The sequence below is a fragment of the Rhinopithecus roxellana genome, chromosome 21 (genome assembly GCF_007565055.1).
Source record: "Rhinopithecus roxellana isolate Shanxi Qingling chromosome 21, ASM756505v1, whole genome shotgun sequence".
Taxonomy (NCBI): Eukaryota; Metazoa; Chordata; class Mammalia; order Primates; family Cercopithecidae; genus Rhinopithecus; species Rhinopithecus roxellana.
In genome coordinates, this window is record NC_044569.1 from 60217806 (window position 1) to 61371238 (window position 1153433).

Below are 1153433 nucleotides of genomic sequence, written 5' to 3' on the forward strand. Positions count from 1 at the left end.
GAAAAGGCTTTTGACAAAATTCAATAGCCCTTCATGCTAAAAACGCTCAATAAATTCGATATTGATGGAACGTACCTCAAAATAATAAGAGCTATTTATGACAAACCCACAGCTAATATCATACTGAATGGGCAAAAACTGGAAAAATTCCCTTTGAAAACTGGCACAAGACAGGGATGCCCTCTCTCACCACTCCTATTCAACATAGTGTTGGAAGTTCTGGCTAGGGCAATCAGGCAAGAGAAAGAAATCAAGGGTATCCAGTTGGGAAAAGAAGAAGTCAAATTGTCCCTGTTTGCAGATGACATGATTGTATATTTAGAAAACCCCATTGTCTCAGCCCAAAATCTCCTTAAGCTGATAAGCAACTTCAGCAAAGTCTCAGGATACAAAATTAATGTGCAAAAATCACAAGCATTCTTATACACCAGTAACAGACAAGCAGAGAGCCAAATCAGGAATGAACTTCCATTCACAATTGCTTCAAAGGGAATAAAATACCTAGGAATCCAACTTACAAGGGATGTAAAGGACCTCTTCAAGGAGAACTACAAACCACTGCTCAGTGAAATCAAAGAGGACACAAACAAATGGAAAAACATACCATGCTCATGGATAGGAAGAATCAATATCGTGAAAATGGCCATACTGCCCAAGGTTATTTATAGATTCAATGCCATCCCCATCAAGCTACCAATGACTTTCTTCACAGAATTGGAAAAAACTGCTTTAAAGTTCATATGGAACCAAAAAAGAGCCCGCATTGCCAAGACAATCCTAAGTCAAAAGGACAAAGCTGAAGGCGTCACGCTACCTGACTTCAAACTATACTAGAAGGCTACAGTAACCAAAACAGCATGGTACTGGTACCAAAACAGAGATATAGACCAATGGAACAGAACAGAGTCCTCAGAAATAATACCACACATCTACAGCCATCTGATCTTTGATAAACCTGAGAGAAACAAGAAATGGGGAAAGGATTCCCTATTCAATAAATGGTGCTGGGAAAATTGGCTAGCCATAAGTAGAAAGCTGAAACTGGATCCTTTCCTTACCCCTTATACGAAGATTAATTCAAGATGGATTAGAGACTTAAATGTTAGACTTAATACCATAAAAACCCTAGAAGAAAATCTAGGTAGTACCATTCAGGACATAGGCATGGGCAAGGACTTCATGTCTAAAACACCAAAAGCAACGGCAGCCAAAGCCAAATTGACAAATGGGATCCAATTAAACTAAAGAGCTTCTGCACAGCAAAAGAAACTACCATCAGAGTGAACAGGCAACCTACAGATTGGGAGAAAATTTTTGCAACCTACTCACCTGACAAAGGGCTAATATCCAGAATCTACAAAGAACTCAAACAAATATACAAGAAAAAAACAAACAACCCCATCAAAAAGTGGGCAAAGGATATGAACAGACATTTCTCAAAAGAAGACATTCATACAGCCAACAATCACATGAAAAAATGCTCATCATCACTCGCCATCAGAGAAATGCAAATCAAAACCACAATGAGATACCATCTCACACCAGTTAGAATGGCAATCATTAAGAAGTCAGGAAACAACAGTTGTTGGAGAGGATGTGGAGAAATAGGAACACTTTTACACTGTTGGTGGGATTGTAAACTAGTTCAACCATTATGGAAAACAGTATGGCAATTCCTCAAGGATCTAGAACTAAATGTACCATATGACCCAGCCATCCCATTACTGGGTATATACCCAAAGGATTATAAATTATTCTACTACAAAGACACATGCACACGTATGTTTATTGCAGCACTATTCACAATAGCAAAGACTTGGAATCAACCCAAATGTCCATCTGTGACAGACTGGATTAAGAAAATGTGGCACATATACACCATGGAATACTATGCAGCCATAAAAAAGGATGAGTTTGCGTCCTTTGTAGGGACATGGATGCAGCTGGAAACCATCATTCTTAGCAAACTATCACAAGAACAGAAAACCAAACACCGCATGTTCTCACTCATAGGTGGGAACTGAACAATGAGATCACTTGGACTCGGGAAGGGGAACATCACACACTGGGGCCTATCATGGGGAGGGGGGAGGAGGGAGGGATTGCATTGGGGAGTTATACATGATATAAATGATGAATTGATGGGTGCTGACGATTTGATGGGTGCAGCACACCAACATGGCATAAGTATACATATGTAACAAACCTGCACGTTATGCACATGTACCCTAGAACTTAAAGTATAATAAAAAAATTTAAAAAAATAAAAAAAATAAAAAAAAAGAAGAAAAGGAAGCATTTTCTGCCTTTTGAAGGTAAGATGTTTGTCACATGGTTCTCATAAGACTAAAGACATTTATTGATTTTTTTTCTGATGACCATATCAGAGATTACAATTTGCAGAAATTTCAGAAAACATGAAAAAGCACAACTTTTTTAAAAAAAAGATTCACCAATATAACCACCAAGAAATAACCATTGTTCATATTTTGGTGTCTCTCTAATAAATCTAGTTCTCCAACTTGCAAATTGCAATTTGCTTTGTGGGAAAAGTCCCATGCAGAGTTAGTGAATTTGACCTTTGCCCATGATGGGGGCAGTCAGAGAACTTTATCTCATTTGTCCCTTTAGAGCTTACAGTGTTGGGACCCACAAGTCTGGTTCTAAAATCAAGCCCTGGAAAACAAACAAGAGCAGTGTTATTGTCTGAATGTTTCTGTCCCCCCAAAATTTAGATGATGAAACCCAGTCACCAATGTGACGGTATTAGGATGGAGCTTTTTGGAGGTGATTAGGTCATAGTGGCAGAGCGCCCATGAATGGGGTGAGGGCCCTTATAAAAGAGGCTCAGACGGAGTCCTTATCTTTTCTACCACATGAGGACACAGCTAGAAGGTGCCATCTGTGAACCAGAAAGACAGCCCTCATCAGACACTGAGTCTGCCGGCATCTTCAACTTGGACTTCGCAGTCTCCAGAACTGTGAGAAATCGATTTCTGTTGGTTTCTGTTTATAAATCACCCAGTTTATGGTATTTTGTTATAGCATCCTAAACAGACTCAGACAAACAACAAATATATTGTTGCTAAAACCAAAAGGATTAAGAGAATATTCAAAGCCAAAGCAGTTATTGAGTCCTGCCACTTGAGAAGACGACAATGGGCAACCAATTAAATAGCCAACATGTAGGAATAGTTTGAAAAACTGCTCAGAATTGAGGTAACAGGGGTGAAGGTTGGTATGAAAGGCAGGCACATGGGAAACAGGATTAGTTCATACATTAACTTGAGGATGGATTGAAAAGGATTTAAAACTTAAGGGGAAAATAACATCAGAATTCAAGTTTCAAAAGTACCCACTATGAGAAAGCTGAAAAAGTGTCCGTGGTCATAAAATATTTTTTTATAGAAAGAGATGAAAGGAAAATTTTTAATCATAGAGATGTTGATGATAAATTGAACTGCTCAGCACTTACATATATATTTGATATTGGATACACTCAACCACATTTTAAAGACAGTACCTATCCTTCCTCCTGCATTCTTAATATTACAGCTTCACAGATTCCCCTAGAGGAACATTATTTCATCAATAATATGCTTGCTTTGAATATGAAGCTTATAATGTCTTTATAATTAAAATATGCTGAGAAGTTGTCAAAGTCTCTGATTAGTATGTGTATGTATATGTGTTTATTTTAAAAATACATTTAGTCATAGTTCAAATATTAGTTCTTTTTGAAGTTCTCTTTGAACTTGTGGGTCAGAGGGGGAAATCATGGATTCATCTACTAATCAGTGTGTCTCTCTGAATATCAGAGAATATTTTGAAATCTAAATCTGCACATAAATAAAGGTTTTTACTGTGAGAAAAAGCTGAAGGTATACAAAAAAAGAAAAACATAGCTAAATATTTTGTCTAGTATTTGTAGTGCTAAAAGGTAGTGGTCATAGTTTTCTTCATTCTTAAACATTTCAGAGTTCACTGAAATTTTTAAAAGTTTAAGGCAGTGTTTCTCAGATTATTTTAGGTTACTAGTCACAAAAGATTCTTCAGTAAAAAGGACTCTGAGTTCAAATAAAACTAAGGAAGTTCTTCCTCCTATCAGTCACTGAGTTATTGACTTGGAACTTTCCAAATCACATTAGTACATTAAAGTCTCTGTTAAGTCCTATAACAAAGACATGTGCATGCTTCGTCTTATTCCTTGATTCCCTCAAAGAATTATCCTTTTGGATACATATTTTGACTATCACTCTGGGTGTTCTTTTTAGGAAACACCAGAGATGATATCCTTTTTTTTTTTTTTTTTTTTTTTTTTTTTTTTTTTTTTCATTTTATTTTATTTTATTTATTTTTTTTTTTTTATTATACTTTAAGTTCTAGGGTACATGTGCATAACGTGCAGGTTTGTTACATATGTATACTTATGCCATGTTGGTGTGCTGCACCCATCAACTCGTCAGCACCCATCAATTCATCATTTATATCATGTATAACTCCCCAATGCAATCCCTCCCTCCTCCCCCCTCCCCCCTCCCCATGATAGACCCCAGTGTGTGATGTTCCCCTTCCCGAGTCCAAGTGATCTCATTGTTCAGTTCCCACCTATGAGTGAGAACATGCGGTGTTTGGTTTTCTCTTCTTGTGATAGTTTGCTAAGAATGATGGTTTCCAGCTGCATCCATGTCCCTACAAAGGACGCAAACTCATCCTTTTTTATGGCTGCATAGTATTCCATGGTGTATATGTGCCACATTTTCTTAATCCAGTCTGTCACAGATGGACATTTGGGTTGATTCCAAGTCTTTGCTATTGTGAATAGTGCCGCAATAAACATACGTGTACATGTGTCTTTGTAGTAGACTAATTTATAATCCTTTGGGTATATACCCAGTAGTGGGATGGCTGGGTCATATGGTACATCTAGTTCTAGATCCTTGAGGAATTGCCATACTCTTTTCCATAATGGTTGAACTAGTTTACAATCCCACCAACAGTGTAAAAGTGTTCCTATTTCTCCACATCCTCTCCAACACCTGTTGTTTCCTGACTTCTTAATGATTGCCATTCTAACTGGTGTGAGATGGTATCTCATTGTGGTTTTGATTTGCATTTCTCTGATGGCCAGTGATGATGAGCATTTTTTCATGTGTCTGTTGGCTGTATGAATATCTTCTTTTGAGAAATGTCTGTTCATATCCTTTCCCCACTTTTTGATGGGGTTGTTTGTTTTTTTCTCGTATATTTGTTTGAGTTCTTTGTATATTCTGGATATTAGCCCTTTGTCAGATGAGTAGGTTGCAAAAATTTTCTCCCATTCTGTAGGTTGCCTGTTCACTCTGATGGTAGTTTCTTTTGCTGTGCAAAAGCTCTTTAGTTTAATTAGATCCCATTTGTCAATTATGGCTTTTGCTGCCGTTGCTTTTGGTGTTTTAGACATGAAGTCCTTGCCAATGCCTATGTCCTGAATGGTACTACCTAGATTTTCTTCTAGGGTTTTTATGGTATTAGGTCTAACATTTAAGTCTCTAATCCATCTTGAATTAATCTTCGTATAAGGGGTAAGGAAAGGATCCAGTTTCAGCTTTCTACTTATGGCTAGCCAATTTTCCCAGCACCATTTATTAAATAGGGAATCCTTTCCCCATTTCTTGTTTCTCTCAGGTTTGTCAAAGATCAGATGGCTGTAGATGTGCGGTATTATTTCTGAGGACTCTGTTCTGTTCCATTGGTCTATATCTCTGTTTTGGTACCAGTACCATGCTGTTTTGGTTACTGTAGCCTTGTAGTATAGTTTGAAGTCAGGTAGCGTGACGCCTCCAGCTTTGTCCTTTTGACTTAGGATTGTCTTGGCAATGCGGGCTCTTTTTTGGTTCCATATGAACTTTAAAGCAGTTTTTTCCAATTCTGTGAAGAAAGTCATTGGTAGCTTGATGGGGATGGCATTGAATCTATAAATAACCTTGGGGAGTATGGCCATTTTCACGATATTGATTCTTCCTATCCATGAGCATGGTATGTTCTTCCATTTGTTTGTGTCCTCTTTGATTTCACTGAGCAGTGGTTTGTAGTTCTCCTTGAAGAGGTCCTTGACATCCCTTGTAAGCTGGATTCCTAGGTATTTTATTCTCTTTGAAGCAATTGTGAATGGAAGTTCATTCCTGATTTGGCTCTCTGCTTGTCTGTTGCTGGTGTATAAGAATGCTTGTGATTTTTGCACATTAATTTTGTATCCTGAGACTTTGCTGAAGTTGCTTATCAGCTTAAGGAGATTTTGGGCTGAGACGATGGGGTTTTCTAAATATACAATCATGTCATCTGCAAACAGGGACAATTTGACTTCTTCTTTTCCTAACTGGATACCCTTGATTTCTTTCTCTTGCCTGATTGCCCTAGCCAGAACTTCCAACACTATGTTGAATAGGAGTGGTGAGAGAGGGCATCCCTGTCTTGTGCCAGTTTTCAAAGGGAATTTTTCCAGTTTTTGCCCATTCAGTATGATATTAGCTGTGGGTTTGTCATAAATAGCTCTTATTATTTTGAGGTACGTTCCATCAATACCGAATTTATTGAGCGTTTTTAGCATGAAGGGCTGTTGAATTTTGTCAAAAGCCTTTTCTGCATCTATTGAGACAATCATGTGGTTCTTGTCTTTGGTTCTGTTTATATGCTGGATTACGTTTATTGATTTGCGAATGTTGAACCAGCCTTGCATCCCAGGGATGAAGCCCACTTGATCATGGTGGATAAGCTTTTTGATGTGCTGCTGAATCCGGTTTGCCAGTATTTTATTGAGGATTTTTGCATCAATGTTCATCAGGGATATTGGTCTAAAATTCTCTTTTTTTGTTGTGTCTCTGCCAGGCTTTGGTATCAGGATGATGTTGGCCTCATAAAATGAGTTAGGGAGGATTCCCTCTTTTTCTATTGATTGGAATAGTTTCGGAAGGAATGGTACCAGCTCCTCCTTGTACCTCTGGTAGAATTCAGCTGTGAATCCATCTGGTCCTGGACTTTTTTTGGTGGGTAGGCTATTAATTGTTGCCTCAATTTCAGAGCCTGCTATTGGTCTATTCAGGGATTCAACTTCTTCCTGGTTTAGCCTTGGGAGAGTGTAAGTGTCCAGGAAATTATCCATTTCTTCTAGATTTTCTAGTTGATTTGCGTAGAGGCATTTATAGTATTCTCTGATGGTAGTTTGTATTTCTGTGGGGTCAGTGGTGATATCCCCTTTATCATTTTTTATTGCATCTATTTGATTCCTCTCTCTTTTTTTCTTTATTAGCCTTGCTAGCGGTCTGTCAATTTTGTTGATCTTTTCAAAAAACCAACTCCTGGATTCATTGATTTTTTGGAGGGTTTTTTGTGTCTCTATCTCCTTCAGTTCGGCTCTGATCTTAGTTATTTCTTGCCTTCTGCTAGCTTTTGAATGTGATTGCTCTTGCCTCTCTAGTTCTTTTAATTGTGATGTTAGAGTGTCAATTTTAGATCTTTCCTGCTTTCTCTTGTGGGCATTTAGTGCTATAAATTTCCCTCTACACACTGCTTTAAATGTGTCCCAGAGATTCTGGTATGTTGTATCTTTGTTCTCATTGGTTTCAAAGAACATCTTTATTTCCGCTTTCATTTCGTTATGTACCCAGTAGTCATTCAGGAGCAGGTTGTTCAGTTTCCATGTAGTTGAGCGGTTTTGATTGAGTTTCTTAGTCCTGAGTTCTAGTTTGATTGCACTGTGGTCTGAGAGACAGTTTGTTATAATTTCTGTTCTTTTACATTTGCTGAGGAGTGCTTTACTTCCAATTATGTGGTCAATTTTGGAATAAGTGCGATGTGGTGCTGAGAAGAATGTATATTCTGTTGATTTGGGGTGGAGAGTTCTATAGATGTCTATTAGGTCCGCTTGGTGCAGAGATGAGTTCAATTCCTGGATATCCTTGTTAACTTTCTGTCTCGTTGATCTGTCTAATGTTGACAGCGGAGTGTTGAAGTCCCCCATTATTATTGTATGGGAGTCTAAGTCTCTTTGTAAGTCTCTAAGGACTTGCTTTATGAATCTGGGTGCTCCTGTATTGGGTGCATATATATTTAGGAGAGTTAGCTCTTCCTGTTGAATTGATCCCTTTACCATTATGTAATGGCCTTCTTTGTCTCTTTTGATCTTTGATGGTTTAAAGTCTGTTTTATCAGAGACTAGGATTGCAACCCCTGCTTTTTTTTGTTCTCCATTTGCTTGGTAGATCTTCCTCCATCCCTTTATTTTGAGCCTATGTATGTCTCTGCATGTGAGATGGGTCTCCTGAATACAGCAGACTGATGGGTCTTGACTCTTTATCCAGTTTGCCAGTCTGTGTCTTTTAATTGGCGCATTTAGTCCATTAACATTTAAGGTAAATATTGTTATGTGTGAACTTGATCCTGCCATTATGATATTATCTGGTTATTTTGCTCGTTAGTTGATGCAGTTTCTTCCTAGCCTCGATGGTCTTTACATTTTGCCAAGTTTTTGCGATGGCTGGTACCGGTTGTTCCTTTCCATGTTTAGGGCTTCCTTCAGGGTCTCTTGTAAGGCAGGCCTGGTGGTGACAAAATCTCTAAGCATTTGCTTATCTGTAAAGGATTTTATTTCTCCTTCACTTATGAAACTTAGTTTGGCTGGATATGAAATTCTGGGTTGAAAATTCTTTTCTTTAAGAACGTTGAATATTGGCCCCCACTCTCTTCTGGCTTGTAGAGTTTCTGCCGAGAGATCTGCTGTTAGTCTGATGGGCTTCCCTTTGTGGGTGACCCGACCTTTCTCTCTGGCTGCCCTTAAGATTTTTTCCTTCATTTCAACTTTGGTGAATCTGGCAATTATGTGTCTTGGAGTTGCTCTTCTGGAGGAGTATCTTTGTGGCGTTCTCTGTATTTCCTGAATTTGAATGTTGGCCTGCCCTACTAGGTTGGGGAAGTTCTCCTGGATGATATCCTGAAGAGTGTTTTCCAACTTGGTTCCATTTTCCCCCTCACTTTCAGGCACCCCAATCAGACGTAGATTTGGTCTTTTTACGTAATCCCATACTTCTTGCAGGCTTTGCTCATTTCTTTTTCTTCTTTTTTCTTTTGGTTTCTCTTCTCGCTTCATTTCATTCATTTGATCTTCAATCGCTGATACTCTTTCTTCCAGTTGATCGAGTCGGTTACTGAAGCTTGTGCATTTGTCACGTATTTCTCGTGTCATGGTTTTCATCTCTGTCATTTCGTTTATGATCTTCTCTGCATTAATGAGTCTAGCTGTCAATTCTTCCACTCTTTTTTCAAGATTTTTAGTTTCTTTGCGCTGGGTACGTAATTCCTCCTTTAGCTCTGATAAGTTTGATGGACTGAAGCCTTCTTCTCTCCTCTCGTCCAAGTCATTCTCTGACCAGCTTTGATCCGTTGCTGGTGATGGGCTGCGCTCCTTTGCAGGGGGAGATGCGCTCTTATTTTTTGAATTTCCAGCTTTTCTGCCCTGCTTCTTCCCCATCTTTGTGGTTTTATCTGTCTCTGGTCTTTGATGGTGGTGATGAACTGATGGGGTTTTGGTATAGGTGTCCTTCCTGTTTGATAGTTTTCCTTCTGACAGTCAGAAGGACTCTCTGTTGGTCTGTTGGAGATTGCTTGAGGTCCACTCCAGACCCTGTTTGCCTGGGTATCAGCAGCAGAGGTTGCCGAAGATAGAATATTGCTGAACAGCGAGTGTACCTGTCTGATTCTTCCTTTGGAAGTGTCCTCTCAGGGGTGTACTCCACCCTGTGAGGTGTGGGGTGTCAGACTGCCCCTAGTGGGGGATTTCTCCCAGCTAGGCTACTCAGGGTCAGGGACACACCTGAGCAGGCAGTCTGTCCGTTCTCAGATCTCAACCTCCGCGTTGGGAGATCCGCGGCTCTCCCCAAAGCTGTCAGACAGAGTCGTTCGCGTCTGCACCGGCTCCGGCTACTTCCCCTGTTGGTCTTCAGCTGTGCGCTGTCCCCAGAGGTGGAGACTACAGAGACAGGCAGGCTTCCTTGAGCTGCTGTGAGCTCCACCCAGTTCGAGCTTCCCAGCGGCTTTGTTTACCTACTTAAGCCTCAGCAATGGCGGGCGCCCCTCCCCCAGCCTCGCTGCTGCCTTGCGGATAGATCGCGGCAGACTGCTGTGTTAGCAGTGAGGGAGGCTTCGTGGGCGTGGGACCCTCCCGGCCAGGTGTGGGATATATTCTCCTGGAATGCCTGTACGCTTACAGCGCAGTATTGGGGTGGGAGTTACCCGATTTTCCAGGTGTTGTGTGTCTCAGTTCCCCTGGCTAGGAAAACGGATCCCCTTCCCCCTTGCGCTTCCAGGTGAGGCGATGCCTCGCCCTGCTTCAGCTCTCGCTGGTCAGGCTGCAGCAGCTGACCAGCACCGATTGTCCGGCACTCCCTAGTGAGATGACCCCAGTACCTCAGTTGAAAATGCAGAAATCACCGGTCTTCTGTGTCGCTCGCGCTGGGAGTTGGAGACTGGAGTTGTTCCTATTCGGCCATCTTGCTCCGCCCCCCCCAGAGATGATATCCTAACTATATAACAACAAATATAGCAGGGAATTGATCACTTAGAAGGGACACTGGCTGTAAGCAACCTGCATCACCATATGACTGCATCCTGGCTGCATATTAGAGCTGATCATTCCCATTAAGAATGCCATGAAACTGTTAATTTAATTCATTAGGGGACACACTAGCCAAAAGGACACTAAAATTAGATTTTTCCAATATTACATATTAAATTTTGCCTCTACACTAAATAAAAATAAAGGCAATATTGATTTAATTTTTTTTATTTTTATAGTACTTATGGAACTTCAAAGGCTATATAGATGGATCGTGGTTTAAAATGGTAGGTTAAAATTCTGTTAGATAATCTCTCACCTTCGATATGCAAGGATATGATTATTCATACAAATAAAGAGACATAACAAAATAAGCTTCAATGACTAGTTACCATGGAAGAAAGCAGGAGATTCTGGAGAGTGAAACAGAGGTCGGGCATAGTTCAGCTCCAAACTCTGTCCTCACCTTTTAGAGACTACGTTAGTGAGTCCACAAATCCTTAGTAGGGTCTCTAACATCCACCATTCTGGAGAGAAACACCCAGAATAGTTACCTGCAATTTTCATTCTTCTGACCTGGTGGTGGAACAAGCCTGTAGGAAGAAATGGAAAAAGGTGTCATGGGTCTGACTCTCAGATGAAGTGAAGACTCCAGGGTTACACAAGGAATTGCAAGAGCAAGCTGCCCCCTAACAGTAATGGTACATGCCCCCTAAATATGTAGATAAAATCCTGATAAAGAATAATATCTCCACTTGGTCGAAGAATACAAAATTTCAGTTAGGAGGAATAATTTCAAGAGCACTATTGTACAACATGGTGATTATAGTTAAAAACAATGTACTGAGTACTTGAAAATTGCTGAGAATAGACTTTAAATGCTCTCACCACAATTAAATATGTGAGGTAATGCATATGTTAATTAACTTGATTTAGCCATTCAACAGCATGTGTGTACATATTTCAAAACATCACATTGTACATCATAAATATATACAATTTTTACATGTCAATTTAAAAAAATAATATTTTTAAGTTAAGAAAAGGAATAATATCTCTGACAGAGCACAGCTCAGTTATTCTAACAAGGACATCTTTTGCATCAGCTAAAGACTCTAACTTTGCTATCTGTATTAGTCCATTTTCATACTTCTGTGAAGAAATATCTGAGACTGGGCAATTTATAAAGAAAAAGAGGCTGAATGACCTCACAGTTCCACATGGCTTGGGAGGCCTCACAATCATGGTGGAAGGTGAAGGAAGAGCAAAGGCACGTTTTACATGGCTGCAGGCAAGAGGGCATGTGCAGGGGAACTGCCCTTTATAAAGCCATCAGATCTCATGACACTTATTCACTATCATGAGAACATCACGGGAAAAACCCACCCCCATGATTCAATTACCTCCTGCCAGGTCCCTCCCACAGCATGTGGGAATTATGGAAGCTACAATTCAAGATGAGATTTGGGTGGGGACACAACCAAACCATATCACTACCCCTCAGACTGCTAAGAAGTCAATAGAACAGAGTATTGATTAGGAATTGCCTTCAACTATAGGCAACAGAGGCCTGATTACAGTGGCTTAAAAATCAAAAGCTTAATATTTTACATGGAAGAGTTCCAAAGGCAGGTAATCCAGGGTTAGGATAGTAAAACTATAAATTTATAATGCATTCAAGTTTCTTCTTTCTTTTCTGTCATCAGTAGCATGTGATATTTATTCTCAAAGTTGCAGTATGGTTGCTGAAGATCCAGCCATCACATGTACACTCCAGGAAGGAAGAAGATAAAGAGCAAGAAAAAAAAAATTCTCATATCTAAGTTGTATCTTTTAATAAAATTTTCCAGAAGCCTTATTTAATTACTTGCAAATGTATCTCAGTGACGACTACTAGCTACATATCAAGCTGGGAAATATAATTGTATCTATCAGAGCACATTGTTCCATGGGAAAAAAAAAAAAAAATCAATGGCCCCTTATTAAGGAAAAGGAGGATAGATGTAAGTAGACAACTAGTAATGTTTACTACAAATTGTAAGTAGCCAGCAATCAAACTGTATCTGTGAGGGAAAAACAAACTGGTCTCAGATTCAGTGGAAATAAAATCCAAATTCTCCAAACAGTACATCAGACTCAATGCAATTTCTGAAACTAGGTAAAAATACCATAGCCAAACAAGAACAAAAACAAACAAACAAACAAAAACATGGAAAATAAAGAAAGGAGAACAGAAAGATAAACAGAAGAAAGAAATTGTCGGGTAATATTCAGGAAAAAGTCTCAATCTAGAACAAAGATTTGGATTTATTTGTTTCTGTTTCCTTCCAATGTTGTAGTGATAGCTTTTTAAATTTAAATTTGGTTTCATGCTTATGTAAAATACTTACAAAGTATTTTGACTTGGAAAGTCAAAACCACACACACAAGAAAAGGTATATTCAGATAAGTCAAACTTCTATCCCTCTTTCACTTTTTAGATAATTTATGGCAGAATGATTTATATTCCTTTGGGTATATATCCAGTAATAGGATTGCTGAGTTGAATGGTAGTTCTGTTTTAAGTTTCTTAGGAAATCTCCAAATTGCTTTCTACAGTGACAGAACTAATTTCCATGCCCGCTAGCAGTATATAAGCGTTCTCTTTTTTCCCCAACCTTGGCAACATCGGTTTTGTTTTTTGTTTTTTGGGTTTTTTTACTTTTTAATGATAGTCACCTAATGTAATTTTATTTTGCATTTCTCTTACGAAGAGGAGGGTCAAGCACTTTTTCATAAGTTCAAGAGCCATTTACATCTTTTTTTCCATGAACTGTTTCTTCATTTCTTTAGCTCATCTTTCTAGGGTTATTGGTTCTTTTGTTCTCTAATTTGAGAAACTATTCATATATTGGAGACAATATCATTTGCAATGTCAGTTGTCAATAGACATAAGTTTTCCCCAAGCCCACAAAGAGGCTGATAGTGGCTTTGACCAGGGTCCAAGCAATGGAGGTGGGAGCAGGGGTGAAATTCTGGAAAACCTTTGAAAACAGAGCCAAGACAATGCCCTGACAGGTTAAAGGTGGGCTGTGTGTGACAGACAGAAGAGTCAAAAAAGACTTAAACGTTTTGATTTAAGCATCAGGAAGCCTAGAGATGAAATGACAAACGCTGTGGGTGCAGCAGATTTTACAGGGAAGATTACAAGTTTAATCTTAGGCCTGCAAAGTTTGACATATTCATCAGACCTCCATGTGGGGGTGTCAAGTAGGTTCAGCTGGAGATTAAAATTTGGAAAATTTCTCAACACAGAGATGGTATTTAAAATCTTGAGACTGGCTAAAATAACCCACTAAGTGAGGTAGAATAAAAAAGAGAAAGGGTCCAAGTAATGAGCTCCAGGGCCTTCCCACAGTAAGAGGCCAGGGAGAAGTGGAGGTGGCATCAAAGAAGACTACGCGCTTGTGGGGTAGGGAGAGAACCAATAGAAGGTAGAACAAATAAGAAATGTGTCCTCATCTGTGTCTCAAAGACATACTCCTACACTATCTCACATTTACTTTATAGCTTCTCCTTGCACATTTAGATTTTTAACCTATCATGCACTCATCTTTATAAATAGTCTTAGGTAGGGATTCTGGCTTATATTTTTTTCTTCTGCATATGGCAAGCCAGTGTTGCCAACACTGCTAGATAATCTCTTCTTTGCCCCAGTGATTTACAGCACTAATCATACTATACAATCATTTCCTGTATATTCATGGACATGTTTTTGAGCTCTCCAGTCCATGCCATTGGTGTATTTGTCTGTTCTTGTGATAGTGCAATGCTGTTTTGATAAACATGGCTTTGTAGTTTATCTTAACATCAGGTAGAGAAAGTTTCCCCTCTTTGTTCTTTTTCAAAGTTGATTTAGGTATTTCTGGATCTTTATTCTTCCAAAGGTTTATGAGGAAGTTTATTAAATACTCCACAAAAATTCAATTTGAAAAGAATTTACATCTTTTTACATTTTTGTTTCAACCAAGAGCATGGAATACTGTTATATTTCATAGGATTATGGTCTATGTATTTCATTAGTCTTAAGTTTTGGTATACAAATAATTTTTCATTAATTCTTGCATATCTTATCCATTTTTTCTATTGCAAATTATATTTTACTTTTTATTACTTTTTTTGCTTGAATATGTAAGTTGACCTTGTACATGGCAACACTGCTCTTTTTTTAAATTGTGGTAAAAAGCACATAATATAGCATTTACTATCTCAACCATTTTTAAGTATCCAATTCAATAGTCTTACTATATTCAAATTGTTGTGCACCACATCTCTAGAACTTGTTCATCTTGCAATACTGAAACTGTATATCCACTGAACAACTTCTCATTTTCCCCTCACCTAGCTACAATTCCCCTTTCTGTTTCTACGTGTTGACTACTTTAGATACCTTATATAAGTAAAATCATATAGTATTTGTCTCTTTGTGGCTGACTTATTTCACATAGCATAATGTCCTCAAAGATATGAATACTAATGTCCAGCAAGTTCATCCATACTGTGTCATGTTAAGGATAAGGCATGAAAGAAACCCGACCCATTGGCTGGGTCTAACAACACCTGGCTAGCACACTAAGTTATATCTGATGGAACCGAAGATGACTAGAAAAATGGAAGAAGCATCTTCTAAAGCAAAGCAGTCTAACAGAACTTTCTGCAGTGATGAAAATGATCTGTAGTAGGTGCTGTCCAGTATGGTAGCCACTAGCCACTGGTGACTATCAATCACTTAGCACGTGGTTAGTGCAACTGTGAAACTGATTCTTAATATCAATTAAGTTTTATTAATTTTTATTTAAAATTAAATAGCTACCCACGTCTGGTGACTAGCATATTGGACAGCGCACTTCAAGAAGAAGCTCTGTATACTGATGAGCTTCTGTGAGGGCCCGTCTCTGGAAAGGTGGCTGAACACAGATCACTGCAGGGATCCCTCAGTGAGGCTGCCACAGTTCAAAGAAAAGGTGTGAGTTTACACTTAGTTGATTCTAGAGGAAACAACCCAGCATAGCAAAATTTATTTCGGGGCTGGAATAAAAGGCCTGATTTGTCTACCTGTACAGATCAATCCCCTAAGTAATAGGAGATGAACTGCACTTAGATCAAAACCACCTTCTTTCTGGAGCTTGTATAACTCTCCCAGGTAGAGCTGGTTTCTCTCTTCTCTGTGTAGCGGTGCAGACCTCTACAGCTACACTTATTGCATAGCACCAAAGTAAACAATTTCTTTGGCTGCCTTCCTTTAAGTTCCTTGAGGGCAAGGTCTGTTTTTGTATCCCCAGAGATGTAAACAATATAGTGATTTATCACTGTACATGACAGAAAAAGCAGATGAAAATGTAAAGAAGGAGATACAGATGAAAAGAGGAAGTTAGGATGAAAGGAAGAGAGGGATAGATATCTCTGTAGGATTGCATAAAAATACTCTGGTATTAAAGACAGAACCTCCAGGTTCTTAGCTGTGTTCATTCCTCTATGCCACATTAGAATCTTCTATTAAAAATTTTAAAAGGACTCTTAGGACATGACCACAATGTCACTGTTTTGAGTTATGGAACATCATTTGACCACAAGATTTTCCTTTTCTTCACGCTCAGAAATTTATCTCTAACAGCACACATAGCTGGAATATCAGGAAGTTGTGTCTTAAAACATTAGTGTAGCTAAAGAACAAAGAAATAAAGGAGATCTCTCTGAAGTGATCAGCCAGTGAACAACTAAAGTGACCCATCATTGAGATAAAAAAGCTGGATACTCAAGTGAAAATTAAAGGGTCTAAAGTCTGGAGGACTCCGTGAAGCTGATGAACATGTCTAATGGTGGTAAAAGACTGAGATGAGAAGACAAAAGAGACATGCAGAGGTTTCAGAGATTGAACAGGGCTGAGCGTGGCCAGAAAAGTGTGCTACTGAAACAAAAACAGAGCAAACATCTTTTGGAGTCGTCAGAGGAAAAATGAGTACAGAACGTGACTAGAGGAATTATCTGAAATACACCAAAGATGCCTATTATGATGGTTAGTAGAAATTAAAAGCACAAGTCGGAAAGCAAATTCTGTGGTGTGCGGGATAGAGTGGTGATGACTCACCAGATAACGATAAGGCATAGTGTAGAAGATAATCTGGAAGGATGCAATACTTCTCCAAACAGATGGAGATTTTCTGCAAGGGTAGAAGAATAATGAGAGTGGCAATGAAGGTCAAAGAACATGCGGCAGTCCTCTCTTTTTGTTTCCTAAGTCACTTGGGCTCCAGGGAGTGAACAACCTCTGCTCTTTTGAGCACCAGGAGAATCTGTGGCTCCAGAGAAAGCCAAACTTCAGTTAATGCAAGGACTGTAGTGAGTATTCTTGGAAGACATCCAGGTAGAAGAGAAGGAAATGGAAGAAAGCCCAGTCGAGGTTGGAAATAAGAATGGTGAAGATGGATTCAAGCAACAAAGGGCAAAGAGTTTTGTAAAGTGGAGCTCCTGTCATGGAGCAGGAGGAAATGCATCTGGACAGATAGTCTGACGAGAGTGCCTGGGCAGCCTGGAACTCTGAGTTGAATTCTACAGCCCGCAATGGGCACTCTTCCAGCAGCCTCCAAGTAGGTGATTAATGTGGCAAAAGCTGATGTTTACAAAAAAAACAAAAACAATGTTTGGAGTGCTGGACAGGATGAATGAAACAAGAAAAAAATTTGAATCAATGATTTCTCCCTCCTGGGGCCTGTGAAAACCCCATTTGACCTCGTACACCAGATTTACAAAAGAAGAGCTTATGGGGCTGTTATCTTTAACATCTTCCATACACTAGGTGTGGCTTGAGAAGGGAGGTTCGGCTCCTCTGAGTGGAATCAGTTGTTTCTGATCATCTGCGTGGTTGAGGGCAGAGCAGTGGATCATCCAGTGAAGTGATCCGTCAACCCAGACAGCTTAACATCTTAATTATGATGCATGGCCTGATGGGTCACTGCAATCATTGTCCAGCAAGCAACCTTCTAACAGTCAAGTCAACGCAGCACATAACCATGACATCTACCTTAAAAGCCTGGAGTGGAGAAAAGGAGTCCTGGCATAGGACAGTGTCGGGGTGAAACCTTTTATCTTCATCCTGTCACATTATTTGTCATTTCCATATGGGCCACTGACAGCTGTCAGTCAAGCAAAGCTTACCCTGCCGCTGGCAATCTCAAGGCATACAAAAAAGAGACTAACGAAAGCCTGTCTTAATTAGGTGATAATTAAACATTCCAGCCAGAAACCTCCAATCAATCTGACAGAACACACCCGTTGAAAACATGGTTTTGCAGCAATATTCCAACAGACTGATAAGGTTTTGCCTCTCTGGGAATTAAAAAAAAAAAAAAAAGTTCAAGTCCCCATCAAGTATTTTGCAGATTTGACGTGAGGATTAAGCAGGAATAAATATACCTAAAGGGAATCAAGAAACGGGGGGCGTCCCTAGGGAAATGCATTCCTCTTCTCCTGCAAAGGAAGTCAGGTTACAACGAGCACCCAGAGAGGCTCAGTCTCAAAGGTGCAAAACAAGCGAGAAAGGCCCTGCGTTCTGACAGTGCTGCGCATGCTCACACCGTGCGCATGCTCAGAATGATTTACAATAGATGCGTTGCTCCCACTTTGCCTTGCTAACGGCGTGGATGGGTACAAGGCTGTGAGCCTCAGCTCCTTCTACTTTAATGACAGAGCTATCATTCTCATCTCCATATAGTATCTCCTAAGTAACTGTCCAGATCTCAGGCGGCTCAACTCCCACTAAGCCCCCAAGAGATAGCTTTTCTATTTTTTAAAATGCAAGTCCCTATAAAGGGATAGATGGTGCTTCTTTTAAAGAGCTTTTAAATATTATTAAACTCAAATTTTCCTATCTAGTAGGTTCATGGCATGCAGAGTTAAATATAGAAAGAGCGTTTGCACAAAGCCTGCGTTTTAGTTCACTTCTTAACTGATATAATTAAAATATTGAATTGACCCAGAGTGCTGGATATTACTTTCTGGTGGGACCTGTGCCACCAAATACCTAAAAGCCTTTTGTTGTTTCCTTGCTGCAATGGATCAAATTAAGCTGCAGTTCCCCAGACCTCATTTGACCTAAAACTATTTTCATGCTGAAATGCTTTTCCAGGTATCTTGCCAGTTGCTGTTTATCTAAGACTCAATAAGACATCATTTGGTGTTCCAGGAGCAGCCTGTATGGGGCTGAACAGTGATAGTGGGGCACTTCTGGGGAAAAATTCCTAAGTTCTGTTTCTATTTTATAGCTATCACCAATACACAGGCACACGCACACCTGCCCCCCTTCCCCACCACCCCCAAAAGGGAGGCATTACTTGTAGTACTGGTGTTATTCCTTAGAAACCTTACTACAAGGAACTTAGACATTTTATCTTTACAGCTAAACTCTGACATTAAGAGGCAAATTAAAAAGAGGAAAGCTAAAGACTCTGATGAGCTGGGAGTCAAGGACATCAAGATAGGATATCCATTAGACTAGAAGTTGCGCACACCATTCCTATCAGGCAGTTTCTGTAGAACCACTCACAAAGATTTAACAGTTTTCACCAACATTATGAAGAGTTGCATAATTCCACTTCTTCCTCTTCAAGTTCAGTTTTTCAGGGTCTCCTCCTTTGTTTCTTCTGAGATGAGAACCCAATGTCCAATTCTTTGATTTGCCATTCTCAAACAAAAGCAACCACATTTTCAGTCAACTTCAAAAGCATTTTGATGTCACTGTTACGACTCGGTGTGTTTTCCTCTCTTCATGTGATTGAAATCCCTTTGTAAAAGCTGAGAAAAGTTGTTCTGAATTTTTTAAGAGGTTCAGCATGTTCAACCAGAAAACTTGTTCATGCAGAACAGGAGGGCACACCTCGAAGCTTCTGTTTTCTAAGAGTTTATTGCTGGCTGAAGTAAAGGTTCTGATCGCCAGGATCAAATCATTCACCAAGGACACTGAGTGGTTTCTATTACTGAATCTAGCACTTTGCTTCCCAAATAAAGTGTTTCTACCCTAAAGACCATTTTTAAGGGGCTGCTTCACTGTCTCTTCCTCCCACCCTAATTAATTTTTGGTTTTTAAGTCCTTAGTGTTTCTGCATTTGAATACTTCACTAAAAAACAATTGATCTGCTTGTGTGAAGAAGTTCGGGTCTAAGTATACTCAGATTAACTATTTGCCAAAGAGTCTTTCAAATGATCTCTGTCCCTGGTCCCAAGTAGTTACTTATCTACAGGGGAGGCGGCATACCTAATTGTAATCCTGATAAATAAATACATGGTTTTGAAATTTGCTGTTTGTACTGGTCATTTGCCTGTTGGCTGTCAGATCCATTCACACTTTCCTCCCTCATTCTGCTCTGTGGAGAGCTAATCTCTACAAGTTAAATTCCCAGATGCTCTTGCTCACTGACTTCCATTAAGGTTAAATCAATGGGCAGCACTGGTGGAAACTGGAGGGTGGGAGGGAAGAGAGGTCCACCTCCTCATCCCTCAGGTAGTACCTCCAACAGCTCCATTGTAGTTCCAGCCCATGTCATGGTCCCAGCTCCCACCAGACTTTCTTCATAGTTCTAGCTCCCACCTGTTAGTCAGTCTGGACTCCCATCTTTTCCCTTTATGACCCTAAGAATAGCAGCACCTCACCTATATTCAGCCCCTCCAGCAACTCTATAGTGAATTCCCTTTATCAAATTCCTTCAGTTGAAATATCTGGCTTGTGCTGTCTTTGAAATGTTAGTAATATAGTTTTATTAATTCCACAATTTAAGCATGTTTTAATAGTTACAATTTAGAAAACAGGTATAGAATAAAAAATAGAAGTCAATACCACATAAACACATACAGAGAAACATTTCCCTGTGCAGCAGGTAGCAGTAAATTATGCCATGAGGAAACACAAGCAATGTGGATGAGCTGGCCATCTTTGCTTATAAACGAGGAACACCGGCTGGGAATGCCCAGCCACACATGCCATCAGCAGTGGCACCAGTGGGAGAGCCCAGATTTTCTCCAGTTCTAGCTGATGGGTACTTTGATTATAAAATATATGTCCACATGGAGAGCACAATGGAGAATTCAGATAAGTTTCCTGATAACATAGCCATTAGAGCCTTTGTTCTGGTCATTTCACTGATGGCCAAAGGTTAGTAGCACACTATAATTTTATAGGCTAGAGTTTTCTAAATTCAGCCTCAAAGTGCAACTACAATGATACATAATCTCTGGATTATGCATCCAGGGAGCTCATTTTCCTGGGAATAATGATATTTCATTCTTCCTCTCTGCTAAAATTAATACCATGACTTAAACAGAGGAGGGGATTAAAACCACTTGCCTTAATTTTTACATTTTTAATTATGACTTTAAAAACACATAAAATTTATTATCTTAACCATTTTAAGTGTACAGTTCAGTAGTGTTAAGTATGTTCACATTTTTGTGCAAGCAAGTTCCAGAACTCTTTATCCTGAAAAGCTGAAACTCTGTACCTATGAAACAATTCACCATTCCCTGCCTCCTGCTAGCCTCTGGTAACACCATTCTAATTTCTCTTTATGAATTTGTCTGTTTTAGGTACTTCATATAAGTAGAGTCATACCATATTTTTTGTGTGTGTGACTGGTTTATTTCACTTGGCATAATGTCCTCAAGGTTCGTCTATATTGTAACATTTGTCAAAATTTCCTTCCTTTCTCAAAGCGAAATAGTATTCCATTATATGTATACACGATATTTTGATTATCCATTGATACTGTTTAGGTGTGTGTCCCTTTCAAATCTCGTGGTAAAATGTAATAGCCAGTGTTGAAGGTGGGGCCCGGCATAAGTCGTTTGGGTCATGAGGGCGAATCCCTCATGAATGGCTTGGTGCTGTTCTCGTGATAATGAGTGAGTTCTCGCTCTGAGTTCACATGAGATCTGATTGTTTAATAGAGTGTGGCACCTCCCTTTATTGCTCCTGCTCTTGCCATGTGATATGACTACTCCCCAGCTGGCCTGCCATGATTGTAAGCTTCCTGAGGCCCTCACCAGAAGCCAAGCAGATGTTGGTGCCCTACTCATACAGCCTGCAGAACCATGAGCCAATTAAACCTCTTTTCTTTATAGAGTACCCAGTCTCAGGTATTTCTTTACAGCAACACAAGAACAGGTTAACACATCCTCTATGCATCAATGGATATAACTAGGTTCCTTATGCCTCTTGGCTATTATTAATAGTGTTGCAACAAACACAGGCATTCAAATATCTCTTTGAAATGCTGATTTTAATTCTGTAGGTACGTATCCAGAAGTTGAGTTGTTAGAACATATGGTAATTCTATTTTTGATTTTTTGAGGAATTTCCATGCTGTTTTCCATAGTGGCTGCACCATTTTACATTCCCACCAATAGAGCACAAGGGATCCAGTTTCTTCATGTCCTCACCAACACTGTTTTCTCTGTTTTGTTTTTGCTTTCTGATGGTATCCATCCTAAAGGGTATGAGGTGTTATCTCATTACAATTTTAAATTTTTGTTTCTCTAATAAGTAGTGATGGTGAACATCTTCTGGTATGGTTCTTGGCCATTTGTATATTTTCTTTGGAGAAATATGTCTGTTCAAATCCTTCGCCTATGGTTTAATTTTCTTGTTTGTTTTTTTGTTGTTGTTCAGTTGTAGGAGTACTTTATATATTATGGATATTAACCCCTTATCAGATATATGGTTTGTAAATATTTTCTCCCATTCCATGAGTTGCCTCTGTTGATAGTGGAGCAGTTTTTACGTGAGCTGTTGTTGTTGTTGTTGTTGTTTTTGTGGATGTTTTGGGGTTTTTTTTTGACCCGAGTAGCTGGGATTACAAGTGTGTGCCACCATGCCCAGCTAATTTTTGTATGTTTAATAAAGGCGGTGTTTCACCATGTTGCCCAGGCTGGTCTCGGACTCCTGAGCTCAAGTGATCCTCCTGCCTTAGCATCCCAAAGTGCTGGGATTACAGGCATGAGCCACCGAGCCCAGCCAGTGATGCAGTTTTTATGTTTTTATGTGATCTTATTATCTGTTTTTTCTTTGATACCTGTGATTTTGGTGCCATCTCTTAGAAATCATCATCAAATTCAATGTTATGAAGCTGTTTCCTACATTTTTGTTCTGAATTTTATAGTGTTAGCTTTCATATTTAGGTCTTTGATCCATTTTCCTTTCTTTTCTTCCTTCCTACCTTACTCCCTCCCTCCCCACTTCCTTCCCTCCTTCCCTTCCCTTCCTTCCTTGTTTATTTATTTTTTTCATGACAGGGTCTTGCTCTGTCACCCAGGCTGGAGTGCAGTGGTGTGACCATAGTTCACCCTAGCCTCAAATTCCTGGGCTCAAGTGATTCTTTTGCCTCAACCTCCTGAGTAGCTGAGATTACAGTTGTGAACAACTGTGCCCAGCCTGTTTGGCATTTATTTTGTATACGATGTAAGGCATGGGTCTAATTTTAATCTTTTACATGTAGATATCTAGTGTTCACAGCCCCATTTGTTGAAAAGACAGTCCTTCCCGAATAAATGGCCTTGACATCTTGTCAAATATCTATTGGACATAAAAGTTAGCATTTACTTCTGGGCTCTGTATTTTATATTTTATTCCATTTATCTATATATCTATCTTTATGCCAGTACCACACTGTTTCGATCACTGCATCTTTGTAATAAGTTTTGAAATCAGGAAATGTGAGACATGAAACTTTGTTTTTATTTGTTAAAATTGTTTTGGCTATGCAGTGTCCCTTGAGATTCCATATGAATTTTAGAATTATTTTTCTATGTCTGCAAAAATACCATTGGGCTTTGCCTTAATTTATCACTTACTATTAAAATTATTAAACACTGCTCAAAATCCAGCTTTAATTCACCACCTTCAGAAGCTTTTCATGACCTTCCAACCTTCTGAAACTGTGACAATATTGTATTAATATATTTTGCCCTAGCTGTTGCATAGGCAAATCAGTGATTTAACACAAAAGTTTATCTCTGGCTCACATCACAGTCTAAGGCAGTGTCTTAGTCCATTTTCTATTGCTATAGCAGAATAGCTGACACTGAATAATTTGTAAAGAAAATATTTTATTTAGCTCATGGTTTTGGAGGCTGGGAAGTACAAGATTGGGTGGTTGCATCTGTTCAGCTTCTGGTGAGGGCCTTCTGCTGCATCATAACATGGCAGAAAGCATCACAGGACATGAAAGGTGTTTGAGAGCCAAGCTGGATTTTATAACAGACCCACTCTAGTGATAACTAACCCACTCCCATGATAACTCATTAATCAGTTAATTCAGGAATGGGTTAATTCATTAATAAGGGCTCTGCCCAACCATCTCTTAGATGCCCCACCTCTTAATAGTGTTACCTGGGGAATTCAGTTTCAACACGTGTTTCAGAGGAGACAAATATTCAAACCATACCAGGTAAGTTGAGGGCCTTTACAGGGCACCACTCCTCCAAGTGTTGACTCAGACATTCAGGATACTTCTATCTCATTAGGAATGCAGTTAAGAACACATGATCTCCAAGTTTGCCCTAGCACAGGAAGAGCAAGATAGAGACACACTGGTTATTAAAGCCTCCACCTGGATGATACACACAAAACTCTACTCACATTTTACTGACTAGCACTAGTCACTTGGCCCCTTAACTGCAAGGGAAGCTGAGGAATGTGTAGGAGTGTTTCATTTGGTGAATACTGTTGCTGACACAAGCACAGACTGTGGTACCTTTAATTGGATACTTTCTATACTTTTGAAAGACATCTCTTGTATTATTGGCTTGTCTTCCTATTTAATCTTGTGTCTGTCATGGCTCCCAGTTCTACTGTAAGTACTTTGAGAATAGAAACAATATGTCATGCATCTTTGTGTCTCCCTTCTTATGCAGCAAAATGGCTCTTGTATAATTGGTTCATTCAACATTCAGTCAATAAATACTTATTGAGTTCCCATATTGCACACTGTTTTAGGAACTGGGAGTACCTTGGTGTGAAAATACACTGAATTCTCCATACCTAATTTACAGAATCAATCAAATATTCACACAAATGAATGTAAAATTATAACTATGCTGAATGTTTGAAATTAAAAACACATCATGTTTTTAAAAATGCTTTCATAACTAAATTTGAAAACAATGAGGCTGTGGAATAAGCTAAAAAGGAAAAACCCGAACTCTTATATGGATTGTGGAAAATCTTGCCCTATGGAGATTCCAATCAGAAAGAGCAATAGAATGGGGAGAAGGCAAATACAATGGTGTCAGGCAATTAGCAGGTACCTCTGAACTCCCTGGAGGAGTGAGGTGTTCAGATAGCATTCCCCAGTCTCCTATACTGTGCCTGGTGTGATAGGCAACATGTCAGGAGTAATAAAGAAAAATGACAGTGTAACTACAAACAGAAAAAACACATCTTTGGTACATTTCCATCCTGTCAGCAGTTTTCTGTCATAACCTAATGGGATCATATGAATAATTTTGTTTTCTCTAGTAGGAACCAAAAATATATATCTATATATATACATATATAATCTCATCAGGTTGTTTTTATATCATACTATGAAAAAATGAGTACTAACATGATGAAAAGAAGAGATAAGCAATAGAAATACAAGTAAAATGGAATATTTGTGGGCATGATTATCTTAGATATTCATATGGCATCTGTGATAAGAATGTTGTTTCTGCTCACTCCTCTGTCCTTGATCAACTATGAGTAGTTATCCGAGAATGGCAGGCATCTTTGTCTTCCTACGTTTTTATGCTGGGAAAGGAATGTGTCTCTTTGACTTACATATGTTTATTTATTTATTTATTTTGTTCTACCTTGCGCTTTTGAGCTTTCAGTCTGCTCCCATGGCATAATCCAAATGACTTGGACAATTTGTTATTGTCAGCTTTGGAGATGAGAACATGAAGACACCCTGTGGCCCTAAAAACATATCAATTCGAACTCAAAAGATAACCATGTAAAATTATTTCGCCAAAGCCTCCTCCATTTTCCCCAGAATTGTTTGGACAATTTTATTTGGTTTTTGTCTGAGTTATTAGACAAGTTGCTCAACTTCTTACTTACTCGTAGGTTGGATTGAAATCCAAAACTGGATCAACCCGAATTCACATCCTACAGTGAATGCACATAATACGCATTACTAAACAGTGGTTGAAATTAAGTCAGTTGAATTGAACTGAACTGAACTGAAAAATTAAAGACTTGTGTGGTTCAGCAAATTAGAACATTCTGTTAAAAATGGACAATCCAATCTCTTGCCCTACAGTGACATGCTCTGCCTCCACATAGAGTGTAGGTGTATGAATAACCACGTGCTTAGCCAGTCGTGTATTCAAGCACTGAAAGCAGGTTATTTTTGTTGCATAATGTCATCGTGAATTTCCTGTCTTTGTAACTCAAAAAATATGGGCCTGTTACAAACCAAGAAAGAAGAAATGAATTATTCAACAATGGTGTTGGAAAAATTGGCTATTTGAAAAAAATAAAATCCTCAAGTTAGATTGTCACCTCAGACCACATAACAAAATAACTTTTGTCTGAAATTAAAAAGTGAAGTGTAAACAGTAGAATTATAAAAACTTGAAAGAGCATATGTGGACAGGGATTGGTGGAAGATGGCAGGAGGGACACAAAGCAATCTCTTCTTTTACTTTATGCATCTCTGTTGTCTTTTAAAAACAACAAGCAACAATGTCATGCATACTTTTCAAAATGAGGATAAAATATAATATTTTATTGACCAATATTTTATTGATCTCAGGGTGATGAAGGACTTTCAAAAGCAATGGAAGAAACATCAAAAGAAGATAAATACATTTGGACAACTTTTGCAAATCAATAAAGACATCATAATTTAAGAGATGGATGAAAAATTGGGGGTACATTTGAGACACATATTACAAATGTTAGTATCTTTAACACATGAAGAACAATTCCAGCTTAATAAGAAAAACATGCACCATGAATTAGAAAAAAGGATAAAATAGATGTTGTGTGGAAAATGATTTTTTAAACCTGATAAAGTAATAAGTAAGCATATGACAATTGTAAAACAAATCAGAGTTTTATTTGTAATATTTTAAAAATGAGGACCAATTTTAACATGTAATACAAGAATACTAAGTGGGCTATTGTTTGAATATTATAATAATGTAGAGATAGTATAAAAAATGTATCAAAACGGATATTGTAGAAAATGAATCAGAAATATTAGTAGTGCTTATCACTTGATAGTAAGATTATTGTTTTTTTAATTGTCTTCTTATACTGTCCTTATTGTTCTTCTAAAAGGAGTGTGTGGTATTATTTTATAATGAGAAAAAAATTTAAGCACAGGTCTTCTTTCCTTTATTAAAAATGTTCACATCTTAAGTGTAACGTCTTTACCCAGATGAAATGCTGTGGAAACTTTGAACGAAAGACTGGATATTATTTCTGTGCATCTAACTTTCATGGATTGCCAGTTTAACATACAGCATAAAAGATAGCGAATTAATTTAACTTTAACTTGACCCATTTAATATTAATATCTATGCCCACACTCTCTCTCATTTCATTGTCATCTTCTTTCCTACTGGTTGGCTTATTTTTCACTAATGTGCTAGCTAATATAGGACACCTTGAGAGTGTAAATTGCACTTTCAAAATAGATCTTGTCTCTGTTCAAGTCCCTTGGAAATTTTTAAGTGGAGTAAGCGAAACAAATAGCTGAAAGGTAGGCCCTTAGGGATGTTTGCTGACTTATTCCTTTCAGAGATGTAGAGTAGGCCCACACTGTGAATTTTTTCTCATCGTTTGGAGAAGTCCTTCACCGTTAATTGCGTTCTTTCTGCTCCAGGTGCAAAACATCTAGATTATTCCCAAATAAACACAAGTCGTCTTCACACCTTTAGACACTTAATATCTTTCTTTAAGATGTTCACTTCTTGTCTACCTGGTCCCTCTTTTCCGTTGTTGGCCTCCAGTTTTTTTGTTTTGTTTTGTTTTGTTTTTGTTTTTGTTTTTTTTAAGTAGAGCAGGAATGTGGCTGTGAAGTGCAAATGAAAAGGGAGATGAAAAGCACAAAATGAAGAAAAGACACTTCTCAGTCCTACACTTTATAGTTGTTTTGCAAGCAAAGCAGTTAGCCATCTAACCAGGGTGGGACCTATTCTGAATAAATTCTCTCTTTCCAATGCCTAAAATTTGATCACTACTGAATGATCCTTTGCAATCATCATTGCCCTTTCCTGATAGCCTCCTCAAAAATTTAAATGCTCCTGAAAAGGACTAAAATTACTAGCACTTTGACATGAATAACTTTTAATAAATTCTCTTCCTACTCACACAAGAGATGGATGTTCTTCAAGTTTTCATTCGTGATCAGCAAAACTGCGTGGGCCTGGAAGCTGGGAGTTCTAAAATTGGAGGATGAGGAAACAAAGGAGAAACTTATAAAGTTATAATATTGTACTGGGCGAGCCCCATGCTCATTCTGACCGTGTGCCCAGTGAACTCACGCCCACCTGTGTCCCACCGTCAGGGTGAAAAGAGAAGAGCCAATTCATGATGACAGCTGCAAGGGAGTCAGTGGTAACTCTCCATGCCCACTGCTTCTTTACCATTAATTCCAGGGATATCACATGGAAGCTGGGAATCCATAGAGCAGCCAGACTTTTGCCTCCGGTTCAAATCCCTTATCACAACAGGAAAATAATCACAATGAGACACCTAGTGAAAAAGTCACACTGTGACTGCCCTGGCCCTGCCTCAGCTTAAACAATAAAATATGAATCACAGAACATGACCTGATAACAGGAAACAGGTCCAGCGCTGAGGGTGCCTTGGTAAACAGCAGCAATTTCCCCCACCAAGATCTTGATTAATGCCCTTCCCAAATCTAGAGAAAGGGATAAAGTTTCCATGTCAGGAGGGCTGACCACACTCTCATGTAATGATTTCCATCTCTCTCTGACATCTCTTTCCAAGCCACTCACTTGTGTCAGAATCCTATACCCTGTCCTAGGACAGGTAATGAAACGTAATGACAGTCTTTCCCCATTCCACTTCCGGCTGCTTCACAATGGCTGCTAATAAAGACATATGGCTTTATGTTGTCCATCTGTGTTCCAAAAGCAAACATGCAATTGTGTTTTCCTCTTAGGTCTGCTTTCAGCCTAGAGGAATGTGGCCTGAGAAAGATGAGCCAAACTTGAGCTGACCTCTCACTGCTTCCTAGGCCACACTTCAATACTTCCAACAATGCTTCCAGATCTCTTGCTTCCACATAACATACTTGTTTATTTATTTATTTATTTTTTGAGGCAGGGTCTTGCTCTGTTGTCCAGGATGGAATGTAGTGGTGCCATCATAGCTCACTGCGGTTTGTTTGTTTTCAAAGAACAACAGAACTGTAGTAGTCCTGTGAGCAATCCAATAGAATCAATCCTTGTTCACAGGAAGCACTTGGATTCCAGTGTGTATGATTTTACTCTGTGCTGTTTATTTTTCATTTAATCCAAGGGACCCCAGAGGGCTGGTCAAAGAATTGAAAGCAGAGTTTGAAAAGAACTTGAAGAAGTTTTGCTATGGAAGCTCATGCAAAAATTAGAGATTAGAGCACAATGTTATTATTTTGAGCATTTATGTGGGCCGGTGGTTGACCATATTCATTCTCTCAGGCTTTTATGGCCTAACAATTCAGCATTAATGTTTTTGGGGACTTTTAAACTAAGTAACAGTACTGATACCTAATACTGCCAAAGCAAATAGCATAGATATATGAGCGTTCTGTTCCTTCTTTTCAGAGACAATTGAGTCAAGTCAATTTCTACCAAGAATCTTGGACACAGAAATTTAGAAGATACAGTTGACTCTCAGTAGGTGCCCCCTCTCCCCTACCATGGAGGCAGCTACATGAATAATATTTAAGGCAAAATAATCCAGTCACGTGTGACATCAGAAGGGGATCCTCAGTGCTTGGTGGGCTGTGACAAGGCCACTGTGCAGACAATGATGGAATATAGGAGTAACTAAAGCTGAAGAGAGGGTGGCTGCAATATACAAGTAGCAGCGATAGGCAAAGGATGCTGGTTGGAGTACACACAGTACAGACATAAAAAAACATGTCTCCATATACAAATCTCATTGGTAGGTGTCCCATATAAACAGGTGTTGCCAAAAAGCTGAAGAGGTAACTCTTTCAGCTTTTTCAAACTGGAAAAAAATATCTAGAGCTCTCCAGAGCCACCAAAGTCATAGACTGTGCTTTAGAAAAGCAATGCAAACATTCCCTCCCCACGTAAAGGTGGTATGCTGTTCTCAATTTCCCTTGTAGTTATAAATTCACAAAAATGTCACAGTTCAAAGGGACCATGGATACTTCCAGGCCAGCTTCATGGAGGCACAAAACTAAGGTCCCAATGCTTGGAGCTTTCTCAAGGATGTTTGAATGAGTCTCATTTGTTTTGATTACAAGCCCTTAGAATTCTACAGGTGGCTTATTAAGGCAAACCTCTTTTATTTAGGTAAAGTTTTATAATCTTTAAATATTTTCCTATTTTGGGCAGGGATTTTTGTCTATTTTACTTATAATACCTATACACACTTGCAAGTGGATTGGTGTACACGTACACATACACACATAATCTGTAACATCATCAATACACTTGCACGTGTGTATAAGTATTATGAACACTGAATATATGTATAAGTATACATATACACATCTGTACACGTGTAAGTTTATCAGCCTATATCCTCTCAGAGAGAGTTTATAAGAAGAGTTCATAAACTTCTTCAGTCGGATGTCACCTGTCCTGCTCATTTCATTTCTGTTTCTTCAAATCCATCTCTCTCTATAGCTACTGGAAAGGAAGAACAAAGTTCCTTATGATGAGACTCCGTGCAATTTGGATTGAGTTTTTGTTGCTAAATTACATCAGGCAAGGCAGAGGCATTGTCAGTGCCCATGATAATGTCATTTAATCCCTCTGTGCCTCAGTTTCCTTGTCTTTAAACAGAGTAATAATAGTACCTAACCCATCTGATAATCTGATAGGCTTGTGAGGATCAAATGAGATAATACATGAAAAGCACTTGGGATAGTGTCTGACACATACTCAACACTTAAAATATTGTACCATTATTAGTGTACAATGCCATAATTACACAAATGATGAATTACCAATGAATCAGGTCAGAATTCAAAACCAATCAATAAATATGCATTACCCACTATGTGGAATCACTGTTGTAGAAAATACATGTTGATTAGTGGACCCTCAGTTCATACTGCATTAAACATTTATTGGTTATCTGAGTGGACCACAAAAAAAATTCAGGGTTAGCTGATTATTCTGCTTTCAGTAGGCTGGAACTAGGATAATTTCAGCAGGAAAAATGCACTCATTCCAATTGGGACCTGTCCAGAACATGCGGCTAAACAAACCTATTAATAAATTGTGACTTCAGTAATTAAAGGTACACACACAAACATCATGCATGCTAGAATGACATTTTGTTAATAGACTGTCCTGGCAGGTTGGGGTGTTCTTTTAAGCTTTTTAGCAGCAACAAGCTGCTTCCTAGTCAGGAATCTTAAAATAACTATGTCATTACATAAACATTCGACATCTAACTTATGCCAACCCATGTTCTATTTCTTTTGGAAGAGAATGAAATAAGATGAATCGACATGACCCAAGAGCCTATGTTATAGAATGCTAATGCTCTTTGAGAGGGTGGACATTATAAAAGTTGTGAAAAAAGACCAGTGTTACAGGTATGACTGACCTCTGCAAGATTATTTTATTGCAAAGGTTCTTTGGTTTTATAAGCTGACATGCCAGTCAACATAAATAAGGTGCTAGGGGAATATTGCCACAGAGGTAAGAGCATTAACTTATGTATCTATTTCAGCATAGCCAATTGTGCCTTGGGGAGGGGACCTAGGGACTCCGCTCAGCTAAAGAAATAGCAAATATAGCCTGACTAACAACTCAAAGAGCACCAGATTTATTGTCCTCAGAATTAAACTGTATTAGGAATAAACCAGAGATAGTGATAACCCCACTCAAACTGATACAAGATTTGGGCAACTTCAGCCTCTGAGCAAAGCTCCTGCATTGTTGGAACTCAGGCAACAGTAAGACAGGTCAGACTGATGATTGGGTACAAGTCAAATAGATCCCACAGGGAGATATCAGACTTTTTGGTGAATAAGAGGAAGCCCAGCAAGTAGAGAATCAGCATGGAGAGAGAAATGGAAAAAGGAAAATACCAAAGGATGTTTAGGCTGTTTGCATGAAAGAAAAACCTTCATGGTATATGGTAGTAACCAACTAGAGGCACTGAGGTAAAGGGGCAGAGACCAGCAATTGAATCTGATATCTAGGAAGGATTGAGTCACAGAAAGTAAGTCAAGAGACCAGAGACTAGAACTGGAATGAACAGACGGACAAACTAAATGCTGAGCCACTTGTGTAATCCCTTCATAAATTAGGGCTTTATTCATGGAATAAACTTTATTAGTGGCAGTAAACTTGTTTAATATGCTTAATAGCTAGTCCCTGAAGTTAAGCCCCAGTGAACCATAGCCTTAACACATTGAATTTGGGTTGTCCCTGTGACGCACTTTAACCAATAGCATTTGATATAAGTGACACTGTTTATCTTTGGAGTTGGGCCTTAAGATTTGCAGCTTTTGGTTTTGCTGAATTCCACTTAGAGTGCTTTCTATTGGAACTTAGCTGCCATGCCATAAGAAGCCCAAATTCTCTAAAGAGGTCATAAAGAAGTGAACAGAGGCCCTCTGACCAACAGCTCCAACAGAATTCTCAGCAAAGCCAGCACCAACTGCCAGCTATGTAAAGAAGCTAATTTGGATGTCCAGCTAAGTCAAGGCTCCATCTGGCCCACATCCATGAAGCAGAAGAACCACACAGCTGAACTCAGTCAACTCACAGAATCATAAGAGATAATAAAACAAGCATTGCTTCAACCACTAAGTTTTGGGACATTTGTTACATAGCAACAGAAAATGGAATCTGTGAAGATGACAAAGGATATAAAAGCAATAAAAAAAATTAAGCTTTAATTTCATCAGAGAACATTTGAATTTAAGAACTTGAGTCTTTTTAAAAAATTTATTTTATTCAGCATACTCTCTTTAGTAAGATAGGCATTTGTATAGCATATTTAAGAGGTTCCATAAAAAAAGTTAAAACACATAAAGTTTTATAATTGAAAGGCAAACTTAATTTAACTAAATATTTTACTTCTTGTTGTGTTACATTGATTCAATTAAAAGTAGTATGGGGTGAAGTAGAAAGACTTGAAAGAAAATTCCAGATTTCCCAGGCCCTTTCAAACACACTTATGTATCACAATCACCAACTTTAACTATGAGCATCATATCTTCTCAAGATGTGGCTGTACTTGAATTTGCTGCTAGAGCTAAACATGATTTTTTACATGGAACTTCTCAACCTTAACTAAGCCTTCTGCTCATTATGGTTATGGCTTACATGAAATGACTTCTGTGTTTGCTCCAGAGGCCAACATCTTACAAAATATTGCACTGAGCACAAATGTCAGAGGGTAGGGGAAGACCAGAAGAGTGGGTCAGGTTTGAGAAGGAGCTAGAAAGGGGACCCACCTCGTAAATCAGCACCCTGAGAGTTAATGTTACAGCATTTGCTAATACATCAAAATGGGCCATGGCAGTCCAAGATGAGCCAAGTCCTGGAAGACAGAAAATCAAGGAGAGGTCAGCATTTCCCTGGTTACCTAAGGTCAATAGTCAGCCAAGGGTCAGGAAGCCTTGACACCAAATAAGGAAAAATTTAACTATCAGGTCTCAGAGACCAAGCCTGCCAGGGTCTGAAATCCAGAAATGAAGATCAATCCAATTACCCCAGCAGTCAGAACTCAAAAGTGAACTCGTTTCTTTTATACTCTTGTAAATGATGTCCAGAAGAGGGCAGTCCACAGCCCATAGATATTTGCAGAGCTAAATCCTTTTATCTTGCGATTAAAATAATCAGACTGTTTCTCAAATAGAGGATGACATGATGTTGAAGTACCATCACTTTTTATTCTCTAGGACTTTTAAAGTTTGGAAAGAATAGTACTTAAATAATCTCATTATATTTGTGCTCACTACTTGGCACTCTCTGACTAGACAGAGCAATCATAGTTGGCAGAGAACACCTAACATTGTGGGAGAAGCTGTCTTCCCTTTGTGACATGATCATGACAGACACAGACATATTTGGCTACACTGTTGTCTTTGATTGCTTTCAATATTGTGTGATTTCAGGAAGTAGGGCAATTGCCTTGAATTATGAATTAAATCATGAATCTTGGATTAAAAGTCTCTTATTCCTTTACTATCTGCTTCTCAAAGGAGCTACTAGATGAAAATGAACATCTACTTGAGGTGCAATATTTCTCAAGAATCATGATCAAAAGGACACTTTGGACCAAATATTGACTGTGTTCAGCACGATGAATTTCCCACTGCAGATCCACATCTCAAGTGACAGCTTTAGAAGACATGAAGACATGACTGGTATCATTGTGAAGTCTTCTGCGATCAGTGGGGCACCCAAATGGACACACTGGTGGTCTGTTTCTATGAGGGGATTGTGACCTAGTCAAATCCTGAACCATGGATACTTCTGCAGAATATGATGGAACAAATCTACCCCTCTCCTTCAGAAACTTTATCCAGTGAAACCCAGTTCAGTGGCCAAAACAAGAACTACCACGTTTTCTTTTTCTTTTTTTCTTTTTTCTTTTTTCTTTTCAGACAGAGTCTTACTTTGTTGCCCAGGCTGGAGTGCAGTGGCTCAGCTCACTGCAACCTCCACCTCCCAGTTTCAAGCAATTCTCCCACTTCAGCGTCCTGAGTAGCTCGGATTACAGGCACACGCCACCATGCCCTGCTAATTTTTGTATTTTTTGGTAGAGATGGGGTTTCACCATGTTGGCCAGGCTGGTCTTGAACTCCTGACTTTGTGATCCACCAACCTTGGCCTCCCAAAGTGCTGGAATTACAGACGTGAGCCACCTCACCCAGCCATGAACTACCACGTTTTCAAGAGAACTTCATGGCTGATCACAGGTCTAGAAATGGCATGTCTTCAGGTGGTAGTATCATAAAATGTCTTAAATTAATACCAAAGGGAAGGATGACCAATTTGTAATAGCTGAAATATTTTTTTAAAAATTAAGCTTACAGGTTTCAAATGTATAGAGTAACCCTGGTCTAACAAAATATGGACATGAGAAACTCGTTAGGGATCTGCTTTAATGAATAGAGGGCTTAAGTTTTAATTAGTATATTAGTTGTTTACTTGTAAATGGCAACAACATTCTAGCCCATAAACTCCAAATTAGCATGATCCAAACACAGTTTTAATTTAAATAATTCTATAGTATCCAATTTAACAAACTTGTTGAGAATCAACTTTACTAGGCTCTGTGGTAGATACTACAGTAGCAAAGATTAATCAGACATGGTCTCTGCCTCAAGGAGTTGACAGTTTAGTGAGTAAGAGAAGGATGCAATTAGTTATTCCATAATATGATAAATGTTATGCTTTTGTGATGAACAGTATGCTTTCAGAGAATAAGAGTGGGGGAGCAGATTGATTTTACTTGGGAAATGCATACATATTTCATGGGGGAAATAATAGTGAATTTGGGCTTTTCCATTTGGTGAAGTTAAGCGACAACTAATCAAATGGAGAGGAGTCAGAAATGCACCATAGTGGAGGATTAGTCTGAAAATAGCCACGATGGTAAGATGGGGTAAGGCATCTTTTGGAAATACTGTGGCTGCAGCAAGTAGAGCCTGGGAGAGAGGTAGACGATGAGGCTGGAAAAGAAGTAAGGCTAGACCACTAATGCACTAAATCCATTCTGGAGTTGGTACTTCCTCCTATATACAATTGGAAGCCAGAGAGTGATTTGAACACATACTCACGTGTGGAGATAATAACTCGAGCCGTTGTCCCTGTTGCTTGAGAGAATTAGGGTTTGTACAGCAAGAAAGCAACAAGAAAGAACCTATTTAAGCCTTCAAATTCCAAAACAATAGTGAAAGTCACTGTTTTTAATTTTCAAAAACCAAGACTTTGAGAGGAAAAAAGCTTTTGCAAGTCACAAGGCAAAGTCCTGAGAGAGCTGGCAGAATGTATGAAAATGCAGTAAATTACTAATTACTGCATCGTCCCTGAGCCTGTATCCCTACCACTCACACGGCTTAAGACCAATGACTTGCTATTTCTGCATACCATTCTTTTTTCAGTCTAGAGTCTCACTGAGATGGTGCTGAAATAACAAGGAAGAGAGAGAAGGTTGGGTTAAGTCTGGAACTTCTAATATACCCATAGGGAAACCTAGGAGTTTACCCATAAATAATAGACTAAGAAGAGAATTGATGAAGAAGTAGAAGAAAATGGGTAACAATGTGTTACCCATCTAGCCATTTAACAAAATGTGCAGGGTGCCAGGGGACCAGTAGGTACCTTGCACCTAAAGGAACCTCTTGGAGAAGTGGTCAACACTGAGAGATGGCCCAGCCTCTGACTGAGCACCTCCGATGGCCAGAACCAGGGAACTTTGAGGGAGCTCAGCTGGTCTCCTCTGATTGTCTCTCTTTGAGCTGACATCACTAGTGTCTACTGCCTGAGGAGCCCCTTGAGGTTTCCCTTGAGGACCTCTCATCAACAGCTGCCTGTACTCTGATGTAGTGAACCATGCCCAGGCCTTCAGACTGCTTGGCTCAGCCAGCCACTCCCCTCAGAAGAAGTCTTCTTCAAAAATCTAGGACATTTTTGAGCCTCAAAAAGGAAGTGTGGGTCTTGACACCCATAGGTAGTGCAAGTACTATGGGAGAGAGGGTATGTCTGCATTTCAGCTTGGAGGGGCAGGGTGGGTGGTGGTAATTGAACAAGGCCAGCTTGTGATTTCATCTCAGCTACGACAGTGGAGAAACCACTTCTGAACAATATCACATTAATGTTGCTTTTTGGTTTTTCTTAAGACGGAGTCTCGCTCTGTCACCCAGACTAGAGTGCAGTGGCATAATCTTGGCTCACTGCCACCTCCGCCACCCAGGTTCAAGCGATTCTTCTGCCTCAGCCTCCCGAGTAGCTGGGACTACAGGCGCCCGCCACCATGCCCGGCTACTTTTTGTATTTTTAGTAGATATGGGGTTTCACCACATTGGCCAGTCTGGTCTCGAACTCCTGACCTCATGATCCACCCACCTCAGCCTCCCAAAGTGCTGGGATTACAGGTGTGAGCCACCATGCCTGGCCCACGTTAATGTATTTTAAGACATATCCCCTTGTATCCCTGTCCTGAGTATATTATAATTCCACAAATAATTTCTGTTTGTCTCTACCACCAGAACAGAGCAGGGCTTCTGACGGTAACTAGTCCTCCCAGAAGGCCTCTATGGATACTGACACATCACAGTTGTTTGTGGGAAAAGCAACTGTGTCCTAGAGAAAGTGCTATTTCATCCAGATAGGCATGTACCTCAAGGCAATGGATAACAACACACAGGTCATATGAAGGCAGGTCTTCTTTGCACTCATCAGTCATGGATATTTGAAGACACTCATTCCCCATGCTTCATCCTGAAGATCACTGACTCCCTAGAAAATGTTCAAGGCATGTGGAGTGCTAAGTACTAATGTATTAACATTTGGATCAGGGCACAACCATACACATACATCCTTTACTAGATTTCTTTACTTTTACCAAAATGGAAGACTGTGACAAAAGGTAATAGTGTCTAATTCCTACTTTATAAAATGGATTATCAGTCTGTCCGTAGCAGACGAGCATTGAACACCTAGATTTTCTTCTGATATTTTTTGGGTACAAATGCCTACAGAAAAAGGAAAAACAAAGACATAAGCCATGACCCTTATTCTGTCCTCTAGGACTGTATAATCTCATTGGATTTTCCAAATTAAACCCTAGGGATGTTGATTTTATAAACTCCCTGGTATCTAAGGCATAGAAGAGGCTTAGAAGAACTCCAGGCTAGGGGAAGGATATTTTTGTCTGCATGAATGGGACGTAGATTATGTTTAAGGAGAGTAGTTTATGAAAAAACTGAATAACTCTTGACCTTTCTGGAGGAAGGCCACAGAGATGGAAGTATCTAAATCAAGAGAAAATGTATCCCGATACAATAAGAATGACTGATCACTGTGTAATCCCTGACTTTCTATCTCCATCATCCTCATGGCCTAAAACCAGTAAGTCTTGAGCCCTACATACCATTTTTCCATCAATCTAAATCCTATCTGAGATGATGCAAAAAAAAAAAAAAAAAAAAAAAAAAAGGGAGAAATGATTGGGCTAAGTGTAGAAATGTTAGTATACCCATAGGGTAACCTAAGTTAACAACCTTTCATAAACTGGGGGTGAGTTTTACTGCTGTCCTCCTAAGGGGATCTGAAACTCCTTCTGTTAAGTACCCCCACCACAAGTAAAGGTGCTGAAGGTCTTTCCCATTCACGCCACCATCTTTAGTTTCTCCTATAACAAGGCCTCACTCTCTATTTGGGGAGATATGTTTGCCCTGTTAGGAAGAGGGAACACACAGGGCAGTTAGGGTGGGCTCAATAAAATCTCAAAGCATAGGTGGGGATCAATCCTGATGTGCACAAAGGGCCCTGAGGCTCCTGGTTCTTCTGAACTTGAGATAAAACCAGGGGTAACCAAGAAGAGGATTGGGGCTCAGAAAACCTAAGACCATTATGCCAGCAAAAATGGCCCCCAGATCTGGAAACCACTCATAAGCCCCAAATCAGGTAGCAAGATACTCACCCGATACCCAGCTTCATCAACCTGCTAGTATGGGACCCTGGGGAACACGTCACCCTTACTGTCATGCACAGCCCTGCCTGTAGCAAGGTCCTTTCTGGAAGCAGAAGTGCAAGTCAGACCCCAGTTCTCACAACTCTGGAGTCTAGGGGAGAGGGAGCTTGGAGCTCTTCTAGGATTCTGAAAGAAAATAAAAGTTCTCTGTGAGGGCATCAAAGATCTGTGTGGGAGAGAAATTCAAATACCTGAAGCATTGGATAGGCTCACACCATAAATGGGTTTCATCACAGACTCAGTGGAAGGAAAACCTCAAACTATCTCTGTTCACATCCACTTGCTCCAGCAAAATCACTGGGGACTTTCTGTCCACAGCACCTGCATCCCCTCCAGATGTCCCAGGCCTCAAGCTTTGCTTTGTGAGGTTTGCAGATGTCCTGACCATTAACTACAAGCTTTTCCACGTGGGAATTTGGCTGGGCTGTCTCTGATTTGGGGTCATGACAGCTGCAAGACCAACAAGGGATGGGCAGATGGGTGTTGAGGGAATAAGAAAGCACATTAATCTTTTAAGGCCTTCCTCCATATCACTGAGAAAGATGAGTCCGCACAGAGCTGAGCAGGGGGTGGATTGGAGGTAGGAGAGGCCAGATACAGGGCAGTGCAGTGCAAGAGTGAGCACGTTGGATGGGCAATGGAAGTGGTAACAGACAGCACTCTTAGATGTGGCAGGGTGAGAGTGGGAGACACTAAAATAAGGTGAAAAAGATGAGGGAGGAGTCTAGGATGACTTCCAGGTTTTAGCTTGGGTGGTAATAGGTGGCAATGTCGTGTTCTAAAATAAGAAATAACTTTGCAAGGAAGAAAATAATTTGAGATTCTGGAGACAAAAACCAGATTGCATTGGAATGAAGAATGAGTGTAATTTAAGGAAATGGAGGTTTGCACCACTAATTCAAAAGTGAGGATATGAAGGCAAGGTGAGATGTGGCACACTATCCAAAGAAATGGACTCTGGTCCTCCCCAATTCATTCCCCTATTCCATCATCTGACAGGTGGAGAGGCATGCTGAGATCCAGGAGACCCTTCATTAACCTCATGAGTTATATCCCAACCCTGTCCTGTGCTCTCATTAAGGGAAGCAGGTTACCTTCCTTCCTACCGCGCGCCCCCCACACCCCCCCCACACACACATATTTTGGACTCAGTAGATATTTTCTAGTGCTGCAATTTTCTTCTTCCACCTTCAGCAGAAAAGAGAAGCAGCTGATCACCATTCTCCACAGAATAACCCTCCTTGAAAATCAAAGTTAATTAACATTTACTGAACTTTTTCTGGACACATGGCACAGTGCCAAATTCCTAAAGGGAAATGAGAATGGATGTGTAGGTGTGGTACTAAAAACAAACTAGAAGAGAAAATGCAAGCCAGTGTAACAGGTTAAAGGCAAGTTTAGCACTTTTTCCTGCTGTGGCTACAAGATCATAAACAAACCCACTCATAGTAGAAAGCATTTGCATTCATAAACACGTGGCATTTAGAAGTTCTTAAAATCAATTCATAAGCTCAAGTACTGAACCATCTCGAATCACTTCCCTGTAAATAACAAAATAATATCAGCAAAATGTTTAAAAGCCTTTCTCTACTATCATCTATGAGTCTTAACTAGTCTCTTAGAGGTCACAGCACTGGGAGGTGATTCATCAGCAGGTGTACCCTAAACAACTGAGCATAAAAGCTTTTATCTCACATTCATTGGCTTCCCTTTGCTTTGACACCAGTTCTCAACCCAGGCTTCCAATTAGCATGATTGGGTGCTTAAAAATAAATATGTGCCTGGGTTTATATCCATGGACATTGGGCCCACTTAGTGGTAGCTTTGTTATCTCCCAAGAGAATTCTAGCATGCAATCCAGTAGGATATACTATACGTCTAGGACTATCAATCAAACTGGACTCCCATCAGCTTTCCAAATCTGCCTCTGACCTCTCCCTACAAAAGTTGCAAGTCTCTGAGGCAATGGCCTGAATATCCCTGCTGCCCTGCTTGCTCATGCTGTACACCTAGGACACACTCTTCCTTGTTCTCCATTTTCACAAGGCCCAATTCAACCTAAGCAGAAAAGCAAACCTGTTTCTAAACATGTACATCCTGGTGCCCAGGCTGTCTTAGCATTTCCGTTTACTGTCACTCAGGAAGCAAACTGTGTGACCAGAGTCACTGCTCAAAGAGTGCTTCTGATGGGGAAAGAGCCACATTAGTCCATCACTGTCTAGGTTGGGATGTGGGGATAGATTCCCTATGCATATTGTATACAATTCAAAGACATCCACTACATGATTAGTCCCCAAATTTAAGCTTCTGTCTCATAGTTTGAAGTTTTATGTTGATATCTGTCTGCACTCAACTTCATTCCCACTGGAAGCACATTTAAGTCCCTTCAAATTGAATACTTCCCCCAGAGGACGGTTTGAATTAATGTATAACCCAAGAGAAGTATCAGTCACTGGTCTTTGGGCCAGATAAAGCAGCAGCAGAATTGGGATAGAGGAATTAGGGAAAGCCTCAGAAGGGGTCTGCTCATCTGATGTTCTCACCAAAGACCCAGATCTAGGAGGGTTTTCCTCTGTTTTTGCTATTGTTTTATTTTATTTTTGACTTAAGGAAAGAGAACAAAAGGAGTATACTTTTATCTGCTCTCTTATCTGAGGAGCATATACAGTAGACACAATTGGCCGATTTTCGCAAAATCTCCCTCCTCTAGCGTTAGGATTCAGCCTGCTCTCTGGGTGGAGACTGTTCTGGAAAGAATGTCTGGCTGCTGGCTGCTGGATATCCACCCTGTTCCAATGAACAGCATCTAAGCCAGGTTTCTGCCCTGTACTTTTGAAGTTCTGGATGAATTAGGCATGGGTAGTTAAGAAAGAAACTCAGATCCTAAGATGGTCAAGCCCACCTTACCATTTCACAGGATCTCTGTGCTTAATCCTGGATCAGAGAAAGGAAGGACCTGTTGGAGTCAGAGTTCTTGACAGAAGAGCCTCTGGGTGGGGATTGGGGCAGGGCTTATAAATATGGCCCCTGTCAGAAGGGTGAGGTCCTCTGTCTGCCTCTGTCTCAAGTTCAAATACCAAGCTTATAAAAGTCACAGCCACCTTGGTAACAGGCGTTGGAGATAAAAATAATAGAAACAAGTTTCTGATGTCAATTCCTTTCTGGAGATTTTGTTCTGTCATCGAAATGGCCAAGTGTCTGAACACCTGTAGCCTGGGTGCGTCTTTGCCTTGTGGTAGAAAACCAGTCGTGTTTTGAAAGTTGCCTTTCCATAAGGCATAGATGAGTCCTCATGGCGTCGTTATTCCTGAGGACTTTGGTTATGCAAGGTGGCAGCACATGTTCTCAGACAGCAGACTTGGTTTGGTTCTCCTAATGATTTCAGGAACTTGCTTTGGGGAATGTGAAGAGGGAATGGGGAGAGACATAAAGCTATCAAGAGCTACAATCTGAAAGCCTAAAAAGCCAATTAAAATGTTCTGCATGAAATTTGAAAGGAAACCATTGCAAGAGGATAGAACTTTGTTAGCATCAGATCTTCTGCCTGCGTTCTCTCTCTCTCTCTCTGTCTCTCTCTCTCTCTCTCTCTGTTTCTCTCTCTGTCTGTCTGTCTGTCTGTCTCTCTCTCTCTCCCTGTCTCTTCCAAATTTCATATTAAATTGTAATCCCCAGTATTGTAGGTGGGGCCTGGTGGGGGTGGGAGGGAATTGGATCATGAGGCTGAATTTCTCATGAATGGTTTAGTACCATCCTCTTGGTGCCGTCCTTGCAATAGTGAATGAATTCTCTCAAGATCTGGTTGTTGTAAAGTGTGGCACCTCCCCCACTCACTCTCTGTCTCTCTCTTGCTCCTGCTCTGGCCATATGAGATGCCAGCTCCACCTTTGCCTTCGACTATGATTGAGAACTTCCTGAGATTTCCCCAGAAGCCGAACAGATGCCATCACTGTGCTTCCCTTAAAGCCTGCAGAACCATGAGCCAATTAAACCTCAAACCTCTTTGCTTTATAAATTACCCAGCCTTATGTATTTTTTTTGTTTTATTTATTTATTTATTTTTTGCTTGCTTGTTTGTTTGTTTTGGAGACAGAGTCTCACTCTGTCACGAGGCTGGAGTGCAGTGGCACGATCTTGGTTTACTGCAACCTCTGCCCCCTGGGTTCAAGTGAGTCTCCTGCCTCAGCCTCCCAAGTAGCTGGGACTACAGACATGCACCACCACACCCATCTAATTTTTGTATTTTTAGTAGAGATGGAATTTCACCGTGTTGGCCAGGATGGTCTTGATCTCTTGACGTCATGATCCTCCCACCTCGACCTCCCAAAATGCTGGGATTACAGGCGTGAGCCACCACGCCCAGCCTGGTATTTCTTTATAGCAATGTAAGAACAGCCTAACACACACACATTTTCTCACTCTCTCTCTCTCTTTCTCTCTCACACACACAAAAACACATGAGTAGATTTTATCCACTCTCATTTTCCAGCTGAGGAAATTGAAGCCAGACAAGTAATGTCAAGATTATAGCTAGTTACTGGCAGAAATAAGATTCCAACCTAGTCATGTGCACATCTGTGTTATCCCTACTTGTAGAATTGCTGACACTTCCTTCGTGAGCCTGTGTCTTTCCCCTGCGTGAAAGCACCCACTGGCCCCTATGTTTAAACCAGGAAGAAGTGGAGTGAACAAGATAAGAAAGAAGTTTCTAGGGCCAGGAATGCATCAGTTCAACATCCAGCTTCTCCCTTTCTGGCTGTGTGATATCAGGCATGTTACTTCATCTCCCCCACACTTCAGTTTCCTCATCTGTAAAATGGGGATGGTGATAATGCTGTCTACTCCATAGGTCACTAGAAAGATTTCAGAAGACAATATAGGTAAAACACTGAGAGCAGTACCAGGTACAAATAAGCTCTCATTAAATGCTAGCTATTTCCTATGATGATTCGATTCATTATAGCTTGACTCTTGCCTCATTTTAAGCCTCATACTGGCCTTGACTCTTCTCAACCATCTTCCTCCAGGATAATGCCACACACTCTCTCAGCTTCACAGGCTCCTCATTCTGTCTACAATAGGCTCCCCCATATTACACTGCTAACAAATTCCTATTTCTGCTTTAACCTTTTCCTACTGGAAGCCATCCTTGACCCTTATTAAAGAGAGATTATTATTCTCTTAGGTCAAACCGCTTTCATAAAGATCACACTTGCATTGTGGAAGTTACCACACTCTGTTGCAATTTATCTATCCCTTTAGTTCTTCTATATGACATGAGCCACTTGAGGACAAAACAGGGTCACTTAATCTTATAATTCAGTGCACATAACACATTGCCCCGCACAGAGCGTATGTGTCCTAGATGATGCTATGTGTTTACCAAAACCTATTTCTAACTCTTCCTTCCTAGACAACTGTGCTTCCAAGGCCCCTTGAAGTTAGGAGGGGCCACATAACTAATTATTACCAATGAAATTTGCACAGAAATGATGGTGCTACTTCCAGCCTGGGGCAGTCACAGAGCCCATTATAATTCTCCAGTCTTGCTATTCCCTTGCTGCAGAGAATGTGGAGGCCTCGTAAAGAAATGGCAGAGTCACAGGACCCAAGCAGCCAAAATTATTGATTCATTGCATTAAGGGCTGTTGCCCTGGATCATCACCCAGACCCACAGTAGAGTTATGGCAAGACAATCGTAGGCAAGGCATAAACTTTTACTGGGTTAAGCCACTGTGATTTTTGGAGTTGTCTGTTTTTGAAGCATTGCCTAGCCTCTCATGACCAGTACAACTCAATAAATGACAGTTAAATTAATTTTGATTGAGTCATTATGCATAAAAGTTATGTGGCAAGAACTGTTGCTAAAGAAGCCGGTTTTTTTTTTTTTTTTTTGCTTTTTTTTTTTTTTTTTTGCTTTTGTTGTCTCCCCAAAGTCAACCAACTCTCCTATAAAGGATTATTTTCAGTTGTATTCTAAAGATCAGATTCCTTCTGATGAATAGTGTTATCAATCTGTAAATATGTTATTTTATCATCAATGTATCAACACACCACAGAGCACATAATCAACTTAAGATTATTTTTCTTATTTCCATTTAGGAATTTTAGTACTTGATGCTAATTGATCCTATTTTTTTAAATAGCCTGTAGTGCACACAAGTCTTCTATTTTTAAACCTTCTCTAAAAATATAATGCCTCTAAAGGCAAGACAGTGAAGATATCTGACACTGAATAAATACTAAATTCCCAAGAAGTCCATTTTCAATCAAGGGTGAGAACACAAAAAGTGAGAAAATCTGTGTTGGGGATTCCCATCTGAACTGACAGCCTCATTTTAATTTCCATGAATGTGCCTAACTTACAAATTCCAACATCCCAAACTAGAAGAGAGACTGCCAGCTCTAACCCTAGGTTTTTATTGTTTCTTGGTTGAATTCAGGGAGTTGAAAGCATAACACTTTCTCTAGCATGCAGTTTGGCTGTTATAGATTTATTTCTCTCAGCTCTTTGAAGGAGGGAAAACCTAAATGAGAAATTCATCAGATACTAGTCAGGATGAAAAGAGAGACCCACTGTGCTGCCTGCAAAAGGATTTGTGACATGGGTCTACCATTGTGACTCATTACAAACCATAGTAAACCTCTGTGAAGACATGACACAATGAACTTTTAAAAATGCATATCAGTTGCCCACCCATCCATTTCACATAAATACATAATTAACTTTCTGAACATGGATATTTTTGGCATTTAAAAGTGTATATTAATTACTTGATATTCTGCCCATTTCAAGCTGTTTATGTAAATACTGAGTTGAGAGACTTCTTAAAATGCACAGAATTTACTTGGCCATCTACAATAGTAATTGATAAAATACATAATTAGAGTATTTTTAAAACAGGTATTATAGACTCAGTAATCTTTAATGACCTCTTGCATCTTTCTAACCTAAGGTGTCAAGACTTAATTAGAATTTGAAATTCATGGATCATTGACCAAAGCACCATAATTGGCTTGGGCATATGCACTATTGCAAATCATCAGTGAACCAACTCCTTCAAACAACTACTCAGAATGTCATGTTAAAGATGCACTGATTCATCCACTTGGAATATTTCTCACAAAGAATTAACCATTTTAAATCCTTAAAGGAGGCAATTTAATTTATCCTCAGTTGATGTGGGAAAGCTCCTCTTTACAAATGAATGCCAGATACTTAATGTAGAAGGAATGATAGAAAAAAATTAAATCACCACTTTGCAATCTGTACTCCCCCTCCCAGCCCTATGAAAGCATTGACTCAGACAAGGATTGTCACCAGGAACCAAAATCATTGGATAAAATGTTGTGAAAAGACCATTTCCAAGGTGTCATGTGTCATTTCATAGATAATTTGCTAATTGCAAAGAAAAACAATCTGTGCAATGGAGGACTCTGACTGTCTCATTTTAACATCACTGAGAGTGGAACTCTCTGAATGATGTTCTGACTTGCAAGATGTAGTATCTGGCAACACTTAGGACGTCTTCTTGCTATGAGGCGTCTTGATAATTGGCTTCTTGTTTAACCTTCTTCTTTCGAATCAAGCCTCGGACCCAACCTGCAGTTTGCCGGAAATAGAAGAACAACATTAATAACTCCAACAGGAAACAATCAGGATAATCCAGGATGAGGAAAAATCCAAGACAATAGTCTAGTCCCTGCGAAAAGTCAATGTAACAAATTTTAAAAAGTGAGGAACTGTTACAGATTAAAAGAAACAGGAGAACCAGAGCAATGTGTGAATTCTGGATTCTAGTTTGATAGAAACATATAGCAGACATGTTGGGAATAAAGATGGACATTTAAATTTGAATCTGTTATTCAATTCTTTAGGTAATCATTTTCTTAGATTGTAATGATCTTGTAGTTAGAAGCATATCTTCATGATGAACGTAATTGACTTTCTTTGGTTTTTTGTTTGTTTTTTGTTTTGTTTTATTTTGTTTTGTTTTTTGTTTTGTTTTGAGATGGAGTCTTATTCTGTCACCCAGGCTTGAGTGAATGTAGTGGTATAATCTCGGCTCCCTGCAACCCCTGCCTCCCGGCAATCTCGGCTCCCTGCAACCTCCACCTCCCAATTTCAAGTGATTCCCCTGCCTCAGCTTCCCAAGTAGCTAGGACTAGAGGTGTGCACCACCATGACCGGTTACGTTTTTGTATTTTTTTGTAGAGATGGGGTTTCACCACGTGAGCCAGGCTGGTCTTGAGCTTCTGACCTCAAGTGATTAGCCTGCCTCAGCCTCCCAAAGTGCTGAGAAAGGCCAGTGTGGCTGGAATAGAAAGAACAAGGGAGACAGTGATGCCGATTTGACTGAGAGGTAAAGAGAGGCCCAATCACCCAATGCCACCAGACCATAGAGAGGATGCTGACTTTTATCTGAAGAATATTAGATAGTTAAAAGTGTGAAAGTGATATGATCTGATTAATATTGAAAATCTCTCAGGCTATGATATAGTGAATCAATTGGAGGGCACCAGTGTAGGAGAGTAATTTACAGGTGATTATGAAAGTCCAGGGGAGAGACAACAGTGACTTGAAGCAGGATGGTGGCAAAAAAAAAAAAAAAAAAAAAAGCCAATGGAGTCAAAGAAGACTTAGGAGATAAAATTGACAGGATCTGTGATTGATCAAATAAGAGAAGAGAATGAAAGGGGTATCAAGGACTGCTCTTTGGGCTCTGCTTTGACCTATAGAGTAGAGAGCTCTAAAGGGCAAATAAGTTCATTTAGAATGATTAGAAGGCTGGATGCCATGGTTCACACCCGTAACCCCAACACTTTGGGAGAGCAAGGCGGGAGGATTGCTTGAGGCCAGGAGTTTGAGACTAGCCTGGGCAACGTAGTGAGACTCTCATCTCTATAAAAAATAAAATCAAAAAGTAGGCAGCATGGTGGTGTTCACCTGTAGTCCCAGCTACTTGGAAGGCTGAGGAGGGAGGATCATGTGAAATCAGGAGTTGTAGGTTACAGTGAGCTATGAACATGCCCCCACACTCCAGCCAGGGTGACAGAGTGAGACTCTGCCTTGAAAAAAGAAGAAAAGAAAAATAAAAGTAGAATGATTGCAAGGTGAGTTTTAGATATTCTGCTTTATAGGGATCTTCAAGCTATCAATGTTAGCACATAGTCCGATGGGACGTTGCCTCATTTTAGATATTCAAAATGTAGCATTTACAAATGAGGATTCTACTTTGAATAGTTAGTCTGAAAAAGAATGCACTATGCCAACAATTGTGTCATTGCTCAAAACGCATCTAAGATTCCTCCTTGAAAATTTCGCTGAGAGCCAGTTTGCAGCTTCTCTACCATCGGCCTTGGATTCAAAAGGTGCTTTCAGATACTCTCTAAGCTCCTCTGTGTATACCAACCACAGCACTCACTCCACGCATTGCATTGTCATTTTATTTGCTGTATCTCTAGAACCTGAGCTCTTTTAGTTTGCTCACCCCTGGATTCTGGTGATGTATATAGCAGGCTCTTGATAAATATTTACTAATTAAGCATAGAAAAGTGATCTTGTTACTTTACCACCTCACCACAATTTTATCCAATGTGGTCCAGCATCAATGACTAACTTGTTTCCTAAAGTGGCCTCTGAACAACTCGCTTCAGTTTCTAAAATAACAAAATCAACTCACAAAAGACCAGAAAAAGAAGAGGAGAAAGGGAAAAGGAAAGAGGGATAAAGGACGAAAGGAAGAAAAAGAAGGAGGAGAAAAAGGAGAAAGGACTCCACATGACCAAAAAAAAACGTTGCAGGCTCTGAGAGTTATTCTTTCAGATATGTTCCCTAATGGATACTGGGCTCACTGGAGAGCTCCTCAGAGTCACTCTTTCGAAAAGGACTTGTCCCGCTTAAATACTCAAAGCCAGATATAGTAAAGACCACTTGTCTACACACATCCCATACACAACATAGTGAAGATGATAAGTAACAGTCACATTAAATAGCCCAACCCACATGACACAACTCCGAAAGTTCACGAGAAAACCTGGACTGGCCGTTTTATGAATTCATTATGCATCATCTGCACTTGAGGCATTTCTTTAAAGTGCTAATTTCTGAAGCCTATTGAGTTAGAAACTCTGTATATACTCTGATGCCCGAGTAGCTGAATGAAACACAGATAGAAATTTCTGGAAGCCTGTGCTCTCTGAGCTCTGGTCGTGGCTCCATCTCTTAATATTTGATGACCTCGAGAATGTCACCTACCTCCTCTGACCTCTGGCTCCATCTCTTAATATTTGATGACCTCAAGAATGTCACCTAATTCCTCTCGCCTCAGAATCTCTGCAAAGATGGAAGTAGTTAGCTGATTTCTAAAGTACTTTCTAGCTCTATTATGTTAAACTCTGCCGCTTTTGCTCTCAGTCTGGTACAGCACACCGAACACTATTCTTAGTTGACATATGTAGATGCTGAAATGTGCTCTCATTGGCTGGGCAGCCTGGCCTCTGACCTCACATTCATTCTCGTGATTAGGATAACCGTCAAATGACTAGTCTGGTCTAATCTTCCATCTTGCACTTTGTTATCCCACACCTCAAAATTTGATAATGATTCCACAAAGTAAAAGGTCATGTCAGCTGGGACCATATACTTCAGGTGGGTCTCTACAGTTGAGTAGGGGACATATAAGTGAGAAGGGAAGGGGTACTTGAGGCAAGGACAAGAGCATGAGCGAAAGCATGAAAATAGGAGTGGGCAAAGGATTCCTAGGGGTCACCTCACCGTGATCAGAGTGCTTGCACCTAAGACTGGTTGGATCCAAAAGCAGTATTTCAGACTTCAGAACAAAGTTTAGTTAGTGTGTTTCCAAAATCAGAGCCAGACAGGAAGAGAGGGCCCCGTAAAGAATTTTCTAGTTGGAAACAGTGGGCTACAATAGTGTGTTAGAGTAAGGTTTTCTCATAAAAATATAATAGAAACTGTTAAACTCACACTTTGCGTATGCCATTTGAAAATGAATCTTACACATTGGCAAACATAAACATACGTGAATGCACGAAGGTAACTAACTGGGGAAGTGACTGTGTGCTTCCAGAGACCACTCTCTTTCAGAAGTGAATAGAGATTTAGATTGTGCAGGCAGGAGACATTTGGTTGGGACAAGGCTTCTCTGCCAACTCAGCTTCTGCCGTGTCATGAGTCACAGAACTGGCAGGCTCTGAGTACACGTGCGGTCTTAAGACCCTCTGCTTGCCAGTTCTACCGGGTAGATGGTACCCAACCAATGCTCACTTCTTGGGGGAGGAGCGTTTTGAGTGAAATTTTTCCCTTGGGAAAAAGAAAGAGTACAGAAACATCCTTTATAATAGATTGATAAATTGTCCCCATATTCAGAAGGGGAAGAGTCTATTCCGTCGATGGCTGGATTTTTCCTTTATGCAAGATAATGTAGACTGAAAGGGAGTTCATTGGCTGCCAAGGCTCCCAGGACAGGCTGCTGGCAGCAGGTCCTTTGAGAAAGGCAGCAGATGGCCTCTGGGGGCCATGGGGAGTTGGCCAAGGTTTCCCTGGAGAATCACTGGATTTATGTTCCTGTTACTTTAGGCACACATCCCCCTGGGCACTAAGCAAGCTCAATCCCTCTTTAGGATTTTAAAACCTGGAGTATGTGTGTGTTGCATGCCACAGAAGACAACGGTTCCACCCATAAAAGAGGAAAGCATTCCTCTGCCCAAAGTCAGCCTAGATAATATCACTTCTACATGAAGCCTTGAACCAAGCAGTAAAATCATTTTAATCGACCTTATAAATGGTTTTAGAGGGCTCAGAATTTATTCACTTGCCCTCTTCATCTCAAGTTGGTTAATTGGTTTTCTAACTTGAATTACGCTATTTGCTAATATTTACAACATTTGCTAACTTGAACTGAAGTGTCATGAGTTTGATTAAATTGGATAACCTTTCCAGTTGCAGTTTTATATTTCTAGAGGGAGTTCACAAAAATGAGGAAGGCCTTCAGTAGCCTAGACTTTGGCTAAATTCTATTTTAACCTTGAGTGAATTCACATTCATTGGAGACTCATTCCTGTAAGGTATCTACCCTGCTAGGATGAAGCAAAAGCAAACAAACCAGAACACACACAAAAATGAAGCATGGTGGCAGCTCTTTTTTAAAATGTCACCACTAAATGAGTATTGATAAGTACCAATTCTGCTCAACATCATGCTTCAAGCTATCAAGTGAAGGGAAAAGGTATGTACTCAAGGATGCTTTAATCTAGCAGGAGAAATAGGACTCACACGTAAAATATTATAACAGGAAACAAGACAAACCACAGTTGGATAGATTGGTTCAACTGCCTTGCAATAAACAAAATATTGTTTTGTAAAATTTCCTCTATGATGTATGTGCTTTATTGTGGGATTTTGATTGGGGTTTGGCACAGTTGGCTATGCCCTCAATAAAAGCCTTCCACATCCAACCTAAGAAATGTAGACACCTGTTGGAGAGGTTGGATGCCACAGAGGGAATCATTTGTCCCTCCCTCAAGACAGGAACTGTTACTCATCTTAGCTGAGCATTTTGGGAACAGTGCAAAGCCGCGATGTTCCAATCTGGGCTGTCAGATCATTCATTTTGGAAAGCTTCAGAAGTACTGTTCTTTGCTTGATAAATATGAATACATTTTACATTTTAAGTTTTTATTTTCTTTATTGCTCTTCTACTTTTTAAAACATCTTTCTCTTTTTTTTTTTTTTTTTGAGACGGAGTCTTGCTCTGTCACCCAGGCTGGAGTGCAGTGGCCGGATCTCAGCTCACTGCAAGCTCTGCCTCCCGGGTTTACGCCATTCTCCTGCCTCAGCCTCCCGAGTACCTGGGACTACAGGCGCCCGCCACCTCGCCGGCTAGTTTTTTGTATTTTTTAGTAGAGACGGGGTTTCACCGTGTTAGCCAGGATGGTCTCGATCTCCTGAGCTCGTGATCCGCCCGTCTCGGCCTCCCAAAGTGCTGGGATTACAGGCTTGAGCCACCGCGCCCGCGCAAAACATCTTTCTCAAGTAGGCAAACAGATCACATAACAAGGACAAGAAGTAAAGGAGAACAAGGACCTGATATCTCCATCATGTGTCTTGCACGTGCCTGGCTCTTCACCTAGTCATATTGCTCTCTCTGCCTCTGTTGCCCAAGTGCCCACCTCTAGATATCCAAACCTTATTAACAACTCAAAGCACATCAGCTGCCACTTCTAGGAAGCCCTCCAAAATCTCCATCTTGAGTGAGCGTGATCTCTCCTAGAATACTTGCTGATTCTCTCATAGTGTTTAGCACTTTCTTCCATACATAAATATTTACATATACTGGCACCTACTGTATATATACCATGCATGTCTGACATACTTTAATATACCCTGCTTTGCCCCAAATCTATTACAGCATCTTACAAGCAGTCCATATTGAGTAAATACTTGTTGGAAATGTTTGCTGGATGAATAAATTAATTGATCAATGCAGAAGAGATGCTTCCAAAGAACCTAATACATTTATCCAATCAGGATATAAAAATGGAGCTGAAGTCATGTATGCAATTTAGGCAGATATACATCCTAGGTAAAGAGTGGTCAACACTTCAAATCAGTGGTCAGTTCCTTTGGCTTAGTCTATTTCTTTCCAGGCATAGAGATTTGGCTAAAGTCAAACAAGAAATCAGCATGTAAGCTGAGGGCCTCATTTTGGACAATCCATCTCAAGATTCTGCTTCTGTATTCAGCACATTTTCCTTTCTTTCCCTTAGAATTGAGGGGGTAATTGGGAAGCAGCTCTACATAAAATGTAAACATTTATTGGATTAGTGTTGGCAAGGTTCTTATTCTTCCCTGACTTGAAAGTGAAACTCACCTCTACTAATAAATCTTAAAATGAGAAAATGTAAACTATCAGCAAACCAGTACTTCCCCACAAAATATTATGTTAATATTATATGAGAGAAAAGACACAGGAACACAATCCACCAGTAGATTGGCAGAATAGCATGAGCGTTCACTGGAATGACTTTTTTCCCTTCATGACCAAATTTGTGCTAAATATCGTATCAACCATTTCTTAAGAATCACTTCACGCCAGGCAAGTGGAAATTAGATTTCACATGTTATCTAATTAATTTATAACAATCCTTCAAAGTCAATATTATTGTTCCCATTTTACAGATTAGGAAACTCAAGGAGTTTAAGGCTCAGGGAGACTTAAAAACCCTGCCCAATCTATCATAACTAAGAATGTATCACAGCTACTGTAATTCATCACCTTCCACTGTAAAAGCAAATCATGAGATTCTCCATTTCTTCAACACACACAGGCTTCGCCACACACATATCCCAGCTCTGTCTCACCTCAACCCTTTTCTTAATTAGGCCTAACTTCAAAAGACAACTTGTGGGGCTGTAACCAAAAAGTGGAGAAAGGCCCAAGAGCTGCTGAAGATAATGCACAAAGTAAATTACCTACATCAAGGTGTTCTATTGTCGATTACAGTGTTTATTAATAGTCTTGATTCCAATTATCTCTCCTACTATGCCAAAGCTGTTTTTACACTACATGAAAAGAAAAATTCAATCAAGATGTGCATTTACCATCTGTATATTAAGATCTTCCCACTATTCAAGAATGCCTAGACTTTGTTCTTTTCCATCTCCATTGCCCTCAAATTACCCCTCTGTGCCCCATCCCACAGCAAAGACCCCCCCAGCATTTGGCTCTGAGTAACCCTAGGAACCAGGAGGCTTGAGCTATCTTGCAAAAACTCCAGTTGAGTTTGTAGTCTAAAAGGGGATGAATCTGGAAAAGCTTCAGCTAAGCATTCCAATTTCCTGCTCTTTTATCTGCTCTGAGTTTTGATCTCTCACCCATTGTCCCAGCTGCTTTGAAAATAGCATAAATGCACTATAAATCTTGTTGTTGGGTGACATCCCCCACACAAAAGGCTGGTGGGAACAGCAGCCCCTTTACACCCTCGATGCTCTGTGCTGCCTGCTGGTTGCTTGAAATGCCCCTGGATAAAGGGAAGGAGGATTACTTCATGGACAGCAGCAATCACTTCAGCTTCCAAGAAGTCCATCTCCAGAACCTGGAGGTTCCTGCAAAGGACACTGGAGCAGCTGGAAAGGATATGAGCTCCATCATCACAATATTTAAGTTTTTGCATTTTGAACCAAGTTACTTTGCAATAATCTGTTTTGCTCAACAACACCTCCAAAGCATGTTTCCTTGTCTTTTTGGGCACATAGTGATAGCCACTTTCTATGGCCCAAATAAAGTTCTAAATATGATATTTCAACAACAACGCCAGCAAAGCAAGAGGTAGTACATCTCTGGGTGTTCAACTTTGCCTTTCAACATAAGAAGCAAGATTTATCGAGACTTCAGTGGGCAAGGATTAATAGAATGAATCACCTCATTTCCCCTAAAGGTTTGACCCAGTGTGTGATTTGTGCCTGCTAAGCTAGTATAATGATGAAAAATCCCTTTTATTAATGTAGCTAAAAATGGAAACTGTGTTAAGACCTTACATAACCTGAAATGACACGTGGCAACTGAGGGTCGCTTCTCCCACAAGGTCTTGGTGCCTGAGTTACGTTGGCATCAAATGGAAAGAATTGCAAATGTGGAAGCATGTATTCTACTATCTGTACTGTGACTTTATCTAAGTTAAATCTTAGAGCTTTAATAGTATAAGAAAAAATATAAACACAAGTTGAAGTCAGGTTATATTAGATAAACATTTTTAACACAGAGATGCTACATATTATCTTCACCATTGTTAGAAACAATAACAGTTAATTTGTAAGATGTTTCTCACTCTAAATACCCACATTTTAAAATATTAAATAATGTTACTTATAGAAAAATTTTAAATAGACATTATGCTGTGAGATGTTATTATTTTAGGTTCTCTCAGACCACAAAGTTACAAAAGGCAAAGTGAAGAGAAATTATTTGTATATCATAAAATATTATGGGTTTATATCTAAGTCTAGGGAAAAAATGTATTTATGAATATATACAAATCCCATTTCAGTTACCTCTGCTCATTTAGAAGGTAAGATGTCTTTTGGTTCTGAAATCTCTGAATGTGTTGTTTTATTCCATGACATTTTAGAAAAGATATTTTTACAGCCAAAGTCTAGTCAAACAGTTTATTTTGAAATACTTGAAATTTGGTTATGATGTAGTTGCTTGATTGAATCTGACTGATGATTTTCAAAATATCCGCTTGCTAAATTAAAGCTGTAAATTTTACAAACAAATTTCTATGTCTAGGCCAAAGGTTTTACATCCGGTCTGTAGTTGTGTTTTGCCTGTTCAGCACAATGTTTTTAAATTTTTTTTAAAGTTAATTAGATGCTAACTTTTAAAAATCAAGAGAGTTTCACTTTTAAAATTCTAACTTCTTGACTTATTTGAAAGAAAATTCTACATCTGGCAATCCTGGACCTGGATTTCTGCAACAGGAAGGGTTTGAGTGTCAGGTGCCTGCTTTAGATGGAACACCGATCTTAAATTCATCATTGCTCCTGCCCAGCCTGTTCACCAACATGTATCCCCTGCCTGGGCCTTCTAAGCAGTTCAGTTTACAGCTCCCCGTGTAGACACAGCTTGCACAGCTTGAATGTCTTCCCGTTGTTAGAAGTCTTGCACAAAGAGTCTCTGTCACACCTAGGAAGCATGCATGTATGTGCCCTGCATGAAGACAATCATGCAAGTTCCCTGCAGATTCTTGTTATCTGTCTGATACGGTTTGGCTGTGTCCCCACCCAAATCTCATCTTGAAGTGTAGCTCCCATCATTCCCTCATGGTGTGAGAGGGACCCAGTGGGAGATCATTGAATCATGGGGGCAGTTTCCCCCATACTGTTCTCATGGTAGTGAATAAGTCTCAGGAGATCGGATGGTTTTATCAGGGGAAAGCTCTTTTGCTTGGCTCTCATTCTCTTCTCTTGTCTGCCACCATGTGAGATGTGCCTTTCACCTTCTACCATGATTGTGAGGGCTCCACAGTCACATGAAACTATAAGTCTATTAAACCTCTTTCTTTTGCAAGTTGCTCAGTCTTGGGTATGTCTTTATCAGTAGTGTGAAAATTTTCAAACTAATACACTTTCTCTTCTTTCTCTGTCTTTGTCTCTCTCTCTCTCTCTCTCTCATTATTGAACCTAGACTTATACTTGATTAGGACCATCACATAGTACATCACAGTGTACAACACATGAGTTGAATTGATACCATATGGGAAAGATTTTGGGATGAGAAAATATATTTATTCCACAGGTATTTTCTGAATGTTCGCATTATACCCAGGCACTGATTAAGATACTGGGGATACATCAGTACACTAAACAAGCCAAAAGTCTGCCCTCATGGAGCTCATATTTCCAGAATCACCTGTGCTTTACTGTGGTGAGTTGGCCTTCTCCAATAACCTAAGACAGTCTCTAGGTCCTCTCCTCTTTCCTTCTGATCAATACAATCTCATCAAATCCAGGGAGGTTAAAATTGTATCTGCAGGATGCTGACCAGACTTCCTCTTATTTTCCAACTGTAAATAACTGACAGGAGATTCTTCAATAACTCCCAGCCCACTTCTTGCCTTGCTGGCAATGAGTGGCATGGTGGGGCACTGCTGGCCAGTAGGAAGCATGGAGACTGACTGGTGTGAATTTGTTGACCGTCAGTCCCAACTACCCCCTTTATAAGTGAAAACAGTGAGGTTTACCAGGGCTAAGTGACTTGCTCAAGGTCACACCGTTTCAGAACAAATAGTAACTAGTCCCTACCTAGTCCCGATTTTCCCTGAGACTTCCTATGTTTCTCTTTTCCCTGAATCCAGTCCAAAGAATAATTTCAGCAAGCCCACTTAGCTCTATTAGTGACCCAGAGGGGCCTGCAGTCCTGGGAATATTGGGTCTTGAGTGACTTCATGCCTTAACTATTTGAAATGACTTCTTGCATCTCTTCCTCTGGAGAAAAATAGAGTTTACAGTCTTTTAAGAATTAATTAATTGTTTAAATCATGCCAAGTATACACTAATAACAACAAAACTTAAATTAAAAAATAGCAGAATAATCTCAACTGAAAAGCAAATCATTCACTCATTGCTTTTACAATAGAAATGGAAGGTTTATCATAAGTCAAGCATTGATCTAAGTAAAAAAAAAAATTGAAAAGGTCACTAATCTCTTCTAATGGAAAGACAGAATAATAAGGCAAATAACCAAGTGAAAAATAAAAGCCTAGTTAGTGACATGAATAAAAAAATCAATAAAACTGGCTGGCCACCTCTAATGAGATTTCACTTAAATTGAGACCTAAATGTCATACATATCTGGGGGAGAAGCATTCCAGACTGAGAGAATAGCTGGTGCCAACTTCAAGGCTGATAATAAGACTGGGGTAGGAAGGGAGTAGAATGGTCAGTTGGCTTGGCACAAGATGAGTTACGTACAGAGTTGTTCAAGATGATGTCTGCAAGCTCAGCAAGGGGTATTCTATGTGGGTTATTAGCAATTTTAATTTTATTCTAAGAGTAATGGGAAATCCTTAGTCAATCCTAAACAAGAGGGTAGCATTAAATAATTTATAGCTTATAGATCTTACTCTGAATGTTACATGAAAAATTATCGAGGGCTAGTAGGTAACAGAAGCTGTGAGATGTATTAAAAGTCTATTGCTGTGCATAAGACATTTATGTGGCTTGGCTCTGTGTCCCCACCCAAATATCATCTTGAACTGTAATCCCCACATATGGAGGGAAAGACCTAGTGGGAAGTGATTGGATAGTGGGGGGTTTTTCCCCCACGCTGTTCTCGGGAGAATGAGTGAGTTCTCATGAGATATGATGGTTTTATAAGGGGCTCTTCCCCCTTTGCTCTCTCCCCATCTCCTGCTACCCTGTGAAGAAGGTGCATTGTTTCCCTTTCACCTTCCACCATGATTGTAAGTTTTCTGAGGCATCCCCAGCCATATGAAACTGTGAGTCAATTAAACCTCTTTTATTTATATTTATTTATTTATTTTTCATTTTTATTTTTATTTTGCTTTAATTTCCAGGATACATATGCAGAGCATGCAAGTTTGTTACACAGGTATACGTGTGTCATGGTGATTTGCTGCAACTGTTAGTCTCTCCTCTAAGTTCTCTCCCCTTGCCCCCCCATCTCCCAACAGGCCCTGGTGTGTGTTGTTCCTTTCCCTGTGTCCACGTGTTCTCATTGTTCAACTCCCACTTATGAGGGAGAACATGTGGTGCTTGTAAACCTCTTCTCTTTATAAATGACCCAGTCTCAGGGCAGTTCTTTATAGCAGTGTGAACACAAACTGATACAGGCATGATAGTGGCTTGGAGGAAGGCAATGCTTTCCAGCTTAGATGCATACAAGGACCACCTAGATAACTTTAAAAAAGGAAAGAAAACCTAAATAAGGCTCTGTCCCTGTCTTAGAGGTTGTAATTTAATTGTTTTGAGGTAAGGCCTAAACAAATTTTAAAAGCTTGCTTGCCAGGGTTGAGAATCACTGGTATAATGTGAACGCAGTGGAGATGGAGTGAAAGAAACAGAGTTAGGTTGTGTTTTCAAGATAGATTCAACAGGACTTGATGATGAGTTAGGTGTAGGCAGGAAAGGAAAGAAAAGTTATAAGAAGTATTTTTCCACTTTGGGCCTGAGAAACTAGGTTAATGGTGGTTCTCTTTCGCGAAATGCTAATGTCTAAGAGAACATCAAGCTTAGGCAGGAGAAGTAAGGGTTCTGTTCCAAATATGTTAAATTTCAGCTGCCTAACCAATGTTTGAATGAAGAGATTTAGTAACCAGTTGGATATTCAACTCTGGAAATCAGAAAAGGGGCCAGAAATGGATATGTATGTATATGGCTGTGTGTGTGTGTGTGTGTGTGTGCGTGTGTGTGTGCATGTGCGTGTGTGTGTGTGCATGTACATGATTCATACATACATGGTATTTAAAGCATTGAGGACTGGAAGAAATTATTTAGAAGGAGAGTGTTCTGAGAAAAGAGGAGAAACCAGTACTGAACCCTAGACTTCAATATTCAGAGTCCTACAGAGGAGAAGGAGTTAGCTGGAGAAGAAGCAGCCAGAGAGGTAGTTGGAAAATCAGCATGCAGAGTGTCTCTAAGAGGGAAAAAAATCATATGTTCAAGAAGGAAGAAGTGGTCACTTTTTTCAAATGTGGTTGAAATGTCACTTAAGATAAAGACAAAAGGAGGACAGCTGGATTACACAATATTAAAGTTATTGGGCATATTGACAACAGCATTTAATGGAGAGCAGTGAGGAAGGGAGCTAATGGGAGAGAAGGAGAAGAGAGCTCACTGCGACAACGACCACAGGAAAAATTTGTTGGGAAGGACAACAGAGACACGTAGCAGTAGCACTGGCACAAGGACTCATTCATATATCTACCGAAGCAGGAAAGACAGCCAAGGGACGACGCTCAGGAATAGATGCTGGTAGATATGTAGGTTAGTTACCTGTTGCTTGATTTGACTTTCTGAATAAAGTAAGTGCTGAAGTCACAGGTGATGGAGAGGCAGAGTTGGAGGCAAGGCAGTCTGCAGAGAGAGGGGAAAATGTGGAGCGGTTGTTTTAGAACATGGTACAGCAACCACATCAGGGAAGCATCATAGAAATTCTGGTTGAGTGCCCATTGGAGGTCTGTGGTATGGAATTTTAAATAAGAACTGGCAGCACAAGTGTGTTTTCTTTCTTCCCAACAATTTTCAGTTGTTTGGGTGCAGGGACAGAGTAGGTTGGTAATTGAATTTCATGAGAATTGGAGTTTGCCAATGAAATATGACAAAGTGAGAAATGGGACAAGGAAAAATATTTGCAAGAGGTCAACTTGAACCAAAGCAAAGAGGGAGGAAAGTGAGAACATCTCTGGGATGTAATAGGATGAGAGAGAATGGCAAAGTAGCAAGGTCAAGGAGTGAATGTCTTCATTAGTGATATGGTTTGGATCTGTGTCCCCACCCAAATCTCATGTGGAATTGCAATCCCCAATGTTGGAGGTGAGACCTGGAGGGAGGTGATTAGATCATGCAGATATTAAATGATGGTTTAACTCATGAATGGTTCAGCACCATCCTCTTTGTGCTGTTCTCATGATAGTGGGTGAGTTCTTGCAAGATCTGGTTGTTTAAAAGTGTGTGGCGCTTTCACCATCTCTCTCTTGCTCCTGCTCTGGCCATGTGATGTGTGTGCTCCCGCTTTGCCTTCCAGCATATTGTAAGTTTCCTGAGGCCTCTCCAGAAGTCAAGCAGATGCCAGCATCATGCTTCCTGTATAGCCAGTGGAAATGGGGGACAATTAAACCCCTTTTCTTTATAAGTTACCCAGTCTCAGGTATTTCTTCATAGCAGTAGGATCTAACACATTTAGTACATGGAAAACAGAGCCAAGGATTTTTCAAAACTGTATCACAAAGCAATAAAGAGATAGAAAGTTACAAAAAGAAAGGTCACTCTGAGTGCTGTCCAGAATAAAACATTGTTATATACACTTGGGCAAATCGTGAACACAACACAGTAAGTATGAGGAAACATCCTAAAGTGATCCAGAATTAAAAAAAGAAGTCCCCTGCAAAAGAAAAAAAAAAAAAAAAGATTGACATTTGATTCCTCATTGCTGCTACTGGATTCAAGAGGAAAATGACATGAGATTCTCAAAATGACTTTCATCATTGTATTTTAGAAGTATGCAACCTGATGAATGCAATTCTAGTGCAATAGTAAAAGTCAGTTAAGAGTTCCACTCACCATGGTGCTATGAGTTCATGCAGAATTTTCTTCCCAGCCCCAAACGTAGAGAAACAAAGCAGTAAAATATTTTTCAAAACCATGAATTCATGTTTTTTTTTTTTTTTTTTTTTTTAAAAACACCCAATGAACTGACACCATGCGTCTCTGGTATCATGCAATATGAAATACACAATGTGGTCCTCTGACAAAATGCTTACCCTGAATCAAATCAAGTAAAACAATCAGACAAATCCAAATTGAGGACATTATGTAAACCAACTGTCCTGGATTCTTCAAAAGATGCCATGAAACGACCCCTGGTTGCCCCTTCCCACTCCGTATACACACAAAAAAATGTCTTGGAAAAGAGAATAAAGAGAGACAACAGTGAAAGGGAATTCTTAGCCCACAATAGGATCCTGGATCAAAAACATGTTTGTGATGGATACTTAGGGAAAAATCTGTATATGACGTGTGTGCTAGATAATAAATTGTCTGAGTGTGATAATCTTACTGAGGCTATGCAGAAGAATGTTCTTATACTCAGGAGATGGATGACTGAAGTATTTTATGGGTAAAGGTCAAGAATAATTACGTCTACAATTAACTCTCAAACGGTCCAGGAAAAGAGAAAAAGAGGGAATAAGAAAATCTTGGAACTTGGTAACAATTGATGAAACTAGGTGGCTTTAAGATGTTAATTTGATACTCTTACCACTTTCCCATGATTTAAAGTCTTCTAAATAAAAAGTTGGAAAAAAAATAAAAGAAATAGATTCACAAAGTGAATATCCCATACATCAAAAATGGAACTCCCACAACAAAAGACAATAATAAACAGTGAGGCAGCAGAAAACCTGTTTGATGTTGGGACTAGAAATAGTTAGGATTGTCCATTCTCCTGTGGGATAAGGAGGAATTAATCTGCTTGCAATGAAGACAGGTGACTAGTGCCTGATGAATGGGGTAAAACTTTAGGCAGTGGAGATCTCACCCTGCAATAAATGCATTCTGAAAAATAGCAGCACAATTCAGGGCTGGCAACCTTTATTGCATTGCTCTCTTAGCTGGAAGGAGAAGCAGATAGCGAGGGAAGGAGGACATGGGCCATACTGCCTACTAGCTTGGAAACTAGATCTGTGATATTAATGTAGGGTGAGGGTCCCAAAATAAGACATGCTTCTCCATAATGGAGGTTTGTAGGAATGTAATTATAAAATGGCCAGACATGGTAGGGAATGAACAGTAAACAAGGAAGTAAGATGAATGAAGAAGAGAAGGAGGAGGAAGAGGAAAAGAAGATAGAGTAGGAGGGGTAAACAAGAGGAGGAGGAAGAGGATGAAGGGAAAGAAGAGAGAAGAAGGAAGAAGAACAAGAGTAGCAGTGGTAGTTAGAATTAGTCTCTCTTCAAGATGAGCTTGCATACTGTAATTCAGAGCATAGAAAGAAAAGTAACAACAAAAGATAAACAAAGAATGTAACCACAAAATAATTCACTCACAGAAAACACAAATAGTTTGATTATCCGAAAAAAGTTTCATAGTAAATGTGTTTACATTCCTCAACGAAGTAAGGAAGGAATGACATCCACAAAGAAATAAGAAATTATGAAATAAAGTTCATTGTCATGAGTGAAAAATAGGAGGAGATTTTAATAAATAAACAATAAAAACTTGGACATAAAAAATATAGTCGTTGAAATAAAAAACTAGCTGAAATAAATACTAGGCTGAACACAAAGACAACTAGGAAATAAGACCGAGGGATGAACACAGAATTTGGCCCAGAGAAATAAAGTAATTTTTTTTAAATATGAAAGAGAATTTAAGACATTCATGTGGGCTGGCTAAGAAGTTGCATCATATGTATAAATAGAGACCTAGAAGCAGAGGATCGAAGAAACAGAAGAGCAGTATTTGAAAAGATAATGGCTGTGATTTTTTCTGAATAAGTCTTTGTGTACACTGAATGATGTGACAAAAAAAAAAGTCAAACAATATCTAGTTATACTTTTTAGTGAAATGCAAGAACATTAATACAAATTGTTAAAAGTTGCTGGGAGAAAACACAGTTTAGCTACAAAGGCACTACTACAACTAGGCCAAAAGCAAAATTATTTTCAGCAGTAATAGATGCCAGAGACAAATGAATTATAACTTCGTGTTAAAAAAAAATGTCAATTTAGAATTCTAAAAAAAATAATTCATGGGTGAGGGTGAAATAAAGACATTTTTGTACATACAAAGGCTATATCCTACCTTAATTGAAAGAACTACTTGAGGATATTCTACAACAGCAAGAAAAATAAACACATAAGTAGAAAAAATAGTGAGCAAAGAGAACAGTAAAGTTTGTGAATGAATCCAAATGTCTATTAAATGCAATAATAACATTTTTATTGTGTTTATAAATTATATAAGTATTTTAATTCTTACCCCAATTTAATCTACAAGTGCAACACATTTACATTAAAACTCTAAGATTCTTTATGAAATTAAACAACAGAATTTTAAATTTATGAAAAGAAAAATGTTTAAGAACTACCAAATAATTATGAAAAAGAAAGAAGGAGTAGAAAGGAGTTGCTTTAAGGAAAATTAGATTTTTTAAAACATATTTAGGATCTTTCAGGGATCCTTCAAGGAGAGTAATTAAAATGTTCTTCCCAAAACAGTCTTTGATGCCACAAACAGAGAACATAGGCAGAATAAACGAACTCTTTTTCTGACCCAGGAGAAGCTAAATTGCCATGTTTACTTGTAGAACTCAGTCAGATTAGCCAGTAGCCAATAATTAAAATATTGGCGTCTACAATTGAACTACTACTATATTCAAACAGTGTCTATCCTATAGAGGCTTATTGATAATGAGGAAATGAAGGAAGACTTTGGCAGCTAGTTCTGTAACATTTTCTCCATGATTCAGCAGTGAGTCTCAGCCCCGGCTGCGTAGGAGAAGCACCCAGGGAGTTTCGGAGTTTCAGGAAAATATCATTGCCAGAGATTCTGATTCATTTGGTCTGGGATAGAGCCAGAGTACTGTTTTTTTGTTTGTTTGTTTTGTTTTTTGTTTTGTTTTGTTTTTTAATTCCAAGTGATTCTAATGGGTAGCCAGGATTGAGAAAACAGATTTATAGGATCTTTCACTGAAGACTGAGATTTATCATTAAAACGTTAAATAATGTTAATTCTAATCCATATAATATACCTTGTGAAGAGGTCAGAGGGCAAGAGAAAGGCTCAATTAGAAGTCTTTAAGTGATTATTTCCAGTAATTGAGGTAAATATCTAAAGTCAACCATGAAGATCCAACTAAGCAGTCTTCATTGTCTCTACCCTCCTATGTGAGAATACCAAATTGAACTGATTTTCCAAGGGCACCACATTGAGAGTCCAGAGAGAGCATTTCTTGATTGCATCAGTGTACCTGACATCACCTTATACAAGAGGAGAGTTTTTATAAATAAAGTTATTTATTGATGTGGAAATCTTGAACAATTAAAGGACCAATTTACTCTAGTGTGGTAAAGACATCAACTCCAGAATTCGTATTTTATAAACATGAAAAGTATGACTTTTCTTTCTATTTTTTTTTTCTTATAAGCACAATTTCTCTCTGCTTGGGTTTTAAATGGTAGATGGCACATAGCAATTAATTGCCAAACATACATATAAATCAGATGTTGTGAATGGTGAACAATAAGCAGTCCAGGGAAGGAAGTACACATCACAGTGTGCTATCCGTAACAATGTTTTCCATGAGCCAGGAGATTTATTGAGCACTTAATAGGGCAGAGACTTTGGGTGGAACATAAATTCTGTAAAAGCCGTCCTCCTGACCCCAAGAAGAGTATAATGCAGTTGGGAGACAAAATGTAAATCTAGAAGAAAAAAAGTAATTAAAATCATGGGGTGGAATATTCAGTTGGTGCTAATGAGGAGCCCATTCTACTCAAGCCCATTCTGACAAGGGCTGTGCCCTACAGAGCTTGCATCCCAGGGAGCTTGTGTAACCATCCCCCACCCCCTGCCCACCCTCACAGAAATGATTTTAAAATGCCAGACTCTAGCGTCTGAACCATCCTGAGGACAGCAGTTTCAGAATCAACTGCTATTTACTTTGCAATTATGATGGCCAAAGAGGCCTGGGAGAATTTTCATAGGTTATCTCTTCCAACACTCATAATCACTCTGAATTAGATGAAATCCCCACCTTAAAGATAAGGAACCAGAGGCTCAAAGAGGTGAAGTGACTACTTCCTCAAGGTGGTACAGATAGTAAATGGGAAAGTGGGGCATTTTTAATGCCAGGTTTTTACTATTTATCATTATACATATAATACATGATCACTTGACTTACAAAATAGGGTAAAGGGGAAAGAAATCAAAAGATGTGGCTGCAGGAGGAAGTGGAACTTGGTGGGGTTGTAAAGGACGCATAGAATTTACATGAGGCCGAGAGGAGGGGGGTACATTCAAAATAGGGCACAGTAAGAGGAAAACTAGATGGGAATGCACTAACTGTGTTCGAGGACGCAGCACAGGCCTGTGTGGTTGCAGAGCAGGTCTTGTTCCACAACACACAGGAGCAAACAAATGACCCCCGGAGCCAGGAGCAGATGAATTCTTATTTGTAGAAACATTGCATTTAGTGGCCGCAGCACAATCCTGAGGAAATGAATGGGAGTTTTCTCCCTGCTGTCAGGGGCATTCTCCTGGATGATTAATTGACAGTTCTCCAGCCAAGCCCCTGTTCCTTCTGGAGGCCATGCCCCTTGGTGTGCACCTGCCACCGCAGAACCGAAGCAAGAAAATGTATTGTCTTCCTCTTTTTCTTCTGAGAGCTGCAGCTGCTGGCCTACTTTAAGGAAACCTTCTTTACCTAGAGTATAAACTTGAACTTCTCTGATTTGCAGGGTGAAAACTTTACACTTTCAACAGATTCAGGGAAGTGGTTCTTTAGAGGAGTTGATTTGAAAAAGCCCCATTCCTCACATGGCACTTAGGGCCGTTCCCTCCTTCTTGCCTTCCTGAGACCCTTTTTTCATTTAGCGGCTTTCTGACCACATTCCTCAATGCCACACGACGCTTTGTGACAGCTGCTGCAGTTGCCTGGAATCTTGAGGCGGCTGATGGGGCCTCTCACATTCAGGAGCAGAGAGCCGTTACTCTAAAGGAAAAGCAAACCGAACTTCTGGTGCATAAATGCATGATTTGTTCATTCATTCCAAACAGTTCCAGAAAGACAAGGCCAATATGGTAATTCTGCCTTGTTTAAAAGATTTTTGTGGCTTTCAAAGAATTAAAGTTTACTTTCTAGCCAAAGAAACACTTAAAGTTAAGTTTCTTGGGGCTTGTTAGCAACATTTGTGCTATCCTCAAATTTGGACCGAAGGATTTGGCATGAAGAAGTCTAGAAGTCAGAGATAGTCGGGAATTAGAAATAAGAGTGAACATTGCATGAGCACTTCCTACGTGCCAGAAGATGTCTTAAGAGTTGGGCACAAGTCGTTTCTGTTCATTGTATTTAATCCTAACAGCCACACTTTTCAGTCATTCATCAAATTATCTATTAAGTACCTGTTATGTCAAAGACATACTGTTCAAATGACTGAAGACTGAAAACAAATATAACTAGTAAATAAGTATGACATATTATGTAGTAAGGTAGAAGGTGACAAGAGCTAGAAAATAATTGATTAGGGTAAAGAGGTTCAGGAATCCTGGAGTGTGGCAAGAATAGGTCTGAAGATCTCATTGAGAAGGTGACACTTTAACAAACACAAGGAGAGCAAGAAGGACCTGCCATATCTTGGGGGAAATGATCCAGACAGAAGTAACCAACACTAATGGGTTCACATAACAGAGAAAATTAAAATAAGGTATTGGAAGAATATTAGAGAGTTGACTGAGTCGAAGAAAAAGTGGAAATTAGACATTATTAATGTGATAAACAAAATAATATGCCCCTCTTTAGAGATGAACATGTCTTTTCTTTCTTTCTCTTTTTTTTTTTTTTTTTTGACAGAGTCTCTCTCTGTCACCCAGGCTGGAGTGCCATGGTGTGATCTCAGTTCACTGCAACCTCCACCTCCCAGGTTCAAATGATTATCCTGCCTCCGCCTCCCCAGTAGCTGGGATTACAGGTGTCTGCCACCACGCCTGGCTAATTTTTGTATTTTTAGTAAAGATGGGGTCTCACCATGTTGGCTAAGCTGGTCTTGAACTCCTGACCTCAAATTATCCACCCACCTCCCCCTCCCAAAGTGCTGGGATTACAGGCATGAGCCACTCCACCAGGCAGACCATGTCTTAATCCCAGGATGCTATAACTAGGTTAGGTTATATGCCAAGGGGGAATTAAGGTGGCAGATGGATTAAGGTTGCTAATCATCTGACCTTAAAATAGAGAGATCAACCTGAATTATACAGGTGGACTCAACGTAATCATTGAAGTCCTTAAAGGTATAAGGACAGGGAGGGAGACAGAAGAGAAAATCATAGAGACAGCAGTATGGGGAGGACTCAGTCCTGCATTGCTGGGTTTGAAGAAGGAGGAATGGGCCATGAGCCAAAAAGTGTGGAAGCCTCCAGCAAATGAGAAGGACAAGGAAATGATTTCTCTCCAAAGGCTCACAGAAAGGAGCATAGCCCTGTCCACGCATTGATTTTAGCCCAGGAAGACTTCAGAACTTAAGATATTCAATTTGTATTGTATTGTTTCCTTTTTTTATTTTTATTTTTTTATTATATATATATATTTTTTTTATTTTTTTTTTTTTTGAGACGGAGTCTCGCTCTGTTGCCAGGGCTGGAGTGCAGTGGCCAGATCTCAGCTCACTGCAAGCTCCACCTCCCGGGTTCACACCATTCTCCTGCCTCAGCCTCCCGAGTACCTGGGACTACAGGCGCCTGCCACCTCGCCCGGCTAGTTTTTTGTATTTTTTAGTAGAGACGGGGTTTCACCGTGTTAGCCAGGATGGTCTCGATCTCCTAACCTCGTGATCCACCCGTCTCGGCCTCCCAAAGTGCTGGGATTACAGGCTTGAGCCACCGCGCCCGGCCTATATTTTTATTTTTTGAGACGGAGTCTCGCTCCGTGGACCAGGCTGGAGTGCAGTGGCGCTATCCGGCTCACTGCAACCTCTGCCTCCCAGGTTCAAGTGATTCTCCTGCCTCCACCTCCCGAGTAGCTGGGATCACAGGCATGGGCCACCATGCCTAATTTTTGTTTTTTCAGTAAAGACGGGGTTTTGCCATGTTGGCCAGGCTGGTCTCGAACTCCTGACCTCAAGTGATCCACCTGCCTCAGCCTCCCAAAATGCTGGGATTCGAGCATGAACGACCACACCCAGCCCAATTTGTATTGCTTCAAGACACTAAGTTTGCGGCAGTTTGTACTGCACCTCGAGGAAACTAAGACAAGCATTTTTGCAAAAATTCCCCCAAAGACTAATCGACCTCAGGCCTCTGGAAAGACAGGCCCCAGAGAAGAGGGTGGTCTCTTCAGATTCCACAGCATGAGCTGGCTTCAACCATCTCCCTGACTTGGGTCATAATTCTCTAGCTTCCTATTGTGCCCAGCCTGCTTAAAAACCATCAGGGAGGCCGGGCGCGGTGGCTCACGCCTGTAATCCCAGCACTTTGGGAGGCCGAGACGGGCGGATCATGAGGTCAAGAGATCGAGACCATCCTGGCTAACACGGTGAAACCCCGTGTCTACTAAAAATACAAAAAAAAAATTAGCCGGGCGTGGTGGCGGGCGCCGGTAGTCCCAGCTACACAGGAGGCTGAGGCAGGAGAATGGCGTGAACCCGGGAGGTGGAGCTTGCAGTGAGCCGAGATTGCGCCACTGCACTCCAGCCTGGGCGACAGAGCGAGACTCCGTCTCAAAAAAAAAAAAAAAAAAAAAAAACCATCAGGGTGAGTGTGGATGGAGCCAAGTGAGCATGAGTGAAGTGGAAGATGATGGAGTCAGAGGGCAGATGGAGGAACCACAGCTTGCCAGGCCTCAGAGGTAGTCAGGACACACACAGGTGGAGCATCCCTAATCCAAAAATCTGAAATCCACAACGCTCCAAAACCTGAAACTTTTTGAGCACTGGTGTGATGTCACATGTGGAAAATTCCACACCTGACTTCACATCACAGGTTGCAGTCAAAACTATTTTTCATGTGCAAAATTATTTAAAATATTGGATAAAATTACCTTTAGGCTTTGTGTATAAAATGCATGTGAAACATACATAAATTTTGCATTTAGATTTGGGTCTCATCCCCAAGACATTTCATGATGTATATAGAAATATTCCAACATATGAAAAAATACAAACGCTGAACCATCTCATCTCAAGCATTTTGATCAGAGATACTCAACCTGCACTCAATTGGTAGCTATAGAAATCTCAAGTTAACAGAGGAAATAGTGATTAAATAACTCTCCTAAGTTTAAACAAGTGAGGTTTGACTCACAGGCCTCCTTGACTCTAAAGCTCTTGGTTTTATCAGCTCATCCAAACTGAAGATGAAACACTGGCTCCTCGTGATGCTGTCACAACACAGATGTGTCACCAGGTCCCCAAGATGATATGTTAAGGTGGCTCCATTTGTTGATGCCCAGTGGTAGCCAAGAGCATTGCACCTTCCAGGAAAAACATGGAGGGACTGTTTTTTATTTCAGAATTTTAAGTAGAGCCAGGCCCTACGATGCCACACACTTCATCCCTCTCATTCTCTTCCTCCGTCTATTTCTCCCTCCCTCCTCTTCAGCCCTGCTTTTTTTCTGTTACTGGGGACCAAGGGATCCTTTTGACATTGCAGCTACGGGGTTTGTTTAATGAAATAAGGAACTTCTACATGAGTCAGTCAGACTTGCTCATCGTCTTATTGCTTTTAAACCACCCTAAACCCGAGTCTCCATGTTTTTTCCTGTCCTTTTGAGATTCAAGTTAAGTCACTCTCTGTGCATGTAGTCTGCCATCTGTCATCTTTACCTGCCAGTGTCCCTACACCTTTATCTTGCTACAAGTGTCCTAATTTTACTGTGGGAAACCACCCCACCCCTTGTGCGTCCAATTTTGGTAGCTTTGTTGGTCAAGGCACCACATCATCTCCTGGCCAATTGGTGGGCACCAGATCCCAGTTTAGTGGGTCAGACTTCCTGGAAATCTGAATCTAGAGAGCAGTGACCCAAATATGGAAAATGTATAAATCTAGTTCATTCTGGAGAATCTAAAGAGACCAACATATTCCCTGGTGAATGTCTTTCCTGATGTCATGAATTGTTGGGGAGTTTTCTGTAGGTAAGATCATCTGCAATTTTTACTTTTTCTTGGATTCAGTAAGCTCACTGTAAATTTATCTTCCAATGAATTACTTTTTAAATTCTCCCTGCTTATGTTAACCCACGTCAGTGTTGTTTACTTGCAATGTAAAAACAACAAACAACTTTAACTGATAACATCTTGCCTCTTGAATAACTAGCTTAATTTACTTAAGCTTTAATATTCTGTACTTCAAAGGCTCTGTGTAACTAAATATTCTACCCTTCATTAAGTTGTAGATTTTGCTACTTAACAGAGAGTATGTTTTTCTCTACATGTGTGTTTTTTTCCAATCATAAACGTTGAGACTGGAATAAAGCAATTCATCTTACAATTATTCAAAAACCAGCATCTCACCTATATTTAGCCATTTTTTTCAGGAGTGAACAAACAGAGATTTGGTCCAAACGCTCAAGCCAGGATCTCTGTCTTGTGTGCTTTAACATTACAGAAAATTCCCCAAACTTTCATCTACCTGAAATAGTTCTTTCACCTATTTGTATGGTATCTGCATAAAAATAAAATTCTGGAGTGAAGGTGCTATGAATCCAAGAGGTCTAATGAAAATAAAAGTGGTACTTGGAGAGAATAATTTATTACATGTTGCTATCCTTTCATAGCAACACTTTCAGTGGGACTTTCTCATCATAATAGTGGTATAACATAGTCAAAGATTAAGCTCTGGCCAATGACACATAAGTAGATGTACCACATGACTTCCTGTAGAACGGGTTGTACATATGATGGCTGGAGTCCAGGTAGCTATCTTGTGCCATAAGATGGAAACTTCACCCTGAGATGTGTGGAGCAGCAAGAGAGAAGGAACCTGCATCCAGAGAACTTCATGAAGCTGCTCTGCCAGCCTTGGGCTTCCAAACTTTTTTAATATGTAAAAGGAAAGTAAATTTCTATCTTGCTTAAACTTTTGCTACTTGGATCTTCTGTCAGTTGCAAACACCATTTTCCTGAATTCTAAGTGATGTAGCTAGGTTTATACCAAATAAGGTACTTATCTGTTACTACTCCTGCCTCTCACCATCTGTGCATACCTTCCTCAGCCTCCTTGGGTGATCTTAAATACTGTACAGGATGAATCATTCTTAACTAACACAAACTACCATTAAATACACATAATAAACATGAACATTACATCTGGTTGCTGAGTGTTCCTACATAGGCGTGGAATTAAGCTTCACCTCTCCCACACCTACCTAAGCTTTATCCTTCTCTGACCTTCAAGGTAAGCTCTCAGGCTGGCCTGGCCTCTCTATTCCTGTCATGCTGTTTTATGGGTTTCCCAGAACTCTCTAGAAGGCTCCAACTTTGGTCTTCTTCAAGGACATACAATTTGGATCCTGCTTTCACCACTTACCTGCTCTTTGGTCTTGGATGACTGATTGAACGAACCTCTTACTATCTGAGTTTCCTCACCTATGAAATGAGAATAATCTCTTGGAGTTGTTGTGAGGATTAAATAAAGTAATACAAGTAAAGCTCTTGGTGCCTGGCCCATTGTAAATCCTCAAACAGTATTAATTGGAATCATGACTGCTATTTCACTCCAAAAGAGAAGATTTGAAAGTCATAAAGAGCTTGACAAAGAAAAACCCTGCTGCTTAAGGAGGTGAGTAGGCAGGGGCCTGGGTAGACACTAACTTTCTAACCATCACCACAAAGCCAACTCCACTTTCACTGTAGGAAGAAGGGTTATTAGGCGCAAAGGTATGTATCAGCTCCGTTTCTCATCCATTTAGTTTAAAATAGCTTTGCATCTACCTTAGGGTCCAGGGGACACAGCAAGGAGCGACACAGGGAATTGAAGACCTTGTTCATTTCCTTTGCCTCTATTCCACCATGGTTGCTCTGTTCCCAGCTCCGCAGACTCTCCCAGGTTCTCATGTCTCATCCAACATCTGACTGTAAACCATAAAAAAGAATGAAATCATATCTTTTGCAGCAGCATGGATGGAACTGGAGGCCAACATCTTAAGTGAAACAGCTTCAAAACAGAAAATCAAATACCGCATGTTTTCGCTTTTAAGTGGGAGCTAAATAATGTGTACACACGGACATAGAGTGTGGAATAATAGACACTGGAGACTCAGTAGGGTAGGAGGGTGGGAGGGGAGCAAAGGATGAGAAATTACTTAATGGGCACAATGTACATTATTCAGGTGATGGTTACATTAAAAGCCCAGACTTTGCCATTATGCAATATATCCATGTGACAAAACTGCACTCTTACCTCTTAGAGTTACACAATTGACACCAATCTCCCTACCCAAGTGTCCAGAGAGAAACGCACTCTCAGCCTTCAAGGACACCCTTAGGCTTCCTGAAATGAGGAATTTGCCTACAATGTTTTACTAATGGTAATATCTTTAAAACAGAATTGTTCGACCGGGGGCAGTGGCTTATGCCTGTAATTCCAGCACTTTGGGACGCCGAGGCGGATGGATCACCTGAGGTCGGGAGTTTGAGACCACCCTGACCAACATGGAGAAACCCTGTCTCTACTAAAAACACAAAATTAGCTGGGTGTGGTGGCACATGCCTGTAATCCCAGCTGCTCGGGAGCCTGAGGCAGGAGAATCTCTTGAACCCAAGAGGCAGAGGTTGCAGTGAGCTGGGATCACACCATTGCATTCCAGCCTGGGCAACAAGAGCAAAACTCTATCTCAAAAAAAAAAAAAAACAAACCAGAATTGTTCTTAAATTCATTTCACCACTTTATGAAATAATCTAGAGATTTATCTTATCATAGATTTCTTTAAAGTGTTTTTTTTTTCACAATAAATCATCTGTAAAACTATACATAAGCCATGGCAAATAATTCTTAGTATAACTATTTTCTTTCTAACTAATACAAAATTATGATGGTAAAGAAGTGAGAATTTGAAAGATTTGAGCTCTATGACTTTTTTTTCTTAAGGAAAACACAGTGCAGCCCTCATTTAACAATGTGTTTTGGTGGTTTTGAACCAGTTCCTTCTTAGTGTTATCTGATTTTGGCAAACATACCGGAAAGACAAGATTACAGTCCCCACACTCTCTCCTTTCCAATCTTTCTGGAACCTTATTTGTATCTCTGTGTCAACAGAGTGAAGAAAAGATAGCGTTTTATTTGAGCAGCCCACAGCTACTGGCATACTTCTTAATTAGTGTCTGTGACCAGTTAGCATTGTTTAGATTTCATTCAACACACTTCCCTAGAAACACACTGCTTCGTGGCGGCTGTGGTATGCACCAGCTGTCTTTAATCTCTCAGGACCCAATTCACAGACCAAAAATTCTGTTATGAGCACAAATCTCTGAGTGGGCATTTGTTTATTTTCTGCTTAGGAGACAACTTCCATATATCTCTGCCATTAAAAATAAATCAGTACATAAAATAAATACTCAAACAAATACAACAGATCAAAAGCTGAGTATCTCACTTCCAAGTACACTGAACTCAAGGGTTGGCTCATGGAAGTGGCACCTCTGTTTGGTCAAGAAAATACTGCTCTTCTCTTAGAAATAATAAACATCCTTAAAAGCCAGTTTGAAGACTAAACATACCCATGACAAAGGAAAAGGACAAACAAGCTTATGGCTTCAGGCAAAAAGGTCATTATTTCCATTATTTCCATTGGCCAAGCCACGTACATTCCATTTCTTTTAGAAGTATTCTACTGAATGGCATCTTAATGCATCTCATTTTTTTTTTTTTTTTTTTTTGAGACAGAGTCCCACTCTGTAGCCCAGGATGGAGCACAGTGGCATGATCTTGGCTTACTGCAACTTCCACCTCCCGGGTCCCAGTTCAAGCACTTCTCCTACCTCAGCCTCCTAAGTAGCTGGAATTACAGGCATGCACCACCTTGCCCAGCTAATTTTTGTATTTTTAGTAGAGGCGGGGTTTCCCCATGTTGGCCGGGCTGGTCTTGAACTCCTGACCTCATGATCTGCCTGCCTTGGCCTCACAAAGTGCTGGGCATCTCCTTTTTTCCTAAACGTGCAAATAGAAATGTCTGCAGACAATGCTTGCTCATGGACACCTGGATGAGTTCTCATTCTAACACTTGGAACAACAGAACACATGACCACCTTGTCAAGATTATATGGAAGTTAACGGCAGCAGTGAGGAGATCCCATACCCCACTGTGTGTCCTGACTGTTCTCCCCCAGGAACTTACACACATCAATTATGTGACTTCATCATTTTCTTATCCCAGTACAGTTTCTAGCATGCAGTGCGTTGTCAACAAATGATTGTTTAACTAATACTGGGAAATAGCACTAATATACATGTTTATTATTTACCAGGCACTATTCCAAGAGCCTTGCAAGTATTAACTGCTTAATCTGCACAACAGCCCCATGGAATAGCTGCTATTATTGCTCCATTTTACAGATGAGGAAACGTGGACATAAAGAGGCAAAGCAACTGGCCCTTCAGTGGCAGAGATGGGACTTAAACCCACGAATTCAGGTTCAGCACTACCACACTACATTTTCTCTGCCCACATCCCAGCTTCCAGGCCCTCAATTTCCTCATGTAACTAGGTGGTCTCTGAGGTTCCTTCTAGTTGTGTAGAGTGCAATTCTAGTCTATAATTCTTGGATAACCAGTGGGGCACAGAGAATCCTCTATTACCTATCCATCCCCTCAGAACATTCCCAAGTCTTAAACTCCTGCTAAGATTACATAACACAGCATGGAGCCATGGCTTGCCCTTTTTCCAAAAGAAGAAGCTTTCTGTGAAAATACAACTATTAGGGTAAAGAAGAAAACTTCTCATGGGCCCAGTTCTTTCAATATCATTTTAATAGACAAATAGGTGATAGACATGATAATGATTCCTAGAATCCCATTCAATAGCTGTACAAGATGAACCAACATAAAGAGCTGGGACCTCCAACAGCACGAAGGGTCTCTAATGCAGACAGTGTAAGGCCAGTCCCAAGCTGGTCACCTAGGAAGGCATTAGGAAGCCATGAGATGAGAGTAAGGAAGTCAAGGCTATAAGTGTGTGTGTGTGTGTGCACGCGTGTGTGTCCCAAGAAACTAGACGATAAAGGAAAGCAGAAAGGGACAATAGCAACAACTGGAACACAAAGAGTAAGGCAGATTTTTTTAAAGATAAGAAAAACATGTCTATAGTTTCCAAGGAAGTAATCTGTTGATAGTAAGAGGTAGAAAACACCAGACAGAGAGAGAATGGATCATGGATAAAGTATGAGTCTGGTCCAGTTAGAGAGGTGGGTGTGAAATGGAGAAAATACTCTTGAAGAGCAGGAAGGGCACCTTTTCTCTTCACGAAGCTGAAATGAGAATGGGTCCCATGTGGCCTCTGCTGACTCTCTCCTCAGACTGGAATCTTAAGGTAGCAGGGCATAGGAAATTTAAACTATCCTTGGGGGCTTTGCTGACTCCAAAAATAGCTTCTCTAAGAAAAGCAAAGGAAAAGCTAGTTGCCAAATGCTAGTGGCTACTGTTGGGGGTATTAAAATTGGGTGCCAGTAGCTATTAACAGGTATTCATAGGTAGAAACAGAGAAGTCTGAGGCATGGGGGCCCCAAACAGCCAATGTTGCCTCCAATCAACTGTCCAGGTCCCTAAAGAAAATATATGGGGGAAAAAGAAAGCAATGCAACATGACACTTTCTTTTTTTATTCCACAAATGTGTATTAAATACACTATGCACCAGGCACAGGTGCTAGGGATATAGCAATGAACAAAACAAAGGCCTGCTCTTAGGGGATTTACATTCTATCTCCAAATTCATCAAGACAAGTTTGACCTCAGATTGTCAGCCCAAGTTGCCTGTGTGGCCTGCCTCCGACTCAGAGACCATCCTGCCATGTGAGAATGGCTACACCTGCCAGCAAGGCACAAAAGAAAGTGAAAGAGACAGAACGTTTGCCCCAAGAGTGAAAGCAGAACTGGTGAAGGCCACCTGCCCCAGCAAGGGAGAGAGGAGAAAGCTGCCCAAGACCTAGAGATGGCCTGGTTGGGGTGGGGATGGGGGGCGGGGGGGAAGAGTGGAGGAGACACAGAAGAAAGGATGCTTCTGGGCCTTATCCTCTGGGCAGTAGCCCTGACATTAATGTCCTTTCTGGCCTCAGAAACCCCAGAGAGAGCCATAAGAGTCCACACCCAAGCATACTAGGACCTAACTCAGCACTATGAGGATGGAAGCCTCACTGAGGAATATGAGATTCCCCATATTTTACCCTATCCTTAGGGATGATTCCCAAATCATAATTTAAAGGAAATGAAATCAGTCTTCAATGCCGTTAATAATCCTGACCCAATCTCTCTCTTTGATCTATTATTTGTCCTACGTACACTTTGTACACAGTGGTTTTCTCATTGGCTCCAGATCCTGCCTTGACCTGTGCATTCCCTTTGCCTTCGCTTCAAACGTATAATCTCCCACCTGATCTGGCCTCTCTTCCTTTAATAGCTATTTACATAGTCTCTTCTTCCATCCCAACTATTCTAGGCACTTTCCCCACCAACCTCAGCCCATGTGGCTCTCTCCTTTCCCTGCGCTCTTCGGATGCCCACTATCTGTGGCTCTCCCTAAGATTTAGCATTTACCACCATGTGTACACGTCTTGCTTCCTTTCATCAATTATAATTCCATAAAGAAATCCTTGACAACCCCAAAACACCTAATCCAGCACATTGCATATGTTTAGTATGCAATAACCATTTTAATTTTTAAAGCTACTTACGCTGTGCTTACCTTACAGAGGATTTAAACAGGTGGTTTCAGTATATTTTGGTTGATGAATGAATGGATCAGTTGACTCATTTAAGGTATTGCTCACCTTTATGTATATATAAAAAAATGAGGTTCACACAGTGTGAAAGGTCCTCAGTAAATGAGGGAGATCACCATCGCCAACCTGCTTGATGGTGTGATGGAAGCTGCCTTTAAGTAAATTACAATAAGCATATACCTTTTGGCTGTGCAGGTGTGAAATCCAGGGTTAAATTTCCTCCTGCACCTACAACATACATAATGAAACAAATATAGAAACAAATAATAGGGAAGTAAGTTATAGATGGTCCTTTAGAAGTCAATTTCATCTGCGCATCTAACCATAAAAGCAGCATCTGCTCTGCTAAATACAGGTGTTTTATATCCTTGTCATTAATTGGAGGGGACATTATGTCATCATACATCAACAGTTAAGGTTGGTTAAAGTGCCACTTATCTCAGGTGCTGTCATTAATCAGGTTCTTTTCAGCTTGGTGACTCCAGAGGCTTGGCTCGAAGCTGCTCTATGTGAGTGGGTTTTCCCTGTAGGTTTGAGGTGTCCTTTTATTATCATTTTGAACGAAAACCTTGGGACTCAGACATAAGAGGCCATTAAGGGAGCTGTTCTGATGCTTCAGAGAAGAGAAACATTTTCCTCCATCACCTTCATTGCCCCCACTCCCTGTGTCTCCACCAAACAGCCACAGTGGAGAGGAAAGCAAAGCAGTACAAGCTGTTGTCTCCTCGAGGTTTAACCCATTACTGAATTTCAATGAACCACTGCATCTGGTGCTTCAATAGAGCTGGAAAGCAGCAGAGTCCTAGAAGGCATCACCGTCTCTTTCCATCTGACACCGATGTCATCCAGGTGCCTTCTTGGCCACCTCAAACCCACAGTGTGGTGTCCCTTCCAGATAGGCTTCCTGGACACATTCTTCTTTGTCTTTGCTTTCATTGAAAATATCTGTCCTTAAAATGTCTGCCCTTTATCCCATTCCTGCAAGGCCACTGGAAGTGGCATAAGTTGTCAGGAGCAATAATGGCAGCCTTTTTACATAATGATGTTATAGTTTCAGCACCTTGAGCCTAAAAATTAAAGCAAATATGTTCAGGTAGTAACTTGCAAATTAATATGGGGAGTCAAGTCATTTGATCCATATCAAATTCTTACTCAGGGAGCTTCTACTCTGCCCTAAAAATAGAACCTCCTACCTATCCTACTTTGGTTCCTGATTGTTTCAACATGTACAGGAGACTGAAAGAATAAGGTAGGGAGTGTGTTTATGATTCATCTATTCAATAGACATGTGTTGAGTGTGAGGCACTGCTCTGGGAGAGGATACAGTAGTGTTCATAATCAGACACCATCCTTGCTCTCAAGGCTTTATAGTGTGGATGGATGGGACAGAAATGAACCAAATAGCAATTTAAAAATGTCAACCTTAAAGTGATAAACTGTGATTAGTTCTCTAGAGGACAGCATTGTATATTTGGGCAAATATATGAACATACCATGATCTGGAGTAGGAATAGAAGTTGATCAAGGGAAGTGTGGGGAGGGATGAAGAGTGTCCCTAGAAAGGGAACAGCAAACACCAAGTGCTGTGCTAGGAGGAAGCATGAAGAACTCCAGAAGTTGAAAGGCCCTGGTGGTAGGAAAAATTCTAAGATCCTGCCAGGCTCCGTGGCTTATGCCTCTAATCCCAGCACTTTGGGAGACTGAGGTGGGAGGATTGCTTGAGGCCAGGAGTTGGAGATCAGACTGGCCAACATGGAAAAACTCTGTCTCTACTAAAAATACAAAAATTAGCCAGGTGTGGTGGCACTCGCCTATAATCCCAGCTACTCAGGAGGCTGAGGCAGGAGAACTGCTTGAACCTGGGGAGGCAGAGGTTGCAGTGAGCTGAGACTGCACCACTGCACTACAGCCAGGGTGACAACACAAAGTTCTGTCTCAAAAAAACAAACAAAAAAAAAGAATTATAATATCCCTCTAGGTCCCCAGTTTCTGGGACTGTGAATATGATGGATTTTACTCCCAAGGTTAGGTTATATATGATATGGCACAGTTAGCATTTAGGAAGAAAGACTCCAGGTAGTTCTGACACCATCCCAAAAGCCTTTAAATCTGAGTCTACAAGTCAGAGACTGAGGAAGTCAAAGATTCCAAGGACAAGAGGATTCAATTGGTTTCTGGCTTAAAGATGGAGGGAGCCACCTGGCAAGGAATATGGGCCACCTCACGCAGCCAAGAGAGACCCCAGTTGGCAGCCAGCAAGGAAATTGGGATTTTCAGTCCTACAAGGGCAAGAATGCAAGAAACTGCATTCTGAGTAGAAGAATGACTTTATTTATCCATTTCTTAAGGCTGCCATAGCAAGGCACCACAGACTGGGTGGCTTAAACAACTGAAAGGTATTGTCTCATTGTTTTGAAAGCAAGAAGTCCAAGATTGAATTGTTGGCAGGATTTTTTGCCCCTAAAAGAGGGAAGTATCTGTTCCAGGTCTTTCTCCTTGGCTTGCAGACAGTCTATATCATCTCATCATAGTCCGTCTCTTCACGTCATCTACCCTCTAAGCATTTGTGAATTTGTGTCATAATTTGCCCCTTTTGTAAGGACCAGTCATGTTGGATTGGAGCCCATTTGATGAACTCATTTTAACTTGATGGCCTCTATAAAGACCCTATCTCCAAATAAGATCCCATCTGAGGTCTTCGGGGTTATGATTTCAACATACGAATTTGAGGTGGGGGCATAATTCAATCTGTAATTAAAGTGGATTCTTTTCTCAGAGCCTGCAGATGAGAATTCAGGCTGGTCAATTTCTTGATTCAGCTTTGTGATACCCTAAACAGAGAAGCCAGCCATGCCATGCCTGCACTTCTGACCTACTGTGAAGCTAATAAATGGGTGTCGTTGAAAGCTGCAAAGTTTGTGGTAATTTGTTGGGTAGCAATCAAAAAACATAGCACAGAAAAGGTTGGCTGGGCCAGGCCACACAGGGTCGTGAAAGCAGCGGCAAAATTTTTGTCTTTATCCTGAGAAAAATGAGAAGCCACCAAAGGCATTAGGAATGTCATGGTCATATTCTGTTTCTCTTCTAGGCTTCTATTTTTGCTCTTTGTTCTCTTTCCAAATAAAAATTCCAAAGGAGTGGGTGGCTGCAGAGAAAAATGGGAAGTTCCTTGTCCCACTTTAATCCTTAGGGCATGTTATTAAAAAAAAAAAAGGAAAGAAGGGGAGGAGAACAAAATGGAGATAAATTCCATTTTTTGAGGGCACATTCTGAGTCCAGTTACTATCCTGAAGCTTTCAGTGCATTTTCAGATTTACTTCTCACTATAAACCTCTTCTAACCCCTATTGTAGTAACATGCCCAAGGTTATCAGCTAGGGGGAGTGTAATTGGAACTTGAATCCAGGCCTGGCTGGCTCCAAAGCTCATTTTTAAAGCTCATTACTTTAAAACCATCCCCCTACCCTGTCTCACCAGTGTTGTTTTAATACAGCATGATATATCATATCCAAGTATTAGAAGAGTTCCACAGATTATGCAGAACAGGTATGAGTACAAAGAATGAGAATGCCATGGTGGTAAGGGTCAGACAGATGGGCCCAGTTGAAAATGAGCAGCAGAACTTGTACAAGAGCCTGGTCACCTACCTGTCTGGTCCCTTTTATTCTCCTTCCTTTTCTTGACTAAATAAAGTTTATGTCTGAGGACTGGAGTGGCATACGTAATAATAATTCTTCCCTTGGGCTTTAGGGAGAGGTAAAGTGTTTTCATTTATTATTTATTTTTATTTTTGCAGAGATGGGGGGGGTCTTGCTATGTTGCCCAGGTTGGTCTTGAACTCCTGGCCTTAGGGAATCCTCTCACCTTGGCTTTCCAAGGTGTTGGGATTATGGGCGTGAACCACGATGCCCAATCTAGAGTGTTTTTAAAACCCTTCTTAAGAACAACCAGGCTCTGAATGGTCCTTAGCATCCCTGGAGGGCATTGCACTTTTCAGCTGGCCAGCACCGAGGAATGCAGGATGCAAAGCTAGGAAAAGATCCGTTGATCCATCCCAGGGCACTTGAGAAGATTTGAAGAATACATACTGGTCACCCATCAACCTATCTGTAGTCACTCCCTGAAACAAGGGTAAGTTAATCCTATCAAAAGCCCTTAAGGCAACAGTAAATATTCTATTTTTTTTCTTTCAGTGAATTACAAGTGGTACCTAGCTTATTATATTCCCTAGATAATTGTTACTTTTTATATTCTTTACCTTCTTTTAAAAAGAAGGATGCACTAGTTTGCTAACATTCATTTACATGCCTTTGATAAATTACTGTAACCAGATTAGGGAGATAAAATAACCAGTCTATTAATTACAATGATTATTATTTAATGGAAAATGGGATTCTAGGCAAAGTGTATAGTGAGAAGAAAGCTTAGCAATGCATTATACAGATGTGGTATTTTATCTTAAAGAGTAAGATAAGTGTCCAGTCTATTCCACAATCTAGAGAATATGTTCATTAACTCTGCAAGATTTATATGTATAATTGACTGCAATATTTTAACACTATTTGCTTGATTCGGAGGTACATGAAGAACAAGAAAAAACTGTAACTTCAATTAAATTGAATAAATACCTCAACGAACATATTAAAGGCCAGATCTACCCAGCAATGTGAGAAGCAGAGGGCTGAACAAGAGTTCAAAATTTTTTTTTTAATGAAACAATACATTATTCTAACTTGAAGTCACTGGGAATTTACATTTAAAAGGATAGAGGTTGAAAGGAGCGCTTCCCCCACATCAATTATCCTCATAATTAACTTCAAAAATAACCAAAAAGGTAATATTTGGAGAAATGTTGGTGCTTTCTAAAAAAGAAACAGCATTATGGCCAAATCCCGAACCAATCACCGAGACATTTGATCTTATCTCACTCCCCTCAACTATAAAAAAGAGAATAATATTGCATCTGCCATCATGGAGTTATATGAATTAAAGCTGGCTTCTATCTACAAACTCTGGCCAAATCTAGCCAGCTGCTGTTTTTGTGTGGCCCTTGACCTATGAATGGCTTTTATATTTTTAAATGATTGGGAAAAGAAAATCAAAATAACAATACTCTTTTGTGATGTGAAAATTTTATGAAATTCAAATTTCAGTGTTCATAAATAAAGTTTTATTGGAACACAGCTATCCTCACTCACATATTGTCTGTGGCTGCTTTAGTGCTATAACAGCAGAATTGAGTATTTGTGACAGAGACCATATGGCCAACAAAGGCTAATATATTTATCATCTGGCCTTTTACAGAAAAAGTTTGCCGACCTCTGAACAAAAGGAGTAACACAGAAATTCTCAATGTTCGTTACACATCACCTGGGGAGCTTTAAAAAAAACCCATTTGCCCATGTTACACACCAGACCAATTAAATAAGAATCTCTGGGAGTAGACTCCAGGCAACAATAATTTTAAAACTTCCCAGGAAATTCCAGTGACCAGCCAGATACGAGAACCAGCAGACTTACATGCTATGTATGGTGTGTAAACTTAACACATAGTAAGACCTTGGTAATTGTTAGCTGGCTCGATAAAATAAATCCTCCTTTTTAATTCCTCATTGTATTTCAGTAAAATGATGTTATTAAATATGCACTGGGTGCAAAATATTTTGTTTTTCTTCCCTCACTCTTTCCTTCCTGCCTACCTCTATTCCAACCTGCATGAAAGAGTTAAAACAAGAAGAAAAACTAACTTTCCCTGTAGGACTTGAGTTTCTAAACATTCACACGCTCAGTATTTTATATTTTCATTTATTCATTCCACAGATTTTTAGTGTGTAATATCAAGTTTTACACAATACTTATGGCAAGTAAGCACTCCCAAGATGTGCTTTCAAGGTTCTGGAGAGTGCCCAGTGTTCTTGTAAACAGCCTTTTGAATCTTCTAGGGTTCTTGTAAATAGTCCTTGATATGGTTTGGCTGTGACCCCACCCAAATCTCATCTTGAATTGTAGCTCCCATAATTCCCATGTGTTGTGGGAGGGACCCGGTGAGAGGTAATTGAATCATGGGGGTGAGTCTTTCCTGTGTTGTTCTCCTGATAGTGAATAACTCTCACAAGATCTGATGGTTTTATAAAGGGATGCACATGCTGTCCTGCCTGCTGCCATGTGAGATGTGACTTTGCTCCTCCTTCTCCTTTGCCATGATTGTGAAGCCTCCCCAGTCATGTGGAACTGTGAGTCAATTAAACCTCTTTCCTTCATAAATTACCCAATCTCGGGTATGTCTTTATTAGAAGTGTGAGGACAGACAAATACAGTCTTATAGCCTAACTGGTTTAATAGTAGGCTTAAATTAATAAATGCGTGGCATCTTCAATAGGCAATAACTAAAAAGAGCTCTTGAATGTATGTGTAGTAAAGCAACCAAAATAATTGATTGGCTGGGTATGTCCACTCCACATGCATAAAACCCAAGAGTAGTTCACTTTTTTGTCACAATCTAAATCTTCTAAAATGAGAACACCCTCTAAATCTTCCCAAACAAGAAATGGATATGGACAGAGATAGAACTACAACTAGGACAGAGAGAATAAGTACATGGATTTTGAATTCACACAACCAAGTTCAATTCCAGCTTCATTGGTCACTAGCTTCATGACCTTGGGGCAATTACTCACCTCTCAGGGCCTCGATTTTCTCAGCTGGAAAATGGCAATAGCAGTTCCTATCTCACAGAAATGAGGAAATTATTTTCTAAACATATTTTTTAATTGTGAGAGTTTTCCCCTAATTCTTAGACTGTGAGGCTGAAAGATGTCTTTATAGCGTGGTGCACAGGGATCGACCCGTCTGCGCCAGGCACTTGGCTCTCCTCACCTGAGGTCCTCACTTTTTTTTTTTTTTTGAGACAGTGTCTTACTCTGTCACCCAGGTTAGAGTGCAGTGCCACAATCTCGGCTCACTGCAACCTCTGCCTCCTGGGTTCAAGCAATTCTTGCACCTCAGCTAGTTTTTCTATTTTTAGCAGAGACAGGGTTTCACAATGTTGGCCAGACCTTAAGTGATCCACCCACCTTGGCCTCCCAAAGTGCTGGGATTACAGGCATAAGCCACCGCTCCTGGCTGAGCATTGTTCTTTATGGCCAAATATGAACTCCTTGCGGGAAGGGATTGTATTTATGCAGACACTCCCCAAATTACATCACAGTCCCGTTCAAGAAGGCCTTGCAAAGCATGGATTTGGTGTACACTGAAAATACATAGACTTCATAAAGACCTTTAAATTACCCATAGCTCTTCAGAGAAATTAGTGGACAACAGTTCCTATTTGCAATTTTCAGGACATTGGTCCCAAGGTCAAGTATATCTTTCACAGCCTTCAATAGTGGAGTTGCTTTTAACTCTTGAAAATGTATATTCTTAGGGGCATATTTTCTCTAAAGTCAATCTCTTTTTATTCATATAAGACTTTCTGTGCTGTGTCATCTCCTGTATTTCTTTTTAATAGTCCCAACTTTTTTCTTGCTTTTTGTGCCTATTCCAGCAGTCTCAACATGCATTTTTTAATCATGTAAATTCCTACATGACCCACTAGTAGCCTCATACTGCAAGAGTTCCCAATACTTTCTTTCCTGTTTCTAACTTCAAGACTTTGCTTAAGTGGTCATTAGGCTAAGTGGCATGCATTTTAAACTATGATTCACCATCTTCCTTGTAAGTCAGTCCTCTATTTCTATAAGTAACTATAAGTTTTCCTCCTGAACTCTGCTCTATGAACCCTTTAAGTTCCAAAGATGCAAAACATTGTTCATGCTTTTTTTTTTTTTCTTTTTTAGATGGAGTTTCGCTCTTGTCGCCCAGGCTGGAGTGCAATGGTGTGATCTCAGCTCACTGCAACCTCTGCCTCCTGGGTTCAAGTGATTCTCCTGTCTCAGCCTCCCGAGTAGCTGGGATTACAGGTGCCTGCCACTATGCCCAGCTAATTTTTGTATTTTTAGTAGAGACGGGGTTTTACCATGTTGCCCAGGCTGGTCTCGAACTCCTGACCTCAGATGATCTGCCCGCCTCGGCCTCCCAAAGTTCTGGGATTACAGGCGTGAGGCACCATGCCCAACCCATCTTTCATGCATTTCATCCATAAATTACCACAATTTAAAAAATATTTCCCAAATGAAGTTCATGAAATTTAGACTGTGGATGCCTTTGTGTTTCTTTACCATTTTTATTTTCTATTATAAATTCCTCTTCTTAAATTAGAAACTGTTCCTCTCTTCTTGCTCTTACTTTGTCAATTTTTAGTCCTGAATAAAATAAAGCAAAGGGGAAAATAAAACTAATAAACGGAAATAATACAAGATAATGCAATGAGAATACACATGGTACCAGAAACCACATGGGGCTGAAGAGAAGGGCCTTCCCTCTCATGTGAGTGCCGTCTGCCTTTCCCTCTCTATTCCCAGTATTCATCTCTGCCTGAGATACTTTACATTTCCATATATCACACTAATATTTTCACACCTCTAAAACTGTATTCCGTCCCTTATGGAACAACTTACAAAAGGTTGATGTTATGCAAGTCAAGAGTTGCACAATCTAAGAGTCTCTAACCTCTGCATTGCACTTTTTTTTTTTTTTAGTTTAGGAGCAAAGGTTTAATAGGCAAGAGAGATAGAAAGAGAAAGGAAAACAGCTCTGTCTCTCTAGTGAGAGAGAGGGGACTTCCGAGAGGAAAGGCTCTGCTTTGCACATTTTGTTTATTTAGTTGGTGTTAGTTGATTGATTTCTCTGTAACAACAGAACTCAGGGACCTTAATACCTGACCACACAAACCAAATAGAAAGGGTTGACAAATGTCTAAGAGACTCAATCATCTACTATATTAGTTGTCTATTGCTGTATAACAATTACCCCAAAACTTAGTTGCTTGAAACAGAAAACACAAATTATGTCACAGTCTCTGTGGGGTAAGAATTCAGGTGCAGCTTAGCAGGGTGCCCTTGGTTCAACATCTCTCATAAATCAAAGTGTTTGCTGGGCATGCAGTCCTATGTGAAGGCTTTTCTGGTAGGTATCTGTCTCCAAGCTCACTCAAGTGGTTGCGAGCAGGATCTAGTTCCTTGTGCCACATGATGTATGCAGTATGTGCATGTCTCTGTAGCACATACGGAAAGGTGTAGGCTCTTTGAAAAGATCAGTAAGGTAAACAACGCTCTGGCCAGTCCAAATATAAAAAAGGGAGAGAGAAAGAAAAGAATAGGATTAACGATGAGAAAGTATATACAGCAACAGGTATGATTACTTTAAAACTTATCAGTGAACTATATGTTATTCTATTTTGCTAAATTGAAAACCTCAGTCAAATGTATTATTTTCTAGAAAAATATAAATTACAAGACTTTCTCAAGAAGAATTAGAAAACTCAAATAAACCAAAATTATTAAAGAAATGAAAAGCAATTATTAAAACATGAGCCACACAAAAGCCCATACTGTTGTTTGGGGGAGTTCTAACCACCTTCAAGAAACAGAAAATCCCTATATCATTTAAATTTTGCAAGCATAAAAAGATGGAAACATACCAATTACTGTTACAAAATGTGCCCAATAGTAACTAATCCCACACTTATGCCTAATAGATACAAAAAATGCTAAATGAAACCTTAGTATACTAAATTCAGATGTATAACACAAAGGTTATGCATCATAACCAAGTAGGTTTTATTCCAGGAATGCAATGGTGCCCCAGCTTGGAAAATGGATTAATATATGTTACAACATCAATTGGACAAAATAAACAGTTCATATAACCATCTTGATAGAAAGGAGAGGTAAAGTATGAGATAAAATTCACTATCAATTTCTAATTTTATAAAAACTATTAATAAAATAGAATATAAGAGTTTCCCTTACCATTAATTACAGTAATATCTTTCCCTGACCAACTTTTCCAGTAAATCAGGAGTAATATGAGGAAGTCAATCATCACCACTTCTATTTAAGATTGTGCTCCAATTTCAATACATGCAATTAAACCTGAAAACAAAATATTGTGAAGGGGAAAGAAAAATGGCCAGGAATTATACATGTTATGGTTGCTTACCTATGAAAGATATTGAAAAAAGGAGATTTATCTGAAAAAGCATTGGAACTGACATCCCAGTTAGTATTCAGCTGCTATGGCATAGAAAATTTGTACAAACTGTTCATACCCAGTGTCTGAACCGATTGGTTCATTCTCAGACTGCATCACTAGCATTTTGATTTGTGACTTCTAATAAGATATATCATTAAGAAGGCTGGCAATAAAACAATAGGTAAATCAGCAGCTTTCCTACTTACCAATTGTGACCAGTTTAAAAAAACATAAAGGCAAGATGATCCTATTGGTAGTAGTAAAAAGACATAAAATATCTAGAAATAAGCTGGACAAAAATTATGCAAGATCTTAATAAAAATGATTAAATTTTACTGAGGGCCCTATAAAAAGACCTGTGTATTGACAAATTGCATTCCTGTAGTAAGAATAGCGAATATCATTACAAATTCTCTGCAAATTAACGTACACATTAACTCAGTCTTACTGAAAATCTAATGGAATTTCTTTTCAGAGCTTGACAAAATTCTGGGAGAATAAACACGCAAACATGTTTTCAAAAAGAAGAATAATGAGTTGGGGTTTTCCTTAGCAGATATCCAAATGTGTTATAAAGCCACAATATGTACAGTAATTTGACATAGATGCCAACATAGACACATCAGTGAAATCAAGTAGAAAATCCGAAAGCAGACCTATGTATATTTAAGAATTTAGTGAATGATAAAGATGGCATTTCAAATCTGTGGGGAAAAGATAAATTATTCAATTAATAGCTGAGGGAAATATGGTGACTAGTTTTATAATCTTGAGATTGGGAAGGCCTTTCTGAACATGACACTACAGGATGAAATCATAGAGGAAAATAAAGATACTTTTGACCTCCAAAAAGTTATACTGACAAAAATTAATATTGGCCATTAAATAAATTAGAAAATAACTTCTTTTAAGGCAAGATTTTCTTGTTTATCCTCTATCACTAGATCCTGCAACAGCGTGTGACACATAGTAGACATTTGAATGAGTGGATACATAAACAGTTCTGGCAAGTCAGTAAGAGAAAAAATGAACACCTCCATTTTTACCATGAGCAAAAGACATGGATCAAAAAGAAGAAACATGAAAGGTCAGTAAAAAAAAAGCTCAAATAGTATACATTACACCAACAGTAAGGTAAATACAAACTGAAACAATAATTCACCATTTTTTACGTATTACTGTTTCCCTTTTTAAACTGAAATGGCCAACATACAGGCAAAGAAGCACTCATAAACTGCTGGTAGGAAAATTAAAATCTGTGCAATATAACTGAAAGTCTTTAAAACTGCAGACTCTCTGACCTAGTAATTTCACTCCTAGGAATTTATTTCTAAGGAAATTATTAAACAAGCATGCAAAGACATATATACAAGGATATTCATCAAACACTCTTTACAAGAGTGACAACTAGAAACAAGCGTTCACAAATAGAGAACTGGTTTCATAAACCTTGGTATACATTTTCAGTCGAATACCATGCAAGAAGGATAAGTAATGATGCAACTATGTATTAGCTAATATCAAAAGATGTTCATCATATGCTGTTAGTTCAGAAAGCCAGTTACAAAACAGCATATGTAAAAATCATGTTTGCATGCCTAGAAAAAATAGACAATAAATATTAAAATTTCAAGAGTGATTTTTTATCATGGTAGTTTCCTCTTCTTCTTCCTCTTCTTCTTCTTCTTCTTCTTCTTCTTCTTCTTCTTCTTCTTCTTCTTCTTCTTCTTCTTCTTCTTCTTCTTCTTCTTCTTCTTTTTTCTTTTTTTTTTTTGAGATGGAGTCTTGCTCTGTTGCCGAGGCTGGAGTGCAGTGGCGCGATCTCGGCTCACTTGGATTACAGGCTTGCGCCACCATGCCCAGCCAATTTTTTGTATTTTTAGTAGAGACTGGGTTTCACTGTGTTAGCCAGGATGGTCTCGATCTCCTGACCTCGTGATCTGCCTGCCTTGGCCTCCCAAAGTGCTGAGATTACAGGCTTGAGCCACCTTATTTTCTTCTTAATGATCTTTTATGTGATCTAATTATTTACACAACCATGTGCTACTTCTATAACAAAAGTGTTGATTTTTAAAAACAACGTAAAAGTAGTATTTGGTCTATGAAAATAAATCTTTTGTTGTCTTTTTTGATGTTTCCATCCCCCGAGCTTACTCTTTTTACTATATATATATTGTTATATATATAATATATATTACATATTATATATAATATACATAATATATAATATATACATAATTATATATACAATTGTATATATAATATATATTTTATATATACAATTTGCAAGCATTTGTGAGAAGGTAACATTTGGAAATTATTAAATGGTAACCCCTAAATTGCCCTCCAACCTCCACTACCATATTCAGCTGCAATCTTCCACCCACTTTATCACATTACCCTGCTTTACTTTTTAAAAATTTTCTTTGCAGCCTTCTAGGTGAAGTCAGGTCATTTATACATTTGCATAATTGCTATTCATTTTTTTCTGCCAGAATGTAATCTCCATGAGATCAGGGACTTGCACTGTTTATGCACAAAGCTATATCACAGTACCTAGGACAGTGACTGATATATAGTTGAGGCTCAATAAATATGTGTTGAATAAATGAATAAGTGAATGAGTTTGTTTTGGAAGAGTTGGTTTACTTCATATGGTTCTGCAAAGAGTCATTGCCTCTTGAGAACCTTTTGGAATTAGATCTACTAATTTTCTCTATTAAGCAGTGAGGCTGACCTTCCAGACAGTGGTATATGATAGAAATCACTCAAGCCTAGAAATCAGTAGAGCTGGACTCCAGTTCTGATCTCACCACAAGCAAGCTTCATAAACAAATCAGTTTTGAAGTTCTTGCTACACAAGATTAGCCCTAATCAAAAGCTGAAAAGGTCAAGAGGCTGCTGCCCTTGCTTCCTGTGTGCTGTTCTACATCTTCAGCAGGGTCCACATGCTCTCCTCTATGCCCCTGCCCCCTCCTGCTTCACTCTCCCAGTTGGTGGTAAGGCTGCTTGAGCCTCTGAAATGGTGAATTTGTGTGTCAGCCTGACTGGGCTAGGGGCTGCCCAGATGGGTGGCAAAACATTTTTCTGGATGTGTCTGTGAGGGTATTTCTGGAAGAGATTGGCATTTGAACTGGGAGACTGAGTAAATAAAATCACCCTTACCAATGTGGGTGGACATTATCCAATTACTGAGGGCTCACAGAACCAAAAGGCAAAGGAAAGGCAAATTCACTCTCTTCTTGAGTTGAGACATCCATCGTTTCCTCCCTTCAGACATTGGAACTCCTGGTTCTTCAGCCTTCAGACATGAACTGAATTATACTATTGACTTTCCTGATTCTACAGCTTGCAGATGGCAGACAGTGACATTTCTCAGTCTCCATAATCACGTGAGCCAATTCCCATGTCAATCAATCAATCAGTCAATCAATCAATCTTCTGTTGATTTTGCTTCTCTGGAGAGCCCTGACTAACACAGCCTGTATAGGTTGCACTCTGCCCATCTCCAGGGGATATAGATTCATATGCTTGCACTTATGACCTTCCTCACTTGCATCTCATGGAAATGCACTTTCAAGGTAGTATCCAAAAAACTCACATAGATTGTCTTATACCCTACCTGCTTACTCATAAGTGCAAAATAATTTTGTTGTCTGCAAAACAGAATCTCTGGAGCAGAATCATTGTCATCTTGTGATTTATAACACTCAAGTGACAAAAAATATGCTAGATAATGACAAGGCACATTTACCAGTCACCTATGTACACCCCATGCATGATGGTATAAAAAAATCACAATGTTTTCTAATACACAATAACTTAATGACCAATAGATGTTATCACTAACTATCCATCCAACTCTTTAAATACCATCAGTCCTGCAGAAGGTAGAAAAAGTTGAATCACCTCCTAGCTTGGTGGGCTTGAGATCTAAATTGTAAATGTGAGATACTATTATCTGAGCCTCCCAGGATTGCCTTGGCACTGGGAGGACTAGTACTGCACTCTTGAATTTAATCCTCCCTGTTTTTTTTTCCCCCAGATATTTATAACACAGCTGTGGAAAGGTGCTCCTGGCAGGAAGTTGGCATACAACTTCTCAGGCTGGGAGCAAATATCTGAATCAGTTAGGAAGAAAACACTCCAAATGGATCAATTTGTTCAAATTTTAGAGTTGAAATTCAGGTCTGGAGACACTGAGTGATGTCACGGAATAGATAATTTATCTGATAACCCAAGTTTCAAGTCCCTGCTTTTTCTTCAGTTTTCCAAGTAATACAGGCCAAAGCTGATTTCCTCTTATGCAGAAGTCAATGATCACATCAAAGTAGGCCTACTTCAAGATGCTGCATGAAAGACTCTACTATCAAGCATAGGTTTGACTTTCCAGAATCAGATTTTAAAAGCCTTTGGCACTTAAATAAAACATCTTCATTTTGTAACAGACCAGCCTTTTCTTTCCTTTTTGCAGGAGTGGGAAGTGAAATTACATACCATGTGGTTTTCATCATTTAAAAACATCGGAATTTTTAAGACTGTGGAAAAGATATTGAAGGTATTTATGGGACAGCCAGGTATGAGACTATCTGGGCTGGAGAGAAAATAAATGACTTGAGACTGGAAGACTTAACTATTCACTGGACTCAGAGAACACCAATCATCTTTGTTCTACAAAAGAAATCAGAGACTACGTTCTACTACCCAGGAAATGGCAGTTAATGGAATAGCTCAAAAGAGAGAGCAGCCTTTGAAACATATGCAGATTGCACATCAGCTGCTGGCGGGCTGAAAGAAAATAGGAGCACTACTGGCAATGATACATTCTCCACTCAGGCCACATAGCCAGACGGTGCTGCATCCACTCAGCCAATGTTGTGCAGCATCCCACGATTACTAAAGTGCTTAAGTAGAGACCATCTCATCTGATCTTCACATTTATCCTTTGAGAGGAGCAGGCTAAAGCTAGTTTCTCTGGAACATAGGACCAGCTTAGCGAATGGCCCATGGATATCTTCAAATAAATTGAATCAGTCAGTAACATGGGCTGGAGTGAGAGTCAAGACTAGAAGGCCTAGGAATTTTAAGATTCTCATGGGCTTATAAGATTATGTGTATGCATTTCTGCAACCTCCACTGCATCTACAGTAGTCATTTACAGAATCATTAATTGCTGCTTTGCTGCTAACAACTAGTAATATTTATTAAGCATTTGCAATTTGCCATTAATTTTCTAAGCATATCACATAGATTACCTTATTTTAATCTCACAATTACCCTAAAAGAAACTCAATAAATATCCATTGAGTGAATGGCTGAACTTAAGTCAGTCAAATAATACTTGGTGATACTACTTTCTCCCTTTACAACCACAACGTCATGACCTCCATTTGACTCTATTGGGAAGCATCTGGATGCTAGAAAGGAAAGGGAATAAAAGATCACCTTGACTGCAGCATAGAAATTGTACTCATGGAAAAGAGAATCCTTGGAAAAGGATGCCATGGCTCAGATATGAAATGATGAAGATCTAAACTAAGGATGTGATCATTGAGTTGAAGAGGAGACAGAATATTTAAGTGAACTAGTCTTGCTGCTGGACTGGATAGAGATAGGGAAAGAAAGGACGCCGTAATGGTGGTCAGGGATCTGGTATGAACAACCTGAGCGAATGGAGTTCAATTCAGAGAAACAAAGGATGATGGTGCTTTGGAGGATGAGGATGTTGATTCCTGTTTTGGATGAGTTGAATTTGAAGCACCTGCCAGGCATCCAGAGGCTGAAGTCCAGTTGAGTAAAAAAAAATTACATCTGAAACTTCAGGACGGAGACCTGGGATGGAAAAGATCAGCTTCCATCAGCCTGACTTGGGAATCATCCACTGAGAGAGAGTAACGAAGCCATGGAAACGCCTGTGCCCACCCAAGCTACATGGTTTGGACTTTGTCCTGTAGTTAGGGAACCACTTCCCATCTACTTTCCAGGTTTCTCACACCTGGAGGGCCTCACCACTGTTCACCATGCCACAGTGGCATCCTGTCTTCTGCAGCTCTCTCCCTCCTCAACCACCATCTGGGTGATTGCCACCATGCTTTAAACAAACTCTGTTCTTACCCAGTTTGGTTCCTTGTCTTCTCCTCTTCATCACTTGAAGCATAAGCTCCCCACTGCCCTTACAGACTCCTGAAGGGCACTGTGCCGTTTTCCACTCCCTAACTCCAGTCCAGCATCCACCCTTTGCTGGGGTTGATAGTGACATTTCAATCACTGCCCCTGCCACTCTGCCCCAGGTTCAGAAAGAACAGTGACTCCTCGACCAAGCAGAAATGAAGAGTGCCCTCCCCAGCCCCTTGCACTCTGTCTCACACCCACATTTGCATTCCTTCTCAGCTTGTTCCCACTCTGCCAGTTTTGTTTGCATGTCTGGCACTAGGGGTGGCTCCCAGGGCCTTTTGCAGTCCTCTTCTTTCACCCAGAAGGAAGGTGGACCAGTCTGACTCCAACGTGCTGCCGAATGCCAACTGGCAGGTGGCTGGGTGAAGGGAGGGTGATGACATGGCAGGGCACTCCCAGCAGGCAGGAAATCAGGGCACCAGATTGGCACCCACAGTTGCAGCTTCAAACCGTCAACAACAGCCAGAATCCTGGACGATGAACCTTCCTGTCATTCCCACAATCTTGGAATCTTCTCAGAGTGGCTTGAATACTAATGTAAAGGAAATTTCTCAGAAACCACATTCAGTCTGGGAGTCAGGGAGCCAAAATTGTATCTCATCCTCTTCTAGGTACATGTGACATACAGACTCACTCCCAAAACCAGTCCTAATCTCCTCAAAGATGGGGGAGAGAGCAATTGCTAGACAAATGTCGCAACCAATGTTCTTCCTCTGCAGACATACCCGCTTCTGCTTTGCTCTTCTCAAATTTGGGGAGATAGTGTCATATTGCTTTGCAGCTTCAGGGTAGCATGCCTTCTCCTGATTTCTAAGAATTTCTACCAGAGAATGCATGGAAACCATCATCCCAACTTGAAACTAAACTTTATTCCTAAATGGGCTTCTCTCCAGCTATCGCTCCCACTCTCAGAAACTCACCTTCTCCTTCCTTGAGAAAAGAAGGCTTTTTCCTCTCTGCACCCACCGCTGCTCAACATCTACACAACCCTTCCAGGTTTTCTCTCTCATGTATACACCACAGCAGTTTTCATTTCTATTCCATTTAATCAGATCTCACCATGCCCCATGGGCAACCTTATGAACAAAAGGCAACAGCTCATTTGGGTTAGGATGTGTTCTAGATATTTCTTGTTTTCCTTTCCAGATCCACTCTCCACCCTTTTCTACCCTGCTCTGTATCTTGGGAGGCCAGCTCCTGAGAACTGTGGCAGTGGGCTTCCGTGTGTGCTAGCAATGGGAGTTTAGCCAATGAGAGACCTCAGCAGGAGATCAGAGGGTGAGAGGAAAGTGAGGTAAGGGTTTATTGCCCCAGCTCCATCTCTTCAAAGCACTGCAAACTGGATGCATCTCTCTGCTGTAGGTTACAGCTCCTGTTAGAAGGCTCTTTCCTTAAAGACCCTCTTTCTGAGCTCCCCATAGCTGCTCCACCACTTGTCCCTTCAGGTCTGGGGGTGGTAAAGACTCCCTGCTGGTGCAAGCCCCAGGGTATTGCAATATTCCTCCCTGACTTGCTGAAACCCTTCCCATACCTTTGTAAGTCTTTCTTTGATAAACCTCTCCTCAAATACCCATATTAAGTATGTTGTCTGTCTCTGACCTGGACCCTGAATGAAACAGGAGACTGTTACTACATTATGATGGAGGATTTTTGCTAATTTAGCTCAATTTAATTTAACAAATATCAACTAAGTGCCTAGGACCTGTTTATTATTTTAAAATAATCATTTTTAAAATGAGCAAACTATATAATCTGTTAGCAGGTGACTCATGCTATGAAGAAAAAATGAATCAAATAAATGGGACAGGGAGTGTCAGAGGTTGGGAGGTATGCAATTTCATATAGGGCGGCCGAAGATGGTCTCACAGAGAACAGATTTGAATGAGAGCGCAGTGAGGGCACAATGAAGTACAGTATGCACACAGAAGGTTTCCTTCAAAGAGTTTACACCCAAGTTAGGAAGACGAGATGGACACACAGGAAATTACACATGCCACAAGATAGTAAGTCAAGAAATGTTAAATGGCAGTAGATGATTAAATGCCAGCAAAAAAACAATGTATATGATAGTAAGTTCTTCCATTGTCCTAGGTGGTGTATTTTTGCAAAACAGGCTTTGAAATGAAGCTTAGTTTGTCGTGTGTTTATTAGAAAGTGCCCTGGGCAACAATATCTGTAGAAAGAAGGAGAAGGAATCAGGGTTGGCTGCAAGGAGAAGTCAAACTGCAATGTAGGCCTGACAGCCTCGGCTAGACATTCAGGAAGCTCTACAGCTAAAACGGCTCATCAGAGTTGTGCTGTGTTGGACTGAAATGACAGAGCCTTTAGATGCTCATCTTGATCCATCACTGGATGTGGGTTGGCACCTGGGAAGGTATGACCTTGGGCTAGTCAGCTTTCTGAAGCTAAAACAATCCTTGTGGGAGCTGAGAGCCACAGGCTAGAGCAAAATATCTTTCTCTGAAGGGGGATCTGGACAGCATAACTCTGTGTACACATAAACAATTACCAAAAATAATTGAAAATGAGATTGTTTAACCATTATCTGTACATCACTGAAGAATCCTAGTTACTAGAGATGTGCAAATATAAATCGTATTTTTGGTTCTGCATAGTACGTATCTATGATTTTGAGGTTGATCTTGAGGAAGAGTCTAGGATGGATTGTTAAAGTAAAGGTCTGTAGTCTCTTAAAAAAGGTGGTAAAAATCTAAGACACATGTTCTCTAAGAAAAAGTCCTGCCAAATGTATCTCACTTCCTTTGAAAATGTTATTAAATTAGTCCATCAGGGGATTTGATAGAGTATGTCTAGATTTCAGAGAAATTATGATGATGTTCTTGTCAGAATGGCATGGTAGACTACATGCCTGCCATATCAATTCAACCTCACCTTCCAGTTTCATCAGCTTAATCATCTCTGTAAGATGCAGATCTTCTTACTCAATGATTCCACTCTCCCTGCTTCTTATCCTCAGTCAACAGGACAGGCTTGACCAAGGAAGCCAATCTGTCACCAGGTCAATGACCAGATTCTCTCCTTCCAGAATTCGAACAGGAAAAAAGGAAAGACAAGAAAGAAAGAGAAGAAAGAGAGAAAGAACAAAAAAAGAAAGAAAGAAAGAAGGAAAGAAAGGAAGAAAGAGAGAGAGAGAAAGAAAGAAAGAAAGAAAGAAAGAAAGAAAGAAAGAAAGAAAGAAAGAAAGAAAGAAAGAAAGAAAGAAAGAGAGAAAGAGAGAAAGAGAGAGAGAGAGAGAGAAAGAAAGAAAGAAAGAAAGAAAGAAAGAAGAAAGAAAGAAGAAAGAAAGAAAGAAAGAAAGAAAGAAGAAGAAGGAAAGGGAAGACGGACAGGAAGGAAGTAGAAGACCAGGAATACCTGCCTTTTCCTCTCTGAAGTCCTCCTTTCTTTTTTATTCTTTTTTTTCTTTCCTGTCCTCCCTTTCCTTTCCCTTGGAGGGAAGGGAAGGAAAAGGAAGGGAAGGGAAAGCCAGAAGGGAAGGGAAGGCCAGGGAAGGGAAGGCCAGGGGAGGGAAGAAAGAGCAGGCAGATGGCATTGGTTCCCAGAACAGTATGTTCATGTGAAATGGTGCTAGGGTGCCATGGAAAGTCAAAACTAAAGGGAAGCGAAGCCACGAGTCTCACTGAACCAGTCAAGAAGTAAGAAAAATTAAGAAGATCTGGAGAGTATGTGTAGACCCAAATAGGAGAAACGGAGAAATCAGCTGACTAATGGTTTTCCAATTCCGTGGGGTCCAGCATTATTTCCTACAAGTGAATTATATCAGAATTCCTTGTGTCCTTAGAAGCCTATTTTTACTTAAGCCACTTTAAATATGTTTGTGTTACTTGCAAGCCGATAATGCCTAAAATGACTCTCTAATCATATTCTTATAAATTGTATAATATACTGGTTAATGAACCAGATGGCAATATATTAAATGGGTTATTAATTGGTTAGAAAAAAAAATCCAGAAAACAACTGCTTAATTAGTTGATAGATACATAGAAGGGGTTCCAAATGGCTTCTACAGTGCTGTATCCTCATTGCTGAGGCATTCGAAAGTTTTCTCTGTGATTAGAATGTATGCTGCCTGAAAGTAGGTATTATGAATACCTCACAAAGTACCCATGTTTAGGACAGAGCACAGTGTTGACACACAGTAGGTGTTCAGTAGAAAAGCTAAGTTTATAAAAATACAGATTTTGCAGATAACATGAATCAAAGAAAGATAGTAATTTTGATGGATGAGATAATTAAAAATCAGCATAGGAAAATAATTATATTTTATAAGAATAACTGCAAAGTTCTGGAAATGGGTCCAAAAGACAAAAAGTGTATCTTAGGCGCCACATGCAGAATATCTTGTTTGGTCCTGGGCACCACCTTCAGATAACAAAACATAAACAAGAGTGTAGTTAGAGGATGAGGATCAGAAGGGCAAAGTGACTCAAAAGCATTTCAGAAAGGTCGGGGGATGAATAACCCACAGAACTATAAACTTACAGCACAAAGTGTGGTGAATGAAGGCAGCCTTCAAGCCTCTAAACAGTTGTCATGAAGATGAAGAATTGACTCATTAAGTCTCTCTCTTCCAAGAGAGAAAAAACTAAGACCCATGGGTGGAATCTATATTCTTTCTATCGGTGAAAAATCCATTGAGCAACTTAACTTCACCCAATCATTGTCTTGGTACTGGCTACACTCTGCCGAACAAAGCAGACAGCCTGCCTTCATGAAACTGATGGTCTAGCAGGGATACTCACGTTCATCAAAATATCATGGCATAAATGCATAAGAAGGGCTATGAGGACGAGTAGAAAGTGCTATCAAAGTTCCCTGAAGCTAGAGGAATGGATTTGTTTTGATTTAATTTTTGCTTTGTATTGTTTTGTTTTATTTAAGAGTTCAAGAAACTGAAAAGCAATATTGTCGAAGCCTACTGAACAAATGGGAGAATGGCATAAACTATGGGAGAGAGAATTAAAATGTTAGAGCAAAAGACCAGGGAAGAGATATTAAGTCATAAAGTAAATTAGGGTGGTGGCAATGCAAGTAGAGAGAAATTGTTGCATTTAAGGTTCATTTTGGAGGTAAAACCTAAATGACTTCAGGATATATTGGGCAGAGGTAAGTAAGACATTCATTAATTCAACTTGATATTTGTTATTATCTGGGTGAAAACTGACCTAAAATATTTTATACTCTTCATAAAGTGTTTATTGAGTCAATGAAACAAATTTGGAGGGAAGGGACTTGCAAGGGTGTGTTTAACCAGCTTCAGAGAATAAATATGTAAATATTTTAAGGGCTTAGGTAAATGCCCTGTTAAAGTAACCTCACATTGTCCCTATAATTTGAAATAAATTTCCAAAGTTCAGGTTGCTCACAGATCCAAATCAGTCTTTATCCTTCAATCACTTACCCATTCAAAAATTTTTATTTAACATTTAAAATACACGAGAAGCTGTTTGAGTTGCAAAGATGAATCAGGAAAGGACTTGTACAAAAGTAAGAGGAACACAGACTGTGTCCTACCTTGGGGCTCCTGAGACGTTTGCAACGCAAACGATCTAGAGAAACAGTGAAGGTTTCATTTGTGCTGTGCCTTGGAAGGTGGGGCATTCAGCACAGATAGGCAGGCATTCTAAGAGGAATCAGCATGCCATGGCAGCAAGGGGGTTGGGAACATGGGCTGGAACAGTAAAAGTATTAAAATAGTCTGGGGTGACGACTGGAAAGTGTTAGTAAAACATTTAATTAATGAAAAATGAAAATATTCCTCCCTAGTGTACTTTATGCATCACAGATTCATCTGAACTTATAGGTGAAATGGAAATTTAGAGAGCAAATTCTTCAATCCCTTTGGCTTTCATCATTGTGTTGCTAAGGCTTGACTGTCTGAGCCAGGACCTAGGACACAAGTGGTCTTTCTCCCATAGCAAAGAAACAATAAATATTGCTCTGACTTCCGGGTTTCTGATGATTAGATCCTGTTTTCTCTCCAATATTCTCCTAAATTCTGAGTGGTGTTGTTGTTTTATACTTAAGCTTCTAGGTCATCCACATGCCCCACTGATATGGTTTGGTTGTGGCTCCACCCAAATCTCATCTTGAATTGTAGCTCCCATAATTCCTGTGTGTCATGAAAGGTACTCAGTGGGAGGTAATTGAATCATGGGGGAGAGTTTTTCCTGTGCTGTTCTCACAATAGTAATGCGTCTCATGAGATCTGATGGTTTTATAAAGGGGAGTTCCCTTGTACATGCTCTCTCTTGCCTGCAGCCATGTAAGATGTCCTTTTGTTCTTCCTTCATCTTCCACCCATGATTGTGAGGCCTCCCCAGCCATATGGAACTGAGAGTCAACTAAACCTCTTACCTTTATAAATTCCCCAGTCTCAGGTATGTATTTATTAGCAGTGTGAGAACAGACTAATACACCCACCAAGTCTGACTTCCATTTATGGGGCTCCAAGATACCAAGTAAGCCTGCAAGTCCTTATTTGGGGCACAAATGTTTGAGGTCCTCCTAAGGTACCTTGTGTCTGTTTTTCTCTTATAATCCCCATACAAGGCTGCACACTTCCAAGAAAGAAGTGTGTGGAGCCAGCTCTGAAGACTATATGCCTAAATGGAGTCAAGGAAACATGAGATTGATGGCTACTCACCCAAAAAATTAGCAGCAGACGTAAATCTTGCTGCCAAACGAGCTGATCTACATTTTTATTTTGGCTGAGAAATATCGCAAATTTTTTAATAGACATTCTTCTATAATATGACATCTTTTCTTTACAAATGTCCATGCCTTTTATTAGTCAACTGCTAGTGGCTACTTATTTTTATCTATTTCTTCCAATAGTAGTCAAGCCAAAATTATCTATCTATTCTCATTCACCTTTTTGACTAATCCTACCAATTCAAAAAAAAAAAATGACTGGTCAGGGTCAAGAACAAAGTAAGACTAAACTTACACAGTATAGACTCCACTTTAACCTTACTATTGTTCTACTAACCTGAGCTTCCCAGCCTCTATAATTAGGTAGTGACAGTTAAGAGCTTCAAATTATACAGAGGAATCAGTTATTCCTGGCAGCCTCCCTCTTCATACCAAAGATATCACCATTTGCCTGGTTCTAGGAAACTCAATGTCTGCATTTCCCTTGAGGGCCACCTAGGGAGTTTCTCATGTTGAAGGATGGTTTATTTAACTTATCACAGCTAGTGTTTCTGAAAGATGGTGAGGCTCACAACGTAATAACCACCTGTCATTTCTTATTAGTTAGATATTTCACACTGGAGATTTGTTATATTAAAGGGCACTAAAATTATTGACATCAGATAACTGACTTATAATTAAATTTTATATAGATTATTAAAATACCGTTGTCACTGTTATAGGGCAAAAATAATGGCAACGAGATAGGTTCATGACAGAATTCACTTATTTCCAGCACACCATGTCAGTATGTCATTAAGTGGAGACTTTGTCAGACCTACTGGTAAAGTCTTACAGGCATGAACCACTGCATCCAGTTCTCCGCTCTGCTGAGAGCCCCACTCCCAGTGAATGGAAAGAGTGGTCCCATGCTTACAACTCTCTCTTGGAGTGGGGAACCTGGAGAAGAGGTCTAATAGCTACGGCAGGCTCTGACGCAAAGAAAACCCATGTAAAAAGACAGACTAATCACTCATGAAATCTAAAGTAGAAAAAAAATGATAAAAAGCTGAAAGGACTGTAAAAATAATTGTCCTAAGGTTTCTCTCCATATTAACCTCTGTTCAAAATCCCTCAGTTCAAAATCGTCTGGGGAAAACTACAAAGTGAGAAATCAAATATTTGCCGACGTCTTCCCAGAAAAGTCCAGCTTACAACTGCACTCCCTCCTCTGAATTTCTGGAGCATATGTTGTGTGTATTGTTCATTATTACTTGGTGAACTTCTCTAGAACCTCTATGTGGAAGTATTGTTTATCTCTTCTGACAAGATTTAACTTTAATATATTATTGACTTTTATTTTTAGTAAGAACATATGATTTGTGAGGTTAGGATCCTGATTTTGTGCTTTTGGTTCACCCACAGAGCCTATCATGTAGTACATAGGTGTACAATAAATACCTGTTGCTTCATTAGAAAAGAATTGTGTTGAAGGTCAGACATGGTGGCTCATGCCTGTAATCCCAGCACCTTAGGAGGCTGAGGTGGGAGAATCACTTGAAGCCAGGAGTTCGAGACCAGCCTGGGCAACATGGCAAAACCCTGTCTTTACTAAAAACATGAAAATCAGTCCAGCATGGTGGCACATGCCTGTAGTCCCAGCTACTCAGGAGGCTGAGGCACAAGGATTGCTTGAACCCAGGAGGCAGAGGTTGCAGTGAGCCAAGATCATGCTACTGTACTCCAGAGTGGGTGATAGAAGGAGATGCTGTCAACAAAGAAAGAAAAAGAAAGAAAAAAAGAAAAAGAAAAAAGAAAGAAAGAAAAGAAAAGAATGGTGTTGGAAAATCTCAAAAGAAATTCTGTGTGGCATAAATTGTTGCCAGGCAAATGGAGTTCATATAATTGAATATGAGGCAATTCTAAAAGTATAAATTAAAGCATATATATCTCAATCTTAACTTCCTTATAGTAAATTCTAATGTCCTCAGAACCTGAAGAATTAATGTACTGAAAAGTCAGCGGAGAAGCCCAGTGAAGAGCTAGTGACCAGCATTAACTACCAAGAATGTTTCCTTGGTGGGTATTTTTGGTGTGCAGCCAGTAGCTGTGGTCCCTGACTTTCTAAAGGGCATGTGATCATGCTCTTGGTTACCTTTCTCAGCTCTCGGACCCTAAGAGCTCCACATCTGGACTCAAGTGGAAATGCAAGGGCTAGAAACACATACACAGAAAACCAGGGTGATTTTTTGTGGAATGTATCTGGTACTTCCAGGATGGGCTTATTAGTATTAACCAGAAAAGAAAATATTAAAGAAAAATAATAGAGCCTAATATGGCTTTAAATAACCTTCAAGTTCAGGAAGAAATACTTTTTTGTACAATACTGGTTTGTTCCTCACTCCCATCCATCACTTCAGTTATCTGGTCAACACACAGGAGTCACCTTTGTATTAGTGACTGTACACAGATGTGAACTTCACTGTTGGAGGTGAGTGTGATACAGGTCAAAGTCACCACATCACTTTAAAGAACTGCAACTTGAAGTTCTAGCCAACACCACCCTATTTCCACCCATGCCTGGCTTCACTTACTCTGCCATCAGCCTGTGTTGAAGTCCCAGAATAGCTCCCTATTGAGTCTTCAGTGAGATTTCCATTTCAAAGGATGGTACTGTCTCAGCTGGGCTCTGCTGGCCTACTGTGCATGTTGAAGCTAGCAAAAGAAAGTCATGCCTCCTTTGCATTGTTTGATCTAAAGTCTTTTTAAAGGGCTTTGTAACATTCTTTTGTTGTAAAGCCCTAGTCAGAAAAGACAAAAGATAAATATAAATACTATATAAAGAGAAGAAGTATCTATGTAAGGAACCATTCAAATTATAATTAGGAAGGAATATGACACATTTAACTGGAAGGCAGCATCCAGAAACTTATAAGCCCAATTGTGCACATTTGAAATCTGAATCTCTCATGTCATTTGGAACAATTTATTTATTTCCATTGTGCCTCACTTTTCTCATCTGTAAAACGAGGGTAACAGAAGCAACTACCCCATAATGATATTGGGAGGATTATAGAAAGTAATACATTGAAAGCATTTGGAACAATGCTTGCCTTGTGGTGAGTGGCAGTGTTAAAAATATTCCTGAGTGCTGGAAGGTACTGTCAGTTAATGGATATCACCTGATTTGTATAGAAAACTCTTACTGATCTCAAAATATGCACTGTAAGCAATTGTCATAGGTGGAATACGTTACGAATTGAACTTTCTGTGTGGAAGCCCTAGCCTCTAGAATCTCAGAATGTGACCTTATTTGAGAACAGGTTCATTGCCGATATAATTAGCTAAGATAAGGTCATACCGGAGTAGGGTGGGTAATCTAATACGACCAGTGTCCTTAGAAAAAGAGGATATTTGGAGACAGACACACACATAGAGAGATACCCTGTGGAGACGGAGATCAGAATGATGTGCCTGCAAACCTAGGAACACCAAAGATCGCCCGCAAACCACCAGAAGCTAGGGAACAACGTGGAACAGCTGAGAAAGAACCAACTAGGTTGGTTCTTGATCTGAGAGTCTGGCCTCCAGGCATGGGACAACCCATTTCTGTTGTTTAGGCCCCCCAGTTTGTGGTACTGTGTAACAGCAGCCTTAGCAATCAAATGCAAGTGCAGATTCAAATGTCAATTTTAGTTGAGCTCAGTAAAGCAAGAACTGCTTGCTGAACACCTCAGGAAAATTGTGGCAGGTCCTGAGAGGGAGAAAAGCTCTCTAAGGCACAGTGCCTGGATTTGAGGCCTGGCTGTTTAGTGGAGAAGGCAAACACACACACACACACACACACACACACACACACAGAGAGAGAGAGAGAGAGAGAGAGAGAGAGAGAGACAAGACAATTCAGTGTGCTATCAGCGTCCAATAAGTGACAGGACAATTCACATTACACGAATTCAGAGCTAGGTAGCCAGGAAAGGCTCCATCTAGAAATGCCAAAAATGCATTCCAACAATGGGTGGAAATAGTTAAATTCTAGCAAAATTTTTTAAAGCCAAAAAATCCATTTTCAAGGATCCCACATGCTCCTTTCATGCTGTCTCTAATTCTAACTGCCTTTTTCTCAGCTCATCCTTTAGGGTGTATCTTTCCAATCCATAGTCATTCCCACACACGTGTGAAATTCCTCCCCTTTTGTTCCTTCAACTTTCCTTGCAGAAGATGCTTTGCAGCAACAATCACATTAGCCTTACAAATGCTGTTTGGAAACCCAAGCAGAGCCATTGCTTTCTCAGAGGGTTGGACACTTGGTACTCCAAGTGATTTTTTTAATCCCAATTTCAGGGTCATGTTGCTTAGACATAAAGAGTGGAAAGAGAAAGATGATTGGGAGAAAAATCCTCCCCCAACCCAACAGAAACATGCAGCTTTCCCTGGAAGGCACCAACGCCACAACAAACAAACAAATAAATAATAAATATTCTTTCACTAAAACGGTAAGTCTCACTTCAGTAAGCAACACATTATGCACCATGCTGGTATAATAAAGCACACATCCCCCTGAATCATTCCTACTAATACAATGTATTCAGTGCTCATATGATTACACTTTTACAGCCTGTTAGCAAAAACACATACAATTGCAAAGTGCTGCTAATGCAATGTGACAGAATACTGTTATTACAAGAAGAAGTTGTCAGCACTGAGCAGTTGATTTTCCTTCATCTCCTTCCTGCTTTTGCCCATCCTCCCTACCTCTCCTGGAGATGTTTATTACATACACTGAGTGCAGTCCTTTCTCTGAATCAATTCTGATGTAGTGTAAAGGAAGGAATACGAAGACAAGAAAAGTTAACATTATTCCAGATATTCTAAGGGGGAAAGAAAACTTCCTTTAGGGACATTTCCTTCCCAAAATGTTTATTAAAGCTTTAAGGAACCAGAGCTCCCTTCCCCCAGCAGAAAGATCTGGTCTTTTCGTTCAGTTATGCCATGACTGTTTATTTACCTCTTCTCTTCCCCTCCCTTCTTTTCATAAATAAAAACCAGGATGGATTTAAAGTACTGGGGCACCTAGATTCCTGCTGATTCTGTTTCCTGCATTTTGAAGTGCAATAGAGGGAAGAAATAAGTAATATAGGAAGCCAGAAGGATAATTATTTGGTTATTGCTTTGTCAGTATTTTCCTTAGAAATGTTTACCTCCTTTCATGGGATGACAATAAATATGCTAAACAACGATGTCTTTCTGGAAATGAAAATAATTCTATGGCCAGCACCAGCAATCTAATCTAGAATATAGCATAGCACAATTGGATGGGATATAGAGATTATTGAGTCCAATGTAATCATTTTATACATGAGAAAATCCAGGCCCCAAGAGTTACAAAATTTATCTGATTTCTCACCACTCGTTAGTGTTGGAGCTGAATCTTGAAGCCAGTGTTTGTTGCTATACCATGATACGTGAGGCATTAGGGCCATTCAGTAATATAGAAAACATATTGATATGTGTATGTGATATTTAGTAACACACATATTGATATGCATATGCCCCATCTTTCTGTTTTTTTGTTATGATGGAATGGAAGAGTTCCACTTGCCAATAATAGTTGCAAGAGAGAATAGAGAAATTCACGCAAATTGTTTCATGGTCTTTTGAAAGAGCAAGTGACCACAGGAAACATTAAAATATCCTAGTATATAGATACTGATATGGTTTGGCTCTGTCCCCAACCAAATCTCATCTTAAATTGTAGTTCCTATAATCCCCATGTGTCATGGGAAGGACCCGGTAGGAGGTGATTGAATTATGGTGGCATTACCCCATGCTGCTGTTCTCATGATAGTGAGTGAGTTCTCATGAGATCTGATGGTTTTATAAGGGGCTTTTCCTCATTTGCTTGGCAATTCTCCCTCCTGCCACCATGTGAAGAAAGATGTGTTTACTTCCCCTTCCATCATGATTGTAAGTTTCCTGAGGCCTCTCCAGCCATGTGGACCTGTGAATCAATTAAAGCTCTTTCCTTTATAAATTACCCAGTATGTCTTCATTAGCAGCGTGGGAATGGACTAATACAGATTTCATCTTGGGGTGTTGCAGCTTCCTACTGTACTAAAAAGTGCTATTTCTTTCCTACCCTATTTAAATGTATAACTCCCACATCTCCCTTTTCACACCCACCTCATTAAATGGAGGTACTCTTTGTTGATACCTAATATACATGCTAACTCTTTCTCTTGCTCAGCAGGATCTTTTTATAAAATTCTCTTAAAATGCAAGAGTCACATGAACCAAGGGTTACATCAAGGTCCCCAAACATTATTGCCCATTAGTTTTAGAAAGTTAAAACCTCATTTAGTTGGGTTTGGCCTTTGAGGCACTTGAATGTGTTGCTCTGATTAGACTTTGCATTCTTAAAAATTGACTGCAGAGGTGGGGATCTTTTCTCCTCAAGATGGCTTACGGTACTTCCAAGTGTGAAAGCGAGTATAGACATAGCTTTTATTCATTTGTTTTTGCTTTGGATTATGACGCCAACTGGCAAATATTCATGGGTGGAAAGCATTTAGTTGGGACCAAGAATTATCTGGATGGAATAGGAACCTGTAGAGACAGCCTCTATTTGAGAAGAGCAACTCTCCCTAATGGCTCCACACCCTTGAGCTGCTCATATTAAGAAATAAAAACAGAAAAGAAAGGAGGACATACCTGACATAATTTAGTGTAGTAACCTGCTGGAAGCCTTCACCTGCTGTGACAAGGGTAGCCTGAGGCAACTGTTTGGAGTTCAAGGAGATAATTTTTGCAGTCTATGCATGAAGTCTTTGATAATCTCCTTCCTCCATTTAACTCAATTCTCTGATGCCCCTTCCTACAAACCATACTGAAGCCTGCCTCCTTTAAACAGTGTTCTTGGCTTTCCTCTTTCCACATCACAACTTCAATTTCCTATTTCTTCCTCTGCCCATAAATGTATTAATTCATTCTTAGCTATTAGGTAGAAACCACCATTTTTTTATCTTTTAAAATGACAATTTCCTAAAGCTCAACCTAATACTAATGGGTAGCAATTAAGACACTATTTCTCTCTGGTTTCTTTACTTTTTAAACAAACTTCTTTTCACAAAAAGCTTCTTTAGACATAAATGTCTTTTTTCTTATATAATTTATTCATTTACTTTTTTTTGTTTTTCAACTTTTATTTTAGAATCGGGGATACATGTGCAGTTTTGTTACAAAGATATGTTGCATGATGCTAAGGTGTGGGATGTGATTGAACCTATCACCCAAGTAGTGAGCATAGTGCTCAATAGGTAGTCTTTCAGCCCTTACTCTTGACCCGCCCTGCTCCCACAGTAGTCCCTCGTGTCTACTGTTCCCATCTTTATTTCCATGTGTACCAAATGTTTAGCTCCCACTTATTAGTGAGAACATGTGGTATTTGGTAATAGTGAGAATTTCAGGTCCAGCTGACATGCATCTAAGGGGACTGTAACACTCTCAGACATTCCACCAAACATACATGCCTTAATTCTGCATCCAATAAAGGGAAGGTACAGGAAGGACTCCCTTCTTCCTTCCATGTTTCAGTTCAGCGCTTTTATCCATTTTCACTGAACATCTATATATGGCAGGCATGGCACTGAGTATGATGAAAAAAGGAAAGATGAAGAAAGACTAAGACACAGTTTGGGGCATCCAGAAACTGCTAATCTGGGTAGGGAGGACACATTCCTAAACAGAGTGTGCCAAGTGGTAAATCTTGCCACTGTAAAATGTTTCCAGAGCCAGGACTGAAAAGGTAAATTCCTACTCAGAATATCAATCAAGGCAATAGCAACAGGAGAACCCTCCTGGGCCATTGTGGAAGGTGTCAACAGGTGGAACTTTGGGGCTACCAGCAAGAAGCACAATCAGTATTAACAATCAAGCAGGTTTCTTTCTAGGAGCTGGTTATGAAAGTGGACAGGACATCCCTGGTGGAGGCCATCATGTCCTGCTCTTTGAATGAGGAATGCAGGCCAGCAGAAGAGCTGGGGAGGATGCTGTGCATATATTTGTATCTCCATGTGTCCATTGATAGAGCACTTTAACTAGTCAGCTATGACCTTCTCCAGAACATAGTCAAAATGCCAAATGAAATGTAAGACAATAATGGGAGGTGAAGGCAAACTTTCTGGCTTTAGTATACACCTCTTTGTAGACAAATAGGCCACCATATGACAATAATAAAATATGAAAAACTCATATTAAAAAGGTAAAAATCAGATAATTGCTGAAGCATCGGTTATTTATAAAATAATTGATAATGACCTTTGATAAAGAAATCACATTGTGACATTGCTGACAGGACAACTTTCCACGAAGGAAATGGGGAGAAATGTAACAGCTGGTTCTGAAAGCAGGGAAAACCTGAGTTAATGTGTTAGCCCAGGCAAGAAAATTCTGCTCATTTATTGTTACAAGGTTGAATGAGTACACATTTTTAACTGCTGGGAATAGGCAAAGCTGGTTCAATACTGCTGTTCTTGGATAAGGTGTAAGATCATTGCTAGTGCCCTGCCCATATTCCTAGGGGTCAGATAAGGTTTCTGGGGCATGCTGATGGCTTCTGGTGTCTCCCTGCCTGAGGGGTTCTCTAGTCATACTGTTCCATAGGCTGGAAGTACGAATCACTAACACCCCAGGACCAAGCCTCAACCAATCAGGGACCTGAGTTGGTAGAAAATAACCCATATTCATCTCCTCTCAGTGGTACAACCCTGGCATGAATTCTGCATCTGTCAGACAGTCCCCAGCAGGACTGAGTTTTAGTTTGCCACAGCCATAGCTCATTCATTAGTATGACTTTTGTTGGCTTTCCTGACTCTCTGTCTCAATTTTGCACTCCCTCTCTGGGGTCCCTGGTAGCACCTCCAAAATAAACTACTTGTACCCAAATGGTTGTCTCAGTAACTGCTTGTTTGGGGGAATGTGGGCAGAAGACAAGAATAAGACACACACTTTTTCATATATTGATGTGTCGATGAGCAAATATTTATTGAGTATCTATTATCTAAATAACACAGTACTAGACTTAAACTATAATAAAGTTTAGGTCCTCAATTGCAAGGAACTCACATGGGCAATTAAAACACGGGTTCACTGAACATTAAATAATAAAAGCAGGAGGCACATAATGAGTACAAAATGAGCTAGCCGAGGGAAAATGGGAAATGCATAAATTTGAGTGGATGAGATGGAAGAGGAAGGACAATTCTATTGGATGCAGAGATATGTACTGTCTCTGAGAAATTCTGAAATAGAGAAATCTACTAAAATGCGATTAATCTGGTATTTCCCAAACATTTCTGATCCTGGAAACTTTTCTTCATGTAACATCTTATAAAACGAACGCTCAATGAATGCACTTTGGGAAATGCTGTCTTGGAAATCAAGTTCCAGCTACTAGCTCTAGAATCCAATGCCTTCCTCCATTTAGCCCAGGGGTTTTCCACTTTCAACCCCACTGGCCAATTTAGATAGGAAGTAACTCATCACTTCAAGCCAGTTTGGATGAAACAGATAGACTTAGCAGTCTTCCAAAATATTTGAGTTTTTCTGCATGATGCCAGGGTGGATGTATACCTTTTTAACAACTAAAATGCTATTTAAATCCCTGGGAACAATAAGGGGAACATAATACATAGTTGATCAATTCTTTAGAACTCTCACTGCCTTGAAGAGAAAATGATCAGTTTGTTCTCCGAGAGAATATTTAACTGGTCAGCTGTTATTATGAATACAACCTTGCCTGGGTTCAAATCCTAAGGAATCTTGGGTGAATCACTTTACTTTTCTGTGCCTCATCTCCAATATATTTACTTAGTAAGGCTACTGTGAGGATCCAATGAAATAATGCATTTAAAGGGCTTAGTGTGATTTCTGGCCCATAGCAAGAGCTCAACAAATTGTAGCTGTGCCTATGATTACTACCACGATTAGCAGCAGTAACATCATTAGTTGGCTCCCTTTTATCTTTAGTGGATTTCTCTCCCCTGGGCCTAAGACCACCTTGACTAGGACACACCCACAAATCTGGCACCTCACAATGTCCATATAATGCCTAGATGAGCCAGACGCAACACAGACAAGTTCTGAAAGAGACAACTTGATATTCTTCCAGAGGGAATTGTTGCCATTGAGATCCCTTTGGGAAATCTGAATTTAATACATGAAACTGACCCTACAAATAGCTTTCAGAAGAGAAATTGTTGCAAAGAGATAGATTTTTATATGAATTTTTTCAGAGCTTTGTGGGATTTTTTATGACTTTTTTTCACTTGCCTACTTGCTTAAATGCATATAATTGCGCTAAAGGATGATGAGTCAGTGCCTGGGTTTGGCTTGCTAATAAAATCTTATGCACATATAAGTCATCCCTAATATCAAAATACCATGAAGCATTTGAATACATAAGATTGGATCTTCATAGAATATTTTCTTTCTCCTTCCTTTCCCACCTTCTCTTTCCCTTCTCCCCTCTGGTTCCCCCTTCCCTCTTCCCTTCTTTCTTTCTTTCTTTCTCTTTCCTTTTTTCCCTTCTTCTCTTTTCTTCATGTTTTCATTCTCTCCAATTCTCTGTGCATATTGCTCAGATTGTCTCACAGTCCCTCTCCAGTGCTGATCATAATCCCAAAGGACACAATCCAAATGTTAAAATCCCAAAAGCCAAATCCTGGGGAAGGGATTAGCATGTTTTTGGTTGCATGCTGGATAGTTGCATTACATCACTTGCATCATGTTAGGTGGAATTATCACCTTGTTATTGTCTTTATTTGGAAATTACGTGTGGTTTAAGGAGATGTGTATGAGTGCCAATTTGAAAAGAGGTGGACAAGTAGACTTAATTTTAGATATCAACTTGATTGAATTCAGGAATGCCTAGGCATCTAGTAAGGCATTATTTTGTGTGTGTCTGTGAGGGTGCTTCAGAGGAGACTAGCTTGTGGATCTTAGTGGACTAGGAAGGGAAGAGGCAGACACCATCCTCAGTGCTGGCAGACACCATCCAATTGACCAGGGGCCCCAGAGAGAACAAATACAGAGGTGAATTGGTCTTTCTGAGAGCTGGGACAGACTTTTAATTGGCTGCCTTGGACATCAGAACTCCAGGCTCACCGGTCTTTGGACCCTATGACTTACACACAGTCCCCCAGCCCCCGGATCCTGAGGCTTTCATCCTTGGACTGAAAGTTATGCCATTGGCTACCCTGGTTCTGGGGTCTGTGGACTTGGACCAAGACATGCTATCTGCATCCCACGGTCTCCAGCTTGCAGGTGGCTGGTCGTAGAACTTCTTAGCCACCGTAATGTCATGAGTCAATCCCCCTAATAAATCCCCTCCTATGTATCTATATACACATCCTATTGGTTCTGTCTCTCTGGACAACCCTGACCAATACAGATTCATTACCGGGGAAGCCAGATAGCATTCCTTCTTACTGTATTCCTTGCCACACCATGGAAGAGATCTGTGAAATTGTTCCCTTGCAAAAATGCTGTTTAAGTTTAGTATACAAGGTTACCTAATGATGAAAGATAAAAGCTTAAAAGCTAACTATTATTGGTGCTGTGAAAGCAGAACATCACTTAATTGCAATGTCTGAGCAATAACCAGACTTTCAACTGGACAGCGTATACTTACAACATTTGTAGACCACAACCATTCTCCAAATACAAGTGCAGTGAGTGTTTCGGAGATCACAGAAGTGAAAACACAGGCAAAAAATGCAAGAAATCTTTCCTGCCAAATTAATCATGTAGAACTTCTGCCCCTTCACACATTGCACCAATTCACTATGACATTTATTTCATCTTCACATCATTTAGCTCTGGGAGTATAAATTGTGTTAATACTTTTAGAGGATTCTAATTCATTGTACACGTTCTTTTTTTGCAAATTTGACTCCATGAAAATGCATTATCACAATGTTGATTTTGTGTGTAAGTATTGTGCCTGTTTGTAAAAACATTGAAACTTTTTCAGTGAATGAGGAGATACTCTTTTTGTACATCTGCATTTATAAAAGATAAAATGTCTCAAGATCTTGGCTCTTTGGACCACTGCACATGCGATGATGGCCCATCACAGTTTTTGATCAATCTTGTCAAAAGACTTAGGTTGTCCATCATGATATTTCAGATGATGGCAATTATAAAGCTGGGTACACACAATTACCAACCATAGTGATATGCATTTACACATTTCACTTTTTGACATATTTCTTTCTGAATATGGTTTGTCTGCTCATAACTGTTATACTGGTGTGACTGTCGTTAGTGTAAGTATATCTGAATGTTGATGTTTGCAACAATATGTATGATATCATTGCCTACTTTATTGTGCGAAGTCACCTATGCAGTGTTCTGTCACGTTTTTATCCATCTCAAATAAATCCCCTTTAAAGAATGTAACTATATGTCCTTTAAATAATGTATTATCTTTTTTCCAGAGTTACATTTTTGGGATTTTGTTGTTTCTGGATTTCAACATGAGGAATTCTAGTCTTCAGGACTGTGTCTTTCGGGATTATGACCCCAGTTCCCCGTCTCTCTCATTTCTCTAGGTCTGGCTCTCTATCTCTGTCTTTGGCATGTCTTTCTTCTTCTTAGGTATCTCTGTCTATCTATTTGATTCTTGTCCCTCTTTTTCTCTGGTTCTCCTGACTCTTTCTTGTGTCTCTCTATCTACCTCTTTTCCCATGTGTTTCTTTTTTTCTCATCTCTCTAACTCTCTTTGTCTCTGATGTAACCAGAGTCTGTATCCCACATTGTCCTCCAAGAGAAGCTTTCCTGATGTAAATGGAATCTGCAACATTTAATGCTGCTGACAGCCTAATGAGTCACACAGTATCCGCAGACTTTACCGAATGTGTCAGAGTGGGGAGAAAACGACCCTCTCAAATCACTGCAAACCCTGAAGCAGATGAACAAAGGAAATTAAACCAGTTGCATCCAACAGACTTCGAAACACACCCACAAACCTTCTCTGCCCCCTCCTCCATCAGCAGATCTTCACACGTTTGCTAATACCAGCTGGTTCATACGCTCCAGAAGTATCACCCTCGCCAGTTACTGAAAGTGAGACTTTAAATATGGGTTAAATCTACTGGTCATTAGCCAGTCTTTCATCCATTTAGTCCCCTGGATTTTCTTCACCTTCATACTTGATACATCCATCAGAGGAGGAAAAATTCTGCACCAACTGGGATGAGGAAGGGAGGAAGGAGGAAATGGACAAATGTGGCTCAGAAATGCACACTTTATTTGCTTTAAAAGCAAGCGAACAGATCAGGAGAATATTGCTAGTCCTGACTTGATGGTACCTGAGTAAACATGTGCTCCACAAATACAGAGAGATAGCTGATATTTGTGTGAATCTTTTGGCAAAGAGATCAAAGAATGTGACATTAACCTGTTGGTACTCATAATCTAGCCTGAGAATTTATACCAGTCTGGTCTCTGGTCTTTGCTCAAAAGCAAGCTGGGCAGCTAAAGAAATTGAGGCACCATTAAATATCGTGCCCTTTTCACCTCCTCACTGGGAGAACCATGAGGCTGACCACTGATGGACCTGGACAAAATCTAAGAGGTGAAGCTTGCTAGTGGCACCATTCTCATCAGCTTTGGGACTCCAGATCTTACACACACCACACCACACACACACACACAAACACACACACACACACAGAGAGAGAGAGAGAGAGAGAGAGAGAGAGAGAGATTAAGAGAGAAAGAGAGAGTATCCTGTTCCTTTTGCCACTCCACTTTCTAGTTGCAGGTCTCTGGCCAAACAATACCCATACAAGCTTAACATTTCTTTTGAATCCTCCCCTCTCTCCTTCTTGACAGTGGCTATTTATTGTTGGAATTTCACTTCCTCAGTGTCCTGTTCTCTCTCTTCTAAGAGTTAGTCTAGTTGATCTGGACTGAAATTAATCCATAAAAATGAGTTTAGTGGGTTAATGTGTTTCTCCTCTAAAAAGGCTTTTGTTCAATGCAATAATGAAATAATTAGTAATAGAATTCTAAGGGTATCTAGCAATGGGCATTTTAAGTATCATAATTGCCAGAGAGCAGAATCTTTGAGGGCAGAGTAGCTGTCTGCTCCTTCTTGAAGGGCTAAGTTTGAATGAGCCTTGAGGTTCTATGCTCTTCTTGTTAAATTTCTCCACTTCAACATATGTTGATTGAGATACGCAAGTCTCATGTGTGTGCTTCTAGCTGCCAGTCTCTTAGTTAGAGGCACAAATCTTTGTGCACCAGAACTTAACCATGTAGATGTTCATTATACCACAGAATTTTACTTGAAGCAAACACATCTTAGTACCAGCTTAAAAGATTCAAGTGCTCCAAAGGTTTTGTTAAAAGGTTTTGTATTACCTGAAAAACAACCCCAGGGCTTGGGTACCATCAACAGCATTCTATAGGACACCCAGTGACGTTTTCTTTCATAACTTTTTAGGTTGTAGCTTGAATGTCTTGGGCCCAAGGGGCCATACTGAAACTTCTAGAAGAAAGTTCTAGAAGAACTTTCTAGAAGAACTTTGTTGCTAGAAGAAAGCAACAAAGTTCAAAGCAGAACAAAGTTAAGATAAATTAGATACATTTTTACAGTTAAATTTCTTTTAAAAAAAGAAGACACATTAGGTTAATGCGCATCATCTTTATCTTAATGTCTATAATAAAGATATAATGTCATCTTAATGACTATAATAAAAATGACTTGTTCAACACTTAACAAATGTTCACTGATTGCCATGTGCCGAGCATGGTGCTAGGTATAAAGTTCTCAAGGCAAACAAGACAGACACAGTGGTCTCAGATCTCACAGAGGTTATTATTATCTAGCAGGAAAGGCAACGAAGCAAATACAAGAAGTATGGTAAATCTTATAATAGATGTGCAACAAGCTACTCAAGATGTATTAAAATGTGGCAGGGAACTCTAAATTCAAAAAATGAAGGTGGGGAAGGATACACAGATGGGTCGAGGAAGACTTTCAAGAATCTCTGTGAACTAAAAGCTTCAGTAGAGGTTAACATCTTGAGTGCAAAGTGGGTAAAGTGAAGAAATACGAGGGTGAAAAAGCAAAAGGGCCAGAGAGAAAGGGGTCATCTATCCTCTATTAGAAGTTTTGACTTTATCCTAAGGGCCACAGGGAGCCATTGAAGATTTTGAAGCAAGCTATTAATGTGATGAGATGTGACGGTGAATGCATCACAATCAGTGCAAAAGGAGAGCCTACATTTTGCACATATACCCGTTAACATATATGGAGCTCTTGAGGTTGTTAAAATTATCTCAAGGAATATCTGGAAGGCATCAGATGCAAAAGAGCCTGCTAGGCTACCTCAAAAGAAAAGCCAGACTCTTCTGCAGTTGGAGAGTTGAGAGACATGGAGTTCTGTCATCATCTGACTTCTCTCTTGGCAAGGGACATAATTTAGAAGCATAGAAGCGTGTCTAGCTTTGAGGAAGTTCAGATTAATCTGGTTTAAAATACTCATTGTCCTGCATAACATAAGCCACCGGTCAGACCAATATTTTTCCGTTCAGTCAGTAAGACTCATAGCTGCATGATCGCTGGAAGTGGGGCTACAGAAACAGATCATGAAATTCTTAGTAATCCTATTGTTGGATGAAGTGCAATGTTGACAGACGAGCCCAGACAGCCATCAGAACATGGGCTCTGAGGGAAGGACTCACTTCCGGACTTTCTAGTGGTCCTTAGTGAATCCACAGTGAAAGGTTTAGTGGCAGATGCGGCTTCTCTCTCTTTCTCTCTCTCTTTCTTTCTCTCTCTTTCTCTTTTTCTCTCAGTCTCTCTCTCTCTCTCTCTCTCTCTCTGTCTCTCAGCCATCCTCTTGTAAACTGGCTCTGTTAACTTCATCTGACACAGTCTGTTCTGCCTTGTCCAGAAAAGTGGGGGCCTAGGGTCAGGACATGCCTGTGCTTTCTGACCCCAAGTCTTCCACCCAAACCATAGGAGCTATATGACAACATTTGATAGAGCCATTGTTAATTGACTCTGTTTTCATTGTTTGTTTGATTTTATAGCTCGACTAGTCTCCAAGGAGTAAACTTTCTAGTCCACCATATGTACTATACAGTTAATTATAACACACTCCCTCTCTTACCCATGGACCCTGAACATAAGGATGTTTCTAGTCTACATATGGTGAACAATACTGTTCATGCATTCTACCCTCAATGCATTTCCTAGAGCCTTCACACAGTGGACATTAATGACTTCTTTGGGCCCCTTCTGGTTTCACCAGATGAACAAAAATGAAAATAAACAACTGTCATACTTTAACTTAAAATAAAAAGAAAGAAATTAATCAAGCCTACTCCAATTTGGAGAAGTATTTGGCTTAGAGAGAGAGGAATCGGCTGTACCATTGATGGCAAAAAGCTCAGTTACTAATGCACCACTTCCTGACATTTAATTTGCACAATTTGTCTCTTATTATCTGGCAACTCTCAGAAGATTTTGGAAGCAGGAAAAAAAGAAGGCAGAAACATAATAAGCATTAAGATTAAAAAGTAAGAACATAGGAGGCATCAAGTTAAGAGTCAGATAATAGTCAGACTGTGGTCTCCAGGCAAATCCACACCTGTTGACAAACCACTCCAAGGAGATAATGGCCATAAAACGGAACCAGATGGACGGGCAACCAGAAGACAACACACAATAATCCAACAAAAGTCATTTATGTTAGTTGCCTGGCACTTAGACACCAGAGTACTCATTCAAATCTAAACTTAGATGTGATATATCTGCGAATATTACCATACACCTAGATAGGGAAAATTGCATATTTTCTATCATAAAAAATATCAAAATGTTTTATCTGTGCTTCTGCAATTCAAAAATGACTGAAGCTGTGAACTTCAAATTTGGCAAGATTGTAGTCCTCATTAAGGAAGGGAATGGAAGCCAATTTTGAAGAAAAATGGTTTCCTATTTTTGAGTGTAGAAGGTTTAAACAATGAGTGTTGAGCCTAAGATGAGGAACATTTACTCTGCTGTTTTAGCTTCTATTTGGATAAAGATGGTTAACTGAAGAATAAAACTAGATGTGTCTCTTTTTGACTTACAAATGAAAACACCTTTCTTGATTCCTTTTGTTTCTCTTCTGCCTTTCTAAGTCAAAGTTTAATTTGTTAATATGAAGTTAAGACATAAAATTAAAGCACTTCAAAAAGCAAATAATTCACATAGTGGCTTTACGTTGGCCAGCTTAGGCCTGGAGTAGTCTATCCCCCTGTGTTTTGGGAGTTAAATGGCTGTGGTGCAATATACAGGATGTGCAAGGGACTAAGAGGATACTGTTATAGGAAATGTAACTTTGGAATTTCCTGATTTGACGGCAAAGATTTCAGTCTTAACACTGTGTCAATATTGGTTTTAAATATATACATGTTTGTTTATTGGCGCGCACACACATACACACAGGAATCACATCCATAAAATGCACCCACATCTGTAGTTAAACACAGCAGCTGTTTAACAGCCCAGTATAACATTCTGAAAAAATTGGGACCTGAATTAAGAATCTCACATCCAGTCAAAGCTGCAGTGGGAACTGAGGTCCTATATTAGGAATGCTGTCTTGAGAACTCTCCAAGCTTCCCCCAGACAGAATTCCTTTGCCAAATTCACAGCATGGTTCCTAAAATTTGGAATCGATAATGAAAGTCCCTGACTTTATTCCTTGCTCTAATAATTGTATTGTAATAAATAATACTTTGAAGGCCAGCTCAAAGTAGAACCGAGGCAATTTAAAGTCTGCTAAATGTGTGCATTTACTCATCTCTGAAATAGCAATGAGCCAAAGAAGCAGAAGCAATTCAAAGGTTCTGTTCACATAACCACAAAAGAAAAAGGCCACCTGTAAGCAAGTGGCCAACAGGTGACAGCACAGGAGCCAATGCGCACCTTTGTTAGCATTCCACACCATGGCGCCTCCTTTGGCTGTGCTCCATGTATCCCATAGCCTAAGTAAAAATAGTTTTGGAAATGATAGAGGAAAAGTGTAGCAATCCGAAATCACACCCATAAATCATCAGGACACACTCGAGCAGGTAATCTTGAAGGTAAGGCCACCCTACCCTCACTGAATGATTTTTGTCATTGACTGGGCTTATTGGAGAGCCTGCCAAGGGGTATACACATGCACAAAAGCATGTAGCACTTCTGTCACCTAAAATTGCCCAAGTCTCCAGATGTGAAGATAAAACATTTTTATGACAAAACAAGTTTGCAGATTTTTGTTGCTGATTTTCTCACTGAGGTTTCTTTTTCTCTCTGCTCATGTGCTTTTTCCTTCCGCATTTTTTTTCTTATTTTACTTCTTAACATGTGAGTTGAATCAGTGCATCTTACCCACACCCTACTACTGCATTTTTCTTCCAACAGCTGCACGATGAATTCCAATTTCCCTAGCCTGGCGTTCGAGACCCTCTATAATCTGATGTCATCCATTCATTATACATGTATTCATCCATTCACATGTTCATTTATCTTTTCATTAAATTAGTATTCCTTAAGTCCAAAGTATAATGATAGGGATTAGAAATACATGAATAAGATACCCTAACTGCATCAAGGATATTGGAGTCTAGCATGAAGCACACACAATAATGATTAATTACAATAAGGGGGAGGATAGAGCAGTACGCATGACACCATGGAATGACAGGGAGCATTGTGCCTAACTCTGCGGTAAAAGGGAAGCAATGTGGAGCTAAGGTTCAAAGTCCAAGTACGAATTTACCAAAGGATATGCAAAATGAGGTGAGAGGGGCTATAACAAGAAAAGGAAACCATTGTGAGTAAAGTCACTGGGTACAAAAGGAAAAGGGGGCAGGTGGGAATAGCCGGCATTTCAATATGGCAGGGCCCATGACAGGTGGAGCAGTGGTACCAGATTAATGTACAGGAGAGTAGAAAGATGGGCAGCAGGCAGGCCACACGAGGCCAGGAGAGCTCTTCTAGGAAGTTTACATTGTTTGATGGTTTGATAGACCACCGGTTTTAGTTGATTCTAGATCTTGTTAATCTAGAGAAGATTCTAGTTAACTTGTATTTTTGTAAAATCACTCATGTAGAGTCTGCAACATCGAAGATATACCTAACGGATTCCATCTCCCTCATTTCCTACCATTCTGCCTTTTCTAAAACCTACTCTAGTTCAATTAATGCAGCAAGTAGGAACTGTTCCTCTAGTCCAGGTATGCAAGAAACAGGCCTGTCTAAATTTTCATACAAGCCCCTTTTCTTAGGGAATCCAGGGTTTCCCTCCCTTTTTCCTAAGTTTCTAAGGTTCTACAGGGTGAGTACCTGAAAAATCTGACAGTTTTTACATTTTGTCTGCTCCTCACTTTTGTAAGGAACCTATTCTGTGCCTTTATGGATCTCCTAAAGCACCAGACTCATAGCAGACAGTGAAACCGATCTCTACTAAACAAAATGATAGCATTACTCTTCCTTCATAAAATCTTGCCCTCCACTGAAGGCTTTGCACTTAGTATTTCTGCAAGGTTTCTGGGCCAACACTTAGTATATTCATCACCTGGGGATCTTGTTAAATTCCGATTCTAATTCAATGGGCCTGAGCTTCAGCATTTATTTGTAGCAAGCCCCCAGCTGATACCAATGCTGCTGGTCCATGGATCACACGTTGAGTGGCAGGGATTTGCATGCTATCATGTTCTATCTCTCCTGAGACAGAGCTTCTGTATTATTTGGGGAATTTAAAAAAATTATTTACTTACATAATTTCAGAATATTAGCTCTTTGAAAGCAAATAATATGTCTTTCAGACTCTTGCATCTCCCTGCAAAGGTTAGCTACTCAGTAACTGATAGTTTATTCCAGTTGATTTGCTGACCATGTGCTCCATGCTATTTTTAATCCCTTTACTGGCTCTCAGCTATCCTCAGAATTTAGTGCAAAAACCTTAGATCATGCCAAACATGATCATGCTGACAACCTGAACCTGTTCCCCCTTCAGCCTGACCTCCTGCTGCACGCCCATGTCCAGCCTTGTGTCCCTGCCATCATATGTGGGAGACTCTCTCATTCAGATGGGGGCTCCGGGGTCAGTGTCTGACAATTATGTAAGATATGTCTCATCTAGGACTCTGAGGAGTTACAGGAAGGATGGAAAATATGTCCAATTTCCTTTCTTTGCCCTCAGCATCTAGTCTGGATAAAGGGTTATCTATAACTGAGACACAGGCACGACCTCTCTAAGCCTCAGAAGCAATGGGAAGCTGAGCCCTGAACTATGAGGAGTGGGTAGGCATTTTCCCCATTCTTGAGGTCTTTTATTCTCTCTTCCCCAATTTGCTTCATCTGTGTGCCCACTGATTTCTGCTTTGGTTATGTTCTTCCACCCTGTGGTCTAATTTCTAATTATTTTTCTCCCCTTATGTTTTCATCTTCAATAATTTTGGGTTTCCTCTCAGCATATCCATTTTTGGCCTTTGTTTCTCTTCCTGCATTACTTTCTCTTTTAAGATTTCCGTTCCCATCTCTTGTAAGTGGCTTTCCTTTCGCCTCCTGTGTGCAACTGCCCTTGTGGTAATCTGGTGCGTGGTTGACAAAGTCCAGCTTCCCTTTGCTGACGGGCCAAGGTGTGTTCTTAGAATTTGGCTTTTGGGTTTATTCCCCTTGTACCAGCCAGCATTCTATAAAATTGGATTTTGCAATTTCATGGCCTCCCCCATGCACACCATTGAGCATGTCTTTATCTCTTTCTCCATCTTAATTAAAGCCTGTTACACTCACATGCACAAATTAAAATGAATTTTACATACATTCTCTTCATAGTTGCTGGCGATTTGCATGTGAGCCTGGAAGTGAATGCCGTAGCAGAGGACGTTACAGCCTGCAGCTGCTACCTGCTCCAGACACCTACATGGAGTTTGCTGACAGGCAGCCCAAGTGGTCTCAAGGCTGGAATCCTGACAAGTACCGCACCTGCTAAGGGAATTGATTCGATCAGAGCTTGTTTAGAGACAAAGTGACATCAGTGAAGATCTCTTCTCTTCTCAGGTTACAGATTGCTCTCCCATAAGCCACCGGAAATCTAAAGACTCATCAGAAACTTAAGGGAAATGCTCACCCAGCTGCTTTCTCTCCTAAATGACTTGTCTACTGTTAGCCTGATGGCTTAGGGCTTGGCACGAGGATTTCATCCAGATGTGGTGGGCTTCGGGTCCCAGCACATTCTTCCGTTTAAGTGGTGGCCTGAAACCTGCCATTGGAAGGCATGAGGCAAGAATGTTTCCAAGCTCTTCAGAAGATATTAGCATATTGTTCAAATGTCCTTTTGGGCAGATTTCTGTGTTCCTTATGCATTAGATTAGCATGCTAAGAATATGCTTTCTCATGAAGACTGAGGAAGAGCTGACACCTTAGACAGGAATGGCCAGGCTCTGTTAAAGAAAGATGTTTCATGAGGTAGCTCAGCATATTAGTCTGGTTCCCAAACACAGGCCCAAATAAGATGGAACCCAAAGGAATTCAGCTATTGTCTGCCAAGCAGTTTGTCAAGGCAGCAAGCTTTATTTTTCAATCACACTGTCCTCAGGTAGAGACCATGATGCACCATTGCCCTGCAAGTGTGAGAAAATGGGGAGACATCTAGGCAAAACTGGGAAGATTGCTAGATTCAAGGGGAAGGAGAGTAGGAAGAAATGCCACCATTCCTCTAGAACTTGGGTGCTTGCTGTGGACTATCACTTTGGAAAGAATCTGGACAATTGTATTAATTTTATAATAGTTTTCTGATGCATTAAAACCACCTTATAATTCAACACACCACTTGCATGTAGAAATTAAAATGTATTGATCCACAACTTTCTTCATATTTCAATTTAAGAGTGATTAAAGGAAGGAGCTGTATTTTTTTCTTTTATATCACTTTCCTGCAAAACGGGGAGAAAACAAACACAGGTGCTTTAAAATTTTCAAGGTGCAAACTAAATTACACGATGCCCAAGAGTGTGCAGTAGCATTTCTTTGTTTGAGCATGGAATAAAAGACAGATAATTAGGAAATTGGGAGTCTATTAATTTTCCAAATTTACTCATGCAAGAACCACTGAGCTATGGTGATATTTGCTTACCTCGTCATTATGCAAAAATATATTAGCTAATTATTTTGACTAATGCAATTAAGATATGCATATTTAGCATAAACCATACAATAGAAATGTTACAGTCAGCAATTGCTGGGTTGCGCTCATGGGTAGCAGAGAGGCAAAAGTCCCTGCTCAGTCTCCAATGGTAAGCCACAAGATTGCTACAACTCTGCCTGCACCGTTATTATTAGTTTGGTTGCAGTAATTAATTTACTTTACAGCATGACTAGGTGGCACAGCTAGCAGTGATATTAATTTTTGTTATGAGACACCTGAAGATGTCAGCTTTTGAGCAGCAATGTTTGCACCTTTAATTGCCTTAATCAGTGGAAATGCAGTATCTTTTTCAGGGATCCAATTAAGAACATTATTGTTATTTTTCTTTTCTCTCTAACCCTTACTAATGAACAGGAGCTAGTAAAAGTTAAGGTGATGGCAGTAGCCAAGAGGGGCATCTTCTGTTCTTAACCCAGGGAACCCACTGAGCCTTGAGCTCCTAAAGGAGAGATGAAGGCTTTCGCTGAACCTTGTTGGGCTCCATCATTCCATAAACCCTTGTGACTCAAAGTGTGGCTAGTGGACCAGACTGGGCCCACCTCCAGACCCTCTGAATCAGAATCTGCATCTTAACAAGATGGCCAGGTGATTAACATGCTGTTGAAAGAGATTTGTCAACTCTCATTGCACCCTGGGTCAGCTGAGGATACCAGAAAAATGAAACAAGGAAGATGCCAGAATGAAAAGGCCAAGAGAGGAAAAGATTTGGGAAAAGGGTATAATGAGGATGGGGCTCCTACTTCACAGATTTGCTCAGAGTTGGGCCCCACAAGAGTCTCTTCCTGGGCTCTGGCATGATCTTGTCTAAGGATGTCAGCCAAGACTTCCTAACTATATACCCCCACTCATGCCTCACAGCACATCCTCCACAAACCCCACTAGTCGGTCCTAGATCTCTGGCTGCTCTTTGCTTCTTTCTGCCTTTGTTCTTGCACATGAAGAGTTACATGGGTCATGTTTGTTACAGTCTCTGTGTTACCAAGATTTTTACTTCCCAGGACATTTCTGTCTAACTGGCCTAGAACTTATCTTCACTGGCTCTTCTCTCTCTGTCCACCCACATTTCATGGCATCTTGTCCTACTAGAAAACACTACAGGGATCTTTTATTTCCACTCCTGGCCATAAGCTGGGCCTTCAGGTTACAAATGGGTACACCTGAAATCAAGGCCCTTTCATTTGTATCTCCATTCCATGTTCAGCTCCTGAAATTTTGTGTCTGCAGAGTCAAGCTAGGCTTATCAGCTTCTAAACTTTCTTAGGCCAGCACAACTTAGGAATAGATGAGATGGTCATTAGCAACAGTGAAAGACAGATTTCCTTTGCCAGCAGAAACAGCAGGACTGGCCAGACACGGTGGCTCACACCTGTAATCCTAGCACTTTGGGAGGCCGAGGTGGGTGGATCACGAGGTCAGGAGATCGAGACCATCCTGGCTAACATGGTGAAATCCTGTCTCTACTAAAAATACAAAAACAAAACTAGCCAGGCATGGTGGCAGGCGACTGTAGTCCCAGCTACTCGGGAGGCTGAGGTGGGAGAATGGCGTGAACGCCGGAGGTGGAGCTTGCAGTGAGCCGAGATTGTACCACTGCACTCCAGCCTGGGCAACAGAGCCAGACTCCGTCTCAAAAAAAAAAAAAAAAAGAAAGAAAGAAACAGCAGGACCAACAAGTGAAACATAAGCACTCTAACTTAGAGTATAGAAATGATTACCTTAGAAGCTCCTGCAGGGGTTGAATTATATCCTCTCAAAAAATTCATGAATTCTTAATCCAAGTACCTCAGAATGTGACTTGATTTGAGATAGGGTCTTTACAGAGGTGATTCAGTTGAAACGAGCTCATTAGGGTGGTCCCTAATCCAAAAGGACTGACTGGTGTCCTAAGAAGAGGAAGTTTGAACACAGACAAGTACAAGACAAGGGAGGAAATGATGGGAAACACAGGGAGAAGAGGACAGCCATCTATAAGCCAAGGAGAGAGGCCTGAAACAGATCCTTCCCTCAGCCCTCAGAAGGAACCAATCTTGCTGACACCTTCATCTTAGGTTTCTGTCCCCCAGAACTGTGAGACCATGAATGTATAAATTTGTTTAAGCCATCCAATCTATGGTACTTTGTTAAGTCAGCCTGAGAAACTCATATAGTTCCTTAAAAAAAAAAAGACATAAATTTTTGACCGTGTATTTATCCCCTGATGGCATCTAACATCATAGCAGGTGTCACATAGTAGTTGCGGGATAAATATTCATTGGGTGAGTGAATAGATGAATAAGTCAACACATGCATGAATGAATGATTTAAAGAACCATTCTCAGGTCTTTAAGTTAAGACCTGTCTTCTTTATTTGTGCCTGATTCTGTGGAACTTCTGTGATATGTGCCTTTCATTCCAAGGGGAAACGAAAGTTGATCCTCGAGCAAACACCCTGGAGAAAAGCACTGGTAGCCTTGGGCTTCTCTTCCCAGCCACAAGTGGCTTTTAGTTGGTCCTTCAAGGAGTTTCCAATGTCTCAAAGAGCATGAGTCAGCAGGGTGGCACACATATTTGTTTTCACATATTAGTCATATATTTGATAGAGTGTATAGCAAATGTATGTGATAACATAAAATATATTTTAAAATTACAAATTTGGACAGCTGTCATGACATTTGAAAGAGTACCTTAAAAATACTGCTACATCCATTTTTAAATGCCATGCCAAATGGCTAAATTTGTCAGCCTTTCCAAATTTTTATATTTGGTTTTTTGTTTTGATTTTTGAAAAGGAACTCACCAGGTAATTTCTGGGCAGCTGGTCAATAGTCATGAAAACCTTGCTTTGTGAAAGCTAAATAAAAAGTGAGTCTAAGATGAACCCTGCCCAACTCCACCCAGCGTGTCCTATTTAACAGCCTACTTTGGGCAAAATGGCCAAGAAACTATCAGGAACTAAGTGGGAGATTTAGCAAACTTGGGGTTGGCAGAACAACGAGAAAGCACAATTTGGGGTTCAGGAATTGGCCTTTCAAACCCTGTGTGCTTGTACTGAAGTTGGCACCATGTTGCACGTGCCCCACCCAAGGGAGGGACAGGGCTGCTTGGCTCCTGTCAATTTTTGCTGTGAAGGAGTACAGACCCAGACAAGGAAACCCAAAAATGCAAACTTTGAAAAAAAGTCCCATATTTTCAATTATAAATTTTTAAGAACACTGCACAAAGCCAAAAGAAGCATGTCAGAGGCCAGATGTGGCCTATCGCCTGTCATTTTTCAACCTTTGCACTACTCTATGTTCAAAAATACTTCAGGCCAAAGAGAAACCATACTGGTTTCTCCCCACACACCTATTCTAAGGAATTTAGCTTTGGAGCTATCTTAGAGGTGAAACTTCCTTATAAACTTATTACTTACACACACACACACACACACACACATTTAATTGATATTATATACATACAAATGTATTTAATCAATAAAATTCCCATTGTAGGAGAAACAAACATTGGTACAGATAATCCGCTGTATTGCGGGATTTTGTTTATTGTTGGTTTTTACCAGCAATTGCAAGATGTGTCTTTTTGATTTTATTCAGATCAAATGAAAGTCTTTAAATTGGTTTGCTTTGTCTGAGCTTCTAAGAGCAGAGAGGGAGGAGTTGAAGTCCACATGTGTGATGGTGGCAGAAGGAAGATTGCCCAGAACCAGAAATTTGCCTCGGATCGCCAAGTGTCAACGGTAGTGTGGCAACGTTAAGTTGTCCTTTGGAATTGAGCTAACCCTTAAACTGAGTGCATATCCAAAACAATAGCTATCTGCTGTCAGGCCTTTATGTGCCACATGCTGAGTTAATTAACACAGAGACGCTTGATACTGGAACCCTCCAGAGGGGAAAACAGAAAGCAGCCCAGGCCTGAGAACAGATAGAGCCCTTGGGGGGATGGAAAACACGGGTGTCTGTTCAGTTTTTATTTCTTTCTGCTCTTGTGGTACAAGGTCAATGGGTTAGTCAATCACATTTCTGTTCCATTGTCTGTTGTAATTCCCAGGAAGACACCTTCTATGAATAATGAAGCCTTACTGTATTCCGAAAATTAAACACCAAAACTACCAACATTCCCTCCATGACTGTCAAAGAAAAGTGCAATGGAAAACCGACTTGCCCTATAAGACAGCAGCTCTCTCTTTAGAACCCATTACAAAAACAACGAGAGCAGTTTCTGTTCAAAATTTCATTCTCTTATAAATGTATTTATGTAGAGATCTCTTTATATAATTCAATGGAAAACACATCCAACATTTTCTGTTTTTACACTGTGGTGAATGTGTATGCACACACAAAGATTTCTTGTAGTCTTAGGGGCTAGTTAATAGAGAAAACCATTCTATCATTCATCCACTTCTAGAATGCTGGAGGCAGGGTCTGTCTTGGAGACTCATGCCTAGGAGTCATGGCATAGTGTGGGATGAATCATCTTTGTAGGAAAGGCAAGTGGGGACTAACGGCAAATACTTTAATAATACTGTGAAGGCAAAGAAACCTCATCCTGACTAGCTAGTAGCAATGGGAATTGAGAAGAGGGGAATAGAAAGAGGATACTCTAAATGAGAAGAAATAAGACTTAGAAAGCAATGAAATACAAAGCCAATATGTTGCTGAGGTTTCAGGCATGGATGCTGAGGATGTCAGTGCTGGGAGAGAGGGAGCAAGAGTGGCTGGTGGAAAAGAGACGGTCTCCCATGGTGGTTAGTCAACAGCTATGGAATAAGACAAACAACTCCTGTTAGACATGCGACCCAGGGAATTCCTTACACTCTTTAAACTGCTGATTCCTTAACTATATATACTAGAAATGATGACAACATCTTCACAGGGTGGTCATAGAAGGATGAAAAGAGAAAAATAACATATAAGAGGCACTGACGGGAGTCGACAAATTTCTTTCCCCTTAATAATCATGTAACCTTGGGAAAGTTAATCAGGGTCTCCAGGCCTCACTTTCCCCTTGTGTGAAATGAAAATGATAATAACAGTGCCTACCTCATTAGTTTGTTGTGGGGATGAAATAAGACAATATATGTAAATCACTCTAAACAGTGATTGGTATGTAGCAACCACTCAGCATGCATTAGCTATTCTGAGGTAGCGTGCTTAGCACAGTCCCTGGGACAAAGTAAGAGCTCAATGAACAAGAGTATGATGGTGCTGACGCTGATAGTGTACGTGGTTTTGACAAATAGGGCTGTAACAGGACATCAGGAGGAAAAAGGCCACTCAACCAAGATATGGAAATGAGGAAAGAGTCACAGAACAGCAATGACCAAGTCCCACCCCATTCAGAGTGAGAAGACCAGAGACCTCCCAGCTTGGGAGACACAGGTTGGATGGCCACACTTGTGCCATCATCCTCAGCCTTGGCACGTCTCAAACACAGGCTACAGACTGGGCATTCTAGAAACACATGAAGCACCACAGTGCCACAATGGAGAAGCAGCTCAGACTCCCCGCCACCTGCCCTGCGTGACATCACGGTGCTCACCTTTCCGCAGCCTTTCCTACAAATCACCCCACAACACCCCGTCATTGCTGCTGCCATGATTTTGGCTAATTTTGCATTAGCCATGTGGACTGTCGGATGGTTTCTGCTGTATTTTGTTGCCCTTTCAAATATTTCTTAAATAGAAGATTGTACCATCTGGTGGGCAATCTGCCTGTGTGCTATCTCACCTATCCCAGCGTGGATTCCACTCCTATTAGGGAAGGAGCGAGGGAGAGAGGAGAAGCTGCTTGCTAGCGCGCTGCCTCTGGCCACCGGCAGCCCACTGTCGTGGGTCTCCTCCCTCTCTCCTTGTGGCCCGGTTCTGCCTGCACAGCAGTCAGTTTCTGTTGCTGAGTAGATGTTTCTCCCACTCACTCCACACCCAGGCTATTACTCATGGGGCTGCAGGGAGCAGATGCCTCCATAGATAGACCTCTCCGACCTGTACTGACATTTTACCTACCTAAGCATGGAATGGTGGTGCTGCTGCACTTCCTGCGTAGGAGACAGTGGCCAGGACTCAGTTAAACTCCACACACCTCTCTACATCTCCACCTTACATCACACACCTCTACTCCAACAAGTCAAAAAATTGATTCAAAGTGCTCAGAATTCTAGTGGTACCTAAAGAGTGAAAACACCCACGGGTATTTTATGAAAAAAAAAAAAAATGTGTGTGTATGCATGTGAGTGTATTTTATGTACATGTATCCCATACACCTTATAGAACTTAACAGAGGCTTATAGCATATTTAGCTTTTATTCTGCTGCAGGGAAGGGAACACCAATTGTGCCTGGAGAAAATGCAGATTTGATGTTTTGGGTTCAGAAGATGATGCTATTAACAGTCACATCAAGACATAAGAACATTATCTGGCAAACCTTTTTTGGTGGGAACAAAAACAACTTCCTGCTTTTTTCCATGTGGAGGTGAGTAATAGGCTCATGGCAAATCTCAAATAATTGTCAAGTATGGCAATTGTCAAGTGGTCACGAATGGGAAATCCACACCCAGGAGGCCCAGGGTTGGACTCAGTCTCTCCCTTCTAGTACATGTGTGACCTTGGGCAAATTACATAACCTCAGTTTTCTCATCTGTAAAATGAGTGTAATAACTAATCGTAACTACCTCACAGAGTTGTTTGATTCAAAAATCCTTATAGAGCTGCATATATGCCAGAAATTCTTCTAAGCACCTTACAAATCAGCCAAATAGCTCCCCCTTCTCCTAAATGGAATCCTGGCACAGGCCCAGGGCCCATTCTGGAGAAGAAGAGACAGAAAGAAACTAAGAAAAAGTGAAATCCAGAGAGAGCAAAAGGTCCAAAATAGCACAGAGGGGAAAAAAAGCAACCCATGGAATTATAATTAATCAGTTGGCCAATCATTTAAGTATCTGTGCAGAAGAGGTTCCCCTCAGTGGCAGACACTGTTGGTCCCTGACTGTGCGCCCTCACCCTTAGCACTTCAGTGCAATCCAGGCTGATTTCTAGCTGCCAACTTTTGGATTCTTTTAACAGGCCTTTTGGTGACACTATAGCCTTTTTGTCTACCCTTGCAGATGTCTGCAAGACCTAAGGAACCAACAACCCCAGGAGTGTGCTAACCAATGAGAGGCAGGATTTGGTGATTAAATACCAAGGTCACTATCATTTCACTGACAGGTTAATTTTGAGAAATGTGATTTACACTGGCTCCCAGAATTAACTGCTCCAGGTATACACAGTGGTACCTGGCTCAGTAACACACTATGCATCCTGTATTGGCTGCCTTCGTTCTATGTCTCGCCCTTTCTACTCTACTACCTTCACTTCCCAAATAAATGACTTGCATGTGGATCCCTTATTCAGTTTAATTCTGTGGGAACTCAGAAAAAGACACCCCTAACCCAATAGGTAACTAATATTGGGCCAGATTGCTCTCAAATGCCAAATGTCAGAAAACCATGGTGCAACGTCTCTGAATGTTTGAAGAGAATGATTTGGGACCCACAAATTCAATTTTCAGCCAAGATGTCATTCGCATGTGGCAATAACAGAGAGACATTTCATTCCCAACTAGGGCCTTCAAAGAAACGAAAAAATGAGGAATCTGTGATATTTGATGATTTCCAGTCCTAACCAGACACCCTTCTCACTGTTCACATTTTTACTAATACTTTCTCATCTGGGAACTTTTTTAAAATCACTTTTCTCATGCTTCATGTTTTTGAACCTATTGTTCAAAGAATGACCTCCAGATTGGAATTCCTCATTTGAGCAGGTTGTAATGGTAATAAAAATAGGTGACCTATATCAAATGCTCAATAAGAACTAGTCACTACGCTAAGGTGCTTCAAATGCAATATTTCACTTAATTCTCACAATGACTTGATGAAGTAAATAGTAGTAGTATCCCAAAGCAGGAAACGGAGTCACACAGAGATTAATTTCCCAAAGATGAAACAGCCTATAAGTGGCTAAATGAATTCAGACACTGCAGCCTGGCTTCACAATTCCTTCCCTTAAGCATTATGTTCACCCATTATGATCCTTTAGGGAATTCTCAAATAAAAGCCCTGGTTTACTCTATTATTCTATCATGGACCATTACAAACGAGTACTGTGTTGGAAACCAGAAGACATTACCAAGTGTTTACCCCCATCTTTCATTTAAGTAGTTCTAATACAATGTAAGGGAAGTTTGTGTTCACCAAAAAGATAATCTTATGCTGGGTTATAAGCTCTTTTCAAGAGGAACCTGAAAATGGCAGCCAGGCAGATGAGTGGCTCTCATTCTGAACAGTGCTGTCCAATTGAACTTTCTGTGATGATAAAAATGTTCTAAGTCTATGCTGTCCCCACATACTGTTGACTGCCTGAAATGTGCCTAGTGAAAACTGCAGACATGAATTTTTAATTTACATAATTTTAATTGATAAAATTTAAATGTAAGTAGCACCATGTGACTGAGGACAAGTAGAGCGCACCCCACAGCTCTAGAACCCTGAGGCTCAGGAAGGGCTTCCAAGTCCATCACCAGCATCCTCAATTTGCATGGCATCAACTACAGAAACTCTGACAGTAACAAAATAGTGGGGCAGAAAAGTTGTTCCAACAATCATGAAATAGGAGGTGGACCCTCTCCAAAGTGCTTATGGCTTTTTAGGAAACATAGTCACACTCCTGCCTCACCGATTTTTGTGACTCTTCTCCCAAGATGATACTAGTGCTACCAGTAATATCTCTGGAAATGCCCCCAACGCAACAGTTTCCAAGCCACATTCTTCACCCTAGAGCCTGCCATAGTGTTTCAGAGACTCTACAAACATTTCATTTGAACTGCACTTTTAAATATGCTTAACCACTCTTAAACAGTAAACTGAAACATTCAAGTGATGTGAACAAATTTGATACTTCTACCTATAGCCGGATGCTGTCAGGTTAATTTGTTTTTATGCCAACTTTATAGACCCTCTTCTGTGGTCATCTCCTGGGAAATGGAGAATATTCTAAAGTTACAAAGTAAATATCATTAAAAAACAAAAACCTTACCATTTCCCTCTACTTACATGTATGAATCAGAATTTTCTCCATACTTTGTAACCAAAACAAACAAACAAAAAAACATAAGTAGAGAGGGAGGAATTGGGTAATGAGGCTCTTATAATGTGGCAACAGCCATCACAATTTCAACTTTTTTGTACAACCAAACATCCTCAGAATTCTCTTTGAGTGCATTTTAAATAAATTAATTTTAAAATTATACTTGCATAATTTGTAAATTGCAAAACAAATTTGAGGTATTCAAATGTTCCTTTTGCTACTTTGCATACTTATGTGCCAAGTAATGTTTTATTTGTAAAATAAAATATTTCATTGCTTAACGAAAGAGTTTGACAACCAATAGGTATAAAGATGGGGTGTCCAGTAAATGCTAAGGGGACCACCTCCCTTCTCTATTGAAGGATTATTTCCATTCACCCCTCTTGAGGTATGTCTGTCCTGGTTGAGGTAGGGTAGAGAAGTGATAATATACTAAATTTCAACCCCACTAGGAGACAGGCCATGTGATACTAATTAGCAACACCTTGTCAGTGATGCTGAATCCAAGGATGGAGGACTTTATTTGACCTTATAAAGAGTCTGACTGTGTGTGGCCATTCAGCATCTTCAGGAAGGGTGCATCTTAAATACTAGCAGGCTATTACTAAAAATCAACATCCCCCACCCCAGGGACAGAGTGCCGAAATGCCTGTGAGTTGTTGCTAGGAGAAGGACTTTGTCTAATGATGCCTCTCTCTCTCATCCTGCTTATTTCTACTTCCTTACCTTTAGAACTAATTTTCCTCTTGGGACCATAAACAATTTCAGTGCCTGCCTGAAATTTTTACATTGATGAATAACTGTGACAATTGTTATTGCATTTTTAAACATACACAAAAAGCGAGGCCAGCAACATTGAGACTGCAGTTGGATTTCAATATTTTAAAGTACTGTACGTTCCAGCCAGGGTTTCATCTGGTGGATGTCTGTGAAAATCAAGAATTGATTGGAAAATGCCACTAGTAAAGAACTTGAGAGTAAGGATCCAGAAGGATGCAACAGAGACCCCCAGGAGGGAAATACACTTAACTATGGTTCATCTGTGTGAGCGAACCCTCCAACAGGATTATTTCTTCTGCTTATTTGATCCTTGTCCACACTTGCTTATTGTAGGATAATTTCTCTAACCACCTTTTCTCCCACAACGCCGTGAAAAAAAAGAAAAAGGGAAAAAAGCCTGCTTTATTTTACAGCTAATTTGCTGTAAGCACATAGCCCAGCTGCTCACAATGAAGTAAAAGAGGAAATGGGAATAGAGGGAACTTTCTAATGAAGGAGGGTGGGGGAGCGGCAAGGAGATAGAAGAATAGGCTAGGTGCTATTTGTATGATTAAAGGCAAGCAAAAAAACAGGCGTAAGCAGATTCATCTTGAGCCTAGGAACAGAGAAAATAAAAGATAAAAACTACTGAAGAGCAAATAATTTGTTCAATATGGTGTTTTAACCGGCCAAAAGAAATCTATCTGTCCTATCTTTCCGTTATACGAAGTTGTGTTTCGGATGTTGCTCTTGAATGTGTGTTATTATTGGTCCATTGCTTGTAGACAGGAGATAATTCTAAAAACAGATATTAAAATTTGCAATTCTGTAAGGAAGGAAAGTTCAGAGAGGTGGGTTTGATTGATACAATGGAGAAAGATTTAAATGAAATAATTTAGGGACCATTGGGAAAGTGTCATCCTAAATTTCTGTGTTAGCAGGCTGCAAGCTTCGTTCTTACAAAACATTTATTTTTAAAAACTAGGAATGATCACATTCTTTATTGCATCCTCCATCCTCTCTTCTTTCTGCCAACTCAGCATTCACACCCTTGCCGTTAGCAAGACCTCCCCTGACTCTCCCCTGGGACCACATCAGAAGGGAGCATATTTTATACTTGTGTACTTTTTCAAACTGCAGAATAGGATATTCATATGGAAATGAATTTTCTGAAATTTTAGCTCTCATTCTTTAATAGTGTAACCCGTTATGGGGGGAGGGGAAGGACAGCTTATGAGCCAGAGGAGAAAATAAATAGGTTTAATATTTAGCTTTATATAAATGTACTGAATTGGTCTGTATGCTAATAGTACCAAAATAATTAATTTGAGCCTGGCCCTTCTCATTTGTTAGGGAGAACAGTTTGCTGTGGTCTAAGGCTTCTGTGAAATCGTAAAAGAATCGGCCCATCATCACTTTCAGCTCAGGGCTCCTCTTGTGTCTTCCCCTGGTGAAGGCTGAGGCCTCATTTCCTCTGGCCCAGCTGGGGGTTCCGTTTGGCTGGCCTCAGAATCCTCATTCTGTGAATTGTTTCAGCACCAAAGGAGCTTCTTGTCCCACCTCATATCCGGTAACTTTTTTTTTTTTTTTGCCTGCTGATCTTCAGAAGAAACTAACATTTGTAGTTGCTATTTGATCACAGTGAAAAAGAATTCCTCATGCCTAGGTTTTAATTCCACTTAGTAACCTGGAATAATGTTTTGAACCTCATGGTTGCTGACAACTCTTGCAGGACACTAGTGGACAGAGCACTCACCTTGGCACAATGAGATAAGAAACAGTCCCCTGAAATCTGAAAATAAATAATAGAAAACTAACATGGACTCTATAAAACTAATAACAGCTTTGGGCAGCCTACATGCCCAAATAGACACTCTTGCAAATTGGCATAAAGGACATCCCTAGATCCAAGTCCAGGAATGAGAAATTAATACAATAATTTTTTAAAAGCCAAAAATATACTTCTCTTAGATTTGAGAAACTTTGATCTTTCACAATGGAAATTTATTTTTAAAGAACAGTCATTGATGGGGAAGAGAGAAAGACTAAAACTTGTTTTGGAGCTTAATAAAATGTAGATGGGCGGTGGCCGGGGAAGGATAAGTTATTCTGTTTTTTTTAGTTTGCTGTCTCACTTTCTTGTTTCTTTTCTTTTCTTTTCTTTTCTTTCTTTTTGTTGTTGTTGTTGTTGTTGTTGTTTGTTTGTTTTGTTTTTGAAACGGAGTTTCTCTCTGTTGCCCTGACTGGAGTGAAGTGGTGCAATCTCAGTTCACTGCAGCCTCCTGCCTTCCTGGTTCAAGCGATTCCCTTGCCTCAGCAGCCTGAGTAGCTGGAATTATAGGCACCGGCCACCACACCCAGCTAATTTTTGTGTTTTTAGTAGAGACGAGGTTTCACCATGTTGGCCAGGCTGGTCCCAAACTCTTGACCTCAGGTGATCCACCCAACTTGGACTCCAAAGTGCTGAGATTACAGGCGTGAACCACTGCGCCTGGCTGCTGTCTAATTTTCTCACCCTTTGGGCATCTGAAACTCTCTCGGTGTACTCACCCAAATGGTAATGGACCCCTTCTATACACATGAGCAGAAGAGCTGGAAAAATGCTACATTTTAATAAGGAAGGGGACAACAGAGCACTAGATAACTGTGAAAGGAATGAGAAATTGCTCTCCGTAATATCAGGGAGTGATCTCTAGGATAGATTTTATTGAGTGACAAATGTTAAGTGAAGAAAAGGGCAGTTGGCAACTGTGTATCTAAGTAATGGGAAGAGGAAATGTAGATATAAATAACTATACAGTCATGCATCACTTCATGACAGAGATGTGTTCTGAGAAATGCACCACTGGGCTATTTTGTCATTGTGTGAACATCATAGAGTACACTTACACAAACCTAGATGGTATAGATCTTTTTATGTGTATATATTTTTTCATATGGAAATCCAAATGTACCAGCACAATGGTGCTGAATATCAGTTATTTCCCTTAGCAATGCCAATATCAAGTGCTGTGTATCAAGTTGTTATATGTGTTTCATTATACTCTTATGGGACTACCATCATATATGCAGTCCATTGTTGACCTCAACGCCATTATTCAGGGCATGAGATTCATAAATGTACATATATGTGTAAATAAATATTATTGTCATCAGAGGTGATTTTGCCTCCCAGGGGATATTTGGCAATGTCTGGAGGCATTTTGAATTATCACCACTAGGGGAAGATACCTTAGTTGTCATACCTTATGCTTATATCTTGTTTTTGAAGGTTAGACTTTGAAATCATATAAATATTTTACATAATTACCATGAAAATCAACTTGTAAGCAGAAAAATCATAAACAAAATTAAACATATGAATCCATGTTTGACCAGGTAGCATAACTACATGGAGAGGAATCAGTGACATGAAGACACAGACATCGACCATACAGCCTAATGGGAAGGATGAAAGAGCTGCAAAATTATCTTAATCTCATTTCAGTCATACTTTTTATGACTGTCTTGGTATTTTGTTCTAAAACTGTTTTGTGTATATTACAGGATAAAACAAATGAGTAACTATTTGGTGTTATTGAAAATCAGATGTAGGCATAAGAGAAAGAGATATAGACATAATACAGAAGGTAAGTAAAAATACTTCAGTCCTGAATTTGCATGGGAAAAATTCGTTATAAAAATCACAATGTACTAAAAGATGTTTATTTTCTACCTCTGCCCACTGAAAAGGCCTAGAAATTATAATGAATATAGCACCAATGTGCATGCTTAGACATGCAAATTATGATCTCTAGATCCCATGTTCTGGGAGAAATAGGTGATTTCAGTTCTGAGGAAAAAATGTACAAGATAAAGGTGGAACATCCTGTCACAGCAGAAATCAAGGAAGCTATTAAAGGGTTCAAGAGCCAACTTGAAGAGGCTCCACTGGCCAACCTTGACACAATTAGAGCATAAATAATAATTACAATAGATTGAAACATATCAAAAATATTTAATTCCATGAATTTATATTTTGTCGAAATACAAACTTTGCAGAATACTAAAGAACCAAAGTATTATTGCTTTATTTCCTTTGCATAATACTAAAGAAACCAAGTAATTGCTCTGGAAACTAATAAATAGAAAAACATTGAGCATTCATACTGGTATTCCTATGTAAACAGTACATCTGGGTAGCCAAATAGTTCATGAAGTAAAGTTTCTCTTTGTAGATGTATTTTAGATAATTATTAATTAACAAAGATACAACTAGAATATTATTGTCCCTATCAGCAGATATTTGAAGGTATTAGAGATATTCTTAATTCCTTAGGTTGATAATGATATTATTGGTTTTTTTCTTTAAAATCCTCTATTTGAGAGTTTCATGCTAAAATATTTATGGAAGAAATATGTGATGTTAGGGATGTGCTCAGAAATAATCCATTGAGGGGAATGGGTACATACAGTTGAAACAAAACTGGCCAACATTGATAATCACTGGAAGTCATTGATGAGTATTTATGGATTTGTTACACTTGTCTCTCCATTTTCATGTAAAATTTGAAATTTTTATGATGTAATGTTCTTGAAAACTTAAAAATGAATACAAGTTTTAAAAAGGAATGGATGTCCCTTAATTTCTCAATATGTCAGGAATATTTTACAGCAGTCTCTCTGGTGAAGATGTGAGTGCAGAAAACATACTTTGAGAAACATTTTGTAAGTGTCTTAAGAACATTATCAAAGAAGTTAGCTTCCTCTCCACTCTGGACACCTTATGCCCACCCATCCTAACCCTGTAAAGAATCTTAGTAAGAAGTTATCTTCCTTCCCCACACAGGTAACTTCCCATTCACCCTGGGAACATCTCATTCCGATGGATGCTACAAAGAAGATAATATCAGCTAACACTTTACCGAACACCTTTTATGTTTTAGGCCCTTTACATACATTTGTTTTCATCTTTACAACAAGGAGGGCATTGGTATGCCCATTTCACAGATGAAGAAAGAGAGGCTTAATAATAAGTGCAGTCACTTTCTCATGGCCACACAGCTAAGAATCTTTTTTTTTTTTTTTTTGAGATGGAGTTTCACTCTTGTCGCCCAGGCTGGAGTGCACGGCGCAATCTCGGCTCACTGCAACCTCCGCCTCCCAGGTTCAAGCCAGTCTCCTGCCTCAGCCTCCAAGTAGCTGAGATTACAGGTATGTGCCACCATGCCTGGCTAATTTTGTATTTTTAGTAGAGACGGGGTTTCTCCATGTTGGTCAGGCTGGTCTTGAACTCCCCACCTCAGGTGATCTGCCCACCTCAGCCTCCCAAAGTGCTGGGAAAACAGGTGTGAGCCATAGCGTCTGGCCACTAAGAAGCATTTCATGCAGAATTTCTGCACGGATCTTTTGGACTTTGAAGACTGCACTGCCCCCTGCACCATAATGAACCCGTACTTAATTGTGCTGTTTGGGCTAAATTTCTCCTTTCCCCAAGCCCACAAAACTATTTTGTAATTTCCTATGCTGACAATCATGAAACTTAAGTACGCATCAGAGTTACCCACAGAGTTTGTTCAAAGTGTAGATTCCTGGGCAGAATCAGAATCAGAAAAGATTCTGACTTCATGGATCTAGGAATAGGGCCAAGGAATCTTCATTTAGCAAGAGATTCTGATGGAGGTGGTCTGAGAGCAAAGCTTGGAAGGACACTCCTCAAATCCATCACACTCTTCAACTTCAAACATGTTATAATATGATCCTAGACTCTGGTTCCTGGCAATACATGACTTTACATGAGTAGATAGTCAACTCAGCTTCTTCAGAAAGTCTTTTTGTCCTGTTCTCTCTTCCCCCAGAATAACATATAATCATCCTTGTCATCCCAGTAATAACGAGTGCACTAGAACCAATGTTCTGAGACATATAAAGGCCATGTCATCATTCACACGCCTTTCTTGAGACTGGCCACAATAAGTTGAATTTAAAATTACAGAAGCTCAGGGATGTAATTTACCATTACGATGGGCAGTTTAATCCTTCAGTTCAGCTAAATATCTATCATAACTGAACATTCCCCAAGTGCCAGGTATTGTAACACAAAGATGAACAGGACACAGGCCTTCCTTTGGAAACTTTGTTTAGAAGTTTCTCAGTGATCATGACCTAAGCTGAGCTTTGAAGTCAGCTACACAGTAGAGAGGGGAATTTCTCTACTGAACACACAAAGCAGTAAAGCCCCAGAGAGGCCTGGTGACCTGCCCGTGGTCACGCAGCTATATTGTTTTCAGCAGCTCACTGTGAGAATGAGCTCAGTTTCTTAAAGATGTACAATGTCAAGGCCTGGAGGAATTAAATAATTTACCTGAGAGCCTTCAAGACTTCTGCAGCCTCCCCCAGGGACTCCAGTTTACAGTACATAACTCTTCCCACAATCCAATTCATTTTTGCTTAGGATTTATCAGCCACAAAAATGGGTTTAACCTTTTGAGCTTCAGTTTGGCACCTCCTGCATTTCCACCCTCAAATGCTGTCTCCCACCCCATCTGGCTGTGGCAAGACTCCTTCAAAGACCAGACATCTCTAAAATTAGGCATCGGCTGAGATTTATGCTGATTCTCTTGATTCAGTCCAGACTTGTCAACTTCCCTGGAAGCAAGCAGAATGTTCCATAAATTACTGCAGCCTTTTACCCACCAAACTATTTTTAAAGGGTGGTCTATATCAAATGCAATTAAATCTGAATTGTTGCCTCAATAACTCTGCCTTCTTTCTTTTCCCGTTCGCTTATATGCTCAAGTGTACTCAGCTTGCAATACATTAAGAGCTCAGTTCATCACTTTTGTCAGCCTCTGGAGAAATGGTAAGAGCAGTGGCACTTTCTGTTTCCCATGGTGTGGAAGCAAAGTCTCAGGACACCTCATCTTAACGTGCACTCTGGTTACACATGTCACACTGATTCTGACTCCAGAAAATGTTCTGGTGCTAATTAACAGAGGTGCCCAAGGAATTAAACTCAGAGGAAGTTGTAGGACCCGAGGGCTCAACCAGGTCTTACTGTCTCTGCATCCGTTTCAAGGATACTCACTTGCACTCTGGTGAGTCCCCCGTTACCTGACTATCATGTAGCCACTGGATTCCATGCCTGCCCTGGACTAAGCCTCAATTTCCTGCCTTTCTGGAGTTCTTCCCTGCATAGGTAGAAGTGAGGCCATGCTGAAGGAGTGGTCCTGAAAGCCCTTTCCCCTTTCTCCCCTGCAATCATCCCAAAAGGCAGAGAACAGGATTGCATCTCAATGAGAAAGGATGTGTTTAATGAGGCATCTGAATCCATTTTTCTTGTTTGCTGGCAGCTTTTAAACTTCATGCCTCTCTCATCCAGTGGTGTCCCACCTCTGGCCAAGCTGATAAGAAAGTTGGGGTGCTCCCTCTCTGGACTCCTGGGAACTCTCACCCCAGCCCCACCCATTAACCACAATAAAAACCCAGGCCAGTCTCCTTTCCTTGCTCAATGACTTGGGAAGTCACTTCAGACTTCTCTGTGTTGCTTGCCTTGCTCTTCCAAGAGACCTCAATTATGTAAGTAATAAATTGTTTGTATCCTCTTGGTGTGCATGAGGCACCACCGATCTTGATATCCAGACCAAATTTTAGGCGGGGGCCCATCTGCCTCTGCAGGTGACCAGAACAATATGTTTTTTCCTTCCTCTTGAGACCACAGTCCCACCAAAGCAGGTCAGTGAAAGAAGCAGAGACCCTAGGGCCTCCCTCACTATGGCTGCAAACCTGAACGTGTCTCCCCAGCTGGCTGATGCCTGATGAGGCTTTGGGACATTGTTGTTCCTGCAACACATTGACAAGAGACCAAAATCTTGCCCTGGCTATAACCACTTCAGCAATTATCCACCTAAGTCCTGCCACTTAATTTTTCTCTACATTGGAAACCGTCTATATGCCACATCTCTTTCTCCTGCCACCTCCAGCCCAGCCCTGCGACTAACTCAGTGTGAATTCATAAGATGTCCTTTCTTGAGATACTTTATTGCCATCTACCAGAAAAAAGTGGTAATAGCTATTGAAATCTATGGTGATTGAAACACAGGTGGCTCCCCCTGGAGTTGTGCAATTCATAATCTACAAACCCATAAGGAGAGGCCCTGTTTCCACCAAAGCTATTCCTAGTCCTTTCCTGAATTTCAGGGGAAACATGAGTTCATGACAAACAAGGCAGCCTGGCAGATTCCAGCTTTCTTGCCACATCAATATCAGCACCCCTCATGTTGGAGGAAGGTGGCTGATGGTACACCTTCTGCATCCCTTGACTGACAGTTCATCATCCCTTAGTTCTTCTCCATGGAAACTACTGGTGTTTTCAGTGGGACAATTCTTTGTCGTATGTGACTGTCCCTTGTGCTGCGGGACATTTGACACACCAGCAACCAGGGGCAAATACTAGGTGGCTGGGGAATGCCAGTTACTGTGGAAACCCAAAGCATCCCTTCCCACATTGCCAAATGTGCACTAAGGTGATGGTGCGCCCTGCCCCAACAGTTGAGGCGCACATAGCAATCTCTCTGTATCTTCATGCCTCCCTCATCCAGTGGTGTCCCACTGTCTCTAGACTGTGATCTTTACGAGGGCAGGCATTTTACTTTCCACAAATCTACCTCCCTACTGCCTAAGCACAGTGCCTCACTAGAGTACCTGCCATTTTACCTGAATTGAAAAAGAGCCCTATAGGACTGACTGGGAGATTTAGCAAATCAGGACCTGCATCTGCGTGGAGGGCAACTCACGCTCTCCTCATCTCACTTGCTAGGAAACAGCCCAGGCTAACTCATCTCTACCAAAACTCAGAGTGCCTTGTTCTTTAAACTCTCCTCTTGACTGGAGTGCATCTGCCTATGCCCATTGGTATACTTGTCACCCACAGCAGAAGCGTTGATCACTATAGCTTCTCTCATTCTCTCAATAATTAGTAACAGGTTGCCTTTTCCCTATGCCTAGGGAACTGGATAGCAAGTGTCTCCTGCATGGAAAAGGAAGAATAAGATAAAGCATGTGCTGACAAATAGAAATAGTGAATCACTTGTTTAAAAAAATATATGGGGAGGTACTGAATCAGGATTTCTGCCTTATATTCTGTTGCAATTGTCCAAAGTTCTTCAAGGGATTTATATGTTTATTATCTCAAAATCCTGTGTTGAATAAGTAGGACTGGCAGAGCAGGGGTATTTGTCTACCCATCATCCTTGTTCCTTGCTAACTGACCCTGGTTTTGTTCAGATGTCCATTCTCAAGAGAAATGACCCTATTCCCACCTCGGGGGTAAATCTAAGCCAGAGATTGTCCAAGTACAGCCCAAGGCCAAATTTTCTGCCCTGTCACCTGTTTTTGCATGGCCTGGAGCTAGGAATGTGTGATAGTTCATTTTGTGTGTCAACTTGCCTGGGCCGTGGTGCCCAGATATTTGGTCAAACATTTTTCTGGAGGTTTCTGTGCAGGTGTTTTTGGATGAGATTAATATTTAAATTAGTGGACTTTGAATAAAGCAGATTATCCTCCATAATATAGGTGAGCCTTATGCAATCAATTGAAGGCCTGAATAGAACAAAAGACTCACCTCCCCTGAGCAAGAGGGAATTCCATCAGCAGACAGCCTTCAGAATTGAACTGCAACATGGCTTCTTCCCTGGGTCTCCAGCCCACCAATCCACCCTGCAGATTTTGGACATGCCAGCCCTCCACAACTACAGGAGCCAATTTTTAAAGTCTCTCTCTATATATAGACACATCCTATTGGCTTTGGTTCTCTGGAAAACACTGACACCAGAATGGTCTTTGCATTTTAAAATGGTTGTATTTGAAATGGTTACATAAGCACCCACATTAATGTCCTTAAGTTTGTCTCATGGCCAGCAAAGCCTAAAATATTTACCAGCTGGCCCTTTAAGAAAGTTTGCTGAAATTGATGTCTGTTCAAAGCCAATCATCTCTGTTCTACTATCTTTGCTAGTGATTGGCTTACAGATGGAATCTGTCTGGCCAGTCCGATAAGATGGAAGTTCTTCTAGGGGGCTAGGGGAAAGGCTTATTTGCTCAGAAGAAGGAATAACAGGATATGAGGGTTGGTGCTGCTGCAGTCATTCTGCAGGCATGCGGTGAGCCTGAGCACATGGTCACCTCACTGAGGATACCAAACAGAAAGATGAAAAGGATCGCTCATGATATCGTGGAGCTCTAGAATTAATACTCTGTCTCATTGCTTCTTGTCGTGTCAAACAATGAACTGCTTTAATGTTTCCAATACCTTGAGTGAGAGTTCTTGTTACTTGCAGCTAAACACATCCTGATACTGTAGCTGGAAAGTGAGGGCCAGAGAGATATCATTTTTCTTGTTGGTGCCCCCAGATAGTGAGTGATAGACCTGGAACTAGAATACTGGCTGCCCTAAACTGAGAACCCTTAAGTTTCTAGTTAGACAAAGTGTAGTGTTTCATGAATGAACTGAGACTAGCTAGGTAGATTCAAGTGATTTCATTCTTGCTGGCGTTTTGAGGGAACTGTTTCATAACAAAAACTGTATCCACCACCCACCTTTCTTGCATTTACTTTATTTTTTGTTAAATATTTAAGGGACCAAATCACTGATATTTTCCCAAGAAAAAAGAGTCTTAGAAAAATACCAACAATACAGTACACATACAAACAGGAGAAAATCTGTATCCCTGGCCCGGCCATTCTGGGTTTTTGTTGTAGTTGCTATTTGTTTGTTACTTATTTTTTTCATCACCAGGACAGTTTAATTTCACTAGCTACTGCTGCATGAATATTCTAACAGGAGAAATTTTCTTTCTTGTTCTCTTACACTACGCAAATAGTCATTTTTATGCCGCAAGGTGATACACTTGCCAGCTGGTTAACCTTCACTGTGGCCCATCTAGTTGTCTCTGTTCCTACTGTGCCCATTTCACAGATGGAAAAAAAAAGGTTAAATGACTCTCCCCAGACTACAAAGTGCAGCTCACCGCAACCAATATCACATAGAGAATAGAGATGATTACTGCATCTCTCAAGCCGAAGCTCTCTTTGAGTGTTGTTCCTCAGATAATTGCCTCCGGCCCCGCCCCCATAAGTGTGTCTATAAATGTGTCACCTCACTAAGGATACTAAACAGAAAGATAAACAGAAAGGTGGAAAGGATCACCCATGATATCATGGAGCTCTAGAATTAATACTCTGTCTCATTGCTTCTTGTCGTGTCAAACAATGAATTGCCTTAATGTTTCCAATACCTTGAGTGAGAGCCCTTGTTACTTGCAGCTAAACACATCCTGATACTGCAGCTGGAAAGCCAGGGCCAGAGTGGTTTCATTTTTCTTGTTGGTGCCCCCAGATAGTGAGTGATAGACCTGGAACTAGAATACTGGCTGCTCTAAACTAAGAAGGCTTAAGTTTCTAGTTAGACAAAGTGTCTAACCCCTCGCCAGGAGTGGAGAGATTCACTGCAGCTGCTCTCTGCCTGTGAGAGCAGGCATGGAAATCTGGGATCCTCACACAGACTTACCTTTCCTTTAGGGATCTGATTAATTCTCAGACATTTTTTAAGCCCAGGAACTAATGGAGAACCAGAAAATATTATCATCTGCCCAGTTTACAGTCATGGTTTTGTTTTATTTCAAATCATCTCAGAATCCTGTACTTGTGATTTTGAGTTGTGTTATAATTAAATCTATCCTTTAGAATTATGGACCCACATGTAAGGACCTACATAGATCCTAGACTTTAATCCTGTCAAATTACTCCATCTTTGCTTCAGAATATCCAGAGCTCATTGCTAGAAAACTCTTCCTAACATTGGGACAAAATTTTTCTTCCTGCCTCCTTTACCCACAGGTTGTAGTTCTGCCTGCTGGTGCCTTCCTGAACAAATACATTTCCTCTTTCACAAGCCAATCCCTCAGATATTTTAAGACTGCTGCCTTATAACCCAGAATTTTCTCTTCCCCCTGCTAAACATCCTCAGTTCCCTTAGCTGTAAAGCCAGGAGCCTGGGTCCAAATCTGCTCAGCAATCTGACCAGTCTTCTCTATAAATGGGCTCCAGGAATTATGAGAAACTTAATTGAACATCGATCTTCCCAAACTTCCCTCATACTCATGTGTTTTGTAAATTTCCATTGAATAGCCCTTTCTTTTTATGGGCTTATTTCTTATGACCCTTTGGAAACATACAAACTTAATTGGGTTCCTATAATTCCATTCATTTGGGTCTATTTTTCCCAGAAAATGATTGCTTCCCAGTAAAAATCAGAATAGGACCAATTTGCTACACCAAGGAGCCTAGTTTTCTTGCTAACATCATTAGCAATGGGGCTGTTTTGATAAAGGCCAATTTTATCTACAATTAACACCCAGTGTCTGATTTCAGATGCGAGTTAAATGTTGTCACGTGTATTTAAAAATAAGTGAATGTCCCACTAATATGTGTGAGCCTCTTATGAGTAAATTCAAAATTTCCCTGTGGCAAAGGAAGGTGATCAGAAGCCTCAGAGACCAATTTCAATCAATACCGAGAATAAATGATAACATTGCCTTAATCTTAAAAGAGTCCTTGTAACCAGAGAGCCATTGAAGGCACAGTTTCTTGGTGAAGATTTCAAACCAATAACTAATCAATCAACAATAATTTTTGAGGACCTACTTTGTGCAATGCAAAATAATAACTTGGCCTGGAGTCAGAACATCAAGACTGACACAAGCCTACTCTGGATTTTGCCACCTAGTTGTGGAGCTAAGACAACACATCTGCCTTGGCACCAATGAGGCCACACCTACTAAGTACCAACACATGGAGTAGAACATTAGTGCTGAAGCCGTGTAGATGGGGAAGACAGCTAACATGTGAGTGCTTGCTCTGTGCTCACAGCACTATGGACATTATTTCCTTTACACACTTCAGCAGCTTGACTTGGGAGAGAAGCGAGTCAATGCAAGATGGTGACTCTCAGTCCTATCTTCCTGGAATGGGAGAGGATAAGACCCCAAACCAAACTGCAGGATGAAAAACTTTCCCTTGTGAGTAGCTCCCAGAGCTGAACAGGTGACACTGAGCTCCAAACTCTGAGAGAGTAGAGAAGGGGAAGGAGGAGAGGAGGCCCAGCAGGGTGCTGTGGGCAGAGGGACTGCAGTAGCACCAGGCTGGGAAGTGCCTGGGGGAGATGTTCCTGAGGCTGTCGAAAGTGAGGACAATGTCCTTGGCAGAATGGGAGGTCAGGGCCCTGCGTTCCCACTCCAAAAGTCATGCCCCCTCCCACTCCCATCCTTCTGCACTAGAACCAGAGTGAGAAGTGACCTTGACATTCCTCTACCAGCTCTCCATTTTGAAGCTGAGGACAACATAGTCCAAGAAAATGAAATAATGTATGCATATCGCCTTGATGCTTCCTACTTAGGCTGGGATTAAGCGCAGGCTTCTAATTATCAGTCCAATCCCTTTCCACTGAATCACACTCTCTGCCAAACCAGGTTTCTCTTCAGCATTTCCCATCTTCTCCTCCCCTTTCTCTCAGTTTCTCACATACAGGAGGGCTTGTGGTGCCCTGTCTACACACTGAAATCAATGGCACCTTACACAAAAGCCCGTTAGACTGCCATGACTCAAAACTTACATGGGAAGGGAAATAAGCTTTGTGCATAAGTAGCTATAAATAAAAGCCCAAAACTAGTGAAAGTTTCTAGATCTCCTTTTTATTTAAATGTTCCTCATTTATATGCAACCAATTCACAAAAGCCCACACACCAATCTGTAATGCACCTGGTATTGTGAGAAATTGCCAGTTTGGTAGTGTCATGTTTTTTTCCCTCCACAATAAAAACTGCACAAGTTCATGTCCTTAGGGTGCAATCATCTCTTTTCCTTTTTTTTAAATGACTCCCCCAAACAAGTAGGTTTACGAAATATAACAAATGAAACAGGTTCTAGTCCCAATCTTCTACCAACATGCATCCAAGTATATTTTAGCATGAGGATGTCTAATAGCTCTCTTTGATGTAGCTTTGTACCACACTCGTACCAAACCACAATCTGTGTTAGCCTGCAAGAGCTGCCATAACAAAGTGCCAAAGACTGAGTGGCTTAAACATAGACATTTATTTCCTCATTGTTCTGGAGGCTGGAAGCCTGAAATTAAGGTGTGAGTAGGGGTCGGATCTTCTGAGACTTCTCTCCTTGGCTTGTAGAGGGCTGTCTTCTCCCTGTGTCTTCAACTGGTCTTCTGTCTGTGTGCATGTGCATCCTAATCTTCTCTTCTTATAAGGGCACCAGTTATATTGGACTACAGCCTACCCTGATGATCATTTTCCAACTTAATTACCTCTTTAAAGACCCTATCTCCAAATACAGCCATATTCTGAGGTGCTGGGAGTTAGGACTAACATATGAATTTGAAAGGAGCACACTTCAGCCCATAACATTCAGGCCTCTGACTACCCCCAAATTTGTGCCCTCACATGAAAAATATATTCACCGCGTACCAACGGCCCTGAATGTCTTAATCCTTTTCACCATCAATTCAAAGGACTCTACCTAGAGCAGCTTTTAGGGCTGGCACTTGAAGAGGCAGAGAAGAATTAAAATAATGTGCCATTTCTCATCCAGGACTGGAGTTTAGGCCTGGCTTCCAGCATCAGAAGAGAGGCTTTGGCTAACAGGGTTACTTCCGCTGGAGAGATGTGAGGCTGTCCTGTGGGGTTCTGCAACCCTGAACACTTTCAGAAAGGAGTCTGTTTCTCCTGAATCACTGCACAAAAGCTTCAGGGGTGAAGTGGTAAGACATCTATGGAGAATTCATCTCCTATTGCCTCTTGTTCAAAAGGAGCTGATCTTCTCTGTTCTAGGAAAGGAATACAGAGAGCTGATTCAGCTTACCAAGGGTAAAAATAGCTAAGTGGACAGTTTGAGCGAAACTTAGCAGTTCACCTGTTTTTCCTATTATCAACTGCAGAAGAAAGTGTATCAAGGACTGCAAAGTTAGAAGTCACTGTAAAATCAGGACTCTGTGTAAAAACCCTCTGAAATTGAGAAGAGATGGCAAGCTGAAAATAGACAGCTGTTTCAGATGCTTCTCCTTGAACAGCTGCCAGGGGACCAGTAGTCAACGGGAAGCCTCAATGGCACTAGTTCGGGGAACGCACTGTAGCACGTGGCTGTCAGCGGGATCCCATCAGATCACACCCAAGGGGAAAAGGCTTGGGCTTCCCGTCATCATTTGCCAACTTTCCAAAGTTCAGTGTTATGTTCAGGCTAGACCAAAGTGTAGTTGTGGATCAAGTTCATTTTCGGTGGTGCAAGGCTGGAACCTTTTCAATAAAGGTGCACTTACTTAGATACCTATGACTTCTGAACTCTAACATTTGAATTTACAATTGAGTCCTTCAGCCCTGCTGACCAAAAGCAAGCAGAACTTCCAAGAGGGTGAAAATAGAGATGAAGACAACCTTCATGAGGTCTGCTGCTGCCCCGAATGTTACTCTGGTGCTCTAAGAAATGACAGTCTAGGCTAAGCACGGTGGCTCACTCCTGTAATCCCAGCACTTTGGGAGGCCAAAGCAGAGGCTCACTTGAGGCCAGGAGTTTGAGGCCAGCCTGGGCAACATAGCGAGACCCCATCTCTGCAAAAACATAAATGTTAAAAAAAGAAATGACAATCTACAATCAGTTCTACTGAGGTGTAAAATAGCCATGTTAGGGATTTGATAAGGGAGGAGGGCTTTGGGCTTGAGAAAAAAAATACACACACACACACACACATACTCCTTTTTAAAGAGAGAAAAGAGACAACTTGAGACTAGCAAACATGCCCCAGTTTGTCCATCCTCAAACATTATTAGATGAGTCTGTCATGTTGACAAATAGCCCCCACTAACAACAGACCCAGCAGACAGCAAACACAAGCAGGGTGTTCGATTCCCACTCCTCTCAGATGCAAATTGTGGAACGCAGGAGGCCTGTACAGTGCACACATGTGATCTAAAAATACCACGCCAGCCTTGTCTTTGTGGGGATTGCTTCCCAGGCGACAGAGGCCCTGAGGCCTAGGACCTGCCCAGGGGAGGGGCAGGGGCCTCCGCCTGCACCAGGGCTAATTACTGGAGGACCTGGGCAGGCAGCTGCCGGGCCCTGCTCCCCATTTGTGAGCGTGTTGCAAGGCAGTGGTTCTAACTTTAGAACTGCACTCTAAACTTTGATCTCCCATCGCTGCCTGGCTTTAGGCAAAACATAAACTTGAGAGCTGCAACATATTTTTTAAATCTTATTCCCCTGGCAGTTTAAGAATAAGGACAGGAATTATTTTCAAATGAGAATCTTTGACTGCATAACACAGGCTTCCAAAATTAAGCAGAAACACATGGCAGCTCTTATTATTAAATTTCCCTTGGAAAACAATGGTTTAAATTAAGGGGAGGGGGGACAGTTTGATAAAACTTTGGAATGTGAAGCTTCAAGTTTAAAATAAAAAATGACTCTGGTGTTTTGTTTTCTTTAAAGATTATTTTGGAGTTTTTCTAGCTTTGCCATTATTAATCAATTTCTACCAATGTTTAAAATTGAATGCTTGGGGTTCGAAAGATAAATGACTATTTTTTCAAGCTGAAATCAGGTGCTAAGGGGTTTTCTGACGTACGAAGAGAAATTTGCGCTGCCCAATTGAAGCATCTCTCCATAAAACGTATTTCTAAGAAAATAATGATGGTGAAATTTAACTGTATCATAATCTTTACCTGATTCTGTGTAGAATTCAGTAAGAAACAGAAACCTTCTAGCAAAGTGTGCTTGTGCCACAATTAGGGCCAGCCACTGGCATCTTCTATCATCAAAATAAATCAAAACACAGCTTTCCTCTTCTCCCTAAGAAATTCCCGGAAAGAATTTGGGCAAGAAGATGTTCTTAGAAACTGCACCATCTCAGACCTCCCAGGCACTATTTAATTCTTCCTTCCCTTCAAGGACTAAATCAATTACTACCTTCTCAATGAAGCCTTTCTGATCACCTCATTTAAAAGTTTCCTGTGTCTCAATCAGCCCACATCCTTAGCCCAAATGCGTAGCGTGCATTTGGAACTTATTATTTCCTGTTGGATGTTGTTAGTGATCTTAGGAGTGTGTCTCTTCCCTTCGCAGCTACCTTATAAGCTCCATGGCAGTAAGGATCAGTGCTATCTTTTTTTTGCATACCTCACTGGGCCTAGCTCAGTTCCCGGAACCAGTGGCTGGGTTCCTGTGCCGAAGACTGCAGGGGATACCAGCAGTGCTTAGTAATGACAAGAAGTTATCTTCTAGCATCACCCAGGGGATGCCCTGGGGAACAAACACAAAGGAAGAAAAGAAACCCCAAACTACTTCCACTCTCCTTCTCACTCATGACCCCTAACAGTGCCTGGCTGTGTTAATGGAGGCGAGGCAGCCTGCTGGGCTCACAGCAAAGTGGTACAGCAAAGTGGTAAATTCTACTATCAAGGCTCAGCTTGATGCAGAAATGAAAGGAAAGGAGGGAGAAGTTGTCCCCACTCTGATTTTGTAAATGACTTTATTTTTTGACTTCTGTCAATATTCATAACTCTGCTCCACCTTCATGCCCTGGCCTGATTTTAAGCTTCTCTGATTAAAGGGATGATTTCTGTGCAGTGCATTACTGGCTGCAATAACATCCATTCCCCACCCCCATCCCCCACACACACCCACCAGTTCTCATGCCATCTTTGCAAAATTTTTGAAACAGCATTAATACCAGTTGTAGAAAAATAAGAACATCATTCACAAAACTTGGTTTATGCAACTGAATTCCAGTTTGGAGAGACTCCCTTTCTCTTTATAAGAAACTTCCAGGCCAGGCGCGGTGGCTCAAGCCTGTAATCCCAGCACTTTGGGAGGCTGAGACGGGCGGATCATGTGGTCAGGAGATCGAGACCATCCTGGCTAAAACGGTGAAACCCCATCTCTACTAAAAATACAAAAAACTAGCCGGGCGAGGTGGCAGGCGCCTGTAGTCCAAGCTACTCGGGAGGCTGAGGCAGGAGAATGGCGTAAACCCAGGAGGCAGAGCTTGCAGTGAGCTGAGATCCGGCCACTGCACTCCAGCCTGGGCGACAGAGCGAGACTCCGTCTCAAAAAAAAAAAAAAGGAAAAAAAAGAAACTTCCATTCTTCTTTCAAATAGCCAAACCAATAAATCTCTACCCAATTTTGGGTAGAGATTTCATTGCGTGAATCATGAAGAGACATCAAAGGTTCAGAGGAGAGAACTTTGCCCAGGTGAATGTGGAAAAAATAGATGCCATCTGTGATTTAAGGCCTTGTTATTCACAGTGTGGTCCACAGACCAGTGTCATCACCTGGGAGCTTGTTAGAAGTGTAAGAATCTCAGTTTCCTCTCCACACCCACTGAATCAAGATCTTCATTTTAACAGGAACCCCAGGGATTTCTATACACATTAACATGGATTAGAATATCCCATAAAAGCTGTCTCCCCATCAAAAAGCCTCCTCTCTCCAATGTGTCATTGCTGGCCTGAAATGCTCATTATAGAGATGAACAGGATGGGGGTGAGCCATGCTTTTTTCACCTTTAAATTGGAAGTTCACCCAAGATAAATGATATATTAAGGCAAATGAGATACTGGTACTGAGGTGCTCCTTTCTATGGGAATCTGCATTTGAAAGGGGGAAAAAATGAGCTAATGCTTTGGACCCTCTAGGACAATATGTGCATGAGATTTGCCCTGGTCACGAGGATGCTAAGGCCTTGAGAAATGCTCTGTCTAGATCCAGATGTGGAAGAGAGAATCCCTACAATGGAGGCTGGGCATGGTGGCTCACGTCTGTAATCCCAGCACTTTGGGAGGCAGAGGCAGCTGGATTACCTAAGGTAGGAGTTCAAGGCCAGCCTGGCCAACATGGTGAAACCCCATGTCCACTAAAAATATGAAAATTAGCCGGGCGTGGTGGTGGGTGCCTGGAGTCCCAGCTACTAAGGAGGCTGAGGCAGGAGAATCACTTGAACCTGGGAGGAGGAGGCCGCAGTGAGCTAAGATCACGCCACTGCACTCCAGCCTGGGCACCAGTGTGAGACTCTGTCTCGAAAAGAAAAAAAAAAAAAAGGAAGAAAGAAAAAGAAAAAAGACAAGAGAATCCCTATGATGACAGACTTTCAATAGTTAGAAAATAACCTTCCCACATGGGTAGCCACATCTAGGAGGGCCTGAGGGCCAGAAAATAGAATGAGGGCACCAGTGACAATGAAATGGGCCATAGGGAGGGAGAACAGAGCCAAGACCCGAGACACCGGCTGTGGTTCCATGCTGAGGTACCTGGAGACGGGTGCTTCTGTAAACAGAATTCATCCAAAAAGCCCAGAAACAAAAAAGCCCTCAGTCTTCTTCCATCTGTGGGTACATAAGACATCAGAGTCACACTAGTGATGCTTTCTACTACCTCGCTAAACCCTGCCAGTTCCACCAGACCATCCCTATTGTGAGTTCCTCCGCCATCTTGCATGTTTCTGGGAGACTCCAGGAGCTATCTCAAATCTATGAGGCATCAGACTGTTTCTTGCTCCCCTCTACGGTGCAGTGCCCTGTCCATCCTCCCAAAGACGGATGCTCGTGTCCTTGTGGCTCAACAGCAGACCCATAAGCTACTTCTGAGACCAAAAAGAAAGGTCCAATCCACCCACCCCTTAGTGTATTGTTATGTTAGAGAGATACCTTAGCTGAGCTGTGGATACCAAGAGTAGAGTTCAGCGAAACCTCCCTTCTCCTCTCCCATCCTCAGACCCACCTGTGGAGCCAGTCAGCTTCAAGTGTCCCCGCAGGAGCCACTCTCTCTCCTGGACTCTACGCTATGTTCATGTAATCTGTTATTCATCCCTCCCCATTCCCACTCTGCCACTTCACCAGACATGTCACTATCTTCCTGTTTCTAATCATGGATATGGCCCATGTTCTTTTTCCAGTAAAAACAAGGATAGAATGGGGGATTGCACAGACATGAAACTGGGGATGAGAAGATAGTTGAAGGAGAGAGGTGCCACTGGACCCCCGCCCCTGACACAGCCAAATCTCACCATGTGCCACTGCAACACCCTGCTATACCTAATCAGTTTGTTAATAAACCAAGTGAACCAACTTTAAAATAAAATTCAAGGGGAACACAAAGTGACAGCAGCCCAAGAGAACAGCAGCAGTTCTACCCACTGGTGCTCATTTGTTGATTTATTCAGCACCTAAAACAGTGTCTGGCATAAAACAAGCCATAAATATTTGCAAATGAATGACCAAATGAACGCATAAATTTAGCAAATACAGGCTTAGTGCCTGAATGAACAAGTCTTTATGTGAGACACTAGAATGCAGCAGTAAATCAGAATCCACCCCTGCCCTGAGGATCCAAGGGAATGAATAGATGATTCCCAGTCCCATGCCCATGTGTGATAAGTCATGCAAGCCAGAAACAGGAATAGCTGCAGGTGCACACGGGAGGGCCTGGGTGACACCCCCACGAAGGTGGCCCAGCAGAATTGAGAGGGGTGTGCAGGTTATATACAGCCAAGGGCACATATGCTGAGTCACAGGGGTTTGGGGTGCCTGATAACAGAAGCACCTTCTCTGACTTCTTGAGGCATCCCCCTGCAGGTAACAATAGTGAATATCATCAAGTCAAGACCTGGGTCCCCAGCACTCTGGACTGGGGCTGGGGCCCGAGTTCCTTTATTCTGGGGATAGCTCAAGTCCACTGCCAATGGCTGACAGTCATTAATACAAAGGCAGACAAAAGAAATAAGAAGCTGCTGTGTCTGTAGTCGGGAGGGGAGCACTGGGAAGGACAGAATGGAAGTTATTGCATCCAGATACCAGAGGCCTTTACATGTTAAACATGGAGAAGAAGGAACAGGCAGATTAAAAAGTGGAAAATGGCAGTTTACAGAGAAGGCCTGTTGGAGAATGCATATGAGATGAAGGGAAGCAGCTTTGATAGCAAACCAGGGGAATAAGGCAGTTATCTGCCAGTAACTACTGCTTCAAAGAGAAGCTCAAGCATCATCTAAGTAGTTTTATACAGTGAATAAGACTGAGTTTGGTGGGGATTTCATTGAGTAATGGGATAAAAATTCAGGCACTGCTCATTCAATTCCAAGGTTCTCTTGCAACCCAGTTTTGAGCTGGAGGGAATTGTGTTTTGGTACAGATTTATGTTTGAATGCAAGCCAGCCCACATTCGACAGGCACGGAGCTCTTTCATGCTCAGAAAAGGGGGAAAAAAAGTTCCTGTTCTTATATATTCTTTCATCCTAAACCTGAGACATTTAACAAGAAGCCGGTGTTGGCAAAGGTGTGTGTGTGTGTGTGTCCTAAACAAATGTGCATATTTCCTGCAGTGAAGGAGCCAGTTTTTCCGTAAATGGCTAACAGGAATTTGATGAAGTGTTTGCAACATTAAATGTGTTGTGGGTCACGTTGTAGCTTACATTGTTCCCCAGCCATCACTTTTCCTTATTTCCTAACCAACCTCCATGCTGCCCCACATGCTACGTTCATCCAGGCCTTCAATAGGTCGGCTGTCAGTTCCCATAAACTGGCTCAGGTGGTAGAAGTGATTAGTGAAGTCAGGCATCTCAGCCATTCCCACCTCTTACTTCCCAAGGTGTCTCATGTCACCAAATTACAAATCATCCACAAGCAGAAGATCAAATCCAGGCCGACTAAAGCCATGTGGAATGTGGACACTTGGGGGCAGTTAAATACCTTAGAGGTTTCTCCTGTAAGATTTGAAGCTTTGAAGGCAAAAATCAATGGCCAGCTTTTCAAAGGAAAAGGTAACAGGTGTGTCCAGGTGAGCCCCAGACAGATGGGTCTGTGAAAGCAAGTGCTTGTGCAGGTGCAGTGACTGCTCCGGCCATATGTCCTCAGCAGACATGGGCTGCAGCGGAAGGAACAAGACCGTGAGTCAGAGAAGACAGGCCCGTGCAGCCATCCGTGCCTTACTTGTCTCCAGGTATACGGGGCAGATCTGAAAGTAAAGAATAAGAACAGCAGGTGGGATTTTCCATGGGTACTCTACTTCTTACTCCAAGTCATTCAGAAACATGGCTAAAATGCAGCCAGTGAATTTGGGGCCATAGAGGCTCATCTCAAAACCAAGAGAATGAAACTGCCAGGATACATGACGAGGGAGGGCAAAGGCAGGCAGTAAGGAGGGGAAGCTGAGTGGGCTCTGAATGTCACTGCATGGTGTAGGCCCTCACAGCATCTTGCTGAACTCTAAATGTTGGAACACCCCAACAGGCCTGGGTCCTGCCTCCCCTGTCCCCTTACCCACACTCTCTCTGGGTGACCTCACTCAGCCCCACACCTTTACATCCCATCTATGCACCGATGGCTCCTAACTCTAAATCCCTACTCCAACCCTTCTCCTGAGCTCCATATTCAAAATCTCATGGCCTGTTCATCCTATTGGATGTCTAACAGAGCTCCCGAAGTTAATGTGTCCAAACCTGAACCCCAGATTCCCCACTGTGTTCCCAAATCCCACTATGTATTAGTCTTCCCCATCTCAGAAAGTAACCCTCTATTTACCCAAGTGGTCTGGCCAAAACTTTGGGATTATCCTCTATTCTTTTCTTTATCTCGCATCCCACATCTAATCCATCAGCAAGATTTTTCAGCTCTCCCTGTAATACGCATCCCATTCCTACTTTTCATTGCTTCCACCACTATCAGTCCCGTCCAAAGCAACACTCCTTCTTTCTTTGATGACTGCAATGTCCTTGAACTGACTGCCTTGAGCCCATGCTTGCCACCTTGTGTCTAGTCTTCACACAGAAACCCAAGTGACTTTTATAAAGTATAAATTAGATTAGCCTGCTTTCTTGCTCAAAAACTTCTGCTGGTATTTCTTACTTTTAAAATGAAGTACAAGGTCCTAAAATAGCCTAACCTCCATTTACCACCCCCACTCCACCTCCTTCTATCTCCCTTTTGCCATTCAGCCACACCAACCTCCTGGTTACCCCTTCAAAATACATCGCCTTGTTCCCTCTGTGTCATCTTGATATTTGTTGCTCTATCCACCTGGAAATCTTTCACATTGCTCATTCCCCTGATGCACTCAAACTCTCTAATCCCATGTTAACTTTGCAAAGAAGTCTTTCCTGACCACAGATTCTAAAGGAGGCCAACTACCATCTAACTCTTGGATCCTCCTCCTCTCTTCCCTTCTCCCGTTCCACTCACAGGGGACATTGATCATGTTTTTCGGTTACCTAGTATATTTTAACATTCTTGTCCTATTTGAGAAATTTCAAGACTCCCCAAAGCAGAAGCCAGTGTAGTGAGTTTAACAGTGTTTCCCCTAATATACATCTACCCAGAACCTCAGAATATGGCCTTAATTGGAAATAGGTTCTTTGCAGCTATAATTAGTTAAGGAGTGGAAGATGAAATCATCCTGAATTTAGGGTGGTTCTTAATTCCAATGATTGGCATCCTTATGAGAGAATGGAGAAGGAGATTTGGACAGAGATGAAGACATCAGGAAGGAAGGCCACCTAGCAATGGAGGCAGGGTGACTCATGGAGCCACAAGCCAACAGACATCAAGTACCACTAGCCCCCATCAGAAACTTTTAAAAGGCAGGGAAAGGTTCTTCTCTGGAGCCTCCAGAGGGAATATGACTCTGTTAACACCTCAATCTCAGCCTTCCAGCCTCCAGACTGTGAGAGAATAAAGCCATCAAGTTTGTGGTAATTAATTACAGCAGGCTTAGGAAACTAATACAGCCAAACATCTCCCTAGATGTTCAGTAACCAGGGCACAAGAGGGAGACCCAGACCCCCCAAATCAGATGATTCTACATGAGACTTCCATTGTAGATCTGAGCACATTGAGGAGCTCACCCCTAGCAGTTCCTATCATCCCAGCTCAGGCCTCAGACATCAAGAAGCAGGAGACAAGCCATCTCTGTGTGTCCTGTCCAAATCCCTGAGCCATAGACTTCATGGGCATGACTAAATGGTTAGTGTTTGATCCCATAAAGTTGGAGTGCTTTGTTACACAGCAATAGTAACTGCAACAAAAACCACAATAATTCCTCTCTGACAGTGGGGCATGGAGAAGGTGAAGGAAAGAGATACAGTAAATCACATCTTTGTCAGAAAGACAGTGGGTTCGTTTGAGTAGTTGGATCATGTATTTCCCAGGGCCATATCTGAGGCCCACAAACCTAAGCTTCTTCAGGATACAAGGAAATTTCCTGTAATCCTAAACATTTAGAAAAACATTTCAAAAAACCTCGGTGTAGTATACTTGAAAGAATCTTCAGTTTCCTTGCCATGATAACAAATTAGCCACAAATATCGACACTGCACCAGGCATCTCCATAGTCACACTTTCGTGCAAGTTTCCAAATTCCTCTGCAAAGCAGGCATTACTATTACTATTTTACAAATGATGTCTGGAGAGTATAGAAATTTCAACTCATGCTTTGAACCCTGAAAATCACTTGAAGGCCCAAGTTCAGACGGTCTGTCTCCCAGAGTTGTCTCTAAATAACAACACTGTGTAGAATGAGAAGGCTGAAATGCCAAGTGATCTCAACGACCCCCTTTCATGATATTTTAAGACTACTGCCAAGAACAATATTGTCTTACAGGCAGTGTAGGATAGTCATCAATGTGAGAGAAAACTGCCAGGATGCCTGCAAAGCCCACAATCGGAAGTTCAGAGCGTCAGGTCATAAATTATCTTTATAAGAGAAAAGGCCAAGCAAGGGGCCGTTCTAACAGCCGTCTGGCATCCCCATCCTGCAGCCTGGGCTGAGTTTGTACCAAATTTCTACTTTGGAGCAGAAATTCATACCAGAAAAATGTTCCATGATGCATTTTTGTTCTGTTGAATAGAGCCAAGAATTTGTTCTAATTTAAATTAGATGACCTCTGAGCTGATATACTATAAAAAATATTCATCAAGTAGCCCCAGCAAATACTGATAGGGTATCACCAGGGACTCACTGATATCATCAGAATGAAAGAGAATGGTGGCCTTTTTGGCTGGCATGATTCATAATTCCCACATAATCCACATCTATAAGTTAGTGAGAATTGTCAAGTACAGTTCAGTGCTAACCTGGAAACAAATAGCCCTTATAAGGCTGCTAATCCACTTAAAATAATCAGTTCCAGATTATTAATTTGCCACCATCCCAAGGATACTATGAGGATCTGTCAGATTTCATGAACATATAGGCAACAATAGCACCAACCCCTAAACCTCAGAAACCTAGATATTAAAGCTGTGTAGAATCATACCCTGTCTAATCCCACTGCTTCATAATACAAATGACAAAAATTCAGCTCATGAGGATTAAGGGACTTTTCAGTGAGGCATTAGCTCGTGGTTACATACAGCTCAGTCTTTTTTTTTTTTTTTTTTTTTTTTTTGAGACAGGGTCTCACTCTGCTGCCCAGGCCACAGTACAGCAGAGCCATCATGACTCACTGCAGCCTCAACCTCCTGGGCTCAAGCAATCCTCCCATCTTAGCCTCCCAAATAGCCGGGATGACAGGTGCACACCACCATGCCTGGCTAATATTTTATTTTCTGAAGAGTTAGGGTCTCACTATGTTGCCCAGGCTGGAGCCTAGTCTTCAGAGATGGAGAGACATGGGTCTATGTCATTTATGAATTTCATGTGTCAAGCTAATTCCATCCCCTGAGTCTCAGCTTGTTTCTTCCTTTCAAAAATGAAGATGCCAGTGTTTCTTACCACCAGCATCTTCATTTTTGCAAGGAATGGAACAATGGGTGTAGGGCACCTGGTGTAGAGTAGGTGCTCGGTCACACGTAGTTGCTGTTGTTCTTTCCCAGATTATACAAACAAATTCTTGCTGAGCCAGGATGAAAACCCGGGTTCCAGGACTCTCAGGCTGATACTCATACCATGCCACTCCATCAAAGAGAAGGGCATTTTCCACCTATATCCCTGGGTCTAAGTTCCAATCATTCTAAACTCTGATCAGTGCCTCATAAGTTGAATGAAATATAAACGACTTCAATAAATTTCTTTTTTCAAATAAATGAAGTGTATCAAGACATCCCATAGCCCCATGCTAAATCTATAAAACTGTAGGCAGCTTCCTTTGGGACCAATATTTCCTGGCTAATTAAAATGAAAGTTGTATCGATGAAAGATTATTTTAAAATGATACTGATAGTGTTTAGACATTGTCATAACATCAGCCGGTGGATCACTAATTTGCAAATTTTACTAAAGATCTTGCCAATTAAAACCCCTTCTAGACATTCTCAAACACACTGTCAGTGACAGCTGAGAGACCACATGGTAAAGACATGATCACATTAAAATCACACAAGACTGTTCTCCCTGGAAGGGCTGAGGGAGAGAGACGGGGGCACGTCCCCAAAGCGGGTGCCACTGAGTCAACCCAGCCAGACTGTCATAAGAGAAAAGCAAATTTTTGGGTTTTATTTTACCCTAACTGCTTTCCAAAACAAACAGTGGAACTTCTAAAAATCTGTAGGAAATTATCATCCTGAAAAACTGTGTTTCTCTTTGAGAGACAAGTGAAGAGAAGTGAATCTCTGAACCAAACTGAAACTCGCCAAGGTGTAAGTCGGCTCACCTGGGAGTCAGTGGGCTTTAGCCCAGAGTCTTCTGGGACAGTTTGTCCCTCTCCAGGGGTTGCAGAAGGGGCAACAACAGTCATAAGACTGTCTCTGGGAAGTCACCTCAATTAACAGCCATAGTGAATTCCTCTAAAAGTTAACTTTACAAGCTCTGCCCAGCAGTGGGTCACTGGGGGAAATTTTCCAGATTTGGAAATCAAGGTAGTATGACTTGGCCTGTATTTAAATGGTCAGATTTCATACAGATAACCCTAACAGCCAACACTTATTAAGGGCCTATCATATGCATGATGTCATTTATTCATTACAACAGTCCTATAAGATTGGTGCTATTATTATCCCCAAAGGATAGATGAGAAAACTAAGACTTAGAGATATTGCAACTCATCCTTGTACATACAGTTACTATGCAATAGAGCTGGAATTCTAAACCCGGTCCCATTGAGCTCCATGACCCTGGTGGTGAAATTCCACAGTGTGACAGGCCTTATCCCTGAGATTTGTGGTCTATCCACATACTAGTCCATGGAGATTATGGTCTTTTCTGAAATCCATGTGTAATATTTCTCCATCCACTGGGATATTCAGGAATATATCAAGTTGTGCAAGTGTAACCATACACTAGATTACTGTACAGAGACATTCTATATAGAAACAGTGTGTAGTACAACTTTACTGAGAATCCTGACTCAAAATATGTAATTGTTTGTGAAGAACATGAAATTAAAATGGGCTTATTAAATAAATTGGTAAGTAAATAAGATGGTACTAGTGTTCTAATGTCTACAGTTGTGTAACACATTACCCTAAAGCTTAGAAGTATAAAACAACCACTTAGTATGCCCAGCTTGTCCTTAATCCGTGATGTCTGGGCCTTCAGGTGAAAGACTTGAGGCTGATAGCTGGAGTCACCTGAAAGCTTTCTCACTCACATGACTCGGGGTTCATGCTGGCCATGGGCTGGGGGACTCAGTTCCTCATGTAGACATCTTCATGGGGTCTCCCAACACAGTCCTTCTGACAGTCTGGGGGCCAGGCTCTAAGGAAAAGCGTACCAAGAGAGAAAGCCAGGGGGAAATTGTATTACCTTTTATGACCTAGCCTTGTAAGCCTCACAGCATCATATCTGCTGCAATCTATTCATCAGAAGCAAGTCACTAAAGCCATCTCATATTCAAGGGGAGGGAAATCAGACTCCACCTCTTCTTGTTGAGAGGAATGCCAAAGTCCTGAGTAAAAAGAAGGTGGGGTTGGAAATATTGCTATGATCATTTTTAGAAAATAACATATGCCACCATTTGGAATATTTTCCATAGTTTAAAGAACAAATTACTTATATACATACTGTATGTGCAGATTAGAACCACCCACTTCCCTTTAAACATTCTTGTCTATTATCTAAAGCAAACTTATATACACCATATTAACTATACAGCATTTGTATATATTTTTAAGGCAATCCATCAAAGTATGCCATCTGAAAACCATTGTCTAAATACACATATATTAGATGTGAAGGTAATAAAATTATATTTGCCTTTAAATATGTTACAATGCATTTTAGAAATTTAAATTAGCTTTTCTCTTTCTATGAGTTGATGAGGGTTTTTGTTTTTTTGTTTGTTTGTGGGTTGTTTTTGTTTTTTGTTTAGTTTTTTGTTTTTTTGTTTTTTTTGCAAATGCACAAAGATGTTGAACTACAAAGACCCTTGGTGTCAAACTGTTTCTTTCACTGTTCCTGGGTAGGCAAGACTGAATCTAAATCATCATTTCGTTTTTATTGTTGTTATCTATTAAAATCCCAATCAGAAGAAAAATGTGGTCTAACACCTTCCACCAGGCTCAAAGACAAGCAGGATACACCATGTGGTTTCAAAATGTTTGGGGATGTTCCAGAAATCTTTCTGTTATTGATTCTTAGTTTAATTCCAGCATGGTAAGAGAAAACACTTTGAATGACTTAAACACTTTTTAAATGTTTTGAAACTTGTAATAAATGTGTGCACTTGAGAATTTGTATTCTGATATATTTGGATAGAGTGTTCTATAAATACCTATTAGGTCACATTTGTTGATTGTGTTATCCAAATTTGTAATATTCTTACTGATTTTTCAGTTTGCTTACTCTACTCTGTTATTAAGCTAGCAGTACTGAAATCTCAAACAATAATTGAAAGTGTATCTATTGCTACTTGAAATGCTACAGTTTTTTGCTTTATGCTTTTTGAAGTTCTGTTATTAGAAGAATAAACACTTAGAATTGTTATGTTCTCCTGATAAATCATTCCCTTTATCTTCATGAAACGGCCTTCTTTATACCCAATAATATTATTTGCTGTGATGTCAACATTTTTCTGATAGTAATATAGTTTCTCTGACTTCCTTTTGGTTAGGGTTAACACATATGTCTACTTCCATTCACTGTAAACTTATTTGTGTTTTTATTTAAAGTAATAAATAAAGTTATTATTTATATAGTTGGATCTTCTTTTGAAATCCAATCTGATAATGCCTGCCTCTTAATAGGGTATTAGGGTCTTTTAAATATAATGTGATTATTGATATGGTTAGGTTTGAGTCTATCTCCTTGCTATTTGTTTTCTATTTTTCCCATCGGTTCTTTGCTCCTCCTTTACCTTCTCCGCCTTCTTTTGGATTAATTGATTTTTTGTGATTGATTTTATCTCTTTTGTTAGCTTACTAACTGTACATTTTCTTTTTGTATGATTGCAGTGGTTACTTTTGGGTGTATAGTATACATATTTAGCTAACCACAGTCTAGCTTCAAGTGATATTATACTACTTCCCATACAGTATAAGAACCACACAGTTGTATACTTCTGTTTCTCAACTCCCAACCTCTGAGTTATTACCATAGATTTTACTTCTACGTATGTTAGAAATCCATATTATATTGCTACTGTTTTAGTGTAAAAAGTTGATATGGTTTGGATATGTGTCTCCTCCCAAACTCAAGTTGAAATGTGATCATAAGGATGTTGGAGGTGGGTCTGGCGGCAGGTGTCTGGGTCATGGGGATGGATCTCTCATGAATGGCTTGGTGCCTTCCCATGGGGATGAGTGAGTTCTCCCTCTATTAGTCACCACAAATCTTGTTGTTTAAAGAGCCTGACACCTCCTGCTGTCTTGCTCTCTCTCTTATCATGTGACATGCCTGCTCCCACTTCACCTTCCACCATGATTGTAGGCTTCCTGAGGCCTCACCAGAAGCAGATATCAGCACTATGCTTTGTGTACAGCCTGCAGAACCATGAGCCAAAGATTTTTTCTTTTTTCTTTTTCTTTCTCTCTCTCTCTCTCCCTCTTTCTCTCTCTCTTTCTTTCCCTCCCTCCCTCCCTCCTTTCTCTTTCTTTCTCTCTTTCTCTTTTTCTTTCTTTCTTTCACAGAGTCTTACTCTGTCGCCCAGGCTGGAGTGCAGTGATGTGATCTTGGCACACTGCAACCTCTGCCTTGCAGGTTCAAGCAATTCTCCTGCCTCAGCCTCCTGAGTCACTGGGATAACAGGTGCCAGCCACCATGCCTGGGTAATTTTGTGTGTGTGGATTTTTAGTAGAAATGGGGCCACCATGTTGGCCAGGCTGTTCTCGAACTCCTGACCTCAAGTGATCTACCCACTTTCACCTCCCAAAGTGCTAGGATTACAGGCATGAGCCACCGCACCCAGCCCCTTTTTGCTTTATAAATTACCCAGACTCAGGTATTTCTTTATAGCAACACAAAATGGACTAACACAAAAAATCAATAATCTTTTAAAGAGATTAAAGTATTAAGAAAAATATTTGTATTAACTCATGTAATTCCTCTGTTTAGAACAGAGATTTTTCAACCTCATTACTATTGACATTCTTTGTTGTGGAGGGAAGTCATGTGCATTGTAGAATGTTTAGTAGCATCCCTGGCCTGTATCCGCTAGAAGCTATAGCGTTCCACACACCTTCCCTCAAATTGTGACAAACAAAAATATCTGCAGATATTGCCAAATGTCCAGAGGGCCAGGGGTAAAATCGCCCTCAGTTGAGAATCATTGGTGTATATCCGTATTTCCAACTGGTATCATTTCCCTCTTCTGAAAAGACTCCCATGAATATTTTGTGTAGTGAGAGGAATGTTGGTGATAAATTCTTTCAGCTTTTGTACTTTAGAAAAAGTCATTATTTTACCTTCATTTTTGAGAGCTATTTTCACTGGATGAAGAATCATAGGCTGACAGCTTTGTTCTAACAATTTCAAAATGTGACTCCGTTGCCTTTTCATTTGCACTGTTTCCTGTAAGAAATCTACTGTCATCCTTATCTTTGTTCCTCTGTATGTAATACATGTTTTTTCCTCTGGCTGCTATAAAGATTTTCTCTTTATCACTGGTTTTGAGCAAATTGATTATGATATACCTTGCTGTAGTTTTCTTCATGCTTCTTGTGCTTAGGGCTCATTCATACTGGTATAAATCTTCATCTATAAACAGTTGTAAAACAAATATCAGATTTCTTTCGTTATTTTAACTCAAGTTAAATCTAACTTTGTACCAACCCTCCCCAACACACTGTGGGAAACTCAGTCATAGTCATTCTTTTTCCTTCCCCTACAGAAGGGGGGATGTCCCCTGGACCTTACACAGTTGGGGGGGGGGGTCCCTTCAATCACGGGTGCACTTTGTTTGCCATGGAGATACTCAGTGTTCTTGTTCACAGACAATGTTGTCTCTAATCTGTGCCTGGGACATGGAACTCTTCAGGTGGCCAGAGTCCTGTGCCCATGTTTAGGATGCGAGCTGCTATAGTTTAGATGTTTGTATGCTTGTACTATCCAAATCTCATGTTGAAATTTGATCCCCAGTGTGGTGCTGGAAGGTGGGGCCTAAAGGGAATTGTTTTGGCAATGTGGATGAATCTCTTATGAATAGATTAATGTCATCCCTGGGTTGGGAAGTGAGTTATCTCACACTCTATTAGTTCCATTGCGAGCTGGTTGTTTAAAAGAGCCTGGTCTCTTCCTTCTCCCTCTTGCTTCCTCTCTCACCATGTGATCTGCACACGCTGGCTCCCCTTTGCCTTCCACCATGAGTGGAAGCAGCCTGAGACTCTCACCAGAAGAAGCTGCTGGTATCATGCTTCTTGTACAGCCTGAAGAACCATGAGTTAAATAAACCTATTTTCTTTATAAATTACCCAGTCTCAGGTATTCCTTTATAGCAACACTAAATAAACTAAAGCAAGAGCTGGCTCCCTAAGTCCAGCACTTTCCTCCATTGCCTATGCCTCCTGCTCTCTTCTGGAGCACTGTGGTGGTACCCTGCCTCTCTCCACGGCAAGGGACTCTGTCTTTCACTACTCCCCAGGCTCTTCTCCCTCTTTTATCCCCTTTTTTTGAACATCCAGCACAGTCTATTCAATAAGTTTGATTTTGAAGAACAACAAACAGGAAAGTCAGATAATTCCAAACATCTTCTGCTTTCCACCTTTAAAAAAATTCCCCCAAAGAAATGCCGATAGCATAGCCGCCTACTTGAAAAGAGAATGAAAGGAAAAGTTAGAAGAAGAAAATCTAAGTTTACACCAAAGACTGCCCTTCCATCTGTACAAATTATGACATAAGGTGATAAATGGTATAATATATATTTAGAAAGTTCTACGGGAATATTTAGGAGTCATCTGTAAAAGAAATGACAATGAGTTGGATCTTGAAAAGTAAGGAAGAGGGCACAAGGCCAAAACAAAGGCATCCCAGGAAGAGTGAGAAGTTTGGGCAAAGCCACAGGTTGTGGGGTATCTTGGGAACAATGAGAAAAAAAGAGATGGTGTGTGGCAGTGTGAGCAGAGGGAGTGACGAAGGAATGGGAGAGTAACAGCAGAGGAAGCTGGAAAACTAATCCTGGAGGGCTTTGTACGCTAAACAGGGAAGCTGAAATGAGATAATACTGCAGGGAGCAGGCATTCCGCTGAAGTCCTTTAGGTATGTGAATAACATATATAGCTCTATTTTTTATTACAATGAGATTATCAAAAATTAAGATACAGCAATTATGGTAAAAAGAAAACTCTATTCATTTTCTATCACTGAGTAAAATATTACCACCATAAACAACACACATTTAATATCTCACAATTTCTGTGGTGAGGAATCCAGATACAGCTTAACTGGGTCCTCTGCTCAGGGTCTCTCACAAACCTGCAATCAAGATGTCAGGTAGGGCTGAGATGTCGTTTGAAGGCTTGACTGGTGGAAGATTTGCTCCAAGCTCAGGCGGTTTTTGGCAGAGTTCAGTTCCTGAAGGATTGTTAGGAGGTGTATTAGTCTGTTCACACACTGCTAATGAAGACATACCCAAGACTGGGTAATTTGTAAATGAAAGAGGTTTAGTAACTCGCAGTTCCACGTGGCTGGGGAAGCCTCACAATCATAGCAGAAGGCAAAGGAGAAGCAAAGGCAAGTCTCACATGGCGGCAGGCAAGAGAGCTTGTGCAGAGGAACTCCCATTTTTAAAACCATCAGATCTTGTGACACTTACTCACTACCATGAGAACAGTATGGGGGAAACTGTCCCCATGATCTCTATCTGGCCCTATCCTTGACGTGTGGAGATGATTACAATTCAAGGTGAGATTTGGGTGGGGACACAGACAAACCATATCAGATGGTGAGCCTCGTTCTTTGCTGGATATTAGCCAGAAATGTCCCTCAGTTTCTTGCCACTGGGCTTCTCTATAAGGCAGCTCACAATATGGCAGCCTGTTTCATCAAAGCCAGAAACAGAAAGAGTCTACTAGCAAGACTGAAGTTACAATCTTTTGTAACATCATCATGGAAGCAAAATCCCATCACCTTTACAATATTTTATTAATTAAATGCTGGTTGCAGGGCCCCCCATTCCATATTCAGACAGAGGGATTGCACAAGTGAATGAATACTAGGAGAAGAGAATTATTGGTCACCATCTCAGAGTTCATCTATCACAAAAAGAAAAGAAAAGCAATTATTCCCTGGCAGCTGCCTTCTAGGCTTGGAGTAGAAGGTCACAACTACTGGTCTAGCTAGGTCAGTAAGTAAAAATTCTAATTGCCATGACGCTGCACTTGGGGCCTCCAAATAGGCTGCCACCTGTTTAGTATGGGCTTACCTCCAAGGAGAATCAAACAATTAGCAATTTCATGAATTAATGAAGAGCTTTCACTTACACGATGAAGGATAAATATTTCTAAGTTACATAAAAATCCATGTATTTGTTTAAAAAGGCAGAGATATTTATGAAATCTGATTCCTTCTTTTAAATGCAAGATTTAGATGCATAATAATCCCATTCTTATAAAACTCATGTACATTACTGAGGAAATAATATTTGAGCAGCAATCTAAAGGATGCCCAGCAGTTAAATACAAAAAAGGTGGAAGAAAACAATATGCCTGATGGAGATGGACAAAGGTCAAGGGAAAAAATGTTGCAAGAGGAGACCAGGAAAATGTCAAAGCCAGATTATGAAGATCCTTCAGTATAGGGAAGCCATTGAAGAGTTTCAAACTCATGAATAGTATCCAGTTTGAATTCTTAAAATATCACTCTGGCAGCATGACACCAGTTGGGAGGGGATATTCAAAAGATTAGGAAAGAGATCATATTAGCTTGGATGAGGGTGAAGAAAATGGAGATGGTGGGAGATGGACAGATTCCGGAGATATTTAGAAGTTCCCACTGGCAAGGTTTAATGGGAGATTCAGCAGGGGAAGTTAAGATGAAGTAGAGCTCCTAGGCGTGTAACTGGACAACTGGAGTGGGTGGTAGTGGTTTTCACTAAACCAGGGAATATTAGGGGAAAGTCAGGCTTCAAGGGTAGGATGAGTATTGGCTAAACCACACTGAGTGTTGAGGTGCCTGTGCAACCTCCCGTTGGAGGTTACAAACTATCCGGTATATATGTGTTCTGGAGCTCAGTAGAGATTTCTGAACCAGGGATCAACATTTGGGAATCTTTGACACATAGATGGCAACTGAAGACTCAGCTATGATAGATACTATCTAGAGAAAGAATGTAGAGTGAGAAGAGAAAGAAGAGCAAAACCAAACATTTCAGGGACCTCAATGTTCAATGGGCAGGTAAAGAAGGAATGACCCTTTAAAGGAGGTTAGCAAGGACTAGCCAAGGATATAAACTACAAATCAAGAAGGAAGAGACACACAAATGTTTCAAAGAGGTAACAGTCCACATTTATGAGAGATCAACCATGATGAGATTTGAAGAATGTTCACTGTAGTCAGTGACATGGAGGTCGTAAGCAACTTAGAGTCATTTCAATGAAGTGATGGGGATTAAATGCACACTGAAATGGACTGAGGAGTGAGTAAATGATGAGAAGAAAGTAGGTACATCTTAGCTATAAAAGGATGAAAGAGACTGGACAGGAGCTAAAAGATAAGGTATAATTGAAAGAAGATGATTTTAAGATGAATGAGACTTTATTTCAGTAAAATGCTGAATAAAAAAAAAACTAGTGGAGAAGCAAATCATAAAGACAGAGTGGAGAGATTATATTCAGAAATGTTCTGAAAAGCAAGAATGAATGGAAACCAAACACAAGAGAAGGAGGTGACTTCAGATAGGAGGAAGAACAACTCCTTATTCTAACAGGAGGTTGAAAGAAAGAATGGATATAGATACATGTAGGTTTGGAGGTTTGATTTTAAAAAGTTGGGGTAAAAGCAAAAAAAAGTAAAGCTGGGGTGTGCGTGTGTGTCTGTAGACAGAGAAATGCCTTTAAAATGGCTTCTATTTTCTTTAGGAATAGGAGTGAGTTCATTTGCTGATCCAGCCAATGGAAATGATAATAGATTTGGATTCTTATGTGAGAGAATTTTTTTATGAGTACATGAACTTGTGTTCTCACAGTCTTAGCACAAAGTGAGAAATTTAGTCCATCCATTTTCTAAATATTAGATATGGTTTTTTTTCTGTTTTTGTTTTGTTTTGTTTTGTTTTTTGAGACAGTCTTGCTCTGTCACCCAGGCTGGAGTGCAGTGGTGTGATGTCGGCTCACAGCAACAAACAATTCTCCTGCCCCAGCCTCCTGAGTAGAGAGCTGGGATTACAGGCACCTGCCACCCTCCCAGCTAATTTATATATATATAGATATATATATATAAATTTTTTTTTTTTAAATAGAGATGGGGTTTCACCATGTTGGCCAGGCTGATCTTGAACTCCTGACATCAAGTGATCTGCATGCGTCAACCTCCCAAAGTGCTGGGATTACTGGCATGAGCCACTGCGCCTGACCTAGGTAAGTTCTTAATGGCTTTCTTTACTTAATTTAATCATTTTGGCTTTGGTCTGGGTGATGTTTGCTTTTTGTTTACTAAAATAATCTAGTTTATCCATATGGACACAAACACAAATCACATCTTCAGAAGCAGCAGGCTTAAGCATGGTAGCAATACTTCTTTCTTTCCTGACTACCGTATTCAGGATACAGCTTCCTGAATCTTGTTGAGAGTTTCAGTAATGCCATGCTACATTTCAGCTATTACTAGAACATTTCGCTGTCAATGTAATTTCAGTAATAACTTGGATTCTAACCATTTCAAGGAGGCAGTCTCTCAAAAATATTCTGGTGCTTTTCCAAAAGTTTCAAAAGCTGAGTGTGGCCAGAATGTTGCAGGTAGCCTAGAAATTAATGTTCAAGTTTACACAAATCTCCCAAATTCCAAACTTATCATCACTTCATCTAATATTTCCTGGGGCTTACTGATTTCCTTCATATCTCCCTAACCAATGTTTTCTTGTTCCTATTTGTGGTATATCAAACACCCTTTAACTTATGGCTTTTTTTTGGCTCTAGGCCTCTGAAATTAGGTTTATTTTTAAGTTGTTCTTTGATTCTGAAGACTTATTAAGGCTTTAATGAAAAGAGTAACTTGATGGATGTCAAAGGAGTTTCCAGTGAAGAGTTGCCAAGGATGGGCTTGATTACAGGGTCCTGTCTATGAAAATAACAGAGAAAGGTTGAGTGCTGTAATTAACTCTCTAGGTGCCTAAGCTCACACAGACCTCCAAAAAACATAAGTTGAACCCGATGTAGGTAATTATGCCAGGCTATCAGCAAGAAAAGCAAAATGCATAGTCATAACTCATAATTTAGGAGATTTAATTTAAAAAACAAATGTTGAAACACTGTCTCCAGTTATGTGAGTGGTGACCCTCTGTTACCTGAAAAGTGAAAGCAGTTGTGTCCATACTATCCAGAAAATATTTCTTCTCCACTTCGCTTTTAGAATGACACACCCTTTTTTCCTTTTCCTATTCCTCTTTTTGATTCAAATCACTCTTTTCCAGGAGCATTGGTTCAGCTTTTTTAAGAGGGTCATTAATTTCTTTCTCACTCCATCAAATTTGTCACCACATCATCATGACTGCCCTGCCACTCCTGTTATCATCCTTCTGATACAATTAACAGCATCTCAAATAAGATGTGAGGTCTGCAGGACAATACACCAGGTAGAAAACTGCACACAGAAGGAGCATGTGGGAACGGAACTTCCCAGGAACCTGTCAAGACAAGAAGGGTGTTGTTCAGGAGCAATTAGAGCCAAGGAGATGAAAAACCAGGAATCCAAACTAGCAAGAAAAGACTGGATCATGCATGTGGCTGAATAGGCAAGGGAGGAACATAACGATAAGAAACAATGATCTCTCAGTAGGGAAGCCAAGTGTGGGTAAGGTTAAGTAGAAGGATGAATGAAGATCGTGCATGGTTGGGATGCACATTCTCCATTGCCATTCTCATGAGACATAGCATGCGCAGAAGGAATATTGCATGATTGAGAATGATGCTTTTATTTATTCTCACACAAAGCTTAGTTTGACATGAAAATATAAATGTATAAATGGCATAAAGGGAGACCATAAACTAAATTCCACTTATTTCTTCTCTGACAATTATCTCTGTACTTTGAACACCCATTTATAAAGAACCCACCTAGTATACATCAAGATGGAACATGGGCTGTGAAATTTACTCCTATGCCCCATTGTACTATTGTTTATTGATTACCTCCCACAGATATGTGAAATGATCCCACGTTTAGTTAGAATAACTCTTTTTAGGGCTGGGTGTGGTGGCTCATGCCTGTAATCTCAGCACTTTGGGAGGCCGAGGCAGGCAGATCACTTACGGCCAGGAGTTCGAGACCAGCCTGGCCAACATGGTGAAATCCCATCTTTACTAAATATACAAAAATTAGCCAGGTGTGGTGGTGTGCACCTATAATCCCAGCTATTCAGGAGGCTGAGGCACAAGAATCTCTTGAACCCGGGAGGTGGAGATTGCAGTGAGCTGAGATCACACCACTGAACTCCAGCTTGGATGACAGAGTGAGAGACTCGCCAAAAAAAAAAAAAGCAGAGAGAGAGTATAATAACTCTTGTTAGGTATCACATTATGTGGTACCCAGAGCACAAGAAACTTGTGACAAAAAAGATTGTGACATTTGTTCTTTTTTTTTTTTTTCTGAAACAGAGTTTTGCTCTTGTTGCCCAGGCTAGAGTGCAATGGTGTGATCTCGGCTCACTGCAACCTCTGCCTTCCTGGTTCAAGGGATTCTCCTGCCTCAGCTTCTGGAGCAGCTGCGATTACAGGCACGCGCCACCAGGCCCAGCTAATTTTGTATTTTTTGTACAAATGGGGTTTCTCCATGTTGGTCAAGCTGGTCTCAAACTCTAACCTCAGGTGATCAGTCCGCCTCGGCCTCCCAAAGTGCTGGGATTACAGGCATCAGCCACCGCACCTGGCCCATTTGTTCTTTTTGAAGTCTTGATTTTAGACTGCATATAGAAGAGAGACCAAATTGCATAGAAAAGGGCCTTTCACAAAAGAAAAAAAAATCTGTCATTTGTCATTTCTCTGGTTCAATGTCCCTTCTCCTCAAAATATTCTCCCTTCCTCTCCTTATCTCTTTCTGGAACAAACCAATTTTCTCTCCATCTCCTACTTCTGGTACCCAGCTCAACTTTCCCAAGACTAGACACGTTATCTAAGTTATGAAGGTTGATGCTCATCCCCAAGAAGATTCATTAGCCCATGCTCCCAACAAATGGGGATCTCTGCAGGGAGGAAGGCAGCTAAGCAACATCAAAAGGCAGCATGCACCCAAAGGAAAAGCACAGACCTCTGAACAGGAGACCAGCATGAAATGTATGGATCAAGGAAAGCCTCAGGGAGTACTGGGCCTAGATTGATGAAGAGATTGGAACCAGGAGGACTCACTTAGATGGGCAAATGAAAAAGGAGACTACACTGGGGCAGAGAGGAAGTAGAAATGAGCAAAGATGCAGGAATAAGCATAGATTCTCTCCAGTCTGACTAGAACAGAGAATATGTCCAAAAGTAATAACAATTAGGTAGGTAGTCCCAACCCCACAGGTACCGTGTGCCAAGTGCAAAACCTTAGAGGGCAACTGATATCAAAACCAGAAGAGACAGGGATGGTCCCTGAGCCAAGAAGGTCAGACAAGATAATTATTTAACATGAGAATTGAAGCTAGTCAGATAGCCAAGAGTTTAGGAACAAACTCTGGAATGGGTCAATGGTTTCACATGCTAAGACTAAACTGGGGTACAGGTGATAGTTAATCTTATACTTCCACTTGGCTGGGTCACGGAGTGCTCAAATTAAACATTATTTCAGGGTGTGTCTGTGAGGGTGTTTCAGGATGGGATTAGCATTTAAATTGGCAGATTCAATAAAGCAGATAGCTAGTTTTCCTCAACATAATAATAAAAGTTTTCCTCAACGTAATAGTAATAATAATAAAAATAATAGTAACAACAGACTTGAGTGTTCTCTCCAGCCCCTTGCTCCTTTATTTTCTGGTCCAGAATCTTTTTTAGTAGATAGTTCTTTAACAGCACTCAGGTAGACTTAGAAACAAAACAAAACTAAATTTAAAAAACAAAAACACCTTTCAAACTTTGACCAGAGAACCAAGAAAAATAAGTATTTCAGAGACAAGCTGGCAGAAAAAGAAGGCTAGGCTGCTTTACATAACTAATGCTGGCTTCAGAATCACGTGGAAAGACAGTTAGGGTTTGTTAAGAATCCAGAGACTTCATTTGGGTCTATACTGTAATTTGCCTAATTAGGCCCCAATAATTAGTGTTGCTGAGTATAGTAGAGAAGTAATAGGACAAAATGCTGGTGTGCGAAGCCCCATGAAAGTAATACAGTTTCTGCTAGTAATGATAATGTTCCTTTTTATTATTAAAGATACAATTAAAAGGTTTTGTGTTTTTCCCTTTTGGATGAGGAAATAATAAACATTATATTTGATATTTAGATTTTCCATATATAGTGACACTGGAAATGTAATTAGCTATACTTTTTAATGAATGATATTAAATGGCTGCAATGACAACTTAAAGTTGCTAAAACAGAGTATGGACTCATTATTTGAGTGGAAATACAGTACTGGTATTCTGTTAACCTAAGCTGCCAAACATATATTTACCATTTTTTTAAAGGTCAGGCATACACCGCTTAAAAGTAATATTTGCCTGCTATGAAATGACCGCTGGCAAAAATACTGGGAATGGAGTGATTCTTAGTGATTTAAAAGAAAAGAGGGTGAGAGGAAGGAAAGGATAGGGAGAGCAGAATGCCTTTTCTGGATGACTCTTTATGAACACATTTACTCATTAAAGTCTAATAGCCAAAATCAAGAGCATTCAGTAACTGGTTGAGGTTGACTATGGTTTTGATCACAATGATCATGATGACAAATATAACCTTCTTTCTAATCCTCAAGAGTTATATTAACAGGAAATATCATCATCTCCAATTTGCAGGCAAGGGAGAGTGGAGGAAAGTTTAAAATTTTGATAACAATTCTCTCTTTTTAAAATTATTTTATTTTTTAAAAAACGTTCTGGGGTACATGTGCAGAATGTGCAGATTTGTTACATCCATAAACATGTACCGTGATGGTTTACTGCACCTAACGACCCATCACCTAAGTATGAAGCCCAAAATGCATAAACTCTTTTCCCTAATTATCTCTCACCACCCCCCGACCCTGCCCTCCCACTACAGGCCCCAGGAAGTGTTGTTCCCCTCCCTGTGTCCCTGTGTTCTCATTGTTCAGCTCCCACTTATAAGTGAGAACATGCAGTGATGGTTTTCTGTTTCTGCATTAGTTTGCTGAGGATAATGGCTTCCAGGTTCACCCATGTTCCTGCAAAGGACATGATCTCATTCCTTTTTATGGCTGCATAGTATTCCATGGTGTATATGTAAACCAGATAGCAGACTGGATTTGACCTGAGAGCCATAGTTTGCTGATTCTTGATCTAGATAATAACATGACTGTGTAGTTATCACATTGTCTTTATCCAGTCTATCATTGTTGGGCACTTGGATTGATTCCATGCCTTCGCTATTGTGGATAGCGCACTGCAATAAACATATGCATGCATGTATCTTTGCAATTCTCTTTTTGTCTAAGATATTATTTGTGCTGAAGGAAGAAATACATAACAACGACAAAACTTGAAAGATATCCAATACTATCACTTTAAGATCTGGGAAGTACCTTTGTAAAATAAATACTCCCTCCTGACTGCCTTTCCCCACTTTGGCTCACTATGCATCATGGTTCTATGATGCACATTCTAATTATATTTCAGTATCAGTCTATCAGGAGGTCGTAGGTATCGCTTGATTTTCCACATGCTGGTTGCAATGTCCCCATAAACTGTCACATTTTCAGCGTTAACAAAATGAACATAAGCCTGTTGCATGTGAAGAGCCAGAACCTCCTACTGAAGGGATTTTAAGGCTCTAGCACAATCCATGTGATTCCACATGAAGTGTGAGTAGCCTAGCCCTGTTAATGAGCTTTGCACTCAGAAAAAGGGCCACTGTTTGAGCAGTATTGGAGAGGAGGATGGAGCATGGGTTAATGGCAGCAGACAGAGTCCAGAGAAAGGACAGTGCTGCTAACGCCTGCACTCCTGGGAATGTCAATGTCAGGATGCTGTAAAAGCCGACTATCATGAAGATACCTTCCTACACGTAGGAAAAGGCTCAATCAATGTAAACACTCATGTTTACTCTTAGCAAATATTTTTTTTCCTAATTGCATGGAGAACATTTCCATAGCCACATCTTTTTACCTTTGTAACAAATAAGAGTCAGAAAACTTATTTTACCAGTGCCACTTTGAGAATGGCTCTACAGCCATCAGGAATGTTTGAATGACACAGTGCCTCTACCCTGGGTGTCTTCAGAACATCCCTGTGGAGCAAGCAGGACGTGGTATTATCCCCAGAATACAGATCTGGAAACTTCAGCTCAAACTCAGCATCTAATGGGCGTTGCTGTGTTCCAATAAACCTTTATTTACAAAAACCAGATAGCAGACTGGATTTGACCTGACAGCCATAGTTTGCTGATTCTTGATCTAGATAATAACATGACTGTGTAGTTATCTTATTTTTTCTGATAATTAAGTCTATTCCTTAATTATTTATTATTTAGTTTTGAATAGGTAATGAGAATTCCTAGTACAAAATGCAAGAAAGTCCAAAGGCTATTCAGTGAAAAGTTAAAAAAAAGTTTTCCTTCTCCTCTCTAACTACTATTCCCTGCTCCTGTTATCCAGTTTATCACTTTTCCATCTATATTGCAATCAGTTAGTTTCTTGTGTATCCTCCCAGGGATACTCTAAGCTACATAAATCATGGCAGCTTTTACAAATACAACCATGATTTAATTCTCACTACAGCTCTGTGACTAGAGAGATTATCCATTATTATCTCCATTTTGAAAATGACAAAAGGGAGAGACTCAGAAAAGCCAAGTTACTTATCCAAGGCCTTATAGTTAATAGCCGGGGTGCAAATTCAGTATTCTGCTATGTAATACACTGCCTCCAAAAGAGTGACTCCTTAGTAAAATCAAACATCTTACAAAATGTGGAATAATGCTGAAAAAGTTTTGTAAAAAAAAACAGAGTGATTTAACTAGACTTATTGGTAAGTATAGCCTTAATCTCAAAAACTGATATTTGCCCTGCTTTTTGGACTTCACTCCACTCTAGGATGTTTTCTTTCCCTTCGGTAGCCGAGATGTCTATTAGACGTAAATTCTCTACACCATGGTGAAAAATAGGACTTGGCATCATCAGGTGCCATATCATGCACAGTAGAACGTCGGGAAACCCCAGGGTCTTCACATACAGGTTGTAAATCCTCTCTATCTTACCTCATCCTCTCTCTCTCTCTCTTTCTGTCTCCCTTTCCTATCAAAAACATGCTGATATGATTTGGCTGTATCCCCACCCAAATCTCTTCTTGAATTCCCATATGTTGTGGGAGGGACCCAGTGGGAGGTAATTGAATCATGGGGACAAATCTTTTTCGTGCTGTTCTCGTGATAGTGAATAAGTCTCACGAGATCTGATGGTTTTAAAAAAGGAGTTCCCCTGCACAAGCTCTCTTTCACTCTGCCTGCTGCCATCCATGTAAGACCTGACTTGCTCCTCCTTGCCTTCCACCGTGATTGTGAGGCTTCCCCAACCACATGGAACTGGTTGTCCAGTTAAGCCTCTTTCTTTTGTAAATTGCCCAGTTTCATGTATGTCTTCATCAACAGTGTGAAAATAAACTAATATACATGCTTAGCACTTTTTCTTTTTGTTTTCTGTTTTTTTTGAGACAGAGTCTTGCTCTGTCACTCAGGCTGGAGTGCAGTGGCGTGATCATGGTTCACTGCAGTCTCAGACTCCTATGCTCAAGCAAACCTCCTGCCTCAGCCTCTAGAATAGCTGTGATTACAAGTATGTATCACAATGCCCAACTAATTTAAATTTCTTTTTGAGACAGTTCTTATTATGCTGCCCAGGCTTATCTCGAACTCCTGTATTTAAGCCATCCTCCTGCTTTGGCTTCCCAAAGTGCTAAGATTACATGCCTGAGCCACCACACCCAGCAGCACCTTTTTTTAACAGCTCCTATTTTATTTCCTCTCTGGTGATCTGTGTGTTCAGCACACCAACATACCTGTGTGCTCTCCCCATGTTTCTCTGTATATCTGGACCCTGGGCATTCTTTAAAGGTTAATTCAGGTTTGTCTCATTCCAAGAAGACTTTATGAAAACACTGGCAAAATTCACTCTCTTTCCTCTGATTACAAAACTTTCATTGTCTGAACTTGATGGTTCTACTCTTACTGTCTGTATTGTTGTTTAATTGTTCACGTATGGCTGATCTCAGAGAATATTTCTCAAAATCAAAAACATACTTTATATTCAGTAGTATACCATCTACCTCTTATGTCCAGGCTATAAGCAATTCACATGGTGAGTGTTTAATAAATGTGTGTTGAATAAATAAATTGATGGAGAAGATACTTAAACCTGCAGCTAGGAGTGTATATTATCTGCCACAATTCTCTTCAAAGGTGTTGTTAAGGATACTAGCCTTCATTCATAGTGCAAAGAATGGGTATGTTTACCTGCAGGCGAGCTGGCTTGACTCTTAGAACCACTGTGAATTCTGTGGCTTTCGAATATGTCTTTTAGTGAAGGATGCTCTTTAAACCTTAAATCTTATGCAGAATCTCACACCATATAAAACAAACTCTTCTGGTTGAACAGGTTGGTGAAGGATATTGAAACATCTACATTTGGCATGCTCTCACCTGCTGTACCTGCCCCTTACTACTTCTGGGGAAGCCAAAACCTTTAAGGGACCAAGATTTGATGTCTCTGACTCTCTCTCTCTCTGCATTAGACGCTTAGAGTTTATGGCCTACCTCTAGAATATGTAGAAGACTCATGACCTGCTAAACTCATTCTTAGTTTTATTTCTTCTTTCTTACTATTTTGTCTTTATCTCATTTTCTGTAACTGTTACTTTTTTAATTTAATTTTGTATTTTGTAAGGCCTCTCAACTTATTTCTGACACAAGGCATAGAAAAGGTAGATACATAGGTGGATCACTACAAAACTAGTTCTAGAGCTATAATATCAATTGACAAACAAGGTGCAGAAGTACTCATGAAAAAAACTCAATAATCAACAGCTACATTTAAAACCAGTAGAAACTTTCCAGCATGTACCACCATTCCTTCATAGTAGAGGCATGCTGGAACTCTGCGCAGGGCAGAGCCTCTGCAACCCATAGTACAAACCACCCCTGCATAAATGTGAGTGGAACATGGAAAAAAGTATTGAAAGATTTCCTCTTAACAATTACTGCTAAAAAGTTAAAATCTTCACACTGCTATATAGAGTATTATGGTGGAAAACTTTCAAACTGGGAAATTACTCTATGTGGTGATAAAAGTCAGCTCTCAAATGTGTGTTCTAATAGAAGGAGGAAGTGAAATGATAACCAGAGCAGTAGCGGATATTCCTGCTCATTTCAGTTTCTTCTCACAGATCATTATTTCTCAGGAAATTTCTGACCTCAATAAATTTCCTTTATCTTCATATTAACATTGTTCTCTACTGATTTTATTTGCCTAATGCTATTATGGTTGCCTGTTCTGTTAGTTTGCTGTGATCTTGGCATCGAAACTTCCCCAGACCTGCTTGCTGGTGACTATATAAAGTTCAGGACCAGTAGTTTTCAATGGTTTTTACATGAGTGAACAGAAATGTTGATTAAAGACTGGTAATGAAATGTCACACTTCCCTGTGGTTCTCAAAGCAATTTACCAAGCATCGTTATATGATCTTATAATGTTGAGGGCAAGTGATTGTGTCCGCATTTGCTCATGGAGCTGCGAAACCCAGGGCCCATTTCTTTCATTGCATTACGCCCCACCGAGCTGATGATAATCCTGGGAACTCCTCAGAAGTGAGTGAGGAAGCTGGTGGAAACGTTGCACTGCGGGGGGTTAGAGGTTAAGCCTGCCTCTCAGTTGTCCCACCAGGAATCATATAGTAGATTGGTTACTTCCAGAGATTAGCTCCTTCAGGTTGAACTATTGAGTGTCCTTTTAGGTCCAACCAGAATTTCACATTGTGGAGCTGTTGACTCAGATCCCCATTCAGAGATTGCACTCTACTGCCTGCTGGGTGAAGATACAGGGGACGCAGGGTGGGTTTCCCCCACTGACTCAGGAAAACAAAGACTTACATTCTGCCTGCTTTGTCTGCTTCTACCAATGACTAAGGCAAAAACCTTCCCTTTCACTTTCCACATACACCTTTTCAGTTGCCTTTCTGTTTAATAAACTAGGTCATGCCTTTCTGAGGATAAGAGCAACTACCAGCATAGGAATGTTTGAAAATACACAAAAAGCAAACAGATAGGATCATTTAAATCATGCAAAGTTTCACTTCCCAGATTTAAGCAGTTATCATTCTTCGAATATTTCCTTCCAGTCTTTTTTCTATACAGTTACACATAACACACATATAATGAGGCCAAACTGCATGCACTGTATATAATGTTTCAGCTTTTTGCCTTTACAAATACATCATGAATAGTTTTGCAGGTAAATTAATGTTCTTCACAACATGATTTCTAAAGGTTTCACAGTAGTCCATGTTAAGACTTTTTTTTCATTTATTAAATCATTTTACCAATGAAATTTTGTCAATTCCAAGTTTTTGTTATTTTAAAAAATACTATATGAATATGGTTGCATGAAAGTTGTTATATGCAAGTATCTCTGATCATTTTCTTATGATCCCATGATTGCCTAAAGGCCACGAACATTTTAAAGGTTTTGGTACATGTCCTTCAGTTGCACACCCCCTCCAAAAAACAACCAAGTTATACTCTGATCAGCAAGCATTAGCATTCCCAAAATATTCTTTTGTAATTTTTTCCCCGCTTAAGTTTGCTTTCAAGCTTCATTTTTCACATGATTTTTTTCTGGATAGAAATATTGCTGGGGGTAGGGGAAGTGGTATGAGATATTTTGAACACAGCATAATTTCCACCAAGGCCCCAAACCCTCTATGGCCCTCAGTGTTGGAGATAAGAGGCGTAGGGAAGCAAACCCATGCTTTCTTTTCCCTCCCAAACAAAAAGAGCCCCAAACCTAGATCTTGCCCCATGATCTCCTGCATCCATAAACCTACATTCCTACTAAATACAGACTGGTTTTTCCAACTGTAAAGAATCAAGTCAGATGAATAATCTCTGCACAACTAACTTGAAATATTTTTCCTCTGCTAATAAAGAGGACAGTTTTCTTATTTTTCAAGCTGTGTAAAAGACTTAAAGTTTCTATTTTTCTCAAACTGTCAAGAAAAGGATTCATTATTCCTTGCACATATACTTCTACATTTTGCTGTGAAAGTCAATATTTATTGCACTTTTTTTCTGCATTTCTTAATGGAACATGTGTGTGATTATTGAATAAACATGAATGTATTCAGTTTTGCAACACTTCTACTCCCGTAATTTGTTAGGATTTTTTCAATCTTCTAACTCAAAACAGATTTATTTTTCTAATAAGATTTTGCAAGTTCTTCATCCATAGTATCCACTAGATTTATTTCATTTTCAAAATAGAAAGTGCTGCACCTGGGCAGCAATTTTTTGATCACCCCAAATGGTTTATAATGGTTTCTAGCATAGCACAGCAGCATGCATACTCACCAGATGTACTTCAGTTCATGCATTACATTTTGGTTCACATTTTTTGGTCTGCTTATTTCATCTCAGTCTCCCTGACCACATTCTCAGGTTTTATTTCATCCTCATTTGCATATCACGCAAGAGAGCATTTCAGCTGCATAAAGCATCCTTTCAAAGATTCCACATGGAGACAGAAAATCTAATAAATTTCTGTTGAGTCACTTTATTATTATTAATGTGATCAGTATTTATTGAAGTATTTTACTCATTATTTATTATTACCAGATGATTATTTATCAATATAAAATATATAAATGAAAATTATTTAATGATTTTTATTATTGTTTTTATAACAACTTTATTAAGATATAATTCACATACCATAAAATTCACCCATTTAAAGTATACATTTCAGTGACTTTTTAAAAATTTTATTTTTAAGTTCCAGGGTATAAGGATAGGTTTGTTACATAGATAAACTTGTGTCATGGGGGTTTGGTGTACAAATTATTTCATCACCCAGGTATTAAGCCTAGTACCCATTGGTTATTTTTCCTGATCTTCTCCCTCCTCCCACCCTCCACCCTCCAAAAGGCCCCAGTGTGTTTTTCCCTTCCATGTGTCCATGTGTTCTCATCATTTAACTCCCACTTATAAGTGAGAACATGTGGTATTTGGTTTTCTGTTTCTGTGTTAGTTTGTTAGGGATAATAGTCTCCAGCTCCATTCATGTCCCTGCGAAAGACATAATCTCATTCTTTTTATGGCTACATAGTATTCCATGGTATATATGTACCACATTTGCTTTATCCAGTCTATCATTAATGAACATTTAGGTTGATTCCATGTCCTTGCTATTGTGAATAGTGCTGCAATGAACATACACATGCATATGTCTTTGTAATAAAATGATTTATATTCCTTTGGGTATGTACCTAATAATGGGATTGGTGGGTTGAATGTTATTTCTGTCTTTGGGTCTTTGAGGAATCACCACACTGTCTTCCACAATGGTTGAACTAATTTACACTCCCACCAACAGTGTAAAAGCATTCCCTTTTCTCCACAACCTTGCCAGCATTTGTTATTTTTTGACTTTTTAATAACACCTTCTGACTGGTGTGAGATGGTATCTCATGGTGGTTTTGACGTGTGGCAGAGAAATGCAAGTTAAAACCACCATGAGATACCATCTAACAGAGCTTTTTCTCCTATGATTTTTGGCCACATGTATGTCTTCTTTTGAAAAGTGTGTGTTCATGTCCTTTGCCCTTATTTATTGATGCATTCCTGTAATATTTTTAGCTTTACAGAGCTTTTAAGTAGTATTCTCTTCTAAAGCATCCTGGCAGTATTTCTCAATCATTTTCTTGTCATTAATTCTGTGGCCCAATAATTGGAAATTCAGAGACCATGAAGGGAAATTTCAGTTTGAATTTAAAAGATGCTGTAATTGTTAGACTAGAATATTTAGACTACCTTTTTTTTCTACTGGGCTCAAAATATTTCATAACTCATCAACAAGATTTTTCTCAACACTTGATAGCATAACCTCAACAAAAATAAAAAAATTAAATACAAAACCTACATTTATTTTGATTTACAATTCATGCCATTGTAACTACTGTATTAGTAGTTTCTATTTGGTCTTGTTTGGGGGTTTGCTTGGCTTGGGTCAAATGGTCAATAGTTTCTGTGTGATCAACCAATAGACAATAGAACAGATCTAACGTACTCATTAAGAAGACCACAACTTCAAACCAAACCAGTTGAAAAATGTTTCAACTTGCATATTTTTTCTCCCTGTTGACAAGGAATTAAGTTATTTTTTTAAAAATGTGTAGATGGAGCTAATTTACTTAACTTTGAAAAATGTCCCAAGCCTACAAGAAGATTTTACTGGCCCAGGAATACCCACCAGACCTTTCTATATCTCATCATAGCATAATGAAATAAATGCAGGCATTTGCAATATGCAAGTCCTTGAAAGTTTACAACTTAGTCAAAGTCAATATTTTCATTTTTATTCTTTTTTCCTCCTTAACAAAACGATGATGTTTTTTGGCTTAGAATATTAGGCTGGGGATTAAGCAGTCGCTTTCATAGAGATTTCAATATTCATGGAGTTTTAAATATCATTAGCAATTTCCCCCACTCCCTCCCAAAAAAAAACTCACACAGATTTTTACAAAAGAAAATAAGTCAACCCACATTCTCTACTTCTCTAGGCTAAGTACATGTCTAAATACATTATTTCTAATCATGACCTTTTCCCTGAGGTCAGAATAACAACTCACATAATAGCCACTGTCTTGACATCACCACTTGGATGATCAATACACAACTCAAACTTAATAATCTACCTAAAAAATACTCTTGATGTACCCTTTAAATCAATCAATCTTTCCTCCAGCCTTTCCTGTCCCAGCAAATAACAAATGACCTGCTCAGACTAAGACCCTAGAGGCCATCTTTGATTGCTCTTTCTCTATATCCGACATCCAGTTCAACACCGAGTCCTGTGGGCACTAACTTCAAATATATGCCAAAGCAGTCACCTTCTCTCCATATCCAGTGGTGCCATCTTGTCCAAGCCACCATCATCTTCTACCTACTGAAATTCAAGAGCCTCTCCATGAATCTCTCTGTTTCTACCCTTAATACACCATAGTCAGTTCACTGCACAGTCAAGTGCAAGCCAGAATGTGCTACTTCCCTGTCTAACCCCACACTGGCTTCCCATTACACTCAGAATAGAGCCCAAGCTCTACCATGGCCTGTAAGGCCCCACATGAACAGGCCATGGCCCTTCTATAACTGCATCTCATACCATTGTCCCCTCACTTTCTGTGCTCTGGACTTCCTGGTCTTTTGTTCCTCAGACATGCCAAACACATTCCTCTCTTGGAGTTTTTTCTTTCCTGCTTCTCGGCATCGAAATCTCTCACTACTTACCTTCGCATGACTGACATCTTCTCAGTTAAGAAGAGAGAATGGGGGTAGTCAAGGTCCATTCTGACCTTAGGTCGCAGCACAAATATATCCTCAGAGAGGTCAACCTTGACCACCCCCATTATGTCTCTCACCTCACCCTGCTTTATTTCCTTCCCAACAATTGTTTATCTTTGAAATTATCTTCCAGAGTTACTTGTCTGTTTTTGTTTTTAATGGCCTAGCTCCCCCACTAGAATATGAGCCCCATTGTAGAAGAGAATTTCTCTCTCTGATTCACCACTATAACTACAATGTCAATGTTTACATGGAAGGTATTCACTAAATACTCACTGAATAAATTAATTTTTCCATCAGTCAGAAAGTCAAACTCATTGGCATGTCATTGAAGGCCCCTCACAATCCTGCCCTAACATACGTTTGTAGCCTGTCTCCCAGTATGCTACATATAAGCCATGTCAGACTAGTCACTGTTTCTTAAATATACAATGAAATTTCACAACCCAATGTCTTTGATCAGGCCCTTAATTCATTCTCAAATATCCTTTCTTACACTTGCTCAACACCCCCATGCCCCAACTCCACTGGACTAAATTCTACTCAGTGCTCAAGGCCCAGCTCAAATGTTATCTTGTCCACTGAGCCATTTCAGTGTTCTTCTATGGATCCAAAGCACCCTTTTCTTTCCATTGGGTGGGGGGTCCCTAATGCAGTCCTCTTTTCATAATTAGCTGTGTCTATCTCAACTGGGATAGTTCTTTCTCCTTGCGGATATGAATGTTGTGGTATATAAATGTGATTAAAAATATATAAAAATATATGTATTTAGCTCCATCTATAGATACATAGATGGAGATATACATATATGGAACTAGATTTTTTGCTTCTCTTTGAGAAAAAATCTTTGCTTCCCCAGGATATGCTATGTTGTTTGAAAGCAGAAACTTGGTCATTCGCACATCCTTCATAATACACAGTCTAGCCCACAGTAAGGGGTCAATAAACACTTTTTGGATTGAACCGAATTGAACTAAACCAGACTATGAGAGAAATGGCCCAGAAACTAAACTCGTTGTCACCAATCAGGAGTATTCAACTCTCAATTGATTGTGAAACATACAGCTCTCTAATTTAATGCAGTGGAGGTGGCTTTTCTGTGGGATGAGAAACTTTCTGAGTTTGTTCTGCCTATTGCAAAGAGAGACATGGTCAGCAATCATTGACCTTGTGTTATTTGTATCTCTGTCTTAAATTTCCAGACACTTGCTCAGCCTTTATCCCTATGTTTGGAAGAAGCTAAGCTGCCTCTCACACATGTTTTTCCTTCAGAGTGTTGATATTGGGCTGTATCCTATATGTTAACAAAATACCAGATTTCTCAGGTCATTGGTTTAATGCAGCTGTGGTTGGTTGAGTTTCATGAAAGTCACCACTTGTCTTCTGTTTTTATCACTTCCCTAGTGACATTAGGGCTTTTCTGTGCTAGTCAGAAATTTTATCCTCAGACCCAGAAGATTCCCCCCACTTCTTGTTAACCAGCATGAAAATGGGGAATTGTATGGGGCAAGGTATCCTGTAAACATTCCAAAAAGACTCCATAGCAACTTAGTAGAGAGCCTAGGAGGAAGCAGGCTTCACTAGTTTCTTCTTGAATTAATCCACTCTGGTTCCATTAGAGTCAGGGAACAATCTGTAGTATAGCAGAGTGGGACATTGTATTCTTAGAAAAGGCTGACTAGAAGGAAGATGTACCTAGAGGACACAAAAGAATCTTAAGTATGCCAGATGGTGAAGTGCTTCTATCCAGGCATTCCTGAAGCTCTAAAATACAGGGCCAAGGCCTAGCTGAAGCAAGGCCATGGTACAGCACAGTTGTGTAAAATGCAATGAGCAGGGGATAGCCCAACATCAGCTAGATTGTTGCCAGCAAACATCCCCTCCTCAGCTTTGGTCCACAAGTCTCCAGCTACACAGAGGACATCTACTCCTGATATGCCCACACAGGGCAAGGTGAGTATAATATACTACCACTTGGTGGTAGTATCTGCCATGAATAGGGTATGAGATGCCTGAAACTGATCAAAGGCCTGCACCTCTTTTTCTTTCTTCACCCTTAACAATTTCCCTACTGTTCTGGTACCTAACAGCATCCCTCCTGAGATGGTTTGGATGTGTCCCCACCCAAATCTTACCTTGAATTGTAACTCCCACAATTCCCATGAGCTGGTGGAGAGACCCAGTGAGAAGTAATGGATCATGGGGGCTGGTCTTTCTCGTGTTGTTCTCACAATAGTGAATAAGTCTCATGAGATCTGATGGTTTTAAAAAGACGAGTTCCCCTAAACAAACTCTCTCTCTTTGCCTGCCACCATCCGTGTAAGACATGACTTGCTCCTCCTTGCCATCTGCCATGATTGTGGAGCCTCCCCAGCTATGTGGAAGTGTAAGTCCATTAAACCTCTTTTTTTCTCCCATCTCAAATATATCTTTATCAGCAGTATGAAATGGACTAATACACCTCCTCTTGCTGCCTCCTTCTCAAAGACAGAGAAGTCACTATTCGAAAGGAAAAACAAGGTTCAAGCAATGGGCTAAGAGAAGAGTAGACCAAAAAAGCTTTAGTTGTGAATGGCTACTAAGGTTACAGCAGAAAAAAAAGAAAAGGAAGACTGGTTCAGGACTAGCTGACAGCAACTTCTTCAACCCGATTTGATTTGGTTCAGTTTCATTTAATTGTTAAGGTAAGAGGAGATGGGAAAGGGTAATAGGATGAATGGTTAGGTCATTGCTGTATTGGGTGATATGGTTCTAAAAGGTTTACTAAATGCAGTTAAGAAATAAAGAAATAAACCATACGCAGATGTATACAAACTGTGCTGGTAAGGAAGAGCATGACATCAGAAGAGGGTGGTGCAATTCCTCGGAGCCCAAACACGGCCTCTCCCAATGTGGTCTCCACAGTCTGATCCTGACTTGGAGGTCAGTTAGGGTATGCTCAGCCCCTCTGATTCCTTGGGAAGTACCAATAGACCAGGATATGAAAACAAAGCCAATCACTTAAAATGTTATATGTAAATTAAGCCTTTGAAGCTCCTGTAGAGCTTGCCACACAAGATCACAAAAGGAGACAGCATCTGACCCTTCTCCACTTCCCTTCACTGTAGATTCTGAAATGTGTTTCCATTACTTCTTGTCAACAAAGATATGTCTGATGTTAGGAATTGACCTTACTTCAAACAAAACAAAGAAGCCCCATTGAGAAGATGTCCCTCCAGAGGCCCTTACAAGAAACTCCTCCCTTCCCAGAATATAACTAAGTATCTCCCTCTCTGGACACATCCTCTCTTAAGATACCTTAGCTTACAGTGGTGGATAAAGAGGCTCTTCTGTGTGTGTGTGTGTGTGTTGTATCCACATGTGTGCCTGCATGCACACATGTGTGTTTCAGTGTATGCAGGACAGTGTTTGCATCTCTTTATTTAAAGAACAACCTGCTGAGTTGCATGTTCTATAGAGAAGTAAAAGTAAACAAGGAATAGTAAATAATAAAGTATATTGATATAGGACCTTACCATCCACCCCGCAGAATTTTGAAAAGACTTTAAAAGCATGTATTTTCCAATAACAATTTACAGGGCGGATATTCAACTAAAGACTTGTGTACTTAAGACACAAAATGTTACTGAGACAAATTCTAGTAATTACTTTATACCAGAAGTGTTTAACATTATCTTCACACCATATAGAGTAAAAACTACTATGTTCCACTAAGTTTCATCAAAGTTCCTAAGAAATGTTAGGAAGAACAGCAGCTTAATCCCCCAAGGCCTCAGAACTGCCTTTTCATTCAAATATCTCCTAGAAATTTCCACTGAAATAAAATGACTGCTTTGCCCCAGGAAGACAAAGTAGAACCTTATAAAGGAGCAAACCTTTATATACTTAGGCTTTGGCTAGATTATGTAACAAGAGATATTAGAAGACAAGCAAGACTCCTTGGGATTCTGAATCAAAAGTAATGAAAGTGGCATAGTGTTTACTGCCAGGTTTAGTTCTCTTAAAACATCAACATTATATATGGAGGAGGCAGGTGTGGGTAAGTGGGTCACATTCATTTGGATCCTGTAATTGCAATATTCAGGCCGAGAGAGTGATATGCACCTGCACTCTGGTTGGCTAGCCGCACCTGGAACTGGGTTCAGTTCGGGGGGTGGAGGGGGGATCTATTTTGAGAAAGATTAGCTGGAAAGTCTCCAGAGTCAGAAACCAGAGTGGTGAATGCCTCAGGAATTATTTCATGGGGAGCACATTTGAGATAACTTGGACTGTAAATCTGGACAAGAAGAGAATGGAGGAGATTAAAAAGCCAAATGTTTGAATGTTTTTCATGTTGCATTTCTTTTCTCTTTTTTTTTTTTTTTTTTTTTTTTGAGACAGAGTTTCACTCTTGTCACCCAAGCTGGAGTGCAATGGCATGATCTGGGCTCACTGCAACATCCTCCTTCTGGGTTCAACTGATTCTCCTGTCTCAGCCCCCTGAGTAGGTGGGATTACAGGCACATGCCACCATGCCCAGCTAATTTTTGTATTTTCAGTAGAGATGGGGTTTCACCATGTTGGCCAGGCTGGTCTCAAACTCCTGAACTCAAGTGATCCACCTGCCTTGGCCTCCCAAAGTGCTGTGATTACAGGCATAAGCCACTGTACCCAGCCCATGGTGCATTTCTTATATTTTCCAGAATAGACTGTGAGGTCTCTACCTGTGCAGTTTCTTCACTTCAAGTGCTCCTCCCGCCTCTTGCCTGTTGATCCCTCCAGATCCAGCTCAGCAACACCTTCTCCAGAGACCTTCCATGAGTCCTTTTCCATTTTCTTGCTCCCTGCCACAGACAGAGAACTAGACATTCTCCCTTTCTGTACCTTGTTATTATCCATAAAAGCCCCTTCATGTTGTAGTAGAACTTTGTATTCCAATGTCGGTCTGTCTTCTCTCCCCCATTAACTGTGGGCAAGAAGTGAATTCTACATTCCTTACATTAATTTTTTGATCACTCTTTACTGAATATTTGCTATTTCCTAAATAATGTGCTAAGGAGTAGGGATGCAAAGAGGAAAAAACGTAGGCTCTTTCCCTGCAAAACATAAAACAAGAAAAACAGTTGCAAACATCAGAAATAACACAAGGATGTCTTCCCTCACATCTTCTCTTCAATATTGTATTAGAGATTTCAACCAATGCAATAAGGCAAGAAAAAGAATAAAAGGAACCCAGATTGAAAAGGAAGATGTAAATTTTATTTATTTACTAATGACATGGTGGTCTCTATAGAAAATCTGAAAGAATCTAAAACTAATGAAGGAGCTTAGCAAGACTGTATGGTAGATGATCTATACAAAATCAACTATCTCTACATATTAGGAACAATTCAAAATTGAAATTTAAAAATCAATACCATCTCTCTAATAGCATCAAAAATATGAGACAGATAAATATTTTCAAAAATGTGAATGATTTACATACTTAAAACTACAAAATATTGGTGAGAAAAAATTTTTAAACATTTAAATCAAAGAAGAAATATTTGTGTTTATGAGTTGGAAAATTCAATATTGTAAGATATCAAATATTTCCAGATTAATAGCTAGATTCAATGTCATCTCAATAAAAAAATCATGGGAGGCTTTTTTTGTAAAAGATGACCAGCTGATTCTAAAATGTTATTTTATTATTATTATTATTATTATTATTATCATCATCATTATTTTTGAGACAGATTCTGGCTCTATCACCCAGGCTGGAGTGCAGTGGCATGGTTTTGGCTCACTGCAACCTCCACCTCCCAGGTTCAAGCAATTCTCCTGCCTCAGCCTCTGAAGTTGCTGGGATTACAGATGCCCACCACCATGCCTGGCTAATTTTTGCATTTTTCATAGAGACAGGGTTTCACCATGTTGGCCAGGCTGGTCTCGAACTGACCTCAGGTGATCCACCTGCCTCAGCCTCCCAAAGTGCTGCAATTACAGGCATGAGTCACTGCGTCCAGCCTAAAATGTTACTCTTTTTCAAAGTTGTTTTGACTCCTCTATTCTTTGTGTGCACTCTGGTGGCTGGTTGCACCTGGAACTGGTCCATTCTTTGCATGCAAAAAAATAAGAATAGTCAAAACAATTTTGAAAAAGAATAACATGTTTAGAGGACCAATACTACCCAATTTCAAAACGTCTTAATAGGTGTTACAATCAAGACAGTGTGGTATTTATCTTAAAAAGAGGGATAGATAAATGAAACAGGATACAAATTACAGAAATAGACCCATACATATAGGCATATATGATTTTCAATGAAGTTGCAAAGGCAATTCACTAGAGAAAGAACAGTCTTTTCAACAAATGTTATTGTAACCATGGGATATCTGTATGCAAAAAAAAAAACAAAAGAACCTGATCAATACATTTTATTACATATACAAATTTTCTCAAAATGGATTATTGAACTAAATGTAAAACTTAAGACTATAAAACTTCTAGATGAAAAATAGAAGAAAACCTTTGTGACTTTGGATTTGGCAAAGATTTCTTAGATGCAACATCAAAATCATGCTCCATAAAAGAAAAATTAATAATTATTCTTCAACAAAATTTAAAACTTCTACTCTTTAGAAGACACTGTTAAGAGACTAAAAAGTCAAATCACAGGCTGAGAGAAAAAAGTTTGTAGTATGTATCTCTAATAAAGTACCGGTATCTTCTTTGTATAAGAAAGTCTTAAAATGCAATAATAAGAAAACAAACATCCCAATCTTTTTAATGGTGAAAAGATTTGAACAGATACTTTATACTAAAAAAGATACATAGTGACAAATGAACACATGAAAAAATCTTCAATGTAATCAGTCTTAGAAAAATGCAAAGTAAAACCACAATGAGATACAATATACTTACTAGAAACTAAAAAGACTATACCAAATGTTGGAAAGAATTTGGAGCAACTACAACAGTGATGCCCTGCAAGTGAGAATGCAAGATACTAGCATTGCTTTGGAAAACACTGGCAGCTTTTCAACAAGTTAAACATACACCTACCATATGACCCAACAATTCCACTCCTAGGTATTTATGAAAGAGACATGAAAGTTTATGTCCATTCCAAGGCTTGAATCCTAATGTTCATAGAACTTTGTTTATAATAGGCAAAAACTTGAAACAACCCAAATGCTCATAAATAAAGTATGCTATAGCTAGCCATAACAATGTACTACTGCTCAGCAGTAAAAAGGAATGAACTATTGATATGCTTGACAGCATGAATAAATCTCAAAATAATTAAAACCATTATTTTGAGGGAGGGATTTTTAAAGGCGTAAGGAAGCTTTTGAAGGGGACAAGTGTATTCATTATCTTGACTGTGATGCTGATTTCAAAGATGTATACAAAATGTATTGAATATTGCACTTTAAGCATGCATAGTTTGTTATTTGTCAGTAATGCCTGCAAAAAAGCTATTTTAAAAAGCCTAGTGACAGTCATGTTTTTGTCTTTTTATTTTTTAGATTCATTTTTTTAATTTTTTAAATTTTATTTTTCCATAAGTTATTGGGGTACAGGTGGTATTTGGTTACATGAGTAAGTTCGTTAGTGGTGATCTGTGAGATTTTGGTGTGCACATCACCCAAGCAGTATACACTGTACCATATTTGTAACCTTTTCTCCGTCACCCCACTCCCACTCTTCCCCACAAGTCCCCAAACTCATTCTAATTCCTTTGCGTCCTTATAGCTTAGTTTCCACATATTAGTGAGAACATACGATGTTTGGTTTTCCATTCCTAAGTTACTTCACTTAGAATAATAGTTTCCAATCTCATCCAGATCACTGCAAATGCTGTTAATTCATTCCTCTGTATGGCTGAGTAGTATTCCATTGCACACAGTTTCTTTATCCACTCATTGATTGATGGGCATTTGGGCTGGTTCCATGATTTTGCAATTGTGAATTGTGCTGCTATAAACATCCATGTGCAAGTATCTTTTTCGAATGACTGCTTTTCTTCTGGGTAGATACCCAGTAGAGGGATTGCTGGATCAAACGGTAGTTCTACTTTTAGTTCTTTGAGGGATCTCTACACTATTTTCCATAGTGGCTGTACTAGTTACATTCCCACCAGCAGTGTAGAAGTGTTCCCTGATCACTGCGTCCATGCCAACATCTATTGTTTTTTTATTTTTTGATTGTGACCATTCTTGCAGGAGTGAGGTGGTATCACATTGTGGTTTTGGTTTGCATTTCCCTGATCATTAGTGATGCCAAGCATTTTTACATATGCTTGTTGGCCATTTGTATATCTTCTCTTGAGAACTGTCTATTCGTGTTCTCAGCCCACTTTTGATGGGATTGTTTTTTTCTAACCAATTTGTTTGAGTTCATTGTAGATTCTGGATATTAGACCTTTGTCAGATGTGTAGATTGTGAAGATTTTCTCTCACTCTGTGGGCTGTCTGTTTACTCTGCTGACTGTTCCTTTAGTCATGCAAAAGCTCTTTAGTTTAATTAGGTCCCAGATATTTATCTTTGTTTTTATTGCATTTGCTTTTGGGCTGTTGGTCATGAAATCCTTGCCTAAGCCAATGTCTGGAAGGGTTTTTCCAATGTTATCTTCTGGAATTTTTATAGTTTCAGGTCTTAGCTTCAAGTCCTTAATCCATCTTGAGTTGATTTTTATATAAGGTGAAAGATGAGGATCCAGTTTTATTCTCCTACACGTGACCAGCCAATTGTCCCAGCACAATTTGTTGAAAACGGTATCCTTTCCCCACTTTATGTTTTTGTTTGCTTTGTCTAAGATCAGTTGGCTGTAAGTATTTGGGTTTATTTCTTGGTTCTCTATTCTGTTGCATCGGTCTCTGTGCCTACTTTTATACCAGTGCTATGCTGTTTTGGTGACTATGGCCTTATAGTTTGAAATCAGGTAGTGTGATGCCTCTAGATTTGTTCTTTTAGCTTAGTCTTGCTTTGGCTGTGAGGGCTCCTTTTTGGTTCCATATGCATTTTATAATTGTTTTTTCTAACTCTGTGAAGAATGATGATGGTATTTTGATGGGGATTGCATTGAATTTGTAGATTGCTTTTGGCAGTATGGCCATTTTCACAATATTGGTCCTACCCATCCATGAGCATGGGATGTGTTTCCATTTGTTTGTGTTGTCTATGATTTCTTTCAGCAGTAGTTTTCCTTGTAGAAGTCTTTTGCCTCCTTGGCTAGGTATATTACTCAGTATTTTTTTTTTTTTTTGGTGGGGGGCTATTGTAAAAGGAGTTGAGTTCCTGATTTTATTCTCTGCTTGCTTGCTGTAGGTGTACAGAAGAGCTACTGACTTGTGTACATTAATCTCGTATCCAGAAACTTTGCTGAATTCTTTTATCAGGTCTAGGAGCTTTCAGGAGGAGACCTTAGGGTTTTCAAGGTAAATGATCAGATCATCAGCAAACAGGGACAGTTTGACTTCCTCTTTACTGATTTGGATGCCCTTTCTTTATTTCTCTTGTCTGATTGCTCTGGCTAGGACTTTCAGTACTATGTTGAAGAGGAGTGGTGAGAATGGGCATCCTTGTCTTGTTCCAGTTCTCAGAGGGAATGCTTTCAACTTTTCCCCATTCAGTATTATGTTTGCTATGGGTTTGTCATAGATGGCTTTTATTACATTAAGGCATGTCCCTTGTATGCCAATTTTGCTGAGGGTTTTAATCATAAAGGAATGCTGGATTTTGTCAAATGCTATTTTGGCATCTATTGAGATGCTCATGTGATTTTTGTTTTTAATTCTGTTTATGTGGTGTATCATATTCATTGACTTGTGTATGTTAAACCATCCCTGCATCATTGGTATGAAACCCACTTGATCATGGTGGATTATGTTTTTGATATGCTGTTGGATCCAGTTAGCTAGTATTTTGTTAAGGATTTTAGTATCTATGTTCATCAAGGATATCGGTCTGTAGTTTTCTTTTTTGGTTGCATCCTTTCCTGGTTTTGGTATTAGGGTGATGCTGGCTTCATAGAATGAATTAAGGATAGTTCTGTCTTTCTCTGTCTTATGGAACAGTGTCAAAAGGATTGGTACCAATTCTTCTTTGAATGTCTGGTAGAATTCTGCTGTGATTCCATCTGGTCCTGGACTTCTTTCTGCTGGTAATTTTTAAACTACCATTTCAATCTCACTGCTCATTATTTTTTCTGTTCAGCGTATCTAATTCTTCCTAATTTAAGCTAAGAGGGCTGTATTTTTCCAGGAATTTATCCATCTCTTTTAGGTTTTCTAGTTTATGTGCTTAAAGGTGTTCATAGTAGCCTTGAATGATGTTTAGTATTTCAGTGGTGTCAGTTGTAAAATCTCCTGCTTTGTTTCTTAGGAGGTTATTTGGATTTTCTCTCTTCTTTTCTTGGTTAATCTTGCTAATGGTCTGTCAATTTTATTTATCTTTTCAAAGAACCAGCTTTTTGTTTCATTTATCTTTTGATTTCCTTGCATTGGGCTTTGCCTTTCTCTGGTTCCTCCCTGATTAGCTTAATGACTAACTTCCTGAATTCAGAAATCAGAGATTTCTTCTTGGTTTGGATCCACTGCTGGTGAACTAGTGTGATTCTGGGGGACTGTGGTGAGCCTTGTTTGGTCATATTACCAGGGTTGGTTTTCTGTTTCTTTCTCATTTGGGTAGGCTCTGTCAGAGGGAAGGTCTAGGGTTAAAGGCTGTTGTTCAGAATTTTTTGTCCCATGGGGTGTTCCCTTGATGTAGTACTCTCCCCCTTTTCCTGTGGATGTGGCTTCCTGTGAGCTGAACTGCAGTGATTGTTGTCTCTTTTCTCAGTCTAGCCACCCAGTGAGTCTACCTGGCTCCAGGCTGGTACTGGGGGTTGTCTGCACAGAGTCCTGTGATGTGAACCATCTATGGGTCTCTCAGCCATGGATACCAGCGCTTGTTCCAGTGGAGGTGGTGGAGGATGCAATAGACTCTTTGAGGGTCCTTAGCTTTGGTGGTTTAATGTTCTATTTTTGTGCTGGTTGGCCTACCGCCAGGAAGTGGTGCTTTCCATAGAGCATCAGCTGTAGTAGTGTAGAGAGGGACTGGCGGTGGGCGGGGCTCTAGAACTCCCGAGAGTATATCCCCTTTGTCTTCCACTGGCTACCAGGGTGGATAGGGAAGGACCATCAGGCGGGCATGGGGCTAGGCGTGTCTGAGCTCAGACTCTCCTTGGGTGGTTCTTGCTGTGGCTGCTATGAGGGATGAGGTTGAGATTCCCAGGCCACTGGAGTTGGGAGGATTATGGCTGCCTCTGTTGAGTCATGCAGGTTGTTAGGGAAGTAGGGGAAAGCTAGCAGTCACAGGCCTCACCCAGCTCCCACACAAACCAAAAGGCCAGTCTCACTCCCACCATCAGCTCAGAGTCTGTTTCCAGGTGAAGGGCAAGACAGGCTTGAAAACTTGCCTGAGGCTTTCTGCCTCCCAACTGTGAAAGAAAAGGGCCTTAGTTCATCCCCTACCTGTGAAGTCTGCAAGCCGTTTTAGCGCCCTCCCCTGAGTTCTGGCCAGGGGGCTTCCCTCCCCATTCAAATTGTTATAAAGTTCAGCTAGAGATTTCCTTCTCCCGGTGGAGCTTTACCCGCTACTCCTCTGGCCACCCTCCTGATGGATCCCTGTGGTGCCAGGCAGGAATGCGCTGCTTGGGGACCCAGGGAACTCCTAGGGCCTCTCCACTGCTTCCTCTACCCCTGTATTTCACTCAGCTCTCTAACTTGACTCAGCTTCAGGTAAAGTCATAATTTGTCCCACAAATAGACCTTCAGCTTCTCCAGAGGGGGTGTTCGGGAGAGGAGGGTCTCCCCTTCCCACTTCTGCAATTGGAGCAGTCACAGTATTTGAGGTGTCTCTTGGGTCCTACAGGAGCAGTCCACTTCCTTCAGAGGGTCTGCAGTTCCACCCGGGATTGCTGGTTTGTTCTTGCAGTCGATCTGGAGCTAAAATTCACAGTGCAAGCCTCCACATGCTGTTCTGTCCAGAGCTGCAATCTCGTCCTGCTTTCCATCCGCCATGATCTAACAGTAATTTTTAGGAGCTTAATTTTTAGTGTGCCTGGAAAATAGCAGAGGCCCAATATGTGTTGAAGCACGTGAGTAGTCTAATTAGATTAGTTCTCTGTTACTCCAAAGTACAGAACTAGACCAAAACACAGATTTCAGTTTAATGCATTCATTAGAGATGTCTAATAATGAAATGAACTTCTAAATTAGGAAAGATGTGTAGCAGAGTGATTAAAAGTATGATTATAGAGTAAAGAAAACTATAGTTCAAATTCTGGTTTTGCTTCTTATTGTGTGACCTAAGCAAGTCACTTGAATTCTTTAAGCCTCTGTCTCCTCATCTATAAAGCAGAGATAACAATAGCATCCACACCATAGAGACATTATGAATCATCATGAGATAAACATGTAAAATATATTATGGAACTGACTGCTGCACTGCATGGAAGGTCAAGCCAGTTGATTGCAAGTTGTTCATAACAGTACTTGGGTAAATATGGTAATAATTGAGCATTTCCTTCAGGGCATACAGACACTGAGAAGGTAATGGAGCCAAAAGGAGGTTCAGAAAAACTCAGGGGAAAGCCTTGTCCTCAATGTTGCTTAACTCTCAATTTCCCTAAATACTATGGTTAATTTCATTGAATATTAAAAATGGTACCTGTCCCCTTTGACCACTTCAACATTTGTAGGCATCCTACGCTGCAAAGTCAGGCCCCCACTAAACCTCCACATCCCTCCTCCAAGGCAGAGTGATAAAGTCAAAAAAACTCAGTTACTTTGCCTGTAAATATTTTGAATTATACAATGTTTCTAACAGAGAAGCACATCCCAAATTCATTTTTGAAGAAACTCTTTCCCCACAAAATACTATTTTGTAATATTGCTATAAGGCACTAAGGGCAACAAACAAACCTAAAGGGGATTTTAAGGAGCTTGCTTTGACAACATTCTTTATTATGAATTTCTCTTTGGTGAGTTCCCAGTTATCAACGCTTATATAAAAGCTTGATTCATGAAAATGAATTCAGCAACTATAGAACTGCTTCTTTGAAGGCTCTAACTGGCCATCCAAACTGTGAAAAATGTGTAACAAACATGGTTCCTTAGTGTTTCCTCCATTTTATAGGCCAGGAAAAGGAATAATTTTCTTGCTCAAGGCCATGCAGAAGGAGAGCGCCTGAAGAGTCAAAGGAACTCAAGAGTTCCTGATTGCAGATCCCAAGTATGATTTCCTGCAGCCCAGTGGTTCTAACATCTGTGGCCAGTTAGCTCTTTGTTCACTTGATGCTGGGATAAAACCAAGGGCTGCCTTCTTCCAGGCCCAGGCTTTTGTTTCTTTAGACTGATGATCTTAAAACTACAGATGCATGATGTTTACTCATAGGGTGGACATGGGTTTATTTTTCTATTTTTGAAACAGCAGGTTTCCTCTCTAATGATGAGCAATTACAAATCTGGCAGACTTTCATTCCGCGTGCTGAAAGAAGGCTACAGGAAGTATTTCTATTCTGAATGCCATAGAATTTGTGATTTGCATGTACCTTTTGAGTAAAAATAAAACATTTGCCCTGTACTGGCCCGAGTTTAATTAAAATGATGAGAATGTGTGATAGGCATTTGGTCTAAGGCAAAAAGGACGCACAGTGTAGAAATTTGGAACAAACATTTTTTTTTAAATGAGAAATGCATGGTTGGCAGTGATAAGAAATGCCAAGACTATGTATTACATGGGATCACGGGTTGAAAATAGAAAATATCCTAATAATTCTGGTGCAATGTGAAACTGTTACAGGAAGGTTTGGATAGGATTACATGCTTTATGGGTAATGTTCCTGTAACTAACACTGTCGATGTTTATAATCTGTTCCGTAGTCTTTTTGTAGCTCACCATGTATAGCTGATGGGCTGCTCATCAGTGCTGGCAGATTTTCCCATTTAATCATGCAGGGAAGAAGGAAGAGGATTTCTTTATCTTCAAGGGTTAAACTCTACAAAATTGATGATCCTCCAAGAACACCAATGAAATGAAGCCAAAAATGGCAAAGCACAGAAAGTGGATAACTAATCATTTGAATTGAGTTTATTAAAATTGACCACATTTTCCATTGCAAAAATTGTAATAGGATGGATATTAAAGAATATTTCCTATTATATACCAAGTTCTCATTTAAAAAATACACACATATATAGTAGGCTAGGTAGATTTGCAGGTACATGTTGCTGGGATCTTGAAGTGAATACAGTGGAATGAAGCAAAAATCTGAGCTATGGATACTCTCATTTTACAGAACACCTTTAAGCTTCATAGTTTACTAAGTAAATATTAAAATTCCTAGATAAGAAATGTGGAATCATTTACAAGTAGAATTATCACATTGTGAAGATACGACATCTTCATTATTGAGGAAGATTGATGTAACAGAATAGACCTCAAACAACTGCATGAATCATGAATAGAGTTATTTCCATAGATGAGAAGTCTAATGTTTGGATTATTGGGATCAATTGTTTTGTTAATCTGCAACAATATCCATGAAGACATTCCCAAATTTCATTTAAAAATGGTGATTAAATGGCCCCTTATACTCTCTCCGTGAGACCCAAATTCCCAACTTGAATCTCATCTTGGAAGTCTCCAAGTCTGGCCTTGAGCCCTGTGTATCTCGATTCAAATAAGTAAAATAGAAAATAGGGTAGAAAAATAGCAAATGGCTTGTATCTTCCCTCCTCGAGAAGAAACAGCCAGCTACTGCAAAAGATAACTAGTGTGAATTGCCACTTAGACTGCAAAAAGATCTGTGGTCTGCCTTTATCTTTATTAATAATGTTTGTCTTCCAAATAGCTCCTACCCAAGTTTCAGTGTTTAGTTTTAAACAGTAACAGACATTGTTTCAGCATCTTCAGAGTGTAATAAGAATGTTAAAAAAAAAAAAAAAAAAAAAAAGCTTTTCATTTAAACCCGACCTTTCTCCTATTTACTCCAAACACTTAAAAAATATAACCTTGAATTTCAGAAGCTGCAGAATTCTACTTGGCTCACATGGTTGCATCTTAGGTAATAATATTGAGAAATAAATAAATGACAAAAGATCACCAAATATCCTAAATATGAAATTGGGGTATAAGTGTGCAATTGGATCAACACCCCACATCAGTTCAAACATACCCAAAGGGAAGAGTGACTGCCTTAATCCAACAGAGGTGTGAACATCTGTTCCAAACAGTCTCTCCTGGGTAGAGTTGGGCTCATTTAAACAACTTTGTATGCCAGACAAATATACTTTATGAGAAAACATGTGTGGCTGAAGACCTCACAGAATCAAAACTCACCTTACTAAGACTTTGTTTCCATAAGAATAGATGTAAATAGAAGAATGCATAAAAATCTACAACTCTTGTATCTTAATTTCGTTTTGCTTTGAAACTCTTTTTTTTTTTTTTTTTTTTTGAGATGGAGTCTCATTCTGTCACCAGTATGGAGTCCAGTGGTGCTATCTCAGCTCACTGCAACCTCTGTCTCCTGGGTTCAAGCAATTCTTCTGTCTTAGCCTCCCGAGTAGCTGGGACTAAAGGCACGCACCACCATGCCCAACTAATTTTTGTATTTTTAGTAGAGACAGGGTTTTACAATGTTAGCCAGTGAAATTCATTTTTAAAGCACAGGCTTTCTCTCTCTCTCTCTCTCTCTCTCTCTCTCTCTCTCTCTCTCTCTCTCACACACACACACACACACACACACACACACACAATCAAATTAATAGATAAATAATAACAGGATCACATCTAACTTCAATACTTCAATACCAATACTATTTATCTTTTCAGTATATTTTGAGACTGGCATTAACATCACCATTTAATGAATGCTAGGATGATACCGTTAAAGGATGTAAAGAAAAAAAAATTAGTTCATTCATTTTCCAGAACTTACTGAGCACTATGAGCCAGGTACTCTTCTAGGTAACAGATTTTTAATTGTAATAATGGTAAATGTCAAAATAATGGTACAGTAGTCTTCCAAATCATAGAGATTCTCAAGCAGGTTAAAAAAAAAAAAAGATAACGGTAAAGAAGGGTGAGTAGCTCTGTGGCCAGTCTCAAGCGACACTCCCAAGTGGCAAGGGCGTTACTAACTGTATAACGCTCCTGGGTCCCCCAGCTTTGGAATTATAGACTACTTTTTACTTTTTTGGAATTCACATTATTTTTATTTCTGTTCATAAAGTTATTAATATTTTATCTAGTGTTATTTTATATGTTCATACTACATAATCATGCTGGTTTGGTTGTTAGTTGGCTGAGATACCTTCCAAATGTCACTAGATAACCATGTTAATTCTTTCATTAAGGAATCTATTCTGATATTCATGGTTGTATCAAAGAACGCTGATGTACTGTGCTGTACAGTTGCCATCAGGGTGAATGCTGTAGTACTATACAGCCAAAAATCTTAATGACAAGTGGCCTGTTAGAGTACAGAAATTTGCATTTCCTTTTTAAATTATGTTTTCTTCTATGAAACCTAATGTTTATAAAGTTTAGTCATCTAAAAAGTTACTTAAACAAAAAATTACCTTGTTTTTCAACGTGTTACTTATTACAGACTCAGATGACAGTCAGTGAGAACTTTAGACCAGATCAACCTCAATGAATGTGAATAACTTCAGTGCAATCTTATTTCTGGTAAGTATGCAATATCCATCAGGGCTTCTGAATAAAAAGTGCTCACAGATTCCTACACTCCATTTCAGGGTTCCTAGGATTCCCACAGAAACGGATTGAAAAACTTTCAGGTAGAAATGAGGTTGACCTATCTCTTTTTTTCCTGCAGAGTATTCTGCCTTGAAGAAAATTTGAAGATGTTTGCAATATCTTTGATTACACAATTCAAGTAGGTGATTTCGTGCTCCATCCTGTTTTATGTTCTCAGCTGCTTCAGAATTTTTACAGGTTTCCATTGTGAAATATCTTATGCCATGGATGGGCATGAGATGGGAGAGGAGAAATTGCCCCTCCCCTGGTCTGAGGATGCTGCTAATAACCTATAACAAAAAAAGGATCATCAAGATGAAACCAAAACAAATATTAAGGCAGGTCACTTTCAGTTATAAACTCTATTGTGATATGAGTAAGATGAGTTTGGGATTTTGCCTTCTTGGAATTATAGGAAGCAGAATCTAGAGTCTCCCTTGTAATGGCCAGTATAAACCAACACTGAAGTCTTTATCCATGTACCCAAAAATGCTGGAACTTCTTTTCCCCTTGTTCCCTGCCAGTCGTTAATGACCTTGTGATGTACCTTTAAGAAAAGCGTATTAGAGAGTCGAAGGTAGCTAGAACAGACATCACCAGAGGCTGAATGTAAATGACTCAGCACAAGTTAAATGGAAGGAGAAATAGAAGCAAAAATATTTTAATTGATAAGTATGCATTCACAAGCCCTTAGACTAAATATTGTTCCTCAAATGAGTGGTAATGCATCAGGGAAGAGAAACCTCAAACTTACATGGATTGCCCTTTACCTATAGAACAAATTTGGTGGAATTTCTAGAACACCTGTTCACACCAAGCCCTCTGGTTTCAGAAGTTTCATTTTCTTAGATCAGAGCTTGCTGCCAACAAACAGACTCCAGTGAGTGGCACAGCCCTCCTCCTCCTTCCCCTGCCTCTCCTTTCTCTCTCCCATGGTTTGCTATTTCTGAAACCCTAAAGGTCAGAATAATCAGAGGAGTCTCAGAAGGAGGATTCAATGTTCCTGGTACATTCCCATTCTGCCTCAGGTCATTACAAATCAGGTATTAAAACTCTGAGCTTTCTTTTTTTTTCTTTTTGACTTTGCAGAGTCTCACTCCATTGCTCAGGCTGGAGTGCAGAGGTGAGATCTCGGCTCACTGCAACCTCCGCCTCCCAGTGCAACCTCCACCTTCCGGTTCAAGCAATTCTCATGCCTCAGTCTCCTGAGTAGCTGGGACTACAGGTGCATGCCACCATGCCCAGCTAACTTTTGTATTTTTAGTAGAGATGGGGTTTCACCATATTAGCCAGGCTGGTCTCGAACTCCTGACCTCAAATGACCCACCCATCTCGGCCTCCCGAAGTGCTGGGATTACAGACGTGAGCCACCGCGTCTGGCCAAAACTCTGAGTTTTCAAAGGAAGACATTATTTAAACATAGACACTTGCAGATCGCAGTTCTTGTTTCAAACTGGTATCTTAATGTAAAACGGTTCTCCCGCTTCCTTCTTGGTGGCTCACGTGTCAGCTTCTTCTTGGCTCCATCCCTCTTTTTCCCCCTTCACCTTTACTACCTAGTCCTGAATTGGGGGTCTTGCCTGAATTAGAGCCCAGTCCCAGGAATTTCCACTAAGGACACCTAAGTTTCTTCTTATAGAAGGTAGAGAAAGGCCACCCCATATGCTCTAAGTAGGTGATAAAGTTTCAGTGGAATCCATCTGCCTCTCTCTTTTTCAGTTTCCAAATCCTGAGAAGTTTTCTCTGATATAAAGTGATTCCAAAGCCTGTCCCATGCATGACCGTGGGTGTGGCTCTCTGTTCACAGCACGACCTGCTTCAAATTGGTTAAAGAGCCTTTCCAGATTCATCGACCAGATCAAAGGCATGGTGCTGGCAGCCAGAGGACAGGGGCTGTCACACCCCAATTCACAAAGGAGGAAACTCCAGGATTTTCATCTGGTTTTGCAGAATGCCAAATGCGCTCTTGGCTTTTGTAATAATATTAATTAGGCCTTCCAAATTATAGGCTGGACAGACGTGTTAACCAGGCCCTGAGGTGCATTTGTCAATAGGTGTCCAACTCTGAGCACCGGGCATGTGTGTGGAAGAGCCCAAAGGGCATAGCCAAACACATAGCAAACTTCGAGGAGCTGTTTGGCTACTTGGACTCAAACTTCACTTGCTCTTCGCTGTCTGGTTGTAAATTGCTTCATGTGAAAGCACATACACACTCATTAAACATTAAGGCTTTCCAGGTATTTCAGGCCATTTTCTCCCTAAGTCCACTTTTTCCATTTTCTATTTTCTGTTTGGACTATCCCTTCTTCTGAAGTGTGCACCAGCCTCTCCTAGCTTAGAGATGTGGGTGACAGTATTTCAATACCCAAAGGTCACCAATTGCCTCAAGGACAAATTCTTCTGCTCCAAAATATACTTTCATCATCCATTATTTTTGGTGCCTAAAATACTGAAGTTTAGGCTCAGTCGTTTGCTTTTTAACTTTTTATTTCTTTTCAGATAATTTCCCAATATTTGTGTCTCAAGGAGGGGCCATATTTTAGTTATCTGTGTGAGGTATTTTTAGATATTTTACAAGAAGTAAGTTTTGATAAGAAAAAAAAAAGAATGTGATGATGCATGAGAAAGGAAGTTAAAGAGAGGAAAGGAAGGAAAAAGGAGATGGTGAAAGGAAAAAAGAGTGAGAAGGAGGAAAAAGAAGAAAAGAGAGAAGAAGAGAGGAGAAAAGGAAAAAAAAGTCATGAGGCGTTGAGAGGAACGAAGCAGGTAGACATCATGGGGCCTAGAAGAGGAGTTTGGAAAGTACAACAGACTAGTGTCACCTTCTCAGAATAGACCAAGGACAGCCTCTGTTACCTCCTATTCTAAATACTTATTTCTGCGGGGAATTTTCCAGACCCAAAGATTTTGCTTCCAGTCTGAGGAATTAGATTCACAGTCAAATTTTCCTGAATTGCTGAAAGCGAGTGAAGTCCATAATTATCCCCAGAAACTAAAGAGTCTGCTGAGTCATTTAAAAATATAATTTAAGTGACACTCCCTCAGTTATATCTCTCTTGTGTTAGCATTTTATTTTAAAGGTGGTATAAATAGTCATTTTGAAAACAGTTGCCATTAGGAGCCCCAAGCTGACTCTGCTAAAGAGGTACTCAGACAGGGTTCCTTGTCCAATAAGCCCACTCCCACTAATCCACCTGGGGTTCCTGCCCCGGGGGGCTGAAACTTCAGGTTGTCTCTTTTCAGGGATGTTCAGGGTAGAAGGATGGAAAAGTTTGAAGTGAAAATGCCTGATTTTAAACTTCATTCTGAGAGTCACTCAGAAGACTGTCCATAGATATTCTTCCCACCGACTGCTTCCAGAATATTCCTTCTCAGAAAAGAAAACAAATAGATTGTTGTCAGCTTCACTTTGATGCCAAGTACGAAGGATTTCCAAGGATATAAGCTCATGTCTAAGGTGCTAGATAAACATCTCCAGGTGTGGGGATTAAGCTACTGCACAATGCAGTTGTGACAGAATCGTAACCAAGCACGTACATTTCTTTTTTCAACTCTTAGGTCAGACATGATGTAAAAATATCAAGATGTTTACCAAAGTATTCCCAACCACAGTTTGAGCTATCAATCCATCCACTACTAAAATGTAAGCTTTGGTATTTTCAATGACTCGAAGAAAATTAACTCTAGCAATCACCTCCTAGTTTTTACAGAACTGCTCAGCTTCTGCGGCAGCAGGAAACACTGTTTGGATCAACGGTTGTAATAATACTCCTCATTCCGCTAATGCAAAGCAGCAAGGCCTGGGCCCTTCTGTTTTACACTGCACACTGATTTGGAAGCAAATATTTTTCCAACAACATCACTAAATTGAAAGCATTTTGAAAAATCTGAAGCTTTCACAGAATATTGTTTTGGAAAAACCAACCCTAGTAGATCTGTCAGTGACATAAGCCATCCCCTTCAATTTAGCTTGAAAATGCGAGCTCACCCTGTCAAACAGCTCTAAATTATATATATCTTTGCACAGGGCATTCCAAGATCCAATTAAAAAGGTGGGGAAAGTGGGGGGTAAAAAATGTTATATTTTTCCATTATGCTCTTCTTATTTATTAACAAAAACAGTGACATCTGTCTGCCTTTAATATTGTTGGGGCACATGTATTTGTAAATAAGGACTCCAGGCACAGTTGTAAATCTAAAATGCTTAATCAGATATTAATTTTTAAAGTTATAATTCAACCAATACCCAAATAGGAACCAAATAGGTACAATATTAGGTTCTTTGATAAGTATAGAGTTATTCAAGAAATGAAGCCATCAATTTAAGGTACTTACCCTCTATTCGAGGATATAATAAATCATGCAAATACTTGAATTCTAAGACATCATTCTTTTATGAATCGCTTGGCACATCTTATTCCTGTGCTTTCTAATCTCTGTTGATTTGAGCATAGAAGCTTCTAATGGTCATCCCTCATATCTCTATTTCTTTTATTTATCAATATTTAGGGGGAATAAACTATAAAATAAACTATACCCAACTGTGTTTTGCTGTCTTAATGCCATTGATTTCCCTCCAATCCTTATACTTTTCTTTCTTTTTTTTTTTTTTTTTTAGACGGAGTCTCGCTCTGTCGCCCAGGCTGGAGTGCAGTGGCCGGATCTCAGCTCACTGCAAGCTCCGTCTCCCGGGTTCACGCCGTTCTCCTGCCTCAGCCTCCCGGGTAGCTGGGACTACAGGCGCCGCCACCTCGCCCGGCTAGTTTTTTGTATTTTTAGTAGAGACGGGGTTTCACTGTGTTCGCCAGGATGGTCTCGATCTCCTGACCTCGTGATCCACCCGTCTTGGCCTCCCAAAGTGCTGGGATTACAGGCTTGAGCCACCGCGCCCGGCCACCTTATACTTTTCTTATAGAAAATTTCTAAAATATAAAAAGTACAAGGAATGTAATGCTCCCTAAGTGCCCTTCACACAGTTCCAATGATGATCAATACTTAGTCAGTTTCCATCTGAATGCCCACTTGACCTCGCTTTCGTAACACCCAGATCAGATTATTTTGAAATGAATCCCAAACACTGTATCATTTCTTCTGTAAATATTTCAATGTTGTCACATTGAGTTTTAAATTTCCTTTACATTTCAATGAATCCTTGATATTTTTAGGTATTTATCAGGCTACTTCACATCCTACAAAGTATGCTAATTTGTCTTCTATCTACACACATAAGTGGTGGAGTTGGCCCATCTATTTTCAACGAATTATCATCGAAATAGTCTATACGCATCATCATTTTTAATCATCACGGAGTTTTTGCACAGCTATGTATCTGAGTTTACAAGCTCACACTTTGTCAGTCACTTCCACACTATTATTTTGAGCATGTTAGTACTTGCCATTTATTTATTTAGAATATTTTTATATTATAATGAGTTTCTCACATTCTTGTTTTCTTTCCCGCTCCCAGGCCGTTATTGATCTGTGAAAGTCGCCTCATTCCTGGGAGCAATCTGTTTTATGGGAGGGAGCTGTGCCCAGTTCATGGGTCTTTCCATGTGGCTTTGAAGGGACAAAAGCATCAAGTTCAAGGACATTATTAGGAAAAGCATCCAAATACCTTGGAGATTCTCACAGGGAGGGGCTGAGGTGCTGGGGGTAGGACAAACTCCTCGTGGTGGAATAAGAAAGTGAAAGCCACATCGTGAGGTTAAATAAGCAAGATGAATCAAAATGCCAAGCTTTTTTATTCTAAGTGAAGAATTGCATTCTCAAGGCTCACTTCTATTAGAAAAATGAAGTCTTCTGTTCAGGTGGTTAAATCAAACATAGAAAGGAGAAATAAATTCCCCGGTGCCAATAAAAAGTCTCTCCTTGCTGCTCAAAGCAAAAGTTTTGAGACATTCAGCAATAGGTCAAAATAACATTCTGTGTTCTGCACACCATATTCCAAACTCAAGCAAAATGTCTACGGATTTTTGTTTTTAATTTCAAAGCCTTTTGATTAAAGTGTACCAGAAGGGCACTGACAGAGCAGGCTGTTTCTGTTCTTCTGCGGAAGGTTTCAATGGCCGCCGCACACTCTCTAAATCTATTTACTTCAAGGCTGGAATGAAACAAACATGACAGATGGTTTTTTAAAAAAATCAAAGGGGAAGTTCTTGGAACACATCCTTCAAAATAAAATTTTGTTTCTTTTTTTTTTTTTTTTTTTTTTGGAGCAGCTGAAATGATTTTTCAGAACATCTGATGAGCGATTTTAATACTTCAACTTTCTCCTCCATGAAGCGAGCCCATTCATTTGGAGACTTCTGTTCTTTTGTTTTATTTCTGTGAGTGTCTTTCTTTGACAAGACATAAAGTCTGAAAACGACAATATGCTAAATGAATGGACCCACAGTATATTTGGCTACATAAGGGCTGCTGGAGTATACTTCGGATTTTGACGGGATAATAGAATGCTTAATGGAAGAAATCTTGAAGAAATAAAAAGGAAAGTTAATGAGTCTCCATGTTTACTATTGCTCATGTTCAAGAGGGATGAGCAATTTTCCCTCACCTGTTGTAAGGACAGTAACTAGAGGGGTACTCCATTCCTCTGAAGGCCAGACAGGTTGATGGTTAGGAAAATACCAGAAAAGGGAATGGAGGGTTGAGGGACTTGAGGAAGGGTTTGGGGATTACTGTGTAGAGCTGGTTTTCACCTACTCATGCTCAGAGGAGCATTGGTTTAACACCACCAGTAAGCCTCATTTACAAAACTGAAATTTAACTTTTGGAAACGTGCAAAACCACAATTGACATTAGCACAGTCTGTTAAAAGTAAGGAATGGCTCTTGCTCAGTTTTCATATGGACTGGATATAAGGGAGAAAGAGGAGTCAAATAGGACTCCCAGGTCTCCTGGGTGGGTCACAGCAGGAGGGACACTGAGTCCATGGAAGACAGGAGACAGAGGAGATCTGGATGCTAACACATTTGCTTTCAAAGGCTTGTCTATAAAGACTCACAAATTTAGAAATCATGCCATCTCTGGATCTCATAATTAGAAACTGGAGGACTAAGACCTCCACAGAAGAGCAGCATGAGGCTATTGTTTAAAAATACTAACTTTGGTTTGCAAAAGACCTGTATTAAAGTTCCTGCATCCCCACATTCTAGCCATGTGACCCCAGATCAAGGAGAACAGCCTTTTTGGGTTTTGTCCTTATTGGTTAAACTTTGGTCACTGAACCTTCTTCTTAAGATGTTAAGATACTCAAATGAAGTCATGTGAAGAACTGCATTTATCATAGAAATAGGCCCTTAACACAGCTATTCCCCTCCACTCAGACTCCACGGTACCAGTCAAAGGAGAATATATTCTGTATGGGAGTCACAAGATCTGCTCTGACCATAGCCCTCGCCCAAGAAAAAACAACATTATATTAAGTGAAATAAGCCAGGCACAGAAGAACAAACACTGCCTGATTCCATTTATATGCATTATCGAATGCAGTCGATCTCACTGAAGCAGAAAGCAGAATGGTGGTTGCCAGGGGCTGAGAAGGGCGGAAATAAAAAGTTGCTATTCAATGGGTACAGGGCTTCAGTCACACAAGATGAAAAAGTTCTAGTGATCTGCTGTACAGCAATGTGCATATAATTAACAATACCCTACCATACACTTAAAAATTTGTTAAAAGGATAGATTTCATGTTATGTGTTTTTTACAATAAAAAGAAAGTAATGCTCTCTAAACCCCCGCCAGCTCCCTGCATGGTCCCAAACTTTGATATCATTCCTAGAAGGACTGCCTGAGGAAGCTCACTAATAGTTATCCTGGTTACAAGCATAAAAAGATAACCAACTGAAAGGGCAACATGATAAGTAGTAAATTCCAAACAAATAGTAATTCAGAAGATACTTCAAGTTACGAGAGAGGAATCACTTGTGTCAATGGGATAGGAAGACACAGCAGGCAGGAAGGAGCAGCCTGCTCTGGCTGAATGATCTGTGCCAGGCCCCATCCAAAGTGTTTCCAGAAGGCACTATTGCATGAGAAAGGAGAATCCAGAAATAGATCAACACATCCCAGCCCTTAGCATTTCCTGGCCCAAACTCAATGTTTCCTAAACATTTGGTGAATGAATGTAAAATCCAAATTTCACAGAACCACCTATTACAAATTTTATTTACTTAGCTGACAGCAAGTTAATGACATATTTACAAAGCTTATAACAAAGCCATTTGGTTTGGCAATGTCATTTGACACTAAAAATGAGCTTATGCTTTGACCCAGCAATTCCCATTTGCAATGTCTGCCTACAAAATCCCTGCATAGAACACAAGGAGACACGTGTGACGATGGTCACGACAACATTGTTTGTCAAGGCAATGACTGAATAAATTGTGGGTGACTTGTGCAGTGGAATACTACACAACACTGAAAAGGAATGAGCTAGATCTACTATAATAACTTGAAATGAACTCAGAAATATAATATTGAGTAAAAATGATTATTGCAGGATATGATGTCACTGATGTTCAAACACACATGCACACCCTCAATACTATGTTGCTTCTATAAATATACATGTATGCATATAAAATATGGAAAAAGCCTAAAAGGACAAATATGTATCTGGCCTTTATATATGTGTATATGAGAAAGAGTATGAGAGAGAATGCCAACTTTCAGAGATTCAGGAAACTCAAAAGCATTATGCTAAGTAAAAGAATCCAAACATAAAAACTTTACCATATATTATTTTACTTATTTGAAATTTTAGAAAAGATAAGACTCTAGTAACAGAAATAGGACAGTGGTTTCCAGAGCTATAGCATGGGCACAGGAATTGGATACAAAAGACCCCAAGGAAGATTTCTGGGGAGATGGAACCTTCTATACTATGATCGAGACGGTGAATACACAGGTATATACATTTGTCAGCACTTACTGAATTGAACACTTAAAACTGGTGAATTGTATTGGATGTAAATTATATCTGAATAATATTAATGAAAGCCTATGATAAAGGCTACTATTAGGAGGATATGACAGCTGATATTGGGGTTTAAATTTTAAGAGAAAACACACATGTTAATCTTATTTATTGTGATATTATTTAGATTGTCTTGAACTCTTTTGCCTTTTACATACCAAATTACCACAAACTTATTTTTTATTCTTCGGGAAAAAAAATGTGCTGTATACATTTTTGTTGTTGTTGTTACCTGGACTGTTTCTAAATAGAAATTGAAAATGTTTGAAAGGGAAATGTGTGTCCCACCCACATTGGGCATGAAAAGAAGAATGATGAGAGCAGCCAAGAGCTGGGTTCTAAGAGGTCTTTTGTCTGTTCACCCTCCCCTCTGGAGTCTCTGTTGTATCCTCTGAGTATTAGAGGGCTGGGTGCCAGCTACCTCTTAGGCTACTTCCAGCCACAGCCGAGTGTTTGGTTCTTTTGAAACCCAGTGCACCAGGGAAAAAGATTGACATGGGCCTCAAAAGAAAAATAAAGAGAGTTAGAAATGACTGTATCCACTTATATCCAAAGATAAGATTGGGAGCCTTCAAATTCCACATGCCTCGTTCCTTCAGTCAGTTCTTCCCATTGCCTTTAGCAACAGAGTTCCTTCACTCCTGAGAAAGCTGCTATAGTGCTGAAGAAAGCACAACAAACCCAAGACTGTAGTGAATGACGTTAACTTTGACCAAAGCAAATTTATACAGCTCTTTTTTTTTTTCAATTTGTTGTGGAAATTCAAATTAAAAGAGTACAGATTTAGTCCTTTCACATCTGTCTTTTTTCTAATGACCTATTAAAATATTTAATTATATGTTATAGTTATGATGTACCATATATATATATAAAGAAATAAAAATTGGAGCTTTTTTTTTTTAACTACAGGTGTATGAGGCTTTTTCAGAGAAACAGAATCAATAGGATGTGTGTATAGATTTTCATAAAAAGACCCTTATTTGAAGGGATGAGTGCTTGCAATAATGGAGGCTGTTCAGTCCCAAAATCTACATTTGGCAAGCTGGAGACCCAGGAGAGCCAAGGGTGCAGTTCCAGTCTAAAGGAGGTCAGGCTTGAGAACTAAGAACAGGTGTTCCAATCTGAGTCTGAAAGCAGGGGAACAAAAAAACAGTGTCTCTGCTCAAAAGCATCAGACAGGAGATCTCCCTCACTCATGGATAGTTCAGCCTTTTTGTTTTATTAAGGCCTTCAACTGATTGGACAAGGCCCACCCACACTAGAGAAGGCCATTCGCTTGACTCAGTCTACCAATTAAAGGCTAATCTCATCCAGAAACACTTCCACTGACACACCCAGAATAATGTTACATCAAATACCTAGGCACCCCATGGCCCAGTCAAATTGACACATAAAATTAGCCATCATGATAGAGAAGTCTTACGTTCCATCATTGAAGGAGTACAAGGAACTCTAGGACACCAATACCTTCCCAAACAATAAACAGTCTCAATAGTAACTAACTGAGTTCTTAAAGGAATTAGAACCAAACACAAGCATCATTTAGCTAGAAATTTCTTCCCTTGAAACCCACCTTTTTAAGAATACAAGAAACACATTTAAAGGGAAGCTTGGGCAAACCCACTGAAGTTGGCATCTTCTACATAATTAATCCCAAATCTGGATGGGGGCAAGGCAGATGTATTTGGACTGAATGAGTTGATAAATAGTTTTTAATTTGCAAACTAATTGTGAGGGCTTTTAGTACATTTGTTCTGTCTCTCAAAGTTCATGTTAATGACCATTATCAGTAGCTCTTGGCCTTTGAGTTGTCTTTTCCTGAGAGAAGAGATCATTTGGCTCTCTCACTTTGAACACTAGGCCTTCCACCTTGATGATGTTTGGCCAAGGTTTGGGCACAGTCTGGGCTAAAGTGACCAACTATGCTAGTTTGCCCAGGACTGTCCAGGTTTTAGCATTGCAAGTCCCACATCCCAGGAAATTCCTCAGTCTAGGCAAACCGAGATGGTTGCCTACCCTAGTCTGTGGCCCTGGCTCTGTCCCCTGTCAATCCCTCCCTCCTTCCTTGTTGGTCTTCTTTCAGTGATCAATCCATGGTGAATAGCCAGCACCCAGCACAGAGCCTGGTTCATAGAAAGTACTACGTAATTTGTTGAAATACTGAATGAATAATAATAATAATGATATAATAATAGCTACCATATATTAATAATTTTCTGCATGCCTGTTTCAAGAATTAAAGTATTAATTCATGTACTATCTCAGCAGCCTCATGAGACATAAAACACCATTTTCATATACTATAACTGAGAAGGCAGAGGCAAAGAGAATGCTTGGGAAAAAATAGAAATAGAGCAAAGCCTACTAATCAGTCCATCTGGGATGAGACCCTGTAAAGTTGGCCTTTCTAACACTGGAATTTAGCCAACTGAGATAAGACCTCTATCTTCCTAGAACATATCACCTTCTTTAACAAACTGAAACACAGGAAAATTATTCATTCTTTCTGAGCAAGCTGTCACCCACCATAATTGTGAACTGGAATGTTCTGGTGAAAATAATAATGACACTGATCCAAAAAGTCAGCTGAAAAGCAGGATACGGGCTGGTAACATTGCAAAACTGCACAGGGAGGACCTGAACTCTGGGCCCCAGAGAGTGCTGTGGCTCAGGAGGTAGGACCACATGGGAGACCACACCCTAGGGGAAGATGGGATCTGGACATGGGACTGGCTGTGACTGTAGGGTACATTCTGGTTCTGGGGAAAGCCCCAGTCCCTAAAGGATGCATCTTCCCTCTACCACTGGACTAATAAGGATCATTCTCCAGCTAAGAGAAAACAATCTGATCAGTTCAGCTAACCTGATTTAGATAAGAATTATTCTCAGAGAAGCACATGATATTAAGAGAAGTGCAAGAAATAACAGAAAGAGAAGCCAAGTTGGAGTGCTCCTCAGAGGACACGGCAGAGGCAAACGAGATACAGAGAACAGATAGATTGGGAGAGTCACCAAGGAAATCTGATGCTTATTTCAAGACTGAGGTTAAATGTAAAACATGGCCAGAAGGACCTTGTCATAGCAAGATGATGCCTCTCTTCTACCATAATATTTTCCAAGCTTTGTAACCTGGGCTGGAAGCCATGTATTCTTAAAACCATGGTATGTGCTACATCCTTCCACCAGAAATTGATGTGCCAAACAATTTCTCCTTGAGGAGCGATTAGGTCATTAGGCTTCTTATTATAGTAATTAGTATAAAACTGAGAAAATTGTCAAGATAATTCAGGGTTTTCTTTAAGCACTTTTGACTACTAGCTAGATACAACAAACAAAAATAATTTTAGGTAGAAATTTCTGAGTATTTGTCTTACGTCTTCACTGTTACTTGACATAACATATACACAAAAGATAAAGGTAACTGGAAAGTAAGATTCGGGTTATAAAATCTTGACCAGGCACAGTCTCTCCTGCCTGTAACCCCAGCACTTTGGGAGGCCAAACCAGGAGAATCACTTGAGCCCATGAGTTCAAGACCAGCCTGGGCAATATAGTGAGATCTCATCTCTACAAAAAAAAAAATTTTTTTAATTAGCCAGGCATGGTGGCGTGCGCCTGTAGTTCCAGCTACTCAAGAAGCTGAGGTGGGAGGATCGCTTGAACCAGGAGGCAGAGGTTGTAGCAAGCCAGGATCACACCACTGCACTCCAGCCTGGGCAACAGAGAGAAAGATTCTGTCTCAAAGAAATAAAAGAAAAGAAAATCTAGGGTTTTTCTCTCTCTTCCTCCCATAAGCCATGTTCATTAAAATAGCATTTTCTTATTAATGATTTTAAAATTTTGTTTGGCTGTATTCTCCATTTTTTTGTGTCCCACCCTGATAGAATGACAATGACCTCAAGAACTAGCTCAACTTCCTAAAACTATGTTAATTTTTCTGCATTTCAGGTATTTTTCTTCCATCTATTTAAGCACTTTAGTAGAGGGAGTTCATGGTTTGGGCAGGGAAGGTAAGAAGATCAAATGGACAGCTTCGGAGTGTGATCACACAAGAACATCAATCATAATATCAAGGACCTATTATAGCTGACTCACAGAATTAAATTAATAGGAAGCCAGCTCTTTGATATGTTACCCTTTCCACAGCAAGCTTAGCACTCCTTTTGCTGATTCTTTCAACAAATAGTTATTGAGCATCTTCCATGTGCAAAACCTCGGCTTGGCACTTTGGGATGGGAAGGGAGTGAGGGGGAGGCAGAAGATCAAAACAAATAAGACGCAGAGCCTGACCCTTAAATGTTTACAGTCTAGTAAGGGAAGTAAGTCCAGCACATAAATATAATGAATAAAAAATGAGAGAGAGAGAGAGAGAAAATAGCTCTGGCATTTATGGAAAGGAAAGATGGCCTTCTGTAAAGCTGGGGTTGAGAATCAAATCTGCATTTTCTTCAAATATATAGATTTGAGCTCAACTTTAATATGTGGTTGCAACTTTGGTAAGCAGAGTTAGGAAGAGAAGAGAATTGATTTCATAAAGACAATCCAACACACAAAAAAAGCCTTACATGAGGAAAGGCAGGATCGTGCCCAGCATTACAGAAAGCTTAAATTCAAAAGTCTCTTATTAACTCCACCACTTTGAAAACCACAGCTCTCTTAACACACCCAAAACTTATCTTGTGCATTAGTTGTGAGACCATCCACTTATTGGTTCCATCTGGGTGTCTAAAATGAAATCAGAAGGCTCTAGACAGACTCTCGTCAGTTCTCCCAGTGTTCCCCTGGGCTTTTCTTCCCAAAATAAAGTTAAGTGAATTTAAGTTTCTAGGATCTTCTTTACATCCTTTTGAAAATGCAGAGTAAATATTATGTTGGCTTCTTTCTGCAGTCAATTAATGTATCTTTCTTGCCAATGTCATAAATACAACTTTTTTCAGTGGATGCTTCTCTTACTGCATACATATGCTATTGATAATTACTTGTTTTTGAGTTCTCAACCATTTGTGCATGGAAATACATCTGAGGTTTAAATGTTAGGACTATTACATTACTAAATGCCTTATTTTATAAGTGAATAGGCCATCACAAGCCCTATTCCATGCGCTAAAATTGTACTCACCAAAGGAATCCATCTACCATATTGAAATCCTAAAACAATCAGGCATTCTTGTAGGAAAGTTAATACAACAGCCTCTGTGCCTTCTCTGTAATCAATTTCCAACAGCTTCTGTATGATGGCAGCTTAGGAAATTTTCTGGTTTTATTTTCTATGTTTAGATAAAATAATGATGACTCAATTAAAGACCTCAATCTTAAAAATGAATTGGAGGGAGGTCCTGCTTGGGCCTAGAATAAATGACTATGGCAGTCCTCTATGGAACTATGAGGGGCCATGGGAGTAGGGCAGGGCAGAAGAGGCAATGGGATGAGTCACTGCACAGACATAAGGTTCCCCGTATTAAAACATGCATACTTGTCTCAGACTCTTGCTAATGCAATGGAAGGCGAACTGTTTGTCTTGGTATGTAGCTCAATCATGCATTCTCTCCTAGATTCCCCTCTATGGAAAGTGGAGAATAGAGTTGGTTTAAGTGTGAACATTGCTTTTTTAAAAAGGGTGCTTGAGATTTAGAGCTTAATGGGCTGTTTCCTATAAGTCTGGGGTTATGTTTCCGAGCATCTCCCCAGCTTCCTCTGTTGAGGTCGGTCAGCCCATAGAGCACTTGACTGGACAGCGGAATGGTGTGAGTTTCCACCTGCCATCACCCCGGAATGAGTTGTCCACTTGCCATGCATACCTGCTTGCCTTATAAAATGTGCTACAGTTACAGCTAAAACAAATTGCCCATAATAAAAATAACAATAATGATAATAGTAATAATGATTAACTTCTGCTCCATTCTAGGATCCCGACCTCTCACACCTTTAATGAGCCAATGTGCTCATTTCTTAAACCTAAATTATGTCAGGATATTTTCAGATGTATGTTGCCAAACAGGTTTTGGTTGGGAGGCATTTTGCCTGTTTATTTGGCCTCATCTTTGTAACATTAGTACTCAGTTTAATGAATTAAGAGAAGCCCACGGTGAAGCCACAGGAAATAAACTCAAACCTCTTTAATTTAGATTTATTAGGAGATCTGAATGACCTTTCCTTAAATCTGAATTATAAAATGCTAACTGTATTATTTTTAGCTGTAATAAATTATTGCCAAATAAAGATCTTCTGACAATAAATAAATATTTGTATTACACATAATTTTCCCATTAAGTTATTCACATGTAAGAATGATCCTAGAAGATTGTTACATTATTATTCTTAAATAGACTTAAGCCTGTGGTCAAACTAGTTGCCAGTGTTCATTTGCTTGGTGAACATCTTTTACATTGATCAGGCAAAACAGACTACCAACCAGCCTAGCCCCTGTCTAAGTTACTAATGACGTTGATTTAATGACAGGGATGTGTCTGTCAATAATAGCAAACTTGGCTTGCCTCAGGAAGGCGTTTCCGTGAAGTACTTAATTACACGCGCTTGCTTGCCTTACTCTTAAAAAGAACGTCAGAATTATCTTGACCCAGCACTGTCCAACAGAAGTAGCCATATATGTCATTTTGAATTTTCTAATATCCACAATGGAAAAAAAAAGAAACCAGTGAAATGGATTTTAATGATATGTTTTATCTAACCCAACATTTTCAAAATATTGTTATTTCAACATATAATCCATATGAAAATCATTGAGATAGTTATGCCTCTCTTTTTTTGTTGTACTATGGCTTCAAAATGCAGTTTGCATTTGTCACTTACAGCACCTCTTAGTTTGGACCAGGGTCACATCAAGGGCTCAGGAGTCACTTGCAGCTAGCAGCTACTGAATGGGACAGCACAGTTCAAAATAATCACAGTACTTATCATAGCTTTTCCTTCCAACTACTTATATATGTATTCCTAGCTTTGAACTTAAACTTCTAAAATTACTGTCCAATGAAACAAAACAAAGCCAAAGTGAAAAAAAAAAAAAAGGAAAACAAGGGAAGAAAGATGTCTTTGGTCCAAATTTCTTAACGTGGCTTACAAAGAGTTTCAAGGCCTGGCCTCTGCCACACTCTGCAGCCTCATCAACAGTCCTGCCAAACAGAAATTCTTCACCTTCTCTAAATGCCCTGTGCTCCTGCCTTAGTCTTCACTGTGTGAATAACTCTTTCCACTTCTGCCTTCCTGCTGGCTCCTCATTCTTCCAGTCTCAGCCTAGACACTCTTTCAGAACTGCCTGGACTCTGTATGTTGCTGAACTCACCACATGGCCTCGCACTTGCTGTTATATGCGGCATTTATACATTTTAGGGCTGCATGATTTTGGCTTTTTAAACCTTTTAAGTCTTCCTTTCTAGACTTCAAGCTGCACAATGGCAAGAATCATACCGTTTTTAAAAATTATTGCTTTCCAGTCCTTAGCACATTGCTTGACTCATTAAAAGTGCTTGCAAAATTTTGTTCAATGAATAACGAATGAACTGATGGGAGAGAAAAATGTACAAACACTGAAACTCAAGATAATCATTTCCTCTCCTATCCCCAGCCTCTCATTAGGTGATTGAGAAGTTGATTCCTGTGTCATGTGAGACATGACCTGGGGATCCCAACATCTCCTGATATATACCAGTTACCTGAACTGCTTGATGTAAACTGTATTCTGCTGATTGATAACCCTGCTTGATTCTGCAGCCTCCTAGTCATACACTGGTTAAGTGATTAATTCATTATAGAGATAGACAGAAGGACATCTAAATTTAAGGGATTATTAAACTCCTTGGGATTCTTTAGAAGGAAAGGGTTTATATCTGTTCAATCCGCTTCAGTTCCTGGAGATTTTTTTTAAATGTAATGTAATAAAAAGTAACACATCAAATTTGGGTTTTAGTTTTTTGTGGTTGAAGGCCCCCACTTTCTAGTCCCATGCCTATCTCATATCCACCAAAATTCTTCCCATTCTCCACTGCATTAATCAAATCACTAAGTTTGCGATTTCCACAAAGCATCCTATGCTTTTTAATGTCTTTACTCCTTGATTTTCCTCCTCCTAGAAAGATTTTCCTCAATACCGTCTGTCAAATCCTTCATCCTCATTCAGTGCCAGCCAAAGACCACATCTGCTAAGAAATGATTTTCTCATTTCCCCAATTAAAGCTACTTTTTCCTCTTCCAAACTTCCCATTGTGTTTCATGCCATGAAGGGCCAAAATCCCATTCTGATTTGTGTTATCTACTTGTCTCACTTTGTTATTTCCCATACTGGACTCTAAGTCCTTGGCAATGGCCATGATGTCTGCATTGTTACATATCCTCATCCCGCCTAGTGTGATATCTTACCCAGAATAGTTGCTCAACAAATATTTGCTGAAGAAAACGATGCATCAAAGTTTCTCTTAAATCCAGAAAATAAAACTATGTATTATTATAAAAGTCTTCAATGAGATTTTTCCAGCAGTCACCAGAGACTAATCCTAAACCTAAACCTTAGGTCGAAAACAGCTTACGAAGTATCTGGCCATAATACCAGTATACACAGACAGTTGTGTTTTCCAAAAGATGGGTCTTTTCATTTTTCTTAACCGCTTTAATGTGCTCCGTCATGAAGATGTGGTTGTTTAAGCTCTGCATCTTAGTACTGCATGCTCTTGGATCAGATACAAAGCCCCTTTAGAACTCAGTTTTCTCATTTGTCAAATTAAAGGATTGAACTAACTGATTTCTACTGTCTTTTTCAGATTATAAAAACCAATCTTTTTTTTTTTTTTTTGAGCACTTTTTGGCCTTGGTTAAAATAGGATGGGTGGAGATAACTCAGTATTTCAGTGAAAATGCAATAACCAGAGAGGATAAAAAATAATGAGCATCCATATTCGCCATCAGTTTCAGGCATTCACAGAAGCAAGCAGCCATCTCACTCATGAAATATAGGCATAAACGGTGTTCCTCTGTGGTATATATGGGCAAAGTTTTTACTTTAAACTATATGAGTACAATGCCAAGAATTTGAAGGTGGAAGAGATTCTGAGTTGGTTATCAACTGATTTATCTTACACTATTCCCCTCAAGAGATGGTTTCCCAATGCATTACGAGAATTCTTCCTTAATGCATCTCTCTCCATCATGGTATCTTCACGAAAAGTCAGAGTAGAAAGAATGATAATGTACACAATAGGGCATTGCCGAAAGCTTAGAACCAAAATTTAAGTATTTGTTATTTTCACAGTTATTTGGAGGGTGGGGGTAGAGAAGAAGTGCTGTGTGGTCACTGTTGGATTTTTAAACAAACCTAATCTGAATGCCCTTGTTTGTGGCTGCACATTGTTTAATATTCACTATACGTCTTCTGCAAACAATATGCAAGACAGGGCCCTTGCTCTTTTGGAACTCAGAGAGAATCCAGGGAGGAAAGGAGGAGATAGAATCTACATTATGTAAATAAAATAATCTCTAATGAAAACATTTTCCTTGAAGCGTGAACAAGTGTATTAACTACCAATTTTGTGATACAGCAATCAATTGCTTTCCAACCCTAAAACCTACTGCTCTAACAGCCTTAGAAAGACTTCTGGATTTGGGATTTAAGAATTTCTCTGCTCTTTCCTATACCTCACAGGATGGATTGCAAGCTGTTCCCCTAAGCCCCTTTCACAAGCAGCCCTGAATCAACAGTGTGGGAGTCCAGGCATAAGAGAGGCCCTTATTCTGCCCATTGAATTCACTTTTTTTTTTTTTTTAATCAGCAGGATAACAAGAGTCTTTATTCCTTCTTTCTCGACGCAGACCCTGCTGGTCAAATATTGCTGATGTGTGGACCTTGTCAAAGCCTTTGGGAATTATTATTATTATCAGTCATGATGTTAATGGGCTGTCATCATTGGCTGAAGTTCTTATTCTAGATGCTTTGTTTACTCAACTAACAAAAAGGCAGCTTGGAATTAAAAAAGGAAACGTGCCAAGCAATTAATCCATAACTTGGTTCCAATGCTTTAGGGACTTTCTAACATTTCTTTTATTGAATTTTTGTTTAAGTGCAGTATCCTTTTTTCCTCTGAAATTTCATTCTGGAGTTTTTTATTACATGCCATTTCTGTAGGAGGCACATTGAGCCATTGGGACCTTCTGGGTAAATATCACGTGTTTTAAAATATTTATCAATAATGAGGCTGCTTGCTCACACATTCCCTGAAAATGCCAGGCTGTGAAGCCAATTCATTGCACAGGTTTTAAAGAGATATCAAAATACTCATGCCATAAACATTTTTGCTACAAGACACCTTTCAACTGCATACCAAGACAACCACAAAAATAATAATAACCACCCTTCAGTTGAAGGAAGAAAAAACAGCTAAACCTATAGACTATAAATATAGATGAGTTTGCGTCCTTTGTAGGGACATGGATGCAGCTGGAAACCATCATTCTTAGCAAACTATCACAAGAACAGAAAACCAAACACCGCATGTTCTCACTCATAGGTGGGAACTGAACAATGAGATCACTTGGACTCGGGAAAGGGAACATCACACACCGGGGCCTATCATGGGGAGGGGGGAGGGGGGAGGGATTGCACTGGGAGTTATACCTGATATAAATGACGAATTGATGGGTGCTGACGAGTTGATGGGTGCAGTACACCAACATGGCACAAGTATACATATGTAACAAACCTGCACGTTATGCACATGTACCCTAGAACTTAAAGTATAATAAAAAAAAAAAAAAAAGAAATTTTTAAAATGTTAGTAGTATAATAGACAGTATGGAAATCTCTCTATGGAAAGACAGCTGAAGCCATTTATTAAGCATATATCCTAGTTACCCTTCGTAATTTTCTTAAGAGAGTATCAGTTCTATCCTTTGGTTGATTGATTGCCAAAATATGTGAATCTGTCCTTAACTGATGGCACAAAAAAACCTCACTGTATACTTTTTTCCAGAGAACGTTACGTTGGACTCGATGCTCTCTAAAGATTTCTATCAAAAGCTTACTTGTAAAAAACAATACTCATAGATTTTCTGAAGAGTCTATATTCTATCCATTTCTCTGGATAGTCTAAATCTGCCCTTCATTCAAAGTAAACAATTAGAAAACTGTATGCTTGAGTTGCATTGATTTGCATCCTAAAATGCTTTTATTAAATTTTGCTTTGGCATTGTGCCAAAGTTTGCTTTGAGGGGACAGACAGAATCATTGAAAAAACAATGGAACAGTGGGACAATAGACCAATAATCACCCAGTAATAAGCTATGTTTTGATGTTGAAGCTTGGTGTTGAAGATGTTATCTTCCCAGAACACTCGGTGTCCTCCTTTAGGTCTCAGAAAACTGTACTTCTCATCAACTGCTTTCTGTTGTTGTTTTGTGTCTTTGAGGGTTTTATTCTGTTTTGTTTTAATCTTAGGAATACTCTGTCACTTTAAAGAGAAAAAGATCAGTTTTTTCTTTGCTTTGAATGTTAGAATGTTCAGAGACCCAGAATGTGGCTCGGTTCTCACAAATATGCAAAGTGCACAACAAATGTGGATGTTGTACTAACTCTCACTTGATTTTATTTTTGTTGTCAGATGTTTCCTTTCCCCTGATATTCCTATTTATTTGTATTGATATTTTTATAAGTCATCTTATTTGTGTTTTTCCTAGCCATCTCAAATCAGTTCTAGGAGCAAGATGGACTATAAATCAATCTATGACATTGGTCTTATAGTAGAACTAGACACGCTATAGACCCAATGATTCAGTAAAAATTGGAACAGAGAAGAAAATTAACATCCAAGCATTAGAATATAAGGTAATAAGGTGGGCCCTGGGGCCTACCATCACCCGTCCCTCAGTCTAAAGGCTTAAAAGGCATAAGCCTGAAGCTCTAGGCTCCTCCCACATGGTCACAGTCTCAGAGATCACAGACTTCAAGTGCATGTCCATGACAAACCAGGAAGCAGAGCATGGCAGGGAGGGAAGAAAGCATCCTGAATACCTGCATTTACTTTCGTGAATCCTAATCTCACATATGTCCTTTGTACTGCTTGTTTGCTGGTTCAGAGGTAAATCAAGCCGAAAGCAACCTGCAGCCTGAGCCCTTTCTCTGTGCTGTCACTCAGCCCCTGCAGCAGATGCTATCAGTGCCGCACTCAAGTCCCTTAGCCCCCCACTGTTCTCATACATGCCATGCTATCCTACTGAGGCACCTGCACCTTGCCAGAGAGCTTCCTCTCAAGCTACACTTGAAGCTGCCTAGAAGTGTTGGGTTCTGGGAACAGCTCTCAGCCAAGGACGAATGGAGATACGGAGGACAAATACCCCAGCTCCTTCAGCCCTTGAATGTAGTAACATCCTTGATGCGTGCTCAACACTGTCTCCCAGAGTCCCAGTTGCTCAGATCTTAACCTACTCATTAACTCATATTGATTTCTTTCCATGCCCTATCTCACTTCTTCACTCTCCTAGAGATGTTCCTTGCATCACCTCCTAATTAAATTACTTGCACTATAATTCTGGTCTCAGAGTCTGCTTCAGGGAACCCTAACTAAGATTGAATCCCCCTAATGTAAGAGGGAAATGGCAGTCAGTCAGTCAGTTATTATGTTTTTTTGAGTACCTACTTCCTCTCGTTCACTTAACAAATTTTTTTTAAAACCTTCTAAATGCCAAGCATTGTATGAAGAATTGAGCCTAAACTATAAACAAGAAAAATTTGGTCCCTGGCCTCATGGAGCCTAATTTGAAAAGGATTGTTATCTAATCTTAGCACATTCCTGTTTCAGAAAAGGCGAAGTTTCTGAACTCTAGCATTCTTAGTCTCTCGCTCACTGTCTGGACTTGCTTGAGAAGTTGCCATAAGGGGTGTTGGCCCAACGAATGTCTTATTTGTTTATGGTACAACCCATTTCTAATTGCTCCCCAATCTACAGAAAACAAGAGTTAAAATACGTTGCACTTTATCACTGCCCTTTACTTCCTTCTCGAGCATCTCTTCACCTCTCTTCTTCTGCCTCCCCATACCTTCATCCTCCTAAAGAACTTCCATTCATTCCCTTGAATTTCCCCTGACCTCCCTTATCAAGTTGAGACTTATCAGGCCAATATTCAACGCTTTCCACATAGTGAATCCCCTCTGCTTTGTCAGTCTCTTCTCTTACTATTTTCTTATATAAATTCTTTGTTTCAGCTGTGCTCATTCATTTGCCAAGCCTTATACATGACTTGCTAAATAACATTTCTAAATCTTCTATTTCTATTTTTTTCTTTTGAGACGGTGTCTCACTCTGTCGCCCAGTCTGGACTGCAGTGGTGCAATCTCCGCTCACTGCAAGCTCCTTCTCCCAGGTTCAAACCATTCTCCTGCCTCAGCCTCCTGAGTAGCTGGGACTACAGGTGTCCACCACCACACCTGGCTAATTTTTTGTATTTTTAGTAGAGACGGGGTTTCACCATGTTAGCCAGGACGGTCTCCATCTCCTGACCTCGTGATCCACCCTCCTCGGCCTCCCAAAGTGCCGGGATTACAGGTGTGAGCCACTGCACCTGGCCTTCTATTTCATTTTTTAAGACCCAGCTCAAAATTACTACCTTAAAGAGCTTAGTCTGAGTTACCGCATCTTCACTCTATTAATCTGTTTGTGCTGCTATAATGAAATATCACACACCAGGTAATTTGAAAACAACAGAAACTTATTTCTGTTGGTTCTGGCAGACTGGAAAGTTCAAAATAAGGCTCTGGCAGGACTGGTATCTGGAGAAGGCTGCTTTCTGCTTTCAAGATGGCATCTTGTTGCTGCACCCTCCAGAGGAAAGGAATGCTGTATCTTTACATGGCAGAAGATGAAAGGGCAAAAGAGATAGAGCTCCCATCAATCTTGAGCCCTTCTGTAAGAGTGTTAATCCCATTCATGAGAGCAAAGCACTGGGTATTCAAACTGTAGCTATCGCCATGATTGAAGACATGGTTTGCTATTACTTCCTTCTGATTGAAATGAACTACAGTCATTTCCAAACTCTCTCACACATTTATGTTTTTAAATTTTCAACTAATTTGTAATTTCTCTAATAATTGGAACAATGCTTTCTTAACTTTTATTCTGTAAGGGAGGATAATGAGACTAATACAGCGCAAATACGGTAGACCTGCATGTCCAGTATCACAGCCATAAGCCTCAGTTGGCTGTTGAGCACTAGAACGTGGCCAGTCCAGATTAAGATGTGCTGTTAGTGTAAAGTGCATACCAGATTTTAGAGACTTAGTACATACAAAAGAATGTAAAATATCTTACTAATAACTTATTGTCAATTAAATGTATAAGTGATAATACTTTGGGTATATTGGGTTAAATCAAAGATATTGTAATATTAATTACACCTGTATCTTTTCACCTTTTAATGTATCTACTTGAAAAGTTTTAAATTGCATACTATTTCTATTGGACAGTGCTGATATAAACTTTTTACAAGGATATATCTGGGTTTAAAAGCTAGTTCTCTAAATAGGAATAAGAAGCCACAGAGTCTGTCTTATAGTTGATGCTTAGGAGATAGTTTTTGAATTGTGTATGAATGAATGAATTAATGAATTAATTGATAAAGAATGTTAGTGGGAGGATCAAATGGGATGTATTAAAAAACCCTCAGAATAATGCCTAGCGCGTAGTGTTCATATACTGTAAGTTCCTACTCCCTATTAGGTTCAACATGGTATTACCAATAAGTCATCTTTCTTCTTTTTTCTTCTATAACTCACAGAAACATGCTGAACCATGTATGATTCTAATTCACAAATATCTATATTTAAAATAAAATATCCTTAATATTTATTATAAAAGTAATATATGCTTATTAATTTTAGAAAATGCAAATATTAAAAGTAAAAATTGCACAATGTAATATATCACATAGGTATTATTATTTTTAATATTTTGATGTATGTAACATTTCTCTTCATATGTGTACTTACATGTCTTAATTAAAAAATAAATTCCTACCGTCTATGCAAATGGCCTTATAATGTATCTTCTTACTTTGCGGACATCCTTCCATATGAATTAAAGATTGCTCCACATAAGCATTGAATGACTTCATAATATTTCATTGCATGGATATAACATAATCCTTTAAATTGATTCCTCATTGATAGTGATTTGGGTTGGTTTCCTGTCATTAAAAGTAGTGTTCATATTTTTGCAATGTACTGTTTTTTTCATAGAAAAATTTATAATTTAAATAAGTAGATAAAAGAGTGCCTTTTCCTATTTTTCACTCAGAATTATTACATAATTTACATTCCCAAAATAAAACAGGAGATTGCTTATTTCCAGATACTTCACGAATGATAAGATTAATCTTTTTTCATTTTGAATGATCTGATGTGTTTTTTAAATGCTATCTCAACATTGTATTCCATATTCCTTCCTAAATCTGGAAGGCATTTAGGGTCAATTTTTGTGTCAAATTCCCAATTATCTCCTTTTCCCTATTTTTCTTATTGGAGTATTTTTTTTCTTATTGATCTAACAGACTTTAGAATAATTTAAAACAAAGATCCCTTAGACACGTGCTCCAAATACATTTCTCACCTTGTCCTTTTTTGTTTGTCAGTGCTATTTTTGGTCATATGAGATTTTGTTTTTTGCATTTTCATTTTGTTTTGTTTTTACTTTTTGCAGCTTAACCTATTAATATTTTCTTTTTATAATTTCTATCCTTGGTGTATGGTGTAGAAAAGCCTTTTCCTCTCCATTACAAAAATTTTATCTTAGAATATCTTTCCAGTTATTTTATGGTTTCATTTTTTACATTAGAAACACTTAATTTGATCAGAATTAATTTAAGTAAAAATATGTGAACTAGAAATTTAATCTTTTAAAAATAATTTAATTTTTAATAAGTTAAAATGTTAGTAATTTAATAATTTAACAATTCATTCTAATATCAATTATTTGAAAGCATTATTTTTCCATTGACTTGAAACATCATGTATATATTGTATAATAACTTTTATATATAATTTAGTCTGTTTTGAGACTATTATAAACACAGACTTTAAAGGCTTTACTCTTGATTCCACTTTGAATTTATCTTCTTAAGTGGCTCCATAGCTCAGGGGTTAGAGCACTGGTCTTGTGAATTTACCTTCTTAAAATCATCACAACACTTAAGTTATCAGTTTGATTTTTAAAGAAGATTGGGTCAGCTGAATAATTCTCACTTCTTATCTGTTACGTGCATCCTTTTGATTAAAACACGTTCAGCACCATATTATCTTAGTTTAAATGAGGCAAACACAAGACATCACCCGTCAAGTTAAAGGCATCCTATCACACTGTTTTTGATCAAACTTAATGGAATCATTTTTCCCAACCCTTTTCGTGCTTGCTTTACCACTGTTGATCATATCTGGTCTTTTTCTTTTGGTTTTTCTTTCTGTCATTTTTTTCTACTCATCTGCCATAGTGTAAACCCGCCCACCACTTGTCACATATATCTGCATTCTCATCTCTGCTCTCTTTTCTTACATATGGCCCACTCCTCTTCCATGATCCCAGCATGCAGCTCTTGTTTAAGGCAAATACTAAAAGAGGTTTTTAAGAAACATGTAGGACTCACTTTATAAATCAAGGAGCAGAAAAATCCTTAGGAATACCTAGTTCTGTTTTCTCATTTTGTGAATGAGAACTCCAAGTACCAACTCTAACAAAAACTCACTCACTCTGACCTAATAGGCGCTAGAAGCCAGGTCTCCTTGCTCTCAGATAAGGACTCTGAGCTCCACACCCCACTGACTCTGTACTGAGAGGTAAAATGATTAGAGTTAAGATCCCTGAAAACAAGTTTTCCAAAGCTCTCCATAAGCAAGAACATCATGGTGTCTGTTTTATGTTCAGCCTCGAAATCCAATGAGCACACTCACTGTATTTAAGAAGTTAGGATTCCTCCATTAGATTCCCTTAACGCAGACAACTTATGACTTCTTGTGAGAAGAAACAACAGGGCTAACCTTTAAACTAGAGAGTTAGAGACAGACACACACAAATCTGCGGGATGTGGTTCAACAACAATAGCTAACATGTGTAGAGCACATTTTGCTTCAGTGTGTTACAAGCATTATCTCACCTAATTCTCTCAACAGGCCTGGGTGGCAGGGTCCTATTGTTTCATTCCACAAGATGGAAGCTATACCTCAGGAAGGTATAGAAACTTGCCCAATATCCCATTAAGAGAGAGCGTGCAGAGTTGGTCTTCAGTCCCACGCAGTGGGACTGCTAACTACTACGTACGTGTCTTAAAGATACATCAGGATGGCCAAGCCCCCAGGCTTTGGTGTCTGCCTGTCTGTGTCCAAGTCTCAACTTTACTACTTACTGACAAAGCAAACATCAGCAAATTTTTCAACCCTCCTAAACCCCAGTTTCTCCAGCTGTAAAAGGAGATAATAAATATACCTTCTTCATAGGACTGTTATAAGAATTAAATTAGATAACTAAGCAAAGTGCTTAGTACCTGCTAAGCCATGGAAAAATATTGGCCATCTAGGAAAGAATGTTTCTGACCACTCAGTTACTAACAATCCAAGAGCCGCAAGAACCCCACAGGAGCACATCGACAACTGCTGGTTTCCAAACCTATTCCAGAGGTGGAAGGCATTTTCTCACTGCAGAAAGCACCAGACTGAACTGAAAACGACCCATCCTAAAGCCACGCTCCAATGTGTATTGCTGGAAGAATGAGAAGTGTCAAGGTTTCAGTGTAGCACTGAGATCCATCCAAGTTTTGTTGGCTGTGATGGCAGATTTGGCATTTTGAAGAAGCATTCGGGTGAACCTCAAGCACAGAGAAGAACTGCCATGCTCTGAGCAAAAATCATTTTTTCTGACTTAGAGTCTTAGTAGGGGGAAAAATAAACGTGATAAGCAGAATATCCTTGAAGAGTTCTCCCAGCCCTCCTCACACTAGGAAGAACTCAGAAGGAGTCTTTAGGCCAATCGTTACAATTTTCTGATCTGTCTTGTAGCTGATTGCCCTGGTAGTTTGAATTTGCATCATTAATGTTCCCCAAGATACACTGTCATCTTAGAATGCAGAGGGAAGAAATCATACATGTGCATTCTAACAATACAATCATGGAAGCAATTTATTTTGAACATTACTTTGGAGCAAGGCCTTTATGCAACCAGAGATTTAATAAATACATGGATATGAGACTGCATTTTTCACTTAGGTTCATCAAACACAGAGAGATTTCCCATTATAGAGAAAGAGAGTTTGGAATCAGGCTGGGGTATTCCTTACAGAGATTAAAAAGACAGATGGCAAGGTGCTGTGCTCAGGGAAAAGGCCTTTATAATCAAGGAATTAGAATTTACTCCTCAATCTGCCATTTATGTTCAGCCTCTATACCCAGGGTCAACTCATATGCTACCAAAAGTTTCTATTGTTTCAATTTCCTGCGGACCATCAAGCCAACATTACCAATTCTGTGAGTCTCAGGAAAGACACACTGCAGGAAATTAAAATATATAATTCAATGCTGTCTAATTCCACTACAAAGATGTGGATATATACACAGTCAATAAATGGCACTTCCACCAAAATGATGTTTACTCCTGTTGATTTGAGCCCTTGAGCTTTATGTACGTTACTACATTTAACCATCTTGACAGCCCTGTGGGGTGTGTCATCCAGATGTTGGCTGTCACTTGTCCACTTCTGCTGCTCTATTTTATCCCTATGGCAATCTGGACACAAAACCAGATCTTGCACTAGCTTCCGCAAAACATCGAATCACAGCAAATATTCTATAAGTCTACTTTTGTACCTATTTGAAAAACACAGGATCTTGGCAAAGAATCACAACCCATGATATTATCATTTATAACATCAGGAAGGTTGACATGCCTCCTTCCTGAGTTGTGAGAATATTCTAAGGATACATTTAGTAGGATTAGCAGAAGTAACATGAGATTCTCCAAAAATGTGGCTTATCATTGGAAAACTATCATTTTCATTTACAAAAACCACATACACATGCACTCTTGGAGCAAAACCGTAAGGAGATGCCCCACTGGACGTGAGTAGCATTTTACAGTTTGAATTATCAGTTCACTGAGTACTCACTATGTACCATGCTCCATGGGACTAGAGAAAGAAACAGATTCCGCCCATAAAACTTTCAAAGTCAGGCTGGGGAGATGTGCACCATGCATATGTGGAGCATATCTGTGTGCACCATGCATATGTGGAGCATATCTGTGTGCACCATGCATATGTGGAGCATATCTGTGTGCACCATGCATATGTGGAGCATATCTGTGTGCACCATGCATATGTGGAGCATATCTGTGTGCACCATGCATATGTGGAGCATATCTGTGTGCACCATGCATATGTGGAGCATATCTGTGTGCACCATGCATATGTGGAGCATATCTGTGTGCACCATGCATATGTGGAGCATATCTGTGTGCACCATGCATATGTGGAGCATATCTGTGTGCACCATGCATATGTGGAGCATATCTGTGTGCACCAAACATATGTGTAGCATATCTATGTGCACCATATATTTGTGTAGCATATCTGTGTGCACTATATATATCTGTAGCATATATATGTACACACATACACACACAATGTTTAGGAGTTAAATGAAAATAAAACAAATTCGTCCCAAAATAGGGCACATGGATATGCTGAAAAGTCATTTACCAGAGCTGCAAAATCCTGAGCAGAAGAATCCATACTGCAGAAATCAATAAGTATAGGCCTTGGAGGTGGATGGATTTAGGAGGAGGAAAGAAGGGAAGGAGGGGAAGTAAGCCCACCCAGGCAGACAGTGGGTCAGGTAAATATGTTGTTCATTTCAGAGACCAGAAAAGACTAGCAGAGTGGGAAAATGTGGGAAGCCTGGCACAGCCAAGGAAGAAAAGACAAGCCAGTAGATCATCACTAATTCTCCTCTCAGTTCTTCCAGAGCTCAGTGCCCAGGACCCTGAGTCCTATTTAAATTCAGTTACAGGTCCTAGGTATGTTATCAAAGGGTCTCCATAGTCTCATACTCGAAGTAACCTCTGCTCAGCTGTGCTCTCTGGTAGATAATTCAGAGGTCACAAGGACACCGGAGGAGGTTTTCTCTGGCTTTAGCTTACAAATTAAATGTCACACCTGAATGGTGCCAGAGTGAGTTAAAGATTAGAACTTTGAAGAATGACCACATCATGTGATCACACAATCAGCCCATCAAGATATACATTTTGGGCACTTATTTTGTGTCAAACTCGTATAATGACACTAAATATCATCATAATGTGCTCACATATCTTTCTGATTCTGTAATGAGAAGTAGAATAAATTGTGGCTTCTCCTGTACAAGGTTAACTCTTCAGTTGTCTTCTCAAAAAAGGAAAAAATATGTTTGAAGCACTTGACATGGGTTGAGTTGTGTCCCTCCAAAACGATATGTTGAAGTCCCAACCCCAGTACTTCAAAATGTAAACTTATTTAGAAATAGGATCTTCCAGAGGTGGTCAAGTTCAGAACGAAGTCACTAGGGTGGGCCCTTATCCAATACAATATGATGTCCTTATGAAACAGAGAAGGTTGGCCACAGAAACAGACACGCAGAGAGAAAATGATGGGAAGACATACAAGAAGAAGACAACCACGTGATGGAGGGATGTATCTACAAGCCCAGAAAGGCCTGAGACCTCCAGAAGCCAGGAGAAAGGCCCAGAATAGATCCTTCCCCAGAGCCTTCAGAGGGAGCATGGCCCTGCCGACACCTTAATTTTGGACTTCTGGCAATTCCAGAACTATGAGGCAATACATTTTTGTTGTTCAAAGCCACCCACTGTGCCAGCCCTAGGAAACTGACACAGCACTTTATTAAAATTCCTTCTGATGTAATTTAAGAGATGGTGAAAGTGAGCCAATTATGCATCAGTCAACCTTTAGCCATTTTAATGCTGTGAGTCCTCCTTTTTTGAAATATTCCAGTGATCAAAGATGCTGTTTTTTATAACACTGGGTTAAGTTCCACTCTTATTACAACTACAAGGAAAGCCTCCTTATTTTTACCTCACATTTCTGTTGGGAGAAAAAAGAAACCCAAAGTTCTTCTGTAAGTCATTATGCTCTGAAGATATTTAGTATCAGGCTGATTACTGAATCAAAAGATCTGGTTACCATCATGTCTAATCTGCCAAAACTGAATCATATCCACTGCAAGAGTTTCTCCTCCATTTCCTCCAATTTCCCCCCATTCAACCACCTTTAACTATATTCCAGTTTCTAGCAAATGCTGCTGAATCTTCAGCTATTTTCTTTAGATTATATAATTTTCCAGAAAACTCAGAAGTTGATCTGCTTAACAATGTATTCATTTTTCCTCTAAAGCATGGTATTTTATTTTCCATCTCTAAGAAAGTGAGCTTGGTAATATTTGCTCTCCAATTTAGAAAGAAGCATTAGTCAGCTTGCATTGAATGTAAAAAAAAAAAAAAAAAAAAAACCTGAATGCTACTCTGGTCCTCATTGGAGTGAAATATTTTCTCCATGTAACCAGAAATAGTGATGGAAAATTGTTTCCTTTCACACAATATTTGAGCATAATTGGTAAAAGCCTTCAATTATGGAGAAAGTCTTATGAGAGCTAGTCTTTCTCACAACAAAAACTAATCCATTCGGATTTATGTGACTCTATTAGCTGAAGCTTCTCTGTTTCGATAATAATATGAAATGCTTTTTTAAAGTTTGCTTATAGTGTCACCCACGAATGTCTCCAGTCATTGTCCCTGTTCATCAAAAAATTCAGAAGTAATAACACTTTGCACCTTCGCACTGTTTGACAGAAATACTACAATACTAGAAAATTGCAATAGTACTCTACAAATTGACTCTAAGCTTGCTCATCAACATACGAGAAGTGATTAGATAAATTAGCTTAAATAATAGAGCATTATAAAAATGAATTATTATCTCAAAATCTGCCATATAAATCATCCTTTTTATTATATTTAATAAAGGGAGTGGACTTTGAATAGTGCTTAATGATAGTCTATAAATGCTAATGCACTCAATTTGAAGGAACTGAGGTAGGAATTATTGGACAAATCATAGGGTTGAGTATTGATCTCTATATTAACTTTCCTATAAATTCATAGCCAAATAACTTTACTTCTCTTCACTTTTATTCCCAGTCTATAAAACAAAATAATAATATCTACCCACTAGGATTCTTAAAATGATCCAATAATATAATGTGTGCACAAATATAATACTTTGATTTCTCAGGCTTCACAAGAACAAAAGTGTTTGTACACACACAAATCAAACTTGTGATGCAAATTATTTATAATTAGAAGTTGTATATGCAAATATATAGAACTTCCCCTTGCATATTAATATATTTGCTATAGAATTTAGCATCTTATTCCAACCTTCCCACTAAGGTAGGAACAGTCCCTACAAAACCCTTGACAGGCAGCCACCCTGCACTAGAGGTGTAAACACCTCTAGTGGGGGAAAGCCCACTTCCTCACAGGAAGGCTTATTCCGTGTTAGAACACCTCCAGCTACAAGAAAGTTATTTCTACTCTCACCTTTTTAATTCCTCATGTTCTAGATCTGTTCTCTGATGCTATGCAGAATAGGCCTGATGCCTCTTTCACATAGTATCTCTTTGGTTATCTAAAGAGTAATGCCCCAACACACACAGATCCATGAATAAATAGCAGGTATCCTTGAATCCCTGGTGTAGCAACCTGCTGTAGAAACTTTATTTATGTTTCTAACAGATGAAAAAATCTAAAGCTCAGAAAGGGTTGTAACCTCGCCAAGGTCACACAGCTAATACCACAAAAGCCAAGATTCAAATGCAAGTGTGCCACAGAACATGGTCTTAACCACCACACTTTGCTTCCAAACATTTTCTTCTTCAAGGCAAACACTCTTTTAGCTCAGTTCCATTAGTCCTTCTGTATATGAAACATTTCTTAGACCTTTCTTCAACCCTGCTTCACTTACAGGACTCTCTTTATGCCTCTGTTAAAATGTGCCAGTCTCAAAATAAACCACATGCAATAACCAATCCCATATGCCAACAATTCCAGACACTGTTACTCTACCTCCCTGAAAGATTTGTTCACCCACCCTCCCAAAAGATAATTTCATATTTTCTCCTTTTTAAGACTGGCTGCACCTCCTCCACCTGCCATCTCCTAGCTGATGGCCATGCCCTAAACTCCTCTAAGAAAATTAATGCAAACCACCCAAGGTCCTCTCATGGTCCCACCACTAAATACAAGAACCCAACCGCATGGTGTCCACACTCTCTCCCGTCCCTCTCATCACAACATTGCCACCCCATCCCTATGGCTGCCATTTGTGTTCTTACCTTCTCATTGACTGCCCTCTTGAAATTTCACCTTCTTTGTCCTGTATCATCATTTTTCCTCCGTCTAATGATTCATTTCCATCAGAACACAGACAAACACTAGTATTTCCCAACTTCAAAAGAAGGGAAGGAAAGGAGTGAGGGAAGGAAGGGAAAAAGGGAAGGTGGGAAGGGAAGGAGGGAAGAGAGAGAGGGAGGGACAAAGAGAGAGAATAGGAGAGGAGAGGAAAGGAAGAAAGAGGAAGGAAGAGAAGAAGAGAGGAGAGGAGAGGAAAAGTCTTCACCCCACTACCCCATTTCCAACAGTTTGGGAGTTTCTATCCTGCCTGTCCAACTCACTCCAATAAGCTTTGGTTCCCTGAACACCCTGTAAGTGCCCCTACTACCCCATTCTTCTCTTCCCCACTTTTCTCTTAGTTCATTTTGCTCCCGCCACATCGGTCTTCTTTATATACTCCAAAAGCTTGTCATGCTTGTTGCTGCACTATAATTTCATCACATGACACAGGTCTGTGCCTAAATATCATCTTCTCAAAAATATGCTTCTCTCCTCTCTATCCCAGGCACATTCTCTCACAACTTCCCTAGTTCACTTTCTTCATAGAATTTGTCACTCTCTGAAATTATCATATTTATTTGTTTGTTCTGTCTTTATTCTGTCTTTCCCCACCAGAATGAAAGCAAGGATCTTATTTGCCTGTTCACCACTGTATGACCAGTGCCTAGAATAACACCTGGCCCACAGTGTGCACTAAATACCTACTCACTGAATGAGTGAATGAAATCAAAAAGTTTATGAAGAGTATTTTATAATTCAACAAGTATCCTGACCATGACCACTGTTTTAGATTTAACTAAATCATTTTTCAAGTATTATTCATTTTATTAAATTAATTTAATGTAGTATAAGACAAACTTATTAGGCATCCACTATGTGCAAGACACTGTGGTAGATGTTTGGGTGACACAAGAGTGAGTTCTTGTCACAGTCCCTGCCCCCTCTTAGAAATGGATAGAAAAACAGATATCCAGAAATAGTGGTGTTATTATTGAAAGTTTACCCTCATAAAATAATAATTTTGAGTGCATTAAGGCCATGGAAACTAATATTGATACAGGATTTTTCCTCCTTAGCTCAGCTAGGTCCAGGTTCTTGTCTCACAACCAGGAAAAATTAGGCATGTGAACACTCACAGAGTAAGTGGAGTAGGATTTATTAAGCAAAAGGAAAGCTCTCAGCAAAGAGACGGGTCCTGAAAGCATGCTCCCGGTTGCCCCCTTCGCAGGTGAATACAAGGGCTTTTACATACCAACTGGTGGGGATGGGTTCCCTATTTGTATAAGGCACAAATTCCTGGTGGCTCCATTCCATCCCCCTAGTGCACATGCAGGCCCTTAGTCCACTGTGGGCATGTTTAGGCAAGCCCCCTGTGCAAGTTCCCTTATCTGCACAAAACACAGGTCAGAGGTTCTCTGGGAACCCTTTCCTTATTTTCTGCCTAAAGCAAGCTGGCTAACTTTCAATACAACTAAAAGAAATGGAAGAGCTATTGGGAAGATGCAAAACACTACAGAATTTCCAAGGACATTGAGAAAAATTCTTCTTGGGAAAGGATCTGTGTAGACTTTTTGAGCTAAACCTAGAAGAGTGCATTTAATTTTAACAACCACATATCCTAATTGGAGGGAAAGCATAACAAAGCTGAACTGGCAAGAATGGCAGAGCTCTTCTCAAAGGAGAGTATTTTCCTGAGCCCTTCTCAGTGACCACCAGTGGTCCAACCCACCTCAAGGCTCCACTGCAATTTGAAAGTCTATGATCCTGCATGGACCATTTCCATGTTCTAAGTTCTCCTCAGAATTTTTTTCAGATCCTCAAAATGTACACACCTACTTCTATTTTCCAGTGGGCTCAGAAAGATCTTCTCACTCAGGAACACTACTTTTAGATAAACACAGTCAGATGCACTCAAAGACAAACCTAAGGAGAAAACTTTCAAAAGCATTTTGAAGACTTGAAACCACTTCATTCATATAAGATATTGTTGTTGTTGTTGTTTAAAAAGCAAACCAGTTGATGGAGAACTGTTATTGAATGGCTCCAATATCAGTGACTTAGGATATGTGAGTCCAAAGACATGAAGCATATTTAATGTAATTACACATCCATTTCTCGTGCTGTAGGACCACATGAAGCATTACTAATCCCCAAACATACCTGCTGGGAGGACTGTGGGAAACAGCTGTTTGGTTCATAAGAAATGAACCAAGTGAATTCAAAGTACTGCAGGCATTCAACTGCCGGATTCCCAGAGTCAGACCTGTCCACTAAGCCCAGGATTGATAAGGAATTAAAGAGGATTCCATCCAAAGGTACATTTGTTTCAAGCATAAATCACCCTGCCAACTCACTTGTCATTGTAATAACCTCTCTCAGCATTTCTATTATTGGAGAGGACTTCTTTTCAAATGAAAAATGACGTACCTGATTACTTGCATGGGATTTGGCGTCATACTCATTTTGACTTCTTGTTTGAGTCAGTGAGAGGGCCAGGGAAAGGCCTTTACATCCTTGCATGCATATCAATTACAGTTAATGGAGTTCATAGGTTTATTAGGCGTTGGAGAGTTAAAAGCCAAGAGCTGTAATGATGGAAGCTGTGCCAATTCTGCAGGTATATCCAAGAAAGCTTCAAGATTTCGAGCACTAAAAATAGTGAAAATGATCTGGGAAACTGTTTACATTCAGCAAAGATAATTATATGAGCCTCTAACTCTTTCCCATCATATTAGAATCCTTTAATAACCTATATTTTATTTATATCTAGTTGCTAAGTTTATTAGCGCTTATTATAGGATATGTTCTTAATTTTATGTTTTACAAAACAATTTGAATAATCAGAATTACTTTTGTGAATTTTCTTCCATTTGCAATAAGATGGGTGATTTATAAAAAGCCATTTTCTAAACATGCTAACAGGTGCAGGAAAGATTGACAGAGCAATACGAGAAAATATTCTTAATGTAGGCTTTCCAAGATTTTAAATGAAATTTCTTTAATGAGTGCATATCATTTTTAACGGGCCTGGTTTACTACTCAGGGGATGCTGAACATAGACTATAACAGTATGTTTTATTTAACAATAACCATATTCAGAGTTATGTGATACATAGATGTGTGTATAAAATGAAAATCAACTAGAAAAAGAGATTAGTTATCTGAAAAATATTTTTAAAGAATCTTTGGCAAAAAATGAAGACCAGTAGAAAAATAACAATTTTGGGTTATTGAATTATTAAATTACAGAAACAGAATTTTTTTTAAACTGGCCTCTTGAGAGCAGTAGGAGGTGTTGATTTTTAAGCTTTACTACATGCCTATGACCTTGGTCCTGTCACCAGTTGAACTTGGTAATTCAGCCAAGTTTTCCCAAGCATTTGCTGTGTGTGGGTCCAGTGCTGGGGACACAAAGAGGAAGAAGGTACAAGTCCCACCAACAAGAAGCCACCTGTCCTGAGGACAGCCATATATTATAAACCTGAATCAAGGATTTGCCTGGTCTCCCAAATACATTTCCCTTCTCTACTTGACTGGGATGTGGAGTGGTTACTTTTTAAATCACTGTGTATGAATTACCAAGATTTTTTCTGATTTTCCTTCACAACCTTGCAAGCCAAAAGAAATTTTACCTGAGTAAGGTTCTCAGAACTGGACTCTGATGTGAGGCCTCTACAAAGTAAGTTGCCTTTAAGAAGTTCTGAACATAAATTGAATTACCAAGAATTCTATTTATTGAAAAACACATTATATTGCATCATGTCCTTTTCAAATAGAGTGAAACTTGCTTATATTAAATTTCTAGAAACCCGAGGAAAAAATTTGATATAGGATGGAATTTGATACACTCTAGAAATATTACATGTGCGTGTAATACACCTGGATTTTCAATTTGATTGCTATACACAGGGATTCAATACAGGTGGGTTCAATATTAAGGGGTTTCATTGAATTTGCATTTGTGTTTTTCAGGACATATATGGTATGTGTTTCCTCAAGGTAAAAATCAGATTAATTCCTGAGTTTAGGAGAACTAAATATTCATGGAAACAGGAATTTTTGAAGGAATATGACCAGATGAAAGCAATGTAAGCAATCTAGTTTCACTTCATTCCACTTTAATATTAATTTAATTGTCTGGAGGTTAGGCTATTGAATTCTGGAACGATATCTCTCTTTCCCTGGCTCTGTAATTCTCTAGCCTATAACTTCTCTATTCCTTTCTTTAACATTTTAATATTCATCTGACAGGAAGTGTTCAACAAAAGGGAATTACCAAAAGGTTTCAACATGCAAGGAAATTTTCTGTTCCTAAGAATGTCTCAAGTCTTGGAAAATCATAAAAATAACAAAAAGGTACTGATCATTATAAAATTGAAAGAAATCACTGTGTTAATGTTTACATAAAATACACCATCTCTTTAAATTATAGGCACTAAAAATTATTAGCATTGCATAAAATATTGCACGTATTTTTTTGTTTAGTTTTCAGAAAGAATTCTGAACCTGAATACTATTATTTTATTGACTTGAACCTGGGTGAGGGGAATTGAGATTTATAAATCTTTCCCGCCCTGATGGAAGTATCTAACACAGGCACGCCCAGGAAGCAATGTTCTTCACTGAAGGAGTGAATGAATGAACTAAGCATACAGCTCAATTTGGGAATCTTTTGGGTACTTTGACATATATACTACTCTCACCTGAAAGAACCAAAAGATAAAATCCCTATTAAGTTTGTCACCATGCAGTTCTATAGTCACTTCTGAATTCTACTGATTCCACCCAATATTCCAAGTAAGCAAATCTCATAAAACAAATAGGAGAATATACTTTGGGTGCCATAACAGATCAGCCTTCAAACAGATTAGGAACTTCGAGCTATTTGCCATTAAAAACAAGACAGGTCATGCACAGGTCACACAAAATTATACTGATCTCTTCTACCTGAAATAGTTTAGATAGTTGCCTCAACAACACTTTTTTTAATCATCAAAACAAGTATATACTTAACTAAATAAGCTTTTCTTTACACATTGGGTTGTGCCAGGAACCCTATTGCTTACAGAAAGAGCTGCTGTCTTTTGGGGCTCTATATACTTGGTATATATCACATAATGATGTTTTTATGAGGGAGAGCCGGTCAACTATTCACCTAAATAGCTGATTATTTTACTGATATGGCAAGACATCCTGTGCAAAACCATTGGTCAAGTAGCACCATGTAGCCACAGCTTCAGGTATATCAAAAGGAGGCAACACTGATATAGCTAAAAGAGATGCAGCAGAATAAACATACAGAACATAGAAAGGTGAATGACTGAACACTTTGGGAGGCTGAGGCAGGAGGATCATGAGGTCAGGAGATTGAGACCATCCTGGCTAACACGGTGAAACCCCATCTCTACTAAAAATACAAAAAAAAAAAAAATTAGCCAGGTGTGGTGGCAGGCGCCTGTAGTTCCAGCTACTCAGGAGGCTGAGACAGGAGAATGGCATGAACCTGGGAGGCGAAGCTTGCAGAGAGCCAAGATCGCGCCATGGCACTCCAGCCTGGGCGACAGAGCGAGACTCTATCTCAAAAAAAGAAAAAAAAGACAGGAGAATAAATTGAATAAATGATGCAGAGTTAATGTAAACCTTATACAGTGGCTCCATGAGAAATTTCCCTAAAGCTTCTCCTCTTTCTCTTTTTCTCCCTGTGTCATTCTCTTTCTCTTCCTCTCTCCTCCCTTTCTTTCTCTCACTTTTCCATTCTTTCTCTCTTTCTCTCTGTCTCTCCCATTTCTTTTTCTCTTTCTCTTTCCCTCTCTCTCTTTCTCTCTCTGTCATTCTTTCCCTCTTCCTCTCTCTTCCCCCTCAGTGTCTCTCTGTCTCTCTCTTTCTCTCTATCTCTGTCTCTCTTCTTCCCAATCTGCTTCCCACCCAACCACTCCCCTCAGACACACATACCCTAGCTGCCATGGCCAAAATATAGCCTCTGGAGATGCTCTTTTTGGCTGCCCAAGTGTCCTTTTCTAACAGCAAATACTGCAGGAGGGTGGCCACACATTCCATCGGAGTTGTGCGTTCCCTGGAAGCTTTAAACCCCCTTGCTGGATTTAGACTGCCTGTTGCCAAGAGTCTAGTCTGGGCACCTCATTCAACTGACCTAAGTGCCTTTCTAAAGTTTTGGCTGAATTTGGCAGCTGCCAGATCCTCTCCTCTGAGTCCTTTCTTGTTCCTCATCTTGTTACTCCCAGAGCCAGCCAGAAGCAGCAGTACATAGCCCCCAAATGAAATACACTCAAGTCCATTAAGAATCACCTAAAATGTTGACTCAATTTGAAAGCGGGCTATTAACAGTGCATACGTGAAGCTGACAGTACTTGTGATAAGTAGGAAAAGCAACAGCGAATACTAATGTTTTATATTTGTATAGCACGTTAGAGTTTTTAAAGTGTTGTTGTAACACTCTGTTGAGATAGGCAAAGGGGGTACTATTTTGCACATGAAATCATTTGGGTTCAAAAGGGTTAAATAAATGAGAAAAAAAAAAACAGAATTCAATCTTGGACCCACAAAGTGACTGCTCTGTACACTCTGAAAGATGCCCCTCAACAAACATCATGGAAGACACTTGTAAGACATTCAGGCTTTTGGAACTTGTCTTTAAAATGTTATCAGTTCTCCAATGTGGACTGCTGATCCCCTGCATGAGCCATCAGGAACCACTCATCATTCTCAGGCCTCACCCAGCAGGCAGAGAATCAGAAGTGGGGCAAGATTTGCATTTGAACTAGCACTCCCAGGTAACTGATACACCTGCCCTAAGTGAGACAGAGCTTGTGAAGAGCCAGCCCCAATCTGAACAGTAGCCTCCTTAAGGAACACTGCAGAAAAGCCAGGTCAGCCAGACCTCTCATCCTGAGGAATAGCCAAAGAATCAGGACGCCATTGAGATCCCATTCATCAATCTTTGAGCCCAAGTAATGGAGGAGGTTTGCCCTTGAGCACACACAATGGAGACAAACTGTGCAGGTTCAAGCCCCAGTCCTGCCACTTACAAAGTGACTATGGGTGATACAGTTTGACTGTGTCTCCACCCAAATCTCATCTTGAACTGAAGTTCTCATCATCCCCACATGTCATGGGAGAGACCCAGTGAGGGGTGATTGAATCACGGGGGTGGTTTCCCCCATGCTATTCTCATGATAGTGAGTAAGTTCTCAAGAGATCTGATGGTTTTAGAAGGGGCTTCTCCCTTCACTTGGCTCTCATTCTTCTCCTTCCTCCAGCCATGTGAAGAAGGACATGTTTGCTTTCCCTTCCACAGTGATTCCCTTCCACAAAGTTTCCTGAGGCCTTCCCGACCCTGAAGGCCTGTAAGTCAATTAAACCTCTTTTCTTTATAAATTACCCAGTCTTGGGCAGTTCTTTATAGCAATGTGAGAACAGACTAACACAGTAAATTGGTACAGAGGGAGTGGGGCTAAAAGGATACCAAAAAATATGGAAGTGACTTTGAAACCGGGCAACAGGCAGAGGTTGAAACAGTTTGGAGGGCTCAGAAGAAAACAGGAAAATGTGGGAAAGTTTGGAAATTTCTAGAGACTTGAAAGGCTCTGAAGACAGGAAGGTGTGGGAAAGTTTGGAACTTCCTAGAGACTGGTTGAATGGCTTTGACTAAAATGCTGATAGTGATATACACAATGAAGTCCAGGCTGAGGGGGTCTGAGATGGACATGAGGAACTTGTTAGAAACTGGAGCAAAGGTGAATCTTGCTATGCCTTATCAAAGAGACTGGTGGCATTCTGTCCCTGCCTAGGTATCTGTGGAATTTTGAATTTGAGAGAGATAATTTAGAGTATCTGGCAGAAGAAGTTTCTAAGCAGCAAAGCGTTCAAGAGGAAGCAGAGCATAAAAGTTTGGAAATTTTGCAGCCTGATTATGCAATAGAAAAGAAAAACCCATTTTCTGGGGAGAAATTCAACCCCATCGCAGAAATTTGCATAAGTAAAGAGGAGCTGAATGTTATTCACCAAAACAATAGGGAAAATGTCTCCAGGGCATGTCAGAGACCTTCAAGGCAGCCCCTCCCAGGTCTAAGAGATAAAAAGGGTTTTGTGGGCTGGGCCCAGGGCTCCCCTGCTATGTGCAGCCTAGGGACTTGGTACCCTGTGTCCCAGCCACTCCAGCTGTGGCTAAAAGGGGCCAAGGCACAGCTCCAGCCATGGCTTCAGAGGGTGCAAGCCCCCAACCCTGGCAGCTTCCACATTGTGTTGGGCCTGTGGACGCACAGAAGTCAGGAATTGAGGTTTGGGAACCTCTGCCTAGATTTCAGAGGATGCATGGAAATGCCTGAATATACAGGCAGACATTTGCTGCAGAGGTGGGGCCCTCATGGAGAACCTCTGCTAGGGCAGTGTGGAAGGGAAATGTGGGGTCAGAGCCCCCACACAGAGTCCCCAGTGGGGCACTGCCTAGTGAAGCAATGAGAGGCCATAGTCCTCCAGACCCCAGAATGGTAGATCCACTGACAGCTTGCACCCATGTGCCTGAAAAACTGCAGGCACTCAACACCAGCTCATGAAAGCAGCCTGGAGAGGGGTTGTACCCTGCAAAGCCACAGGGGTGCAGGGACAGAGCTGCCCAAGACTGTGGGATCCCACCTCTTACATCAGTGTGACCTGGATGTGAGACATGAAGTCAAGGAGATTATTTCAGAGCTTTAAGATTTAATTACTGCCTAGTTGGATTTCAGACTTGCATGGGGCCTGTAGCCCCTTTGCTTTGGCCAATTTCTCTTATTTGGAATGGGTGTATTTACCCAATACCTGTACCTCCATCATACCCAGGAAGTAACTAACTTGCTTTTGATTTTACAGGCTCATAGGCAGAAGAGACTTGCCTTGTCTCAGATGAGACTTTGGATTTGGACTTTTAGGTTAATGCTCGAATGAGCTAAGACTTTGGGGGACTGTTGGAAAGGCATGATTGTGTTTGAAATGTGAGGAATGAGATTTGGGAGGAACCAGGGTGAAACGATATGATTTGGCTACATCCCCACCCAAATCTCATCTTCAATTGTAGTTTCCATAATCCCCACATGCTGTAGGAGGGACCTGGTGGGAGGTAACTGAATTATGGAAGTGGTTCCCCCATGCTATTCTCATGATAGTTACTAAGTTTTCATGAGATCTGATGGTTTTAGAGGGAACTTCCCCCTTCACTTAGCTCTCATTCTTCTCCTTCCTGCCACCGTGTGAAGAAGGACATGTTTGCTTCCCCTTCTGCCATGATTGTAGGTTTCCTGAGGCCTTCTCAGTCCTGAAGAGCTATGAGTCATTTAAACCTCTTTCCTTTATAATTTATCCAGTCTTGAGCAGTTCTTTTTAGCAGGATGAGAATAGACTAATAAAATGGATAAGTTAATTAATCTTTCTGTGCCTCAGTTTTCTCATGTGTAAAGTGGAAATAATGATAGGGTTACTATTATACTTCTTAAAATTATTAGATTAAAAGAGTTTAACAGAAGTCAAGCACTTAGAACACCGCCTAGCATCAAGTCATTATTGAATGAGTGTTGGAAATTTATGACAAAAACTTCTTTCCCTAATTATAGATCTTTGAAGTGACACACATTGCTAGTAGCCAATACAGGCTAATGGGACTTCCAGCACTAGGTGCAATATCTACAACTAAATACTTACTATGGTAAGTATTCGATATATATTCATTAAAGGATAAAATGGTACAAAGTCCAATATTTCACCTGGATGAACAATTTGAATATGAACTAGATGGAATCAAGCATCCATCCTTTGGTCTCACAGACCAACCTTTCCCAAAACCTTTGAAGTTTGTCCTGAGAAGAGGCATACCATACATTATAAGTTTTGTTTTGTCTTGTTTTAATAAGCCTTTATATAAATTCTAGCTGAGATCAGCATCATTATCATTTCTGGAGGCAATACAGGTGGCTCCCCAACTGAGTCGTGATAGTCCTGTGCAAATATGCACTTCATCAATCCTATTCCCACCCTGCCCTCTGTTTCCTCACTCCTTCCTCTAACAGCAGCTCAGCATTCACAATCTACCCCTGCTGTTTATGGTTTCATAGGGCAGTGCCGTCCCTTGGATATTTTAGAGAGCAATGCAATAAACAAAATTTTCCAGAGTTGTTCATTTTCTAAAGAATAATTGAATTGCTGAAATATTATTTGGCTACAAAAAGGTTGGTAAGTTTTGAGTACTGCTGACTTAAATGCACACATATGAGTCTACCCAACAATATTTTAATCATTATACTATTTGAAAAAGCATAAGGAGAAGCTGTCACTCTGCACATGGTAAAAATGGCAGCCACTTGGAGCCACCCATGAAGATGTTAAGGCTGAGCTCTTGGAGAGATGTAGATATTTTCAGTATGGGCAGGAAAGAGCAAGTTTCCCTAAAAGAAAACACATTGACAACAAGGGAACAGGTTGCTTCTATTGTCAATGCCCTAACAACGTTCTTAAATTAGCTTTTTAAGAGAACCCTTTTCTGCATGCCTGATGACTCTCAGACCACCCAAGTTAATTTGATACAAATGTAATTTAAAAGATTCCATGTGTGTCTTAGAGAAGATTTGGGTATGTGGGGGTTGAGGTTTGTTTCTCTCTCTCTCTTTACTTTTAAAAAAGAAAAACCTTTATCATGTACATGCTTTTGAAGGTGAAGATTTTCTACTTAATCATTACTCATAATCTAAGATAACATTAAAATACATAGATTTTACAATCTCCATTACCATTCCCATTAACATAAAATACAAATCAAGAAGGTGGTTCTTTCATGGAAGCATGTGGGCATAATTTCAACTGGAGTCCATAGGAATAACTGAGTAGATGTTGGTTAGGAGATGAAGTACTTTATGTTATGTTTTGGGCTGTGAAAATCAAAATGAATTCTCTTATAAAAGACAGAAACCAGAAAAGGAATCTGAGTTGCTCTATTACAATTTACTCTTTTTTCAAGGATGAAGCAAATGAAGTGAAGACCTTCTGTGCTGTATCTATGACTCCTTGATACTTTTCTGTTGTTCAACAGGACACTTAAAAGCAATTGGCAATGTAAGAGAAAAATGTGTAGGTGATTCTGTTTCATTTATTTTTATCCATCATCTTTAATGAATGGTTTCTTATTTTCTTACATGTAATGTCAAACTCATAGCATAAAAATTCCTAGGGCTAAATTAGTTGAGCATGACCTAAATTTGCCAGAAGTTGAGATTTTATTCTGTTTTTAAAGCGTCCTTAGAGAAAGTGGAGAATGTAGAGTTCAGAGTCAGATATTTTTAGGTTCAAATCCCAGTTCTGCCTCTGGTTCTCTTTGAGCTTAGGGAAAGTTAGTAAACTTCTCCATTGGTTAGTTTTGCTAGCTAAAAACTTGATATAAAGCCATTGCAAGAATTAAATGGGGGTTACCTTTGTGAGGTACTGAGTGCGGTGAATTAATGGGAATGGTTGAGGTGGGTATATTTTTCTAAGAGGTCTTGGTCAATCTGAGGGTTCCCAGGGGTGGCTAGCACACTAGCCCCCAAGACCACTGTTCACCCAAGTTGCAGATTTGTTTTGTGTTTGGATGAGAGTATGAGGAAGTCAATCACTCCATTAAGATGAATTACTTCATAATATATTTTGAAGAGAATGAGACTGGTTGAAGTCATAATTCAAAGAAATGGAGAGGAAAGATCAAATCAGGAGTTTCAAGATCTGTGAACCATAAACAAAAAAATTATTGTCTACAAAATTTTCTTTTACTAAAAAAAAAAAAAACAAGAATGAAATATGCCTCTAATTTAAGGACAGAAGGCCAAGTACAAACGTGGAACAGTCAAATAAAGGTGAATCATAAAGCTGTCAAGGAAAGATATCCCTTACATAGAGAAGCTCTAACAAAGGCTTCTTTAGACAGGTCAAAGAAAAGTAGATGCATGGAGAAGGAATGGAGAAGGGCTATCTCAGGGTAAATCAACAGAGTTGATGATACTAAGTAGGCTCAGTACCTAAACAAAATACACTATACAAAAGGATTCTCGCTAATGCTTTATGTGGATTGCATTGTCCGAATGAGGATTAAAAAGCAATGTCACCAAAAAAAAAAGTGAGGAAGAAAGCCTAAAACGAAAGAAAGAAAGAAAGAGAGAGAGAGAAAGAAAGAAAGAAAGAAAGAAAGAGAGAGAGAGAGAGAGAGAGAGAGAGAGAGAGAGAGAAAGAGATAGAGAGAGAAAGAACAAAAGAGAGAAAGAGAAAGAAAGAGAGAAAGAAAGAAAGAATAGTTTCTTTGGAAAAATATCCACATCATTTTAAAATCTAAAACTGAAATCATGTTTAGGATCAAACCTAGGATATACTAGCTTTTCACCTTTCTTGGCTGAACATCACTCAAATAAAATTTGTTGAAATGTATACTAATAACACGTATGCAAAGGTAAATTCACTTCAAGAGGTTCTAAAATAAAATAATAAAGTACCTAGCATATTACTGTGCACATAGATTATACCCAATAAATTAGAGCATTGTTATTACTAAATAAATATTCCAGTAGTTCAAAATATGAAATACTTTTTTCCCATCTCTGTGGCTCAGATTCCTATGCTACTATTTAAGCCCATTGGATCATTAGCACAAAGAGGCATAAGGAGTATAACAATTATATTCAAATGTTCTCATTTTCAAAGTTCATAATATAAGTTCTTTCCATTTTTGTGATTTGTTTTTCAATCCCTTGATCTCTTTTCTTGATTTTGTCATAAATTATTTCTGTCCTCCATAAGTGCTCCTTGCAGACCAATCATCACTCTAGGCCTACCTCTTGCATGCTTTTCATATTTCAGTCTTCTCTATTACCTGCACTTTTAATCCCATCCACCACATCATTTCCAGTTTATTTAATCCCTTCTCCTGTTCAGTTATCCATTCATCTTCCACTCTGGTTTTTAGTTCAATGGTTTTCAAACTTTTGGTCTGAGGACCTTTTGACACTTTTTAAAAATCATCAAGAATACCAATGAGTTTTTGTCTGTGTGGATTATATCTATGAGTACCTATTATAGTAGATGTTAAAACTGAGAAATTCTAAAAAATATTAATGCCTCTTGAAATAGCACTCACAGTCCCTTTATATGTTAACATACATATCTTTGTGAAAATTAATTCTGCTACAAAAAAAGAGCAGTGGGAAGAGTGACATTGTTTTACACTTTCGCAAATTAGTATCTGGTTTGATGGAAGATAGTTGGATGGTCATATCTGCTTCTCATCTTATTTGTTGGAATATGTTGGATTAGTTGAGGTATATTAAGACTATTTATCATCATGCAGATCTATAGATGGAAAACGGAGAAGTGTTTTCATAACCTTTTCAGATAATTATAGATTTTCTTCTTTGACACCCAACACCCAACATGGGTAATTTCTTAAGGTTGGTTTTAATGTGGGATGGGAAACCATATCAGTGAAATATTCGTAATCTGTTACAGTAAAATCAGTTGGTCTATCTTACACATTAATGGATTGGTTGCCCATGCGTGATTTTATATCATCATGCATTATTCATTTGGAAAATATTGGTTCCCTGAGTTATGCAGATCTTTCAAATGTTAACACATTTAATTATGCAATATTAAAAAATTGTATTTGTTACTATCACCACCAATCTCATCACAAAAGTCTTTAAGTATTGTGAAGCTGTCAAGTTCATGGCGGCGGATAGAAGTCTTCCAAAATTCTAATTTTCACTTGAAAGCTCAAATTTTTATCATAGGCAACAACTTCTGTCAGTTGTTTCCCTTGAAGTGACAGGTTCACTTTTTTCAGTTTTGAGAATGTGTCTGCCAAATAACAGATCTGAATAAGTCTCGCTTTTCTGCCAGTCGTTTTTTCAAGTAAAAATGGTATTCCACGAAAAAAAATGGCTAGATCAGTTCACAGCACAAATGATCTTACAAGTACTTTTCCTCAAGGTGACCATCGTACCTCATTTAGCAGCAGAAGTGTCTTGTCCATCTTTCCCATTTAATCATACAAAATGTTAAAAAGATATACTCACCAGCCACCCCTGCCACTGGTAGTCAGGTGGACAACATCTGCTAGAGCTTGTGCCCAGTGGTCCTGCTTCTGTGGGAACTCAGCTGGAGGATGCAGCCTCCTGATATCCCGGGAAGCACCCAGGCAGCAGAGCATGTGACCCCACCCACCCCCACCACTGATAGCCAGGCATACAATGTCTACTAGAGCTTCCAGCCCAGTAATCTTGCTTCCATGGGAACTCAGACAGTGGGCATGACCTCTTGTCCAAGGAGGAATCCAAGCAGCAAGGTAACAGTCCCATCCACCCCCACTGCTCGTAGCCGGGCAAGCCACACCTGCTGGAACTTACAACTCAGCAGTCCTATTTCTGCCTGAATTTGCCAAGGGGCACAGCCTCCTGTTGCCTTGGAAACACCTGGGTGGCAGGGTGGACAACTCCACTGACTCCCACCTCTCATAGTCAGATGGGGGACACCTAGAGAGCTTCCAACCCAGTGGTCCAGCTTCCACCTGAACTCCGTGGCCAGGCACAACCCTGTGTTTCCCCAGGTAGGACACAGACAGCAGATTAGATTAGGGCTGACTTGGCAAGGATACAGCTTTTCTGCCAACTGTGGCCCCCGCCTGAGAAAGCCCTCTGGACCAAAACATCTAACTAAAAAAAAAATGCAAGCGTAGAGAGAGTAATCAGAGAAAGCTCCTCCAAAACCCATGAGCTGATTAGAATTGAAGCCAGTCAGCTGAATCCACTTTATACCATAATCAAACTCCCATGGGCACCAAAGAAGATAAAGGCAAAAAAATCCATCCAAAGGACATCACCTTCAAAAACTGAAGGAACATCAGTCCACACAAATTAGAAAGAACCAGCACAAGAACTCTGGCAACTCAAAAAGCCAGAGTGCCTTTTTTCCTCCAAATGAACACACTAGTTCCCCAACAAGGGTTCTTAAGTGAGCTGAAATGAAGAAATAGAATTCAGAATATGGATAGGAGTGAAGATCATCAAGATTCATGAGATGTCAAAAGCCAATCCAAGGAAGTTAAGAACCACAATTAAAAAAAATAATACAGGAGCTAATCAATGAAATAGCCATGATAAAAAAAACCAAACTGATTTGATGGAGCTGAAAAACACACTACAAGAATTGCATAATACAATCATGAGTATTAAGTAGATTAGACCAGGCTGAGGAAAGAATCTCAGTTCTAAGACTGGCTTTCAGAAATAACTCAGTCAGACAAATATAAAGAAAAATGAATAAACCTTATATGAGTTTAATGAACAAAACCTCTGAGAAATACGGATTATGTAAAGAGATCAAATCCATATCTATGACTAATTGGCATCCCTGAAAAAGACAGAGAGAAAGCATGCAAACTGGAAAACATGTTTCAGAATATCAGCCATGAGAACTTCCCCAACCTCACTAGAAAGGCCAACATTGAAATCCAGAAAATGCAGAGAACCCCTGTGAGATGTTACACAAGAAGACCATCCCCAAAACATGCACGCATCAGATTCTCCAAAGTTGAAATGAAAAAAAAAAAACAGTTAAAGGCAGCTAGACAGAAGGGGTAGGTCACCTACAAAGGGAACCCCATCAGGCTAACATGGACCTTTCAGCAGAAACCCTACAAATCAGAAAACGTTGGAGGCCTATATTCAGCATTCTTAATGAAAAAAAAAAAAATCAACCAAGAATTTCATATGCAGCCAACTAAGCTTCGTAAGTGAAGGAGAAATAAGATTATTTTCAGACAAGTAAATGCTAAGGGAATTTATTGCCATCAGATCTGCTTTACAAGAGGTCCTGAAAGGAACACTAAATATGGAAAGGAAAGACTATTACCAGCCACTACAAAAGCACACTTAAGTACATAGAATACTGATACTATAAAGAAACCACACAAGCAAGCCTACCTAATAACCAGCTAAAAACATGATGACAGGATCAAATCCACACATATCAATACTAACCTTGAATGTAAATGGACTAAATATCTCAATTAAAAGGCACAGAGTGGCAAACTGGTTTTAAAAAAAAAAAAAAAAAAAAAAAAAAAAAAAAAAAAAAAAAAAAAAGCAAGACCCAGTGGTTTGTTGCCTTCAAGAGACCCATCTCACATGCAACAACACCCATAGACTCAAAATAAAGGGATGGAGAAAAATCTACTAAGCTAAATCTACTAAGACACTGAAAAAGCAGGGTTTGCAATTGTAATTTCAGACAAAATGGACTTTAAACCAACAAAGATTAGAAAAGATAAAGAAAGACATTATAAAAGATATAGGGTTCATTTCAACAAGAAGATCTAACTGTCCTAAATATATGCACCCAACACAGGAGCACCAGTTTCATAAGCAGGTTCTTAGAGACCTATAAAAAGACTTAGATTCCCACACAATAATAGTGGGAAATTTCAACACACTACTAACAGTACTAGATTATTGAGACAGAAAATTAACAAAGATATTTAGTACCTGAACTCAACACTTGACCAAATGGATCTAGCAGACATCAACAGAACTCTCCACCCCAAGCCAACACATATATTCTTCTTATTGCCATACGGTACATACTCGAAAACTGACCACACAAGCAGACACAAAACAATACTTAGCAAATTTTTTAAAAAATGAAATCACACCAGCCACAATGTTGGACCACAGCACAATAAAAATAGAAACCCAGAAAATAACTCAAAACCATACAATTACATGGAGATTAAACAACCTACTCCTGAATGACTTTTGGTTAGACAATGAAATTAAGACAGAAATCAAGACATTCTTTGAAACCAGTGAGAACAAAGATACAATGTACTAGAATCTCTAGGACATAGCTAAGGACGTGTTAAGAGGGAAGTTTATAGCACTAAACACCCACCTCAAAAAGTTAGAAAGATCTCAAATTAACAACTTATCATCACAACTAGAAGAACTAGAGAAGTAAGAGCAAACCAACCCCAAAGCTAGCAGAGGACAAGAAACAAACAAAATCAGAGCTGAACTGAAGAAATTGAAACACACAAAAAAAATACAGAAGATCAATGAATCCAGGAGTTGTTGTTTTGAAAAAATTAATCAGGTAGCTTAACCACTAGCTAGACTAATTAAGAAAAAAAGAGAGAAGATCCAAATAAACACAATTTAAAGTGAAAAAAGAGGTGTTACCACTGACTCCACAGAAATGCAAAAAACTATCAGAGACTACTATGAATACCTGTATGCACACAAACCTAGAAGATTTAGAAGAAATGGATAAATTCCTGGACACATACAACTTTCCAAGACTGAACCAGGAAGAAATTGAATTCCTAAACAGGTAAATAGCAAGTTCCTAAACTGATTCAGTAATAAAAGGCCTGCCAACCACAAAACAGCCCAGGACCAGACAGATTCACAGCTAAATTCCACCAGATGTGTAAAGAAGAGCTGGTGCCATTCCTACTGAAACTATTAAAAAAAAAAAAAAAAAAAAAAAAAGTGGAGGAATTCCTTCTCAACTCTTTGTGTGAGGACCACATAGTCCTGAAACCAAAACCTGGCAGAAACACAACAAAAAAAGAAAACTTCAGGCCAATATCCTTGATGAACATAGATACAAAAATCTTCAACAAAATCCCAGCAAACTGAGTCCAACAGCACATCAAAAAGCTAATCCATCATTATCCACTAGGCTCTATTCCTGGGATGCAAGATTAGTTCAACATATGCAAATCAGTAAATGTGATTAATCACATAAAGAGAACTAAAAACAAAAACCACCTGATTATCTCAATAGATACAGAAAAGGCTTTCAATAAAATTCAACACCACTTCATGTTAAAAATCCTCAGTAAACTAGGTATTGAAGGAACATACTACAAAATAAGAGCCATCTATGACAAAACACAGCCAACATCATGTGATTGGGGAAAAGCTAGAAGCATTCCCTTGAAAACTGGCACAAAACAAGGATGCCCTCTCTCACCACTCCTATTCAACATAGTATTGGAAGTTCTGGCAAGAACAATCAGGCAAGAGAAAGAAAGAAAAGACATCCAGATAGGAAAAAAGTTAAGTCAAACTATCCCTGTTTGCAGAAAAGATGATTCTATATCTAGAAAACCCTATAGTCTCTACCCAAAAGCTCCTTGATCTGATAAACAACTTTACCAAAGTTTCAGGATACAAAATCAACATTCAAAAATCACTGGCATTCCTATATACCAACAATATCCAAGGCAAGAGCCAAATCAGGAATGCAATCTCATTTACAATTGCCACAAAAAGAATAAAATACCTAGGAATACAGCTAACCAAGGAAGTGAAGATCTCACACTGCTCAAAGAAATCAGAGAGAACACAAACAAATAGAAAACATTCCATGTGTATGGATAGGAAGAATCAATATTGTTAAAATGGCCATGCTGCCCAAAGCAATTTACAGAGTCAATGCTACTCCTATCAAACTATCAATGACATTCTGCATAGAATTAGAAAAAAAAAACGGTTTTAAAATTCATATGGAACCAAAAAAGAGCCAGAATAGCCAAGGTAATCCTAAGCAAAAAGAACGAAGCTGGAGGCATCACATTACCCAACTTTAAGCTATACCATACGGCTACAATAACCAAAACAGCACAGCACTGGCACAAACACAGACACATAGGCCAATGGAACAGAGTACAGAGTGCGGAAACAGTGCCACACATCTACAACTATCTGATCTTTGACAAAGCTGACAAAAACAAGAAATGGAGAAAGGGCTCCCCACTTAATAAATGGTGCTGAGATAACTGGCTAGCCATAGGCAGGTGATTGAAACTAGACCCCTACCTTATACCACATGCAAAAATCAAGTCAAGATGTATTAAAGACAAATGTAAAACTTAAAACTATATAAACACCAGAAGATAACTCAGGAAATACCATTCTGGACATAGCATTTGGCAAAGATTTCATGACAAGGACACCAAAAACAATTGCAAGAAAAACGAACATTGACAAATTGAATCTCATTAAACTAAAGAGCTTCTGCACAGCAAAAGAAACTATCAACAGAGTAAACAGTCTACAGAATGAGAGAAAATATTTGCAAACTATACAACTGACAAAGATCTACTATCCAGAATCTACAAGGAACTCAAACAAATTGGCAAGCAAAACCCAAGCTACCCCATTAGAAAGTGGGCAAAGGATATAAACAGACATTTTTTTTAAGAAGGCATACATGTAGCCCACAAGCATATGAAAAAATGCTCAATATCACTAATCACTAGAGAAATGCAAATCAAAACCAAAATGAGATACCATCTCACACCAGTCAGACTGCCTATTTGTAAGACAAAAACGAAATAAACACACACTTTCCACAGAACCCAAAAAAAGATATACTCAAGAGCTGAGATTTAATAAACTTAATAATTGTTATTGCTTCATTAAGAACTTTTTTTTTTTTTTCCCTGAGACGGAGTCTCTCTCTGTCACCCAGCCTGGAGTCCAGTGGTGTGATCTCGGCTCACTGCAAGCTCTGCCACCCGAGTTTACGCCATTCTCCTGCCTCAGCCTCTCAAGTAGCTGGGACTACAGGCGCCTGCCACCTCGCCCGGCTAGTTTTTTGTATTTGTTAGTAGAGACGGGGCTTCACCGTGTTAGCCAGGATGGTTTCGATCTCCTGACCTCATGATCCACCCGTCTCGGCCTCCCAAAGTGCTGGGATTACAGGCTTGAGCCACCGTGCCAGACCAAGAACATTCTTAAGTGAAACTAGCATTTCTTTCCCCATGAGCGCATGACAGTGGTGAAACAATGACCACCAGAAGAGTTTAGTACCACTGACTTGATTTGTGCTAATGTGGCCACAGCATTTCCCATGCTGTAGAACAGCTGCTTTAGATGTCTCTGCACACTATTTAAAACCACACTTCATTTCCTCATGAGGGCTTCAAGAACCAAGATTTGTTAAAATTGCTTATCCCCCCTTAAACCTGTGCATGTTGATACATCCCTGAGTCTCTCTACATCTTGTTTTGCCTTGACTTTAAGTATTTATATGAAGCATTTAAGGGATATAAACTCTTGCTGATTGCTTGATTTTTTAAAAAGCTTTAGAAATCAACTGCACATTAACAGGTTAGAGTACACCTGGCTTAAGTTCCAAGTGACTGACTCATTAAGGAGAATGTTGAAAAGCTGGAGGGTGTCCAGGAGAGGTCAGCTGGGTGAGTGGAATGGCTAAAACCACATCCTTTTAGTACCTGTTGTGAGAACTAAAGATGTTCATGCAAAAGATCTCTTGGGAGGACAAAGAGGCTACCATCAAATAGAAGAATTGTGCTGTGTGGAAAAGTTATTAGATGGCTTGCTCATAGTCCCAGAAGACTATTTTTAATTCAATATTTTTTCTAAAAAAAGACTTTCTAAGAACTCTCTGTCCACCAATGGAAAGGGCTATTTTGAGATGTTGGGAGCATCAATCAACATACTGGGCACAGGTTGAAAAAAAAGGGAGACTGAGATACCAAGGCCTGGAAAAGCACATAGTCTGCAGAACGTTCACTTTGGAGGCCTCCCAAGCTCGCCATAGCTTGCCTGCTTGTTTTCACATCTGTGTGGATAAATAAACGTGTCCAGAGGTAGACCACAGCTGGGAATACTTGGTTGGTTGCATTACCATTAAACACTTTTACCTCTCAGTGGTCCATGTTCCCTTTTTTTTTTTTTTTTTTTTTTTGAGTGACAGGGTCTTGCTCTGTCACCCAGGCTGGAGTGGAGTACAGTGGTATGATCTCAGCTCACTGCAACCTCCACATCCCAGGTTCAAGCAATTCTTTTGTCTCAGCCCACCAAGTACCTAGGATTATGGGTATGCAACACCATGCATGGCTAATTTTTGTATTTTTAGTATAGATAGGGTTTCACCATGTTGGCCAGGCTGGTCTTGAACTCCTGACCTCAGATGATCTGCCCATCTCGGGGTTCATATTCCTTTTGAAAGCAGGAGTTGGACTGTGCTATCCTGGGAGATGCTGTCAAAAGCCATGGAAGCAAATGCACAGGTATGCAGAAAAGCACACAGAATTTCAAGACACCAACAGACCCCAGATTAAGAAGGCCTAAACTGATAACTTCTAATGTCTTTTCCAACTCTTGGGTTCTATATTTCCATATATCTTAGGCATTAAGATGCCTTAATAAAATAACATTTTCATAATTTCTTGTTCCATTTATTATAAAAGTAAAAGTAAAAAGATATGTTTGATGAATTAAAAAATAAATTGGGCTTGGGGGATTAATTCTAGCAAAGTCAAGGTATTGCTGCCCAGTACCTAGTGTCAGGGAGGACGGTTATCTCCATATCCAGTGCATGATACTGATACATACTGAAGACATACCCAAGACTGGGCAATTTGTAAAGAAAAAGAGGCTTAATGGACTCACAGTTCCACATGGCTGGGGAGGCCTCACAATCATGATGGAAGGTGAAGGAGTAGCAAAGGCATGTCTTACATAGCAGCAGGCAAGAGAGCGTGAGCAGGGGAACTGCCCTTTATAAAACCATCAGATCGAAAGAGGCTTATTCACTAGCACGAGAAAACCCACCCTCATGATTCAATTACCTCCCACTGGGTCCCTCCTACAACACCTGGAGATTATGGGAGCTACAACTCAAGATGAGATTTGGGTGGGGTCACAGCTAAACCGTATCAGCCAGATAGGTTTTAAAAGCCTTTATGGGGTGGTGGAAACAAGCGGATGCTGGAAATCAATCAGAGGCAGGATCAGGACTTGTTTGTGGGCTCAAGTGTCTTGTCTGGGTGTGTTAGATGAATCATTTAACCCCACCTATAAAATAAATGTATATTTGTATGTTTTCGTACCTCTCACAGATAAATTGTAGTTATAAAGTAAGTGGCACCATCAGGGATTTTTTTTCCCCCCATAATAAAGCTCTACCAACACTGGGATTTATTAAAATTTGTTTGAATGCTTGCCTCAGGAAACTATTTACTGAGAGAACTGAAAAATTAGTTGGTCAAAGGAAATGCAGCTAATATTCTGTGATTAAAGCGGCACATTTAGCACAGTGTCTCATTAAATGCTCTTTGACAAATTCACTTAGATTATCTTGGTTATGACTTGTGACAAGAACCAAGAAATGGCTTGAAGGCCTGGCGGGCCAAAGTGACAGTAAATGGTCGCTGAGTTGTGAGAAAATGCAACAGGGAAGGGGTGGGGGCAAGGAGGATAAAGAAGGGAGCTTCAGGGATTGATGCTTGATCTGGTCTTATTTAATATCTTCATTAATGATCCGGAAGAGGGGTAAATAGCCTGTTAATTAAATTTTCAAATGAGACTAAATTGGGAGATGTTGTAAACATGCTCAAGGACAAAGTAACATGAAGGCACCTTGAAAGGCTAGAAGGATGGGCTTGAACAGAAAAAGCCAAAAACGTGTGTATTTTAGAAGCAAGCAGTGGGCAAGAAACAATAGGAGCCCCTGCATGTCTTTTGTGTTCTCTTGTTCCTCCTTTATTTTCTCACTGTGGTGGAGCAGATGCCTGTCAATACCACTTGGGGGCATTCAGGTCTGCACACCTTGAAGCTTGCTCATGGGTTCTGCCTGTAGGGTCTATTCTGGCCTTAGGAGTAGGAGAAGCCCGAGGTGTGGGAAAGTTAATGCCCCAGAAACAGCTCTCAGCCAAAGGTGAATGGAGGGGAGTAGATAAATACCCACACCTTCTTCACCCCTCCGTTTGGGTAACTCCGATGGCTGCCAGAATTCCTCAGCAAGACAGACCTTCAGCTGCCCACGGAGGTAAGTGGCATGAAGTTGAGCCCTTTATTGGCTTCCTTTACTTTTCTATCACTTCCCAGCTCATCTACCATGGTTGAGTGGGATCACCTCTGTCTTGGTCCATTTGTTGCTGCTATAATAGAATACCACAGACTGGCTAATTTGAAATGAACCCAGGGACCCAAGGCACCTTTGTAAAAGGAGGCTGAGAACCTTTAATGGGGTTTGGATTCATGTTTAGGATTAAAATCCTAAGTCGGTCAACCAAGCCCACCTGTCCCATCAGACTCATGTTTCTGAAGATACAGTACCATATTAAGTAGGGTTCTCAAAGAGTGGTCTAGAAACCAGCAGCTTCAGACTCACCTGGGAACTTGTTTTTAAAATGCACATTCTTTAAAAAAAAAAAAAAAAAGTTTTTATTTCAATACCTTTTGGGGTACAAATGGTTTTAGATTACATGGATGAACTGTATAGTGGTGAATTCTGAGATTTCAGTTCATGCTTTATCCCAATAGCATATGTTGTACCTAATATTTAGTTTTTAATCCCACGTCCCCCTCCTACCCTCCCCCTTCTGAGTCTCCAAAGTACATTATACCACTCTGCATGTTTCTGCATACCCATAGCTTAGCTCCTACTTATAAATGAGAATACAGGGTATTTGGTTTTCCATTCCTGAGTTACTTCACTTAGAATAATGGCCTCCAGGCAGGGCGCAGCAGCTCACGCCTATAATCCCAGCACTTTGGGAGGCCAAGGAAGGCAGATCACCTGAAGTCAGGACCAGCCTGACCACCATGGAGAAACCCGGTCTCTACTAAAAATACAAAAAATTAGCAGGGCGTGCTGGCGCATGCCTGTAATGCCAGCTACTTGGGAGGCTGAGGCAGGAGAATTGCTTGAACCTTGGAGATGGAGGATGCGGTGAGCCGAGATCACACCATTGCACTCCAGCCTGGGCAACAAGAATGAAACTTCGTCTCAAAAAAAAAAAAAAAAAAAAAAGAATAGTGGCCTCCAGCTCCATCCAAGTTGCTGCAAAAGACATAGAAATGCAAATTCTTGAGCCCCACCCCAAACCAAATTAATCAGCAATTCTAGAAATGAGGACTAGCCATTCGTGTTTTAAAGAGCTTTCCAAGTGATTCAGATACCTGCTGAAGTTTGAGAGGTAAACCAGTGGTTTACTAGGACTGAATCCAGACTCACAAACACCATGGTACTTTGGGCAAGTTCAACACATCTCCTGTCCTCAGTTTTCTCTCCATGAAAAAGGGGATAATAATAAGAAAACCTTCAGGGGACTGATGTGAGGATTAAACAAAACAACGTGTGTAAACTACCTAACACATCATCTCAAACACGGGAAATAGTGATTTCTTTCCCTACCTCCCTCTCCCCTGACACTGACAGATGACAGTTCAGTGCAACTTTGATTCCCAAGATGTGGCTCTAATTTAAACAGAGGGTGGATTCTGCTCTGTCCCATGGACTTTAGAAAAGGGATTTTTATAACCAGTATACTCTCAAGTGACTGTGTCTAAAGCCTCAGAACAGACTGAAAGAGACAAGTGAGCAGAATGTGCTGACAGTTTTCAGGAGAGCATTGCTGGAAAAATCTTTGGCCATACTGAGTCTTTGCAGTTCAGGTTAGTATCTACCTTTCCACTAGCTTATTTATCCTCAGGAACAGATACTGGAGAAACTAGAGCCTCGATGGCCCCATGAATGTCAGCAATCCTGAGATAAGGCCAGATCCCCAAGGCAGTGACCCCGTTTCTCTGGCCATAGAATGGTACCTCTTTTGACTTTCTCATGGTTATGTAACTTAACCACATGTCCCTGGCATCCTCTGCACTCACTTGCAGGGCTAATTGGCCCATTTTCTTGTATTTCTTATGCTCAAAAGAAAGGCATCGTTTCCACGTCTCAGTGTCCCAATGACCCAACCACAGAACAAGGCACTCTATCCTCACCATTTGTCATGGTGCAAACAACCAAATGTCACCTCAGTAAATATTAATGGAAATAAATTAACTAAAGAAACCAAAAACCCATGGGACATATGGAATTATGTTAGACTCTGTGAACAATGAGGTGATAATGGTAATAACCTACATCCGGGGAGACATTTTCAGAGAACTGAAAACACTTTACAATTAAATGCCACGTCAGTGCTAAATTTATTAGTGGGTAATTGGATGCAGCCTTAGCAAAACTCAGGCTGGACAGTACCACCCCTACCCAGTGGGATGCTGTTCTTTCCATCACTACCAAAAAAGCTCCTCCTAGGACTCCCATCAACAAGAAAATACGGCAGCTTTGAATCTGAACAGTAGCGAACCAGATTGAAGCTGTATCAAAATATTGCAACTAAAAATGTATCTTTCCATAACATGGAGAGATAATCTATACCCCCAGATTTATTTTTTTAGCATAACAATGGTTTCAGCAGGAGTGCTGTATCATACAGTGGAGTTGAAGCATCCTTTTCAAATACATTCAAATTTCAGTGCCAAGGGCATTGAATTCCTCTCTGTGTTTGATCCTGAACAATGCTGTAGAAAATACAAATAAGTGGTTTAAAAGGTCCATAAGAATGCAAATCATGTAATTCCATTATGGTATGATACGAGAATGATATAATATCAACATGATAATGAAGCAAAAGAAAGGTTCCATCATCTCTGGCTTAGAGAACACATTTAACAAATGAAATCTGGATAAAAGCAGAATTGCTGATAGCAACTCTAGGAAGTTAAAGAAATCCCCTATGCAACATGTTTTATTTTTATGTATCTAACTGGTGAAATTTGATAATCTATATTTGAAAACTGTAAGGAAGCAAACCTGAGACTTCCAATTTAAAATTGTAACTGGATTACAACTCTGGACACACCACTATCAGCCTTTCCATAAAAATATCTATGAGGTGGACAAAGTGGCTCATGCCTGTAATCTCAGCACTTTGGGAGGCCAAGGAGGGTGGATCATGAGGTAGGAATATGAGACCAGCCTAATATGGTGAAACCCTGTCTCTACTAAAAACACAAAAATTAGCTGGGCATGGTGGTGCGCACCTGTAATCCCAGCTGTTCAGGAGGCTGAGGCAGGAGAATCACTTGAACCCGGGAGGCAGAGGTTGCAGTGAGCTGAGATCTTGCCACAGCACTCCAGCCTGGATGACAGCGAGACTCCATCTCAAGAGATAAATAAATAAATAAATAAATAAATAAATAAATAGATCTATGAAGACCCAGAGAAATAAATAAATAAATAAATGAATAAATAAATAAATAAATAAATAAATAAATCTATGAAGACCCAGAAGATGAAACACCACAGAATAAGAAAACTGGGATTTGCAGTCAATCTCTTACCAGAATTTTGGAGAAAGCTCCACTAATCAAGAAGCAATTAAACCAGACTGGAAAACTTGCTTTGTGACTCACCAGTTTATGTCAGACTGAAAATATGCCCCCATTGTCAACCAAGATTCAGGAGTTCATCATCTGTGCCAATCGCAAAATTGGAGAGCTGACTTTCCATCATGGGGGTGCATTGGAGTGCCCTCCATTCCAATCAATATCTCTCTATATATCTCCACTCAAAGACAGTGATAACAATATTAATAATGACAACTGCAGCTATTACTTAGAATTTTCTATACACTCTGCTAAGTGCTTTACAAGCATTACCTCATTTAAACCTTGCAACAAAAGATAAATGAAACGAAAAGCTGGTTCTTTGAAAAGATAAATAAAATGGATAGACCATTAGCAAGATTAACCAAGAAAAGAAAAGAGAAAATCTAAATAACCTCAATAAGAAACGAAACAGGAGACATTACAACTGACACCGCAGAAATACAAAAGATCATTCAAGGCTACTATAAACACCTTTATGCACATAAACTAAAAAACCTAGAAGAGATGGATAAACTCCTGGAAAAATACAATCTTCCTGGCTTAAATCGGGAGGAATTAGATACCCTAAACAGACCAATAAGAAGCAGAGAGATTGAAATGGTAATTTAAAAATTACCAACAAAACAAGGCCAGAACCAGATGGATTCAGAGCGGAATTCTGCCAGACATTCAAAGAAGAATTGGTACCAATCCTATTTACACTATGCCACAAGATAGAGAAAGAGGGAACCCTCCCTAATACAGTCTATGAAGCCAGCATCACCTCAATACCAAAACCAGGAAAGGACATAACCAAAACAGAAAACTACAGGCCGATATCTCTGATGAACATAGATGCTAATATCCTTAACAAAATACTAGATAACCGAATCCAACAACGTATCAAAAAGATAATCAACCATGATCAAGTTTCATACCAGGGATGCAGGGATGGTTTAACATATGCAAGTCAATAAATGTGATACACCACATAAACAGAATTAGAAACAAAAATCACATGATCATCTCAACAGATGCAGGAAAAGTATTTGACAAAATTCAGATCACTTTATGATTAAAACTCTCAGCAAAATCAGCATACAAGGGACATACCTTAATGTAATAAAAGCCATCTATGACAAATCCACAGCAAACATAATACTCAATGGGGAAAAGTTAAAGCATTCCCTCTGAGAACTGGAACAAGACAAGGATACCCACTCTCACCACTCCCCTTCAACGTAGTACTGGAAGTCCTAGCCAGAGCATTCAGACAAGAGAAAGAAATAAAAGGCAAAGGGCATGCAAATTGGTAAAGAGGAAGTCAAACTGTCCCTGTTTTCTGATTATATGATTGTTTACCTTGAAAACTCTAAAGACTCCTCCAGAAATCTCCTAGAACTGAATTCAGCAACGTTTCCAGATACAAGATTAATGTACACAAATCAGTAGCTCTCCTATACAACAGTAGCGAGCAAGCGGAGAATCAAATCAAGAACTCAACCCCTTTTATAATAGCTGCAAAAAAATAAACAAAATACTTAGGAATATACTTAACCAAGGAGGTGAAAGACCTCTACAAGAAAAACTACAAAATAATGTTGAAAGAAATCATAGACGACACAAACAAATAGAAACACATCCCATGCTCACGAATGGGTAGAATCAATGTTGTGAAAATGACCATACTGCCAAAAGCAATCTACAAATTCAATGCAATCCCATCAAAATACCACCATCATTCTTAATAGAATTAGAAAAAAAAAGTTCTAAAATTCATATGGAACCAAAAGAGAACCTGCATAGCTAAAGCAAGACGAGGCAAAAAGAACAAATCTGGAGGCATCACACTACCTGATTTCAAACTATACTATAAGGCCATACTAAACAAAACAGCATAGCACTGGTATAAAAATAGGCACAGAGACCAATGGAACAAAATAGAGAACCCAGAAATAAACCCAAATACTTATAGCCAACTGATCTTCGACAAATCAAACAAAAACATAAAGTGGGGAAAGGACACCCTTTTCAACAAATGGTGCTGGGATAATTGGCTAGCCATGTGGAGGAGAATGAAACTGGATCCTATCTCTCACTTTATATAAAAATCAACTCAAGGTGGATGAAGGACTTAAATCTAAGACCTGAAACTATAAACACTAGAAGATAATATTGAAAAACCCTTTCTAGATGTTGGCTTAGGCAAGGATATCATGATGAAGAGCCCAAAAGAAATGCAACAAATACAAAGATAAATAGCTGAGACTTAATTAAACTAAAGACCTTTTGCATGGCAAAAGGAACAGTCAGCAGAGTAAACAGGCAACCCACAGAGTGGGAGAAAATCTTCACAATCTATACATCTGACAAAGGACTAATATCTGGAATCTGCAACGTACTCAAACAAATCAGCAAGAAAAAAAAAAAAAAACACTCCCATCCAAAGGTGGGCTAAGGACGTAAATAGACAATTCTCAAGAGAAGATACACAAATGGCCAACAAACATATGAAACAATGCTCAACATCACTAACAATCAGGGAAATGCAAATCAAAACCACAATGCTATACAATCTTACTCCTGCAAAACTGGCCATAATCAAAAAATCAAAAAACAGTAGATGCTGGCGTGGATGTGGTGATCAGGGAGTACTTCTACACTGCTGATGGGAATGTAAACTAGTACAGTCACTATGGAAAACAGTGTGGAGAATCCTTAAAGAACTAAAACTAGAACTACCATTTGATCCAGCAATCCCACTACTGGATATCTACCCAAAGGAAAAGAAGTCATCATACAAAAAAGACACTTGCACATGCATGTTTATAGCAGCACAATTCACAATTGCAAAATCATGGAACCAACCCAAATGCCCATCAATCAACAAGCGGATAAAGAAGCTGTGGTATGTATGTAATGTGGAATACTACTCAGTCATGAAAAGGAATGAATTAACAGCATTCGCAGCAACTTGGATGATATTAGAGACTACTAAATAAAGTAACTCAAGAATGGACAACCAAATATTGTAAGTTCTCATTGATGTAGGAACTAGGCTATGAGGATATAAAGGCATAAGAATGATACAACGGACTTAGGGGACTTGGGGGGAAGAGTGGGAGGGGGCAAGAGATAAAAGACTACAAATAGGACGCAGTGTATACTGCTCGGGTGAGGGGTGCACCAAAATCTCACAAATCACCACTAAAGCACTTACTCATGTAATTGAACACCCCCTGGACCCCAATAACCTATGGGAAATTTTTTTAAAAAACTAATTAACAAAGTTAAATACAGAAAAAGAAGCTTAGAAAGCGAAGTGAGAAGAAGCAACAGTGGCAGGGACCCTTAGGGAGAAGAACGTTTCAGGTAGTAGGGTGTCAACAGGGACTGGTAATTTTGACTTGAGTTGGCTTAAAAAATATAGCTACTTATTCATTCCAAATTAGGGTGAATCATACTGTACATCCAATTTAAGACATGGCAATCTGAAACAAGTGGATATTTCAAACTCTGTTGACCTATATTTCTCTTTCTTATCTATATGGATACTGCCATCTGCTGATAATCGGCATTTTTGAGGTGTCTTTTTTGAAATTATGACATTGTATTTAAGGTATTGTTGCCCTTGTTCCCTTTGGGGGGTATATTCTTCTCCCAGGTCTCCACATGGCTGGCTCATTTTAATCCTACAGTTCACAGCTCAAGTGGCAATTTGTCTAAACAGTTATCCCTGATCACTACATCTAAACAACTTCTACCCTCTACCCCTAGTTAATATCTATTTCATCATTTGTTTCACTCCTTTAATTTCATATTTATCATAATTTATAATTACTTTATGATTTTATGTCTTCATTTCTTGCTTGGGTGTCTCTTGTCCCAGAATATAAGCTTCATGAAAGCAGGGACCTTGGTTCTCTTGTTTACCACTGCAATAATAGTGCCTAATGCCACCTGTCTCTTAGAAAGAGCTTAATTAATGAAAACAAATAAAAAAACCTTGCAACACTCCATAATACAAATGCTATTGTTATCTTCATTTTAGGGAACTGAAGTTCAAAGATATAAAATAATTTTGCAAAGTTCACAAAGCTTGAAGAAGTAGAACTGGGATGCAAACTCAGATTACAAGACTCTTGAGCAAGTAACTATTAGATTATAGCACAGCCCTTGTAAGACATTTGTCAAGAAATACAGAGTAATGTAGGGTAGCATTTAGGATCACAGGAGATATTATCCTTTCGAGTGATGCGATGTAAGGGCTGAAGGAAAGCAAAGAAATGGAGAGCTTTAGTAGCAGTTATATGACAGAAATTTTCATTTTTGTGCATTCAGTCTTTTCAGAAATACAGAAAGAAGTTCCCATCTTGGTCCCAAACAATCATCCTGGAAATGAAATCTAGCCATACCATTGAGAAAGAAATATTACCAGTACCAAAAAGCAAGGCCAAGACTGAGTGAAGCATTCTTTCCATGTATTTGTAGAAATAACAAAATAAATAAATAAAGCATGCAAATTGAATACAAGTGGGAAAGAACATTATTATGAAAACTTGGAAAACAAAAAGACTTCTGAAAAAATTTATTATAAAAACTGGAATCTAGAGAAATTGTCTGGAATTCTCATTTAAATCGAGAACAATTTAACTTCCATGAGGCAAAAAAAAAAAAAAAAAAAAAAAAAATCACTAAGAGATAAATAAGTGAGGCCAAAAGTCAACATGATAAGATTAAAAGTGATATAGTGATAGAGTCAAATAGAAAAGATTTCAGAGGAATTAGAAAAGCAATAACAGAATATAGAACTACATTGGAGGCAAAAAGGGGTGTAATTGACATTGCAGAAAATCGATCAGAGATATGGGGGGAAACTTCAGAAGTTTGGAGAAAATTAAATGTTTGGAGAAAAATTAGAATGTTAGGAGGAAATATAGAATAACATCTCAATAAACATCTACCATGTTCCAAGAAAAACAGTGGAAAGAAATAAACACATGGACACATCCAGAAATGTATAACCACTAGGATAAAGTTTTAAACATTATACATTTATAGGTAGGAAAAAAATCAGCTTACATACAAATAAAAGTCAGGCTGGCCTCATACATTTTACTACTAAATGCTTTAAAAAAAATGAAGTAATGATTAATACATTTTGAACATGATAAAGTTGTAAACCAAGAATATTATACCTAGCCAATTCATCTTTTTGAGTAATAAAAAAGAAAGTCTTGGAGAGGCAAAAGTGATAGTTTACCTACTTGCCCTTCTTTTAAAATTAGAATTAAAATTAGGAAAACTCAACTCAAGGAAGTCATAATATATAAGGACTGGTAGCCCTGTGGGGTATTACTTTAGACCACCACACTTGAACTAATGAATCTGCAAGAAAAAAATTCCACCTACTTCCATTAAAAAAGACTAGGGGAAAGAAATTTTGTGGTCATTTTAGTGCATAAAGTACTTTAATTCAACACATTTTCTTTAAGAAGTTCATATTGTTTAATAGAATATAAATAAAGAGAAAATAGCATGTTCAGAATTCATCATACTTGAGCTAAAAGAATCAATATCTTTGGCTTTGCTCTGCTGGCATTAAAGCTTTCCAAGTATCTATTTTAAAGAAGTAGGACACTGTTTCTGGCTGGTTATGTTCTCTGCACACTGGCTGTTGTGCTAAGGGGTTGACTAGAAGATCTCCATGGCCCCTATTCAAAAATGCAATGACTTTTCTGGTTCAGGAAGCTCAGTCAAAGCAGCCCGGCAATCCTGCTGGTCAGCCTTGCCCTGGGAGGCAAGTCTTGTCAACTGGGGTACATTTCAGAAGCTTTCTTTCCCTAATTTTTTAAATAACTTTTTTTAAATCACAAAAGTAGCCCATGCTTATAACAGAAAATATGGAAAACTCTAAAATATAAAAAGGAAATTAGAAAATGTCTCATAATCTCATGATTCAGAGTCATGATTTTTCATTCCCAAGAATGCCAGGAAGCAAGTCATTTAAAGGCAGGACATCACCACATCCTATGGGGCTGCCACAGTTTCCATGGCTCCACTTTGGAAAGGAGACAGACAGACTTAAGCAAGCTGCCGCACAAGGACTTGAGCACTCCGCATCTGAGCTGTCCACACACTCCAAGCTCAAATAAAATAAATATGATAACACCCATAGAAGCACTTTATAAACTCCCAAGGATTATACAAATGTTACTTGTAATTATTCTTAGGAGCAAATGGGTTGGTATATTGACATTGCCATTATTGCACAAGGGGAAATTCGTTTCTGAGGAACATTTTCTCAATTTTCTGCCTTTAAAGGGACTGCTGTCATTTCAGCTTTGCTTTGTGTGGCAGGCTACTCTCTGGCACCTCATCTCCCACAACGATCTGGCAAGGCCCATGGTTGATCCTGGCAGACACATACATCATTTCAGGAATCCGCTGTTCTATTCATAGGACTGCACATTTATGTATAGTGTCCAGCTCTGCATTGACCCCACAAAAGAACACAAGTTCAAAGGCTTCACTTTAAGGCACAGAAAATTCGAGAAGACTGGCCTCCCAGAAGAATGCAGCAAGAACCCAGCATTTTTGCAAACATAGGTATTGATGTCTATATGCTTTCTTATTGTTGTGTGTCTCATTTACCCTGTCAAGATGTGAATGATGTTACAATAGAGCCTTGTGAGAAAGGGATGAAAAGCAAATGTTGCAATTTGTCAGGGTGCAGGGGTGGAGTTTCCTGTCCTTAATTTCATGTCCCCTCAATAATGGCTGGTGGCCTTGTTATTCCTTGTCTGGGAACACTCTCTTCTCTAGGCTTACCTAAAACCACTCCTTCCTAATTTTCCAGCCACATGACTGGTCATTTTCTTTCCTGGTCTCCTTACTCATTCCCCCTTCTCCGCTCAACTTTTAAATGTTGGAGTGATCTCAGTCTACAGCTCCGGAGAGCCAAACTCTTGTCTGACGGTTTGCCACTATAGCCTCTCAGTGACAAGAATAACATCTGGCACTTACTTAGTAACTGCTCACTAAGTATGTTCAAATGAGTGCATGAAGTCATATATGAATTAATGTATTGCTGACAACCTCTCTATTTCAATTGCTGACAAGCTCTCTATTTCATAACACAACATTTTCTCACACTTCCAAACAATTTATTCTCATGCCCAGAGCTGCCCACCATTGGTAGGTCATTTCACTGAATGAGATTCATGAATGTCTGCCGGTAGCTTTAGACCCAAGCCCCCCCATCCTTCCCTTTATGAAGATGCCTAAAGTCACATGGCCCATGGATCCCCTGCCTTAGAATCAACTCTCACTGAGACATCTACCTCTCTCTTTCTTATTCTTTGAAACACTTATAACCAAATGAATTACAGTGTCTAGTCAAGCAGTATTTTCCCATCCCTAATCAAGGGAAGTGGCAATTCATTCCAAATACTTTGACTTTCAGGAAAATGCCCCCAATATTTCTCCTCTATTAGAAAACTCAAAACAAACAAACAAACAAACAAAACTCTCTGCAGAATGAGGCCATATAAAATCACTGGTTTCAGAGACCCATTATTACATGAGAGCAAACTAGGTTGTTTTCTGAGCCTCAGTTTCTCCTTTGCTGATGTAGGTTTAATAGTATTAGAAAGAATTAGATCAGATAATGCACAAGAAAGGGTCTAGGGCCATTCCTGGGGACTCAGGAAACATTGAGAAGATCTGGTCAAATTTGAATGTTTGCAACCCTTATTGCCAGAGTTCGCTTACATTCTCATCCGAGAAACAAACCACAGCCAAATAGATGGCGCAGGAGTGGCCACTGAAAAAAGAGACTTTGAAGAGGTGGAGGAGGGAAGCTTACTGAAAACTGAAAATAACCATGCAGCCACATGGTGAAGGCTGACATCCGTAATAAACTAATAAATGACTTAGTAGTACTCTATCACCCAGCACAGTGCAGAGAGAAGCTGTAGACTGAGATCACTCCAAACTGTTCAGCAGCCCATGAACAAGCAGTTTGCAGAGAGCCAGGACTGAGGAAAACACCTGCAGGAATCTGTGAGTGCCTCCTTGAAGTTGGCGCCCTGGGGCACCTCATCCCAGTCCCTGCCCTTCTTAACCTCAGGGAATGACAGAAAGCCTTCCACCATCCCTCATGCACCCCTCCACCCTCAGCATCTGTGTGCTATGGATCAACACTCACACAGGTAGGAATCTGGTGACAATGGTCAGAGCGCTGCTGCCAACTTTGCATCCAAACCACCAGATGAATGCTGTTTTCTACCAATTCACATTTTACTACCACTCTGTAGTGGGGGAGAATCTGACCTGTGTTTCAGATTTTTCAGGCGTGCTAAAAAGAGGGGAATACACAACCTAGCAATAATTCACAGATGTAGTGATCTGGGAGATTCACAAAAGAACCACCTGGCTTGGGCATTACACCTGAGTGCATGCAATTGCCCAGCTCATAGCAATCTTTAAAATTAGTGAATATGGGTTATCAGCAAGAGAAGAGGACTCTTGCAGACAAGCACAGGTCCCAGTAAAGAATGGCTTTATTTAGAACCAGTAACCCACAACCTCTTCTGGGGATAGGAACATAGAAAATTTTAACTTCCTTCCCACCATTTTCTTTTTTTAAAATGGGGTTTCTGTGTATCTTTGATGAGCAAGACTATCCTTAAAAGACCAAGCTGTGTTGGATTTGACTATCAGGTGCACTTAAACCGGAAGCAATCTTGGGCATTGTCAAGTTGTAATATTTTTATTTTAGGGTGGAAGAAACTGAGGCCAAGGAAGGATGTGTTATTGTTCCAGCCTAAAGTCTCACAGGAGAGCCAAAAAGAGAACCCAGGAATCCAAAACCCAGAAATCCAACATCATGAATTTTGCTGTATCTGCTCCCTCCTACACTGTTTTACTGAAAAGTTTTCTTGAAGTCGGCATATTTTTTCCTTGCAGAAACTTACTACTATACTGGAAAACCAGTATCACTTGCAATAAACAAAAGGCACCATAACTATAAACAGAATGAAAGTGATAACAATGTTAAGTTCTAAGTAAGAAGGTTCTGAGATTATGTCCTGTTAAATAGTGATATTATCAAGTGAAATGTCCTTAATACCAGCAGAAGCACTGAAAGAACATTGGAAAAGCAATGGTTGTCTCAATACGTGACTCCATGCCGTTTAAGGTTGTATTTCCGTATCACCAACCATGTGGTCACACTCTCAGAAGCCCTGCACTAACCCTAACACCAGCCGGTAGCCTTGCCTCCTCCAGGCAGCCCACCAGAATCCCTGGAGAAGTAGCCTTGTCAGTGAATTATGTATGACTTTCTCAGTGGCTACACACTCTTCCCCTTTACCTTATTTTGAAAATTGAGAACCATTCTTGAATTTTAGGTGAGGATTGCTGAGAATGTGCTCAGAGAGTTAGGAACACAATAGGAAAGGAAACTCACTAATTAGAGCTTGCAGAATAAAAACTGAGTTGCCAATTATAATCACTGAGATTGAAGTTCTCATAGAGGAAACATTTAATAACAAATACCTACTTTATGCCAGACGGGACATATGCTTTATCTCGTCTGTTCTCTCAACAACCTTAAAAAGCAGATATTATTGGCTCCCCTTCACACATGAGAAAAACAAGGCTCAGAGATGTTAAGTAACTTGACTCAAGTTACACAGCCAATAGCAGAATTCAAACTGAGATTTTTTTTTTTTTTTTTTTCAGACGGAGTCGGAGTCTCTCTCTGTCGCCCAGGCTGGACTGCAGCCAGCCGGCTGCAACTTCCACCTCCCGGGTTCAAGTGATTCTCCTGCCTCAGCCTCCTGAGTAGCTGGGATTACAGGCGCACGCCACCAGGGTCGGCAAATTTTTGTATTTTTAGTAGAGATGGGGTTTCACCATGTTGGTCAGGCTGGTCTCCAAATTGAGATCTTTTATGCCAAATCTGGCTGCACATTAAGATTGTCTAGGAGTTTTTTATAATGATCTGTGTCAGAGTTTCACTCACATTGACTCTCAGTGAATTAGTCCGATGTGGAGGCTTATCATGGTATTTCTTTGCCAGCTTCCTAGGTGGTTGTAATATACATCTGGCATTAAGAAACCCTGGCTTTAAACCATAACCTGTGTTGTTATTCCCTTGTCACTTTTTAGTTATTTTTAAACTCTGTTTTCCTAAATTTTCTTCATCATTTCCTAGTGAAATTTCAGGGAGCACGAAAGTTCGAATCTATAAGCAAATGGGTCACTGCCTGCCCAGCGTTGGGGCACCTCCAGCCTAAGAGTGGGACGTCCTGGACCCCAGCTCTGCTTCTGCCCGATATAGCCAGGACCTTAGGCAAAACACTCCTCCTTGTTTCCTCGTCTGCAAAGTGAAGAGGTTGAACTTGGTGATCTTTAAGCTCCCTTCCAGCTCTAAATTTCTGTGATCAGCTTCCAAATGCTACGAGCTGGTTGCAAAACCCTGTGGATGTACAGCCACTCTGCCTTTCCCATTTGTTCGCTTTCTTTTTCCCTCAGCTCCATTTCTATTTAATGAGCTTTGGCCCGAGTGAGCCCCGCTTGTCCTTCCCCAGTCTTCTAAGCTGCTCCCAGGGCCTTCGCTTATTTCCATGGGAGTTTTTTTAATTACAAATTTTCTTCTACTTTTTTTACCCAACTTTAGTTCCCTCCAGTCCATAGGGACTCTCTTCATATACCCAAGTGTCCTTCCACAGATTTTAATTAAACACAATCATCTTCTTAAAGCTCCCCCCAAAGTGGCGGCCAGGGCTCAGAGGGTAGGGGTGGAGAGAAGAGGAGAAGTTCATTAAGTTCATTACCAGATAAATGTTGTTCCCATATTCACCCCAAATCAACAAGGGAGTTAAAATTCAAGTGTGTGCATATGTATGCATGTGCATATCCAGATTTTAAGATACTTTCAGTATCTCTGTTCCAGATTCATTTTCTCCTAAAAAACATATTAAACATCGAAGAATACTTTTCAGAATGTGGCTCATTTCCCTTCACGGAATTCTTCTTGTGCTGTGCCTTCATGAGTTTGTTTCTTAAGACATACAGGTCTCAGGATTCATCACCACACAGCAATTTAGAAAAACTCAAAACGCTGGTTACTCCTTGCCCCTGTCCTATGTTATAGTTAAATCTAAGTCTAAGCCAATGGAAAGCTGTGACCCATGGGCCACTCCCTTCCAATGGACTTCTACTCTTGAGGTATACCTTGTCTGAGCATGGACTCGCCAGCCTTTCCCCACGAGTCCCAAATTTCCCTGAATTGCAACAGGCCCTGGAACATTTGTAATGCTAAATCTGAGGCTGATCATTCCACGATGATGCTCAGAATTTTCTAGGGCATGACAGACTTTATGAAGCGTTTGAACAGCTCCATGTCCCACAGGAAGAAAGACAATTTCCAGGCTGTGCCAGGATGGAGTATGGGGAGCATCCGACAGTTTTTCTGAAGGAAACAATTCTGTTGATTGGAACAGTATTTTGCAAAAGCCTACTCAGTTTTCATAGGTTGCAGCTTTTTAAAATCTCCTAACATCAGTTTTATATTTACCCTTGTTGTTGCTTTTTTTAAGTGGAACTATTAATCAAGCCTTTTAGGGCAAGTGTATTGTTTTGGATACAACTGTTTCCCATCCAACTCCACACAGCTACCTTCCCACTATTAGGTGGGATGAAAAGTTTTCAGTTCCTTTCATTACTCCTGCTTTGTCATAAAACTATTGGTGTGTTTCTGATTTCCAGAAAGAAAAGAGAGCATGTTTATGATTTTGCCTTTATTTTTAGGGACGTTCTTCAATTCCTCTTCTAACAGTGTATATTGTTACAGCAATCGCGAGTTCTAATTTATTTATTGTTAAAATACTAATTATGCATTTGTCTTGTTTTTATTGAAACTAAAGAAGTAAAATGTTAACTCAGAACATTTCTGAATATCCAGTTGGGTTCCAAATGTACAATCAAGTCTTTCCAAAAAGCAGGACAAAGAAGGCTTGTTGGGATTTCAGATCCAGGGAGTCAATTTTAGATGAGGTTGCTCTCCATTTTAGCAGTGAGGCAGCATCTAACTTCTTCTGGTGGCCGTTTTAAGTGACAAACTGGAACCACAGATCCCATATGAATCACAGGGAGAGCACTAGCCCCTAAATTGTGTTCCACTTTCCTATGGACAGCAGCAAACAGTGCCATTTGTGAAAGTATAGGAAGTCACTGGTCAGCAATGAGTGTGATGCAAGAGGCCCCGGAAGACCCCCCAGGATCCATGTCGCTAGCTGTGTATAACAAAAAGTCCACTATTGAGGCTGGGCGTGGTGGCTTATGCCTGTAATCCCAGCACTTTGGGAGGCTGAGGTGGGCAGATCACCTGAGGTCAGGATTTCAAGCCTGGCCAACATGGTGAAACTCAATCTTTACTAAAAAATATAAAAAATTAGCTGGGCATCATGGTGCATGCCTGTAATCCCAGCTACTTGGGAGACTGAGGCAGAAGAATCACTTGATCCCAGGAGGCAGAGGTTGCAGTGAGCTGAAATTGTGTCATTACACTCCAGCCTGGGTGACAGAGCAAGACTCTGTCTAAAAAAACAAAAACAAACAAACAAACAAACAAAATCCACCATTGAATACATCAGAATACATTAGAATGTCAGAGCTGAATGGAACTTGGACACCACTCAGCCCTGATCCCCACCTTACGTTTGAGGAAACTGAGGCCTTGAAGTGGGAAATAACTTAGTCACAAACACTAAACTTAGCAAGTTAATGACAGAGCCAGGATTACAACCCTGGTCTTCTGACTCTAAAACCAGTGCTCTTTCCAAAAGTGAGTCCCAAAGCTTCATCTACATGCAGCAGCAGAGGGTTCTCCATTCTGCACCTGCAGCTCTATGAGGATGAAAAAGGTTCCCATTTATTAGTCGTTTGCCACATACCCGGTTCCGTGCTAAGTGCTTCGGCCACATTATCTCATTTAATTCTCAAAACAACCCTTTGAGATAGGTATTATTACAGATAATTCAACTATAGCAGATCCAGAATTCTGTCTGGGCTCTTCTGTCTCCATAGCCCTTGGTCTAACTCACTGCCTTATTCTGTCTCTTCTACTGCTTCTCTCAGCTCCTTCCACACCTACAGGCTCTGGACAGAAACTGCCCATGACCTTCTTCCCTGACCACAGAAATCTGACAGTGAGTTCAGGTAGCAAGCAGATATCCCCAGATCTCAGGAAAAGTGGGCCTTTTCCCAGTGTCAGGAAGTAAGTTATGACTGCTCTAACAATTCATGATAATCCCATTCCCCTGGCCCAGTGACTGCTGTAAGGTGTTGTGTGATCCCATTATGGCCAATCCGAAATAAAGGAGAGAATTCTCAAGGCTCCCCTGACTGTCTAAAAAGATGGAGTTTCAGAAGATAAGATTTTTAGCCTTTGGCTCTCAGTTTCTGTGTAGGATACTGGCATGAGCATGAGATGCCTGGAGTTGAGGAAGCCAGATTGCAAACATGAGGTGATAACCATTAGGGGGGAAAAAAAACAAACCGTAAAACAAAAACAATAAAACAAATAAAAAACAATACACTGAAGATGGAGTGGCAAGGCTTTGAAAAATTTGACATTGCTGAGCTATTGCACCAACCTAACAGTGCCTACCTGCATATTTCTTGTTATTTTCAAAAGTTAAATACTTATTGCCTAGGCCACCGTTAGTCAGATTTTCTGTTCCTGGAAGCTAGAAGCATTCCTGATATGAGCTGTTAGTTCAGAGATGTGTCATTTAAGGGTAGCTGCCCAGCCCCATGCCTCACCTTCTTTGTCAAATGTGTACCTGTTGGAGTTATACCAAGGCTTTGTAATGGATTTTATGCTCGGTATCATTTAATGCACATCTGGAAGTATTTGCCATAGATTTATCTACTATCATTTGCAGTATTGATTTTTTAAAAAAATTTTATTGATATGTAATCATACACATTTTGGGAGTACATGTGATATTTTGATACGTGTATCAATGTGTGATGGTTATATCAGGGGAATTGGGATATCCGCTGCCTCAAACATTTATCTTTTCTTTGTGTTGGGAATACTACAGTTCTTCTCTTCTAACTATTTTGAAATATACAATAAATAATTGCTTAGTATACTTTCCTTACTGAACTATCGAATACTGGAAATTATTCCTAATATCTAACTGTATTTTTGTACCCATTAACTGGAAGTATGGATTTTTGACTAAAGAAAATAAATCCTGATTCGTTGAAGATAACATTTAGATACAGGAACACATATCTCACATGTGTGGCCATATATTAGAAGTAATTGATTTGTATCCACTATGAGTTGATAAATCACAAGATTATTCAGTACTCAACAGCAACTTGATAATTATTCAAACAGAACCAAATGTTGGCCCTTCAAGTTCAGCTTGAGCCATATATACCATATACACCTCAGTCTGCAGATCCCCTACAGAAAAATAAAAAAAAAGGCAATGACTCAGAATCTACACAGAGGGCCCATTTCTGCAGTGTTTCCCCAAATATACAGTCTTTTTCTTCCATCTTCCTACATGCATATTCTAAGATTTACTAGTTTTGAACACATACATTATGGGTATATGTTTACATTTGTTGTTTCATTCTGTCTTATTTTGAAACTATACTAGAGTACTCTGACACATAGAACTGTTTTCTAAGATGCTCTAGTTCCATGTCTGTCATCCCTGAATTATCAATTTTTCCATCAACAAACATTGGTGTGTGACAAGCATTGTGTTTTAGGACTTGTATCTGAAAGGGTTGGGATGTGTGGTTTTAGGACTTGTATCTGAAAGGGTTGGGATGTGTGGTTTGTTTTTTTCCAGTGACAACACTAATAGAATTGATCCCAGCAACAAGAAGTTACGGTATTCTCTTATTCTTATCCAATAATCCCATCCCCAGCCTTGGGGAAGGAAGAGAGAACTGTCAATGTTCTCCTCTCCTCTGGGGAGAAAGAATGGTGTGAGCAAAGCATCTAGCTCAAATATGGTAAGACAATAGTATCATATTTTTTAAGCGGGTTCTATAGGCTTGCACTCAAGAAAAAACAACAAGGATATCATCAACTTCCTTGTTATCTAAGTCTTTTGTATTCAGCTGATTCTTTGGGAGAAAACTAGATAACCACGTGAGGCAACTTGTACAATCCACTAGAAAGAAGCTTATTTCAGAAACTATGAGCTTCTTGAGAATACAGGTTTGCTTCTTAATCATTTTTACATCCTCAGAACCTAGAATAATATCCCGCACAAAGCAGGTACCTGATAAATGTGTGTGTGATAAATGAATACACAGGGTTTATTGTTATTATTATGGTCTTTTTATTATTACTATTATTTTTCATCATCATCATTATTATTAGGTACAGGTAGTCTAACTGGGTACTCTCACTTGAGACACTGTAGGATAAAGAAAACCAGTCTCTAATAAAATGTGGGATTCTGGTCTATTTTTCAAAGTCTGAGCTACAAAAGTGCCACAAAATGTAGTTCTGTGTCTAGATGAAATCTTATTTTAAACTTGCATTTTAAAAACTCTGGAATGAAAATCTAAGTTGGGGATCTCAAGTTGGTTAGAAAGGAAATTATTAAGGACCCTTTCTTACACTCTAAAGTGAGAAACATCACGTTGAAAATGCACCAACAGTATTGGGACCTCGTAAAATATCCATGAAGAAAACTCTCTTAGACAAAAGTACCTGATTTTTTCGATCAAGCATTGTATTTGTCAGAGTACATGATTGGGGTAGCACTGACAGAAATTTTATCACATTTAACATTTGTTCATTTCACACTTCAGGCTCTCTCTCGATCGCAGAATTTATTTCATTGGCATTTGTCATATCTCGGCTATCTTCTTTCACCACTTTGTAGATGGTGGCTTTTTTAGGCGACTTTTTCTGAGCTGAGGATTTTTTTTCTAGGATGCCAATCCAATCTGGTATTTCAAAATGCCAACACCATTGGCCCTGCTGGAAACCGATTAAACAATTTCTATGCCTAACAGCTCTTTTCAAGTTGCTGAGTTTTTGATTTTCATTTCTTAAGGCTAAATTTTCACACACACAAAAATTGCCCACTCTTTGCATGCAAATGAAGCAGTTTAGAAATGGAAATTCAAGCACAGTGAGCCCTGCATTAATTTACAAATCCATGGCATATTTAAAATATTTTTTCAAATTGCTTCACACGTTTTGGGTGTGTGACACATCGCCATTTAACTTAGTCAAAGTTATTTTGCTGATAAACTTTAGATAACTCCAAAGAAGACATCTTTGGGAGAACCAAGGGAGAACTGTTTTCTGTTCCATTACATACATTTTTTTCATTAAAATAAAACGGGATCAACTTGGGTGAGCTAGAGCTCTCTATAAAGACAGGAATTTCTCACCCAGATGAGAAACTTGAGTGAATGGAAGAGGAAAGGGAAATCAATGTCCTTGTGAGTAAAAGTCTATGAAAGTACAGTGTGTATGTCATCAACACTTTACATTTCAATCCCTTCATTTCTGGTTCCTGTAAGAAGAGAACCCAAACGTATCTTCACGCCTCTGCAGAGATAAAAATAGGTAATCATCACTAGTCTTCAGAAAAGTATATCCTAGCTTTCTGTTTTATATTTGCAAAGCAAGAATGTACATTTGCCTCAAATAGGGCTATTGAAGGGAAAGACTTTTCATCCTTCATTTTCTTATACTGCATCAAAGCTAGCACATTTTAGAACTGACATTCATGAGGTTTTTTTTTTTTTTTAATTTAAAGGAAACCATCCATTTATCAATATCAATCAGCCTGTTCCTGACCAATTCAGATTTCAGTGGGACTTATACATTATAACATGCACTAATTATGAAGTTATAATAAGTAACACAGTGGTATTGGTGCAGGGACAAATTGTCCATGGAAAAGATTAGAGAGACCTGAGAAGACTCACACATACATAGAAAATCTGACATTGCAAATAAGTGGGAAAGGAAAGACTTCAACAAGGGTGCTAGGACAATGGGAAAGAAAGAGAAAAAGAAGGGAAGGAAGGAAGAATGGAAGGAAGGAGGGAGGGAGGGAAGGAAGGAAGGAGGGAAGGAAGGAAGGAAGGAAGGAAGGAAGGAAGGAAGGAAGGAAGGAGGAAGGAGGGAGGGAGGGAGGGAGGGAGGGAGGGAGGGAAGGAAGGAAGGAAGGAAGGAAGGAAGGAAGGAAGGAAGGAAGGAAGGAAGGAAGGAAGGAGAGAAAAAAGGAAGTGAGGGGAAGAAAGGGAGGAGGGGAAGAAAGGGAGTGAGAGAGGGAAAAGAAGCGGGGAGGGAGGGAGGAAGGGAGGGGAGAAAACAGAGAAAGAAAAGAAGGAGGGAGGAAGGATAAAAAGAAAGAAAAGAAAATGGATTCCCCTCACACACACCATTCACTAAAATCAGTTCCAGATAGATGAATAACCATGTGGAAAAGAAAACTTTACAATTTTTAGGGAAAAAATAGGAAAACATTTCTGTGACATCAGGATGAAGGAGGAAAGAAAACAAGTCACACAAAGAAGAAACTACAAAGAAAAAAATACAGATTCAGCTACATTCACTTCCACTCATCAGAAGACAACAAAAGAGAGTAAAGAAACGAGACCCCAAAACTGGGAGAAGATGTGTATAACAACTATGATTAATAAAGGGGGAATATCCATAAAATAAAGAACTTCAATGATTCGAAAAAAACAACCCAAGAGGGGACACACAGCCGATGGGCAAAAGAGATGAAGGGGCATTTCACAGAAGAGGCAAGATGAATGCCCATTACACAAATGGGAAAATGTTCATGAATCATCAGGAAAATGCATAATGAAATCACTAGGAGATACCATTCACTCCCATGAGGTGGCAAACATTTTAAAGTGTGACATATCAAGTATTAAAATGATGTCCAGTAAGGATATGGTATAACAGGCACTCCTGTACACTGGTGGTGGGAGCAAAGTCGTTAATCTTAATTTGGAATACTATTTAGCATCACCTAGTAAAATTAAACTTAGGCCAGGTACAGTGGCTCACGCCTGTAATCCCAGCACTTTGGGAGGCTGAGGCAAGCAGATCACCTGAGGTCAGGAGTTTGAGACCAGCCTAGCAAACATGGTAAAACCGCATCTCTACTAAAAATACAAAAAATTAGCCGGGCATGGTGGCACATGCCTGTAATCTCAGCTACTCAGGAGGCTGAGACAGGAGAATTGCGAGGCGGAGGTTGCAGTAAGCCAAGATCTTGCCACTGCACTTCAGCCTGGGCAACAAGAGCGAAACTCCCTCTCAAAAAAAAAAAAAAATTAAACTTATGCACACTCCACGGCCACTCCCAGATGTATTCACTCCCAGATATACAGCCAATCCCAAATGTAGATATTGATGATACAGATATAGATATAGACATCGAGCCAAGAGAAGCTTGTACACATGTTTACCAGTCAATATACATAAGAATATTCACAGTATCATTGTTCTTCAGAGCAAAACAAGTCAAACATCCATAAACAGAAGAATACATGAATGAATGATGGCACAGTCATATGCTGGAATGCAATACGGCCACCCATTAATATAGTTAAATCTGAAATATATAACATTCAGCAATCAGAAAGCAAGTTTCAGGAAAAATGCATACATATACTTTTATTTACCTGAAGTTCTAAAACAGACAAAATTAAGTAATAGCTTATTTAGGAATATCTATACATAAAGAAAACCAAAGGTATTACTAACACAAAATTGAGGACAGTGACTATCTCTGGAGAGTAGAAGAGGAGATTACAATCTGGGGAGGTCCTGCCTAAGGCTTCACAATGAACCCTCTTACTGGGTTCATTTTATCATTAGTCTTGAAATTGTACATAGTATTAGATATATTTCTTTGGAATTATTATATATTTATTTTTTAAATTTCAAAACAAACTTTGATGTGTGAGAGCCAAATCAAGGTTACAAACATGCACCATCCTCCCCACCACATCCTACTCCAGTTTGTCTTAAATAGTAAGTTATTTCCAAAACTCTTCTCCAGAAGACATGTGAGCTTCCTCCTCACAACACTGTTGGGGAAGAATATGAGCTGATACAACAGCATTGATTCTGAAAGCCCTTTGCACACCTGTGCTTATCACTGCTGTTATGGTTGTATTGTTCATGCTGCTGTTATCTATTGTGCTTGTCTTTCTGCCACGTCATAGACTGAGAAAACACTTGACAGCTTGTTGACTTGATGCATCAGTTCCATTTTAATAGCTCCTCTAGTAGGTGACATTTGAAAACAAGTCTCCAGCAAAGAATCTTGTCCTGAAGTCCCAATCAAGCAAACTTTGTACACATAGACTAGACAGAGGTTTTCTGGCGAAGCATCTTTATCTTGTATAGATGTGTTTAGTCCATGCTTGTTAGACCCCGAATTTCTATATGCAGTCCCAAGTAAATGACGGATGTGTATTTCTTCCTATCTTAAATGTACTTTCTTTAGCTACTTTAACATCTCTCAAATCAGGATGCATTTGCAATCTATGGCATAACATAGTTTGACAGCATTTTTTTTCTTTCTTAGTAAAACACAAAATAATGGTTTTCTTAAAGTTGATGGTTTCTTGGTTTCTCTGGCCTATAACATCAAGTTTCCACAGGAATTCCCATCAATTGGAGAGAAAAAAAAGCAGATGCCAGAACATAGAGAGATCAAATGCTGCCACACTGCCTAGAGACTGGAAATGACAGCCTGCAACAAGCCACACCTGAAGGCTGCTCTTGAGGGCAGGAAAACGGAAGGTCCAAGGAGAAGGAAAATGCTGGTTTGGTTCCATTTGAACCAAAATGCTGGTAAATGTTCACTTCAACCTTTTGTGATTTTGTGTTCATTTCAAAACACTCACAGACAAAAATGCATTAAAGCTGAACTATCAAGGACCCTCTGCTAACCTCTGACCTCAGGAAGCTCTAAGCACAGCTCAAAATGTTGAGCCAAGAGAGATATACAGGTAGTGACAGCCACAGCATGTGCAGTGAAGCTCAGCAGTGCCACTGAGGACTTCTGCCCCAGGAGTGAGAATGAGAACAGAGTTCACAACAGCCACTCCCGAGCTCTGAGAAGCAGTTCCACAGTGTGCAAAGGGTGGAAGAAGCTCTTCACCAAAATCTCTGATTAATAAAGAATATATCATGTTGCCCAGGTGGTCTTGCACAAGTGGTGTGATGCATATGAAGAAATCCAGTTGAATGTATAAGCAGTAATTCATAAATCTCCAGGACTTACAAAAATCCCTATAGAGCAAAAAATAAATAAATAGATCCATGGGGTTCCCTGAACCCCTTTCATTAGTTAACCCTGCCCTGGCTTAACTTTTATTTCAGTAATGGACTCTGATGTATATGGCACCAGACTGAGGATTTACCAAATGGTGTGAGTACGTATTTTTTTATATAAGGTTTCTAAAAGAGTTATTTGTATCCATAGATCCTTTGAGCATTTAAGAACTACTTGATAGGTTGCAATGTAGGTATTATAGGCTATATTTGCAGTGTTGGGCACCAAGTTTTCTTCAGGATATTGAAATGAGATTCTTTCTGTGTTTCACAGGAATTATCTAAATTTCCGGGAGTGGCATCTACAGTTTTCCATCTGTTCATGTCAGAACCTCCTTTAACTAAGCCTCTCTAGAAGGAGGGTCTTGCTTATTTGGTTTGATGTATTATTGGTGAGGCCAAGTCCAATATCATATACACACGGTGCTTAATAAGCAAGAACTGTTTGGAGTTTGAGTTTAATTTGGACACAGTTGGGCTCCATGGCTCATGCCTGCAATCTCAGTACTTTGGAAGGCCAAGGTAGGAGGATGACTTGAAGCCAGGAGTTTGAGGTCAACCTGGCCAACATAGCAAAAAAAAATTCTTGTAATTTTTACAAAAATGGTTTTAAAAAACAGCCAGACATAGTGCTGCATGCCTGTAGTCCTAGCAACCAACCCAGGAGACTGAGGCAGGAGGATTGCTTGGGCCCAGGAGTTTGAGGTTACAGTGCACTATGTGGTGCCACTGCACTCCACCCTGGGCAACGGAGCAAGATCCTGTCTAAAAAAAAAAAAAAACAAAAACAAAAACAAAACACCAAGCAGGAGGCAAGAGCAGAACTTGACATGTTTGGCTTTGTTTTGAGAAAACAAAATTTACCTGATGCCTGATGTAGCCTGGTCCTGAGTGATGTCATCCAACATGCTCCCACTCAAGGCACAGCTTCCTTGAGTATCCCACATCCTTGGGGGAAATCAAGATAAAGATTCTTACCACTTCCCATACAGTAAAGGAAATTTCAACGGAGAAAGAAAGAACGTAGGTAAAACTCCAGACCAGCAGCCTGAGCCTCTCTCTGCCACCTGGCCATTATAACACCCTCAAGGGTCCTACCAATGCCATGCCTTCTTTCCACTCCATGGAATACAGCACTGAAAACGACACTGGGAAGTAGTTTGCTTCCAGTGCCCTGACATGTGACAGTTTCCTGCATGAGACTGTTATTCTTATTTGGCATTTGGACTTTTAAATGACTCTGTGATTAATGCTTCGATGCTGCACGTGATAATTGTCTTGGCAGAAAGATGTCTTTGTTCTTGCCCACTCACCTTTTGTATGGTGTTTCCCACTCCTGTTCCCTTTTTATGAGTTGTTGATGTTCATCTATATTTAGCGAGTGTTTTGCTAATATCCAAGGAGTCATCAAAGGTGCAGCTGCTTCAGCGCTACAGGAAACCCCCGCTTTAGGAGGCTAGCTCTGCTCTAGGAGGATCTGCTTTGGAACCATCCTCTGCATAAGGATGAGAAACACTCTTCTTAATTTTTAAATTAGCTGGCTGAGGCATCCGTCTTTTCCCCCGTTTGGGGCTCGATGAACTCATATGTTATTCTTGGTTGACTGTGAGACTAATGAGGATGTTTTTCTGATGGTCTTTATTTGGAGTTATATTCACTTGTTTTTTCCTCCCTTTCCAGGGGCTCTTTTCTTCATTGTGTGGACATGTGACCTTGTTTTTCTGTTTTCAGTGTCCCAAGCTAGGAAACGTGTGATAGTCCTTTCCTGTTCCTTCCTGAGTTACTGGTTTGTGTCACAAATGCTTGGCTCACTTCCTTCATGTCCTTAGGAAAGGAGGTCCCCTAAAATGGCTCCCCCCACCCCGCTGCCTTTTTACCATGTGTGAACACTGCAGCAGAAGTCATTACAAGGTCCACCCTTCTTGAATGTCATCTAAATCTGGTTAATTGACAATATATTCAAAATACTGTATTTTAAAGCAATCTCACTATGAGACAATGTCATCATAGAGTTCTCACTGTGCTCTAAGCTGCCTCTGTCCACAAAAAGAGAATGCTCAAAGACAATTCCCCATAAGGCCTTATTAGTCTCTCCAGCAACTCATTTTTAGTCTTCCTTAGAAAGAGAAAATATTTATTCTCTATTTTTTGTAAGACAAAAAATAAACTAAAATAAATTTGTCAGCTATGATGGTGCATGTGCCTGTAGTCCCAGCTACTCAGGAAGCTGAGCAGGGAGAGTTGCTTGAGCCCAGGAGTTCAAGACTGCAGTGAGCTACAGTTGCACCACTGCACTCCAGCCTCGGTGATAGAGTGAGACTCTGGTCTCTTTAAAATAAAAACTTAAAAGTCAGGAGTGAAAAAGAAGTCACCCTTTTCATACACATCTTGAAACAAAATAAGTAGGGAAGGGAATTTTGGAATGGATTTCACAAGTTCTTTTGAAACTGACAGGAATCCACCAGAGAAGGAAAACTAAACACAGAAACTAGAATGGGTAGGAGGAGGGCATTTGAAGTAGTCGCTTCTACTTTCATTATTGTCCCTCCATCCAGTATGCATATTGCTCTTGTGGCAGAATTAGAGAGATGGAAAAACCAGCATTCCCAGGCAGCCCGCTTCGTGCGAAGCTTTAACACACCTTTTGGGGAGACACTGTAGTGCAGGTACCTCCCTCATGGTGATGTTATGAGGAGGAAATGAGTTGATGTTAAACGGTGTCTGGCATATAATAACTGCTGTAAAGCACTTATAAGCCTAAAAGTGAACTTCAGCCAAATAAATAAATATATATCCATTTGATTTTCATCATCCTCTGAGCTAGATTTTTGGCACAGACACCATTAATTGCCTGCTCAAAAGCTACTTCCTTCCTCTTTCCTCGTGGGCAGGGCTGACCTCCACTTGACAAAGGCTGCAGATGACATATTCTGCCTTTCCCAGCATTCCTTGCAACTGAAGCATAAACTTGGAACCCAATACCGGCCCATGGAGCCAGAGGACATTTTTGCTGGGGTCTTTTAGAAAGATTTTCCTGCCTTACAAAAAAAGCAGATGGAGAAGGAAAAGTCCCCCTCTATGCTTCCTGTGTTTTTACGTCTTTCTCTGACAGTCATCTCTGAGGAAAACAAGAACCTAGTTTTGCTAAACTAACTCTGGAACCACCTCCACCCAGGCTTGTTGTCAAGCATTGTGCACTTATGTCCTTACTCTTTAAGCCACTTCCAATCAGGTGGTCAGTTACTTGTAGCCAAATACATCCCAAAGAGTGCAAGACTATTTTATATGAGGAAATGGCGGATTACAAAAGTTCAATAAATTTACCAGCCAGACAAGTGGTAGAGCTAGATTTTGAACCTGATCTAACTCTAGAGCTTGAGTTAGATCTTACTGAAGTTCTTACTTATTACTGCCTACCAGGAAGCCGCCACCACAGTGCTCACCAACTGGACAAACAAGTTTAGGGTTTGGAACACCAAGGAACCACTGTGTGCAGGGATGACTGGGAAGAGTATAGTATTAAAAATGCCTTATGTATGTATCATGTCTTGAGAGTCAGGGCTGGAGATAAATACTTAGGAGTCATCAACATGCCAAGGGTACTTTAGAGCCCTAGGGCTGTTGAATTCTAGGATGCAAAAGAGAGAGTATGGAGGACTGAGCCTTGAGCTCAGTGCTTACTTTATTGAGTGCTTACTATATGCCGGGCACTGTGCTACTTTAAAGATATTAGTCCTTATAACAAATCAGAAGGCAGACACTGTTATTGATCCTACTTTACATATGGAGAAACTGAGGCACAGAGTGGTTTGTGCTTGTTTTGTTTGTATCTTGTCCAAGATAACAAAGCTAGTAAGTAGCGAAGCATAATATAAATTCAGGGAGTCTGGCTCTAAATTCCTGACCACTATAATATTTACTCTCAAGAGCTCTGCTTCTGTATCTTAGGCCTAGCTTATAGAGATGTGCTTTTATAATTTGGAGGATGAGTATATTAATACTATCATTAATATCATAGATGTCAACAAGGTCAACCCTAAGATTATGACCCTCCAGCAGATCGCTGCTGATATTCACTGCTGGATTACTCAAAGGATGCTCTAATGCATGCAAAAAAACACCAGTGAATTATAATCAGTAAAGGAGAAAAGTTCAACTTCAAAGAACTTACCCAGAAATTTTCAATACAAAATCTGAAAAGACACATTTTTAATTTTAGCATGCATGCAAGCTTTGAGCTTTATGGTTTTGTATTGTCCTTATTTTTAGTTTCTAGGTCTGAATCCAGCCTTGTAATTAGGAAGTCTTGAGGGAAGACACCACCACATGGCCCTGTTTCAGGATTTCATCATCTCTCTACACATTGTTACAGGAGTTCTTGACCATCTGCCTCTCTCTCATCTTATCCTCCCTGATTTCATCCTTCATAGTGTGATATAAAAAGCTATCAAATATAAATCTAAGCTTGTCGCTTGTCTCTCCTACTTAAAGTATTCCCAATTATCTATAGGATAAAAATCTAAGCACCTTAGCAAAGTATTCAAAGCCCTTGGCGATCTGGGTGTGTTCATCCCTCTGGCTTCACGTCCTGACCATTTACACATCAAAATACCAACATACCATTTGGTATACTACACCGACATACACAGACACACAACCATAGACACACACAGACACAGACACACACAGTCACACACAGACACACCATGTTTCTCATACCTCTGGGGCTCTGCTCATGGTGTTCTCTCTTCTTAGAATGCCCTTCCTACTATTTCACTTCAACTATACTTTAAAATCCATAAAGACTCTTCAATAAACCTCACTGCACCACTTACTGCTATCTTGACAAATTACCTAAATTCTCTGGGACTCCTTCCTCATGTTTAAAAATGGGGTTAAATGGAATACTATGTAGCCATAAAAAAAGAATAAAATCATGTCTTTTGCAGCAACAAGGATACAGCTGGAAGTCATTGTCTTAAGAAAATTAATGCAGGAACAGAAAATCAAATATCATATGTTCTCACTTATAGATGGGCGCTAAACACTGGTTATTTGAGGACATAAAGATGACAACAGTAGACACTGGGGACTACTAGAGGGGAGTGAGTAGGAGAGATGAGGACAAAGGTTGAAAAACTAACTATTGGATACTACGTTCAGTACCTGAGTGGCAGGATCAATCATATCTCAAACCTCAGCCTCATGGAATATACCCAGGTAACAAGCCTGCACATGTACCCCCTGAATCTAAAATAAAAGTTGAAGTTGTTAAAAATAAAACAAAAATGTAGTAAATAAAAATTCCTGAGATAATCCAACTATACATTGTCTACAATAAACTTACTTTAGATCTAAGGATGCACATAGGTTGAAAGTGACAGGATGTAAAAGGATATTTTATGCAAATAGTAAACAAAAGAGAGCAGAGGTGGCTATACTAATATCACACAAATAGAGTTTAAGTCCAAATCATTACAAGAGACAAAAAAAGACATTATCTAATGATAAAAGGTCAATTCATCAAGAAGATAAAGCAATTATAAACATATATGCACCAAACATCAGAGTTCATAAATATATGAAACAAATATTGACAGATTTGAAGGCAGAAACAGACAGTTTGACAATAATAGTAGAGGACTTCAAAACCTTACTTTCAATAATGGATAGAACAAAGAAACAGAAGATCAATAAAAAAACAAAGACTGGAACATACTACAGGCCAAATGGACTGAACAGACCTATACAGAACATTCCTCCCAATAATAGCAGAATACATATTTTTCTCAAGTGTACATGGAACATTCTCCAGGATAGATCATATGTTAGTTCATAAAACAAGTTTTAATAAATTTTGAAAGATTGAAAAAAAGTCTGAAATATATACTCTGCCCACTATATCTCAATCACTGTGCCAGGCACTAGGAATACCATGGTGAATAACACAGATGTAAGTTATGCTCTCAGAAAGATTGTAGTTTAAGTGGAGTTACAGAAAAATCAATTGCAATGCAATATGGTAACTTGTTGCATTTCAAAGTGTATTGCTTGAGTTATTTTCAGGTACAACACCTTTGCTTAGTTGTATAGTCACCCACCATAGGGCCTGGGTTGTACATAGCTGTGATTCTCCCTTAGAGACTATAATTGAAGCTGCTCTGCATCAAATTTTGTCACATTAATAACCTTTTGGATGCTACCTAAGGCAGATTTAAAATGTGACTGCCAATTATTTGGCACTCCTGCGATCAGGGAGTGAGGTCTCTGTCTCTTCCCATTGAATCAGGTGGGCTGGCAGTTTGGGCCAGTGGAGTATGATAGAAGTGATGCTATGTGACCTCAGAGTCAGCTTTCACTTTGTTCACTGGAACCTGCACACTTGAAGCCCTAAAGCTAGCATGTAAGAAGGTCAACTTCTCTGAGACTTCTAAGCTAACATGGCCACATGTAGATATACTGGTCAACAGTCCCAGCTGGGCTCACCTTTCATCACTTCAGCCCAAACACCAGACACGTGATTGAAGAAGTCTCCTCAGAAATGGGTCCTCCAGACCAGCCCTCATAATCCAAGTTAACTGCACCATTCAAATTACCCCAGCTGAGACTCCAGACATTATAAAGCTGGGAAGAGCTTTCTTTGAATTCCTGATTCACAAAATCCGTGAGCAGAAGTCTGGGGGTAGTTTGTCACACAGCAATAAACAATCAGAATATTACCACTTCATAATAATTTGCAGTTTTACCACACTGGACCAATTTATCAAACTATTGATTCAGAGCTTCAAATCTGTCTCTCACTTATCCCCCTGCAATACTGCAACATAATTTAATTCCAATGCCAACCACTCAGAGTTAGCATCAGACTCCATAGGTTTAAGGGCATGGTCCCCAATAAGACAACCTGTACTTCATATACCAGCTGCAATTTCAGGGGTGCCCAGGCTACCTGCACTTCTGACCAACTGGCTACATATCCTGGGAGTTTCCATGGCCTCAGCCATGTTACATAATTTGCTAGAATGACTCATAGAACTCAGGAAAGTGCTATACTTACAACTACAGTTTTGTTATTAAAGGATACTAATTAAGACCAACCAAATGAAGGGAGACGTAGCAAGGTCTAGGAGTGTCCCAAACACAGAGCTTTTGTGCCTTTACCTCATTAAATCAGAGCACATCACTATCCAGTCATACTGATATGTTCACCAAGCAGAAAGCTGTGAGCTTTGGTGTGGAGTTTTTATTGGAGTTTCATTACATAGACATGAGTGATTAAATAATCTCCAACTCCCCTCTCTTCCCCAGATGTCAGACTGGCTCAAAGTCCCTCTTTAATCACTTGGTTGGTCTTTCTGGTGATAAGCCTCACCTGAGTCATCTCATTAGCCTAAGCTCAGGTGTGATCCAAGGGGCCATGAATAAAAAGGTACTTTTATTACTCAAGAAATTCCAAGAATTTAGAGTACCCCACCTAAGAATTAGGGATAAAGACCAGTTGAATTATTTCTTATATAAACCCTCCTTCCTCCCCATATACTACTTCATTATATTGGCAGACTCAGCAAACTACATTTCTGCTTTGATGCTGGCTTCTTGTTAGGCTTAACCAAAAGGGTGTTAGAAGAAGACTGGAAGGAGGAGGAAAATATTTACTGCTTTGTGTTTGCCTCCTGTTTTCTTCCCATTCCTGTGGGCATCACCCCAGCCACACTTTCCACCCTGTAGTGGCAGTTCATTTCAATACCTACTGTCCATTACAATTTGTGGTTTTCCTACACTCCCAGAACCAGGTTCATTATGCCCCCTCAAAAACATGAGAACAAGCCAGTCATCAACAGTTACCACTCCCACGTAGACATCCAGGTCTCAGTCCATGAAGCCCCTTCTCCCAGCTCAGAGACACCAGCACCAGTCAAGCAGAATCTCTTCCTCAAAAGTCTGTGTCCCAGCCCCACAGGGTCCCCCATCCAAGTTCAAAGACACTAGAACCAGCCAGCTAGTAGCATCTCCTCAAAAGTCTTAATTTCAGCTCTATACATCCCATCTCCAAGTTTCTAAGTTTTAATAATTCTAACCACTGCACTTTGTTTCCTAAACTCTGGGGGTGATACATTTGTACATTTTTCCTTTTCTCCAATATCTAGTTATAAATTTTTATATTTAATTCCTTCCTTTAAAAAAGACTGGTGTCATTTTAATCTAGTGACTGATACACAGACTGTCAAAGATGACTCCTCTCCAGAATTGGTAACAATTCCATCATCACAAGAGTTCACCCTTGGCTTCCTTGGACTTACCACATCATCATAACAGGAGCTTTAGACCTGCACTATACAATAGAACCTACTATGATAATGAAAATGTTGCAATTGTTGCAATTGGCAATGCCCAACATGATGACCTATGGCCTCCTGTGACTGTTAAGAACAAAAATGTGACTAGTGCAAGCAAGAAACTAAATTTCCAGTTTTATTTATTAACTTTAATTTTATATAATTAACCTTACTTTAAATAACTACATTTCACTAGTGGCTATGGTATTGGACAGTACAGCTATATGCTTATTCTTATCTCTCTCATTTACTAGAACTTGTTCTATTTTTCTGCTAATTATGTTTTGGTCTGTCTTACCAATTGTGAGCTTCTTGAAGCATCACTGATTGTCTCGGTACCTGGGTACATGGCATAAGGAGACATTAAAAAATGATTAACAAATTGAGTATAGTGTGTAACCAGGGTAATGCAGTGGACAAAGACTGAGGCCATGTGTCAATGAAGAAAGTGATAGCCTTGGATTGTAGAATACAACTACTAGGATAGGGCACCTAACCTGTTTGTGCCTCACTTTCCTCATCTATAAGATCATTTATATCCCACAAGTTGCACTTGTTAGGAATCATGGTACTACTTACAAAATTGATCTAGAAGCTAAAGTTTCACCTTGGTATTAATTTTGACATTCTATCTTTCAAAACTAAGTTTAATACCTTATCCTCCTACCCGTGTCCTGTATCAACTAAATCTTTAAGAAACAGAAATATATGTCTTTTAAGCAGAAAATACACAGAAAAAGTTCTAGAAAGTTTGTCTCTGCTCCTTGGCATGAAGGAAAGAAGGAAGAACTCCACTTCCTTCTATAATTCATTCATCCAATTGGTCATTCAATAAATAATTATTTCACAAATTTCAAGTATCAGGCATTGTAATGCCCAAACTACTTTTTTTTAAGATTATGTAAATTAAATCTTTTTATCAATCTCTCTCAGGGCAACTTTTGCTTCCATTAGTAGTGTATAATATAGTTAAATATTCTACAAATTATATAATTGTATCTGTTGTACATTCTCTCAATTAAATGGTAAGCTAAATGAGGGTGGAAACCATACCTGTCTTTTCAACTTGCATCCCCAACAAAACCGTAACGTCTATGTAGCATCAATGTAGTATGTGACCACTAAATTGTTTTTGAATAAACGAATAAAGAGAAAAAGAATGCCATTGATACCATTTTGAAAATTGGTTACTAATGCCATACCTCACAAGAATTTAATAATCCCATTTGACAAGTTTTCTCAAGAAAATTGTCAACCAAGAACTGGAATTCCAAAGCCTAAAAGGGAATGTGGCTAGATAAAACATAAAGATCATAACTGAGCCCACAGTCGTCTGCTCATTAAATCAATGGCATTCAATGAATTAGCCCAAAACAAAGAACTTGAGAGGGGGCATAAAAAGATATTTTAAATTTGCAAAAGAGACAAAGTTCTTGAAAATTCAATCTTTCCATTGCAAGAGCAGAGCTTTTTGAAGAAGAAAAAGAGTTCTGACCTTCAAAAAGCTAATAGTCTGAAGCGTTAAGCTAGAAAGGAAGAGAGAATGCCTGATGATGTAAACTATAGTTTTCTGGCCCAAAAAGAGACTCATGTTGAACAGCATGTGGAAGGAAGAAGGAAAGAAGAAGCAATGGGGAGTCAGAGAACAGTTTAGATACTCGTGGATTTAGATGGTTTGCCCCTTCCCTCCAAGCCAAGCCCTATACTAGGAAAGACATTCCAGAAACTCTAAATTCAAGAATCCCAAAAAAGGTTTATAGGTCCTTAAAGTAGAGGCTGAAGCCTAGGTAATCAGCAGTCTCATGGAGAAGTCCCTTGTTCCAACACAGTTTTGCAACAGTCAAGTGAAAATGGTAGTAGGACATATCTGCAGAGAGGCTTTACGATGATTCCCTGAGCCTTCCACAATACCAGTGAGATAGAGAGAGCATCTGAAGTCCTCCATGCACAAAGAGAGGGGTTTATCATGAAGCTAAGGAAGTTTAGGCTTCAGAGCCCTCATCTGCATACCCCTTTACAAAGCCCCAGAAGAAGTCCTGGCGATGTGTTCACATGGTCCGAGGTTTTTATAAAATTCACAACAGTAAAATATTTTAACGCAATTGGTTAAGACCACTGTTTCTTTTCATTGCAACTTCCTCTCTGTCACACTTCCCTCTGTGTCAGATGGTGTTGGAGTAGCCATCAGCATATTTTTGATACAGCTAAGAGGAAGTTGAATTGAGGATACATTTATATTTGAGTTTAGTCAGATATATTTACATGGTTCCCAGCCACTTCTGTGTATAATTGTTTATGCTAGCTATCTAAGTATACAAATGAGTGCCAAAACTCCTCCTAGCATCCACTGTGCCGACTCAGCCAGAGTCATGGCACAAAGTTACAGAGCCCAAAGTTACAATATGATGTAAACATATCCTACAGCACCAAGAACCAGAACAAGATGGGTAGTAGAGGAGAACAGTTTAAAATGTATGAGCCAGGTGCTGGCCTATGGAAAGTTCTTCTAGTCAAAAGAGGTATGAAATTATAAAGTAAAGCATTCAGCTTTCATTGATACCTACTCAAAATGAAAGTGCTTCCAAGCCAGGAAATATACCAATTAATATATTCAACTTCCATGAAATTATCATTTTTTATCCTGTTTCTTAAAGGTAGCTCTCAAAATTAAATTAGGCCTCTCACCCCAAGCCCTGCGTTCTTCCCTGCTGTACCCAACAGGGGCACAGATGTGCTGAAAGAATGGTGCTAGACCTGTGGGGACCTTACATGCAGGAGAACAAGGACGCAGAGGGAACCACGTGGACAGAGACAAGGGCCCTTAGGACCCTTCTGCTATTAACATAAAAAGGAGAGATGCTGATAGTCTAAGACCAGAGGAATGCCTCCCCCAAATGCCAGAATGGAACTTAACTGGTACTTTGATCAACACCCAGGGAGAAGGGGAAAGGAGAGATTTGGCTCTGAATGAAAGACTAAATACTCAGGTGACCAAAATCCTATGGTGATTAAGTTGACATGAAAGTAACTGATATTTAATTCCCTGACATCAGTGGGAAAAAAGAATTGAGATCCTATTTCAGTTCAGTCACAGAAAAAGAAGGTTAATCTTTGGACACCTGAGTTTTGTGACACTAAACTTAACACCCAGCAAATGAATCACAGAGAAATTCTGCCAGAGTGGCTGAGTCAAGTCAATATACAATGTTTCTGGTGACAAGGTTGAACTTTACTTGAGTCCTATGCTTCTGGAAAACAATGTTGAGTAAGAAATCCCCCGCCCTCCTCTGCACCCACTGGTATTTTTGGGAAGAGTTAAATGCAATGAACCACGCTGCTCTTTTATATTCTAAACAAAATGCATCACTCTCTTTCCTCATGCCTACCATACGACTCACAGATGACTCTTTTGTTTACCTGCTTCTACAAAACCTTACAGTCCCTTCCTTCTTTCCCCTGAGATATTCCTCACCAATGAACATTCTCCCTATTGCAGCGGTCTGAGTAAAACCATCTCCTTAATTGCCCAGAGTATTACATCTTGACGCTGGCATGTTCTCAGTAAGCAGTAACCCAAAGGCTAGTTGAGTTTGCAGTTATAATCATAAAACTAGGGTTTTATAAGCAGAGTGCAGTTGGGCATATGAAGGATCTGAACAATCAGTTCCATCAAGAAGACTCTTCTGAAGTTAAAAAATAAAATAAAGGCCGGGCGCGGTGGCTCAAGCCTGTAATCCCAGCACTTTGGGAGGCCGAGACGGGTGGATCACGAGGTCAGGAGATCGAGACCATCCTGGCTAACAGTGAAACCCCGTCTCTACTAAAAAATACAAAAAAAAACGAGCCGGGCGAGGTGGCGGGCGCCTGTAGTCCCAGCTACTCGGGAGGCTGAGGCAGGAGAATGGCGGGAACCCGGGATGCGGAGCTTGCAGTGAGCTGAGATCCGGCCACTGCACTCTAGCCCAGGCGACAGAGCGAGACTCCGTCTCAAAAAAAATAAATAAATAAAATAAAAAAATAATAAAAAAATAAATAAAATAAAATTGCAGACTTCCAAATGATTATGGCTGTGTTTTACACAGATTTGAAAAAAGAGATGACCAAAAAATTTCCCTAAATTTAGCAATGATTTACAATAAATTTTATTTTTTCAATCCCAAGGGAGCTCTACATACATTTGATGAATTCAAACTTATGTCCAGGTAAAAACAATTATTTCTGTTGAAGAGCCATGCTTAGTGACTGCACACCTTTTTCAAGTATTTCTATGACACTCCAAGATACTTGAGTCACGTGTTAGAAACAATGAACTTTGTTTCAGGTAAAAATTAAAACGTGAAGAAAGAGGGGTTGACTCGACTGGGGTAGGCAGAGCGTCACAGTATCTGGAGCTGTTCTTTCAGAGGGCTGGTGGCCAGGCAGGACTCATGAAACAGACATTTCTTACCCCTAGCCTAATTCACCCCTAAGCTGGGAGCTGGGAATACTCAGAAGCAAATGTCTCTTCCAGGATCTCCTTATGTGGCCCCACAGACAAGAATCACCCTGAAACCTCTCCATTCCTCCAATCTTGTCATCTACGCTCTCTTTCTCGTTCTCTGACACACACACACACACACACACCCTGTCTCTCTCATGCACACACACTGTCTCACATACACACTCACACATACTCTCACACTCACACACTCACACTCACACACTCTCAAACATACACACTCACACACACTGGCTCCCTCTCACACACATTCCACCCTCTCTAATACACTTTCTCACACACACATACACTCTCACACACTCACACACACAATTTCTCGCACACACACTCTCACACACTTTCACATACTCCCACACACACACTTTCTCTCACATACACCCTCTGTCACACACATATACACAAACTTCATTTCTGGCTCTATACTCAGGCCTCTACTTCCCAATGACCTTGATCGTTTGAGAAGAAGGAAAAAGAAAAGTCTGTTCTTCGAGAAGTTCAGAGATCCGTCTTCCCGGGGCCCACTCCAGGGAAAGGAAAGAGACCAGGGGCAGAGAGCAGCCAGGCTAGGGGTCAGTCCCAGCCGCCCTCCACTCCCTGGCCCCATCCTTCCTAAGCTTACCTGCTATCTAGTCCAGGCTTGAAATTGCCAATAGGAAAGAAAAATCTACAATTGTGAAAACACAGACAACAGGTGTGTGGATATTTCCAAACTGATTTGAAGGCAAGATATTTTGTAAATATTATGAAAGGAATAATGTATTGGTCATAATTTGTATACCATAGCAAATGCATATATTATCCTTCCTTAAAACTATACAGACAAACCCACACATATTTTACAGGCTTCTTTAGAAATGTAATGAATATTAATTTAATATCTAGTCAAAATGTTCAAAACCAGCTTTCGTGCCACGTGAAGCATAGGATCACCCTGCCCATACTGTGGGTGGCACAACTTTCCAAAGTGGAATCGTTCACTGCCTTTTCATGCGGCAGCATTCCATTTGTTTGTTTGTTTGTTTTGAGATAGAATCTCGCTCTGTCACCCCGGCTGGAGTGCAGTAGCATGATCTCGGTTCATTGCAACCTCTGCCTCCTGGGTTCAAGCGATTCTCCTGCCTCAGCCTCCTGAGTAGCTGGGACTATAAACACCCGCCACCACGCACAGCTAATTCTAGTAGAGACAAGGTTTCCACATTAGCCAGGCTGGTCTCAAACTCCTGACCTCAGGTAATCTGCCTCCCTTGGCCTCCCAAAATGCTGAGATTACAGGCATGAGCCACCACACCCAGCCAGCGTTTCATCTTTATGCAGGATTTTATTTTAGATCCAAATTTGCAAAAGGGAGTCAACATATTGTCTAGTTTTGAAAACTAGACAAATATATCCGCATTATTCTTGACCCTCAACATTCTAATGAGGATGAGGGGGCATTTTTAGAGTTTACATTTTGAAGCAATCCCAACACTTTTACATCTCAACATCTAAGTTTCATTTCCTTCCCTAAAATCGAAGTGTACATTATTGTGATGGGTGTGAAAAGACCTGAGTGTAGTTAGATGAAAATGGCCTACGTGCGTACTAGTGATTTACGTTCAACACGGAAATGAGTTGTGATTTTACAGACAAGAATGATTTTTCCTTCTGTTTAATATTTAGGCCATGTCTCCTCTGGCATCAGAGTTCCTTATCTTTCTCCTCCTACTTCACACTTTCCATAAGCCTTCTGGTTTCACAGCAGACACACTATAAATCTTCTCCTTCTAAGTGTCCCACATATGTTTCATTAAAAGTGTTTGTTTCTTTGATCAGCTTGACGTTTTTTAATGCGAAAAAAAAAATAATAACTCTGTCACCTGGCACTTGGAACTGTAAAGGCCCTGAAAGCAGGGCAGCACATCTGAGTGGGCCCGAGTCAGGGGTCTGTGTTTGCCATTCAGACCCCCCAGGCATGGGCCTCCTCCTCTAGGATCCCAGAGAGCATTGACGGCATGAGCTAGAACACAGTCCTGGGGTAGCGGCTTTCCAGGGCTGCTGTAACAAAGTACCATAGACTCAGTGGCTTCAACAGCAAAAAATTCCTGTCTCACAGTTCAGGAGGCTGGAAGATCACAAGATCAAGGCGTTGGCAAGGTGGTGTCTTCTGAGACCCCTCTCCTTGACTTGGACTTCTCTCTGTACCTGTCAGTGTCCAAATCTCCTTTTTCTTGAGATGGAGTCTTGCTCTGTCGCCCAGCCTGGAGTGCAGTGGCGCAATCTCAGCTTACTGCAAACTCCACCTCCCAGGTTCAAGCTATTCTCCTGCCTCAGCCTCCAGAGTAGCTGGGATTACAGGCCCCTGCCACAGGACCAGGCTGATTTTTGTATTTTTAGTAGAGACGAGGTTTCACCGTGTTGGTCAGGCTGTTCTCAAATGCCTGACCTCAGGTGATCCATCCTCCTTGGCCTCCCAAAGTCCCGGGATTACAGGCATTAAGCACCACCCCTGCCCTAATCTCCTTTGTATCCAGGCAGAGTCCTACTGAATTATGACCCACCCTACTGGCCTCATTGGAACTTAATTACCTCTTTCAAGATCTTATCTCCAAAAAGTCATATTTTGATGTACTGGAAGTTGGGACTTCCGCATATGAATTTTGGGAAATAAAATTCAGTGCAACATACCTGATATTTTTTACACATTGGCAAAATACATGAGGAGGAAGAAGGGAAAAGAAAGCCAAGGAGAGGCAGTCACTGCTGATTCCTTGGCAAAGTGGAGTGGATTTCCCGGGGGCTTCAGATGTCATCTATTAAGGGGCTTGACTCACACTCACATAGGTTATGTCACCAACACTTCAGCAGGCAAATTAAGCCAACACAGAAAGGCCAAGGCGAGCTCTGAGTCACAGATGCAGGTCTGTATGGATCTTCTGGGCCTCTGCGACAGCCCATTTCCCAGCAGGGAGGGCATGGTGCAGAGTGTGATAAGGCCCCTAATTTTCCCTCCTTCTCCTCCTCCTCCAGGCCATCATTGGTAATGGTGATCTCAGAATAATTTCACAGAATCCACTGAGTACTTGTAGCCTTCACTCCCAGGAGTCCAAATGACTCAACTTATATTACATCTCCAGAAGCATAATTTTTGCCGCATAAAAGGGTACACCACGGAAAGCACTCTGTCCTGGGTAATTGATTCCTGTGCCACCCATTCCTCCTCCAATGGGACTTTCTCCAGAGGGTGAGGAGATTGCACCACACATCAGGACTCCTGGGTTCCCGTCTGTGGCCTGTGATGTTCTCATCAGTTAGCACACAGAGACGTCACCCTCAGTAATCATAATTAAATTGCTTCCCATACCACTCTGGCTGTACAAAAGTTAGCTTGAATTTCAGAGGCCATTTCACTTATCAGGTTGGACACTATTTGTTTGGGTTAAACCATTAGGTTTTTCAAGTCTGTGCAGAGTACTAGTTCCGTATTTCATTGCATTTTCTTCTTCTACTTCTCAAAAGTATACTCTCATTTGGCTTTGTAGCTGGAAAGTGTACTCTATGACTCAGGAAAACAAATGGCATAAATATTACCACCATCCCCAGAAATTGTGGGCGTGTGTATTAACGTAAGTAGGGCAAGGAAGAAGGTAAAAGAGGAAAGGGGCCTTTTTATTAGAACCCCCAAAATTTCCAGTCATAACCTTGTCACCTTATACTCCAAAGGTACACACTGCTGTCCTCAGCTTTCCTGATATGAGTGGTAACAGTTTAGGGAACTAGGAATGGCAGATAAAGCGCAAAAGATACCCTTCGTGCTATTTCACATTTCACAGTACTGTTCATCCAGTACTGTCTAATAAAGACACACTTCACTTCTTTACTCTGTAAACACAAATTTCATCATTAATAATCTTATTATTTCAATCTTTTCCCCCACTTACTTACATTATTGCACACAAAGGGAAAACGTTGTCTTTATTATAAGATACATTATATGTGCTGTATATGCAGACAGGCGGGCAGGTGCTATGACTGACCATCTCACCAGAACGACGGAGAACAGGAGAGAAATGGTTCCCCTCAAAGAAAGGGAAGCTGTGCAGACAAAAACAACAGCCCAGCATGATGGGAGGTGAATTCTGCAGAAGGAAGGATAAAGCCAAATTTTTTGTGACTATTTTCTGTACAATTTCAATAAATAGGAAAGGAAAATTTAGTTATGGGGCAGTGTGTTCCAGTCTAGACACAACCACTAATTAGTTATAAAACCTTAAGAAGCCTCCTCTTCTTCAAGCTTGTTTCTTCATGTGCAACCTGAGGATGTTAAAGAACGTTGTCTCCAGATGACCTCTGGGTCTCAGAGGATCTCCTTACATGACTGAAATGTGGGAGATTGAACTCTGACATCAAATAGCAGCATGAATATGAGAAAATCATTTAATCTCCCTAAACTTCATTTGTAAATCAGGAGCAATAATGTCTTAAGTCATTCACGAAATTTCATGTGCAAAATCATGTGGAAAATAAATATCAAGAGTTGCCACAGAGTAAATATCTTCTCTGTAGTGCTGTACTGAATACCTTCTTACAGCTGTATCAGATTTCTCTATTCTATTTATCCAATACAGTTATCTCCCCTTATTTGAGTTTCACTTTCTGCAGTCAACATTATGTTAGTGCAGTCTGAAAATATGAAATGGAAAATTCTGGAAATAAACAATTCTTAAATTTTAAATTGTGTGCCATTCTGAGTAGCTTGGTGAAATCTTCCACCATCCCACTCTGTCCTGCACAGGACACAAATTATCCCTTTGTCTAATGTGTCCATGCTGTCCATGCTATTCACCTATTAGTCATCAACACCATCATCTGCTCCTGATGGATGTCAGGATTGTCCTTCTTCTGACAGATCACCAGAAGGTCAACAGTAGCCTAGCACTATGTCACAATTCCTACATCATTCACCTCACCTTATCTCATCAGGCAGGCATTTTATCATGTCAGATCATCACAAGAAGAAATGTAAGTACACTACAGTAAGATACTTTTGAGAGAGATAGACTACATTCACACAAATTTTATTATGACATATTATTATACTTGTTCCATTTTATTATTAGTTATTGTTGTTAATATTTTCCTTGCCTAATTTATAAGTTAAATTTCACCATAGGTATGTATGTATAGGAAAAAAACATAATATATATAGGATTTGGTATTACCCATGGTTTCAGGCATCCACTGGGATTCTTGGAACATAACTCCTATGAAAGAGGGAGGAACTATTATAATGCCTGGTGAAGACCCACTCTTTATTTCTTTTTTTTTTTTTCTTTTTTCTTCTTTTTTTTCTGAGATAGAGTCTTGCTCTGTCGCCCAGGCTGGAGTGCAGTGGCATGATCTCAGCTCACTGCAACCTCTGACTCCTAGGTTCAAGCAATTCTTCTGCCGCAGCCTCCCAAGTAGCTGGAATTACAGGTGCACACCACCATGCCTGGCTAATTTTGTATTTTTAGTAGAGATGGGGTTTCGCCATGTTGGCCAGGCTGGTATCGAACTTCTGACCTCAGGTGATCCGCCTGCCTCAGCCTCCCAAAGTGCTGGGATTACAAGCATGAACCACCGTGTCCAGTACTCTTTATTTCTTTCACTCAACTTATTCCACAGTTTTGCTCTGATGTCTGAATAGACAATGATAATGGAATATTTACACATGAGTAGTCAGAGAAACTTAATGGATTTTCACCCTTAAGAAAATAAAGGTGAAAAGACAGGGACATGTAATAGGAACAAAAAATTGTTAAAAAATAAATAAATAAAAAGAAGAAAAAGAAAGGAAAGAGGAGAGTGAGATGACAAGAAATTAGAATAAGATAAAAATGAACACAGGTGAGGCAAGCAGGGTTGCAAGAAAAATTAAAAATGCAATAGAAAAATTAAAATAACTCGTGGGACCAATAAAGAGCCCAGTTTAAAACTTCAGAAAAGTGGATGCATAATATGGAGAACTTACTTGAGACATTTTCTTGGAATTTGGAGAAAAATTACATAGAGATAAAAATTATGAGAAAAAAATAATAGGTTTAAGCTTTGTTCATAGTCTTTCATAGCTAAAAACCCATTCAGAAAAAGCTATAGCTCTTGAAACTGAAGAAATAAATGAAGACAGAGTTATAGAAAATTTTCAACCCTGAGAAACAACTTGAATATTGAAATGAGTGACCATATTACAAGTAGAATCTTAAATAGACAACCTCACTTAGACTTCTAGTTGTATTTTTTATTACAAGGATAACAAAAAAACATTTTGTCAAAATCTGGGCTCAAAGAAATTAACTTGAAAGATGTAAATATTATAGTACACAAGTTAACATCTTTGCAACACTAAATACAAGATGACAATGGAGCAACATCTAGAGAGTTTGGAGGGTAAACGTTAGTGAATATGAATTTTCATTCCAGGCTGAGTTATTATTTTTGTATAATAGGAACCTAAGGCAGTATCAGATATGTACAAGCTCAAGAAAATATAACCCTTGTCGTTCCTTGAGGAAATACACATTGCAACTGACCAATGAACCAAGAGATAAACTAAAATTAAAACCTCAAAAACTGAAAACTACTGTTGATCTATGTCTGAATGTTAGTGTTTCCCTGACCAAAAATTCGTGTGTTGAAACCTAACCCTCAGGTGATGGAGTTAAGAGGTGCAGCCTTTGGGAAGTAATTGTGTCATGAGGGTAGAGACCTCATGGATAGGATTAATGTCCTTATGAAAAAGGAGCTTGTTCATCTCTTCTGCCACATGAGGACACAGCTAGAAGGTGCCACTTATGAGGAACAGGCCCTTACCAGACATCAAATCTGCTGGTGCCTTAACCTTGGACTTACCAGCCCCCAGAACTGTGAGCAATACATTTCTGTTATTTATAAATTATGCAGTCTAAGGTATTTTGTGGTAGCAGCCAAACTGACTAGTGCATAGGACAAAAGGATTGGGTTTTTGCTGTTAGTGCTCAAGGACTGCCAAGACTAATCCTGATGGAGTGATAAGAAAGAGGGCAGCAGCTTCAAATTGGGTCCCTTGATGTCTGGGTCCCACAGAGGTGACTCAGGTGCCAAGGAAGATGAGCGGAGGGCTTTGCTAAAGCATGCTAGGTCCACTACTCCCTTTTCAACCACAGCAGTTCTGTGTTTAGCCCTTTTTATTTATTATGGTTCTGCCAAATATTTGGTTTGGGGGGAAAAAAGTTTCAGCAGTTTAAAAAAATGGAGAATTAAAAACCATCTGAACAGGAGAAGTATCAGATAGAAAAATCTGGATTTGAACATCAACATTGCCACCTACTAATTATGTGACCTTGGGCAAATCATCAACCTCCATGACCTCTGGACTCTTCAGGTATAAGTTACTACCACATACCTTATGGGTTCTTGTCTGGACAAATTGAAAAGTGATGTGAAAGAAATTTTCTATGTGCTAACTTCCAGTAGAAACTGCATAATAATTTATGCTGTTTGTTTAGAGTATGGCCCACTTAAAGGTGTGTGTTCAATCTCATGCCACAAACAAGTTTGGAAGGTGAGACAGTTTTCCACATGGGGCTGGACCTCCCAACCACTTTTACTTTAGGATGTGCTTAGAGAATGTCACTTGAGGTCAACAGAGGCATCAGCTTGTGACCCAGGGGTTCCAGTCACTCAAGCCTCATTCAGACACACAGGGGGACTACGAAATAAGTATCATGACCCAACTGTAACCCATCTGCTGGTAAGGCAGTTCTGAGGTAAATATTCACATTTCCATCTCTTAATGTAACATGTTCTAGATTTAGCTAAGTGACAGCATCTCTTAGGAAGTTACACCTCTTTTGATTTGCTTGCTGGTCATCCAGAACCTACACACACTCTATCATTCCAAAATTAATTTCCATTTGACAAACTGAAGTTGTCAGTCATCTCATCTTTCCATACTTTTACGCAAATCTACGAGTCTCTCCCACAGAGCACTGAGCCAGGACGCACTGAAATTTGACGTTTAGCACCACGTTGCTCAGAGTGTTCCTCTGTCTGTGGACATCCACAATTCAACCCCACTATCTTCAGAGAAACTGACATTTTTCAAAGGTTTATAATTACATAAAAAATGATTCTGTTAAATATGCGAGAGAAATGGATATAAATTGTATATGAATTATAATCTTAATTCATAAAGAATATACATTGAAAGAAATACTGAAAGTAAATACTTTACCGGGTTAGCAGTAGTTTTATCTAAGTAATAAATGACTCTTTTTCTTTCTACCTTTCTGTATTTTAAAAATATTTTATAAGGAATGGCATTGCTTATTTTTAATGAAGCATAATTTAAATAATGTACACAAATCTTAGGTAAACAGGTCAATGAATATTTACATATGTGTACGCTCAGGTGACCACCATTTAGATCAGGACTATTTCCATCTCACCATAAGCCCTCTCACGTCCCTCTCAGTAAGTAATACCCACCCCATCTCAAAAAAAAACAGTAACCATCATCCTGACTCAATTGCTATGAATTAACTTTTAAGAAATATGCAACACCCTTAAAATGGAAGAGATAATAAATATTATTTTAATTATATAAAATGTAGGAGATATAAACAACAAAATGTCGATATCTTAACACATATACATGCTTTTCCTGAAAGCATGGACTGATAATTATGATTGCTGTGTGCTTGCAAAATAGATCTTCTGGGAAATGGCCACCATGAAAGAGAAATAATTCATATGAGCTAAAGGTGACCCTCCAGGGCTCTGAAGTTTTGGTTCAGAATAGCAAACTCTGTCCTTTTTGGCACATGCATAAAGTTCATTTGAATTTGCAGAGATTTTCAGTTCCTCCAAAGAGACCCTGCAGGAACAGACTCCCCTTTGAGATTTCTGATAATTGTCAATGCTCAATGAGCGGAACTTGCTTACTCTAATACCTTCTTTCTAAATATAGTTGCATAGGTTTTTCACCTTCCCAACCTGGCTGAAACCTAAAGAGATAAAAGTTTTTTGTTTTACTTGTATTATCCTATAGGATCCAAGAGAACCGAAAACATCTTATGTTTGAATAGTCAATACTGTGATCTTCTCCATAGAATGAGTTTCTGTACCTTCCTTTCAGATCTAAACATCATCACTGAAAGAGAGTCTCCTTTTGTGTGAACAGTTCAAAATAACATGAGGTTTGGCTATTTCTCTCTAGTGTCTTTAAAGGGAGACAGCCAGCACTGTTAACATGCTTTATTTCATACGCCTTCATATAACTGAGAAATGGGTATCAGTTTCCCCTCTGACATCACTTATGACGTTTAAATAATTTATCCTTCTAACTTTTCCATCTGGAAGTGATTTTGTTTAACTTCAAACATGTTAGGCTTTTCTTCGTCGTCTCCTCACCACTCCCTAGATTCTCCACATGCGGTGAGGCATAGACAAAAGTTCTAGTGTAAGTCTGTGTGGTGCTCAAATAGAAAAGAGAATGGGTCGAGGCGTGGTGGCTCATGCCTGGAATCCTAGTATTTTGGGAGGCCGAGGCAGGCAGATCACTTGAGGCCAGGAGTTCAAGACCAGCCTGGGCACTATGGTGAAACCCTGTCTCTACTAAATATGCAAAAATTAACTAGGCGTGGTAAACCCGGGAGACAGAGATTGTAGTAAGCAAGATCATGCCACTGCACTCCAGCCTGAGTGACAGAGTGAGATTCTATCTCAAAAAAGAAAGAAAAAGAAAAAAGGACCAGGCGTGGTGGTTCACGCCTGTAATCCTAGAACTTTGGGAGGCCAAGGCAGGTGGATCACTAGATGAGGAGATCAAGAGTATCCTGGCCAACATGGTGTAACCCCATCTCTACTAAAAACACAAAAATTCTGGATGTGGTGGCGTGTGCCTGTAGTCTCAGCTACTCTGGAGGCTGAGGTAGGAGAATTGCTTGAACCTGGGAGGTGGAGGTTGCAGTGAGCCAAGATCACACCACTGCACTCCAGCCTGGCAATAGAGCGAGACTCTGTCTCAAAAAAAAAAAAAAAAAAAAAAAAAAAAAAAAAAAAAAAAAAAAAAAGAGGGAGAGAGAGAGAGAATGGTTCCTATTGACTATGTGCATCTCCATTATCCTATACCTTACAAAGCCTCTCCCAACCGTGTGGTGTTTCTCACTGGCCTCCACCTCACTGCCAGATCTCTTCTCTTCTCTTCTGTACTAAACATTTGTTTTTCTTGGAAGTGTTATTTGTGGAGTCTCAATATCCTCCCTCCAAGCCCTGTTAGATCCCCTGAGGGGCTTCTCTTCCCTTTCCCTGTTCTCATGGTAGCTTCCTTTTCCTAAACATGTTTTGGTCAACATTTTTGTTCTTCTGTTTTTCAAATCTGGCTCCCTGACCTGTTGGATGCATTCACCCCACCTTCCTCTGATCATGAACAGATCCTTTCAATCTATATCCCTACCATAGAGGGCATGGCTCTCTCTAAAAGCATATCTCTCTCATACCCAAAAACTAGCTCTCTCTTTGCTGTCAGTGACTGCTCAATGTGCTCTAACATCCCAATTGCCCATTCAACCCACACTCAGTGGATTACTTTCTGAACACATACAAACTATATGAAAATAGAAATGTTCTTAATGCCCTTTAGATATTTAGCCTTGTCCCCAGATAATATTCTACCCACATAACCAACCCCTGCCCATTTTAATTGGTTTTCCTAATATATTTCAAGATTTCACAGTATACTGGCATAAAGGAAAGAACCTGGGCTTTGAAAGCAAACAGACTTGGGTTCAAGTCCCAGTCAAATATCAACTTCTCAGGACATTGGTCTCCTTATCTCAAATAAAAATAATAAAAACTACTTCACAAGACAGTTGGCGGGAGAAATGAGGAACATATGTTCCTATATAAGGTACCTAGCATAGAGTTTGACAGATAGGAGGAGGTGTTTTAAACTTAGTTCTGTGACCATTCCTTTCTCTGATTTTTTTTTAAAAACAAAATGTTGGCATGCAGGGGTATGTGTATACACACACACGCACACACACATCTAATATAAACCCAAACTCCCTAGACTGGTACTAAATTAAGTTGTCTCTCTTCTGTGCCGCAAACCCTATTTCTTATTCCTTTTCTGAATGCAGACATTAGTGATGAAATCTCTCTTCCCCTAAGCACTGCAGCCATCCCCTCTTGCAAACTCTAGATGTATATAACCTCTCTATTCCTACTGATAAGATGCTACCATGTGTTTTGGTCACTTCTTGACTTGACAAATGTAACTGTTGTCCAGATGGCCTATCCTCCCTCTGTGCTTCTCAAGTCTAGTAAATATTAGAGACTGCTGCCAAGATTCTCTCTCCCCCTGGTCATTCTGAACCTAGTTCAAATCCCTACTGTTGCTTTGTAACAGCAGTTACAAAATTCATTTTTTACAGAATTCAACATATCCTAAATCTGAAATGAAAGCAAAATTCTCCCTCAAATGTGTTTGGTTGCTTTTATTGTTCTTCTAAATTTTTACTTTGTTCATGTGTTTCTACTCCTTCCAACTTTTTTCTTTCTCATTCTTTACCCACCACTTGGATTTTTCCATTCATGCTGCAATCATTTGAAAGTCCTTTCCACAACTCAGATTGAAATTTAATTGCCATTGTGACATATATATATAAAGGATGAATTCAGATTGACTTTCTCTCTCTGTCTCCACGTGCTCGCTTGCCCTTCTGCCGTGTTACGATGCAGCATGAAGGTCCTCACCAGATGCTGGTGCCATGCTCTTGACTTTCCAGCCTCCAGAATAATGAGCCAAATAAACTTCTATTGTTTAGAAATTACCCAGTCTCTGTTACTCTGTTGTAGCAGCAGAAAACAGACTAGGACACAGGCTATAAACGTTTTTTCCTCATTCAAAAGTGTTCTTAAAACACCATCTAAAAAGCTAATCAGGCTGAGTGCAGTGGTTCACGTCTGTAATCCCAGCACTTTGGGAGGCTGACGCAGGCAGATTGCTTGAGGTCAGGAGTTTGAGACCAGCCTGGCCAACATGGTGAAACCCTGTCTCTATTAAAAATAAATAAATAAATAATACAACAAATTAGGCTGGTGTGGTGGTGCACGTCTGTGATTCCAGCTACTCAGGAGGCTGGGGCACGAGAATTGCTTGAACCAGGGAAACAAAGGTTGCAGTGAGCTGAGATTGCACCACTGTTCTCCGGCCTGGGTGACAGAGTGAGACTCTGTCATAAATAAATAAATAAATAAATAAATAAACAAACAAATAAATAAATAGCTAATGATACCTAAATTGATAAATCTATTCAAAGGATACTGTTGGAGCCTTTAAAAGAATAAAGCAGTTATTCTAGTGTAGAGAAATCGCCCAAATATACCATTAAAGAGGACAAAAAAGTATGAAAAAGTGTGTTTAGTTTGACCCTTTTAATGCATAAAAAGTACATCTGTGTATGTGTACATACACACACACGCACACAAAGAAAGAGTCATATTTGCATATGTTTCTGCAAAGATACACAAGACTTTAAGTGTTTACCTTTGAGAAGAGGGACCTTTTTCTACTATTTGAATTTTCTAGCTATGTGCCTTAGTTACATTTTATTCTAATGTCATCAAGCATTATCTAGGCAGTAGGATGATGCACAATTATTGCTTCTTTTTTATACTATTCAACATATTAATATCTAAGAAATCTTACATTTAAAAAATAAAATTAATGATTTCCCCACTCCAGAGGCTTGAGCATGGAAAGGATTGTTAGAAGAAACCAACACAAATCCATCACAGCCCCTATGCTGAGTGCACTACTTATTTCAAAATGTCAAGTCCTATGTTATGTTCAGCACTGAGCTGGAAAAATAGAAATGCACTAGGGACAAGTGTACTGAGAACATAAAAATGAATCAAAGACAGTGCCTGCTCTCAAGGAGTTTCTGTATAAACAATGGAATAATTTCTACAATCAAAGCTAGACAAGATGCTGCAGGAAATCTCTGTGGCACAGCAAGGACAGACTCAGAGGAAGTGACTTTGAGTTGGGCCCTATTTCACTAAGGATGAGCCAGTCTATGCAGTAATAACAAATTGGTCCTGAAATCTCAGTGCCTAGCACTATCAAAGATTATTTCTTGCTCCTGTGAAGACTACTGCTACACAACAGGCTGTGCAGCTCTCCATGTTTTCTGCCATATGAATCTCAAGACAGTTTGCCACTGGTAAAATGGTTAACTAGATAAGTTGATCTTTGGGAGTCTTTCACACTTTCTTTCTTCTTCAGTACAAATTTTTTCTTTCTCTTCACTATTGGCAAATAGTTTTCTTCACATCCCTTTTCTTCACCCAAGGAACCCAGCTCTCATACATTTGACTGATGAAGCTCCTTCCCTTATAATCGCACTTTCTCCCCCATCTTTCAGACTCATCCAGTGCACCTTCCCAGAGGCAAAACTTGCCTGAGCTGTGTCTTGTTCTCAGCTATTTGAGCAGTGTGATACTACACACAAATGTAGAAACAAATGGATAAGAAATAGAGTCTCACTGGAAAGAAGCTTACCAACATTAGGAATCAAATGCAGAAAAATTATTAATTAGAAGTGAATATTCACCCAGGGGGACTCATGCACCCTCTCTGAAACAGTTCCATGCTCCTCACTGTGACATTAGAGGCAAAGACCTGAAAACATGAAGGTGCTGTACTGAGCTAAAATGAAGCTGCTGTGAATGCATCTTGAAGACCCTGACACCCACTGTGCTAATTCTCTATTGTACCCTCCATATCCATTCTCTTCCCTTCTCTAACCTGTTCTAGGTATAGAAAAGTTCCTTGTAGATTATAGCACTGGTCTCCCTTGCTGTCTGGCTCAACCAATGGGACTAACTAGCAGGTAACCAGACAGGCAGGAAAAGAGAAAGTTCACAGTATTCATTCCCTCAGGTTTCTCCCTGCCTTGCTGTGGCATGGCAGTGGCTACAGTACCCTATTTAATGCCACACTCTGGTCAAGTGGTCTCTTTCCCATGGCTACAACTCTCGCTAGGTTTGTTCCAGGAACAACCACCTCCTTTTACCTCCTCAAGCCTGGATGTGGTAGTGGCTTCCCACTGTTGCTGGGACCTCATCATCTTTTGTTGGTTTCTGCAACTTCATTCTCACCTATGTTGAATTATCCCTTCATGACACTCTTCAATTACCCCTTAAATGTGCCATCTGTCTCCTGCCAGTCTCCACCCAGCTCAGCTCTTCAGAACTTCCTCAAGACAAAGGACTTGTCAAGACAAAGGACTCCTCAAGACAAAGAAACCCAGGGAAGCCAGGTCAGCCCTAACAAGCAGCCTCAAAATAAATTCCTCTACTGAGTGGGAATTCTTAGATGGTGTATCAACTATAGGAAATAGTATGACATTTCTTCAATAAATTAAACATAAAGCTGGGGGCAGTGGCTCATGCCTGTAATCTCAGCACTTTGGGAGGCCGAAGTGGGAAGATTACTTGAGGCCAGAAGTTCAAAACCAGTTTGGTCAACATAGCAAGACCTCATCTCTTAAAAGAATTAAACATAAAATTACCATAATTGCCAGCAATTACACATCTTTTCAAACAGATATTTGTACACACATGTTTGTAGCAGCATTATTTGCAATAGCCAAGAGATGGAAACAATCCTAGGATTTATTTATTTATTTTTTTAATTGTACTTTAAGTTCTAGGGTACACGTGCACAACGTGCAGGTTTGATACATAGGTATACATGTACCATGTTGGTTTGCTGCACCCATCAACTCGTCATTTACATTAGGTATATCTACTAATGCTATCCCTCCCCCAGCCCCCCAGCCCCTGACAGGGCCCAGTGTGTGATGTTCCCTGCCCTGTGTCCAAGTGTTCTCATTGTTCACTTCCGACCCATAAGTGAGAATATGCAGTGTTTTGTTTTCTGTCCTTGTGATAGTTTGCTGAGAATGATGGTTTCCAGCTTCATCCATGTCCCTGCAAAGGACATGAACTCACCCTTTTTTATGACTGCATAGTACTCCATGGTGTATATGTGCCACATTTTCTTAATCCAGTCTATCATTAATGGACATTTGGGTTGATTCCAAGTCTTTGCTATTGTGAATAGTGCTGTAATAAACATACATGTGCATGTGTCTTTATAGTAACATGATTAACCCTAGGATTTATTGATGGATAAATGGATAAACAAAATGTGGTATTTATACAATGGAATATTATTCAGCCTTTCAACATGAGTTTTGGCGTACATAATTGGAGTATGTAATTTGGAGTACATAATTGACCATTTCAACCATCATTTTTAAATGGTATGATTCAGTAATATTATGGTTTGAATTTTTGTCCTGGGACATTCAAACCATAACATTCAAACCAAAAATTCAAACCATAACATCACTGAATCATAGCATTTTTAAATGATGCTTAAAATGGTAAATTTTGTGTTATGTGTATTTTATCACAATTTAAAATAATTTTTAAAAATTCCTCTGCACTATGTTATAAATAAGTTTTCTTTAACTAGAACAAGTATCAAGCATGCTTAATTCAAACAATTTCACTGCATCAGCCAGGACAGGAGGTGAATACATAAGCTCTCATACAAGCTATCACCTGGACTGGAACCCAAACTGGACTAAAATGTGTCATGCCAGGGAAGCCGGAAACCAACAACATGTTGAACAGAAACCCAAGAACATACCTATTCACACACAAGGCTCTGTCCCCAGGCAACAGAAAGATCTGATTTCCATGTTCTCCTCTAGCATCCTGGCTTTGAGGTTGAGCCCCATGTTCTCAAAACAAGGCAGTCTCTTTGCTTCTTCCTCTAACTGGGTGAAATAAAAGCCAGGGACATCTGAACCAAAATGACTGGCTTTAAAATTTTTTTTTAAATGTTCCTGTACCCACCCTGGTTAATCCTTCATTTCCTGAAATATATGGTCTCCCCTGTTATACTGAAGCTCATGCTGCCATCACTAGTAAAACTGGGACATTTGGAGCCTGACATATCTCATTATACAATATGCACAAAAGGCCCAGAGTAGAAGCAGAGTGAGCCCACATCTGGTCTTACCTCCTAGGGTGAGGCAGGGCTATAAATGTTCAGCTCTAGCTATTGGGAGAAACTCCCATTAGGCAGAGAGTACAAAGACAAGCATTTGTCTCATGCAGTGAGTCTCAAAGTGTGGTCCCTAAGCCAGCAGCATAAGCATCACTTGGGAACTTATTAGAAATGGAACTTAATAGGCCTCACCCTAGATCTACTGAATCAGAACTTCTGGGAGTGGGTTCCAGACATCTGTGTTTTAAAAAGGTCTCCAGGTGATTCTGATGCCCCCTTACTGTGGGTCTCAAACGTAAGTGCCAGTAGGAAGTGCAAATTCCCACACCCAATACCAGAAGGTCTGATTTAGTAAGTTAGAGGCATAGTTGAGGAACAGTGTTAGAGACCAGAAAGTTGTATATAACAAGTCCAGCAAGAGAAGGTAGCTAGTAGATAGGGAAGCTTAGCAGTGAGGAATCAAGAGCCAGACCTTATTCTATAGACATTAGGAATGCTTGTAAGTAGTAACAGGGCTCTAGTCCCCAGCATGGGGAAAACTCCCAGAAATCCCACCCCAAAGAGGTGGGATAGAGTCAGGGGGATGGGTGGAATGTTGAAGTGGAAAAATAGAAAAGATAAGGAAGACCTAGATAAGTCAAAGGGACCTAGAAAAGTTGTCAGGTTAGGCATATAACCATGGAGGACAAGATAGCGATCCAACCACCAAAACTGGAAACACAGTTCCCAAAATGTAGTGTGAAGACATATTAATTAACCCCAGAGCAGAAGAGTGAGCCAAGCCACCACAATGAAAAATGCAAACTCCTCCTGAGTGAGCATGCTGACCCTTGCCATGGGGAGGGGGTTGCCTGGCTCTACAGGTGGGATTCACCTGGAAACAGAGGTGTGGAGATGGAGAGCAAGCACATCCTGAAAGAGACGGACGCCCGGGCAACTGATAAGTAACCAAGCTCCAACTTAGCGCTGGGAGTCTCACGAGGAATGTGTAGTGGTTTCTTTGAAGCCTTAACTAAAACACAAGTCATTTATGTTCCTTTAAAACATTTCCACCAGGCAAACGACCAAGGTAGTTAATCACACCCTTAATAAACAAGGTAAGTTATCATTCCTACACAGATATCCCTACTCACACCCAAACTGAGATTTTATACAGCATTAACAAACATAAATCTTCCAAGGGAAGTGGAGATTAGGCATGATGAGCATTTTCATTCTCTCATTTTCCCCTCAGGTCTGCCTCCTTCTCTATATTCCAAGTCACAGTGGGGAATGCCAAGGCAAAAACAGTCTTGCTTCTCAAGTAAGCTCTTTCATGCAGATCAATTCTCCTTCCTTTCCCAGTGGTTGTTCTCAACTCCCACATCCTTCCAGATACCCTGAGTCCTAAAATAACCCTTGTTACATCATCGCAAGTCAGTTATGTATATAATACAAGAAGATTTTTAGTATAATTCGATGAACTCTATTTTCATGGTTTCTTTTTAGAACTATTAAGTAATAGCGATGTAGCAATACCTTATGTATTATATACTGCACACACACACACACACACACACACACACACACACACACACGCCCCCTGCTGACCCTCACAGTACAGGAGGGGACTCCTAAAGTTGTGATGTCTTAACCTAAAGAGTCAGAGCTCCAATGGGAGGAGTTGGAAATGCTTTCCCAGCCTAATTAGGTGGCGAATGGAGACACAGAGAGCCTTAGATGCCTTCAAATTAAATTAAAAAGGAAGTCATTTTCTTTTTCAACTCTAAACCCCTGAATTTCAGAGCAGCTCTGTGAAAGCCTCCAGGCTCTATACCTGTCAGGGAGTCTATTTGGGGGTATTTATCCTTTGCCACACAAAATGATTCTCTCTGAGCCATCTTAGAGAGAAGAGAGGCAATTGAAAAGTGTTTTCATTAAACAGCTCTTCATCTCAAAGAAAAACAGAAAATGCTAGTCTATGACATAGAAGTTGCATCACCATAATAGATAGATCATGTTTCTGTGTTTCCAGAACTGTGGGGTTAATTTTGGTGAAAAACGCACTCCAGAAAGCATCCCAAACATAGCATCCCCAAGAAAGGGTTCCCTCCTAGGCAGCTAAACTCCTGGAATGCTCAAGACGTCTAGATTGAAGAGGCAACCGATAAGAGACCTCCCATCCCTGCCATGCCCCAGGTTGTCTGCCTGGAGGAGCGGTGAGGGAGTCACATCCATCAAGCCCAAATTGTTGCGCAACGTCCATGACAGCATGATCTTCACACAGCATCTGTTCCTTCCTGTCAGTGAGTGAGGGTGATGAACTACCAAGGACACTAACATCTAATTGCTACTTTTAAATATCTGGGGTTGGCTTTGAGGACTCCTCCATTAAAAGTGGGAAAGGACTAACACCCAGCCAAGCCCTGGGTAGACTGTGAAACAAGGGCAGATGTCTTGGCCTTTGACTGTCCTCTTATTGCCATCTCTTCTCCATCTTTTTCCTTGCCTCTACCCATCTATGTTCCACCTTCACCTCCCTTATCCAGGGACCTAGGGACCTTAGCATTACTCCATCCTCAATCACTTCCAACATACACAGTACAAGTAATGGTTAAAATGGCAGAGAGTGGCAGTTAAGAGCAGGGACTGTGAAGCCAGAATGCCTGGGTTTAAATCCTGCTGCTCTACCCACTGGTGGTGTGACCTCGGCAATTTACTAAAATCCTCTGTGCCCCCATTGTCCCATATTAAGCTAGGGACAATCTTAGTAATAGTATCCACTAGGGTTGTTGCGAGGATTTTAAAAGCTGACATTTTTAAACACGTGTAGTAAGCACTATGTAACTTCTTGCTAAATATATAGCAACATGTGTTATCAATCAAGAAGCACTAAGCTGGCACCTATCAGGTGCCTTATGGGGGAACAGGTGCTGTGGAAGACATACCTGAGTGAGATTCTAATGCAGCCTGGGTGTGTGCCAGTCATGGAACATTAAAATGGACACTCATTTCCTATAAAGATGGCAAGTTTCCTTCATCACCATCAGTGTCTCAGTCAAGGATATTCATGCAAATTCTGTTTCTCTGCTTTGGCCCTGAGTCTTCACTGTTATTTCTCTTCCAGGACAGACCTTGAGTTCACTCTTCCCCCAAAGCCAATGAAGAAGACATTTCATCACCTAGGACAGGTGGGGTCTAGAGTTTGCAGGGGCAAGAAAGGGCAGAGTCTGATAAAGCATCCACACTCACAGCCATTCTCTTTTCAAACCTACCCTCTCCTCACCACCTCACCTCCAGTCACCTCTCCTGGCTTTTCATAACACCTCTTTTTCACAAAGGGGCATTTCATTGAAAACTAAGCTTGAAGACAGAACTAACGTCAGCATGTCAAAGCTCTGTGTGGAAGCTAGTTCCTCTATGTGCAAACCCCAAACAGTGGATGGGTCTGAACACTTGCCATGTGAAGAGGCCAGACTAGGCCTTGCGGACATGGTGGTCACCAACCATTCTTCAGAGCTCTAGAAGACAAAAGACCAGCTAAACCATGTGGAATCGCCTTGACAGGCTTGGGGACTTCAGAAGACAGAGGAATAAATAATAGTAGGGATAATCAGCACAATCTCTGTGTGAGAAATGGGCTTTAAAACTTGCTTTGGATGGAGAAAACAGAGACCACCCTAAGAGTTAGGGACAGAATCTGGGTTGCATTATGGATCATAGCTTGTTTGTGGAAGAATAAGACCAGCCTACCCGTGGTGGAGAATGAAAGTTAGGAAGGAATGAGAAGAAAAGATGAATTGAGAAGGTTGGCATCAGTTTACAAAGGTCCTTTGGAAGTTCACCTTGGGAATCTAGATTTGATTTAGTGCTAAATGAACAAGATTTTTTTTTTCTACTAGCCCTCTTGGAAGCTGGATAAACACATTCCCTACCTGGGCCACTGGGGAAAGCTATTTCTCTAGTAGCTCCCATCCTTTTTATTCTGCCCTCCCTACAGTCATCCTACCAGGCCCATTGCCTCACCTGACTGTTGTAAAAAGCTCTTAACTGGCCTCTCACCTGCACCCGCTGCTTGTTCCAATCCATCCTACATAGGGATGTGAGGTTCATCTCCCTGAAGCTCAGCTCTCATCAAAACCCTTCCGTAGGCCGGGCGCAGTGGCTCAAGCCTGTAATCCCAGCACTTTGGGAGGCCGAGACGGGCGGATCACGAGGTCAGGAGATCGAGACCATCCTGGCTAACATGGTGAAACCCCGTCTCTACTAAAAATACAAAAAACTAGCCGGGCGACCTGGCGGGCGCCTGTAGTCCCAGCTACTCGGGAGGCTGAGGCAGGAGAACGGCGTGAACCCGGGAGGCGGAGCTTGCAGTGAGCTGAGATCCGGCCACTGCACTCCAGCCTGGGCGACAGAGCGAGACTCCGTCTCAAAAAAAAAAAAAAAAAAAAAAGCTCAGCAGTCCGCGGGTCTCGGCCGGAGCCGAGTCGCTGAACACACCTGTGCGCCAGCGAACCCTGGCGCAGGGTCCACGCCCCCTCCCCCCGTGTTTTTATTTTCCGGGCGTCAACAGAAAAAAGAAGAAAAAGAAATGAGCAAAGCCTGCAAGAAGTATGGGATTACGTAAAAAGACCAAATCTACGTCTGATTGGGGTGCCTGAAAGTGAGGGGGAAAATGGAACCAAGTTGGAAAACACTCTTCAGGATATCATCCAGGAGAACTTCCCCAACCTAGTAGGGCAGGCCAACATTCAAATTCAGGAAATACAGAGAACGCCACAAAGATACTCCTCCAGAAGAGCAACTCCAAGACACATAATTGCCAGATTCACCAAAGTTGAAATGAAGGAAAAAATCTTAAGGGCAGCCAGAGAGAAAGGTCGGGTCACCCACAAAGGGAAGCCCATCAGACTAACAGCAGATCTCTCGGCAGAAACTCTACAAGCCAGAAGAGAGTGGGGGCCAATATTCAACGTTCTTAAAGAAAAGAATTTTAAACCCAGAATTTCATATCCAGCCAAACTAAGTTTCATAAGTGAAGGAGAAATAAAATCCTTTACAGATAAGCAAATGCTTAGAGATTTTGTCACCACCAGGCCTGCCTTACAAGAGACCCTGAAGGAAGCCCTAAACATGGAAAGGAACAACCGGTACCAGCCATCGCAAAAACTTGGCAAAATGTAAAGACCATCGAGGCTAGGAAGAAACTGCATCAACTAACGAGCAAAATAACCAGTTAATATCATAATGGCAGGATCAAGTTCACACATAACAATATTAACCTTAAATGTTAATGGACTAAATGCTCCAATTAAAAGACACAGACTGGCAAACTGGATAAAGAGTCAAGACCCATCAGTCTGCTGTATTCAGGAGACCCATCTCACATGCAGAGACACACATAGGCTCAAAATAAAGGGATGGAGGAAGATCTACCAAGCAAATGGAGAACAAAAAAAAGCAGGGGTTGCAATCCTAGTCTCTGATAAAACAGACTTTAAACCATCAAAGATCAAAAGAGACAAAGAAGGCCATTACATAATGGTAAAGGGATCAATTCAACAGGAAGAGCTAACTCTCCTAAATATATATGCACCCAATACAGGAGCACCCAGATTCATAAAGCAAGTCCTTAGAGACTTACAAAGAGACTTAGACTCCCATACAATAATAATGGGAGACTTCAACACTCCGCTGTCAACATTAGACAGATCAACGAGACAGAAAGTTAACAAGGATATCCAGGAATTGAACTCATCTCTGCACCAAGCGGACCTAATAGACATCTATAGAACTCTCCACCCCAAATCAACAGAATATACATTCTTCTCAGCACCACATCGCACTTATTCCAAAATTGACCACATAATTGGAAGTAAAGTACTCCTCAGCAAATGTAAAAGAACAGAAATTATAACAAACTGTCTCTCAGACCACAGTGCAATCAAACTAGAACTCAGGACTAAGAAACTCAATCAAAACCGCTCAACTACATGGAAACTGAACAACCTGCTCCTGAATGACTACTGGGTACATAACGAAATGAAAGCGGAAATAAAGATGTTCTTTGAAACCAATGAGAACAAAGATACAACATACCAGAATCTCTGGGACACATTTAAAGCAGTGTGTAGAGGGAAATTTATAGCACTAAATGCCCACAAGAGAAAGCAGGAAAGATCTAAAATTGACACTCTAACATCACAATTAAAAGAACTAGAGAGGCAAGAGCAATCACATTCAAAAGCTAGCAGAAGGCAAGAAATAACTAAGATCAGAGCAGAACTGAAGGAGATAGAGACACAAAAAACCCTCCAAAACATCAATGAATCCAGGAGTTGGTTTTTTGAAAAGATCAACAAAATTGACAGACCGCTAGCAAGGCTAATAAAGAAAAAAAGAGAGAGGAATCAAATAGATGCAATAAAAAATGATAAAGGGGATATCACCACTGACCCCACAGAAATACAAACTACCATCAGAGAATACTATAAACGCCTCTACGCAAATCAACTAGAAAATCTAGAAGAAATGGATAATTTCCTGGACACTTACACTCTCCCAAGGCTAAACCAGGAAGAAGTTGAATCCCTGAATAGACCAATAGCAGGCTCTGAAATTGAGGCAACAATTAATAGCCTACCCACCAAAAAAAGTCCAGGACCAGATGGATTCACAGCTGAATTCTACCAGAGGTACAAGGAGGAGCTGGTACCATTCCTTCTGAAACTATTCCAATCAATAGAAAAAGAGGGAATCCTCCCTAACTCATTTTATGAGGCCAACATCATCCTGATACCAAAGCCTGGCAGAGACACAACAAAAAAAGAGAATTTTAGACCAATATCCCTGATGAACATTGATGCAAAAATCCTCAATAAAATACTGGCAAACCGGATTCAGCAGCACATCAAAAAGCTTATCCACCATGATCAAGTGGGCTTCATCCCTGGGATGCAAGGCTGGTTCAACATTCGCAAATCAATAAACGTAATCCAGCATATAAACAGAACCAAAGACAAGAACCACATGATTGTCTCAATAGATGCAGAAAAGGCTTTTGACAAAATTCAACAGCCCTTCATGCTAAAAACGCTCAATAAATTCGGTATTGATGGAACGTACCTCAAAATAATAAGAGCTATTTATGACAAACCCACAGCTAATATCATACTGAATGGGCAAAAACTGGAAAAATTCCCTTTGAAAACTGGCACAAGACAGGGATGCCCTCTCTCACCACTCCTATTCAACATAGTGTTGGAAGTTCTGGCTAGAGCAGTCAGGCAAGAGAAAGAAATCAAGGGTATCCAGTTAGGAAAAGAAGAAGTCAAATTGTCCCTGTTTGCAGATGACATGATTGTATATTTAGAAAACCCCATCGTCTCAGCCCAAAATCTCCTTAAGCTGATAAGCAACTTCAGCAAAGTCTCAGGATACAAAATCAATGTGCAAAAATCACAAGCATTCTTATACACCAGTAACAGACAAGCAGAGAGCCAAATCAGGAATGAACTTCCATTCACAATTGCTTCAAAGAGAATAAAATACCTAGGAATCCAGCTTACAAGGGATGTAAAGGACCTCTTCAAGGAGAACTACAAACCACTGCTCAGTGAAATCAAAGAGGACACAAACAAATGGAAGAACATACCATGCTCATGGATAGGAAGAATCAATATCGTGAAAATGGCCATACTCCCCAAGGTTATTTATAGATTCAATGCCATCCCCATCAAGCTACCAATGACTTTCTTCACAGAATTGGAAAAAACTGCTTTAAAGTTCATATGGAACCAAAAAGAGCCCGCATTGCCAAGACAATCCTAAGTCAAAAGGACAAAGCTGGAGGCGTCACGCTACCTGACTTCAAACTATACTACAAGGCTACAGTAACCAAAACAGCATGGTACTGGTACCAAAACAGAGACATAGACCAATGGAACAGAACAGAGTCCTCAGAAATAATACCGCACATCTACAGCCATCTGATCTTTGACAAACCTGAGAGAAACAAGAAATGGGGAAAGGATTCCCTATTTAATAAATGGTGCTGGGAAAATTGGCTAGCCATAAGTAGAAAGCTGAAACTGGATCCTTTCCTTACCCCTTATACGAAGATTAATTCAAGATGGATTAGAGACTTAAATGTTAGACCTAATACCATAAAAACCCTAGAAGAAAATCTAGGTAGTACCATTCAGGACATAGGCATGGGCAAGGACTTCATGTCTAAAACACCAAAAGCAACGGCAGCAAAAGCCAAAATTGACAAATGGGATCTAATTAAACTAAAGAGCTTTTGCACAGCAAAAGAAACTACCATCAGAGTGAACAGGCAACCTACAGAATGGGAGAAAATTTTTGCAACCTACTCATCTGACAAAGGGCTAATATCCAGAATCTACAAAGAACTCAAACAAATATACGAGAAAAAAACAAACAACCCCATCAAAAAGTGGGGAAAGGATATGAACAGACATTTCTCAAAAGAAGATATTCATACAGCCAACAGACACATGAAAAAATGCTCATCATCACTGGCCATCAGAGAAATGCAAATCAAAACCACAATGAGATACCATCTCACACCAGTTAGAATGGCAATCATTAAGAAGTCAGGAAACAACAGGTGTTGGAGAGGATGTGGAGAAATAGGAACACTTTTACACTGTTGGTGGGATTGTAAACTAGTTCAACCATTATGGAAAACAGTATGGCAATTCCTCAAGGATCTAGAACTAGATGTACCATATGACCCAGCCATCCCACTACTGGGTATATACCCAAAGGATTATAAATTAGTCTACTACAAAGACACATGTACACGTATGTTTATTGCGGCACTATTCACAATAGCAAAGACTTGAATCAACCCAAATGCCTGACGACTGGATAAAAATTGGCACATAACACCATGAATACATCAGCCATAAAAAAGGATGAGTTTGCGTCTTTTGGACAGATGCAGCTGAAAACCATCATTCTTAGCAACTATCACAGAAGAGAAACCAAACCGGGCTCACTCATAGGTGGGATGAACATGGATATGGACCGGGAAGGGAACATCACACACTGGGGTCTATATGGGAGGGGGAGGGGGGAGGAATTGCATTGGGGAGTTCTCAGATATAATGTGAATTGATGGGTGCTGCGAGTTGATGGTGCAGCACAAACTGGCATAAGTATACATTGTAACAACCTGCTCACACGTACCCTAAAGAATATAAAAAAAAAAAAAAAAAAAAAAAAAAAAAAAAAAAAAAAAAAAAAAACCCTTCCGTAGCTTTGCACTGCCAATTAAGCTGCATCTCAACTCCTCTTTCTTAAATTCAAGGTCATTCTGGCTCCAGTCTCAGTTTGCTTTTCCCATCTTTTATACTATTTCTTCATATGTAGTCAGGATAGATCAGACAGGGGCATTCTCCCATCTCAACCTACTTGACTGCGTGTGGTCCTCACCCAGCAATGGTCTTCCTGGATGCAAAACTGAGCAGGACATAAAGCCACCTGAGATCATGAAGACAGGCACAGTCTAAGCAGACAGTGGGGTGAAAGGGAGCCTCAGGCAATAGCAAGGGCCTCTACTACCAGGTGTGTCTGTGTCCAGAAGGAGGCACTGCAGCCTAGCAATTTTGAGTATGAACTCTGCAATCAGGCAAACTGGATTCATGCCCTAGATCCAGCATGCCATTGCTGTGAGACCTTACATAAATTACTCTAGTATTCTAGGCTACTGCTCCCCCATCGAAAAAGTTAGGCTTATAATAGCATCTTCTTTGGAGGGTTGTTTTGAGGATTAAATGAGATAATATGCATAAGCACTTAGCATAGTGCTAGGCAAATAGCAACAGCTAAGTAAGTGCTAGCATTGTTTGAAGCAGACTCACTGCAAAGTGATTGCAAACAGGCAGGCACATCTCTAATTCCAAATATCTTCATATTTATCATTCCTCCTTTCTTCCCTCTTCCCAAAGTGACGCCTCTGAGTTCTTTTAGGATCTTCTCTTCTTGCATCTTCAGTCTTTAGTTGTCCATTAGTGTGCTCTTTTTTTCCCCTACAAACATCTTACCTCCTTGACCCTATCTAACCCCATACTTTCAAGGACCTTCCGTACATGTTTTGTAGCACCTGCAATGTGCCGACTGAGTGAGGGAATGAGGTTTCGAGCTGCACTTTGAAGGCGAAGGCAGGACGGAAGGTGTAGATATGGAAGATGTTAGCAGAAAACTGACATCATTAAAACAGACAAAGTTTCTGAAGAGAGAAAACACAGAAAGAGGAGCAGAAACTTGAGAAATGTGCACCAGGAACCAAGATGCCTGCAAGGAAAGACAGGTTTCTCCCACCTTTGGTCTTCTTGGTTCCTCTTAGTGCCCTCCACTCCCTTACATGTATTTGGCTGCTACCAAGCTGCTGTTCTTGGCGCTCCTGTCCTCTCTCACTGTGCTCTTCTGGTCATCTCTCCCTCTGATATTTATCCAAATGTACAGCTTCGTCCTGAAGTACCTGGCCCAGAAGTCTAACAGATGCATGGAACACACCCTCCAATATTGTGCCTTGAAATGCAGTGAAAGAAAAGAGAGAGGCAGTGAGTAGTGTCAAACTTAAAATGGTCTTTTAAAGCAACCTACAGAGCAAATCTATTTTTCTGTGAAGTTGCTCTATCTTCAAATGTCATGAAGATCCAACACAACTCTGAATACAGTATTTGGGTGGTGGATTTGATTAGACATTGCGTATTTCTTCTATTTGTAAAATGAGCTCCATGCAACCCCAAAAGAAGAAGAGAGTCAGCAATAACTTATTGTGGCTGGATTGCATGGGCAAAAGAGCAAAGCCAAATATGGTAATCTCACCAATGTGCCCAACCCTCAGATCTCTTACAGCCCAATTCTTTGTGATATCTACTTTTTAAAACTAAGGCTATGTATGCATATTTACAGTAAAGTATATTGATCTAAAGAATACCAACTGATAATTTTTTTATATGAATATTTCTGTGTGGCCACCATACAAATTAAGACACAGAATAATTTTAGCCCCTCAGGAAGTCCCCACATGTCCTTTCCCAGTCAATACTGCTCTCCTCTCTGCCAAGTAACCACACTTCTGACTTTTATTGTCATTGATTACTTTTGCCTACTCATGATCATTCTGACTTTTATTGTCATTGATTACTTTTGCCTACTCATGATCATTCCGACTTTTATTATCATTGATTACTTTTGCCTACTCATGATCATTTAAATTGAACCATGCAGTATGAACTCATTTGTTTCCAGCTTTTTTCACTCAAAATAATATCAATTCATCTGTATTTTTGTGTGTGTCAAGAGTTTGTTCTTTTTATTGCTGTGTAGTATTTTGTTGTATGAATACCACCATTTCTTCATCCATTCTCCTGTTGATGGACATGTGGATTGCTTCCAGTCATTTGTCATTGTGAGTAAAGCTACTAAGAACATTCTTATCCATGTTATGTGTTGTTATGCATGCACTTGTTTCTCTGGTATGTATATCCAGGAGTGAAATTGCTGGATCATAGGGTAGGCATATATTTGTCATTATTAGATATTGCCAAATGTAGTCCAAAGCAGCCACACTATTTTATATTCCCACCAGTAGTGTCTGAAAATTCTAGTCATTCCACACGTCCATTAAGGCCAAATATTACTCCAATTAGCTCCATTTACAGCAAAAGATTTTATGGCTTTTTTGTCCTGTGAATTTCAGAATAAGTTTTTCTTTCAAATGTCAGCTCTGTTCTAAAAGGAGGGCATTATTACGCAAACATCACATTTCATCCATCAAACAGAAAGAAGTTATTTTTTTCCCACTGCTTCAATTCTACTAAGATCACTTACCAACAGGCATGTACCTATACAGAAAAATAAAGAGAAATATAAATTGGTAAAGTAAAAACCTGACTTACAAAACTCCTGGCTTAGGAAACGGTTTTAATTTGGTACACATCACTGGGGCCATCCATTTACCTTTCTTAGTTAAATAACACCATTTGGCAAATAGCAATTGTCTCAGAAGACGTCATCACTCATGTAAGAACAGACATCTAGCCAATGTGCCAGAGGAAAGACTGGCAAGGCTGGTTCTCAAACTGCCCTGTAAGACACCCTCATGTGGATTTCGGCATAAGTGGGCTTTTTGTTGTCATTAGGAGTTTTCCTCCCCCTGGCTGTTCAGAAGTTTCAGATGAAATTTGTGTGATGTTTCTAATGAAGGATGGTATTTGCTTACCCACCATAGAAGGTATTTCCTCAGCAGGAATGCTGTCGAACATGTTGCATTCACAACATGACACAAAGTCTAAAAATCACAGAGAGACTAATTACTGGAAGAAAATTACACCAAAAGACCTATTTCCTCATGATAAAAATGACAGCCTGGTGCCCCGTTACCTGGCCTTTTCGGGCAACTAGCCTGTGCAACGTGGTTCTAGTGCTTTGCATTACAAGCCACGGTAGAGGAAGGAGGCACTTCGGTCCTGTAAGCAACTCAGTGAGAAATCAAGGTGAACTGTCAGTTAAGTGAGGTCTAATTATAAGTCTCATTTACAGTATTTATGAATGTGACAGACAGTAACCAGGGCTTACAAGCGGTTATACATGGGACCGCTTGAGTAAGTCCTTCTCTCTTTATACCAACATCTGAATTATCAACTTGAAGCTTTGACATTTACGGCCGACAGCCAGGGCCTGGCCCAGCTAAAACTGTGAAGTTAGGCCCACCCCTCTTTGCTCACTCTGCTTTGGCTGTTCTCATCACCTACCTCGTACTAAAAGAGTCTCTTCCTCCCCCTATCAAAAACCTGTTTAAAGAGATAGAAAGTAGTCTTTTTCCTCCTTAAGATCTTAAATCACTTCAAATCACTTCTCTTCCAATCAAAGGTCTACATGTTGTATTATTCTATTTATATGAAATGTCCAGAATAGGAAAATCTACAGAGACAGAAAGTAGATTAGTGTTTGCCCAGGGTGGGGAGGGTCTAAGGGAAAAGGGGTGACTGTTAATGGGAATGAGATTTCTCTTTAGATGGTGAAAGTATTCTAAAAAGTATTGTGGTAATGGTCACACACATCTGCAAATATACCAAAAACTACTGGATTGCACATTTAAAGTGGATAAATTGCATGGCATATGAAGTAAATATCAATAATGCTGATTTAAAAAAAAAAAATAAAACACTTAAAACAACTCTGTGGGTTTTTTCCCAATGCAGAAAATTGCAAGCATCCAAGAATAGGTGAGAAATTTGGGAAGTAGAGAGTGAGCAGGGCAAGAACAGAAACCCTTCCTGTTCCCCTGAAATCACCTCTATAGGTCAATATTGCTAATTATGTTAGAAGAGGGGAGTCCTGCTTGTTAATCAGTGCCGTTCATACTTTTAAACCCATGACTGTTTTGATAAATTTAAATGTCTTATGACTTCTTTTGAGAAATTTGAAAGTCCAGAATAAGTTAAATGTTATGATTACAGGTGAGTCAAAGAAATTATAGCACAGCCTCTCAGAGACAATGCTGTACTCTCTTTACTCATTAAGAATCACGAGACAGAGTTAGCATTGCATTGTGTTCCTGAAACATGTAACTTTCTGTTTATACCATACCATGTCAGAGCTGGAAGACACTGTAGGATGCTCCCTTTATCTTTAAAGATACTAATCTGCCAGACGTGCATACGAACTTAGGGTTCAGACTAAACAAGAGGAGGAAAGGGGCCTTGAATATGGTTGGGAAGGGCCAGAGGGAAAAATGGATACTGGCAGTTGTCAAAGGGAAATAATAGAAACTGCTGGGTATTACTTGCTAGTAGAAGAGCAAATTTGAAAAGAAAGAAGTCTGTAAGTAGAGGCAGAGATTCAAGCTCGGATACAACCATTCCCTGCGATATCATTCATTGAGGATGTATCACTCAAGCACATCCTACCCCTCTGGGAGAACATGGAATTTTACACTGTCTGTAATTGATGGTATTACAGAAATTGTTATTTATTTTTACAGGTATGACATTTCTGGTGTGGTTATGCTTTTTAAAAGAGCTCTTACCTTTTGAAAATGCATACAAAAATATTTATAAATGAGAATATTAAATATATGGGATTTGTTCAAATAAATCTAAATAACTTCCCCTATAAGAAGCAGAAGGGTATATAGATTAAAGAAGTTTGGGTATGAGCTAATAATTGTGGATTCTGGGTGGTGGGTACAAGGGATCCATTATATCATTATATCATATATACTTAGATATATGTTTGAAATTGTCATAATAAAAAGAGTTTTCAACCACATGGAGTATCTGAGACAGGATTTCTTCTCCTGCCTTAGAAAACCAGAAAAAGGAAATCTATGAAACAATTATTTTCAGACATTCAGTAACAAGCAGTGTATGGAGGAAAACGAAGTGAGGCCTACAACTGCCCCAGCTCATTGCTGGGAGACAGTGTCCATGGGGTAGTACAGAAAGGGGGAACCCAAATGAAGCTCAGCATTCTCACTACAAAGTGGAGACAAAGATTGGAGCTGAGGGAGGCCAAGGTCTGTAGAATGTACAAGATGGAGTATTGCAGAAGAGAGAGCCTCACAGACAGTGACAGCATGCTCCAGAAATCTGAAAAGCTGTCCCTTGGCTGTGCATCCATGAGGGGAAACTATAGAAGGTCAGTGAAAGAAACGCTGGAAAACAGGAGGTTGAAGAACTCCTGAAGCTCACATGGGGCTATGTATCATTTGTGCTTCCATCAACCAGACTGTGGAATACACAGAACATAAGGCAGAGTTTTCAGAAAGATTTTGCCTTAGTAAGGAAGCTAAATTAACCCTCAACTAAAGGCAAATTCAAATCTAACCAGTCCTTGAAAGGATCAGATGAATTTTAAGTATTCCCTTTAGGCCCAGTGTTCCATTATTGGAATGCTAAGCACGTGGGAATTATTTATATTCTACTGCTCAAGGTCATCACCAAGGTCTGATTGCAAAAATTCAAAAAATTGCAACCTCAGGTATAAGTGGGTTAACTAGGTGTGACAACAAATCCAACACATTTTTAAAAATACAACAAAACCCAGGAGCCAGAAAAGTAAAATTCACAATGTCCATCACCTAATCAAAAATTACCAAAGATGCAAGGAACCAGGAAAATATGACCATATCCAGGAGAAAAGTCAGTCACTAGAAACAGAGCAAGAAATGACAAAGATTATGTAATTAATGGACAAACATATTAAAACAGGTGTTGTAACTATGCTCCAAATGTTTAGGAAGGTAGAAGAAAATATGAATAGGATGAGGAGAGAAAGAGAAGATGTAAAAAGAATCAAAGGAACTTCTTGAGATGAAAGCTACTTATCTGAAAATTTTAAATCATACACTAGATTGGAAAATTACTGAAGAAATTATCAGTAAACAGGAGATATAACAAGAGAAACTATCCAAAATGAAGCACAGAGGGAAAAAAAAAGACTGAAAAAATTGAACAACGTATCATTGACCTGTGGGGAAATTTCAAACAATCCAACATAACTGGAGTTCCAGAAAAAAGGGAGGGTGAAGAATAAAAAATATTTAAAGAAATGATGGCACAAATTTTTCCAAATTTGATGAAAACAATAAACTCACAAATCCAAGAAGCTCAACAAACCCCAAGGTGAGTGCACATGAAGAAAACCACACCAAAATCTCATCAAAATAAGTTGCAGAAATCCAGGGGTAGAAAAGAAAATCTTAAAAGAAGCCAAATTAAAAAGACACATTACATACACAGGAATAAAAATAAGAGTTACAGCAGATTCCCGCCAAAATCCATGCCAGCCAGAAGGCAATCTAGCAACATATTTAAAATACTATACTGAAAGAAAGAAGAAAAAAAAAAAAAAAAAAAAAAAACCTGTCAATACCCCAAAAATATATTTCAAAAATGAAGGTGAAATGAAGACTTTTTCAGACTAACCAAAACTGAGAGAATTTATCACAAGCATCCCTGTCTTACATGAATGTTAAAGAAAGTTCTTTAGGCAGAAGAAAAATGATACCAGATAAATACCAGATGGAAATTTGGATTGACGCAAATAAACAAAAAGCGCCAAAAGTGCTGTTATTCCCCCTCAGATTCACGCCTGCCTCTTGGTCTCTGATATCTACTCCCTCTATCTGCAAGGCCACTCTTCCCTCCGCAAAACTCCTGCTCGTGACCTCCAAATGGCTTAAATGATAGTTTCTCAGCAAAGCCTCCATTACGTTGGTGGCAGGATTCCATCTTACTTATCACTGGCAGTAGCACAATTGCTGTTGAATGAATTAAGTTTGGATGGATGGGATCCTGAGTGGAACATGTGCAAGAGCAAGTCTCTGTCCATAGTCACGCTTCATTCATTTCTCCACCTACCCGTGTAATATTTTATGCAACGACCTACAATTCATCAAGAAAAGGGAAAGACAATCTGTATTCCAGACATGAAGAGCAACCTGGCATTTTCAGCAGTTCTCCAGTGATACAAACCATAAACTCATTGAGTGCATCCTTTGTACTATTTACTACAGAACTGCACAGCAATGAGACTCACTGAGAAGTGGATGAGGTTAATGGAGAAAATGGAGTCAAAGTAAGCAAAAATCTGCTCCTTTGTTATAGTCAAGTTGAATAAAACACACGTTTTCATATGAAGTTAAATGCTCTCTTTTAACTCTCTATTTTATCTACAATTGGGGGTTTAGTTTATATGCTTCAATCCACTATTTTATTCCTTTATTTTAAAATAACAGAAATATTATGAGGTTAAAAAAAGCATGAAGTTCAAATCATATCTCTACACTATTTATAAACTTGCTTCTCATTTCCTTTGCTCTATTTTTCACTTAAAATATTTGTTCAAGTAATTAACACCCTATTTATTTAAATATATAATGACTACATTTAATTTTGACCAGTTCATGAGAATCTCAGAAATTCCTAGTTAACATTTAAAAGAACTTTAATTTCCATGTTTAAAAAATGGAGATTATAGCCTACTTAAGAGTTTGGTGCTAGTTATTGGAAATAGCTTTTTCTATTTTTGTTTTTTTTAGGAAGAATTTCTTACATACAAACCCTATCTATTCTAAGTCAGTTCCTTTTTGAAAGCAGAAAGCCAATGTTTATTTTTAAATCTTTTTCTCTTTATAGATTAAGCAGTATTGCTATCACATATAAATATTCAAATGAAATGCTTTGTTATTTTGAATAGCTTTTCTGATTATTAACTATTTTAATAATAATGTATTTGGTTTGTAGCAATGAAAGCTTCAATGGGGCAGGAACTTTTGTCTGCTTTTATTGTTCTTTTATTGTTGATTACTGAATCCCTAGAGCCTACACAAGGATTTGGCACAGAGTGAAAGTTCCATAAAGGCTGGCAGAATGAATGAATGAATGAATGAATGAATGAATGAATGAATGAATGGTGTCCAGCCTGTGGCAGCCTCAGAATCTTTCCTGGGGCCCCTCTTGGGCCACCAGTCTTTGGAGTTGCAGTTGGAAGCAATCTCTGGCCATCTGTTCTGCCTCATTCTATCCACCTGATCTTTCTGTGTACAATATGTTCATTTATTTGATGATATTATCCACCTTTGTGTAATCATTTACAGATAGACCCCAAAGGTTTTTGAGAGGGGAAAATATTGCAGTCTCTCACATATTGCTAAGAGACTTGACTTACTCATCGGGCGCTCCTATTTCCCCACGACTTTCGAAACAGTCACATTTCACTCCACCATTGATTCTGCACTCGAATCCCATCCCAGGTTCGGGGTGCTGCTTTTCCTTTGTTCTTGGAGGGCTTACCTCGAGAGTAACCCACAGCCAGATTATGGTCCAAACTGAAGCTTCCCAAGCCAAACCTGAACCCAGTCTAAACTCTAGAAATGCAGGTTGGGGGTATCTAGCTACCCAAATCCAATGCTTTTTTATAAAGTCTGGCTGGCTCGCTGATCTGCCAGGATCAGAGAAGTTCCACAGATAGTCAGGGAAATCTCCCTGAGTCAGGATAAATGCCTCATAACCTCAAAATACACTAATCTCAATCCCAAATTTTCTGATGCAGGAACTTGCTAGACATTGAACCACAGTGAGATTTGTCAGAGACTCTCTTATGGGAAATGGCCACAGGATTTCTCACATTGTGGCTTATATCTGTAAGTATCCAGAAACCCTGAACATAGAAACGATGTGTGAATAGCCCATTATGGCAAGAATCTAGAAGATACAAATGGGTAGGAGTGAAGCAGTGTCTTCTTAACTGTCTGTAAAGCAGAATACCAACATTGTTTGAAACACTTTTCAAAGCTGCCTTTGACGCCACTTCACTAAATGGTTGTTTCAAACACCATTCTTTTTTTAGTGGGATCATGCAGCAGAAAGTAAACTCATCTCAACAAGGCTATTTGGTTCAGGGGAGTCAAAGACTTCTGGTCAAAGAAGATCCCTTTTTGCTGTAGTTGCTAAAATTCAGCCATTTTATCAGAAAATATTTCCAAACTGTAAATAAAATAAACTTTTGAATAAGACACTTAAAGCATCTATATTTTTAAAAAGTATCCTCCCATCTTTTAAATGCATTGCTCAGAGGAAATGTGAACATGCATCTTTTAGGGTCTGCAAAGCATTGGCCACAGAGCCCTGTAGCATTTTAAGGGGAAAGAGCTCTTTTTATTACTCTGTTATAAACACTTTTTATCATGTTTCCAAATCAATTGAATGCCATATTTTTATAAACTTCCCTTAAAAGACAAAAAACTGGGTGTGTTATATATTTATATAGTGTGTATTTCATGTTATACATTTTTTATATTTTTATGCAATCTACAATGAATTTCAGCTAAATGAATATAAGGTGAAAGTCACAGAAAATTATCAAAAGTAATGACTAATATTTTATTCCAAAATTCACTTGCCTAAATGGTTAAGAAATATGCCTTTTTATTGATAAAATTCCCACAAAAAAGTGCATAGCATGAGAGTCTAAATCCACTTTCCAGACTTGCTTCCCCTGTAATATCTGTAATAGAACAATCCTGAATTAGCTGCTACTTTCCATAATTCTTGTCAGCAAAATCTATCAGTAGTTCTAACTCTGATTATACACGCTGGTAATGTAATTAAACATGTTTTAAGCCTATCTCTGATGTCACAGTTTCAAATATAGCCACATAAATTTTAGCTATGAGTATTTCATACATAATTTATATATACAAATGTGTTTGCATGTGTACCTGGATTAAGTATAATAAATGTAAATTATATAATTTATATCTATATATGTTTAACTGTGTTTAGTTTCAATCAGACAATGGTTTGATATATATATTTAATGAGGGAAAATCCTACTGCGATATTAAGATTTTGTGTTTTGCAGACTTCATTTCTTAGTATTTTTTTAATTAAAAAGACAAATACATTTCAATGTTCTTTTTAGTAAATGTTATGCTTCCTGTTCCAAAACAACCTTAAGTTTATAAATAAGAGTTAATGAATCCAAGAACCATGTTATTTCATGAGCTTGTGAACAAACAATTTAAAGTCAAACTAGAATTCTTTCCAAGTTGGATTTTCACATGATACAGTTTATAAACAAGTTTTGAGGGGTAGAGAGACTGCTTTTGTCTTGTTTTGTTTTTCTTTATTTTTAAAAATCAAAATTCAAATCCTGCCTTTGAAATGACTTAACCAACTGAATTTCTAACCCATCACATAAATGGATGTGTGCTAAACTTGAGGGTTGCTCACGCCATCGAATCCTCACCCTGCACTTGTTTGGCTGTCTGAGAGTGTTCTAGATGGGCACATAAAGGGTTTCCAGCATCACATGATGCTCCCTTCATTGAAGGAGGAGGGAGCCTGCATGGCATCCACTCCGGACACCTCCATCAGAAATCGAGCGTGAGAGAAGTCACACTAACCTTGGACTCCACCACACTGTAAATTGTCTCTTTTGTGATTGTGACAGACACTCCCCCAGATTCTCTCTTCCATACGATCACTTTATCCTTTCTTTCTCTGCTGCCAAACAGAGTGGAGTTCCCGGAGTTTTGACACCTTGTAAAGACATTCCAGTGGATTCTAGCACACCCAAACAGATGGTGTGAAAGGAATACAGGGGAAGAAAATGGAGACCTCTGCCAGATTCTCATGTATTCTAGGTAACATGGTGTTCCAGGAGAAGAAAAAATATATAAAAAGGAACTGATATCATTGTTACTGCCTGCTTTCTGAGCCAAGCCACCATGCTTCTGCCAAAGATAACAACGTCTTTAAGATAGCTACAAAAACTCCTAACATTATGTGAGGTAAAAGAGCTAGACCTATGAGGGGATATAAAACAATAATCTTTATTATTGTTATACTGTGTTACACAGACGTTTACATAAAACAGAATTTTTTTCTATTTTAACAAGGAATGACATCCAGCTCAAAATAACATCTCTACTTCTTTTCCTTGTCCACTGTGTTGGAAATCTCTGCTTAGCTTCCTCTCTGCAGCTAGCACCAACTTCCACAGATGAAGGCTAGAAACATAGGAAGTAAGTATATGAAATAAACATTAAAGAGCAATTAAATGTTTTTCTTCCCAGATACAACCAAATGTTTAAAATACATATATGCACAGATAAGCACATGAAAAGATGTTAAACATCATTAGCCATTAGAGAATTGCAAATTAAATCTGCAGTGCCATAGCGTTACACACCTCTCAGAATGTCTAAAATAGAAAATGTGACAACACCAAATGCTAGCGAAGATGTGAAGAAACTGGACCTCTCTTACATGGCCAGTGGGATGTAAAATGGAAACAGTTTAAAACTTTGGAAAACAGTTTGGCAGTTTCTTTGAAAACTAATTATGTAACATGTATACAAAGCAGCAATTATGCTCCTAGGCATTTATCCCAGGGAAATTAAAGCTTATGTTCACATAAAAATGTGTACACAAATGTTTATAACAGCTTTATTAATAATAACTAAATCCTGGAAACAACCAGATGTCTGGTCAATGGGAGGTGCAAACTATAGTTAAACAAACCATAGTACATCCACACCATGGAAGGGAATTGGGTGTGGCTATAAAAAGGCAACAGGAGGAATCCTCCTGGTGATGGATGTGTCCTGCATCTTGACTGTATCAATGTCAATATCCTGGCTGTGATATTGTACCATAGTTTTGGCAAGATGTTACCACGGGGGGAGACTGGTTAAAAAGTATATCAAATATTTCTATATTACTTCTTACAACTGCATATGAATCTGTAAGTATCTAAAAATTAAGTTTAATTCAAATGTAACTTCCATTAAAATTTAGATTTTTTTTAATCTATGCCAAGATGCTGTTATGGACTGAGTTGTGTCCCTACAAAATTGATATGTTGAAGCCCTAACTCTCAATGAGACTGTGTCCAGAGATAGGGTCTTTAGGATGTAATTCAAGTTAAATGAGGCTATAAAGGGGCAGCTTTAATCCAATAGAATGGTGTCCTTGTTGCCAGGGTGAGAACCCTCACCAAAAACCAACCCTGCTCGACTTTGATCTGGTACTTTTAGTTATACAACTGTCAGAAAACAAATTTCTGTTGTTTAAGCCACCCAGTCTGTGGTATTTTGTTATGGTAGCCCAAGATAAAACAGACACAAAGGAAAATATGGACATTTTGAAAAGATAAATTTGAAGACCGTGGTGATCCAAACAGGTTTTTTTAAGCATTCACATCAAAATAGATTATACAGTGTGTGTGGTGGGGGGTAGGGTTGTGTGTGTGTACATACATATATATTACATATAGACTATTTACATTCAATGAAGAAAGTAGCTGCATCTCGCCATGTCTTCATCAACCTACTCAAAAGCTCTAGATCAGAAAAAGGAAATTATGGGTGCTTTACCAAGGATGTATAATGAAAAGATGATATAGATAGCATTAAAGCAGTGATACGCAACTGGGCTGTGTGAAGATGCAATTATTAAAGTGCCATTCCCTGGTCATAAATGTGGCTTTTCTAGAGGTTTTTCACTCTCTCATCCAATGTCCCTTGCGTACAGAGACATGAATTATTGTATGGCTAACCAAAATCAAGGTATGGAATATAATTTAGAGCTGGTATATGATCCGCATAGATATAAAACCCATGCCCTTCACCTCATTGCCTTTCTGTTTGTCAGACATGCACATTTCATATTGAGAGACTTGAAAGACATATGATGAACCACATTCCTGCAAGTCCTTTGGTTCTTAAAATCCTCATGCAGGTATTCACGCTCATATCCGATTTGCCATTCCTCACCTTTTCCCCAACTCTGGCTCTTCCTGATCTGCCCCTTTCCTTCTCCTACGTTCCTTCCTCAGCTTCTCGTTCACCCCAAAGTTCTCCACTGACTTGTTCTCATCCCTTATCTTCTCTGCACAGGTCCTGCCCCCTATCCCGCTCAATTGCCCCTGCTCTGCCATGTTTTCTCTTCCTTGCATTTGTATCTCCTTACTCCATAGTTACATAATCCAGATTTCAGCCATACACAGGCTTAGAGAGACAGGAAATTATCTGTTTCTTAAATAAACTCTACAAAATTTCAGTAGCAGGACTGGTTTTTTTTTTTTTTTTTTTTTTTTTTCTTTTGAATGGCACATGACATTCCCCTCAATTCTCTAGAACACTTTTTACTCTGGGACTTTGGCCCAGAAAAGGTGGATGAGGACACACATCCAACAGCCTCCTGCCTTATGTCTGTCTCCCTTCTCCTTTCTATGCATCCCTCTACCTCTTTTTGTTTTGCTTAGACCTCTCTTACGTAAAACGTCATGGTTTTAAGCTTCCAACATAAGCATTATACCACACATTTTGGTTAGAAATACACAATACACACACACACACACACACACACACACACACACACCCCAGCAGTTGCAGCATACTTATTTTCAGATAAAATCCATTAGTGACGATCATCTTGTACTACAACTGCTCAGAACTTCTTCTCTCTGCCCCAAAACACATTCCACGTATTCTGGGGTATGAAAAACCTATAGAACGTGGGGAGGTGGGGTGTGTCATGTAGGAGCTACAGTCAAATCAGTCACACCATTTCCACTAGAAAGAAGCCACTCCTGTGTGATTACTCCCCTCACCATGAGCTTCAGGCCTTTGGTCTAGTCTTCGGGGGACAGAACCAGGCCAAAGGAAAGGAAAAATAATAATCTGGCAATTAGTACAATCTCTTTGGCACTGCAATGCCCACTACATCACTGATTTTATGTATTTATTTTCTGTTTTTCATTCAAATCCATTTTATAGCCTTCATGACAAAACACTCCAAACAGGATTCTTTTAGGAAACAAAATAACTGATAAATCACTGAAAATATTAAAATTAGAAAACTAGACCACCTCTGCAACTAAACAATTTGTGTTTTTCACCCTGAGTCACTTTCCCTGGAAAAGTAACTTGCACTATTCATCCGAGGTCAAAGAAGAGCGATGCATTCATGACTTACAGGATGCATCGTAAAGTTGGAAATCAATGACAAAATCTTTCCAGCCCTGGGCTCTCCTAAAAAGAAAATCAGTCCCTGAGTGCTTAGGCCACAGGCAGCCCTCACTAGTCAACTGTGAAATATGTTTTCTGTGTGGTTCTGAGAGCCCAGTGTAGAAGCAATAAACCACTAAACAAGAGAAGTACATATAAATATCTAAACAATAAGAAATGATGTTGGCCGGGCATAGTGGCTCATGCCTGTAGCCCTAGCCCTTTGGGAGGCTGATGCAGGAGGACCGCTTTAGTCCAGGAGTTCAAGACCAGCCTGGGCAACATAGTGAGACACTGTCTCTACAAAAAAATTAAAAACTAGCCGGGCATAGTGGTGCACCCCTTTATTCCCTGCACTTAGGAAGCAGAAGTGGGAGGATGACTCATTTGTGCCCAGGAGGTCAAGGCAGCAGTCAAACAGGATCACACCACTGCACTTCAGCCTGGGCAACAAAGCAACAAAGAGAGACCCTGCCAAAAAAAAAAAAAAAAAGTGATGTCAGGATTTACAGTTGCATGTGGGAAATCTAAGAAATTTGTTTGCCTATAAATGCCTGAAGGTTAATGTTTTAGTACTGTATTGTTGTTTAATAAATCTAATGGCTTAAAATAACAATTCATTACTCTCAAAACTTTGTGGGTTGGCTGAGTTCAGCTGAGCAGTTCTTCTGATCCACAATGCATAGGCTGAGGTCACCCATGTGACCTCATGGTGGCATTCGGCTGGGAGCTGAGCTGAAGTTGGAGAGTCCAAGATGACTCCTCATCTTCCAGGATCTCTTTCCTTTGACCTCTCATAATTTCATAATTGAGCACAGTTTCTTTATCTGGCAACTGAAATGAGAGAGAGAGAGGCTGGAGTCAAGGTAAAAATTTACAGGACCATAACTGGCCACGTGTCACTTTTGCTGCAGTCTGTTGATCAAAGCAAGTCAAGGCCAGATTAGATTAGAGTGAGGCAGAAGAATAGGATCTGGAGGCAGGGAAACTAAGGCCAATTCATGCTGACTTCCTAGAACTAAATCAAAAGGAAAACCCCAACTCTCCTTGCCCACATGACAAAAGGACCAGAGGCTACTCCCTTTGCACCTCCCCTCTTTTTTTGCCTGGGAGATGAAAAATTGAAAGTTTCTCTGATTGGTTCCCTCCTGCAACCAGTCAGGCTGTTTGCAGGACAAGTCGTCATTTGCATAGGAGTATAACTTTGTAACTTCACTTCAGCCTCTGACTGGTCACTTTCTGCAAGCAATCAGACGTTTGCATAGGATGTAACTTTATAACGTCACTTCAGGCTCTGATTGACCACTTTCTGCAACCAATCAGACTGATCATGGGCCACTACTTCATTTACATAGGATGTACACCAAGTAACCAATGGGAAACTCTAGAGGGTATTTAAATCCCAGAAAATTCTGTAACCAGCAGTGAGCTGCTTGCTTGGCCCACTCCCACCCTGTGGAGTGTGCTTTCGTTTTCAATAAATCTCTGCTTTTGTTGCTTCGTTCTTTCTTTGCTTTGTTTGTGCGTTTTGTTCAATTCTTTTTTCAAGACGCCAAGAACCTGGACACCTTCCACTGGTAACAAGAGGGGAGAGGAAATAGACTCCACTTCTTGAAGGGAGGAGCAGCATACATGTTCATAGAACAGAGAAACTATTGGCTACCATGTTTGGAGACAATCTGTCCCAAATAGGCAGGAGGAATACAGACAACTTCTGCAATAAGTGTACCATATTTTTAAAAAATGGGTGATTTGAAATGATATCGAAGTCTGAGCAACATAGAAAGAACCCATCTCTACAAAAAAAAAAAAAAAAAAAATCTTTTAATTAGCCAGGCATGGTGTTACACACCTGTAGTCCCAGCTACTCAGGAGGCTAGGTGGGAGGATCACTTAAGCCCAGGAATTTGAGGCTGCAGTGAGCTAGGATCATATCACTGCACTCCAGCCTGGGCAACAGAGCAAGACTCTGTCTCTAAAAACTAAAAATAAATAATCTTGAAAATGTTCAGAAGCCAATAAAAATAACAATGCTTGTTTTTTGCAAGCAATACTACTATATATTTTTCCTAAGACTGTTAATAAGACTCACTTATTAACTTACCAGTGAGTCCCAAAATTTCTAGGATTAGAGTCATTCCTTTGGGTTATTTCACCTTCATGACTCCTGCCTGAAAATACAAATGCCTCTGGTATTGATCTGGTACTAACCACTAAGGCCCTTGGGAGAATTTGAGATCAGAAGCTAAGTCCGTGAGAGGTCTTTAAGGCAGTGCTTTTAGTCCGTGATCCATGGTTGGGCTTGGGCATCTGAAAATCCTTGAAATCACTTTCAAAATGTTGTGGTTCAATGTGCATTTTTCATCAGTTTCTCAAATGGTACCAAAAAGGTTAAGACTCACTATTCTAAGGGAATAAATACGAATCAATCTCACTAGAGAAAAGACAAAGCTAACAACATTCTCTTTGGTAGAACTTAGTAGAACTGCATTGTAGAACTTTAGTGTTCCTTAACTGTTTAATATTCGTTACCTTTGTCTCTCTCCTATTAGATCTCAGTACGTGGAAGGAAAACCTTCTCTTTATATTTGCATCCCACAGTAGGGAGAATCATTCAGAATCCTCAACATACATCCCATCGTGGTCTCCAATCACATTCCTTAGAACCCTTCTGGGGCTAATGGGGTTGAGGATGGAGCATAAAATGAAGGAGAGCCCCAGGAGTTGAGTGGAGTTAAGACTTGTCCCATTCAAACAGAGCAACACCACTTTGACTCTTGATCTTACTATTCTTCTGTATAAGTTTTCCTTTAAAGAATGAATCATGAGGCTAAAACTAAAGTTTGAGAACTACTAACAAGTTTGACTCCCTTATTTTTCCAAGTGATAAAATGGATTTAAATGTTTTGCTCAAAGTCTGGAGTCAGGGCCAGACTGGAACTATGGTTTCTGTTTTCAGATGCTTCATTACACAGTTTTGCAGGTGACTCACTCTTTCCCCCTGCCACCTTCTGCTAAAGGCCTGATATGGTTTGGCTGTTTCGCCACCGAAATCACATCTTGAACTGTAGTTCCCATTATCCACATGTATCACAGGAAGGACCCAGTGGGAGGTAATTGAATCATGGGGGTGGCTACCTCTATGCTATTCTCGTGATAGTGAGTGAGTTCTCACGAGATCTGGTTGTTTTATAAGGGGCTTTTTCCGTTTTGCTTGGCACTTCTCCTTTCTGCCATCATGTGAAGAAGGATGTGTTTGCTTCCCTTTACACCATGATTGTAAGTTTCCTGAGGCCTCCCCAGCCATGCTAAACTGTGAGCCAATTAAACCTCTCTCCTCTATAAATTATCCAGTCTCGGGTATGTCTTTATTAGCAGCATGAAAACAAACTAATACAAGGCCTGAGTGTTCTCTCCCTGACCTTCACTATGTATTTTCCTATCAAACCAAAATGTCCTGCAATCAGGAAACAGCCAGTTGACAAATCAGGAACTTGGGGAATTCCAGGGTGGACCTCTGCCTGGACCCAGCACCACAGTGGGGCTTGGGAATGGGGGGAAGGAGAGCTCTGAGGAATCCACCGAAGAGAGTATCTTTAACCTGATCTCATTATTAGGCCGTGAACTGGTCTTGGTTCTTCCTACAGCTTTCTTTTTCCACCAAAGAAGAAAAATATAAGGTAGCAACAAACTGCATTCTTTTTTATCTTGTATAATGCAAAAACACATTGTCCCTGATCACTTAATTCCTGACAACTAGAAAGTGCATTTTAAAGTCATACACCATGTTCCAAGTCTTCCGAAATGCCTAAAGGAGAGAAAAACTAGACAAACCCCAAATAAAGATATGTGTATAGATTTCTATACTTGCAGTGTTAATGGGCCTTGACCAAGACCACTGTGATTTTAATACATTGTATTGTTTTATTCCTACTGTATTTTAAAATAGAACATCTCAAAACAATTAGATTAATTAAATATCCACGGGGATGCAGAAAATGTTTTCTTATCACACTTGGGGACTTGACCAGCGCAGTTTCTTAGCTTTTTCAGAACTTCTTAATGACAGAGTCTCACCCCATCAGAGCCTTGACAACTACTTTAATCTGTCATTAAGAAGAACATTTCAGTACCTGGAAAATTTTAAGGCTTCTTGAGACTTAAATTTGCCAAATGTAGCTGTTGAGTTTAGGGGAAACTGTCCTTCACCATGAGTGGCACACTTTCAAGCTCTCTAGCTTGCTGTCTGAGAATGTAAAGTGGCTCTTGGTCTTGGGGAGTAAAATACAGGTTAGAAAGGTTAGAAAAAGTCACTGAGCAATTTTCATTGTCTATGTTTCATCAAGATACTGAAAGTTGAAAATTTCACCCCGTGCTAATAACACAGTATTAGTTACACTTCACTGCTTTGTTGGAGCCAAACCAATCTCACTTCTGTTCTCTCAAGCCTAAATTCCAAGAGCGGCCAGGTTTTTAAGAAAACAAAAGCTGCCATAATCTCTAGTATAGGCCGGTGTCAAGCCACAGGAGTTCTAGCAAAGACCACATATTATCATGAGCTTGAAACATTAAAGAATTCTGCAGCATGACAAGCTCTAGGAAAGAAACTCTTAAAAGAGACTCATTTTTCTCCACAGTGTCAGCTGCAGGAATAAACTAGCAATGAGTGAGAAGCTGGGAGTTGAAAACGAAGAGCCCATGGCTTCCTTGGTTTCAAGGGCAAGTCATTTTATAACCTTGAATCAGGCATTTCATTCCTCTAAATGCCTCTACACTAGGAGACTTGCTGTTTGGTCCGTTTGTGGATGGATGGGAGATTGTTTTTACATTTATAAAATGACAGGGTTGTCAGTATCCTGTACCAGGCAATGTGGCCCCACACTCTGGCTTTCTCCCTTAAACTTTGGAACCTTGGGCAAGATATTCTCACCTCCTGTGTCTTGGTTTTTCCAACAGCAAATTGGTGGTGGTAACAACAGCCCTACTGCATAGAGCATAGGGAATAAATGCATTCACGGTTTAAACCATTTAGAACAGTGCCTGGCATATACAAAGCGCCATAAAATAGACTTCAATATTCATGTTCTACAGCCTATGTCATGCTTAACTATTTCTCCCCTCAACCCGCCTCTACTCTAGTATTTAATGATCCTCATTGAGGGAATTCGGTTTTTATTTTTATTTTTTGAGACAGACTCTTGCTCTGTTTCCCAGGCTGGAGTGCAGGGGTGTAATCACAGCTCCCTGCAGCTTCAGCCTCCTGGGCTCAAGTGCTCCTCCTTCCTCAGCCTCCAGAGCAGCTGGGACTACAGGCACAAGCCGTCACGCCTGGCTAATTTTTGTAAGTTTTGTGGAGACATTGTCTCACTATGTTGCCCAGGCTGGTCTTGAACTCCTGGGCCCAGGCAATCCTCTCACCTCAGCACTGCAAAGTCCTGGGATTACAAGTATGAGTCACCACGCCTGGTGAAATTGACTTTTCTAAATGCGTATAAACTTACACTCTTTTTAAAGGCTCTGGAAACTACATTACATGATAAAAATAGTTTTCATTCAAGATTTCAGATTGGAGGTGAATGATGAGGAGATGTAGAGATCAACCCTTCAATTTCTTCACTGCTTAGCTACCTGGAAACTCTGAAGCCAAGTAATGTAATTGTACTAACAAAGCTGAACCCGGTAATAACCAAAGAGCTCACAGGATTAAAAAGCTAAAGAATATTCACAATCATCTAGCCCAACCCCTTGGTTTTACAAATAAGGACTAAGGAACATAGAAGTAAATAGCACTGGTTCCTTTAATATACCAGAAATTATAATTAATAATTCATGGTTTCAGAAAAAAAATTAGTGGTGCCCTCTCAATATGTTTGCCCAGGGGGCTATAACTTATTCAATATAATTGCCACTGCTTGGATTGTGCTTTCAATTTTTTTTGCTTTTCCCAGTTTGGTTATATGCCATACAAGAAAATCATCATCTATACTTTAAACCCAGGGCTTTTACCCAAAATGGCAATATACCCTGCCCACTCACCTCTTTACCATATCTGCCTCTTTATGATTTTTATTATTTCCAGAAACCAAATTTATGCTCTTATGACCAAAAATATAATTCCAACTTCACCAAAATGCATCAGACAATTAGGAAGATGATTTTATTCAGGCTATTGCAATAGGGAGAATGTTTATTATAAGGAATATCTTGAAGAAAAGGAACAGCATCCCAAAGAAAAGGGTTTTACAGAGGCAGGTAGACAGTAGAGTCATCTGAGAGTATTTTATGGGTCAAGAAAAAGGATAAAAAAGGTCTTATCTCAGAATCTACAGGGCATGGTCATCCTTCATGGTTAGTCATTCCCTGGAACTCAAAACCATTGGGAGATTTCTTTCTCTCTTTTTATTTGTTTGTTTGTTTGCTTGCTTGCTTTAAGATGGGGTCTTGCTATGTTGCCCAGGCTGGTCTTGAGCTCCTGGGCTCAAGGGATCCTCCCAACTCAGCCTCCCAAAGTGCTGGGATTACAGGCATCAGCCACTGTGCCCTGTCAACTGGGGAATTTCTTAACCACACTTTTTCTGAAAGCACAGGACTCAGGTAAAGTTCAACCTTGTCATATCTTTGAGGATAATCAAAAAATGTACTCAAGCTCTGAAGGCCACTAACTGTTCAATGCCCCAACATGATTCCCTTGAAAAGACAGCTGTCATTTAGGCATTGTGTGATCTAGATGGGGTTTTCCTGCCCAATTAGTTTCATTATCTCTTACCTACCAATGACATCATTGGTGACTCCTTTCCTATATGATTTATCTGAAACTCAAAAAAATGAAGAGGTGTGCCAAATCAGTGCTGAAGTTCAGCCCTCCACAGAACACATGCACCTGAGAAGGTTGACTGGCCTTTCCATCCTCTATGTCATCATCTTACTCATCTTGAAAATAAAGCTGGTGCTCTCGGACATAATATTAACCACATTGTTAGGATTTGGGAGTAGAAAGTGAGGTGAACTGAATTGCTGAAATCTACTTGAGTTATGAACATAGAAGTGGTTGGTTTAATATCAACAGATAGGATGCTATGTCTAACATAGCATCACTATAACTTCCCTGTGATATGGCTCAATGTGTGGGGGGTGGTGTGTGAGTAAGGAAAAGCTGGAAAAGGTTTTAAATTTGGCAGTATTCCTAACTGTTTCATCCATTCTGTTTTTCTCTGCCTTTTATTCTCCTTGACTAAGCTATTTGACAACTTTGAAGAGATGTAAGTTAACTTGTAGAAGTCTGGTAATAATGCAAATAATTCCTGTCCATAAAAAGGCAAAATCTGTCCAGGGGAGGTTCTATTGGCTTGCCTCTCCCACTGTGAAAGAAGTCAGTTTTGCATCTACCTAAACAAATTCATTTTGGCATTCTTAATAACCTATAAATACATCTGGTCTTTGAATTCTTCTTGGAACCAGTTGTAACACTGTTCTAATTCCCTTATTAGTTAGTGAGTTAAATAAAATCATTAGCATGTGTTCATTTTAAATTTGTCATAGTTTTTACCTTTTTAAAAATTATTCTTTAAAATATGTACGTAGATACATGTAAAGTGACATTAAGTAGACTTATTTTAGAAGGAAAAAAAAATTTTTTTTTTTTTTTTTTTTTTTGAGATGGAGTCTCGCTCTATCGCCCAAGCTAGAGTGCAGTGGCCGGATCTCAGCTCACTGCAAGCTCTGCCTCCCAGGTTTACGCCATTCTCCTGCCTCAGCCTCCTGAGTAGCTGGGACTACAGGCGCCCGCCACCTCACCCGGCTAGATTTTTGTATTTTTTTAGTAGAGACGGGGTTTCACCGTGTTAGCCAGGATGGTCTCGATCTCCTGACCTCGTGATCCGCCCGTCTCGGCCTCCCAAAGTGCTGGGATTACAGGCTTGAGCCACCGCGCCCAGCCCAAAAAAGTCTTTTTATTAGAGCATGTTCAAAGGAATAGTTGCATTACTTTCGAGTTTATACTAAGAGGTATTAGCCAGTAGAGATCAATACTTTAATACATGATTTATAATGAGTATTTTCCTAAATAAATTGATGCTTCTAGAGCATTTAAACACAGAAGCATATTTCAAGTGTTTTAAAAATCTTCCTCTAATCTTATTTATACTCTCTTTAAAAAGAAAAAATATGTACTACATAATGAAAGATTTCAGCTCAATTATTCCAAATTACAAATTGATGAAATCCTACTTTAATGAAATTTTACATATGTAAATTAATAGAACACTGACTTTTTAAATGCTTGCAGTGGATTGAGCCCTAAGATATCAGTTAATACAGGCCGGGCGCAGTGGCTCACGCCTGTAATCCCAGCATTTTGGGAAGCCAAGGCGGGTGGATCACCTGAGGTCAAGAGTTCGAGACCAGCCTGGCCAAAGTGGAGAAACCCCATCTTTACTAAAGATACAGAAAATTAGCTGGGCATGGTGGTGGATGCCTGTAATCCCAGCTACTCAGGAGGCTGAGGTAGGAGAATCACTTGAACCTGGAAGGCAGAGATTGCTATGAGCCGAGATTACACCACTGCACTCCAGTCTAGGTGACAGAGTGAGACTCTGTCTCAAAAAAAAAAAAAAAAAGATATCAGTTAATACAATGCAAAAAATCCCTTCAAAATTACTCTTGGGTAATCAACCCATCTGAACACATCTATTAACAGGGGCTCACTCTCTTCCAAGAGGCCATTTTATGGTTAAAAGCTTCTATGGTTGGAAAGTTTTCCTTTTAGTTCATCAAAGTCTCCCTCCTTGAAATATTCACCCACTCGTCCTAGTTGCAGTTTTAATATAAATAGACATGTAAAATCTGTCTTTTATCTTCCTTCTCCTGTAATGGTGTAGCTGACTTGCCATTGCAGATTCTTTCGGGAACAAAACAGGTCAAAAAAATTATCATAGGCTATGTCTGCTATATCATTTCAAACAAAGTCAAGAGTTAACAATTTTAAACACAGACACCTTGATTGCTGCCATAAACTATCCAGATCAACCCCTCATAAACAGAATCTAAGTCACACAGAGGTTGCAATGTTATTCCTAGGTTTTCGTGGATATTTTTGTAGATATTCCTTTAAAGTCTGAACCTTTAATTGAAAAAAAAAAAAGGTAAACTCCACAACCCAAACACATGATTCTTTCAAAACCAAGACAATACAGTAGTAAAATAAGGTGTGGTCCTATTCTACCCCACTACCCTATAATTCCAAGAATGTCATTGTATCTATTTTTCTGCAGGTATTGGAACTCTTCTGTAGTCTGTCAAAGAAATGGCCACAGCTTCACAGTTATGACACCGAAATAATCCACAAGACTCTTACGTTGTAGCACCCTTTGTCTAATAACAGGCATTTTAAAAAATAATTTACAGTTTAAGCATTAAGATATCTTATGGTTTTTAACATGACTTTCTCCTTTCCTTAAAAGGAAAGACAATATATAGACAATGTGTCTCAAAATAAATTCTCTAGCAGAGGGGACAAGCTGTGGAATGCAGAATCTCCCTCTTCGTTGGTGAAGAAGAGAGAAGTTTCTGTGGCTTTTACAGATTCGTTTGCTAGGGAATAAAGAAAATCTTGCCATTTTCTCTATGTCAGATGTAAAAATAAAAAGCATAGAGGAGAAGAATGGGGCCATAAACTTGATACAACGTATTGCAATCGAGTTTCATCAGATAAACTACGGAGACAGTTTCGATGATGCTCTTGTCAGAAAACACATGGTACGATACACTGTATATGTGCCAGATAGCTTCTGCACTTTCAGAAATGTCATTTCTAAAAATGTCTATCCATTTGGAAAATAAGTATGCAATAAATCTGTAAATATTTATTATAAAAGCAATAAGAAAACAGTAAAGAATGAATGCAGCTTTTGACAACACTGCATAAACTGTTAACAACAGACCTTTGGAGCCGACAGTTCTGTTTCTAGATCAGGGGCCAGGGCCCAAATGTTGCAATAACTAGGGCCATATCAATACATTCCACACCCTCTTTCCCGCCACAGGAGTCCACCTAATTGAGATGCCAAATGATGCGATGTGAGGCAGAAGTAAAACATACAGATCTTGTATTTCTGAATCCATATGTCTTGCTTGATCAATGAACCAAAATAGCTACTCGTTGGAATTGAAAAGCTGCAGAACCTGCTGCTGTTCTTTTCTGTTCTCGATCCTATAGAAAAGAGCTAAAAGGCAAGGAATAGGGAGAGAATCTCCTACAGAAGGAAGAATATGTACACTTCTGCAGGTCTTGCGTCACCCCAAGGCTGTCCTTAGAAAGCACCCCTTTCTCTTTGGTAACGACCTTTCTGTTTTATTTGGCAGCCCGATTCCCCTCAGCTGACTGAGAGAGGATGGTTACAGGCTAGGGGAGGAAGGCATGGATTATGAATGACCTCCCTGTCTTTCTGTTTAAGAAACTCAAGTTCATATTAGTTCACCTTTTCTAAATAACTGTCTTGTGGACAGCTTAGCTCAACACTTCCTGACTTAACCCACAGAATTAGAACATCTGCTGTAAGTGTAAGATTTACAGAGGGAATCATACCTACTCCATCTAGAGACTGTTTGCCTCTGATGTCATTCTTGATTAGATGATTTTGGAATTTTGATTGCTTCACATGAGATATTTATGATTTCAAAATGCAGCTTGTAAATGTATTCAGTTCATCAAGGACTATAAATATAAATCTCCACCAACAGACTTCTCCTTGCTTCGGTCTTCTTAGATGCTCTTAGGTTACTAGGAGGACAAAAGAAATATCTTTAAGAAAAGGTGAGAAACTCCTACATTAGAAAATAATTTTCAAAACATCTGGCCCCGTATTCAGGAATTTGAAGATAATCATGAGCCTTTTCATTAAATTAATGAACACAGGGTAATGAAGTCTATTTGAAAAAAAAAAAAAAAAAACAGATGTTAAAAATTTAAGGACCAGTCATGCTCTATTCAGTAAAACAATGACATGATTAAGTAATAAAACTCCTCCAGATTTTTCTACATGCCTTTGGGTTCCATCTTCAACTTTCTCTTTCAAAGAAAACTACCTACTTTCTATTCACAATTCCTCACACTGTAGTGGGATTTGGATCTAACATGGTGAGACAGGAAAAAAAAAAAGAAGTATCTCTTTATAGAAAAAAAAGAGATTACAAAGTTCCTAAATTAAAATTAGATGGAATGTATTTTAAAACTGAGGTTCCCTGAAAATTTGACTTGCTTCTTTCTTTATTTTAACCAACTCCAAGGGACTTTTGCAATTGAGATTAGCTCTCAAATATACTCTAAAAATTTAAGATTTTCTGATTCCACAAGTTTTATGTGAGTTCTTCATGAAATCGTGCCACTGCTGCTATTTCCGTTGAAGAACTAGGATAAGAAAGAGGAACAATAAGATGTGTATTAGAAATCTAGTGGGTCAGTTTGCAGGAGAAAGAGAAATAAGCATCATTTATTTCCAAAAGGCTGCATTTCAGCACGAAGACTAGCCTATCTGACATGCAATTATGTGTCGTGAGTTACAGTGGTAATTAAGTCTCTAGAACAGCAAGCTACCTTGAGAGCCCCCCAGGACTTCAGGTGGCTGGCTCCCAACTCGGAGTCATCTAGTGCTTCGCCGTGGCTCATCCATCTACTTCATTCCTTTATTTATCACCATTGTAAGCCAGGGGACTATGTTTGGCTCTAAAAAGCATATTCTCCCCCTTCATGTCTACTGGCCTATCTTTCCACTTCCTAAACACTTTCTTTAAAAAGGAAGCCCATGATCTCAGATGGCATAAAGCCAAGTGTCTTCATTTTCTCTGTTCTTTACCAATACTCCCGTTCACCTCACCAAGGGGCTGAGCGAGGTCCCCCCACCTTAGGTCACTGCCTAAGTAAGGGTCAGTTCCATCTGTTCTCTCTGTGGTCACCCTTACACATCCTGATACACATTGGCAATAGTTCTTCTCGTTCATTCATTCAGAAAATATTTACTGATGCACCAGCAGCTGAGACATGTGGTCCAATTGTCTGAGAAGGGAGGAAACAAATAAAACGAGAGCCATAAATCCAAAGGGAGATAGGTTTTCACAGGAACAGCCATAAAGTCAGGCTGTTTTCAAGCTCCTGGGTCTTCTGTGTGGCCCCTCTTTGAATCTGGCAGCTCTACCCAGTCTGTCTCATGGAACCATATGTAAAGAGTTAAGCATCAAAGAGGTATCACGTTATAGAATGTATGAACCTTTTATGTAGTGGCCCAGTGGGGATATTAAAGAAAAATGAAGGAAAAAATCCCATCCCATATCCAGTAAAGTCACATCTCCGTGGTTGATAAGAAGGAGTCGATCAGGCCAGGTTGTGGCTTATGTGCCTGTTATTTGTACTCTAGGCCCCATTAACTTATACTAGCAATTTTGGAGAAGTAATTTCTGCTGCCAGATGGCAAGCCCAGAAGTAACTTTCTTGATGAGTGAGAGAAGTTGCTCCCCATTTCCTTCCTTGACATCACAGTGCAGCCCCCTCAACCTCAGCCCTGCAGGCTGGGGACTGGCTGGTGGGGTCCACGCAGACTGTGATTAAATGACTCATCTCCTCAGCATGACTTGTTTGTAAAGGTTATTCACAACAAAAACAGCAGCAGGGTCCCAACCCCGGAGTGGGTATTTGTCAAAAATGAGTCAAGATAATAAGGGGCCATTGAAGGAACACCTACAGTTGGGTGGGAAAAGAGCAGCATTTGTGACCTGAGGATGATATTCAGTTGAACACTTCCATCTGCCCTTTGGAAAAATTTGACTCTAGCAACAAAATCATTTCTTGGTTTGCCGCTAGTTACTCAGTTGAGACCACAGACTCATATCTACCAATGACTTTGCCAGTTGTAACAATGCCCGCATCTTCAGTCAAGTCAATAGTGCCCTCAGCTCTGCTTCTCCCAAGTCCCCTTGGTGCTACCAATTATGATAGACAGTGAGACAGACGCAGCCTCAAACCATAAAACCCAACTAGTCCTCGTCCATCTGGAATTTCAGAATCAGCAAGAAGAAATGAAATAAAATAAAAATCAGTGATGCTCATAAGTGGTAATTTTCATTTAAGGAAGCATATCATAAAATAAAATAAAAGCAAGCTGTCACTATCTTTTGCTGCAAAGGAGACTTGGAGTCATTTAAATAGACACACACAAAAGACTCGAAGGGAATTGTCATTAGAGATTTCCATTAAAGCTACTATGCCCAGATAAGAAGCTCTAAAGGGTTATGGGGAACAATCTTCCTGATACAGGATTAAGGAACTAACAGTAGGAGAGAAGGGCTCACATTTGTTAAGTGCTCATTTATGCCAGGCAGTATGGGACTGCACGTATCACCTTATTTAATCTTTAAAACAACTTTGTTTGATAAATATTATTATTTTCAGTTCAAACATAAGAAAACTGGGACTCAGAGATTTTCAATGTCCTGGCCGGGTGCAGTGGCTCATACCTGTAATCTCAGCACTTTGAGAGGCCAAGGCGGGCAGATCACTTGAGGCCAGGAGTGCAAGACCAGCTGGCAAACTTGATGAAACTCCTTCTCTACCTAAAATAAACAAACAAAAAATAGCCAGGCACAGTGGCATGCACCTGTAATTCCAGCCACTCAGGAGGCTGAGGCATGAGAATCGTTTGAACCCAGGAGGTGGAGGTTGCAGTGAGCTGAGATGGTGCCACTGCACTTCACCCTGGGTAACAGAGTGAGATTCTGTCTCAAGAAAGAAAGAAAGAGAGAAAGTGAAGAAGAAGAAAGAGAAAGAAAGAAAGAAAGAAAGAAAGAAAGAAAGAAAGAAAGAAAGAAAGAAAGAAAGAAAGAAAGAAAGAAAGAAAGAAAGAAAGAAAGAAAATTTTCACTGTCCTATGTAAGTATGGTGAACATTTAGTGGCATTTGTCCTGTTTGGCTCCCTAGTAACCAAACACCCTTATTACTGGAGAAAGCCTTACCCAGGCAATTCCCAATGCTCCCCAAAGGCATCCTTACCTGTACTTTTAAAGACACCAGACATTCTTTCTTCTTCCCACTGGCACACAGGCTACAGGAATGTAGTGGGTCCGTCTGAAAACTCCAGCCCAGGGCTTGCCTCCTGAGTGTTAGACACAACTGTGCAAAGACAGCTAGAACATTATTCTCAGCAGTAGTGGCAGGTTGGAAGGTATAGTTATATTGAGGATCCAATCATAGAAAGATTAACTAACAGTACACAGCAGTATTAAGTGCCAAGGAGCCAGTATAGGCAATCAACAGTGGGAATTCTTAAACAGAACTCTCCTTACGGGTTGGAATAATCAAGGGAGACTTAGCTGGTGGAGAAGCTGGGGCTATGATCATACCTGGAAGTATACAAAGAAATTGGAGAGGGAAGATGATTCCTGATTTCAGGAAGACCCTAAGAAGATGAACATGGAAGCTTCAGAACAGATTTAAAAGCCAAAGTGTTGCTACCGAAGATGTTCAGCCAGCAGGGTGCAAGGGAAATAGGGCTTTCGAAAATGGACCCGGCAGTGTTGGGCAAGATGAATTTGACAAGAGAGAGCACAGTGACAAGGTTTGTACATCTTTATTGAAGGAGTGCTCCTGACCCAGACTCTTTTGGGAACAAGCAGCCCAGTTCCAGATGTTCATGATTTGGTGAAGACATGATGAAGAAGCTGTTCTCAGCAGGGATAGCTTGAGGGAGTGGGCTGCAGGGATGAGACTGAGACAGAGGCAGGAGCAGAAGACCCCGTTCTCCTTTACTCCTTTCACGGCTGTGCCCTAGGACTCTGTTACTGGTTCTATTCAATGGTACAAAGGCCTCACTCAGTACCACCCTCACCAGGGGACTAAAGCCAAATCAAATCTTGGCTCCCAAATCTAAGGATACATTCAGTCTTCACTAAATATGGCAGCCATGGTTTATTATTTTCAGGATAATCCTGTCTACACCTGTATTTTCCTTTAGAATTTGCTAAGACAATTGTATCATAATTTCCCCTCCCCGCACTGAGGGTAGGGACCTTTGGATCTAGGCTAAATTGCTCTCATGTTACAGGTATGAGATGTTTGTCTGAGAAAGGTCTTGAGCCCTATGCTAGGTAGACCAATGATGCTGAGGGAGATGGATGTGGAAGGGGGTGGAATTTAAGGTTTTTAAAACAGGCAGGCAATTGTACAAAGTTACATAAGATGTAACCATCGGGGTAGCTAAGTGAAGGGTACACGGGGCCTGTTTATGCTATTTTTATTTTTATTTTTATTTTTATTATTTTTTTTATTATACTTTAAGTTCTAGGGTACATGTGCATAACGTGCAGGTTTGTTACATATGTATATTTGTGCCATGTTGGTGTGCTGCACCCATCAACTCGTCAGCACCCATCAATTCATCATTTACATCATGTATAACTCCCCAATGCAATCCCTCCCCTCTCCCCCTCCCCATGATAGGCCCCGGTGTGTGATGTTCCCCTTCCCGAGTCCAAGTGGTCTCATTGTTCAGTTCCCACCTATGAGTGAGAACATGCGGTGTTTGGTTTTCTCTTCTTGTGATAGTTTGCTAAGAATGATGGTTTCCAGCTGCATCCATGTCCCTACAAAGGATGCAAACTCATCCTTTTTTATGGCTGCATAGTATTCCATGGTGTATATGTGCCACATTTTCTTAATCCAGACTGTCACAGATGGACATTTGGGTTGATTCCAAGTCTTTGCTATTGTGAATAGTGCTGCAATAAACATACGTGTGCATGTGTCTTTGTAGTAGAATAATTTATAATCTTTTGGGTATATACCCAGTAGTGGGATGGCTGGGTCATATGGTACATCTAGTTCTAGATCCTTGAGGAATTGCCATACTGTTTTCCATAATGGTTGAACTAGTTTACAATCCCACCAACAGTGGAAAAATGTTCCTATTTCTCCACATCCTCTCCAACAACTGTTGTTTCCTGATTTTTAAATGATTGCCATTCTAACTGGTGTGAGATGGTATCTCATTGTGGTTTTGATTTGCATTTCTCTGATGGCGAGTGATGATGAGCATTTTTTCATGTGTCTGTTGGCTGTATGAATGTCTTCTTTTGAGAAATGTCTGTTCATATCCTTTCCCCACTTTTTGATGGGGTTGTTTGTTTTTTTCTTGTATATTTGTTTGAGTTCTTTGTAGATTCTGGATATTAGCCCTTTGTCAGATGAGTAGGTTGCAAAAATTTTCTCCCATTCTGTAGGTTGCCTGTTCACTCTGATGGTAGTTTCTTTTGCTGTGCAGAAGCTCTTTAGTTTAATGAGATCCCATTTGTCAATTTTGGCTTTTGCTGCCGTTGCTTGTGGTGTTTTAGACATGAAGTCCTTGCCCATGCCTATGTCCTGAATGGTACTACCTAGATTTTCTTCTAGGGTTTTTATGGTATTAGGTCTAACATTTAAGTCTCTAATCCATCTTGAATTAATCTTCGTATAAGGAGTAAGGAAAGGATCCAGTTTCAGCTTTCTACTTATGGCTAGCCAATTTTCCCAGCACCATTTATTAAATAGGGAATCTTTTCCCCATTTCTTGTTTCTCTCAGGTTTGTCAAAGATCAGATGGCTGTAGATGTGTGGTATTATTTCTGAGGACTCTGTTCTGTTCCATTGGTCTATATCTCTGTTTTGGTACCAGTACCATGCTGTTTTGGTTACTGTAGCCTTGTAGTATAGTTTGAAGTCAGGTAGCGTGACGCCTCCAGCTTTGTCCTTTTGGCTTAGGATTGTCTTGGCAATGCGGGCTCTTTTTTGGTTCCATATGAACTTTAAAGCAGTTTTTTCCAATTCTGTGAAGAAACTCATTGGTAGCTTGATGGGGATGGCATTGAATCTATAAATAACCTTGGGCAGTATGGCCATTTTCACGATATTGATTCTTCCTATCCATGAGCATGGTATGTTCTTCCATTTGTTTGTGTCCTCTTTGATTTCTCTGAGCAGTGGTTTGTAGTTCTCCTTGAAGAGGTCCTTTACATCCCTTGTAAGTTGGATTCCTAGGTATTTTATTCTCTTTGAAGCAATTGTGAATGGAAGTTCATTCCTGACTTGGCTCTCTGCTTGTCTGTTACTGGTGTATAAGAATGCTTGTGATTTTTGCACATTAATTTTGTATCCTGAGACTTTGCTGAAGTTGCTTATCAGCTTAAGGAGATTTTGGGCTGAGACAATGGGGTTTTCTAAATATACAATCATGTCATCTGCAAACAGGGACAATTTGATTTCTCTTTTCCTAACTGAATACCCTTGATTTCTTTCTCTTGCCTGATTGCCCTAGCCAGGACTTCCAACACTATGTTGAATAGGAGTGGTGAGAGAGGGCATCCCTGTCTTGTGCCAGTTTTCAAAGGGAATTTTTCCAGTTTTTGCCCATTCAGTATGATATTAGCTGTGGGTTTGTCATAAATAGCTCTTATTATTTTGAGGTATGTTCCATCAATACCGAATTTATTGAGCGTTTTTAGCATGAAGGGCTGTTGAATTTTGTCAAAAGCCTTTTCTGCATCTATTGAGATAATCATGTGGTTCTTGACTTTGGTTCTGTTTATATGCTGGATTATGTTTATTGATTTGTGAATGTTGAACCAGCCTTGCATCCCAGGGATGAAGCCCACTTGATCATGGTGGATAAGCTTTTGGATGTGCTGCTGAATCCGGTTTGCCAGTATTTTATTGAGGATTTTTGCATCGATGTTCATCAGGGATATTGGTCTAAAATTCTCTTTTTTTGTTGTGTCTCTGCCAGGCTTTGGTATCAGGATGATGTTGGCCTCATAAAATGAGTTAGGGAGGATTCCCTCTTTTTCTATTGATTGGAATAGTTTCAGAAGGAATGGTACCAGCTCCTCCTTGTACCTCTGGTAGAATTCAGCTGTGAATCCATCTGCTCCTGGACTTTTTTTGGTGGGTAGGCTATTAATTGTTGCCTCAATTTCAGAGCCTGCTATTGGTCTATTCAGGGATTCAACTTCTTCCTGGTTTAGTCTTGGGAGAGTGTAAGTGTCCAGGAAATTATCCATTTCTTCTAGATTTTCTAGTTGATTTGCGTAGAGGTGTTTATAGTATTCTCTGAAGGTAGTTTGTATTTCTGTGGGGTCGGTGGTGATATCCCCGTTATCATTTTTTATTGCGTCTATTTGATTCCTCTCTCTTTTCTTCTTTATTAGTCTTGCTAGCGGTCTGTCAATTTTGTTGATCTTTTCAAAAAACCAACTCCTGGATTCATTGATTTTTTGGAGGGTTTTTTGTGTCTCTATCTCCTTCAGTTCTGCTCTGATCTTAGTTATTTCTTGCCTTCTGCTAGCTTTTGAATGTGTTTGCTCTTGCCTCTCTAGTTCTTTTAATTGTGATGTTAGAGTGTCCATTTTAGATCTTTCCTGCTTTCTCTTGTGGGCATTTAGTGCTATAAATTTCCCTCTACACACTGCTTTAAATGTGTCCCAGAGATTCTGGTATGTTGTATCTTTGTTCTCATTGGTTTCAAAGAACATCTTTATTTCTGCCTTCATTTCATTATGTACCCAGGAGTCATTCAGGAGCAGGTTGTTCAGTTTCCATGTAGTTGAGCAGTTTTGATTGAGTTTCTTAGTTGAGTTCTAGTTTGATTGCACTGTGGTCTGAGAGACAGTTTGTTATAATTTCTGTTCTTTTACATTTGCTGAGGAGTGCTTTACTTCCAATTATGTGGTCAATTTTGGAATAAGTGCAATGTGGTGCTGAGAAGAATGTATATTCTGTTGATTTGGGGTGGAGAGTTCTATAGATATCTATTAGGTCCGCTTGGTGCAGAGATGAGTTCAATTCCTGGATATCCTTGTTAACTTACTGTCTCGTTGATCTGTCTAATGTTGACAGTGGAGTGTTGAAGTCTCCCATGATTATTGTATGGGAGTCTAAGTCTCTTTGTAAGTCTCTAAGGACTTGCTTTATGAATCTGGGTGCTCCTGTATTGGGTGCATATATATTTAGGATAGTTAGCTCTTCCTGTTGAATTGATCCCTTTACCATTATGTAATGGCCTTCTTTGTCTCTTTTGATCTTTGATGGTTTAAAGTCTGTTTTATCAGAGACTAGGATTGCAACCCCTGCTTTTTTTTGTTCTCCATTTGCTTGGTAGATCTTCCTCCATCCCTTTATTTTGAGCCTATGTATGTCTCTGCATGTGAGATGGGTCTCCTGAATACTGATGGGTCTTGACTCTTTATCCAGTTTGCCACTCTGTGTCTTTTAATTGGAGCATTTAGTCCATTTACATTTAAGGTTAATATTGTTATGTGTGAACTTGATCCTGCCATTATGATATTAACTGGTTATTTTGCTCGTTAGTTGATGCAGTTTCTTCCTAGCCTCGATGGTCTTTACATTTTGGCATGTTTTTGCAATGGCTGGTACCGGTTGTTCCTTTCCATGTTTAGGGCTTCCTTCAGGGTCTCTTGTAAGGCAGGCCTGGTGGTGACAAAATCTCTAAGCATTTGCTTATCTGTAAAGGATTTTATTTCTCCTTCACTGATGAAACTTAGTTTGGCTGGATATGAAATTCTGGGTTGAAAATTCTTTTCTTTAAGAACGTTGAATAGTGGCCCCCACTCTCTTCTGGCTTGTAGAGTTTCTGCTGAGAGATCTGCTGTTAGTCTGATGGGCTTCCCTTTGTGGGTAACCCGACCTTTCTCTCTGGCTGCCCTTAAGATTTTTTCCTTCATTTCAACTTTGGTGAATCTGGCAATTATGTGTCTTGGAGTTGCTCTTCTCGAGGAGTATCTTTGTGGCGTTCTCTGTATTTCCTGAATTTGAATGTTGGCCTGCCCTACTAGGTTGGGGAAGTTCTCCTGGATGATGTCCTGAAGAGTGTTTTCCAACTTGGATCCATTTTCCCCCTCACTTTCAGGCACCCCAATCAGACATAGATTTGGTCTTTTTACATAATCCCATACTTCTTGCAGGCTTTGTTCATTTCTTTTTCTTCTTTTTTCTTTTGGTTTCTCTTCTCACTTCATTTCATTCATTTGATCCTCAATCGCTGATACTCTTTCTTCCAGTTGATCGAGTCGGTTACTGAAGCTTGTGCATTTGTCACGTATTTCTCGTGTCACGGTTTTCATCTCTGTCATTTCATTTATGACCTTCTCTGCATTAATTAGTCTAGCTGTCAATTCTTCCACTCTTTTTTCAAGATTTTTAGTTTCTTTGCACTGGGTACGTAATTCCTCCTTTAGCTCTGAGAAGTTTGATGGACTAAAGCCTTCTTCAATCATCTCGTCAAAGTCATTCTCTGACCAGCTTCGATCCGTTGCTGGCGATGGGCTGCGCCCCTTTGCAGGGGGAAATGCGCTCTTATTTTTTGAATTTCCAGCTTTTCTGCCCTGCTTTTTCCCCATCTTTGTGGTTTTATCTGTCTCTGGTCTTTGATGATGGTGATGTACTGATGGGATTTTGGTATAGGTGTCCTTCCTGTTTGATAGTTTTCCTTCTGACAGTCAGGACCCTCAGCTATAGGTCTGTTGGAGATTGCTTGAGGTCCACTCCAGACCCTGTTTGCCTGGGTATCAGCAGCAGAGGTTGCAGAAGATAGAATATTGCTGAACAGTGAGTGTACCTGTCTGATTCTTACTTTGGAAGCTTCCTCTCAGGGGTGTACTCCACCCTGTGAGGTGTGGGGTGTCAGACTGCCCCTAGTGGGGGATGTCTCCCAGTGAGGCTACTCAGGGGTCACTGACCCACTTGAGCAGGCAGTCTGTCCGTTCTCAGATCTCAACCTCCGTGTTGGGAGATCCCACTGCTCTCTTCAAAGCTGTCAGACAGAGTTGTTCGCATCTGCTCAGGCCTCTGCTCCTTCCCCTGTTGTTTTTTTAGCTGAGCCCTGCCCCCAGAGGTGGAGTCTATAGAGACAGGCAGGTTTCCTTGAGCTGCTGTGAGCTCCACCCAGTTCGAGCTTCCCAGCGGCTTTGTTTAACTACTTAAGCCTCAGCAATGGCGGGCGCCCCTCCCCCAGCCTCGCTGCTGCCTTGCGGTTAGATCACCGCAGACTGCTGTGTTAACAATGAGGGAGGCTCCGTGGGCGTGGGACCCTCCCGGCCAGGTGAGGGATATATTCTTCTGGTGTGCCCGTTAGCTTAAAGCGTGGTATTGGGGTGGGAGTTACCCGATTTTCCAGGTGTTGTGTGTCTCAGTTCCCCTGGCTAGGAAAAGGGATACCCTTCCCCCTTGTGCTTCCCAGGTGAGGCGATGCCTCGCCCTGCTTCAGCTCTCGCTGGTCAGGCTGCAGCAACTGACCAGCACCGATTGTCCGGCACTCCCTAGTGAGATGACCCCAGTACCTCAGTTGAAGATGCAGAAATCACCGGTCTTCTGTGTCGCTCGCGCTGGGAGTTGGAGACTGGAGCTGTTCCTATTCGGCCATCTTGCTCCGCCCCATATCTCTCGTTTATGCTATTTTTAAAACATTCTGTGAATAAACAATTATTCCAAAATTAAATGCGTTTTTGTTTTGTTTTTTTTTTTTTTTTTTTGAGACGGAGTCTCGCTCTGTCGCCCAGGCTGGAGTGCAGTGGCGCGATCTCGGCTCACTGCAAGCTCCGTCTCCCGGGTTTACGCCATTCTCCTGCCTCAGCCTCCCGAGTAGCTGGGACTACAGGCGCCCGCCATCTCGCCCGGCTAGTTTTTTGTATTTTTTAGTAGAGACGGGGTTTCACCGTGTAGACCAGGATGGTCTCGATCTCCTGACCTCGTGATCCACCCGTCTCGGCCTCCCAAAGTGCTGGGATTACAGGCTTGAGCCACCGCGCCCGGCCTAAATGCGTTTTTAAAAAAAGATTGTTTGTTTGTTTGTTTGTTTGTTTTTGAGATGGAGTCTAGTTCTGTGGCCCAGGCTAGAGTGCAGCAGCACAGTCCTGGCTCACTGAAATCTCTGCCTCCTGGATTCAAGTGATTTTCCTGCCTCAGTCTCCCAAGCAGCTGGGATTACAGGCACGCACCACCACACTCGGCTAATTTTTGTATTTTTAGTAGAGATTGGGTTTCACCAGGTTGGCCAGACTTGTCTCAAACTCCTGACTCTAGTGATCCACCCACCTTGGCCTCCCAAAGTGCTGGAATTACAGGAGTGAGCCATTGCACCCAGCCAAAAAAAAAAAAAAAAACAGATTTTAACCAGTAAGAAGGAGAAAGGGTGAAAGGAAAGAAAGGAGGCTGGCCAAAAAAAAAAAAAGGTTTAGAGGAGCAGACCCACTGGTCAGAGGACCAGGAAAATCTTTGCCCAGTGTTTCTGCAAGGCAGCACCTCTCCCCCACATCCCCAGCTTCTCACCAGATACCCACGCTGCAATCCCTCCCTAGGCCCTATGGGACTGTCTTCTCCTTTTAGGGAGGCAGCCACAGAGCTGAGAGCCTAGGGTGTTTCCCGTCCCTCTGCATGCTTGGATTCAAATGAAGACCACAGGAGCACTACCAAGGACTCTTCAGCGCCCCCCTGGGTTCAGGAACAAGGTGGCCGGCTCAGCCTCTGAGCCACATGGAGCCTGGCTTTTGTGGTCACAGGGGATGGTGAATGAACAGTTGGGAGATCTGAGGTCTGCTTTCAGCTCAGCAGGGCTACCTGAGTTGAGAAACCTCATCTCTTGGGGCCTCCTTTTTTTTTATTTGTAAAATGAGCATGTTAAATTACTATGGAAGGTTCAGCTTCTCCTGGGAGTCCAGGATGCTATGAGTTCTATGAATCTAGATACTGCCTAATGTGCCCCTTCCTAACACTAAAGAACTGATGTGAATATCATCATAGTTTTTATTAAATATGGCCCCGGAGGAATTCATTTGTTCCTTGGTGGAGTCTCCAACTTTACTGGAAAGCAAAGGGCCTCTTCTACCCCATTCACGTTCCAACTCAATACACACTCTCCACGATGTCCTCGCTGGTGATCAAAGCCAGGGCACTTTATCTGGCCTCCTCTTGGTATGGTCAGTATCTACTGCAAAGGTCATGTTCACATGTGCTCTTCTCCCCAGCTCAAATGGCAAAATCCTTGAAAATAAACATTATTATTATTTATAGATGTGTACCCATGTATGGCAGCAGTATATGGTCGTGAAATGAATGAATGAATGATGTCAAAGAATTCAAACCAAAAGGAGATGAAGAGTGGCTTCTGTACCTCATCTGAAAATTCCCTTTTTCTTAATTCAGGAAATAAACAATCATATCAAAGGAAGACAAGTTTGTGGGCAAGAAATCACTCAGAGATGCATATTACATGCCACATGAATCACTGGCAAAATGAAGGATGAAAGCTATATGAAATAAACAATTACAGTAAAACTGAGACTCTGTACTGAGATGAAGCTAAAGGAGCAGTTGACAATCCTTACAAATGAGTTTGCTCAGGTCTAGCTTGGAAGCAAGGTCTTAGGGGCTGTGCTCAGGTTCAGCTGATCCGCTTTGGGAATAAATGTGGTGTAAAAGAATCCTGGTTTCCTACTTCTGGAAGTATTAACAGATCACAAGAGCCAGATTCTACCTCTACTCAGCACATCTCTGATCTATGTGTTTATGGAAGTTAAATAAAACCAGGAAAAAACATACCTATAAGACTGTTGGAAAATGAATTTAAAAATCCAAAATTGTTCCAAAGTTATCCATGCTACCACATTCCCTTCCCGTTGGACAGAAAACTGAATGATGACGAGGCAGTAAAAAGAAAATGAAGACAAAGTATTACATTGTCTGTTGCTACTTTCTGTAAGGCCTAATGGTCTAAGAAATCTAAAAGGAGCTTCCTTCCTTCTTCTGTCCTCCCTTCCTTTCTTCCTTACTCAAGAGGCAGAGTTATAAATGCAAAGTGTGACTCTGAACTGGATCCTCTTACTAGAAAGGACAGTATTGGGATAATTGGTGGAAGTCAAATGAGCTCTGAGGATCAGACATTAGCAATCAATCAGTGTTGGTTTTCTGACATTGGTGGTTGTCTTGTGTTATGTAGGAGAAAGTCCTGGTGTGCAGGAATTACTCCTGCTTGCATTTGGAAGTGATGGAACATCAAGTTAGCAATGTACTCTCAAATAGTTTAGAATTTTTAAAATGCTTTGTACTAGTAATGCAAGTTTAGTTCAAGTTTGAAATTATTTTAAGATAAAATGGAAAAAAATCTGAATGTAATAATATGTTTTTAAAAAGAAGCAGCAGCAATGGCCAACCTTGGAGAGTTTCTGGGTCTGCCTATCCCTCTGACATTTCTATAAATATTGGTGTTGACCTCCCTAGGACATCACAGCAAACCTCTCTAGGGTGGTCCACAATAGTCCAGTTCTACAAAGGGGTCACAGAAGTCCCTCCTGCCATAGACAGTGCACCCCTATTCCCTCTTACTCAGCCCAGTTCTTCCTCTAAACTTTAGGAACCATAACTGACTCAGGGTGCTAACTAAGGCCTGGCCCTCATGGGAAGCCAAACCACCTTCCCCAGTGAGTGCTGGCACTTGCGGCTTCCTGCTTCACAACCATTTCATACCTGCGCTTTCTCCAGCCTCCACTTTTTGTGCACCAAAGGCTCCCCGTGGTACTACCTCAACTAATATCTCTCTTTTCCTGGCTTCCCCTCCCTTAATCTCCTCCACAAACCCTGAGTGTCAGCTGAATTGCTTCTCTCCTGCCTTCCAGATAAACCCTGGGTACTTCTGCTTTCTCCTATCTGGAATATTCTGCTTTCATTCCTGTCCCTCTGAGCCTCACTTCTTCCCACATTCTATAAGCCCATTTCAAGGGTCACCTCCTCCTCTGTGAAGCCTCCCCTAACCAGCCCAGTCTACCTCTGAATTCCAAAGTGCTTATTGTATCTAGTATGGCTCTAAACACACAGGCCTCCGATTGCAAAGTTACCTTTCTCTCTGGACATCTGGTCTCACCCACTAAATGAAAGGTTTTCAGGGAGCAGGCATAATTTCTTACATCCCTTTATAGTCCTCACCATACCTGTTAGTGCCAGCTCACTGAGAATGGGCTGATTCAAAGAGTCTCCCACACTTTCTCAACATCACCTCCCTCAGATCACTAATACCAATTGCTGTCACTTGTGGGGTGAACGCGTGCGCCACACACACACACACTTCAGCCAAAATGGAAATAAACAAGTATGCCCTTCTTCCCGCTTTACTCTCACACCAAGCCAATTTGATCTTCCTATACTTAGAAGTCAAAGCAAAGCATGTAATTAATCCTTCTTCGTGGTTCAGTCTGGAACCCTAGGAAAACTGTGAAGGAGAGATTTTGGACTCTTCCTGCTACCCACATCATGGCCTGTTTTCTTAAAGAAGAGCCATTCCCATCCAGTTTTCCTTAGATGCTTATCCTCACTTGCAGGTCCCACTGCCCTATCAGCAGCTGCCCAAGATCTTGGTAAGATGAACAGCTCCCAGAGAGGTTCGCAAGATAACGGAAACCATAGAGTGGAAAATTTGCAAAGCCCCATAGAACGAATCCCTAAATGGGGGATGTCAGGCAAAGGAGCAGGTGGCAACTTAAGGCAAATATTTATCCCACCCTCTCATTCCTATCCACACATTACATGCCAGAGAGGGGAGCATTCAAGGCCCAACCAACCAACAGAAAGACTGGAGAAAGGGAAGATGGTTTGCAGAAAGCAGCCGAGTAAATTGCCAAACTAGGGAGAAAACTTTATGAATGCTTATCACATGGAATTCTTACATTTTGAGAGAGCCTTTAAAGAAAAGAATGACTTCATGAGTGATGGCAGAGACAGGGTGGTGTCTATAATGAAGATGGACAAAAGTCCAGAAGGTACATGATTGGGAGAAACAACAGACAAGAGAGGCAAAAATGGACTATGAGAGCCCGGCCACAATGCGGGGGTCCCCAGGTGGGTGTGAGAAGCTCATGTGGACACAGCTGTCCCTCTTGGCAGAGGGCAACATTAGCTTATGCCATCTTCAATATCGATGATGCTAATTCAGGATTGCTCAAGGAAAATAGCCCTGTTCGTGCCCATCTGTTCTCTACATCCCAATGGCTATATTCTTAGCAGATTTAAACACAATTTCCAATACAAATATATTTTTCTGGGTGTGGCGAATCCATAAAACAGACTCTTAGCTATAACCTAACTTTATTAAATAACATTTGATATGCCAGTGTCCAAATGGCAAATGTGATGACCTGGGAAATTATATGGTCAGCTTCTGACATAAATCCCTTTGGCGTTTGGGGTAGGGCATGAACTCTCGAGCCGTCTATTATAGTCCAAAATGCTTCATAAAACTAGTGACTGGGTAACTGAGAAGAAACATTTTATTTTACTTTATTATCACTATTATTTTAGAGACGGATCCCACTCTGTCACCCAGGCTGGAGTATGGTGGAGCAATCATGGCTCACTGTGGCCTCAACCTCCTGGGCTCAAGTGATCTTCTCGCCTCACCCTCTGGGGTAACTAGGACTATAAGTGTACATCACCAGACTCGGCTATTTAAAAAAACTTTTTATAGAAAATTAATTCAAGATGGATTAAAGACTTAAATATCAGACCTAAAACCATAAAAACCCTAGAAGAAAACCTAGGCAATACCATTCAGGACATAGGCATGGGCAAGGACTTCATATCTAAAACACCAAAAGCAATGGCAACAAAAGCCAAAATTGACAAACGGGATCTAATTAAACTAAAGAGCTTCTGCACAGCAAAAGAAACTACCATCAGAGTGAATAGGCAACCTACAGAATGGGAGAAAATTTTTACAATCTACCCATCTGACAAAGGGCTAATATCCAGAATCACGAAGAACCTAAACAAATTTACAAGAAAAAATCAAACAATCTCATCAAAAAGTGGGCAAAGGATATAAACAGACAATTCTCAAAAGAAGACATTTGTGCAGCCAACAGACACATGAAAAAATGCTCATCATCACCGGCCATGAGAGAAATGCAAATCAAAACCACAATGAGATACCATCTCACACCAGTTAGAATGGCAATCATTAAAAAATCAGGAAACAACAGGTGCTGGAGAGGATGTGGAGAAGTAGGAACACTTTTACATTGTTGGTGGGACTATAAACTAGTTCAACCATTGTGAAAGACAGTGTGGCAATTCCTCAAGGATCTGGAACTAGAAATACCATTTGACCCAGCCCAAAGGATTATAAATCATGCTTCTATAAAGAAAGAAGCACATATATGTTTATTGCAGCACTATTCACAATAGCAAAGACTTGGAACCACCCAAATGTCCATCAATGATAGACTGGATTAAGAAAATGTGGCACATATACACCATGGAATACTATGTAGCCATAAAAAAGGATGAGTTCATGTGCTTTGTAGGGACATGGATGAAGCTGGAAACCATCATTCTCAGTAAACTATCTCAAGGACAGAAAACCAAACACCACATGTTCTCACTCATAGGTGGGAATTGAACAATGAGAACACTTGGACACAAGAAGGGGAACATCACACACCGGAGCCTATTGTGGAGTGGGGGGAGGGGAGAGGGATAGCATTAGGAGAGATACCTAATGTAAATGATGAGTTAATGAGTGCAGCACACCAACATGGCACATGTATACATATGTAACAAACCTGCACGTTGTGCACATGTACCCTAGAACTTAAAGTACAATTTTTAAAAATTTTTTGAAAATAAAAACTGTTTGTAGAAATGGGGTCTTGCTATATTGCCTGGGCTGGTCTCAAACTCCTGGCCTCAAGCGACCTTCCCACCTCAGCTTCCCAAAGTGCTGGGATTACAGGTGTGAGCCACTATGCCCACTACAGCATAAAAACATTTTCAGGGCTGGGTGCAGTGGCTCACGCCTATAATCCCAGCACTTTGGGAGGCCGAGAAAGGTGGATCACAAGGTCAGGAGTTCAAGACCTGCCTGGCCAACATGGTGAAACCCTGTCTCTACTAAAAATACAAAAATTAGCTGGTCGTGGTGGTGGACACCTGTAATCCCAGCTACTCGGGAGGCTGAGGCAGGAGAATCGTTTGAACCCAAGAGGCAGAGCTTGCGGTGAGCTGAGATCATGCCACTGCATTCCAGTCTGGGCGACAGAGTGAGATTATGCCTCAAAAAAAAAAAAAAAAAAAAAATCAAAATTCACTCTGACCACCAGTTTTTCAAGCCTGCACAAGTGACACTGAGCACATTCACAGTCTCCAGCACATCCATGTTCCCCTTTGGATATTGTTACCCCTTTCTCTCACCCAAGAGAAAAATGAGAATCCATTGACTTCAGGCCCACATGGTCAGGAATGAGTCAATGTCAAACCACATCACAGTTGCAACTGACACAGAGATGACTGTACACAAACTACAAAGTGCTTCCATCTACATTATCTCATTTGAGCCCTGCACTTGCTCTCCCAGGAGAAAGAAAAATAAATATTTAATAAGTCATATGCCAAACACTGTGCTGGGTAAACATGCATTTTAATTTGTTTAATCCTCACAAGAACCCACAAGGCTAGTGTTTAAATCCCCTTCATTACAGATGAGGAAACTGAAACTCAGAGAGGCGACAGATCTGGCCCCGGGTTGCATGATTAGTTGTGGTCAAGTTAAGATTCACAGCTAGATCATCAGGCTCCAAAGTCCATGCCTGCTTCACTGTGCACTCTAAGAGCAGCAGATTATGACACGTCTTTCTGCATAGCCCCAGGCAGTCTTGCTCAGGTGCAGTCTTGTTCAGGCCCTTCGGAGCTTCCTCTAGAACTTAGATATAGATGCCAGGAGTCATTTGGTGAGGAGATCAGCAACCCTGGACGAGCTGCATACTATGTTTCTACCTCCCATTTTTCTGGCCTGGAAATAGGTTGAAGTGCTAGTCTCATAACACAATGCTGAACTTCGTGAGCAAGAAGAATGCAACTCTCCATGGCAGGGGAGAGGTGAAGGAGTAGGCTGTTACTTTTTGCCCAAATGCTGTAGGTTTCTGAGCACTTGTATACTTAAACCATTTCATTGTTTCCATCCAGTGCCTTTGTTATAAGGAACTATTTCAAACTTCTAAACAAATCATATACCAATAAAATACTATATGTATATTTTATAGATAAAAGAATTGTATTTAGTTTTGGAGAAAAAAAGGCATCTGCTGCTTTAAAAAAAATAAGTTTGAGGCTGGGCATGGTGGCTCACACCTCTAATCCCAGCAATTTGGGAGGCTGAGGTGGGTGGATAACCTGAGGTCAGGAGTTCGAGATCAGCCTGTGCAACATGGTTAAACCCCATCTCTACTAAAAATACAAAAATTAGCCAGGTGTGGTGGTGGATGGCTGTAATTCCAGCTGCTCGAGAGGCTGAGGTGGGAGAATCGCTTGAACCCGGGAGGCAGAGGTTACAGTGAGCTGAGATTGTACCATTGCACTACAGCCTGGGTGACAAGAGCAAAACTCTGACTCAAAAAATAAAATAAAATAAAAATAAATTTGAAAACATGGTCCAGAGAAGTAGAACCTTCAAAGGCACCTCTCAAAATACACTTCATGTGCTGAAACCTTGAATAAATATATTAGTTTGCAAGGGCTGCCAAAACAAATAGCACAGACTGGATGGCTTAAACAACAGAAACGTAGTGACTGTTGTCAATTTATGATTGGAGAGCCATGGTCTGAGATCAAGGTGTTGGCAGCAGGTGGGTTTTTCTGAGACTTCTCTCCTTGGCTTGTAGATGGGTGTCTTCTCCCTGTGTCTTCCCATGGTTTCTCTTCTGTGTGTGTCTATGTTCAAATGTTCTCTGATTATAAGGTGAATTGTTTTGGATTAGAGCCCACTGTAAAGGCCTCCTTTTAACTTAATTTTCACTTGAAAGACCCTATCTCCAAATGCAGTCACATTCTGAGATACTGGGGGTTAGGACTTCAACATATGAATTTTAGGGGACAGAATGCAGCCCTTACAATAACTATTGGGCAGCCCTCATCTGGTGCTTAAAGCTGCCAGCCACTATCTAAGAATGGGATATTCTCTGCAACCAGTTAAAAGAAATATGATTCCAAACAGACAATTAACTGAGCTGGACATGGGACTAACAACTCATTATAAAAATCAAAGGGTTAGACAGGGACAAGGGCCTGAATACAAAGCTGTCCAGCGCCTGTTTGGATGCAAATGAAGGACAATCCCAGGCAGTGCAAGGTACCTTCACTGTGCAAATTTTTCTCTAACTAGTGTATATTTGTACTCATACCTGAAAATAATTATAAAAGTACATCTATCTAAAATTGCAGCTAATAGCATCTTCCAAAGATAACAACAATGATGTATTCCATCCTACATGGCTTTACTTACAACATGATTTTAACCCTCCTCCCATTGAGAGTCAGGGTCTACATTCCCTCCCCTTGAATCTCTGTAAGCTGATAACTACAGGGAAAGTGATATAATGCGACCTCAGGTGAGGATATAGAAAGCAATTCCGCTCCCACCTGATTCTTTTAGGACACATGCTTTTGAAGAGTTGCACCCTCATGTAGCAGTTTGACTTCCTTGAGGCTACTAGTTCATGTACAAATTACAGGGAAGGACCCTAAGACTTCAAGAAGAAAAAGAGCGAGCCCACCAGCCCCCCATGCATTGGCTTCAGCCACATGTAACTATGATGACATATAAGACCCAGAACCAAAACCACTCAGCCAGGCATCCCCCAAATTGCTGACCCACAGAATCTATGAGGATAGTAAAATGATTGTTGGTGTTTTAAGCCACAAAGTTTTGGGGTAAATTGTTGCACAGCAATAAATAACTTGGATGAAAATATTCTGATTAAGTCTTTCTGATGCTAATTTGACTTTGCTTCTTCCAAAAATTAGTCCAAATGAGTAAAATGATCATTTCCTCTTGGCATGTCTATAGATTTTCTACTTGGCATCTTCTCCATCTGCAAATGACAATATGCCTTTGGTTTTCTGGTATTCCATAGAAGCTGCAAGTGTCAAGAAGTCAATACTGCATGAGTTCCACAAATAAACCATCCCACTCACCATCACTGTTCATGCATTTCCTAGAACAGCCTACATCTAGTTCATCCATGTCTGCTTCTATTTTTTCTCTCCCAGGTTTCTGCAGTAATCATACTCTTATTTCTTTCTAAGGGCTCTAACTTCTGTTTCTCTGCTTGTAGGCTTATGTCCTTCTCTTCTGTTAATGACATTGGGCTTTTTCCCCCTCTTTATGCACCTGCAGTCAAGGTGGGAAACAAAAAGATTTGAAACTATTTTGATTCAGACCTAGGAACTTGTGATGTCACCATAAGATGAGATTCCTGTATTCAATGTACTAGTTCCCTGATATGATCTGGCTGTGTCTCCAGCCAAATCTCATCCTGAATTGTAATAATCCCCATGTGTCAAGGGCAGGACCAGGCAGAGATAATTGAGTTTTAGGGGTGGTTTCCCCCACACTGTTCTCGTGGTAGTGAATAAGTCTCACAAGATCTGATGGTTCTATAAATGGGAGTTCCCCTGCACGAGTACTCTTGCCTGCTGCTGTGTAAGACATGCCTTTGCTTCTCCTTTACCTTCTGCCATGACTGTAAGGCCTCCCCAGTCATGTGGAATTGTAAGTCCATTAAGCCTCTTTTTTATATATATAAATTACCCAGTCTCGGGTATGCCTTTATTAACAGTATGAGAACAGACTAATACATTTGCCTTCCAGGAAGCTGGGGAGGCTGCACCTACAACCTGACCCTGAAAATCCTTGTGCTTCCCTCATCTTGCCTCTCCTCTCCCCGCTCTGCCTCTGATTAGAGTGAGGAATGCTTCTGCGGTAACTACTGATTGAAAGTAGGTTAGTCTCTTCCACATAGTGAGAGCTAATCACCCATGATCCAGAATTCCAGGAGCATGAACATATATCCCGCCCGCCAACCTGATGCCTGAAATTCAAATTCGAGAGATTCATTCCTTGAAATCAGATATTGGCTCTAAAGATTCTTTTAAAGTGGGAGGTGGCCAGAATGAGATGATTGCTATAGTCAGTTTTAACAATCAACTGAAGTACCCCAGAATCTGAAAAGGTTACCCTCTAAGAAGGAAAACTGGTAAGTGAATTCTATCAACATGCAAAATTAATCAACATACATTGAATCACACTAGCTGCTTTGGTAAACATCTTATCCTACAGTTTTAACAGTGTTCTAAGAAGTTGTCCATAAAGGTGTGCCTGAGGCTGGGCACAATGGCTCCTGCTTGTAATCCCAGCAATTTGGGAGGCCAAGGAAGGTGGATAACTTGAGGCCAGGTGTTTGAGACCAGCCTGGGCAACAGGGCAAAGCCCCATCTCTACTGAAAAATAGAAAAATTAGCAGGGTGCTGTGGTGCACACCTGTAGTCCCAGCTACTTGGGTGGCTGAGGCACAAGAATCGCTTAAGGCTGGGAGATAGAGGTTACATTGAACCAAGATCACACCACTGACCTCCATCCTGGGTGACAGAGTGAGACTGTCTCAAAAATAAATAAATAAATAAATAAATAAATAAATAAATAAATAAAAGTGTGGCTGAAGAAACACAAGAATGCCTACTGATAAATGAGGCAATTGAGAGGTCAGTTCAAATAAGGTAGAAGACAATCGTGACTTTTTCTATGAAAGCTGAAACCTAATGAGTGAATTATAGAGTTAAGCATTATATAATGACATTTTGGTCAATAATGGACCACATATACCACAGTAGTCCAATAAAACTGTAATACTGTAATTTTATTGTACCTTTTCTATGTTTAGATACATAAATATTCACCACTATGGTCAGTTGTCTATGGCATACAGTGCAGTCACATGCCTTACAGGTTTGTAGTCTAGGATCAATAGGCTGGACCTTATAGCCTAAGTGTGTAGCAGGCTACGCCATCTAAGTTTACGTAAGTATGCTCTACGATGCTCACAGAATGAAGAAATTGCCTAACAATGCATTTCTCAAAATGTATCCCCATCACTAGGTGATGCATTACAATACTGTTTATTGGCATTGCCAAATTTAATATGTCACTTAACAATCCTGATGGTCTATGACTTCTGTTAACCTATTATTCTGCCAAGGCCTGAATTTGAACTAGACCCACAGTGAGACCAGTCTGTGGCTCTGAGTCTTTGACTAAAGAAGATTAGTCAAGCACCCAGCATCCATCCATCAGCCAGGTTCCACTGTACTCACTCACCGTCACACCAAAATTCATCCTTGCCAAGTGGCTAAAGGCTTGCTTAAAAGTTTAATCTGTTCTTCACCACATTTTATGGGGAAAATTATATACAATAATGACGTATACAGAGTTCATGATCCCTGAGACCTTGAGTACATCCCTCTCAAGATTATGTAACTTTAGTGGAATAATAGAGTTCTAAAAGAAAAGATAGCTGCATGAAGCAGATGAAAGGGAGGCCCAGAATCCTCCTGGTTAAGACTTGGGCTTGAGGTTAGACAGCCTTGGGTCTAGCCTGGTTCTACCACTTAGGAAGAGCGAAAGACACTGGATGTGGTCGTCAACAAGATGCCCCAAGTTATAAAACAGGCAGAATTTGCCAGGCTTTCAATGGGCTGGAAAAATATCTCTCAAGCCTATCATCCTCAGCTGTGACTCCACACTCACCATCTCACTTGCACTAACTAATGTTGATCCCCAGGAACTCTGATGCTGGCCAAAGTGAATAGAGAACCAAGAATGTTGGGTTTAAGAAAAAAGGGCAACTCTCACTCCTAGCTTCAGGTTTTTCCTTCCATCTCTAGTTAGTTTAGTTATTGTGAGTCTCAGAGAATCTGATCAGCTCTGGCTGCATTGATGGAATCAAGTACCTGGGTTTTTTAATTTGATCGGAATATGAGCCAAAGACATGATGATCATAGTAAGTGCTCCCCTGTGGCCTCTATAAGATCTGTTCTGAACTGAATTATGTCCAACATCCCTGCAAAATTCGTCTGTTGAAGTCCTAATCCCCAATGTGACTAAATTTGGAAATAAAATCTTTAAAAAGGTTACTAAGGTTAAATGAGGTCATAGGTGGGACCCTAATCCAACAGGACTGGTATCCTCATAAGAAGAGACACCAGAAGTACATGTGCACAGGGAAAAGCCATGCAAGGACACAGCAATAAGGCAGCCATCTACAAGCCAGAAAGAGAGCCCTCACCAGAAACCACCCTTGCCAGCACTTTGATCTTGGACTACTAGCCCTTAGACTTGTGAGAAAATACAATTCTTGTTGCTTAAGCCACCCAATCTCCAGGATTTTGTTATGGCAGCCCTTGCAGGCTAATACATTATGTCTTCACATTTTCTAACTCTAGTTATTTTTCGGTTATGCTGTTTAAAATGCAAATAAACCATTATCAGTCATGAGTAACTTTTTATGCATCAGTCTGTCTAAACTTTTCCAGTGGGGGTGGTGTTCAGAACAGATTTTGTTTGGGTAAAGGAAGAGGGAAGGTGGGTACGAGACAGAGCCAAAACATGGAATAAGCTAAGGAAACCTGATCAGGCACAGGTGGCAGGTGGGGAAGAGGCAGGTGGAACATCAAAGTCAGTGCAGGAGCTCTGGGTGCTGGGAAAGTCATACTAAGCTAACGTTTATTGAACTCTAAGTGCCAGGCACAAAGCTCATGTGTTATCTATTTATTCCTTTCTAACAGGCTAGTACAGGCAGTATAATATCCTCACTTGACAGATGGGCAAACTAAGGTACAGAAAAATTAAATAGCTTTAGAATCAGAATTTGACCCAAAGCTGTCTGTCTTTAGAGCCTAAATCTTTTTTTTTTTTTTTTTTTTGTTAACAGCTTTACAGGAATATAATTTTATACCATAAAATTCACCTGTTTTAACTGTACAGTCCAATGATATTTTAGTAAATTTATAGAGTTGTGTAACCATCACCATAATCCAATTTAAGAAAATATTTGTCTTCCCCAAAGATTCCCTATGCAGGGCCCAAATCTGAACCACTAAACCACACTGTCTCCTACACCATAGCAGAAGACACCACAGGGTGGAAGACATTGACAAAAAGCAACTAGGAGTTCTTTTTCTTTTTTTTTTAAGAGACAGGGTCTTGCTCTGTCACCCAGACTGGAGAGCAGTGGTGCTTTCATGGCCCACTGTAGCCTCCAACTCCTGGGACTAGAGGCATATCCACCATGTCCAGCTAGTTTTTGTTTTTCTGGGTCTTGCTATCTTACCCAGGCTGATCTTGAACCCTTGGCCTAAGCAATCCTCTCACCTCAGCCTCCCGAGTCTGTGGGATTACAGGCAACATATCCAATGACCCAGCAATTTCTCTTCTGGACAAATGTCCCAGGGATTCTCTCCCATCTTCATAGGAAATCACATACAGAAATATTCACTACGGCAAATCCATTGTAAAGTGGCACTTTGGAAACAACTGAAATATCTTATCAATGTGAATGAACAAGCTATAATATATTTATGCAACATGATATACTTAAACCACCAATGAATTGAATAAACTATAAGAATCTATCGGAGTAAATCTCAAAAACATAACACTAAGTAAAAAAAGGAAGTTCCCAAATAATATGTATAGTAAAACACCATTTATATCAAATGTTAAAACCATCAACAGCTCAGGCTAGCATAGGTCTATGTTTCACTTTTACTCCTTTGGAAAAAAAGAATGTGAAGCAAATATGGCCTACAGCTGAGGTGCTGATAAAGCATAAAGTTAACATTCTGTACTTCTCTTTATAATGACAATAATATTTTAAGAAATAAAAGGAAAGTGTCTCTTAAAATTACAAACAAAACAAAACAAAAACACACAAGTCAAACTTCATTGAGTCCACTAGCTCATAACTGATTCTTTAAATGTTAAGAGTTGTTCTATACTGAGCAGGTGCCACACTCTGTGCATTCAGTGTTTACTTCATTTCATCCACAGGCCAGTTCCTCTAGACTTCTGGGTTTTGGGGTACACTTTTACCTAAGACTGCACACTGCACACCTCTACCCCTGCTGCTGTTTAAACAAACTCATCCTCCTCCCCTATTCAACGGCTGAAGTGTCTGAGGAAGGCAGATGATGTCTTTGTGTTTGAGCAACAGAAAACTAGGGTTGTTGGTCTCATATAAAGCTAATTGAGTCTTCAGCCATTATTGAATGTGGCAGTGGGGAAAAACGCACAACATTTACCCAGCCTTCTCCAAGGCCACCCTCGGAGGATGAACAATCCTAGGAAATCTTAGACCAGACAGGATAGATTTAGACATCTTTATCTCTACGGTATTTGCGATGGACTGTTTGTGTTCCCCCAAAATTCATATTGAAACCCTAATCCCATGACGGAGGCATTAGGAGGCGGGGCCTTTGGGAGGTGATTAGTTCGTGAAGGTGGGCCCTTAAAAAGAGACACCAGAGACTGGGCATGGTGGCTCATGCCTGGAATCCCAGCACTTCAGGAGGCCGATGAGGGCAGAGCATGAGGTCAGGAGATCGAGACCAGCCTGGCTAACACGGTGAAACCCTGTCTCTACTAAAAATACAAAAAATTAACCGGGTGTGGTGGCAGGTGCCTGTAGTCCCAGCTACTTGGGAGGCTGAGGCAGGAGAATGGCATGAACCCGGGAGGCAGAGCTTGCAGTGAGCTGAGATCATGCCACTGCACTCCAGCCTGGGCGACAGAGGGAGGCTCCATCTCAAAAAAAAAAAGAAAGAGAGAGAGAGAGACACCAAAGGCCGGGTGCAGTGGCTCACGTCTATAATCCCAGCACTTTGGGAGGCCGAGGCAGGCAGATCACCTGAGGTCAGGAGTTTGAGACCATCCTGGCCAATATGGTGAAACCCCGTCTGTACTAGAAAGACAAAAATTAGCTGGAAATGGCAGCGGGCACCTGTAATCCCAGCTACTCAGGAGGCTGAGGCAGGAGAATAGCTTGAACCCGGGAGGCGGAGATTGCAGTGAACTGAGATCGCACCACTGCCCTCCAGTCTGGGTGACAGAGTGAGACTTGGTCTCAAAATGAATGAATAAACAAGTAAATAAATAAAAATAAAAATAAGAGACACCAGAGAGCTTGCTTGCCCTCGCTTTGCCGTGTGGGGACACAGCAGAAAGTGGACAGTCTGCAGCCTGGACGCTGGCCCTCATCAGCACCTGACCACGCTGGCACCCAGATCTCAGACTTCCAGCCTCCAGAACTGTAAGAAATAATTTTCTGTTGTTTATAAGCCATCCAGTCTGTGGTACTTTGTTATAATAGCCAAACTAAGACAGTCTTCCATCTAGATAAAACATTTTCCGTCGACACATTTTTTTACATCAACATATTCCCAAATTTTCCAAAGGCAAAGTGTCTCTAACAATGACCCCTTTATACACCTGACACAAAATGTAGCATCCTTGTCTCCTTGCACCAAAATTCAAGTCCTGTGTTATCCAACCCTTTGCTCCATACAGGCCAGGAATATGTGGACCACACCAAAACTTCTTGCTTTCCATCTACTCCCCATGTCTTCCCTTTCCCAGCCCTGTTTCCACCAGTGTTAACACCCTTCCAGTTTCTCTTCTTCCAGCCTTTGCCCATACCTCACGTGGTGCAATTCTTCCCAGTCATCCCGAGAAGCTCAAATGTCCCTTCATCCTCAAAGCCTTCCCCCAAAAAAGTATTAATATACTCTGGTTGCATTTCACCTGGACAGCTCTTGTGAATCAAAACAGATTTTGCTATATATGATTGTTATTCATTTTATATTTTTTATCTTTTCAATGATACTATGAAAAGAAGACAGATTGTGTCTTGTTAATTGTTAAGTCATTCTTATTGCCTAAGACAGAGTCTACAGTAGATGCTTAATAACCATTTGTTAAATGAGTACATATTTTGATCTTGACACATCAGCACTTGTCTGTTTCATTTTCACTTTAGTGGTTGGCATATGTTGACAAATTTGCTGTGTAGGGAATCAAAATAAGTCTTTTGCTTTCCGGTGACCTAAGTCAACCTGTTTGTATAAATCAGAGGACCCATGTGATTAAACAATTAATAGTCTCCTGACCAGTAGTTCTCAGTCCTGGTTGCATGTTGTAATAACTTAGGGAGCTTTGAAAAAAAACACCGATACCCAGACCCCTTCTCTGATGCAGCCAATCTGGGATAAGGCCTGGAAATCTGGAATTCTGAAAGTTCTGCAGAGAATTCAGGGCTGAGACCAAAACCTTCGTACCAGGGCTCTGCACAGCCCTTTGAACACACTGGGCCGAGGTTGGAGTACACCAGCTTTGAAAGGAAGCATGAACAATGTAGTGACCAAAGGGAATGTCAACCCTATTTGCATCAAAGCCCACAAACTGCTTAAGCAACACCTTCCCAGCAGTTTTTATTCAAACAATGGGTGAGTTTATTTGAAGCACATCTTATCTGTTAAAGCACTTACAGGAGACTCTTAAATGCATAGGCAACTTCAACTTTTCCACTTTCCCTTTTCCTGTCAGCAGTTACTGCATGAATTTGAAAACATAAAACTCCTTTCCTCATATTAAAAAAAAAAATTCTATAAACTATGTATCTACTAAAAGAATATGAGTACTGGACCATGTAGCAACAAGCAAATACGGATACAAAATCATGTCCAGTGAAAAGAGCAGAATATAAAATAGTACTAAATGCGACCACATACAAAGTGACGCGAATATTGAGTTCTTTTTAATGGAATACTTTTCAGCAATAAGTTGCAACATAAAATGGAGGTTCAAAATTATTTTTAAAGTGCTGCATAACTCAGATATATTCTATAAGGTTAATTTGCCACCTAATTATGACATATGATCATCGGTGTTTTTACAATATTCTCCAAACAAGAGTTGCTCTGTGTTTCTGTCTTAGATGAGTTTCTTCCTCAATTGTTCCATTTAGGTATCTCCTGACTGTAGGTTCTTTAGGTTTTAGTTCTGTGATTGTTTTTTATTGTCCCCTTGAAAGTTCCCCTTCTCCCTTTAGTGATACCATGTAATTGATCAACCCTGGAACTACATTCTTGCTGATCTGTCAGCTTTGTGAGTTAATTCCTTGCAAACTGAGCAATTTTGTCGACTCACCGGGGTGAGGTGACAGGGACTTTGCCTTAAGAATAAATTATTTAAGCTTGAACACAATTTTGTTTTTCCTTTGTCTTTGAAGGAAACAAAATGGCAACCTGCACTCTTTACAAAATGTATCTTTTTAGAAAAGTAGGTATCCATCAAGTTGCATTTTAGAATCTTTAAGCAGCCTAGCTGGGAACCCTACAATTATTTCACTGGTAAGGGAATAAATCTTTCCCGACTAAAATAACTGCCCTTAATTAACATTTAATGAATTGTTTGTTTGTTTGTTTGTTTGTTTGTTTGTTTTTGAGACAGGGTCTCACTCTGTGGCCCAGGCTGGAATGTAGTGACACGATCATAGCTCACTGCAGCCTCAAACTCCTGGGCTCAAGAGATCCTCCCACCTCAGCCTCCAGAGTAGCTGAGACCACAGGTGCACACCCCCAGGCCTAGTTAATTAAAAAAAAAAAAAAAAAAAAAAAAAAACTGTAGAGATGAGGTCTCCTTATGTTGCCCTGGTTGGTCTCAAACTCCAATAAATGTTATTTTTATTTGTTTTATCTTTAAACTGGTCTGTAAATTAAGAATAATGTTCTCAAATGGTCAGGTAAGTGGAATAAATCTAGTTCCATTCAAGTAGAAAATGTCACTGTTTCCAAGTTGACCTTCTTAACATGAGGCCTCTTCAAAGAAGTCAGACAGCAATAGAAATGTCAAGTTTTCTTCATTCTTTCCTTTGTCAATGTGGAAATCATGGTCAACATTCTGATGGCTACACAGGATTAATGAAAGGAAGTCCAGATGCTCTTGTTTGAGTCCTTGAGAGTTCCCTCAACTTCCAGAGCTGCCCTGCACCTAGTAAGACTGGATGAATTAAGCATCTACCTCATACGTTTGTGACTAGATCAGTGGCTATTGGTGTGCTGGCATCATTGCTAATGATGTGAATTCGTTTATTCAAAGAGCATAGAATGAATAGTTATCATGTGCAAGGTTCATAAAGAAGACTATTGAGGGTCGGGCGCGGTAGTTCACGCCTGTAATCCCAGCACTTTGGGAGGCCAAGGCGGGCGGATCACGAGGTCAGGAGATCGAGGCCATCCTAGCTAACATGGTGAAACTCCGTCTCTACTAAAAATACAAAAAATTAGCCGGGAGTGGTGGCAGCCACCTGTAGTCCCAGTTACTCGGGAGACTGAGGCAGGAGAATGGCGCGAACCCGGGAGGCAGAGCTTGCAGTGAGTTGAGATGGTGCCACTGCATTCCAGCCTGGGCGACAGAACACGACTCTGTCTCAAAAAAAAAAAAAGACTATTGAGCTAGAGTTCCTCTCCCTAAAAGGTGCACAAATTGCTGGGGGCAAAAGAGGAGGAATACATTTGGAGGCTTCAGGAATTTGGTCACTCACTCTGCGCATTTTGAGACAAGTATTCTGCTGGTTGCTAAAGACAAATTAATAAATGACATAGGTATACTCTCTGCTCTTCTGGAACTTGAAGTCTATCAAGAGAAATGAGTATCGCCAGGCACGGTGGCTCACGTCTGTAATTCCAGCACTTAGAGAGACAGCGGCAGGAGGATTGCTTGAACCCAGCAGTTCAAGACCTACCTGAGAAGCATAGTGAGACCCAGTTCTCCACAAAAAGTTAAAAAAAGAAAAAAAGCAACAAGTAGCAAAGTATGAATTATATAACCAACAAATTAATTGTGATTAGCAACAGAGAGAAAGGCTTAATTTTCCCAGATTTTTGTGTAAGAAAAGGCTATGCAAGTGGCCCAACCATTCTTTCCAAAACTCATATTCTATGTTTTTTACATGTAGTGGCTAATTATAAAAGAGACTACACAGGATCCAGATTAAGAGATGCATACAGCTCAGTATGGGGAAAGGGACACGGAGCTTCCACACCCTCCCCGGAGCGCCATCCTCCAGGACCCTCACATGTCCAGCTATCCAGAAGCCCCCCAAACACTGTCCTCTTGAACCTCTGTTCAAGATTCCTGCTGACACAATAAACTTCCTCTCCCTTAAAATCCCAGCCCAGGGATGGATAAAATCTCTACTTTTTTTTTCCATCTTAGCAGAACAGGTTATTTTTTAAAATTTACTGTGAACTAAAGTGGATGAGAGGAAGACTATTCACCAAAATTGATTTGCAACTGCATTTTAAAAGCAAGCTTCTGTAGTACAGGTTTCTGATCTTAAAAATTCCCACACATCAGGGGAAAAAATTGGAAGACTGTTTAATAGAATCTAGAGGAAAGTAAAGTTGGATTCTTACCTGACACCTTGGAACAAAATAAATTCCGTGTATATGAAGTTTTCAAGCATTAAAAAATCATAAAAATATGTGAAGAAAACATGGAAAATTTTGTTATAACCTTGAAGCAAAAAGGTCCTTTCTGAAGAATGCATGAAATAATACAGAAGTCATAAACAGTATATAGATAAATTTGACTACAACAAAATGAAACCCGTCTAGTGAAAAACAAAAGTACTATAATCAAATATCAAAACACAATGACAAAGTGGAAAATAATATTTGCATCTCATATTACAGAAATCAGGCTTGTTTATTTAATATAGAGAGACTCTACAAATGAAAATGCTAACTCAATAGAAAAATGGACAAAGAATATCATCACCATTTACAGGAAAGGAAATACGCAAGGCTTATTAATAGAGCAAAATGTGATTGAGCTCTCTTATAAAAAGAGAAATGCAGAGAGAGAGAGATGCCAAGTAACATTAAACTGTTTTTGTCTCTCAATTTGGCAAAAATCAAAATGTCAAGTCATGTATTACAGTTGACAGAAGTGCTGGAGAACAGGCACTCTCATTCATAAGACAGTGTGCAATGTTGGTGAGAATGTAAAATGTTATAGCCACTGTGGAAAACAATATGGAAGCTCCTTAAAAAATTAAAAATAGAATTACTGTATAATCCAGCAGTTCCACTTCTAAGTACACACCCAAAAGGTTTAAAAGCAGAATCTCGTTTCCATACCTATGTTTATGGCCACATTATTCACAATAACCAAGAGGTGGAAGTTCCCAAATGTTGCTTAACAACAGATAAATGGTAAACAGAATATGGTGTATCCACACAATGGACTATTAAATGGTAAATAGAATGTGGTATATCCACACAATGGAATATTAGTCAGCCTTAAAAAGAAAGGAAATTCTGACACATATTACAGCACAGATGAACCTTGAGGACATTATGAAATAAGCCTGTCACAAAAGGAAAAAATACTGTATGATTCCACTTATATGAAGTATCTGGAGTGGTCAAATTCACAGAGACAGAAAGTACAATGTTGGTTGCCAGGGGCATGGAGGGAAAGGAAATGGGGAATTGTTGTTTAGTGGGTATAGAGTTTCAATTCTGCAAGACACCAAAGTTCTAAAGATTGCACAATGTGAATACACTTAAACCTACTGAACTGTACAATTAAAATGATTAAGGTGGTAAATTTTAGATTATGCATTTTTTACCTCAACAAAAAAATTAATATTTTAAAAGAGTAGGGGCCAGGTGCAGTGGCTCACACCTGTAATCCCAACACTTTGGGAGGCCGAGGCAGGTGGATCACCTGAGGTCAGGAATTCAAGACCAGCCTGGCCAACATGGTGAAACCCCATCTCTAGTAAAAATACAAAAAATTAGCCAGGTTTGGTGACAGGCTCCTGTGATACCAGCTACTTGGGAGGTTGGGACAGGAGAATTGCTTGAATTCAGGAGGCAGAGGTTGCAGTGAGCCAAGATGGTGCCATTGCACTCCAGCCTGGGTGACAGAGTGAGACTCTGTCTCAAAAAAAAAAAAAAAAAAAAAAAAAAAAAAGAGGAATAATGTAAATTGATAAAATTCCCATGAATAAAAATTTAGCAAATACCTATTCATAGATATATAACATAGATATCTATTTACAAACATATAGTATGTGAAAAATTTTAAACTAGCATACTTTCGACTCAGTAATTCCACTTATAGAAATTTAAACTACAAATATACTCACATATGTACAAAATTAGATACTTAAATAGATAGTCACTGCAACACGGTTTAAAACAAAAGATGGGAAACTACTTAAGAAAAGCATCCATGGGGCCCGTAAATAATAAATTTAAAGAATTTATTTAAATAACATGTTTTTGAAACCATTCCAATGTAACTTACATAAATTGTGATGCATTCATAAAATGGTAAAAAAAAGGCAACTCTATGTGAATTTTTGTCAAATGATCCTAATGATACTGTTAAAGGGAAAAAAGCAAGGACAAGTATGTGTTTACAGAACGCTACAGTATGTGGAGGAAAATGAGCAACGTTTATAACTTTGTATATGCACACCACTATCAGAGGAAACTGATAACTGAATGCCTGGCGTCCAGGGGTGAGAGGAAGATATACTTTTCATTACATATTTTTTGTGCCACTGTAATTTTGTAACATGTATTTTGCATTTGCATCATAACAAAACCACTGAGCCCACAAATATTCTAATCCTAAGAAAATTGTTGCTATCAAAAGTAGTTGCTTTTGCCTGCCTTCCTTCCCTCCTATCTTTCAGCCCCATCTCTCGCAGATACAACCTTTTTCTTTCTTTTTTTTTTTTTGAGATGGAGTTTTGGTCTTGTTGCCCAGGCTGAAGTGCAATGGTGCAATCTTGGCTCGCTGCAACCTCCACCTCCCGGGTTCAAGTGATTCTCCTGCCTCAGCCTCCCAAGTAGCTGGGATTACAGGCATGTACCACCATGCCCAGCTAATTTTTTGTATTTAGTAGAGGCGGGGTTTCACCATGTTGGTCAGGCTGGTCTCAAACTCCTGACCTCAGGTGATCCACAGGCCTCGGCCTCCCAAAGTTCTGGCATTACAGGCGTGAGCCACTATGCCCGATTGCAATCTTGTCTTACCAAGTCTCAGCAGTTTACCCACCCACTTTGTTCTTCTCCTAAACAAGTACATCCTTTTCAATGGCGATTGACTTAAATTAAGCACACAATAGTAAGGGGTCATGTGAACCCTAGCCTTTCAGTTTAACAATATTATGTAATAATACCTTACCTATGTACAATAGGATAACATTCAGTTATAGATGTGTGTGATAAAAAGAATTGTAAGTTTTTAACACTTTCACAAGAAACTGTAGTATATATTTTAATTGTTTTCCAATTAAAGCAGTTGAAATTGGTATAGGATCAATATTCTTTGAATGCCACATAATGTGAGACGGGACTTTGAGGGAGCCAGGTTTTATATGGGCTGTATACGCATAACCATTACATTCTCTGATACACTCATAACATCATGAAAGGGCATTGTTAATAGTTAGATGAAGTTGGGCGCAGTGGCTCATGCCCACAATCCCAGAACTTCAGGAAGCTGAGGCGGGCGGGTTGCTTGAGGTCAGGAGTTCGAGACCAGCCTGGGCAATATGGTGAAATCCCATCTCTACTAAAAATACAAAAATTAGCTGGGCTAATTTAAAATTTATGTTTTAATTTTATATTTTATATATTAAATTAATGGGACAAGAAATAGAGAATTAAGTATAATATTCAAAATTATAAGGATAACCAAAAGGATAAAATATCAAACACTGGTTAGAAGGAATTAGTAAAAATGAGGTAAATTCTCAACTTTCACAAAGGTGAGTCAACGTATATTATCTAATTATAAATCAGGAAATAGCTGTGTAAACAGACTGTCTAGATAGAGTTATAGAGAGAACCACTGATGGAACTAAAGTCTGAAACTGTTTTTTGTTTGCTCTTGAGAGAGGGTCTCACTCTGTCACCCAGGCTGGAGTGCAGTGGCACAATCATGGCTCTCTGCAGCCTTAACCTCCTGGGCTCAAGTGATCCACCCATCTCAGGCTTCCAGAGTGCTGGGATTATAGAGACAAGCCACCACGCCCTGCTAATTTTGTGTGTGTGTGTGTGTGTGTTTGGTAGAGACAGGGTCCTGCCATGTTGCCCAGGCTGGTCTTGAACTCCTGAGCTCAAGAGATCTGCCCACCTCACCTCCCAGAGTGCTGGGATCACAGGCATGAGCTACTACACCCGGCCTAAAGTCTGAAACTGTTGATGAGAAGTAGAGCAGGAGACTGTTGCTTTCTAGCATAAGCTCTTAGATGTATTATCACATGCACGTTTCTGATACATTTTTTGAAGCAGTCAACAATTTTCTATTGACAAAGAGTATATTACAAGCCTACAACGGGGCCAAGCACGATAAGGATACCCCCAAAATCGATAAATAAATAAAATTAATTTAAAAATTTTAAATTGGAAACAGGAATTCTATCCTCAAGGAGTACATGCTCTCATAGGAACATTTGAAATACATGTGAACACACTCAGGTATGAATGTATATATACATGTATATGCATATGTGTGTATTCATGAAGAAGTGTGTATGTGTGTGTGTTTCTGTATACACAAATGAAAATGGAATGTTGTTTAGGGGACGAGGAGACTGGGGGTGGGACTGTGCAGGGGGACTTCATTGAACATCTGGGCCTGAAGGTTCTGGACAGGAGGAGCGGGTGGAGGATGGTTACTCTAGGCAGGGAGTTGTGGTGCAAAGAAGGGAATGAGCCTAGCAGGTTTGTGGGACAGTGAGGAAACAACCCTGACTAGAGTCGAGTTGGAGACTAGCAGATAAGATTGGCAGAGTGGCCTAGGGAGGGGGATAAGGAACCAGATTACAGAGATCTGTGACATCCAAACAGAGGACCTGGGTTTGGTGGAATAGGATATGGTGTTTTCAGATACCAGGCAATGGAGTGAGGTTGGTTTGACAACGTGAAGGTTGCCCCTGGTAGAGGAGAGCCCAGGTGCCGGGTAGAAGTAGGTATGGAGTGACGATGTGATCTAAGGAAGGGGGAAGAGAAATGAAGAGAGATACCCCTCTACTCTATGACCCTGGTAGTCAGTAGACCCCAGGTGGCAACTCAGCCTTCCCTATTTCTGTAGTGCTAAATGGTGGGGGTCTGATGTCAAAGGAGATACCCTCACCCTTCCTATAGACAGACACCTCAGTGTCATCCAGGACAGAACTAAACAGCCACACATCGCTTAACGATGGGAATATTTTCTGAGAAATGCATCCTTAGGCAATTTTGCAGTTGTAAGGACATCAGAGTGTACTTACACAAACCTAGACTGTGTCGCCTACCACACACCTAGGCTATATGGTGTAGCCTATTGCTCCTAGACTACAAGCTTGTACAGCGTGCTACTGTGCTGAATACTGTAAGCAACTGTAACACAGTGGTAAGTATTTGTGTGTCTAAACATACCCAAACATGGAAAAGCTACAGTAAAATTACAGTATTATAATCTATGGGACCACTGTCCCTTATTGACAATTTCATTGTGCAGCGCATGGCTGTACTTGTAAAACAAAAAGAAGAAGGATTTGGTTAGATGATCAGTAGGTGATCCATTTGTATTTTATTTTATTTAGAGATGGGGTCACTCTCTATCACCCAGACTGATCTTAGCCCACTGCAGTCTTGAACTCCTGGGGTCACGTGATCCTCCCACCTCAGCCTCCCAAGTAAATGGGACTACAGGCACACATCACCATGCCCCGTTCTTTTTATTCTTCTTCTTCTTTGTAGAGAGGGTGTTTCACTTTGTTTCCCAGGCTGGTCTTGAACTTCTGGCCTCAAGCCACCCTCCCACCTCGGCCTCCTAAAGTGCTGGGATTACAAGTGTGAGTCACTGTGCTTGGCCAGAAAACTGGTCTTGGATGTTGGTTAGATGCATGGAGAATACTAGCAGAGTTGAGAAGGCATAGGTTCAAACCCCAGCTCTGCCACTTACTAGTGTGCATCATTAGGAGCATTACTTCACCTCTCTGAGTCACAGTTCACTCATCACAAACATGGCGGGAATCAGGACCTCCTCCAAGGAAGAGTGGGAACTTTGCACGAGAAAAGCTGATCAAACCAAGCACTTTGTAGGTGGCACTCAACACATTTGAGGTTCCCTTCTCTAGTGCCCATTGCTGTGTTTTGGTGGCCCGGCGTCCATTCCTGTCTATGCATTGTCCTTGTGCTTTACTGCATTTGGCTCCACCTCCAACTCTAGGACTGCTGTGTAACCTAGACCTAAGCAATCAGCACATTCCATTCTCCTGGCTCAAGGTTAAGTACATGACCCAATTCAAACCCAGGAAAATTAGGCCCAAGATTTTTTTTTTGTTCAAACTGTTGGAAGAAAATAAGCTATTTTTGCAGCAGGCAGGAATCTGGAATGCTGTTGCCCTGAAGGTCCTGTCAGTCATCACACCACCACATTCAATTCAAGAATGAAGCTATCATGGAGGTGAACAGAATGGAAAGATGCAAAGATCCACTTATTAATAACACCCTGGATACAGCTCTCCCTGTAGGCAGAACTGCCCCTAGACTTCTATAATGGATCCAATAAATTCCTTTTTTAAAGTAAGCTTCAGCTGGGTTTTTGTGGCACTTGCAACTCGGTGAGCCTTAACTGATATATCTTCTTTCCCATCCACTGCCTTAGATCACTGCAATTTAAGTTCTCCATGGAAAAAGACAAGGAGTTTTTCTGTGTCCTCCCTCTTCCCAGCAATAGAGCAACACATAGAACAGCTTGCCGGATTGCTCTGACTTACCTTCTTAAATGAGCACCTCTAGATCACACTGGAAGCAAGTCCACCTAGAGTCAAAAGTAACCACCTGCTTTTCTCTTTATCATGTTGGAAGGGGTAGGCAATTTCTCATGCTTTTCTCATCACGTTTCTTTGTTGCCTCTCTCCCCCACTGGTTTCCCCATCAGGGAAGGTCCCCATATGGACAGACTGATTCTAGCATCATCCTTTCCCTTTGCAGTCTTTTCGTACTGCCATCTATGGCCTCAGTTGCAACTGCCATACGTTTCCTCTCCTCCTCCATATTTCAGGGCCGGAAGACGCTTGTTAAACATTTGCTCCCAACACCTACCAGTGGATCTTCTTTTATTAAGGAGGGAGCTCTGTGTGGTGGTGAGATGGTTTAAGTCAACCTTGAATTTATAAATAGCTAACACTCCAATTGGTTGTGAGCCTGGCAGAACGGGTAACATATGCGTGCCCCCATTTGAGTGGGCCCAGCTTATGTTATGTTGAGCAATTTTTTTTCTAGAAAGGAATAAAAATTAAATTATGACAAAATGCCTTAATTCCCTATTATTCATCTCAGGTTCCAATTTTTAATCAGACACTCCATAACTTTAATCCAAATCCCCATGATTTGAAGACAAATAGCAATTCTCCATTGAAAGGAGCTGCAAAACACACATGTATGCCCTAAAATTTGTTACAATATATTAAAATTGTAGTTCGGGTTTGCATTTTTCCTAAAACCCTGAAATAAAAATAAAATGACAACACATAAAGCAAAATGAACCCTCAAGAACTGAAAAAATTTTAACCAAATTTATTTTCCCTTTACCTTCTTTAAAAATATTACAAATCCTTTTGAAAGTCCAGCCAAGCTTACTCTAATCTCTGATAATTAGAACAGAAAGACTGAACAAATAAGATTCACCAATCCACCTCACCTTATCTGTTAAGTTTAACCTCCTCTTACACACACAAAAAAATGTGTAACTCCTAGAAGTAGCCAAATTGACTGACATTGGGTTTGTTTGCTTGTTTGTTTTTTGAGACACGGTCTCGCTCTGTTGCCCAGGCTGGAGTACAGTGGTGTGATCTCGGCTCACTGCAACATCTGCCTCCCAGGTTCAAGCAATTCTCATGCCTCAGCCTCTGAGTAGCTGGGACTACAGGCAAGCGCCACCCCACCCAGCTGATTTTTTATATTTTTAGTAGAGATGGGGTTGTGCCATGTTGGCCAGGCTGGTCTCCAACTCCTGACCTCAAGTGATCCACCCACCTCGGCCTCCCAAAGTGTGACTGACATTGTTTCACCGCCTCCCTCCACTCTCAGCCCTTTCAGATCACAAGGAAGCAGTGGGATGAGAGAAGCAAAGAAAGAATGAAGGCTCTGTGGTCACAGGCCTGGATAACTTGCTGAGTCTCCAAGCTGAAAAATTGGTTCCTGGACAGGTGACCTAGCTGAGTGGAACATTGGTAAACTCAAAGAAGAATATACAAACAGACCCAAAGGAAGCCACCAGCAAGCCAAAAGCTTCTATGCCAACAGGAGGGAAATTCACCACTGAAAAGAGAAATTTCCTTTTTTTAATTTCTTTTAACAATTGCTCTACCTCATACTCGCAGAACCCTTTATACTTATCAAAGTTCTTTTATAACTACCTGAAAGTTAGCTATTCCTGCGATCATGAAATGCTCAATGCCAGGAGTACCCAGAGAGTTAGTGGCTAAGCTGAGCCAAGTGCCTGACCGCCCAAGACAGTTCCAGTGGATGCGCTCCACGATCCTGCTGTCCCTATAACACGTTCTCAGGGATTCTGTCTTGGGCCGTGTGCTCCAGCCATTCAAATATGTCTCTTTCACAACAATCCTCAAATTTGATGAGAATGACAAAAGGGAGGAACAGCTCCTGGACAGAACACTGGCTCCGGAGTCAGGGCGCCCAGGTCAGTCACAGTGCTGCAGGACTAGCGAGCATCCTCACCTTCTCTTTGCTTTTCTTTGCTCAGCCTTAAAATCAGGACTCTACTGTCTCTTCACTAATCTCATTAGAATGACCTAAGGACAAAGGACACAACATCAGGAAGCATTCCTAAGGCCATTCTTTGATGATGGTTACATTTATGGTTTAGCAGCTGAAGATTCAAACCGAAGTGCGGTCTTCATATGCAAGAGCATAAAAATAAAGTTCAAATATAGGCTCATAGTATTACCACTAACGAAAAAAAAAAACCCGTGGGTGCTTCAGTTCTCAAAACAAAGCCATATTTTTGGTTCATACATTTTAATGCTAAAATCTATCAATGTTCCAGCAGAGGATATATCATCTAATGATTCTTAACCGGACTTATATTTACTTCTGTTCTCATTACTAATAATTTGCTTAATTAAGGTTCCTACCTCAGAGGTTCTCAGCACAAATGCAAAATTTGTGAAATTGAGATAGATTCAGGAGCTATAATCACTCTTCAATGTATATGGCCAAGTAAATGACCAAGTAATGAAACAGATCCTCAAAAAATTAGGCTTAAATGTAGTCATATGTTTTTAAAAAGTCATATGTACTGGGATGCAAATTGTGTGTATGCCGGGTTGTAAACTTGAGATATCCATTCTTTAGCCATAGAAAAAAAATTTAAAAATTGAGATATCAAATCAAAGCTACTTTAAATTCATTTGAGAAATAGGCTATACATAAATACATAGAATATACATAATATATCAAAACTAATTCCCTCCTAGACTTGCCTATTTATGTCAGTTCTTTATTTACAACTGTTTCTGACTCTGAAATCTGCTCATCTCTCCCTCAGGCCCCCACCTCCAGGATTTTGTGCCTTCACCTCCGTGGGTGTGCCACAGTGCCTCATAGCATGGATTCTGGAAACAAATTGCGTGAATTCGGATTTCAGTTCTCCTATTATGGTGTAACCTCAATCAAGTTACAAAACCTTTCCTAGTCTCCATTTCTTGATCATCAATTACAGACAACAGCACTATCTATCCTATAGGATCTTTGTAAACGAATGTAGTCTGCATTACAGTACCTGATACAGAGAAGATTCCATAAACTATAATTATGATTGTGGTGGTTCATATTTGGACTCCTCCCTGGTCTTTGTCTCTTCAGTCTGTCTCTTCCAAACCCTATGGGGCATTTTTGTCAGACTCTCCCCCTTAAAAAATCCATGTGTGTTTTTTTGTTTTGTTTTGTTTTTGTTTGTTTGTTTGTTTTGAGATGGAGTCTCACTCTGTTGCCTAAGCTGGAGTGCAGTGATGTGATCTCGGCTCACTGGAACCTCTGCCCCCTGGGTTCAAGCAATTCTCCTGCCTCAGCCTCCCAAGTAGCTGGGATTACAGGCACCCGCCACCACACTCAGTTAATCTTTATATTTTTAGTAGAGATGAGGTTTTACCATGTTGGCCAGGCTGGTCTCGAACTCCTGACCTCAAATGATCCACCTGCCTTGGCCTCCCAAAGTGCTGGGATTGCAGACGTGAGCCACATGTGCAGCCCAAAATCCATGTTTCTGAATCCACTGAGCAGTTGGCAGCAGAGACAAGAGTGCACATGGACCATCCCATCTCCCCAGAGACATAGGCAATGAATAATCAAGGACCTCAAGCTGCCAAAGAACACTGGAGCCTTGGCAGTCAAGGCAGCGCTGACCCCAGCCCTCTCACCCCCAAGCTCACCTCTGCCCTGTGCTTTCCCGGCCCCAGCTCAGGTCTTTGAAACGGAGCTAACTCTCTCAATTGGCTTCACAGCAATCGGCCTAGCCTGTCACACAACTGTATTAACTTGTTCTTAATAGAAATTAGCCCCTAAATAGTCATTTTAGAATTGGATTAGAACATGGGCCACTCTAATAAGAACTCTAAACCCAGTGCATATTACAATGCCTTCCTGCGTCAGGTTTCTTTTATTTAACTCTATCTATGCTTCTAAAACAAGCCATTTCTCCCAAAAGACAATATCATAGATCAAAAGAGCCAAATGCATGCCAGAGATCTCCTCTGGCCCTCTGTTTTTAGAGATGAGGTCACTTGGGCTACAATAAGTTCATGATTCTCTTGGGGTCATGGTAACTGGGCCAGTTTATTAGTCCATTTTCACACTGCTGATGAAGACATACCCAAGACTGGTTAATAGACTCACCGTTCTATGTGGCTGGAGGTTAATGAATTCCAACAGTTAATGGACTCACAGAGGTTAACAGAATCACAGTTCCATGTTGCTGGAGAGCCCTCACAATCACGGTGGAAGGTGAAAGGCATGTCTTACATGGCAGCAGGCAAGAGAGAGAACAACTATGAAGTAAAAGGGGTTTTCCTTTATAAAACCATCAGATCTCATGAGACTTACTACCATGAGAACAGTATGGGGAAAACTGCTCCCATGATTCGATTATCTCCTATCAGTTCCCTCCCACAACATGTGAAAATTATAGGAGCTACAATTCAAGATGAGATTTGAGTAGGGACATGGCCAAACAGTACCAGCAAGGAAAAGTCCATCTTGATTGTCGTACACACACAGACAGGTATTTTCCATGTTGGTTAAGCCCAGGAAAGGGTGTCTTATATGAAAATTCGCATTACTTTTATTTTATTTTATTTTATTTTATTTTATTTTATTTTATTTTATTTTATTTAGAGACAAGATCTTGCTCTTTTGCCCAGGCTTGAGTGCAGTAAAATGATCATGGAGCACTGCAGCCTTGACCTCCCAGGTTCAGGTGTCACCTCAGCCTCCCAAGCAGCTGGGACCACAGATGCATATCACCATGCCTGGTTAATTTTTATTTTTTTTTATTTATTTTTATTTTTTAGAGATAAGGTCTCCCTATGTTGCAGGCTGGTCTTCAACTCCTGGGCTCAAGTGATTCTCCCACCTCGGCTTCCCAGAGTGCTGGGATTACAAGCATGAACCACCACATCTGGCCTCATTACTTTTATAGAAGAGTAATTATAGGCTGAGGTTCCATGTGTCTCTCTTAGTCCTCTCTTCTGTTTTGTTGTTGTTTTTAAATAGGTTTACAGGGTCTAGCAAAGATTCCAAAGATATATTCACTGGTTATTGTAGTATTTTTTCTATCATTGCTACTTTTTTATTCTTAAAGTTATAATAATTATTTTGCCTTATAAATATATATTTTCTGACACAGAAAGATATTGACACTCTAGTGCTGAATAATTTATAGTTTGATCTCATATTTGTTTTTTGCATATAGGAGCTTAGTAATCAGAATTTCAACAGTAGTTATTTCCAGAAGGGTAACGATTACAGGGATTTTAGTTTTCTTTTCTTCTAATAAGTTTACATTTTTTCAATTAGCTATATAACCAAATATATTTACTTATATTTTAAACTTTCAGTAAACATAAAAAGAATGTATCTAAAGCATGTTTTATACCACTCATTAATCTTGTTAATCTTTTTATGTATTAATTTTTTAATTGACAAAGGAAAAATTGTAAATATTTATGGTCTACAACATGATGTTTTGATATATGTATACATTGCATGATGATTAAATCAAGTTAATTAACATATCCATCACCTCACATACGTATCACTTTTTGTAATGAGAACATTTAAAATCTACTCTCTGGGCAATTTTCAAGTATACAATACATTAATCTCTTTTTGAAGTCAGTTTTAAAGTATGAGTTTCACCAACTACACAGAAGACCTCTGGAAGCCCAGTGATGTTAAAGGTAATAAAACCCTGTCGCTGAGAACAACACCTTATTTCGAGTTCTTTAAAATGGAACTTGGTGATGCATTTGTCTGACTTAATTACTTCATGCTTTCTGCCTGTAGGCAGTTACCTGCAATTCTTTTCTCTGAAGAAGAAAACTATTTTCTAACTATAATTGGCAGTGATTACTCACTCACCCGGCAAGCTTTGGTCTCCCCTACTCTCTGCTACTGCACTTGGCCCCAGCAGAATTGATCTCTCTCCTGTAGCCTTGGCTTCAAAACTCTAGTGACATATTTGACACAACTTGCCTGTTTGTCTTTCCCCATGTGACAATAGCCCCTTGGGCTGGGCACAGTGACTTCTGCCTATAATTCCAGCACTTTGGGAGGCCAAGATGGGTGGATAACCTGAGGTCAGAAGTTTGAGACCAGCCTGGCCAACATGGCGAAACCCCATCTCTACTAAAAATACAAAAAGTAGCCGAACGTGGTGGCACACACCTGTGATCCCAGCTACTCAGGAGGCTGAGGCAGGAGAATCACTTGAACCCAGGAGGCGGAGGTGGCAGTGAGCCGAGATCATGCCACTGCACTCCAGCCTGGGCAACAGAGCAAGACCATGTCTTAAAATAAATAAGAAAAATAAAAATAAGCCCCTTGAAGACAAGGCCTGGTCACTTGGGTGGACTCTCTTTGCATCCTCCCATCCAAAAGAATATGTGGCCATGGCATGGGCTCCATATCTGTTGGCTAAATGAATGACCTGGATTAATGAGTCATTCCAGCACGCCTTTCTCACCACCCAGAGCAACCCCAGGTACAGGTGAGTGGCATTTAAGGGCGGGGAGGCTTAGACTCAAAGGACTAGAATCAAAAATAATTAAAATTGCTCTTCAAAATCCCCAAATCTCCCATGAGGTTTAGTAAACACGAGTTTGTGAATAAAACCCAACTTTATAATACAAGGGTATAAATTTATAAGCTATATAATAACATAGACTATATGATAGGAAACATATGAAAATATAGTTCCCCAGTATATGTAAGAGAGAACACAGACCATGCATGGGTTGACTTGTGAAAATGCAATCTGACTCCACGGCTTGAATCCCTGTACCCTTTCAGCACACTGAGCCAGCTTCTATTACGGCACATGTCACACCGTTTCATAACTGTTTGTCTGCAGGTCTGTCACCCCCATGTGATTCAGTGAAAGAACCTCATTTTCCTTTTTGTCCTCAAGAGCTTAGCGCAGTGCCTACCACAGCCCTACTACAAAACCTAAAGTTTATCGAGTGCTTAATGTGTGTCAGACACTGTACTAGGTGTTTCTATGTCCTTTATCTCATGCTGTATTTCAATAAGCCCAAGAGGATTATTATCTTAATTTTACAGAGATTTTAATTAACTTGCTTAAAGCAACCCAAGTAATCTAGGAAAAGCCAGGATTCAAACACAGGTTTCATTGAATCTCCAAATCCTACTCATGACCATTGCACCATTCTGTCTCTCCATTATAAAGAATTTGATTTAATGAGCATTTACTGATTCATAATTACTTAACAGAGAAGCTAGGAGTGGGGATACAGCTAGGAAAATTAATAACAAAGGTGATCAATTTGACTAGAGTAAGAAGACATTATTAAGTCCAATCATAAATAGGAATAATGGCAGAAAACATAACTCGGTGAAAAGACAGACAACTTTGAAACACTGATTGCTCACAATCCTTTGGTAACACATCCACTACTTGAAGTGGGTGTTATTTATATAGGAACAGCAGTTATTGTATGAAAAGCACAAAGTTAAATGTATAAAAATTACTAAAAATCAGGAAACAACAGTTGTTGGAGAGGATGTGGAGAAATAGGAACACTTTTACACTGTTGGTGGGATTGTAAACTAGTTCAACCATTATGGAAAACAGTATGGCAATTCCTCAAGGATCTAGAACTAGATGTACCATATGACCCAGCCATCCCACTACTGGGTATATACCCAAAGGATTATAAATTATTCTACTACAAAGACACATGCACACGTATGTTTATTGCAGCACTATTCACAATAGCAAAGACTTGGAATCAACCCAAATGTCCATCTGTGACAGACTGGATTAAGAAAATGTGGCACATATACACCATGGAATACTATGCAGCCATAAAAAAGGATGAGTTTGCGTCCTTTGTAGGGACATGGATGCAGCTGGAAACCATCATTCTTAGCAAACTATCACAAGAAGAGAAAACCAAACACCGCATGTTCTCACTCATAGGTGGGAACTGAACAATGAGATCACTTGGACTCGGGAAGGGGAACATCACACACTGGGGCCTATCATGGGGAGGGGGGAGGGAGGAGGGATTGCATTGGGGAGTTATACATGATATAAATGATGAATTGATGGGTGCTGACGAGTTGACGGGTGCAGCACACCAACATGGCACAAATATACATATGTAACAAACCTGCACATTATGCACATGTACCCTAGAACTTAAAGTATAATAAAAAAAAAAAAAAGAAAGAAAAGAAAATAACCCCACAAAGGAAAAAAAAAAATTACTAAGGTATATTGGGAGTGGCTGAGTGGTATAAACACATTTGTTGTCACACCACGATAGGAAAATGGTAGGTAGCATCAATTAAGATAGAGAAGAAAGGATCAAGAAATGTTATCAACTCATTTCCTTTTCAGGCGGGGAAGGACCCAGCCAGGAATTGGAAGTCAGAACCCTAGGCCCCTTTCTGCTTCGAACAAAGCTAGCTCTATGACCTTGAGAACATCCCTGAAGTTCAGGTTACCCATCTGTGGAGTTGGGATAAATTAAAAGGTGCAGGGTTGTTTGTCGACAGTCATATGCTTCCTTTCTCATGTGCATCTCAAATGGTCCTATCACAGAAAGCATGGTCCACAGCAAGCACGGTGGAAGGCCGCCGAGCTCCCATGGCCACAGCTCACCTGCATGAAATAGATGCAGGTGTAATTGAGTTTCCTTGAAACAGAGCATTGACTAGCTGGCTGGCTGGCCTGCTTGCCATGATGACTCAGATGCAGAGCATGGTGTGTTGCATGGGCGAGCCAAGGTGAGGACCCTTTAAAACAAGCATTTATAGGCTGCATGTGCATTTTCCCCATTTGTTCATATTAATTTATATAATATATATATACACACACACACATACACACACACACACACACACACACACACACACACACACACACAATACCCCTCAGTGCTCTGGCGTAAGCAAAATTTGCAGCTTCATGTATTTCATGCTTTGTGCTTAGGTGAATTTGCTAACCATAGAAAATGTTCAAAAATAACTTCTGGATCCACTTGAAAGACACTAGAGGTTTGTACTTGGACAGCCAGGACAGTGACTAGAATATAGAAACCTGCTAAGGGAATCAGGTTGAGGAGCAGCCACAAGAGGGAAGAAACTCCTCAATTCTGGGGTCAGACCAAGGCTGGAAATCCATTGTATGGGTGTCTCTTTATTTCTGTCCTTCTCCCACCCACAGCCTCTGTATTTGACTACTGGACTCCTTCTCAGCATGGCAGGAAGAAGGAAAAGAAAGAAATTGAAAACCACATTGATCAGTGTTGCTTCTCATCGGCAGTTGTGAGAAAACATTTTAGAGGAAAAAACAAGAAGCTGAAAGCTACAAATATGTAAGGATTTGCAGATGGGTGAAGAATTTCATTACCTATGCTGGGTTCTTGACCTTATCAGCCCAGTCTTGCAGAATGGTAATGGAGACATCAAGATTCATGTCCTCCAACATCAGTGGAGTTTGCTAGATGTGTGTTTAGTGGTGGTTTAGTGGTTTAATGCCAATTCTTTAAAGCAGCCTGTAAGACGGTTCTGGAAAATGGCAGCTATTTGAAAACATATGAACAGTCTAGAATGTTTGTGGATCAGAGGCACAGTGGAGTGAACTGATTTAAACTAGGAATTCTACAGACATTCTCCTGGCTGGCAACTAGACTCAATTCCAGGTCTGTGGATTTGTCAATCATTCATCTATTCAGCCCTATCATTTTTTTTATCAAGCAAGGACATTGTGCCAGGCAGCGTGCTGGCGCCACAACTTGCCTTCTGTACCCATCTAGTCAGAGTCATACCTCACCTGCTAGAGAAGAGCAGAGCAGCATGAAATGATGAGTCTTCCTCTAAACGCAAGCAGGGGCAGGTAACTTTGTTTGTCAAAACCAAAAGATAAGACAAGAAAACTGGATGCCAGCATCTGGGATTCAAAGGGGTGTCTGGATTAGTGGAATGAGCGCTAACCTGAGAAGAGCTCTTCACCACCAACTCGCTGTAGCTTTGAGTAAGTTAGCTCACTTTTCTGCCTTAGCTTCTTCATCTGTAGAATCAGAAGTTTCCTTTTACATATTTCATTTTTATTGAATATTTACCTAGCGTGTACTAAGAACAAAGTTCTGTGTTAGTTGGTGGCAGATTCTAGAAAACATATGTGAAAGCTCTCAGAAGAGTATACAAAGGCACTATCATTGTTGTTAACTATTTTGAGAGTTAATGTTTCCAGAATGTTCTGTGGAATCTGAAGACATTAAGAATAGACTCCGGGAAATGGCAGGGAGAAACGTATTACCCGAGCAGAGAATCGGGAAAAAACATGGGGAATTTTACTGGTGATGAGCACAGAGGACATGCTGGATAAGTTGTCTCAGTTCAGACACACAGATCAAAGAAAGGGAGAAGAAGATAAGGTTTAGAGGCTGGTAAAGGGAAGAAAAAGAGAACCTCAGTTCTCTTTCAACAAAAGAGCTTCAGGCAGTTCAACATGGCCCTGCAATTTCACAGAACCTGCTTAGAGCTGTGGAACTTGAGTTATCAAATAGTCCAACTCCCTCACTTACTAGGTGAGGAAACTGAGGACCAGAAAAAGGAAGTGCTGCCCCAGGGGACCAGTGGCAGAGCCCAGCCTAGGAGTCAATCACATCTCCTGACTCACAGGCATCTTCTCCCCAGCCTACAATAAAAGCTTTTGGAGAGTTGGTTATACTTCTATTATACATTGCTGAGCTAAGATCATTGCGTAACCTAAGGAGGCAGTTATCTTTAAGTTTAAAAGAGAGACACAGAGAGAAGAAATTCTAAAAACTATGAGCACAGCCACACAAATCATATAGGAGATGACTAAAGAAAATTTTAAATCATTGAGGCCTCTAAAAAAAAAATCATTGAGATGAAAAACAGGAGGTTAATAGAAAGCTTTTTGGCAGCAGGAAAGAAAAACTGGTATTCTTTCTGCTTATATGTCACTGTTGCAATTTAAAAAAATAACAAATTAGGATGATGCTCAAAGACTGGAATTTGGATTTTCTCATCACCCATCAATTATTCATAATGCACCTTGAGTAAATTCTAGTAACAAAAATAGAAACTGGAGAAAGAGGGAAGATGCTCAAATGCTCCAAGGTAAACTGAAAGATAACTCCAGTACCATTGTGAAAATAAGGTGATGGCATGCCAACCTTGGTAATCACTCTCCTGCCCTCCTGCCTGCTGGCCTGATTAGTAGGAAGAGGGCAGACCCTTGCCCTCTTCTTTGAGCATCCCAGGAAGGACTGTGAGGTCCACAGGGTTCTCCTGTGAGAGGGAGCTCAGGGCATGGGCCCTCATGTCCGCATCCCATCTCTGCCATTTCAGTTGTGTGACTTTAGGCAAATGTCCCTAGTTTGCTCAACTGTGGAATGAGGGTAATAATTGTTCCTGCCTCATACATTTCTGATGAGGATTTTTTCAGTTAATATGCATGAGGTACTTAGAATAGGGCATGGCACATAGAAAGTTAACTGCCCGGGCGCGGTGGCCAACACCTGTAATCCCAGCACTTTGGGAGGTGGATTACAAGGTCAGGAGTTTGAGACCAGCCTGGCCAACATGGTGAAACCCTGTCTCTACTAAAAATACAAAAATTAGCCAGGCATGGTGGTACCTACCTGTAATCCCAGCTACTCTGGAGGCTGAGGCAGGAGCAGGAGAATCATTTGAACCCGGGAGGCAGAGGTTGCAGTTAGCTAAGATTGTGCCACTGCACTCTACCCTGGGCAACAGAGTGAACCTCCTTCTAAAAAAGAAGAAGAAGAAGAAATTAACCAATGGTAGCTATGATTATTGGCTATTACCCAGTTCTTAGCATTTCCACTCCACAAAATAACCAGTTACACTTCTGAAATTGGACTTTAATTAAATTACACAATAAGGATATGTCCCTAGCTAAACTGTACTTAGCAGTGAAATTGATCATAGACAATGAATTACAGGATTTTCTACGTAAAACTATCTACAGTATTTATGGGATGAATTGTGAGTCGCCATTTCTCCATCTCATGCCATTCTTCCCAGCGTGCATGGCTGGTCCTCCCCTGCAGTCACTCAGCCGGCTGCTGGGGATGTCTTCGTCACTGAGGCTCTGTGCTCTGGGAGGAACTAACACAAAACTCAATTCCCGACCACCAGGACCAATTGCCTTTCCTGCAAACGTTTATAGTCTCACACTTGCTGCTTTCTACTGCTAAACCCCCTTTTCTCATGCTGCTGCTGTAGCCACATAACAACCTCCTCAGAAAACAGTAGATTGTTTCCAACCCTCTCAATCCCGCTGGCTCCTCCAAGGGAAGAGAAGCTTGGAGGGAGAGAGGAGGTTTCAGAGATTCCCCGTAGACTGCAAGGTTTTATGAGATGGGGAAGAATACAAACCCACTCCACACAATGCCCCAGGCAGAATCCCAAGGAGAAAAGGCTTTGTGGTGCACCCGGGGGCACATGGACCAACAGGACCAGCCTGGGAGCCCCAGCTCCTGAGATCCCCAGACCTGGGCTCATAGGGAAAATCTAGTGAAACTGCCTCACCTCGAGGGACTGGGAGGACAAAGCTGGGAAGGCCTTTCCCCACGTGTTTATACCGCATTCCAGCCACCTTGGACTCCAATGTCTGGGGTCATTTGTCCGTATTGAGTACAGGGTCCTGGGATTCAGCAAGACAGGAACAATCCTTGCCCTCTTGGAGCTTACAATCTAGTCTGGGGTAGAGACAAGGGAGCAGACAATTACAGTAAGTCCTAAAGATGGCAGAGACTCAGGGACTCAGGGAAGTCTCTCAGAAGGAGATGGTTGCTAAGCTGAAATTGAAAATAATAAATGGAGTTGGCCAGCCGACAAATTTCTGTTCATCTCTTGCATAGCCCCACCCCCTTGCGTGATATTTGGGCAGAAAAGAGTTGGCAGGGGACAGTACTGCCAAGAGGAAATTTTGCCATGGGAAGGGGGCCTGGGGACGTTCCCCTATCCCTTCACTGTTCAATTGCTTTTCCTTCCCCTCCTAAAAGCTAAGCAGCGGAATCTTATAGGCTAAAACCAGAGAGTGTACACGGTGCTTATTTCTAACCCTTGACTATCCCCTGCGTGTGGATTAGAGAAGCAGGGTAACTTGACAACAGGCAATTTGACTCTGTTGGGAACACCCACAAATCAGGCCCAGTTGCCCTGCTGGCCGCCATGTGGCTGCCTGTGCCCCTTGCAGCCAGCCGGCCCCCTGGTGGCCGTCACCAGACTGTCCCATACCCCTGACTCAGGACTGCAGATGTTGCTGTTCTATCTTAGACCTCCACAAGGAGGTGGAGGGAACAAATATGCCTCACACCTCATGGACAGTACCAGGACCTTGGCCACCTCTGCTCCTTGTTTCAGGACTTGAGGTGGAGTCCTTGAAACACTTCACACAGCACTTTACACTCTATAAGACATGGGTGGCTCTTGCCATCTACCAAAATGAAAAGCTAGCAGCATTGAGGCCTTGAAGTGAACTGCCACAGATCACACCACTGATAAGGGACAATCTGGACTTGCATACAGCTCTCTCTGAATTTGGCCCACTGCAGTGATCCATTTGAAAGGAAGAAACTTTAGGCTGGGCGCAGTGGCTCACACCTATAATCCCAACACTTTGAAAGGCCAAGGCAGGAGGATCACTTGAGGCCAGGAGTTGGAGACCAGTCTGGGGAAAACAGTGAGAACCTGTCTCTACAAAAAAAAAATTACAAAAATTAGCTGGGCATGGTGGCACGCACCTGTAGTCTCAGCTACTTGGGAGGCTGAGGCGGGAGGATCCCTTGAGCACAGGAGTTCGAGGCTGCAGTGAACTATGATCATGCCACAGCACTCCATCCTGGGTGATGGACCAAGACCCTGACTCAAGAAACAGAGAGAGACTTAAGAATTATCAACTCATGAGGCAACTACTCCTACTTCTGGTTTTATAGTTCAGTTCCAAAAACAGTATACTTATATTTCCCTCTATACTTTCATCTAATATAGTTCAAATTTGAAAGTACCAGTTTTGCTGGACCACCTAGTTGAAATACATGACCTAAGAAACCAAATATTCTTATCCATTACAAATGTGTTTTTACATATTAACTGCCACTTTTGGTCTGTAATCAATTCAGAACTTATTAGATAAACAAAAAGTCATCTCCTTTGTTTGAGGGTTGCTTCTAAGTTAATAAATGTATTATTCATTTTCCGGTGCTGTCAGCATTTGGTCTTTAGCTCTGATGTATATTAAAAACTACTGCGTGAATGGTACGTACGTGTAAGAACATATACAGCTCATATATTCATTACAGAGATACATGCAAAAGCACAGAGCATATTTTTAAATCCTGGGATCAATATAGTACCATATTCTTAAGTAGCTGTTGAGATGAAACACACATACCCTAAAATTCGTACAGCTTCTCAGTAGGAGAAAGCTCCAGAAACAGCCTGAAAAGTCACACCAGCTGCTGAAGAGGAAGCTGCCTGGGCCTTGAAACATGATGCAACTGGGCTAATGTCTCCCCATATTATGTCATTAATAAAAATCTATCATCTCAAACTTACGCATCTGAATCTCATTTTTTAAATGTGCTCTTTATTTTTGTCCTCAGACTACTCTGCAGCTCCTAGATCTTGTTTCGTTCTGGGTGGAAAGGAGAGAAGAGATGGGTACTCCCCGACTAGCTCACAGGCCTGGAGCTCTAAGCCATTTTGTCTGGTGATGAATGCAGGAATGAGAAATACCTAAGGAAAAAACTGCAGCGATCCAGATCATAATAAATGACAACACTTTGTTGGTTTAAAAAAAATACAAAGAAACAGAAAAGCCAAAAAGATCTAATCAGACCAGGTTTTGATGTGTGCAGTTTACTTTTATTTTATTGGAAGTTAAAACTCATCTTGTATTTAGAAACCTTTTGAAATTTGTCCCTGTGATGTTTTCAATTAGAAGCTTTCTTGCATGTGATGCATCAAGGGAAAAACAACACTTAGAGTTAGAACTAAGGTACTCCCAGAGACAAATATGATTAATGGGATAATCTTGTAGATTACAATAGTTAGAGGCAGTTCCTGCCATTCCCTGCTCTCCAAGGACTGGGACTACTCACTCCAATACTAACAGCTGCACATTCCTCAATACCATTATTATCCAATGCAAGGCCGCATTCAGCATGTTAAAATTCCTATAATATCCACATTTGGCAATTTCCTGTTGTGCAACTTCAGTTTCAGAAGTTAAAGCTTCAAGTTCCATGTGATTACTTGATAGAGTTTACAAATGGAATTGATTTTCTCAAGCGCCATTAAAGGTTGCTCTGTGAGAAACCAAACAAAGACTTCCCCACCAAGCAAAACAGCTTTTATGTGGCACATTGAAAATACAAAGGGCAGTCCTGTCATCTACCAGTCAGTCCCCCAGAGTCCCCCTGAGGGGCAGGTGAATGTTTTTATTCCTGGTTTACAGGGAAGAAACAATCACAGGGAAGTTAAGAGACTTGTGCAGGGCTTGGTTGAACTGATGGTGGAGAAAGAATTAAGAAAGCCAGTTTCCCTGTCTCTGGGTCCCATGTTCAGTCCACCAGGCAAGCCAGCTGCTTCTAAGACAATTTCTCAGTTCCACCCCAAGGAAAATATAAATTCCCTCTAGCTCCACAAACAATACACGCTATAGTTTAGTGGGTGAAATCTGATTGTAACCTTTTTCTTTTTTCTTTCTATGGTAGAGATGAAAAAAAACCTTTGAAGAGGCCAGGTACCTTGGCTCATGCCTGTAATCCTAGCACTTTGAGAGGCTGAGGGTGGTGCATCACCTGAGGTCAGCAGTTCAAGACCAGCCTGGCCAACATGGTGAAACCCCGTCTCTACTAAAAATACTAAAATTAGCCGGGTGTGGTGGTACGCACCTGTAATCCCAACTACTCTAGAGGCTGAGGCAGGAGAATCGCTTGAAACCGGGAGGCGGAGCTTACAGTGAGCCAAGATCACACCACTGCACTCCAGCCTGGGTGATAGAGCGAGACTCCATCTCAACAACAACAACAACAACAACAAAAAAAAAAAAAAAAAAAAAAAAAAAAAGGCTTTGAAGAACCCCTAGTAAATGTCTGGGCAAAATTTCCTCTTAGCTGTGTCCCACTCAATTTCCCAAATTAGCTTCTTTTCTTCCTTACCGTGTTGGGGATACACTGACTAATCTGCACTTTCTCAACTCTAAGCAAAGACTCCTCCTTGATTAATATGTTGGATCCTTCAATAGTTTTTCTATTTGCCCAGGAGTTTTTAGCCTCCTGACATTCCTCTGCAAATTGGCTCCAACGACAAGACATAAAGCTAGCTCTAAGGAAAACTGTAACCCAGAGGAACTTTTTCCTCTGTACCCTGCTTCCTCCTGGTGGCACCATTTTCCTCCAAAAGCTGGAAAGAATCTTCCCAAGAAAATCAGCATTTTAGGCCAGTTTTTCTAGTAAAGCCAGCAAAATACAAAACTGTTCTTATTAAGATATAAATAGCTGATGCCAGCTTAAAGTGCTCCTAGGCATTTGCATATTGCAGGACCCAAAGCTTGAAACTGCAGAGAAGCTCTGGTGTGTAACAGGTGGAGGGAGACCTTGTAGTCCCTGAAATCATCCCATATGCCAGGGGCTCCTAAACTTTAGAGTGTATTAGCATCACCTGGAGGGCTCCTTAAAGCACAGATTGCTGGTCCCACCCTTAGAGTTTCTGATTCAGTAGGTGTGGGATGAGGCCCAAGAATTTGCATATTTAACAAACTCCTAAGTGATGCCACTGGTTGGTGGGTCACGCTTTGAGCAGTGCTAATTTCGATACTGCATGTTCCATGGACACAGGAAGACAGTCCCGGCAAGAAATGTTCACAATGCCCAGAATCAAATAAAGCCATAGCCCCAACCTGGGGGTGGGGTGTGGCATGGGGGATGACCTAAGAGAACCTGAGTGGGTAGAATGGAGATTTTGGCTAAGTGGTCTTGCTTTGCAATTCTTTTCGACCCAGGCCAACCAGAAAAGGAGACTCTTGAGCTTGGGGCACTTTATAAAGGACACGTTTTCAGAGTGTTTAGATTTGAGGATGGTTAACCAGCACTCTAATTGACCTCAGCTGTCACACTGGTACACAAAGATGTTGCTCAGTACCCAGGGACCAACCATCCGGGGTTTATAGATCAATATCCACATCTTGAACTGCACTTGAAAGCAAATTAAAACCCATACAAACTGCACAGTGTACAAGCCAAGGTGTGAGCAATGATTTGCAAAAACTCTTCAATTAGAGTCCATTGGAAATATCTCTTGCTTTTTTTCTTCCATTCCACCTAGAATGCTAGTGATTTTATTTTTCTTTCAGACATCACAGATGTTGTTTAGGGGAATTGTACAACACTGACAATCTAAAAACCTGAACTTTGGAGAGAGTGTATACAAATTGGAACCTATTATCAAATAGAAAATTTGTGAGTCAATTTATGTACCCACAAAACCTAGGGAAAACAGTCACTAAAATCCAACTTGTCTTCAACATAGATGTTAGTGATGTCACTCAGCATCCATATCATAAGGGGGTGTGAGAGAGAGAAATTGAAAGGCAATATACAAACTGCCTCCTTACTTCTCCACCTATAAAAAAAAAAAAAAAAAAAATAGGCCGGGCATGGTGGCTCATACCTATAATCTCAGCACTTTGGGAGGCCAAGGCAGGTTGATTATGAGGTCAGGAGTTCAAGATCAGCCTGGCCAAGATCTTGGTGAAACCCCATCTCTACTAAAAATAGAAAAGAAAAATTAGCCTGGCGTGGTGGTGGGTGCCTGTAATCCCAGCTACTCAGGAGGCTGAGGCAGAGAATTGCTTAAACCTGGGAGGCAGAGGATGCAGTGAGCCAAGATTGCACCACTGCACTCCAGTTCGGGTGACAGAGTGAAACTCTGTCTCAAAAAAAAAAAAAGAAAGAATATATTGTTTGAATTTCATACAGTGAAAAAATAAAAAGGAAATGTGAGGGGGTTGCCGTGGGGGCGGGGACAGAGAGCATCAGGATAAATAGCTAATGCATGCTGAACTTAATACCTAGGGGATGGGTTGATGGGTGCAGCAAACCACCATGGCACATGTTTACCTATGTAACAAACCTGCACATTCTGCACATGTATCTGGGAACTTAAAATACAATGAAATTTTTTTTAATGTGAGACATACTTTCAATGTCTCAAGTATGTCTTTTGGTATAAAATACATCTAAATTAATTTCTTGTCTCCATGGAATTGGAGGGCACACTATATAGGTTTTTCAGACTTGGAAAAGCATAGCTTCTCTCTGCTACTCTCTCTTCAGCAGAAAACTTCCTAAGGAACTTTTGAAAGTCGAACTTGGCTGTAACTTCTACTTAAACACACATGTAGACTTTTGAATGAACGTAAACATCTTCACTATATTCTGTTTTCGTCTTTTACTCTAGTGATTTCCGCTGTGGTTTCAGGCTGCTCAATGCCAAGCTGTGGGCAATCATTTGCTAAATCAGTTAAAAGGCCTTCAAGTTAAGCAGTAATTTGGACTACAATAGTCTGTGGTGGTTTCCCAATACAATCTTGGGAAGGAAAGACAACACGTCACTTCTCTAAAAGTTGGCTTCTGTTTCTAGAGCTGGAGTGCATTTTAGGTGCCTTGAACCATGAATATCCCAGAACTATACAATTTGGTGGAAAATTAGATCAATTCATTTTTTGTATATTGTTCATATTTTGGAAAATGAATAGCTTCCCTTTTCTAAGCTGGAAAGTGTGCAGAAATGATACATTAAAGCGTTTGGGGTTAAGAATTTACATTTCTTGAGTCTATTTAGATGCACAAATAAGAGGCAACCACCAACTCATTCTTGTAAAAATCCTTAAATGGAAACTTCTCTTCCTTACCAACTTCCCTAATCTAATGTTCATTTTGTTTTCAGAGAGGTGGGAGACAGGGCGTTGAGAAAGCTTAAAATTCTAGTCTCCCAGAAATGGTCACACAGTAGTTTAACAGCATTCAGGAAACTGAACCCATTTAGCCAAACAATTCAGTGAGGATCCTACTGAATGCCCAAAACCACAGCAGGCACTCTGAGAAATTAAAAGCTGTTTAAAGAGACAAGATTAGCAAAAAATGTAAAGATGGGAGAATGACGGTCGATGGTATTTGATCATGTTAGATGTTATTATAAGGAAGAAAATTAGAGTTTTTAATTTTTTTTTTTTTTTTAAAGAAACAAGATCTCACTCTGTCATCCAGGCTGGAGTGCAGTGGTATAATCATAGCTCACTGTAGTCTTGGACTCCTGTGCTCAAGCAATCTTCCCACCCCAGCCTCCCAAGTAGCTGAGACTACAGGAATATACTAATTTTTAAATTTTTCTGTAGAGACAGTGTCTCGCTGTTTTGCCCAGACTGGTCTGCAACTCCCAGCCTCAAGTAACCCTCCTGCCTCAGCCTCCCAAAACGTTGGGATTACAGGCATGAGCCACCATGCCCAGACCTGAGAATTTTTGGTCCTATAAAAATTCTAGACTTTGTATCTAGAATCCCATTTCAGAATTCTCTTACTTGGCTGAGAATGAATGGAAAGCGGGGTCAGAGGGTGGAAAAAGAATAGGTTTGATTTCCCAGGCACTGCATATAGGTACTTGAACTTAATCCCTTAAATTCTCTAAGCCTCAGTATTTTGCCCCATGAAATAGAGATAAGAATACCTACTTCAGAGTGTAGTGAGGATTAAATAACCCAGCTAAAACCCATAGTATGGAGCTCACAATTGAAAGTAAAATAGGGCTGGGTGCAGTGGCTCACGCCTGTAATCTCAAGCATTTTTGGGAGTCCGAGGCAGGCAGATCACTTGAAGCCAGGAGTTCAAGACCAGCCTGGCCAATATGGTGAAACCCCAACTATACTAAAAATACAAAGATTAGTGAGGCAGAGTGGTACACACCTGTAATCCCAGCTACTTGGGAGGCTGAGACACAAGAATTGCTTGAACCCAGGAAGCAGAGGTTGCAAGGTTGCAGTGAGCCAAGATTGCGCCACTGCACTCCAGCCTGGGCAACAAGTGAGACTCTGTCTCAAAAAAAAAAAAAAGGAAGAAAAGAAAGGAAGTAAGTAAAATAGACAGTAGCTGTTATTATTATGACATGATCTGATCCTTCTCATCACTCGGCCTAATTTGTTTGGAGCAAAGAATATTTCACCTCTCCAGCCAGTGCTGTGGGTCTCCAGTGTGGATCCAAAGACCCAAACTTTCAACATCCTCTTCTCCTTAACTATTTCTGTTTGGGGTTTGACGTACTGATCATTCTGTGCTCCTATTCCTTCACTCCTTTCCATATTTCCCCCTCAATACTAGATTTAGAACCTTTCTGCAGTCTTTCTATTTTGAACACATTTAATTTTTGAGAGAAGAAGAACCTCTTACATTTGAATGGGCTATCTTTTCAAGATGCTTGTATGCCCCTTCTCATTTTGCTCTTATAAAGCCTTGTGACAGAAATAAGGCCAATATTTGTTTTCTCATCTGTAATGTAGGAACAAGGCACAGAGAGATTTCACAATATGCCTAAGGTCACAACATGAGACTCTAGCAGAGCCAGGATGACAACCTGTTTTTTTCTCACCCACAGTTCTGCATGATTTTCCTAAAATGTTGCACCTAGAACTTACTGCAGTATTTTGTTACTTTGCCCGGCAATCTTTAAGATCATAGCCTGATGTTGTATGGAGCCTAGTGAGATAGCTGGCATTCATTCACTTGTTTCTCAATAAATATCTCCTGAGTGCTAACTAGGTACCAAGCACTCTTTTAAGCACTAAACATAACCATAAACAAAAGAGACAATAAGAAGGTTGAGGTTGATAGCATGCAATAACAAATACTTAACAAATGGGGTTTGTTTTGTAGACCTAATCTTCGAAAACATAAGACCCACTGTGAGGGGGGCAGTTAGTACCTTCAGCCCTTGGTAGTAAAATCATAAGAACCATTGATGTAGATGATGGCAATAGATCACATTTCCACTCCCACCCAGGCATCTCTGTTCATGATTCCCTGCAGGACCAGGTGGAGATGTGTGCCTGGGTCAGTATAAACCTCTCTGTGTTTCAAGAACACACCTTTGGGAAGGTGACAGTGTGGTGGGGGTACAGCAAACTGCCAGTCTAGAAAGCTACTCCAGGCCTCAGTTTCTCATCTGTGAAATTAAGATATTGGCCTATAGATCCATGGGATCTATCAGGGATCACCCCAGCTCTAAGCATCTATGATACTGTGGGGATGGAGATGAAAATGTTTCATTTAACATCTGGTCAAGAGTCCAAGTGAACAGGTGAGCAACTCTCTTGCATCCCTAGAGAGTGTGAGCATGACTAAATCCTTTCACTCTTGGAATGAGAAGGAAATAGTAAAGCCACTTTCTACGCTAATCATGTGATATTTTACCAAACTCTGAGTTTAGAAAGATGTTATAAAATCTGGCTTTTGTTAAATATATTTAGATCGATTTTATCCAGCCATGTTCCCTGATACATATTAGGATTGTACCTCAAGGTCTTGGGTAGCCTTAGGTCATATCTCAGCTGTGGTTCTTTTGTTAAGAGCAAGAAGTATGTGGAAATATTTTGTTTTGTTTTTATCAATCTCGGTAGCTCACGTGATGTCCTTCAAGAGCCAGCCATACTCTGGGGCTTATCGTCTTGGCAGAAAAAGCAACTGTCCAGAGGTCAAACAAGGGCCCGTTTCCTCCCCTACAAGCCAACTGAGACCTTCCATTCCCAGACTGAGTTTCAGTTCTTTCGTTTCGCCTTAAGGCTTTGTTCCCTAATAAAATGCAACACACTGGAAAGATTGTCACTCAAGTTACTCTCAGATTTACTTTACAAGGATGAGTTGAGATCAACTTTTGATGAGCAGAGGAGGGCCAAATAGACCATGTGTCCTTGGGAGGGAAGAGCTGTGTCCCTGGGATGAGACACAGCTTTTTGGAACCAGAGGCTAGAAGCACCAAAGCTGATCAGTTCCTTCTCACCGGTGCTTCCCAGGCAGAGCCTCACAAAACAGCACAATCATGGCAATTCCCCTGTGTGGCTTATTTAAGAACCCTATTTTCCCTGGTTTAAGTAAACTCAAATATTTCATTAGTATTTCCGTAAGCACACATTTTCAACTCTTGCTGCCTTCTTGGCTGTTGATTGATTGTCATCACCATGTGTAGAATCATGGATCTAAGAATCCTTAGTGTCACTTAGTTCAATTTCTTCCCCAAATAAAGCATCTCTTCTAGGATATCTCCCCCATTGATGGCCACTATGTAGGTGCTTGAACCTTTGCAGTAACAAGGACCTCATTGCTTCATAAGGCACTGTGTTACATGATGGACTATTATATTTTTGGGAAGTTCTTGTTATTGAATCAAACTTTTTCTCTTTAAACTTCAATTGATCATTTCTAGTCTCCCAGAATTACTTTGGTTAATGGATCTCAAAGTCTAAATTCAAACATTGTCACCTAAGCATGAAGTACTCCCCTTTTTTTGTTCCTCTCACTAGTCTAGTTTTGTGAACAATCTTATGAAACTTTGATGACCACACAATCTGACAAGCCCATTCCTATTTCAAAAGGAAAGGAAGGCAGGGATCTACAAGCTAATGTCTCCAGAGCAGATCTTAGCACAATTTTGATTCTGCACCCAGCACATGACATTCTCCCTGGAGTTAATCCCAATGCCTACTTAATAGGTTAGAGTCCTGGCATTTAATACCTTATCACATTAAGAGTTTCTAACATCTCACTTAAAATTAATCCATAAGGTTTATTTTTGACATAAACTCAAAAGGAAATAGCTTCCTATCCAAATTAACTACAAAATCGGAAAAAACTTTAAAAGTTTTTCTATTAGACTGTACGCAAGACTGCCTACTGTATTTAACTGGACTCTTCATGACATCTAGTGGCGAAATCTGGAAGAGTATCCAGTACTCTAAACGTGGCAGAAGGTGGGAAAACAATTCTTAATCCTATTTGATATTCACTCTTTGAATGTTGTGTTTTGTGAAACTGTAAACTGAATTCATCTTTTGATCCATTATAATAGTATACGCATTTTTATTTTAGGTATATCTGTGGCTTTATACCTTTTAAATTTGGGCTGACTTTGCAATCAATCACATCTATTTTTTCAGGGATGTCAGAAAGAACCACATTGGTTTAGGGAGAAAAACAACATTCTGGATAAGCATAAATAACTACATTTTTAACTGGAAACATACCACAAAAATGTTTTGCATAACTGTATTCATCTTCAAATGTAGTTTTAAGACTCAATTCCTATGAAATCTGAGTCATTTATAGCTAACTTTGAATGTATTGTTATTCACAATTAGAAGTAGATAAATTTCACAGGCAGAGAAGCTGACAAGTCTTTAAGACTTCACACTTAGTTTTGCAGGAAGAGCTGAAGTTAATTCGAAGTGATTACACATACATTGCATGTGTGTGTGTATTTGTGTTGTTGCACACAGACACCACGACGGCCTTGGGAAGGTTGCATTTTTTTGTGTTTTAAAAATAAACATAATCTCCTTCCCATGTGTTGCTATAAGCCCAGTAAATCTAGGAAGCTCAGCAGGGTTGAACAAGGTCATTTCTCGTCAGGACTCCAAGGGGGAGCAGGAAGCAACCCTGTGCATCAGATGCTGGCATCCTAATCCCTGCTCAGCAAGAGCTTCCCAGGCATGTGGGACAGGTCGTGCCAGCGCCGACACACTGGCAGACCGAGGCTCTGACGCCAGCCACGCTCGGTATCAGCACTGCGGCTCCCTACCCACCGTGCCCCTGGAAGACGAAAATATATCCTCACTCTCGCAGTAAAGGCAGGATTCCAACCGAGTCTGCTCACTTCTTGGTTCTGGTAAACAGGAAAGTAGTCATGAAAAGATGCATCTAATCACTATCTCAGCATCAGGGAGGCTTTATTGATTTGGTTTTTTGTTGAATTTAAATATATGTTAATTAAATAAATATATAAAGACATTTATATAAATAAATATATACATTATTTTGTTAAATTTAAGATATATATTTTAAAAAATGGATAATAAATACATGTTTAAATTCAACAAAACCCAAAACAAATGGAGAAAAAATATATATAGATATAAATCTCCATAGATCTTCTGCTATAGAGAAGAAACAGAACATATACCAAAAGACATTATAAACATGTGGGTAACAACAACTCCAGAATAATATATAAGAAACAGAGAGTGGTGGCTCCCTGTGAGAAAGATCTGGAGACTAGAAGTGGGGGTAGAGATATGGAGATGAGGAAATCATTTTTCTCTGTATACTTATACTCTTTGAAAACTAGCTGTATTGCCTAGTAAAGAAATGTATTTCAGCCAGGCGTGGTGGCTCACACCTGTAATCTTGGAACTTTGGGAGGCTGAGGCAGGTCAGGAGTTCGAGACCAGCCTGGCCAACATGGCAAAATCCTGTCTTTACTAAAATTAAAAAAATATTAGCCAGCTGTGGTGGTGTGCACCTGTAATCCCAGCTACTTGGGAGACTGAAGCAGGAGAATTGCTTGAACCCAGGAGAAGAAGGTTGTGGTTAGCTGAGATTGCACCACTGCACTCCAACCTGGGTAAGAGTGAGACTCCGTCTCAAAAAAAAAAAAAAAAGTATTCAATTTTAAGATACCATAAATAATTTGGCGCAAAATTTGTCCTCACCTTGGTGTGAGGTGATATAGGTCTTTGGATATACGATTTTAAAAATTAATAAGATGACTTCTGTTTTCTAGTTTAGAATATAAGGTGCTTAAAAGTCAGCGTTCTGGCCGGGCATGGTGGCTCACACCTGTAATCCCAGCACTGTGGGAGGCTGAGGTGGGCAGATCACCTGAGGTCAGGAGTTCAAGACCAGACTGGCTAACATGGTGAAACCCCATCTTTACTAAAATTAGCTGGGCACAGTGGCACACACCTGTAATCCCAGACACTCAGGAGGCTGAAGCAGGAGAATCATTTGGATCCAGGAGGCAGAGGTTGCAGTGAGCAGAGATCGTACCATCGAGCTCCAACCTGGGCGACTTCTCAAAAAAAAACAAAAAAAACAAAAAAAAACAACAACAACAACAACAAAAGTTACCATTCCATCCAAACAACAAGTAAAAAACTACATACACTGGAAAATCAACAACTCTTCTTAGATCCATGAGCTCCTCACAGAGATCCATCGGTGAGGTCACAGGGGAGGCCACTGCTCCAAAAGTTGGAGAGAGAGGCCGATACAGAGAAGCGTAACGTACTGGAGCAGAAGCCTGCACAGGAACCAGCACCAGTAAGAAAATCTAAACTACAACTGATGAAGAGATGGAGGCTCCATGTGGATAAGCCTGAGAGATAAGAACACAGGGGGACCCAGTAATAGGATAGGACCCCATATTTTTGCAAATTTTACTTCCAGGGCTCTCACGGGGACGATCAGAGAAAAATCCCCTCGTGTTTCCGCAGGAGGAGGGGAAAAGCAACCATTCTGAAATTTGCCTAAGTATGCTGTTCATAACAAGGACTGCTCTCGGTAGAAATTATTTTACCAGAGCTTAACCAGCTGGGGTTTTACTGGAGCTCATCTGGCTTGGGGGAAGGGGAATACCCAACTCCAGGCCCCTTCAGCCACCCTGTCCCACCCAAGGAGGGCAAGCCGGGACAGAAGAATTTGTGAAGTTCACAGGGCGAGGCACAGGCTTACTGAAACTGAGACCTACTCATTGGACTATAGAACATTCCCCTCCCCTGCGCCTTACGGTGACATTACTAAAAGCCTATTTACCACAGTATCTTTTACCTAGTACCTCGTGTCCACCATACAATAAAAAATTACAAAACATACCAAAGACAAACAACATAACCTGAAGTGACTAAAAGAACATCAGAACCAGAGCCACATTTGGAAGGAAGGTTGGCATTATCAGAGCAGGAATTTTGTACAACTATGATTTATATGCAAAAGGCTTTAATTGAAAAAGTAGACAACATGCAAGAAGAGATGGATAATATAAGTAAAGAGATAAAAATTCTAAGAATCTAAAGAAATGCTAGAGATAAAAAACACAGAAATGAAGAATGCCTTTGATGGACTCATTAGTAGACTGGAGATGGCTACGAAAAACGTATCTGAGCTTGAGGATATAATATTAGAATCTTCCAAAACAGAAAAGCAAAGAGAAAAAGGACAGAAAACAGTAACGAAAACAATAACAAAAAAAAACCAGAGCAGAATATTCAAGAACTCTGAGACCACTGTAAGGTGTAACATATGTGTAATGGGAATTCCACAAAGGGAAGAAAGAGAAAAATGAACAGAAGCAGTATCTGAAGCAATAATAACTGAGAGTTCCCCCAAATTAATGCCAGACACCAAATCACAGATTCAGGAAGCTCACAGACTTTCTCAGACAAACAAAAACTGAGGGAATTTGTTGCCAGTAGACCTGCCTTGCAAGAAGTGTTGTTAAAAATAAGTTCTTCAGAGAAAAAGGAATTGATATAGGTCAGACACTCAGATCTAAATAAAGAGCATTGGAGAAGAAATAAGTGAAGGTAACATAAAAACTTTCATTTTTCGTATTCTTAGCTAATCTAACATAAAGTTTGTTCAAAATAATAATGCCAATAATACATATTATTTTGCATATGTTTATATAGATGCACACTTATACTTACGTGGAAGTGAAATAAATGGCAGAAATGATACAAGGCATAGGAAGAAGAAATTAGGATTATTTTCTTATTATCTGTACTTGTGCTATGTGAGAAGCAGTATAGTGTTTTTTGAAAATAGACTTGAATTAGTTGGAAATGCATATTGAAAACTCTCGGGTAAACATTTAAAAAGTAAAAAAATGATATGCTAAGAAAGAAGAGAAAATGGGATTACACGAAATGCTCAGTTAAAACCACAAAAGGCAGCAAAAGTGTGGAAGACAAAAATGAGAACAAAGAACAAGGCAACAAACAGAAAACAGTAGCAAATATAGTTAGCATTAACCCAACTATACTAATAATCACTTTAAATATCAATGATCTAACTCTGTCAATTAAAAGACAGATATTACCAGAGTGGAAATATTACATAAGCTGTATCCAGTCATTGAAGAATACACATTCTTTTCAAGTATACTTTCAAAAACCACATTTACAAAACATTTATGGAAATGTATTATATAGGGCCATGAATCAAATTCCAACAGATTTCAACAGTTAAATCAGAGAAATGTTTTCTGACCTCAATGCAATTAATTTAGAAATTAAAGACAAACATATCTAGAAAATATCCATCTGTTTGGAAATTAATAGACGTATTTCTGAATAGCTAATGGGACAAAGAAAAGACTAGAAAACATTTGGTCTTCTACACCACAGTAAACAGGCCTTGTGTATGGTAGTTAAGCCAGTTCCCCTAGAAGTAAATATGCCTTAAAGCATATATTTAAATGAATCAGTCTCCACTACAAGTAGAAAAAAAGAATAAACTATTAATGCATGCAACAACATGGATGGATGGATCTAAAAATAATTAGATTGAATAAGTCAGAAAAAAGGAATTCATGCTGTATAATTTTACTTATATAAAATTCTAAAAAATATTTGGAAAATATCCTTTGGAAAAAAATTCCAAAAAATGCAAACTAATCCATAGTGACAGAAAGCTGATCAGTGGGTACCTGAGAAGGAAGACAACAGGGGTTATGAAGGGCACAGGAAATACCGGGTGTGAGGGATATGTTCACTTTCCTCACTGTTGTCATGGTACCACAGATGAATACATAGGGTAAAATATATCAAATTGTACACTAATTTTATATAATTAATTGTGTCAATTATATCTAAATTGTTTTTTAAAAGATGACTAAAAAGATCAAAAACACGAATAAAAATGAAAAGAGAAAACAGTCCATAGAAATAGACTCAAAAGGACTCAAATAATTGAATATTCAGACATAAACTTTAAAATAGCTACATTTAGACTGCTTTACCCAGCTATGACAAAGGAATTTCTGGCAAGCCGATGTGCCCAAGAAGGTAACTAAAAAACTAGATAAAATGTGATTGCATCCACATTGGAGCCCTCTTGAGGCAACCAAAACTTAACGGGTTGATTTCACAGAGGAAGGAACTGTTGAAAGGTAAGTCAACCTTCTGCAGGTACATTTTTCTCTCATTGGATACAGCTGAAAGTCTGGACAAAGGATACAGGCAAAAGGCCACTACTAGGAAGCAGAGAAACCAGAGAGCCTTTGGCCATCTCCCAGATCTAGACAGACAGAAGTCAGAGACTTGAGGATCCAAAATCTCAGCGAGAAGAGAGAAGTAGAGAACAAATCTTGACACACGGCTGATTTTTCCCTCAAGACTTTTGCCAAATAATGAAACTGTATCAGATTAGAGGTAAGAAATCAAGAAAACTCTGAAAAATAGAGTATTCCTCAGTCTCACAGTGTCAAGGAGAAACAATTGAAGTTCAGTCTTACAGGGAAGGGGCCTCAGTACCTATCAGGTTGGCACAAAAGTAATTTCAGTTTTTGCTATTACTTTTAAACTGAAATTCCTTTTTCACCAACCTGACACATTAGGCTGCCTGGACTCAGCTTAGTTACTCATTGGATAAGGTAACCTGCCCCACTATGTCCACTGTAAATCCATTCTGTAGGAAGATAATATTACCCAGACCCTTTACAATTGTTCATATGCAATGTCTGAAATGCAATAGATATTAAATAAATACTAATAAAATATATTAGGCATGACAAGAGATAGAACCAAATGACCAAAGTCCAAGAGAAAAAGAAAAACAGAAAGTAGAAACAGCCCCAAAACTGATTCAGATATTGGAGTTAGCAGAAAAGGACTTTAAAATAAGTACAATTGCTATGTGGAAATGGACATGGGAAATTTTTTTAATTATATAAAAAGATGGAGAATATCATTAGAGAATTGGAATCTATTGAAAAGAATCCAATAAAAATTCTAGCAATGAAAAGTGTAAATACTGAAATTAAGAACTTGATAGATAAATTTAACAGATTAGAACACCAACAGATGATGATAAGAGAACTGAAAGATGTATCATTAGAAAATATGTAGACTGCAATGCAAAAAAGTACAAGGATAGAAAAAACAGAAGAAATGGTAAGACACAGTAAAAAGGACTGGTATACATTTAATCGGAATTAAGAAGGAAAGAAGAGAGAAAACGGAACAGAAAATGGGCAAATGATGTTTCACACTGTTAAAAGACTTAAGTAAAAATTATAATACTATACTGTGGAGTTTATAACATTTAAATTATAATATATGTGACAATATTAGCACAATTGATGAAGGCTAAGTAAAACCATAAAGTTACAAGTTTCCTGTATTTTATGTAAAGTAGCATAATATGTTAAATCTAAGTGATACATTAAGGATACATGATGCATTCCCTAGAGCAATCATAAAAAAGAGAAATTTAAAGGGAATTATGATAAATTCTGATTAACACTTAAGGACACAGGTGAAAAAGAACAGAAAAACTAAACACAGATGGGACAACTAGAAAACAAATAGCAAAATGGTTGACCTAAATAAATCATATCAATAAGTACTCTAAATGTAAATAGAATAATTCCAATTTTAAAAAGCAGTGATTTTTCACACTAGATTAACAAAGAAAGACCCATCTAATTGCTTTCCACAAGAGACATATTTGAAATACAGAGATACAGATACACGAAAAGTAAAAAAAATGGAAAAAGCAATGCCATGAAAACAATCAGAATAAAGATAGAAGGACTATATTAACTTCAGACAAAATAAACATCACGACAAGGAGCATTACCAGAGATAGAAAGAGATATTTATGGTTAGAGAGTCAATCCATCAGAAACACATAAGGTATATGTGCTTAAGTCAAATGTACAATCATAGTTGGAGTTATTACACTGCTGTCTCAAAATTTAACAGAATAGGCTGGGCCAGTGGCTCACACCCATAATCCCAGCACTTTGGGAGGCCAGGGCAGCTGATAGTTTGAGCCCAGGAGTGTAAGACTAGCCTGGGCAACATGGCAAGACTCCGTCTCTACAAAAAAATTAAAAATTAGCCAGGTGTGGTGGTGTGCACCTGTACTCCAGCTGTTTGTGGGGGCTGAGGCAGGAGGATCACTTGAGCCTGAGGGGTCGAGGATACAGTGAGTCAGGATCACATCACTGCACTCTAGCATGGGTGACAGAGTGAGACTCTGTCTCAGAAAAATGGAGGTGGGGCTGGGCGTGGTGGCCCACACCTGTAATCTCAGCACTTTGGGAGGCCGAGGAGGGCAGATCACGAGGTCAGGAGTTCGAGAGCAGCCTGGCCGACCTGGCGAAACTCCATCTCTATTAAAAATACAACAAGTAGCCGGGTGTGGTGGTGTGCGCCTGTAATCCCAGCTACTCAGGAGGCTGAGGCGGGCCAATCGCTTGAATCTGGGAGGTAGAGGTTGCAGAGAGCCGAGATCATGCCATTGCACTGCAGCCTGGGTGACAGAACAAGACTTCGTCTCAAAAAAAAAAAAAAAAAAAAAAAAAAGGAAGAAAGAAAAAGAAAAAAAGGAGGTGGGCAGATTTAATAGAATAACAAATACTAAAGTAAGGACATCATCAACCATCTTGATCTCATTGATAATTTATAAAGTACTCAACAACTGCAGAATATACATTCTTTTGAAGTGCACATAAAACATTCATCAAGATAAACTGTTATGCTGGGACATAAAACGAGTCTCAAAAATTTCTAAAAGATCAAAATTTTAGAGTATGTTCTCTTACAAAAATGGAATTAAATCAAAAATCAACGAAAAATATATCTGGAAAATTCCGAAGTATTTGGAAATTAAACAATAGATTTCAAAATTACCCATGAATCAAAGAACAAATTATGAGAGAAATTAGAAAATATTTTCAATTAAGTAATGATTTAAAAACATCCAAAATTTTTGTATGCAGCTGAAGCCTTAGCTCAGTAGCAAGCATAGCTCAGTAGGAAGTTTATAATTTTAAATGCTTATATTAGAAAAGAAGAAAAATTACTATTTATGATCAAAGTTTTTACATTAAGATAGAAAAAGAAAAGCAAATTTAAGTAGAAACAAGAAAATAATAAAGAGAAGTGTGTATGTAAATCAATAAAATTTTAAAATGACAAAACAATTGAGAAGATTAATAAAATTGATAACTCCATTTACCAGCTTAATTTACAAAGAGAGAGAAAGAGAGAAAAAGATAAATTACCAAAAATGGGAATGAAAAGCCAGTCAGCACTATAGATCTTTCAGACATTCAAGGATAATAAGGGATTATTATTTAAAACCTTATGCTAATAAATTTGACAAATGAAAGACAAATCTCTTGGAAAATAAAATTTACAATTTTAATTACAACAAGAAAGTTAAACTCAAGGTCATATAGAAAATCTCAATAACCCTAATAGCTATCAAATATATAAAATAGGTGGTTTTATATGCACACATATTTAAAGATGTACTTCTAAATGTTTATGTATTTAAAGATATATTTTAAAATACATATATATTTTAAAAGCTTCTCACCAAAACCTGGTGAGTTCTATGTAACACTTAAAGTATAACCAGAAAAACCCTGATATCAAAACCCAGTAAAGAAGTATCCTTAATAACCATAGACACAAAAGATCCCTATTATACTATTAGCTAATTTAATTGACCAATATATGAAAATAATATTTCATCAAAACCAAAAGTAGTTAATCCAAGGAATGCAAGGTTGTCTAATATTTTAAAAATTGATTTACATTATTCACCATATTGACAAAACAAAGAAACATATAATCATCTCAATAGATGCAGAAAAAGTGCTCAGCAAAATTAATCACCAATTCATGTTTCTTTTTTAACTTCAAGAAAATTTGAAATAGAAAGAAACTTCTTTAATTTGATAAAGGACATTTTTTTAAAAACTTACAATTAACAATTTCTAATAGTGAAACACTGAATGCTATCCCCCTAAGATCAAGAATAAAGCAGGATTATCTGCTTTGTCTACTTTTATTTAATATTGTACTGAAATTCCTAGGCACTGCAATAAGGCCAATAAAGGAAATCAAAGGTACAAACTTAGGCAAACTTAGGAAAGGAATAATTAAAACTATTTGCATATGACATGATTGTTTACATAGAAAATAATAAGTGTATAAAAACCATTAAAACTAATAAAAGTGTTTATTAAGATGACAGACTAACGGTCAATATATAAATATGAACAGTATTAGTATATACCTGCAACAAACAATTGGAAAACGAAATGTTAAGTCTAATAAATGAAAGTCCTCCATGCTGAAAACTGTGAAACAATGCATTTAGAAATTAAAGATCTAAGGCCGGGCGCGGTGGCTCAAGCCTGTAATCCCAGCACTTTGGGAGGCCGAGATGGGCGGATCACGAGGTCAGGAGATCGAGACCATCCTGGCTAACACGGTGAAACCCTGTCTCTACTAAAAAATACAAGAAACTAGCCGGGTGAGGTGGCGGACGCCTGTAGTCCCAGCTACTCGAGAGGCTGAGGCAGGAGAATGGCGTAAACCCGGGAGGCAGAGCTTGCAGTGAGCTGAGATCCGGCCACTGCACTCCAGCCTGGGCGACAGAGCGAGACTCTGTCTCAAAAAAAAAAAAAAAGAAATTAAAGATCCAAATAAATGGAAATAATTACACTTATATGTATACGTCTACATATAGATATACAGATATATCTTATAGATACATATATTAATACACATATCTATATACTTATATCTACCTATGTATATGGGTAGATATAGATACATACCTACTATATACATAGATTGGAAGACTCAATATAGTTAAGTTGTCATATTCAAGGTAATCCAACTAGAAAGGTTTTTTTAAAAGAAATTGATGAGCTGATTCTAAAATGAAATGCAAAGGGCCTAGAATAACTAAAACAATCTCAAGAAGAAAATCACAGTAAGTAGCCAGGAGTGGTGGTTCATATCTGTAAACCCAGAACTTTGGGAGCCTGAAGCGGGTGTATCACTTGAGGTCAATCACTTGAGGTCAGGAGTTTGAGACCAGCCTGGCCAACATGGTGAAACCTCAGATCTACTAAAACTACAAAAATTAGCTGGGTGTGGTGGCAGGCACCTGTAATCCCAGCTAATTGGTAGGCTGAGACAGAAGAATCACTTGATCCTGGGAGACAGAGGTTGCAGTGAGCTGAGATGGTGTCATTGTACTCTAGCTTGGGCAACAAAGTGAGACTCAGTTTCGAAAAAAAAAAAAAAGAAAGAAAAAGAAAAAAAGAAAAAATATTACAGGAATTATACTACCTGACTTCAAGACACACTACAAAGCTACAGTAATCAAGACAGTGTGCTAGTCACATAATGGTGGACAAATAAATCTATGGAACAGAATAGAGAGTCCAGAAACACATTTATGTAGTCAATTATTTTTTATTAAGTTGCAAAAGCAATTTAATGAAGAAAGGAAAGTTTTTCTAGCATTCTACAAAACTTGATAGTCTTGTGGATAAAAAATGAACATTTACTTACTTGACATCACATACAAAAATTAATTTCAGATGGACCATAGACATTGAAACAGTTAGGCTTTCTGTCCCCACCCAAATCTCATTTTGAATCTAATCCCCATAATACCCATAATCCTCACATGTCAAGGAAGAGACCAGGTGGAAGTAATTGAATCACGGGGATGGTTTTCCCCAGCTGTTCTCGTGATAGTGAATGAGTTCTCATAAGATCTGATGATTTTATAAGGGGCTCTTCCTCTTTCGCTGGGCACTTCTCCTTCCTACTGCCTTGTGAAGAAGATGCCTTGATTCCCCTTTGCCTTCCGTCATGACTGTAAGTTTCCTGAGTCCTCCCCAGCCATGCTGAACTGTGAGTCAATTAAACCTCTTTCCTTTATAAATTACCCAGTCTCAGGAAGTTCTTTACAGCAGTATGAAAATGGACTAATACAGACATAAAAAATGAAAGTTCACAGCTTTCAGAAGAATACATACAAGAATATGTTTGTGAATTGTGAGTAACCAAAGATTTCCTAGACAGGATCTAGAAAGTTATAACTATAAAAGAAAAATATATATAAATTAAATGCCATCAAAATAAAAAATTCTGTCTGTTCAAAATTTTTGTCTATTCATTAAGGAAATGAACAGGCAAGCCATTGGAAGAGGAAATGCAGATTAAAACCATAATGAAACTCCTGCATATACCCCCTAGAATGGCTAAAGTTAAAAAGACTGAAACACCAAACACTGGCAAGGATGTAAAGCAATTAAACCTCTCGTACAATATTGGCTGGAGTGTAAAATGGGCCATTTACTCTTGGAAAAGATGTGGCAGTTTGTTTTTAAAGTTAAACATTCGCCTATCCTTTGATCCAGTAATTCTACAGATATTAGTCAAGAAAAACAAAAGCTTACATCCTCAAAAAGACTTGTAAAAGATAGTTCATAGAAGCGTTATTAGTAATAGACCAAAGCTGGAAACAACTTAAATGTCCTTCACTGGGTGAATGTATAAATAAATTGGCATGTTCATACATACAATGAAACACTACTAAGCAATAAAAAAACTACTGAAACACGCAACACCATGGATAATCTCACATACATTTGCTAAGGAAAGATGTTGGATACAGAAGAATACATGTTTTATGATTTCATTAATATAAAGTTCTAGAACAAGCAAACAAATCTATGGTGAAAACATCAAAAAGAGTGGTTGGTTTTAAGGTTGGGAGGACTAATGGGGAAAGAATATAATTAATTGGACGTTTGATGCATATGATAATTTGTGCATTTCAAGGTACATAAATTTTACTTTTATAAAACACTAAATAAATAAACTCTAGTTAGTAGGTTTCAATTTTCTGGGGTACATATTAGCAACTTTAAAACTATTTCCTGTATTCTTGGCTTGAGAAAATGTGTCAATATACTGAGGATAATGGTAGCCAGTTTTTCATATGAGAAATTGACTTGCAAATACAGACAGGAAGTCTAGAATGTTCTCTGTGCTGTTGGATTGGACTTGACGGAAGGCATCAGTATGAAGCTGTTTTTTAAAAACAAGATATTGAAATAAATAAAAATGTGTTTGTTTACATATGTGTGTAAATATTTCACCCTATTCTATTCCATTTCCTATCTCTGCCCATTAAGAGGGCCTACAAGCAAAGACATACAAGTGGGAATAAACACAGCTAACACTCAGATCTTGGTTTCTCAGCATCATTCTCCACTAAAAGGAACTGAATAAATCATTGATTCCAGGCGTGGGTTAGGGGCAGGAGATGGGGTTGGCAGGGAGTAGAGAAAGAACTTGGAAAACTTTATGCCACAAAGTTTAAAAAGTACTCAAAGGATCTTGAGGACATGTCAAATCAACATGAGTGCCAACTGGTAGAGGCTCTCACAGAACAAATCTGGGACAGTATAAGCATCAAAAAAAAAAAAATGATATAACCCATTAAAAAATTAGAATCCATAAGTCTGTGCTGATATAAATATTAAGGGAATAAATCAATAAACAGGGGAAAAAGGAAAAGGTCTTCCATATGGTAAACTATCAGTGGAAAGATGGAAGAATGGAGTTAAAAAATCATTAATGGATGCTAAAATTAGCAAGTGAAATGTTGATAAGGAACAGGATATCCACTTATCTCAAAATAGCTTTCAAGATAAATACTTTTTTTTTTTTTTTCTTTTAGATGGAGCCTCACTCTGTAGCCCAGGCTAGAGTGCAGTGGCACGATCTCAGCTCACTGCAGCCTCTGCCTGCCGGATTCAAGCAATTCTCCTGCCTCAGCCTCCTGAATAGCTGAGATTACAGGTGCGTGCCATCACACCCAGCTAATTTTTTGTATTTTTAGTAGAGTCAGGGTTTCCACCATGTTGGTCAGGCTGGTCTCAAACTCCTGACCTCAGATGATCTGCCCACAACTGCTCTCCCTGGTTAAACAACACTAATTGAGGTACACTTGGAAACTAGAAGGTATCTGAGGATATAGTTCAGTGTGCAGAGTGACAGTTCTAGTTCATCTCGAATGTCAGTTTTAATTCTATCATTTCAATATTCAGCGAAAGTATATGAAAAATTAAAGAAGGATTCAGCTTCAAGAAGTTTACACACAACTACATTTTTTCTCTTTATTTTTTTAAAAACAGAGTCTCACTCTATTGCCCAGGCTGGAGTGCAGTGGCACTATCTCAACTCACTGCAACCTCTCCGCCTTCCAGGTTCAAGGGATTCTCGTGCCAGCCTCCCGAGCAGCTGGGATTATAGACACACGCCACCACTCCCGGCTAATTCACAACTACATTTTGAAGGGGTAGCCAGGGGACAGCATAGAAAATTAGACTTCCATACCAGTCCAAGGAAGATCATAAGACCAGAATTCCATTGAGGAGGCAATTTCATGCAGGGAGAAAATTATCAACACCACATATATTTACATAATATAAAAACTGTGATTACTGTTACCTTTTTCTTAGGGGTATATGTGTGCATGTGTGACTGTCTGTCTAGATTCAATGCTAGTTTATAACATTGACCAAAGACCAAAGACCATAGATAAAGCCTTTATCTAAAGCAATATCTTATGAAAAAAACTTTATATAAAGTATTCAATCACTTCATTTTAAGTTATATAGAAATTTAGAATCTGTTGTGATAAAGCTCCTGACAGATAATTTTCTTATGACATTAGATTGAAAACAAATTCAGATCTATGTTCAAGAAAGGAACTTAGATGTTGATTTGTAACATGCCCATGTTATGATTTGTAATTTTAAAAAACATTATTTGTAATGTAGTCTTGTACTTATCTTCAAAAATGCCATGTTAAAAAGTGTGTTAAATCATAAGTCTGCAGGTCAGGTTCTCAGACTCTTTTTGCCAACCTTTCTTCCTTTGAGCAAAGTCTTATTTCACAAATTCTGATTCTTGAAGTTCCTGTCTTGAAATAATTAGTTTTTGTTTTTTGGTTTTTGTTTGGTTTGTTTGTTTTTGGTTTTTGGTAAAATTTGGTGCCCAAAAATCCTTAAAAATGGGCAGCAGGAATTTGAACTACTTCAGCTCTGAAATTTAATTATGTGGATATAAGCCTCTATTCTTAGGAGAATCAGCAATCTTTCTCACATCTGGCATGAGAAATACAGTATTTTAAGCCATTGGTGCTACATCTGTCAAAGCCATTTGCTTTTCCTAATTGTGGTAAGGAATAAGTAGTAATAATTGCATATAAATTCCACTCCCACCCCCCAGTTTTTGTTGCTTCTCGTTTCTTTACTTTTTAACTCCGAAGAAAATAATGTTTCTAATTTTAAGGTGTAGGAATCTTAAGGTATTGTTTTGGCTTTTGAAGTAGAGTTAGTAGGTGATTTCTAATGATGAATGAAAATCAATTAAGCAGTTAGACCAATCAGGGAGATTAAGAAAACTTACTTTTACTTGGTTAAGGTGGAGTCTGCCTGTTTTTCACATGAAATTAAGTTATTTGGCGAAGTGTATTTTGAGATGTGTAAATATCATGTTTTTCCTCAAACTTTCATTCACTAGGTTTAGCATCCATGAATGATTTTCTAACTACATCATTCCTTACACATTTACTGGTTGACAGCCCACTTTAAGGACTGAGGCCTTTATTCTCCAGAAGGCATGAGCTAATCTTTATTTTTTATAGGTAAGACCAGCCTATCAGGAGAATGGTGACTGCATTAAATAAGCTAAAGATTTTGGAAAAGTAAGTTATTATTGAAATAACTTCCTACCTGTAAATGTATTCTCCAAGTGAAAGATTAAAATATTCATTTGGCATGTGAAAGTTTTTAGTTCAAGAATTATAAATACTGAGCTGTGAAAATGTTCTATGGATATGAACACTTATAAAAGTACAACTGAATCACAAATTTCCCTGGGTTCAAACTAATCTCTTGTTTTCCCCTAATATCCCTTTCTCTTCTTTAATGCCCTTTAAAAGCAAAAGGGGCAAGGAATCTCCTGTATTTCATTGATTTTGAGATTCTACAGACTGCAAGAAGTCTCTTTAGAAAGAACAGTCAATTAAACTGTGATGACAAAAAATTGAAAGATGCATATCAACTTTGAAAATGTTTTTAAAAAGGGAGAGAAGTTTCATCTTAAAATAGATGTCAACTTTAAATGGCTTCAGAGACTCTGAGCTAAAATGTAAACAGCAAAGTACTGCGATGAGCTAGTAACTAGTACTCCTTGAAAGGATAGAGAGAAAAAAAAAACCAAAGGGAAGAAAAGGCCCTAAACCCCTTTCTTTATCTAAATTATTCTTTAGAATTTATAAAACATTTAAAAATTTTCATTGAATTAAAATTTTTCATGAAAAATCAAAGAATCATAAAATAGAAGGGCAAGTTAAACATGGCAGAATTTCAGATTTTGGTTTATAGATGATGCCTTTTATCCATGTGGGGTGTGTGTGTTTATATACGTCATCACAAAAGTAAATTGCAAGTAGTTTGCCATTCATTCATGTAAGTTTTATTGCATAAACATTATACTTTAAACATTTCTTATATTTGCCTTATAATTAAAAAAAAACCTCAAGTATGTAAAAGTATAAATTGAATGTACAATGTACAAGTGAACTTGTGTAGTTTTTTTCCTTAGTTCAGATAACATTGCAAATATGAAGACCTCTGTATTATTCCATTCTCACAATGCTATAAAGAACTAACTCAGGGCTGGGTAATTTACAAAGAAAAGAGGTTTAATTGACTCACAGTTCCACAGAAGTCATGGCTGAGGAGGCCTCAGGAAACTTACAATCATGGTGGAATGGTGAAGGGGAAGAAGGTACGTCTTCACGTGACAGCAGTGAAGAGAGAGTGGGCAAAGGGGGAAGTGCCCACTTTAAAAAAAAAAAAAAGATCTCATGAGAGCTCTGTCACAAGACAGCAAAGGGGAGGTTTGCCCTCATGATCCAATCACCTCCTACCAGGGCCCTCCTCCAATTTGACATGAGATTTGGGTGGGGACACAAACCCAAACTATATCAATCTCTAAACTGAGGGTCACATTCAGATGAAATCTTTCTCTTCCTAATTTACTACTATGCTAATCATGTATATTTGCATTGTTTTTATTTTTATGTCCTTTTTGATAGGCTTATTGAGGTATAATTCACATATCTTACAGTTCCTCCATTTAAAGTGTAGAATTCAATGGTTTTTAGTATATTCAGATATGCACACAATCACAATAAATTTTAAAACATTTCTACCACATTTAAAAGAAGTCCCAGGCCAGGCACAGTGGCTCACGCCTGTAATTCCAGCACTTTGGAAGGCTGAGGCGGGTGGATCATCTGAGGTCAGGAGTTCGAGACCAGCCTGGCCAACATGGATGGATACACCATGTTGTGTTTATTCATTTGTCCACTGATGAATATTTGGGTTGTTTCTACTTTGGGGTTATTATGAATAATGCTGCTATAAACATTCGGGTACAAGTATTTGTGTGGACATATATTTTTTTTTTCCTCTTAGGCATGTAACTAGAAATGGAATGATTGGGTCATATGGTAAATCTATGTTTCATCATATAAAGAATTGTCAAACTGTTTTCCAAAGGAGCTAAATCATTTTACATCCCCACCAGTAGTGTAGGAGGGTTGCGACTGCTCCACATCCTCACCAACACTTGTTGTTGTATGAATTTTCAATTCTAGCTTCCCTGTGGATATGATAGGGTCTCACTGTGTTGCCAGGCTAGAGTGCAGTGGCACGATCAGGTATATTTAGTAGTATGTGGATATGCAGTAGTATCTCATTGTGGTTTTGAATTGCATTTTTTTCTGATGACTAAGGCTGTCTAGAATTTTTTCAATTCATATTGCCTGTTTTTAAAATTGGGTTGTTCTTGGCCAGGCATGGTGGCTCATGCCTGTAATCCCAGCACTTTGGGAGGCTGAGGAGGATGGATTGCCTGAGGTCAGGAGTTCAATAACAGCCTGGCCAACATGGTGAAACCCCATCTCTACCAAAAACAAAAAAATTAGCCGGGTGTGGTAGTGGGCACCTGGAATCGCAGTTACTCAGGAGGCTGAGGCAGGAGAATCGCTTGAACCCAGGAGGCAGAATTTGCAGTGAGTCGAGACCACGCCATTGCACTTCAGCCTGGGCGACAAGAGCAGGACTTCAACTCAAAAACAAAACAAAACAAACAAACAAACAAACAAAAAACAGGCTTGTTCTTATTACTGAGTTGTAAGAGTTCTTTATGTAGTCAAAATACCAGTCCTTTTTTAGAGATACGATGTCTAAATATTTTCTTACATTCTGTAGGTTGTCTTTTCACTTTCTTGATGGTGTCCTTTGAAGCACAAAAGGTTTCAATTTTTATGAAACTTCAATTTACCTACTTTTGCTTTGTTTGTTCATACTTTTGGTCATATCTAAGAATCCTTTGCCAAATCCAAGGTCACGAAGATTTACCTCTATGTTTTCTTATAAGAGTTTAATAGTTCCAGTATGACACTGTCTTGATTGTTACTAGTTTTTAACAAATTTTAAAATCAGGTAGTGTGAGTCCTCCTTTGTACTTCTTTTTCAGGATTGTTCTGGATATTCTAGATTCTTTGAAATTTTATATTAGATTCAGTTTATCAATTTCAATATAGAAGTCAGCTGGAATTCCAACAGAGATTGCATTGAATCTGTAGATCAGTTTGGGGAGGATTGCCATGTTAATAAACATCCTGTGGTCACGAATCAGAAAACTTTATTTATGCACGTATATACGGCTTAAATAACTTTGGATTAATATTATACTAAGGTAATCAATAATCTATGTTTTATCTAAATATACCTGATCGTGCCACTGCACTCTAGCCTGGCAACCCAGTGAGACCCTATCTCCAAAAATGAAATAAAATAGTAAAATAAATCTGAGATATTGTTCTGGGTGAGAACTGCTATACATAACAAATGGCTTGTAAATCTTCTAAAGAAGCTTATCTCATTCCATAAAATAAGTTACTAGCATTATGATAAAGTTATATGTACATAAAACAGCTAATTCCTGAAATGACATACATTTATTAAAGAGAATTGTAGTAACAATTGCTTAGAGCACTCTGAAAAGCAAGTACATTGGACCAAAATTAGGAAGCAATGAAGCAATTCTATAAAATGCAGGTTAATATTTTTATACTAGGTTTTTTTGTTTGTTTGTTTGTTTTTAAGACAGAGTCCCGCTCTGTAACCCATGCTGGAGTGCAATGGCATGATCTCGGCTCACTGCAACCTCCACTTCCCAGGTTCAAGCGACTCTCCTGCCTCAGCCTCCTGACTAGCTGGGATTAAAGGCACCCACCACCGCGCCTGGCTAATTTTTGTATTTTTAGTAGAGATAAGGTTTTGCCAGGTTGGCCAGGCTGGTTTTGAATTCCTGACCTCAGGCGATCCACCCGCCACAGCCTCCCAAAGTGCTGGGATTACAAGCCTGAGCCACTGCACCACGCCGAAAATTTTTTAAAGGTAAAAATTGAAGCCCAAATGTAAACACCCAAATATCTTTCCCTTACAGTTCCTGGATTCAAATAAAAAAAATTTTTTTTTTTGAGACGGAGTTTGGCTCTGTCTGAAGTATGATGGCACCATCTCGGCTCACTTTAACCTCCACCTCCCGGGTTCAAGCCATTCTCCTGCCTCAGCCTCCTGGGTAGCTGGGATTACAGGCACACACCACTACACCTGGCTAATTTTTGTATTTTTAGTAGAGACACAGTTTCACCGTGTTGGCCTGGCTGGTCTCGAACTCCTGGCCTCAAGTGATCTGCCTGCCTTGGCCTCCCTAAATGCTGGGATTACAGGTGTGAGCTACCACACCTGGCCAAGGAGGAATTTTTAATGGACATCTATTCACCTCTGTACAAGCCTATCCCAGTCATTCCAGTTGACCTATGCATTTGTACCCAGGCTCCCTGCCATTGTCTGTTTTGAGTTAAATACCCACTTTTAAAAGTAAAAGTCACCTGCAGTCAAAGCTAAACTCATGCAGCAGCGTCCTTAATACTGTCAATGTGTCAATTCCTTTAAGATAATTATGTGGCCACGGAAATGAAACTGTGATACTATTTCTACTATACTTTGTCACAGGGATCTAATGAAGGAGTTCCTTTTTACTGGAAACCCCAGAAGAGCAGCTATTAACAATATATTTGATACTGCCCCCCAAAATTAGAACCCTTATTACTAAGGCACCTCAATGACCCATTCAGGACTCTGACAGGAATCATCTTTGTGAAATTAGAAACTTTTAAGAGAACAAAAGCAATCAAGAAAAACAGTACTAGGATGACAGATAGGACAAAAGTTAGAAACAAAATACAAGAGAAAAAGCACCTGATTATAAGATCCTTTAATGACAACTTTAATGATCCTTTAATGACAAAGCAGTGTTTCATATTCTCTTACAAAATAGTGCTATCCATCTCCAAGCCTTGCTAAGTGTCGTGTAAAACTGTTCAACGGTAGACTATAAAAGCATCTACATTTCTTTGCCAGAAGGGTTTCAGAATAATTCTGTCTGCTGATGCTTCTTTCAACTGAAAAGTGTATTAATATAATCAATGATTCCTATAATTAAGCACGAGAAAGACTGTTTCCACATGTAATGGATTAAACAACTGGACATCCCAACTAATTTCCGTATCACATTTGCAGACGATGACTGCTCCCTCTTGGATTCATTAACACTACTTTATTACCACCTCCTGTTTTTCCTCCCTTTCCTGTTTACCTTCCAGGTACCTTCCAGGTTCCTCTTCTCCCAATTCTTTGATATTTCTTAGGATTCCCTAACATTTGCTCCTTCGTTTCATTCTCTCTCTTTATGTTCTAAAATTTCCCATTCATATACCTATTTAAGTTTCCATCATCTAAACAACTCCTAGTTCCCTGCTTCTAGCTCTAAGCTCTGAAATCACATTCCTGGCTTTTTACTTACTAGACATCACCACCCAAATACCAAAAATGCTTTTTAAGGTAATGTACCCCAAACCATATTCATCTTCCCCTCTGAATGTTCTGCTTCTATATTCAATTGTAGAACTGAATATAAGAGCTACTTCTATATTCAATTATAAAAGTCAGAAACTTGTGAGACATCACGGACTTCTCTATGCTCGCTCCTCCCATAAATTAAGGATAAAGTTTGATCTCTCTCACATGACAAGAGGAGCTCCACGTTACGGTCTCTACTTGCTCTTCCAGCTTCTTCTCCTTCCTCACTTGCCTAGAATGTCTCTTACACTTAACTCCCACTCTATGAACACACTATGCACATTTCCTTTACTTCAGCTAAATTACCTTCCTTACCTTCCTCAACTGCAAATTCCTACTTTATCTCTGACTCACCCCAATCTCCCCTTGGGCCCTGAGAATTTGTTCAACATGTATTTAATGGTGATAGAAACCAAATAAACGGGCTTAACACTAGAGACAAAATCCTTGTATTACAGCTCACAATCTAGTGGTCCAAATAAGACTACAAATAATTACAAGTAGCCTGATACGTATCTGGATGAAATAATGGCAAGGTGCTATGGCAGCTGAGGAGGCGTGCACAATTGTTACGATTATTCCCAGTATCAGTTTTGCTTGGACTCAGCCTTGTAGATTAGTAGGAATTTGTCAGATGGAAAAGTTAGGTCAGAGGAAGGCATAAGATATTAGGGTACGTTCTGGTACCTGGTAATATAGTGCAATACACTGAAGGGCATGGGGAGGCTAGAGACCCCATAAAGAAAACCAGCAGCCATGCGGATACATGAGGCAGGCCAGACCAGAAGCAAGGAGACAATTAGGAGGCACTGCATTATGCCAACTAAGTAATGATGGCCTAAAAAGCAGCGACAGATGAAAGCAGGATACAGAAGATACTTATCCTTGTTCCAGATACAAACTAAGGCGCATCTTCAGAACAAGTCTAAGAGATAGATGTTCCTATTTTTACACAAGAAGAAATTCAAGCTCTGAAGGATGTTACTTGCTCAAGATGACACAGCTAACAAGTGGAGGAGCAGGGATTCAAACCTCAGATCTTGCTCCTAGGCAGTATGATGAGCCAGTATCTCCAAATGCGTGTCCAATTATAAACCAACAGATCATGTTTTCACAATTAATTCTGGTCTGTTCAACTTAGAAATAATTCCAAAATAAAATTCCTCTTCCCATAGAGAAGCATAGCAAGCACAAAGGAAAATACTCTAGCAGTTTTAACATTGCATATCCTTAAGATTTTAATATTATTCCAAGCTGTGTACAATTTTAGTACATTCAAATTCTAAAGGTTATCTCTTTATCTTATAGGTATCTAATTACACATTCTCCAACTAAGAATTTTACATGGGCCACAAAGTTTGAAAGCAATCTTATTAGCCTACAAATCTTCACTGTCCTTATTCCTATAGTGCTGAGCATGTAAAAAAAAATCTTATTGATCTAAAAATAAAACCTGAATTTTAAAACATGCTTAAAATGACATCTGTAGTCTTCCTTAAGAGGTATAGGCTTAACTGGGGAATAGTCAATTTTTTTAAATTTATTTAACTACTATATGCATGTTATATGTACTTGCTTTATATGTATTATAAAGCATAATCCATATTTAGAAAACTTTGCAAAATACACACCTCTAATAATGAGTTTTAAAGCTAAATGAGCAAAATATTTCTCTCGTTTTTCTTTAGCAGCTCTGTGAATGGATTTTTTTTTTTTTTTTTTTTTTTTTTAGACAGAGTCTCACTCTGTCGCCTGGGCTGGTGTGCAGTGGCACGATCTTGGTTCACTGCAACCTCCGCCTCCTGGGTTCAAGCGATTCTCCTGCCTCAGCCTCCAAAGCAGCTGTGTGTGGCACCTACCACCACGTATTTTTAACAGAGACAGGGTTTCTCCATGTTGGGTAGGCTAGTCTCAAACTCCTCACCTCAAGTGATCCACCCGCCTCGGCCTCCCAAAATGCTGGGAATACAGACGTGAGCCACTGTTCCCAGCTGGATTCTAAGTTACTTAACTTAAAAAAAAAAATTGTCTAAGATCACAAACGATCAATTCCAGAAGAGATATACCTCACACAAAAATTAACCTACTAAATTGAACTAAATGAATATCAATACAAGCAACATGAGTAAGCCTTACATTTCATGTTTTTAAAGCTTACAAAGGAAGGGGTGTAACTAATTTATTCAACTCCAAAACTTTATTCTTATTACAGAATCAAAGCTTTTAGACATTAAGAGGAACAAGGGAGGGTCTGAACTATTTTAGGTTTAAAATCCCATCATCAGCGATATTAATTGCAGCCATAAATAAACTGCTGAGGCCAAATATACAACAGCATTCCTATAATCGCTGCCAAAAACACTGCATACATTCTCAAACATTGAGACAAAGGATGGCAGGCAGGTTTCAACTCTAATTGTTAAGTGGCTGCCTCCAACAGTATATTGAGACTGGGGAACAACGTGGGGCAGGTTTCAACTCTAATTGTTAAGTGGCTGCCTCCAACAGAATATTGAGACTGGGGAACAATGTGGGGCAGGTTTCAACTCTAATTGTTAAGTCGCTGCCTCCAACAGTATATTGAGACTGGGGAACAATGTGGGGCTTGATCTCAAAAAGAACTCAGATTATAAAAGCCTGCCATGGGCACAAGAATGTGGTACCTTGTACTACTCTTGGCTTCAGCATTAAGCTGACAAAGACTTCCTACTGCAATACTTTACTTTTGTTTCTATTATGAATACCGTATTTCACTGTTTCTCATCAAAAGCACCTGATGTCAATGTAACAAAATACACAAATCATGAGATTATTTTTTGCTATGTCTGACAAAATGAACAAGAAACCAACTACCAGTTTTCTAGATGCACTCATAAATGACTTCAGTTAAAATAACTAGAGTTACATTTTTTCAAATGCTCTTCTTCATCTGGAAAATTCAGTGTTATATATAAATGTTATATATATACACATACGTGTGTATATATATACTGTTTTAGGAGAAAACATTAGCATTTCAGCTTGATATTTTAAATGTCAATTATGCATATTTATTTGGAATAGTAAGATTTCCCGTAAGTGAAACATGTTATAGTTACCTATAAACATTCGGTTTTCACCATTCTATTTACAATTTGAATTATGTAATGCTTGCATACTGCAACCAATTGTTATAGAAAAGTCACATAAACAATATAAATCTGATGCCCAATCCTTTACAAATACGAAATTTCTTTCACTGGGTTTTCAAACTGTCAAGTATAAATAGGAAAAGGTCACCAATACTTAGGATGAGGCACTTTAACAATTACTCAAAAAGGTTAAGTATACAAAACTGTAAACCAAAACCCTGTGTATTAATCTTATCCTTAATTTCAGATGTGCTTAATCTGAGATGGTCTAAGTAAGGAGTGTTAAGATACAGACATCCTCACAGACCAGCTGACGTGCCCATATACAAATGAACTAAACTAATGACACTTGGGTTTCAGAAAGGGCCTCCTTCAACACTAAACCTTCTGTAGAACTTTTTCATAAGCAAGTATAAATATACTGCTCTCACAAAGGCAAATGGTATCTCTACCATATTCCTAGACAAAAATGCCCTCAAATGTTTACCTGAATCACAATTTTAGTCTTATGTACTCTTTAAATTAAAATTAAATCTACGAATACTTTTTTGATTACAATTTTAAGATAAAAAAGGTAATGAATATTTTACCAGCCTTTTGTAAGACCTTTTAAACATTTCTATTTGGGCACCTCATTTTCAACCTTAAAACATGTTCTCTGTATATTTACACTGCACGTTTTGGTAGTTCAGATAATATATACTTGATTAAAGGTAATCATTTCTTTTTTTTTTTTTTGAGATGGAGTTTTGCTCTTTGTTGCTCAGGCTGGGGCGCAATCTCGCAATCTCAGCTCACTGCAACCTCTGCCTCCTGGGTTCAGCTGATTCTCCTGTCTCAGCCTCCCAAGTAGCCTGGAATTACAGGCACCCGCCACCATGCCTGGCTAATTTTTGTATTTTTAGTAAAGACGAGGTTTCACCATGTTGGCCAGGCTGGTCTCGAACTCCTGACCTCAGGTGATTTGCCCGCCTCAGCCTCCCAAAGTACTGGGATTACAGGCATGAGCCATTGCACCTGGCCAATTCCTACTGTTTTCTGAATTCACTGTGCTGTATTTTTTTCCCCAACTGTCTGATTTCCACATTCTTCTATTAGTTTAAAAAAATTTTAAAAAAGGGCTGACTCAAATTTTAAAGTTTACCAGAAGAGATTAAAATCTTGGTATATACCAAGCACGAATTTGTGGACCCATTAGCTAAGTTTTAGGTAAGAGTAGCTAAATCTCATTAAACCTGTTTATTTCTTCTAATTTATAATTTGAGTCATTTCTATAGCTCAGATATCCAAATGTCCTTTAATAGAAATGCAAGTTAGTGCTGATTTAACATGGTTAGCTGTTCCAAGTTCACTTACCAAAATCACTTGCTATGAATGTGTGCACATGTACTCCTTAATTCCCTAAACCAGTTTATCCTTTTCTAAAGAAACTGGCTTTCAATTAATACACTACCAGACAGACATTTAACTCTCCTCTAAAATCAGAAGTTGACCAATTTTCAAATACATGGAAAGAGAAAATACTGATTTAGAATGACAAAAATTAAGCTTGGCAAAAGTAGTGACTTTTATTTACAATTGCATGTGTCAAGATTACAATGGAAACACTAGTGATACCATCTGAACAAAAGCAATGATTTATTGGTAATGGCAATGAATGAAACATTGACAGTCTCTGGCGAGAATCAAGCAATTATCCAGGAGCTGTAGATCTGATTGCAATATGGTTGTCCAGTATCTTTTGCACCTTAGTGGCTTTCTCCTTTTTTGCCAACTACCTAGAAAAACAAAAATAAATTTATATGTACATCCTATTGATTTTAAATATGCGTTATTAAAAAAAACTAATATAGTACTCAGTTTAAAACCTTGGTATTAATTTTTATCCTTGGATTTTTTCTGGCATGCAATGTATTTTCACTGTTGAAGCAAACTGTGACCTCTCCTCCCATCCCAGCCACAGGAATTACAAATAAAACACATGCAGGATATTTTTGGTTTCACACAGTTTTTTTGTTTTGTTTTTAAGTATAGCAACTTTTTAAAAACAAGGTTGAAAGTTTAGAGAAGTTAATTTTAAAAATGATCCTATATGAGTAAAACATATTTGACATACTATTTTTAGATAGTTAGAAATCAAATGTTGATCACAAAAGAATCTGGAATTAGAAGGGTATGCTAAACTCATGTCTTCATGCCCAACATAGCAAATTTCCAAACTTCCCCCCTCAATACATTGACATGCAATGAAAACAGATTAAAAGTGACTAACTTTTTCTGGTTTAAGAAAAAAACCCTGGTGTAAGAGTACTACTAAAAATGAAACGAATAAACCTTGTTTCTGTCAATGATTAGAAAAATCCTCTACTGGAGGGTTATAAAAAACATCCTGGTTGCTATATATGTGGCAGCATAAAAATGTGAAGAATAAAATTTGTTTTCTACCAACAAATCTAGAAAACAAATTCTGTGCAGGAGAGTTAGAAAATTATGTTCTAATTGACAAATTTACCTAAAACTTAACGTTTATCATTAGATAATGTATTCTTAGAGCAAAAATGCCTCTAAAGAAACCCACTTGCAAAATACTGAATGTGTATTTGCGTAGAAAGATTTCTGTGTACATTTATAAATTTAATTTTCATATTTTACACTGATTCTATTCTAAATGGCAGTATCTATACCAGCAAAACTCATAAAGGTCATCAGTACCTGTCTGGTCTAAAATATAACATAGCTGGGTCAACATCATTTATGAGAGACCTGAAAGCTTTCCACTGAAATCCCAATCACACAATCCTAGAAATGTTTTTCCCATCCTGAGAAAAATCACTTAAAATACCTTAAAAGAACTCCCCTTTGGTCCAAAGACACCATGTTAGAAAGCTCACAAGCTAGCAAGATGATAAAAAGGCAGTTTCATACAAGAGAATGTGGATAAGAGTAAGAATTTCAGGTTTTAAGAGCCACTAGAAGGGGAAGTGGCATTATCTCTATCACAAGTAAATTTTGTGCTGATAAACACTGACAGCATTATTCATCATTATATTACTTGGGAAACACAAAACACAAAGCTATTAGATTAAGCAAAAGAAAACAAAAACAAATAATATTAAAAATTAAACTTCTAGCAGATGTGATACAGAAGACACAAATCTGCATACTGTTTCACAGGCTGATAACTCTCAACTTGCCAATGTGTATTTTCTGTAAAAAAGAAGAAATTCAACATTCCAACATGGATTGTCATCCCAAACGTAAAGCTCTTTTATTCATTCTCAAGTCTTTATATTATACCTCAGACAAACCAAAATCTAGGTACATAAAAATTAGGTGTATATTTATTCAAATATTTTTTATTTATATTTATTCAAAGAGTCCATTGATCTTCTATATTAATATGTTAACCCAGCCTAACATTCAGTCCATAAGTCCTTCAACTGGTTTTGAGCTCACTTGGGAAAAGCGGAGGACACGCCCCAAGCAATCATCAAAAGGACTTTGGGGCTAATGTTCCAACGCGGAAAAGAAAACTAACACCCCTCAACTGACACGCAATCAATATATTAAACTAGCACAAATACAAAAGAACTTGATGCAACTGCTATATTTGATTTCCAAAAGAATTCTATAGTTCCTAGGAAATGAAATTTAAAGTTTAGAATGGATTAAAACATTCTTCAACAACTAATTAAATCTAAAACCACTTACAACAATTTAAGTTTATTGTGATTTTACGTCTCAAAATGTAGTACAAAATTAAATACAAAATGGTAGAAAGTAAAAAAAGTAAAAAGGCTAGTGAGCAACACGGTATGGTAATAAAATTAAAGCACCTAGTTGCAAGCCCAAAACGAAAGCTGAAACAAAATAAAAGGCCAATTGAGAAACACAACTAGGATGAGATCTGAAGAAAGAGATGGTTGAGGAAACCTAGGTAACAAGGCTGATCCAGATGATAGAAGCTGTAGAAATCTTGCACCAACAATGGCGAGAACATGGGAAGGGTGAGAGCAGACAGGTGCTAGATGAGCAGAGAAGCAAGGAGGGGAGTAGAGTAAGACAAGGTCAATCTTTATATTACTTCATTTTAAAATATCTTCTGTTTTTAGTTCATTTGAGTTGGATTAAAAAAGCTGAAAAATAAACAGACAGAAATGTTACAAAAACAGCTGATACGGTGAATGGCCAGTTTAGAAGTCTATTTTTATTACAGTGATAAAAATATTTTCACATGCACCTCATTTCCTAAGAAGCAGAAGCCCCTATAATTTTCTCATTTTTATTTTTATTAAATTTTAATTAAAAATTCTGTATTAAAATAAAGCAATCCATATAAAGAGCGTATTTCAGCACAAACATCTACTTCCAATTAAGATGGCAATGGCAAGTTTTTCATGCTGCAATACAAAAAATATATTGACAACAACACACAGCCAAAGTATAGATTATAATGTGTGCATGATGCCTATAAGAACCAAAAACAGAGAAGTAGAAGGGGTATTCTAGTCTGCCAAACCTTAAAAGTCTAACCTTAAAACCTGTAATAGCATGAAAGGTTGTCTAAGATTTCTATCAGCATTGGAGAGTCAACAGCATTACCTTAGCTTCTGTCATCTTAGTGACACAAGGAAGTCAGTGATATACTGAAAACTGAAATTGTCCAGAAACAGCTCACACAAGATAAAAATATAAACTGAAAATGCTAAACATTCGATCCACTTTATCATTCATTAAGCCATTTTATATAGCACCCTTCACTACACAGTGGTCATCATAATTTTCCTCCCTGTGCCTATAAAATATATGCCAAATCTATTTTGAAATTTTCAATTCTAGGCCGGGCACGGTGGCTCACGCCTGTAATTCCAGCACTTTAGGAGGCCGAGGTGGGCAGATCACAAAGTCAGGAGATCGAGATCATCCTGGCTAACACGATGAAACCCTGTCTCTACTAAAAATACAAAAAAATTAGCTGGGTGTGGTGGCAGGTGCCTGTAGTGCCAGCTGCTCCGGAGGCTGAAGCAGGAGAATGTCGTGAACCCAGGAGGCAGAGCTTGCAGTGAGCCCAGATCGCGCCACTGCACTCCAGCCTGGGCGACACGGCAAGACTCCGTCTCAAAAAAAAAAAAGAAATGTTCAATTCTAATTACTATGTATATACTAATTCAGACTGACCAAACAAGTAAGAGAAAAGACACACCATATGTGACTTTTCCTTGAATGAATCCTCCACCTTCCTAAGTTCATGTCCAGGTCCCTACTTCTCCATTCTATCAAGGGTGCCCATAGCTGTCTGTTGAACTGTCCAAATTCTACTCTCAAAACTTAGTTCAAGGCCCTCTTTCTTTACAAAGTATTCTCAGATTTTCCCAGTCATTGTAGGAGGAAAAGGAAAAGTCACTTAGCTGGTAACATCTGAGAATACTCTGTGGACAAAGAGACCCTTGCACTAAGCTTTGATTAATTTTGATTAACTTCCCCTATGTTTGTCCATCATCTACAAGAACACAGACTTGCTGTAGACCAGAGATCATGACTGAACAGTAGTCCCTCCTTATCCGTGCTTTCACCTTCTGCAGTTTCAACTGCCTATGGTGCAGTACAGTAAGATATTTTGAGACCATGAGAGAAAGAGCAAGCACGGGAGAGACCATATCCATGTTAACTTTTAACCACAGTATATTGTTGTAATTGCTCTATTTTATTATTAGTTGTTGTTGTTACTTTTTTTTTTTTTTTTTTTTGATATGGGGTTTTGCTCTGTTACCCAGGCTGGAGTATAGTGCATGATCCTAGCTTGCTGCAGCCTTGAACTCCAGGGTTCAAGTGATCTTCCCACCTCAGCCTCTCAAGTAGCTGGAACTACAGGTGTGCCCACCACCTTGCCTGGGTAATTGTGTGTGTATTCTTATAGAGATGGAGTCTTACTATGTTTATCAGGCTGGTCTTGAACTCCTGGGCTCAAGTGATATTCCCACCTCGGCCTCCCAAGTAGCTGGGACAACAGGTGCGCCCACCGCCTTGCATGGGTAATTTTTTTTTTTTTTTTAAATAGAGATGGAGTCTTCGTATGTTTGCCAGCTGGTCCTGAACTCCTGGACTTAAGTGATCTTCTTGCCTTGGCCTCCTGAAGTGATGGGATTACAGGAGTGAGCCACCATGCTCTGGCTTTGTTGTTCATCTCTTACTGTGCCTAATTTATACATTAAACATTAGCAGCGGTATGTATATATGTACAGATGCTCTTCGACTTCCGATAGGGTAATATATCCTGACTAAACCCATTGTAAAGACCAGGAGCAGTGACTCATACCTCTAATCCCAGTACTTTGGGAGACCGAGACAGGTGGTAAGGTCAGGAGTTGGAGACCAGCCTGACCAACATGGTGAAACCCCATCTCTACTAAAATTACAAAAATCAGCCAGGTGTGGTGGCAGGCACCTGTAATCCTAGCTACTCCAGAGGCTGAGGCAGTAGAATCACCTGAATCCAGGAGGCGGAGGTTGCAGTGAGCTAAGACCACACCATTGCGCTACAGCCTGGGTGACAAGAGTCAAACTCCATCTCAAAAAAATAAAAATAAGTAAACTCATTGTAAGTTGAAAATATTGTAAGTCAAAAACGCAAAACTGCCCCACACTTAAGAGAATGGTTTCTACTGAATGCATATCAATTTTGCACTACTGTAAACTTGAACCATATTTTGGGAACTGTCTGTATAGGAAAATACACAGTATGTATAGGGTTTGTTAGTGTCTGTGGTTCCAGGCATCCACTGGGGGGGTCTAAGAACATATTCCTCCCCACCAACCCCCCAATGGGTAAGGAGAGACTACTGTACTAGCATCGTACTATAAGGACAAAACATACCATATCACACATCTATTATTTTCTTCAACGAGAACCAAACTCAATTATAATTTTTAATAAGCAACTCGATCTGTACAAGGACTAAGCTGGCCAGTTTCAGTCACATGTAAACCCTCTTTTTTTTTTTAAACTACATTGAAGTTGTTGCTTCGTACAATATAAAAACAATGAAATACTAGCTCACTTTTAAAGAATAACCCTAAAAGACAATGAGTGACTACAGTACAAATGTCATTCAGAAATATTACAAGAAAATGTAATATTTTGCCTTTTAGACTCTCATGCTCTTCACAAGTATCCAGGGGAGTTTTCCAGGGGCTATATGATGTGTGACAAGAAAGCTGATTAAATGCAGAAGCAGATATGAGAAGGAAAGGATGCTTATAGGCTCGTAAATAGAGAAGCCCGGGCAACATAGTGAGACCCTGTCCCCACACAAAAATAAAACATTAGCTGAGTGTGGTGGTGCTCGCCTGTAGTCCCAGCTACTCAGGAGGCTGAGGCTGGAGGATCATTTGAGCCCAGGAGTTTGAGGTTGCAGTAAGCCATAACTGTGCCTCTGCACTGCAGCATGGGAGACAGAACAAAACCCTGTCTCAAAAAAAAAAAACAAAACAAAAAAACCCACGAAATTCTAAATTAATATTCTTCTTCTTACCAAATTGGTTTTTTAGAAAATATGCTTATTTTTTATTTAAAAATATTTGTTAACATGTGTTCATTATTTACAAGTATTTTTTATATTTCCCAGTTTTAACTTCTAAATGGCAAATATCAGATAAATATAGCCCACATAAACAAAAGTTCTTTTTGGCCTTCCATAGTATTTAATAATATAAAGAGGTCCCAAGTCCAAAAAGCTTGAGAACTACTACCGCATAATAATTTAAAGTTAAAAAAAAATTAAATGAATAAATGGCTGTTACAAAACAAGCACAGATACTCTTGAGCAAAAAAGGTCTAATACCTTTGCTATCCTAAAGACTGCCCCCAAAAAGGTAGTTTGACAGTCAGAAAAGAGAAAATACTAGGCTAGAAGGGATGTAAGGGGGATGTTAAACACGAAGTGGAGGCAGATGGTTAGATGAATAATTATTCATGCAAATTAGAGAAACTTTAACCGATTGGCTAGCTGGTAAGAAGATGAACAAGATAGAATGGTGGTTATTTACAGAAAAAAATGAAAATCAAATAGCATAAACTGAGGTGAGAAACAGGAAACTAGAGCCAAATAAATGATATGAGAAAACAGTAAGATTTATAGTAATAGATCTTATAAAAAACTAAGCTAAGAACAAACCACACAAGGCACACTTAAAGCCAAGTCCAATGATACCTAATTCAAAAAGGCAAAGCAGGCAGCCAAGACGTCTTTGTTGCTCACGCATTTTCCCAATAAAACATATTTCATATCGTAAAAATGTAGATGCTTAATCTCTGCTTCCTCTGATACATAATACATATGTGAAACATCCAGACATGACAGCTCTAAGTACATAATTATTCCTGCGGTCCCCAAAACGTAATCACGCTATGAGACAGGAAAACAGTAACTGGACAACAACCAGTTAAAATACCTATTGTCCAGGTTTGCAATTTGGTAAAAACAGCATACAATTTTGTAAGATCATCCTCTGTTATGCAATCTAATACATTTTTCTATAAGTGAATTAAAGTCAGATCTGTAGATGCCACCAAAAAGAGTAAGAGTGTTCAAGATGTTCTCCATCTTCAATTCCACAACAGGGGTCTCTTGGGAGCCTCTTCATCTAGGAATTGCCAGGCCTAAGGAAACTCTTCCTCAAGCTCTAGACTGCCTGCCAGATGCAATCATTAGAGACAGTGGGATGCCTATGTATTCTGTGCTGCCACATTTAAACTGAATATATAGCAACTAACACTCTGTACTGATAAAGCTCTCAGTAGCACTTTGATGATCTGTGGTTGTATATTTAAGAGTGACCTTAGGGAACTGTTGCCCATTAGAAGTTGTTCCAGCGACGTACAAAAGGAATTAATTTGGATTAACAAAGGTCCCACGTACCCTATTAATTCTTTACAAACCTTGTAACTGTGTCTTTTCAAAAGAAAATTATATGCACACACATAAAGATATATAAAAATACTTCAGAAAACTTGCCTATTTACCATTATTTGATGAAATGTGCTATTTCAGCATACAAACATGGTTTGGAAAGTTAACATGTCAGTGTATTAAAACTCAGTCCATTATTTTTTAAATAAAATTATTCAAGCAATTTAAAACTTCATCAGAAATAATCACCAGAATCTTAGTATCAACTAAGTTCTTTAATTCTCACAACTGCTTTCAAATAATTTTACTTTCATTTTTCCATTATTACTAACCACTTTCTATAACCCAACTATTATTTTTACCCTTATGTTGATGTCATTCATTAAAAGACTTTATCAGTTAAGACATCATTTTTTATTAAAGATTACTTTGTTGGATATCTAAAAATATAGTTAGGAGAACTTTCTATCCTAGTTCAGCCTTGTAAAATTTTATGACATGATGTGATTTTGAATTATTTGGTTAAAAGAAAGTATGACAGTTGAGATACATGAAACTATTCCATTAAAATTATATTTTTACTATCCCTAAGTATCGTTTAAGCAAACTTACTCGTTTGAAGTCATTCATATTTGTTGCCTGGACTGGAGTACCAATAAAAGTAAAATATGAAATTCTTGTTGTTTCCTCTTCACCTTGATTCGACTGAACAAATATCTACCAAAAAAGTTTACATTTATAATTACAATCCTTCTTCACAAACATGCTTTAAGTTTAATCAATTTCCTTAAATTACTAATAAAAATATTCTCCATTCTTTGTAAAAATTAACCTAGGCTGGGTGTGGTGGCTCATGCCTGTAATCCCAGCACTTTGGGAGGCTGAGGCGGACGGATCACCTGAGGTCAGGAGTTCGAGAACAGCCTGGCCACCATGGCAAAACCCCATTTCTACTAAAAATACAAAAAGAAATAACTGGGCGTGGTGACTGGCACCTGTAATCCCAGCTACTAGGGAAGCTGGGGCAGGAGAATCGCTTGAATCTGGGAGGTGCAGGTTGCGGTGAGCCGAGATCATGCCACTGCACTGCAGTCCAGGCAACAAGAGCAAAACTCTGGCTTAAAAAAAAAATTAATCTAAATGATATAATACTAAGACTAGTACTCCTAACAGGACTATTAATTATAAAGCTGTTTGCCCTGCTATTCTTTCTCCAGAGATGCCATGGCAAGACACCAATCTATACAAGCTCATGATAATTTGGTGTGATAGTATGGTGGAGTCGTCATTAAATTCTTTTTTTTTTTTTTTTTTTTTGAGATGGAGTCTCACTCTGTTGCCCAGGCTGGAATGCAATGGCACGATCTCGACTCACTGCAACCTCTACCTCCCAGGTTCAAACCATTCTCCAGCCTCAGCCTCCCGAGTAGCCAACCACCACGCCCAGCAAATTTTTTTTTTTTTTTTAAGAGACAGAGTCTTGCTCTGTTGCCCCGGCCGGGGTGCAGCGGCACCGTCTCGACTCGCCGCTACCTCCACCTCTCAGGTTCAAGCAAGTCTCCTGCCTCAGCTTCCTGAGGAGCTAGGACTACAGGCAAACGCCGCCATGCCTGGCTTTTTTTTTTTTGTATTTTAGTAGAGACAGGGTTTCACCGTGTTGCCCAGGGTGGTCTCGAATTTCTGAGCTCAGGCAATCTGCCTGCCCCAGCCTCCCAAAGTGCTGGGATTACAGGCGTTAGCCACCGCGTCCAGCAATTAAATTCTTTACAGAGAATGTTGAAAGGGTATTAAGATTTAACAATTACAATGGGACAGACTAACATTGGAAATTTTATTAAAATTATAGTTTTTCACTGCGAATAAAACTGAAGTTATATTCTTTCCGATATTCCTGTATCCATTCTATTTCCTAGAGCATTAAAAGAAAAAGTAGTATTGGGAATCAGCTCCTAAAATAATACTATGCACCTCACATTTTTTTTTTAAGCTTGACTCTATATTTAAAAACTCCCCTCAGCATGTTAAAAACTAAAAGCTTTACTCATTGATCCTTTGTCATACATTGGATTTTTAAAATTTGCTCCATTTCTAAAAACACAATATTCTAGGTGCTGTCTACTTTAAAATATTGCACCTATCTCTTTTTTGAGACAAGGTCTCATTGTTACCTAGGCTGGTCTTGAACTCTTCAGTGCAAGTGATGCCCCTGCCTCAGCATCCCAAGAAGCTGGGACTACCAGCATACCACCATGCCCAATTAAAAATTGCCTCTCATGATTTAAACAACATACTTCTTTCATTCTGAGATGCCACTCATTGGTCAGTTTTCATTGTTTTCAAAGGCAGCCATATATTATTTCAAGAAAATATTTGATAACGAGTATACTAAGTTTAATATAACCATTTTCTTTGATTTCATTTGAATAGGATATTTCTAATACTTAAAACTCAACTTGATTATAATTCTTTTTTTTTTTTTTTTTTTTGTGACCCAGGCTGGAGTGCAACAACACAACTGTGGCTCCCTGAAGCCTCAATCTCCCAGGCTCAAGTGATCCTCCAGAGTAGCTGGGACTATAGGCGCACCACCACGCCCAGCTACTTTTTGTATTTTTTGCAGAGATCGGGTTTCACCATGTTGCCCAGGCTGGTCTCAAAATCATAGGCTCAAGCCATCTGCCCATCTTAGCCTCTCAAAATGCTGGGATTACAGGAGTGAGCCACTACATCCAGCCTGGGCGATGTACTACTTCATACTACTACTAGGTATATTCTGTGAAACTCTCAAAAACATTCTTAAATGAACACATACTTTAGCATTCTTCTAATTTACAAAAATAGAATTATTCCATCACAACAAACAAATTGTACCAGTTTGGCATGACATTCTCAGTGGCTCTGTGCTGGTTCCTACTTTCTTTTTCTAAATATTCTACTATTCTTTTCTCACTGTCCTACCTATTCCTCTAAATGACTGTAGGTAAGAAGCGTGAGCTGGGTTTCAATGCTAAATTTTTAAAAAGCAATTAATAACTGCTAAAAAGTAGGTGATTCTTATGAGTAGCACTTTAATAATGACATCTAATATACATCACTTAAAATCACCTCAAGCACTAGTCAATCTTCAGAAAGGCTGGGTGTAGTGGCTGAAGCCTATAAACCCAGCACTTTGGGAGGCTGAGGTGGGAGGACTGCTTGAGCCCAGGAGTTTGAGACCAGCCTGGGCCACACAGGGAGACTTCATCTCTACAAAAATAAAAAATTAGCTGGGTGTGGTGGCATGTGCCTGCGGTTGCAACTGCTTGGGAGGCTGAGGGAGGATCACCTGAGCCCAGTAGGTCAGGGCTATACTGAACCAAGGTTGTGCCACTGTACTCCAGCCTGGGCAACAAAGCAAGAACCTGCCTCAAAGGAAGAAAAAATTCAGATATACTTTAGGTCATCTTATAAAATGTAATATTATCTTTTTAAAAAGTCATTTTTAAGGCAGGTGCAGTGGTGCATGCCTGTAATCCCAGCATCTCAGGAGGCTGAGGTGGGAAGATTATTTGAGCCCAAGAGTTCAAGTCAGCCTGGGCAACACAGCAAGACTCCATCTCAAAAAATATATATAAAAGTCATTTTTACTAATATCATGACCACTACACTTTCAAGAAAAGTAAACAGGATTTTACAAACGCATCACTACTTATTACCAGGTATAAAGAATAAAGCACAAATATCTTCAGTTTTAGTATCAAGTTGTAGAATAAATTACTAGCAAAAGTTACCATATACATATAAAATAACTGACAAAAACCCACAAATATTCAAAAATCAATCTGTCCTTCCTCTTTAGGGTACATAAATTAAAAAGAAGAAAATTTATTCTATTATACATTTTACTCATTTCAAACTGAGTGGATAAATACCACTTTAAAGAATCACTTAGACTCACCTAGGATACTGAAAATAGTGTTGTTACTCACAAACCTATTAAATACATATGGATGAAATACTACTTACAGTTACACTGTTAACATTCTGAAACTTAACATAACGAAGTGGAACAATGCCATCTTCTTTAATATCATCCTCTGTCAGTTCCAGAGCTTGAGTTGGTTCACTTCGTTCTGCCTCTTCAAAATCCATAGATCGGGGCAGGTTGATAAAAATTTTTACATATTTAGGGCCTTGACCTATAAAATGGTAGAATAAAATGAAATGTTGAAAAACCTCAAATATACTATACTCCCTTTACCACAACACTCACACTACACACAGACACACACAAATCAATATACATATACTTCAAATAACTCCATTATTAGAACTTGTACAAAAGTCTGAGTATTCAGGCAGCCAATCCTTTAGTTTCCAATACACGTTTACTGTTCCTTCTCGGCCTAGCTAACACTGTGGTAAATATTAGGAATGTAAGATTAAAACAAACACATACACATAGAGCAAGTCCCTGCCCCCAACTACAAAAGACATGCTACGATAAACAAAATACCACAGGAGAGGAGGTACAAGGAAGGTGACAACGGATTCTGACAATATATGCAGGTTAACAAAAAGCTTCATAAAATAGCATTTGAACTAGATCTTATAGTTGCCAATAGTTGGTACATTTAGTTATTTAGGAGGAGAGCCTTATCAGTGACAACATTTAACCAAAAGAAAATTAATAAAAATTGACAAATTTCATTTTAGGGATTAGATTAGGATGTGCTAAGTGGTAAAGTCCCACGTATAGAATGCCTTAATCCCTTTAACTTCAAGGAACAATTTAACACCCATATTTTGTGGCTGAAGAAGGAAAAGTAAGACTCATTTCTGCAGCATTTGCTTATAGAAATACTTTGTAATTTCAGAGTAAAAGTACAATTTTATTACTAAAAAATTATTAACATAAAAATTTAGCAGAATAAGAAAATGCTATCTTCTAAATAAGGCCTTGGCTATTTCTTCCAATCAATCAAAAAAATATCAAACCCTAGTCTCCATTCCCCATTACCCCTCAGAAAAAGCTTAACAGAAAAAGAAGAAATGGGGGGGAAAAGGAAAATTCTTTATTTTAGAAGAGAAATCCTAAGTCTGCGCAATAATATTTACATGCATCGATATAAAAAATATGACACTATGAATAGGGCACAAACAGGAATATCTGGAGCCTCAGTTTTCTGACTTAAAAGGGGTTTGAAATAAATCTTTCAGTTTTGATTCTAAAACATGGCTGCTCAGAATCTACAGTTTTAGAACAGTTGGAAAAACATATTCAGCACTTCTCAGATTAAAAGGAAACAAATGTTAAAATAAAAAAGTATAAAAATAACTAAGTTCTCTTTCTTTCACACTTTTAGTACCTCATAATCTCACATTATTTACCCATTCATTTATATCTTACTTTGTTCCAAAACAAGCCAGGCGCAGTGCTCACACCTGTAATCTTAGCACTCTGTGAGGCCAAGGTGGGTGGATCACCTGAGGTCAGTAGTTCAAGAACAGCCTGGCCAACAGTTGGTGAAATCCTGTACTAAAAATACAAAAATTAGTCAGGCGTGGTGGTGCCTGCCTATAGTCCCAGTCCCAGCTACCCAGGAGGCACAGGTGGGAGAATTGCTTGAACCCAGGAGGCAGAGGTTACAGCAAGCTAAGATTGCATCACCAAACTGCAGCTTGGGCAACAGGACCAGACTGTCTCCAAAAAAAAAAAAACTACCTCTACTTAATAAAAAGTTTTAATTTTATGCTAACAGTTCTACAAAGCAGGAAGTTAGTTTAAAGAAAAGCTATCCTTTACTCACCATTATCTGGTCCTTGAAATTTCATGGAATAAAGCTTAACAGGTTGATTGAATGCCACAGTAATAAGTAGCTGTGGAGAAAAGAGTTTCATTTTAAAAGGGCTCTTGTACACCTTGAGTACACAAACTACCGCAGTAGGATGAAAATAACAGGCAAGAAAAAAAAAAAACCTAATTCATCGAACAAAACCAACGTAACATGAAAAATCAGCAAGTTGAAAGTCACTTGATTAGATAACATTTGAGAAATACCACCATCAGTTATTTATGTAAGGGAATACAAGAAAAAAATTCATCAAGTAAATACTAAAACTATGCATAGGAATGTTAAGGTCTTGTGAGCTATAAAGTGGCAAGCAACCTGCTTTCTAACAAATCAAACAAAAATCGCAAATTAAAATTTAAACTATTCATTTTAGCATACAGCTCTAGGATGGTTTGTCAAGTATCTATTCACATAACTTGACGATTTAGAGGCAATACACAGGTTACGCAAAGACTAGCCCTGAAATGGACTCTGATCCCAAACTTAAGAGAATAGGGCTCTTACAGCTCCGAGGTAACCTCCAAACTTCCATCCTACATTTACTTGACTGACTGAATCTGGAAGGCCACATAAGGGAAGAGGAATATGAAACACTGTCAGAAAGCCTATCTCTCTGAAACTCTTCTGGATCATTTGCACAATCTTCTTTCCAGCCAAAAGTGCGTTGGATGTAAGTACCTATGTTTCTACCCTGGAAAGATTTCCTGGGTAGGAAAATCTCAGGAAGCCTGAGCCAGTCCTGCTGATTAGCATTCTCACATTATTTTTAGGGCACCATTTTACAAGAAACACAATGTGAATGACACTCTCAAAGTTGTAAAATATGGTGGCTCTGGGGTTACAGCATAGAAAAGATGGGGTTTGGATTTATGATTCCAGAATCATGTTGTGGTTTATCTGCCTGAGAAAATAACTAGGTTATTCCCTTTAGTTACACCAATACTTTTTATACTCAACCCATAATAGGGTATCAAAAAATAATAAGCATGACATGATTAGGGAACTGAACTGTAGGTGAAGAGCAGAAGAGATGAGAAAGCTTAAAGCAGATCAAGTCAGCCTCTTCCTAAAGCCAGTGAAGAGTCATTTCACTCTGGTAAGGAAGGGAAACATGCAGATTTATATTTTAGAAAAATAACTTTTGTTATCATATAGAAGATGAACCAGAATGGGCCAAATCAGAGACAATGGAAGAGAAAGTAAACTGAGGAAAATAGCCAAAAAGTTAAAAAGCTTGATCAAGGAGGTAACACCCAACTTACTCTGTGATAAGGGCAAGGCAGGGAAGCATAGGGAATATAATACAGGTTTCTATCTAGGAGAAAGGAGTTAGCCACATGGAGAGGGCTCATCTCATTAGTCTCTATTTCTCAGATACAAATTCATCTGGGTGGGAAGAAGGTATGGAAGTCAGGTCAAGGATGAACAAAAGGACCAAACAGTGGTAACAGCTCAATTCTGCAGTGGGTCTCATCCAAGAGTTCAGCAATTTTTCTTAGTGCACCTAAGTTCTTTTATGTGGCAGCCCACATACAAGATCAGAGAAAGGAGGTGGGTATGTATGGTTAAAAAACAAAAGTCAAAGATACTGAAAGCTACAGAAATGAAAGGAAGAAGTGATCATCTGGGAAGGAGAGACAAAAGCCACAAGATGGGAACAAGATAAAGAAACAAGAGCAGGCATAAATAGTGATAATCCCCACAAGCTTAACTTCAGCCCTTAATTACCTGTTCATCACAGTCAGATTCCAAGAAGGTCGTGTCTTTTCGTAAACAGTTGTCAAATCCATGCTCATCACTTTCATTAAGACATTCACAACCAGCTTTGTTAATAAAAGGCATTAAATCCATCTGAAAAAAAAATTAAATCAAGATTTTAGGCAACATATTTGGATTAGGTATAAAAATGTTAATAAAACAATTTAAATCTGTGATTCTCTTTAGGCAATTTTAAAGAAAACACTTTTAAAACAGTTCACAAAACTTTTACAGTAGTCCTTTTATTTGCATTTCTGACTGAGATCTACCATCAATTATTAAAGCCAAATCTAGGCTTAGCCTACTTATTAATGTATCAGAAATTATGTCTTTAACACTAAGATTATAAAATGTTGACTTATACTTTAAAAACTAAGTGTTTTACAGAAGAAAATATGCAAATTAAAATATCTGTAAGATCCAATAAAAGCCTATTTCCCTCCTAGTGGCCAAGGACTCTTTCTATCTATGAAGATGTCTGATTTAAGATGAGTAGCAAATAAGGACTTACAGTTTTTATCATGAAAAATTTCAAACAGACAAAAATATAATAACGTAGTGAATCCCATGTATCCACCACCTCCAGCTATAATCATCATCAACTCAAGGCCACTCTTGCCTCATCTTTAACCCCCAACTACATCCTAACTCTCCTCCTGATTATTTTGAAAAAAAAAAAAAAAAAAAAAATCTTTTCATTTCATTCATGAACATTTCAGTGTGAATTTCTAAGCAATAAGAAGTTAAAAAAAAACACACACACATTCTCAATATCATTATCACAATCAATAATTCCTTAACACCATCAAATCAGTGGTCAAATTTCCTCAACTGTCTCAAAAATATTTTACAGTTGAACTGTTACACTCAAAGATTTAAAAAAAAGCATATGCCAAAGAAAAAGGCCTGGTACGATGGCTCATGCCTCTAATCCCAGCACTTTGGGAGGCTGAGGTGGGTGGACACCTTGAGCTTAGGAGTTCAAGACCAGCCCGGGCAACACAGTGAGACCTTGTCTTTAAAAAATTAGCTGGGTGCATTGGCATGTGCCTTTAGTTCCAGCTAATTAGGAGGCTGAACTGGGAGGATGGCTTGAGATCAGGAAATCAAGGCTGCAGTGAACTGAAATTGAGCCACTGTACTCCAGCCCAGGCGGCAGAGCGAGACCCTGTCTCAAAAATCAAACAAACAAAAAGTATAAACATTATATTTGGAGGCCAGGTGGGGGTGGCTCACCCCTGTAATCCCAGCATTTTAGGAGGTCGAGGCGGGCAAATCGCCTGAGGTCAGGAGTTTGAGACCAGCTTGGCCAACATGGTGAAACTCTGTCTCTACTAAAAAGACAAAAATTAGCCAGGCATGGTGGCAGGCACCTGTAATCTCAGCTACTTGGGAAGCTGAGGCAGGAGAACTTCTTCAACCTGGGAGGTGGAGGTTGCAGTGAGCCAAGATCGTACCACTGCACTCCAGCCTGGGCAACAGAGCAAGATTCCATCTCCAAAAAAAAAAAATATATATATAAAATAAATTATATTTGGTTCATATGTCTCTGAAACCTCTTTTAATCTAGTCATTTAGCTTATAGATTTCTCAATACTTTGGATTTTACTGTTTGCTTCCCTGTGATGTCAGTCAGCACATGTCCATCTCTGTATACTGTAAACTAACACTTCCATACCTCCCACACAACGTCTGAGTTGTGTTAACAGCAGTTGGTCATGCTTGTCCTGTTTCTGACCTTAGTAGGAATGCTTCCAGTGTCCCCTTATTAAGATTTTACTGAATGCTTTAGGAATAAAGGGGTATTTAAATTTGTCAAATGCCTTTTCTGCATATTTGGAGATCATGATTTTTTTCCATAGGTCTACTAACGTCACAGATTAAGTAAACTTCCTAACATAAACATCTCTTACATGCTTTAAAAAAACTCAATTTTGTTTTTTTTTCTTTTTTTTTTTTTTTTTTTTGAGACAGTCTCACTCTGTCGCCCAGGCTGGAGTACAGTGGTGCAATCTTGGCTCACTGAAACCTCCACCTCCTGGGTTCAAGTGATTCTCCTACTTCAGTCTCCTGAGTAGCTGGGATTACAGGCATGTGCCACCACGTCTGGCTAATCTCTGTATTTTTAGTAGAGTTGGGGTTTCACGTTGGCCAGGTTGGTCTCCAACTCCTGGCCTCAAGTGATCTGCCCACCTCAGCCTCCCAAAGCGCTGGGATTACAGGTGTGAGCCACCACACCCAGCCCATGATGATATTATTGAATTTTGTTTACTAACACTTTATTTTAAAGTTTTACACCAATATTCATAATTGAAACTGGTCTGTGGCCTTCTTTTTTGGTGCACACTTTGTCAAATTATCAGATCAATGTCATAGTTCAAAAATAGATTCAGAAGTTTTCTTTTTACTTAAGATCTGAAGTAGTTCCAGTAACACCAGATTACCTGATCTTTATAAGGATTTGGCAACATTTACCTGTAAAGTCATAGAAGTCTTTACGGAAGAAATCTTTACGACTATTTCTTCTATTTCTCTATGGTGCTGGTCTATTCAGGTGTTCTGCTTCTAGTAGAGTTGATTTTGGTAAAAGTGTATTTTTCTAGAAAAGTATCCATTTCATCTAAACAAGGATTACTTTTCAAGTCTATCAAGTATTATAGATGAGTCACATGTTCACCTCTCTATCGCAAAGGGCTTTCATTACGTTTTTTAAAGAGAAGATACTAATACATACATACGTAATTCTGAAAGACTGAAGAAAACTTTCTATGTCAAGTAAATATGAAAATGGTAATAATCATTAGTATAGACCTCTAGTTATATATAAAACAGCCTAAATGCTTTCAAAGCTAAAATGTTATAGTAAATGTATTACTCAGAGTAACGTATAGCCAATTTAAAAGATGGCGAGGGAAGAAAGAAGGGCCACAGAGCACAGTTTTACTATAGCAGAATTATTCGGAGCATTATGAACATTTGCCTTAAAAGGGCAGTTTTGACAAAATCTTTTAAACGTTTTTGTCTTCCGTCCTATCTATATGTCACTTCAATATGATATCTAGGATTAAGACAACATTACAGTCAGACTTGCAATACCGAAATGATAAAAATACTAGGTGGGTAAATTCTTCTCAATAGTTTTTATTTTTATTTATTGTGGGGCACACAAAACATATATATGTGTGTGTGTGTGTGTGTGTGTGTGTGTGTGTGTGTTTTGCAACAAAGTCTCCCTCTGCTGCCCAGGCTGGAGTTGCAGTGGTGCAATCTCGGCTCAATGCAACCTCCGCCTCCTGCGATTCTCCTGCTTCAGCCTCTGAGTTGCTGGGACTACAGCAGTGTGCCACCACATCCTGGCTAATTTTTGTGTTTTTGGTAGAGACAGGGTTTCTGATGTTGGCCAGGCTGGTCTTGAACTCCTGACCTCAGGTTATCCGCCCACCTTGGCCTCCCAAAGTGCTGGGATTACAGGTGTGAGCCACTGCGTGCCCAGCTCACAAAACATATTTAAAGGGCTGCATTAAAGTATTTTGTTATACAATATACAACACTGTCTGGGACAAACTGGCATTATTACACTGCATATTTGACATAACTGGAAACTGACACATTCTGAAAACCTGCAATGAGAAATAAATGTCGTTACCTTTATAATCAACATGCCAATCATGGGAAAAACATCAGGTAAATCCAGAATATGCAACTGTCTCTAAAACAGATATCCTAGCTGGGCACGGTGGCTCACACATGTAATCCTAGCACTTTGGGAGGCTGAGGCAGGTGGATCACCTGAGGTCAGGAGTTTGAGATCAGCCCGGCCAACACGGTGAAACCCCCCTCTACTAAAAATACAAAAATTAGCCAGCTGTGGTGGCGCATGCCTGTAATCCCAGCTACTTGGGAGCCTGAGGCAGGAGAACTGCTTCAACTGGATGGCGGAGCCGGGGCCAAAGGGGCGGCAGAGGTTGTAGATAGAGCCACTTCACTCCAGCCTGGGCAAAAGTGTGAAACTCCATCTCAAAAAAAAAAAAAAAAAATTTAAATAAAACAGATAGCCTAGACCCATGCTATTCAATATGATACTCATTAGCCACAAGAGGCAATTTAAAATTAAATTAATTAAAATTAGATAAAATTAAATATTCAGTCCCTCAGTTGCACTAGTCATATAAGAAAATGTTCAATAGAAAAGTGCGCCTACTGGCCACCATATGACTAGACTGGCGCTGGTTTAGACTTCCAAAACGGGAAACCATGACAAAAAAACGCAGAGAAAAGTTTCTAGACCAAAGAATATTAATTAGGACAACTTAAATGCAATGCATCATCCTTGATTTGACCCTAAATGGTAGAAAACAGCCATAAAGAATATTTTGGGGATAACTAAGAAAATTTGAATGTAGAATAATTAGAAATACTGTATCAATATTAAATTTCTTGGAGTTATAATGGTATCACGGTTATATACGATTACCAATTTTAAATACTGAATAACCCTGTAAGACCTAAATAAATAGTTCAAAACTTTAATGTCTTGATTGACACCTGACAGAAAAAAAGGGACATTTAAAAAAACAGCTTTTCATATTTCATCCATAACATTTGCACAAAAACTGAGTTTTTATTTCTTAAAACTTCATTTTTTCCTGTCTATTTCCTATCTGAGGCCAAAACACTCATACCACAGCTGATGTGTAAAGGAGTAAGCCTGCAGCTAGGCAACAAGACTGTTGTGCCCCTAAGACTTTTTAATGCAAACACCCTTAGTAATAAAGGGAAAAAATACAAAGACATAAACACAATGGTTTACAAGTTAAATGATTTCCAAAACTGTCCAAAAGATGTAACAACCCTGACATAAACGATATGTTCATACTTCCTAATTGGACATTACAATTTCAAATTACAGGTGTATTTTAAATAAACAGTAATTGTACCTGCCTAAATCAATGCTGGTATCACATTACTGATGCTTTCTGACACCCTTCCAATCTCCCACTACACACACATACACAAAGAATCTCTCATTTTTATTGGACTATAGCATCTCTTCATTTGGCATGATATAGAGAGGACTTGTAGCTCCATGACACAGATCTGTTTTAATATGCCTGTTATACCTTGTTTAAGATATTAGCTTTGGCTGGGCGCAGTGGCTCATGCCTGTAATCCCAACACTTTGGGAGGCCAAGGCGGATGGGTCACCTCAGGTCAAGAGTTCGAGACCAGCCTGGCCAACATGGTGAAACCTTGTCTCTACTAAAAATACAAAAATTAGCCAGGCATGGTAGCGGATGCCTGTAATCTCAGCTACTGGGGAGGCTGAGGCCGGAGAACGGCTTGAACCCTGGAGGCGGAGGTTGCAGTAAGCTGAGATCGTGCCACTGCACTCCAGCCTGAGTGACTCTGCCCCAAAACAAAATAAAAAAAAAATAGCTTTAACTGAGGTAACTTTTTAAAAAAATTCATTCCTTGATATGCCAGTGCAGTAACTTTATAAACAGAGAAATTAAAAACTATATATATCTCTTAGTATGTAGGATTTACCTATTTGTATAAAAAAAATCTAATACCACGAAATGCTGTTTCCAAAGTTTGCTTCCTTCTTGAATAGCTCTTAAATTAAAAATGCTGAATTCTAACTATTCACACCCTGTAGTTTCCACACACTATCCTTTAGATTCTTAGTCTTTATGTTGCTATTTGGAATAAGTTACTCTTAAAACCTAGAATAATACATGTGATACTAAAGTCAAATTTGATTCTAAAACGAAATCAGTAACTAGACTTTTTTTAAAAAAAGAGTGCCAGAAAAGAGGGCATACATTTAAAATGTAAAACCACAGGAAGTGAGTGGCAGCAAAAGGAGTTCAATATATAATGGCCATAATTAAAACTTGTAAGTCATTTTACATAACTGTCAAAAAGTGAAAAAAAAATTTCCAATGCATACTTCATTTTTGGAGAAAAAAGAGTATAAAGCTAGTATTTTTAAATGGCTATTAAAATAGTTCAGAAAGCAGATTAAGAAAACGTGGCAAAGAAAATTAGGAGGAATTTAGGAAAAGCGGTTTATGATACAGGCTTAACACACAGATGTACATACAGACAAAACTCAATAGTCAGCTAATAAATTTAATTTGAAAGCTCTTATTTAAAAGCATTCTAAACCAATAAGAGATAGAACATGAAAACATAGTTATATTTCATTTTAACCAAATAATGACATGTACAAGATATTATATATTATGATTTCACTTTTCAGTCTACATACATAGCCTTTTGGAATATCTGTGTCTTCACCGCTTCCAGGGTCATTTTCTAAGTGCTGCTTGATTTTTTCTTCTAATCCCACAGCATCTGCTCCTTGATATTGATCAATTCTCACTTTGTTTCGAAAAAACAAAAATGTAGGTGTTGCTGATATATTGTTGGTGGCAGCTGTTCCCTAGAATTGGCAAGTTGGACAGTGTTATGAATTAAATCTTAAACCACTTTGAATATTCATTCTACACCTTTATGGAAGTTAAATATCATAAGCATAAACTAAAAACATGTAAAATACTGCAATTTTGTTATTTAAGGACAAAACAGACCTGTTCCTAAGAGAGTTCCCCTTTGGGCATAGCTATATTACCTTTACACACACAATAAAGAACATTCCCTACACTTTTATCATTTTTACTGTTAAATACATCATCTAGTAGAAAAATTAGCTTCCAATGCAGAAATTCTGCTTTACACCAGACAGGTCTTTCATAATTACATTATTTCTCAAAAAGAATAACCAAGAAGGGTACTGATAAAGTCAACACAAACCACTGCCACTAGAAAAAAGTGCATGTCTGAAAACCGGTAGCCAATCTGCCTATGAAAAAGAGGTAATGTATTTTGCACTGCCACCATCACCCAATTGTCACTCTTACAGAAATGACTTTCGGTCACCCATCAAACACATTCTAACAGCTATCTTTTTAAATTCTGTGCTAGCTTCACAATCGTATAAGACTATAACTACTGAATGGAAATTACCTAATACCCACTGAGTATCCCAGTTTAAACTTTTCATTACAAATATAAAAGAAACAGTAAAGCAAATACAGCACCTTACATATTCCAATATTATGAAAATCATTACTATACTTTTTAAAGAAAAAGAACATAAAGATAACATAGGAATGTCTTCTCAAAGCCTCTAGGTGAAAAAACTATGACCTTTCAGGAAAGTGCTGCCCAAAACAATGGACATGTAGTGCATGTGAGCTACACATGCAATTTTAAATTTTCTATTAACTATAATAAAAAAGTAAAATAAGTAAAATCAAGTTTAATATTACAGCAAACCTAATACATGCATTTTCAATCTAATCAACATAAAAGACAATGCAATATTTTACATTTTTTAAATACTAAGTCTTTAAAATCTGATCTGTATTTTATACATTCAGTACATCTCAACATGAATTTGCCACAGTTAAAGTGCTCAGTAACCACATATAGCCAGTGGTTACAATACCTGACAGAACAGCTCCAGGAGAAAGCACTTTCATTTCAGAAATAGTGATTAAAACAGGGGCCAAAGATACAGTGCAATAATACGCAACTAAGTGCTGAAACATAAATGAGTATAATGCAGGGTTTTCAACAAATCTCCAAAGTTAACTACACACTATGTAATATTCTAAAATGTTTTCCACATTCAGAAATTTAACAAAGATAAAGCTGCAGAGCTATAGAGTTGTTTCTTAGAACTAAAGACTCTATTTTTTAGTGTTGGAAGGAGCCTTCCATTTTTTTTTCCCTTAACAATTCCCCACATTTCTGCATATACAAATACAGAACTGTCACATACCATCCCAACTAAGTAATCAGGGCAATTCACCTACAACACTGTGGCTCAATCAACAGTAATCATCCATTTTAAAGTTTCTGCTCAGTGTGTCGATTTGGAGATAAGATTACAAACTGATCAATTCAAACTACAGCTAAGAACTTCTTGCCACTGCTATATAATGCCAATGCCTTGGGGGTAGAAGATACAATTCTAGGTTTGCAAAACATAAGGAAATGTACTACACAGAACTGCTGGGTGACCTATTAACAACATTGAATTAATTTTATATCAGAAGGTGATTAATACAAACCTGAAGCAATTAATAATGTGCTACTCTTCTTAACTAATGCAGCCTAATGACATCTGTAATACTGACATCAACATAACATCTTCCTATCTTCAAAGGAATAAGTACTATGTGCATCAAGAGATAAATGAAGAATATTAATGTTGGATTTCAAATGTATTCAAAAGTAAATTAAAAAGAAAAAAAAGATTCCTTTCCCTTACCTGACATTGATGTACATCGACTTCCAAGAAAACAGCCTGTGGATATTTATTACTCATAGAACTGAATGCTGGGGCAATCCTCAAACATGGCCCACACCTGTTAGAAAAGGAAAAGGAGTACTAAGTAAAATAACACTAAAGATTGTAATTCTAAATCACTTGTTAATTAAACATAAAATAGAACAAACACTGATATTGCTGGCTTTTGACTATCTGGTTTTTTGTTTGTTTTTAGACGGAGTCTCACTCTGTCGCCCAGCCTGGAGTAGAATAGGGTGATCTCCGCTCACTGCAACCTCCTCCTCCCAGGTTGATTCTCCTGCCTCAACCTCACCAGTAGCTGGGATTACAGGTGCCCACCACCACGCCCAGCTAATTTCTGTATTTTTAATACAGACAGGGTTTCACCAGGTTGGCCAGGCTGATCTCAAACTCCTGACCTCAGGTGATCCACCTGCCTCGGCCTCCCAAAGTGATGGGAGAATTACAGGCATGAGCCACCGCACCCGTTTTTTTTTTTTTTTTTGGACACAGGGTCTCATTCTGTAACCCAGGCCAGAGTACAGTGGCATGATCATGGCTCAGTGCAGTCTGTCTCAATCTTCCAAGCTCAAGTAATCCTCCCACCTCAGTCTTCCAGGTAGTTGCAACCACACACAGCTACCAAGCTAAATTTTTTTTTTTTTTTTTTTTTTTTTTGAGAAGTAGGGTCTCATTATATTACCCAGGCTGGTCTCAAACTCCTGGGTTCAAGTGATCCTCCTGCCTTGGGCCTCCCAAAGTGCAGACATTACAGGTACAAACCACAACCCTAGACCTGATTCTCTGGTCTATTTGAATAAGTTATTTATATATACTTGTATCAATACAATTTTTTCTTCTAATCCCACAGCATCTGCTCCTTGATATTGATCAATTCTCACTTTGTTTCGAAAAAACAAAAATGTAGGTGTTGCTGATATATTGTTGGTGGCAGCTGTTCCCTAGAACTGTCTTAATGAGCCTAGATGTTATATTTAGTCTTCATATCTAATAGTGTTAAGTCTTCCAGCTTTGTTCTCACTGAGAGAAATTAAAGAAAACCTAAATAAATGGAGGAATTTACTCTGCTTATGAATTTGCAAACTCAATATTGCCAAGATACCAATTTTCCTCAATTTGATCTTTACAACTGATGTAAGATCTCGGCAGGTTTTCTTGTAGAAATTAACAAATTTCAATTCTAAAAATTATAGAGAAACACCAAGGACAGCCCAAGTTGTTTTGAGATTCTAATCTGAAAAAAAAATTATCTTAAGAACTATCATAAACCTTTATTAAGAGAATACAGTACTTGTACAAGAATAAGCAAACTGATCAAATCAGTTTTCTTTTTAAAGAAGAGTCTAGAAACAGACCCATCTCACATACAGTACTCTGATGTCTGAAAAACTTCATGCAGCATTGCAGTGGGAAAAGGATGGTTTTTTCAATAAATACTGCTAGATCAACTGTATACTCATACAGGAAAAGCAATGAATTTCAACATTCCATACACAAAAACGAATTCCAGATGGGTTGTAGATCTAAATGTAAAAGGTGAAACAATGAGGGTTTTAGGAAAAAATACAGGAAGATACTTTCAAAACCTCAAACTAAGCAATGATTTCTTATACAGAAGTACTTAAAAAAAAAAAAAAAAGGATTGACAGACTGGACTATATTTGATAAACTGGAAGATTAAAACCTTTTATTCATCAAAAAATGCCTTTAAGAGACTAGGAAAAAGTATTTGCAAAACATATCAATCAAAGGACTTACACTTCTAATATGTAAAGAACTCCTACAAAACAAGGACAAGACCGAACCCCAAAAGAAAAAGAATGAACTCTTGAATAGGTACTTGACAAATGAGATTATCCCAACAGTCAATAAATAAAGTCAAAAACTCTCTATATATCAGGAAAGATGTTCCACTTCATTAGTCACCAGGGATACCCGGGAAATGCAGATTAAAACCAACTCCACAAAAATAGCTACAACAAGAATGAAGTATTGTCAAGAATGCAGAGCAACTAAACTTTTATATACTGTGACAGTGCAAGGTGGTATTAACCATTTTGGAGGGAAAAAAACAAACTGTTAGAAATACACTAACACATCAACATTCCTGGGGGATGCATCTAAGAGACATGTTTACCTTAGAGCATTTGAAAAAGTATTATTAGTAACAGTTGTAAGAGTCAAAAATTAGAAACAATGAAATTCTTGTCAACAAAAGAATGGGTAAGCTAATTATAGTTATACAATGAAATACTACACAATAATGAAAATAACTGGTGTGAAACCTCTTGCAAAAACATGGATGAACCTCACAAATAACGTTGAGGAAAGAAAGCAACTACTAGCGTATACTACATGACTATTTATATATAGTTCAAATACATGCAAAACCAATCAATCGTATCAGAAATCAGGACAATGGTTACCTTAGTGAGTTACTGATAGAATAAGACTTCCGGAGGCTAGCAATGTTTTGTTTGTCTGGAAGCTGATTAAATAGGTGTGTTCAGTTTGTGAAAATTAATTGAACTATACATTTTTAATTGTGTGCCACGTATGTCTCAATAAAAGTTTGTAGAAATAAGAAAAATGTTGGATTTTTCATACAGAAATATAAGAAAAAGCAAATTCCAAAGCACAAAATAAAAACAAATGTTAAAACTCAAGTTGTGATCAATTCCACATTCTTAACATTTCAATCAGCATTTCACCTTGTGTTATCCTGAAGCCATACCCCAAAAATCTAAGAAAATAATATTTACAGTCAACTAAAATTAGTCTTAAACTTTATAGATGGGAATATAAATCACTACACCATTTTTCAAAGGCCATTGATTGGGTCACATCTATTTTAAATGAACACAAGCCAAGATCCAATAATCTCCATTCTGAAAGTCTATTCCATTTTAACAACACTTACTCTATTTCACAATAACATGTAGTATAAGGAAGTTCAATGTAACATGCTTGTAATAGTGAAAACTTAGAAAACAATTTAAACGGCAATCAATGGAAAACTAGTTTAAAAAGTTATGACAGGGGCCAGCTCACAACTATAATCCCAGCACTTTGGGAAGCCAAGATGGGCGGATCACTTGAGTCCAGGAGTTAGAGATCAGCCTGGCCAACATGGTGCAACCCCATCTCTACTAAAAATACAAAAACTAGCCAGGCATGGTGGTGCATGCCTGTAATCCCAGCTACTCAGAAGGCTGAGGCAGGATAATCACTTGCACCTGGGGAAGCGGAGGTTGCGGTGAGCCAAGATCACACCACTGCACCCCAGCCTGATACTTTGTAGTGTTTGGGAGGCAAGAAATTTTCATTATAAAACATTCTCTAGGATCACATTTCAAACCTATGTATATACGTAAATGCATATTAAAAAGACAGAGACAGGCACAATGAACAGTTAGTGTCCATAATTCTGTATTCTTTGCTTTTTTGTGATGAACAGCCATTTTCATTTTAAAATATTAAATGAGTTGAGAATAAAGAATTTAGTGTTAACTGCATTTACACAGGCATCACAAATTACAGAGGTATCCATGCTATAGTACAATATATCCATTCATGAAAACCACCCTCCTGCAAAAACACACACCAAAAAGAGAATTTATGGGAAAAATAAGTTTGTGGCAAACTACTTGAAACCCATGCAATTTTGTAACAAGATCATTAAGAAAGACAGTAACTAGACTGGGCACGATGATGGCTCATGCCTGTAATCTCAGCACTTTGGGAGGCCAAGGCAGGCGGATCACTTTAGATTGGGAGTTCAAGACCAGCCTGGCCAACATGGTGAAACCCCGTCTTGACTAAAAATACAAAAATTAGCCGGGTGTGGTAGCGAGCACCTGTAGTCCCAGCTATTCGGGAGGCTGAGGCAGGAGAATCACTTGAACCCGGAAGGTTGTAGTTGAGCCAAGGTCACCAAGATCGTGCACGCCAGCCTGGGCAACAGAGCGAGACTCCATCTCGGGAGAAAAAAAAAAAAAGACAGTAACTAGGATTCAGGAAAAAGATGGACATCCCAGCATGTGGCTCAGAGCTGGAAGCTACCCTGGGGAATATTTGAAATGAACAAAATCAACTGGAAATGATGCTTACAGGTGTTGTGACAAATCAGACTGAAGTGGAGCTCTGAATCAGTGGGGCTGCCATTAAGGAAGGAACAAGAGAAAATGCAACACTGAAAATAAACCCTTCTGGGGAACAAGCGCTAGGTGTAGGCACTCTTATTTAACTTCATTAAGTTTCTTAAAATAAACAAGAAAGGGAATTTGCCTGTGTGGCTGAGAGCTTTCTGCTTCCAGATGAAGGTTTTATTTCTGTGTCTATTTTTCACTACCTAGGAATAAATCACATAGGAACCAATACAACTTCCATATCACACTGACATCTCTCTATTCATCAATTATTGATGAGCTAACTGGTGTTACAGACATACATCTTGCAGTTGAACAGACTATTAAAATTACGGTTACTGTGCAAAAAACTGTTTCAAGACTTTATCTAGATTCTTTAATGTTAGTTAGCCATCATAGGTTGGAACTTTAGTCAAAAATCAAAATACATCAGCAGAAAAGCATAAATATATACAAAGGCACAAATATATACAGCAGCGCAATTTCACAAAACAATCATTCAAATAAATCGATCTTTTTTTTTTTGTCTTTTTTTTGTTCGTTTTAAGGGTTTCACTCTGTCATCGAGGTTGAGTGCAGTGGCATAACCATGGTTCACTGCAGCCTCAATCCCTCAGGCTCAAGTGATCCTTCCACCTCAGCCTCCCAAGCAGCTGAGACTACACGCACGTGCCACCATACCCTGCTAATCTTTGATGTTTTGTAGACACAAGGTCTGTCTATGTTGCCCAGGCTGATCTCGAACTCCTAGACTCAAGTGATTCTCCTACCTCAGCACCCCAAAGTACTGGGATTACAAGTGTGAGCCACCGTGCCCAGCCAACTGATCATTTTACATAAGATGTTTGTCTCCTTAATATGAGCAGTTGAGAGTAAACAAATTTCCATTAGCTGAGATCATGAACAAGTCCCCTGATTTCTCTGTATAAGATAAAAGGACTCTCCAAGAACTTTTCCCAGCTCTAAAATATTATGCACCCAGTATGCCTGAATTTCAGAATTACACCTTTTTCTCTTGCACACACCTTAATCTGATTAGCAGCCCTTTGCACAATCTAGGATTTCTTATTTCGTTGCAAAAGGTTCAAGAGATCACCTAGTCCAGACATTTAAAATGAAGAAAAAAAAAGTTATTTTTCTACTCTAAACTTTCTCTTTGAAAACTTACCTGCTTAGTACAATATATAAAATGTATATGTTAGAAGGATTCTGAGTTATGCTGTCTGAGAAAAAGATTACAGTAAGCTGCTTTCTACAATGTATAAAGAAATAAACCTAGCCAGGCGCAGTGGCTCACGCCTGTAATCCCAGCACTGTGGGGAGGCCAAGGCTGGTGGATCACCTGAGGTCAGGAGTTCGAGACCACCCTGACCAACATGGTGAAACCCCATCTCTACTAAAAATACAAAATTAGCTGGGCCTAGTAACGCATGCCTGTAATCTCAGCTACTTGGGAGGCTGAGGCAGGAGAATCATTTGAACCTGGGAGGCAGAGGTCGCAGTGAGACGAGATTGAGCCACTGAACTCTAGCCTAGGCAACAGGAGCGAAACTCTGCCTCAAAAAAAAAAAAAAAAAAAAGAAAGAAAGAAAAAAGAAACCCACAGAACTAAAACTTTACAACAGACATAACCTAATAAAATTAACCAATAAGTAAGAACTGAAGATCAGAAGATGACCTGCCCAACACCAAACATCCTGGCTGGCGGCAGGGCCATCACTAAAACAGGCAATTCCTAAATACAATCCAAGATCAGCTTTCTTTGAAAGAACATTAGCTTCTTTTTAATACACTTTTTTCTACAGTCATAATACAATATAAATTCCATTTCATGAACCAGCTGTCCTTCCCTATTTGTTACAGTAGCCAGTGTCTTATCTTGAGCAACAACTTGTGTCAACACACACAACTGGTAAGTGGATAATAAAAATATGCTTTCTAAAGCCACGGTTAAAGGTTTTTTTTTTTCTTTTTCTTTTTTCCTGCAGGGTAAAACTTTAAGCAATTTATATATGTGCTATATTTACTAATGGGCAGGCTTAATCACAACTGGTTTTATTAATTACATAAAACAGCTAGCATTCATTGGGCAGTTACTATATGCTATGCATTCACAAACTCATGTCACCTCATTTAAGCTTTATGACTCCCAAGAACAAATTACGAAGCTAGAATTAGATCCCAGAACCCAACTCTTAACTACTATGCTAAAAAGTCCAAAACAGTGTACTCAACAGTGCCTTTCATTGTTACTTCCAAATCAATTGCCAAGATTAAACTGTGTACACACTCTTGAAAGGTAGCCAGACAAACCACGTAACTGTATGATTCTATTTCTATAAAGTTCAAATACAGGCAAAAGTGATCTGTAGTGTTAAAATTCAAGAATAGTGGGAAAGAAGCCTGGGACGGTGCTGGGAATCTGGGGTGCTGGTAATGATCTATTTCTTGCATGTTTTTGTATACTTGCACTTCAATAAAAAGTTAACAAATAAAGCAACTCTGTTCTCCAAGGCTTCGATATGCCCTCGTCTTACAGCTACTTACTTCACTTGCTAACGTTTTCTGCCTGGTTCCTACGGACTACTGGGCCTGCTAACTCTGCACTTCAATAAACTACCTTCGGTCATCAGTAATTCTGTGGTATGTAATTAACATATGTTTAATATATATTTAGTTATTTGGGCAAGCTATCGTAACTACTAGAATTCAACATCCTTACACTGACATCCTTCTTAGATTGTAACAAACCCTAACAAACTACAAAGGCAGATCTGCTTTAAGAAAATTCAATGTATCTCCAGCCTGCGCAACATGACAAAACCCAATCTTTACAAAAAAATTTAAAAATTAGCCAGGCATAGTGGTGCATGTCTGTAGTTCCGGCTACTGCTGGGGCTGAGTTGGGAGGATTGCTTGAGCCCAGGAGGTCAAGGCTGCAAGTGAGCCATGATCACATCACTGCACTGCAGCCTGAGCAACAGAGCAAGACCTCGTCTCAAAAAAAGAAAAAAAAAAAAAAAAAACCAAAACAAAAAAAACGCAGTGCATGGTAAACATTATCTACAAAACTGATATATTCATCAATTCAAGATAAAAATCACTGGCTGGGCGTGGTGGCTCATGCCTGTAATCCTAGCACTTTGAGAGGCTGAGGCCAGCAGATCACGAGGTCAGGAGTTTGAGACCAGCCTGACCAACATGGTGAAACCCTATCTCTACTAAAAAGACAAAAATTAGCAGGGTGTGGTGGTGCGCACCTGTAATCCCAGCTCCTCAGGAGGCTGAGGCAGGAGAATTGTTTTAACCTGGGAGATGGAGGTTGCAGTGAGCTGAGATCATGCCACTGCACTCCAGCCTGGACGACAGAGCAAGACTCCATCTCAAAAAAAAATCATTCACACTGTTTAATGGGGTAGGGGCGGGGAGACTGGGATGACGGATGACACAATGTATGTTCTTTCAACCGCTTAGTAACAACAAAACTGGTACTGCTTATAACCACTAAAATGTATCTGGGCATAAGTAACAATTTGGAGATACCCCTTTAAAAATGTTACCAAAAAGAGTATCAGAGAGTGAACTGAATTGCAGGCAGAGGTGTAAATTACTCAAGCAAAGGCATATCAAAAATTGTCAGGCTCTGTGCGGATACACAGAGATGAACGTGCATTTCTTTTCTCCTTAGGCTGCAAAGATCAAGAACAGCACTTTATAATTCAAACAATGCATTTATTAATGGGACCTTAAATAAGTTATTTAACCTCTCTGTGACTCAATGTCCTCAACTGTAAAACAGGGACAGTTGTTAGGGTTATTCTGAGGAATGAATGAGTCAATATAAGAGCTTAAACAAGTTCCTTACACAGACTAAGGAATATGTAAGCATTGACTGTTTTAATCCTTAAAAAATACTCTGGGAAAAGGGTGCTAACCATTCAATGAGGAAAAGACAGTGTTTTTGATAAACGGTGTTGGAAAAATTGGATATCCATATGCCATAAAATGAATTGGACCCTAACTTTATGACATATACCAAAATTAACTCAAAATGGATCAAGGACCTAAACTTAAGAGCTGAAACTATAAAACTCTTAGATGAAAAGATAGGGAGATAGCTTCATGACTTTGAATCTTGCAATGATTTCTTGAATATGACACCAAAAGCACAGGCAACAAAAGTATAGATAAATTGTACTTCATCAAAATTTAAAACTCATGCATCAAAGGGCACCATCAAGAAAAAGACAACCCACAGAATGTGACACAGTATTTGCAAATTAAATATTAACATCTAGAATATACAAAGAACTCCTGCAACTCAACCCAGAAACAAACCACTCAATTCAAAAATGGGCACAGAAGGCCTGGTGCAGTGACTCACACCTGTAACCCCAGCACTTTGGGACGCTGAAGTGGGAGGGTCGCTTGGAGCCAGGATTAAGACCAGCCTGGGCAACAAAGTGAGACCTAGTCTCTAAAACAAAAAATAAACTAGCGGGCATGGTGGCATGTGTCTGTAGTCCCATTTACTTGAGAGGCTGATGCGGGAGGATTGCTCGAGGCCAGGAATTCAATGCTGCAGTGAGCCATCATCTCAAAACTGCACTCCAGTCTGGGCAACAGAGCAAGACCCTGTCTCTAACAAGTGAGAAAAAAGAAAAGCAAGCAGGCAAGCAAGCAGAGATCCCCGTATAGTAGTGTCCCATAGCAGCATTATCCACAACAGCCAAAGGAAGACACAACTGGAATGTCCATCAAAAAACGAATGGGTAAACAAAATTTGCCATACACATAAATGGATTATGTTATGCAGTTATAAAGAAGAATGAAATTCTGAGACATACTAAGACATGGATGAACCCTGAAAACACTATGCTACGTGAAGTCAAAAAACAAAAGGACAAATGTTATGATTTCATTTATATTAGGTGCCCCAAACTGACAAATTCATAGAGACAGAAAGCAGAATAGAAGTTACCAAGGAGGTAGATAGGGAGAGGCAAATTACTGCTTAATGGGTACAGTTTTGTCCCTTTGGAGAAGTAAGGATGGGGAGTTACCCTTTAATGGATGTGGAATTTCTGTCTAAAGTTCTAGGAAATAGTGGTGATGGTGGCACAACATTGTGAATGTATAGTCAAGTCTGGGTATGCAGGGGATTAGTTTCAGGACCTCCAGCGAGACACTAAATCACAGACGCTCAAGGGCCTGATAGAAAATGGCATAGTATCTGCACATAACCTACCTCCATTCTCCCATATACTTTAAATCATCTCTAGGTTACTTATAATACTTAATGTAAACGCTATGTAAATAGTTTTTATACTGTATTTAGAAAATAATGACAAGAAAAAAGTATGTACATGATCAGCACAAATGTAATTTTTTTCCCTAATATTTTCTATCCCTATTTGGTTCAATCCATGGACAGAGGGCTGACTGTCCTTAATGCCAATGAGTTATACTCTTACAAATGGCTAAATGGTCAATTTTATGTTAGATATATTTTACCATAAGGCACTAAAGATTCTTACACAGGAAAACAATCTATGTATCATTTTAGTAAAATTTAGACTGAGAGTGGATAAAGCATAGAAGTTAAAAAAAAAAAAAAAAGAAAAAAGTTTTAAAAGAGGGCTGGAAAGGAAATTAAATAGATGCTGGAGAAACTATGCCCTCAGTCTAAACTGAGACATATTAACTTTGATCTAAGAGGTTTCTTACAAGATTTTACTGAATACAGTTCTTTCTGAGTCTAATACTGATCCCTCATATACATAAATCTGGGGTCCTATTGACAATGAATTTAGACAGGATGTATTAATGGCCAATAAGTTCGAGGAATATTAAAGGTAAATACAATACTCTTAACAGATTTGTAAACGTATACGCTTTTGAACTTACTCCAAATTCAAACACTAATTTTCCCTCCGTTTTTACAAAGAAAAAGAATTTTAATTCCACTAAAATACCTTTTCAAAAGTAATAGATCTTTACCAATTTCTGCAGTTATGCTTATGCTTAAATGACACCACACTGATAGAAAAAACCTTCCTTCGCAGCAATGTTTCCCCACTTTTCTCACTTCAATCAATCTTTATTATTCTATTATCTCTCCCACTGCTATAGTAAGTGGGAAAAACAATGTATCACTGAGGAACAAAAGTATAAAAGCTTCGACTGGTCAGAATTAGAAAAGTGAACTAAACGTGAGGTGAGGTTCCTTACTGAAATCATATCTTCCCTTTTCCACTGTGGCCTAGATACTTAATGTACTACAGGTATTCCCCTATTATTAAGAATACTGACATTACAAAATTGCTAAAAATGAGAAGACACATTTATAGAATTCTAACATTCCTTTTAGGTATTTTAATATATATGACATCGCTTATCCTTTTAAATTTAGTAAAAGCAAAATTCCGTATATCATATGGGTACCTAGTCCACCACATGAAATGCAAGGTACTATCCTTTATCAATTCAGTGTAAGAGACTGGTCCAAAAATAAGTCTTGTTTTCATACGTATCTGCATCCATTCCCTAAAACGATGTAATCCTAACGCCACCATATACATACTCAACATTTAGTAAACCATGTACTATAAACTTTTGTATTTTTGCTCTGAAATTCAAAATGGAATTTTGTGTTTATATAGTTATTTGAACAGTAAAGGGTGTTACATAAACAGTGATAACAGTAGTAGACTGCTCCAAGGTAGATGTATAAATAACGCCAAGGGGTCAAGGAAAATAAAGCGGAGACCTCTAATACTTCTAACGAAATACTATCAACATACACTAGGAGAGATCTGTGAAACACACACACACACGCTGAAATCTTGGTTCTCAACGCCGAGTTCCAACACGTCATTCTTACATAGGAATGTTATTACACACACATCCCCTATAAAAGGTCCACCTGTTCTGCGACCTGTAATTTTGTCGATATTTACCAAAGACAGTTAACATTTTTCAAGATCCCTGTCCTCTTAGTGAAAAAACAGAGCCTGGTCAAACTAAGACACCCGGCCAACTGGCCACCTGTAATACATATGTACTATCGTGTGTGACCAGTTGCAATCGCATACATAGGGGAGCCTAAGCTACAAGTTAGTGGCCGAACGAGGAAGAAAAAATTTTAACTAATTTAAAAAGCACCCTAACCCAACGTTAACTTAGTTCAAAATGCATTAGCAGAAATTTAGGACTAAGAGCTACGCATATTAGTTGGATCGCCCATCTGAATCTTCAAAGGCTTGAGAGATGTAGGTGGTGAAGAGAAGCAAAGTGTTCGGTAAATTAAGATTTGGAGCTCTGGAGATGCAAATGACAGCTGGCTCCGCAGAAAGAAGGGGTCAGGCTCAGGCAAGGGTGGCTGCGGAGACTCCCACAGGCTGAAAGGAATAGGGGCGGGCCACCCCAAGTGCAGAGTTTGTAAGAGGATTGAAAAGGAGCAGGTGAGGAATCTACTGAGCTGGAGAAGCCAGGCAGTCAGGCCTCCGAGCCTGTCTAGGACCCTCTGTGGATAAATGGGGGTTCACACTCGAGAAATGAGGCCTAATTCCGGCAGCTCCTGGGGCTGCGGCCACTGCCGGACATTCCGAGGCAGCAGACGGCTAGGAAACCAGGACCAACAATGAGTGAAAGGAAAGCAAGAAAGGACAGACGGGAACCCACAGGGCTCGAGCCTGGCCTCACCCTCTCATGGTGAACTTGACCACGGCGAGTCGGGAGCCCGCGCCGCTCAGCTCTGGCTGGAAATCCGGGTCGCTCCCGACGGGCTTCACCCCCACCATCCTCACAGAGAGCCCGGCAGGGTGGCCGCGACGCCACTGGCTTCGAAACTGAAGGAGAAGACGATCTGGGAGAGGAAGCAGAGACGCTCAGGAAGGCCGAGGCCTGGACAGAACAGGCGGCGACCGCGACGCCTTCTCCCGGGACTCTCAGTGCCGAGTCACGCCAGGGAGCGGAGCGGCCCAGGGGGCGGGGAGGGATGGGGGAGGGGAGAGGAGAAGGAAGGGAAGCCTTGCAGCACCCAGCAGCCACCGCGCGGCAGGGCCGCCGGCGTGACGTCATTTCCGCGCCGTCCGCTTTGGCCTTCACCGCCCAATTCCAAAACGCGAAGCGTAGTCCCACCCTCGACTGAGTAGCCTTGCGCTACCTTGAGCGGCGCAGGCGCAGAGGCAGACGTGTAGAGCTCACGTGCGCAGGCGCAGACTGAGACTTAAAAACTTCGCATATTCCTCCGCGTGTCCCAGACCTGAGACTTTCACTCAGGAGGTGTCTGAGTTGTGAGTTGTAACAGTGAAGAGGAAACTCGTTTTACTCCGGGGTTCTTAGCTGCTGTCCAAGGCACCCACTGGAAGTACTTTGAAAATGCTCCTGTACTGTATTCGGGGCAGGTCTACACAGAAGACAAAATAAGGTTTAGGAATATTTATTAACAGACTTCATTACATATGGGGCGCTTTCTGTGCAATCATTCAGAAAGTATCGTGCACCTGTCTTTAGGTTTTGACCAAAAAGATGAAGACACTACTCCTCCTTTAGGAAGTTCACGGTCTAGTGACTGACGCTAACAATAATTTGAATAGGAAGCGGAGGAGACTAACGAGATGGAAGGGTGGGGCAGCGTAAACTTACTAGGAATCTGACTCCTGGATTGAATCTTGAAAGAGAAGCAAGGGTTAGATGGATGGTGAGAGATAATATTCCAGGCAAGGGGACCACCAGGTGCAAATTCTTGGGTTGAGAAGGTGGATAAGAAGAATAGCTAGTATTTAGCACATGATGTACCAGGCAAGAGATAAGCTCTTTATATGTGTACTAGCTCATTTAATCCCTGTGAAGTAGGTTCTGTGATTTCATTTGAAGTCAAGGCAGGCTAACGCCAGTGTACTCTTTTAAATATTAGGCTAGGTCCAAATTATTTGTCTTTGGATTTAGCTGGGGAGATGAAATTGGAGGGAAGGCCGAGGTCAGATAATGACTAGCTAAGGAATTTGGATTTTGTCGGGATGAGAATGGAAAAAAAATTTGAGGGCAATTTTGCCATTACAAGTGTGGTGAAACTCCTGTCTCTACCAAAAATACAAAAACTTAGCCGGGCGTTGTGGCGCGCACCTGTGGTCCCAGCTACTCGGAAGGCTGAGGGAGGAGGATTCCTTGAGCTGGGGAGGTCAAGGCTGCAGGGAATCATGATTGAGCCACCGCACTCCAGCCTGGGTGACAGAGCCAGACCCTGTCTCAAAAAAAGAAAAGAAAAAAGAAGAAAAATATGTCTTTAGAAAAGCCCTCAGGTAGCAGCAAGGAGGATGGAAGGCAGTGAGATTCATTATAGGAGGATACTGTGGTGATCCAGGAACTAAATTATGAAAGTATCTGCAGTGGAAATGAAGAGGAAAGGACATGTTTGAGGCCAATTTAGTGAGATGACAGAGGAGTTTAAGATAACTCAAACAATTCAATCGTGTAGCTTTTAAAAAGTGAGTTAAAATGCCTGTAGGACATCCAAGTGAGAGATACAGTAGATCATGAGAAGGATGAGCCTGGAACTAAAGAAAAAGAACTAGGATGACGTTACAGATTTGAGAGTCATCAGATTGGGTGATAGTTGAAGCCCAGGAAATGCGAAAAGAGAAAGCTAAAAGTGTTGCAGAAACATATTAAAATAATTATTTCTTAACCCAGCCACACCAGAGGCACAGAAATTACATTTCTTTTTCATGTGATATCAGCACATTGTAATGGTTTTAATAGATAGAAGTCCCCATAATAAACATTTGCGGTTTTTTTTTGTTTGTTTGTTTGTTTTTGAGACGGAGTCTCACTCTGTCACTCAGACTGGAGTGCAGTGGCACGATCTCGGCCCACCACAACCTCCGCCTCCCGGGTTCAAGCGATTCTCCTATCTCAGCCTGCCCCGGGTAGCTGGGATTACAGGCACACACCACCACGCCCAGTTAGTTTTCTGTGTTTTTAGTGGAGACGGGGTTTCACCATATTAGCCAGGGTGGTCTCAAACTCCTGACCTAAGGTGATCCGCGTGCCTCGGCCTCCCAAAGTGCTTGGATTACAGGCGTGAGCCACCATGACTGGCCTTGCTACTTAAATTTTATGGCCATGCACAAACTAACCTCTCAGAACCTCAGCTTCTTGTTTGTGAGCCTTGGATTAATAACACCTGCTTTCTAGGATTGTGATGGTAAAAGGTTATATTGGATGATGTTTATAAAGAACCAAATCATAAGATACTTGATAAATGTTTATAAACAATGGTGTATATTCAGCTCGTCAGGTAGAGTTGCTGTAAAAACTCAGTCTTTGGCTATAACAATACCAAAGACTGAGTGACTTTAACAGAAGAGATGTATTTCTCACAGTTCTGGAGACTGGGAATCCAAGATCCAAGTGCTGCTGGTATTGGTTTCTTCTAAGGCCTCTCTCCTTCACTTTTAAATGGCTGCCTTCTTACTGTGTCTTCACATGGCCTTTTCTCTGTGCACACACACACATGCACATACAGTACTAATCTGTTTCTCTTCCTTACAAGGACACCAGTCCTATTAGATTAAGGATCCACTCTGATCCACTTAACTTTAATTACCTCCTTAAAGGTCCTGTCTCCACATAGAGTCATGTTGGGGGTTGGGGCTTCAACTTATGAATTTGGTTGGGGTGAGGGAGCACAGTTTATCCAGAACAGATGGATTATTATTATTTCCAACTGTCCTTCCAGCTTTGCCTAAGAAGCAAGTAGAAGTGGTCTCCACTACAGCAGCTATAGTAGATATGAAGGGAGGAACAGGGCTTATGAAAGCAAGATAGATTATAGATTCTTGAGAAGCAAGATGAAAAGAGGCATTGTAAAAGTTAGCTCTGATAGGGACACCGTGTGTCCCTCCAGATCTACTCTCTACCTTTCTTCATTCTGCTCTCAGCCCTAGGAACCTGCCTACATGGACTGCATCAATAGGATCCTCTGTTGGAGCTTCTTGAAGACATTGGAGGGTAGAAGACAATGAGATCCAGTTAGTAATTCCCTTAGCTCCCTTCCTGCTGTGTTGCCACAGGTTGTCTGTGTCTCCACCAAATGCCACAGCTCTTGTCATACCATTACCCTCTTTGGGTTCCTGCAAACACTGTCTTCTATTGTCTCTTTAGACATGGGAGTAGAAATCACTCCTAGCTGTTGGTAGCACCCAGATACCAACAGAGAAACTCTGGGCCAGTCACCTAGTGTAAGGAAAATGGATGTGACTTGGTCAAGAATAGGCCGAGGTAAACATACTGTGTGACTCAGTGAGTTTGGAGCACAGGCGCATAACTCTACTTGTTATGTAATCACAGCTATGTAGCTATAACATGGGAAGGCTCATCACCTGGTTTGGAGCCACTGTTGTTTGTAAAAGGTATAACTGCCCTGCTGACACTGTACATACAGCAAGGCATGACTTGGCTCATGCCCAGAGAGAATTAAGCTGCTGACCCTATAAGGGAGAGCTGGCCTTGCAGACCAGGAAATGCAGCTGCGGGTGTGGGAGTGGCAGAGCTGGAGCAGGCAGCTGAGACGGAGACACACAGTTTAAAAGAGCTGCTGAGTAAAACCATCTTTCACCTGCCTACGTACGGCCTCCCGAGTGTTCTTTCAGCTATTTGCCACCCATTCATCCACTCCCTTCAGACCTCAGCATGGGCTGGAACCGGACACTGGGTGTGACAGCCTGTTGATGCTCCCTAGACCTGACTAGACAAGATAGTACTGAATTGGATACTTCACATTAAGAGCAGAGACACTTGCCACTGTAATGTCAAGGCAGGCACCCATAGGAAACAGGTACTTGAAAGTCATAATTCCTAGATGGAATTCCCAGGCTTATAGCATGAACTATCTCTGGCCACCTAGCACTAGCCTAATTGGTAAGCCCAGATACCACCAGCTAATGGACAACATCCAGAAACTTCACTCTCCTAATACCAATAAGGATCCTTTGGTTTAAAAAGAACCACCCTTCCCACCCAGAGCATAATTGTGTGATGAATCTAGTCCCCTTCTTTACAGTTAAACTTTTCTAATCACTGCTCAATCCTTGATGTCATTGTCTTTATTTTCTCTTTAGCAACACCATTGCTTTTTTTGTTTGTTTTTTGTGACAGAGCCTCTCTCCTTTCGTCACCCCGGCTGAAGTGCAGTGGTGTGATATTGGCCCACTGCAACCTCTGCCTCAGCCTCGTGAGTAGCTGGGATTACAGGCGCCCACCAGCACACCCGGCTAATTTTTATATTTTTAGTAGAGGTGGGGTTTTATCATGTTGGCCAGGCTGGTCTCCAACTCCTGACCTCAACTGATGAGCCCTCCATGGCTTCCCAAAATGCTGGGATTACAGGCATGAACCACTGTGCCTAGCCCACCATTGCTTTTTTGATTTTCCTAAACCCTATCTACATGTTCGTAATACTCTACTTACCAAATTATCCTCAATTACCCATTTTGAATATGCTTTTTCCTGTTGTGACTCTGCCTGATATAAAAATTTAAGAATTGTTTAACACCAGGGAAATTGAAGGTTAGAGGATTAACATAGCAGGCTAGAGATAAATATATGAGAGTTTCCAGCATAGCAGTCATAGATGATACCACTAAAGTAGATCATAAGGAAGTATACAGAAAAGCAAAGAGTTATAGCAGAAATTTAAAGACAACTGCAAATAGAGAGTAAAATGAGAAAAGTTAACAGAGAAGCAGAGAATCAGGAGGACTATCACAAAAGTAAAGTGTCAAAGACCAGAAGGATGAAGGCTGTGACATGCCTTTGAATGTAGCAAGGGAATAATTGATTTTTATCTGAACAGCCAGTACAGTTCAATGAATTAAGATTGGAATCAGTTCACTGACAACCACAACAAATTCTTCAGGACCTCCGTGTGGCAGGCACTGTGCCATAGCCTCAGAAGTTAAAGATGATTATTACATGTTCCTGTCCTTCGGAGTATACACTTTTGTGATAGCTCCATGTCCAGGGGTATGGGCTAAAATGAAAGGCATAGACATGTGATCAACCCATAGTTGTTATATACATATATGTATATATATATATTTACTCACCATGTATATATATGACTGAATGATGTGTGCTCAATTTTCAAATTCTAAGCATACAACTAGACAAGAGTTTGGGAATTATGAAGCTGGCTTTCCTCATATATATGTGTATACATATATATTGAGTAAATATACTTACATAAAATTTAGCATTTTAACTGTTTCTTTTTTGAGACAGGGCTTCACTTCATCATCCAGGCTGGAGTGCAGTGGCATGCTCATGGCTCACTGCAGCTTCGACCTCCTGAGCTCAAGTGGTCCACTTGCCTCAGCCTCTCATGTAGTTGGCCTGACAGGTTCATCCCACCACGCTGAGCAAATTTTTTAATTTTTTTGTGGAGACGAGATCTCACTTTGTTGCCCAGGCTGGTCTTGAGCTCAACTAATTCTTCTGCCTCAGCCCTGCAAAGTGCTGGGATTACAGATATGAGTCATCGCACCTGGCCCATTTTAACCAGTTTTAAAGTGCACAGGTCAGTAGCATTAAGTGCACTCACTGCTATCCATTTCCAGAACCTTGTCATCATCCCAAACAGAAACTCTGTACCCACTAAATAACTCCCCATTTTCCCATTTCCCCATCCCTGCTAGCCTCTATTCTACTTTCTATCTCTATTAATTTGCTTATTTTAGGCACCTCATATAAGTGGAATCATACGGTTATTTTTTGTGACTGGCTTCTTTTTCTTTTTTCCCTTTTTTTTTGAGACAAAGTCTTGCTCTGTCACCCAGGCTGCAACCTCTGCCTCCCAGGTTCAAGCGATTCTCCTGCCTCAGCCTCCCAAATAGCTGGGATAGTTACAGGCATGCGCCTGTAACTAAGTTTTGTATTTTTGTACAAAAATTACCATGCCCAGCTAATTTTTGTATTTTTAGTAGAGACACGATTTCACCATGTTGACCAGGCTGGTCTCAAACTCCTCACCTCAAGTGATCTGCCTGCCTCAGACTCCCAAAGTGCTGGGATTACAAGTGTGAGGCACCACACCTGGCCTGGCTTATTTCACTTAGCACTGTGTTTTCAAATTTCTTCCATATTATAGCATATATGAAAATTTATTTCATTCCTTTTTAAGGCTCAATAATATTCCATTATATGGGCATATCACATTTTATTTACTTATTCATTTGTTGATGGACACTCAGATTGTTGCTACCTTTTAGCTATTGTTAACAATGCTGCTGTGAACATTGGTGTACAAGGATTTCTTCAAGTCCCTGCTTTTCATTTCTTTTTGGTATATACCTAGAAGTGGAATTGCTGGATCATATGGTGATTCTGTTTAACTATTTGAGAAACTGCCAAACTGTTTTCCACACTGCCTGCACCATTCTACGTTCTTACTAGGAGTGTATGAGGGTTCCAATTTCTCCACATCCTAGCAACAATTGCTAATTTTAATTTTTTTGATAATAGTCATCTTTGTGGGTGAGGTGATATCTCACATTTCCCTAATGACTTAAGATGTTAAACATCTTTTCATGTGCATAATGCTTATTTCTTTATTTTCTTTGGAGAAGTGTCTGTTGAAGTCCTTTGCCCATTTTTGAATCAGGTTGTTTGTTTTTGCTGTTGGGTTGTAGGAGTTCTTTTTTTTTTTTTTCGAGACGGAGTCTTGGTCTGTCGCCCAGGCTGGGGTGCAGTGGCACAATCTCGGCTCACTGCAACCTCTACCTCCTGGGTTCACGCCATTCTCCTGCCTCAGCCTCGCGAGTAGCTGGGACTATAGGCGCTGGCCACTACGCCCAGCTAATTTTGTTGTATTCTTTAGTAGAGACGGGGTTTCACTGTGTTAGCCAGGATGGTCTCGATCTCCTGACCTCGTGATCCGCCCGCCTCGGCCTCCCAAAGTGCTGGGATTACAGGCGTGAGCCACCGTGCCCGGCTGGGTTGTAGGAGTTCTTTATATATTCTGGGTATCAATCCCTTATAGAGTAAATTTCTTTCAGATATTCCATTCTATGGGTTGTCTTTTCATTTTCTTTGTGGTGTCATTTGATGCATAAAGGTTTTAAATTTCAATGAAATCCAATTTACCTATTCTTTTGTTGTCTGTGCTTTTACTGTCATATCTAAGAATTCAAGCTAGGCATGATGTCATACACATGTAGTTGCACATACTTGGAGGGGCTAAAGTGGGAGGATTTATCCTAGCTCACTGTGGCCTTAACTCAGGAGTTTAAGGCCACAGTGAGCTAGGATTGAGCCACTGCACTCCAGCCTGGTGTAATTTGTGCAATATTTATGTAATATAAATATTAAATAAAAAGGAAATCCTGCTTCATAATTTCCAAACCCTTTCTAGTTGTATGCTTTGAATTTGAAAATTGAATATATTATTTTTCCAGTTTTCCCTAGGTGGCGCAATATATTTTTAGTCAAAAGGATGTCATTTCCCTTTGGTAGCAAATGTCTCTTTAGATGTCATCAAGTCTCCAGATGTACCATTTATCCCGCTAACATTATATTCTTTAGTTTTGGACACTAGGCTGTGCCTTGGGGGAGAGAGTTTCCTAGGAAGCTGTAGAGTGTTCTATCACTGTCACAAATCTCCTGGAGCATACTAAAGAAACTCACTGGCAACTCTCAGAGTCAGTTCGGGTGTTTGCCAAATATGTACAATAGTTTTTTCTTCTGACATTTATATCTGATGTCATTAAACTAGTCATTAAACTGCTTAGAGTTTCTATTAAGAAGCCCAGATATTTAGAAAAATATTTCTAACACCTCAGCCTCTGCAATAAAAACTGCATTTTAAATTTTATTTTAATTTTTTTAAAGAGTACATTGAGGGTTTTGTCTTGGTTCAGGCTACTCTAATAGAGTACCATGGAGTTGGTGGTTTAAATAAACATTTATTTCTCACAGTTCTGGGGGCTGAGAAGTCCAAGATCGAGGTGCTGGCCCAAATCCAGTGTCTGGTGAGGGCTCTCTTGCTGGTTTAAGAGGGCAGTCTTTTTTATGTATCCTTATATGGTGGGGAAGAAGCAGGTGAGAGAGAGAGAAAGAGTGGCGAGGAAGAGGGCAGGCAGGAGAACAAGTATTCTCTCTTGTCTCTTCTTTCATAAGGGCTCTACTCTCATGACCTAGTAACTTCCCAAAGGTCCCCATCTCCAAATCCATCACATTGGGGTTTCAATATATCAATATTGGGGGAAATGAACATTAGTCTCTGGCATTATTGGAATTAACTCTTCGGAACTGAAAAACTACACAAAACAATCTGTGTTTTCATTTAATCACTAGCTGTAAGAGAGCTCTTTTTGGTTGTGGTATTGTAGATATTGTCTAGCTAGAAAAGACAGACAAGGAAGGAAATGATAAAATTCTTTCTTTCTTTTCTTTTCTTTCCTTTTTTTTTTTTTTGAGGCATGCTCATGCTGTTGTCCAGGCTGGAGTGCAGCGGCGTGATCGCGACTTACTGCAACCACTGGCTCCTGGGTTCAAGTGACTCTCCTACCTCAGCCTCCCAAGTACCTGGGATTATAGGTGCATGTCACCACACCTGGCTAATTTTGTATTTTTAGTAGAAATGGGGTTTCACCATGTTGGTCAGGCTGGTCTCAAACTCCTGACCTCAAGTGATCCACCCGCCTCGGCCTCCCAAAATGCTGGGATTACAAGGAGGAGCCACTATGTCCAGCTGGTAAAATTCTTAACAGAAGCTTCACTGTATTCAAAGCCCTCTCTTAGGCATGCCCTTGAGCAAACACACACATAACACATACACACCCTCATCATTCAGTCCATTCTTAAGTAGCAGATATCTGAATATCTGAGTACCTCTGAGGGCCAGATACTGAAGAAATCCAATAAAAATCAAATGTATGTTAGTGGTTTCTGTACAATAAGGAAGTGGCTTTTCACACAATGTTGAAAACAATATTTCCCACCAAAATTCAGAACATTAGTATTACAAGCTCAGTAGGAGGATCAGCCGCACAGCAACTGGTGGAAAGCACCAGGTACATCACTCCTTACAGTAGTGGATCTGCCTGTCTCCCTGCCTCCCTGCCTCCCTGCCAGACTGAGTAACTTGACCACAAGAACCAAGTCTCTGCATTTGCTGCATGCATAGCTCAGCGTAGTGCCTAAAACCACTGGATGGTGAATAGTGACTTTTTTCACCTTGATGAATTAGAATTAGAAGTAAAATAATGTACTATTTCATGAAGACGGAAGTAAAGTTAAGGTAGTCATTGCCACTGTCTTCCTTACCTCAGATTATCATGGAGCAAATGCTAGGCATCTGACAGTTTCATCCGTAAATATTTCAGCCTGCACATCTGGAAGATGAGGAATCCTTTAAAAAATAACCAAAATATCATTATTATATTCTAATATGTTAACAAGGCTTCTTTAATATCATTAAATATCCAGTCAGTTAAAATTTCCCATTTTTCTCCTAATCTAATTTATAGCTTACTTGAATCAATATGAAAATAAGACACATGCATTGCATGGGTTGATAAATCTTATGTCTCTCTTTTATGAAAAATCTGTTTAATCTGTATTTCTTTTTTTCCAACTTTTTATTCGGGGGAAAAAAAGAGAGAGAGAAAAGTTGCAAAAGTACCATGATGACTCCTGATTGTCAGTTGTTAAAAATGGTGTCATGGTGCAGGCTGGGTTCTCTGGGAAGCTGATGCCGAGGTGGAGTGAGGAGTCCAAAAGGTTTATTTATCTCACATCTGTGAGAGGAAAAGGGAGGAAGCAGGATTGGGCGGAGGAAGGGAAAAAGCAGATCTGACAAAATCTCTACTAACCCAAGAGGGAGCTCTAGTACAAAGATTGCCTGTTAAAAGAGTCCCCCACGGGAGCAGAAATTCCTATGCCTCAATACCACCCCCTAGACCGGGGTCCTCCCTAGGAAGAGCGTGCCCTGGACTTTCCTCACCTTGCTCAGTCAGTCATCAGAGGCTGCCTCAAGATTAGTGTGATCTCAGCCAGAAAGCCCAGGTAACCCTGAAGAAGCTAACAGGGAGACTGTGAGCAAACCACTCTCCTTGCAGCTAGGAAGTGGTTTCTTTCTTGAAGTGGAATCTGGGTGGTGCTTCTTGTGTCTCCCATAGTCCACTATTTACACAAAAATGGGTCCCCTTCTCTTCACCGGTTTGGGGAGCAACTCCTCCAGATTTCTGGTCATCTTCTCTTCCTTATGGGAAACCTAGAAGAGGGAGGTTAGTGGATGATCTACAGGCTGGTGACCAGGGCTACCACTAGTACTCATCAGCTCCTCCTTCATTATCTATTCCCCTTGCTAGTCTTGCTGGTTTGGTGAGGAGGCTGAGAAACCCTCATTTGTGAGGAGGTTTAGCACCCCAAACCTTATCACCTTCACTCCTTCCTAAAAGGCCTGAGTATGGAGTAACTGGAGATGTTTCTAGAAAAAGACATTTTGTTGCTTGGAAAGAAATGGTTTGAATCATGGAAGTCATGAGACAGGAAAAAAAGAGAAGTATCAACACTTGACTTTCATGTCATGTGAGAAAGTGCAAAAAGAATCTCTTAATTGCACCAGGCAGTTTTAATTACACAAAAAATCATGCAAAAAAACCCTTATCAAGCCTCTTTGCCACAACATGATAAAGTGTGAGGACTCTCGGTATTAACATAAAGCCACCAACCATGACAGGACTTTTCCGGGACAGGGTCCAGGAAGGAAAGGGGAATATTAGCAGAGTACTAGGCACCGTAGGGAATATCAAACTACGACTGATAGCCTCAATGAGAAAAAAATAACGGTACACGTGAAGTGATCAGAAAATAACAGTAGCAATAAAGTCACTGTTAGACCACTGGGCTATCTTCCTCTTTTGAAATTTGTAAAACGGAAGAACAAGCCTCCTTGAGTTTTGCAGAGCTAACCTGCAACTTAAGAAGTCCGAAAGGTACTGGTATGCTGTAGGCTAATCTGCTACTAAATTCTCAAACTCCTGACCTTGTGATCCGCCCGCCTCGGTCTCCCAAAGTGCTGGGATTACAGGCGTGAGCCACCGTGCCTGGCTTGCTATTAAATTTTAAGGACAGAGTAGTACTTAAGTTTTAAAAATGCCTCTAAAGCCGGGTGTGGTTTATATATATATATTTTTTTTCTGAGACGGAGTCTTGCTCAGTCGCCCAGGCTGGAGTGCGGTGGCGCGATCTCGGCTCACGGCAAGCTCCGCCTCCCGGGTTCACGCCATTCTCCTGCCTCAGCCTCCGGAGTAGCTGGGACTACAGGCGCCCGCCACCACGCCCGGCTGATTTTTTTTATTTTTAGTATAGACGGGGTTTCACCGTGTTAGCCAGGATGGTCTTGATCTCCTGACCTCGTGATCTGCCCACCTTGGCCTCCCAAAGTGTTGGGATTACAGGCGTGAGCCACCGCGCCCGACCGACATTTGTCATTCTTTCTAGCTCTCCAGCATCCAACACACTTTCCAGTGTTTAGGGAATTCCCTACTTCTTGCATCTCAGTGGGAAGCAGAGCCTGCCTTCATCCATGGAAGCCGAATATGTCAGGTTCTCCCTTTCTCAGCTTCACCTTCAGCAAAGGCTCAATAAATATATGTCGAACTGAATTTTTTAATTAGTTAAATCTGTTAACATTTTTGTATAATTCTCCTAGATGAAAGGAATAATTTATTCAAATAAATATACTGAAGGTCAGCTTACTGAAGACACAAATCTTAGTTTTCAGGAAGGTTATATGTAAAAAAGGTGAGTGTGTGTGTATATATATATGTGTGTGAATTTTCTGAACTAGAGCATTTTATTCATTAATATTTGAATATTTATTTTAGTTCTGTGGCTCAGGAGATTCCATATATATACAGACTTTGGCAATAACTTTTATAAACTTGGTAGAGAGAGGCCAGAGTGTAGTAATTATTTGAGAGCTTCTCGTCAATCTTCCTATTAACCTTTCCATTTTTAGGAAGTTATTTGAAACTTTATAGTAAGTATTCAATAAATACTTGTTGAAGAAAAGAGTCTTTAGGGAAGATATCCTATTATTTCCTTCACAAACCCAACAAGATTTAATGTAGCCTAAGATTGTCCTATGATAACCACTCTGTGCTTCCTGTGTTTCCAAAAAGTTCTTAAATTGTAAAAAGGATTATGAATTTAATGGTGTAAATGTATTCATCATCACAACAGAGGGAGTGAGTATGCTGAAGCCAGGTGGCTAAGGAATCAATTTCTTCTATTCAGCATCATTCTTCCCCCTCTACTCATGTGACTGATTGCAAGGCCGTTAGTCAAAAGTAGAAGAAAAGCATAGAATTCCAATTTGTAGTACAAGAAAATTTCATAATTATTGATTTTCAAGTGTTCTATTGACTTCTCTGGTCAAAATTAATTTAGTTTTTCTCATTATGGTAGTAGCAGAGCTGGACTCTAAAAATAAACAGAAACAACATGTAAGAAACAACACAGTACAGTGCAGTAGTTGGATGTAGAGTGAAGGCACAAGGGGTAAGCCACCCAGGACACTGATGGGTCTGTGATGTGTTGCTGGGGGAAGATGTCTATACTGGAAAGAAGGACAGGTAGTGGTTTGCCATTAGCAGAAACAACAAATTGTTGACAGGAAGCCTTTTGACCAAACCAACACTCAGCATACTTTTGGCAAATTAGCAAGGAAACGATCCTGTCTGAAAGAGCTGATTTTGCCCTGTTGTGTTCCCCTATCCTATGCTTCAGGCCCTGTGCCCAGTGGGTTTTAGCTATGCAAGGTGTTTTCCAAGGGCCAGCAGTCAGGGACATTACCTGGAAGCGTGTTAGAAATGGAGAGTCTCAGAACCCACTCCAGACCTACTGATTCAGAAACGTATTTTAACAAGATTCCCAGGTTATTGGTATATGTACACAGTAACTTTTGAGGACTGTAACAGCATTCAACCTTAACCTATACATCCACTAGTGAGCCTGTAAAGAACAAATAACGCCATGAGATGAACATCTTTTGTATCTTTTTAATAAAACTAAACATTGGCCACAGATGGCACTTGTTTTCCCCTTGGTTGCCATTCATTCATTTATTCGACCAATATTTGACACGAAGATGGGCAGGCATAAATTATTAACATTTATTAAGCGCGTTTAATTTCCTAGACATCCACAAGGTTATTATCCCTATTTTGCAAATGGGGAAATTTAGAAGAAAAAATGAAGCAGCAGCAAAATGCCCAAGACGACACTAATGGTGTGCAGTGGAGGAACTGGGATCTGAATATACGCCTCTCTGAAGGCAGAGCTCACGCTCCGCCACTCTTTGCCGCCTACATGGAGACAGTGTATTCATCCCCTCTCCTCTGCAGGAGTATTGTACAAGGTCAGACTTCCTCTAGTGGAGTAGCAGAGTTCGTCTATGTCTGGCCCTCTGTGTCCTGGCCAACAAGTTCAGAAGCAAAAAGGAAAGAGCAACTGACATTTCCAGGTGTCTGGGCCAAGTGATGGGGACAGAAGTGTAAACTTGCAATATCCTGGTCCCAAGAAAGACCTACACTTGCTACTTCATCCTTCGCTCCATCTTGGTCCTCCCAACATGGGTGTTAGAGGCGAGAGGACAGCCTAGACCAGACTTCCCATAACCAAGATGGCGGCCGCGCACTCCTTGCCCACAGTTGACCTCCCCCCCCCCCACCTTCGGTCTCCATGGTAACGCGGCTGGCTCTCTCGGCGCCGACTTAGGCCTTGCATGTAGGGAAATGGTGAGTCTTTCCCGCCCCCTCATTTTTGCGACAGTTGCAGCGAAAGTCACGGCAGTTGGGGCTGGTGTCAGCTGATTTACTGCAGTGGCGGCGGTGGCGGCCGTGGTACCGGCACCTTGCAGTCTCAGTGGGAAGACGGCGGCTGGATAGCGCTTGCCGCCCCTTAGGTTATCCCAGCAGCATCTGCGCACCCCGCATCCTCCGTAGTTCCGCCCTATCCTTGTCCTCCTTGGCTGGGGCGCCCACCGGCGGTCTGATAGGCTCCATCGCGGCATGAGATGAAGCTGTGACAGGTAAGGGGGCTTTCAAGCTTCTCCATAGGAAACCCCAGGGCGGGATGTGCTTGCACCGTGGAGGTCAGGGGTCAAGGGTCAAAGATCACAAGCCCACTCTAGCCGGGGGCGGTGCCAGCTGTCAGATCGCTGCGGCTGCAAGCTCTGCTCCTTGCTTCGCCTGCAGGTCGGGCCCACAACTAGGCGTCGTTACCAAGAGCGTGGGAGCCCGCCCGGGGTCTTTGTGGCTCCCTTACCTGGTGGGTGAGATTTACTGCTTGTGACAGTTGCTTTGGTCTTGAGGTGGGACTGCCTGGCTCCCAGGCACGATCTAAACAGGATGAGGTGGTTGATGATGATCGTGGGTGGTTATTGACAGCAGTTTTGGGCGATGTGTTTGTTTTTGGGGTTCATATAGTCTTTCCTTAGCTGTTGGTACTACTTTTGCCCATGCCCAAGGTACTGACACCACTGTTAGAATTTCATTTTTGAGATGCCACCTGCCAATTCTTATCCCTTTGCCCTAGGACTTGTCTGAACGGATACCAGTCACTCCCGTTCACTGACTGATGGGTGCCAGCGTTCTGAAGCTATGTTTGAAGTCAGCACTACCCTACCTTTGATTCAAAAGTTGCCGTTTTATGTTTTTGACCCACTTAGTATGTCTCTTTTTTAGGCAGCATTTACTGGGTTGGATAGTCTGAAACTAGGGAAGCTACCGTTGCATCACAGACTGCATTGATATTGTTGATGCTGCTGAATTTAGGGTTTGGTCAGTGGCAGCTACAGCTTCCTCTCACTGTAATATTTGACATGAGACAAAAAAAGGCAGACTGACTCTTTCAGATGTTTAGATCTTAGGATTTTATTGGCAAGGTTGCAGGAATTGCCTATTGTATGAAAGAAATTAACTGAGGTTTTGACATTTTGTTAAACAAAAATTTTAGTTTGGCTCTGTTTCTTGCTTTATAAATAAACTTGTGGCTGTATGAAGGTCAGCTTTAAAGTGAATATAATGTGTTGAAATGCCCTCATTATTATAAAGAATAAAAACCTGTCTAGTTCCATCCAGAATAACATACATTAGTTATTATAAATTGGGAAAACGAACCTGTATAAATATAATTAATGCTTTACTATTAATGTCAATTAGGGATTATGGTAGAGAAATTCATTTATTTTACTGCCAATCCTTGTTTTAAGAGTGTTTCAGAGAATCACTTTCAGAGAAAAATGAGAGTATGCCCTTTATTTTTTCTTATTGCCACCTGTAACTAAATTTTAAAAGATCTTGGTTACTGGGTGGATCAAAGGGACTGGGCTTGGCTTGGTTTGAATATCACTGTAAGAATTTAAATTAAATTTTAGGGGTAGTGACCCTTGTATCTTACAGTTTCCTTTTATCTTCGATATACTTTCTGTTTTGAAGTTAAAGGAAGTTGGGTGGTTTCTCCATGTAACACACTTAGCATCGAAAATCTTCGAAATAGTGAGGTTGTTTTGTGCTTTCTTCATGAGAAAGGTAGGATGACATTTAGCTTTAGTGTTATGATGTTTGTTAGATATATGAGTCCTTAAAGTTCATTTTGGACCTCAGGTGCAAAGGATTGAGTTAATCTTACTCAATTCAATGATCACCTTTGGACTGTTCAAGGCATCTCCCCTGCCTGCAGTTTTGTTTTGTTTTTCTTTAGATGGAGTTTCGCTCTTGTTGCCCAGGCTGAAGTGCAATGGCGTGGTCTCAGCTCACTGCAACCTCCCCATCCCGGGCTCAAGCGATTCTCCTGCCTCAGCCTCCTGAGTAGCTTGGGATTACAGACATGTGCCACCAAGCCCGGCTAATTTTTGCATTTTTAGTACACATGGGGTTTCACCATGTTGATTAGGCTGGTCTCGAACTCCTGACTTCAGGTGATCCACCCGCCTTGGCCTCCCAAAGTGCTGGCATTACCGGTGCCTCATTCATTGTTTTTTATTTCTAATTCCCGCTCTTTTCTCTTGCTTATCAACCCCTTTGCAACCATCTGTCTGATGTGTATTATTCTGTTTGTATGTGTTATTAAATGTATATTGTTCTGGGTGCCCACATTTTTAATTTATAGAGATGATATCATGCAGTTTTTTTGTCTCACTGTTATGTTTTGAAGATCTATTGTGTTGCTGTTCTTTGCTTCCAAGTGCTGCACAGTATTTCAGAATGTACATCTACTACAGTTTATGTGTCTACTCTCCTATTTGTCGATGCCCATGTTATTTTCATTTTCCTACCTCTATAGATAATACCATGATAAGCATACATTTTAGACCTCTGTGATACTTTTGTTGAGTTATAGATCCATATGTGATTTATGGATCATTTGGTTTTCATATATTTTATTGAAGCACCACCGGATGGTGTTTAGAACAAGCAGCAACGGTCTATACACCTGCAGGAAGCTTGTGAGGGTTCTTTTGTTTCCCCACAAATGCTTGGTGTTATTCGGTGCTCCAATTTTTCCAGACTAATATATACAAAACTAAATATCATTTTAAATTCCATTTCACTGTTACTAATGAATCTGAGCATTTCTTCTTTTTTTTTTGACATGGAGTCTCACTCTTGCCAGGGTGGAGTGCAGTAGCGCGATCTCGGCTCACTGCAATCTCCACCTCCTGGGTTCCAACAATTCTCCTGCCTTGGCCTCCTGAGTAGCTGCGACTACAGGCACGTGCCACCACGCCCAGCTACTTTTTGTATTTTTAGTAGAGACAGAGTTTCACTGTGTTGGCCAGGATGGTCTTGATCTCTTGACCTCGTGATCTGCCTGCCTCGGCCTCCCTAAGTGCTGGGATTACAGATGTGAGCCAGCGTGCCCTGCCGAATCTGAGTATTTCTTCATGTGTGTTTTATCTTTTTGAATTTTTTCTTTGTGAAATTACGTGTTCATCCCTTCACCCATTTTTATTTTGGCGTTTCAGTTCTTTCTTGTTGATTTGCGGACTTTTCTTGTATTTTATAGATACTAGTCATTTAAGTATTACAAGTATATCTGTTCCTAATCTGTCATTTGTGTGTATTCTTTTTCATGATGTTCTTCATTGAACAGAAATCATATATTTTGATATCAAATTAAAAAATGTTTTGGCTATATGGTTTGTATTTTGAAGGTTTTCTTTAAGATATCTTTCCCCAGTGCTATGCCACAGAGTTACTCTGCTATGTTATGTACTGCTAAATACATAGTTTTCTTTTACACTTATTGGTCTTTAATACATGCAGAATTTAACTTTTTATGTGTCACAAGTTTGTGATCCAGTTTATTTTCCATGTACTGTGCCAGTTTTCCTGGTATCTTTCTTCCCTTTTCCCATAGATAATGGTGTGACACTTACTGTGTATTAGGTGCTCATATATACTCTGAATATTGAGTCCTTTCCTTTGGTTTGCCTGTTCTTGTTCTAACACCGTACTGTTTTAACTCCATGGTTTTATAGTAGTATGTTTTTCCCCCTATATAAATAACTCTTCCTATTTACTTTGTTTTAGCTTTATTTTGATATAATTATAGGGTCACAGGAAGTTGCACAAATAGTAAAGAGAGATCTGGTTTCCCCCACTGGTTACATTTTATGCAGCTTCACCCAATTTCCTTTAATAGTTACATTTTATACTACTGTACTACAATATCAAAACCAATAAATTGATTTTGTACAATGCCTGTGTATAGTTCTGTGCCATTTTATCACCTGTGTGGATTTCTGCAACTACCTCTGCGATCAAGATACAGAGCTAGGCTGATGTGGTTGCCCACGCCTGTAGTCCCAGCACTTTGGGAGGCTGAGGTAGGCAGATTGCTTGAGCCTAGGAGTTCGAGACCAGCAACATGTCAAAATCCCGTCTCTACAAAAAATACAAAAATTAGACTGATGTGGTTGTGCATGTCTGTGGTCCCAGCTATTTGGGGGGCTGAAGTGGGAAAATCACCTGAGCCTGGGAAGGTTGAAGCTGGAGTGAGCTGTGATTATGCCACTGCACTGTAGCCTGGGACAGAGTAAAACCCTGTCTCAAAAAAAAAAAAAAAAAAAAAAAGAAATAGATACAGAACTATTCCATCACTGCAAAGATTTTCTTCATATTATCCTTTTCTAGTTCTATCCACCTCCCTTACCCTCACCATCCCTTAATCAATTTCTATCTCTATAATTTTGTCATTACCAGAATGCTATATAAATGGAATCCTATAGAATGTAATCTTTTGAAATTGAGATTCATCCAAATGGTTGAATGAGGCAGTTCTTGAGATTCATCAACATTGTTGAATGAGACAATTCTTGAGACTCATCCAAATTGTTGCATATATCAATAGTTTGTACTTCTTAATTGTTGAATAGTATTCCATGGTATGTATGTATCTAAGTTTAACCATTCACCTGCATATCTGGGCTGTTTTTAATTTTTGGCTGTTACAGATAAAGCTGCTGTGAACATTCTTGTACAGTTTGTGTGTGTGTGTGTATGTGTGTGTATGGATTGAAATTTTCGTTTTTTTTCTGGGATAAATGCCCAGGGATGTGGTTACTGGATGATATGGTAAGTGTATGTTTAGTTTTTGAAGTAACTCCTAAAGTGTTTTCTGGAGTGGTTTTACCGTTTCACATTTCTACCAGCAATGTATGAGAGATTGCATTTCTTTGCATCTTCACTAGCATTTGATATTGTCACTTTTTTTTTTTTTTTTTTTTTTTTTTTTTTTTTTTTTTGTGGAGATGGAGCATCGCTCTGTCACCCAGGCTGGAGTGCAGTGGCACAATCTTGGCTCACTGCAACCTCCACCTCCCAGATTCAAGCAATTCTGCTGCCTCAGCCACCTGATGGCAGGGACTACAAGCTCATGCCACCACGCCCGGCTAATTTTTTGCATTTTAGTAGAGATGGGGTTTCACCGTGTTGCCCAGGCTGGTCTTGAACTCTTGAGCTCAGGCAATCCGCCTGCCTCAGCCTCCCAAAATGCTAGGATTACAGGCATGAGCCACTGCGCCCGGCCACTATTTTTTTTTTTTTTTTTTGAGACGGAGTCTTGCTCTGTCACCCAGGCTGAAGTGCAGTGGCGTGATCTCGGCTCACTGCAACCTCGCCTCCCGAGTTCATGCCATTCTCCTGCCTCAGCCTCCCGAGTAGCTGGGACTACAGGCACCCGCCACCATGCCCGGCTAATGTTTTTGTATTTTTAGTAGAGACGGGTTTTCACCGGGTTAGCCAGGATGGTCTCGATCTCCTGACCTCGTGATCCGCCCGTCTCAGCCTCCCAAAGTGCTGGGATAACAGGAGTGAGCCACCGCACCCGGCCATTTTTTTTTTTCTTTTTAACTGTTCTGATGTGTAATGATATCTCAACGTGGTCTTAATTTGCATTTCCCAAATAGCTAGTGATGTTAAATATCTGCTGGAGGACTTTCTCTTATCTTTGCCCATTTTCAAAGTTGGCTCAGCTATTTGTGGATTTTTATTCGTTCCTATGTATTTTAGAGTTAGTTTGAGTTTCTAAAAACAATACCAGTAGAACTTTGACTTATAGATTTATTTTGAGGAAAAGTGATATCTTTATAATATTAGGACATTTTATCTGAGAACGTGGAATGGTCTTTCACTTATGACTTTGAGTAAAATATTTGTAGTTTATAAAAATACTGTGAATGGTATACTATTTTTAAAGTAGATTAGTGCTGATACAAGAAAATGCTGTTGATTTTCATATATTGATAATCTACTTTTGTCTCTTTGTGTTCTACTAGACAGAAATAAAAATTCATAGTGTACATCTTGAAGTAATTTTAGTGCGTGTAGAGTAAGGCCTGGAACTATGTAGTGCCTTTATTCCTGGGTTTATCTGTTACATCTCCCTGTGACCGTTTTTTAATTTATTGGGACTTTTTTTTGAGATGGAGTCTCACTCTGTTGCCCAGGCTGAAGTGCAGTGGTGTGATCTCAGCTCACTGCAACCTCCAACTCCCAAGTTCAAGTGTTTCTCCTGCCTTAGCCTCCCTAGTAGCTGGGATTACAGGTGCCTGCCAGGACACCCGGCTAATTTTTGTATTTTTAGTAGAGATGGGGTTTCATCATGTTGGCCAGGTTGGTCTCAAACTCCTGACCTCAGGTTATCCTCCCGCCTAGACCTCCCAAAGTGTTGGGATTACAGGCATGAGCCACCATGCCTGACAATTAAATTATGGAGTTAGTGAGGTTTGTAGGTTCTGTTTTCATTTTTGTCCATTTAATTGATGCACCTTTTAAAGAATTAATAGTCTTATATAAGTGCATGCCATTGATCATAGGCAAAATGATCTGAAAGCTATGGATAGCTCAGTGAAATCCTATCATCAATAAGAGGACACTTTATGTTCTCACTGATAGGTATTATGATAGTAATGTGAACTTTACATTTTGAACTTCATCCATATGTTCATTTGCCTTGGTCTGTATCTGATACTTAAAGCTACTCTGCTGGATACAAAAGAACGTAAACAATTATGTTGGAAGAAGAAATCCTACATCATGACTGCATTCAGAAAGTCCTTTTGGGTCTAACGAAATTTTTACTTCCTTTCTATTAAAGAACATCTATATTATATTCATTAAGTATTTACTATTTTAAAATTCTTTTTTTTTTTTTTTTTTTGAGAAGGAGTCTCGCTCTGTCACCCAGGCTGGAGTGCAGTGGCCAGATCTCAGCTCACTGCAAACTCCGCCTCCCGGGTTTACGCCATTCTCCTGCCTCAGCCTCCCGAGTAGCTGGGACTACAGGCGCCCGCCACCTCGCCCAGCTAGTTTTTTGTATTTTTTTAGTAGAGACGGGGTTTCACCGTGTTAGCCAGGATGGTCTCGATCTCCTGACCTCGTGATCCGCCCGCCTCGGCCTCCCAAAGTGCTGGGATTACAGGCTTGAGCCACCGTGCCCGGCCTACTATTTTAAATAAATTTTTTTTTTTCAAAATATGTTGGTGACGTTTCATGAAATTACAGGGTTTTTTTTTGGCTGATGATTACTTGAGTTAGTGGGAGCCATAAAATGTTGGAACAACGAATGTTAGGGCACTGGTCAGTTTAGGGGAGGGAAGATTTCTGAGTGCTAAGCGTTATTCTGTAGGCTTTTTAAAATAGCACATTTCTGGAAATACTTGACTTTGTTTTTTTGTTTTGTTTTGTTTTTGGGACAGAGTCTCACTTTGTCGCCCAGGCTAGAGTGCAGTGGTGCGATCTTGGCTCACTGCGACCTCTACCTCCCCAGTTCAAGCAATTTTTCTGCCTCAGTCTCCCAAGTGGCTGGTATTACAGGTGTGTACCATCACACCCAGCTAATTTTTGTATTTTTAATAGAGACAGGGTTTCACCATGTTGGCCTGGCTGGTCTCGAACTACTGACCTCAATTGATCTGCCTGCCTCGGCCTCCCAAAGTACTGGAATTAGTCATGAGCCACTGTGCCCAGCCTGGAAATACATGACTTTGAAAATGCAGTCTCCCATTCAGCTTAGCAGTTGTAATTTATGACCCTTCAAGCTCACTGAAGATACTCTTCTAGTTTTTTGCACATCATGTTTCCCTCTGAATGTTGATAGTTGGTATATGTGAGTGATAACAGACTGATAGAGTGAGCCAGTTACCTTCTGTTTTCACATTCAAGTTTATTTCACATTCAAGCTATTGTCCTTAAAGGCTCTTCTTTTTTTCTAAACTTTTCATATGCAAATAAACAGTATAAGCTTCCATTAGTTGGAACAAAAAATTCACAGGAATGAAATATCATTTCTTTTATTCAGAAAGTCCTTATGGGTCCAAGGAAATCTTTCCTTCCTTTCTATTAAGGAACATATATATTATATTCATGAAGTGTTTACTATTTTAAGTAAAATTGGATTTTTTTTCCAAAATATGTTGGTGACATTTAATGAAATTACAGGCTGATGATTGAGTTAGTGGGAGCCATAAAATGTTGGAACAATGACTGTTAGGGCACTGGTCAGTTTAGGGGAGGGAAGATTTCTGAAGTGCTAAGTGTTATTCTGTAGGCTCTTACTTTTTTATGTACTTATTTATTTATTTTTTTTTGAGACAGAATCTCTCTCTGTTGTGCAGACTGGAATGTAGGGGCACGATCTTGGCTCACTGCAACCTCCGCTTCCCGGGTTCAAGCAATTCCCCTGCCTCAGCCTCCCAAGTAGCTGAGACTGCAGGCGTGCCCCACTGTGCCCAGCTAATTTTTGTATTTTTTTCTTTTTTTTAGTAGATGGGGTTTCACCATGTTGGCCAGGCTGGTCTTGAACTCCTGACCTTGTGATCTACCTGCCTCGGCCTCCCAAAGTGCTGGGATTACGGGCTTGAGCCACCATGCCCGGCCCACTGTACTTACTTTTAAGAAACAGTGTTATGATTAATTACTAGGCCTTAGTGACTGTAGTAGTGATTATGTCAGCTAATTTGCTTCATAGTTCCTAAGATATATTTTGCTGTGTATATGTCATGATAAACTAAAAGAGGCAGGAGTGTAGGTAAAACCTGTAGCTGGGGAAAAACCAATAATATATTAATGACATTTTGATTAAGGAGACTTGTATTAATTGTTGACATTATTATAGAAGAACTACTTGACAAGGAAGTCCCCTGTGAAATCCAAAACACATAAAATCAAGATATACTTTAATTTGCTGGTGGTTACAATTTTACTTAAGCCAACGCAAACATATTTCATTCCCTAGTTTGTTTATTTATTCAAGTATTTGGATTCCTTCTACGTGGCAGGAATTTTAGGCACTGGGAATACAATAGAGAGTAAACCAAACACAAATCTTGACCATCATAGAACATATGGCAGGCACATATACACCATGGAATACTATGCAGCCATAAAAAAGGATGAGTTTGCATCCTTTGTAGGGACATGGATGCAGCTGGAAACCATCGTTCTTAGCAAACTATCACAAGAAGAGAAAACCAAACACCGCATGTTCTCACTCATAGGTGGGAACTGAACAATGAGATCACTTGGACTCGGGAAGGGGAACATCACACACCGGGGCCTATCATGGGGAGGGGGTAGGGGGGAGGGATTGCATTGGGGAGTTATACATGATATAAATGATGAATTGATGGGTGCTGACGAGTTGATGGGTGCAGCACACCAACATGGCACAAATATACATATGTAACAAACCTGCACGTTATGCACATGTACCCTAGAACTTAAAGTATAATAAAAAATAAAAAAATAAAAAAAAAAGAACATACGGCAGGAGAGGCAGATGATAAATAAATAAACATATGGTATGTTAAATGATTGTAAGTGTTTTGTTTGAGTGGTAGATTTTGCAATTTATGATGGTCAGGAAACCCTTCACTAAAAAGGTAATATTTTATAGAGATTTGAAGAGGGCGAGGGAGTGTGCCGGAAGGAAGCTGGGTTGGGGGACACTGTTCTGAGATAAGATTCTGCTTGGTGTCTTTGAGCAACACCAATGAATCAGGGCAGATGGAAGAGAGTAAGCAAGGGAGAGAACAACCACCTCACTCATATAGGATAGGCAGTTGTATGTCGAGTTGGTTTTTGCTCTGTGTGAGACAGGAAGCCATTGGAAGATTTTGAGATGTGATCACAGCATGATTTTTTTTTTTTTTTTTAATAGTATTACTCTATGTGCTGTGTTGAGACTGCAGGGGAGCAAAGATGGAAACAGTGAGACCAGATAGAGGGCTGTTGTGTTATCCCTGGTGGAAGATGCTGATTGTGAACAGGGCTGTTGTAGTGAAAATGTTAAGATGTTGCAGGATTCTGGATACAATTTGAAGGTATAGCCAGTGGAGTTTACTGATGGATTGGGATATGGAATGTGTATGTGTGAGAGAGTAACTAAAGATGATTCTAGGATTTCGGTCTGTATAGCTATAAAACTGGAGTTGCCAATAACTGAGATGGGTAGACTGGGAGGGGCACGATTGAGGAATGATCAGGGGCTCACTTTTGGACATGCCAAGTTTGAGAAACTTACTAGCTATCCAAAAGGAGATGTTGAGTAGGCAGCTGGACATACGGATTTCAATTTCAGAAAAGCGTTTCACACAATAAATTGGGAAACTGTCAATGTATACAGGTTGAGCATCCCTAATCTGCAATCCAGAATGCTCCAAAATCCAAAACTCTTGAGCATAAACATGACACTCTAAAGAAATGCTCATTGGAGCATTTTGGATTTTGGATTTTTCAGATTAGAGATGCTCAACCTGTAAGTATAATACAAATATCCCCAAATCTGAAAAAGTTCCAAACTTTAAAACACTTCCAATTCCAAGCATTTCAGATAAGGGATACTTCACCTGTAGATGGTATTTAAAGCAATGAGGCTTGATGAGATCATTGAGGGAGTGAGTGTTGCCAGAGAAGAGAAGTCTAAGGACTAAGTTCTGGGAATGCCAACATTTAAAGGTAAAAAGAAAAAAAAAAAAAAAGAAAGAAAGAAAGAAAAGAGACTAAAACTAGAGAAGAATAAGGAAAGTCAGGAAAAGATGAAGGCTTTGAGGCCAGGTAAAGAAGTATTTATTTCAAGGACAGAATATGAACTATGTCAAATATTGTTATTAGGTCAAGTAAGATAAGGATTAGAACTTGGTAATGGATTTAACAGTGGGGAGGTCATTGGTGACTGTGTCAAGGGCAGTTTTTTTGTGACAGGCAGAGCAGGAGGAGGGTAATGTTACAAATGAGAAGTTTAACTTGAGACATCACATATTTTCTCAGAGTTTGAAATGGAAATGGAGAGCTGGGCTCCGCTCTAGTCAGTGTGACTTTCATACCTTCACAGTTGCCCATCTTATTTTAGTGATTCCAAGAGTAATGTGACAATTCAGCTTCCAGTTTGGGGAAGCATGTTTGTTTCTTCTTTTTCTGTTTAATTCAATTTATATACAATGAGAAAGTTCAGTGCTCAGTTTAGACTTTTGATGGCAACGTAAGGGAAGAAATTGGAATGACTGGAGATGCAAATGCGATTAGAGGTGGGTGGCAGGAGAAAGTTGAAGTTGATTCAACCAAATGGAATTTCCTTTAAAAAGTAAGGTCTTGGTGGGCATAATGGGCTTTTAGCTTAATCAGTAACTCTTGAAATTGATGTAGGCTGGTGATGGATAGAGCATAACAGAAGAGTTCAGTCATTCTAACAGCACCTGCAGAAATGTAAAACATGACTTATAGGACTCAAAATCTATGAATCACTTTTAAAATGTGATTTATTTTTGACCAGATAGCTCTGCAGTTCTTCAAACTCTGTCTCTCATGCACTCAGGGCTGTTTGGCAATAAGAAATAAGTGTAGTCTCCTGTTGCCATCTGCTCATTCCACATGTTCCTTTGAAACTGAACACTGGAACTTCCTTTAACCAAGCAGTCCTAAAGTGTCAGGCTCATTGAGAGTACAGTATATTTCTTAACCACCCAAATAAGAAAGTGTAATCTTGTCAGCTGCTTAAGTGTTCAGAAGGTTGTGTCCCTTCAGCTCTTAAATTCTGGAAACACTTTGCTATAAGGAAGCAGCTGAGTAGTTTCTTTAGTGTGTTTTTATGACCTAGCTGTTTCATTGTAGTATAATAAACAGAGTCTTCATTATCTGCTTCAGGTTTGTTTTCCAAGTCTTCAATCGATTGGTGGTAAATCCACCAGCACATACACACAAAAAAACAAAAACAAAAAGAACAACGGCAACAACAACAACAAAACATCATCTTAATGATCACATCCTCATCAAATCATACTGTGATCTTCACTTGGGTACACTCTTTTGACAAATGACATGGGAATGTTCTCTGAGAATTTGAATAAACCTTTATAAACTTCTTTCACGGCAGCTGTGGCAAATACATTTAGCTGTTTAGGGTTTAGTACTTGCTTCTCATATTCCCCATTGGTAGGTGGGTAGCTAAGGCCTATGCCAGTTCATGTGTGCCCATTCTCATGAGAGAAAATTTGAGTTTGTTTTTGTCTGCAAGTCACAGGGGGCCTGCCTGGGACACAAGAAGTACACAGACTGAGAACATATTGTCTATCCTGTGAAAACGCCCTGTTGCTAGGATAGAAATACGTCTTGCTTTTGCATTTGAGAGCTAGACAAACAGGGTGGAGGAATTAACATTGATCTGATACTAGTTTGTATATAATCTTAACTGTTTTATAGCTTTTAGAAATCATGTGTGCTACTAATATTACATGGGATAGTGTGGAACAGGATGGTCTTATCAGAATATCGCCCCATAGGTCATTGATAGTTTCAAAAGGAAAAACAAAAACAGTAGCAGTGAAAATAATCTGGTACTCACCACCTGAATCAAATGGTCAAAGGGAACATTGTTGCTCATAGGACAATGTGATGTTATGTGCTCCCTGAGGTGATGCAGTGTGAAGTGTACATCACCATTTATCGAGTATTCTTGCCAACAATGTTCGCTTGAGGCAAACGTTGTTAGATCCAATTTTGTTTGTAGTAAAAACAGGTGATGGAGGCACAGATTAAATGATATCATAAAAAACAATCAGAAAAATCTTCAGATGTGGAACATTCTACAGACAATTGTTTTTTTTTTTTTTAAATTAGTATTAAAAAAATAAGGTGGGATTATTCTAGAACTAAAGAGACATAATAGCTTTTTTAGCCTGTTCAGGCTGCCATACAAAAGACCACAAACTGAGTGGCTTAAACAACAGCATTTTATTTTCCCACAGTTCTGGAGGCTAGAAGTGCCCCAGATCAAGGTCAGAAGGTTTATTTTCTGTGAGGGCTCTCTTCCTGGCTTGCAGATGGCTGCCCTCTCACCATGTCCTCACAGTGGTGGAGAGGGAGAGAGCTTTTGTATCTCTTCCCCTTCTTACAAGGACACCAGCCCTATCACAGTAGCGTCCTGCTCTTACGACCACATTTAACCTTTATCACCTTCTCACAGGCCTTACCTCCAAATACACAAATAAACTAGGGGTTAGGGCTTCAACATATGCATTTTGGGAGGACATATCATTCAGTCCATAACAGCAACCAAATGCAGTGCATAAAACTTTATTTTGTTTACAGATTTGCGGGGAAAACGTTATAAAAAGCATTTTGTAGATTATTGAAGTAATTTCAATGTGGACTAGTTTGTAGATGCTATTAGAGAATGATTATGGTGTTGATAATAGTGAGTGTGATAATGGTATTGTGTTTATGAGGGAGAATGCCCTTATTTTTAAGTTCTGTCTTTAAAAGCATTTAGGGGTGAATCATCATGATATGTATATGTTACTTTCAAATGGTTCTACATACACATACATACACACAAAATACATACACATATAGATGCACAGCACAGACTTTTTAAAAGCACACACATATGCACAGCATATATACACCACATATATATACAGCATATATACATGCATATATATGCACAGCATATATACATGCATATATATGCACAGCATATATACATGCATATATATGCACAGCATATATGTAGATATACCACATTGCCAAGGGAAATATGACAGGATATTATTTTTTGAGTGATTGTTATATTCTTCTTTGAACTTTTGTATATTTGAAATTTTTCATAATAAAAATTTGGGAGGAATCACAAAGAGAAAGGTGATTTCATTTAATAAGTTTTAAAGGCACATCAAATTAAAAAAAAACCAACATGAAGCAACAAGGTTAAGTCTTTGGAATTTTTCTGAGGGCTTTCTAGGCCTTCACGCGTCTAGGTAGAAGAAAGCTGAGAAAACCGGAAGAAGATAATGGGGACAGTCTGCTGTACCAGAAAAAAGGAGAGTGTATTGCAAAAAGTCAGCAAAGTCACACTAGCAGTTATAGAATACATGTAAGATAACTGGACTTAGGAAGAATAGATATCAAAAATCGATTAATGTCAAAGCATCCTCTTTTCTCACTTCTCTTGTAAGGCATTGCTTGTCTCTGCAATATGGGAGAGCTCTGCCCTGGAGTGTCATTTTAGAAGGATTGTTGACCCCTTCCTGTAGTGGGAGATCTTGAGTGTCCTTAAATTACGTCTTTTTGAGGGTCCAGACTAGAGTACTTGAGGAAATGGAAGCACCAAGTTAAAGACCACAGATTTCAAAATGCTAATTTTAATGAGAGGGAGAGAGATTGTTAGGGTTGCAAGTAGAGGCCAGTGAAGGTATTTGGATAAAAATAAAAAATTGTAGACATGTTTGAAGGGCAAAGGTTAACTTATAAAATAGATTGAAATGGTAGATGGTGAGAACATAATTAAAGGAGGAAGATTTCTGCAGAGTTCAGGAGGATTTTTTTTAAGACATTTTTCCTCAAGAGTTAAATTTAAGTTGAGCGTGAAACCCTTAATACAGCCCTTGGCACATAGTGAGGGCTCAATAAATGCTAGTTATTGTTTTTCTCTGTTTATTCATTCCATAAATACATATTGACCAGTAGTAAAAGTCAGCGTTTTAGGTGCAGATATGCAGTTTACTTGATAATGCTTAGATAACAAGGGTGCTAGATTTACAGATTTTATCCTTGAGAAACATAGGCTGTACAAATGAATGAGTGTTATGCATCAAGCATTTGGAAGGTGTAGTGAAAATAGGAGTAGCAGGAGTAGTAAATCATGTGGCTTAGGACAGGGCACTCACAGTGGAAGGGAGCTAGCATTTGAAAAGATTATAGGCTAAAGATAAATACTTGTTAAAGTTAAATGTATTTTCAAAACCCCATGTGGTGTGCATATGTACAACTTTAAAACAAAATAACTTGGTGTGGCTGAGCACGGTGGCTCATGGCGGTAATCCCAGCACTTCGGGAGGCTGAGGCAGGTGGATTACCTAAGGTCAGGAGTTTGAAATCAGCCTGGCCAACATGGCAAAACCCCGTCTCTGCTAAAAATACAAAAATTAATTGCGACTAGCAGCGGGTGCCTGTAATCTCAGCTACCCAGGAGACTGAGGCAGGAGAATCCCTTGAATCTGGGAGGCAGAGGTTGCAGTGAGCCGAGATCGGACCACTGCACTCCAGCCTGGGTGACGAGAGTAAAACTCCATCTCAAAAAAAAAAAAAAAAAAAAAATGAAGAAGAAGAACTTGGTGTAGGTGTATCTAGGGCATTTTATTTAACTATATTATAATGAAAAACACAATGGTCGGGCAAAAAAAAAAAAAAAAAAAAGACCCAGGAATTTATCTTGAGAATTAGGAATTCTACTCAGCCCAGTCTCTTCTTCCTATTCTTCCTCTTAAAAGGCAGTCATTGATTTTTTTTGTTCGATATCATTCCAGAATTATTCAAAGTGTGTGTGTACCCACTGTATATTTTGGTGTTTGTTTTATTTCTCATATTGCAGTGTTCCATTATAAAGTTTTATCATAATTTATTTAACTAATCCCTTATTTGTGGACACTGAAGTTCTTTCCAGGTACCCTTTAAAAATTATAGACATTTTCAAACATATAAAAGTAGAAAGAACAGTATAATGCACACTCTTGCACTAAAAAGACCTTCAATACTTACTTTCACAGTTTGAGTTCCCTGGCGAGCAGAATCTGAGATGGAGACTCAGGCTTATTAGGGAGTACTCTTGGGATCAACACCTAGGGAAAGGAAATAGCTTTGGCCCCGGGTTAAAGTTTGGTTGTGATGAGTCTCGGAGGAGTCTCAGTTGACCCTGGGGGAAGTTCTGAAGATGGGATGACCCTTCAGAGATATCCTGAATTGTGAGGGGGTCTGGCCTTTATATTTCCATATTGATCTGTCACTGGATGTGAGCTGTCCCATGGGAAGGGTACAAGAGCTTGGATAAGCCATCTCTCTTGGGCTGAGGCAATCCTTAGTGGTGCTGATAACCTGAGCCTGTCTGCTGGGAACTCTCTCAGCAGTTGAGTCCTTCCTTCCCGAAGGAAGATTTGGGCACATAGCATCCATCATACTTGTGATACTATTTCATCTTCTTTTTTCTTTTTGAGGTGCAGTTTCACTCTTATTGCCCAGGCTGGAGTGCAATGGCACGATCTCGGCTCACTGCAACCTCCACCTCCCAGGTTCAAGCGATTCACCTGCCTCAGCCTCCCTAGTAGCTGGGATTACAGGCATGTGCCACCATGTCGGGCTAGTTTTTTGTTTTTGATAGAAATGGGGTTTCTCTGTGTTGGCCAGGCTGGTCTCAAACTCCCAACCTCAGGTGATCCGCCCACCTCAGCCTCCCAAAGTGCAGGAATTACAGGCATCAGCCACCATGCCCGGCCTCACCTTCATTCCTTCTAATGCCTCTTAGCCCATATTCTCTTCCCTCTCCCAGAGCCACTGATCACAGACATCATATGATTTTATCTGTAAACACCGCAGTACCATTTATCTTCTAATGAGTACTATGTTTTGGCAAAATCTTGATTAACCAGAATGCCTGGATAATGAAGCTTTCTGATAAATGGAATCTTGTGGTAAATGAAGACAATATAGGATAGTGAAAAGTGTTTCATTAGGACCCAGGAGATCTGTGTTTGCCTTTGAGCTCTGAGATCAATTTGCTGTGTGATCTGGAGAGAGTTGCTAACAGACCTAAATATCCACCCAAATATAAAATCCCCAGGATGGTAAGCAGCTATACTCTCCATTCTAGATTGGGAAACCAGGCTATTTTTTTTTTTTTTTTTTTTTGGTCAATTCTAAAAGCCTTTCTTTTATAAATGCTTAAATATAAAAAATAAAAGCGAAACAGCAGGAGACAGAGCGCTATTTCATAAACTTTTAAAATGGCTTGGTTTGGCAAAAGCTCATTGCCTTTTTACCATTCACATAGAACAGTTTTTGTTGAGGTCTCTGGTATCATTTTATGAAAATACTTTCTGAGTTACAATTTTTTAGAGACCAGATTCCTCTTTAGCATCATTGCTCTCACTTTCCTTCCTCCGCCTCACTATTCTTCCCTCCTACCTCTTTCCTTACCACCCAGTTTGGAAAGCAATAGTCTTCTTGCCTGTGGCCTTACGTATTTCACCAACCCCCATGACTTATTGTTCTTCCTCTGTAATATCTGCTATTTTTCTTTCAGTACTCTAATTTTAGCTAAGCTTCTTAGCACCCAGACTTCAGTAGCATCATTATTTGTTTTCTCCCTCTTTAGTTGTTTCTCTGTGTTAATCCAACCTTCATACTATCTCAAAAAATTTGAGCATGTTGCTTCTCTGTGTAGATATCTGCTTATTGGACCATTAAGTCTCTTTACAATGTGGCCCAACTGAAGATCAGTGTGGAACCTTGTATTTTCTCTCATCCCCAAACCTAGGGTTAATAAATTATGGTTAAGCATAGAATAATGTATCTTCCATGTTGGAATCTAAATTATCGATACTTCCCTAGGCATCAGTATTGTAATATTAATGCCCATCCTTTACTTAGAAAGCTTTCAGTATTTAAAACTGCTTTTTCTTTTCTTTTATCCTCAAAGTACCTTTGTGCGAAACTTGTATCAGAATCCATGTTGCGTCCTGATCACCTTGGTGTGTTGAATATCAAGTCTTATCTATTACATCTTTAAAGTAGCTCTCATGTTAGTATTATTAGTACTATTCTCACCACACATACCCTTCACCATTTGTTTATTAAAGATGTCCTATGTGGTAGATGCTGTGCTAAGCATCATTTGGTAGTGAGTACACAGAGTGTGCATCTTGTAACCAGGGAACTTGAAAGAGTAGTGGTGGAGAGTGCCGTTAACAGAGACGCCCCAGAAATAAGTAATGAGAGATTGTGATAAATTTAGGCACCACCATTTCTCTCCTGCAGAACTTCAATAGCCTCATTGGTCTTCAGGTCCTCAGTTTTATCCCTCTCTATTATATCACAGCTAGAGTGATCTTTCTGAAAAGCAATGTCAGATTTAAAACACTTTACCTGCTTCCCTTTGCTGTCAAATTAAAGTCCAAACTCTTGAAAATGTCTTACCAAGAAGCCCCTTGTGATCTGATGCGTGTTGGCAGTTGGTTGTTTTTTCACCATTCTGCCTTTTTACTCTAAATGTCAGCCCTACTATTTACTGTTCAGAAAGAGTTGAGATTATAATTATACCTCTGGCCCTTTGAACATGTGATTATACCTGAGCCTATTCCGGTTAATTCCTACTCATTCTAGTCATCATTTCTTCTAGGAATCCTTGGACCCACTGAAGTCTAGGTTAGGGAATCTGTCTTTTGTGTTTCCGTATGACTTGAGACTTCTCTCATGCTCTGTGGTAATTGTTTACATGTATGTAAGCCCCACTGGATAGTTGAACAGTCTATTTTATTAATTGTTGTAATACCTATACCTACCATGGTATTAACATGAACTGGAAACCTGAGAAATGCTGCTCTAAAATGTTTACTAATTATTAGGAGTTTGAAATTTTATTTGAAAGCCATTTTAGTTTTGGGATGGAAGTTGGTAGTATTATTTCTAATAAAGTAATACAGAGCTAAATTGTTGTATTTGCATTGCACAATTGCACAATTTGAATTGTGTTTGACAAGCATACACAGTAATACTTTTATACTTTGGCAGAAAGTCAATGAAAGGTATTAACCCGTTGGAAAGTCCAACCTTATTGAATATTAAGTGCTGGAAGAAACCTGTAGATGTATAAGCAGAATGTGAAGAAGTAGCAAAATCTGTGTGTGTGTTTTTTAAAAAATAATCTTTACTGAGCATCTGCCATGTGCTAGGTATGGTACTAGTTGCATTACATATATGGCCTCTTGATCTTTATGACATCTTTCTGAGAGGAGGAGAATATTGTTATCTGTCTTTTACAGATGGGGAAACTAAGACCTCTAGATAACTTTGTCAAGATCACATAGAAGGGCCAGGATTTGAATACAGGTCTTCTGATTGTAGGCCGACTGTTCTTTCAGGTATTATTTTTGTTGCTCTTGTTGACTGGAGTCCAGCATTTTTAAGTTATTTCTATACAGAGCTGAGAAATAGGTGAAATTAGGGGAAATAAAGCAATACCTGAAATTAATCAAAAGAGATGACTGAAATTTTATCTCTAAAACGCCTGTTTCCTTATGATTTGATTTGTTGACTTAGAAATGATTCAGTATTAATTTTAATAACTTGGTGAGAAAACTAAGCCTCAGAAATGAGTATCATCAAAGACTGCATAATCAGTGACAAAGTGAGAAGTAGAATCTAGAACTACTGATATTTATTGACTCCAGAGCTTTATCTTTTAAACATTTCAATTGAATAAACAGTCTCTAAATGTAACTTAAGCCAGATTTTGGTACAAACATAAATGAAAACTCAATGTTCCTAGTATTATTTTGTTTTTAGAAGCATCTAGTCTAAGAACATATCAATTTGTAAGATCATGTTGAAATTTGAAAGCATATGCCCTCAATGTATTAGTTGCAAAATCTGAATATATTATATATATTTTGGAGAAATAGTAAGGTAATTTTATTTTAGAGTTTCTATTAATACCATAACAGAGTATTCTAGTCATTTGTTCAATCACTTTTGCTTTTGGCATTTTCCATAAAAATAGAATTTTTTTTATCCCAATAAATCCTGTCCTGTGACTTGCTTACTTCACTTAATATAAAGCTTTTTGGAACGTATTTAACTTTTTTGCTGCAATAGGTGATAATGTTGGCAACGTTAAACATGGATTATTAACTAACACATAGACTGGTTGAATGGTGATGACTGAAAAACTGCATGCTCTGGATTTACATTGCCCTTTTTATCTCCTTGAAAAACTTCCTTGTGTTGGTAGTTTAGTGTGTCTTGGCTCATCCGTTATTCATTTTAAAGAAATTCAAACTTAGATTCCTGTGATCTACCTGATTAAATGGTTAGGTCCTGGCTAATTTGCCCATTTTTGTTTTGTTTTGTTTTGTTTTGTTTTTGTTTTGATCCACTGCTTAGAATTAGGTTTATGTGGTTGCCAATTCGCTGGTAGTCTTTCCTAGAAGCCTTTGATTGTCATATACTGTTCTATCATCATAAGCCATGTTATCCTCTATTTCACATTATTTCATTAGTGCTTCTGGTGGCTTTTCTAAAGTTTCATTTTTATTAGGTTTTTAAGGTATTAGAAAAAAATGTTTTGGGGCATTTAGTACCCTATATTCCGTAGTCCTGAGTCTGTTTACATTCTCTTTAAGCCAGGGAGTATGTACTGAGTACGAGTTGCCAAGCAGCTAGAGAAATGGTGTTCTTTCCAGATCTCAGCACGTTGTGTTCCATGTTTAGTACTTATTTACTTGAGATAAATCTTTGGTGATATAATTTATTATTTTATTTTATTTTTGAGACGAAGTGTCGCTCTGTCACCAGGCTGGAGTGCAGTGGCACGATCTCAGTTCACTGCAACCTCTGCCTCTGGGGTTCAATCGATTCTCCTGCCTTAACCTCCCAAGTAGCTGGGACTACAGGTGCCTACCACCATGCCCGGCTAATTTTTGTATTTTTAGCGGAGATGGGGTTTCACCATGTTGGCCAGGATGGTTTCAATTTCTTGACCTCATGATCCACCTGCCCCAGCCTCCCAAAGTACTGGGATTACAGGCGTGAGCCACCATGCCCAGCTAGTGATATAAGTTAAAACTGAGTGTTGTCACCATGGAAAATTAACTCCTTCCATATTCTCTTTTTTGAGAAAGTCATCATTGAATATATCATTCAGCCAGGAATATGATATTCCAAATTTATTAAAATTGGTTCTGTGCTTCTTTTTCTTTTCTTTTCTAGTTTTTTTTTTTTTTTTTTTTTTTTTTTTTTTTTTTTGGAGACAGGGTCTCACTCTGTTACCCAGGCTGGAGTGCAGTGGCACAATCTTGGCACACTGTAGCCTCCACCTCCTGGTCTCAGATGAGACTTCCACCTCAGCCTCCCAAGTAACTGGGACTACAGGAGTGCACCACCACGCCTGGCTAATTTTTGTATTTTTTGTAGAGATGGCTGGTCTTGAACTCCAGAGCTCAAGCAATCCACCTGTCTCTACCTCCCCTCCTGCTTGGATTACAGGTGTGCACCACCAAACCCAGCCTAGTTTTATTTTCTAATGTCAAATAGGAATATGGAAATAATTGTTAGTGTCATGGTAGTTTATGAAACTGTCATGACACAAATAGGGTTTTACTAACAAGAAGTGGACTTCTGATATTTTCTTTAAATGTATACCCCTTGTAGCAAAAGAGATGAAGTTTTTGGGGAAGCAAAGTGTTGAAAATTATTGCTTCTAACAACAAAAAAAGATATAATATAGATTGTTTTTAGTAAGCATTCCAGTGTCATTCAGTTTTTTACTTGCCTCATTTTATTTCTTTAATTATTTTATTATTATTATTATTATTATTGTTATTATTATTTTTGAGACAGAATCTCACTCTGTTGCCCAGGCTGGAGTGCAGTGGCATGATCTTGGCTCTGCAACCTCTACCTCCTGAGTTCAAGCGATTCTCCTGCCTCAGCCTTCCAAGTAGCTGGGATTTCAGGCATGTGCCACCATGCCTGGCTAATTTGTGTATTTTTTACTAGAAATGGGGTTTCACCAAGTTGGCCAGTCTGATCTTGTACTCTTGACCTCAAGTGATCTGCCGACCTTGGTCTCCCAAGGTGCTGGGATTACAGATGTGAGCCACTGCACCTGGCCATTGCCTCATTTTATCTTTAATGATTATACCTTTTGATTGGCCATCTCTCAGGCTATAGGTGACCTCTAGTATCTAATGAGATCTATCAGAGTCCTCTCTTCTATGCAACTTTCTTTGACTATTCCAGTCTTCTTTTTCTAACTTCTCTGAACTCCTGTTATCTAGGTCTTTAACCACAGTTTTTAACCCCTAAATATTGTTTTGCCAATTAGATTTTAATTTTGTTGTATTAAGGAATACTTCCTCAAATGTGCTCTCCTGCAAGAAACTCCAGTATGCTCTGGTTAATTGATTAGTATCTCAAATTTAAATCCCTTCACCAGAAACTACATTTTTTTCTTTAATGGAGAAATGAGTTTACAAAGACATTCTTTTCTTCCCTCAAGGTTCAGAGTTTACAACAAAAGACATTCATGACCTTCAGGCATAATAGGTTTGGAGTAAATGTGGTTGAATGGGTTTCTCACTGAGCAAAATTTTTTTTTTTTTTTTTTTTTTTTTTTTTGAGACAAAGCTTCATACTTGTTGCCCAGGCTGGAGTGCAATGGTGCAATCTTGGCTCACTGCAACTTCTTCCTTCCGGGTTCAAGCCTCCCAAATAGCTGGGATTACAGGCACCCGCCACCATGCCCTGGCTAATTTTTGTATTTTTAGTAGAGATGGGGTTTCACCATGTTGGCCAGGCTGGTCTTGAACTCCTGACTCAGGTGATCCACCCACCCTGGCCTCCCAAAGTGCTGGGATTACAGGCGTGAACCACTGTGCCTGGCCCTGAACAAAGTTTTGAAAATGTTTAGCACAGTGTGAAACAGGACTGAGTTTTTCTTTGGCCTTGGTATTTATTACGGTTTTGGAGACCTCATTTGTCATCAGTAGCCTAGCAGATTAAGAAAGACCACAGGTTCTGAAGTCAGGCCGCCTGGGTTCTGATCTGGGCTCCATCACTTGTCACTTTGTGCCTCGGTGTCTTTGTCTATGAAAAAGGAATGATAATAGTGTTTACCTACTGATTTGTTGTAAGGATTAGTTGAGTTTATATATGTACTTATATTTATACACACACATACAATGTTCAGAAAAATTTCCGGGACTTGAAAAGTTCTTCATAATTATTTTCTAGTGGTAGTGGTACAGTACAGTCTGTGTGTACCAGACTTTCTGAGAACAGTTTGACCTGTCTTTTTTAATGGAGGCATACAGCTTGGGATCTGAAGGTCAGGATTTGTATTTGAGTTTTATGACTTGCTAGTTCCGTGTCCTAGGGCAGGTCATGTTTATGCCTCAGTTTCTAGTCGGCCAACCTCAAAAGGCTGTTTTGAGAATCGAAATGGAATAGTATACATAAAAGTGCTTTGTAAACTGTGAAGTCCTAGGTAAATATGAGGTATTGAAGTCATTGGCCTTTCATTAGTAAATTTTAAAAACTGCAAATGCCTGGGGTAAAGACCTGTTTGTTATTATTTTGTTGTTTCTTTCTTTTCGCAGGTGTTGATTGTATATTATTTTGTAAGCACCTGAATCTAGAGTTATGACAAACTAGTTATTTTTTGAAAATAATAAATATTTAAGTAGCTGCAATTTACTCCCAGAAATATATGATAATTTTCAAATTGTTGGTTTTATAACAAAAATATATAACATGTTTTTGAGAGAAATGTTGTAATATCTGACAATTTTTGTAACATTTTCAGGTTTGAAAACACAATGGCAGGAAACAGCCTTGTTCTACCCATTGTTCTTTGGGGCCGAAAAGCGCCCACACATTGCATCTCAGCTGTGCTTTTAACAGATGATGGGGCCACAATCGTAACAGGATGCCACGATGGACAAATATGTCTCTGGGATCTTTCAGTAGAACTGGAAGTGAGTATTTGAAATGCCTGTTGTACATTTTAGATATAAAAATCTACTTATTAGAAGATAATATAGTCCCTGAATGATGCTTTTGGGCCCACAATAGATTTTTCTGAAAAATGTGTTTTGACTAAAACTAGTAGAATACAGATTCATTATTCACACTGTTCATCAGAGTTGCCTTCTGAGGACTTTTGGCCGTTTTTCAATTGTAATATCTACCCCAAGTGACTTACTGTTTGTTACATTTAAGATTTTTCAAATGATTATGCCCCATACTGAAGGAGGTTTTCCAAAGAGGTTTTAGAAAATTTAAAACGCTTAAACCTTCTATGGTAAATGCTTTGAAGAGGGCAGAACTTTTTACGAAGTATAGGTTTTGTTGTATTGATTTTTGAAATGACTGTGCCTTTATTGTCATTCCTTGCGACTATGGAGTGCTTAGCATGCTCTGCTTCCAGGGCTCTCAGTGGACACAGCTAGGGAAATAGGAGTTGGGGACACACACACACACGTTCACACTGATACATCTAATTCCAACATAGCACCACAACATTTATCCCACTTTTCTCCTTTCCATATTTGTAACTCCTTTCTCTGACAACTCTTTCCAGGAATTTGTTGTCAAGGGAAAAAGAGAAAATGGAGTGGTAACTGGTATGGAATGTGGGGTCAAGAAAGGTGATTTTTTAAATTAATTTTTTGGATAATAGCCTTTTTGGGATATAATTCACATACTACACAATTAATCTGTTTCAAATGCACATTTTGATGTTTTTTAGTATGTTCATAAAGTTGTGCAGCCATTACCAAGGTCAATTTTAGAACATTTTCATCACTTCCAAAACAAACCCTGTACCCTTTAAATGTCCCTCCTGGGCCAGGCATGCTCACACCTGTAATCCCAGCACTTTTGGAGGCTGAGGTGGATAGATTGCTTGAGTCCAGGAGTTTTTGAGACCAGCCCTGGGCAACATGGTGAAACCCCATCTCTACTGAAAACACAAAAAACTAGCCGGGCGTGGTGACGCATACCTGTAGTCTCAGCTACTCCAGAGGCTGAGGTGGAAAAATCACCTGAGCCCGGGAGGTCAAGGCTACTTACACCACTGCACTCCAGCCTGGCCAATGGGAGTGAGACCCTGTCTCTAAAAAAAAAAAAAAAATGACTTATAATACTCATTCTCCCTAGACCACCACTAATCTACTTTCTGTCACTAATGTCGTGTTTATTCTGGACATTTAATATAAATGGAATCATATAACTATAACGTGTTTTTTTATGACTGGCTTTTATCATGTAGCTTAATGTTTTCAAGGTTCACCCACATCGTAGCATGTATCAGTACTTCATTTCTTTTTATGGCCAAATGATTTTTCATGTTATAAGTATACCAGACTTGATTTGTTCATTTGTCAGTGGATGAACATTTGGATTGTTTCTATTTTTGGCCCTTATGAGTAATGCTTCTATGAGTATTACACATTTATGTATGAGTGTTTGTGTGGACACATGTTTTCAGTGCACTTAGGTAAACACCCGAGCGTGGAATTGTGGGATCATATGGTAGGTAACTCTATGTTTAACTGGTTATTTAAGGAACTGCCAGACTGTTTTCCAAAGTAACTGCATCATTTTCCATTCCCATCAGCAGTGCATGAAGGTTCCAGGTTTTCCACATCCTTGTCAATCAATAGCTGTTATCTTTTTGATTCTAGCCCTAAATTTGTGTGTGAAGTGGTATCTCGTGGTTTTGGTTTGAATTTGCCTGATGGCTAATGAGATGTTGAGCTTCTTTTCATGTTCTCATTGGCCATTTGTAGCTCTTCTCTGGCAAACCATCTATTCAGAATCTTTGCCCATTAGAAAAATTTTTAACTTAAAATTATTTCCTTTGCCCATTTTAAAATTGAGTTATTTGTCTTTTTATTATTGAATCATAAAAATTCTTCATATATTCTAGATACAAATTCCTTAACAGATGTAAGATTTACAGTTATTTTCTCCCATTTTATCCATTGTTTTTTCACTTTCTTGATTGTGTTCTTTGAAGCACAAAATATTTTAAGTTTGATAAAGTTCAGTTTATCTCTTTTTCCTTTGTTTGCCTATGTTTTTGTTGTCATATCTAAGAAACCATTGCTAAATCTAAGGTCATGAAGATTTATCCCTGTGTTTTTTTCTAAGAATTTTATATACTAGTTTTACCTCTTACATTTAGGTCTTCGATCCATATTAGTTAATTTTTCTGTTAATTAACTAATATACTAATTCTGTTAGTTAACTAATTAATTAATATTAGTTAATTAGTTAATTTCTTGACTTCATTCTTTTGCGTGTGGCTATCAAATTATCCTAGCACTATATGCCAGAAGGACTACTTATTCTCCATTGAATGCTATTGGACTCTTAAGAAAAATCAATTGACCATAAATGTCATGGGTTTCTATCTGGACTCTCAATTCTATTTTATGGTTCTGTGTGTGTGTTCTTGTCCATATCCTCTAGATGTCTGTACTCACTGTCCTAATTACGGTTGTTTTATATGCCCACTGTCTTAATTACTATTTTATATTAAGTTTTGAAATCCAGATATGTGAGTCCTCCAGTATTGCTCTTCTTTTTCAAGATTGTTTCGGTGAGATCCCGTGAATTCCCATATGAATTTTAGAATCAGCTTGTCAATTTCTACGAAGAAGTCAGTTGGGGCTTTACTAGGGAATGTGTTGACTCAGCAGGTCAGTTTGGAGAGTATTGCTGTTTTAACAATATCCGGTTTTGCTGACCCGCGAACATTGAATGCATTTCGTTTATTTAGATCTTTAGTTTTTTTACAGCGATATTTTGTAGTTTTCAGAATATAAGGTTTGTATTACTTTTATTAAATTTATTTCAAATAATTTTATTTTTTGAATCTATTAGATATAGAATTGTTCAATTTATTTTCTTTTCAGATTTTTCATTGCTGGTGTATAGAAATACATTTGAGTTTGTTTGTTCATCTTGTATCTTATAACCTTATTGGACTAATTACTTCTAATAGTTTTTAGTAGATCCTTTAGGAATTTCTGCATACAAGATAATGTCATTCTTGAATAGAGATAGTTCTACTTTTTGCTTTCCAGTTGGGATGCCTTTTATTTCATTTTTTTTTGGCCTAACATTCCTGGATGGCACCTCCATAACAATGTTGAATAGAAGTGGCAAGAGTGAACATCCTTGTTTCATTCCTAATCTTAGCAGAGGGAAGACATCTAGTCTTTCACTGACATCCTTTTCTTTCTGACTGAAGTACTCCCTTTAGCATTTCTTGTAGGATAGGTCTAGGACTGATGAAATCCCTCAGCTTTTGTTTGTCTAGAAAGTCTTTATTTCTCTTTCATGCTTGAGGGATATTTTTTGCTGGATTTACTATTCTTTCCTTTGGTACTTTAAATATGTCATGCCACTCTCCTCTGGCCTGTAAGATTTCCACTGAAAAGTCTGGTTCCAGACATGTTGGAGCTCCATTGTTTGTTTGTTTTAAGACAGAGTCTTTCTCTGTTGCCCAGGCTGAAGTGCAGTGGTGTGATCTCAACTTACTGAAACCTCTGCCTCCTGGGTTCCAGCAATTCCTGTGCCTCAGCCTCCCAAGTAGCTGGCACTACAGATGTGTGCCACCACACCTGGCTAATTTTTGTATTTTTAGTAGAGATGAGGTTTTGCCATTTTGTCCAGGCTAATCTCAAACTCCTGGCCTCAAGTGATTCATCGACCTCAGGCCTCGCAGAGTTCTGGGATTTTCGGCATGAGCCACTGTGCCTGGCCCAGTGTATGTTGTGTTTTTTCTCTTGTTGCTTTAAGGATTCTTTCTTTATCCTTGATCTCTGGGAGTTTGATTATTAAATACCGTGAGGTAGTCATCTTTGGGTTAAATTTGCTTGATGTTCTATAAGTACTTGGATATTTATATCTTTCTCTAGATTTGGGAATTCTTTGTTATTATTCCTTTGTGTAAACTTTCTACCCCATCTCCTTCTCTGCCTCCTCTTTATGACCAGTAACTCATAGATTTGCCCTTTTAAAGCTATTTTTCTAGATCCTGTAGGCATGCTTCATTCCTTTTTAGTCTTTTTTCTTTTGTTTCCTATGTGTGTTTTCAAATAGGCCGTCTTCAAGCTATTTCTTTTCTCTGCTTGATCAATTCTGCTATTAAAAGACTCTGATGTGGCTGGGCGTAGTGGCTCACTCCTGTAATTCCAGCACTTTGGGAGGCCGAGGCAGGTGGATCACAAGGTCAGGAGATTGAGACTATCCTGGCTAACATGGTGAAACCCCATCTCTACTAAAAATACAAAACATTAGCCAGGCATGGCAGTGTGCGCCTGTAGTCCCAGCTACTTGGGAGGCTGAGGCAGGAGAATGGCATGAACCCAGGAGGCGGAGCTTGCAGTGAGCCGAGAATGCACCACTGCACTCCAGCCTGGGCGACAGAGCGAGACTCCATCTCAAAAAAAAGACTCTGATATATTCTTCAGTATGCCAGTTGCATTTTCAGCTTCAGAATTTCTGCCAGATTCTTTTTTATTATTTCAATCTCTTTCTTAAATTTATCTGATAGAACTCTGAATTCTTTCTCTGTGTTATCTTGAATTTCTTTGAGTTTTCTCAAAACAGAATTCAAACCCTATTTTGAATTATCTGTCTGAACGGTCACATATTTGTTTCTCCAGGATTGGTCCCTGTTGTCTTATTTCATTCATTTGATGAGATCATGTTTTCCTGGATTGTCTTGACATTTACTGATGTTTGTCTTGTCTCGCCATGGAAGAATTAAGTATTTATTGTATTCTTCACTGTCTGGACTTGTTTGTACCTGTCCTTCTTGGGACGGCTTTCCAGATATTCGAAAGGACATGGGTGTTGTGTTCTAAGCTGTATCTGCTTTAGGGGAGCCCCACGCCCAGTAACACAGTGGGGTTTTTTTTTCTTTTTTCTTTTTTTTTGAGATGGAGCCTCATTCTGTCACCCAGGCTGGAGTGCAGTGGAGCAATCTCAGATCACTGCAACCTTTGCCTCCAGGGTTCAAGTGATCCTCCTGCCTTAGCCTCCTGAGTAGCTGGGAATACAGGCGCCTACCACCACGCCCGGCTAATTTTTGTATTTTTAGTAGAGATGAGGTTTCACCATGTTGGTCAGGCTGGTCTTGAACTCCTGACCTCATGATCTGCCCGCCTCAGCCTCACAAAGTGCTGGGATCACAGACGTGAGCCACTGCGCCCAGCAGCATTGTGGTTCTTGCAGACTCGTAGAGATACCGCCTTGATGGTCTTGGACAAGATTTGGGACAATTCCCTGGCTTACCAGGCAGAGGGTGTTCTCTTTTCATCCTTTCCCACAAACAAATGGAGTCTTTCTCTCTGTTTTGAACCACTTGGACCAGGGGGTGGAATGACACAAGCACCCCTGTGGCCACCTTCACTAGTACTGTGCTGGGTCAGCCCTGAAGCCAGCATAGCACTGGGTTTTGCTTAAGGCCTGTTGTAACCACTCCCGACTACTGCCTATGTTTGTTTAAGGCCCTGGGTCTCTACAGTCAGCCAGTAGTGAAGCCAGCCAGGCCTGTGTCCTTCTTTTCAGGGCTAGAAGTTCTCCCAGGTAGCTCCAGCAGTGCGGTGCAAGAGCCAGAGGCTAGAATAAAAAACCTTAGCAGTCTACCTACTCTTCTATTGCACTGTGGCTAAGCTGGCACCCAAATAAGAGGTTAATTTTTAAGTTTGGTACTTAAACTAGCATATTTTTGCATTTCTAGATTAATCCTCGAGCACTTTTGTTTGGTCATACAGCGTCAATCACTTGTTTGTCGAAAGCTTGTGCTTCCAGTGACAAACAGTATATTGTGAGTGCGTCTGAAAGTGGGTAAGTATTTTCTCATTTGCCTGTTTTTCTCGTGAGTCTTTATAACTAGCACTGTAATAACTAATTATAAAAGAAAAACAAGTATTTTTTTTCTTTTAGAATATCTCCTAAATAAACGCTTTTTATTGTCTAAAGGTAGATATTGAAAATCTGATTTTAGGGATGTAAATTTTACCTGTGTTAATGATTTTATAATATTTGATTGTAATTTATGATTATGTACTTCGGTTTGCTTTTGAGGAACTCAGAATACTATGAGAGTTAAAGCGCGATCATTCATCTTCATATTGTTTTTACTGAGTTACCAGACAACTTTGAGATTTCCTTTTAAAAACCTGAATGATGCTAGACTAGCATAATTTTTGAAGGTGATGCCATGAAAAAGTTCATGAAATTATATGGATATGTATTAATACACTAACATAACTATTTGTGTTCCAAAGTCTCAGAATGCAGCTCGCCTTAGAGAGGCAGGTCATTGCACAGTAATTGTAGGGCCCAATGTTATTAAATGTTTAAAAAGATTTTTAAAAAGTTTTTAAAACATTTTTTGGTGCTTAGAAAATTATATGTATTTACACAATATGCTATTGAAGAAAGTTGGGGAACTTGAAGAGAATTATATAAGAAATTGTTGCTATGTGTGGTGGCTCACTCCTATAATCCTAACACTTTGGGAGGCTGAGATGGGCGGATCACTTGAGCGCAGAAGTTTGAGACCAGCTTGAGGAACATGTCAAAACCCTGTCTCTACAAGAAATACAAGAACTAGCCGGGCACGATGGTGTGCACCTGTAGTCTGTGCTACGCAGGAGGCTGAGGTGATAGGATCACCTGAGCCCAGGAGATTGAGGCTATAGTGAGCTGTGATTGTGCCACTGCACTCCAGCCTAGGTGACACAGTGAGACCCTGTCTCAAAAAAGCAAAACAAAACAGAAATTGTTCTCCCCACTGAAGAGAACCTTATATAATTCGTTGGAACAAAAAGAAGCAGCATAAGCTAAAAATATAATAGCTGTTGGTGAATTAAAGAATAATTCTCAGGCCGGGCGCGGTGGCTCAAGCCTGTAATCCCAGCACTTTGGGAGGCCGAGACGGGCGGATCACGAGGTCAGGAGATCGAGACCATCCTGGCTAACACGGTGAAAACCCGTCTCTACTAAAAATACAAAAAACTAGCCGGGCGAGGTGGCGGGCGCCTGTAGTCCCAGCTACTCGGGAGGCTGAGGCAGGAGAATGGCGGAAACCCGGGAGGCGGAGCTTGCAGTGAGCTGAGATCCGGCCACTGCACTCCAGCCCCGGCGACAGAGCAAGACTCCGTCTCAAAAAAAAAAAAAAAAAAAAAAAAAAAAAAAAAAAATGAATAATTCTCATTAGAATGTATATTCTAAATTGAATGTTCTTTGAAAAATTGTCTTCTATAATACCATGTGAGATACAGAAAGTGGTATCTTAAAGAAAACCCTAATAATATCAGGATCATTGCATTTTATTAATTTTTTTCTGTTAAATATATTTCTTCAATGGACAAGGCATGTTGACATTTCTAATTTTCAATGTTATATCTGTCAATCTTATATCTAGTTTTTTTGTATGCATTCAATAAAATTACAATAAATACAGCATGAAAACTGGAAGCTTGTATTTTATTTGTAAAAGTTTGGAATTCACTTGACTTTAACTATTGTTTTTTGCAGTTTGAAATTCTCTAGCTACCTGGATGACAAATATAAAATCTCAGTAGTTTAAATTAGAAGTTTATTTCTTGTTTTTGTCACTTGTCCCTCAAGTGTCACTTGAGGCCTCTACTCTGCTTCACTGTTATCCTTACTTTGAGGTTCAGAGTGAGGGAGCAACCTCTGTGTGAAGCAGCCAGTCTCTGGAACAGAGCTCTGGAAAGCCTTGCATTGGTTCTGGCCAGAACTACTTACAAGAGTTCGCTAACCACAGGGGAACCAGGAAATGCAGTCTTATTATGGGCCTAGAAAGGATATGGAATGTGGTGGGGGGTGGGCAGTTTGGAAGGGGTGTTGGGAGGGTGGGAGGGAGGACTGGAAATTTTGATGAACAGCAGTAGTGACTGTATGCTACTTTTTCTGAAATATATTAGTTTTAATGGAAGATTAATTTTAAATCACAGTGACAAAGTTGAATGGTGCTTTAAAAAGTCACATTCAAGCTGACCATTATTTTGTTTTATAGAGAGATGTGCCTCTGGGATGTAAGTGATGGCAGATGTATTGAATTTACAAAATTAGCTTGCACACATACTGGCATACAGGTTAGTATCTATTTCTGTGACTCTAAGCACAAACTATTATAAGTCTATAATTTTAAAATATTTTTAAAACATTAAGCCTATGTTTTTATATGAAATGGTGGGTAGTAGTAATAGGACAAGTCAACTAGAATTGAAGTGGTAAAAGTATTCCTCATAAGATGGTACCGTTGGGAAGGGTAAGAAAGGAGAGGAGACTAATTTGGAAAGATAAAGGGCAAGCAAATTGCTGCTGCTTCTGCTGTTCTGGGCTACCTTGGTTACCTAAGTGAGAGCCCCTTCACTATTTGGGAAAATGCTCTTGGTCCTAAATAATGGAATTCTTCCTGGCAAAAGCCTTTGTGATTCCATTTGTGATGGACACAAATTGACCTACTTTTTGGACCGTATCTTTTTTATTGCTCATGCAGTTGGTCCTTGAATATGTATTTTGAAAACTTTCCAACTCTCCAGAAGACATGACTGTTTCATATGCCTGTCTTAATATGTATAGTGTTACACAGGAATTTGTAGTTTCTGATTTACATTCCTGGTATTTGGTTTTACTTTTTCATAGCTGCCTAATTCTCTGTACTTCAGTTTACTAATTGTTTACTGTGTTGAGTGTTGGGAAAATTATGAATTATATTAAAAATATGATCAATTATTTCAATGGGAAAGGAAGAGAAGGTAACTCACATTTATTGAGCAGATACGGTGTAGGCATTTCTTGTATTGTGTTTGATTTAGTCCTTCTGACACCCTTACATATTAAATAGGAGTATGCCATTTTACGTATAAGGAAGCTGAGGCCCTGATTATGTTTGAACATCAATCATCCTTCTAAATTGTATTTGCATAACTAGTAATTATAAGCCTATATTTCCCTATTTCTACTAATTTAAAATTCATGTTATTTTTGTGACCCACCTGAGTTTCCCTTTTGATGTGATTTGTAAAGCTGATTTTATTCAGGTGTTTTATTAATTTATTCAACAGTTCTGTTTTAGATGCTAGAGGGGGATAAAAACAATTATCATGAATTCTGTTTCAAAATAGTTCAAAAAGGAGGATAAGATGTTAGGAAAGTAATTTTTGTTAGCTATTTAAAATATTAATAGAACTTAATATATGTGTGTGCACACACACCCATATAATACATACCATTTGGTAAATATCTAAAATTCTTACTGAAGAAGTTGAGCTTTAGGAGAATATTGTAATAACCTTGATGAATGCATATTAATCAAGTATATAAATTAAAGGAAAACACTCAGAAATCTTTTTCCTTTTGACATGAATGTAGTTCTACCAGTTCTCTGTTGGGAATCAGCGAGAAGGAAGGCTTTTATGCCATGGACATTACCCTGAAATCCTTGTTGTGGATTCTACCAGCCTTGAAGTATTATACTCCTTAGTATCAAAGATATCACCAGACTGGATTAGCTCCATGAGTATTATTCGATCCCACCGAACACAAGGTCAGTGTATTATGCCTGTTAGGAGCTTTAGCACCATGACTTAATGTTTAGTTTGCTGTAACATTCTACAATTTATTGTAAATTCATACTTTGGGATATATTCTTCTATTTAAGAAATAACTACACCAATAATTTATGGTCTGTTTCCTCCTTCATAAAGAAATCTTTGATTGAATGAAGGCTTAATTGTTGGCTTATCTCCATTCCATGATGTATAGATCACCAGCTTTTGCGTGATATCTGAAGTGGAGGAAGAATATCTTAACTTTTGGGGGTATAGTTTTACCTTTGAGAGGAACTGTAGTTTTACCTGTATATTTCTGGAGCCTGGTTCTGTCACTTGCTTATGAGGCATAGGAGATGTTTCCATTTCAAATGGAGATAGTGAAAAAGGAGAGATTATACACAGTTAAATTTAATGAAAGTACCTGGAAGGGGCTGATATGTACTTGATGCTCAGTAAATATTATTATCTTTTCTTCATTTTTGTTGAAACCTCTCAATAACAACCATGAGAGCAAAAGTAAAGTTGTCAGGAAAAGAGCAGTAGTTAATTCAGAACATTGAATGTCTACTCTGGTAAGCCTTTTAAGGAGCATTCTTTTCCTTTCAAATGGCTTCATAGTTATGTACTTCCTATAGAGGCTGGTCAGTAACCACCACCACTACCACCAGTATCACCAGCACCATCACCATGAGGACTTTTATTTACTGTGTGTTTACAGTACCAAGCAGACTGCTAAACATTTACATATGATCAATTCTCACAATAGCGGGGTAGGTACTGTTAATATTCATCGTATAGATGGGGAGAATGATGAGGGTTAGGGTGATGGCGTCTTTGTTAAAGGACCCTGGAGTAGTTACTTTAACCACTGTGTTACACTGTGTCCCATTAGTGAATTGCCTTCAACTTTATAGGAGCTTTCCATTTGTAACCTCTTAGGGTTGGAAAATCAGCACATAGCTTTTTATTCAGTAGTCATTCAGCAAATATTTATTGAATGCCTACAGTCTTCCAGGTGCAAGGAATTGAAATATTAATACTTAAGGGAGTCAAATTCTAGTAAAGGACAATGATATATAAACAAATAATAGTTTAGAGTACAAAGTGTGCAAGATGGAAAAATAGTATGGAGAGGATGGCTGATTGTGAGGCTGATTGAGGGCAGTAGACAACTGTCCAGATCAGATGAAGTCTGATCTAGGATTTGGAAGATGAGGAAGAGTTTAGCAGACATACGATCAGGATGTTTCTGGCAGAGTCATAGTCTGTAGGTACAAAAGCATTAAAATTATGATAGGTGTATGTATGAAACTATAGATTATCTTTTTCTGGGGCAAGAAGCATGAGGAAAGGAATGGCAGGATATGAGGCTGGCAGAGCTGGCAGGAGACGGGTCTTGAAATCCCTGTGTATCAGCTAGGGAATTCACCTTGTGGATCATGGGTTGGCAAACTTGTATGTAAAGGGCAGATATGAAATATTTCAGGCTCTGCAGGCCATATGGTCCATGTTTCAACGACTCAACTCTGCTAGTGTAGCACAAAAGCAGCCACAGGCAATACATTAGTGAATGAACCTGGCTGTGTTCCGATAAAATTTTATTTACCAAAACAGTCAGTGGGCTGGAGTTGACTCATGAGCTGTAGCTTGCAGGCTCTCACTGTAGGTGATGGGCAGTCTCTGAAGGGACTTATGCTTTAAACTTCAAAGATGGGAGCAAATTAGGAGATTAGTAGCCCAGCTGAGAGTGGTGCAGGCCTGCACTGAAGTGGACTGTGGGAAGAGTGGATGCACTGGCTTCATTTCCTGCTGCTGCTCTTCAGAGTGTTGGTTCTGAAGTTTGTTAATAGATATTAGTCAAAAAGGTGGGATCTCTGGTTAAATATATTTGGGAGATGTTTGGTAAAATAAAATTGAGCAGTCTTCTTTAATGTGAACCTTCTCAGAGAGGTTTTTTATGCATATTAGATAATTACTGCTTTATTCCTAAACATAACAGTGAGAATGAGATTCGCGTTATTTTTCCAGGCAAAAGGGAACTAATCATTCATATATTTGTCTCTAATATTAGTTACAATGAATCCTTTATTTAAAAAGGATCTATATTTGTGACCAAGCAGTTTGCATATTTAAAATTTTTATACTCCTTCTGTATATGTATACACTGTAGTCTGAACAGAATAGAATGTAACTTCAATGAATTCATTCCAATGCCTTACAGTGCCTAGAGAACTATGTGATATTGATAAGGTTTTTATTTAAAGATAACAATTTTTTAAATAACAGTAATAACTCAAATTTATTGAGAATTTAGTATGTGCTGAATGTTTTCCCTTGGTGTGTCTTAATTTTTGTAACAACCCATTAGGATAGGTACTGTTGTTACTCATTTATATTTGATTCCAGATAAGAAAATTGAATTTAAGATAGTTTGTTATCTAAAAGTTCATTGGTTAATTAGTGAAGAAAAATGTGATTTTGCTTTTAACATTCCTCTCCCTCACTCTGGAGCCCACATTGACTGCTTTCCAATGCTCATCCTCTCAAAATTCCTGTACGTGACCCTGGTGCTGTCACTTGTCCCTTACCCGAAGCTTAGGAACTTAGATTTTATATCATATTTTTCTCTTGATCACACTCTGTGGAGGATGTAATGTGCAATGAAATATCTGGAAGGTGGCAAGGGATGTGGGAAAGGGGGAGAAATTAGTGCCTTGAAGAAATAAAGTGCCTGAGCTCATCTGTGATAAAGCATTAAAAGTTGTGAATTTCAAAGTGTAAAAGTTCATTGTTAACATAGTAATCAAGAACATTTGAAATTATTAAAAACTTGATTAGAAATAAATTCTATTAGCTAGAAATAATTTTCCTTGAATTTTAAGTTGTTGGCCATCTTTATTAACTAGCGTTTCAAAACCTGGTTTCTGTTTCATGAAATAGAGAATTGTGTTTTTCTAATTGTAAAACATGCTATTGTTTAATTTCATTCAAGCAAAACATCTTAATATGTAGAAAGAAAGCATGTTATGTTCGTAACCTGGGCTGCCTTTTTGTCCCTTCTCATCTTAGAGGACACGGTGGTAGCACTCTCAGTGACTGGCATCCTGAAGGTCTGGATCGTTACCTCGGAAATAAGTGACTTGCAGGTTAGAAAAAGGAAACTGGAGTGATTTCTCTGTTTTTATTCTCTGTAGTTCAAAATTTTAGTAATGATATGCCCCTTCCATTTTTTTTTTTAAGGGGGAAGGAAAAAGCTATTATTTTTTGATAATTTTCTTACAGGCAGAGTATGGAAGATTCCCTAGTATGCCATGGGAGTGAATTTTTTATTCACTTTTAGTGGTAACATCTGCTCTATCATGGATATAAAATAGAGAAACATATTGCACAGGATAAGATGAGGTGAAACATAAAAGAGGTGGGGTTCTTCTCAACTGTTTAAATTGACTCAAAGGAAAAAAAATAAAGCAAATTGCCACAAAAAATATACAAAGCCATTTTTATCATCTACTTCAGTTCTTTGGGCTTGAATTCCTTGTTCTTTTTTTATCAGTGAGAAAAATCAAGTTCCCTACTCTCTTCAGCTAGGGAATTTTTAGGCATGGAATTCAGGAGAAGATAGAGGAATTGATTAGATCTTTTTTAAAGCACATATAGCTGCAAAAATTAGGATTAAGGCAGACTTTATCATCTGTCATTACTAGAGCGATGATACTCTGAATCTCATCGGAATTGAAATCTCAGGGGATTTTGTAGCAACAGTATTTGTGCCTAGCTCCTTTTAAGGTGGATCTTTGCTGCTTTTTACTGCCTTGGCGCTTACGTGAGGGGCCAAAATGATGAACATATGAAGCGATGCCTTTATTTCATTTTGTTGCCTTTATCGTTGAGTGATAATTTTAATTGACAATCAAGCTATTCCTAAAGTTTTACAAATCTTTCTCTTTTCAGGATACGGAACCAATATTTGAGGAGGAATCCAAACCCATTTATTGTCAGAATTGCCAAAGCATCTCTTTTTGTGCATTTACACAAAGGTCACTTTTGGTTGTGTGTTCCAAATATTGGAGGGTAAGATAATTATATAAATCAGAAGCTGTATTTTTATCCTTCAAGACTTTGGTTTATCAGATTTCCAAGATTTCCAAAGAACCCTAAAGAAGTACTTGGTGCTAGCGTATTTTAGCCATTTTAGAATTCATGTCTGCTTTTGATATCACATTTTGAGAAGTTGGGACTTGGCTATATATAGTTGTCTTTTTTTGTTTGTGTTTATGGAATGATTCAGTTAGAGACTATATTTCATTGTCTTTATTTATCCTTTTTGCTACTGTTTTAGTCACTATCTTATCAGTACAGCATAAGCAGTGGTAGGGAGTTTTCTACAGGTTGGACGTTTCTTTGTAGGGTGTTATTAAAGCTAATAGTCAATATTTTCCCTGGCTTCTTGTAGTTGGAAAGTCTTCTCATATCACTTCAGAGCTAATGATGGAAGACATATATCACTTCCACACTGCCAGACTTTAATGTTTCCATAATAGAAAAATAGCATGTTTTGGACACTTGCTCTGTGACTAGCACTTTTTTCAAAGCTTGCCATGTATTATTTCTTTTAGTCCTTACAACTCTCAGAGCTTAGGTGGATTAGCTATTTAATTCTGAAAAACAAATCATTCCAAAAGTTATTAGTTTAAAACAACGAACATGCTTTATCACCCAGGTTCTTGTTTTTGTTTTTGGTGTTTTTAAAGAGATGTGGTCTCATTCTGTAGCCCAGTCTGGAATGCAATGGCACAATCATAGCTCGCTACAGCCTTGAACTCCTGGCCTCAAAGGATCCTCCCACCTCAGCCTCCTGAGTAGCTAGGACTAAAGGCACACATTACCAAGCCTGGCTAATTTTAGAATTTTTTTGTAGAGATGGGCTCTCACCCTATTGCCCAGGCTGGTCTTGAACTCCTGGGCTCAGGCAATCCTCCTGCCTGAGCCCCACAAACTGCTGGGATTATAGGCATGAGCCACCATGCCTGGCTACATTTTGTTCTTTAAAAACAGTCACAACATGCAGCCTACACTCAGGGAAGAGGATTACCCATGGGTGTGAATACCAGGGTTTGGGATCACTGGGACCCTGTTAGAGGCTGCTTACCACATGAGGACTTGTTACTTTCCCCATTTTGCAGATGAGGCAACTGAGACAGTGAGGGGACGAATAACTTGACAAAGGTTATATAAATGGTAGCGGAGTTGCTGAGTTATAATCAGGTATCTGACTGCAGCAGCTGCTCTCATTACTACTATGCTATACTGTCTCACAATTCAAACCTGGAATGGGCTGGTTTCCTGAGCTTTGAACACAAGGGGATGGGCCATATAGTGAAAGGAATGACTAGGGAAGCAGCATCTTAACCTTATCATTGTCACTTACTATATCAGAATAAAATTAGGAAAAGCTAGCCGCTGCTTGCTTAGAGTAGGTTTTATGGGTTTCTTCCTTTGTCCTAAAATTTAAAACACATGCAAATAGTAATAAAAAAAAACAGGCTGGGCATGGTGGCTCACGCCTGTAATCCCAGCACTTCAGGAGACCCGAGGCAGGCAGATCACGAGGTCAGGAGTTTGAGACCAGCCTGGCCAACATGGTGAAACCTCGTTTCTACTAAAAATACAGAAAACAATTAACAATGCATGGTGACGCGCACCTGTAATCTCAGCTACTCGGGAGGCTGAGGCAGGAGAATTGCTTGAGCCTGGGAGGCAGAGGTTGCAGTGAGCCGGGATTGCGGCACTGCACTCCAACCTGGGTGACAGAGCAAGACTCTGTCTTGGGGGGAGAAAAAAAGGGCAAGAGGACACAGTGAAAAATGTCTCTCTTCCCCCGCTGGAACTTCCCTTTCCCTTCCAGGTAGAGTATCTAGTACCAGTTTCATTTGTGTCCATTATAAACATTTTATAATTATGTGAGAACAGCTTTTTCTTTCTTAAAATGCATACATAAGAGTAAAAAGACAACTCACGTCGTCAGAGAAGATAATTACAATATACATAGATGAGGAATTGTCCAGTATTTATTAAAAAACGACTCCTGCACATCAAGAAGAAAACTACAGAAAACTCAGCAGGAAATTGTACAAAAATATTTTACAAAAGATGAAAGCCAGATAGCCAGTAAATGTATGGAAAGTTGCTTAACTTCACTAATCATCATAGTAAGACAATACTGAGATAGCACTACAACCCACCAAAGTGGCTTTTTAAGATACTTATTATCATGAAGAAGTTTACAATTGGGCTTACCATAAGCTGAGATTAAAATAAAATCTTTCATTTTCTCCTAATTTTTATATGGTTTTATTTTTTATTTTTTTTTATTTTTTATTTTTGGTCTGTTTGTTTTGAGAGGTCTTGCTGTTGCCTAGGCTGGAGTGTAATGGTGCAATCTCGGCACACTGTAACCTTCGCCTCCCAGGTTCAAGGGATTCTCCTGCCTCAGCCTCCCAAATAGCTGGAATCACAGGCAGGCGCCACCACGCCTGACCAATTCTTGTATTTCTAGTAGAGAGGGGTTTCACTATATTGGCCAGGCTGGTCTTGAACTCCTGGCATCAAGTGATCAGCTTGCCTTGGCCTCCCAAAGTGCTGGGATTATAGGCATGAGCCACCGCGCCAGCCCTATATGGTTTTGGTTACATACTTTTGAATCTTTAATCTGGAATTTATTTTGTATATATTGTGAGATGTAGATCCAGTTTTATTTTTATTCCAGATGGACTGCCCCCCAGTACCTGATGCCATTTGTTGAATAATTCATTCGTCTGTTGTCCCTTGATAATATACTATATTCCATTATTGGAATCTGTTTTCAGACTTCTGGATTTGTCTGCCCATTCATGAATTAATACTGTATTGTTTTAATTTTTATAGTTTTATGATTTGCTTTAACAGATAATAGGGCTGGAGGACTAGTTTCCCTTCATTATTCTTGGAGTTTTCTTGGCTATAATTGTAGTGCTAATGTTACACGCTGATAAATACTGTAAGAAATCATGGTAAATGCAGCTAGGATGTGTTCTAACTTCAAGGCTCCACACGAGCAACTTCATTGTTTTCTTTAAAGAAAAGTAAAATAAAACTTCTGAGCTATTGGGGAATGAGGAATTCCTCATTCCTCCTGGGAACATTTTCTAACAACATTTAATGTACTTTTTTCAAATATTGAAAGTGATAGAAAGAATAATTCTGCTAGAAATTGTAAGAGCAGAGCTTTTAGTTCTAACACTATCACTTACTGGTCATAAGACTTTGAACAATTGATCAAATCCTTATTTGTGTCCGTTTCTTATCTGTAAACTGGAATAGTAACACCTGCGATGATTCTCAGGGCATTTGAGATAATAATTGTAAAGGTACTTTGTAAACTTTGCAGTGAGTGCCTTGCAGATGTAAAGCCCTATAAGGTTAGTAACCTTTATTGTGGGTGAAATTATAGGGATTTGAATTTTATATGTGAAAATTATTACACAGTAAAATTGAGCCTGTTAACTATAGTATTTTAGAACGTTGATGAAATAATGTAAAACAAAGTAATTCCCTTATAATAATGTTATTCTCATGCCAGAGTTTATTGTTACAAATGTTGTTACTGGGCCAGACAAGGTGGCTCAGGCCTATAATCCCAGCACTTTGGGAGGCCAAGGTGGGAGGATCGCTTGAGCCCAGGAGTTTGAGACCAGCCTGGGCAACATGGTGAGACCCTGTCTCTACAAAAAATAAAAAATAAAAAAGTTAGCAGGGCATGGTGACATGCTCTTGTAGTTCCAGCTATTCGAGAGGCTGAGGTGGGAGAATCACTTGAGCCCAGGAGTTTGAGGTTGCAGTGAGCTCTCATTGTGCCACTGCACTTCGGCCTGGGTGGCAGAGCAAGACCTTGTCTCAAAAAAAAAAAAAAAAAAAAAAAAAGAGAGAAATGCTGTTCCTAGACATAGAAATAAAACGGGACTCAAGCCTGCATGTTTGAGGTTGATTTCCTATTATTTGCAATTTTTTAATGGAATACTTTCTCTAGATAGAAAGTCTGAGGATAACTGTTCCTGTAGGGAGAGCGCCCTTGTTCCACTTGTCACAGTGTGTTCCCTGTCCACAGGGAGCTTACCCATAACTAGGGGCCTAGTTGTGTTTTCCCTATTGAAGGTGACCTTTCCCAGGGCTTAATGACAAACTGTCTTTATCTGATGCAGCAAACTGAGTTTTCTAAATATATTTCCAGGCTTTTTTTTTTTTTTAAACTTGAAATGTCACTGGATCTTACTTATTATAGTATCATGGAGTAGATTGTAAATTTCTTTCTTCCTTGCAGGTGTTCGATGCTGGAGACTATTCCTTGTTGTGTTCAGGTCCTAGTGAAAATGGACAGACATGGACTGGCGGGGACTTTGTCTCAGCAGATAAAGTCATCATTTGGACAGAAAATGGGCAAAGTTATATTTACAAACTACCTGCCAGGTATGCAGTAAGTAATAAATTAGGACTCATCAAAAGTAAAAGATTCAGAATTTAGGGTACAACCTGAACTTAAGAAAATGTAATAGTGTAAATATTTAACTTTGATGAAACACTTCAGAACTTCTTAAGTTCTATTTTTAATTCCAATTTAACTTCTAAGCGCAAAAATTAGTTGGATTTTTATTTGAAGGATAATATTTTTATAACTTTAATTATTTAATTTAATGCCTGCACTAAATTAACTGTCATTTAAAAAGCCCCTTTTTGTCCAATACCAAAAAACCTTGACATATGGAATTATAAAATATTTAATGTCAGTATTTTAATTGAATATTGCATTTTGTCCATTTTCAGTTGCCTTCCAGCCAGTGATTCATTCCGCAGTGATGTGGGGAAAGCAGTTGAAAATTTGATTCCTCCTGTACAACATAACCTCTTGGATCGAAAAGATAAAGAGGTAAAATTCTTGAGGTATCATTTATAATTGAAAGTTACATTGAAAAACTTTTACAACTGTATTTATTGTTGTCTTTTGACAGGTTTAAAAAATTTGATACAATTCAAAGCACTGTGTTAGATGTAAGACATTTTGAGATGATCAGTTATAAGGACATTTCAAAATCTGCTTATTTAAAAATACATACTATGCCTATGAAATAACGTTCGTTTTTCTAAGAGTACAAGTGATCTTATGCTAATTGCATATTGAAATTGACTTTTTGATGAAGTTCATATTGATGGTGTAAATTATTTTATATACTATCATGCAATTATAAACAGTGACAGATATAATTTTAGAAGAGCACACATAATTATGTACTAATGCTGAGTAATACTAGTTCCTTAGTTGAACAAGGCATTGCAGTGCCTCCACCAAATCATGTAGCAGTTTAGATCATTAGAAACTAGAAGTGAAGAATAAAACATTTTTTCTCTATAAAAAGAAAAGTTTATTGTCATTTCTGAAAATGTGCTTAATATCCACTTAATGTTGAAGTAACAGCACTTAGTACTGGGTTTTCAATTCTATATTGAGCAGTAAGGAGGAAGCTTTGGCTTTGAAAGTAGAGGTTTTTTTTTTTTTTTTTTAATTGATGTTCTAGGTTTCCATGGCTTTATCATTCTGAACATTACGTCTCACATTTGTATGACAGGATGGCTAGGGGAAGGGAATTGTTCTTTCCATGAATATTTTGAATATTTAGATTTTATGCATCTCTGTACAATTAAGATCATCTATAGCCTGTCCTTTACTCAAACTTCTCCTTACTGCTCTTCAACCTAGATAGTCACTTCCAATTGACCTAAGGAATAATGATTTATATAAAAAAAATAAGCAAAATAAAACAAAAAAACATATCATTTTCTTTAAATATCAACTCCCTAATACATTTTAAATTAAATACATATATTTTGTAGTGTGTTGAAATGTAGAATATCGGTTATTACAGCTGCTGTAGCAATTTTTCCTTTTTAAATGTATAGTTTATCAATTAAAAATTTCAGTCTGGGCAACATAGTAAGACCCTATCTCTAAAAAAAAAAAAAAAAAAAAGAAAAGAAAAAAAGTAGCATGGTGTGGTGGTACATGCCTGTAGTCCCAGCTACTTGGGAGGCTGAAGTGGGAGGATCCCTGGGCCTGGGAGGTGGAGGCTGCAGTGAGCTGTGATCGTGCCATGGCACTCCAGCCTGAGAAACATGGCGAGACCCTGTCTCAAAAGCAAAAAAAATTCAGTAAGTCAAACAATTGGTTATGCTTAATATGTATAGTTTCCATTGGCTAATGCTTTTAGCTGTTAATTACTGTATTTGATAACCAGTATTTGAATATAGTAATTAGACTGTTAACTATAATTGTCAAAACTGAAGTCAAATTTATTATTGATTTTCAGGCTAAGATTCTGTTCTTTAATTTTCCAGTATTTGTGAAGTAACCCTCTGAATTTTAGTAGAAGTCCACCATGATATTTAGTATTTTCAGATAGTACTTCATTGAAGGCACAAAATCTTAAGCTGAAAATAAAAGTACACATAAGACCCTAATGAGTGGTTTTTGTTCCTGGTAGTTGATGGCTAACATAGACTAGTTTCAAATTGATTATGAAAATATGAGCAAGTAAAAAATGATACTCTGTTAGTTGAAAAATACACTGATTTTAACAATGGGGTCCTCTAATTGCACAAGCTTGATAGTTCAGTTTTGTTAGTTTTTGTTCAGTTTTTTTTTTTTTTTTAGATGGAGTTGCCCTTTTTCTCTCAGGCTGGAGTGCAGTGATGCGATCTCGGCTCACTGCAACCTCCGCTTCCTAGGTTCAAGTGGTTCTCCTGCCTCAGCCTCCAAAGTAGCTGGGATTACAGGCTCACACCACCACTGCCAGCAATTTTTGTATTTTTAATAGAGACAGGGTTTCACCATGTTGGCCAGGCTGGTCTTGAACTTTGGCCTCAAGTGATCTGTCTGCCGCGGCCTCCCAAAGTGCTGGGAATACAGGTGTGAGCCACTGTGGCCAGCCTACTTTTTGTGTTTTTGAGGCAAGGTCTTTCTCTGTCATGCGGGCTGGAGTGCAGTAGCGAAATGATAGTACACTGTAGCTTCAAACTCCTGGGCTCAAGTGATGCCCCCATCACAGCCTCCTGAATACCTGGAGCTATGAGCCTGTGCCACCACACTGGGCAAATTTTTTTTTTTTTTTTTTTTTTTTTTTTTTTTTTCTTCTGTAGAGACAGGATTTTGCTTTGTTGCCCAGGGCCGGTCTCTGACTGCTGGCCTCAAGCGATCTTCCCTCTCATTGTTGGGATTACAAGCATGAGCCACTGTGCCCTAATTTTGTTGCTATTCTTAATGATTAATCAGGAGTGGGCAAAAAAAGCTAGGATTAGTGAGTTCTCTCATCTTGACCTCTTAAGTGAAGACTTTTCTTTTTAGTAAAGAAAACATAGCTCTGTGTTAATTAATAATAGGCAGTTAAATTGCATTATTGTGGCTAAACATGAGTTATTATAAAGTGGAGAAATGTAGCATAAATACTAATTTTAGACAAAGGCTGTAAATGCTGTTTTTGTTTCATTCAATGTGTATGTTATACTAGATTAAATATTAGTTGACATGTATGTTAATGCTATAGAAATACTTTAAAATACTGTTGAATAATCATGCTATATACACTTTTTCAACTTGGCTACTGGGACAAATTACCTAACGCCTTTGTTTGAAAAGCATTAATGTGTGAAATATTTTGATTAAAAATACAGCTAAAGATATTCAAATACTTTTTTTGGCAGTTGCTAATTTGTCCTCCTGTTACTCGGTTCTTCTATGGATGCAGAGAATATTTCCATAAACTATTAATTCAGGGTGATTCTTCTGGGAGGTTGAATATTTGGAACATATCAGACACAGCTGATAAACAGGAAAGAGAAGAAGGTAATAGTAAATCCTGTATAACAATTTCTTAATTAATTTAATATCTTAAATACTACTGAATAACACATTCATAATGTACATATATCATTTTCTTTGATTACTGGATCAATCAACATTATTTTAATGTTTTAAATTTTTTTTAACATGCATAAATGTTTTTCTTTTATACAAAACCAAACCTTTACAGGGCTGGCAATGACAACTTCTGTTAGTTTGCAAGAGGCATTTGATAAACTGAATCCTTGTCCTGCTGGAATTATAGATCAACTGAGTGTGATTCCCAATAGCAATGAACCTCTTAAAGTAACTGCAAGTGTGTACATACCAGCACATGGAAGACTTGTTTGTGGCCGTGAAGATGGAAGCATAGTTATTGTACCTGCCACACAGACGGCCATAGTGCAGCTGTTGCAAGGGGAACACATGCTCAGAAGAGGTATACCAAAGCACTCTCTCTGTCTAAAGTGTTTTGACAGCTCTTACCCTGATAGTGAAAATGTCTCTATTCTTTGTTTTTAAATAAACACAATGAATCAGTGTAGTTAGTTGCTGGGGTGCTATGTAGTTGGTAGAGTTTAATGTATAGATACAATATTCATGGACTGTTATTGGAATTAATACAATGTAATGACTATAAATAAAGTATCCAATTTTATCTCTTTGATATATGTTAATAGTTTCATCTCTTAGTTATCTCTATGGATTACTAAATAATTACTATATTACCAGTAATTCTGAAAATCTTCCATAACAGTACCATCCAGTAGAACTCTTTTTTTTTTTTTTTCCCAAGAAAGAGTCTCACTGTGTTGCCCAGACTGGAGTGCAGTGGTATGATCTCGGCTTACTGCAGCCTCTGTCTCCTAAGTTCAAGCAGTTCTCCTGCACAGCCTCCCAAGTAGCTGGGATTACAGGCATACGCCGCCACACCCAGCTAATTTTTGTATTTTTTGTAGGGACAGAGTTTCACTATGTTGGCCAGGCTGGTCTCGAACTCCTGACCTCAAGTGATCTGCCTTTGCCTCCCAACAGCCAGTGGAAATCTAATGTCAACCATATATATAACCATACCTGTAATTTCCTAATACCTATGTTAAAAAATAAAATGAAACAGGTGAAATTGACTATATTTTATATAACCCAACATAGTAAAAACTATTTTCATTTTAACTTCTAATCAATATGAAGGTTGTTGATGAAATATTTTACATTTTTTATATCAACACTTCAAAATCTCATAACTAGTTTAAATTCACAGCACATAGGAATCTGGATTACCCCCATTTCAAGTGCTCACATGGCTTGTGGATACCGAATTAGGGTTTTAGAAGATAAAATTGGAAGCCTTTGCTGTGATATAATTTATAGCTATTCTAAACATTCATGTTTACTTTTACTTACTGAAACTTGGTAGGCCTTTAATTTTCCCATTTTAAATCCAAACCCTCATTCACAGGTTGGCCACCTCACAGAACACTCCGTGGTCATCGGAACAAAGTCACATGTTTGCTATATCCTCATCAGGTCTCAGCTCGGTATGATCAAAGATACCTGATATCTGGAGGTGTGGATTTTTCGGTCATAATTTGGGACATATTTTCTGGAGAAATGAAACACATCTTCTGTGTTCATGGTGGTGAGATTACTCAACTTCTAGTTCCACCTGAAAACTGTAGTGTAAGTTGATTTATATAAAAAAATATTTCACTATGGTAGAGCCAAGTTACATTACTATCAGGAATGTAAATGGAATCTAGACTAACTTAAAGGAAATGTGACAAGAGAATTAAGAAAACCGTTTCAATTTTAAAACTAAAATAATAGTAACATTTAGGCAAAGTTACGGTCATTAACTATTGGGGCACATAGAAACAGAAGATGGACATAGTGTTTTTTCCTGTTACTAGCTTCGAAATGGTCTGGCTTCTTTCTGAAACACAGCAGCAGTTGAGAAAATGTTTGTTGAATGAAGTTTCAATTTTATGTTTTAAAATAATTTAAGTATGTCTGAAGACATTGTACAATCTCATTATTTTTGGGTCCATCTGAGCAAAGACAATGAATGTATATGTTGGTAAAGGCAAAATACTTATCAATAGAGTTCATTTAAATAAAAAATTGTTGTAACAAGGGAGACAAAGCCTGACAGTCACTGATTATGATTTTGGAAAATTTCATCATAACTTTGTGGAACCAGATTGCTTTCTTAGGGATGCATTTTAAGTTAGGCCATGATGTCATATAAATAGAAATATGAGATTTTAGGAAGGCTTAGGACTGATAACAGTACTTCTTTTTACTGTTTATTAATCGTGGGACTTATTCATGTGATTAGTCATCTTTGTGTGCATAATCACTATCTCCCAACACTCACACATTTGTGTGCACATGTAGACACATTGTCTTGTAGACATGTCATGCTTATCATAATTCGTTCACTGTCATCAGCTCTGCTATTACTGAAATTGAAAACAGTCTTAACTGGTGTGTCTGCTGCAGTATCTACAAGATGTCTCATTTCAAAATGCACAAAATTTTTCTTGGCCTTTCTGCTTGCTTATTAATCTTCCTGATAATTTATTTTATCAGCCATATTCTGCCAGTGCTAGATTTTGTTTGATTTGATAGTGGTGGCTTTGTAAGAAATCCTGGTACCAATGTTTCTCATTATTTTCCTGGCAGCTTTGCAAATTTACCTCCTTAATTGTTCTCTTTCTTCTTTTTTATTCCTTTCTTCCAATTAGGTTGTTAATTTCTTATTTACTGTGAAAAATTGCCATGTATTTATTTAACCAATTTTATGTCCTATTTTGGTGAAATAGATATTATTGTAATTACATTAATAAATTAAGGTATTGTTACAACCTCTCTCCTAAACTTCATTTTTTAGTAGTTATGTCCTATGGTGAAACATGAAAGTTTTCTTCTCTGAATGCACATTTGGTGAAATATCTTAATTTTTCAATGCAAAAATTGATTATTTAGATAATTCTATACCAGTTTAGAACAACCATTTCTGTTTTGATTGATTTTGTGTGTGTGAGAGAGAATAAAATATTTAAAATAATAGAATATTAGATAGAATAAGATATAGTTTTTCTTTAAATTACAAATGTGACTAGAAGTTTGGAATGGCTTACACAAGGTCATGTTCTCTGTTTGAATATGTTAATTATACATTTTTAACTTATATATTTCCTTGTGTTTTTTAAACAAATTTCTTTTAAAAAATTTCAAGTGGGTATTTAATATAATGAAATGTTTTTGACTATTTGTATTTAAAAATAAAATGTAGTAAATAAAATACTAATAGACATCTATGCAACTAAATGGAGACAGGGCTCCCTACTAGACTTGGGCAAGCCAAAAGCAGTAGTTGGCCTGGAGAATATGAGGAAAAGTGATCTGGACAGGGAAGTCTAGTACTTGAAAAATAATGTATTTGCAATTTGTAATTTAGTTATTACATGCTTAACAATAGAAATTTTCTTGGGCGGGAGGATGGAGAGGATTGGGAAAAATAACTAGTGGGTACTGGGCTTAGTACTTGCATGATGCAGTAATCTGTACAACAGACCCCCATGACACAAATTTACCTATGTAACAAACCTGTGCATGCACCCCTGAACTTAAAATGAAAGTTAAATTTCAAAAAATTGAAATTTTAAAAAGAAAAAAGAAATTTTAAAATTCTTATTCAAAAGTACTGACAAAGATACTTGCTTTTAGCTATGTGATAAATAAATAAATAAATAAATAATGACTAGCTAGTTAATAACCTGTTCAGTTAGCTGGTTAGGTGGTTTTATGCACATCAGCAAGTATGTTTAAAGATCAAAGGGCCTAACTGCTTAATAAAAAGCAAAGAGTTTGATGTTTGCTAAATGTTTAGAAAATGTGTGGCTGAGATTAGAGTTTGCTACATCATATACTGATTCTAATGCTTGAATAGTCCCTCTCATAAATTGACCCAGTGTCCTGTTCTTTTTAGCAGAATGTATTTTTATTTTTGTTTAAAAGTTTTGATTGGGCAATAGTAGTTGAAATAGTTGATCAGCTATTTGTAGTTGAAAGATTATAAATATTTACCAAAAGTAATGATTAGAGATAAAAGCTGAAAAGTTTGTCATCTGTTTTGTTTATTAGAATAGTTTTGGGTTTTATCTTAGGTAAATTCAGATAGAAGCTGAGTTTTGACTTCTTGTAATTATTTGTTCAGGAAAGATATTCTAAAACCGAGAAATGTCAGTTGTGTGTAAAAATTGCTTTAACTGTGAATAAGAATGTACAAGGCTGATGAGATTCTCCTTTCTTACTTTATAGTCACATTTCATGTTTCCTAAAATGTACAAAGTTGTTAAGAAAAAGTACTCAACAAAATAATTCATTATTTGTCTCCTAACTTAGGTGGCTAGTAAACAAAAAATGAAAAACTGTCTGCTAGGTAGAACAGATGCTGCAGCTGGAAGTTGGAGATGAGCTCTGAAGACAGACTCCAGACCTCCTTTCCCAACTCCACATACATGTCAGTAGACAAATAACATGTACTTACTTTTCTGCTGTCTGGGTGTTTGTCATCCTTTCGTTCCCTACTCCTTCATTTTTGAGCTTTTAAAAATACCTTTTTATCTAAAAGTCTTTCCAAATTCTTACTATAGATTACCATTAATTTAGTGCCAGACTTAAGTGGTTTTGTATGCTTTATTTTTAATGAACTCTTTTTCTATTCTTTTGTCAGTGGGACTTTTAATTACTTAAAAAAATTGGCCTACTCAAAGATGACAAATATTGCCTAAATATGGTATTATGTAGAGTACCTAAATTGAATAGATTTTTCCTTTTATTTTGTGTTAAAGGATTTTTGTTTTTCATTTTTTAAAGATATTGTTTATTTTTCATTTTCTTTCTTTTTTGAGATGGAGCCTTGCTCTGTTGCCAGGCTGGAGTGCAGTGTCACGATCTCGGCTCAACGCAACCTCCACCTCCCGGGTTCAAGCGATTCTCCTGCCTCAGGCTCCCGTGTAGCTGGGACTACAGGCATGTGCCACCATGCCCAGCTAATTTTTGTATTTTTTGTAGAGATGGGGTTTTACCACGTTGGCCAGGATGGTCTCGATCTCTCAACCTCGTGATCTGCCCGCCTCAGCCTTTCAAAGTGCTGGGATTATAGGCATGAGCCACTGCGCCTGGCCAATATTGTTTCTTAAAAAAGCAAAAGTTCATTTAGGAAAAGATCTTTGAAATTCAGTATTGATTCATTGAATAGTCTGGTTAACTGATATTTAGCTTTTACCTGATATGGATTATTTTAAAGAATTAAAATGTAAGAAAACTAAAAAATCTGAAGGTACCCTTTAAGATATAAAACATTGAAATAATTCAGGATTGTGTTGTTATGAAGGGTTATTGAGAACAGTTGAGGAAGTAATGTGTTTAAATGTTCCAAGAAATATAAGCTTACATTTTAGAAGTAGGATAAGGCAAGTATTTAAGCCTGGTACAGGTGGACTATAAATCACAAATGTTTTGGTGAATGATGGCAGGGGGATATTATAGGTACCCAGAGAAACAAGCAGCTTTGGTAAACTACTTGAAAAGACCTGAGAGGTTTGACTACATACTGACTTCTTGAGAGGTGTTGGAATCTGTGGTTTTGAGGTTTCTAATATTAGGTTATTTGCCATTTCTATTTTTTTAAAAGTATATAATGTAAAGGTTCAGTTTCTTGATAAAACAAACTGCTATATCATTTGTTTGAAATAAAGCTGTTCACAGTATAGAAATTATATGACAGATATAAAGTCCTGTACCATTTTTATCTTTCCAAGTTATGTTTATTGTTTTTAAATGAGTGGTTTTCTCATAATTTATTGCTATTCAGATGTGACAGTTCTTACAAATTTTAATAGGATTCAAATTTAAAGTGGAGCCTTTATGTTATTATTAAATTGTATTGCCACTTCAAATATTAGATATAGGAGATGTATTAGAAACATTTTTTTGAAAACAGCTTAAATTTAAACTGGGCTATTAAATTTTCATCTGTACTTGGACTATTTACTATGGTACCTTAAAAATATTTCATAAATAGATAGTTATGCATGTAATGTAAAATGCAAAAGGTATAAAAATTACTAAGGAAGCGCAAGTCTCCCTTTCTCTCCTGTTCTCCAGCTTTTTGGTTCCCTTAACCTTGAGTGCAACGTCTTATTAATCCTTCAGATATTTTCTGTATTACAATGTTTTAATGCTTCAGAACTATAGAATATTAGCTTAATTTTATTCTGACAACTACAAAATTTACGCAACATAGCGTGGTTAGAGATAGAATGATTTTCAGATCTGAGTAGCTGTGAGAGGTAGACTTGGGTGAATTAGCAAAATCTGAAGTCTAGGATAGGGGAGGCCAAGAGTGTACCAGTTGCCTGGGGAATCTGAAGAGAGCTGGTGAAAGGGAAGGCAGATATTTTTAACGCCTTTGGAGTGATGCGGCAGAAAACTTCCTCCAAGGCTCCATCGTTAGAATTATGTAGTTATAGATGAGATGATCTGACATCTTCCCTTCCACCTCCCTCCCAGTTCATTTTACCTTTCCCTGTTACTTATCGTTCTCCTTTTATTATAGATTTTAGCATTAAGGAGTCTACTGTCCAAGACCCAGGAATTTTTCTTTTATTTCCACATAGGTTACTCGTAGAGAAAGAAACCAGACTTTGGAAAATATACTAAGGCAAGAAAATTATTTTAAGATATCAAGAGTACTTTAAAAAACATTTTCCTTAATAAACCAGATAGATAGGATTGACAACAGTGAAAATTCAGAAATTAAAAAATAACACTAATGACCCAGTAGCATATTTCCAACTTTTTGAATTGTGGTGATATTTTACATGAAACTATCCATATTTTCTTAGTTGATTTTCAATTGTGGCAGGTAGCTGGATTTAGAAGTACAGTTTATGGTATGGAACCTTTGTGTGTGTGATACAGTGTGATACCATTTATTTACATTTTAAAAACACAAATCTATACTGCATGTTTTTGGATACATGTATAGGTAGTAAAAATATTAAAACCAAAGGGAAAGCTAGTGCCCAATTCAGTCCCTGGTTTACTTTTGAGAGTGAGAGGAAGGAGTAGGGAAACTTCTTAAAATGTCATATTTTATTTACTTTTAGTATTATAACTATTTATAATATTTACTATTTATTTTCCTTATTTGCATTGATGACTAAATTCTCAGAGCTGTCTTTCTGTTGTTAGAATTATTTAGAACAGAAGTTTTGGAAAATGCCTAAAAATAAACTGTGTAGTACCAGTAGTATGTTTCTACATGTAAGCCTATAGGCTAAGTTCTTTAATATATTAGTTAAAAAATGAATTCTTTTTGTTTAATTTACCTTATTAAACTTTTGGTCACATAATCTCCAAAAATACCCAGAAGGGGGCAGCATGGATTTGTGAGAACAGGAATGTGAGGCATCTAACCTGAACCTTAGTGTTTGCGCCTTCAATTGACAGTATTAAAACGAGTTTTAGATTCCTGGCTCCTAGAAACAGGTATGACAATATGAATAGAACACATGAGTGTATGTATACCAGTGTGGCTAACGTTCACAACCGGTAAGAACAATTAATAAATTAGATATTCTTTTTAATATATCATACTGTTATTCTGACAAAGTACTGAAAGCTTTTGCCTGAATTTCCTCTTATCTTACGTTTTTGATTCTAGATTTTTGTTACTAATTTAATTTGAATATTGCATTTAAAAAGCAATGTGAATACCCATAGCTCAATATCTGAAGTCAAGCAGAGCAAACTTTGTTAATACAAACTAAGCAAAAGCAGGAAGCAGAACTAACATTATTTTCTTAAAATGTAATGTACGTAACATTCTGTGTCATTCCTTTTTCCTTTAACACTTAATTCTCTTAGATTTTGAGAACATTGTCATATATTTTTATGTATTTGGCACCATCTTTTTGATATTAATTTTATTTTTAAAAATTAAATAATAGTTATGGAAAATAGTGATATTTTCTAAAGATGGTCATGTTTGTTACTAAGAATATTCCCACAGCATCATTTTAAATGATATTCTGTAATTCATTTTTATTGGACATTTTAGAATGTTGCTTAAAAGTTTTTTTTTTTTTTGCCTGTTATCAACAGTGAGAGTGATAATTAGTACAGCTAAATATTTTTGTAGCTCTAGAATGGTTTCTTAGGATAAGTTCTTATACTTAGAGTTGCTATAAAAAAAAGGGCATATTAATTTTTAAAGGCTTTTGAGTAGATATTGTCAAATTGCTCTTCAGATGATGAGGAATAGGTTTGTACAGTCACCATTTTACTACCGTAATCCTTCATCATCCTGGTCATAATCTTTCAAGCCTTGCTAATTTTCTAGTCTTGAAAGCAGCTGTATGTAGAGTATATGTAAGTATAGCTCTCACATTTTAAAAGCACAAATGTATTAATGTACCAATACTATATTAGTTTTGCCTTCTGATTGGTTTTATTTTTTTATTTTTTATTTTTTTGAGACGGAGTCTTGCTCTGTCGCCCAGGCTAGAGTGCTGTGGCACGATCTCGGCTCACTGCAAGCTCCGCCTCCCTGGTTCACACCATTCTCCTGCCTCAGCCTCCTGAGAAGCTGGGACTGCAGGCGCCCGCCACCACGCCCAGCCAATTTTTTGTATTTTTAGTAGAGACGGGGTTTCACCGTGTTAGCCAGGATGGTCTCGATCTCCTGACCTCATGATCCACCCGCCTTGGCCTTCCAAAGTGCTGGGATTACAGGCGTGAGCCACCGCGCCCAGCTGGTTTTATATTCTTGATAATTTTATGTTTTCCAAATTTTTACTACTATTCTATACTATTGTGTTTAAGATAAAAAATTGAGGCTGAGTATGGTGGCTTACACCTGTAATTTCAACACTGTGAGAGGCCAGGCTGGGAGGATCACTTGATGCCAGGAATTCAAGACCAGCCTGGGCAACATATTGAAACCCTGTCTCTACCAAAAAAGAAAAAAAAAACAAAGCTGGGTTTGGTGACATGGGCATATAGTTCTAGCTACTTGGGAGGCTGAGGTGAGAGGATCGCTTGAGCCCTGGAGTTCAAGGCTGCAGTGAGCCATGATTGCGCCACTACACTCCAGCCTCGGTGACAGAGTGAGACCCTGTCATGCTATGAATGTTATGTATACATTCAGATATTAGGTTGGTGCAAGTAATTTTTGTTATTTTAATGGCAAAACCTCAATTTAATATCATACATCTGTCTCTTGTGTAGGAGGCCAGAAAACTTGGTGCTAAGGGACTGGCAGTGAGAGTCCCCTTTAACAGTAATGAGAAAGACTGCATCCTTAGCTGACTGTGCTGATATCATGCCAAACATTTAAAAAAATCAGAAATTCTTATGTTTTGGAAAGATTCCTTAAAATCTTAAATCATATTGCTGATTAGGCATGAAATTTACTTTTAATAATGGTCAGAAGTGATTTGATGCTAAACCTAGTAAATGAAGTAGCTGATTAAATTGACTTTTTATTGTGGACTGGAGAGAGAGTATTATACCACAACTAATTTTTCTTGAGTAGCACAATCATGGGTCAATTTCAAAATGACTTTACATTTAATTTTTTTTAATTTAATTTTTGTTTTTTAGAGATGAGGTCTTGCTGTGTTGCCCAGGCTGGTATTGAACTCCTGGCCTCAAGCGATCCTCCTATCTTGGCCTCTTAAAGTGCTAGGATTACAGGTGTGAGCCACCATGCACTGCTCTCTAAATTTATTTTTAAATGGCAAAAATTGCTAGGAAGAAACGAATTACCTTTCAAGTGTAGTGTTCAGTTTGGTGCAACATATTTTTGATTAGACGTTCATTGAGCAAATATCTGAGTATCTGCCATATTTCAGGCACTTTCTAGAACCAGAGATATGGATAAGATATCTTTTTTTTTTTTTTTTGTAGTATTTAGTCTAATGAGGGAGCCAGAGCAGCAAACAGCCATTATAATGGAGTATGATAAATCTTATGAAAAGAGGTTTTTCAAAGCCCTCAGGGAGTACATAGAAAGGGCACTTAGGAAGTCTACTTTAGGTGATTTTGGAACTTTAAGGAAGGTCAATATATATGATACTTGAATATATTAGTTTTGTGGATATTTATGAAATCATAAATGATACATTAACAACCTCTGTTTGCAGATGCTGTTAGAATGCTAAGAGCATGTTATGTGGAGGAGTCTGGAACAATTGATAAATTTTCCTGACTAGTACCTGATGGATCTGTCTATAGTAGTTAATACTTGGATAGTACTTGGATTTAGGTGGATCCTGGCTGGAAATGGACATATGTACATTACGGTGAAAATAATGACGGGCCAGGTGTGGTGGCTCACACCTGTAATCAGCACTTTGGGAGGCTGAGGCTGGCGGATCATGAGGTCAAGAGATCAAGACCATCCTGGCCAACATAGTGAAACTCCGTCTCTACCAAATCCAAAAAAATTAGCTGAATGTGGTGGCACATGCCTGTAGTCCCAGCTACTGGGGAGGCTGAGGCAGGAGGATCCCTTGAACCCAGGAGGTGGAGGTTGCAGTGAGCCAAGATCACACCACTGCACTCCAGCCTGGTGATAGAGCGAGACTCCATCTCAAAAACAACAACAAAATGAAAATAATGACCAAGAGATAAGAGTGATGGTTTTGTAAGTGCTGCAGTCTAGCTGCAGTAGGACACTTTATTTCATCCTACTTAGGTAAGGGAAAAAAAAGTCAAGATAATAAAATATGGGACTGTACTGAGAGGGGAAATGTTCGCGTTATTTGTCTAAAGAAAGATTTGACAAGCTGGTAAAATGAAATGAAAATGGATGACAGCATCTTAGAAAAAAAGAGCAAACAACAAAGTTGACTTTTGTATGATGGTTCTCTTTTTGAAGTCATTATCAATGGTTTTTCTTAGTCATTGGCGAAGACTTTCTAAAGGAGTTGGAGAGCACACTCTGCTGTAGGCATATGGAGCTTGAAATAATGGGACCATCGATTGGTCAGGCCAGTGAGAACAGCCTTTAGAACCAAACAGATCTGGATTTGTGTCATCCATCTTGGAGTGGCATTAGCAGGTTACTTAACATCTCTAGGCCCTAGCCACAATTTCTGTGAAGTGTTGGTTTAAGGTTTAGAAGTAACTCTTGGTCTATAATGAGAGCTCATTGAATCATCATTATTGTTGCCATTATTTCTATTTTCAGTTATCTACATTTTCATTTGGATGATAAATGCCTAAATCTGGGCAGTTTGTATGTTCATTTTCAGTACTCAAATGACTTTTAAAAATTTTTTTATTTTTATTTTTATTTTTTTTTGAGACAGAGTCTTGCTTTGTCACCTAGGCTGGAGTGCAGTGTCACGATCTCGGCTCACTGCAACCTCCGCCTTCCGGGTTCAAGTGGTTCTTCTGCCTCAGCCTCCCGAGTAGCTGGAATGCCACCACACCCAGCTAATTTTTATATTTTTAATAGAGACGAGGTTTCACCATGTTGGTCAGGATGGCCTCAATCTCTTGACCTTGGCCCACCTCGGCCTCCCAAAGTGCTGGGATTACAGGTGTGAGCCACCGCGCCTGGCCAAATTTTTATTTTTATTTTTTGAGACAGAGTCTCACTCTGTCACCCGGGCTGGAGTGCTGTGATCTCAGCTCACTGCAACCTCCGTCTCCTGGGTTCAAGTGATTCTCCTGCGTCAGCCTCCCCAGTAGCTGAGATTACAGGCGCGTACCACCACGCCCAGCTAATTTTTTTGTGTTTTTAGTAGAGACGAAGTTTTACCATGTTGGCCAGGATGGTCTCAAACTCCTGACCTCAAATAATCCGCCCACCTTGGCCTCCCAAAGTGTTGGGATTACAGGCATGAGCTATCGCGCCCAGCTTCAAATGACTTCATTGTAAATATACTTTGTTCCCCTGTTACGTACTTTTCATTTGCTTGTTTCCCAACTGTGGCCAGGTGGCTTTAAAACCTGCACAAATTAGGGATGAATTCTCTTTCTCTGACAGTCTAACTTCGCTTTTTTTTTTTTTTTTTTGCATGAGATAGAAGTTTCAAGATAATTAAGAGATAATATCACCAACTGGATAAAAGGTTTTTACTCTCCGCTAATTCCTTGGAAATTATAGTCCTAAGTACCATTCTTTCCTGCTCATTGCCTGAAAATTGGGGTTTTCAACTGAGAAGACCAAACTGGGTCATGTTTTTCTGGACATTTGTGGGTAGATTACAGTGGGGTATTACACATGCAAAGCCTTTGTCAGCATGACCCCAGGTGATCAAGGGGGAGGTTTGACCCCATTTATTGCTCTTCTTAGGACATAAATTATGGGCTAGGCACAGCATTCTTGCCAGCTCATAGTGTTTTGTGGACACTGAAGGTTAGGTCTCTCTCTCTTTTTTTGATACAGGCTTATCAAAAAAGCAAGTCAGCAAGTCAGCATCCTTTCAAAACAAAGAGGTACTTTTCGCATATTGTGTTCTGTTAATTTACTGCCAGGAAAGAGATATACAGGTTTGTTCAGCATCTCCAGTTAGAAAAATGAGGACAGTGTCTGTCAGCTTGTTTGTTTCCATGAGAAAGGAAACAAAAAGTTTTCTGTGTTGTATCGGGGGTGTGAGAATTCAGTGTTTATTCCTTTTTTTTTTTTTTTTTTTTTTTTTTTTGAGACAGAGTCTTGCTCTATTGCCCAGGCTGGAATACAGTGGCACTATCTCTTCTTATCACAACCGCCGCCTCCCAGGTTCAAGCGATTCTTGTGCCTCAGCCTCCTGAGTAGCTGGGATTACAGGGACTCGCCACTACACTCAGTTAATTTTTGTATTTTTAGTAGAGATAGGGTTTCACCATGTTGGCCAGGCTGGTCTCAAACTCCTGACCTCTAGGATCTGCCCACCTCGGCCTCCCAAAGTGCTGGGATTACAGGTGTGAGCCATCACGCCCGGCCCAGTGTTTATTTCCTGTAATGGTATAGGTATGATTTACATAAACAGGTAAGACCAAGCAGGCAGATTAAAAATCACTTGATTAGATATGTGGTTGCCATTTAAGTTCTAAGTTGAGGGTGAGAAAGTAGACCAACAGAGAGCTTTTGGGAGTTGTAATATCGGGCAGTCTTTTTCCAGAAGGTCTTATTCCCTGAATGTATGCAGCCCAAGGTTTGTGGGTCTGGACAGATGACAGTGGACAGCTGAATGGTGTGTGGAGAGTGGAAAGGGGCAACACTTTGAGTTCCTTAAAAAATTTTAGAATATAAGGCCAGGCGTGGAGGCTCACACCGCGATCCCAGCACTTTGGGAGGCTGAGACGGGTGGATCACCTGAGGTCAGGAGTTTGAGACCAGACTGGCCAGCATGGTGAAACCCTGTCTCTACTAAAAATACAAAACAATTATCTAGGCGTGGTGGCATGCGCCTATAATCCCAGCTACTTGAGAGACTGAGGTAGGAGAATCACTTGAACCCAGGAGGCGGAGGTTGCAGTGAGCCGAGATTGTGCCACTGCACTCCAGCCTGGGCGACAGAAGGAGACTCTGTCTCAAAAAATAAAAAAGACTTTAGAATATTTTTAGAGCCTGCAGATTTAACCATCTCAGTCTCTAAAACCCATAAATATGTAAGCGAAGTTGAAGAAAGCATTTTAATATTTTAAAGGCATGAAGTGAAAAATAATAAAGTAAGTTCAGTAGAAAAGCATAAGAAGAAATGTTCAGAGAACTGTGGAAGCTGGCCATTGAGGAGCTGTATTTTATTTATTTACAAATTGTTATAAAGCTTTATTAATGTAATTTATGGTAGCATGTGAGTGATACTGATGATTATGCAGATGGAACTATTCAGATTAAATTAAGGCAGAGGTATTCATATGAGAAGAAAGTATTGAAAAAGGGAAACTCATGTTCTTGAAGAATTATGGATGTTTTCATATTTTCTGGTAGATACCTAAACATCAGCAACAGTTAACCCCTTCAGAAAACAAATACAATTACATTCTAAAAGATAGAATCTATGGTATATAATTATATAATAATATGATGATGGAGATAACATTATCTTTTCTATTCATGACATGTTAGTCACTGTGTGAATTTATATTTCATGTTATTCACACAGCAATTCTGTTAGGTATGTTACTGCTGTTAACCACATCATATAGAGAAAAGAGACTCGGAGTGGTTAAATGACTCATCCAAGTAAGACAGTTAGCAAGTGGCAGCACTCGAATTTGATCCTTAGTAGTCTGATTTGACAGCCTGAACTGATAAATGCCGCCCTCTAGCAGATTTTGTAGTCTATTTCAAAGTAATTAGTCTTCTCCAGTTTTTGTCGTTTTTCATTATTGATTTGCATGACTTATCTTTTAGTTTTTCCTCTTTGATTATTCAAGTTTGGAATTTTTCAGTTTTAGTCCCCTTTTATTTTTTTACTTGTAACATATTACTTGCTCTTTAAAAATGTGGTATAGTTTTCATTGCACCTTGATATCCACTGTTAACATTTTTGAAAATAGAGATAACTAAGAAGGTAAAAGGTCACCTGTTATTCTTCTACAGTTGAGAGAACCACAATTAATATATTTTCATATGTGTTCTTCTAGCCTCTTAAAATCCATTTTATTATATCCTTGTGATTTTACTGTAGATACAGTTTCCTGTGCATATTGCATTTTCATTTAATATGACAAATATTTTCAAAGTTATTTTACTTATTCATGAAAGTAATTTTACATTACATTGTGTGAGCATGCCATATTTACTTAGCAATTCTGCTTTGGGTATTTAATTGTTCCCAATATCTTCTATTGTAAATAATACAATATTCAATGTCTTTGTAAATATTTTCTTTCATTTAGGATTATTTTCCTTGGATATAGTCTACTCGATGAAAATATCAGAACCTCAGAAATTTGATATAATAGCTTATTAACATTTTTAAGGCTGCTGAATTATATTATGAAATTATTTTCTACTCTCAGTGCCCATTTCATTGCTGCTTGCCAGCACAAAAGTTACTTACTTCCATGCTTCAGTTTCTTCATCTTTAAAAATGGAAATAACAGTGCCTACCTCAAAGGGTTGTTATGAGACTGTAATGAATTACTGCCAAGCAGTTGGAACACGCCTAGCAAAATGTATGAACCCCCAAAACGTTAACTATTTGGCATTGTAATTTTTAGAATCTTTGTCCAAGTTGACAGGTAAAAATAGTATTTTAATGTTTGAATTTGCTTTTCTTTGACACCTAGAGATATTCAGATTTTTCTAAAAGGATTTTAGTTTTTTTTTTTTTTGAAGACATTTTTCTTTTTGTCCTTTGCTTTTTTTTCTCTCCAAGGGTTATTAGTGTTTGAGCTCTTAAATGAAATATTAAACTTATGTGGCTTCTGTTGTTGCTGGAATTTCTAATTTATTATTTACTGTTGAATTTTTTAACCTATACTTATTTTCAGTTTTTATGTAATCAATTTATTTTTTTATTTGTAGTTTCTTCCACATTTTTTGAAGCTTGAAATCTTTTCACCCAGAAATGTGATAAGACTTGATGAGAAACAATGGCTAAATTAAAAGGACACATAAAATAATATATCTGAAATGTATTTATGATTGTGGGGTGATGTAAGGATAAAAAAAATCTGCTCTTCTCTAAGCTATCACAATGTTATTTATTACATCCTTTTTTTTTCTTTGATAGGCAGTATTTTCTTAATCTTATATTAAATCCTTCATATTTCTTTACCATTTTAGTAATAAGGAAGCAGTTGAAGAATTATAGAGTTCTAATTAGTCCACTATTTCTTCAGTGTTATTTTTCTATACAGTGAATAAAGGAAGACATTAAAACTAGTCCCTAAAAGTTTTCTTGTTCGTGTAATTATCCAATTAGTTTGTTAATCAGTGTTGTGGTTGGATCATATGGTCTTTTTTTCTAAAACATGTATTAAATAAACAGTCCTCTACTTTTTTTTTTTTTTAATGAAGTTCGGATTTTTAAAGCTTTTTAAAAAAGTCTAGTTTTGTGAAAGTGTAGAAGTGAAATTAACATTTAATTTCATAGGCTCTTTTTTCCCCTTCAGGTAGAATATTTAACGTGATAAATGATGCATCTTAACTGCACATTTATGTTCCATAGTAAGAGTTCTGGGAAGTACAAGAAATAATGATTAAGAGAATAGTGGGATTGATTTATGAGCAAAAGAAGCTGGTCATTTATAGCATGTCTAATGATGGGCATGTTTAAAAGGAGAGACAATAGAATGTTTGTATGTTTAGCAACTGTTCAGGCAAAGAGAAAAATTATTTTGGGCAAATAAAACCATTGCTCCTGAAATGATATGAAGAAAAAGAGTAATTTAGTTTAGAAAACAAATTAACAAAAGTAGAAAATAAAAAATATGTATTATTTACATTGGGAGCTGTTGGAAAGTGGAATCATCTCCCCAGAGAGCTAGTGGATGGGATAAACTAGCTGTCTCTGATTTCTGTAATTCATGGCAGATGCTTAGGAACAGGTTACATAAGAGGTTTCTGGGAATGGTTTAAAATGAAGTCTTGTAAAATGCGTAAGGTCAGACTGGGTGACCTAGGTGGTATATTCTGACTCTATCAGATTCTGTGATAGCTTGTGGCATTCTGCTGTTCAGCACTAATGTACTGTGAGGATTATTTACTGGCAAATCCGGTGAGCCTTTATTTGGTTTAAGATGATAATTATTTGAAAAATAGTAATTGACCTAAGAATATACTTGTTTTGGGCCAGTATCTTCTCCCTTCTCTTTGCTTTTTCATCAAATAAAAATAGCATTTTTACTTGGTTAAATATTCTGTTGATTGTTGTTAACCTTTACTTTTAATTGGCATTTGATGTCATTGGTGCATATCGTGTCTAGGGCAGAATTAATACAATGTTTGCAACATGAATTTGAATAACTTTCACCTGTAAAATACTAGCTCAGTTGATAGAATACTTCATCTGTGCTGCATAAGTTCTGTTCCGTAACAGTACAAATTTTTAAGTGGAATTTTATGTTTACATTCTTTATGTCAGTTGATAGCAGTGGTTACCGAAGTAGAATAGAAAGACAGTCAATGGGGGTATAGGAAGAAAATCTTAGAACTTTTATTTACTTATTTTTTAACCTTAGGAAATTGAGCTTTATGAACATTTACTAGAAGGAGGGGCATTGGTGGCCTCTTCTGTTTTGCATTCCAGATGGACACGCATCATCTCAGGCCAGAGTGGGTGAGCCTCACGTGGGGTGCCAGAGTTACTTTGACCCTGTTTGTTTCCAGTTAGAATGTACTTGCTTAAGGGATTTGCGGATGATATTATATAGTTCTAAACCTAGCCATCACAAAATGGGCAGGGAAAATATGGATGGGAGATATTTCTAATGAAAAATCTCTTCATCAGCTATATGACAAGTTTTAATGATCATTTGATCAGTCTGGCAGGAGGGCAGCAAAAAATTTATAATTATATGAAAATTGTATTTACATCCACTGTCATTAACAAGGAAACCTTCCTAAGGATCCATTTTGTGACATGAGAGATTGGCTAATGTAATATGAAGTTACTCACATTAGTGAGACATTTGAGAAATGTTTATTCTTAAATCTGTTTACTTAAACCTTGAGTCATCCTTTTAAAATATATGTATTTGTGCATCTATTACAATTTAGGTGATATAGTGCACAGAATTACACATGTATAATTTGTAAATATACAACTGGGGAACACGTTTCAAAATTATTTAATGCATGTGTAATAGGAATAATTTGAGGCATATTTTTCAAATAAGTTTAAAGATAAGAGGTTCACATTTTTTAGTTGTTGTATTATTATTTTACTTATACAGTTTAAATGTTTTATATGTTATCTTGTTATAATGCCATTGGTGTTAAATCATGTTTAGGTGACTTTTCCAGGTTGAAATGAAAAAAGGTGAAGTAGAATGGAATTAATCAAATTATGAAATTAGTCATTGCGGGTGAAATAGGTGTTCAGTAACCCAGATCTCTAGAATTTAATAATAAAGGCATTGTGCTAATTTAACTCATTTGTGAAGAAGCTGGATGTAAATCAGGAAGAAATATGAGTTACAAAGTATTCTTTAAGAAGTGCTTTAGGCCGGGCGCGGTGGCTCAAGCCTGTAATCCCAGCACTTTGGGAGGCCGAGACGGGTGGATCACGAGGTCAGGAGATCGAGACCATCCTGGCTAACACGGTGAAACCCCGTCTCTACTAAAAAATACAAAAAACTAGCCGGGCGAGGTGGCGGGCGCCTGTAGTCCCAGCTACTCGGGAGGCTGAGGCAGGAGAATGGCGTGAACCCAGGAGGCGGAGCTTGCAGTGAGCTGAGATCCGGCCACTGCACTCCAGCATGGGTGACAGAGCGAGACTCCGTCTCAAAAAAAAAAAAAAAGAAGTGCTTTAATAATTTTGAGGACAGATAAGAGGAAACTAAGTTAATTGTGTTTTATCAGAACTTTTAAGTGCTTTTATTTAACAGATAGCTGAGAATTATTTATTACGCTGTTCATTGTTTGAATTAAAATTAATATCAAGTGTTGCTTGAATAGTCTTTTTTCCTTTTACACTTAAATAGGCTAGACATTTGCTTTGTTTATACCATTAATTTGTTTTCACACAGGCTGCAAAGGTAGCCATCAACTCAGAATTAATTAGTGAAATCAAAATTAATGAGGTTTTACTATATTGGGTCATTTCTACTTCAGGCCAGTTTTCTTTATATGAGTTGGACTAGCATTTTTTTGAAAAAAGAAAAATTAGATTTATTTTAATCCATATTTAAAAAGCAAGAAACCATCTTTTCTTATGAGTTAAGTACCTCTAATAACTATGCTTTCTTGGGCTTAGTAATATTGATTTTTTTTGTTTTCATTCTTCATTATTTTGGCTATTTCCAGTCTTATTACAGTAAAGCTAAAGTTAACTCTTTAGATACTTATTTACAGAGATATATCATTTTTACTTTGGAATAAACTTTTTTTTAAGATGGAGTCTCACTCCGTCATCCAGACTGGAGTGCAATGGCGTGATCTCGGTTCCATGCAACTTCCGTCTGCAGGTTCAAGCGATTCTCCTTCCTCAGCCTCCCCGTCGACTACTGTTTTGTATTTTTAGTAGAGACAAGCTTTCACCACATTAGCCAGGCTGGTCTTGAACTTTTGACCTCAGGTGATCCATCCCCCTCGACCTCCCAAAGTGCTGGTATTATAGGTGTGAGCCACTGTGCCTGGCCTGGACCAGTTTTTTGTAAATTAAGCTTGTTATTTGCAAATTTTCATTATTACACTATGTGAAAGGAGAATAAAAGTATTCTTTAAAACATATTTAGTTAAATTTATGTGTCAGAGGAGAATGCATCATGTAGAAATGAAAAAGCTAGAATCTTGGAGTTAAAGTTCTTTTTTTTAACCTTCAGAAAATTACATCTCATAATCTACTTTTTAAAGCACATCCTATGCTCTTATTTAATATTCATTTTGTATGTCCTTTATTTTTGCTACATAACAGTAATAATATAATGTAGAGCTTTTAAGTCTTATGAAGATAGATTACGTTTTCTTAAATCTTTGAAATTATCTGCCTGTGTATCTATGGGGAGGGTGAAAGTTCTGACAGGGAAACTTCTCATGAGGGGTTGATAATGTGGAAGGTCAAGTTTCTCATAAGAATGGGAAAGGCTTTTTTCTTTGCTTAATGGCTCTAGTCCTCTCTCTGCTAAATTACAAACTATGGTAAGGAGATCTTTGACAGAGAGAGAGTATGCGTAGCTCAGTTGTTGTCAGTAGCTTTGTGTCACCTCAGATGTTGAGATCTCCAATAGGGCAAAATTTAAGAACACCTAACAGAGAATATTGGCAAAACTTCATATTGACTTGTACTTCATTTTCTCTACTTTTTGAAAAGGAATGACTAGAGTGTATGTGAGCATGACTTTCAACGTGGGGACTAGCAAGTAGGTCAGTTAGATGTGTGGCACTAATTAGGGATTAGCTCTTTATAAAGAAGATTTTGGAGAGTTTCTAAGTCTAAGTAGCAGAATCAAAAGTAGGGTCAGTGGCCAGGCGTGGTGGTTCACGCCTGTAGTCCTAGCACTTTGGGAGGCTGAGGCAGGTGGATTGCTTCAGCCCAGGGGTTCAAGACTAGCCTGGGCAACCTAGAGGCTCTATTAAATATAATATATATATATAAAACAGTGGTGTTGGATGTGTGAATACTGTGATTGATAAGTGCCTGATGACAGGATATGAACAGATGAAAAGGAATACTCTTTAGGCACCATTCTTTAAGTTCATTATACCTACAGAAAAAGATAACTGTTTCTTTCATGAGGGAAATAAATAAAATGACCACTTTTTGACAGATTAATGTTGCAAAATAGAATATTGTAGTTAACCATTAATGTAGCAACCAACCCTTTTTATAAAATGAATAATGGATATATTTGACAAAGTCAGTACTGATGATAAGCTGTAGAAATGCAAAGCATCCATTGTATTAAACTCTTGCTTTGAATTAGCAGCATACGTATGTAGCAGTGTGTGTGTGTGTGTGTGTATTTACCCAGTTTTGTTCTAACATACCAAATTTAACTATTTTTGTAGTTTGCCATTTTGTTTTGTTAATTATAAAACTAATTTGTGTGTGTCAGAGTCAACTGCCCCTCAGTTTTTAATGTCTTTTGTTAAGACATTAAGAATCACATTTCATGTTTCAATTGAATGTTTATCAGGAAAATAAGTAAGCTTAAAAAATGCTTAAAAGTTCTATATAATGTTTTAACAAAGGTTTGTAATACCATTTCTCTGAACTTAGTTTTTTTTTAACTTTTAACATGAGTAAACACCTGTTATGCTGATTATAGTATGTAATTATAATACACAAAGTACAAATAAAGCTAACAAAGAATAAAAATAAAACATTCAAACATTTATTTTAGGTTGTTTACAAAAATAAACATTATCTAGTAAGATAAAAATAAAGCTAAATCCTAGTGAAGAGAATATAAGGGAAGAAAGCAAATGAGACCATTGATAGGCCATATTCCGATACTTATGCCCAAGATCCAGCACTGTTCTAGATAGAAAATTCAGTCCTGAGTTTCCAAAGTGTGTTCATCTAAAACTAGGTCTTAATAAGATTACTATGGTCAAACAACTTTGGAGATGAATGATGTTGTATCCCCTTGACGAGATAATTATGGTCACAGCATTCTAAAGGTTCTTGGAAGTTCTGTGGTTAAAAACAACAGCTACTACCTAACCTCAGTATTGTCAGTATTCCCATGCACATTTGACCACACTTTTCCTCCCTTTTTTTCACCTAGTACCTATCCACATGTCCTATTTGGGAAAGATACTGAGATACTGATCTCTAGTTTAAAAACAGCCTGTTTGCTTAGGAGAACCCCAGCAGGGTGAGGTTTGATGTGTTTTTTTCTTTAGATCCCATACAAGGAAAAGAGTATATATATAGAGCAGTGGGCCTCACCTTCCATAAATAGCCACAATATGTACAAGAATGAGTTTCAAATGGCTGTTTTTATATGGTTTCTCTCAGTATGACCTGAAAGCATAATCTAGTAAGTCACTGAAAAGTTAAGTTTTCAATTGTTTATAAATTGTTTTACAGAAATACAGACTTTAATTTTTAATTTTTTAGGTCATAGGTTCAGTTCTCTCTTACCAGAGAAAATCTTTGATTATTTATATCTTGTCTTGTTCTAAAAAGGAGTTGAAGGGCAAAAACTAGAGGTAAGCAGAAAATACACAGCAGAACATTTAATTGGCTATTGTGTGGCTAGTTGAGGTGATGTATCTGCTGACATTATGGATAGACACCATGAAGGAACTAGGAATGCATATCTACAGATAATGTGAATATCTATGACTCCTAAGAAATGATCGTGGCAGAGGGACGGTGAGGGTATTGTTTTTGAGCAAAGGTGCAGGAAAGAGCATGGGTCTAAATGAAAGAGTCACAGACAGAAAGAAGCGCTGCAGAAAGCAGCTCCCGCAGCAAACAAAGGAAAGTTCACAGCATGGAAAGAGAACACCTAATAACAGATCAATTTTTTCTCAGCTTTGCCTGCTCCAATATAGTAATCATTTTAGTGAGGTCATCTTTAAATTTGAACAGCAGTTTTTCCAATCTTTTACAGTCTTTAATCTAGAATTAATTTAGTATAAAAATATTTTGATGATTGATCTGGGTTTTATGTATAATATAAAGGAACACATTTTTCAACATGACCTAATATTGTGGTTGTTTTTCAGTGGCAGCAAATGTATAATTAATTTTGCCTTAAGTTATTGAAAACAGGATCCATTTTATTTTAAATTTAATTTAAATACAATTAAGGTTTATTCTTCTTTTCAGGCAAGAGTACAGCACTGCATCTGCTCTGTAGCCAGTGACCACTCAGTAGGACTTCTAAGTTTGCGAGAGAAAAAATGCATAATGTTGGCATCTCGTCACCTTTTTCCTATTCAAGTAATCAAATGGAGGCCTTCTGATGATTATCTGGTAGTGGGGTGTTCAGATGGTTCTGTGTACGTCTGGCAAATGGATACTGGTAAGAACGAGTATGAAGAGATACTGTAGAAAATTAAATGGGTATATTTCGTTTTCTAGAAATGAAAATGTCTTTTGAATGAAGAAAACAGCCTTGAAATGTAAAATAGTTGCTACTTTTATTTCTAATTGTTTAAGTGGCCTCTTTTTTGTTCTGCTATGCCAAATGCTTGTAGAATATTTCATGAATCTTTAAAAGCATGTAATTGAGGATAATATGCAGATGAGGACAGACATATGGACAGCAAAGTATGTATGATTCCTGTGTAATTCACGAGTAAACTGAACAAGAAGAAATCACCAGGTTCACATGTAGTGAAAAAGATACAACCCTTTTTTCTTTGAACAGCAGAAAAGCAATGCTGGGCAGTTAATTGTATGAGGTAATTAAAATGAAGTTTTCAAGTTCTAGAGATAACATTTAAAATTTCAAATTTCAGAAAGTTTATGTATTGGGGGTATAATGTAGAACAAGTAATGCTTAGCTTAAAAGCACAGACAATAATATGTAATGTTTATACACAGACTGCCATGGTTTTCCCTCAGAAATTTGCAAGTATATAACTAAATGTTTATTGGTTTAGACCTTTTTCAAACTCATTGTTTTTTTACTTTTACAATTTTCAGTAGTCATCTATCAGTTATGAAAGTCTTTCTTTTGATTCCTAGTTGTACTAATATTTCTACTAGATTTTTTCCTTTTCTTCATCTTTGTTTGAAATAGTGTTTTTTTGAAATCAGACTCTAAACATATTTCTGCATGCACTATTGTGCAAAAGGGAGTTCTCTTAAGCCTTTTGGGAATAAATAGTCATAAGCTTCAGTAATCTTTTATTTATTGTCTTCATTTTAACTGGTAGTACATAGGCAATCTTGACAAGAGGAAGCCTTCTTGAAGTCTGTCAAACTTCCTTGCTTTTGTGTGTAACTTTTCTTTCTCTTGTCTCTCATTGTAAAAGAGATTCATACTTTTGGTCAAGTATTAAAAGCACAAAAGTATTAGAAAAGAAGAAAGATGAACCCACATCTCATTGCTCAGTGGTAAATGTTAACATTTTTGGCAAATTACTTTCTAATCTCTTTCTGGGCATTTAAAAAAACAGAATTGCTGTTGTACTACATATGCAATTTTGTATCTTTCTTTTATGTGTCTTTATGTTATGTCCTATCTGCTGAATAGCAGTCTTGTGTTTTATTTTTTTTAGTCCACTTCATAAACTGAATATATGGAATTTGTCTTTGGCTCTAGAGTCAGACTGTTTAGATTGAACTTAGGATGGACTCCTAGCTAGCCCTGTGACCTATTCCAAGTCACTGGATATTTATCCCTCAATTTCCTCACCTGTAAAATTAGAGTAATAATATTTTCTATCTTAAAGCATTTCTGAGAAAATAAAATGAGATAATATTTTCCTGACATGTGGTAAACAGAATATATGTATGTATATATGTGTATGTGTGTGCAATTGTAAGCCTTTGTGTGTGTGTATACATGCATGTGTATGTATTTCCTACTACTATTATTAAAGAAGCATGCTATGTAACTTGCTACTTTGTTGAACTTGGGAGTATGACGTTATCTACATTTAGAAATAATTTTTTGGGAATTAGTACTAAAGAAAGTTCTTATAGCAATAATGGTATTTGTAAGACACTGTATTAAAATACTGTCAATATTAAGACTGGGCACAGTGGCTCATACCTGTAGTCCTAGCACTTTGGGAGGTGGAGGCAAGTGGATTGCTTGAGCCAAGGAGTTTGAGGCCAGCCTGGGCAACATGGTGAAACACCGTCTCTACAAAAAAATACAAAAATTAGCTGAGTGTGGTGACATATGTCTGTGTCCCACCCACTCAGGTGGCTGAGGTGAGAGAATCACTTGAGACCAGGAGGTCGAGGCTACAGTGACCTGTGATTGCACCACTGCACCCCAGCCTGGGAGACAGAGAGAGACTCTGCCTTAAAAATAAAAAAAATCTGTAACTATTAAATTAATAGCTGATATATTTTAAGTGAAAATGTATAGTAAACTTGTCTAGGACTTGTTCAAATTAAATATTAAGAGAGTATCATTTTTCTGAAGTTTTCTGATGCTTAAATATATAATACTTGAATATTTCAGATACTATAAATATCTTTGTGAAGAATATAAAACGAAATTATTTACAAATGAGGCCTTACTGATAGACAAAGTTACTGTTCTAGTAATTTTTCTAGAAGGAAATGACAAATAAGCCCTAACTGTAGGGGTACTGGAAGAGGTTATTTTTATAATCAGTTTAGTATAATTAAGCCCAATTTAGATAAAATACAGCATGTAATATTGAAATTACATGCTGAAGATTTGGGTAAGCAATCAGTCAATATGACATTCAAGATAAATGCTATAGAGAAGCTGAATTTATTTTGGATTTCAACCATAATAGGAGGCATACTTTGTTTTTTTCCTCCTTGCTGTTCATGCTGTAGCTAGTGATATAAAGTTCCCTGGGGAGTCAGTAAGGTACATCCTGGAGGTACTGACATTATTTATTTATTAAATTTATTTATTTATTAAATAAATAAAAAATGAAGCTAGGAAAATCAGATTCAGCCAGAGTTTGATGTGTGAAATGTATTTAAACTCTGAGGAGATACTTAATACCTCTTGTTAGTGTTTTGGGAATGTATTTTTACAAATGCAGCCATACCATGTTAACCCTGTTTTGCATATTGGGCAATTTTCTAGTTATTGTTTTGAGTTATACTGATGTTTCTAGCTTAAAACACCTGAAGTGTCTTTCCTTTATGTTTTTTTTTTATGTTTATGCAGCATGTTTATGCTTTTTTTTCCTTCAAATGAGTACTTTGTGTTTTCAGTTCATATTTCCTTGTGAAATGCAGCCAAAGCTAGTAATGCAAAATGTAGAGAGCTGGAGTTCTAGAACCTTTTGTTCTTTTATTGTGACATTTTCTTATATGCAATAGCAATGTAATAGTGATGTAATGGCCATGGAAATTATTCTTTTACATCTCTAAATAGTTAAAAAACTACCCAAACACTAGCAACAAGATTGAGCCAGATGAACCTCTTGCTTCCCTCTTAAGAACTTAAGGTGAGCCACTGACCTAGGTGGCTTCTGTGGAGCTGCTTATGTGCTTCTGGGATCAACCGCCTCATTTTTCCCGTTTGGTATTCCCAGTAAGTATGCAGTGCCATTGACAAGGTCAGAATCCTGTCTCTTTGGGAAACAGGCATGCTGAAAGTAATGACCGATGTTACAAAATGTTCTTCTTATCTAGCCATTACCAAGCTTAAACCACATTCTCATCTGCTTCTTTTTATCATTCTTGCTACACAACAAAAGTGATTCCCACATCGTATTTCTATTCCTTATGTACAATTATTAGATGTTCTTGTACAAATGCAAATGCCATTAATGCTTGACAAATATCAGGAATTTTAGTGTATGAGGACTTGTGAATTTATTTGTTATGTGATGTTTCTTTTTATGTTCTGCTCTCCATGTTTTCTAATATTTCTGTTTTTGCATGTACTTCATGAAATATACATTTGAGTCTCCTTTTTGAACTTAAGTACCTAATGAAATCTAGCAGGGAATTATGAATTAATGTATGTTGGTATGTCTTTTGAAAAACACATAAAGCATGGCTAACAAAAAGCCTGTGTTTTAGGGACTCAGATTGTCATATAAGTAAAGTCTTAGTGACTGTTATTCTTCCTTAAGACTAAGTTTTGAAAACGTTTTTCATGCTTTTATTTTGATGCATTTAAATTGATGTTTTTCTCTTGTTACTAAAATTGCTGAAGAGAATCAGGAGGTAGTGCTGAAGTTCAGTCTTTTGTTATTAGTGGAGGGTTTTAGTAGCATGTGTTTTCCTCATGTATTTGACCCTTTGCCAGTAGTATTTAATACAGTGGAAATTAGATCTTACATTTGTATTTCATTATATATTGCCATTACATCATCAGCTTTTCTGTACATTTTTGCTTTTCATTCTATTACAAAACATGCAATAGGACAGGGGAAGACACAGAAAATGAATGGGTTAAGAAAAAGAGGTAATTGACTAAAACCTTGGTAAAACCAAGTATAATTAGAGAGTTTCTTTTTTCTCTTTTAATGATTGACTCTATGAAATCTTACATATTAACCTACCTATGTAGTTACCATTTTCATTGCTTCCCTTTTTGAAGGAAGAGGTTTAGAGTGGAGATAATGACCGTGCTTACTACTCCCTCCCCTCACAACCCCTCCATGCAATTAATCACTAAGTCTTTCCCATTAGGTCTCCCTCACCTACTTTTTTATTCTTTCCAGTGTACCATTGTAATTTATGGCCATATTTTTCATACCTAGGCTATCTTTATTGGGTACCCTGCCTACTCTTTCTACCTTCTAATTCATCCTGTACTCTGCTGGGAAATTAATCCTAGGAAAGAAAACACTGACAACACTTGCTTCATATGAATGTCTTAATGAATAAACCATAAACAATATTAGTTCATAAAGCCTTCAGGACAAGGTCTTGCATAGTGTGGCACCTTCCTACCTTTCTGTCTTTACCTCTTGCTGTTCTTTTACACAAACCAGTTTCTCTGGTCAATAATAATTGGGTCACTCCCAATTCTTGTTGCTAGTATCATCCATATTGTTTTCATGATTTTCACTGACTTGGAACATTGCTTTTTTCCTTCCATTTTTTTTTGTTTGTTTAAAACAAACAAAAATATCTATGATATTTTCAGGAAATTTGAATAATAAGAATGCAGTCTTGCATATTTACCTGTGTAGTCACCATTTCCATTGCTCTTTATTGCCTTGTGTAGATGCAGATTTTTGCCTAGAGTCATTTTTCTTTTGTCTAAAATTTAATTTTTATTTTAGTGTCAGTCTGCAGGTGATGAATTCTTTCAGCTTTTGCGTGTTTGAAAAAACTCTGTTTTATCTTCATTTTTAAAGGCTATTTTCTCCAGATATGGAATTCTAGATCAACAGGTTTTTGTCTTTTGCTTCCTGTACTCCAGCTGTCTTCTGGGTTGCATTATTTCCAGCGAGAAATCTGCTGTCGTCCTTCTGTTTCTTCTATATGTAACATTTTTTTTCTCTGGCTGCTTTTAAGATTTTTCCTTAATTACTGGTTTTGAGCAATTTGATTGTGGTTTTCTTTATATTTCTTGTTCTTGGAGTTTGTTATACTTATTAGATCATGGCTGTATAGATTTTATCAAATTTGGAAAACTTTTGGCCATAATTTATTCAAATATATTTTCTCCCCTCCATTTTCTTTTCTTTGGAGACTCCAATTATATGTCTTTTAAGCCATTTGAAGTTGTTCTTCAGCTCACTGTGATGGTATTTTCATTTTTAAAAATTATTATTTTTTGTTTCATTTTGTATAATTTCTATTGCTATGCTTTCAAGTTTACTGATATTTTCTTCTATAATGTCTAATCTAATTATTCCTATCTAGTATATTTTTCATCCTGAACATTGTAGTTTACATTTCTAAAAGCTAGATTTTGGTCTTTTGATATCTTCTATGTCTCTTTGCAAACCTTTTGAACATCTGGAATATAATTATAACTTAATGCTTTTGTCTTCTAATTTTCATATCTTTGTCAGTTCTGGGTTTGTTTTCTTGATTTGATTTTTTTTTTTCACTCAGTATTGATCTTTTTTTTTACATGCCTGGTAAATTTTTTTTTTTTTTTTTTTTTTGGGACAGCGGTTCACTCTTGTTGTCCAGGCTGGAGTGCAATGGTCCAATCTCAGTTCACTGCAATCTCCGCCTCCCAGGTTCAAGTGATTCTCCTGCCTCAAGCCTCCCGAGAAGCTGGGATTACAGACACCACCATGCTCAGTTAATTTTTTGTATTTTTAGTAGAGATGGGGGTTTCATCATGTTGGCCAGGTTGGTCTCGAACTCCTGACCTGAGGTGATCCACCTGTCTTAGCTTCCCAAAGTGCAGGGATTACAGGCATGATCTACCGCGCCTGGCCATGCCTGGTAATTTTTTGTTAGCTATCAGATATTGTGAACTTTATTTTGTTGGGTATTGGATATTTTTGTATTTCTGCAAATGTTTTGAGCTTTGTTGTGGGACACAGTTAAATTATTGAGAAACAGTTTGATCCTTTTGGGTCTTGCTTTGTTAGGTAGGGCTGGAGCAGGGTTAAATGTGGAGCTAATTGTTATCCACTGCAAAGGGAAGACCTTCCTGAGAACTGTACCCAGTGGCTCATGAATTGTGAAGTTTCCAGTCTGGCTGGTGAGTAGGCACTATTCACAATCCTGTCTGAGTCCTGGGTACTGCACCCTCTAATCTTTTGAAGTGGTTCTTTCCTTGGCCTTGGGTAGTTAGTTTCTTCACAGTCACATAGTAATCAGTACTCTGCCAAATATGTAAGGAGGACCTTCTGCAGGTTTCTCTGGAGCTTTCTTTTCACCCTGGTATTCTGTTGCAAACTCTATCTGCCTGTACTCTCAGCTAAGGAATCTGTTAGACTATTCAGACAATGGATGTTAGTCAATCAATGTTCAGACAATGGACATTTGTCAATTAAGGATTGTCTGAAAAAGCATTGTTTCAAATCTTGTATCTATTTTTTCCCAATTATTATACGTAAAAGGGTAAATTCAGTTCCTATTACTCCGTCTTGGCTGGAAGCAGAAGTCTTTTCTGCTAATTTGAATTTTCAAAATCTTTAAATATTCAGGCAGAGTCCACTCTTTCCCTAATGTTTTTAAAAACAGGTTTAGTTGGGAATGGATTTTTTTTTCTATCTTTTGAACCTCTATTAGTCCATTCTCATGCTACTATCAATAAATACCTGAGACTGGCTAATTTATAAAGAAAAGAGGTTTAACCGACTCACAGTTCCACATGGTTGGGGAGGCCTCAGGAAGCTTACAATCATGGTGGAAGGCACTTCTTCACAGGGCGGCAGGAGGGAGAATGAGTGCTGAGCGAAGAGGGAAGCCCCTTATAAAATCATCAGATCTTGTGAGAACTCACTGACTATCAAGAGAATAGCATAGAGGAAACTGTCTCCATGATTCAGTTATCTCCACCTCATCCTGCCCTTGACACATGGGGATTATTACAATTCAAGGTGAGATTTAGGTGGGGACACAGGGCGAAACCATATCAGCCTCTTTATTATTCTTTTTGGCTTGTGTTGTTGATTATCCTCTTATGTGCAAATGTTTTGACCCTCACTCATGGAGTGTACATTTCCCTCCCGCCCCAGGAAGTTAATTACCATTGTTGTGTTACAACTATTTAATCTTCAGACTTTATTCTAACTTTTCCAGTTGTTCCACTACAGTCTTTTACTGCGAAAAGATCCAGATTAGAATTGTGCATGGCTAGTTCTATCCCCCTTTCAATTTAAAATAGTCCCTTAGTTCTTCCTTCACCTTAAAGACTGAAAGTTTTGAATATTTCTGGCCAGTCGTTTTATAAAATGTTTCCCAATTTCTGTTTATCTGATGTTTTCTCATGGTTATTTTCAGAATATATATCTTTGGCAAAAAAATCACTGACATTTTTCTCATTACATCTTATCAGTTGGCATATGATTTTAATTTGTTTCATCACTAGTGTTTACTTAGGTCACTTAAGGTGTTTTTTTGGCTTCTTCACTGGAAAATTATTATATTTTTCTTTTTGTAATTAGTAAGCATTTTGTGAAGAGATACTTTGAAACCATGTAAATAGCTTTTCTTTATCAAACATTTAAGTTACTCATTTATTTTCAGTTGGATCTCTATTTTATACAATAGATTACTTTCCTAAACTCGTATGTGATGTCTTGGATTTGGTCTGTGGGAGTCCCTTCACACTGGATATTTTTTTTCTTTCAGCATTGTCTTGCTTTACAGCACAAGTAGATGATGCTGCCTCCTCGTGTGGTTGTGCTTTTTATCCATCCTGGCTGATACCCTGTGACTGACGTCCTCTCTTCCCAGCATGGACATCCTTTCTCCCCTTTTGGGATCCAGCACCCTGTGCAAAGCTGCCTAACTGCATAGATACCCTCTTCACTCTATGGGCCCCATACCATTCCCCCTCACCATGTGGATGCTCTTCTCATACCTCTTAGACTTCAACCTTCTGTGCCAGGTTGCTTTCATGTGTTGATTTCTTGACCTACCTTTGGGATCTGTACTGGGCTGCCTCACTGTGTGAACTCCCTCCTCTCTCCACTCGGGTTCCAACAGTGTCTCTTCATGCACATGCTTCTGGGGCTGAACTCTGTGTCAAACTGCTGCCACCACCTCCCTCTTGTTTAGCTTCCCTCTACACCCTCTCAGCCTCTGACATACTGCCCTGGGCTGCTGCAGGCCTGCTTTTCACCACCATGCCCCTTATCTGACATGGACTCCTACCTTTGCTCAGGTCTGTTTACTAACTTTGGGCTCAGTTGTTCAAAAGAGGAGAGGAAGTATAAACTTTTGACACCAGAGAGTAAATTAGTTACTTGGTGTTTTTGCAGGTAGTATATTCTCACTTATTTGTTGATTAATGATTTTATTTTGGATATCAATAATGGAAAGTCACTTAAGCCTTTCCATTATAACTACAAACCACATTTAATAGAGAATTAAGAGCTAGAGTAGTAAATTCTAAATTTATTCCTGTGAAACTTTAAGATATCTGAAAGAATATCATATTATTTTCAAAATCAAATTAACTTTAATTTACTTAAAATAATCTTTTCCCACAATATTTAAAAACATGATATACAGTTGTAAAAAATTGATATCTTACAAATCTTCATGTACAAGAATATGAAGTTCTATACTAATTCAACCATGTAAATATACCCTGTTAACCATGTAGTGTACATCTATTAAGAGTATTTTTCTGTGACTGTAATATCCCTTCCCCCACTTTAGACTATGAATACTGTTCTCTAACTTGTTATTTTCATTTAACAATATGTTGTGGCTTTTATTCTATGTTAATATATATAGTTGAGCCTTCTTTTAAACGTTGTGTTTATAACTTCACAGTACTCCTTTTAGTGGATACATCATAAATTATTGACCCAGTCTACTAATGATAGATATTTAGGTTTCCAAAAAATTTTTCTATTATGATTAAGACAATTATAACCCAACTACACACATATATGTTTGGATATGGTATCATTATTTAGCATAATCTTAGAAGAGGAATTCCGATGTTAAAGGAAATGTGCGTTTTAAATTTAATAGAATTTGTTAAAAAATTACTAATTTTTATTTGTACTAAAAATATATTACCAGTTTTCTTACACACTTGAGAATGCTGAATATCTGTACGGTAAGAGATAAATAGTATTTCATTATTGCTTCAATTTGATTTGTTTGATTATTAGTGAGGTTGACATATTTTTGTATGATTACTACCTATTTGTATTTCTTCTCTCGATTGTTCATATTCTTTAAACATTATTTTGTTGGCTTATTTTTTTCTCATAGATTTGTTACAACTCTGTATTTTGAGGCTGCTAACTCTATCTCCATTTAATCAACAAATAGTTACTCAGTGCCTCTAATGTGCCAGGCACTGTTCAGTGTACCAGGGATACGACAGTGAACAAAACATCTGAAACTCTTAGCTCTTGTGTAGTTTACATTCTGAGTGGAGAGAGGCAGGTCAAAAATAACAAAAACTTTAAACATATAGTATGTTCTCTGGTGTTCATGTTGTGGAGAAAGTGAAGCAGAAAAGGGAAAATTTGATAAGAGGGCCAGGGAATAACTCATTGAAAATGTAACATAAAGAGCTTGAAAGGTGGGTGAAGGAGGTAGTGAAGCTTGCATTGGAGGAAATTTGTGCTCTGACTTAGACAAGAAATGCATAGATGGAGATAAATGGAAAGGATGGCCAAATGAGGAAGCTTTAAAGTAGTTGCAGGCCGGGCGCGGTGGCTCATGTATGTAATCCCAGCACTTTGGGAGGCCGAGGTGGGAGGATCACGAGGTCAGGAAATCGAGACCATCCTGGCAAACACGGTGGAACCCCATCTCTACTAAAAATACATAAAATTAGCCGGGCGTGGTGTTGGGCGCCTGTTGTCCCAGCTACTCGGGAGGCTGAGGCAGGAGAATGGTGTGAACCCAGGAGGCGGAGGTTGCAGTGAGCTGAGATCATGCCATTGCGCTCCAGCCTGGGCGACAGAGTGAGACTCCATCTCAAAAGTAAATAAATAAATAAAGTAGTTGTAAATAGAAGTAGTGGTAATTTCCACAAACATATGAAGAAACATTTGACTGGGTGGTGAGAGTAAGAGTCAAGAATTTGCAGACAGAATGGAGAAATTATAATATTTTTTCTGTTTTGTGGAAGTTTCTTAGAGAAGCTTCAGCAATTATTCAAGGAGGAAAAAAGCAAATTTTAGTAAGATTTTAAGATTGATATACAACTTAGAGGAAGGTCAAGTCATAGATTTTAATATTTGTACTGGTGTGATGGGACGGAAGTAGTCAAGAAAACCATCTGGGAGGTAGAAAGAGTAGAAAAGCCTGGAGAAGGTTGTTGGAATCTTAGTTCTGAACTTGACTTTATTGGGAAGCTGCATCAGGGACTTTGTGGAGAGGAATTAATTGAGGTGGTAAGTACTACATGGAAGATTGTTAGAGGAAGGAAGTACAAAAAAATATTTCCAGGAGGCATTGATAAAACATATTTCTACATAAAAAAATTTCATACCATTTTTTTCTTTACTTAAACTATTCAAAATATTGTAGTATTATGAAATATTTATGAATATATTTTTCTCACAGGTGCATTGGATCGTTGTGTGATGGGGATAACAGCAGTTGAAATTCTAAATGCTTGTGATGAAGCTGTTCCTGCTGCTGTCGATTCACTTAGTCATCCGGCAGTCAACCTGAAACAAGCTATGACAAGACGTAGTCTTGCTGCTCTTAAAAATATGGCCCATCATAAGCTACAAACCCTTGCAACTAACCTCTTGGCTTCTGAGGCATCTGACAAGGTAAGTTTTGTATGTGGGCTCATGAAGTGTGTAGACCCCAATTTAACTTCATTTAGTAACATGGCTTTGGCATATCTTAGGAAATAATTTTTGAGAGATGACACTTGAAAAATAAGCTTTTGATTTTCATTTAGGTTTATCCAACATAGTTTGAGTTTTTCAAGTACTTGGCATTTGAAAAAGTAAATTATTCTTACCATTCAAATATTTTAAAATCCTTCCGACTGAATTAAGTGACTTTAGTTTCTCAAATTAGGGCAAACAAGTGTATATAATCTGTCTCACTTTTTGGTAGTCTTTCTATTGAAAGATTGAGCACTAGCTAGTGTCCTAAGGAGTGAAAAAAATAATTTAGGTACAATTAAGATGTCTGTAATTGTGATGTATCATTTTATTAAAATTAGGTTCTGATTTTAGTAAGGTTAAACCATTGTAAAGATTTAAGAAATTGTTTCAGAATAAGTATGATGGCATTGCAGAAGTATTGAAATTTTTGTGAGACCCAACTCAAACACACTTTCCTTACTGACACTTAATAATCAAAGTATAAGTTACTTCTTCAGTTAACAGAAGATTATCCTATTAAAAAAACCAGTCCCAATTCATGAATTGGTTACTTATCTTTAGTTTTGTAGAGGCTAGCCACTATTTGGTCTGTGGTATTTGTGTAATGTGGTAGAATTAGAACTAGTTTGTCTTTAGTAATGGATAAATGAAACCTAGAGACAATCTCAATATTTCATCTGAATCACTACTTAAAATTCTAGTTCCATCTAAATATTCATTAGAGTTATTAGTGAATAGCACAAATACTTTTAATTTTAGTTTTTCTTATTGATTTTCATGTTTTTAAATGGTTAGACATGTGAATAAATAGTGAAGGGGTTGAAAGGCTCATCTGCAGACTTGAAAATTAACCATGAGTTTGTGCGTGCTGATGACACGTGAAGTACTATAGGCAATTCCACTGACCCACATCCTCCAGTAATTCACAGTAATGTCACCCTTTGATCATTCTTTCTGCCCTCAAGATATAAATGTTTTATCGGCTATGTTGTATTGTGTGTTTCAACAATTGGAACTATGAAACTACATTTTTCCTCTGTGCTTTCAGTAGCATACCCGAAAGTTTGTGAAGAAATCACAGCTTAAATGCATTGACCATACCTGTAATTACTTCCAAGGAATCACATAGCTGTCTCTAGGAATTCAGTGTTCGTAGCACATTTTCTGACATGATATGTAATTTGATTTTGAGCAAATTTATAAAACAATATGTTTAAGAGCATGCGTGCATGTTGTGTAACTCCCAGATATATTCTTTTTCTTGATGGTATCCCCTAGAAGTAAAAATTTGGAAAAATAATTATATAACTTGAAAATTAAAGAAAAATGAGTGGTACAGTAACAGTTATGAATGGCTTTTGTAAGTGGTCATGGTCCATTATGTGATTTTACAATCTTGTTTGTCCCTGTTTTAATAGCGTATTTTATAGTGCAATTAGTGATAAAAGCACCAGATATCAGAGACACTACACTTAGGTATTGTAAAATATGTTGCTTGTGAACCTCCTTAGTCTTGTAGCAGTGGTAATTGTTGCCTGGCCTACAAGGAAAACAATTATAGAAGGGAGGAAAAAGGCTTAGGAAGCTGAGGCTGCAGGAGGATAATCACTTTATGAAAAATGTATATTGGCTGGACCATTAGGGATTTCTGTAACTATTTTCTCATGTTGAGTTTGAGGCTCCTTCTGAAGGGAATATTTAAAGAGCTGTCCTCTGGATAGCTTTCTAACCTCAGGAGAAATAAACCCACCCACAGTTAAAAAACAAACAACTAAGAGCTTCTCAATGGTACAGGACTTACTCTAGGATATTGGATCTATTTTTTTACATGAGTCTTTCAATGGAAAGTGAAGCTTGTATTGGGATACTCTATAGAAAGTGTCCTGCTTTTTGTCTTGGTAGAATGGTGTTAGCAATCAGGGCTATATGGAAGTAACAGATATTTTATTTTGCTAATTGTGTTAATTATAGTGGACATTCAAAACTTTGCAAAGATGGAGAATGTACTATCCTGTGATATTTTTCTCACTAGAAGATCAAGAGGTTATTCAGCAAAATTATACTTTATTATTGTGCAATGAGTCTTTTGCAAGATTGTGTATATTTGAACCCCTTTTCATTTCTCTTGTGACATATATTTTTTATTTATATTATGATAACTTATATACTTACCTAATTCTCCCTACTGAAATTCAGTCTTTTTGAGAGCAGGGATTTTTGACTTATTTATCTCTGTGCTTTTCCATGACGTCTAGCAGCAGCTGCTGTGCAATAACTATGTGTTGAATTGGATGATGTGGAACAGAAGGTGCAGAGAGCCATTTCTTTAGCTTTTTTGCCCTGTCTTTTGCAATTCCCTCATACCTGATTGTCTTAAGACCCCTGCTTTGCAGCCTCAAGTCTGTCTGTGTTCAAGAACCTTTAGACGTGGAGATTCATTAGTAACTTGCATTCTTCCTTTGCAAAAGGAAATTTTGTTCAGTTTTGCATATTCTCCCTTTGGTTTTGGTGAGTGAAGTTGTGTAGATATAACTCATTCTCCTTCCTTGCCCTATCTGTATTATCAGTGTTCTAACCCATCCTGAACTTATCTCAACTTTTTATTTTTTATTTTATTTATTTATTTATTTTTTCAGATGGAGTCTCACTCTGTTGCCCAGGCTGGAGTGCAGTGGCGCCATCTCAGCTCACTGCAGCTCCGCCTCCCAGGTTCATGCCATTCTCCTGCCTCAGCCTCCTGAGTAGCTGGGACTACAGGCACCTGCCACTGTGCCCGGCTAATTTTTTGTATTTTTAGTGGAGACGGGGTTTCACCGTGTTAGCCAGGATGGTCTCCATCTCCTGACCTCGTGATCCACCTGCCTCGGCCTCCCAGAGTGCTGGGATTGCAGGCATGAGCCACCGTGCCCGGCCGACTTATCTCAACTTTATCCTCTCCTTTATTCCTGTTCCTTTTGGCTGTAGACCATGATAGCTCATTCGTGACAGACTGACATTTTGGGATGGATAATTCTTTGTTGTTGGAGGACTGTAGTCTATATAGTAGGATGTTGAGCATTGTTTCTCTCTTCTACCTACATCGCATCATGCTAGTAGTAGCCTCCTCTTTCCAGTTGTGACAATCAGATGTCTTTAGACATTGTCAAGTTTCCCTTAAGAGGCAAAAAATGGCCCTAGTTTAAAACCACTGCTTCTGGAAAAAAAAAAAAAAAAAAAAAAAAAAACAGGCTTGAAATAGCAGGAATCCTGCATCCTGCATCCTCTATCCTATCCGTCTTTTCCCTTCCCTACCCTGGTTTTTTTAATCTCATTCTTCCTCAGGACAGTGAAGCTATCACCAACCCTTAGTGCCTCTACCCATTTTGGCAGAGTTAGTTCTTACATTCTTTTTATGCTCACATTTTTTTTGTTTATACCTTTCCCAAAACACTTTTCCCTTTGTATGGGGTATTTTTTGCTCTTTTTATTTGTCTTCCCTACTAGATTTTGAACTTCTTCAGGACAGGAATTCAGTTTTTCATCTTTTTATTTCCAATACCCAATGTAGTATAAGTATATTACTTTGTAGTATAAGTACACATAGAGTATGGTACATACTAGTGAAAAATGGTAATTGCTCAAGAAATTTAGTAGGAAGTTTGAGGTGTCGGTTAGAATTGTGTTGTAGAGGAACTTGAATGCAAAGCTGAGGACGTAATTTAATGGGTGCTGACATGTTGAATACTTTTAAAAGGATACTTTTGATTGCTTAAGAAATATTTTGTCATATCTAACATTTTTATGTAAGACACTTACAAATACTGATTTGGGAAATGAATTGTGAGGTTACTGGAATGATAAAGTGAGAGGTCATGGGGACTAGAAATAGGATTAGGTGCTAGAAATGTGGAAGAGGGGATGGTTAGGAAGCTGTTGCATAAGTTGAATAAGTAGGACTTCACTCTGGTCTTGAAGAGTTTGATGTTCAAGATTATTTCAGAGACCAAAACCCGGCTGAAGGGAGAATGGCAGTGCTATTAACGGGAATGTACAGGCCATGGAATAGGCTTTCAGGGTGATTGTAATAGGAGACGTGCATTTTATTGGTAGTGTTAGGAGTTGGGGTGTGTGCAAGTCAGCAAAATACCTTTGAGAAATAAGTGACATGATGGTGAGATAGAATAGAGATGGTATTATTTTTTTCCCAAATAGATGCTGGAGTGTAGAGCCTGACTTAGACTGCAGTTCACATTTTGGGGTGCCTGCTGTCATTTGATTTTTTTCAGATATGCTCTTTTCCTGAATTGTCACTGCAAATAGGTGAGTTAGTTCTTATTGTCCCCAATTAGTAGCTGATGCACCTAAAGACAGTTGGATGGAACAAGGATTGACAAACTCTATAAAGGGCTAGATAGTAAATATTTTAGGCTTTGTGCACTGTCTCTGTCATAGTGACTTAACTTTGCTTTATGGTGTGAAAGCAGGCATAGGCAATATGTGAACAAATGAGCATGGCTGCTTTCCAATAAAACTATTTTCAGAAGCAGGTGGTGAGTTGGATTTGGCCCATGGGCCATAGTTTGCCGACTCCTACATCAGAAGATAGTATTGTTAATATCAAGAGTGTAAGTATGGTTCTCTGGTGGAATGGCTTTTGCTTTATTTTTATAAAAGCAGTTCAAAAGAGTGGTTAAGAGCCTGGGTTCTGGTGACAGGCATGTCTGTGTTCAAATTATGTTTCTATAGTTCTATAACTTGCTGGCCATGGGTGACCTTGGGCAGGTAACCTCCAGTGGCCTTCGGTTATCTTTAAAACAAAATTCAAACTTCTTACAGTGGCCTCTGAGACTCTTTGTGATCAGACGTATGCTGCCCTCGTTTAATTTTATTTTTCAATCCTTGATTATTCCAGTTCTAGCCAACTGACTCTTTTTTAAAATATGACTATTTGTTGAATGGATTAACGCATGAGAAAAATGAACGAATTATACTTAGTACATTTTGACTACTGGTAATGCATTGCAAAATCTTAGTACAGAATTACAGGATAGAAATTGAGAGCTGTTTGTAAAGCTATCCTTTAAGAAATTCTTTTTAAGCCACATCTTCATATGATACTATTGAGGGACAGAGTATGGAAATGGAAGAAATTTGAAGACAGAATACCTGTTTAGATATCAGGAAGATGAAGATGAGCCAGTGAGAAGCAGAGAAAGAGAAATCATACAGGCAGATTCTAGATCACACATACAGTTGAAAACAAAAGTAAAAGGTCTACAGTTTATCAGAGAAATGAAATAACATTAAGAATTGGGGTGTGTGGCTGGGCACAGTGGCTCACACCTGTAATCCCAGCACTTTGGGATGGCAAGGGGGGCGGATCATGAGGTCAGGAGATCGAGACCATCCTGGCTAACACGGTGAAACCCCATCTCTACTAAAAATACAAAAATTAGCTGGTTGTGGTGGCGGGCGCCTATAGTTACTACTCCGGAGGCTACTCTGGAGGCTGAGGGAGGAGAATGGCATGAACCTGCGAGGCGGAGCTTGCAGTGAGCCGAGTTCGTGCCATTGCACTCCAGCCTGGGCTACAGAGCAAGACTCCGTCTCAACCAAAAAAAAAAAAAAAAAAAAAAAAAAAGAAATGGGGTGTGTAGGTTTAGTAATTAGGAAAGCCATTGGTGATGATTAAGAGAGCTGTTTTGGTAGAGTTGGTTTGGTCAGAAATCAGGGTACAGTGAGCTGAGTATGAGAAGTGGAGGTAAAGAGTGTGGAAGAAATTAGCTTTTGATGGAAAAAGGGGAGGGTAGTAACTTCAGTGGCTAGGGATTTAAGAGCAGGGTTTATACTCTGTTTAGGAGATCACTGAGCATTTATTTTGGTGGAAGGATAATGGGTGGGCCGATGCAGGAGGACATGGTATTAAGAACAGAGCTGGAGAGTTTACCCTTACTAGAAATTGTTTCCTTGTAATTGGTAATGATTAAAGAGAGGGAGATGAATGTACCAAGTCATTTTCAGTGGAAGAGAATGAAAGTAGGCTGTGATTTCTGTTAAAAGGAAGGAAGAGATGGTTATAATTCTTTGGAGGTAGAGCCATCTTTTTTTTTCTCTTTTTTCTTTTTTTAATCCCAGCACCACACAGCATAAGCAGTTCACTGGATTAGGAGTTAGAGAAGATTTGTAAAATATAGATAACCAGTCATTTATAGATTGTACATGATGATATTTGGCGAATGCATACATAAATATGTTAAGAAGATGGTCTGATTATATCAGGTGATGTTTCTGACATGTTTTTCTTGTAAAGTATTTGCCACATATATGGTTCTTCGTAGAGAGATCTTGGGCTAAAGGGGTTTTATTAGTGAAGGTAGAAAACCATTACTGCCATGAAATTCATTTCTTCATCCTACTGTGTGTAATTTTCTGTTCTGCAGCTTTACATCTTGGGCATTGTTGTGCCAATCAGAATCACCTTATTTGTAGGGGAAAATGATGAGGCTGAGGGAGTGGAAAAATGACCAGGATGATTTATCTTTTACCTTACGTTTCTCTCATGTTGTCTAATTAGTCAAAAGCCTGAAAAAAAATGAATGGGCTATATTTGCAAAGGTCAGTAGCTTTGTGTTCTGTGTAACGAGGCGAGAGAATGGAATTTAGAAGTCAAATACAACCTACTAAGAACATAGTCTGTGTTTTTTGCTTGCAAAATTCACTCTAAAAACATTTGTACTGATTGAATTGACTTTATGATTCACTGTGAAAAGGGCACTGTAAGGTACAGACAAGGACAAGCCAAATGACGTTGTGTACAGGATACCAGGCCTTGTTTAGTGAACTGTTTTTGTCCTTAGAAGAATTCTTATGATATGTGTGACCTTTGAAGAATCAATTAAACTTGCTTAACATTCTATCCCAAAACTTTAATGAATATTTTAATAGAAAATATGAGTATGTTGATAATATAAGTATATTAATTATTATATATTCATAAGTATGTAAGATTTGTTTGTCCTCAGTGGTTGTTAGGACAAAATTTTAAATTACACCAATTGTTGTCTAGTACCTAATAAATAAAGGAGCCTTAGTTAAGCTGTCCGGTCTTAAGAAAACAAAGGAGTAAATGCCTGTCACTATAGGAGGGGAAATACATTTTCTCATCAAATAAAGGAAACTTTTGTCCCCTTCCATTCTGGGGAGATATTAGAAGTAATATTATTCCAGTAGTAAAATAATCATGATATTCTAACATGCTTATTATTAGCTTTGGTGATTATATGATATAGAGATATTTAAAACTTGGCCAGGCACAGTGGTTCATGCCTGTAATCCCAGCACACTGGGAGGCCAAGGTGGGCGGATTGTTTGAACTCAGGAGTTGGAGACCAGCCTGGGCAATGGTGAAACTCTGTCTTTGCAAAAATTAGCCAGGCTTAGTGGCACATACCTGTGGTCCCAGCTGCTCTGGGGGCAGGGGTGGGAGGATTACTTGAGCCCAGGAGGTTGAGGCTGCATTGAGCTGAGATCATGCCATAGCACTATAGCCTGGGTGACAGAGCGAGACCCTGTCTCAAACAACAACAGCAACAAAACAAAACAAAACAAAATTAATGTCAGTCTCTCACATGATAACAGATATGATACTCTGAAAGAATAATGTTTGGGTATCATAATAATTATGCTCATACTTTTGATTGCTTTCTGAATCCTGGCACTTAAAAGCTAAGAATAGCAATCGGAATTTTTTTCTCCTCTATGATTTGGCATATTAAAATATGGACTTTGTGGATTCTCTGAAATGTCCAGATTATTTAGATAGCATAAAATCCTTTTTTTTTTTTTTTCCTGCAAAATGTGTTGTTTAACTTTTTGAATAGGAAACATTATGATTGCTATCTTTTAATTAAGATGTATTGAATGTTAACTCTTTTTTGGTAACTCAGTGCAAACATTGGTTATAATAATGCAGTCCTAGATATATCTGTGGATAAAATATTATCCACATTTACTTCCTTTCCAAGTTTCCCAGACTGCTGGATTTTTTCTGAATTGCTTCTTTATAAACCTTTTATCTCTTTGCTCTTCTCTTAACTGTTATGGCCACTGCTGATCTCTGCTACTCTATTTCTATTTTTCTCTGAAAACTGATCTAATAGTGTTTAGATCTACCATCTTAACATTTGAGTTCCATTTCACTCACCTGTTTTTATGGTTGTTTATTTTTTTTTCTTGGTCTCTTTCAGATTCAGCAAATATATTTTGCTGAGACCAGCTCGGTTGGGGAGACCCTAACCCAGCAGCACTAGAGGAATTAAAGAAACACACACAGAAATATAGAGGTGTGAAGTGGGAAATCAGGGGTCTCACAGCCTTCAGAGCTGAGAGCCCTGAACAGAGATTTACCCACATATTTATTAACAGCAAGCCAGTCATTAGCATTGTTTCTATAAATATTACATTAACTAAAAGTATCCCTTATGGGAAATGAAGGAATGGGCTGAAGTAAAGGGGTGGGTTGGGCTAGTTATCTGCAGCAGGAGCATGTCCTTAAGGCACAGATCGCTTATACTATTGTTTGTGGTCTAAGAGTACCTTAAAGCAGTTTTCCACCCTGGGCGGGCCAGGTGTTCCTTGCCCTCATTCCGGTAAACCCACAACCTTCCAGCGTGGGCGTTAAGGCCATCATGAACAGTGCTGCAGAGATTTTATGGCCAGATTTTGGGGGGCCTGTTCCCAACAATAATTAAATTTTACTTTCCCCTTCTTTTACTTATTAGCTATAGATTCTGTTAGTATTCTCTTAGTTTTTGCCCTAGAGATTATAAGTACATCTTTGACTTACTACACTCTGAAACAAATTATTCCTATTAGAATTTCTCTGCTAGTGCTAGAGCCTTAGAACATTACAATTCCATTTGCCCCCTTCTTTTTACATTTCAGTTGCCATGCATTGTAACTTTACATATACTTTAAATTCCACTAGACATTGTTATTGTTTTCTTCAGTCAATATTATTTAATATTGTCCTTATAGTTAACCTCTGTTCTTTTTGTACTTTACATTTTCTTTTTTTGGAGTAATCCAATTTGGTATTTTTATTTATTTATTTACTTTTATTTTTTATTATACTTTAAGTTCTAGGGTACATGTGCACAATGTGCAGGTTTGTTACATATGTACACATGTGCCATGTTGGTGTGCTTCACCCATTAACTTGTCATTTACATTAGGTATATCTCCTAATGCTATTCCTCCCCCCTCTCCCCACTCCACGACAGGCCCTGGTGTGTGATGTTCCCCTTCCTATGTCCAGATGTTCTCATTGTTCAGTTCCCACCTATGAGTGAGAACATGCAGTGTTTGGTTTTCTGTTCTTGCGATAGTTTGCTGAGAATGAAGGTTTCCAGCTGCATCCATGTCCCTACAAAGGACTTGAACTCATTCTTTTTTATGGCTGCATAGTATTCCATGGTGTATATGTGCCACATTTTCTTAATCCAGTCTGTCATTGATGGACATTTGGGTTGGTTCCAAGTCTTTGCTATTGTGAATAGTGCTGCAGTAAACATACGTGAGCATGTATCTTTATAGCAGCATGATTTATAATCCTTTGGGTATATACCCAGTAATGAGATGGCTGGGTCAAATAGTATTTCTAGTTCTAGATCCTTGAGGAATCGCCACACTGTCTTCCACAATGGTTGAACTAGTTTACAGTCCTACCAACAGTGTAAAAGTGTTCCTATTTCTCCACATCCTCTCCAGCACCTGTTTCCTGTCTTTTCTAACTGGTATGAGATGATATCTCATTGTGGTTTTGATTTGCATTTCTCTGATGGCCAGTGATGATGAGCGTTTTTTCATGTGTCTGTTGGCTGCATAAATGTCTTCTTTTGAGAAGTGTCTTTTCATATCCTTTGCCCACTTTTTGATGGGATTGTTTGTTTTTTTCTTGTAAATTTGTTTGAGTTCTTTGTAGATTCTGGATATTAGCACTTTGTCAGATGAGTAGATTGCAAAAATTTTTTCCCATTCTGTAGGTTGCCTGTTCACTCTGATGGTAGTTTCCTTTACTGTGCAGAAGCTCTTTAATTTAATTAGAATCCATTTGTCAATTTTGGCTTTTGTTTCCACTGCTTTTGGTGTTTTAGACATGAAGTCCTTGCCCATGCCTACGTCCTGAATGGTACTACCTAGGTTTTCTTCTAGGGTTTTTATGATTTTAGGTCTAACATTTAAGTCTCTAATCCATCTTGAATTAATTTTCATATAAGGTGTAAGGAAGGGATCCAGTTTGAGCTTTCTACATATGGCTAGTCAGTTTTCCCAGCACCATTTATTAAATAGGGAATCCTTTCCCCATTTCTTGTTTTTGTCAGCTTTGTCAAAGATTAGATGGTTGTAGATGTGTGGTATTATTTCTGAGGACTCTATTCTGTTCCATTGATCTATATCTCTGTTTTGGTACCAGTACCATGCTGTTTTGGTTACTGTAGCCTTGTAGTATAGTTTGAAGTCAGGTAGCGTGATGCCTCCAGCTTTGCTCTTTTGGCTTAGGATTGTCTTGGCAATGCGGGCTCTTTTTTGGTTCCATATGAACTTTAAAGTAGTTTTGTCAAGTTCTGTGAAGAAAGTCATTGGTAGCTTAATGGGGATGGCGTTGAATCTATAAATTACCTTGGGCAGTATGGCCATTTTCACGATATTGATTCTTCTGATCCATGAGCATGGAATGTTCTTCCATTTGTTTGTGTCCTCTTTTAGTTCATTGAGCAGTCGTTTGTAGTTCTCCTTGAAGAGGTCCTTCACATCCCTTGTAAATTGGATTCCTAGGTATTTTATTCTCTTTGAAGCAGTTGTGAATGGGAGTTCACTCATGATTTGGCTCTCTGTCTGTTATTGGTGTATGAGAATGCTTGTGATTTTTGCACATTGATTTTGTATCCTGAGACTATGCTGAAGTTGCTTATCGGCTTAAGGAGATTTTGGGCTGAGATAATGGGATTTTCTAAATATACAATCATGTCATCTGCAAACAGGGACAGTGTGACTTCCTCTTTTCCTAATTGAATACCCTTTATTTCTTTCTCCTGCCTGATTGCGCTGGCCAGCACTTCCAACACTATTTTGAATAGGAGTGGTGAGAGAGGGCATCCCTGTCTTGTGCCAGTTTTCAAAGGGAATGCTTCCAGTTTTTGCCCATTCAGTATGATATTGGCTGTGTGTTTCTCATAAATAGCCCTTATTATTTTGAGATACGTTCCATCAATACTTAATTTATTGAGAGTTTTTAGCATGAAGGGCTGTTGAATTTTGTCAAAGGCCTTTTCTGCATCTATTGAGATAATCATGTGGTTTTTGTCTTTGGTTCTGTTTATATATTGGATTACGTTTATTGATTTGCGTATGTTGAACCAGCTTTGCATCCCAGGGATGAAGCCCACTTGATCATGGTGGATAAGCTTTTTGATGTGCTGCTGGATTTGGTTTGCCAGTATTTTATTGAGGATTTTTGCATCGATGTTTATCAGGGATATTGGCCTGTAATTCTCTTTTTTTGTTGTGTCTCTGTCAGGCTTTTGTATTAGGATGATACCTCATAAAATGAGTTGGCCTCATAAAATGAGTTAGGGAGGATTCCCTCTTTTTCTATTGATTGGAATAGTTTCAGAAGGAATGGTACCAGCTCCTCCTTGTACCTCTGGTAGAATTCGGCTGTGAATCCATCTGGTCCTGGACTTTTTTTGGTTGGTAGGCTATTAATTATTGCCTTAATTTCAGAGCCTGTTATTGGTCTATTCAGGGATTCAACTTCTTCCTGGTTTAGTCTTGGGAGAGTGTATGTGTCCAGGAATTTATCCATTTTTTCTAGGTTTTCTGGTTTATTTGCTTAGAGGTATTTATAATATTCTATGATGGTAGTTTGTATTTCTGTGGGGTCGGTAGTGATATCCCCTTCATCATTTTTTATTGCGTCTATTTGATTCTTCTCTCTTTTCGTCTTTATTAGTCTTGCTAGCAGTCTATCAGTTTTGTTGATCTTTTCCAAAAACCAGCTCCTGGATTCATTGATTTTTTGGAGGGTTTTTTGTGTCTCTATCTCCTTCAGTTCTGCTCTGATCTTAGTTATTTCTTGCCTTCTGCTAGCTTTTGAATGTGTTTGCTCTTGCTTCTCTAGCTCTTTTAAATGTAATGTTAGGGTATCAATTTTAGATTTTTCCTGTTTTCTCTTATGGGCATTTAGTGCTATAAATTTCCCTCTACACACTGCTTTAAATGTGTCCCAGAGATTCTGGTATGTTGTGTCTTTGTTCTCATTGATTTCAAAGAACATCTTTATTTCTGCCTTCATTTTGTTATGTACCCAGTAGTCATTCAGGAGCAGGTTGTTCAGTTTCCATGTAGTTGAGTGGTTTTGAGTGATTTTCTTAATCCAGAGTTCTAGTTTGATTGCACTGTGGTCTGAGAGACAGTTTGTTATAATTTCTGTTCTTTTGCATTTGCTGAGGACTGCTTTCCTTCCAACTATGTGGTCAATTTTGGAATAAGTGTGATGTGGTGCTGAGAAGAATGTATATTCTGTTGATTTGGGGTGAAGAGTTCTGTAAATATCTATTAGGTCTACTTGGTGCAGAGTTGAGTTCAATTCCAGGATATCCTTGTTAACTTTCTGTCTCGTTGATCTGTCTAATGTTGACAGTGGGGTGTTAAAGTCTCCCATGATTATTGTGTGGGAGTCTGAGTCTCGTTGTAGGTCTCTAAGGACTTGCTTTATGAATCTGGGTGCTCCTGTATTGGATGCATATATATTTAGGATAGTTAGCTCTTCTTGTTGAATTGATCCCTTTACTCTTATGTAATGGCCTTCTTTGTCTCTTTTGATCTTTGCTGGTTTAAAGTCTGTTTTATCAGAGACCAGGATTGCAATCCCTGCTTTTTTTTGTTTTCCATTTGCTTGGTGGATCTTCCTCCATCCCTTTATTTTGAGCCTATGTATGTCTCTGCATGTGAGATGGGTCTCCTGAATACAGTACAGTAATGGGTCTTGACTCTTTATCCAATTTGCCAGTCTGTGTCTTTTAACTGGAGCATTTAGCTGCATTTACATTTAAGGTTAATATTGTTATGTGTGAATTTGGTCCTGTCATTATGATGTTAGCTGGCTATTTTGCTCATTAGTTGATGCAGTTTCTTTCTAGCATCGATGTTCTTTACATTTTGGCATGTTTTTGCAGTGGCTGGTACCAGTTGTTCCTTTCCATGTTTAGTGCTTCCTTCAGGAGCTCTTTTAGGGCAGGCCTGGTGGCAACAAAATCTCTCAGGATTTGCTTGTCCGTAAAGGATTTTATTTCTCCTTCACTTATGAAGCTTAGTTTGGCTGGATATGAAATTCTCGGTTGAAAATTCTTTTCCTTAAGAATGTTGAATATTGTCCCCCACTCCCTTCTGGCTTGTAGAGTTTCTGCTGAGAGATCCACAGTTAGTCTGATGGGCTTCTCTTTGTGGGTAGCCCGACCTTTCTCCCTGGCTGCCCTTTTTTCCTTCATTTTTTCCTTCATTTCAACTTTGGTGAATCTGACAATTATGTGTCTTGGAGTTGCTCTTCTCGAGGAGTGTCTTTGTAGCATTCTCTGTGTTTCCTGAATTTGAATGTTGGCCTGCCTTACTAGGTTGGTGAAGTTCTCGTGGATAATATCCTGCAGTGTGTTTTCAAACTTAGTTCCATTCTCCCCGTCACTTTCTGATGCCCAATCAGACATAGATTTGGTCTTTTCACGTAGTCCCATGTTTCTTGGAGGCTTTGTTCGTTTCTTTTTACTCTTTTTTCTCTAAACTTCTCTTCTCCCTTCATTTCTTGCATTTGATCTTCAATCACTGATGCCCTTTCTTCCAGTTAATTGAATTGGTTACTGAAGCTTGTGCGTTTGTCACGTAGTTCTTGTGCCATGGTTTTCAGCTACATCAGGTCATTTAAGGACTTCTCGACATTGGTTTTTCTAGTTAGCCATTCGTCTAATATTTTTTCAAGGTTTTCAGCTTCTTTGTGATGAGTTCGAACTTCCTCCTGTAGTTCGGAGAAGTTTGATTGTCTGAAGGCTTCTTCTCTCAAATTGTCAAAGTGATTCTCTGTCCAGCTTTGTTCCATTGGTAGCGAGAAGCTGCGTTCCTTTGGAGGGGGAGAGGTGCTCTGATTTTTAGAATTTTCAGCTTTTCTGCTCTGTATTTTCCCCGTCTTTGTGGTTTTTTCTACCTTTGGTCTTTGATGATGGTGACGTAGATGGGGTTTTGTGTGGATGTCCTTTCTGTTTGTTAGTTTTCCTTCTAACAGTCAAGACCCTCAGCTGCAGGTCTGTTAGAGTTTGCTGGAGGTCCACTCCAGACCCTGTTTGCCTGGGTGTCAGCAGTGGAGGCTGCAGAACAGTGAATATTGCTGAACAGTAAATGTTGCTGCCTGATTGTTCCTCTGGAAGCTTCAGCTCAGAGGGGTACCCGGCCATGTGAGGCGTCAGTCTGCCCTTACTCGGGGGTGCCTCCCAGTTAGGCTACCTGGGGGTCAGGGACCCACTTGAGGAGGCAGTCTGTCCATTCTCAGATCTGAAACTCCGTTCTGGGAGAACCACTACTGTCTTCAAAGCATCAGACATGGACATTTAAATCTGCAGAGGTTTCTGCTGTCCTTTGTTTGGCTATGCCCTGTCCCTGCAGGTGGAGTCACAGAGGCAGTCAGGCCTCCTTGAGCTGAGGTGGGCTCCACCCAGTTCGAGCTTCCTGGCTGCTTTGTTTATCTACTTAAGCCTCAGCAATGGCGGGTGCCCCTCCCCCAGCTTCGCTGCCACCTTGAAGTTAGATCTCAGACTGCTGTGCTAGCAATGATGGAGGCTCTGTGGGCATGGGACCCTCTGAGCCAGGAGTGGGATATAATCTCCTGATGTGCCATTTGCTAAGACCCTTGGAAAAGTGCAGTATTAGGGTGGGAGTGATCTGATTTTCCAGGTGTTGTGTGTCACTGTTTCCCTTGGCTAGGAAAGGGAATTCCCTTACCCCTTGCGCTTCCCGGATGTGGCAATGCCTCACCCTGCTTTGGCTCTCGCTCGGTGAGCTGCACCCACTGTCCAACACGCCTCAGTGAGATGAACCCGGTACCTCAGTTGGAAATGCAGAAATCACCTGTCTTCTTCATCGCTCATGCTGGGAGCTGTAGCCTGGAGCTGTTCCTACTTTACATCTTCATGTTTTCATCCAAGATCATTTTCTTCCTCTAAAGAACTACTGATTTCTTTTTGTACAAGTTAATAGGCATTGATTTTTCTCAGTTTTTGATTGTCTGAAAATGTTCTCTGTTTTTGAAGGATATGTTTGCTGATTGTAGATTTTTAGGTTGGTGGTCTTTTGCACTGTAAAGATTTCATTATCTTTTCATTTCCATCTTTTTATTTGTGGGGTGGGAAATAAACTATAATTCTTATTGTTATTCCTTTGGATCCCCGCCCATTGCTTTTAAGGTTTTCTATTTATCCCTTGTTTTTTTGCAGTTTAAATATGACATACCTAGATGTGATTTTCTTTTTTTGTTTTTTCTTTTTATACTGCTTGGAGTTGCCAGAGCTTTTTGAATCTGTAGGTTTGTGTCTTTCACTAGTGCAGGAAAATTCCTGAGGACATTATCTTTTCAGATGCTACTTTCTCACCTCTCTTTCAGAAACTCCAATTACATGTAAATTAGACTGCCTTCTTTGCCCATTTTCATTTTATTTTATTTTTTATTATACTTTAAGTTCTGGGATACATGTGCACAACGTGCAGGTTTGTTACAAATGTATACATGTCCCATGTTGGCGTGCTGCACCCATTAACTCTACATTTACATTAGGTATATCTCCTAATGCTATCCCTCCCCCCTCTCCTCACTCCATGACAGGTCCCAGTGTGTGATGTTCCCCTTCCTGTGTCCAAGTGTTCTCATTGTTCAATTCCCACCTGTGAGTGAGAACATGTGGTGTTTGGTTTTTTGTCCTTGCGATAGTTTGCTGAGAATGATGGCTTCCAGCTTCATCCATGTCCCTACAAAGGACTTGAACTCATCCTTTTTTTATGGCTGCATAGTATTCCATGGTGTATATGTGCCACATTTTCTTAATCCAGTCTGTCATTGATGGACATTTGGGTTGGTTCCAAGTCTTTGCTATTGTGAATAGTGCCGCAATAAATATAGGTGAGCATGTGTCTTTATGGCAGCATGATTTATAATCCTTTGGGTATATATCCAGTAATGAGGTGGCTGGGTCAAATAGTATTTCTAGTTCTAGATCCTTGAGGAATTGCCACACTGTCTTCCATAATGGTTGAACTAGTTTACAGTCCCACCAACAGTGTAAAAGTGTTCCTATTTCTCCACATCCTCTCCAGCACCTGTTGTTTCCTGACTTTTTAATGATTGCCATTCTAAATGGTGTGAGATGGTATCTCATTGTGGTTTTGTTTGCATTTCTCTGATGGCCAGTGATGATGAGCATTTTTTCATGTGTCTGTTGGCTGCATAAATGTCTTCTTTTGAGAAGTGTCTTTTCATATCCTTTGCCCACTTTTTGTTGGGGTTGTGGCATGCCAACATTCAAATTCAGGAAATACAGAGAATGCCACAAAGATACTCCTTGAGAAGAGCAACTCCAAGACATATAATTGTCAGATTCACTAAAGTTGAAATGAAGGAAAAAATGTTAAGGGCAGTCAGGGAGAAAGGTCGGGTTACCCACAAAGGGATGCCCATCAGACTAACTGCGGATCTCTCGGCAGAAACTCTACAAGCCAGAAGAGAGTGGGGGACAATATTCAACATTCTTAAAGAAAAGAATTTTCGGTCGAGAATTTCATATCCAGCCAAACCAAGCTTCATAAGTGAAGGAGAAATAAAATCCTTTACGGACAAGCAAATCCTGAGAGATTTTGTCACCACCGGGCCTGCCCTAAAAGAGCTCCTGAAGGAAGCACTGAACATGGAAAGGAACAACCAGTACCAGCCACTGCAAAAGCATTCCAAATTGTATAGACTGTCTAAGCTAGGACGAAACTGCATCAACTAACGAGCAAAATAACCAGCTAACATCATAATGACAGAATCAAATTCACACATAACAATATTAACCTTAAATGTAAATGTGCTAAATGCTCCAGTTAAAAGACACAGACTGGCAAATTGGATAAAGAGTCAAGACCCGTGCTGTATTCTGGAGACCCATTATCTCACATGCAGAGACATACATAGGCTCAAAATAAAGGGATGGAGGAAGATCCACCAAGCAAATGGAAAACTAAAAAAAAAAGCAGGGATTGCAATCCTGGTCTCTGATAAAACAGACTTTAAACCAGCAAAGATCAAAAGAGACAAAGAAGGCCATTACATAAGAGTAAAGGGATCAATTCAACAAGAAGAGCTAACTATCCTAAATATATATGCATCCAATACAGGAGCACCCAGATTCATAAAGCAAGTCCTTAGAGACCTACAACGAGACTCAGACTCCCACACAATAATCATGGGAGACTTTAACACCCCACTGTCAACATTAGACAGATCAACGAGACAGAAAGTTAACAAGGATATCCTGGAATCAAACTCAACTCTGCACCAACCGGACCTAATAGACATCTACAGAACTCTCCACCCCAAATCAACAGAATGTACGTTCTTCTCAGCACCACATCGCACTTATTCCAAAATTGACCACATAGTTGGAAGGAAAGCACTCCCCAGCAAATTGAAAAGAACAGAAATTGTAACAAACTGTCTCTCAGACCACAGTGCAATCATACTGAAACTCAGGATTAAGATAATCACTCAAAACCACTCAACTACATGAAAACTGAACAACCTGCTCCTGAATGACTACTGGGTACATAATGTAATGAAGGCAGAAATAAAGATGTTCTTTGAAATCAATGAGAACAAAGACACAACATACCAGAATCTCTGGGACACATTTAAAGCAGTGTGTAGAGGTAAACTTATAGCACTAAATGCCCGCAAGAGAAAGCAGGAAAGATCTAAAATTGACACCCTAACATCACAATTACAAGAACTAGATAAGCAAGAGCAAAAACATTCAAAAGCTAGCAGAAGGCAAGAAATAATTAAGGTCAGAGCAGAACTGAAGGAGATAGAGACACAAAAAACCCTCCTTTGCCCGTTTTTAAAAAAATGTTTTTCGTAGGTCTAATGTTCTTCTCTGTATTTTGTAATCTTTTTCTCACTCTGTGTTTCAATGTTTATATTTTCTGTGTTCCACAGGACTAATGTTTTCTGCTCTGTTTTTCCACAAACTCCTTTACTTAGTTACTACTTTTTGTTATTATTAGTCTTTGTTTCTGGAGTACCTATCTGATCCTTTTGTAAAAATAGATTGCAGTTATCTATTGAAATTCTTTATCTTTTTATCTTCTTTTTCCAACATTTTCTGTATTTCCTTGATCATATTAATCCTAATTATCTTAAAATCTTTTTCTGCCAACTCTAATATCTGTATTACTGGTGACTCTCTTTTAATTGCGTATAATTTCAGTTTTATGCTGTAATCTGTTGGCATGTTTAGTAATTTTTTGTTAAATACCAGATATTGTAGACAAAAAATGTAGCTTGTTCAAATGATGTCCTCTTCTAGAGGGGGCTCACCCTTTCTCTCCTGGTCAGATAGAATAAAGGCTGACCAACTAATATAATCAGGGACTAACCTGAGTCAAGGCTAGTTTGCAGTATTTTAAATCTCTGCCTACCTGTGATTTTGCTTCTACTTCTCTAGTCCTTCCAGGGCTTCCAACAGAGATCCTGGAGTATTTAATGAGGTTCTTCTGCTTGTCGAGTCCTGAATCCTAACTCTTATCTTCTTAGCATGACAACCCTGCCAAAAACTCTGTTTTGTTTTCTAGAGACATTCCTAGTTTCCCTACACAACTTCAGTATTTGGCATTTGACATGAATGGCCCTGTGTCAGCTTCTGTTTTCTTTCCCTCCCTTCTCACTAGGATCTTGGTCCCTTGAATATTCAATTTTCTCTTTAGCCCTACAAGACTTTCAAAAGCTCTGTTGCTTTCTATATTCCCAGTGATGGTCCTACTGCTTGCTTGATCTCTGCTTTATCCAAGGTACTTTAAAACCAACATGTTTAAGATTGAACTCAAAATCATGTCCCATAGAACGTTCCATTTCTCATTATTTGGTACTACCTAGTGTGTGCAAGCTGTGGCCTACAGGTCAATAGGGCCCTTGAGCTATGAATGGTTTTTATATTTTAAAAGTATTCTTAAGAATATGTGACATAAAGCTTTGTGGCCCTCAAAGTTTAAAGTATTTGCTACATGACTCTTTACAGAAAAGGTTTGCCAATACTTTTTCTGTCGTAGTAACTGTCATCACTGTTTGTCCCATTATCTATATTAAAAATCCTAAATGTTATCCAACTATCTTCTCTTGAAAACCAATCCAAAATGAACTTTTGTCATTTTTATCTCCTTTTGAAAGCAGTCTTCTGTCTGCCTCTGCCACTCTTCTAGTTTATGATCTTTCCCCCAGGTAATACCTTATGATTGATATTTTTGTATTTAATCAGCACTTCCTGCTCCCACAAATCTGACATCTGCTCCAAGTTCTCCATTAAAATAAAAGTCCACTGTTATAGGACTCTCACACACGTAGAAAATTACCCTATATGTAGGTTGTGAGTGCATGTGCTCCTTTATGGGTAAATGTATGTGTGCATCATGTGTATATATTTCAGAGAGTTTGGGATGGATACATTAAAAATTTCCACCTCAGGGTGCCTTTCCACCAAGTCTTCTCCAGTTTGAAGGAAATGAGTTTTAGGTTACTATGAATGCAATCTCAACCATTACATTAAGGAATAAAACTAAATTCTCAAAATTAACTAAATATTTAATTCATATTTGCTAAGTTTCTGGTGATTACAGGATTTTTGGCTCTTTTCCCTTTTTAAGGATCCTTGAATTAGACATGACTGGATTTATTGTGGTGATTGCATAATACCATCAAATAATGACATATACAATGGAACAACCCTTCCTGAAGCCTAATAAACCCTGTGGTTCTAGTGCCTTATTGACCCTGTGCCTTACATATAATAGGTGTTCAATGGATTTATGAATGGGATTCATAGTTCATACTAAATATAATTTATCATGTTCTGAGCCAACGGAAAGCAGTCTTGTTCTATGATGGTTTTAAATTCAGAACAATTTTTTTTCCTTGCAAATACATTAATAAAAATATACTATATTAAGAAGAAATATACATTATTGTGGAATGTTGGTTAGATACAGCTAAGAAGAAATTTCTTTTACTATCTCACATCATAAATCAAATAGTAGAATGCTGAGAGAATAGGGAGTGCTAGGTGGATTAAACCCTATGACGTTTTCAGCAGCCAGATCTTTCTAGTCCTTGTGTATGATACTTTATATTTAACTCCTATTTGGGAACTCAGAGGTATTGTGAAGTAATTTATAAAAATATACATATTTATGTCAAAATACTAATACTTTAATATTTTGGGAATTGAAATAATTTATTCTCTTCTGTTTGAAAATCTGTTCTTTATGAGAACATATAGAAGTTTTTCAAACATCTTGACTTTTAAAGCCTCTGTTAGAAAATAATTGAATCAGTCAAGTTCAGTTAAACATTTATTGACTACTCGGTACTGTGTTAGGTCCTGGGGAACCAAATGAATAAGACATATTTACCTTCAGAAAATACACACAGATAAATACAATTCAATAAAGTAGCGGAGATGGCTGAGACATGCAGAAAGTATTGCTGAAGGCTGTCTTAGCTTGAGATGATCAGGACTGGCTTCTTGGAGGAGGAGACATTCATGGATGAGTAGATATAGTCAGACGATGGAAGCAGATGGGTTGCGGTGTGTTCCGGGAGGACTAGGTGGCCCAAGCAAAGCAGGAAGTAGGAAATACCGTATGCAGGGAGACAGTTGTGGTGGGAAATGAGGCGAGTCCATTGAAGCACCATGTGAAGGTACTTAAGCTTTATCTTTTAACTCAGTGGCTTTCAAAGTCGAAAAAAAAATAGCTTTGTAATCCTACTCTCAAAAGAAACTATATATGAAAGCCAGTATGTAAAACAGACAAGAGGTAATAGGGAGGAGAGTTTAAATTCAAGAACTATTTGTGAGTTAGATTCGGTGAGACTTCGTGATTGTTTAGGTATGGGTGGAAGGAAGGTTGGCCCACAGGTTTTCTGATTGGGTGATAGAATAGAAAGTAGCTCTATCACGTGTGATATCGAATGTAAGAGCAGGTTTTGTCCGGGATGATAAGGAGTTGCTTTGTTTATGGTGAGTATGAGGTTCCTATGGGGCATCTATGTTGTGATGTCTGCCAGACCTTTAAGAGAGTGAAACTTGAGGTAGGACTGTGGTGATGAGACATACGAAAGATGGTTCTTAGTACTGTGGAAGTGGAGGAGATCATTCAGAGATAGACTCTGGGCTTACTAACCTTAAGGGAGGAGGGAAAGGAAACGATTTAGAGGAGTGGTGTGAGGCATGTGAGGAGAGCCAAGAGAATGGGCTTACCTGTAAACAGAGGGAATCGAGAGTGTCAGGCAGAGTAGAGAGTAATCACTTGTGTCAAATGTGGTAGATGTTGGGTATTAGAAGGATCAAAATGTGTTTGTCAGTGAAGTCATTAGTATTCTTTTTAAGAACTGTCTTCCCAGGACGTTGAGAGCAGAAGGTTGATTGTGGAGGGTTAAGGAGTGAAAGGAAAGTGTGGAAATAGAAATAGTAACAAATGTAGAATACTTTTGAAAGATGTGTATAAGAAGAGAAGGAAAGAGTAGCTAGAGAGAGATGTAGTTTTGAAGACAGCTGAGAGTATTTGTGGGCTGAGGATGATGATCCAGTAGTGAAAGGAGCATTCTAGATCAGGATAGGGAGGAATTGATAATTGATGAAGGTAGGTTCCCCAGGGCATGAGAGAGTGGGCGATTTCAAAGGTAAAGAGAGGGAAGGCAGTTGGCCTTGATGTGGAGGAGGAAAACCTTATTTCTGAAACTGAAGGGAAAGAGCACAGGCTGGGTGTCCAGATGGTATGTTTCTGTGGATAGTGGATGGGGATTGAGGAGAGAACATTCCTAAAGCCTTCCCATTTCTCCCAGAAGTTGGCGGTAAGATTGTCCATAGGGAGGAAGGGAGTGATCCTGAGTTGGGGACCTGATGAGAGTGGTAGGGATTAGGGAAGGAGGGGTCTGAGAGCCAGTGTAAGGATTCACTGAATTTGTAGCTGAAATGCAGACGTTAAAGGGAATGGAGGGTGGTTGTGAAACACTGATTGCTAGGACCGACTGTGTTAGCACAGACAAGGAAGGGGAAGAGGGGCTGATGGTCTTTGAGGAAATTGTGGAATCCAGGGCCTGAATGCCCCATGATAGTGGTTCCCAAACCATGCTGCATCTGAAATCACCTGAGGATCTTTAGGGACTACTGGCACCTGGCTCCTACACGAGGATTTTCTGATTTAATTGGTATGGAGTGCAACCTTTCTGTGGGAGGTTTCAAAGGTTCCCAGATGATTCCCACCCACAGGTTGTAGCAGTTTGTGCTCCAAGAGGCTGAAGAGCAGGTGTGGGGAAGATCTGGAACTCTAGAAGGTGTGGCCAGAGTGGGGATATTAGCATTTAAGGTTTCTCAGGTAAGGACAGGACCCAGTGTGCATGGCCGTGGGAGTGGCTGGCTGAGGTTGAGTGGAGGGGAAGTTGTGAAAGTCACTATGGCTTTTAGTATTTGGTGGTGCACTTTCCTGGTCTTTTCTCCTCCCACTGGATAAAGAGCCTCGTGATAAGAATGCAGTGCCATCTAACAGGCTAATTTGGGAGTAAGGATTAAGATAGCATTTAACAATAGGATTCATACATGCCTTATGAATGTGTTTTGGAAAATTATAGTTTAAAATATTGTTGATGCAAGTAAAAATCCCCAAACTAAATGACGAATCTAATAGGAACTTGCAATTTGAAAGCAAGATAACAGCATTTGAAAGCCGGCACTTATGATGTACGGATTATTAAGGCATCCTTTATGTGAGACTGTCCAGTGTTCATATGCAGTAAAATTTTTGTACCATTACTCTACAGTTCATAATAGTATGACATCTAATTAGAATGCTGAAAGTCTCCAGAACAGCAGGCCCCAACCTTTTTGGCACCAGGGACTGGTTTCATGCAAGACAGTCTTTTCGTGGCCTGGGGTAGATGGTTTTGGGATGAAACTGGCATAGTTAGAGTCTCATAAGGAGTGCACACGTAAATCCCTTGCATACACAGTTCACAATAGGGTTTTCACTCCTATGAGAAGCTAATACTGCTGCTGATGTGACAGGAGGTGGAGCTCAGGTGGTAGTACTCACTTGCCTGCCGCTTACCTTCTGCTGTAGAACCCCATTCCTAAAAAGCCGTGGACCTGTGGACCAGTGCCAGTTCGTGACCTGAAGGTTGGGGACTCCTGTTCTAGAAAACTGGTCACGTGCTAATTTAAGGTTATAAATAGCAAAATATAAAAATAACACTTGTAGCATAATTAGCGAAAGTAACCTTAGTGATTCACTTTACTGAATTACCCTATGCTTAACGTTGTGTCATTTGCCCTCCTACTTTGAATCCTTTTACATCTCATAAGGAGGCCCCTTGACCCCCAACAACTGCAGACCATAAGTTGAAATCACTGACCTATATGAATGCTGAACTTTCCTGGGACAATGGATGGCCAGCAAAGGTGTGAGCCAGGGACAATGACTTCAAGGTTTAAACATTTTTTCCAGTGTGAGTCTCATAAGATGATTTATATGACATGATATTGCAGGCCCTAAAATTAACCTTGAATAGAAATATCTCAGGGAGACAGTTTACTGCACTGTCCAAGTTTAAGAAGTATAATTGGTACATAGTGGTTGTGGCTGGAATTCTATATGATGCTGTCAACTGACTACAACAGGTAAAATATATCCAAAGATCTTTCTGTTAATGTCTTCCACTGATCTCTCTCTTATTTTGTATAAAAATACTGATTTTTCCTAATTGCATTCACATCTCAATCACAATCACACCAAGCAGCAATCAGCTCTGGTAAAAGTGATATTTTCTCAGGCAAACAGATGGGTAGAATGGACGAGGTAGGAAAAAGAATGGAAATGGTAAAAGGGGAAGGGATTTATCAGCATAAGCCAGGATTTTAGGTTTTTACAGTGTAATGTTACTTGGTTTTTAGTCTCCTTCACTTCTGTTTCAGTAAGTGTAGTACTTGCTGTATGCTTGTCCCACCCTTCACCTGGCTAACTCCTACTCATCTCATGAGCATGAGTTCTGTGACCTCTGTCCCTACAAAGGCTTCCTGAATTTTTCAAGTATAATAATACAGCCAAATCAGACAGGGGCAGTTAGGTCTCTTCCTCTCTGATTCTCTGGCACTTGGATTATATTGCTATCCTAGTACTTATTCTATAGTACCAATATATGTAAGCAGGTAGATTTATTTCCGTCTCTACTTCTCCATATCAGAGTTTCTCAACCTCAACACTATTGACATTTTTGGCTGAATAATTTTTTCTTGTGGAATCCTGTGCACTGCAGTATTTTTAGCACCATCCCTAGCCTCTACCAACTAGATGCTATTAGCACCCCTTCCAGGTTGTCACTAGCAAAGTGTCTCCAGACGTTACCAAGTGTCCCTTGGGAGTGAGGGGAGAATTACCGCCTGCTCAAAACCACTGCTCTGTATCAGACAAAGAGCTTCTCAGAGGACCACACCATATTGCTTCTCACATTTCCAGTGCTCAGCACGAAGTGTTCATTGACTCACTAAATCACCCAGGATTTGAGGGTTCACTAATGTGGAGTGGATTCACCCTTTCCCTCACCACCTCCTTTCTCTCTAAAATCTCTACAGAATGAATGTTAAGAGTCTCTTGATAAGTAGAATTATTCAAAACATGTTGGAAGTGGTAGGCAGATAGAGGAGGAACCTGACTTCCTCTTGTATTGTCACCATTGACTTGCTGTGTGACCTTAGGTGACTGACTTATTTCTTATCTTCAACTTGGTTTTAGTTTTAAAATTGGTATAATAGGGTTGTAATGAAGTTAAATGGGATAACATGTTTGAAAACATCACAATAGTTGTTCAACATACATAGCTTAATACTCTTGATTGATTGATTCATGCATTCATTCAGCATATATTGAGTGCATACTATAAGCTAGGCCCCAAGCTAGAACCAGCTGGAGAGGGCATAAGTTACACCCACACCCAGTGGGCCCTGGGCCCTGGCATTGAGGAGTTCCTGCTGTGATGTGGGAGAAAAGTGTGCAGTTCGTTGTGTTGAGCCTTTTACTACTTAAGGTATGAACCAAGTGGGAGAGAACCCCAAGGAGACAAACTGACCTGAAAGGTTGTTGGGAAGGCTTTTCAGAAGAGAGAGGCTTGACATTAGGAGGAAAAACATCCCAGGCAAAGGGAGCAGCCTGTGCCGATGCACGTGGGCATGGCCACTGTGAGGAGAGAATAGTGAGATGTGGGCCAAGTTGGACAGTGATGAGAGAAGAGAGTTCAAAATAGCTTAGAATCTACGTGAGCATGAACATTTCAAATTAGGGCTTGTTCATCACAGTGCCCCAGGGTCGATTAGGGCAGTTTTTTTTTTTTTTCTTTTCATTTTCTCATTATTAGTCTTATCCTTGTTCTTACCAAGTGGAGCCTCCCGGAATCTCACCCTTGTTTCCATTCCTTTACAAGTGTATTAAGGGTTTCAGCATATCTAGAAGGGTGTGTTATACTAGGAGCTCTTTGGATTTTTGCATTTTGTTTCTTTCACTTCGTATAAACTATGTTCACATGTATCTTTGATACATTCATTTGAGATAAAGTGAGCAGGGTTTTGTTATCTCTCCCTTACCAGTGAAAGGAATACTGCTTGCATTATCTGTTCGCTGTTTACAACAACTCGTTGAGGCAGGCAGTCTTTTCTTTATTTGGAAGATAGAAGAATTGATGCTAGGGAAGTTAACTGAGTCGTGTAAAGGTCTGTACAGTGGAGGAACACTCCTGGTCTTGTTACTTTGGTAACTCGGCCCTTTGGGAAGAGTTGAAAAATCAATCTCTTGTGCTACTGTTGTGGAAGCTCTTAATATATTGATCTTCTAACTTCTTAGTATATTAACACTGTTTGGATATTATTATTCAGGCATTATCCAGTGAGACATGGTCTACAGAAATATCTTTGAAAGATATTTTCTTTATCAAAGGCATGACCTAAACGTTTATACTTAATGGTTACAACTTACTTAGTTGATTTATATTTTATATCATATGAAATTATAGTGTAATATCAAACCTTAAAACCTCAGTCAGTTAAATATCTCTGGTTTATGCTTATTAACATGCTTGTTAATGAAAACACATGTAAAGTCAAATAACATGAACTCCATGACTATATTGTCATTCACACCTACTCATGAAGACTTATCCTGTCTAAAATAAAATATTTAAGATGAATAGTGGTATATATTGTCTATTTCCAACATAAATGGATTCTCTGATGAAAGAAAACTCACTTGTATTATCCTAACTCTTAATGTTAAGTAACAGCAAAACAACAGCAGAGGGCACCAAATACCCATTTCAGTCTTCCACAGTTTCTTGACATTTTCTAATTTTTGTGCCTCCCTTTTCACTCTCTGCCTTTCTCCTCCTTCCTTCCTTTCTTCCTTTTTTCTAGTACTTAAAATATTTAATATTGAAACCATATTGTGCATATTTTTTGGTGGATGATGAGGTTTTTCCCTTAGCTATTTAAAAATTATGTCAAGACATCAATTTGTTTTTCTTCAGTGACCTTTTTACATTTGACATGCAGCAGAATTTCAGAAATTATTTTAAAAACTTTTATTTAATAAACATTCTATACTAAATCAATAGTAAAATTATTAAATATTTAACTTATTTTTCCTGCCAAAATATTATTAGGCAATAAACCATTTTTCACGGAAATTTAACATTATTTAGAACATGCAATGTAATATGGCTACATGATTTTGTAAAACAGCATACTAAGATTTGTCAAGTGTTTTTTGTTTTCCATTTCAAGATTCAAGGTATTAATACCTATAGAAGTGTGTGTGTGTGTGTGTGTGTGTGTGTTAGATGTGTGGTATTTCCTAGCCTTGTTCTTAGTATCCTTAATCTCTGCTTTCAAAGGAGATTCTGATTTTTTTTTTTAATTATTAACTCTTCTACTTTATACTTTAGCATGAAAATCAGCCTATGTCTGTAGTGCTTGCTGGTATAAATAAACTCTTTTTAATTGGCTATAGGAACCATTTGATATCACTATAGATTGGACTCAGTGCTCATTCAAGATAAATAGTAAATTATTTTACAAGGTATTTTAAAATCCTCTTGAAAACTGCAATGTTAAAAAATGATTGTGAAATAAGTAAGCTTTAAGTCAGGATCATTGAAGGGAATGGTGAAAGAATGCAATTATTGCCATTGTTTTACGTTTCTCTTTGTCATAGGATGAAACGAAATACACTGAGAGTATCATTATAATATTGGTTTTAGAAAACACAGCTTTCAGGTGTTTCACCAGACATGATTTAACCCTAGAATATATTAAAATATTGAATGATAAACATTATAAATATATAATAATGATAAACAAGGATTCATCAACATTTTTTCCTCTGCAGATTCTAAGTTATTGCTTTTTTGTTGCTGGAGGCTACTGCATATGGGTGTGTGTGTGTGTGTGTGTGTGTGTGTGTGTGTGTGTGTGTGATTATGTGCTGAAAAATATCCATGCTTGAATGCAGATTAATCTCATGAATCATAGTTCTGTTGTTTTCCTTGGGTTTTCACTCGAGAGACAATTTTACCTGTTACTCTTAACCTATAATTGCCACAGATTCACTTTCAGCAATGAGGAAGCAATCGAATAATTTTTGTCTGTGGTTTTATTTCTGTAATATTTTAAGTCAGATTCCTTATTTAAAATCTGAAATGGTTAGCTCTGTATTTAAAGTTACAATCGACTTGGTTTTTACACTGAAAATGTCAAATATGTCTGTCTTACTACCCTTCTAAGTAAGTGTGTGTAGATGGATGTATTTTGCATTTATCGTTGAGTTTTACTAGCAAATTTGAGATCTTTTCATTTGTATGTACCTTATAATTTAGCTTTCCGTGTTGGCTTTCTTCTAAGAACAGAGGCTTTATTTTCTCCCAAGCATCTTGCGCATAAAAGGCACTTCACAAATATTTGTTAAACGGAATTTAATCTTCTTCCATGATAATGTAAAGGTGAGTTTGTGAGCACACATTTCAAACGTTCTTAATAAAGGTAGCAGCGGAAGCATACTAAGCTTCCTGCTAGAGAATTTTCTGGATCCGATAGCCTGTGTTTGAAATTTTTGAGAGTATAATAAGCTCATTTGAATGAATTAGTGTGCTCTAGACATAAATATCTTATGATTAAGCCCAGAGACTTATGAGTTTGTTAGATGTTTATATTTCCCATAGATAAACTTAGTGTACTATATTACAATATTAGACATGTTGGTGATTAATTCTGCCATCTCCATGCATTTAGCCAAAATATCCTCACAACTTTGCTGCATACCTATATTTTGTTGTAACAAGACTTTGTTGGGTTAGTTAAATCTATTGTCAGGTATTGCAAATTATGCAGGACTTGGTGATATCAGAAATTTTATAGTTTATCTGTAGGACTTCAAGGTTAGTCATTTTCTCTTCTTTTCTTTTGTCTCCTCCTGTTATCTTCTCAGCTGTTTTTGTCCCCGTTTTTTCTTTCTTTCTTTCCTTTCTTTTTCTTTGCTTTTCTTTCTTTCTTTCTTTCCTTCTTTCTTTCTTTCTTTCTTTCTTTCTTTCTTTCTTTCTTTCTTTCTTTCTTTCTTTCTTTCTTTCTTTCTTTCTTTCTTTCTTTCTTTCTTTCTTTCTTTCTTTCGTCTTTCAACTCTTTCTTTTTCTGTCGATTGCTGTTAGGTATAGTTTTTGCTACAATGACACAATCAGTGCTCTAAGAAGTTCCGATAAGAGGAATCACACACAGTTGTATACAGATATCATTGTCCCAGACACTAGATGACGTTTCAGGTGTCCATGCACGTGGGCTGTCTGCTGGCACACCTCCCAGGAAGGGACAGAAACATTCGCAGATCTGCAGGTGCGGAAAGCAGGCATGTGGGGTTGACATCAGGTGCAAGAGCTTCAAGGGCTGTCTTGAGGCTACCACTCTAGCCTCCTTTTTTCTTCAAGTCACTTGTGCTGCTTCAATAATTTCTTTACCAAGCATGTTTGACTTTATATTCTTTGGTAGCAACGGTCTTTATCTTTATCCTGAAAGAATTTTGCAGGTCTTTCCCAGAGAGGCAGCATCTGCCAAAGCACTGTGGTGGGCTCTTTTACCTAATGTTGTTACTACCTATTCCTTCATACCCAGTGTCGGGTCTGTCTACCTAATATTGATATATGATGATATTTTATCTTCTGCGTGACATAACCAGCCCTAATACCCAGTCTGGTGCCTAGGCCATAACAACAGCTTTGTATGTGGCAGCTATCATTAATAATAATTTTCCATATCAATATTATTTTAGATAAAATATTTATGTAATTTTATGTAGTATTCACTCAAACTACTGTTGGTAGGTAAAAAGCAGTAAGCATAGTGTCTGACATTATCCATTCAGTGTCTGAAAAAGAAAAGATAAAGCACAGTGCTATGAGAAATAAAAGGGTAATGTATATGTTCTTCAACCTGTCCTGTTTTCTACATGCTCAGTGCTATTGCATGCTTTTATCTTCCCTCATTTGGATGGTTTCAGTTGCCTTCCATTTCACATTCATTACTGATTTTGCTCCCTTTAGCCAACATTGCTGGTAGATAAATGTTTATACAATTAAGTTTGATCATGTTACTCCCCTCATTAAAACTTTTAGACAACAGTTCTCAAACTTTACTGCATAAAGTAATCTGGGGTGCTCATTAGATTCTGACGCATTCCTAAAGATACTGGTTCGGGTCTGATATCAGGCCCAGGAAGCTGTATTTAACAAGCACTCCTGATGATTCTGAGAAAAATACTACTTTAGTGGCTCCCGAGCCTGCAGGATAAAGCCATGCCTTGCATTCTTCGTCTTGGACACTTGTGGTTTCAGCAGTATCCACTGTGTGATGCTTCTGCCTTTGTCCTGTTTCACATCTGGCCATTGTTCTGCCAGGAGTGCACCTTCATTGCTCATTACATCTTCCGTGAGGGTTTCCTGGTCACCCGGGGTGGAGTTGGTACTTTCTCCATTGGGTCCCCTTCTTGTGCCTTGCCATCTCTCTTTACGGCACCATTCATCCAACATTATAATAACTTATGTACATGTCATCATCTGTTTTGAGTTCCATGACTAGAAAAACCATTTCTGACTCATCTTGGTACCCTCAGTACCCTGCACAAACACAAGACATAATAGGTGTTACGCAGTTGGGAGAATGAATGAATTAAATATACGAGAATGAGATTCGGAAAGTCTTGATTGTTTTCTGCATTTGTAACTTTATATTTATGATTGTGTAGTGTAAATTTATCACATTGTTTATGTATTTTAGGATGCTTAACTGTAGTATAGAAATGTTTAGAGCAGAAGTTTACCCACAGGAAATAGTGATAGATCTGCTTGGAAAATTTGTAAGTGATTTTCAGAAGAGAAGCCACTTGAAATACTTCTTGCAGGATGAGTAGAAGTATGTATGACTTGAGTATCAGAAGAGAGATTCAGGAGGGAGCATGATTCTGGCATAAGCATATGCAGAAATACAAATGTCTGAAACTACTTGGTCTTGGAAAGTACAAGTGGTTTGATTTGGTGGAAGTTATAGGGATTGTGGTGAGAGATGAACTTGGAAGGGTAAGCAGCAGTATATCTTGGAGGATGTTTTGTGCTTTGCAGGTAAGCCTGGATTTTATCCTTGGGTTCAACAGAATGTTGAAGTCTCTTAAGCTCGAAAGAAACATGGTCAGATGGGAGGAAATTAAGACAGAAGAGAGACCAATTAAAGGGATTTGTGGTAATTTTATGACAGAAGAGCTGATTGGCAATTTAAAATAATTTTCCTAAAAAAATTTTAAGGCTAGTCAAGTGAAGCAGTGGGAGTGGAGAAGGAACAAAGAAATCTGTAACTGGTTGTGACCAATTAGTTCTAAACACCACTGCACTTGGACCAGCCAATTTTATACAATTTTCGTAATAGTCTTTGTTCATTCTGTTAGGTACTGTAATAGGTTTAGACTATACAAGGTGAGTAAGACATGATTGGTCCCTGATTTTGAAATGTTCCTGTAGAGTATAGGAAAATGTAAATATCTAGGAACAACAAATTATATAAATGTGGCAAAGACATACAAATATGTGATACACAGTAGACATAAAATGTTGTGGGAGTTGAATTCAATAACCTCCTTGGCAGAATTAGTCTCTTTCTCCCACCCCCCACCAATTTACTGGGGGCAATTGACAAATTGTCAATTGTGTATATCCTAGGTGTACAGTGTGATGATTTGATATACATATACTTGTGGAATACTAGGGCTTCCATGGAAGAGAAGGGATTGGAGTGAAGGAAGAGCATTTTGGGAAGGGGAATAAGTAAAAGGATTTATATGTGAGGGGCCATAGTTTTGGTACTAGGGCCTATTTGTTAAAGCTCGGAAGGTATATTTGGTGTCAAACTGTAATGGACTTTGAAAATTGTGCTAAAGGAGTTCACATTTTATTCTAGAGCTTTATTTTCTAATTATTAAAATAATATACATTGATTATATGATTATATACAATCTAAGAAATATGTAGAAATACAAACAAAATGTTCTATGATTCCATCACAAGATTGTAGTTACTATTAATATTTTCACACATTTCTTTCCAATCACATATATATGTGTGTGTGTGTGTATATATACACACATATATACACACACACACTTTGTATATATATATATACACACACATACTTTGGTCCAGAAAAGTGCAAGTGGTTTGATTTGGTGGAAGTTATAGGGATTGTGGTGAGAGATGAAATTGGAAGGGTAAGCAGCAGTATATCTTGGAGAATGTTTTGTGCTGTGTGTGTGTGTGTGTGTGTATATATATATACGTGTATATATACACACAAATGTATATACATATATACAGATTTTAAGTGAGATGAAACTATACACACATCCACATGTACACACACACACACCAGTTATGGTTCCAATTTCATGTATTTAATGCTGAAGTATATATATACACACATACACATATATATAAGCATGGCAAGAAAGACTGCTTATATGGGGGTGTGTGTGTGTGTCTGTGTGTATATATACACATCTGTATATATGTATATATATACACCCATATATATACACACATGTATATACACACACACACACACACATAAGCAGTCTTTCTTGCCATGCTTATATATATGTGTGTGTGTGTATATATATACTTCAGCTTTAAATACTTGAAATTGGAACCATAACGTGTGTGTGTGTGTGTGTGTGCACATGTGGGTGTGTGTATAGTTTCACTTAAAATTGGAACATGGGTATTTTCCTACATGGTTAGATGTACACATAAAATGTGATTTATAAATACTGCAATATTTATTATATGGCTGTGCATAAATTATTTACTGGTTTCCTTATTGTAGATATTTAGGTGGTTTCCAATTTAAAATATTGGCTACGGTTTCACTGAACATCTTTGAACATAAATCCTTGTCTGTATTTCTGACTATTTAAGATAGGATCCTGGAAATAAATGTATTGGATCAAACAATATCAATCAGAAAGGCTCATGAGGTATTTTGCCAAATTACTCTTTTAAAACTATTTAAATTCATGCCTGCAGTGTATGAGTTTGACTTTCTCTATACTGTTTTTACTGTCTACTGTTTGCTAATAAGTTCATAAGATAAAACATTTATCTTGTGGTCATTTTAACTGTTATTTCCTTGACAACCAATTTGAGCAGGTTTTCCCTATATTCACCCTTTATTTTCACCCTTTAGTTTCTTTTACTGTCTTTGTTCTTCATAGTTTTTTTCTTTTTTCTTTTTTTTTTTCTTTTGGCAATAGTATTCTTATTGCTTTTAAGAAATGTTTGTATTTATTACAACTCTTCATTAGTCCTATTTCTGGAATATTTTGTTCCTATTTTTTAGTTGTCATTTAACATGTTTTTTATCATAGTGAACTTTTAAGTATGTTTAGAAAGTCCACTCTCATCTCAAGATCAGATAGATATTCACTTATGTTTTGTTTAGTTTTTAAGAATTTTTGTATTGTCTATTTTTCTTAATAATTCATGATAATGGAAATTTTTTGGTAGAGTGACATGATTAGATTTTTGCCTCGGAAGGAAGTCTGTGGCTCTTTGGAGGTCACATGTGTTGGAGTAAGAGACCAGGGACAGTGAAACCTGTCTTGAGGAGCAAAGATAAGGGTCTGAATTTCTGTCGTGACAGTGGGATAGGAAGAAAACGGAATGATTTCCAACTGATGAGTCAGGAGGCCCAGCAGGTTTAGTGAGGGGTGGCGATGAGAACGTTAAAAAGCAAGGTAGGTACTGTGGGATCTCCCAATACAAACCATTGGGGATAAAGGATTGAAACTCCTTTAGGAGACTGGTCTGGCTGATGATGGGAAATTAGAAAGCCATCTACATATAGGTGATAGTTCCCATGTGGGAGGATGAATGAGTTATCAGGGCAGCTGCCTGAGAGGGAGAGATTGACAGAGGTAGAAGACTTACCAGGAGGTATTCTCCAGTTAAGTCTTTATTACTCTCCAGGATGCTGTGGAGGCGGCTTTTTATTCTTTCTTTTAGTTCTTTCTCTGTCTCTGTCTCTTTTTCTTTCTGTCTCAGCAAAAAATAACAATGTCATATACTGCAAAGACATTAAGGAAGAGAGGGACTGAAGAATTTTCATTGGATTAGTCTACTACTTTAAGTAAATTTTGCTAAAAGGGACATAAATTTGGCTAGAAGAGGAGAGAAATAGAAAAGGGAGCATGGTCAAAAGATAGCATTTTTTAAAGGATCTAAGTAAACTCTAATATGTTCTTTATTCAGGAAATGGAATCTTTGAATAGGGAGATTGAAGGTAAAATGGAAAAAGGAGGGATATGATGGTTGTAGCAACTTAAAGAATCAGGAGCCATGATAAACGGATTATTCCATCAGGTGGAACAGTAGTTTGTTCTCAGAGACAGGATTTGCTCGCAAATTATTGAAACAAATTTTAATCTGTACTATGAGGAAAGAGACTCCCTGCTTCAATAATAAACTGTTATTTTCTTGGTTTTTAAACTAATTGGCAATTTTATGATTGTTTCAGCATGAAGTTCTTCTAATTGTGTAAGCTGATATGTTACGTGCTGTTGATTGGCAAAGTTAGTATGTTACTATTCATGATACAGGTTCCTAGAAGGACAGCTTAATAATCATGTTAATTCCTCTGATTATTTATTGCTTATTAATTAATGTATGAAATTAAGCACTTTTAATTATAATTATCTTTTAAAAATATTTATTACAGGGAAATTTACCTAAATATTCTCATAACTCCCTGATGGTTCAAGCAATAAAGACAAACCTAACAGACCCGGACATACATGTGCTATTCTTTGATGTGGAAGCGTTGATTATTCAACTCCTGACTGAAGAAGCCTCTAGGCCGAATACTGCGCTTATTTCCCCAGAGAATTTGCAAAAAGCATCTGGCAGTTCAGACAAAGGGGGCTCTTTTTTAACTGGAAAACGGGCAGCAGTTCTCTTCCAACAAGTGAAAGAAACGATCAAAGAGAACATCAAGGAACACCTCCTTGATGATGAAGAGGAGGATGAGGAGATAATGAGGCAGAGAAGGGAAGAAAGTGATCCTGAATATCGGTCCAGCAAATCAAAGCCATTGACCCTATTAGAATATAATTTAACTATGGACACTGCAAAGCTGTTTATGTCCTGCCTTCACGCCTGGGGTTTGAATGAAGTACTGGATGAAGTTTGCCTGGATCGCCTTGGAATGCTGAAACCCCACTGCACAGTATCGTTTGGTCTCTTGTCAAGAGGAGGCCATATGTCACTGATGCTGCCGGGTTATAATCAGCCTGCTTGTAAACTGTCACACGGGAAATCAGAAGTGGGAAGGAAGCTGCCAGCGACTGAGGGAGTAGGAAAGGGAACTTACGGAGTGTCCCGTGCTGTCACCACACAGCATCTCCTGTCTATCATTTCTTTGGCAAATACTTTAATGAGTATGACCAATGCAACTTTTATTGGTGATCATATGAAGAAGGGTCCTACCAGGTGTGACCATGATAGTTTGATTTTATTAAGTTTCAAAAAAAGAAACCTGTTTTATTTTTTCATTGTTGATTACTCTTTTTTGGCTCTACACAATTTTATTACATTAGTGTCATCTCAGTTTTTTCCTTTTTACATTTTAAAACACCAGTTTCAAAATGCCTGGTTAAAACATAATAAAATTATACTATTTTATGTATATGTTGGCATACTTAGATGTTATTTTTTAAAAATTTGGATTGAGGGAGGTAGTCATATAGACTAGCTCTCGTAAATATAATTATGAAATTGTATATGTACTTGAAGTTTGCCCTAATATTCAATTCAAAATATATATTTGAGGCTGGGCATGGTGGCTCACACTTGTAATCACAGCACTTTGGGAGGCTAAGGCAGGAGGATCACTTGAAGCCAGTAGTTTGAGACCAGCCTGAGCAACATAGTGAGACCCTGCCTCTACAAAAATAAAAATAAAAAAAATTAGCTGGGCATGGTGGTTACATGTATGTAGTCCCAGCTACTTGGGGGGCTGAGGTGAGAGGGTTGCTTGAGCCTGGAAGTTCATGGCTGCAGTGAGCCATGATGGTGCCACTGTACTCCAACCGAAGCAACAGAGTAAGACTCTGTCTCCAAAAAGAAAAAATAAAAATAAAAATTGTGTATTTGGTTAAATGCTTCTTCCCATTGTAACTTTTATGTAATGATTGGCATGTGTTCAGAGATTTGGCTTCAGAATTTTGTGAGAAGTATAGTCAGAATTTTTCAATAGAGAAAGAAAACTTTTTAACATGCAGAATACTATTTTAATATTTCTAGAATACTTAGACTCAATTTGTCTTTTTATGGAGGCAACTTTTTATTATACTCTAGTGAGCATTTACCATATGAAGAATTAAAAACAATTCTAACAAATACTTATATAGCACTTACTCTGTGTCGGTCTGTGTTGTAAGTACTTTACAAAAACTAACTTGTTAGTGCCCTTAACCCTATAAGGTAAGTACTTTTATTATCCCTTTATTACAGATAACAAAACTGAGACACAGAGAGATGATGTAATGTGCCTAAAGTAACATAGCTAGTAAGTGGTAGTGTCAGAATTCACAACTGAGACAGTATGCCTCTACGGTCCAAGATTTCTTAATGCCTAAAGACTGTTTTCAGGTTTTTGGGCTGAATGCTTTTAATCTATCTTTCTGTGAATTCACTTGGACTAGTGCTGTGGAGTAGGCTGAAATATCAGCATCTGAATATTAAAGAACAAAGGGTTAAGTACAATGTTAGAAAATATTTCTTTTTTTTTTTTTTCTGTCGCCCGGGCTGGAGTGCAGTGGCCGGATCTCAGCTCGCTGCAAGCTCCGCCTCCCGGGTTTACGCCATTCTCCTGCCTCAGCCTCCGGAGTAGCTGGGACTACAGGCGTCCGCCACCTCGCCCGGCTAGATTTTTGTATTTTTTAGTAGAGACGGGGTTTCACCGTGTTAGCCAAGATGGTCTCCATCTCCTGACCTCGTGATCCGCCCGTCTCGGCCTCCCAAAGTGCTGGGATTACAGGCTTGAGCCACCGCGCCCGGCCGAAAATATTTCTTAAACTAATATAAAGCACAAATTGTACATGTCAGATTTTTACTTGCTAATCATTTACTCATTTGAAATGGAAAACGTTAATAGGTCCAAACCAAAATAATCTTTCTGGAATGGTAAATTGAAAATGTTCTATATATGTTTGTTTTGTGATTTGTTTAGAAGTAGAAAATTTTTTATTTTAAATAGTTCTGGAAATATGATGGTGTCAAAATATATCTTGTATTTTTTTTCTTCTTTTTTAAGGCCACCTAGACCAAGCACCCCAGACCTTTCTAAGGCAAGGGGTTCCCCTCCAACTTCCAGTAATATTGTGCAAGGACAGATTAAACAAGGTAAAATTAAATCTTACTAAGTAATTGACATGACATTTCAGCTCTAGAAACTGAGGAGGCAGAGCTAATGTATAATCATAATATTTGTTTGTCTTGGATTGTTAAAAGAGAGAAAAGTTGTTATATTCCAGATGTAAATATGGATAATTAAGATGTCAGTTAAGAATAAATCAGATTTATTTAGAAAGTGATAAATGAACATATTTCAAATAATTGTATTATACTGTCTTTGGCCTAATTTTTATATATTAGGGGCACCTTAACTTGACAACAGTAGTGTTTTAAATGTGTGTATCTTGAGTTTAAAAGTTATATGTATTTTAAACTACATTTAGAAATGCTTAAGTTCATAGTTCCACACTATAGCTCATCTCCTGCCGTTTTCCCATAGTTCATGTGTTGTGATTCACAAGTGGAAATCCTTGTTAAACTATTCTTTTTATCTTTTCTTTTTATTTAAGTCATTATATACCTTAACTTTCACCTATACTTTGCTTTTCGTTAGGAGATAGAAGAGAAGAAAGGTTGAGTTTCATTTCCTTTACTAATAATTCCTACATATTCCTGAGTATAATTAATAAATATACTTAGAGGTATCTGTGTATATCTTTTATATTCCTATTAAGACTGACAAATGAGCTAATCAAGAGAGTTGGGGAGTTATGTCTACTTAGAGAACTTTCCTTTAGGCAAAGAGTTAATACTGACTCTTCACAGAATGTGATAGAGAAAAGTAAAGAAGTAAGCAACAGATGGGTTCATGTAGGTTCTGCTTATAAATGGTGGCATACTGGCATTTTTCTCCCCAGTACTTTTTTTTAAGTTTGAAAGAGTCAAACAGTAGTTTACAAGGTTTGTTAAACAGTAGACCCCCAACTTTATATCTGTAGTTGTCCCCTTCCACAGGACAAGTACTTTTATCTGTCTTAGCTGATTATTTGAGACTTACTTTAACATCCTTAAATGGTGTGCTTGATTTTCAGCATTAGGCACTGTCAGGTGGTTCTCATTATGGAAGATAAACTCCCACACTTTCTATACCATTCCTATCCATCATTTCCAACCCCACATGGTCACCCTTCTCATTTCCCTGACCCTAGGCACATCACCATGCCTGACTAATTTTTTCTATTTTTGGTAGAGATGGGGTTTTGCCATTCTGCCCAGGCTGGTCTTGAACTCCTGAGCTCAAGCAGTTCACCCACTTTGGCCTCCCAAAGTGCTGGAATTACAGGCGTGAGCCGTTGCATCTGGCCAATTAAATTTCTTTGTAGATGATAGTATGTTTCTGGGCTGTTTGATTCCATTGATTGATTTGTCTAGCCTTGTGTCTTAATTACTGTTGCTCTGTAATGAGACTTGATATTCAGTAGATGAAATCTTACCACCTTCTTCTTTTTAAAGTGTGTCTTGGCTATTTTTGTCCCTTTGAATTGCAATATAAATTTTAGAATCAGTTTCTCAATTGCCACAGAAACCTGTTGTGATTTTAATTGCAGTTATATTGAATTTAGATAAGTTTGGAGATAATTAATATCTTTATGGGATTCACTCATTATGCATCAACTTGATATGTCTCTACATTTATTTAGGTGTTCTTTATCTATCATAACTATAGTTTTATGTGTACAGGTTTTATATATATTTTTAGATATATAACATTTATATATCTAAATATTGGATTCGGATATTGGATTTAAAAAATTTTCTTTCTTAACTGGTAATGTTTAACTATTTTTCATTTCTGTGCCCTAGTATTGAAATGCAGTTGATTTTTGTATACTAATATTGTATCAAGCAATCTTGCTCAATTCACCTATTAATTAAAATAATTTATCTGGGGATTCCTTTGAATGTCAGGGTAATCATATGAGATAACCTTTTCTATTCCCAGTCTTAAAGGGAAAACTTTTAAACCTTTCATAATTATGATATTTCCTGTGTGCTTTTATAGATGTTAAGAAACTAGTTACCTTTTATTCCTTCTTTGCTAATGTTTATCATCAGTGTATTTGGATTTTATCATACCTTTTCTTTTTTTTTTTTTTTTTTTTTGAGATGGAGTCTCGCTCTGTCGCCCAGGCTGGAGTGCAGTGGCCTGATCTCAGCTCACTGCAAGCTCCGCCTCCCGGGTTCCCGCCATTCTCCTGCCTCAGCCTCCCGAGTAGCTGGGACTACAGGCGCCCGCCACCTCGCCCGGCTATTTTTTTTTGTATTTTTTAGTAGAGACGGGGTTTCACCGTGTTAGCCAGGATGGTCTCGATCTCCTGACCTCGTGATCCGCCCATCTCAGCCTCCCAAAGTGCTGGGATTACAGACTTGAGCCACCGCGCCCGGCCTTATCATACCTTTTCTACATTGATTGAGATGATTGTGTAACTTTTAATTTTCCTGTATTAATGTGGCAAATTTAGAACATAAATACAATATTGCATCCTAGAATAAAACCAATTTTGTTGTGATGTATTATTGTCTTATAAATTATTGTATTTGATTTATTTTATTTTTTTTTATTTAGGAAAACTTTTTTTTCTGATGTTAGAAGCTTTCAGATTATTTAGGTTACAAAAACTTGAGTTGTGGAATGTTTTCTTTTTTTTCTATTTTCATGAAGAGTTTGTATAAGATTGGCAACGTTTCCTAGAGTTTTCTTTGTAGGCAGTTTTTCATTCTGGGTTCAACTTATCTCATTGTTTGACTTTTCAGATTTTGTTTCTTTGGTGTCAGTTTTGTTAAGTAGTACATATTTAGGAGTTTCTCTGATTCTAAATTTTCAAATATATTGACATTTGAGATTATAATATTGTCTTTTAATCTTTCTGGTGTCTGTGGTATGTCCTTATTTTTATTCCAGATTTTAATAATTTATGTCTTCTCTCTTTTTGCTTCATCCGTCTTACCAGGGGGTTATCAATCTTATTAGTCATTTTAATGAACTCAATTTGACTTTATCTTTTCTAGTGCATATTTTTCCCCACTTCCTTAAATTCTGCTCTTTATTTACATCTTCCTCCATTTTTTTGGATTCAATGTGCTAGGTTTTTTTTTTTTTTTACTTCTTAAGATAGATGGCTATGTACTTATTTTCAGCCCTTCTTTCTTTTGTGTGTGTGCCAAAAATCGTATCACCTGTGAATAAAGATAATTTTACTTCTTTTCAATTAGTATGCATTTTATTTTATTTTTCTTACCTTATTACACATGTTAGGACTTCCAGAATGATGTTGAATTGAAAAAGGTAGAGCAGACATTCTTGCCTCATTCCCGATCTGAGGGATAAAGCATTGAGTCTTTCACTGCTGAGTATAATGTTAGCTGTGAGTTTTTCTTCGATGTTCTTTTTTTTTTTTTTTTTTTTTTGAGATGGAGTCTCGCTGTGTTGCCCAGGTTGGAGTACAGTGGCGCGATCTCGGCTCACTGCAAGCTCCACCTCCCAGGTTCACACCATTCTCCTGCCTCAGCCTCCCGAGTAGTTGGGCCTATGGGCGCCCGCCATCACGCCCGGCTAATTTTTTGTAATTTTAGTAGATTTGGGGTTTTAACGTGTTAGCCAGGATGGTCTCCATCTCCTGACCTCGTGATCCTGCCGCCTTGGCCTCCCAAAGTGCTGGGATTACAGGCGTGAGCCACCGCACCAGGCCTTCTTTGATGTTTTTTATCAGGTTGAAAAAGTTCCGTTCTATTCTTACTTTGTTGAGATTTTTAAAATTATGAATAGATGTTAGATTTTATTCAGATGATTTTTGTGCATCTATTGAAATGATTATTTGATTTTTGTCTTTTCTTAATAAGACAAAATATATTGACTTTTGAGTTTTAAAACAGCCTTGCAATATAGACCACATTTTGAATTACCAGTTTTATAGTTTGTTAGGTACAATTTGCTAAAATTTTGTTAAGGGTGTTCATGTGTATGTTCTTGAGGAAGTTTGGTCTTCAGTTTTCAATTCCATTAATAATGCCTTTGTCCAGTTTTGCTGATAGGATAATGCTGGCCTCACAGAATGGATTCGGAGGTAGCCCCTTTCCCTGTATTTTCTGGAAGGGTGTGTGTAGATTGTTCATTCTTCCATATTTGGTTGATCTAATTCACTAGTGAAAGCCCAGGAGTTTTCTTTACGGGAAGGTTTTTAACTACAGATTTAAAAGTACTCTAGATATAGGGCCATTCTGCTTGTTTTTAAAAATGTCTACTTGGGTGAACTTTGATCATTTGTGTCAAATTTATCATCAAAAAGTTGTGCGTACTCTTTTATTTTCCTTTTACTATCATATTTGTAGGATTTGAAATTATATTTACTCTTTCATTTCTGTTATTCATAATTTGTGTTTTTTCCTGTTTTCTTGGTCAGTCTGGCTTGTAGCTTAGCAATTTTATGGATCTTTTCAAAGAACCAGCTTTCTATTCATTGATATCTATTATTTTTCTATTTCATTGATTTTTGATTTGATTATTATTCATTTTTTCCATTTTAAATGTGCTCTTGTTTTTTAGTTTCTTAAGGTAAAAGCTGCGATCATTGATTTAAAACCTTTCTCCTTTTCTAATATAGGCATTCAATGCTACAAATTTTCCCCTAAGTATTATTTTAGTGGCATTACACACACTTTGCCATATTGTACCTTTAATTTTCCTTTTGATTTTTTTTCTTTTACCCATGGATAATTTAGTAATGCGTTAATAAAATTTCCAAACACTTGGGGATTTTCCTAAGATCTGTCTGTTACTGGTTTTCGTTTTATGGTCAGATACTGTATTTTGTGTGGTTTGAATCCTTTGGCTTTTTTTTCAATTGATTGTGTTTATTTATGGTCCAATAAAATTGCATACATTTATAGTATACAACATGATGTTTTGATACATGTGTACATTGTGGGATGGCTAAATCAAGCTAATTAACATATCTATGACCTCATATATGTATCATTTTATGTGTGTGTTGAGAACAGTTAAAATTACTCACTTAAAATTACTCCCTCGGCAAGTTTTAAGTATGTAATACATTGTTACTAACTATAGTCACCATGTTGTACAATATGAATCCTTTTGAATTTATTGAGACTTGTTTTGTGGCCCCAAATATAGTCTGTCTTGGTAAATATACTGTGTGTGCTTCAGAAGAATGTATATTCTGCTGTTGTTGGGTGAAATATTTTGTGACTATCAGTCAGGTCAAGTTGCCTGTGTTCAAGTTTAGTGTATACTTGCTGATTTTTCTGCCTGCTTGCCTTTATCAATTAAATAAGGATATTGAATCTGCAGCTATAATTATGGGTTTGTTTATTCCTTCTTACATTTGTATCCCAATTTTTGCTTCATGTATTTTGAAGCTCTGTTATTAGGTGCATAAACCTTTGGAATTTTTATTTCTTCTTGATTATTTGACTCTCATCATTATGAAATGACCTTCTTTATCCTTGGTAATATCCTTTGCTCTGAAATTTACTTTGTTTATAATAATAGAGTAATTTCAGCATTTTTGGCTACTGTTATCATAGTATAACATTTTATCATCCTTTTAATTTTTACCTATTTGGCTCTTTAAGATGTGTTTCTTGTGGGCAGCATATAATGGGTCTTATTTTTTAATCCAGTCTGACCTACTTTTTACTTGAGATGCATAAGCCATTTACATTTAATGTGATTGTTGATATGGTTAGGTTTGAATCTGTTATTCTGCTACCTTATTTTTCTCTTTGTTGCGTTTATTTTTTGTTCTTTTTCTTTTTCTGCTGTCTTTTAGACTAATAAAATTTTGTATGATTCCATTTTATCTCCTTTATGGTTTATAAGCTAATTTTTAATTTTATTATTTTAGTAGTTTTTTAGAGTCTGTAGTCTGTGTCTCAGTTATCACAGTGTACATTCAAGTGGTATTATACTATTTAACATTTAATATAAATGTTAAACCTTATTGTATTAGCATTTGTCATCTACTGGTCTTTATGCTACTGTTGTCCTGTATTTTACTTTTATATATGTTATAAACCTCACAAATTATTCTTATGATTTGTGTTTAATAGTAATTATATTTTAAAGAGACTGAAATAGGGAAAAATACATATTTATCCATGTAGTTACCTTTTTTGGTATTCTACATTCCTTTGTGTAGGATTTTTATCTGGTATAATTCTTCTTCTAACAAGAGGACTTACTTTAAGCTTACTTTAAGCTTTCTTTGTATGTGTGTATGTATCTATTTATTTATTTAACTTTAAGTTCTGGGATCCATGTGCTGAACATGCAGGCTTGCTACATGGGTACACATGTGCCATGTTGTTTTGCTGCACCTATCAACCCGTCATCTAGGTTTTAAGCCCCACATGCTAAGCTTTCTTTTAGTGAGGATCTGCTCTTCAAATTTTTGTACATTTGAAAACATCTTTGTTTGTCTATGTTTTTGAAAGCTTCTTTTTTTTTTTTCTGGTATAGAATTCTAGGTTGACTTTTTATATCTTTTAATACTTTGAAGATGATATTCTGTTGTCTTCTTGTTTGCATTAGTTCTTTTTTTTATTATTATTATACTTTAAGTTCTAGGGTACATGTACATAACGTGCAGGTTTGTTACATATGTATACTTGTGCCATGTTGGTGTGCTGCACCCATCAACTCATCAGCACCCATCAACTCGTCGTTTACATCAGGTATAACTCCCAATGCAATCCCTCCCCCCTCCCCCCTCCCCGTGATAGGCCCTGGTGTGTAATGTTCCCCTTCCCGAGTCCAAGTGATCTCATTGTTCAGTTCCCACCTATGAGTGAGAACATGCGGTGTTTGGTTTTCTGTTCTTGCGATAGTTTGCTGAGAATGATGGTTTCCAGCTGCATCCATGTCCCTACAAAGGACTCAAACTCATCCTTTTTTATGGCTGCATAGTATTCCATGGTGTATATGTGCCACATTTTCTTAATCTAACAAGATCTGATGGCATTCTTTGTTCCTCTAACTGTAACATTACTAATCTTGGTGCTTTTAAGATTTTCTATTTATCACTGGTTTCGAGCAGTTTGATTATGTGATTCTTCAGTGTAGTGTTCTTCATGTTTCTTGTGGTTGGGGTTCATGGAGTTTATTAATTTTGAAAAATTTTCAATAATTATTTCTTCAAATATTCATTCTGCCCTTTCCTCTCTCCTGTCTCTAAGGGACTCAAATTACATGTACATTAGGCTGATTGAAGTTGTTTGACCTATCACAGTGCTTTTTTATTTCTGGATTATTTGTCCTCTCTGTGTTTTGATTGAGATAGTTTCTATTGCAACATCTTCAAGTTTATTAGTCTTTTCTCAGCAATGTGTAATATGCCATTGGTCCCATCCAGCGCACTTTAAAAATTTATTTATTTATTTTTTATAGAGACAGTGTCTTGCTATGTTGCCTACGTTGGTCTTGAACCCCCAGGCTCCAGCAACTTTCCCTGTCTTGGCCCCTCAAAGTGCTGGGATTGCAGGCATGAGTGACCATGCCCGGCTGTCATCCAATGCACTTTAAATCTCAGACATTGTGATATGTGTCCACAGAATTTTGATTTGGATCTTAAAATTTTTGTTTTCCTTGTCTCTACCTAACTGCTTTGAATACATGAATTGCAGTTATAATAAATGTTTTAGCACCCTTCACTGATAATTTTGATAGCTCTGTCAGTTCTGGGTTGGTTTAAATTAATTCTTCTCCTCCTTGTGGACTGTGCTTTCCTGCGTCCTTGCATGTTTGATAATCTTAGATTAGATGGAAGATGTTTGAATTTTGCCTGTTTGGGTACTGGGCACTTTTGTGTTCTTAAAAATCTTGAGCTGTGTTATGGGATGCAGTTATGTCATGTGGAAACAGTTTCCTTTTCTTTCCTGGTCTTGCTTTTATGACTTGTTAGGTGGATTTGGAGCAGTGTTCTAAGATGAATTACTCCCCATTACTGAGGCCAGACCTTCCAGAATATTCAATGTCCTGTGAATTATGAGGTTTTCCATTTAGGCTGTTGGGAGCAGGCACTGTTTCTGGTCCTTTAGATGTTTTCCCCCCACCTTGAGTAGTTTCTTTAGAGACATGTACTGATTGGTATTCTGCTGAATACTTGAGGGAGATCCTCTGAAGAACTTTGATCTTTGCAGCTCCCTTCTCTCTGTCCATTGAATTCTAGCTGGCCTGATTTCCTGAGACTCTCAGCTTCGTCTCCTGAACTCAGGGAAACTGCTGGGCTGCTCACTTTGTTCTCCACGTAGCTTCACCTAGGAACTCTCTTAAGCCAATAAGCTGGGGTAATCATAGGGTCCTAGGGCTCACGTTGCTTGTCTCCCATCTCTCAGTCCTTCATTGCATGATGCCCAGTGGCTTGAAAACCATTGTTTTATACATTTCATCTTTTTGTTTGTCTGTTTTTGGTTGTTTTGGGCTGGATTGCAAATCTGTTTCTTGTTACTCCATCTTGGCCAGAAGTGGAAGTTCCTTTCCCTTTATTTAAAGATGTTCCAAATATCTATTTTTTTTGAAAGTAAAAATTATTTGTATATATGGAGTTGTGATATTTTTAGAGTGTTATTACTGGTGAAAATGGAAACAGGCTCATATTGGCAAGGGACTTGTTTAACGTATTCTTAGTAATAGTAGTATGATTAGGACACAGCCAGCGCTTTTAGACTCTAGATCCTGTGCTTTTTCTGCAATAGTATATGTTTTATTTTTCCAAATTCACTGGAAATATTTTACAGGATATACTCAGCAAATCAGTGGCAGGACGATTCATTTAAGTTTGACTTCTGTTAGAGATATTAATTGTTATCCTCCTCATCATCTTCATTATGGTTCTTAGCAGTTGGTGATTCTTCTTGAATTACATTTTTCCTTCTCTGTAATCATAGTAGATAGAAACATTCTCATATAATTTGTGACATTGTCATGATGCATTATATATTCACCACCATGAGAGGTGTTAGATTTGCTCACCTGGTCAAGTCTGAAGATTTTAAAGTTGGAACACTTTAATATTGCTTCTCTCAGAAAAGCATTGAGTTTTGAGAGCAGTGAGGAAGGTTTTGAAAATTGGGTCTTTTTTAAAAAAAGCATTTATTTAAGGCAATAGAATCAGGAATTTTCATTTGGAAAGCACATACGCTTTTCTTCTAAAGTAAATGAAGGCCAGCAGTTCCTACTGAGAGAGAGCTACATAGTAAAATACTTTAGAATACCATTATGAAGTTCACTTTCTATGTTAGTATTGGAATAAATATATAGTGTAATTGTTTTCTCAAAAATATTTATTAAGTTCTTTTTGTCTCCTAACAACTCTGTTAGGGAGGTTAGAGAGATTGGTCTGACGTATACTCTCTTGAGTAGTATATATCTAGTTGATAACATGACCATAAATAACCAATTTAGGGTTGGAAGTGGTAAGAGATACAAAGGGCTCTGAGTTCTCTAAGGTTTCAGCAGTTAGAGCATTATTTCGTCATTTTTCTACTCTGGCTTTTCTTAGCTTGGTTTGCTTTTAAACATTTTCCTCTTATGTTTTTTATTTCCTGACTTCCTCTACTGTGCACATCGATTCACGATGTCTTTTTAAGTTGTATTGCAAACATGAATATGCGTCTTTTCAATAAGCTGTCACTTGCATGTTGGGTAATACTTGTTCAGCTGCCAAATAATCTACATGAAGTAAAGACTTCAGCTGGGGATTGGAACTTTCATAGATATTTGGGTTTGATAATAAAGATAGTTTAGATGGTTCAGCTTATATAATTTTCCATAACCAATATTAGGGCACTTCATTGGAAAATAGTGTCTTCACAAGAGGTTTGTTTTGCCTAACAGTGGACTTGTTCATTCAATGTTTGTCAATAATTAACATTTACCGTCAGTTGTCTACTTTTTTTTATACAGTTTATTTTTTTTTGACGTTCAATTTTGTGGTTTATGAAACATGCTACTTGAGAAAAAGAGGTCAGAGGTATCAAATAACCACACTTTCATTCAGGGCAAATATAGCCCTAAGTCTGCTCATGGCTTTACGATTTTCTACTTTTTCTTTTTTCCTTTGAGACAGAGTCTCACTCTGTTGTCCAGGCTAGACTGCAGTCTGGTCATGGCTTACTGCAGCCTCGACCTCCTGAATAGCTGGGACTATAGTCAAAGGCCACCATGCCCAGTTAATTTTAAATTTTTTGTAGAAATAGAGTTTCACCATATTGCGCAACCTGGTTTCGAACTCCTGAACTCAAGTGATCCTCCCACCCCAACCTCCCAAAGTGCTGCGATTACAGGCGTAAGCCTCTGTACCTGACTGTTCTACGTTCTAATGTACTGTATTTCTCTCTATTCATTAATCTCATGACATAAGTCTCTGGTCTGTGTCTCTCGTGCTTATCTTGATTGTGACCATATCTTTATGTTTAGTAGTTGCATCTTTACTCAGTGGGAGGTGCCCAAGCAAATTTAAGCAATGTAAAGTTTAAGATTATGTTATGTTCTTCGCAACTTTATTTTTCAGAAATGAGTTCAGTTTAGGATGTCTAACCTTAGAAGTAAGAGGTAGTCCTTGTTAAATTATCTCAGAAAAGAGTTACATAAATTAACCAATAGTTTAATCGCTATTCTTTTCCAGGATTTATAGAGAAATAAACAGTACTTAACATAGAGTTCATATATCATATTAAGGAATGGATCTGAGAATCCCTTAAAATTTTGTGTGTTTGACCTTCTGTGCCTTTATTTTTTTTTAATTGGTGTACACTTTTGTTCTGCTGTGGAAGCTCAAAGGGTAGGGACATTTTTTTTTCTGCTTTGTTTAGTGATTTATCCCATGAGCTTGGAACAGTGGCTGATACATAGAAGGAGCCCAACAAATATTTACTGAATGAATGAATCTATAGATAACCTTCTCTTTATGTTTCTGGAGTCAATATGTCAATATTGGTGCTGAGGCTATAAGGGCTGACAAATCTCTGCCCTCAAGGTGCTTATTATGTCTATTGGAGAAAATGCACAGGAGTGCAATTTATGATAATATTTTAATTGGTTATTATATGCTTTTCTAGACAATGAGTGCCTTGAGGGCAGACACTTTGTCTAATCTTTGTGCGTTTTTGTGTGCTTAGCCCAATACTGACATATAGTAATTGTCACTTATTTAGTGTTCAGTGAAGTAGAAAATTTTAATAGCCTTCATATACTGAATTCAAGTTAGTGTTTATGTTATACATTTGTCTTTTACAATAATGAATTCTCTCCCCATCGTTCTTGGTCTTAGAGAACTCATTGGTTTATTTTGGATATTAGTAATGAGGGAAACCTTTTACAAAACCTTTGTCTGTTTTTTGACTTTCTGATTTGAGTTATAGGCCAAGGTAAAATTTTCATCACACCTGTGTTTATTACACTTCTGATATAATCCAGTGGTGATCTACAGGTGAAGTAGCATGACTGTATTTTTTAAACATTGTGAGCACCTTCATATGTTGTCTTGTGAACCTGTTGTTTGTCAGCGTGCCATCTTGGGCTGCTAATTCATTCTGCTCTGGTAAGTCCTTACGTTTCTGCTGCCTGCACCTTTGTACGGCCCTATTGCCCTAGTTTTTTGTGTTCTTCTTTTATGGTGTTTTAAGGATATCCTTTTTTTTCCTCCCTAAGAATGTTTGGACATTGCATTTCTATATAGTTTCTATATGTGTTCAGTTGGTGATTTCCTATCTAATGGAGAGGGTCTAGATTATTAATGAGTTGATCACAAATAAGGTTTTCATATATTGTTTGCATCAGCACCATGATGAATGGTATTAATGAATTTATAACATGACTAAATATATTTACTTAGTACATACCATGCGCTTTCCTCTGTGTTTTTCATTTATTGCCTACAATAACTGACCCAAACAATTATGCCCATATTGCCCAAGAACTCTGCAGTGACTTTTTAGGATAGGAATTTGTTTATGAAATGCAGTGTCCAGAAATACCAATAACACCAAAATGTTAACATTGTGTAAGTAGTATATTTGAAATTATCATAGCTGCTAATGTAATTGCTTTTGTCATTAGTTTCCAAACGCATCTCTGTTTCATGATCATAGTACTTAAATGATGTTCATTTTCTCTGTATGGTTTCTTGTAACATTTGGACCAACTTTAACAGTTTCATTAGTTACATATAAGGAGGAAAAATGTTATTGGCCTTCTTAATAGTAACCATAAGCTAAAGAGAGGACGACGGAGATTGGTCAGGAGATGTATGTTTCTTAAAAATGTGGAAGAAAGGTGGAGCGTGGTGGCTCATGCGTTTAGTCCTAGCAATTTGGGAGGCTAAGGTAGGCAGATTGCTTCAATCCAAGGGTTTGAGACTCGCCTGGGTGACATGGCAAAACCCCATCTCTACAAAAAAAAAAAAAAAAATACAGGCCGGGCACGGTGGTTCACGCCTATAATCCTGGCACTTTGGGAGATCAAGGTGGGCAGATCACCTGAGGTCTGGAGTTTGAGACCAGCCTGACCAACATGGAGAAACCCCATGTCTACTAAAAATACAAAATTAGCTGGGTTTGGTGGTGCACACCTATGTACCCAGCTACTCAGGAGGCTGAGGCAGGAGAATCGCTTGAACCCAGGAGGCGGAGGTTGTGGTGAACCGAGACCATGCCATTGCACTCCAGCCTGGGCAACAAGAGTGAAACTCCATCTCAAAACAAACAAACAAACAAACAAACAAACAAAAACTACAGAAATTACCTGGGTGTGATGGTATGCACCTGTAGTCCCAGCTATTCAGGATGCTGAGGTTGGGAAGATGGCTTGAGACTGGGTGGTTGAAGCTGCAGTGAGCTGTGATCACACCACTACACTCCAGCCTGGGTGACAGAGCAAGACCCTGTCTCCAAAAAGAAAAAAAAGACAATTTTTGCATTTTTAGACTCCTGAATGCAAACTATCAGTCAAATAAAAAGGCAGAATAATGGCAATTTCAGACACTCATAGTCTTAAAAAATTACTATTACTACATCCTTTTCTCAGCGAAGTTTTGCAGGACGTGCTCCATCAAAATAAAGAAGTAAACCAAGGAAAAATAAAACATGGGGCTCAGGAACTGGTGAAGCCATTGCGGGGAGCACTGCGGGGAGCACTTTTGACCCGACATGGTCATCAGTGAAGGATGACAGTGAAGGAAAGTCTCAGGATGGCAGCCATGTGGCAGATATGAGCAGGGCTGTGAGATGGCTTCCAAAGAGATGGTTCATGGGAAAATGACACTGCTCTGTGGAAAATCATTGAGAAGCTGTTGAGGGGTTTAACTTAGAAGAAATAGGTACATAGAAAAGAAGGCGAATGGGGAGGAAATATAATTTTTAAATTCGTAAAAATCCCCAGCAAGGTGTCCAAGGAAAGAAGTATGATCTTAGTAAGTTATTTGAGTCAACATTGAACATGATTTCCATAGAGATAGAGATATTTATCTGTATATATAAATGATTATCATGTAGAGATATTTATCTCTCTATATACATGATTATCATATAGAGATATATATCATAAAAATATATCTATATATTAGAAAAATCTATATCCCAATATATTTATATTGGGAGTAAAGGAAAGGAGATAGGTTACGAGATATGGTTTGGCAAAGTTAAATCATCTTCCACAGTATTGGTGGAAACCAATAGCTAATGTTTAGTAGATTTGGTAAAGCAAGAAATTGCAGGATTAGCATATTATTTAGTGATAGGGAAGTAAATGCTGTAAGAAATAGTTAACATGTTTGAAAATGGTTTCCTGTCAGAAGCCATACTTGGGGATGGGGCAGATGTTATTAAAAAGCTCAAAATGAGCTTTTTAATACTGTTTGACTCATTAAAAGTGTGCTTATGTTATTGCCCTTTATGTTGCATGAGCTGCCAATTCTATTGGACATATTAAAATATGCAGAATTAAAGCATAGTGCCTTCTTGTATAATAACAAAATAACAAAATAGCTCTAGCTTATTGGACATATTTTGCAGATTAATTTAATGAGGCACCGTTCCTGAAATAGAAATAGGACCCCTTATGAAGGCACTTTTGTTTTTATCTGGGTCTGGTGGTACGATGCTAAAGGATAGCATTGTAATGGGGCTCTAAGACACAGTCTTTATGATTACTACACATATGAGGTTGGAGGCTTCCTTTCTTTAAAGAGGAAGTTTTTTTTGATCATTCATTACTAAGGTATTTGTTTTCTAACCTTCTAGTCATGATAATAGTTAAATGTATTGGTATAGCTTTTTGTAATCTTTTTGGCATTAGGAAATATCGAATGGGAATTTTTCAGATAACAAAAGGAATTGAAAGGAGAATTAGAGTTTTCTTGCCAATATTGCCTTCATAGCAAAGTTAGTGTATTAATTATGGCAATTCTGTGAAGCATGGAGATATGATACATTATGCATAATGAAACAGGTTGTTGCATTATCTAATTTTGTACCTCAAAAAGTCAGGCATTAAAAAAGAGGCAATGAAAGCTGAATTAATGATTTATCCAAATGTTTCATGTTGATTTAAAAGATGGCTAAAATGCCCATCTACCTAAAACATAAAAGTGTTAACACAAAAGAAAACTTACAAAAAGCCAAACGTTGCTTTATAGCATCTGGACTAGATGCAGACTCAGTGCCGAATGCCTTTATGTTAAGTACGTGGTGGTTAATTCTACATTTCTTAATTTCTAATTTTTTCATGTTTTCTCTTTCATCTCTTTCTTCTCTTTCTTCTTCTCTCCCCTCACCCACCCTCTCCGTGACATCATGATTATCTTGAAATACTTTAAAAGGACTCATCATTAAATAATTTTTTTCTTTTTTTAGTATTAAGCTTTGAAAAAAACTTACTTTTTAAAGCATTGCATTTGTTTGTACTTAAAACTTTTTTTTCTCTGAAAAATGTATTGAAAAGGACTACTTGTGTATATGTGCTAGGAAGATAATGCGATTTAGACCAGTATGTATGGAGCACTTACCACCCCAAGTATGTTAACTTTCTGTCCTATAAATATTGTTATCACAATGGGAGTAGTTTAGAATCAAATTCAAATGGAGTTTAGAATCAAATTTCAATTAAAAACTGAAATATTCCTGTTGAGAAGCAGAATCTAGGGATGTTATAATATTGGGTATGTATGTGCTGTGTAAGGGGAAGCCAGGGCAGATGTGTGCATATACATGTTCTCCCACATGTTTGTTTATCTTCACCTGTCTTTTCTTATGAGAGTAAGCAGTTGAAGAGGCTCAGATAAAATAATGGAACTGTGTTAGTTCTGTCACTACGTTGAAACTGTGCTAAAACTGTTTTCCCTTATGTTTTGCTAATCCTTAATAAGAGCAGCAAATTGGTAGGTGACGTAGCAGCTTTTCTGTTAAGAAATCAAATGCTTGATTATGTTTTATGGTGTAAATCTTCCATATTCAGTGCCCCATGAAACTTCAGATTTATTATTTATTAAATCTTGAGCTTTTTATCTTGGAAGTAATAATTTTTTCTGTTAATTGCTGATTTTTCTTATGTAGATAGTTGTGAAAGCTGTAGCAGAGTTTAATTTCCTGATGAATTTTGACAGTGCTCTAGATTTTGCGATTTCGGTTGTGAGGTAGTGTGAATAAAGTATTCTTTGGTGGAGATGCAGAGATATTTAAAGCATGGTAAATCTGATTCCTTGATTTCTATTACAATATTTTTCTTGAGTTTTAGTGCCTATAAAATTTATTAAAGGATGAGTGTAAATGCCTTTTTGTCTAAATGAAATATCATTTAAATATGACTTCAAAAATATAATATCCAGAATCTGTTTTTTTCTTTCCTTAATAATAGTTATATATGTTAAATAATATTCTATTAGGACATATGCTTACTCTAGCATTTCTGCCAGTAACATTTCTACTTTCCTTTTACACTTGTTTCTTATAGGAATCATTAATCCCACCATTTATTTGACCTGTGTTAGGGTAATGACCACTCAATCCTAAACTTTTATTTATTTGTATTGAATTTCCTCACCCTCTCATTCTATTGTCCTTTCAGAATTAAGAGTAAAACCATGCAAAATTAGCACAGCCTTTCTAGGGATAACGATTTCTCCCCATTTTTGAAAAAGTGAAATTATAGAAAAGTCCTAACTGAAGCCACCAGAGGAACATTTTGGTAGAGCAAAAATTAAAACCTGCAAATTTACTCCTGGCTGCCAAGGCTTACCAATGTTTTGCATGGAGGATGAATAATGTATAAGTCATAATCACTGAAATTGTAATTAAAAATGATAAAAAATAAAATTGTCCCATGGAATATAGAAATGTTTGGGATTTCTTTGCAAGATTAATTTGTAATGGAGTTTTTAGATCTTATGAAATATAGAATTTAGAAGCAGCTTTATTTCTTTCATAAGTATAACATTGTAAAATAATTTTAATTTCATAAGGAGCAAAAATCAGATCTCTTAAAATAATAAAGAATTATAATTTCCCAGATGAAACTTTCATTTGTGCAAGACGTGCTTCTTAGGGTTTATGGATTTAGAGTTGCTTTTCGTGTTACTTTTCATAGACTTCTTTTCGTTCTGCTGTTTACCTCACACGTGCCTGATTGACATTATGATGCATTCGTGTGGAAATTATGAAAATGCTGTTTTCATGCAGCTGTTCTGTTGTCACAAAAGAACTTCACTGCGTGAAAAGCAAACATATCATTCAGCAGACAATGCTTAATCTGTTCAGGAGCCCAGACCTATTGCTGTTCAATGACAGAAGAAAGGAGAAGGATTAATTTGAAGATGCTTGTGCATGACATATGTTAATTTCGCCATAGGAAGGAAGTGTCAAATGGTGACCTCTAAATCTTAACATTGACCTCCAGTTGTAGAATGTGTGTGCCATACGGTCCTTTTGCTTTTTCATATGATAATTTAAGCTGAAACATTTTCTTGGCAACATAACTTTTTTGGGGGGTTAGGGAGTGAATCGGTACCTCTATAAGAATTATAAAATTCACAAATTTCTTTTTTAGTATAGGGAGCATTTGTGAAATAATTTTTTTTAAAAAGTCCAATGAATGAACCTGTTAGTATTCTTTTAACAAGAGTTAAACATGGTATATACATTCTTTGCAAGTTGGGATATTTTAAATTGAGTTTTCATAAAATAAGCGTAAAAAGTTGAAATGATCTCAGTGAATATTGGTTTGAAAATTTAAAAATATCTGATTTATGTGATTTACACATAATATCAGAGAATAAACTATTAGAAAAATGTAACTGACAATATGAAGACCAACATAAAGCTTTTTCATTATGTGATACATTTTAAAAATTGAATAATATTTTGGTTAATTTTTAATGTCATTTTTTCATGATGGCTTTAGTTGTTTTAGAGCTATGTTTTGCATTAGTCAATACATTCATCAGAATATTAGATTTTGACTTTAAGAGGAATTTGAACTATATCGTGATTACTGTTCAATAAAATATATCATTTTTCTGATGTAATATTTAATGATCATGCCCTTCTGATGAAAACATCGTTTCAGTTCTACATTCTCTATGTTTTGTCAACTTTGTTTTTCATTCTTCACTAATACTAAGCTTTTTTTCAGAAACTGCTGTACTTCAATTCTCTCCTCTTTATTTCTTCTCTTTTCCTCTGCAAGTCGCTGCACCTGTCGTTTCCGCTCGGTCTGATGCTGATCACTCTGGCTCTGACCCTGCTTCTGCTCCTGCTTTACATACCTGTTTCTTAGTAAATGAAGGTATCTCTCTCAACTTCTAACAACTTTCTCTCAATCTGTGCTTTATTCTAACAGACATGTTCTTTTTATCTGAGTTACACATTCATCTGCTTTGTTATGTATGAGATTCTAAAGTTCCCATTTTATGACTTTATTTGCTAATGTCAATGACAAGAGCCAGTTATAAAAATGTAATGTTACCCCTGGCTGGCAGAATCCGTGTTTCCTATAATCTAGAATACTGTTAAGTGCAGAGATGCCAATCTTTGATGTAAAGTCAGTGTTAAAGGTGGATTGGTTTTTATGATGATGTTTGCCATGTGAACTCTGGCATTAGAGCTAATGAATTTATTTTATATGTATCATTACTTGGTAACAGGCACACTTTGCTGTCTTTTCACAATTGTGTTGCTAGTTAGAGGGAGTTATGAGGGAGTTTCTTAACATTCTCATTGGAAAAGTCTTCAGATTGATTATTGGCACCAGTGATTACAGACTGATAGGAATTTACCTGTTTATCCTCCTTACTATTTCTGTTTTGAGCTCAGGCAAAAGTTCATTATTTCAGTATTTAAGGTGAAGTTGGGCTACCATGTTGTCTCTGTGGAGTTACACAAGCTGAAAGTATTTTTGGAGCCCTGAAAATGGGAATGGGACCTACAAATCTTTATTCCATAAGACCTATCTAGGATTATTTGTACTGCCTGGAAGCTTAATGAAACCTGTGAGCTCTGAGTTATATCTACTGTCTTCATTGCGTTTGTAGTTACCACTTTGCATAACATAAAAAGGAAGAAATTTTCAAAATCAAAAATATAACAGAAAGACCTAGCTCTTCATGAAAAAGCAGTATTACTAGTCCATTCAAATGGAAGGAATCTTGAAATGTCCATAAAGTACAGAGCCCATGTTGCAAGCACCACTCCTTTGGAAAGAAAACATGAGAACTTAAAAGTATAACTTCATTTTTGGTTTCCTTGTCATAGAACTTTACTAAGGTTTGTATGTTAAGACCGAAATTTAGCAAAAATAATTAGGCTCGTATTTGTTACGCTATTTGTTAATTCAAAAAATAAGCTGTTTGGACCTTGGTGAGAATCATCATATATTAAAATTTAGCTCACGAATACACTTTATACTTACATGAAACATTGAAATACTTTAGGAAATTACTAGGTATATACATATATGTATACATAAAGTATATCTCCCTCTATTATAAATAAGTTATAATCTAAAATGTGTTCCCATCACCTTAATTAATGTAATTACATGTTTATTGTCGGTTGATGAGAATTTCCTCACTGAAAGGATGAATCTTTAGATAAGTGGCTTGTCAGTCTGTCTCTCTGCCTCTCTCATTCACTCTTTTTAACAATTCCAATAATTTAAAATTCTATGGTAAGGTTTTTGTCATTATTTTAAGAAGATTACAGTTTAGATTATTTCAAAACACTGATTTGCTAAAATTCTATGTTCACAGATAATTCACCTTGTAACGTGATAGCAGACTTTTTTTTTTTGCATCCATCATTGATTACTTGTCTTTAAACATTGTCCCTAGGAGGTAATAGTAATTATCATGGGTTAATAGTGGCCTCATCGATAATTTGGTAAGAATGAGGCATGTATTGTATATGTATTTTCACATACCTTTAAAATGGGGTTGGAGTGATTATTTGGGAATGTCTGTTATCTAATACTTCATTTATTATATTGGAGTGACTATTTGGGAATGTCTGTTATCTAATACTTTTATATGTTACACTGGCATACAGTGTTTGTCTTTTTTTCCTATTATCAAGTTCCATATTGTGAATTAGAATTTTAGAAAAAGTCACTTTTATTCTCATAGATTAGGGTTAACAATGTTTAAGATTTTGTAAATTTTGAATTGTTAGGTTTTTATTTTGTGGAATGTCTGAATTTGTTTATTTTTCTTTCAAAATTGGGAGTTATGTTACTTATATCAGTTATGATTGTGATTAAATATCTGATTCGCTTTGTAAGAAAAGGGGTAACTCCCTTAATGAGAGGTCCTCTGACAGAAAGGGAAGACATCTCTTTTGGCTGACACAGTGGTAACACACAGATGGCCATGCCTTAAGTGACATGAACCTATCTTTGGACATCTGTGTGAATGCCCTTTTAACTGACAGTGGTTTCAAATCTATAGCTCTAGTATGTGTTTATTTCTGGGTTTTACCATTCTTTAATATATATTCTATTTTAGAGGAACTGTTAAGAAATGTGTTTTTCTCGTGAATTTGGATATACTTCCTGTGGAAATTTATTTTTATTCCTTTTAAGATGTTGAGAATTCTTATAGGCACCAATTACATGATTTAGGGATGAAATACATTTAGTATAATTCTTTGCACAAAATGTCTACTATTAAATTGAAATCATTTGTAATATAACTTAGCAGATCTGCCTCTTTTTGTTTTTGGCATCCTTACGTAAAGAACTGTTGACTTAGGGAATGCCAAAATGGTTAAAGTATTTGTAATATATTACATTTTTGACAGGTTGGAGTCAGTTAGCTGCTATGCACTGTGTTATGCTGCCAGACCTACTGGGACTGGATAAATTTAGGCCTCCCCTTCTGGAGATGCTGGCCCGAAGATGGCAAGATCGATGCTTGGAGGTAATGCTGAAGTGATAAGGATAGAAAACAAAAATATTAAAAAGGCATTGGTCAAATGTAAACTTGAAACAAAAACGATTAATGTTTATCTGATTTATCATCTGTTCATTATGTGATAGAAAATGTGGATTCATGATTTATGTTTTCTTCTTTGTCAGCTTTTATACCAACCAGTAATGCTCCAGCTGGTTTATTCGTTTACTTTTAAAGAATTCAGTGACTGTTTGATGAAGTCTTATATACTTATGGAACTATTTCTTAAGTTTGGTTTGATTTCTGTGCAGATTACACACACTCATGCATAAACAAATACATAAGCCTGCTTCCCCCAGAATTACACACTCAGTGTGATCACATAAATTAAGTTCTAATTGAATTGCCATATTTCAGTGAAAGGTACTGTGTTGTTATAAAAGGAGACCTTGGAATTAGAAGACACCTAGGTTTAAATATCAGTCCCACCAATTATTAACTTTGTGACCCTGGGCAATTTACTTAACCTATTTAAAGCTCATTTGTAAAGTGGGGATGATAATATATTCCTCATGGGATTGCCATCAGGATCAAATCAGATGATGCAAGTAAAACAGGAAGTACAGTACGTGCCACATGGTAGGAGCTCAATAAATGGTAGCCATTATTTTGTGTTAATGGCCTTATTCTGTATGAGATATTACTTGGAATATAATATTACCAAGGACTTGGAAATGTTTAGTGAAGATTTTCCTTATTATGGCATTTAACCTTTATAGCCATAGCAGTTTATATTATTCAGGATTCTTAATTTTCCAAATATAAGTACGAGTAATATAATTGCTTCTTTCCTGGACTTTCTCCCCTCAGCTCCAAGTGGGATTGCAGAATACTAACATTTTCATGGGTTTTCATTGAATATTTTTTTGAATTCACTTCAGAAGTCACATACCTAAAAACAACTTTTTTACTGGGACTTTTATCTAGATGCTGCTCAGTTATCTTTTCAATTATAAAGAGTTAAAATAGGCCAGGTGTAGTGACTCATGCCTGTAATCCCAACACTTTGGGAGGCCCAGGTGGGCGAGACCAGCCTAGGCAACATGGCGAAACCCTGTCTCTACTAAAAATACAAAAAAAATTATCCGGGCGTGGTGGCACACGCCTGTAGTCCCAGCTACTTGGGAGGCTGAGGTTCAAGAATTACTTGAGCCCGGGAAGTGGAAGTTGCAGTGAGCTGAGATCATGCCATGGCACTCCAGCCTGGGCGACAGGGCAGCACTTGGGCTCAGAAAAAAAGAGTTAATAAATTGATACAGCACTTAATAATTGACCAGCTTTTTTGACTTCATGCTTGTGGCATTTTTGCCAAAATAAAACTAAGTTAAAACTGCAAAATGAAAGTTGTATGCTACGTTGAAAGAAAAATATATAATTTTGAAAAATGATTTCCCCTATAAAAGTAAAAGAAGTTATGCCTTTATACAGGAATATTTATCTATTTGTCAAAAACATTATTTAAGCATGTCTTAGGTATATGTGAATCATGTTAACTTATACGTATTTGTATAAATAGTATCTACTTAGCATATATAATATCAAGAATTAAATAGATAAGATTAACTTTCTTCAAGCTAAAAAAAAAATTTAATAGCTTTCACAGTGTCTTAACGATAATGTTAATATAGAAAATTTAAAAGTAAAATGCTACATTAACGTTCAAGAATGCTTTGGAAAATGAAGTTTTAACCCCAAAGATGATTACATTGTTGAAACCTAATTCTTTCCATTAGTGTTAAAATAGTTTTCAGTGAAATCATTAATGAAAATGTCTTTGATGATTAGCATCTGATTTTTAAGTAGTTAATGCATTTGGTTAATAGTTTTTTTCATGTAAATAAATATGGTTTTTATGTTTTCTAGCTTTTATTTAATTATAAATTTTCTAGTTTATAAATATTCATCTCCTCAACTAATCTGCTTTCTACTTTTATGTTTGGGTCTGTGATCGTAGGTAAGAGAAGCCGCGCAGGCCCTGCTTCTGGCGGAACTGAGAAGAATTGAGCAGGCAGGCAGGAAGGAAGCCATCGATGCCTGGGCTCCTTACTTACCTCAGTACATAGACCACGTCATATCACGTAAGAGTTCTCATGCTTCTCTACAAAGCTTTGCGGGCATATGTAGAAAAGGTACCTATGCTTACAAATATATATGCTACTACCTGTCAACAAAAGTGAGTCATTGACCTTAAAGTGAAAAGAACAGATCCTCAAATTCACTTTATTATTTTCTGAATCTCTGTAGTTTGAAACTTGCTTTAAAAAACAGAAGACAAAGGCTGTCTACATCAAAATATTCATGAATGAACTGACTTCTTCTAAATGAATTTCCCATCAAACATCCTACTCTAGTACGTGTGCCTCTGCCCATTGCATTGTTATGTGGATGGATGTCAGCTTGTTCGATATTGATCTGATGATATGCAAGTGTAGATACAAGGCAAACTCTCTTGCTAGTTGAAGTTGGGATTGTGAATCCTTAAAAAACAAAGATCTGATAGAGTTAGACTCATGCACTATTTAAAAAGAGGAAATTGGGAAGGATTTTGATGGATAGATCTTTCAAAAGAGTATAATTTGAAAGGATTAGAAAAATTGTTGAAATTTTTTGAATATTCTTTTGCAAAATAAAAGCTGTATAATTATGTTGCTACATTGAATGTGCATTGGAAAGGAGTTGTATTTTGCTATCATAACTTTTTTTCTTCTCAGAGAAAGCATACTCATTCCCAGTTCATCATTTGGTTCGTTTTGTATTTTTCTAAAAGCAGTTTAGTCACTAAATAATTTTTTTAAGTTCCCTCAGTTACTAAGTGACTAAATTATAATCAATATAATTGAGTCAAATAAATTTTAATTTTACCTTAAATTATATTGATTTAAAATTTTTACCCTAAATTATATTGAATTAAAATTAAAATTTTACCCTAAATTATATTCATTATAAGATAAGTTAGGTTCAGTTTTGCAAGATAAAGTCTCAGTGAAACTTTAAAAAAACTTTTTATTATGAAAATATGGCCTGGGTTTTAGGTGGACTCATTTTAAATGACCTTTTGCCAATACCAGTTATTCTTGGTAATGAAATACTCATTACACATGTCAAGATGGACACTACATTAGTATATAAGAAGGAAAATGAAAACAAAATTCAGAAAGGTTTAAAACTTTTATAGCTGGTTTAACTCTACCACATCTTTGCCAGTGGTGACTCTAGCGGATGTTTAATCAAGCATGTGACCTTGGGCACTTTTCTTAAGCTTTCTTACTCTCAGTTTTGTCACAGATGAAATAAAGATGATAATAGGACTTTATAGGGTTATGACATGTGTGGCATGAGTTAATCTTTGTTAAGTGCATAGAACAATTCCTAGCCCATAGTAAGCATAAGACCCTTGTTAAATAAATACTTTATAATCTATAAAAATGCAAATATTTATTTCACTTATAGCCAAAATATCACACATTAACAGCTCCAGTTAAAATTCTTAATTGTTTGAGCAATAAAATATTTACTCAGTGAATATAGGTTGTCATTTGCTTACTGGGAATTTTTCTATTTTAATAAAGCAAATTAAGTTTAAAAAAAGGGTATCTAGACATATGGACTCTATGTAAGGTATCAGGCTTAAGATTGTTTTAAAAATATGTGCAGATTTTAAAATAAATTTCCAGAGTATAAAAAAGAGTTTCAAAAAAATAAAATTGGGATGAAAAGAGCTTTGTCTTTGAGTAGATGAGAAGATAGTCTGGAAAAAGTATTCTTTGTTCATCATTTGTGGGCATTGACTTTATGATATTCCAGCAAATTGAGTTAGATGATCAGCTCATCATCAACTTTATTGAATATAAGATCCCCAAAGTTAAGGACAGGCTATGACTATAGTACTTATAGGGTTGATTGAAGGTGAAAATAGACAATAGCAAATCACTAAAGAATTGTTTTAAAAGAAGAATGCTATTATGGAAATATTGAGACATACTTTTAAGACATCTTTATTCCAAATGGACTAGTGTGAAGTAGGGGAATTGATTAAATTGAATAACTAGCTGGCAGGCTATTGCAGAAGGGAGGTTATGGGAACCAGACCTAAATGTAGATAGGGTAAAATAAAAGATAATTTCTAAGCCTTGATTATTGATTGCTCATAAAGGTCTAAGAAAAACACCAAAGATTAGTACAGGGTTGTATTCTTGGCAGAGAAAAAGCTTGGGAAAAAGAGATGAGATGCCATGAGCAATTGTAGTGGATGCTATTTTATTTTATTCCTGGGAAGAAGAGAATAAGTTAGCTACAAGGTAAAGGCATAATATAGCCACAAATTACTCCCTGAAGCAGTGCCAGAACTGTGTATGTTGCTTGGCGAGAGGTCTGTTAGCAGGCCCAGAGATAATAAAATATAAGTAAAATAATAATATCTACCATTAATTGGACACTTTCTCTGTGTCAGGCTTTGCTAAGTACCTGGTCTATGTTATTTCATTTAACCATTACAATAACCTTGTAAAGTACACACTCTTGCCATCACGGGCTGCCTCTGCCCCCAGCCTTTTGTTTTCTTTCAGAGGAGTTAATGGAGGCCAGGAGAGATTAAAGAATTTTGCAAGGGTCCCTCAGTTACGAAGTGACAGACTCCAAAACTTAATCTTGTAACCACTATTTATTCCTTTTTTAAAATTATTTTTTATTTCAATAGCTCTTGGTGTATAAATGGTTTTTGGTTACGTGGATGAAGTGTAAGGTGGTAGAGTGTGAGATTTGAGTGCACCCTTCGCCTGAAGGGTAAAGATGCACATTGCTATACATTGTACCCAATATGTAGTTTTTTTATCCCTTCCCCTTCCTATACCCTCCCTCTTCTGAGTCTCCATAATCCATTGTATCACTCTGTATGCCTTTGTGTACTCAGAATTTAGCTCCCACTTGTAAGTGAGAATGTATGTTAATCACTATTTATTCCATCTTGCTTGCTCTGGCATCCTTGGATCTTAAATGGGGGTGAAGGTGGGAGAATGAGTAGATATTTAGCTTAACTAATATTACTTTCAGATACTGTTCTTTGCAGCAATGTTACATTTAACAACAACAAAATGGAGTCAAAAATTGTAAGAAATTACTCTTTAATGGGTCTGGTCACTATTTAAATAAGCATAAAGTAGGCTGTTCTTATGTCATATTTAAACCTTTCTGTTTATGTGTTATGTTTATGTTGTATATTTAAGTTTTGTATTTATGTAAGTCTTTTGTATTTAATTATAGTATCCCAGAGAACTTCATATATTAGCTAAATGCTAGCTTACTTAAAACTTTGATCTTGTCATTTATTGAATTTTTTTTTAATTGAACGACAAACATGCATTCTACATGTAACTGATACATGCACTGACAACTCTTGATATAATACAGCAATCTTTTCTGGAACTTTTACATTGACTGAGTGTAAAACTTGTTTTAGTTTGCTTTACTATGAGCTTTCTATTTTAATAAAAGGGTGTCAGGCTAAGGGAGTAGGGATTCTGAACATATCAAAGGAGAAGAAAGCATACAACAAATGAGGAATGACCACATAGGGCTGTTGAACAGATTTGCTGTCCGAAGGGATCAAAAGGTTATGGAGCCAGCTGGTAGACAGCCCACACCTGCCATCCACGTGCTTGTACTGAAATCGCCTCTACCATTGTCATTAATGTTTGAGATGATCATTGTGGCAAGTTACATCGTAAAGTATTGCTTTAGAAATGCAAAACCTGTTTCTAGATGAGAATCTTCTTAATCATGAAAATAGACAAAATATTAAACAATATATCTAACAAATATACCACCCATCAGATATTTTCTTGTAATTTAGTAATTCTAGGCATTTTACAAAACGCAATAATTCCCTAAGCAATCTTGGCAGCTCCTAACTTAGAATTGAGCTTTGTCTAAGAGTCCTTTTCTTACATATTTGTCTGAAAATCAGAAAATGCTCTTACCTGAAGAGCAGAGTGGCATACTGGCTGATGGACTGTGATAGTTCTTCATCTTAGAGATGAAATTGAATGTGGGTGGTAACTATCTCTACTTCACAGTCCGTAAGTGATTTGGCTGGGACTAAGATGAAAAAGCATCTGGTCTTACTGACTGGGATCTTCTATATTTTATTTAGGTATATTATGCAATAAAAAGCCTTTTGCAGGTTAGTTTGAGAATGTAAGGAAAACAATGAGCCAGTTGCTTTTCTCAGGATTCTTTTTTTCTTTTTTCTTTCTTTCTTTCTTTTTTTTTTTTTAAAGAGATAGGGTCTCGCTATGTTGCCCAGGCTGGACTCGAACTCCTAGGCTCAAGGGATCTTCCCTCCTAAGCCTCCTGAGTAGCTGGAACTATAGGTGCACACCACCATTCCTGACTCTCAGGACACGAGAGCATTAAATGAGAAACTCTTTGTAAAGCTTTTTATGTAAAGTGTGTAATACAAGTACAGAATGTTGGCTGGCTGTACCTTTCCTTTTCTATGTTGGTTTCTATAGTTTTGTTCTCTTTATTGCCACTGCCTCAGAATTCACTTTAATTTATATTGCCCAGGGATTCTGGCAGATCACTGCCAGACTGGAGATCACTGGGAAAGAAAAAGGGGCAATAGTCTGTCTTAACTGAAAAGCCAGCTCACAGATTGTCCTAAGAATAAAGTCCTGGCTGGACACACTGTCTCATACCTGTAATCCCAGAACTTTGGGAGGCTGAGGCGGGCGGATTGCCTGAGCTCAGGAATTCGAGACCAGCCTGGGCAACAGGGTGAAACCCAGTCTCTACTAAATACAAAATTTAGCTGGGCATGGCAGCGTGTGCCTATAGTCCCAGCTACTTGGGAGGCTTAGGCAGGAGAATTGCTTGAACCCAGGAGGTGGAAGTTGCAGTGAGCCAAGACCATGCCACTGCACTCCAGCCTGGGCAACAGAGCGAGGCTCTCTCTCCAAAAAAACCAAAACAAAACAAAAAGAACGAAACAAAAAAGAATCAAGCCCTAATTGAGTGCTGTGAGAATTTTGCTTCAGATAATGTTCTTGAACCAGTCAGGAAACATTATTTTATCCTTTTAAAATAATGTGAGTATGTAAACTTTTGCTGCTTAATTTCTGATAGATAGTTTGAGGATAAGTGCATTGTGATTCCTATATTAATGGTAATGGACTCAAATCATAAATACTGCATACATTCTTATAATACTGACTTACAGGAATATTATAAATCTTGTCTGAGCCCTCAGTCTTTAGCATGTTTGTTGCTTTTATGTTCCAAAAACACTTTTGAGAAATTTTATTCATTATTCTTCCTATTAGGTTGGTGCAAAAGTAAATGCAGTTTTTGCCATTAAAAGTAGAGCAAAAACCGCAATTACTTTTGCACTAACTTAATAAATGGGGATTAATGTTATTTTCTGAAATTTTTGTATTACAATTCAGATAAAGATAAATGTTATGAGTTGTCTCAGATTTATTTTGAAGTGAAGCTGTTTGGCAGAACCCAATTTTATATATCTCTTATTTGTGACATTCTACATGTAGCATTTTGAGGATTGACTTTTTTATGAGACTAAGCACCTGCTGGTTTATGAAATATGCCCACACTTGCCCTTCATTTCAGTCGGTGACGACTCTGAGGCAAATGCTGATGGTTCCTGATTTCCTTTGGCCTGCGACGCAGAGTGACCTTACAGGGCATGAGGTCACAAGCGTAATTATTTCTCGTACATTGTATTCTGCCTGCTCACGGGGCTCATCTCCTCTTTTAGTTTCAGAAACATTAAACACATAAAAGTCACTACCATTATATAAATCAAAATCTCTTCTAAAGAGGGTGCCGTTGTAATTTTATGCAGTTATGGCCAACATAGTATTAATTTGCAAATGTATCATCTCAGATATTGATAGAAGGATGTGTAACACATCGTGTTTAATACGTATTGATGTCATCAGAAAGCACAATCCTTTGTTCTTATCGAGTCCCTGCCTTTTTAGCTTCCTTTTGTGTTAAGGTTACCAGGGTTAGGCTCGTCTTTTTATCCCCCTTGGAAACAGAATAGGCTTTCTTTGTTCCACGAAAAACACTCCTAGTAAATGTTTTGGGTTTGACTTTCAACAAGCCACATTGTAGTACCTATTTTAACCTGGAATTGAAGTCACTTTTCTGATGATTATAAAGTAGTGGTCATTCTGAGCACAAATGTGGATGGACCAACACTTTACAAGAAGGTAAGATGAAACTGTGTTACAGAGGGAGTCGAAAAGGATATTGTAGCTAGTAAAAATAATTTAAATATTAGTGTATTCTTTGGTAGACCGATATTTTTAGGTTTGTTTGTAGGAAGAGGACGGGGGGAAGGATAGAGGATTTGATAAACATGATGTGAGTCTTTCCCCCACCCAAAGGCCTTAAACTACACAGCGTTCTTCCTTCTTTCTTTTTGTATATGCCTCAGTGTTTACAATTCTCTGCGATAGTTGTTTTTAAGGAATGGTTTCCCAGATGACTAAGGGTTTTTAAATTACTAGATGCTCAGATTGTTTTTTAAAATACATCCATTTTTTTTTTGTTGATGTATTTCAAAAAGTCTCTGGCTTTTTCATCCTCTATTCCCTAGCCAGAGTTGTTGTTTTGGCCCATGCTGTAAAATTACCACCACTTGCTTATTGAAGAGAATATACTTCTTTATATGAATGGAAAAGTCCCCAGATTGATATACCTCTTACATTTTGTATAGTGTTTTTTACTAATTTTCCTTCCTCCTCTTTTTTATTGTCTAGTAATTGTTGCAAATTTTTATTGCCATTGGGCTGCTGCCTTTCATCTTTAGCAGCTTTTACCCTGATTTTGAATTTGCTGTTTCTAGTGTTGTAGGGGTGTGGATGCCAGGCAACCAAGCTTGAGTTAAATGTAAAATAAGAAGAAACTGGCTAAGAATAAGAGCTCTCTGATAAAAATACACATAAGCTTTAGGTAAGCACCCTGTGCTGTCCCTCTTGACTCCTCACTTTCTGCTTACTGGACTACTTTCCTAGCTTCTTTGTGGCATTCTGGGTGTCTTTTCTTTTTGAGCAAGAATATTCTAATTGGTGAAAGATCAGGAAAGTTGGTCATGAAGAACTCAGTAATTCTAAAATGCCCCTTTTGTAATGCCTATTTTATGAACCAGCTGAAACTAAAGGATGGGGTTTCTTCGAAAATATTTGTAATGGTTGTCTTACAGTGTTCACAAAGCCAATTGGAAATGATTATGCATTGTGATTAGAAGGGAAAGTACTACGTTATGACTGAGTGATATATATGAAAACTACTTCTGTATGATACTTTATATTGTGAGACAGAAAGGGTTTGTCTAAGACAAACTATATTATGCAAAGCACACTGTATCCCTATTGTATCTGTTTGCAGTGTTTCATTGGGACCTGAGAGATTTGTTCCTCTTTTTTCTTCGAGTGTCAGAGCTACTGAGCTTAAATGTAAGCGCTCTAGACTGATCATGTATTTAGCAGCATTAAACTGTTCTACTTATCTATATTTGGTCACTAACCTAATGGAATAACAATGGAATTTGTTCTTAATCAGTCATAACTATCTAAAAGGGAAATTCATTCCATGTGACTTGGGTTCTTTGAGTTAACATTTAATATTCTTGTGAGTTTTCTTTTATGTTTTTAGTAAGTCTTGAACATTCGAGTAGTCAAGTGGCAAATTAAAAATGAAAGCATTCTTTTGGATGGATTGGTTATTTAGACTTTACTTCCAAGTAATAAACAGAAAACTCCCTGTTATCAAGTTAATTCTGTACGTTAGGAACTCCGCAGGATGAAGTCACTTCCTGCTGCCAGGGAACTCCTCTGCACAAGCGGTCCTCTAACAATGGAGCCAACAGCCCACACTCAGGATGTCAGTAGAAACCCCATGACAGTTTGCCATTTTGTGGAACAAAGCAGGGAGTGAAGCATAAGGAAATTCAATCACATATGCCTCGTATGGCAGTGAGAAGATGGGGGAGTCCATCTGGTGTGATTTTTACCTGCCTCTCTCTCTCTCTCAGCCCACTTAGGCCCCTGAGGCAAAACTGCTGGGCTTGAGAGGCTTTGAAATAACTTTAGTTCTTTCTTCATGTCCCCCTTTTCTCATTCACGAGTCTCCCCCTATTTTCATACCTTCAGTGCAGAAATTCATTACCTCTCCTATAGTTGTAGTTGGTGGCAAGGCCCCTAGGAGGCATAGCTGACGTTTTTAGAGGTGTTCACTTACCATCTGCTTTAAGAAGTTGTACGTACTTAAGTCTATGAAGACTGTTTTATAAAACAAAACAGTTATTCAGCCTGTGACACATTCATTTAAAAAAATAGTGTTCAAATGTGAATGCCTGATATACCTTTAGCTGAGATTCTAGTGGCCTTTGCTATAATAAATGACCTAATATTAGTTTCTGTGAAGAGTACAATATTGATTTGTGCCATTATTCTCTTGCTGATTTGCTGAAGAACAAAAATTTATAATGCTAATGGAAATAAAGTACTTTACAAAACACTGCACATGAATACCGGAACATGTCTTTGTAATAGAACAAGTGTCTCGTAAGCTTTTATATATAAATTTTCTTCATTCTAGTACCTGTTATTCCAGTACAGATACTCAGAGTCCTGTCCAACTTGTTTTTATAGAGCAAAAAGCTGAGTTGATAATCTTGTGATGTTTTACCACTTAGACATTGAATATGCATATAGAAATCCGATTTTGATTGGATTGTGAGGCATTTATAATTTTGTACCCTGTTTCTGATTCTCTTATCTCTTTATGTTGATTGGATGGTATGTGTATTTGCATTGTTTTCTTATTTTAGGTTGGCCTTGTGATCTGCATATGATGGAATAGATCTTATGGATTGGAAGGAAAACAGTCATTTAAAGTCATTGCAAGAAAATTATATTAACCTATTTTACCTGTAATATTTTTGTTATAATAGCTAAGATAGATTTTGTTCTAGTATTGTTTATAAATTCTCGGATTAAAATGATCAAATAATACCTAAATATTTTATTTAATCCATTCTTTCTCTTCGTGCTTTTTTTGGGGGGGAAGTATGGTAGTTTATATTTTATTTTTCCTTAGTAATATTGTCCTAATGATTTATTACATCTGCTATCTGTTTTTATTAACCAGATTTTGATACAAATATGTATTTTAAATGTTTTAATATTTATAAATGGTTTCATTGTGCATGACATTTGCGGACTTGGTTAATATTTTAGCACCTCTAGTACACAAACATAAAGAAAAAAATTTTTTTTATTTGTTTGAGCACCTGAATTGACCTCAGCAAGATTGAGATTGATCTGGTTTCTTTCAGCCTGTTAAATGCCAACCCAGTCATCTGTAACAGTACTTAGTGTTTTTGTAATTTTTCTGTACATATTTTCTGTATTTGTTCTGTAAAACTTACCTGTCACTTGAAAATATTTTCCTTGATTTAGAGATGAAAATAACCACAACCACTTATTTTATTGCTTGTTTTAAAAAATTGTTTCGACAGTCAATGTCAGTGCTCTAATCACAGGAGGTTTTGAAAAGAGTTTACATAAGAGTCTACATTTTACTAGGAAAAGATAATGAAACTTACATTTGAAATATGGTCTTGGAATAAAGAACATCCAGCTTTAGGGAATGGAAATGGAAAAAGAGGTGGATGATTCTTAATACATGAATATTCCTGCTGATTTAAAACATAATTAAATTACATCCTTCTAATAATTAAACATTTTCAGATAAGTTCTGGCATATCTTATAGATACAAAGATGTAAATTAATTTATTTTTTATATACCTTTGTATCTTGGATATGAGGTGGAGAAGGCTTTTTCTTTACCCTCTTCTAGCAGGTGGCTACTGTGTCTTAGATTCTATTTTGATTTTTATCTGTTTTTTTCCTTAAGCAAGGATCTGTCTTCAAAGCAAATAAATATCAGTCAGATAAACTAAACTAGAAATGAATCTCTGAATTTTGGGTGATGGTTGGAAGATTGGGCCTTTTCAATCTTGATCTAAAGAGCCATAGTGCTTTTCATAAAATGTTTATTTAGGGTTTAAAGTAACTGCATAATCTCAGATGTCACCTATTTTAAAGGTGTGATCAGGATTCTGAGACCATCCCAAGCTTTTCCCATTTAGAAGTGCATGCATTCTTGGGGCCAGAAACCTTTCCTACTCTGTTTTGTCACTACCCATTCTTGTGATGAAGGGACTCTAGCATGATGGTTCTCAAAAGGAAAGTGGAGGCAGGAGGGATGAGTTTCAAAAGATGATTCTTGCCAGCCTTGTCTCCTCAACCAAGAATCTGTATTTTTTCGTTTCATAGTTTCCAAATTCGATGACAATAATCAGGGAGAAAAATACAATTTTTTTTTTTTTTCCTAAGGGGTTTTCTTTTATTTTCCTTTCTTTCAAGATAGGACCTCGCTCTGTCATGAAGGCTGGAGTACAGTGGCACGATCACGGCTCACTGCAGCTTCAACCTCCTGCGTTCAAGCAATCTTCCTGGCTCAGCCTCCCGTGTAGCTGGGACCAGAGGTGCACACCACCATGCCTGGCTAATTTAAAAATTTTTCTTTTGTACAGAAGGGGTCTTCCTATGTTGCCCAAGCTGGTCTCCAACTTCTGGGCTCAAGTGATCCTCCCTCCTTGACCTTTCAAAGTGCTGGATTACAGACATGAGCCTCTGTGCCTGACCAAAGATTTTTCTAATGCTATATAAGTGATCGTTTACTGAACCAGGTTATTGGTTGGGAATTCAGTGGAAAGAGGAGTATCTCCTCTTCACCATGTGTTAGCTGTAACCCCAGAGAGATCACATAGCTTCTGCACTAATCTTAACTACAACATAGTTTCTTCTTGTGTAAAAGGTGGGGAGTGAATAAATCCATGTTTTTCTTACATTATAGGTAGTAAACTTACACATGAAATCTTAACCAGAGTTCCAATACATAAAACAGATAAAAAGTATTTCTTCAGGCTTTTAAATCTTTGGGTTTTTTTTTTTGGAAAAATGTTTCATTTCTTGTACAATGAAACCCTCATGCTATTCTTTTGTCTTCTGGGGTTCTATCTAGCACAATTGAAAACTGCTTAATTATCTGATCCCTAAAAGCCTTCTTGCTTTAACAAATTATTTTCTGTAACACACACGGACGCATGTGCGCACATACCTTCACTATGATACAAGGTAGAATTAGTAAAGAGTTAATACAATCTTTCCCTTATATATAGGGCAATTACTAAAATTGGTTGTCATGCGGGACAACTTTTATTTCTCTGTAACTCCTTTGGTTCTGTATGGCAACTTGGGAAATATATTCTTGCTACTTCTCCAGAAAATGACTGTGTTCTTTGTAGAGCTTCATCATAATAGGTTGCACTGAGCAAAGTATACTGACAGAGTGCCAGCTCAGTATGTGCATTCAATTCAGTATGTGACTGAAATAGTTGTCTCCTGGAAGCACAGAAACCATTTTGAATGTGCTACGTTAATGTTTGATAAATACTTCAGTTTACCATCATACCACCCTGAGTGTGCCCGATCTTATCTGATATATACTTCATTATTCTGAATTAAAATGTGATTACCTATCAGACATGGATTGGCCAGCTATCTGGTTTTAGAACTTATTTGTTCTTGTATAACTGTCATTGTATAATATGAGTGTAGATTCATATATATTCAGTCATCTTTTAATAGCCATGCTGCACTTGACAGACCTCTATAATAATCTCTTGCCTCTTCGACTTAATGAATTGCCTGTCATTGGATGAAGTTAAATCTGTTAATTTGGTTTCTTCTCTTTTCAAGGCATAGTAAGCACACTAAAGCTTCTGTGACATGTTCTATGTAGAATCAGTAAATCAATTTCTAGAAAGCACACTAGCTGAGTTTTGATTTTCTTTCACACTAAATATTTAAAAGTATGTGCGAGAGGTTTTGTTTCAGATTAAATTTTTGGTTGAGGAATTCTTATATAATTAATTCTGCACATACTTGCTTTCTCTTTTTATCATTGGCTAAACATGCCCCGTAGCCCTGTGGTATGTATAAGGTGATCATGGTAAACAACAGAAACATTTATTCTTGAAGTTTGTCATTCAAACACATGAGTAGGACAGTAGAGACATATTCCTCTTGTATTTTTGGCCAGAACACATTTAAATGCTTCTTTAGAAAGCGGGCTTACATCTTTCTATTAATTATATGTCAAACATCCTTAGTAGTGATTGGTAGAAGGGTAGGTATTTGAGGAGAAAACACATCAAATAGGGACCATTTCAGAGAAATTGTATTAACCTTTACTACTAATCAGTAAATCTTTTTTGCTTATTTCTCTTAGCGTTGCTGCATAGAGATATTAGGATGATTTGTTAAATGATCTGTTTGCCAAAGTACAATTCTAGAGACTGGTTTTGGATAAAAACTATGTGTTTTCTATTCCGTTTTAAAAACATTTGTATCTTGGAATATCCTAAACATAGAAAAAAGTGGAGAGTAATGTAATGAACTTCCATATACCTGTTGCCTAGTTTCAACAGTTACTGACTCCTGGGTAATCTTATTTTATTGATATCTCTTCATCTTTTGCCCTGCATTATTCCAAAGCAGTTCTCAAACACAATATTGCCTTATCTGTAAATATTAGTTTGTGTCTTAAAATATAAAGTCTATTTTTTTTTTTTTTGAGACGGAGTCTCAGTCTGTCACCCAGGCTGGAGTGCAGTGGCGCGATCTCGGCTCACTGCAAGCTCTGCCTCCCAGGTTCATACCATTCTCCTGCCTCAGCCTCTTGAGCAGCTGGGACTACAGGTGCCCACCACCACTGCCTGGCTAATTTTTTGTATTTTTAGTAGAGACGGGTTTTCACTGTGCTATCCAGGATGGTCTCGGTCTCCTGACCTTGTGATCCGCCTGCCTCAGTCTCCCGAAGTGCTGGGATTACAGGCGTGAGCCACCATGGCTGACGAGATAAAGTCTATTTTTTTAAAAACCAAAGCCTACACTACCATTTGAATGCCAAAAAATTAAAACTAATTTGTTAATATTATTCAATAAATAACTCAGTGTTTCTATTTTGCCAGTAAGTTTCATAATTGTTTTAAAGTTTGTTTATTCAATTTAGGATTGAAATAAAAATCTGTATATAACAGTTGGTTAACATATTTCATATTTCTTTTAATCTATAGAGTTCCTATCAGTTAATCATCTACTTGCCTTTGGCTCTTTCTCCTCCCGTTCTTTATATGTTTGTAGAATAAATTAGGAAGTTTGTACTGTGATGAGTTTTGCCTTTCTTTTCATTAGAGTAGCAGATCCCAGTATTATAAATTCTAACATTCCTTCCTCATTGGTTAGCTAGAATACTTCTCTAAGGAGAATCTTATCCTCATCAACTGTTCTGTACCCTGGCTACACTTCAGAAACGACAGAACAAAGACTTGAAGTGATTTTTTTTTTTTTTTTTTTTTTTGAGACAGAGTCTCTCTCTGTCGCCCAGGCTGGAGTACAGTGGCGCGATCTCGGCTCACTGCAAGCTCCGCCTCCTGGGTTTACGCCATTCTCCTGCCTCAGCCTCCCGAGTAGCTGGGACTACAGTCGCCCGCCACCGCACCTGGCTAGTTTTTTGTATTTTTTTTTAGTAGAGACGGGATTTCACCATGTTAGCCAGGATGGTCTCGATCTCCTGACCTCGTGATCCACCTGTCTCGGCCTCCCAGAGTGCTGGGATTACAGGCGTGAGCCGCCGTGCCCGGCCACTCAAAGTGATTTTTAAAATATTTAAATATTAATATGAATTCATGGATTGACACATATTTAGGTTTTGGTCCATTATAATAATTCATATCATTGCACAAATTGTCCTATCTTTGATCAGTGGAAGCCTCTTTAGTCGACTCCTGAATCCTTTTGATAAGACCCTGGTAGTCTTTGATAGCCTAATTACTGACATTCAGTGCCCACCTTGTGCATTTCCTGACTCAGCCTGAGTCAACTCATGTAAGAATCTTGGTCCTTTTAGTGGGAAATTGTATTTTAAGATCACAAAAAGTGCTGGATATGCTTCTTGCTGTTTGTTCACTGTTGCTCGCCTTTTTGGTAGATACATGCATGCACACTTTCATTTGAATCTTAGAGTATATAAAATACTTTGAGTTTATACTGATATTCCCCAATAAATTTGGTACTACAGAAGTTTTACTTAAATGGATTAAGGTAACATCTGTATTTACTTTCTCTCACGACATCCATGTAATGACTCATCTGCTTTCCCCCACAATATACACACAACGGTTCAGAATACTATCAGCACTGCCATACATGATATGATTACCAAAAATACTGTGTGGGTGTTCTTGTTTGTTTGTATTCACTATGTTACCCTGACTGGTCTCAGATTCAGATGTGCACCCCAATGCCTAGCTTTGTTTGTATTTGTTTGATTTTATTTGTTTGCTTATATTTATTTTTTCTTCTTAGGGTATAAACCACTGAAGATGAACAGTTAAATTCTTGTGCTTGAAGGTCACTGGAAAATAGTTTCTTTCTGTGTGATTATACCACTAAGTTGATGACACAGTTACATTCATTTGTTTCATTTTACTTGCACAATTGTATTAGCTAATATCTCCAACATAATGTTAAATAGGAAATGTGAATATAACGAAGATTTTATTATGTAACACTGATGACATTATAATGAGTTTCTGTACTTCAAATGTTAAATTTTTTAGCTTGAAATCACAAGGGTACCATTTAGCTAACTCCCTAAACATATTTATAACCAGAATCATAGATTATTGGATATATATCAATGCAATTTCTATAGAGATATAATCTTAACACCCATAGTTCTCCCAGCTGGTGGAATCTGTTGGATAGCTATGCACATAGTGCCACTGTAAGTGATGCCTCATCTTCAGGCAGCTAAGAGATTTCACTGTGAGGATATCTTCCTTCTTCACCTCCATTTGAAGATTTCTTTAGTACCCTACTGGCTCACTCCCTCTCACCACTGCCCCACTCAAGTGATCTCATGACTTTGGGGAAGTTAATCTAGTTAATTTTCATTTGAAAATGAAGAACTTAGACCCAGAGATGTATATCTATGATTGTGTATGTTTCTTTAAGACTACTGATTTCAAACTCGTCATTTTTAGAAAACTCTACAAAGACTCAGCTGGTGTACAAAGATTTCTGCATTGATAACTAGGGTGAGATTTTACTTGAAATATGCTAATGTTTCTAGAAGTTAAATTTCCACTAAAAAAACTTAATAGCATTTTGTTGCTAAAAATGAGGTGTCACTATCAAATTGCCCTCTGTTACCAAGTTTGCAGGTGCTTGGTAATTATGTAATAATACAAAAGAAGAAAAAGATTTAATACCTACTAAATCCGTGAACTATGATCAGTTCTTTTACATTTTTCTTTAATTTTATTAGATTAAAATGTGCTAGTGTGATGTAGAAGAAAATTCATGGCATGGAAGAAAAAAGGAAAAGTCACCTTAAATTAAAATCACCTCCAAATTTTCTAGCATAGTTCTTTAAGCAATTTGAGGTGAGTTTGTTTGATTTTGCTCTATTTTGCTTTTTAATTAGAGGAAAAAGAAATCCAGCTGCAAGCCTAGGACCGAAGAGTGTCTTTCCTTTGCTAGGACCTTCATAGTGGTCCAGCAGGTACTGCTCATAATCATCATGCCTGTCTTTCCCTCCCTGAGGCGCCATGGCAGAATAATGTCACCCTGTGAGCCAGGTGCCTCAGCTCTGCTTCAGATCACAGAGATTAGACAGACTCGTGAGCGGCTGCAACTCTTTGGTATTACGTGTTTGAATCCATGATGGGCCTTTTGCAAGCAGCGTTAGCTCTTTTTAAATGAAGTTGAACTCAGCTAAGGATGCACTTTCTTCTAATCTTGTGGACATAGAAGGGGCCCATGTGAGGCCCTCAGTAGACTCCCTAGTTGCTGCTTTACCTGATGGGGCCCAAAGAGATTAACTTTGGATCTGTAAAAAGAACAACAACAACAACAACAACAACAAACCCACCTTCTAGTAGTTTACTAGAGATAAATGGAAAATTTAGGGATTCATTCTCGAATTGATTGAATGGTGATTAGTTAGTTCCATGTAGGTTTTTAAGTATCAATGTCATAAAACAGATATAAATAGGATATGTAGGAAAAGGGGAAGAAGCAGTTAATTCTGATTGAACACAAAGTTCATTAAGATATTCTGATTTCAATTCTTTATGGGGTTGATGATATTCTCAGAGTACTGGATCCCTTCATTAGAATGATAGATTTCCCCATTCCCAAAGAAACAACCCCATCTTGTGGATTTATCAGAATACACTTTTATCTATCTATCTATCTAAAAAATCAGTCAGCTAAAACTTAAAAGTAATATTAGGTCAGTTAAACACATAGTATTGTGCACATACATGGAGCACAGCATTGTTCTGGATGCTGGATATGAAAAGAAATGAGATTCCATTTCATTAGGTCATCTTCATCTTCACTGGGGCGTTTATAGGCACTTCAAACCTATCATCTTTCCCTGTAAATGTTCTTTTCTATTTTTCCACTTTCTATCGCTATCATCATTTTTATTATACAGGGAAATGTACACTAGTTTTGGAAATGTTTCTGTAATCTGTTACTTGATGGTTGGTGCCATATTAATGGACCAAAGATGATAATATTTCCTTGGTTAAAAGCATTTTATTTTCAAAGGATGGAATGATTTTACTTGAGTTTTGTAATAGAAAATGTAATTATAGTGACTAGATAATAATCACTGTAGAAAGCACATCAATCTGCTTTGGTAGGACAGCACATTTCTATCAATAATAGTGCTTATGGGGTAGGGGCAGAGGGAGTTGACTTTGATGTGATTCTTCTTGATATAACATAACTCACTTCACTTCACTTGATGAGTTTACTTGTAGCTTTGAGACTCATTTGACCGGGGCAGTGATTCTTAACCTGGAGCAATTTTGCATACCCTCCCACCCCAACATTTAGTGAGATCTGGAGACATTTTGATTGTCACCACTAGGACAGAGGCCAAGGATGCTACCAAACAGGACAGCCCTTGCCACTGCCAACAAAGAATTTTCCAACCCAGAATGTTAGTAATGAGTTAAGATATCCTGGGCTAGAATAATTAAGCATGTGAAATTTGTTACCTTTTCTCCAATTACATTTCTAAGGAATAGTCTGTTTATGCTTATGTTATTGAGGGTGATACTGCGGTTAAGTAGGTAGTATTTTTCTATGTTATTTATGTAAAATTAAATTACCCAATTTATCTTTTCTTTTCCATTTATTATTTGCTACTGCTTTATAAAACAGTTTTCTTAATAAATGGATTATATAATTTGTGTTATATACTTTTTGATAGATACTAGGAATATATAAAATTGATCTTATACATGGGACATTTGTCAAAATTTCATTTATAATCACTGCATATTTGCATATAGAATTGCTTCTGGTGAATAATAAAAGATTAAAACAATGTTAAGTAAATATCCTGATCAATGTATATATCACAGTTTGTTTTCGATCTTTCCTCCCTTTTTATTTCCCTCCCTAATTCAATAGCTATTTATTAAGTGCCAAACTGCTATAGGCTGGGGAATATAATGATACACAAAGTAGTCATGGTCATTGTCTTCATGAAGCTTGGAGTGTATTAGGAAAGCAGGTAATCAAATGAACAATGAAACAGTGCGGTAAGAACTATTACAGAGATGGTGAAGGACTCAGAGTGCCCAGCGTAGCCAGTCACTTAAACAGCTGGAAAATAGAGTATTTAGAAGTGCCAGGGAATTCATTTAAAAGAGACATTTTCAGAGCGAAATATTAAAACTGTTTTTGAGGGTGTAGTACTCCTGTACTGTATAAATCTATTTTAATTTTTATATAAATGTAGAATCTCTGTGAAATATATGTAAATAAAAAGGATGAATGGAACAGGATGACAATATCTTAAATATTACTTGAGGTCACCTATTTGTGGCTTTCATGTCATATATTTCGGTTTTACTTTTTTATTTATCAGAACTGACATTTTAATACTTGTTACTGATACTCAAATATATTACAGTGTTGCTGATAATATTTATGTGCTGTGGGGGTCGTAAAAGAGCTGACAACACTAAGATATTTACATTACAGTTGTACTGTTTGTAAATGTATAGAAATATATAAGACTTGGTATGTACCAAGCACGGTTTCAAGAAGTATTTTACATATTATTAATGCCTCATTAAATGTTATGTGAAACATTGTATGTATGCTATAGTCTGATAACATGTCGAGGTGTATCTACTTATGCTGACAGAGTTAAACACACTTTTTAAATGTGCTGGGAAGCACTCTAACTGAAATCCATGGTTGCAAAATCAAATATGATTCTCATACACCAAGTGGATAGGGATTATTCATTTAACTTCTTTAAAGCATAATTCTTTATTGCGGGCATTCTCTGTAAGAGTAGTTGATCTACTTTTATTAATCTTTTCAAGTTTTCTTTAATGATAGTTTATTTGTAGTGACTCAAGTTCCTTTCCTGGTTTCCCCTGCTCACTGCCAGAGTAAGGAAGAAGTTAGAGTTGTAGTCTAAGAGTAGGCTGCCTTATTTAAAAATAGACTTTGCTATGTTTTTGTTTGTGGGACGGGGTTAAAAATGAAAGTTTATATTCTCTTCATACACTGTCATATCTCTGTGGTCTTATTACTTGTCTGGCTCATTTTTCATTCTTTTTATAACTTTGTTTGCAAGTTAATTCCTTAAAAGCTCTGCCAGAGGCAATGATTGGTGCTCCCTTACTTAATTCAACTTTTCATTCTCTAAATCATTGGTTAGATATGAATAGTCTTTAAAATGAATTGTGAGGTTTAATCACTGTAATGTAGTGGAATCATGATGTGCTTCTATAGATGCATTATGCTCATTATAGTGTATGTGTGTTTAAATCTTCAGCAGTTTGTTGCCACTTTGTCATGTTTTCAGGCTGAAGTCAATATATTTCATGCATTTGCTTACTTAGTTTTCTCTCAGGCTTATCATTTTACTTCTTTCTTTATATCTTATATATAAATACATATCTACATTTTGAGACATAATTTGTGTTCCATTGTGATATTGAAGCCATACAGTCTTCATAAAAATGAATACATATAGAAAGTACTCCACTGAGATCTCCTTGGGGCCAAGATCCGGGACCTTATATTTTGTCCCAAGAGACTCAGCGCCAGGCCCTCAGTAGGCTCCTAATAACTGTCTGAGGAATAGAACTTTTATAATGCCAGTTCATTGCTCAGATTATCCTGGCATTGGCCATAGGGAGCTCTTTTAAGTTGGCTCCAGTGTCATTTTGATATGGCCTCATCTTTTTTTCTTAAAGTACTTTCTTATTTTCTGGCACAGGCTCCCTGCTCATCTGTATTTTCCCTGCCTTCCTTAGAATCAGCCATTTCTCTAAGGAGCCCTGGTTCTTTTTAATGGAGGTATTAGACACTAAGATCTGAGTGCTTGTTGTTCTTGTTACTACAGGGATTTCACTGCTTCTGGGTCCTGTGAGTGGACAGAACTGGGAAACATATGTATACACGCTAGCCCATGTATACCCCATACATCTAGAATTATTTCTTTATTAGTGTGTGTCTGTATATTAAAGTGGATATGAGTTCATGCTGATATTTCTCATTTTCAGCCACTACCAAAAGATTTAATCTTTCTCCTTTGCTTGTTTTTGATTTCTTTCTTTGAATTTGAGAAACCTGACTCTCATTATCTACAATATTTACTTGTTTTTTCAACCTTAGTAGACATTAAAAGTAATTCAGAGTTGCTAACTCATACCATGTGAAAAACCAGTTTACCAACTATAGTGTAGTATTGTGTATAGTTATTTTTGTCTTTAGCTTTACATTAACCAGTTTTTTGGCCTGTTTTCCAAAGTTGCTAAGGTCAGCTGTTTTTCTTTACACCTTCAGTGAGGTTATATCCTACATTTGTAATTTACATAGACTCATTTGTCAGAATCTATAGTTCATCCTGGGTTCCCTTGGCATTTTGGTTAATTCATTATTTTTAAAAATGTGTATACAATGAAGTTTATTCTTTGTAGCAGATAGATCTTTAGGTTTTGATAAACGGTCACGTATCCATCACCACAGTACCATACAGAAGGTTTATAGCACTTTAATAATTTCCTTATATAGCCTCTTTGTAATCAACTCGTCTCTTTCCAGTCCCTGGCAATCACTGATCTGTTTTCCATCCTTACAGATTTTCCTTTTCCAAAGTTCCGTATGAATGGAATCTAACCTGTAGTCTTTTGGGTTTGGCTTCTTTCACGTAGCAAAATACATTTGAGATTAATTCATGTTATTGCATGAATCAATAGTTCATTCCTTTTTATTGCTAAATAGTGTTTTATTATGTGGCTGTACCAAAGTATATTTATCCATTCACCTGTTTAGGGACATCTGGGTTGTTTCCAGATTTTGATGATCATGAATGAAGCTCCAGTAGCTATTCATGTACAGGGTGTTATGTCAACGTAACTTTCCAGGTTTCACAAATTTCATGTTTTCTCACGTGAGCAACTACCTTGGAATGGGATTGCTTGGTTGTACAAGTGTAAGTATGATTAAAAATTCACTGGAACTGTTTTCCAAAGCAGTTGTGCCTACCAAGAAGGAGTGAGCTTTCCTATTGCTCTACATCTTTGTCAGCATCTGATATTGTTAGTGTTTTTTTAACTTTAGACATTTTAATAAGTATGTAGTTATATCTTGCCATGATTTTTGTTCATATTTCCTTATTGACTAATAATGTTGAACGTATTTTCATATGATTATTTGCCGTCCATATGTCCATTTTGGTGAAATACCTGTTTACATCTTTTGTCCAATTTTTCTTACCTTTTTAAGAAATTTTTTTTTTTTTTTTTTTTTACCTTGGGTTGCCTAACAATAAAATTTTGGTTTTGTTCTTGTTTTTGTTTTTGTTTTTGTTTTTTGAGGACGGAGTCTCGCCCTGTTGCCCAGGCTGGAGTGCAGTGGCGCAATCTTGACTCACTGCAAGCTCTGCCTCTCGGGTTCATGCCATTCTCCTGCCTCAGCCTCCTGAGTAGCTGGGACTACAGGTGCCCGCCACCATGCCCAGCTAATTTTTTGTATCTTTCGTAGAGATGGGGTTTCACCTTCTTAGCCAGGATGGTCTGGATCTCCTGACCTCGTGATCCACCCGTCTCGGCCTCCCAAAGTGCTGGGATTACAGGCATGAGCCACCACACCCAGCCCAACAGTAAAGTTTTAAGGGTTCCTCGTATGTACTGGAAAGAAGCCCTTAAACAGATACATACTTTTCAAATATTTTCTCCCAGTCTGCGGGTTGTTTTTCATTCTCTTAACAACGTCCTTTGCAGAACAAAAGTTTTTAATTTTGATAAAGTCCAATTAGTTTTTCTTTTATGACTCATGCCTTTGGTGTTGTATCTTAAAAACTCATTGGCAAATACAAGGTCATGCAGATTTTCTCCTGTGTTTTTTTTGAGAGGTGTTACAGCTTTATCTTATGAGCTGTCTTTCCGTTCATTTCTCTCTATAAGTAACATTCTTGCTTGTTTCATGCTTTTTATCATGTATCTTCTAGGTCATTAACTTACTGTCTGTACTTAATATATCTTATTAGTTTTGCCTATATTCTTACATGGTACTCATTTATTTACTGTCTACATAACACTTCTTATGAGTTTCATCCATTTTATTCTTCTTCTTGTCTATAAAATAACTGAATATTCTCAAATAATAAAGTCAGAGCACATTACAATGTTTAATTTATTTTTGTGATAAGTTATTGGAATATCCGAAATACCTTATAGCATGATCTCGTAGCATATTGTTGCCAATTAAATATATCATCTGCTAACACAATATTAAAACCAGATTCTTGCGTGTTTATTTTCAAACCATTTATTCACTTTGTGTGAAGAGATTACGAATCAAAAGCTTTCCTACTGATGTGTCTGTGTGTGTGTGTGTGTGTGTGTGTGTGTGCGTGTTTAGATATTTGAAAATAACATTTTTTGGCAGTGAAAGAAAATAAGATACATTAGTTCTTTGAAATGTAAATATTCTGATTTTTTGCCATCAAGTGTCTTATTTACAAACATGTATCATAAGATGTCTGGAACTGTGGCTCTAAAAGGAGGGAAATAATACTAAAAGTTTTTTAAAAGGCATAAGTAAATGGGTTCATAAAATGGAGAAAAAAAAGCTGAGTATTCAGTATTTTCCTGAAGTTAGGGGAAAAAATAACAGTAAGCAAAAATTGATAATAACAAAAGCAATGGTAATAACTTTAATGATACTATAATGCTACTTATTGAGCACTTACTACATCTCAGGCACTGTGCTAAACTCAACCCCTTGTATCCATCATTGAATTTATCTAATTAATTAATTATTTATTTATTTTTTGAGACAGGGTCTTGCTCTGTCGCCCAGCCTGAAGTGTAGCGGTGCCATCATGGCTCACTGCAGCCTGGACCTCCCGAGCTCAAGCAATATTCCCACCTCAACCTTCTCAGTAGCTGGAACTATAGGTGCGCACCACCATGCCCAGCTAATTTTTGTATTTTTTTGTAGAGATGAGGTTTTGCCATGTTGTTCAGGCAGGACTCGAACTCCTGACTCAAGCGATCTGCCACCTCAGCCTCCCAAAGTGCTGGGATTACAAGCGTGAGCCACCACACCTGGCCCATCATTGAACTTAATGTATGACATATCACTGTTTATTATCTTGTATTTATCAGGTTTTATACAGTGATACAAAGGCAGCCTGGCAGGTTGCCAGAAATTATTGCTTTTTATTTGTTACTTCTCTGGGATTGTCTACTAGTAGATTAAACTGGATTTGGGCCATAATCTTAAACACACAGTCTCAAACTCTGAAATTCCAAATATTGAAATCCCAAAAGATTAAAATCCTTGAAGTCTAAAACCCTGAGAATCATAATTCGAAAGATCAAAATCCTGAAAATATAATTCTGGAAAAAGTAATTTAAAATATGGTTTCTACGTTTTTATAGAGAATTTATTTGAGAAACATAAAAAACATGTCAAAACACTTCATAGTCCACACAATAAAATAAACAACAATAACATCTGTATTTTGTAAGCATAAAAACTCTGGTATAGTAATGACAGTCATATGGATATAACAGTCATGAGTCGGTGAACCTATTCATAAAGAAGTAAGTCAAAAAGTGAAATGTACTAATGCATATCACCATGGTTGGTGATTTTGTGTACTTAGCTTTATAATAGTGGTCCACTGAGATACTGTGATAGACAATCTAAGTCTTTTGATGAGAGTGATCAAAAACTGTGATGGGTCATCACATAAGCAGTGTGAGTTTGAGAACTGAGAGTTTGAGACATTTTATGTTTCGCAAATGCAGATGTACAAAAGGAACATCTCTTCATTTATTGAGGAACTTTCAACATTTTTACGTACATACACAGTGCTTATACACAAAGTCAGTGTTGTGATAATGCACTTTCATAGAGTCGAATTTCTGATGTTTAAGGCAGCAGAAGAGAAGTCTGTCCCAGCTCTCAGAGACCAATTTCCCTTCTGTATTTGTTCTCCCTGGACCCTGGGAGACCAGTTGGATGGTTTCTGCCAACCTGAGGGCACATCTTTCCCACCCAGTCCACTCAGACTGTCACTTTAATCACCTCTGGAAACACTCTCACAGACACACCCAAAGTAATGCTTTGGGTTGGGTTTCTAGATGTTCCTTAATCCAGTTAAATTGATACCAAAATTAAGTCCACAAGTCTACCCCTTGTCAGGCTGTTACCCATCCACTCCTCCTTAAACCCATTTAATTTACAAGTGAAGACAATAAAAAGGTAATACTTCCTAATATGATGTAGCTAACATGGTGTAACTATCCTGCATACAACCAAAAAGCGCACTGATCAATTCCCTAGAATCGGGCTTTCAGGATTTCAGGATTTGGGAATTTACTCTTTTGGGATTATGATTTTGGGGACTTTAGACTCTAGAGATTTTCGTCATATGGAGTTTTAGATTGAAGAGATTTTGATCTTTAGGAATTTCCATCTTTCGAGATTTCAACTTTTAGGATTATGGGCGTTCGGGATTGTGTCTTTGGAGACTATGATTGATACCACATTAAACTCTCTGCCTTCATAATTGTCTTTGACAACTACTTCTGGCTCTACCCAAAACTGAATCCCTGAACTATTCTGATGACCAGAAAGAGAAATCATAGTTTTTGTTTTGTTTTGTTTTGTTTTTTTTTTTTTTACTTATCCCCAAATATCAGGTATTAAAGTTTTTATTTACTTTCATTGCATAGTCACCAGCCCCAGCAACCTTGTAATTATATTTACCAATGATTGTACTTCATTTTCCATATTGGAGCCAGGCATCTGTTTTAAAGAATGAAAATTTATTTCGTACCCTGTTTCTCATTGCCTTTGGGGCTCTAGCCTCAAATGTTATATTAGCCTCATTGCCTACCTCTTCTCACACTTTTTATGCTTCTGCTACCCAGTTCTGTAGATGCGCCAGGGACTTTTAGCGTACCCTTTCCTCCTGGAATTTTCTTCTCCTAGTGTCATTTCATCGTAAATTCTTATACATATTTCAAGACCTAACTCAAATATTTCCTTCTTGTGAAATTGTCTTTGACATGTATTTCTTCCTCTTCCCATCCTAAGAAGAGCTGATTTTTCTCCATATGTAAACTATTTTCACTTATTTATTGATAAATCTGTATTTTCAATATGGCTATTAGATTCTCTAGTCTAAAGTCCTTGTGTTTCCCTACCTTCATTTTTATTTTCTTTGCCTAGTATAACTATCATTCAAAAAAAGTTAAATGAATAAATTTTTCCTCCTGCGTTCCCCATGCTCAGAAAACAGCCCTACCATTCTGTACATTTTATCTGAAAACTACTCTTGATTTTCTCCTCATTAAATACTGTCTTTAAAAATATATATAGATCAGTGATTTTCAGACTTTTAAAAAAGTGGTATCCTTTTTTCAAATGAAAACTTCTGTAAAACTTATGGGCATGTGTGTGCATGCATGCATACGTACAACCATATAGAAAGAGGTAAGGATGGGGAGGGTGGAAGTCTCCCTTCTGGCACTTCTGAAGAACTACTAGGGCTCCCAGTAGCACGGTTTTAACATCACTGGCCTCATTGCTGCCTTCATTCATCGAGTCCTTCCAAGTCATTCTTTACATTGCTACAGGAGAGCCCTTTCTAAACACAAATAAAATTAAGGTATTTTCCATGCTTAAATTTATTTAATGACTCCTTCGGTTTACATATAAGCTTTTTGGAAGCTAAGGGTATAACTTTTTACTTTTGTGTCTCTAGTCTCTGGTATAGGGCTTGTTGCATAAAAGCCTGGATGCTCCTTGAGTGTTTAATGAGGGAACATTGCACTGTTACCTATACCATTGCACAGTTATCATACCTATTGCATGGTTAAGTTTACTATTTTAATGGCTTTGCTTTACTTACATTGGCAATGCCATCCTCTCTGTTACTCAGATCTATCCCATCCTTCAGGCCCAATACACATCTTAACATCCTTTTTTTTTTTAAGCCGTCAACTTCAGCAGCCCTTATCAGTTTCCTTTTCTTTGATTTCCAAAGCAGCTTACTGTTACTATAAATAACAACAGGTATAATGGACTGTATGTAGTGAGGGTACTGTTTTTGTTACCACTTGATGATGTAACCTCTGCCTAGGTGATCCTAGCCAAAACAAAAAAATTCGTGAAGAGTTTCAAAGGTACCCTCTTATCTAAAAGAACATACTTTAGCACAGTTCTGAGATATGCAATTCTGTTTATAGTTTGAGTTTCTAAATCAGCCAGAGGTTATAATTTTAAGCTTATGCTTTAGTACAGTTGCATATAAAAAGTTTTTTCTTTGTTTCATAACAGTTGATAGGTTGAACAACATGATCTTTGGTTAATTTGTGACTTTTGAAACCAAAATTGGTGTTGTCAGCTCATATCCTACAAATCTCACAGAAATTTTTGAAAAAGTGCATGTGATAATTAGAAGCATCAGGCTTGATTTTTTAAATGATGGATCAATTTTAAGTTCTTTTTGGGAAAGAGAAATAATAAAGCGTAATGCTGTCATATTAGTATTTCGTTGATCTAGTACACTTCCTGTTTTCTGTTTTACTTACATATTTTTTCAGTAAATGTTTCCCTTTTGTTGCTTTCAGAATTGCTAATAATTACATTTTATATGAGAGCAGTTTTCTAAAAAAAAAAAAAAACTAATTAAAAAAATGTATTTCATTTCTTCAGAAACAAAGATCAAAACTCATGTTACCAAATAATTCTTATATTGTTATTTGAGCTTGAAGACATTCTGCTTATTTTAAATTATATTTTCATTTCTCTAATGACTTTGTGGCCTTTAATAAACTAACTTTATTGTTTCCGACAAATCAAAGTGATCTTTATTCAGAATAAGGGATAAATACCCTCACTATTTCTTACAGGAAGGCTTTTCTACAAGACATCTATACTGTTAATTTCATATTTTTGATGTTACTGCAGAAGGAAAAGGGGATACTGTATCTTTAATGGAAAGCAAAAGGTTATCTTTCTATGGCCTTTGTGTGTATGTGCTGATGTGGATGTAGGCAGCCAGACAGGCAATGTGTGCAGAGAGACTAGGGAACCGGCTGTGGATCGATAGAAGTGGTGTGAAGTGAATTAATGTGAGGCAGGCTGTCTGTCTGTCATAAGGATTGTGGGGAATGTGGGGCAGTGTTGGTCAGTCACTGCAGAGATCTGCTTCCAATAAATTCAAGCCTTCTGCCTGAAAAGAAACTAGATACTCACATACTCCCTTATTGTTAAATTTTACTTCATTCACAGTAAATGTTCATATCAAATTATTGCCTCCAGTGTACTTTAATTGGACCACTGGAAAACCACACTTGTGAGGAACTGATGAAATAAAAATACCTGCTTTTCTTTTGGATCTATTTTTCAATCTCAGTGGAAATCTATATTACTGAGAATGAGAAACAGAATTTTTGTTAATATTTATAAATATCCTTCTTCATTCTTAGTCCTAACAGTGTTTATCACTACAATCTAATCTTCAATAAAAAAAAAAAGATAATGAACTGAAGTAGTTTTATATTTCCATATTGGTTAAAGTGCTGGTTTTTACATGTTACTATATTAAAAATTAGTATTTTGTTCTTGTATTTCATGTTAGTCACATGACACTGTAGTCTTGTGCATTCATATTATTTATTATTACTCAGATATTGTTAGCCAGTTGGAAAAAAATTCATACAGGTAATTTACAAACTTATGAAAGATAATTTTTGGAATACTATATCCAATTTTACTGGTGGAGCTAGTTGAGTGTAGTTTAATTCTGTTGATTTTGAAGATCACATTTCCATATTTACATTTTTAAAAAACTTCTAAAGTGGTTTAAAAAATATTGCATAAAATTGGAAAGTTTTATGTATGTAGATTTTTCACAATGAAGAGTTATCTAAGCGTTTAGAAATCTAGATGGCATGAGGATCTCATAGTCTTTCTTGTCCTCTACTTTTCACTTCTGCTACTTACTACAACCCTCTCACTTCCCTTTTACTGTTGTGTCCAAACTTACTCATACCAGCTTGCTGCCCCACTCCATTCCCCCTCTGCCCCCATTTTCCCCCTAATTCATGGTATAAAACTCGTTTATTGAGAACTGTTGTTTGTTATAATGTACATTGGTTTTTTATTTTGTGAAATCTGGATTTGGAGACTCACTGTTTTTTAATGTGCCTCATGTCTTTCTGTTAATTGTATTTCTTTTTTATTATATCTCTTTACTCTCTTTATATCTTTTTATATCTTTTATCATATCTCTTTCCCCAAAGTACCCTTACTGTTATTTTCTAGTATATTTAAATAACATAATTAGTGCCATGAGATAGAAATTATTCAATTCTGTTCAAGTTGTATTTATTGAACCTTTATGAGATTTTCATCACTGTCAAATATTTTGGAAATACTCAGAAAGTAAGTAAACCTTAGCTTGTATGGTGTAATTTGACAAATAAGCTCACTTAGGTCAAGTACAAAAGAACATATCAAATATCACTATATAATTAATTGACAATATTTATAATTTTGATATACAAAAAACCCCTGAAATTTCCATAAATATATTTTCCTAGTGGACTCTTATTTTTTTGCAAGGATATTTCGTTTTCTTTGATAGACAAAGGCTAAGCTTTTTGTAGGAGGAAGAACTAAAACCGTTTTTTCTATCTCTGTGTTTTGTTGAAAATAGCATTGTATTCTGGCATAATCTTCAATTCTCTTTGGTGACAGTGATGTAGTACCTTCCACTGTATCTTTTTTTAACAAGCTAAGTTTTTGAAAGTATATATATAGTAAAATGCACGCTTTTAAAAATATTGTTCTATGAGTTTTAAACACATGTAAATAGTCATGGTATAGACTATTTTCACTATGCTAAAAATTTTGCTTTACCTCTTTACAGTCAATTTTTTTGTCACACTCCTAACCCCTGGCAACCACTGATTTGATTTTTATTTTGCCTTTTACAGAAAGTACTGTTATCTCAACCCATTAACATAAGGTCCTGATAGAACTAAATAGGGTAGAAAGTAGAAATAGCCAGGTTTATGGCTAGGAATTTTAAAAAATATTATTCCTTCTTTGCAGATAATGACTACCTTGCTTAGAAGTGTTAAATAATGGTTTTTGATAATCTTCTACCATAACTATATGGCTGAAAACTTCAAAAGTTAAAAGCACCTATCAGATTTTCCTTCAAGCAAACGGTTAAAATTAGTTTTAAATGAGCTGTGCCATTTGGATTTGAGAGTTGAGTGTGGTAATTTGGGCTGTCCATTCTCAGTTTCTCCTACCCCTTTACTGTCTCCCAGAAAGGTTAGAAATCCTAAGTAGTGTGTTGCTCTCACAGTGCCCTCTATTATGGGAGTTAAGGATATTTTGTTGATCTTTAAAAAATGAAATATATAGATAATTTTGAAGTAAACAAATCAGTCACTTTTTATTGATTGCAAACAAAATAATCCAGAAAATTTGACTGTGAGGATTAATATAGTTACAAATATGGTCAGCATAAAGAATATAGTTTAATTTTTAAAAAATTTAAGTAGAAAATTATGCCTTTCTGAAACAAAATATTCATGGTGAATTTTGCTTTCTTATTGCGTAAATGTTCTATGTGACTCTTTCCTCCCTTTTTTCTTCAGCTATGTGGCAGAAAAAAGTATCAAGAGAGTACATTGAGGTGGCATGGATACCTTGGTTGATCTGGAATGTTAGAAAACCAAACTTTTAAAAAATCAGCTTTATTGACATGTAATTCACTTAATATTAAATTCACCTTTAAAAGTGTACAATTCAGTGGTTTTTTTAGCTGATTTAGAGTTGTACAAGCATCACTACAATCAGCTTCAGAACATTTTCAAACAACCCAAAGTGAAACCGCAGCCCGCATTAGCATTACTCCCTGTTCCCTCCACCCCCATGAGCCCTAGGCCAATCTACACATTTACTTTTTGTCTCCATAGATTTGCTGCTTCTAGACATTTCATGTAAATGCAATCATATGGCATGTAATGTTTTGTGACTTCTTTTATTTAGTTAAAATTGTTAATATTTATTCATGCCATAGCGTGTATTAGAACTTCATTTCTTTGTATTGCTGTATAATATTCTATTGTATGAATTTATCATTTATTCATCAGTTGATGAACATTAGGATACTTTCCACTTTTTGGCTTTTATGAATAATGCTGCTGTGAATGTTCATGTAGATGCTTTTATGGGGACATATGTTTTCATTCGCTGGTAGTAAAATTGCAGGGTCACATGGTAACTCTATGTTTAACCTTCTGAGGAATTGCCAGATTGGTTACTCTTGAGTTTTGAGAGTTCCTTAAACAGTCCAGGTACTAATTGCTTCTTGGACATGTGATTTGTGAATCTTTTTTCTCAGCTTGGAGATTGTCTTTTCATCTTCTTAATAGGGCCTTTGTAGAACAAAAGTCTAAAAATTTTAATGGAGCCCACTTTGCCAATTTTTTCTTTTATGGATTGTGCTTTTTTGGTGTCAACCAAAACTTAGATTTCAGAGCTTTTCTCCTGAGTTGTTTTTTTTTTTTTTGAAAAATTTTATACTTTTATGTATTAGATTTCAGCCCATGATCCACTTTGAGTTACTATTTATATAAAGTATGAGCCTTAGGTCAAGGTCCATTTTTTTTGCTTATGGATGTTCAGTTGTTCTAGCCCTGTTTTGAAGAGATTATCCTTCCCCCACCTCTGTTTAAAATCATTTTGGCAGATTAGTGTGTGTCTGCTTCTTGGTTCTCTATTCTGTTACATTAACCTAATGTTTATTACTCTGCCAAAGTCACATGGTTTTAATAACTTTATATAAGTCTTAAAATTGGGTAAAATGACTTTTTTCTACTTTATTCATTTTCAGAATTGTTTTATTCTAATTCCTTTGTCTTTCATATAATTTTAGAATACTTTTGTTGATATCTACAAAAAGATCCTACTGAGATTTTGTTAGAAATTGCATTAAATCTGTGTATCAGTCAATTTGTGGGGAATTGGCATCTTCCCTATTTTGAATCTTCCAGTCCCATGAACACGGTGTATTTCTCTGTTTCATTTGTTTAGGTCTCCTTTGATTTCTTTCATCAGTGTTTTGTAGTTGTCAGCGTAGAAGACCTGTTTGTGATTTTTCAGATTTACATCTAAGTATTTTAGTTTTTATAATTACTGTTAATAGTATTCTGGCTTTAAAAAAAATTAGGTGTCCATTGTTCATTACTAACATATAGAAATAGAATCGATGTTTTCAATGTTTTTTTCTTATATTTTGCAGCCTTGCTGAACTCACTTATTAGTTTCGATAATTCCTCTGTATTTCCCTGTAGACAATCATTTTATCTTTGAGTGGGGTGTATTAGTCAGAGTTCTCCAGAAAAACAGAACCAAAAGAATAGGTGGAGAGAGAGAGAGAGAGAGAGAGAGAGAGAGAGAGAGAGAGAGAGAGAGAGAGAGAGAGAGAGAGACTGACTTATTAGGGGAATTGGCTCTTGCAATTGGCTCATGCAGTTACAAAGACTGGAATGTCCCAGGATAGGCCATCTGTAAGTGGGAGACCCAGGGAAGTTGGTGGTGGGGCTCAGTTTAAGTCTAAAATCCTCAGAATCAGGGAAGCCAAGGGTGTAATTCTCAGTCCATGGCCAAAGCCCTGAGAAACCAGAGGGTTGCTGGGTGTAAGTCCTGGAGTCCAAAGCCTGGAGAACCTGGAGTTATGATGTCCAAGGGCAGAAGAAAAAGGGTGTCCCAGCTCCAGGAGTGAGAATTTGCTTTTTCTCTGCTCTTTTGTTCAACCAGGGCCCCTGATAATTGAATGGTGTCTGCCCACATTGAGAGCTGATTTTTTCCCGCTTAATACACTGACTCACACACCAGTCTCCTCAGGAAACACCCTCACACACCTCCCCATAGGTAATGCTTTACCAGCTCTCTAGGTATCCCTTAATCCAATCAAGTTGACACTTAAAATTAACCATCACACAGGGCAATTACATCGTTCTTTCCAAACTGTGTGTATGTGTGTGTATTTTCTTGCTTTGTGGCATTGGGTAGAACTTCCAATGATATGTTAAGAGTGGTGAGTGTGACTTTCTTTGCCATATTCCTGGTCATAGGGCAAAAGCATTCAGACTTTCACCATTAAGTATAATGTTAGTTGTAGGCTTTTAGTAGATGCTCTTTATCAAGTTCCTTGGTATTCTTATTTTTCTTAGAGGTTTTACTGTTTTTACTCATGAATGGATGTTGAATTTTGTCAAATGATTGATATGATCAGGAATTCTTTTTTTCTTCTTTAGCCTGTTAATATTTTGGATTATATTGATCCATTTTGGCCAATTGAACTCCTTTCATGCTAAGAATAAACCCTACTTGGTCCTGGTATATAATTCTAAAGCAAATAAATATCCTATTTGCTTTTATTTTTGTTACAAATTCTTGAGACTATGAGAGATATTGGTCTGTATTTTTCTTTTCTTTGTATTTTCTTTTTTTCTGCCAGGGATTTTATAACCCTCACTAAGTTTTGGAAAGCATCTGTCAAAGAACCAGTTTTAGCCCAACTCCCTGGCCTTTCAGCCTCCGTTACTTTGAGATGTACATGTTTGTTCCTTAAGCTCTGTTCCAAAATACTGAATTCCTTTGGTTGAATAGTTAACTGGCACAGCACAGGAACTTTGTGGAATGCTTGGTAGTATTTATAATCAGTATTGTGTGATTCTGTGATTTCTCAAGGTTATTCTGTGATGTTCTGTGACACCTCCCACCCTGTCCCCAAGGAACTTAGTCCCTGGAAAGACTTGGTGGTAAATTGATATTGAAGTTTGAAATCAAAAGACCTACGTCTCAATTCTGGTTCCTGAATTTAGTAGCTGTATTATGTTGGGCAATTACTTAGGCTCTCTGATTAAATGAGATAAATGTAAATGGATCCATAAACTTGTTACTTACATAAATGCCAGCTTTATTTTCATTGATCCCTTAATTTTATAGGAAAGGAAAATACTAATGCTGATTGTTACTGTCCAAACTATTTCTTAATATTTTTTCAATGTTTGTCTGATAATTTTAAAAATTATCAAGTTCTAAGCAAGAAATGAGACTGAGATATTTCAAAGATTTATATATTGATTTAATATGAAATAATGAGTTTTGGTTTTGTATTTGAGCAATATCTATTTAGGAATGTAATGTTTACCTTATCTCCTCTTTGTGATTTATTTTACTTATAGCTATCTTTAATAAAGCAGTATTATTTTTCTAGTACATCCCCTCCTTTATGTTAAAATTGATCATATAAATCTAACAATAAAAATGCTTTTGTAAGTTAACCATTGAGTACATATGGACACAAAGAAGGGAACAACAGACCCCAGGGCATACTGGAGGGTGGTAGGATAGTAAGGATTGAAAAACTACCTCTTGGGTACTATGCTTATTACCTGAGTAATGAAATAATTTGTACACTAAACCCCGTGACATGCGATTTACCTATATAGCAAACCTGCACATGTACCCCTGAATCTAAAATGAAAGTTAAAAAATTTTTTTGGAAAAAAAAATGCTTCTGCAAAGTGGTGGCTTTGTCATTTTTTATTCATCAGGGATCATTATTTAGCATTATTATTATTTTTTAAAGCAACTCTGAATAAGTAGCCGTACTAAAATGGTGTGTTTAGTCCGCAAGTTTAAATCCTTAGAGCTTGGAACTGCCTACTGGTAGGTCCATTTCTGGATCTGTTATGGTGGTTTGTGGCTAAGATTCTTCCTCTTTTGATGCCTTTGGTTAACCGGAGGTAGCAAGGCTAAATTTCACATAAATGTTTCAGTTAATACCCCTTGGAAGAAAAGAAGTCCTTAAACTAAATAAGTGTTTGATCTTTAAAATAGTTAAATGGATTCTATGTAGGTAGTTATTGATATCCTTTTAAGCTGATTTGGTTAGAAAGTTTAACTCCTAGAGTAGTTTCTAATGGGGAGATTTGTATATTATCATGATTGAGAAATACCTTTTGATAACCATGTGAAAAATGTCGATACACTCTACTATCTGTTGTGAAATTGAGAAATAATGTGACAGATGCAAGATGACAACAAATATGCATCATCAAAGATGATAGGTATGTAAGGAAAAGACATTTGTGTGAGCTGGCAAATTCTCGGGCGATTTATAGAATGGAAGCTTTTGGCCTCTGAACTTCTTTGCCTGTCTGCTTTCAGTTAGGTTCTTTCTTTTCTTTCTTTTTTTTTTTTTTTTTTGAGACGGAGTCTCGCTCTGTCACCCAGGCTGGAGTGCAGTGGCGCGATCTCAGCTCACTGCAAGCTCCGCCTCCCGGGTTTACGCCATTCTCCTGCCTCAGCCTCCGGAGTAGCTGGGACTACAGGCGCCCGCCATCTCGCCCGGCTAGTTTTTTGTATTTTTTAGTAGAGACGGGGTTTCACCGTGTTAGCCAAGATGGTCCCGATCTCCTGACCTCGTGATCCACCCGTCTCGGCCTCCCAAAGTGCTGGGATTACAGGCTTGAGCCACCGCGCCCGGCCTAGGTTCTTTCATTGTGATAATTATGTGGCCTGTATCGAATTCCTTTGTAGAGGGAGATGTTATACTCTTTTTGGGCAGTGCGTTTCAGGTCCGTTGCTTAGCTCCAGGGCACAAATTATTCTCCGGTCCTCATCTTTCCTCCCAACTCCCAAGTTATAAACAAACTAACATTAAAAAGAAGTAAACTTTTAAAACAATCCACACTTTCCTCTTTGTTGAATAATTGTTAAAATCAGCCAAAGTAACTGTAGCAAAAACATTGAAAGGAATCAAGTAAAAAATGTAATACTTCAGCATCCTGTTTCTGTTTTTCTCAGATCTTGGTTAAAAGTAAATATAGTACATACCTATGTACATACATACATACAAATAAATAGAGCACATGTGAATGTTTTATTCATTGATTTGTGTCTCTAATTTTGGTGAATATATATTTTTTAATGTATTGTGTTTATATCCATTAAGTAAATTAAAAATCTTCAAAATTTCTGTTTGTCTTACTTTTCATTTTTTAAAATGAAGCCTTGTGATTCACATTTGTTTTAGCTGGAGTCACGTCAGAAGCCATGCAGACTATCACCACGGCTCCTGATGCCTCTGGGCCTGAAGCCAAAGTCCAGGAGGAAGAACATGACCTTGTTGATGATGACATCACCACTGGTAAGCACAGACATCTTTAACATCTGATTGGAACTTTGTTTGATATTGCAAAATGTTTTCTAGGTTATTTGTGGTGGGATTAAGTATTTCGATGGAAAGGATGGAGACGTGTACTGATGGTGTATTTAGTTTTATGAAACTGTTTAGTGCCCTCTTTGATCTTGAGGTGAAAAGAAGTGGAACTGTTCATGTGGTCCAGGTTTGCTGATTGTAACTCTAACAATAAATCTGCTAGCTGTGCACTTGTTTTCTGGAGACCTTTTAATTCAAAGGCTGAGATCATTGCTAAAGCCTTGGAATGTGTAAAGGAATATACTCATTAAGTTTTGAAAGATTTTGCAACTATCAGGTAAACTAAAGAATACTCAAATTTAATCACAATATATACAATATAAGCTGTATAGGAAGACTTATTCTTTATACCTATACTGTAGAAGTGAATGCTGCTTTTTAATTGGCCACTGAACATTCTTATCTGTATTACCTTTCACATTAAGTGAAATTTAGGCGAAAAACATAAAGCAAATTTTAGGTAACTCACACACTATAAATGTTTAGCCTATCTTTTTATACTCTTAAACCAGTTTCAATTACTGGATCTCCAAATACATTCAGCTCAATTTCTTTGAATGCACAGAGGAGAAAAATAACCTAGTGTAAATACTTTTACTGGTATTAACAATGGTAAGCTTTTGTTTTGGGTGTGGATGGCTAAAATTTAAAATTTGATCATAAAATGTATGATTGTTATGAAGCAACAAATATGATAGTAATCAATAATTTAGAAAGAAGCATGCCCAGAAAATATTAATTTAATAGTAATCAATAGTTTAGAAAGAAGCGTGCCTAGAAAATACCAGAAAATTTTTAACAAAAATTAAAGGAGGGGGCCGGACACGGTGGCTCACACCTGTAATCCCAGCAGTTTGGGAGGCCGAGGTGGGCAGATGACCTGAGGTCAGGAGTTTGAGACCAGCCTGGCCAACATGGCAAAATCCTGTCTTTACTAAAAATACAAAAATTAGCCGGGGGTGGTGGTGGGTGCCTGTAATTCCAGCTACTCGGGAGGCTGAGGCAGGAGAATTGCTTGACCCGGGAGGGCAGAGGTTGCAGTGAACCAAGACTGCATCACTGCACTCCAGCCTAGGCAACAGAGTGAGACTCTGTCTCAAAAAAAATAAAAATATAAATAAATAAATAAATAAAAGGAGAAAAGAAAGGGGAAGTTTCTTTCCTCCCTCCCTCCTTCCCTCCCTCCCTCTCTCTGTGACAGGCAGGTTACTACTGTTACACTGGGAAGAAGAAAGCCTAAGATCTCCCTTGAAAATTTACAAAGTGTATATTTAAATACCTATAGCCTTGTGCCACTGCTGCCTAATATTGCCAAAGTTGGGGAACATCTGATTTTCAATAAAAATGAGATGATAATGATGATGGCTGTTACTTAATTTTAAATTCTTTTTAATGTGTAAGTTCATTGATGAAAAATATTATCCAACCTAAATATGAACAATTTCAGGGACTACTAATTTTTCTGGTAGTCATTTAGTACTTTACAGTTATGGAGTTTGCTTCAGTAGCTGCTAAAGAAGATCTATTTTATTTGCAGATTTTTTTTTTTTTTTTTTTTTTTTTTTGAGACAGAGTCCCCGCTCTGTCGCCCAGGTTGGAGTACAGTGGCGCAATCTCGGCTCACTGCAACCTCCGCTCCCAGGTTCAAGTGATTCTCCTGCCTCAGCCTCCCAAGCAGCTGGTACTACAGGTGCGCACCACCATGCCCAGCTAATTTTTGTATTTTTAGTAGAAACAGAGTTTCACCATATTGGCCAGGCTGGTCTCAAATTCCTGACCTTGTGATCCACCTGCCTTGGCCTCCCAAAGTGCTGGGATTACAGGCATGAGCCACCACACCGGGCCTATTTGCAGGTTTTTAAGCCAGTCCGTGTTTTGTTCAGTTTTCACTGCTTTTCATACTGTTATATGTATGTTTTTTGTTATATTTTACTTCCCTGTAAAGTTTAAAGACCTTCTGATCTATAAAAAGTAGTTGTTTAAGTCATAGCAAAAACAAATTTGCCTTTGCAATAGTAGAATAACTCAATTTGCATTCTAGAATAAAAGCTGAATTTTTTAGCAGTCAAGTAAGCATTATTAAATCAGTACTTTGAAATTTTGAATTATGCACTACCAAAGTCATGAGATAGCGTTATAGTATATGATTTTTTAATTTTATTAGCAAAATCAAGAAACTAAGAATGCAAATCTAATTTGAAGAGTCAATTAATGCTACATACACTATATTTTTATCTGTAAGTTTGGTTAAACATATGTGACAAATGGTTTTTATCAGTCAATTTATTCATTTCATGTTGTGGGTACTAGAGGCAAGAATGTTCAATATCTGAAGATCTTAAATAACTAAAAAACGACTTCCTTACCATGTTGTCAAAGCAACTAGCATGTTGCAGCCTATAGATCGTTCGGGTTACCTTTAAATTGTGTGACTTGATTAAGCTGTGGTATAGATTTTTGTGAGGGTTTAGAAGAAAACCGTATTTCATTGACTAGAATCCTATATAAATTGCGTTATGAAAAATATGGTAGATGCATTGAGAGAAATCTGATTCAAGCACAATAATCTTGTTTTGGGGTAACCAGTGTTGTAGAGAGCCAGTACTACAAAAGAGAAAGCTGGCCAGTGCAGCCATTCAGATGATTTTTCCCGTTATTTTAGAGGAATTGTTCTAATATTTCTTCATAAAATAAGTAAAAATTATATCATGACAGGTATTTGCCTGCATTTTCAGGGAAGTCTTATTTGAAAGCTATAGTTAGGCTAAAGTGTTTAGTTGAATTACTTTTGTTATTGTAGTAATCTGGATCTTAATTTCTAGAAACAATCTGAGCAAGATAACAACTAAAATATGAGGTATAATATAATGCTTTCACTAAAGGCAGAATACTTTTTGAAATTTTTATTTTAGGTACAAATGGGTTAGGTATCAATGCTGTCTTATGACAGTTGAATCTGAGCCTAGTAGCCTTTGTTAGCATTTGCCTTTTCAAAGTAAAAAAGCATGGATTAAGCTGTACAAGTGTTGGCTATGATCAATTGGAACTAATTAAATTTATTTAAAATGAAGAATCTTAACTGGAAGAGAACAACTAGAAAGACTAGGAGGAAAAAACTTGGGTCTTGATTGATACAATTTAAATCTTCACTCTGTCATTTAAAAAATATGCTGCAGCTTCTTTCTGTATCTCTCTTTTTAAAGCTAATATCTATTGATCAGCTCTACAAAGTAATGCCAGTGTGCCTTGGTCAACACACATACTCAGTTTTACTTAGCATTCTGTCTTGAGGTTCATCAAATTCTTTCCTTTAACCAAATATTTTAAATTATATATCATAGACATATTAGCCATCTTGATGGGTTAATATTTTATGTAGAAAAATATTAAAACCTGTGTCACATTTTCATATTGTACAATATGCATGGGAAATGAACTTTTCAATGACGTTGCTTTAGGATTTATAATACTCTGTATATTTAGAATCCATTTTAATTGCTTAATGGAATTTAAAACAAAACAGTAATGTTGTTTCTAGATTATAATTTGAGTCACAACAATAGTACTGTATTCCTGTGTGTTTGCTTTTATATGTATGCTTTTATTTCCAGTATTATCACTTAATTGCTATGTAGATATATAACTGACATTTATAAATAACACTTTCCTGTTTATACTATGTTATTAATAGGTCATAATTATACTAACGGAGTAAATCTCACTAAAGCTGACACACATAGAAGAAATTTTGGATTAATCATAATCTACTTTTCTTACGGGAGACCTTCATGTGACTTAGTTAATTTTGCTTTATGTGTCTTTTATCATGGTACAGTATAGCATTCTGATTGAGGGTGAAGTGATACACCCTCTAAATACTGCATCTAAAAACAACCTCACCTTAATTGCAGGCTGAACAGAATTTTGGAAGGGTTTCATTCACAAACCTGCGTGTATTCCTTTAAGAAAGTCCCTATATTCTTCTGAGGGTCATAGTTTGGTGTCTTACCTCTTGTTCAATACAGCAAGGACACAAACTGACCAAAAACAATGATAAAGGCTCAAGAGTTACTGATATTGTCAACAAAAAACCACCTTGATACTGGATCAGCAGCACAGTTGACAGATTCAACTACAAAAGCAACAATGATATATGGAACCCAATGGGTGGGTTGACTGTACTTATTTTACTTTTTGATGCATTTTTTGTTAAATTATAATTAGCTACATTTTGATTACTAATTCAGGGGCAAATAAATATCTTCCTATTACTCATTAATAGATGCAGAAAATAATGTATTTTGCTATTCCTGTGTATTTAGTGCTGATAGAACCTACATGTGTCTGTATCCCTCCTCCCTCTGCCTTCAGTTATGTTCTACAGACATATATTTTAAATCTAATTCATTACAGCTTTATGTTTTACTGATTTAAAGTTTTAAGTTTCTGAGAAGATGTCTTGTCTTATGGTAAATTGGTGTATAGTTTTGTATAAATGTGCTTTTGTTTTTCTTGGATTGTAGAATCAAATTTTTTTTTGTAGGTATAATCTTAGAGACTAGCTTATGTTCTCCTTTTATAATCAAATAAATTAATATCATTATTTCTTAAAGAACTTACATGATTGATACCCAGTGTCCCAAAACATGTTATCTGGCCTTTCATTCAGAAGAGTCTATATAACATGAATGAAAATGAAAATATCTAGTAATGATGAAAAGTACTATTATATAGTAGCATTAATAGTGTGTAGTAATCCTCTCAGTAGTCATCTACTCATTCAGTCAGTAAATATTTTTGAGCACTTTAGTGCCAGACACTGTTTACGATATGCCATTGAATACAATAGGCAATCATACTTGTCCTTGTGGAGCTTACATTTTCATGGAGGGAGGCAGACAATCATAACAAGAAGAAGTAAATAGATATACAGTATATTAGAAGATGAGAGATACCTTGGAAAGAAGAAAAAATAGAGAAGGGTAAGAGAAGTTAAAAGTAATATCACTTGACAGCTTTCTTTTATCAAGCACTTTACTTTCAAGCCTTATGAAATTACTTTGAAGTAGATACTAGTATATTTCCAGATATGTAGCTGAGGAAACAAGCTTAGAGAGATAACTTTTACGGGGTCACATATGTACCAAGTAATAGATCTGGGATTAAAATGAGTCCTACGTGATTCCAAAGCTGACGTGTGGTCTTAAGCCCTGCTCTGCACTGCCTTACATTCTCAAAGTAACTCATTAAACTTTGAAAGATGTTCATTTTCTTTTGAAATATGAGATGATGTTACAGTTTACCTTGATTGTTTATGATAAGAGGTAATTACTTTGCTGGATATCTAATCTCATCATTATTCCATTATTCCCCCTACATACCCCTCCTTTTTTTTTTTTTTTTTTGACATGTGGTCTCTGTTGCTTAGGCTGGTCTCAAACTCTTGGGTTTGGCTGGGCATGAATAGTGGCTCACACCCATAATCCCAGCACTTTGGAGTGCCAAGGCAGGAGGATTGCTTGAGGCCAGGCATTTGAGACCATCCTGCACAACAGAGAGACACCCTATCTCTCCAAAAAAAAAAGATTAAAAGTTAGCTAGGTGTGGTGGTGCGCACCTGTGGTCCCAACTACATGGGAGGCTAAGCTGGAAGGATCACTTGAGCTCAGGAGGTCGAGGCTGCAATGAGCCAAGTTTGCACCACTGCACTCCAGACTGGGTGACAGAGTAAGACTCTGTCTCAATAAAAACAAAGGAAAAACTGGGCTCATGCTATCCTCTCTCCTCAAACTCCTGAGTAGCTGGGACTACAGGTGTGCTACTGTGTCCATCTAGTCTCATTATTTAAAATGCAAATTTGTTATTCTAAATTTAGATCAAGAGATCATCTCCTTTAGGAAACAAATCACCGCATGTTCGTTCTTTAAATTTTCTTTTTTTTTTTTTTCTTTTTTTTTTTTGAGACGGAGTCTCCCTCTGTCGCCCAGGCTGGAGTGCAGTGGCGCGATCTCGGCTCACTGCAAGCTCCGCCTCCAGGGTTCACGCCATTCTTCTGCCTCAGCCTCCCGAGTAGCTGGGACTACAGGCGCCCGCCACCTCGCCTGGCTAGTTTTTTGTATTTTTTAGTAGAGACGGGGTTTCACCTTGTCTGCCAGGATGGTCTCGATCTCCTGACCTTGTGATCCGCCTGTCTCGGCCTCCCAAAGTGCTGGGATTACAGGCTTGAGCCACCGCGCCCGGCCTCGTTCTTTAAATTTTCAAACATTATTTAGGACTGTTGTAACATAATAATATAAATAGAAGTATTTTTCATTACTAAACAGTCCCTTTATTGCATACATGTAAATGTTCATTGTTATGTCCAGCTTTTTGAATTCATCAGTATAAAACTGACACATTAATATATGTTTATACGCTGAAGTCAACATCTCTACTATTTTAAAATAGAGCTGAAAAAGACGTCTAGTCTGAGACTTAATACCGATTTGTGTATTTAACTACTTACCACAAGTCCTATTCATAAGATGTTTTTACATTTGTTCTGAATGGAAGATAGGAAATTTACCCTGTTAAAGTACAGATAAGCGCCAAAGAACAAAATACGGCATATTATGTATTCAGAAACCAGACGTTCTTTCCTAGCCAGGAGTGAGAGGCTGTATAATTTGTAAACTAGAATAAGATACTTCCCCCTACACCCTCTGCCTTTCTCATTCTTTAACTTATATTTAACAGTCTAAAAAGTAGTTTAGATGTATATGAATTTTAAGTCACTTCTTCTAAATCATCACTACCCTTGCTTTTGACTTCAGAGTGTTAGCTATGAGTTCACTATATTAAGGGTCTTAGTAATTATAAATTACTAAAGCTACGGTTTTTTTACTCTGCAGTTTTCATGAAAACAGATATTAAGAAAAATGAGAGTGTAAATTTCATGGTTTTCTGAGTGAACTATGTCATTTCAAATAATTTACCTTTTTGTACTTTTTTCAAAAAATCTGGGAGAAGAAACCATGTATGAAAATATTCCTTTCTTGTTTAGTGTTTAATGCTCAGCTTCAGTTTGTGTTGAAGGACAAGTAGAATGTTTCTAAATACAGTATTTGAGAAAGTTTGTGACATGAATATTAAAATACAGAAAAAAATGATGCTGTATAAAACTGAGATACACTTTCTTTTTCCCATTTTCTCTCTGGGTGATTTACTTTTTCTTTTCTTTGGTAACTACCGCTTGCATGTTAATGACTGTCAATCAAATCTGTATCTCCAGCCTAGCCTTCTCTTTTCAATATCAGATTCATATATCCTCCTGCCTGAATGTCCTATAGATACCTAAATACCAAGTGCAAAAGGAGCTATAGGCCAGGTGCGGTGGCTCGTGCCCGTAATCCCAGCACTTTCAGAGGCCGAGGCGTGCGGATCACCTGAGGTCAGGAGTTCGAGACTAGCCTGGCCAACATATAGTGTAACCCTGTCTCTACTAAAAACTACAAAAATCATTTATATTTGTAGTTGTGGCAGGTGCCTTTAATTCCAGCTACTTGGGAAGCTGAGGCAGGAGAATTGCTTGAACCCAGGAGGTGGAGGTTGCAGTGAGCTGAGATTGTGCCACTGTGCTCCAGCCTGGGCAACAGAGCAAGACTCCATCTCTCAAACAAACAAAGAAACAAAAAACGAAAAAGGAGCTATATTTCTTCCAAAACCTCATCTTCTTTCATATGTATACCTCAGTTAAAGGTACATCACTAATGGTACCGTTAATTACCTGACATCTCAAACTTGAAGCCCAAGGATAATCCTGACTTTCCCACTTTTTAACAATGTCCACATATAGCTGGTGTAAGTTCTTGTAAAATGTGCCTCTTAAATATCTCTCAGTGGTTTTTTGTCTTCTCTGTTTCCACAGAGAATACCTAGATCCTGCCTTGCATTTTTTCTTCTTCAGATTATCGTTGCGTTTTCCTACAACGATCTCCCTGTCTTCCTTCTCTTGTTCTCATCCAGATCATGTCTTCCATGACTCTGAGAGTTTAAGAAGTCAGTTCATCACCCTTCACCCTCATTAACACTTACTTAATGACCTCCCATTGATTATAGCTCCAAATCTAAATACCTTGGCAAGATATCTAGGGTTCTTCAAGGGCTGACTTATATCTCTGACATCATCAGCTAAAGCAATACTTAACTTTGTTCCCCAGAGTACCCTGCTATTTGGTGATTCACACTTTGCATGTGTCCCTCCATCTGGCTGGCATGCTCTTAACTCTCACATATGGGATGAAATTCCAAGAATTCCCCTCAAATTCAGGAGTGTCATCATCTTCATGAATCCTGTCTGGACCCTTCTTATGTAATATCTCCCTGTTCGTTGTACACACTTCTGCTCTTACAGCTTAGTAATATGTAGCAGTAATGATGTCTGTAATTTTGTTAAGTGATCATTTCACTTGCCCTTTCTGAGTCATGTGGGCATGTGACTTTTACCTTCTTGTATGTCTAGCACTAGAATAGCTGGTACATAGCATCTTCTCAATAAATGTTTATTGAATGAATGGTTGAATTAATGAATCCATAAGATTACTCATATTTCAAGCAGCATTCCTGATATACTGTGTATTTACTTAAATACATTTGCTATATCTTTCCTATACTTACATAGTTTATATTTCCTTAACCTCCCTGCCCATCTTCTTAGTGGCTATTTAAATGGCTCAAAAAATTTTGGTAACACGTTAGTGAGGTGATGTAGGCTTATTTGTAGATAAATTGTCTCTTGATATTATGAAAATGAGACTGAGAACACATCTAAGAACATAATTAGCTCTACAAAATTAGTCACTATTGTTTCTGTTTAAAAGTTTATCTTTTTCTCTTGGAAAATAATATGTCTTCAAAATTAGGAGAAGGATGTGATACATAGATTTAAATAAGAAAAGATAGGGGAAAAAATCCTGGAACAAATGTGCTTTGTAACTTGTCTTAAAGAGCAGGTGGAAGTTGGGATGTGCTATTGGAATTGCATAAGCAGAGAACTAGACCTGATAGAATTTTCAGAGAATCTCCTTTCTGTGGTCTGCCTTGGCCCTTGCAGGTTTGGTAGACAGTGGAGATGTACTTGTGGATGATGGTCCTAGTTTCTTAAAAGTCTGGGAATCCCTATTTGGTTGCTGCTTCTTCAGTCACCCTTTTCTTCCTTGCTCTGGTAGCTGTGTCTCCTCATTTCTGGGGTGGATTCTATCAGCAAAAGCCAGAGTCTTTAATCAACTCTTGCCTTGGCACCAAATCTTTCAAAATGCTATTATCCAATAAGGGCAGTTTTATTTTTTGTATGTGCACATAAAGGTGGTTTGCATGTGATATTTTTGCAAGGGGTTTGGGCAGATAAATAGTAATTAACACCGTCTTTGCAAACTTATGTAAAAGAACACATTGCAAAATCAAGAACTTTAATAACTATCTCAATGACTTAGCAGCATTTATTGAGTACCTAATATGTGTCAGACTGGCTCTATGCTCTTTTTTTTTTTTTTTTTTTTTTTTGAGATGGAGTCTCGCTCTGTCGCCCAGACTGGAGTGCAGTGGCCGGATCTCAGCTCACTGCAAGCTCCGCCTCCCGGGTTTACGCCATTCTCCAGCCTCAGCCTCCCGAGTAGCTGGGACTACAGGCGCCCGCCACCTCGCCCGGCTAGTTTTTTTTTTTGTTTTTTTTTTGTATTTTTTAGTAGAGACGGGGTTTCACCGTGTTAGCCAGGATGGTCCCGATCTGCTGACCTCGTGATCCGCCCGTCTTGGCCTCCCAAAGTGCTGGGATTACAGGCTTGAGCCACCGCGCCCGGCCATGCTCTATGCTCTTTTAAATCCTCAAACAATTCATGTGATGTCTTCATTATCGCTTCTGTTTTATAAGAGAAGAAAATGAGGCACAGAATGGTAAAGTCACTTGCCACATAAAAGCCACAGATAGAAAATGACAAAGTCAGGATTTGAAGCTGGGCTATTGCTTCTAGATCTTGTGCTTTTAAATTGAAGTAATTTGTTTAAAATCAAGTCATTTATAAACCTTACAAGAGAAAAAAGAAACACATATATTGATTATGACTTGTCATTTTCTTTTTGTGTTACATAGAATCTTCTATTTTAACTTTTGGTATAGCTTAACTTTTTATGTAGTACAAGGAAATGTTTGAAATGTGAAGAAAATACTTCCTGTTTTCTTAAAAGAGAAACATAGAAATTCAGTATATGAAGATAATTTTATGTATTGTCTAGATAAACTAGAATTTCTACTTCATGTTCATATAAAACCACACACATAAATACACCAACACATAAACAGTATTAGATCAGAAAGCCTTAAAGTTTGAGTTTCACATTAACTAGTATGTATTTCTTTTGCTAAATTTAGACCAAACAGGAAAAAAGCAGAAATACTTAGTTGGATAATAATGTAGGTGCTGCATCGGGGTTGGGGGAGGGCAGGTGGGTGGTAGAGGGAAGCCATCCCTGTGAGTGAATAACCTTCAGGATGAACTTAAAGTTTAGCCTTTTGTGAGCTGTGTAATAGTACCTCATGGATAAGAATGAATTGCATTAGATTGTGGCACACTATTATATATCTGTATATTACATGAATTGCCCTTATAATTGATATCAAACCCATATGACCAAAAGTTGTAATTCACAAAAGTAATGACAACAATGTCTCATAATTCACAGACTCTATGTCATACCTGTGAATGATTGCTTTTACTGTGCAAACCATGTTAAAGGGGAAAAACAGGTTTTAAAATGGATGTTGGGTTCTGAAGACTCCTTCTTCCTGATACTTCATAGTCGTTTTTAATACATAAAAAGATAATTAAATTTACTAACATCTGTGAGTTTCCCCATGATTTCTTGGTTTAAAATCACATTGCAAGCATAAAAGCTTTTGCTCTTAATTTGAAGTTTTAAATTACAAATGAAAGGTAATATTTAATATTTGAAGTGAAGAGAGCCAGAAACCTGAATGTATTTTCTCATCATGTAACATACTAGAAAGAGGAGTCCTCACTCATAGGCAGGATAAAGATTGAGAGCATTTTCTCATCATTCTTGTTATAACTATTTATCCTAAATAAAGATGGATGAATTAAATCCAGTGTGAAAGGATTCAGGGAATCTGAACCAGCTACTCTTTCTTTGTTTACCCTTTCTGTAAATGTATTTTTTCAGTGTGGCTAGTGCCACTGAAAAGGAGTATAAGGAATATTCAGTTTGATTCAATACAACATGAATAAGTGTCTTATGTCTTCTATCAGCACATTCTATGGAGGATTTAATAAAGCAAGCCTCTAGGTGAGAAGCTGATGATCAAATTTTAGATATGTCTGCACAAAAGTGCACAGATGACATATATGTGCATATTCTTTGTAGCTGGGAGAATTCAGAGTACTGGGCTTAGTTAAGGGTAGGAGTTATGTTAGAGGTAAGCCTGCGCTTATTGCAGAGGTAGAGAGACGTGGGAAAAGCTTCCGAGCTCAAGCTGTTAGTTTACAGACTTAGAAATAATTCCCTGTGGAGAGAGTGAGAAGAAGAATGCCTTTCCCAGAGCGGACAGACTGGCTCTGTCATCAAGGAATGAGGGTCTACTCTCATGTTAGTTTGGAAAGTAGCTGATTTTTACATTCTGTATTTTATGTTACTTTAAAGCAGGGTTTATTATTAAATAGAAAGAGGGATGAAAAATGTTGATGGAATGCATTGGCTACATGCCTTATGTGCTCAATTCCACTTCCATGGTTTTCCTTTTCATTTAGCAGATATTTTTGAATACCTGCTGGGTGTTGAGCATGTACCAGATGCTGAGTGTAAAGTGGAGTTTAGGCTCTAAAGGGCAAGACTGATGACTGGTTTTGTTTCTTGTTCAGTGGGAAATTTTTACCTGAAGAACTGCTATTCTTAGAGGTTTAATGAACTTAGATTAATGTGATGTAAAATATATATATATATATATACACACACACACATATACATACCCACATATATATACACATATATATATATACACAGACACACATATATATGTCTGAAAGTGAATCTGCAGGTTTCATAGAAATGGAAAAATGAACGAGACCAACATCAACTAGGTGGAAAGCTGGTCTGCAATAGTAAATGTATAATGACATTATAAGGCTCTAACATCTCATTGTCTGTGTTAAAATCTCAGCTTCCTTACTTGTTCGTTGTATGCCCTTATTTAGTTACTTGACTGTGCTAAGCCTCAATTTTCTCACCTGAAATATGAGGATAATAAGGTTATTATGAGACAGATGAATGGCTACAGAAAATGTGGTACATAATCACAGTGTAGCAATGGAGTACTATTCAGCCATAAAAAAGAATGAGACCAGTCATTTACAACAACCTAGGTAGAACTGAAGGTCATTCTGTTAAGTGAAATAAGGTAGGCGCAGAAAGACAAACATCACCTGTTCTCATTTATGGGATCTAAAAATCAAAGCAATTGAACTCACGGACATAGAGAGTAGAAGGAGGGTAGAGAGCCTACCAGAGGCTGGGAAAGGTAGTGGGGGTTGGTGGGGGATGGTTAATGGGTACAAAAATTGTTAGAAAGAATGAATAAGACCTATTATTTGATAGAACAACAGGGTGACTATAGTCAAAATAATTTAGTTGTACATTTAAAAATAACTAAAAGAGTGTAATTGGATTGTTTGTAACATGAAGGATAAATGCTTGAGAAGATGGATATCCCATTTCCCATGATGTGATTATTACACATTGCATGCCTGTATGGGAATATGTCATGTAACCCATAAATATATGCACCTACTATATACCCACAAAAATGAAAATTTTTTTTAAAAAGCAAAAAAAAAAAAAAAAGATTGTCTTGAGTATTAAATGAGATGATGCATGGAATGTTTTTAGCAGAAGAACTGGACCATAGTAAGTGCTAAATAAATATGCCTGTTGTCTCCCTTCCCTTCTCATTACCACCATCATCCTTAAGTGATTTGTTTTAATAACATAAATGATTGGTAACTAATATCATTTATAAATCAGTTTTGAGTGACTTGGTGGTGTTTATTCTAGGTAGTTTGACTATCCTTTACAAGGATATATACTTGCTAGAAACATTTATACTTTACAGATCAAGAAATAAGCCATATCCACTTGAAATTTTCACAAATTTACAAAAGTTGGCTCATGAAATATTGATAAATTATATTTTCTTAAACACTTTTGTGTTGATTTCTTTTATCATATTTATTGTCTGAGTTGAATTTGACCATGAAGGTGAATTATTTGATGAAACAGAAATAACCACAGCTTTAAAAGAAAAAGTAGCTGAGGAAGAGTTAATTTGCATATGCATAACTGAGTTCAGCCAGTGGTGAAGTGAGGGGTAAAAAGGACATAATGGAGACAAGTTTTCTGAATGTTCTGATGTGGCCATTTAGTTGAGAGTCACTACTAGACTTTAGAAAACATGTTTGAAAAATAATAGACAAGATGGATATGGTCCATGGGGAAAGATACTTTAAAATATTAAATATTAATTAAAATGTTGTTTAAAACCTGAAGGTTAAAAGAGGATCTTCACCATGCTATCATTAAATAGTCTTGCCGAAAAAGAAAAAGGGGAAACGTTTCATATAACTCTCATACTTGCAAAGGATGGTTTCTCATCAGCTCAGTTTTTAAGAGGGTGTGTTCAAAAACAGCAATGTGTACCACACCAAAATATCAACTAAATGTGAGAGTAGAATATAGACAGTTTTAGAAAAGCAGGCCATCAAAAACTATGCCTCGTATGTCTTAAGAACTAGTGGAGGATGTGTGCCTCCAAAATTGAGAAAGTAAACCAAGAAAGAGGAAGCTGGGGACCTAGTAATCCAGATAACTTGGCTTATAAAACCTATCTTGCCCTTTGATACTTTCAAACCCCCATCTCGTTGTTTCAGGCAACATCTCTTAGGAACGTGCCGCTCAGGGCTGAGCACAGTGGCTCCCATAGGAGGATAGCTTCAGACCAAGAGTTCAAGATTAGCCCGTGGCAACATAGTGAAACCTCATCTCTCCAAAACAAACAAACAAAAAGATTAGCTGAGTGTAGTGGTGTGCACCTGTAGTCCCAGCTACTTGGGAGGCTGAGACAAAATGATCACTGTGATTGTACCACTGCACTCCAGCCTGGGAGACAGAGGGAAGCCCTCTGTAAAAAAATATAATAAAATAAGCAAACAAACCCCAACCTCCCCCCACCACACACACACACACACAAAATAAAACAGGACTGTAATGCTCAGAAACCTAGCCACTCTGAGGATTGCTTGGAAAAGGGAAATCTGAGAGATAAGCATTTAGGCTGCAAAGTCCAGCACCCCCTCCCCATGTGGGAAGTCTCAGTGACTGTATTGATTTAGTACGTTTCCTTATGTTCTGTATATTTGGCAAGTTCTAACTGTTCCATTTTCTAGGCTAGGCTTGATTTCTGCTCCCTGATCTACTCCCTTGTATAACAGATTTACACTACTGGGTGAGAGTTTGGGGGTAAATTATTGAAATATAAAGAGAACCAAGTAAATAACAACAACAGACAGTTATTGACTGCAAGGAGGGAAAAAAAGCAGTGCTGATAAAGTTATCAAAAACCCCATGATTGAGTTATAAATAACATGCACATATTGTGAAACTATGAACCTTAATTATGATGTAATTTTAATAAGAACTATGATATAAATTGGGAGGCATAGGAGGAAGAAGGCAGGAGAAAGCTTGTGAATATGGTGTGTGTATGTGATGTGAATGTGGCGTGTGTATGTGATGTATGCAAGCTGTGTTTATGTGATGTATGCAAGTTGTGTTTATGTAAAGGAGAACCCAATTTTTATTGACCATAGTGGAGGATCATAGTTTAAAGATAGATAAGTCTAAAATTGAAAAGTTAGAAAATAACACAGGGTTTCCTAAAGGAGTCAAATGTCCAACAGTCTTTGTTTTTTAAAAAATGGGGAAAACTGGATCCAAACAGCTCTAAATTGGTTAGTGTACTGTCCACATATACCAGAAGTCTGCAGCGAATTAGTAAATATGATTTGGGAGCACTTAGAAGAAAAAGTGAGAAGCAGTATAGGTGCCCTGAGCTTACCACACTCAAATTTTATCACAGTGTTTCAGTTGCGTTGATTTTGTTGCCCTCCATCATCTAAAATAATTTTGATGTTTTGGTGTAAAATTTATATGATTCATCATAAAATGACATTTATACTCTTTTATGGGTTTTTACTACATGCAGCACACAATGGAAGGCATCATTCTTCTGTTCATGGAAAGCTATTCTTCATGATGAATTTTTTAAAAATTTGGTTTGGTATTACTAGCTACTGTCAAACTTGCTCAAGCATCATTGCTAATGCCCTCCTCATTATTTTCCTATGATGAATTTATCAATTTTCTTAGGAATTAGGGAAGAGGACTTCTAAAAAATAGGAAAAGGTCTGTTAAGAAAATTCCAGCCATACAGCCCAGTTCAGCATGTCACTAGTAATAATCACCACCATGGTGCTCCCTCCAGATCACCTCTGGGTGCTGCACTATACGTCTTCAATACTTGTGATACTAAAGGTGTCTGACTCACTCATATGTATTTGTGTGGAGTCTTTGGCAGAGTCCCCTAAACAAACGATCTTTCAGAGGGTCTGGCTTGCTGTCCCAGCACACTTTTTTTTTTTTTTTTGAGACAAAGTCTCACTCTGTTGCCCAGGCTGGAGTGCAGTGGCACGATCTCGGCTCGCTGCAACCTCTGTCTCCCGGGTTCAAGCGATTCTCCTGCCTCAGCCTCCTGAGTAGCTGGGATTACAGGCACTGCACCTCCATGCCCAACTAATTTTTATTTTTTTAGTAGAGACGAGGTTTCACCATGTTGGTCAGGCTGCTCTTTGACTCCTGACCTCGTCCAGCACACTTTTTACTGATAGATATGCAGAATGTGGTGTTCACTCTGTGTAGCTTAGTGGGATATTTAACAGATGACTGCCACTGTAGAAGCGTGATCTTCAGTGTAGCCAGACTAAACTTTGTACATCAACCCAGCCTGGGAAAGTCCCTGTAGGAGTTCATGATACCCTGGCTGAGCATCTTTGGACTTCAAGGAATTAGCTAGGAAAGAGGGGAGAGGGAAAGACTTTCCAAAAAGAGTCAAATCCTGGGAGGGAGAGAGAGCAAGAGGTGGTACAGCCATTTGGGAGGAAGAGTAAGTGGTTCCCTGTGAATGTGTATAGAATGGGAACAGGGTCAGGACTAACAAGAGGGGATGCCAAAGGCAGGCCAGATGATGAAAGGCTCTGTTTGTTGGCTGAGCTGCTTTATTCATTTTCAGGGGACAAGCCAGAGTCAATAAAGAGTCCAGACCACTCTGACAATAGATGCTGAAAATACAGGGGAATGATGCTGGAGCAAGTGGGGGTAAGCAGTGGTCTAGGTTTGAGCTGGCAGGGGCCTGAACGAAGGTAGCACAGGTGCTTGAAATGGCATTTGTTTATATTTATTTAAAACATTTTGAAGATGGCCAAATAAGAACAGCTCCCGTCTGCAGCTCCCAGCGAGACCAACCCAGAAGGTGGATGCTTTCTGCATTTCTAACTGAGGTACCTAGTTCATCTCGCCGGGACTGGTTAGACAGTGGGTGCAGCCCATGGAGGGTGAGCAGAAACAGGGTACAGTGTCATCTCACCCGGGAAGCACAAGGGGTTGGGGAACTCCCTCCCCTAGCCAAGAGAAGCCCTGAGAGACAGTGCTCTCCAACCCAGATGCTATGCTTTTTTTTCCCATGGTCTTTTTTGTTGTTGTTGTTGAGACGGAGTCTCGCTCTGTCACCCAGGCTGGAGTGCAGTGGCCGGATCTCAGCTCACTGCAAGCTCCGCCTCCCGGGTTTACACCATTCTCCTGCCTCAGCCTCCGGAGTAGCTGGGACTACAGGCGCCCGCCACCTCGCCCGGCTAGTTTTTCGTATTTTTAGTAGAGATGGGGTTTCACCATGTTAGGCAGGATGGTCTCGATCTCCTGACCTTGTGATCCGCCCATCTCGGCCTCCCAAAGTGCTGGGATTACAGGCTTGAGCCACCGCGCCCGGCCTCCCGTGGTCTTCACAACCTGCAGATTAGGAGATTCCCTCGGGTGCCTACACCACCAGGGCCCTGGGTTTCAAACACAAAACTGGGTGGCTGTTTGGGCAGACACGGAGCTAGCTGCAGGAGTTTTTTTTTTTTTTCATACCCCAGTGGCACCTGGAATATCAGCAAGACAGAACTGTTCACTCCCCTGGAAAGAGGGCTGAAGCCAGGGAGCCCAGTGATCTTGCTCAGCAGTTCCCACCCCGACGGAGCCCAGCAAATGAAGATCCACTGGCTTGAAATTCTTGCTGCCAGCACAGCAGTCTGAAGTCGACCTGGAATGCTTGAGCTTGGTGGGGGCAGGGGTATCTGCCATTACTGAGGCTTGAGTAGGCGGTTTTCCCATCACAGTGTAAACAAAGCCACCTGGAAGTTTGGCACCGCAGCGCCACACAGCCACTATAGAAAGACTGCCTCTCTAGATTCCTCCTCTCTGGGCAGAGCATCTCTGAAGGAAAAGCAGCAACCCCAGTCAGAGACTTATAGATAAAACTCCCATCTCCCTGGGACAGAGCACCTGGGGGAAGGGGCGGCTATGGGCGCAGCTTCAGCAGACTTAAACGTTCCAGCCTGCTGGCTCTGAAAAGAGCAGCAGATCTCCCAGCACAGCGCTCGAGCTGTGCTAAGGGGTAGACTGCCTCCTCTAGTGGGTCCCTGACCCTCGTGCCTCCTGACTGGGAGATACCTCCCAGCAGGTCAACAGACACCTCATACAGGAGAGCTCTGGCTGGCATCTGGCAGGTACCCCTCTGCAGCAAAGCTTCCAGAGGAAGGATAAAACAGCAGTCTTTGCTGTTCTGCAGTCTCCACTGGTGATCTGGGCAAACAGGGTCTGGAGTGGACCTCCAGCAAACTGCAGCAGATCTACAGAGAGGGGCCTGTTAGAAGGAAAACTAACAAACAGAAAGGAATAGCATCAACATCAACAAAAAGAATGCCCACGCAAAAACCCCATGTGAAGGTCACCAACAGAAAAGACCAAAGTAGATAAATCCATGACGATGAGGAAAAACCAGCGCAAAAAGGCTGAAAATTCCTAAAACCAGAATGCCTCTTTTCCTCCAAAGGATCACAACTCCTCGCCAGCAAGGGAATAAAACTGGACAAAGAATGAGTTTGATGAATTGACAGAAGTAGACTTCAGAAGGTAGGTAATAACAAACTCCTTCAACCTAAAGGAGCGTGTTCTAACCCAATGCAAGGAAGCTAAGAACCTTGAGAAAAGGTTACGGGGACTGCTAACTGGAATAACCTGTTTAGAGGAGAACATAAACGACCTGATGGAGCTGAAAAACACAGCACGAGAACTTCGTGCAGCATACGCAAGTATCAGTAGCCAAATGGATCAAGCAGAAGAAAGGATATCAGAGATTGAAGATCAACTTAATGAAATAAATTGTGAAGACAAGATTAGAGAAAAAAGATTGAAAAGGAATGAACAAAGCCTCCAAGAAATATGGGACTGTGTGAAAATATGGGACTATGGACTATGGGAGGGATAGCATTAGGAGAAATACCTAATGTAGATGACGGGTTGTTGTATACCTATGTAACAAACCTGCATGTTCTGCACGTGTATCCCAGAACTTAAAGTATAATAAAAAATAAAACATTCTAAATATCAAAAGTCCTCTAGGTTTATAATTAATGTAAGCTAATTGGTACCTAGTATTAAATAAAACATTCCAATAAAATGAATGTCTGCGTTACAAATGTCAGTTAAATTATGTTGTACAAGTGGGTTTTTATGAACTTGGTGTAGAGAATATTAGTGTCATTCATGTGCCATATAAAAATCTTTTCTTTAACCCCCACCTCAGTTTTTCTATATAGTATCTTAAAGTTGGAAAGACTTATTCATAATCTAGTAGATAGATTTTATATTCTAAACCAATCCTTCCCATCGCAAAGAATCTGTCATACCACATCACTGAACATAAAGGTTACCCAACTTTTGCTTACACACTGTATTAATTTTCCTATTGCTACATAATGAATTAGCACAAATGTAGTTTAAAATACTCATATTTATTATCTCATAATTTCCATGGATTAGGGAATCTGGGTCCAGCTTAGCTATGTCCTTTGCTCTAGGACACAAAAGGCTTCAATCAAGGCATTAGCCATGGCTAAGTCTTATCTGAGGCTTTTGGTCCTCTTCCAATCTCACATTCTTAATGGCACAATTCAGTTCATTGCAGTTATAGGATTGAGGTCCTCAGCTCCTAGAGGCCATCCTCAGTTCCCTGCCATGTGCCCCTGTCCGTAGGCATTTCACATCATAACTGCTTGAGTCTTTGAGTTAGCACTGCAATCTCTCTACTAGGTGCTAGCAAGATGGAGTCATATATAAATTGAAACATAATCATGAGAGTGCTGTACAAAGTAATCTTATTATGGAAGCGGCCTCCCATAACTTTGCTGTCTTCTGTTGGTTAGTAGTAAGTCACAGATCCTGCCTTTACTCAAGGCCAAGGGGTGGTATAACGGTGTGACTCACTGGGGGTTGGTTACCTTAGGATGGTCTCCCTACACACACACCTACTCAAGTGTGGGGCTCACTGCTTGCAATTTCATTCCTTCCATATTTTGCTTGTTTTGTTTGTGTAAGAGAGCAAGATATCTCCCTCCTTGTCTTCTCTGTGTCCTTCAACAACATCTTGTGTGACCTGATTTCGTAGACCCTTCTCTCTTCCATTTGACTGTATGTACTATGTTTTATCAGTGATATTCCTTAGAAGGTGGTACTCAGAATGGACCATGCCACCACTAGCAGACCAGTGCAAGTATTACACAACTAGTTTCTTCCTTTATCTGGATGCTATGTAATTTTGAAATTAGATTGGTTTACTTTAGAAGGCATCCCACATTTTTGTCTGCTACTAAAAGTGGAATCATTTAAAATGTCAGATATTACATGAAGTGCTGTTAATTCAAGTCTTCCCAATTTAGAAGCAGGACTTGATATTTGTTCTTTCTGCTTTCCATCTTCCTGGTTTGAGGCCATCATCCAGACTGGGAATCTTTTCCAGCGCGTTGGTTTTTTCTCCCTGCTTTATGGCCTCTGTGAGTGTGATGAACAAGCCTTCTATGTTGTCTGTGTTTACTAGTTAACTGCTGAGCAGGCCCCAAAAAGACTCCTGCAGCACATGGGTAGAGATCTTCTCTACCTTTTCATCAGCTCTGACATCACTCTCCAGATACGGTTTTTCAACGCAATATAAAGTAACTCTTTTGCAGTGTCTCATTAGCTCAGTGTTTAAGAAAATATGCTCAAAAATAGAACAAGGTATACCACACCAAAATATCAATGATATATGAGAGTAGACTAGAGACAGCCTTAGATTCTCCCATGTCTTAAGAACTAGTGAAGCATTCACTAGTTCATCTTATTCATAATTCAGATTTATTGATCTTGTTAATGATAATACTCTAAGAGATTTCTTCATATGCTGTACTAAGATCAGAGTATGTACATTAATGAACAGTGCAGGTTTATGATAATGTTTTACATTTGTGGTATTGTACCTAACTTATAAGTGTATATAAGGGGATTTTAAAACATTCTTGATGTGCCTTGAGTTGCAGTAATTTTGGAGATATGCAATTTTTAAATTAGCAAGCAACAGCATTAATCATCATCAGAATTTTCAGAGGTCACCTAGAGAGTTATTGTCTGGATGACTGTTGTGGGATAGGGTAGATATATGTAAGTATCTGGTCAAAGAGATTAGGAAGTTATGCATGTCTCAACAGTATGTGAAACCCATTTTGTTCGCTTTGCATCTGCTGTCATTTTTGTGACAAATATGTGTTGGTGGAGTATTTATAAGGATGCATAAATGCTTGATTTAAAACTTACGTCTTATGTTATTAGGTTTTTAAAGTTGACAAAAAGTTATAGTAAAACAGGTAGGTATAAGATTATTCACATACTGTATTAGTTTTAAATATCACTTTAAGAAAAGTTGGTTTGGGATAAAAAATAAAAATTCAGGTTCCTCTGGTATTAAAATTGTGATTCTTCTTGATATTTAGATCTCTGCAGTTGACTGTATATGGTTCATGAAATGAAGCACTTGATGTATAAATGTACTTTATACTTTTCTGAGAATAATTTTCTTTAAATGTGAGATACTTTCCTTAAAGCTTTATGAGTTTAGTTTTAATTTTAAGGAAAATTAAAAGAAAAATGTGAATATTAATTGAAAGCTTTGTAGTCATGTACAAAGTAGTCATGTAACCTACTTAAAATGTTTTGTTGACTGGCTAGAGCCAAACTTACACAGGTATTTTCTTATTCTTTTCCAACTGGAGTTCATTCTTTTTGAAGTAAATGTGGCAGGTGCAGTAAGGCTACTTTCCTCTCATGTCTGGGCGGGATTCACCTAAATTTTGGTGAAGAGTGAAAATATACAACAAACGAAACCATCTGCCACTCCCAAGCAACCAGCCCCTACCTCACTGTTGCTGACAATGCAGGGCCTCACTAGTCAGTCCCTGGACAGGGCTCCTGCTGGGCCTCATTTCTGAGGGTTAGGGCGGATCCTGTCAGCACACATTTTGGGATGTGATTCCCTCACCAGCCAGTCACACAGAGATCAAAGACACTTTTAATTTGCGTTTAACTACTCCTTGAATAGCCATCACCATATTAGCAATTGCTATTGTATATCAATCAACCCTAGACATACGTACTTTTTTGAAATCTGAAACAGACTTAACCTCTCCAAATACTAAATATGAAAATATTCATTCTTTCTGGCATCTATTTTAATCTATTTTCCATAAAATTATCAATAAAAGAAGATAATATGAACACAAAGGATGATTTTATTTTACTTGATTGATGCTTTGTAATGATTTTCGTTATTTGAAAGAAGCCTTTCAATTAAAACTTCTAAAAAGATAATCCATTAGTCAAGGGGAATTTTTATATTGGTGTATAACTTCAAATTAAAATAATTTAATAGCATTTTCAGCAATACTTTTTAAAATAATTAGTGAATTAATTCTTCTGCATATTTTTACATTTAACAAAAAATATCACTCATTGAATATCTTACATTGAATATCTTTTATTGAATATCTTATGTTGAATATCTTATATTGAATATCTTATATTCAATGAGACTTCTCAGATGACTTCTCAGAGCTGTGACTGATAAACATCTGTCACACAACAAACGCATAAACAATTTGTCCTCTGTCAAGTTTATGAGCTGACATCTGTTTGAATGACAGATGTCAGTGCAGTGAAGATGCAATTTAATTTGGGAAGGTTAATCTAAAAGTCACTCACATTTTAAGCATTTGCATTTGAAAAACAAATGTGACCATTGCCATCAACATAATTGGCTCCTTCGATGGTGAGAAAGGATGAACACGCAAAACTAGCAACTATTTGGATCAAGCTTTTTATGGTTATGACTTGTAAAGAGATCTCAAAATTAGTCACTGTGACCATTTTGTGAGCCATTGTGACCAGTCAGAAAAGAAGCGTATTGATTAGCAATGGCTGACATTTCAAAATGGCCGTGTAGGAAAATGTTATTGGATTTATTAATGTTTCTCATCAGCTGTAATCACCAAGTTGAAGTAAAAATGTCACAAGCTGAATCTGTTTAACAATTTGTGATTGTAAAATTTTAAACAAGTTTTATTACCTCTAATTTTGATTAGTATATTAAAAATGCCACTTTGTCAAATCATTATTAGTGAATTTAAGAAGAAACATAAGGGAAAAATAAGTGAAAAAATAGCTTGGGAAATAGTTGAGATATTGAAGGATTTTGATTTATTGAAATGAAATTTATATAACAATAAGCATTTTATAGTGAATAATTTGATTTTTTTAATTTTTTTTTTTTTTTTTTTGAGACAGAGTTTCACTCTTGTTGCCCAGGTTGGAGTGCAATATGTGTGATCTCGGCTCACTGCAACCTTTGCCTCCTGGGCGCAAGCGATTCTCCTGCCTCAGCCTCCCAAGTAGCTGGGATGACAGGCGCCCACCACCATGCCCAGCTAATTTTTGTATTTTTAGTAGAGACGGGTTTGCACTATGTTGGCCAGGCTGGTCTCGAACTTCTGACTTCAGGTGATCCACCTGCCTCAGCCTCCCAAAGTGCTGGATTACAGGCATGAGCCACCGTGCCCAGCCGATTTGTTTTTAAGAATAGAAGAACATTAAGAGCTGACATTCTACTATTCCATAACTAAGAGGGCTATCTATCAGTATAAAATGAAGAACTAGTACATTGCTATTTAGACAGAATTCTGAGAGATTTACGCATTTACATCTTAACCAGCATTATGAACAAGAATAAGAGTGTTTCAATAAAAGCACTGCATTATGATAATATATAAAAGACAAATCTGGGTTTGTATTATTTAAGTCTAAGCATTCAGCATATGCTAAAATTTGTGTGTCATTGTGGCTTTATTATTATTATTTTTTTGCCTTTTATTTCTTTATACCTAAAAGTATGTTCTTTGATCCTTATTTAAGTTCTTAGACATTTTATGCTAAAGCAGGGATATACAGCTCAGAGAATTTTAGGTTTATATTCTTTGCTGTTTATTGAACTGTTGACTGATTGTACCAAACTGGATCTCCTGCCCTTGAATAATGAAATAGTTTGAGGAAGTTAAGCATAGTTTTCCTTAACATTTTTGGACATCTGCTGATAAGAGTATGGACACAAAATCTTTAGTGACTAAATTTCTACTTCTAAATTTGTACATTTTATATCTATTTAATTTTGATCCCGGGACACCAAACAATGTGAACAACAAAATTGTTCCCATAGCAGAAAGTTTTAAAAAATTGTTTACTGATTTAATTGTTTGGCACTAACTTTAATTTTGCTACATGTACTCAAAGCTGGGAAAAAGACACAGACTGTATTTTTAAGGTCAGTCATGTAGATTCTCATGAATTGGAATTAGAACTGAGTGATGTTTATATGCAATGCTCTATCTTAAGGAGCTTAAGCTAAATGGGATGTGAATTGTTTTGCATATTCAATGTGTAGAGCATGTTAATCATAGACATCATTTTTAAGGGTTTGAAATTTTATTTCATTAGCTTTTAAGTTTTTTATAGTTAGATACAGGATTAAATGGACAAGCTAGAAATATATAAAAAGAAATATGTTAAAGCAAGACTTTTATTACTTTCAAATAAAAACTGTATATGATTATTTTAAAGATTATTAAGTCGTCTTTGTAATTAGCATACATTTATTCACATAAAAACCTTAACTCGTTCACCATTCTCCATATTGTTTATACACTATACTTGTGTGTTTAGCAAAGCTAAATTAACACAAAAGAAACCCAGTTTGGCCGGGTGCAGTGGCTCAAGCCTGTAATCCCAGCACTTTGGGAGGCCGAGACGGGCAGATCACGAGGTCAGGAGATCGAGACCATCCTGGCTAACACAGTGAAACCCCGTCTCTACTAAAAAATACAAAAAACTAGCCAGGCGATGTGGCAGACGCCTGTAGTCCCAGCTACTCCGGAGGCTGAGGCAGGAGAATGGTGTGAACCCGGGAGGCAGAGCTTGCAGTGAGCTGAGATCCAGCCACTGCACTCCAGCCTGGGCGACAGAGCAAGACTCCGTCTCAAAAAAAAAAAAAAAGAAACCCAGTTTGATTCAGCATAAATTTTCTCATAATTCATATATTTTCATAAATATATAATAGTTGTACATATTTTTAGGTACATGTGATATTTTGATACCTGTATATAATGTATAATTATCAAATCAGGGTCTGCATAAATTATTTGCATTATGGAAATTTGCAAGCACACAAAAATTAAAGAGAATAATATAATGGACGCCCATTTACTAGTTACCTTCTTTAACAGTTGTCAGCATATAGTCAGTCTTGTTTCATCTATTCTTCCCTTCACTAGATTATTTTAAAGCAAACTCCAGATATCATATTATTTTGTCATTAATGTTTCAGTGTGTATCTCTTACTAATAAGACTCAACTTATATGATTAACAAGTTGACTCAACTATGACTCATCTATAATGTTATTTAAAATTATTACTATTCTTTAATATTATCTAACATTAGGTCAGTGAACTGACACAAACTCTGTAGTATTAGCCAAGCTATACTAGGTTCTTCTGTACCAGAAAATCTCATGGGAGAAAAAAATAGTATAAAGCAGAAGACCATGGCAGTCAGCCACTTATTTTTTGAAGTTGATAGAGTATTGATGGCTTATAATTAGATGTACCTGGTATGATTTTGCCCAAGTGGAATATTTTAAATGATGGGGTGAGCCTATGGAAATATAAAACTGAAAGGACTCAGGCAGGTGCGGTGGCTCACGCCTGTAATCCCAGCATTTTGGGAGGCCGAGGCAGTCAGGTCACACAGTCAGGTGTTAGAGACCAGCCTGGCCAACATAGTGAAACCATGTCTCTACTAAAAATACAAAAAGTTAGCTGGGCATATTGGTGGGCGCCTGTAATCCCAGCTGCTCGGGAGGCTGAGGCAGGAGAATCGCTTGTACCCAGGAGGTGGATGTTTTGGTGAGCCGAGATTGCGCCACTGCACTCCAGCTCGGACGACAGTGGGAGACTCCCATCTCAAAACACGAAAACAAAAACAGAACAAAACAACAAAAACAAACAACAAAACAAGCAGAAACACTGAAAAATCTCATGATGGAGAAAGAAGCTATATAGCATTTTTATTAGTCAGGAAAGGAAGAGGGATTACCCTAAGACAAGAGGAAAAGCGGAGAGATTTTGAGAAGAGTGAGCCATCCATGACAATGGTTTAGAGGATTTCTCCAGAGAAATAAAGAATTCTAAGATGGAAGAGCAATGGAGAACTATAGAAAATTATGAGCGAACTAAAATGATCAAGATATATGAAAATAAAAGGAAGAATAAAATATTGTAAAAATCAGAGGCACTGATAATCCAAAAAAGGAAGATAAATATTAATAGAGAATAAATATTCATTGTTATCAAATAAAAAGTTTAAAAATAATATCAAAGTAAGTACTTAATTAAATTAATACTAACTGAACACTAAGTGTTAAATATTTTTGAGAAACTTCTTTATAAAAGATCATGTTTGACTGAACACAGTGGCTCACTCCTGCAATACCACCAGTTTGGGAGGTCGAGGCAGGTGGATCATTTGAGCCCAGCAGTTCAAGACCAGCCTGGGCAACATGGCAAAACCCTGTCTCTACCAAAAGTGCAAAAGGTTAGCCAGTGGTGGCATGTGCCTAGTCCCAGCTACTACTCTGGAGGCTTACAGTGCGAAGATCACCTGAACCCGAGAGGTTGAGGCTACAGTAAGCTGTGATTGTATCACTGCACTCCAGCCTGGATGACAGTGGGATCTTGTCTCAAAAAAAAAGAAGAAAAGACCACATTCCCCACATTTCTACAGTTTTGTTATAAAATATGCATGTTAGTAAACTATAAAATGGAAAAGAGCTGGGCATGATGACTCACACCTGTAATCCCAGCACTTTGAGGGGCCAAGACGGGGGGAGCACATGAGGTCAGGAGTTCGAGACCAGCCTGGCCAACATGGTGAAATCCCATCTCTACTAAAAATACAAAAAAATTAGCCAAGCTTGGTGGTGGGCACCTGTAATCCCAGCTACTTGGGAGGCTGAGGCACGTGAATCGCTTGAACCTGGGAGGTAAACGTTAACCATGAGCTGAGATCGCACCACTGCACTCCAGCCTGGGTGACAGAGTGAGACTCTGTCTCAAAAAATAAACGAATGAATGAATGAATAAATAAATAAATATAAAATAACATAGAAAACTTGTTGTAATTTACAATTAGAAATAATGGGAATGGCTGGGCACGGTGGCCCACACCTATAATCCCAGCATTTTGGGAGACTGAGGCAGGCAGATCAGTTGAGAATAGGAGTTTGAGACCAGCCTGGCCAACACGGTGAAACCCCATTTCAAGTAAAAATAGAAGAAAATTAGCTGGACATGGTAGTACGTGCCTGTAATCCCAGCTACTTGGGAGGCTGAGGCAGGAGATTTGCTTGAACATGGGAGGTGGAGGTTGCAGTGAGCCAAGATCACGCCACTGCACTCCAGCCTGGGTGACAGAGTGAGGCTCCATCTAAAAAAAAAAAAAAAAGATACAACAATGGGGATGTTTTGTCATGTACGTAATGTAGATTGATGGGCCCTAATAGAAAACGTAAATTTAAAAATATTTTTTCCACCACAAGTTACATAAGTCTGTTGAATTACTATTACCACACTGATGTTTATGTAGATTTTATTACTTTATAGCAAGAATCATTGGAGGTACACAGCTGATTGGATCTATTCTTGACATTTTTAACAGTTGGAAAGAGAGTGTAATGTCGTGGTTAACAGCACAAATTCCAGAGTTAGGATGCTGGGGTTGAATCTTGGATTTTTACATTTCTCTGTATGTGTGCATGCAGAGATGGAAGGATAATATAAGTTTTTTTACTTTTTTAATAAAAATGTTTTATGTTACAGATTCAGTAATCAGATATGCTTCTACAATTAAATGTTAAAATACTAATTACTCACCTCTTTTTCAGGAGCCTAGATTATGGAAGGAACATGTCATCATACTCAGTGCTTTCTATTTCTTGTGAAAACAGTTATTTTCCCTCACTGCTTCATCTTCCCTGGCCCCCACAGTAGTCATCATCAACATATTTATTGTTTTCGTTTTAGCATTTAATTGAAACCTGTCTTCGTCCCTTTTGTGTTGCTATAACTGAATACCTGAGACTGGGTAATTTATAAAGAATAGAGACTTATTTATTATGGTTCTGGAGGCTAGGTCAAGGGGTCTGCATCTGGTGAGGGCCTTCTTGCTACATCATTCCTTCAGAAGGTGGAAGAGCAAGAGAGTTCACCTGTGTGCATGTAAGGGAGGGCGGCGGGGGACCAAATCATCCTCTTATCAGGAACCAACTCTCAATAACAGCATTAATCCATTCACTAAGGCGGTGCTCTTATGATCTAATCATCTTGTAAAGGTCCCGCACCTCTCAACACTGTTGCATTGGGGATTAAGTACATTTCAAACCATAGCAAGGACTGACACCATGTTGCAAGGTTTGATATTACAGTAAACAGAAAGGTATAAGGTTGTTCCCTGATTGCAAGCACTTGGCAGTCTATTGTATAGGAGACTGTAGGTAAAGGATTCGTAGTACTTCAGTATAGCATATTCAAAATTCCCATTGAAGTATGCTAAATATAACACATCCTGTCTTTTAGTGTTTTATTCATGTTTTCTCTCTTACACACACACACACACACACACACACACACACAGTGATCAATGACAAATGCACATAGGAAATTACTAAATTACCATGAAAGTATTTTAACATTTTAGAAAAGCTTTATTTGAAGATTTTTGATAGCTTTTAATTTGGTTATATACTTTTAGCTTTAGAGCCATACTGTCAGAATTTTGGGGAGAGAAGGGACATTGCAGACCAAAACAGGGACATATTTGTGTGCTACTAGAAAACTACAGACATTTTAGACCAAAAAGAATTAGCCTGCTGCCTATTGCTCTCTTTTTTGGCATTTGATGTTGTTGCTGTAAGAGCATAAATTTTAACCTAGTGCTATAAGCAGCTGGAAGCTTTGATTCTGATGATTCATCCTGTTACCTCTGAACATATGAAAAGAAGTAAATGAATTTTGATGTTAAAAGTCCCCTTTCTTATAAAAAATCCATTAGTGATGTTAATGAAATGAATATTTGCCTCTTTGAGCTGTCCAGCTATTGAAAATTGGGCATTAGATCACTTTTTTAAACTGTGAACATTTTTTCTATTGTGCCATTTAAATTATTTTTAAGTGTCCAAATCAGTGGTGTTAAGTACATACACATTGTTGTTCAGCCATCACCACCAATCCTTCTCTGAAACTTTCATCTTCTCAAAGAGAAACCTTATACCCATTAAACGCTCACTTCTCTTCCTTCCTGCCTCCAGCCTCTGTCAACCACTGTTCTACTCTGTCTCTATGAATTTGACTAATGTAGATAGCTCATATAAGTGGAATCAAATAAGTGTCTGGCTTATTTCACTTAGCATAGCGGCTTTAAAGTTTATCCATATTAGAACTTGTGTCAGGAGCTCACAATTGTGTTGATCCATTCAACAGTGGATCTGTCATTCTACAGACACTTGGGTTTCTTCTATCTTTTGGCGATTGTGAATAATGCTGCTGTGAATATTGGTATAGAACTATCTGTTCAAGTCCCTGCTTTCAATAATTAAGTACACAGGATTGGAATTGTTGTAATACATGGTCATTCTATCTTTATTATTTTGAGGAACTGTCATGCTGTTTTCTACAGTGGCTGTACCATTTTACATTTCTACTAGCAGTGCAGTATAGTCTGTTTCTCCACATCCTCGTCAACACTTGATATTTTCTTTTTTCTTTTCTTTCTTTTTGTTTTTTTGGGATGGAGTCTCGCTCTGTTGCCCAGGCTGGAGTGCAGGGCTGCACTCTTGGTTCACTGCAACCTCTGCCTCCTGGGTTCAAGCGATTCTCTTGCCTCAGCCTCCTGAGTAGCTGGGATTACAGGCACGTGCCACCACACCTGGCTAATTTTTGTATTTTTAGTAGAAACGGGGCTTCACCATGGTGGTCAGGCTGGTCTCGAAATCCTGACCTCGAAATCCCTGCCTCATCCTCCCAAAGTGCTGGGATTACAGGTGTGAGCCACCATGCTCAATCTATTTTCTTTTTTTATTTTTTTAAATAGCTATCCTAATGAGCGTGAAGTGTGAAGTTATATAGGTATCTCATTGTGATTTTGATTTGAATTTCCCTAATGATTAGTGATGTTGAGGCAAAAGAACATTATAATAATTATTGACCATTAGTTTAACTTTTCAAAAAATAGATACATCATTTCTGGTGCTTATGTTCAGTGTGCTATTATTAGAATAAATTTTTCCTCATTAGTATACAATTTCTCAACTTCATTTATATGAAAGTGGCCTTTAAAATGATCCATGGTGTTTATTGTGTTGCAACCTGCTAAGGACAGTCACAAAAAGATTAGACTCTAAATTGAAATAGAATTGTTATTCTTTTCACATGTAGTTTAGAGAATATAATTTGGGGCTATACTTTTTAGCTTAAACTTTTAATTCATTGCTTTAAATTTAAAAGCTTTATAAGAGAAAAAAGAGCTACCACTCTGCAGCCATAGAGAAACCTTACATGAGTTCAAACAAGGCCTTACAAAGCTAAAGGCTACTGTTTACTAGAAATGAATGACTTATCAGAGGGAAAATATGCACACACAGGTTGGTAGAGATAATGAGAATTGAGGAACTAGCAAGGCTTAAAATTGTCCTGCTAGTTATGTTGATTTAAAGACTCTTTCCTGGTGTAGTAGTTCCCCCTTATCTGTGGCTTCAGTTACTCAGGGTACAATACAATAAGATACTTAGAGAGAGAGACCACATTCATATAAACTTTATTACAGTATACTATAATTGTAGTATTTTATCATTAGTTATTGTTGTTAATGCCATACTGTGCCTAATTTGTAAATTAAACTTTATCATATGTATATACAGGAAAACAAACATATTATATATATGATTTGGTACTATCCGAGGTTTCAAGTATCCACTGGGGGTACTTGGAATAGATCTCCTATGGATAACCAAGGACTACTGTATATTTTCCTCTTGTATAGACATAATGATTTGGTTGGAATGAATTGATCTGATATGTCCCACTCTATGGAATTATGTTAAGTATTTACAAAAAGGAATCTTTACTAACCAAAAGATTTTGTCTTTTAATAATACCTTGGTTGGTTATATATGAAAAGTTGCAAAGCTCTATAGTGTTTCTGTGCATAAAACTTACTTTATTTTTGGTATTTTGAGTATTTCTTAATTTTTCTATAATATGCTGTTTTTTAGGAAATAATAAAATCTATGAAAATGTATTTGTATTTTAAACATCTTTTCCACAGATTTGTAATAGAATTTATAAAAAGTAAATGAATAATATTTCCAGAGATTATAAATCTTTGTTTACTAATAATGTTGTTTATGGGGAGTAGAAATACAGCATTCTTCATGGAATCTCATCCACATTCTATCACTGTTATATGTAGCAGATATATTAAAATCATGGTTTAAATCATTTAGTTGGTAATTTCCAATTTAAAATTGACAAAACTCGTTTTCTTGTGAATCCCATCTACATTCCATTGCTGTTAAATTTAGCAGCTCTATTAAAATCATGATTCAAATTATTAGCTGGTAATCTCCAATTTAAAATGGATTAACCTCATTTTCATGTGTCTTCTTATATTTATAATTCAGTATTAGATATGTTTCTTTCTAAAAAACTGCATATATGTACTTTAAAACAGGAATCAACAGAGAATCTAAACAATTATTTTATTACGAGTCCTACTAAAATGGAAATTTACTTGAAAAAATGTTCTTATTCTATGTTTTTAAAAGTTGGTAACCTGAAATAATTAAATAAGATTATGTATTTAATAGCCTGCCCTCAACACTTATACATTTTTAGTGAACTGTTGCTTTTTATAAAAACATAAAATGTTGTTCTTTTCCCACGTTCTTTATTGAGAGTCTAGTTTGTGCCAGGTACTGTGGAGCATACAAATAGACATGAAATGATTGATAATCTGACGAGGTAGAATATTGACTAACAAAAATGCTTTTATTTTCTAAAGAGATTGTGTGATACGGTTTGGATATTTGCCTACTGGGAGGTGTTTGGGTCATGGGAGTGGATCCCTTATGAATGGTGATATGGTTTGGCTGTGTCCCCACTCAAATTTCCACTTGAATTGTATCTTCCAGAATCCTTACGTGATGTGGGAAGGACCCAGCGGGAGGTAATTGAATGGGGTGGGCGGGGGGGGGCGGCTAGTCTTTTCCTGCTCTTCTCATAGCAGGGAATAAGTGAATGAGTGAGTAAGTCTCACAAGATCCGATGGGTTTATCAGGGTTTCCCACTTTTGCTTCTTCCTTATTTTTCTCTTGCTGCCACCATGTAAGAAGTCCCTTTCACTTCCCATCATGATTCTGAGGCCTCCCCTGCCATGTGGAACTGTAAGTCCAATTAAACCTCTTTTTGTTCCCAGTTTCAAGTATGTCTTTACCAGCAGTTTGAAAATGGACTAATACAAATGTCTTGGTGCCGTCTCTGTGGTAATGAGCGGGTTCTCAGTCTGGTAGTTTACATGAGAGCTGGTTGTTTTAAAAGAGTCTGGGACGTCTTTCTTCTCTCTCTTGCTCCCTCTGTTGCCATGTGATGCATCTGCTCCTCCTTCACCTTCTGCAGTGATTGTAAGTTTCCCGAGGCTCTCACCAGAAGCAGATGCTGACACCACATTTCCTGTACAACCTGCAGAGCCATGAGCCAAATCAAGCTTCTTTTCTTTATAAATTATCCAGCTTTGGATATTTCTTTATAACAATGCAAAAATGGACTAACATAGAAAATTGGTCCTGAGGAATGGGGCATTGCTTTAAAGATACCTGAAGATGTGGAAGCAGCTTTGGAAATGGGTAACAGGCAGAAGTTGGAAGCGTTTGGAGGGCTCAGAAGAAAACAAGAAGATATGAGGGAAAGTTGGGAATTCCTAAGAGACTTTTTGACTGGTTGTGACCAAAATGCTCACAGAAATATGGACAGTAAAGGTTATACTGATAGAAACATGAAAGTTATTGGGAATTAGAGTAAAGGTTACCCTTGTTACACCTAGCAAAGAACTTGGTTACGTCGTGTCCAGACCCTAAGGACCTGTGGAAGTTTGAACTTAAGAAAGATAATTTAGAGTATTTGGCTGAAGAAATATCTAAACTGCAATGCATTCCAATGGTGGCCTGGCTGCTTCTAACAGCCTGTGATTAGATACAGGAACAAATAAATGACTTAAAGTTGGACCCTATTTAAAAGGAAATCAGAGTATAAAAGTTTGGAAAATTTTCAAGGTAGTCATGTGGCAGAGAAAGAATATTTTCAGGGGAGAAATACAAGCAGACTATGGAGCAACCACTTGCTAGAGAGATTAGTGTGACTAAAAGGGAGCCAAGTGCTAATATCCAAGACAATGGGAAAAAGGCCTTGAAGGCATTTCAGAAGTCTTCAAGGCAGCCCCTCCCATCAAAGACCTAGAGGCCTAGAAGGAAAGAATGGCTTTGAGGGCCAAGCTCAAGGCCTAGTTTTCCTGCTTAGCCTCAGGACACTTCTCCCCATATCACAGCCACTCCAGCTCCAGCTGTGGTTCAGGTGCTTAGGTACAGCTCAGGCCATCATTCCAGAGGGCAAAAGCTATAAGCCTTGGTGGCTTCCACATGGTGTTAAGCTTGCAGGTGCACAGAATGCAAGAGTCAAGGAGGCTTGAAAGCTTCCCCCTAGATTTCAGAGGATGTATTGGACACTCTGGGAGCCCAGGCAGAAGCCTGCCACAGGGGCACAGTCCCTGCAGGAAACCTCTGCTTAGGCAGTAGAAAGGAAAAATGTGGGGTTGGAGCACTGCCTAGTGGAGCTATAGGAAAGGGACCACTACCCTCCAGACCTCAGAATGGTAGATCCACTGGCAGCCTACACCCTGAGCCTGGAAATCCACAGGCAGTCAACTCCAACCTGTGAGAGTAGTAGTCTGCACCTTGCATCTTCCCAAGGGGCAGAACCTTGGGAGCCTACCCCTTGCACAGTGTGTCCTGGATGTGGGACATGGAATCAAATATTATTTTGGAGCTTTAAGATGTAATGACTGTTCTGCTGAGTTTCAGACTTGCATGGGGCCTGTTGCCACTTTGTTTTGGCCAATTTCTTCCTTTTGGAATGGGAATGTTTACCTTATGCCTGTAACACCATTCTCTTAGAAGTAAATAACTTTTTTTTTTTTTTTGAGATGGCGTCTTGCTCATCACCCAGGCTGGAGTGCAGTGGCGTGATCTCGGCTCACTGCAAGCTCCGCCTCCCAGGTTCACGCCATTCTCCTGTCTCAGCCTCCCACGTAGCTGGGACTACAGGCGCCTGCCAATGTGCCCAGCTAATTTTTTGTATTTTTAGCAGAGACGGGATTTCACCATCTTAGCCAGGATGGTCTCGATCTCCTGACCTTGTGATCCGCCCACCTCGGCCTCCCAAAGTGCTGGGATTACAGGCGTGAGCCACCGCGCCCGGCCGTAAATAACTTTTTGATTTCACAGGCCCATAGGTAGAACGAACTTGGCTTGAGTTTCAGGTCAGACTTTGGTCTTTGGGACTTTTGAGTTAATGCTGGAATGAGTTAAGACTTTAGAGGACCATTGGGAAGGCATGACTGTATTTTGCAATGTGAGAAGGTCATAAGATTTAGGGGGCTAGTGATGGAATGATATGGTATGGATTTTTGTCTCCAAATTTCTTGTTGAAATGTAATACCCAGTGTTATAGGTGGGACCTGGTAGGAGGTGCTTGAGTCATGGGGGCGGATTCCCATGAATGGCTTGGTACCCTCCTCATGGTTATGAGTGAATTCTGGCTCTGAGTTCATGTGCGAGCCGATTGTTTAAAAAGCCTGGCATCGGCTGGGCGCGGTGGCTCAAGCCTGTAATCCCAGCACTTTGGGAGGCCGAGACGGGCGGATCACGAGGTCAGGAGATTGAGACCATCCTGGCTAACACGGTGAAACCCCGTCTCTACTAAAAAATACAAAAAAAAAAAAAAAACTAGCCGGGCGAGGTGGCGGGCGCCTGTAGTCCCAGCTACTCGGAGGCTGAGGCAGGAGAATGGCATAAACCCGGGAGGCGGAGGTTGCAGTGAGCTGAGAACCGGCCACTGCACTCCAGCCCGGGCGACAGAGCGAGACTCCGTCTCAAAAAAAAAAAAAAAGCCTGGCATCTCCCCCCACCTCCTTGCTCTCCCTCTCTTTCTCTCACCATATAACATACCTGCTCCTGCTTCACCTTCTGCCATTTGTAAAAGCTCCCTGAGGCCTCCCCAAAAGCCAAGTAGATGCTGGCACCATACTTCCTATGCAGCTTGCAATACTGTGAGCCTACTAAGTCTCTTTTCTTCATAAATTATCCAGCCTCAGGTATTTCTTTATAGCATTGCCAAAATGGAATAATACACTATCTTAACTTTTCCGACTTACTAAATTAAGTGTTCCCTCTTACAGTTTCCAAGCCTCATGACTCTTTCCTTCTAAATCAAACTTATATATATCAACTTTTAAAATTGCAGTGTCTTCTCTTAGCCCAGTGTACCCTTCATCTATCTCCTTATCTCTCTCCTTCACAGCGGATACATATGCTTCTTCATTAGCCATTCATTCCTTCTAACCTTGTGTAATCTGGTCTCCTGCCTGAGATTCCATTTTACAAACCCTTATCAAGATTACTAGTGACCTAGAGTTTAGTTTACTCAATTTTGTGACTAAATTAGGACTCCTTGGCTCTTCTCACTACTTTTAAACAGAAGGTTTCTTTTAGTCCCAGGACATGGTTCTTTTGCATTCCTTATTCCTCCTCTGTTTCTTGTAGAGATTTCTCTTTTGCTGCTCATTCCTTAAAAGTCAGCCTTCCATGGGATTTAATTTTTTGTCCTTTTCTAAGCTTCCTTATGTCCAACCACTTGTGATTACTGATTGCTACTAAATCTTTAGCTCAGTTCTGGGGTCATCAATTCCCATTGTCTCTTTCTGCTTTCAAAATAATTACCTAATTCTTCATTTTCCATTTTTCTTCAACTCCAGGATTACCATCCTAGTTGACATCACTTTCATTTGTAGTCTCTGATGTTCTTGTGGCTGCTCTTGTCTTCCTGTAGACCATTTGCTACCTGGAGTGATTGTTTAAAAATGTAAATCAGATCATTCAAATCATGTCACTTTCTGGTTAAAACTTTCCAATAGCTTTTTTTAAACAAAACAAAAAACAAGATGAAGTCTCACTGTGTTGCCTGGGCTGACCTCAAACTCCTGGGCCTGAGTAGCTGGGACTACAGGCGCGTGCCATTATGCCTGGCCCAGTGACTTTTTACCCCACTCGAGACTAAGACTTGGACTCTCTACTATTGACGACATGGTCTTATGCATGATCTGCCCCTGCATGCCTCCATCCCTTCACATTCACTGCGACACAGCCCTTTGTTTTGTTTCATGAATGTGGCCTTCATGAATGTGGCCAAGTCTGTTCCAGTTTTAGGAGCTTGACATTATTTCCTCTTTCCCAGAACTTCACAAGGCTGGCTGATGATTGAGTCTGAGCTCAGGTACCAGTTCTTTCACAGAGCCTTCCCAGGTTGCCCAGTCTAAAGTAACCCTTCCCCTTCCAGTCACTTTCTCTGGTAGATAATTCAGTTTTATTTTCCTTATAAAATGTACAACAGTCTAAAATTATTTTTTTCATGTATTTGTTTGCTTCTTTATGTTCTGGATGCAAATGCTGTAAAGCAGGACCAGGGTGCATTGTTGATCATAGCTGTATAACCCCATTCCATATAGCAGTGCCTGAAAACTAGTAGGTATTCAATAAATATTGGTTGGATGATTGAATAAATTGATATTCCAGTTGTCTATTTGCCATGTATACCTAGATTATTCTAAAATGCAGTGTTTTGAAAACTGAACTGATCCTCATTATTTATTTATTTGTTTATGTATTTATTTATTTATAGAGACAGAGTCTCCCTCTTTCACCCGGGCTGGAGTACAGTGGCCTGATCATGGCTCAATGCAGCCTCAACCTCCTAGGCTCAAGCGTTCCTCTTGCCTTAGCCTCCTGCGTAGCTGGCACTGCAGGCACATACTGCTATACTTGACTAACTTTTTATTATTTTTTGTAGAGATGGGGTCTTGCTGTGTTGCCTAGGTTGGTCTTGAACTCCTGGCCTCAAGCAATTCTCCTGCCTCATCCTCTCAAAGTGCTGAGATTACAGTTGTGAGCCATTGTGCCCAGCTTGAACTGACTTTCCTAAGCACCACGCAGCTTCCTTGACCTGTGTTTCTTCTCTTGGCCTAGGATACCACCATTCACTGTTTATTCCAACCAGAATCCTGGGAATTATCCTTAACTCCTGCTTCCTCACTGCTCCCAAATCTAGTTTACTGTCATATGCTGTTGGTTCTGTCTCTTAAATTTATGCTCTCCAGTCCTGCAGCCCATTCTCTTTAACCACTTCAGGGTTCTGTTGTTGCTTATGGTGTAGCCATAACCTATTCAAATCCTCCCTGCTGCCAAAATGATCTCTATAAAATGTAAATACTATCACTGTTACTCTCATGCTTAAGATTCTTCAGTGGGTCTTTCATGCCTTTGGAGTAAAATTAAAAATTTCTAGTGTGATATATAAGGACCTTCATGATATGACCCTCTGGCTTCATTTCTCAGCCTCTGACTTTCTCTGCAGTTAGTTATCCGGACATGTCTTAGTCTTTCATTCCTCCAAGCCTGTTCACATACTTTCCTCTTTGAAACATTCTTCTCCAACCCTATTCCCACCCTATCTATCTCCTACTCCCAACTATCTCCTACTCATCTCTCAACACTCAACTCTTATGTCTTTTCTGAAAAGATTTTCCTGTCCCTAGAGCACGCTTTCGGCTAGACTGGCTGTCACTGGTATTTGCTTTGCCTCCAGCTTAGCTTAGTTTAACATATAATATATCATACTTGTCCTTACTTATTCGTCTTCCTTTCTAGATTTTTTCTAGATTTTGATCTCCTTGCATTTTGATGACCTACTGAAGCACCCAGCCCACAGCTGCTCAACAATTGTTTGCTGCCTGATTGAACATTCACCTAGGCCAAGGTTTCTGAACTTGATCCTTCACAATGTCCCTTGAATGCCTGTAGTGTCATACAAAATGTCAGGGTTGTGAATGATTTCTCTGGAGACACAGTTCATACTTAAGATTCTTAATCGTTCTTCAATAACTTGAGAATCACCAATGTGGTCTTTTGGTACAGTTTTGAAGTTTAACATATTTTCAATTATGTAGGTACCTTTCCCCACCTTCTTGCTCATTGTTAGCACATATAACTTAATTTAGAAAATGCTTTTAAAGTATGGCTTTCCTCTTATTTGGGAAAATTTGAGCAACTGGGCTCACTTTGGTAGATAGTGCTGTTGAAAGGCTATAGTTTCAGTTCTTGTTATTGTCATCTTCTCAGAGAAAATGACCCTCTGGCTTCATTTCTCAGCCTTTATACCAATGTGTCCCCAGACCTTCTCTGCTGTTAGTTCTCCAAACATGTCTTAGTCTTTCCTTCCTCCATGCCTGTTCACTTGCTTTCCTCCTTGAAACATTCTTCTCCAACCCTGTTCCCACCCTATATCACCCAGCTGTAGAAAAACGTGTTTTAAGGCCATAAATTCTGTCTCTAGATAATATTCAGACAGGTATCTCAGTAGCTGGACCTTCTTACTATCTGGGTGCAGAAATTCACTGAGTTTTGTCTGGGGGCTCAGTTGTTGAGAAAGGAAGCCAAAGGAAACTTGGTCTTTATGGGATGATTTGGAATTAGCTTCTGCTTTTATCAGAATTATGAGTGTGAAGTCCTGTCATATACTAGTATCAGAAAAACCTGGTTCATTCCTAGACAGGCAGAAAAAGAATTTTTGTCCTCAGTCTGGTATTTTTAGTTGCGGAATAAAAATGGATTTTATCTGGCTATTTCATGTAAGAAAGCATCCAGAGTACATCCTTTCTAGTAAATAACAATTATTGGTTTAGTGCCTGTTTTAGAAATTTACTGTTTTAATATTCACTCAAATATCAAGCAATTAATGATTAATTTTCATACTGTCAGAATACTCAAACTTTTAAGCTGTTCTGGGGACACATTGGTATAAAGGCTAAACCTAATTTCTAGCATATTTAATGTAGTTATTATATGTAAAAAAACAAACACACACTATATATACCTGTATATGTGTGTATGTATATACACATACATGTATACATGTATACACATATATACATACACATATATGGATAAATGGACTATAAGATTTAGATTGCTGGGTATCTGTGGATATTTACATTCATTTGAAATAAAAATGTATGCATACTTGCTGATGAACTGATGGCTCCAACTAAATAAGTATTTCAGCAGGTTTTAAAATATTCTTTAAGTTTTCTAGTCTTTGAAATTTTACTGAGTGTTTACATGTTTGCAGTTTCTATAATAACATTCAGTTACCATGGGCACACATGCAAATAGATTTAAGTTTATGGAATCATTAGTAAACTTGAAAACATTATTTATGTTTAAGAGGAAATGAAGGATTCAGGCAAAATATGAAAAATATCTTGAAGATTTTGTGTGTGTGTGTGTGTACAGCTTTAAAAAAAATTACAGAAGTAGGCCGGGCGCGGTGGCACAAGCCTGTAATCCCAGCACTTTGGGAGGCCGAGACGGGCGGATCACGAGGTCAGGAGATCGAGACCATCCTGGCGAACACGGTGAAACCCCGTCTCTACTAAAAAAATACAAAAAATTAGCCGGGCGTGGTGGCGGCGCCTTTAATCCCAGCTACTCGGGAGGCTGAGGCAGGAGAATGGCGTAAACCCGGGAGGCGGAGCTTTCAGTGAGCCGAGATCGCGCCACTGCACTCCAGCCTGGGCACAGAGCGAGACTCCGTCTCAAAAAAAAAAAAAAATTACAGAAGTAATACGAATTACTTTGCAGAAACTTTAGAAAACAGAAAAGGTAAAGAAATATGAAATACCACCATCTCAAAACAGTAACTGTTAACTTAGTGATGACTTTCTTCCAGTCCTCTTTTCTATGCATTTTGAAAATTCTTATAGGGAATTTTATAGGAAAAATTGTGTGATTTCGTGTCCTAGTGTTTTGTTCCCTCACTTAGTCATATATCATAAACATTGTTCCTAACCTTTGTTTTCATGGTTTAAAAGATGGCGTGCAGTATATACAAATAATTTGCCTTTTCATTTCCCGGTTATCTTACAGGCTGTTTCATTTATTTAATGCAGACAGCCAATCAAACACACATGCAAACATCTTTGATTCATTAAATTAAAGGTCTTGTTTTATTTCCTAATTTTAACTATATTTTATTTAATCAGTCAGTCACCTAATTTTAACTACCATAGACCTTATCCCCTACCCAAACCAAGAACTAGAATATGACCAGTCTTATATCTTCATGTGTGTTCTTGTCCTGTTACATTCCCTGTCTGCTTCTAGAGGTAACCACTCTTTTGAATTTTGTGAATATTGTTCTCCTGTTTTTTTATTTGTTTTGTCTCATATATTGATATGCCTAAACAATATATTGATTGGTTTCCTCCTTTCAAAGCTTAAAAAAGGTATTGCAGTATATATAATCCATTAGTACTTTTTTCCTCTTAACATTGTATTACAAAGATTCTTTAGTTTTGTTGTGTGTAGCTGTAGTTGTCATTTTTATGACTTACTAATAATAAATAGAAAAAGTCACAATTTACCCTGTAAACACTTGGGTTATTAGTATTTTTTGTTTCATTTTACTGTTACAAACAATATTGTTATGAACATCTGATTCGTGTCTTCTGTACACATACATATAATTTTGAGTAGTGAGTGGAAAAAACTGGTTTTCCTTTGTTCTCACACCACTGCAGTCGACACAGAAGCCTTCTTTGACTAAATATATGGGGATTTCTCCCCTCCAGCAAGCAAACAATCAGTTCTGCAGTGGCCAGCAGCTGGTGTCCTCCAGTTCAGTCCTCACACTGTCTGCCGGGAGACGGCATTGTTTTACCTGTGCTTCTGATCAGCTGACTACAAAACATACTGCCTATGACCTCCTCCTCTTTGAGTTAATTAATTTGCTAAAGTGGCTTACAGAACTTAGGGAAACACATACTTGTATCTTCTGGTTTATCATAAAGGATATTACAAAGGATACACATGAAGAGATGCACTGGGCATGGCATAGGGAAGGGACATGGAGTCTCCATGCCCAATCTGGGCATAACACCCCCCGGGAACCTCCATGTGATCAGCTGTCTGGAAGCTCTCCATACCCCATCCTCGGCCTTTTATGGAGACTTCATTAGATAGGCGTGACTGAAGCATGGACATCCACGTATTAAAGTGATTGGACAGAAAAGGTGTGCTCTAATGCTAATGGACTTTGTGGAGGAAACCCAGCAAGCCCTGTCTATTCAGATCTTCTTGACCTTTCTGTGCAGTGTTGTTTTCCTCCCAGGTATAGGGTAGGACCCCTTCTGAAATGTAGGTTTTATTACCTACTATTAGATAAAGTAGGTGAGGGAACTTTTTCATGACCAGCTGCAAGACAGGAAGGATAAGGAAGGATTCCTGCCTTGGGGAGAAAAAGCAGCTGGTGAAAGAGAGGGCAGGGGAAGCTCAGAGAGAGAGATTCTGCTTTCTGAGGCCTGCTTCTGAGGCCTAAAGTATTCCAACATTATAACAAAAGACAGTAACAAGGGCCAAGGGAGTTATGAGCCGGAAACTATGGACAAAACCAATACATATATGTCATAATATACTCAGGACTGGAATTACTGTGTCTTGGGATATGCAAATAATTAACTTTATAGAGTTACATTGTTATCCAAGATGTATGAGACATGCTGTTGATCTACCTTCTATCCAACTCTTGACATTTAAAATTTTGATAATTGATAACAGTAGAAAATGATGTCTTATTGTTCCCTTGGTTTGCATTTCCCTTCTTGCTAATGAGTTTCAACATACGTGTTTCCTATTCTGTGAAATGCCTATTCAAGTCGTTTGCCTGTTTTTTTTCCACTGGGTTGTCTTTCTAATTGTAGAAGTTCCTTATATGTTTAGAATACTAATAGTTTGTCAGTTATATATATGATAAGTATCCTCTCTCAGTTTGAATCTTATATTTTCACTTTCTTTAAGATGCCTTTGATAAAGAGGAGTTCTTTTGTGTAGTTAAATTTATTCATCTTTTCTTTTATGGCTAGGGTGTTTAGGATCTTAAGAAATTCTTCCTTATGCCATCATCTTTATTTTCATTCAGGAGTTTTAAAGTTTTCCTACAGACATAAAAGCTGTTAGTCCACTTGAGGTTGATTTCTGTGTATGGTGTAGAATTCCAATTTCATTTTTATTCATATAAATGAACATTTCTTCAAGATATATGTATATCTGGACCCGGGGATTTTTTGCACCGTACTTTATTCTGTTTGTGAATTTGTTCCTGCACCAATACCATGCTGTTTTACTTACTGCGGCTTTATAATTGGTCTTTATATACAGTTGGGCATGTCTTTCCTTCTTTTCTTCTTCAGAAGTGTTGTGGTTATTCTTGGCCCTTTGTTCTTCTATAATACATTTTATACATAAATTAATTATTCATTACAGGCTATGCTGGAAAACCAATGCCTTCCTACTTGTACACCTGTTTCTGTAAAACTCACCACTCTCAGAGCAGAGCAGGATATCTGCTCTTTGCAAGTAAATATATCCCAAAGAGAGGGGTAGGGGCTCAGCTTTTCATGACAAACTGCATACCCTAGATGCATCTATAAGAGAAGTCACTCTGGTACCTTTGGGAAACACTGGGTGAGGGGTGGCCAAGAAGCCAGGGGAGCTTAGGGAAAATCCTAGAAGGAAACTAAAGGAGAGGTGAATAAGACCAAAATTTCCAAGACTGACCCTTTAGAACAATCGCAGTGCTCTGACACACTGTGAGAGCTCTGCCTCACAGCAGATGGGCCTTTGTGTATATTTATTCTACAAAAGAAATCAACTTCTGTTGTATTAAAGATCCTATAACTTTGGGCACAGTGGCTCACACCTGTCATCCCAGCACTTTTGGAGGCCAAGGTGGGTGGATCACTTGAGATCAGGAGTTCAAGACCAGCCTGGACAACCTGGTGAAACCCCGGCTCTACAGGAAATACAAAAATTAGCCAGGCAAGATGTCACATGCCTGTAATGCCAGCTACTCGGGAGACTGAGGCACAAGAATTGCTTGAACCGGGGAGGTGGAGGTTGCAGTGTGCTGAGATTGCACCACTGGCACTCCAGCCTGGGTGACAGAGCAAGACTCAGTCTTCAAAACAAAACAAAACAAACAAACAAACTATAAATTTTAAAATATTTTTTAAATTTAAATAAGAATGATCAATATTTTACTGAAGAAAAAGATTGATTATAATGTATATTTATAGGCTATTATCCTAGAATTACTAACTCTTTTCCACATTGACACTTCATATAATGAAGTATTGAGTAGCCTTCTGTACTTCCTAAAATGTCTTTAAGAAAAAACAGCAATAATACTTTGAAGCCAGAGTGTATGTAATGCCATTTTACTGTCCTCCTGCCTCCTCCCCTACTTCATTTAGAGATTTTTAGCTGAGACCACAGCTATTCTAAAAGTGTTTTGTGGCTACCCTTTCCCCTTATATGATTATATTAAATTATTATGTTTAAAATATTATATAATTGTTTTCTGTAAAAGGAGAAAGTTGTGTAATGTGAGGGAGATACCTGCTTTGATTCCGATTCCTGCTTTGATTCCTTCGAATTTCTTCTGTCAGCTTAAGCTAGCATGGAGGATCCTGTGAGAATGTGTCAAATGCCTCACTAAGAATGAAGTGTAAATTCTGTGGGCAGTATTGGCCCTAAAATCTCCTATTGGTTCAATATAAAACATTCAGAGTAATTACCTTCCTTCGAGGCAATAGGGCTTCTTCAGTGTTTTTTATACTAGAGTGGAAGGAAAGTAATAAATAGTGGTTTCTGATATAGTATTCTCCCTCAGAGTGTGAAACTCTTAGTGGACCAGGAACATATTGGTAGCATAAAACCATTTTTTTCTTTTTTTGAAGCAGGGTCTCGCTATGTCACCCAGGCTGGAGCGCAGTGGTGTGATCTCGGCTCACTGTGGCCTCAACCTCCTGGCTCAAGCGATCCTTCCACCTCAGCCTCCAGGGTAGCTGGGACTATAGGTGGGCACTACCGCACCCGGCTAATTTTTGTATTTTTTATAGAGATTGGTTTTCTCTCTGTTGCCCAGGCTGGTCATGAACTCCTGAGCTCAAGCAGTCTGCCTACCTCGGCCTCCCAAAGTGCTGGGATTACAGGCGTGAGCCACTGTGCCCAACCAGCAACATAAAGCTTTATGTACATGCCTATGCATACATATGTACATACACATACATATTTTGCCAGCATGTAGTCTTATATACACACTCAGGTACACATATGTGTGTGTGTGTGTGTGTGTGTGTGTGTGTACATGCTCACACACACCCTGGGGCACCCTGGATTATGCTATAGGAATAGAAGGATAAAGGACAATAAGTGGCAAATCACAAAAAAGCCTGCAAATGCTGCTGGGGGGCTTTGCATGCAGCAGTGTGGGGACTGCCAGCTAGCTGACCTGCAGCCCAAAATGCTGTGTAGAGGTTTGTCACTCTAAGAAAGTAGGAAAGGAAACGTCCCCTCCTGCCTTCTCTGTGACTCCCTTTTTTATCTCCTACAGCTTGGTACATAACTAGGTTTTCCTAGCATTCTCTGCTTGGTCCCCTCCTCTCTTCTTTTCCTTGTTACACTCATCATTACCTGTCACCTGACCAGGAATCATTTCCAGCTTTCTTTCTCCAGATCTCATCTCTCTGCTGAGCTCCAGGCTTTTACTTTCAGCTGCTTGCTAGACTTCTCCACGTAAATAGCCTTCAGTTACTTTAAGCTGTTGTGCTTGAATTCTACTTACTTTTATTAGCGCCATTTACACAGATTTGAAATCTTAAAATTATGTTTGACTCTTCACTCTCTTTTGTGCATCTTAGCTCAGACCTTTTATTCCTGTGTAATAGCTCCTCTTTTCCATGTTCACTGCCACTACCCTTTTAGTAGCTACTGCCTCTGTCTCAAATCTCTTAAATGCATAGTTGTCAGAATGATCTTCCTAGTAATCACCATGTAATTCAAAAATTTCCGTGGCTTGTCATTGCTTTTAGAATATAATCTCCTTAGCCTGGTATACAAGACCCCTATATTCTAAAACTATTTCACATTCTTTTTTTTATTTTGAAGATTTTTATTTATTTTTTTAATATAGAGATAGAGTCTTGCTCTGTTGCCCAGACTGGTTTAGAACTCTTGGCCTCAAGCGATCCTCCTACTTCAATCTCCTGAGGTGCTGGGATTATAGGTGTGAGCCACTGTGCTGGCCTACTTCACATTCTAGCTTTAGTTCCCACTTATTGTTTTTAGTATCTCTATCTTGGGCCAAATTAAACTGGTTTTTCTTTCCCATGTATAATTGGAGTTGTTCTGCTTCTGGGCTTAATTCATTAATTCAACAAATATTTACCATCAAATATTCAAATATTTATTAAGCACTTACGTGCCAGGCATTGTTCTAAGCCCTTGAGCAACATCCGCGGGCAGAATGACAGAAGTCTTCTCAATCCCTGCCTTCTTGCAGCTACATTCTAGCAGGGGGAAGGGGTTGAGGGGCAGTAAGTAGAATAAATTAGTGTATTTTTCATAATATATTAGAAGATGGTAGATGCTACGCCAAAAGCCTAGAGAAGAGCAAAAGATGAAGAAGACGGTGGCCATGACAGGAGGCAGAATGGAATTGTGGTCAGGATAGGATTCAACTTCTGCTGTGGTTTCTTTTTCTTTAGATGCACCCTTATTTCTTCTTGTCAAATCTGAATGGATTTAGGGACCTCTCTGGGGTGGCACCTCTGTTGTCAGATCCTCCCTTCTGCCTACTGAGGTCAACTTCCTCTGAATATCTATGACTTTCTTCTAGTTGTTGACCTTGCTTATTGACAAGTATTGCTTTCTTCCTTGGGTTTCAGTTATTTGTTAATTTATCTTTGCTTTCCTATTAAGCTCTGATATCTTTGAGGAAAGGGTTATTACACCTTAGTATACCTAATTGTTACTGTTTCTTCAGGGTAGTAGGCAAAAGAATTGGCTTTAGAGGTGGTCTGCCTGGTTTGCATCCTGGCCCCACCATTCCCTAGCCACAAGACTTGGGCAGCTTATCCACCCGTGCCGCAGGTTCTTCTTCATCCCTGAGCCTTCTTTCTAAAATTGATTGTTTTCTGCCTTATTTTCTATGTCACTCTCTTGCTTGCTGTTAGTATTATTACACTTTGGAATTTGTATTTGTCTGTGTGTTTGCCTTCCTCCCCTGAATGTAAGGTACAAAAAAGGCAGAAACCCTGTTCATAGTCCCTAGTATGCCTTCCCACCCATTTTGAATAAATGGATGTTTCTATGAGTAAAATGAAATAATTTGGAACACCTTGTGTCTTATACAAATATATAAAATACACAAGTATAAAAGGAAATGCGCAGTGAACATTTGTGACTATTGAACATAGGTCTTTTGTTAACACTTCTTAGTAATGATGAGGAAGAATGTCCCTTCTTCACGTGGCTTCTACTTTGTGTTATCCTGGGTAGTCCAGCTCTTCACTCTTAATCTGCTTCCTTCCTGTGTTTCCCTTGGAAGTCATATAGGCATTCGCTCCTTTAATGTCTTTATCTTTATGGTTTTCGTGGCATTGATTTTTGTGGGGAGTAACTAGTAAATGATCCTAAGATATTTTGAGATATTTGAGAATATAAATGCAAGAAAAGTATTTTATAATAACGGATAAGAAAAGAGGGAAGAAGAAAGGGTTTCTATACTGTTTCATTGAATTTTAGCCCCCAAATGTGTGGTAATTCCTGGAATGCTAGTAGTACTGATTCCCAAGCCCGTCGCCTCTGCTGACTGGAAGCACAGAATGATGGGCCAATGCTTCCAAGAATATGTGACTGTTCTTGAGGGAACACTAAAATTAACCCGTATTCTATCTAAATTCTTATAACCATTAATACTTTATAGCCATTAATCTCCATATGATTTCCCTATGTAATCATGAATGCATGCTTCAATACATTTACTCTGGAAAGACTGACTTGTAAAAATGTGGAAAAAGAACCATAGCTCATCCCAGCTAAAGCAAAATGGTTCAGTTTTACCATCCTTAAATTTGATCTATGTTTACATCTGTTTACAAAATCTGAGTATTCCCTCCCCCCAACTGACCTAATGCTTCAGTGCTCTCTTCTAATAAGAAAATCAATATACGCATCCAGCATTCATGAGTAACCCTCTAATAATAAACCACATCACATGCAATTGAAAAAAAAAATAATTTCAGGAAAAAACTCATTAGGATTGTGACCAACCACAGTCTTTCTTGAAAATAGGTATCATGCAGTTTAGGAATATAATAATCCTTTTAATTTGATTATGCTGTTTTCTTGAGAAATCCTTAATCTTAGTTAAAAACTTTATTAAAATGATGTATTTGGTGTTCTTTTTCTTCACACAATTAATGATGCAGTTAATCTAAGAAATGTTGAGATGTCTTAAAATCTGGTTAGCTCAATTTTATCATTCTTTTTCTGCTTCTCTTTATTTCATGAACATTTATAATATAAATATGTATAAAGGAGTACATGTGTTCTAAACCATTGGTTTGTATCAAATAATACATGAAAATATATAGTAAAAAGTGTATCTTTCAAAAAACATCTTTGTTTTTCTAGAAATACAATTGCTCTATTTCTATGTTGACTACTTTGTTTTGCTATTTCACAAATGTTTTACATTAAAAAATCTGCTTTAAAATATGAATTTTTAAATACTTTTGTAAAAGACATCAATTTTGTGAAACAGCGAAAGTACAGTTTATATTATTCATTCTTTTTCTAATCTTTGATGGTTGCACTTTGATAAATAAATAGATCATCTAAGATTCAATAGGCCAATTGCAGCATATAATAGCTATTCAGAGGCAATTAAACTGCCTTTTTTCATGCCGGCATGTGAGCCGCCCTTTCACAACCTTCAACTTGATTCGTGGTGATTCAAAATTAACTTAAAAGTCTTGTTTGCTGACAGCTTAAAGCTTAATTGACTGAAAGCCAAATAGAGTGTGTTCTGTATTCAGCACTAAGGCTATTGATAAAGCCATGTGTAAATTGTGCGTGGTGAAAGACAGCAATTGGGCCTCCTGTTCTTGTATTAGTCCACAACTTAGCATTGCTGCACAGTCAGAATTGCTTTGTCAAGTCTTTTATCACACCAGGTTAACTCTCTCTGGAGTTGTTCCAGCGGCAGAGCAGTCGAGTATTGAGCTTCTACAATACTGTAGGGCCTGCTATAATTCTGTTACTTATTTGTGGCTTCATTTTTTTTTCTTTAATATGGTATTGGTCTTTCATTTCTGAACAGGATTGTTGGTAGCATATTTCAAGAACCTACTGATTTTCTGTATTTGTCACTTTAGGAGTGAACATCATGTTAAGGTTTAGGGGTTTTGAGAAATAGTTTAAGAAAAATAAGTATCATAATATTGATTGGTCTCTGCTCCTATGAAAATTAAATCTCGTCATTTTGAACACTTATTTAGGTTAAGGAATGCATGCTTAATAGCCTCGAGTGTAATGTAACTATTACATTCCAATAAAAATTAGACCGTTGGACTTTTTCAGTACTTTTACACACAGAAAATTTTCAGTGATTATTGTACCTATGCATTTCTTTCTATAAATTGATGTTTAAGAGGTAAATGAGATGGATTATTAATATATGTAAATATGTTCTATAAAATTTCAGTTATGCCTTTTTCCAAATAAGCCTAAGTATACCTAGTAGATGAAAATTTGCATATAAATACAAATTAACAAATAAAAATTCGGAAGCAAAGCTAAAATAATTTTTAGAAATACTTTACTATCATCCACTATTATGTTATATATCTTGGAAGTCTGCATGCTTAATTTTTTAAGGTGAAGATTTTGATCTGATATTGATTTAATAACTTACAAATGTAAACTCATCATGTAATGCATTTTGAAGATTTTTACATTATATTTTGCATTTTGAAGATATTTACATTATAAGTAATATTTACGTTGTAATTATAGCTTTTTGAATTAATGGTATATGAATAGCATTTAAAAGTTTGTGATAAGATCTCCCTTGTGTTTTTTATTTATCTGAATTTTATACAGTCAACTCTTAAATTCAGCATAGCGTACTCACTACATTTTTAAAAATTTTTCTCATTTGCATAACATTACCTATATTAAAGAAATATTTGAAATGTGATAAAGCTTAAATTACCTGTTTTATATCCTTACATTTCAGTATAGTTGTTTTAGTTTTTAGAACCTGCAAATGAAAAATAAAAAATAAAACTCATCTTGATAATAATTTTGATAATGAAGTAGCAATAATGAAAATTTTTTTATTATCATGTCTTTCATATAATGGCATTGAAAATATAGTCTGCATCTTAAACATTTGCATACAGAAGATGTACCTTTATTTTAGTATCTTTTAGTTTTTATTTTAGCATAAGACTTGGAATTGGATGTTGCTATATCTCTTATTGATATTCTGGTAACCATGGCTATCTAATTTTACCTGCCTTCCAATTGATTTCCAATAAAAACCTAGTCTGTTCATAAAGAATCAGGATAAGTTGCAACTTAGTTTCAAAATGACTATAATTTAGAATAGTGTGTTACTCCTATATACTTTTCAATAAAATAGTAATCATGCTTCAAAATGTAAAATCCAGAAGAGTACCGGTTTTATTGAAGTTTCACCTATACCCAGTGAGATTTGAGAGTCAAGAATGAATTGCTTTTATTGATCATGTTTTTGTATTAACAGTTAATCTAACATATCTTTAAAGGCATGAATTATTTGAAAACAACATTTTGTTTCTTTTTCATAACATAGTTGTTTAGTATATACAAAACAACTGTGGTGTTAAGGGAGGGCAAATAAAATCCCTTTTCTTATTTTTACCTTTAAAAATAAGGCTAAATTTAACTGTAGGGATAATAAATCATTTTGTTTTAAATTAAATGATTGTAACAATAAAGAAGCAAAACATTTCTTAAAATTTAGGAAAGGTGTTATAAATATTGATTCTGTAGTCAGTAAGAGATTAGCAATATGAGATTCTTGGTGCAGAATTTGAGAGGGATAAAAACATTTTGGCAGCACTGTTTTATAGATGAAGAAATGAGAATTTCCTGAGGTTTTGAAGGAGTATACCTCTACAAGAAGGGGAGAACATAGTCAGGTTTGGTGGTACTAATTTTATAAATTATTATAAATTATATATTTTTGAAAAAGTATTACATTTCCTGGCAAATTATTATACTTTTAAGCTTCATATTTTTATTTATTGCAAAAGTACAAAATTTTGAGATTCAGGGCTTTTCTAGGAAAGTAACTACATTATATTCACATTATTCTTGCTAACTTTGGATATTAACCTTTTCTTTTGTTATCTGCATATTATACAAGTATTAATAGATGACTTTTAGCTTTATTATTTTTCTTGAATTTTCCCAAACAAGTTTGCCCTTTTTATAATGACTAAAGTGGTACTTCGTTTTTAGTTAGCTGTTTGATCAGCTCAATGTACCTATTGATGCACCTTAACAAGTGAAAGTGAATGGCCATTTTATATCTCAAAATTTATTGAAAGAGTTCTAAAAATCTAAATACTACATGTAAAAGACAACCTGACCATTTAAATGATCTGTGATGAGTTTCGGTTTTATATAATATTACCGTCTTTAATTTCTGAGGCTTAAAATGTTCTATAAATTGAAATATAATATTGTGATACTACATTTACCAAACTATCCAAGTAATATTTTACTTGCTCATATCTTCACAATTGCAATTTTATGTTGTGCTCTTGAGAGAAAAAAGAAAAAGCCACAGATCAAATGAATTTATGATAATTAGAATACTAGAACATTTCTAAATGTTAACAATTTAGATTTATACAATGTGTATTTAAAATACCTAATAGCTAAAATCATATATTTTTTTTTTTAGTTACCTAAATACTTCTGGGAAAATATCAAATATCATCTGGTTAAATGAAATGTTTATATAATCTCATGAATCTCACTTAGCTTGAAATCTGTATTAAATAAATTGAAAGTGATAAGTTATAAAACTGTAAGTGAGATCATAAGTATTTAGCCATGTATTTTTATTTGAACTTTTAAAAAATGAAGAACAAATTAATGTCTTGCCAGAATGACATTTTCATTAACATTAACTTGAAATGGAGAGGATTAGTATAATAGCATACAAAAATTAACTTCTACCAGTACAGAGAAAATTACCTTGACCATCAAATTTGTACATTTGATCTAATAACATTACTAAATAAGGATCATTCTGTGTTATGTATTTAACCTCTCAGGTAATAGAAGATAAATATATCTTAATTTTGTCTCTCTACTTCATGATATCTAAAATAATGCAGGGTCCATTATAGTAGATATTTAGCAATTGAGATGATCATATATTGAAATTGAGATATGAATAGCATTGATAAAGGAAGCATTTTTATTTTAAAATACATTCAGGATCAAAGCCAAGATTGCCTGCTGATGAATTCTCTATCATTATTAACTTAATTTCATTTGATGTATATGTGGTACTGAATAATATATGATACTCAATGGGAAGAGACATTGGGTTTTATTTTGATAGATTAACCAGGAAAGAGTTAATTGTAGCTCTGTGAGGTTATGCCGTGTTATCCAAACAAGACCGATCATTACATTGATATCCTTTTTACTAATCATTTGTATCCATTGCACTCTAATCCCGCGGTAAATATGTATTAATATTTTGCAGTCTTTTTTGAAAAAGTGATGCATGGTTAAACAGAGTGGTTGAAACATCTCTAAGTGCTAATGAGTACTTACTTGGTAGTCTATACTAATGCTTTAGTGGATGCTGAACAAGTTTAGATGTTAAGCTTTTTAGGAAGAGTGAATGATGGCTAATGATTATTTAATGACAGATCTCTGGACTGAAAGGCATTTAGCACTCAAAGTATACTGCAAAGCCTATTTCTCAAAGCTTCAGACAGGTTTATTTGGTCTCACCTTGAATAGAACAGTGCTGTATTGATTTCATTGGTGTGGATTTAAACACACTATCGGCTTAGAATAGCACCAGTATGCAGTAGAAAATGATTGTCTTAACCCTTATGTTGATTCTTAGCTATTGTTTGATATTACACAGTAAACTTCAGAAATGATTATGAATTTATTTGCAGTATTCTGAGGTGCAGTATGTGACTTTTGAAAATATTTGTACAATTTGTACATGCGTGTTTATAGTAGACAACTTACAGGAAGATTTATGTAGAGAAATTAACATTTAATTCATATTTTGAATTAGTGTTATTGGTCATATATTGTATTTGGAGAAATTTTTCTTCTGTGGAAATGGTTGATGTTTCTGTGGAAGGCATGCTGACTTTATTCTGTTAAATCATTTAAGTATTTGGTTTCTGTATGGTAATGCATTTATGCTCAGTACTTTGTTTTTGGTATGTTTCAGTATTTCATATATATTTCATATAAAAACTATTTAATGTAGTTCATATGCTTGATAGAGTATCTCTTCTGGTATTTCTACATTTTTTGTATAGCTCTGTACTGAATATATATCATGTTAGATACCATGGTCCAAAACTTTTTTAAGACTTTTTTCTAATTATAAATTTTGCTTGCTTATTATTTTAAAGAAACATTTAAAACTACACAAAGTTTGAAGATACATAATAGAGATTCATGTTGGAGTAGGCATCAAATATTAACTAATTTCTCTGCAATAAACACTGAAATTATAGGCCAGTGAAGATCCTGGTGATCTATCTGGAATGATGTTGCCAGGAATACCCACTCTGTTTGTGCTCTTCACCTTGTGACTTGAAGAACTCACCTACTTAACTTTCCTTATCTATAAAATATCTGTTGGTCTGATTAAAAGAGCAGCTCTATGATCTCCTTTTTTCTCTAACATTTTGAAATTCACCCAGTCATCTTATCTTGGACCTAAGAGATGCTTTACACACTCAGCTTCCGATATGTTTTTTGTTTTTTTAAATCTTAATGATTTTTCTGTTTTGTTTTTAAGAATCTGGAAAGTGACTGTAGTAGGCATATAATTATGTCCTTATAACAAATACAGTATCAGTAGGTGTATGAATCACCTTAAGTACAAGATGGACTTCAGGTTTTTGTTGATGTTTTTAAAATGGAGGAACTTTTTATCTTTAACATATTTTGAAAGTTTTTTTTTCTATGAGTAAATACTATTTCTTATTGAGTGTTTTTTAGAAATCAAAAACACATTGGATTAAGTATTAGATAAATTATTTTTTCTTTTGCTAATAAGAGAAATTATGTTTCAGAGAAATGATAGGCACATATTAAATTCTTGCTTTAGATTGCTTTTGTCTGTGTTGAGCCCTTATATGGCAATATTCGTGATACTGACACTGGTGATTTTATGGCAGTGGTGGTAGGAGTTCTCAGTAAAGTTTATCTCCTCTTGACTTTATGTTCCTTTTTTTGTCCTGCCAGAAAGTCTCGGAGCTTATTGTATATTTTGGAATAACTAAAAGAGAATAATTTGAGCATTTCTAGCATAAAGAAAAGACAAATATTTAAGGTGATGAATATCTCAGTTACACTTATTTGATCTTTACAAATTACATGATTGTATTAAATTATCAAACATACCCTGAAATTATGTACATCTATTATGCATCAACTCTTTCTTTCTTTCTTTTTCTTTCTTTCTTTCTTTCTTTCTTTCTTTCTTTCTTTCTTTCTTTCTTTCTTTCTTTCTTTCTTTTTTCTTTCTTTCTTTCTTTCTTCTTTTTCTTTCTTTCTTTCTTTCTTTTTCTTTCTTTCTTTCTTTCTTTCTCTTTCTCTCTCTCTTTCTCTTTCTTTCTTTCTTTCTTTCTTTCTTTCTTTCTTTCTTTCCTTTCTTTTCTTTTCTTTTCTTTTCTTTTCTTTTCTTTTCTTTTCTTTTCTTTTCTTTTCTTTTCTTTTCTTTTCTTTTCTTTTCTTTTTTTTGAGACAGGGTCTCACACTGTTTTCCAGGCTAGAGTGCAGTGGCACAATGTCAGCTCACTGCAACCTCCACCCCCTGGATTCAAGCGATACTCCCATCTCAGCCTCCTGAGTAGCTGGGGCTACAGGCACTAACCACCGCACCTGGCTTTTTTTTTTTTAATTTCTTTTTTTTTTAGTTGATATGCGGTTTCACCATGTTGCCTAGGCTGGTCTCGAACTCCTGAACTCAAGCCATCTGCATGCCTTGGCCTCCCAAAGTGCTGGGATTACAGGCATGAGCCACCACACCCAGCATAAAAAAATTTTTTTTAAATCTCAGAAGTTTAAGTACAATAATAGCCATCTTGAGGATGTATGTTTACCCAACATCGATACATATATATATTTTCTAGGTGTTTATATATGCTGTTATCTCTATCTTAATAAAAGACTAATTAAGAGATTAGAAAGCCATCTCTTCACAATTCCAGAGCAACCTAATGATTCAAATCATTGGGAGGGAGATAGAGAGAATTTTGAGGAAATGATTTTGTTGTATCATATAGCAGAAACAGATTGTTTTAAAATTAGTTTTGGAAAAATGGCATGGCATCTTAGGTATCATACCTATCTAGGCAAACATTAGACTTTTCCCTTACTGTTTATTTCAGGAGTAGTAGCGTTTCCAAATGCATAGTTGTAATACATGAATGAGTTAGATATTCAGTATCTCTAGGCGTATGTGCTAAGGTAAACATTGGAGTAATTGTGCAAAAAAATTCAGTAATTTAAAGCTGTTTCAGTTTGATATTTGCGAGAGAGGCACCTCAGAGCCAAATTCTAAGTGAAATTAATTAGATAATAGAAAATCCTATAAAGTAGTTACAGGAAAGAATATTAGTACATTTTAATATCTCATGCTCATTTAAAAAGTTATATAGCAAAAGAAATTATGTATATAGAAAAAGGTCTATGAAAAAAATTTGCCAAATAACAACTAGAATTAATTTGACAGACTGCTTATCTCCCTCATAAAATGAGGAAATGTAAAATAGTTTTAAAATCATCTGAAATAATTTTATGGCCACATAATACGTTTCTCTACATACAGCTTAAAAATAATGAAAACCCAAAACATGTAACAAGATCAGAAATGAAAATTATGTGTAGCTATCTAATAACCATTCAGGCTTTCTATTTCTTCAAGCTCTCTGAAGCTACTTAGAAATCTCTGGAAAAATTGGCATAAGCCACTTACCAATATGCATATTTCCTTGGCCTTGTTAGACGACTTTTTAAAAAAATTTTGGACTAATAATGAATGTATACTTAATAGCCTGAGGCTATGATTTAGTTTGTCTGTGGCATTTAAACTTTTAGTATAAATGCTTAGCTTGCTTTTACTTATTTATCTTTTTCTTCTTTAAGGATTTGCTTTCTTGATCATTTGTTAATGTGATTAGTGAATTAAAATTCTAAATTGTTTTTGACCTATTTTGCCTTTACATGTCTTTATTTCTTTCTCTTAATTTATTTTTTCTTTAAATCTTTTATATCTCTTCTTTAAATTTCTTTACTTCTTAAAAAAATTGTTCAATATGTTAGTGTTTATCAAGTTCCAATAATACATAGGATAGTTGAATAAAAAGATACAATCTAATGTATGGCTGCTACCTGTGGACTGGGTAATTAAAGTCTTTACTATCAAACTTTGCTCTGGGCTTTACCACCACAGTTTTTCCAAGATCTGCAGTTACCACAAAGGTGTGGGCATTAATTTCTAAGATACTATGTTGCCCCTAACTATGCTCCTTTATTTCTACTTGACATCTCACTTACAGTAAAGAAAGCAGAAGAAAAAATAACATAAAATAAGGTGATCATTTTTCAAACCTAGAGATCCTTTAGAGGTTCTAATTTATTCCAAACGAACCTTTAAAAAATGATCACTTTCAGTCACATGTCATTGTTTCATTATTGCGATATAATTTTAAAAAATAAATACTACAGATACTCCTTATAAATGAACAGATATACTTGTTAATGGCTCTGAAGTAGGGCAAGGCCTTTTTCATCTCAGTTTTATATCACTGAATTGATAATTACCCAGGTGAAAATATTTTTAAAGTGAATCCAGTAAATGATTTGTCATTTTATAAATAAAAATGACGTTAGGTTTATTTCTTACTGTGCTGTAATACACAGATATAAAATCTTCATAGGAGGTATTCTACCAGTCCACCAACTGTTGTCTCATGTTTTCTTTTTGATCTTTTACAGAAACGTACCATGTCTACTCCACTATTTTTATAAGTAAATCTCATTGTCAGAGTTTCTTTTTCTAAGTAGTAACTATGAGAAAATATCTGAGAATGATTTGCTGTGTTTTCAGATTTGTATAATTTTACAAGGCACTAACCACTGTGTTTCTGAAATGTTCCTTTTCTCATGGAAATGCCGATAATGGTCTCAGTGTTACAATTTGTAGTTTCTAAAATTTGCCTTATGTATCAGATTCACCTTTGAAAGGTCAACTGAAGCAAAAGTGGGACATTTTTGGAGATAGTTTTTACCTATAAGACTTCTGATTACTTAGCCGTCTTAGATACTTGGGATTACTAAAATCTCAATTTCCTTTCAAACTGAGAATGTTTGCCCTAATAGTAAAGGCAAAGAAAAAAATTAACTTGTTATTCAGGAAGAGAATAAAGGGAAATCTAAGATGATGCAGATGGTGGGAAAATAGGTATAGAACAGGATCTTTGTGAGAAATAAGAAATTGTTTCATGAATTACTCAAAAAATATGTGAATTGCCCTCAAAGCTTAAGATTTCTGATTATCAAAATAATTGACACACCTTCAGAGGAGTGATTATATTATTTCTTTGAAAAAGAGAATCATTTTAGAGTGGTCATATATTTTGCATTTATCTGATTTAATGGAAAATAGCTTTGTCAATTTTGTCAAATGTACACACAACGTAATACATGTGTATACAAGAGGCATTATTTCAGAATGGCTTAATCAGCAGCTACAGAAAGAAATATGCATTTGCAGAACCTATTGTGTTCCAGCAGGGGGCTATCGTGCATACATACAAATTAATAGCATGTTTGTTTACTTCAGTTTTCAAGTGAGGGGGGAAGTAACACAGAAGCAACAGCAGCAAAAGCCTCTTAGATTTGGGGAGCAAATTCCATATGTTCTGTCAGTAGATGTGAGGAAAACATTGGCAGATGTGTCACAAAGCAACTAAAATATGTGTTTAATACAGTGGGGGAAATTCTTATGCCGCTAACACAGGATTAGCTGTACACACACTAGCTTTGATAATAATGTGAAAATTTGAAAGTAAATGTTGAAGTGCCCTATGACAGCCATTTTTAATCAGTTCATTTTCTTGATAGGAGGCAAAGAAGAAGACACAGAAAACTTTTTAAACACTTTATCTTATTGACTTTAGGTGCACAGGTTGAAATTTACATGTTGGCCATACAACCATGTACAGTTTTATTTTTTTGTATCACTAAAATTTATTTGACATATTTTGTAGAAATTGCAGAGCTCTAAGTTATGCTAACAAATGAAAATAATATATAATTTCGGCCGGGCGCGGTGGCTCAAGCCTGTAATCCCAAGCACTTTGGGAGGCCGAGACGGGCGGATCACGAGGTCAGGAGATCGAGATCATCCTGGCTAACATGGTGAAACCCCGTCTCTACTAAAAAAATACAAAAAATTAGCCGGGCGAGATGGCGGGCGCCTGTAGTCCCAGCTACTCGGGAGGCTGAGGCGAGAGAATGGCGTAAACCCGGGAGGCGGAGCTTGCAGTGAGCTGAGATCCGGCCACTGCACTCCAGCCTGGGCGACAGAGCGAGACTCCGTCTCAAAAAAAAAAAAAAAAAAAAAGAAAATAATATATAATTTCATATAAACACATTTGGTTTAGGAGAAGAACTTAATTATATACATTTAGAATGGCATGGGTCCACAACATAACATTCGTCCTCCACATAAGCCTATGAAACGTGGATTCGCCAGCAGAACAGCGAGATATTGAGTCCTTTCTCCCAACCTGGATTGTCACCAATCTATGTCTTTGTGTGTTCCCATTTAATAAATTCAGCTTTGAAGTATTTGACTTCCATTGGATGACTTCTGTAGCATTTTAAATTCTTTTAAAACCAAGTTGTTTTAAAAATGAATATTAAAAGATTTTTGTTTATTTTTAAGATTTTTTTTTGCCTATTGTTAGCAAGCTTTTTTGAAAGACTATTGTTATATATCTGAGAAAATTTGACATTTTTATGGCATTGTACTTTATCCCTCCTTTAGCAACCCTAAGAATAGCAAGTAGGTATGGAAAATGTTTGAGCCATACATATAGGAAACAATTTATTTACACTGTGAAAACTCCACTGAGGGCCAACATTTTTCTCATTATGATTCTAAAACATGTTTTAAAAAATCTCAAAAGTGGCCGGGCGCGGTGGCTCAAGCCTGTAATCCCAGCACTTTGGGAGGCCGAGACGGGTGGATTGCGAGGTCAGCAGATCGAGACCAACCTAGCTAACACGGCGAAACCCCGTCTCTACTAAAAATACAAAAAACTAGCCGGGCGAGTTGGCGGGCGCCTGTAGTTCCAGCTACTTGGGAGGCTGAGGCAGGAGAATGGCGTAAACCCGGGAGGCGGAGCTTGCAGTGAGCTGAGATCCGGCCACTGCATTCCAGCCTGGGCGACAGAGCGAGACTCTGTCTCAAAAAAAAAAAAAAAAAAAAAATCTCAAAAGTGTCGTTCTAGCTTGCTTAGATATCATGTCTTGGTACCTTCACTAAGAATGCTATATACTTATGTGTGCATGCATAATTATGTACATGTAATGTATTTATGTGTATGTAAATATAGAATTAACATATGATTACCAGCATACAATGATAATTAAAAAGATAGATCTTAAAAATAAATTGTTAGCATTCCATTAGGCAGCCAGGTATATCAATTTTTTTTTTTTTGAGAGGGAGTCTCGCTCTGTCGCCCAGGCTGGAGTGCAGTGGCCGGATCTCAGCTCACTGCAAGCTCCGCCTCCCGGGTTCACGCTATTCTCCTGCCTCAGCCTCCGGAGTAGCTGGGACTACAGGCGCCCACCACCTCGCCCGGCTAGTTTTTTTTGTATTTTTTAGTAGAGACGGGGTTTCACCGTGTTAGCCAGGATGGTCTCGATCTCCTGACCTTGTGATCCGCCCGTCTCGGCCTCCCAAAGTGCTGGGATTACAGGCTTGAGCCACCGCGCCCGACCTATCTATTTAATTAATTAATTAATTTAGAGATGGGATCTTACTGTGTTGCCCAGTTTGGCCTTGAACTCCTGGGCTCAAGCAATCCTCCTGCCTCAGCTTCCAAAGTGCTGGAATTACAAGTGTGAGCCACCATGCCCAACCTCAATTTGGATAGTAGTCAGGAGAAAGGTTAAGTTATTCTGATCAAAGTACATCTAAAGACAATTTGAATGTAACTCACTTTCGAAGATCTAGTTTGAAATGTATTTTGATTGGACACATTTCACTCTCATGTATTGCTTTAAACTCAGTACAGTATACAATTTTATATATGCTTTTTATAGTCAGGGTGTGCTGATAATGCCATATCACATTTAAAGTATCCTTGGGACTGAGAAAAGAGAAATAAATTAAAATGAAAATTTTAGAAGAATATTTTACTGGTCTTAAAATAGAAAGAATTCTTTTGTAGCTTTATTGACTAACATTTGTAGGGCTTTGAATGATGTGCGCAGACTATTTATTCTAACTATATGCAGACATTGTGCATAGTAAATCGTGTCTTAATTATGAAAGTTCGCTGGTACTCCAGGATGTCAGTATTAAACTAACAAAGTTCACTTTGCTAAGTTTGCTCTTGGTCTTTAATAATTAATCAAAATCTAATATTAGCAAATACACTTTATTGCAAATGAAACAAGGCTGTAAAGAACCATAATAGAAAGTATTTTCTAGCTTAATCCAAATTATTTTAGTCTCTACATGTTACCATTTAGTTTTCTGCTGTGAGATCTTGCAACTCACTGTTTTTCTAGTCATTTATGTAAAGTCTTACAAAGTCACGTTTATCTATTTTTAAAACTGTGTCTTATTAAATGCAAATTGTATTTTTCAATTTGCCAGGCTGCAAATAGTAAAACCAAATTATCTTTCTATACATATGATTCTCAAACATATTATTAAATATTTAAAAGTAAAGAAACACTTTTATTGTATATTTTTATTATGAACAAATAGACATTTCTGAGCTTTCAAAGGTGTTTTAGGGTATATTGCAACTTATACCAAATTTAGAAAATATTTGTATCAATGTGAATGTCATTTGGACTCCATCTTGTGCCACAAATTTCTGGTATAAAATTGTTATGTTAACACAAATCTTAATATAATGTGTTGGGTTAAAAAAAATCCTAATTATATGTTTATTTTATAGTTTATGTTTTCAACATAGTTATCTTAAAGGGAGTTCTGACTGAGTTCAACTACATTATTTTGATTTTTACTAGAAATGTACTTACATGTATGTTAAGTCAGCTGTAACAAGTATTATGACACTCATTTCTAAATAAAGAATTGAATGTTTGAGAACAGTATTTTCAGGTCAAAGCACAGTTCTGAAAATGTATTCTCAGAGTAGTAAATTGGTGGTATCTACTTATCTAAGGTTTAATACCTAATGCAATGATAGAGCCCCATCAATGTATGGCTAATAGCACATATAAAGTATCTGCTAGTAGTCCATCTCTCATAAAACCGCCTTTAGCCTTAATTCAAATCCATTGATTCCTATTCCAGTTAAAACCCAAGAACTTAATATGTCTTTTAATCCTTTTATTGTTAGCTAGGATAAAATTAATTTTGCCCTAGCACTGCACAAAGCCAATTAACATGATCTTTAGAGTTATTTAGTAAAGTGCTTCAAACTGTTAAATTTATCTTGACCTCTTGGTCGCACTCTCTGACTGCTTTTTAAATGAAGTAATCAATACCTCATAGCCCTTTAAATAGCTTACACTTCTCAAATATTTTACCTGTATTCTAGTTAAGCTGTAAGTAAAGTGTTTACTCCTGTTTGTGTAAATCTAGAGTCAATTATGCTAAATCTGAAGACAATTATGTACTTTTGAAGAAAACTGTATGAAGTAAATGGTTGTTTTAATCAAAATTAAAGCCTCATATTTTGTTATAAGTAACCCAATAATGAGACTACGTATCATTTTCACACAGAACATGTATTCTGTTTGCAACTTAAAATGTAGAACATCAATGTCCTTTACCATCTCATGTAGCTTCTGTTTTCCACACAGGGCTAGTTGAAGGTATTAATTTTCTTACTGTGATAGGGTGATCAACCGTCCTGTCAAGAAAATGGATCTCTATGTCACCCCTTAGCATGATTAAATGGAGGCATGTATGTCTCTGTGAAAAAAATACCACATTTTCATGAGACAAATGAAACTGTAGAAAGGTTTACTTTTACAGAATTATTTTATTTTTAATATCTCAAAATCTTCCATTTGGTTGTCATTTTATTTGTAGGAAAACATTGCAACTAATTATATATTTCTTCTATTAAAAGAAAGTACAGGCAAGCCAATAATTTAAAGATATTTCCAAATTTGAAAAATTATAGGAATGAGAAATTGCCGTATTATTTTTAGAACAGTGGCAGGGATGGGCATCTCTACCTTACAGAATCACTAATCAGTCAGTGTCTCCTTTAGGGACTCCTCTGCTTCTTTTTTACCTCTTTCCTTGTTAATGAAGGGCTATCATCTTTTTAGATCTGAATACTGACAAAAATTACATACTGTAGAATTTCAGCATCAGTAGTGTTAATTGCCAGTTGGATGGTGTTCTTATGAGCCTATGGATGTGCCAACCTTTAAACTACACCAAGTGATGTATTTGACAGCTAATTAAGATTTCATATTTTGGGCACTTAGCAGAGGGCACCTGTTACGATTCTTTCTATTAGCTTAGGGATAAAATTTACAAATGACTGTTTGAAAGTACACTGTTAAAACTTCCCTAAAGTCTTAATTCCTTCCCCTGGAGTGGGAGTTAAGACAAAATTGAGGCAATTAAACAAAAGGAACATAAAGAAGGTAGGGGACCAGGGATGGAGGCGGAGCTCACCAAATGCCCCTGTTGTTTCATTTCCTACTGGAAGCAGCCCATGTGTGCTTCTCTGCCCCCTCCCGCTTCAAGCAGTGGCCGTTGCAGAAGCTGAACGGCTGGGGTCAATGCCTTGCCTATTGATCAGTATCCCTGCAGTCCCTTGCTCCAGCAGCTGCTTCATTGGCTTCTTTCAGGGCCTGCTTCAGTACATTAGAATAGAAATCCATAACCAGAGCTGTGCTCATCCAAGCAGGGGAAGAAACTAAATTAAATGGTATAAAACAATCTTGGATCAGGAGTTTGTGCCAATTCATCTTGATCTAAGATGTCACACCAGGCTCTCTGTCTGAGCACCTGGGCTAGAGGCAGCCATAGTGAAAATAGATGGAGCTGCGATCATTCATTTGTCAGCTAAGGAGCAAGGCAGCGGTTAGCAATTCCCTTCTGCAGAGGTCAGCTGACAGAACAATCAGTGCAACTGCAGAATAGAGCTTTCCTTTGAACTATTGTTATGGAGCATGCTCTTGCTGAGACATGGGGGAGGGGAGCTGGGTTTGCTTCCTGTTTCAAGAATGCTATGTAAAGAGTAAAATATGTAGTACATGAATCTAGATGCAGTGCCACAGAGCTTTTCCTCCTTGTGCCTGTTCTTATACATAAACAAAATTGGTTTTAAATGCATATCCTGAGATACAGATTATCAAAATGTTAAATATCAGTTTTTCTAGAATTAAGGTCCTTCTAAACACAGAGGCAATGATTATTGATTTTTTTTTCTTCTTAGTATGGTGGCGCATTTAGGTGGTTTCTTCCCTTTAGTTACCATAGCTATCACAGATTGGTGTCATACTTTGAATCTGTAATAGCATACACCTGCTAATACTTTTTTTACTGACATTTCCTCTCTGTCTTTAAAAAGCTAGAAAATTTCCATGAAGAGAGAGAAATGCATACTTTGGTATCAGACTAGAAGATATTTTAAATATTAATTTAAAATATTTTTATAAGAAATATAATTCTAGCCGGGCGAGGTGGCGGGCGCCTGTAGTCCCAGCTACTTGGGAGGCTGAGGCAGGAGAATGGCGTAAACCCAGGAGGCGGAGTTTGCAGTAAGCCGAGATCTGGCCACAGCACTCCAGCCTGGGCGACTGAGCAAGACTCCGTCTCAAAAAAAAAAAAGAAATATAATTCACAAAATATGATTTATCATGACAAAATAATTTGTAACATTGGAGGATCATCATTATTAATCAACCTGCATATGATCAGAAATATCCTATACGAAATTCAACAAATTAAGAAAATGGGTCATAACTAAACTTTTACATGAGCAATCAGAATAGTTTTAAAGATAAATCTATTATTTGTGGGCTCCTTTTCGATTTTTTCTTTCTCTACACTACCTAAAAGTGAATGGCAAACATCCAGAACTAACTTAAAGAAAAAATAAAATATGATGTACAGAAGCTAAGAAACCATAACAGCAACAACAAGAACTCTTTTTTATACTCATAATTGCACCAAATATTTTAGGAATCCAAGTAAGTAATACTCCGGTGTTACCATCTTAGTTTTCTAGATAACCAACCCACCTTTTTCCCTTACATACTTTAATGCCACTTTCTCACTTTCAATTATTAGATTCTTTATAATATCCTATAATTTCCATTTCTTAGACTCAACTAGGTCTTCTTGCCAACATCCAGATTTTTTTGTGTCTTTCCGCACAGCTAAATAATGGAATTTAAAGTGTATACTATAAAGTCATGTCCTCCAGAAGTTTTTTAAAGTCAGCTTCTGGAAAGGCTGTATCTACTTTTGTTGCCAGGGTTGTTTTGTTCTGTTTTGTTCTGTTTTGTTTTAATCAGTATTTTTTAAAAGAACTTAGGATATGTCATCTCAAAATTTTCTGCCATATTTCCATCTTCTCAGACCTCACCATGTATTGTAAAGCTCTCCACTTCCTGTGTCTTCTGTTTAACATCACAAAACCAAATCCACTGTAATCTCTCATCTTGATTTCTACAGTACCCCCAAATGATCACCCCGCTTCTAATATTCTTTATACTATGCTTACAGTCGATTTTGGAAACCCTAAATCTAATTAAGCTGTTCTGTAGTTTAAAACCCATTTGCATACCTTCCCGCTGTTTGTGGGATACAAATTGGAATGTGCATATGACTTACAGAATCATATATGATCTGACCCTTGCCTGCCTCATTTTCTGCAGTTCTCCTCTAGGGTTATAGAGTTCCAGCCAGCTTACCTGTCCTTGAAATAGAAATCCACAGACTCCTTCATGCTTTAAGTTCTTAAACATAACGTTTTTTCGATCCAGAAAGTTCTCATTGGTTCTGTAACCTACACATTTCCAATGCCTGTTTAGTAGCCGTTAAGTTCAATGAGGGCAGGGCTTTACTTTTCTTAACTGTATTAATTTTTATGTAGCATAATGCCAGGCATACACAAGACCTGCAATTCTTACATGTTGAATAACTGAGTTCAATAATGGATGGAATGAACTGCCACCACCATTGGTTCTTATTGTTCTTCACCTGATCATTGTGTGAGTCTTCTTTTGGTTTTCCTTGACACCAGTCTTGTTTGACCTCACAGTTCATCCACCATACTGCCACTACCATGATCCAACAGTGAATGAATGTAACATCACCACTTTATACAAAACTATTCAATGGCTTTCAGTTAGCTATAGGTTAGAAGTCTTCAGCTTGCCATACATTTGCTCTCGTGGTTTGGCACCTCTTTAGTTTGCCTTACCTCCAGTAATACAGAAGGACAAAGTAAAATAAATAGATAAAATGAAACAAAATACCAAAAACTATTCAGAGGGCCTTGCTGCTAATTTCCGGGTTGGCATACTGAGCTTTGAGTGACCCTTGTTATACTCATTTAATCAACATATAGTGCAAAGAACGGAAAGTGGCCAGAAAAATTGGGTGGATTAATATTAGAAAGAGCAGAAAGCTGACCTCCAATCAAGATGGCTCCAGGAGTTCACTTTTTTAATCCTTCTGTGCCAAATACATGCTATGATGGATAAAATATACAAAGAGAAAACCAAAGAGACATAACTAAGCTCAAAAAAGATATCTCTGTGGACCAGTAATGAAATAGAAATGTAATGATCTGGGCCGAAACCATTAGCTGCTTTCCAGAAGCAGGCTTTTGGCTCCTATGAGCTAAAGAGGACTTAAAATACATCATGAATAAAGTTTAAAGCCAGGAACTTGGCTATGGCTTCCTCAGTTCCTGAAAGGACATCAAAAAGATCTGAGTGCATTGCTACTCAGGAAGGAATTGATAAAGAAGAAGAGGGAAATGCATGTATTAAATATGTGACTGGCAATGTTAACCATAATGTAAAATAGTGAAAATAAGTGAGTGCTATTCAACATGGAAACTAGAAGCAAAACAGAGAGAAGAAAGAGATAATCTAAAGACAGTAGAAGGAGAAATAATAAAAATAAGAGCAGAAATTAATAAGATAGAAAGCCATAATACAAAAGATCAAAACCAAAGTACTTTTTAAAACTAATTTGAGGCTGGGCACAGTGGTTCATGCCTGTAATCCCTGCACTTTGGGAGGCAAAGGCAGGAAGATCGCTTGAGGCCAGGAGTACGAGACCACCTTGGGAGACATAGTGAAACCCAGTCTGTACAAAAATAAAAATAAAAACCAAAACAAAAATAATCTGATAAAACATATATTTCCAGCAAAACTTTAAGCATGAAAAATAATATTAGAGAAGGTATAAATGCACAATGTTTAAAGGACCCATAGCTGCTGCTGTACTTGAGTTTTTTTAAATCATGTAGAGAACACTAAATAATTTCATACCAATAAATTTGAAAATGTAGATGAAATAGATAATTCTTTTAAAATTATAATCTGCCAGAAATGACTCAAGAAGAAGAAAGTCAAACTAAATAAGGAGCTCTGAAATAATATGAATTCGTAATAAATATTCCTTCCTTCATCCTGCTGCTTTTGCCACCATATCCTACCCTGTGACTGCAGACAGGGAGTGTCTCAAGATGCAGACTCAATAGTTTCAGAGGATAATTTTCATGAAACTTCAAGAATCCTTCAACTGGTTTTAAGGAATGATGGAAGGGGAACCTCAGGGACTGAGAGAGTGAACGTTACTTAACTGGTTTTTTGAGGCTTGTATTATGTTGATACTAAGTGTAGAATATGAAAAGAAAATTATAGACCAATCTCACTTATGGGCACGGATATAAAAAAGCTTATTAGCAAATTTAGTTCAGGGTCTGTCTGTTGGTGTGTTTATCTGTTGGTGTTACCAATCTGTCACTGCTTATCCATGCATACATTTGTTTATCCAGGGTTTACCCCAGATATGGAAGCATAGTTCAAGGCCAGAAAATATATTAATTTATTTCAGGTAACATTGGTATAATTATATAATAGATATAAAATTTGATAAGGTCAGAATTGTGGTGACCTTTAGGGCAGGAGGGCAAGGCAGTGAGGTCAAGACACAGTCCATGGTGGGCTTTGATAATACCCAGGTTAGTTAATTACTTTATAAAAATTGGAAACCTTTGGAAAAACATCAGTATTTTATAAAGTTCGTTAGTTGTATACATGTTCATCATGATTTCTTTATATATTTTCTACTAATTCTGTGGATGCTTATAATATTGCATAATAAATATCAAGCAAAAAATAATGGTAGACTATTTTTAGAATAGAGTAGAACTAAAAAGGGGCAGAACTGTATAAGTCTTAAAAAATGTAGCAAGAGTGAGGTTAAGAAAGGAAATTTTAAGAAGTAATATTATGTATTAGATAATTCCTATTATTCCCTTTTTATTGATATTCTAATAAATATATAAAATTGTTTTAATTATTTTTGAGTATCCTTCTAATCTTTCTTCTGAATATAAAACTGTGCTGAGCTTTGCTGCAGTAACAAGTATTTCTTCAAATACCTGATTGCTGTTTTGCATTCTGGGCCATATTGGATAAAATAATCATCCTCCTTCTCCACGTATGGCCCATCCCTCTTATTGCCTGGAAAACTTACCCTTTGAGTCTTAAATCCAATGTACTCTCTTTTTTTCATGCACTTGTGAGATTCTTAGAAAACTGAACTGTTTATTTTCATGCTTGTAATTTTCTGATCCAAAGTAGATGCCCAATAAATATTTGTGAAATTAATGGGCAAATTAATAAATTACTAAATGAGCAATCTTTCTAAAAAAAAATATATTGAGATAAGATTTATGTTCTGTAAAATTCATCCTTTTAAAATGTTGAATTCAGTGATTCTTAGCATATTTGGGGTTGTGCAGATATTACCTCAATCTAATTTTAGAACACTTTCATTACTCCCTAAGACTAGTACTAATTAGCCATTGTTAACCATTTTACCCCCACTCCAGCCAACCACTAATCTGCTTTCTGTCTCTATGGATTTGCCTATTCTGAACATTTCATATAAATGGAATCATACAATATATGGTCTTTTGTGACCAACTTCTTCCCCTTAGCATAATGTTTTCAGTGTCATTCCTGTGGTATGTATCAGTACTTCATTTGTTTTTTATTGCTGAGTAATCTAATTTTGTATGGATATACTTTGGTTGGTACAAAAGTAATTGTTGTTTTTGCCACTGAAAGTAATGGCAAATACTGCAATTACTTTGGCACCAACCTAATACATTTTCTTTATTCTTCAGTTGATGGGCATGTAAGTTGTTTCCCAGGCTATTTTGAATAATGCTGCTGTGAGCATCCATGTACAAGTCTTTGTGTGTACATGTGTGTCATTTCTGTTTGAGAGATACGTTGGAGTGAAATTGCTGGGCCACATGGTAACTCTATGTCTAACCTGTTGAGAAACTGCCAAACTGTCTCCAAAGTAGTTATGCCATTTTTATCATGCCCAACAACAAAGCATGAGGCTTTCCATTTCTGTGTATCCTCAGCAGCACTCTAATGGTCTTTTTTATTGCAGCCATTCTAGTGAATGTGAAGTAGTATCTCATTGTGGTTTTGCTTTGCATTTTCCTAATGACTAATGATGTTTGGCATCTTTTCATGTGCACATTGATCATTCATGCAACTTTGGAAAAATATCTATTCAGATTGTTCTTATTATTGAGCCATAAGAGTTTTTGTATATTCTGGAAATAATTTTTATTAGATAGATGATTTGACAGTAGTTTCTCGAATCTGTGGGTTGTCTTTATCCTTTCTCGATTCTGTCTTTTCAAGCACAAAAGTTTTTAGTATTGATGAAATCCTATGTAAAAATTTTAAAAAATTACTCCTGCTTTTGGTCTCATATCTAAGGAATCATTATATAACCCAAAATTACAAACATATACATCTATGTTGCCTTCTTACAGTTTTTTTGTTTTAGCTTTAGTATGTAGGACTATGATCAATTTTCAGGGTTTTTTTTTTTTTTTTGGAAGGTTAGAGATAGGGGTCTGTCTAAATTCTTTCTTTTACATGCGAGTAACCATTTTTGTCCTAGTGCCATTTGCTGAAAATACTATTCTTTGCTGAATGTGCAGTCTCGAATGGTTTTCTAATCATATATCTTTTTTTTTTTTTTGTATTGATTTGTTTTAAATTGAGATTCTATGTTTTGGTTTTCAGGTTGCTTATCAAGTGTCCCACAAATGAAAAAAATTTCTACATCTTATGAGGAAAGACGGAAGCAAGCTACTGCTATTGTTTTACTTGGAGTAATAGGAGCTGAATTTGGTGCTGAAATTGAACCTCCTAAACTATTGACCAGACCTCGAAGCTCTAGCCAAATTCCTGAGGGATTCGGATTGACTAGTGGTGGATCCAACTACTCGCTGGCCAGACATACTTGTAAGTTTTAAAATTTCTAATGCTGATCTGTTGCTTCTTAGTACATATTATTTGTCAGCAAAAATCTCATAATATTGAATATATCCTGAGTTTTAGCTCATTTAGATTGCTTGCATGAAGTTAGAAAGCAGTACAATCTGGCACATTTCCCATTAGTTACAGTAACCTGAACTCCTTTTTAAAAGTTAAAACATCGTCTTTTAAATGCTTTTCTTAAAATAACACATTTCTGACCTTTGTATTTTTGCATTGTTAGTCAAGATTTTAGCCAGAATTTATGAAAGCTAGATTCAGGTTAAAGCTTTTAAAATAATTTCTGGAAAACGATGCAATTTGCTCTGAATGTGGTTTGAAAAGTCAGGGGTGGGGTGGAACACCAATCTTGTCTTTTGAAAAGAAAATATATTCATTCTCCTTTCAATAAATAAATACTCAAACATATTTGTTAAATTAATGGGCATATTAATAAATTTGCATATGTAATAATACATATAAATAATACATGTGTTTATGAAAAAGAGCATACATGATGAATTATGAATTACCCCTGTAATTTAAAAAATATTCCAGTAACAGTTTTTAAATGACTATAGACTATAACAATCAAAATTCAAAGGGCTGTGTCATTCTACTGTCTTTGGTTCTGTGCTTGATATGGTAATAATAGGTAAGGGTGCTTAAAAATAAGCTCTTTTGGTTGTTCAGTGTCAGAACTCCTTTCAGTAAGGTCAAAGTGTCATGTGGCACCATATGGCAAAATTATTTCCAATAAATTGCGTCCTCTTAAGGAACAAATATGGTCCAAGTGAATACATCACAAACTATTCTTGTCGAACAAAATGGAATAGATCCCTTTGCTTTTTTGGACTTTAAGCAAGAGAAAAAGATGCATGTTACTTTGTTATTTATGACAGCAGTGAACTTCACTGGACCATTGTCGCATACTCTTGCTGTAAAACTGAGGCCCATGTTAGTGACTTTTATTATGAAAGCCCTTCAGTAGACTTAGCTGCCCCTCCTATAACTGCTTTCTGAAAGACCTCATTCAGCAAATACTTAGTGATAATGTCTTTATCTCAATTTGAGAATCAAATAAAATTTAAATAAAATAAAGTAAAAATTAAATAAAATAAAATTTAAATTTAAACAATACCACCAACAACCACAATAATGCAACTATTTTGAGCACTTTTTTTTTTAGCTCTTTACATTCATTAACTCACTTCACTCTCATGATACCCTGTAAAGTGGATGCCTCTTATCTCCATTTTATGCGTAAAGCTGGTAGGGCATAGAGAGGTTTTAGCTAACCTGGCAAGGATGATACCTTTGGCAAAGGAGTTTTTGTTTCCATCTAGTCTGTTGTTCCAGAGCTCATGCTTTTGACCATCATGCAAACTGCTGCTATTCAGTGGCTCCCAGTTGGAAAGGGCTTAATGACTAATACGTACTATAACTTTGCAATTTATTTATTTATTTTATTTTATGTTTTGAGACAGAGTCTCTCTCTGTCACCCAGACTGGAGTACAGTGGCATGGTCTTGGTTCACTGCAACCTCCTGCCTTGGGCTCCCGAGTAGCCAGGATTACGGGTGTAGGCCACCATGACTGGGTAATTTTTGTATTTTTCATAGAGACAGGGTTTCCCCATGTTGGCCAGGCTGGCCTCAAACTCCTGGCCAGAAATGATCCACCCACCTCAGCCTCCCAAAGTGCTGGGATTACAGGCATGAGCCACCACCCCTGGCTATAACTTTACAATTTAAAAAACACTTTCTTTCCTGTCTTTCCTCTCATTTGATCTTCAAAATAAACTTAAGACTTCTTCAAAGTGACTCAGCCAAAAAGTAGTAAAACCTAAACCTGAACTCAAGTGTCTTGCGACCTGAGAACCATTTCCCTTCTCCACCTGGGCACATTACTCTCCCTCTACGGCCAACAACTACGTGCTTACTGGCCCCTACCTCCCCACTCAGGCTTATTTATCTTTTCTCAAGTTCTTCAAGATCCCTGCTTTCCAATCCTAAAACCCTGCTCAAATCTCACCATTTCTACAAAGGGCTCTTGAATTAGTTTAGCTTATCTGTCACTTCAGACAGCCCAGGACTTAACACATGTAGAGTAGGTCCTTATTTAGAAGCTTGGCATTAGACTTTAGAGGTTAATGAAACTTTGATGTGATTTGGTATGGTGACTTTCAAACTTTGTTGCTCAATATCTCCCTGAGAGTGTCAAGAAATATCTAATCCTTTGCACATTTTATGTTGACAGCAACAACTTTTTAATTGCAAAATGTGTTTTCACAGTATCTTGAGGAGATTGTGAATATTGATGTTTAAGAATAAAACTTATGGCTCTTTCTAATATATTCAGTAGGATATTTAATTATTTCATATCCATCGTCATCAATTTTTAATAAATACCTGAACGAACTTCCCATTAAAAATCAGAAATCTTAAATCCTTGATTATTTTCTTTGAAGTGGAAATTTCTACCCTCACAGTTTTAGGGAAGGAGTTCATTAGCAAATTTAACACCCAGAGATCAATTCCTTTAAACTACCTAGGTCTTAAAACTATCTGTGCTTCTAAAACTATCTATTCCTTGAAACTTTTAAGATACTCCCATTTGAAGAGGGTTGCCTATTTTGAAGACCACTGATTAAGTCTAATACGTTTTGTGTAATTTCTCAACACCATCCTTTTGTATCTGATATTTTCCTGCAAGGAAAGTGAAAATAAATGCTGTTTCCTTTAGAATTTTTCCATTGCTTAATACAAATATCTGTATATAAATGTAGGAACATGGTAAATTAATGAATTGGTGATTAGTTGCGTTCAGGCTCCGGGCTGGATGCTGGGTAGGTTAGTTTATATCTCATTATCCTAGTTATGTAAAAGAGTACTGTTGTCATCACTTTTCTAACCACAGTTTATCTTTATGCAAAATACTTTTATTTCTGAATTAGCTTCTATATGATTTTTCTTTTAACTGTAATAATTTTATTTTTAAATTTGTATCTGTTTACAGCTTTTTTAAAAGTTCATTTAATCTCTCAGGGTTTTTTTTTGTTTTTTTTTAATTTCAATAGGTTTTGGAGGAATAAGTGTCGTTTGGTTACATGAATAAGTTCTTTACTGGTGATTTCTGAGATTTTGGTGCACCCATCACCCTAGCAGTGTACACTGTACCCAGTGTGTAATCTTTTATCCCTCACCCCCTCCCACCCTTTCCCCTGAATCCTGAAAGTCCATTGTATCATTCTTGTGCCTTTGCAACATCATAGCTTAGCTCCCACATATGAGTGAGAACATATGGTGTTCGGTTTTCCATTCCTGAGTTACTTCACTTAGAATAATGGTCTCCAATTCCATCCAGGTTTCTTTTGCCAATATTTCATTCCTTTTTGTGGCTGAGTAGTATTCCATGGTATGTATATATACCACAATTTCTTTATCCAGTCATTAATTGATGAGCATTTTGGCTGATTCCATATTTTTGCAATTATGAATTATTCCACTATAATTATGGGTGTGCAAGTATCTTATTCATATAATGACTTATTTTCCTCTGGGTAGATACCCAGTATTGGGATTGCTGGAGTAAGTGGTAGTTCTACTCTTAGTTTTTTTAAGGAATCTCTACACTGTTTTCCATAGTGGTTGTACTAGTTTACATTCCTACCAGTGGTGTAAAAGTGTTCCCTTTTCATAACATACACAACAACATCTATTATTTTTTGATTTTTTGATCATGGCCATTCTTGCAGGAGCAAGGTGGTATCGCATTGTGGTTTCGATTTGCATTTCCCTGATAATTTGCATTTTTTCATATGTTTGTTGGCCATTTGTATATCTCCTTTTGAAAATTGTCTATTCATGTCCTTAGCTGCCTTTTTGATGGAATTGTTTGTTCTTACTGATTTGAGTTTCTTGTAGATTCTGGATATTAGTCCTTTGTCAGATGTACAGATTGTGAAGATTTTCTCCCACTCTGTGGGTTGTCTGTCTACTCTGCTGGTTGTTTCTTTTGCTGTGTAGAAGCTTTTTCATTTAATTAAATTCCATGTATTTATCTTTGTTTTTATTGCATTTGCTTTTGGGTTTTTGGTCATGAAGTCTTTGCCTAAGCCAATGTCTAGAAGGGCCTGAGAACCACACTCCCATCCCCCACTGCAGCTGCAGCAAGCCCCACCCAAAGAGAGTCTGAACTCAGAAATGCCTAATCCTGCCCCAAACTGATGGTCTTTCTCTACCTGCCCTGATAGCAAAGATAAAGAACATAATCATTTGGAAGCTCTAGGGCCCTACCCACCACCTGATCCTCCCTATACTACTACAGCTGACGCTCTCTTGAAAACACCACCTCCTGGCTAAAAGCCAAACAACACAAAACTGGTGCAATAAAACTACAACTAAGGATGCTCACAGAGTCTGTTTCACTCCCTGGCTGCCTCCACTGGAGCGGGTGCTGGTATCCAAGGCCGAGAAACCGAAGACGGTTCACATCACAGGTCTCTGTGCAGACACGCCTCAGTCCCAGCCCAGAGCCTGGTAGCTCCTCTGGGCGTCTGAACCCAGAAGAGAAATAACCACTACAGTTTGGCTCTCAGGAAGCCACATCCACAGGGGAAGGGGGAGAGCACTACATCAAGGGAGCACCCCATGGGACAAAAGAATCTAAACAGCAGCCTTGAGCCCCAGATCTTCTCTCTGACATAACCTACCCAAATAAGAAGGAACCAGAAAAACAATTCTGATGGTATGACAAAACAAGGTTCTTTAATACCTCCAAAAGATTGTACTACCTCACCAGCAATGGATCCAAACCAAGAAGAAATTTCTGAACTGCCAGAAAAAGAATTCAGAAGATCAATTATTAAGCTAATCAAGGAGGCACCAGAGAAAGGTGAAGTTCAATGTAATTAAATAAAAAAAAATTATATAAGATATGAAGGGAAAAATCTTCAGTGAAATAGATAGCATAAATAAACAATCACAACTTCTGGAATGAAGGACATGCTTAGAGAAATGTGAAATACACTGGAAAGTCTCAGCAATAGAATTGAACAAACAGAAGAAAGAACTTCAGAACTCAAACACAAGGTTTTTGAATTAACCCCATCCAACAAAGACAAAGAAAATAATTTTAAAAGAGTTTTTAAAAATGAACAAAACCTCCAAGAAGTTTAGCATTATGTTAAATGATCTAAGATCTAAATTACCTCTTCTGTTTAAACCTGAGAATAATTGGTGTTCCTGAGGAAGAAGGGGAATCTAAAGGTTTGGAAAACATATTTGAGGGAATAATTGAGGAAAACATTCCCACTCTTGCTGGAGATCTAGACATCCAAATACAAGAAGCTCAAAGAACACCCAGGAAATTTATCACAAAAAGATCATGACCTAGGCACATAGTCATCCGGTTATCTAAAGTCGAGATGGAGGAAGGAATCTTAAGAGCTGTGAGACAAAAGCACCAGGTACCTATAAAGGAAAACCTATCAGATTAACAGCAGATTTCTCAGCACAAGCCCTACAAACTAGAAGGGATTGAGGCCCTATCTTTAGCTTCCTTAGCCAATTATCAGCCAAGAATTTTGTATCCAACAAAACTAAGCTTCATAAATGAAGGAAAGAGAAAGTCTTTTTCAGACTAACAAATGCGGAGAGAATTTGCTACTACTAAGCCAGCACTACAAGAACTGCTAAAAGGAGGTCTAAATCTTGAAACACACCAAAATAGAACCTCCTGAAAACATAAATCTCACAGGACCTACAAAACAAAAATAAATTAAAAAAAAACAAAACAAAACAAAAAACCAAGGTATTCAGGCAGCAAAAAGCACAATGAATAGAATAATACCTCATATCTCAATACTAACATTGAATGTAAATGGCCTAAATGCTCCACTTAAAAGATACAGAATGGCAGAATGGATAAGAATTCACCAACCAAGTTTCTGCTGTCTTCAAGACACTCACGGAACACGTAAGGACTCATATAAACTTAAGCTAAAGGGGTGGAAAAAGATATTCCATGCAAATGGACATCAAAAATAAGCAGAAGTAGCTATTCTTTTATCAGACAAATTTTAAAGCAAAGAGGGACATTATGTAATGATAAAAGGACTTGCCCAACAGGAAAATATCACAGTTTTAAATATATATACACCTCACACTGGAGCTCCCAAATTTATAGAACAATTACTACTAGAACTAAGAAATGAGATAGCAACACAATAATAGTGGGGGACTTCAAAACTCCAGTAACTGTGATAATTTTATTTGAAAATTGTTACTACTAACACTAGAAAAAGAGGAAAGAATGAGGGGGAAAGAGGGATTTCAAAAGCTGTGACAGAGTAGAAACAGATTTTTCAAAGAAATCTTGGGAACTGAAGGGCCTTAATACTGCTCATTTGGATTGTTAAAAGACAGGAAGTTGAACTATATATATGTAAGGGGGTTCTGGAGCGTATTTCTGGCATGAGCTCAATCTGGGCTGAACTGCACTATGGGGAGGGACTTTTGCAATGTCCCTCCTCAGCTTTCCCAATGAAGATAAATAAAATTTATGCAAACCTTTTAAATATTTAAGTGTTTTTGAACCTGGCCTATTGAGCATTTTGGATAAAGGACTAGATATGAGAAGGGAAGACTGCAATGCTTCTTAGTAAATTCTGTTTATGAGAGATTTTGGGGAGTTTCTAGCAAGCAAGGAATAGTGTATCAGAATGAATGATATAGTACCTCGTAGAACCAATTTAAAATGTGTAGAATGTCCTTGATATTTTTTTTCCTTTCTTGTTCTTAGCCTATTCTATTTGAACTGTTATAAAAATATTTTAAAGGTAATCATGGATTTGCTTTTAACTTTATCCCATTAACCTATTATTTTTTTTTTTTTCTCAGAGGTCTTAAGCTCCTTGATGGTAACTTTGCCTACCACAGGGATTTTCAAGATCTTTCTTATTTGAATTGGGATGTCTTAATTAAATTTAAATTTGTCAGTTTAAATCTTGCTCTCCTGTTTGAAAAGAATTAGATGTCTAAATGATCCTGTGTCTTACATGTACTCTTTTTTATCAGTCATGTGTAATACTAACCTATTATAATGTTAACCTGCTGGAATCTGTTATATGTATTGCCATATTTGTTTATGTGGCATTTAGAATGCATTGCTACCATTAAATATTTACTCTTATGGCATCCTATTGAATGAGATAATAATTATTATCCTCATTTTGAGATAAGGCCATTAAGATACAATATTTAATGAACTTTAATTGCTAATGTAGTTACAGGCATAGATAGTGAGTTCTTACCTTCCTCCTGAAGCGTTCTGTGAAAACTCATAATGTAGTGAAACCCCAGTTATCCACATTGATGGGAGGAAAGAATGACACTGATGCGTAATTCAAAAGTCACAGTTTTGTAACGTATCTTATAGTTTTTTGAACATAGATGAATCTTTTGTGGGAGTTACACTTTACATATATTGAAATCACATACTGAAAACAAAGCTGAAGGACTCTGAAGATTAATGAGAAGCCTAGATTAGGCTAGTGTTACATCGTACCCTTGGGTAAGCTATGTATCCCTCTGGGTTGCAGCATTCTCTTGCATAAAATAAAAGGCCGGAGCTATGCTGACTTCAAAACTTCTTTTGGTCCAAATAGTCTTCTGCTCCTGAAGTGAAATACAAAGCATTCCAGGAAATTCATCTCCCTCATCACCTTCCCATTTTCCTCTCCACGCAGGGATGGCTACTGTCTTGTTTTGTATCAGCACACTTCAGTTTTTTTTTTTTTTTTTCTGCATTTTTATTCCAACCCACAAATAAGGCATTATTAGAATGTTTTAAGGTATTATTTATGGCATTACCTTATAGGTCTTTGGTTCATTCTTTCATTGGGTCTCTTCTGCTCATTTTATAATTGTGAAATTATGCTATCACATCTGTAGTAAATTCCATTTTGCTCTCTCATTAGCTTTTTGACTTTGGGCAAGTGTCAAAAGTCATTTCCCAAGGCAGCTGACTCCGAGGCAGATTTGTGTGCAGGGGTATTCTTAGGATCAATATCTATCTTTAGGGGAGTGAAACAGGATTAGACAGAGGGGGGACCTTGAATTGTGTTTTAGTTACATAGAAGGCCTCAGTTGATTTTGGGGAACTCTGGAGCTGGGATGACCTTCAGACTTGTCCTGAATTAGTCATTGGATTGGGAAAGGGTTGGGAGGCCTAGGAAGGGGGTGTAACTTTGGATAAGGCAGCTTTCCTTATCCTAAGGCAAAGCCCACAGAGGGATTCTGCTGAGACTTGTCAGCCACAGACACCCCCAAGAACTTAGAGGAGTGGGGACTTCAGTCATGATGGGGAGGAGACAGGCAACCTCGCCAGCTTCCTCTGCAGCATGCTGCTAACTTACGTGTGTCCCAGTGCCCTTTCTATGTTAACAAATGGAGAGAGGAAGAAACCATCATGTATTTAGCACCTTTTTAATTCCAACTCCATACATATCTCTTGTTACCCTGAAAGACATTTTTGTCCAACACTTAGCACAATATGAGGCACGTTAATAATAGCTGATCATTGACGATTTACTCTTTGCCAGACATTTTGCTGTATACTTGACGTGTATTATCTTATTTATTCTTTTAGTCCTATCAAATAAGTACCATTGCTATCCTCATTTATCAGATGAAGAAACTGAAGCTTTGCTTCCTACCGCCAAATATATTTACTAAAAGATTTGTGAAATTGGATTAAACTTTCTTTGTGCAGATGAAAAAATTGAGGGCATAGGTTAAACTTTTTTAAATGATTACACTGCTAAAAAGTACCAAGCCTGGACTTAAACACCTGTGTTCCAACTCTAAAGCAGCATATTTTCACCATTTCACATATTTTTGTGTGTTATAAAGAAGATTCAGAACTGCTGCTACAGAGAAGAGAGGAAGGGATGCCAGCAAGTACCAGGTCACCTGTGAATATGGACATCTACTGAAGCTTTCATTTAGGAATGTGCTGTTGCTGTGGATATGCATAGACATAAAAAATTCACATATCTGGGCTTTGGGAATGGCTTTCTTCTTTGATGTGAGATACACTAGAGGTAATTAATTTTTTCCCACAGTGAGTCTTAGAAATACTATAATGCTGGCCAAGGTACATGATCTACCTGCCATTACTTGGAAAATGCCAGATTTATGTGCATTTGTGGGGGTTTTTTTCCCCCTAGGAAAAGGATGCACAGATTCCATGAAGTTCTCAAAAGAAGGCCATTAAATAAAAATGGATAAGACCCACTGCAGGAGTTTGTTGAAATAATTGCTTACCTGTTATTATGACTTTTTAAAACAGTATAGTTACAGATGAGTTCAGCCACAACACTGCACCACTAAGTGGAAGCCTCACTGCTACCTAAGGGCTATTGTAATTCTGTGAACTTGTATTTCAATTTTTATATTGTTCTGATGCTGTTTGGTTTTTATTTGGTTGTAGTGTACTTTGTGAAAATGATCCCCCAAGTACTCCCTGTGCTTTTTAATCATGCATATTTTATTTAATGAATAGGTTAATATAGGTTGAGATTGATTTTATAATGAATTTATTTCCTAGATTTTAAGAGAAGAAAGTGAAGCCAAATTTCAAATGTTTTATTAGCAAGCTTACTACAATGCCACAGAATTGCAATTAATAACAAAACTAGTGGTAGTTGTAAGTTATGTAGAACGTAGCAACAATGACAAGCCATTTGCAAGGATAAGCAATAGCAAAATAACAGATATTCTCTCCATTCACAAACAGTTATCAGATTGTGTTGCTGAACGGCTGCTGTGGCTATAGAGATTGCATTTCTGTTCGATTTCCTTTGTGTTTCCAACCTGGCCATCCTGGCACTTGGAATGAATCTGGCCTTCCTCTCTGGCTCCTTACTCTCTTCTCTGACTTGTTTGTTCTCAGTGCACTAACTCAGCATCCCATGTTCCTTACCACCACCTCTCACTTGTATTTTTATCCTTGAAAATCATCCTGGTTGCAGATGCCACTGGACTTACATCACCATTATATCTGTGTTTAGACAGTGACTCTTCACTTCAGCTATGTACTCAAATGACTTGCAGGGTGTTTTTAAAGTGTGAGTATCGGAGCACTTAGGTAGCCCTTCCTGTTCAGAAAGCCAGGAGTGGATTCAGGCATCTGTATTCTTTTTAAAGCTTCATATGTAATTTTGATGTATAGCCAGAGTAGAGAAACCCAGTCGAATCTAGAATCTTTTATAGTTATTTTAAATGAGTATTTTATGGTAGCTGTAGTCATTAAACTGCATTAATGCACAAAATGTTCCTTTTCTTTACATTTTCAAGTGGAAAAGATAACGGGAACTAATCAGAGTGAATAAAAATGACATTTATACTACTTTCAGAACTAATTCTTTAGGTAGTTCAGCCTTTTTATTGTGATTTTGTTATTTGGGAACCAGAGCTTGGTTTTGAATATTAGTATCACCATATCATAACTGTGTGGCCTTGAATACTTTGTGGCTCGGTTTCCTTAACTAAGAAACAAGAGTAATATGTAAGAGTAGCACCTACCTCACAGAATTATTGTAAGGATTAAGTAAATCAATGCATGAAAAAAAGTCTGACATGTAAGTACTTATAAATGTTAGTTTCTGTTGCTGTTATTAGATGTGTTTGTAGAAGAATAAGGAAAGGAAATAGCTCTTTTAAAATCTGTATATAGTTTTTAAATCTTCATAAGAACCCTATGAGGTAGAGAGTATTATCACCATTTTGTATGTAAGTGAACTGATATTCTTAAAAAATCAGGTAACTTTCTTAAAGTTATCTGTCTTATAAACAATCTGAATCCAGATACATTTTTTCCCCAAAGCTCATGCTGTTCTTTTCTATAACATATACTGATTTTCACTGTTTGTGGTAAAGTACATTAGTTCTCAGAGGATTTGTGTAAAAATGTACTTTTCTTTGGCCACATTATTATACACATTTTGCATGTTTAAATATAACACTAAATATTTTTGTAATTATTTATATTTGGATGAATCTCTATATGTTTATTACCTTGTTTCTCATTTCAACCACATCAGCATACTAAGTTCAGATCAAATGGAAGTTTTGACTACTCATTTTGCTTTTACTTGTAAATAATGTATGTTGTATAACAGCTTTATCATTTTTAACAGCGATCTGACACTTACATTATAGACCCTGCCTGTTTTGATGATGTAATCTCATCCTACTTCTCCAAAAATAACTTTAATTTGCAATCATTTTTTGTTAAACCACTACACTAAGGGCTTTGAGTTTCTCTTCCAGAAAACAAGTAATTCACACAAAGCTATTTATTTATTTATTTATTTATTTATTTATTTTTTTTTTTTTTTTTGAGACGGAGTCTTGCTCTGCCGCCCAGGCTGGAGTGCAGTGGCCGGCTCTCAGCTCACTGCAAGCTCCGCCTCCCGGGTTCACGCCATTCTCCTGTCTCAGCCTCCCGAGTAGCTGGGACTACAGGCGCCCGCCAGGTCGCCCAGCTAGTTTTTGTATTTTTAGTAGAGACGGGGTTTCACCGTGTTCGCCAGGATGGTCTCGATCTCCTGACCTCGTGATCCGCCCGTCTCGGCCTCCCAAAGTGCTGGGATTACAGGCTTGAGCCACCGCGCCCGGCCACAAAGCTATTTGTAAGGCCATTTCCATCTAAAATTATAGACCTCTATGAAATTAATGTGATGTATTATTATTTTAACTGTAGAGTGCTTGTATTTATTTTGCCACTTGAACTTGCCTATCTCACTTTAATTGTTCTATACCAGTTATTCTATCTGCTTTTATACATTCCAGTAGTCCATAGCTATGCTATGTGTTTGAAGCTGAGCATCTTTAAAGTATTTTTCTGCTGTCTGTCCTTTACATAACTCATTTTCCACACATGTTCAGCTTCATATACTTGTGTTATGTTGAGTATAATTGTACTATAGGCCACAAATCAGCAAACCATAACTGTATGTCAAACCTGACCCCCTTTCCATTTTTTTGCAAATAAAGTTTTATTGGAACACAGCCATACCCGTGTGTTTACATATGATTAATAGTTGTTTCATGCTATAACAGCAGAGTCAAGTAGTTGCTGTAGAAATCGTATGGCTTGCAAATCCAGAAATACTTACGGTCTGGCTTTTTACAAAAGGAAAAAGACAACAGAAAACTACCAATCCCTACTGTACATCATTAGAAAAATCTGTTAATGGTCCTTTTTTGCCATTTAATATACAAAAGGGCTTTGAGGTGACTTTGATGAAGAAGATACTTCAGTAGTTAAATATAACATCTGTGGTAGTAACATTTAGATAGGTTTAGTTTAGATGAGATTACATCATCAAGATAGGGTCTATAATGCAAGTATAGATCACAGTTAAAAATGATAAAGCTGTTATGCAATATACAGTATTTACAAGTAAAAGCAAAATGAGAACTGTACCCTTATAGGTATTTAAGTAGTATAAAGGCTTTACAGTACTTTTTTGGTCTAGAATGTGATGCAGCATACTACAAGACTCTGCCAGCCACCTAAGGTATGTACTAGTTACTTTGATTCAGTTTTTCATTTTAGTTCAGTTTTCTTCATTCTTTGTCACTGAATTGCCTTTGTAGCCAGTTTAGTAACAGGTCACATTGTTTGCTGGTGACTTTTTTTTTTTTTCCTGCATTAGGACATTCTTGTTTCTAATTTTTAAATAAACTTGGCCTGTAGTTTTCTGACAGTTCTGCAGAGTGATTGCTTCATATTTGTATGTCTTAATATATAAGTGCATCAGGGTCTCTGTAATTACAGTATTTAAGTTTCTATAAGTTCAAAAAATTTTATATCAAGAAAGGACCATGAGCATCCAGTGTTAATCCCTCTAAGAACTGCAACGCTTTCAATGGTTCTCTTAAAAAGCCTTTCAGTAAGAAGTATATAGAAACATTTTGTGGACTTGTTTGTAGACCCCCTGCCATGTCCTTAGAAAACACAATTTTTAAGACTTTGTTGAATGATAGGGAGCCCAAGTCTATTTTGTTTCTTTGCGCTTAGACCTGTGTGTCAAACGTAAGTGTTCATGGACTTCTTGGTGCTACCCAATTCAACTGGGCACTGCCAGACCCAAGTCCACTAGAGGACTCGAATGTTTGTGTGAAATCAATAAATGTAGGGCTCTTTCCTTATACCTTTGGTTTTTAAATTATATTCTTCAAAGCCCTGGGGTTGGATGGGGATGGCTCAGTGACTGCCTAGACCCTTCACACTACTTCATGAACAGCAGAACTGATTCGTGCATGTGTGTTTTAGAGGTTGGAGTTTGACATCACATTGTATCTGCAAAAATAGGGCTAGATTCCTAAAAAACTGACAAAACTTTGAAAACTAGATGTTATATAGCCTTCAAAAACTCAGTAATAATCAAAATTCTTGGTTTTCCCGTCTAAACCTATTCTACTTGTGGCCTTCCCTGTCTCAGTTGATTCTTACTCATTTTTCCCGGTTTCTTAGGTTCATCCCTAACTCCTCTTTTTCTCTAACATAACACATCTAATCTATCAAGTATATCTTATTGGGTTTACTTGAAAATATATCCCAAAGTCAGCTACTTCTCACCACTTTTCCTGTTAGCATCAGGGTTGCCTACCTTCATTCTTACCCGGGTTCCTGTGAAGGCTTTCTGCCTTACCCTTTTTCCCTTCCAGCATAGCAGTTGTGGTAGTGATTCTTTAAGAACCTGATGTGGATCACATCAATCTTTGGCTCAAAATTCTGCAAGGGTCTAAAAGCCAGAGTCCTTTCAATGCCCTGAAAAGTACTATGTGAACTCAGTTTTTCTCCTGCTTTTCACCTTGTTTACTCCAGTGCCCTGGCTGTTTCTCAGGCAAACTAGGCACTCCTTCTGCTGGGACACTCTTTCCCCCAGATACCTGTTTGGTTAACTCCTTCACTTCTTTCAAGCAGTTGCTCAATTTTCAACTTCTCAATGAGACCTATCCAGATCACTCTATTTAATCCTGCGAACTGCTGCCTTTCCTCCCCCACATCCAGTCCCTTGTATATTGTTCTATACTTTCTTTTTTAAACATTTGTTGCCTTCCAACATCTTATATATAATTTACCTATTTATAATAGTTAAGCTCTATCAAGTCATGAATCTTCATCTATTTTGTTGAGCAATGACTGAAGTAATGAGTGAAAACTAAAGTGGTTATGCATAAAGCAGCCCTTGTAGTATCTTACATTTTAACTCAAACTGTCTCTTTTATTATATAACTGTTGAGATGAGTTTGCTAATCTTTTTGAAAGTGTATTGTCTGTTAACCTGGACACTGATGGTATGATATATTATCCAATATAAAAAGCATACAAGTAGTCAAAGGAAAAAATATATGATTATTTCAGCAGAAGTAAAAAATAAAAAAGACGTTTTTAAAATTCAGTATCTTTTCAAGATAAAGACTCTTAATAAACAATGAGTAGAAAAACTTTCATTAGCATGATACAGAATATTAAGCTGAAACTAAAAGCTACGTCATCCTCAATCGGTTCACATTACATATATTCTAACAAGTAGCAGGTTAATGGTATTATTTAGCATGGGCATTTTAGCAAAATAGGAAACAAGAGTTATAAATATTGAACAACTTGTAATTGTATATTTGGAAAACCAAGGATATCCAGGTATCAATCAGCAAGATAAATAATCAAAAATGAATAATTTCTCTATTAGTGAACAAAGTAGAAAATGTAAAAAAATTATCATTTTTTTGAAAGATGCTTTTAACTAGTAAGACCCTAAATACTAGGAAGTAAAATACAGGCAATAAAAAAATATTTCTAAAAGGCTACAGGTAGGCATTTTGTCATAGGAGGAATGCAGATGACAATACAATTTCAACTTACCCAATTATCAAAAGAATTAGGGGGTAGGTAGGAAAAATTTGCTAGATACACTTGGATTTTTTTTTAATTTTTTATTTTTTTACAGTGAATAGATATTTGTGTGGTTAAAATAAATTACAATGATAGATGCTCAAATTTAATAAAATAGTAAAAAAAAAACTCAACAATTATGGCTACTAAATGAAATTGCATAGCTAAGAATACACTTCAGAAATATATATTCCTGTTGTGATTATTACACATTGTATGACTGTATCAAAACATCACATGTACCCCTAAATATGCATATCTGTCATGTACCCATAAAAATTAAAAATTAAAAATATAAAGAAGAGAATAAGAATTACAGAATATACTACTGAGGGAACTAAAATAGTATTTGAGTAAATGGTTTGCATTTCTTGGGTGGCTGATTCCATATGGCAAATATCTCAGTTACTCTCAAATTAATATACAAATCGTACACAATCACAATCAAAATCTCATCACCATTCTTCTAATAACTAGGCAAAATTATTCTAAAATGAATATACCAGAGATAAATGAAATATATGATTTATTTTTTATTCAATAAACACATATAGTGCTGACAATATACTGGCTACTATTTTGGGCACTTTACAAATATTAACTCATATAATCCTCATTGTAACCTTTGAGGTAGGTAATAATAAAAAAGTCAACTAGACAGTATTATAAATATACAATACCAGAGCATTAACCTAACAAAAAATATGTAAGACTTATAGAAAAAATTTTTAAATCTTACTGAAAGAGATTTTGAAACTGCTAAATAGAGAGATAAACATTTTTTGTGACTAAGGGTACTGAATATCATAAAGATGTCAATTTTCATAAACTTATTTATAGATTAATACCATTCCAAACTAAACACCAGTTGAATATTTGTCATTGTTTTTGTTATTGAAGTTGACATGCTGATTCTGAAATTTATATGAAAGAGCAATAGACTAAGAAAAGCCATAACACTCCTAAAGAAGATAAACAAGATGGAGGGATTTCCCTTACCTTATGTCAAAAGCTGTTCTAAATTTATTGTAATTATTACATTGTTACCTTGGTGCAGGAGAGACCAGCAGACTCATAGAACAAAATAGGCAGCACAGAAATCATGCATACATGCATAGGAATTTGATTCTGTATAGACCTGGCATTGTAGATCAGCGAAATAAAAGGTTGCATTTTTAAATAAATGGTATATATACTCTTGGCTAACCGTAAGAAAAAATAATGAAATTGCATCAGCTAATGCCTATCATCACCAAAAATCAATTCCATGTGGATTTAAAGACAAAACCTTTCAAAAATTTTAATAGATGATATAGGAAAATACGACCTTGGAATGGGGAGAGATTTCATAAATAAGGTGACAGAATGCCAAACCAAGCCATTAAGAACACTGATAAATTCAAGTACATTAAACTTATAAACTTGTCTTAATCAAAAATACTTGAAAGACAGTGAAAAGTAAAGGTACAAAGAGAAAAAAAAGTGATTGTAACATAGGTCACTGACAAGAGATGATTAAATATCTTTATATTTAAAAAATAAGAAAAAGACAAATCTGAAGCAGAAAATGGATAAACGTTGAAAAAGTATTTCTCAGAAAGGAAACAAGGATGGCCAATACACTTATGAAAAGATGCTAAGCCCTATTATCAAGGAAATGCAAATTAAAAGCACAATGTACTATAATATTTTACCTTCCAGACTGAAAGCCTAAAGTCCAACATTATCAAATTTTGTTGAGGACTTGGAACAACCAGAACTCTTTTACACTTATTATAAGAATGTAAATTGGTTTAGTCTCTTTGGAAAACAATCGAGTATATTATTTAGTCCACCCTTTTCTATATCTAGAGAAACCTTTTCACATGTAACCCAGGAAACATGTACAAGCATGCTCATACCAAAAAGTTTGAAAATGACAAAAATTGGAAACAATGCATGTGCATTAACTATTGGACAAATATAATACTGAGCAAAAAAAGAAAATGGAAAAAGAATGAACTTTTATGAAGTTCAAAGCCATGCAAAATGAAATAATTTATTATTAGGGATACAAATGTATGTGGTAAGAAAATGAAAGCTAGGGAATGATAACCACACAACTCAGAACAATGATTACTCTAAAGGGTGCTAAGAAAGGGGGTGAATTCAGGTAGCACTACCCAAGGGGCTTCATAAATATTGTAGAGACACTGATTTTTTAATGTTTTCACGTAAAAAGTATGCATCTTTACCTTTGTATTGTTGAGCCAAATAAAAGAAGGGCATAAAAATGTGTACACTTTGATTCAGTTTTGTAGTAAATATTATGACTCAAGTATCTAAAGTAACAGTGACCAAGATTATAAAAATGTTTCTCTCAGTTATAATTAAGGAAAAGGAAAAGAGTAGAATGAATCTCGAAATATCATTATGACCTCATAGTTTTTAGTATGCATGAATACAGATATAGAAATAAATATAAATACTTTTTTATACCTTCATTGCTATGGAAATGTATATTTCCTACCTCTGGCCACTGAGAGGGTCCAGGAGCAATTACACTCCAGTAGCAATGTCCATGCCTATAGAAGATGTTGGTTTTGAAATACCATTCTCTAATAAAAGGAACTAGGACTGCTTGGAGAAGTAGTTGATTTTAGGGCTTGGAACATCTGTCTGTGATGTCAAAAACTAAGGGCTTAAAAAGAATAGGAGCATGTCAAAAGGACATGGGACCAACCTGAAGGTGCTTCTAATAGCCAAAACTGGAACAATTTAGGTAACAAATATGATCTATTTTATGGAATTATAATCTATAGAATAAAATACCCATGAGGCAATGCCATTATAACAGAATAAATAAATGAAGGATAAGGGACAGCTCTTACAGAAGGATTCTAGTTAACAAATACAAAGAGAATGACGGAAATCTTTATTAGGCGAAGACCACAGAAATAATTGTTGCAGACAAGATTCAGGGATAGATGTTAAAATCAATGTATTTAACACAGCCTTCAAGTTCTTCCTCCCAAGATATGTATCAGTTACATAGGGAAAGTTGATTTCTCCACTGTAATTGGTTAGCTTAAACAAATGATGAAGGTTCGCATTGTCAGTAATAGAACATTTCAACCTCAGATTTTCCTTGGAATGATACACTTGCAAGGACATATCTGTGATATTCCAGTCAAAAGGCATACCTTTAATCTAATCATGAGAAAACATCCCAACTGAGAGACGGTTCCACAAAATGAACCGTTATTCACCAAAAATGTCAGAGTCTTGCAAGAGAAGATGAGCCATGTCAGCAACTGTCACAGATTGAAGAAGACTAAATAGACACAACAACTAAATACAGTGTGGGATCTGGAAGTAGATGTGGGAACCAAAAAGGGCACTGGTGAAGCTCAAACCAGGTCTGTGGGCTAGTGAGTAGTATTCTACCAATACTAATTTTGGTAATCATACAATGGTTATGGAAGTTGACCTTAGAAGAATCTGAGTGAAGAATTCTGTGAAATCTGTATTTATGCAAGTTTTCTGGAAGCCAAAAATTATTTCAAAATAGTTCTTAAAAAGTGGTTCTTCCTAGGTAGTAGAATAAATATAGATTTATAATTTATAGTAGTACAAGTAATACTATATTTCAAAGTAGCTGATTATGTTAAGAATTAAGAATAGCAATTTAATTTTTCTATTCTTTCCCCAATATTTCTCCCTTTCTAGTTTTTAAGGGTGCTATACAACCCTTGGGTAGAAAGTTTAGTACAGTTTTATTTATTTAAAAATAGAAGCATAATAATTAGAAATTTTTAGCATATATCATTTTATTATTAGGTAGGTTTTGGAAAAGAAAGTATGTTTTTCACTTTCAGCTTTATTCCATATCCATTAAGCTATGATGCTTCTTACCTCTAATTCATTATTTTAAATAGGTATATTTTCACCCACTGTATTACATGAAATAAAGTTGAAACAAAATATCAGAGTAAGTCATATTCTAAATTTTGTTTGTTGCTCGTCATAGGAGAAAAAAAGAAAAAAGTCTTTCATGCTGTTCTCAAAGTTTTAAAAATTCTTATATTAAAGACACAATAATGTGTTTCTAAGGTATTGCCCTAAATTCCTGAAAATTTTAAGGCACCTTTTGTTTTACCCTTTCAAGTTGTTTTTCTTCTGCACATGCCCACTGCAATTAATTGTTGTTTTTCCTTGAGCCCATGCTAAGGAAAGCTACCCAGGGGAATTAGATCCCAGTACAACATACTTTTCATTTGTTTTTTTTGTTTTGTTTTGTTTTGTTTTTTTGAGACGAAGTCTCGCTCTGTCGCCCAAACTGGAGTGCTGTGGCCGGATCTCAGCTCACTGCAAGCTCCACCTTTCGGGTTCACGCCATTCTCCTGCCTCAGCCTCCCGAGTAGCTGGGACTATAGCTGCCCGCCACCTCACCCGGCTAGTTTTTTGTAGTTTTTAGTAGAGACGGGGTTTCACCGTGTTAGCCAGGATGGTCTCGATCTCCTGACCTTGTGATCCGCCCATCTCGGCCTCTCAAAGTGCTGGGATTACAGGCTTGAGCCACCGCGCCCGGCCTCATTTGTTACCTTTAGTTTTGTACTTTATTTGTTTTAAAAAAAATCATTCTAAACTGTACAAGCCTGAAACTAATCTTGACTATATCTAATGTGTAAAAAATAAATACTTTTTGTGTTAACAGTTTCTGATCATCATGTAAGCTTTAAGAATAAAGGAGTTTTATATTTCCATTGACAAAGTGCTGGCACATTGATAAACAAGTGACTTTAGAAATAATCTCTAAGAATTCAATATATGCTTTAAAGTTTTGCATTATGTATGTGTGCCTAAGGGATGACTGTCTGATTTATGCTCCAAACCTGTAGATTCTCTCCTTTAAGCAAATAAGAGGAACATCATGATTGATAAGTGACCTCTGAATTAAGCTCACTGGAGATATATAGATAGATAGATAGATAGATAGATAGATAGATAGATAGATAGATAGATAGATATAGATATATATTTAATTTGTTAATGGCATTTTAGTAAATTTTCACTGTTATCAGAAATTTTATCTTGTCATCTATAGAATAGATGGGATGGACACTTTGGAGAACTTTTGTAGTAACTGAATTGTACTACTTCATGATTTTGTAAAGAAAAGAGAAAGCAGAATTTTCTAGAAGACTATTAAAGCTATGTAGTAGTCTCCAAGCCAGAGAAGTAAAAGCAGTTACTTTAGTATAATGTTGGGTCCCATTCATTCTTGAAGTGAGATGGAGAGGAAGGGAGGTAAATCAGTCAGGAAACAGAAACCACAACAGTTACCTAGACAGGGAAAGTTTAATATAAAGAGCTTCTCACTAGTAGAAAATGATTAACTACTAAAAGAGGTAAAAAGAGACTTGGGGGTCCAGAGATACCACGTGCAAAATATCAGCTACTACCTCATCTAGGTAGGGTGAGGAAGAGTGGAGAGTAAAGGGGCTTAGGACTCAGAGAGGCCCTCCTCCAAGGCTAAGATTAGACTTCTTTAAAGAGTCAGTGACTACTAGGGGAACACCCGGCTTGTAGATAATGAAATTGGCCAAAGTGGCCTACCGCTGCCTGTGAGTGGAGGCAACTTGGTGCTAACCTGGAAGTCTCTTTACGGATGGGGGCTGGAGCTGATGGTCTGGTGCAAGCTGGTCTATAGACACAGCCTGCCATTTTCCAAGGGTTAGGCCATCCACAGCAGCTTGGGAAGGGAAGTGTTTTTCCCCTTGCAGGATCTCTCCATTGACCTCTATCAGTGAAGTCTCCATTGACCTCTATCAGTGAAGTTTAACATTCTGCCAGCTGGCAAAGGACATGTTTCCAGAGTCCAGCTCCAGTATTGCAAAGCAGTAGGTAAACAATGGATTTAGAGCTGAGATACTATAAATTGCTAACTGTTCTAGAAGGAATAATTTACTGTTATAATTCTAAATACAGTCTCATAAATCAAAACTTTCACATCACTAACATTTTATTATCCACTTGTTTCTTTATAATGCTATAAATTTATTATCCACTTGTTTCTTTATAATGATGGCTCATGCCTGTAATCCCAGCACTTTGGGAGGCCGAGGCCGAAGGATTGCTTGAGGCTCGGAGTTTGACACCAGCAAGACCATGTCTATGAAAATTTTTAAAAATAATAATGCAATTATGTTCTCTATAAATATTTTTGAATCAAGTTATTATAATGTCATTGTCTTAAATTTCAAAAGGATAATCAAGAAATTGTTCTCCATTTTGTTGCTTTCTGGGAAGTACTCTTATCATAGCTGGTAGATCTCTAGGCAGTATAGTCATGGAGTAGGTTTGAAACAGAAAACCAGGCCATGCCTCATAAAATGAATTCTACCTATGTAGAGTAAGCACAACTAACTCCATTTTGCATTTACAGATAAATAAATTATGGCTGGCAACTGTTGTCCCCAAATTTGCATTTCAATGGCCTAGTAATGTCCCATCGCTTACCTAGTACTTCACAGGGATGTTAGTGATAAGGAATAATTAATGATCTGTTAACAAGATCACATCTTTGATTATAATGTACAATAGATGTACAAATTCTATATTTAACTTTTATTTGCCTTTTAATTGCTATGGATTTCTGAGCCTGCTGCTAGGTGCTTTATCAGACTGAAGAAATGGTTCCTATAATCTCTTATCCTCAGTCCCAGTGGTCATTACAATGTATTTTCTCCAAAATAGAAAAGGCAACATAGTTGCATTATATGTTGTAAAATGTTGGAGTGCTGTCCATTTTAGCTGAGGTTGTCAGTTCACTGGGACAGCATTCTGGGAGTAAAGAAAGAATAAAAATGGCAAGCAGAGGATTTACTAGTGTCTTTGTGTTCATGGTTTAAAGGGAGAATACTACTATTGGCAAGTGGAGAATTCTTCGGACTTTTAAGCGCTAGAGAAGAGTTTCAGGCTCATTTAAAATTCCACTGTCTGACTGACTGTCACATCACAAAGCAGTCTCCTTAGAATGTCGCCGGTGTCAGTTCTGTGACCTCCCGAGCTGCATGTAGTTGGCTTGAGTGGAACAGGGCCACTCTGCTTCTGGGAAGATAAGAGTTCTGGGCAATAACACAAGTCTTAAAATATTGATGTGGCTACTTCTAAAGTATAGCAATATTACATAGTTATATGCAGTATGTCATTCAAGCTGCTTTCATTGCCCAGAAATCATAGTGCTGAACCTATCATTTGTCAATCAAGTTAATTTTGGTAGCAACAAAGTAGAGTTTGCCTTTGTGGACATTTATATAGGGACGTGTATATATAATTATATAACATGCTTATTTAAAAGCTATAATATTTTTAAATGCTAGACAAAAATTGAAATGTTATTGTCTTTCTTATTTAGTATCTCCCTTAAATCATGTACCTACAGCGATCCAGGCAAACACAGATGGAAACCCTATGTGATTTTTCTCTCTGAATGCCTGCGTTGGAGGTGTAGTGGTATTAAGGACTATCGTATCAAATATTAACTTGTGTCATATGAAATTGCCATTTTTGAGGGTCAAAGATGGTCAAATATTGGCCATTTCACATGGCTCATCCTAATTGTAATTTATCAACTATGCTAGGATTTGGAAGTGCCTCAGCTTATTAAAGCAAATTATATAAGCTAGAGCTCAAGTTAATAACTGGACAAAAGACAGACAAATATGATGTTAAGGGAAGTAAAAGGTAATGAGTGACTTATGACTCAGTCTTTTACTGCAGCAGCATAAGTAAGGTGTAACTCTCATCACTGTATCAGTAGAAAATATTTTGGTTAACAGATTTTTCAGTCTCTCTCAAAAATGCATTTTATGTCTAGGAATGTATAAATTTTTGCAGGTTCTTTCAAATTTGCTTACGTGGTTGCCGTCCTGACACACCACCTACTAGGTTCTTCTTTCAGAACCTTTCTGAAATAAATATTGGCCTGCCTAAATATCAAGGTGATTGCCTGTTGGCAGCATTGTGTATTAATGCCTTGGGTGGTAGTTACTTGCTTTTGTTTTATACTTAATAATAACCTTGCCTAAAAACATACTAGAGAGTACCTCATCAACCGTTGAGGTTTTGCATCTTTTATTGGCCTGTCTTTATTTTCTGATATTTTCTAAAGACGGTGTTTCACTGAGATCTTTTAATTCCATGAATGAAGTTGTAATGAGTTCAGTATTATTTTTAATAATCTTCATTCTGGTGGTAAAATTTACTTGTTCTTTTGAGAGTTGAGCTGTGGATAGTAAGTATCCATTAATAAAACAGTAGCCAATTGATATATTTGTTTTTCATTTTATTTTTATTATTTATTTATTTATTTACTTTGAGGAGTCTTGCCCTGTCGCCCAGTCTGAAGTGCAGTGGTGTGATCTCGGCTCACCGCATCCTCCACCACCTGGGTTCAAGCGATTCTCCTGCCTTAGCCTCCCGAGTAGCTGGGATTACAGGCCTGTGCCACCATGCCTGGCTAATTTTTGTATTTTTAGTAGAGGCAGGGTTTCACCATGTTGGCCAGGCTGGTCTCGAACTCCCAACCTCAAGTGATCCGCATTCCTCCGCCTCCCAAAGTGCTGGATTAGAGGTGTGAGCCACCATACCCAGCTGATTTTCCATTTTCAGTGGAAGTTGGATTTGGTGTTCTGTCAGATTCAAGAAAAGTACTATGGACCGCAAGTAGATTCCTCGCCATCTCACTAGCGATAAGCAATCATTTTGTTCTGTTATCCAGAAATGAAGTTATTTTAAAAATTTGGTTGTGACCTCGTTTAATTCTACCTTACTGTGGTTCAAAATCCAGCTAAATTACAATGTGCTATCCAGAGAATTTTTTATTTACTAACTCACAGCTTAACCTTTAAAATGCAGTTAATGCAAGTTTAGTTAATGTATTGTTTAGTTTAAAGTCAATGAATAAATTTGTAGAACTCTTTATCTTAAATATGAGAATGCTCAAAATAATTTTTTTTTTTTTTTTTTTTTTTTTTTTTTTGAGATGGAGTCTCGTTCTGTTGCCTAGGATGGAGTGCATTGGCGCGATCCTAGCTCACTGCAACCTCTGCCTCATGGGTCCAAGTGATTCTCCTGCCTCAACCTCCCAAGTAGCTGAGATTACAGGCACCTGCCACTGTGCCCAGCTAATTTTTGTATTTTTAATAGAGACGAGGTTTCACCATGTTAGCCAGACTGGTCTCTAGCTCCTGACCTCAGGTGATCTGCCTGTCTCAGCCTCCCAAAGTGCTGGGATTACAGGTGTGAGCTACTGCGCCTGGCCTCGTAATGATTTTTAATGCAGTGTATTTTTCAAAACCTCAGCTATTAATATAGTTTTTAATTAGAAGTGTTCTGCATTTAAACTTAATTACCTCTAAATTTGGTAACAAAAATAGCCTAACTTTTTGGGAAACAATGTGTTTTTGTAACCTTTTGATTTCAAGATACTCATGATTTTTTTATGTGACGTTATTAGGTTTTTACAATTATTGCCCATGTGCAGAGTGGAGAGTGGCAGCCATTCCTGCTTTCCACATGTGGAAACCAAGATAAATAATGCACTTTCTTCCTGACAGAAAGAAAGAATCTGTGTGCAGAGTCTTTTGCTCTTATTTAGGATTATTAAGTGACTATGTGTAAGTTTATGTTTGAATACATTATCTTGCTTGGCAAACTCACCTTCAATTAACCTTTTTTTTAGCTTCTTCCCTCAAAATGCCAGAATCATTGTGGTGTGGTCATCTCCAGATGCACTAGAGAACATTAACAATTTTTAATTGTTTTATAAAACGGTGAGAGAACCACAGAAGGAATGACGCAGCTACTTATTAGGGCAAATATTCTCCAGGCAAAAAATTGGCCCGAAGCCATTGCAAACATAGAAGAAAGTAGATAGATAGTCTCACAGATTGAAAGGTAAGTGTGGCTTAGAGAGTAGGAAAAAGGCAGGACTTTGGTGAAGAAAATTAAACCCAAAATTTTAAGGAGTATCTTACCTGAAACAATAAGGAACTTCTAGATTGTATTATTTCCCTTTATGATTATAGACAATTTCTGTTTGTTTACTTTGTTTTATTCTGTTTTGAGACAGAGTCTTGCTCTGTCGTCCAGGTTAGAGTGCAGTGGCACCATCTTGGCTCACCCCAACCTCCACCTCCTGGGCTCAAGAGATTCTCGTGCCTCAGCCTCCCAAGTAGCTGGGACTACAGTCATGCACCACCACATCTAGCTAGTTTTTGTATTTTTAGTAGAGATGGGGTTTCTCCATGTTGGCCAGGCTGGTCTCGAGCTCCTGGCCTCGAGTGATCTGCCCACCTCAGCCTCCCAAAGTGCTGGGATTACAGGCATGAGCCACTGTGCCTGGCATGATTATAGACAGTTTTCAGAAGATATTGATAAAGATTTCTGCTTAGCTTCTAACTACTTTTATTCTAGTGGATTTAGAGTTGCAAATGTACCCTGAGAACTTACAATTCAAGGAAAATCTTTTATATTTAGTAGTAATAACTACATGAAATTTTATTTATATTTATTTTGAAACTATATTATATATATATGTATCAATCATATGAAATTATACAAGTGCTAAAAGAAATGTAATTTAATGTGAAAACACCTCCACATACAGTGACTGAGAATCCAGGAGCGATTTATCTATTTATATTTCTATCAAATATAAGCAAAATGAAAAGACAATACTAACCGTAGTGGATTGAAATAGGAACCTATCAAATTTACTTTGATTCATTCAAGAGTTCAAAGTGGTACTGGGGGGGAAAATCACATAAACCTCATTGTCATTTTTGAATGATGTTAGGGAATTAACTTATTTTGAAAATTAGTACATTTTATACATATGTACCTCAGCATAATCAAGTGGTTGATGAAAGGAAATTCTTCTTTATAACAATATTGTAGCCAATAAATGAAGGAATGATGGAATATAATCATTTGGCCGCCCTAATATAGTAATGGACCTGGGCAATCGCTCCTAATATCACCGTAAGAGAGAACCAGGCATTGTACGCTTCTGAGATGGAAGTACATAGCAGATCTAATTCAAACTGAATCCCTTCAACCGGTTTATAGGAACTACAAAGGTTAGAAGAACACTTTAAATACTGTCATAGGAATGTAATCAGCAGGATGCAGATTTGAGGAGACTCTATGGGATAAAAGAACTGATTTTTTCAAGAAAGGAGATGGGGCAAACTGTAGATGAAGTGATTTAGGAGACATGTTTGAATTATGATTGGAAGAGACAGATGTAAGTAAGTGAAGGAAAGAAAAAAGGCATGAAAGAGACAAGAGAAGGCGTTACAGATGGGGAAGCAAATGGGAGTGTGGATGAAACAAGATTAGCTATGGGTTCAAAGTTGTTGAATCTGGATGATGTGTGCAGCAAGGTTTATACACGCTTCTTTTTTCTTTTACTTTCTTTCTTTCTTTCTTTCTTTTTTTTTTTTTTTTTTTGAGAGATGGAATTTCACTCTTGTTGCCCAGGCTGGAATGCAATGGCACGATCTCGGCTCACTGCAACCTCCACCTCCCAGCTTCAGGTGATTCTCCTGCCTCAGCCTCCTGAGTAGCTGGGATTACAAACGCGCGCCACCACGCCCAGCTAATTTATATTTTTAGTAGAGACAGGGTTTCACCATGTTGGCCAGGCTGGTCTCAAACTCCTCACCTCAGGTGATCCACTCACCTTGGCCTCCCAAGGTGCTGGGATTACAGGCATGAGCCACCATGCTCGGTCTACACTTCTTTCTACTTTTGCTTATCTTTGCATTTTACATAATGAAAAAAGTCTAAGATTGGCACTGGCTGTCGCACAGAATAGTGAACTTCATGCCACTGGGTTGTGTTCTGCATCTCTAGGTCTGCAGTGGAGCTAAGAATTTGTGTTTACATTAAGCTCATCAGGTGATTCTCAATACCAACCAGGGTTAGAAGCCTCTGGGCTGGATTATCTGTAAGATTCTTTTTCACACAGCTTTCCAAGTCTGTATGTTTTTTAATGGTATAAAGATGTGCTACAGAGATTCAAGAACAAAATAGCTGGGGTGACCATCTGTTTCCTTTATTTTGGTAAATAAAGTAAAACTGAACTGAGACCTTGAAAGATGCTTAAAATATGGACGGTGAAGTGTGAATCAAATTCTTTCATTCCACGAATATTTTTGAGTGCTTCCTCAGTGCCAGAGAGTATGTTAAGCATTGGGGTATGCTTGTGATCAAAACGGTTAAAATGATAACAGTTATAACGACAATAACTTTGAACCTCACTTCTTATGGATGCCTTCTATTACCATGGAGGGAATGCTGGTTTTTGAGACAGGAGCTTTGGATTCTGGACGTGCCGTGACGCTTGGCTCTTTAGTGTGGAGTAAATCATAATAACCTCTTTGAGGTTTAATTTTCTGATCTGCCAAATAAGGTTGTATCCTTCTAGCTCTTGACTTTTATAAAACAGGCATGAAAATATTTTGTTGTAATCTTTAGCTATTATCTTCGTCTACTTGGACTGCTATAACAAAATACCTTAGGCTCAGTAATTTATTAAAAAACCGAAATGTATTGCTCAGCAGTTCTGAAGGCTAGGAAGTCCAAGGTGAAGGCTCTAATGGATTCAGTATCTGGTGAGGGCCCATTCCTTATCAATGGTGCCTTCTTCCTGAGAGTCCTCACATGGTGGAAAGGGTGAACAAGCTCCCTCAGGCTTCTTTTACAAAGGCCCTAATCTCATTAGTGCCCAGGACCCCCACTTCTTAATACCATCACCTTAGGGGTTACGTTTCAACATATGATTTTGGGAGGCTACAAACATGCAGAACATAGCAGCTCTATATGCGGATGTGGTAGGTGGGGCTGAATGGCTTTTTGGCACTATCAATAGCCATAACATTTGTTTGTTAGTGCAGGCAGGAGTGTATTCTCTTTTCTTCTGCCTCTGTAATATAGTTCTATAAACATGCATTTTAGCTCGTATAGTTAGATTCTCTCCATAAACTGAAACAGGTCTGATCTTAAGCTCATTTACTGTCTTAGGACAGAATTGATCTTGCTTTCACATTTGATTCACCTTCCACAGACTTCGAGAGGAAGAAAAATAGCATTGCTAGCTCTATTTAACTAGGCCAGAGTTAACAGGGCAAAGGCTTGGAAGCCAGTTTTTGGAATATTTGTTTGCCTTTCTCTGAATTATTTTTATGTGCTAATATATGTTGATCATTCGGATTAATTTCTGCCATCCTTGGAAAACTGCCAGTCAGGCTTTTCACTTTTCATACATGTTAAAATAATTCAGCACTTCTTTGATTACGAACCCAGTTTATATTGCTGGGATCATCAGGAGAAAACAATATGGTGTATTTCCTTTGCAATATTAAACATAAAATTCCTTTCCAGAGAGCATCCTAAGTGTGGAACATGACATAGACTATTACTTTAAACAAGTATTGTATATAATATAATGGTCAGACAGAGGCTGTCAAGTCAGGTCAACCTGATTTTGGCAATTCAAACAGTAAAATCTAGAATAAGTTATTGAAGGTTTTTAAGAAGCAATTTTTCTCATATTCAAAATTGAAACTGGTCTCATCTCCCTCACAAGTCTGTTTTCAGAAACGAATGAAATACTACATGTAAACACCCAGCACAGGACCTACCAAGTGGACTGCCACCTACCAGTCAGTCAGCAAATAAATTTTCCTTTCTTCTGTCTTTCCTTCCCATTATTCAATTGTTGCACTATTTTTTCTTAGTTTGATAACATGCTTTATAGTATTTTTAAAGGATTGGAGTCCAGTAAGTTTTCCTTTTTTAAAAATAGTCCATTTTCAAGTCTAATTTCCAGATAAATGTCTGTGATTGAAGAAAGTAACTAAGGAACCGTTTTATCTGTACACATATACAGGAGTATGGAGGGAGAGGCATATGATATATCAAGAGGCTACCCTGTTTATTTTTACTCCTGTCAGCTCAAGAATAGGTCTTACCTCTGTCTCATTTTATCTCATTGAATGAGGAAACTTATACCCAATTTGTTACCCCAGATCAAGCAGTTACCAAATATTAAGCTTGGGATTAGAACCCAGGTCTTACTTAATAGCTCTCCTACCATCCATAAATTTTTAGTCACTGGAGAGAGAAAGAAGGGTAGCATTTGGCTCCTATGTGGAACGGGGCAGGGGCAAGATGTGGAGTGAGGGAATATATCTGGATCATCTGGAGGACTTTTAAAAATTATGCTCCTTCCAGTTTTGGAACATTTTGCCATTTTAAAACATGGTTTGGTAATGTCATATTCTTCAGGTATGTTGGGGTAAAGGAAAAGATATTGTACTATGATATACTGCCTAGACATGAAATTACTATAGAAATAATTATAGCAAGTTAAGCTCATACATAATTGTAAAGTATGAAAAATATTTCGACAGCTTTATTTTTCTTTATTGCTCCTAGACAATTTTGAAATATTTGGACATTTTTATATTTTTGTATATAACGTAAGAAGTGAATGCTGTATTATGTTATTTTAGGTTATGCTTAGCTGTCAATGACAATAGAATAACAGAAAAATATATTACTATTTCTTATTTTGGTTTACAGTATTCTTTCACCTTTTATTAAAAATGAAGATGGTGTTATAGTGCTTTTCAGTCTAAATTTGATTATATAGAACAATTAACTAATGAAAACTAAGCCATTTGCTGCTATTTTGCAAATTTAATAAAAGAGGAGCTATATTTGAGGGAAAATTTAGAAAATATTAAAACCATACACTAGCCAATAAGGTGTGAGGCAACTAATTGCTTCCTGTCCCTTTTGAAATTACTCAGCCTGAAAAAAGATAGCACATATTGATTTATTGTATAGTAAATGTCCCATTGTTTCTCCCCCTTTAACATCCAGACACACACACACACCCTACCATATATATGTACATGGCAGTAGCAGCAACAGCTGCATATCTGACAGTTTCTTTCTTCAAACTTATATAATAACAAAAGTAGGATGGAATATTTTCTTCCTTTATAAAAGAAAATTGCATAAGTATTAAAATGTTCAAAAGTGAACAGGATTGTAGTGTTATAAATTCATGGCATGTTTGTTTAAGCTCAAAAGATAAACAAGTTCCAAAGAAAAAATAAATATTTCTTGATAATGTAATCTCAGTCTATCATACATGTTAGTAGCTTCTATAGATATGAATATATGATAGTAGAAGCAATGTAAAAACGTAGCATGTATTTGATAATTTTGGGGGAAGTTGATATGAAGATTATGCAAACTCAAATGGTACTCTCCAATGTGGTCTTTCACTCTGTTTCAGAAATGGCCCGCTAATGTAGAGAATGGAAGTTTTAGTCATATGATATGGTATGTTTTAACTCCTATATAGATTTTTGTCCGGCTATTTGTGATTTTTCTCCAAGCATTTAATTTTTTTTCAACATAGACTCTGAAATGCTGGTTGTAATTGTCCTAAAAGCCAAAATAGTAAAATTAGTGAGATGTTCCAAAAACACCCAGATTTCATAAAGCAAGCTGCTCTTAAGGGTAATCTTAGTAAACACAGAAGTGCAGTATCATGTTATGCTTCTTTTTTGTCTTGAATGAATGTAAATTATCCAAGATTTTTTTTTTTTTTTTTTTTTTTTTTTGAGACGGAGTCTCGCTCTGTCGCCCAGGCTGGAGTGCAGTGGCCGGATCTCAGCTCACTGCAAGCTCCGCCTCCCGGGTTTACGCCATTCTCCTGCCTCAGCCTCCCGAGTAGCTGGGACTACAGGCGCCCGCCACCTCACCCGGCTAGTTTTTTGTATTTTTTAGTAGAGACGGGGTTTCACCATGTTAGCCAGGATGGTCTCAATCTTCTGACCTCGTGATCCGCCCGTCTCGGCCTCCCAAAGCGCTGGGATTACAGGCTTGAGCCACCGCGCCCGGCCCAAGATTTTTAATTGTCTGTGATTTCAGTTTCTCTTCTGTAGCTCAGATAGTTGAGAATTCCTATTATAGTATCTTGTGCTTTATCTTGAAAGGATCAACGCGTCCTTATTTGTAGAAGGAAGAGTATTTTGTGATTGACGTGATTTTTCCTTTGTCATTTTCTGTTACTTAAAAATTACTGTGTATCCTTTTGTTAAAAAATATTTCTTTGGAAATATATTTGCCTTCTGTCTTTGTTTGACATTGATTGACATAGCTTCCAGAAAGAGCCCTGTTACAGATTTTCATGGAGCTTTGTTGAGGGCTGTCTTGTAAACACACCAGCACCCCTTTCATCCCAGAATCCTGAGTGCGGGCTTGCTGCCTATAGTCAGGCTGCTGTTTACTGGCGAGTTCCCATTAACATAGCCACCACTCCTGGGTTAGATAATGGACTCAAAGGTTAAGAGCAGAGGATCTCAACAGCTCCAATCAGCAGGGCTTTTCCAGGGCTAATTACCTCTTTACTGCGCTGACTCTAATGTGACATGTTTATTGCCTTAACTAACAACTCATTAGCTTAGTTGATGTTTTTGTCAATATTAATTCGTTCATTTAAGCCAAGTCAAAGCTTAAACAAAGATGTCCAGACTGAGAAACGGGCAGCAGAGTGACTTTTGTTTGCTCATCTTTTTTCCCCCTTACTCAATTTCAATAAAATAAATGTGTAGAAAGGAAACATTTAAAGTGCTTGTATTGAGAATGTCAGTATTTGTCCATTTACCAACATGTAAAACAATTCTGAATTTATTTCTCCTACACTTACTCTAGTATCCATATCACAGTGTACTGAGTATTTAGTATCCACCAAAGGCATACTTATCTGGGGCCTTTGAGTATGTATTCGTAAAGGGTTAACACTCAGCAATTCCTTGTTCCAGTTGAATCCTTTCTGTGGTTATTAGAAAAGAGGTCAAGTAATTTTTCATATGATTTTAATCTCTACTGGACTACCTATAAAATTACTTTGAGATTTATCTTGTAATGATAGCTTACTTAATTAGCTTATGTGACTTATTTAAAAGAGGAGACAATTATGAAGTTATAATGAAATACTTCTTTTCAGTTTCTTGCCATATTTTTGGTTGACATTAATGGCATTTCTTTGGAGAATGTCATTGTTTGGGTTTTATGTACTGTTTAATAATACTTTAATTCTTAACTCTCTACGTTAGTGCAAATGGATAAAAAACTGAGCGTGAGCCTTTGACTGAGTGGTAAGTTAATTACTTTGGGGAGATACATCGACACCATCAGAACCCTGGAATCTATTTGGCAAGCCCCCCTTCATGGATGTTTAATGGTGTATGGGTGACCAGAAAGGGTGAAGATGCATTCCTGTAGAAATCAGAAGTGAGTAAGTGAAGCTGGAGTGTTAGGTGAGTTTTATCCCTGGGAAGGCCAGAGACTCACTCAGATTGGTTGATTCGTGGAGGCGATCAGGCCCAGAGGAGGCTGGTAGAAACAATGGATAGAACATGGACTGCTACTTTATTTTTAGTGAGAAATCCGTGTCACATAAACCAGAGACACTCATACCCATTTCATCTACCATTCTCTTCCTATGGAAGGTTACATGAACACCAAGATTAACATCATTATTAATGAGCGATCTCTGAATTGAGCTCACTGGAGATATATATATATATATATATATATATATATGACACCAAATTGTCAGTAGCCATAAGAAATCATTGTCACAGGAGAGCTGTATAATTATGTACATTGTGTACTACTCTAACTAAATTTACCTTGTCTGCTTTCTCAGCTACCATTCTTTCCTGAATTTGCTTCAACCAAGTTTTCCTGCCTTTCACTCCACTAAAATCTTTTCATGAGGTAACCAGTGGCTTCTAAATTGCCAAATCCAATAAGTGATTCTCAGCCCTTGTCTCAGGCTCTGGGTAGCATATGATAATTCCAACTATGTTAAACCTTGACACTTTCTTCACTTGGTTTCAGTGACATCATCTCCTGCTTTTCAGCCACCTCATTGGCCACTTGTACTCAGTCTTGACATTGCTTTTCAACCTATAGAAGTTCTTTAGTATCTACATTAATTCTCTAGGTATCACATCCAGTTCCATGGCCTCTGAGTCATCTGTACATGTATTTTTTTAGTTTTATTTTATTTTATTTTATTTTGAAACGGTCTCACTCTGTCACCCAGGCTAGAGTGCAGTGGTGCGATCATAGCTCACTGCAGCCTCTACCTCCTGGGCTCAAGGGATCCTCTTACCTCAGCCTCCCAGGTAGCTGGGACTGCAGGTACACACACCATGCCTAATTTTTTAAAAGAATTTTTTGTAGAGACAGGGTCTCACTTTGTTGCCCAGGCTGGTCTTGTTTGCCTGAGCTCAAACGATCCTCTCACCTCAGGCTCTTGAAGTGCTGGTGTCATGCGTGTCCGTGTGAAGGGACCACCAAACAGGCTTTGTGTGAGCAACATGGCTGTTTATTTCACCTGGGTGCAGGCGGGCTGAGTCCGAAAAGAGAGTCAGCGAAGGGAGATAAGGGTGGGGCCGTTTTATAGGATTTGGGTAGGTAAAGGAAAATTACAGTCAAAGGGGGGTTGCTCTCTGGTGGGCAGGAGTGGGGGTCACAAGCTGCTCAGTGGGGGAGCTTTTTGAGCCAGGATGAGCCAGGAAAAGGAATTTCACAATATAATGTCATCGCTTAAGGCAAGGACTGGCCATTTTCACTTCTTTTGTGGTGGAATGTCATCAGTTAAGGTGGGGCAGGGCCTTTTCACTTCTTTTGTGATTCTTCAGTTACTTCAGGCCATCTGGGTGTATAGGTGCAAGTCACAGGGGATGCGATGGCTTGGCTTGGACTCAGAGGCCTGACAGCTGGGATTACAAGCATGAGCCACTGTACCCAGCCTCATTTTAATTCTAGTGCTGGTTTCTATATTGGTCTCCAGATTTGTGTATCCAGTGACTTAGCTGACACCCACCCTTAAATGTTTGATGTGTATCTAAAGTTTGAAATGTCCCAAAACTAAACTTTGGATAACTGTCCCTTGCTTCAAAACAACAACAAAAAGAAACTCTTCTTCTCTCTTATTGTTTTACTAAATGTCACCACCATTCACCTAATTGTTTATGTTCAATTTTTTAGAATCATACTTCCTCTCTTTCTGTCATGACTACATCTAATCCCTAAGTTAATCCTGTCCACTCTATCTTTAAAAAAAAAAATGTTTTTAATCTAGAATTCAGACCAGAAACAGTGACTCATGACTGTAATCCGAGCACTTTGGGAGGCTTAGGTGGGAGGATCACTCAAGCCCAGGAGTTTGAGGCCAGCCTGGCAACAGAGTGAGACCCCATCTCTACAAAAAAATAAACATTAGCCAGGTGTGGTGGTGTGCACCTTTAGTCCCAGGTACTCAGGAAGCTAAGGTGGGAGGATCATGTGAGTCCGGGAGGTATAGGCTACAGTGAGCTGTGATCGCACCACTGCACTGCAGCCTGGGTGACAGAGTGAGACCCTGTCCCAAAACAATGAAATTAAAAATCCAGAATTCGGACAGTTCTCTCTACTCCATGACTACTGTTACAGTCCAGCCCAGCATTCTGTCTTGCCTGAGCCACTGGGAGCCTCTCAGTAGGCCTCCCTAATTTTACTTTTGCCCCACTACAGTCTATTCCGTACACAGGATCCAGCTGCATCACTGCCCTCCACATAACCTTCCACAAGTTTCTCATGACACTTAGAATAAAACCTCACATTTAAAAGACCCAGCATGATCCATCCCACAGCTACCTCTGTGACTTCATGTCCTACCAGTCTCTGCCTTGTTCACTGCCATCCGGCCATACTGGATGTTTTGCTGTCCCTCAGAGATCCTAGGCAGGCTCCTGCCTCAGGGCCCTTTGTGCTTCTCCCACAGATACTCACATGGTTCTCTTTCATCTCACTCAAGTCTTTGTTCAAATGTCACCTTCTGCAGAGTCCTTCCCTGTCTGTCACTTTCCAGGATATTTTCCTTCACAGTACTTAGTGCCACTTGATATATTTGTTTATTTGGTTTGTATGTCCCAACTAGAAGGTAAGCTTCAGAAGAGCATAGACTTTTGTAAATCTGCACTTAAAATAGGGCTTGGTACACAACAGGCAGTCAGTAAATACAAAATGAATAATAGGATCATTCAGCTAATAGGTGCTCAAGCTAGAACTGAAACCCGGCTGTTCTCTTGTCTGCCTCCCTCCCTCCCTCCTTCCCTCCATCTCTTTCACTCATGCCATTCAATAGTCCTCCCTCTTTTGGGAAGGGGATATAGAAGTGTTCGGACTATTCAATTAAAGATTTAGTAGATTAATGGATTTTTTTAACACCCACCTCTTTGACCTCATAAACACCTGTTTCTGTTATTTACTTCTTTATTGCTGATGTCCTGACCGTCAAACAATCAGCACGTTTTACCTTCCCTAGGTAGAAGAAGGCTACATGCATTAAGTAACATCCTTTTGCTTATTTATAGGAAGCTAAGACTATCTCCTATTTTGGTCTGCCATCCAAAAGACATTATACCGAAAGCAAAATGAGATCACATTTCCCTACATGACACAACTTAGTTAATTTGAAATTCAGTAGATAAGAAAAAATGTGCTTTAAATCAAAGAGAATTTGGATGTTATACTCTTCTGATTATAGGACAGGAAATAGATAACTACTTTGAAGACTTTTGATTAAACTGATGTTAATGAATTTAAAATATCTTTATTAATTTCTTAATTTAACAGTTATTTTGTGCTTTCTATTAAAAGAAATGACTTATTTTTATGCAGTACAGGATATAAAAAGTTTGAAAGCAATTTTTAATAATTGCATTAACACAAAGCTTCTAGTTATAGAAGTGTTTCTTAATTATTCCATATTCATAAATAATGGGCATCTTGGAATTATTTTTGATTAAATCAAGATATGTATAAAGTACAGGAATAGAATTCTAGATGGCACTCTGCCATCCTTGTTCTTTGATGGACGTTAGCAAGTGAGAAAAGGCTTCATTCACTTGGTTACACTTTGAAATAAGTGGCCAATCATTATTAATTCATTTTGCACTCATTGTAATGGCACAAATCATCATAAATTCATTTGGTTTAAAGTGCATATAATATGTTCTCCCATAGGAATCTGGTTGTAATTGAGCTATTAATTAAAGTATTTTTTAAATATGACCTTTTCCCCCTTCTTCACTATTCAGATCCAGCAACCGGCAGTGGCTATTTCTTCATTCATGATTTCCTTTTAAGTCTGAGGAGTGAAATTGTCTTAACTAGGCCAGTGGACTAGCCTAAGAGTGACCAAAGCCAGAGAAAGTAATTATTTGTGTTTCCTACCAGCAGACAGCAGTAATAGTCATGAATTATCCCTCGGGTGTTTGAAAAATTCTCTAAAACTCTCTGGTTTTGTAATAATTCTAGTAAGAAAATGTTATTCTCCCTAGTAAACATGGTTTGACTCTGTTTTAATTTCTAATCCTAAAAGCTCCTCTCTCTGGCCAATGGTCTTCTGTTAGCATTGGTTGCCATTCAATCCAAGTTCCCTTGCCTTTAGCAAAGGACCCTTCATCATGGAAGGCTTCTCCCCTCCTGCTTCCTGTGTGCCATCCGTCCACATTTCCCTCTGTCAGCCTCCTCAGTAATCCACTGCCTGTCACTGTTTTCTAATGGGTGTACCGGCGGTTTATGAGGGCTTATGATAGCTGGTTCTAGAAACTTCCTGCAGGTAACCACAGATTCCTATGAGGTCTTCAGGTTTAAGGGAAGCATCAAGGGAAAACTTAAACCATTTTTATTATTATTGTACTTTAAGTTCTAGGGTACATGTGCACAACGTGCAGGTTTGTTACACAGGTATACGTGTGCCATGTTGGTATGCTGTACCCATTAACTCATCGTTTACATTAGGTATATTTCCTAATGTTATCTCTCCCCCCTTCCCCCACCCCATGACAGGTCCCGGTGTGTGATGTTCCCCACCCTGTGTCCAACTGTTCTCATTATTCAATTCCCACCTATGAGTGAGAACATGTGGTGTTTGGTTTTCTGTCCTTGTGATAGTTTGCTCAGAATGATGGTTTCCAGCTTCATCCATATCCCTACAAAGGACATGAACTCACCCTTTTTTATGGCTGCATAGTATTCCCTGGTGTATATGTGCCACATTTTCTTAATCCAGAAGTTAGACAGACATTTTAAAAAGGAAATAAAAATTACAAATGGAAGACTGGAAACAATCTCCCTAGTTTTACAACTTTTAAAATCCTTAATTATTTTGTGCCTTTTCTGCACAAATGGAAACCATTTTTTAAAAAATCTGCATGATTAATGTCTTGGTTGCATCTGTGGTTATAAGAAAATAAAGGTGTGAGGCACCTCTGGTATTCTGTTAGTATACACCACTGGCAGTTTACTCTGTGTATATGTGTTTTAAATGAATAAAATAATTCTAGTGATTAAAAGAAGTCCATGTTCTGTTTGGGAGGCCGGAGGCAGGTAGATCACAAGGTCAGGAGTTCAAGATCAGCCGGGCCAACATGCGAAACCCCATCTCTACTAAATATACCAAAGATTAGCCAGGCGTGGTGGCTGATGCCTGTAATCCCAGTACTTTGGGAGGCTGAGGCAGGTGGATCACGAGGTCAGGAGTTCAAGACCAGCCTGGCCAACGTGATGAAACCCTGTCTCTACTAAAGATACAAAAAATTAGCCAAGCATGGTGGCACATGCCTGTAATCCCAGCTACTTGGGAGTCTGAGACAGGAGAATCTGTTGAACCCGGGAGGCAGAGGTTGCAGTGAGCTGAGATCGCGCCATTGCACTCCAGCCTGGGTGACAGGGTGACAATCCATCTCAAAAAAAAAAGAAGTCCGTGTTCTGTATGTCTGTTGTGTATGTGCTGTGAACTGAAGGTACTACTATCAGGTGCAGTCCCTACCCTTGTTCTAGAAATAGAGGAAAAAAGTGAAATAGCAATATGAAAGTGTTATCAAACAAATTATGCTAAAAATGATACGTGATGCTTATAAAAATATGTAACTATGTTTCTTTATAGTTAATGATGTGTTTTCCTATAACAGGTATTCAATAAATGTAGGGTGTGTTAATAAATTGAGTCTGTGCTTTGTGATAAGGATAAATAAATGTTCCAAAAAAGAGATTCATTAAGCTATTCTAAGTAATAAGAGAGAACAAATGTGTGTGCATGCATGTGTGTGGGTGTGTGTTATAGCTTTTAAACGGACTGACCATCATACATAGCCAGATACTACAAAAGTTTTCAACATTGGCATTTGTCATTGGTCAGCTCATGATTGAACAATATTCATCTTGCCAGAGCAACAAGTTACCCATAGTATAATATTGTCATCTGTTTAACCACAGCTTACATAGGCTTTATTTTGCTCTCTTTGCCCCAATCGTTTTCTCCTTTGTAGCATTTTGCTGTTACAGCAAAGTGTAAATATTTTCTTGCAGCTTTGCTCTTTCATATCACCTCATAACACCTTAAAAAAAAAAGTACAATTAAAGTTGGGACTCTAAAGAAAATTAAAAATTTGATATGAATTAATAGTATTAAAATATGAGCTATTATTATTCTTGAGACATAACAACAGAATTCATCTCTCAACAGCCAGAGGGTCTAAGTTCATTGTGATGTATCCATTGCTGGATTTTAAGTGTTTTCTGCTTTTTAAAGGATTTTGTTTCATTTTGATTTGTTCTCTAGTGTTCTGAGTCTGTCTGCATTTCAGTAGTTTATTTGTACATTTGGCCAGACATACAGGGGTGGTGCTGAGATGTTACATAATAAATTCTCACTGTGAAGCTGCTGCAGTATCTCTACTGCTCACCTAGCTTATAGGTAAGAAACACGAATAATTTGATAACTTAATCTTGAAGATGGTCCCAGATTGACATGAATCATGCTGAATTCTACCCTGTAACAAGTTGAGTTAGGAGTCTCTTGACATTCTCAATCAAGAGTCAGTGACTAGTAAAAGGTCTTTGTGCTTGTGTTACTTATATAGAGAAGGTGCCCTTTAGTTCCCCCAGGACAGTACATTTATTACAAATGGCAATGATTTCCAGTCTTTTGGATATCATGGACCAGTACAATTTCTAAAAATAAAATATAAGGGCATTTGTTAGTACTATTTCAAATTTTTAATTTTGTTTTTTATAAACATTAGAGAATACCACTCTATTAAAAAAATATATTCACCAAAAAAAGTAGTAAGAATATAACCTCACCAAAATAGTAAGTCCATATCTCAGAATAAGCACTCCTTTACATTGAATAAATATAACTTTAGGAAAAAGACTTAGTACATTGTTTATATTTTTCATATTTCACCATGTAACTGTGGAAACTTTGCCATTGTTCGAAACAAGTTTGTAGCAGACTCTTGGAAATTTCTGATCTGTGCATAATTTTGACTGTGCTAGGCACATATAGTATAAAGTAATTTTCAACGTTTACCAAAGCAACAATTATATATTAAGTTCTTATTGAGTAGAAAGCACTGTGCTAAGCCTTAGGCCTAACATAAAAGTATTTTTCTTGAATCTCATTTGGCCCAAGGAACTTACCTATTTAGCAAGTATGAAAGGTAAATTAGTAAATAAATAAAAATAGCTTTAAGCAATAGAATAAACGCCAAAAGATAGTATATTTGTGTTTGTTCAGTGTGTGCACAGTAATTGCCATATTAAAAGGAAGAATTTCATTCTAACATAAGCAGGGAAGATGCAGTAGAAATTGGTAGCTACCCACCCCATACAATTCTTCCCTTCCAGGTCACAAAGCCTCAGTTTTGTTGAAAGTGGCAATATGTCCAGCTGACAAACTGCATTTCCCATGCTCCCTTGAAAGTAGGGAATTATTATATGGTATAATTCTGGCCAATGAAATATGTAATTAGACTTTAAAAGGAGCTAGACTTAACTGACACATGTCCTCTTGTCCTTCACCCTTCTCCTACTTCCTGCCTGGGAAGTGGATGCTGTGCTGGATGTGGAATTAACCATTTTGTGACCATGATGCAACTAAGTTAGAGCGAAGACAATGATAGGAACCTTGGTATTGTTATGTGTTGCTTCACTGACAAAAACTCATTGTTTAAGAAAAGATAAAACATTACTTAATCTTCTGTTTTGGGGAGATGCTCGTAACAGGAGCTGAAATTATTTCAGAAGGAGGAGAAAGTGGACTCAGGATTGGTTGTAGATATAGTTCTGAATCCATAGTTGGTAGTGTCATGAATACAACATGGTCGCAAAGATATAAGTTGTATACTGGTTATTGAACATCGTCAGGGCCACAGAGACCTCAACTCCTTACCCAGAGCTACATCTAACCACTTGTCCTATATGGTTCTGTTATCTCATAGAACATAGAAATATACCAGATTTTTCTGAAGGTCTTTCCATTCAGAAATTCTTTGATTCTAATTAATCCCATTTGACTGCAGATGAGAAGATCAGAATAAAAAGGGCACTTGCTCTTTTCTTTTCTTTTCTTTTTTTTTTTTTTTTTTTTGAGACGGAGTCTTCCTCTGTTGCTCTGTTGCCCTGGCTGGAGTGCAGTGACGCGATCTCAGCTCACTGCATGCTCCGCCTGCCGGGTTCACACCATTCTCCTGCCTCAACCTCCCGAGTAGCTGGGACTACAGGTGCCCACCACCACACCCAGCTAACTTTTTTGTATTTTTAATAGAGACAGGGTTTCACCATGTTAGCCAGGATGGTCTTGATCTCCTGACCTCATGATCCGCCTACCTCAGCCTCCCAAAGTGCTGGGATTACGGGCATGAGCCACTGCGCCCGACTGGCACTTGCCCTTTTCTAATCACACGACACCTCAAATATTGATCTTTTTAAAACCAAACGTGATCAGATCTCTCCTTTGCTTAAAACTTTGTAATGGTTTTTTATTATCACCGGAATAAACAAACTCCTGAGCATGGCATATAAGGCCCTTTGTCCTGGAGCTGTAATAACCTATCCTGCCTTTTGTTTCGCTGTTATACTTCATCCCCCCTGCCCTCTTCTCCCCTTCACCCATTTACCCCTTCCCCAACCATATATGCACACAGTTTCTAGCCATGCTGTACTACATGTAACCCTGTGATCTTGCCATGTTCTGTCTTATTTCCTGGTCTTTACATATGCTCTTTCCTCTGCCTGGAATGTTTTCTTTCCCTTCTCCTTTAAGTGGCTAATTCCTACCTATTTTTAAGGTTGTGGCATAAAGATCACCTTCCTCTGGAAGCCTTCTTGTACCCCCCAAGATGAGGCTAAGTGCCTCTGTTAAGCTCTGTCTTGTTATCTTGTGCTTATAAAAATTATAACACAATTCACAATATATTTAAATTGCCTGTTTGCTCCTGTTCCTGAATTAGAATGAATTTCCTTAGTGGAAAGAACTGAGTCCTAGTCTCCCTTTTTTCCCTAGCACATAGTAGAGTATAGCAATATGCAATTCACAGGTATTACATGAATATTTGAGTCAATGGGTTGGCACCAAATGCGAAAATCCTTGACTGAATACCAGGCCAGTTAGCTGAACTTTTTCATACCGTCACTGAAGAACCTTTAAGAAGAAGGGATTGGCGATGATGGTCAATGGTAGCATCATTCCCCACCTTGCCTTCTCAATGAGATACTGTAGAATAGTGGTCCATTTATATAAAATAAGGAAATATTTATTTTCTACAAAGTTAGATTCTATCTTATACATATTAAAATATACATTTTTTACTCAGTACCAACCAGTTAAGAAGAATTATGGGAGGCAAAATTCATAAAATTCTGTCTTAAGACTTTATCAAGAGGGAAGACACTATCATTATCTTGATTTCAGCATTTGATCCTCTTTGATCCATGTTGAGAGCACCTATGTCATATGGAATTATAAAGTAGAAAATCCCTAAATTAGAGGATACAATAAAAGTTAAGAAAGGAATAAATTTAGCTATGTCTTTCTATTATATAATATTTTTTAAAGGCTGGTTTCTTAATATTAGTATAAAAAATAGATGATTAAGAAGTTTGAAGTTATAGGCATCACAGATTATTCCTTCAGAACATCATTGTCATTACTGCTAGTAGCAGAAAAGTAATATGCTTCCTATTAATCACCAGGGCTAGAAATCTAAAGGTTTAACTTGAAAATCCTTTTTCACACTGTTATTTACATGTTTTGTTTGGGAAAAGTTGTCAGAAATAGATACGGAGTTTTAACATTTGTACATCTTTGTAATTCCAAAACAGCTCCCTGAAAAAGAGAAAACATCATACTCTTACCAGTAGATTTGAAATTTGTGTGTAGAGTAGCCCATTTTCCTTTCCTTTTAATGCCCTCACGTGGCCTGCCAGAGCTGTAAAAACTGCCCTGCCAAAACCATAGGGATCTTTACTTTATGTTACTTGGAGACTATAATTTGAACTAAAGGAGAGATGCTGTAGGGGAATTTTACTTATGAGGTCGTTGAGTGAAATAGAAAATGATTTAAGAGAAGGGACGGTGGTGCTCTAGAGACCCTGTGTTTTCTGCTGAGCCACGCATTCTCACAGCGAGGCCATGCTTGACAGAGGAGCAGCAGGCACTCTTGTGGCCCTTGTAGAGCCAGGGTCTTCTGAAAGGAGGCAGAAAGGGAGAACGCTTTTCTGTCATTTCATCCAAGTGCAAGTGATCAGTTCCCTTATGCTGTCCTTCCCACTTTGTCAGAACAGTGATGGAAAATATCAAGATATCAACCACTTAGTGTTTATTTTCACTCTCAGGAAAAAATTGTGCAGAGTGGTGAGGAAACTTCCTCCAGAGCTCCCAACACAGAGGCCCTTAGGTATCAGTGAGGTCTCTAGTGTTGCCTGTATGCTCCCATCTGTAATGAATACAAAAATGGTAAAGTGCCACTAAGGAAATTGATGACTGAAATGCTGTAAAACATTGTACTTAGGAAACTTTACCTCCTTTTGCGATACTACTTAGCAAGGATGCACCTCCAGGGAGCCTTATTGCTTAGATTGGAAGCCATGGCTGCTAGTGTTTCAGGATGTCTGCAGAAAATAGCAGTTGGAGTTTTTCTGTAGCTCTTATGACTTCCAAGAAGTAAAAAATAAACAGGAAAATGGTAGATTTCTAGACATTTTGAAATATCATTCGGACAAACTGGGGCAGGGAGCTGTATTGGAAATATTCTGACAGTAAAGGCAGACCTGTTTTTCATTTATGTAAATAATGTGTGCAAAGCACTGTGGTTGGTGGTTTAGAAGATGCAGGGTTGTGTGAAACACAGTTACTACCCTCAAGGAACTGACAGACTTACTGAGGAAAAGGGAAATGCTCGTATTTAAAAATAGGAGCATTTCATGTGATAAAAGGACATGTATGTGCTGGCAGAAACTAGAAAACTGTGTTACCTTTTTTAAAGGAGTTTATTATTTTTCTGATCCAAAAGTAAAACATGAAGCTTTATATATTATAATTATATAGTTAAATACAAGAGTAACATTTACAAATACACATATGAAGTATGAATTCTGGGATGTTGTTTAGTTTAACTGCAGGAATTGTTAACCCACAATCTATGGCCGCCTTGACATTCTTCTGCAGAATTTGATGGGTATGACTGTGTGTGTAGTTTCCTGGGGAAAGGACTGATGGCTTTCATCAGATTCTTGAAGGGTTCCGTGACTAAGAAGAAATTCAGAATCACTACTTTTCAGTGTATCCACTGACTCTTATCCTGGCTTTACAATACTCTTCCCTTCTCTTCCTTTCCATTTCAATCCTTTCTCGTTTAACAATTGACTATAATATAAAAATTATTATATGCTTTTGTTGGTTGGATATGATGTACTAAAGTTTATGTGCCATTTTCTTCATTTAGAAAAGAGCCATGTTTCATAGGTATTCAGAGTAAGCACTATAGTATGAGAAAAGTCAGGCTCAGTGAGTACCTTCCTAGGCCTGCCCCCAGTGAGTTACGGAACCATGGTTAATTTCCTGTCTTAACCCTGAAGCATGTGTTCCTCTTAATCAGTATGCTGTACTGTTCTGTGACTTAGGAACTGTTTTCTTTCTTCCCTCAAAAAACAAACAAACAAAAACTCTTCTAAATTACAACTTGCTTTTCATAGCCCCTGCTGTTTTTCTTTTTTAAATGTCAAAATGCCTTCTGAAGTAGATGAAGTTTTGTGGCTTAATAGCCATTAGACATAAGTATACAAATTGTCAGCCTCATCCTCAACATAAAGGAATACCTGTTTATTATTAAGATCTAGGTCATCTCATCAGATTTAGAAATAATAGTGAACTATTAACATGTTTAACAAAATCATGTGAAGAACTTACCACACCCTTGACATAATTGTACTGTATCAGTACATACACCAGAATATAGAGGAAAATAGATGCTTTGGGAGGGAAGCTTTTCAAACTACCTGTTCTCCATTCTCCATCCTTCATTGCAATGTGCCTGTAATAAGGGGTGTTTTGAGGGGGAGTATTTTACATATGAACTGTGTTAGATGCAGAAGAAAGGTTAAGAAATACCGTATTACATTATTTGAAACCATCCCCATTTTGCAGAACCCTGAGTTAGGGAGAAATATTGTTTGGAATTTAAGATCATTGATATGTTTTGAAATTATATATACCCATTTACATATAATATGTAATTAAAACACTTTAGAATACGGTATGAAATAATATAGCCTAACTTTTCCAAGAATGTGGCTGAGCAAACCATTTATTTAAGATATTTGTAGTCTTGAGGTTCAGAACCTTTTTCAGTTAAAAAAATCAAAAATGGATTATATTTGGAAAGTATGCTTCAAAAGAAAAGATTACAAAAGTAAAATTCCCTTAATGCTCTGCGTTGTATTCTGTCATTTCAGGCAAGGCACTGACGTTTCTTCTGCTACAGCCTCCAAGCCCCAAACTTCCTCCACACAGCACTATCCGAAGAACAGCCATTGATCTGATTGGACGCGGGTTCACCGTTTGGGAACCTTACATGGATGTCTCCGCTGTTCTGATGGGGCTTCTGGAACTTTGTGCCGATGCCGAGAAACAACTTGCCAAGTATGTGCGGATCCCAGTTAATTGGATTTGTCACTGTTCTTTGTTTTAGGGGTTTTTTTAGTGGGCTTATTGATCATTCTATAGAGATTGTGCGTGTTTAATAGACAAAGAATAGACAAAGGTCTCCGTATGTGAAGTTTTGAATATGGACAATGGAAAGGAAGCATGTTTCTATAATTGTAACACAATTGAGATTTAGCCCTGAGCCAGTGAATGAGATGTGACTTAGTTTTCCAGTTGTACTTGTTGTACCGTGAAGTATTACTTGCTAATAATAGTGTAATATAGTTGATAAGGAAAATGATATATATATTAAATACTTGATACTTGATCAGAAATGATTATGGCCAGCATACATGGCCAAATTGGGGAATTGCTTCTCCATGCTCATGTTAACCTTTAAATCAACTTCATTGAGGTTTCACTTAAACGCAGTAAAAGACCAGCCATGAGGAGGTGGCGGTGATCCAGGGAAGCAATGATGAGAGAGTTCTACAAGAGGAAGATGAACTGAGGGAGCTGCTAAAGTGAAATAGGTGGGAAACACATGTGGTGACCTACTGACTAGGATTGATGAGGCAGGGGGTCCTGTTGGTGGTGGAGATTACTGCTGGTTTGGAAACTCAGCCTCCTGATTCCTGCAAAGAGTTCTTTTGTTTCCTTTTGATGTATAATACACTTATCATGAAATTTACCACTGTAGTCATCTTAAAGTGTTTAATTCCATGGCATTAAATATAATCACAGTGTTGTGCAACTGTTACCACTGTTTAGCCCCCACAGAACTCATCCTGAATGGAAGCCCCATGCCCAGTAAGCAGTCCTCCCCTGTTGCCACTTCACCAGGCCCTGGCAACCATTGCTCTTCTTTCTGTCTCTGTGAATTTGCCTCTTCTGCATATCTCATAAAAACAGAACCATACAAACTGTGGTCCTTTGTGACTGGCTTCTTCACTGACATGATATCTTTCAAGGTCCATTCATGTTGTGGCATATAATAGTGATTTGTTGCTTTTTATGGCTGAATAACATTCCATTCATAGTTATATCACATATAGTTAATCCATTTACCTGTTGATGGACATTTGGGTTGTTTCTGCCTTTTGGCTCTTGTGAATATAGCTGCTATAAACATTCGTGCATAAATATTTGAACACCTGTTTTCATTTCTTTGAGTAGACACATAGGAGTAGAATTTCTGGGTCATCTGATAATTCCATGTTTAACTTATTGAGGAACCACCAGACTAGTTTTCCCACCAGCAGTGCACAAGAGTTCCATTTTCTCTACAGCCTCGCTAACACTTGTTTTTTCTTTCTTTCTCTCTTTAATTTTTTTAGTATAATCATCCCAGTGGGTATGAAGTAGTTGGAATTCTTGAACTGTCCCTTAATGCCTCCCTTAATTAAAATGTTACCACCACTTGGATTTTCTCAATGAATGGTGTTTCATTCTTGTCCTTGTTAACTTTTTTTAAAAGTAGAGTTCTTAGCCCTTTGCTTTGCCATTCCCTTAAGTTCTGGCATGCTTTGGGTCCATAGTTTTCTACTGACTGCTCTATGCTCAGAAAGTAGAGATCAGAGGAGCAACTGAAGGCTAGAATGGAACTCTGTGGCTTTGTCTACAGATAAGACATTGCTAGCCCAAAGTCCCAAGGTGATTGGTAGAGGACATTCATTTCAAACCTAAACAGCTGCTGCCCGCCCCCCAGTTCCCTCCTATCATACTACCATGCGTCCTACACTTTACCTCGGTATCTCCCTAGCCGTATGCCCTCCAGCAAATTACTTTACCTCTCTGTATCTACAAGTTGGGGCTAATTAAAGTACTTGTCTTCTAAGGTATATTAAATGAGCTTATATTTGCAAATTGCTTAGAATAGTGAGCATATATTAAGAGATGAAATGTCTTCCTATGTGACAGAAGTACTGGTGCTGATGCCATTGTTAGGGCCTTGTATTCAGCAGATCAAGAGCTGCCTGACTCTAGAATGAGCAGTTTAGCATAATGGTAGGCAGGATAGTTTTCTGGATACAGGAGGCCTGAAGATTCTCAATGGGACTTGAAGGATTAGGAGGCGATTTGAGCCCAGGAGTCTGTGCCTATAGTATGAAGCAGCTGGCCTTTGCGTGAAGCCCCAGAACATCTTTTCAACCTCTGCCCTCCCCTTGGCTGCAGCTGCCGTGTACGCCCGCCACACGTCAACAGTGCTGGCTTCTGTTATTGCAGCTCTCCTGGTTTGTCTTGAGAAGCGTTCACATTTTTTGATTGTCTAAAATTTTGCTTTGACTTAATTTTGGAGCTCATTTTTAAATCTGATCAAAACACAATTTCAGTAGTATGCACTGTTTTGTTGCCTGGGAGTAAAAATGATGGGCTTTTATTCAGGGTTAGTATTTTTTTGTTTGTTTGTTTGATTTTGTTTTTAAATAAATTTACATTAGGCTTGTACCAGAAAGCATAAAGATGCGCTTAGGTCTTATCTACATGTAGTTTGTTCACAGACACAAAAACTGAAGTTTTCAGTAGGCAATTTAAATCTTGCTGCTATATCCTTTTCTGTCATGAAGATTAGTATGACTTTCTATACACAGCTCTGAATAAATGAATGTATCAGCATGTAGCCTTGAGGAGTCCAATGTAATTTTCATCATGATAAATTGCATAATAAGCAAGAAAATGTTTGCTTATTAATCTATAACAAGATTTAGATTGAAAATGGCCTGTTACATCCGTGACACACTCAGCAGAGGGTGCAGAGGCCTGAGATGGTGGGAAGTGGAGCAGCGATGTGTGCAGGGGGTTAAGTGTGGATCTTACCCTTGTGCTGCCCTGCTGGGCTGCCCCTTTTTGTGCCTGATTTACTGTGTACACAGTAACACTGCTCAGCCGCCTTGCCTCTGTCTGTGATGTTAAGCTTGCTTTATGAAGAAGCTTTTATGTTAGGCTTGTGCTTTTTAAAATTTCAGTTCACATTTATTGAAAAAGAAAAACCATAAGCAATGTTTCCTACTTTCTTCATATGAGTTTCTGAGGGCAAGGGTTTTGTGGAGGGGCAACCAGTCAGGTCCCCTGCCTTGTCTGGAGAACACATATCATGACAGAGTTCCCTTTTGCCTCTCCCCCATGTGCCGACATCTCCTGCCAAGCTGACTCCTAAGAGATCTCCTAAAACACTGTATATGCTTCGAGATGAGTAGGGTATTTTCTGACTGGGCTTGGTGGCTCGTGCTTGTAATCTCAGCACTTTGGGAGGTTGAGGTGAGAGGATCTCTTGAGTCCAGGAATTTGAGACCAGCCTGAGCAAAATAGGAAGACACCCATCTCTAAAAAATAAATAAATAAAAAATTAACAGGGCATGTGGCATACACCTGTGGTCCCAGCTGTTCAGGAGGCTGAGAGGGAAGGATTGCTTGAGCCAAGAAGTTCAAGGTTGCAGTGAGCCATGATCGAACCACTGCACTCCAGCATGGGCAACAGCGAGACACGACTCTTAAAAAAAGAGTATTGGAGAATGGCGTAGACCCGGGAGGCGGAGCTTGCAGTGAGCCAAGATCCGGCCACTGCACTCCAGCCCGGGCGACAGAGCGAGACTCCGTCTCAAAAAAAAAAAAAAAAGTAGTTTTTTCCAGAATTGGTTACCCCTTTATTTTAGAAACATGATATGCAATTTTACATCTTTGAAATCAAAATATCTACAGTTGTTTTCTAATGTTTTCAGATATTTTGCCAAATCTTTACTATTTATTGATTAATCAAGCATATCAAATAACTAATATATGAAAGGAGCATTAGGTATTCTCTGTAGTTGCAAATTTGAATCAAAGATCATGTCTTCAAGACAGTTGCAGTCTTACAGGAAAGACAAGATCTGCCCCAAAATAACCATGACACAAAGTGAGAAGGAAGGTAAAAGGTGTAGACATTCAGGACATAGTGAAATGAATCACCCTGCATAACCAGAGGGGATACAAGGAGGGGTTTCATTTGGATCTGTCATTTGAGTGATTATGAGGAGAGGAGGGGAAGGACAGGGGCATGCGAAAGAAAGGGGTAGGAAAGCACAGGCATGCCAGACATCTGGTGAAAGGAGGAAAATGCTATTTTTAGCTAATTTTATTTGTTAATTTCTTGTAGAACTTAAAGTGGGATTCTCCCATGTAAAACTCAAACACAGTGGCTGGATGTGGTGGCTCATACCTGTAATCCCAGCACTTTGGGAGGCCTGCTTAAGCTCAGGAGTTTGAAAACAGCCTGGGTAACATAGTGAGACCTCCGTCTCTACAAAATAAATAATTACCTGGGCATGGTGGCATGTACCTGCAGTCCCAGCTACTTGGGAGGCTGAGGAGGAAGGATGGCTTGAGCCTAGGGAGGCCAAGGCTGCAGTAAGTGGTGATTGGACCACTACTCTACAGCCTGGGTGACAGAACAAGACCTTGATTCTAAATAAATGAATAAATCTCAGACATAATTTCCGTCCCAGTTATCTGAGGGGAATAGATTAGGGTCAGATAAAGGATAGGTATGCCTTTACTTTATGAAAAGATTGTTGCAGTGAGTTTTTTCTTTGCTTTTAACACCTATCACATAGCCTTATGCAGGGATATAGAGGCCTGGGATGCAGTCCTCCTACTGAATGCTTATTACCTATGAGTTTCTGTGCCATTCAGGTCTCCATGTCCTCAACTTGTTCTAGAGAAGTTCAAGAAACAGGCATTATCATCCCCATTTTGCAGATGAGAAAAAAATGAATCTGATAGAGAGATGCTGCCTCTTATCCAGAGTAACATTGTAGTCTCTGAAAAAAATAGGATTCAAACCCTAATCTAGCTTATTCCAAAAGCCAAAGCTCCTACCACTATGCGAGCTTGCATTCCAAATCTTAACATCCACAGAATTAAAACAATTTGTTAAAGTACATAATCAGAATTTTCAGTGTACTTTAGATTTTTAGATATGTTTAATAAAATTATTTTCAACTGGAAATGGTGGTTCACACGTGTAATCCCAGCACTTTGGGGGGCTGAGGCGGGATCACTTGAGCCCAGGAGTTTGAGACCAGCCTGGGCAACATAGTGAGAACCTGTCTCTACAAAATTTAAAAAAGCTATAGGAGCATGTAGTTCCAGCTACTTAGGAGGCTGAGGCAGAAAGATCACTTGAGCCAAAGAGGTCAAGGCTGCAGTGAGCTATGATTGTACCACTGTACTCCAGCCTGGGCAACAGAGCAAGACCCTATCTCAAAAAAAAAATTATTTTCATCAAAGATTTTGTACCTTCTAGGATGTAAAAGCCATATTTACATATCAGTAAACTCCTGAGTACTTGTGTCATATATTATATGTTTATTCTTATTTACTCATAACATTTGCCAAGTGATTTGCTAACAATAAATGTTGAATAAAGTCATGGGATTTAAAGATTTTCATTTTAGAGATGAAAATCTTTTTCAACATCATCTGATCCAGTACCCCTAATGTGCTATTAAGTAAAAATAAGGTTTAAACAGATTAAACAATTTGGCTGAGGTCACAGTGGTACTCAAAGAGCCAAGACTGTCACTCAGGTTTCCCAATTCCCATCTTGCAGCTCCTGTACCATATGGCTATGCCACCCTTAAAAAGGTGAGTGATTTGCAGGTAAAATCTTATGTGAGGAAATTTTTTTTTTTTTTTTTTTTTTTTTTTTTTTTTTTTTGAGGCGGAGTCTCGCTCTGTCGCCCAGGCTGGAGTTGCCGTGGCCGGATCTCAGCTCACTGCAAGCTCCTGCCTCCCGGGTTTGCGCCATTTCTCCCGCCTCAGCCTCCGAGTAGCTGGACTACAGGCGCCCGCACCTCGCCCGGCTAGTTTTTGTTATTTTTTAGTAGAGACGGGGTTTCACTGCGTTAGCCAGGATGGTCTCGATCTCCTGACCTCGTGATCCGCCCGTCTCGGCCTCCCAAAGTGCTGGGATTACAGGCTTGAGCCACCGTGCCCGGCCGATATGTGAGGAAATTTTTAAATAATGGGGATGGACTGTTCATCCATGATGAACTGTTTAAGAGAAAATTGAGACTGCACGTCATTGGAATCATAGATTGAGCCATCCCGAGCTAATTGTGAGAAAAGTAGAAACATACAGTATTATCCTTTTTGTGCATTCATAATTTTGTTAGATCGGTATGGGTATGTGCATATAGATTGATAAAATGTTAGAAACAGCAGAAAAATCCCACTATACAAAGGAGCAGAAAAATTCTTGTGCTCTTAGAAGGCTGGACTTCCACTTGTCTAAGTTGTGGTCTGTGATTTTGATCCATTTGCCTCATTCATGTGGCAGGACCTTTACTCTGAAAGAGAACAGTGGAGCAGTGCCGGCCTAGCTGCTGAAGGGGCCGGGCGAGCATCACATACTGCCACAGCTGAGGGACGTTAGTGAATTACAGACTGCCCACTGCTTTTCTGGGATCATCACAGTTTACCAAACATTCAGAGAGAAGCATAAAGTCCCTGGAAACCACACATGCTTTGATGACACATGACACATGACACAGTGCCATTATTAGAAAGATTCTTTTTGAACTACATAGACTGGGAGAAAAACATTTTTTGTATGCTAACTCAAACCTCAACCATTCTTGAATTTTGAGGGTGAAGAGTGGAGAAAGAAACACATCATACAAATGCTAAGATGCTTTAGGATTCCATATTTAAGCTATTCATATTTTTCCTGTTTCTGTGAAATTATTCTTAACAGAAAATTTATAATCTGAGGAAGCCATATAAGTAAATCCTATTAGCATAGTTTTTATTCACTGTAATTGTATTTAGCATACAGGAAATAGATCTTAAAGATATACATTTGAGGAAGGAATTGCCACCTTTATGTTTAGGAACTCAATGCCACCTGCGAGTTATGAAATAAAGGTACAGCATGACAGAGGAATTGAAGATATCTTGTTAAATTGAGGACAAATATTAACATACCTGTTTAGCCAGGAAGGAATAAAATGGGAATCCCAGGGGCTATACATTAAGTATGCATTTTTAAAGTCATTTTAGTAGTCTTTGTTTTTGATGGAGACTCTTTTCATTACCCCGCTCCTAGTGACAAAAATTTACAGGCTATTCAATGAAATTTTATATGTCTCCCCCACCAGCCCCCCTGGAATATTCCCTTACACTGTTGCTTAATTTGACAGATGATAAAGTCTGACAGTTTTAGATCATGACATTTAACCAAAGTGTTCTTTCATGTAACTTTTGAAACGCTTTCACCACGATGGAGTGAGCTTTAGAACAGGATTAATGAGCAGTTCTGTGAAGAGGGACTTCAGCCAGCGTGGACGATTTTTCCATTCATATTTTTATTTAAAATATTTGTCATCTCTGATATTTCATATTGGGTGTGTACACTGAAATGCTGAGTAAAACAGAGAGTCTGTCATGACCACTTTTTTTTAGAATAAAGAGAACCAAAAGACCCATCCTATAAACCTGTGTAACAGATAATCCGCATAATAGCCAGATAGGCGGGATCAGATGAAACAAATGCGTTCCATGTTTACATGCAGATTCCAGAATAAGGTTGATACTCCTTTAATTTCAAACCTCTGATAGTATGGTCCTTCTTCATCCCCCATTAAAGCGTATCACACAGACAATGCACTCTTGACTTTAGAGATAACCAAATGTAGAATTAGACTTCATCTGTTGGGACTACCAGATCAATTGCTTTGACTTCATTGCCTGGTCAATTCAGTCCAATAACTAGCTTAAATGATTTTTTTTCCTCCTGCTGAATTTGCCAAGCTACTTCACTTACTGCGTAAGTATGGAGCTACCACCATGTCCAGGGGCTGAACTGGGCACTTTGGGGAGATACACAGAATTAACAGGCATGTTTCAAATCTGTACAGAGTCCATAATATAAAACTAATACGTAAGTCCTGGCAGAATGTGATTTAGTATTAAGGGCCTGGAATAAATGGGGTTTGTTGTTGATTATTTTTGTTTCACTAGAAGTCAATGAGTGCTGTAGCAGTTAGAGAATACCATGTGGGAAGACCAGAATTGAACAGAGAGGAGGGAGGAGACTGTGCCAGTGGGGAAAGGGGTGGAGGAGAAGCATTAGCAAAATACTGGAATAAAATAAGGAACAGACCTTTAGGGACCAGCTTGGAAATTAGCCTGACTTCAGGAGCATTGGTGTTGAAAAGAATGAGTTGAAAATTAGGGAACTAGATTATGGAGGGCCTAGAATCTTAAGCCAAGCTGTTTAGAGTTTTTCCTAGAAGTGGTAGAGAAGGTTACTTTTAAGTAGGGCAACCAGGAAACAAAGGTGGTGCTTTGGGAAGATGACTATGATGACGGTGAATTGAGTAGACTAGAGGAGGGACACAAGGTTTCTCTCTATGCCTTGACCACCTCTCTACCCTCACACACACAGCCCCCTACTTTTGCACTGTGGATGCCATACCCTCCAAGTCACTGCAGAGCCCTGACCTCAGAGCTGTAGAGTTATCCACACTCTGCAGTCTTGTGCTCAGACTGCCGGATGCCAATGGAGGGAATCCCTCAGGTGTGCACACTGATGCCTTTTCAAAAGCGCTGGCTTTTCCAACTTCCAGTGAACTCAGTGGACAGTAGGTTCACATGTCTTTGATTCACTTCCTTCCCCCTTACCCTATAGCTTCTCTTCTAGACCCACCATCCAGCACCAAAGCACCAACCTTTATCATTTTTCTTACTATAAGAAGTTTGCTGATTCCCCCAAATTTACAAGGCCATTTGTTGACATGGAAGGACAATGCATGGCTATGCCTTTTGGCTTGAAACGGCGACCTGCTGGTAGTTTATCTCATTTTCCCTTCACCTTGCTTCTTTTTATGAGAAGCATCTTTGGTCAGAAGAAGCGGTTATTGTACATATAATATAGGAGCCGGCAGGGCTAGTTGTTTTTGTATTTGTTTCCTCATTTAATCGTCTTGTCAGTGCTGTGAAGTAGATATTTTAATATACCCATTTTACAGATGTTGTGCTTATTCAGTCCAGGGTGGCCACAGGGCACACCATAAGGGTAAGGGGAAAGTATCCACTTGTCACTGTGGCGTGAGCCGTGAAGATCTGTCAGCTGACCATTTCCACACTCAGGTGCACACATGATTGTGTCTCTTCATTCTGGGTGTGTGTGTGTGTGTGTGTGTGTGTCCCTCTCTTAGCCTCTCACTAAACATTTCTTTTCCATGAAAAGAACCAGAGAAGGGATGGAAGCAAGAACTTAGAGGTAATGGTGAGTTTGCTGTGATCCTGCTTATGTTGGTTTCCAATGGCAAGGGATCCCAGCAGCAGACAGCTGGGGACAGACTGGACTTCTTCTAGGAGGACACTGTAACTCTTGTCCTGCAGAAGCCAGACCCTTTCTCTTAGCACCTAGGTAGCAGTATATCCACGGGGAGGACAGACAGGCACCCAGAGCCATGAACTACAGCAGGAGTAACACCTTCCCTATTACTATATTTCTCATGACACAGCCCAGTTCTTTGGGTAGCAGGATCACTACCATTCATATTTATGTTTCAGATGCAATCCTCAGTAGTTCACAAGCCTGGTTCAGCAGTGTATTGCCAATCCCACCCCTGTGAAGTTGGTCATTTTTGTACCCACACATAAGACTTCTTATTTAGCTGAGTCTGATCTTTTTGATGACTTTGTAGATGTTAGTTCTATTACGTAATATAACTACTCTCCCTTACAACTTTATAACCACACCAGCTGATAACTGTGCATCCTGTATCATCAAACCATTATTAATATTGAATAAAACAGCTGAAGGCCAAGTATAAAACGTATCACTAAAATCTTCTCTCAAGGATGCAATCTAGCCACTCATCCAAAGCCACTGAGTTTAGTCACAGTACTGGTTCAGTAATCCAAGTAACCACAATATGGTCACACCTCTCCCCACTGTATTTTCTCCAAAGGTTAGCTGTCCTGAAAGACATCACACAACTACCCAGCCCCTCACTTAAGTTCTCAGACCCGACTTCTCACTTGTAAATACCTGTATCAACCACTTCATAGGGATATTCTGGAGCAGATGCAAAGGGTGTGAAATAACACAGGAAAGCCTGACTTTCAACCTAGACCTTGGGCTCTGCACCCACTTCTTCCCCTGTAGCGGGCCTTCCAGATCTGGGATGGGCTGCCCAGGAGATGGACATTCCTTTTCCCTGGCTGACTGCTTGTCAGGGAGGTTGCCTGGGAAATCTTTCCCAACTCCAGCATTCTGTGATTTTATTGATTTTCCCAAACTTGATTTCATTTTGTTTAGAATTATTCAACTAATGTAACATTTTGATTGTTTATAGCCTTTCAGTATCATCAGTCCCTATTCATCTACATCGATGGATGAAGGGAAGCATCACAGGGTATCTACAAAGTTTAACTGGCTTTTGAATCCTTGAAAACTTGACTTAAAATTTGGGTTTATAATCTGAATTTTGCAATAAGTATTAAGCCGTCTAGCCTCAGCACTACTCACACAGTAAACATTTCTTTCACTGAATTTGCAATTAGCCAAGTTTAATCCAGAAAAGAAACTGGCCAACTGCCCATCCTGCTTTCTCACAAAACACCTCTTTCTAACTCCTACTGGGACCCAAGAATGTCGGGCTCTTCCATGGCAGGGAGGTGGGAGATGCCCACCGATGCCTTCTGCTTGTGCATTGTTCAGTATGTGTGTGTTCTCTCCGCTCACATCTTTCTTTTCAGTGTTAAACATCAAAGGAAAACTCTCCATACTCCATACTCTGAGCCGCTGCTTCATCTCTACCCTCGGTATGGGAAAAAGAAGAGAGACAGTTATACTACCAGTCAGAGATGTAAGCAGTGTAACAGTCACAAAGACTTATAAGCAGAACTTCCTTTCACAATGATGAGAATGCCTACGTCATTTTTATTTTCAGCTACAAGTTAAAATAATGGTTCTGAGATCAGTTATAGAGATACCTATAAACTTTTTGAGAATTTTCAGTAAATACAATCCAGTTTACACATGAAGCACATAGACTCATTTAATTGGAGTAGGATAAGTGTTCATATACATATTTCTTATACATGTCTTCATATACATATTTAAATATAAAAATATTTCACTCGGGAAACTATAATTATATCCCATACTGAGTAACAAAATACTCCTTGTATACAGTTAATGGGCAGATCACGTACCACATTTTAATAATAGTCTTGATATTGTACCCAGTGGATTATATATAATATAAAGGAAGCTTGGAAACAAGAATGTTGATATTTTCAGTGTAGTAGAGGTGGAGAGTGAATATAGTGTTACTCTCCTACCATGACCCTGGCATTCTGACAGTTTGGGAAGATCTCTTTCATTGTGTGCATCGTCTTACAAATAGCCTGGACAACATCATGCCATTTCTTCTTTATATAAACAGAATTAGTATCAGTTAATAGAATTTTTGGCATTAGTACTAAGTAACTGTTGGTGAAGCATGCTGTTTAGTAGGTTGGGTCTAAAAGTACTAAACTGGGGTATACCTGACGGTATAAGGATATTTCAAATGAAAAATAATATACAAACGAAAAATAATTTTGTCATTCTCAATACTTGTGACAATTTTATAGACAGGAGTGAATCTTGCCTTCCTTTCAGATATACAGCCTTAGATACAGTCTTTTAATATGGCTTTATAAATAACTATTTTTAGGAAAAATTTGAAAATACTCAGCACAATAATTCGTTCTTACCTCATTCTGAGCTTTGTGATATGTATTCAGTACTAGTTCTTGATAATTTGTTAACAAGGCATTTTTAACACTTTGGACAGATGCACATACTGTTTTCAATCTTCACGGTTAATTATTCCATTTTGTATTTGATGCCAGAACACTCTGACTCCTAATCACTGCCCATTGTTGCAAGTCCATTATATTCTAACTGTTTGAGTGCTCCCATTGACCTTGAACTGACATTATAAGCTGTGTCTAATCTTTTCAGTCTATATTTCTAATGCTTCTTTTCTTTTTTACCCTTTTTCTGATCCCTGTTTAGCATCACAATGGGGCTGCCTCTGAGCCCAGCAGCTGACTCGGCCCGCTCTGCGAGGCATGCCCTCTCGCTCATTGCCACCGCCAGACCACCCGCCTTCATCACCACCATAGCCAAAGAGGTGAGCAGAGCTTCTCAGTGTGCGCCATCTTCTCATTCAGAGGAATTATTTGATACTATAAGCTGAGGGTTCATATCCACAAATAGTCTTTCTAGTTTGTTCTAGAACAATGCAAGTTAGTAATTTAGTACTGAAATGAACACATGTGTCTGTGTGCATGCACACTGAATTCCACGGTGTGGTGCATTCATGACCTGTGCTTCTGTATTCATTTCTGTTCTCAATTCACTTGTAAATCTTTGACAATCATTTTTCAATCTGAATTATAGCAGGCATATGAAAACTCAAAGACATTAAAGGTGTTCACATTTTTCACAGATAAGTACCTACTTGTCATCAAAACTAAACTTCTTATTTAGCACTGGCTCTCCAACTGTAAACAAAAATGTAAGTCATAAACTTGCTAATTGTTTTTCCTATTACTTGTCACAGATAAAGACTTGAATGCCAATTGATTCCCACGTTCTTAGTGTTCAAACTAATTGCCCACATCTAACTGGAAAACTAGTAAAGAACAATGAGCCAATTATTGGAACTTTCCTATAGGTCTTAGTAGGAGGAGGAAAAAGAAAGAATCATCAGCCCTTAAATTTTTTTAAAGGTTTATTCCATTTCAGCATGAATAATGGGGAGACGCAGTGTCCATAGGGTGTGGGCTCTGTCTGAGTTGTTTTTCCTGTAGCTATGATGAATTTTTAAAATAATAAATACCTCTGAGTCTACTCAGATAAACTGAAACCTATTGGGCCTATGTCTGCCCCAGAGCTATCCCTAATAGGCATGCTGTAACTATTTGTGCCAAATTTCGCTGGGAGGGGAGCAAAGAAAGTCCTAACAACATTTTGTATAGGCTTATTTGAGGCACTGAGGCTTTGAATTCATATCTAAAATAAATTTGTAGACTAAGGGTGTGCATTTTTCTAATAGTGCATAGTGTTATAGTAAGGTTCCACTAGATTTAAAATATACATATGTATGTATTTGTTTTGTAGGTATTACATAGTTATGTATAATGTGTATATGTATATGTGGGTACAAGTGGTCAATTTTATTAGTCTTGGAAGATTTTTTTTTTTTTTTGCCAGTTTTTCCCATCAGTGGAATATGCACAGGTTGTAATATTGAATATAGTGAAAAAGCCTCACATTAGTCTGACAGGTCCTTGTATTAATTGTGTTTTCAAACTTCCCTTGCACCATTTACGTATGAGTATTTTTTTTAAATGAACTGTTAGAATACCCATGCTTTGAATTCATTCTACTCCAGCTTTTGGTTGGAAAGGTAATTTTAAAATAACAGTCCACATTTATTACCTTTAAAAGCAAGTTTTCAGCCTGTTACTGTGGCATGTGCCTGTAGGCCTAGCTATTTGGGAGGCTGAGGCAGGAGGATCGCTTGAGCCCAGGAGTTTGAGTCTAGCCTGGGCAACATAGTGAAGTGAAACGCTGTCTGTAAATATTAAATAATAAATAAAACAAAAAACACACACAAATTTTCCACTTCACTGTTCAATCTTAGAGTATTAGAGTAAAATGCTAAAGTGTTTCTTATTATTGTCTCTGACCTGTACCCCATTTCTATGCCTACTACCTTATGGCTCTTCACAGGCTAGTCCAGGGCCTGTTAATATTCTTTCTCATCCAAACTATAAAGCTTACAATTGTATGGGGAAAATCACACTGAATTTATATTATTTGCCATGCTCATTATTTTTGGAGGCATGTTCATTTGGATTTCCCAGCTTAATTGTAAAGCACTTAGAGAATAATTTCTGGGACACAGTGTGGTTAAAGTATTATTTGTAGTTGATCCTCAAACAGTAAGGGAGTTAGGGGCACCGATCCCCCTAGCAGTCAAAAACCCACGAATAATATTTGACTGTTCCAAAAGTTAACTACTGTTAGCCCACTGTTGACCAGAAGCCTTACTGATAATGTAAACAGTCAATTAACACATATTTTGTATGTTATATATATTATATACTGTAATCTTACAATAAAGTAAACTAGAGAAAAGATAATGTGAAGAAACTCATAAGGAAGTGAAATAAAGGTCTTCATCCTTGTCGTTTCCACATTGAGTGGGCTGAGGGGAAGGAAGGGGAGGGGATTGGTCTTGCTGTCTCAGAGGCCCAGAGGCAGAAGAAAATCTGAGTATAAGTCGGGTCATGCATTTCAAACCCATGTTGTTCAAGGGTCAGCTGCACTATCATTACTTGAGAGCAAGGATCGTATCTTTTACTTCCTGGGCATCTGCCAACTTCTGTCTACCTTAGTTCCAAATGTACCAAATTCACAAGTCCTCAATATGTTTCTTTTTAAACATGTCATGATAGTGTTGTATTAACATCTCATGGTAATGTTCAGGAACTTACAGAATTCTATTAGGCAATACCTATTGAGTTTTTATTATACTAATGTTGTTTTTGCAATCAAAAGTATTTTCTGACTCACCCCCAAGAAGTTTATTTTTTTCTATAGTATTAGAAAGTGAAAAATAAACCATGGCTAGAAATGTAAAACTATATCAGTGTCAATCATATCTACAGCTTAGAAATGTTTTGTAGGTACACAGACATACGGCCCTTGCAGCAAATACCCAATCACAGCAGAATATGCACACAACAACTCTTGCACGAGCTAAAGGGGAGATTCTGAGAGTCATTGAAATTCTTATTGAAAAGATGCCCACAGATGTTGTGGATCTCCTTGTGGAGGTAAGAATATCCTGTTTTAAATGATCCATCAGCAACCTAAATTAAATATTCTGATGAAGTAATATAAATCAGCATCTTTATTTCCGGCATCTCTAAAAGAGATAAAGGGTGAGAGAGAAAGAATGAGTGTATGTGTGTGTGTGTGTGTGTGTGTGTGTAAGAGAGAGATAACTAAAATTAATTTTGTGCCATTTCTGGAAGACTTATTCAAATTTCCTCAAAAATCAAAACGATTTTCATGTTCATTCACCATTCACTTAGAATTGGTCCATAATATGTAAATGTCTGTAATATGTAAAGGTTATGTTACCTTTGACATCTTTCATTATAAATAAAATATATAATATGTTGAATAAAGCTACCTATTATGTGCATAACTATGAACTGACTTTAAACAAGTCTGTTGTCTTTATTTTATTGCACTGTCCTTTAAATTTCTTTTCACAGATAAGAGAAAGGATAGACTGAAATATACATATGGCTTAAATTGCTTTTGTTTTTATTTTAAATACTAAAATAAAACTATATAGACTTTTTATGGGCAAATGAGGCCTAAGTTAACCATTTACATTTTGGAAAATTAAGCATTTGAAATTAATTTTAAATCTGTTCTTTTCTGTCAAAGGTTATGGATATCATTATGTACTGCCTTGAAGGATCTTTAGTTAAAAAGAAAGGTCTTCAAGAATGTTTCCCAGCCATCTGCAGGTAAAGGAGTCTTCAAGAACATGCAAAATAAATAATTTTCAGTAACAAATAATTTTTAAAATGTTTGGCACAGTGTTAGTAGTCTTGGTCAATTAGAAATCCAGTTATTAGGCCGGGCGCGGTGGCTCAAGCCTGTAATCCCAGCACTTTGGGAGGCCGAGACGGGCGGATCACGAGGTCAGGAGATCGAGACCATCCTGGCTAACACGGTGAAACCCCGTCTCTACTAAAAAATACAAAAAAAACTAGCCGGGCGACGAGGCGGGCGCCTGTAGTCCCAGCTACTCGGGAGGCTGAGACAGGAGAATGGCATGAACCCGGGAGGCGGAGCTTGCAGTGAGCTGAGAGCCGGCCACTGCACTCCAGCCTGGGCGACAGAGCAAGACTCCATCTCAAAAAAAAAAAAAAAAAAAGAAATCCAGTTATTTATTAATGTCTGCTTACTTTCTAAAACAATATGGGCAGGTTATAGTTAAAAAAAATATAGTAGAGTTAGCTATTTGAAATTGGGTGTTGAAGATATTTTGCTCAAACCTTAGAAAAACTGACTAAGAGAGAACATTCATTGAATGTGTCTGTATTCTTATATTCATTACTCTAATTATTATTTACGTTACAAAATTGAGTTAGGAAGCTTCTGGCTTTGGAAAGAAAATGTTCTTTTCTGCCAGCAGACATCTTTGTGCCACGCTTTCACTGATAAAGTTTATTTTTAATACAAAGGCCAGTGTTTGCATTACTTTCTCTTAAGTATAGGTGTTTTCCTTATGAGAAAGCAGGAAAAGAAGCCAAGAAAAGTTAAAACTTTTATAAACAATGTTGCTTTTGCTAAGTGTAACTTTATGAATTATATATGTACATAATTTAATAATTATAGAGCATATAATTATTATAGCATGAAGGGGTATTTTTAGAGCCAAAGTGTAGTAATGTTATGTTTATTTTTCTTTCAAAGCTGTTTTAAACTTGGTTCTCAAAATGCTTATAGATTGAGGTACATCTTGTTAAAAAATGTTTTATCTCCATGCAATCGATAGAAATAGTATTTAAATCTTTTGAAAATAGTTGTTTTTGTAGAAAACAGAACAACCAGTTATTCACAGTTATATAACATTTGTCTTTTTAAGACAAGTTCAGTGATATCCTATTTTTGCTCATTTTTATGAATACATTGTAGTAGAAAGCTTCATTTTGGACTACAGCTTTCCTGAGAGCAATGGCATTACCTACTGTGCAAATTTATTTCAGCATGTGATTGTACTCTATGAGCCTTCGCATATCTTTTTCTGTATTTATGGTAGACCTTGTAGCCTGGTCTCTTCATTTTGCAGTTTCCGATTCATGCATCCCAAAATTTAAAAACATAAACACAAGGTAAAAAAAAAAAAAATTATACTGTAGCATACGTGTCTACCAATGCATATTTTCTTGTGATGGGGTTTGGCAAATTAGAATACAACCGTGTTTTAACATTATGCCATGTGTTTGGTTTATGGTCTTCTTTTTAAGAATTGTGTATATTTGGCCGGGCGCGGTGGCTCAAGCCTGTAATCCCAGCACTTTGGGAGGCCGAGACGGGTGGATCACGAGGTCAGGAGATCGAGACCATCCTGGCTAACACAATGAAACCCCGTCTCTACTAAAATTACAAAAAACTAGCCGGGCGAGGTGGCGGGCGCCTGTAGTCCCAGCTACTCGGGAGGCTGAGGCAGGAGAATGGGGTGAACCCGGGAGGCGGAGCTTGCAGTGAGCCGAGATCCGGCCACTGCACTCCAGCCTGGGCGACAGAGTGAGACTCTGTCTCAGAAAAAAAAAAGAAAAGAAAAAAAGAATTGTGTATATTAAATCTTATGCACAATTAACTGATTTTAAGAATACAAGTAGTTGTTATTTTCCAAGTTGACTGTTTTCTATGGGAATGTCTAAGTGAAAATGCACTTTCGCCTGTCGCCTCCTGGAGGTGATGAGGAAGCGGTTTTACTGGGGCTTATTTTACTGAATGTTAACGGTGCTCCTTGCAGCACCAGCCACTGGCATGTAAAGAAGCTTCCTGGAGGTAACATGAAAGTGTTCAATGTTTAAAGGATCTGTTTTTCCCCCTCTGCTGGAAGCCTGCCTCCTCCACAAGCCAGATCCTCAGTCCCTAAAACCACCTTAGTCTGCTGCATATCCACTTTCGTTTCCTATTATGTGGTCACTGAAGAGTCAGGGTTCTGCTAGAATGCTAAGGAGGCACGTGTCTTAACTGAAGGCTCAGTATAAATTTTTTCTGATTTGGCAGAAAGCAGTTGTATTTTGTTTATCAATTTAATAACATTTATTGAACACCTACTGTGTATCAAGTACTAACCAGGCCCTGGGGAAACAATGATGAATAAGGTGATATCCTCACGGGGCACAGGGGAGGTAATTATACAGACAGATGATTCCAGCTTCTGTGTCCTATGCTGGAGTAGAATTACATACCAGGGACTGAGGTAGGCAATAAATGGAGTGCTTAATTCTGGGTATGGAAGTCTGAGAAAGTTTCACAAAGGAGAAGGCATAATAACAATAAGAATACCTGTGAAAATGCTTTAGTAAAAGTGTCTGCCAAATGGAGAGAGGGATTTTCCCTCTGAGGGAGTTGTGGTGATGGAAAAGTGGTGGTGGATTCTGGAAGCTTCACAGAAGAGTTGATGGGGTGGGCTTTGCAGGATAATTAGGGGTGTGTCATCTTGAATTGCAGAGGGAACCAGACTGGCAAATGTTTGACGGCACAGAAGTGTACAGCAAGTTTGGTAAATGCTGTGTAGTAGAGTGGCTAGAACGTAGGTTGAGGGTGGGAGTCTAGTATAGTGCCCGAGTATAGAGAGGGCTTTGAATTTCTTTTTTTTTTTTTTTTTTTTTTTTTGAGATGGAGTCTTGCTCTGTCACCCAGGCTGGAGTGCAGTGGCCGGATCTCAGCTCACTGCATGCTCTGCCTCCCGGGTTTACGCCATTCTCCTGCCTCAGCCTCCCAAGTAGCTGGGACTGCAGGCGCCCGCCACCTCGCCCGGCTAGTTTTTTGTATTTTTTAGTAGAGACGGGGTTTCACCGTGTTAGCCAGGATAGTCTCGATCTCCTGACCTCGTGATCCACCCGTCTCGGCCTCCCAAAGTGCTGGGATTACAGGCGTGAGCCACCGCGCCCGGCCGAGGGCTTTGAATTTCATAGGAAGGAGTTTGACTATTACAGCAGAGCCTTGAATAATGTCATTTCATTCAACATCATTTCATCATAATGTTGAAGAGAAAAAAGTAATTCTCAGCTAGGGTCACTGTCTGTGTGGCCTTTATACTTTCTCCCCAGGTCCATGTGGGTTTTCTTTGGGTACTCTGGTTTCCTCCCACATCCCAAAGATGTGCCCATTAGGTGAACTAGCATTTCTAAATGGTCCCCATCTGAGCGAGAGTGTGTGGCGTGCGCACGCGCACTCTGTCATGGGATGGCATCCTATCCAGGGCTGGTTCTGCCTAGTGCCCTGAGTTGCTGGGAGAGACTCCAGCCACCCATGACCCTGAACTAGGATAAGTGGGTAAATAATGATCTGACTTGTTTTTGTCGTGGGTAGGTGGAGTTCTTTCCCTGCTTTGTATCAGTTGCAAAGCAGGAAAAAGTCAAGCAGGCTTTATTCCTGGCCAGGCCTGGAAAAGGAAGGAACTCTTGGTCTAAAGACACCCTCTCCCCGAAAAATAGAAGGCATGGTGCATGTAAGAGCCGGGTATGGAGAGGGAAAGGGATGTTAACATGCACAGGGTGGGACTCCAGATGCACAGGCTCAGTGCATAAACATACGTCTTCATGCAACCCATGACACAAAATGGCGAGGTGTTCTTTTGGGTGAGGGAATTTTAGTATTATAATGATAACGTTAAGGATCTAAAGGCAACTAGGGATCACTTGTTCCAGTTTGCACCAGTTGGGGATCTTATCTCCCTCTGGTATCTGGTCAGGAATGGAGAAGCTCTGGTGCTACTGGGCTGTCTGGTTTCTTTATGCAGCTGTGCCTGCAAATAAAGGGCATAATTAAAGAAAAACGGTAAGAAAAAGAACTTTTCCAATTATTTCATCAGGGTGGTCCTGGTAAGATTTTTATTAATCTTTCTCAAATGTTTGTAGAGGTCAACTTCATTTCAGTGTTTAATATTGGAAATGTTTTGGGTCTTTCTGAGTTTGGTGATGTTTTTGTGACCAGAAATGTGCCATAGAAACTTAACTCTTAAATATCAATTAGCCTGTGGTACAACTGGTTTCATTATAGGTCAGTTTTCAAGAACATACTAAATCCTCACATTAAGTGAGGACTTACTGTGTTTGACAGACAATAGAAAGTCAGAAAAGGTTAAGCAAAAATGTGTAATTCTTCTACCAGAACATAGTTGATAAGACATCATTTTATGAAACATCAGATTTATAACAAAGTTATTAGGTTAGGTAGATATTATTAAGATTGTGAAAATAAAGTCCACATAGGCCCATTTATTTGTGAGTCAGCACGTAAACATAGAAGAATGATTAACAATATAAGCTTGTAGCTTATGCTAAATGTGAGTTGCAATAGATGATAAATTATAGAGGACTTCAGAGAACACTAAGCTTGCATGGGTCCTCAGAAGTTTTACAGGTCAATGCCACTCCATCTATTGGCTGATTTTTACTAGGTTAATATATGAACGACAAAGATAACATATCAGTAGGAGTTAAAATTATTTTGTTGAGTATCTGCCATGTCTGTACCATTGGATTCTACTAGGTGCCTTATAGCACTTTTGAGTCTTCTGTATACAAAATGCCTTTCATGAAATGGGAAACTCCAAAGTCAATGGCATGAATATCTGTGGTTCAAATATGTGATGTTTGTTTCTAAAATCTTTATATAGTTTTGTATTCTTTTTCTTTTTGTTTCCTTCCTTTTACCCTTTTTAAAATGTGCTCTGGGTTTTGTCTTAGACTAACCTCTTTAATGCTGCCTTATGCCAGTATTCGGTTGCTGTGGTTGACAGATCACAAAATGGTGTGAAACTTCATTAGTGTTCTTCGTAAATGAAATATTTATGGATGCATCCAGAAAAGTGGTTATGATTTGGGTATTCACGCAGTATTTTTTTTTGTGGGTCTCTCTAATAATAATGTGAAAATCTAAAATGTATACAAAATATTAGCTAATATATATTTCAAAGTAATATATAAGTAAAAAACTACCAGATGACATTATTGCTTTCATATCTGTAAAAAAGTAATAAATAATTTTTAGTCAACATTGTAAACATGATCTTCACATCTAAAGTTGTATTAATTGAGAGCTAATGTAGTATCCTGAAGTCATTGAGTATTTAAAAACAGAATGTATTCTGACTGGTGGTAAACATAAAATTAACTATTCTCTGTGAGTCCAAAGATAAAATAGCATTATATATAGAATGCTGAATAATCCTGAGTTTGGGTTTTTTGGTTTTATTTTGTTGTTTAGTTTTTTTCATCTTCACCAGTGGGCTTGTAGGGTTTTTTGTTTGTTTGTTTGTGGATTTTTGTTTTTTGGTTTTTTTTTTTTTTTGAGATGGAGTATCACTCTGTTGCCCAGGCCGGAGTGCAGTGGTGCGATCTCAGTTCACTACAACCTCTGCCTCCTAGGTTCAAGCAATTCTTCGCCTCAGCCTCACAAGTGGCTGGGACTTCAGGTGTGTGCCACCATGCCCAGCTAATTTTTGTATTTTTTTTAATTCATTTATATATTGAATAAACTCAGAATTTCTAAGGAAATGGCTGAAGATATTCCTTCAGCCCATGCATTCCAGAGATACACCATGAGCTTTTAAAGACTTGCCCTTAGACAGTGCCACAGAATGCCTGCTGATGGCTGTAAGTGCAGACTTTCATTAATCAGGTTTTATCTAAAACTCAGCTGAGAAACACAGAGCACTAAGAAGCCAGTTTAGAATACATGTGGTCCATTTATTCCTCGGAATATTCTAGTTTACATCTTTAGATTGGGTGAAACCATCCAAGAGCTCCATTTTTTTCTAGGCTGTCTGTTCTCCTCCGAGGTTTCCTTGCCCATGTTCCTCTTCAGCATTAGGCCTGCCGTTTGCATGGAGGCACCTTTCAAGGGAGTGCGTAAGAAAACAGTGGTCCTATTATCGCAGGGCTGTCATGTTGATGTCACTCGGTACATTGTTTAGTGTCCCTTCTATGAAGACTCAAGACGTTTCTTTTAAATCTAGATGACAGCTCGTTTTTCTTTTCCTAAGGAACCTAGAATGTGGTTTTTGTTTGTGTTTTGTTTGTTTTTCCCATATAACCAGTGTTAATTTTAAGATTTGCCTTGGCCATTAAACAGCTCAAAGCCAAAGTCCCTGCTTATGTCTAGGAAGTTATGGCTTTTGTCTCCCGTATTCCTTCGCTCATAATCATACCTTCAGCTTTGTCTTTTTTGTCTATCTTTTTACTGTATTCTAGAAGCTTCCCTAAGTCCTTTATGTTATGTGTGTATGTGTATGTATTATGTATGTGTGTATGTACCTTAGTGCATGTCTGTATATGTGTATATGAAATAACACGGTTTTATTTCAAAAGCCATGAAAGTAAAAATCATTGTAAGAATATTAGCTATGATTATTTTCTAGAATAAAAAAGACATTTTTTGTATTAACTGAAATACTTTAGATCTTCCTGGAGTCGTTTATATAGCTATAGATATTTTTCTATAACAAATCCAGTAAAAGTTATAAAAATCACACACTATTAACTAGCTGTATTAACGTTACAGTCATAGCTTTAAATATTTCCTAATAATTCACACTTCACTTTCTGGGATATTAATAATATAGTGTCATCTACTAATAATACAAGAAGATTACTTAGATTTCAGTGCCCTTGAAAAAATAAAGCACACACATCCTTCAAAACACAGTTATACAAAATGGTTCTCCTGTCAGATTTTTTTATCAGTGTAACAAATATGACTGTATTATTATATAGGAATTAAACTGCATCCATTTTAAAGCACAAACATATTGGCCACAAGACTGCTGCAGCACTGAATTAGTTTTATGTTTATAAATAAGCAGAATAGGAAGCACAATAAGGTAACATTTAAGAAATGAATCTCTGTAGGTTCTTTCCCGCTGGGCCTCGGCTTTGCCTTCGTACGTCTCCTCCGTGATCTTGAAAAAGGCATCATCTAGCACTCTAGATACTTATTGTTAGAGGGTTCTGAGTAATTTACATTTAATTGCCTGGACTATAAATAATACAGCATCCTCAGTTAAAAATACCCTAGATGCCAAGAAAGTGGAACCGACTCCTTTCAAGTCTTGGGAGGATAAACATCACTGAAATTTCTTCAGAATACTTTGTTAAAATTTCGTTGCAAGTTGCCGTGTCACTGAACTCAGATCCCCATGTGAAGTCCCTCACACAGAAGACCAAGCAACACGGAGTGTGCCATGCTTGACTCAGTTGGATGATGTGTCTTCCTTTGGTCACTGGATCAATGCTGACTGGTATTACACTACTCAGTGTGCTGCAGCAGCATGAAACATGAAGGCGTAGAGCAGCACTTGCGGTGTGTTCTGCACAGATGTTACTGAACCCAGAGAAAAGCACTCTAGAACTTGTACGTGTGATACACACATGTTCCAAAAGGAATGCTTGTTTTTTATTTGGCAAAATTATTCTTACTAATGTCAGAATAGAGAGGTTTAAGCTCTTAGAAGCTACTATCAAGGCTCCATTAGAAACGAAGATAAAATACTTCTACAAATACAATGTACTTTTTAAGTTTAAGGTGATTATATTATGATCTTGAGGTCTGGTAGTGGCGTAATGCATGACAAATAAAGGATTAGGGTTTTTTTAAATGAAATTGTATGTCATAAGAGATTTTAGGATTTCTTCAGAGCAAAAATTAGATATACCTCTAGATGTGATTTTTTGGTCACTTAAAACTGCACAGTTGTGCACATATAAGTAGCTTGAGGAAAGGGGCTTTTCCCTTCATTTCTTTTATAGCAACTAGTAGAGGGCTCCAACTGGCCAAAGACCATATGTCCCAGCATTCCCAGATAGGTCGTTATTTCACGCACTTTTTTTGTTTTAAGTTAAGGCAGTTTATTTGATGTATAATAATCAAATTTAATTTTTGTGATTTAATTTTTATGGTTTTTTTTTTTTTTTTTTTTTTTTTTTGAGACAGAGTCTCGCTCTGTCGCCCAGGCTGGGGTGCTGTGGCCGGATCTCAGCTCACTGCAAGCTCCGCCTCCCGGGTTCACGCCATTCTCCTGCCTCAGCCTCCCTGGTAGCTGGGACTACAGGCGCCGCCACCTCGCCCGGCTAGTTTTTTTGTATTTTTTAGTAGAGACGGGGTTTCACCGTGTTAGCCAGGATGGTCTCGATCTCCTGACCTCGTGATCCGCCCGTCTTGGCCTCCCAAAGTGCTGGGATTACAGGCTTGAGCCACCGCGCCTGGCAATTTTTACGGTTTTTAAAGACTTGTCAAATAAATAAATTCACTGATTCCAAAAAAAAGAAATAAAACCTTTGTTGGGCTCTGTCCCAATTTTTAGTTTAAAAAATATATACCCTCAGTGTAGCCACTCAGTAACAGTGGTTGAATAATGACACTAGCTATGCCGCTTGTGTGTTTAGTCCTTAATTTCATCCTGATAAATGGCATCAGTTCTTTTGCTTAAGCAGTGACCTTACTGCATTATTTTTATAGAATTACAAGTTGTAAAATTTTGATTCTGTAAAGGACCTTCCGTTATGACTTACTACTTCCTGTCCTTCATTTTAAAAACAGGCAAACTGACAAGCTTTTTTATGCTGACAGTCAGACCAAAGTGAAGCTCAGCTTTCCTGAGCAGATCTCATATCTGTTCTGTGTTCTTAGAGTGGGGTGTGCACTGTTACACAGGCTTACACGTGTCAGGGGCACACATGAAGTTGAGCCATCTCATCAGAGGATGAGCTGACCATTGCTGAGTTCCAAGCCCAGGCCTCTTCCTCTCCATCCTTCATCTCATTTTCTCTCACCGCCTCTTGGACCTTGCTCTTTAGATAACGTTCTCTTTTATCCTTAACTTTTCCTTCTCTATGGCATCTCTTTTTCCGCCTGGAAGTGTATTTTGTTCTCTTGTAAAAACCCTTCCTTCTCTCTGTATCTTCTCCACCTACTGTCCAATCCATCCTTTTCCAGGACACTTCATCCAGTTTGTCACCTCTCCCACTCTCTTCATCTACTGGAATCTGGTTTTTGCCCCCACTGGTTTTCTAAACTCTCTCTCTGTCTCTCTGTTTCCCTTTGGTTACAAACAATTTTTGATTACCAAATGCTTTTCAGTCTTTAAAGTAGTGGTTCTCAAACTTTTTGGTCTCATGATCTTATCAAAATTGAAAACCTGAGTTTTTGTTTATGAAGGTTGTATCTATATTTTCGTCTTTTAAAAATTAAAACTGAGCATTTTTAAAATATTGATTTATTTATTTAAAATCAACTCATTTTGCATTGATGTAGAAACATTTTTATGAAAAATACTTTCCAAAATGAACAAATACTGAGAAAAGTAGCATCGCTTGACATTTGTCAGATCTCTTTACTGTCTAGAAGACAGGTGGAATTTAATAGCTATGCATGTCTTTCATCTGTTGCAGTATATTATTTTGGTTGGAAGATATGGTCAGAATGTAACTGCTCACACAGATGTGTAGTTGAAAAGGGAGGAATGTTTTAATGGCCTTTTCAGGTAATTTTATATCTTCTTGGACACTACACCAAAACTCAACATGTGATTGTTTTTTAAAGGTTAGTTGCAATGTGGAATCTGCAGTCACATGAACTTTACTGCTATATTAAATCCACCAGTGTATCTTGCACTTCGAATGGGTCTTTCACCTGCCCGTGATTTTGTAACATTATGCCCTGGTCTTCGGAGAATGTTGGTCCACTGAGTTATGTTGGCTGTCCATATATGGTCACTTTGCGTTTAACAATATTAAAATATCACATTTGCTAATATTACTGCTGGTCTCCTCAAAAAAGTTAGTGTTGAGAAGCCAGATACAGGTTTCCAAAATTCTTATTTTTACTTAAAAGCTTGAACGTATCATTGACAATGAATCTTGTCAGTTGTTTTCCTGGAAAGGCTTAACTTTGTTCATATTCAAGAAAGTATCTCTCAGATAACTGGTTTTTCTCTCAGTTATGCTTTCAAGTAAATGGCGTTCGGTGAAAAAAGCAGCTAGTTCATTCTGCAAGTCAATCTCACAAGTGTTTTTCTCCAAGACAACCGTGAGATTTCAGTATACAGAAGTGTTTTATGCGTACTTCCCACTTTGTCACACTGAATGTTGAAACAATGTGTACTCAAGGGTTGAAATTTCCTTGATTAATAACTTTTTCATCATGGATATTCTGAAGTGAAACTGTTCTGTTGTTTTGCTCACTGCCAGCATGGCAGTGAAGAACATAGCAACTGCTAAACGAGTGCATGTCAGTGCCCCTGCCTTGATTCGGGTTAAAGTGTCAGCAGTTTTACCCACCATTGCTTTTGCATCATCAGTGCAAAATCAACACGACGAAAAGGCCAAATAATATCTCAGTATTTTTATGAAAATTGTTTTGATCTCGTAGACTTCTCAAAGGAAAGGCATCTGCAAACCACAGTTTGAGAACCACTGATTTAGTGAAATCCTTTGTTGCACAGAATCATGAAATGTATTTTTTCTTTCTTAAAACTCTTTATTTTCTGCATCTCCCATATCCCACAGTGATAACCTTTCCTACGATCCAGTACCTAGAGAGAAGGTAGCCTAGATTTCAGGAAAACTGAGGCTAGGCTTCCTGTAGCTCAGTAGAAATCCTGAAACTTCTGTTTATTTTAAAGGACCGTTAACTTTTCTTGGGATTCCAGTGCCACTGGTTCCAGAAGGGGACCTCCTTAAGGAACCATGGGCATTTGATGTTAAAGCACCATGATACATAATTTTTGGTAGCCAATCTGCCCATTGTTTAGAGGTCACATTATAGATGACATCCTCTTAAATGTGTCAGACTTGCATTCTTGAAGTGCCATTCTCAAATTCTCTAGGCTCATTAGTCTTTTTTCTCTTCCTTTAATAAGGCCAAGCTTATTCCTACCTCAGGACTTTTGTTCTTGCTATTTCCTCTGCCTAGAAGGCACCTCCTCCAGATATTGACATAGCCTGCGTGGTCTCATCATTCAGGTCAGCCTCCTCTGACCTCCCTATGTATAACAGCCTCCTTGCCATCACTCTCACATTATTACCCTTTTAGCTTCACAGAATTTTATAATCTGCACTCCTCTTGTTTATCCTTTTTTTACTCATTAGGCCCTTAAGAACAGGTAACTTCTCTGATAATTTCCTATTGTAGTCCCAGCAGCCTTAACTGTTGAATGATGAATGCAGAGAGAGACCCTGTGCCTGCACTGAGGATTAAAGGGTCTGCTCCTGGAACAGAGAGCCAGGGCGCACACTCCCATACCTCTTCCTCACACCCTTTTCCTCATCTTTGTTACCTTGGCTTTCCCTTTCCTAGTTCACAGTTAGCTCTTCCCCATCCTAAATGGCATCTCATCCTGTCGATTCTAAGGTTATCTTACAGTCTCTTCTCAGCAACCCTAAGCACTTGTGTTTAGCTTGCTTTTGTTTCTTTGAAACAAAATTCGCAAAGATACAGAATATGTATAATTCCCTAAAATATGGAATATATATATGAAATCTTAAGATACACACATGATGTATATATCTTAAGCTACATATATACTATATATCTGTATTATATATATCTTATTTATATGCACACTATGTGTATATACACATGCACAAATACATATATACACTAGTATATAGTCTGCTTTTTCAAAGAATTAAGATTCCAAGTGAATAATTCTCAACCTATTTAATGTTAGGACCCCTTTAAACTCTTAAAAATTATTGAAGAACCCAAAGAACATTTGTTTATAGTGAATTATAACTATCAATATTTGCCATATTAGAAATTTAAACTGAGAAATTTTTAAATTATTTTATTTGAAAAGAACCCATTATATGTTAACATAAAAAATATTTTTATGAAAAATGATGCCAACCTCTTTGATGTCTGGCTTAACAGAAGTCAACTGGATTCTTCTATCTGCTTCTACCTGTGATATCTCAGATCATGTAAAATCTGGAAAACTCAGCTATACGTTCATGAGAAAACGAGAGTGAAAAAGGCAAATAACATCCGGGTGTCAGTGTGGACACTTGAGAAGCACTGCTCTCAGCTGTCCCTGTGGGACTGCGTCTGGTGAGACAGCGAAGTCCAGGTGGTGGGGGCTCCTGCCTTTGCCACACCCACTGTGCAGTCTGGGGCACATCACTCGACTTCAGTTTCCTCCTGTAGGAAACAAGGGGCTCTTGTGCCTGCTAACGGTGGCAACATTCAACTCCAAAATATTAAACGTTTTGTGTAGCAGCTACTTTTCTCATGGCTGACTTACAAATGTATGATTACCAACCATTATCTTACAATAAATTCTGAAACATGTTAAAATATATACATCTTAACATAGGGCTATATGGATGCTGCAGCTTCTTTGATGCCTTCCTAAAAATTCTTTGAAGTAATTACTCTCAAACCTAATCCTGCACTGAGACTATTTAATGAACAAAGAACTCAATATGGAAGGTAAATCACATGTTTTGAGAAAAACAAGGAGTTCCTATTTTGTTTAATGCTATTTTTGTATCTGATTAAGTTTTACGGGGAAAAAAAGTTTAAGTGGAAACCAAAGGGATAGTTTTTTTAAAAGCATGTTACTTCTCTTACATTCAGACAGTGGAATATTATTCAGCAGTATTAAAAAAATTAGCTGTCAAGCCATGAAAAGACATGGAGAAATGCATATTACTAAATACATATCACTAAATGCAAGAAATCAATCTGAAAAGGCTATCTATTATATGATCTCCAGCCATATGACATCCTGGAAATGGCAAAACTATAGTCAGAAAAAGATCAGTGGTTGCCAGAGGTCGAGGGAGAAAGGATTTTCAGGGTAGTGACACTATGTTATGTGATACATATGATACTCTAATGGTAGATGTATGCCATTATACATTCGTCAAAATCCATAGAATGTACAAAACCAAGAGTGAACGCTAATGTAAATGATATGTAAATTTATCAGAAAGCTGCCACCCTGGTGCAGGGTATTGATAGTGGAGGCGGTCGTGTGTATACAGACGTAGGAATAATATAGGAACTCTACTTTCTCCTCAGTTTTGCTTTGATTTTAAAACATCTCTAAAAAATAAACTGTATTTTTTAAAAAGCATATTATCCACTCATACTTATTAAAGAGATAAAAAATCAATAGAAACTTCAGTCATATTTAATGATGATATTTACAACACTATATGGTGTTTATCTTTAGAACTGAAAAGAAAATATTTTAATTGACTGTTTTTTAGCATATAAATGGCTAATCTTAGTACCCAATTCCAAAATTAGAAAAAAAGAAGCCACTCAAGAAATAGGAATCAAAAAATGGGACTTCTTCAATTTAACAAAGTAAAATATTTTTTAAGCACTTGTGTGACTTCTCTGAAAATTTCCAATTCATTCAGTTATTCGTTTATCTGTGCTGTATGCCATGCTGGGCCTGTCAGGCAGTCCCTGCCCTAAAGGGCCTTAAAGTTGGCTTGGCAGAGACAGAGAGGTCAATCAGTGAGCTGTCATAAACGCTATGAGAAAAGGGTGTCCAGGACGCACAGAAGAGTCCCAGTGCCATGATAAGAGGGACACAAAGGAGGGAGCTGGCAGTTGTGCATAGAGGAAAGGAGAACTGGTAGTATTTTAGCAGAGCTTTCAAAGATGAGTAGATGTTTATCAGGCAGATATAGCCTTCTGACTCCAAAATCTATGCTTTTTTATATATATAAAAATGACTCTTATTGAACGAAATACTAATTAAACACTATTGTGAATTGCTGACTAAGGAATCAATGATTACTTTGCAAAAATTACAGTGTGTATTCTTTTACATTGCATATTTCATGGCTAAGAATGAAGAAATTCTCAAGCACCATGTACATAGAACTGGACAACATATGTAATGACTCAACTACTTTGGCTTTCCAGTAGATATTAAAGACATTAGTAGTAGCAAGGAAGGTACTAACTTGAAAGGATTTAGGATATAATTTTCTCTAATTTACTTAAGATGGATAAAGCACATGAGTTTTAATACTATTGATATTAAAATTTAAAGTGTTTAATATTGTTTTTGCTGGATTTAATTGATTAACTTTTAGTTGACCTTTGTCGGAAGTTGTCTTACTATTTACACAGAATAATGTGCTTTGTATTAAAACACTCATTCACTTGTGTCCTCTAAATGAAATTATGTCTTACTAACACTTGTTTCTATTAAATATAGAGAACTATGGCATACCATACAGCCATTAAAAAGATTGAGGTAATCCATTTTTACTGACATGGAAAGATGTTAGTAAAAGAGAAATTTTAAAAGAAACTAGCAACATTACAGAAGAGTATGTAAAATAAAATCATTTTTAAAAAAGAAAACTATATGTGATGATCATTATTCATACCTATACAGGTATATATATGAAGAGAAAAAGATCTGGAAAGACACACCCCAAGCTGTGACTGGTGGATACTGGGGTGATGGGAGGGGATTATTGGTAAAGAGTTACTTTCACTTCTTAACTGTTTTTCTATAATGAATCATCTGTGTTTCTCTTTTCAATGAGTGTGTTTCTTTAAAATTGGATATATATTAGAATAATGCAAATGAAAGAAATAGTAAAAAGTGTCATTGGGGAAACATTATAGCTGTAACACAGATAAGATTTTAAAAATTCAAGGTAAAATAAGTATTTAAACTTTTGAACTGAATAAAAAAAACTAATCTAGACAGAACAGTTAAAAGTCTGTATTTTCAGAGATAGCTCACCTTTTCTTAAACTTGGCTATTATGTAGACAGACTGATTGATTTTGCTTTTCAAGTGAAAAGCTGAATCAGCTCTGTTCACCTAAATGGGCACTTAAAATCTGGTAAGGAAATGAAGACTGTCTACTTTAGAACAGTGCATGAGCTCATTTTTTAAGAAACTCCTCCAAACCTGTGGTTTGTTTTTATCCCATATGGTGATTACAATAATGGGATGTGAAGTAGCTTCAGTCCTAAATTCCAGTAAAATTCTTAAGTTAGGTCCCATTTTATAGAATACATTTCATAATAAATAATTTTTGATGTTACTTCTATATTTACAAGTAGAAATCTCTCTAAAATCATTCTAGTCCAGTTTGTGTACCGTAAAATCTCCCAGACAGGTGGCTGTCTTTTAATACTAAAGTTCTTCATATTAAAACAAAAAACTAGACCTTCCAGCAGTATTCCATTTCACTGTATAACAGGAGGAATATTTAATTTTCAGCCTGTTTGAAATGCTGTAGCAAAGTGTTTCAGACCAAATCCCTATTATATTAGCAAATTTAGACTGAAACTATAAAATAATTTGCAATTATTATCAGATTTATAATTGTAAATCATAAGTATTTGAAAATATATAAATTTAAAATATTCTGAGCATCCATTTTCCTTATGTTTTAGCATGTTATTAGTTGACACTTATTTGCCATAGGAAAATAGCAAATTAACTACATCTTATTTAATCTTCCTATAGTATATATTCAGAGATGCAGGTGGATGATGATAATGATGATGATGATGACGATAGCTGATAAGGTTTGCATGTACCTACCAGTGTTTACTATGTGTCAGGCACTGTTTTAGGTACTTCTGTTGCATTAACTCATTTCAACCACACATACCATAATAAGTACTGTTATTGTTCCCCTGTTCCATATTAGGACACTGAGACATAGACAAGTTAAGGAACTCACTCACGGTTACACAATTAGTAAGTATAGATCCAGGTGATAAGGAGCCTGTTTCTCAGCCATTGTGCCTCAAACCCTGGATGTGCATGCTATTTTTCCTTGCAGGATTTCTGATGCCTGGCTAGCCCAGGAATCATTTTTGATCTTGCTTTTAACACGCCAGCTGCAATGTGCTTGTGGCAGGCAAGTTTTTCAGAGGGAAACGAACTACTCAGCAGGGAATACTGACTGTTTACAGTGTGCAAAACCCTGACTGGGAAGTAGTGACTCTCAAATGGAATTCTGCAGTTCCTGTCGCCATCCCAGAATGAGAGATACTTCATTTGGTTTTTTGAACTAGTGCTCTCCACAGGAATGATGCATTTCTGGAAAACATTTCCCCACCCTCCACCATTCATAGCCCCCAAAACTAACAACACAGCTCACCCTGAGCTGATGCCTTCACCAAAGCCATTTTGATGTCTGTGAACCTTTCAAACATATTAGCAGCATGGCAGCCTGAAATTCTGGAGGGTGTGTACAAACATGTTCTAGAAAGTGCCTCTTCCTGAACAAAACTCTCCCCCTTGATTGTGGCTGTGGCATCTGTGAGGGCTGTTGACCAATTCTCTGAGGACCTCCTCTTGAATCTTTTCGACTGGGCTCCTCAAGTTTGTGGCCCTGAAAGAGCTCTTTGGCATCTTGTCCTGTCTAGCCAAGGAGGTTGAGGTAGTTAGTTGTCACTGGTACCTTCTTGGGGTCAAAGTGACACGTACATTGCTCCACTGTAGAAGTCCTGTTGCTGTTTCCTGCAGAACTAGCTTGACTGTGTTGTGTAATCAAATCTTTCCTGTGGTTTCCTGGGGATACCTCATAGGTATTTCCTTTCCATCAGTATGCATGATGAAAAAAGGGATGCAACATGCAGTTGATTCTATTTTAAATAATTTTTCTTTACATTAAGAATGTAACCTACATGCATATCCTGCAGACTGTAACCAAGTGGGTCAATCTAAAAAGTCACTTTGTGTAAAGTAAACCAAATATGTGATACTTTTTTCCCTCTTATTGGCAAAAAAGTATGAAGTTTGCTAATACTAAGTAGGAACATTCTTTCAGTGAAAAGTGAAGGCAGTTTTGCATTGTCTACTAAAATTTAAAATGTACATATGCTTTGACACAGCTTTGGTGTCTCTATCCTACAAAAATACCTAGGTGTACACAAGGATCTGTGTACAGTATAACCTAAGTTCCCATCAGAAAAAGAATGGTTAAATAATGTAATGCACATACGCAGAACTGCAGTGCAGAGGTGAGCAAGAATGACATGAGATCCATGTGTGCTGACATGAGAGGACCATCCCATGAAGAAAACAAAGTTGCGGAAAAGTATGTGTAGTATGTACATCACTTGTATTAAAGGTTAGAAAATAGACTATACTTTCAGTGATCATTTCTATACTTGGTTACTAGAGAAGTTGCTCGGAACGTGTAGGCAGCAGAAACCACAAAGAGGAGGCGCAGCATCCTCCCCTGAGCGTGTTGCTTCCCTGCAACTGCCCATTGCCATTGATGATAGTTCTTCTCTTCTTCTGCGAGAGTAAGAGGGAGAGGACGCAGTCTGAATGGTGAAAAAAAAAAAAAAAGAAAATAGAAAAGCTCTCGGAAGATCCAGATCCAGTAAATAGTTAAGAGTAGTTACTGTTAGTGGGTGTGAACCATTTTCAATCATGTTAAGAATTCCTAAAAACAACTAGATAAGAATTGTTCATAATACCTCAGCTACTTTTGAAAATACATGTACAGATGCTTAGGATAGTGCCTGATACATAATACTCAGTACATATTAGCTGCACATAGTAGTCGTTGTGGTATTATTTGGGGGGAAAAAAAAGATAGCTGTATTCCCTGTATTCTCTTTTGTGTATGCTTAGATTTCAGATGGTTTCATGTGAAGCTGGAGGTTAATCTTGGATTAATTGAAGTGTTTCTTCTTGCATCTAATGTTCAGGGAAGTGATATCCAGCAGTAACTTCACGTCCTGAGATCATGGCAAATTACCAAAGTCATAAAGTATTTTTACAGGTTTCCATCTTTTTCCCAAGTCCTAATTCTGCTGAGAGTTGCATGTTTTCTATTTCTTTTTTCAAATTAACTTTTAAATTTCACACATTTTCTCTTATTTGCAGACCATTTTTTATAAAGACTAAAAGTTCATCAATTCAAGGGAAAGTATAAATAGGGAGTGCCAAAGTTATTTAGAAACTCAGGGCCGGGCGCGGTGACTCAAGCCTGTAATCCCAGCACTTTGGGAGGCCGAGACGGGCGGATCACGAGGTCAGGAGATCGAGACCATCCTGGCTAACACGGTGAAACCCCATCTCTACTAAAACATACAAAAACTAGCCGGGCGAGGTGGCGGGCGCCTGTAGTCCCAGCTACTCGGGAGGCTGAGGCAGGAGAATGGCGTAAACTCGGGAGGCGGAGCTTGCAGTGAGCTGAGATCCAGCCACTGCACTCCAGCCCGGGCGGCAGAGCGAGACTCCATCTCAAAAAAAAAAAAAAAAAAAAAAAAGCCTCCTTTGTCAGGATAACTTTAGAACAGAGACGTAAATGAAGTGAGGGCATGAGCAATAGTGGTTAACAGGCTGATGAGATTTTCAAGCAGTGGGAGCAACAACTGTCAAAACCCCAAATGGGAACCCCCTTGACATATTCAAGAAAGTGCAAGGAGATCACTGTGACTAGAGCAGCATGAACAAAGGAGAGAGGTGTCAGGTCCTGAACAAGGCTGTGAACAGAAGAGAGGTGATTTATTGTTGAAAAGTTACTCTGACTGCATGCGGACAGTGATGAACGCATGGAGATCAATGACTTTCAACATGTTGGATGATGACCACCTCAGCTCCAGCAAGAAACGTACTTTACATCATTATCCATTTCCACTTTATTCTTCTTTCACTGATTTGAGTGGTGATGTACTCTCTGGTTTCACAGTTTCCTTGTAGTCCACCTAGCAGAGGAGAACTATTGAATATAAAATGGTTCTTGCCAGGTCATGGCCAACTGCCTAAGTGACATGTTATCAACACAGTGAACTGGAGACTAAGACACCATTTCTAGAAGGCTCAGCACACAAGAACACGTACTCTGAGACCCCCAAATTTTACAGGAATTTTCATCCCTTAGGAAAATTCCAGTCATGCAGGATCCGGTCAAGATTAGAAAAGTGCAACTTTAAAAACTATAATGGACCCTTCTCTTCAATCCGTTGATCCCTTCAGGGCAGAAAGCAAGTAATGGGCGTCCTTCGTCTTGACAGACCCTACCTGGAGCCAGTCCTCCAGGAAAGAGCAGACTAGGAGGATGGTGGGCTCTGGAAGCCTCAGCAGGGATTGGTTCACTGCAGCTGGTTCCCATGGTGAATACTTGGGAAGTGACTGTGTACATACCACTGATTTCTTCTGTTAAGAGAGCTACTGCTAAAGGAATAAAAAGTTTAACAAGAAATCCTAAGATTAAAACATGCCTTAAGACCTTCACTGTCCAGAATTCTTTAAGTTATTGTTTACAAGTATTAGTCCAGTAGTAAATTCCAAAGAATGAAAAATGCAGACCTGTAATATATATGGTCCTTTCAGGCAGAGTAAAGATTTGATTCCGAGAATAGATTTGATCTTTCTACCATAAATAATGGTGTTTGTAGATGATACAGAAAGATGAGTTTGATATTCAGAGCATAGAAAATGGGCAATGTAACAAAACCTCTTCAGATTCTAGTTTCACTAAGTAAGATTTTGTCAACACAAGTATATTTTACTAATGTATTGTTTTGAAGAGGGTTATTTTGGGGGTAATTATTTTCAGTTTTGCAAAAGGATGTTGGCAATATAGTTGTTAAATTTGTGCAAATAATAGGTAAAGCAAAATACCACTGCAAATTATACTTTCCTATGTGTATTAACCTGCACAGAATAAATACTTGCTAAAACATTTGTTAGATATTATATTCTGTGTACCGTAATAGGACATAAATTATTCATGACTATATGTGTATAGATATAGATGTCAATGTACGCACAGATATAGACACAGTGATGCCCAATACTTAGACCACTGTAATTATCGAGTAACAAAACGGTAAATGTTTTTTAAACTCTTCTAAATCATTTTCATTTACAAGTGTGAGAATGGTAGATTTTGAATGCTGATTCCCACTCTTTCTCTTAAGGTAGAGTAATATTCTTTGGACAAGAAAAACTGAGAAACTAGCTTTTTCCTAACCACTTAATAGCTGGGGAAGCTTCATATGTTTTAGGAGCTTTCTATATCCTTCCTTCTCTCAAACCAATGTACAGAGAGGACACTGCCATTCATGAGCACAGAAAATCCACCCAGCAGGACACACTAAAGTGGTTTCCTTCCTGTTAGTAAAAGTTAAAAAAAAATTAAGCATTAACCTTCCACTAAAGGGGAAGAGGCTGGTTATTCAGTGGGGCTTAGGGGTAGGACAAAAATATTGTTCAGTATATGACTTGGTAATAAGTAACAAACAAAAGTTTAAAAATGTAATGGTTTGTTTTCCAGATTTATGAAATATATATGAATGTCATAGTGTCTGCCAGTGCCAAATGGCTTTGTCAGAATACCCCTGGTTTCAGAATGCTCCCACATTCAAATATCTTGTCTCTCTCAGCAAGAAATGCTGTCTCATGCCCTAGTATACCTCAAGAAAGCATTAGAGAAATGAGATTTTTTTTCTGTCATGTTTTATGTCACCCTCCCCCCTTATAAAATATAAATATTAACAGAACAGTTAGTTTGGTATTATGGAACCCAAGGGGAAAAGACAAAGAATGTGTAATAGAATTGATGCAAAATCCTCCTAAATATTTAGGGTAGGCCGTTTGTTCATCTGGGCAACTCACACTGAGACAACAGGACTAGATAATGGGAAGGTATATTTGAAACTATTCACAGATATAAAATGATACCTAATTTATACTTCTCATAATTTTTATTCTTAACTTCAGGCCCTAGCCTTATAGACGTGAAATCAATATGGCAATGCACAGACAAGGAATTCAAATACTTAACCTCATCATGAAAATTAATCTGGAAAAATAAAAATAAATAATAAATCAATCTCTTACAATCTTCAAACCATCCTTGCTGAATTATGCAATATAATATAAGTACCAAATATGCTTATTCACACTGCTAAAGCCATGGCTATCATTTAGATAAGCTGGTAAACATGGGAAATCAAGGAAACTTGACCGGATAACTTTTTCTGGTAGACAGTTTTCTAATTTTATTCTAAATTACTGATATGAACTTAAGCATAAATTTTATGTAGTCTTTTTATGATTGTTCTGCCAGAAAGTATATTTTACTCTTTAATACTATAATAAACCAGGAGAACATAATTACGTGAAATATGTAAGCCTTTTCATCTTTTCCATTTCTGCGCAAATAGAAATATTTGCATAGTAGTCACTGTAGCAAAACTGGAATTTCATATTTAATTTTTTTGTATTTGGCCCTTATTTCTTGTTTCAAAAATTCAAGGGTGTTTGTGATTGTAAGTTGTTTCTGTTGAAAATAATTATTAAGAGGCCAAAGTGATATTCTACATCATTTTTCTTTCAGTTAATTTTTAAGAATTACTAAAATGAAACGTTTTTGAAAAATCATAATATATTTACTATGGATATATTTATTTCAAAATATATATCAGAGCTAACTTTAACCTTTGAAATGTTGCTGTCCGCTTCCAAGTGCAGGTCATCTCACCTGGCTTCTTGTTTTTGTTTTTGTTGTTAAAATGTTCAACTCAGGTTCTACATGGTCAGCTATTATGAGCGGAATCACAGAATAGCAGTTGGAGCTCGCCATGGTTCAGTGGCCCTGTACGACATCCGGACTGGAAAATGTCAGGTAAATAAATCATTGTGACTTCCTCTCCATAAAGCGTGGAAGTTATTGAAAGGAGAGAGAGACTAGCACTTCACCAGTTGACGTGCTGAGCTGCTGGAACATTATGGATAATGCTAAAGGGATCAATAGTTTAATGAAGGACGCACAGAATATAGAGCCCTACTGTCTTCATTCACTGGGACTGAAGGGTTGCCACAGAAGAGTTTATAAGAGAGCCCAGAGTAAGGTGACACTGCTGACAAACTATTTTGCAATACATATTTTCTTATTTTAAACCGAGTTTTCTGATCTTATTTTTGCCACGTGTTTTCTGAAAAGTTTGATGATATGTTATTATGATATAATGATTGAACAAAAATTAATTTTCTCTAAGCGAAATGAGGTATTTCACAATTATAAGACAGTGATCTAGTCAGAGTTCAAAAAAGAAGTCACAACAGCATTCGTTATAGTTCTATGAAAAGGAAATAGATGCTGTCCTTGAAATACTACTTTTTATACTATTATAACACTCTTTATGCTTTTATAACACTTCACTGTTTATGAAAAATTCTTGATTTTGTTCCTGATCTTGATCACCTGATTCTTAAAATATACCAGTTGGGAAGAGAGGGCAAATCTAACCCCACTTTAGATATAAAAGAATTGAAACATAGCCTTAAATCACTTTATCCCAGAGTCTCACTGTTTCTTCACAAAATCGGGGTTAGGCTCCACCGTGATCATGGTAAATGTATAATGTTGCATCGGTAAATAGTTCCAAGTCATAGTTTATTTTATTTCTTTGTAGCATTTATTAATGTGGATATATTCAACCATGTTATCATATTAGGAATTTCCAGAAGGATAGGAAGAAATTCATAAGGATGTAGCTAAAATGTTAAACTGTCCCTTAAATTTAATGAACTATTAATTAATTATCTAAAAGCTTGTCTGACTTTTTTCCATGAAGTAGTTCTAAGAGATGGTAACAGGTGTTCAAGTGTTGGGGGTAAAAATTTCAGGGGTCAGACAAGTTTAGGGGATACTGTTGGAATGTTAAACAGCTTTGTTTGTTCAGACCTTCTCAAAGTCTCTAGTGTGTGAATGTGCATTGAACATTTTCTGAGAGTGCATCAAGTATGCACTATTTGCCATATTTGTTTAACTGTCAAATTTTTTGTGTGATTTTTTTTTTTAAGACATTAACTCCCCACCATAATCTTCCACTGTGGGCCCTCACTGAGAACAAAGAAACCACTCTGAATACTTGTTTAAAAGTTAAATTGCATGTTGTTTATAAGATCCTTTCCTAAAAGAGACAGGTTCTTCAGAGAGCATTTTCAGATCCTCTTTTGTTAAGACAGTTTTTAAAGCTGGAGTGTATTACTGCTAGTAAATTTGAGAGAATTAAACCGCAAGCATCTACCAGGTAAAGGAAAAAAAAAAAGAACGAGGCGACAAGGCGACCTTGTCAGGCTTCTTTAAAAATGAAGTGAGGAAATCACAGGGAGGACTCTTTGTTACCACAGAAGACACGGCTGCCACCAGCAGAGGAAAAGTGAGGCGGTGTGAGCACTGTGAGGCGAGCCCGAGACGAGTGAGAGAATTTCTCATTAAGAATTAATGAGAAAGGAACAAGTTGTACTTCGGGATATATTTCTTTATTTTTCTTCCTACTAAGTGGTCTCAGTGAAGATCTTGGTAACATGCAAAAAAAAAAAAAATTGAATATCTTAGGTTTTTCAATTAAAATACTTGAGAAATGCTTATCAGAGACATTCTTTCTTAACACGAATATGTAATGTCATTCATATTCCATTGTATGTATGTCATTTTAGTATATTTAGGCATTTTATTTTTGTTTTGTTTGTTTTTGAGATGGAGTCTCTCTCTGTTGCCCAGGCTAAAGTACAGTGGTGTGATCTTGGCTCACTGCAACCTCTGCATCGAGGGTTCAAGCTATTCTCAGTTCAAGTGATTCTGACTTCAGCCTCCTGAGTAGCTGGCATTACAGGCACCCGCCACCATGCCCAGCTAATTTTTTTGTATTTTTGATAGAGACGGGGTTTCACCATGTTGGCCAGGCTGGTCTCAAACTCATGACCTCAAGTGATCCGCCCACCTCAGCCTCCCAAAGCGCTGGGAGTACAGGCATGAGCCACCACGTCCAGCCTATTTAGACATTTTAGTGTCCCCATAATTTTTCCTGCCTCATCTTCTTGATTTTGATACCCAAAGTTATCAACCCAAATTATTGAATAACGTTTACCTTCCACTTCTGTATGAAAGAGAAGGCTGCACCTTACTCTCATCATTCAAAACATGAAAGCAAAGCTCAGTCTCTAAGGTCAATCATTACTTTTGTCAGTTACCAGTTATAACCAGCGACACTGAACTCCTAAGCTGTTCTCTTAATTCTTTTATGTTACTAGCATTATAGTATTTGGGAAAAAAGGAGCCAACATTTGAAACAAAATTCATAGTATGGGTAGCATGTTTAGAAATGATGTATTATAGGTGAATCAAAGGATCATTTTGAACTAAGAATGCAATGAAGAAGCATTTCTTAAAGAATCTGTTGGAATCGGTTAACAGAGGATGTGGAACAATTTTTTTAGCATGAACAAAGACATAGAGATATCACATAAAAATACGTATAAAGGGATAACTAGAAAATTCACTTGGCTGTAGGGTTATGGTCCCAGTTGGATGGAAAAATAAGACATGATCAGTTAGATGGTGGGAATCACACTGAAGGGAAAGAAAGGATCCTGAGGCTGAGAAGAGGCCCAGTGGGGTCCGAGAACCCATGACTGAGAGACCGAAGGGTCATATGTGTCCCCTGTTGTCATTGTGAGACTGGTTGGTGAAAGATAAAGGAAAAATTAAGTCCCTTTCCCTTACCTTTTGGTATTGACTTCTACCTTGTTTTTTAAATCTTTTTTTTTTTTTTTAGATCTGTTATTCCCAGATTATGCAAAACCACAGGATAAATATGGCATGTTGGTCTGAAACATGAATTGTCCTTATATCAAAGGTTGACAAACTATGGCCTGAAGCTAGCCCGCCACTTGTTTTCGTAATTAAAGTTTTATACGAACACAGGCACACACATTCATTTATATATTGTCTACTACAATGGCAGAATTGAGTAGTTGTCACTGACAAAAACTGTTCTGTGGTCCACAAGCCTAAAATATTATCTGGCCCTTTACAGAAAGGGTTTGCTAACCCCTGCCTGAAATAATTGAGGAGGAAGAGTCAACTAATTTAACAGTGATTTAAAACATTATGGTATAATATAGAGGATAAGGATAACTAGAAATTTGTGTGGGGTTGCACTCCATCTCTATGTTAATGATTATTGATATAATCATATGGATATAAGGTTAATATAATTAACTTTGTATCCTTGGAAAAGTTTATCAACTTCTGTAAGCTGAAGCTTCCTGATTTGTAAAATGGTAACAGAAATAATGTCTATTATTGTTAGAAGTATTAAAGAGAAATTTATCTACACACTTGTTAACAAACATGGTAAAGCAGACTTTATCAAAGGGGGACAGGGTGGTGGGCATAGTGAACACTACCACTGGGTCTTGCAGTGAGGGAGAAGACTCCAGCTCCTACCAGGACAGTTGGGGATTTATAACAAAGGAGCAGGATGGGGTCAGTGCGTGGAAAATTGTAGTTGGCCCTTGAACAAGGGTTTGGACTGTGAGGGTTCACCTATACGTGGATTTTTTTTCAATAAAAGTTACGTCGAGTGTGCCTTGCCTCTCCTGCCCCCTCTTACACCTCCTTCACCTCTTCTGCCTCTGCCACCCCTGAGACAGCAAGACCAACCCCTCTTCTTCATCCTCCTCCTCTGCCTACTCAACATGAAGATGAGGAGGATGAAGGCCTTTATGATGATTCATTTCCACTTGATGAGGAGTAAATAGATTTTCTCTTCCTTATGATTTTAACATTTTCTTTTCTCTAGCTTAATTGTAAGAATACAGTATATAACACATATAACATACAAAATATGTGTTAAATGACTGTTTATGTTATTTAAGGCTTCTGGTCTTCTAGTACTCTATAAGTAGTAACCAAATTTGGGGAAAATCAAAAGTTACATGTTGATTTTTAACTATGGGAGTCAGCACCCCTTACCCCTGCATTCTTCAAGAGTCAACTGTACTACAAAGAAATATCAAGGATAAGGGGTTTCTGGCTAAGCTGACTTGACAGGAGTCTTGCTGAAGGCAGGCCAGGGGATTAAGATGTTGGAGGTGTGGTCAGATGCCCAGGGAGGGGGATTTTCTCCTAACTGACAGGATTCTTGTTCAAACTGCATTCAAGTAAGACAGATAGGGAAGCCCAAGTTCAGGCCTAGTCAAGCAAGGAACTCAGAGGAGCCTGATGAAGGTTTTGGTCAAAGGAGAGAGTCCATGTCAGAAGTCAATATGGTAACTTAGGTAAAATTCTTAGCCAGTACCAGCCAAGTAGTTAGCATTCAGTAAATATTGGTGAGTATTATATTAAAATAAAGTTGTAAATATATTGTATTACAATTAAATTCCATTAATTGTAGGGAATTTTACGGATGAAACTGGAGACATCTAGGCTTTTGTAGGTTCTAGGGCTACGAGTTCACCCTGCTCAATAGGGAGTGCTTGGGTGGGAGAGTTGAAGCAGCACTGCCTTAGGCCATGTGAAGGTTTCCTTTCTGCAGGCTGCTCTTGCCTGTGGTAGTAGCTGAGTCTCCACTGATTATGGAGATCAGAAACTTTGATGCAATTCAGTAGTTAAAGTCCTGCTGTGCTGCTGACAGCGCTTTTACTTGGGAACCGCCAGCGATTTAGGAATATACCTGACTGGAATTTTACTTAATTTTTTTTTTTTTGAGTATCTTAACTCCCTGTGAAGAAGTGCTTAAATTTTGTTGATAGGCTGTGCTCTTGCTAAGCAGATGAATTAGGGTCCCTGACTCCTTAGCGATCCAGGCACGTGTTTGGTTAAGTCAGCAATGAAAATCTTCCCTCTAGCAATATTTGCCTTTGATTTGGCAGACTTGATATCATATCTCACTGATTTCTAATCCTTTCTGCATGCATTCTTTGTAATAACTGCTTGTTCTTTGCGAGATTCTCTTAGGTTCATGTTAACTAGCTTTCCTAGTGAAGTTTGTACAGTCATCCCTCAGTGGAGTATCCACAGGGAATTGGCTCTGGTCCCCCCTGAGATACCAAAATCCATGGATGCTCAAGTCCCTGATATAAAATGGTGAGGCATTTACATATAACGAAGGCACATCCTCTCATATACTTTAAATCACCTCTAGATTACTTATAATATCTAATACAATGTAAATGTTATATAAATAGTTCTACTGTATTGGTTAGGGAATAATGACCAAAAAAAGTCTATACACATTAAATGCAGAAGGATCCATCCATTTTGCCTCCAAATATTTTCCATCAGCAGTTGATTGAATCCAACGGTAAGAAAACCATGGACCAACTGTACTGTGTCACTTGGTGGCATCATCCACTTTGGTAGATGTAGGCACTTACTTTCTTCTCATGCTTTTGTGAAGGGCTGCCAAAAAAAAAAGCAATGATGTGTTAGAGAAAGAAAGTGTAGATGAAGACTTCTCTATACCAAATTATTAAAATAACTTTACTATTGAAAAGTTTTAAGTTCCTTAAAGAACCTGTTCTTAAAGCTTCCTGTTGTCTAGTGCCTGGTACATAGTAGATGCACAATGCAATGCATGTTGTTCAACTAAAAAACTCTGAGGCTTTAGAATAAAAAAAAAAACTTTAAAAATATAATATGACATAGTAAACCAAAACAAACTGTGCTGTAATTATATCAAATATATTAGTTTGGGTATACTTATATTTCAGTATTTCAGAATCACATCAAATTGTTGTTTCTGTATAGAGAGAATAGGATATCTTTTCAGAAAAAGCATTGAAAAACCTTTATTTTGAGTCATAAAATATCTATCTATATTTCTATATTAAACCATTACCAGGCCTGCCATAGGCCAGATAATGAAATAAATAAAATAGAAGCAAAGATTGATGATATCTACAGAACTGTGGCAACTGTGGTCTAACTCTAATCTCGTATAGAGCAGGAAGTAAATTCTGGAATGTTAACATGTGCCTTGTCATGCAGCCTACAGGATCCCCTCCAACCCACAGCTTCTAGCTTCCACCTTTACCAAGCCACGGAAACCACACACACCCTTGGCATGGCTTCATTCAACTGACTTCCCCCTCTCTCAAATTCTATCTTCCCTTAACTTCCATAGCACTGTCACCTGCCTTGGTTTGCATCTATCTCGTTTGTGGATTTCCTAATCTCTTAGAGGACCTTAATATTAATTCTTATCACTCTACTGCCCAGGGTACAGATTTCTTCTATCATCTGTTCTTTTTCCTGACTTTGGCTGAAAATCCATACATTATTATTGATACTGATTATTCCCTGTAAGCAGGTAAGACAAATCAGGTCTCCAGCCAGGGCCCCGCCTAAACTCCAGCTCCACGACTTCCAACAGTCTGCTAGACATTTCCATATGGATATCTTTTGTCTCAAATTCAATGTGTCAGACAGTCTCTCTAGCCCCTACTTTCTACCAGCATCCTTTCTAACCTGCCTTTTCCTGTAACTGGCATAATAATATGGCACCACAAGTCATGTTGCCTCTCCTTCACCCGTCCATGTCCAGTTACTAAGTTCAGTTAACTTTTCTCTAATGGTATACCTGAAATCTAGCTTTTCTCTCTGCTGACAGCCTAAATTAGGCTCTTGGCCTTTCTTCAAGGCCTTTGAGATTCTGGTTTTGATCATCATACATAATCCTCCCCTCCTATGAGCTGTTTCATTCAATAACCCCATTCTCCATCATTCCCTATCCTCCTTTCCCAGGTTACACAGGAAGTATTCAGAAATATCTGTTGGATGATTTATTACAAACACAGTAAGGATTTCAGGAGATGCCTGGTTCCAGTTACATTTATCTTTATATTATATTGAAATGTCTCACCGAGTAAATATAGTTACTCTATACTAATAGGTGAAGCACTCCTGGCAAACAAAAATGCTGAAGACAGTCCACATTAAAATAATGAGTGTTGGCTCTGTGTTTGTTAATGGTTTCATTAATGCTTCTATTGAAATTTATTTTTCCTGCCCTTTGTATCACTTATACCCCTTGTAAGTTACACAGCCCTCTCAGGCTCCTTATTTGTATTCATATTTGTTGCTCAAAATAATTATTTTATTGTTGGTGTTTATAATATGCCAAATTTAATGTGATCTCTAAATTCGATTACTAGGCTATTTATTTCCTCTTTCTTACTAGGGAAGGCAGTGTGGTTGCGTAGTGAATAGAGTAGATTCTGAAACTGAGCTGCCTGAATTCAAGTCCTTCCTTGGCTTCTTCTTTGTTTTGTGGCTTTGAGCAAGGCATTTAAACTCTGTACTTATTTCTTCATCTATAAAATGGACATAATAACACTTCTAGCATTGTGCTATAAATATATGTAAAACAAATATCAAAAAATGTTAGCTATCCTAATTATTATTTAACCATCGGTTTAAATAAGACTAAATCAGGTCATCCCATTCTGTTCCCTCCTGCTGCGGGATACACTACTTCATACTGGCTAGATCTGCTGAAATTGTTTTCTTAGGATTTTTTTTTTGGCTGTTTTTTTTTTTTTTTAATTATTATTATACTTTAAGTTCTAGGGTACATGTGCACAACGTGCAGGTTTGTTACATATGTATACATGTGCCATGTTGGTGTGCTGCACCCATTATTGCTGGGTTTTTTTTTCCCCCAGGACTATTTGAACTAGTAGTAGAATGAATACAACATCAACCAAGTAATTTGCAAATTTCAAGATTATACTTACTGATCTGTCCTCATTCATCTGGCTTAATAATTGTCACTTTGTCTATCCTGATTTTTTCGGTACATTAATCTGTTGTCCTACTGATATTTTGTTCTTCAGTGTTTTTAAAAAATGTATTATAACATAAATATTGCTTTTAACATTACTGCCATATTAGACTCCTTCTGAGTAAAGTGATTAAATTTATTTAACAGACTTTTTTAGAACAGTTTTGGGTTCATAGCAAAATTCAGCAGCAGGTACAGAGATTTTCCTTATACCTCTGCTCCCAGGCATGCATATCCTCCCCCATGATAAGCGTTTCCAATTGACGAACTTACACTGACACATGGTCACCAAGAGTCAATAGTTTACATTAGGGTTCACTCTTGGTGTTGTGCATTCTATGGGTGTGGGCAAATATATAATGGCATGTATTCTCCCATTATTGTATCATCCAGTATAGTTTCACTGCCCTAGAAATCCTTATTTATATAACTTTTATGAATTTTTTCTTTACAGTAAATTCTGGATGAACACTGCTAAGTCAAAAAATTTGTGCATTTTATTATCAGAATGCTCTGATGCTGTTTCACAAATAGTATACAAGCAACTGTGAATAATGGAATGACTTTTAAACTGTGGGTGTTCTCATAAAAAATGGAACTCTCAGCAGGGCACAGTGGCTCATGCCTGTAATCCCAGCAATTTGGGAGGCCAAGACAGGCAGATCACCTGAAGTCAGGAGTTCAAGACCAGCCTGGTCAACGTGGTGAAACCCCCGTCTCTACTAAAAATACAAAAATTAGCTGGGCATGGTGACAGGTGCCTGTAATCCCAGCTACTCGGAGGCTGAGGCAGGAGAATCGCTTGAACCCGGGAGGCGGAGGTTGCAGTGAGCCGAGATCACGCCATTGCACTCCAGACTGAGCGACAAGCAAAATTCTGTCTCCAAAAAAAAAAAAATATATGAAAACCCCCACTGTTGGCCTGTTTTGCCTCCTGTATTTGTCATCTTAGACAACAGATTGTTTCTCCATTTATTCATGATTTATTATTCATTTTGTTTATAAAACAGTCTTATGATGGCTCTTATGTGTGCCAGACACTGTATTATAGGCAAGAGATCAAAAAGTAAACATGAACTGTTCCTACCCTCAGGGAACATAATTTGGTATAGAAGGCAGATGTAAATCCGTAATTGAAGTGCCCTGCACAACCTTTCAAGGAGGGCAGCCTGGAGTGATAGGGAAGAAAGCAAGAAGAGCACTAGCCCAGATTTATTTAGGGTCTGGGGAGGATTGGTTAGGAAGCGCTTCCTGAAGGAGAGGATACCTAAACTGAGCAATTAACAATTAGGAGTTAGGGAAAGGAGGGGAAGGGCAAGGGACATTATTCCAGGCAGAAGGTATAACATTTGCAAAGCCCAGAGAACCAAGAAAACATAGGGAAAGAATGCTTATCAGAAACATCAGAAATGTTTCCCCTAATATGTGTGAATGGTTCATATTACAGCAATTTTCAAATCAGCATAATATGGGGAATTTCACAAATCTTAAATGAGAAACAGCTATTCCAATAGATAAGCAGAGACATTTCTTATCTGTGATTTATTACATGCTAAATCAGTAATATAGATATTGTAAACAAAGTTACATAGTATTAGCAAAGTATTAAATAACTGAATGCTGACGTTCTCTATTAGCTAAAATTATATTTTGGGGGACAGGGGACTTAGCAAGGTATGAAAATGTCTTCAGTGTGTGATTTAAAGCATTTAATGAAAATGAGCCAATGTAATTTTCTATGACAGATTTAATTCTGTCAAGCACTCTAAGACACTAGATAGGAAAAGAAAGCTGATATTCAAGTCTCAACAGAAATGTCAGCAAACACCTATATTAATGGAACTTTGGAAAACAATGTGTTCTTCTCTCTAAAAATAACTTAGATTTTACTTCTAGTTAGGAGGAGCAGTGGACCTTAGGGATCTTGTGGACAGTAAGATTGATGTTTCTTTGAGGCAGAATTTTGAGCTTCAGGCACAGTTTTCACGGAGCAGAAGTCTATAACGCTTATACATCAAGGGCACTTACGTGGTGATTGCAAAAATTGCAGTGAGAATTGACTACAGTACTTAGACAGTGACATTTTAGGTATTTTGTTCCTGCTCTTTTCAGCAGCTGGTTTTATGGCAGGTGTTTTCTGTGACATTCTGGAGCAACAACCAGAAATATGGCATCAGGAGTGATCATAAGATGAATGGTTGGAGAAGACAATGGCTTCCTGACACTGCATTGAAGAACTGCCTAACAAGCTACTAGTTTTTAAAGTGAAATGCTATTTAGAGAAGAACTTCTAGGTAGAGAAACAGATATCCAGAACAATGCCTGAAATTAGAGCATCATTTATTCTGAAAGTTTAAAATTTTTTAAAGAATAGTTTTAACTGACCATGTAGAGAAGTGTTTTTCTGTTATTTATCCCACCACTCATGAGTACTTCTTGGTTTTGTTTTGTTTTGTTTTGTTTTTTGTTGCTTGTTTTCTTTTTTGTTTTTAGACGGAGTCTCACTCTGTCGCCCAGGCTGGAGTGCAGTGGCGCAATCTCAGCTCACTGCGACCTCTTGTTTCCTGGGTTCAAGGGATTTTTCTGCCTCAGCTGCCTGTGTAGCTGGGATTACAGGTGAGTGCCACCACGCCTAGCTATTTTGTATTTTTAGTGGAGACGGGATTTCACCGTGTTGGCCGGGCTGGTCTCAAACTCCTGACCTCAGGTGATCAAGTGACCCACCCACCTCGGCCTCCCAAAGTGCTGGGATTACAGGCGTGAGCCACTGCACCTAGCCATGAGTACTTCTTATATCTGTGTTACACTTTGAAGGGCAATATTCAAGAATTTTGTACCAAGAAAAAATAAATTATATCCTTTGTAATATCTATAATAGGATGAGACAGAGAGTTCTACTGTTTACAAACTGAGCAATTATTATAAGCATTTCAGCATCCTTGCAAAAGCATTCGATAGGGGCTAAAGTGTACTTTGATTAAAAATTCACATTATTTTATCTATGTCTTAATGCCATTCTTTCCCATCTAGCCATTCTCTTTTTCTCTTCAACACTAAAAAAAATATACAAATGCCTAATATATATACATATATGTGTGTGGGGGGGTGTATTCCACATATATATAGTCCACAAAATTAGGAAATATTAGGTAGAAGAGTCCTAGTACATTGAATTCATTCTGGATTCACTGCCTCATATTCTTTATATCCACTCTGAGTATATAAATAATTTAGAACAAGGTCTGGCATCTTAATAGTTATTTACCAAATATGACTCATGAGTATTCTAAAACATATGTAATGAGGACATGAGTTTGTCATTCCTGATAGATTGTAAAGAGATGTTGATGCTGATTTCAAGGGTTTTGTCAAGATTTGGTAGGTCCTGTCTCAAATGGAACTTCAGATGGACCTCAAGTCTAGTAGAGGAAGAGGCACATACTCGGTACCATTAAAGCCCTGGATCCAGGACCTCAGCCCCAGAAGTCGGTCACTTCATCAAAAATGTTACTCAAGTGTAGGATCATATAAAATGATGTATGTCCTAAACCATTTCCTTTTAAGTTTTATGAAGATAATCTTATTTCCCATCTCTTTTGTTGTGGGACCAAAGACTCTTATCTCCATTGTTGGTCCATTAGTTGTAGTTCTGAAACATTTTTCTTGCTAAGACATACCATTTTCTGTTTAAGTGGACTGACAAATTAAAGATCCTTATGAAACATTCTGAGTATAATTCTAGATTTTTGTGTTTTTTCCAATCTTTTACAGTCATCTCATACCTAATTTCATGTGTGTACATGTTTTTTAAAAGCCCCCTTTCCACTCTTATTGTATGAATTATATATCCTATGTAACCCGACTGCATTGCCAAGCACAACTAGCATTAGCTCGTCTTGTCCTGTCCTTTCCTTTCCTTTCCTTTCCTTTCCTTTCCTTTCCTTTCCTTTCCTTTCTTTTTCCTTTTCCTTTTCCTTTTCCTTTCTTTGCTTTTCTTGTCTCTTTTCTTTTTTTTTAAATGGGAATCTCACTTTGTTGCCCAAGCTGGAGTGCAGTGGCTGTTCACAGGCGTGATCATAGTGCCCTTCATCCCTGAACTCCTGGACTCAAGTGATCCTCCCAAGTAGCTGGTACTACAGGTACACACTACTGTTACTCAGCTTTGGTTAACTCTAGGTCATAGAGCTTAACTAGTTACAGCAATAGTGAGAGGGATTATCAGAGAGCAGCCTCTCAACCACGGGCATTGCTCATGTGCTAGGCACCAGTTAGAATATTTGACAGAGGGAATAAGAGTCTTGGTTAACCCTACTAGTCAGTAAAGTAAAAGTAAATTAAGAGAGATTGTGTTATCATACCTTCGACGTATGATATATAGAAGTATTGACATGGCACTATGAAATGCAAAAGGAAATGACTACCTGGGTGGACAAGGTATTTACAATCTGGCAGGAAAGACAAAGATGAAACAAATAAGTATAATAAAGCTTTTTGGTGCCACAGTAGAATGTGACAGTCCACAGAGGAGGACAGGCTGAATCTTGTGGAGGGGAGAAGAACATGAAAAGGTTGATTAGAGGGGTGATGTTTGGGCTGGGCGTGGTGGCTCACGCCTGTAATCCCAGCACTTTGGGAGACTAAGGCGGGTGGATCTCATGGTCAGGAGTTCGAGACCACCATGGCTGACATGGTGAAACCCCATCTCTACTAAAAATACAAAAATTAGCCAGGCATGGTGGCGGGCATCTAATCCCAGCTACTCGGGAGGCTGAGGCAGGAGAATCACTTGAACCCGGGAGGCAGAAGTTGCAGTGAGCCGAGATCACGCTACTGCACTCCAGCCTGGGCCACAGAGCAAGACTCCATCTCGGGGGGAGTCGGGGAAAGTGATATTTGAGTTGACCCCTGAGTAGGTGTTCTGTGGGCAGACATGGGAAAAGAAAACTTGTCAGGGAGAGGATGAAGCATCAACAGAAGCACAGAGAATCATTTAGCTGATGGTGCATTCCAGGGACTGTAAGGTTTTTGTTATGCCTGAAGCAAAGGTTGCAAAGGAATGTGAAAGTGTGATAGAGGAGGAGGCGGACAAGTCTAATGGTTAGGAGGGATGAGATTATGGAAAGCCTCCCCTGGACAGATTGCTTTATAGTTTGGAGTCTCATGAGTCAGCAGTGACAAACACCAATGCCTGCAGAGACGAAGAAGGTGGCATAAATTAATAAAAGATCAGCCCTCTTTGTTTTTATTTTTCCAGTTTTGATAGTACCATCCAAGAAATATTTTCCTTTTTAATTCTACCATCTGTAAAACAACAGGTAAAGCCTTGAACAAAAAGCCAACTGATATTCTGCTTCAGTATTGGAATTGAGAGGAGTGGAGACTGTGGCAAACCAGAGGGCACATGCTCTATGTAGAGGAATCAGATGTGCCTCAGATCCCATCACTTGGTGCCAGGTGAAAGTGTGGACCTAGTGTTGCCTGATCTTCAGATTTTTCAAGATAAGCTGAAAATCTGGATTTTTATTTTAAAATCTCCCAATTTTTAATTGTTAGTGACTGATTTCAGAAGTTGTGTGCATAAATCAATACTCTGCTGAATGCCTGGTGTTGCATTCAGAGAAATCACTTGAATGATTTCTCTGAAGCAGGGAAGCAACAAAATCAGATCTTCGATTTTGGAAGGTCGCTGTCCACACTGCTGAGGTTGAATTGAAGAAGGTTTGCTCCTGGAAGCTTTGGGAATGATACCAGCACAGTCGGTCAGGGCTTGATTGACATCACTGGTGACTGGGTGAAGAAAAGGAATAAGAATCATGACAAATAGCAAGCAGATTTTGATGAACCTTAAAATACAGCATGTTAAATATATACACTAAGTAAAAATAGAAATTGATACTATAATGCAGAAGCAAAAGCTTTTTTTTTCTGAGAACAGTGAGAAAAAGGATGTGCTACAAACTGATGGGAAAGACAGACATGAGACAACAGAAGGATTTAGTTTAGGTATGGGCAGGAATTTTTAAAAGAAAAGAATTAAAGAATTGTTAGATTTAATAATTAGATATTTCATCTGCAAAGTAATAGCCACAAAAGGGCTTTAAATTAATTTATTATTTCATACAACAAAACATCCAGAGGTAGGTAGTATGATGAGCAACTCAGAGGTATCCTCAGAAACCTGAGTCTGTCAGGAAACTGTTTTGCTTATTCAGCATCCCAGCCTCTTTGGCAGGACCGCCTCAGGGTACAAGATGGCTGCCACTGAGCCAGCAGCCTATGCAGAGGATACCATCCTGAGGCAGAAAGGAGAATTGTAAAACAAATACACCCTTTGAGAAAATCCTCTTCTCTTGTCTTGTTGACCAAAATAGTATCACTTACCCATTCAAAAACCTGTTGCTGGAATGAAAATGGAATTTTCATGATTGACTGAGATTCATTCCTGAGAGAAGAGAGGGCCTCACCCTTCCCTGAGCACAAGGGAGGCAACCAACATTTGCCCTCCCAAGAAAACTTGCTGACATCTGCCCTGGAGTATTCTGAGACAAGTTAACAGGAACATAACGGTTGATGGCAGAGGCTTCGGAATAGATCTGGGTTTGGGTAGCTGCCCTTTCGCTTACTGTCCTTGAGACCCAGAACAAGTGATTTGCTGTCTTTAAACCAGCTTCTTTGCCTGAATGATTTTAGGTCCTCTTGAAGATTAATCAAGCCAATGTATGTAAAATATTTAGATTCATGACTGTTATGTTTTAACTACTCAGTAAATCGTGGTGGTGGGTTGATTAATAATCATCTTTAAAGGGCAGTGCAGTTAATTTGAAAGCGAATTTTTGCCTTGGTCTAAGAACAAAACTCTTGCCAATAGGAAATATGTTAAAATAACCCCGTCTCTACTAAAAATACAAAAAATTAGCCGGACGTGGTGGCGGGCGCCTGTAGTCCCAGCTACTCAGGAGGCTGAGGCAGGAGAATGGCGTGAACCCGGGAGGCAGAGCTTGCAGTGAGCCGAGATCATGCCACTGCACTCCAGCCTGGGCGACAGAGCGAGACTCCGTCTCAAAAAAAGAAAAAAAGTAACTGGCCATTAATTGTAAAGTTACTTTAAAAGTTCTCAGCTGTTCCCATTATTCCTACTGAAACAGTGAGGTGGGATGTTAAAGTGCAGGATAAGCCTTAGAAGATTCGGCTCTGATCCATTCTGACGTCCTGCACGGAGGCCAAGGCCCGCTTTCCCACGGCTTCATTGCACTGAGAGGAGAGGCTGGCCTTGCAAACCTTAGTGTCCCACATCCCTCCCAGCTCAGCTGATCTCTGTTCCTGCTTTAGAGTGAGCTGTTAAGCAGCTTGTAGACAAAGTAGGTGGTTAGAAATAATTTGCTTCATTGCTTTGAATGTTTAACTAGTTAAGAAATTCTGCTCCTCTTTTAAAGTATCATCTTCATCTAGAATATTCATTAATGGAGAGAAAGGTATTGAAAATGTAGTTTACTTTCAAAGGAATGACAGGAGCAAGAAAACATCTGTATAATGGCCCCCACACCAAGTAAAATGCTTCTATATCATACATACTGAGAGTGGCCTTTATGGTGGTAAGAAAGCCAGCTGCTTAAAGCCTCCTGAGTTTCTCTGGGTGAAAGTCCCAGGAATATGGCATTGTTACTGTGTTGCTGTAATTTATGTAAATGTGTTGTCAGAGATGAATTAAAACTTATAGTTGTAAATCTACAAGGACACAGCCATAACTCACGCAGATTTATTACTTGTAGACACATATATCAAGCCTCTAGAATTACTGCCTCTACTGTAGACAGAGGTTAAAGAAGAAGGCAACAACTTACATGCCATTATACCTATACAGCAGTTTGTCATTCATTGGTAGTGGTATGAATACAAAATGCAGGCATGTGGACTGTCCTTCACCCAACACAGCCTAATCCACAAATGTCAGCAAGCATGCCTGCCTCAAAGAAAAAGAATCAAATGAGGAGTCCGAAAATTTACTTGTATACCCATTTGCTAAGTTTGTTGTTTAACTTCTCTGAGCCCAAGTTTATTAGGTATAAGACAATTTTTTTAAAAACCTGTCAGTGCCCCCCAGTGTACTCTGCATGGCTTTTAGTGAGGTAACCATGCATGCATTCATTGATTTAAGAAACATTTGTTGAGTGCTACTATATATCAGACACAATACTGTTTTTTGGGCTAAAGGAAATGGTTTCATCCAACATCCTTATTCTTGCAAAAAAAGAGAGAATGAGATGAGACAGGTGAGATGCCTTCTAGAAGTAGGTATGTGAAAGGGCTTTTGAAAATTATAAAGCCCATTCAAGGAGAAATAATCATTAATTGTAATACAAACCCAGTATCTCCTTTATATGATGATGTATGTGTGTTTAGTTCTCCACGGATGTTTCCATCTGTCTAGGAGTTCCTTTTATATAAATTCACTGGGCATCACCATTGAGCATTGTTCTTTCCAAACCAAGTGACATATCAGAAACATGTAGGAAGTTTCAAAATAGACTCCTCCTTCCTCAGACCTCCAGAGTTCTTTCATTCAGAATCTTTAAGGGACACAGGTATCTACATTTTCATAGCATTCCCATATGTAATTCTAAGGCAGGCTGGATTGGAAACTCTGAGTTTACAGAATAAAATAACATACTGTATGAGGAACAAATAATGTGTGAATTAATATTTAAGTCCCCAAGGCCTATAAAATCAAATAATTTAAAAATAAAGAAAAGTCATTTACTTTAGATCTAGAATCATACAGGCTGAAATGGAACTTTAAGGTGAGTAGAATTTGATTTTGTTATTATTATTGAAAAGGCAATGTAGCAACAGCATTAAAGAAAGGTTTAGAAGGGGAAAACCCATGATATTCCCACAAACAATGATATTGGACTATATGCAGGTTATTAATATGTGTAAGTATAGATATTTGCAGTCTATATACTCCTATATTTGCTTTGAAATATTATCTGAAATCATAACATTTTAGTTAATAAGGTTTTAATTATTCCTTTCTACCCAGAAATTTCTCTCACTGTCCTGAGCTGAGTTAGGGCTAGGATCCCTAGATTTTTATGTGATGTTTGAGAATTTTCCTGTGATGTCGTGCTAAACTACCCAGCCAGAATTTTAAGTCCCTACTGTTGAAGACACATATAGCCTCCTTTTCCCTCGGCAGTGCCCTTTCTGATGTCTTTTCGGTTCTTCAAATTACAACAGGAGGGAGCCTCTATCTGATAAAAATCACTAATAGAAAATGTGCTTAAGGAAGTCACCAATATCTTGTTAACCCTTTGTAGCTTTGCCCCGAACAGGGACGTTTTCTTCAACTACTCAGATCAACACAGAATTCAGGATGCCCCTATCTCTGGATCTCTCTCACAATTTGGTAGACTCTTCTTTTGCTGCAGCATCCATCAAATAATTTCTAAATGTAACAAATAGTATTTACTGCCTACTAGCTACTAGGCTAGTGCTGCACACTATCGAAGTAATATATTTCTATTTAATTATTTTGAGGAAACTAATGCCTCCTCTATGGAGATAATTAGAAGAACACTTTTAGCTGCCTTACTTTCCCAAGTGGTAAATCTGGTGAAATTACCAAGATGTTAGCCATTTCTATATTTTGGGAAAATACTATGCATTTAGTTTGTTACTATATCCTTAATGATGCACTAAAGAAAACTATGCACCACGGTTTTCTGGTGGAGCAACCAGAGACACTTCCTTAACCAGCAGCCATAGCCTTTTTCTGCCAAAGCCACAGGCCATTCTGAGCTCTCCTCTAAGTGTCCTCCACCCACAATGGCCATTCCATGTGCTCCAGAGCCAAAGTAGGGATGCAGGGTAGGCTCTACCAGAGAGCTCTTTTTTGGCTTTAGGTCATGGTGAGACATAGAAGAGGTTCAGGTTGGTTCCTGGGTGCTCCCATTTTAGAGACTCAGAATGTTTGGGAATTGTGAACTATCCTCTTTCCCTCAGCCCTATTTTTAATACAAAAGGGCTTCTTAGAACAGCCCCTGCAAAGGGACTGTTGATCCCCATCCACAAGCTATGGCTAGCACCCCCAGATTGCATCTGCATACCAGAAGCTCTGGCAGTGGTGTGGAGCTGTGTGTAGAAGCCCAAGACCTACAGAGTGTGATTTTATAAAGCTGAGCTAGTTCATCCACTCATTCATTTAACACATGTTAGTGAGTAGGTGTGTGTGCTGGGTTCTATGTCAGGCAGTAATGTAGAATGGTTAGCAAGACAGGTAGTACTGACTAGCTCCATTACAGGCTAAAGAAGTTAAGCAAATAGTTACTCAGTTAAACACATTATTACATTTTGTGATAAATACTATGAAGAAAAGTGTAAGTGTGGCGAAAAAGTATAAAACAGGGAGAATTAAAAAGGATGATGTCCGACCTTTGTAAGAAAGTGACATTTAACTCAAAGCTATGTGTAATGAGTAAGGGTTACAGAGACATCAAGTGGATAGAGAGAAGAGCATGTGCAAAGGCCCCGAGGTAAGAAAGATCTTAGGGTCCTTGAACTGGATGGAGTGAATGGGAGGAAAGGGAACCTGACACAAGACAGATGAATGGGCCACAGCCAGCTCACCAGAGGCCCTCGCCAGTCAGGATGAGGAATTTTGATATTATCCTCAGTGCATTAAGAAATCATGAAGGGTTCTGAGCAAGTGACATTATCTGATCTACTCTTTTAAAAAGATCATTCTTGCTGCTGTGTGGGGAATGGATTCAGCAAGACAAAAGTAGAAATGGGGAGACTAGTTTCAGGCTGTTCCAGAAGTACTCCAGGTTAGAGATGACAGTAGCCTTGACCGTTATGGAGACATTGAAAATTGGGAGAAATGAACCGATTTAAGATAAAGCCTAAAGGTAAAATTGACTGAACTTGTGATGACTTTGGTATGGTTATTAAGAGAGAATGAAGTTTTGAGGATAATTCCCAGTTTTTGGCATGAGGAACTGAATAGATGGGAAACATTGGAAGAGGAGCAATTTGTGGAATAAAGAGTAGAAGAAAATTAATAGTTCAGTTTCTGATGTTAGCTCTGAGATACCTAACAAGTATTCAGCTATATACATGTGGAGATACCAAGTATTCAGCTGTATACATGTAGAGATACCAAGTATTTAGCTATATGCATGGCTCTGGAGCACAGACATGTCTGTGGTCGACATAAAAATTTAGGTATTATCGGCTTGTTGATGTATTTAGAGCCATGGCAACAGATAAATGTAGAGTAAGAAGAAAATAGGGCTGGGACAAAGCCCGGAAAAACTTCAGTGTTTAGAGAGAAGATGGAGAGATGCATCTGGCAACAGTGGGAGAATGGATGGTTTGAGGGCATGAGAAAAGTCAGAACATGGTGATGCCATAGATACTCAAAGAGGAGTGTCTCATGGAAAAAGTGCTGCCAAAAGACCAAGAAAGATAAAAATTATGAGAAGTCCATCAGATTTGGCAACAGAAGCTCACTGGTGACTTTACAAAAGCAAGCTCTGTGCAGTAGTGAGGTAAAGGCCTGGCAGCAGTGGACTAAGTGGGAAGGCAGGCCAGTGGAGACGCGCTTGGCTTGAAAAGTAAGAGGAGAGACGGAAGAGAGTTGCTTTTTAAGATGTCTGTTGTTACAGGTTCTGTAGGGTATTTCACTACTGCAGGAGAACAACTGACCTGTGGTTTACCAAGGTAAAACCCTGAGTGATAGGAAAGGGTTTAAAAAGAGATGTGAAAGATATTATTTTGGATATGCCATGAAAAAAAAATACTCCTGCACATTGTATACTGATCAATGTTAACACTGTTATTCTGAACCATTTTAATATCAATTTAATGTTAACCCCCAAAATCCAAAGGGCATTAAGTCTGTGCTGATGAAAGTAATGAAGGGGGATCATTGAGACAAACCTGAAATCCTAGGTTTGTGCCAGAAGCCCATGTCTGACTTTAAAAAGGGTCACTTGTCCAGGGATTTCAAACACATGCATTACTTTAAATTTGGTGGATTTCAAAGGCACCAGCTTCTGACTATTCCTTAAAGACATTATGCTTACAGGATTAATGAGCATATCTGTTTTGCCAAGGATGGAGCATTATTCGTTTCACAACAAAGGCTCTCTTTTCATATTAGCAAAGGTATCAGAATTGATCCCCACAATTGTTAGAGGCTTTTTCTTCATTTCTGGGGGGTGCAGAGTCAGTTTTGGAATTTTCATCAAGGAAAATTTTCATCAAGGAAATACAAGAAGGCTTATGAGGTTGAGTTATTTTCACGTGGTTTAGGCACCTCACTGAAAGAAGGGCTTCTTTCTGAATTTTCACCTTTTTCCATGAAGCAGATAGAGAGCTGTTTACCACAGCCTTTGTCTGGGTTTGGCATTGATTTTAAATCACCTGGATTGATCATGTGGTTATGGGACTTAAAAAAATCCCACCAAATACCAGAGCCTCTAAACACAATTAGAATTGAGGAGTTTTTAACCTGCTAGCATTATGTCTATAGGAGTACATTCTAAATTATTCTTAACTTCTGCTCATGTTAGGTGGAAATAAAGCACCATTGTAACGTATAGTGTCCGAGGTTCAGCAAATGCTCTCTAAACACATAGAAATGTTCCTAGTTTTCAAAATGAGGAAGCATCTAAAATCTATGTCTGTCTTGGAGTATTTCACTGCCTCGGCAGCTTCCTCAGCCAATAAGAGAAAAATATGCAAATCAACCAGCTGTCATATCACACACTTCTCAGCTGCAGGACAACAGCAGGACTTAGGCAAGCTGATCTCAACCAGATTTGACAAAGAGGTGGAAGGTCTAAAATTAAATAGGTCAACACAGATTCTCTAATCATAGGTAGATGTGAAGGGACAACAAGGGGTCCCAGAGGAGAACTGCTTTCTAAAGACTGTGTATACTCTTGCTTTTCATTTCGGACTTCTCATTGTTAGCAGCATTTCAGTCTGAACCGTCTTATTTGATAATGAAATGGTTCCTTTTTTTACCAAATACCTTTAGATTGTTACTAAAAGTGGCATTTTAGTGAAGTAAATATTTACAAGCTTCAAACTACTTTAAGAAGCCACCTTTCCTATTTTAAAGGCAGTAATTTTTCTGTGGCTTGCTATAGTACTTCAGTTTTGTTGTCATGGTGACTAGAAAATCTAACTTTTCAAAAATGGAAACCTGCTTCTAACTATATTGCACCAACCTACCAGTCACAAATGTACAGTCCAGAGTGGACAATTTATACTCAGTTTATTTCCTAGTTAAAGTCTAGGTTTACTTTATAGACATCATATTTCAACAAACACACACACACACACAGAGAGAGAGAGAGAGAAATAAACTCCCTGTCAGTTTCCTAACAGTAAAACGTAACCATCAACAAAGAAATTATTTTTTGATTCATCTTCTTACCAGTCAGAAAATGTGTCCCCAGAATAAGTATAATTTTGAAGCATTCTTGTGGTAGCATCTTACTGAACAATATAGAACTGTTATCCTCAATAGCTGTAAATAATTGTCAGTGAAAAAAAGAAACAAGATAGTCTCTTATCACTAGAATAAACAAATAGATAGTGTTCCTTTAAAATACAATTAAAATGCTATAAAGGATCAGTGATTTGTTTCCTGAATTCTCTTACATACCATTTTATACAATTGCAGTTTTTTCTTTTTTAATCTTTTTTTAAATATTATAACAATAGGAACATATTACACTTCTTCCTATGATGTCTGAGGAGTGTTTACAGTTATCACAGTCTTGAGGTAGGGCACGTTTTAATGCTTAAAGATATTATTTTATCTGTTTGACAAAAAGAAATTTTAATTGTGAAAAATAAGAAATAAACCTTAAAAATGTTAACTGTCCTATTTTCTTCCAGCACCTTTTCTTCATGTTTCAAGAAAGATGGCTTTACATAGGAACTTAGAAATAACACCTAATCATTAACAGAATGATGGATGTGATGAATCACCTTTTTCTTGAGAAATAATAAATCAACATATTCCTACCCATACATTTTTACTGAAATGTATGAAATATTAGCATCATATATTTAACAAGGTGTCAGTTACAAAAATTGCTGGCAAAATGTCCTGAGAACCAATAGAATACATTTAAATGTTATGTTCCTTTTTCGGAAACAAAGTTATTCAAAAATAATTCACACTTTCTAAAATGTAGCGTGGTTATAGTTCTTATTTACTATAAGTAAATGGTAAACATGAGCATGATCTGTTTGAGCACTAGCAATACTAGACACCAAAGTTAGCAAAGTAAAATCTCCCAAGCTGGAATGTTTTACTCACAAAAAAATTTGGTTAAACTTTGATTTTAGTATTATAAACTAGAATACTTCATAAGACCATGTTTGCCCTTTTTGTATTTAAGTCATTATGTCTTAATCACTATTTATGCAGCACTTTTTAAATGAAACCTTCCCCTGGGTTCATTTTTAGGCAGACTTTATATTGAATTGTGTTTGGATTTTTTGGAAACCTCTTTGAAGGATGAATTTGTGATTGCTAGTTGCACAACCAGTTTCCTTTATTTTCATTTTGGGGGTGTTTTTCCTACAGCAGCCATAGTGTACTGTGGGAAGTGGAGCAGGGCAGTGCCCTTCCCTGGCTGTATTGATTTGCCCTTCAGCTGTGTGCAATGCCGAGAGAACCTCGGGCCTTGTTGTTGATTATCTACACAATGTCTCTGGGAGCATTATTGACCCATTGCTGCTGACTGCCTGTGGCTCTTGATTTTTCACACCGTCTCCATGACACTCATAATAAAACATGCTATCTTATTGCTACTCAGCTCTGGGAGCCAACTGATTCAGCCTTAGAACACTACAGTTTTTCTGGAGAACATTTATTGTATGTGGGGTAAAGTGTTATAGCAGTTTTAGGATTCTGTCCTGTATGGTTTCAATAACTACTTCTATAGCAAGATTCCACACACTGTTAAATTTTTATTGTCTTAAAAAAGCCAATGCTAGCTTTGCATATATTGTCAACATGAAATTTAGCATGATTAATATAAATGTTATACTTTTAAAATAATGGGCTAAGGAAAAGAATGTTTTGCATTAACATTAGGCTTGACATGTTGCTGTAACATGTATTTTCAAATCCAAATTTTAAAATATATCACAAGGATTATGCTATGATTTGTTACTGTGCTACGTATTTGTTATAGTGAATGGGGAGGAGGTGGGGATATTGAAGTTTCTGATGGTATTTGATCAGTATGTTTCTAATTTGCCATTCTCAAAATATCTTCCAAGATACATTTTAGCTTCTCTATATCAAGTACATGAAATCAAGTAAAATCTTTCCTCTTAGGTACCTTGAAAGATTTTTTTTAAATTGAAGGTTTAGTCAGTGGAAAATGGGTCTCCTTGAGCATGTATTTTTGTTTTATATTGTTTTATGTTGGAAGTTTTATGTATTTTATTAATATATTTTTTAAAATTATTTCTGATATATTTACTAATCCACAATTAGCGTTAACAGGTATTGTACTCTAAGTGCTGATGGAAATTACAGCATGTCAAAAGGAGCTCAGAGATCCTAAGAAACAGGCTTTTTCTGTTGGTAGAGTGAATAAATGTACATATTTCTTGAAGAGAGTTTAAATATTTTCATGTATATTAACTGCTATTACTATAGGAAAGGCAATATAGCTCAAAAAGGGGCAATTACTCTATATTTGTGTTGGACATATTTATAGGAAAGATAGGTCACAAGTTAGGTTAATATCATTGGTTGCTTTTTACTGAAGTTGTTCAGAGTGTTTTCATTAGAACAAAATTTTCTTTAGCAAACCTACTTTAAATAAATTCAGTCTTTGGGAATTATAATAGAGCTAATTTCAGCTTCTTAGTGTGTGTGTATATATACATATATGTGAGTGTGTGTGTGTGTGTGCATATATATATATTCAACTTCATGAATTCCCTGAACTAGATAGAGTCTGTTTCCAAAACATCTACTGTGATACTGATAGCGATATGTTCAAGGATTAGTGGCTCACCACTTTAATATGTTTAAAATTTTGATCATTTATATCAGTGAATTTTGCAATTTAAGAAAAGGATCTTGCTTTTAAGCTGTCGTATTATCAAACTACCAACACTTTGACATTTTGAAATAATAATTCCTTTGTTCTGGCTTATGGATTTAGTTTTCATGTTTTATCATACTTTAGTAGATAGGTTTTATGTTTGAAGGATATAGTTTTCTATATGTATGCTTTTAAAAATGTCAAACCATTATAAAATAAGGATCTTTAAATTAAAGCTTTCGGAAGTATGGCTTCAGAGGGTGGGGTGGTATATAGTATAGCCTTAGTGGGCTGCCTCTGTATGACAGATCTGTACAGAACCCCAAACAACAAAGTTGTCTCTAATTTTAATCTAGCTGCTTCTCAGCTAATTTACTTTCAGTTTATGTCCATTTGATGTAAATAGAACCCAATGACGAAAAAAAAAAAAAAGGAAAGGCATTCCACTTCTCATCTCTCCAAATTAGTGTTGTTCTATTGAATTGAAAAATTGAATCGCCTCATCATTTTTCATGCCAAATTCATGACATTTTAAGACACAGGATGAGAGTAGATGCCATTAAACCTCTGTAAGTCTCAAGCAGAGGCCTTTTTAAAATCAAGGTCCATAGGCTTAGGCAACAGTTCAGTAACCTTTGGGAAAACCACAGGGTGTGTTTTACCTATTGTTATGCAAACATTGTTCTTCCAGAGCTGACCTTTACTCACGGGGATTTAACAGCCATAGTAAGTCAGGGTTTGAATTCTCTGTGTCTGAGTTGCGGATCAAGTTTACAATAACCATGTTCACAATTGTTTTGAGCCCTTCCACCTGATGGTTTTTGATAGCATGAGGTTTGTGTTCCACTTAAGCCTAAGTATTTCAGTGTGTCTTTGGACATTTAGAACCACTTGAAAGTGTACGCAAGGCTTCCTCTAACTGAGACATAATCATCAGGTATTGCAAAGGTTAAGCCTTATCATCTGTACCAAAAAAAAAAAAAAAAAAAAGTGAGGTTTCATCAAAAACTTCCATCCTCACAACCTTTCGACCACAATTTGATGATGATTATTGATTATCTCACAGCCTTTCACTCATGCTCTGCCACCGCGGCCAGCCCTGATATACAGATAGGGCTGCAGTCCAGCTAAAATAAGACTCCATCTTGATAATGGACTGAGATGAGATACTGTTATTTGATAAAGATAATTGATGTTTCACAGTGAATTGGAAAGCAGCTTCAAGTGCACCATATCTGGAGCTATATTCTGTCCACAAATATGGCAGTTGTTTACAGAACAAAAGAACTAAAGTTATGTATTTGTGCATAGCCTTTTAAAGCATTTTGGTGCTATGATTTTTTTTTCTTTTGTGCTTGATTATTTTAAGGTGTAATATAGAAAAAATTAGTAAAGAGTAGATCACATTATTTTTTGTCTCTGGTTTCAGGTTACTTTGTTAAAATCATACATGGTGTGGGTGTTATTGATCACCTCCCTTGCAGACTTAATACTTAAATCCTATGCTTGGGTTATGATGAATCACTGTCATGCGTAAGCTGAGTATCTTAGGTCAAAGTTAAATTTCATGTTATCATTAATTTCTTGAACATTTTACATACTGTGTGAAAACACAATTTAAATTATTGATCATAAATATCATGTCTCCTGGAAAATGTAATTCAAATAATCTGGGAATGCAGACTGGGTTTCTCCTCATTTATTATTAACAAATTTCTCTAAAAATAACATGTAACTCACTGTATGTGTTTGTTCATCACGCCTCCTTCAGCCACCAGATTTAAGTTGATTAAGGTATCATTCATCTTAGGTACTGTTCATCCGATTTCTTTTAGTCTTATCACCTTCGTAACCCCTAATTAAGCAATAAGGCTTGACAGGGAGTATGGTTATCATGAGATAATGACACCCCAAGTGTGTTGTGAGGCATAAGGTTCAGCTGAGTGCTTCTAAACCTCTAGGGGTGTGATTATCTCATGATAAACATACCACATTGCTGCTCATTGAGATCATTGCTGCATGTATGCACCACTCCAGTTGAGGTAAAATTGACATTTCCTTGCCCACCTTCTCAGCCAATCCAAATTGGTGCTTTTATAAAATTGTTAGTTCAGGTCTCAGATTTATAAGCAAGCCAAAGTTTAAACCCGTAAGCTTTTAGTTTATTGTTTAAGTGGTATCAGTTGAATATGCAAGTACATCTTTGAAAAAAATATAAATTTGTTTTTTAAAGGTAAGTTTCCTCAGAAGAAAGACCTCATGGAAGGCAAATGTGTGTGTGTGTGTGCGTGTGTGTGTGTGTGTGTGTGTGTGTGTGTGTGTGTATATATATATATATATATAGTCATCACAATTTTGCAGCAGTTAATAGACCCTACTCCAATAAAAAAATTGGACATTCTTATAAATTCAGAAGAAGCATGGTTGTGCTTTAATGCAAATAAAGTTATTAAATAGTTGGAAGTTCTATAGGGAATATTAATTGGATGTTTGGTTTAGGAAATTCTTTTTAACTTACTTGCAATTATCACAGTTAGTAATAGACCAAGGGAGAGGGGATGGAGAAAAGTGTTTGTTTTGTAGCCTTGTTTTTGTTCCGGTTTCTTGTGAATTGATCATATTTCAGGGAAGAATAATTTATATATTTTTTATATTGGCTCTGATTTGGTATTTAACAGAAAAAAATGAATTATCTACAGTAATTTTGGTTTGACTGTTAGAGGAGAAAAAGATGCCACCTTTTACATAAAAATCTCAGGAGTATATGTGTGTGTTTTTTTTTTTTTTTTAAATGATGAGAATACCATGGCTAATTTTATAATGTTTTCAGCATGAATTTAACTGTGTCTTCTAAAGCAACATTATGCATTAGGACTTTCTGTGATCATAAAAATATTCTGTATCTCTACTGTCCAGTGTGATAGCCATTAGCCATACATAGCTAATAAGACTGAAGAATTGAGTTCTTTATTTTACTTAGATGGCATATTCTAAAGAAAACCCTTGAAAGTTAATTTTTCTCAAACTCCTCACAAAATTTCCAATAGATGAATTATCTTATGGCTTTAAAAAAATGATATTTTTTCCAAGTAATTAGTTTATTTGATGGTCTTTTTTATTTTTCGTGTTCAAATAAGAACCGGAAGAGTCTGTTCGTTTTATAAAGATCTTTACAAAGAAGATTTAAAATTCTTCTTAGTACAACTTCTACTCTAATTTGTATGCAGTTTTCAGAAGGTCTTATCAAGTAGTTAGGCATTTAATGTATGCTGAAACTATTAATCTACTTATGAAATTAAAATACTAACTTTCCTGGTGAAGTGAAAGACTTTTTTAGCAAGAATTTCTGTCAACCAAAAATGCGAGGACTTTTGGTGCCTATTTATTAAATAACTTATGATACTTGATTATACCTGTAATTTTATTTGTTTCAATAGAGAGAAAGTATTTTTTCTTAATAAGAATTGTAAGTTCCCAAGCTTACCTTTATTCCCGTAGGTAGAGTTCCTACATTGCAAAGGTCCAGGATATTATTTAAACCTTGACTGCTTTCTCGATGGCACCCAGCCTTCATCACTTACATGGCTTAGTTTGTTCATTCTTAAAACAGTCTTTGGATTTTAAACTAAAATATGCATCAAACCCAAGTCTATAGTAAGTGTCCGCTAAATGAGCAAACAGGACCATGTAAAACTAATATCTTTCTTTAAGTGGAAAGTAAACACTACTTAAAGTATAAGCTGACTCCTTACTATTCCTTTTTTTTTTTTAATTTTGGTTTTTAAAAAGGTTAGGCCATCCTAAGCAGAAAACTATGAACAAAATTGCTGATATATAAAATTATAGAATTTGGAATTAAATCCAGGAAACCAAAGGGCACAGAGCTGAAGACCCAAGAATTCTCCTTTCATTGTGTGAACTGCATTGCCATTCATGGCAGGTAAAACTGCCTGAAACAAAGATCTGAAGTCCTTAGGTGAGTAGCAGTAGAAGCTGCTGCCAGTGTTGTCTAGCAGGAAAGGAACTTGGAGCAATCGGGGAATCGGAGGTGCTGTGGACCAGAAGCCCATCATCAGAGGAGCTGTGGATATGCCCATATGGAAATCCTTATGCTTTTCCATATCCTAGTGAGAGCCACTTCACTCTACCTTTACATTTCATTTTAAACTTCTTTTTCACAATAGTAGGAAGTTACATTAAAAACAAACATCCTATAGATGAGAACATACGATTTCTAAGGTTTTCTTCCAAACAATATGAGGGGGGGAAAAAGAAGGTGAACCTGGATGAAGCAAAATTATGTTAAAGCTGGGAAAAGGGTACATAGAGGTTCATTATAGGCACTATTCTGTCTACAGTTGTACACTTGGCAAGTTTCCGTGATGATTTTAAAATGCAAATATCATAAAGGCTGAGTTGATGTATGTTTATATTACTAATAACACTTAGGAGGTAAGCTTTACTTATATATACCATGGTTATTCTATCTTACCCTCCTACCTATTGCTTCAGCTTTTTCTCACCAGGCTCTCCCCTGCAGCCTCTGTGCTCAGGCTACACCAGCTGAGTTTTTGTTGTTATTTCAATTTCAGCTTTTCTGTCTCACCCCAGGACCTTTGCATATGCCGTTTCCCCATTCCGGGTTTCTCTTCTTTCCTCACTTATTCCTAAACCCAACAACTACTTACTACCTCACTAGTACGCCAAATTGTATTGTTAGGTACTGGACTGATTCTCATTCCATTCAATTCCCATTCAGGTCGGGTTGCTCACCCCCTGTTCTCCTGTGATGAAAGTCAAGCCTTTCTCAGCTTTGGACACAACTTATGAAGATAGCACCACCTCTTACTTGCTACCGTACACCTTCTCCTCATTTCTTAAATATTGGAGAAACTGGCCAAATGAGAGTTGGAGTAATCTTGAAGGAGGCAAGGGACCATGATAAACTAGAGATTACCTAACCCTGCTGGGGGCGGAAAAGAACTCTAAAAATTTTAGACATTATGTGGAATAAACAAAACAGGTTTATGGACAACATTGAGCCTGTGGGCAGTCCATAGTTATGGATTTGGAAGCGTGAGTGATTACAGAGTAAGAAAGAAAAAGGAATCTTTGTTGAACTCTCCATAACTGATACCTTTATTTGAAATGTGGCTTATTGGCAACAGCCCAAGATATTATTTAAATTATGAATCTAATACCCTGCTTTAAAGTGTGATCCCTGCGATCTCTAAGAACCAACTGTTAATGGAGAGAGATGATTTGTATCCTTCAGTTCAGTTTCTCATTATGAGTTCATGTGTAATTTAATAAAATGTTCAGACTATTCATGCCTTTCAAAATATATTATTTTTGTTACAAATGCATTTTGCCTGATTTTTAATATTCTCCGTTTTTTCTTCTAATTAATCATATTAATCAATTAAAATAGAAAATGAGTCCTGCTCAGTGTAAAGTAACCTCAAGCCCATGCTGTTTAATTTTATAAGGTACTCATAATGAAAAAGAATAATTCAACTAATCAAATAACAACTTCCTTTTTCCTTACCTATCTTAAGACAGCTGGTCTTCTGTAATCACTCCTTCAGCCTATGAATCTGTTCCAGCTAGACGTATCAGTAGCAAAATGCATTAATATGAATGCTTTAGAGCTGGAAAGTTGAGACCGCCTGCCTTCTTTATGTAGCTAGTGATAGAACAGAGCAACTTGGCACTTTGTGAATTTAAATGCCTATGGGAAGAAACTATGGAATATCTTTATGATGATGAAATTATCTATGTGGAATGTTTCTTAACACACTTGGTTATCTCAAAAATGATAGGACCAGTATCAAGGCAAATATGGGATTGTGTAGAGCCTTTGCATACAGAGATTGTTCCCGAAGGAGTGAACTTTTTTTTTTCCTTTTGTTTTTTTAATTATACTTTAAGTTCTAGGGTACATGTGCACAACGTGCAGGTTTATTACATATGTATACATGTGCCATGTTGGTATGCTGCACCCACTAACTCATCATTTATATTAGGTATATCTCCTAATACTGTCCCTCCCCAACCCCCCCCCCACCCCACAACAAGCCTGGTGTGTGATGTTCCCCTTCCTGTGTCCAAGTGATCTCATTGTTCAATTCCCACCTATGAGTGAGAACATGCGGTGTTTGGTTTTTTGTCCTTGCGATAGTTTTCTGAGAATGATGGTTTCCAGCTTCATTCGTGTCCCTACAGAGGACATGAACTCATCCTTTTTTATGGCTGCATAGTATTCCGTGGTGTATATGTGCCACATTTTCTTTTTTTTTTTTTTTTTTTTTTTTTTTTTTTTTTTTTTTTTTTTTTTTTTTTTTTTTTTGAGGCGGAGTCTCGCTCTGTCGCCTGGACTGGAGTGCAGTGGCCAGATCTCAGCTCACTGCAAGCTCCGCCTCCCGGGTTTATGCCATTCTCCTGCCTCAGCCTCCCGAGTAGCTGGGACTGCAGGCGCCCGCCACCTCGCCCAGCTAGTTTTTGTATTTTTAGTAGAGACGGGGTTTCACCGTGTTAGCCAGGATGGTCTCGATCTCCTGACCTCGTGATCCGCCCATCTCGGCCTCCCAAAGTGCTGGGATTACAGGCTTGAGCCACCGCGCCCGGCATGTGCCACATTTTCTTAATCCAGTCTATCATTGATGGACATTTGGGTTGGTTCCAAGTCTTTGCTATTGTGAATAGTGCCACAATAAACATACATATGCATGTGTCTTTATAGCAGCATGATTTATAATCCTTTGGGTATATACCCAGTAATGGGATGGCTGGTTCAAATAGTATTTCCAGTTTTAGATCCTTGAGGAATCGCCACACTGTCTTCCACAATGGTTGAACTAGTTTACAGTCCCACCAACAGTGTAAAAGTGCTCCTGTTTCTCCACATCCTCTCCACCTCCTGTTGTTTCCTGACTTTTCTAACTGGTGTGAGATGGTATCTCATTGTGGTTTTCATTTGCATTTTTCTGATGGCCAATGATGAGCATTTTTTCATGTGTCTGTTGGTTGCATAAATATCTTCTCTTGAGAAGTGTCTGTTCATATCCTTCACCCACTTTTTGATGGGGTTTGTTTTTTTCTTGTAAATTTGTTTGAGTTCTTTGTAGGTTCTGGATATTAGCCCTTTGTCAGATGAGTAGATTGCAAAAAATTTTTTCCCGTTCTGTAGGTTGCCTGTTCACTCTGACGGTAGTTTCTTTTGCTGTGCAGAAGCTCTTTAGTTTAATTAGATCCCATTTGTCAATTTTGGCTTTTGTTGCCATTGCTTTTGGTGTTTTAGACATGAAGTCCTTGCCCGTACCTATGTCCTGAATGGTATTGCCTAGGTTTTCTTCTAGGGTTTTTATGGTTTTAGGTCTAACATTTAAGTCTTAGTCCATCTTGAATTAATTTTTGTACAAGGAGTAAGAAAGGATCTAGTTTCAGCTTTCTACATATGGCTAGCCAGTTTTCCCAGCACCATTTATTAAATAGGAAATCCTTTCCCCGAACTTTCTTAGGCTAATTTTAAGATTAATATTAAAGATTGAATTTTGGCCAAAAGTAGGAATTAATATATTTCTAACAAAACTCTGAAAAGGTCTACATCTTATTTAGGAGTATGAATTGGAAGTTAGGAATAGGGCCACACAAAACATATAATGGTAATGGAGAACTATTCCAGATAAAAGGTAGTAATTATTTTATAAAACGATGTAATGCAAACCTAGTCAAATGAAGGTGTGATGAACCAGACATTTTCTGGCACATTGTCTTCCCCAGTCTTGTCCTGCGACTTCTCTACACCAATCCAATCAATTTCCAAATATTTCACTGGACTAAAAGTTCAGGGACAGGATAGTTAAAAGAGCCAACAGCATGCATTTGGTAAGATTCTCATGAAGAGACATGTCCCAAGTCTGGATAGTTGTTTGTCTTCATTTGGGGCTTGAATGAGAACAGTAGGTAAACCATACTGATGTTTTGATAGATAACAATCCTTGCCAATTCAAACTGCAAGCTGACTCACTACTGTAATAACCTAACATTTTCTGAAATTCTACACCTCCCAACTCAAACTCAAAGCTCTATTGCTGGTAGTTGATTATATGTTATGTCTGTTTTTACATATGTGACAAATAGGTTAGATGAAATAGAGTAATTTGAGGGAAGAAACGAAGTACTTAGTAGAGGAATAAATTGATCTCCTTAGAAGGAAAGTTTAAAAGCTGGTTATTTTGGAAATACTCAGATTGTTTAAATATGCATCTATGAACTTAAATTCTTACAGCAAGAATTTGGAATTGAGAAAATAATTTTTCTTGAGTTTCTACCTAATACTTAGCTCTTATCAAAAAACAATTTGGCATATGGATGCCAAAGTTGACATAGTAATCAATTTAATTTTTTTCTTTTATTTTCTTTTGGAATGATGCCATCTGCTATAATGAGATGAGGCTGCCTGGAAAAATTGTAAAGTTGCTGACCACTCTTGAAGCCACATCATCCAGTACTGTGATTTTAAATTTTTATTATCGTAAAAAGTGTGACGTCGTGTCTAGGGTAAAGGCTCTTAAAAAATTGAATTTGTATCAAAAGAAATGCAGAAATGTATCTAATTTCCCTCCGTCTCCCAGGATAGGCCTTTTCAGCTTTTAACTCTGTAAATGCTCCATTTTAAGTGTGTTAGCAAAGCATTTTTGTTCAGGCTGTCAAAAGGAGCTTTTGTCTAGGGAAGATGGTGGGATATGGGAAGGAGATGGGTGTGTGTTTTTCCTGTTCATCCAAATTTATAGGAAACCCCTTCACAGGAATGGTATTTTCCAGTAAAGTGATCAGTCATCTCAGAGGATAATCTTCAGATTACTGGATACATATTTAGCAGAAATCAAACAGATAAATTGTTGCCAGTCAATTGTAGGCAGGTGCTTGGGGAGACAGAGTGTTCCTCACTAGTATACCACTTATTTTACATTGTTGTTGATGTAAATGGAACAAGTATCATCGCTCATCCATTACTCTTTATTTTTTTCATCCATTACATTTTTTTTTCCCCCTTGAGATAGGGTCTCACTGTGTCACCCAGACTAGAGGGCAGTGGCATCATCTTGGCTCATTGCAGCCTCGACCTCCTGGGCTCAAGCAGTCCTCTCACCTCAGCCCCACAAGTAGCTGGGACTACAGGCATACGCCACCACGCCTGGCTAATTTTTTTTGTATTCTTTCTGTAGAAATGGGGTTTCTCCATGTTGGCCAGGCTAGTCTCAAACTCCTGAGCTCAAGTGATTTGCCTGCCTTAGCCTCCCAAAGTGCTAGGATTACAGGCTTGAGCCACTGCACCAGCCCAGTCATTACTATTTAAAGGGGCATTTTCACTGTATTCTGTGTGTGTTATGTATGTTCTGTTGAAGTACATGAAAATCCTTGGAAACACATGAGTTTTGTTATGTTTGTGGCATTTCTGAGTTACTTGTTCAATGATTCTGTTAAATTTTTACCATTAAATGTGCTTTCTCATCTTTTTAAGAAAAAGAGTTTGTTCACATAAGTTCTGGGAATTTTTTCTTTTTATGCGTTTTCTCTCCTAAAGTTTTCCCTGAATAATTTAATTTCAAACTCTTATGATGTTGGGTGAATATGTTTACTTTTGCAAGAGCATAATTGAGCATAATTGAATAGGTTCTGTGCTTTTAAAATAAGTAGCAAGATTTTCAGCATCCTATGTTGGTGAACTATCTATCCATGAACTATACCCTGTCGTGATCATTATGGGAAAAAAAAATCCAATTGCATGCTACTCTGGCACACATTCAGTCTTTCAAACCCTCTAATAGCATAGCTTCTTTTCATTCTAGCATCCAGAGTTCTAGGCTTCAAGATTTTAACAGAGGGTTTTACAAACTCACCAGAGGCTAGACAGTGTTAAATTTCTAGTAATTTATTAATTATTTCAGCAAATATTTCAGGAACCAGTGGTGCATTTCTCACATGAATTAAATTATCAAATTTGGAATTTAAGTTGCTAAAACAATTTAGTTTTTTTAGTTGCTCATCATATTTGTTGTGTTGAAATAATTTAAGCTAGAATATGGGAGAAAGAAAACTTCCTTTTGAAACTCAGACTTCTGTGTTTTCTGAGCCTGGTATAAAGCTAAGGATATTAAATTCTGAAAGGGGTTACTGGTGTGCTTAGTAACTGCCTGTAGTTATAGGATAAATTAAGATAGAGGAGAACACTGAGAAACCTTTTGGTAAAATCCTGCCCATTTCCTCAGAAACACACATTTTACCTGAATTCATGGGATGGGTTCCTCTTCAAAATGGTTATTCCCTGATATTCTATGGCAGAAACAAGTTTTTAAGGATGTGAAATATGTGGTTTCATGTAAGCATGGTATAAATGATTATAGAATGTGTAGCATCTATTAGGGTTGGGGAAGGATCTGATTGATAGTCAGAATTGCATACTACTGAAAGTAGATCTACGTGTACTAAGAAGTATGTTCCATATATCACTCATTCTATATGCAATAAACACTGCTGGGTTTATTTGACATCACAGTTTTTTTCTAAGTCATGTTCATAATTGCCTATTTCTGAACTTTTCCTAGTTCTTCCTAAATTCATAGATTTGCTTTTCTTTCATCCTCTACCTCCAGTCATTCATCCCAAATTTCTAAAATTTAGTCTTTTATACCACAAAATGTTACAAAGTTCTTTTCACTTGAGATTTCATGAGAACTACTAGGACCCACAGGGATCCTCCCAGTTTCTGACATTCCTCCGACTTTTGCCTCCTGTCTGTGTGTACTACATCCCCAGATAGAGTCCCAGCGTCAGCTCTCTGAGCTTGGTGTGATGTGTGCATGTCTGTGGGTTCCTTTCCCAAGGCATTGTCATGGAGATAGAATTGGGTCTGCAGGTGAAGAGCTATTTTGTCCATTGTGCTATACATATAGAAGCTGGGCTCCACAGAGCGGGTGGTTGGAATTAATGCACATTTGGTAGCTGGGCCACTTGCTGTTTTTGAGGCTTAATGATTCCAAAGCACAGAATAGAGCAATAATTTGAGATCTGCCAAAGGGATATGAGCATGAGCATGTCCCACTTTTTAAAGTGACTTCAGAAGTATTTAATAAGGGGCTGACTGTGATCTCTTCTTACCCTGATTAATTTACACATGCATTAAAAATTTCTTGTAATATAAATTGATTGAGAATCTGTTTCTGCTCCTAAATTGGTCATCAAGCATCTAATGTCTGCCTGAGAGCTGTCACTGTTTCTTTTTTTCTTTTTTCTCTTTTAGGTGAACCTAATTAAAAGGAAAGATTAGATTCTATATAAAGCATGCTCCTTTGTGCATATAATTATAGAGAGAAGAAATAAGGGATTCATCTCATAGATTCTGGGACTTTGAAAGAGACTTTTGCATAGTTCATACATCAGAGAAAGCATTTAGAAATTACATTTTCAGAAAGATAAAACAGTATTACGACCAAATTTATCAGAGAGATTACATTTCTTAATTTGGAAATGTAAAATTTTTAGTAGTTTTGACAAATGGTTGCAACCAAAAAATTATCGCTAGGATAGAAATAAAATTAGCCTACTAGTAGATTAGGAAATCATGTAGAATTCGGTGATGTACAGTAAAAATTTTGTTTTCCTTTCAACTTTGAGGCAGTTGGTCTAATAGAACCCTCAGTGTAGTTAGAAGTGCCCAGAATTATTCGGAAGTGGGTAGGGGAGGGTGCCTCATTACTTCCTTCAGCTTTCAGTCAGTACAAAATGGGGCTCAAAATCAGGCTTTCAGAAGACAGCAGGATGTTCCATATCTACCTATCCACAAATATTTCTCATTATTTTTAGCCTGTAATGGTCATATAGCACTTAAACTTATTTTTAAATGCTTCTCTAATGTTTCACTTAAGTAGAAAAAAGCACGTGATATTCTATAAAATTTACCTGCAAATATACTAAAAAGAAGAAAAAAAACTGAATCTTCTAAGCTTAATACAAAAGGAGTAACAAAGAATAACATTTCTTAACCAGAAACAGCATCATATGAGTTTACTGTTAGTGAAAATTATAGAATTTAAATACTTAATTTTCTGAGCATCTTGTAAGGGAGTATGACTTGCACTGAGACCTTAAAAAAATCAAATTTAAAGCAAACCTGGATAAACAATGAATTGTTCAGAGGAAAGAAAGCAATTACTTTTCAGAAACAACATATATCCTTCTCCATGCTCCCTGGCAGAGTGTTTTCAACTGTGATTTGATCAATAATCTCACAGTAGTGGCAGATATAGAAAAAGAATAAATGTTTATCACACTTGTAAACATCTCAGGCAAAGCCAAAGTGTTTGCTGAGAAGACAACATTCATTCTTGAATTTCCCCATGGGTCAGATCTGGGGGGCATTTACTGTTTGACTTGTAAGGTTGGGTATTAATGACTCAAACCAGAAGTTAATGCATTATTGTAAATATATGTGGGTGGGTTGTTTCTGGAAAAAGTGAAATACAGAGTTGTGCTGAATTATCCGAAGGGTGCTTATCTCTATTTGGATAGATAACAAAGACCTTGTCAACCAAAGGAGGTAGGGAAAAGTTGTTTATTTAGCGCTTCTTAAAAACAAGCAGATATAACCTATAGCTTTTTTTAAAGCCTTTGAAAATTATTCACTCCTTGTAAAAAATATGGTTTAATTCATCTTGGGTTCTTTTTCGGGGGGGGCACACTTGGATTGATCTCTAGATTCCATCTTTTTCAGAAGAAAGATGAATAAATTACTTAGAGTATAAACAGATGAGCAAATAGCTGCCTATAACAGTGGGATATAAAATGTATATAGCAAGAGCTAAAAGTGTTGGAGAAGATAATCATCCTTTCTCCTTTGCAGTTTTTTAAATTCAATAATATGTCCCCTGATTAAATCATAAATGTATATGTGTCTGTGTTATGAAACTTTCCTTCCTCCTGGATCTGATATTAGATAAGCCATTTTTCTTGATCATCTTTCCAGGAAGGATGAAGAGCAGCGGGGAAGCCACACTTCTTATCATGTATGGCTTTCTTTATATTCTGTGCAAAACAAAGCAAAAGAGTGAAGACAAAACAGGTGTACATTTGGACATCATGGGGCTTCTAAAACCTGGGAGGAGAGTGCTAAGGTCATTTTTCAAAAGTTTGATATCAAAAAGCCCCAAGGTATAAGCAGTGAAGACTTAGGTATCTGTAATTTTTGTGCCTGTGTTACTCTCTCAGACCCATGAGAGACTGGATTTAAACTTCAGGTCTCTTGGGAGCCGTGCTCGTTCCCCAGGATTCTCACTGGGCGTCAAAGCAGCAAAGGTCAACTGCTACCATCTCTCTGCACATATATTTGACTCTGCATTTGTAGGCATAACACAGGTTTGTTACGGGTTCCATTTGATAACATTGGGCCAAGTAGACCTTCCTAAAACATGGGAGTCGGGGCATACTTTGGGACATAATGATCTGCAGAGTTAAACTCTATCAGCAGACTTGAAAACATTGGTCTTAGTAGCTTTGAATTAATCATTTAACTTCTGTACTTCTTTACTCTGCTGTTTGCTTTTACGGCACATCCCACATGGAATTCTATTAAGAAATATGAGCTGAAGTTAGAAGGTCCACTTCAATGAGTTCACCATCAAATGATGCAATAACTGTTGAAATCTTTGTAAAATGTCATTATACAAAAGCAGGTCACTAAAAATTAAATTTACTAAATTGTGTCCATAGAATGTCATCTTTCTTACCCAAGGAATAGTCTTTTTTTGTGGGTCTGAATGTGATTTAAATGGCCATTTGTATAAGAGAAATAAGTGATTATTCTACTTATAAAATGAGAGCATATCTTTTGAAAATTTAAAAATACTGAATACTTGAAAAGTGGCAGGCCTTATTCTTGATTGTCCCAAGTTCTTGATGGTACATCATAGCACTTAATAACTGAAGAAAACAAGCTTTTAGCAACAGTTTTTCCAACTGCTAGTATGAATAATGTGTCATATAGAAGGTATTATCCCCAGTTTCCAATGTCTGGGGATGTCCTGCAGGAAGAAGTCAGAGTTATGAAAATATTTATAGAATCTTATATTAGCAAATATAGTATGAAGAAGTTTACAGAGACTGTCAGTGAAATGAAATCCTCACAGTATAACCTTTTAGTTTGATGTGAGACTACATGGCAAACAATAACAGAGTTCTAAGTCTTTTCATATTCTACAAAATCCATCTGGTTTCTCTGTACTGTGTGCGTTAGAAGAAGCCTGGTGAAGAATTTAGGGTTTGGGGGAATGTTTTTGAATACAGAAATATCGAAAAGTTAAATTTATTAGATGGGTGGAGATATTAAAAATAAATATTTTAGGAATAAGTAAATATTAGGAAATAGATATGAAATAGTGATAATGGTTTATGTATTAAACTTCAGTTGGACAGAAAGAGAAATCCATAGAACTCTTTTAAACCACTTATTCTGAGGTGACTAAAATAACAGGAAAGAGAAGTAAAAAATTATTTTTAATCTTTCTCCATAGATTCGGCCCCTATATTAGTCTGGGCTATCTAAGTCCTTGAAAAATCTCTAGAAAAAAAAGGTGGTGAGCACTTATCAAGGAAAGATGTTCTTTGTGTTGACAGCTGAGAAAAGGTGGAGATCTATTACAGCAGAGAAAGCAATTAAGGAAAAATAACAAAAACTAATGAGAATTGAATCCAACAATACCAAGGAGACAGGAGGAAGGATGGCGAGAAAAGTAGGAAACTGCAGAGAACCTTGTAGCTGGGGCAGAAATAGGACTGCTAGAAAACCCCCTAGAGAACGGACCACCCCATGACCTTGTCAAGACAGTTCTCTGAACAGAAGGGATCTCCCATCTTTTGGCCACCATGAGCTTCTCCTGTCAACAAAATTCCCTCTACTTCAGTTGCATTTGAGGCAGAATTCCCTGTGACAAATTCGTATCCTCTGGACCTGGAACAGAGCTGCAGCTGGCCAGCATACCACAATTTCCTCACCTGGGAGCGGACTGGACATGAAGAATTGGAAGTATCCAAATATTTTTAGTTATAGAATAAGAGCTCTAGTATAGAAACATCCAGGGAGAATGTCGATAAACTAAAATCCTGACAGTATAATCCTTTCCTTTACGAAGTAGTTTAAAAGAGATTTATTAGTATTTGTATTTAATTAACTAAAATCACATTTATACTTTTAAAAGCCTGTTATAAACCAGAATTAATTCAGTGGCCAAGAAGAAGAGAAGGCTTAATGAATCGTACTCTTGCTGATTTCCACTGATCCTGTATTATTTAATTTCCTGTTTTTCTTAATAAAGAAGGTGTCAATTAAGCATGATATAAAAATATTGATTTCTTTTCTGCCTTCATTGAATATTATTTTTGTTTCCTCTGCCCCTTTGTTGGGTTATTTTAGCTATATGTACAGTATTCTGTAAAAATATTTATTTTTTCTTTTTTTTTTTTTTTTTTTTTTTTTTTTTTTGAGACGGAGTCTCGCTCTGTCACCAGGCTGGAGTGCTGTGGCCGGATCTCAGCTCACTGCAAGCTCCGCCTCCCGGGTTCACGCTATTCTCCTGCCTCAGCCTCCTGGGTAGCTGGGACTACAGGCGCCGCCACCTCGCCCGGCTAGTTTTTTGTAGTTTTTAGTAGAGACGGGGTTTCACCGTGTTAGCCAGGATGGTCTCGATCTCCTGACCTTGTGATCCGCCCGTCTCGGCCTCCCAAAGTGTTGGGATTACAGGCTTGAGCCACCGCGCCCGGCCAAAAGATTTATTTTTTCTAGTGGGCCATAATCATTTTGTTTTTTAGTGGTTTTGTAATCTATTTTTGGAAGAGAATTTGCTCATTGAACATTTGTAAGCTCAAACAGCAGCTACTTAACTGATTACTCTCTACTCACAAGCCTTCAGAGAAAAGGAAAGCCCCCCCCCCTTTTCTTTTTTTTTTTTTTGAGACGGAGTCTCACTCTGTCACTGGGGCTGGAGTGCAGTGGCCGGATCTCAGCTCACTGCAAGCTCCGCCTCCCGGGTTCACGCCATTCTCCCGCCTCAGCCTCCCGAGTAGCTGGGACTACAGGCGCCCGCCACCTCGCCCGGCTAGTTTTTTGTATTTTTTAGTAGAGACGGGGTTTCACAGTGTTAGCCAGGATGGTCTCGATCTCCTGACCTCGTGATCCGCCCGTCTCGGCCTCCCAAAGTGCTGGGATTACAGGCTTGAGCCACCGCGCCTGGCCGAAAGCCCTTTTAAAACTCTGCAGTGATGCGCACAGGAAGTGCATGATTGTATCATTTTCTTATAGTTTGGTTGTTATTCTAGAAAATGTTCAAAAGCTTCCTTCTTGTAAAAGCTAGACTGTCAATTCCGGGACTGTGCTGTATATTAAATATAGATCTTAATACATTTCTGGTGTAGAATCTTTAGCATATATAAGTTTGTATCTGTAGATTCTGGAATGTTAAAAATATTTCTCTAAATTATTTAGCTTTTCAGTTGAATATAAATATTAGTGGACAGTAAGAGATGTAAATGTAGGGCCATGCACAGTGAATCCCAGCACTTTAGGAGACCAACATGGGAGGATCAGTTGAGCTCAGGAGTTGGAGACCAGCCTGGGCAACATGGTGTGAGACGGTGAGACTCCCATCTCTACAAAACAGAGAGAGATGTAAGTTTATGTTTAGGGCTCAAAAATAAAAACATTAAGAACAGTTTGGACAAGCAATCCTGAATCAATAGCTAGTAATATAAATTAAGCAAAAATGTATAGCTTGTATTTTTTTAAAAAAAGAAATATCACTTGTGGCATACAAATCTACTAGAGAGTGATGAACAAAAATTCAAGGAAAAGAACACTTCCAGCAGATTTACAGGAAAGGCATCCTTACTGAGAAATGGTAGGTTGTGGTTAAGTTTCCCCAAGGGAAATTGTGGGAGCACTGTCCGTTGAGACCTGATGGGAAACTCGAAAATGCATTCTGGGGAACAGCCTTAACCTTGTGCTCTCGATAGTGACCCTTTTGCATGTTCATTTCTCAGTGGGTCCAGGCAGGAGCAACAAAAGCTCCTACAACTCACTCTTCCCTGATGTATCTGTTTTTCTGTGCATGTGGCATAGGTAACTGCCTTAAAGAGGTAAAATACACATAAAATAACTTCACTTGTTTTAAGTGCACAGTTAGATGAGTGATAGCAAACATATGCAACCGTGTCACCACCACCATAATCAGGATAAGAACATATCCGTTACCCAAAAAGTGTCTTTCTACCCCTTTGCAGTCAGTCCTCTTCCCGTGACAATCACCAATCTTTCTGGCGCTGTGATTTTTGCCTGATTAAGAAGTTTATATAGATGGAAGCTTACAGCATGTAATTTTTAGTGTCTAGCTTATTTCACTTAGTATCACGTTTATGTTCATCTGCCTAACCTGTATTTCAGTCTGTTTCCTTACTAAGAACTAATATTAAATATCTGGATATAGAATCCCAAATATGAACCCTAACTAGAAAACTGGGCCCGTATATACTGGAACCGAAATTCTTTAACCACATTAAATAAAGGAAAAGCAAAATACCTGTGATTAGAGCAGTCATTACTTTTGGAGTTTATTTGTGTACCTTATTATTGTTTGTTCTCATTTTTATTCCTTTTGTTTTACCCTCCTGAGGTGCTTTCTATAATAGCATTTAAAAATAAATAAATAAAAGGAAAAATTGTTTTGGTCTTCAGCATTTTGTGATAATTTCATAGTGTCTATGATAATGTACTATTCCCTGAGTTGTCTCGAATCCGGACAGAAATCTTTGGGTCAGAAAATGCTTACATAAAAAAATTAGTTAAACATAACTTAAACCTATATGTGACTGTGCTATAATTTTCTTTATTGATATGAACATATCTGTAGTACAAATACATTATCTAAATGAATACCTATTTTGCATCCTAGAAAAATGTAAACTGTGCATTGAAAATAATTACCATAAAAAGTAGGACAGGAGTTAGTTATTTCTGTAGTCAGACTTTAGCTGGATACATTTTTGTTAAGTATCCAAGAATGTTTTCTACACTGTGTCTCTGAATTACTGTTTATTGCATCCTATACCAGAAATTATTTAATTAGAAAAATAGATTGAAGAGGATATAAGAAGCTATTCTATAAGCAAAAAGAGACTAAGAAAGTAAGATAACTTGTTGGCTGTCACATTTAGTGATATAATATTTAGAATATATAATCATGTCTTTTACAAATATGTGTAAAATGTTCTGTAACACTTGAATGGCTGCAGCTGTCCGCTCATTTTTTCTGGATTAAGTTTGGTCAAGAAAGAAACTGCCTCATTTTCTAGTTGTCATTTGCCCAGGAAGTAAAAGCAAAATTGTAATGAGGGAATCACAGCAGGAGAGCCTCCTAACAAATGAGAGGCATATATTGACTGGCAGCCAGCATGCCATTTCAGTGATAAATGTATTTTTATACACTGCTGTTCAAGGTCACTGTTGTCCTTGAGTGTGCAGCCATCAAAAATCATGCAATTCACATTCTAAACAGTTCTAATAATCAGTGCAAAGATGCCTGACTTAAAAAATGCGTTATTAATTTTATACATCATTTATGTAAATTACACATCTTGATATTTCACTGCAATTTTATCTTGCTATTGTTGAAAATTGTTGAGAAATCAAAGAAGATGTAAATGTATGAGACATTTGTGAGATGTATTGGTATAGATTTATTACAGTGTTCACAGAAGCCAAACTTGAACATGGATGAACTTCAGTAATTAACCCTTCTGTATTTTGTGCTTCTTTAGTGTTTAAAATTCATAAAGAACTTTTATAACCTAAGCATTCTGAAACAAAACTATTATCAGTTTAAGACTAAGGCTGTGTTTGAAATAGAATTTATACAAAAAAATACAAAAAAGGACATTTTGCTGTTAGATCTGCCTCAATCCAAAGGAAATTTTACTTTTTGACATGCTAGTTAACCCTTTGAAAAGCACTCTCTACTCAGAGAGAGTGATCTAGTTATTCACCATTTTATTACTCAAAACTCAAACACACTTTCTAAATAAAGAATGAACAAAACCATGTTGTTACTCAGGTTTCTGATCCCCATAAATAGCAAATGTTCAGAAATTAATATTAAATCGCTATCTTTTCAAAGTTAAATTATATGCAAAATGTAATGATTTCTATCACACGAAATCTTTCAGTAAATATTTTTTAAAATATTATGATTGTTGGATTTAAGAATCCTTATGTTAAATACGTGTTCACGTGCATATTCACAGAAAATCACGGGGCCCTTTATGGTCTTCAGACTGATTTGCCATCTACGCTTATCTGACTCCACTTCATTCCTTTCACTGTAAATGCGGATCATTCTGGAGGGCTTTTTGTGTGTTTGTTGTTCCCCAACAAGCTATACTCTCTTTCCTTTAGGCTTTTGAATGTAGTATTCGCTCCGCATGGAAGGTGCGTGTTATATTATACCCTTCACATTATATGTATGTTATATCATACCCTCCGCATTATATTAAACCCTCCACGTGTGTGTTTGTGGGTGCACCTATATAATCATTCATACCTAGAAAATCTCCAAGGTTTCTCACCTGGCCTATACAATAATCCCATAATTTAACCTCTACCTGAGGGTATGGGTGGAGGAGGAGGTAAATGAATGTCTCCCTGATTTTAGCTTAGAGCTTTGGATGAATCTAATACCTAGGAGCTCCAGATAGGTAATCTCATACTTCCCTCTGACATCCCACATACACTACCCTGACCTAGTACCACACATATATTCCCCCTGTATATCCAGAGATGTTAGAAGTTGTATGTCTCTGGTGTCTATAGTAGACAATTAGGTTCCTTGGATCTGGCTTGGACCTTGAAATGCTTCCCCCCATAGAAACTATTATAAATAGTGCTTAGGAGATTGAACTGGCACTGTAAATTCTAAAACATTAAGAATTCTCTTGGCTTTTGGAAGCTGGCCCAGAAATCTATTTGTTGCATTGTTCCTGTGGATAAATGTATTCAGAGTTCCGAACAACTGAATTCCAAACAAACTTTAGGACCTCTCATTTGATGGCTGCCCACGTGGAAACACTGCAATGTACTGCACGTAAAAATGTCACTAGCGGCCGGGCACGGTGGCTCAAGCCTGTAATCCCAGCACTTTGGGAGGCCAAGACGGGCGGATCACGAGGTCAGGAGATCGAGACCATTCTGGCTAACACGGTGAAACCCCGTCTCTACTAAAAAATACAAAAAACTAGCCGGGCGAGGTGGCGGGCGCCTGTAGTCCCAGCTACTCGGGAGACTGAGGCAGGAGAATGGCATAAACCCAGGAGGCGGAGCTTGCAGTGAGCTGAGATCCGGCCACTGCACTCCAGCCCGGGCGACAGAGCGAGACTCCGTCTCAAAAAAAAAAAAAAAAAAAAAAAAAGTCACTAGCAGGTCATTTTAAAAATTACCACATTGCACATGGAATAGTGAGGAGTGACACAGTAAATATGCAGAACTACAAATAGAAGGATTTCTTATATTTAAAGTTATATTAATTATCGATATTTTAAAAATCAAAACAGTTCTTATGGTTTCACTCTTTTTTAACTTTGCATGTAGAATTTGCCTTTCAGGGAGCCCATTATGACATTGAGTTCTGAGTTTTTCATAGCTGGAACAGGAAGTATGAGTCAGAATTCTCAGTGAATTCTAATTTTCCAAAGATGAAACCCATAAATGGCATTTGTAGTTCTGTATTAACTCGTACTCACACCTTGAGTTGAAGGCCTGTAGTGTATTTAAGGAGTACTCTTAGGTTTCCTGATTGACTTCTTTTGTAATTTAACCTTTGGCAAAGCAGTTATAAGCTCTGACACCTGAACAGTCATAAATTAAAAATCTGTAAGTACAAGTATTTTATAATACCATGTCAGGCATCTTAATGTACAATGCTATATCTAACCACTAATCTCAATTGACTGTTAAATGGAAATGTTTAGCATAAAGCTATTATCATATTATAAAAAACCATTTTAAAAAATGATGTCCTTATCATTTCCAAACTATAAAAGCAACTAAATATGTGTTAAATAATGTTTCTTTGTTAATAACCTTCATTTTTTAAAAAAAGCAAAAGCACGCTTTTAGAGAGCATGCATTTACCATATAATATTACTCTTACTATGTAATGTTATAATTTTAATTTTAACATTTAAAGTGATCTGGCAACTATGACTCTCATCTCTGAGCAAGTAAAGCATTTTTATGGAAAAGTAAAATAGTGCCTGGGAGTATGAAATTGTTTATACCAGGAAAAACTGATAAACTTTAAGATTTCAAAGACATGCTAATATGAAATCTGGAAGACTGCAAGCCAGAGACTTATGGTGGTTCTTCTAAGGGATGGCATTTGACGAGTAAGTATACTTGGGTAGGGTTTTCAGTTTTATTATAAGTACCCCAAAAATGGTGGTACTATAGGTAATTTTTAGGTTCCTTTTATATATTTTTCCCTGTGTTTTCCAAAGAAAAAAAAATTAAATCGGGCTGTCTAATCTTTTGACTTTCCTGGGCCACATTGGAAGAAGAATTATTTGGTCCACACATAAAATATACTGACACTAATGATAGCTTATGAGCTAAAAACAAAAAATCTCATCTTTTAAGAGAGTTTATGAATTTGTGTTGGGCCACATTCAAAGCCATCCTGGGCCGCATGTGGCCCATAGACCACAGGTTGGACAACTTGATCTAAATAAAAATTATGCTTCTACTAAAAATTATTTTTGCTAATGCAAAGTTCATATATAAAGTCTATTAAGCCTCAGAAGTGTGTCCAAACTACCTTCTCATACACTTATTCCGAAAGGAAAATATTATATCAAATGGAAACCTTCTGGTTGAGTTTTAGATTTTTTTTCTTAAAAGTGAATAAAGTTAGTATGCATAGTATTAAAGAATGCCCTTAATGGCATCTGTAATAAAGCATAGAATGTTATTTTAAGGCACATGCCTGTGGGTCATATGCATGATAGTAATTATGAGCAGATTACTAATGACGTGCATTCTGTGTTATAAACAGTGAGCATCACAGGATTCACATCTGCTTGGAAAGAACCTAAGTTAAAACATCAAAGCAGGTTTTTTTTTTTTTTTCATAAAGATTGTAATTATTTAGATAGCTCGTCAGTGGTAGTGCAACAAGTGGGCTTGTGTTATTGATTTTCACCTGTATTACCACAACATTTTTCATTGACAAATATTAATTGCTTATTAAGTACTAAAGAGTTTGATGGTCTAAATATTGAATTTTGTAATGAATTGGCCTTTTAGTTTTGCTTATCATTAGGCAGTATGATGGCATTAAAGATACAAAGGTTTAAGCCAATATTTCTCCCACTTTAAGAACATTAAATACATGTTCCTCTAAAATTTAATTTTAGTGATAGGATATTTAATTCACTTTCCCTTGCATTCAGGTAAATTACCTTTGGCCAAACTATAGGGAATGCTTATGTAAATATGAATTGTGTGGCTGTAATTAGTGGTAAAGTATCCAGCATTTTTTGCATTGATTATGGTTTATGAATACAGAGAATAATTGAAATTTGTATCAAACCAAATTGGTGATTATGATCACTAATGTAGATTTTTTTAAGTCATTAATTTGGTTGTTTTTTTTTATGGCTGAGAAGAATCTGCACATCTAAGTGAGCAACCAGTACATGTGTGTGTATATATGTTTACAGTACATCCATAAATATATACAAGTTCTAGTTTAATTCCTTTTTGCTATCTTTCCTAACTTTTAATAGTATATTTTTCTTTTTATAATTATACTTGGAGAAATCTTAAGTATATTATACATTGGGCTTTCTAAAACATAATTTGTGGATAACTGATGAAATTTAAACAGTTAAAATTAGAGAAATTAGACTGTCAGTTTTGAGTTGGCAAGTATTGGTAGATTAAAATGTTAAATTTAATTCAAATATGTTTTTGATTCCAGAAATTTGACTTTTTAATAATTGATTTTTCTGATCAGAGTCAGATAATTACTACTTGATAAAGGGTTATCATTTAAAAGTTAAAATACTATCAACCTTCAAAGCAATTTTGTTACTAAGTACGTTACTTTATCACAAAATCCTCCTTTAAAGGTGATTTGTACATTGGGGACCACCTTGAAATATTTAATTTAAAAATAAAATATTAGATAAAATATTGTATTTCAGGTCTACAATGTGTAAAATGAACCCAGGTCTTTCTTTTCTGCCCACCCCTTATGCTGCTAGTGTCTCCTGTCGTTTTTATCCTCATCCTTTTGGTCTTTTCACTCTATCTGCTCTTCATGGATTTTCTCAACCATTTACATTGGATCTTTTAACAAACATTCCTGGAGAAGCTGCTGTGTACCAGGAACAGGGCTGAGTGCAGGGTGTATGCCTTCCACATCTCTCTATGTGCTGATTCCTCCCAAATCTGCCTTTCTTTTCATCAACCTGTTCCTAAGCTCCCAATTCATCTTCCTCACTTTCTAACAGATTTCTATATGCTCAGCCCCTCCACCTGAATTCCCACACTGAGCTCATTATTTCCCCTGACACCTTCCCACCTCTCCCTATCCCCCGCACCCGCCCCAGGGTCTTCTTTCCTTTGTGCCTTCCCTGTCCAGGTCGCAGCAGCACCACCCGCCCCGCTTGCCCTCTCCTTCCTGTCCATGCCCACTTCCTCATTCAGCTCCCCATTTCTCTGCTATGTATGCTTCCCAACCAGTCCTTCTTCCTTTCTGTTTCTTTCTTCTCCACCCTTTGCAGAATGTTCTTAAAACTAGTCTGATCTGACCATTCTCATATTTTAAAACTACAGAAAACTCTCTTTTGACTATTAAATAAGTCCACATTTCTTGACACCACAAGAAGGCAGCTTATAGCCTAGCCATAGCTGCCTTTCTGCCTCGTTTTCAAGCCTGCCTCTCTCCACCTCTCCTCGCTGCCTGGTGCTCCCCTAGGCAGATTGACACAGGAGTGCTGGCCATTTTCTTGGACCCCTCTGAAGTCTTCACTTGGCACATGTTTGCTTAGACTCATCTCTTGTTCTTCTCACCAACTTCTGGTGGTCCTTTAGAGCTCAGTTCAAATACAACCTTCTCTCTGCACCTTTTTCTGACATCTCCTGCCGCTGCACAGAAACTACTGTCTCCTCGTCTGTGTTTCTGTGACATCTTCTGCACATCTCTATTACGCTGTTGATTGCGCCATACCATAGTCTCTTACTGTCAACCTGTTGGTCTCCCATTCCTAGATTCACGGGCAGAGGTCCTATCTCATCTTTATACTCTGATACCTTGCACAGGACCTAAAACAAAAGCCTCAATAAATTTTCCTAAAACTATTTTAGAAAATATAGTTTTTCCTAAAAATCATATTTTTTAGGAAAGGTAGGCAAGACAGATAATATTATTTTACAAATAAGCAAATCAGAAAATTTTTCCTATTCATAAAACCAGCAAAGACAAATTTTAATCCACTACGTGAAAGTGGATAGTCTAAGTCAGAGGAGTGACAGGTAATGTCAGTGTTATTTTGCCACAGTAATTACTCTGGGAGATTTGCAAATGCAATTGCTGTATGAAAAAAATACATATAATATTGCATATTTTATGAATATTATGATTTTAATAGTAAGAAAAATGTTGGATGTTATATCAAAAGTAAAAGGTTAATTTTATCTTTTTGTAACTTGGTATTTCTTTTCTTTACATTGTATTTTTATTGTATTTATTTTGAACAATACAGTTGTTTTACTATTAAAGTTGTATTGGGAAAAGTAAAAATGTGAAAGGAGCTTTAAGTTAGTAGGTATTCATTCTAGATCAGTCTCTAATAAGTCACCATCAAGGGAATTCATTTTTTTTTTTTATTTCAATAGGTGACTACTAAGTCACCATCAAGGGAATTCATTTTTTTTGTTTGTTTGTTTCTATAGGTTTTGGGGGAACAGCTGGTGTTTGGTTACATGACTAAATAACTTGGAATTCCTTAACAAAAGAAATGAACCTTGTAATGCAGAACAACATGAATTAGGTTATGTTCCAGACTAATCTGATTTTCTGTTTTAATAAGTGGAAGAGGCATAATAAACTACATATAAAAGTGTAAAATTTCTAAACCTGTATTGTGTCCTATTGGTACGTTCTATCATTATCCAAAATAAACATGAATCCAAAGGTGTGGTAATGTTGAATTCATATAGGTATGAATTTTAGAATTTTATGTCGTAATTTAACACTTTCAACTCACTTCTCTTTTTGGAATGGTGAAAATGTTAAATACTTTTGCGACATAATTTTGAAAAATATAAATTCTCTAGCTTTAGTATAACCTACATCAGACAATTTTGTGTCACCAGGCACTATACCTGGCAAAGGAGAGGTGACAAAGGAGAGGGAACACATGTGAAGGTCCTGACCTACTGCTCTAACCAAACCATCTTCCATTAACCATAACCCAAATCAAAACCCACGAAAATGCCAAGTCCCATCATGACGGACATTTACTTAGGAATGTGATTGCTGTCCGGCGAGTTAGTGTGTATGGGGTCTGCTGAAGTGCTGCCATGTAAAGGCCTGAAATGTCTAGAGAGGGTGGAGATAATCAAGACCATTCATGCTGCTAAGGAACTCCATGTGGAAGCAGGGATTTATTTTCGTAGCACAGTATAAGAGTTCTAGCATGTGTTCAAATAGTTTTATATTAGAAACACTGAAAAAAACATTTAGCTTTTGGGTTTGCCCGAATCTGAAGAAAACATTTTGTGTGACTTTTTAAGCATATGCAAGTGAAACTTTAATAAATATTTCATGTGAGCAGTGTAAATATTTTATAATTTATTCACTATTCTTTTATTTAAAACTGAACCACATTTATCTAAATTACATTAGTATTCAGCAGTAGAGTATCCATGAATCATCTTTAAGTATGGCTCTGTAATTATATTTTTAAATGTTAAATTATATCAAAACGTTATGTTTTCATTTATGTCTTTAGGCTTTTTTAATCATTATTGAGTCTAAAAGTTGTACAGTACAAACATACTGCTGTCATTTTATTAGCCAAAAATTGGTGGTGATCATATAATATATTAATTTGTGATGTTTGTGATTTTTAGCAAACCTAATTTTCAAAGTATGATTCTGTATAATTAATCATTTCAGCATGCAAAGAAAAGACATATCAATTCTCTATAATTTAATTGGATATTCTGTTGTTACTTTATCCTGGAAATATTGGGCCTAATAAATCAGAAGAACAGGGAAGAGCAAGGCTAGTTCCTGATTATCTGCAGCAAGAAAAGGGGAAAGAGGGGCTTAGACATTAACAGGTGAATTAATGTCTAATTGACGGAGAACTTTTCTTTGAATCTGAAAGTTTCCCAGTTAAATCGAAGGGAAAATACTCCTAAAATCAGTACCTATTTTTTAGAGTTTTCTGTATGATGATTACAACGTTTTAAGTTTTAAGTTTGGTAAGCAACAATTGGCTTAAATGTTTATTCTCTATTTTTCCATTCATAAAACTTCCTTTTAAAAATAATTTTGAAAATTTATCATGGATCTTAGTGAAAATATAAGTCTCAATACCATAAAAAACTTATTAGGAATGTGAAAATTACAATAATACAATAGTTTTGAGCATGTATTTTGATTCTCACTATTCCTAGATGAGGGTGTTGTGTGTATATATGTGTATATGCACATGCATGTTGATATATAACCCCCCACAGAAGAAATATTGAAAACTATTGCTTGTGTCATAAGGATTGTCAATACGTAGATATTGAAAAGCTTTAATTCATCAATGTCAGCTTGTCCTCGAATGACATATAAATAACTTTTAGTAACTGAAAATGTGCAGTAAACACTGAAGCTATTTTTAAGGAATAAACAGAGCCTGTTTACTTGAGGCATTATATTTTACAATAAAACTGAAGATAGCTCACTTTATTATATTTATCCTTAAATCTGTTTTCCATTAAGATGTTAAAATATATCAAGTCTACTTGTTTTTCCCTCTGAATATATATTATTTTCAATTAGATGGTGATAGAAAATAATTCATTGAATAGTTTCAATACCTTGGCTTGGAAAATGCCAAAACAGGTTGACTTTATAACATAAAGTTGGCATAATGTGAATAAAAAGTATTGCCTCAGCCCTCCATCAAGAAAAGAAATTATAGAGATAAACAACCTGTTTTCAACTCTCAAATCTCTGTTCAAAATCTGTAGAACTAGACTTAACGTGCTTAGACTATAGGAGATAGTACACCCAATAAGAAAAGTTGAGCTCTTTTCAATACTAGAGAGTTTTAGGATTGCATTTACCATGTACTTCCATTTTGGTCGATATTTTTAGTTTTTATATTTTGGGTCCCAAGTGAGAAAGAAACAGGTTCCTAACTCTAATTATCCTTTCTTTAAAAAGTGCTTGTCTATAGTCCTTGTAGGAAGGTATTGCCTCTTTGGGGTACAAACAAGCTGATAGGAGGGTGAAAGCCTTCAGGCACTGAGGACCAGGGAGGGAGGCTGCTGGTGAGAGAGATGGGGCCACCGTGTCTGTAATCTGGCCTGGGCGTCTGGGGGAATCAACACAGGTACCTTCCTCCTTCTTAGCCAGTGAAGAAGGCCAGGACAACTCTGTTTTAAGAGGTTTAAACTCCTGGAGGTGGGTCAAATAAAAGAGTGTTTCTTCACCCTCACTGTGGCAGTGGGCCAGTGGACCCTGCCTCACCCCACACAGAGGCAAGACTCCCTGGGAAAATGGGCTTCCTATGTCCCAGGCGGTGCTGTCCTCCCAGCCGTCCTCACAGGGATGGCAGGGCAGGGAAGATTGCCGTGGACCAGGACAGCACCAGGATAGGAAGGGAGGTTGGGCCAATCCAGGGACCTTCCTGTGTATGTGGAAGCCACCTCCATGCCACATGGGGTTGGGAGTCTAGGGGTTCCGTGAGGTCCCCTGAAATTCAGAAGGGTCTGCAAGGTGGGCTGGTTGACTGTTGCCTGTCCAGAACGAGGGGACGGACAGTTCCCCTTGGCAAGCCCCAGCACCACCACAAGCTCTTGCTTCCAAGCAGCCCTGCTGTAGCTGCCTGGGCTGGGGCTGCACCCAGCCTCCAAGCACCACCAGACATCACTCAAGGTCTTTGTTATTTGGTGTGGCAAAGTCACTGGTAAGTTTTAGTGTGTAACATATGTAAGACTTTCTCAGCTGTAGGAAAGTCAAGCTACGGAGATGGAAGATCCAGCAGTTTCTTTTACCTGGTATCCTGTGAGGCGGCAGACTCTGGCACCAGACTGCCTGGATTCTCACCCACACAAGTTATCACACCTCCCTGTGCCTCGGTCCCCTCATCTATGAAGTGGGGAATAACATAGCCTGCTTATCTCATTGGGTTGATATGTAAAGATTAAGAAGTTTATGTGAAAGTGTCAGGAACAGCACCTGGCATATCATACATGCTACAAAAGTTTCCCTTTTTAGTATACTTTTTGGATTCTCTATAGCAGCAGTCCCCAATCTTTTTGGCAGCAGGGACCAGTTTCGTGGAAGACAAGTTTTCCATGGACCTGAGTGGGATGGATAGTTTTGTGATGAAACTGTTCCTCCTCAGATCATCAGACATTAGTTAAGATTCTCATAAGGAGTGCACAACCTAGATTCCTTGCACGCACAGTTCACAATAGGGTTTGCGCACCCATGAGAATCTAATACTGCCACTGATCTGACAGGAGGCAGAGGCTTGCTTACCTGTCACCCACCCTCCTGCTCTGTGGCCTGGTTCCTAATAGGCCACGGGCCGGTACCAGTCCATGATCCAGGGGTTGAGGACTCTTGTTCTGTGGTATAGCATAATAGTGCATGTTTACCTTCCATGTACAATTTTAACATTTATTTCAAGGATGACAACAGCTGTTTTATACTTGACCCTTGCTAAATCCACCTTTTGTTTTAAATTAAAGTATTAAGTTATATGATGCAATTTTATCAAGACCCAATGGTGAGACAGAAACTAACCTCTTTAAGCACCCAGGTGATATGATGTAAGTGTTGAGAATTAGTAAATTGGAGAAGAGAGAAATAGAAGAGAGTTAATGAGCAATAAATGAATGGGAGTACCTGTTTAATGAAAATAAACAGGGTGCAAAATGAGTACTAATGTCTTCTGGAAAGTGGTAGAAGAGGCTTTAGAGCAGGGGCTAATCATCTGGGTTTTTGTCAGCAGATGCCTCTCGAGATGTTTCTGCACCCTCAAGACTCTGTCCATTGGCTGAGGTGCGCACATCTCACTCTCCTAAAAATAACTGGGAGCACTTCAAATGTCAGCCATCTGCATGCCAACAACTGTACAAGTTTTTCCTTTTCAAGGTGATCATCAGCCACAATTGCCATTTTCTGATAAAATAAGCATATGCTGGCCAGGCTGCATAGTGTCATGAGAAACTGTAGTGACATCTGATCTCCTAATACCAGTACTCAGTCTGGTTTGATATTCCACATCTTGGTCGGGTACAGTGGCTCACGCCTATAATCTCAGCACTTTGAGAGGCCAAGGCAGGTGGATCACTTGGGGTCAGGAGTTCGAGACCAGCCTGGCCAACATGGGGAAACCCTGTCTCCACTAAAAATACAAAAATTAGCCAGGCATCATGGCACGCATCTGTAATCCCAGCTATTTGGAAGGTTGAGGCAGGAGAATCACTTGAACCTTGGAAGTGGAGGTCGCAGTGAGCCGAGATTGTGCCATTGCACTCTGCATTCCAGCCTGGGTGACAGAGTAAGACTCCATGGAAGGAAGGAAGGAAGGAAGGGAGGGAGGGAGGGAGGGAGGGAGGGAGGGAAGGAAGGAAGGAAGGAAGGAAGGAAGGAAGGAAGGAAAGAAAGAAGGAACGAAAGAAAGAAAAGAAAGGAGAAGGGGGAGGGAAGGGAGGCAAAAAAAGAAATTCCATATCTTGAGGCCAGGTGCTCACACCTGTAGTCCCAGCACTTTGGGAGGCTGAGGCGGGTGGATCACCTGAGGTCAGGAGTTCGAGAGCAGCCTGACCAACATGGAGAAACCCCATCTCTACTAAAAATACAAAAAATTAGCCAGGTGGTTGGTAGGTGCCTGTAATCCCAGCTACTCAGGAGGCTGAGGGAGAAGAATTGCTTGAACCTGGGAGGCGAAGGTTGCAGTGAGCCGAGACCATGCCACTCCGCTCAGCCTGGGCAACAAGAGTGAAACCCTGTCTCAAAAAAATAAATAAATAAATAAAGAAACTCCACATCATGAGATGTCGTTGAATAAGGTGACCTCTAAGATACCATCCAACTCTAAGATGTCTTGATTGGAAAGCTTGGAGAGAGTTTAAGGAAAAGCCACTGAAATTATTAAGAAGTTGAGAAATAAGACCCAAAAGGAAAGGTTATAGTTACTGGGATTTTTTTTTAATCCTAAAAACAAAAATTAAGTAAAAGAGGGGGCAGATAGCTGCAACAGCCCTCGAGCCTTTAAAAGGCTGTCACACTAAGATTGGTCACCAGCTGTTCTCCATCTCTACTGAGGCCAGGACCAGAGGAAGCAAGCTTCAACTGCAGTGTTTTGGATTTTGATATAAGGAAAAATCTCCTGAAAGCACACATTGTTAAACACTGAAAAGGGTCCTCAGGGGAGATTTGGGAATCTTTCTCTGGAGCTATTTGAAAACAGAATAGATTTTCATCTGTCTGACCTGCTTCACCATAGCCCTGTCCACACACAGGACAGAATGGGTGACTTCAGTGTTCTTGGCAGCACCATGTGGTCTTAAGAGCCTATGCACAAAGAGACTTGAGAAGGCTTAGTTCATTGTGATAATTAAATTGGACTTGAGCCTTCTAGTTGGCCATAGATGAGATTATCTATTTTTTAATGGTGTTATTATCTGCCTAAATTATTTGTTGAATCTATAATTTGTTTCCTTGAGTAGATGAACCTTAAATATCTAATAAAATTTTCAGAAATTGATTGCTTGGGAGAAAAGAAGGGGGGATTTTTTTTCCTTGAACATAATTAATTCTTAACTTTTGAACTCTTTTGAAATGGCTTTTTTTTGATGAGCCTTTCCCTTGCCTAACAGAGCTGTCAGTCAGAGCGATGTCTTTGTCTTCTCTCTGCCTTGAGCAGTTACCTCCCTGCCAGCCAGCCATGAAATCTACAGGCTCCCGTATTGGGATGTCAGAAAGACATGCAAATCAGAGCCTGGTTCCCCCCGCTTAGCTGCCGTTTTCTGACTTCAGCTGCTATTAATATGTGAGAGATACCAAACATACAATGAGTGCTGCAAGCACCCACTGCACCTCACCTGGCATTGCCGGGTATCATTAAGTGGGAGCAGCACTGGGAAGATGTAGGTATTTGCAGGTCTTTGGTATTGCCTCTCCTTTTCAGAGTTCTTCCTCACTGCTGGGGCACTGACTGCCTTGAATTTCTGGCCTGTCTCACCTATTTTCTGCCTCCCTACACACACAGACACTTCATTCAGGCTCACCCTAAAGTCAGGGCATCTGCCATGCTTGTACCTCATGAAAACAAGCTTGTCCTGTTTGCCCTCTGCCAGAGCACATTCTAGGGAAAATGCGTCAGGTGAAGGCATAATTGTGTTTTTCGAGATTTCAGAGGCCATGTGCAGCCAACTGGGGAGGACATATTTCGGCTCAGCAGACCTTTCAAGCACCCCTCAAATTGCAACTGCCTGACTTAATCTAAAGTCAGCCACGCTGCTTCCTGAGAAGCCCACAGCCACACGGGCCGCTTCTCTCTCAGCCCCTCAAGACCCTGGGGGCCGTCAAGGTTCAGTCCACGCTCCTGCATTTTTCCAGTTTATGTTAGTAAACGTTATACAAAATACATGGGTCAGTACTTTATGAATCTTTCCCTTGTGCTGGCATTCACGATGGGGAAATCTTACCTACTTTTGGAAATCGTGTTTTCATAATTTATGTTAAAATTAAGAAAATGGTTTAGGTAGGATTTTGTGTTCCCCTTTAAAGAAAAAAATGATGAGACCTACAAATAAATATAAGATGTTCTCTTTCGTTTTATTCGACCTCCAAGTGGGTTGGTTTCAAGTCCCAAACTTCTCATTTGGAAGCTGACAGATCATGTGAAGAGCAGTTTTAAAGAGAATATTCTAGAAAGTCATGGCTTTTGTTGACACCAAATCATTTCAGAAATTCTCATTTCTGTTTCCTTCTCTGTGCAACTGGGTTAATTATATTTCTTTGCAGAGCACATTGAAAATGTATGTTAAAAACTGTTGGGTGCATTAAGTATTGTTCATTATTCTGCTTCTCAGTTCCTTTTCTTTAATGAGAAAATGGGGTGGGGGTGTTTAACAGTTCAACACTCTATCTATCTCCTGCTAGGAATAATTGTTTGATTTTTTTTAATTGTTCGTAGCACTTCCTGAATTTGATTAATTTCTTTGTATTCCATTTCTGTCTTTTCAAGACAGCAATTTCTTTTTTTTTTATGTTTTCTTTTATTTTTTTATTGTATATGCCTGTTGTTTATTGTTTTGTTTTGTTTTGTTTTGTTTATTATACTTTAAGTTCTAGGGTACATGTGCATAACGTGCAGGTTTGTTACATATGTATACTTGTGCCATGTTGGTGTGCTGCTCCCATCAACTCATCAGAACCCATCAGGTCATCATTTATATCATGTATAACTCCCCAATGCAATTCCTCCCCCCTCCCCCCTCCCCATGATAGGCCCCAATGTGTGATGTTCCCCTTCCCGAGTCCAAGTTTCCTCATTGTTCAGTTCCCACCTATAAGTGAGAACATGTGGTGTTTGGTTTTCTGTTCTTGTGATAGTTTGCTAAGAATGATGGTTTCCAGCTGCATCCATGTCCCTACAAAGGACGCAAACTCATCCTTTTTTATGGCTGCATAGTATTCCATGGTGTATATGTGCCACATTTTCTTAATCCAGTCTGTCACAGATGGACATTTGGGTTGATTCCAAGTCTTTGCTATTGTGAATAGTGCTGCAATAAACATACGTGTGCATGTGTCTTTGTAGTAGAATAATTTATAATCCTTTGGGTATATACCCAGTAGTGGGATGGCTGGGTCATATGGTACATCTAGTTCTAGATCCTTGAGGAATTGCCATACTGTTTTCCATAATGGTTGAACTAGTTTACAATCCCACCAACAGTGTAAAAGTGTTCCTATTTCTCCACATCCTCTCCAATACCTGTTGTTTCCTGATTTTTTAATGATTGCCATTCTAAATGGTGTGAGATGGTATCTCATTGTGGTTTTGATTTGCATTTCTATGATGGCAAGTGATGATGAGCATTTTTTCATGTGTCTGTTGGCTGTATGGATGTCTTCTTTTGAGAAATGTCTGTTCATATCCTTTGCCCACTTTTTGATGGGGTTGTTTGTTTTTTTCTCGTATATTTGTTTGAGTTCTTTGTAGATTCTGGATATTAGCCCTTTGTCAGATGAGTAGGTTGCAAAAATTTTCTCTCATTCTGTAGGTTGCCTGTTCACTCTGATGGTAGTTTCTTTTGCTGTGCAGAAGCTCTTTAGTTTAATTAGATCCCATTTATCAATTTTGGCTTTTGCTGCCGTTGCTTTTGGTGTTTTAGACATGAAGTCCTTGCCCATGCCTGTGTCCTGAATGGTACTACCTAGATTTTCTTCTAGGGTTTTTATGGTATTAGGTCTAACATTTAAGTCTCTAATCCATCTTGAATTAATCTTGGTATAAGGAGTAAGGAAAGGATCCAGTTTCAGCTTTCTACTTATGGCTAGCCAATTTTCCCAGCACCATTTATTAAATAGGGAATCCTTTCCCCATTTCTTGTTTCTCTCAGGTTTGTCAAAGATCAGATGACTGTAGATGTGTGGTATTATTTCCGAGGACTTTGTTCTGTTCCATTGGTCTATATCTCTGTTTTGGTACCAGTACTGTGCTGTTTTGGTTACTGTAGCCTTGTAGTATAGTTTGAAGTCAGGTAGCGTGACGCCTCCAGCTTTGTCCTTTTGACTTAGGATTGTCTTGGCAATGCGGGCTCTTTTTTGGTTCCATATGAACTTTAAAGCCGTTTTTTCCAATTCTGTGAAGAAACTCATTGGTAGCTTGATGGGGATGGCATTGAATCTATAAATAACCTTGGGCAGTATGGCCATTTTCACAATATTGATTCTTCCTATCCATGAGCATGGTATGTTCTTCCATTTGTTTGTGTCCTCTTTGATTTCACTGAGCAGTGGTTCGTAGTTCTCCTTGAAGAGGTCCTTTACATCCCTTGTAAGTTGGATTCCTAGGTATTTTATTCTCTTTGAAGCAATTGTGAATGGAAGTTCATTCATGATTTGGCTCTCTGCTTGTCTGTCACTGGTGTATAAGAATGCTTGTGATTTTTGCACGTTAATTTTGTATCCTGAGACTTTGCTGAAGTTGCTTATCAGCTTAAGGAGATTTTGGGCTGAGACGATGGGGTTTTCTAAATATACAATCATGTCATCTGCAAACAGGGACACTTTGACTTCTTCTTTTCCTAACTGGATACCCTTGATTTCTTTCTCTTGCCTGATTGCCCTAGCCAGAACTTCCAACACTATGTTGAATAGGAGTGGTGAGAGAGGGCATCCCTGTCTTGTGCCAGTTTTCAAAGGGAATTTTTCCAGTTTTTGCCCATTCAGTATGATATTAGCTGTGGGTTTGTCATAAATAGCTCTTATTATTTTGAGGTACGTTCCATCAGTACCGAATTTATTGAGTGTTTTTAGCATGAAGGGCTGTTGAATTTTGTCAAAAGCCTTTTCTGCATCTATTGACATAATCATGTGGTTCTTGACTTTGGTTCTGTTTATATGCTGGATTATGTTTATTGATTTGCGAATGTTGAACCAGCCTTGCATCCCAGGGATGAAGCCCACTTGATCATGGTGGATAAGCTTTTTGATGTACTGCTGAATCCGGTTTGCCAGTATTTTATAGAGAATTTTTGCATCGATGTTCATCAGGGATATTGGTCTAAAATTCTCTTTTTTTGTTGTGTCTCTGCCAGGCTTTGGTATCAGGATGATGTTGGCCTCATAAAATGAGTTAGGGAGGATTCCCTCTTTTTCAATTGATTAGAATAGTTTCAGAAGGAATGGTACCAGCTCCTCCTTGTACCTCTGGTAGAATTCAGCTGTGAATCCATCTGGTCCTGGACTTTTTTTGGTGGGTAGGCTATTAATTGTTGCCTCAATTTCAGAGCCTACTATTGGTCTATTCAGGGATTCAACTTCTTCCTGGTTTAGTCTTGGGAGAGTGTAAGTGTCCAGGAAATTATCCATTTCTTCTAGATTTTCTAGTTGATTTGCGTAGAGGTGTTTATAGTATTCTCTGAAGGTAGTTTGTATTTCTGTGGGGTAGGTGGTGATATCCCCTTTATCATTTTTTATTGCGTCTATTTGATTCCTCTCTCTTTTCTTCTTTATTAGTCTTGCTAGCGGTCTGTCAATTTTGTTGATCTTTTCAAAAAACCAACTCCTGGATTCATTGATTTTTTGGAGGGTTTTTTGTGTCTCTATCTCCTTCAGTTCTGCTCTGATCTTAGTTATTTCTTGCCTTCTGCTGGCTTTTGAATGTGTTTGCTCTTGCCTCTCTAGTTCTTTTAATTGTGATGTTAGAGTGTCAATTTTAGATCTTTCCTGCTTTCTCTTGTGGGCATTTAGTGCTATAAATTTACCTCTACACACTGCTTTAAATGTGTCCCAGAGATTCTGGTATGTTGTATCTTTGTTCTCATTGGTTTCAAAGAACATCTTTATTTCTGCCTTCATTTCGTTATGTACCCAGTGGTCATTCAGGAGCAGGTTGTTCAGTTTCCATGTAATTAAGCGGTTTTGATTGAGTTTCTTAGTCCTGAGTTCTAGTTTGATTGCACTGTGGTCTGAGAGACAGTTTGTTATAATTTCTGTTCTTTTACATTTGCTGAGGAGTGCTTTACTTCCAATTATGTGGTCAATTTTGGAATAAGTGTGATGTGGTGCTGAGAAGAATGTATATTCTGTTGATTTGTGGTGGAGAGTTCTGTAGATGTCTATTAGGTCCGCTTGGTGCAGAGATGAGTTCAATTCCTGGATATCCTTGTTAACTTTCTGTCTCGTTGATCTGTCTAATGTTGACAGTCTCCCATTATTTTTGTATGGGAGTCTAAGTCCCTTTGTAAGTCTCTAAGGACTTGCTTTATGAATCTGGGTGCTCCTGTATTGGGTGTATATATATTTAGGAGAGTTAGCTCTTCCTGTTGAATTGATCCCTTTACCATTATGTAATGGCCTTCTTTGTCTCTTTTGATCTTTGATGGTTTAAAGTCTGTTTTATCAGAGACTAGGATTGCAACCCCTGCTTTTTTTTGTTCTCCATTTGCTTGGTAGATCTTCCTCCATCCCTTTATTTTGAGCCTATGTATGTCTCTGCGTGTGAGATGGGTCTCCTGAATACAGCAGACTGATGGGTCTTGACTCTTGATCCAGTTTGCCAGTCTGTGTCTTTTAATTGGAGCATTTAGTCCATTAACATTTAAGGTTAATATTGTTATGTGTGAACTTGATCCTGCCATTATGATATTAACTGGTTATTTTGCTCATTAGTTGATGCAGTTTCTTCCTAGCCTCAATGGTCTTTACATTTTGGCATGTTTTTGCAATGGCTGGTACCGGTTGTTCCTTTCCATGTTTAGGGCTTCCTTCAGGGTCTCTTGTAAGGCGGGCCTGGTGGTGACAAAATCTCTAAGCATTTGCTTATCTGTAAAGGATTTTATTTCTCCTTCACTTATGAAACTTAGTTTGGCTGGATATGAAATTCTCGGTTTAAAATTCTTTTCTTTAAGAACGTTGAATATTGGCCCCCACTCTCTTGTGGCTTGTAGAGTTTCTGCTGAGAGATCTGCTGTTAGTCTGATGGGCTTCCCTTTGTGGGTAACCCGACCTTTCTCTCTGGCTGCCCTTAAGATTTTTTCCTTCATTTCAACTTTGGTGAATCTGGCAATTATGTGTCTTGGAGTTGCTCTTCTGGAGGAGTATCTTTGTGGCGTTCTCTGTATTTCCTGAATTTGAATGTTGGCCTGCCCTACTAGGTTGGGGAAGTTCTCCTGGATGATATCCTGAAGAGTGTTTTCCAACTTGGTTCCATTTTCCCCCTCACTTTCAGGCACCCCAATCAGACGTAGATTTGGTCTTTTTACATAATCCCATACTTCTTGCAGGCTTTGTTCATTTCTTTTTCTTCTTTTTTCTTTTGGTTTCTCTTCTGGCTTCATTTCATTCATTTGATCCTCAATCGCTGATACTCTTTCTTCCAGTTGATCGAGTCGGTTACTGAAGCTTGTGCATTTGTCACGTATTTCTCGTGTCATGGTTTTCATCTCTGTCATTTCGTTTATGACCTTCTCTGCATTAATTAGTCTAGCTGTCAATTCTTCCACTCTTTTTTCAAGATTTTTAGTTTCTTTGCGCTGGGTACGTAATTCCTCCTTTAGCTCTGAGAAGTTTGATGGACTGAAGCCTTCTTCTCTCATCTCGTCAAAGTCATTCTCTGACCAGCTTCAATCCGTTGCTGGCGATGGGTTGCGCTCCTTTGCAGGGGGAGATGCGCTCTTATTTTTTGAATTTCCAGCTTTTCTGCCCTGCTTTTTCCCCATCTTTGTGGTTTTATCTGTCTCTGGTCTTTGATGATGGTGACGTACTGATGGGGTTTTGGTATAGGTGTCCTTCCTGTTTGATAGTTTTCCTTCTGACAGTCAGGACCCTCAGCTATGGGTCTGTTGGAGATTGCTTGAGGTCCACTCCAGACCCTGTTTGCCTGGGTATCAGCAGCAGAGGTTGCAGAAGATAGAATATTGCTGAACAGCAAGTGTACCTGTCTGATTCTTCCTTTGGAAGCTTCCTCTCAGGGGTGTACTCCACCCTGTGAGGTGTGGGGTGTCAGACTGCCCCTAGTGGGGGATGTCTCCCAGTTAGGCTACTCAGGGGTGAGGGACCCACTTGAGCAGGCAGTCTGTCCGTTCTTAGATCTCAACCTCCGTGTTGGGAGATCCACTGCTCTCTTCAAAGCTGTCAGACAGAGTCGTTCGCGTCTGCACAGGCCTCTGCTGCTTCCCCTGTTGTGCCCTGTCCCCAGAGGTGGAGTCTACAGAGACAGGCAGGTTTCCTTGAGCTGCTGTGAGCTCCACCCAGTTCGAGCTTCCCAGTGGCTTTGTTTACCTACTTAAGCCTCAGCAATGGCGGGCGCCCCTCCCCCAGCCTCGCTGATGCCTTGCGGATAGATCGCGGCAGACTGCTGTGTTAGCAATGAGGGAGGCTCCGTGGGCGTGGGACCCTCCCGGCCACGTGTGGGATATATTCTCCTGGTGTGCCAATTGGCTTAAAGCGCAGTATTGGGGTGGGAGTTACCCGATTTTCCAGGTGTTGTGTGTCTCAGTTCCCCTGGCTAGGAAAAGGGATTCCCTTCCCCCTTGCGCTTCCCAGGTGAGGCAATGCCTCGCCCTGCTTCAGCTCTCGCTGGTCGGGCTGCAGCAGCTGACCAGCACCGATTGTCCGGCACTCCCTAGTGAGATGACCCCAGTACCTCAGTTGATAATGCAGAAATCACCGGTCTTCTGTGTCGCTCGCGCTGGGAGTTGGAGACTGGAGCTGTTCCTATTCGGCCATCTTGCTCTGCCCCGACAGCAATTTCTTTGACTGAAAATATAGCAAGGCATGATACTCATTCGCATATAAAAAGTCTACCAAACCTCTTTTTATGTTGAAACTTGTTGTTTTTTGGAAAATGTTCTTCAAGGTCCAGCATTTGACACCCAAACCATCCAATCCGCTCCATCACAAAGCACTAACAAGTTCTCTGCAATCCTCACAGCTGCATCCCTAATGCCAGAGTAGCAGTTGAAGTCAATTCAGGTGGTGCCTGCACAGATCTTAGAAGTTCAGAGAGTCTGAACAAAAGACAATGGCAACATTTCCATTATAGTGAGGGCTGAAGCACCTCTCAGGCTGAGATTGTAATGAACTCACCAGATGTACCAAGCCATTTAAAACAGCGAACTTCCCTGCACTGCTTGAGCGGTACTTGCTCTTACGAGACAGTAGGTCTGTCTGTCAGCTGCAGTCAGCACTCTGTGGTTTTTCTTTAGGTTGCTTTAAAAAGCCAGCCCTATGGGGCACCTAGCAGCATCATGCTGTGTGTGCACGTGCGCGTGTGTGTGCGCGCGCGCGCGTGTGTGATGCATCATGCTGTGTGTGTGTGCATGTGTGTGTGAACTTCTGATCCAAGATGTAGTCCCCCTTTGTCCAAAGAAGACTTTAAAGAAAGTTAAACTCAGTATATGACAGGACTTCAACAAAAGTTAAAACGGAACAGTGATGAGTAAAATGAGTAGGAGGAAGTATTTATTACTCGATGTATAGGATGAGCATAAATTTAGTTCTGAGTTTCCTGGCAGTAAAGCAAACCAGTGTTAGGTTATGTAATTATTGTTACATGATAAAAGAAAGCAACAAATTTATCTGGAAAGACAAACATTTTCCCAGCAGAAAATTCCAGGCTGAACTTATTTCCCAAGATCTTCTATGAGAGCCACTTAAATAACTGCTCGGTGTCTTCAGCTGACATAGAAGTACTCTTCACATGGATGTTTTAAATACTCGCCAGAGGAAGACAAAAAATGGAATATTTAGAGAAGAATGTTCTGAAGGAGCAAATATGGTCCCAGTGAGTCTGTTTTACTACTTTTACAACAAGCCAACAGCTGGCCTCCAAGAAAGGGGTGTGAATGTGTCCATTGGGTTGTAACATCCTTTGGACCTGCTGGTTTATAGCCGGCTCGTTGTTGCGTTCTCTAACTTACTGAAGCAACCTTCTGGTTGCTGATTAAGGAAGGATGCTAATCTGGAGGAGGAAGGCTTGGCATTCTGTTTTGAAATTGAGGAGCCCAGTCTCCAGAAGGAGGTTCAATCCACCTCTACGCAGAGTCGGGCTTTGAGGGCTTTCAAGAAGGGCCAGTTTTTCTTAGAAAAGTCTACCCACAGTTTTAGATGGATATTGGGATCCCAGAGCATGGAAGAAACTTTGAATTTTGAATCAAATATTTGTAATAGAAAGTTTGCATTAAATGCCAGGAGGGACCAGGCAGGAAATAAGTGAGCTGGGCAGCCTGGAACACAGGACTTCTTTTGTGTCAATGCTGGGCTGGTGAAGTGAAGAGCACGTGGTCAGGCTGAAGTGCTCACCACCACTCAGCCCTGGCTGATGCTGCCACATGTGAACAGAGGCCCAGTATTGCCCGATCCTCCAGTTTTTCAGGAGAGGCTGGAAATCTTGATTTTACGTAACATCTGATCAATTAGAAAGATGGGCTGAAAAAAATTCCATTTTTTGCACTTTTGCAGGCCAAACCAAACACATCTATTATCTAATTTCAGCTTAAGGGTTTTGAGTTTGCAGCCTCTAAGTCAAGGCCTTACTGTCCGACTGTCTTTACCATAAAGTGGCCTCAGATTGGCCCAATAGAATTTCAGGGTTTTAGCAGAACTGAATCTTGATTTTAAAAAACGGTTAAAAATGCTTTCCCAATGCGCTGATTAAACTGACCTAGTAAGTGGGAATGACCACTTTTTCTGATTTAATTGGTTAAAGACTTTTTTCCTGCTTAAGTGATTCTCATTCCAGAATAGTTGATGTTAAGCTGGTTTCTTGCAATAATTATTCAGCAAGTGCACTCCATTTCTTAAATTAGTACATTTATGGGCCAGCATCATGAGTAATCACATCTATTTAATCAAATGCCACAGTCTGAAGTCTGTGTTTATAGGCAACCTGGTATGCTACATAATGCTGATTCTGAAATGTGTGATTAAGGCATAGTTTTGGAGAAGTGTTCATTTAATGGTGTACTCAAGTGATTGAGTTATATGACTGGTTATATGTGTCTGGTCATCTGTAAGCAAGCAGGAGTAACAAAAATATTAAAAGTATTGAATTGTTATATGCCATGCATTGTGCAGAACACTATGTATTACCTCATTTAACCTTTACAAAGCTCTTTACAAAGCTCTCGATATTATCATTATCATCATCATCGTTCCTACTTTACAAACATGGGTACTCTGAGATGTTAAGTGCCTTCCATAACAGGCCTTAGGTTCCACAGTTAGTACGTAGTGGAGCTCATATGCATACCCAGGAAGTCTGGCTCACATCGGTGCTCTCTCCCTACCCAGAGCCCAGTTCTGTACCAACATAACTTTTTTTTTGAGTGTTAGAAAACAAGTGTTATTTGGGGACACCACAGTCCCTTGAAAGTCTAATGACAAAAAAGGACAGAATGCAAAGGCAGCAAGGAATGTGCTTGTGTCTCTACCCCTGTTTTCCCTCTTCTTCCTCATCTTAGGCATTCAGATATATAGTATGAAAAAATCTTCTGAAATGTACAGTACCTATCGGCCGAATCACATAACAAGCCTGATGCTCCCACTGAGACTCAGGGCTCACAATTCTTTATCAAAAATGACAACTGGAAGCAAACCCGTCCTGAATTTTCTTAGTTTAGGGGCACATATTTCCTATTCCTTTCTAGACAAAGGGAGGAGACCAACCTGCAGCTTGTAAGCCGGACTGAATATTGGTTAATGTAGCAGAGGTATGGTTTTTAATGGTTGAGTGCAGGGAGATTAATACAGTATTATGCTAATTTGCTTAGTATCCAGTGTCTTCTGTAATTATTAATATCATCAGACTTGAGTACTGTTTTTATTAAGAGGGACCTTCTATCAAAGACCTAGTCTAAAATACAACTTCCTTTTTATTATTCATGGTTAAATCAATGATCGCTATTTGGCAGAGGTTCAAAACTATCCCTGTTAACTTGTTTTTAATGGTATTTGATTTATGTGTGTGCCCAAACCTCCCACATGTGTGTGGATGTATATTTACTAATTGCAGCTATATGCATTTAAATACAGTGTTATTGGTAGAAAATGAAGCATAAAGCATGAGCAGTGTATAATTATTAAGGAGATGAAATTATAGCCTTTAACTCCTTCCAGAACAGGGATTTTTATAACACAGCTTTGACTGTTTTATTTCAGATGAGCAAAGTTCCTGGATACTTTTGGTGATCAGTTTCTTACCTTTCTAATTAATTGTAAAATTCTTCCCTGTGGTGAACATAAATGAATTAGCACATTGGTTTGCCTATTAACATATGATTTTTCTTTGGGCTCATGCTGCCCTCCCAAATAGGAGGCAGGTGGACAGCCTCAGAACAAGACTGAAGCCCTTGGAGAGTTCCCTCAATGAGAGAATGTCGGTTGCTTGGCTTACTTTTCTAAGCTGACTTAATAAACAAAGAAGACAACAGCATCTAATACCCGTGACGTAACTTATTCAACATTGAATGCATTTGTGTGTATACTTGTAATTGTCCTGTGGAATGCTTACCATTCATGATATCTGAATTTTATTTTAGACAATCCATGGACACAAGGGACCAATCACTGCAGTGGCTTTTGCTCCTGATGGAAGATACCTTGCCACCTACTCAAACACTGACAGCCACATTTCTTTTTGGCAGGTAAGGGTAGATGTTCCAGGGTCTTAAAGCGTATACTGCGTGATATGGCTTTGGTAGTAAGCCTTCCTGTTGAGCCTACCTGCCGGCCCTCCTTCCTGTCCTCCCTCCCTCCTTGCAGCAAACATCCAGTCTGTATTGATTGCTGATGATGTGCCAGGCACTAGCATGCAGGGTGCTGAGAATACAATTAGCCATCTGGAGAGAGGGGCATCTGCTCTCACGGAGCTTGCAGTCTGAAGTAGACATACATAAATAAGCAAGCAGTTATGGTCCCAGGGGAGCCTGAGAATAAGGTTGTGGGAAGGCTTTTCAGAGGAAGTGACACCTAAGCTGAGGCTTGAGTGATGTGGAAGAAGGGCTGGGTGTTCAGGGTTGGTCAGGAAGTGTGAGTGGTTAAGAAGGGGACACAGGTGCATGAGTTGCCGTGAGCAAGGGCTGGCATGTTTGAGGGCCTGGCCCGAGAGGAATCAGGCAGGAGAAGCCTCACTGGCTGCACCTATTCATTTACACAAGGTCCCTGGGTCTGTGACTCTATCTAACAGGGCGTAGGGCAGAGGATAATAAGGTGTTTACCTAGTGTTCACCTCATGTCCCTTTTATACTTATCTCATTTTTCTTTGCATTCTGAACTTCCCACATAATACTCATAATTCTCAAACTGTTCAAAACATTTCTTAAGATCTCAAATAGTCTTTGGTAAGCAGTTCATGAGAATGCCCATGTTTAATTCTGAATAAAATGAACACTAATTTTGAGAAACTAATTTTGGCAATAGAATGTGTTTTCTCCTCACTGCTTAATTGCTATCCCACCTTCTTTTTAATTGCCTTACTCTTTTAGTCCCGAAAATTACCAAGAAATTAAACATTACCTAAACACCCCCAACAAAGTTAATTTAAAATTTTGTTGTTTTCTTTATTTTCTTAGGATGCCAGTATGTTTTATGAGATTCAATTTATTGCTTTGAAAACTAAAACAAAACAAAATAAAAGTTTAAACAAGGCTTCAGCATAAAATCAATAGGTAATAAAATGTAAAATGGATACAATAAATTACTTAATTAACAACATGCTATTAAAGCATGACAACTTCAAAATCCGTCACAGACTTCTTCTACTTTTATCTAATTTAGTTTTCCAGTTTATTTTCTCATTAGCCTTTCTTCCAAAATATGTCTCCAACATCTTAATTCGCTCATATTAAACTCTCTTTATCAGAGATCTCACCCAGCCCTCATTTCCCAGTGAATAACCACAGCACTGGTGTTTTCCTCTCCTGAAATTCCACAGTGATTCCGTTAGGTGTCCAGAAACTGGGCTTTTGCAGCAGTGCTTCTTTAAGGAGTTTACCTACTGATTTTTTTTCCCCTCCCTACTGATGTCTAACTCAGTGGCCTCTATTACGTCAGCTGTACCTTGATACAAATTTTCTTTCATTTCCTGTTCTCTTGGGATCTTGGAGGAATATTTATATAAAGCTCCACTTATTCCACATTTACTGGGTGTCTGAGAGATAGGTACTGGCATGTGCATTAGAGACACAGAGATCAGTAAGTCATGGGTCCATGCTTGCCAGAAACCTGTGTTCTGTCCAGGGTTTCTTCTTTGGAATAAACAAACAAAACACCTCTTTTTTCCAACTTTCTTTCTGCTAAGAAAACATAATTTGTTATATAAGAAATACCTCACATATTAGCCAGATTTGAAACTTTTTCCAGTATTTTAAATACTTTTTCCAGGAGTATTTTAAATGGAATTTTCTAAATGGTAAATTATCTTTTTCCCCTTCGATCTTCAAGGTTTTATTTGGATATGTTCATCCCTTCATTGAATATTTTTCTATTTATATCAAAATTACTGCCCAGGTCACTGATGGGATTATGGGAAACATCCTTTTCACTTAGAGATCAAGCTCGTGTATTGGATGGCATCCTTTTCCGTTTCACTTACAGATCAAGCTCATTTATTAGATGGCTTCCTTTTCAGATAACATCTTTTCGTCTTCCAGTTCCTCTCTGAAGCCTCCTGCTGTTGACTCTGGGCTTTGCCAAGCACACTCACATCTGTGTGCCTGGACACGTGGCTTTGCACACAGTGGGGCTGCAGCACATGTCCTTAGTCCAGAAGCTCACCTACTACTCCAAGGGCTGCTTCCTGTTAAACTCTGCACATGCCAGAGCCGAAGCAGCCCAGGCAACACCCAGGTCATTCTTGCCTCTAAAACCAGTGTCAGAATTTAAAATACAGCCCATTTCTTGATGTTTATGTTATACCAAACTCAGACATGAAATTTTAATGGAAAACACAAAAGCAAGTCCTTTCAGCTTCTCGGGAAAATGCAGTGAAATCTCTTCCAGAAGTAGAAGTGTAGTTGTCTTATTTGAATTAAAAAGAGTTCAAAAAACAGTATTAGATCTACTGCTGCTCTCCCCAAATGGACTTTGCTGATTTATTTAGATGCATGTTTCGTTGTAATGATGTAGGAGAATACTTTTATATTATTCCAGTAAGTGTACTGTAATATATTTTGAAAACTTAATGAAGTCTTATTAATACAGAACCTTACTAAAGCTATCAGCTATTAAAATCTTTGCTGAGAAATGAGTGTTAATGAGAAATATTGGTTGGATAATTACTCAAGTGAGACTTAGTAAGGTCTGTGTCCTGCATTACTTACATTGGGAATAGCATTAAAACATTTCGTGTTGTGATGAATTATATCTGTGTTTCTGTGTGTTGAGAAAATAATCTTCACAGAACCAGTTTTGTGAAGCATTTATTTTTGACGGGAATAAAAAAGCCAAAGTTACATTTGAGTGAATTTACATTCTCATCTGTCAAATGATGTAATTTGGCAGTCATTCAAGCCCTTTGATTTTCTAACCCCACCTGATTTGAATATTTCACTTCTCTGTATCCATTGGTATTTGAGCAAGAGGAGGAGTTTGGTAATGAAATACAGTCACAATTCTCTCACCCAAATCTTACCACCACTGCCCAGCAAATATCCTGTTTCAGAAATGCTGATAATAAGTTAGGTAGATACTAGTTTCATTTATTTTAATTTACTCCATTGTATAGTAGAATACTGTTCAGCCATTGAAAAGGAATAATGTAAATCTGTAGTCATTAACAAGAGAAGATTGCCATCAACATTTTGTTGAACAGAAAAGCAAATTCTGAAACTACATGTTGATATAAGCTTGTTCATATAAAATTTATTAAATCTGCTTATCTTCATCTTTATGTACCTGTGGAGGTCTGGAAGGTTGTTTACCAACATTTTAACAGGGACTGTCTTTGGGAAAAGATATTTCAGGAGTTTTTTGCTTTCCTTTTTGTACTTTTCTTTATTATTTGAATTTTCCATAATGAGTATTTACTATCTTTGCAATCAGGAAAAAGTGAATGTTACCAAATCTCATAATTCCACATAGTTTGCATTCATTCAAGGCTCAAGATGTCCTTACCTGAGCATCATTTGTCGCTGTCGCTGGTCAAGAAAACATTAATATTGAATAACAAAATTGTTAGTTGTTTCAGAGAGAGTCATTTGCCTGAGTTTATTGGAAAAACTAATACCCTTCCTATAATACTTCAGATTCATGCCAAATTTGAAGAGGTCATAGGAAAAGGATGATCTTGAGCAATCAATTTTAGTGAACATGGGGGTCTTTACTGTTCCACATGTATGCAACTATAACAGTTATGTTCCGTATAGAATTTCACGTATCCCTATTCTCAGGCAGGAAGGCTATTTGATCCGACCAAAGGCATTTATCAAAGTAGGGATGGCTCAGGTTATAAGAGGAACCCAGTTGTAATGGCCTTTTCTAAAATCTTTACATCTAGAGTATTCCCATGAGATATTCTCTCCCTTTTCATGTTTAGCTCTCAACCCATTTTTTGTTCATGGCTAAATTTGAAGAGAGGAATTAAAAATAAGGAAGTGTCTGAGCATTATATGCCCCTTGCCTTTTGAGTTACCAGCAGAAGTCAAGCTTCGTACATATATTCATAGAAAATCCATAAAGAATGAAAAATACCTTGTAGTTATTTATCAACTGAGAAATTAAATTTTTTTCTAAAACGCACTATGCCTGTTGAGGCCAGTTAATGTTAACCAGCAATCTTCTGGGTCATTTGGATCTATCAAGTCAAGCTCACCATCATTATTTATATTTTAACTATTTGGGAACATCCAAGAAAGCAATAAGGCATTGATTTTTATCTTTTGTGAAGTTTTTGGGAAAAGGAGAGAAGGAAGCAAAGAAACAGGCTTCTGAAAGGGTGACAGTAAGGAACTGCCTGGCTGGAAACAGGAACCAAACTTTAACAGAAAGAGTTAACAATAACCATACATTTGGTTTTAAAATGTGACCTCGTACACTAGTGATTTTTTTTCACCTCTGTGTTGTGTTTGGCACTATTATTAATGCAGGAAAATCAGTAACATTAGTCATCTTAAAAGGGTTATTACTCAAGATGATTTAAATTGTGAAAATGTCAGTGGAGCCTGCACACACTCTGCTAGAGATGCCATGATTTACGCCCTCTGACACCATCCTGCTGCTGAGAAGGGCTAGAAAAAGGAATGGCTTGTGTTTTGCAGTGATCCACATGCAGGGGATGATGTCAGTGATAACACGTCTTAAATGTCCTAGGATTTGCCAGAGTTTCATGGATCCACCATTGGTAGATGTTGGATCATAATCTGCATGCTTCATGCAAATTTCTAGAAATCTTACACATTGAGATGGAGGTTATACTGGAGAGAAGCATTGGAAATGAAAATTAGTACAAAGAAAAAGTATTATTTCTGAGACTTCTTTCCAGATTTTCAGTATTCTTTCCATGTGATATTATAATAGCACACATGCTGTGAATATATTTTAAGTAATACTTAGAATCCAAAGAAATCTTCAGACTCAGTTGCTTAGGAAACAGTTCACGTAGACAACTACCATCAATATTTAGTACTTCAACCTGAATGCATAGTTGTTCATGATTCATAATTTCCATGTTATTTTTCATTTATGTGAATGAATTAAGAAAAGCTAAAATTTAAATCCTGAAAAACTGCCAAAAAGCAGAAATCATCAATTGATAAAAAGGTATTGTCAATAAAATATTAAGAGCGGACTCTCCTTAGTATAATAGCAAAACAGTAAAGCACAGACATAGTGTTGAGATGAAATTGATTCTGGTTCTGCACTTTATAATAAGCAAGAGCTTCCCAGAAAGCGAATTTTTAAAAAGCAAGTAAGGAGTGAAGGTATTAGTAGGTGGGAAATGGGGGTGGAAGGGAATCTTGAGCTTTATTTGATCCAGTGAACTGTCACTCTGTCTACTGCTTAACCTTGCTTCCTTTTCTTGAACTAATTACAAATCCCAAAACTTGTCTTCGCTGACTCATCCATCAGGGAATGCAGTTAGCATTGTGGTAAAGAACATGAAAGTCTTCAGTTTTAAATATCCACAATGTCCAAACGCCTGTGTTGTTTAAATGAACCATTTTATTAAGAGTTATAATTTAGCTCTCTTCCTAAAGATCCATGGACTCTCCTGTTGTCAGGTTCTACCCCCATGAAATTCCTCTAGAGTTCTGCATTTACTGTAGCAGCATCAGAACAGTTCCAAGCACACCGAAAGGAACTTTTGAGAGGTTAAGAACAAGCTCAGGTGAAGGAGAATAACCATGATGGAGGAGAAAGTGGCCAGAAGAGATCGACCCAATCTCTGTGATAGGGAAAGGGAGAGGGCTGTTCAGGTGACACATGTGCTCTCCTGTCCCTCCAGATGAACACGTCACTGCTGGGAAGCATCGGCATGCTGAACTCGGCACCTCAGCTGCGCTGCATTAAAACCTACCAGGTGCCGCCTGTGCAGCCCGCGTCCCCCGGCTCCCACAACTCCCTCAAGCTGGCCCGGCTCATCTGGACTTCCAACCGCAACGTCATCCTCATGGCCCATGATGGGAAGGAGCACCGCTTCATGGTCTAATGCTGCTGCCTGCCGCCGTGACTGCGTTTTTGTTCTCTAAATTCTCCAAGCCGATGTTGCTCTGTCCTTCCTCCCACCAGATTGTTCCCAGGGGCCTGCCCACCCCAGTGCCGTCCAGGGGTGCGGCCAGGTCTTGTCACTTGTGCATGCTTCTCAGGGGCAGACCCCGCTAGTGCCATCTGTCGATTCAGAGGCACGCACATACGCTCCGCAGGATGTGGCCATCCTGTCACCAGGTAGTTTTTTCCTGCCAGAGATGGGAGCCGAAAGCCAGCGGTTCTTGGGAACGCTCTTGTTGCTTGGTGCACCAGAAGCACAAAAATCAATAAACACTGTGATTGCACTCCCAGCCCAGATCAGCATTTTAGTCATCTCAACCCCACCTCTGAAGTGCTGCTTGAATCTGGCCGTTCTGACCCTGGGTGTTGAGGTCATGTGGTGTAGTCCTCATGATTGAAATGATTGCCCTTTGAATTTCCTAAAATATTGTTTACCAAAAAGATTCTGTGTTTACATGTTCTTTTCTTCTGGTGAGTGCTAGGAAATTACTCAATCCAATTTCCTAGGGTTTAGCTACCACCTTCTTTATCAACAGCTAACCAGTTTGAGATTCATGAGAAATTATATACACACACAAAAATATTTTTCTTGTAGAAAATAGTTTTCCAGACACTTAGCCTTCCGAAGTGCTCATCTCTTGCTTAAATGATAGTGTATTTAGTAATTTAAAATAAAAATAATCACTCCTTATGATCTAGTTAATGTAATTATCCAGTCACTGTAACTAATCTCTTGAAGGGACTTTTGTGATAAAGAGCCAAGTTCGGAAGCATAGCGTGTACCGGAAATGAAGACTCCCCTACCCACTGCTACAGATCCTGTTGAAGAAAGAGCTTACCCCTTTCCCCCGGAAACCTCACAATCCTGTAGTTCCCATATGTGTGGCAAATGTCAGTTATGAAATTATTATAATTCAGCCTTCAAACTACTACTGATCAACTAAAGGAAAGCTAATAAGGTATTTCTTTTAAACAAGTATTCTGGAAAAGTAATAACTATGGCACAAATGTTCAGGAGTGTATATAACAATGTGTGGGCTCTCAGTTAATTTATTTGAGCAGACATTGCAATGAGGGTATTCATTATGCTTCTAAGTAAGCTTTAACTATATCACTTTCTTCTTACATCAGATTGTCTGGTTCTAGCTCATAATAATGAAATAATAGAATAATATTTTGTATGAACTGTTTCTAACAAACCTTGATCTGTATATATTTGTGGGGGGTTGTTTGGTTGCCTAATTGTTGATTGGTCGGTTCGTTGGGCAAAATCATTTATTAAATGCAAAAATAGAAAATTACTTGTTAAATTCAGAGAAAATATGTGAAGTTTACAAAGGAACCAAAATGATAATGAAAGAATTTAGTCTTAAAAGTTTAGGTTGTAAGAGTTTATCTAATATACAAAAATGTAGGATCAAGGTCTAGGAACAAACATAGGTTATTTCACTGAAACAGATTTTTAAAGAACATATTAAGAAATTAAGACCACTAGAACATCTCTTTCATATTGATATGATGTTATTCCCATTGATGGCAAATCTATACTGTTCCTTGGTTTTAGAGTTGGGTATTCTTTCAAAAGTGAATTTAGGCACATGCATGTACATTGTATTTATAAAGATTATATATGTAGTTTCCAAGGAAGAAACAAAGACCTATACAGTGTAGACTTTATTTGTTTGGTGAACGTGCTGTTGTGTTTGGTATAGCTAGAGAAATGTAAGGTAAACTAAAAGGCTCACTTTGTTTTCCAGTGGGCCCACAGTCTTCTCTATACCCAACATATGTTTACTTTATGAACTTAAATGGAAATTAATTTATTGTAGACTGCATCTCTATTTGGAATGATGAGGTAAATGTATACCTTAGCATTTTGTTTAACAAAAATGTTCTGTGTATCAAGAAAGAGGTGTGGGAGCGGTAGGCAGCCTGCCGCCAACACACAGATGGCTCCCACCACTACGAAGGTTGAGAGCAAAGCCAGGAGGCCCAGAGGAGCAATAGCCCTGGGCCACGAGTGTGGGTCGGCCTTTCAAGTGTTCTGTATGCACAGACAACCAAGGCCAGTAGAAAGCTATGGCTGCAAAACCCTGGGGTGGATGATGTTTGATGATTAGATGGTCATCTCTAACTACTAAATATCTGCATTCTTGTTAACATAAATCTCTCCTTGGCTATTTTAATAGCCACAGTCCCAAACTTCATCCCAGCTTAGATTTCTCAGCACTGAGGTCAACTCTGCAGTTTCATCCCAGCGTACACCTTTAATGTTTTATTGATTTCATTGGCACTGTATTTGGACCTGTCCTTGTATATGTAGAGACATATGTGGCTTCATTGGTAATTTACAAGCAAAAGATGACATGACGTGACACCTGTATGAAAATGTGATGATTGAACTCCCTGTGTATAGTGAGTGAATTAAAATGTCTGCCTCTCCAGACATTTCTTAATGATTCCACTTAATAGATTCTATGTATGCTGAATGTTCCTGTGTACATATGTGTGTTAAATAAAACAATTGTATTGAAAACTGTTTTTCTCACATTATTACCTTTTCCAGTGTTCACTCATCTTAAATACCCTCAGTGGAAATCCGTATGCTCCCCTCGCCCTGCTGCCTCTAATCATTCATTTCCCTGGAGAGCTGGCTTGGGAAAGGCAACTTATTCCCAGAGGACAGTAGAGCAGAAGTACAGAGAGAAACTCTCCCTCCAGAAACTCAATGGCACCCTCTGTGGTTTGGGCAAGGGAGTTGCATGCCTGTTGCTTTATCTCCACCCTACACGCTCCCAAATGACTGTTAATGGCACCAAATCGTATCTTGTCAGATTGGATGGCATGGGTTGGCTGCCTCTTGGGAGCTAAGCTGAGATCATTAAGTTCACTGCATTTCATACTCAGTTTGGAGTTGAATGTGAATCCCTGAGGTAAAGGGTATAATTGGTTTTCAGAAAAATCAAGAATAATAAAGTAGGTCCTTATTGCTCATAGAGGGCTATGTGTAAGTAGTGAATGTACTTCTTTTCTCTTAATTATTTCAGATAAGAACACAAAAGCTTGAATTGAGTCAATCATCATGTAACAGTATAATTTTCTATAAGAATTTGATGAACATTTCAGGACTGGTCTGAGGCATCTTTGGCCCTATCAAATGCCCACTATGGGCCCCAGGAAATGTTTTAACATCTCAGGACTTAAATGCATTCTTATAGGGAAAATAGGGGCAGTAACAGTTCTGTATGATCAGTGATCACATAAACTGATCAAATGTGGAAAGGGCGTGACATTAATAGGAAGGTAAAGCCAAGCAGTGCTGGGTGAACTTTCACCTTTCACCCCTTCGGCTGACTGACAGAGCTGAGTGTTGAAGAAAATCAATACTTTGGAGCCAGGAGGGAAATATTTCCACCCTCTAACTAGAGAATGTATTTTGACAAGGCCAAGATAATCCAAGCTGCACAGGAGAAAGAGAAAAGAAGACTCATTTTTAAAGCCTGACACTTCAAGGTGTTTTTGTGCAATGGTTTAGAGATCGTCAATACATACAAATACCAAAGGTCAAAAAGAAAAGCCAGAAGAATTTCAAAAATTAGATGTTCAGTTCTTTTTGCTGTTTACACACACACAAAAAAAGGACTACAGAGAGTTTTGTGCTTGTAATTGTCCTTTTAATGAACCAGGTTCACAATTGTGTGAGCATTGAGGTGATCATCCCTCTTTAGTCAAAACTAACATTTTGTAGCAGCAGAACTATGAATATTGAATGCTCAAAAAGCATTCAGACTTCCTGCTTCTGTACACCTTTAGGCTACAAATTGTTTTGTTTTGTTTTGAGTGGTTACATTGTTTTGTGCTAACATCTCAGAATCTGGTTTTGCAATTCTTGTTGATTCTACCATAATGGTATTGTAAATCCTGGATCCTTCTTCACATTCGGTTCAATCCTTTGCATGAGAAAAGAGTTCTTCTACCTAGAACTTAATGTTTTTCTAGTTTCCCAAGTCCCTTTAAGCAAATTACTTATGAAGATATTCTAATTAATGCCTCTCTGAAGGAGAGGTTTATGCACCTCTAGGAAGATGGTAAACAATTCATTCCTACCAGCAAGATTAGAGCCATTCATTCTGTAGACAAATACCTCCATCAAGTGGATATAGATTCTTTGCTTTCCTACTGATACGAAAACTAAGAAGCCAGTGGTGTCTATACCTTCCAGACAAGCTCAGAAGGACAAAGGAATCTTAAGTATCTAAAGTATACCATCAGGCCTGCAGTAAACATGTGCTAATTAAACAGTATTAAAAATACAGTGAAAATATAGCTTCTATTTATATACCTTCTTACTCATTAATAAATCCCATACTATTCTGAGGTGACAGATCAGGCTGGAAATTTTTATTTTGTTTTGTTTCAAAAAGAGAATGCAGCCAGCCAAACCTCCTCAATATTCTGAGATTTCCCAGAGAAGGCCAGGAGCCTAGCACTGCTTGAATTGTAGGGGTATGAAGTAAATATGTGCTGCATTTGTGAAATCCATTGTATTGCACCTGTCAAATGCTTAGAAGAGTGGCACATAGGAAGCACTCAATAGATGTAAGCTAATATTTTTAGGAGACAGGAGTCCTTATTGAGCATGGATAAACAAGATGACCTGTGTTCTTTGGAAAACTGTTGGATTTTTGTTGTATATTTTCATCTCTATGTGGACTCCACAAGTAGATCCGGACATCCTATCCAAAGGAGGGCTCCTGTGGTTCTGTTTGTATTCCCCACCTGCTTTGCCATATTGCTACATGTTACCACCCCGCTTCTCACCAAAATTCATAGACATGAAGAAATGCCAAAATATATGCCAGCAGAGGAAACTGGTTGGTTGTGGCTGAAGTTATCACCAGAACAAGCATTCTAACAGCTGTGTGCTGAGTCCTTCCTTAAAGATTAATTCCCAGCCAAAGAGAACTGTCTCACCCTAGGTCATGCTTCCTTTCCTGGGGGGCAAACACATCCCATGATGGGTCAGGAAAGAGGTTTAAAGACCCAGCCCCGGCCCGGGTGTGGTGACTCACACCTGTAATCCCAGCACTTTGGGAGGCCGAGGCTGGGAGGATCACTTGAGGTCAGGAGTTCAAGACCAGTCTTGAACTGGTTTCACCATGGTGAAACCCCATCTGTACTAAAAATACAAACATTAGCTGGGCGGGGTGGTGGGCACCTGTAATCGCAGCTACTCAGAAGGCTGAGGCAGGAGAATCACTTGAACCCAGGAGATGGAGGTTGCAGCAAGCTGAGATCGTGCCACTGCACTCTAGCCTGGGTGACAGAGTGAGACTCAGCAAGTCGTAAGGAAGGTGAGTCTCCGCCTCAAAAATAAATAAATAAATAAATAAATAGACCCAGGCCCGAGCTCCATTTCAAAACCACTTAGAAAGGCCATCCCAGCTCCAGAACTCCCTTGAACACTGACTGAAGGCATCACTGAACTGCATCCCAGCTCAACCTCTTTCTCTGCCCAGACCTGGGCATTTCCCTACTGATGCTATCCCAAGAACACTGCTCCATAAACTTCCTATGTGCAGACCTCTCTCACACACAGTCTGCATCCCAGAGAACCCACCAGGAGTGGCCCAAGGAAACAGATTCTAAAACGGAGTTTGGGAGCTGAGCCACCCATTGAACCATGGCAAGAAGGACCCATCACTGGGGGTGGGCCCTCATGGACAGCCTCTGGCACCTTGGCTGCACAATTGTTAAAACTTTCCTTGGTGATGCTTCTATGGCATGCTGTTGGAGGGCGATGTGCTGGAGGGTACCGCATGGCAGGAGTTGAAAAATAAGGGAAAGGAACAATTATAAAGACAATGGACTTGGATGACTGTTGTGGAGTGCTCTGGAAAAAGACAATGAAAAGCTGAAGGGTGATTAATCACCCACTAGAGGCTAAATGCGAAAGCCAGAGAGACTGCTTAGCAACAACTAAGGATAGCTTCATCTCCTACAGCCAAACATGAGCAGCCTCAGCCCATGGAGAAGCACAGCTCCAGAGGCTGAATTCACCTCTGAAAATCTGCTGCCCCAGGGTCAGAGCCCTGACAGAGGTGAACGGGGTTCTCTGGGTTGATGCACTTGAACAATCTTGAATCCCCAATTCCAGCAAACCCTCCTCGGGCGTGCCTACATGGCCATTTCCTCCCTGTTCAAAGCCGGCTCCCCTCCTCCTTTGCTTGAAGATAATGCAGAGGCTTCTCCCGTGCAGAAGTACACATACCCCCCACCAGAGTGACTTGGGTTAAGTCATGGTGCAACCTGGCTGCCAAAGCACTGGACCTGCTGGGAGAGGGAAAGAACCATCTGCCATAGGAGCTGTAGCTCCTCACCAACACGTACCCAATGTAGCCACTGAAATGCGACTGGATTTAAAGCAGGTGCTGGGTCAAGGGGAAACAGACTATAAAGTGGATTAAGGGAGAGTTTATCGATAGGGGATTGAACAACCCACAAGGAGCCAGGGAAAAGGCACTGCCCTGATGTTATAAGCTGCTTGGCTTGGAGAAACTGGTGGCTGACACCAAGAAGAAATGTCAGAACTGACGTGGCAGAGGGTGGAGGCAAGAACAGGAAAGCTCAGAGTGAGGAGACTGCTGGAGCAGGTATGCTAGGCACCCCCAAATCCAGTAGATGCCTCTGCTCTGTGAGAGAGGCTGGAGACATTCATTCCAGCAATGAATGGAAGGAAGGTGCTAGAAGGACACCCACATCCCTGCAGGCCAGGACTGAGGGTAGAAGATGTCATGACAGAACTGGGCCCCAGGTATCAAAGAGGATAATAAGGTCCTGAAATAATACAGACCTGGTGGGTGCGATCATCGTATTCAGTAGCAAGTTTGGAGTGGTGGCCAGAGAAACCAGACCTGCAGAGATCTTTGGAGGTTACTAATAAAACGTCATCCCTAGGTACAAGATGGGAGGCCAGCCAACAAGGGTATTGTTCGTCTATACAAGCAAAAGAAATAAAAAATGGACCACAGGAGGCTAAAGGCAGCCATTTCAGTAGTCAAAATCCCTTGCCTGGTTTGTAGACCCAAATGGCATGGTTAGCAGGAGCTCAGACCCCTCATGGGTGAGGCTCTGGGTTTGCCCAGTAGTAAGCCATGGATAGTAGCAGAGATTCTTTCCAAGGGGGAGGAGAGTTTAGAATGAGTATTAGAGAAGGGAAACAATAGGTATCAGTGGTGGCTTTGGGAGCAACTGCAACAGCAGGGGTTGTTTTTTCTACTAATATTTCTGTTCTGTTTCCCCCAGAATCCTGGAATGGCTGTTCCCAGGCTTTTTTCAAAGCAAGTGGACCTGAGTGGGACAAAGGGTGAAGGCAGGGGATGCTGTGTTGTGTGCTCGCTCCCCCAGGTACCGGGTTGTTGGCAGCTGACATTTCCCAACTGAGACCTGCTACTGGAATTGCTTGGGGCTGAAGAGAGCCACTCTCCTCAAGGCCACATCCTCCTCCCTAATGAAAGCTACACCCAATAACCCATCATGGGGATAAAAGGACTCAACCCTCTCTGCTTCAGTTTGGAACATCTCTGAAGGGCCATTCCAGCTTCACAGCTCCCAGTGCATTTGGCAGATAACTCTGTTGCAACCACATCACAGTCCAGCTCCGCTCTGCCTATGTATTGCTTCCTTCACACAGATGTTGATCCCAGGAACACTTCCTAATACACCCGCTTCCAGCAAATCTGTCTCAGAGTCTCCTTCCCAGATGACCCCACCTAGGTTCAAGTATGGCTCTGCCACTTATTAGCCAGATAACTCCCTTTGTACACCACTCGTGTCTCCTTGTCCCTGGTGGCCTTGCCTGGAAAATGGGAATGATGATCATGCCTGCCTCATAGTCTTCTTATAAGAATGAAAAGAGTTAATATATGCAGAGCACCTAGACCATTGTAAACATTCAGTGAATGCTACTATGCTAACTCTTCTTGTCTTCTTAAAGCATAATTATGAGATTTTTCAGGTCTTCATTTCCTGCTTCTGTGTTACTGGAAAATACACTTTACCATGAACTCTTTTCCTGTATGTGTGTGTTTTTTTTTTCTTTCTTCAACCAAATCCAAATGCTCAGTTTTAAAAAGTAAAGAAGAAAGCTGGAAGGAACTAATATTTCTGAGGACTTATTTTGCACGAGATACCATAGTAGGTGCATTCATTATTTTTCTTAATTCTTCATCCTGAAAGCCATGAATTTCTCCCTTTTAGAAATGAAAATAACTGTGGGTCACATAGACAAATGACCAAGATTGCACTGAAAATAAAAGGGAAATCTAATATTTTTGAGTCTCAGACTCTGTTGCCAAGACCCAGTTTCCCCTGTTTTTCCAGTGGCCCTCGTGGAACAGGAGATGAGGAAGGAATCACCAGGGACTATCCAGCCACACTCTAGAAGCAGGAGGAAGTGTGGGAGAATAGAAGAGGTTTTTGGGTCACATAAGCCTCTGTGTTTTCCCTTTGTGTGTATGGTCATTGCGCCAAATTTTACAAGGACTGGAACTATGTTGATTCTCATTTGTGAATAGTAGGACTATTCACAAATGAGTGATTTTACAACTCAACAACCAGGTTTTTTTTTTGTTTGTTTTTTTTTCTTGTAGACAATGGATACTTTCTTTGGGAAAGTAGCAGTTGATTGACAGCAATCGGCCCCGGTTTTCATTGACTATGCAGTAGCATTTGGTGCTGCTGGCCAGTCCTTGGCACTGTCCCTTCTCCTCGCCTTCATGGGGCCACAACTTTCTGACTTCTCCCGATTGCTTTTGCAAACACCTCCTCTTCCTCTGGATACTCTTCTCCAGAGAGGCAATCTTTAATAACTTGAGAGTCACCAATACATATAAAACATACTTCCAAAACTTAAGATTGAAAAAATGGTTGGCCTCCCAAGTGACTTGAACAGAGAAGTATTACAAGATTTACTCTCTCCACTTGGCCAGAATCAGCAAAGAGTAACTCCTGACAGGACAGGGGCTGTTCCAGTCTCTATTGTCACATATCGGGTTTACTCCCCATCCCTGAAGATCTCATTCCAGGAAATATTGGAATAAACCTACTAGAGCAAACCATAGTATGCCACCATACTCACATCCGTCAACCTCAGCTTTGGCCCTGCAGCAGGCTCCAGGCTGTGGCTCTGTGACAAACACATCTTAGGTCTCTTTTCTAACAAGTCAAGGGATTGAGGGTCCAGATGTGCTTAGAGGCCATGTTAGGCATTTAACATATGTAATTTCACGTCTCTCAATAATTCTGAATTAGCCCACATTGTATAGGTTAGAAAACTGACACACTGAGAGGTTAAGTAAGTGGCCTAAGGTCACACAGCTAGTAAAGTGGTAGAGCTGGGATTAAAATCTGAAGTGCTCTTTCCTCTCCATCAAAGGACGCTATCGTCAAGGCCAGCTTTATAGTAGCAGAAGAGACATGCTTTATTCTCATATTGACCTCAATAAAAAACCAAGGACCTAAAAATTCAATCTTCATTTATTTATTCCACAATGACTTATTGAATGCCTATTATTTTTCAGGCATTTCTAGCAAGGGTGAAATTAATACAGTGCAGGCACTCACATCCTTTATGCATCTCAAAGGCTATCTAGCTAATGCGCTGGATGTTGTGAGGCCCATTATCCATAGTGTACACATGCCCACAGCCCCTCCTTCTGATGGTTTAACTTGGAGCAATGCTCAATGGTTGTGCATAGCCAGATACCCGCACTGTGCACACAGGCACTGGGTTCTGGGTTGCCTCCCTGGCATCACAGGCCTCTGAAGTCTGCTTTCTTAAGTGCTTCCTTCTTCAGCTGTCCCTCCCTGGATCCCAGCCACCTGAGCTTCATCCATCCCCTGATTTCATTCCTTTTTTTTTTTTTCCAGCTCTGGTCCACAGCCTTCCTCCCCAGGACATGTGATCCGAGTCTGAAGCATACAGTGGGAGCACAGAGGAAGATGGGACAAAGAAAAGAAACGAGCATCAGCCCTGGGAATGTCTCCTCTGACTATAGAGTCATGAGACATTAAGATGAACATTCATTTGAACATATACATTCTGGTAGATTCCAATGAGAATTAAACCCATTCATTCATCTGGTAGATATCTAGTGAACATCTACCATGCATCAGGCAGAGAACTAGGTGATGGGGTTGTAGTGGAGAAGGCAACAGTTGTGACACCTGCCCTTATGGGCTCACAATCTAGTGGGCTGGGGTGGGGACTAAGCCAACCACAAATTGTAACATGCGCAATGACAGAAACAAGGAGAGGCTGAAACCCAATACTCCAGGGAAGGGGTGGGCAAGGTCAACCCAGGGTCTCTTAAGGAAGATAAGGAGCTGGGTGTTGGTAGAGCAGTTGGAAGCGGAAAGAGCTTCTAGAGAAGCACGTGTGAGGTCCCTGAGGCAGAAGGGAGAGTGACAGCAGGTAATGAGCCAGCTGTGGCCACAAGTGAGGCATCTGGAAGGTATTGAATCTCGTAGGCAATGGTTAAGGGCACTCTTAGGGGACTCAAAAGCCATTCAAAAATTGTGAGTTGAAAGGTATGATTTAATTTAGCTAGAAAACACCACTCAGCTGCAATGTGGAGAATGGGTTGGAGTGAGTTAGGGGAAATGGGGTTTGTTAATTATCTACACAGTAATAATATTAGCACAAACTTCTTAAAACACATTTGGCCGGGTGCGGTGGCTCATGACTGTAATCCCAGCACCTTGAGAGGCTGAGGCGGGCAGATCACTTGAGGTCAGAACTTCACGACCAGCCTGGCTAATATGGTGAAGCCCCATCTCTACAAAAAATACAAAAATTAGCTGGGTGTGGTGGTACACATCCATAATCCCACCTACTTGGGAGGCTGAGGCAGGAGAATCACTTGAACACAGGAGGCGGAGGTTGCAGTGAACGGAGATGGCACCACTGCTCTCCAGCCTAGGTGACAGAGTGAGACTCTGCCTCAAAACACACACACGCACGCACACACACGCACACACACAAGCGCACGCACGCACACACATATTTACAGCGTTACAGCTTCTCAGAACCAGACATCCAGGCTAGGCTTAGCCAGGAGCCTTGGCCTCAAGATCTCTCACAGGCTGCAATCAAGGTGTTGGCTGGGTCTTTGGTCCCATCTGAGGCTTGTGAACGAGAGAATTTGCTTCAAAGTTCATGTCATTGTTGGCAGAATTCAATTTCTTCTGCTTGTAGGACCAGGGGCCTCACTTTCTCACTGGCTGTCACTGGAGGCCCTTGCAGGCTGTTGGCTAAGCCTAGAGGCTTCCTACAGCTCTCTGCCACTTGGAGTTTCCCAGCACAGTCACACTGCAGAGGTGGTGGCGTTATGGCTGAATCTTGAAAGATGAATAGGAGTTTCCCAGGGTGAAAGAACATTCAAAGGGGAGACGTGACTGAAGGCATGGAACTGTGATGGCAGGTGATGTTTTCGGGGAGCAGCAGATGTAGCCAGTCCCTTACCCAGAGCCATGTTCCCCTTTATTCCATGCTTCTAAGCCTGGGCTGGGCTCTGTTCTTTGCCCACGTGCTCAGGCTGGAGTTTATCAGCCTTGGAAATGGAAGCTTGATTAATTTAAGCCAGCATGCTCATGCAATGCCTAGTGGTATAAGTAAGGCCTTCAGTGCCATTCTGGCCCATGAGATGGGAGGGGGGTGCTCTTGGGAAAGGTTCTCCTCCCCAATAAAAAGAGACATTCAAGTAGAAGTTTCTATCTGTGTACATAGCTGTGAAAATCTGTGATACCTGGGAACCCAAAAGCCATTTTGGGCCTCTGTTGGAACCCACCTCGGCTCAAGCCAACTCACTAGGGTAAATCCTCGGTGACACCACTGGGCTTCTAGAGGAGCCAGCCCTGCAGACATCCACCTCTTACTCCTTGTCATATGATATAATCATCTTCCCCACTGGCTGAGCCCCTTGCAGACAACCCTTAAAAACAGACTGTACAGTGTACAGTGACATGGCAGGAAGTGACTCAAACTCATGAGCTGAGGCCAGCATGAAGATCTTTGTAGCCAGTGACACAGAGCTAGGCTGTTTCCTGTGAGGTCTAGGGAGTTCTCAATGATTTTCAGGGAAACAGTGATCCCACATCTTGGCTAAACCTAGTGGCAGGGTGCATAATAGTTTAGAAAATGGAGACCGTTGTGACTGGGAGGCCAGCAATGGCTTCACACCTAATCAAGAGATTCTGAGAACTCAAAACTATGGCAGTTGTGATGGACACCAAAAGGAAGGGCCAAGGGACATCTAAGAGGCAGGAGTTAGGGGAGTTGGTGAGCGAAACGTCAGGAAGGAGGCAGAGGTCCAGGGTTCCCCAGTGTGAGAGACGGGGGACCAATGGCATTTGCCAGTCCAGAATGCTCACATTCTTAGAAAATATCATCTATGTTCACACCTTGATTCCTTCACTGCTACTGTTCCCTTCACGGGTGGGATCCTTCCACAGCGAATTCCCATTCACATAATCCCACCTCATAGCACTGCTGCCATGGGGAAGTCAGATTCAATTTATGCCATTCAGACTTGCAGTCCCCTCAGTCAGGAACACCAGCTCCAGGAGTGAGAACCACCTCTACGAACTGCATGTATGTTACCCTCGGAACATCGCCATCCCACATGACAAGCCACTGGGTGAGTGGGAGGCTGAATTACTTCAAATGTATTGATTAATAACTTAGCCAAAAACTACAAAGCTACAGTGTCTGTGACATTGGATCTATTTCTTGAAGACAAAGGCTAAGCTTCATTGCCAGCTCACAAATGCTCTGGAAACAATTCTTGTTGTTTCACTTCCTGCGACTTATATTTCTTGCTGTTTGTAAAATATGGTAATTGATAACAAAGACAAATCTGGGTAGAAAAGGGTAGAGTCTACATTCCTCATGCTGAAAACCTGTTTAGGGTGATTTTCCCCTTACTGAACTCCTAAAAAAAGAATTCCAGTTTTGTTCATTAGTAGAACCACATTACCAAAAAAAAAAAAGTTGTGTTCAATTATTATATTTTGAATTTCATCAATAAAAAATGTGTGGAAATTTGTTTTCTCACTGTACAATATTCTCAGTTTTGCCTCTTAGCCCACAAAGCCTAAAATATTTACTATCTGGCCCTTCAGGGGACAAGGTGGCTGTCTTAGACCATTTGGACTGCTATAACAAACTGTCACAAGCTGGGTGGCTTATAAACCACAGAAATTTATTCCTTACAGTTCTGGAGGCTGGGAGTCCAAGATCAAGGCATGGGCAGGTTCAGTGTCTGGTGAGGGTCCAGTTCCTGGTCACAGAATGCATCTTCCTGCTGTGGCCTCACATGGTGGAAGGGTGAGGTAGCTCTCTGGGGCCTCTTTCATAAGGGCACTAATCTCATTTACTAGGGCTCTGCCCTCATGGCCTAATCACCTCCCAATGTTCCTGTCTGCCAGTACTGTTGCTTTGGTGATTAGGTTTTAATGTATGTATTTTGAGGGGACACACACTTTGAGTCCACACTGGTGACTGACTCCTGAGCTACAGCCATTCCATTCAAAGTGCGGTCTGGCACTTCTCAAAAAAAGACATTTATGTGGCCAAAAAACATATGAAAAAAAGTTCATGATCACTTAGAGAAATGCAAATCAAAACCACAATGAGGTACCATCTCATGCCAGTTAGAATGGCGATCATCAAAAAGTCAGGAAGCAACAGATGCTGGAGAGGATGTAGAGAAATAGGAATGCTTTTACACTGTTGGTGGGAGTGTAAATTAGTTCAACCATTGTGAAAGACAGTGTGGCGATTCCTCAGGTATCTAGAACCAGAAATACCATTTGACCCAGCGATCTCATTACCGGGTATATACCCAAAGAATTATAAGTCATTCTGCTATAAAGACACATGCACACATATGTTTATTGAGGCACTATTCACAATAGCAAAGACTTGGAACCACCCAAATGTCTATCAGTAACAGACTGGATAAAGAAAATGTGGGCCGGGCGCGGTGGCTCAAGCCTGTAATCCCAGCACTTTAGGAGGCCGAGACAGGCGGATCACGAGGTCAGGAGATCGAGACCATCCTGGCTAACACGGTGAAACCCCGTCTCTACTAAAAAATACAAAAAACTAGCCGGGCGATTTGGTGGGCGCCTGTAGTCCCAGCTACTCGGGAGGCTGAGGCAGGAGAATGACCTAAACCCAGGAGGCAGAGCTTGCAGTGAGCTGAGATCCAGCCACTGCACTCCAGCCTGGGCTGGAGACTCCGTCTCAAAAAAAAAAAAAAAAAAAAAGAAAATGTGGCACATATACACCATGGAATACTATGCAGCCATAAAAAAGGATGAGTTCATGTCCTTTGCAGGGACAGGGATGAAGCTGGAAATCATCATTCTCAGCAAACTAACACAGGAACAGAAAACAAAACACCACATATTCTCTCATAATTGGGAGTTGAACAATGAGGACACATGGACACGGTGGGGGAACATCGCACCCTGGGGCCTGTCGGGGGTGGGGGGCAAGGGGAGGGATAGCATTAGGAGAAATACCTAATGTACATGATGGGTTGATGAGTGTAGCAAACCACCATAGCACATGCATACCTATGTAACAAACCTGCACGTTCTGCACATGTATCCCAGAACTTAAAGTATAAATAAATAAATAAATAAAAATAATGTGGTCTGGGTACCAGCCGCATCCATATCCCCGGGAGCTATTTAGAAATGCAAAACCATAGGTTGCACCCACACCTCCTGGGTCACAGCTGCATTTTGGCAAGCTTCCTGGATGATTCGTGTGCACCTACAGTTTGAGAAACACTTCACGGGAGTCCATGTGGAACCTCACAGGTGCTGTTGATAGTTTCAATAGGTACCAGACTGGGGCTGGCTCTGGGCACCACCATCCACTGTGTCCCAAGGTGGAAGCCCAGGCCTCTCGCACGGGGGTGCACTAAGGTATGCTGCTCCCCATCAAAAGGTTGGCCCAAGCCCCGATCCTAAAGCCAATCTTTCTGGGGCATCTGTTTTCCCTTCTTTGTGATAGAGGGGTTGGAAGGGCTGATGTCAGAAGGCCAGTATGGCTTTTTCATCTGTTTGGTTTTTGTTTGAGGGGGATTGATAGAATGATTTCTGTCCATGTTCATGTTCATGTTCCAGGAACATGGTAGGTTGAGATGAAAAGGGCAGGACAAGAACCACAGCAGCTTCCAGATGAGGATAATGTATGGAGATGTGGGATTCAGGATGTTTCATTTTACATAGATCATATTCTGTAAGGTTATTCTTCTAGTTATATGTTTCTTTGCATCATAGGCAAAAGGAATCAGATCCAGGGAAAACACTGTACCACTGGGGCCTGAGTGCCTTACGTGGTTTTCTGATCAACTCCATAGAATCAGAATGTCAGGACTACAAGTCATTCGCTAAGTCATCTCATCTTTATTGATCATCCATGGGCACTGAGCATTTTAGAGGCACCAGGGATGTAACTTTGAATCAGAAGAGACCTGGTTTCTGCCCTTGTGGAGCTTACATTCCAGTGGGTGAGACAGATAAAGAGCAGTAGTTATAAGCAAAACGGGGAAAGGAAGATGCGAGGGTAGGGAGTGGTTTGCAAGAGGAATCAAGTCACACAGGGTTGGTGTGGGATGGGGCATTTAGCAGGAAGAGGACACTATGAGATTTGTGTTTTGAAGAAACCATTGGCTGATGTGCGAGATTGGAGAGGAGTAAGAGAGGGCATGAGGAGATCAATTAGGAGGCTATTACAGCTTTCCCAGAGGGAGATGATGAAGGGAGGGCAACCGCTTCCATTGCAGGGAATGAGATTGAGCCCCAGAGAAAGCAACCAACGATGAAACTGAGAACTGGGGTGGAAGCCACTGCCACCAAAGTCCCAACCAAAATAGTTAAAACCAGTCATCCCTGGGAATAGTACTGCAGCCTCTGGAGACACTGCTACTAAAGGGCTGTGTGGCCTTGGGCAAGTTACTCCACTTCTCTGGGCCTTCTGTTCTTTCCTTGAAAATCAGAGGTTCAACCAGATAATCACTGTATGTGATGACCAGATAGTTTCTTGTCCTAACTGGGACACTTCTGAGGGTGAAAGATGGAACAATTAATAATTACCCCAGGACAGCAGGCATAAACCTAGCCAATCCTGGGAAAACTGGGATTAAAATCCCTGACAATCTGAGCTCAGAACCCAAATGTGCTCCCTCCAAGTTCAACACTCTGTTTCTCAACAATTCTTTTATAGATTGGGAGCTGAAGTCAACTCATTTGTAACCAGAATTGGATGGATTCAAAGTTCCTGATGAATGGAACTCCTGGCTAAGAGCCCTGCAAGCATCCTTTCTACTCCCCAGTGCACTGATAACACTATTTGTGGTGAAAAGAGGCCCTGTTTTAGCCTCGAGAACAGTGAAATTGCTGGTGAATGCAAGGACTGGCAAGGGGATCAGTCTGTCTCTAATCATGGACGACGCTGTGCAGGTGCCTGTGGGATCATGGGTGGAGGCAAGGCAGATGGAATCAGAATGCCCCCAGAACGGGACTGTTGACTATGTCTTGGTTAGAGCCAAGTCTCTCAAAAAGTCACCTTCTTCTTTTAAGAAGACATGTAGCATTGGATATTAGGTTTAAGCCAGTTCATCCTAGTTGGAAAGGCAATTAGGATTTGGAAATAGGAAATTCAAATTCAAGTCTCAGGTCTGCATGCTACTTCCCTGTTGGTGACGTGGACAAATCACTTTCCTTACTTAATCTCCCATTTTCTCACAGTAAATATAGATAATGCCACCCTCTTGAGAGGCTGTAATTAGGATAAAATCAGATCAGTAATATGAAAGTATTCAGACAACTGAGAAAGTTTTTCAATAAACTCTTCACTTTGAAATAATTTCAGACTTACAAACAAGTTGAAGAAAGAATTCCCATGTGTCCTTACTCAGCATCCCAAATGGTAGCATGTGACATAATCATAGTTCAAGAATCAAAACTGGTGAATTAACATTGACCAATACTGTTAAACTAAGCTACAGACCTTACATGTTACCAAATGTCTCAGCAAATGTTCTTTTTCTGGTCCACGATCAAATCCAAGACCCCACAGTTTCTTTGATTCTGATACCAGCTGAGACTCTTCTCATCTCTGACAGGTCCTCAGTCTTTCTTTGTCTTTCATGACCTTGACTCTTTTGAAGAGTGCAGGTTAGTTATTTTGCAGACAGTCCCAATTCAGAATTGCCTGATATTTCTTCATGATTAGATTCAGATTGTGCTTTTTTGCCAGGAGACCACAGCAGTGACATAGTGTCCTTCTCAGCGCAGTGTATCAAGAGGAACATGATGGTCATTCCTGGCGATGTTCACTTTTATCACATGATTAAGGTAGTATCTGTCAGTTTTCTCAACTATAAAATATGTAAACTATGATTTTTTCCTTTGTAATTAATGTGTCTTGTGAGGAAATGCTTTGCGATTATTCAGACACTGTTCCCCATCATACATTTTTGCAGTAATTCTGGCAGCCATTGATGATTCCTGCCAGTAATAATCATAGTGGTGGTTGTTATGCAAATGGTGAAGTTCTTTCAATTATTGCTCTTCTTACTCTTAAGATCTGGGGCAGGGATGGCAAGTTCCAACCACTTGGTGGTGGCCTTCTGGAACTCTATGTGAGAACGACTGTGAGGTCAAGTTCTCTTAACAGGGGAAGGATTATGAGGTCAAGTTTTCACAACCTGGTGAGGGGAGGTAGGGAGGGAGCAGACAGGTGCCATACTGGCAATTCTAGGAGGGTCTCTTCCCCTTTGGAGAGATAGATCTTGTCTGTTGGGCCTTCAGGCCAACACACACTGGCTTGGCTAGAAGGAATACAGCCTGTGTACCTACCCTCTTTCCTACTTGGGGCCTACTTTGTTCCTCTGAATGGCTGAAGCTCCAAGGCACCACAGTCTGCACAGATGGTAACCATGGTGCCAGGCTCTGGATGAACAGGGCTGGGGCTACATTCACTTCCTCCCCAGGAGGCCCTATCTTTCTACACCAATATGTAGTTTCTCTGATGAGATCAGCATGGAAGCCAGTTGCTTGGTGTGGTCCAGGAAGGCTTCTGAGAGGGGGCTGCTGCTGGACCTTGAAGATTGGGAAGAAGATCACTGATGGGATTTGGGAGCATACAGAACAGCATTATTGCTTCACCCTGGCCTGCCCTTTCCTTCACGGACAGACTAGATTCTCTTTTTACCTGGATCTCCCATTATATTTCCTATTGCTGCTATAATAAGTTTCTCCAGCTTAGTGCCTTAGAACAATACAAATTTATTATTTTACAGTTCTGGAGGTGAGAAGTCCAAAATCATCTTCACTGGGTTAAGTCTCAATGTCAGCAGGGCTGGCTGAGGCTCTCGGGTGGATTCTCTTTGTTGCCTTTTTCCAGCTTCTAGAGGCCGCCTTCAACATCTACCATCAGATCTAAATTCCAGATGGCAAGAAGATGGGAAAAAACTCTTTCCTTCCTTTAAAGGCAAAACTCAAGACACACATCAAAACACCAAAACTCAAGGCACACATCCAAACTCATGGCACACATCAAGTCTGCTCACATCTTGATAGTCACATGGCTACACTCAGCTGCAAGGAACCCTGGGAAGTATAGTCTTTGGCTTGGCCACGTGTCCAGATCAAGTATTACTACAGAGGAATAAGGCGAGACCGATAGTGATCTCCTCTTGTTCAAGAGAGACAAGAGGGCACAATGCTGACTTTTGTCTGATGTGATGGTTTAAGAAGGAACAGACCAATGTGAGGTGTGAGTTATGTGCTGTGACTTGGACTTATTCAACAGCAAGGCCCAAGGTTTACTCTGATGGGACAGATGGGCAGAAAGAGTGACCATATCCCCTGGCATGAACCTGCTGCAGCCAGTGTAATAAAAGTCCAGCACAGAGATTGACCCAGGGGAACAAGCGTGTGCTTTAGAGCCAGATTAAATTGGGGGTGTATTTGGGTTCTCCACTTGACAAATGTGTGGACCTCTTTGGGTCTCAGTTTCTGAATAAATAAAGTGGAAATCACAAAACGGACCTTGGGCTGTTATGCAGACTCAATGAAACAATGTAAACAATCTAGCCTGGAACCTGGCACACAGTAGGTGCTCAAACAATACAGCTAGCTGTAGTGTCCACCCACACATCTACATGATTGGCAGCACTATCTCAAATCTTACAGACAAACACATGCAATTCCTCCTCATATTGCAAGTTCCCTTCAGAGAAGACGGCCTTTGAGAAATGGTAGAATGATTTGGTGCTATCTGTTATCCTGCCATAATTTTTGTGTTTGGAAATTCGTTAAGAATTCATTTCGATGAATCCCAAATGCATGCACCATGAAAAACAATTAGCATTAATAGTGTAAAAGAAGGAGATCAATAAATAGATTCATTTTTAAACTGTAATAATTTATTTGCTTCCTGACTTTTGGGAAATACTGCATCTTCCGGTGACACGTCAACCATTAAATAGCTGAACAGCGATGATTTGTGGAAGGATGTTGATAATCAGTAGGCAGACCCTGCTCTCGAGTCTGCAACCCTAGCCACCAGCCAGCAACAGTGGACAGGAAGGGAAGCAGCCCTTTTCAGGAGACAGTGCAACTCGACGAAGTGCTTATGAGGACTTCCTCATCCTTAAGCACTGCCTGAATGCAATACAGCAGATGGGAAAAATAACGAGACCAGTGAATCAAAGATGGAGAGAAGAAATGCGGCATTCCTCAGACAGTGAGCAGGGAGAGGGAAGAGAGGTTTGAAGATGACTGCGAGGTTCTAAGATTCACCCCACGCGGCTGCCTGTCTATGCTGATGCAGGAAGGCCCGAGAAAGAATGTCTGGGTGAAGAAGCGGCAGGTGACTCCCGACTGAGGAGGAAAGGAAAAGCCAAATGAAATGAGGGAGCCGTAGTCAAGGAGGGGAGGAAGCCGAGGACGGCGAGGCCGCTCAATCATCGCTTAGCAGGGACAGAGGGATGGCTGCCATTATCCCTTCTCACCACGACAAACGAAGACGATGATATCTAAGAAACTGCCGCAGCCACGCAGAGCGGCAGGAGGCAAGGGTTTGCCTGGTGCAAAGGCGAGGTAAGGTTGAAAGCCAAACCGCAGCCCTACTCTTTTGCAGCCTCCTATGGGACATCATGGTGGGCAGTGACAGATGGAGAAATACGCAGCTTCTCTGCTGGGCAGGACGGCAGCCTCAAGCCAGGGCTTGGGAGTAGTGGACAGGCAGACCCCATGCCCAGGATCCAGGAAGGCCCTCTGCCAGTCTGTGGCTGAGAGTGGCCTGGCTTGGTGCATGGCTGCAGATGCTGCCCCACCCGCCAGCCGCAGGGCTGGGGGCCGGCACAGATTACATTTTAAGGTGATAGTCATCTTTGACCTTTGGGACCTCCAGGGCCACTGGTCATCCATCTTAGAGCCGCTGACCAGCAACCTCTGGGCTATTTTTATGGCCGGCAAACATTGCCCATTGATTGAATTGATTGAAATCTGCGTCTGGTTCTTGGGGAAAGGACACTGGCCACACAGCCGCAATATGCAGCTTCGTTTTCTGTTGTTCTCTTTGACTCTCTCCTTTCCTCTTCTCTTCCCACCCCCAGCATGAAATGAGTTTGGAGACGGCACACACTGAGACACACACAGCCTGAATACACACACACTAAACACACACGCCCCGCATTCTTTTCCAGCAGATTTCTTGCTGTGGCACTCATTTTTGTCAGAATTTCATGGGTTCCTCAAAGGAATTCCCCTGAGAAAAGCAGAGGTATGTTCAATCCAAGGGGGGGTCCACACACACACACACACACACACACACACACACACACACACACCTGTATAAAAAACACCAGCAAGAGCCTGAACTATAAAAACCAAACAAACCACAACCATATATGGAATTTTAAAATCTGGTGATTTTGCAATGTGTCAACTTCTAAGCTGAATAGCAGTTTCTATAATTCCCTTTCTGGCTTCATGCAGGTGAAATTTGTGCGAGATGGGTGAGGCAGAAGGGAAGCTGAGCCATTTGGATCCTGGAAGGTCCCTGCAGGTGCTCCTGTAGCTCATGCCTGGCCAAAGCACTTCAGGAAGCCCCTCACTCCCAACTCCACCCATATCATTTCTCCTCCCCAACCTATTTGCAAGTCCCCCATCTCCCCTACCTCCCCTGCCTCTCCCCACCTCACTTGAGTTAGATTTGTATGGGTATATGGTCATAATGATGAATATTATTATTATTATTTTGAGACAGGGTCTTCCTCAGTCGCCCAGGCTGTGGTGCTGTGGTATGATCTCTGCTCACTGCAACCTCCACCTCCTGGGCTAAGGTGATCTTCCTGCCTCAGCCTCCTGAGTAGCTGGGACTATAGGGTCGCGCCACCACACCTTGGTAATTTTTTGTATTGTTTTGTAGAGATGCGGGGGCAGGTCTCTTCATGCTGCCCAGGCTGGTCTCGAACTCCTGGGCTCAAGCGGTCTATCTGCCTCAGATGTATCCCCAAAATGCTGGGATTACAGGCTTGAGCCACTGCCCAGCTAGTATGGGTATATTATTAATACATGTTCCCCACCTCCTCTCAGCTCCCCAAGCACCCTCACCTTCCCCAGTCCCCCATCTCCCAGAGGACTCCTTCCTTCAGCTGCTCCAAACTGTGGCCAGGTGTGAGCCAGTGCCGTTCCAGGGCAGGAGCGTGCCTCCTCCTGCAGCAGGCCTCCTGGGTAGCCAGATTGGAGCCTGGAGAGAGAGAGACCAAGGCAGGTTCCACCTTGTCCACTGGGGGTTCCCATTGTCCCTGCTCTCCCCTGTCACTCCTATCTTTCAATTGCAACACTGACCCTGGGACTTCAAGCACATGATCCCACTCAGAAGAAACAAGACTGTGTGCCCAGCTCCCACAGCAGTAAAATCCCTACAGCGGGCTCCTCATTCTACATCACTCCTAGTGGTTCTGCTTTTGCAAACCCCAGCAAACAATGTGTCATAAAGGGGAGACATGGAAACAGGGAAGTTATTGCCAGGATTGCATTTTACATTTCAGACATGTCCTCGCCAATCTCGCTGGCATCTGGGCTGGGGTACAAAGGTCCCAGCTTGGCCAGGCTGATGTCTGCAAACCCCAGCCCTGACTGGCAGATGGGCCATGCCTCTGACCATCTCTCTTGCCCGCTAGACCACTTTAATGTACCCTTTCCATCTCAAGCACAGGAACAATTCACTTCTGGAATGTTCCTCCTTCTGAGGCTTTGAGAAGGCTCGCTCTGGGGAGCGGATGGATAAGTCCTGGGAGCGGCACCTCTTTCCTCACTTAGAGCCTAGGTGGGCTGAGGAGGGTGAGAAAAGGAAGGGGCCAGAAAAGAGTGAGGAGGGGAGCCCCAGGCTTTGGGGAGAAGCCCAGCAAGTGTGCAACGTCCCTGCAAAGCATTTCCTCTCTCTCCCTCCCTCCTCTCTATCCCCTGACTTTATGGCTGCTACACTGGAGGAGCTGGGTTGGCCTTCTCTGCATCTACATTCAGCTGCACTACTTCCAGAAACGCCCTGCCCCAGTGAGTCCTTGGTGCTGGGCCCACCTTCCAGTAGGTTTCAAGAAATGTGTGCCCATAAATAAATCCTCCAAAGTGATACCAATCAGCAGGCACCACCAAAGTGTCCCTGGAAGTGACTTTTCCGTAGGAATCCATTATTTCTGAATTGGATGGAGGGAATCTCTGATCTCCCCCTTCCCCTGCCTTCTGTCCCAGCTCATGCCTCCAAGGAAAGGGAGGGCCCCTCCTGGCCCCAGTCTGCCAGGGAAGGGAGTGCTGTGAACTTAGCTGGTGTGGCCTGGAAAGCCCTTTAGTGGACCCCGTTTGGTGGGGTGGGTGGGAGGCTCCATGTACCCCCAGAGCAGGGGCCAGGGTGGTGGCAGCAGGGTGAGCCACTGTGGCTGTCACACAAGATAACTGGAGACCCGTCCCAGTCTGGACAGACTTCCAGTTTAAGCCTGATTTAATGACAAGCTGAGCACAGACTCCTGAACCTCAACACCTGCAAAAAACCAAAACCAAACAAACAAAAAACAACCAAAAAAGAAGTTCAAGGGACTTTCCTTAGTGGGAAATGAGGCACTGGGCAGGGCCCTGGGGACAGCAGCAAGTAAGGAGCCCTCAGATCTGTGGGGATTGCGGGTAAGGTGCTTCTCTAAGCTGTTTCAGACCCAGGCCTCCTCCTGTTCGCACCGAGCCTAGTCTGCTGGCCTCAAGGTGACCAGGAGGTTCAAGGGCAAAGCTGTGATTACTTAGAGCAGGACAGATGCTGGTTTAGGTTCCAGTTCTGTCTGGTTCTAGTTATGGGACCTTTGGCATTCATTACTTTTTACCCTTAATTTTATCTTCTGTAAAGTGAAGATTGTATTTATCTCACACTGCTTCTATGAAACAGCCAGTCTACTGTGTTAAATAATATAAATCCCCGCCCTGCCTCTATTCTCAGCCACAAGCACTGTTTGGCATCTGAGGTGGATCATTCTTTGCTGTGCATTTGGTGGGAGGCTTAGTTGCATCCCCAACCTCTACCCACTAGATGCCAGTAGTACCCCCAGTTGTAACAACCAAAAATGTCTCCAGACATTGCCAAGTGTCCCTTGGAGAAGTGCCCGTGTTGAGAACCCCTGCTCTGTAGAGATAAGGCGCAGTAATTCTCCGTAAGTTGGCATTAGGAGGGGGATGGGGCAGAAGGCACTGCCTTCAAGGATTTGTCCTTCCCTTACAAGCTTCCAGACCATGGCCAAGCCCTTGGGCTTTTGGGGGCCTATTCCCTCATCTGTAAGTTGGTGGAACAATATACTCAACAACAGGCTGATAGAATCATGGGTGATTGTGATGTGACAGTGTTATTTGAATTGAAGGCACCATTATCATCTGGAATGGTGGGTCCTTGAGAACAGGGATTTTGTCTCTCCGGTTCACTGCCGGTCCTGAGACATAGCCAGGATGGATGGAGGGAAATGGATGCTGAAGGAGGAGGTGAATATTCAATGTGCTGCCTCTGGGCCTGGTGAGCTGGGCTGGGCCCCATGACTCCTTCAGCTTTAAAAGTCAATAAAATTGATTCATCCATCACCCTTTGACCCCTGCAGCAGGGCTGTCACCCAGAGGATGGTCTCAAACTGGAGTGTGCCCAGATCTGCTGGAGGTGCATCAGAAACCTGGCTTCCTACCATGCTTACTCCAGCCATACTGCTCCAGGGTCCCATTCGGTGGGCCTGGGAGACCCAGGATTCTGCATTTGAATCCCCTGCAATCTGACTCAGTTGTTCTGTCATCCTCCATGCCCTGGGGGCATCTGAAAGCGTCTGGGACAGGGCACCCAGCAGGATGGGCAGCCCTCCCCAGCAGGTTCAGGCCCAGCCATCCCCACTTCTCCCAGTGTGGAAACTACTTGGATCCCCCAACTCCACCTGGTAGGCATTCTGATGCCCTGCACCCACAGATTGGTGCCAGGGCCAACCCTGGTTGCTATGGGGCTTTCCTGGTGACCAGAATTTGCTTTCTGGTTTGTTTTAATTGTTGCCTTGGTTTTGACAAAACAGCTGACAGGCAGAGTTGTTCAGGAGTAAGGGCTCTGCTTTGGAGACTGCAAGGAGAGGACCCTGAATCTGAGCCTGTTGGGTCTTGGTGGCCCCGCAGAGTCTGCTGTGACTGCCCTGACCATCTTTGCAAATCAGGCTTTATTAGGGCAGAAACTTGGACTAGTGGGTCCTCAGCAAATTCTGGTTTTAAATAAACCACATTTTGAAACTTGTAAGCAGTATCTAAAATTCCCACAGAGCCCCGATTGTAAGTAAAATTGTCACTCTTCAAACCTGCTGAGAAGCCACCTCTGCCAAATTCTGAGGCACCCCAGAAAGGCCCTGGAGCCTCTCCCAAGCCTCCTTAGTTCTGCTCCTTTGGCAGGAACCCCTCAAACTCCAGGAAAACACAGAGCTGATGATGCTGATTTTAAAATCCTACTTTTTTGTTTGTTTGTTTGTTTTGCTATTCAGAAGCCCTTATTAAGCTAATCAGGGTTCTTAATAGCTTCATTTACAACTGTTTTATCCCAAGACTTACTTAGGGTTCAAGAACAACCAGCTGTGCCCCCACCCCAAATGGCAGCTGCAAAGAACCCCCTTTGCACCCTGTCACAGTAAATCCAGGCTACCCTCTGTCTGTGCAGGAGATGAGGGGGTGGGTGGGAACTTCATGAAGAATCAGATGGGGAGAGCCTGGCTCCATGCAGAAAGATTTGAGTCCACCAAGGGTTGGAATACAGATTTCATAACCTCTATTCTCCAGGCACCATCTTGGTCCCCCTAAAGGGGCTTTCTCCTTAAACTTTTTCCCCTGGTCCCTGGCAATTGCCATTCTACTTTCTGTTTCTATAAATGTGACTACTCTGTGTACCTCATATAAGTGGAATCCTGTGGTATTTGCCCTTTAGTCAGACTGGTTTATTCCACTTAACATAACGTCCTCAAGGTTCATCCATGTTGTACCATGTGTCAGGATTTTCTTCCTTTAAAAGGCTGAATAATATTTAATTCTGTGGATGTGCCACATTTTGTTTATCCACTCATTCATAATGGACACTGGGGCTACTTTCTCCTTTTGCCAGGGTGAATCGTGATGTTATGAACGTGGGTGTACAGATCTCTCTTTGAGACCTGCTTTTAATTCTTTTGGGTATATTATCCAGAAATAGAATTGCTAGAACATATGCTGTTTCTATATTTAATTTTTTGAGGAACTGCCATACCGTTTCCCTTAACAGCTGCACCATTTTACATTCCCACTAACAGTGCACAAAAATTTTAACTTCTCCACATCTTCCCCCCAACACTTCTTATTTTCTGTTTGTTTGTTTACAATTTTTATAGCAGTTGTCCTAATGAACTTAAGGTGGTATCTTATTATAGTTTTGATTTGCATTTCTCTAATAATTAGTGATGTTGAGTATTTTTTCATATGCTTTTTGATCTTTTGTATATCTTCTTTGGAGAAATGTTTATTCAAGTCTTTTGTCTATTTTGTAATTAGATTGTTACTTTTTGGCTGTATCCAAATTTTCTGTGTTCACGTAAGTCATTGATAAAACGTAAGACTGGCAGGACCTGAGGGCAGGCCCCTGTGGCACACTGCTCAAAACATCACTCCTGTGTGCTTGGGGTTCACATGAAACATTCAGCAGCTCAGACACCCTAACGCAGCTCAGGCCCCACTCTAATGTTCCCTCATCAACCCAGCGAGGAAGACTCCAGATTGCCCAGCACTCTGATTCATGCCAACTCTCAGGCTTCCTCTCCTATTGACCGTGTTTGGTTTTCCCTATTCAGGATATAGAAGGAAATAAGGAGTTCAACTTCCCCTGTGTCTTTAACCTCAAAGCAAGAGCATGATTCAAATCTGGGAACTTCTGCAAAATGATCTGAGTAAACTTGAGAAAGACAGTTCATCCTTCTAAGCCTCTGTTGCCTTATTTATAAGATGGGGATAACCATCATGGTTTCCCCTGCATAGGATGATTGGGAGAATAGGGTGATTTTAGGGAATTGAACAGTGGGTTTCTCACCTGCTACATAGTAAGGCCATCAATCAACCGTAACTCTTGACATTAAATGTTCTTTCTCCAACATTTCTAAAAGAGACTTTTGCTGTCTTGAGTATTTTCTCATTTATCCTGAAGTCTCTTCTTTGGGACTTCTTTTTTTCCACCATGAATGTTCCAAGTCTGTGATGCCTGACCTGTTGACCCACCTTTCCGCACACCTGTCCAAATCTGAGCCCATTACTGAGTGGTCTGCAGAGCTGGAGTGTTGCAGGTGCTTTCTTTTACTTCCTCATGGAGAGTATTTGTGAGTGTAGTCACAGTGCCATCTTTAAAAAGCTTCCCAACTCTCCTGTCTGCATCTCATGTCATGGCAGGAAGCCAGTGTTGTCTCTGACTATTAAAAGAATTCTGTCTTCTGGAAGCCAAGTGCACATGTCCAACTCTGCCCAAAACTTTCCAGTTATAGCAGAATTTGAAGTGAAAAGAGTCACATTCCCACATACCATGGGACTTTCACTCTGTCAGCCCTTTCCTCCTTGTTGGGCAGAACTGGTTCAAGAAAAGACAGAAGTCAGGAGAAGGTGCTGGGAACGTCAGCTGGAGCCAGATGGGAGAGAAACCTGCTAGGCCATGAGGAGTCATTGAATGTTCTAAGCAGAGTGGCGACATGTTTGGAGCAGAGCCTGGGGAAGAGTTCTCTCTCAAGGTTATCAGGGTGTGCAAGGGAAGTGATGGAGGAAGAGAAGATTGGAGTGGAGTGAGAGGCCATGGCAGCTGGTTGGAGGTGGCTGGTGAGAGATCCAGGAGAGGACAGTCCTGAGATCTGCCGATGCCATTCCTGAGACCTGGGAGAACTAAAATGCCATCAATAGAGATGTTTGCTGGGGTATCAAGCTGGATGTGGTAGTGCTGCGTGCAGAAGGAGAGGGCAATGGTAACATGGTGCTGAGTTTTCTTTGTGTGACAATTTTGCTATGAGACAAATGTCACATAACACACAACCCACCATTTTGGGGTTTTGGCTGGGCACAGTGGTTCATGCCTGTAATCCTAGTACTTTGGGAGGCTGAGCTGGGCAGATCACTTGAGCCCAGGAGTTTGAGACCAGCCTGGGAAACATGGCAAAACTTCATCTCTACAAAAATTAATAATAATAATAATAATAATAATAATAACAAAAATTAGCCAGGCATGCTGACACTCACCTATAGTCTCAGCTACTTGAGAGGCTGAGGCAGGAGGATCACTTGAGCCCATGAGGTTAAGGCTGCAGTGTGCCACGATTTACCATTGCCCTCCAGCCTAGATGACAGAGTGAGACCCAGTCTCAAAAACAAGCAAACAAAAAAAAAAAAAAAAAAAAAACAAAAAATCCTGCCATTTTAAAGTGTACAATTCAGTGGTTTTCACTCTATTTACAATGTTGTACAACCATCACCATTATCTAGTTCCAGAATATTTTCATCAGACCCAGAAGAAACCTGTGCTTGTTAGCAGACACTCCCAATTCCCCCTGCCACTGATACCCCTGTCCTCAGCCCCTTGGCAAAGACTAATCTACTGTCCATCTCTACAGAGTTGCCTAGTCCAGACACTTCATATAAATAGAGCCCACTTAGCATCATGTCTGCAAGGTTCGTGCATGCTATAGCATGTATCAGAACTCCCTTTTTATGACTGAATAATATTCCACTGTATGGAGAGACAACATTTTGTCTCTTTATCGGTTGATGGACATTTAGGTTATTTCTACTGCTATCTAACAGGAACAGTACTGCTGTGAACACTTGTGTCCACGTTTCTCTGTGGGACCATGTTTTCAACTGTCTTGGGTGTATACCTAGGAGTGAAGTTGCTGAGTCATATGGGAACCCTATGTTTAGGTTTTTGAGAAACTGCCAGACCAAACTGTTTTCCAAAGGGGCTGCACCATTTCACATTCCCACAGTGGTACATGAGGGTTCTACTTTACCCACATTCTCACTTACACTTATTTATTTTCTTTTTAAAAAAGTTTTAACCATTCAAGTGGGTAGGAACTGGCATCTTATTGTGTTTTGATTTGCATTTCCCTCTTAGCTAATACTGTTGAGCATGCAGCTGAAATTTAGTGAGGACACTACTCACCTATAACTCGTCAGTGGAGCAGGTATGAGATTGAGTCCACAACTTCAGATATTCAAGCAATGAACTTTGTTTCTGCAACATTGCCAGTTTCCATGTTGAACCTTCATTCTGCCATGGTTGTGTAACAGGACCCCAAAGTAACAGTGCCTTAAACTGGGAAAGTAAGATTTCCTCCTTCCATAAGACTGCAGAGGCAGGTGGTCCCTGCGTCCAGTGGCTGTGCTAGATGGGCCAGTGCAGGCTCTTTCTCTCCTGTGGCTTCGTTGTCCTGGGGTGTTCACATCCTTTGCATCATCCAAGATGTCTCTCATCACATCCACACTCTGAACAGCAGGATGGAAAATGTCCCTTCCCTTTAAGGGGGCAACCCTGAAGTCACACACATTATTCCTTAATGGCCAATACTTAGTGGCAATGCCATCAAGTCACCTCTTTCTGCAAAGCACGCTGGAAATTGTAGTCTTCACGATGGGTGGCCTTGCAGCAGGTAGAAATCTGTAGTTGTGTTTCTGATAAGATGAGAACAGTTACTGAGGGACAAATAGCGGTCTTGGTCACACTAGGTCTGTCAGATGACATCATTCCCATCATTTGAGTTGGCACAAGGGTGGCGGGAACCACGGGGGAAGACCCACCCTGACACTGATGATGTTTTTGGGCTGGAAGAGGAAGAAGAATCAGCAATGCCCCAGGCGTGCCTCAAGCACACGCTCCTCAGCACTGGGATCCTTTTCCTGGCTGCTCCCCTCATGCCTCGTCCCTCAGCTCTCTCCTCCACCCGACCCTTCCCTCAGCCTCTTTCCCCACCAAACTTTCGTGTGTGGGGTTCTCTCTTGACTCACCATTCTTCATTCCCAGGATGCTTAGATTTACTACTTAGGGGACAATAGCCTGTTGAAGGCTGCCCAAACCTCCATGGCCCTGCGCCACCGTCTCCCACCCCATTTTCCCTGTCTGTTCTATATGTGGTCTCCTGCCACCCCATCTCCTTTACTGCTCATCCAGGTCCCAGTCACCGTGTCCTCCAAAGTCCTGGCGATCACGCACTTGCCTTCCTGTGCACATCTCTTTGGAGCCTTCTGAGGGTAAGGAGGGATGTAGCATGTTTCCATGAGTGAAGCGCTTGATGCCCATAGTCTCACTGAATTCTCTAGCATCCTCTGAGGAGGGGCTGGCTGTCCTCATTTTACATGAGAGGACTCGAAAGCTCAGAGCTGCTAAGTACCCAGGACCTCCCTCCACCCTGCCAGAAACAATAGTGCTGGAATCATGCCCCAGGGCAGGTGGCCCACTCCACTTTACCTCACAGCTGACTCTTTTCTGCCCCAAATCCCAAATCTGTACTTCCAACCTCTGCTCCCCTGGAGCCTAGCATAGCACTCTTCTGCCCAAGGTATTGAAGTTGAGTCTCAGGTAAACCCAATCTGTTTCCTTCCACTCCCAAGATGGAAGAGGAGAAGGAAAAAAAAGTGGAGAACATGCTTATGAAATCCTCAACTCCCCTTGTTTACTCTGTAAATAGCACAATATGTTTAGATTTCTCCACATCTAGAGGATTTCAAAATCTACCTGGGAGGGAGGGCTGGGGCATCAATTGGTATGCAATGTGCTTTTTAAATTTAAAAAGTGCTATGCAAATAAAAGCGCTGCCTTTGGGCCAGGTCACAGCCGCTTCCTTCCCCAGCACCTGCTCTCCTGGGTTATCTGGTGGAACTGTGTTTAGATAGCAGGGTGAGAGGCACCAGAGTGGGAGCAAAGGGTGAGAGGTTTTGGAGCCACAGCAGCTGGGTTTAAGCCCTGCCTCCGCTCCTTGTTTACCAGGACTTGAGGAAGGTTCATCTGAGCCTTGATTTTCCCACTATGAAATCGAGCTAATAATTATCCACCTTGCAGAGATGTTGTGAAGATTCACACTGGAAGAGTTCAGAAACTTAGTAAATGCTAATGTTCATGTCGTTAAAACTGGGACATTACATGTCCAACTACTACAAAACTGTCTCACAAGCTGTAATTTACTGACCCAGACTTGGAGTTTCTCAGTTGAGAAAAAGAACCTCCCCACCAGCACCCTAGGAAAGCTCAAGGGCAGTGGCCTGGCTCTCAAAGCATCTGCCCTCCAGGACTTCTGGCTCCTGCCATGGGACTTGGGCTTCAGCCCTTGCCTTCCCTGACAGTTGGACTTGGGAGAAGATCAGGAGGTATTGCCTGGAGGGACAGAGACAAAGCTGGGGCAAAGTTCCCAGGCAGCTGCCAGCCCTGGAAGCAGGACACAGCGAGTGTGGCAAGGTCAGGAAGCACGTGGAGACCCAGGAGAGACCTGACACTGTGATGTGACAGGTAGGCTGACTTACACAGTGCAGGCAGACATCTGTACTCAGGGCAGGTGACCCAGGTGGCCCAGGATGGCAGCCAGCAGGGCCCTGTGGTGTACCTATAATTTTGGAGTGAAATCTAACTTAGGTGGGTGTCCACTCACTGCCTGCCAGTCTCGGATGGGTTCTGACAACAGAGGAAACAGCTTAGTGGAAGCATAGAAAAATAGCAGCAGATAACAGCTCTGGAAACTAAACCTCTGGGGGGCAGAACTGCAGGGGACTCAAGGGAGCCTGTCATTCCACCTCTTCATTTTGTGGAGGAGAAACCAATGCCCACGGAGACCAGTGTCTTATCCACTAAGATGCAGCAGGCCAATGGCCTAGAGCCAGTCGGGGGCTCTTTCTCCTGCACCATGGCTTCTCAGCATTGTCAACCCAGTCTCCTCTTTACATGACAAATATTTTGTAATGACCTCTTTACTATCCTGATATAGCATTTATAGATAATATAACTTGCCTTTATCCATAATAAAAAATCAATGTAATGCCCTACCTGTAATATAGGGAGAAAAAAAAGGAAAGTCATTTATAATAAAGTAGTTCAATAAGTAAATACACAGGCACAACTGTACTCAAATGAATGCCACAGCTATACACGCAGACTGATGGAGGCAAGTTGTATTGTATTTGTGACTTCAATACCTTAAGTGTTGTTGCTGTTGATTACATGATTTTTCTTTTTTTTTCTTTGAGAGGGAGTCTCACTCTGTCGCCCAGGCTGGAGTGTAGTGATGTGATCTCGGCTCTCTGCAACCTCTGCCTCCCAGGTTCAAGCGATTCTCCTGCCTCAGCCTCCCAAGTAGCTGGGATTACAGACAGGCACCACCATGCCCAACTGATTTTTGTATTTTAGTAGAGATGGGGTTTCCTCATTTTGGCCAGGCTGGTCTCGAACTCCTAACCTCAGGTGATCCACCTGCCTCAGCCTCTCAAAGTGCTGGGATTATAGGTGTGAGCCACCGCACCTGACTGATTTTGTGATTTTTCTGAAATGGCAAACAACTCTTGGCAAAGACACAGCGCGAGCTCCCCTCTAGAGAAATGTGAGCCCGTTTCCTCGAATGCAGATGAGGCAGGGGTAAAGTGGTGATGCTTTCTCTAGGAGGTGCAATCCCAGGGCAGCAAGCATGAAAGACAAGGAAGCGCAGCAGTGAAGGTGGAAAGCCACACAAACTGATATGCTGCTGGACAGCCACTGCTTCAAGACACGCTGTGAGGGGGGTGTGTACACTCAGCCACATGGGAAGTCCCCGGCCAGCTTGTACAGAGAAATCAAACTTTAGAACAGTCCCCAGGGAGAAGGAAAAAAGTGGGAATCCTGATACCCAATGGCCAAAGTTCATTCCATGGGGAACTGACTGTCCCGCATTTCTGGGTTATGTTATCTGCTCCCTTGGCAACTGAGCAGGAAGCCAGATTGCACCTCCTTGAGCATGGCCTGTTATGTGATGCTGGAAGCAACAGGAGCATCCTGAGAGTCACGGTCCAAGGGCACAGGGCTGGTGGGGCTCAGGTGGTGGAATGAGATGCCTTGTGGAGATTCAGGTGGAGCAAAAAGCTGAAAGCCTGGGTGGCAAGGTGCAGCGAAGAGAATCTGAGGAGATGAATATGCTGTGTCTGATCCAATACAGTGATTGCAATCCTGGAAGACTCATTGTATGTTAAAACCTTTTAAATTTTTTATGTTTATATATAAAAAAGAGTTACGTTTCAAGCTCAGATCACTATGAAGATTTTTTCAATCTATTCCAATGTTTAATGGAACATCTGAAAGTCACATAGAGCACGCGACAATTATTGATTCTGTGGGACTGTCCCTTAGATTTCAGGAAAATGATCACTGATATCTGTAAGTTTCAGACCTTATTCTAGGCACTTTGTATAGATTAATTCACAGCATGTGCACAAAAATCTTGGGATATAGGCATGATTATGATTTCCATTTTACAGATGAGGAAACTGAGACCAGAGAAGTTTACACAGCCAATCAGTGGTAGAACTGAGACTGGAACTCAGGGGTCTGGATCTCCATTGTTTCCAGTCTTCATCTTCTAAATGCCAGTGAGATCTCCTCTACCAGTTGTTGGGACAATAAACACACTCCCAGAAATTTCTCCCCAGCCCATGGGAGCAGTACGTTCCCCCACAGGCCCTTTGCACAGTTCACAGATGGACACCTGGCCCCCAGGGAGCCGGGCCTGCTGGGGCTACCACAGAGCCCCAGGTTTACTAACCCTGAGCAGGGTCAGGGATGGAGTGGGTGCAAGGGGCCCTGCAGGAAAGGGAAGGGTGAGGAGAGGAAGAATTTGGAGTCTCCTCATGCAGCCGTTTCGCTGTGCTTCTAGATGCTTGCATGGCAGGCTAGGCATTTGGCTGAAGTGGTGGCTACAGATTTCAAGGCATTTTAAAGGCTATCACCCAGACTCCGGTCAGGCACCAGAGAAAATACAACAGAAACCCCAACCCCAAACCAAACTAATCTCCTGTTTCCGTCCTGTTACAACTCAGCCATTGCTCTTTGTGGCCCACAGGGCTCCCCACGTGTGGGTTGGATCCCATCCGAACCTTGATTCCCACACCCGCCTGCCGCCAGACCTCGTCTGCCAATGGTGGCTGTGCAGAGCCCGAGGGGTGGGTTTCTCCCTGAAGAGCTTCTGACAGACATCTGCACTGAGAAATCAAACTCCCAGCCTCCTTGCGGGTGGTCTCAGATCTGCCAAGCCACCAGGCGTGAGGCTGGCAAGGGCGGAAGGAAAGCTGCCGAATCAGCTCTGGAATCCCACAGCTGACCCCGCCTCTGGTTCTGCAGGAGAGGAGCCCAGCTTTGCTTTGCGGTCAAAGCTGCCTCTTCTGTTTTCTGCACCAACCAAGATGCCATCTGAGACCGACACCCTCCAATTCCTGTGATAAATAAAGGAGTGATAATAACGATAATGGCTGAGCCTCTTCTGGCATCTACCATGTCCTGGATACTGTTCTAAATGCTTCATGTATATTAATCCTTGCCACAGTCTGTGAGCTGTGTACTTTTAACATCGACTATGCCCTTTTTGCAGATGGGAAGACTGAAGCACAGTGAGTTTCAGTGATTTGCCTAAGGTCATGCCAGCCGCTACGTGGCTCCTGGTTGTGCGTCTCTAACGATTTCACCCTACTGCCCCTCTGCTGCTGCCCCTCAGCTGCCTCCCAGAGCAACAGACAGCTTCAGGGCTACTCTCCTGCCTGATTTCCAGCTTCCCTCATCACACAGAGCTGGGGACAGCAAATTGGGCAGCTGCCTCCCAGGATCAATGATCACAGATTTTCGAGTTGAGTCATCTGTCAGGGGATGTGGTCTCCACGCTGCCTCTCCCTACCCCTGTGCCTGGGGCAGGCATTGCCCACGGATCTGGGGCTTTCTCTCCCCTGCCGAGGCCACACTGGGTCTCAGGGCTCCAGGGGATTTCAGAGGGTGAGAGCATGTCTGAGATCCTCGTGGTCATCTTGTTTCCTGGCTGACTTCACCTCCTTCCACTCCACTCTGATCCTTTGGGCCTCCCTGATTTCCCTTAACCTCGAGCTTGCCCCTGAGCCCCTTCACCCTCCACTGAGAGGGGCCCTGGCCCCAGCATCCCTTCCTTCTGTGGCTCTGAGTCTCCGTGATGTGCCAGTGCTGTGCTCCTGGCCACAGAGTAACAGACCTTCTGGCCTCTCTTGAATTTCCTGCTCTCAGGATGTACAAAGTTGGAGTTGAGATGGTGGATGAGGCATAGCTCACAACGAGTATTAGTTCTCCCATTAGAGTGGGCAGCTATTTAATTTTATGCCAACTCATGATGGCATTTTCCAGAACAGAAAAAAATAAACAGAATAAAAAGAGAGAAACAAAAACCAACGCAAGATGGGTTTCCATTTGGAAATCAAATATGTGTCCATTTATTTTCACCTGAGCTGCTGGAGGCAAAGGAATTCCAAGCTTCACTAGTGGACCTTGAGTTTTCCCTCCCTACTCACCTATGACTCCAGGGGCTCTGGGCATCACTTTGAGACCTGGCTCCGGCCCAGGTATGCTGTGTGTCCGCACAGATGTGCTGTCTCCTCAAGTGCTCCCACACCCTGCGGCACTGCATGTGCTGCTGCCCAGGAGCCAGCAGAGCCCCAGCGGGCCCTTTGTCGCTCACTGCCCAATGTGCATTCTCCAGTGGGCACAGCAGGCAGCCCTGCTCCGCGGGTCTCTGCCCGAGCCAGGGATTACGGGATGGGACTGCCTGCAGTGGCAGATGGTAGCGCTTACAGCTAAACTGCATTCGGCACTTTGAACATCTTGAAAAGATTTCTTTAGAAGTTAAACTTGGCTTGGGAGTGACAATATGGTTCAGTCTGTGTCTTTGAAAGGGCCTCAGGGTGGGGCGAGGGGGATGGCTATTTCACGGTTCCCCGCCTTGGCTTGGCTGTCTTCCACAAGTCCTGTTTCTCATGGGTCATGCAGTCACAGTGGCTTCCAAATTTCGGCTCCATTGTTTGGAAGTCACATTTGTTTCTGTACATGTGCTGTGGGGAAGGCCACACTGGCTGTCCTGCAAGGACACATTTAGATGCCCCAAGACAAGCGCATGCCTTGGGGCACACGTTGAGGCAGAGGGTGTTGTGTTCTGCACCAGGGCTGAGTTTTGCTGTTGCCCCTGCTTCAACCCATTGAGGGGTTGACAAGCATTTGGGCAGGGTTTGGGGTCCCAAACGTTTTGGCATCAGTGAGGACCAGTTGACAGCTTCTTGCCTCCTGGAGCTCATGGCTAATTGCACTGGAATAATACCCTCCAAATCCCCATCCTAGGCTTGTCCTATTTAACGAATCCTTTGGGGGACAAAGGATTTGATCATCTCTGGGCTGAGATAACATCTCCCTTCCCCATCCCACAATTTTCCCATCCTTAATTTGGCCACTGTAAACTCTGTCATGAAAAACCCAGCCTTCCCCCCAAGGAAGGCACCCAGGAGCACTTCCTGGGGTGAGTGAAGCCCTGAAATTGGCAGAAAGGCAAGGCGAGTGTCCAGCTTGCATACTGGGCTGGCCCCTGCGTCTCTCAGTGGCTTCTGCAGCCAGAGCAGGCTCCATGGACCATTCATGAGATGTCAGGTGGTCTACAGATGGGAACACAGCATTATTGATTTTTACTAGCCTGCTAAAATTGAAAGGAAAAAACCCATCTTAAAAGCTCCCGGTTAAGCTTTGTTTCCTAAGTGGTGATTCCAGGGCTCTGAGTTTGTCAAAGGCAAGTTTAAAATATCAGGACTGTGGAAGATATAATAAAATGAAATTTTCTTACCGTCATTAACTTCAGAGAGGAGATCTTTGACTCGGGTTTGGGGGCTAAGGGGGAGGGGGAGAGGGATACACAGAGTGGGGGAAGGGGGAGAGAGGAAGCTGAAAGAACAAAACCAGCAACTCCGCCCCTCATAGAAGCCCCTTTGATAAGATTGGATGTGAATATAAAGAAATGAATTCCATCTGCTCTAAATTGACAACAGTTCCCTGGCCAAGCAACGACAGGGGATGTGATCAGGGAGCATTGGCCTGATGGGCCCCCACCAAGTACACTGACTTGGAAAATGGGGAAAGTTTGGGGTCAGGCGATGAGCTCTTGGGAGAGGAAGCTGGAGAAAGAGGAGGCTCCGATTACCCTACCCCTAATACTTATTTAGATGTTGTTTCTTGTTCTTCTTCCTGAGAGCTCTCATAGTCCCAATGACTGGAACACAGTTGAGGGCACAGTCGTGTCTGCAGAGGTGTCTGCACTTCCAGTTGGCTTGCCTGGATGTGTGTGGTTCTTGGAGGCATCTTGGGTCATTTTTCTCCAAATCTTTGATGTTAGGGAAAGCCCCTTAGAGAAATTCCCCAGTGAGTCCACCAAAGGGTTTGTGCTTATGGGGTGGCCTCCTAGAAATGAGGGTTCTGCATCGTGACGGAGCCACTATATCCTCCTAAGTGTCTGTACATGTGTGTGTGCGTGTCTGTGTGTCCCTATGTGTGCATGTGTGTTTGTGTGCATGCATGTGTGTTCATATGCTTGTGTGCACTTGTGTAATGGTCATGTGTGTGCATGTGTGTATGTGTGCATGTATGTGCTTGCGCATGCCTGTGTGTTAACATGCGTGTGTGCATGTGTGTATGTGTGCATGTGTGCATGTATGTGCGTGTGGTCTTTATCCGCCTGTTGGATTGATATGGGAATGGTATTTGGCTGGCGCCTACCTTCTTTTGATCTGCACAATGGCACTGCAGCACTGTAGAAAATATATTGATTGATTGACCTTTTTGAAACTAAATGAGCAGAGATCTGGGAGTCGTGAGACCTGGGATCTGACCAGTGGGTCAGTCAGCAGATATCTATTGAGCACAAGGAAGCACTGTGCTGGGCACGATGGAGGAATCGAAGAAGCAAATGATACTCTTCTGCCTCCAGGTAACAAAAGTGTGTGGGGCAGCCACCAATTTCTATTGGGTCCTCGGACTATGGATCCTGAAATCACAGAACTTTGGAGTTGCACAGGGGCATGGGAATGCCTTTGCCCTGCCCTCTTACCTCCTGGATGAGGAAGCTGAGGCTGAGGGAATTGAGATGACTAATGTCATGTTCCATTGGAGTGTCCTGAATTCCAGTTTGTGATTATTGACCAGCTGAACAGCTCTGCCTTTCTGAAAAGATCACGTGGGCTCTGCTCTCATTATTGCCAGAGGACCCAGCAGAAGTGAGGCCTACTAATCTTCAGAATTTATCTTCTATCAGATGGGCAGGGCAGCCCCTCACAAGTGCTGGAAAGCTTAGCGAAAAATGTCCTTGGAAGCTACTTTTCATCCATAGCAGGGGGATGAAAGTGACTTGGATTAGAACTACATTATTGTAATGATTACAAAACAATTAACTTTTATCTTGCAATAACTAAATTCCAGATGCTTTGCTGAGGGCTTTATATGCAACATCTATTTTAACTCTCAGAACACGATGTGAGTACTATTATTATCTGTGGTTTATGTGTAAGGACACTGAAGCTCAGAGAAGTGACAAGACTTGCCCAGCGACACATAGTTGGTGCCTGGATTTGCACATGAATACCACCTCCAGCGGTTGAGCAAAAAATCTCATCAACTTAAGTATTTTTGTTTCTATGGTTCCCAAGGACAGTCTACCATTTATTTATTACTAAAAGCAGTTGCTATTTCTATGTTGATGTAGACAAAGTGTGTGCTAGTCCCCCTTTATAAAGCCGAGGTTGGGCATCGGACAGATACATTTCTAGTAACTAACCCTGTTTCATCAAAGGTTGGCAGCATCCTGTCAGACTTCATAGGCATTGGGGAGAGGAGCTGTAATAAGTCTGTGGTATAACAGACTAAAGCGGAAGGCAAAATTACTGGAGTCTTGTGATTTGGGGAAATCCTCCTCCCACCCCACTAGAAAGACAAATAGTTTTCAAAATGATGATGTTTTTCCATTTTAGAAATTTAAAAAAATAAATTAAGATTCAAATTGCCTGCCTTAGGTGTTGCAAACAATTTCCAGGTGATGATCAAATTCCTTTCTTCTCTGGTGATGAAATTTGTTCATTGTTAAGGATGATCAGCTTTCAGATAGCATGGCGATCAGTCGGAAAGACACAAACAATACAGTGCATCGTACACTCATATAATTAGCATTTCCCCCAATTAGAGTATTAGGAGAAGCATAACATCAAGACTTGGTTTGACATTGGGCATGCTGTTTATTTGTGGCATCGTCTTCGGGAATAATGGCATTTAGCTACATACAAAGAAATATCTATAGAGCGAGCACCAGGCAGAGGCTAGCTGGTCCCCTAGCCAGCTAGGTGGTGTCATTCAGATTCCATCCTGCAGGAAGAATTATGGAGGTGCTAGAAATTTCAAGGGCAACCTCTTGTATACCCTTCTCTTCTCCACCTCAGCCCCTGCCCCCTTTAATTAGGTTGTTTGGTTTGTCCCTGACAGTAACCAAGGTTACCAGGGCCTACGCAGAAAGGAGACTTCTTGGTTTCCGTCTCCAGTGAGAGGATGAACACCTCGCAAGGGGTTAAACTCAGAGGGGACCCTGGTGACCAGCATTGCAGAGTCCCCCTCCTGGGAGCCACTGTGACTGAGTGACAGCTGAAAGGCTGGAAAGTGTCACCAAGAGACAGAGGAGGACCCAGCACTCTGGATAGATTTTTACCACTTTCTTGAATGCTTCAAATTACAGACATTAGTTCTGAGGCTTTGTTTCGCAATTGGTGCCACAGCAATTGGTTTTTGTTCATTGATTTACATGAATGCATATTGTAGCTGGTTTCTTAGGATGCATAATTTGTGTCAAGGGGTTGCTTTTGTTCCTGGGAACTCTTGAAGGAGTGTAGGAGAATGAAAATATCACTGTAGTGCATCCCTTTCCTCCAGGGGGTCTCATCTGTTGTGGGGGTGGGGGGCTGGCAACATCCACTTGTTCACAGGTCAGTGGGCGTCGAGAGGAGGCGACAGGTGTCTGTCTCAGTCCTGGCCCTATTTTCACTTTGGCCTCATGCTCAGGGCATTGCTGACATTTTGAGCTGGGGGTGGGAGGGCTGTCCTGTGCATTGTAGGGTAATTAACAGTGTCCTGGGATTGTACCCACTAGGTGCCAGTGGCACCTCTTCCCCAGTTTCAACAACCAGAAATGCCCAGATGTTGCCAGATGTCCTCTGGGGTAAAATCATCCCCAACACACAGATGTTGAGAACCACTGGCTCAAGATAACTAGAAACTCCACAGACCTAGACTGACTACATGCCCAGGTGTGACACCTAGAGTGTACGGTTCCTAGTGCCATGAAAGCATGTGGGCATTGGGAAACGGGAGGAACTTGGGGGACAGTCACCCTCTAGGAAAAAAAAATTCTCACCAGAAAAAAAATAAAGTTAGCCAACTCTTATATAGACTTCATAGTGACTAGATCACATAGACCTCACAGTGACCCGACGCTAGACTCGATCACTTTTTTCATCTAATTTCCCAACAGTCCCATAAGAGAAGTCCTCTCATTCTTTTCATTTTGCAGATGAGGAAACTCAGGAAAAGAGAAGTTAAGTTGTTTGCCCAAGGCCAAAATCTAATTAGAAGCAAAACTGGGATTTGAATCTAGGTCTCCCTGGCATCTTGTACCTCGCCAGTGGATGGCTTAAAAGCATGGAGAAATCAGCAGCCTCAGAACCTGTGCTCGCTCCCTTGGGAGGCTGTTATTGCATCTGCTGCAGCTGTGCCCATTGCCAGGATGCCTCTGGCCAGCTCTTTGCATAACAATACTCAGAGAAAGAACAAAGAATGACCCTGCTTAAGGGTGCTGTGACTTACGGAAATGTTCACTGTCTCCCAGAGGAGCACCAAGAACCTCACTTGGGGACAGAGAATCCAGAATCCAGTGAGCACCACTTGGCACCAGCCCTCCCAGGCTCAGTCCTTTGCTGCCTGCGAAGAGCGTGTGGCTTCCTCCGAAGGTGCCACGCCAGCGTCCTGCATTTAACCCTCCCCGCTGGGAAGCCTTGTTTACTAAACAAAGCGACTGCACGGAATCGGGCCTCTGGGGAAGGTAGCAAGGTGGAAGGGCAGGGGTCAAGAAGTGGGGTCAAAGGGCTGAGACTCTGGGGAAAACGGGAGATTAAACATCCTCCTTTTCAAATCGGGAGGTTCAGATAATTAATTGGTCCCCGAACATGAAAGCTTTCAATGATTGTGCTAGGCAGCGGCCATTCCACCTTGCTTCTTGTCTGGCTTGCTGGGATCCTCTTCTGCACTGCGCAAGCTGGGGCCAGACCAGCTGATAGCCAAGCGGACAGAGGTCTGGCCCAAAGGAGGCCTGTGCCAGTGTCTGTCCCCACAGAGTCCCTTCTTCACTGTTCCAGTGGCAGTCTTTCTTTCACACAGACGGCCTCTGAGGACAAGAAGTGTCAGGGATGGGGGGCTGCCTCCATGCTGGGACCACTATGGCATCCATAGCCTCCTGGCCAATTGGAAATCCCTGGCAGAGAGAAGGCAGCTGAGGGATCACATCCTCCCTCACTGCCCTGGGAGAATCTGAGGCTGCCTGATCCCAGCAGGATTGCTCCCACTGAACCAGAAACACCCCAAGAGCCTTCTGATGTTACAGTGCTCCATGAGGGCAGAGTGACAATTTCCCCCATGGCATACCTGTGGGAAGGTGAGAGATGCGTACCTTGAAGTCTTTTAAAAGTCCTCTTTGACAAGGATGATGGTCATAAACATGAGCCAGGACCACACACACAGATGTTCACCTGCCGCCCTCAGGTCTCTTGCCCATCATGATGTGTGACCCCATTTTACAGATGAGAAGACAGAGATTTCTCATGAATACTCTCCAGAGCCAGGGGCTCCCGGCTGCCCAGTGGTCTCTCTCCGGGGAACCAGAGAGATCTCGGAGCAGGCATCTTCTTCACCCTGGCTGGGCCAGGGGAGGGAGTGATTGTGGAGCTGCAGCCTGGGGCTGCAGGGCAGAGCACCCAGTTTGCCGGTGGCAGTCTTGCCTGTCCTCTGCAGGGCTCCCACGGGCTTGGGAAGGGGCCATGTGGAGAACCCTCCTGGCTACTGAGGAGCCAGGGTCCCGGAGTGGCCATTCTGGGCAGGACTCGCCAAAACCGTGTTCAGGCCAAGGCCAGCTCTGGTAGTCAGGATGCCTGTTGGAAAGCCCCTAGAGGGGGCAAAACTTAGCCATGGGGATTGGGCAGGGTGGGCGCAGGAAGCCAGAGGCCCCTGCCAAGGGAGCAGTGCACCCCACTGGCAGCTCCTTGGTCAAGGGTGGGGCCCGGGGTGAGGGACCCGCACCAGTGCGGGAGGGGCTGAGGGAGGGGGCGGTGCTGGAGACTGCTAAGTGCCCGAGCAATGAAGCTGAAAGAGCTCTTAGGCGCCCCTTTCTTCTTAAATGAAAGGATCAATCGCAGAGCTCTGCCTTTGTGTGTGATGGCCCCGCTGTGAAGTACACTTAAGGAATCAAGTTTTCTAAAATTCTATAAATCATTATTCCAGCCTCTTGCTCACCCCCTCCAAAATCATTCATCTGCTGAAATATTTAGCAGTGGGCGCGTCTGCACAATCACACCCTGTAGGCAGGCATGCGGGAGAGGGCACAGTAGCCGTTGCAGAGGTGTCCCGAGGCCTCTGTCTCTCTGCTCTACCTTCACAGCGACCTTAACAGCCCCCTGATCGCCATGTGCAGGTGATCGTGGCCAAATCGTGAGGTGTGGCTTCCTCTGCCCCATAAAAGAAAGGCCCCGGGGTACTGCGGTAACACCCTGGTGGCTCCCTCTGGGGTCCGAATGAGGCAGGCGTGGGTGTGTGCACACATTTGTGGTCAGGTCTGCCAGGGTGGCTGGGGAACGCCACACTGCAGAAGTTGTTCCTGGCTCCTGTCCTCTGCACTTTTGGCCACTCTTAGCAAGGATCTGGGGAGAGCAGTGTTGTGCTGATGTGATGAGTTTGACCTGTGAGTTGTGGGCTGGGCAGGGGAGACTAGAAGTGCTGGCCCTTTGGTGGACTTGGTTCTTTGAGAATGAGGATTTCGGCCTGGTTCCTCTGTCCTCACCAGGGCTGGAAGCTCCAGTACTTTCCAGAATTTTCCACCCCTCCCACCCTGCACACACACACACCCTGATACATGACAGGGCCGACCACAGCAGCCACAGCCAATGTCCCTGAAAGGCAAGGCAGGCCTGATTGATTTGCAGCAGTTGATCTGTGTAATGTCCCTTTTCCCCAAGCACCCATCTTGCCTGCAGAGGCGCTACATTACCTCACAGGCCTGGCTGCCAGCCTGACACCCTACACCCAGGAGGATGCTTGGGAGGTTACGGGTGCAACAAGCAAAATGAAAATCCATAGTTTTAAACCTTTATGAATTGAGAATGTGAACCTGGCAAATGGACCCGGAGTTACTAATGGACAATTGGTGTAACCAGCCCATCCATCCTCGAGGACCTGGCGAGGCCGTTCCCGCGACTGCTGGCTCCTGAACACGGAGTCCTCCCTGAGCCTGCCTTCCCTCCCCCTTCTCAGAGTCAGGGAAACAGATGCAGGCATGGAAAAAGACCTGCAGGCAGCCTGCCAGGGGCCCCCAGCTCTGTGTGCCCAAGTGAGGCCTTAGGAGGAGGCAGCAGTGGGTGTGGGGGAGGGGATTCAGGTCTCCTGGGCTGTCCAGGGCTTCAGCCAAGTGGCCATCAATGGGCAAAACAGAGCCCCCATCACGACCTCCAGATGCAAGCATTAGAAATCTCCTCTTGTACAAAGGAAGACCATATCCCAACCATACATGGGCACTTGACTCAATGGCTGTGCTATCGAATGGGAGGGACATCCAGACCTGGGTCCCCCCTGGTCCTAGCCATCTGTATGTACTAAAGACACTGTCTCTCAGGGCCTGCAAACACGCCATCCCTCAATACCCATGAGGCACTCACCTTCTCAGGGCAGCCTTTTCTGGCAATTCTGTTGAATGTTGCCCCAACCCTGCATACTGCCTACTTTGTTTTCTCTATAGTGGTAGTCACAATTGGACAGACTGTATATTTTACTTATTTGTGGGTTTCCTATCTGTTTTTCTCCTCTAGGACAGAAGCTCCACCAGGGCTGGAATTTTTGTCTGTTTTGTTTGTTATTTTTTCCAAACACCTAGAAAAGTGCCTGGCACATAGCAGGTGAATAGTAAGTATTTGTTGAGTGAATAAATGAATGGTTGGATGTCTCAAGGGTGTGAGGCTCTTCCTTGTTTGGACTCCAGCACTCTGATCTCCACCCTCTAGAGGGGATTGTCCCTTTCCTGTTGCCGCTTCATTAGCTGCCCTGATCTTGCCAGCACCTGCCTGCTCAGCTGCCTTCCCGCTCTTGTTTCTCCTGTCCAGCCCCACGCCATTCCCATGCTCCTGGTGCATGACAGCAGTTTACTGTTCTGCTCCTGTCTGGGTGTTCTCTCTTTTCCTGCAGGCCCAAGATCACTAATTAAATGAAGGGACTTGGCATTTTTCTCCCTGCATGCCCCCATCCTCCAGCAAGCACCCCGCAGCCCCAACACTTGCACAAAACTGACACTGAGTTGGAGGTTTCCTAAAAGTTAGTGTGGACTTTCCCTCTAGAAAGCAGCATGAGTCGCTCCTCACCTTCACAAACAAGGGAACAAGGGGACAAGGTCAGCCCTTTGAGGATTAAACTCTGAAATCAACCCATGATTGATGGGGGCAGAGATAAACAGCCCTGAGAAGCAGAAGGGACACAAAAGAAGTGATCAATAAATGTTAGTTTCCTTCTGCTGTGGTCTGAATGCTTGTGTCCCTTCAAAATTCATATCTTCATACCTAATCTCCAATGAGATAGTGTTAAGGGGTGGAACTCTGGGCAGAGTACTCATGAATGGGATTAGTGCCCTTAAAATATAGGCCTAAGGAAGCTTGTTTTTCCCCGTGCCATGTGAGCACACAGCTGAAAGGTGCCATCTATGAAGCAGAGCATGGGTCATCGCCAGACACCAAATCTGTTGGCATCTTGATCTTGGACTTCCAAGCCTCCAGAACTGTGAGCAACAAGTTTCTGTTGTTTATAAATTACCCAGTCTAAGATACTGTGTTACAGCAGCCTGAATGGATTAAGACACCTTCCTTTTCCCCTTCATTTTCTCACTGCACAAGTCTGGGGTATTTGTTCATCGGATGATGTATCAGTTAGGATGAGTTAGGTGATCATGCTGCAGTAACAAACAAAAGGTTATTTCTAGATTATGCTATGGTCATGAAAGTTTCTTTCTGCCTCATGCTACAGGACCCCCATGACTGAGGAGTTTTGTTGTAGTTCTCTTCATTCTGCATTGCAGGCTGATACAAGACTCAGTATCTTTGACATTCCCTGTTGCAGACAGAAAGAGAATGTATCATGAGTGGGTGCTCTCTTAAATCTACCCAGGAAGTGACATTTATATTCCCACTCACTTTTCACTGGCTTGAACAAGTCACATGGCTATGTGGAGCAGGAAGGGCAGTCTTGCCATGTGCCCCAGGGGAGATCCAGAAGTTATCTGATGAATAGCACTGACTCTCACTGAGAGGCCTTTTTCTGAAAGAGCGGGTGCACCCGGTCTCTGCCGACACTTTTCCTGTTTTGAGGAACCTGTGAGTCCCTGTCTGTTTTCATGCCAGCCCTGCTGAGGAGCCCAGGAATCTTCCCCTAGTCTGTCTGGGCTCCTCTGCAACAGTCTGCTCTGAAGGCAGCTCTTGTTCTTTGCCTCCCACAGGTGCCCTGATGGCTCCAGAGGGCAGCCACTTGGTGACAGGGCTGTTTTTAAGGATTACTGGGGTTGGATGGAGGCTGATCAGCAGAATGGCCCACACCCTACTATCACTCACCTTTGGCCTGAGCCCAGTTATAGGGTGCTGCTGCTGCACCTGCAGAGGAAAGGGGGCAGGTGGCCAGGGTTGCAGACTTAGGCCCACTTGCTGTGGTGCCCAGGCCAGAAAGCACTGATTCTGAGGCTCCATCACAGACCAGCTTCAGGGGCACAGGGTTCAGGAAGGCAGTGAATGTCTCCTAAGAGGCAGACTTGGTTTGGGAGCTCTGTGTCTTTTTCTCTTCATCAAAAATAAAAAAGACTGACTTGGCACATCCTTTCAATAGCACCCTTTTAGCAGATCAGACCCTCTGGTTCTTCTGTCTTTCCAACACATGCCAATCTTGGATGAACCCAATTATCTGCCTTCATTCAAAGAGCTGAGGACTGTTGGAGGAAATCTCACAATAGGACAGACGGATGCCACTGGAAACATACAAACTCCAATCTCAAAGCCTCGAAACCACCCAGCAACCCTATAGTGGTTCTCTACCAACTTGCTTTCCTTAGCTCTCCAGAGTGATGAGTTCAGAACTTCACCATTCCCTTCACACTTTCAAGCTCTTCCACCCTTGCCTTTCTTCTCACTCTTGACAGCATTTCTCAAAGTTCTTATTCTGGAAAACACTTTAAAATCCTTTCTAGGTCTGGAGTAACTCATGCTTAAAATTTATTTAATCTATGACTTGTGGTACATTAACATAATCAGGAAATTATAGATATTATAACCCAATAAAATGTCAATGCATTTTTGAGTAGGAAAAAAAAGCAGGGGTGGGGGAAAGTGGGGGAGGGGCATGGAAGGGAAATGGCTGAGAGTCACCAAAGCCTATGGAGATGTCAAGTTTCTTTCAAGACAGGTTTTTAATGAAGGAAGTGAAAATAGAGCAGATGAAAAAAATGCATGTGCAACATAATCAAGGCAAATACATCTTTGCAAATGCTTTTTCTAAGTTGTTAGTGATACCAAAGCCCCTGTAGAATCTGTTTTCCTCGTGAGCCTTCTGGTGGTCTTGAACTATGTAAAACACACTTCAAAACGCAGACAGAAGGGAGCACCACAGAGAACATCAGACTGCAGGACGTTTGTGCGGGGGGCACCGTGTGGCACACAGCAAAGGTTTCGAAACTTAAAATAGAGCATCACTTCTTCCTGAAACAGGAAAATATTCATAGGGGATTTTGCTCTCTTTTTGTACACATGTCCTATGTGGCTCTTTTCTCCCTTTTTTTGTCAGCTATATGGCAGAAAATTTACCAGGAACCGGCATAGAAGTGGCACAGATGCCTTAGTGAGTCTGGAATGTTAAAAAAAAACAAGCTATTTTTTAAAAAACTACTGTAGGGAGACATAATTCACATACCATGCACTTCATCCATTTAAAGCATATAATTCAATAATTCTAGCATATTCACAGTTGTGTATCCATCACCACAATCAACTTTGGATCATTTTCACTACCCCAAAAAGCAACCCCCTCCCTTTTAGCCATCACTCCCCAATCTCTCTATCTCTCCAGACAAAGGAAAGCACTCACCTATCTTTTGTCTCAATAGGTTTATCTATCTGGGCATATCATATAAGTAAAATCATAAATAAGTGGTCCTTTTAGACTTATTTTTTTCATGTAGCTGATGTTTTAAAGGATCAGCCATGTTGTAGCATGTATTAGTACTTTATTTCTTTTTGTTGATGAATAATATTCTATTGTAGGTATATAGGTCAGTTTTTGAATTTTGCAGTTGAAAAACCTGTTATATGACTGAGGAGAAAAGGGGTCACAACAAGTGAAGAAAAGACACCTGCAGGCATTTTACTGCCAACCTGAAGTCCTCCAGTTTTAGGCTGAGCAGAAAGGATTATGGCCTCAATAAAGGGTTCATGGAAAACTAAAAAGAAGCATCTGGACCAGTCTTGTTGATAAGATCTGGAAAAGGTTATGTGAGAGGACCCACAGAGGCTTTTAAATTCCATGTTTTATAAACATGTTTAACATTATTTGTTTGGAGAGAAAAGTAGGAAAAAATATGTGTATCAACGTTAGTCATTAATTTTCTTAGGGCCATGTGATTGACCAAATATAGCTCCTGCATCCTCCAGGGAAGCACCTCTCAAGATAGAAGGGAAGGTCTTTAGAGCACTGAGACACAAACCTGAAGGTATAAAGTGAAGGTAAATCCCCAATCTCTGTGCAGATGTTGCCACTCCTGCTGTCTGCTTACTGCTGGCATGTTGCTTGCTAAAGTTCAGATCCTCCAGCCATAGAGTATGTCTGTGCCCCTCAGGACTGTATATAATAACCACATTCTCAGGCCCAGCCCAGAGTCAAGAGGTTAGGGGCTCAGAACAGTGGTAACTACTGATGAAGCAGTTGCTCTTGAACTTTTTCTAAGTGTGATACTCCTGCTTGGTTGCAACAGTGGCCCCAATTTTTCACCCTTCTCTGTAGCCATACTCTTCACTATGTGAATCTGAGCTTCCTCCCACTGCACTTCAGGCAGTGTGACCTGCCCTATCCTTTAACACTGACCTCAGTCATGTCACTTGCTGTGGTCAATGGGATATCAGCAGAGGCATGAGCAAGCCAGCTGAACTGCAGTGCCTGGTTGAGCCTAGCCAAGATCAGGCAACCTTGACCTGTGAGCAATTAGCAGTTCAGCAGAAGCATATAGTCGGCCCTTCACTGATTCCAGATGTTTGGATGTGAGCATACACTTATTGTTGAATGCCATTGAGACTTTGTGGTTGTCCATTAGCAGCATATAGTGGCAATGCATAACCAACACAGCCCTTCATAAAGTCGCTCTTAAATTCGCTGTTTTTGCTAGGTGAATCTAACATCCACATTCTCCTTGCTTCGTGCATTCCATCCCTGAATTTCTGATTTTCTCAGACCGCATCTCACATTCTAGTTCCTCATGTGTTCTCTCTGTAAGTCCTCTTCTTGCTCTTCGCTCCTGTTTTATGTGTCAGTGGTTCATTATACTAATTTTCTCTCCCAGTCTCTCATTCCTTCATTATACACCATGAACAAGAGAGCAAGAAAATGAAAAAAACCCAGAACCTTGGTGAATTGACTGTTCAACTGCAAGACGGAGATGTGGGATGAAGGAATGAACTAGAAAATAGAAAACATTGATTGCTTTACATTTTCATCCACTCCATGTTCATCATAGAATGCCCTCACATGGTGGCAGGACAATCATTAACCTGTCTTAACTACCCCAGAAGAACTTTTCAGTGAGTACTTTCATTAATGGATATTAATAGGTGCCTCACAGGCTGGTGCAGGACATACCAGAGCAAAGAAGTAGAGGAAGGGGGAGGTGTGGCTTCCTGTCACAGCCAGTCTAGGTCCTACTGGCATTTTTACAAATGAAACTGTAAGCGCCAAATGTGTACACTCAAATACAGAATGTTGCCAAGCAGTGAGGCTGCACTGCATGAGGTCAACTGTTTTCTAAATAACCTTCCGCCCTCTGTTCTGGGAGGAGGATGGAAACAAGAGACTGAATGAAATAAACAGAAAATGAAAGACAGGGAAGGAAGTGGGGGTAATAGAGATGTGAGGAGAGGGAAAGCTGAGAGCACCTATCTGTGCCTTTGGTTCAGAACAAGTGCATCAGAGTTTTTGAGATCTGGCCAGCCTCACTCCACCTCCCGAAGACTTCTTGCCTCACTGTGGCTGGTGGAAAACAGGACAGTCAAATTACCCAGATATTTAGAGCTCTAAATTCCCCCGATATTTAGAGCTGGGGCTCGGGAGTCTCTGTTAGCCTCTGTGCTGTGCACATATACAATGCTAAAGGCTGTGGAGGTGCTTGTCTGCCCGATCTGTATAGGGAAGCAGAGAAACCTGGGAAGAGAGAAACAGAGAGAGAAGTAAATGAGGCATGAGGAGGCTGTTTGTGTATTGGATTCTAGCCCTCAGGGAGAGGATCAGTGTCTTTTTCGCTCTTGGTTGGATTCCATGAGGCACACTTATAATGACCTCCTCTCCACATGCTTAAGCCAGTTTGAGTCACTTCCTGTCACAACTAAAAGAGCCTTAAGGGAACAGGGAAATAATTCATAGTCAATCTATTTTACTCTCTTCCTCTTTCTTTCTTTCTGGTTTTTTTTTTTTTTTTTTTTTTTGTCTTTCTCCAACTTCAGAACTCGAGTCACTATCCTGCTCTCCCCAATGCTGCATGGTTGTTGAGTGGGCAGTATTGCTCAGAAGTGGAATCCATTGAATTGGAAGATGGAAAATATCATGGCGAATTAGTAAAAATAAAGTGAGTTGAGGCAGTGGCTTTAGGAAAGAACGTGTGGGTTGATGCAGGCTGACACAGGCACAGATGGGAAAGGGTGAACTCTAGAACGTTTTATGCCCTTCCAGTTGGAGGATTAGGGAGAACTAAGAAGCTATTAGAGTTTGACCAAGTAGAGTTAAGGTTTGGCCAAGGGCCACCTGGATTGCCCAGGCAATGATCCTGTAACTTTATGATAATGATCCTACAGGAAACTCACATGCAAATGAAGTGCAAAGTAATTAGAGTAATTAGTGGCAAAGCAATATGTGGCTCCAACAGCTCTGCCTTGGGGGGCTGGCGAAGAGGGGTGGAGGCTGTGTTGCAGTAAAGACAAAGAAGGGAAAACTGAGTTACACAAAAAAAGAGAATCTGTGTGCCTGGGAGGCAGACAATAAATGTACACATACATGAACAAGAAAAATTATCTGCCGGTGAAGCTCTTTGTGGAGAACTGAAATAGGGCAATGTGATTATGAATGGGTGGCAATTTGAGATTAGACAGTTAGGATAACTGAATTAATTTTTAAAAGTTTTTACTTACAATGAAACTTTAACACCAGGAACTCTGCCTCACAACCACACTTGAGAACTACTGCAGCAGGGACTATAGGAAATGTGGCCGTAATAGGACATTGCCTGTTGCATAGCAAGTCAATACACTGACACTGAGGGTTGCAGTAGAGAAAGGGTTTTAGGATGGGTGCAGTGGCTCACACCTGTAATCCCGGCACTTTGGGAGGCCAAGGCAGGCAGATCATTGAGGTCAGGAGTTTGAGACCAGCCTGGGCATCATGGCAAAACCCTTTCTCTACTAAAAATACACAAAAAATTAGCCAGGCTACTTGGGAGGCTAAGGCAGGAGAATCACTTGAACCCGGGAGGCAAAGGTTGCAGCGAGCAAAGATCATGCCACCGCACTCTAGCCTGGGCGATAGAACAAGACTCTGCAACAACAACAACAAAGTGTTTTAATAGTAAGTTAACTGGAGGAAGCCTCAAATTTGCCTCCCTGAGGAGTTTGGGGTTAGGGACTTTAAGGGTTTTGAAATGGGCTAAGGTGTGAGAATTGTGGATTGGTCAAAGAATGCAGGGTGAAATCATGGGTCAGGGTGACGAAGAAACTACATTCTCAAGCTGATTCAGTCCTTCTGTTGGGGTCTTCAAACTGGTTGGCATCAGCCCTTCCAGTGGAATTCAGGTTCTGAAAAACATTTTAAGCAGTTCATTGTACCTACAGAAACAACAGGGATGCAAGCAGTCAGTCCCTAGTGTGAGGTGACTTTTTGTTACAAGGAAGTGGGTCACAAAATGTGGCCTGATTAATGCTTAATTATAACTGTATTTCAGAACCTGGCATGTAATTCTTGTTAAACATGTGGGGACGATTTCAGAAATGCAAGATCAAATCTAGCCACCTGAGGCATGGACCATCTCCTAGAGTAGAGAATCAGAAAGCTTGTAGAAAGTGCTCACTGGACATGGGATGGAGTAAATTCAATAGGGTTTATCTGAAGACCCTTCTTTAAATCATTTCTCCAAGCCCTCTTAGCCATAGCCTTCTCAGTGAACCGGGAGAATTTCATATTTGTTGGCATTAACCCCTCAATTCTGAAATTATCTTTGCAAAAGTTATCATAATAAGAAAATCTAACAGAAAAATGAGGACAGTAAGAGAAATCTGATATAGCTGCCTCCATCTTACTTCTATCCTCTCAGCTGTCCTTGTTCATTCCTGGGCATAAGCCAAGCTAACTTTAAGAGGAATCTAGTTTATAGTTTAACCTTAAAGCAGGGATGATAATAACCCTTTCACACTACCTCTTCCTCGCTTGGGGACCAAGATTACCTTTGTAAAGTTAACAAATTAGTCACCAGGTTAAAATTATTGCTCAGGAGTCATGCAGACAGAAGCTGCAAGATTGCTAACCTCCCCAGTTGCTCGTATTGATAACATTACTATTGTAAAACCTAAGACTGGTGTTCAAGGTATTTTTCAGACCCTGTGTTCTCATGGACCTGGTGGTACCACACAGTCTGATAAACTGGCTTAATTCGTTTTGTGATTCTACCCAGGAACTGAAGACAGCAAGAACCCACATTGACTCCCAGTGATTTCATCCCTAACCCAGCCAATCAGCATTCCCCATTCCCTAGCCCCTTGCCTACTAAATTGTCCTTTAAAAAATCCTAGACTTCAAATTTTGGGGGAGATAGATTAGAGTAATAACTCCTATCCTTCCTGTCAGTTGTCTTGCAATAATTAAACTCTTTCTCTACTGTAATAATACTGTCTCAGTGAATTGGCCTTATCTGTACAGCAGGCAAAAAGAACCCATTGGGTGATTACAATTCTATGAGGATAGCTGGGGACTCCTGCCATAAACATTGACAGTCACCTGACAATCAAGCATCCTTTTCTTGGAGTCCAGACACATTCTTTTCTGTGTCCCGTGTTCCAAATCTACCAAGCATCACAGGGAGTGGGGTGGAGGTGAATTGGGACACCTCAGATTTGCGTAATAATAACTAGCTCTAAACTCTGCAAAAAAAAAGGAAAATGACTTCCGGGAATCTCAGGGAATAAGGAAATGCAGACATTTTGGGGAGGATTTGGAGTCCTTGTGACTTCGTCCTTCACTTGCATTCTTTATACATTTCTAACATTTTCTTTACTTGGATTTTAAAAAGCAAAGATGTCTTCTTTCCTCAGGCCCCTCCTCACTAAACGTTTCCCTGGTGAAGGTAGAAGCCTCCAGGGAATGAACTTCTCAGGAGATAATGGCCTCAGTCTAGAAACATTCACACTTCCCAGACTGGGCGAGTTAGTGATGAGGGTGGGGCTGGGTGTGTGAACCAATCAGTCAGGGAGACCACGGGGTGGAGGGGTGAGGGTGCGGTGGGGGGAGAGAAAATTGAGGAGATAGGCTGGAAAGGAAGCCTTAGATGGGCACAAGGGAAGAAGCTGGGGCCCTATATCCTTGCAGCAGGGTTGCATAGAAACAGGGCCTAGGCTGGGCGCAGTGGCTCACGCCTGTAATCCCAGCACTTTGGGAGGCTGAAGTGGGGGAATCACCTGGGGTCAGGAGTTCAAGACCAGCCTGGCTAACCCTCCTCTACTAAAGACCAGCCTGATGAAACCCCGTCTCTACTAAAAATATAAAAATTAGCCAGGCATGGTGGCAGGTGCCTCTAGTCCCAGCTACTAGGGAGGGTGAGGCAGGAGAATCTCTTGAACCCGGGAGGCAGAGGTTGCAGTGAGTCAAGATCACACCACTGCATTCCAGCCTGGCCTACAGAGTGAGACTCTGTCAAAAAAAAAAAAAGAAGAAAAAAGAAAAGAAAAGAAAAGAAAAAGGAAGCAAGGCCTAACACTCAAAGTCTCTATCATCTTATTTTGCTGGGGTGGAGGACAGGGAGAAAAGGAGCTGGTCAGACCCTGTTCATGTTCAAGTGGCCACAGTACTCTCTGGGGTGATGGAAAGTTTTCCTCAGAGCTGGAACCACTGAGAGAATAGACCCAAAAGACTCCCCAGGAACCTGGGCTCTGATGCACCGGGTCCTGAAGGTTGGCAAGTCCTTGCTGCTCAAAGTGTGGTCTTGGACCAGCAGCCCTGGCACCATCTGGGAGCGTGGGTGCTGTGCAGAATCTCATCAGATCTGCCCCAGAGCTGCTGACTCTGAATCTGCACTTCAGTGAGATCCCCGGGGAACTCAGAGCACACTGGAGTATGAGAAGCATGTCTGCAGGTGGGTCTGCAATATCAGACTTCCAGGTTTTAATCACAGGATGTTTACTGAACCACGTGCATGTGTTGTGTAATTGTGTGAGTGTGCACAGAGGCAAGATGCTAGTCCATACCGTAAATGACTGGAGCATTAGATAACACTCACGATGTCAAGGGGAAGTTTTTATTTGTTTGTTTTGAGATGGAATATGTGTCTGTTGCCCAGGTTGGAGTGCAGCAGCGTGATCTTGGCTCACTGTAATCTCCGCCTCCCAAGTTGAAGCGATTCTCCTGCCTCAGTGCCCCCCGGAGTAGCTGGGATTACAGGAATGCACCACTATGCCTGGCTAATTTTTGTATTTTTGGTAGAGATGGGGTTTCACCATGTTGGCCAGGCTGGTCTCAAACTCCTGACCTCAAGTGATCTGCCCACCTCAGCCTCCCAAAGTGCTGGGATTACAGGTGTGAGCCACTGCACCTGGCCAAGGAAACAGTTTTACGGGTAGTTTATGCCTCACCGCAACATGCAGGACAGGGCCACTAGTCCATTAGGGACACACAGATCATCTGCTTGTGGTCTCCCTGCCTGCCCCTGCCCCATCACTGTGCTTCCCAAAGCCCACAAACCAACACACCTTCACTCTGCTCCTAGTCAGTCTTGCAGCCAGGTTGATTATGTTTGCCTTTTCAGAAATGTGCTGTTTCTTAATGATGAAAAATCAGGACGTTAAAGGAAGGGGCAAAGGTAAAGAAGGCGACCCAGATGAATGACACACTGGATGTCACTGTTTAAACCACATTCCCTCTGGTGGAGTGTGGTGAGGCCAGTGCAGATGGAAAGAGGGGAACCAGGAAGAGTTTTTACGGTGTTGTTACTCACAGCTGCCTGGGGAGAACACAGCCTGGCACCCAGGGTTGCTCGAGAAGTGGAGGGAGGGAGAGAGGGAGGAGAACTGTGGGCAAGCAGTTTCCACGGGAAAGACAGTGGGGGGGGCGGGGGCAGCAGGTTTAGGATTGGCTTGTTTGAATAATTTCAGTGGATTGTACGGTGTTGAGGCTGTCCCTTGTCTGGTACCTGGCCCTGGGGTGATCAGAACAGAGGAAGAGTGACCCTGAGTGTGACAGCCCCATCAGAGAGGTGCTTGGGGTTGTGGACTTAATCAGTTTCAGGAGGAAGAATGGACCTGCCTCTAACAGGGTCTCAAACTGGGTCAAGACAATCTTTGAAAAAATTGCAATATAGTCAGGCCCCAAATTAAGTTTGTTTCCGTGTTATCTCATCCAATCCTACCAAAAGTGTAAGGTTGTTCCCAAATAATCCGGTTATTGATGGCATAACCAGTCACCCCCAACCTTAACAGCATAAAACAACAGCATTTATGATGCTCACCAGCTCTGTGGGACAGGAAGCTGTGCGGATGGCTCTTCTGGCTTCATCTGGCTTGATTCAAATGGCTGGAGCTGAGGCTGAAAGAGCCTGGACTGGGACATCCATTTACGAGGTGGCCTGGCTGGCCAGCTGAAAGATGAACTTAGCTGGGGTTGCTGACTGCAGTGTTGACATGTGGCCTCTTCAGCATGGTGGTCTCAGCACAGCGAAACTTCTTGCATGGAGATGGAGGGTTCGAAGAACGTGTGTTCCTCGCCATGAAGGTGGAAGCTGCGTGGTTTTATGACTGAGCCTCAGAAGTCGCATAGTGTTATTTCCACGCCAATCCTTAGGTCAAGGAAGTCATTAGGCCCCTCTTCCAACTACAGATTCAAAGAGAGTGCACAGAGACTCCACTTCGCCATGGAGGGAATGTCAAAGATCCTGTGACTATGATTTTAAAACAATGCCCCGTATTATAGAAAATGGATGGCCCTGCACAAAGTCAGAGTTTTGCAGACAATGTAAGAATATTAGACCTGGTGGACTTCCAGTGTCATAACTTTCCACGACAGGCATCAAAAAGGCCTCAGGGAAGAGTTCAGTTAAAGGGACTTCTCTCTCCTCTTCCCGGAGCCTCACCTCCAATTTCCTACTCCTGAACTGCCTCTCTTTCTGGCATTTAGAACCTACTGAACAGTCAGCAGAGGGGAGGATTGTGAACTTATGCTATGAGTATTTGCTATAGGGATCTCCTCTGTTAACGTTCATTTAATCCCACACACTTGTATTGAGTGCCTAAAAATAAATATGATAGCACCATGGTTAAGAGCAAGAACTTCAAAATCCAATTGCCTGTTTGAAATCCTAGCTCTGCCCCTATGCAAAGGCCACAGCCAAGTTATTTAAACTTTTAGTGATTCAGTTTTCTCAACTTTCAAATGGGCATGCCATAATAATACTATGGACTGTCATGAGGATAGGATAAAAATATGCAAGGTAAGCACTATGTCAGTGTTCTCTAGAGTTGTTTCCGCAGAGCTGAACTTCTGTCCCTCCTTGCTCTCAAGGATTGCACAGGTCAGGCAGGTGGGAGAAAGGTACACAAATAACAATTCCAGCAGACAAGCTGTGGTGGATGCTGAAATAGAACCGCAGACAACTGTGGGACAAGGCAAGGGAGCTAGAAAAATGGAATATTGACCACATTGTAAAACTGCAAACCCATGTGTATTAGGCTGCTGGGGTTTTACCTAAACCTCCAGTCTTTGAAATCTGCTTCCGATAGCCATGACTCCGAAGTGGGAGTTTTATAATCGTGTTTGAGCTTCAGAGATTGCTGAATGCAGTCTTTTAGAAAAATGGAGATTTACTTAAAAATCCACCTGAGGACTGGAAGCTTCTTGACTCTCTTTCTGGAACAGGGCCTCACCCAATAAGATAGTGCTTAATCAGATTGAATTATCCAGCTTTCCTGGTGCTGTAATTGATGCTTGTGTATCACTATTGCCTTCCCAGCTCAGCGTGAGCTTCCTGAGCCAGGAACTGTGGTGTCTACTCCAGCTCGAGCTCTTGACGCTCAGGGAGTTTTCAAGAATCTTAGGCAAAAGTTCCATAGCAATTGCCCTCAAATAACCACAAAGAAACATTTCCGTGGAGGAATTCATGGATAAAACGCACTGTACCTGATAAGGTTACAAATGGGCTTAAGATGCTATTTAGGGGTAAAATTCTTGACTTGCTTTTCTCCCTATTCTTAGTGCCCATCACAACACTTGGCATATAATGAATTTCATAAAAGTTCTCTGAGTGAATGAATGAATGAACGAAGGAGGAGGACCTGTGGCCGACATTGCCAGGTTTAAAACCTGAGCCCTAGATCCAGACGAAAGAAGTTTAGCAAACAGGTAGTGAAGCCAAGAACACACATCTGAGACAAGTTGCCTATCCCAATGAAGAGACTCCGATATCTGAGCCAACAACGTCAGGGAAACACTAGTGTTCAGAAGCAAATGTAAGAGGATGTTTTCGGTTGCAAATAACAGAAACTCTCATTCAAACTGGCATTAACAAGTGAATGCAGTCTCCCATAGCTGAAAATATCAGAGGTGGGTGCTCTTCAGAATGCTTGATCCAGCCACTCAGTTAGACCCAGGTCCCTGTTATCAATCAGTGACCCGGGTTCTTCGGTGGTTTTTCTCTGGGGATCAATGTAAAGGTTGGCTTCCCTCATAGTAGCCAGCAGCAACTGAGGCCGCATGTGTCTTTGTTCAATTTCAGTAACTGGTTGTTCACAACCGTAGAACAAGTGCCCTGGGGTTTGGGCTGATTGGAGCACCCTGAGTCAATCACCACGGCCAGGGTAATGTTAGGCTCTGGACAGGTGAACCTGAATTAACAAAACCAATCACTGTGTCCAGGGGAGGGTGTCAGGTGGGGTTAACCCGAACATCTCTGAACATCAGCACTGCTTTACTGCAATGATTCTGAGGCTGGATGCTGGGGAGGCAACCGCAGTACTCAACGGCAGAAGAGTATTTGGCCGTGAGTCCTTTCCTCTGACCCTCCACCACTCATCTGCCCTCCTGCGGCTGCTTCCAGATATCACTCATATAGCTTTGGGGATGAAAAGATTGGGATGAATTTATCATGCTTCCTATACTAAAAGGTGTTTTAATTTTCTAAAGCCCTACTACATTCTTAGTAGAAAGATGAACTCAATTCAATACATTTGAAGAAGAGTGAATACAGAGGCAGAAATGTCCACGTCTTAGGACAGATACCAGGGCCAGGCTGGTGGCTCTAGGGAAGGTGATAATGTGTGCAAACTTTTCCTCTGCTCTTTTCTCTTCAGTTTTACCTGGTTCTAACCAGGTATTCCTCAGGACTTCCTAGCCCACCTTGTCCTCTGCTCTCAGACCCCCACTGGGTTCCTCGCTGCATTTCTGTCTTTGGAAGGCTTCTCCATGCCCTAAGGCCCATCTCTTCAGGAGCTCATTAAGGGACTAAAGCTAACAATTGAGTAAATGTAGGTGCTAAAAGTTTCTCCTGACATTCATGGATGCTGTATTTGTATTTTGTAAAGGCAGTTCAAAGAGAACAGATGGATTGACTGCACAGATGTCAGTGCAGATTCCCAGACAACAAAAGAACAAATGCTGTCACCCTCCCAGCCCAGAGCTTTTCTCATCCGGGACGTTCCTGCCATGTCTGGATGGGCAGGGGAGTGGAGTGGAGAGTGGAGATGTCCCAGGAAGGGGACATTCCTCTCTACAGCAGAGCTGGGGAGAAGGAAAAGGAAAACCAAATCTCCCTGAGACAAACCAACAATAATATCCAAACCAACCCAAACACACACACATACAGGAACACACACAAACACATACATGCATATACACAAACACACACACAACTACATACACACATGCATACAACCACACATGCACACACACATATAGGAACATATATGCACATAGAAACACACATACGTTTACAAACAAACATACAGGCACACACGTGCACATGCACACAAACACATACACATACAGAAACACACACAAACACACCCCCACACTCATGCATATACATAGGAACATACATGCACATAGAAACACACATGCATTTACAAACACACAGGCACACATGTGCACATGCACACAAACTCATGTATGTACAGAAACACACACAAACACACCCCCACACCCATGCATATACACAAACATGCACACACATATACATATACACACATGTATGTACACATACATACACAAGCACAAGGTGCTAATTGCTACCAGACAGAATCCAAAGCAGCCTTTTGCAGAAAGGTGCCACAAAGATTGTCCCCAGGAAAGAGGGACTTCTTGTGCCCCTCGTGTGTCCAAGACTACAACCACTTGCATGGTGAGGAGATGAAGCTAAATGTTGATAATGAGGAAATTGCAGATGGCAAAATGAAACACAGCTGTTCCAGGGTAAAATCAGTAAAAGAAGGAAGGGTGATAGGGGAGAGAGAGGGAGGAAGTAAAGAGAGAGAGAGAGAGAGAATGCAGATGTTGAGCACTCTGTCCAGCTCTCCAGTGCCTTAAACCAGCTCTCTGTTTTCAGAGCTCTGGAGCTCTGGTAGTGTGGTGCCTGCATTTTCTCCCACTCTGTCCCTTTCTTCTCCACACTGGTCTTATGCTCTATTGATTGCTCTGGCCTTTGCAAAGCCTCAGGCTCTTCTCAGAATCCTTGGACCCCAGGGAACCCTGCTCTTTGCTCCTCTCTGCTCCAGCAAGAACGTGGTCTTCCAACAGCACCAGCTGTGGTTGGAGGAAGAGACCCTAGCCTCACCCCAGAGCCTACAGATCTCATACCCTCTGTCTTCCTGCTGTGGGTCCCCCACTCTGCCCAGTGCCATGACCCGGCATATCCCTCACCTTTATGCATCTCCTTCTGCTTGGGCTCCAGTCACCCTCCCCACTCCTGTGCGGCCTGCAGTGTCAATGGAGCCTTATACCCTGCTCTTTGGAACACTTCTCTGGCTTGCCCCAGCTCTCAGATCAAGGTTTTGAGCTCTGGCCAGTACCTCCCTCTTCACCTCATCTTCCATCCTCTCTGGCATGGACTTCTGGTTAGTAAGGCTGAACCACATGCAGCCTCCTTGAGGGGTTCTCATGAGTCCCACCAGGGGTCCTGGGATCCAGAAGAGAAGGCCCTGCTCAAAGAGCTTAAGTTCCTTTCTTTATGGACCCCTGTTCAATGACTTCCAACTCTGCAAGGTGTTCACTATGGCCTTTTTATAGACCTAATTTTCACAACAAGAAAATTGGAAGTGTGGTCAAAAGATACTGGCCTGGGATTCAGAGCCTGGGACTCTAAACCAGATGCTGCCACTGATTAGATGAGTGGCCCTGGCAGCCAGGCTTTTTGTGAGGTGAGGAGACTGGAATTCTAGGCCCCTTCTGGTAGGGAAATCTGTGCTTCAGAAGGGTCGCAGAGCCCCCAGGAATCTGACTTAGCCAGATCACATTTTGATATTTTCTGACTTGCACATTTCCTGGGGAAAACCAATGAGGTTACGCTTGTAATCCCAGCACTTTGAGAGGCCAAGGAGGGTAGATCCCCTGAGCTCAGTACTTTGAGACCAGCCTGGCCAACATGGTGAAACCCCATCTCTACTGAAAATACAAAAATTAGCCAGGTGTGGTGGTGGGTGTCTGTAATTCCAGCTACTCAGGAGGCTGACGCATGAGAATCACTTGAATCCAGGAGGTGGAGGTTGCAGTGAGCTGAGATCACTCCACTGCACTCCAGTCTGGCAACAAAGCAAGACTCCAACTAGAAGAAGAGGAAGAAAGAGAAGAAGAAGAGGAAGAAGGAGAAGAAGAAGGGGAAGAAGAAGAAGAAGAAGAAGAAGAAGAAGAGGAAGAAGAAGAAGAAGAAGAAGAAGAGAAGAAGAAGAAGAAGAAGAAGAAGAAGAAGAAGAAGAAGAAGAAGAAGAAGAAGAAGAAGAAGAAGAAGAAGAAGAAGAAGAGTAGCCGTAGTAGTAGGAGAAAGGGGAAGAGGAAGGGAGGAGGAGGGGGAGGGGGAGGAGGAGAAGAAATAGTAATGTTAAATCAAAGCAGCAATGCTGTGAGGTAGTTGCCACTTAATTAGACAAAAGTGATTTTGGATGAACACAAAACCCTGCACTATACCCAGACAAAGCTGCTGCTTGGTGCAATAGAGCCTGTGATGTGGGGTCTCATGCTTCCACCCCCCGCACTCAGTTTGCCTTCTCTGAGTAGTTTCTGAGCACTGTCCAGGCTGGTACACCCTTCCGGATGGCTGCTGACAAGCACATGTGCCAGAGGAAACTAGAGTCTGAAGGGTTCTTGGATGCTCTGATACGCGCTGAAAAGAAGTCAGGCTTCAGTTAGAAGTGAAATCTGAGACTTCGGTTTCCTGCAGAGAGCAAAGGGAGAAGGCAGACATATTGAGGCTAAGAAGTCAGGCAGTGGAAAACAAGAGAGATTGATTCATGCAGGGGAAGACAGCTTGGGAGCAGTGATAAGAGAAGGAACAATACTAAACACACAGGCTGTGTAGAGTCAAAGGAAAATGATTTTGCAAGATAGCGTGACTCCCCGATGGACCCACACTGAAACCTTCTGGCTGAGTCTTCCCAGGTAGGTTTGGGACCTGAGTTGTTGTGCAGGAAGACCCCAGTTCCTGATGGAGAAAGCCCACAATATAGACAGACTGGAACATAATGAAAACACTTAAAATAGGCTGGGTGCAATGCCTTATGCCTGTAATCTTAGCACTTTGGGAGGCCAAGGTAGGAGGACAGCTTGAGCCCAGGAGTTCAAGATCAGCCTGGGCAACATAGCAAGGCCCTATCTCAAGAACAACAACAACAACAACGACAACAACAAAACACTTAAAATATTCTTTGGAGGAGCTTCTAGCTTTTTACCTGATATGCCCAGGGGCCAGAACAATTTCCTGTAGGAACTGACCAGATCTGCATGGTCCAGAAGCCAAATCATAAAATCAGAGAAGCTGGTCTTTGTTCTTCACCTTTATTTTCTGAATCTGTCTCCCCCACCACCTCCCTACCTTCCATGTTTTCAGTGCCAACTTCCCTATCTTTACATTTTCTACCCTTTCTCTCCTGTAAACCCTTGTGACAATCTTACTGTTAGAATGGGAGTATGTCTGGTAAAGTTCTTCATACCATGAAGTCTTAGGGACTTAATGTGCTATTTCTTTGAAGGGATTAAATTCTTAAGAGCAACATTTTTGACCCCAGTTGGAAAATATTTTGTTGAGGACCTTCCCATGAGCCCTATATCTTCCCATAAGCCCTCTATCTATATCTTGCAAGGCAGGACAACTCTGTCTACTGCCCATGACTGAGACCCACTGGATGCAAAGTCTGTGGGAAAGTTATGTTTTGATGCCCATGATGGTCACCAAAATGACTTCTTTGGGAAGTGGTCTAGTGCAGTCATGTGGATTCCAGCTTGGCCACTTTCTAGCTGTGTGACATGATGCACATTTCTTTTAAAGTTTCAGTTTCCTGATCTGGAAAACATACATAAGAATGGTATGTCCCTCATGGAGCTACCTTGGGGATAAGATAGTATGGCATGAAACAAGTGCTCAATAAGTATTTACGATCATGCTTCCTTGATTGTGAGGTAGGCTTATGTGGAGATGTATTTGAAGTCTCACTTGATTCTGTTGTTGGAGATCCATTGTATACCTTTATCTCCTATAATTGCAACCTCAAAGTAGAGTTCGAACTAAACTTAGAGACATTTATGGGGCATCTACTCCATATCCCAGGCTCTGTGCTTGGCACTAAAGTATAGAGATAAAAATCCCTTCTTTCCCTCAAAGGGAGGATAATCAAATAAGGAAAGAAATCTAATATACTATATTCAGGGCAATCACCTAGTGATGCCAAGGGAGAGGAAGGATGCAACAGAGGGAGGCATTCTCTCTGTTTGGTGGAGTTTGAAGGTTCAGGAGTATCTTCATTGAGGAGGTGACACCCAAGGAGGTTTTGAGAGGTAAATGGGAGTTTCTTAGGTAAACAAGAAGGGAGGAGGACATCCCAGTAAGAGGAAAGAGCAGGTATAAAGTTATATTGCATTTTTAAAAATGTGGAACCAGCCCAAATGCCCATCAATCAATGAGTGGATAAAGAAACTGTGGTATAGGCCGGGCGTGGTGGCTCATGTTTGTAATCTCAGCGCTTCAGGAGGCTGAGGTGGGTGGATCACGAGGTCAAGAGATCGAGAACATTCTGGCCAACATGGTGAAACCCTGTCTCTACTGAAAATACAAAAATTAGCTGGGCATGGTGGCGTGCACCTGTAGTCCCAGCTATTCAGGAGGCTGAGGCAGGAGAATTGCTTGAACCCAGGAGGCAGAGGTTGCAGTGAGCCAAGATTGCACCACTGCACTCCAACCTGGTGACAGAGTGAGACTCTGTCTCAAAAATAAATAAAATAAAATAAAATAAAATAAAATAAAATAAAATAAACTGTGGTATATATGTATGATGGAATACTACTTAGCCATAAAAAGGAATGAATTAATGGCATTTGCAGCCACCTGGATGGGATTGGCGGCTATTATCCTAAGTGAAGTAACTCAGGAATGGAAAACCAAACATTGCAGATTCTTACTTACAAGTGGGAGCTAAGCTATGAGGATGTAAAGGCATAAGAAGGATACAATGGACTTTGGAGACTCTAGGGGAAAGGGAGGGAAGGAGGTGAGGGATAAAAGACTACAAATTGGGTTCAGTGTATACTGCTCAGGTGATAGGTGCACCAAAATCTCACAAATCACCATTAAAGAACTTACTTATGTAGCCAAGGACAGTCTGTTTCCCAAAAACCTATGGAAATAAAAAAAAATTTTAAACAGTTATATTGCTTAAGCTAGGAGGGAAAAGTGAGGGAGAGAAGTGAGACAGGAAGCTGGAGGAGGACCAAGCAGAGCCCAAGGGGGTCTTGGAGAGGGGACATTTTCTTGGGGCGATGGAGGGTGCGTTTAAACAGAGGGCACCTGAGCAGATCCAGTGTCAGAGCAGAGGTTGGGCTGGAAAGAGGAGGTGAGCATAGGAGGTGATGTTTGTTCAGCTTCTCTTATGAACTGCTTTTAGCTATGTTGATTAGACCTTCCTTGCAGTCCTTCTGAAATATAGTTTTAGACTTAAAACTAAGCTCCAAATCCTTTGTCTGAAATTTGGAAATCCAAAGAGTTCTGAAAGTTTTTTCATAACTCATTTGGTGCCAGTGACTGACTTGAAGCTATTTGGCAGCTATCTGAGTGGAACTGATATGGGGCTATGTACAATATTTCATTTATCCTACACAGTGTAAATATTCTCACATTTTGCTGCAGAAATATTGAAGTTTGATTATAGGGTGTTGTGCCAGATTCTTTGGGTATATTCTGTGACATATAGCATACACAACTGTGTTGTCTTTCTAACCTTCAAAAAATCCTGAATTCTGAAACACATTTGGTCCTGAGGGTTTTGAATAAGGAAATATATGCCAGTAATGCATTCTACCTGTCATGTAAAAGAGTAATTACTTTGTATCATCTAAACTTCCCTTCACCCCCTCTTCCACATTTCAGGTTTTAAAAATATCTCATTGTAGTTTTGATTTGCATTTCTCTAATGATCAGTGATGATCAGGTTTTTTTTTCATATGTTTGTTGGCCACATAAATGTCTTCTTTTGAAAATGTCTGTTCATATCCTTTACCCACTTTTTGATGGGGTTGTTTGTTTTTTTCTTGTAAATTTGTTTAAGTCCCTTGTAGATTCTGGATATTAACCCTTTGTCAGATGGATAGATTGCAAAAATTTTCTTCCATTCTTTAGGTTGCCTGTTCACTCTGATGATAGTTTATTTTGCTGTGCAGAAGCTCTTTAGTTTAATTAGATCCCATTTGTCAATTTTGGCTTTTGTTGCAATTACTTTTGTATGAGGTGTAAGTAAGGGATCCAGTTTCAGTTTTCTGCATATGGCTAGCCAGTTTTCCCAACACCATTTATTAAATAGGGAATCCTTTCCCCATTGCTTGTTTTTGTCAGGTTTGTCAAAGATCAGATGGTTGTAGATGTGTGGTGTTATTTATGAGGGCTCTGTTCTGTTCCATTGGTCTATATATCTGTTTTGGTACCAGTACCATGCTGTTTTGGTTACTGTAGCCTTGTAGTATAGTTTGAAGTCAGGTAGCATGATGCCTTCAGCTTTGTTCTTTTTGTTTAGGGATTGTCTTGGTTATATGGCCTGTTTTTTGGTTCCATAAGAAGTTTAAAGTAGTTTTTTTCTAATTCTGTGAAGAAAGTTAATGGTAGCTTGATGAGAATCACATTGAATCTATAAATTACTTCGGACAGTATGGCCATTTTCACGATATTGATTCTTCCTATTCATGAGCATGGAATGTTTTTCCATTTGTTTGTGTCCTCTCTTATTTCCTTGAGCAGTGGTTTGTAATTCTTCTTGAAAAGGTTCTTCACATCCCTTGTAAGTTGTATTTCTTAGGTATTTTATTCTCTTTATAGCAATTGTGAATAGGAGTTTGCTCATAATTTGGCTCTCTGTTTGTCTATTGTTGGTGTATAAGAATGCTTGTGATTTTTGCACATCGATTTTGTATCCTGAAACTTTGCTGAAGTTGCTTATCAGCTTAAGGAGTTTTTGGCCTGAGATGATGGGATTTTCTAAATATACAATCATGTCATCTGCAAACAGGGATAATTTGACTTCCTCTCTTCATATTTGAATACGGTTTATTTCTTTCTCTTACCTGATTGCAAGGGCCAGAACTTCCAATACTATGTTGAATAGGAGTGGTGAGAGAGGGCATCCTTGTTTTCTGCCAGTTTTCAAAGGGAATGCTTCCAGCTTTTGCCCATTCAGTATGATATTGGCTGTGGGTTTGTGACAGATAGCTCTTATTATTTGAGATATGTTCCATCAATACTGAGTTTATTGAGTGTTTTTAGCATGAAGGGGAGTTGAATTTTATCGAAGGCCTTTTCTGTATCTATTGAGATAATCATGTGATTTTTGTCATTGGTCCTCTTTATGTGATGGATTATGTTATTGACTTGCATATTGAACCAGCCTTGCATCCCAGTGTTGAGGCCCACTTGATAATGGTGGATAACCTTTTTAATATGCTGCTGCATTCAGTTGGCCAGTATTTTATTGAGGATTTTTGCATTATTGTTCATCAGGAATATTGGCCTGAAATTTTCTTTTTTTGTTGTTGTGTCTTTGCCAGGTTTTGGTATCAGGATGATGCTGGCTTCATAAAATGTGTTAGGGAGGAGTCCCTCTTTTTTTATGGTTTAGAAAAGTTTCAGAAGGAATGATACCAGCTCCTCTTTGTACCTCTGGTAAATTTGGCTGTGAATCGGTCTGGTCCTGGACTTTTTTTGGTTGGTATGCTATTAACTACTGCCTCTATTTCAGGACTTGTTATCGGTCTACTCAGGGAGTCAACTACTTTCTGGTTTAGTCATGGGAGGGTGTATGTGTCCAGGAATTTATCCATTTCTTCTAGATTTTCTAGTTTATTTGTGTAGAGGTGTTTATATTATTCTCTGATGGTAGTTTGTATTTCTGTGGTATCACTGGTGATCTCCCCTTTTTCATTTTTCACTGGGTCTCTTTGATTCTTCTCTCTTATCTTCTTTATTATTCTTGCTAGCAGGCTATCAATTTTGTTGATCTCTTGCTAGCAGTCTATCAATTTTGTTGATCTTTTCAAAAAACCAACTCCTGGATTCATTGATGTTTTGAAGGGTTTTTTGTGTCTCTTTCTCCTTCAGTTCTGCCCTGATCTTAGCTATTTCTTGTCTTTTGCTAGCTTTTGAATTTGTTTGCTCTTGCTTCTCTGGTTCTTTTAATTGTGATGTTAGGGTGTCAATTTTAGATATTGCCCACTTTTTCCTGTGGACATTTAGTGCTATAAATTTCCCTCTAAACACTGCTTTAGCTGTGTCCCAGAGATTCTTGTACATTGTGTCTTTGTTCTCACTGGCTTCAAATAACTTATTTATTTCTACCTTAATTTTGTTATTTACCCAGTAGTCATTTAGGAGCACGCTGTTCAGTTTCATGTAGTTGTGCAGTTTTGAGTGAGTTTCATAATCCTGCGTTCTAATTTGATTGCACTGTGATCTGAGAGTGTGTTTGTTATAATTTCTGTTCTTTTGCATTTGTTGAGGAGTGTTTTACTTCCAATTATGTGGTCAGTTTTAGAATAAGTGTGATGTGGTGCTGAGAAGAAAGTATATTCTGTTGATTTGGGGTGGAGGGTTTCCTAGATGTCTATTAGGCCTGCTTGGTCCAGAGCTGAGTTCTAGTCCTGAATATCCTTGCTCATTTTCTGTCTTGTTGATCTAATATTGACAGTGGGGTGTTAAAATGTCCCACTATTATTGTGTGGGAGTCTGAGTGTCTTTGCTGGTGTCTAAAAACTTGCTTTATGAATCTGGGTGCTCCTGTATTGGGTGCATATATTTTTAGGATAGTTAGGTCTTCCTGTTGCACTGATCCCTTTACCATTATGTAATGCCCTTCTTTGTCTTTTTTGATCTTTGTTGGTTTTCAGTCCATTTTATCAGAGACTAGGATTACAGGCCCTGCTTTTTTTTTCTTTCCATTTGCTTTATAAATCTTCCTCCATCCCTTTATTTTGAGCCTATGTGTGTCTCTGCACGTGAGGTGGGTCTCCTGAATACAGCACACTGATGGGTCTTGACTCTTTATCCAATTTTCCAGTCTGCACCTTTTAATTGGAGTATTTAGCAGGTTACACTTAAGGTTAATATTGTTATGTGTGAATTTGATCTGGTCATTATGATGTTTGCTGGTTATCTTGCCCATTAGTTGATGCTGTTTCTTCATAGTGTCAATGGTCTTTACATTTTGGTTTGTATTTGCAGTGGCTGGTACCAGTTTTGTCTTTCCATATTTAGTGCTTCCTTCAGGAGCTCCTGTAAGGCAGGCCTGGTGGTGACAAAATCCCTCAGCATTTGCTTGTCTGTAAAGAATTTTATTTCTCCTTCACTTATGAAGCTTAGTTTGGCTGGATATGAAATTCTGGGTTGAAAATTCTTTTCTTTAAAGAATGCTGAATATCGGCCCCCACTCCCTTCTGGCTTGTAGGGTTTCTGCAGAGAGATCCGCTGTCGGCCTGTCTTGCTAGGTTGGGGAAGTTCTCCTGGATAATATCCTGAAGTGTGTTTTCCAACTTGGTTGCACTCTCCCCGTCACTTTCAGGTACACCAATCAAACGTGTGTTTGTTCTTTCCACGTAGTACCATATTTCTTGTAGGCTTTGTTCGTTTGTTTTCATTCTTTTTTCTCTAATCTTGTCTTCATGCTTTATTTCATTAAGTTGATCTTCAATCTCTGATATCCTTTCTTCTGCCTGATCAATTTGGCTATGATACTTGTGTATGCTTCACGAAGTTCTCATGTTGTGTTTTTCAGCTCCATCAGGTCATTTCTGTTCTTCTCTAAACTGGTTATTCTAGTTAGCAATTCCTGTAACCTTTTATCAAGGTTCTTAGCTTCCTTGCATTGGGTTAGAATATGTTTCTTTAGCTTGGAGGAGTTTGTTATTACCCACCTTCCAAAGCCTATTTCTGTCAATTTGTCAAGCTCATTCTCCATCCTGTTTTGTTCCCTTGCTGGTGAGGAGTTGTGATCATTTGAAGGAGAAGAGGTGTTCTGATTTTTGGAATTTTCAGCCTTTTTGCACTGGTTTTTCCTCATCTTCATGGATTTATCTACTTTTGGTCTTTCCTGTCGGTGACCTTTGGATGGAGTTTTGTGTGGTCGTCCTTTTTATTGATATTGATGCTATTGATTTCTGTTTGTTAGTTTTCCTTCTAACAGGTCCCTCTACTGCAAGTCTGCTGGAGTTTGCTGGGGGGTCCACTCGAGACCCTGTTTGCCCAGGTATCATCAGTGGAGGCCGCAGAACAGCAAAGATTGCTGCCTGTTCCATCCTCTGGAAGCTTCGTCCCAGGGGGGCACCTGCCAGATGCCCGCCAGAGCTCTCCTATATGAGGTGTCTGTCAACCCCCACTGGGAGGTGCCTCCCTGTCAGGAGGCACGGGGGTCAGGGACCCACTTGAGGTGGCAGTCTGTCCCTTAGTAGAGCTCGAGCGCTGTTCTGGGAGATCTGCTGTTCTCTTCAGAGCCAAAAGATCAGAACGTTTAAGTCTGCTGCAGCTGTGCCCACAGCTGCCCCTTCCCCTAGGCACACCGCTTTCCCCAGAGGCTTTGTCCCAGGGAGATGAGAGTTTTATCTATAAGACCCTGACTGAGGCTGCTGCTTTTCTTTCAGAGATGCCCTGCCCAGAGAGGAGGAATTTAGAGAGGCAGTCTGGCTACAGAAGCTTTGTGGCACTGTGGTGGGCTCTGGCCAGTCTAAACTTTCTGGCGGCTTTGTTTACACTGTGAAGGGAAAACCTCCTAATCAAGCCTCAGTAATGGTGGACGCCCCTCCCCACACCAAGCTTGAGCATCCCAGGTTGACTTCAGACTCCTGTGCTGGCAGCAAGAATTTCAAACCAGTGGATCTTGGCTTGCTGGGCTCCATGGGGGTGGGAACCACTGAGCAAGACCACTTGTCTCCCTAGCTTCAGCCCCCTTTCCAGAGGAGTGAAGAGTTCTGTCTTGCTGGCATTCCAGGTGCCACCAGGGGAAAAAAAAAAAACAACTCTTGCAGCTAGCTTGGTGTCTGCCCAAATGGCCGCCCAGTTTTGTGCTTGAAACCCAGGGCCCTTGTGGTGTAGGCGCCTGAGAGAATCTCCTGGTCTGTGGGTTTTGTGCTTGAAACCCAGGGCCCTTGTGGCATAGGCACCTGAGGAATCTCCTGGTCTGTGGGTTGTGAAGACTGTGGGAAAAGCATAGTATTTGGACTGGATAGCACCATCCTTCACGGCAAGTCCCTCACGTCTTCCCTTGTCTAGGGGAGGGAGTTCCCCGACCCTTTTGTGCTTCTCAGGTGAGATGACACCCCACCCTGCTTCTGCTCGCTCTGTGGGCTGCACCCACTGTCTAACCAGTCCCAATGAGATGAACTGGGTACCTCAGTTGGAAATACAGAAATCACCTATCTTCTGTGTTGGTGTCACTGGGAGCTGAAGACTGGAACTGTTCCTATTGGGCCATCTTGCCTAGGAATCGAGTTCACATATTTTTAAAGCCCTTCACATGACTGATATGAAAACAGATTAAGAGATGACTGATCAGCTGGGTGTGGTAGCTCACACCTGTAATCCCAGCACTTTGGGAGGCCAAGGCAGGCAGATCACGAGGTCAGGAGAACGAGGCCATCCTGGCTAACATGTTGAAACCCCATCTCTACTAAAAATACAAAAAATTAGCCGGGCCTGTAATCCCAGCTACTCAGGAGGCTGAAGCAGGAGAATAGCCTGAACCTGGGAGGCAGAAGTTGCAGTGAGCTGAGATTGCACCATTGCACTCCAGCCTGGATGACAGAGCAAGACTCTGTCAAGGAAGGAAGGAAGGAAGGAAGGAAAGAAGGAAGGAAGGAAGGAAGGAAGGAAGGAAGGAAGGAAGGAAGGAAGGAAGGAAGGAAAGAAGGAAGGAAGGAAGGAAGGAAGGAAGAAAGGAAGGAAGGAAGGAAGGAAGGAAGGAAGGAAGGAAGGAAGGAAGGAAGGAAGGAAGGAAGGAAGGAAAAGGAAGGAAGGAAGGAAGGAAGGAAAGAAAGAAAAGAACTTATGCAGTACCTAGTAGCAATACTTTCAAAAAAGCCAGTGAGTTTCTACAAGTATTTGGTATTATGAAAACCTCTATTCTTTATTGAGTATAATTTGTTAAAAATTATCTTAGGAGTGTCCTAGTTCTCTAAACCAATCCTATGGCATGTAGAAATAGATAGTGAGGTAGGCATCTATTGGATTTCCTGCCTAACAATACCCTTGCCTAGCAACTCCCCCCTACACACGTGGTTCACATATGATTCTACCACTCCAAAACACAGTTAATTGATCCAAGAAGAGGGATGTTACTTCACCTGGAACAATGATCTCTTCTTTGATGACTTTGGATTTGAGATTGTTAGTCTGCTTGGACTGCCATAACAAAATATCATAAATTGTGTGGCTTAAACAACAGAGATTTCTATCTCACAGTTTTAGAAGCTGTGTGAGCGGATTCAATTTCTGCTGAGGGCTCTCTTCCCGGCTTGCAGATGGCAGCCTTCTCAGTATGTCCTCACATGACCTTTCCTTGGTGAGTGCTTATGGAAAGACAGAGAAAGATCTCTCACTCTCTCTTCCTTTCTTTAGGAGGCCTCATTCTTACTGGATTAGGAGTCTACTCTTTTTTTTTTTTTTTTTTTTTTAACTCTGAACTTTTTATTGGCCTCCTGCTCCCCAAAGGGTACCCTGCTTTTGCTGGCTTAATGCCTCAGAACTTTGGTGTCGTTGGTCTCAGACACCACTTTGCCATCCACTATCCGGCGGGTGGTGGTCTTTTGGATGGTTTGCATGGAGTTGCTGCTGTCCAAGGCATCACCAAGATTGAATTCCTCGCCATCTTCCAGCAGGCGGCGGTAGGTGGCAATCTCAGCTTCCAGCTTGACCTTGATGTTCAGCAGGGCCTCATACTCCTGGGCCTGTCGCTGTCCCTCTGCCCGGGTCTGTGCCAGCTCTGACTCCAGGTGCAGCAGGATCCCATTGAGCTGCTCCATCTGTAGGGCGTAGCGGGCCTCCACCTCCCTCAGGCTGTTCTCCAAGCTGGCCTTCAGATTTCTCATGGAGTCCAGGTCGATCTCCAAGGACTGGACTGTACGTCTCAGCTCTGTGAGCGTCGTCTCAGCAGCTCCAACCTCGGCGGACTGTGTGGTGACCACTGTGGTGCTCTCCTCAATCTGCTGAGACCAGTACTTGTCTAACTCCTCTCGGTTCTTCCGAGCCAGCTCGTCATATTGGGCCCGGATGTCTGCCATGATCTTGGCGAGGTCCTGAGATTTGGGGGCATCTACCTCCACGGTCAACCCAGAGCTGGCAATCTGGGCTTGTAGGCCTTTTACTTCCTCTTCGTGGTTCTTCTTCATGAAGAGCAGCTCCTCCTTGAGAGCCTCGATCTCTGTCTCCAGCTGCAGTCGAGTGACATTGGTGTCATCAATGACCTTGCGGAGCCCATGGATGTCATTCTCCACAGACTGGCGCATGGCCAGCTCTGTCTCATACTTGACTCTAAAGTCATCAGCAGCAAGACGGGCATTGTCAATCTGCAGAACGATGCGGGCATTGTCCACAGTATTTGCGAAGATCTGAGCCCTCAGGTCCTCGATGATCTTGAAGTAATGGCTCCAGTCTCTGACCTGGGGTCCCTTCTTCTCCAAGTGCTCCCGGATTTTGCTCTCCAGCCTCCGGTTCTCGGTCTCCAGGCTCCTCACTCTGTCCAGGTAAGAGGCCAGGCGGTCGTTCAGGCTTTGCATGGTCTCCTTCTCGTTCTGGATGCCTCCCATTCCTGCCAGACCCCCAGCCATCCCTGAGGCCAGGCCCCCGGACCCCATGCCGCCCCGGAAGCTGGTGGAGCGGGACACGGAGATCCGGGAACCAGAGCCCCCGGCGCCTGCATAGACACTGGCCGCGCTGCTGACCGGCCGGGCGCTGTAGCTGGGCGCCTGGACAGAGCCCAGGGACCGGTAGTTGGTAGAGAAGGTGGAGCGAGTGGTGAAGCTCATGCTGTATGGGAGGAAGGCGAGACGACAGGACTCAGGCTTTGCCGACCGAGTCTACTCTTAAGACCTCATTCAACCTTAATTACCTCCTAAAAGCTCTAGCTCCAAATACAATCACACTGGAAGTTAGGGTTTTAACACATGAATTTTGGGGGAACACAATTCAGCACATATCAGGGACTAAAAGTGTTCAATTATTTCAGTGTGGATCTGTGAGGCTCAGAGCTTGAGAAATGCCATTGTTCTCTGCTATGTGGAGAAAGAGGGTGTGTAGAGAGAAGGAGGAAGGTAGTTGACATCCAAGTAAAGCAGACACAAGAAACAGAGAGCAGTCTTCATATTGTCATATTCCTGGTACCAGCTGTTTCTGAATCTCAGATGAATCCTTACCCTTCTACAGTCTTGGTTTTTCTGTGAGGTGCCCCAGTTTCTTTCCAATAAATTGCTCATTTGTCTAGATTTAGTTGGTCTATCCTATTTATAATCAAAAGGTAGTCTTGACTATTATTATTTCTACAATATCAAAATAGCTTTTTAATAAAAAGTAAGTGGAAATAAAAATAGTATTTAAAAATAGAGAATTTTATCTGTGATTACAAAATAAACCTCAAAAGACATCCTGGAACTTTGATATCCCACTTCAGATCTGGAGCTGAGAAAATCATGATCACAGGACACACTGGGGGTGTTTTCCTTGGCCACGTGCCTGCAAATCAAAGTTATGTGCCCACAGCTACCCATCTACAGACAACTCCAACTCTTTTTACAGTACCAAGATCATATTTATCCTAATTTATTCTCACCCTTAAAAAAGTATATGGCCCGTAACATCTATTCTATTTCCATTTCAAGGCCCCCTGTCTGTCTTGTTGGGCTTAAGACACATATTGTTCCCTTGGCTTCACACTCAGATCTCACTAAAGGGCTTGACTTCAGAAACACTTTTAGCCATTTTTCACTCTCAGCCACCTTGGGGATGTTACGCTTTAGGAAAATCCTAGTTTAAGAAAACTTGAGGTGCAATGTTGGGCTATGGCTAATGGCAGGGTGAAGCCAGCTTGCACTAGCCCATGAGAGCTGATTGCACATATCTTCTCTCAGCTTTGTGTTTAGTGACGTCTCGTGGGTGGCTTGAAGTCAGGCATTGTAGGAGCACTGCTTATATCATGGAAATTGGAAAACACTGTAAGTTATGTTTTTTTTTTTTTTTCTTGGCGAGCTATTGGTTAAACATGTATCAGCACATCACAAGCTATCACCCACTTGACTTGACAGTCCCTTTCCTGGTGAGACATTAAAAAAAGAGAACTGGCTTTGAAATGTCTGGTTAAGTATATATAATTTATAATATTTATAAGATTTATAATTTATAATCATTATAGACTTCTGCTTTTCCTATTCAGGCTGGACAGTGACTGCTTTTGCTAATATCAGTACCATGGACAGCAAATCCGCAAAGTAGCCGAAACGAAAAGAACCAAAAATAGCACAAAGTGAAGGGTCTGGACTTGGCAGTGGGCTGAAAATTAGAGGACAAGAGGACAATGAAGAATTTCAAATGAGGGAAGAAGTAAATGTGGTATCTACTAATATCTAGGGTCTTTGTTAGGTGATGTGCCCAGGATTCAGTGTTATGGTAAAGCAGACACCATGGATGTAAGCCAAAATGAGAGCACTAACTTTATACCACAATACAGGAAGACAATAGGTAAGACATCAGGTGAAATGTTTCATGGTAAAATGAGTGGCCAGAAAATAAAATAGGTGGTCAGGAAATAACTGAATCACAGGAAATGGGAGGATGAGTACAAGAGATTAGAATAAACAGGAAATAGTAGCAGCAAGGCAGTCTATATCCAGGGCAGAGAACATGGTGTGATAAACAGAGCCCTGGAAGGGCCTTGGCCTGGCTTTGCTACTGACTTTCTGAGTGACCTTGGTCGGATCACTTGATCTCTCTAGGCCCTAGTCTTCTCATCTGTGAAATGAGGACATTGAACTATATGATCACCGAAGTTCCCACTAGCTCTGTGACTCTGTGGAGCATTTTTTCCAAGACAGAACATTTCTTACAAGCCCTTAGGGGAATTAGAGCAGAAATCGATAAATAGAATGTTTTGACTAGGGTAGAAATTAAAAGGAGGCCCATAGAAATTTGACTTTCACATTTTGCTGAGACAATTAATTGAGATGGGTTTTCAGAAATGAAAAAAACAACAACAACAAATCACCAGCATCCCAAAGAGACTCAGACTCTTAACCCATGGCTATACTTGACTGACTATTCATCAAATGAATTAAAGCTAAGACACGTTGCGATTTTAATGTCTCCTCCTTACTGCCTTGTCATAATCCAGAAATCAGTTCAATCTTTGTGATTATTTTGGGATTGAACATCACTTAACTGCCAATTTAAAAAATCTAGGGCTTATCCAGTTACACAGAGGAAGAAAGGACATTCTTAACTAATCCCCCCATGCACAACCTATTCAGAAAATATGTCTAAAGAGAAATATCATCATAGCTGAAGATTAATGAACCAAGAGTCAAGGAAACTGGTCAACCAGTTATCAGAATTAATGAAAAAATAAAGCTGAATTTTAGAAAACTTCACCTGAGTTTATATAACAGATGTTCATTTAAAAATGTCAGTAAGGAATGAACTATATAGAGTTCAACTCCTTCTTTTAAGAGTTGTCACGCTACCTATGAGTGATAGGTTAGAATCAAATACCGCATTTTGTGAAGTTTGGAGTTCAGAGGCAGGTGATCTGTTATGAGAAGATCATGCATTGATGTATGATCTAACTGCTGTCTGAAACATGAGCAGACATTTAAGGAGCTTCTTTGAAGGCTCTGAGGACACCATTTACAGCACAGAGATCTGCGGAAAGGATTATCACAGAACCTGATAAATGAGAGGCCAACTGTGCCAAAGGAGAGGAACATATGTCTGGAGAATATAATCTCAGATTCCTTGTTGGTTGGCTTATATAAATCAATCTAATACAAAATATACAGGTTTTTCAAGTGTTTGCCTAATTTAAATTTGGCTGCCTTGGGCATGTAGAAATTCAGAGTGCAGCATGGAAATCGTCATTGTCTATGCCTGAGCCACTATTCTCCCTTCTCCTCTCTTTTGAAGGCTATATCACCTCACCAACATGGGATTGTGTTGGGTGTAACTTTTGTTATAAAATTATCAGTAAGAAATGTTTCTGGTTTAAAGATTTTTTTTTTTTTTGCCTTACATAATCTGATTTTGAAATCATCATAAAACTTTAGATTTTTAGAGCTTGGAGAAATCTAGAAGGAGCATGTGCTGCAACTGATAGCTGAGTTTACCTGAGGTAGGTACAAGGACTTGCATATGGTAAAATTAATTAGGAATTTGCAGATGCCAGGGGTCATGGTGTCACATATGACCACTCACCAAGCTTTCCACAAAGGCTGAGTCTTGCTCCTGGCACTCTCACAACTCAGCTCTGTGTGGGGAATGGTCACAGAGCCTGGCCTGCTGCCCCTACTAGAGAACTCACGGGCTAATGGGAAGGATGGCAAGTCAACCACTAACTAAAACACAGTGGGCGCCCAGCTGCCACTTTGGAGGCTGCACAGTCACCTTTCCTAATTACTCCACATTAGTCCTAGACACACTTAAACTCTGAGGACACTTTGGGGATTGTAGAATTGTCATCAAAACAATGTAAAGGTTGTACTCTCTAAAGACAATATGCTGGAATAACCAGAGTTAAATTGGATGAAAATTTGCTAAGGTTGTTTCTCATTTCTAGGGTTTCAAAATTCTTGGTTCACTTTCAGTTCATGAAGATGTATCCCTTATAGCTGCTACTGGAATCCATTCAAAAGCCCCCTTCCAAAAAATTTCCAGTTCAACCACAAACACTATTAATTTAGACTTTCTCCATCATGTATGATAAGTCGAGGATTGCCATTTTGGTTTGCCTTGTCTCTCCCCTTCACCAGCACCCCATTATTTCCTCTGCCTCCATCCCATCTCTTCCAACTAGCTTATAAAGGCAGCAAGCACATGCCCTGTTTGTAATCTATTATCCTGTGCCATGTAGGAGAGTACTTTACAAACAGGAGATGCTTCATCAATGCAGACGCAGTGCTTCTTTCAGCCTCAAAGCCTGCAGAGCTGAGCATGATCAGTTACAGCAGAATCTGTTCTGGGGATGGTCCCTCTCACTCTCTTTTCTTTGGTACCTTACGTTTCCTGACCAGACCCAAATTTCCTTCACCTTCAATTCTCTCATTAAACCTTTTAGATTTAGCAAATACACTAACCACGTATGGAAGTGCAGGTGCCAGAAAGTCACTTAAAGTACTTCTTACAACTTTGTAGAAATTCATCCTTTGCCTGCCACGTTTACAAAAGGGAGCCAATAGTAAATAGCAAGTGACAGGAAGTAATGAATTGTCTGTGACCATGAAATGTAGCTTTCACCAAGGTCTCTACTGAGGAGCTGCAGGATGAAGTGTGGGTGCGGGAGGGAAAACTAACAAAATGTTGTTGGTGCCAAAGAATAAGCCACTTTGTACAGTGACACGCATGTTACGGTGTCAATTGGTACAGAGTTTTTCGATGACTCACATGATGAAGAAAGAGCCATGATTCAAAAGCTGTCATCAGTGAGAAGACTCAGTGCTGCATGAACAGCACTGGTTGTCTGCTTTAATAGGATGCAAACAACTTTGTCAGGTATCAGATAAGATGGGCTGTGAGTCAAGCTGTCATATTGCAAGACAACTGAATTGATTGGTGTTTGTGTTCTCATTTTGTTTCCAATGGGTGAGGAAAATAACCAGAGATGCTTGTCCATTTCTCCTGTCTGCAAGGGATTACCACATTCCATAGTTTTTGGGTTACCCTTTGGGGCTTTGGCTGGGAGCTAGGTATGAACCTGTCTGATCATCTAGTCCTATAAGAAGGTACATTCTGGCCTCAGTGACTCCAGCAATCTGTGGTGTGCTGCTCAATATCTTACAACAAGCTCCTACCCCCCTTGGAAAAAATAAAAGCCCAGATTTATAGAACTTCCTGATTTCCATGGTGTAGATACTCCCATCAATGTCAGTTTCAAGCTACCAAGATGACATCACTGAATGTAGAGCTGGGAAGGTATGTGCCAGTCGGTTGTCATGGGCTGGTACTAGCTGGTTCCAACATAGCACTGGCAGCAATCCCAGTACATACACACAGCTAAATGTCTTTGTGAATTGGGGACAGAAATGCCATCCTGATCCCCTGGCTGTTGTAAGGTCAGAGTCAGAGTATCTATGTGCCTGTCTTTCAGTGCCTGTAGGGACAGGTGTCACTTACTGATATAGTTTGGGTGTCCCCACTCAAATTTTATCCTGAATTGTGGTTCCCATAATTGCCATGGGCCATTTGAAGGACCCAGTGGGGTGGAACATAATTGAATCATGAGGGCAGTTATCCCTATGCCGCTGTTCTCATGATGGTGAGTAAGTTCTCATGAGATCTGATGGTTAAGGGGCTTTCGCCCCTTTTGATCAGCACTTCTCCTTCCTGCCACCATGTGAAGAAGGATGTGTTTGCTTCCCTTCTGCCATGATTGTAAGTTTCCTGAGGCCTCCCCAGCTCTGCAGAACTGTGAGTCAATTAAACCTCTTTCTTTTATAAAGTACCCAGTCTCAGGTAAGTCCTTATTAGCAGCAGTGAAAACAGGCCAATACACTTACCTTCCTAGGCACCAAGCCGGGGCCTCAACGGCCCCTTTAATTAGGGTGACCATATATTTTATTATCCTAACAGAAACACTTTTGAACTAAAAGAGGATGTTATTAATAATTATACTAGGACAACTAGGGCTGTGCCTGGACAAACCAGGACAATGTGGTTACCCTCCTCTAAGGCAAAATGTGAACATGATGGCAAAGAAGTCGTATATCCATTGAAGCCCTCTCTGTATTCTGCATCCCTGAAGTTGGTGCTGTACCCATCTGGGAGAATAGTGCTGGAGTCTCCACTCAGCCTATGACTGCCACCAGTCTGGGAGTGGGAGGATCTGCAGAGCTCATAAAACTGTATGAGTTTTTAGGCTTACAGCTTCTCTTGATGCATATTTCCAAGCACTGCAAGTGTCCCTTCCTGTCCAAGCAATTGTGTCAGCAGCTAAATGCTTTTCTTGTTGGTCTCAGTCCAAACTTCCATTCTGCTAATAAAAGATAAGAAATATATAAGATTCTATGGGAGAAAAAAAGAACCCAGTAAATAATCCTCTATGTATACCACTCTAAATTTGCTTCCAGCCCTTGCTGATGAGTGTGCAGACATAATTATTGATGGAGTTGTAATCCATGTGTGCAAACTATTGGGTGTTGTACTTGTTTCCATTTAGTAATATTTCACATACTCATTTCCATATATTGACACAATCCACACGCTTATCATTTTTTTATGGCAGCATAGTACTCCATCATGTTGACACACTCTAGTTTTACATCCAACTCTCCAAAGACAAAATGCCATGGCTTCATGAAAACTGGTTGTCACGAATGCAGGCCGGCAGGGAAAGTTCTGGCTGGCTGGCAGTGTAGGAGGAGGAATGGTGGGCAGGAAATCAAGGTCTATCAGTAACTGGTGCTTTCTTTTGGAACTGAATCACTGACTGTTCACTGTGACATGTGCAGATGGGGGCACTGAGATAATTATAATTTATTTTGTGTGTGTGGTCAAATTCAGTGTTGACACTTACCAGTCTTTTGCTTTTATAACCTTCAGCTCCTCAAAGTCCCAGACACAGAAACAAGCCACACATCAATAAGCATATTTAACAAAGGGGCGGCTAACATTAACGTAGGCGTTGGGGCAAATTCTAAGTGATGCCTAGAAGAATATAGGCATTTAAATTATGTAGCAGCAGGATAAAGTCTTCCAACTCTTTCTGGCTTCTGAGGGACATCTAGCTGCCCGGGTGGTTTTTCAAAGGCCACCACAGCAGAAGGTAGCGAAATATGTCCTGGAAATACAAGCCTTAGGATGAGGGCTTAGCTTAGGGCCCCAGCCTGACAATTCACTTCCTGTTCATTCAGAGTCAAGCCTAGCTTGGGCTATTGATTTGAATAGATGTTGCTTTGGTTGCTGAGGAAGATCAATAAACAGTATAAGGGAAGAAGGTTGCACTTAAGTGCAACCTTTGGCCTTGAACCTAAGGCTGAGTTAGTTACATTTGATTATCTTCTTGTTGGGGTTAAAGTCTCTTCTTTTGCATAACAAACTTGCTTATTTGGAGGGTCTAGAGGAGAGGTTTGACTTACTCCCTATTGTGCTTACTGTATGTCAGCCTCTCTTCTAAACATTTAAGGCACATGAGTTCATTAATCGTCACAACAATTGTACAAGGTATGTGCTATTACTCTCCCCATTTTATAAATGGGGAAACTGAGGCATGGAGTGGTTAGGTAACCTGTTGAAGTAACAAAGTTAGCACATATCTGATCTGGCGTTTCAACCCTAGAGGTTTGGCACCAGGGTCTATGCCACATTCATCTACCATACTCCTCTAATGAAATTCCAATTGTCACCCAGAGGAGGGCCTGGTGTCTCCTTGTCCTTGGCTCTCTTTGGCCCTGGGATACACCAGGTTATCTTCAGCCTCAGAGGAAGAGCCACAGATGGGATGGGCTGATGGCATCCAACCGAGCCATGTGAGTTGAATAACCAAAAACACAGATAAAATGATTAACCCCAATTTTTCCTCTAATTTCCTTTCTAAATAGATTTTTCCCCTGCTGATGAAATCTGTCTCAATTTGGTGGTGAGTGGGTAAGTAGGGGAATCTGGATTGATTTGGTATTAGAAAGTCTCACATGTCTGTAGGGAAAAATATAGGGGGTGGATTATTCTCCCCAAATATAGTAGGGAAACCACAACTCCTATCATGTTTTATCCATCCATCCATCCACCCATCCATCCATCCACTCATTTGTCCATTATTCATTTGTCTATAAATCAATCAATCAATTTATCTATCTTTCTACCTTCCTACCTGTCCATCATTTTCACAGGAGGTAGTAATAACAGTGTTGAGGTCACTCATCAGGATGCTGCCTGCTGTGTCATCCAGCCACAGCCCTGTTTATGGCCATCATAAAATGTCTGTGGATAGTCCAGCAGCTGATTTTCCAGGGTCTTTTTCTACTGTCTGAAGGATCAGGAAAAAAAATCTATCAGCTGGAGAAATTAAGCCATTTTTCTTCAGGGGAGAGAAATGGAGTAGCAGGCTTTCCACATTAAAATGCTACAGTGGATTCCAGATGAATGAAAAATTGGTCTGCATAGCAATGAGACTAGAGAGAGAGAGATTTGGAAGGTTTGTAACTGGCTCCTGGCAGAGACCCTGGGCTGAGACACTACATCAAACCCGGTGCAGTCGGGCAAGCTTGGCTCTTGGGACTTCAACTCTGGGGAGCCGGGTCCTAAGACATCATCCTCTTCATTTTTTCTGTCTTTTATTTTTCCAAAAGGCCAGTTGTCTGGGTGGTTTTATTAGAGAGGTGCAAGCGCTGGGTTCCTCTTCCAGCTATGGCCGTTTGTTCCCATTGCTGCTGGGAACCTGCTGCCTGACAAAAGCCCCACTCCTCGTCACAACTCACACAGGCCAAGTCTGTCAGAAAGAGGGGTTCAGCCTTTGGAGGGTGCAGAGTCTGTCCCAGAGGGAGAACATTAACCCAGCTTCAGGCACTTAACCCAAATATGATCCAGGTATAATGTTATGACCAGCTGGAAACCTAATTACAGTCCCTCTATGGACCTTAACAAATAGAGGTGGCTGTGTGGATGACAGTAAGCAGGTTAATAGGAAGCCACAAAAGCAAGAGAATTTACTTAAGGATGCCATCCAGACTCCACCCTTGCAAGAGATTAGTTTTCTGTGGGGTGCAGATGCCTGACCTTCCTGATTTACCCTGGAGTTCCTGGCCATTTCTCACCTCTGGGGACAGAGGCTACTTTGTCTTGTCATTGCTTTTTCAGGATGAGTCTTCTGCCTACAGCTAGTTTTGCTTCCTAATGAGGGAGCCCCATTGTGGTAAGGGAATAACTGGGGCTCTAGCAACCTAAATGCAAATCTTACTTGTTAGGGGGTGTGACTAGTCCTCTGATTGCTCTGAGGGTCAGTTTCATCATTGATAAGGAAGAAACGGGGATGCTATCCTTCAGAGATGCCGTATGGACCTAATAGATGCTCAATAAATGCTGGCTGCTATTTTATTATTATTTGTCTGCCTGATATGAACTAAGGGGTCCAGAATTCCTGCTTTTCCAAACATTGCCTGATCTACAGGGTCTACAGTTCTGCAATTCTTTTCATTTATTTATGTCTAATTTCATTTCTGAGAGGTTTATGAGCTCTTCTCCCTGATGTGCTATTAAAGGGCAAGTATTCGTGGGAGAGGCAACAACACATCAGACCTGCCATTTCATATTTTCCCACGAAGCATCCTAATGGCAGCGGGAGTGAATGTTTATATCCTGGGTGAGCGTGTGGGTGAGGCCACAAAGCATAGCAAATGTGAAACTTGAGAGTTTTTTTTTTTTAAGCTTGTGCAAATTTTGAAGTCCGTGCTATAGAATAAGCATAGTCCAAATGATTTATTTAGAAAAAACAAAAATTTGGTGCTGTCAAAAGATGATGGATAACTACTCTTTGGTTTAGAGTGGGGGTTTCCAATGCTTCTCCTAAGACCAGCTGCATTGGAATCACTGGGAGAACTTAAAAACACCCCAGCTGCTCAGATCCCCTACTGAAAATTCTGACCCACATGTCTAGACTGTAACATGAGAATATGGGCTTTTGACAGTGTCCCTAAGCAATTCTTCCTTGAGGTGACATCTGAGATCCATTGTACAATAGATGCCCCTGGATCCTCTGCAGCAAGATGCATGTGTTTACAGGTGTTGGGGCCTTCTCAATAGTCTTCCATGCAGAAGGAAGCAGCTGGTGGGAGCACAGCCATGCGTAGAGCCCAGAGTTGAGTGAAGAAGGCTCACATACAGGCAAAAAGTAGGGGCTGGAGGTAGGAGGTCAATCAGATGGGCCTTTTGAAAGCAGTTTCCACATTTATGCATTTTGCCTTAGAATTGTCTTTACTTGTCTTAGTTCTTTCAGGCTGTGATAACAAAATACCTTAAACTGGAATGCTTTATACACAACAAACATTTCTCCCAGATTTGGAGGCTAGGAAGTCCAACGTCAAGGCACCTAGAGATTTGGTATGTGGTGAGGGCTCAGTCTCTGCTCCATAGACGGCACCTTGTTGCTGCATCCTCACATAGCAGAAGGAGCAAACTAGCTAGCTCCTCTTTAAAAAAATAATAAGGGCTTCTTTTATAAGGGCCTAATCCCATTCATAAGGGCAAAGCCCTCTTGACTTAATCACTTCCCAAAAGGCTCCACCTCTTCGTGCTACCACATTGGGGATTACGTTTCAACACATGGATTTGGGGGAACACCAACATTCAGACCATAGCAGTACCGAAGTCAAATTTGATCCAAGCCTTTGGCTTTGTATTCATCTGCAGTCTGAATGTGGATGTTGTTTAAGGAAGCAAAAGGTACCTGGGCTGGACTCTGACAGTGCCACCTGGCTGTGTCCAGTGACCTGATCTGAGCTTGTCATTTGAGCAGATTCAGTGTGGGTTGGTCACAAAAGCTGCAGGGACCACATAGCATTGTTCTCTGACTGTTGGAGAAAAGCAGGAGTTGTGGGGGTGGGCGGGGGGTGGGGCACAGATGCTATTGTCTCTCAAAAGACAGAGCTCTGGAAGTTTCTCTAGACTCCCAGTCCAGGATAGTACATAATCTTGGCCACAGCCGGTGCTGGACTGCAGAGAATGTCACCCTCTCTGACTCACCTGTGGGTGCTCCTTCCCATCCCACAGCCCCCACGGGGCAGCAGCCCCGTGCACTGGCCGCCCCTTTTCCTGACAGTCAGACTTAGGGGAGATGGCCAGCCCCAGGTAGGCTGGCCATGAGCTTCCCACTTCAGGTTTTCCAGTTTGCCGACCAGGCAGGCCTCAGGCTTGGATTTCTGCTGATGCAGGTGAACCCCTGGGACCTGACCTCTGCCCTCCTGTCCCTCAGCAGGGCCAGTTGTCAAGGAGATGACAGGATTGAATTCCGAGTTAAGGGAACCAATCTTGTCTTTCTAATTTTATCTTCACTCTCTTTTCCTCCTGCATCCCCTTCCTCCCCGTCGTCCTTTTTTTGTTTATTGCATGGCATGCAGCCATTAAAAGAATAGTGGTCATTCTCTAAATTGAGACCAACTCGTTATTTTATTAAAGCAATACCTTTTACTGGCTTTTTAGGAAATCTCGGCTGTAGGTTTGCTTCTGCATGTAATATACTTTGTGCTACCTTACATTATTGATGACTGCCAAGCCCTTTGACAAGCTCACCTGGAACCATCACAGCATCTGAGGAAGACTTTATTACCTCCAATTGTTTGATACAAAAAATAGAAATCAAAAGGTGAGGCCCACAGCTAACCAGGGAATGAGCTGGGCTTAGATCCCCCGTCTTAGAGCTGGCCAGGACTTAGGGCAGGATGTGTAACTGTTCTTGGGCTCCCTGAGGCGCTACACCCCTGGGACAGGCTAAATACATTCAGTAAGCTGTAAACAGCTGGGCTTTGAGCTCATTTTAATGCCTCGTTCAGATGATGCTGATGCCAATGCAGATGCTGCTCACTTTGGGATGTGACATAATCTCTATAATTTGTGAGAAGCTGTCATCTTTCCAGGCCTAGCCTGCATATGGTGCTTCTTGTTTCTCCTTTCAACACTCACTTGCTCCTGTTCACTTTAAGACAATAAAAATATGTGACATTTGTAAAACTTTACTCATCAGGGGATTTTAGAAGCTAACTGAGAAACCTGCAAGGACATGGAATAAAAACCTCAGTGGGGTAGACTTAGCTTCTTCCTCTCAGAAGGTATGACCAGAGTCCTTTTCTGTTCACCTAGTACTTACCAACAGTCTTCTAGAATGAGCCCCACTATATCCATTATCATCCCACTGTGTAACCCAGACATTTTCAGTTGTTCGTATTTCAATTTCAGTAAAGGACAGTCAGCGGGAAAGAGCCCAGCTGTTCTAAGACTCAGGTGGGCCCGAGCCTGAGGAAGCCAGGCCCAGCTGAGACGTCCTCCTTCTTTGTCTCCACTCACACCCTTTGGTTGGAACTTTTCTCCCTGGGTCCCACTGCAGCTGCCCACTCCTTAGGTCCCCACTCTTGCTTTATAGATACTCAGGATTCTCCCCCCCACACATAGTGGCCACATGTCTTCTTCCTACCCATGGAGGCTTTTCCAACCTGCATCTCCAGTTACTTTCTTTTTTTTTTGAGACAGAGTTTTCACCCTTGTCTCCCAGGCTGGAGTGCCATGGTGCAATCTCGGCTCACTGCAACCTCCACCTCCCAGGTTCAAGTGATTCTCCTACCTCAGCCTCCCGAGTAGCTGAAATTGTAGGTATGCACCACCATGCCCAGCTAATTTTTTTATTTTTAGTAGAGACAGGATTTCACCATGTTGGACAGGCTGGTCTCGAACTCCTGAGCTCAGGTGATCTGCCCACTTCAGCTTCCCAAAGTGCTGGAATTACAGTGATGAACCACTGCACCCAGCAACTCCAGTTACTTTCAAGAGGACAAATCAACGTTTCTGTAGGAGTGTGAGAGGATGACTGTCATCCCAGCATAATCATGAATAGCATGGTTCTTTTGACTCAAATCAAGTATTCTTTTGACTTAAATCAAGTATTCTGGTTTGTACAGTAAGTTGTGTGATCTCCCAGTTAGTGGGTTCTGAAGCAGGACACCATCATCCATATTACCTAATGTGAGTGGTTCCTTATATGAAATCGAAGCAAGCCATGCAGAGAGGGAGAGGGACATCAGGAGGGGACCTCTCAGGCCTCTCAGGTGACTTGCCTCATTGGGTTCAAACTCATTTATCTTCATGTCTGCGGAGCTAAGCATGGAGCCCTATACATACTTTTTGGCCTCAGAACCCTTTTACATTCTTATTGAGGTCTTTAAAGAGGTTTAGTTTATGTGGATTGTATCTAACATATTTACTGCATTAGAAATTAAAACTAAGAACAATTTAAAATGTGTATTCGTGTATTTAAAACAATAATGAAGGCTGGGTGCAGTGGCTCACACCTATAATCCCAGCACTTTGGTAGGCTGAGGTGGGCGGATCACCTGAGGTCAGGAGTTTGAGATCAACCTGACCAACATGGTGAAACCATGTCTCTACTAAAAATACAAAAAAATTAGCTGGCCGTGGAGGTGTGCACCTATAGTCCCAGCTACTTGGAAGGCTGAGGCAGGAGAATCACTTGAACCTGGGAGGTGGAGGTTGCAATGAGCTGCACCACTGCACTCCAACCTGGGCGATACAGCCAGTCTCAACCACAACAACAACAAGAACAAACAAACAAATGAAAACATTAAATATTAAAATAAATCACGTTTTATGAAAAATGTTTTCTGACACAAAGAAGTGTAACAAGGAGAGTGATTTGATTTAAATTAGTAAGAAGCTTGGCATTGATTTATGCTTTTGTAAATCTCTTTGAAGTCTGGCTTAATAGCAAATAGCTAAATTTGATTCCCATATCTGTTTCTAGATTTCGTCTCACATCCACACCCATCATGTAGCCTCTGAAAACTCTACTGTGCCCTCAAGAGGGAATGAGACAGAAAGACAAAGTCTAGTATTATTGTGGATATATTTCTGAACCCGTGGGCCTCCAGAAGCATCTCGGAGACTCCCAGGACTCTCCACACTACACTTGGAAAACTGCTGCCCTGGACATTCAGTTAGCGCCAATTGAATAAAACAAATTTTAATGTGGAAAGTCTTTAAAAGAAGTGTGGAAGCTTCCAGTTGGTAGAAAAAGGTATAATTTACACTTACTGATTGTTCATATGTGATTTAAGCAGCTACCTTAGATGTCACATTTTGGTTCAAATTTTGGGAGGTAGTATGGGCATCGGGGGTGTCCTGAGGCCGATTATAAAAAACTGTCATGGAAAAATCTTTTCCATGGAAAAAGGTAAAACAAAATCCAAGCAAAATATTCACCAAATTTTGAACATATTTCTTTGTTTGTTTGTTTGAGACAGAGTCTCACTCTGTCACCCAGGTTGGAATGCAATGGTGTGATCTTGGCTCACTGAAACGTCCACCTCCCAGGCTCAAGAAATCCTCCTGCCTCAGCCTCCTGAGGAGCTGGAATTGCAGGCATGCAACATCACACATGGCTGAGTTTTGTATTTTTAGTAGAGACAGGATTTTACCATGTTGGCCATGCTGGTCTGGGACACCTGACCCCAAATGATCCACCAGCCTTGGCCTCCCAAAGTGTTGGGATTACAGGCGTGAGCCACTGCACCTGGCCATATATTTGTATTTGTGTGAAAGGGATGCATGAAATTCTTAAGTCATGGGGTGAGTGTGTGTGTGTGAGAGAAGAGTAGATATTCTATCTCTTCTGATAAAATTATACACTCGCCAAAGTTGGAGCTATATTCTCTCTTTCTTTAGGTCTATGGTGTCCAATACAGTAGCCACCTGGGGCTACCGAGCCCTTAAAAGGTGGCAAGTCAAGTTGAGATGCGCTGTAAATATAAAATGCACACTGTGGATTTTAAAGACTTAGTATAAAAAAAAGTAAAATAGTGCGATCATTTAAAAATATTGACTGAATGTTGAAATGATATTTTGGCTATATTGAATAAAATATTAAAAATTAATTTCACGGCCAAGAAATTAATTTTGTCCTTTGGTAGATGAATGAATTAGAAAAACAGGAAAGCATTCATAAAACGGGATATTATTCAGTGCAAAAAAGAAATGAGCTCTCAAGCCCTGAAAAGATATGGAGGAACTTTAAATGCATATTGCTAAGTGAAAGAAAGCATGCTGAAAAAGCTATACACTGTAAGATTCTGATTATTTAACACGCTGAGAAAGGCAAAACTATGGGGACAGTGGAAAAAAAAGATCAGTGGTTACCAGAGGGTTGGGAAGGGGAGGCAAGGATGGAGGAACAGGTGGATCATAGGGATTTTTAAAGCAGCGATACTATTCGATATGATGCTACATTGGTAGCGCATGTCATTTATACATTTGTTAAAGTCCACAGACGTATAGTCCACAACACAGTGAGCCCTAATGTAAACTATGGGCTTTAGTTAATAATAATGTATCAACATCGGTTCATCAATTGTAACAAATATACCACACTAATACAAGATACTAGTAGGGGGAAGTGTGAAGTGTGTGTGTGTGTGTGCACGCGCGTGTGCAGGCCTGAGTGTGTATGGCAGGGGTGTTATATGCAAACTCTGAACTTCCTGTTCAACTTTTCTGTGAATCTAAAACTGATTTTTATGAAGTCAAGTCTATTAATTGAAAAACTAATTCTGCTTATTTCTTTTTACGTTTATTAATGTGGCTACTAGAAAAATTAAAATTGCATATGTGGCTTGCTTTTTAGATTTTTATTGGACAGAGCTCCTTAGACTAGGGCTGTACCTCCCGGGCCAGGGGCTTAAGTTGCTTAAGCACTTAGCAAAGGTTTACTTGGCTTGCTTAACCAGCAGGCTAGTGATCATCTGCAGGGCACAAAAACAGAATCCGTCAAGGCCCAGAGAGATCCCTAGAGCTGATGGGCTCCATTTTCCTTGCAGCCCACTTTGGAGAGGGGTAGTGGGAACAGCCAGAGACAGGGACGGCGGCTTCCTGCTTTCTGCTGGCTTGAGCTGCTCGGGAAAGCGGAGTGGTCTTTGTGTAGTCAGAAAACGTGAGGTTCCTGGACCTCATTCCGCGCCCTAACCGCCGCCCACAAACTCAGGGGAGGCAGGGCAGGAGCAATCCCCAGCACCCGACTTCCAGCGCTTCTGGGAGTGCACGTGCGTTGCTGCACGTGGCCTGAGCCCTGTCAGCGGCCGGGCACCGGTCGCAGCCCCCGGTACCGCGGCGACCCTGGCCCAGGAAGGAGCCCGGTAGGGAGTGCGCTTTCCCCGGCCTCCCGAGGCGGGATCGGGGCCTGGCTCCACTCGGTGAGAAGATCCTGCCAGCCAGCTGGGTGAAAGACCCACAGAAATCCCGGACTGGCTGCAAGATGCATTGGTAGCTGGCGCCTTTAGTCGGATTCCTGAACTTTTGCAGAGAAGTCTATGAGTGACGTTTTCATAAGTCCCAAAGTAGGAGTGGAAGCAGCCTCCCTTCTTCCTAACTGCACCCGGAAGCGCAACCCAGCACAGAGCCTGTCGTTCACCCCTGGGGAATTGTCCCAGGGAAGCCATGTCGCAGAGCCTTCTCTCCTCCTCCACTGCTGGTCTCTGCAACCAAGAAATCTGAATGCAAACCGGGCATCCCCTGTACCCTGGCCTGTTGGACTTAATCAGGGACATGGTCCAAATGCAACAGGGGGGTCAGGGAAGACTTCAGGCCTCATGGTTGGATTAGAAGCTCCTTCATTCCACAAATACCTGTATGTATTTTTCTTTTAAATTTTGAAATATTTCAAACACACAGAAAAGCAGACAAAGAATACTGTAGGGCTCTTATGGAACCACCACCCAGATATAACAAACGTTAATATGTTGCCGAAAGGCTTCCGGTAATTTTTTAAAGAAATAAAAATTGTTACAGAGTAGGAGAGCCCCAGCATCCCCAACCCCATCCTGTGCCTTCTTTCTCATCCCCGAGGGAGCCTCTCTCCTGATATTACTGGACTCCTTTCCTACCCAGGATTCATACGTTATCTGTGGCATAGCCATAAACAATATGTATTATTGTTTGTATCAATGTCCAATCGATATTTATTGGATGCCTAGCATGCACCTGCCACTGTTCTAGGCTTTGAGGATAGAGCAATGAAAAACCGAAACCCAATACTCGAGCTTAAATGCTAGTAAGGAAGACATATGAAAAACAAACAAGTATGAGTGTGCTGAAGAAAAAGCAGCCAGGAATGCAGTCCACTGCTCTCCTCTGAGTGGGTCCTGTCTTCCTATCATCTTATGCTTTTGACTTCTTTTTGGAGGTCGTTTTTCCTGTGGGTGTCCCCTTCCCCTGGGTGGTGGAAATTTACAGAGAGGTTTTACATTTGCTTCTGCTGGGAGCACCAGGGGCTCATTGGTTTGTGAATGGTTTGTATAGATACTTTAGCCTGCGGTTTACATTTGGACTTCACCTCTACAGGAGCTGCAGTCTTGGGATGTCAATATCACATGGTAGATGTTTTTTCCTCCAGTATCCCAGGCAGATGGTATGTCTTTTTGCCACTCCTCCAAGCCATCAAGAGAGATTTTCCAGCCTTCTTTTCATGGAGGCTGCAGGTTTTTCAAAGGTTTGGGAAGAGGCAGGGTCTTGAGTTTGCTCCCTATGTCAAGCAAACCTGGGCTGCAGGCCACATGTGCTGTTTGTGTGACAGTCACTGGGGCCAAAGTCCAGGGCCAATATCACTTTTTTTTACCCCATTTTGTAGTCTCTTTATGCCTCTGGCATCTGGGGAGTTTTCTTTCTTTCTTTTCAGCTTGGCTATAAATTTAAATCATTTTTTGGTTATCTTTTATCCAGTCTTTCTATGTGTTTGGAGGATGAGGGGGCTCCATTGTCAGCACTGATTACTATGCTGCCAGGTGTATAAACCATGCCTTTGTTGGCTTGTCTCAGCCCCTTAAATCTTCCCTCTGATCTCTAGCATTGTGGTTAAAAGCACTGATTCCAGAGCCACACTCTCTTGGTTCAAATTCTGGTTCCACCACTTAATAAATGTGGGCCTAGGGAAAGTTAATTAGCCTCAGTTTCCTCATCTGTAAAGTGGGGACAATCATAATACTGACATCCTTAGATTGTTAGGAAGATTAAATAGATGAACTTTGGTAAAGTGCTTAGAATCGTGCCTAGAACCTGGTAAGTGCCATATGAGCATTGGCTACTGTTAGTTCTAGTGTAAGGTTTTTATTGTTAGTTTGCTTTTAATAAACATTCAACTCTTGGAAAATAGAAACCATCAGGTTAATTCCATGAATCTAACCTCTAGCATGTTTTGTTTATTCAGTTCTTACTAGTTGTCATTTTGGAGAATAGAGATAAGGAACCCATAGGAAGAAGAATCCATGGGCAAACTGTGGTGGGGACGGATAACCCCGGAGGCTGGGCTGTCCAGGTGTGGCCCTGGAAGAGAGTGATCTTCCCACCATGGGGGCCTATAGTTCTTTGATAAATAGATATACTTTAAAATTTACAAAAGTGTTTTAACTTTTGGCTCTTTCCTGTGATTTTGAGAAAGGAGTCTGTCTTTTGTACTGGAGTCTTTGCCTTGGCCACTTTTCACTTCCCATTAAATGGTGTCTAGGAAAGATTTTAAGAATTCCTGTGAGATGTAAATGTGGCTGGTGAGTCTCTCCTCTTAGCATTATGAGTTAAGTGCTCCAGCCCCAGAAGCTGTGCTTCCTGGGCTTTGCTGTAATGCAGTTGGATGTGTCAGGCTGCAGAGATGTTTGCTACAGAAGGACATTCACTCCATAAAGCCCAGGAATCTAGACGTGGGTCTTGGTGTCAACGTTAGGGAATAATAATAATTGGATACATAGACTTCTATTTTATGCCTTGTTGAAAACCAATATTGGTTAGGCTGGATGTTTTCCTTCCAATAACAAGTATTCATTGAGCATTTACTAAGTGCCAAGCACTGGCACCCAAAAGGCAACCACTGTTTCAAGTGTCTTAGACATTCTTCTAGAATTATTTGATACAGGCAAACACACACACACACACACACACTCACACATACTGCAAAATTGGAAGCATAACACACACATTGTTGTGTGTCTTGCTTAATGTTGTAGCTTGTAGGTCTTTCATAGCAGTACATATTCTTTATTATAGCTGCTTCATTCTTTTTAATCACTGCATAGTATTCTACCACATAGATATACCATAACTTATATCATTAGTCCCCTACTGGTGGACATTTAGGTTGTTTCAAATAATTGCCACAAAAAATGCAGTGCCTAATCTTGTAGACACATTGTTTCACAGATATATATATATATATATATATATATATATATATATATACATACATTGATATATATGACTATATCTGCAGGATAAGCTCCTAGAAGTGGAACTATGCGATTCTCCCTGCCCTCTTTTCTTTCTTTCTTTTTTTTTTTATTATACTTTAAGTTCTAGGGTACATGTGCATAACGTGTAGGTTTGTTACATATGTATACTTGTGCCATGTTGGTGTGCTGCACCCATCAACTCGTCAGCACCCATCAACTCGTCATTTACATCAGGTATAACTCCCAATGCAATCCCTCCCCCCTCCCCCCTCCCCGTGATAGGCCCCAGTGTGTGATGTTCCCCTTCCTGAGTCCAAGTGATCTCATTGCTCAGTTCCCACCTATGAGTGAGAACATGCGGTGTTTGGTTTTCTGTTCTTGCGATAGTTTGCTGAGAATGATGGTTTCCAGCTGCATCCATGTCCCTACAAAGGACACAAACTCATCCTTTTTTATGGCTGCATAGTATTCCATGATGTATATGTGCCACATTTTCTTAATCCAGTCTGTCACAGATGGACATTTGGGTTGATTCCAAGTCTTTGCTATTGTGAATAGTGCTGCAATAAACATATGTGTGCATGTGTCTTTATAGCAGCATGATTTATAATCCTTTGGGTATACACCCAGTAATGGGATGGCTGGGTCATATGGTACTTCTAGTTCTAGATCCTTGAGGAATCGCCATACTGTTTTCCATAACGGTTGAACTAGTTTACAATCCCACCAACAGTGTAAAAGTGTTCCTATTTCTCCACATCCTCTCCAGCACCTGTTGTTTCTTGACTTTTTAATGATTGCCATTCTAACTGGTGTGAGATGGTATCTCATTGTGGTTTTGATTTGCATTTCTCTGATGGCGAGTGATGATGAGCATTTTTTCATGTGTCTGTTGGCTATATGAATGTCTTCTTTTGAGAAATGTCTGTTCATATCCTTTGCCCACTTTTTGATGGGGTTGTTTTTTTTCTTGTAAATTTGTTTGAGTTCTTTGTAGGTTCTGGATATTAGCCCTTTGTCTGATGAGTAGATTGCAAAAATTTTCTCCCATTCTGTAGGTTGCCTGTTCACTCTGATGGTAGTTTCTTTTGCTGTGCAGAAGCTCTTTAGTTTAATTAGATCCCATTTGTCAATTTTGGCTTTTGTTGCCATTGCTTTTGGTGTTTTAGACATGAAGTCCTTGCCCATGCCTATGTCCTGAATGGTATTCCCTAGGTTTTCTTCTAGGGTTTTTATGGTATTAGGTCTAACATTTAAGTCTCTAATCCATCTTGAATTAATTTTCGTATAAGGAGTAAGGAAAGGATCCAGTTTCAGCTTTCTACTTATGGCTAGCCAATTTTCCCAGCACCATTTATTAAATAGGGAATCCTTTCCCCATTTCTTGTTTTTCTCAGGTTTGTCAAAGATCAGATGGCTGTAGATGTGTGGTATTATTTCTGAGGACTCTGTTCTGTTCCATTGGTCTATATCTCTGTTTTGGTACCAGTACCATGCTGTTTTGGTTACTGTAGCCTTGTAGTATAGTTTGAAGTCAGGTAGCGTGATGCCTCCAGCTTTGTTCTTTTGATTTAGGATTGTCTTGGCAATGCGGGCTCTTTTTTGGTTCCATATGAACTTTAAAGCAGCTTTTTCCAATTCTGTGAGGAAAGTCATTGGTAGCTTGATGGGGAAGGCATTGAATCTATAAATTACCTTGGGCAATATGGCCATCTTCATGATATTGATTCTTCCTATCCATGAGCATGGTATGTTCTTCCATTTGTTTGTGTCCTCTTTTATTTCACTGAGCAGTGGTTTGTAGTTCTCCTTGAAGAGGTCCTTTACATCCCTTGTAAGTTGGATTCCTAGGTATTTTATTCTCTTTGAAGCAATTGTGAATGGAAGTTCATTCCTGATTTGGCTCTCTGTTTGTCTGTTACTAGTGTATAAGAATGCTTGTGATTTTTGCACATTAATTTTGTATCCTGAGACTTTGCTGAAGTTGCTTATCAACTTAAGGAGATTTTGGGCTGAGACAATGGGGTTTTCTAAATATACAATCATGTCATCTGCAAACGGGGACAATTTGACTTCTTCTTTTCCTAACTGGATACCCTTGATTTCTTTCTCTTGCCTGATTGCCCTAGCCAGAACTTCCAACACTAGGTTGAATAGGAGTGGTGAGAGAGGGCATCCCTGTCTTGTGCCAGTTTTCAAAGGGAATTTTTCCAGTTTTTGCCCATTCAGTATGATATTGGCTGTGGGTTTGTCATACATAGCTCTTATTATTTTGAGGTACGTTCCATCAATACCGAATTTATTGAACGTTTTTAGCATGAAGGGCTGTTGAATTTTGTCAAAGGCCTTTTCTGCATCTGTTGAGATAATCATGTGGTTTTTGTTTTTGGTTCTGTTTATATGCTGGATTACATTTATTGATTTGCGTATGTTGAACCAGCTTTGCATCCCAGGGATGAAACCCACTTGATCATGGTGGATAAGCTTTTTGATGTGCTGCTGGATCCAGTTTGCCAGTATTTTATTGAGGATTTTTGCATCGATGTTCATCAGGGATATTGGTCTAAAATTCTCTTTTTGTTGTGTCTCTGCCGGGCTTTGGTATCAGGATGATGTTGGCCTCATAAAATGAGTTAGGGAGGATTCCCTCTTTTTCTATTGATTGGAATAGTTTCAGAAGGAATGGTACCAGCTCCTCCTTGTACCTCTGGTAGAATTCAGCTGTGAATCCATCTGGTCCTGGACTTTTTTTGGTTGGTAGGCTATTAATTATTGCCTCAATTTCAGAGCCTCCTATTGGTCTATTCAGGGATTCAGCTTCTTCCTGGTTTAGTCTTGGGAGAGTGTAAGTGTCCAGGAAATTATCCATTTCTTCTAGATTTTCTAGTTGATTTGCGTAGAGGTGTTTATACTATTCTCTGATGGTAGTTTGTATTTCTGTGGGGTCGGTGGTGATATCCCCTTTATCATTTTTTATTGCATCTATTTGATTCTTCTCTCTTTTCTTCTTTGCTAGTCTTGCTAGCGGTCTATCAATTTTGTTGATCTTTTCAAAAAACCAACTCCTGGATTCATTGATTTTTTTGGAGGGTTTTTTGTGTCTCTATCTCCTTCAATTCTGCTCTGATCTTAGTTATTTCTTGCCTTCTGCTAGCTTTTGAATGTGTTTGCTCTTACTTCTCTAGTTCTTTTAATTGTGATGTTAGAGTGTCAATTTTAGATCTTTCCTGCTTTCTCTTGTGGGCATTTAGTGCTATAAATTTCCCTCTACACACTGCTTTAAATGTGTCCCAGAGATTCTTGTATGCTGTATCTTTGTTCACATTGGTTTCAAAGAACTTCTTTATTTCTGCCTTCATTTCATTATGTACCCAGTAGTCATTCAGGAGCAGGTTATTCAGTTTCCATGTAGTTGAGCGGTTTTGATTGAGTTTCTTAGTCCTGAGTTCTAGTTTGATTGCACTGTGGTCTGAGAGACAGTTTGTTATAATTTCTGTTCTTGTACATTTGCTGAGGAGTGCTTTACTTCCAATTATGTGGTCAATTTTGGAATAAGTGTGATGTGGTGCTGAGAAGAATGTATATTCTGTTGATTTGTGGTGGAGAGTTCTGTAGATGTCTATTAGGTCTGCTTGCTGCAGAGATGAGTTCAATTCCTGGATATCCTTGTTAACTTTCTGTCTCATTCATCTGTCTAATGTTGACAGTGGGGTGTTGAAGTCTCCCATTATTATTGTATGGGAGTCTAAGTCTCTTTGTAAGTCTCTAAGGACTTGCTTTATGAATCTGGGTGCTCCTGTATTGGGTGCATATATATTTAGGGTAGTTAGCTCTTCCTGTTGAATTGATCCCTTTACCATTATGTAATGGCCTTCTTTGTCTCTTTTGATCTTTGATGGTTTAAAGTCTGTTTTATCAGAGGCTAGTATTGCAACACCTGCTTTTTTTTGTTCTCCATTTGTTTGGTAGATCTTCCTCCATCCCTTTATTTTGAGCCTATATATGTCTCTGCATGTGAGATGGGTCTCCTGAATACAGCAGGCTGATGGGTCTTGACTCTTTATCCAGTTTGCCAGTCTGTGTCTTTTAATTGGAGCATTTAGTACATTTACATTTAAGATTAATATTGTTATGTGTGAACTTGATCCTGCCATTATGATATTAACTGGTTATTTTGCTCGTTAGTTGATGCAGTTTCTTGCTAGCCTCGATGGTCTTTACATTTTGGCATGTTTTTGCAATGGCTGGTACCGGTTTTTCCTTTCCATGTTTAGTGCTTCCTTCAGGGTCTCTTGTAAGGCAGGCCTGGTGGTGACAAAATCTCTAAGCATTTGCTTATCTGTAAAGGATTTTATTTCTCCTTCACTTATGAAACTTAGTTTGGCTGGATATGAAATTCTGGGTTTAAAATTCTTTTCTTTAAGAATGTTGAATATTGGCCTCCACTCTCTTCTGGCTTTTAGAGTTTCTGCTGAGAGATCTGCTGTTAGTCTGATGGGCTTCCCTTTGTGGGTAACCCGACCTTTCTCTCTGGCTGCCCTTAAGATTTTTTCCTTCGTTTCAACTTTGGTGAATCTGGCAATTATGTGTCTTGGAGTTACTCTTCTCGAGGAGTATCTTTGTGGTGTTCTCTGTATTTCCTGAATTTGAATGTTGGCCTGCCCTCCTAGGTTGGGGAAGTTCTCCTGGATGATATTCTGAAGAGTGTTTTCCAACTTGGTTCCATTTTCTCCCTCACTGTCAGGCACCCCAATCAGATGCATATTTGGTCTTTTTACATAATCCCATACTTCTTGCAGGCTTTGTTCATTTCTTTTTCTTCTTTTTTCTTTAGACTTCTCTTCTTGCTCATTTCATTCATTTGATCCTCAATCACTGATACTCTTTCTTCCAGTTGATCGAGTCGGTTACTGAAGCTTGTGCATTTGTCACGTATTTCTCGTGTCATGGTTTTCATCTCTGTCAGTTCGTTTATGGCCTTCTCTGCATTAATTATTCTAGTTATCAATTCTTCCACTCTTTTTTCAAGATTTTTAGTTTCTTTGTGCTGGGTACGTAATTCCTCCTTTAGCTCTGAGAAGTTTGATGGACTGAAGCCTTCTTCTCTCATCTCATCAAAGTCATTCTCCGTCCAGCTTTGATCCATTGCTGGCGATGAGCTGCGTTCCTTTGGAGGGAGAGATGCGCTCTTATTTTTTGAATTTCCAGCTTTTCTGCCCTGCTTTTTCCCCATCTTTTTGGTTTTATCTGTCTCTGGTCTTTGATGATGGTGACGTACTGATGGGGTTTTGGTGTGGGTGTCCTTCCTGTTTGTTAGTTTTCCTTCTGACAGTCAGGCCCCTCAGCTGTAGGTCTGTTGGAGATTGCTTGAGGTCCACTCCAGACGCTGTTTGCCTGGGTATCAGCAGCAGAGGTTGCAGAAGATAGAATACTGCTGAACAGCAAGTATACCTGTCTGATTCTTGCTTTGGAAGCTTCCTCTCAGGGGTGTACTCCACCGTGTGAGGTGTGGGGTGTTGGTTTGCCCCTAGTGGAGGATGTCTCCCAGTTAGGCTACTCAGGGTCAGGGACCCACTTGAGCGGGCAGTCTGTTTGTTCTCAGATCTCAACCTCCATGTTGGGAGATCCACTGCTCTCTTTAAAGCTGTCAGACAGAGTCGTTTGCATCTGCAGAGGTTTCTGCTTTTTGTTGTTGTTGTTGTTGTTGTTGTTGTTGTTGTTGTTTAGCCGTGCCCTGTCCCCAGAGGTGGAGTCTACAGAGACTGGCAGGCCTCCTTGAGCTGCTGTGAGCTCCACCCAGTTTGATCTTCCCAGGTCTTTGTTTACCTACTTAAGCCTCAGGAATGGCGGGTGCCCCTCCCCCAGCCTTGCTACTGCCTTGCAGTTAGATCGCAGACTGCTGTGCTAGCAATGAGGAAGGCTCTGTGGGCATGGGACCCTCCCGGCCAGGTGTGGGATATAATCTCCTGTTGTGCCCGTTTGCTTAAAGCGCAGTATTGGGGTGGGAGTTACCTGATTTTCCAGATGTTGTGTGTCTCAGTTCCCCTGGCTAGGAAAAGGGATTCCTTTCCCCCTTGCGCTTCCCAGGTGAAGTGATGCCTCACCCTGCTTCAGCTCTCGCTGGTCGGGCTGCAACAGCTGACCAGCACCGATTGTCCGGCACTCCCTAGTGAGATAAACCCCGTACCTCAGTTGAAAATGCAGAAATCACCTGTCTTCTGGGTCGCTCGCGCTGGGAGCTGGAGACTGGAGCTGTTCCTATTCGACCATCTTGCCCTCTTTTCTTTAAAAAACAATTTACATTCATCTTTTCTCAAGTTGGCAAGCAGCAGAAATATGTGCTATTAAATGAATGAGTGGGATGTGGGAGGACAGTGTGGCAGAGAGCACTGGGCTGAGGATGGGGTCCCACGGTCTTTATTTCAGTAAGGTGACTGGCTGGATGACCCTGGCCTTGTCTTTGAACTTCTCTGAACCATAGTTTCTTCATTTGCGAAATGAATCATTGGGTCATTCAAGGCTGGGGAAGAAATATTCATGAACTTATGCACCTTTTTAGAGCATTTACTGTCCTGAGGTCCACTGTAGCTTTCCCCTCATACTCCTAGGCTTCTCCTTGACGAACTATGTGAGGTCTTGTTCTTGGGTTCCATTAATTTCTGGGAGGTTGGCAACCACTCCAAATGGCCAGCTCCAAGGCCAGCGCCCATTTTGTAAGAACTTGCGGTGCAGTGAAAATAGGCCTGGAGGGTTGAAGAGTCCAGTCTCGGGTTCTTGCCCCAGCTCCATGACACTGGGAAGTTATCTTCTCTTGTAGAACCTCATTCTGTTGTTAAGTGGGTAAGCCCAGCAAGGTTTTGAAGTTCCAAAAAAGGGCAAAGCCTCACTTCTTACCTTTTACACAGGGACTTTTTGCAGAATAAACATGCCTTACTGTGTTCAGTTTTCAAACATGACTGAGTCCCTATAAGCTTCCTTCCTTCCTGTGGCCACTGTTTGCTCACAGCGGTCGTGGGTTGACTAGAGGAACCCCAGGTAGACAGAGGAAAGTAAACTGCTGGTGGGAGAGATTAGGCTAGTCCCTATAAACCAGCAGGGCCATTAGTGAAATCTTTTCGCAGGATTCCGTCTGTGGTGTCATTGCGACAGAAACCCTTTATTACCTGAAGTATGTCCTGAGCCTTCCCAAGAGTGAAGTTGTTCAGAAAACACCGACCTGAGTGTAGGCACCAACAGAAGACCTGAGCAACCTGGAACAACTCCACGCACAGGAAGCCCTTAATCATTCAGTGATCAGCCTTCATGACTAGTGTCAAAAGGAGAAAGACTACTACTGGCTGGTAATGGAAGTGTAAACATTACTTTAATGAATGAACTTTGCTAATAATATCATGTTATAAATATTTTAACTCAAGTTCAACCGAAAAGGATGATTAAGGAAGGTTGAGGGAGTTCATAAACAGAGAAATAGATGGGGTCTTAGCAAAAGGATTTGACTGATGAAATTTTACAAAGTTGAGAAACGTAGATGAATAGAAATTACTACTGTATAGAAGCTTCTTAAAGTCTCACCTTTTAACAATCTTTTTTCCATCCTTGAATTGATTTGCCACCATGGACATTCCCATTTTCCTTAATGTTCAGTCTAGGGAGAATCTCACACTCGCACAATCCTTGGATGGGAAAGAAGCTCAGGTGGCTCCTTAAATTGAAGGCTCCTTCTGCCTTCAGGCCATCTGAGACAGCTCTCCTGGAACCCAGCCCATGCAGGCTGCTGGGAAAATGGTTACCATATTTGTCAGATCTTGTCCAAATCAAGCCCTGAAGACACAGCTTGGACATCTTTGGAAGCTCAGTGTACGGGAAACTGGAATCTAGGTCAGACTTTTCACCCTACAGCAACAACATGGAGCTTAATTACTCTCACTTCCAGTGCTTTCTCACCTGATCCAGCTCCATTCTTCCCCATGATTGCAATGCACCCTCCCCACCTCCATCCTTGTTGTCTCAGTCATTCTATGCTTACAGACTCCCTGGTCATTGACCACCTTGAGTTGGGCTTCCAGTGATGCTAGTTCTGGGCTCTTTCCTGATAACTGGAAGTTTTCTCACATCTGCATTTGCCCCATGTCCAGATGCTAGGCTTGGAGACCGAGGCTTTGGGAAAAGAACTGCTGAGGCAGTGGCAAGAGACCTAGCTGTAGGCTTGTGAAGGCAGGGAGGTTCTTTGTGCAATCATAGCCATTCCTTCTGTCTGTCTGTTGTTGCCTTTCTCTCCTTGGTTCTTTTCCAGCTCCTTAGACCCTAACTCTCATGGCTCCCCCTGCATGGCTGTGTTACCCTGCTGGTTGACTTCACTCACTAGTTGGCAGCAGGTATGACCAATAGTCTTTCATTGGCTGGCCCCACTCTGTTTTAAGCTGGTGTCTAACTTTAGAGCTTAGCCCTTTTCACGTTGCTTCTGACCTCTCCAATGGCCCAGCCTTGCTCTGGTGTATATGTGAGGGGTTGGGGGAACCTTTGTCTTCCTCCCTTTCAGGTTTCCACATGGTGGAGCGGTCCTGGGTGAACTCTTTCTCTGCTCTCCACCTCCTTTGGGTGTGTGGTGCAATCAGCTGGAGTCTGGATCTGTGAGGCCACAATTTCCAGAGGCAGGATCCTTCCATGGAAACAGACAACATGGGCCCATCTTTCCTGCCCTCCCCTAATCCTGCCTGCTCTCCATTACTTTGTGTTTTCTCTTCAAATTCCCAGCATCTCCACCCAGGTTCATTCACATTTGGGTGGCAGGTACAGTTCCCTGCAGGCTCTCCAGATGAACCTTCTCAGAGCCTCACACTTTGGGTTTAGTAGGTAATACTTTGATCATTTTTAGGCAAATTTGGTCTACTTATCAACTAGACAGAACCTGGGAGGGAAGGAAAACTAAAGAATAGGATCTCCACACTTCCAGGAGGTAGCAAGAATTCAGATGCCAGTGCTTGCTTCTCTGCTCTGTTGCTAACTCCCAGAGCTTTGCTGGTTTAACTCATTCTGATAGCTTCCCGGCTGCAGCCCCCAGGAAAGTGACCTTCTGATTTAAAAGTTCAGCGCTGGGCACAGTGGCTCACTCCTGTAATACCAGCACTTTGGGAGACCAAGGCAGGCAGATTGCTTGAGCTCAGGAGTTTGACACCAGCCTGGGCAACATAGCAAGACTTTGCCTCTACAAAAAATACAAAAATTAGGTTGGCATGGTGGTCACCACATCTGTGGTCCCAGCTACTCTGGCAGCTGAGGTGGGTGAATTGCTTGAATCCTGGAAGTCAAGTCTGCAGTAAGCTGTGATCAAGTCTGCAGTGAGGCTGTGTGAACTCCAGCCTAAGTGATAGAGTGAAACGCTATCTCAGAAAACGAACGAACAAACAAGCAAAAGATAAATCCGACTTCCTTCCTAAGGAAGTCTTCCTGTACCCCTTTGGGCAGGGACCTCTCTCAGGTCACACAGTGGACACTGGTGCTGCGCCCTCTTTTGCAATCACACAAGAACAACCTCTTCCTCCCTTCCACTTGTCCATCCTTCCAGAGCAAAAGACACCAGCAAGCATCCACATTCCTGTTCCCAGGGGCATGCCATCAGGATTCTGCAATGCTGATTTCAGCACCATCCTGCTGGACTATGAAAATGTCTGGTGCCTTCTGGGCATTTTATCTACTTGGAGGAGCAAGTGCATCAACCTGGGAAATCTTTGGCTCCCAGTACCACCGGGCCACAGCCCGCCCTGTGGTGACCTTTCCCACCGCCTTCTTACAAACACAAAGCAGGTCCCCAGAGACGGCTGTCAACTGCAGCAGCCACCACATAAAATCAGGTTCCGGTGTTGCTGAAGAGCTTCACCTTGCCTTAATACAGTGGCCGGGGGAAGGTTTGCCAGGACCAGACAATGCCTTCCTCTTTGTCTCCCTTCTCAGCTTTGTCTTTCTGCCTGTTCCTGACTTTGTTCTTTGTTAGAAAGGTCCAGAGTGGCAGAGCAGTGGCTGCTGTTGTGCAAGGCATGTAATTTTGACCCCTTCTGCTCCTAAAAAAATCAATACTCCTTTTGAGCCTCGGTGAAGAGTGTTTTATAGAATCCCTCTGAGAAGCCCCGATCTGTAAAAGCTGATATTATCTGATGACCCTTCTCATACTTACAGTCTTTTTTTCACATAATATTTCCAGAACCTCACCTTCCTCTATAGCTGAGACCCTACTGCACATGTCTGCTTTGTGACATGCAAGTATAGTACATCTTATCTGTCCACTTTGGATGGAAAAGCTCCTCATTTACATACCTGAAGGCACTGGGGTGTAACAAAGGTCATCGGCTGACATGGGCACCCTCAGCAAGATGGGAGCCTGAAGTAGCACAGCCGTGTTAAACACAGGATAGGGAGTCAGCTGAGGGCTCATTATGGAGTTAGAGTTATTCATCAGCTTGAGAATGTCACCTGTTGTTGGTTCCAGCCTTCACCAGTGTTGCCTCAAAGATAGAAAGCACCTCGGTTTGACCTTCCCTCTTGTATATGTCACATCTCAAGAGGAGAAACAAGACATCACAGAATTGCAAAGTTCCCGAGCTCGAAGAGACTTCAGAGATCACATAATGCAGATATTGTGAACTGGTGACCAGATGTATCCCCATGACGGACGTGTCTTTTTTTACCTTTGTAGTGTTTTGGACTGTTTCTTGGTTTATTTGTTTTAAGCTGAATGCATCAGCAATATTTTACATCAGGAAACTTCAAATAAGAATAAAGTTTGAGAGATTTTCTTTTAAAATTGGAAGCGCAAGCAGCTCTGTTCCTATTCTTGAGTAGGAATAGGTGAACAGTCTTTCACAGCTCCGGCAGCTCTGTTCTTATTCCTGAACAGTCTACTCAATGGCCTCACTCACTTCTGGTGAAAGCTGAAGGCACCTGGGTTGGTAGTCCCTCACCTAAAGTCAGCCCATCCCCATTTTCCCATACGAAAGCACAGGATCCTATTGTAAAAGGTGAAGGTGACTTCACTTCCCCAAGTCTCACAGGGCCTAAGGGGCAGAGCTCTCTCTGATTGTGGGGAACTATGTCTCCTGTACCATATGGGTCTTCAGTATGATTGCTGTTGTTTCCAAGAACATTGTTAGAGCTTGGTGATGAAGTGGCTTCTTTTACTCCTGAAGTTGCCTCCAGACAGCTGGGGCAGTCAAGTCTCTGATTTCTGTGTTTGCTTCCTCCCAAATACTATTTTCTTAATACATTCAAAAAATAATACTGAGAGTTTCTTACCACTAGATTTATCCTGCAAGAAATGCTAAAGAGAGAAGTCTGTCCCTCAGATTGAACCGAAAACAAGCTAGATGGCCAGGTGTGGTGGCTCAAACCTATAATCTCAGGGTTTGGAATGTGGAGGGGGGAGGATGGATTGAGGCCAAGAGTCCGACACCAGCCTGGGCAATATAGAGAGACTCTGCCTCTACAAAAAAAACATAAAAATTAGATGGGTGTGGTGTTGTGCGTGTATAGTCCAGGCTACTCAGGAGGCTGAGGCAGGAGGATCATTTGAGCCCAGGAGTTGAAGGCTGCGGTGAGTTATGATAGCATCACTGCACTCCAGTCTGAGTGACTGAGTGACACCCTATCTCTAAAATAATAAAAAGAAGAAGCTCTTCAGTAATTTGAAGCCATATATAGAAATACAGATCTCCAGTAAGGATAAATATATGAGCAATTATAAGGGTAGTATCATAAATTTGATTTGTAAATTCATTTTACATTTTCTACATGATTTTAAAAGGTGATGCTAATGGAAACCAGACAAAATCACTACAGAAGAAAACCAGTCACTCATAATTGCACTATTCAGGGAAAATTGCTGGCAGCAACTTACTGGGCTTACTGGTCATTTTAATATTTGATTGGGATCTTACTCTATACACTTATCAGTTCCCTGCCTGTTTCACTCTACACTATATTGGAGATATTCTTCCATGTCACTATAGTCATTTTTACAGCAAACTTCTTTAATGCTGTTAAGGCTTCCACAGCATGGATGAACCGCAGCTGATGGACTTGTGTGTGGGGTGCTATCAGCTACATTGGGAGGAGGGGCCCATCTTGGGTAACATTGTGAAACTGCCTTCTTCCCTCTCTCACTCTGTAGCATCTGCCCCTAGGTCTCACTTTATACTGTAAGGCCCGAAATTCCTTTCACACGGTATCTTGACGTCTTTGAGCCTCACACAGCCCCAAAGGCCTAATTGTGAATTCCCCTGCTCTTCCTAGATATGCCCCCATTTAGCAAAGAAAGTCTCCCACCAGCATAGTTCCCTCAATGGCCAGGCTAACTGCACTCCACCTGGTCCTCAACCCAATGTGTTTCACGCCCCTCCCAGCCTGCAACATTATTCAAACAAGCCAATCACATGCCCCTGCAGGAGCCAGGGGCATCTCTGGCTCTTGTTACTATGAAGCTTGCCTCCCACAGTCCCTGCCAGCTCACTCTTCTCTAGAGTGCAACCTCATGTGATCCTGCATGGGATGAGCTGTCTTCCTCCTCTGGGCTGTGAGTCTATGTGACAAACAAACTACTATCAACCACATCAGTCCAGTGTCAATGGTATGTGTTTGGCCATCCCCAGATTCCTAGGGTAGGAATCCCTCCTTCACCAATGAGGTGAAAAGGAGATAGACAAGACACTCTTGCTCTGCTCCACCTACTGTTAGGATGTGGCTTTAGACAAGGATTGAAAGCTCATTCCTTCTAAGGTGAAGATTTAAAGAAGTTTAAACATTAGTTATTGTGTATGGGGGGTTACATTTTAATAGCCATCAGTATCTGATTAAAGTTATAAGAGAAGAGTTGTACTAGAGCCTAGGAAGGAGGAAAGAAGAGAAATCCCAACTCAGTGGTGTCTTGTGCCCCCTGAATGTACTCCCTGGCTGCTGCCTGTTGTCTACCTCAATCAGTGACTGTGTTCAGAAGCCGTGTGGCCCATTTCTGCCACTTGCTGAGTGATTTTAGGGCAAGGAACTGCATGTCTTTGAGCTTCACTCTACTTATCCCTCAAATAGTAAAACCAATACCTGGTCCTCCTATGCCATTGGTGCCCAGTGTACCTGGCATGCTCCTGGTGCTGCATCTGCCCTCTTCTCCTCTTCCGATCTGTCTCTGATTTTCTTGGCACCAGCCAGGCACCAGCCACATTGCCTCATTCAGTAAATATTTAAGCAGCACTGATAGTGTGCCAGGGACTGTTCTAGGTACTTCACTTTCATTGAAGTATGCCTATAAACTTGAAACAACAACAATAATAAATGAATTCTGATTTTTTTTTCAGCAAAAAGAAGGCAGCATTCTGAGGTAGAAAGAGTGTTGTGTTGGATTTCAGACAGACCCAGATTCCAGCCCTGATATTTAGTACTCAAGCAGTGCTAGGTGGATATGCAGCAGTAAGCAAAGCAAAGAGGAAGTATCCTTGGTTTCCACGCTCCCAGCTTTGTGACTTTGGCCAGCATTTTAATCTCTCTCTCCTTCAGCTGTCTCATCTGCACAATAGGCATATGAATACTTACCCTGGGGGGTAATTGTGAGGACTGTTGCTAATCCCATGAGGTCTTTACTGACACTCCATGCCTGGTCACCAGTCCCTTCTATCCCATTAGCCCCAAGAGATGTGACAGCACCTTCCTTTGTGCCACATGGTCCTATGGACACCTGTGCCAGCACTTGTCACATAAGCATTGCATTTGTCCCCATTAGGTTGCAAGTCCAGACATCAGAGTCATACATCTTTCTTTATGACTCCACACCTGACATTTAGTAGGCACTTTCGAATGTTTGTTGAAGGCGCCTGGTGCAATGGCTGTGGTTGTTCACAACTCGCACATTGGAATGAAGGCATCCAACTCTGTGCCCTTCGCTAAAGCTGTCACTCTGGCTACTCAGTGGAGCCACCACTACTCAAAGGGGTTGGCCCATAACTCAACTCTTGGCTATGCTTTTGGGCCATTCTTGAACCACCCCCAAAACTTGTGTCTTTCCTTTGTTTTATGTCAAATTTTCTACCCAAAGAAAAGTTACCGTCTTCTTTAGTCATGTCTTAATTCTGAATCTGTCAACACCAAGGACATCCTAGTCTCTAAAATTGTAAAATGTTTCATAAAGTTACATTGTTGTTATCTGGCAAAAAAGCCACAACCAAACTCACCCTCAGGGATGGAAAATTGTTGCCACCATTAAGAATTATCCAAAAGAATACTCAATAAGCAATGAAAGAAATTCCAGAAGAGACATTAATATGTTTTGAACAATGGGATGTCATTAGAAAAAGAAAGTAATTTGAGAGAAAGTCTTTTCATTTAAATGAATGAAAAAAAAACCCAACCCCATTGCTTATAGTTACCCTATGCCCCAGGGAATAGAGGGGAGGAAGGAGTGAGTTCAAGGAGCAACAACACAAGAAGCGTCCAGAAATAATAAGACCCACCGTGGCTTATGCACCAACCATTCTCCCACACCTCCTGACTTGTGATTTCCTCTACTTATCATTGGGAAGAAGAGCAACACTTGCTTTTTTTTTTTTTTTTTTTTGAGATGGAGTCTCACTCTATTGCCTGGGTAGGAGTGCAATGGTGCAATCTCAGCTCACTGCAATCTCTGCCTCCAGGGTTCAAATGATTCTCCTGCCTTAGCCTCCCAAGCAACTGGGATTACAGGCATGTGCCACCACAGCCAGCGAATTTTTTGTATTTTTAGTACAGACAGGGTTTCACTGTGTTAGCCAGGATAGTTTCGATCTCCTGACCTCGTGATCCACCCGCCTCAGCCTCCCTAAGTGTTGGGATTACAGGTGTGAGCCACTGTGCCCAGCCAGAGCAACCCTTCCTAGTGGTCTTGTTTGTGCCTGAAGATAACCGATAAAAATACCTCCTCCAACTAGACTTTTCCCAGGTGTAGTGGGAGTGGCCATCCAGGCAAGGCTGTGGGTGTCCAATGGATACGGCAAAGAGGATCCAGGATGGAAAATCATGAGCAGCCTTAGGGAGGCACCAGGGAGGAAGAGGTTACTTCCATGCATGGGTCTCAGGATGGCACCAGGGAAGAAACAGGGGTTTTGTTGGACCACGAAAGCCTGGGAGCACTGGGAGTGCCTATGGATCAGAGTCAGGGAAGGGGGAAACGGGGCCACCCCAAGCTGAGGGAGCAGGGCTAATTACTTATCAACTAAATGGCTCAACTAAATGGGCATAAACAAGACATAGTTTGTGAACTATCCACTTAGAGCATTGTAAGCTCTAATTCAGTGTCACTCATTCTCCATGTGACCTTAGGACGTTGTTAAATCCCTCCATACCTCAGTTTGCACATCTGTTAAAAGTGGAGGAATACATTACTTGTGTATCTCACCAGATTGTTCTGAGGATGGAATGCTCTATTCCATTAGAAAAATTATTCATTCATTCATCTATCCTTCATTCATTCAAACAATCATCTGTTGGGCCTTCTGGACTTCCATCAAGAGCAGGGGGTGAGGAAAGACGTGGATGTGAAATTTTATTCAGATCAAGAGCTATAACCAGCTCTATTAGGAGAGAGAATTGGAGAATAATGACTAGAGACATCTGAGCATTGGCTTTGGAAATGCTCTCTTGGCTCCTAAACTGCTGGTAATTGCATCTTTTCTCTCCTTTCATTAACCGTTAAAAAGGTAAAATCTCAATATAGATAGAGGGGCATCTCTGGTAAGAAAGGCAGCCAGGAGCAGGACAAAACTGGGCTCTGGGCTTGAGTGCCGAGGCAGTTCCCGGAGAACTGCCCAACCCTCACCCATGGCTGCACTGCCCCTTCCTCTTGAGCAAAGCCCAACACTCCATTAGGAGATGGGAGAGCTTGGCATCTCACTTCTTTGGGCAAAATGAAAGAACGCACGAGGCACGGACACACCTAACCTAGAGGTTATATCATCCCCTGAGAGTCAGCTTAACTTACTTGATAAAGATCGCAGAAGGAAGCCTCCCAGCTTCCCTTATCCTGGTTGATATCGGTCAAAAGATCTAATTGCTTTGTCTGAGCTCACATCCTTCCCTTCTTTTGGTTGATATTGGTTGCAAGATTTAATTGCTTTGTCTGAGCTCACACCCTTCCCTTCTCTTGGTTGATACTGGTCAAAAGGCCTAACTGTTTGTCTGAGCTCACAACCCTCCTCTTTTTACTGGGTTCTTGTGGGCAGGACAGTTGCTAGGAGCCACTAAAGGAAGATTAGGACGAGGTGAAAAGGTAAGGTCTAGGGCTGTGTTTACTCTCCCACGGCAACCTGTGTGACCAAGAGAATGAATGAGGAGGCAGCAGATAAGGTTAATCAGCACAACAAGCTCATTGCTTCATTGGGACACTGGTTACAATCCTAGTAAACCCCAATAATTTTTTTTTCAGATAAAGGAAAAAAATCTTGGAGATTTTTACTATTGCATTCCCTCAGAAAATCAGGCCTTTCAGAAGATGGCTTGACCATTGTCTGTAAACACAATTAGTCTGGAGTCCCCGCCAAACAGTAGTAAAGATGCCTTCGAGAAAAGCATGAGGGAGATTAAATGATTACATTAAGAGAGCAAATACATGTATGATAAAGTTTTATGAGCTCTTTTTCCAAGAAAAGGGCACCATAAAAGCAATATTTTATTATCCTTGTTCCAAGGCTCAGGGAAATGTAGCCTCCCTTATTCAACTTGAGAGCTTGTGACTATATTTATCTATTCATGTGTATCTTTTAAAAATGTATTTTTTTCAAGAAAATTCAGACCAAGCATCATATTGGTGTTATTAACATTATTTAGTGCTGAATCTTTAAATATCTTGTTTTATCCTCTTCTGGGCAGTAGCTCAAAATTTCTCTCATAATATAGCAAAACTTTATTGTAGCAAAGCAGACATTAAAATATTAATAGAATGTGATCCTTTGCTGAGATTATGAGAGTTCCTTCTTTGTAGGATTTTAAGAGTAAGTTCATAGACTCTCAGGAACAGGCTAAAAGCTGACAGATGGGTTAATGGCGCTCTGGGCACACTGTTACCTTTTCTGTAAGCACAACTGTTCAACTGTTAAGTAAAATGAGAATTTTTGTTCCAGGTGTCCTATCAGTCCTTGCAGCTAGAGGTTTACAGCCCAAGACAGGCAGATAGCAGTAATGAGTAACATGCTGTTCTTATTATATAGATAAACTAATGTAATGCAGGTCAACATTTTACTATAGGTAAAGGAAACATGTACCTACATGTAGTAGATGAAAATGAAATTATGGGAGCCACACATTAGTACCAATCACCACTGGCCTTCCTGTTCATTGAGAAAAACATCCCCAATAAAATGTTTCTGTTGTTATTTTTCTGTAGTTACAGAAGTTATATAGTTGTAGAAATATGGTAGCCAGAAGACCACTGCTCTTCATTTCTAAAGGGTATAAACTATTTCCCAAAGACTCATTACATTGAAACATCATGGAAGTTCTGCTTTACTGTATTAGGCATCTATTGCTGCACAACAAATGACCCCAAAACTTAGTGACTTAAAACAACAATTAATATTTATTATCTCACACCGTTTCTGTGGGTCAGGAACTCAAGAGTGGCTTGGCTGGTTAGTTCTGGCTTATAATCTCCCATGAACTCAAATGACAGTTGGGACTGCAGTCATCTGAAGACTTGACTGGGCTAGGGATCTGCTTCCCAGATGGCTCACTCTTGTGACCAGCAAGCCCGTGCTGGCTATTGGTGAGGTGCCTCAGTTCTTTACAACACTCGGATCTCCCCACTGGGCTGTTTGAGTTCCTCACAGCATAGCAGTCAGCTTCCTCCAGAGCTAATGATCCAAGGGAGAGCAAGAAAGAAGCTGAAATGTCTTTTATGACCTAGCCTCAGAAGTCATATGCCATCCTTTCTGAAATATCCTACTTAGCAGTACGGGTCAGCCTTATGTGGAAAGGGACTACACAAAAATGGGAATACTCAGAGGTGAGAATCACTGGGAGCCATCTTGGAGGCTGGCCACCATATTAACTTGTCTGAGTCTTCACCCTGTTTTCTACCCATGGTAGCAGTATTTTTCTAAATGTTGTTTTGTGTTTTCCTCAAGATGGTATTAATGAAAGGCATTTAGCAGAAACAAATACCTACCCTTACCTTACCCTTACCACACACACATACACCAACGCTACCAACAACAACCTTCCATGGTGAAAATAAACATGGTAAACTATGTTGGGAGATTCACAATTCACTTGTGATAATGAAAGTTTTGAAGTACACTAGTAAGGAGATGTGTTTGAACTCCCAGCATTTCTTAAACTCATTTTACATTGAATTCTCCTTCAAGGAATATATGAAACACCGTGACCATAAGGGCATAATTTGATAAAGGTCATTCTGGGGTTGTTCCATGTTAAGGGCAATCTGTCTTTAAGTTTGGGAGCCTGCCCAAGGAGGTTTCTATGGCCCTGTGACATTTTTGTGGGAATTCCAGTGGGGTGGAGGGGACATCTGTGTTGGAAATCACCTACTTCCCCCACCCCCACTAATAATTGCAGTTCCAATACTAACCCTTCATTCCCAGCAATGATAAGACTTTAGGCAAAAATCATCCAAAAATTAGGTGGGGATTATCCTATCACCCATTTTGTTTTAGAAGAAGGGTTTTCTTCTTGGATGTCATATTCATTGCATTTCTCCTTAATAAGGGAAAGAGAACGTGGTGGTAGCAGTCTTCCTGAATTACCTTGGGTCTCAGGGAAGCAGAATGGCATCGTGGTCAAGCACACAGATGCTGGGGTCTGAGGCCTTCACTTCCCAATCCTGCTGTCACATGCATAGCCTAAGTAAGCTTGGGCAAGTCCCTCTAACTTGTTTATGGCTCAGTTTCTTTTTCTGCAAAATGAAAATAAAATAATAAAACTTACCTCACAGAACTGTGAGGAGTATGTGGGCTGAAACTGATAAAGTCCTCATCCTGTACTGGTGCTTTCCCATGGCAGAGTACCAGAGAGCACTCAACCATGAGTTCTCATGTAAGAGAGAAGGTAGACTAGAAAAGCTGGGAGTTCTACCATCACCACAAAAAATTTATTATCTCTGAGTTGCCAGAATAATAGAGAAGCAGATGAGAAAGAGTCTCAACCAGACAAGAACTCGAGAAAAACTAAGAGATGGAAGAAGAATTCAGCAAAGAACCAGGAATTAGGAATGGGCCTGTGAAAGGGCAGGTGTGTATCAGGAGTATGTTGGATATCACGGGCACCAATTTTCCAGTGACTTGGTGACTTTATCAGTGCACAGGAATGGTGCAGCCTTATTATCGAATTGCAGAGTTAAAAGAAATGTCACAGATTAGCCAGCCTGAAGCCTCATTTGATAGTTAAAGGAACAGAAAACTACACCAGGAAAGCATGCCTCCAACAACCCATGGACTGTCAGACATGAACCCAGGCTCCTGGTGGTGGGACCTGGACCGTTTTTTGCAAATAAAACATGTCCTATGTGAATTTTAACAATCTCCTGCTAAGATAAAATTTTCCTGATAATACAGGCCCCATAGCATTCTCTTGGATGGATGCTGTGTGCTCTCTCAAACCCAGATTCTAACAAGTATCATGGGTCAACTCTCACAGTCATTGAGTGTCAGAATAGCTGTCTACCAAGGGTGGGGTTAGAACTTCATAGTTGCCAAACTGTGAGGGAAACCTGGTTCTATGTGTTGTTACGATAACATGGATTTTGTTTTCTTTAATTAACTTTATTGAGGAATACTTTACACACATTAAAACACAGATTGTAATTGTGAGTTTAGAGAAATGTATACTCCCAAGTAACCACCACCTCAGTCAAGAATTAGAATATTTCCATCACCCCAAAAAATTCTCTCATGTGCCTTTGCAGTCAATCACCTCCCTCTGCCCCATACGCACGCCCCCAGCAAACACTGATCTGATGTGACATTAAGTTCTCAGTCAACCGAAGTTGGAATAATCCTGACTTGCCCCAAGCACTGCTCTGGTGCCCTGGGGAAGAAAGGACAACTCTGCGATCTGCTTAGGAGACAGAAGGAGGAAGCAGTAAAGTTGCAACGCCCCTTGTATGTCAACTAAGGCCCAGATGACAAGGGATGAGGTGATCTGACAAGTCTGGAGGTCACTGTGGGCCAAAACAGTCAGGGAGGTCTTGTAGGTCTGAGGAGGGTCTGTGGAAGGTGGCAGGTGTGGATGGCTTGGTGTGACAAGGGAGGGACAAGGAGGAGGTCAGGCAGCCCAGCAGGGGAGGAGGCAGCCAGGAGCTGACCTCGAACGTTCATTGCCCTTTCGTGAACTTGACGAGGAGTCCTCGGCCAGAGGTGGGTGCAGGATTCCTGCCAAGCAGCTGCAGGATGCGAGTGAAGTCTGGGATAGGAGGATCAGGTTGTTTCTATCATTATTGCATAATACAGCATATGTTGCATTAACATACATTATTTACTAAATAAATGCAGGTTTAAAAAATGTCGGACTATGATCCTGCTGCCCTTTTGCTTTTGAAAATGGCCTTGGTGCCTCTCAGCCCTTGGCCAGCCCTCCTGGGCTTCGGGGAGCTTGGGAGTGTGAGCATTTGCCAAGCCTCTAATGACAGGGGCCCATTAAAGCACATGGCTGGATTCCTGGAACCACGCATTAGATTAAGAAATGGAGCCGGAGAATTAGCTTGATGCACGCCCTGCCAAGGAGGGACCCTCGTCCTCATGGTGGTGGCTCCCTGGAGGTTGAAGCAGATGGGGAAGCTGTGTCCAGGTCATTATCGCTGTGTCACCAACAGCAGGAGGGCTCTGAGCAGCCCTCCCCACCCCACCTATTCCCATGCCAGGCAGTTCAATTCCTGTGGCCACCAGGGCCCACGCTGTCAGTAGCAAAGGGCATTACACAATGAAGAAAGGGAGGAGAGGGGCAGGCATGTGAAATCACGAACAGAAATGAGAATCTACCCCATGCCAGATACTGGACTAGAGGGAGTGTCGGACACCATTCCTGCCCTCAGTGAGGGTGATGGAGGAGGAATGAGGCCGGTTAATATCCTATGGTAGGTGAGAAGTAATAAGGGTCCTGATATGGGCTAAATTTTTTCCTCTTCAAATTCATCTGTTGAAGTCCTAACCTCAGCACCTCAGAATATGGCCTTGTTAGGAGATAGTCTTTACAAAGGTAATCAAGGTAAAGGGAGGTCATTAGGGTGGTCTCTAATCCAATATGTCTGGTGACTTTATAAAAAGAGGAAACCTGGACACAGTTAGGAATAGAAGGGAAATGACATGAAGAGACACGGGGAGAAGATGGCCCCCTACAAGCTGAGGAGAGAGGCCTGGGACAGATCCTCCCCTCACAGCTCTCAGAAGGAACCAACCTTGGGAACATCTTGATCTTGAACTTCCAGCTTCCAGAACTGTGTGACAATATATTTCTGTTATTTAAGCCAGGGGTCTCCTTGGTACCGGTCTGTGCCCATTAGGAACCAGGCCACACAGCAGGAGGTGAGTGGCAGGGGAGTGAGCATGACTGCCTGAGCTCCCCCTCCTGTCAGATCAGCGGTGGAATTAGATTCTCACAAGAGTGTGAACCTTATTGTGAACTGTGCATGTGAAGGATCTAGATTGCACATTCCTTGTGAGAATCTAATACCTGATGATCTGTCACTGTCTCCCATCACCCCCATATAGGACTGTCTAGTTGCAGGAAAACAAGCTCAGGGCTCCCACTGATTCTACATTATGGTGAGTTGTATAATTATTTCGTTATATATTGCAATGTAATAATAATAGAAATAAAATGCACAACAAATGCAATGTGCTTGAATCATCCTGAAACTACCTCCACCTGCCCTGGACCAGCCCGTGGAAACACTGTCTTCCATGAAACTGGTCCCTGGTGCCCCAGAGTTTGGGGACTGCTACTTTAAGTCCCCAGTCTATGGTAGTTTGCTACAACAGCCCCAGGAAATGGATATAGACCCTATGGGAGAACACTGAAGGGCCCTTGAGCCAAATGAGGGGTCAAGAAAGGTTGCCTGGACTGAAGAATGTCTAGGCTGAGACCTGAATGACAAACAGGAGGTTTCCAGTGGGGAGGGGAAGGAGTAGTGTCAGTGAAGAAGGAGGAAGGGACTTCTGGGCAGAGGGCCTGGCCAATGGCCCTGCAGTTGCGGGGACCTTTGGGGAATTGCAAGTCTGTGGGGCTGGGGACAACACTGAGTCAGAAACCCAAAGGAGGGTGATATGGTTTGGATGATTGTCTCCTCCAAATCTCCTGTCGAATTGTGATCCCCAGTGTTGGAGTGCAGCTTACTGGGAGGCAAATGGGCCACGGGGGTGGATCCCTCATGAATGGCTTGGTGCCCTCTCTGTGGTGATGAGTTCTCACTGTATGATTTTAGTTTAAAAGAGCCTGGCACCTCCTGCTGTCTCTCCTGCTCCCTCTCTCACCAAGAGCCACGCCTGCTCCCCCTGCCTTCCCCTTCCAGAAAAGCTTCCTGAGAGCCCAGTAGATGCCGGTGCCATGCTTCTGGAACAGCCTGCAGAGCCATGAGTCAAATAAACCTCTTTTCCTTTTAAATTACCCAGTCCCAGGTATTCCTTTTTAGCAACACAAAAGGTACCGGTGCAGAGGGCATCAAATGTCAAGGGAAGGAAACAGGCCTGAGGGCAGAAATGTCCAATGCAAAGCAGGTTGCTCAGCATGGGTCTCTGGAAATTCTTGGAAATGCCCCTATCTTCTACCTGCAGCTTCCTCCCCAGATTCTCACTTCAGACAGCAAGGTTGTAAACCCGGGCCACTGACCTTGTCTATACATATGTCACTGTAGATCAAGAACAATTTTTTTTTCCCTGTAGTGATTGATTTATGTGGGTCTCTTGGATCGGGTTAATTGTCAACAATGTGAGCTCCTACAGCAAGACAGTGAGTGGGGTTATCAGCACTCTGTGTTACCCACAGTTCTTCAGACTGAGAGCTGCAGATGACGCAATCCTATGTTGACTTGCTCCTGGCCCTGCAGGGCGGTTGGGCTCACCTGCCCACAGACAAGGCGTGATGACTGATTGCCTTTCGTCAGTAATCGGCTTGACATGGAGCCAGTAAACTCCCAAAGTTAGATTAGGAGGTGAGGTAATTGGTTGAGGACTTTGGATTTTAGTTTATTAATGTCCAAACAATAGGGAAGCTTTCTGAATGGAAACAAGCCAAAATATTTGGCCTTCAAAATCTCTTCCAGGGGCATGGAGGTCTGCTGGTTAAGGGTGGGGTGTGGGTTGAACAAAGCCAGTGGGTGAGATGTATCTCCATGAAAATGCACAAAAATCAGTGCTGCTGCCTTGTTGGTGAAAAAAACAAGAAAGGAAATGCACAAAAAGTGGAACATCGTGGGATGCTGAGAAGGCAACACAGCACTTGCTTGGAAAATGAGTGAAAGCAGAAGGCTGTTAAAACTCAGAGTTTTGGCCTGCAGTTTTTTGTTTCTCAGGAAGGTCACATGAGAATGAGCGATGAACTTTCTCAGGGCCAATTTCTGGACAGTGGATCCTGTTTTATCTTTCAGAGAAAGGCAGGGACTATTCTCCAACGTTTTGTAGGCTGTCAAGAGGGAGGATAAATCTGAGACTGCCTTTAAATACTGGGTTTCAATTGCTTCCTTCCTTCCCAGGGCAGATATACAGTCTTCTGGTATGATTTAATGTCCAAACTCAAGCGACTGCTGTGCTTCTGCAGGATGGAGACAGCACTTTGCAATTATTTTTGTGTTCTCTGCAGAAGACAAGGTTCAGCCCCCAATAGGGGGACACTCAGGGCTGATGGTTCTCTTAGGGAGGGAAAGTGAGAGAGCATGGTCACTGCTGGCCTGACTCCCTACAGCTTCTGGGTTTGGGAGAGACCTCACTGTAATCATCACCACCACCTTCATCATCATCATCATCGTTGTCATCTGCTGCTGCTGTTGTGCTAGAAGGGGTGGAAGTGGTAATTACTCATGCTTTCTCCCCTCTTGGTTTTAGCTAAATGAGATCAAAGAGTCAATTATAGTACCCAAAGCATAGAACTCTCTGGAAAACTGGGTAGCAAGATCTTCTGTGTGGCTCTTCAGTCTGAACATACACATCCAACTACATTCCTGCTAAAGAGAAGCAGACCTCCCTCGTGGCTGGAGATGAAGCCAGGCAGGTCTAAGAGAACCAGCAAGACACGTCCATGTCCCACTCAAGGATTCTGCTCTTGGCCAATGTGGCCTAGTGGATTTGCCTGGTTCTCCCTGATCTCACCAAGCAGATAAGTCACTCTTCCTCTGGCTGAAGCAGCACACGATGGGGGAAGTCAGGGGAGAGACTGGAAATGTGTATTCCAATACTGCTGTCTTCTAGGCATGGGGCAAGGTGGAAATGTAAGCAGTGGAGTCATAAGCATGTCCCTTTAATAACTGTGATATTTGTGATCACCTCCTAGATGCCTGGTAGTTTGATCAGGATAGTACAGCCTATACCTTATTAATTTAAGGTGGTTTTGCTTGCTGATGAGGGCCCAGAAACCATGGTTTTACAGTTCCTCTAAATTGTCACTGGCTCCCTAAGTCAAGCTCTGGGCTAGCAAAGGCTTTTGTTCTTGTACAGTTATCAGCAGGGACCATGACTGGCCACAGGCTGAGTCTGCCCTGGGTAGTAGAGGTCAGGAGCTGGGAAAGGGGAGGAATTGTCTCTAGTTTAGTCTTCCATGCCTCTGACCAATGAGATTGGTTTGAGGATGAGGACTGATCCAAGGTAGACCAAGAGATATGATCTTGAAACTTCTGTTGGAATTTCTCTTCCTCAGAACTAGAAGCTCTCTTGTCGGTAGCAGTTGCTGACTATAGGTGACGCACACTTGCAGCTGCTCGGAGAGCCCTGTTAAGACATCCAGTCTAGGAGGAGAGCCAGTCAGGAGGAAACCAGAGATCAAGTTCTGATTATTGTGTTCCAGTACCTGGATCCCATTATGCCTCAGCCAGAGAGACCTTTGGGTCTTTAAGTGAGCCCATATATCCCCCCTCCTTTTTTAAGCTGTTGTGTGCAACCAAAAGTCTTGGCTAATGCATTTGTGGATCTTTCCAATGGAATAAACAATGTTTAGATCATTGATTGTAGAAATAAAGCAGGAAACATACACACATAGTGAGATATGAGGATTCTCCGAGCCTCTATGATCAAAAGTAGCCCACTCCCACCTTCAAGCACAACTGGAGCCTCTGAGGTTGCAAGTATATTTACTCTTTTGAATTTTAGGATTAACTCCAGGAGTGGTAGCTGAAGCTGTCAGCAGCCAGAAACATTTCAGTTTGAGTTCATCAGTCCAGGTTTTTCATTTATCAGGAGTGGAGAGAAGGGGGCTAGAAAGGAGTGAATATGCAGAAGGTGCTTTGGCATTTGGGGAGGAGCTAGGAAAGGTGTAAGTGATGTGGTCAAGGTGACTGGGGAGGAAACAGAACACAGAGGGTTAGGATGGGGGTGGAGGGGACACTAAAGATGTAGGAAGAGATGAAGGTGGAAAACACCAAAAGTTTTACCTGTAGAAAAGTCTCAAGAAGTATAGCAAAGACAAAGTCTTCCTGAGTCATAAAGGCAAGGGTCATCCCTACCCTTGAACAATACTGGTCTAGGTGCCCACATAATACATGAGGAAAATTGATACTGATAAAGTCTATTAACTGTTTCCTGCCAGGTAAGATTCAGAATGTCGTCCCTCCTAGGCATCTGTACTTCTATGTTAGAAGCTATGATATGAGATTATTGACAGAGTCTGTAATATTTTCTTGGTGAAATATACAATCTCTGAATTATGCTAAGGATCATAGAACACTCTGGTATCTACATTTCAGAGTCTGACACTAGCGTGATTGCAGGTGTGGGACTAGCGGGTGGGAAGATGGTGTGATCTGTGTGATTGTGGGTGAGTGTTGTGGGGAAATGGATGTGGTCTGAGTTATATGGCATGTCCCTGTGTGTATCAGTGTGTGTAGCTGCGGTGGGAGGCACTGGTTTGAATCAGCATGGGGCTTGCCTTGTCCGACAGGCAGCTGTCAGCCAAGGGGCACTTCCAGTTGTAATTGAGAAATGGCAGTGTGCTATCTCTCCCGGAGCGGGATGATAGTAATTAATTGTTCATTGATCCCTGCAGGTCAGCTAGAGGTCAGAGAAGTTACTCTAGTGGCCTTCTAGTTTGCCAGGCAGCCGGGAGCAGTGATTTGAAACCTCAGTGAGAGGTGAGAACTGTCCTGTGCCCTACACCCTGATCCAAGGTGATGGGATAATTATGGTAACTTAATGTCTATGATTACAAATAATACAAAAGTCAGCTGTTCAGAAAAACCATGCCAGCACACTATTTAAGACTTTTGGAGGAGGTGGAGAAAAGGTGTTTGACAGTGGATATTTTTCAGCACAGACTGGAACACTGCAATAGGATTGTTATTATCATCACTTTCAAAAGCTTAGGTAAGTGTCCATCTGTGGGTGAGGCTGTAGTTGAGAACCCCATAGATCTCATCTCAGATCCACAAAGGTGATTCCATTCTAAGAGAACTCCTGCGCAATCTGAAGGGCTCGTGCACAGTGAGGGGATAAATGAAGACTCAGTTCAGGCTCCAGCACTTCTGCAAAGTCTTTTTCCATCTGCCACAGTCTCCTAACCTTCAGTGATCTCCAACACTTGACAGGGACCCCCTCCTTTCTTCTGTGCAGTCTTCATTCTGCAAATATTAATGGTGCCTGTCTTTTGTTCCAGACACCATGCTAGGTGTGCCTGTTGCATCCAAGTTCCCATGGAGCCTGTATATGTCCTGAATATTTTTCTCTGTCAACATCTCCCCTCTCCAACTAGACTGTAAGCATTTCAAAGGCTGACCATGTTGCCTATATTAAACAACAGCCACAGCAAACATTTATTGAGTGTTAGACTGGCCTGGGCACGTGGAAAGTTCCATAAAGCTTAGCACAGGGCCACATCAACTAGTTCCTCAATAAAAATTGATTAGTTAAAAAAATATGGAACCGACTTGTCCAGCTAATCATGGGGATGGTGAGGAGCATAGGTGGGGCGTTGCTATGGTGAAGTCTTGGTAGTTTCACTGTCTTCCACGGGATGAGATTCAGAATGATGTCCCTCTGAGGCATCTGTACTTGTATGTTAGAAGCTATGGGGTAAGGTTATTGACAGAGTCTGTTGTGTAAACTTTCTTTGAGAAATATACTATCTCTAAGTTATGCTAGGGCTTATAAAACAATCTGGTGTCTACATTTCAGGGGCATTTTAATTGAGGGAAGTGAGTGTTGAGGTGAAATCAGGGATCTGCTTTTCTTTTGAAATGTTGATAGAAGGTTCTTTCTGTGCACCTGCACTTCTCTATTGGATGGCGCTGGATGTGGTTGCCTTTTGTGGCTCTTGGTTGCAATATAGTTCTCTTGTTGAAATGACCTCCCTCTGACTGATGCCTCCGCCCTAGGCTCATCAATGGCTACCAAAGCCAGTGGACACCTTGTGGAACACCGTGTGGCATTTCACCATGGCCTTCATGAAATGTGCCTTTTGCAGTCTATGATCCAAGGCTCTTGTAGTTTTCCCTCCATCTTTTTAGTGTTGTTCTCAGTCTGCCTCATGGGCTCTCCAGATGTTCCTGTATCTCTTCTAAGTTCTCCATTGTGATTGCCACCTATGGTCTCTATCTTCAGTGAGATAGATGTCTCTCCCATTCCAAGTTCTCCATTGTAATTGCCACCTGTGTTCTCTATCTTCAGTGAGATAGATGTCTCTCCCCAGCCCCGAGTCCTTGTTTCTTTGGACTTCATAGGCAGATGTCTGCACCTGAATAACCCATACCCATCTTAAACTAGTAAACAAAAGTGGAATGCATGATCATGTCTCCGTCTCCCATCCTCACCTCTATACCTGTTCTCCATTTAGTAAATGGCACCTCCATACACCTGCCCAAGTGAGAAGCCTGGGGGTCATCCTTGACCCTCTCCTTTCCCTCGCCTCTCACCCGATTGGTCTCCAATCCCTGGGATGAGTCTATCTCCTAAATATCTCTTGTATCCCTGTTACCTTCTTCACCTGCCAGGCCACCAGGATCATTCACTCCTTGCCATCTCCTTCGTAGAGCATTGAAATGGTTGCTGAAATTGTCGCCCTGTTTCCCTCCTTGCCCACTCCCATTTGTTTCCCACCTCCCTCTTAGAGATCTTTTAAGAAATACAGATTACGGTTCCTGCATCACAATGCAAAGGTCAACGGTGACGCCATCTGGGGCGCGCTCGGAATCCAGCAGGCCGTTTTGCCGCGTCTTCCGCAACCTCGGCGGCCTCGAGCTGGCCTCCCCCGCGGCCGCCCCAACCACCACCCCCGCCGCCATCACCGCCACCGTCACCTCCGCCGCTGCCTCCTTGGGGCCCTCCTCCTTCACCGCCCCCTTAGCCACCTCTACACACTCTGGGCCTTCTGTCCTGGAGAAGAAGCTGTAATCGTCTTCCTGTGGGCCCGGGGCGCGGTCATGGCGGACGGCGGCAGCGGCAGCGGTGGTGCGGGCCAGGCCTCGGCCTGGGCGGCCACGGGCGCAACCCGGGCCAGCGGGGGTGGTGGTCCCATCAACCCGGCCTCGTTGGCCCCTGGCGACCCTCAACTCATCGCTCTCATCTTGGAGCAGCTCAAGAGCCGGGGCCTTTTTGACACCTTCCGCCGGGACTGCCAGGCCGACGTGGACACCAAGCCAGCTTACCACAACCTGAGCCAGAAAGCGGATAATTTTGTGTCAGCACATCTGGACAAGCAGGAATGGAATCCTTCAGTGAACGAAAACCAACTGCGCGACGGTCTGAGGCAGACTGTGGTTCAGCCAGAGAGGTCGGAAGCTGGAGTAGACAGGATTATTTCTCAGGTGGTGGATCCAAAACTAAACCACATTTTCAGGCCACACATAGAACTAGCAATTCTTGAATTCCTGGTGGCCCAGAAAGAAGCGGCTGTGCTAGCACTCTCTCCAGAGCCGGAAGGCCTGGACCCTCCAGCTCCGTCTCAGGACACTTCCTAAGAATATGGCTGACAACTTTTGAAAGCGCTATTTAATTTTGGGTGAAGAAATGGATTCAGTTACATAAGAGTGCAATTGCAGGCCAAAGATAGGCCAAGGTCATCACTGAGCTCAAGATTTCCACCTACACCATGAGCAGTGACCAGATTGAAAGGGAAGCAAGTTCGGCAGAGAGAGAGTTGACCCTATCGCCCCCTGCAGTACGCTGCCATTTGGCCAGCCTGTCCAAGGGCATGACACCAAGCACACACTACAGAGAGGGAAACACTACTGCAACCTAGGGTTGTCCTGAAACAGACATCTATACTTGGACATGGAGACTGCACATAGACTTTAGGGTTTGTGCTCTGTGATAAACGAAAGCTACAGCGAGAGGACATAATCAATCCTAAAGACAATTTCAAAGAACAATGACAGTCAAGGTTTACTGGGAGTAGTATTTGACAGTACTTATTTGATATTGTCTCTCAGAGTTGCAAACTAGATTGTACACAACATTAGCGTCAAATAGCTTTAAAGTTGTGACCTTCTTGTACATGAATCTTCTAGCCAGTTTCCTTTCCTTTGTAAGAGGTAACAATACATGAAACCCTAGAATGAGTGAGAAGTTCAGACATTAGGTATAAGGAAACTCGTTTGCAGACTCTCTGTCCAAGGCTGCTTCCTGTCTTGCAGGGGCTGGTGAGTCTTGAGTGTGTTTATGTTATTCTCACATTTGTGTTTTTTTAGAAAAGTGGATGGTCAATAAATTGCTTATCTTTCAACAGCAACAACAAAAAAGAAATGCAGATTTATGTCCTGTCATCTTTAAGCTCCGTCAGTTTTCTGATATTTCTAGAAGGTCAGACACCTGGCATGGTTTATAAGGCCCATGATAATGGGGCCCCTGGTCACCTCTGCTGCCCCACACACTGTCATTTTTCATGTGACCACCATGCCCATGGCTATCCTGGACACCCTGTGTTCCCTCTGCTCACCGTGAAGGGAATGCCCTCAACTACTCCTACCCTCCTTTAAGCCTCAGCCCCTGAGGAGCCACACATCATGCCCAACCCCTGTCTAAGCAGGAATGACAGACTCCTTCCTCTGTGCTTCCATAGATCTCATAAGGGATGACCACACTTACAATAGTAGCTAGGTCTAACAAAGCACTTGCTGTATGGCAGGCAGTGTACTAAACGCTTAACTTTACTTACCGTAGTAAGTCCTCGTGATCTAATTGAAGAAATCCTATCTTTATTCCCATTTTTATTCCCATTTACAAATGTAGAAACCAAAGCTCAGATACTGCCTAAGTGGTGGGGCTGGAGCTGAGCCTGTGTTGATTGAGCACAGGGCCACTTTTAACCTTTTTTAACCACGCTTTTAACCACATCACCTCACCACAGTGAACTGTCTTTGCTTACAGATCTGTCATCCCCACTTAAATGTGAGCTTCCTCCAGGGTAGGGATTTACTTTGTTCATTTCTATTCTTTAACCCCAGGACCTAGCACATCACAGGAGCTCAGCAATTTATAGAAAGAAACCAGTTCTGGATTTGTCTTTTCCAACATTTAATTTCTCAGATGGTAGTATTTATCATCTAAAAAGTGAACAAAAGTTAATTTTGTGTCTGGTATCTACATGTCTAAGCAAGAAAGAGCTTTCTTATCCCTGGAGGTATTTTATCTGTAATATTTACCTCTGAGCTATTTGAAATGATTCCTCAAAATTTAGAGTCCAGAAGGTAGAAGACCATGTCCTTTCTGAAAATGTCCCTTCCTTTCACAGGTACCAGCCTCTTTTTAAAATTAGCTTGTGAATATGAACATCCCAGCTCTTTAAAGTTTAATGTCCCAGCCATTTTAATTGTTTCTTTCAAAGTACAAAAGAGCAGCTGGGCCACATCGGCACTAATCACTTGCCAACTTTCCTTTTTACAAAAACAGCTAAGCTCTTTCTGAGATTTAAAATCACTCCATCTGAGACCCCATCTTGGCACCTATCTTTGCACTAACATAAAAGGAACCTAATTTCTGCTTTTAAGAAATGTGTTGCGGAAGTGATTTTTGGTTTGGGGTTTGTTCTCCTTCTTTTAAAAAATAACATAATAAAGTGTAATACAACTTTTAAAGTTTTTTTTTTCCTTTACCAGTTCTCTATTCCCCTTTTCTACTTGAATTGTCCTGAGACAGGGTTGCCAGATAAAATACAGGATGCTCAGTAAATGTGAATTTCAGAGAAACAACAGATACTCTCCTAGGGCACAGACCATGTAATATTCGAAACATACTTGTATTAAAAAATTATTTGTTGTTTATTTGAAATTCAAATTTACTGGTGCCCCATGCTTTACTTTGCCAAATCTCCAAATCTGCCGACCCTAGCCCGAATGCTTCCCGTTTCCACCACATGAGTCTGGCAAACGGAAAATGCTAACCGATACAATGGACACTCCTGTATTCTGAAAATAAACGTGTAAACAACAACAAAAAAAACTGTACTGTGACTTGAGAGAGCTCATTACGTGCATGCATGCATGCCCACTGGTCCCTGCTAAATAATTCCTTTCTTGCAATCCAGAAGGATAAATAAATGTAATTTCTGGAATTCTATACATTCTTATCAATGAACTACAAGTATTTATTGAAAATGTCTCTGTTTTGGGAAGACTTGGAGTCCAAAGGGGTAGTTGGCACAGTCACTATCCCCAGGGTCACAGTTTAGCTTCATGAAGCAAGAAAGAAAATGATTTTAGTTGTAATCCTAATAATGAGTAAAGAGAGTTTCAGAGAAGGAATACAGCAGTAGACGCTAGTGAGATAGAGTGCGACAGAGAGAGACAGACAGAGGGAAAGAGACAGAGAAACAGAAATACAGAGACAAAGAAGAAACAGAAAAAGGGAGGGAGGGAGACAGAGACAAAGATATAGACAAACAGAGACAGAGAAATAGAGGCAGAGAGACTGAAAAAGAGACAGAGAGATGTGCGTGTTTCCTTTTTATGCTGCAGGGCGACTCTTCCATTCCCCCTTGCTCCTCCCCTACTCTGATCTCCGGGCTGGGTGGGTCCTGGGGTCTGGGCGGAGTCAGCACCTGTCACAGGAACGCCCCCTGGGGCACCATTTGGCCCTGGGTCTGAAATTGATTCTTTCTGGATTTCAGGGCAGCAGCAGCAGGCAAGAGCTCGGCTGTCACTTCCAAGACTTTTATAGACTCTGACAGCAACGCTGTTCCCTGTCTTTTGTCTTTTGTATTCTGTTTGTGTTCAGCCTCTAATCCACGTGGGGAATAACATGCGGGGCCTGCAGGGGAGGGCCTGCCTATGGGCCATGTGCCACCAGGACAATCTGCAGAGACTGGGAGGCCTGCTCCCCTCCCAGTCTTCGTTTTTGATTTATACACGTGCTGTGGGATCTCCTTTGCAGGAAATGATTTCTGGGCCCAACTCCTGGCAACTTTGAGGACAAGGACCCTGCACCCAAGGCACTTCTAGGCTTGGGAAAATAAGAATCTAAGATAGGCAGGCCAGTGTAGAAGGAGAGTTACAGATGTGAATACATGTGGCTTCATAGCAGGGAGTGTTTCCTAGGACTGAAGTGTCTCAGGGGTCTTTGAAGAGAAGAGATTTGAGTAGCACCTGGAAAGAAAGGATAGGCCAAGCTGGGATGGTGCCCCTGAAAGGCAAGGCCAAGGGAAGGCACAGGTGAGAGGGATGGGAATGGCAGGAGTGGCTGGCGGCAGGGAGCAAGTGGTTGGAGAACCTTCACACTCTGATTTAAATGGTTCCCAGTGCAGGAAACCAGGGTGCACCTGAGGTTGAGGGCTTCTCAAACCTGAGTGAGCATCAAGGTTAACCAGAGGGTGGTTCTGATTGAAATACACATTACTGGGACCACCCCTAGAGTTTCTGATGCAGTGGGTCTGGGGTGAGGCCTGAGACTCTGCATTTCTAACAAAGTTCCCAGTGATGCTGGTGCTGCTGCACCAGGGAACCACACCTTGAGAACTACTGTGTAGTGGGCACTGCCCAGAGACCGAGAACCTCTTCCCTCTGCATCTGTTCCCTCTCCACTTCCTGGAACTGGCTGTTTTCCAGATTCTTATGAAACACAATAGGTGATGTTGATTAATTACCCATTTTTGTTTTGTTTTGTTTGGCAGGAAGAGAGGAGAAGGAAGATAATTTTACCTGGTTTCTTTTTCCATCTACTTAGTCTTCGGAATTTCAGTTTTCATTTCTTGGGTACTCTTCCCACCCCCACTGCCAATTCACAGATAATTATGAATAGCCAGCAGGTCTAAATCACTGCACTAGCCTCTCCTCTTCTTTGCCTCTCCAGTGAATGCACCAACAATGAGTGGGGACAGCAGATTTGGGCAGTATTTCTATGAAGCCTGATGGTTAAACACATTCCTTCTGTTCCCCATTCTTTGGCGTGACTCAAAATCACAGACTCAGAAGAGAGAAAATGGGGTTCTATTCAGATTGGAGCTTTAGCTCCACCATTGGTTGTGGGCAGCTATGGGTATAAGGGGCAGGCTCTATGACTGGGAAAATGAATGTCATTCAATGGGGGTCTCACTAGACCGAGGGGCAGTGGTGTGCGGTCCAGCTGGAGCCCATGTGGGAGGAGCTTGTGTTGCTGACTGGTGAGTGCCTGTTGAAGAGGTGCCCACTCAGTAATGTTTCAGTTGCATATTTCTTGCTGCTTCCTCTAAACTGTTTTTTTAAATCCTGGTCATAAAAACCATCCTACCTCAAAAATATTGAACAGGTGCCAAAAATGGGGAACAATCACATCCCTTCTATTTTGGACAACGTGGAAGAGGAATTTTCCCCATTTTCCACAGCAGAGCTTTTGAACTGGAGCACCATTGCATGGTCTGGTAACCACCAGCTGTGGCTGTGCATGAACACAGCTGATCTGACCTAAGTAAGAAGAGACCAAGAAAAGGAAAGCAATATTATTAGAAGTGGTATGAGAAGAGAGGCGGGAAGATCTCTGGGAGGTATCAGGATTGCCATGGGCTGAGATGGGAAGGGGTTGGCAACCTATAGAGCATGGGCATGGAAGTCAGTTACCCAACACTCTCTACTCTCAGGCCACATTCATAGCCCTGAGTTAATTCATTATATCCTGACACTGAAGGGATGAGATCAACCAGTGTGTGGATTGTAATGGCTGCATGTCCTCTTGAGAGGCCAGAGGATGGAGGCTAGTCAGGTGCTGGGGGATCAGGAAGCACCAGAGGCTGTGTTGAGGAAGGAGATACTGGATGGTCAGTGGACTCAGCACCTCTCCCTCCTCCCTTGTGGCTCCCACAAAATACCACCCTCCATGTAAGAATGTCTACCCCAGAGAATGCATTGATTCTGAAATACTCTATTTCATTGTTTTTATTCATCGGCATACCAAACAGACAACCTGAGTGTCTAGACAACTGTAGTGAGTGAGCAAATAATTCCAGGCAAAGTTAAAAATACTTTTGGGGCTTACCCTATACAGCTTATTTTGGATAAATATATTTCCTTTTCCCTTTTCAAGGATTGGAAATAGGCCATGATCTCTGGCTTTTGGGCCCATCCAGGGTCTGAGAAGCTCAAGTTGGGAGGATAAATTTTTACATGAAAAGCAGGAGGAGGGCTCCAGAGTAGAGAATGGTGGATTCTCATTTGGGGCTCCTGTACCCATGGCTCACCTCTCAAGGGGCCTGTCCCCACTGTCAGTGCAGGAAGAGGTGGTCTGTGCAGGGCAACCATGCAGGGGCCCTTTGGGTAGTGGGCTTCCAGGCAGCCCTCCCCACTCTCACGCTTCCTACCTCAGCCGGTTCTTGGCATGCAGCCCTTCTCCCCAGATCCTTGACACAGGCTAATTGCTTGTAACAAAACTTGGCCTTAGAAATGTCAGGCGTAATGGGAAGGGGGAGGAGGAGGAAGAAGAGAATCAAAAACAAGAGGAATTTGGCAGAAGCCACCACAGAGGGTGCAGCCTCCGGGTCTCCCAGGGCCAGCCAGGTTCACTAATGGATGTGGATTTAGAAGGTCACCACCTTGTACAGGCAGTTGCTCCAGCCCTGAGGATGCCAGGTAGCAGCTGTCATGAGAACACCTTGGAAAGGGAAAGGAAGTGTTAGGGGGCCTCACAGCACTTCAGAGGCGCTCCGGGGCCTGGCTGAGCTCCTGCCCTCCTCTAAACAACAAAGTCAAACATTTATTAAGCCAGTTCCTTCCAGTCCGCTGGGCCCATCGCTGACAGGAGGGAGCTTCCTTCGAAGGCCTGGCCTTGACTCAGGGAGGCCATGGGGGCACTCTCACCTCCTGCTGTGGCTGCTCTGCGGGGCATGGGACCGGGAGCTGAGAAACGACAAGTGTGACCTTGGGTCTGCCCCCCAGACATGCTATTTTCAGTAGTTTCCTGATCTCTGTTTTTAGATCCTTGTTTTCACAGTCATCCAAAAACTGGACAAAGCTGATTCTCACTAAAGCATTAATAATGGGATTTGGCTTCTGGAGTCTGCGCATTTTCAGTAGAAAGATCTGGCCAGAGGCACTGCCCCAGGCAAGGGGAAGCTGGGGCTTCTCAGCTCAGCCTCAGCTTCTCCCTTGGCTTTTCTGCCCCTTCTGCAGTGAGCCCAGCCCAACGCTAGCCCTGTGGGCGCTGTGAGGCCCCAAGCTGGACCAGAGGGTGGGTGTGTTGCGAGGGACTGGGAGGAGTCTGCTTCCCCCCGTGCAGATGTCAAAGTCAATCTTATTTCTGAGGTCAGCTCTTTGCCCCTTTGCTGAAATCCTATTGTGTGTTCGGAGTCAGATCCTTGGCACACAGCTAAACCCACCCAGCTTGTATGCTGGGGTTCCAGGTGGATGGTGTGGAGATTCAAAGCCAGGCTGCCTGGGTTTTCTTTCTATCCCTGCCACCTCCTAGCTGGGCAAGTCACCTTCCCTCTTTATGCCTCAGTGTCCTCACCTGTAAAATGGTGAGTACGTATCCACCTCGTGGAGTTATGACGAAGATTAAATGAGATGTGAAACACTGAAGAACAGTGCCTGGCACCAGCAAGTGTGATGGAAGAATTTATTAGTAGTGTACATTGCTAATTGTCTGAAATCTTCGCACTCCAAGTATTAAGGGCAGCTCTCCTTTCCCTAAAAACTCACTCCTAGGAGAGGACCTGATTGCACAGCATCATCCAGTGGGGATTTATTGAGCATCTACTGTGTGGGTGTTAAATGCAATGTACACATTAATGAACAAGGCCTCCACAGATGCCAGCCTTCCAGCTTCCTCAGTGGAAGCAGATTTCGCACTCGGCTTCCAGCCAGCATGTGTTTGGAGAGCTCCCTGGATGGTGAATAGGGCTGGGGCAGCCACAGGATAGGAATGGGTGGAGGGCTCGGTCCCGGCTGCTGTCAGGTGCTGGAGTCAGGCACTCCTTAGGATAAATGTCGCTTTCTAAGGGTGAAAGAGACATGTCAACTAAATTCAATATGTAGACCTTATTTGGATATTGCTTTGAACAAACCAACCATAAAACCACATTTTTCAGATAACTGGGAAAATTTGATCACAGAGGGATTGTTAGGTGTGACAGTGGTATTGTGGTTGTGTTTCAACAAGTCTTTCTTGATAAGAAAGTGTTTATAGATGAAATGACACAATGTCTGCAATTTGCTTTAAAATATTTCACTGGGGTTGAGAGGAGGAAGGATGTGACCAGACTGATCAAACGTGGATAATTGTTGAAGTTGGGTAACATTGCAGGGGGATTTGTATCACAATCCCATTTTGTGTCTTTGAGAATTTCCATAATAAAAAGTTAAAATAAAAACACAATGGAGATGCAGCTGCTTTGGTCCAAGCAGGGCCCTGTGTGACCCTCAAGCCTCAAGGGTGGGCAAAGTCACCTGTTCCTTGTACTTGTGGCCCCAGCCTAACCTCCTTCTCTGTGTCCTTACCATGAAGATCACACACTTCAACAGTGAACTGGTGGCCATGGAGGCAATAATTCAGATTTTTGAAGAAGATCTGTAAGGAAAATCTGGAAATGGGGAGGGCCCATCTTCAGGCTGAGCTCCCCAGGCTGTTTGAGGCCTTCACTCTTGCCCCACTGATCTGGCACTACAAAGACTCTCTGGGCCAAGGAATTGCTCTTTCACAGCCTCGGGCACATGCGAGGAAAGGTTTCCACTGCCTTGAAAGGCCCCTGGGTCCCTCAGCTCTGTCACTGTGCCATTTTCTCCAGAAAAGCCTATCACCGGAGTGGAGAGCTGTCCCATCCAAGCCCCAGGGAGGGCCTCCAGGCGTCCTTGCTGGAGAGATCCTTTTCCTGAATGAGAGCTCTATTGCTTTGGAAGTGTCTACCTGCATATCTTAGATGCTGGCTCACACCTCCAGAACATCTCCAGAAAGTTACTGAAGATTCATGTTCTTCTCCTTCTCTCCTTCTCTGAGCCTGCTCCACACACTCCCATTTCAGAGCCTGGGAGAGCAGGCAACGTTTACCACTGTGCACAAGAAAACCCTACTGGGTTGAGGTGGACTGGAGGATCCATCTCAGAGGATTAGAGGTCTCCAAGCCAATACGACTATTAGGATTTGGAGGCACTCTTCAGTGACCTGATTTGTGTCATCCTGGACAATTCCTTCTACCTCTTTTGAATCCATCTGCTCTCCTTTGAAGGACAGGAGTGATAGGAGATCTGGCTGCAGGACTCTGGTGGCCAGGAATCCTCACCCCCATGGTCCTTCAAGACTGAGAGTTGAGTGGTGCCCAGGTTAATGCTGCCCCTTGTACCCATGATGGAAGGAGATGTGGTTTTGATCAGGTCTGCCAGAGTCTGCATTCCAGAACCTTCCTAACAATCTTCACGATGTCAACAAATCAATCAGCAGGCTTCAGTTAAGCCAGCTACTCCCCAGGCAGCTATATTTCTTGCCATTTGGAATCTTATTTTGTCTACCTATAATTTTGGTTTCTCATGTCATGCTAGTGGCAAGTGGAGGAAGGGGGTGGACAGGAGGGAACTGAAGGTTGTCTGGCTGGAGCCCTTCCTAAGCAGTTGCTGGCAGCCTAGCCCAGGTCCCTCTGGCATTGGTTGTGTGGTCCCTTTGGTGTCTGGCACAGTCACTACCCATAACCAGTTTGGTGTGGGAGTTACAAGGACAGCTGTGGAGCCTCTGGCGTCAGGACACTTGGAGCCCACTCCCAGCTCAGCTGCTGACTAAGGTTCTATGTGCTATGGCTGCCCTTCAACCTTTCTGGGCCTCAGTTTTCCCATTTGTGAAGTGGGGATAATAACATCCCCTACCTCAGAAAGTTTTTTGGTAAGAATTAAATGAGTCAAGCTCTCAGAAAACTGCCTGGCATGAGATAAGGGCTCAACATCTCTCAGTTGGGACTGCAACTGCTCACTTGCTGCCTGCCCGATGCCCTGTGACTTCTGACTAACTATCTCCGGCAGGTGAGATTGTGATGGGAGTGAAGGGTGCAGAGTTATTGCATGGTGGGAGAAAACAGAAAGCAGTGTTAGTTATTTTATTAGATCACAAGACAGGAAAGAAGCCTGCATCCTGAGTTCTACCCAACATCCCTGGGAGCAGGCCATTCTTGCATCTCTCCTTGGCCGCAGTCCTGGGACCATGTTCAGGGCAGGTCTGCTCTTTCTGCTGACTTCTGTATTAGGTCCCTCACCTAGTTGCTGCCACTTGACTTTTTCCTTGGCAATTAACCCAAAAAAACTGCCTGGGAGGGGAATTTGTTTCCTTGAATGCCTAATTCACTGGGTGTCTACTTTGTGCTCCCACTTGGCCAGGTTCTGGGGACTCGTGAATGCATAAGACAGAGACCCAAAGTCTCCCAGGCCTCAAGATCTACTGGGCGCATAGCTCTCATCTGTCAGCCTCACCCTCTCCAACCCAGACATGCACCAAGCACCCTCAGAGCCTTCACCCCTGCTCTCCCCTGAGCTCAGAGCCCTCTCCCCACCCACATATATACACACGACTCCCTCCCTGGCTTCCTGCAGGTCTGTGTATGAAAGTCACTTCCTCAGAGAAGCCTTCTCTGATTTCGCTCTTTAAATCAGCCCTTCACAATCTGATCTGTTCCCTGCCTTTTGGTCTTCACAGCACTCATCACTCACTATTTGACATTCCACTATCTATTCATGGGATTTGCTTTTTATCTGCCTCTCCCAGAATTGAATAGACATCAGATATTCTTAACCTTTTTGTGTTCCATGACCCCATCAATAGTCTAGGGGTCTACAGATCATCCCTTTTCAGAGTAAGGTTTTATAAATACATAAGAGAGAACACATAGTATCACAAAACAAACCAAGTATATTGAATTATGGCTATCAAAATGTAAAAGAAACCTCAAATTTATGATATAAGGATTACATATGCTTATTTGTTAATACATAAAATAACAGAATCTAAAAGTGGCCTCCCAATTTCTACTTTTAAGGTAATGCTATTTCCAATAAATATTTCTAGACCTACAAAAGAAGTATAATGTGATATGAAAAGACTTATTTTTATTAATAACAAAGCCACAGGCACTGCTAATACTAGTGTGGTTTGTTGCCTAAATTCATAATTGAAGAAAATGCTATATTTTTGCAAGTTTAGTGAAAATGAAAATGCATTTTCTGCCCCACTCAAGTTCAAGATTCCCTTGAGTTCTTCAGGTCAGGTTGAGCTCTTTAGGCCACAGGTATTGTTTTCTCCCCTGCTAGCACCAAAAACCACGCCTGGAACATCACCGGTGCTCAATAAATATTTCTGGAACAAGCAAATACTTATGTTACAATCTGGTAGTTAAAGGGTTAAAGTTTGTTTCCCAATTTTCACATTCATTTTAATAATAAAATGATAACAGTAGGTACTATGCAATGATTGCTTTCTGTATTCCAGACCCTCCTTTATAAGCATTATCTCATTTAATTCTTCTAATAACCCTGCAGTGTGTACTATTAATACTTTCATTCTGTGGGTATAGAAATTGAGACAAAGTTTAAGCAATCTGTCAAGGCCACACGGCTTATATTAGGACTCAGATCTGTCTGTGTTCTTAAATTATTAAGGTTAGCTTCCTATGAGGGTCTCAGCCTCCAGGACTGGCCCACAGTTCCAACAGGTCCTTCCCTGGTCAACTTCATTGGGTAGAATTCGCACCAGCTCTCTTCTACCTTGGTTCTCTTATGCTACCTGTGGTGCCAGCAAGAGGATCTTAGCCACTCACCCAGCTTAACACAACTAGCTAAAAGCTAATGACCCCCAGGCTGGTATTACCAGGATCAATTTCTCTTCTGCTCTCCAAATCTTAAAGTCCACTCTCCTATTGAATTCCTTCACCTAAATGTTCTTTAAGCCTACATTAATGTAAGAGTCACCTTCACCACAAAGACTTTCCTGACTCTTCCCAGGTAGATCTGCTATGTTGTGTCCCCATTGTTTTCTGCACACACCCTACTACTACTCCAGTAATATTGTTATTTGTTTACATACCCTCCTCTCTTTACCATTCTGGCAGCTCCTTGATAACAGAGACTATTTCCATTTTATCTCTAAATCCCTAGGACATAGTGAAATTTCTGACATAGTAGGAAACTGTGAATGCTTGTTGAATGGGCAAACAGATGAATGAATGAATGAATTACATGCACCAATCATGGTCCACATTTTGGCAGTTGCGTTCGTTATTAATTGCATATAACCAAGTGTCTAATACCATTATGTGGCCCAAGAGAAATAGATTTTGAAGATGCAGAAACAGGGTTCCCCTTTATTTCCAAACCTGAAGGTGGCCTGCAAGAAAAGTATCTAGAACTAGATCACAACAGGGTAAAATATCTATTTGTTTCAGTTCCTCAAATCAATTCAAACCCCGTTAATACTTAATTTAATTCACGAGCTTTTTTTTTTTTTTTTTAACAAAGAACATTAACAGATATGTTATTAAGCTGTGGGGTCATTCATAATTGGTCATCTCTCTGTGAATTAAATTTTAAAAAGGAAAAGTAAAATCAAAGAATAATCAGATTTCCTATTTATGCAGGACAACTAAGTTAAATTATATTTACTTTCTAAAAATAGATTATTTTCTTAAGAAATAAACATTTATTTTGATCTCAAGTGATCTCAATATATCTTATATAGAGTTAACAAATACATTCCAGGTAATAGTATTACAGACTTAATAGATTTAGCATGCATTTAATGATGTTTGAGTGTACAGCACTGAGCTGAGACCTGAAGGAAAACAAAGATAGATTGAACACTGCCTCTTCCCTAAAAAGGAGCCTGGAAACAATAGAAGAGTGTAAGCCTCGAGGGATGGGCTGAGCTAAGCTGATGATGGAACTTATTCTTCAAGATATCAAGTACTGAGGCATTTTGAAGTCTTGGTCTAGTGGCATGTCTAATGGTGGAGAGGCCTCTTGGGTCTGCAGAGAAAGCAGGATGTGGGATAAATGGCCACTTTAAAACCACACTTTCTTTATTAATTCCCAGCAGTGATGGGTACCTTGAGTGTGCCCCAATCTCCAGCTGCCACAAACAATGCTGTGGTGAGCATGTGATGACTCTCAATCTAATGACTAATATTCTTATACAGAGAGAAGACACAGAGGTGTGAAGACAAAGGCAGGTGATGAATTGCCAGGAGCCACCAAAAACTGGAAGAGGCAGGGAAGAATTCTTCCTAACATGAAAACAGCACCAAAGGGATGTTGCTAAACCATTCATGAGAAATTTCCCCCATGAGCCAATCACTCCCACGAGGCCCCACCTCCAATATTGGATATCATAATTCGACACAAGATTAGGAAAGGGACACAGATCCAAACTATAGCAAGTATCGAAGAATTGGGGGTCATATTTTAAAACAACCACAGTCAAGATACCTGTCTTGGGTCCCTTTCTGCAATTAGTTGAGTCTTCTTGAAAGAAGACCTTTACCTTGCTAGTCCTAGGTTTTTTGCAAAGAAGATGAGGATATTGGGCCACATGGCTATCTAAGGATCTCTGATTCAATGTCCACAAATCACCACAGTGTTCAGGTATAGGAAAACTCTGCTGTAAGAGTTGTTTTAGTTTTTCAGTGGTTACATTGTATTGAGATCCCTTCACACATGGCTGAACCCCTGTCCTTGTGCAGCTTATTTAGCTTGGCTGCAGTTTTTGGTCTATTTCAGAAATCCCCCCGAGTTCTGAAGGGGGCAGGGGAGACTAACTCCACTGCTGGGACACAGGCTCTGGTGTGCTGCCATCCCCTCCCTTGGGCTGCCCTGCACAAGGATTCAGTCAGGAGCAGCTTGCTCAGAATCTAAAAGAGTAGCTGCTTTGGTGTTCCAGTAGCCTCTTCTCCAAGATCTGTCTAAGAGAGCATAAAATATCCTCAAGTTAGGGAAGGGTATGGACAAGAGATGGAGGGATTTGCTCAGTACCTTTTATTCCCTCACTACAGCAGATGGAAGAGATGCTGCTGCTTCTGCCTTGTGATGCTAGAGGAACCAGGGAGATCAGGGAGGTTACTCCCTCATGCCAAAACCTGGAACATAAGATGAGAAACTCTTACCAAGACCTAATGTACACCTGTAAGATGAGACATGAAAATGAAGCACCTCCTAAACTACCAAGAGCAGGTGGATCAACTTGGATGTGATTGCAGAATCCACATGACAGATTCTAGGCCTAACCATGATATAGGCTCAGAGTCATTTTCATTTTTTCCAATGGATGTTTGCAGGGCCCTCCTTCAGAGAGGGGTGATCAGAGGAGACAGGAAGAATAAGCCACGGAGAAGTGCTGACCTTGTTTATTGAGGAATTTCTGAGTGTACTGGAGGAATCACAACCCAGGGAGAAGTCAGACAGACATCTCAGAAAAATAATGCGAACAAAAACAAGATTTTTACTGATCCTCTTCAATTCCCACATGGATATATAACTGTATCATTTATAAGTTTGTCTTTCTTTACATAATAGATGAATTCCAAAGAAGTTCTATGGTTCTATGTAGAAATATTTTTCTAAATGTATTTTATAACATTTTAATGTGCAATGAAAAGTGCTTATTTTAAAAAGGCTTACTTGGTGCTGTTCTCATGATAGTAAGTGAGCTCTCTTGAGATCTTGTTATTTAAAAGTGTATGGCACCTTCACTCCCTCTCTCTTGCTCCTCCTACCACATGACGGTGCCTATTCCCATTCGCCTTCTGCCTTGATTGTAAGTTTCCTGAGGCCTCCCCAGAGGCCGAGTAGATGCCAGTATCACGCTTCCTGTATAGCCTGCGGAACCATGACCCAGTTAAATCTTTTTTCTTTATAAATTATCCAATCTCAGGTATTTCTTTATAGCAATGTGAACTCTCTTATTGAGAAGACATCTGTGTGCCTTCTCCTTGAATCTGGGCTCTGTGATTGATTGACCAATGGAATATGACAGAATTGACAGCATAGTATGTTCCCAATCCAGGACTTTAAGAAACTGGGAGCTGCCACTTTCTGTCTCTTGGAACTCTTATTAATGGAACCCAGCAACCATGCTGTGAGGAAGCCCAAGCAGCCAATGGAGCGGCTAATGTGGAGAGAAATTAATGTCTTTAGTTTTCAGACCCCAGCTAAGCTCCCAGGCAATAGCAAGTCCCAATTTATCAGCCATGTGAGCAAGCCATTTTGGAAGTGGACCTTTCAACTCCACTTCACCCCAGTCCCACTTCATCCCAGCCCCAACTGGTGCTGCATGGAGCAGAGATGGGCCTTCCCTGCTAACCTCTGTTCAAATTGCAGATTAGTGAGTTAAATAAATGTTTACTTTTGGACATTTAATGATTTTAAGCCACCAACTTTTGGGGTAATTTGCTTCATAGCAATAAATGACTAGAATACTTTCTGTCCAGTATACTCCCTATTATAGCATCAACCAACATCTTCTCGAGAATGGGAGATGGGGCCAGTGGGTGAAGTACTACATCAGTGTTTCTCACTCTTAGCCGGATATCAGAATGATGTGAAAAGTTGTTAAAAATGCAAATTTCCTGACTATTTCAGTAGATCTTGGGTAGGTCCAAAAACCTGCATTTTTCACAAGTGTTCCAGTTGTCCAAGAATACTGTATTGTCACAGGTTAATTAAATCATGGTTACTCTACTAGAAGAACAATTTCATTGACTAGAAATACTTTGGGAAAATTACAACTGTCCTTCTGCTATACCTTCTTTCATACCTTTATCATTTTGTAGTTTGCAAGAGAATGGTATTCTAGCCTCCTAGAAAGAAGAACAAAACGTTACATTAATCCACTTAATCGTATTAGCTAAACTCCATAGCTTTGGAGTTGAGAGGCCATTTGCCTTAAAGGTCTGCCACTCAAATTCTGCATGCTCAGGGCTGCCAGCCTACAACTCTGCCCTGTGTCCTCTCAGCTGCCTGTCACTTACTGGAGACAGATGCAGGGTAGTAGGAGCACATACCCAAGATTCAGACAAACCTGGGTTCAAAGCCTGGGGGGGCTTCTTGTTAGGTGTGTGACCTTTAGCAAGTTATCTTCCTAAGTCTCTGATTACTCATCCATAAGATGATAATAATCATGTTGCCTATCTCACAGGATTGCTGTGAGGATTAAATGACCACTATACATTAAGTGCTCAGTACAATGCCTGGCACAGTGTAAGGGCTCAATAGATATGTCCAACAAAAGATAAATAGACATACATGTCACAGTACCTACATTTATACCTGGAGATGGGAAAATGGATAAAATCAGTGGTAACCCCACACTGATATGAGCCAGAGTCAAATCACTAGGGCACATTTTAAAAACACAGATTTCAAGGCTGCAGTCTCACTAATTCTGGGTCAGTAGATGTGCATGAGCCCAAGAATTTGTGCAAATAATTAGAAGGAACCATCAGGTTTGGGATCCAGTAGAACATTCAGAGTTTTTTGCTCTGGACCATGCTGAAGACCAGTCATCAAAATCGTCTGTGAGTTATTGCTCCATTCCAGCATATTTCCCTGCATTTTATGCACCCCAACTGCAACAATGAGGCTACCATGCTCCTTAACAGATTTGAATGACACAGGCCTCCATGGGTTAGTCCTGCTTTTAGCTTCCAAGGAGACTGATTCTCTAGTTTTCCAGGACAGGGAGTGAGGAAAACCCCAGGCACCTTGGCTTCCTTAACTTCTCTCAAAGCTTCACATTCGCCACCTCCACACCTGACCCTGCCCTCTACCCACAGAATAAAAGTAGATGTCACTACCCAAGATTTTAATTAATCGTCTTTCTATTTTTTTTCCTTTTGGGTTAGACTTCTAAGTGTCTATCATGTTGATAGCACTCTAGGGAGTCTTTTGTTCTGAATAGGTGAAAAATTGTACCCACAAAAAGAGTTCCCCATCCGATCAATTCTCTCTAACAACTTTATTGATTAGCTGCAGGAACATTTTTCATTTATTAATTATGAGGAAGATGTTTCAGGGATTCCTTAAAGTTAACTATTGCGATTTTTAAAAAAAAATACTGAGTTAACATTGACTGACTTGACTCAAACTGCTTAACAGGGCAGAGAGTCTTAAAGCAGGTATTTGGAGTCTCAGCGCAGGAAGCTATTAAGTGCCTGTGAGCATAGGCAGTGGTCTGAATCTTCATTTGGGGCTGATGAATTGATTACTTGAAAAAAAAAAAAAAAAAACCATGGCTTGTCCTTTTCAATAATGTGTTAGCATCAAAATATCATCCCATTATGATGTCCAGGCTGGTGATAGTTAATTAATTAATCGCTGCCAGTTAAAAACAATGTTCGACCCAGGTAAATCTTTCATTTATTAAAATCAATTTTGGTAATGGCTTTGCAAAGGGATTTGGGAGTAGAGTCAGAATATTGGCCAGCTCCTCCTTCCCTCCCCTTCTTCTCTCTCTCTTCTCCCCCTCCCCCATTCCTTCCCCCACCTCATCTCCCTAGTCCATCCAGCTCCCCCTGACTCTGGGGTTGGCAGGTGTCTATTAGCACCCCATTCAGCAGTGTGGGTCAGAAGCTCCCTGGGCTGTGGATATTCTGTTGGTTGCAGGCTGGCTTCCTCCTCCTCCCCACGAGTTACTTAGCAGAAAACAATCTGAGAGCAGACATCCCTGCCAGCTTAATTCCCAAGGCTTCCTGAGGAAGAATGTTGGGCTGCTCGGAAGAGAGGGAACCTGTACCAGGAAAACAAATTCTTGCTCACCAGCCCCCAGTAGTATCCCCAGCCCTGTCACTCACCATATCCTTGCTAGACAACATTCATGGCAAGTAACCCTAATCATGAAAGAAAGAAAAAAATGCATCCAACTTCATGGGTGAACCAGGCACTGTGCTGGACACAAACATGAATAGGGATCCATCCCTGCTCTCAGGGTGATTCCAGTCTATGGAATCAGTCTTTTTACAGTTCTAGCAGAACTGAGGAACATGCAGGAGGAAAACTGGTGGTGTGTATTAATCTGTTTTGATGCTGCTAATAAAGACATATCCAAGACTGGGTAATTTATAAAGGAAAGAGGTTTAATTGACTCACAGTTCCACATGACTAGAGAGGACTTACAATCACGGTGGAAGCAAAGGAGCAGCAAAATCACGTCTTACGTGGTGGCAGGAAAGAGAACTTTTGCAGGGGAACTCCCCTTCATAAAACCATCAGATCTCGTGAAACTTATTCATTATCACAAGATAATGGGCATGGGAAAAACTCGCCCCTATGATTCAATTACCTCCCACCAGGTTCTTCCCACAACACAAGGGGATTACAGGAGCTACGATTCAAGATGAGATTTGGGCAAGGAAAAGGACAAACCATATCATGGCACGTGGATAAGATTAGGACAAGAGGAGATTTCCTCAGGTGCTTCAGAGGAAAAATGGATTTGAACCCAAGTAAAAGGTTATATAAAAAAAGTATTTCTCATGAGGAATAGGAGAGAGTAAAAACGAATTTGATTGGTGAATGTGAATGATGCCAGGGAAAATGAAAAGGGAGTAAGAGGCAAAACCAAACCAAACCCCAAAATCCTTGTGGCTGCTCAGGGAGCTCACGGTGGAGTTTGAGGTTTTGGGGAGCCCTGGAGTAGAGTGGGCCATGGATTAGCGGTCGGGGTGGAGGGCTGAGTCAGAGGAGCTTGGGGTCCTGAAGAGTCAAGTAGAATATCAAAAGCTTTGAGCCATGTGTTTGATGTAAAAAGATAAATGAGGGGGGAGGAACGCAGATTTGAGAAGACTGATACGGGAATATAACGCCACAGGGCTGGTCTGGGTTCTCTAGCAAGAATCAGCCATTCCCAGCAGAATGGAGGCAGTGAGGGACACAGGGGGCATGTGACCATTTAAAATAGGTTGAAGTCTCCAGAAAAGTTACATCCCAGGCTCCTCAAAAAACTTGCAAATGTGACCTTAAAACTACTTACTGTTGTTCAGAAATTATGGAAATGAGGATAGGAAAATAATGTATTGGCAAAAGTTCCCATTCTCAAATAAAAAGAAAGTGTAGATCTGGAAACCATAAACTTGAAGTCCCCTGACATGCATGCATAGCTCCTTGATAAAATTCCAGATCAAATTATTAAAAGGAAGATTGGAGGCTGGGGATGGTGGCTCACGCCTGTAATCCCAGAACTTTGGGAGGCCAAGGTGGGCAGATCACGAGGTCAAGAGATTGAGACCATCCTGACCAACATAGTGAAATCTTGTCTCTACTAAAAATACAAAAATTAGCTGGGTGTGGTGGTGCGCACCTGTAGTCCCAGCTACTTGGGAGGCTGAAGCAGGAGAATTGCTTGAACCCAGGATGCAGAAGTTGCAGTGAGCCGAGATCACGCCACTGCACTCCAGCCTGGTGACAGAGTAAGACTCCATCTCAAAAATAAAGTAATATAAAATAAAATAAATATAAATAAATAAATAATAAAAGGAAGATTGGAGGATTTTAGAAATGAATTCAGAGGTTCTTAATGGTTAAAATAAAATTGCTAATAACAAGCCAATAAACCATATTTCCTTTGTGATAAGGTTATAGGCTCATGTATCAGAGGCATGACATAATTGTGAATCTTCTCTATTCTAGCAAAGCAGCTGAGCTGAGCTGGTCTGGTATTCCTATGGACAAATTTGTAAATTCTGAGTTGAACTCATACAGTTAGTTTGAATCACTACCAATGAGCATTCTTACTGAAAGAATCTTGATTATTCAACAATGGGAGGAATTGAGTTTAGAATTCTTTTCCTAACCCTACCTTGTTCAAAATTTGTTTGTTTTTTTTTTTGTTGTTGTTGTTGTTTTAAGTAAATGAAGGCACAGGAAACATGCTTATCATATTTCTACATATGACTCATGTCTGGAAGGGATAGTTAACACAATGAAAGAAAAATCAATATTCAAAGTTATTCTGTTAGGTTGGAATATGGAAAAAAACCTAAGAGTATTACAGGAATAAACATAAAATCTGAGTTTAGGTTAAAAAATCAGTAACAAAGGCATAACACTGAGAATGTATGACTTGGTAGAAGTTGACATAAAAAGAAACTGGGAGTTTATCTGACCTTAAGGATACAACAGCATCACGTGACTGGTAAGGAAGCTGATGCAGCATTAGGCACTGTCTTAGTTTGGGTGTCCCTAAGGTAGAACTTGAGATCAGAATTCCAGTACCAGTAATTACTTTGGAAGGTGAACCCAGGAAGCCTCCTCGCATATGGGATGGTGGAAGTGACACAGGGAAGGAGCCAAGAAGGGATAAGCATCAAGTCAGCAGTGAGAAGGGTAACAGGAACATGATGCTGCTGGGAAACTCTGAGGAGGGTGGAGAGCATGAATCTCAGGGCTGCCCCAGCTGAGTGGTGAGGGAGCGGCGGTATTTATACTCCTCCTTTCATTTCGTTACTGGCTGAAGGCTCCTTTGGGGAGTGTTGACTCCTTGGCACTTCTGACTGTGCACAAAACAGGCTCTGGCAGACACAGAAAGTCCTCAGGCAAATATATATAGATGCTGACAGTTAGAAATCAGGCCACCATGCACTAAAATGTTAAGACTCAAGAAGATATGGGCTGGGCACCAGTGACATCAGCTATATTCTCTAAGAATTATATAACAAACACATGTCTGCCCTGCTGGTCAGCCACTATCTGGGGTGTTCTATTTAATTCTGGGTGCCACATTCAAGAAAAACATTGAAGAACTGGAGTAGAGGACCAAGATCACAAAGGTTTGAGGACCATGTCATCTGGAGATGAAACTAAGGAGACCAAGTTTGGAAAAGGAAAAACAAGGGCAGATGATATCTGCTTGACATCTCATCTTGGGTTTCTAACAGACATCTTCAACTTAACATGTCCAAATGGGACTTCAGAGTTCTCCCCTAAAGCTAGAATACCATGTTTTAAATATGCTGGATAAATATAGAAAATACACTATGGCCCCTACTGCCACTACCCCTCCATGCTGCCATGGTCATACTCCTGTTCTAAAGGGAGGGTGTGAAAGCAGAACTGAGTAAACACGGAATACCAAAACACAAATGCCAAAAAAGGTTAATATCTATACATAGAAGTGATTTTAAAGATGTGCTGGGCTTTGATATTGAAATAACTGAAAGAATACACAAAACTTGAACAAATTATTAATCTGAGACTATAAAAGAATAACAAAAGGATCCATTTTTAAAAGATAAAGACAACACCATGAATGAACAAATAAGAGATTATTTATGCCAGGTGCAGTGGCTTATGCCTATAATCCCAGCACTTTGGGAAACTGAAGTGGGAGGATTGCTTGAACCCAGGAATTCCAGACCAGCCTGGGCAACATGGCTAAACCTTGTCTTTACAAAAAACAAAAAACAAAAATTACCTGGGTGTGGTGTCACATGTCTGTAGTCCCAGCTACTTGGGAGGCTGAGGCGGGAGGATTGCTTGATCCTTGGGAGGTTGAACTGCTCAATCCCCGAAGGTCCATAATCATGTCATTGCACTACAGCCTGTATGACAGAGAAAGACCCTATCTCAAAAAAGAGATTAATTACCACTTACGTAAGCATATATTACGTGATTAGATATTCCTACGCAGAGATCGATATATAGACTTATTTAACAGTTAATTATTCATTCATACAGGCATACACACACTGCAAATTATAGTTGGGTATGACAGTACTGTAGTTTTGATATTAATACCAATTCTTCTCAGTTGGCAAAAATAAATTATGGCATTCCCAACCGATAGACCATTCAGTGGTGGAACTCCCTGTATGTTGATACGGAGTCATCTTCAAGACCCAGCTTTCTCACAGTGAACAGAGTCTTCCTCTTGCCATGCTCGCTGGTCCAGGGCTCACTTGGTTTCAAGTTTGCAGTGGCTTGAGGGTCCTTATCTTCCTTGTGTTGCTCCAGGATCCTAGTCAGACTACTTATTAACCATGTGGCTTGAAAAAAAATCCCATAACTTAACCGGATTCAGTTTTCCTGAAATGCCTTTCTCATGAGCTTGCTGGGAAGAACAAGCAGGGATAGAAATGAATTTTTGGAGATTTGGGATTTGATTTTCTTTTGAGTTGACCTGGGGAGAATGAGAAGCCACAGATATCTCTAAAGCTGTTGTAGAAAGAAGCATTTGTTCTTCTTTTCATTTAATATTATTCTGGCTTGGGACAAAATACTTCTACCTATAATCCCTGCCTCCCTTGAGGAAATCATTCAGGAGGCAGTGACCTGGACCAATTGTAATGGACATGTACAAATCTGAACAAATGCAAGAGAATAATGCAGAGAAACAAAGAAAGCATCCGTATCCAAGACATCAGGTTTGTACAGTTTAGGACGGAAGCTGTGACCCAGGCGCTCTGGGAATCCCAAGTTAGTGTGGAGAAGAGAAGCTGTCAGCTCTCATCTAAGCTGTTCCGAAAGGCTCCCCACGACAGTCAAGATCCCACAACAAATTGAATAAGCAGAAACACACGGTTTGACTGGCAGATATAAGGGACATTTTCCAAAACTTAGAGAGAACCGATAGGATGCAGAAAGGACACTTAAATGTCTAGCGCTCAAAAACAAATTCAAATAGAATATCTACTTGTAACATAAAAGAAGTTATTTCTGTATAAATCTAAGAAATCAAAGTAAACGTTTGAGGCAGGATGAAAAACTCAGAGCTGATTCTGATGATGTAAGGATTTTAACAAGAGCTTCATTGGATTATCTGTTGCTATCAGTACTTTCTAGAGAATTAGGCAGAGATGGGATAGAACAATTTTGTCCTCTTTCTTGCCAAGTGGCTGCCTTGCAAGGGCCTGGAATTCTAGGCAGTTTCAGTGCTCTGGGCTTTGTGGGATGCTGGTGAAAGAGTAACAATACCTTGTACCTGAACAAGTCTTTCCTAGTTGCAAAGCACTTTCTCATCAATTATCTTAGTTGAACTCAACATCACTATGAAAAATGCATTGTGAGGGAACAGGTTCTGCAAAATGAGGGACTGTTGGCATCTCACAGTGAGAAGTGATGACCTGGAACACCTGTTTTCTTTTGTGTGTTCTTTGTACCATGCCAAGCTACCTGTAAGACCCACTCCTCTTTTCCTAAAATATCTCACCCCTGACCTACCTTTATGTACAAACTTTCATTCCTGAAGTTTCATTCTTTCAGCAAAGATAGCTCTGGAGGCTCCATACCAAGATGAAAATACTTCTAGGAGGATGATCACATTGGCGACATTATCTGCCAGTGAGGATGAATTTATCTAATTGGACCCTTGGGAGATGGAAGACAGATATGTTCTGAAACAAGAACAAAGAGAATGTAAAAAAAACTGGACACAAAGCAGTGTTAAAGACAGAAGGGGAATCCAGGCAAAGTGTCCAGAGGAAACTCTGGGATCCAGAGAGCATTTTTAAGGTCATGGAGTGACCCAGAGAAAATAGAGAGAAAGGCCCTAAGACAAATGTCACCTACACTGTGGTTTTACTGGGAGAAGGTTTAGATCATATGAGTCGTGGTAGGTCTTGAGTTTCAATATAGCAGGTCAGCTAAGAGAAGGGAAGAGTTGGATTTGGTTGAATTAGAAAAAGGAGAACCTGGATGGACAGAGATGTCTATTGAGGTCAGTTAGCATAAGAAAGGTGCCCAAAAACTTTAAATCTAGATGGGGAGGGATATCCCAGGATCTGGAGAATAAGCCCTTCATAGAGAGAGAGTAAAAAACTTTACAACCAACTGTGATGTGGAAGCCTGAGTAACAAGTCTGAGATGAGGGCCTGGCAGAGTGCACATTGAGCAGGTGAAGGTGAGTAAACTGGCCAAATCCACTGAAATGCCCCTGCAGCCTCCAGTTGCAGGAAATCAGGGACCCAGGTTAAAGACTGGGGACATAAATGAGTAGAGGCCTGAGCTCTGTTACCCAGGGTACCAGGAGTTGGAAGCCTGGCTTGGAAAGGATGAGAAATTGGAGTTAAATACAACATACCCTTTGACCTACAATTTCACGGATGTTTCTCTACACATATTCTCATGCATGTGAGAAATGTCATACATACAAGAATATTCACTGTGGCATTGTTAGAAACAGCCTAAAGCTTCTTCAATAGAAGATGGCTAGAAATTTTTTAGCCATACTCATGCAATAGAGTATGAGCCATACTCATGCAATAGAAAATTAAGCTGCAGAACTTCCTTGGCACTGATGTGGAACAATCTTTAAGACGGTGTCCTCAAAATAAGCAAAGAAAGAATGGCATATATAGTGAGTTACCATGTTTTTTTGTTTGTTTGAGACAGGGTCGCACTCTGTGGCCTAGACTGGAGTGCAGTGGGATGATCACAGCTCACTGCAGACTCGAATTCCTGGGCTCAAGTGATCCTCCCAGCTCAGCCCCCTGAATAGCTACAGGCTACAGGTGTGTGCCATTATGCACAGTTAGTTTGTCTGTTTGCTGCTGTTGTTGTTGTTTTTGGTAGAGATGGGGTTTTGTTTTGTTGTCCAAGCTGGTCTTGAACTCCTGGGCTCAAATTATCTCTCTGCTTTGGTCTCCCAAAGTGCCTGGATTAAAGGAGTGAGCCTCTGCACCTAGCCTTGTATTTCTTTTTATGAAAAATACCCGAGGAGATTTCTGAGGATGAGATCTGGGTGGCCGAGTAATAGATTGGGAAGAAGATATTCTCAATATACTCTTATAACCTTGGAGATTTGTACTGTATATATGCATTAGCTATTAGCAACAACAACAAAAAGACCTGGAAGGATTAGATGACAGGGAGCAGGAACCAGAACCCAAAGAAAAGTTACCAAAATGAGAGGCTAGGCAGAGGCATGTCAGTGGGGTGGGATCAAATGTTGGGCCAGGGTGTCTTACTTGCAACCTCATCTATGTGGTTCTTGGCAAGATTCAGTTCCTCATGGGCTATTGGACTAATGGTCTCATTGCCTTGCTGGCTGTTTTCCAGGGGACCCTACAGTTCCTTGTCACGGAGGCCTCTTCACAGGGCAGCTTGCAACATGGCAGTGGGCTTCCCTCAAAGCACGTGAGAAGGCAAGAGAGAGTGCACAGCCTTTTTATATACTAGTATCAAAAGTGACATCCCATCAACTATACTGTGTTCTATTCTCTAGAAGCAAGACACTAAATCAGTCGCCACTCAAGGGGAGGGAGGGTTACAAGGGCATGCATACCAGGACGAGGGGATCACTGGGGCCATCTTGTAGACTGCCTGCTGGACATTTGTTTTGGGTAGAAAATCAGGAAAACTCTGATACACTACACTTTGTTTGGACAAACAGAGGCAAGATGGCACAGTTCCGGGTTCTTCACCGTCAACTTTCCCGCCCGGGAAAGACACGGGTAGACTGCGCAGGCGCGACCCGACCTCCGATGGAGAAGAACCGGAACCCGCCTAGCCACGCCTACCGCCACGCCCCCGACCCGCCTATGTCCCGCCCACTGCCCTCCCACTCCCGGCCCGGGACATAAAAGCCGCTCCCGGCGAGCGCGTGGAGCGAACTTCCTCGGCCCCTCCTCGTACGCGGGACCCAGGAACCTCGTCCAAGAACGCCGGAGCGACTTCGTCGGCCTCCACCGCCGGAGGCTGGTGAACCTTGCCCCTCCCTCACATTGGTTTGTAAATAAAGTTTTTTTTGCCTTGCCTACTTGCCTTTTCTCTGGCATTTGTTCTGGGGGTCGCATTAAAGCAAATCACACTTCGTAGGCAACTTTACCATGAAGATCTTAACTAATTACACACCTTCTTGTGCCTTTTTCTATACACATATGTATTTTAAAAAATATTTCAAACTATATATATATATATATATATGATTGCCTGCTCTGTTACTTCAGAAATATTTCATGTATTGATGTCAATAAACCTTGTTCTACTACATCACTTTTAATGGCTTAACTTATTTCATCATATATTTCATCATATGAACTTATTCCACAAATGACTTAGCCATCCTTGCTACAGTTCTGCATTTAATTGTGTCAAATTAATGTCACAATCATGAAAAACTGTGCCGGCATTTAATGTGGTAAAGTGCAGCAAATCTCAGCAAGCTCTGTGCCTTCTGGCCAGTCCCTGGGGCTCAGCCTGTAGGTCTCTAACATGAGGAGTTTGAAAAGATGGTCACTAAGGTCCCTTTAGAGACCAGAAAGCCTGTCCCCTGGGAGTGGTGATTCCTCAGAGATGCTACCCAATCCACTGGGGTCAGGAGTTTAGCAGCTGTCTAGGATGCCTTTGTTGATTTTGAGACCTCTGGATCCTTCTATGTCTGTGTAAATATATACAACTTGCTTGTGTATATATACACACACACACAATATGTATACAACTTGCTTCTTTATTTCTTTTTCAAAAATGCTATAACACTTTTCCATAGTTTGCTTTCTTTTCTTTCTTTCTTTTTTTTTTTTTTTTGAGATGGAGTCTTGCTCTGTTGCCCAGGCTGGAGTGCAGTGGTGCGATCTCTGCTCACTCAGGCTCCACCTCCCAGGTTCATGCCATTCTCCTGCCTCAGCCTCCCGAGTAGCTGGGACTACAGGCACCTGCCACCACGCCCAGCTAATTTTTTGTATTTTTAGTAGAGACGGGGTTTCACCGTGTTAGCCAGGATGGTCTCGATCTCCTGACCTCGTGATCCACCCGCCTTGGCCTCCCAAAGTGCTGGAATCATAGGCAATCAAAGCGCCTGGCCGCTTTCTTTTCTTTAAAAAAAAAAATCGTGAGCATCTTTCAGGGACAGCTTAGAAATATATGCCCAAACTTCCTTCCTACTATCTGATATTTTTTTATAAAGATGTGCTATTGGCCAGGTATGTTGGCTCACACTTGTAATCCCAGCACTTTGAGAGGCCGAGACAGGCAAATTACCTGAGATCAGTAATTAGAGACCAACCTGGTCAACAAGGTGAAATGCTCTCTCTACTAAAAATACAAAAATTAGCCAGGTGTGGTGGCACACGTCTGTAGTCCCAGCTACTTGGGAGGATGAGGCAGGAGAATTGGTTGAGCCTGGGAGATGGAGGTTGCAGTGAGCTGAGATCATGCCACTGCACTCCATCCTGGCAGACACAGGGAGACTCTGTCTCAAAAAAAAAAAAAAAAAAAAAAGAAAGAAAAGAAAAGAAAACGGTGTGCTATCACTTGTTTAGCTAGTCTCTATTGGTGGATATTTAGAATGTTTACATTATTTTTCCTCCCTCAAGTCTGCTGTGACCACTTACATGCATATAACTTTGTGTACTTGTGGGAGCTCTTCTATAGCAGAAATGTTCAGAAATGAAATTATTGGCTCAAAAGGTATGCAGTTTTTAAAACTCTTTAGGTGATCCCAATTTGTCTAATCTCTCCCACGTCTTTGGCAACACTATGCATCTTTGCAATATTATCTTACTATGGATTTAATTTGCCTTTAACACATTGGTGGGATTATTCACGTTATGTCTGGATTGATAATTTATATATTTTCTTCTGAGAAGTGCATGTTTTTGTCCTTTGATTAATATCTTCAAGGAAAAGAACAGCACACTTACCAGGGTGGCAGCCTTAGACAATATCAAATTGTTAAAAGAGGAAAACCCTTTTGATTCCATCTTATTTTCAGTGGTCCTCTGCCTACATCTCCTTTTGCTTCTTTTTGTATTGCAAGAATAAGATAATATGTGATCCATCTGCAGAAATGACACTAGGTTTCCCTGGGAAACCCATTGCAGAAAGAGACTAGAAGAATTAGGTGAGGGCTAGACTGCAGTTCCAGGGCTAGACTTCTTGAAACTGCCTTAGTGAAGAGGGGTCAGCAGGCTCTTTGTTGGCCACATAAAGCTCTTTCAGCTCCCCACACCCCAGTGCTATATTCTATCACAAGAATGTCTCTATGCTTTGTTCTGTGGCTAAGCTGGAGGGTGTGGTTAGATAAAGGCACAAATCATAGAATATTAGAGCTGGAAGAAGCCTTTGAGATGAAGGAGTTCATTGTGTTTATTTTTATAGGAGAGGGAATGTGGCCTAAAGAAGGGAAGTGACCAAGGCCTATGCCCAGGCCTCCTGATTTTTGACACTCCCTAGTGCACCCCCACTGAAGTCCCACAACAGGGCAGCTGTGGAAAATGGCCCCAGGACTCCATTGTTCTTGGCAGATGCTCCCATGAGTGGTTAGCTCCAGGCCCAAGGCTTAATCTCTCCACCTGACTCTTCTTGCCCTTCCATTTGAGAATGGTCAGGGAAGCCCTTTCCAGGAAGATGATCTTTATCATGAGACCTGAAGGAGCCATAATGCAAAGAAGGAGGAAGAGGGTTCAGGGCAGAGGAATCTGCATGTGCAAATGCCCTGAGGTAGGAGGAGTTTGATGTGTGGAGGAATAGAAAGGAGATCAGTGCAGTGAGAACAAAGCAGACAGAGAAGGATCCTGGCCCATATGCAGTAGGTCTTGGTGAAGAGCTTGTGTCGCATACAATGGAATACCAGTAGCAGGATAAAAGCAGGAGAAGCCATCTTGTGATTTGTGTTGAGTGGCAAAAGTGGAAGCATGGAGAAGATGCAGAAGGCTCCTGCAGGTGAAAGATGATAAAGGAATACTGGTAATTGCCAACCTATAGTGAGTGTCAATAGGTACAGGAACTGTTTTAAGAACTTTCATGCTTTTAGCATAAAAACCTGTTCTAGGAGCTTTTATGTGAGTTAACACACATTACTCTCACAGAAACCCTATGGATAGGAAAAAAAAAATGTAGCCCTCTTATATAGATGTGGAAACTGAGGCACAGAGAAATTAAGTCTTTTTCCCAAGTTCATACAACTAGTAAGTGACAGAGTCAGGATTGAAATCTGAGCAGTCTGGCTGCAGAGTGTTTTTGACCACAGCTCCATCCTGCTTCCTGGCTTCACAGCAGACGGCAGGGACAGACCCAGCATACAGGTGCTGACTCTGAGAATGTCACAGAATTTCAAGGGCATCAGGTAAATGAGAGAAAAATAGGAAGAAAGGGAGAGAGATACTGAGATGGCTAGCTTTGCTGAGACTGTCCCCATAGAGAACACAAAGCTAGCAAGATAATGGGGCTCTGTAGGCATGCTCAGCTCATGTTCTCATGTGAATTGTGGTGTCTAGTGCAAATATGGGCATTTAACTTTATGGCATACTACAGAAAGTGCCCATATCTCTGTCCCAGGCTCTTGAGCACAGCGTACCCTGTGAGATTCCAGCTCTTGGCTCAGTCAGTCTGCAAGGTCAGGGTGGGGGCCCTGTCAGTCCCAGAGCAATGGGGTAGAAGGCAGAGAGAATAGAAGAATCTCTCCCAAGACCACCACTGGGATTAGAGACCCCATCACATTCTGGGTCAAATGGAACTGGGAAGTGCAATGCTGATAATAAAGAGGGAAGGCCCAGGAGAAGGGAGCAGAAAAGACCATGAGAGGTGAAGGTAGAGCATGGATTCTGGGTCAGAGGGACCAACATGACCAGCTGGACAGAAGGCAGAAAGAAGCAGGGTTCTGAGGCTGACCATGAGCTGAAGATGGCTTTCTCATCATGGGGCTGAAAATGGTGGTAGCAGGACAGACAGTCAAGCTAGGAAGGCCAAGTAGGGACCAAGGAAAGCAGGCTTGATCCAGGCCCAGAGATAGGAGGGAGTCTGGGAGACTGAAGGCTGGTGGTCAGGGTAGGAGTAGGTGAGCAGGGAGAGAAACCAGGTGAGCAGAGGGTAAGTCGAGGCTGAGAGTTGGAAATCAAGCCAGTGGGCAGGTGTGTAGGTAGGAGGTGGCAGGATATCTCAGGTGAGAGACAGTTTCCCACCCAGAGAGAAAACTTACTATGTGCTTCCTCTAGGATGGGACCAACTCCTTGGGGGAAAGAACCCAAGCCTGCAGGAGACAGGAAAGCTGGGGAGGTAAGAGCCTACCCAGCCCAAATGGGGTGCTGGGCCAGAGATAGGAGAAGATTGTGGCTGCAGTGATCTGGGCAGGGGATCTTAACTGCTCTGCAGTGGCTCACTTTTCAAACCTTTATAGGAGTTCTGCTAGATTTCAATCAGTATGTATGACATTGGCCACTAAGTGATGCTACATTGGTGTCTTTCAGATCAAACAAGAGTGCCTCAAACACCATGGGGTAGCACTAGGTATAACTTTTTGAGAGAAATAGGTAAGAAGCATCAGGCTGATACAAAAGTAGGAGGGAGTGTTCACTGAAGCAAGTAAGAAGTTTGTCTTGAGATTGTATAAGAGCCTGGATAGAACCAAAGTGTTCCAACCCAATAGGAAATGGAAAATCTCTCAATAGCGTGTTAAAGCAGCAGCTTATAGAGGCATTTATACATTATATGTAAATGACCTGGGGCCGATTGCACTGTACTAATTGATAGCTGTCAGTGTTGAGTTTTCAAATCACTTCAGGTATGTTGCCTAAAAGCTCAGTTTGAAAGAGTGACACAAACACAGAAAGATTGACAACCATTGGAATGAGGCAACAGAACCAATATACTAGAGTGCAGGGAAGAAAGAGACTCAACAGGCTTCTTGGCCCCTCAACAGGCTTCTAAGTTGGGTTGCCCGAAAATATAAAGCAGCAAACTCAGTAGTTCTCAACCTTGGTTGCACGTGGCAGTCACCGGGGCAGTTTTGTTGCCTGGGTCCCCAGAGATTCTGATTTAATTGTTCTGGAAAGGAAGGGTTTTAAAACATTATTTTTTTAAATTAACATATAGTAATTGTACATATTTACGGGGTGCAGAGTGATATTTCAATACATGCATACAATGCATAATGATCAAATCAGGGTAATTAGCATATCCATCACCTCAAACATTTATCATTTCTTTGTGTTGGGTAAAAATCCTCCCTTCTAGCTATTTGGGAATATACAATTAAATATTGTTAATGATAGCTACCTACAGTGTTAAGGAATACTAGAACTTATTCCTTTTATGTAGGTGTAATTTTGTTTCCTTTAACCAACCTCTCCCTATTCCCCTCTCCCAGGCTACCTTTCCCAGACTTTAATAATCACTATTCTAGTCTCTACTTCTATGAGATAAACTTTTTTAGCTTCCACACATGAGTGAGAACGTGCAGTATTTATTTTTCTGAGCCTCACTGATTTTCTTTTACATACTGTCTGTCCTTCAGGTTCATCCATGGTGTTGCAAATGACAGGATTTCATTCTTTTTACGAACAAATAATATTCCATTGTGTATATGTAACACATTTTCTTCAGTCATCTACTAGAAATAGTGCTGCAGCAAATATGGGGATGTAGATAACTCTTTGATATACTGATTTCCTTTCCTTTGGAATATATACCCAGTAGTGGCATTGCTGAATCATATGGTAGTTCTATTTTTAGTTTTTTGAGGAAACTTCCTACTGTTTTCTATAGCGGCTGTACTAATTTATATTCTCACCAGTAGTGGATAAGAGTTCCTCTTTCTTTATATCCTCACCAGCATTTATTATTTTTTGTCTTTTTGATAGTAGCCATTCTAACTAGGATGAGATGATATCTCATTGTTGTTTTGACTTGCATTTCCCTGATGACCAATGATGGACATTTTTTCATATACCTATTGGCCATTTGTATGTCTTCTTTTGAGAAATGTCTTTTCAAAAGACATTCTTAATTTGTCTATTTTTAATTGTTTTATTTGTTTTTTTTTTTTCCGTTGAGTTGTTTGAGTTTCTTATATATTCTGGTTATTAATTCCTTGTTGGATAGTTTGCAAATACTTTCTCCCATTCTGTAGGTTGTCTTTGCACTTTGCCGATTGTTATTTTGCTGTGCATAAGCTTCTTAGTTGGATATAACCACATTTTTTTTTTGTCTATTTTTGCTCTTATTGCCTGTGCTTTTGAGGTCTTCTCTATAAAATCTTTACTCAGACCAATGTCAGAAGTATTTCTTCTGTTTTTTTTCCCCCAGTACTTTTATAGTTTGGGATCTTACATTTAAGTCTTTAATCCATTTTGAGTTGATTTTTGTATACGGTGAGAGATAGGGGTCTAAGTTCACTCTTCTGCATAGGGATATTCAGTTTTCCCACCACCTTTTATTGAACAGACTACATTTCCCCCAGTGCGTAATATGTTCTTGGTGCCTTTGTTGAAAATCAGTTGGCTGTAGATATGTGGATTTATTTCTGGGTTCTCTATTCCATTCCACCAGTCTACGAGTCTGTTTTTATGCCAGTACCATGCTATTTTAGTTACTTATAGCTTTACAGTATATTTTGAAGTCAGGTAGTGTGATGTCTTCAGCTTTGTTCTTTTTGCTCAAGACTGCCTTTTCTATTCAGGGTATTTTATAATTTCATACAGGTTTTAATATTGTTTTCTGCTCTCGTGAAGAATGTCATTAGTATTTTGATAGGGATTGCATTGAATCTGTAGATCACTTTGGGTAGTATGGTCATTTTAACAATATTTATTCTTCTAATCATGAACATAGGGTGTCTTTACATTTTTTGTGTCCACTTTAATTTCTTTCATCAGTATTTGGTAGTTTTCATTGTAGAGATCTTTTAACTGCTTGATTAAATTTCCTCCTAGGTATTCTTTTGTAGCTATTATAAATGAATTACTTTCTTGATTTCCTTTTCAGCTAGCTCATTATTGGTGTACAGAAATGTTAATGATTTGTGTATATTGATTTTGTATGCTGCAACTTTACTGAATTTGTTTATTGGTTCTAACAGTTTTTGGTGGAGTCTTCAGGCTTTTGTCTATATAAGATCATGTCTTCGGCAAACAGGGACAATTTGACTTTCTCCTTTCCAACTTGGATGCCTTTTATTTCTTTTTCTTGCCTAATTGCTCTGACTAGGACTTCCAGTACTCTGTTGAACAATATGATAAAAGTGTGCATCCTTGTCTTGTTCCAGTTCTTAGAGAAAAAGCTTTCAACTTATCCCCATTCATTAAGATTTCAGTCATGAGTTTGTCATATATGGCCTTTATTGTGTTGAGGTATATTTCTTCTATACCTAACTTGTTGAGAGTTTTTATAACAAAGGGATGTTGAATTTTATCAAATGCTTTTCATGCATCTATTGACATAGTCACATGGTTTTTATCCTTCAGTGTGTTGATGTGATGTATAAGGTTTATTGATTTGCATATGGTGAACCATCCTTGAATCCCTGGGTTAAATCCTGCTTCATCATATTGTATAATCTTATTGATGTGCTATTGGATTTTGTTTGCTAGTATTTTGTTGAGGATTTTTGCATCTATCTTTATCAGGGATATTGGCCTGTAGTTTTCTTTTGTTGTTGTTGTGTTCTTCTCTGGTTTTGGTATCAGGGTAATGCCGGCCTCAAAGAATGAGTTTGGAAGAATTCCTTCCCCTTCAATTTTTTTTTTTTTTTTTTGGAGTAGTCTGAGAAGAGCTGATGTAGAATTCTGTAGTGAAACCATCCAGTCTGGGGCTTTTTGTTGTTGTTGGGAGAGTTTCCATTACTGATTCAATCTTGTTGCTCATTATTGGTCTGTTCAGGTTCTCTATTTCTTCTTTGTTCAATTTTTGTAGGTTCTATGTGTCCAGGAATTTATGAATTTTCACAAGGTTTTTAAATTTTTTGGCATATAATAGTTTCTAATGATTCTTTGCATTTCTGTAGTATCACTAGTATCATTACTTTTTCCATTTCTATTTTTATTTATTTGGATCTTCTTTTTCCTTAGTCTAGCTAATAGTTTGTCAATTCATTTTATCCTTTCAAAAAACTAATTTTTGTTAAACTTTTATATATTTTTTTAGTCCCTATTGTGTTTATTTCTGTTTTGATATTTATTATTTCTTTCTTTCTACTAATTTTGGGTTTGGTTTGTTTTTGCTTTTCTAGTTCCTTGAGGTGCATTGTTAGGTTGTTTATTGAAATCTCAGAAAGATTCGATGTAGGTGTTTATCACTATAAACTTCCCTCTTAGTGCTGCTTTTGCTCTGTCCTATAGGTTGTGGTTGTGTTTCTCCTTTCATTTGTTTCAAGATATTTTAGGGCCAGGCGTGGTGGCTCATGCCTGTAATCCGGAGGTTGAGGTGGGCATTTCACCTGAGGCCAGAAGTTCGAGACCAACCTGGCCAACATGGCAAAACCCCATCTCTACTAAAAATTTACACGTATTCGCACAGTTGCCAAAGTTCCTCTTGTTATTGATTTCTAGTTTTATTCCATTGTTGTCCAAAAAGATATGTGATATAGTTTCAATTTTTAAAAATTTACCAAGACTTGTTTTATGGCCTAATATATGTCTATTCTGGAAGATAATCCATTTTCTGATGAGTAGAATGTATATTCTGTAGCTGTTAGATGAAATTCTCTGTAAATGCCTGTTAGGTCAATTTAGTCTATAGTGCAGTTTAAGTCTACAGTTTCTTCAGTTTCTGTCTAGATGATCTGTCTATTATTGAAAGTGAAGTATTGAAGTTCTCAACTATTATTGTACTCTTTTTAGATCTAATAATGTTTACTTTATATATCTGAATGAATCAGTGTGGGGTACATATACATTTACAATTGTTATATTCGCCTACAGAATTAATCTCTTTATTGTTATATAATGACCTTCTTTGTCTCTTTTTACAGTTTTTGACTTAAAGTATATTTTGTCTGATACAAGCATAGCTACTTCTGCTCATTCTTGGCTTTTGTTTGCATGGAATATCTTTTTTCATCCCTTTACTTTCAGTCTAAGTGCATCTTCATAGGTGAAGTGAGTTTCTTCTAAGCAGCATATAGCTGGGGTTTTTAATTCATTCAGTCAGTCTTTATCTTTTAACTGTGAAATTTAAACATTTACATTCAAGCTATTGATTGATGAGGACTTACTTTTGTCATTTTATTAATTGTTTTCTTGTTGTTTTATATATTCATTTATTCCTTTTATTATTTATCTCTCCCATTGGTGGTTTTCTTTTCTTCTACTTTTTTTTGAGACAGGGCTTCTCTCTGTCACCCAGAGTCAAGTGCAATGGCATGATCATAGCTCACTGCAACCTCAAACTCCTGTGCTCAAGTGATGCTCCAACCTCAGCCTCCTGAGAAGCTGGAACTACAGGCATGTGCTACCATACCTGGCTAATTTCTGTATTTTTTGATTAGCCAGGGTCTTACTATGTTGTACAGGCTGATCTTGAACTCCTGGACTCAAGCAATCCTCCTATCTTGGCCTCCCAAAGTTCTGGGAAGTAAAGGCATGAGCCACTGTGCCTGGCCAAGTTGGTGGTTTCCTGTAGTGATAAGATTTGATTCCTTTCTCTTTTTCATTTGTATATCTGCTCTACCAGTGAGTTTTATACTTCTGTGTGTTTTCATGATGGTAGTCATCATCTTTGCTTTCATATGTGTGACTCCTCTCAGCATTTTTTGTAAGACTCATCTAGTATTGATGAATTCCCTCCAGTTTTGCTTGTCTGAGAAAGACTTTATTCCTCTATTTATGAGAGATAGCTTTACTGCATATAGTATTCTTGACTGACAGTTAGTTTTTCTTTGTTTTAGCATTTTGAATACAACATTTAATTCTTTCCTGGCCTATTAGGTTTCTGCTGAAAAATATGCTATTAGTCTGATTCCCTTATGTGTGACCTCATGCTTTTTCTCTTGCTGTTTGTAGAATTCTCTTTGACTTTTGTTGGTCTTTGTCTTTGACTTTTGTCAGTTTTACTATAGTGTGCCTCAGAAAGGATCATTTTTGGCTGACTCTCTTTGGGAACTTTGAGCTTCTTGGATCACATGTCCATATCTCTCCCAAGACTTGGGAAGTTTTCAGCTATTGTTTTATTAAATAGATTTTCTATGTCTTTCTCTATGTCTTTCCTTCTGAAACTTCCATTATGTAAACATTTATTCACTTAGCGATGTCCCATAAGTCCTACAGGCTTTATTCTTTTTTTTTCTTCTTTTTTGTCTGATTGGCTTATTTCAAAAGATGTGGTTTCAAGTTCATAGAGTCTTTCTTCTGCTTCATCTCATCTATTGTTGAAACTCTTAATTGTATTTTTTATTTTATCCATTCAATTCTCCAGTTCCAATATTTCTGTCTGGTTCTTTTTTTATTATATCTATCTCTATTTCTCATTTAGGTCATGAATTGTTTTCCTGATTTCATTGCATTTTCTATCTGTATTCTCTTGTATATCACGGAGTTTCCTTAAGGTAATTATTTTTAATTTGTTTTCAGGCATCTCATGGTTTCCTTTTCTTTAAGGTCTATTACTGGAAATTTATTGTGTTCTTTTAGAGTTGTCATGTTTCTTTACATTTTTGTGTTTCTTGTGTCCTTACATTGATAACTGCATATCTGGTGGAACAGTCACCTCTTCCGATATTATGGCATAGCTTTTGTAGGGATAGATTTTATTTTCTGGTAGATGTATCCTGTAGCATTGGTTAGGTAGGGTGATTTGGCTTTGGTTCTGGGAGGATGCAGTAGTGTAGTCTCTATGTAAATTTTTTTAGCTGTAATCACTGCCAGTGGTGTCTGCAAGTGCTTTAGTGGCCTAGGCTGTAGGTTTTTTTTTTTTTTTTTTTTTTTGGAGGCAGTGGTGCAGCTTTGCTGGGGCTGGCTCTCAGGCCCTGGGGGAGCATGCACAAACTCCAGTAGCTCTGCTGTGGAGTAGGGGTGAGGTTATTGGCAGGCACCAGGCAAGCCAGTCCTCAGTCCCTGGGGGCATGAGCAATGTGCAGTTTCTCTGCAGGGGGTTGGTGGTTGCTGACAGCAATTAGCATTGGGGGGGCTGGTTGTCTGTCCCTGGGGAGTCCATGCAGCATTCAGTGGCTCTGCTGGTGGAGGGGACAAGGTTGCTGGTGGTGGTGGGTTGCTCTCAGCCCCTGGGGAGCACATGCATCAGCTTTCCTGATCCTGGGGACAGACCGCTGCTGCACTGGACCACCCACTACCTGGGGTGTACAGTGTTATTTGGGCTTGTGTGTTGGGGTCCTGCCTGCACCACTTGGTGTTTGTGGAGGCAGCTGGGGTCATGGCACTGGAGCTTTCCTCAGTATGGTAAGATGATAGTGGGTCCACCACAGAGACATGGAGATGCAGGGGTTACTGGGGTTCAGGGCGGGGTGCTCTGTGGTAGTGGCTCCCCTCTCAAAATGGTGCCATGCCGTAGTAGCCTAGATCCCAGGGAATGAGGAAGACCTGGCATGATTTCACTCTCTGGAGCAATGCAGATGCATGGACTCCAGGCAGCTCCTTATACTGTGCTAAGGGGCTGCAAGGACCATGGCTTTGCTCTAGCTAGGATTGTAGGCATCTGCGACAGCATTGGAGACCACTGGGGATCTCCCACTTAGCTTTTCCCTGCAAAGTAGGGTCCCTCTTGACTGAGTTGATCCCCACCAGTTGCTTTGCCTCCCTCTCTATGCTGCCATCTAGAGTTCTCATGTTTCTGAGGGTCTTTGTCACTTTTCTTGCTGAATTCCAGTGTTCTCCCTTAGATACTTCACTCCAAGTACAGTCATCTATTTGTTATTCTGGTCCTTCTTTGAAGAGTAGGCAATATTGGGCACCTCTAGTCAGCCATCTTGATGGAGTGGGAGTTTTGAAAGCTCCCCAGGTGGCTATAATGTGCAGCCAAGTTTGTGAACCACTGAGCCAACTGCAAGGCATTGACCTGGTTTGGGTATGGTGAAGAGATTTCCTTTTGCAAACTACTAAGCTTGAGGAGCACTGTTCAAAATGCTGCTGCTTTAGGGAGGAGTGCTTATTGGCAGTAACAATTGATTGGAATCAAGCATGGGAGAATTTCAGCTGAGTGGATGCCTGCCCCTTGACTTGGTAGGTGAATAGCCCTTCCAGAAGGCACCTCCCATTGGCATCCTATCCTTTGAATAATTTAAAAGTGAACTTAAAGTCATTTCAGGAAAATATGTACCATCTACCATGTGTCAGCATGGACTGTTTCAAATCACCAAATATGGAGACACTCAGTTCCCCTCCAGCCAAATGTTACTGACGAAGTTTGTCCATGCCCCTAACTTTTCAATTTCTTACTCTTCTGTCCCCTTTTTTGGAGCTTCAAGGGCCACTAACTGGCCTTTGGAAGCCACTCCTCACTCTGACCCCACCTCCTCAGATGGCATGGCAGATGGCAATTTTCCCCTTGAGTCATCAAGATTTGTCCATGTCAAAATTCTTCAGAGTCCTGATAAATGATGTCAGATCGATAGGTTGGGACACGATGGTAGCTTAGTGAGTTAAATATAGCACATCATCTTCTGAGGATCAGATGTTCCATAAGAGCATGGCACTAATTAAGGTCCAGGCAGTGGGACAGGATGGGATAGGGAGCAGGAAAAGACAAGCAAGTCTTTTTAACATGACTCTGATCTCACAAGTGGTTTTATCTGCCCAAGATCATCAAGAATAAATGAAGGAAGGGGAAACGGGGAAAAATCGTGTGTATGGGGAATTGGGGTGGGAAGGGACGATATTGGAAAAGGATAATGCTGGAAGGAAATTTTAGGTTGTGGTTGGAGTTTCTTGGTTCCTTTGAGAGAAAATTGCTCAACCATTTCCTTTAAAAGTGTAAAGCATACAATTAATCTACAAATCTAAAAGCTGGTGTGGGAAATGAGATCCCCAAAGAAATACAAGTTTGGGATTTGGGAATGCTGTGTGTGTGTGTGCGAGCGTGCAGATATATCTTCTATACTAAAATATCTGCAGAATGATCATGACAAAAAATGCTAAATTATAAAGGTATATTAGGAAAATTTAGTTTATCTTGATTCATTTTCTTACAGGAAGAGAGTTAGATATCTAAAGCTTGGAGGAAAACTATAATCTTAACCAGAAGTTGATAGTGAAGAAGAAAGAAGAAATCCAGAGACAACCTTTAAAAAACAGATTTCTATAAACTGAAGGAATTCATTAAGAAGTTTCTCACTACCTAGCGGAGGGGAAAAATCAAATGAGTAAAGAAATATGGGAGAAAAACAGGTGTCCTTTAAATATGCAGCTCAGGAGCCTCAGGAAAAATTCTGGAACCTAGAATAGATGGGGATGGAAGAAAGATGGAGGTGTATTCACGGATCTATAAAAGAAGGAGGTGAGAACAGGTGGGCAGAGAAAGGAGAGGGAGAGAGAGGAGGGAAAGAACAAATCACAGAGGAACAAAGAAGTGGCCTCATCCTGTGGACACAAGAGCAGAAAGGTTAGATAGGCTTTTATGAAATTTTATCAGAAGCATTCTTCATTTGCATTATGTGAAAGAAAAATACCATTCCCAATGGACAAAGAGGGCAAGCAGGTAGCAGAAGGATTCTAAATAGCACAGGTTTTAATGTGTAGTTTTACATCTGTCTTTACTAAAAGATGCTACATGTTGATGTAAGGTCTGCGGGTTACACTCAGAAAGCAACCACAAGCAGATATTTTGTCTCATACAGAACCAGTTCCGAATAATTCTCAAGATCTCTGATCCCCTTCCAGCCAACCAGTGGTAGATGAGTACAGTAGAATGCTTCTTTTTTGAGGCTTTCCCTTGTCTTTAGACGTTGGACTTGTTTTGCAGGCATGGAGTCTCAGCCCCTGTGTCCTGGCCAGGGGCAGTATACTTGAAATAGACCAGGACATCCTTTGCAAAAAGCTGCCTAAAATGAAAACTCACAGGGACTCACAACACTCAATTTGAATGGACCTGGAGAATTGGCAGGGACCATTGGGGAGAAACCAGCAATTATTCTGAGCCTTCACAGAGAAGTGGTGTTGCCTTGGGAGCTCCACAAAGAGCAAACACGATGCCCTTCTTTTAGGAAGCAGAAAAAGATGACCACATTCCTTATAGCCTGATAAGTTTAATCTGGCTTCTGGGGAAGATGCTGGAACAAATCATCAAGCAATCAATGTGCAGTCAACCAGAAGGGGGCAAGGCCCAGGGAGCTTATGAACACAGCCGTGTAAAGAGTAAATCAAGTCGGACCAATTTAATTTCTTTCTATGATAGAGTGACAGGCCATGTAGATAAGGTGGAAGCAATAGATGTAATCGACCTGAGGCCTCAGCAAGGCATTTGCTTCTGCCCCACGTGACAGGCTCAGTGACAAGCTGGCTTGCTGTGGTTTAGGCCGGGGTCAACAACCCCAGAGCTTACAAGATGGCCATGGATTCCTCTCTTGCCATGTGCTCCTCCTTGTTGCTCCACTGCTTCAGTGAGTCGATGTTCATTGCCACACAATTATATTTAACAAACCTGTGTTTTGTGCCTACTTAAGAGTTTGTCCACCATTGGCACTTAATAAATGTTTCTCAGATGAATGAATGAATGCTTAGGCCTATGAGTAGCAATGTTAGGAGACTGGAGCAAGGAAGCTTAACCCCAATCCACCCTCTCCATTGCAAACAGACAACCAGCAAATACTCAGCAATTTGCTCTTCCATCCATATAAATGCCAGAATCCAGTTTTGTGTTTATATCACACTAAGATTGGGTGTGTACATAGGTGAAGGCAGAATCTGCCTCCCAACATTTGCCATTTTCTCAGAATAAACAGAGACAGAGACAGAGAGAGAGAGAGAGCCAAAAGGAAGAGATGTTCTTTAGATTACCCATCTTTATCTGTAGCGTAGATGATAGACTTTAAAATGCAAAGTATCCATGGATAATAACAAAGTAGACTAAGTTGAATAAGTACAGAAAACAGACTAGTTCAATGAAGACACATGAAACAAGACTCAAGAATGACACTACACTACTCAGGCACAAGATTGGTCTTTGTCCAGATTGTAGGTCAGGCTGGACCCCCAGATGGCGAGAGAAGCCACATGGCTTCAATGAATGGCAGAAGGCCAATGCCATCTAGCCAGGAAGCCAACGCTCTTCAGTGCCCCCACAGAGCAGAACTTGTGTGTTTTTGAGTCCCATTTCTTAGGAAGGATGAGGAAAAGCTGGAATGAGTATAGGAAAAAAAATGACTGACGTGATTTAATGGATGGGGAAATATTTTGAGGCATTAGAGAAATAGCAAAAGCAGTTAAACTAAAGAGAAGGCTATCAGGTATGACAACTGTTGTCAAGGACAAAGGAATGATAAGGGAAGTGCAGATGATTATTCTCTATCTTCTCTCTCAGTAAGAAAAAAAGGAAATGAAAGACTTTATTTTAAAAAGCTTTTTTTTTTATTTCAAAATACCATATATATACTTTAAAATTAAAGAATGCTAAAAGACTCAAAAACAGTATTCCCCTTTCTTGACTATTCTCAAGTCCTGCTCCCAAGGCAGGTATTTTTAAAACTCTTTCAGCAGCTTATTTAGTTATTTACCTTCAAATAATATGCTTATATTGTATTTCTTCCCTTTATCAATATTTTAATATTGTTTATGAATTTTTATTATCCCTCCCACTTTCCCATCCTCCCAGTAGAGTTACATGACAATTTTGGGTTAAATCAATATTTAAGGATACATTGTTAAGACTGGGTACCTACTGTTTACTGCTGAACCACATAGTGTGCTACAATTACGTTTCATTTTTGTGTGTTTATCTTGGAGTTAATAGTTGTCTCCTTTCATTGCTTTACCTTGGATTCTGGTTGGCTTATTGTTCTGTGCATCTATCACTAATTCTTCCCAAACTCTCTAACACAGCTGCAAATTTTCTCCCTGCATTACCTCTCACTTGGGAAAACAGAAAAAATACATATATACTTATTTGGTTTTCTTCCTGAAGACCTCTGTCTTCCTGCTCCAAGATGAATGGGTTGTTTACTAAGCATGTTGCCCACCTGTCATTTTGCAGCCACCATTTCCAGTATCTGTTAATGTCCTTTCCCCTCTGTGTTAGTTTGCTAAGTCTGCCATTAAAAAGTGCCATGCACGAACAACAGAAATTTATTGCCTCACAGTTCTGAGGCTGGAAGACAGAGATTAAGATGTCAGCAGGGCCCTGCTCGCTCTGAAGGCACTAGGGGAGGATCTGTGCTGACTTCATTCCCAGTTTCTGGTGGTTCTTTGGTTGTAACAGCATCATTTCAATATTCACATGGCATTCTCCGCATCTGTGTGTGTGTGTGTCTGTCTGTCTGTCTGTCTCTTCACATGGCATTTTTCTTTTCTTTTTTTATTATTACACTTTAAGTTCTAGGGTACATGTGCACAACGTGCAGGTTTGTTACATGTGTATACATGTGCCATGTTGGTGTGCTGCACCCATTAACTCTTCATTTACATTAGGTATATCTCCTAATGCTATCCCTCCCCCCTCCCCCCTCCCCACAATAGGACCTGGTGTGTGATGCTCCCCTTCCTGTGTCCAAGTGATCTCATTGTTCAATTCCCACCTATGAGTGAGAACATGCCGTGTTTGGTTTTCTGTTCTTGCAATAGTTTGCTGAGAATGATGGTTTCCAGCTGCATCTATGTCCCTACAAAGGACATGAACTCGTCCTTTTTTATGGCTGCATAGTATTCCATGGTGTATATCACATGGCATTTTTCTAATAAAAATTTGAGCCATATTGGATTAGGGTCCCACCCTACTGCGGCATGATCTCATATTAACTAACTACATTGACAACGACCTTATTTAAAAATAAGGTCACATTATGAGGCACTGGGAGTTAGGACTTCTTCATATAAATTTTGAGGGGATGCAACTCAACCCATAACAGGCTCTCCCCCATATTTCTCGTCTCCTATATCTCATGTCCTGTCTTTCTTGGTTATTCCCTCATTGGGAAGGAACACGTTTCACTAGCTTCTTTCTGAAGGATAAATGAGAAGATTTTATTCCTATAATGGGCATGGTTTTGGATAAATTGGCTACACTGAAAGTTCTAAACTGAAAATTACTTTTCCTTGGAGTTTTAATGGGGCTGTCTTAATCCTATGCATCTTTTGTGCTGCTGTTGAGAAGTCTGAAGCCATTCTGATTTCAAACATTTTATATGAAAGCCATATTTCTCTTTATGGCAATTTTTAAGGTCTTCTTATCTCAGGTGTTCTGAAACTGGCATGTTTCATTGTATTAAGCACTTAGTTTTCCCTTTTAATTTGGAAACTTGTATTCTTCTATAGGAAGTAGTTTACTTTTATTTATTTAATTATTTCATCTCTTCCATTTTTGGTTTTAATTCATAGTGATTTCTGTTAGTAGGATATTAGATCTACTAAAATTATTTCCTAAATTTATGGTCATTATACTTCTGTTTTCCTTTTTTTTTTTTTTTTTTTTTTAGTTTATTCATTCTGGAAAATTTCCTTAACTTGCTTTTTAACTTTTCCCTGGCTTTTCAAAAAATTTTGGTTATATAATTTTAAGAGTTCTTTGATATTTGATAGTATAGTTTTTAAAAAGAAACTATACTATTCTTTTTTCAGAGATATAATATTTTTCTTCTTTCCCTGAGAGCATTAACTACTATAGGGTTTTTTAAAGAGTTTTCTTCTGTTCTATATATTTTTTGTTTCTTGAGTTCCTTTTTCCCTGCTACATTGTCTTTCCTATTGGATACTCTCCCAAAATGACAGGTTCTCTATGTTAAATTTCAGCCTGAGCTACTATAACAGAGTCCCCCACAACCTAATTTCAATACATAATTTTATTTTCCTGTCTTATACTTGTGCAGACATAGGTTGTTGTGATCATGTGACTCTGCCATTCTCAACAGATAGCTTTTGTCTCTGGGTCCGAGTTGGCTACCTCAACCCCCACCATCACAACTGCATCCCACCCACAGGGAACGAAGGAAAGGAGAGGGGAATACATGCCCATGGCTTTCAGGGCATGACCTGGAAGGGGCACACATCACTTCTGATCACACCCTTTTGGCCAGACACATGACTAGTTGTCACATGGCAACAATTAGCCTCCAGGGAGAGTGAGAAATGGTCTCATGTTAGGTGGCCATATTTCCAGCTAAAACTCAGGAATTTTTTAATTGAAGAAAATAGATATCAGTAAAAAGCAGCAGACTTTGCACAATCCACATAATACTGTATTGGTCAGAGTTTACAGAAATCAGTCTAGCTACTGAAGGAGAAAGAGATTTAATAAAGGGAATTGAGTGTTTTTAAAATCACCTAGAAGACTGGGTTCCAGGATTTTATGCTGTGCTCCTAACAACTTCAGAGACTTACTTGTCAAGGGACTCCTACCTTTGCCATATCCAGTGGGGCAGGGAGACAGAAGGCTGTAACAGGAAGACTTGAATTCAAGAACATTTTGTCAAAGATGTGATCCAGGGCCCAGTTCACTGCAACAGCTCACTACCACCTCTCACAAAGCTGGAGACTGGTCTTGGGAAGACTGTTGTCTGAAGCCTGCATCACCTTGCTTTTTGGCAGAAAAGATAGCCCTAAGCATTAGGAAGATGGCCTCTACCTCCTTTCCACCTTCCAAAATTGCCAGATGCCTCCTATTGATGGAACCCAATTCTCTTCTCATACCCTGGTTGCAAGGAAATCTGAGAAATGTCAGTTTTAGCTTTCCAGGTTTTAGAGTACAGCAAGACAGACTTCAAGGAGGTAGACATAGAACTGAGGGCAAACCCCTCATGTCCAAGACTCTGGTGATTATGTCCTGTTCATTAGTCTTTACTAGTAGGGCAGAAACAACAAATGAGGTGGGAACCCTGCTTTCTTACTTGAGGGTGGGTTCCCCAAATGTTATTAAAGATTGCCTTTTCTCTGGGACTTTCTCCAAGAAGAAACCTTCAGTCTCCAGCCTGGGGTTATAAACTGGTTACAAGCATTCAGAGACCCGGAAAGGTCAACTCCTGGTTACAGCCTAACCTCGCCCTGCCCTCTCTCTACCTGAAGTCTTTGAAATAAGAGTCTCAGTCTTTCACCTAAAAATTCATGTAAATTTTGTAATCGACTCCATAATAAATATTTGTTTTAATATAAAAAAACTTCTGCCAAATTTGGAGGTGAGCTAATGTTTCAAAAAGATGTTCCATGTTTATATTTTAAAAACTATCCTCTTGCACAAGGTCACAGACCTTTCCCCATCCCCACCCCTAGGTATATATCTTCCAGTTTGAGAAATGCAAACTCAGATTATTTCTCTAATATTCTAGGATTCTACAATGATTTTTCCCTTCTTAGTACACAGGTAAAAATGAAAAACAGCCAAGGAAAGGAAGAGAAGCTTGAAGAAGAACGACCTGCTTCCTTTTAAAAAAATAAATCATAGCAGGAAAAAGCTGGAATGGAAAATTCAGAACAGTGATCAATACTTAGAGAAAAGAAACCAAAAGGCCAGGTTTTATTGCATGATCCATGCACTGTGTCCAAGAAAGCAGCTAACTGTGAACACAGGTTTCCAGGGCTAGGAGGAGGTAAAGACCATCCCCCCATCCCTTTTCTTTTTAATGAAAGGAGCCAATGAGAACCTGCTGGAAGTAAAATCAGTGCTTCTGGAAAATGCCATATTCCTGCTTCAAGAAGCCCCAACCTACATTTTTTACCGAATGGGCGCCAGACACAAATCATGCATCGTTTCCTTCCAGCCCTTGGACTAGCTGATGGTGACATGTCCAAGACATGCTCACCATTGTGTTTGGGTGTCAGGTTGGGCAAAATCAGTTGGTAAAGACCTGGTGAGAAAAACAAAATGGAGCCGTATATGTCCACTTGGAAGCAGGAACATGTACAGTGACACCTCTGAGCGCGAGAAAAAAGGACAGAAAGGTGAGTGAGGAAGATAATGCTTGGATTTGTGTTGCAGTTTGTGGGTTAAAGAGCGCTTTGACAGAAGCACTCCTTCAGTCCTCTCAACTCTGTTGGATAGCACCATTTTAGAGATGAATAAATGCAATCTGAGCAAAGTTCATGAATTTATTCAATGTTGCAAAGGTAGGTAGACTCTGGATTCAAACACAGGACTGTCAAATTGCCAGATGGATACTCTGTTAACTACACTCCTTTCATGTCTGAAAGAGAGAAACCAGAAGGCTTTGGAGCTTAGTCCCAGCTCTACCACTGAAGCAAACTGTGTGGCCTTGGGTAGTTACGTACACTCTCAGTGTCTTCCTCTGCACAATAGAGATAATAATAGCAGCTACCTCACTGGACAATCAAGGGGATGAAATTAGATAATACATATAAAGTACTTAGCACAGGGCCTGGGACTTAGTGAGATGTACTAGCTACTCTTGCTATGCAAACCCCTGGGAATTGTAGAAGAGGAGCATTCAGTGAAATACGAGACAGAATGGAATGTCATTCCAGGTAAACGACTTACAATGCTTATCAGATTTATTTCCCAGCCTTCCTCTATTCCGCATGGAATCGCAGAGAGGTACATTTCTCAGCCTTCTTTGCAGGCAGTGTCCGTGTAGTTTTGGTAAATGGGAGACTATATCAAGCAGTGTTCTCTGGAGAAACAGAACCAATTAGAGAGAGAGAGAGAGAGAGAGAGATGATAGACAGGTGATAGAGATAGATAAATAGACAGGTAGGTGATTGATAGATGATCATGATAATAGACGATTGATGGATAAATGATAGATAATGATGATAGGTACACAGATGATAAATAAATGATTGATAATAATGATAATAGTTGATAGAGGATACGCTGGTAACTAATAGATAAGTAGATGATTGATAGATGATGATGATATAGATGACTGGTTGATAGATAACAGATAGATAGATAGATAGTTAGATAGATAGATAGATAGATAGCTTTAAATCAAGGAACTGGTTCATATGATTGTTGGGGCTGGCAAGTCTAAAATTTGTAAGGCAGCCTGGCAAGGCTACACACTTAGGCAGAAGTTGATGGTGCAGTCCTGAGGCAGAATTTCTTCTCTGAAAAACCTGTTTTGCTCTTAAGTCCTTCAACTGTTTGGATGAGGCCCACCCATACTACCGAGGGTAATCTACTTTCCCTAAAGTCAATCGATTGTAGATGTTAGCCTTGAATATACAATATCTTCACAGAAACACCTAGATTAGCATTTTATCAGATAACTGGGTACTGCAGACTAGCCAAGCTTACACGTAAAACTAACCACCAGAGAGGCATGGCCAGAGCTGGGAGAGAACATGGAGAGGTGAGGGCAGGCCTCCCATCTCTGTGTCCCAGAGGTGATGATGCACCTTCTGGGCAGCCTTTCAATCCTGGACTCAGTCTCACTACGCAGCCAAAGCCCATGGTTCCAGCACCTTTAGTTGGCCTGACCTCACACCCTTCTCCCTTGGCCTCTCCAGCCCTAGGGTGGCAGTGGCTTCCTGCTCTGACCAATCTCTGAGTTGTCTCCTTGTCTCAGTTTGGTGTTCTTGGCACTTCCATTGCCTGGGTCACCAATTCCCTGTGTGTAGGACCTAGCATGGGTTCTGTCTTGGCGCTGATTGGGAAAACTTTTTGGTTAGACAGGTCTTCACTCAGCTTTCCTTAAATTGCACTCTGTGCCTTCCAGCCATGCAAGTTAGTTCTGGGGATGAGTTTAGTGAAGTGAAGAAGACAGATGCAAAATGAAGACTTGTCCCGTGACCACCCTCATAGCTACTTAGTTGGAGCAATGCTGCATGGGCAGAGAAGATAGAGTCACGGTGATGACCTCCCGAGGACAATGGAAGGACCATTGCCCTGATCCTGGAGGACTCTGTTTACTTGTTGGCACTAGCTTTTCCAAAGTCATCACCAAATACCAAATACCTGCATATCCTAATGAGCAGCACAGCACCACGTGTGTACAGCCCCTCTTCTATCAAGACCAGGGCTGTTCTGGGATAGTCCTCTGGCTGGAAGAGGTATAAGCAGTGAGCAACTGCTGACGGTCACAAGTCTCATGTCTCCTGGTGTGCACTGGGAGCTTCTGCCTGAAGACACTAGGGCTGGCCAGTGAGGAAAGTTTTGGAGCAAAGGAGCCAAACTCCTCCCCACACCACATCTTTTCCTGCTTTAGTTTTCTCCAAAGTGCTTAGCAATCTCTGCCATACCATTGTGTTGATTTTTTATGTGCTTATGTCTGTGCTCAGGGCCACAAGTTCCACAAAGGCAGGCAGTTTGGTCTCTGCTCACCGACCGCATCTTTCCCGGAGCACCTAGCAGCACCTGGCTCAGAGTAGATGCCCAATGGATTTCAAATGGAGAGACGTGTCTTTGCCTTTTCAATCCAAAGGAGGTGTTTCAGGACCTGCCTCCTTCATCAACTTTGAGCAGAGATGCTAGTAGAGTCCAGGGCATGCCCATTTTTCCAGTGCACCCTCTTGCCCACAGCAGCCCAGAGTGGTCTCTGTGGTAGCCCCCATACCACGTCAGGTAAGGGTAGGGGCAGAGAGGAGGTTGGGAGAAGGACAAGGAAGGGAAGTTGTTTTGTTTCTGCAGCAGGAAACACCTAAGTCAGAGACTGAAAGTCAGAGAGGATTGTAGACAGCAAACTAGTTGGAGGCAACACACTGTCTGACAGCAGATGTCCCCTTTTCTCCCCAGCTTTGGCAGCATTTAAGCTCTGCTCCCTTTCTTCTCCTCTCATCATCTCTCGGGCACTGTCCCTCCTCCAGGGTTAGTGAATCATAGAAGTGGAGGGGAGGGCAGAAGCCACTGGGGCAGCCCATGTTTCCAGAGCCCTGTTTCTCATGCCCCTTGAAGCTGTGGCCTGTGTGAACCACAAAGCACAGACATTCAGTAGTGATGATTCCAGCAGGCACTGGGACTCCAGTGGCTTGTGTAGTACTAGCTGGACAGAGTCATCTTTTTACTTCTAGAACCCAGCACACCTCTGGCTCTCCCCTACTCAAGCCTGTGTACAATGGCTCTAACCCAAAGCAAGAGACTGCCCTTTGAAAGCTTTTTACTCCCCGAGGTCTGGATGAAGTCCCACTTCTCCAGTCACTCCAGCTTCACAGACAAACACTTTTTTCTGAAAAGGCAAAGGCCACATCATCATGGTTCTGTTTTTTCTTATGTGCTTCTTCCTATCTCAGGGACTTTAAAGCCACTTTGCATTTTCCCCATCTCTTCCCAAGCCTAGCCTAGATGTGAGGACATAGCACATGATCAACCCAGGATGTTCCTTCCGTTGCTTGATGGAACCTAACTGTGGGAGAAGCCATTTCCTCCCAGTTCTCCAAGAGTCAGATAACAGAATAAAAAGACCCAAAATACTTACAGTTTAGCCAAAGCTATCAGCCATCTGTACTCATTTTAATCATAGCAAAAGTAACACATGTTTGTTTTAGAAAACTTGGAACATACTGAAAATAATTTTTAAAAGCACATGTATTTTGGTGTATTTCCTGCCAGTGCAAATATGCACACATTCTCAAGGAAATTGGAATCATACCATATAGTTTTCTATCCGTCTTTTCCCTATACTGTTTATAGGGACACTTTTCATGTTGTCAAATATCTTTCAAAGGTGTCATTTTTCATGGCTGCAAAACACGCCAGCATATGGATGCGCCTTGCCATACTGTCCTATTGCCCTGTCGTTGGATCTTCCAGGCATTTCCTGTTCCCAAGGGATCCCTGGAATACTCAGTCCCTACAGTCCCACCCACTCTTCGCCTTCAGGCCTCTGCTCTACCATTTAGCCCCACGGTGTGTCTATTAAGGCCCTGCCTATTTAGGCCCTGCCTTAGCTTGAAGAGCCCTTCCACCAAGCTCCCAACCTCTCAGCCTTCCGGAGAAGCTAATTCGTAGGATTTTTCTCTGCCACCATGCATTAAACTGCCCTCACTCCCAGGTCCCATGGGTGCACTCTCATCCACTCTGCTTTAACCAGCCAGCCCTCTCCTTGGCTCCAAATACCCTGACACCCTAGTGCCAGTGCCCATTTATCAATCTTATCTTTCTTGCCCTCTTTGTAGTACTGGACCTTTGATCCCTCCCTGTTTTCTGAACCTCTCCCCTCCCTTGCTTCTATCTCCCTTCCTCTCTTGTGCTGGTACCAATGTGTCCACTCCCTACTGGGCATGTACCCCAGGACTTATCCTCATCTTTCTTTCCTCTTATTGACCAACCTTGTTGCACCACTGGGATGTGATAATAAGGGCTGAATAAGATGGTGCATGGGAACAGGAGTCCCCTGCATGTCTACAGGTAGCTGAAACTTGGCTCATGCTGTCCTCCCTAGAAGGCCTGAACTAAAACCTTCAGAGCCTTCTCCTCCATTTTGGAAGGGCTCTCTCTAGACTAGGGGCAAGCTTGTTTTATTCCTAAAGGATGAGTTCTCCTCTCTCAAGGGATTTTAGGGGGCTGAGCAGAACTAACCAGCTCCAGAGCAAATGGCCAAATTCCTAATTCCTAAAGGGCTTCTGGGTCTGACTGCCTGGATGCACTTTTTACGTGAGCAGTCTTGGAGCTTGGGTAAGTTATTTATCTCTTTGTGCCTCAGTTTCCTCTCTTGGAAAACGGAGATGAAGATGAGTGATGCACATAAAATGCTTAGAAAATACCTGCCATGTAGTAAACTTCAGTAAATATTAGCTATTATTACCAATGTCCAAATTCTTCTCTCAGAGAGATGAGGAGGCAAAAAAGCACCCCTACCTCCTTCTACTTCCCCCCTGCTCCAGAACAGAGGGAACTCTGGGGATCAGAGAGGGATGTCATGGACCAAATACATCCAGGAAGGTGGGATTCTGAAGGTTTCTTTCCAAACCTTAAATATTTGAATTTGTAAGTAGATGGCTCTGATTCATCTCTCATGCTGGATTGTGAGATTCTTATAGACTAGGACTATGCTGTGCTCATCTTTGCATCTCTGCACATGGCAACCTACCCACAATAGGTGCTCAACAAATGCAAGAAATGAAATAAGCTGAGGATGGTATCAGAAAAAAGAAAAGTAAGACTAAGGAAGCTGAGAGTGAAGTCATCAGTATTTGAGATTCTTCCCCCGTCTAGGAAGTTAGTTTCCTGATGCTTACGAGCTACAGCTGCTTGGGCCAAAGGAAACAAAGAGATGTGCATTCTCAAACAACAGGCATTTTGCTTTCCATTATCCCCCACTGTTGATTACGAGGGAGGAAAAAAAAGGAGTCAGTTTCATTGGACATGATTTTAAGATGTTGAAAAATGAGTACCATAGCCTATTATTAAATTAAAAACAAGATTCAAGCGATACCCCAGGACTTCTCGGCATTTGGTTGTGCATTAGCTGGACAGAATGCATTAGAACATTTCTATAAAACATGAGATGGAATTTGTGAAAAACCATATCTTGATTCAGAATTAATAAAGTAGGAAAAATGATACACCTTGTGATGGGCATAGAGCAGGCCCTCAACCAGATGGTGAGGTCAGCATGGGTCATTGCAGGGGCTCCTGGCCTTCCTTTGTGGATCCCTTTCCCTCTTGGGTGCTGCCCCATCCCTTTGGTCTACTGGGACCCTGGTGCTGAGCAAAATCCCAATCACGGAGGCAGCTGACAGTGAACTGTGTCCTAGATCTCTCGTCAACCTCCCTCACCCTTTTCCTCAGCAACCTGGCCAAAAAATATATTGCCGGTGTCATGGGTTGAATGATGTTCCCCTAAATTTCACATTTACCCGGAACCCCAGAATGTGACTTTATTTGGAAACAAGGTCTTTGTAGAGATAGTTAAGGATCTCAAGATGGAATCATCCTAGATTGAGGGTTAGCCCTATATTCAATGACAAGTGTCCTTATTAGACAGGGAGAGGACACACAGAGAGATCCGAAGGGAAGTGGGCCATTTGAAGACAGAGGTAGGCAGAGAACAGGGTGATGCTGTCACAAGCCAAGGAATGCCTACAACCACAAAAAGCGAGAAGAGGCAAGAAAGGAATTATTTCCTAGAGCTTCCCAGGAAGTGCGGCCCTGCTGACACCTTGACTGTGGACTTGTAGCCTTCAGAACTGTGAGAGAACAAACTCTTATTGCTCTAAGCCACCAAGTTTGTGCCAATTTGTACAGCAGTCCTGGGGAATCCATACTATAAGCATGAGATATTAGTGACTGAAAATCAGTAAATCTGTTACACACAGAAGCATTTTACATTTTGAATATGATTAACTGGAGAGCTGATCCCTTAAACCCAAAGGAAAGAATCTCAACTGGTAGAGTTTTTGGCACAATGGTCCGCCATTGGTTTTTAGGTCTTTTCCAAGTTCATCAAAAACCACCCCATGAAGATAACCAATGCATCTGTTGATGTATCCTGAGTAGGCGGGTTTGAATCCCTTAGAAGGTGGTAAGAAGCTAATGGGACTAATGTTTCAGTTTCCCAAAGTGATTGAATCATGGTTGCTTCAGATGAAGATTTCATTTCAAAGAGGAACAATTTAGGAGGTATTTAGAAATTATACTAAAAATAATTAGAAAAATAGGGAATGATGTTTGGCAAGAAATTTGCTCTTTGATCTGCAAATACTGACTGATCTATTTTCAAAGCACTGCATTGACAGGTAAGATATAAATACAAATGTGATCCAAAGCACAGGGTGAGCAACTTCACCTAGAAAGTAGTCTTGCAAGAAAAAAAATGGCCATGAATCCGATCAAAACTTCAGATTTAACTACTAATTTACATTAACACAGAGAAGACTAGACTATTTTAATGGACACCAAGAAGAATCAGTCACAATGCATCTTAAACTTTAACTATATGAAAATCACCTGGAAAGGCAGGTGCAGTGGCCCACACCTGTAATCTCAGCTACTCGGGAGGTTGAAGCAGGAGTACTGTTTGAGCCCAGGAGTTCAATCCCAGCCTGGGCAACATAGTGAGACCCCATCTCAAAATAATAATAATAATAATAATAATAATAATAAAGAAAATCATCTGGAGAGCTTTTGGGAGCTAGAGAATTCTGATTCATGAGCTCTGGGGTGGGACCTGCAATTCTGTATTTCTAATAAGCTTCCAAGTGATGGAGACCACACTTTGAGAACCACTGCTACAGAAGACAGTTTTCTCCATAAAAACAAGCAAAATTACAAGAAAAAAAAAGTGGGAAAAGAACATGTATTTTAAAAAGATATAAGAGATAGGTCAACCAATACAAACTGCAGTGTGTGTGTTGTATGCATATGAGACAATCAGAGAAATTTGAATACTGAATGGATGTTTTATGAACTTGAGAAAATATTGTCAGTATTTTAGGTGTGATAATGTTTATTTTTAAAAGAATTCTTACCTTTAAAGCCATACACTGTAATATTCACAGGTAAAATAATAAGATATCTAAGGTTTACTTAAAAACTTGGGGAGTAGGCAGGCAGGGAGCATTAGTGAGACATGACTGGCCATGCGTTGATCATTACTGAAACTCGGTCATGGGTTCATGCTATTCTCTCTACATTTGTATGTATTTGAAATTTTGTATAATAAAAGTTTAAGAATAAATGAATCAAGCAGAGGGCCATCTTTAGATTCATCTAGACTTTATGCAGGACCCACTGTATGAAATAAAAGAAATGTCATGTATTTCTTTTAACTCTCACAACACAGTCTTTTTATGGTGGTTCAGATAGACCGACTGGCTCATTTTTACGCTGCTAGTTAGTGTTAAAGTCTGGAACTCGTGATCAGGCCTCCTGACTCAACACATGGTGCTTATTCCATTGTATCAGATGTCATCACACTTAAGGAGGCAGAAGAGCTTATTTAAAACGCAGATTCCAGGTCCCCACCCTCAGAGTGTCTCTGATCCAGAGGATTTGGGGTGAGGCTCAAAAATGTGTGTTTTCAATAAGTCTCCCAGGTGACTATAATGCAGGTGATTTGGGGACTGCACTTTGAGAAACACAGTCTTAGGTTGTTGAGCCAACTAGAATGAAGAATAATAGAGCACTCAGTTTCCTAAAAAAAGACATCTAGGTTCAGAAGCCCGAAGTCCCAAGAGACAATTCTACCAATCTTTGATTCCTTCTATAAGTATTAGAGTGATTAATTCAACTTCAGCTGGATTTCTAGACCCTTCCACAACTGCTAAATGATTAATGCTCTATTCTGTAGAAATAACAGGGTTTGAGTCACCTGGAACACTCTTTTCAAAGGCCCAGAGCTGAATGGCACAACTAATGCTGAAACAAGCACCCTGTGCCACATTTCCCTTAAAGGAGGAGCTTCCCAATGCTGTGAATATCAGCTGTTTTCCCTTTGCCAAACAAAAGAAAGAGTTTTTGTCTAATTCTAATCTTGTCTGCTGATCCCTGCCAAAGACTTTAATGAACATTAAAGTTCTGGAAATTCTCTTGGAAATGCTAATAGAGCAGCTGGTGGGGCAAGTGTGTTGGGGGAGGATGTCATGAATTTTCTTCAGGAATTTGGAGAGGCAAAGATATTTCCCTTCTGATACCACACCTCGTGGTCAAAGAAGGTTCTGACAGTCTCATTTTTGCTAATGAGTAGAGTTTAGAAGGCAGATTACACCTTCCATTTCACTGGTTCTGCACCTCAGCTACATGTTCAAATCATCTAGAGAAATGTAAAATCTCTGACTGTGTAGCCCCCTACTCTGGAGTGATTATATCAGAATTGCAAGAAAACTCAGGTGTCTGCAGTTTAGAACTTCCCATGTTATTGTGCAGCCAAGGTTGAGAACCATTCCCAATGCTTTAACACTCCCTTTCCCTTTGAAACTCTGCTTCTAGACCGTTGGTCCCTGAGCTCCAGGGACTGGATATCAGTCTTCCCTTGTGTCTTCCTCAGCATCCAATACCACTGGGTGTAGATGTTGTCCTGAACAAATACTTCACTTACTCAAGAAGTATTCATTGGACCTACTATGTGTCCAGATGTGGGGAATATGAAAATAGTAATGAAAGATTTAAATAGCAACTCAAGATATTTTTCTGCAGCTACTTATAAAATATACACCTACTGAGGGATTTCAGAAGAGAGCAGTTTTGGGGGTAATCCTAGGAGGCTTTACCTAAGAGCTGGGCCTTGAGGATATGGAAGATTTGGGCAGTGGAAAGAGGGATAGGCAGAGAGGACCCCACTCAGGAACCCATGCTGAGCTTCATGCTGTCAAGAAGTTTTTCCCTTCTGCAACATGCTGGCATTGTATGACATCTAATTTCTACTTCCAGAGTGAGCATCCAGAGGTCTACTGCAAAGAGGATAGTACTGTAAGTTAGGAAACCATATAAGGATGGGCAAGTCTCAACCCCTCTGGTCCTTGGTCTCTGCTAAATAAGAAACAGAAGCTAAGAGAAATTTAAGTTTCTCTTTCCATCAATTTGCTAAATAAACTCTCTAGTTCAGGTCCCAGAGTCATGAGACATAGATTCTATTTTTAAAATTAACTTTATTAAGGTATAATTTATATACAGTAAAATGCATTTAAGTGTAAATTTTGATGAGTTGTGACAAATTTATATTCCCATGCCATCACCACCACAGTCAAGATAGAGGACATTTCCATTACCCTCCAAAGTTCCTCTATGTCCTTTCCCAATTGCCACTTTCCTCCACTCCAGCCCTAGGTAACCACTGATCCACTTTCTGTCATTATAGATTAGATTACTGTTTTCTAGAGTTAAGTATATGTAATCCGCTGTCTTTGATGTCTGGCTTTTTTCATTCAACATGTTTTGAAATCTATCCATCAGTATGTATCAGTTAGTTCATTCTTATATAATGAAGAGTATTCCATTGAATGGATATACTATAGTTTGTTGATATACTCATCTGTTCATGGACATTTGGGTTGCTCTCAGTTTTGGGCTATTAAGAATAAATCGGCTAGGCATGGTGGCTCATGTCTGTAATCCCAGCACTTTGGGAGGCCGAGGCAGGCAGATCACGAGGTCAGGAGATTGAGACCATCCTGGCCAACATAGTGAAACCCCATCTCTACTAAAAATACAAAAATTAGCTGAGCATGGTGGTGTGTGCCTGTAATCCCAGCAACTCGGGAGGCTGAGGCAGAGAATCGCCTGAACCAGGGAATCGGAGGTTTCAGTGAGCCGAGATCATGCCACTGCACTCCAGCCTGGCAAAAGAGCAAGGCTCCATCTAAAAAAAAGAGAAAAAAAAAAAAAAAAAGAAAAAGAAAAAAATCTACTCTGAACTTTCATGTACAAGTTAATGTGTGAATATATATTCTTATTTATTCCGGGCAAATACCTAAGAATTAGTTTGTGTGGTTGCATGGGAAGTATATAAATAACCTTGTAAGAAATTCCAAACTGCTTTCCAAAGTAGCTGTGCCATTTTTCATTCCTACCATTAACACGTGAGTATTCCATTTGACCTACATTGTTGTCAACTCTTGGTATTGTCAGTCTTTTAAATTCTGGCCATACAGGTTTTGTTCTGATGTTTGATGTTAGGTTATGCCTACATAGAAGGACCCTTAGAGCATTTCAGTGGAAGCCCTGTATTATGCTGCTTGGATCCAGGATGGTTTCAGGTGTCTCGGAGTTCTTTTGGGTCCAAATACACTAGCCAGTTTTACCAGCAGTTAAGAGCAGGATGAGCCTGATGACTTGATGCCATCTTTACCACCTGTAAGTGAGTCAAGCTTTAAGGTCCTCTGCAGTCAGATTTCATAGTCCTAGTGCCACAGCTAATGCCTGCCTGGGCTCTCCTAGTGGGCTGCTGACACATTCTTTAATGAAGAGAGGCTGCCTTTGAGTACCAGGAAGTTCTTCTTCCCACTCATGGCAACCCCTTCATCTGATTATATGTTTTAATGAAGGAGAATAAGGAGAGAAAATGAGTGCCAGACATATCCGGAATGGGTCTGAACAATAATTACATTCTGCTGTGAAATTTCTAAAATGCTCCATTCAATGTGCTTTGGAAAAGGCTGGCAGGAAAGAACTGTGTGTTCCTGAAAACAGAACTAAGGAAGCACAATTTAAAGCTCTAGCATAAAAACATGCCTACAGCAACTGAAGAAAGCCCCTTCCCTTTTTCAAAAGAAAAAATATAAATTGAAGCTCAGTGAAGAGTGTGAACATTCAGACCTCCCTGGTAATGGATTCCTTCCCACACTGGATTCTAAAACAGTAAGGGAAGATAATAGGGTGCATCCAGCTTCCTCAGCCCCAGGGAAATTTAACTGGGTGAATATTGGTCGGATACCTCACCAGACTCCAGAAACTGAAGTGCCCTCATCGGGCAACTTTTTCTTCCCCAGCCAGGCTGTGATTTGTCTACAACTGAAGGCAAAGAGCTGGGGGTGAATATGAGCTGTGTCTCTGGTCTGTAAGGGAGACCACCAGGAAGGCCGTGCTGGCGACACTCACAGGGGCCCAGATACTCCCCTAGAAGGTGACACTCCCACAGGTCCACATGTTCTCCTAGAAGGTGACACTCCCAGGGGTCCAGGTGCTCCCCTGGAAGGTGACATTCTGAGGAGTCCAGATGCCCCCCTAGAAAGTGACACTCCCAGAAGTCCAGATGCTCCCCTAGAAGGATGTCAGGTTTTGGCCTGAAAATTCCAGTATTTGCTCTGTACTCCCCAAAGGGATGGAGGCCATGTCAACCTTACATGTGGGCACCAGAGGCCAATTTCAAGTGTCCACTGGCTGTGGCCCTTCCCCCTCCCACAGTAGTCTTATCCCTGTCGTGACAGTTTGTGTGGACAAAACTTCTCCTGAAGTTCAGAACTCTGAGACGTTTTCTAAGCATGTTCCAAGACCTAGGGCTTCTTAGAGATGACATGGAAATGTCCCATCACCCCCTCAACAAATCCCTGTAGGATTGTATAACAATTCCAAGATCTGTGCCTTTAACAAAAGGCAGAGAACAGGCATTTTAAAGAACCCATCCAGAATCAGATTTTCTGGGTTCAAATTGTATGACTTTCCTGATAGTTTGGATTCTCCAGAGAAACAGAACCAGTATATATTTTTATTACAAGGAATTGACTCAAGTATGGAGGCTGAGCAGTCCCAACATCCAAGAACCAGGAGAGCTGATACTATAAGTCCTAGCCACACTCTGAAATCAGAAGAGTGTGTTTCGGTCTGTGCTCAAAGACAGTCAGGCAGAGAACAAATTCTCTCTTGCTTAGCATTTCGTTCTAGTCAGGCTTTCAAAGGATTGGGTGAGGATTACCCCCATTCAGGAGGGCAATCTGATTTACTCACTCCACAGATTCAAATATTAGTTTTATCCAGAAACACCCAGACTAATGCTTAACCAAATATCCAGGCACCCCATGGCCCAGTCAAATTGGTACATAAAATTAACCATTATAACCTTGAACAAAGTCACTTCGCCTCTCTGTGCCTCAGTTTCCTCACTTATAAAATAGGCGTGATCATAGCCCCTTCCTCACCTGGTTGGTGAGAAGTTTAAGAGAGGCCAAACATACAAACTACTTAGCAGAATGCTTGGAATGCAGTAAGTGCCTATGCTCCTGGGGAGGGGAGAAGTAGGAAAGAAGCAAAGAGGAATTAGAGAAGGGCTTCCTGGGCTAACTGATCACAAACTTAACCATTTCTTCACCCTTACCACTAGAGTTCCTTCTCTCTTTATCTCTCTTTCTCCATTTGTAGCAGCTCTGATATCTACATTTGAAAAGGTTCTGATTCTCCTGAGTGACAGTTTCTTCACTTCTCTTTTTCATCAGCCTCTCTTCATGGAGAATCTAATTTTTCCACTCAGAATTTCTGATGAAGATGAAGGCAGAGAAAGGGCTGAGCATGTCATGGGGACATTATTGTCAGCAGCTCTGATGTTGGATGTTGTGGGAATGGAGTGACTGCTTCCCAAACCATCTACCTGCTATTGACACAATGCAAGAAGTCCAAAGGCCTTTTTCCCAGGCTGACCCAGCACTTCGTGCTGCTGAGCTTATTCAAATGGCCATGGCATTAAATATCGCCGTGGAGACAGTTATGCAGCAATATTACCAGCCAGGAATATGCCTTACAGTGGAAGCCAAGGGAGGCAAGAGGAGGTAGTGCAGAAATGGTTTATGTGAAAGAAGTCTTCCCTTTACGCAAAAATATCTAAAAACTATTAATTTTGGGTAGCAGCAAGGAAGAAATACATGAAAGGAAAATTGATTTCTATTTAAATGGTATGTTTTCATCACCTTTCTTCAGAGCCTGAGCATTCATCTTTGAGTACCTGTGCTAATTGATTTTGAATGCAATTCAACGTGATCACTGTAGAATAATAAATCTCAGGGCAAAGAGGATAAAGGAGGGAACTTGAGCCAAACAGGAAGCTGTGTAACATGTGGCATCTAAAAGGTGTGTCTGTGTCATCCTGGGGTGAGCTCAGGAGCAGTACTGATGGGAGGTGGGATAGTCCAGGCAGCAGGAGCTGCTTGTTTGTATAACAACCTTGAGCTTGAACTCCTCCAGCTGCTGGGCCACTGCCTGGGGCTCAGGCGACCTGTCCCCAGGCATGCTGTGGTCCTCTCTGAAGGAGGAAGGCACTCTTGTGGCTACTTTTCCATTCTTCCTTGTGGTACCTGTTGCCTTCTTCCTTTTCCAGCTGCCCCCACACCACCGCCACAGCCCCGGTCTTCCTGGCAAGCCTCTTTCTTATTACCCATTCTCCCTAAAGTTCGTGCCCATTCCTCCATGGGCTGTCACTTTGGAAGGCAAGTGGCTGAGCTGGTCCCTGGAAGATATAACAGAACCGTGCTAGAGACCCTGAACTCTACCAGTGATGGAGGAATGAATCTCAAAATAAGAGTCCAGGCTCCAAGGCTGGCACAGGGGGCAAGTAGACCCTTTGGGATTCATTCGGGTAACCCTAAGGGCACCTGACCACCTCTCCAAGGGCCATGCCATTGTTCATCCCCGGGAGAGATGAGGCAGGAAGGGGTTGGCAGGAGGGTGAGGGTGCAAGATTGGACAGGAAGAAAAGGAGTCAATGAGGGCTCTTAGCTACTCAGTGGCCATGTGGCAGATTTCATGTTTCTTTCTTGAGCAGAAATACAGCAGATAAAAAAAGAACCACAAATCCATCAAAATGCCCTGTGCAAAGAAGCTGGACAACCACAAAAAAAGTGATGTGCTCATTCCTGAAAATAATTCATGGGAAGTTGGTCCAATCTCCATGCAGTGGGTCAGCAGGTGACTCAACTTGGAAGGAAAGAGCGGATGGTGTGGTGAGTGTGTAGGAGCCCGAGAAGAGCTGAGATTTGGAGACCAGTGGTCATCTGGTGGGCTTGTGCAGTAGTTAGTCATACTGTTTGCACAGGACCAGTTCCAATCCGCATCGGGATCAAATCTTTACACCGCCCCACTTGGCATTCCTGGAACTTTGATGTGGCAGGGCTACTCTTGAGCAGGACTAAACCATCTCTAAGGGTTTTTCTCTAAATGATTGAGATCAGGAGTTTATTTCGGAGAATGAACAATCCTATCCAAGATGTATCTACTTAACCCAGAAGGAACATGTATATAAGATCAAAATACAAGGCCATTGCAGTCAGTTGGGCATGAAGGCAGTTAATCCAAATTTCCAATGCACAGACAAATCATCCCAAGACAGGCTGAATTATTCATGGACTTAATGGTTTATGTTTTGTATAGATATCACTTTATTCTTTATGGTAAGCAGTTTAGTTGCCATGCAAGTATATTGAAAATTAAAATAATTATTTCTGTTTTACACAACATGAAATGAACTGGACCCTTATGTCCTACATCTCTCCCCATTGTTTCATTCATTCCTTTATTCAGTCTCTATCCTCTTGTAGTTTACCGCTCGGTGGGGGAGAGCAAGCATTAAGCAGATAAGCATTTCTTCCTGTATTGTGGGGCTACGATAAGAGAGATTTAAAGCAAAAAGGCCTGGCCCCTGGCACAGCCGAGTCAAGCTTTCATTTTTCCCCCCAGCTTGCCAAGATGTGGTCTCTGCTTCTGTCTCCCCACCTGCCAACCGCCCAGGTGGCCCATTGATTTCTGACATGCCGTGATGTAAAATGGCACGTCGTGGTATCATTCAGTGCAATGCTGACAAAGGTAAAAGAAAGCCCCTTCTGGCTCATGCTGAGTTCCTTCTCTTACACCCACTGCCCACTGTAGCCAGTTCCTGAACTGCATTTACAGCCGGGAGGATGCGGCAGCAAAGACACCCCACGGAGGGACGAAGAGGAACGGAATTTCTCTCGGACCCATTGATCTCTCCTCTGAGCAATTTACTAGTCGGGGAGGTGGAGAAGAGGCAGGAGAAGCATTTAGGGCTGCTCTTTATCTCAATTCTGTGGGCTGGAGACATCCCTAAGTGAATCTGCAACTCACTGAGGCCACACTCCCTGCTGACAGTCCCTTGGTGACAAACCCCTGACTTTGCAGCCCGAAAGCAAAGAAAACGGAGGTGGGCAATAGTTTGGAATAGGAAAGAACAGGCACTCACAAGCTAGACCTTAAGACGTCCCTTAGGTGATTAAGGGGCTAAACTGGCAGGATGTGTGCAGGTGCCCCTTCCAAAAGCTGTGCGGGAACTGGGACTGCTCAGTCAGCTCCGCCTCCAGCCCGAGGGAAAATGAACAATGACTCATCTTCCTCCTAGCCAGGACCAGCAGGCGCCGAGGGAGTGTCTGCAAGCCCTTCCTCCCCACCAGGCAAAGTGTAGCTTCTCATGATGAACACAATCAACCTTCTTCGTGCCAAGATCGAGTCTTGGGACCTCATTCTTTTGCCCCAGGGTCTGTACTGTGAGGGGAGTCCTGAACCCTGAGTTCAGAATTTTATCCTGCCTACAATCCTATATGAAAATCTTCAGCCTTGGTATTTAGCATTCCATAATATACCAAACCTGAGAGGGAATTCGGGGTTTTTTTCATAATAACCTGAGGGCAGGGCAGACCCTGCACCAAGTGTCACTGAGTTCAACAGAGACCTCTGTGAGTGATCAGGACTAGATACCACAGAGTGAAAGAAAGGACTTTGACCTTTGACTTTTCCTTGGGTACTCCACCCCAATCGGGTGCCGTCCTCTCCTCACTCTTCCCTGGTCTGTACAAAGGTTCTAACCTTTTTCTGTGGTTTCCACCACTTCCTCCTGGAGCCTGATCTTGGATTTCTCACTTGCAACCCACCAGGCAACCGTATAAGGGAAAATCAGTAGTTTCACTGCAGTCCAAGCCTTGAGATGAAGGGAGGAAGCTCTAAACAAGGGTGTGGGGTGGGGCTTTTGGACAGGAGAGGACATTTTTGGATACCCAGGCTTGCTGGTGGTGCTGAACCCATACCACACAGCTCATCACCTGTGTGAAGCTGGCCCAGTTGATCACCTGTGTGCAGGATCCTGGTGTCAGAGGTGTTTGAACCTCAGCGACTCCATTTTGAATAGGGGCTGGGTAAAATAAGGCTGAGACCTGCTGGGCTGCATTTCCAGGAGGTTAAGCATTCTCAGTCACAGGATGAGATAGGAGGTTGGCACAAAATACAGGTCACAAGGACCCTGCTAATAAAACAGGATGTGGTAAAGATGCTGGCCAAAACCCACCAAAACCAAGATGGTGATGAACGTGACCTCTGGTCACCCTCACTGCCAACCTCCTATCTTATCTTGTGACTTAGAATGCCTAATCTCCTGGGAATGCAGCCTAGCAGGTCTCAGCCTTATTTTACCCAGCCCCTATACAAGATGGAGTCACACTTGTTCGAATACTTCTGACACAATTAGTATCTTTTTTCTTTAGTGCAATTATATCTTCAATTAAATCAAATCTAATTACTTCAACAGGTATTCACTGGGCATCCATTATATGCTAGGCTCTGGGATGACAGCCATAACAAGCTGACCTAGTTGCTGGCCTCATGGAACAATTAGTATAGAAGATGAAAGGAGATACAGATGACGATACAGAACATCCTAATGCAGTATGATAACATCCCATGCAGTATGGCATGGGAAGCTGAGGCTGCAGAAGGACTTCAGAGCTCCAGAGAGAGGTCAGTGAGCAAGAAGTGATGTCCTGCTAAAACCCAGAGAATGAGCTGGCATTAGGAGGCAGAGGAGATAGGGGAGAAAGGAAGAAGAGCAGGCGCTGCAGGAAAAAGGAAGAACATGTGCAAAGGATCAGAGGCTGGGCATAGGATGAGGAACTGCGGAAAGTTTAGGATGGCTGGAGCTTGGATGATGGATGATGGAAGATGGGGGAAACAGGGAAAGATGAGGCTGGAGAAACCAGAAGGGTGCAAAAACAAAGGGTGTTGCAAGCCTGACAGAGGGTTGAGCTTCATCTCTCCTAAGCACACAAAGAAACCAGTGGGAAGTTTTATAATAAGGGAGTGATAGACTCAGAGCATAGTTTGAGAAAGACCTTTCTGGCTGCAATAGGGAGAGGGAGTTAGCAGTGGGTGGGAGAGCGGGGAGATCCGTCTGATAGCTCCTGCAAAGCTCCCACCAGGGAGCATCAGTGGGAATGATGAAAAGAAGGGCCATGGAAAAGCAATTGAGAAGGACAGTTGATGTTCTCATTGAGACCTGAAATAGGGAACCCAAGAACAGGGAATCTGTAGTGAGACAAAGTCTTTCAGCTGTAAGGCTGGATGCTGAAGTACCATGCTCCTGTGTCATGCCAGGCACCGAGGAGGTTTCACAGACACCAAGCTCCTTGTTGTTGGCTGATGTGTCATGTTCTCTCAGCACCTGGCACACAATAGGGGGTAAAACATGGTTTTAGATGCATTCATCAATGAATGCATTAATAAATAAATTTAAGACAAGAGTCTCTATCTTCAAAGTTCTTACAGTCTTATTGTAAGACAAGATTATCCTACATCAAACAATTAAAGAACCGCACAAGATAGAACGTAATTAAGTTCTAAATCATCTAGTTTAGGTTATAAGTGCTGGAGTTTCAGAGACGGGAAAGATCAATGTGGGCTGGAGGAGTTAAGAATGGCTTAAATATAATTCCCTGACATTACGATATGTTGGAAACAACAGTGCCGGGCTTAAAATGAAGAGATGAAAGCCAACACATTGAGCCTCATTTACCCAGTGTTGTGCAGCAGACCACCATGATTTTGGGGGACTGAATTAATAACATTGGCCTTAGGGGTTAATGCTGTTCAGGCTGACTTATTTGTGTACAATTAATAATACATTCTCACATAATTAATTCTCACGGTATTCTTTTTGTTATGATTTTTTCTATCAACGTGAACATTCACAGAACATAAATTGAACCATTTTAAAGTATACAATTTGGTGGCATTTAGTACATTTACATTGTTACGCAACTAACACATTTAGATCTAAAGTATTTCCGTCACTCCAAAAGAAAACCTTCTTCATTTTATTCTTTTTTCTTTTCTTCTTCTTCTTCTTTTTTTTTTTTTTTTTGAGACAGTGTCTTGCTTTGTTGCTCAGACTAGAGTACAGTGGTGTGATCATGGTTCACTGCAGTCTCAACTTCCCGTGCTCAAGGGATCCTCCCACCTCAGACTCTCAAGTAGCTGGGACTACAGGTGTGAGACACTACATCTGGCTATTTTTTGTAGACACAGGCTCTCATTATGTTGCTCAGGCTGGGTGCTCGTTGTGTTCTTGAATTAACAATGCAATATAGTAGACTGAAAAGAACACTGGAGTATGGTACCTTAAGTTCTCATCTGAGATCTACAACTGAGTAGTTCAAATTTGACTCTGGGAGGGTCACTAATGATTTCTGGGCCTCAGTTCCATCATTTGTAAAATGGGAGAGTTTGACTAAGATGATACCCAAGATCTCTTCTAGATTTACAACCCTGTAATTCTAAATACAGTAGATGTATTGACTGTAATATGCAAAAAAATGATAGTGTGTGTGTGTTGTTACAGGACAGAGATGGGAGGAGGCAGGGACTCCCTGAGACTAAGATGGAATCAATGATGCATTGGTGAGTGTGGAGTTGAGGGAGATTATCTGGCTGGCTACCCCATTTTTTGTTCACTTCTATAAGTTGGTGTTTAACTCCTTATTGAACCCTGGTTGAATTCAGCAATTCTGAAGGCTTTTTCCAGAGCTGCCTTGTATGCTACCATTAAGCTGTATTTGCATCCTGAATAATTTGATGTATAATTCCAAGGCTAAACATTTCTTTTTCTTCCTGCTCCAAATTCTTTAGTTACAACTTCTCCTCACCAACTTCTTCTTGCACACTTCATGGAAAGAACTTGTTGCCAGTTCTCTAAATAGCTGGCATAGGCCTTATCATCCGAGAAAATGCATGGAATCTCAAAACTGATAGAGCAAGAAAGAAACAATTATGTGCTCGGTCTCCTGGGTTTATAGGGAGACTTCTAAAATTCAGCTACTATTTATTTGGAAGTAGTTCCTTGCTATGATGGTTAATTTTATGTGACCACTTATCCGGGCTAAGGGATGCCTGGATAGCTGGTAAAACATTATTTGGGGGTTTGTTTATGAGGGTGTTTCCAGAAGAGATTAACATTTGAATTGGTTAATTGAGTAAAGAAGATCACTCTTACCAATGTGGGTGAACATCATCCAATCTGTTGAGAACCGGAATAGAACAAAACAGTGGGGGAGGAGTGAATCTGCTCTCTTGGCTTCAGGAGAGACATCTATCTTCTCCTGCCCTCAAACATGGGTGACCCTGGTCCTTGGGCTTTCAGACAAATACTGGGAGTTATGCCATTAGGCTCCCCAAGTCTCAGGCCTTCACACTTAGACTGAATTACATCACCTGCTTTCCTTATCAGCTTGCAGACAGTGGATTGTGGGATTTCTCAGCCTCCATAATCACATAAGCCAATTCCTATAATAAAACTCTTCTTATAGATCTCGTTATATATAGCCTATTGGTTCTGTTTCTCTGGAAAACGCTGACTAATGTGCTTGCCAAAATCTGAAGCTCAAAACTGGAGCTCAGGATGGGATTGCTTACATACATGCAAAAAGACACAGAAGACAGATCTAAGATATTGGGCATAGGAACCACAGGGTAATTGCAAAGGTTGTCAAAATCTTAAGGGCAAAATGCACAATGAAAAGACAGAATAAATTCTTACGTAGGTTATTAATTGGACAGATTCTGGTGTAAGACTGACTGGGTTTCGTTTCTAGTTCATCCACTTAATAGCTCGGTGATTTAAGGCAATTTACTTAACCTGGTTGGTGTCAGTCAGGCTAGGCTAAATTGCGCTGCAGTAACAAATAACCCCCAAATCTCAGTAGCACAAATAAAAAATGAAAGTTTAATTTCTCATTCATGGTACCCAAGTTTTACTTTAACTAAAAAAAAATTATTGTACTGAAAAATATCCGTGCAAAAAGGTGCAAAAATCTCAAGTGAATGAATGATCAAAAATGAATTATCAAAAAGTTAGTATCAATGTATACCAGGCTGAGAAAATAGCCCCTGTCTGGGACATGTTGATCTTGTAGCAGAATGAGAAAATAAATGACAGAATCACATAATGACTCAAAGTTTCTGCTCTGAAGCAGATTACATCACTGCTGCTCATAATTTGTTGACCAAAGCAAGTTACACAGCAAAGCCAGGCATCAGAAAGGTGGGGAAGCACAGCAAATGCTTCAGAGCAAGACAATCTACTACAGATGTATCCTGTTCTTCCATCTGTAAAATGGGAATTGTAACAGTATTTGCCTCAAGTTTGTAATGAGATTCAATTAGATGATATTTGTAATTCACTTTTTGTACTGCAAAATATCAGTGCAAAAATGTGCAATAATCTTAAGTGAATGAATGATCAAAAATGAATTATTTAAAAGTTAACTCAGCCAGGTGCAGTGGCTTATGCCTGTGATCCCAACACTTTGGGAGGCTGAGGTGGATTGCTTAAGACTACAAGTTTAAGACCAGCCTGGGCAACATGGTGAAACCCCATCTCTACTGAAAATACAAAAATTAACTGGACATGCGCCTGTAGTCCCAGCTACTCTGGAGGCTGAGGTGGGAGGATCACTTGAGCAGAGGTCAAGGCTGCCGTGAGCTATGATTGTGCCACCACACTCCAGCCTGGGTGACAGAGTGAGACTCTGTGTCTTAAAAAAATAAAAAAATAAAAAAGTGAACTCACTGTATAACAATAATCCAGGATAAAAAATAGAACTTTACTGACACTGCAGGAGCCCCTATCAAGCCTCTTGCCCAAAACTAACCGTCATAGATTAGTTTTGCCTGTTTGAACCTTACATAATGGAAGTATACGGTATGTATTTTTTTGTGTTTGGCTTCTGTCAACATAACGTATGAATAAATAAATAAATTTTTAAAAGCTGTCTTTTGATGAGCAGAAGTTCTAAATTTTAATGTAGTCCAATTTATTAAACTTTTATTTTATAGCAAGTGCTCTTGGCATTTTGTTTAAATAATCATACCTACCCTGAAATCATGAAGCTATTTTTCTATGTTATATTCTGAAAGTTTTTTTTTGTTTCACATTTAGGCCAATGATCTGTCTGGAATTCATTTCTTTTGCTTAACGTCAAGATTCAAGTTTTTGCCCTTATGGACAGCCTGCACTGTTTATTTTAAAAACCCATCTTTTTTTCTCTGGCCTGCAGTGCCATCTTTGTAAAAATGCAGTGTCTGTATAGATGTGATTTTGTTTCTAAACTTCCTCTTCAGTTGCTTTGGTCTATTTGTCTATCCTTTCGCCAATTACACACTGTCTTCATTACTATGATTTTGTAAGGCTTGATGTCTAGCAATAAAAGTTTTCCATCTCATTTATCTTCTTTAAGTGTTCAGTCCTACAAGGGATGGTATATATTTGGTTCACCCTTACTTTAAGGGTTTAGTCCACTGGGTCTCCACTATAAGCATAAAGTGTGTTTAGTAATTTCCATTTCTTTGCTATGCCCTGAACCCCAGATTTCATCCTCCAGCCTTGCACCCTCCACGTACCTTCCTTGGCTCTGTCAAAGAAGCCAAAGCAGGTACTCTTATGGTCAGTCTAGCCCCTCAGTGCCAGGCCCATCTGTCTAGGCTTCCTTCTTCTGCTGGTTCTTGACATCCTAATGCTTCAAGGCCCTGTTCAAACTGATGTATTTCAAGTCATGTCCAGCTTCTCTAGTTCTGAGTGAAAGGTTTAGTCTGAATTATCTACTCTGCCATTACTGAAGACAAAACTCCTTATCCTGTGGAATGATTAATTATATTTGAAAATATTTATAACAAAATAGAGAGATGTATAAAACACAAAAGAAAAATGCTCTCAAATTCACATTACACAGCTTCCGAATCAGTAGATACCAAACATGACCACTCGCTAAGAAGTGCCAAGAAAATGTTTTGCTGCTGGCAGACGTCCTCAGGCAGGCGATGCCAGAGGTTCACTGGTCTAGAGTAGAGAGCCACTGAAACCACGTTGGAAGACTGGGGCCACTTCTGGAGGTGGTGCCACCTGCACAGGCACAGGCGACATTCAGCCAGCCCAGACAAGTGACGCCACATACTTAGCACTGAAGAGAGAAAAACTGACTGCATGTTTCACTTGTCAAGGGACTTCCTGGAGCTGTATCAGAAGCACCTTATATAGACATGCGTGTCACTGTGAGGTCTTTGATGTTCTTATGAGTAGGCTTTGGTACGCAGAAAAGACTATTTCAGGTTTAGTTTTAGAAATAAGATTTTCAATATCTTAGTAACGAATGCTAACATTTAATGAGTGCTTATTATATGGCAGGAGCTATTCTAAGAGGTTACACCTGTTAACTTATTTAACATGTTGTTCATGTCAACACTCTCATTTTACAGGTGAGGATGCTGAGGCACAGTCAAGCTAATTTCGCCATCCAGGATCATACAACAATTAAACAGAAATGCTAGGTTTTAAACCCTCACAGTTTGACTCCAGCAACCAAGCTCTTAGCCACTGTATTCTGTTGTTTCTCCTTAAAGAGCTAAATTTAAACCAATTTAAGCTTTTACATTCAGCTTATACATTTCATTATTCTTTGTGTAAGTCTAACAAATTGTAACAACCACTTTCAAGGAGACGTTGGTTCATGGATGATTCCGTGTACAAACTTGGTTAATTAAACTCCTTTAAACATTTTAGACTACAGTTATAAATTTAATATGTTCAATTTCCTTTTAAAGCGCTTGTTTGACTGACAAATACAATCCTCCCAAAATTTAAGATGTTCTTATCAATGTAATATGTTAAACTTATGAATATGATGAACCCTAAATTCTCCTGTATTCTGACCCTGTAAGTTAATTTTGTAAGATTTCCACTAAAAATCACACACTTAATGAATCACTCAGTTCACACTTTAATGTAATAAGACTAAACTGTTACTAAGAAGGTGAATTCTCTTAAACATTACAAACTTAAGATACAAAAATACACAAAATTTCTTTACGCAAAAATATCAATGTTATCAGTTTGAGTCATTTAAACATTTGTATTTTTAATTTAAAAATTTTCTGGGGTTAAGACATGTTTGCACTGTAAGCAAACAACGTTGTCATTCTAAACAAATTTGGGGATTACTTTCCTAAGTTTTTTTTTTTTTTTCCTTTAGATGAGGTTTCTTAAATGACAAGGAGTGCTAATCATAATTTGACCAGATTCTTATCAGCAACTTAGCCAGCATTTAGGCTACAGCCACTTTTACGGTCACAATGTCATGATTTTCAAAATTCAAAGAGTGAAATGGTCCTCACACCACCACCCACGCTCCCCTTCCTGGGTTATGATGTTAGATAATTTTTAAAGTCATACAGTGTCTATTACCTCTCCTCAGGTAGCCACATACTTAATTGGGTTCAATATTCTATTTACCACTCCATTCCATTCTAATTTATTTTGTATTCTTCTTCTCTGTTAGGACTATGCAACTTCTATGGATATTAATATAACTGATTGAATTCTGCATGTCTCCTGTGCCTTTGTCTGGCTCTAATTACAGCTTCTCCTGGCAATATGCACGTACACACACCCCAAGTGTTTTTATGGCTACTTAGTGTCATAGACAATCTATTGGTCAAATTTGAATATCCAAGAGAATCACAAATCTAAACATTTACTTAGGTGTGTTATAAGAGGGATAAATAGGAATATGTACACAATTTAGATGTGAAGGTGCTGGCTAAAGAAACATGCATTTGATTGAAGAGTTGAACGAACATTTCAGACCAGCTTGGCCATCACAAATCAGTTGTTGGCACAATGCTCACCTCTATCCCCACCCCACCCAGAAAACATTTCCTTTTTACTTTAACACTTTAAAAAACAACATGAGGGATTCAGAAGTTCATTCTCTTTCCTCCAGACCCAATACTTAAGCCCCTTGTACTTGAATTATCAAAAAGCCTCAGTAATTGCTTGAACATGTTAATTTATCCTGCAACCCTGCTGACTTCATCTGACTGTATTTAAAGGATTTAAGGGTGACAGGGAACAGCTGGAGAGAGATGTTTTGTCTGTGAATGTGGAGTCTGAGCTCAGAGATGGGTGTGCTGGGACTCAAGTTCGCTTGGAGCATTAAAATGGAGTGGCTCTCTGCATGCTGGTATTGAGGCTTGCCTTGCTTTTTCTCCTTTCTCTCCTCCCTCCTCCTGGAGCTCAGTCTCTCCCTACCACCCTCCCTTTTGCTCCCTCACCTATTCTCCCTCAATCTAGAGACTATAACCTTGCCAGAGAGTGGTAGATCGCCAACCCTGCCCCCAATCTTATTGTTGCTACAATTCGAGCCAGGAGTGGCTTGAATGCATGTATTGATAATCACAGCTGGGACTGCATAAGCAAAATAAAACCAGTAAAATAAGAGCTAGTGGACAGTCAGAGACCATGGAAAACCCATCGATTGTTGCTGCGGCTTCTTTCCATATAGCAGAACGAGCACGGAAAAGCTGAGCTCTGGGTAATTCTAGCAAACAATGTGCTGTAGAGCGTTATTTGTAAGTCCCAAAAATCAAAGTGGAACACTAGCTCCCCACAGAACATGCTTCGTTAGTGTGGAACAAAGGGCTGTTGCTGGCTGGGTACGGCATTTTCCATTTTGCCGCATAGTGGGGGGTAGGGGAGGGGGGCAAGAGGTACAGTGGAAGCTCAGGGAGGCTGTGTTGACCAAGTCCCTGCATCAGAGAGGGCTCCAGGCAGAGGAGAGCCACCCCTTCCTTAGGGTAGGGCCTGCCATTATGGAGGTCAAAGATGCCAGCTCCGGGACCAACTAGCTGTGGGACCTTCAGCAGATGCTCATTCCAGGGGCCTCAGTTTCCTTCCTGCTTCAATTGCAGGGTTTTTATGAGGATAAAATATGACACAGTGATGTGAAAGCATCTGTTTTGCATGCACTTATATTATTTTAGAGACAAGCCCAGCATCATCATGCGGCAGAAGTATGTAACAGGGACAACCTGGTCAGGTCTCCAGGGAAACTGATGGCATGCTTAATGGGGGAACCAGGAGAGGAGTTCTTACAAAGTATGAATAGGGCAAAGGGAAACCAGAAAAGTATGCCAAACCCCTAGGGTTGGCACAGCAGAGAGATGTTCCATCCCTAGGTCTGAAGAGCTAAAGGAGGAAGCAGGTTGTAAGTCTTGGAGAGAGCTGCAGCTACAGCTGCAGAAGAGGGCTGTCCCATAAAAGCTGTGACCTTTACTAGGAGAACTTAGCTGCCCCAAAGGGTGACTCATGCAAGGAAGAAGAGGTGGTAAAGGGGGTGATTGCCCTGACCTCACTCTTTCCTCCCACCCTCTGATCTCCTGGCAGACACTTGCATTGGCTCAACCCAACAGGAGCTAGAGGACAAAGAAGCCCACCCTAGACCTTTAGGTCAGTCTCCCAGGCCCAGAGCAGCTGAAAAAAGGTAGAGAGTCGCTATGGAAATGTCTGGCACAGTGTCCCTGCTCTGTGTCCCCAGGCCCCCTGGGTATTTGCTGTACTCTTTGATGATTATCCACTTATGTTCCATTTGTCCATATTAGACCCTTGGAAGCAGGAGCTGCACCTACTCCAGTGGGTTCAACACATGTTGGAAGGTTTGGGGCTGCTGGTTTTGGCTCAAGAACAATGATGTTGTGCAGGCATCACTGGGATTCTCTTGGCCTTTCCTTCAGTTTTGACACCTCATGGTGGCATGATCCTGGCACCTTATTGTCCGTCCTTGGTGCCTAACATGGTCCCTGGAACCCAGAGGGTACTCAATAAATTAGGAGTGACTAAAGGCACGAGTTCATGATGGCCTGACTGCCAAATAAAACTGGTAAGGAGGGAGATGTTGCCTTTGCCTGTGAGTACAGCTTTCTATAGATGCTGCCTGAGCACAGACGACACACTCAGGAATCTCCAAGAGGCTCAACATGCATGCCTTGACATCTCGATCATCATGCTCTCCTATCGTGTCCCTTGTGTCCCTCAACCACACCTGCACCATGATACCTCAGCTCCACGTGGTCTGCCCTTGGGTCTCCCATATATTCACCTCCAGCTCTGAAAGCTGGTGCCATTCCTGTCCATTCTTGTCATTCTCATACCCTTCTTACAGATGAGAAACAATTTCAAGATTCTTGTGTTCTAGACCAGCAAATTCTTCATTATCCTCTTACAGAGAAAACAACCACAGGCTTCAGCTTGGGGGAAAAATAATTTAAAAATAAAAGTCTACTTCTATGGTGCCCCACCCCCAACCTTCTCCACCATCCTACAGCCAGCTGCTCAGAGCACAGGCCCTTGCCTGAAATCTTGTTTCTTTAAAAAGAAAAAGAAAAAAAAAAAAAAAACAAGAAGAAAGAAGGAGGAGAATGAGAAAGAAGGGAGTAGAGGAGAAGAAGAAGAGAGGAAGAAGAGAAAAAAGAGGAGGAAAGAAGGAGGAGAAAGATACTAGAAGAAACCATGCCCCTAGATTCCCAGGATTGATCCAGAGGAGCCCAAATATGTGCCTCCACTTGAATTTATTTGGCTACTGGCCCACACGAGCCAGATGACTCTGCAGGGCAGGAGGCGAAGTCAAAGACGGACTAACTCCCTTACTCCTCTTCCAAACTTTTCCAGCAAAATGTCAGTTGCAATCAGTTGTGGATACCGGGCCTTCTCTTCAAACCAGCAACTCACAGAACTCTCCCAGGGGAAGGAAGACAACATAGAGCCTAATACATCACCAAATGGCATTTGTCTTCAGGAACAAACATACTTTCTTTGACCCACAAGGCCTTTTCAACAATGGAATGAGTTACTACGTTAATGAGTTACCAAATCACCCATGAGTAACAAACCCCAAATAAGAATGCTTCAATAAGATAAAAATGTATTTCTATCTCACATTAAATCGAGGCAAGTATAGCCCTTCGTGTACAGCATCAGGGACCCAGGCCTCTGCTGTCTTGGTAGTCTGCCATTCCTGGTGTGTTCATTCTGTCCATATATTCCAAAATGGTCCCCAGCATGTCTGTACACCTGCTAGTAGGACTGGGGGAAGGAAGGCAAGGCTACACCCTTCCTTTTAAGGGCAAGACTCAGGAATGTGCACACATTGTTTTCTCTTTCATTCTATTGGCCATAATTTAGTCACATGGCAACCATTTGCTGCAAGGGAGACTGGGAAATGCAGTCTTTATTCTCAGTGGCCTTGTAGTTCAACTAAAAATTATTTCACTCTGGAAGGGGAAGAAAATACTTTTAGGGACAATTAACAGTCCATACTACAATGGCCAAAATATAAAAACTGGTATATTTCATGTAAAAACACAGGTTCTAAACTTCTTCTTTAAGAGTTGGAGGATCTAACAATATTGGGAGATATTTCTACTGAGTAAGAATCAGCTGGACTGAGGAGAAGCTGAGCTCTTTCCAATTCGGAAGGTTTCCCCCCACTTTCTATCGGGAACCAAGAAGAGTGTGGAATGGAAAGCTATCCTCCAGTATCACTTAGGGACAGCAGAGCATGAAAAGTGATGATTTGGATGAAACCCATCCCTAAGAGATGCATCCTTTTCTAGCACCCTCTCCTGCACTGCACATTCTACCCTTACCACCACCGCCACAGTCATCGCTGTAAGAACAACACCCGCACTGCACACTCTACCCTTATCACCACCCCCACAGTCATCGCTGTATGAACAACACCCGCACTGCACACTCTACCCTTACCACCACCCCCATAGTCATCGCTGTAAGAACAACAGTGTTCAGAATCAACATTAAATCATAAAATTCTTTCATTCATTTATTCAGCACACTTTATCTGAGCACCTGCTGTGCACTGGTCCTTGCACGGGGCCTAAGGAGACAAAGTTGAATAAGGCACTGATCTTGTCTTCGAAGAGCTTTTATTTTGTTGAAACATTTGGGTTTGTTTTTCTTCTTGTTTTTGAACCCACGGGATATTTTTAAAATTAAATTAGTTACTACATTAATACATGTGTATTAATCCCCCATTGTGAGTGCAACACCATAATAGGAGCCATCAGGAAGTACTTATGTAAGAGCCAGTCCCTGCTGACAAACTAGAGGATAAATGAACACAACAGAAACAATCTGTTGTGAAAGGTTTTGCTGTGGGGCCTTTTGGGGAAGTTCTTCCTACCATACTGTACCTGTTTCCACTTTCTCAAATATATATTTTCAGTACAGAGGGCAGCACGCTGTTTTATGGCTAAGAAACCATGTTTGTTCCCCAAACATGTAGCATGTTTCTTCTCTTAAAGAAGACAGAAGAAGACAACATTTCCCTGACAGTTCCATTGGTTTCTATTTGTGGCTGAATCATAGTCATTGGGGTTAGATGGCTGAGGCACATCAGTCTGTGGATCACTACATGACAAGCATTTTGGGGCTGGAACTTCAACTTTGGCTCTATCATCAGATTAAATCTGCATCTGATCCATAAGATTCTTGTGTTCTGGGACACACCTGGGATCATCAGACCAGATTCCTGACCCCACATCCAGGGCACTGACCCCTTTTTACAGCTGCTTCCTGGAGTGCTTAGTCCTGAATGTGGAAGCAAAAGGCTGATATGGCCAAAGTATTTACCTTTAAGGGAATTTGGCATAATCAGAACAAAAGTCATTTTACCAAGATTTGTCTTTAAAATAGCTGACAGGCTTTAGGAAATGACACAAATAAGAAATTATACTTCAAGTTACCTAAGATAAGGTTGTCTTCAACTTCTCCTCAGTCTCAAAAGACTGGTGTTTGGCCATGAACATCAGTTTGGGACTGGTGGATGATGAGTTGCATCCAAGCAGACCGTTGGCCGTGTGGGCAGCTGATGGGTAGACCCCTGTCCAGCCGGGCCTAACGGCAGAGAGGCAGATTCACTGGTGGAAGCAAATGGTTGCCATGGACACAGCTAGCTTAGTCCATGGCTATCTTTGTGATCTTGGATCTAGTGCAAGAGGAATGATAAGTATTAGACCAGTTCTGATCCTCTTGGCATGGACTTGGTGAGATGGAAAAATGGCTGCCTCCCTAGTCTTATCCACCCCATCCCTATCTTTTTATTTCCCATGAATTGTCTGCTATTCAGTCACTCTAGATAGCAGTTATGAGCAGTACTGTGGGGTCACGTGGATCTGAGTTTCAATCTCAGCTTTACAACAAAAACACTGGGAGACCTGGGAGACATTACTTAATGTTTCTAAAGTACAGCTGACTTCTCTTTAAAATGAAGATAATGATGATTAACAGCACAAGGTTCTTCAGAAAATCATTCTTTCATGTAACAGATATTTTTGAGCTCCTATCATGTCCTAGGGGATGTAGTGTTTCTAGCACTGGAAAAACTGTCACAGATTCAGTTGCAACCCTAGTCTCTGATAAAACAGACTTTAAAACAACAAAGATCAAAAGAGACAAAGAAGACCATTACATAATGGTAAAGGGATCAATTCAACAAGAAGAGCTAACTATCCTAAATATATATGCACCCAATACAGGAGCACCTAGATTCATAAAGTAAGTCCTTAGAGACATACAGAGACTTAGACTCCCACACAATAATAATGGGAGGCTTTAACATCCCACTGTCAATATTAGACAGATCAACGAGGCAGAAGGCTAACAAAGATATCCAGGACCTGAACTCAGCTCTGCAACAAGCAGACCTAATAGACATCTACAGAACTCTCCACCACAAATCCACAGAATATGCATTCTTCTCAGCACCACATCTCACTTATTCTAAAATTGACCACATAATTGGAAATAAAGCAGTCCTCAGCAAATGCAAAAGAACAGAAATCACAACAAACTGTCACTCAGACCACAAAGCAATCAGATTAGAACTCAGGATTAAGAAACTCACTCAAAACTGCACAACTACATGGAAACAGAACAACCTGCTCCTGAATGACTACTGGGCAAATAATGAAATGACGGCAGAAATTAAGATGTTCCTTGAAAACAATGAGAACAAGGACACAACATACCAGCGTCTCTGGAACACATTCAAAGCAGTGTGTAGAGGTAAATTTATAGCACTAAATGCCCACAAGAGAAAGCAGGAAAGATCTAGAATGGACACCCTAACACCACAATTAAAAGAACTAGAGAAGCAAGAGTAACAAATTCAAAAGCTAGCAGAAGGCAAGAAATAACTAAGATCAGAGCAGAACTGAAAGAGATAGAGACACAAAAAACCCTTTCAAAAAATCAATGAATCCAGGAGCTGGTTTTTGGAAAAGATCAACAAAATTGATAGACTGCTAGCAAGACGAATACAGAAAAAAGAGAGAAGAATCAAATAGATGCAACAAAAAATGATAAAGGGGATATCACCACCAATCCCACAGAAATACCAACTACCATCAGAGAATACTGTAAACACCTCTACGTAAGTAAACTAGAAAATCCAGAAGAAATGGATAAATTCCTGGACACATACACCCTCCCAAGACTAAACCAGGAAGAAGTTGAATCCCTGAATAGACCAATAACAGGCTCTGAAATTGAGGCAACAATTAATAGCCTACCAAACAAAAAAAAAAGTCCAGGACCAGATGGATTCACAGCCGAATTCTACCAGAGGTACAAAGAGGAGCTGGTACCATTCCTTCTGAAACTATTCCAATCAATAGGAAAAGAGGGGATCCTCCCTAACTCATTTTATGAGGTCAAAATCATCCTGATACCAAAGGCTGGCAGAGACACAACAACAACAACAAAAAAAAAAAAACACCCCAGAATTTTAGACAAATATCCCTGATGAACATCAATGCAAAAATCCTCAATAAAATACTAGCAAACCAAATGCAGCAGCACATCAAAAACCTTATCCACCACGATCAAGTTGGCTTCATCCCTGGGATGCAAGGCTGGTTCAACATACACAAATCAATAAACTTAATCCATCACATAAACAGAACCAGTGACAAAAACCACATGATTATAGCAATAGATGCAGAAAAAGCCTTTGACAAAATTCAACAGCCCTTCATGCTAAGAACTCTCAATAAACTAGGTATTGATGGAATGTATCTCCAAATAATAAGAGCTATTTGTGACAAACCCACAGCCAACATCATCCTGAATGGGCAAACCTGGAAGCATTCCCTCTGAAAACCAGCACAAGGATGCCCTCTCTCACCACTCCTGTGCAACATAGTGTTGGAAGTTCTGGCCAGGGCAATCGGGCAAGAGAAAGAAATAAAGGGTATTCAAATTTGAGGAAGTCAAATTGTTTCTGTTTGCAGATGACATGATTGTATACTTAGAAAACCCCATCGTCTTCAGCCCAAAATCTCCTGAAGCTGCTAAGCAACTTCAGTAAAGTCTCAGGATACAAAATTAATGTGCAAAAATCACAAGCATTCCTATACACCAATAACAGACAAACAGAGAACCAAATCATGAGTGACCTCCCATTCACAATTGCTACAAAGAGAATAAAATACCTAGGAATCCAACTTACAAGGGATGTGAAGGACCTCTTCAAGGAGAACTACAAACCACTGCTCAACGAAATAAAAGAGGACACAAACAAATGGAAGAACATTCCATGCTCATTGATAGGAAGAATCAATATCATGAATATGCCCATACTGCTCAAAGTAATTTATAGATTCAATGCCATTCCCATCAAGCTACCAATGACTTTCTTCACAGAACTGGAAAAAACTGCTTTAAAGTTCATATGGAACCAAAAAAGAGACAGGAATGCCAAGACAATCCTAAGCCAAAAGAACAAAGCTGGAGGCATCACGCTACCTGACTTCAAACTATATTACAAGGCTACAGTAACCAAAACAGCGTGGTACTGGTACCAAAACAGATATATAAGCCAATGGCACAGAACAGAGGCCTCAGAAATAATACTACACATCTACAACCATCTGATCTTTGACAAACCTGAGAAAAACAAGAAATGGGGAAACGATTCCCTATTTAATAAATGGTGCTGGGAAAACTGACTAGCCATAAGTAGAAAGCTGAAACTAGATCCCTTCCTTACACCTCATACAAAAATTAACTCAAGATGGATTATAGACTTAAATGTTAGACCTAAAACCGTAAAAACCCTATAAGAAAACCTAGGCAATACCATTCAGGACATAGGCATGGGCAAGGACTTCATGACTAAAACACCAAAAGCAATGGCAACAAAAGCCAGAATAGACAAACAGGATCTAATTAAACTAAAGAGCTTCTGCACAGCAAAAGAAACTTACCATCAGAGTGAACAGGCAATCTACAGAATGGAAGAAAATTTTTGCAATCTACTCATCTGACAAAGGGCTAATATCCAGAATCTACAAAGAACTCAAACAAATTTACAAGAAAAAAACAAACAACCCCATCAAAAAGTGAGCAAAGGATATGAACAGACACTTCTCAAAAGAAGACATCTATGCAGCCAACAGACACATGAAAAAATGTTCATCATCACTGGTCATCAGAGAAATGCAAATCAAAACCATAATGAGATACCATCTCACACCAGTTAGAATGGCAATCATTAAAAAGTCAGGAAACAACAGATGCTGGAGAGGATGTGGAGAAACAGGAATGCTTTTACACTGTTGGTGGGAGTGAAATTAGTTCAACCATTGTGGAAGACAGTGTGGCGATTCCTCAAGGATCTAGAAGTAGAATTACCACGTGACCCAGCAATCCCATTACTGGGTATATACCCAAAAGATTTTAAATAATGCTACTATAAAGACACATGCACCCGTATGTTTATTGCAGCCCTATTCACAATAGCAAAGACTTGGAACCAACCCAAATGGCCATCAATGATAGACTGGATTAAGAAAATGTGGTACATATATACCATAAACTACTATGCAGCCACAAAAAAGGATGAGTTCATGTCTTTTACAGGGACATGGATGAAGCTGAAAACCATCATTCTCAGCAAACTATCACAAGGACAGAAAACCAAACACTGCATGTTCTCACTCATAGGTGGGAACTGAACAATGAGATCACTTGTACACAGGGCAGGGAACATCACACACCAGGGCCTGTTGGGTGATGGGGGGCTGGGGGAGGGATAGCATTAGGAGTAATACCTAACGTAAATGATGAGTTGAGTTGAGGGGTGCAACAAACCAACATGGCACATGTATACCTATGTATCAAACCTGCACATTGTGCACATGTACCCTAGAACTTAAAGTATAATAATAATAATAATAATAATAATAAACTGTCACAGATTCCTGCTTTCATGCAACACATAGTCTAGAGGATAAGTGAGTGAATGCATATAAACCGTTAAGCATGGTGTCTGAAACGTGATTATAATTAAAACCGAAGCTAGCAGGAGTTTCCATTGTGCCCTAGGAGCCTCAGACACTTCCTAGGGTTCAGAGAAGGGACCAAGGAGGAAAGTCCTATTGTCCAAAGTCTCTAAAGGAAGGCATCCTGTCCTGTCATTCCCCCTCAGATTCTACTGACTCAATGTGTCACCTTCAAGAGTGTTTGCATCTTCCAAGTTGTCTGGGAGTTGATAAAGAATACAGACCAACATTTTTAAAGAAAGAAAGAATTCCCTGAACTTTGCAGGGCTAAGATGGGAGGATCTCTTGGGCCCAGGAGTTTGAGACCAACCTGGGCAACATACTGAAACCCCACGTTGCAAAAACAAACAAACAAACAAACACCTATGTCTACAAAAAGACCCCAAAATTAGCTGGCATGTGCCTGTAGCCCCAACTACTCAGGAGGCTGAAGTGGGAGGATCACTTGAGCCTGGGAGGTGGAGGCTTCAGTGAGCCATGATTGCACCACTGCACTTCAGCCTGGGTGACAGAGTCAGACCTTGCCTCAAAAAGAAAAGAAAGAATGGATGGATGGATGGATGGATGGACAGATGGATGGATGAACAGATGGATGGAAGCATATGCATAAAACAATGGTGAAATGTCAGGCACTGAGCTATTTGGGGAAGTAAGATATTTGGTGGAAGGAAGCCTCTGCAGTGCCCTCAGGTCACAATCAGAAAGATGCCGACTCCCTCCGCCTTCACATCATACTGCACCTGCCTTAAAGCCTTCTTACTCCAGAAAGAATACAAGGCAACATTCCTCCCTCAGTCATCAGGGAAATTAGATAGCTCTCTCCATCCTGTAACTGCCTGAATGGGAAGGCAAACCAATGTGGTGCAGCGTTTTCACTGCATTTGGGGCATTTGCATGCTAAATTGGGTCAGAAACTATTGAAAACGGAAAGTACGCAGAAGTGATTCTCTGACAGACTCCTTGGCTGCCTCCCCCACATGCTGGTGGGGGGCAGGTGGGAGAGGGGAGGGAGAGTTTGTTCCAACCACCTGCCCTCTGTGAGGCAAAATGGGGAGAACATGAATAAACAACATGTGCTTTGAATAGCAATGAAGGGAGAGGAGGAACCCACTTTTACAGAAGGCTCCACATTCTACAGCCCAGGGATTTCCAGGAAAATCAAACCTGCTTGGCTGGCTTCCCAGGAAAAGGAGTGGGCAGAGGCTTTGCGACCCTCACTCACTCGGCAATAATCAAGGTCAGTATCAGGGAGCAGGGTGCCAAGTGTGTCTCATTATATTTATGGCAGTACAAGTAGGCTAAGTAAGAACTACAGCCCCTGCAGTTTTCTAGTCCTCAGCCACCCTGGCAGGCAGAAAAGAGGGTCCTGAAAATCAGAACGACCAAACACAACTGATCCAGAAAAGGGAAAACAAGTAGGCCACTGGGTCTCCCCCTGGAGCCTTGGGGTTATTTCTAAGACCCCTCTTGTGTGTTTGCTTGGTTTAAGCTTAAATGTTTTCTTTAATATATTAGTTTATGAGGGCTTCATTGATTATCGTAAGATAAATGATGTCACTTTGAAAAATATTTTCTCTCTTTCATCATTTTAAATAAAGGGGATGATACATCAAATGGAAAAAACTCTCCTTGGGTTTGGGTTCTTTCTGGACCCATATAGTTTGCAAAATAGATTTTTCAAGTGACTGGAAAGAGACCCAGAATGAGAAAGAAAAATGTAAGGGTTCCCTCTGCTCTTCATGCCAATTTCCTTGAAGTTGAATATCCATCTTGCCTGGACAATGTGGGCTATTTGCCATATTGGGTTGCTGTCTCCCAGCTTTCCTGCTTATTTAGCTTCTTGGATGGTCTCCAGACCTGGCTCAAAAAGGGCCACAAAGGGGTAGAAATGAGCTTTTTCCTGGGCCTTATCCAAGGGGGCTCCAGGGCTAAGCTAGCCATGTCCATGGCAACCATTTGCTCCTGGCAATGCATCCACCTCTCTGCCATCAGTCCCCACTGGACAGGGGTCTGCCCATCAGCGGTCCACATGGCCAATGGTCTGCTTGGCTGCAACTCATCATCCACCAGTCCCAAACTGATGTTCACGGTCAAACATTAGCCTTTTGAGGTTGGGGAGAAGTTGAAGGCAACCTTTCCTTAGGTACCTTGAGGTATAATTTCTTATTTGAGTCATTTTCTAAAGCCTGTCAGTTATTTTAAAGACAAATCTCGGTAGAATGACTTCTGTTCTGATTATGTCAAATTCCCTTAAAGGTAAAGACTTTGGCCATATCAGCCTTTTGCTTTTACATTCAGGACCAGGCCCTCCAGGGGGCAGCTATGACACAGGGGTCAGTGCCCTGGATGTGGGGTCAGGAACCTGGTCTGGTGAGCCCAGGTATGTCCCAGATCCACTGCTAACTTGATGTGTAAACTAGGCAAGGTATTCTTGCTCCTTGCTTTACAGCGAGCTGTTAGAAGGACCAAAAGAAGCCATGATCTCTTAGTCACAGATTTTAGAAAATAGCCCCTGAGAAAGCAGAACTGGGGGCTGAGTGCACAGTACCCAGTCTCTAGTGGTCTTGGGGGTGCAAGAAGAGCCACCTGTTAGGGACAGTTAGCTTCTTCTAGGTGTGAGTCTCATATCCACACTGAAGATGTGCACGCTCAGAAAGAACTTAAATGGCAGTTCTGGGAATGTCACTTTCACTGTGTTACTTCCCTGCTCAAAAGCTGCCCATGGTTTCTGATCTATTCCAAGCTCTCTGGTTTAGCACCCAAGGTCTGCACAGCAGAGCCCTGGCCTGTCCAACCAGGTCACTCTCCCACTGCATGAACCCTCCATTCCATTCAGACAGCCCCACTCACTGTCCCCAGGACACAGCTTCCTGTGCCTCACTGCTCTCCCAAGGGCCTCTCTTTCTTGGGTTCAGATGCCCTCTCAAACCTCTTTGCCTAAGGCATCTTCCCTCACCAGCCCGTCCACCTGGATCTCTCATTCCCCTGAAGTGTATCACTTATTACCACTCGCTAGGCAAACATCAGCTGCCCCCATGTTAGAATATTTTGAGCTGTTGTTCAACTCTTGGATCAAAATTGAAATTTTCCTGAGTTTTTACCTTGTTTCTGCAAGTAGGTTGGGAACTCTTCAGGGGGCAGGAACTTGTCTAATTCATCTTCATATCCCCTGGCAGACAGTAGGTGTTCAATCAATGTGTACTGAGGGATCAATATGAAAACTATTCGATCTCCAGAACTTTGTGAAGATCTCCAAAACATAAAGAGCACAAAACATTCTCACTCATTGACCTGATTGAGAGCACGCATGTGCTGTAATTATAGGCCTGAAAAAGAACACTGTTCTTCAATTTACTCCACCTCCCCCAGTGCCCAAAAGGACTCTCAGTCATCCTTATTACTAAGGCAACGTGTGTTACAGAATCAGAAAGGTGAATTCCCGCAAGTAGTCTCACTCCCCACCCTCCTCCTTTTCCTTCACTCCGACATAGCTGTTCACTCACAACTGGATGTAGCTTAAAAATTGCTAACATTTATTGAGTGCCTACCATATACTCAGCACTTTCCTTAGCCCTTCCCATGTGCCACCCCTTTGAGAGGGGTTCTATTCCTCATTTTAAAGCTACTGAAAATAGTAGTGACATCGTTGCTCAGAATCACACAGCTGGTTGAAGAATGGCTTGACTCCTCTCGATTTATTCTAAAATCCTTCATTTTAAAACTACTGTAAACAAGACAGAGTCTTCATTTGGGGGGATAAAGACACTCGAGACTGCACAGACCTGCAACTTCTACATAGATTCCAGGTGCCAGGATAGATACTTCAATGATAGATACTTCTTTATCCCAAAGAAGAGAGGGACCTCTAAGCCACCCCATTAATACCCAGGAACAAGCCAGTCAATTTATTTAGGGGTTGCAGCATATGCTTATCCATGCCACACCATAAGGGGTGAGTGGCATGACTGTGTGGCATTGTAGAAAACTGACTATTGACCAACAGAACACACATAGGATTCATGCAAGCACTCATTCATACAGCAAGTAGTTTGCTGAGTGTCTACTACACTCCAGGCACTGTGCTAGGACCTGGGGTGGGGGGCAGATAAACAACTCTTGAAACTTGAGCTCTTCACCTGGTAAGAAAACATGCAGATGCACAGCCACAGAGGTGAATCAAAGAGTGTGCAATCTCTGCAGGAGACTGGATGAGGGAGAAGACCGCTGTGTTTGGGGATGTCAGCGGAGGCTCCCCCATAGCCCTTGGGGGCCTGCTGTCTATCCTCACACATTTTCATGCACATTCACATTTCACAACCGCTGCCTCTTCCCATCTCCCTGCCTTCTTCCATTCCCCTGACAGATTCCACCACGCTCTTTCAAAGAGAAGGGAAATTTGATTGACACCTCAGCTTGGAAGCTCTGGGAGCTGCCACAGAAATATGATAGTAACTCCAAGTCTTCTGGGGAGAGCAGAAGGTGTGGGCATGAGGAAAAGAAAGGTGGGAGGGAAGAGAGTGGGGGAGAGAGAACGTGGAAGAGACTGCCTTCCGGGTACACCTAAGACCTAATCTTTCCTTCTCTGGGTCTCTGCAATATGCACTACCTGGCCATTTCTGGAACAAACAAATTGAATGCAATTACACACACACACACACGTATAGACACATACATGAACACACAGACATATATGTACACAAACACATATCAGAGGCTTATGCTTCCCCACTAAGCTCAGTATCCTTTATCTTTATCTTGTCCTTCCCACTATACACAACCGAAAATGGTCCAAACCCCAACTGGAGGTAGTTTGGGATCTTATCTGGCTTTAAGCCATCTGGAAGCCATCCGCAGGCTTGCCTCAACTCTTGTCTAAGAAGCCATTATGGGAGAAGTTAATTCAGCAGAGCCAAGCTTGTGATAATGGAGGAAAGAATTAATCAATCAAAACATTCATATATATTTGATGAAAATAACCTTCAAAGAATGGATAAATGAAGCTATATTGAGGCCCTCCTATATGTCAGACTTGTGCCAAGAGTGTTTAAAAGTATCACTTATTTTAATTCTCACACTAACTTTATGAGGTAAGGACTATTATCCTCATCTCAACAGCAAAGATCCTGAGGGTCAAAGTGAATACATGACTTTTGATGATAACACAGAAATGCTATTAAGTGGCCAAACGAGAATTAAGTGAATTCTCGATGGAGAATTTCCATTTTCAATGCTTAATTCAGGATTTCATTCTCCATTGAGAATCCACTTAATCCAGCATTTTCAACAGCTGATTGTTAAAACCATGTGCACTTCCAGATGGTAGGCACATGGAGTGGCTTCAAAAGTAGAAGACATGGCCTTTACTGGAAGAGCTCACAGATTGGTGGAGATAACATGCCCTTCAGATACAATGGTAGCAGAGGGCAGGCAAGCAAAGCCACCCACCACAGAACCTAGGATGAGGCATGTCATAGGGATTCAGGGAAGAGACTTGGCTCCAGCACAGGATCTTGACAAAGGCTTTGAGATGGAGTCTCACTCTGTTACCCAGGACGGAGTGCAGTGGCGTGATCATGGCTCACCGCAGCCTTGACCTCCCCAAGTTCAGGTGATTCCCCTGATCCTTCCACCTCAGCCTCCCAAGTAGCTGGGACCGTAGGTGTGTGCTCCCACACCTGGCTAATTTTCTTTTTCGTAGAGGCAGGGTTTTGCCCCATTGTCCAGGCTGGTCTGGGACTCCTGGGCTCAAGCAATCCACCTGCCACTGCATCCTAAAGTGCTGGGATTACAGGTGTGAGCCATGACACCTGGCCCACAGTGGTTCCTTAACAAGTACCAGGTTGGTCTGCTGCAGGTCTAGGCAGATGAGATCAATGGAGGAGCAAAACGGAAAATTCAGAAATAGGCCCAAGAGCAAAAATAATTTACAATAAAGGTGGCATTTCAAGTTAGTGGGCACAGGATAATTTAGTAAAGGCAACTGGCTAGCTATTTGCTAAAAAAAATAAAAAAAAATAAAAAAAAAGCTATATTCTAGCTTTATACAGTATATAACAATAAATTCCACAAGAATTAAGACTCTACATGAGAAGAATTCTTTAAAAAACTCAAAGAAAATACAGGTAAATATTAGAAAAGCTAATCATTTAAAAATCATATTTGCGAAGGAATGTTTACAAATAAAAGAACAGATAAATTCAACTCCATATAAATTTAAAATTCCAGCATATCAAATCAAATATCATTAACATTTAAATGGTAAACAACAAACTGGGGAAACCATTTGAAACATATATAGAAGACAGATGTTAGTATTCCAGTATTCTTAATATATAGATGTACTTACATTAAATAAGAAAAGAAGGTTCAATTTTAAATAAAAATTTGCAAATGATGTGAATGAGGTTACTCCCACACAAGAAATGCAAATGGGGCCAGGGTGGAGGTTCAGGCCTATAATCCCAGTGCTTTGGGAGATGGGGCAGGAAGATCCCTTGAAACCAGGAGTTTGAGATCAGCCTGGTCAACATAATGAGACTCTACCTCTACCAAAAAAAAAAAAAAAAAAAAAGTAGCCAAGCATGGTGGTGTGTGCCTGTGGTCCTAGCTACTCAGAAAGCTGAGGCAGGAGGATTGCTTGGGCCCAGGAGTTCAAGGCTGCAGTGAGCTATGATTGTATCACTGTACCCCAGCCTGGGAAACAGAGTGAGACCTTGTCTATTAAAAAAATAAATTAATACGACCAGTATATCTATAAAACATGCTCAAACTTACTAAATATTTTTAAGTCAAGTTAAAATTTTAAATTGGAAATGAGTGTTTTTTATATTTTATATTTTGTATAGTAAATACATTTTCTTAGTTCAGAAAAAAAAAGCAAATAATTCAGTGAACAATTTTCTCCCATTCTGTCCCCCACGTGCATAAGACTCACCACACCTTAAACAGGTAACCGCTTGTATTAGTCCATTCTCATGCTGTTGTAAGAACAGCACAGCTGGGAAGGCCTTAGGAAACTTACAAGCATGGTGGAAGAAGCAGCAAACACATCCTTCTTCACATGGCAGCAGGAAGCAGCAGTGCCAAGCAAAGAGAGGAAAGCCCTTTATAAAACCATCAGATCTTGTGAGAACTCACTCACTATCATGAGAACAGCAGCATGGGGGTAGCCACCCTCATGATTCAATTATCTCCCACTGGGTCCCTCCCACAACACACGGGGATTATATGGCAACTACAGTTCAAGGAGAGATTTGGGTGGGGACACAGCCAAACCATATCACTGTTGTTAATAATGACCCGTGTATCCTTCCAGAGGTTTTTTTCATATATACAAGCAAATACCACTATGCATTATTATTTTTATTTTAATCTCTTTAAAATAAACTATAGCATAGCATACATAAAGTTTCATACCTTGCTTTTTCCTCCTACCAATATATATTAGAGAACTTTTCATATGGGTGTTTTAAGAGCTTTCTCCTTATTTATCACTAAATAATTTTTCATTGTATAGATGTATGATAATTTACTTAGATGGTTTCCAATGTTTTTACTCTTATAAACAATTCTGCAATAAATAACCTTGAATATATGTCATTTCTCAATTATGCCAGGGTATCTGTAAAGAGAATTCTGGGAAGTGAAATTACTGGGACCAAGGCTGTATGCATTTTTAATTCTGAAAGCTACTGCCAAATTGCCTTCTACAAGGGTTTCATCAATTTACATATCCAACCAAAATGTATGAGTGTGCTTGCTTCTCCACAGCCTTGCCAATAGAGTGTGTTATCAAGCTTCTGGAATTTACCAAACCAATGAGTGAAAAGTGGCAACTTAGGATAGTTTCAATTTACATTTCTTCAATTACAAGTGAATCTGGGCATCTTTCCATATATCAAACAGCCATTTTTCTTTCCTTTCCTATGAAGCATATGCTTAGGTTATTCAAATAGTCCCCATTTTTTTCTTTAAAGAATAATATCTAGGGAAAATAAGAATACAAGGACTTGGGCTAGGCACGGTGGCTCACGCCTGTAATCCCAGCACTTTGGGGGGCCAAGGCGGGCGGATCATGAGGTCAGGAGTTCGAGACCAGCCTGGCCAATATGGTGAAACCCTGTCTCTACTAAAAATACAAAAATTAGCCAGGCGTGGTGGCAGGCACCTGTAGTACCAGCTACTTGGGAGGTGGAGGCAGGAGAATTGCTTGAACTCAAGAGGCGGAGGCTGCAGCGAACTGAGATCATGCCATTGTACTCCAACTTGGGCAACAAAAGTGAAACTCCGTCTTGAAGAAAAAAAAAAAAAGAATCCCAGAACTCACACACAGACTGTAAATGGTAGTAAAAATTGATGCAAAAAAAATTTTCAGGGGCCATTGGGCATATGAAAATATAAAAATCCTTAAAATGTAAATGTTCTTTGGCCCAGGAACTCCATCTGCAGAAATTCATCATAAGAAAAGAATCAGAGATATAGAAAAATGCGTATGTGTTAGGATATTGATTAAAGCATTGTTTATAATGTCAAACAACTAGACTCTGTGCCTCTCTGGATTCTCCTGTTGCCTCAATATGGTGCCTCAATAGCCAAGAGAATCTGTATTTGCTAACAGTTTTACATAAGAGCTAATGTTGGCAACTGAGTGAGTCAGCCTCTTGGACTTCCAATCCCAAATTCCTGGGAGAGAGAATATCATCATCTCAGGAGGACTCCAGGGCCAGTTTTTGGTCTAGAAAACTGCAGTCTTTTGGGGAAAGGGTGCCACACATGGTGACATCTGAAGAAGAGACACTTCTTATCTAGCAGCCCTGAAAATAGAGCAGTGCCCTGGCTGTTAGGGTTTGGAGCCTCAGATGTGTGCATCTATTTATTGTTCTACCTAAGTTTCTTCCAGGACCTCAGGGCTGGTAAGAAGGGTCCAGACCCTAGAAGTTTAAGAAAGCAAAATTTTTCCAATGGACTGTAGACTTTGTCATATTACAACTACTATTTCTTCAATTGGTTGGCATTAAAAAAAAAAAAGCTTATAAAACTAAGCTGTAATTTCTGTGATTTTAGTGATTGAAATGGCAGCCTGTTATAAAGAGGAAAGAAAACATCTCATCTCTACCACAGTATACATACTGGCATACTCGCAGAGAAAGAGCATTTTTCTGATATTTTGAGAGCATTTTGAGCCTGCAATACTTCCGTTTCTCTCTCTCTTTCTGTCGCTTTCTCTCTCTCTCTCTCTCTCTCTCTCTCTCTCTCTCTCTCTGTGTGTGTGTGTGTGTGTGCGCGCACGCGTGCACATGCAAGGGAAATGCTTGCAAAATTTCTTTACTGGAGGAGAAAGGGACTTTCGTGAGTTGACAATTTTCTATCCATTTCTACTGATCCCAGGGGACAGATTCAAAAGCCATTTCCATGTTAGAAGACTTGAATAATTTGGCGAGGTGGCTGAAGTGAAAGAGAGAAATCTGCTTGGGGATTTCCAGCTTGGGAACCTGGATGGATTCTGCTACTGTAGGTTGATCCAGCCTACAGAGACAGAGGGACAGAAGTCAGCACAATGGGTTTAACATCGGGTTGGTCTTGAAATGATATAGAGGCTACAGGTATGAAGATCAGAAGTAAGTCTGGCACTGAAATCTCAGCATTGGAGTACTCTAGGTTGGGTTCCCCTAAAGGAGAATCTGGGACACAGACATGAGGGCAGCTAGTTTAGTTGAGAGGTGATGCCAAGAAGCAGAGTGAAGAAGAGGGTACAACGAAATGAGGAATGAAGAAAAGCCAATAAAGAGTGAGTTATTGCACTGCTTATCTCAGTGCTCAGGCTTATGGGAGTCTGAGAAACTAAGTAGACAGCATTTCAGAACTCTCTCTCTAAAGTAAGAAAGCTGGAGTATTTATCCACTTACTCACATCCCCCATTGGCTGAGGTTTGCACGCAGAGAGTGCTAACTCCTCCATACTTCCTGCACTCAAGCTTGGCCTTCTACAGCTTTAAGAAAAGCCCCAAGACAGGAAGGTGAAGAGAAACCCAGAACAGTTTTCTGGGTGCATGGAGCTGCTCAGCATAGTTCCACTAAAATCCAATGTACTGAGGAGATGTGGTGCATTGCACATAAAGCATCATTACAGACATCAAGAGGAGTTGGGTCATATTTGACATCATGGAGTAGATAAGATTGGTGAGTCTAGGAAGAAGAGAAAAGTCACAAGGATAGAACCACAAGACCCAGATGAAATGACAAAGGCAGGTCAGAGAGGCAGGGAAACCAAGAAAAGTGTCACATCAGCCAAAGGAGACATGACTATCAAGAAAGAGAGAAGGTCAACAGCTCCAAGTGATGTGTTCAAATGGACTGAGGTCATTGCTGACTTTGGTGGTAAGAGTGGAGGCAAAAACTTCATTGCTTTTGGAGATAAGTAGATACAATTTGTGAGAAGGGGGGAGAGAAATATAAACCAGTCTCAAGAACTATGGTTTCAAAGGAAGGAAGAGACAAGACAGGTGGATAGTCAGGAATGTGGAGGTGGAAGCAGAGGTATGCAGGTTAGTTTTAACAACCAACTTTCCAGAAATGAAAAATAAAGCCCTGATTGGAAGCACTGGCTGGTGTCTGTACTGTAAATCCTCCTACCATGGCCAATTTCAAGCTATCAACATGATTTCAACTATCTTGCAAAATTCCTGAAATTGTAACAATCAGTGCTCCTGAGATGGTAGGAGTTAGCTCCAGCACAGGACTGGGTGGAAGATTAAAGACTGTTGTTGTTTTGTTGTTGTTGTTGTTGTTGTTATTGTTATTGTTGTTGTTGTTAATAGGGGGAAAATGTCACCAAAGAGACTGAGTCAATTGAGAGGGAGAGATGGAAGATGTGGGAGCAAGAATACAGTGAAATTCGGAGTGCATGCTTTGGTGACAGGGCATCCATTTTAAACAAATCTCATCTGCGGGGAGCACATGGAAAGAAGATGCGTTTGGAAAACCACAGACCCGGGTGTGAGTCCAGCTCCACAGTGTACTCACTGAGCCTTCAATTCCCATCAATGAAACATGGACAAAATGCCTACTTCAAAGGATGTCCCAAGGGCTGAAGAGAAAGGTAAATGATAGTGACTATTGAAAATAATAGCAGTTTACATTTGTTTAGTACTTAGTTATATGCCAGACACAGACTAAGCACTTTCATGATAATCTTATTTAATTGTCATAGTAATGCCATGAGGTAAATTCTGTTATATCTCAACAGAATCGGTGATAAAATAAGCTCAGAGAGGTCAAGTAATTTTCCCAAGTGCATAGAGCTAGCGCTTTGTAGAGCAAGAATTTGAATGGGAGGAGCTGGCACCTATGTTAGCCACTGCACAGAACTGCATCCCACATGGCGGCCACATGGAGGCGAGAGGCAGGACCATTGTGTCCCTCCTATGAGGAGGGAGAGCAGGGTTTGGAGGAGCTAACAAATGGCCCAGGAAAGGTATTCAATTAGAACTTCACCGTATTCACAGGTGAGATCAGAAATCATAAAGTAGTCCTGGTGCCAATCAGCACGTTCTAGAAATATTTGTTGTATTGCGTGTGATGCAAGCCTCCTTCTCATGAGTCAGTTTTGACTGAGGTGGCCAGAGGGACTAGGAGGGATGTGGGATCCTGGGGCGGGCAGGGAAGCGGTAACTCAGAGAGGCAGGGCTGAAACCTTTTACCTTCCTCCAGTAGATTGAGCCCTACCTATATGGTTGGCTGGAAGGACAAGCAGAGGGTCACATGGAAATCCAACAAGTACAGCCTCACAAAGATTTTAGCAATAGTCATGGCCAAACCTGTCCCCACAATCAAGTCAACATTACCAAGATGCATTTCCAAAGAACGGACTTTCTTGGTATCTTTTCCTCCTATTCAATTTGGAATGGAAAAAGAAAGGCAATTCCTGAGTGTTCTGGAAACCTAAAATAGGACACTGACCCTAAATAGTTGTCACCTAGTGCCACAAAGATAACAGTGATGGCTGGGTTCCAGACACCTGGCCCTGCTTATCTCCTAAGTCGTCATGAACCTGGGTAACATGACCAGCTTGTGTGGTCACTCTAGGCAGCTTCTTATAAAACTTGAAAGCAAGAGAGATCCAGAGTACAGACACATGCATGGCCTAGGCTTTCTGCTTCCTTGAGAAGCTCTCTGTTTCCCACATGAGAAGGCAGGAAGAGGACTCAGAGAGTCACTTGATTTTTTGTGCAGCTGCAAATAGTGTGGAGTGTGCAATTTTATTTACTCGCTTAGACATCTGGCAAACTGAGGCCACTGTTTCACCTAAAAGCAGTGTGAGAAAAAAAATGTCAATAGGCTACAGCTTTGCCCTCTTGAGAACAAAACCCTTTTCTGTCCCATCTTCCATGGAGAGGGGCTCAGATGGAGCTTCCTGGCTGTGGAATGGTGAGTGGTGGAAGTGACCTCTCAACCCCTATAACAAAGATATTGCAGACAGGCCCAGAAGTTGTGAGTGTGAGAGAGAAACTGTCTCATATTTTTAATGAAAAAATGATACTTCATTTTTCTAATGACAGAGAACTTGGATGTGGCTTACAGTAATATATGCCTTTTTTAATACATGGCTCATCATCTCAGGGCAATGGCAGTATGAAGGATGGTGCAGCAGACAAAAGGTTAATAGAGCATCAGGACTTTTTTAATTGAAAAAATGACTGAGGGGCCCCACAGCAGACCAAGTGGTAATAGTATTACAGACTGTAAGTACCGTTCTGGAGATATACTATTCATTTGAGGGTAGAGTAATAGACGTCAAACCAAGTCCCTATGCCTCAACATGAACAGGAGTCTATTCCGAAGGAGGTTAATAAGCAATACACAGAATTTTTCAAAGTATTCTTCAAAGTATGTTCACAATATTTCAAAGAGTACTCTATGAAAGAATCTAGTGTGAAGCAGATGTTTGTCTTTCTTTCTTTTTTTTTTTTTTTTTTTTTTTTTTTTTACTGGATAAGGATATAAAAATGAGAGAGTGGGGCCAGGGATGGTGGCTCATGCCTATAATCCCAGCACTTTGGGAGATCGAGGTGTGTGGATCACTTGAGGTCAGGAGTTCGAGACCAGCCTGGCCAACATGGTAACACCCCACCTTTACTAAAAATACAAAAATTAGCCAGGCATGGTGGTACGCACCTGTAGTCCCAGTTACTCAGGAGGCTGAGGCAGGAGAATCATTTGAACTTGGGAGGCGGAGGTTGCAGTGATCTGAGATTGCACCACTGCACTCTGGCCTGGGTGACAGAGCCAGACTCTGTCTCAACAAAACAAAACAAAACAAAACAAAACAAAACAAAACAAAACAAATGAGAAATGGATGAGGAAGTGCCCTGAGGGTGTAAATATGTAAATATGAACTTCTCCCTTCAGCTTGATCTTTGTGTAACCGCATTTGTTCATACTGAGACTTTCAAAATCTCATGGGGCACCTCAGAATCTGTAGCCTTTTGAGTCATGTGGTACGTGCAGCTGCCCCCATGAATGAGTGAACACATGGATGGCTCGGCCTTAAATAAATAAGGGCTGTCACAAAACTGTCCCCAACTCAGGAAGGGCTGATCCTCTCAAGCCCACCATGCTTCTGCACCACTCCTTGCTGGACCCTGTTACCCTTTAAACAAGCAAAGACAGATGGAGATTAGGCATCTTCTGTACACGAGGCCCACAAACGATGTAAAGGTGAGTAGACAGAGGACTTCCCAGCGAAGAGCATACTACCTAACAAGTTTTTTTTTTTTTTGAGATAGTCTTACTCTGTCGCCCAGGCTGGAGTGCAGTGGTGTGACCTCAGGTCACTGCAACCTCCATCTCCTGAGTTCTAGTGATTCTCATGCCTCAGTCTCCCGAGTAGCTGAGACTACAGGTGCATGCCACCACAACTGGTCAATTTTTGTACTTTTAGTAGAGACAGGGTTTCATCATGTTGGTCAGGCTGGTCTCGAACTCCTGGCCTCAAGTGATCTGCCTGCTTCAGCCACCCAAAGTGCTGGAATTACAGGCATGAGCCACCATGCCCAGCCCCTGCATCTAACAGCTATTAACAGAATCATTGTGATTCTTCTGGGACTCTCCAAGGCCCAAAGAAGCCATTTTCCAGACTGAGTCACCAGAATGTGTGCTCTCAGCAATTCTCTTGCACACAGACAAACAGAAACCCTTTTAAGGGACACCACTATTCCTTAGAAGCCAAGTAAGGATGTATTTATTTATTTATTTTGAGACAGGGTCTCACTTTGTTACCCAGACTGAAGTGCAATGGCGCAATCATAGCTCACTGCAGCCTCAACCACCTGGGCTTAAGCAATCCTCCAGCGTCAGCCTCCCCAAGTAGCTGGTCCTATAGGTGCATGCCTCCATGCCTAGCTAATATGTTTTTTTAAGTTTTTGTACAGATGGCGTTCTTGCTATTGTATCCAGGCTGGCCTCAGACTCCTGGCCTCATGTGATTCTCCTGCCTTGGCCTCCCAAAGTGCTGGAGTTACAGGTGTGAGCCATTGCACCTAGCTTATGCTCATTTACATGAGAATTTTTTGCACTCGCTATACTTCAAAATGTGTCTGCTAAACACTATTCTAGAAAAGTTTCTTAGTCAATGGATTTTGCTGGTTCTGAAAGTGACATGGAGCTTCTAGTGATGATTCTTGTCACCAAGCACGGGCTCCTTTGCAAAGTCCTAGCGGGTCTTAGAGGATACACAGCTGTTCTGCTAATGTTTCATTTATTTCATGAAAATGCCATGATTTTCAAAGGCAAAGTAAAATCAGATTGCCTTTCTACTTTAACACAATTATGGAATTTTTATACTCCAGTTTTCACAGATCACAGGTGTATCTGTAAGTATCTCCAAATGATAAACGAGTGTGAAAGAAGAGCACTTAAGCTCTCTGAAAAGTTAAACTTCACATTTTGTCCACTTAAGGCCTACCCTGTCTCAAACAGACAAGAATGGGGTGTAGAAGGTTTGGCAACATCTGCATGGACATTTTTGGGCTGGTTGATGAGGGGTTAATTGGGGCTAATTTTAAATGCACAGGCTAGAAATCTTTTCCCTGGAGAACCTGACTGCATCTTAGCCTCCGATTGCTAGGAGATGATGGCTCCCAACTCATTGTCAGTTGCTCTGGGGATCTCAGAGAAATAATATGTACATGGACCCAATAGAAAACATAAAAATAATAAATGAAACTAATAATGCAAAAAGTGTTTGGGAAATAAGTAGTCCCTTCTGACACGAGCAGTGCTGGAAGCTTTGGGAAAAGAAGGCTGGAATGTAAATTGTAGAAATTGGAGTTGTAAATTTTCCTCTGGAGAAACAGGGAGCCAACAGTTCTGTTTAGAGGAAACCGAGCTCACAGGAACTGGTTTTCCGTCCAGGTTCAATCCAAAAAGGACAGCCTCTCACTCCTACTTCCCCAAAGAGGCTGGGCTCAGGATCAGGGAGGTGGGGGGAGGGAGAGAGGGTCAGTAGGACTTGCAATCTGATGTCCTCCTTAAATTGAATGTGCTGTTTCCATGGGACTGCAGGGGCTGACAGCAATGCAGGGTGAGCAACTCCTTGTTAAACCTTTCCTTTCTCGGCCACTGCCCCTCTCCCCTGAGATGGCTAACCAAAGAAATAATGCCACAGTGGTCAAGTGGGAAATCTTGACAAGGATGAACAGAAATCAGGACCAAAAACAGGACTTATTATTTTTGGTCTTGGACACCCCTTCAAAACCTAATGAGGCAAACCTGCTCAAATTTCATCAAATTGTATTTCCAAGTGAGTGCAGGGTCACAGGTTGGAAACATGAAGATGTTTGGTGTGTTTGGTTCTAAAAAAAAAAGAAGAAGGAAGGGAGGTTGGAAAGAAGGAGGTCTTGTAGAGAAGAGACTGCCTTGCTATTTATACGTCTCTGTTGATGCTTTCCTGATCTTAGTCTAGGTGCTGACTTAATTTCATTTGGTTGATCATTTTCAACTCAAAGCTCATTGGGAATACTCAGACATTCTCCAGGCTGCAGCAATCCAGAGAAGCCAAATCCCACCAAATTTCATCCTGTCTTTGGGGCAACTTTGCCATGCCACCACCCACTGAACCCAGCCTGGACTCGTCTGTCTCCCACTCCACGTGCACCCATTCTCCTATCAGCAGACAGAAAAATTTATTGTGCAATAAATACCTGATACATGCTGAGCACATGGGGCAGGAGGGAGGAGATAACATTTCTTCCCTTCAAAGACGTCCATCTAGTTGGAGAGATTATGCCAAGCTTTACAAGTAAAGGAAAAATTCCAAGGAAGTGTGTCCCTATTTTGTAGCAGAGAGAAGATGACTTGACCAAGGTGAGTGGCAGAATTGGGGACAGAAGTTTGATATCCGGTGTTGGGGTTGCGCATGATCAGTAGCTGCACCACTAGAAAGATGGCGGAGCAAGAGCAAAGAAAAATCCCTTTGGTTCCAGAAAATCTGCTGAAAAAGAGGAAGGCTTATCAAGCCCTCAAAGCCACCCAGGCAAAGCAGGCACTTTTGGCAAAGAAGGAGCAGAGGAAAGGAAAAGGGCTCAGGTTTAAGCGACTAGAATCATTCCTACATGATTCCTGGCGGCAGAAACGTGACAAGGTGCGTCTCAGACGACTAGAAGTGAAACCTCATGCCATGGAATTGCCAGACAAACATTCCTTGGCCTTTGTTGTACGCATTGAAAGGATTGATGGCGTGAGTTTACTGGTGCAGAGAACCATTGCAAGACTTCGCCTAAAGAAAATTTTTAGTGGTGTCTTTGTAAAAGTCACCCCCCAGAACCTAAAAATGCTGCGTATAGTGGAACCTTATGTGACCTGGGGATTTCCAAATCTGAAGTCTGTCCGAGAACTCATTTTGAAACGTGGACAAGCCAAGGTCAAGAATAAGACCATCCCTCTGACAGACAACACAGTGATTGAGGAGCACCTGGGGAAGTTTGGCGTCATTTGCTTGGAAGACCTCATTCATGAAATTGCCTTCCCAGGGAAGCATTTCCAGGAGATCTCATGGTTCTTGCGCCCTTTCCACCTCTCAGTGGCCCGACATGCTACCAAAAATAGAGTGGGCTTCCTCAAGGAGATGGGCACACCTGGCTATCGGGGTGAACGCATCAATCAGCTTATCCGCCAGCTGAACTAGACCCAGGTGTCAAACTGCGGTAAATTTTTATCAATGAAGTGGAAGCATGTGTTTGATTGTTTTGGGAATTTTTATCAAGTATCTTCAGAGAAGATTATTTCCTGCTTTATCTTCAAAAACTGGAAAGGAAGGATCAAAGAAAAGACAGTAGCTGGCCGGGCGTGATGGCTCACGCCTGTAATCCCAACACTTTGGGAGGCTGAGGCAGGCGGATCACCTGAGGTTGAGGGTTCAAGACCAGCCTGACCAACATGGAGAAATGCTGTCTCTAGTAAAAATACAAAAATTAGCCGGGCATAGTGGCATGTGCCTGTAGTCTCAGCTATTCGGGAGGCTGAGGCAGGAGACTTGCCAGGCGGAGGTTGCAGTGAGCCGAGATCACGCCCTTGCACTCTAGCCTGGGCAACAAGCGAAACTCCGTCTCAAAGAAAAGAAAAGACAATAGCTTATGTTCATGGCAAGCATCTCTCATCACACTCCAGTTCCAAAGAAAAATTCCAGTGTTTTCTACATTGAGTACTGCATCGTCTGAAATCAGCACATTCTGTGGAGGAAGGAGTCCTGCTTTGTTGCATCTATCTTAGGGTTTAATGTTGGTAAATGAGTCACTCTAGCATTTGTACAAGGCTCCCTAAGACTTCTGCAGCAGTTGACCAAGCCCAAGGACATAATTGAATCTGGAGAGTCCTAGGGCCTTGTTTTGAAAAACACTTGAAATACACATAGGAAGAAAGGCATACAAATAAATGTTCACTTGTCTGGTGTGAAAAAAAAAAAAAAAGAAGTTTGATATCCTAGCTCTGAGCCTGCGCCCAGTATGACCGCAGGATGCAAGGAAGCACAGTGAAAATTGCTTTCTTTCTTTTTTTTTTTTTTTTTTTTTTTTTTTTTTTTTATACTTTAAGTTCTAGGGTACATGTGCATAACATGCAGGTTTGTTACATATGTATACTTATGCTATGTTGGTGTGCTGCACCCATCAACTCGTCAGCACCCATCAATTCATCATTTATATCAAGTATAACTCCCAATGCAATCCCTCCCCACTCCGCCTTCCCCATGATAGGCCCCAGTGTGTGATGTTCCCCTTCCCGAGTCCAAGTGATCTCATTGTTCAGTTCCCACCTATGAGTGAGAACATGCAGTGTTTGGTTTTCTGTTCTTGTGATAATTTGCTGAGAATGATGGTTTCCAGCTGCATCCATGTCCCTATAAAGGACGCAAACTCATCCTTTTTTATGGCTGCATAGTATTCCATGGTGTATATGTGCCACATTTTCTTAATCCAGTCTGTCACTGATGGACATTTGGGTTGATTCCAAGTCTTTGCTATTGTGAATAGTGCCGCAATAAACATACGTGTGCATGTGTCTTTGTAGTAGAATAATTTATAATCCTTTGGGTATATACCCAGTAATGGGATGGCTGGGTCATATGGTACATCTAGTTCTAGATCCTTGAGGAATTGCCATACTGTTTTCCATAATGGTTGAACTAGTTTACAATCCCACCAACAGTGTAAAAGTGTTCCTATTTCTCCACATCCTCTCCAACACCTGTTGTTTCCTGACTTTTTAATGATTGCCGTTCTAACTGGTGTGAGATGGTATCTCATTGTGGTTTTGATTTGCATTTCTCTGATGGCGAGTGATGATGAGCATTTTTTCATGTGTCTGTTGGCTGTATGGATGTCTTCTTTTGAGAAATGTCTGTTCATATCCTTTGCCCACTTTTTAATGGGGTTGTTTGTTTTTTTCTTGTATATTTGTTTGAGTTCTTTGTAGATTCTGGATACTAGCCCTTTGTCAGATGAGTAGATTGCAAAAATTTTCTCCCATTCTGTAGGTTGCCTGTTCACTCTGATGGTAGTTTCTTTTGCTGTGCAGAAGCTCTTTAGTTTAATTAGATCCCATTTGTCAATTCTGGCTTTTGCTGCTGTTGCTTTTGGTGTTTTAGACATGAAGTCCTTGCCCATGCCTATGTTCTGAATGGTACTACCTAGGTTTTCTTCTAGGGTTTTTATGGTATTAGGTCTAACATTTAAGTCTCTAATCCATCTTGAATTAATCTTCGTATAAGGAGTAAGGAAAGGATCCAGTTTCAGCTTTCTACTTATGGCTAGCCAATTTTCCCAGCACCATTTATTAAATAGGGAATCCTTTCCCCATTTCTTGTTTCTCTCAGGTTTGTCAAAGATCAGATGGCTGTAGATGTGTGGTATTATTTCTGAGGACTCTGTTCTGTTCCATTGGTCTATATCTCTGTTTTGGTACCAGTACCATGCTCTTTTGGTTACTGTAGCCTTGTAGTATAGTTTGAAGTCAGGTAGCGTGATGCCTCCAGCTTTGTCCTTTTGACTTAGGATTGTCTTGGCAATGCGGGCTCTTTTTTGGTTCCATATGAACTTTAAAGCAGTTTTTCCAATTCTGTGAAGAAAGTCATTGGTAGCTTGATGGGGATGGCATTGAATCTATAAATAACCTTGGGCAGTATGGCCATTTTCACGATATTGATTCTTCCTATCCATGAGCATGGTATGTTCTTCCATTTGTTTGTGTCCTCTTTTATTTCACTGAGCAGTGGTCTGTAGTTCTCCTTGAAGAGGTCCTTTACATCCCTTGTAAGTTGGATTCCTAGGTATTTTATTCTCTTTGAAGCAATTGTGAATGGAAGTTCATTCCTGATTTGGCTCTCTGTTTGTCTGTTACTGGTGTATAAGAATGCTTGTGATTTTTGCACATTAATTTTGTATCCTGAGACTTTGCTGAAGTTGCTTATCAGCTTAAGGAGATTTTGGGCTGAGACGATGGGGTTTTCTAAATACACAATCATGTCATCTGCAAACAGGGACACTTTGACTTCTTCTTTTCCTAACTGAATACCCTTGATTTCTTTCTCTTGCCTGATTGCCCTAGCCAGAACTTCCAACACTATGTTGAATAGGAGTGGTGAGAGAGGGCATCCCTGTCTTGTGCCAGTTTTCAAAGGGAATTTTTCCAGTTTTTGCCCATTCAGTATGATATTAGCTGTGGGTTTGTCATAAATAGCTCTTATTATTTTGAGGTACGTTCCATCAATACCGAATTTATTGAGCGTTTTTAGCATGAAGGGCTGTTGAATTTTGTCAAAAGCCTTTTCTGCATCTATTGAGATAATCATGTGGTTCTTGTCTTTGGTTCTGTTTATATGCTGGATTGCGTTTATTGATTTGCGAATGTTGAACCAGCCTTGCATCCCAGGGATGAAGCCCACTTGATCATGGTGGATAAGCTTTTTGATGTGCTGCTGAATCCGGTTTGCCAGTATTTTATTGAGGACTTTTGCATCGATGTTCATCAGGGATATTGGTCTAAAATTTTCTTTTTTTGTTGTGTCTCTGCCAGGCTTTGGTATCAGGATGACGTTGGCCTCATAAAATGAGTTAGGGAGGATTCCCTCTTTTTCTATTGATTGGAATAGTTTCAGAAGGAATGGTACCAGCTCCTCCTTGTACCTCTGGTAGAATTCAGCTGTGAATCCATCTGCTCCTGGACTTTTTTTGGCAGGTAGGCTATTAATTATTGCCTCAATTTCAGAGCCTGCTATTGGTCTATTCAGGGATTCAACTTCTTCCTGGTTTAGTCTTGGGAGAGTGTAAGTGTCCAGGAAATTATCCATTTCTTCTAGATTTTCTAGTTGATTTGCATAGAGGTGTTTATAGTATTCTCTGATGGTAGTTTGTATTTCTGTGGGGTCGGTGGTGATATCCCCTTTATCATTTTTTATTGCGTCTATTTGATTCCTCTCTCTTTTCTTCTTTATTAGTCTTGCTAGCAGTCTGTCAATTTTGTTGATCTTTTCAAAAAACCAACTCCTGGATTCATTGATTTTTTGGAGGGTTTTTTGTGTCTCTATCTCCTTCAGTTCTGCTCTGATCTTAGTTATTTCTTGCCGTCTGCTAGCTTTTGAATGTGTTTGCTCTTGCCTCTCTAGTTCTTTTAATTGTGATGTTAGAGTGTCAATTTTAGATCTTTCCAGCTTTCTCTTGTGGGCATTTAGTGCTATAAATTTCCCTCTACACACTGCTTTAAATGTGTCCCAGAGATTCTGGTTTGTTGTATCTTTGTTCTCATTGGTTTCAAAGAACATCTTTATTTCTGCCTTCATTTCATTATGTACCCAGTAGTCATTCAGGAGCAGGTTGTTCAGTTTCCATGTAGTTGAGCGGTTTTGATTGAGTTTCTTAGTCCTGAGTTCTAGTTTGATTGCACTGTGGTCTGAGAGACAGTTTGTTATAATTTCTGTTCTTGTACATTTGCTGAGGAGTGCTTTACTTCCAATTATGTGTTCAGTTTTGGAATAAGTGTGATGTGGTGCTGAGAAGAACGTATATTCTGTTGATTTGGGGTGGAGAGTTCTATAGATGTCTATGAGGTCCACTTGGTGCAGAGATGAGTTCAATTCCTGGATATCCTTGTTAACTTTCTGTCTCGTTGATCTGTCTAATGTTGACAGTGGGGTGTTGAAGTCTCCCATTATTATTGTATGGGAGTCTAAGTCTCTTTGTAAGTCTCTAAGGACTTGCTTTATGAATCTGGGTGCTCCTGTATTGGGTGCATATATATTTAGGAGAGTTAGCTCTTCCTGTTGAATTGATCCCTTTACCATTATGTAATGGCCTTCTTTGTCTCTTTTGATCTTTGATGGTTTAAAGTCTGTTTTATCAGAGACTAGGATTGCAACCCCTGCTTTTTTTTGTTCTCCATTTGCTTGGTAGATCTTCCTCCATCCCTTTATTTTGAGCCTATGTATGTCTCTGCATGTGAGATGGGTCTCCTGAATACAGCAGACTGATGGGTCTTGACTCTTTATTCAGTTTGCCAGTCTGTGTCTTTTAATTGGAGCATTTAGTCCATTAACATTTAAGGTTAATATTGTTATGTGTGAACTTGATCCTGCCATTACGATATTAACTGGTTATTTTGCTCGTTAGTTGATGCAGTTTCTTCCTAGCCTCGATGGTCTTTACATTTTGGCATGTTTTTGCAATGGCTGGTACCGGTTGTTCCTTTCCATGTTTAGGGCTTCCTTCAGGGTCTCTTGTAAGGCAGGCCTGGTGGTGACAAAATCTCTAAGCATTTGCTTATCTGTAAAGGATTTTATTTCTCCTTCACTGATGAAACTTAGTTTGGCTGGATATGAAATTCTCGGTTTAAAATTCTTTTCTTTAAGAACGTTGAATATTGGCCCCCACTCTCTTCTGGCTTGTAGAGTTTCTGCCGAGAGATCTGCTGTTAGTCTGATGGGCTTCCCTTTGTGGGTAACCCGACCTTTCTCTCTGGCTGCCCTTAAGATTTTTTCCTTCATTTCAACTTTGGTGAATCTGGCAATTATGTGTCTTGGAGTTGCTCTTCTGGAGGAGTATCATTGTGGCATTCTCTGTATTTCCTGAATTTGAATGTTGGCCTGCCCTACTAGGTTGGGGAAGTTCTCCTGGATGATATCCTGAAGAGTGTTTTCCAACTTGGTTCCATTTTCCCCCTCACTTTCAGGCACCCCAATCAGACGTAGATTTGGTCTTTTTACATAATCCCATACTTCTTGCAGGCTTTGTTCATTTCTTTTTCTTCTTTTTTCTTTAGACTTCTCTTCTCGCTTCATTTCATTCATTTGATCCTCAATCACTGATACTCTTTCTTCCAGTTGATCGAGTCGGTTACTGAAGCTTGTGCATTTGTCACGTATTTCTCGTGTCATGGTTTTCATCTCTGTCATTTCGTTTATGACCTTCTCTGCATTAATTAGTCTAACTGTCAATTCTTCCCCTCTTTTTTCAAGATTTTTAGTTTCTTTGCGCTGGGTACGTAATTCCTCCTTTAGCTCTGAGAAGTTTGATGGACTGAAGCCTTCTTCTCTCATCTCGTCAAAGTCGTTCTCTGATCAGCTTTGATCCGTTGCTGGCGATGGGCTGCGCTCCTTTGCAGGAGGAGATGCACTCTTATTTTTTGAATTTCCAGCTTTTCTGCCCTGCTTTTTCCCCATCTTTGTGGTTTTATCTGTCTCTGGTCTTTGATGATGGTGACGTACTGATGGGGTTTTGGTATAGGTGTCCTTCCTGTTTGATAGTTTTCCTTCTGACAGTCAGGACTCTCAGCTATAGGTCTGTTGGAGATCGCTTGAGGTCCACTCCAGACCCTGTTTGCCTGGGTATCAGCAGCAGAGGTTGCAGAAGATAGAATATTGCTGAACAGCGAGTGTACCTGTCTGATTCTTACTTTGGAAGCTTCCTCTCAGGGGTGTACTCCGCCCTGTGAGGTGTGGGGTGTCAGACTGCCCCTACTCAGGGGTCAGGGACCCACTTGAGCAGGCAGTCTGTCCGTTCTCAGATCTCAACCTCCATGTTGGGAGATCCACTGCTCTCTTCAAAGCTGTCAGACAGAGTCGTTTGCATCTGCAGAGGTTCTGCTGCTTTTTTGTTGTTGTTTTTTAGCTGTGCCCTGTCCCCAGAGGTGGAGTCTACAGAGACAGGCAGGTTTCCTTGAGCTGCTGTGAGCTCCACCCAGTTCGAGCTTCCCAGCGGCTTTGTTTACCTACTTAAGCCTCAGCAATGGTGGGCGCCCCTCCTCCAGCCTCGCTGCTGCCTTGCGATTAGATCGCAGACTGCTGTGTTAGCAATGAGGGAGGCTCTGTGGGCGTGGGACCCTCCTGGCCAGGTGTGGGATATATTCTCCTGGTGTGCCCGTTTGCTTAAAGCGCAGTATTGGGGTGGGAGTTACCCGATTTTCCAGGTGTTGCATGTCTGATTTCCCCTGGCTAGGAAAAGGGATTCCCTTCCCCCTTGCGCTTCTCAGGTGAGGTGATGCCTCGCCCTGCTTCAGCTCTTGCTGGTCGGGCTGCAGCAGCTGAGCAGCACCGATTGTCCAGCACTCCCTCGTGAGATGACCCCAGTACCTCAGTTGAAAATGCAGAAATCACCGGTCTTCTGTGTCGCTCATGCTGGGAGTTGGAGACTGGAGCTGTTCCTATTCGGCCATCTTGTTCCGCCCCCGAAAATTGCTTTCTTAGGGGTAATTGCTCATTGCAATGATTCCATCTTGGCCTGCACTTCCTCTACATCCTCATAGCCATAGTGTCACCCAAAGAATCCTCCCTGGCCAGCAGGTAGAGCCCCTGGAAGTATCGCTGTCACCACACAATCTCAACTGTCCTCATTTTCTGTGGCTGCTGTAACAAAGTACCACAAACTGGCTGGCTTAAAACCAGTTCTTAAGGTTTCTCACAGTTCTTAAGGCCAGAAGTCCAAAATTCAGGTGTCAGCATGGCTGTAGTCCCTAGCAAAGATCCTGGGCATGGGCACACCCCTTGTGAATGTCACAGGTCCACCATGCAGCCAGAGTGCTCTTTGAAAGTGCCAAGTGCCACAGTAGAGGGCAGCTCCAGCTACAGTCGGTGTGCCGAACTGAGAGGCACCCTCTGACTGTAGGATTACGGAAATCTTTATGGAGAAACAGCATCCAAGATGGACCTGGAAGGGTTGGCGGGGTTCAGACCTGCTAAGATGAGGGTAGGGCATTGCAAGCAGAGGGCAGTGCGGGAGAGACCATTGCTGTGCTCCCTAGATGGAAAGCAACAAGGAGAGTGGCTTCTCTCTCCTCAGCTGCCAGAAACTTTAGCAGGTGCATTTGAATTTAAGAATAAACTCATAATGCAAATGACCTATACTGATACATATGTAAGACATGTAAGATCTGCAAACTCTTGACACGATAAAAATTCTTCATAGGATCCATTTCTCAATGGCCCACTTTTTTGGTATGATTAATAGCCTTCGGATCTTCTAGTTCTTTCTCAAAAGGCTATAGGCCTTAGAAGGTGGGAGACTGTTTCTCCGGTCCTGATTTTCCTCGAGAATCAAAGTCCTGGTTTTCCTCGAGAATCAAGCTCCTGTGCTAGCTCATCCACACTAGGAGGATGGTTCTAACATTTATCAAAGCAACCATTTACTGTGTATTTTACCAGAAGCCACACACAATGCTAAACATCTACCTGGCATTGATCATTGCAATGACCAACAGTTTCTCGATCATTATTACCTTTTGAAGCCCAAGTTCTTCCTGAAGATTTCTCTTTCCTTCTGTGAGAGTTACAGGTTTCCCCTTCCCTGTCGTCTGTCTCTGGGACCTAGGCCACTTGAATTCAAGGGTTCAGTGTCCATGAAGAACCCAACTTCACCAGGCAGTTCTTGAATTGTTTCAGACTCTGGAAGAGTATGAAACTGGGGGAAAGGTCACTTGGAAGAGTGCTTTGCACACCATTGCTCATATTGTTTGCCCTTTCCTTCTCCCACCATCCCCCCACCACAAAGTCCCTACTCCCACCCCGCTTTCCAGTTCTTCTTCCTTCCCTTTGTGTGCAGCTTCTGTCTGCCTCTGAAGCATAGATACAGTTGATATCCAGGCCCTGAGGGCTGAACCCCAAGTGAGCTAATCAAGGCATTCTTTTCACATCAGAGGCTCTCTCTTGTACCAGCTTCGAAGAAAATAAAATGTTCCCCACCTCAATTCATATTCAGTATATTACATCATCTCAACGGTCTTAAGGGTAGGCACAATGACTGCCCTCATTTTTCAGAGCAGGAAATTGAGGCTCAGTTAGGTTAAGTGATGCAATTAAAGTTATAAAGAAAGAAAGTGATGGGACTAGTGTATACACACAGGTCTGGCTTGCTCCAATGCCCTTAGCCTGACTCTCACTCACTGCCTGAATTGATCCAGTACCTTATCTACAGGCTGCCTCAAGGGGGATGAGGACAAACCAATCAAAATACCGTGGGGTTTATGAAAGCTCTTTCCGAGTGGTTTTAAATGACTGGGAAAACAGGACCCTTTGGAAGACATGCAAGATGCAGCTCAGCAAGAATTCTAACAAGCTCACAGGATTTGCCGTGCATGCCTGGACTGTATCTGTTATGGGCCAGGGATGAAGGATTTATTCCTTTCATGAATCAGAGAATAACTATTGTTATTATTTAGCATTGATTAATTGTTCCTCCCCCTAACCCCAGGTCTCTCTGCACAGTTCTCAGAAAATCATTAAACTTCAGGAGTTGCCTGGGCTTTAACATTCTGGGTAAAAGCGCTGTACTGTGAGCCCTTCAAGGATAAGCCAGATCTCAGAGTGGCCTGGCAAATGGCCACACAAAGGAGATGGCCCAGCCCACTGCAGGATGCTCCGTGACCCCTCGCCCTGTCCTTGCCTCAAAGCAGCTCCTGGGAGGTCACCATGATGACCCAAGGAGAGGAGCAGAAATCACAGACCTCTGCTTCCTTACAGAGAAAACCAAGCAGGCTCCAACTGTTTCCCACACTAAGGATGTTGGGAAATGCATAACAATTGTGTAATTCCTAATAAGGAGGGGTAACCCTTCAGGGGTAATTACAGCAGCCAATGTCTCAGCCACATTTGTGTGATTTGATTAAATGTAACATTGTAAAGGGAGCCGGCACGGTGAATTTCCATCCTGACATCCAATAATACTCCCTAACCCTTTGGACATTGTCCTCCCCGAAGGTCAAAAATATGAATAAATTATGGTTCTGACAACCTTGACATGGAGCAGAGGTGGGGTGAAAAGCTCTCCGGGAAAAAATTCCAACATTACATTTGTGATCACAGAGAATAAAGGAAAATCCATATCCTAATTTTGCTAAATTTAAGTTTGACGAGAAGAACAGAGAATAACCTTTGGTGCTATGTTTATTCAGAAGGCAAGGGGCCCTCAGAGCTCAAAGCCAAGACACATCCTGTCATTCACCATGAGGCAGGTTCCTAGTTCCTGCTAACAATTTTTATTGATTAGAAATTATCAACCCAGGGACAATGCCATCCAAAGGAGTGGGCTGAGAAACAATATTGTTAAATAGTTAGCCACGGTGCTTCCAGTCAGGTAGAATGTGTGCTCAGAGAGAGCGGGGCCATCCATCATGAGTGAGGAGCCTCATTTACAGAGACAACTGAGCCCAGGCAATCAGCCTGAAATCTGCTAAGCTGGGAATTTATAACAGTTCAGCAAGGGAGGGTTGTCTCTTGTTTTAGGTTCTGTCAGTGGATGGGGGAGGAGCAGAAATCAAGGCCTGGAAGGAGAGGAGTGAATTACTCAGGTGGCCTTGGGGAGGCTGCCTTTGGGATGAAGGGTAGGGGTCAATGTGAAGAAATTGTCCATCCATCCATCCCAGTCTGGAGCCTATCGGACTCAAGTTCAGAAACCCAGCACTGGGGACATAAAACCTACCAGATTTGTCATTTAAGCAGCTGGGAACCTGTCCAGGCAGGAGCCCTACATCACTCAAAAGCCTGGATTGATGGCGAGAGGGGGACAGCCCAACACTCTTGTCCTTGACATCATGACCTTGATTTCATTGTGCCAATGGCAGCACCGTAACCTCCTCGGTGGCCAAGGCAGACACCTGCCTCGCCTGAGCTGAGTTCAGAAGGGTCTGCATGCCCATAGAACAGACCCCAGAACGCTGTGACCCAGCTCCCAGCTGCTTGCCTCCCAAGCAAGTAGGCATTGACATTTCACAGAGCAACAAGTAAATCTGATTTTGTGCCACAACACTCTTTACAAGCTTTCTCGCTTTTCCTGAGTGTGTGCCTCTGTTCTTTCCATCATTTCTTTCCCTTAAAACACTTCCTCTAGATGCTTCCAGGTAGTAGAGGGCAGTGGTTAAGCATTCAGGCTGTGGGATCCTACTGCCTAGGTCCTAAACCAGGCTTTCTTTCTTCCTGGGTGTAGTGAATACTATGGTGTGCCACTCGGCTCTCCTCTTCAAGCTCAAGGCACTCCTATCCCCAGCTTCAGGGGATGCCATGTCAAGCCGTGTTACAGCCCACAGCAAAGGGAAACATTAGTACTACTACTCCTGTTTTACTTAAAATTTTGAGAGATGTTTATTCATCACGGATGGTTGTGTTAATTTTTTATAATTTTGCATCAAAATATTATTAATCTTGATTGCTAGGTGTGGCACCATCTGAAGTTTTGCACCTGGGGTGATGCCTCACTTCTTGCAGCCGAGGCTCAGTCTTGGCAGGGAGTGTTGGCTGCTGATGGTTCACAATTGAGCAGCTCCCCAGAAAGAAACCTTGATCAGAGGGAGCTGCCTCCCAGCTTATGCCCCTCGAATGTAAGGAGCAGTCCACATCCAACGACTGGCCAGTGAGGAGGTTCACAGGCCCCTGGACGTAAGTGAGACACCTCAAAGGGTCAGTCCAGCCCCCTCAGAGCTCCTCATGGGACTGGTCATATTGGTTTCCTGGGCTGCCATAAGAAAGTGCCACAATCTGCATGACTTAGAACAACATAAAGGTATTGTCTCACAGTTCTTGGGGGCAGAAGTCTGCAATTAAGGTGTCAACAGGGCCTCACACCCTTTCAAGGTGCTAGGGAAGGATGTGTTCCCAGCCGCCCTGGCTTCCAGCTTTTGGTAGTTCATCAACTTGTAGCAACATAACTCCAGTCTTCACACGGTGTTCTTTTATAAGGACGCCACTCATGTCAGATTAGGGGCCCACTCTACCCTGGTATGACCTGATCCTAATAATGACAGCTGCAACAACTCTATTTCCAAATAAGGTCACATTCTGAGGTACTGGGGGCTAGGACTTTAATGTATGAATTTTGGAGGACACCATTCACCCTGCAAGTTCATCAGTGGAACTGCACCACAGCCCAAGCCCGCCTTCTGCCCAGCTCTGCCCACCAGCCTCCATCACTCCCTTACAGCTAACCCAGGGTAGCCCCCTGATTTCTTTCACTGAAAAAGACTTATCTACTCCAGGTCAATGTTATATCCAATTTAACGCTGATACTCTCTCCTCCCCTGGGTATTTTGGACTTGGATGGGAGGAGATTACACAGTTACTTATTTTTCCTCCCGCTACTTTAGCTGTTAGGGCAGAAAAAAATGTGTCTCACTTACCTGGAGTTGTCAAGGTTCATGGTCTTCTCTCTCTCTCTCTTTTTCTCTCTGTCTCTCCTTTGTTTTCTTTTTAGAGACAGGGTCTCACTCTTCCACCCAGGTTGGAGTGCAGTGGCACAATCACAGCTCACTGTAGCCTCCAACTCCTGGACTCAAGTGATCCTCCCAACTTAGCCTCCTGAATAGCTAGGACTACAGGCACACACCACCACACTCAGCTAATTTTTAAAATTAATTTTGTAGAGACAAGGTTTCCCTATGTTACCAAGGCTGGTCTTGAACTCTTGGCCTCAAGCAATCCTCCCACCTCAGCATCTTCTCTTACTGACACTGACTCCCTAATTACACCCCCTGTGTGATAGTCCTCTTGTTGGGCACATGTGGAAATCATGGAGGGAGTTCTGGGGTGGGGGAATTGGGTCTCTGATCTGGGCACCCACCCTGCCAGCTGCTGCTTTTGAGCTGGTAAAGAACTCAAGCCCTGCTATCTCCCATCAAGTCTTCTTGGCCCATATGCAACTTATGCCCCTTGCCTCACCAAACCACGGGGATTCAGGGCACCGTGCTGCTGCCTTCTCTCTCTGCCCATCTGCTGTCTCTCTCCAAGCCTTTTCTCCCCTCCTCAGCTATACTCAGGAAGATCAGTGAGTCTATGGCTTCAACATGAACAATGAGAAAATGAGATGTTGGCCTCCCCTTCCTGTAGGCATTGCGATCTCCATGAGGGATTCTCTAAAAGTCCCATCCTTCTCTATCTCTCATGTGCAGGAGGGAATCACAGCAGTCCTCTGGATCGATAAACTCCAAATCCCTGCTAGTTCCTCTCCCTCCTCTGCCTCTCCCTGCTCAGTAGTTTCCTCGTGTTGACTGAGGGAAGGGAGTTTGAGGAGAGAGCTCTGGGATGGGGATAGGGGCAGCAGAGTTGTTGAGCCATCTATTGGTGAGCCAGTGGGGCCCCCAGACACTTGCTTACTTGAAAGTCCTTTTAGAGCCCTTGTCTTCACCTGTGGGTCCTAGTTGCTGGTTCTGATGCCACAGCAAAGTACCACTCAGCATTCTGTTCCAGGAATCTCCAAGGGACCTGGTTCCTATCCCGCTGGAGACAGTGCCGGGGTGATGTGTCTGCAGCCCAAGTCTCCCTTCATGAAGACAGGCTGCCATTGTTGTCACCAAAGCCATGACTCCAATGGGGAAGTGATCTGCATTTTTATTCGGCCTGAGAGAGAAGTTGCCCTGGTTACTTCAGCACAGCTTTCAAGAGGAGACCTTGGCTATGACTCTCAGGAGCACCAATAGAGTCTAGCACAGGCTCTATTTTCTGCATCTTTCATACATTTTCAGAGTCTAAATGCTGCTCCAAGTGGCCAGCACTTCCCAATCAAGAGGATGGAAGGGATTCATGACCACTAGGTTGGTACTGAAGGCATCTCAGCCTCCTGGGTCCATCCTGATCTACCCTGGGGACTCCCATCAGCTTATTGTCTAGGACCATTTTCAATGCAAAACCCAAGTACAAGCACCAGCCCCTACTTTCGTTTTACAGAGACCATCATAATTATATTTGCTTCAATAGGCATCCTTCATTGAGCCCTTACTACATGCCAAAAACTTCACATGCATGATTTCATCTCATGCTTATACCACCTTAAGAGGGGAGTATTATTATTTTCCCCATTTCTCAGATTAGGGAAACTGAGTCCAAGCAAGGATAAATTACTTGCCAGAGGTCAAACATCTAAGAAGTGTTGGAGTCTGGATTTGAACTTGGTTCTCTCTGACATTAAGGTCAATGCTTTGCTCTGCTGCATCCACGCTGCTGCTTGCTGGTGCCCTGTCCTCTAGCAGGAGGAAAGTGAATGTGACTATGCGGTAGCCCTCAGCTCCTCCATTTTGGAACCTGTAGAAGTGGAATGGCCCTGGGGCTGTCCTTTAGGGAGGGACAGGTCTCTGTGGCTAGTGTTTCCCTGGGCCCAGCCTACGTGATTCCTGCCCAGCTTCCTCAGTCAGACACTCCTGGGCCTCTTCTCTTCAGTCTTCAAACGGTAAGAAATCAATCCCCTGTGGATCCTGTTTCCTTTGAATTCCAAGCACATATGTCAAAAAGGAATCGCAAATGAAGGATGAGCTCTGTGGACTCTGGCAGCGTCTGTGTATGTGAGAGGCTCGGCAAATGATGTCTTTGGATATGTGGGGTCGTTTTACACATATGTAAATTTGAAGGTACTGCCTGGATGCTTATACCTACTAACTCTCACCTTTTGTGAACCTGAAAGGTTGAAATAGAGAAGAGAAAACCAGAGACTGGATTAACATTTGATTTGATTTATTCCCTAGTAAAATCCTATGTGAAGATCCAAAAAATGAGCTTGATCTTAAAATCAGCATCCATATCTTTCCTATCTGATAGATCCCAAAGTTTCCAACCTTCCACCTCTTGGCTTAATTTTTCTGATGTCTGTTCTAAGTTTGGTCCTTTCTCCCCTGCCTCTTATTCCTCTGCCTCAACTTTAAGTTAAGTTCTTGGTTGCATGGTTTTCTCTTCTGGGCACCTGCTTAGACATCAGTCCAAGATTAAAAGTGCTGGATTTCACAGAAACTAATTCCTAGAACTGATCCATGGAAAAAAGATATTGCTCCCTAGGCGCTTTTCAATGGAGATCTCTCTGTCTTTGGAATAGGATGGTTCTCCCTATCTTTTCAGGTAACTTTAAACCCCACGAGAGAAGAAAAAATACAGGAGCCAGTCCCAGGCTGGGCCTCTATATGGCAATTTCTTTCTCAGAACAAAGTGAGTTAGAATAAAGAACAAATACTCTCCCTTCTAAGAGGGAAACAGATCCTTCCAAATCCCACCCCAGCCTCCTTGCAGACTCCAGGAGCTTAGTCCTAGAGCTTAGTCCTAGAGCTTGGGGTGAGAAGGGAGAGAACCCTATCTCCCCTTGACACAGTGGCAAACTATGAACAATTGGGCATAGATTGTGGAGTCAGCTAGGCCTGGCCTCAATGGCTAAAGTCCATGCCCGCTATACAGTAACTATGTGACCTTGAGGAAGGACCTGAATCACTCTGAGTTTCCAGGGTTGCCATTTTTCATGATGGGGACAAGGCAGTGACATTTGCAATTTTATCAGGGTTGGATCCTAAAGTCAGTGCCTAAGGAAGGAATCCCCGTTGGTGGGAGCTCCCCTTGAAAACCTCTGAAATTGGCTGCGTGCGGTGGCTCATACCTGTCATCTCAGCACTCTGGGAGGCCAAAGCAGACAGATTGCTTGAGCTCATGAGTTCAAGACCAGCCTGGGAAACATGGCAGATTCATTTCTCTACAAAAAATACCAGAAAAATTAGCTGGGCATGGTGGTGCACACCTGTAGTTCCAGTTACTCAGGAGTCTGAAACAGGGACATTGCTTGAGCCCAGGAGTTTGAGGCTGCAGTGAGCTTTGATTATGCCACTGCACTCCAGTCTGGTAACAGGGTAAGAACTTGTCTTAAAAAAAGAGAGAAAATTTAAACACAGAGACATGTACAGCGGGAGGGTGAGATGAAGACACGTGAAGTGGCCATCTACAAGTTAAGGAACACCTGAGGCTACCAAAAGCTAGGAAAGAAGATAGAACACATTCTCTCTCACAGCCCTCAGAAAAAACCAATCCTGCCTTGATTTTGGACTTCTAGCCTCAGAACTGTGAGACAATAAGTTTCTCATGTTTAAACCACCCAGGCTGTGGTATCTTGTATGGCAGCCTCCAGGAAGGTAATACATAGTTGGATGTGTACAAATCAAATGCACCTTTGATGAGACTCACCAGAAATACCTTCCTTGTAGAGTTTTTGTGAGGTCAAATGAGCTAATGTGTATGAAGTGCTTAGTTTTACACCTAGGACTTATTAAATACTCTGTGAACTCTTACCCCTTTCATTCAGGTAAAGAGCCACGAGACCTTTGGTGTCAGTCCTCAGTGGGTGGGTAGGTAAGGGACAGCTCTCTGGGCCTCAGTTTTCTTCTGGGCAAAATCAAAGTTTGGACATGTCCCTTTTCTTCCAGCCCCGATGCTCTGGACATCCACAACACTTGGAGCTACAGGACATCAGACAGGATGCTACATCTGAACTTGACCTTGAATGGGCCACCAGGGCACTACCTCTGTAAATATTTCAGGATCATTCTATGCTGGGCCAGGGGCTGACATACAGTGACTTTCTTGGGCTTCTTTTACAGAAACTAAAAAATCAAAAGGACAAAACTCAGTGTCTTAAAATTGCTGCCTAACACCTCTCCCTTTCCCATCTGTTCACTACCATTGTTTCACTTCTCTGGTTTGTGATGTCTGTAGAGAAAGTTCTTTTTTCTACTGATTTATATTTTTTTCAAGTAGAAAATATGAATTCTACTGTTTTCTAAAAAGTATTCAGCTAAGTGAGGTTGAAGGATTGGAGTCCCTTCCCCTAAGCGAGTCCTCACTCCCTACCCTGAATCACCATGTTCTAATTCCTATGACTTGTCACCATAAACCCTTGGACATCAGCAGAGCCAGGTTCATCATTAGCTGGGACCAGGGCAGGATGAAAACGTAGAGCCCTGGCCAGGGGTGGGGAATTCAGTCTCCCCTTCCCATAGGTCTGGCTCTTCACCAGCTGGAGATAGGCAATCTCCAAAGGACTGCAATTTCTGCCCTTGGACATGCTCAGTATCTGAACTGGAGTTGAATGAGACGTTCCAGCTGAGCTATCTGCCAAATGCAGATGGCCCTTCCAGCCAGGATGAGGATGGCTGTTACCCCAGATGCTGCAGGGCACACACCTGCCTTCTGCCCTCTCTGCACCCACACTCAGGCCCTGCCAGAGGCAACACCTAGATGAAGGGTGGCAGTGGTTGAGAAGAGGGAAGAGAGAAAGGGAGCAGGAGGCTGGGCAGGGCCTGAGATGCTAGGAGACTGGGGAATGTGTAGTGAGAACCAGTCCGGGAGAGGCAGGGAGGCCATGAGAGGTGGCCTTGTGCTGGACTGAGGTTCCAAGTCCCCAGCATGTGCTCCATTATTCCACTGGACAAATTCCAAAACAAAACAATTAAGAATTTCAAGACTCGGCAACCACAGATCATCAAATCCCAAACATGAGTCCCTTCTGAGTGCAGGGCCCTGTGGGATGCATGGCTGAATGTCCTAACATACCCATTGTTCAAAACAAAGGTAGGGAGGTGCAGGCATAGGTTTTAGAGGTGGGACAGACCTCAGTTCAAACTCTGATTCTCCTGTTTCCACCCCAGGTGATCTGAAGATGGGGATGAAGTGCATACCAAGATGGCTGGCCCTCAGTAAGGGCTCACAAAGAGGTAGCTGTTACTGATACAGGGCTGAGTGATATAGTTTGGATATTTATCCCTTCCCAATATCATGTAAAATATTGATCCCCAGTGTTGGCAGTGAGTCCTAGTGGGAGGTGTTTGGGTCATGATGGTAGATCCCTCATGAATGGCTTCACGTCATCCTTGCAGTAATGAGTGAGTTCTTGCTCTCTCTGTTGCTACGAGATCTGATTGTTAAACAGTCTGGCTTTTCTCTTGCTACCTCTCTTTGCCATATGACCCGCCTGCTCCACCTTTGCCTTCCCACCATGAGTAACAGCTTCCTGAGGCCTCACCAGAAGCTGAGCAGATGCTGGTGCCATGCTTGTACAACCTGCAGAACTGTGAACCAAATAAATCTATTTATAAATTACCCAGCCTCAGGTATTCCCTTATGGCAGCACAAAATGGACTAACACACTAGGTTTCCAACAACTCTGCTTCAGGAGCCAGGTGCAAAGGCTGGCATCCACACTTACAAGATGCTCCTGTGAATGTGGTAGGAATCCAGGAAAATGAGAGAAGAGAAATTTAGACAGACACAGAGGAAGGACTACACAGAGACCAGCTTATAATGGGCTGGAAAGATCAAAGGATACCATGTTTCTGTTTAGTGAGCAGGGAAGTAAAATAGCTGTGGGTATCACTTGTCAAGATACACTTTACTTTGGTCTCTGAAAATGAAAAAATAGACATCCGCTAGGGGTTGGGGGATGGGGATAGAGACAATGACAAGAAATAATCCATCATTTGGGGAAAATTAAGCTTATCTGTGGGTTTACTTATCCATTTAAATATAGTCAAAATGCTCTGGAATCCAGTGAAAGTAATTACGGTGATGGATTTTTGCACTCTGTCACACAGTGCAATTAAGGGGTAGGATCCAGCCAATATATTAAGCCTATTAAGAGATTCATATGGAATCTGGCCATGTTTTCAATGACTTGGATGAGGCTGCATCTCATTTGTGGTGCCCTCACACAAAACATGCCTTGACCATCTAGCCCTGGTCTGGTCTATGGGCATCCTGGGCACACTAGCTCAGGCCAGATGCCAGCGGAGGAAGGTGACGGCAGAGGAGTGAGAGAAGCCTGCCCAGCCTGCTCCCCTGAGACTCTGCAGCACTTGAATACATCACTATTGTGGCCCCTGTCACCTCTGACAGCAAATATGATTTTAGCTGTCAGGCGGCTGACAGAAAACAAAACATAATTTACAGCCAAATTTGGCCTGCAGAAGCGCACACCTGGCTCCCAGAGGTGTGAGCTATGGAAACACACCCACGGGCAGGATTTGGCTGGGCCAGCAAAGGATGGGTGAAACACCGCTCCCAGGGCTCAGCAGTGCCTGCTATTGGAGGAAGGGGAAAATGGGAATGTAGTCACTATTTCTTATGACTATAATTTCTGAAATATACTTTGAGAATTTTATTACTAATAATCCATTCTGCATTAATTATACTGTTGGCAATAAATTTCCTACTGAAATAAAAGACTGTTTTTGTGAATTCCAGGGGGAAAATGATAGTTTATTTTTTTCACTGTCTGCTTTGTCGATTGAGCCTTTTAAAGTGACTTGGAGAATTTTCCTGTGCCTTTGGAAAAGGACACAATTTAAAAGTCCCAAATTCTCATGCTGGCTGCTTGGAGTTGGAGGGGATCAAAAGGGAGTGAGACAAATATCTGGGAAAGGATTGAAACTTGAAGATGTCAAGATTCATTTTCATCTGGGAGCAATAAGCCTCCAGAACTGAACAGTGTGAGTGCGTATATGTATGTGTGTGCCCTAATGGAAGCAAATTTGCATCAAAAAATAACTAGAATGAGCCAAACAGAGAGTAGGAGGTAGCTGTTTGAAAGTGGAAAATGTTGCACCGTGGATTCTCTTCAAGGATGCTCATCAGCTTCACTGGGCTCTGGGCACTGACCCCAGAGCCGGGAAAGTTGGCTTCTAGTTCGGTCTATTCTTGATTCTTTGTACAACTACCATTTCATATAGGGTGGTAATGAAGCAGTCAGGAGCTGGATCAGACACACCTACCAGATTCAAATTCTGGGTTCATCACTTACCAGCTCTATGACTTTGGACAAATCACTTAACCTTGGTAAGCCTCAGCTTTCTCATCTGTTAAATGAAAATAGAAGCATACCCACCGCAGAAGATGCAGAATTAAAGGAGAAGAAGTATGCTGAGGTGCAAAGCACAGTAGTCGGCACAAAGTAGCTGCTCAATAAATGCTACTATATGTGCTATACAGTCACCTGTCATTTAACAATGGGAAGACATTCCAAGTAATGCAACATCAAGTGATTTTGTTGTGCAAGCATCATAGAGTGCACTTATATACACCTAGATGGCATAGCCTACAAAACATCCAAGTTATATCATGTAACCTACTGCTCCTAGGCTACAGACTTATACAGAATGTTACTGAACTAAATATTGCAGGCAATGGCAACACATTGGTATTTGTATATCAAAATACAGAAAAGGTGCAGTAAAAATATAGTATTATAATCTTATGGGACCACCGTCATATGTATATGCAGTTCACCTTTGACCAGGACACTGTTATGCAGGCCATGACTGCACGTTGGTTCATCCAGCAAAAGCAATAATTGAGCACCTCTTATGTGCAAGCACATACAACTACATAAATGTTAGACATATGGGTCCTGCTTACAAGGAGCTCTGCAGAGGAGCAGATAATACAAGGTAAGAAGATGTAAGACCCAGGAGAGGATCATTTGGACACAGTGCTCTGGAATTGGCAAGATGGGGAAAGAAAATGAATCAGGGAAATTGTGCATATCACTTAATCTGTGTTTTCATCTCTCCATCTATAAAAAGGAATAATGACTCTCTCTTTTCTTACCGCTTGGAGTTGGCAGGAGGCCCCGAGCAAATTATAGACATAAACAAGTATTGGAAAATGCAACTCACTCTCAAAACCAGAGTCTGACAAAGGTGATGGTGACAGTGACATAGGTAAGAGTGAGAAGAGTTCTCAGAAACTTCGTAGATTGGTCGTTTAGATAAACCATGGGCAGTTCCAGGTGCTCCAGCTTCACAGAAGATCACCTGGGGCTTGAGAATTGTGTCAGGATTTCAAATTCCCAACTCCACTGTAGTGCGGGCTCTCAAAAGAAGCACATTTGACTGAGCACACCTTAGGAGAACTTGAAATATTACATGGAAAAGTGGTACAGGGTGCAAACTTTTCTCTCCCTGAATCCTCCCCCTGCAGAAAGGGCTGCTATGAACCTCTCAGGGAGCTTAAGAACATAGAGAAGAAACCCACGTACAGTCTATGCAGCCACCAGCCCTTACAATGACACTGGTCTGAATCCCAAGTTTGATTATTAACAGCTGCAATTTTATTTAAAAATATATCCTCCTGTTTGTGTATTGTCCAATAAAATATGTATTTTCCATGCTTATGTATATGTGTTGTGAAGAGATAAAGAAGGAGAGGGTCTGTTGATAAATATGGTATAGACACAGATTGTTATTGCACTAGTATGTTCATTTCATCCTTGACAAACATCTACTGAAGGGTGTTAGAACTGTGTCCCCCAAAATTCAGACATTCAAGTTCTGACCCACAGTAACACAGAATGTGACTGCATTTGGAGATAGAGTCTTTAAGGAAGTAATGAAATGAAAAAAAGGTCATTAGGATGGGCCCTAAGTCAGTCTTACTGGAGTCCTTATAAGAAGAGATTTGGACACACATCTTTTAGCTTTCAGAATTGTGAGAAAACAAGTTGCTTTTGTCTAGCCACCCAGTCTGTGGTACTTCATTATGGCAGCCCCAGTAGACGAATGCACAAGGCTACTACGTGCTGTGTGCATTGCTAGGCATTGGAGAGACAAGAAAGAGCAAGACCCTGTGCCCACTTCTGAGCCAAAGAACTGAATTCAAAAAATAGTGAGGTAGGCAAATGCTTACAAATACAGCGGGGCTGATGCGCCCAGAAGCCCCAGCAGGAAGCAATGGGCAAACAGAAGGGAGCATGTATAGGGCAGCACGGAGGGTTCCTGTTGAAATGATTCAGACCCCAAATCGTGGCATGACCTGGCTCATTCCTCATTCCCAGTTTTGTGTTGGCTAATCTTTAATTAATGAATCACATCTCTTGGTGTAGAGGAATGTTATTTACCTACTGGACTTGTCCTTTTTTATTTGCAGTAAATTAAGCATTATATTCATGAGACTGCAAGGTTATATTCATGAGACTGCAAGGTTTTCTAATTCCATTGAGCAGCCTGGTGAGAGGCAAAGCCAGCTGCCATTCCAGACAGTCAATCAATGAGCTCAGGAATGTCCATATGGAGACAGCAACAAGGCAGAAGGAAAGATGGCAAGGAGGGAGGGAGGAACAAAGGGAGGGAAGGAAGGATAACCTTTGTCCAAATTTCTCAGAACTCTGGAGAAAAAGGCCGTGTCCACAGAATGCCCAAACATCTAAACATAATGTGGGTAAAGTCAATTGTTAGAATATGTGGTCTACAAGCAGCTGAACAGACACCCAGAGGTTTCTGCATTCCTCCTGAATATATAGTCTTCTTACACAGACTCATCCCAAAGAAGTGGAGTGTCTCAGGGAAGTGAACACAGATAAAACCAGACATTGAGCCCCTTTCCTCCTTAATCAGAAGCCAGAGGACTGTGCCCCTTTTCTCCCGAAATAACATCACATCAAGCTACTGCTGTCAGCTGAGCCCAGACCCACCCACCAATATGTACACCTGTATCAGCCACTCATACTCTGTTCCTACCAGCAGCATGGGTTTCAAGAGCATAAGGAGGCTTTCAAGAGCACTATCAGCTGGTGGTCTTCAGAATGTCAGTGCATGAGTAGCAGCAGCAGGTGAGTTAAACAAGCAGATTCTCAGGACCCACGCCAATGATTAGTTACCTTTAAAACAAATACTCCAGTCTGGAGTGGAGGGCAGAGGCCACTTTTTTTTTTATACTTTAAGTTCTAGGGTACATGTGCACAATGTGCAATTTTGATACATAGGTATACATATGCCATGTTAGTTTGCTGCACCCATCAAATCATCATTTACATTAGGTATTTCTCCTAGTGCTATCCCTCCCCCAGCCCCCCACCACCCAATGTGTGTGATGTTCCCCACCCTGTGTCCAACCGATTTCATTGTTCAATTCCCACCTATGACTGAGAACATATGGTGTTTGGTTTTCTGTCCTTGTGATAGTTTGCTCAGAATGATGGTTTCCAGCTTCATCCATGTCCCTGCAAAGGATATGAACTCATCCTTTTTATGGCTGCATAGTATTCCATGGCGTATATGTGCCACATTTTCTTAATCCAGTCTATCATTGATGGACATTTGGGTTGGTTCCAAGTCTTTGCTATTGTGAATAGTGCCACAATAAACATACGTGGACATGTGTCTTTATAGTAGCATGATTTATAATCCTTTAGGTATATACCCAGTAATGGGATTGTTGAGTCAAATGATATTTCTAGTTCTAGATCCTTGAGGAACTGTCACACTGTCTTCCACAATGGTTGAACTAATTTACACTCCCACCAACAATGTAAAAGCATTCCTATTTCTCCACATCCTCTCCAGCACCTGTTGTTTCCTGACTTTTTAATTATTGCTGTTCTAACTGGTGTGAGATGTTATCTCATTGTGGTTTTGATTTGCATTTCTCTGATGACCAGTGATGATGAACATTTTTTCATGTGTCTGTTGGCTGCATAGATGTCTTCTTTTTAGAAGTGTCTGTTCATATCCTTTGCCCACTTTTTGATGGGGTTGTTTGTTTTTTTCTTGTAAATTTGTTTGAGTTCTTTGTAGGTTCTGGATATTAGCCCTTTGTCAGATGGGTAAATTGCAAAAATTTTCTCCATTCTGTAGGTTGCCTGTTCACTCTGATGGTAGTTTCTTTTGCTGTGCAGAAGCTCTTTAGTTTAATTAGATCCCATTTGTCTATTTTGGCTTTTGTTGTCATTGTTTTTGGGCCAAAGGCTGCATTTTTTAACAAGCACTAGGTGATGGTGATGGGCAGGACTTGGAGAAATACTCATCCAGCATGACCCTTTGAAATACAGATGAGCAAATTAAGGGTGCAAAAGGTATGATGACTTACCCAGGACCACAGAGCTGCTGGTGGTGAAAGCCATCAGAACTCTGTCATGCTAACCAAAAGTAATGCTATCAACTCAAGACAGTCCATTCAGTGGTCCACAGGGCTGTGCCTGTTTCCGCCACTGCCCAGGACCTCTCACCACTTCCCAAAGTCTTCATTACAAAATGGAACAAAATCAGAGAGAGATTAGAATTTGGGGCAAGCATTCTCTGTATGAACATTAGGAGTGCTCTAAACCCTGAAAATATCTCCATTTTTTTCTGTCCTCATCTCCTGTCTATTGCAAAGGATTTGCATCAGTGAACTATGTGGTATGTGTGATTGCTAGAATGACCAAAAGGCTGGTCTAAGACAAATAGTCACATAAATTTTAAGAATTAAATTCAAATAATTTCAACATGTGTGCAATTAATACTTTTGCTTCTAACAACTTCTTTTTATGGCAAGGTAGTACCATATGCTTTAGCTCACAAAAGACCATTTTAAACACATTCGTTTAGGGTTGAGAAAATAATCTTTTACAAGATTATCAGAGGACTCCAAGAGGAGGGGATTTCCTCCTCTTGTGCTTGAACTTGAGAAGACTTTCAACATAATGGTTGACATATAAAAGACATTTATAATAATTACTTAGGCACTAATGACAGTTTGAACAATAAGAAGCCTTGGTTCCAAACTTCCTTGATCAGCAGTGTTTGCTGTGACTAAGGGCCCTATAGACGGCAGGCATTGACTTTGCTTAACCTTTGCACTTGTAATAAAAATGCAATAAAGTAATTGGTTAAAATAAAGACGTGTCTGATAAAGAGTATTTGCTTTTTAAGGTAACTGATTAAAATAGAAGCATATCTGATAAATGAGTTTATGGGGGCGGAAATCCATGCCTTGCTAATTAGTCAAGATTCTGTTTCCTACATGGACTTTTTTACCCCTTTGATGAGAAATGAAGCAGTGGAACGATGAAAATGCTGTATAGTACTAACCAATAAATAATATGTGTGTTCATCAAAGAATAGGCAGTTGTTCACATGCTACAACATGTTTTAAAACGTCCTTGCTTCACAACACCAGAAGATACAGCATTCAATGGCCTATTCAATCACAAAACTGCTGCTTCTCATCAGGACACCAATATACTTTGACCTTCTTTGCCATAAAGCTGAGGACACTGACAGGAAGAGCAAAACTCTCTAAATTTCCCCATTACTCAATTCATTGTGATCCACCCTAGAGTTGAAAATCTATGACTGTCTTGATCAACCTTATTTCCCTTGAGAATTTGCTCGATGTTACTTCCCTTTTAAAAAGTTCCAATTTTAATTAAAATTTTATTTCTTAACTATTAAATATATGAAGGACGACATTCTGTATAATTATGATCAGACCAGAACAAATTACACATCGAAATAGTAATAAGAATGACAAGAACAAGGGTATCATAAATAAGCAGGCATTGATTGCTCACCTCTCTGTGTCCCCCTAATAGCAGTTAATGAACCTGGAAGGCAGCCATATTGACTCTGGGCACTGTACAGAATAGAGGCCCCCAGGACCCAGGAATTCATGCTCCCTGAGCTGCTATGGGCTAGCCCCTAGTGACTAACTTTAATGCAGGTACTTGAGGTTACAATCTTCTGCTGGGATAAACCGCTTGATCCAATTTGGGAGGAGCTACAAGTTAAACCATCTGTGGGCACCTGCTCTTAGGGCAAAAGAGCTGTTCTTTATAGAACCCAGCAAAGGGAGAGAGAAAATTCTCAAGTCATGGTGCTTGCAAGCTTGCCTGACACCCAAACCTGGGAGCATCAGATAACAGCTGCAGACAAGATAAGCCCTCGCCTTCACGATCAATTGGTACCTCGAAAGTGTCTGTATAGATACAACCCTCTTCTGGGAAGAAGAATATCCCCCAGAAGAAACCTTTTAAATGCCCAACACTTCCAAACCTGACTGTGTCGTGCCTTCTCTTTCTCTCAGGGTTAGAAATAAATGCACTTTTTAAAAGACTTGCCTATTTACTGAGGACTCTCAATTAACCAGAACCCACCTAATTAGAATTTTTGTTTAACTGGATAGTTCCCTCTTGAATAAAAGTGTTTAATAATTTAAATAGCAAACATTTGCATGGTACCGACCATGCTCCAGGCACTCCACTAAGCACATTACCTCTAAGCTGCATGATTACCCGCAAATATGAGGCAGGTGCTACGATTACCCCAATCTGGCAGATGACAAGTCTGGGGCTCAGAGAAGTCACAGCATCTTTGCCCAAAGGAATGGAGAGTGAGCCCTGGCCTCAGAACAGGGCTTCTTAAGTTCAACATATCTTCTATTAAAAAAGGTATAATTCTGGCTCCAAGGCTGGACTTTTCAAAGCCCAAAGAAAACCTAGAGGCTTGGGAAAGTTTTGAAAACATTAGGTGTTGAAGTGAACTGAATGATGAAACTTCAGTTGCCCCAGAAATTCAATTAATGTGTCTACCCCATTAATTAGCTGGTTCTCTACAGTCCCTCTACATGGGCCCCCACACCCTGGAGTTATCCATCTCAAAATGGCCCCCACATCTAAAGTGACTTCCAGCAGAAACACTCCTAGTCAGGCACTAGAAGATTTGGAATACAGCTAGATGTTAACATAGAATGCCCAGACTCCCACTCCAGTTCCCAGAATTATTTGAATGTCACTCATACCAAGCTGGCCTGAAAGGAAGTCTCAAAGATTTCTTTAATAGACTCTCAAATGATTAATAATGGGTTCTGTTTTCTTCACTTCTAGCCTTAAAAGAAGAGGCCTGACCACCATGTGGCCTTTTACTATATCACCATGCCCTGAAAGAGATAATGTAACTATTTTCTCACCAAGGAGAATAACTAGAGCTGTGAAAAGGGCTGGTGGAATTACCATGTTAAAGGAAGTAAAGTCGTTCTCTACTCCTTTCCCAATGAATACTGAAATACACTAACCGTGTCCATCAATAATATGTAGTACCAATATATAATATTAACACATTTACTGAACACATTTATGTTACAGGATCTATTCTAAGTCCTATATGTATATTATATCATTTGATTCTTATGAAAACTCTATGAGGTAGATTATATTATTACTCTACTTTACAGATAGAGAAACTGAGGCACAGAAATGCTAAGTAACTCATCTACAGATAGTAGATGAGGGAGGATTGAGTCTTGGCAGGCTGACACCAGAGCCTAGGATGAAATTAGATTCTTAACGAATAAATATAAATTTGATTAATTGAGAGACTCCCAGGTTTTGGCTGGTCACCTTGTACCATAAGCGCAATGCGCTACATGTTTGTGTCCTCCCTAAATTCATATGTTGAAATCCTAACACCCCTTATGGTGGTATTAGAAGGTGGGACATTTGGGAGATAATTAGATCACAAGGGTGGATCCCTCATGAATGGATCTGTGGCCTTATGAAAGTGACCCCAGAGAGCTCTCACCCTCTTTTCCACTATGCGAGGACACAAAAAGAAGATGGCAATCTCCAACCTGGAAGAGGACCCTGACTGGAACCGACCATGCTGGCACCCTGATCTCAGACTTTCAGCCTCCAGAACCGTAAGAAATAAATGTGTGTTATTTATAAATCACCCAGGCTATGGTACTTTGTTAGAGAAGCCCAGACTAAGACAATAAGTACACTGTGCATATTAAGTCCCTAAAAGACAAACATTTGTCTAGTTCTCTGATAAGGCTGGAATGTCTAGTTACACAAACATCAGGCCAACCCCTCCTGGGAGAAATGAAGGAAGATGAGAAGACAGAGTTGCTGGAAGCTGGAGGGCAGAGTGTGGTTCCGTGATGATGCCTGCTCCAAGTCTTCACAGAGTCCCAATGGCCCAGATGGCATCACATTTTGTGGCAGACACAGGTTCCTGGACTACCCCTGGTCTGGGTACATGTACATTCTCTGTACATGTCCTCTGAGGTCTGAGAAAAGTTGTCCTCTCACTCTACTGGTTGTAGCTGAAGTCAGAAAATTTGGGGACTGGAAAAAGTCTTAATTCCTTCTCATGTTTTTCCCTGTAGGTCGAAGGGTACAAATGTGAAAAACACATCTCAGAAACAGTCTTGCTTTCCTAAAGTTCTTAAGAATTGATAGGGAAATTAAATGACAACAATGTTTTGGCTCATATTCATTGGGGACTGGAAATCCACTTTTTACAAATCCACTTTGAGATGTCCCCAGGCTGCCCAATGTCCTCCTGAAATGCCTCTTCCTCCTATGGTGTGTTTTGTACCAACTCCCAATGTTTCAGGCTCTGTGGAATCCACCAAGGTTGACTTGGTGATGCTCAGTGCTAACCACGTCCTTCTTGTCTATGGATCTGAAATCAGAAGCGAGTGCTACCCAGAAGAACTGCCCCAACCTGGCCTTCTTTTGTTGGGTCTCCACATGCTACCTACCAATTCAGGTACTTTGTAGAAGACTCTGCAGAAAAACTCAGAGATGGCAACTCACTTGTGTTATCATCCCCTGCTACTTTTCTCCACTTGAATTGTGATGATCAACCTAAGCTTTTGGAATTGACATTTTAGTCAAATTTCAATTTCCAAAATTGTACATCCACACAAATGGTTAAAACCAAAAGACAATAAATATATTAAAGATGGGCATACTCTACCCAAATGGTTAATTCCATGGGGATTCCTTAAGAAAATGTTATTTGCAACATCTGATGGTGCTAAAATTACAGGATATGTTTATCTTGAGTGATACACTCCATTCAAAGACTTTTCAATAGAGATTCCTAGGTCTCTGAACCCCAGACAATGTACCTCTCTATTGTAATCTTCTCTGTAGTCCATTTTCCTCATTATGCCAATTCTCTGACCTCTTCCTCTCTAAGTATGCAGGTAATAACTGAGGACAAAAATACAAAGGCTTACAAGTGACCCCTACATGATTCTAACTCAACTTGGGGGCAAAGAATTGAGTCAGCCAGGCCTCTGATTTGCCCCTACACCACAGGATTACCAATTTGGTGGATACTATTTTCTAAATTAAATTGTTTTCACACTAAATTGAACAGCTCCAGCATCAACCAGGGCATGAAGAGTGTATTAGGAGTAGTTCTTGTCAGTAACTAGGTTACGTTCACTATAACATTTTAGGCCTTAGAATGGAACAGTCCCAGCTATAAAATGTTTACCCCAACCACTCATAACCATGGCCCTGTGTGACTACCCTGTGTGTCGGTGAGTTTTTCAACAGCTCCACTGTTCCACTGACCTATTTATTTGTGGCTCTCAATTCCTTTTGCAGCAAGGGAAGAGAGAAAGTGTTTTAGCCAACAGTAGCCTCATAATCCTAAATCCTTCTGAAGAGGAAAGTGATAATAATTAAAATGCAATTTCACTTGTGTTAACCTATTCATGGATGCAGGAATCAACTTGCTAGGGAGTTGCTGGCAAACCACAAAGAAATGAACATCAGATTCTTCTTTCCCAGGCCCCTGAGTTTTTGACCAGCCTCCCTAGGATTCTCCAAGTTCTAAATGAGCCATGAGAGGGTTCCCAGGGGTTTCCTGGAGTGCAGAAGCAGGTGGAGAACTGCAATTAAAGCTCAACTGAAGGCGCAAACACAAAGACAGTTTAAGTTCAAAGTGCTTCCCCACCTTGGCAGTTGCTCAGGTGGGAGTAATTGAGGACAGGGAGGAAAGTGACAGGTGCTAGACGCCAGCCTAACAAGAACAGGCTCGAACTTTGAGGATCTGCAGGGCAGGAGAGCATTGCCCATCCTCTTTTCAGCAAAGTGCAAAGAGCTGCTGTGTGCTTGCAATGTAAAGTGCACTGAAGATGCACCTAGATGTGGGACTTCAGAGAAAAAAACTAAGATGTGGGCCAGACAGACCTCCTCCTCCAATCCTTCTAAATCCCAACAATACTCAACAGGCTGATTTGGAAAAATGATTTCCTTTACCCTGTGCCTAATGTTCTTAAATGTGAAAGGATGTTGCCATACCCAGATGTTTTAGACAATGTTGGGAGAGCAACACCAAGGCCATTCTTTTTATGCCTATATTTCCAAATTCTTCTGGGAATTACGTTTCTCATTTAAATCGAGCCATGGAGAAGCCATGAAAGTAGCCTTGCTCACCCAGGCAATGTGTACTCCAAAGCTGATCCAAGACCAAGAGGCATCTGGGGCTACAGATTCCTCTTCACCTTCTTTTTAAAAGAGGAAATAAATTGAAATGCTCACATTAACCCCACTTGTCTGAGTCTGATAGAAGACCCTACAGAAGAAGAACCACAGAGTTCAGAAAGGCACACTCCCCACCTTTCCTGACTTCTCCCTTCTACCTCTTCACATCACAATCCCATGTTTATCTCTTTCAAACTAAGGAAATAGCACTATTAACCTATCAGGAGTCCTTGACTGATTGATTGAGGAAAGCTAATTTCATTGAAATAACTCGACCTCTAGAACCCAAACTGTTAGCAGCTCGATCCTTGGAAGCCAGTAACTGCTCTATCCCATGGAATCTCCAGTGGCATACTACATGCAAACTGTCAGATATTTTCCTTCTATGTTGGGCATACGAATCAAATTGGATCATTATCTCTACCCTTCCTTGCTCTTCACACCTTTAAAGCTCCCCGAGGAGAAGGATCTGTGAGTTTTCTTGGTTGGTAGCAGAGCATGTGGACATTGTCAAGTTGCCTTGTAAGAATTGAATTGAAAGAATCTGTCAAGAGGAAAGGAACCAGAAGAGATGATTTAAACAACCCTTTCCAGTTTAGTATTCCCTACTTCCATGATGCCTTTGAAAGGAATGCCCGTTTAAAGTCTCCTTCAACTGGAGGATTTAAGACTTGGGATTCACATGCTGCTTCTCAGGAAGTGGATTTGGAAACAAGACCCAGGCTTCCAAAGTTGGTCAATGAGCAGAAGAACCAAGGGCAACTGGCAGACAGTAAACATCTTTTAGAGCAATTTGAAGCAATTATCATGTAACTTCTGATTCATCAGATATCCAGCCCACCAACAAGATTTTTAAAAGGAATTTGAGGCTGTTCTGCTGTTTAACATGAAACACAAGACAGAAATTGGTGTCACGGTCTATGTCCTTGTTACTACAAATAAGCAGGTACGCTTCTCTCAAAATATCCAAGGCTTTTGTTATAGAGCCAAAATTGATCAAAGGTTACTACAATCTAAAAACAAAAGAAAGAAAGGGAGAGAGAATTCTCCAGTTGCCCGGTTGCTAAGCAACCCTAGTCTGTTCTGGTAACTGGGTCTGGGGGTCTTTGCTTTCATTTGCAGCTGACTTTCATTCCATATATAATATATACCAGCATGTTTATTCTCCTGTAAATGCCCAGCAAATAAAAAGCGATAAAGCCCTTTCACTGAAATTATTCATGTGCTAAAAGCTTTTATCCACATCACTGGTGTGACTGACAATATCATACCAGCAAGCTTCCAGAATTAGTTCTTGTTCTGGCTTTGTACTCCTGGGCTTTCTTTCTTTAATAAAAGAAAAAGAGCTACAGTTTTATTTAAGCTTTCTATAGTCTGGCATTACAGCTCTTCAGTACCAATGATTAAGATGTCATGTCTATTCCAGGCACGTTTATTCTTCTAGTGGCTGTCAACTTTCTAGAGAAAGTACCTTTTACGTGATTTTTTCCTCTTTAAAAACTTTGGTTTGCCTCTAGGACTAATCTGCAAGAGAGAATTTGAATGAGTTACTTGTCCATCCTGGGAGCCTTTTAAGGAAATCCAAATGGCATATAACACCCTCAGCACTGTTTCTCAAAGTGAGTACCAATGATCACTTATATCAAAATCAATATTCAGGAGTCAGACCTAGGAATCTGATTTTCTCAACCGTCACCCATCATGCTCTCCTTCTCATCAGGTGATTTTGATGCATGCCTAAATTTGACCATTTCTGACTGAAAGAATGCCTAAATGCCTAAATGGTTTTATTTGCACTAATTAATCAATCCTGGCAAACCTTTATTTTAAAATCAGAGATGGGGGGTGGTGTCTCTTCAGGCAAAGGCTTCAGCATCCCTCAGAAATGACTGACTCTTAGAACTAACACTGTGGGCACTGGCAAGCAGACTGGCCCCCTCTTGCCAGGGAAGGATGGCCTCCCACTAGACAGAAGCCTGGCAGTAAAGATGGTCACACATGTGAGGCCTGGCTGCAGGCCTCACACACAGAAGCGGAAAGCTTGCTGGTAAACTGTGTTGCTGGCCCAACCCCTTTCCCCCTTTCCTTTAACTAAAGATTTTGCTTTGACACTAAAGATTAGTACCCAAAAGTATATGTAGCGGGTACAAATTTTCTAAGTCACAAATTCAAGTGTGAGAAGGTATCACTTTTTTCCCCTCTCACAGGATTTGATTTCTCTCTCAATACCCTATTTCTACCAGATGGCCAGAAGCACAGTCTTATTAATTCAGGGAAAACACTGTCGAATTTGGTGATATCTCAACCATTTCAGGTTTAAAACTCAGTGCCATTGAGGATTTCCCACCCTCTCTTGTGCCTTCCTGGAGTTGATCCTACACTCCAGGAAAGGAGGGAGCAGGCCTTGTGCAATGTTGCTGTGGTCCCAGTAGAAGTGAGTATGGAGGGTCACTCTCTCTCTCTCTCTCTCAGCCTTTGCAGCTATCATGGGTGGCTCATCCTCCCTGGTTCTGGCCACAAGAAGATCCCTTGCAGGCTGGCCAGCTCTCATTCTCCCACAGAGAACCCAGAGATTAAGCCGATGTCCTCCTCTCCACATACCTCCTCCCATAACCTAACACTCTAACACTCTAACAATACCCACCCTGATGGTTTGGGGGACTTGTCTATGACCCTTGCTGGGTCCCCAGGTGTTATTTTGGAAGTGAGTCACGCAAGTCCTCTCCACTCTCAGATTTCCAAATTTTAAAAGGAGTTTCAAGAAGAAGGAAGAGTCGGGTGCCTTGCCCTGAACCTAACTCCCTGTCTTCCTTCTCATCAATTTCTTCTTCCCTCCTCTAACCTAAAGTTTCCACCCCCTTGTTGGGGTGAACAGTGGGGAAATAAGTGGCTCATATCAGAAGTCGAGCTCTTGGAAGATTAAATCTAAAAAAGATAGGGATGGAAATGAGTGATGGGTAAGTAAAAGAATTACAGGAATAAAAATGACCACCTGCAAAAGATAGCCCTTTCCATCTTATCACACCACATGTACACTAGGTCCCTGGTACTGCATTTATTGTGCAAAATGAAAATACACTGTCAACAAAAACACGTTTAAGTTTACTAAGACTTTTGGTTAAGATGGAGCTCCTTGGTTAAATATCCAGTGAGGTGCCTCTGCAGTAGATTTCAAAGTTTTTATTTTGCTGTCAAGCTGTGGCAGTCATGGAGACTTTTGAAATAGCCTCCTAGCTGATTGATTGTACTACTGTGGTTACATGGGACAAAGCTCCATCTCCAAGTGACTCAAGCTAAAGAGAGGAAATTACCAACTTGCATAATGGAGACATGTGGAGGTTTCAGGCACAACCTGGATCAGGAAAAGCAAATGATATTATCAGGGCTCAATTTCTCCATTTCTCAGCTCTGCATATTGCTGCCTGATCTCATGCTATGCAAGATGATTGATGGTAGCTCCAAATTCACAACCCCATAGCTGAACAATCCCAGTGGAAATAGGGATTGACATAGCTCTGGCAGAAAAGTCCTGGGAAAGGTTCTCCCCTTCCCCAGGACTTCCCCAGAGGTAAACTCCCAGCTCTGCACTAACCACTGGGCCAGAGGCATGGCTGTTTGGACAAAAAGGAACAGGTTCTGCTCAAGAAGAAGGAGTCCTGTGGCCAGGTGAGAAGGAGTGTTCTGGGCAATTAGCACCAAATGTTCACCACCATGGAGACCTCACCACTATTCTTACACCTCTTTGTACCAACAGAGCTGTTATTCCAAAGCATGAATAAAACCTCATAACCCCTCACCTCAATAGTCATTTCCACATTTAATAAACATTTGTTGGACACCCACTCTGTGTCAGGCTCTGGCCAGGTCTTGAAAACAACCATTAGCAAATAGATAAGGTCCTTCTAGGTGGGAGCCTACTTCTCAAGACACCCCTCCCAAGCTCTGATTTCTGTCTGTCTCTCCAGCCCCATTTCCTTCTCCAGGCCAACAGTCACCATCTGCAGCTATAGGGGCCTCACCCCCACCCCAAGTTACACTGTTAGTCTGGACCAGGTTTTCTCGTCCATGTATGCAGTATATACTTTCCATCTGCTCTATCTTTCCCACCTAATTCATCCTTCAAGGCCAGCTCAAATGTCTCCTCTTCCTGGAACCATCCCTGATTGCCATCTGGATTAATTGTTCCTCCCTCTGCACTTCCACAGCACTGGCGTTCTTATGCAAGTTTTGCATGTCTTCCATCCTGTCTGGTATTCTGGTTATTTGCATGACTGCTTTCTCCAATGGACTGCCATCTCTTGAAGGTCATCATTGTACCTTTAGCCCCTGATTCCCACCCCAGATGCTATGCATATAACAGGCACCCACTAAATACTAGTTAAATGATACAACAAAAGCTAAGCAAAAAAGTACTCCAGTGATATCTGTCCGTCAATCTACCCTCCCCTTCGACATTGGCTGGTGTTGAGCCAGGCCACTGTGTGATGCTCACATAGTTATAATATATCCCTGAGCTCCTCTGGTGAAACAAATATGAACACTGTCATCAGTCTTCCCACTTCTAAACATGCTGTCCCAAAACCTGGTGGCAGAGCAATGTGACTGAAGATGGGGCAGAGTCTCTCCTGTTGCCTCAGAATTCCAGTGAAGATCTAACACTGAAGACAAAACGTGTTAAAATAGTCAACATTCTTAGCTCAGAAAACTAGCAGTTGGGTTCCTTCTTCCTCAACATTCTTAGCTGAGAAAACCTCTGGCAGTTGGGATCCTTCTTCCAGAGCTGACAGGCATCATTTTAAAAACATCCCTATCACCTCCAATCACTATTGAAAAAGCATTGAACTGTAAGAAGGGGTTAGTATTAGGGGAAGCACATCCTTTCTAAGGATGAGAAAGGAAAACGAAGTGCTTTCCCTCCCTGATCCAAGAGAGGCAGCTTCATGAAACTTCCTTATGAAAATGGGAGTGTCTGTAGGAAGAGGGACTCTATTTACATAACTCAGGTCTGAAAAATAGTCTCTGCAAAACCTCATAAAGACAAGATCTCAACATCTTCCCAGACAACCCATGTGATCTCCCTTCCTTTGTACTTTCCAGGCCTTTTGTGAACTTGAGCACACTGGAACATGTTTGGCCTCCCTCAAGACACTGTGAGGCCAAGCGGTGGTTATATCCAACTCTCATACAGCACTTTATACTCTTCAAGGGCTTTCACATATATAGTTGCTTGTTTCTCACATATATAGTTTCTTATATAATATGCTTTCACATATGTAATTGCTTATTTAATTCTCACAGGAAACATAATTTACCCTAGATCAGATAGACAATTTAGGTGGAATCACCTAGAACCAGCCGTCCTAACTCCTGAATCAGCAATTACTCCTTCCGCTGGAACATGCAGATATGTTCCTGGGACTGTCTGTGGGCAGTGCCAACACAGATGTGCAACCACTGAGCAGGCCTGTGTATGACTGTCTGGTGCAGAACTAGTTATCTTCCCATCACTGCTGCTTATTCAACCAAATCTAAAGCCTTTTTTGTTAAAAGAATGATATTCCCAAAGGCAGAGTATGTGAGCTATACAATCACAACAATTCATATCTAGGAAGATTCTACTTTGTTTCAGGCACTGGGCTGACATCTATTCTCTCTTATCTTTTCAACATTGAGAAGTAGACATCATGATCTGTCCTTTATAGATGAAGAAGGCAAGGCCAACACTCCTCTCCCAACACTGGACATCTGTGATTACTGGGGCCATGCTTGTCAGGTGTCTAAAACTTCCCGTAGGCTACTCCTTTGGGTTGCATTGTTACCTGCAGAAGGTCGTCATTCAAATAAAAACCAGTTTGCCCAGAGAAAGCACATAACAGACAATCAGGAATGAGGAAGGTCTTGAGGAGATGGGACATTCAACAGATGCATGTGATGAAGGAAAAAGGTTTGCAGGAAGGTTTAGGGGCTCAGCTAGGTCTGAATAAGATTCCACAGTGAGACCAGGACCCCAGCGTTAACAGAAAGGTATTTGAAAACCAGACATAGTAGACTGAGAAGGAAGGTTCCATTGGTTCAGGTTTGCCCTGGGCCAGTCTTCTTTTACGGAATCTATCATTGAACAAATTCAAATCTGTGACTACCATAGCGCTTCTTCTCTTTCTAACAGGTCCCCACAGCCACTAGCCTAGGAGTAAAAAGAATTCTCTTCCTGAGTGGGTCGCCATGACCAGCATCCCCAGAGAAATCCTCCAAGGCTTTACAAGCTTCGAGTGGTTTAAACAGTCATTGCATCCATACATTGCCCTCTTTCATCACCATCTTTTATGCAGCATTAATTATTTTTCCTTTTCATTCATTGAAAAAGCTTTCGACCAGAGAGAATCCTAATTAATTTGAGGCAAGAATAATTTTTCCTACATTTGCTGCTTCCAGTCTGTAATTAAAAGGGGCAATTTCAAAGTGGCCATCTTCAAATCTCATGTATAATATTGAGTGGTTCTGCTAAATAGCTTTCAGATGTGCTGTTCATGTGTTATTTTGATGAGAGCTGGTGATGGTGTTAATTTCTGATAGAATACTACAGAATGCTGGGTCCTCTTTTTAAGATATATCTTTGTGTAATGGGAAGGACTCTAGCACCTCATTTCATCAGATTCAGTTAAGTGAGTGAATGTCATATATTGCTCATGGCCTCTCTTCTTCTGTATATTCTCACCCAGGTTGTATACCACATACTACATAGTATACAACTATATGGTATGGCTTCTTTCACATACCATATATTTTGCCTTTCCAACTAGAACATAGTCTATCTCAGAGTGGGGCCAAGCTTTTTCCTAACATAACAGATTGGATTATCTTGATTAAAAGTATCATCTCAATTTTACTAGCTCGACTAGAAAAGAGAGATCATTTAATTTTTAAAAAATAATCTTGTACATGGGCCAGGTGCAATGGTGCATGCCTGTAATCCCAAAACTTTGAAAGGGTGAGGCAGGAGATCAATACCAGCCTGGACATCTTAGTAATCTCTACCAAAAAAAACCCAGTCTCTACCAAAAAAAATTTTTTTTTCAATTAGCCAGGTGTAGTCCCAGCTATTCAGGAAGCTAAGGCGGGAGGATCACTTGAGCTCAGAAGGTTGAGCTGCACTGAGCCATGATGGCAACACTGCACTCCGGCCCGGGCCACAGAGTGAGATGTGAGATTCTCTCTCTCTCTCTCTCTCTGATACACACACACACACACACACATAGAATCATGTATGTTTCATGGTTTCAATGGGGTTTCCACGGGGGACTAGCACTGGAAACAGAAAGCCATTCTGACCCCAAGAGGTGGGCATGCTGGGGTTCAAGTCTGCGTGTCATCTGCAGTTAGAGGGTTAGCAAAGCCAGGGTAAAAGAGAAATTACCCAGGGAGAGAGTATAAGGTGAAACAGGAACAAGAGCCTGGGGTGGTTTTTGAGCAATACTATTCAGTGGCTACGTGGAGACTTCAGCAAGAAGTGTTTCTGTGGAGTGATGGGGGTAGAAGCCAGGAGAGGTAAGATATGAAAGCAGGGTAAAGAACTAGAAACAGCAAATATGGGCAAGCTTTTTTTTTTTTTTTTTTTCACTTCAAGTTCTGGGATACATGTGCAGAATGTGCAGGTTTGTTACATAGGTATACGTGTGCCATGGTGGTTTGCTGCACCTATTGACCCATCCTCTAAGTTACCTCCCCTTGTCCTCCACCCCCCAACAGGCCCTGGTGTGTTGTTCCCCTCCCTGTGTCCATGTATTATTGTTCAACTCCCACTTATGAGTGAGAAGATACAGTGTTTGGTTTTCTGTTCCTGCTTTAGTCTGCTGAGGATGATGGCTTCCAGCTCCATCCATGTCCCTGCAAAGGATATTATCTCATTTATTTTTATGGCTGCATAGTATTCCATGGTGGTATATATGTACCACATTTTCTTTATCCAGTCTATCATTGATGGGCATTTGAATTGGTTCCACGACTTCGCAATTGTAAATAGTGCTGCAGTAAACATATGCGTGCATGTGTCTTTATAGTAGAATGATTTATATTCTTTCAGGTATATATCCAGTAATGGGATTGCCGGATCAAATGGTACTTCTGGTTCTAGGTCCTTGAGGAATCGCTATACTGTCTTCCACAATGGTTGAAGTAATTTACATTCCCACCAACAGTGTAAAAGTATTCCTATTTCTCCATAGCCTCAGCAGCATTTATGGTTTCTTGACATTTTAGTAATCACCATTCTGACTGGCATGAGATTGTATCTTATTGTGGTTTTGATTTGCATTTCTCTAATGATCAGTGATGTCGAGCTTTTTTTCATATGCTTGTTGGCTGCATAAATGTCTTTGAGGAGTGTCTGTTTATATCCTTTGCTCACTTTTTGATAGGGTTGTTTTTTCTTGTAAATTTGTTAAAGTTTCCTTCTGGATATTAGACCTCTGTCAGATGGGTAAATTGCAAAAAAATTTCTCCAATTCTGTAGGCTATCTGTTCACTCTGATGATAGTTTCTTTTGCTGTGCAGAAGCTCCTTAGTTTAATTAAATTCCATTAGTCAATTTTGGCTTCCGTTACCATTGCTTTTGGTGTTTTCATCACAAAGTCTTTGCCCATACCTATGTCCTGAATGGTATTGCCTAGGTTTTCTTCTAGGGAAAAATATGGAACACTTCATGAATTTGCATGTCATCCTTGCACAGGGACCATGCTAATCTTCTCTGTATCATTCCAATTTTAGTATGTGTGCTGCCAAAGGGAACAGAGCCAAGCTTTTAAGAAGTGTGTCAGAGGTTCCAAGACGGCCAAATAGGAACAGCTCCAGTCTACAGCTCCCAGCGTGAGCGACGCTGAAGACAGGTGATTTCTGCATTTCCAACTCAGGTACCAGGTTCATCTCACTGGGGCTTGTCGGACAGTGGGTGCAGGACAATGGGTGCAGCCCACAGACCATGAGCCAAAGCAGGGCGACACATCACCTCACCCAGGAAGCACAAGGGGTCGGGGAATTCCCTTTCCTAACCAAGGGAAGCCGTGACAGACGGGACCTGGAAAATCGGTTCACTCCCACCCGAATACTGCACTTTTCCAACAGCTTAGCAAATGGCACACCAGGAGATTATATCCCACGCCTGGCTTGGAGGGTCCCATGCCCACAGAGCCTTGCTCACTGCTAGCACAGCAGTCTGGGATCACATTGCAAGGTGGCAGTGAGGCTGGGGAGAGGCACCCACCATTGCTGAGGCTTAAGTAGGTAAACAAAGCAGCCGGGAAGCTCAAGCTGGGTGGAGCCCACTGCAGCTCAAGGAGGCCTGCCTGCCTCTGTAGACTCCACCTGTAGGGGCAGGGAATAGTTGAACAAAAGGCAGCAGAAACTTCTCCAGACTTAAATGTCCCCGTCTGACAGCTTTAAAGAGAGTAGTGGTTCTCCCAGCATGGGGTTTGAGATCTGAGAACAGAAAGACTGCCTCCTCAAGTGGGTCCCTGACCCCGAGTAGCCTAACTGGGAGGCACCTCCCAGTAGGGGCCGATTAACACGGGTTAATACGGCCGGGTGCCCCATGAGATGAAGCTTCCAGAGGAACGATCAGGGAGCAATATTTGCCGTTCTGCAATATTTGCAGTTCTGCAACCTCCGCTGGTGATACCCAGGAAAATAGGGCCTAGAGTGGACCTCCAGCAAACTCCAACAAACCTGAAGCTGAGGGTCCTGACTGTTAGAAGGAAAACTAACAAACAGAAAGGACATCCACACCAAAACCCCATCTGTATGTCACCATCACCAAAGACCAAAGGTAGATAAAACCACAAAGATGGGGAGAAACCAAAGCAGAAAACCTGAAAATTCTAAAAATCAGAGCACCTCTTCTCCTCCAAGGAATGCAGCTCCTCGCCAGCAACAGAACAAAGCTGGACGGAGAGTGACTATGTTGAGTTGAGACAAGAAGGCTTCAGAAGATCAGTAATAACAAACTTCTCTGAGCTAAAGGAAGATGTTTGAACCTGTTGCAAAGAAGCTAAAAACCTTGAAAAAAGACTGGACAAATGCTAACTAGAATAAACAACATAGAAAAGACCTTAAATGACTTGATGGAGCTGAAAACCATGGCACAAGAACTACATAACACATGCACAAGCTTCAGTAGCCGATTCGATCAACTGGAAGTAAGGGGATCAGTGATTGAAGATCAAATGAATGAAATGAAGTGAGAAGAGAAGTTTAGAAAATAAGAGTAAAAATAAATGAACAAAGCCTCCAAGAAATATAGGACTATGTGAAAAGACCAAATCTACGTCTGATTGGTGTACCCGAAAGTGACGGGGAGAATGGAACCAAGTTGGAAAACACTCTTCAGGATATTATCCAGGAAAACTTCCCCAACCTAGCAAGGCAGGCCAACATTCAAATTCAGGAAATACAGAGAATGCCACAAAGATACTCCTCGAGAAGAGCAACTCCCATAATTGTCAGATTCACCAAAGTTGAAATGAAGGAAAAAATGTTAACGGCAGTCAGACAGAAAGGTTGGGTTACCCACCAAGGGAAGCCCATCAGACTAATAGTGGATCTCTCTGCAGAAACCCTACAAGCAAGAAGAGAGTGGGGGCCAATATTCAACATTCTTTAAAGAAAAGAATTTTCAACCTAGAATTTCATATCCAGCCAAACTAAGTTTCATAAGTGAAGGAGAAATAAAATCCTTTACAGACAAGCAAATGCTGAGATATTTTGTCACCACCAGGCCTGCCTTACAAGAGCTCCTGAAAGAAGCATTAAACATGGAAAGGAAAAACCAGTATCAGCCACTGCAAAAACATGCCAAATTGTAAAGACCATCAATGCTAGGAAGAAACTGCATCAACTAATGAGCAAAATAACCGGCTAACATCATAATGACAAGATCAAATTCACACATAACAATATTAACCTTAAATGTAAATGGGCTAAATGCTCCAATCAAAAGACACAGACTGGCAAATTGGATAAAGAGTCAAGACCCATCAGTGTGCTGTATTCAGGAGACCCATCTCATGTGCAGAGACACACATAGGCTCAAAATAAATGGATAGAGGAAGATCTACCAAGCAAATGGAAAACAAACAAACAAAAAAAAGCAGGGGTTGCAATCCTAGTCTCTGATAAAACAGACTTTAAACCAACAAAGACCAAAAGAGACAAAGAAGGCCATTACATAATGGTAAAGGGATCAATCCAACAAGAAGAGATAACTATCCTAAATGCACCCAATAAAGGAGCACCCAGATTCATAAAGCAAGTCCTTAAAGACCTACAAAGAGATTTAGACTTCCACACAATAATAATGGGAGACTTTTACACTCCACTGTCAACATTAGACAGATTCACGAGACAGAAAGTTAACAAGGATGTCTAGGAATTGAACTCTGCTCTGCACCAAGCAGACCTAATAGACATCTACAGAACTCTCTACCCCAAATCGACAGAATATACATTCTTCTCAGCACCACATCACACTTATTCCAAAATTGAACACATAATTGGAAGTAAAGCACTCCTCAGCAAATGTACAAGAACAGAAATTATAACAAACTGTCTCTCAGACCACAGGACAATCAAAGTAGAACTCAAGATTAAGAAACTCACTCAAAACCGCTCAACTACATGGAAACTGAACAACCTGCTCCTGAATGGCTACTGGGTACATAATGAAATGAAGGCAGAAATAAAGATGTTCTTTGAAACCAATGAGAACAAAGATGCAACATACCAGAATTTCTGGAACACATTCAAAGCAGTGTGTAGAGGTAAATTTATAGTACTAAATGCCCACAAGAGAAAGCAGGAAAGATCTAAAATGGACACCCTAACATCACAATTAAAAGAACCACAGAAGCAAGAGCAAATGCATTCAAAAGCTAGCAGAAGGCAAGAAATAAGTAAGATCAGAGCAGAACTGAAGGAGATGGAGACACAAAAAAACCCTTCAAAAAAATCAATGAATCCAGGAGCTGGTTTTTGGAAAAGATCAACAATATTGATAGACCACTAGCAAGACTAACAAAGAAGAAAAGAGAGAAGAATCAAATAGACACAAAAAAAAATGATAAAGGGGATTTCACCACTGATCCCACAGAGATAAAAACTACTATCAGAGAATACTATAAACACCTCTATGCAAGTAAATTAGAAAATCTAGATGAAACGGATAAATTCCTGGACACATACGCCTTCCCAATACTAAACCAGGAAGAAGTTGAATCTCCGAATAGACCAATAACAGGCTCTGAAATTAAGGCAATAATTAATAGCCTACCAACCAAAAAAAGTCCAGGACCGGATGGATTCACAGCCAAATTCTACCAGAGGTACAAGGAGGAGCTGGTACCATCCCTTCTGAAACTATTCCAATCAATAGAAAAAGATGGAATCCTCCCTAACTCATTTTATGAGGCCAGCATCATCCTGATACCAAAGGCTGGCAGAGACACAACAAAAAAAGAAAATTTTAGACCAATATCCCTGATTAACATCAATGCAAAAGTCCTCAATAAAATACTGGCAAACCAAATCCAGCAGCACATCAAAAAGCTTATTCACCATGATCAAGTGGGCTTCATCCCTGGGATGCAAGGCTGGTTCAATATATGCAAATCAATAAACATAATCCATCATATAAACAGAACCAAAGACAAAAAACACATGATTATCTCAATAGATGTAGAAAAGGCCTTTGACAAAATTCAACAGCCCTTCATGCTAAAAACTCTCAATAAATTAGGTATTGATGGAATATATCTCAAAATAATAAGAGCTATTTATGACAAACCCACAGCCAATATCATACTGAATGGACAAAAACTGGAAACATTCCCTTTGAAAACTGGTGCAAGACAGGGATGCCCTCTCTCACCACTCCTATTCAACATAGTGTTGGAAGTTCTGGCCAGGGCAATCAGGCAAGAGAAAGAAATAAAGAGTATTCAATTAGGAAAAGAGGGAGTCAAGTTGTCCCTCTTTGCAGATGACATGGTTGTATATTTAGAAAACCCCATCATCTCAGCCCAAAATCTCCTTAAACTGATAAGCAACTTCAGCAAAGTCTCAGGATACAAAATTAATGTGCAAAAATCACAAGCATTCCTATACACCAATAACAGACAAACAGAGAGCCAAATCATGAGTGACCTCCCATTCACAATTGCTTCAAAGAGAATAAAATACCTAGGAATCCAACTTACAAGGAATGTGAAGGACCTCTTCAAGGAGAATTAGAGACCACTGCTCAACGAAATAAAAGAATACACAAACAAATGGAAGAACATTCCATGCTCACGGATAGGAAGAATCAATATCTTGAAAATGGCCATACTGCCCAGGGTAATTTATAGATTCAATGCCATCCCCATCAAGCTACCAATGACTTTCTTCACAGAATTGGAAAAAACTACTTCAAAGTTCATACGGAACCAAAAAAGAGCCCACATTGCCAAGACAATCCTAAGCCAAAAGAACAAAGCTGGAGGCATCACGCCACCTGACTTCAAACTATACTACAAGGCTACGGTAACCAAAACAGCATGGTACTGGTACCAAAACAGATATTTAAACCAATGGAACAGAACAGAGCCCTCAGAAATAACACCACACATCTACAACCATCTGATCTTTGACAAACCTGAGAGAAACAAGAAATGGGGAAAGGGTTCCCTATTTAGTAAATGGTGCTGGGAAAACTGGCTAGCCATATGTAGAAAGCTGAAATTGGATCCCTTCCTTATACCTTATACAAAAATTAATTCAAGATGGATTAAAGACTTAAATGTCAGACCTAAAACCATAAAAACCCTAAAAGAATACCATTCGGGACATAGGCATGGGCAAAGACTTCATGTCTAAAACACCAAAAGCAATGGCAACAAAAGCCAAAATTGACAAATGGGATCTAATTAAACTAAAGAGCTTCTGCACAGCAAAAGAAACTACCATCAGAGTGAACAGGCAACCTACAGAATGGGAGAAATTTTTTGCAATCTATCCATCTGACAAAGGGCTAATATCCAGAATCTACAAAGAACTTAAACAAATTTACAAGAAAAAAATCAAACAGCCCCATCAAAAAGTGGGAGAAGGATATGAATAGACACTTCTCAAAAGAAGACATTTATGCAGCTCACAGACATATGAAAAAATGCTCATCATCGCTGGTCTTCAGAGAAATGCAAATCAAAACCACAATGAGATACCATCTCACACCAGTTAGAATGGTGATCATTAAAAAGTCAGGAAAAAACAGGTGCCAGAGAAGATGTGGAGAAATAGGAACACTTTTACACTGTTAATGGGACTGTAAACTACTTCAATCATTGCGGAAGACAGCATGGCGATTCCTCAAGGATCTAGAACTAAAAATACCATTTGACCCAACCATTCCATTACTGGAATTACTGGAACCCAACCATTCCATATACCCAAAGGATTATAAATCATGCTGCTATAAAGACACATGCACATGTATGTTTATTGCGACACTATTCACAATAGCAAAGACTTGGAACCAACCCAAATGTCCATCAATGATAGACTGGATTAAGAAAATATGGCACATATACACCATGGAATACTACGCAGCCATAAAAAAGGATGAGTTCATGTCCTTTGTAGGGACATGGATGCAGCCGGAAACCATCATTCTCAGCAAACTATCGCAAGGACAGAAAAACAAACACTGCATGTTCTCACTCATAGGTGGGAGTTGAACAATGAGAACTTGGACACAGGGTGGGGAACACCACATACCAGGGCCTGTCATGGTGTGGGGGGAGGGGGAAGGGATAACATTAGGAGATATACCTAATGTAAATGACGAGTTAATGGGTGCAGCACACCAACATGGCACATGTATACATATGTAACAAACCTGCACGTGCACCTGTACCCTAGTACTTAAAGTATAATAAAAAATAAATAAAAATAAATTTTAAAAAAAGAAATGTGTCTACCAGCTGGGCATGGTGGTTCATGCTTGTAATGCCAGCACTTTTGGAGGCTGAGCTGGGAGGATCACTTAAGTTCAGGAGTTCGAGACCAGCCTGGGCAACAAGCAAAACACTAACTCTACAAAAAGCGAAAAATTTAGCCAGGCGTGGTGGTGTATGCCTGTAGTCTCAGCTACTCGGGAGGCTAAGGTGGGAGGATGGCTTGAGCCTGGCAGATGGAAGTTGCAGTGAGCCATGATCACACCACTGCACTCCAGCCTGAGCAACAGAGCCAATCCCTGTCTCAAAAAAAAAAAAAAAAAAAAAAAAATTGCCTACAAAGCGGAGGAAAGAACAAGAGTGCTAAATGAATGGCACCAGAATCTAGTTAAGTTTTCTCTCCCATGTTTAGAATGATCCCATCATATAAATGGAAGGTTCTACAGATATGATTATAAAGAGCATCTTCTTTAAATAGGTACACTCCCCCATCCCACCTCCACATATGCACATGTGAACCCTGAAAGATCCAATCCTTCAAAATGGATCCTGGCTGGGCACAGTGGTTCATGCCTGTAATCCCGGTGCTTTGGGAGATCGAGGCTGGAGGATCGGTCACTTGAGACCAGGAGTTTAAGACCAGCCTGGGAAACATAGTGAGACCCCATCTCTATGAAAAATTTAAAAATTAGCTTGGCACGGTGGTGCGTGTGTGTAGTCCCAGCTGCTCAGGAGGGCGAGGCAGTATGATTGCTTGAGCCCAGGAGTTCAAAGCTGCTGTGAACTATGCTCTACTGTATTCCCACCTGGGTACCATTCCTTCTGAAACTATCCCAATCAATAGAAACAGAGAAGCCCACTTGATCATAGTGGATAAGCTTTTCGATGTGCTGCTGGATTCGGTTTGGCAGTATTTTATTGAGGACTTTTGCATCGATGTTCATCAGGGATATTGGTCTAAAATTCTCTTTTTTTGTTGTGTCTCTGCCAGCCTTTGGTATCAGGATGATGCTGGCCTCATAAAACGAGTTAGGGAGGATTCCATCTTTTTCTATTGATTGGAATAGTTTCAGAAGGGATGGTACCAGCTCCTCCTTGTACCTCTGGTAGAATTTGGCTGTGAATCCATCCGGTCCTGGACTTTTTTTGGTTGGTGCATAAAAAATTAATAATAATAATAAAATAAAAAGATGGATTCTGAGTGATTAACTGCACCTAAATTCAAAATAGAGCAAGCTCTATTCTGTACTCTTTGAGTTCCTAGAAAAACCACATTTGCATAACTTTGGTACTTGTATAGCTGCCTGTTCCTGCTTACACCATCTGAACTAACCAGCAGGTTGTAGTTCAGTGACCTACAACGACCAATCACAACTCAGCATTAACCAATCAGAACTAAGCAAGTCCACAACCTTCATTTGCATAAGCAAATCAGAGTGGGAACCCAAGTAGGAACTTTCTCTATAAAAGACAATTTCTCCCTTTGTTTTCCAGACTGCACTTTGATTTTTTGCTGAAGGCTGCATCTACCTATTGCATCTATGAAGCACTTCAGTACTTGGTCTTTCTAGCAGAAAAATTCTCTGGATGAAAAAGTAAAATCCAAAGTTACTGATTTAGCATCACCATCTAGCCCAGCTATTGTGGTTGGTGGACCAGTCACACAATGACACTTAAAACGCCTCTCTGGAGAAGCACAGGGCCTCCTTCCAGAGGGAATGATGGACCCAATCCCCTGATGCAAGCACTCCCAGGACTCACATGGTCCTTGTCCCATGAAATCTCAAAGGGCTAATTCCACCAGGCTCCAAAGCTCTGTGCTTTTTGTCTCATATAAAAAGACCCCATAGTACTTCCTGTGTATTTTTAAGCAGTAGTTTGCACCATCTATTTTTAAGTCAGACAGACAGGTCCAGGGGAATTGTGACTTGCCACTAACAATGGCAGAATTGGGCCTGGACCCCACACACCCCAAGGCAGCACCAGGATCCTCCCACAAAACAGACAGGCTGCTTCATTCCCCTCTCTTGGTGATGACAGCTTCATTCTTGACTCACAGCAAACATTAACTCAAAAAGCTTTGATAGGTTACTTGTCCATACCATAGCCACACCCATTAAATTACAAATGAGGAAAACTGAGGTGCAGAGAGGATCAATGACTTGGCTAAGTGCACTGAGCTAGAAGTAAAACCAAGATCTGGCTGGGCGCAGTAGCTCACACCTGTAATCCCAGCACTTTGAGAGGCCAAGGCGGGCAGATCATGAGGTCAGAAGTTCGAGACCAGCCTGATCAACATGGTGAAACCCCATCTCTAATAAAAATACAAAACTTAGCCAGGCATGGTGGCATGCACCTATAATCCCACCTACTCAGGAGGCTGAGGCAGGAGAATCACTTGAACCCAGGAGGCAGAGTTAGCAGTGAGCCAAGATTATGCCACTGCACTCCAGTCTGGGTGACAAGGTGAGACTCCATCAAAAAAAGCAAAAACAAAACAAAAAGCAAAAAACAAGACCTCCCACCCTCAGACCAGCATATTTTTATCTGCAACAAGAACTGGCATGCATGAGTAACAGACAGGCCTGGTGTATCCCAGTGGCTCAGCAGAAAGGAGTGAAGACCCACTTTCTTAAAAACCTCAGAGCCCTCCAGAGACATGGCATTATCCAATGTACTCCCTCTGGAAGAGCCCTGAGTTTCCTGAGCTATAAATATTGAGTCTTGTGAGGTTTCCTCTCAGAGCTGAGGTACAGTTAATGAAGTTTCACATTCGTGCTGAGTTTGACCTAAAAAAGAAGTTTAAACTTTCATGCCCATCAAAATGAGGAGTTTTTTCTTGCCCCAATCTCAATGAGCCAACAAGGCCTTTCAAGAAAGAAATTCCCACAAATGGAGACTGTTGAGGCATCAGTGGTTACTTCTCATCACCACGGAAACCCCCAAACCACTACATCCCTGGCTTCCACAGGGGTAGGGCTGTCTCACCCTCCTACTCCATCTTCTCCAAAGATGGGATGCTGCTGAGTCCACCAGCTTTTATCAACCACTCAGCACTTAAAGTCTACTCCCCTCATGTTCAGCTCAACTTGGTTCCTTCGTGGTCTTCGCTACTGCCAAGACCCAGTTTTTGGCAGTCTAGAAGATATCAGTGGCTTACATTTTTCCTCTTATCCCAACTTCTCAATGGCCTACAGCCCTCTGTTCCCTGCTGTGATCCCAGGGAGTTCCACCTGAACATCCTGAAACTCCTCCTCAGTTTCTGCGGCAGGTGCTCTGCAGGCTGAACTCCCAGCCTCTCCCAGCACCTCACTCTCCACAGCCACTTTCACTTCTAAGATCTTCGTCTAAAGCTTTCAAGGAAATTAAAGGGCAAGCTAGTTACACAAAGTAATGTGACTTATGTCCTTTAGGCCCATTGCCTCCCCTGCTTTGCTGCCCATTCTCCCTAAATCTTTGCAACCTGATCAACCTGATTGTCTGTCACCATCACATTAACCGAAACTGTATTCTTTAAGGTTAAATCTCAAGTGCTTTGTCTAACCACCCTGCTCTCATTTCTGAATAGCATTTGACACAGCTGACAACTCCCTCACCAACTCTTGCCCTCCCATGCATTCACACAGGTGCACACAGAGGCACACAGACTTCCTTAAAATTCTCTCCCTGGTTTTTGTAGCTTTCTCTGCAACTTCTTGCCACCTCTCTCTTTCCAGTCTGATGGTTTTCAAACCTTTCCCCTCAGAGGTTCTCCATCTTAACATATCTAAAACCAAACTCATGGTCTTTCTTTGAGACCTACCATCCTGGGTCTTGGGTGTCATTACCGTCTTCCAGCCCACCAGACCGGATACCAAGGAGTCATCTTTGTCTCCTTGCTATTCTGAACCCTCACATTTAATTAGTCCCCAAGTCCTGCCAATTCTTCCTTCAAAACGCCCCTATACTTACACCATCATCTTCATTATGACTCTGTTCTCTCCTTTCTAATCCATGTGGCCCATCTCTGCTAGATTAACTCCCTTAACACACTCGTCGAGCCTCATCAATGGTGATTCCTATTTCCCATATGAAACTAAAGTTCTTGCTCTAAACTTAAAATGCCTGAACATGCTGGTCCTATCCTGCTCAATCACCCTGATTTCCCATTACTCTAAAGCATGAATTCATTGCTGCAGTCAAACTCTACTTGTTACATTTCTCCCTTCATGCAGATGAACATGATTTGCACTGCCACCACCACCACAGACATGAGCCACCACACCTGGCCAAAAATTATTTTTTAATGATCTACACAGTGACTGGCTTGGGGGTACGACGAAGGATTCTGGTTTTCTAATAATCCCCCTCAGTCATCCCTCCCATTCTTTAACATGAATAACTGATGTTTCTTCAATTTTAGGTAAAAGCTATGGAGCCAATACAGGTGCAGCATTCCCTTCTACCCATTGGCAATTCTGGAATCTCCCTTGTTCTGTTAATAGACCAAAAAGAAAAAAAGTTGTTATTACGTTGAGTATTTACTGACCACAATGTAATACAGTTAGAAATCTACAACAAATAGATAACCGCAAAAAAAAAAATCTGAAAACAGATTTTCAAATAACTCCCAAGCTTGATAAGAAATACAAGAAAATCATAAACTGTTCACAACTCAAGAACACTACATGACAAAACTTATGGGATGCAGCCAAAGTGGTACTTAGAAGCCAATGAATACCAATAAACAAGTTTACTAGCACAAAAGTTTGAAGTTAAAGGAACTCAACTTTCAAATCAGGAAGTACAACAACAACAAAATGATCCAAGGAAAGTAGATGAAAGGAAATAAAAATAATTTTAAAAGAAATGATAAATTAATCAACAAAAACAAAACTTGTCCTTTGACAAGACCAACCTTTGGCAAATTTCACTAAGAAAGAAAGAAAGTAAACAAACACATTGGGCCCGAGAAAAGCAGGAAGCTAAATTTCAGCCTGAATTTCAGTTACAAAGCAGGGAACTGTGCAGTCTCAGGCAAGCTTCTTAACTTCTCAACACAGACCCACCATCTGCAAAACGCAGGTGACAAAAAAAACAATTCCTACCTCAAAAGTTGTTGTCACAATTAGATGAGATAGCATATGCAAAGGACGTAGCACAATGTCTGGCTCACAGAAACAGACAATAAATAATGCTATCATAATGGCATTTTAATGTAATAAACCTAAACGAATAGAGCAGTAGGTCTTAGTCCTGGGTTTGCATCAGGATTACCTGTGATGATTTTTAAAATTCATGATGAATAACTTAAACATGATGACAACTCCCTCACCAACTATTTTTATTATAAAACTATTTTTATTATAAATATAATAAATATAAAACTATATTTATTATAAAACTATTTCTATTATAAAACTATTTTTATTATTGGGAAAGTCTAATTTTCTCACCACAGGAATCATTTTTTAATTCACCAGACTCTATTGTCCACACAACTGTGTTCCACAGATACACCCAAACTTGGAGATTTCTGATTCTGTCATCTTTTTTCCCAGGCATTTCTTTTCTGATTTCTTCCCATGTAAGCTTCAAGGATAGGAAAGCCTGACACTGGAAAATTTTCCAACTTTTTCTTTTTCATTTCTTATTCCTTATGAACAAGACTCCATATTCAATGGTTAGATTGGGCACCAAAATACATCACTCAAAAGAAAAGGTGTTTTAGTTTGGGTTTCCTTAGAAGCAATCCCTCAGACAAGAGTTTTTGAACATGCAGTTTATGTGAGAAGTGTTCTCAGAAAGCATAGTAGGCTAGTGGAAAATTGAGCAAAGAAAGCAAAGGACGCCAATAAAGTTCATGAATGCCCAGGTTGCCACTGTTGGAAATTGAGACTCAGTGCCTTTGAGGGCCTCTGGGACAGTGAGTAGAACACACCTCAAAATTGTTCTACTCAAGGAGTGAAGAAGCTTAACCACCAACTTTCATTTGGCTTGGGTTGAGTGGGGCTCTTGAGCAATTCACTCCAGTTGCAGAGAAAGCCCTCAAGCAGAATCATGTTTGCTTGCAGGAGGAAGCCATTGGCCTTTAGGAGACTCAAGGGGCTATGGGCTTCCACTACAGAAGCCAACCAATTCAACCCAATGCTCATGCCTAGGGTAGTTTGTGCCCACACTGAGGGGTGAGCAACATACTTTGGAAATTCTTTCATGTTTCCTTTCTAGGCCAGATTACCTTTTATTTAACCATCCTAGTCTTTAGGAAGCTCTTCACAAAAATGAAAAGATTTGTGTTTTTTAATAAAAGGACTTGGAATTTAATATAAGTGATCTACAGGGTGCTTCGTGACATACATGCTACTAATTGCTCCCTTACCTTTTGTGTTACCCTGTTCCAAAATTATTGTTTCTTAAAAAAAAAAATCACAGAGTTATCTGTGTGATTGGATGGTGCATGTGATCATGGAAGGTCATGATGTGGGGAGGTTCCAGCATATTTAGCAATTAATATGCCATGCTCAGAGATCTTCAAGAGTATCTGCAACCTTTTTAAAATTAATCTTCACAGAACTTCTAACAGCAAAAATAGCATTCACATATTTTTTGCTTTGAGGAATCTCTCAGAAGTCTCTCATCACTCTTAATCCATTTTTTCATAGCTTCTGCTATAATTTATTTTATTTTATCTTATTTTACTTCATTTCAGTTTTGAGAGGGAATCTCGCTCTGTCACCTAGGCTGCAGTGCAGTGCCGCGATCTTGGCTCACCACAACCTCCGCCTCAGGTTCAAGTGATTCTCCCACCTCAACCTCCTGAGTAGCTGAGATTACAGGAATGCACCACCATGCCCAGCTAATTTTTATGTTTTTAGTAAAGACAGGATTTCACCATATTGGCCAGGCTGGTCTCAAACTCCTGACCTCAGGTGATCCACCTGCCTCGGCCTCCCAAAGTGCTGGGATTGCAGGCATGAGCCACTGCACCCGGTCTTCTGCTATAATTTAAATGTGTTCTCCAAAATTCAGAAGTTGCCATTGTGATAGTATTAAGAGGAAGGGCCTATACACAATGATTAGGTCATGAGGACTCCCTGGTGAATAACTTTGAGGCCTTTATAGAAGAAGCTTCAGTCAGCCTTCAGTTTATCTTACCCTCCTGCCATGTGAAGATACAGGAAAAAGGTCCTCACCAGATGCTAGTGCCTTGATCTTGGGCTTCCCAGCCTCCAGAACTGTGAGAAATGAACTTCTGTTTTTTATAGACTAACCAACCTCAGGGATTCTGTTAGAGCAGCACAAGCAGACTAAGACAGCTTCCTTACAAGACCAAGAATGTAGGTGTCCCCATTTTAATATTGGAACACTGAGGTATAGAGAGGTAAAATAAATTGCAACAGGTAGCAAAAGGTCCCTTTATTATCATCCTTACTTCATAGGACTGTTGTTTCCTCTGCTGAAGAACTGGCTGTGGCTGAATTCTCTCACCAGCTTTTGGCAAAGTTGGATCTGAGCATGATGGCCCATCCCAATAGAAGCAAAGCCATAGCTTATTGTGGGGACAGAGGTAAGTTCTGAGCTTCATCAGAGAGCCTTGGGACATGGGATGTGCCTTGGAGTAAACTGGACTCACTTGATAAACAAAGATATAAAAACTATTTCTCAAAGAGAGTTTTACTTCACTTTAAAGAGCTAGATAGTCTCCGTTGCTTAAACTACATCCAGAAGGCCCCATGGGAAGTGTCTTTGCAGTCAGGTTAAAAGCTTTCTTCTGCACAATGAGACACCATCCAACAAAGGGAATGAATATGCTCAACTTTAAGCAACAATGTGGATGAATCTCACCACCGTATTGTTGTACAAAAGAAGCCAGACTCCAAAGTAGACATGCTGCATGATTCCGTGTGTATAACACTCAAAAACAGGAAAAAACAAAACTTCTGTTAAAAGTCAGCATAATCATTGTTCTTATACAGAGTCATCAATGACAGAAAGCGGGTATTTGGAGACTTTTAGGGATATAGTGGTATTCTGTTTCTTGATCTGGATGTTAGTTTCACACACCTACAGAAAGTGAACAAATCAAAGTGTTCAATTTGTGAAAATGTATAAATCTTTACACTAATGATTTGTTCACTTGCTGTATATATGGTATATAATTTTTAAGTAGACTACATTTTTAAGGCAGTTTTAGATCCACAGAAAAACTGAGTAGAAAGTACAGAGTTCTCACTCTGCCCCCTGCCCCTACACACACAGTACACCCCTACACATGCATGGGACAGAGTGAGAACTCTGTACATGCAGTACTACACACACAGTGCTACACACACAGTATTAGACACATAGGGGGCAGAGTGAGAACTCTGTACACACAGTACTATACATGCAGTACTACACACACAGGGGGCAGAGTGAAAACTCTGTACATGCAATACTACACAAGCAGTATTACACATGCAGTACACAGGCAGAACTCTGTACACATGCCCCTACACATGCAGTACACCCTGCCCTATACACACGCACAGCCTTCCCATTATCAACATTCCCACCAGCGTGATGGATTTATTACAATTAATGAGCCTGCATTGACACGTCATTATCACCCGAAGTCCATAGTTTACATTAGGATTCACACTTGGTGCTATACATTCTGCAGTATATAGACATCTCTCCTCCATCATAGCATCATACGGAGTCATTTCATAGCTCTAAAAATCCTCTGTGCTCCATTGATTTCTCCCTTCCTTCCTCCTAACCCCCAACAACTACTAAATCTTTTACTGTCTCCATAGTTTTTCCTTTTTCAAAATGGAATATAGTTGGAATCATAAAATATGTAGCCTTTTCAGATTGACTTCTTTCACTTAGTCATATGCATTTAAGTTTTCTCTATGTCTTATCATGGCTTGATAGCTCTTTTCTTTTTAGTGCTGAATAATATTCCATCATCCATATGTACCACAGTTTATCCATTCACAGACTGTAAGATATCTTGGTTGCTTTCATGTTTTGGAAATTATAAATAAAGTTTCTGTAAACATGCACTTACAGGTTTTTGGGTGAACATAAGTTTTCAACTCACTTGAGTAAGTACTGAGGAATACAATTGCTGCATCATACAGTAAGAGTATGTTTATTTTTTTAAAAATTGCCAAACCGTCTTTCACAGTGGCTATACTACTTTCCATTTCCATCAGCAATGATTGAGGGTTGTATATTTTAATTAAAACTTTAAAAAAGTAGTTGAAAAATACAAACAAAAGCCCACTACCAAATCCAAATAAATTGAGAATATTTAAAAGAATGTGCCACAGATTCTAAATACAAATCTAAAAAGTTTTCAAAAATATTTTGATCAAAAGCAATGTCCTTAGAATAACTACATAACTTCCCTATTTGAGCCTCCCTGGGGTGTGTGTTCAACCAGGCTTATTAAAACCACAGTGAGAGTTGGTATATTTTGGGGTCCTAACAGGGCAGACCTACCAAATCCAAATGAAGTTTTCAGTTCCTACTAGACCTTTGAGACCTGTGTAGACACAGCCTTTAGCCAAATGGCTTGTCTTCTCAGTCTAAGGCAGGTGAGTACCTGAAGTCCTCTGACTTCAAACCACATATTTAGATGTCAAATTCTTTTTTACTATTTGCTATTTGGAAAGTATGTAATGCACCCCTCCACCTTAAAAAAAAAAGTTATTATTTTCTGTTTGTGAAAATGAGTTATCCAAAGGAGAGAAAGGCAACAAGGCACAAAACTTGCAGGACATGAGCTTCTACAGAGCATTTGGGGTTGAGAGGTTATCCTCCTTGGTTACAGATAGAGCAGGGGTCCCCAACCCCCAGGCCATGGACTGGTACCAGTCCGTGGCCTGTTAGGAGCCAGGCTGCATAGCAGGAGGTGAATGGTGGGTGAGAAAAGTTTCATCTGTGTTTACAGCTCCTCCTCATTGCTTGCATTATCTCCTGAGCTCCACTTCCTGTCAGATCAGCAGCAGCATTAGATTCTCATAGGAGCACAAACCCTATTGTGAACTGCACATGTGAGAGTTCCAGATTGCCTGTTCCTTATGATAATCTAATGCCTGATGATCTGAGGTGGAGCTGAGGTTGTGATGCTAGTGCTGGGGAGTGGCTGCACACACAGATTAACAGTAGGAGGGAGGTTTGACTGCTCAGAGACCATAATAAATCAACTGCTTGCAGATTCATTTTTTTTTTTTTTCTTTTTTGAGACGGAGTCTTGCTCTGTCGCCCAAGCTAGAGTGCAGTGGCCGGATCTCAGCTCACTGCAAGCTCCGCCTCCCGGGTTTACGCCATTCTCCTGCCTCAGCCTCCCGAGTAGCTGGGACTACAGGCGCCCGCCACCTCACCCGGCTAGTTTTTTGTACTTTTTAGTAGAGACGGGGTTTCACCGTGTTAGCCAGGATGGTCTCAATCTCCTGACCTTGTGATCCGCCCGCCTTGGCCTCCCAAAGTGCTGGGATTACAGGCTTGAGCCACCGCGCCCGGCCGCAGATTCATATTAAAACACTATCAATGAGTGGCAAGTGACAATTAAGCTGCATCTGGTGGCAGACTTCATAGTGGCAAGTGAGTTGATGTACTTCAGTTGTACAGCTGCATCTGGTGGCCCTAAAAGCATATTTGAGACAAGTTCAAATCTCCATATGATCTGGATTAAAGTCAAAGTAGAATACCCTGAGATTGCCACAGGAGCACTGAAAAGCCTGCTTCCATTCCCAACATCTTATCTTTGTGAGGCAGGGTTTTCTGCAGTGACAGCAAACAAAATGAGATGATGGAATAGACTAAACATAAGCAACACATTTCAGATGTCGCTGTCTCCCATCAGCCCCATATCGGACTGCCTAGCTGCAGGAAAACGAGTTCAGGGCTCCCACTGATTCTGCATCATGGTGAACTATGTAATTATTTCACTATATATTGCAATGTAATGATAGTAGAAATAAAGTGCACAATAAATGTAATGTGCTTGAATAATCCCCAAACCATCTCTCCCCCCACCCACCACCCAGTCCGTGGAAAATTTGTCTTCTACGAAATTAGCCCCTGATGCCAAAAAAAATGAAGACCACTGAGATGGAGGGCATTTGTTTTTTGAAATATAAGTTAGAAACAAAAGTAACAGTAATTCTGTGGTTTGTAGTATCCCTTTAACTTTGCAAAGGGTTGGCATATCCACTTATGCACTCATTCAATGCACCTTTACTACAGAGTCATATTTTATGAGGAGCAATAGGTTCTGAAGAAAGTGCATAAGGTCAACATTGCCCTTATAAATTCCTTAAGTAATTGTGCAGCATACATGGTCTGTGCATTCACAGAGTTGGCTCATGTTTAGACACCATGCTGTACAAACATGTGCTGTACAAACACTGGGCTGATGATCACATCCAGCACCACAACGTGCTCACTCTAAGCAGAGAAGGGGACAGAAACAGACAAAAGAAAACCATGAATTGAGTCTCCTGTTTCACCCTCTCTCACCAGAGCAGGAGTCCGCACACTTTTTCTGAAGAGAACCAGAGAGCAAATATTTTAGGCTTTGTGGTCTCTGTCACAAGTCCTCAAGTCTGCCATTGCAGCACAAAATTAGTCATGCACAATAAGTAAATGAATGGGCATGGCTGTGTTCCAATAAAACTTTATTTCCAAAAGCAGGCAGTGGGCAGGGTTTGGCCCACAGCCTATAGTTTGCAGCCTGTTCTTCTTGACATATACCCATTGCCTGGGATTGGCAGCAGAGTCACAGGCACTATTTAGATTGTTTTCTTTCTCTATTTCTCTATGCAGCTAAACTTACAGAAATGAAATACACAGATAATGCAAGCCTATTATACTGAACATCTGTGTCAGGAGCCATGTGGGGTGCTGAGACATAGGAAGAACAATATCTTGCCCTCACAGGGGTCTTAGATGACTGTGAGCTGTCCATCCAAGGTTCATAGTTCTTCTCCTTTTGTCCTGTAGCGTTGTCTCTGGGGAGCAGCTGCTTGCGGTCTCCTTTGCATCTAGGTGGAACTGTGTGACTGTCCTCACCAGTGAAATGTGTGCAGAAGTAACATGAGCCACTCATAGCCAAGATGGTTAAGAAAGAGCTGTGCTCCTCCACACATTCATCCCATTTTCTGGCTGGATTTATATAACTCCAGGGGTCTAAGGAATGACAGAGCCACTAGATAGGAGGAGCTTGGGTCTCTGGATTCCTAAATGGAGGTACCCATCAATCAAACTGGTTGATAAATGTACTTCTATTGTAAACCTCTAAAACTTGGGGGTTTTAACTGTCATGGCCACTAGCAGTACCTTAACTAGAGCAATAGTCCAGCAGAGAGCACAAACCATGAAAACTGTCATCACTTAGGGTAGTGAGAGCTGTATAAACAACGTGCTGGGAGGGTACTGAGGAGGAGTGATGCGAGAGCAACTTCTACCTGAGAATTCATGCAAGATACATGAAGAGTCAGTGAGTCTGGAAGCATCAGCTAATCCATCTTCACAAACGACCCTTTTGACATAATAGGACTCTGAGGTTTGGAGAGGTTAATGACTTGGGCAAAGTCACTGACCATTGGCAGAGTCAGAACTCCTGACTCAACTCTGGTTCTCTTTTCCCTGCATGACACTGTCTCAAACCCATAATCTGGAAGACTGATGGGATGGGCCAGGGAAGAGTTTGACCAGAAGCTGCATCCTCTGTTCCTCTCCACCAGACAGCTAGCGCCCTGCTTCCAGAGGCAGTCCTACTCAGGGATTCATGAATAAACCAGCTCCTTTCCTTCCTCAGGAGCCAAGCAAATCAGGACACATGAATTTAGGCTGTAGGAAGGGTCTGGTCCACAGGGTGGAGTTGCTCCCTGCAGCAAGACATCCATGCCCATCGCAAAGGCTGACTGACCCACTCACCGTCCGCCAGCAAGACAGGCAGCGTGGGAGTCGGAAGGCAGACAAGAAAATGGAGCACGGCGGGGGCTGGGGGTGGGGAAGAGATTAATGGTTTCTATTTTTTACCATGAAAAAAGATTTTTGACATTAAGTAGAAGAATTTTAATACATCTGCACACACCAAAAAGCCAGTTTCCCTAATGTGGCTCTTCCTGGCATTCTTCCTGGTGAGATAAATGGCCCACACTTCACCTTGCTTTTTCTCTCCTTTGAGCATCTCAAAAGCAGATTTCTTCTTTTCTCCTATTGAAACAACCAGGCCTTGGCTCAAAGGGCTATGAACCACAGGATGAATAAGTACACACACACACACACACACACTACTGCACACCACAAACATGTAGCTATCCAGGACATGCTGTTTTTGCCCATTTTAATTATGCTGAAAACAAATCCATCTCCTTTACACTCATGCAAGTGTACAACATAAGATGTTTTGCAACTTCATATCAGATAAAAACTGGACCTAAACCCACAGGTCTGTTTTAAAGAGCAGCAGAATTTCAACCAGAGCAGATTGAATTAAGGCAAACAGCTTTAAAAATATATTAACTATTTTAATTCTTTCTCCCCATTCCACTTCTCATCCATTTGTATCTACACACACAAACCAGTCTGACTGAATACACTTCAAACCAGCTGGAATACTGGTAGGTAAATTGAAGTGACCTTTCTGGCCATAGGTATCATACACCTTTAAAATGTACATTTCCTTCAACTAGTAATACTACTTCTATGAATTTATCCCAAGAGAATAATCACACAAGCATGCAGAATTTTTTTTTTTTTTTTTTTTTTTTTTTTTTTTTTTTTTTTTTTGAGACGGAGTCTCGCTCTGTCGCCCAAGCTGGAGTGCAGTGGCCGGATCTCAGCTTACTGCAAGCTCCGCCTCCCGGGTTACCGCCATTCTCCTGCCTCAGCCTCCCGAGTAGCTGGGACTACAGGCGCCTGCCATCTCGCCCGGCTAGTTTTTTGTATTTTTAGTAGAGACGGGGTTTCACCGTGTTAGCCAGGATGGTCTCGATCTCCTGACCTTGTGATCCGCCCGTCTCGGCCTCCCAAAGTGCTGGGATTACAGGCTTGAGCCACCGCGCCCGGCCTTCAAAGGAACTTTTGATAACCAAGATGCCAACTACCTGGCATGCCTGAATTCTTCACTAACCTGTCAGCTGCTGCAGCATTCGGAGCAGAGTGGCCTAAATGGAAATGGCCAGTTCAAAGTACGCTGCTAACTGACATTTAAGCCCCCTAGTCCTGTGCTTGGGTTGCCAAGGCCCCTTGTCATGAGGCTTCTTTGAGGCTTTATAACATAAATATATATTTTAAAATACAATTATAGTAATTGGAAGACGCTTCTATTCTACTCTTCCCTATATAGGCAGAGAGGGGAATAGGGGCCCTAGAGAGAGGGGCTTGCCTGAGTTTTTTGTTGTTGTTGTTGTTGTTGTTGTCGTTTTTAAGCAGAAGGAGCAGAGAGAACAAAGAGTAACTTGCAGTCGGCAGGTCATTTGATGGATGCCCTGGCCATCAGAGAGTGGCCCGGAGCACCTTGGATCCTGAGAAGCCATCCAGGAACTGGCCGGCAAGGAGAGCTCTCAAGTCTGAGTCTCCAGGCTGAGGAGCAAAGGCTGCCTTGGTGGCATTAAAGAAAGGTTGCAAGATTCATCTGTTTAATCAGCGAGCTCCCAGATGATGCTTGGAGTTTGATATGGATCATTCCAGCCTCTCTCAGATCGATCAACAAGTATTGATTGAGTGCCTACTGTTTGCTGGGCTTGACGCTAGGCATTTTGGGAGATGCAGAATGAGTATAGAACAAGGTCTCTGTCCTCTTCAATTAGCACCACAAGCCCATGCGTAGCAAAGTAGAAACTGCCTGAGTATGAAGATGTGAGCGAAAGAAATGTGGGCGACAGAGCACACTGAAATCAGTGAGGCCAGGAGAACTTCAGACAAAAGAGGTCAGACTTGGAGCTGGATTCAGGAGAAAGGAATATGACTGGTAGAGAAAATATGAATATGTATTAGAGTAATGCTGGCTACATTAATAAACACTCTGAAATATCAGTACATTGACACAATAGAAGGTTATTTCTAGCTCACATAAAGGCCTTGTGGCAGTGGGGATGAGGGCCAGGACTCTTCTCCATGTAGTCATTCAGGGTCCCAGGCTGCCCAGAATTCCACTATCTTCAATGCCTGCCTATTGAGGCCAGCTGGAGCCTCAACATCCAGCTAGCAAATGGAGGAAAAGGTGGGCAGGAATCTCATGGGAGGTTTATGTAGTCCGGGCCTGCATATGGCTCACATCACCTCTCCCACATCACATTGGCCTAAAGTCAGTTTATTGTCCCGCCTAGGTGAAAACAGGATGAAAGTGGGGTGCAAACCTTTGGTAGAAGGCTAGCCACAGTAGACAAAAGCCAGAGGCAGGACCCAGCATGGCCAAGTGTGAAGCTGCAGGGAGATGCCCTGTTGGAGACCAAAGTCAAACATGGACAAGGAGACTGAGGTCGGGAGGAAAGAAAGAGACTCTAGCAGCAATTCTAAGAGCAAGACCCTACCCAGGCTTCTGATCCCAGACAAATTATAAGTCTGGAAAGTTTAACTCAGGCAGATGCCTGCATTGATGACCAGCACAGTTGGATTTGGGGACTTGAATGACTTCAGGGAGGGCCTGTGCTAATACCGAATACGTCGTGATGACCACTTGCAGTGTCTCCAACAGGGCCCAATACCCCTTAGCACTACAGGGTTGATCAGGAATGCCAAGGAGGTTGCAACCTCTTCTTTCGATGTAACTTAGGTTTTAGAGAATGTTCACGTTCCTGATGCCAGTCAAAGAATGTTCACTTTCCTGATGCCAATCAAAGAGACACCATGAGGAGCCTAATTGGGACAGAGGGTCTTGGGGGTTCCTTAGATACCCTATGACAACCTGGTGAGTGGGTTTTCAAGAAGGCTCAAAGCACCCTATCCCTGAGGCTATGGGGGACCTGCCTGTGAATATTAGCTCTAAAAACTCATTGAGATTTAAGTCCCACTGTATCCCAAGGCAAGAGTGGTGATGAGGCGTTATCCTACAGCTCTATGAGTTCCTATGTTTATGTTGTTTTTCAATGATGGCACCATGGATAGTGGCTTCAGACAAGTCACCAGACCTCCCCAGGCCTCACATTTCTATAAAACATGTAAGTTTGACACCATGATCTTTAAGGATCTTGTCAGCTGTGGCATTCTGTAGAAGTGAGTTCTTTCCACACAGGAAGCCCACATATGCCTTGATAAGATCTTAGAAATTTTAGAATTAAAACATAGAAATCAAAATGGGTGGGGAGGGGGTCAGAACTTTAGAGATTATTAGCCTAGCACTTCCCAAAATGTGTTTTAGGAATATTGGTTCTGTAAACTAGGATGTGTGAGTATGTGGCTTGTCTGTATCTATACCTATATCTATATCTACATCTATAACATATATCTATATATGACATATACATACATATCGTTACTGTATTTCTATATATACATACCATATGTGTGTATACAGTATATATATGGTGTAAAAGTTGATGTTCATACTCTTATGCCAATATGCCAAGCACTATGCAAAGAGTTTTTCATACATTGGTTCTTTTATTCCTCGCAGCAACCATGTTGTCACCACTATCCCTATTTTACAGCTCAGGAAATTCATGTCTAGAAAGGTTTAGCCCCTGCCCAGGGCCACAATAATTCTAAGTAGAAGGGGAAGATATAAACCCAATCATGTCTGACTCGACTCTGTGCTTTCAGCAATCACACCCTGCTGCTTCCTGAAAGTCTTTGGTCACATCAGTTTGAGAATTGCCGGCTTAACCAAAAGTTAAATGGGTCTCTTTGCTGCAAAGCTTCTCAGAGCCCTGCCTGATTCTCACAGAGTGCACAGGGTGACATGGGGATTAGGAGCTCAGAATCTGAGGTGAGATTGCATGGCCTGGAAACCAGCTTCGTCCCTTACTGGCTGTGTGACCTTAGGCACATCGCCTAGCCTCTCTGTACCTCATCTGTAAAATAAGAATAACAACAGCATGTGCTTCATAGTTGGCTGCAAGGATTAAATAGTTATTATGTTTTGAGATCAAAACCAAGTACTATTTAAGTGATGGCTATTACTAGAGTGGGCAGTGCTGTTGCCTAAATTGATCCTTGAGCCCAGTTCTCACGTAGCATCTCTCGGGGGTGGTGGCATGAACTGGGTCATCTTTCTCACTTAACAGTGAGGAAGCTGAGGTGACAGGCCTGGCTCAGGGTCACATAGGTTGCTAATGCAAGAGCCAGCTGAGCTAGAAGTCTGGTCCCCAGACTCCCAGCCAGTTTAGCCCCAAAACCCACCCTGCCTCTCTCTAGTAGATTTAGACATTTACTGCAAATCTAGTTACAGAATTGTAGCTAAACATAAAATCACAAAGTGCTAGCTCCTCCCCCCCAACCCCACGCTGCATTTAAAGTGTCTATCTAATGTCCAATGCAGGAACTCGGTTTTACTCAGAACAAAAGCGACGTGGAATAAAGTCCTCTGCAGTAGCTGCTGTGTCCCCAGAGGGTGGTCTCTCTGACAGTCTCACTACTCCAGCCTTTGAGCTGCCTAAGGCAAAATGACACTATCCACCAGGAGCACTAGGCATTTGCAGCCACTGACATCCCGACATCTTGCAGCTGGGGCAGCTGCCTCTGTTGTAGCTCCGCCCAGAGCACGCCCTGGGAGCTGGGTCTGCTCACCTCACAGAAAGGGAGAGAAAGAAGGAAGGAGGAAAGTAATCCCTCTTGGGATCTGCGGGGGAAGCACTTTAGAAAATAGAAAGGATTAAATGTGACAATGATCATAAAAGTAAAATCAGACAGGATTTAGGATGAAAATCATCCTATTAGGATGATGTCCCTTCGATTTTTATGATTTCTTTGTGATGCTCTATGTATCTCACTGCTCCGGTTTGTGCAACAGGAATGTGTAGGGTGTGTGTGTGTGTGTGTGTGTGTGTGTGTGTGTGTGTGTGTGTATCTGTGTGTGTGGAGAGAGAGAGGGAGACAAAGAGTGAAAGCAAGAAGGGGAGTGCAACGGAGAGCTGGAGAGAGGCCTTGGAGCTTCAGGGCTCCGTTCTGTCATTCTTTCTCCAGCCAAGGCATTGTTTTCTTTCACTTGCTCCCAGTGGTTTAGTTAGAGCTGCCTGTCTGTTTAAAAGGTCTGAAATAAGCACCCAACTTGCTATCCTTTCTTCATCTTGACTGTACATGAGAGGGCTCATTAGTTCAGGTACAATATGCTCCTTTTTGCACTCTAGATAAAAAATATCTTCCTTCCTAGGTTATTGATTCTATTAATTACTTATAAGGTTCTGAGTACAGTGAGAATCTCCCTGGACCAGTGCTCCAGTGCACATCATTGCCTCTTAAAGGCAGAAGACTCTGAGCTCACTGCCTACTGAATGGTCTACAGCTCACTGCCTACAGGAACGGTCTATAGGCATTGGCTTTGTTAAGAGACTCAAGTTAATGGACTTCACCCATAAAGTCTGTGAGGTCTCCTTACCTGGTCTTGTCCACCTCTGGGCAGCAGACACATGAGAGAGGTCTTTGAGCTGCTGAGAAGGAAATATCGCTCTCAGGCCTGCCCGCCAAATAATCACAGCCCGTGACCATTCAGCCTTTACAGCGGATGCTGCATACCTACAAACTGATGCAA

The 1153433-nt window shown here is 39.8% G+C and overlaps 4 protein-coding genes, 2 long non-coding RNA genes, 1 other non-coding gene and 2 pseudogenes across 13 annotated transcripts; 4 read left to right on the top strand and 5 right to left on the bottom strand.

The window, feature by feature from the left end:
• Positions 1-422303: 422303 nt before the first annotated feature.
• On the bottom strand, positions 422304-461324 carry TXNL1 (thioredoxin like 1). Of its 3 annotated transcripts, XM_010364268.2 has the most exons (9): positions 460965-461324; positions 449071-449167; positions 447001-447174; positions 440697-440819; positions 438924-438993; positions 437140-437312; positions 433747-433851; positions 427390-427432; positions 422304-426003 (listed from the first exon to the last, which is right to left on the bottom strand). In XM_010364268.2, the coding sequence occupies exons 1-8, from the start codon at positions 461060-461062 to the stop codon at positions 427394-427396; spliced, it is 879 nt and encodes a 292-aa protein (XP_010362570.1). In that variant the 5' UTR covers positions 461063-461324; the 3' UTR covers positions 422304-426003; positions 427390-427393. The 3 variants fall into 3 exon arrangements, with proteins under 3 accessions (XP_010362570.1, XP_010362571.1, XP_010362572.1); XM_010364269.1 differs by lacking the exon at positions 427390-427432 and having other exon boundaries at positions 425769-426003; XM_010364270.2 differs by lacking the exons at positions 422304-426003; positions 427390-427432 and adding an exon at positions 427463-428361.
• A 109-nt stretch (positions 461325-461433) lies between these two features.
• On the bottom strand, positions 461434-471350 carry LOC115895455. 2 transcript variants are annotated; one of them, XR_004055621.1, is made up of 4 exons: positions 471268-471329; positions 470947-471061; positions 470589-470673; positions 461434-461670 (listed from the first exon to the last, which is right to left on the bottom strand). It is a non-coding gene; the product is annotated as an uncharacterized LOC115895455 (long non-coding RNA). The 2 variants fall into 2 exon arrangements; XR_004055620.1 differs by lacking the exon at positions 470947-471061 and having other exon boundaries at positions 471268-471350.
• A 3772-nt stretch (positions 471351-475122) lies between these two features.
• Positions 475123-876111, top strand: WDR7 (WD repeat domain 7). Of its 3 annotated transcripts, XM_030925915.1 has the most exons (27): positions 475123-475362; positions 498687-498858; positions 504642-504748; positions 506952-507030; positions 508313-508487; positions 511564-511640; positions 512446-512565; positions 516851-516996; positions 517351-517453; positions 520279-520420; positions 520608-520856; positions 521877-522097; positions 542887-543082; positions 553864-554078; positions 588803-589572; positions 591398-591486; positions 611743-611861; positions 613849-613972; positions 648760-648873; positions 717937-718158; positions 763078-763264; positions 775329-775446; positions 778013-778162; positions 778788-778870; positions 800646-800745; positions 867410-867514; positions 873313-876111. In XM_030925915.1, the coding sequence occupies exons 2-27, from the start codon at positions 498700-498702 to the stop codon at positions 873514-873516; spliced, it is 4374 nt and encodes a 1457-aa protein (XP_030781775.1). In that variant the 5' UTR covers positions 475123-475362; positions 498687-498699; the 3' UTR covers positions 873517-876111. The 3 variants fall into 3 exon arrangements, with proteins under 3 accessions (XP_030781775.1, XP_030781776.1, XP_030781778.1); XM_030925916.1 differs by lacking the exons at positions 867410-867514; positions 873313-876111 and adding an exon at positions 829547-830084; XM_030925918.1 differs by lacking the exons at positions 867410-867514; positions 873313-876111 and adding an exon at positions 809151-809403.
• LOC115895593 lies at positions 796237-796435 on the top strand (annotated as a pseudogene).
• Positions 876112-899416: 23305 nt separating the features above from the next.
• LOC115895542 lies at positions 899417-901550 on the bottom strand. The gene is made up of 3 exons (XR_004055739.1): positions 901494-901550; positions 901253-901381; positions 899417-901091 (listed from the first exon to the last, which is right to left on the bottom strand). It is a non-coding gene; the product is annotated as an uncharacterized LOC115895542 (long non-coding RNA).
• A 42866-nt stretch (positions 901551-944416) lies between these two features.
• LOC104668345 lies at positions 944417-945813 on the bottom strand (annotated as a pseudogene). The gene has a single exon (XR_748806.2). The product of XR_748806.2 is annotated as a keratin, type I cytoskeletal 18 pseudogene (transcript).
• Positions 945814-993244: 47431 nt separating this feature from the next.
• Positions 993245-994794, top strand: BOD1L2 (biorientation of chromosomes in cell division 1 like 2). The gene has a single exon (XM_010380141.2). It carries the CDS (start codon positions 993488-993490, stop codon positions 994022-994024), a length of 537 nt encoding a protein of 178 aa, XP_010378443.2. The 5' UTR covers positions 993245-993487; the 3' UTR covers positions 994025-994794.
• Positions 994795-1089396: 94602 nt separating this feature from the next.
• On the top strand, positions 1089397-1090955 carry LOC115895539 (60S ribosomal protein L7-like 1). Its single transcript, XM_030926211.1, has one exon. It carries the CDS (start codon positions 1089407-1089409, stop codon positions 1090172-1090174), a length of 768 nt encoding a protein of 255 aa, XP_030782071.1. The 5' UTR covers positions 1089397-1089406; the 3' UTR covers positions 1090175-1090955.
• A 37510-nt stretch (positions 1090956-1128465) lies between these two features.
• Positions 1128466-1128570, bottom strand: LOC115895609. Its single transcript, XR_004055788.1, has one exon. It is a non-coding gene; the product is annotated as a U6 spliceosomal RNA (small nuclear RNA).
• Positions 1128571-1153433: the final 24863 nt, after the last annotated feature.

What these genes read in the sequence shown, in the direction of transcription:
- WDR7 (XM_030925915.1), top strand. Translation starts at nt 498,700, where the DNA reads ATGGCAGGAAACAGCCTTGTTCTACCCATTGTTCTTTGGGGCCGAAAA. An exon ending in GCAAGGACAGATTAAACAAG is followed by an intron (nt 591,487 to 611,742) that starts GTAAAATTAAAT and finishes CATTTTTGACAG; the next exon opens with GTTGGAGTCAGTTAGCTGCT. An exon ending in GCCACATTTCTTTTTGGCAG is followed by an intron (nt 867,515 to 873,312) that starts GTAAGGGTAGAT and finishes CTGTCCCTCCAG; the next exon opens with ATGAACACGTCACTGCTGGG.
- BOD1L2 (XM_010380141.2), top strand. Translation starts at nt 993,488, where the DNA reads ATGGCGGACGGCGGCAGCGGCAGCGGTGGTGCGGGCCAGGCCTCGGCC.
- LOC115895539 (XM_030926211.1), top strand. Translation starts at nt 1,089,407, where the DNA reads ATGATCAGTAGCTGCACCACTAGAAAGATGGCGGAGCAAGAGCAAAGA.
- TXNL1 (XM_010364268.2), bottom strand. Translation starts at nt 461,062, where the DNA reads ATGGTGGGGGTGAAGCCCGTCGGGAGCGACCCGGATTTCCAGCCAGAG. An exon ending in TCGATGTACATCAATGTCAG is followed by an intron (nt 447,175 to 449,070) that starts GTAAGGGAAAGG and finishes TGCCAATTCTAG; the next exon opens with GGAACAGCTGCCACCAACAA. An exon ending in ATTTCAAGGACCAGATAATG is followed by an intron (nt 437,313 to 438,923) that starts GTGAGTAAAGGA and finishes ACCATTTTATAG; the next exon opens with GTCAAGGCCCTAAATATGTA.